At 43.5% G+C, this 1,076,035-nt stretch overlaps 2 protein-coding genes, 4 long non-coding RNA genes and 1 other non-coding gene across 17 annotated transcripts; 3 read left to right on the top strand and 4 right to left on the bottom strand.

The window, feature by feature from the left end:
• Positions 1 to 20,390: 20,390 nt before the first annotated feature.
• Positions 20,391 to 40,370, top strand: LOC131503812 (uncharacterized). 2 transcript variants are annotated; one of them, XR_009257627.1, is made up of 3 exons: positions 20,391 to 20,927; positions 31,713 to 31,781; positions 37,488 to 40,370. It is a non-coding gene; the product is annotated as an uncharacterized LOC131503812 (long non-coding RNA). The 2 variants fall into 2 exon arrangements; XR_009257624.1 differs by lacking the exon at positions 37,488 to 40,370 and adding an exon at positions 32,042 to 32,218.
• A 114,446-nt stretch (positions 40,371 to 154,816) lies between these two features.
• Positions 154,817 to 155,713, top strand: TAS2R1 (taste 2 receptor member 1). The gene has a single exon (XM_058723518.1). The coding sequence runs from the start codon at positions 154,817 to 154,819 to the stop codon at positions 155,711 to 155,713; it is 897 nt and encodes a 298-aa protein (XP_058579501.1).
• Positions 155,714 to 158,753: 3,040 nt separating this feature from the next.
• Positions 158,754 to 170,101, bottom strand: LOC131503806 (uncharacterized). Its single transcript, XR_009257620.1, has 3 exons — positions 169,999 to 170,101; positions 160,653 to 160,718; positions 158,754 to 159,657 (listed from the first exon to the last, which is right to left on the bottom strand). It is a non-coding gene; the product is annotated as an uncharacterized LOC131503806 (long non-coding RNA).
• A 2,090-nt stretch (positions 170,102 to 172,191) lies between these two features.
• On the bottom strand, positions 172,192 to 186,625 carry LOC131503799 (uncharacterized). Its single transcript, XR_009257619.1, has 3 exons — positions 186,263 to 186,625; positions 178,653 to 178,805; positions 172,192 to 172,313 (listed from the first exon to the last, which is right to left on the bottom strand). It is a non-coding gene; the product is annotated as an uncharacterized LOC131503799 (long non-coding RNA).
• A 41,374-nt stretch (positions 186,626 to 227,999) lies between these two features.
• Positions 228,000 to 232,923, bottom strand: LOC131503794 (uncharacterized). The gene is made up of 2 exons (XR_009257613.1): positions 232,520 to 232,923; positions 228,000 to 229,937 (listed from the first exon to the last, which is right to left on the bottom strand). It is a non-coding gene; the product is annotated as an uncharacterized LOC131503794 (long non-coding RNA).
• LOC131490020 (small nucleolar RNA SNORD123) lies at positions 230,038 to 230,108 on the bottom strand. The gene has a single exon (XR_009250907.1). It is a non-coding gene; the product is annotated as a small nucleolar RNA SNORD123 (small nucleolar RNA).
• Positions 232,924 to 233,036: 113 nt separating the features above from the next.
• Positions 233,037 to 712,019, top strand: SEMA5A (semaphorin 5A). 10 transcript variants are annotated; one of them, XM_058715424.1, is made up of 25 exons: positions 233,037 to 233,472; positions 341,205 to 341,283; positions 386,963 to 387,052; positions 400,549 to 400,744; positions 447,458 to 447,557; positions 463,355 to 463,400; positions 530,292 to 530,354; positions 541,011 to 541,109; positions 542,523 to 542,736; positions 559,957 to 560,242; positions 563,296 to 563,431; positions 571,016 to 571,220; positions 600,998 to 601,205; positions 619,037 to 619,154; positions 629,651 to 629,832; positions 636,259 to 636,402; positions 646,066 to 646,083; positions 646,317 to 646,464; positions 683,221 to 683,446; positions 686,691 to 686,909; positions 693,930 to 694,100; positions 695,620 to 695,775; positions 697,197 to 697,244; positions 701,619 to 701,830; positions 704,496 to 712,019. In XM_058715424.1, exons 4-25 carry the CDS (start codon positions 400,624 to 400,626, stop codon positions 704,613 to 704,615), a joined length of 3,240 nt encoding a protein of 1,079 aa, XP_058571407.1. In that variant the 5' UTR covers positions 233,037 to 233,472; positions 341,205 to 341,283; positions 386,963 to 387,052; positions 400,549 to 400,623; the 3' UTR covers positions 704,616 to 712,019. The 10 variants fall into 10 exon arrangements, with proteins under 10 accessions (XP_058571407.1, XP_058571401.1, XP_058571396.1 ...); XM_058715418.1 differs by lacking the exon at positions 386,963 to 387,052 and adding an exon at positions 360,107 to 360,176; XM_058715460.1 differs by lacking the exon at positions 233,037 to 233,472 and adding an exon at positions 233,561 to 233,739.
• The last annotated feature ends 364,016 nt before the right edge of the window (positions 712,020 to 1,076,035 follow it).

The raw sequence follows: 1,076,035 nt of genomic DNA, 5'->3' as shown, positions 1-1,076,035 counted from the left end.
GTAAGCATTCTGGTTTGGGGGTTTTGCAGATGTATGCAATCCTGTAGTACACTCGGGCTAACACGAATGTCCTAGATTTTAACAAACAATCAGTAAGTGGAAAAAGACTGAAAGGAGAGACCCTGGAAGGTCAGGTAGGAATGCACCCAATATACCCTTGCTCACTTCAGAGTTTTCCTTTCTGTGATTGGCCAGGCTCATGGGATCTGGTTAAATGCACCTTAGACCAACATGATATACCCATCCATGTCTACTGGTGCATCCCTTGAAGCCAGATGGAGCAGATACGGTTATCCCCGTTTCTTCCTTAATAAAACCTAACTTGCCCAGACAAACTGGGACACTTGCTAAAATTATAGGTTTTCCCACCTATTAACCCCCCGAACTTACTGAATCATAATTTCTGAGAATGGAGTCCAAGAAGTAGTATTTGTAATAAGTTTACTGAACGATTCTTTTAAAAAAAATTTTTTTTACACTTATTTATTTTTGAGAGACAGAGAGAGACAGCGTGAGCAGGGGAGGGGCAGAGAAAGAGGGAGACACAGAATCAGAAGCAGGCTCCAGGCTCCAAGCTTTCAGCAAAGAGCCTGATGCGGGGCTCGAACCCACGAACCGTGAGATCATAACCTGAGGAGAAGTCGGACGCTTAACCGACTGAGCCACCCAGGCGCCCCGAGTTTACTGAACGATTCTGATGCGCTGAGATGTTTGGCAACTTCAAGTCTTCTCTATTTCGAGATTATCATTTTGTTTTCCCAGTTAGTTGTCCTCGCTCTATGAAAGTAAGCAACATAAGATGGATCTGAGAAAACATCTGACCTGACCTGGTGGTCTCATCTTTGAGGCACAGAGAATACAAGAACATAAAGAGCTTTTTGCATTAAGAGCCATAAACCCAGAACTTTCCCTTGACTTGAATTCACTGAATGTCTTCAAGTGTCTGTTGACCATCTCCAGACCTCTCTCAGCGACCTTCATCTAACATCCTAATAGTCCGGTGTCTGTCTGGTGTCAGAATCAAACTCCCTTCTGTCTACATGAAACGGTGAGGTGCTCTAAAGAGAAGTGGGCCGCACAGTGGTAAGGAATATAGATGCATTTCTGTTCGTGTGGGGATGTTTTCTCTAGTGGAAATGCTTTCTCTTTGAACGATACATGACTTGGAAGTCATTAAATCATCACGGTCCTCGTGTCCCTCTGGGAAGATCAGCTCTGTGAATTGAGAGCTCTTGAATATTTATTTCCTTGTGTTCAAAATTTTGGACTCTCTGTTGCTAGAGCTGTATAGTGGGTTCTTAAAAAGTGACTGCAATTATTCCTCTCCCTATATCCCGCATCTTAGAGTGTGACCCTCACGATTCTTTCCACGAGAGGTGGAGCCTGTGTCCCCACCCCTTGGGTCTGGGCTGACCTTGGGAATCCATTTGAACAGGAGAGAGTGTGGATGAAGTGGCCTCGCATGCTTCCCTTGTTCTCTCGGAAGGCTGCCCTGTGTGAGCAAGTTGGGCTAGCCCACTGGATGAAGAAGGACGTGTGGCCCACTCACGCCATCAGCCCAGCTCATAGCCAGCTAACCTACCTGACTGGCCACTGAACGTGGATGCTGAGTGAGCCCAGCTGAGCCTCAGCCCAAATGGCTGACCTGTGGAATCACGAACTACATAAGTAGTTGTTTTCAGTCACTACATTTGGGGATGGCTCTTTATTCCGCAAAAGTCAGCTGATCCAGGCAGCACCGCAACTACAGATAATGATGAAAGGCTGGGGATGATCATGCCACAGGGGCAGTTTCTCAAATGTCTCCAACTCTGAGCAGGTGAGGACGTTTCCTGTCCTGGTGAGGTAAAAATATATCTTCCCTGAGAGTCTCCCCTGAGTATGGCCAGGGCAATTTGATTTGAAGAAAGGTCCTACTGTTGGGTAAGATAGCCTCGGGAGAACAATGGCCTCTGCTGGTTTGTCTGAAGCATCCTGTGTCTCCCCTCATCATCTACTCTAGGCCGAAGGGAGACACAGTTGTTACAGGAGAAGAGTTCCAGATATTTCAGCCCTAAATCAATGCTCCCTCCTCAGTGCTTTCTGGTTTTGTTTTGTTTTTGTTTATTTTTTGACATACAATTCACATAGAATACAATTCTTAGTATATGCACAAGGTTCGGCAACCATCACCACTCTCTAATTCTGGAACATTTCCATCACTCCAGAAAGAAACCCCCATTCGTAACCTCAGTGACTTCCTAAACTTTTTTCAGTTTGCAGAGTTTTAAAGATTAATTTTTTTTCTGTATACGTTCCTATTGTGCAATTGTAAAATGTGTGCATTTGTGATCATGTCGGATTTTCACTAAAAAGTGAAACTTTTTCAAGGAAACTAGGAAACTTTTTTTTTTAGTAGCTGAAATACAGAAATAAAGCAACACAGAACAAATATGTGTAAAAGAGAAAGTAAAATGCACTCTCACTCCCATCTCCATGGAGACCACCGCTGTTTTCAGTTTGGGGTATATTTTTCCAGAAGAAGAGGATGTTTTTACAGATATTAAAGCTCATCCACAGCGAGTTTTAATAAGACATGTTCCTTTGGCTTGGGACCTGTGAGTTGAAAGTAATTTTCATGATGTTCTGCTTGCTTTTGTGGACCTCAGAATTTTACTGAAGATTTTTAAAAAATGTTTATTTTTAAGAGAGAGAGAGAGAGGGAGAGAGAGGGAGAGAGAGGGAGAGAGAGAGAGCGAACATCAATGGGGGAGGGGCAGAGAGAGAATCCAAAACAGCCTTCACACCGTCAGGGCAGAGCCTGACATGGGGCTCCAACCCACGAACCTTGAGATCGTGACCTGAGCCGAAGTCAGACGTTTAGCCGACTAAGCCCCCAGGCGCCTCTGATATTGAAATTTTAAAAATAAAACTATTAACGCTAGATTGTAGAGAATTTGGAAGCTTGGGAGAATAAAATGAAACTGATCCTTTGTCAGATCCACCCTAAGTTAAGCACTACCATCATCGTGGTGCATTTCAATGTCAGCATTTATTTTGCGTATTTTAATTTAGACTTCAAGACTTATGATGAGCTTGGGAGAAAATTACATTTAAAATGTGTAAATTACCAGTTATATTATTATTAAAATTATGAATTGCTTTGCTGTTTCTTGGTTCCCATGCAAACTTGTGGATACCTTTTACTAAAAACCTTTTAACAGACCAAGAGAACTCGATTAGAATAGCTCTAGTTATAGGCTTCTCATCGCCTAATAATGAAATGTTTCTCCCTGAGATGAATTATTTCTGACTAGTTCTGATAAGCATCTCTCATCTATGGTAGTATGACTCTATCTTGAGAAATGTCTACAGAGAAAATCAATAGATTTTTCAATTTATACTCATTCATGACTCAAGGCTGTTTTCATTGCAGGGGTTTTATATTGTTCTTTAATTCTGCTCCATTCTTGATCATTGTTTTATGCTTATTTCAGTTCTTAAACCCTTATTTTAACAATAGAGTGTTTCAGGGGCGCCTGGGTGGCGCAGTCGGTTAAGCGTCCGACTTCAGCCAGGTCACGATCTCGCGGTCCGTGAGTTCGAGCCCCGCGTCAGGCTCTGGGCTGATGGCTCGGAGCCTGGAGCCTGTTTCCGGTTCTGTGTCTCCCTCTCTCTCTGCCCCTCCCCCGTTCATGCTATGTCTCTCTCTGTCCCAAAAAATAAATAAAAAACGTTGAAAAAAAAAAATTAAAAAAAAAACAAAACAATAGAGTGTTTCAGATCCTCACTGTCTTTGTTTGAAAGGCAGTGAGTAAAAACCCTATTGTAATGGATTATCCTGCCTAGTAATAGGTTATTTTATGGGCGGATTAACATGGTATACTATCTTTTCAAAACTAAATGTGCTTGAGTAAGACAACATATTCATAAAGATCATGTTGAAAAAGAGGAAAGCAAATAACCAAAGCAGGGTACAAGGGACAACTGATAAACTATAGATTACAAGATACTTTTTATGGAAGCTTATTATTTTGTTTTACAGTAAAGACATATAATTAAGGGGCACCTGGGTGGCTCAATCAGTTGAGCATCCAACGCTTGATAGCAGCTGAGGTCAGGATCTCACAGTTTGTGGGACTGAGTCCCAGTGCTGTCAGTGTAGAGCCTGCTTGGGATTCTCTCCTTCTCTTTCTGCCCTTCCCCTACACATGTGTTCTCCCCGCCCCCCCCTCCCAAAAAAAAAGAAAGAAAGAAAAAGGGCATATAATCCTTAAGAGAGGAAATATACGCCCTGATCAATTCATCCCCATTGACACATAAGAGTTAATTTCACAATCAACTTAAAGCAAAGTTCCTCTATGTGTCCAGGTTGTTGCTTAGTTGGAGCATATATGTATATTAAAAAAGGATAAAAATGCCAGTTTCTATGATGAGTACCTTTTAGGAACATTAATGACCCTGACAGGGTGATAACTTCTCATATGTATAATTTCAAAGGAAATGGAATTATAGAGTCCTGAGAAATAAATATTAGTTTCCTTTAGCTTGAGTTTCATGAAGAGTGGACAATTTTTGGAACAAACACACGTTTGTCCCCAACACATGTTCGTTTTGGGGAGTTTACTAACTAGTTTGCAATTGTACCTGACTATAAGCTACCAATATATGTGGGATGTTGGTTATTCACATGTGTGGTTGTCCTTATTCTACTAAGGTCCTTTTGTTTGGTTGTTTATATTTACAAAGGAGTAACGAATGATACAGACTTCTTATGTCGTTAATACTTGCTGTGGATCCTGTGCTGTCCTCTCCAGCATGCATATGTCGCAGAAGGAAATCCTTCCCTAGGGGTCTGCAGATGTGTAAAGCTTTCTCTCTCTTTTTTGTGGTTTTTAAACTGACATCTTGGTCTTTTACCATTAAACAAAAAATAAGCTGTATATATATTTAATTGTATGTGCGTGGAGAAGAAAGAGAAAGGGAGAGAGAAAGAGAAGTCACTTATGCCAAATGTTGTGTCATCCAAAGGCTTCAGAGATGGAGTTTGTTTCATAGTTGTTGACAAACGTCTTATCCATACTTCTGGTGCCTCTTTTCCATCCTGTGATGTCCTGGGATTACATTGCATTCATTCTTTGGTGGTATCCCAATATGCCCTTTGTCTCCAGGGTCAAAGACTCTGATGTACCACTTTGATCAGTTACAACCTCCTTTTCCGTCCCTTCTTTAAGGGAAGTTTATTTGGAAGTCTTTTTTAGGAAGCTTAATTACCTTTCCTTTTATCCATTTCAAAATAAATTAAATAGCATTTCATTTACATCGCCCATGTGTTCACCATTCTGCCTCGCCTCCTCCGACATGCCACGTAAAAGGGAGAAGGAGAAACAGTGCATTAAGTTGTATATTTCATGCAGAAATTTCAAAATGTCCTGACAGATTGCGGAAATAAATGCTAAACAATAACAGTGTTTACACTCAGTAATGAGATAATTTATTAGTAAATTATGGGACTTTGCTTTCCCTGTTTTGCAAATGAAGAATCAAAGTCACAGAAAGGATATTTTCTTTTCCCAAGGTCACACGCTCTTTCTCTGACCAAAGCCAGAGGAAGAAGTAGGATTTTTCCATATTTTCTCTTCTGCTTAGTCCATCAATACACTAAAATATCACAAGTAAAAATGGATCATAGGGGAGGTATGTTATGTCAGTGTTGAATGGTTCGAATGTATCCATGTTACCCTTGATTCCAGAGTAAAAAAGAATGTAGGACTGATTAGTTTGTATTTGTAGATAAGTGCTTCAGTGAGTTTTAATTTTTATCTGGAATGTAGAACAGATCCTCTATTTGAACTTTCATAGGGTATCTGCATACAAAGAGGTCAGGAACAATGGAATGGATCATAATAAAAACCCTGAAGCAAGCCATGTTTGATGTTCAATATTTTCACTCATACATTCTAGCTTAGATAAGAGAAATTCTTGCCAGGGAGTTTCCTTAAAGTAAGATAGAATTTAATTAGCATTTTGTACTAGTATTTTTTTTTTACCTTTTTTCTTGTACTTTTATAGATTAAGAAAAGCCAAGCATATAGATATTATTTAACAATGGATCTGAATATTAATGTCAACATTAAAAAAAAGGCCAAAAATGTCTAGCTAAATCCCACTGCCTCAGAATGCTACCTGAGGAAGAATCCCTCTAATTTCAAGGGGGATCTTACTCCAAAGCAAAAGACATAGAACAGAGGTGGACAAGTGCTTCGGGAAAGTGCTTACCTGTAATGATGATGGCTGAGTCACATTCAATCATGCCTGGGTTGAAAAGAAGAAAAAAAAAAGAGTGCAGTGACAGGCTTGAATTCCAGAAAGCATTTTGAACTTGAAAACCTGATTGGAGTGAAATAAAGGGAACATTGTGGTTGAGGGATAAGAAGGAGAAATCTTGGAAGAGATGTTTTGAGTGATCTGTAAATGGGAAGGGCAGTGCAGGTGACCATGAAAACCAAGGTAGGAGTTGATGAAATCAACTAACCTGGAGATTTAGGAGGTAGAAAGGGATATGACAGGATGCATTTTAAACTCTATAAATATGATGTATAATGTATAACAATGATGAGAGGTCAAGTGTAATTCACTTTTAAGCTTTTCTTTGGTAGCAGTGTGTGAGTCTGTTTACAGCTAGCCATGGCCTGTGTGCAAGATGTGTAAGTGAGGACACAGGTTAAGCTGCTGTAACAAAGAGACCCCAAACATAGTGGCTTAGAGAAGTTAGACTCTCTTCTGTAACAGTCCAGAGGGGGTCAGTCTAGGGGTCAGTGCTCTGTCAACAATGGTGTAGCTCTGACAAATCAATACACAGCTTCTACCTCCAGATCCAAGATAGCTGCTCCCGGCGGGCAGAGAAGGAAGTGTGCCCGGAAGTTTGCCCACCTTCCTTTCTGGGGTCATGACCTGGAACTGGTAGTAAGTTTTCTAGGGCTGCTCCAACAAAGGGCCACAGAGTGGGTGGTTTAAGCAATAGAAATGTATTGTTTCTCAGCTCTGGAGACCAGAAGTCCAAAATCAAGGCACTGGCATGGTTGGTTCCTTCGTAGGACCGTGAGCAAGGGATCTGCTGCAGACATCTCTCATTGGCTTGTAGATGGATGGATGTCTTCTCTTCTAGCTCTTCATAATTTTCCCTCTATGCATTTGTGTCCAAGTTTCCTCTTTTTCTGAGACACCAGTCATATCAGATAAGGGCCTACCCTAATGACCTCATCTTAACTTGCTTACCTCCATGAAGGCCCTATCTCCAAATAAGTTCACATGCTGAGGTACAGGGGATGATGACTTCAACATGTGAATTTTGGGAGTGATGCAATTCAACCAGTAATGGCATTCCTCACTTCTGCTCTCATCTTGTTAAACTTTAGCCCGGGTCCACACAAAACTGCAAGGGAGGCTGAAAAATGTAGTTTCTATCTGGGCAGCCAGGGCAGCCATATGCCCAGCTAAAATGGAGGAGAAAGAAATGTACTGGAAAGCACAGCCTCCACTAACCAGCCCTTGTCCGCATGACCCACTCTCACTAATCATGAACAGTCTGTGGGCTGTGACCATTTTTGTTTTGGTCACCACTCATTCTCTGAGCCTGCCGTGGTGACTGATAACTAAGGGGTTCTCCCAAAGTTTTGATGGCAGTCTAACATTGGCAAGCAGCTTCAGTGCCCTGAAAGGTGTTTAATTCCGCTACCTACCCTCATCTTTTACTGAAGTTTACACACAGGTGTGTTCGTTTAGACACCCCAGAGGCTCAGTCCAACTCTGTAGGAATGCTGCAGGGTCAAAGGAAGGCATGGGGCAAAGAATGCAGGAAGGGTCTCCATTGCTATTTCTTCCAGCATTTCTTCTACATTTAAAGTTCCTGACCCATACACTAGACAAGACAGAGGAGTTTGGGCAGGAGGACTTGGTGGTGACTGAGTGACAGGTACCTCTTGGTGGTTTTCTATTCTTGGCTCCCTGTTCTCCTTTCTCTGCTGACTTTGGCTGGGCCATCACATTCTTGCTCCTGGTTTCAGCCAGAATTTTGATGACTCCCTACCTATATCTTTATCTCTGACCCCCCTTACCTTTACACTTACGTATCCAGTCATTTCCTTATCAATCCATCCATTTGTTCTCTAGGTTCCCCAAGCTCAACACATCTAAAAATGAAATTCATCCCTTTACTGACCTCCCTACAGCTCTCCAACTTCTTCTCCTCCTGTATATCCATCTTAGCTACAATCCCCACCGTTCATACATTTAAAGGATAATTGGTGCACATCTTCTATGGATTAGGTAGTTTTCCAGGGGCTGGGAATAGTAGTATAGTCACTGCCCTTGTATGGGTCAGTAGGCAGTGAAGGACACTATAGATAAATGCCCATAGTTATTAATACTACAGAGGGTGTATACATAGAAAACAAGAGGGAGGTCCTGCTTTAGATACAGAGTGACAGAGGAAGTGCCTCCAAGGGATGAAAGTTCAAGTAGTAACTATAGGAGCAAGCAATGTAGGGCAGGGAACATTCTGGGCAGAAGCAGTAACATGTGCAAAAGGCCCGTGACGAAAAAGGATATGTCATGTTTGTGAACTGAAAGAGGGCCCAGAGGCTGTTGTGTTCGAAGACTGAGGGGAGACTGGCTGGATATTTGGGTGGAGAGATAAGCAAGAGAAAGTCATAAGAGCCCTGTAAACTTGGACACGAGAAGTTTGGGATATGCAGATGTGGACACTGAATAAGTAGTCAGATGTCTCAACTGGGAATGGGGAGGTGAAGTTTGAATGTATCAGTTTCAAGTCATCAGAATATGGATGTTATGTAAAAACATGGTAAGGGATGTGATTATTTTGGCATAAAAAGAAGTAGAAAGGACTGAGTCTTGAGGGGGTCATCACTTAAGGGTCAGATGAAGAGGAGAAGAACCAGCAAATGAGACTGAGAAAAAGCATCCAGTGAAGTTAGCGGAATGGGAAAAGAGGTAGTAGAAGAAGAGGGTCACTAACACCTGTCCTGGCTTGTATCCCTTGAGCTTATATATTTTATCCCTCTTCATCTTTACATTTAAGAGGAGGACACTTGTGTCCCACTTTGTGACCAGACTTCATGCTTTGGGTTTATAGGGGGGAGCTTTTTAAATACGTGGTGTCATGGAATGGGAACAAGACACGTTCTTGAGGCATGACTAGGTGAGTCAATGCGTAAGGTGCTGCTATGGACAGAGAGGAATTCTCTCTGGTGAGGTATAGACAAAGGGACCCGATCCATGTGCAAGTAATGGGAAATTCTCTATAGAAAGAAGCCTGGATGATTGTCAGTCAAGGCTCAACTCTTGCTGATGCCCTTGGCACTCAAGCAACACTCCCCACCGTGGGCTTCTGATGGGTTTACTCTCCCAACGCTGCCTGGATTATGGCTCTTCCCCCCTCTCAGTGGTTCCCAGATATCAGCTTTTCCCTATGGTGGGGCCCATCTGGTGCCCGTCTCTCCATTGCCTCCCTATCTCTCCACTAGTTCCTTGTGCTTCCTCTCTCTCCACCCTTCTTATCTCCACTAACACTTGGAAACGTACTTTCTTCTTACTCTCCGTGGCCCATTAAACTTAGAGCCAGAGCAAGTGAAGGTATGGACGGTTTGCCTTTCCACAGAGAGCAGGGAAACCTAGACTTCCAACCTCCCCCAAAATTGAGGGGAGGCATTTACATTTCCTCCCTTTCATGCAGCACAAAACAAGCAGAAAAGAATGGTTACGTTTCCATAGTCACACAGGCTGAAACTTTCATAACCTGCCATACTGGAGTCATAGCAGCCAAGAGAGCAGAATGTTTTCAGAGATGGGAATGTGTCAAATGCTAATGAGAAGTCAAGTAATATCTCATTCACTTCCTCTGGATTTGGCAGATGAAGCCTTTGGTGACCTTGTTGAGGGAGAAATTTCTTTGGATGATGGAAGCAGAAGACAGAACGGGGTCCTTTGAAGATTGGGTGGGGGCTTAGCGTCCTCTAGCATGCATGCTAAAAGTGGGCTTTTTCCGTCCCAGAGACCAAGGCAAAATCAACCCTTTGGGCAACACGTGTTTCACACATAGGTGAACCAATAATAAAAGTAGGGGATGAACGGAGATGGAAAGGATGATTGGGAGAGGCTCCTTGGAAGGTTTGAGATCATGAGTCAGCTTGATTGTATATCTAGTAACTTTAGTTGTTCAATTGTGGGCACGCCAGATAGCTGGCTTCATCCAGGATTAAGGTGTGTGGCTTTTTCTTTAAAAATCAAGCCTTTTGTTTTGAGACGATTGTAGATTCCCATGCAGCTGAAGGAAGGAATACAGAGGGACCGTGTGGAAGGATGAGGGTACTCCTAGGCACTGATAATGAAAGGAGAGAGAAGAAAATACTGGAGGGTGTGATCAAGCTGATGGTTTTATTAGTGGATCAAGGACTCTAAACCAGATATGCAGAAAAGTGAAGAGTGCAGAGGGTCACTGGATGGAGTAGCCTGAGAAAGACTGGATGCTTTGGTGCATCAAGAGTGCTGAGCAGATATTCTAGAAGCTGAGGAGGAGGAAGTCAAATAATGGAGGATTGAAATCAAGAGTTCTGATTGAAATTTCTGGCCACGACAAGGCATGAGTGACTTTATGTAGGTGGCCCAAGTGGAGGGGAGAAAGGTCACTGGTGTGAAGAGGTCAAGGCACCAACAGGTCAGGAAATCTCAGCAGTCAGGAAATACCAGTCATCCAAGCTAGAATTTTGGAGGTCATTCTAGAACCTTCCCTTTCTTTACTGCCTACACGCAAACTTGTCAAGATTTTACCCTCCCATTTCTTGTTTCTGATCCATTCCCTCCATAACCACCACTCATGACCAGTTTCTGGAGTAAATTCACACCTGGTCCTCTTCCAAGATTCTCCTTGTATTCATTCTCCACCCGGGATCAGGGTGATGACCTTTGACTTGTGACCCTCACAAGATGACCTGACAGACAAAGCCCAAGCTTGGCATCCATCCAAAGTACTGCAGGAGCTGGCCCTCCCTTCCCTTGCTTTCCACCTGGTAAGGCAGAGCTGCTTGGAGGTACCCACACATCTGCTGGCCCCTTCCCCTCTCCTAAGTTCAGCCAATTCTTACTTATCCACTGCAGGCCTCAATTCTCTTACCACGCCTTTCTTCATCCTTGATGGTGTCAAGTATATTCCCCCTTGTTCTTGACAAGATGGAGTCCCCAGTGACACTCCTTGTTCTGGAGAGTACTTCCATATTACATTGGAAACGTGTGTTTGTGTGTCTGCCCATGTAGACTGTAAACTCAGCACAGGCAGAAAACGTGTCTCATCCACAATGATCTGAATGTAGACAAAACTATCTTCTGTCTATACCAGGGTCTCTCAACCTCAGTACTGCTAACATTTGGGGCTGGATAATTCTGTTGTTGGGGGCTGTCCTGTGCCCTGCAGGATGTTGAACAGCATCCCTGGTCTCTACCTGCTAGATGCCATTAGCATCCCCAGTTGGGACAAATGAAAATGTCTTCAGTCATTGCCATATACCCATTTGGGGACAGAATCCCTCCCTGGTTCAATCCTCTGGTCTATACTGGGAATACTCAGAAGGAGGCTGGCCAAAAGAGGGAAAGAAGGCAGGTGTGTTTTAAGGTTCCCAGCCAAGTTTGTGTGCGTGTGCTCCCCTTGGTAGTTTCTACCTTTCCTTTTGGGCTAAATCTCATCTGAGCCATATACGCCAAAACGTATCCAAAATGCTTGTTGGATTTTTTATGAAAACAAAGTAATCTTTTAAAAAAAAAAACATTTCCAGTGAAATACTGTGTCAGGAAGTTTATGATATCCTCAAAATGCCATTAAGAGGAAACTGTACTTGAGAGCAAACATCTGTTAGCTCGTCTGAAGCTGGGCCAGCCCTCAGGATCTAGCACTCACCGTTTGGCAAGGACAGATCTTCAGTTTCTTTAAAGTTTAGCAAAAGATGCCATGAGATGTTTCTTCCTTTCTCCTCTTTTCTTTTTTTTGACTTAAATGCTTAATTGGGAGAATTCTGCCCCATAATTTAGTAATGCAGTGACAGAGTTGCAAGTCATTTTGGAGGATTTGCGAAGTAACGCAGTATAAGAAGACACAGATGGATTGTTTCAGCCGAAGAAATAATTCGTTGTTTCCAGATGGGTATATCTCTTCTTAGTCCATTGCTCTCATTGAAACAACACGCTTGATACTAAATGTTGGCCACCCACTGGTAGAAAGGCTGCACCCTCTGTCTAATGACGCCCTCCATTTGGGCCTTCTTAGCTCATGCTCCAGATTTGGTACAGCCTGGCCAGGTGTCTCTCCTTGCGAGGGAGCCCTCCTTGGATGATCATCACATTAGGTGAATGGGGGGATGTGATTGTCATCATACTTGCTGAAATAGTTTTTGCTATGCATGACATGAGTGGAGATTTGGGAATGGAAGTGGCAGCATTTTGGAAAGTATTTTGAGTTGGGGTGACCCCCCCACTTTTCTTAAGGACCTAGAAGAGATGGGAAGGAAGACCAATGCTCTTTGCTGTAGATAGTGAGAAGGTACTTTGCAGTATGCACGGAACGCTCCTAGCTGCTCACACTTAGGGGCCGGGAAAATAAAATTGGGTTTCCAACACTTCCTATGAAAGGAGATTTCGTCTCTAGCATCATTCGGAATCATTTTAAAGATGCCCACCAAAAGTAACTAGAACGCAGCCCACAGTGAGAGGAACGTGCATAGAGGGGGGAGGCAAAAGCAGGCTCCGCAGGAGGGGCCCCTTTGTCCACGGTGACTATGAAGGTCAGCACGGGCGACTCAGCGTCTGAGCAGCACGAGCGAGGTACCGACATGTGTGAGTGGGTTTTGAAAGGCAAAGGGGAGAGGATACGAGGGAATCTAAGGCAGAGGTTGAGTCACATAGACCCACCGCCCTGGGTATGGGAGGCTTTGACTTCAGTGAGCCTCAGTTTTCTCATCTGTGAAACAGGGAGAGTAAGATCCATCCTGTGAGGACCTTGCAAGGATCACACGAATTCGTGATGTGTACCGAGGGCTGGCGAGGTGCCCTGCCCTCAAATCACGAGGGGGCCCAGTCCTGAGTCACCTCTGCAGTATGAGGGGGGTCTCAGCTGGACTAAGGGGCATTGGTTTCCTTGACAACATTCACATGAGGAGGTTTGTATTTGGCTGAGGTTAGAGAGAGTGGTTTGGGGGCCGCTAGGGTATGGAGTAGTGTGTGGGGAGGAGTGGGGTGGGAACTGGATCAACCAGGAGGTGTCTGGGCCCCGCTCAACCACCCACCCTGAGGCAGCTGGAGAGGAGACTGTGGGCAGAGGGCAGGAGCGGTTCTTCCCGAGGGCCCAGAGGATGATGAGGAGGGGAGGTCTGATGCCCCCCCCCTCCACAGGCACAGTGGTACAGCAGCGTGCAGGGGTCCCCCTGGTCCATACAGTGCCTTGGTTCCAAATAGGAAAAGGTGCCCCTTCTCTGCACGGCCATCATCCTACATGGGGGCACTGAGCTTAGCGAGCTGAACATGGAATGGATTTCAGTTCCTCCTCCATCCCCTTGACTGGACTTCCTTGTGCTGGCAACAACCTATAGAGCTACATATGGAAGTTCTACTGTCCCGACCCACTTGGTGAGACTTCTCGGTGAGTGTGGGAACAGTGCCACCTGGGGACTCCCCCAGATACATGGTGTGGACATCTTCTGCTTCCCTGTTGAGCATACGGGCATGGAACAGTGGTAGGAGGGCCATCCATATTCCTCGATCCTTTGGAAAGGTGGCGGTTCTCCAAGGCTGACCCTGCTTGCTGCCTGCACCTTCACTGGTCATCCCCTAAGTACGATGAGCCTGGCAGGCAACGGGGTCTGAGTTTAGGATGCTAACGGCCAGGCTGTTGTCCAAAGTGGGTGAAGTGACACCATGGCCTGACTTAGAAGGGGAAGAGAAGCCCCCTTGGGCATTTGCGTACCTACTGGAGAATCGAGCAGCTCAGAGGACAGACCCCACCCTGGCCCTTCCCTGGTTGCGACATCCTCTGTGTCTCCGTGAGACATTGCTACGGGGTGAGTTTGGGAGAGAGAGTGCGTCAGCTATGCACGTGGTCCCGGACTTAGATGGGCCCAGGCACTCGCTCTCTATAAAGCGAAGTGAACTTCAGAGGTGATGCGATTATTATAAAGCAATGACGCAGGCCCACGAGTCAATTCCTATTGAAATATGAGTAGTCAGTCAACCGGATCTCACAGCATGAGAGACAGGAAGTACCTGAGGGCTCCCAGTCAGGTTACAGTTTGTGAAGCAGTCCGGGAGCGTATCAGCGCCTCGTTTTCAGTAATGCAGTTAATTATACGTAGAATCTGGACTAGGATGTAATGTCTTCCCCCGCCCCCACCACCCCCACCCCGTGAAGTGTTCTTTCTATAACATTCTCTACCAAATACCAGAGGAAAAAAAAATCCTTCCAAGTCTAATAGATTTTTTGGTAAGAGCTTTAGTGAGGTATAATTTACATACCATAAAATTCACCTGCCTTAAAGGCACAATTCAATGACTTTTAGTAAATTTACTGACTTGTGCAGTTGTCTTCAAATCCGATTTTGGAACATTTTCACTACCCCAAAAGACCCTCGTGCCATTGGCAACAGGTCTGGTCTAAAATCTCTGGTCTTGTTCCCTCTTTCAACTCTAGGCAGCCACTAGTCTATTTTTATAGATTTGCCTTTTGTAAAAAAAAGAAAAAAAAAGACACTTCGCGTTTGCTGGATCTTACAATATGTGGTCTTTTCTGTCCAGCTTTGTTTACTTAACACAATGTTTTCAGGGTTCATCCCTGCGGTAGCCCATGTCCGTACTTTTCCTTTGTATTACCAAGTAGTATTCCATTGTGCAGACAGACCGCATTTTGTTTACCTGTTCGCCAGCTGATTGGCATTTGATTATTTCCACTTTTTGGCTATTCTGAATAACACTGCTATGAACATTTACATACGGGTCATTGTGTGGACGTACCAACAGGTTTCGTTTGTTTGTTTGTTTGTTTGTTTGCAGTGACTTCGCAAAGCATCCCAAAGAAAGTTCAGTACTGTGCTAAAACCTGTGCCCTCTATAACTTCCTTCCTGCCTGTTTTTCTTCTGGTCTCGGGTTCTGACACAATTCCAGCAGAGAGGGGCTGCAAAATCATCAGCGACACCGCCAACATCGTTGTCAACAATCACGGTCAACAGCCATTATCAAACACTAGTTTTCTCTAATACCTGGGGTGGGTGGGAGATGTTGTCCCCCCACAGGCTAGAATTTTTTGCTTTGTGACATTCTCTTCTGGCTCTCTCTAAAAGGCAGGTGGCTTTCTCAGCCTCGGAATCAGCAAGCATCTTCATTGTAAAATGTGATAAATGTGCACGCTTTGGGCCATGTTGTTGGGCCCATGTGGTTGTTGGACCGTGACTTTGGAGCCCTGTAAGTGCTAAAGGACCAGCCTGAGAAGCCCTTCATTCCCCTCAGCATGACTGACACCGCATTCTTTGCTGTGGGGGCCCATCGCGTGCATTGCAAGGGGTCTTAGCAGCATTCCGGACCCCTACCCGCTGGGTACGAGTAGCAAACCTCCTAGTTGCAACAACGATGTCTGCAGACATTGCTAAATGTCCCTGGGTCAGGGGGCTGGCTGGAAGCACTGTTCAGGGGACAGGTGTGGGGCCCACTCCTGTACTGCCCTGCAGGGGGACCCGCGGGGGCTGAAGGCTCCTAGATGAGGCATCTATAAATGGAACCGTGTTAGCCGGTGACTGCAGCCACATTAGCTTCATTTAAAATACAATGTCTGGAGTAGATTCCCATGGTTCATCACTTACATACAACACCCAGTGCTCATCCCAACAAGTGCCCTCCTCAATGCCCATCACCCCTTCTCCCCCCACCCCACTCAGCCCTCAGTTTGTTCTCTGTATTTAAGAGTCTCTTACGGTTTCCCTCCCTCTCTCTTCAAAACTATTTTTCCCCCTTCCCTTCCCCCATGGTCTTCTGTTACATTTCTCAAATTCCACATATAAGTGAAAACATGGCATCTGTCTTTCTCTGCCTGCCTTATTTCACTTAGCACAATACCATCCAGTTCCATCCACGTTGTTGCAGATGGCAGGATTTTGCTCTTTATCATTGCCGAGTAGTATTCCATTATATACATAAACCACATCTTTATCCATTCAGCAGTTGATGGACATTTGGGCTCTCTCCATAATTTGGCTATTGTTGATAGCGCTGCTATAAACATTGGAGTGCCTGTGCCCCTGTGAGTCAGCACTCCTGTATCTACTCCTGAAGCCAAGAGCACACCGTATACACTATATGCTAGCTAAGTTGACAATAAGTTCTATTTAAATAAATAAATAAATAAATAAATAAATAAATAAATAAATAAAATAAAACTTTTAGCTTGGGAACAAAAACGTGTAGCCAGCCTTGAGAACAACTCATATCCTTTGGGTTATTGCCCTTTGTTAACCTGGCGTGAATCAGAAAGAGTGTGACAACAGAAGGAACGCCAGGGGATCAGGTTCTGTACCCAGCTGTATGACAAGATGAGACCCCGTTGCATGTAATCTCTTTGGAATCCACTTTGGAATCCACTTCCCTTTTTTGGAACATGAAAGCACCGTACTGGATAAATTAAGAGGTTTGTTTCTTATTCTAACAGTCTATTAATTAAATATAAAAAAAAACAGTTTTGCATTGATGAGTTCATTGGAAATGGTTTCTGCAACAGTGTTTTTAGTAGAATAATAGATTATGCACTCTTCAATGCAGCTAAGTTGTATTTGGCTGGCTTCGTTTATCAAAGATTCCTACACATGGCTAATTCTGGAGGATCCTTTTAACCCACTGTTGGAAGCGGGGATTCCATCTTTTCATTATCATGGATCAGTGGGACGCATCAGCCATGAATAAAGATGCCTCGCTGTGAAAAAATAAATAGATAAATAAAATGCAATGTCTGCCCAAAGGAGAGTCTCGTGAAGGGAAACAACTATAGGCTAGGAGGGGATTGTCAGGGGAAACAAGGGGATGAAAACATGACAGCCTGAAGGGGAAATAACTTTTCCTTTAACTCTGATTTGAAGCCAAATGCTGCTTGAATCAAAGCCGGCTGTCCCCCAGAGCTGAGTCTGCCACCGTGCAGGGGATGAGTGTCGTGTGCCCCAGGTGGAGGGAGACTTCGATTTTTTGCAAGAAACAACAGTCTTCCACACGCAGAGGTTTTGGTGTGTTTTCCAATGACAGGGTTTTCAAGGACTTCTAGGCCCCTCCCTTCTCTTCGTTAAGGATGGAGCTTGGAATACTCCCATGCAAGAGGGAAATTTAGGGCTTTTTATTTGTAGGGCAAACAACCATCCTGAATTTCAGGGTCTGAGACATCTCCTGGGACGCAGGACTTCCAGGGTAACACCCACAGTTGGGTCATCTTGCTCAGAAGAGACAGGAGGCTGCATCAGGTTCTACGTGTGAGCCTGGCTGGTGGCGTCACCTCCCTACCCTGAAGCTGAAGTTCTCCCCAAGGCGGTGGGTGAGGTGACCCATCCCTGCATCCCTGCGGGGGTGGCCAGCTGGGTGGGCACATGGGTGGGTGTGAGCAGTGGGTCTGTGTGAAGAGTTTTGTCCCGAGTGGAGGGCCATGGAAGATACATCATCAGGTCGGCAGGCATCTGGGTGCTTACCACGGGGTCTTGTCAAAATTCAGTCATTCTACTGCACTGTAATACTCAACCTGTCATCTGAAAACACCTTCGATGTCTGTGTCAACGTGCCTGACACGCCTCACGTTTGCCTCCTTTGCTGTGTAAAGTTGACACTGGTTCTTGAAGAGTAACACGGATGTTCCAGGCAGCCCCCGACAGCTCTGTTGAGGCTGATTTGTCTACCTGCCCGCAGGGTCGGTTCACGGGAATCCCAGGCGGTGGACAGAGGTGAGGAGGTGAGGACATTTGGACAGTGGGGTGGAACGAGGAAGTACCAGCAATGCCTGACCTCCAACTTTCCAACTGTGGAATCATTTGCGAATAGGATGGCAGCTATGGATCCTCTCACCATAAAATGGCACTACTTACGTTTACCCTAAATTTGGCACACAAGGTCAGGATTCCCCGTGAGGCCCACCCTTGTCCACTGGGTACAGGAATCAAGTTATGGTCCCTGAAACAGAGCCTGGGGGCTCTGACAGGCTGGGTGGGGTTCCCAGATGAGCACAGGGGAAACCAGAGGGGAGAAATGTGAAGAAAGGGCCTAAAAAGTGTTTCCACTCTGTCTGGGGTCAGTCCTCCAATGGCTGAGTATAACCAGGGAAGGCAGGTTATGCATGAACCCCTGGAAAGGCTGCATCTTCTAAGTTCTGAAGTTGCCATGTGAAATCTTCCCAGGGCTCCCGCCTCCCAGTCTTGGCCACGTTTTTCTGCTGGAGGACTAAGGCAACGAAGGCTTGATGCTAGGGTGCTAAGAATAGGGGCCATGTGTGTGGAGCACCCACCTTGTATACGCACCGTGCTAAGCCCTTCTCGTGTTAAAGGGCTTTTAGCTTTGAAGCCATTATTTTTCTCTCTAGCCTCAAGGGGGAAAATTCTAGAAATGGAGTAGTCTTAGCTGTGAAGTCCAAGGACACTTGACAATGATTAAGTAAAGCGCTGTGCCTTCAGATTTCGAGTGGACATTGAGAAGGCCCAGAGTACAAATTGCTTTCAGTTGCTGTAGAAAACACTGATTAGATATGCCAGTGGACACGCTTTGAGAACCCCCAACTGCTAAAAATATCATTATATTACTATTGAGTGTAAGTTGAATGGTTGCAACCTAGACACTACACCAAAAAAGATAGTCTTCAAGGTGGTAGGGGCTTTAAAATTCGCTGCAATACTGAGATCATTCTTTCTCCCTTCAAATGGCTATGAAGGAAAAGAAAGCAAACCTACTTGGCTTTCAAAGCAAAATGTGATGCCTTTCTGAGTCTATTTGAGGTATATAGTAGTTGAGATTGAAAAAAATCAGTAAAGATTTTGTCTCAAAAAAACTATTTAAAATAATTTTTGTATAAACCAATGCTCAGTTTTTAAAGTTGAAAAGCAATTTTTAAAATATTTGTTTAACTCTTCACGTTAAGTAAGACTCACATAAACAACCAACGAAACTCGGAAACTCAGTTGGTTAAATTCCCTTAAGCATTTAAAAACTCTGTTCTCAAAATTTAATACGTCTGAAGCGCCTCTAATTCCTGTCAGGACAGACTTACAAACCCAGCAAGCGAATTCTTTCTAAGCACTTAGCTCTTATAAATGTATAGGTGGATAAATCAGGTTCTCTGCCAACTTAATCAAATTCTCTTATTCCTTTCAACCTAAAACCACAAGTCTACAATCAACTGAGAATTTCAAATCACACCCCCGGGGCTGCTATGTCATATACTCTAGTGTGCTGAAATCCCATGTATGTTTCTAGTGACTTAACATGACACATATTTTGTTAAATGATGATTGCATCATTTATTCCTAAATTCTACACCAAAGTATTAATACTGTGGGTTAGAGTGGCTTCATTATCTCTAAGTTTTTGATTCACCTTCCTGATTACAAATTTTTCTCAGTAGTCCGGAGGGAACCAGCTTGCATCTGAGGCACAGTTCTGGAATGTGACTCAAGACCCAGTTTTCGTTCCCAAAGTTTGGACCCAGACCCAGCATCTGGGCACCACATTCAGAATGATGTGCTCACAGGGTGATAGATAGGACCTCTCAACGCCTTACTTCTCATACCTCCTGATGTTTTATGCTGTCTCCCTACCCAGTCTTTATTTTTTTTTTTTTTCAACATTTTTTTATTTATTTTTGGGACAGAGAGAGACAGAGCATGAACGGGGAGGGGCAGAGAGAGAGGGAGACACAGAATCGGAAACAGGCTCCAGGCTCCGAGCCATCAGCCCAGAGCCTGACGCGGGGCTCGAACTCACGGACCGCGAGATCGTGACCTGGCTGAAGTCGGACGCTTAACCGACTGCGCCACCCAGGCGCCCCTCCCTACCCAGTCTTTAAAAATAGCAACCTAATCATTCACAACTTTAAATTCCCTGACTTAAGTTGATGAGACCCTGCACCCCCTCAGGGTTGCATCTGGTTTCTCGTCTGTCTGACCACATTGTGCATCCAAAGGCCAAAGAGCTCCTCACCCCCAGACTGCAGGCTTGCTCACAGCCTGCACTGAGAACCACAGCAGACTGTCTACACCACAGGTGCATATATGGTATTCGGGATTATTTTATCGTGTCTTTCGAGGGCTGCTTTACTTTACTACTACACTCTCGCAAGCTCATACTCTCCCTCTCCATCTGTTCTTAAGGTTTTCCCATTTGCAGTCTTTGGTTTCCTTTGAAGTGATCAAAGCCTAGTTTTCTCTTTGTTACTTGAGTTGAAAGAACTACCTTTTTCTGATTATCCCTTAACACCACAGAGAGTACTGAGTTGTTTTGAAAACAAAAATTCCCTAACATGAATCTTTTATTCCCTTTTATCTTTACCTACCTTATGTAACTCTTAATTTCTAAGATGTAGCTCAATACATATCCCATATCCCTTAGCCCCCAACGACTCCCCCCAAAAAACCTACAAAGGAAAAAAAAACAATGCCTCTACTCTTAATGGTGAGCTCTGTTTCTGTTCTCTCTTTTCAGGATTCAGTCCTCCGCAGTCTCTTGATTGCCCTCACGCTGTATTCGACACAGGCTGGAGGGAAGTGTGTTTCATGAAGGCAGTTTCTCGTGCTCTGCTATCCCCCCCAGCACAGCGAAGAGGTTTGAGCTTCTCAGTATAAGCTGCGGGATGGTCTTTAACTTCCAAGAACATACAGTTGGATTGGAGGTAAAATGGCTTTTTTTTTTTTTTTTTTTTTGGTATCAGAATATCTCTAGTTTAAAGATGAAAAGTAGAACTGGGTGGAGGAAGGAAGATCATATAGGGGCGTTCATCGTCTTACTCCCAGTGAATCCTATTCTTTATCTCCCAAAGTAGAAGTCAAGATTCGTGTGCAGATGCTTTTTTCATTACACATACCACTTTCCCCATGAGATTAATGAGCACTGCCACGTTTCGCCTCCGTTGCCAAGCAGGAGTAGTCATTAGGGAACGTCCCAGAGACGTAGTATTGACACCTGAGCGAAGAAATATGGGGGAGCCAATGTTCATCCTATCTTTTGAATTTTTTATCCTTTTGGATGAAATTTTGGATGAATTTTTTATCTTGTTGTCAGTAGCTTCAGCGAAAGCGATTTTTTTTTTCACTTCAGAAGTCTGGGTGATGGTTGCCAACATTTGTAACCCAACTCAGGATGGTTAGACATTTCAAAGGTAGAATGTGTCTACATTTTCAAAACAAGAAGGTCTTGTTTTGAAACAAAACAAGACAAAACAAGAAGGTCTACTTGTTTTAATAATAATGCCACCCTCTCAGATGTTTATAGATGCCCAGATAAACAGATGGGCTCATTCTATATCTATGACCCTGACAACCCAAGAGGCTTTTAAGAGTGGCAGAGGGTCAGGGGCGCCTGGGGGGCTCAGTTGGTTGAGTGTCCGACTTCAGCTCAGGTCACGATCTCGCAGTCCGTGGGTTCGAGCCCCGTGTGGGGCTCTGCGCGGACAGCTCGGAGCCTGGAGCCTGCTTCGGATTCTGGGTCTCCCTGTCTCTCTGCCCCTCCCCCGCTCATGCTTGTTGTCACTCTGTCTCTCTCTGTCAAAAATAAATAAACATTAAGGAAAGTTTTTTTTAATGGCAGAGGTTCACCATCTCGTCAAAAATCACTATGTGTGAATATGAATGTTCATGCACATATGCACATATATCTCGACATACATATGTGTGGAGACATGCACATCTATGAAACTCTCTTAAAGTATGCCACTTTAACTACCTGTACAAAAACAAATATCATCAATTATACATATGTAGTGAAAAAAAAATCCTTAAATGACCTCAGAGAAAAATGATACTAATACCAAAACAAATATCATTCCAAAAATCCTGCCCATTGGTGGCGATATTTTTACTGCTTATTTTCTGATGTAATTTTAGTCTTCCCTTACAAAAACCCTCATATGTCCCCATAAGGTGGAGACCCAATTTGGAAGTTGAAGAAGACAAACTAAATTCAGATGACATAGTCTCTCATAAGTTGGTTCAAGTGTGGAAATAAAAAATCACCAACCTCCCTCCCCCAGGTGTGCTTGAAAAATATTTTGTGGTGCCCAAATTTAGCAAACCCCAGTGCTTCAAGGAACCCAGTTTGAAACTCCTGATTTTGGCTTGTTTACCTACCTTCAAATGATATAAGATAAAAGGCATTCTATTTTAAGTTATAAATAATCTGTAGCTCTTTAGGGAGAGAAAATAAAAACCATTCTAAAAATGTGTGCAAAAAATGAACACACCTTGTCTCTGCGTAGTAAGATTCATTTTATAAAGAGCATCTCTGTAAACCTCAGAATCCCATGAAGTGTGGAGGGAGGCTGGTATCATTTTTAGGCTTGGGGCGTTTAGCTACTTTATTTAGGGTTAAAGAAGAGATGATCCGGGTCTTTGGACTTTAAGTTAGTATGGTTTCCTCGTATCACATGTGCATGGGCTGTTTACACATGAACTTGAAATCAGATCGAATCCCGAGTCCTCATTCCGCTGCTCAGTCCTATAAGCCTAGCTCCTATCAGCTCTAAACCCTGTGCAACACATCTTTCTCTTTCCTGCCCCTAATTTGGGTCCTATTTATACAGTGGCCCGAGCGAAGGTGAGGACTCAGGAGCTCACAGGAGAGCTTGCCAGTTCTGCTCCCAGCTGACAAACAGACCTCCCTTCCGCTCCCCACTGCACTCCCCCAGCCCCCTGAATGGGAAGCCCCACCCAGGTTACACATCAGTCAAGTGCCCCAAACTAAATGAATCTCCAAGAGCGAGGCCCAGGCTTCAGTATTGTTAAAAAACTTCTCCAGGTGATTTTCACTGTGGCCGGGGTTAAGATATCCAATCTGTCCTTGTCACTCTTGCCGAATGAGATAACTCTTCCCTCTTGCCCCATGGGCTGGAGCTCCAGCATGCAGGAAGGAGTGGGTGTCAGCCCATTGTCTCCATGACCCGCGTGCATGCACCTGTGTGTTCACTCTGTTATGATGCACTTACCAGCTATGACATCGACGTTACTTAGAAAACTACTTATCATGCTTAAATGGGCATGGGGATCACCTGAAGATCCTGTTAATGTTCCCAGTCAGTGGGTCTTGGCTGGGGACGGCAATTTGCATGGCTAAACCAGCTCCCAGGGGGCATCAATAGCTGTGAACCGCAGGCCACACTTTGAGGAGCAAAGATGTAGAACATCGAACTGATCAGTCAGTCTCATTTCACATGCACATACATATACGCACAAGTACTCTATTTCGTTGATTGTAATAGACATTTTTTCCACATTTCAACAAATGTGCAGTTGAAATGCATCTTGCAAACAATGGCGGCTTAGGCTTGCTGTTGACCAGGAGACAGCAGACGCGGTTCCCGTTGCCTCTGTGCGGTGTGTGGGTAGACTCAGTCCTAGCCTTCGTCCTGGCTGTCTTATTGATGGCGCTTTGATAAGTCATGAGTGTGTTGTAGCTACAGGATTGAGTTTAAATGACACTTAAAATATCTCCAAAAATTATATATAATTTTTCCCTCAAAGACAAAGTTATAATAAAAAGGCACGAAAACAGAGCAGCAGGGTATAAATGTGTGTTGGTAGAGCGCATATGGCTCTTTGGTAGAATGACTAGATTATCTAACTTACTGAAAAGTGACCATCAGAGGCTTAACGACAGATTGCAACATCTGTTTAAAATATCCACTGCCCTTCCATTCGACCTCTCCCTCCAGGGCCCCTCCTTCCTGTATCTATCTGTGGGAGGAGCATACCCCACACCCAATTCTGACGCGCTTGGCCACATGAGCATGAGTTAATGGCCTGGGAGTAGAGTGACGTATGTATTTCTCAGCACAAGCCACAGGAGCCACCACCACCCGTCTACTGTTTCTCTTCCCCTCTGCGCTGAGGACGGCGTGCCTCTGATAGGGGCCCTGCCCTCAGCCCGGACCCCGGAATGAAGGCCTGTGGAGCAGAGCCACAGCCAACCTGCAAAGCACATTTAACAGGAGTGAGAACTAAACCCTTTGCTGTTTTAAGCCCCAGCGATTTAAGTGGTGTTTGTCACCATGGCACAACTTACCGAAAGCTGACCAAGAGAAGGATCTAAGAAAAGAAGTAGGTGAAAAGGAATTAGTACTGAGATATATGATATGCAGAAGGATTGCCTAGTGCAGGGCAACCCACGCGAGCAAAGGCAGGAGACATTGCCAAATCCCTGAGGAGAGAATGAAGGTGCTCAGAGTAAGGAGAGACTGGTGTGAACCAGACAGGGCTCTAGTACCCAGACCGTCATTAAGGCATCCTGCGGCAGCTTCACTTACAAATTATTTTTCTTAGTCGTTTGAAAGATAGAAGCGTGTCTTATAATCAGTGTTGTCTTGGAATCGTGACCCAGTCACTGGTTCCAGTGGAGGCGCCATGTTGTATTTTGGTGTGTGTGTTGGGGCGGGGGTCTCGTCCCGTTCGTACGCTCATCACTTGGGTGCCCCTTTCTCCAGCATTTTGATTTGAAGTCTGTCAAAGGATTTGTTCATTTCAAGGCTACCTGATGAAGAAAAGGACTAGGTGTAGGTGTATCCTCTGAATAAGGAATCAATTGGGCTATTTTTTAAGGCAAAATTGCCTGTGATCAAGCTCTCCTGGCTCACAGGTCCATGCTCTTTTTTTTGTTTTTTATTTGGATGGCCACCCTTTTTTTTTTTAAGTTATAATTTCATTTTTAAAAATTTATTTATTTATTTATAATAAATTTTTAAAAGTTTTTACTTAAATTCCAGTCCGTTAACATACAATGTAATATCAGCTTATGAGTACCATAGAGTGATTCAGTAATTCTATACATTACTCAGTGCTCGTCATGATAAGTGTGCTTTTTAATCTCCATCACCTCATTGATCCATCCCCTGGACTCCTCCTTCCTGGTAACCATCAGTTTGTTCTCAAGAGTTAAGAGTCTCTTTCTTGGTTTGTCTCTTTCTCTCTCATTTTTTTTCCTTTGCTCATTTGTTTTGTTTCTTAAATTCTACATGTGAGTAAAATCATATGGCATTTGCTTTTCTCTGACTGACTTATTTTGCTTAGCATAATACTCTCTAGCTCCATCCATGTTATTGAAAATGGCAAGATTTCATTCATTTTATGGCTGAATAATATTCCAGTGCATATACATACTATGTCTCCCTTATCCGCTCATCTATCAGTGGACACTTGGGCTGCTTCCATAAGTTGGCTAATTCTGCAATAAACATAGGGGTGCATGCATCCCTTTGAACTAGTGTTTTTGTATTGTGGGGGGTAAATACCCAGTAGTGCAATACTGGATCATAGGGTGGTTCTGTTTTTAATTTTTGGAGGAACCTCCATACTGTTTTCCATAGTGGCTGTGCCAGTTTTCATTCTCATCAACAGTGCAAGAGGGTTCCCCTCTCTCCACATCCTCACCAACACTTGTTGTTTCTTACGTTGTTGATTTTAGCCATTGTGACAGGTGTGAAGTGATATCTTATTGCGGTTTTGACTTGCATTTCTCTGATGATGAGTGATGTTGAACATTTTTTCATATATCTGTTGGCCATCTGTATGTATTCTTTGGAGAAATGTCTGTTCGTGTCTTCTGCCCATTTTTTAATTGGAATATTTGTTTTTTGGGCGTTGAGTTGTATAAATTCTTTATATATTTTGAATACTAACCTTTATCAGATATGTCATTTGCAAATATCTTCTCCTGTTCCATAGGTTGCCTTTTAGTTTTTGATTGTTTCCTTTGCTGTGCAGAAGCTTTTTGTTTTGATATAGTTCCAATAGTTTATTTTTGCTTTTGTTTCCCTGGCCTTAAGAAACCTATCTAGGGGCGCCTGGGTGGCTCAGTCGGTTGAGCGACCGACTTCGGCTCAGGTCATGATCTCACGGTTTGTGAGTTCGAGCCCCGCATCGGGCTCTGTGCTGACAGCTCAGAGCCTGGAGCCTGCTTCAGATTCTGTGTCTCCCTCCCTCTCTGCCCCCCCTCCCCCCACCACAGTCTGTCTCTCTCTCCTTCAAAAATAAAGAAACATTAAAAAAAAATTAAAAAAAAAAAGAAACCTATCTAGAAAGAAGTTACTAGGGCTGATGTCAAAGAAATTACTGCCCGCATTGTTTTCTAGAATTTTTATGGTTTCAGGTCTCACATTTAGGTCTTAATCCATTTTGAAAATATTTTTGTGTATGGTGTCAGAAAGCTTCACCCTTTTTGCACGTTGCTGTCCAGTTTTCCCAACACCATTTGTTAAAGAGATGGTCTTTTTTGGGATATTATATGTACATGATGAATCACTAAATTCTGTTCCTAAACCAGTACTACACTACAAGTTAACTAACTTGAACTTAAATTATAAATAAATAAGTAAATAAATAAATAAGAGACCGTCTTTTCCCATTGGATATTCTTGCTTCCTTCATTGAAGATGAATTGACCGTATAATTGTTGGCTTATTTCTGTGTTTTCTATTCTGCTCTGTTGATCTGTGTGTCTGTTTTTCTGCCAATGCCACACTGTTTTGATCACCACAGCTTTGCAATATAACTTGAAGTCTGGAACTGTGATGCCTCCAGCTTTGGTTTTCTTTTTCAAGATTGCTTTGGCTATTTGGTGTCTTTTGTGGTGCCATACAGATTTTAGGATTGCTCATTCTAGTTCTGTAAAAATGCTATTGGTATTTTGATAGAGATTGCATTGAAAGTGTAGGTTGCTTTGAGTAGTACAGACATTTTAACAATATTTGTTCTTCCCATCCAGGAGCATGGGATGTCTTTCCATTTCTTTGTGTCATCTTCAATTTCTTTCATCCGTGTTTTAGACTTTTCAGAGTAGAGGTCTTTCACCTTTTTGGTTAAGTTTATTCTTAGATATTTTATTATTTTTGGTGCAATTGTAAATGGGATTGTTTTCTTAATTTCTCTTTCTGCTGCTTCATAATTAGTGCATAGAAATGCAAGAGATTTCTGTACATTGATCTTGTATCCTTCAGCTTTACTGAATTCATGATCAGTTCTAGAAGTTTTTGGTTGGAGTCTTTAGGGTTTTAGGAGCGCTTTTCCCCTAAGGTTAGGAACACAAAAGTGATGTCCACTCTCACCATTTTATTCAACATAGTACTGGGAGCCCTAGCCGCAGCAATTAGACAAGAAAAAGAAATAAAAGGCATCCAAATAAGAATGAAGAAGTAAAACTCTCATGATTTTCAGATAACATGATACTATAAATGGATGGCAACTGTTTTGAGATGATAGATACGTTATGGGGATGATGGGAGGAGTTGGGCAGAAGGGTTGTGTCTGCCAACATGTTTTTGTTCTATTTACTTTAGAGGAGGAGGGGACAGAGGTTGGTTATCATCATGAAATCATGGTACATATAAGACATTGAGATTTAGGGTACACAGGTGTGTGTGTATATGCATGTGGTGTCCACACCATGGCCGTTATGCATGGGTTGGACAAGCAATAATTAACGAGGCCACACTTCTATTTTTCTTTTCTTCTTCATTTTGTCTCTATTTGATGAAGAAAACTTACAGAAAAATTTATCCTAGTTTTAGAACGCAAAATATTTTTATTTTTTACTTATAATTTCCTCTCTGTTCTTCTCTAAAATACCCTACCAGCTTTGAATGAGTTGAATGACATTCAGCTAAAATTAACCCACTGGTACAAAAGATTCACATTTCCCTCAGAGATGTAAGGCAAGACAAATAGAACTATAATTACGTTTTCTTTTGGCTTCTATCTCCTCCTTTATTCCTTTTTTTTTTTTTTTTTTTTAAAGAGACAAAGATCTTAATAGAAGTGCTTCTCTCCATACCTGTTGGAAACTCTTTAAATTCCAAGAACTAACTCTGAAGGATTTTTAGGTCAAAGATAAGGGTCGGCCAGACTCGGTGAGCGACAACAACATAACTGGATGTCAGCAGGGATTACTCGGTGGCTTTGAGCCATATTAGGGATGCGGAGTGGGAGTGACTAGATACGGACCATTTGTACAGCTTCAGCGTCACTTGCTCAAGTTGATACAATCGGTCATCCTTGAGCAGCCTGCAGGGTGAAGAGTCAAATGAAGTTCTGAAAATCAGCAGGTGTGTCTGGACAGTGCAAGTAGCCAGCTTAGATTAGGCAGGCAGAAGACTCCGGTTCAAGCCCCACATTTGGATCGGGCATGCATGTACCTCTCCGTACGTTTCTTCAACAAGAAACCATTGTGCTCTCTGGTCTATCTTAGTTCCCCTGCAATATGAAGAGGCTGAACGAGATGGTCTCTTAGCTCCCTTTGAATGCTGATCACCCCACGATTCTGCCACCTCCTCACCCTGTGTGGCTGTCGACAGCCCTCCGCGGGCTTGCCACACGCCCGGCACGGCAGAATCGCCTGGATTGTACCACATTAAACTTGACAGTGTACATAAAGCATCTGCCATCCAGGCACTCTTGGTCAAATTGCTGTCATTCTGCAGAGTCTAATGCAGAGGGCCGCACGATCGCAAGAAACCCTGGACGAGAACTCCATCTTTAACAACGTGGGCTGCACATGGCGGGAGAAGTTTGCTCCCTGCTTTGGCTTCCACACCATTTGCTCAAGTGCAGACACTCTCCAGGGGCCTCTTTCAGACTTGATTGTTTGTAAGGAGTTCTGACAGCGTCTCTTGTGGAAGTTGCTGGAAAGAGTAGCCCCAGGATTGCTTAGCACACAGGAGATGCTAGGTCCTTAATTGTCTGGGAAGACAGTCAAGGAATAAATTACCAGGTTCTGGTATTTCTGAAGTGTCACTGCCATTTGGCTACTGAGCTTGCAAGAAATTGATTACGGTGGGCAGCAAACGTTTGCAGCGATGTGTTACGGGGCCTTGTAATCTCCCAGAGGGAAGGGTTTCTTCTGTAGAACCACTTGTAGAAACTGAGTATCTTCTGTTTCCATCAGGGTGCAGAAAAATAATGTGGCTACTAGGCTACCTTTAGGTTACTTGGCTTCCTACAATGAGGGCAAAGAGGAAAAATGGAAACATTTATAAACGCCATATAAGACGCGACTCATTCTCCATTGCCCCTTTTCCCCATAGTGTTCTTTTTTAAGCTTTGGGGGCTGTCATCGACAGAGCAAATTTTCTCTTGCATGTGTGTATGCCTGCCAAGACTGTACATTTCTCAAGATTATAATAAATGAGTAACCGATACATGGTGCGTAACGCCGTCCTGCTTCCTGACTTCACCTCCTACTCATTTGCCGTCTGTGATCTCCAGCGACTGGCCTAGGTGATGGGAACCCAAAATGAATGGGGCAGTCTCTGCTTTTATGGTGTTCGCTGAAGTCCGGTGGAGACACAGGCACCGAAACAGATCATTAAATGCAATCCAGTGGGTCCACACCTTAGGGGATCATAGGGAAGCTTCACTGGGATGGGCCTTTTAAGGTTGAATTGCCAAGAATCAGCAAGAGTCATCTAGGGAGCGTTTCCTGGAAGAGGGAAGGCATCAGCAAAGCAACAGAGGAGAAACGTGTGGTGTATGTGGGGGAAAGTTCGGTTCTGCAGCAGGCAAGTACAGGGAAGAATCAGAGAGAAGGCTGAAGACCAGGGCTGAGAACAGCCCATAGAAGGCTGTGTTGCCACATAAGGAAATTACTTCTCATTCTCAATTTCATCTTATTGCACAGGCAGCCCTAAGTTTTAGCAGTTTTAATCCCTTCCAATTGAATCTTCTAGCGATGTGGGTCTCAGCCCCCGCCGACGCTAAGTCACATGCAGAGCTTTAGAGATGCTTAACGCTCAGTGTATTCAGTACCAAGTGGTCAAGATGCAGACATCGGGACTCTTCTAACTTCCCAGGCGGTTACAGTGTTTAGCCCAGGAGGGTAAGAAACGTAAATTCTAGGCACCACTTAATTACCTTTGAAATTCACATCCCTTCCTCATTGTGATTCTCCCTGATCACTCTGTGCACCATCACGGTCACGCATAAATTGATTGACAATTAAAAAACATATACTGCAGTATACTTTCATACGGGTTTTTTTTGTCAAAGGCTCACAATAATCTTTCTAGAAAATGCACTCCTAGTAGTGGCGGAGTGCTGGTATAATTTCACAGGCCACCGCTGTCCTCCCCCCATTCAGTGCCCGAAATCCCAGGTTTCTGTCTCTCTTACCACTCACCTCCCGATGATTTACTGCCCTGCCATGTGTGAGTTGTTTCTCTTGTGTCCTTAGAAATTAGACTTTTGGGGTGCCTGGGTGGCTCAGTCGGTTGAGCGTCTGAGTCTTGATTTCGGCTCAGGTCATGATCTCAAAGTCGTGGGATGGAGCCCCTGTCCAGCTCTGCACTGAGCACGGAGTCTGCTTAAGATTCTTTCTCTCCCTCTCTCTCTACCCCTCCCCTGCTCACGCTTTCTCTCTTTCTCTGAAAATAAGTAAACAAACATTGACAAAAAGAAATTAGACACTCCTGTGTGACACATCTGACTCGAAAGCCAAGTCGCCAATTTTAAATAAGCAAAGGAGAGTTAGACCAGTTCTCTGGGTTGCTAAAATTCTGTAAACCTTTGGTCTGTTTCATCACGTTGTCTATTTTTAACAGTCGTGAGATTTTGGAGACTGGGTTCGGGAACAACCACATCTAGGCTTTCCAAGTGAATTCTAGCAAAAGAGATGCTATTTCTCTTATGAAAACAGATGTGGAGGAGAGAGATGGTCTTGGGAGATCAATAGATCAGGGTTGGAATCCTGAATCTGACCAGCAAGCTACCTGGGCTAGTGCTCACCCCTCAGAGCCCTGTCCTTGGCTATAGAAGCATTTAATGCTGTCGGGCTGCTATGGTGACTTATGTAGAATGTTGACCATTAGTCTCTGGGACCTGAAAATGTCAGTGTTGGGCTTTTTCTGCTTCTTCATTTTTGTTTTTATTTTAGAGAGAGAAAGAGAGCGCAAGCAGGGGAGAGGGGCAGAGGGAGAGAGGGAATCTTAAGCAGGCTCTAGCTTCAGCATGGAGCTCAACGACCCTGAGATCATGACCTGCGCTGAAATCAAGAGTCAGACGCTGAACCAACTGAGCCGTCCAGGCGCCCTGTGTCAGTGTCCTTTTTAAGCAGCAATAAGATTATGTATGTGATACCAGTTCTACTGCAGTTAGAGTTTCTGGAAGATGCTTCACTCACAAGGCAGAGACACGCATGCTTATTAAACAGCCGTCGTATCTCAGGTTGCATGCTAGCCTCACATAAACAAGGATGATGGACGAGAGCTCCTGTCTCCAAGTATCTGAAGATAATCACTGTTAATTTTCAGCTAATGCCCAAACTGCAGAATGTATTATATAAATTATATAACCATTAAAAATAGTGATTTGGAGGCTCATTGGGTAGCTTGGATAACTTCTGCCGGATGTTACTGTGTGAGAAAAGCAAGATTCAGAAAAGGCATAGAAAATACTCTTTTTGTTTGTTTGTTTGTTTTTTAAAGTGACAAAACCGTGTGGACATGGGCTTTCACATAATGAGTAAATGCCTGTGAAGATGTGTGCCGGAACCAGTAAGTAGAGGCAGACAGACAGACACCCACTTCCAGGCCTCAGCTTAGCTGGCCTGGTGGGGTGGGGGGAGGGGGCAACTCAACACGAGGTGTTAGGGAGGGTGACGAGGGTGGGCAGTAAAAGCTCTCTTTCAGGTAAAAGTGTGTGTGTGTGTGTGTGTGTGTGGTTTTTCAGAAAGAGATGTAGTCATTTGTCATTGTTGAAAAAGATGTAGCTCTTTTTTTTTTTTTAACTCTTTTTTAATGTTTATTTATTTTAGAGGGAGGGAGAGTGAGTGTGGGGAGGGGCAGAGAGAGAGGGAGACACAGAATCCGAAGCAGGCTCCAGGCCCTGAGCTGTCAGCACAGAGCCTGACACGGGGCTCGAAACTCACCAACCCAGAGATCATGACCTGAGCCGAAGTCGGACTCTCAACCGACTGAGCCCCCCCAGGCACCCCGAGATGTTGGCTCTTTAATTCAACACGAAAGGCTGTCATGGGCTGAATTATATCTCCCAAAAAAGATACATTGAAGTCCTAACCTCCAGTACGCCCGTCTGTGACCTTATTTGGAGATAAGGTCATTGCCGATGTAATTAGTTAATGTGACACGTCCCCACGTGAAGACAGATGCTCACAAAGAGGCACCACATGAAGACGAGGACAGACGTGATGCTGGGACAGCAAGGGAATGGCAGTCACTGGAACCACCAGGAGCTGGAAGGGGCAGGAAGGACCCCCCCCCAGCGCCTTCAGAGGGAGTTTGGCCTTGGCCCTGCCCACACCTTGATTTTGGACTTCTGGCCTCCAGGACTGTGAAAGAATAAACTTCCACTGTTCTAAATCACAACATTGTGGCACCTTGTTACCACAGTCCTGGGAACTGAATATAGACGCAATTCTTGATGGTGTTTTATAACCTGACTTTTTTATGTAACAAAATATTTCCATGTCATTAAAGCTTCGGCTACAGTATCCAAGATGGAGTTTTACATCTACTCTGAAAGTATGACTGCATTTTGTATCCTGTAAACTGACCTTATCGAGTAAACCCGACCTGGCCGCTCCCGTCGGCCTCTCGAGGGCAGGCTGGAGATCTGGAGTTGGGGCCTTTTCACAGACGCTTAAACCCACGGCTAGGACCCTGTGCTGCGCCCACGGGCCGTGTCCTCATTTCTCCTTTGCGGGCATGGAGTGCTGGGCTCTCTCCAAGCCTCGCGCTAGGTGCTGAGGATACCACACAGGCCACGGTGTCGCACGTGTGCCCTGGCACGTGGGTTTTTGGGAAACTTGGCCAGAGCAGTGAGGCCCAAGCCGGCACAGGAGCCTTGGACCTTCGAGAGGTCTTGGGACTGAGCAGGAATCTGTGTGGACAGACCTGGACCCACTGACAGCCCCGGGGGTCAAGGGCTCTCCCTTCCCCAGAGCAAGCCCTGAAGACCAGAGCAAGGAAGCTTCTGGTGAGCCTGTTTGGATAGATGCTCAGACTCAAAATTATATTTATTTATAGAAAATTAAGAACTAGTGTTCATAGTAGACTCTTCTATGGCACAAAACAGTACTACCTATATTCTTACATGTACTAACTTATTTAACTTCATGATATGCTAATGCCCTACATACTGTAATCACCCTCATTTTACAGACGTTTAAAACTGAAGCACAGACAGGCTAAGCCACTGGCCCGAGGCCACAGAGCCAGTAGGAGACAGAGCTAGGAATTTGAATGCAGGCAGTCTGGCTGCAGGGGCTAGGTTTACACCCGCTTGGCTACGTGTCTTTGAACAATATTCCGGACTTTTTGATCTGATAACATATGGTGTTGGTCTTCACATTTTAAAGGGGTAGAAATAACCAAGAGGAAAAAAAATGGAATCGTCTTATAACGTTAAAAAGGTACAAAATACTTTTACTCTAGAGGAAATCAGGTTGAAAAGTTATTCAGTAAACTTGAAGTGCCTTCGTGCAAAGGAGAGGGTATGGGCTTGAGGAGTGCAGTCAGACATGAGGAAGGACTTTCTGGGGGGGGCAGGGTCAAAGGTCATCAACTAGGACCTCTTGGCTTGAGGAGTGCAGTCAGACACGAGGAAGGACTTTCTGGGGGGGATAGGGTCAAAGGTCATCAACTAGGACCTCGCCCCCCCCTCCCCCCCCCCCCCCCCCCCAGCAGCCAAGCTTCTATCTGGTTCTGGAAGAAGCCAAGCTTCTATCTGGTTCTGGAAGGAACAAGTCTGGCCAGGGCTCTTAGGGGCAGCTCCTGCTTCCAGAACCGGTTTGGTCAGTGGACATTACTGCCTTGCTTCATAGGCACCGAGTTAAAGCACCGTCATCATTGAGGAGGGCACCTGTTGGGATGAGCACTGGGTGTTGAATGGAAACCGATTTGACGATAAATTTCACATTAAAAAAAATAAAAATAATAAAAATAAAAAAGTAAATACATTGGATGAGGTGAAAACAAACGAGCAAACAAAAGATTGCCTCTCCAGATGCCCGCGGGAGAGGGTTTAAGCGTGTGAGGAGTGACACAGTGTCTTAATGATTCCTTTAGGTAAAGGGGAGCTAGGCCAATGCGGGCATTTAAATGGCTGGATTTAAAAGTTAATGAAGTGCTGAGAAACCAACAGGCGCAGACAAGGAGAAGGCAGCGGGAGCTGCAGCGAGTTTGATGAGGACGGGACAGGCCCCCTGCGCAGCCAGCAGGGACGAGAGAGAGAAAGAGAGAGAGAGAGAGAGAGAGAGAGAGCGAGCAGTCTGCAAACCACACCACCGCCTGCTGCCTGTCAGCTCCAGCAGCCCCCCCCCCCCCCCCCCCCCCCCCCCCCGAGAGCCAGTCGGGCCTGTGACCTCCTTGCTTGGAAGTTCCTGCCTCCCCAGCTGTCCTCATTCGGAGAGCTCGTCCTGGCTTTGATCGAAGCTTGTAAAATGCTAGCCCTTTTGCCCCATTCGTTCCCAGATAAGAATCTCTCCCTCTTTCCCCCAAAGGCCGTGTTTTTCTAAGCAGGAATCTTTTTCCTTGATGATGCAACACTGAGTTCTGGCATTAGAAGGGAGAGCAAAACCCTAATTGCCTTTCAGCGTGTGTGGAGGTCACGGATGAGGGCGACGTGAACTCTGTCACACTGAACGTTTAGTCTCCAGCGAATGTGCGCACGGGTGACAAAGCCAAGGTCCCGGTGACTGGAGACAGAGCGGTGGATAGATCCGGAGTTCTAAAGTGATGCCTGGCTTGGCTCGGAGTGGTTTCTCCGATTCGTCCGAGGCCGGAGTGTTCAGGTCAGGCATTACTAGGCTGGGGGGACCTTCTCCCGTTCCGTCTGGGATGCAGAATGCCTGCCTGGGAGAAGTCAGCTTCTTGTGGTCATTCGGTGGTGAAGGGGGACGGGCAGGGCCAGGGTCCTCTGTCAACTGGTGTTGTTGAAAACAGTGCTCATTTCGGAATCCTCCGGAAACCAGCAAAGCCCAGCCCACTGTGTCCGGGGTAAGAGGGTGATGGGATAGTGTAAGTGGTAGGACCTGGCCCCCTTTTCCTCTCTGAAGACCCTGTTGGTCAGAGAAGCTATGCCACTGTCCGAATGCCTACGTCCCCCCGGAATTCCCATGCTGAAATCCTGACCCCACAGGTGACGGTGGTAGGAAGTGGGGCCTTTGAGAGGTGCTTGGGTCATGAGGGTGGAGCCTCATGAATGGGATTGGTGCCCTTATGAAAGAGGCCCTAGAAAGATCCCTCACCTCTGTAAGGGTGATATAAGGACACAGTGAGACATTTGCAACTCAGAAGAGGGCCGTCACGGGACCGTGCTGGTGCCTCGATCTCGGGCATCCGGACTCCAGGACTGTGAGCTGTTTGTAAGCCCCGCGGGCCGTAGTGTTTTGTTACAGCAGCAAACTTGTCTTGGACTAAGACAAGCTCCTGACGCCTCCACAGAGATTGGTGCCTGCCGGCCATCAGGGCCTGTATGAGGGCCCGCGTGAGAGGGACGGCAGCTCGTCCTCGAGGAGCTCACACCCAAGTGCAAGAGAGAGACCGGGACTAAGTGTGCAGAGAAGACACAGTCACACACGACCCACTCAGCCCACATGTGCTTGTGTCCTTCTGCACATGGGGGAGACATCGTGTCAAGAGCCGAGAGACATCTGTCTGCATTCTATGGGGAAGAGCTAGACACACAGCGGCTGTAACGGGTACACACGGTGCCGAGACGGCCGTGAACCCCAGGAGAAGTTAGAGCAGGGTGAGGACGATGGGGGGCATGTTTAGGTGACGTACACGCTCAGGGAGTCTTGGTGAGAAAAGACATTCAGGCAAAGACTTGAAGGAGGCAGGGAGTCAGCATGCGGGTACCTGGAGAAGAACGTCCCCGGCCGAGGGAACACTCTGGGGTCTGAGCCCTGGAGCGCACCTGCCGTACTTAAGGAACACCAGGGCTCAGTGTGGTCAGAGTGGCTCACGTGGAGGGGAGAGGTCGGTGGGGTCAGTGAGGAAAGGGGGCAGCTCCTGTTAAGTCTGGGGGGCCACGCAGAGGCCTTTGACTCTTATTCCGGATTCCACATGAGGTGCAGTCTGGTCCAGAGCGAAGGGATGGCTAGCTTGGGTTGCACGTGAGGAGGAGTTCATATTGGGAGCCCCCGATTCAGAAGCTACTGCAGCAATCGGGGGAGAGGTGACGGGGTCGGGGGCAGAGGTGGAAGCCGAGGAGGGCATAGGGAAGAAGGGAGAGCCCACAGGACTTGATTATGGGGCGTGAAGGAGAGACTCACAGGCTTTAAGAACAGGGGCTGGAAGGATGGAGTTGCCACTAAATGAGAGGGAATCTGCCGGTAAGGTTCAGCCTCGAAGAGATCCTTGTGTTGGATATCCAAGTGGAGGTACCGAGCAGGCAGGTGGATGCACAAGTCTGGGTTCAGGAAAGTGACCTGGATGCAAAATATGAATTTGGGGGTCATGGCACATGGATGGTATGATCGTTAGTTTTCATCGAATACTCACAAGGTATTGCTATGAAGGTATTTTGTAGGGGTGCCTGGGTGGCTCAGTCGGTTAAGTGTCTGACTCTTGATCTCAGCTCAAGTCTTGATCTCAGGGTTGTGAGTTCAAGGCCCTCGCTGGGCTCCGTGCTGGGCATGAAGCCTACTTAAAAAAAAAAAAAATAAGAGAAAGGAAGGAAGGATTTTGTAGATATGATTAGATGTAGATGTGGTCAAATCGATCAACCTTGAGTGAAGGAAGTTGCCCTTGACACAGTGGGTGGGCCTTGTCTGAGCAGTTGAAGGCCTTAAGAGCAGACACTGAGGTTTTTCAAAGAAGTTCTGCTTCCAGACTGCAGCATCGATGCCTGCCTGGAGGTCAATTGATTTTTGGGGGGGTGGGGGGTGGGGGGGAAGATGAGATGACTAACATCAGGTTTCAGTGTGGATGGGAATGAACTCATAGAAAGGATGGAGTTGGGAATACAAGAGAGGAAGGTGGCCTGGCTGGAGCAGGGCTCCAGAGGGGTGTAGGTTGGCCTTGATCTCTGCTGGAGCAACGCCCTTGAGTAGGTCAGGGGGGCGAAGCACTCAGGAAGGTCGGCCTTTGATGGACATGTGGCTCTATCTCTAGCAGTTGTCAAATTTGCAAGTGCCTCCGAATTCACCCAAAGGCTTGTTAAAACACAGAGTTTGGGGCTCCACCCCAGAGTTTTTAGGCCTGTGATGTGACCTGTAGATTTACATTTCTTCCAAGTTCCCAGCGGACCCTGATGCTGCCGTTCCAGGACCGCAGTCTGAGGACCACCGACTGACAGTGAGTAGATGGGAGGCATCTGTGGAAACACAGATGCATGATGGAAGAGAGGTGTGGTTGGGGGCAATTTCCCAGTCAAGCGGAAGGCCAGGCCGCTAGCTGCAAAGGGGGAGAAGAGGTTGTGGGTGCCTGAGGAGAGAGGAAAAGCTGGGGAAATAGTCACCGAGGAGAAACGGGAGAGAGAGTGAACCACGGTTGACACATCACATGTTTGACATCACTATGGTCCACCGGAGCCTGTCCATCATGAATTCCAGGTGAGACCAGGCAACGTGCTGTGGTTTTTGCCCAGCTACATCCAGTTGGCAGAGGGCTGGATTTCAGAGCAGTGGTGTGGCTGAGCAAGTATGAAACAGCATGAGGGCAAGAGAGTCGAGGATATAGGCAGAGAAAAATGGCAGCGACTGCACAAGGAAGCGAGCTGAGAAAGGGTGGGTGAGAAGGAAGGTGGGGAGGGCCGGAGGGAGGACGGGTGGTGGCTGAAGCTGCTGGGAGGGGAGGGCCAGGGAGCCAAGCCAGAGGCCCTGGGCTGGATGCACTGTGTCTGGAAATACTAAAACTGCCCGGAATGAAACAGGAGTGAGTGGTTTGGGTGAGTGACTGACTTCGGCAGAGAACTTCTAGAAATGACAGGAGGAGTGGGCAGCCTCCCGTCAGTGGGGAATACGGTTGGTGGCATGGGATTCAAAGTCGGCAGGCTGTAAGGAGGGGAGAGGGATTGAGCCCAACAACACACAGCAGAGATGTAGAGACAGTGCCGGGGACGGGGACAGGATAGCAGAGTCCAGGCACGTCCCTCTGAGCAAAGGACATCTACGCAGAGGCCTGGACGCAGGAAGAAGCCAGCCTCGTGAAGACCACAGGTGAAACATTCGGACAGACAGAGGGACAGGCTCCAAGGATGGATGCAGCTGGTGTGGGCAGGAAAACACGCGAAGGAGGGAGAGCGTGCTGGGAGGGTCGTGAGCCAGGCAGGCCCCGCAGCAGACGCAGTCAGATGGTCCGAGACAGTGCGGAGAGACCAAGTTCACGGGCCCCAGCAAGGGGTATGGACTTGATTCCAGTAAGAAGTGGAAGCCAGTACAGGGTGTTAAGCAGGGAGCCGTGTGATCTGGTTCACGTTGGTTTACCCTGGCTGTCACACAGGGGGTGGACGGTGAAGGGCAGGAAGAAACATCTGGAAGCCCGCTTCAGACCAAGGCCCTTGGAGACAGTGCTTGCTATGCGCCTGGATGGCCTTGTGCAAGCGCTTCCATAACCTAGGGGATGGGAAATAGTCTTTTCTTCATGTTGCAGCTGGGGAAACCGAGGCACGGAGCTTTACCTCGGCCAATAAGAGATAGAGCCAAGATTCAAGCCTGGGTCCAGATTCAAGGCTCGGAGCTCCGTGTGCTGTTCCGTGGGCTCGGATGAGGGGAGAAGGAGGAGTGCTGGTGTGGAGAGGGCAGGGGCAGGAGACGTTTTGGAGACAGAACTGGCAGGATCTGAGTGACACGTGGACTGTGAGGCCGAGTGAGAAATTAAGACGCGAGGTCTGCGCCACTGTGTGGATGGATGGTGGTGCCACCTGCCAAGACGGGAAGTGCAGTGAAAGCAGCAAGTTTGGAGGAGAAAACTATTAGCTTTGAGTATGAAAAGTTAGGGATGCCTTCCAGAAACTTCCATGCATTTTGGGGTAGGCAGTGGGATATAGTCCAAGAAGCTGGGGAGCCGCTGGAGCTGGAGAGGCAGCCTGAGGCATCACCCCATGCAGGTGGTCTTTAGACTGGTGGGGAGGGAGTGGGAGGAGGTGCAGGAGAGAGAGATGTGGGCCGAGCCTGAGCAGCACCAACCTGAGTGGTCAACAAGAGGGGATTTCAGTAAAAGACACGAAGGGAGGGCAGCCAGGAGGTGGGAGGACACCAGGAGAGGGCTGCGTGAACTCCTGGCTGGCACTGCCTCTCTGGTGGTCTCATGACTCTGGGAACAGACAGCAAGGGCCATCGATCTGAGTCTACCCCCCTGGGTCAATGTTTGCCCGGACAGAAGGGCATCCCAGGCTCTCCCAGATGAAGGCGTCAACCACAGTGTCCAAGGTCTAGCCCCCCTAGAGCTTGACACCCCGGTTTTGTATTTAGCTGCCAGCTGTGTTATAGGGACACTGCAGGCCGAAGGATGGGTACTGATCCTTGATCATGGTCTAATGAGGGGTCATGAGACCCATCCAACCAAGGTGGATCCTGGGATCCTTTGGGGGATTCAGACCAGCCTGAAAAGCAGATTTGTCTGAAAAAAAAAAAATCCTACATCATGGGCCGCCTCCTACCTTCTTTCAACATCTCTGTTTTGTTTCCCATGAGGAAATCCCCAGCCTGGAGGATCTGAGGCCTGCTTGCTTCTTCATCCTGGGCCAGCTGCAAATTTTCAAAAATATTCTAGATCATTCCTTCCTACATGTTTTGGCTTCACACAGAAGCTGATTTTGAATTTAAGGTGAGCATTTGTAAACTTTTACTTAACACTTTTTTGCATTAAAAAAACTAAACTCCTATATTGTCAAGATTATCTAAGTTTGTTGAAGGTTTTCCCTGACAAAATTGAAATATTCCATTATGTTCCTTTTCTGGTTGGATGATAATGATTTACTCTAAAAAATACATGACACAGATCTTTGGCTCTTGTGCTGCATTCCTGTATGAAGCTTAACGGTCTTATCTGGAAACAATGAAGAATAACCCTGAAAGGCCAAGTAGCATTCTGGCTATGAATAGCTCAGTCCTGTGTGATCACAGAACACCAGACAACAAGAAATGCATTCAGATAAAATATGAGTAGGACACAATGAAAACATATTTCTCGTTGCCCTCGACCACCTGTATGTGCATTTGACGCATTGATGCTTTTGTCTTAGGGTACCTAGTCTGTGTCCTCGTGGGACACGAAAACACAGCTTTAATGATACGCTCTAAATTTATTCTGGAGGCACCGATGTGATCATTTGCTCGCGAATCGGGCGCCGGATCGTTTATTCTTGTATTACGTCTTGCGTTATTTTCATCTCCATGTGTCTTGTTGCCCCCACTACCACGAAGCATCTCTTCAATGCTTCCCGCGCCTGGCATCCGTCAAAGGGAGGGTTGTTTCCCGCATTTGGAAGCACCTTCCGAATGGAGGGGGCACTACAGATCGGCAGTGTGGATGTCATATCCCCGTGCTGGCGGAGAAGTAGCGACAGAAATCCTCATCTGGAACCGGCTGGTTTCTTTTTGACCGATCAGGGAGTTCTTCCTACCTGCTTTGTGCTAGAGTTGTCTTTGGCACGTAGAATACCTTATTTTAATTGAATTATTCCACTAAACCTCACCCCAACCCAGGGGGGCATATAGTCTTGTCTGAGATTCAGAAAAGAGAAGTGAGCTTGTGTCTGTCAATTCAGGAACACGTCATGGTGTCAGTCCCAGCCCAGTGTTGCTCAGAGCCTGGTGATGGGGACTTCCTTTGTGCTTTATTTACATAATTAAATATTATTATTATTATCATTATTATTATAAAATCTGTCCTAGAGAAATTTTGATGGCCTGTAGAGTAGAATTAAAGTTGTATTTTCTGCCATCCACTAGTAACTCATTTATGTATTGACTACCAGGCTTTTTCTAGGGGTGTGTGTGTGTGTGTGTGTGTGTGTGTGTGTTATTTTAACATATTTGGATTTGGGTTCACACCATTAATAAATTTCATAGTCTACTTTTTAATCACTTGATATTATATTGTGCACGTTTGCACGGTGTTAATTTTTTCCAAGGTGTGGCTTTTATAGGTAACCTAGTGGCTGTATTGTGATTTACTTAACATTTCCCTTGCTGGTGACTCCTCAGTGCTTGACAGTTTCCTTCTTCTTATTTTCAAAAGGTTCCATAAGCAAATATATGCATAAATCTCTGGCTCCTTCTCCAGGCCTGGTTTCTTTTCTTTTTTGTTTCTTTTACTATAATTTCTTGTCAAGTTAGCAAACATACAGTGCATATACAGTGTGCTCTTGGTTTGGGGGGTAGATTCCCATGAATCATCACTTACATACAACACCCTGTGCTCATCCCAATGAGTGTCCTCCTCAATGCCCATCACCCATCTTCTCCTCCCACTCCTGCCCCCCATCAACCTTCAGTTTGTTCTCTGTATTTGAAAGTCTCTGTATTTGAACGCCACCTGGGTGGCTCAGTCGGTTGAGCATCCGGCTTCGGCTCAGGTCATGATCTCATGGTTTGTGGGTTCGAGCCCCGCGTCGGGCTCTGTGCTGACAGCTCAGAGCCTGGAGCCTGCTTTGGATTCTGTGTCTCCCTCTCTCTCTGCCCCTTCCCTGTTCATGCTCTGTCTCTCTCTCTCTCTCAAAAATAAATAAATAAACATTTTTTAGAAAATTAAAAAAAAGAAAACAAGCAAAAAAAGAAAGTCTCTTATGGTTTGCCTCCCTCTCTGTTTGAAACTATTTCTTCCTCTTCCCTTCCCCCATGATCTTCTGTTACATTTCTCAAATTCCACATATGAGATATCTGTCTCCCTCTGACATCTTATTTCACTTAGCGTAATACCTTCCAGTTCCTTCCACACTGCTGCAAATGGCAAGATTTCATTCTTTCTCTTTGCCGAGTAGTATTCCATTGTATACATAAACCACATCTTCTTTATCCGTTCATCAGTTGATGGGAATTTGGGCTCTTTCCATACTTTGGCTATTGTTGATAGTACTGCTATAAACATCGGGGTGCATGTGCCCCTATAGATCAACATTCCTGTATCCTTTGGAAAAATACCTAGTGGTGCTAGTGCTGGGTCATAGGGTAGTTCTATTTTTTTTTTTATTTTAAAAAAAATTTTTTAACGTTTATTCATTTTTTTTTTTTGAGACAGAGAGAGACAGAGCATGAACGGGGGAGGGTCAGAGAGAGGGAGACACAGAATCTGAAACAGGCTCCAGGCTCTGAGCTGTCAGCACGGAGCCCGACGCGGGGCTCGAACTCAGGGACCGCGAGATCATGACCTGAGCCGAAGTCGGCTGCTCAACCGACTGAGCCACCCAGGCGCCCCAGGGTAGTTCTATTTTTAATTTTTTGAGGAACCTTCGCACTTTTCCAGAGTGGCTGCACCAGTTTGCATTCCAAACAACAGTGCAAGAGGGTTCCTGTTTCTCTACATCCTGGCCAACATCTGTTGTTTCCTGAGTTGTTAATTTTAGCCACTCTGACAGGAACGAGGTGGTGTCTCATTGTAGTTTTGATGTGTATTTCCCTGATGATGAGTGACGTTGAGCATCTTGTCCAGGCATGGTTTCTAAAACTGGGATCACTGGATTCCATGCCATGTGCTCTTGTGTGATACATGTAGAGAAATTGTTTATCATGCAAGATGCTTCTCTGAGTTATGACAGAGTGGATGTAAATGATCTGGTGTCTTCCTGTCTTCTTGGAGGCTGGCGATGTTTGGATGCATGTTTATATGTGTAGGGGACGTACGTGTTAGTGAACAATGCTAATTCTTCTCAGATTTGCCGTTTTCTTAGCAGAAATTGTTCCTAGACCCAAGTCACGAGCTGCTTGTGAGTTGCAGTTTTTTTGGAAGTGCAAATTTCATCTTCCTAGGTGGCCTTTACAGTATGTTAGTAAGATTTTGGAAGCAGCTCAAAAATGCCAGCCAGAAAATATTTTAATCTAAAAAACCCCACTCCCACCAGGGCACTATAATCTGAAAGGTACTTTCAAAGGTGATCTCTGAAGCTTCAATAGAACCAAGTATTTTCCTTAAAAAGCGAAGAAAAATGATGTGACAAACATGAGAAGTAAGTCCTGTAGGGGGACACAGAAGTGCTTGCCACATTGATACACATTTGTGAAGATTCCAGGTACATAAGTGATTTATAATCCTTCTGGAGTTAGGGAAGAAATATGATGAATTTTTCATTTAATTTTCCAAAACTTAACTTCGCCTCCTGTAGATTTTCTATCATCCATCTGTTCCCAAGGCCCCTTGTTATCCTTCCTGTCTGACTGGTTAAACACATAACCTTTTAATTTATTTTTGAATAGCGTCCCTAAAGGAAATCTAGGGAAGATAAAGGCCAGGAGGTCATTTCAATTTTCTCTTCAATCTTTTGTGCTTTCTCTTCCACCCTCCCTAAATTGTAAAGTAATTAGATTCTTGCATTGTTTTGCTTTTTGAACTTCTACAAACATTCGCTTTTATTTTCCATATTGTTTTACTAGCTATGCAATGCTCCTCTAGATGGGTTAGGAGCGCACAGCAATTCATTTGAAAATGGTCTGTTTTATGTTTATTTCCTTCTCCTTTTTTCCTCACAGAATCTAATGCCTCATCACTGTGGTTTTCCTGGCTTTAATTGTCAGCTGTACGCTGGGGTTCGTGGTACTTTGCTCTTTCCCGTGCTTTCCTTTGTTCTGATTCTTGCCTTCGCTTCTCTTCCCGCTCTGCCCCTTGGCAGAGAGCAGGTTTTCAGATGTTGCAGCACATCTGGTCCATTTATAGACAATAACTTCCGATTGTTTGTTTCCTCTTCTAGGTTTTTGTTGGGATTCATGGAGTCATAGAATGAATGCTAGCGTTGCTGTTTTCCCTCATCTATATATAATATTTCTCACACCACTTTTTTGTGACTTTCTTCATTCTAGTTCTTCAGTTTATTTTTAAATCCTACAAAACACATTCTCCAAAGGTTAAGCTTAAGCAAGGTTCTGATATAGGTGTTATTTAGGGAGAGCAAAGTGAATTCAGACTTCCATGTCAGTGACTACCTTCTGTTTTTACACGTTCATGTATTTTTTCTATGATTTGACTATGTATAAAAAAGCTTCCCAGAATATTATCTTTTGTTATCTTGGTGTACATTTGTACAAGAATATTCCATTGAGACAAGACAATAGGACATGTTTTTTTTCTTTCTTTCTTTTGGCTAGGAAATCCCCAAAGAGAATTCTTTCCGTTTCCAATTCAGACAAAGCTTCTCATCCCCGAGGAACTATTTCCACAGTAAGGTTAGGAACAAGGAGCTCTCACAAATTACAAATCATTCTCCATTCCCAGAAAGGTGTTTTTGGAAAGAGATCCTCTCCCCATGGGGTGTGAAGTTTGTCACCCTCTCTTCTCTGGATTCCAACAAGTAGGTGTCAAGCCTACATTTGTGAGCAGCTTTTGTGCTCTTTTAAAAATGCGGAACGAAAGGAAAAGATTCAGATCATTGCAAACCTTTCACATAGAAACCCATTTGGGAAAAATGAAGGTTTTCAGGACAACTTACCAGCTCTATGTTGTGATGTACTCAGATCTCACCCACATAGTCACACGAATGGTGTCTTTGTTCTGGTTGGGAAATGATGCATCACCAGCAATATATTTTACTTTGAAATGCTGTGAAATCTAGTATTTTTTCCCCTGTGAATGTGGTGATGTAAACCAGGTTTTAGTAATTTTAATAATCCAAGATTGGGGTCCTTTGACTCTCCCGAAAGATATAAAAGGTACTATATCCTGTTTTGTGTCTTTATATGCAGAGATTCCGTTGAATAGGCATTTTGTTTCTTAAGGTTCTTTTGTCTGGGGGGGCTGTGTAGGTGGGTGGGTGAACAGTGGGAGAACAGAGTATTAGATAGGCTGAAGATCCAATGTTGGCAGGTTCAGCCTGCTCTGTAAGGGAAGAAGGAGTTTGGATAAGATACTCTTCTATAGTTACCAAAGTGGGGCTGGAGACAGGGTCTGCACATTCTCATAATGGAAGAGTAGGATGCGGCACTCTGCTGTATATTTTTCACTTGTCAAGGGCTCTGAGCATTCAGGGACATGATGGTAGATGGTGCAAGGCTCTTGGGGACCCACATGAATCAGCCCAAAGGCAACATCACTTAAAATCATCCAGGTTCTGGGGCGCCTGGGTGGCTCAGTTGGTTGAGCGTCCAACTTCAGCTCAGGTCACGATCTCCAGGTTCATGGGTTCAAGCCCCACGTCAGGTTCTGTGTTGACAGCTCAGAGCCTGGAGCCTGCTTTGGATTCTCTCTCTCTCTCTCTCTCTCTCTCTCTCTCTCTCTCTCTCTCCCTCTCAAAAATAAACACTAAAAAAAATAATTTAAAAAACAGTCATCCAGGTTCCACTGTTATATCTTTCCAGAGGAGAGATTTCCCAGGATTTGGAAACCTTGTCAGATTTCAGGGTTCCAGAAGACTGTTCAGTGGAGCTCCAGAAAAAGCTAGGTAAAGTGGCTTTCATGAACATAAACTGTATGGAGCCAGAATAAGATGTGGTCTAGCATTTATGCCTAGTTTTATTGCAGCAATTACTGGCTGTTCAATAACAGGGTAGTGATTACTATCACAACACTTGCAACCCTTGTGCTTGATGACGCACACACACATCAGAGAGCAGGCACAGAGAATCACAGTCCACTAGATAACAGACAAAGGGCAGTGAAAGCCTATGTAAAAATATTTCAGAGGGCTGAGGGAGTTTAGAGAAAATAGCAAATAGTTCTTCATTAAAGTGAATACATAAGCAAGAGGAAAATTATCAAAATTAGTTTGCAAAGGTATTAACACTTTTTCTCTACTCTGAAATTTTAAAGTAGCATAGAGATTTAAGTCTTCCATTTGTATAAAGGAAGTATAAATTCCTATTTTCCGTCATGAAACTGTAAAGGTTTTTTTTTTTCTGATACTAAAGTATAACTATCAAGACCATCACTTTTAGTTAGGCCATTTTCCCTTTGCTACCTGACTCTGAGCCAGCATTAAAATGAGGAATATAAAAAGAAAGAGCATATGTTGCACTACTCCTTTTAAAGGTGTATTAATTTGTCAGGAGAAGGTATATTTTCTCCTCAATTTGGCCACAACCTTCTCAGAGTGGCAATGCCCTTTTATTTGGATTAACATTTTCCCACAATCAAAGAGAAAGCATTTAAAAGAAAGCAATTGACAGGACACCTGGGTGGTTCAGTTGGTTAAGTGTCCAACTTCAGCTCAGGTCATGATCTCATGGTTTGTGAGTTCAAGCCCAGTGTCGGGCTCTGTTCTGACAGCTCAGAGCCTGGATGGAGCCTACCTCAGATTCTGTATCTCCCTTTCTCTCTGCCCCTCCCCAGCTCGTATTCTCTCTCTCTGTCTCTCTCAAAAGTAACTAAACATTTAAAAAATTAAAAGAAAGCAATTGCCTTTTGTGTATTAATCTTCTATCCTATGACCTTATTATTTTTTCTTAATAGTTATAAGAGTTATTTTGTCGATTCTTTGGAATTTTCTACATAGAGGATCATATCATCTGTCAATAGAGACAGTTTTATTTCTTTCTTTACATTAAATATAACTTATTCCTTTTTCTTGTCTTATTGCACTAGTTAGTATTTCTAGTTTGGTGTTGAATACGAATGGTGCGAAAGAACATCTTATCTTTTCCCTGATATTAAAGGAAAAGCATCCAGGCTCTCACCATTAAGTGTGATGTTAGCTACTGTTTTTTTTTGTTGTTGTTGTTGTTGTCATTTTGTTTTGGAAATGTTTTAAAATAAAGTTGAGGAAGTTTCTCTCTCTTTTCAGTGTGCTGAGAGTTTTTATCATGACTGGATGTTAATTTTGTCAAATGCTTTTTCTGTTTCAACTGACATGATTTTTCTTTTTTAATCTGCTGATGTGGTGGATTACAATGATTGATTTAAAATATTTTTAATTTATTTTTTTTTAGAGAGAGAGAGAGAGAGAGAGCAAGTGGGGGAGAGGGACAGAGGGGGAGAGAGAAAGAGGAAGAGAGAGAGACAGAGAGAGAGGGAGAGAGATGGAATCTCAAGCAGACTCCACTTGCATGGAGACTGACACAGGGCTTGATCCCATGACCCTGGGATCATGACCTGAGCCAAAATCAAGATTGGATGCTCAACCGACTGAGCCACCCAGGTACTCATACAATGATTGATTTATTTAATTTTGAAACAGCCTTGCATACCTGAACTGTTTTCCACTTGGTTGCAGAGTAAAATTCTTTTTATATGATTTTCGATTTTATTTGCTATTATTTTGCTGAAGATTTTTAAGTCCGGGTTTATGAGAGATATTGATCTGCAGTATTTTTTTCTTGTAATGTCTTTGTCTGGCTTTGCTATTATGGTAATGCTGGCCTCATAGCATGAGTTAGGAAGTATTCACTCTACTTCTCTCTTCTGGTAGACTTTTTAGAGAATTAGTATTATTTCTTTCTTAAGTTCTTGGTATAATTCACCACTGAACCTATCAAAGTCTGGTGATTTCTGTTTTGCAAGGTTATTAATTATTACTTTAGCTTTTAAGAACAAATATATGTTTATCCGAACTACTTCTCATATAAGTCTTGGTAGTTTGTGTTTTTCAAGGAACTGCTCCATTTCATTTAAGTTACAAAATTTGTGGGCATTTAATTATTCATAGTATTATTTTACTAGCCTTTTAATGTCCATGAGATCAGTAGTGATGATCTCTTTCATTTTTGATTTAGAAAATCTGTGTCTTCTCTTTTTTTGTGTTGGTGAGGGTCTTATCATATTTATTGGTCTTTTCAAAGAAACAGAATTTGTTTTTGTTGATTTTCTTCAAACCATTTATAAGAAAGAAGGAAGTAAAAGGCAATGCAGATGAGTAAAGGAAAATGCACATTTATTCACAACTGTCTTTTTTTTTTTTTAATGTTTATTCTTATTTTTTGAGAGAAAGAGAGACAGAGCACGAGTGGGGAAGGGGCAGAGAGAGAGAGATGGAGATACAGAACCCAAAGCAGGCTCCAGGGTTTGAGCTGTCAGCACAGAGCCCGATGCAGGGTTCGAACCCACCAGCCATGAGATCATGACCTGAGCAGAAGTTGGATGCTTAACTGACTGAGCCACCAAGGCACCTCTAGATGACCTTTGCTTTGAAGGCACTGAGTAGTGTACCATTTACCAGAACAATTCAATAACTGTTTTTTGGTCATAACTGTTTTCTTTCCAGGAAAAAAATCCATACAGTAAAGATTTTCAAGCTTCAGTTTGTATAACAATAATGTGGAGCTTATTTAAAATGTAGATTCCTGGATCCCACCCAAATTCTGTTTGGTGTATCTGTCGAGGGGGCCAGAAATTTATTAATTTTATAAACACACAGGCAAATATAATACAGTTGCCTGATGACCTTTTGTTGGCAAAAAGCCGTGTAGATATGAAGATTTACTGTTGCCATTGACCTTGGAGCCAGAAAGGCCCTCAGAGGTCATCCATCCTGACCATTCATTTTATGAATGAGATACTGGACCCCTAGAATAGGCTGTGAATAGTTGGTCAGTGTTGGTGCTGGGAACTGAGTCCACAATTTCAGCCTCCCAGTAGAGTGATGCATTACTACAGAACATTGGTGATGAGTGTTCGGCTTGATCATCCAATTTATTTAGTCAATTAAACGTTGAATATATTTTGACAATTATAAAAATCAAAGTTTAGGGGCGCCTGGGTGGCTCAGTCGGTTGAGCGTCCGACTTCGGCTCAGGTCGTGATCTCGCGGTCCGTGAGTTCGAGCCCTGCGTCGGGCTCCGTGCTGACAGTTCAGAGCCTGGAGCCTATTTCAGATTCTGTGTCTCCCTTTCTCTCTGACCCTCCCCCGTTCCTGCTCTGTCTCTCTCTGTCTCAAAAGTAAATAAACGTTAAAAAAAATTAAAAAAAATCAAATTTTATACAATGAATGTGTTTCATTACTTTTGAATTTGCAAAGAGTATGTGATAGATATGATGTTTCACAAGTAGAATAAAGGAATGAGGTCACCACTGTCTGCTTTGATATCTTCATTCCAATAGCTATAATGAGACAAAGCTGTGCAGAATTTGATGGTTCACCAATCTAGCTGAACATTCTAGGCATAGGGACTTAATTATCAGAGTTCCCTCATTAGCTGGTGAGAAAAACAAAATCTTTCACACCTGTTTTTATTTGTATGTGGGTCAAGATTTTCCCATTTGGATTATCCTTTACTAGTTTGGAGGTGCCAGTTAGATATGAAGATTTACCTAACAAACTGTTGCCAGAGAGTTACACATCATGGACTGTTCAAGCCTGTATGGGTTTTATCATAGTTTCCGATCTGAGTTCAAAGTGACTTAAACTTTCACATTTTTAACTTTTATTTTATTGTTTATATATTTATTTATTTATTGTTTATTGTTTCCTTATTTATTGTTTCACTTATTTTATTCTTTTTCCCCGGATTGTGTGTTTTTTGTTTCTGGTTCACACAGATGGTTCATGTGGGTGCTAATTTACTCTCCACTGGAGACAGCAATGATTGGAAATTTGGTTCTACCATCTATGGTTTGTTGATTTTTACAGGTGGAGTATAGTGAACTATTGTCTGTTGGGTGACAGACAACAGGAAATTTTTTTTTCACCCTTTGTGTTTGTCTATTCTAAGCTCGAATCAAGGAAAAACTTCTGGGAAGGAGAACAACTCTTTGAGACCAAGGCCACAGAGGTTTGTGTGTCTCTATTTACTTTAGAACTGAGGCTGATATTGTAGAACTGAAGCTATACATTCTCTATGTGTCTTCATGTCCATGTGTCTGTGTATGTAATTGAGAAAAGCTTTTTCCTCTGGTATTAGTAGGATTTCCACCCCCCCATCTCCAGAGGATATTAACAAATTAGGTTATCATGTGTCTTATAGTAAAAGAGCTCTCTTCTAACCATTTACTGAGATAAATATAAATTTACATAAATAAAATATTTCTGAATCTTCGCCCAAAGTAATGAAATTGAATTTCTTTTCTTTTCTTTTCTTTTCTTTTCTTTTCTTTTCTTTTCTTTTCTTTTCTTTTCTTTTCTTTTCTTTTTTTAATTTACATCCAAGTCAGTTAGCATATAGTGCAACAATGATTTCAGGAGTAGATAGATTCCTTAATGTCCCTTATCCATTTAGCTCATCCCCCCCTCCCACAACCCCTCTAGTAACCCTCAGATTGTTCTCCATATTTAGGAGTCTCTTATGTTTCGTCCCCCTCCCTGTTTTTATATTATTTTTGGTTCCCTTCCCTTATGTTCATCTGTTTTGTATCTTAAAGTCCTCATATAAGTGAAGTCATATGATATTTGTCTTTCCCTGACTAATTTCACTTAGCATAATACCTTTCAGTTCCATCCACGTAGTTGCAAATGGCAAGATTTCTTTCTTTTTGATGGCCGAGTAATACTCCATCATGTGTGTGTGTTCTTTATCCATCCACCCATCGATGGACATTTGGGCTCTTTCCATACTTTGGCTAATGTTGATAGTGCTGCTATAAACTTTGGGGTGCCTGTGCCCCTTTGAAACAGCATACCTGTGTCCCTTGGATAAATACCTAGTAGTGCATTTACTGGGTCATAGGGTAGTTCTATTTTTTATTTTTTGAGGAACCTCCATACTGTTTTCCAGAGTGCCTGCACCAGTTTGCATTCCCACCAGCAGTGCAAAAGAGATCCTCTTTCTCCGTATCCTCGCCAACATCTGTTGTCGCCTGAGTTGTTAATGTTAGGCATTCTGACAGGTGTGAGGTGGTATCTCATTGTGGTTTTGATTTGTAATGAAATTGAATTTCTAATAATTTAAGAGAGTTACAGCTAAAATCATTATTCTGCTGGGTCAGAAACATAAGAACCCAAGTTTACACAATTAAGATAAAGCTTTGTTGAATAGGACTGGTTTAATCATTATGATTTTCAAAAATAAGTCTATTCTCTTGAAGGTGTTCCAAAAAATAGAAATGGAAGGAAAACTTCCAAACTCTTTCTATGAAGCTAGCACTACCTTGATTCCAAAACCAGACAGAGACCCCACTAAAAAAGGAGAACTATAAACCAATTTCCCTGATGAACAAGGATGCAAAAATCCTCAACAAGATATTAGCCAACCGGCTCCAACAATACATTAAAAACATTATTCACCATGACCAAGTGGGATTTATACCTGGGATGCAGGGCTGGTTCAATATCTGCAAAAACAATTAACGTGATTCATCACATCAATAAAAGAAAGGACAAGAACCATATGATCCTCTCAATAGATGCAGAGAAATCATTTGACAAAATACAGCATCGTTTCTTGATAAAAACCCTGAAGAAAATAGGGATAGAAGGAGCATACCTTGAGATCATAAAAGCCATATATATGAACGACCCAACACTAACATCATCCTCAATGGGAAAAAACTGAGAGCTTTCCCCCTCAGGTCAGGAACAAGACAGGGATGTCCATTCTCACCACTGTCATTCAACATAGTATTGGAAGTCTTAGCCTCAGCAATCAGACAACACAAAGAAATAAAAGGCATCCAAATCGTCCAGGAGGAGGTCAAACTTTCACTCTGCGCAGATGACATGATACTCTATATGGAAAACCCAAAAGATTCCACCAAAAAACTTCTAGAATTGATTCATGAATTCAGCAAAGTTGCAGGATATAAAATCAATGCACAGAAATCGGTTGCATTCCTATACAACAACAATGATGCAACAGAAAGAGAAATCAAGGAATCAATCTCATTTACAGTTGCACAAAAAATGATAAAATACCTAGGAATAAATCTAACCAAAGAGGTGAAAAATCTATACACTGAAAACTATAGAAAGCTTATGAAAGAAATTGAAGACACAAAAAAATGGAAAAAGATTCCATACTCCTGGATAGGAAGAACAAGTATTGTTAAAATGTCGATACTACCCAAAGCAATCTACATATTCAATGCAATCCCTATCAAAATAACACCAGCATTCTTCACAGAGCTAGAACAAATAATCCTAAAATTTGTATGGAACCAGAAAAGACTCCGAATAGCCAAAGCGATCTTGAAAAAGAAAACCAAAGCAGGAGGCATCACAATCCCAGACTTCAAGCTATACTACAAAGTTGTAATCATCAAGACAGTGTGGTACTGGCACAAGAACAGACACTCAGATCAATGGAACAGAATAGAGAACCCAGAAATGGACCCACAAACATATGGCCAACTAATCTTTGACAAAGCAGGAAAGAATATCCAAAGGAATAAAGACAGTTCCTTCAGCAAGTGGTGTTGGGAAAACTGGACAGCGACATGCAGAAGAATGAACCTGGACTACTTTCTTATACCATACACAAAAAGAAACTCAAAATGGATGAAAGACCTCAATGTAAGACAGGAAGCCATCAAAATCCTCGAGGAGAAAGCAGGCAAAACCTCTTTGATCTTGCCCGCAGCAACTTCTTACTCAACACGTCTCCGGAGGCAAGGGAAACAAAAGCAGAAATGAACTACTAGGACCTCATCAAAATAAAAAGTTTCTGCACAGTGAAGGAAACAATCAGCAAAACTAAAAGGCAACTGATAGAATGGGAGAAGATATTTGCAAAGGACATATCAGATAAAGGGTTAGTATCCAAAATCTATAAAGAACTTATCAATCTCAACACCCAAAAAACAAATAATCCAGTGAAGAAATGGGCAAAAGACATGAATAGACACTTCTCCAAAGAAGACATCCACATGGCCAATCGACACATGAAAAAATGCTCAACATCACTCATCATCAGGGAAATACAAATCAAAACCACAATGAGATACCACCTTACACCTGTCACAATGGCTAACATTAACAACTCAGGCAACAACAGATGTTGGCAAAGATGCGGAGAAAGAGGATCTCTTTTGCATTGTTGGTGGGCAGGCACTCTGGAAAACAGTATGGAGGTTCCTCAAGAAACTAAGAATACAACTACCCTATGACCCAGCAATTGCAGTACCAGGCATTTATCCACGGGATACAGGTGTGCTATTTCAAAGGGACATATGCACCCCCATGTTTATAGCAACACTATCAACAATAGCCAAAGTATGGAAAGAGCCCAGATGTCCACCAAGGGATGAATGGATAAAGAAGATGTGGTACATATATATAGAATGGAGTATTCCTCGGCAATCAAAAAGAATGAAATCTTGCCATTTGCAACTCTGTGGATGGAACTGGAGGGTATTATGCTAAGTGAAATTAGTCAGCGAAAGACAAAAATCATATGACTTCACTCATATGAGGACTTTAAGAGACAAAACAGATGAACATAAGGGAAGGGAAACAAAAATCATATAAAAATAGGGAGGGGCACAAAACAGAAGAGACTCATAAATATGGAGACCAAACTGAGGGTTACTGGAAGGGTTGCGGGAGGGGGGATGGGCTAAGTGGGTAAGGGGCACTAAGGAATCTACTCCTGGAATCATTGTTGCACTAGATGCTAACTAATTTGGCTGTAAATTTAAAAAAATAAAAAATATAAATAAATAAATATATTTCTTTGTCAATTAATCTGTGTTTTTTCTGGTTTGTCAGTACACACGTTATTTTACTTGGTTGATTTTTTCTTATTCATGAGAATAGTCAGTCTGACCTTCCTAAAATTATGAAGGTTTTATGATCAAATAAGTTAGCAATACTTCTACACAGTGTTAAAGATTACAAAAAGTAATTTGTGCTCAACTAAATTGAGTCATTATTCTAACAAACTTTTAATATCAATAGTAATTATGTTTCGTAGTGTGTCAGCTCAAACATAATTTGCAAGGTCTTCAGGTAACCTAAAGACTTAAACTAATATTAAATTGAGCTAATTAACAATAATTCTTGGATGCCTCGATATTTTCTGTGTGATATGGAACCCTGAAATATTAGTATGTAAGCATAATTTTAAGGTTCATGTTTGTATATGCTGTAGGAGTCTATATCTTCGGGTCATGTTAATGAATGGGTTTACTTTTGCCACTTTAGAAAAGTATGAAAGGGATGGGTGTGGCTGTAGAATATGTGTAAAACATACTCACAAGCTATGTTATTCTTTTTTTTTTTAATTTTATTTATTTATTTTGAAATAAAGAGAAGACACAAGTGGGGAGAGACAGAGAGAGAGAGAGAGAGTCCCAAGCAGGCTCCACACTCAGTGTGGAGCCTAACACAATGCTCGATCTCATGGTCGTGAGGTCATGACCTGAGCCAAAATCAAGAGTCTCTCACTTAACTGACTTACCCACCCAGGTGCCACATAAGTTATGTTATTCTGCCTAAACATTGCAAAATGATGGACAGTTCTCAATCACATACCCTCTAGTTTTCTCTGTGAAGTAGGAGATTTTCATATTGGTCCATGTTATAATTAATATACATGGTTGAAGGGCACCTGGGTGGCTCAGTCGGTTGAGTGTCTGACTGTTGATTTTGGCTCAGGCCATAATCCCAGGGTCAGGATCGAGCCTCACATTGGGCTCAGTGCTGAATGCGGAGCCTTCTTGAGATTCTCTCTCTCTGTCTCTCTCTTTCTCCCTCTGCCCCTCTCCCCCACTCACATGCTGTCTCACTCTCTAAAACAAAAAATTAAAAGAAAAAAAGAAAAAACTACACGTGGTTGAGACCATACTACAAACAATAATGATAGAGAAATGCAAATGAATATGTGGCTTTGTTTTATAAGGAAAAAGAATAATTTTGTTCTAATATAAGTGTCCATTTGTTCTAGAATGCAAAAGAGCTTCATAAAAGACAAGACCTGGAAAATAAATTTTATTTGCCTTGATTTATAACAGCTGAATCTGAAAAGAAGGCTTAAAATAAGTTAAAATTTTAGCTAAGTTTGCTCATTTTTGTTGGGTTTATTTCACTGCTTTGCAGATTAATACCATTATTTACAAGATGAAAGTGTGTACATTCTGTAAAATCTGTCTACATAGCAGAGAACCTGGGCCCACCAGAACAATTTTCTGTGCTTTATGTTGACTTTATTATGTCCTTGATTGTTTAAAAGAAAAATCCAAAGAACAAAGCTCTCTTACTTGTGAAAGAGCTAAGGTTCTTTATGAGTGTATTACCTTTTATGTGTATTTCAAAATATTTTGTTGTCACTTTGATTAAATAGGTCACCGTGCAGTTGGTTCTCAAGCACCTGTGATCCAACCAAAATCAAGTGTCCCAGCTCTCCTCTGACAACTCTTTTGACTTTGCCTTACCAAGACTGGATCCTATATTTAGGAAAAAATAGAAGAAAAATTTCGGGATATCTTTTACACCTAAAACTGTCTTGGAAATTTCCCAAAGGCCCAGAGCAATCACAAAGATTTACTTTTTACCATATAAAAAGAGAAATACAAAATAATTAAGTTTGTTTAATGTGTTAGGTATCTCTTAAATTAGTTCAACACTATTGCAAGAGCTACAGGGGGAAAGTCATCAAATTAGAAGAGATGTTTAGCCTTCGCTTGCATTTGTTGAGGTGCAGAGTTATTAATATAAATATTTCAGAAAGTCTATGCCCTATGAGAAGACTCTGGGGGTTGGTTTCACTCTCAGGGGCCACATTGATCAAACCCTTATGAAATAATTATGCATTATACTCCAATAAGGAGTTTATCCTGCTGCATTCTGATATTATTGATGACAGCAGTAAATTAACCACAATCATTAAGTGTTCGTCATCTGCAGATAATTTTTGTTTTGTTCCAGTGCTTGCCCGAGGCCTTCTCATAAGGTACAGGCCAACAGTTTTGCCTTTAGTCTTAGATCCTCATGGAAAGGACTATAGCAGACGCTTCTAAGTATAGACACTTGGGGACAGGTGTCTGAGGAGATACTGTAGATACTATCTAACTGTGCCACCAATTTGAGACAGGGTCTCCTGGTTTCTTCGTGGCTGGAAGCAGATGGCTTCCAAAAGCAGGCTGGTAACCTATGATCCAGCAGAACAAGAGACCGAAGGAACCAGGACAGAAATTTTTTTGTGATTAGCTGTTTGGAATTTTCTTGATGTTTTGTTAATGCTCTATTTTTTTATGTATATGTTAAGAAGCACTTTGTCTTTCTTTCTGAATCATTCCTAAGAACATTTAGTTGAGTAGACTCTGCTTTTGTAAAAGGAAGTGAAACATTTTTAAATTATATCTGATTCTCGCTGATTCCCCCCCCCCAAATTTACCAACTCTTAACAAGTCCCTTTACTTCTCATGCAAAATAGTTATTTACCTAGGTTTAATATAAATCTAGCCACCTTTTGACCAGAATATAATTGAACTGTGTAACCAAGGCCGTTGAAGGATTGTCATGTTTGAAAATTCTTGTTTAGGGGCACCTGGGTAGCTCAGCAAGTTAAGCATCTGACTCTTGATTTGGTCTCCGGTCATGATCTCATGGTTTGCGAGTGAGATCAAGCCCCACGTTGAGCTCTGCACTGTCCGCGTGGAGCCTGCTTGGGATTCTCTCTCTCCCTCTCTCTCTGCCCCTCCCCTGCTTTCTCTCTCTCTCTCAAAATAAATAAATAAACATTAATAAAAAGAAAAAAGAAAGGAAAGAATTCCTGTTTAATCAGGAATAACAACCAATTTTAAAGAAAAAAGGTTATCTTTTGGGGTTAACTTGGCTTAGGGTCCAGGCCTTACAGATGGTGAGGAGGTCATTTCCTGACTGACCATGAACCCTAGGAAGTTTGAAAGCCCTTGAAGGGTGGAATTCACCGGTGTTTGCAGGTGCTGTGACATCTGGTGGACAGTTTCTTGGAACTGGTTTCCTAGCTTGAGGATAGCAAATGACAGAGGCTTTAAAAGATAAAATTCCATCTCCTTATGAAAACGTCCATACAGAATTTAATTCCGTGGCCTCGGTAGTAACTCGGAATGGCGTGGTTCTCAATTTACAAAGCAAATATATGGTTAATTGGCATTCCTGCAACACTCGCAGAAATAAGCAGGCCAAACCCAGAGAGACCAGCATTTTTGTGATCAAGCGTAATTCTAGGGGATGGTGTTTATGATCTCCAGGGCAAGCTCCTTGGGAAAAACTTTTGAAAGAACATGGGCAGCAGATTACAGATTGTCGTTTTAACAGAATTTTGGAAATTGTCTAGCAGATCCTTCAGGTTTAGCTTGTTCCACAGGGGTTGTGCCTTTGATTGTCTTTGACTAGACTATACTGCAGCTCTGTAAATTGTGGAAAACTACCAGAAATGCAAACTAATTTTGTCCGGTGGCGATACAATTGATTTCTACGCTGCAAAACGAAATGATCCAAGCCTCATTACAAAGATTACATATTGTGCCTAGTTTTGCATCTATTAGAAATTCATTTCGGTATTTTTGATGTTTTAGAGAGATCTGTTTTTCACGTTCTTCTTTGATTCAGTTAAATACGTGCATTTAATATTTGTACAGCAGTCATGATTTGTGAGTTTGAAAGTGATCCTTTTGGAATATCACCCTTTAACCCTTTGTAAGGAAACAAGGGCTTCAGGGTAATGGGCTGGTCGTACAGGGAATAAGCGGCCAGACCGGAGCACTCTGGTGTCCTAAATCATAATCTGGTGATTCTGTCTGGTTCGTATCACTCATTCAATGCCGAGCAGCTCACTGAATTTGCTAGTTAGTCCATGCCTGGAGCACCTTTTCAATAATTCTGCTTTTGAGGCATTCAGGATCGGGGTAAGGAATCATAAACTTTGAAATTAACCCACCTGACCAATCCCTTTGCTCATCAAAACAACCCAAGGCGGAAATTACAGGAAGATAATACTGAACAAGATTTTATACACATCTTAGCTAAAAATTCTCCAGTGGGAGTTCTGTGTTCAAGAGAAAAAAATGGGGGCTCCCAGGTGGCTCAATGGGCTAAGTGTCCGACCCTTGGTAACAGCTCAGGTCGTGATCATGCGGTTGTGAGCTCCAGCCCTATATTGGGCTCCACGCTGAGTGTGGAGCCTGCTTGGGATTCTCTCTCTCTCTCTCTCTCTCTCTCTGCCCCTCCCCAACTTGCTGTCTCTCAAAATAAACTTTTTTTTTCTTTAAAGAAAAAATCTGTGTTAAGTGAAAGGCTTGAGGCTGTAACACAAAGGCCGATGTAGGAAAACAGAGAAGAAAACCAGGCCAGAGAGAAGAGGGTGTGAAAGAAAAGCAAGTGGCCTGTAGAGCTATGTGCACTCTGGACTGATTTTCTGCCATTGCCAAAGCTAACCTTGGCTGACGGGACACCGAATGACAGGGACACAGACTCCCCTGCTATTGTGAGAGTCGGCACATTCAACCCCTCCCTCAAGACTGAAGATGTATTCACCCTCATGTCAAATACACTCTGAAAATGCCAGAATAGAAAGCGTTCCTAACCTAACACCACAGAGTGTTTGAAAAGAGATTTCCAATCTCGAATGTGTGCCTGTGGGTCCTGATCCTGCGTTGGAGTCATTTTAAGCCGAATTCTCTTTCCTTTGTTTCCATGGGAAACTACCAACCGTAATATTCTGACACCTTAAGCTTTCCCAGGTTGAAGCTGGGAGAAGTGAGGGCATTGTAAGATCATCCGCAGTGTACCGCCACGTCTTTAATGCACAATTAGTCAAGGACCCAATTAGTGTGCAAGTAAAACTAAACCTGTGGTTAATTAAAACAACTGGACAGTGACGCTGAGAGCGGGCAGTTTAGGTACCTTAGGACATTGACGTTAGAAAGTTTGGTCCATTAAGAGTTGCTCATAACCATTTTAAAGTTTGTTCTTTGGACAAGAGTTTGTGCAGAACAATTGCTAGTTATTAAAATAGGCATTTTAGGGGCGCCTGGGTGACTCAGTCAGTTGAGTGTCTGACCCTTGATTTTGGCTCAGGTTGTGATCCCAGGTTCGTGGGATAGAGCCCCACATTGGACTCTGCACTGAGTGGGGAGCTTGCTCGAGAGGTCTCTCTCTCTCTCTCTCTCTCTCTCTCTCTCTCTCTCTCTCTCTCTCCCTCAGCCCCTCTCCCCCACCCATGCTCTCTCTTGCTCTCTCTAAAAAAGAAAATTAAAATAGGCATTTTAGGATCTTGGCTCAAAGTTGAGTTGCTTAACTAAAATGTGCTCTCTACCTTCCTGTGGAGGAGATTATTATTAATATCCTATTCTGTATAGAGTCCCTGGGGGTCAAATGGAAATGTGGCATGTAGAGTGAGTGAGGGACTCAGAAGAAATGATCATTTGTATCAGATGTTTCTGTATCCTTCAAAAAGGGCATATTTAAACATTAGGAAAAACAAGATGTAAATTCAGATTTACACACCTGTATTGAGCACCAATGGTATGCTGAGTCTCCATATTAAGACAATTCCATTGTGCTATGAAAATATATATTCTCATCAAAACAATAGATTGACCAGAAATAACCATAGGATCACCAAATGCTGGATCTGGAAGGATCACTAGACATCATCTAGCCAACTTTGTGAACTTTTTCTTGAGAGTAGAGCTAGGTAAAGGATGCTTTGGTGTCTTATGAAACCTGTGAATGCTTTCTGTAAAAAAAAAATACATATGCAAACATATTTCAAAGTTTACCAAATTTTACCAGAACTCATGAGGTAATCCATATATCTCAGGTTAAAAAGCCCTTAATTCAGTTGCCTCAACCTATATGTAAGAAACCAGACTTGACGTGGCCTGGGACACTGAGACAATTACTGGAGAGCGTGGACTGCGATTCTGAGTCCAGCTCAAGTCTTGTCACCCTGTACACCCTCAGCGTTTCTGGACTGTTCAGAGTTGGGTGTTTCGCTCACCTCTGTCGGGTTGCTTTAATCAATCAGCAGACAACGTATTTTAAAGATAGCATTGTATTCCTGCCCCTCTGTGACAGTTGTATAACAGCTCACTGAAAGCTACTCTATGGCATTTTGTATGTGAGGACACATCCAATCAATATCGCGTCAGGCTGTGACCTGCCCTGCTTATTCTTCTAAAGAGCTAATGGGCAATCTTCTCTAACCTAGAGGAAATGGCTATCTCAATCTGATTGCCAATTGGGGGGGTTAATTTGGTAATTTTGCATTTGATCACTGCTTTTGGAAGTACTCCAGCTCTCTGCAATCACACCGAAAAGGAATTGAGATGAGTTATGTGCTGTTGACAATGATGAAAGTGGCAAAGTGACCATTTTCTCGCTAATTATCACGTAAATCGTGTTACATCTATTGCTGGGTCTTTGTGATGGAGACTTCTGGTCTTCGCCAATATTGGGTTCTTTTTCCTCTTGGGTGATTGGGTGGATTAAACTTCCCAGTCTCATAGGAGTTAAGCGGGACCTGTCTGGTCAATGATTTCAAGTGGACACGATGAGGGCCATTTTCAGGCCCAAGCATTTAAAATCTGGGTAATAGAGGGGCGCCTGGGTGGCTCAGTGGGTTAAGCGTCCCACTTCGGCTCAGGTCCTGATCTCATGGCTTGTGAGTTTGAGCCCCGCTTCAGGCTCTGTGCTGGCAGCTTAAATCCTGGAGCCTGCTTGGGATATACTGAGTCTGCCACCTCTCTCTGCCCCTCCCCCACTCATGCTCTGTCTCTCTCAAAAATAAATACACATGAAAAAAAAAGCATTTAAAACCTGGGTAATGGAAAAGAGTTTAATAACGGGGTGGGCTGGGTTTTAAGAAATCAACAGGGGATGGTGGTACGATCTAGGATTGGTGACACTGGGGAGGTGTTAGGACATCTAGGCTTTAAAAGGCAAGAGAAGAAGGGCGCCTGGGTGGCTTAGTCGGTGAGGCGTCTGACTCTTGATTTTGGCTCAGGTCATGATCTCACAGTTCATGGCACTGAGCCCCGAGTCAGGCTCTGTGCTGATGGTGTGGAGCCTGCTTGAGATTGTCTCTCTCCCTCTCTCTCTCTCTGCCCCTCTCCTCCTCATGCGTGCACTTTCTCTCAAAATAAATAAATAAACATTAAAAAATAATAAAAGACAAGAGAAGGACGGTTACCAGAACCTACAGAGAGAGGGAAAGAGAGAGCAAGCTTGGGTCCTCAGAAGAGGGATACAGCAGGAATAACATGGAGACTGAGTGCGGGCGTAACACCTGAAGCCACTCCAGTTCTCCCCTTAGATCTCCTGCGGGTGTTCTCCATTGGTCAAGAGCAACGAGGACAAGATCACATCGGTCAGACTTCCACCGCTCGGGAACACGCTGGAGAATGCTGGTGAAGGGCTCTGGAAGGGCAAACGGCAATGTCCAGCCCAGAAGCCCTTTGTGTGGTCTTCCCCTGCAGCAGCCATTATGGAGACTCAGGCTCACAGCAGTTGGAAGGCTGAGCCCCCACGTGGAGGACAGGGCTCCCAAAGGGTCGCTGGATCCACTAATAACTCTGCATGAACAAGAAATGCTCCCGTTGTGTTAAGCCAGTGAGATTTTATTGTTGTTTGCACTTGACTGATAAGACAACCTCTCTGAACTTGCTGGGGAGGCCTTTTGATGTTCTTCCTGTTAATGTGCAGAGACAATAATTCCTCCAACGGCTGGATGGAGAAGTGAAATGCATCTCCTTGTTTCTCTGTGGATTTGCTAAGCTTTATTAGCCCACAAGGGGATTTTGTTACTGGCTCAACGTAACCACAAGTCTCCAATGAGTCGTGTGGTCAATAATCTTCTTCATTCCTTTTGGAATCTTTCAGTACGTGGGGATTTAATGCATAAAATGTGCATATGCTGTACGTGATCAATAATTCGAACTTTGCCCAGTGTCAGCCACAGCACTGTGCCATGATCAATTTTTCAGAGTTATTGATCACCCTTTTATCCACTTAACCCCTGGCCTTCTTTGGAAGCAGCCTTCAGCACAGGGGTCTACACTCCAGTGGGGATTACTGTGCCGGGTCATTCTCCAACGTTGACATCACGTTTTTCAAAAGCAGCTCTTGTATTGATGAGGTGGTGGCCGCAACTTAATAGCTTGTGAGTTCTTTCTCCTGGTTCATTCTTTTTACATTCCTACACCAGTCTTCCAAGAAAAATTCTATGTCTGTCAGACCTGTTCCTGCATCTTTTGTGATGCAGATCTTTGAATCTGGAGAATGGGTTGAGAGAAGAAAGCTTGGGAACTAGGGAGAGAGAGAAAAGATTTCATTCAAGAGCTTCAGTTTACCTTCAAACAAAACTGAAGAACAGGATATGGGAGGAGGGTATAAGGAAAGTGGGGCCAGGCTGGGGATGGGGGCGCATTTTTAGCATCTGATATTTGAGAAGCTCTGGAGAAGCTGTGGATGTGGGAGATGTGTGGAGGAGTGGAGGGGTTTGAGAGTGTTTTCTGAGTATTATGGCTGAGTTCTTCCATAATGCTGAGCGCCACATATGTTTGGAAACCCCTTTGAAACTACTTCAGATCGCTGGATTATGGTTTTGCAACTTCAAACCAACGCTGAGGTGGTATCACCCGAGATCCTTGGATTGACTTGTTTTAAAAAACTTGGTGTATGTGCTAGAACACCTCTCTTTTCAAAATTAAGCATTTAGATAACTTCATCTTCTACTTCACAGAAGAATAAAAAGCCAGCAGAAGAGCAACTGCCTCAATTTTCCTCCATCAACCTAGAAACTCACCTGCAACGGCCTGCATCCTTCCTTTCCTCCCTTCCTCCCATTACAGTGGAAGACATGTCTCATACCACCATCCACAGCACATCCCTCCACCCTGTTCTGGATTCATCCCAGTCCTTAAGGACCTCATGACACCAGTTACCTCCTTGATGATCTGAATCGTCTGCTTTGTCCTCTCCACTGGTCTCTTCGGATCAACATTGTCTTCTGTTTAAAACAAATTTTCTTACAATTCTCTACCACTCCATTTCTTGCTTCTCTCTTTTTAGTCCAACTTACTTGTTTCCCCTACTTCCTCACCCTGTCCTCACCCTTCCTTAATACACTTTAGGCTGATCTCTGCCCCCACCAGTCCACTAAAAATACTCTCATTAAGGTCCCTGATGGTATCTGTTTTGCAAAATCCAATGCTCACACTTCCACCTTGCTCCATCTCTCAGCAGCGTTTGGCACCTTGGATTATACCCGCCATCTTGAAATCTTCTCTGTTAGCTCTCATAACACTGAATTTTCCTGGTCTTCTTTCTCTCTGGCTATGGACTTAGTCTCGTGTGTATATTCTTCTGCTGTCATGCTCCTTAAAAATAATCTTTCTTGGAATTTGTCCCTAAATTTTCAATCTATACCCTTACCGTGGGTGTTGTCAGACTCAGCGAACTCCATCTGCATTCATATATTGATGATGATTTCCAAATCTGTGTTGCTAACAAAATCTCCCCCTTGAGATGCAGACCGATACATCTAATCATTTCTATCTCCAACAGTCACTTAGTCTCCCCTCCCCATTGCAAACACATGTCCAAATCGGGACTCATTTTATATGAGATTACATATCTCATGCTCAACCACAATATCTCACACTCTGCACTTTACTGAATGGTTATCATCCATCCTGTTGTCCAAAGCCATTGTGATCCCCACTGACTGTTTGTCTCCCTGCTCTAGTTACCAATTCCTGTCAATAACACCTACTCTTTCCTAGGATTCATCCACTTTTCTCCAACCCCACTGCACTATCCAACGCCAGGCCACTGCCTCTCTCACCAGAGTTCCTACAGTGTCTGCCCACGGCCTTTTTCAACCAAGTCATTCTCTAGTTTGTACCTGGAATGAGTTTCCATTAACACAAATGTTATCGTGCCCATGATTTGGTGTCACGTCAAACCTTGTATGATAACATTCCTTGTAAGGTGATGTTTGCAACTTCTATCATTCTGGTCTCATCTCTTGAATGGAAACCTAGAAAGAATGGAAATTTAAAGTTTTGAACTTTACACAAGTGGATTTATCCTTTATCTAGTATACTCACAGATTTTGAAGTTTCTCTGAAACTTTACCATGACATTGTACAAGTATTTAAAAGGCATGATAACTGAGTCAAAAATAGAGAATTTAAACACGATAAGCACAGAATTTTGAAATTAGGGGTAAAAAATTGTGTCCTGGCTTCCTTTTTCACTGGCATGTAACCTAACATAGTCCCAGACTCCAGGGATTAGAACGTGGACATCTTTGGACATCATTATTCTGCCTACATAACTATGAACAATCAGACAAAACTTCCTTCCCTCATGGAACTGATAATCGAGTGATACCATGTGAGATTCAGCTGCTTCTTAATATACGCCCAAGCTTGTAATCAATAATCCCCTTGATTAGGAAGGTAATTCCCAGCCCCTGCTGGCAAGTCTCAATGAACACACTGTTTTGTGTGTGTGTGTGAATGTGTCTGGTTTCCAGGGTTGTGATCCCACCCTGCTGAAAGGAATACCTGGGCTTTATCTAATATTCTTCTATTCCCATTTTATTTTCTATGGAAACTAAGGAACATGGGATTTAATTTAATAATTTTCTTTACACATACTGAAGGAGTGCCTTTGACTTCTGAGCCCAGTTTTGGACACTGAGAAGGAGACCGTCCGTGGAAGTTTGGAAATTGCAAATGTACAATTAATACAGACAGGAAGAGTCTGATAGTCCTATCTTATAGAATCTGAAAAGTGTCAGAAGTGTGTATTTTCCAGGATCCTGGCTTAAGAAGTCCAAAAGTGGGAGAAAGCAGTGGAGGCTTGAGCTGGCCTTGGGCGCACAAGAAGAAGGAAGGTCATCAAGGGTGGAGGAATTACAGGCAATTGGGGGGCAGAGCGGTCTGGTCTAACATTTTTGGCAACGTATTCAAATGTGAATGATCCAGAATAGTAGGTGATAACAAATTAGATGCGTTTGGCTTTAAACCCTGTTGGCTCAAAAATGCTTTCTTTAGAAATTACATTCCACTTAGGAAAATGTAAAAATGAAACGGCATGTCCTAAACATAAAAAGACACTAGCAATTTAATGTATTTTAAAATCAGTTCCAAAGAGAATATTCTCGTCCTCACTTGTCTTCTAGTAACATCCACCCGGGACATCTTTCTAGATTTCCCCTAAACTGGGGGAGAGATCCTAAGAGCCTCTAGAAGCAAGTGACAATTCCATGTCGTGTCTAATTTGTGGCACTGCTCAGGTCTCGTAAAATATTCATATTTATGCGATTTTGTGTTGTATAATCCACACTCATTTATCTTTCCATGACTTACTGGTAATGACAATAATTATGCAGTTGGCAGAGAGGCGTGAAGTGACAGGTGTGATGGTTTTGTCAACAGTGGGTGTTTGACTGTAAACTGTTCCCCTCAAGAAATCCTTCACGTTAATTTGTTTTTTTCCTTATTGCCAATAGAGAAGTCTCAATGGAGACTGTGGAACTTAAAATCTCTTACTTCATTAGCATCCAGAGGGGAAATCCAGGGAGAGAGAGAAGAGGAAAAAGGGGGAATTGCCTCTGGCACTAATTAACAGTCAAGACGAACAACACAGTTGGTAAAAGTTAATCTGGAACTTTCTGCAGGTACAGTGTCTTGTGTGGATTGTCTGGTTGGAGAAAATGGAAAAGAAATGAGCTCGGGTGTTCTCCTGTATTACCTGTTGCCTTCACGCATCAGCAAATGCGGGTTTTCGCTTCGGAGCGGTCCCTGCCGGGATCCTGGTTTTGCGAATCATGTGGCCCAGGCAATGCTCACAAGTGCATTTTGCTCTCCGTCCCTCTGACTCTACCTCACCGACTTCTCCTTTTCAGGTCTCATCTAGACACGTATCTTTCATGTATCTTTTGGGCTTTCTCCTCCCCTGCCATTTGGGGCTTCAGGCAGATAAAGCATTTTTAGCCTCTTCTGTAAATGACATCCGGTGAGAATCAGCCAAGACTCCCCAGACGGGTGAAAGTTTCCAAGTCTTGGCAGAGCAGGAATTTGAATTAGAATATAAAGTCCATCTATGGAAAATAAAACAACCCACGTAGTTTTATTGTTGTTGTTAATCTACATGAAACCTTATGTTGTGTTTCCTAGCTATAGAAGTGGAAAAAAACCTAGGAACTGAGGGTCAAATTCAAAGGTGTTTGGCCCTTCTGAAATACCTGCCCCACAGAACTTGGTGTTTTTTCTGTGTTAGCATGTGGTTGGCCGAACAGGCAAATGTTCCATTAGGGCGACTGAGATTAAGTGAAGGGATATTTCCCGGGGAGTAGAGTTGTTTTGCGAAGGACTCAAGGCCTGTGATTTGCATGATGCTTCAGGAGGAGGCAGGCGGGTAGGAGTTTATCTCTGTGGCACCTGGCTAGAATTGCGGGAGGGTGATTCTCAGCCAGTGAGTGAGGCAGGCGACCCCCCTCGTTCCACGCCTAGTCATCAGACATCATATGTGAGCAAAACACTGAGAAATTAACAGGAAATCTTTTCTTTGAAATCTTGTTTGTGCTTCCATATGTTACATGACACAGGGGAGAAAGCCTCATTAACGATGACATTTGCTCTGTAGAGAAATCCCGCCTACCGGAGGGAGGGCATCTGAAGACAAAAGAAGCATCTGGAGCCAGAGGAGCTGTTAAGGGTCGGTTGGCTGGCTTCTGCCCTCCCCCACTGCATTCAAGTCAGAAACCGGTTGACCTGTTTCACAGATGTGGGACAGAGACCCCGACAGGTGTGGCATTCGCTGGGGATCCTAGAGCTGGCAAGGACAGATGACAGCAAAGGTCTCCTGTTGGCCCTAGATGCCAATCAACTCCTAGTTCTGTTTTCCAACGTACACAAAGAAAAATCGCTATTTTTTTCATGTAAATCTTCCTTTTGGTGATTTTCTAAGATCCCACAAATATCCTCATTTCATTGTTTTTTTAATGTTTATTTGAGAGGGAGAGAGAGAGCCACGCATGAGCAGGGGAGGAGCAGAGACAGAGGGAGACACACAATCCCAAGCAGTCTCCAGGCTCTGAGCTGTCAGCACAGAGCCCGATGTGGAGCTCGAACTCAGGAACCATGAGATCATGACCTGAGCTGAAGTCGGACACTCTATCAACTGAGCCACCCAGGCACCCCCAAATGTCCTCATTTTAATGCATGCTAATGCCAGCATACGACATTCACAACATTTGTCATTCTGGGGGAAGAGTGGGTGTTTTGTTGTAGATCAGTAACTTAGAGTGGCCGGAATCCGTGGACAGCTTCTAGGCACTGGTTTCAGTGAGACACTTCGAAGGGTTGTGGGCTGCAGAATTCACTGGGACAAGAGAGGGAAGATGTGGGTCGCGCGGACCATCTGTGGGCTTTTGGGGAACTTCTTAACTTACTTGGATTTCTGTCTCCAATGAGTAAAATGAGGAGATAAAGGTAGGCGATCCCTGAGATTTCCTTCTGATTTTCAAGTTCTGTGAGTTCTGTGAGCGTGTGTGGTTGTCTCTGGCCACCCTCTGGGACTCTGCATTAGCAGTGACTTGTGGTATTTCAGTGCAGGGAAAGATATAATGACCCTACCCAAGTGGCAGAGGCTGGTTGATGAAGACTGGCATGGGAAGAGAGAAGTACCTAATTCCTGTTCAGGATTTAATGACAGGTTGCTTTGGGGCTAAGCTCTGTTTATAATAAGTCCCACGTGGGACTGAGTGTATTGTTAATAAATGTCTTTGAGTTCCTCTGCTGCCACAAGATGCATCGAAAGAACTAATTACTCAGATTTTTGTTTAATGGTGCTTATCTAAATAACTTAGGAGCTTTTGAGTGAAAACAATAAAAATGCTAATGATTATGGTGCAGTGCAGTGTAATAAGGATATTTTCATAATCAGAAGTGAAGGAGTCGCAGAGCCGGCAGCAATAACCCGCTGGTGGGTAGCATGCCTCAAAAGTTTTGCCAGATTCAAGGCACTAGGGATCTGTAGTAACGGGAGGTGTCTCTGACTGTCTCTTAGCTTCTGCCCCTTAATCTCCCCCTACTCCGAAATGCACGGATGCTCCAAAAGTTGCTCTTGGGTCTTGGACAGCAATTGGGCGACCCATTCCACGGATATCGCGTGCACCAAACACTTCCACAACTTGAGTGGTTGCTGATCTCCGGTGTAAATGTGTCTTTAAGATCCGTTAAGTTGTCAGTTTTGAAATTCTTATTAAAGTGCATTAGGAAAGAGGTATCTATGCCATGGTGCCTTACTAGTTTCATGGAAAAATGATGCATGACATAGTGTGTGTGGTAAGAACACTGGGACTATAATTGGTAGACCCCAGCTGCACCTGTGGGCTTTGTTACTCGTTATCTGGGTCTTTGGGCCAAGTTGCATAATCTCTTGGCCTTCATCTTCTCAGTATTTCTATTCCCCTTCAGATTGGTCCTAGGAAAAAGACGTGGTGGTAGGGAAATCCCAAACATGAGAACACCTTATTGACAAACCCATACTGTATTTCAGCGTATCAAGTGACTGAGAAAACTTTGATACAACATTCCCCAAACTTAGTAAACAAGGGGATCTCTCTGAGGACCATAGGCTGGGTGACCTCTCCAGTCCCTCTCAACACCATGGGTAGGTCCACAAGGTGCAATTTCCTGCACATTCTGAGAAAAGCTACTGAGATAGGAATTAAAGCCAATAGCAAAGTTAACCTGCTTTAAGAAAGACCTTGAATTCTGGAAGGACTCATTTAGTCACTGTATTTCATAGAATCTAAAATGCCACTGGTTATAAAAGGCACCATTATTTTATGTACTTCTAAGAAAAAAAAAATGCTCCTAGTTAAACTCTGACATGGCTTCGGTTATGAGACTCATCCTGATTTAGAGATATCCTAAAGTCCCCGAATTCAAGTAGCGCTTGTGGATTCGGAGTCAGGAAAGCTTTTGCCACCAGACCTGGAAAGGAGGAGCACGCGGGGGGCACTGGAGGGGATTCAAGCACCGAAAGACCTTTATGCTCGTATCACCTACACAAAATTTTTGCATGAATCAATTTCGCCATAACTAAGGAATCACTGGGCATCTTTCTGGCCTTTTAGGGATGAAGCCACTAAGAGGTAACAAGGTCATGTATCACCAAGGATGACAGAATGAATTCCAGCGGTTCTTTGCATGCTGGTATGGGTTTATGTGGCTCGTTAAAATTGTATCTACTTAAAAAATATTGATATTTATTAATCCTTAGTTGTGTTCATTATGAGGAATCTGGAATCTAGTTTAGGTTCCCCACTGTCCAATAAATAGTCCCTCCTGGGGCAGGTTAGGTAATGCCCTTCAGGGAAATGCTAACCACCCAACCTGCAGAAGAAGTCACCTGGGATCAGATGAGCCAGGAGGCCACTCACTGTTCTCTGTAAGAGCTACCACTTTACTGGGAAAAAGCACGAGAGGAGGGGCACCTGGCTGGCTCAGTCGGTTGAGCGTCTGACTTTGGTTCAGGTCATGATCTCACGGTTGATGAGTTTGAGCCCCGTGTCAGGCTCTACGCTGGTGGTACAGAGCCTGCCTGGGATTCTCTCTTTTGCTGTCCCTCCTCCCCCACTCATGCTCTCTTTCAAAAATAAATAAAACGTTTAAAAAAAAAAGCACCAGAGGAAAGGCAACTGGATTTGAACTCTGAAGGACGAGGGGGCATGTGTTCTACAAATAAGGGAATATCAGTTGATCTCTGGGAAAAGAAAATATGGGAGCAAAATGATCAAGCTTCATTACTGAAGGAGCTAAAGGCAGTCTCCTGTGTTTCTCATTTCTAGCTTTTTCTAGAAATAGGGGTTTAAAAAATTGGTGTTTTTTTTTTTAAACTGAGTTAAAATAGCTAGAAAAATACGATGACATTAGACTGGCTTTCTCCAGAAGCTTGGCATGGAAATTACTGATGGAACTTCTGTCTATGTCACGAGGGGAAAAGAAAGTTAAACTCAAGCCTTGTCATATGTGCTCAGAGGGAGTGCGATGCCTAATGCGATATTTGAGGGTCTAGAGACCCATCTGCATTGAAACTAGTTCTCTGAGGGCCTACTGCAGCTAACACTTGGTTTATCAGTCTTTCCTTTGAATCAGGGCATCAGAGTTTAAGGCAAAGTTTAAGGGTAGTACTGTAACTGTGATTCCATATCACTACCTTGGCATGAATTGTACCCTTGCTGGTGCCCTTGAAGAAATAGAAATGGATGGTAAGTTTGAATAATATAATAACCCTTGCTAGGTGGGCTAGTGACAAAAGTCGTTCTCTTTTTAGACTAAACAAATGTGATATTATTAAAATAATAATAGGTTCCATTTGGGGACCCAAATTAAGAAATATACGTTGGCCTCAGGAGAGCTTGGAACCAGGGACTTGAACCACAGGGGACGTCCTTTTATTTGACCTCCTCTTTCCCATCTGCTCCCCCTGCTTCTCTGGTTCATTTATCAGGAAATAAGGCAGCTACCAGGGACGAAGATCTACCTGCCCCAGCCAGGGGCACACAGAGACCAGTTTCTCGTTCTCAGCTGTAGTTCCTGCCCGGCCCTGCGTGGATGGGCTTCTCACCCTTGGACTTACAAACTCTGAAAATGGGATGGTGGTAACTCTGGAAAAAGCAGTCACTTCCTGGGAAGCAAAACACTACACTGCTCAAATCAGACACTGAAGAGAAAAACACTTAAGTCTTGCAGGAGGAGAGGGAGATAGAAAGGAGGAAAAAGGCAGAGTTGTGGAATGCCCGATGTTCTTTAACTCACAAGAATGAGGGCAGCCGGGGCGACGTGGGTCAGCCATCTGGTGGGAAGTTAGGGGTTACGATCGCACTGGGCATGATCTTCTCTGTGCCGTCCTGGGCTTTGTGTACTGGGTGGGGTAGGCAGGCCAGGCTTTCGGTCCCAGTTGCCTTGTTAGGTTAGTTAGTGGTTTTGAACCCAGTGAACAGGCCAGAAATAAAACCGCAGGCCCCTCTGGGGAATCTGGCAGGGAGCATCAGGAATTTTGCACGCTGGATACACAGCTTAGCACCTGGTAGATACTAAGGGTACGACGCGTGATAGATAAATGACCAAAGTCAGTTTTATTTGGCCACGCACTGTGGAGTGTTTTATCTTTTATAAAAATTAATTCTAATGTATCGCGTGTCCGCGTTATCATGTTTTTCCTACACCTCGGTGATAAAAAACATCTCACAAATATTCCTTTCAGTTGATACTCAACAGCGGTTCTCAAACCCTATTTGGGTTTCACATACAAGGTAATGAATTGAGATGTTACGTCAGTTCATTTCAGCGAAATTTATCCCCGAAAAAGAGAGATGTGGGGGGGGGCGTATCCATTGGTATGACAAAATATTTCAAGCTATCGAGTGGTAGATGAAACTTAGGAATAGGTATGTGGGAAAACTACTTTGTTAAAGTTTAAATCTTCATTTATATGTTCTTAACAGGAAAAAAAAGCAACGCAATTTTTAAAAAAAATTTTTATTTAGCAATGCAATTTTTTCAAGGTTATGTTTTTCCCTTTTTGGAGGTGATGATAAGCTGCTTAAAAACGAGGTGAGGGGTGCCTGGGTGGCTCAGTCGGTTGAGCATCCGACTTCAGCTCAGGTCACGATCTCGCGGTTCGTGAGTTCAAGCCCCGCGTCGGGCTCTGGGCTGATGGCTCAGAGCCTGGAGCCTGCTTCCGATTCTGTGTCTCCCTCTCTCTCTGCCCCTCCCCCATTCAAGCTCTGTCTCTCTCTGTACCCAAAATAAATAAACGTTAAAAAAAAAAATTAAAAAAAAAAATGAGGTGAAAACCTGAGCCCGGTCGCTATTCGCAAGATTGAGCAACTTGGCTATGGTTTGCCTTCCAGGCGCCATTTTCTTGCCCATGCAAATCTCAGCATCCTTCATGTGAGATTTATTAGGGGTCAGTTTTCTGTGCCAGAGGCCCCAAGCTTCAGTTTTTGAGCAGCAAGCTAGCAGTTGCCAAAGGTAAAGCTGCTTTGAAGCCACATGCAGATGTTCTGGGATTCTTTCAAACATCCTGTTAGACTATTCTTTTCAAAATCTTCCCAGATCTTCACTGGGTTCAGACCCACTAACCAACTGTCTTGAATCCTGAATCTTTTCCACTGTGCTGCACAGTTGCCTTGCTTGAATAAGTCCACAAACATTTTCTGAAAAGGGCCAGATAGTAAATATTTTTGTTCTCTGAGCCTCATTTGGTCTCTTTCCCAAGTACTTGATTCTGCAGTTGCCACACAAAAGTCACCGTATGGGGCACCTGGGAGGCCCAGTCGGTTAAGCATCTGACTTCGGCTCAGGTCATGATCTCACAGCTAGTGGGTTTGAGCCCCGAGTTGGACTCTGGGCTGACAGCTCAGAGCCTGGAACCTGCTTTGGATTCTGTGTCTCCCTCTCTCTCTGCCCCTCTCCTGCTCACACTCTGTCTGTCTCTCTCTCTCAAAAATAAATAAACATTAAAAAAACTGATTGAAAAAAAAAGTCACCTAGACAATGCCCAAATGAAGGGGTGTGGCTGTGTTCCAGAAAACCTCACTTACAGCAATAGGCTGTGGTCAGAATTTGGCCCAGTGGCTGTAGTTTGCTGACCCTTGAGTTATACCATCGGTAAAGGGTAATGGTTTTTTTTCAAACAATGCCTTGGAGCTGTGTCCATGCAAAATGAACGAACTTTTTGAATTTCTAAAAAAAAAAAAAAAAAAAAGAGAGAGTTTTATTCGAGTCCAACGAGGACAGCTACCTGGGATACACAATCTTCACAAAGAAAAGAGTGATCCAGAGAAGGAATGCTTAATACCAGGTTATATAAGTATTTTGTTACATCCAGAATTACAAATCATCATGATGAAGGACTTTGCCAGAAAATTACAAACTTTACCTTATGCTTCTAGTATGTGCAAGGTGGCTGGCTTCCAGACGTATGGGAACAGAACCTAGGGAGATTTTTACTCTTATCTTTAGTTTGAAATGTTTCATTTAGGCTATGTGGTAATGAAGCAGATGTACAATGTATGCTCGGGGCAGAAATAGAGCCCATGCTTTGAAGTTCAGGTAAGTGATTCTGACCTTGGTAAATGTTGAAGCTTCCCTGGGAGCCCAGGAGCAGGGCCCACAAATACAAAAAATGGAAAATTTCCTTTATCATTTCCTTCTTTTGATCAAGAATCTTTTGAGGAAAGCATTGATGATCAACCTCATTGGTTAAGTCCCTTGGTGCCAGAGTGACTGGCTCGTCTGCCCTGGTGCCATCAGGTTCCTTGTTGCTGGGGCTCATCATTGGGGGGAATGTGCTATAATGGAAATGGTAGGAAGCTTAGAAAATGATACATCTTTCTCTCTTAAGTCCAATTGACAAGGAAACATGGTACCTGTGATTGGTTTAGATTGTCCAATTTTACATTTGATAGAAAATTTATAATAACAATACATGAGGAACCAATGTCCTATTGGATTTTCCTTTAACAGCTGTGGTGGTTTTTTTATGGGTCACTTTGGCTAGGCTAACATACCATTGTTTAATTAAACCCTAATTAAGTTATGCTGCGAAGGCCATTTTGTATGTTTCATGTGATTAACATCTATGATCCGCTGGTTGTTAGTAAAAGGTGATTACTTTCAATAATGTAGGTGAGCCTCATCCAATCAGTTGAAGATTTTAAGAAGAAAAACAAAAAACCCCAAGGATGCTCTCGGAGGAAGAGTTTTGCCTCAAGATGGCAATCTCTGCCTGGGTTTCTAGCCTGCTGGCCTGCCCTAGAGATGTCAAACTTGTCAGCCTCCATAGTCATGTAAAAGCTAATTCTCAGATATATCTCTTATTGATTTGTTTCTCTGGAGAACCCCGCCTGATATAGAAGAAATATGCCTAATGAATTATTTCCTACCCTGAAGACTTATTCTCCTTTACTGTTATTATCTTTACATATGTATTTATTCGTCCAGCCACCCATCCATTCTTTTAACAATCTTTTCCATCTCAGTAAATGGTACAAAGGCGCACAAGTTATTGAAACCAGCATCCTCGAAGGTACGCCAGCCTCCTGTCTTTGCGTTTTCCTTCCCACCTTCACCTCACTGCTGGCCCCGCCCTATTCCCAGCCCCCTCTGCGGTCTGTATCACATCTGTTTATCAGCACAGGTGCAGTGCACCTGCCTGCCTTTGCTGCTCTGTAGCTACGGGGAGAACACATTTGACACCAGGCTTGTGCTTTATTTTCAAAAGGTCATCTTGCTGAAGATGGACCTTTTGTCTTAATTTCCCTTTATGCAAAGCCAAGATATAAATATCTTCCCTGGGTCTACTTGCCAAACTCACTACGAGAGTCAGAGAGTAGAGCAACGAAACCTTGGATGAAAGAGCGTAAGTTCTCATTTTTCTCTGGGTTCTGCCTGAGCCTCGTCTTCATGTTACCAGGACATTTGGAATTCGTATGCGCTGAAATCATCCGTATGTCTTTTGCAAAATTACTATCTAAAGACACACGTAGAAGAATTGCGATCATTACCACTATAAACTATGGTTTTGTATTATAAGCTAGGGGTGTATTAGCCAGTATGCCTTTTTCAGAAAAGAAAAATAAGGAGTTGGTATTTACATGTTTACCCTCCAAATTTCCTGTCCTAGAATTTCCTCTTCTGAATTCCTGCCTCCTTGACCTACCAGCCTACCGTGAGAACACTTGGCACAATTTCATTACACAAAATTGTAAGACAGTGTCCCCGGGTATCACCACGAAAAGTGAGAAAAGGGGTGAACCCAGAAGCTTAACTCCGCTCCATAAGCTGTGACTCAAAACATGACACAGTTGTCACTTTTCGGCAGAGGGGTCACTGAGTCAGCCCCACGTTGGCAGATAATCTTGCTCTTTCCGTCCAGTTCGGGATGGAAGGGTCAGTCTTGCTCTCAAACAACAGACAACTGTCATTAACTTTTATTTTTTTATTTAAAAAAATTTTTTTTAACGTTTATTCATTTCTGAGACAGAAAGAGACAGAGCGTGAATGGGGGAGGGTCAGAGAGAGAGGGAGACACAGAATCCCAAACAGGCTCCAGGCTCTGAGCTGTCAGCACAGAGCCCGACGCGGGGCTCGAACTCACGGACCTCGAGATCATGACCTGAGCCGAAGTCGGACGCCCAACCAACTGAGCTACCCAGGCGCCCCTGTCACTAACTTTTAAAAAGAACTGGTAGTTAAGCTAGACTTTAAAACAACACTGGAGACAGCCAGTGTACCTACTTGCCACAAACCGTCCCTGGCTTTACTTACACTACCCTACTGGTCTCCGTCCCAGGGAAGAAAGGGCCTTTTGCTGAGTTTGGGTTTCTAGACACTTCTTCACAACTTCCCAAACAGTCTCAGCAAGGAGGACAGTGGTAGCATGTCACCAGGGGGCATGCCCAGGTATAAATAGGGGGCCCTGTTAAGGGCAAAGCGGTGTCACCGATGGTCAGAAAGGCAGAAAAAGCTGGCCGTGGGCATCACCTCCTCCAAGCTGGTGTGTGGTCAGAGGTCAGCGGCCAGGCTGCCCCGCCTGCCAGCACCACCCCTGGGACAGACCCTCAGTGTTGAGTGACCACTCTGATGTCGGAGACCGTGGGCCTCTCGGGGTGAGGCTATCCCTCGGGCAAGGAGATGAGTTCCTCTTTCTTGGCGCTCCTGTTGCCGTGTCCGATGGCTGTCCCTGCCGGACAAAGGCACACGTGCATGGCGAGCCTCGCCTGGGGGTCGGTCATACCTGGGTCCATCCTGGCTTCCTTTGTGTGACTTTTTGTTAAGACGGGATAAAACGGTGAGGGTCAGAGGGAAAACAAGGTGGTGAGACCTGTGGCATACAGGTGGATGCTTGGTTTCCTCCTCCTTGACCAGGAGGGAGCCCTGGTCTGGTCTTGTTGGCCAGCACTGCTCTGTCTCCTGCCCACGTTCGGGGAGCTCTCCTCAGTATAGAGGGGCCTCCTCACAAGGCCCCTCAGGTCTCGCCACTCAGGGCTGGGAAGAGTACAAGAGGGTTTTCTGATGGGCCACCTCTGTGCTGATTCCACTTCCTGGGAAGGGGCTTCTCTGTTCCTCACCCCCTGCCTCCCAGCAGCCCCCACCCCACCTTCACTACGGGGCTGGGCTGGTAGCACAAGCTTCTGTAAATCCGAGTCAATTAGTTGTGTGCGCACTTGATTTCCACCAGACTTCTTAAAGAGTTCTGATCTTTTTTCTCCCTTGAATATTTGAACACACATGATGGCGTTCCTTGGCAGTGACTGTCTAGGCAAAGTGGGACTATTTTGTCTACAAGTACTTGGCTTTCAGGTAGTGAAAGTACTATGTAAACAGAATGCTATATTGGAACTCTGTTCATTTCCCCCCCTTAGTTTTTAAATGTCTCCCTTAGGAGACCGAGGAAAGCTGCGCTCAGATCAGATTTGATGTGTACTTGTATTTACGTCATTTGTATATTTCATTTGTATATTTCAGACAACACAGTCCTTATCACCATATGGGTATATTTCACTCGGCACTGTCTCAGTGTGCAAGAAATAATATTTCTTTGTTTTTTATCCTTGATAATTTAACTTTGTGACTCCTTTCCTTTGAGGTGGTAGAAATGTGTAATAGCTTGAGGTTACCCCAACATTTCTGCAGTTGTAGTTGAGCTCTAGGGGGACCGCGAGAGAAGACAGGGGAGAACCTATCCGGTTCTCAAGATCTCCTGTTGTGTCTCTGGTCCCTGCATTCCAGCCGCTCCCACCGTACACGGTCCACCATTTTTGCATGACTCATCTGTAGATCTAATGACTACCCTACCTCAGTGCCCAGGATGCCTTCTGCCTCTTCCTGCACACACTAGGCAGTGGCATGCCCCTGGGGCTGTGGGAGGTGACTTCTGTGCCTTGCTTGGGTGCACAGAGCCTTCTCCTGTTTCTGCACCAGAACCCCGGAAATTCAACAAGGTGCTTTAGGCCTTCCAGCAGGACGCGAGGATTTCTACCCTGGGTCGTGCTGCTTCCTTAGCCCCTACCTGGATCCAGTTTCAACCCCCCCACCCATTCAGGGATTTTTGTAGGCACCCCTGAGGCTCAGTCTGTGGAGAGCACCATGCCAGCCTTTGCTCAGGTCTTCCTGCATTGTAGTTCCAGTGGCTTTCACTGACTGCTCTTCTCCCTCGATCCTGAGGAAACTGGTCTTTCCTGGGTGGCGAGGGTAGACAGGCTTTTTTACTTGGAACCTCAACTTGTAAAACCCCAAAGCACCTCGCTGCTTTCTGCCATAACATTACTTATCTGAGCTCACACAATCTGGTCTCCGTGGTTCTCGAAGGGTCCAAGCAAACGTTGAGGGATGATGTCAGTGCTGAATAGTATTATCTGAGACAGGTAGTTTCTCTCTTTTATCAGCTCTATTAAATGACCCTTTATTGATGTCCACTTTCTGATGGAAATGTGCTAAGGTCTTAGAAAACAAAGGTGAATATAACACAATATCTCCTCTCTTTAAGGCTAGCAATTCAAGATGAAAAAAAGAAAAAGAGCCTCCTGGGTGAGACAAGCTTGATAATAGGGTGTAAACAAGGCACTCTGGTAGGCAGGTGAGGCCACCAGCGTGCTATCCAAGCGTCTGCACTGTTTCTTGAGTATCGTTTGGTGCTCAGGAATCGCTGTGTCCAGAATTTGAAATTACTGCTTTTACCACTGATGCGAGGCAATTGGGTCATACTTCCCGAAGCGATGGAACAACGCAATTTGCAGATCCCATTTTAAACATTGCAAATGTGTCCCTCAGCTGCTCACGGTTTGCATGAAAAACTTTGCCCTTAAGTAGGCACACCAGCCTGAAAACAGGTCTTGAATGCGTCGTGCAGATTAACACTTTCTTATCAAAGAAAACTTGCCTGATGAATCCTTAGTGTGATCTTCTGTGTTTAGAAGTCCTAGTTTTAAAATTGAAAATATCCCAGTAGATTTTCGAGTTCCATCACTTAGTTTACCCCTTTGCTAAGGGGTCCCCCCCATCACTGTGGACGCCACATGTTTAGACAGCTCGGTGACTCAGGTGGCCCGTGATCTTGCCCGCTAGCAAATCACATAAGCACCATGTCGTGTGCAAAATGGACTGCCCAACAGAAAGCTTCCTCTAATCCCGGGGCTTCATATATACCTTCGCAGGATCCCGTAATTCTGAACGTATTGATTTTTGTCACTGCTTCCGGAAGAATTACATTGCAATCAGTGGAAAGTCCTTTGGGAGAAGTTTCTCAGTAACTGTTTTCCAATTTTTTTCCCCAGCATCTAGCCAGGTGGCTGCACATGGTGTGCCCTTAGGATTTGGCCCTGAAGCCATAACAGAAAATGCTTGCTTGTAAAACTCTCTCGAGGAAAAGTCATTTGTGTTGAAGAAATGAGGTCATTCTTGTACTCATCCAGACCCTGTGGTATCAGGGACTTGTCAGGTACTACCTGTATTTGGCACAAGGATAGAATTTGCCTCAGTGGCTCGCTAGAAAGCGCTAGATCTTGCTGATGCTACATTTTTAGTTCATACATGATGGGGCAGAGTTTAAAATCGATTTTTTCCTTTGGAAAGAACGATTTGGAAAAAAATCTCTTTTTGCACATTGAGTCATTTATTCATGGTCTGTCTCATTGCAAAGGAAGAAGTCTTAACAAGATGTAATATTTGGGGGCACCTGGGTGGCTCAGTCAGTTGGGCGTCTGACTTCGGCTCAGGTCATGATCTCTCCGTTTGTGGGTTTGAGCCCCGTGTCAGGCTCCGTGCTGACAGCTCGGAGCCTGGAGCTGCTTCCGATTCTGTGTGTGTCTCTCTCTGCCCCTCCCCCATTCATGTGCATGCGTGTGTGCATGCGTGTGCTCTCTCTCTCTCTCTCTCTGTCAAAAATAAATAAACGTCAAAAAATTTAAAAAAAGAAAATGTAATATTTCAGCATAATAAAAGATTTAGGTATATCTAAGAGGCATTTTTCGAAAGCCAAATAAAGGATCAGGGTCTGAAATGAAAATAGAGCCAGAGATGGGGCGCCTGGGTGGCGCAGTCGGTTAAGCGTCCGACTTCAGCCAGGTCACGATCTCGCGGTCCGTGAGTTCGAGCCCCGCGTCAGGCTCTGGGCTGATGGCTCGGAGCCTGGAGCCTGTTTCCGATTCTGTGTCTCCCTCTCTCTCTGCCCCTCCCCCGTTCATGGTCTGTCTCTCTCTGTCCCAAAAATAAATAAAAAATGTTAAAAAAAAAAAAAAAAAAAAAAAAGAAAATAGAGCCAGAGGGAGTGTCACCGGGTGGACCCTACAGTCTTACACATGGTGGGAGGTAGACCACAAGTTTAGTTCTAACCATGAGGCCAACAAAAGATGCAAATGAAATCAGCCACCAAGTTGAATTTCAGAAAATGCTTGAGTCAAGTTTTAAAGGATGAGTAGAGTTTGCCCGAGAATCAAAGTGAGTAGCATGGGTGGCGAAAGGTAGAGTTACGGGATTCTAGCAAAGGCCAGAAATGTGCAAACCCCTAACAACTTGAGAGGATGGGCCATTCAGAGGATCCCGGGAAGTAGGGAGTAAGGGCGACAATCCATGTACAACACTTACACACTTAGCACAGCACCTGACTCAGAAGGTACCTAATAAATGTGACAGTTTCATTGTCAGTGGTGGTTTGTTGTTGTTGGACGGTGATCGTTCTGTTGGGGTGGTTACGGTGGTGATTGTGTTGTTGTTGTGGCTGTGGGTTGCTGATAGAGGCCATGGTGGCTTTGTTGTTGCTGATGAAGACTGTGGTGATGGTTTTGTGCTGAGTTTTGGTGGCAGTAGTTAGTGGTGGTGGTGGTGGTGAGAGTGGTGGTGGTTTTCTTGTTGATTTTCGTGGTTTTCGTGGTGGTCATTCTGTTGTTGCTCTTGGTGGTGGTAGTGACGTTAGTGTGAGAAATCCTCTGTGGCTGGACCATACGGGACAAGAATGGCTGGGGTTCAGGCTGGTCTCACCTCTTCAATTTGATTGCTCTATGTTCATAAAAATGAACTCTTGGCCTATGTGACACGATGGGAAGATGGGTAATAAGATTTTGTCTCCTTAAGGCCTGCGATGACCAGTGTACCCTCCCCTTAGGAAAAGACTAGAGGCCCATGATGATTAGGCGGTGAAATCTTAGAGCCTCGGAGCTATAGCTCAGCTGTTGTTTGACAAAGAATCCGCACAATCTTTGTGGCAACAACGGAGAACCAACCGTTGAAACTCTTCCCAAGATCTAAGAAATCTAGATGGCTCAGTCCATGAAGCATCTGACTCTTGATCTTGGCTCAGGTCATATCTCGTGGTTCCTGAGTTTGAGCCCTGCGTTGGGTTCTGTGCCGATAGTGTGGAGCCTGCTCGGGATTCTCTCTTTCTCCCTCTCTCTGCCCCTCCCTTGCTTTCTCTCTCTCTCTCAAAATTAATAAATTAATTTTTTTTTAAAAGCCAGTGATTGCCCAGCCCACCCACAAGGGGAGAAGAGTGTGCAGAGAGGTGGGGACCTTGGGAGCCATTTTAGAAGCTTCCTAGCACAGAAGCTGGTCAATCTTTGACTGTGATTATTACAGTTCCTTACCAGGTACTATTTCGTATAAGCTGAAGACAGCATAGCAGAGCAGTAGAAATGTTTGTGTTTTTTTTTCCTTGAAAAATACATAAAGCTTTTGTGAAGTCATTTTTTGGGGACCTATTAGATAAATCTTCAATTATGTCCTGTTTCTTTCCCCTTCAATTCCCTATTCCCTAGTTACCCAGGGCAAGAGAAGGCCTTTAACCAGTGAGTGTAAATTCTCCATTAATTAGAAACATTCACTATCCTTTGTAGGGGTGAGCTGAAAATATTCAAAACTAAATTTGTCAAAGTTGAGTAACACATCTGTAGAAGATAAGCAAGAAAGGGGGAAAAAATCCAGCAACACTCAAAACATGATGATGGTATCTTTTTTTTTTAATTTTTTTTTTTAACGTTTATTTTTGAGACAGAGAGAGACAGAGCATGAACGGGGGAGGGTCAGAGAGAGGGAGACACAGAATCGGAAGCAGGCTCCAGGCTCTGAGCTGTCAGCACAGAGCCTGACGTGGGGCTCAAACTCACGGACCGCGAGATCATGACCTGAGCTGAAGTCAGCCACCTAACCGACTGAGCCACCCAGGCGCCCCAATGATGGTATCTTTTGTTTGACTTTTTGAAAGAGTTTATTTATTCAGTGCATACTGGTTAGTCTGGACAGTAGGAGCTTTTAATAGTCTTCGGTTTCACCCTTCTAGAACTCTGCAAACTTGGGAAGGGTCTTATTTTCTAGATGAAAGAATGCAGTCTCAGGAGAATTAGGATGACAAAGGAAGGCAGCATCACAGGCTTCGTAGCCCAGCCTGACTTCAGAGTCACTGTACTTTACAGCCCCTCCACACTTCTGGTTTTGGAACCCACTTTTGTGTACAATTTCATCTACAGTTTGCCTCTGGACCATTTCAAAAAACAAATGCATTTAAAAACGTATGGAGCCTTGGTGTCAGACATGCTGTTTCCACGAGAACCTCCAAAGAGTCACGTTATGAAAAGCTCCTTTGCTCTTTGCTGGCATAGACTCTGCTCCTAGCCTGTCAGAGAATTCCTGCCAAAAAAAAAAAAAAAAAAAAAGGCTTAATTCGTTATATAAATAAGCAGATGATTCACTGGTAAGAAAAACCTCACATACCCCTGGTTCCCACCTACCAACTATGGCAGGCAAGAGGGGTGCACGGAGGTCCCAGCGGAGCAACCACAGGTCCCAGGGCATCACAGCAGTAACTGCCCCTGCCCAAGGGAACATGGAATGACAGCGTCGGGAGAGGTGGGCACAGCAGCCCCCCATGTGTAATGTGACACTCAGGAAGCTCCCCAGAAATATTTGGATGAGGGAAGAAATCTGAAAACCTTAGAGATGCAGAGGCTCTGGCTGTTGGTCCCAAAGCAGGAAAGCCTCTTCTAAAAGCCTCCCTTAATGTCTCTTCCAGGTGGAACGTCTCTCAGCTCCCTTCCTGACACCTGTGCTCACCGGTTCCCCCCACCCCCTGCCGTGAGGAACTCTGGTCCCCAGCAGCTCCTGCCCAGCATGCCCGCATCATTTCAGGGGTGATGTACCCGGGGCAAGAGCCGTTTGAAACACTTTCCAAATGAGTTCATACATTTTAACTCCAGAGGGTTCCAGGGTCACCCCTTCCCTGTAGCCACTCTTTCCTGGGAGCCTTTGCAGTTCTCCCCACTGGACACAGAGCATCCTTCTCTGCCCCTGGACTCGGAGTTTGACCCGGTGATTTTCTTTGGCAAATGGGATGTGAGTAGACATGCCAATGAGCCAGTTTGGGGCCCGGGCCTCTGGAGACATGACACAATTCCATTTGCTCTCTTGTCCTCTGCCTTTGCCGTAGGAATGTGTCCAGCTACCTCGCTGTTCCACGGAGGATGAGCTGCACACAGAGCTGACCTGTAACTAACCCACAGCTTAGGGCCAAGTCGGGTAAATCTCCATGGAGATGAGCCAAACTCTGCCAACACACAGACCTATGTGCGGAAAGGCTTTAAGTTGAATGCTACGGAGATCGTGTAGTTATTTTTTCTTCAGCAAGAGCTAAGTGATACACTCAGGTTCACCGGTGTTTAACGATCAGCCATTTAACCGTTTGTCCAGTTTGCAGTATTTGGAGCCATGAACATAGAAGAATATTCCCAGGGAGAACATGTTGAGGAGAGAGAGACTCAAGTAAAGAATCTTGGGAAACACATTCTCGGGAGGAGCAGAGGAGGAAAAGGAAAGAAAGGAAGGCTAAAGCAGGTGGTCATAAAGATGAGAAGGAACAGTGGTTGGAGGTTAAGGAGGTATTGATTTTTAAGAAGCAAGGGACCAGAAGAGGCCAATTCTATCAGACACCCAAGCAAGACAAAGATTTGAAGAACTCCCGCTGGATTTTCTGTTCAGGGTTGCACAGGGACCTTTCACCAGAATCGATTTCAGTGAAGTAAAGACGAAGGGTCAGTGACAGTGAATTGCCGGGTGGATCCGAGGTGAGGAATCTGAGGTAGTGAAGAGCGAACGGCGTCGTTTCCATGACGTTCTTTGCAAATAATTTCACATTCACAAAGGTTACAAAAACAAAAATCATAGTCTTTACCCAGATTCACTTGTTTTTTATCCATTTACACTATCTTTCACCATATATACACATACACACACATAATTTTTTTCTGAGCCATTTGAAGAATGTGTATATATATACACTATATATATATATCCTTTGCTACTAAATACTTCAGTGTGTATTTCCTAAGAATAGGGAATTTTCTTTATATAACCACAGGACATTATTGATTCTATAGTATTGATTTATACTGATGTCATACTTTTAACTGATCTAATGCCTATATCCCAATTTTGTTGGTTGACCTAATACTAACGTCCTTGATAACATTTTCCCTCTCCAGCACAGGGTCCAATTCAGGATCAGGTGTTGCATTTAGTTGTCATGGCTCTTTAGCCTTCTGCATTCTGGAACAGTCCCACAGTTCTTCGCCTTCTATGGTATTGAATTTTTTTAAGGATACAGGCCTCCCCTTCACTTTTTAAACAGAATGTTCCGTATTTTATGCTTGCCTGATGTGTCCTTGGGTTAGGCTGAGGTGCCTTCTCAGCCACCTTCTTAGCAGGTAAAATGTCCTGCTAAAACATCACACCTCAAAGCACATTGTATGCCCGTCTGTTCCATACAGGTGATGTCAACGTTGGTCACCTGCTCGAGGTGTTGTCTCATTTTTCCACTGTAAAACTGCTCCTTTCTCCCTTGCGACAAAAGTGTCCGTGGGGAGACACTTTAAGGCTATCCAAACTATCTTGTTCCTCCACAAAATTTCTCCTAGAGTAAGTACCATTGATGATCAGACAGCCATCGGTGACTGTTGTCCAATCAGATATTTACCATGTTGGTTGCAGATTTCCCTGGCCCAGCATGCCCTTTACTGGCAGCCCATAGCACCCTAACATCGGCAAGAGACCTCTGTTCTCCCGTATTCATTCATTTATTCATTCAATTATTTATTCATGTATGTATTATGCTATGATTTTCTGGCTTTTTAATGGTTTATAATTCATTACCGTACTTAATTATTTTAGTGCTCAGACACTCCATATTAGGCCAGTGGGAGCTCTTTCAATTGGCTCCTCTGTCCTTGTGACAGGTCCCATCTTTTTTTTTTTTTTTTTTAACTTCCTTAGTTTCTGGACAAACAGAATGCTCTGGGCTTATCTTGTACCTACCCTGTCACAGACCTGAAATTAGCCATTTCTCGAAGGTGTCCTGGTTGCTTTTAGTGGGAAATGGTATTAGAGACCAACCTCTGGGCCCTCGATGTGCTCTTTGGTAGCGGAGGGTCCTTACTGCTTGACTCTTTCAGTGCTTACATAGACATATAAATATACCCACACACATACATACATATACATATATTGAAGCACCTATAAGCACGTATATACACATACACACACGCAGTTTTGAAATATGAGTTCCCAGTCCACTCTAATACTGCCAATTCCAATCCATCCCCATAAGGTTCTTTCTTGCCTTCTCCATTTCCTTCATATACCTGTCACTTCTTCCATAATGAGGATTCTGGCTCCCCAAAATAGTAACATATTTACTAACTTGCTCAGTCTTTTTAAATTTTTTTTTTCTTTTTTAATGTCTGTTTACTTTTAATAGAGAGACAGAGTGTGAGTGGAGGAAGGGCAGAGAGAGAGACACACACACACACACAGAATCCGAAGCAGGCTCCAGGCTCTGAGCCATCAGCACAGAGCCCAACACGGGGCTCGAACTCATGAACCTTGAGATCATGACCGGAGCTGAAGTGGGACACTTAACCGACTGAGCGACCCAGACGCCCCTAAGTTGCTCAGTCTTATAATGTATCTAAACTACTTCAGAATTGCTTTTTTTTATACTGCTGTAATAAACCTACTGCCCTCTTGTGTCCGGCCCTCTTAGCATAATGTCTTCCACATTTATTGATGTTGTCTCAAATGACAGGGTTTTCTTCTTTTTACACCCTGAGTAATATTCCACTATATGTCCATAATACATTGTATTAATTTATTTTGAACGTTTTATTTATTTTTGAGAGACAGCAAGTGTGTGCAAGGTGGGGAGGAGCAGAGAGAGAGGAGGACAGAAGATCTGAAGCAGACTCGGTGCTGACAGCAGAAAGCCCTACGCAGGGCTCAAACTCAGGAACCATGAGATCATGACCTGAGCAAGTTGGATGCTTAACTGACTGAGCCATCCGGGCGCCCCGTCCATAATACATTTTTAATTCATTCTTCCATTGAAGACATTTAGGTTGCTTTCATGTCTTGACTATTGTGAACAACACTGCCATGATCATAGGGGAGCAGATACCTCCTCAAGATTATGATGTCAATTCCTCTGGATATATAGCTAGAAGTGGGATTGCAAGATCATACTGTGACTCTAGTTTGCATTTTTTGAGGACTCTCCATACTATTTCCCGTAATGACTGCATGAATTTACATCCCCACCAACAGTGTATATTCTCTTTCCTCCACATCCCCGCCAACACTTCTTAGACCTCTTGTCTCTGTCATACTAGCCATTCTGACAAGCGTGAGGTAATATCTCCTTGTGGTTTTGATTTGCATTTCCCTATTAGTGACGTTGAGCACATATGTGTTGGCCATTGACATGTCTCCTTTGGAGAAATGTCTAGTTTCTTTCCCAATTTTAAAATTTAGTTACTTGGTTTTTTTTTTTTTTGCTATTGAGTTGTAGGGTTCCTTATATATTTTGTATATTAAAGCTTTATTAGACATACGCTTTACAAACATTTTCTCCCATTCTGTAGGTTACCTTTCCATTTGTTGATTATTTCCTTCGCTGGACAAAAACTTTTTATGTAGTCCCACTTGTTTATTTTTGCTTTTGTTGTTGGCGCCTTGGTGCCATATCCAAAAAATCATTGCCAAGGCCAATGTCAAAAAAATTATTCCTTGTGTTTTCTTCTAAAAAATTGATAAATTCAGGTCTTTTGTTTAAACCGAATCCATTTGAGTTGATTTGTAATATATTTTGAAATCAGGAAGTGTGATACCTCCAGCTTTGTTCTTTTTCCTCAAAACTGATTTGGCTACTCAAGGTCTTTTGTTGTTTCGTGTAAATTTTAGGATTGTTTTTTCTATTTCTGTAGCAATTCCCATTAGGATTTTGATAGAGATTGCATTGAATCTATAGAGGGCTTTACACCTTCACATGTTTTTTAATAAACTAGTTACACGAATCTTTTATCTTCTATGTATGTTGTAAATATTTTCTTTCCGTTTGTCATTTTTTGACTTTGCTTATGTTGTATTTATGCCATCCCAAATTTTTATTTTATTTTATTTTTGTGTAGTTAAATGTGTCAATCTTTGATTGCATTTAATTTCAAGTCATAATTTGGGTCAATCTTTGGTTGCATTTAATTTCAAGTCATAATTAGCAAGCCTTTCTACTATACTCACATTATGGGAGAATTTACCCCTGTTTGCTTCTAATATATATATATATATATATATATATATATATATATATATATATACATATATATGTTTTATACACACACACACACACACACACACACACACACATACACACAGAGATGTGTACACATTTAGATCCCTGATCTATTTGGAGTTTATTTGTATGTATGGTTTGAGGAATGGATCTAATTTTATCTTCTTCCAAATGACTAACCAGTTGTCCCAACATCATTTATCGAAGAGATTATGGTTGTGTCAGTGATTTGAGATGCCTGTTTTGCATCTTTTTCTTTGCTTTGTATTCTGCTCCACTGTTCTGCCTGTTCATGTGCCGGTACCACACTGTTTCAATTGTATAGGATTTGTATTATGTTTTACTCTGTGGTAAGAATTATTCCTCCTCCCTCCCTGCCCCACCCACTGAGTTCTTCCTTCTCAGTGTTTTCCTGGCTATTCTTGTGTGTTTATTTTTCTAACTTGCCCAACTCCATCAAAAAGCTCCTTAGAATTTTTATTGGAATTGCATTACATTTATAAACTAACTCGGGGAGAACTGACATCTGGATAACATCGAGGGTTCTCACCGATGAATAAGAGATGTTGTTCCGTTTGTTCAGTTATTTTGCAGGAGGCTCATTTGCTTCTTTCCTTTCACTGCCTCATCTCCAAGGGGTACCATGTTTTTTCTACATATCAGTGTCTCCCCCACAAGTAAGGCTTCTTCCAGGCCACCATTTCTGGTCCCACCCACTTGCAAGTGTCTTTTCCACAGCAGAGCTAGGAATCTCCAGCTCCTGACCCGTGTTCAGTGATTTTGTGTTGATGGTTTCTCTTCCTCCTTCTGGGGGGCGGTTTTGTCTGTAGTTCTCCTAAGCCCTCTGTTCTCTCTGCTCTTTTTACTAATCCTTCCAGCCTCCCCTCTCTGCTCTTCTGCATTCAGAGGCTCTTAGTAGCAGCGAGTAAGCATGGGAGCTGTGTGGGAATCTGGTGCTTTTTCCCTCTACCCCGAGGTAACCCAAAGCTTGCTGTTTTCTCTCTCTCCTGGTAGCGCTGAAGGCATGAGCCCCTTTGAGTTTCATTTGTTTTCCTGATTGATTTCATGGTTATTTTGGGAGGGAGGCCAAGGTTCCCGCCCAACCCTGAAGGTTGTGTTTTAACAAGCTTGCTGTCTAGGCAAATCTAGAGGTAGAACTCACATCAGAGGCTGTCACAGAAAGACTTGAGTATGCTCAGAGATTGTGGAATAAAGAGGAGTACAATTTCAACTGATGAAGAAGTTCTGTGCCCCTAAAAGAAAGAGGTTTGTCTGGAGAAATTTTGAGGGCAGAAATCAGGGAACCCACATTCCGGTGATTAAGAGGAAAAGAAGGAAGGAAGTGTACGCAAAAGCTATAAAACATAGACTGGGTAGAAATCAGGATTTGACTTAATTTGATTGCAGTCCCTGGAGTTTTGTTTCACTCTAATATTTTTAGATAGTATATATCTAAATAACATATATATCTAATCTATCTAGTAACAATCAGGCATCCTAAGTTAGGTTGTGTCTAACTTAATGTGATAGTTACAAATAGGTGGTACAGAAGTACCAGAGAGAACCCTCACCCCCACCCCCCCACCACGCCTTGGCTGTTGGCAATAAAAGAAGTCTCTGAGCTTTGACGTTGGGTGTGCCTGTCCCTACTTGGGAGCTGCCATGATAATAATGCATATTTGGAGGCCGGTTTATCGTGGCCTCTGAACTCAAAGTATAGAAGCAGAAAATGGCTTTATTTTTCTCCTACTTCTATTTTTAACATCGCTCTGTGGGGCTTCGCTTCCCTACCCATTGAAGACACCTCAGGCAGATCCATACAGATTTCTCAATGCCTCAACTCATGTGGGGGAGAAGGTTTCCCGCAAGGTCATAAAAGTCTGGTGAGGCTGAAAGCTTCAGTCTCCCATCTGGTGCAAAGCTGCTCCCAGCCCCAGGGCTGGTTGCCTCTCCTCGCGACCCCAGGACAGGGGAGGGGCAAACCGGAGGCAACAGCCCACGTCTTCCATCCTGGGCAGCGTTGTGATCCACCTGTCCTGTCTGCCTCATCGTGTCTCCCAAAACTGGCGCTCCCTTGGGAGGTGCCTCCGTGGTGGTCTGGCAGCCCCACAGAGATCCCTGCAAACGTACCTCTGGACTCTAGAGGAGTTTGCAATCATCTCATTGCTTTCGTTCTGATGGCATACCCACCCACCACCTCCTGGTGACGGGACCCCAAGTGGGTCGCTTCTCCCTCACTCCAAAAGCGCACCGCTCCAGCCAGCTCTCATTTTCAGAGGTCTCAAGAGAGAAGCAGGCAACACCCTCAGAGCCCAAGAAACAACATTTAGCTCTCCCAGGACTCCCCTTCATGTTTGCTCAGCATGAGGTGCGTTGGCTGGAGGACGCCAATCTCCTGCCCTTGAAGTGTGTGTAGTTTTTTCTGTTATCTCCGCCGAAGCCTGCTTTTCCTTAGTTGGAGAGGGTGGCCAAGCGCCCTACTTCCTTCTTGTGATGGAGAATGTACAGTAATCTGCCCCTGGCTGGCAAGTCTTGTTTTTGGCCCATTCCCTTCAATAAACTCATTTCTTCACGCACCTGCATCTGTGTATATAAATATTATATATTTTATACTATACGTGTACATTATATTCTGTTATAATAATTATGTGATATTGTATTATATACATATATAGAGATATATAAGTTGGATTTGCACACAAATTGCATAGATTGTGCTAGATACACAATTTGGTTGTTAGGTTGGCTTTTCAGTTTTTATTTTTTTTTAATTTTTTAATGTTTATTTATTTTTGAGAGATAGAGACAGAGTGTGAGTGGGGGACGGGCAGAGAGAGAGGGAGACACAGAATCCGAAGCGGGCTCCAGGCTCTGAGCTGTTGGCACAGATCCCGACGCGAGGCTTGAACCCACAAACCGTGAAATTATGACCTGGGCCTAAGTCGGGCGCTTCACTGACTGAGCCACCCAGGGGCCCCTGGCTTTTCAGTCTTTTAATAAGACCTGAAGGAATTGTTTCGAACCTTATTCTGGAACAGGAGGGGACTTCTCCTTGTATGTTTGAAGTCTTAGCCAGAATCCTGAATCAGGGGCCGTGGTGTCAACCCTAGTCAGTTACAAACACTCTTTACCATTTGTGATCATGTCTTATGTGCCAATTCCTATTCTAAATGCTTGAACTCATCGCATACTCTTCCTCCAAGGGTATTTTTTATCTGCTCCTTTTGACAGAGCAGGGTCCCGGGGTTCAGAGAAGCAGACCATCGTGCCCAAGGTCACACATCTGGTGAGGCCAAACCCCGACAGGGCTGGAGCGCTGTCTGCTTGTGAAACCCGTGTTCTGTGCTGCATCCCAGTATCAGATGATTAGGCAGGCATCAGGGGCATCTGTTAAACTAAACCAGGCCTCCTTCTCCTGAAAGTGCGGATTACAGAGTTCAGTTGTGATGTCGTGTTTGCTGTCGTGAACGCTGGTGTGGATAACAGTAGATTCCTTGGAAACCGTGGGGCTACTATTTACATCCCATTTATAGACGCGATACCAAGTAAAGATTGCAGGGTACTGCTCCTCCGGGAGGGAAATCAGCCCATCCACCACCAGGGACCTGTTTGCGTTTCTGGCGCCTCCGTGAATGTCGATTTTTGACACAGAGCTATTTGTGCACACGAGGAAGACATTGTCAGAGGCATTAGGCATGTGCTACATAAAAGGCTCTGTGCTCGGCGAGAAAACTGAATGTGGCGGCCCGTCGTTCAAGGAGCAGAAGCAGCCACCACCATTGCTTTGATATGTGGGCATGCAGACATCCCTCTACTGGTCTTAAATGAAACAATTTTTAAACAAGTAATTATATTTCCCATAGAGGCACAAAAGGAATTCAGATCCTGAATGTGTTATCTGTTCCACCCTTCGGTGGATATAAGCCAGTGCCTGGTCTTCAGCCGAAACAGACATTTCGCCATAAACCATTGGCCAGAAAGATCCTAAATGATCAATTTCCCCTGTTATTTTAACTCCCTTGTCTCTCCTAACTGTACCACGCACATTTTTCCTCACTGACCTTCCAACACATTCCCAGCTTTCATGAGCTTTGTACTTCAGTTATTAAATTACAAGAGAAATGGAGCAAAAGGACTGAAATATATTTCTCAGAAATACAGCTGTGCTAGCAACGGACGCCGCATGTGAAGTATGTCTCTTATCCCACTTCTCATCACATTTCAGCAAATAAATCCGACTCTCTGTGGAACAATTTTGGTGTTAGCACAAAGTAATTCAAAACAGTGGGGGGGGGGGGAGACGCATAATTATGACCAGCAGAAGATGGGCTCGCAAAAGCCGTGCATGAAATGATTGAGTTAGGAAAAAGCTTTGCCAGAAGCCCAGAAAATCCTTCTGTTTCCCCCTAAATTACAAAGCATTTATTCTATTCTGCAGTGATTTACATGATAATTCCATAAAACTACTTGGTCTAAAATTATTCTGTCTGTTTGTCCTCCTCAGTAATAACATGTTCGAATTCATCTGCTTATTCATTCATTCACTGGACAGAATAAGAGATAGTCCTGCTCTGGTGGGCCACATAAAAGGAGGCCATTATGCTGCGGTTTAACACGTGGATCGAGAGGGGCTGAGGAGCAAGCATCATAGGGGAAGACCACCTATCCCAGTCTGCATGGTCATGAGAAGCCTCCCGGACGAGGCGATGCCTCGGCCGAGTCCTAGAGGAAGCGCTGGCATTGTTGAGGGTGAGATGGGACAAGATGTCCTGGGTGTAAGGGAATGGCATGACCAAGGACTGAGGGCATGGCCAAGGACACGGAAGACAGAATCGAAAGCATAAGGAACGTGGCCAGTGGGTATGTTAGTTGGCTTGGACTACCATGACCAAATGCCACAACCTGGGTGGCTTACACAACGGAAATATGTGTTTTCACAGTCCTGCAGACTGGAAGTCCAAGATCCAGGTGCCAGCAGGATCCGTGTCCGGTGAGGCCCCTCTCCTTGGGTTTCAGATGGCCACCCTCTCACTATGCCCTCACGTGGCCTTTCTTCTGTGCTCCTATGGGGAGAGAGAGATCTCCACACTCTCTCTCTTCCTCTTTTAATAAGGACACTGATCCCATCATGAAGGCCCCATCTTCATGACATAACCTAACCCCAGTTACCTCACAGAGGGTCCATCTCCAAATACCATCAGAATGGGGCATGAGATTTTAGCATATGAATTTGGCAGGACAAAATGCAGTTGACAGTAGTGTGAAATAGTGTTGAAATAGAATATATATATAGAGAGAGAGACAGAGAGACAGAGAGATTGAAAGAGACAGAGAAAGAATTGATTCACACAAAGTAGGGGTTGGAAAATGAATTGATTGGACAAGCCAGCAGGCAGGAAATGCTGATATGGGCTGAGGTTACAGTGTTGCATCTGAATTCTACATGACTGCCCAGGTGGGCTGGAAACTCAGGCAAGGTTTCCAGGTTGGGGTCTTAAGACCAAATTCTTTCTTATTCAGAAAGCCTCAATCTTTGCTTTTTAGGCCTGCAACTGATTGGATGAGGCCCATCCACATTATGGAGAACAATCTGTATTACTCAAAGCCCACCAATTTAAAATTTTAAAAGTTTATTTATTTTTGAGAGAAAGACAGAGTGCGAATGGGGGGGGGGGGGCAGAGAGAGGGAGATACGGAATGTGAAGCAGCCTCCAGGCTCTGAGCTGTCGCACAGAGCCTGATGGAAGGCTTGAACCCACGAACTGTGAGATCATGACCTGAGTCGAAGTCAGATGCTTAACTGACTGGGTCACCCAGGCGCCCCCAAAGCCCACCAATTTAAATGTTAGTCTAAAAATCTAAAAAATGCCTTCACGGCAACATCTAGATTAGTGTTTGACTGAACAATTGGACACCGAAGCCCAGCCAAGTCGACACATGAAACCATCCTGGTGGGTTGAGTGGGATGAGTCAAGGAGGGGTGAGCATGAGAAATTAATGGTCTGGGGCTGGATTCCAGAAAAGCCAGACTGTGCCAATGAACCACCACTGCCCTATAGGTCTGGAGTCATAAGCACACATGTCTAAAGGGGCCAGGCAGGTGAGACAAATGAGTGAACTGAGACCTGCTTATGTTTCTTATACACTTTGTACACATATCAAACACATGAGAATGTTGTTTTTTTATACAGAAAGATGTTTTCCCGATTTCTTTTTTAATAGAGCCCTTTTGGTCTATTCCCCCCCCCCCCCCACTTTTGGTAAGGACATGAATACACAAGAATATATCTCTGTTATAACCAAATAATGGTGCGGGCAAGGATAAAAATGGCAACCATCGCATGCCCTTATTACTGTTGAGGAGGAAACCTGATACGTCGGAGAGTACCATATTTATTTTCGAGAGAGGGAGAGAGAGTGCACACACAAGCAGGGTAGGGGCAGAGAGAGAGGGAGACAGAAGATCTGAAGCAGGGTCTGCACTGAAAGTGGAGAGCCCAACGCAGGGCTAGAACTCACGAACCATGAGATCATGACCTGAGCCAAAGTCAAACATTTAGCCACCTGGGCCACCCAGGCTCCCCAGGAAGGTGCCTGTTTTGTAAAGGGGGCAGCCAAGCCACCGGCCCAGCTCATGGTGCTCTACAAACACGTGGAAATAGTGTGGCCAGATGTTCTGATGTTTATGTGACGTCTCCCAATTTTGGAACATCAGTTCGAAATACCTGCAAGGACTCTGAAGCCAAAACTCATCTGCTTGCCATGCCAGCTCTTCTGCTCCAAGTGGTGGGGACCATTTACAGGTTGTAGATGGCACCCTTTCATGCAAAGTGAATTCGGTATCCGTCACTGCATCGCAAATGATTCCCCAAATGTTGTGCCTCAAAACAACACACATTTATTACCAGTGTCTATGGATCGGGAAATTGGGGAGCAGCTTAGGTGGGCGGTTCTGGCTCGGGATTTCTTATTGGTGTGGGTTAAGGTGTTAGCCAAGGGCTTGACTGGGGCGGGAGGACCCAACCTTACTCACAAGGCTGTGGGCAGGAGGCCAACATCGCTGGCATCACGCTTAGCACACGTTAGGCCACGAACGAATGTGTGCCGAGGAAGTAAACAAGTGATTGGTGGGGGGAACAATGAGGCCTGCACAGAGGCAGCCGTCACGGCTCTAAGAAAAAAAGACCAGTTGTCTGTGTAGGGGGATAGAGCCACAATGTAGACCGCGTGTCACAGATCCTGGTAAAGCATGTAATCAACGTACTTAGAAGCTAGACTGGAAAAAAGAAGTTCAACGGTACAGAAAGAGAGACATACGCCACTTTATGAGGGCATTTCCCCTCCATGTACACATTACTTTGTATGGTGCATCGCTTTTGAAGACACCGCTGTATACATTTTTGCCGAGGAAGACGACGTCGGAGAGAAGAAAATCAAGGGAGCAAAATAGAACCTGCCACATGGCACGGGATGTTAAGGATTCTCACTTGAGAACCACAGGAAAGGGCCCGTCTGTAGCCGTGCAGCACCTGCCGTCCATACTGCCTGCTCGCTCTTTGAAGCCAAGTGGCCCGCAAGCCTCGGAGCGCCTGTCGGCCAGTTATTTTCATTTGAAGAGTCCCCCCGTGGGTCCTTCTTTCTTCCCCTTTGGACTTTGAAGTTTATTTCCGTCCTCTGGGCTGCCTTCAAATGATAATACGCCCTAGCAGAGGCCCACACCGCAAAGACGGAATATTTATGGTTGAGTCTTTTGTGTCCCTCATTGTCAACAGACACCAGAAATAGGGTTTCAGATGGAGACGCCATGAGGGAGCTCCTCCAGCAGCCCCAGGCAGACAGCGGTGTCCTGCGGTGTTTGGCTGGGAGCAAATAGTGAGGTTGGCACCGGCAAGTTCCATGGGGTCTAGACAGGGTTTTTGCTGCTAATCTGAGTCGGTTTGCAATTGTTTCCCTCCACAGTCAGCCCTGGTTCCAGAACGTTATACAGTGCAAAAGCTCAGGGGGCGGGGGGCTGGGCCAAGAGCTCCACGGGGGCTGTGCGGCACCGCTTAGCCCTACATGGTTCCTCCGGGTGAGCAGGCTCTCTGGTCTCCTTAGCCTGCCTGGGGCACGGGCATGTTTGAGGCTGTCTAGGATCCTGCATGACGGGACCAGACATACCACATCATGGTTTCTTCTCAGTGTCTGGAAGCTCAGCTTGGGATTTGGGGTGCACTTGGATGGGAGGAAGTCCCTCTGTTCTCCTTGTGCTCCTGTGTCCTCACTCCTGCCCCCAACTCCACCACCAGCCGGAAGGAATCCTTCCCTAGGCTTGAGGAAATCATTCTCCTCTCGAGGTCTTGGATATTTTGTCTCTGGATTCTTCTCATGGCTTTGGAGCAGCTATTCCTGTTAAGGGTAAGAAACTTTACGGTCTTAGGGTCGTTCTGCCCTTCGCTCTCTCACGTCCCACCCCCGAGGCAGAGTGATTCATAAATACCCGCTTGCCTGGGGAGACCCTTGGCAAAGAGGGGAACTGAGTGAAGAAAATACCCACAGGCAAGAAACACAACATTGTTTAATATCTCAAAATATGCCCCTAATGGAAGGGCCAGCTGTCCTTTAGCCAGGTCTTGCCAAGACTGCAGCCCCCTCCCCACCACAGCCAGGGCTTGGGACTGGCCTTCCCGTTCTCCTCTGGGTGCACGGTGGGTCCAGAGCACCCACATGGCCCCAAGCTCTGCTTTCCCACCTGCCTTCTCCCTGCTGCCCTGTTCTGACCTCAGATGCACTGGATATGCACGGCTGTATGGCTCAACTAACACTTTGCTTCCAAAGGCGTGTCTCTGATGAGAAAAGGGGTTCTCCCTGAAGCCTTGCCTGGTTGCATGGAACATGGCCGTCACATCTAAGGGTCACTGGCCTGGTCCCCACCAGTGCTTGGGCTTTTGCTCAGAATATAACAAAGCCAATGAGAACCATGGCCCTTGGAACCATGAACCAGCCATCTGTGACTCCACGAGTTTCTTAGCACCCCCATAGATCTACCTGACGGTTCCTTCTTGGGCATGACTTGGCCCAGTGGAGCCTGACTGGCTCTGGTTGCTTGTCTTGAAGGCCACACCAATTCTCCTGTTGTCCAGTATGAGCACAGCTCAGCTTCCTTATCCCCTCTGGCCCTGGGTCATCTTGGCATCCTGTCAGGCTGGGGTAACCACATTCGAACTGTTAATGTGGAAAAAGGCGCAGGTTTGTAGCAGAAAGGACCAGAATTATTTGGCTGGCGGGGGTGGGGGTGGGGGTGGGGGGGACACTGGTGGTTCAGGGAAGACGTAAAGACAAACATTCATCTTCGGGGCCTAAGTTGGGGTGGGTTTTTTTGGTATTTATTTAATAGACAGGTGGGGAGAGAGAGACAGCAAGCATGAATGGAGGAGGGGCAGAGAGAAAGAGAGAGAATCCCAAGCAGGCTGTGTGCCATCAGCACAGAGGGGCTCGCACCCACGAACAGTGAGGTCGTGACCGGAGCCAAAATGAAGCATCAGACACTTAAGTGACTGAGGCACCCAGGCGCCCCTTCTAGGCCTGAGTTCTGATACAGATCAAAATGCTACACGTGTTTCTAACAGAGTCGACTTGGGAAGAACGTGGCTTAAGAATGAGCCAAGGGGCTCACCAGCTCCTTCCCTCCAACTCGGATGTGGCCTCAGAGCTCACCAAAGGAAACTCACCTACATCCCTGCATCTCACTGGGCCCAGTGGGGTGGACTTCATGCCTCCAGACTGTCCTTTTCTAGCATGGGAAGCCCAGTCCCCTGGAAACCCCTTGGTCTCAGCACACGGGGGAGGGGGCAGTTGGTCACCTTAGACCCCTAGACTGCCCCGGGCACAAGAGTAAGTTGACCAGGGTGATGTTTAGGAGGGTGTGGGGGGCTTTTAGATACTACCAGTTGGAATCAAACGCCATTTTTAGTTTACATTTCTGAATCAGTGTGGCTTCTCTTCGTTAAATAGTTGGTTATTAGGAAGGCGATGTATGCATGCCCACAGGAAGTCAGAACAGGACCTGTAAAAGTTAGAAATCAGCCTCTGTTGCCAACCGTCCCTGTTTTATATCTTCTAGCCAGGGACAGCCACTTTCAATCGTTTCCCAGTGTTAGTGTACAAGTATTCAACGTATACAGATGTCTCTCCATGCACAGGTGTGTGTGCATTAAAATTTTCCCTTTTTTTTTTTGCAGCAACTCTGTTTTGAAGTTTCACCGGTAAGAGCACCTATACGTTTATTTAGGTTTTAAAACCTGACTGTATAGTTTTCTTCCCACCAAAAACCAACGTCCGGTTGGCTCCTCAGGGATATTTAGCTTGTGCTTGGTTTCCTGCGATCACGAATGATCTGGGATGAGTAAAACTCGAAGCACATTGGTGCACGCATGCCTGTTGGATACATGGCTGTAAGAGGAAAGGCCGTACGACAGGATATGTGTGGTTTACACTCCGACAGCTAAGGGGTGTGTGCCAATCCACGGCACCAAGTCGCAGTCCCGTTCACAGTGTGGGAGAACATCTACTTTCAAACCTGCTTGTCATCTCTGGGTTTATCAAACGTCTCGACCTTTGGCGATCTGATGGCAAAAAACAAACTACAGCTTCTTTTGAGAGAGAGCGTGAGCAGGAGTGAGGGAGAGGGACAGAGGGAGAGGGAGGGAGAGAATCGTAAGCAGGCTCCCCACCCAGTGCAGAGACGACGTGGGGCTCGAGCTCATGACTATAACATCATGGCCTGAGCCAAAATCAAGAGTCAGACACTCAACTGACGAAGCCACCCAGGTGCCCCAACAAACTGCAATTTCATTTGCATTATTTCAGTTATAGACTGGGTCGAACCTCAGTTATGTGTCAGTTGGACACCTGTCCAATTTTTGTGCATGTGGACTAGTTTTTCCTGTCCTCTGTCCACGTTTCCCCTTCCGTTTTTGAAATCTGCATGCTTCTGTGTCTTTAGAAGTCTATAGTTTTAAGTTGATTGCATTTGGTTTCTTCCTCAGGAATTGCCTTCTGTTGCTCCTTCAGGGTATTAACTATTTACATTTAAATATTTAAATCTCAGTGCAGTTCATGAACAGCCAGCCTACGGCTCATGGGATCTATTTCACATTACCAAAATAGATTTGTAATATCTAAATTTTTTTTTTTCTCAGTGGAGCTGTTGCTGCAGGAAGTAGATAAAGAGCAAGGGTCTTCTTAAAAAAAAAAAAAGGAGATAACTCTGGGGAGGGGTAAGTTTTTGAGGGAAGAAACAGCAATAGCAAAAATTGGTATAAGAATAACCTAAAAAGCTAAAGCACTCTTAAGCCCAAGGGCTTCAACACTTATGATCTGAATTCCACTTTCAGCCCCCAGATTTTTGAAGGTTTAGGGAATCATGGCATTTGTTTTGTCTCTTAATTTCCTCACCCATCAGTGTCGATTAATATTTTGTATTTAATCTAAATGGAGCATAGTGCTGTCAAAAAATTTCTAGGCTAGGAATTCAGGGAAAATGAGTATTTGTGTGATTTTCCTACAGATCAGCTTTGTAACTTTGACCACTTTGCAATCAATTTCCATTAACGTGAAGTTGAATCTCCCGGCCCTTAATTCTTGGTCTTATGGGATATCAGTTGTTCTCAGAGCAAGGATTTCATCCAGTGGCGAAGACACGTCATCTTTGAAAAATATGAACAAAATCTAATGGTCAGTCGTGCTCCCTCATCCACTCAAACCTGAAGTAGGGCAGTTAGGGGCACAGACGCAGTGTCAGCAGGGTTCTGAGCCTTCACCTGGAGAATGACACTAATGCCAAGTTTCCCCAAAGACCTTGTTCTTTCATGTTCCAAGGAAGGTTTCTTGGTGGCCATGTTAGTTCTACTCACTGACTGGCCATCCTCGCTGTCCAAGGATTGGTCTGCTTTCTTCGGCTGAGCCGGGTGACCCTTTGTGATACGTGGTTGGATCCCTTCTGCCTGGTTGTTCCCTTCTTGTCTCCATGGGGCCCTTGTTGCTTCCCCCAAATGCTTGCTGTATGAAATGAGGGCCCCCTAAAGTGACTGTGCTATTGGTGGCACAATCTGACCAGTGTGATGAGCTCCATTTCTAAAGCACTCATCACTGTTGTAGACTTGTTCATTCATTTTTTCCCAGCCTTCTCTTTGGAGGATGTTGGTTGGGGAAGTCCCAGAGTCGATGACTCTATCTAACAGTATCATATCACAAAGCTCCGTGCCACAGATAAGCCATAGCACCTGATAGAATGCCAGTACCATTTCCTCCTTTTGATGTCTCCCAGTCCCAAAGGAACTGCCCTCTAACTGATGGCAGAAGGGGTGCCCTTCATTCTGGTATCATGGGTACTGATTGACTAGAGGCCCAAGTCTCTACCGACATCTTCTCTCAGGAGGCCAACCAAGTCTTCAGGTCCATGCGGCTGAAGCCCAAGTCCTAGAGTCTAGCTTTGTTTCTGCATTAAGGTGACAACGTTAAAGGATGTACTCCGTAGACCCTTTCACTTCCTTACTGACCTCCCTCTTGCACTGGATTATTTTTTCCCTCCTTTCTTGAAACTTTCCTTTCCCTTTCCCTTCTCTTTCTCTCCTCTGTTGACCTCCCCCCAGCTTGTTCTCCCTTGATTTCTTTTCCTCTGTCCGATGGATCCGTCACTTTTGCCTGCTTTGTCTGTCTTTCCACTACCTCTTAAAACTGCCTTCCTCCGGCACTCTTTTCTTCCACCATCCTCTCTTGTAGCTTCCCAAGGTCATTCCGGGCGCTGTCCTCTGGGTGATTTTAAATGACTAATTTGTATCAGTTAGCTATTTCTGCATAACAAATCACCCCCAAATTTAGTGGCTTGAAATAATAACTATGTAACTCATTGTTCTTCTGATTGGCCATTTAGGCTGGACTGAGCTGGGTGAGTTTATGTGCACTTATAAATTTCTACTCATCATGAGTTTCCTTTTATTTCCAAGGTTGTTCACCTGTGACACTATTGGAGGTTTAGACCAGATAACTCTTTGTGGGAAGGGCTGTCCTGTGTATTGTAGGATGTTTCGCAACATCTCTGACCTGTACCTGTTAGGTGCTGGTAGAAAACCCTCCTCCTCAGTGTGACAGCCCAAACTGTCTCCAGACATGGCAAAATGTCCCTTGGCATGGGGGTGAGAGCACTGTCCCTGGTTGAGAAGCACTAATCTAGCACAATACCCAGAAGAGCGAGAGCCAAATGTATATTTAATGAACGAATGCATTTTATTACTCTTATAGATGCAAAACTTTTAGAAGCTTTTGACACTTCTTGGACCTTTAGTAAGTAGGTTCTTACCAGGCGAGTATTTCAAGGTTTAAAGGAAAGAGGAAGGAAATAGCCTTGCACGTGTCTAGCAAGGAAAAATGAGACCACCCAAAAACATACAGCTCAAACAGTAAATTCTGTGCTTCTGTGTTTTTCTTGAGACGGGATATCTACGTTTCATTTTGTTGTCTACGTAAAGTAACCCTTTGGCCACTTTTGCCCTCTGCAAGTCACATTCATCTCTCTCTAAAAGAGACTTTAATTATAATAAGGAAACAGTCCATTCTATAAAAAGCTTTAAGTTTTCTGAAATGTTTTTATCATGAAGAGCAGCAATATGATGGCAGGAAAGAAGAGGAAATACAACTATGACGTGTAAGTTTTATTTGGGAAAGGTCTCCCGCTCTTTCAAAACACATGGAACCGATCAAACGCATTATAATATAAATTGGGGAAGAATTTTTTCCAATATAGGAAGACATAACTTTACAAAAGTATTAGGAGTTGATATACATACGAATAGGCTTCAAAATTAGTATTTGTCAAAGCACCATTGATTCTAATTTCTAGCATTTCAATTTCCTTTCATTCGTGTGTGGCCAATCATCATTGTTTTCTTGCTCCTCAGAGAAACAGGCATCTTTTTTTCCTTGTCGTTGTACCAGGTTGTGCTCATATGCAACATGAATAAGGCATTGAGGAGGACTTTTGGAACACCCAGTGTCACTCCGTCACATTTCATTTTTCTTGCCAGAAAAGTAGTTTATTCCATGCAGTAACTCAAAGTTATTCAACCTAGTCCCAGAAAATCTGCCATTCGTCTTGTTGCCAGACATATAAAGAGAAGGATTTCAGTCAAAGAAAAGTTCAGGGAAGAAACAGATGAATACCATTACGGGACTCCCTATGTGGTATGTCCGCCATATTGCCAATGAAATAGTAACCCCTTTCAGCAAGAATTGCTCGCCACCCATGCACGTGAGGAAATGCAATTCGTTTTTCCCATTTCTACTTTTTAGAGACTAATCGGTCAGTGATGTTCACCTATATCAAAAGTATTGAGCAGCCTCATCATTCCTCTGAAAAATGTTGTAATGCTGATGCTTCCTATATTCTATGGACTGAATTATGCATGCGCCCCAAATTCATATGTGGAAGCCCTAACCCCAGCACCCCAGAATGTGACAGTATTTGGAAATAAGATCTTTGCAGAGAAAACTAAGTTAAAAATGAGATCATTTGGGTGGGTCCTAATCCAGTGTGACTGATGTCCTTATAAGAAGAGGAGATTCGATACACAGACATGTACAGAGGGAAGGGCACGAGAAGATACAGGGAGAAGATGGCCATCTGCAAGAAAAGGGGAGGCCTCGGAAGAGACCATTGAAGCCACTTCCTTGCTCTTGGACTTCTCACCCCTGGAATTGTGAGAATATGAATTTCTGTTGTTGAAACCATTGAGTCTGTGGTACTTTATGATGGCAGCTCAGGCCCACTCCTAAGCTATATTCCAAGTCTGTTGTGCAGTTGTGTGATATAGATTTGAATTTCTTAGAATGTCCCTCCCAGTCTTTTCTACTGCTTCCTGGCCAAGTACACAAATTGAAAATAAGAACAAAGATAATGAAGGACATCACCAAGGAGGCATATATAGCTATATCCTTATAGCTATGGCTGGTCTGTAGCTGGATTCTACATTTGCCTGAGATCACAATTTTCATTTGTTAAATTGGGCCTACAAGGGTACTGGAATGGACACATAGTTTTTGGTCCAGAAACCTCGTTATTTCAAAATTGTGAACGCGACGAATGATTCCATTTCAATGGTAGAAAACATAAGCTAGATACTGAATCAGGGTCATTTTTAAAATGAACTCACTTAGAATCTTGGTTTGTTTTTTTTTTAACTTTATTACCCAATTTGTGGGAAAAGCTCAAATCATTGCAAGAATTTTTTAAAAAGATGTTCCACCACCACGGCTCACTTCATCTGTAATGCGGGAGGTGCCTCGACGGTTCTTCAGAAGCAGACAGCGTGGCTGGTGATGTTAAAAGCCTCAATTTTCTATAAATAGAAATAAATTGTAGAATAAGAATGGTGGTCAAACCACCTTTTTTTTTTTTCAGAGAAAAATAGGCAGAGACAGGAAATGAAAGATACCAAGATTTATTTCTTCTTCCAAGTATCTGTTTAAAATTTAAAATTTGGAAGAGAAAAAAAATTCCTCAGTGCCTTTTTAGACATTTGTATAATTTCACGCAATGCTCTTCGAGAAATCCACAAGAGATAACCCAGGAAGAGTTGAAGTGAGTCTAGAATTATGGATTCTAGTGACATTCTCATACTACGTGCTTGTTTAAGAACAAGATGATTGAAATTTGGGCCCTCCCCCCTCAGTTTTATTGAAAATAATGACATATGACTATATATCTATATCTATCTATCTATCTATCTATATATTTAAAGCTACACACACACACACACACACACACACACACATACATATATAAGTTTAAGGCATACAGGATAATTGTTTTATTTATAGATATTATGAAAGAATCACACAATAAATTCAGCTAACATACCGTCTCCTATAGATACAATGAAAAGAAGAGAACAAATTTTCTTCTTGTGATTAGAACTCTTAGGATTTACTTGTTTAACCACTTTTTGATAAGCCACATAGCACTGTTAACTGCAGTCATCGTGTTGTATGACTTTGTACATCCTTAGTCCATCCCTACTACTTATTTATCATTTACCTGAATTTTTACCTTTGACCCCCTTCCTCCAACTCTCCCTCCGCACACCCTTTACCTTTGGTAACTACATACAGTCTGATCTCTTTTTCTTTGGTTTGCTTATTTATTTCTTCGGATTCCACACGTAAGTGAGAACACACAGTATTTGTCTTTCTCTGTCTGACTTATTTCACTTAACATAATCCCTTCAAGTTCCATCCATGTTGTTTCAAATGGTTGAATTTTCTTTTTTTTTTAAATGACTGGATAAAATCCATTGGATATACAGTAAAAACTTGGTTTGTGAGCATAATTCGGTCCAGAAACATGCTTCCAATCCAAAGCACTTGTATATCAAAGTGAATTTCCCCATAAGAAATAATGGAAACTTGGATGATTCACTCCACAACCCAAGAATATTCATCTAAAAGTGATTACAATACTGTAATATAACACAAAATAATAAAGGAGATACAAAATATAAAGAAAAATAAACAAATTAACTTGCACTTACCTTTGAAAACCTTCGTGGCTGGCCTGAGGGAGACAAAAGAGAGGCGGGTTATTGTGTAGGACGACTTTCATCATCACTAACGGAATCACTGCTGTCCATTGGCTCAATGGAATCTTTTTCTTTTTGCGAACTTTAACGAGGAACCTATCCACTGACCTAGAACGAAGCAACGCATTCCTAAGCTTACTCTTGGATGGAAAAGCAAAGGACTGTCCATTGGTGTTCTGAAGTGACAAAACATACACCACTGCCAGTGGTGGGCACCTTCCAAGTTCTGAAAAATCACTGATTTGTGTCAAACACCACAGCCCGAGACCAAGCATCTGAGCATGGGAGACGATCATCCACCATCTTGCAGTGAAAGAGAGAGAGACAAACAGAGACAGAGACAGAAAAAGAACCATTGGCTCAATTGTGATTGTGTGCCATTGTGCTGGTTGTTGTGAGCTCCTCTCCCTTTCCCTGTCACACTCAGGTTCCCAGTGGCTGAGTCCTACAGCTTCCCCTGCAACCCCAGTGGTGGGAGATCAGAGTAAGGACTTCTGGAAAGAGATCCACAATGCAGGTAAGGGAAACAGGTTGTCCCCACGCCGGGGTTCCTTTTGTCCCCCTAGAAGAACTGAAGGCTCAGGGGAGACCTCTCTGCCCGGTGGTGTGCTGACTGGGGGGAGGGGCAAGGTGATCAGTATGTAGGCATTTCTCCTACCTTCTAATAGTCTGGGTCGGTCTCTGTGGTGCAGGCAGTGGTTACTTTGGCCTCACCCCTGTGTTCTAGGATTCTCTCAGTAGTGTCATACTCTTAAAGAGTTGTTAGTTGTTTGTGTGTGTGTGTGTGTGTGTGTGTGAGGGGAAACACAGTCAGGAACAAACTATGTCACCATCCCTAGAATCTCAAGAAAAAGACAATGATGCAGGGGCACCTGGGTGACTCAGTCGGTTGACCATTAGACTCTTGATTTCGGCTCAGGTCATGATCTCAGAGTTCGTGAGATCAAGACCCATGTTGGGATCTGTGCTGACATTATGGAGCTTCCTTGAGATTCTCTCTCTCTTCCCTTCCCCTGCACTCTCTCTCTCTCTCTCAAAGAAGAAGGAGGAGGAGGAGGGGGAGGAGGGGAAGGAGAAGAAGAAGAAAAAAAAAGTTGGTAGGAAATCTCATTGTGCTTAGAACTTTATGGATTCGTTTTTTTGTTTAAGGCAGAGTGAAGCTCTGTTTTTTCACACATTGGGATTAGGTTAAACACCAGAATTTTTTCAGAGTTTAGAAGACACGGCAATAGGTTACCTGAGAAATAATGGGACCTCTTTCTCTGAAGAACTTTGAAACAATTATCTGATTCTTTTCTGTCAAGGGTGCAGAGTTGTGTTTCCTCTTTGGGCTGATGATGCCCCAGAGACCCTTATAAACTTTTGTCGATATAAGAAAAAAGTGAATTATTACTTCAAAGATGCTACCGGCCTTTAGCTAACAATGTCTTTGTAGAGGGCACTGTCAAGAACCAGAAGCAGCATGCTGCAATTAAAAGAATACAGGTTTGGGGCGCCTGGGTGGCTCAGTCGGTTAAGTGGCCGACTTCGGCTCAGGTCATGATCTCACGGTCCGTGAGTTCAAGCCCCGCGTTGGGCTCTGTGCTGATGGCTCAGAGCCTGGAGCCTGTTTCGGATTCTGTGTCTCCCTCTCTCTGACCCTCCCCCATTCATGCTCTGTCTCTCTCTGTGTCAGAAATAAATAAACATTAAAAGATTAAAAAAAAAAAAGAATACAGGCTTGTAGAGAGAAGAAAGGCAAGGTGGCCAATGGGCAGTCAGCTTACATCAAATTTCCTATCACAACTGCCCACAAATATGGCTGAACATCCCAGCACTTGTTTTTCCCACAAGTAATTGAGGTCCACAGGGGGAGTGGATATAGAGTTTTAGATGCCAGGGGAAAAAAAATAACAGAATCCTTGAGACCATGTGAGTTTTGGTAATAGAATCTGACTTTGGCATTTGGTATGAGCCTCTGTTTTTGAGTAGTGGTTCAAGGGCATTCATTAGGCACAAGTAATAAAACAGAATTGTATCAATTCACCTCATATAAATCTTCACCAGAGAAGTAAACCATCCTTAAAATTCAGGAAGCTGTATCAGCTGCATATTAAAGGGAGCATGAAAGCATCGAAGGGAACTGGCTCATTCCATGGGTTCTCAGCCTCATCACTTTGATTTGGGTCCATAGAGTTAATCGCACCTCTGAATGGATGGATACTAGGTCATTTAGGATATTTACATGAACTTGGTGCTTCTAATCATTGTGTTTACTCTATAGTTTGTGCGTAACTATGAGAACAAAAATTTTTTTTTCATATGTCTTGGTCTTTTTTCATATGCCTTGACTTTACAGTTTACCTGTGTTATTTTTTTAAAAAAGAGCTTTGTTGAACTATAATCGATATACAAAAATTTCACATATTTAATGTATACAATTGGATGAGCTTGGACATATGCACACACCCATGAAAGCCTCAGCACAGTCAAGGTAATAAACATATCTGTCACCTCCAAAAGTTTCTTGATGACCACTCCCTCTTTTTTTGGTGGTAGGAGCACTTCTCATGAGACCTACCCTTTATACAAATATTTTAAGCATGTAATACAGCATCGTTAACTACGGGCACTATTTTTTTTTTATGTTTCTATTTATTTATTTTGAGAGACAGAGAGAGAGAGAGAGAGAGAGAGACCGAGTGCACGTGAATGGATGAGGGGCAGAGAGAGAGAGAGAGAGAGAGAGAATCTGAAGCAGTCTCCTCGCCGCCAGTGCAGAGCCCAATGTGGGGTTCAAACTCATGAACCGTGAGATCATGACCTGAGCAGAAGTCAAGAATTGGATGCTTAACTGGCTGAGCCACCTCGCACCCCCTACAGGAGCTATTTTATACAGTGGATCTCTAGAACTTACTCATTTGTGTAGCCGAAAGTTTAACCCATTGAACAATTCCCTATTCTCCCCGTCCCCGATCCTCTGGCAACTACCAATCTACTCTCTGCTTCTAAGAGTTTATTTTAGTTCCCTCATATAAGTGGAATCATGCAGTATTTTTCTTTCTGTGTCTGTCTTATTTCACTTAGCACGATGTTCTCCAGGTCCATCCATGTTGTTTCATATGGCACAATTTCCTTTTTTTAATGTTGAGTAGTATTCCATTGTAAGTATATTTTCTTTATCCACTCCTTCATGAGGAACACTTGGATTGTTTCTGTACCTAGCCTATTGTAAATAATACTGCACTAACATGGGAGTGCAGATATCTCTTCAAGATCCTGACTTTGATCTACTCTTTTGTACTGTACCATCTGACATTTTTCTTGACATTCTTATAGTTTAGTGCTATGCACACTGAAGTAAGCCAGAACCTTCTTTCAGCTGAGTTCTTACGTGGTCAAGTTTTTTGTATTGTAAAACTCCTTGCCTGCAAAAAGAGTCAGACGTCACTTCATTTTCACTATATGTACTAAAATATCGTGGGATAGGATAAATAAATTTGGAACACAAAGACAAAGAACAAATGCAAACTTTTTCTTTTAATTTTTATTTGAAAAAAATTTTAAATCATATTTTTCCATGAAGTCTGTGAAGTCTGGCCATATCTGCAAGCACACGGCATTTCCAGAATATTCTCTGCCTTCATAGGGTGTTATTACTAAAAAATGTGTTGTTGTGGCTGTTAAAACAAAATTTGCTGACTTGTCGGGTGTGTTTATATATATCGTAAAGGTACCTACTTCCCCCTTTTTATGTTTTCCCGTGACAGCACATTTTTAAACTGTCAATGAACAAATCTGTCTCAAATTTACTAATAACAAAATTGAATACTGCACTTTTACAGAAAGGTGCTTTTTTATACAAACATTTAAAAGATTAACCCGGAATTTTGGGATTCCAATTTTTATATAATATTGAAAACCTTTGGGGATGGTATGCATATTATTTTATGATATTGTTATAGCAATCAAAGGTAAATAATTCATTTGAAAACTATTAACATAGAATATACCTAAGATATTTGTACAAGCTTATTTTCAGGAGGTTTTGAATCATATTTTCAAGTCCCAAGAAAAAATCTATTCAGATTTTGATTAGAATTCCATTAGAACTATAAATTCACTGAAGAAAATGCATATATTAAAATATTCATCATGTTCTTATCTATGAATATAGCATGGTGCTCCTTTAGTTTTTTAAAAATATTTTGTTTTTCAAAATAAAATTATCTTTCCCTAATGAGGTTATTCCTTGATGCTTAGTGTTATGAATGTGCTGAGAACAAGATATCTACCTATTTAGATTTTTATGTTTCTGGGGCATAAGTTAGAATTAGGTGTTCAACTTTACTGAATTTTCTTATTCTCTGAGATTTTTTACTCATTGATTTTTTTTTTTGGATTTTTAAATCTTTTTTTTGCAATTTTTAATAACTTTTGCCTTATCCTTCTTAATGGTTATATTTTTATTTTTGTTCTACATTTTATTGCATAAATCAGAACTTTAAAAATTATATAAAATAACAACAGTGATGATTATCATGTTCCTGATTTTAACCAGAACATGTGTGGCATTTTAAAATCATTAAAATCCAACTCTTGATTTTGGCTGAGGTCATGATTTCATGGCTCATGAAATTGAGCCCTGCATCGGGCTCTTTGCTGACAGTGGGGAGCTTGCTTGAGATTCTTTCTCTCTCTCTTTCTCTACCCTCTCCTGCTTGTGTTCTCTCTCTCTCTCTCTCTCTCAAAAAAAAAAATTAAAAATTAAATTAAATTAAGTGTGGTAGCTGTTGGTTTGAAACTTTTTAAAAATCATACTAGAACTGATCCATGAATTGCAAGGTTGCAGGATATAAAATCAATGTCCAGAAATCGATTGCATTCCTACACACCAACAATGAAGCAACAGAAAGAGAAGTCAAGGAATCTATCCCATTTACAATAGCACCAAAAATCATAAAATACTTAAGAATAAATCCAACCAAAGAAGTGAAAAATCTATACACTGAAAATTATAGAAAGCTTATGAAAGAAATTGAAGGAGACACAAAAAAAATGGAAAAAGATTCCAAGCTCCTGGATAGGAAGAACAAATATTGTTAAAATGTCGATACTACCCAAAGCAATCTACATATTCAATGCAATCCCTATCATTCTTCACAGAGCTAGAACAATCTTAAAATTTGTATGGAACCAGAAAAGACCCCGAATAGCCAAAGCAATCTTGAAAAAGAATACCAAAGCAGGAGGCATCACAATCCCGGACTTCAAGCTGTATTACAAAACTGTAATCATCAAGACAGTATGATACTGGCACAAAAACAGACACTCACATCAATGGAACAGAATAGAGAACCCAGAAATGGACCCACAAATGTATGACCAGCTAATCTTTGACAAAGCAGGAAAGAATATCCAATGGAATAAAGACAGTCTCTTCAGCAAATGGTGCTGGGAAAATGGTAGGCAACATGCTGAAAAATAAACCTGGACCACTTTCTTAAACCATACACAAAAAGAAACTCAAAATGGATGAAAGACCTCAATGTAAGACAAGAAGTCACCAAAATCCTCGAGGAGAAAGCGGGCAAAAACCTCTTTGACCTTGGACGCAGCAACTTTTTACTCAGCACATGTCCAGAGGCAAGGGAAACAAAAGCAAAAATGAACTATTGGGAGCTCATCAAAATAAAAAGCTTGTGCACAGTGAAGGAAACAATCAGCAAAACTAAAAGTCAACTGACAGAATGGGAGAAGATATTTGCAGACAACGTATCAGATAAAGGGTTAGTATCCAAAATCTATAAAGAACTTATCAAACTCAACACCCCAAAATCAAATAATCCAGTGAAGAAATGGGCAAAAGACATGAATAGACATTTCTCCAAAGAAGACATCCAGATGGCCAACCGACATGTGAAAAAATGCTCCACATCACTCATCATCAGGGAAATACAAATCAAAACCTCAATGAGATACCACCTCACACCTGTCAGAATGGCTAACATTTCAACTCAGGCAACAACAGATGTTGGCGAAGATGTGGAGAGAGAAGATCTCTTTTGCACTGCTGGTGGGAATGCAAACTGGTGCAGGCACTCTGGAAAACAGTATGGAGGTTCCTCAAAAAATTAAAAATAGAACTACCCTACGACCCAGCAATTGCAATACTAGGTATTTATCCAAGGGATACAGGTATGCTGTTTCAAAGGGACATATGCACCCCAACGTTTGCAGCAGCACTATCAACAATAGCCAAAGTATGGAAAGAGCCCAAATGTCCATCGATGGATGAATGGATAAAGAAGATGTGGTATGTATATATACATATACACACACACATTGGAGTATTACTCGGCCATCAAAAAGAAAGAAATCTTGCCATTTGCAACTATGTGGATGGAACTGAAGGGTATTATGCTAAGCAAAATTAGTCAGTCAGGGAAAGACAAATATCATATGACTTCACTTACAAGAGGACTTTAGGATACAAAACAGATGAACATAAGGGAAGGGAAGCAAAAATAATATAAAAACAGGGAGGAGGATGAAACATAAGAGACTCTTAAATATGGAGAAGAAACAGAGGTTTACGGGAGGGGTTGTGAGAGAGGGGATGGGCTAAATGGGTAAGGGACATTAAGAAATCTACTGAAATCATTGTTGCTAACTAACTATATGCTAACTAACTTGGATGTAAATTAAAAAAAATAAATTAAATTAAATGGTAAAAAAAATCATACTAAGAAAGTATTCAATTTGTAGTTTACTGAGTTTATGTTTAATAAAATTCAATGAATGTTTTTGGCAAATAGTAGGATCCTTAGTTTTTCATATTGGTTTTCCTAACGTACAAAATTATATTAACAGATTTTCTAGTACTAGTCCTGCTTTGCACTAGAGGGATCAACCTTATTTTATGAGAGAGAGAGAATCTTAAGCAAGCTCCATGCTCAGCACAGAGCCCAACTCAGGGCTTGATCCCATGACCCTGGGATCATGACCTCAGCTAAAATCACGAGTTGGACGCTCAACCGACTGAGCCACCCAGATGTCCCATTATAGTTTCGAAGTACAGTGTGTAATCACGAAGTGAGATACTTCCTGCTTAGTTCTTCTTTCTCAAGATTGCCTTCACTATATGGGATCTTTTGTGGTTCCATATGAATTTTAGGAGTTTTTTTTCCATTTCTGTGAAAAATGCCATTGGAATTTTGACAGGGATTGCATTTGGGTGATACAGATGTTCTCACAATGTTAATTCTTCCAGTAAGTAAACATGAGATATTTTTCCATTTGTTGGTTTCTTCTTCAATTTTTCCATCAATGTCTAGTATTATTTTTTTTATGTTTATTTTATTTATTTTTAGAGATAGAGATAAAGAGAGAGTGAGCAGGGAAGGAGCAGAGAGAGAGGGAGAGAGCGAATCCCAAGCAGGCTCCATATTGTCAGCACAGAGCCCAACATGGAGCTTGATCCCACAACCTGTGAGATCATGACCCGAGCCAAAATGAAGAGTTGGATGTATGACTGAGCCACCTAAGTGCCCCCAAGTCTAGTATTATTTTAACTTGAAGAAAATCTTCCTTGTCTTGGGGGACAATTTCCTCTTTTCACTTTCCTATTTGTTTGTTTGTCTTCCAAGAGATTGTCTTGTTTTCTTACAGACAGTTTTTAGATTTAATTCGATTTCAAGTATTTCCATTGCAGCTGTATTTTCTTCCCTCCTCTTTCCTGTCATCTTTCCCTTCTTTGTTTTCTTCTTTTTCAGGTTATTTCTCTTTTTGAGCTTCTTTGGTTGACGGCTCAGTTCACTTACCTTTGTTTTATCTCGTTCATAACGAAAACATTTAAAGTGGTGAATTTTCCTCTGATTATATACTTGGCTCTGTGCTTTGGTGTTTTATATGTTTTATTCTCATTTTGTTATTGTATTTGTAGCTGAAGCTTTTGACTCTATTTTTAACCAATGATTATATAGAATATTTTATAATTTTGAAGTGTTTGGAAAAGTTGTTTTATTTTCAAAAGTAATACTAAAATTTCTTCTTTACCTTGACTGCACTAGGTAATAGGGAAAAAATGCAAATGTTTTTCTCTCTCTCTCTCTCTCTGCCTTTAGTAATACATTCCAAGACTTTCAAAACACATTATTGTCATTAAATTATTATTTTCAATCTTGCATATATTTTCTTCTGCACTGCCAGTAGCCCCCTTAGGTTCATCCGCCATAAAATGACTTTACTTTCCACCTGTTAGTGTGAGTTATTACTTTCTCTAGTGTGTGCTTTAACTTACCTCACTTAAAATTGTTTTCGTGTAACGTGTCTTCATTTCATCCACTGTCCCTTTCCCTGAAGACTTTCTCTTCACACTTCTTTCTTTGTCGTTCCTCAGAGATGACCTTCTCTAGCTTCTTACCTATTTTACCTGCCTCCCACTCCATTTCCTGAATTATGCTTTAATGGTTGTGGTAAATATTTGACTGAGGTATGTCCCCTCCTGTGTCTTCCAGATGGTGTTCCCCCTGCTCGCCCTGAGGGCTTTCTCCCAGGTCCTGCTGCACATGAGGGTCTTTGCTTCCAATGGTCACGGAGACCTGCCATTCCCTCAGTTTGAGTCTCTGTATACCACACGGCCTTACCCGCCATCCCCTTGGGTGCTCCAGATTTTGGGACCTTCAGAGTTTCAATACCCAGCGTCTAGGCCAATCTTGCCCCAACCCTCCTTTGTTAATTCTGCAGAGAATATGAAAGTTCATCCACTTTTTCCTTAGGCCTGAATGGATCTCAATCCAGTTCTACCTGCCTTGAGGTTGGTGCAAATGTCTTCCCAATGCCAGAAACAGAAGTGCAGCTCGGTCAGACCTGGACCTAGTTTATGGGATTTCATGCTCCCCTGTACCATCAAAGTTGTTTTACTGAGAAAGGTTTGAGGCATTCTCCGGGCTATGGCAAGATGGCAACCGAAGAAACAATCATAACGTTACCACTGGTTATAGTTTTAATGGCACCCAAAGCAGCGATTTTGTTAAGAGCTTTCGAGTTTTAAGCACTAGGCATGAATTACTGAATTGCTTTCTTGAATGCACTCGGTGTGATGGATAATATGATTCCCTCCTCTTTCCAGATGAGGAAAGTGTCTAAGGAAATATGAAGTGGCCTCCCTAAGTCATACAGCAGGTGCACCGGGGTGCTGCGAATCCCCCAGCCAGTTTAACTCCAGAATCAACACTGTTAGTCATGTACTGGAGCTAGAGAGTATTTTACAAAGTACTTAGTCTACTTCTAGAATTCCAGAATTAACACTCTGAACAACATCATGGACTTGAGAAAAGGTCTTTAATGGTGAACAGGTGAAATAAAATGATGGAACATCGACAATACAGTGAATTCTAGAGAAAAGTGAGGAAAAAGAGGGAAAACTCCTGGAATGACCTCCGTGGGATATTAGTGGTTGACATAAACCTCAGTAATCGATATATGTGAACGAGTCAAGGAATAATTGTTTTACAGATTTTCAAGTCCGTTTTCTTACACTGTCCTCTTGAACACTTATGTTATAACTGATGGGACATTCTCACCAAACATGATAACCTACAAAACTGGATTTATTTATTTTATTTTATTAATGTTTTAAGTTTATTTATTCATGGGGGGCAGAGACAGAACCCCAAGCAGGCTCCGTGCTGTCAGCGCAGAGCCTGACCTGAGGCTCGAACTCAGGAACAGTGAGGTCATGACCTGAGACGAAACCAAGAGCCAGATGTTTAGCCGGCTGCACCACCCAGGCACCCCTGCAAAACTCGATTGAAAATGAGAGAATAAGAGAGATTGCAAATGGACATCAAACAAGAGAAACCTATTACAAAGAAATTGGCCTTTAACATTTTCTTTTTACCGATTCATGGGTGTCAGGAGGAGGCAATATACTTCAAACACAGGATGACACCTATTAAAATGTTGGCAGCCAAAATGAAGAAAACCTTTGTTTTTCAAGTAGAGTAACAGAATCATTTTTTTAAAATTCTTTTACCTTTATTTGGGGAAAACAAATGTTGTTTCCAAGACCCTGGTTTGGCTGCCCTGAAGCTAACGAGAAGAAGTCGCTTTGTGGTTCTTCTCTCGTTTGATTCGCGACTACTGAAATTCCCTTTGATCTGATCTTAATCTCTTCCATATTTTTATGAATTAAAACCTTGTTTGATTTTGTTTGCTCCAATTGTTATAATTTATCACCGGCTTTCTTCTTGTCAACAGCTGCAGACATCTTAGATGCTACACTCAAAGGGGTCAATTTTGTGATTCGTTTGTGTCTTAATTTTGGCAAAGGAACCTAATTAGTTAGAACTCTTCCCTCATGAATTACTGAGCAGCGGTTTCCCTTGGGTAGTCCCACTAGACCCGGAACAGCTTTGTTAAAATTGGATGCCTCTCAGGGGAAAAAATTAAAAAGCCGGTAATTTATCTGAAGATAAACTATGGCTGATTCTTGGAGGTGAGGGTTATTGAGTTATAATAGTGACTTTAATTCTAGTGAAATGTATTACATTCCAAATTGTTGCCTAGCGTTAACAACTGGCCATGTTATTTAAACTGCTGTGTTAAGAGCGAACGCTCTACATGAACCGGTCTCCAAATGGAGCCAAGCGTTGGCTAACTGCTGACTGTGTAATGAAACCTTTTTTTTAAAAGGCGGTGTAGCTAGCAAACTCAGTTTGGGAACAGAAAGCATCCTACCAGAGGTCATGCCATAATTGGGTAAGAAAAGTAGTTAAAGAAGAAATATAAGAAATGTACTTGCCTCTTTATTGTGGTTCTGTATTAAAAAAAAAAGTTTTGAGGAAGATTTAAAAGTGCCTATAAAAAGCCAAATGCCTTAAACAGTCATCCACGATGTATGGATCTGATATTGAGGCATGTTTATTTTTCATTTGGTAGGCTGAGGGCAGACAGCCACCTCTGCTTCTCTGTAAACCTTCTGTGAGTGCTTTGCTCATTTCCAGACGGGCCTGCACCCATGGGGGACAGTCCTTGAACGCTTGTCCCATGGAAGTGGTTGGGGCGGGTGTGGTGAGCGAGTGGAGAACAGGGTGCGTAGAAACAAGGGGAGAGAAAGGGCTTCTGAATTCATCAAGAGGAGTCCCTACAGGCGGGAGAAATGAATCTTCCTTCACTATGTTCACAGGTCCTCCGTGAACATCTTTCTTGATAAATAAGGTTTTTAACAAACAAGGGAGAAAATCAGGAAGAAGGAAAATATAAGAAGGGGCCAGGATGAGGCTTCTCCACAGGGGGTGAGCTGCAAAGCAAGTCTGTTCCGTGACACTTGGGGAGGAGGACACGTTTTGTCATGTAATTCTTGGTGTCCGTACAGCATAAACACTTGGTCCAGGGAGGCATAGCTCGTTCCAGGACCCAGACCTGAGAGAAAGTCTTCTCGTTGTCTCGTGAGGACCGAGCCTTGTGGTGTCATGCACAAAATCCATGACAGTTCGACCACAAATTCAGCCAGAAATTACAGAGCACTTTTGTTCCGGATTCGTTACTGGAAGCACATGGCATAAGACCTCAGAGAGGTTCGGTGTGAGCATCTTAACAGGCCACTAAGGTATGTGACCAGGATCTTTGATGGTCTGGCTTAATTTAAGAATAAAAATATTTAGGAGCGCCTGGGGGGCTCAGTCAGTTAAGCGCTGACTTCAGCTCCGGTCATGATCTCGCAGTTCCTGAGCTCGAGCCCCGCGTTGGGACCTGGGGTACCCGCTCGGAGCCTGGAGCCTGCTTCGGATTCTGTGTCTCCCTCTCTCTCTGCCCCTCCCCTGCTCACGTTCTGTCTCTCTCATTCTTCAAAATAAATAAACGTTAAAAAAATTTTAATAGAATAAAAATATTTCGAACCACTGGGTTTTACAAGAATGGACTTCCATTGGGGGGAATTGTCTGTGAACTCTATAAAATCGTATGCCAAAATGTGCCTGTGTAATGCATCATCGAAGATCCATAACTTCATTGAGCTCAGTATGTGACCCCAGTTTTGAAGAACCATCAATCTGGAGGAAGGGCGGTGTGCTGCTCCCAGGCAGTCCTATGTACGTACTTTCCCTCTGAGTTGACCTGTTGTTCACCCGTGGCCGGTAGTAGTTTCCAGGGGGGCTCTGACAGGCACTAGACACACATGCTCCATGGCAGCAGCAGCAGAAGGAACACAAGCTTTGCTTATCACCAGAGCGGGGCTTAGTGGGACATGTAAACTAAGGGGCCACACAGACCAGCCCAGAGCCAAGGCCACGGTTCCCCTTCATGAGAATAACCGAGAACAGAGCCCAGACTTGCCGAGAATGGATCCCCTGAACGAAACCACAAAGAAAAGAGGGGCTACGGGGTCATTGGAATCCAGGGTGGGGTTGGGGGGAGGCTGCACCTCGCCCCTGTCTGTTCCCCTGGAAAGCATCATCTGATCTGTCTCGACCTGGTTCTCAGCGTCCTTATTTAAGGGATGAAGACTCTACAGACATTTAAGTTTAAATTGAGTCAGTTCTTACTCACTGGATCAGAAACTAAGACTCAGATAAAGCACCACATACCCCATCCCGTTTCACCGCGTGACAAACATTTCAACACGTCACCTGTCCTAGCTGTTCGTCCCCCGGATCGCTGGCCCAGCCCAGTCATCTCCAGCTCTACCTCCTCAGGAGCCATGCCAGTGTCACAATCCCGATTCTCCTGCCATAATTACCCCTGTCCTACTATAAACTGAAGGCACACGTTCACCCCTCGGGAATCTTCCAAGATGCTCGGAGGTAGCAAGCACTCTACAGTTAGGGTGAGTGGCCCAGGCAAGGCTCGCTCAAGTCCAGGAGCATGCATCCGTTTCCAGTGGCTGTTGGAACCACACTGGGGTGGCTTACAGCGACAGAAATGTATTCTCTCACGGCTCTGGAGACCAGAAGTCTGATGCAAAGTGTCAGTATGGCCACACTCCCTCCAAAGTCTCCAGTGGAGAATCCTTCCTGGCCTCTTCCAGCTTTGGTAGCCCCAGGCGATCCTTCACGTGGCCTTTCTCCTCGGCCTCTTGCGTATCTGTCTCCCTTTGTGTCTTATACAGACGCTGTGATGGGATCTGGGGTCCACCAGCATATTCCAGGATGATCTCTTCTTGAGATCCTTAGCTTCATTACATCTGCGAAGACCCCGTTTTCCAAACGAGGTCACACTCCCAGGCCCCAGAGACTAGGACGTGGCTGTGTCTTTCTGGGGGGAGCCATCACTCAACTCTCTGCTGTGCACCAACCCCCACAGGACTGGGTTATCTGCCTGGGTCGCACATCCTTCTGTAAACAGCGAGGCGCGGTGCTAGAGGGAGGGGCTTTGGCCTGGGTTTGGATGATATGGATTCAGACGCGTGCTAGAGTGGGTGGTGAGAAGAGTCATTTGTTTTTCGTGACTTCCCTTCCAACCCTTGTTTGTTGGAAAAGGATGGCTTGCTCCAGGGGATGAGCCCGGAATGACGGGGGCAAAGGCATTGGAAGCGAAGTAAATTGTAGCTTATTCCATGCGGTTGACAACCTCAGCAGATGTCTCTGCCTGATTTATCTCTCTGTCTCCAATTCACAATTCAAAAGTAGAGGGCTGGTCAAGGGATGCATGGCAACACTTGTGACTGAAGATGAAGACAGACATTTTTTCCCCTGACAGAAATGAAGGCTGTCTTCCTTGGATTGACGAGAAATCATTTCGATGACTAGATAATACAAAGACTATTTCCACAAACTGAGTTACGTCTTTAATTTTAATAAGAATATATTTATAGCATCTGAGAAGACCTAAGCATTTGAGGTCCACCACATTGTGTATATCCAAGGGCTGCCATTTATATTAGAGTTTCTGCTAATGTCACCCCCTTAAATTGCACAGTGCACAACCTGTGCAATCATATACCTAGATCTAGACATTTTATTTTAAAACTATTAAACTACAATATAACTCACAAAATCTTATTTTCCCAAATGTTTCTTAGTATATCAAATAAAACAAAGTGCTTCCATGGGGAAGTCATATTATAATTCTTAGTAAAAAATTTTTAGAGTATATATTCCAGAAATTACAAAAATGTTTTTAATAATGGTAACACATTCTTTTACCAGTTAGATGGATTCTATTTTTTTGCCTTTTGCAAAGTTAAAGAAAGTCTAATCATGTTTTTAAGTTACTAAAAATAATTTCGATGTTATATTACTATATAACTTTGATCACATAATTTAGACAAATTTTGATGAATTGAGTGAAAGCGTTTTAACAAAACTCCTATTCCCATTTATTTATTTGTACAAAGATAGTTTTCAACATTTAACACGACTCCTAGCTCATTCTTGTAAGCTTGACAATTACTTCATTAAAGGACATGTGAAAATAAAAAGGCTCATTCAGCTCATTAATAAATTAGTAATAATATTTTGGTTTTGTTGAAAAACAGCAAAATTTGTATCATGTTGCTTTTATCAGCTATTTATTGTGACAATGAAGTTGTAATAACTTTGCTAGAAGAAATGTGTAATATTTAGAAACTTAGAAGAAATTTTCAAACTATACTATATATATAATATATTATATATAATATTATGTATTATAATTATATACATATATACACACATTTTTCAGTGTACATTGGAAATACTTACATCTAAGTCACTCATCGTACTTGTTGAAAATGCAAATCTCAACCTTGACCTCCCAGATCTATTTAAAACTCTGAGGGATAGCTGGGAGTCTCTCTCTCTGTCTCTCCCTCTCTCTCTTTCTCCCTTTCTCTCTCTCTCTCTCTCTCTCTCTCGTAACCAATAAAAGATTCTCAAGCCAAAAAAATGAATTACATTATGATAAAAACAAAAACTGTGAGAGGAAAGCCCAAGAAGCAAAAAGAATGAAATAAATGTTCCAGCTGTGGAAAAAAAAAGCATATATATATATATATATATATATATATATAAATTTAAATAGATTATGGTAGATGTTAACTCCCTGTGGCAATAGTTTTCAATCTTGAAACCACATCCGCATCATATGGATGGCTTATGGAACTCTGAAGGAGTTTTGAATTCAGCAGGTCTGGGTGGAACCGGCAAATTTGCATTTCCATCCTGTCTGGGTAATTCTGATGCTGCTGGTCTGGGGATCTCACTTGGGGAAGGACTGCTCAGGCATTTGGAGCCCACTGGATATCTTTACAGGAGTGATTAGCTGGGTACATGGAAAAGAGCATTAAAGGTCACAGGATAAGCGGATAGATGGTAGATAGACAAGAGACAGACACAGAGAGAGAATAGCCAGGCCAGAGTAGAGCCATAGAGTTGATAAAAGTCAATTAATGGGCAAGAATCAAAGTCATCTATTCAGAGGAGTCCCGGAGCCGCTGCTCGGGGCTCCTTTGTTAGATCAAGCTTTCAAGGGTCCTGTGTTAGCAGAAGCAGGTGGTGCTGATGCGCTGATGGTCAGGGCCATCTTTGCTAAGCACTTTTTCCCAGTGCCCAGTTCAAACCATTTGTGTCCAATACCAAAGCAGCCAGTCCCCAGACACGAAGCCACTGACGTGGGAGAGGCCGCCAACTTCGTGCTTGCCCCGATTTGCTTTGCTACAACCACGGTCTTTACAAAGGGGATGATGCAAATGGGCTTCGGGAACTGGATGGAAGGAGGACCCACGCGGCATCCACTAGGCAAGGATCTTTATGTTCCCAAACTCCACGGCGGTTCATGTTTTCCCCATCATAACGATGCGGACACGAAGCCATCCAGAACACTGGGGACTCACTGTTGCTCACAGGAGTGTGGGGAGGTGGACATCTATTTGAGACCAGTGTCCGTCAGTCTTTCCTCTGTCTGCCTTCCTCAACATACATTGGAAATACCTGAATCTAACCCACCGATGGTACTTGTCAAAAATGCAAATCCCAACCTTGTTCCAGATCTATTTAATCAGAATCTCTGAGGGATAATTGAGAATCTCTATTTATATCAACAAGCCCAACAAGTGACTCTTATATTCAGTAGACTTCAAGAATTCCTCTGTTTCTGAAAAAAAAATATTTTCCTATAACCACAGAGGTCTTCATTTAGCCTGCCGAAGGGACCAGTCAACTCTGTGCCCATGGCAGGAATTTTGAGGCTCCGTAAAGGTCACCCCATCAGTCGTTTAAAGGGTTCCTAGATTTCTACTGATTGCTAATTATTATCACTTAACATAGTTATCTCGCCATAGAATCAAAACTTCCATCTTTATTCCAAGGTTTCTGGTACTGAAATCTCCTTGGCATAGAATACCTAATTTGCCACCTTACAGTCTTCGGTACTTCTCTCCTCTATGCAAGAGTCCATTCTATTAGGTCAGTGACTCCAGGGATCTTCCCGTGGTGCCTCTTCTTGGATTGGACCTTGGCACGTGCAGCCCCAAGTTACCCATGAAGTTACCATGGATTCCCGTTGATGCAAGGACTCCCGCTTTCTATTCATTAACAACTCATTCAATTAGAGTTATACAAAGCAAACCCTAATTAAAGACCTGCTTCTGGCAGGACATCCCTGCAGGCACCGCAGAAAGCTGTGAAGAGGGATATGACAATCTCCACCTTCTTGCAGCTTGAGTGAAAGTCCGTGGATGAAGCTGAGGACGTTGGAGAATTTACTGCCATTAGATAAGCATTTCTGTCTTGTTCTGTGCATGGCCCTTGAAGATGCCTGGGGAACAGGTGCAGGTGTCTTTGACTCTTGGGTGGGCAGAAGGAATAGAACGACAGAGAGTAAAAAGAAAAGGCCAGTGGATCCTTAAATCTTCATCTGAGCACACAGCATGCTTTGCCTGGCCCTTCTATTCACCACGACCATCAATCAGGCTTATTGACCATGGGGTTGCTCATGGGGCTGGTTCACTCACAGGGAGATCACGGGATAAAATTGCATTGTAAACACCAGCAGTACCTAAAAGTCTAAAACATCTCCCAAGCAGGGTGAAAGCGCCATGTTCCCCTTTTCACTGGCGGCTCTTGTTATATCTGGCAATAATTTAGCAGAAGTAATAAAGTCATGGATAGAATTCAGGGGAACCAGTCGATATTTATGTTTTTAAGGCTCATTTTTGGTGATGGACTGTTACTATAACGTGTTAGCTTCAGAGAGTTGATTGGACATGCTAGACTCTGTAAATAGGCATACCGAATCAAGTTTCATTTGTTCTGTGGTTCCCGTGTAAAATATATCATATGTTAATGACTCTTAATTAGAATATATCACATATTAGGATCTACACTTGAATTATGTACTAATAACTCAAGCTATCTTTCTGTCATCTATCAAAATAATCACAATTTTTAATTTTAATTGAATATTTCACATATGTTTAAAACTCATGCAAAAGTAACTAGATGTTTTGAAAATAACAACATTTGTTATTTTACTTTTAAAGTAATACCTATGGGGGTGCCTGGGTAGCTCAGCCAGTTAGATGTCCAACTCTTGATTTTGGCTCAGGTCATGATTTCACGGTTGTGAATTCAAGCCCCGCTTTGAGCTCTGTGTTGAGTGTAGAGTCTGCTTGGGACCCTCTCTGCCCCTCCCCGACTTGCCTGCATTCTCTCTCTCTCTCTCTCTCTCTCTCTCTCAAAGTAAATAAATAAAACCTTTAAAGTAAGACATGTTAATTTGAAGGGGAATATAGTATAATAACAAACACAAGAAAACACATAGTAGGAAAAAAGATAATCCACAAGTATTATTTCTAAGATATAGTTACTATTAATATTTAGAGTCATATTTGCAGTAATCCGTATTTTAAAATAAAATTGGGACTGGGGCGCCTGGGTGGCTCCGTCGGTTAAGTGTCTGACTTCAGCTCAGGTCACGATCTCACGGTATGTGAGTTCGAGCCCCACGTCAGGCTCTGTGATAACTCAGAGCCTGGAGTCTGCTTCGGATTGTGTGTCTCCTCTCTCTCTGTCCCTCCCCTGCTTGTGCTCTGTCTCCCTCTGTCTCTCAAAAATAAATAAATAAATGTAAATTTAAAATTTTTTTAAATAAAATTGGGATTATTTGATATGTACCATTTTTTAAAAAATTAACACTCTAACGTGTAGATAATTAAGTTCTGAAAATCTAATGCACAGCAGTCAGCACTTCTGTATTATAAACTTCAAAGTTGCTAAGAGACTAGCTCTTAATTGTTCCCAGCACAAAAAAGAAATAAGAATGTGACATGATACAGGTGTTATTTAACAATATGTTGGTAATTATATTACAATATATAAATCTATAAATCAATACCATTTTATACCTTAAATTTATGTAGTGTTATATGCCAATTATATCGCAATAAAAATACATTTTAATTTTAAAAGCTAACATTTCATTAGGAGAATGCCTCCATAATATTAAGGTTTTGAAAAGCAAATTTTAGCAAGCATGTCATTTCTATTCCATGGATAAAATACAATTTGTCCATTTCCTCCTATGTTGGACCCTTTCTTTTGATTTATTTTCTCCCCTCAATTTTCTTCTTTTTTCTTTCTTCTCTCTCTCTCTCTCTCCCTCGTTCTGGTAAATAAAGCTATACTGAACATCAGATTACAGGCCTTGTGTGTGATTAATTACATGACAAAGAATGTCCCAAGGAATTTCTCGGAATTAATGGTCACTAGGAAAGAGTTCACCCTGGGCCGGACCTCCCATCTGGTGACCAAGTCTCTGGAAAATGCCGAAGGATAACACCCTTCCTGCTAGATCAACATTTTTTTTTTCCTTCCTCAAGAATAATATATTTTTCAAAGTTAGATTTTTCCCAGGGGCAACAGCTTTGTCATGTTGATGACACTCTGGCATTTAGGACAGTTAGCTGTTTTTGAGATGGTAATAAATAAATCTAAGGATTGAAGACCTTACAAAATAGATTTATTCAACTGTAGTTTAAAAGACACAAAATGGTTTTATCTGCCTTTGCTTACATTACTTAACAATATTTAATTGTGTACATAACACAATGCACTATGTTTTTTGTAAAAATAATTTTAGAAATAACTAGGCTTCTTCCTTGGCACTGTGGAGTATGAATTATACGGGAATATGTCATTTTACCAACAGCCATCAGCTCTGGCTGGGTAGTTCCCACAGGCACTACACAAAGTCCTCAAGATCTGTCGTTAATGTGTAACCACATCACGAATCCAAGAGGACTTTGACACGATTATTAAATATGTAAACCATCACCGTGGGCTGGTGATTCTAGGGTACTTGCATCCAAAGGATGTTTTGTCCAATTTTACTTTTATAAATACATTTATGATACACTACAATACATTATAATGCGTTATTGTGCTACATATTATTATGTGTGTAACTATGTTATAAATACTGTATATATAAATATAAATTGTTGTATCTATAGCTTTCCAAAAGTGTTCTCCCAAGACATATTATCGTCTAGATGGGATGTTTTCTATGCTTCTGCAGTGTTGTATAACGTGGCCAATTAATCCATTTCAAAGAGCAAACGTCCACTCTTTTCTCTGTGGAGAACTGGGCTGGAACCAGGACCTGCAAAGCCTGTTCTGAACTACACAAAGCCTCTGTCCTCCGGGGTCTAGACTGCAATAGACAAGGATGGAGGGAAATGATGTGCCAATACCTCGGACTCACTCAGTCCAAACCTGAACTTATTCTGGGCTTTGCCCAGACGTGCTTTCCTCCTCTAATCCCCACTTCAATTTTTAGCACCACCCTTCCCCCATTCTTCCATTTTTATAACAAAATGTGCACCCACTTGGCTAGATGCTGGCAACATGACAGTAAAGGACACAGACCTTGAGCAGACGTTCGGAAAGATGACAGTGACGATGGAGTCTGCTGAGGCAGATGTGCACAGCTGTGTGCGGGAAAGGGGGGTGAGAGACAGAGGGCCCAGCTTTGGGATGTTAGGTAGTTTTCATTTTGTGCACAAACTCCAATCAATTAATTGTGGCTGCCCAGAGCTCTGGGTTGAGAAGGCTACATCTAGGGGGAGGCAAAAGATTGCTGTGATCAATTAGTAATGTCTGCCACAGGCAGTAGCTAAAGGTACATGGTCATGAATGCTAAGCATTTACACCCTATATTGCTAACACAGGTTTCTTTCTTAAAGAACCGAAGCAAACCATCCCTGGATGCCTCCTGAACATCAGACTGCTGCTAGGCTTGTGTTAAAACCCACCTGTGTTTCACTCAGGAAGGTTCTGCTCCCCTTGGGTTATTATATCAACAAACTTTCCAAAATTGTGGCTGTTCATAAACTATGCTGTGTCTTTTTTTTTTTTTTAACGTTTGTTCATTTTTGAGAGACAGAGAGAGACAGAATGTGAGTGGGGGAGGGGCAGAGAGAGAGGGAGACACAGAATCCGACGCAGGCTCCAGGCTCTGAGCTGTCAGCACAGAGCCCGACGTGGGGCTTGAACCCACGAACCGTGAGATCATGACCTGAGCTGAAGTTGGATGCTTAACCGACTGAGCCACGCGGGAGCCCCTAGTCTGCGTCTTTTTTAAATGCATGTGATCACTGAGTATCATCACCTTAATTTCTTAGGATAATATACACATGGATCTTAAATCGTATGTGTTAAATGGATTTCCAAGAGACTCGGTGACTTGTAGAGAATGGTATTCTGTCTGATTAAGGATTATAATGACATGAGTTAATGATATGAATTGTTATGATTTATTATTATGTTATACACATTATACATGTATATTTTTAATAATCTGTATTATACTATAACACATATGGCCCAAGATTTGGGAGAAAAACAAATTTTGTTCATTCAGTGGTAAGAAGTAATACTTGAAAAAATAAGTAATACTTCAAATGATGTGGATTTGAGTTCTGGTAATTTTGTGTGAGTCTACATTAAAGGGTCTTTTCATGTTCCTGGTCCCCTCAAAATCCCGCTTATTATTTCTGGTCTCTTAGAGTTCATCCTTATTAAATGGATTAAAGGTGCCATTATATTTCATTTTATGTCATTTCCTGGTCAACAGAGGCAGAGATGCTGGAAAGCAAGCCCATAGCAAAGCTGAAACAATGATAGTCCCCATACCATTCAGTATGGTCTGGCCTGATGGCTGATTGGGGCTGGAGGCTGAGCTGGGCATTTTAGACCACGCCTAGCTCCCCTGGAAACCACGGGAGACAGGTCAGATCGAGTTTGGTTCAGTGGGGCAGGTCTGAGGGTCTCGTCCCAAAGTAGGTAAGATTCAGCCAAGTCAAGCCCTGTCTTCAGTATCCGACCTCTTCGCCTGAGATTTTAGTTCTTTGAGATCACAGTTCAAGTATTGTATTGCTCTTTTCTCCCTTAGTTCCTGTTCCTTTCCCCCCCTGAATTTCCTGCTATCAGTGGAAGAATTCATCATTTTATGAGGGTAACCTACTACTCATACACCACAGGAAGGATGGAGGAGGGCTGCCTGAGAATTTGGGAGCAGACCCTGAGCAAGTTGATGGTGCACCTCTGTATCTGCTCTCTTTGGACTCTGCCTAGAGAGAGCACCACACAGGTCTGTTCTTCCTCCATGACGTAAGTTTTACAAGAGCAGATTCCCACTCCCCAAAGGGAAGCCTAGATAAGCTTTATGTCTGCCCAATTCTTGGCAAAGTATAAAGCAGCTGTTTAGCTTTACAGCAAAGCCATGCTCTCCCAAATCAGCTTTATCAGCAATAAATGGGATGCTTTGTACATCATCTGCCTGACCATTGCCTGTCTCTCGGTTATTTCTGAATTCTGGCAAGGAAAAATGGAGTGTTAGGTATTAGCCTATAAAATTTATATAACTTTCCAGCACAGCCTCTCATTTCGTGAGTCCATTCAGTTCTTGTTCCCATGAATGTCCCAGATACTGTGAAAAGATTGCAGATAAAGGAAAAAAAAAAACAAACAAGTGAAACGTGGTCCCTGTCCTCAGTGACTTCATAACTTGGCAAAGACACAGACAGTTAAAAAATATCAGAGAACTACATGCTAAGGGCTTAGGGAGAACTAAATCCCGGTGCTCAAACATTTCCAAATGTAATATGGCTACAAATCAACTGGATACCTTGTTAAAATGCAGATTCTGACGCTGCAGGTTTGAGTGCGGTGAGGGTCTGCATTTCTAATGAGATCCCAGGCGACACCTATGCCCTTGGTCCCTGGACCACACTGAGTAGCTGGGGGCAAAGCAATGGACCAGACTGTATGCACTTGCAGGCCGCCATATTGCATAGAAAAGAGGCTCCCGGTCAGTCTACTTTGGAAAGGCCGGGGAAGACTTCTCTGTGGAGGCGACAACTGAGTTGAATCTTCAGAGACGAGCCATTTGTAAGAAAGATCCAAGGTAATGGAATGTTGAAAGGTGAAGAATTCTGGACAGGCATGACGCTTTGTTGTAACTGTTTGAGGAGCCATGAGAAGCCCCCACAAGCATGAAATGGAGCAGGAGTTGGAAGGAGGAGAAAATAAGAGCTGGTATTCAGTGCTAAGGATGGAGTTTTGATTTTATCCCATCAGTAACTGGGACCATTTAAGACCTGAAAGGGAATTTTCAGCATCTAATTTTAATTTTTAATAGACCTTCATTTTTGGACAACAATTTTAGGTATACAGAAAAATTAAGAAGATAAATGGATTCCCATTTATCCTACACTCCCTTTCCCCTATTATTAACATTTTACATTAGTATAGTCCACTTGTTATGATTTATGCAATGATGTTGATACTCTATTATTTAACAAAATCCATACCTTAGTCATATTTCCTTCATTTGTATCTAATGCCCTTCTTCTATTCCAGGATATACTAGATTTATTGTCTTGTCTTCTTCGGTTCCTCTTGGCCCTGACAGTTTCTGAGACTTGCCTTATTTTTTATGAGCTTGACAATTTTGAGCAGTACTGCTCTATTGGGATTTTCCTGATAAGACTGGAATTAGGGCTAATTGGGACAAAGACCACAGATGTAAAGTGCCACGTAATATTAAGGGTATATAATATCAACATGAGAAGAAGGGAAGAATGCGTGGATGTGGTACAGAGTTTTAGGGCAACAAAACTATTCTGTATAATCCTGTAATGGTGAATACATAACGGTAGGCATTTGTCAAAATTCATAGAATTTTACAAGACAAAGAATGAACTTTGATATACACAAATTAAAAAAAATCATTTGAGAGGTTGGGGGAGCCCCATAAGAAAAGAAGATGAGCCTAGAGAATCCGAACACATTACAAATGAATGAAATAACCTCATTAAAAGGAATGAGGGGAAAGGTGCTGACTTAAGTAACTCTGGAAATGAGCAGAATCTGTAAAACTAAAAGCAAAAGAAACTGTATGGAAAGCTTGTACAATAGGTGATAAAGTTGTTTCTTATGGGGTATGGATTAACCTGTGAATATGTTACCTTACAGGGCAAAAGAGACTTTGAGATGTGTTTAGGATTACTCATCGGTTGGCCTCAAAACAGGGAGATTATCGGGGATTATCTGGGAGGAACCAAAGTAATCACAGGAAGCAGAAGCAGAAGAGGAAGCCAAAGAGAGTCAGAGCATGAGGTACGCAAGGTGCTGTTGCTGGCTTGGAGATGGAGGAGGCCATTGCCTAGGAAACAGGTCCCTCAGTCCTACGTCTGCCAACGACAAAGATGAGCTTGGACACAGAATCTTCCACACAGCCCTGCAGAAAGGAGCAGAGCCCAGTCGACACCTTGATTCTAACCTTGTAAGACCCTAAGTAGAGTAACCAGTCACGCCATGTCGGACTTCGGACCAAAGAACCGTTAGACCACAAATGAGCGTTTTAGGACGCTATGTGCGGAATTTTGTTACACAGCGACAGCTTCCTAGTACAATGACTGACAAGTTCCTGAACTCTGTCGAGTCAGTGTCCTCATCCGTGGAGAGGAGCTAAGCCTAGATGTGTTCCCTGAAGATTAAATTAAGTCATGATACGATCTTCTGACGTGGTACACGGAACAAGATAGAAGTTCAGTAATGTGGGCACATTTCACAGGTGCACATAATTCATTGTCAGAGTCAAGAGCGAAACCCGGAAACTGAACAGGAGAAGTGGCATTTTAAACTGCACTTTGAGGGACAGGTAAATTTTTGATAGACAGCCAGATTAAAATTAAACCAGTAAAAACTTGAGAGGAGAAAGCCCCACGGTTTACGCAAATCCATCACGCCTTGCATTGAAATATGAATTTGCATTTTAATAGGCAGAAGAAAATTAACTGATCTCAGACTGTGGCAGCTTCCAGAGGCAACTCGCAATCCTGAAAAATAAAACAGGAGCCAAAAAAAAAAAAAAGCCCCTGACTGGCAGGGGCAGGACCGACACTGGGCCCATTTTTATTTCAGCCCTGTGCCATCTACTTTGTAAGTGCCACCTAGAGCTGAAATATCTCTGGGTGAAGCACATCAGTGCATCTGAAGGCAGCGGGGGCCACACATTCACGTTCATGATTCACATCCATGCATGGGATTCAATAACATCTGCTTTTCTACAGAACTTAGAGGGAGCCAGCCTGTGAAACAAAACCACTGAGATTTTAAATAGTGTTAATTCAGGGGCACCTGGGTGGCTCAGTCGGTAAGTGTCCAACTCTTGATTTCCGTTCAGGTTATGGTCTCACAATTACATAAGTTCGAGCACCACATAGGGCTCTGCACTGATGGTGTGGAGTCTGCTTGGGCTTCTCTCTCTCTCTCTCCCTCTCTCTGCTCCTCCCCCGCTCACGTATGCTCTCTCTCTCTCTTTCAAAAATGAATAATCATTTTTAAAAAATTTTAAATGGTGTTAATTCAGAGATTACAGTTCTGCTGGCTTTTTGGGAAATGCCAATACAAAAGTGGGGGGGAGGGAGACGATCAGCAGTGACATGGGAGGGAATGTATTCATTTCCCAGGGTTGTCACAACAGATTATCCCAAATTGGCAGGCCTAAGACCACATACATTTATTCTCTCACGGTTGTGGCAGTGAGAAGTTGGAAATCGAGGTGTTGGCATGCTTGTTTCCTGCTGGAGGCTCTCAGGGAGATCCAGACCCCACCACTCTCCCAGCATCTGGTGGCTGCTGGAGATCCTTCTTGCTCCGTGGCTCGTAGATCCATGACTCCAGGCTTTGCCTCTGTTCTCACATGGCCTCGTCCTCTTCTCTTTCATCAGGACACTGGCCATTGGATTTAAGACCCGGCTGGGTAATCCAAGATGATCTCATCACAAAAATGCTCAACTTAATTATGTTTGCAAAGACTCTTTATCCAAATAAGGTCACATTCACAGGTCCCGAGGAGGTGAGGACTTGGAAATGCCTTTTCTGTGGGTCACCATTCAGCTCATTGTGGGGACTATTACCTAAAAGCTATGGAGAAACAGCATCTACCTTTATAAACGTGGAATGACAAGAGAAAATAAGACAGGAAGCCCAGTGTGGCTTATTTCTGTGGGTAGCATTTTAAGTTAAAAAGGTTTTTCTAATTTGGGTGTCAGGTAAATATTAGCATGATAGTCTACATGAACAGAAATCTTGTTCTTAGAAGCAAAAACAGAAAAGTTTAAATCTTTGCAGAAAGTTGAGCCATTATAGGCAACTGGAATTTATAAACCTCTCCTCCTTCTCCATTACAGACTTACAAAGATTCCAACATGAAAAATAAGAAAATTTTAAGAAGAACAGTACAATTTAAAAATATAAACTATTTTTCTATCTTTATTTTAGTTTTTAAAAAATATTGCTGTTAGCTGGATCCAAAAATTCCAACTGGCAGTTGAGTGGTTCAGGATTATTCATTTGACCTTCTCCCAAACCCTCTTTTTTATAAGCACAGATATTGTTTTCAGAGTCACCTTTATTTAGCAACGTTTACATGAGAATAAGCTAATTTCCAATTATTGTCTTTATAACTTGGTTATGGGTTAATCTATATAACGGTGCTTTATAATGTAGGGTGGTATGCAGATATAAAATGGAATTTCCTTGGCTAAAGCAAATCACCTGACAACGTTTAATTTTCAGTAGGTGAGGAGTAGCTGTGGCTCAGAAGGAGAAAGAGCCAGAGTGTCTGAGAACAGCCTTGGAATCCAAGCCCTACGTCCAAAGAAATAGTAATGTCCTAACTACAAAATGGCAATATATTTTTTTGATTCAGGATGTGGATAAAACCCTTCTGGGTCTAATCAAAGCTAATCTGATATTGGCAAGGAAATTCAATTTGAATTATTATCTCTGAAACAAACAAGAAGGAATTAGCCCTCCTCTGAAAATTTCTTATAGAAATGACAAAAATACAACCTATCTAGTTGTTCTTTCTTTACTGATGTATAGTTGGAGAATACAATATTCAGAACACTGAGAGTAGCAGCAAATATCTGAGGTGTCTGTCGAACTAACAGATTGATGGTGTGTGTGTATGTGTGTGTGCGGGAGAGGGCGCATATATGCCATGCTGTTTGGTAACAAATAGCTCAGGATTTGAATTCCCCTCTTTCTGGGCACATGATAAGACTTCACCTCCCACTGCCCCGAAGTCAGGTGTGGCCATATAACTTACTTGGGACAGTGAGCTGGTTGGGAGTTAGCATATGCCAATCCCGGAGAGAAGCATTTCGTTGTCTACAAAACACGTCACTGCTAGGATAACCTCAGCTGTGATAACCACCCCAGCATGCTCTGCGTGGAGGAATAAATCCATCCACCTGCATTTCTGAATGAGGAGCACTGTGGTGCAGAGCCCCCAGCAGACCGTGACAGACATGCAGCTTGAAGAAAAACAAAACTTTGCCTTTTGGGGTTTTGCAAGATTATGAGAGTCGCCACAAATTCCTCCATCACTTTTGCAATGTGACTTGTTGCTTCTTCCCGTCGAGGGCTAGACTTTGCTCCTCTACCCACTGAAACTGGGCTGGACGTATGACTAGCACTTTTTTTGAGAGAGAGAGAGAGAGAGCGAGCAGGGGAGGGGCAGAGAGGGAGGGAGAGAGAATCCCAAGTAGGCTCCACACTGTCAGCACAGAGCCCGATGGGAGGCTCAACCACGAACCGTGAGATCACGACCTGAGGTGAAATCGAGAGTCAGACACTTAACCGACTGAGCCACCCAGGCGCCCCGAACGTCTGACTAGCTTTGATCAGTAGACTGAGGGGGGCAAACTAAGCAGTGTCACTGAGAGCGCTGTGAGCAAAGGCCTCTTGCTCAACCCTTGTGCCGCCTTCAGACCACCTTTGAGGCCAGTGTCCCTAGGGAGAGACCACGTGCAGGGAGAGACCTGGCTGGCGGCCACCATCCCCTCCATGCACGGGAACAGGCCTGCCTTGGGCCACTCGGTCCCAGATGACTGCACTGCGTGAATGATCTCAGGCGAAACCCACAGAAGAACTGCCAGCTTGGCCCCAAAACTGTTGGACAGTCAGAGAATAAAGGTTTGTTGTTTGGAGTCACTAAAAGTTTGTGTGGTTTGTATGTGGCAATGGAAAACAGGTGCAGCATAAACTAGCTTATCCTGATTACGCGTATATGTGTGTAAACATCGGTGTGTGCGCAGTTGTTCACATGTGGTTAATAAAAATGCACAGACATATGCATCAATGCATGCATTTATACACGCATGTATACTATAAATCCTTGCATGCGTTATATACATATAAACACACACGGATATGTGAATATATCAGACTAATTTTACGAGCAACCTGGGTCAAGAATGTGATCCAGTTTTTAGTTTGTAAACAAAGAAATTCAGATGTTCACTGAAATTTTCCTTATTTCTATCAAGACAATTTTAGCAGATGGCTAGATCAAAGTGGTCTTTAAAAATGGACTTGAGGAGATCATTGTCTGATAGCTGATTCTTCTGTAGACAAATGATATTGAAACCAGATTGTGAGGTTCGAAGATCAGTATCTGTGTTTTTCCCTCTTTGTCCTTGATGCATTCCAGAATATTCTATGCAGCCTTTGCCAGACATGATTGAGACACCTTCAGGGTCAGAAAAGAGCATTCATTCACCTTTTGGAGGTTAGGATTACATCACTCCTAACTGACAGTGCTATGATTAGCCAAGCTGGAATCATTTGGGCTAAGATAGAGCATGGAAATCCACTGATGTTTTTAATACAGCAAGTTTGGTAGAAAAAGTTATAAAGACCTTTCTGAATTATTTCATCTGAGGAAGAGGGTTGCTTTACAAGAAGGGACCAGAGTTCAGGCTGATCAGAGTCTGTGGCTAAAGAGAATAGGATCGGCTAAAGTGGAAAAGTATTTTTTCATTGTTTTTTTGTTTGTTGGTTGGTTGGTCTGTTTTTTAAAACAGGCTCCATGCTGGGCACAGAGCCCAATGCAAGTCTTGAACTCAAGACCCTGAGATCAAGACCTGAACTGATGTCAAGAGTTCGATGCCTAACCAACTGAGCCACCCAGGTCTAAAGTGGAAAAGTTTCAATTAAAAAGGAAATTTCCGTGGGGGCGCCTGGGTGGCTCAGTTGGTTAAACATCTGACTCTTGATTTCAACTCAGGTCATGATCTCGTGGTTGTGAGAATGAGCCCTGCATCAGACTCCACACTGAGCATGGAGTCCACTTGGGATCCATTCTCTCCCTCTCTCTGCCCCTCACCCATTTGCTCTCTCTTTCCCTCTCAAAATAAAAATTAAAAACGCTAAAAAAAAAAAAAGGAAATTTGCTTGAAAACTATGTATTCTATTGTGGCCATAACAAATGACCATTAACTCAGCAGAATAAACTATACAAATTCACTATCCTCCATTTCTGGGGCTCAGATGTACTTGTGGATCTCGGTGGGCTGCAGTATGGGTGTCAAAGATTGAGTTCCTCTTTGGAGGCACCGAAGAGAACCCATCCCCTTGCTCGTTTAGGCATTGACATAATTCAGGTCATTGTGGTTGTGAAACCCAGAACCCCATTGCCTTGCTGGCCATCAAGTGGGAGCCGTCTTGACTTCCCAGAGGATTCTTTCAGATGCTTGGACATTGTCCCTGCTTCTCGATCCTTCTTTTATTGCCATCTCTGATTCACCTCCCAGCCACCTTCTTCCAAACTTTACAAACTCATGTAATTAGTTTGGACCTATTCAGATAATCCGGATAATATTCCCATCACAAGATATGTTACCTTAATCGTGTCTGTCAAGCCCCTTTTGCCACGTAAGGTGACATATTCGCGGGTTCCAGGGATCAGGATGTGGACATCTTGGGAGCCATCATTTGCTCCCCACAGCCTACAGAGAGGCACAGTAGGGTCACTACACATACATGTTTGAGCGTCTCGAGACCACTGGGTTTCCCTTCCCAGGCTGGGAAGTCTGGGGTGTGAATCTACATTAGAGAATCGATGTACCTCGGTGATCGGTGATCGGCAATCGGTGATTGCTAGGGTGCATTCTGTGTGAGGACAAATGAGGTTCCTATTTAGGTCTTCTATTTCATCAGTTGACTTAGAAATATTTCAGAGTTTTCCATAATACCTCTTATTTATTCTTAAAAAGTGTTTTTAACCACTTTTGGCTGTTTAGGGACTCCTTCATAGATGAATGTTCACTGTTCGTGTCCCAGTCTCAAGAAACTCACTGGTGAATCCGGGGCTCGGGGTATATCTGTGTTTTGAAGTTGGGCTCCCCCCTACCCCTCGCAGAGTGGGACAGCCCAAAGGACGTCACAGCTCCCTTTTCTGACTCTGTGGGGGAATGGTCCTGACCCGGAGACATACTCCTCTTTCACAGTGAGCGTAGGGGATTGGAGGATGTTCACAGCAAGGGGGTTCATTTGGGGCTCTTGTTTGGATCTCATTTGGAGGCAGGGTGATATAAAAGGAAATCCAGTGGTGAGGCAAAAATCTTCTATTGGGCCTGACCCATTAGGACCTAGCAAAAATGCTCATGTCATGTGTTTTCCCTTCTAATAGCTTTGGATGGTTGCACTATGAGACCATCACTAAGTATGTCCCCATTCTCCAATTTCTCATGCAGCAGATAGACCTGATGGGGAGCCAAGTTGTGTCATGTGATTGTGTCTACTGGCCAACAGCATGGTAGCTCTTCAGGGTGCTCATACAGATAGAAGACCAGAGGAAATGGCCCCAGTGCTACTGCTGTGGGCCGACTGTTCCAAGTGAAGGAAGCTTCGGCCTGCAATCTGTTATTAACTGTGGTGGTGTCACCCCTCCCAAAGGGCAGCTGGTCTAGGTTTTGGGCATGAGTCACCATCAGGGATGTGGACGTGGCCTTTCCAAAACCAACCTCCTTCACCTCGGTCCCATGTCGTTAATGAGGGATCCTCTCCATTTCCTGGGGCAGGAGTTCAGGGACTCTGGACTCAGTTGTCCACTTGGAGAGTCCAAGAACTGGTTTTATCAGTTTTCATGGAGGTTAATCAAGCTTCGGGGGTTTGAGCCATGCAGGAAAATTAATAACAGACAGATTTATTAAATCTGAATGCCGATTTGCTAATTTGCCACAGGGGATAGACTTTGCAGGCATAAGGATACTTGTATCCAAGGCAACCTCTCCTGGAAAAGCAGATGTACACGGAGAGCGCAGGGAGGGTGAGGTTCTGTGGGATGCTATATTCACACCATGTCTTTCGTGACTTCTGGAAATGAGGCTTTAGTGATTAGAAGACCGTGTTGTGCTGTTGTGGTGGTTTTACAGTAAATGATACTCCTCGGTTTTCCATTGCCCCGGACTCCCAGCAGGCTTGTCACGGGAACACGTTGCCTCATACTTGCGGCGATAGAGTTGAATAAGTAACAATTTTTAAATTGGATTATCAGCCAACTTTGCTACCAATTACTTCTATATCAATGGCAAGCCATTTGGGGTAAATTAATTTGATCCGTGAGTAACTCATGCATTATTGATTGTTTACTAGATTTAATTTCAGGGAGGAACTGGTGGCAGTTCATGGCAACACGTAGAATGTGCGCGAGCCTCACGTGCCGGCCCCAGACTGGCACCATCGGCACTGCCTGTGAACGTGACAGACGTACTCACTCACGATCTACTGAATCAGACTCCCTGAGGACACAGTCCGGAACATGATTCTAAGGAAGCTCTTGGGTGACCCTTCTGTGCATGAAAGTGTGAGAGCCGCGGCTCTAAGAGTTAAGAGCACGGATTCGACGGCCAGATTGCCTGAGTTTCGTATTTTGGCCATTCCACTGCAGGCTGGACACCCTTGGGAAAATTGCCTAACCTCCCCAAGACTCGGGCTTCCCATATGTAAAACGGACCTAGTTATGATTCCTCCTTCCCAGGGTTGTTGTGAGGGTCCACGGACTCAACGCACGTAACGTGTGTTTGAACGGCGCCTGTGCAGGAAGCACGTTCTAAATGTTTGCTGTCGTTTTGGCTTTTGTTTGAGAAGGTAGAAGTGTCTTTGCTACTGGCTCTGATTTCGTGAGAGCTCAGCACCTGCATGGTGCGGGAGGAAGACAGAGGAGGCCAGGGCACAGCACCAGGAAGACTAGGCTGGCGTCCTGGCCGCTCCTCTGTTCCACGGCCTTGACCAGATGACTGACTTCATCTGTCTCTGGTCTCTTCACCACGGCAAAGAGGTTGGTGTTTCAGATCGCTTTTGTCTTTGAAACTCTACGCCTGAACATCAGCCCAGTCTCTCGCCCGGCTAAAGCTACATCAGGAGGAAAATTGTAGGCCAGTGTTGAGATCAATCCGAGCAGGCGTATTTGTGATAGAAGGAAATGGAACTTTTTACAAAAAGAGTGGACTTCAGCCAACTGCTGTTGATTGCAATCCAAAGTTCACTGGAACTTCAAGGTGAAGCCCAGCTATTTACGATAACAGAGCTTCCAAAGCACATAGTTAATGTTTTTCATTCTTTAAAATTATACAAATGAGTCACATTAACTGAAATAAAAACTGGAAAGCACCAGATTAGCAAAAGGAAAAAAAAAATCACCCATAATTCTGTGGCCCCGAGAAAACAGCAATTAATTTTTTAGATGTATGTTTCTACAGGCTTTTCTGTGTATATATTTTAAATTAAAATTGGATTGCACTATACTTTTCTTTTTAACCGGCTTCAAAAACCTAACATATTGTGAACGAGTTTTTAATATCAATAATTGTAGGGTATCATATATCACTGTTAATTATTGAATTGTATTTCGATATAATATATGATTTATTTAATTACTCCTTAAAGTATTTAAAAAATATGTTTTCATCTTATAACCCATAAACAATGAGATCTACACAAATATTCATAAATACTTACCTGATAATTTCCTTAGAACACATTCTTTTTTTTTTTTAATTTTTTTAATGTTTATTTATTTTTGAGAGAGACAGAGACAGAATGCGAGTGGGTTAGGGGCAGAGAGAGAGGGAGACACAGAATCCGAAGGAGGCTCCAGGCTCCGAGCTGTAAGCACAGAGCCCAACACGGGCTCAAACTCACGAGCTGTGAGATCATGACCTGAGCTAAAGTCGGACGCTTAACCGACTGAGCCACCCAGGCGCCCCTAGGACACATTCTTAAAGGCTGAATTACTAGATCAAGATGGTAAGCATTTTAATGGCTTCTATTAAGTGTTGCCAAATCACCTTCCAGAAAAGTTTATATCTGTTTATGCGTCTACCAGAAGTAGATAAAAATGCCACAGGTTTAAACTTTGCCAACACTGGATATTTTTCTTCATTTTAATCTTTCCCAATTTAAAAATGTGGTCTCACTCTGTCTCAAACGTTCGTGAAATATTTACTTGCATGCCCCAGGCAGTGTGCTGGGCACTCGGCCTGTAGCAGCGTCCTTGCGGAACTTACCATGGTGGTCGTTGCAAGAAATTTGCACGTTCTGCAGCAGGATGCGTGTTCCGCTAGAAATCACGGACGGCACGGCATTGCAGGCAGGGCTTCCTCGTCAGAACAGGAGTCAGGGGAAACTACCAAAGCTGTGGCATCTGAGTTGAGATCTTGAGGACTTGTGGGACTTACCCAGACGTCGGGTTGGGAAATAGTGGCTCTGGAGAAAGAACGGAAACCCCAGTGGAAGGAGAATGCAGGGCAAGGTGAAGAAGAAGCACGGAGTTGTTTTAATTTGTATCTCCTTGGGGCACTTGGGAAGCTCAGTCGGCTAAGCATGCGACTGTGGCTCAGGTCATGATCTCGTGGTTTGTGGGTTCGAGTCCCAGCTGGGGCTCGGTGCTGACAGCTTAGAGCCTGGAGCCTGCTTCGGATTTTGTGTCTCCCTCTCTCTCTGTCCCTCCCCTGCTAGCACTCTGTCTCTCTCTCTCTCAAAAATGAATAAATATTTTTAAAATTAAAAAAACAAAAACGGTTGGATGCTCAACTGACTGAGCCATCCAGGCACCCCCATAATGATTTCTTTCTGGTCATTACTCGTCTTTGAATTATTGTTTGTAATTTTCTGATCCTACCAGAAGTTTAAATTAAGTAATCATACTTGTCAGTCTCTCCTTGAAATATTAAATCCTCCTCTATTTAGTAATTTTACGAAGAAGTAATTGTCATATAAGGTTTCTAGTTTGATGGGTTTTGACAAATCCATGCATGTAACCACCACGACAATCTAGAGGTAAAATATTTCCCTCAACCCAGAAACTACCCTCATGTCCTGTTCTAGTCAAGTCTAGCCACACCCCATGCCCTGACCACAGATCACCGCTGTTCTGATTTCTAGTACCACAGACTCATTTCGCTTATTCTAGAACTTATATAAACACAATCATACATTAGGCACTCTATGTTAGCTCTTTCCGCTCAACGTAATGGTTTTGATACTTATCCACGTTGTTGCACGTGGCCGTAGCCTGTTCCTTTTAATTCTGAATGATAATCCCTTGCATGGCTCCACTTCAGTGTAGTGATCCATTTAACCAAATGTCTCTTGGTGGACGTTTGGTTTCTTTTATGTTTATGGCTATTATGAATAGACCTGGTATGCACATTCTTTGTATAAGTCTTTTTGTGGACGTGTGCTTTATTTCTCCTGGGGAAATAGATAGGAATTGAACTGTTGGATCATGGACTATGTGTATGTTTAACTTGACAATAAGCTGACACACTCGTCTAGAGAAACCCTATCATTTTCTCTCCCACCACCCAAATAGGAGGGTTCCAGGTGCTCTGCATTTTTACCAACACTCCTTTCATCTTTAATTAATTTCTATGTAAATTCTAAAATAATAGGAATCTAACTTCATTTTACCTGGGGCAGTGAGCCACTTAACGATATCTAGGAAATTGTCTATACTCTCTCCGTTGCTTTAAATGGCAGAATGTATTTATAGACTTTTTTCTTTGTATGGACTATCCATTTAGTCCCCTGGTTTTTCTGAAGCCAGCATCACTCAGTTTTAGATGATTGCTTCCTAACATATTTCTTTTTCTTTTCTTTTTTTTTTTAATGTTTATTTATTTTTGAGACAGAGAGAGACAGAGCACGAATGGGAGAGGGGCAGAGAGAGAGTGAGACACAGAATCGGAAGCAGGCTCCAGGCTCTGGGCTGATGGCTCAGAACCATCAGGGTTCTGACGGGGCTCGAACTCACAAACCGTGAGATTGTGACCTGAGCTGAAGTCGGATGCTCAACCGACTGAGCCACCCAGGTGCCCCACTTCCTAACATATTTCAATAGCTGATAGCGAAAGTCCATCCTGTTTACTTTTATTGTTGGTGTTCTAAAAGATATCTGGCTACTCTTATACATTTAATCCTGCTTGAAATTCAGGATTGTTGTCCTCAAAATGTGATTTTTATAAGTCAAGGAATAGTGAGGGGGATAGAGAATAAGACTGAGATAGTTCCATTCTTCTGTAAATTTTTACCCAAGAAAATAACAACCCCAAATTGTGTTTTCTTTTAAAGGCATTAGGTATTATTCCTACACAGCGAATGCAACATGGGTGGTTTTTTTTTTTTTTTTTTTTTTAATTCCATACCTAGCTGAAGTTCAAGAGTCCTTTCAATTAGAGCTTCAGGCATGGAAATTCTTACGGAAAGTAATTTTAAACATTCTCAACTTCTTAGGATCTATTTTTGGAGGGGAATTTACATTTCTTGTTAATCTGCTCCAGATATGGTTTCAATGCTCTCAAGGCTCGCCACTGAAGTGACCTCGCTGATCTGTCTGACTCAGCCTAGAGCTGGTGGGTGACCAGAAGATCATTTTCTAACCACAAAGCCAACTGTAACCTCACCTTCACGTTCAGAAATCACTACATAACCATGAGCAGGATTTTAGGAGCAAAGGTGATCGTGGTTCACATCGGGGAAAGAACAGTGGACTTTGAATATTTGGGAATCGTTCTTAGTTTTGGACTAATTTTCAGAGATAGTGATTAAAATTTCAGATAGTAATTGATGCAATATCCTGAAGTTTCTTTTCCTGACTTGTGCTGGAGGTTAAGATCCCAGGAGATTCAAATAGAAAATAATAGGGATGGGACTGTAGAGACATTGGAATTTTTGTGCCATGTTGGCGGGAGTGTAAAATGGCGCAGCTGTTGCAAAAAACAATATGGCCGCTCCTCAAAAACTTAAAAATAGAACTATCGTATGAGCCAGCAATTCCACTTCTGGATATATACCTAAAAGGACTGAAAGTAGTTTCTCCAAGAGCCGTCTGTACACCCACACTTGCAGCAGCATTATAAATATAGAAGCAAAATGTGGTCTCTACATACAAAATATCATTCAGCCTCAAAAAGTTAGAAAATTCTGACACATGCTAATGACATGGATGAACCCGGAAAATATGCCAAGTGAAAGACTCTCTACAGGCCTGACATACAAGGGAAGCCATTTGACGTCTCTTCCTAAGTCAACATGACTGTAGAGAAACTTTATGCAAACCGAAAGCCTGATTTATGGCCCTTCACACAAGCATGGTGCCTCTGCTTTGTGAAGGACTAGTCTAAAGGAAAACCACCTTGTCCCTGAGACATCGATCAATGCTCCTTCTCCCTGCACTCCTTTACAGCAAAACCTGTGATTCCTGCCTATATGGTAATCTGTAATCTTTTGAGGTCTTACAGATATAAAAAATATATAACCCTATAAAAACCGTTCATCCTCCGGAGCACTTTCTTCTCTGTGAAGAGCATGTTTCTCAGGCAGCTGTCTTACCTCCGTCTTGAATAAAACCCTCTTTCATACTTTTAGAGATTCTAAGAGGTTTGTTCGTTTTTACTTCAACCACAGTCATAAAGGTTAAATACTGTATAATTCTACTCGCCCATGGTCTCTCGTCCAGAGAGACAGAAGATAGAATGATACATGCCAGAGGCAAGGGTGTGGTGCGGATGGGGAGATAGTGTTTAACGGGGACAGAGGTTCAGCTTTGCAAGATGTAAAAAGCTCCGGAGATGAACGACTGCACAATAATGTGAGTGTAATTAATGCCACTGAACTGCACCCTTAAAAGTGGTTAAAATGTCAACTTTTAAGTTATGTATATCTTAGCACAATTAAAATTCGGGGTTTTTTTTAATTTTTCTTAAAGTTTATTATTTTTGAGAGAGACAGAAACAGGATGCGAGTGGATTAGGGGCAGAGAGAGGGAGACGCAGCATCTGAAACAGGCTCCAGGCTCCGAGCCGTCAGCGCCGAGCCCGACGTGGGGCTCGATCTCATGAGTTGTGAGATCGTGACCTGACCTGAAGTCGGATGCTTAACCGACTGAGCCACCCAGGTGCCCCTAAAATTCGTTTTTAAAAAGTAAATGAAACAAACAAGATCCCAGGAAATTCAGATTCTGAGAAACCATTCAAAGGTCGTTAAGTTTGTCAAGGTACATTAACTGTGAAACAAGCAATCCCAAAACAGAGGTGGCTCTGTGCAATAGGTTATTTCTCACTCATGTTTTAATCCACTGTGAACTTGGTGAGGGCAGGTCAGTGGGTGGGGCATCTTCTTCCTACAATCAGTCAAGGAGCCACACCCTTCCATCTTGTGGCCCCACCCTCCACTCTCCTCTAGCTCTTTGGAGCTCTCTGTATCTATTGGGGAGAAGAAGAAGAAGAGAGTGAAGACAGTGCATGGGGTAGTTTTTATGCACAGGCCTCAGAGTGGCACTCATCAGTCCTGGTCACATTCTACTGGGGGGAACTCTGTCACAGTGACACACACAATGCAAGGGACACTGGGAAATGTAGTTCAGCTGTGTGTCCAGAGGAGGAGGGGGTCAGATATTTGTGAGAACTGGGGATCTCTGCTACAGGTGAGTCCCACTACAAGGGCATATTTGATAAGCGTCTTGTGGAAGTAAGATCTGCCACACTCCTAGTTACAATCCTGTAGGAAAGATATTTCGTACGGGGAGCAGAGAGGTGTGATGTCTACATGATTGGTCCCACCGTGTCCTTAGCATGATAATATATAGTCATGTGAATATACATATAATTATATCAATTAACCCACGTTTTGTTCTGGAGATCGATTGGACCATTAATAAAAGACCTCTAAATTTTCTCCTGACATTCAGGGGAAGATTGACTTTTATGGTGACAGTCAGTAATGACTGCTGAGTTCAGAGATGGGATGGGATGGAAAGTTGATCTTCACCACTGCTCAGCTGGGAATATGGAAGCCCAACCCCTAGGGGCTCATTTCCAGTGGCTGGACCACTTTCCTATCCTAGATGCTCTACTACTGAGGTGAGTGGCAGTGGATAGAGGGGGCGAAGAGGGCTACTGAGCCCCAGCCCCAGCTTCAGTGAGTCATAAATTGGCTTCTGGTCCCTGGAGTCTTCTCCATCTTCAAACCTTCACCTGTGTTAGTGAAGAGAGGCCCATACAGGGACGCCTGGGTTGAGGCGCTCAGCTGGTTGAGCGTCTGACTTGATTTCGGTTCACGGTTCATGAGATTGAGCCCCACGTCAGGTTCTATGCTGACAGCACAGAGCCTGCTTGGGATTCTCTTTCTCTCTCTGCCCCTTCCCCACTTGTGTTTGCACTCGCTCTCTCAAAATAAGTAAAAAAAAAAAACAAGAAAAACAAAAAACAACCTACACAGGCATACTTCACTTTATTACACTTCACTTTATTGTACTTCACAGATACCACATTTTTGTAAATGGGATGTTCGTGGCACCCTATATCTGGCAAATCTACCTGGGCCAATTTTCCAACAGCATTTGCTCACTTCATGCTTTCGTGGAACATCTTAGCGTTTCTTACCATATTTCTAACTTTTTCCCCATTATTATATTTGTTACGGTGATCTTTGATCCATGATTAGGACTGGCTGAAAGTTCAGATATGGTTAACATTTTTTAGCCATTTAAAAAAAATTTTTTTTAATGTTAATTTATTTTTTGAGAGAGACTGAGACAGAATGCGAGTGGGTTAGGGCCAGAGAGAGGGAGACACAGAATCCGAAGCGGGCTCCAGGCTCCAAGCTGTCAGCACAGAGCCTGACGTGGGGCTCGAACTCATGAGCTGTGAGATCATGACCTGAGCCGAAGTCAGTCGCTCAACCGACTGAGCCACCCAGACGCCCTAGCAATTTTTTAATGAAAGTATGTACATTGTCTTTTATAGACGTGATGCCATTGGACAACTACCCAGAGTCGGTGCTGCACTTACTCAAATGGATTGAGCTGCAAATTCGCCTGTACTGACATTATTCATATATTCATCAAACTTTGGGTTTGGGTTATAATCTTTTTAAAATGAGGCTTTAAGATTTGTTACAGATTTCTCTCTTAAATGTGCCTATGTTGACAGGAAAAATCTTCATGAATGTGTATCACTTCCCAATGTATTTTGTTTGTCAGATCAGAATTTAGCATGTTGGGTGACTTTAAGTAACATGCATGCTATTGAATTATTTCACATTTTTCCACTGAAAATTCTTTCATCGCCTGTTCCTGGCTTGTCCATCCTTCTCCAACCCAAGTCCTTATCTCCTTCCATACCAGCACCTATTGGGATAATGATTGGCTCCACTGTTTAAAACAGAAAACTTGGGGTGCCTGGGTGGCTTAGTCAGTTAAGCACCTGACTTCAGCTCAGGTCATGATCTTGTGGTTCGTGAGTTTGAGCCTCATGTCGGGCTCTGTGGCGACAGCTCAGAGCCTGAAGCCTGCTTGGGATTCTGTGTCTCCCTCTCTTCCTGCCCTTCCCCTGCTCGCGCTGTGCTCTCTCTCTTTCTCTCAAAAATAAATACACATTAAAAAAATAAATAAAACAGAAGTCTCTCCCCAGATTTATGTTAATTAAATTCAATAGTTCCATTGAAGATCAATTCAATGATGTATATATGAAACTGCTAACATTGTCCCTCCTTCTGGCTGCCCAGTTGACCATCTTGAGAACACCAGTCTGATAGTTCTGATGATGGAGTATGTTTAGTCTTTTTGTCTGGTCTCCACACCACCACACAACAAAATTTTTGACATTTCTCATACTATAAGTCTGTCAGAAGCTCACAGAAGTCTTGATATTTCCTAAGTGTTCAAAACAATAGAAATTACAGGAATTGTTTCCCAGCCAATCTGCAAGCTGCACTCTCTATTGGACCTTTCCACAATGTCACTGATGAACGGATATATTTTTTGTTTTCATCATTTAATTATGCATTCATTCAACAAAGGTTATCGAGCACCTATATGTACCAAGCACCATCTAGTTACTGGGGATGCATCAATGGACGAAAACGGCCTCTGTTCTAATGGAATTTCAGATTCTAAGAAGAACAGATAATGAAAATTAGTATGTCTAATAGTGATGAAGTGTTAGCGGAAAAAAAAAAGGTGGAGGGAGATGAAGCAGGGGAAGAGGGTAAGAAATGACGGTGGCATGGGTGGAGGAATCAGGTAAGGCCTTTTCGGTGAGGTGATACTTGATCTGAATTAGGAGAGGGCACGAATCACGAATCGCGGGTCTGGAAGAGTGCTCCGAGCATGCTGAATCGCACGCTTCAGAGAGGGCCACCTGTGTACATCAGAGGGTCCACCCCGCGACTCAGTGCACCGTACCCAGGAAACCCCATGCGAAGCCACAGGCATGTAATCACCAGTGTAACATATCTGGAGCTCCACAGAGGATCTAGAAACATCTGGGTGTATCCATCTACCCTACATGGCCAGTAGTGCACAGGAAGTACGTCACACACATTAAATTTTTATTTTGCTTTTTTTTCCCCCATTCCATTTTGCCCAGTGTTTTCCAGGGCAAACACGGGTGCTGATTTGGCAAAAACCCAACTTCTTTGATTTGGGAAAAAAAGTTTCTTTTGGTGAAGGTAGCCATTAATGAGTTTAGCATCTATATAATAAGATGGTAATTCTTAAGCTATGTTAGCGAAGATTTTCTTTCTATTATCTAGCTCAGAAAATACAAATTTTCCTAGAGCTATCCTCTTTATTTGTGTATCTTGGGTAAGAATTGGCTGTCTCTAAAACTCCTTCTTGGAAATCACTAAATGTCTTCTATTCCTCTATTACTAATTTTATTTTTCATATAAAAATTTCCAGGACCAAGTGCAGACTGTATAACCATTTCCATTGAAGCTATAAACTGCTTATAATTAAGTTTGCTTTTTTTAATTGCATATTTATGTGCGGGTCATTATACCTGGTTCAAAATGCACATTGGTTAAGTCTTCTCGGTTTTAGATACGAAATAAATGCCTACTATGTTTAAAGATGCGGCCTTTTCCCCCCAAATGAGGAATATTAGCTATTCTATTGCTCATGAATCTAACTTCAATAAAATGTTCTTTTGCTTGAAGGTATTGACAAGAGTGGATGCGGTTTGCATATTTTGACCTCTTAAATAACAAATGCAAAACAAATGTAAGTGTGGTTTCACTTTTAATACACTTTGGCATCGTGCAGAAGAGCTTGCTGGAACATGCGTGTGCATATTCGTGTTTCATTAGAAATCATATTTGAGACAGAGCTCGCCCTAGGACATGTTACTGCTGCCTTTTGATTGAATTATAGGAAACTGAGAAAATAGACGCTGATAAAGTTACATTCCAGAGAGGTGATGGAGAAGCCATTAGCAAGGAGGATTTGGGAAGCCAGAGCTGGACTCTCCTTGAGCCTGAGGTCATAAAATTAGAGTCAGCAAAACTCTCCACAAATCTTTCACAAATACTTCCAACTCTCGCTAACCATTATACTTGTCCATAGAATATTTGCCAACTGTGGCAAAAAAAAAAAAAAAAAAAAAAAAATCGTGGCAGATAACGTGTTTCAAATGCAATTGTGAATAGTTCTTCCAGTAGACATATTAACATTCTTAACATTCTGCGGCTTCCACGCGTTACCAGTGATGCATATGAATAAAAGGATGGCCTACTAGGTGCCCGGTAAGTATTCATTCAGTGGGCAGGTACACAACGGCTATGCCAAAGATCTGGGTGGCCGAGATACGTGATACGTCTGCTAAATGAACCAGCGGGACTTCAAGATGGCTTTGAATTGTAAAGTTGTTTCTACGCTGCTTGGGTCAGGTGCTTTGGTGACGATGAGTCTCCGAGTGAAGCAAGTATTTCGAGCTTTCTTTCAACAGCCGGGAATCGCCGACCTCACGTCTAACTCCCTATTCGAACACGAGGTGAAGGAGTTTTACATCACGGGGGGAGTGAGCTGGTGGAAAAGGGGTTTCCTGGAGAAGAAAGGCTGAAGAGATCCTTCAGGAATGCCTGGGTGCCGGTGCTATGCCCTCCCTCCACGTGAGCGCGTGGCCTTGCTGGGGCTGAATTTGGTTTGAGATCCAAATGTTTGCCAGGTGTCCCGGGGCATAGAGGGTTGTATCGATTCTTCCTAAATGATGATACAGGCCCTTAAGAGAAAAGGGCGCCATAAGAAATTGAGGTTTTCACTTTGGCGGGACTCTGCCTTGTAAACAACGTGTCAATTCCTCCCTACTACCCCTCCCTCGATATTAGGAGTGAGGGGCTGGTGGAAACTTAGCTGAGGTATCCTTCTGCTTGAGGTAACCACCTCATGTCCCTCAAGGCTCAGTGCATTGGGAACTTCATCTAACCTTACAGGGGGCGTGATTATGGCCTCTTCCTGTCAAACTTCAGCTCAGCCGAAATGATGCCACAAGGCGGTTCAACCTTAATGTGGATCCGACAGATTATTTGGGAGAAAGAAAGGCGTGAGAATAGTTTTCGTAAATCAGTTTTTAAAGCGGTGGGAAACTCAAACGAGGCCTCAGTGCCTGTCCCCAGCAATCTGGGTCAACGTGAGAGATTTGAGCTGCACTAATTATCAGTCCATATAATTAAGAGCACGTTGGACAGTTCACTCCTCCTCCCCCACTCCACACCATCATGTTTCCACTGTCATATTTAGTTTCTCTGTTGTAGATCAAAGCATGATGCACTTTGAGTGTATCTGAGAACAATTACTCTTGGAATATATTTGCTCTCATCTTGTTTCTATAGCCAAAATTGCTTCTATTTCGTGATCGTGTGAATTCTGAGAAGGAAGTACGTTGTGTAGATCACCGTGTTAAGTCACAACTAGAAAAAAGAGAGTCCACTGAACCTAGGAAAAAACCTTACTCCTGATTGCTTAATTGTTAACATCATCCAAATTTCCTCTGCTACAGTAGAATCTGTGATTATCTAAATTGTGTTTCATACCAGACAGAAAGGATCGTTTTTTTTTAAAATCGGTATTGTCTATTTAATTACAACAAGACAACCTTCAGATTAGTGGATAATTGAGGAAGGATAATATTTGATAAAAAGACACTTCTATATTAACACTTACTATGTATGTAGGGAGCCTTAAGTGTACAAAGATAAGTCTTAGTGATGTCAGAAAATTGGAATTAAAGATTTCCTTTATGGAGCTCCTGGGTGGCTCAGTTGGTTAAGCATCTGACTTTGGCTCTGGTCATGATCTCACAGTTTGAGAGTTCAAGCCCTGTATTGGGCTCTGGGCTGACAGCTCAGAGCCTGGAGGCTGCTTCGGATTCTGTGTCTCCCTCTCTCTCTCTGCCAGTTCCCTGCTGGTGCTCTCTCTCTCTCTCAAAAATAAATAAACATTTAACAATTCAAAAAAAAAAAGGTTTCCTTTATGTTTTCCTTTCTAATGTATTATGATTGCAATTTAAAATACTTTGGACTAGGCATGCCCGGATGGCTCAGTTGGTTGAGTGTCTGACTCTTGATTTCTGCTCGTGTCATGATCTCATGGTTCATGGGTTCAAACCTCACATTGGGCTCTGTGCTGGGCATGAAGCCTGCTTAAGATTTTCTCTGTTTCTCTCTCTCTCCCCTGCTCATGCGCTCTGTCTCTAAAATTATATATATACACAAATACCTAGAAAGCCTTAGGTACCATTGCTGGATATTCTTTCTTTTTCTCACATTTCGAGGAAGGATTGCAAATTCCTGTGTATATCCTTTGCAATCAACAGCAGTGGGATGGAGACACATGTATGTGGAGTTTACACAGCTTTTCCCAAAAGCATGGCCATTAGACATGTCTTGGGAGGACCCGTAGGCACCACTGTCCCATCAATAGACCATATTTTACGCTCTCATGGAAGGTGCACTAGTCACCCCCAGGGGAAGCAAATCCACAGTTTTCCTTCTAAAATGCACAACATCTGAATATTCCCTGGAACAAGGCATAGGACATCATGCATCCTTTCTGAAATTCTACTCTCTCGTTTTTCATCCAATAACGAGTCGGCACAAGTAATCCCCAATATCCTTTGCAGATCTGACATGATGTGGTTCTATATTAAATTTGCCGTATTCAATTTCAAAAGCCAAGTTCATGTTTTTTTCACATCCTCTGAATTAGTGAGATTCATTTTATTTCCTGGTCACAGACCTTATTCTTCATCCTACTCATTTGTTCCACAAATGTCCACAAAATAATATTAGTTGATGGTGGGTAAATGGAATAATATTTTCTGCTGTAGGAAAAAGTGTTATAAAGTTTATGTAATAGTAAATTTTGCATAACAACATCTTTCTAAAGATGAGAAGCTATATTCATTTTTTGTTGCTACTCAGTCAGCAGTGCTTATAGGGCATCCCCATATAGATCCATACATATGTATCTATTCCTGAATGCAGGGAATGGGGCCAACATCCCTAAACCATGAAGCCTGTTCCCAGCTTCTGGGGAAACAAAGCAAGGAAAAACAATCTGGGTCTTCTAGGAATTGGAAAATCACATCTGGAGAAAGTTGGCTCAAGGAGGTGAGAAACAAGGTCCTAGACAGACTTTATTCATGAAAACCTGGAATGCTCAGTCTTAGCAAAGGAGATTTTGGCTCCTAGGATGAGAGAGAACCATTCAAGATTGGACCAGGGCAGAAATGGCACACGATGGATTTCAAAACCAGATATGCCTCTTCTTCATCCGTGTCTCCAATCCAATGGTTGCAACCAGCATATACGTGGAGGCATATTAGAATCTACTGGACCGCACATCTTCTGAATGGAGTGTAGCCAGTCAGCATAGAGTGCCAGGGAAATTCTGTGCAGTTCAGAATGAATGAAACTTCTCATGCCCATATGGTAACCTTATGCTTTGCAAACCCTTCTTACAGCACAATAAAAATCTGAGCTTTCAGAGTAAGTATGTGAGGGGAAAGAAATAATTAAATGTATAAGGGAAACCCCAGAAAAGAAATCTGTAATTTTTTTCTAAAAAGTTCTACAAATATGTCTGAGACAACCATGAGTTCCGTGAAGGGAGCAGTCAACTTTAATTTAGAGATCACAGGTTCAAGCCCTGGGTATATTGTTAAATGACTGGCTTTGAGCACATCACTTCTCTGGCTCCAATGCCTCAATGTGAAAAGTGGAAAGAACATCTCTGCCTTTCTCTACAACACGTGGCTGTTATATTCTAAGACGCCCAAAGTGACCAAAGCTCACTTCAGCAAAAGCTGGAAACTTACGGGTTCATTTCAATGTCAAGGCCAACAGGAAGTGAAGGCTGGGTTGGGGGGGCTGAAGTGTTCTGAGCCCTGGTCTTGCTCTGTCTTCTTTCAGCATGGCTGCTCTCCGCGCAGAATCCGTTCTTAGACAGGTTCAAGTCTGCCTCTCATGGTGACAGAATGGCTGCCAACAGCACCAGAAAGACATCCTCTCTTCGAGGGAGAGGGACATTTTTCCCAGCCTGCCCAAGCAAAAGTTCTGGGATTACCTCTGACTTGACAAATTTGGGCCTCATGCTCATTCCTGAATGGATCATCCCTGGTCAGGTGAATGGAAATGTTAGCTGTCACACCTAGCTCATGTGCCTATTTCTGAATTTGGAGATGGGGAGTCCCAAATAAGGCACATAAACAAGAATGGAGGAGAGGTGGTTCTTCCAAAGAAAATCAGGGTAAAGGCAGCGGTGGGGGGGGGGGGTGGGGGGGCAGGTGGGATGTGTGCTGGGCAGGCAAAAAAAGCAGTTGTCCAATCTTCACGTGAAACCACGGAAAGGAATCTTCACCATTATTACGAGTGTTAACAGGGGAGCAGTGGTGCTGAATGGTTAAGGACACACATAGGATTTGAAGTCAGCTTGTGGTCCACATCTTGGAAACGTTACTTTTTACTTGCATGCCTGAGGGCAACTTCCAATCCCCTGTGCACCTCAATTTAATAATCTCTAAAGTGGAGAGAACATTAATTTCATAGAGTTGTCAAAAGGGCAAACAGAGACAACGTCTGCCAATTGTTAAGCATTTTAAGGGCTAAAGAAATGGTGAGTATTTTGCCCTTTCCCAAAAGCCCCCGGCCTCAGATGCTTTCACTGTGAATACTTTCCATCCCCCAAGAAACAGATAATTCCCATGTTATTTAAATTTTCCGGTGCATAGAAAATAAGAAAAGCTTAACGATTTCTTGATAAACCCAGCATAACATGTATAATCAAATTTATCAAACAGACCCGTCTGTGTTATAAATAAAGAAGTGAAATTTCTAAATGAAACAGCAAATAGAATCAGCCGTATATAAAGAGATTAGGAAACCTCGACTAGTAGTGTAGACTTCAGGGAAGGAAGAGTTGGCTCACATATTCCGCTTTCATCAGGCTTCCTTCCACAAAGAGACGACATCAGACAGGACAGTAAGGGTGACACGAATGCACAAACTGTTCTGTTTCTTATTTATAGTGCTCAGACCTCCCCATTGGCAATCTCTTTCCTACGTAATCTTAACCAGTCTCATGACTTTAAGCATCATCTATACGCAGGTGAATTCCAAATGTGTATTTCCAGGCTTTGTAACTCCCCAGATTCCAGATCTCTCACCCACTGCTTAATAATCCCCCAACTTATAACAGGCATCTCGGACAGAACACGTCCACAACAGAGCTCTTGATGTGAACCTTCGTCCAACCTCTCCCTTCTTGAAAAATGGCACCATCACTCACCAGTGGATCATGCCAATGACCCAAGAGTAATTCTTATTTTTCTCTTTCCCCATCAAAGCCATCTGAAATCCCTGTTGGTTCTACCTTCAAAATATATTACCAATCCAGACACCTCTTTCTACTCTGCGCCACCAATCTTATTTAAGCCAACAATATCCCTTGCCTTAGGTCTGCAATAGCCTTTGGATTGGTTTTCCTGTCTCTGCTCTTTCCTTTTCCTGACCCCCAAGTCTGTCATCCAGAGTAAATGGTGTTGTTCTGGGGTTTTACAACAGCCAGAGTAAATGTTTTGGACATAGATCTGATTATGACAAATCCTCCCATTAACACACACATGCACACAAACCTTATGATGGCTTCCTGTCACACTGAGGATGCAATCTAACTCTTACTGTGACCCACAGTCCTCCACAATCTGGCCATTTCTGCCCTTCTGCTCTCCTCACTTTGGGTTCTTCTCTTTGCTCATTCTTCTCCAGCAACTGCAAAGTTCGGTCCTTTGTTTTTCCAGAACACTTCAAGCTCTCTCTCTCTCTCTCTCTCTCTTTTTGACTCAAGAGGGCATCACCATCTCCTGCCCTCTGTTCCTCTCCCAGACATCCAGAGACAATCCTTTGTCATTCGGTTCTCTTTCCAATGATCATCACCTCCTCTCTGGGAAAGTTTACCTCCTCTGAGCACGCTCTCTAAAATAGCACCTCTGCCTATGTTACTCGGAAGTATTTCTTTCTCTCCTCACTTAATTCTTCTCCTCCCCAGCAGATTACCAAAAGGTAATTTCCAAGATGACAGAGACTTTGACTGTCTTGTGCATTACTACATATTCCATGCTGGAATAGTGCCTCATTTCATAACACATACAGTAAATGTGTGTTGACATATGGAGAAAGGGAGGAAGGGAGAGGGAGAAAGAGAGGAAGGTAGGGGAGACAACAGGGGAAGAAGAAGGGAGGGAAGAATTGGAAGTTCCACAGCTCACTTTCCAGCTGAAGACAAAATTGTGAGGACTCAAGATTATTCCAGGGACGCATGTGCAAGCGTCTCTGGCTTCCCTTTCCACATTGTAACTAACAAGGGGTTCTTGTCTGTAATGTTCGTTACATGTAGGACCTGAATTCAATGTATTATTACATCGCACCATGATTCTATTTGCTGCCATGCAAATCAATTTCAGCATACTGAGAAGAGTAAAGGAAAAGCATGGAAATATACGACCAGGATATGCAGAGGAAGGGAAAGGACAAGTAAATGGGAGTGACCTGAATATTAAACACAAATATTTTAGTCCCGGAGATCAACTGCAAATTTAAGGGGAGAGAAACAAATGAATAGATTTAAAGAATGAGTAGTCTGAAAGAGTCGGGAGCTTTCTGACCAAAATGCTGTGAATTTCAGATGCAGTAAATTCCATATCGGCTTCACAAGGACTGAGCTCTGCTCCCGGGAAGATTCAGCAAGGAGGTCTGCGCCGGTTTGCCCCGGGTCTATTTCTTTCTTATTTGAACGATCTTATTAAATATACAATAATGTTAATACATGCACATGCTCCTTAGAGCAGGAATTGTTCCCTTGGTAATGAAGTGGGAACACCCACTTGGGAAAGGTATTAAAACCATCACTCACTTTCATGATGACTCTAATCTCAGAGCAAATGTCCGTGTGCCACTGGAAGGCAGAAAGATGATCATTATAGCCTTCTACCTGGTGAAAAGCTCGCCGCTGTCAATCTAACTGCGTGTGAAAAAAAATCGCACTTTCTTTTGAGGAGCTGAGTGATTTGAATATAAATAAGCAACTCTTTCCGCCTGTCAGTTACCTCGAGAATATTTAGTGTTGTCTCTTTTAATGATTGCTCATTACAGATGAGTGCGAGTGAGCGGATTTAATCAGGGTAATACGGGGTAATCATCATGTGAATTTCTCCACATCGGGACTTGTTCCATCTGTTCCGAGCCATTTGTCCATGTAAAACTGTCACCATCTCGAGCCAGTGACTGACAGGTGAGGCCAGACGTGTACGTTTTTCATCTCAGACCCAGAAACTCTCTGACGTGTCCTTCTCACCGAAACAAACAGCTTAAAAGACGCAGAGGGGTCTGTATTTAGGACCTTTTTTTTTGTTTGTTTCGTGGATTTGTTGGGTTCCTCATTAAAATACTTAGCTCAGTCTCTCTTAACACAAGAGCATGACCAAGGCCACGGTTATCTTGACGGACGTGGTGGAATCTAGGGGGAAGGCTGGGTTACACCACCTCGGAGGGCTTCGCATCAGCACTGACAGCAGCCGCCTCCTGGGGTTGAATGGGGCATCGGCTTAGCAGCCACACAAATGCTGTGCTCCCAGGCATAGACGTCTTTTATTCTGCCTTCCCTCCGTGTAGGAAGTGCCAGTCTCGGGCGAGGTGGCAGCCCTTGTCAGCAGCCTTTGTGCGTGGTCACTGAAGACATGGGTGATGGAAATTATTTAATGAAAAAAATGTAGCTTAAGCCTCATGAGTCTTTATGTTTTACTGCATGGGATTTCCATATCAGAAGACCTACAAGAACCGAAGCTCTCTGTTGAAGGATTGCCTCTAGCCCCCAAGCTGGTTCTAACAAAAATTGTAAGAGAACATTTGAGGACCGAATATCCCCTCAAGAAGCTTCAATCCACCAGACAAGCAGCAGCCAATAAACACAATTAGACAGAGTTGTTCCCTTTAAGTCTTTGGTGGACCGTGCATCACCTCAGCTACACCTGCTAGTTTGCGGTCAGTGCTGGAAGACTGGACCATTGTTTTAGACTCAGAATCAACTTTTGTGCACCCTTTCCCTTGTGTCACCATGACTGTTTTGCAATATTGAGGTGCCCAAACCATGCTGAAGGGCTCAGTACGTAAACGTCGCCACCACATTGGGGCAACAGGGAAGAGTTAGACGGGGGTCCTATGACCCGATGGCTCTAGGAACCGGCAGAAAACAGAAACTCTCGAGACGACTTTACAGCATTTAGTTCTCTTTTCCTTTGTTATGAAAAGCCTTATATAACCGACTCCGGTTCTGCGTCGCAAAAGTACCATGCACCAAATATCAAAGGGATGCGTGGGGTAGGGGGTGAGGAGAAAGCCCAGATATGCCCTCAAAGAGCCGAGTCTCACAGGCCACGAAGTGACAGGGCGGAAGCACGGAGGTTTGACTGAGAACCAGGGAAATAGGGGTTGCTGCTTTTTTGAGAGTTTTTGGCTTCATCGTTTCATAGCTGGAGGCCCTTCTGTTTTTGCTTTTCCAGCCGTCAGAACGGACAAACAGAAAGTGTTTTTTACGTACATTTTTCTTCCCACCTGATGGAGAGGAACAAGATTCATCTTGTTTGTCACGCTTGAATCCGGATCCATTTTCATAGAATCCACTCAGGCTCTGGCTCCCTCGATGCCCCCTTTGATGATGTTCCTGTTTGTTTCCTTTATCTCACTGAAGCCGTGACAAGAACAGAGAAGAGTCCTACACTGCACAGACATTGCATATTCAGGGAAGAATGATAAAGTAACCAGGAGATTTATCCCCACCACTAATGTTTTCTACCAGCAAGATTCATGCTAAATATCCTTTACGGCACCTTTGGACAAAGGGAAATGTATCCACAAAGACATGCCTCATTAGGACGCCTGCTGGGAACTGTATGGTCAAGTGCTGAGTCGGAAAAGCTTCAATAAATTGTTCCCCACTTTATGCTCCGGTACGGAATTGCTGAATTATCCAAACACATAACTTTGTTGTAGATCACACCGTCCACGGGATGGGCTCTGCCCTCAGTCTCTGAACGTCTTAAGGATGAAAACCGTGTCCCATTCCCTTTCGTCCCCTCGATATCTAGGACCGTGGCGTTCCGCTGGAAAATGTCTTGCCACCCAGGGAGCATTTGGCAATGTCTGGAAATGCCGCTGGTTGCCTAGAGAGTGGGGTGTGCTACTGGCATTGGCTGGCAGACGAATCTTACAGCACATGGGCTATGCCCCTCACCAACAAAGAACTATCCAACCCGCAATGTCAATAGCGTGGAGATTGAGAGAACCTGCCTTAGTGTAACACCTGGTACGGGAGGCATGTTAATAAATGCTGATTTAATTTCTCCAAAAATAGTCTGTTCGACAATTAGAACAGCAAACTGAATCGGGTACTCTCTTCCTAAATGACTTTTCCCCTGGAACAACCAGATCATGTCATAAAAACCTCATAGTTTTGGATAAAAAACAAAACAAAACAGGGAAAAGGTTTCAAACCCTATGTTATCCTGCAGATGGGTACGGGTATGAATGGTTCTAAGTGATTCTCTCAGTGGTACATTGCCTTCCTTTAGGCTTTTGACTGATTGTACACACATACGGGTAAGTCTAATTCCTTTGTCTCTATGTTTTTTGACGCTTTCTGTTTATCCCATATATTATATAACTGCTTTACATTTTCAGTGGTCCTGAATCATTGAGCCATTGCATATTGGATAACTACTACTCAGGAGTCCTATGTGCTGACCACTCTGCATCATTATAGCAGAAGTGATCATCTCAGAGTCATGTCTTTTTAAAGAAAGCCCCGCTAACACGAAGCAGAATTACACCTGCAGGCACAATTCAATATTCATGGTGGAGGTGAAGGATTGAGGAGTTTCCACTGATTATGTGGTACGGGAGCCCTTCTCCCAGCCCTGAAGGTGTCTGATTCCACTATTTGCTTGTGACGACGTCCGAAGCTAAGTAGATCTGGAAAATGCAAAAGCTATCGCCAAGAAGCAAATTATTGCTGGCGTATCTCTTTCTTATTTGACTGGCTCGGAACCAAATTGAGAAAACGGTGATATAAGCAAACGTATGCCACCTTCCTGTCCCATTGCCTTTTTTGTCAGTCATGTTCCCCAAAGGGTTTCTAGTCTAGTTGAAGAAAAATAGAAAACTAGAATAATCTACACTGTCCGAAAATCTATAAATACATCAGTTTTTAAAGTAACCGATTTTTTTCTTCTCAGAATGCTAGACTTTTACCTCATTATCCATTTTCTTCTTCCAGTGATACAATGTCTCATCGGAGTTTTAGCAAATGGCATCATTGTGATTGTGAATGGCATTGAGTTGATCAAGCAGAGAAAGATGATTCCGTTGGATCTCCTTCTTTCCTGCCTGGCGATTTCCAGGATTTGTCTGCAGTCATTTATCTTCTACATTAATCTGGTTACTCTCTCCTTGATCGACTTCCTTCCACTTGTTAAGAATTTTGCGGTATTCATGTTTGTAAATGAAATGGGACTTTGGCTGGCCACATGGCTCGGCGTTTTCTACTGCGCCAAGATCTCCCCCATCGCTCACCCACTCTTCTTCTGGTTGAAGATGAGGATATCCAAGTTGGTGCCATGGCTGATCATCGGGTCTCTGCTTTTTGCCTCCGTCCCTTTGGTTTTCTACAGCAAGCATACGTGGGTTCTTTCCCAAGAAGTCTTGTTGAGACTTTTCTCCCCAAATGCAACAACTCAACTCAGAGAAACATCTGATTTACAGATTGTCTTTCTTGCTAGGTTTTCACCGCCGTTCGTTATCTTCCTCATTTCTACTCTGCTCCTGGTGTTTTCTCTGGGGAGACATACCTGGCAGATGAGAAACACAGCGACGGGCACCAGGGACAGTAGCACAGGTGTCCATGTGAGTGCGCTTCTGTCCATTCTGTCCTTCTTGGTCCTCTATCTCTCCCACTACATGACGGCTGCTTTGCTCTCTTCTCACATTTTTGAGCTCAGAAGCTTCATGTTTCTGTTCTGTATCTTGGTGTTTGGGTCCTACCCTTCGGGACACTCTATTATCTTAATTTCGGGAAATCCTAAACTGAAACAAAATGCGAAGAAGTTCCTCCTCCATGGGCAGTGCTGCCAGTGAGAGAGAACTTTGGTCCATCCGAAGAACTGGCAGTTCCACGAGCTGACGATGCCTGCCATACCTTCTTGAGTCAAACAAAGCAGTCTGCTCACAATTACACAAAGCTTGGACTGTTTGTCTAACCTGAGGCACTTTTATGGCTTTGCCCCTTTTTCAAAGGGTTATATTGATTTTCAGAGCCCAACGCACACTGGTGGATCGCATCAATGTCAATACCCTCATTGTGATACTGTACTATCAGGGTGCAAGATGTTACCTGATTGGGAAAGACTGGGTAAGTGGTAAGGGGATCGATCTGTATTATTTCTCACAGCTGCACGTGAATCAGCGATTTTCTCAAAAAGTTTAGACAAAAAGAAAAGGACGTTTGAACTCGTGATGTCAGAAGGGTGTGTGAATGCCGTGGGGTCCCCGTGCGCCCGATGCCTCATCTAGATGATGGATCTTGAAAGGACTGGTTGCTCCTTTTGGGTCTAACTTGCAGATTATTTTTGCTCTGTTTGTTAGAGTCGTCCGATCTGAGAGAGAGCTGAGGACAGGCTGGCCTTCTCTGTCCTGGTAAGCTTGCTCACCGATGCCACACTGCTGAGATGCTACACGCCATGTTGACATGTCCCATCAACTGGCCAAAAGAGCAGGCAGATGGAGGAGGAAAGAGGAACCCGGGCCTGAATTTTCCGTTTCCCCTAACTAACTGGGCCCACAGACCAGAAAATAGTTTACAAAGCTGTTTCATCTTGCATTTGTGCGCTCGGCTTTGGGACCTTTTCAACCGATGGTACCAAATTAGAACTCCTACCACATCGCATGTCTTCCCAATGAAGCAACACCAGTAGGTGGGTGGACTGGGGGCTTCTCCGTCCGCCTCACGTCACAGATGCATTTGCTATGTGACTGATGGTTTTTAGATGCTCAGATATACAGGTATTTCTAAAACAGCTTCGGAACCCTTTTGCTTCCTGTGAAATGAAAGACGTTCCCCAGTTTGGCTAGAGCTTGTGGCTCATGTGTGATGATGGAAAGCCTGTTGAGGTTTGGGTTGGCCAATTGCCAGGAATGGAGATTCAGAGGATGGTTTCCTCGCCCAAGACATGCACGCTTGGTTGTACTAAAATAACAGAAGTCTTTGCTTCGGAAGAGTGCAGGAAAGTATTTATCTTCTTGGGTGTGGGAACTTGGGTATGCATCTCAGACTTCCCCCCACCAAGGAGCAAATTAACAGTCTCCATCTTCCTGCTATTTTATTTTCCTTCGTCCCAGTAGGTGGGAAGGTTTATAACTAATCGTGCACCCAGGCATCCAGCTCGGGGAACAGCAGTTGTGTCCTGTAGGTGATGATTTCTCCCGCTTTGAGGAGGGACAGTGAAGAGTTACTTTTATTTTCTGTGCATCTCAAGTGCGGATGCCGGCTCTTTGAATCACGGTGTGTATACCGGCAGGTGGATAGAGAGAGAGTGGGGGCGGTTTCAAACACTCAGGGAGAAATATGTAAATATACAAACTCTCTTGTGATTTTTTTTTTCCTCTGATGCCAAATCCTGATTCCATTACATGCAACTTCTGCTTTCAGAAGGCTAGTAAATGAGGTGAATATTAAGGTCAGACTGTTTGGATACTTAAACATTACCAAGGAGTTCTAGAAAAGAGGATGCATACTCTTTTCTGTAGAAACGTTTTTGCAATCTATTCTCCTAGAACTATTTCTTCCAGAAACGTCACCTGGCTATCTCGTTGATGGATATTGTGTAGAACGCTAACTGCTCCATTGTAGAAGCAAAACAGACTCAGCCTTTGATCCCTCTGTAGCAGCCCTTGGCTGGAACCTTTAGCCTGGACAAATTGTTTCTGTCCTGGCATCTAGCTTGGGTAGCATGGGGTTAGCCTCTGTATAGGTACCGACTCTTCCTCTACCCTACCCCTGCATCTATAGGCATGGACTGGCCATTGTGGCCCCTGGGAGCCTTGGCTGGGGGTCACATGCCCATGGGTCAGGCCAGAAGGCTGTTAACTACAGGGCACAGTGCTATGTGCCCTTCATCCCCTGCCCGTGGTCCCCCACCCCTCCCCGCCGGAGTAGATCCAGTGGCCCTGCTCAGTCAAGAGCAAAGGAGGATCGGCTACCAGGCAGGCTCTTACTGAAAAGGGAGCCAGCATAGTACCTCATCCCATTTCAGATAGGGGTTCGGTAAGCGGCCCCAAACCAGAATGCCAGGATTGCCCCCTCGTGTCCCACTCCCCATGCTGACACTGACTCCTTTGGTCAAGGATTCTCTGTGGTTTCCAGTGACTAAACATGGTAACTGACTGAAAAGGTGCTGATATACTTTTTGTAAGTATAGATACCGTAACAATTTGAATATTGAAACACAGGGGCGCCTGGGTGGCTCAGTTGCCTGAGTGTCCCATTCTTGATTTTGGCTTAGGCCATGATCTCAGGGTCATGGGATTGAGCCCCACATCAAGTTCCTCATTGAGTATGGAGCCTGCTTAAGATTCTGTCTTGCTCTCTGCCCCTCTCCCCTGCTCATGCCTTCTCTCTTTGAAATAAAAAAAAAATTAAAATAAATGCAACAATTTAAAAAGTCTCACAAATTACTAATGCCTTTTTTTTAATGTTTATTTATTTGGGGGAGAGAGAGAGACAGAGCACAAGGAGGGGAGAAGCAGAGAGAGAGGGAGACAGAGAATCCAAAGCAGGCTCCAGGCTGAGCTGTCAGCACAGAGCCCAACGCAAGGCTCAAGCCCATGAACTTCGAGGTTATGACCTGAGCCGAAGTCAGATGCGCAACTGAATGAGTCACCCAAATACCCCACAAATGCCTTTCGAATTCTCAGTCACTCATTCAAATATAATAACTGTTGAAGACAGAATAATCTGGACCTGGGAGTGCTAGGAGCACATTAGCATTTAATGTCTACCCGTCTTCAAACTGATGACCACCCATTCCAGACAGATCTTTTAAAAAAAATTTTTTTAATGTTTATTTATTTTTGAGAGAGAGAGAGAGAGAGAGAGAGAGAGAGAGAGAGAGAGAAGCATCAGCAGGGGAGGGGCAGAGAGAGAGGGAGACACAGAATCTGAAGTAGGCTCCAGGCCTCTGAGCTGTCAGCACAGAGCCCGATGCGGGGCTCAAACTCACAAACTGCCAGATTGTGATCTGAGCCACAGTCAGATGCTCAACTGACTGAGCCACCCAGGAGCCCCATGCAAATAGACCTTAACACCCTGTTGGATGCTTAGGTATTAGTCATACTCATCAGACTATGAATATTCAAATCTTAGGCTTTAGAAATATGGTTACACCAACTTTTGTCCATATAGACCGACATCTCTTCGGGTAACAAGAGGGACAGGTAGTCAGAAATATCCAAAAGAGAAAGAAACCAGGCAGATCATCCAAATCGACTTTGGCAATCCATGGGATAACAGATGTTACAGACAGATGGCACCCATAGTGGAGAAAACTCCAAACAACAGGGACAGGGAGACCCACATGTTTTAAAAAGTGTCTTACTAGGGTATGAGATTGGAAATCAGATTAGAGATTGTATTAACACAAACTTAGTTTCAATGGTATATTCTTTTTTTAAAACAAATATTATTTTGCCACTCAATCATTGCAGATTCAACTGAAACCTTTATGCCAGGGGAGAGGGTAGGTTCTGGAAAAATCGGCCTCAATGGACTGACAACATTAGGCTTTGGGAGAGAGTCAACATAAATTCAGTTACCTTGTGGACATTTATTTCATTAACTTTCTATATAAAGCCAGCATCACCCTCTGTTCCTTGATACACGAAAGTACCTAATATATGGCTCCATAGCTTCATGGGACTCAATACCGGTTGTTTTTAAGATGTGACGTAAACATTTGGCTTCAGAGCTGTGACATCTGGATCCACTTCATCATTCTGGCTGCGGCTCAGGAGTTGGTGATTGTTTCCTGTGATTTAAAACATATTCAAACCAATGAAGTGTGGGTTTCCTTTTTTCTTTTTGGTGTTTTATTGGTTTTTAGTTTATTTCATTTTATTTTTTAAATGTTTATTTATTATTAAGAGACAGAGAGAGACAGAGCATGAGCAGGGGAGGGGCAGAGAGAGGAGGAGACACAGAATCCGAAGGAGGCTCCAGGCTCTGAGCTGTCAGGACAGAGCCCGATGCGGGGCTCAAACTCACCAACTGCAAGATCATGACCTGAGCCGAAGTCGGACGCTTAACCGACTGAGCCACCCAGGCGCCCCTATTAGTTTTTATTTTAAACAGTTTTCCACAAGATCATCAGCATAAATAATATTAAATAAAATATCGACTTAAATGTCTGAAAATATGTCCGTCTTTAAAATGAGCGCTGAGAATTCGTTTTGTTTAAAACTCAGCATTGTTAAGGAAAAAGATACATTGTGACTCTCTATTTTTGAGGTGAAAATGCATGGTCCTAGGTGAATTCTTCAGCTTCTTGTAACTAAACTCTCTTCTTCTAGATTTGTGTAAGTAATGCAAGTCCATGCTGATGTATGACTGGGTAGAAATTGAATTTGGGAATATGTGAGGTCCTGTAGCTAAATTGGGCTCAGCGCTCGGTGAGCGTGGTCTGAATGACCTAAATTCCAGAACCACTGGGGAAGCCAGATTCTTCTGAAAACAGGCAGGTGGAAAAGGATTTGGAAAATAAATAAGTGGCTAACAGTGGGATAGGATATTATATTACTAAATGTATGGGTTGCCCTCTGGCTGTAAACCCACTCATTTAGAAAGCAGATGTTGTGCTTGTAAGTATAAATTAATGTTTTATTTTTCATTTAAGACCTAGGCAATTGGCTTCCAGATAACACTGACCACATACGGTCAGGAAGCTCAGTTTCATGATAAAATTCTCCAGCACATTCCCCACTGCTTTCTGCTCTCATACTTGGAATTCTTGAAATACAGACTTACGCTTTTGATCACGGAAGCATGATGTTCTTAATGGCACTGGTTGATGATAGATCCAGAAAACAGGCTCTATGGAAGGAGAGAAGAAACCTTGAGCACAATATTTTAGATTGGGAGCCTAAGTGGATTTGTATAATACCATTGAAAGATAGGGAATTAGTCCATGCACAAGGCAAACCATTGCATTTCAAGACTGACAAGCTGGCTTCCTCTGTTCTCGCTAAAACTGCACCTGCTATTCTGGTCGTTTAAGTAACTTCTGTGCGATGCAGTAGGCACAGTAATGAGCTGATCCTCTGTTCCTTGATCTGTGAAATAGGGATATTAAGAATGGAGAGCACATACTGAACCAAGTTCCGGGTTCATAACTGTGAGCTCTAACGATGTAACTCCCAAGCAACAGGGACCGAGATCCATTCTATCCCAAGGAATCTCCAGCAGCACCTTGGAACAGAAGGGGAGTGCACTGGGAAGGAACCTGTTGAACAACAGAGGGTCATAGCTAAAATCCAGTCTTGAAAAACCTGAACATCATGTTTCCCCCTCTTAGAAGTGGGGGTGAGAATAATTCCAAACTTGAGCAGAGGAGTCAGTGAGGCAGTGGAATCAATGCCTTGTTGCTGCTGGTGTTTTCAGTTGTTAAGCCGTATCCAAGGGCTGAAATGGGACCATTTTTGACCCACAGAAATGGCAGTTTTACGTTTCATGCTAGTCATCGATCACACAATCAGTCGCAGGGTTTGGAGGGAGTGTCTTCTCACGTACGATCCGTGATGGCCGCCCGCTTGCAGCAGCCCTGTTGCCACGAGTCTGTGCACCGTGGTTCTTCTGAAGCTCTGCCGTATCCACCCCCATGGCCGAGTGGCCACACCCATAGAAAGAGGGGGAGACAGGAGATGCCCTCAGAGAGGCAGGCGGCAACTATCTGGGAATAAAAGCAATTCTACCAAACGGGCAGGTCAAGTGGGGACTCCACTGTGCAAAACAGTTGGGTGGTTCCCCAGAAAGATAAACATGGAATTTTCATATGGCCCAACAATTCCATTCCTAGGAATATCCCCAAGAGATTGAACACAGAGGCTTAAGCGGACACCTGTATAGCAATATTCATAGCGGCATTACTCACAATAGCTAAAGAGTAGAAATAACCCAAGTGTCAATTAGCAGATGAACCGGTAAACGAGGGGCACCTGGGCGGCTCAGGCTCTCCAAACAACTGACTCCTCAGTTCGGCTCAGGTCATGATCTCATCGTTCATGAAATCGAGCCCTGAGTCAGTCTCTGCACTGACAGTGCAGAGCCTGCTTGGGATTCTGTCTCTCCCTCTCTCTCTGCTCTTCCCTTGCTTGTGTGAGCTCTCTCTCTCTCCCAATGTAAATAAATAAACTTTAAAAGAAGAAATAAACAGGTAAACGAAATGTGGTTTATGAAAATATCCCTACAACACAGTGTTGTTCAGACATGAAAGGGAATGGAGTTCTGATACATGCTTCAAAATGGGTGAACCCTGAAAACACTGTAAGGGAAAGATGACCGACACAAAAGGGTCAATACTACGTGAGTCCGATTAGATGAGGCAGCAGAGAAGGCAAAATTTATAGAGATGGAAAGTGGAACAGAGGATGCCTGGGCTGGGGAGCTCATGGGTACAGAATCTCTGTTTGGGATGATTAAAAAGTTCTAGAAATAGCAGTGATGGTTAGGCAACACTGGGAACGTACTCAGTCCCACTGAATTGTACGCTTAAAATGGTTTGAATGGTAAATGTTATGTATATTACCACGATTTTAAAAATCTATCATAAAAGGAAAGAGGCAGAGGTTGGAAGTACTACCACAGTTATGTTCTGGTGCCATCCGTGGGTAAACACGGTGACAGTCTCCATTGGAAATTCACTCACTGTTAAATTCTAAATCAGCCTTCCTTATTAGAATCAGCTTGCGTTCGGGCTAATAGACAAACATTATGAATCTAGATACCTTTAGAATCTAAATCATTGCCATTCAAATTTACAGGCCATTGAATGTAACACTATGCAGTGGAATTCTAAGGTCGAACACAAATAAACCTCAAAAGTAGATTTCACTTTCTTCTTCCTCCCTCTTTTTCTTTTTCTTTCTTTTCTTTCTCTTTCTTTCTTTCTCTCTTTCTTTCTTTTCCTTCCTTCCTTTCCTTTCTTTCTATTTTTCTTTCTTTCTTTCTTCTTTCTTTCTTTCTTTTCCTTCCTTCCTTCTTCCTTCCTTCCTTTCCTTTCTTTCTATTCTTTCTTTCTTTCCTTTCTTTCTTTCTCTTTCTTTCTTTCTTTCTTTTCCTTCCTTCCTTCCTTCCTTCCTTCCTTCCTTCCTTCCTTCCTTCCTTCCTTTCCTTTCCTTTCCTTTCCAGTTTTCTTTCTTTCTTTCTTAAAGGGCAGAGGGTGCTTGGGGAAAATTGTCAGAGACTAGAAATTCTAACCCCTCAGGGCATCAAAGTTGTGCTTGATTGCCTGTAGTTGAGAATTTTGAACACCGATTCAATCACTGGTGGCTAATTCAGAGGGAACAAGCTGATTACGACTGGTATGCTTCCAGAATGTTAAAAAATAAAAATGCCTTCCTGGATGGGACCAGTGTCTGTGCAGGTGAGCCCCTTCCAGGAGCATGCTGTGGGGGACAGCCATCCCCTCTGCCCCCAAGTAGGAATGTGACCAGAGTTTAGTTCGGCTAGCTCAGCTGGGCAATTTCACCTGAAAACATACTACCCCGGTTTTTCTGTGCTCTGTGTTTTGTTTTACAAAACACCCCTGCAAATCACAGGGGTCACACCCAGATCTCCTGGATGTGCCCTCAGGTGCTCTTATCTGGTGCAGGCTGAGTGCCAGGCCCCACAAAGAGTTCCCAGCGGGATCCCAAGGATGAATAGCAACATGTCTCCCTGTTTTTCCAGGAACAGAATGAATGGACCTCTTGTGAAATCACTCTCCAAGCGAGTTCTCTTTGGGGTTTTAAATCATATCTAAGAGAGCAAAAATTTAAAAAAAAAAAAAAAAAAAAAAAAGCAGAACAGTGCAGACAAGCCAGCAAGGATTTTAGGGGGAAGGATCCTCAGGCCCATGGGGCTAAGCCTTCCAAAGACCTAGAGTGTGAGCTACAGAGAAACCCAGTGATTCTTTTGCTGGGCTGCAGGAATGGGGATTTTTATATTTCTAGTTGGATTTCTTGCTTATTGCAAAAAAAAAAAATGTAGTATCGAATAACAAATAAGGAAGAAGAAAGTCATCCAAAACTTAGCCTCTTAATAAATCAGCAATTTTGACTTGCCCATGTTCCCATTCAAATGTTGTGAATAAAAATATTTAATTTTATATCATTATAATCATGGCAAAGAGATATTTTAATACATTTCATTTCCCTTAAGATGTTAAGCATTTTCTTGTTATTCTGTAGTTATCATTTTAATAACTGTTGAGCTGATATATAGCACAGGGCCCAGAAATAAAGGCATTTGGTAAATATTTGTCTAAAAGATGAATTAATATACTTTACTTCTCTATGCCTTTATTTGGGGAAGCATTGAATGTGATTTCATTTCTACTATTATAAATAATGTTTAATAGGTATCTTTGTGATTCTTGTCTATCCTACTTTTTGCATAATTTCATAGGGAAAGTTCTCAGAAGTAGGAGTCCTAGGTCGGCAGCTATGAAATGCATTGGCAAATTGCTTTTTAAGGAGATTGCATGGATTTGCTGCAGTTAGCAATACACAAATCTGCTGGTTTTTACATATCTTGACCAGCACTGCTATTTAAGATCTTTTTTTAATGTTTACTAATTTAATAGGTATAGAAAGACTTCAATTGGAAAAGCTCTCTCTTCCAAAATAATTATAGGGGCATCTGGGTGGCTCAGTTGGTTGAGAATCCAACTACAGCTCAGTCATGACCTTACAGTTTGTGGGTTCGAGCCCCACATGGGGCTCTGTGCTGACAGCTCAGAGCCTGGAGCCTGCTTCGGATTCTCTGTCTCCCTCTCTCTCTCTGCTCCTCCCCCACTCAGTCTTTCTCTCTCTCTCTCTCTCAAAAATAAATAGAGTTTAAACAATTAAAATAAAATAAAGTAATAATGGAGTAACTTTAGCTTTTCATCTTCATTTTATAAGCCTTTTCCTGTGACCCTGACGCAGAACCTAACCAGCTTTGAATGCTGGTCAATCAACCCCATGTCAGTGGTTAGACACCTTCCAAGGGAGCTGGTGGGGCAGCTGCTCTGTCCTGCAAAGAGGACAGGTGTCAGGCCCAGGACTCTCCTGAACCACTCTGAGCACAGAGCCTGTCGGGGCCTGCTGGCTGCGAGGTGACAGAAATGCTCCGAGGGGTGGAGCGGAGGCTGAAGCTTCAGGGCAGCCGGCAGACAAGGCTCTTAGGTGGGGCCGGCACTAGGTGGTTCTTCCAGATTATCCTCCCTGGAGCCCCGGAAGGGCTCAGGGCACCTCATGCTGAACACGGGCGGGGCTCTATGCCTCACATGTCCCAAAGGTTACTTTATTGCGTTGTCCCAGCAGTGTGAAAGGCTGCCTGATTTCCATCCTACGTTGCAAAATGTGGAAACGGGGCCCCGGGAAACGTGATTTGCCCACCGCCCCTGAGCCGTCGGGATCCAGGATCAGGAGATCGGATTCCAAAGCCCCCGCTCAGAGGACGGTCCTTGGGGTGCCGAGGCACAGGAAGACCTGGGCTTCAAAGTTTTTACTGGAATAACAGAGGGACGTCACAAATACATTCCATGATTACACCTTGTCTTCCAATAGGTTTTTTTTTTTTTTTAAGAAATTAATATTAAAATACCCATGATGATGATGATGATGCACACTGCCTGGCTGGATCCTAATATCTTGTTATTTTTTATTTTTATATTTTTTTAAATCAATAAATATTTATTTGCGAGAGAGCAAGGGAGAGCCCAGGTGGGGTTGAGTTGGAGGGAGAGAGAAGGGGGGGAGGGGCAGAGAGAGAGGGAGAGAGAACCCCAAGTGGGCGCCTCGCTGTCAGCTGATCTCACCACGGTGAAATCATGATCTGAGCTGCAAGCGAGTCAGACGTCCAACGGACTGAGACACCCAGGCGCCCTGATCCTAGTATTTTGAAAACTGGGACCCAAGGCCGGTGTTATGGGTCCCACTACAAATGAGGAAACTGAGGCTCAGAGACTGAGAGACTGGCACAGGCGCGGTCTGAAGCCAGAGCTTCTCGCTCCCTGGAACAACGGGCTGGGCGGCAACACTGACCCCTGGGGGTGCTGAGGGCTAAGTGCTCAGTGCTCGGTGCTCGGTGTGGCACAGACTCCTGGATGATGACCGAGGCGCGGCCGAGCCCACCGGCGCAAGAAGGTGGAAATGGAGGTCGGGTGCAGGGAACGTTTGCTTCGCAGACGACCAGAGATGGGAGCTGAGGAAGGAGGCGGAGAGGAGAGGAGGGAGCCACCTGTGCGCCCCTTTGCTCCAGTGGGGCAGGGAGCTGGCGCCCTCTAGCGCCCAGGAGACGCCCGGCACCCCAACCCACAGGCTGAAAAGTCCCCCCTGGAGTCGCACTGTGTGGACGGATGACAAGACCCAGGCGGGGGGCTGCTCTGCCCTCATAACAGTTGATTTTCCAGGACACCCTCCCCCCCGCCCCCCCGGCCCCCGCTGCCTCACACATTGTTTGCCTCCACCACTCGGCTTTTCTCAGGTCAGGTCAACCTTTTCGGTCTTGGATTAAACTGGGAGAAAATCTGAAAGGGGACGTGGAGGGTGCCTTCTCCTCATTGTTCTAGACCGGGTCTCTCAACACCATCCACACAAGCCGGCCCACCTGTAGGGGCAACACCTGTGCACTGTGGGACGTCTGGCAACATCTCCAGCCTGGCCCATTAGATGTCTGCAGACGCTGCCCCCTTGTCCCTGGGGACAAGGTCACCCCTGGGTGAGAACAGCTACGCTAGAGGGGCCTTCCAAGCTGCTCCGCAAGGGGAAGTGGACAGATAAGTGGGTGGATTAACAAGTTCATAGCTTAGAAGTGATCAGTGACGTGGTGCTGCTCGATTGAATAATTGAGCGTTGACTGAGTTTCTGTGAATATTACCTTCCAGATAAGACTGTGAATTGTGTCATTCGAACCGGATTGAAACTCACCCCGTTTTGGTCTTTCTTGCAGCAGAAAATAACCCCAGGACGTGTCCTCTCCGGCTTCCGGTTCCAAACCACTGTGGGTTGTCTCTAAACAGCAGCTGCGGGACCCCCAAAGTGGGGGCATCTCAGTGGTTCTGGGTGACGTGGTAAACGCTGGGGTTCGGAGCCACCGGCCAAGAAAGAATTCTTGAGACGTCTTTGGTGCAAAAAGGTGGTTTTATGAAGGCCCGGGGACAGGAGCCGTGGGCAGAAAGAGCTGCACTGGGGTCTCGACAGGCGACTGATTATATACCTTCAAGTTGGGAGGGGGTCAGGGACAGTGGAAGTCTTTAAGGTATTTTGGAAACAAGGTTTCCAGGACCTTGAGGGGCTAGCTGCTGTTAGGAAAAGGTTATTTATTACTGTGTATTTAGTAAAACTTGAGTCATGAGACCCTTGAGATGTATATTAGGGGGCCATAAGCTTGGAGTATGATTGCCAGGATATGTCTTGCGGTGGGGGGTGTAGAGATAAAGGAAGTTTCCAAAGGAATTTTTATATGTTAAAGTAGACTTAACAGGATCCTGGGGGGTTGGGATAATGTTAAGCTACGATTGCCTTTTGCCCTGAGCAAAGTGTCATCATCGAGGCAGCTGAGCTCCTAGAGGAATGTCACAGTGCCTGTTTCAAGGACTTGTCCACGGGCTGTAAGATGTAAGGAGATTTATTTTTTTTTCTTTCGCCTTTGTTTCTCACATCACTGGGTACATCCCTGCATCTGGAGGTGTTGTAGGGTTTAATAAATTGGTGGGTACAAACCTCAGTGCTGTTGGGACAAATCACAAGAGAAGGGCAATTTTCCACATGGATTAAGAAGTCTACGGATGAGGGGCACCTGGGCGGTTCAGTCGGTTTAGCATCCGACTCCTGATTTCAGCACAGGTCAGGATCCCAGGGTCATGGGGTCGAGCCCCCCGTGGGGCTCCGTGCTGAGTGTGGAGGCTGCTCTAGATTCTCTCTCTCTCTCTCTCTCTCTCTCTCTCTCTCTCTCTCTCAAATAAAATAAAATTAAAAATAAAATGTCCATGGATGAATAATCTTTTCCTTCCAGTTGCCTAAGGAGAATGCTGTTCTTAAATCTCTGACCACACTATCTGATGATCTGAGTGGTTCTAGGGGGCAGGGTCCCAATGGGGGCGACCTCAGAGCGGGAAGACTCTCAGCTCGTCTTCCAGAGTCTGTGCGTCTGCATCTAGGTTCACCAAGGGTGCCGGCAGGCTCCTGCCAAGAGTTAAGGGTGTCTCCAGCCCGGCCATCCATCATTTCTTTAGACACGTGGAGGAAGAGGTCAAGCCAGGCAGGCGGGGCTGTCGTCCGTCCCCTCCCTGAGAGGCCATCTGTGGCCACTCCAGGCCTGGGGACAGCCCCACCCCCTGAGGAGGGCGCACAGAAAAGGCGCTTAGGGACAGAGCCTTATCTGATGGGCGCCGTGGAGCTGGCCCTGCGAACAGAGCCGCCGGGTGACTGCTCTGGGGACTCGGACCCCACGAGGAGGGCGAGTGTGCCGAGGAACGTCGTCAGTGTGACCAGGAGAGCCCGCGTGTAGCGTGACGATGTCTTAAATTTTGTTTCTCCGCCCCGGAACACGACTGGGACTAAGACAGCCAGCTGGGTTAAGATGTAAATATAAGTCTTGCACCAAGAGAAGGATAAACTGCATGTTGGTGGAATTTGGGGTGGAGGGGAGGTCTCTCTGAGCAGAATGTGAAAGTAAACAGAAGGAAAAAAATCCACAGACCCGATGACATGAAAATTTACACTCTCTCTGCAGAAAACGCCTCCATGATAATCATCAGACTATTAGGAAACGATCCCGACATACATAACAGCGGAATGAAGATCAGCAGAGTCAGGACCTTGGAAAGCGACGAGAAAAAGACAGGTGCGCTCAGCGCAGGAGGCGAAAGGCGTGAAGTAGGTGACTCGAAAGAAGAATTAAAAAGCCAGAAAGTCCAGGAAAAAGTCATCACCGAAAGGCAAACGGGGACAGCAGTGACTCAAATGGAAGCTGAATCAAAATGGAAGGGTGTGGCGGCCCGCGGTGGAGAGCAAGGCGGGTGGCCGTGAGTCCAGCACGCGGCAGGGCTGTGACAGCGTTTCGGCCAACGGCTGGCGATGTGCCTAGAGATTGTCAGCGCGGAGGCTCCGACCTAAAGGTCCCAGCGCTGAGAACTCAGTGGCAGCAGATAATGAGTTCGGCGTCCCCGACGAGCCTCATTTCGTGGACATTCGGTGCTGGGTGACCAGCCGTCTCAGGGGTGGCGGGGGCTGTGGTGATACATGCCAACCACGCGACAGGGATGTTTTTTATGGAAGCAAACATGTGGAAAACCCTAAATGCGATACTCCTGCTTGCATTAAAAGCAGTTATGTTGACCTACGTGTTCGTAAGACATTAAATCCAAAACGTTGCTAGTAAGGCAATATATGTGCGATGATTTATTTATTCATGGGTCTCTTTCTGACTTTCTGCCTTACCTTGTTCAAAGCTGGGCCTTGGTCTGAATTCCCCTGGCTCCCATGGGACTCTCTCTCTCTCTCTCGTTTTTATCCCACACACATGCCACATTCACTCCTGCCCAGCTGTTCCCCGTGGGATCCAGCTCCTTCAGGCTTTTGGTTCCACCCCAAAAACAAGTTCCCTGAAGGAGACTTGAAAGCAAAAGAGGCCTATCGTGCACCCACGGCTGTTTTAAAATATGTACATCTGGTTTCTCACTCTCCTGTGCAAATCCCTCCATTGTCTTGCTTTCATATTCAGAATAAAATCCATACTTTCTCTGTAGTTTATAAGGTCCCGTGGAATGTAAGCCTTCTCTGAATTCTCTCTGAATTCTTTCCCTCTCTCTTTTCTTTGCTTCGTCTACATTGAGGGCACTGGCCTCCATGCTGTCTCTAGTTAACATGCCAAGGTTATGGCCACCCCAGGGCCTTTGCACGTGCTTCTCTTTGCCCAGAAAATGCAGTCTGGCTCTCTCCCTTGCTTATTCAGGTCTCTGCTCAAATGTCACCTCTGTGAAGAAGGCTCTTCTGATCATCCCACATAGAACAGGAACTTCCCCCATCCTTCTGTGTCCCATAATTCGGCATTATTTCCCCCCTAGCACCTCAGTCACTGTATACCATATACCATAACTTATACATTCACTCATTCATGTGTTTATTACCTTTTCCCAACAGAACAAAAGCTCCATGAGGGGGAGACTTCGGCTTGTTCTTTGCTGCCTCCATGGTTCCTGAAAGGATATCTGGTTCCTATGTATTGGGAGAAAGGAAAGAGAGGGAACAGTGGCAGAAATGAAGAAACTAGAAGATAAAAGCCAAAATCAACAGGAACAATGTGTATTGTTTGTATATTTATATATGTTTAATAATATATGTAAATACATGTAAAATAATATAAAAATACATAAATATATATTAAACATATATAAATAATATATATATTAATATATATTGTATATTTATATATGTAAATATATTGTATATTTATATATGTTTAATATATATGTTGTATACATTAAACATATATAAATAATATATATATTAAACATATACAAATATATATAAATGTGTGTGTATACAAACACACATACACACACACACACATATAAATATATTTATTTTATTTTATTTTATTTTTTAATTTTTTTTTCAACGTTTTTTATTTATTTTTGGGACAGAGAGAGACAGAGCATGAACGGGGGAGGGGCAGAGAGAGAGGGAGACACAGAATCGGAAACAGGCTCCAGGCTCCAGGCTCCGAGCCATCAGCCCAGAGCCCGACGCGGGGCTCGAACTCACGGACCGCGAGATCGTGACCTGGCTGAAGTCAGACGCTTAACCGACTGCGCCACCCAGGCGCCCCATAAATATATTTATTTTAGAAAATATCCTAAAATAAACAAATCTACTGACAAGACTGATTAAATCAAAAGAGGGCGACACAAATTCTGTTGGTGACAGAGGAGGCAAGGCCCACAGGGGACAAGTTTTACAAATTGTGAGAGACTTCCCTGACCAACTTCATGACAATGGACTGGAAGATTCTGCTGAGGTGGGGGCCCTGCTCGGTCCCGCAGCTACCCCGATGGCCTCTGCAAGCAGTGGGCACAGCAGAGACCAGCTGAGCTGGGGTGGTGGCTTCTCCAGCATTTATGACATGAGAGAAAGAACCGCACAGAGGTACAGACTAAAAAGCTGACAAATGTCACAGACACCGTAAAATCCAGAAAAATAACATGGAATTGTTATTAGTCGTAGTGGCAGTAATTGGCTGCCTGATGCACCTCTGCAGGGCTCGTTTCTGCGGGTTTTTCGTCTCTGTTACTGCCCTACTCCTATGAAAATAATTTGGTCATATCATTTTCTGCAGAGAGAATAGAAAACTAATTCTATCTTTCCTCTAGCAAGGTCGACAGAAATTTGTTTTTTATTATTGACGGTTGAGAAACGCTTCTCTCCACCACCTCTGATAAGGGATAAAGCCACAATGGTGGCTTTCCGCACAGTGCCTTGCCCCGTGGGTCCTCCCAGGGGGACTAGGGAGCTGTGCAGAGACCAGGGAAGCGGTCAGAGACCCTGGGTCTTTCCAGGGACCGGCAAGGGCACAGGATCAAGCCAAGCCCTGGGAGCCTTCGTCCCCCAATCTCTCTGGATGTGGCCTCACACAGCCACTGCCTGGTGGGCACGTCCAGCTGTCCAACCCCCCCCCCCCCCCGCCCAGGCCTTTCCTACATCCCCCCACCAGCGGGGTGTAAACATGACCCCCCCAGGCTGGAGCACTGCTTCATGCATGTGGGTCACGCATGTGAGTCCTCCCTGCATCCCGGGAGCAGGACGCAGCCAGTGTAAGCTTTATTCTCCTCACGGCCAGCCCACCTCTGAGTGGGAGCCAAGCTTGGAGCAGTTGGGGACAGCTCAGGACCCCGCACAAGGAGCAAGTTGGACTGCTTGTTGGTACAGGGCTTTACCGCCGTGGTCGTGCTTCTGGGTGTGTCCCACGTGTGTCCTTCCCCCGATCCCTCCTCACCACAGCAGGTGTCCTGGGACTGGCCGTCCATGGTCAGCATCAACCCTTCTCACTGCTTGTACCATGGCAAGAAGGTTCACTTTGTTTTTCCATCTGCCATCTTCCTGTTTGTTTTTTATACGTTTGATGCCTTTTTTTTTTGTTCGTCTGTTCCCCTAGTACCGCCTTCTTTGATGTTAAATATGCATACTTAAGGGTACCATTAGGATTCTCTTTCCATTTATTCACCTATATATGCTTTAGTTATTTTCATTGTGGTTGTTCTGGAAACACAATTTACCTCTTAACACATAAGAAGCTAGTTCCGACTAATACCAATTTCCTTTCCATAGTACGCAAAGATCTTGTTCTCCTACAGTGCCTTTCCCTCCCCGTCCTCTGCGGTGTTATTATCACAAATCACATCTGTGTACAGACAGACCTCAGAGATATCGTGGGTTTGGTTCCAGACTGCCACAAAAAAAAAAAGCAAAGCAAAAATTGCAATAAAATGAGTCACATGAATTTTTTGGTTTCCCAGTGTATATAAAAGTCATGATTACCCTATACTATAGTCTATTAAGTGTGCAATGGCATTATGTCTTTAAAGATGTACAGACCTTAATTTAAAAAATACTTGATTGGGGCGCCTGGGTGGTGCCCCAGTCGGTTAAGCATCCGACTTCAGCTCAGGTCATGATCTCGCAGTCTGTGAGTTCGAGCCCCGCGTCGGGCTCTGGGCTGACAGCTCGGAGCCTGGAGCCTACTTCGGATTCTGTGTCTCCTTCTCTCTGCCCCTTCCCGCTCATGCCTCTCTCTCTCTCTCTCTCTCTCTCTCTCTCTGTCTCTCTGTCTCTCTCTCTCTCAAAAATAGACATTAAAATTTTGAAAAAATACTTTATTGCTAAAAAATGCTAACCATTACCTGAGCTTTTGGTGAGTTGTAATCATTGATCACAGGTCACCTAACAAAAATAAGAAGAAGAAGAAAATTTGAAATACTGCGAGGACTACCAAATGTGACAGAGACCTGAAATGAGCAAATGCTGCTGGAAAAAACATATGATGAAATTTCTCCACTCGGGGTTGCCACAAACTTTCAATTATAAAAAACGCATGGGGTGCCTGGGTGGCTCAGTCCGTGAAATGTCTGACTTTGGCTCAAGTCATGATCTCACGGCGCATGGGTTCGAGCCCCACATCAGGCTCTGTGCTGACAGGTCAGAGCCTGGAGCCTGCTTCAGGTTCTATATCTCCCTCTCTCACTTGCACTTGTCTCTGTCTCTCTCTCTCCCTCAAAAATAAATAAACATTAAAAAAAACCCCACCATCATATCCAAGTGCAATAAAACAGGTATGACTATATATTGTGTGTCCATCAACACACATTTATAATTATTTCTTTATGCTAGTGTCACTTAAATTAGATAGGAGAAAAAGGCATAAAGTAAACATACCTTTACACTGTCGTTTATTTACCTATGTTGTTATTTTATTGGTGCTCTTTATTTCTTTGTGTAGATTCACAGTGCTGCCTAGTGGCCCTTAATTTCAGCCTCAAAGACTCTATTTAGTATTTCTTGTGGGAGGTCTGTTAGAGACGAATTGTCTCTGATTTTTAAATATGAGAATAGGAGTGCCTCGCTGGTTCAGTTGGTTGAGTGTCTGACTTCAGCTCAGGTCATGATCTCACCGTTGGTGAGTTTGAGCCCCTGATCGGGCTCACTGCTGTCACCCTGTCAGCACAGAGCCCACCTCGGATCTTCTGTCCCCTTGTTTCTCTGCTCCTCCCCCGCTTGTGCTCTCTCTCTCTCTCTCTCCCCCCCCCCAAGAATGAATAAATGAAAACATTAAACATAAAATAAAATAAAATATGAGAATATATTATTTCCTCCTGTGTTTCTGAAAGATAGTTTTCCCAGATGTAGAATTCTTTTGTTAAAAAATGCTTCTTTAATTTATTTTTGAGAGAGAGAGAGAGAGAGAGAGAGCAGGGGAGGGGCAGAGAGAGAAGGAGACAGGATACAGAGAATCCCAAGCAGGCTCTACACCGTCAGCACCGAGCTGATGACTTGGGGCTTGAACTCGCGAACCCTGAAATCACAACCTGGGCTGGAATCAAGAGTTGGACGCTCAACCAACTGACCCCCACCAGATATAGAATTCATTGTTGACAGTATATGTCTCTCAGGGCTTTGAATATGTCATACCACCAATATCTGCCATTCATGGTTTCTGGCCAGAAATCGGCTATCAATATAAATTAGGATTGCTTGTACAAAATCAGTCACTTCTCTCTGGCTGCTTTCAAAATTCTCTCTTGGTCTGTACTTTTGACAGTTTGAAGATGATGTGTATGAGTAGATGTCTTGAGTGTATCCTACTTGGAATTCATGGAGCTGCTTGGATGTGGAGACCAATGGTTTTCATCAAAATTTGGGAGTTTTCAGCCATTATTACTTCAGTCAAACATCCCTTCTGTCTCTTCCTCCCTTTCCACTCCTTTTGAGATTTCCTTTATTCGTGTGTGGAGAATCGTGACCGGCTTCCACAGGTTTCTGAGACTCTGTTCATTTTTCTTCATTTCCCCCCCTCTATGTTTCTCAGACTGGATAATCTCAATTGGTTAGCATCAAGTTCATTTCTTCTTTCTTCTGTCTGCTCAGATCTGCTGTTGAGCCATCTAGTGAATTTCTCATTCTAATTATTTGACTGTTGAACTGCAAAATCTCTATTTGATTTTTAAAATTATTTCTACTTCTTTATTGATATTCTCTATGTGGTGAGGCATCCTACTTTCTTTCAGTTCTTTACACGTGGCCTTCTTTGGCTCTTTGGATGTATTCAAACAGTATGTGTAAAGTCTTTGACAATGAAGTCCAACCTCTGATCCTCCTCAGACACGGTAGCTATTGATTACTTCCTCCTCCCCCTGCCCTGTGTATGGACCGAGCTTTTTTGTTTCTTTGCAGGTCCCACAATCTTCTTTGTTGAAAATCAGGCATTGAAAATCATATAATGTAGCAACTCTGAAAATAGGGTCTTTTTCTGCCTTCATCCTGGCTTGTTGTTATTGTTATTGTTGTTTGTTGTAGTTACTGTTTGTTTGTTTAGTGACTTTTCTGTACTCATTCTACCACTCCCAGCCCCCCAAATTGTGTTCTTTTTCTGAAGTCTCTACTCAGCTTAGTGGTCAGCTAATGATTGGACAGAGATTTCCTCAAATTCCTGGAGCCAGGAAGTCCCCCAGCATTTGATGAGGGCTCTGTATGTGTTTGGGGGCAATCCTTCAACACTCAGGCAGTTGACAATATTACCTTTACCTTCCCTTTCTGCCTGTGCAAAGCTTCAAGGTGAGCCAAAGGCGAGAACTTAGGACCCACTCCAGTTTTTATCCAAGCTTGTCACAACCCAGGGCACGTACACAGCTCTAACAGATGCGTGGCCGTCTAAACTCCCAGGAACACCTCAGAGCTTTTCTAAGACCCTGTGAACTCTTTTTCCCACCTTTCCCTCTCAGGTTTGCTTTGTCTATAGTGTGTCCTCACTGCATCCACCACCTCAGGCAATTAAAAGTTAAACATGTCCCTATCATGGTCTTCAACAAATACCCCTTGGGGAGAAGGCTTTTTGCACAGGGCAAGCTCTAAGGTCAAATACAGATAGCCTTGCAAGTAAGATCTTTCATGGAACCATGGGAGTGGTCAAATAGTGACAATTCTTCGGAACTGGGGTTTGCAAAAGCCCCAGCTCTGGTTTGTTACCTCCAGCGGCTGCTGGTTGCCCTGGGAACACAGGCTTTCACTTTACATGGTTGTTGTAGATCTGGAGAACAGAGGAGGGAGTAAGGCAAGCTAAATGCCACCAAGCTCCCTGACCTGGGACGTAGCCAGTTATTTTCTGATAAGCTCCTCAGGTGCCTCCACACCTTTGGTTAATTTCCAGGGTTCTGGAAAAGTCCATTCTGACCATTTTTGCCACTTTTCTCATTGATTTTATGGAGAAGAGAACTTCTGGCAAAGAGAATTGTCATTGATGTCATTTAACTTTCTTTTCATACATGAAATATCTTAATTATGCTGCTTTTCTGTAGCCCTGGCCTGACCTCATAGCTCTGTTTCTGAAGGGGTTTGGCCCTGATTCTTAGTACTTACCTACTCATCTCTAGGCCTAAGTTTTCACTGCCCCATCACATATATATCCCTAAAATAAGTTGGAATAAAATGGGTGCTTAGTGAGGCATCCAAGCTAATATATATATTGGCGCCCTTATTGTTCACGTAGAGAAGTTTTATCGTGAAGGATTTCATTCCCACAAAGTTGCAGCCAGCAGCATGAGCATCACCTGTGAGTTTCTTAGAGATGCACCCTCTCGGGCCCTAACCGAACCTATTTTAAACCAGAAACTGGGGGGCCCAACCAACTGTTTTGTTATGTACTTCAGGTAACTTTTATGTTCATTAAAGTTTAGCAACCACCAGAAAAAAGAAAAAGATATATTTTACACCAGTTAAACATTCCGATCGCCTGAGAAGGCCTCTATTCTCTACCTCTACTGAGTTGAGTGAAATTGGATGAATTACTTACTCTCACATACAGGCTTTATATCCAAATCTGTAAAGTGATGGGATTAATATGGAAGAGACCGTGGGGTTGGTTTTGTTTTGTTTTTGTGTGGCATCTGAATTATCAGCCTTGCTTAGAAGCACCTTCCCCACTCAATGGTTAAAAAACAAAGGCAGGGGTGCCTGAGTGGGTCAGTCCGTTGAGCTTCTGATTCTTGATTTTGGCTCAGGTCATGATCCCGTGGTCGTGAGATCAAACCCCACACTGGGCTCTGCAACGAGTGTGGACACTGCTTGGGATTCTCTCCCTTCCTCTTTCTCTGCACCCTCACCTCAAAATAAATAAATAAACTTAAAAAAAAACACACAAAAGCGTAATTCCTGTATCTTATTATGTCATTAAATGGATTTTATCTTTCATCTAGATCTTTAATCCATCCTGAAATCATTGAAAACTTTTGCATAAATGCACATATATACCTTTTTCTTGTTTAAATTGTCAGCCTTTTGTCCAAGTATCATCTATCATATATCAAAACCCAAGTATTTTTCATTTGGTTTCTGGATCCTAGGTTCTGTTTTGCCCAATTTGTCTATTCCCATGCCATACTGTTTTGATTAGAGTAGCTTTAACACACATTTAAGCATCTAGAAGATAAACTCCTTTTAATAGTCTTTTCCAAAACATTCTCAGAAATTATCAAGCTTATCCTTCCATATAAAATGTACAATTAATTTGTCCAATTCCAAAACAATGTTCATACGCAACCATTGGAATTCTGACTAGCGTTGCACGAAATATATGCACTTGTTTGAGAAGCATTTACAATGTTCAGTCTTCCCATTCAGGGATGTGTGGACATGTCTTCATTTATGAAAACCTTCCTTTATGTCTTCTGTAAAATATTAATATTGAAAGATGTATTCTAGCCCTATGACTTCCTTGATAAATTTATTTTTAGTCATTCTATAGTTTTAGTAGCTGTCATGAATGGAATCTTTTACCATTTCAATTTCTAAATGTTGTACTAGTGGTGAGGAAAGCTGTTGAGGCTTTCAAATATTTATCTTACCCAGTGACATTTTCATGTGCTTGCGTTTTTTAAAAAATGAGTTTGAAGAGATTTTCTTTTTAGTTAAGCCTCCTGAGTTTTCTAGGTACAAAATCATATTCTCGGCCAAAAGTGGAAGTGCCTTCACCTCTTTTCCAAAATTTACACCGTTCACTTGCTTCTGTCTTCTTGCATTAGCTGAACCCTCCCAAACCAGACTGAATTTTAGCAGAAGGTACCCCGTGGCTTGTCTTGTTTCCAGCTGCCATAGGTATGCCTTTCGGATTTTACAATTTCATACCATGTTTTATGGTGATCTCTGGTTATCATTTAAAAGTCATTTTAGGGAGTTTTTATTTTTATCAGAAGTATTTAATCAGAAATCGTGTTTTACTTAAAGTCTTTAATCACACCATTTTCTTCTCAATTAGATCAAAAAATTTTTTTTTCAGGATCAGATGATTCTTTACTCAAATTATTTATTAATATAATTAAATACACTGTTAAATTCCCTAACATTGAATAATTTCAGCCAATGTAAAATAAAATTTTTGTATAGTGGGTGTAGTAAAAGGTAATTTTATTTACAAGAGAAATGCATACAAATTGCATACTGTATAACATACATGTTATATACATATATGCAATATGGAATATAGGTGATTTTTACTGAATAATAAAAAAGTATGGGGCGCGTGGGTGGCTCAGTCGGTTAAGCATCCGGCTTCGGCTCAGGTCATGATCTTATAGTTCATGGGTTTGAGCCCCGCATAGGGGTCTGTGCTGACAGCTCAGAGCCTGGAGCCTGAGAATTCGGATTCTGTGTCTCCCACTCTCTCTGACCCACCCCCACTCACACTCTGTGTCTCTCTGTCTCTCAAAAATGAATCAACATTAAAACAATTTTTTAAATAAAAAAGTAGAAAATAGACAAAGGCTCTGAATATGCAAAACAAAGATGAAAAATACAAATGACCAGTAAACGTGAGAAAACATATTCAATCTCACCAATAATCTTTAAAATATAAATTAAAATGAGGTGCGGTTTGCCTTTCAAAATGGCAACGTCTAAAAAGACTATTCACATCAAGTGCTAGAGACAATGGGAAAACTTGGCATCTTCATGCATATGTAGTGGGAGAATGAGTTAGTCTAACCTTTTAAAATAAAACTCCGTAGGGGTGCTTGGGTACCTCAGTTGGTTGAGTATCCAACTCTTGAGTTCAGCTCCGGTCATGATCCCAGGGTCATATGATCGAGCCCTGCATCCGGCTCTGCACTATAAGAGTCTGTCTCCCTCTGTCCCTCCGTCCTGCTCATGTGCCCCCTCTCTCACTCAAGTAGAACTGTAAAACATAAATAAAATAGAATATCATTTTGTTTCACATATTAACATGGTTGATATGTAGATGTGATAATCCAGCAATTTCACTGCTAGGAATCTATACAAAAATCACAGCGTGAACTGGTCAAGATAAATGTGTCAGGGTTTTCACTGCTACCTTGCATACAAGAATCAAAAGAGGAAAATCTCTTAAATGTAAATCAGTAGGGGGTTTGGTTAGCAAATTATGGTGAAACATACAATTCCACGGACTCTTGCAGAGTGGTTAACGGGAAAGAGTGGGTCTAAGCTACCCGGTGTGTATATACCAGAGTCCCATTCTTAAACATAAAAATGTATCATTGCTTGTGTGCATATAGACTCTGGGGACATGTTTTAATAAGGATAGTTAGCCAGGATCAGACCAGGTTATTAGTTGCCAGGAACAGTAGTTAATTACGGTGGATCTAGCAGAAAAGAGTAGACCGAGGAACACGCAGTATCCTTGAGACATCTGCAGAAATCAGCTCGCTGCCTCCAGGGTCTCTGCCCTAAACCACGCACAGGAACAGGTCTGCAGCGGGACCTTTGCCGCCACTGAGTCGGGCACGTTACAGTTTGCACTGCCACAAGGCTCAACCGCCCCTGCTGCTGCCCCAGGTCCCACGTCACTTCTGTTCCAGGAACCAGCCAGGCAAACACCCTTGTCCCAGGAGCCAGATGCTACCACTGAAGTGGATGCCATCGGACCCTCCTTCCTTAGGCTGCTCCCCTGCAAAGCAGAGCCTGTGTGTGAGGACCAGCTTGATGGAGCCTGGAAGCATTTGAGATTCCGCTGCCGAGACCTGGGACCCCAGGTCCTCTCTGTTCTGCCTTGGGGAAGTGGGACTCAAGGACTCTACCTCCTTCTGTCCCCTACCAGTCCTCCAGCCCCCCACCTGCTTTACAGCAGGGTCACCTGCTCTCCTCCCAGAATGTTAGCTCCACAAGGAAAGGTACTACTGGTCTGAATGTATGTGTCCACCCCGAATTCATATGCTGACATCCTAACGCCCCAACATGATAGTATGTGGAGGTGGGGCTTTGGGATGCAGTGAAGGGCGATCGTGAAGGTGGAGCCCTCATGTATGGGATTAGTGCCCTTATAGAAGAGGCTCCACAGAGATCCCTCGCTCCTTCCATCATGTGGGGACACAGCGAGAAGTTGCGAGCTGTGAACCGGGAAGAGGACTCAAACTAGAACTTGACTATACTCGCACCTGGCACCTTGATCTTGGACTTCCCAGCCTCCAGAACTGTGAAACACACATTTCTATTATTGATAAGCCACCCAGTCTGCCATAGTTTGTCACAGCAGCCTGGACAAGGGAGAGACGCTGTCTAATTCACTGGCAACATCAACCCAGAGATTGTACCTCAGAGACCTTCAGTAGGTAGGGATTGCAGGGATGATGCATGGCATTAGCTTGTAAGACCACCAGCCGGAGTGCGGTATTGAATAGCCTTGCTTCCTCTGTAGTTCTCTGCAAGCTCCTTTCCCGTGGAATCTAGCTCTTGTTGAACTACTGTCACTCAAACATGAAAGGAAGCTGATTTCGTTATTGGTCCTGTGACTACACCGGCCCTTTTCTCCATACCTTCCTCTTCATTCAGTTCCCTGTCTCCAATGTCCTCACGCTACTAATGAACCAGCTTAGGACAACCAGCCGAGCAGATCTGTCATAGGTGTCTCTGGGCGTCTTTGAACAGCATCATCAGTGATTCAAAACTCTTCATCTGCCTACTCAGGGGCACATTATCCACCTACACTCTTCCAATCGCTCCTAATAGTTCTTAAGCGGGCTCTGCTCTTTGCTTTACATTTTCCAGAGAAGCTACTTACAGATGTCTAGTCCTCAGATCAGCAACAAAGAAATGTCCGGAATGCATTCCTCCTCCTCCTCCTCCTCCTCCTCCTTCTTCTTTAACCAGTTGAAGCCTATACACGAAGTCCAGGCAGTTTATACAACTTCAATATCCAAAAGCACAGCTGTTGCTAGAAGGAAGTGCAATGTCAATGTCATACAGTGTTCCTACAGAGAAATCGCTCATGGGCTTGCAGACCTCTTTCTTTTTGTTTTTGTTGTTTTTGTTTTTTTTAATATGAAATTTATTGTCAAGTTGGTTTCCATACAACACCCAGTGTTCATCCCAACAGGTGCCCTCCTCAATACCCATCCCCCACCCTCCCCTCCCTCCCACCCCCCATCAACCCTCAGTTTGTTCTGTTTTTAAGAGTCTCTTGTGTTTTGGCTCCCTCCCTCTCTAACCTTTCTTTCTTTCTTTCCTTCTTTCTTTCTTTCTTTCTTTCTTTTTTTTTCCTTCTCCTCCCCCATGGTCTTCTGTTAAGTTTCTCAGGATCCACATAAGAGTGAAAACATATGGTTTCTGTCTTTCTCTGTATGACTTATTTCACTTAGCATCACACTCTCCATCCATGTTGCTACAAAAGGCCATATTTCATTCTTTCTCATTGCCACGTAGTATTCCATTGTGTACATAAACCACAATTTCTTTATCCATTCATCAGTTGATGGACATTTAGGCTCTTTCCATAATTTGGCTATTGTTGAGAGTGCTGCTATAAACATTGGGGTACAAGTGCCCCTGTGCATCAGTACTCCTGTATCCCTTGGATAAATTCCTAGCAGTGCTATTGCTGGGTCATAGGGTAGGTCTATTTTTAATTTTCTGAGGAACCTCCACACTGTCTTCCAGAGCGGCTGCACCAGTTTGCATTCCCACCTGCAAGTATCTGAGTGTGGTTTTGATTTGTATTTCCCTGATGAGGAGCGACTGCAAGGCTGGTTCAACATTTGCAAATCAATCAATGTGATACATTGACCACACCAAGACTCTTGGCTAAGAAAACACTCCAAACTTTTCCAGCTTTGATCGAAACAAACAAACAAACAAACCAAAAACCCAAATGTTATATTTCCTTGTCTGGCTGCTTAAAACTGTATCCTGAATCACTGTTGGATTATACATACACTGTGTCAATATTAGTTCAAAAGTTGGCCTTGCATCTTGTTTCAGCCATCTCTTCGCCGATTAAATCAAATGTCTGATTGTACCTTCACCTTTTGATGCCAATTGCTACAAGCCGCTACGGTTCTGTCGCGCGAGGAAAATAAAGGTGAACATTGTTTCCATTATCCATTCCATGCTTGAAGCCGGGTGGAACATCACAGGAGAAATGAAAAAAATTAAAGTTTGCCACAAAGAATCTGCGGTCGGGGAAATCATGAGTAGGGCTGGATGACGTGGTTTGTACTAGAGCAATTGAAGAGAAATATTTCCACGAGATAGACCTTTAAAGAAGATGACGGTGATCTCTGTTAGCCCTGCCAGGGACAGGAGCACCAGGGTGGAAAATAGAGCACCGCGGACAAACATGGATCTGGGACAGAGTAGTAGCAGGACAGGGACTGCAACCAGGATGTGAGAGGATTAAGGCACAAAGGAAATATGATCGTTTGGAACTAGACAGCTTCTGCTCTTACAAGCATCTAGGTGGAGGGGGAAGGAAACACGACCTATTTTCTCCATCTTGTCAGAATTGCACGACTTTTCCAGGACACACACTGGGTGGAGGAAAGATGAAACCTATGTAACCCCAGAGGGAAATCCATTGTCCATCATGACAAAGCCAAGCAGACATAGGTGTTGCTCAGTCTTATTGTTGGGTGCTGTGGTTGTTTTTAATGTTTATTTATTTTGAGAGTGAGACAGGGAGAGTCCATGGAAGCGGGGAAGGGACAGAGAGAGAGAGAGAGAGAGAGAGAGAGTGAATCCCAAGCAGGTTCTACCTTCTCAGTGTGGATCCCAATGGGGGGCTCGATCCCACGAACCGTGAGATCACGACCTGAGCCAAAATCAAGAGTTGGATGCCTAACTGACTAGCCACTGAGGGGCCCCCGTTGGGTGCTACTTTTAAGGCAGAGATACTCTGCCTACAAAGGGGCTTCAGGCTCCAACTTTCAAAGTTCCTGGCAGTGTCCCTGTTCTGTTTCACAGCTCAGGCCAGTGGCATCCTCTTCCTCTTCGTGACCGTGCGGCACCTGCACCCCGCTTCTAGGACTGGAACTTGTCTTCTGTGGCCGGTGCTGCCCTGGTGGTCCAGATGCCTTTCCTGGGCCAGCGCCCCGGGGCCGTGTGAGCTTTGGTTGCTAATGATCCACCGATGCCCCCTCACTTCCCACAGCTTCTGCTGCCTGGAGCCCTCATTGGCTCCTACAGCAGCCACAGCAAAGTACCACAGACCCATGACTCAAACAACAGAAACTTATTTCCCTCCAGTCCTAAAGGCTGGGAATCCAAGACCAAGGTGTCGGCAGGATCGGTTTCCCGAGACCTTCTTGGCTTGCGGATGGCCGCCTCCCTCCCGTGCCTCTGCTCCGTCTTCCCTCTGTACCTGTCTGTGTCCTAATCTCCCCTTCTTTCGGGAACAACAGTCATGTTGAATGAGGGCCCACCCATACGGCTTCATTTGACTTTAATCATCTCTTCAAAGGCCCCAACCCCAAATGCGGTCACATTCTGAGGTCCTGGGAGTTAGGATTTTAACACATGAGAGGAGGGAACACAATTTAGATCATAACAGGCCAGACGCTTTTTTTTTTTTTTTTTTTTTTTAAAGGAAACGTTCTAAAGCTATTTGGAGTCTGGTCATTAACATCCTCTGAGTATTTGACCTCCCCACCCCCCCAACCCACCAGAGCAACTTCCTGGTCTCTAAACCTGCAACCACGAGAATTTCACTTCTAAAACTATACCTGCTTCCCTAGAAAGAGGCATTCTTCTCCAGGGCCACCAAAGACGTGATCAGGGAGGAGCAGGACACGGAAAAGGAAGCCCCCCCAGGAGCACAAAGGGAGTCATGGAGAAAGAGGACAGACAGGCCCTTCAAAGTTGTACAACAAGGCTGTCCGAGACCTCACCCTCCTGCAGGACAGAGCTGCTGTCGCTCAGCAGGTGGTTCAGGCCACCAACCAGTGACTGCCTGTGCCATCCCGACTCACCCCATTCCTGAACATGAGTTCAGGAAAAAGAAGAGACGGGATGGGACCAGCACGGCCCCATTTCCTGTAGCTTCCGTGGCTTTTCCGCAATTCCTTACTGAGTGGAAGGTCGGTCAAATGCTTGGGGTTCTGCGTGGTGGGCGTTGGGCTGAATATGAGCCCCAGAGATGCCCACTCCCAATCTCTGTTCTTTGTGCTCCTCTGCCTGGTGAAAGGGACTTTGCAGATGTGACTAAGTTTAAAAAATTTGAAATGGGGAGGTTATCCTGGAATATCTGAGTGGCTTCGACGTAATCACAGGATCCTTCCGAGGGAACCCGGGGGTGGTGGTGGCGGTCAGAGGCAAAGATGCTGTGACGATAGAAGCAGAACCCAGAGAGGAGAGAAGACGCGGTCCCACTGACTGCGAAGGCCGAAGAAGAAGCCCCAAGCTAAGAAATGTGGGTGGCCTTTAGAAGGCAAAGAACAGATTCTGCCTCCGAAGAAACGCGGCCCTCCCAGCATGTCGACTGGGGCCTGGCGAGACGGGTTTGGCGCCTCTGACCTCCAAACTGCGAGATCATCGATTTCTACTGTTGGAAATCACCAAGTCTGGGGTCATTTGCGATGGACTCCGTGGGAAACGAATGCAGCATGTAGCAGATATGAATGTGTGTCCGGAGCATTAGCCCAAGAAACATCACATTATTTAATTTCTGGAGCGTGTATCGTATTAGAAATACAAAATCCCATCTCATATTTAAATTAGAACTAACTGGCAAGAAGGGGGATGACGAAGAACTGTGGACTGTTGTCATCACTGATCCCTCCCTTGTTCTGGACTAAGTGATCCCGAGAATTTACCCAGGATCCCCCAGCTTCCATCTGGGATGGGAACGGCTGTGCTCTCCCTGTCTCAACCTGTCGTCCACGCTAACAATTCCGGGGTCAGCACATTCTTTTTTTTTTTTTTTTTCAGTAAAGAGCCAGATAGTAAATATTCTAGACCTCGCCATCTCTGTCTGTTCTCCGCTCTTGCAGCGTGAAATCTGTCGTAGGTAATGTGCAAACAAGAGGACGGGCTACGTGCCAACAAAACTCAGTTTACAAAAACAGGCTGGGGCCACATATGGCCTGCCAGCCCCCATAGGCCACCCAGAGGCGGGCAAACTGCCCCTCGCAACGTCTGCTCCCTGCGACGAATTTGGTGACTGGGACCTTTTATGCAGCCTCAAAGGGCACAGGTCTTAGGGGTAAGTCCTCAAGCCACCACAGACTCCCTTTGTAGGTGACCCCCAGATGGGGTGCTGCCTGGGGTCCAGGTCTCCCAGCAGAACTCGGTCCTACCTCCCCTGCCCAGCCCCAGAGACGCCCGTGCTCTGTGGGTAGGTCCCCTCTCCTCATGCTCCCCCTTCCTTACCCCTCTACTTCTGCACGAATCCAGCTCTTTCCCTCCAGGAGTCCCTTTGCCATTTGATAACAGGAAATAAGCTTCTTTTCCTCTCATAACCGGAGAAGAAGAATTAATGTCCTCCATCAGGTTATCCTGTCCTTCCACGTTACTCAACCTGTTGGAAATATGGTTAGACTTGGGTCGATCGCTTAGTAAGCTGTAGGTAGTTTTCATTCTATACGAAGGTTCAGTCATCATCAGCCAATCCTTTTGTTGCCTTAATAAGTCACAAGCTACAGCACCCCACAGACGACAATGCAGATAAACATCTAACTCCTGAGCCATATAATTGAAAACTACAGCCTGGATTCTCGTGGCTGGAGCTGGGAGGCCGCATGACCAGCTTTCCTTACATGACGGCCCATTAGCCGGGTCCATGGCTGTCGGGGTGCCCCCCTCATGCCGTCCTTGACCTTTCCCTGCTCTTCCACTCTCCTCTGCAGGTTGTCGTCTGGTTCTAGGAATCCCCACAGTCGCTGGTCCGGCCAGGATTGCTGTGGTGGATGTGAACAAAGCCAGGCTGAATAGGCTTATACAGAGGAGACAAAGGGACTGTCCTGGGTTGGAGCCACCTGCCTTTCCCTAGCATCAAAACAAAACAAAAATAAGCTATTTAGAGCCTAGTAAATATACATCCACTCTTTGGCTTGCTTGTCCACGCTAAGCTGACGGCTAATTTTTAGCATTTGGACAAATGTCTCCAGTCGCTGCGTATGGGGTTTCATTATACTAAAGAAAACGTTTAATGGGTTCGTCTTGAACAAAATGGCGCCCTTAAGGGTAATTTTAAGAAGATTTTTATTCAACAAAGCTTTTTATTTGAAAGTAATAAACGTACAGCTTCAAAAGAAAATTGTTAGTAAAGGTTGTACAAGTGGCAAAGTACTCTATTTCCTTTCCCCTTTGTTCTCTTGGTATTCAACCTTCACTCACCCACCTACACTTATTGAAGAAGAGTCTTTGCCTAATGACACAGTAGCTTACCTTCCCTGGCAAGACTGAGGAATCAACAGGAGGGAAACAAAGGCATCTGGAAATCACAGGCAGGCTTATCATCAAATCATATTTCTTGAGCATCCAGAAGGGGGAAAGCACTGTGCCAAGGAACGTATGAGCTGAGTGAATGGAAAAACAGCAGAGACCCACGGGGGAGGCAGATTAATCTGTTGACCAAGAAAACAAGCTAACAACTTCCGCTTCTACAAATTTTAAAAAGAAACAGCACGGAGGTCTATGGTGGTAGCACAAAATGATTTTCCTCATATTCTAAGAATCTGCTTCAATTAACTTATCTGGAGAAGTTGAAGACTCAAGGGTTCGAAAGTAGGAATGACGGACTGTTATTCTTTTCCATCGTTACACAATTTTCCTTTCAATGGACTCACAACAGGACAGTGATGACAGAGCCATGCTGGCATTGTTGACTTTTGTCAACTGACTTTTGTCAGTTACTCAAATTAAGGAGAAAGGTAAGTATTGACTGTCCCATCGAAAACACCAGAAATAAAGGTCACACTCATTTTTGTTAATTTGAGAAATAAATTTGGGATTTCTCCTCACCTAGTAATTCAGGAATTGCACTCTGCTGAACACACTGATACCCTCTACTTAATGAGTGTTGCCCCAACAATAACTGGACAGAAAACTGGAGTTGGAAAGGCAGGCAGTGGATAACAGGATTCATTCCTCGCAAGGCACTTACCTAATCCCCTACATAAAGTCAGACACCACCCGCAGATCCTTTGTTTTTCTTCATAAAGTAGGAGCTGTGGGCAGTAGGGTAACTTGCTTCCATCACTTGGGAACTGGCCAGCTTTCTGGATGCTACTGCTCAGGTGAGAGAGAGAAACTGCCAGGCTATTCCGGTGTGCAGAAGCAGCGGGGCGTCCGGGGGAGTCTGCCAGGCACTTCTCACCTTCTCAAGAGCCACCTGTCATCACAGAGAACGTTTATTCTTTTTTTTTGCCACACACAACTAAAAAAAAATTAATCTGTCCTTTGTTGCGGTGCAAATGCCCGTAAGATTCCAATGCTCCGCGAGAAAAATTAAGAACTGAGAGACTGGTACTTAATAAATCAGAAGACCACCTTAAAATAAAGCTTAGTTCCATGGACTTGGCCAAGAAGGGAGAAGGTGGGCAGGGGAGAAGAGGCAAATCGAAAATGAGAGGAAGAGGAAGAGAAAGCTCAAAGGGGATGAGTGAGGGGGTAAAAAGAGGGAGAACAGGAAAAAGCACGTCTCAGTCCATTCAGGCTGCCGTAACAAAACACCATGCCCTGGGCGGCTCTAACAACAGACCGTTTCGTCTCACAGGTCCGGAGGCTGGAAGTCCAAGGTCAAGGTGTTGGCAGATTCAGTGTCTGGTAAAGGCCCAATTCCTGATTCACAGATGGTTGTCTTCTTGCTGTGTCCTTGCATGGCAGATGGGACAAGGGAGCTCTCTGAGGTCTCTCTTATAAGGACCTAACCCCTTTCACGAGGGCTCCCCCCTCCTGACCTAAGTCACGTCCAGGAAGACCCCACCTCCAACCATCCTCGTACTGGGGTGAGGTTTCAACACATGAGTTCTGGAAGGACACGTTCTGTCTGGAGACAGGTACAGAAGAATGATGGGAGGGAGGAGAAGAGACTCGATGTAGAGAAGCCGGCCACTGCGAGAGGGCAGAGGGTCGTGAGTAGAGGAGAGTGAGCCTAAGACCAGACATAGAGGCTAGTGGGAGCTGTACTTGAGGTGCCCCTGCTCCCGACCACCGTCCTTGGAATACGTTGTTGTCATTAACAACTGCCACACTGACTTTCTTTTTTTTTTTTAAATTTTTTTTTTTAATGCTTATTTTTGAGAGAGACAGAGATAGAATGTGAGTGGGTTAGGGGCAGAGAGAGGGAGACATAGAATCCAAAGGGGGCTCCAGGCTCTGAGCTGTCAGCACAAAGCCCGATGCGGGGCTCGAACTCACGAGCTGTGAGATCATGACCCGAGCCGAAGTCGGACGCTCCACCGACTAAGCCACCCAGGTGCCCCTGCCACACTGACTTTCATAGAGAGTTATTCACCCTGCAGATATTCGTGGGAAGACTATTCTTTGCCCAGTGGTTCTCAAGGTGCTGGGGGAAATCAGTGAGGCTCACAGTCTTGTGCAGTGAGAGGCTGGAGATGCTGCTTTGATCACGGGGAAACAAGGGTTCATTTTACCAGAAAATTCTGGAGTTTATATACACATATATATATATGTGTTTTTTGGTGTATATATACATATATATTTTTTTGATATATATATATATATATATAAACATATATATATACATATGTTTATTTATTTATTTTTGAGAAAGAGAAACAGAGAGCATGGAGGGTGAGGGGAAAAGAGAGGGAGAGAGAGCATCACAAGCAGACTCAACTCTGTCAGTGCAGAGCCCAATGCAGGAGTCAGTCTCACGAAACTTGAGATCATGACCTGAGCCGAAATCAAAAGCAGGACTCCTAACCAGGTGTGCCCCAATAATACTTTTTAAAAATATAAACTCCAGAGGGGTGCCTGAGTGGCTCAGTCAGTTAAGAGTCTGGCTTTTGATTTGGGTTCAGGTCATGATCTCAAGGTTCATGAGCTCGAGCCCTGAGTCAGGCTCTGTGCTAACAGAGCAGAGTCTGCTTGGGCTTCTCTTTCTCCTTCTCTCTCTGCCCCTCGCCCACTCTCTCTCTCAAATAAATAAACTTAAAAAAAAAAAACTTAAAAAAAAAGAAAGATTATTTAACCATAGGTTTCTTTGGCTTTCACGTCCATTAAGAAGATTGATTGAGGGTTTAAAGTTGTAGTTTGGAACATTAGAGAAGTCTAACTTTTTGGTATAGATGAAAAGTTTTCATTTATATTCGAAAGCAACTGGGTGGGTCTGTGATCTGATTAGGGGTTTGCAGGGAGCGGGGGATGGGGAATAGGACCAAATCATTTCAGGAAACTAAAGGTTACATTTGGGAAGATGCTTGTTTCATTGTCTTGCTCCTTTTCCCTCTGAAAGCAAATCCAGATGTCTTAGTCCGGCTGAGTGTCAGAAGGCAGAATTCGTGGCACTCTTTGGCGGGGAATTAGGACAGCCTTCAGGTTAAATAAAGGAGTGAAACTCAGTTCTTACTCTTGCAACTGCTCTTATCAAAAATCTCAAGCTTCTCCATGCTGTGGGAGATGCCACCCCATGACTCCACGTCCTCGTGACGAATGGGGTGGCCAGCGGTGCAGCCGGAAAGGGAGCCACAGAACAGTCCATTAACGCAGGTCGTTTCTTTAGCTCTAACTCTGTGCGTGGGACAGAGTGCTCTGGGCTGTCCCCCCCGCGCCAAGGTAGCAGTTCCATGGTGAATGGGATGGTGTCATCCCAGAGACCACCTCAGCGGAGCACGTGGTAGGACTTGGGTGGTGCGTGGGATTTGCAAAGCAAAAATCCCTCTGATTTCCTATCCTCATGCTCCAGAAGTTATTCTCATAAAACAAACAAACAAACAACAACAACAACAACAACAACAACAACAGAATACTGTTTGATAAGATTTGGCCTCAGACATTCATTTTTCCTGGGAAATGAGATTTCTTTGAACCGTTAGACACGTCCAATTTTAGTTAGTAAAATTCTGGAACTAAACAGAGGTGACAGTTGGCACACCATGGCGAATTTCTTTTATGCCACTGAACTGTGTATTTAAAAAGGGTCAAAAGGGTCAATTCTGTATTGCCTTTATTTTATAAATTTTTTTTTCCAAGGTTTTTTATTTATTTTTGGGACAGAGAGAGACAGAGCATGAACGGGGGAGGGGCAGAGAGAGAGGGAGACACAGAATCGGAAACAGGCTCCAGGCTCCGAGCCATCAGCCCAGAGCCTGACGCGGGGCTCGAACTCACGGACCGCGAGATCGTGACCTGGCTGAAGTCGGACGCTTAACCGACTGCGCCACCCAGGCGCCCCAGCCTTTATTTTAGTACCGTAAAAAATTTTACTTGGTCAATTTTATTCTGAAAACTGTTGTAGCAATAATTAGGCACCAATATAATAATATCTTGGTTTTAAATCAATGGGAGGAATGAAACAAAAATTTCACCGAACTTGAAATAGTTTGCTAACAGGTCTGTATTGTAGTATGATTTGATTAAAAAAAAAAAATGACAACGAACTCACAATGGAAGCTAATTCCTGAGCAGGGCCATAGCCTCTGAGTCCTTCTGATGCGAGAATATTGAAATGGGGATGAAAACAAAGAGGTAAAGACTACCGAGAAAAATCCAGAGCTGATCATTACAACAGGAACTATGAGGCAAGTATCCGGGCTCCCACGAGATAAATCGCACCGTTTGGCACGTAATCGCTTTGTTTAGGAAACAGTACGTTCAGGGCGCATGGTACCTGGTAGAGAAAACATCCTTTTAATCTTATCGGAAACGATTCTGCACCTGGAGTTTGGGGCCCGCACCCCCCCTTTCATTAGAGGCTCGGCCTCACAGTCTGAAAGGGCCCCGTTTGAGGAGACGCAAAGCTATTTCCAGTCATTTCTCTCCCTTCGCAAGCTGAGCGGGGTGAGCTGAGCAGCAGCTCTATCAGATCCCCAGGCAAAATGAGGGTTTCTAGAAAATGCAAACACTTACGTTTATGGTAAAATAATTCACCCGATAAAATTAACAGCTTATATTGAGACACCATCTGCAGGATAACATTCATTTTTCTTTTGTTTTCTTTTAAACTTTATGGGTCTGCAGAGGCCGTGCAGATGCTCGGGGGAGTCCCCGCGTAAGGAAGAGGTTGACTGTGACCTAATGAGCAAAGCCTCGCTACCTGTTCCCCAATTTGGCTGGCGGTGGGGTGGGGAGAATCCCGCAGTTGACTCAAGGATACTACATTTATCGGGACCTTAACACCTCACAACCTCCTTACACAACGAAATGCAAAGTCAGCCTTTTCTAAGGTTTGACCTAAGGTGGCTCTGCCATTGAAGAAATAATTTCTTTCTGTCTCCCGGAAGAACGAGGAAAACTATTTACAGATTACCAAGTCGCCTACTTAATGGCCATTGACTGTTCTTATCTTTGAGCTAAGATATACACAAAACCCCTCACATCTCCACCAAGAGATCATTTCCCACCATTTTGGTTAGGCCATTTCTTCTCTAGGTGTTCTTTGAGGAACTCCATTGGACAAACAGAAGAAAATGGAACTAAGTTATGGTCGATCACCCCAGAAGCCCCTTGGAACTTGCAGAGTTCATTCAAATACGGTTATCTGGCTGGGCTATTATCCAGGGTGAGGACAGTCACCCGTTGAGGACCAGGATTGACTCCGCTGACCTGGCTGACTGGGTGTGCGTCCTCTCCCTCGTTACTTAGGTACTCCCCTCTCAAACTATCCCTGATGAAAAATAGATGTGATTGTTGTCAGTCTCTTACGTTCCCCTATTCCCTCCATCTGCCCCCTTGTCACAGTTTGCACCATGCTTATTCAGCGCCCCTCCTGTGAAGGACAGAACGTCCTTGAGGAGACCCGCGTGACTCGCCTTTGCCAATGAAATGTAAGTGTTCTGGATGGAAGCTTTAAAAGCCAGCACCTGGTCCCTTTTTTCCTCATCTGTGATGACGGAAGCAGGGAACGCATGGAATCCCTGAGGAATTCAAACGAGCAGAGCCTACAATGGGCAGTATGGACAAGGAATAACCTTCGTCAGTTAGCCACTGAGAGTTTTTAGGTTGTTTCTACAACATTGCCCAATCCATCCTGTCTTCTGCCTCACCAGTCACAACTGGAAATATTGATGAGTTGTGTTGGTCTCTTTGGATTCCCATGGAAGAATAATGACCATCAGCAACTTCCAAGTTACATTGGTATCAATAACTATTTGCATTTTTTTAACGTTTCTTTATTTTTGAGAGAGGGAGAGAGTACAAGGGAAGGGCAGAGAGAGAGAGGGAGACAAAATCCCAAGCAGGCAGGCTCTGTGTTGTCAGTGCAGAGCCTGACAAGGGACTTGAACTCACGAACCGTGAGCTCATGACCAGAGCTAAAATCAGGAGTCAGATGCTTAACCGACTGAGCCACCCAGCTTTCCTGGTAGCAACACCTGTTTGTGATTCAACTGAACGAGGGACTGAGACATCTGACATCAGTTCAGATGGCAATCTACCACAGAGCAGCAGTGCAGATAGGGTTTAGTCGATTTCTTGTTTGATGAGACAATAGACAAGTTGCAAATGGAAAACAGGGTAGGGCAGAGGGCGTCCAAAACGAAGTCTTACGTGGGGTAGCAGCTAGAATGGCTGCGAGAAATTTTAGGGCAGGATTGCTATTCTAGATCTCATGAAAATTTAATGCGGGCATGTAGTAGTCAGGAATCTCCAGAGAAACAGAGCCAATAGTTGATAAAGACAATAGGGATACAGACGGAGATTTTTTTGTACGGAATTTGCTCATGTGATCATGGAGGCTCAGCGGTCCTGCGGTCTGCAAGCTGGTGACTTGGGAAAGCTGGTGGTGTGGCTCCAGTCTGAGTCTGAGGGCCAGAGAACCTTCTAGGGTGCTAATGATGGAAGTCCCCGTCTGAGGGCAGGAGAAGATTATGTCCCAGCTCCAAACATCAGGCGGAGAGAGAGAATTCTCTCTTCATTTGCCTTGTTATTCTGCTCAGTCCCTCAGTGGATTGGATGATGTCCACTCATTTACCAAATCAAATGCTAATCTAAGGCAGAAACACCCTCACAGACACACTCAGAAATAATGTTGAACCAGGGGTGCTTGGGTGGCTCAGTTTGTTGGGTATCTGACTCTTGATTTCGGCTCAGGTCATGATCTCACAGTTCATGGGATCGAACCCCGTGTCTGGCTCTGTGCTGAGTGTAGAGCTTGCTTGGGACTCTTTCTCTCTTTCTTCCCCCCGCCCCCTGCCCCGCCCTGCTATCTCTCTACCTCCCTCCCCCCCCTCAAAATAAATAAATATTAAAAAATAATAATATCTGGGTGCCCCGTAACCAGCCAAATTGACATATAACATTAACCATCACAGGACATGAGGGCTATTTCCCAAGTCTGGTATTAATGAAATTGGGTGGGGATATGTGCACATATGTTTTCACACATACTGCAGTTGGGGGGCTAAACTTTTCATTGAGGCACAACACACACCCAGAAATGCCCTCAAATCATGAGGATAGAGATCAGTGAACTTTCCCAAAGTGAACACACCATGTAAGCAATACTCAGAAGAAGCACAGTATTACCAGCACAGAGAGGGTCTCCCAGGTCTCTTTTCTTTACTCAAGAGTAGTTACTTTCCTGGATTTCTTTTCTTTTAAGTGCATTTATTTATTTTTGAGAGGCAGCATGAGCAAGGGAGGGGCCGAAAGAGAGGGGGAGAGAGAGAATCCCAAGCAGGCTCCTCACTGTCAGTGCAGAGCCCAACGAGGGGCTCAGACTCACAAACTGTGAGGTCGTGACCTGAGCAGAGATCAAGAGTCAAGACACTTAACTGACTGAGTCACCCGGGCGCCCCACCTGCCTGACCTTTAAAGCAGATTACCTCGGGGTGCCTGGGTGGCGCAGTCGGTTAAGCGGCCGACTTCAGCCAGGTCACGATCTCGCGGTCCGTGAGTTCGAGCCCCGTGTCGAGCTCTGGGCTGACGGCTCGGAGCCTGGAGCCTGTTTCCGATTCTGTGTCTCCCTCTCTCTCTGCCCCTCCCCCGTTCATGCTCTGTCTCTCTCTGTCCCAAAAATAAATAAATAAATAAATAAAAAACGTTGAAATAAAGCAGATTACCTCTATCTGCTGCGTCTGCTTCTTTTCCTCCATGTTGTGTTTGGGACGTTCATGTGGGCGTAGTGGTTCATCACATAGCCTCCTAGCACTGCCCGCACATATACTGCAATTTATGTATCCGTTCCTCTGGAGAACGACGCACAGTTGGGTAGTTTCCACTCGGGGCAGCTGCAAACACAGCTGCTATGGACACTTTTGTACCTGTCTACCGACGAACGTACAAGTTCAATCCTACGGGGTGCGCAGCCTTGCCATGGAGCTGCTGGATCACAGGGTATATACGGTACGTCCAGCCACTCTCCAAAGTAGTTATGCTCCCACCAGCGGTATTTACAAGGCCCTCACTTGTTCCATATCCTTTCCAACCCTTGGGATTTTTGTCCTCGTGAATTTGAGGTTTGAGATCACGAATCACGATTTGGGTGATACCTTATTGTGATTTTCACGCACCTTTCCCTGTTGTCTCTTGTGCGTCTTGTCATATGTTTACTTGTCGTTGGGAGTAACCTTGTAAAGTGCCTGTTCAGGTCTCTTGCCCATTCGCCCTTTGGGTTGCCTGTCTGCTTTCTTGATGATTTGGAGAAGTTCTTTACGTATTGTGGATACAAGTCTTTTTTTTTTTTTGATGTATGTTCTGTAAATGTTCTGTCATTCCATAGGTGGGTTTCCTTTGCAATCTGTTAATGGTGTCTTGATATACAAAGCTCTTCGTTTTAATGTGCCGATTTATCATTTTTTCTTTATGATTAGCATATTGTATGTGTTAGAAATCTAAGCCTTCTCCGCAGTCATGAATACGTTTTCCTGTAGTATCTTTGGAAAGATTTATTATTTTATTATTTGCATTTGTTATCTTGTACTCCATCTGTAATTGATTTTTGTGTGTAGTGTGAGTGACATCAGGCTAGAGAATCATTTTTTCCCTATGGATATCCAGTTGGCCCAGTGCCAGCAATCAAAAAGGTTATCTTTTTCTCCTGCATAGCAGTGTCACTTTTGGGCACATACCAGGTGACTGCAGAAGTGTGGGTCTCGTGTCTAGACTATATTCTGATACACTGATTTACTCATCTAACCATGCACCGGGTTAACCGTCATAAATTAAAGTCATGATACATATTGCATTTTTTAAGTCTATTTATATATTTTGAGAGACAGAGAGAGACAGAGAGAGAGCAGAGGAGAAGCAGAGAGAGAATGGGAGAGAGAGAGAATCCCAAGCTGTCAGCGGACTCGATCCCAGGGACCGTGAGATCATGATCCGAGCTGAAACCAAGAGTCGGACACTCAACCGACTGAGTCACCCAGGCACCCTGAAACATACCGCATTTTAAAATTATTTTCTTAACACAAATTCACAGGAAAAGATGCCATGGTTCAAATGGCATGGATCCTATTTTGGGAGCTCTTAGCAAATACGTTCAAATGCTTTCAAAAGATTACACATCCCCTGATGATGTATATAATTATTATTTTACTTGTTTGCCTCAATTTTGTCCACTTTTAGTGCTAATGTTAAAAGAAAATTGCACCAAATGCACCCTCCAGCAATGATATTGACAGCCACCATTTAGGCCACTATGTGCCAGGCACTAAGTTAGTGATTCTTTCAACAGATCTGCACGCTGAACTTTATGTTCCCTTTTTTCCATGTTAGGGAACCAAGGTCTGGACAGTTCCCTGACTCAGTCACAGCTGCCCAGGGGGTAAGCCTCAGAGAGGCATCATCTGTCTCCCTCCAGGGCACTTTTCTCCACTGTACTATTGTATTAAATTGCAATTCTCGAATTCTTTTTTTTAATATTTATTTATTTATTTACTTCGAGAGAGAGTACAAGCGGGGGAGGGGTGGAGAGAGAGAGGGAGAGAGAGAGACTCCCAGGCAGGCTCTGAGCTGTCAGCCCAGAGCCTGGCGTGGGGCTCGATCCCACTAACCGTGAGATCATGACCTGAGCTGAAATCAAGAGTCGGACGCTTTACCGACAGAGCCACCCAGGCGCCCCCACAGCTCCTTAATTCTTAAATGCCTTCTCTAGATGTTCCATTGCCTCCTGTTCTTCTCTGATCCCTGTACCTTTCTCAGGAGGAAGGACAATCCACGAGGCTCCTTACAGACTAGGGGAGCCTTATTTTATCCCCCACCCACCTCCAGCCAGGAAAGAATAATGATAATGGCAATTTTCTCATGGACACGCATTCCACAGGGGCTAGTGGCCTAAGGGCACGAGTTCAGCACACATTCAGAAAATGTGCTGGTGATTAAACAGGCATCTGTCACGTGGAGGTGAAGAGAAAGACATCTGGGGAGCCAGTTTGCAGGGGAAATTGAGACCATGTAGAGAGGCAGCTATTTGAGGAGCACGGGAGTCGCAAAAGCTTCTAGAAGTGGACTCAAGGTCAGTTGACCCCGGAGGGAATTCTCAACAGGCCGCGTTCACATGGGGAGGGCCAGCGAGCCACCTTGGGGCTTGAGGGTTATTCCCCACCCTGGAAGCAGGCTCGAAAGGAGCCCGAGGACCGGTTCTTCCTCTAACAGGCATATTCCTCTCTCACACACACGCACCCACAAACCTCTCCCTGTCGCTCTCCTACCCACTGACATTTGAGATCTTTGCCAATATTCTAAAAGGAATTTTGGCACAAGGAGGCTCCGGCTCCTTCCGCAGCCTCTGACATATGTGCCTTGTTCTGAGCTGAGCTGTGCGAAGGCAGAGAATGGAAGTGGGTAGAAGACCGGCAGAGGCGTGTGCCCTCTTTCCAGCTGCTTGATTATACAATTGCCACGAATCTGTGTATTTTCCCCAGCGGAACTATTTCCACGTTTAGAAGAAGAGCATGATGCGTAGCTGAAGAACGTGGAAAACATGGTTTCTGGATCTGGGAAGAACAACACAGGGAAATCCACTCCTGTTCTTGGAGCGGATGTCAAGGGGCTTTTCTACGGGATGATGTAGCTTTCCGAAGCACGTTCGTTAACTCTTAAATCCTTGGGCTCCGCCAGCATGTCAAGGAGGGGAAAGGAAGCAACTCAGGGGCTCCGGTTGTCAGCCGGACAGCTCAGCCTCCGGCTTCCTTAGAGCTGACATTGACATTTGTGAGTGAACTAGGACAAAGCTGCAGGGTGCTCGGAGGGCACAAAGTCCAGGGGCCCTTCTGAGTCCTGCGTGCAGTCCTGAAGCTCCGAGACTGCAGGGATCCTTTACCCGGGTTTCTCAAGGTGGCAGAACTAAGCCACAGGCCCATCTGTAGTTTCTTCTCCCCCTTTTACAGAGTCCTGTGTCCTCAGCACCAGCCACGGTTGCCTTAACATTTTCTTTAAACGTCCATGAGATAAGGATGTTACTCCAAATACCCAGAAAGAAAAAACAAAGAAAGAGACAAAGTCTGGGCTCAGTCTGGGCTTGATGAGGTTTGCGCTGATGATAGACCTGGGGCTTTTATTTGACTACATGTGTGTTTTACAGAAACTGGAAGGAGGGAGTCGAAGTTGTTCAGGTAAGAGCGTAAAGTCGTGCCACCTGCTTAGAAGGCGCCTCCTGCTTCTGCTGAGACAACTTCTGAACCCGAAGAAAATACCCATTTGGAGGATTTGTTATGTTCAAGCCTTGCTGCATTCTTGCCCATTAAGTCCTTAACGCTCACAACCCTGGAAGACGGACATTATTTCCATTTTACAGATGAGGAAACTGAGGCTCACAGAGATTTTTTTTTTCCCTTTTTCTTTCTTTCCTTTTGCTGACAATCACACAAATGGTAAAAGGTGAGGGTAAGACTTACTCTAGGTCTGTCTGGCTCTCAAGTCGATGTACAGTGACATTGATTCTGGTCTCAAATATGATAGTTCTCAGGACTTAGACTCCCAGGAACCCTGTGCACAGTCGATGGTCTGTTTCACAAGCAACTGTAGGTTCTCTGCAGGTTAGTTATCGTGCCAGCCTTCCATACGTTCCCATTTTTTACAGAACTTTTAAAATATTTTAAAGGATTGGTTTTCCAATCAAGGAAATATAGAAAGTCTTAACATTTCAGGAGAACCGAAATGTTCTTAGCAGGCTGGTTTATTTTGACATGACTAGTCTTATCTTCAATCTTTATGACAACAGGGCCATTGACAATCCCACCATATGCTTAACTGGGCAGGAGATCCGTTCCACATGAGAAGAAAGAGCTCACGCTTGCTCTGTGCCAGCAGGGGAAAGTCCCAGGTGCTTCTCCTCCACATCTCCACCCAGGTTTGAGATTTGGAATTGAACTTCCCAGAGCTCCGGTCGAACTCTCTCGGTCTTGTCTAACTCCACGGAAAGTGTCCATAGAACTCTGCCTCCCCAGGCTTTGGCGGCCCATGCGTGAAAACGGGTTTCTTAAAATTTGAGTGGAGCTGTATCCAAACAATTCCTTGAAGTCCTGAAGCTGCTGAGACTGTACTTCAGACGTCCGGGCCGAGGAAGGCATGCCAAGAAAGAACATTCCAGATGCACCTGATTGTGTGATGTACAGGACTTACCGACAGAAGAAACGTTGGGATGGACAGCATTCAGAATGCGAAGATCTCAAGGGCTTTCGTAGTGAATTCCCCAATACTCACCATCTGTGAAGAGTACATATCAAAAGGAGGTAGCCCAGCTTTGTAGAAAATGGATACAAAACCAAAGACTTTAAGTAAGTAGCCTGTGGCCACACAAATCAATGCTGGAAGCTGAGAATAGAAACCAGTCTTCTGACCTCTAGTCTGAGACTATCCATCATCCCTGTCTTCCCGGGGCTAAAATACACACTTCCCTTTAAAAACAAATGGAACCAGCATGACCCAGGGAAATGGAGTCCTGTAGTTGGAATTGTCCTAGCAAAAAGATTTAGGATTCAAAATATAAACTTTTATTTTGTGTGTAAATGGGGTGTGGGGGGCACTGGAGAAATAAAGGTAACGCCCCCTTCAAATAAATAAAGTTAAATTTTCTTCCATGACATGATTCTTAATGCTACTACAAAAGGCTTTAGCGGTTTGAGTTTTGGAACTTCAAGATGGGTAAACATAATTTTCTCTCCTAGATTTTTTTGCTATTTCTTTTAACAAAATAAATTTCAATAATGGAAAGTATCTCCACATAGCTTAGTGAGAATCTTATTTTCATTCCATGGTTATCTTTATAGGAGTCAAGCTTCTTTTATAAGCTTGATGATTCAATATATAATTAGTGCATTTTATAGGATTTCAAAGAATTTCTAGCCAAGATGTGACTCTATATATCATCATAATGAATAGGCAAATGTTCTTCATTTATTTTGTTTCTAAGGTTATATAATATGATTGCTTTGAAAAAGAACAGTGTTCTCCAAAAGCAGGTCCTAGTAAAAGTGGTTTACACGGAAAGGCGATAGAATGATATGCAGCAGGAAATTGCTAGATGCCTCTCAGCGTCCACTTCCCCATGTCTCTAGTAATAAGAACCCCAACGTTTTCGTCACTTTGCCACCAAGCCAAGTGGCTATTTGGCCAAGTCCGTCAACACTAAACGTGGCCGTGCATTTTGGCCAAGGAAATGTAAGTCGAATGTTTGTGCAATTTCCGGGAAGTATCTCTAAATGGAGGAAGGTGATCTTCCTCCCTGGACTGTGACTGTGATGGCTGGAGCTCTGGCATTCAGCAGGATGCTGAGGTTATGGGACGTGCTCCACGGAGAGCAGAGATGTGGGCCAGACAAATCCTGGGTCTTAGAGATTTGGGAGAACAGTCCCAGCTGTGCCCTTACTGCCCGTCTCTGACTGCTTTCATAGGTGAGACGAGTAACATTTCTATCTCATGTCAACCACTGCCAGTTTGGTCTCCGGTACATGCAGTGGGACCTAATCTTAGTGGAAGCAACATCTAAAATGGCAGTGTCATTATTGATTGGCTCATTCCGTTACAATCTAAACTTCCAGGCCTAAGAAGGAAATCATCTCTCTAGGCTTTTGCACCCCGTATTCCTCTCCATCCACATGACAAACAGCGCCTGGACTCCATGTGACATTCACCCAAGCCTCCCCGTGGTCATTTAGTCAGGGACTGGGTAAGAGGAGGTTTCAGCCCTCTCTGCAGAAAGCAAACGGCCTTTGAGGACGAAGACATACTCCTAATAAACTAGCTGTCCAACAAGTGTGAGCACAGTCAGCTACTTCATCAAGGTGCAATCTCCAGCCTGTGAAGCCATCTTGTCCTTTGTCCCCCGGCACCTTGGTACAATTAATTTATGACCCTTGCTGAGCTCGAGTAGAGAGCAACCACAGAATGACGGGCCATCTAATGCAGCGGGTGACATCCTGTGAGTCCTGATGCACTCCTTGTGTGCTCAGCATGGTCCCTGAGGCCCAGCCCACATCCCCAAACAGCGCCGGAGGGGGCCCAGGGCTGGTTAATTAGTTCCGTTAACTGGTTATGGTCCCTTTAGCCTTTGGGAGCCGACCGCCTTAAGGAAATGCACGATCTTTCTCAGATAACAAGCTACAAACGGACCTGAATTTTCTGAGCAACTTTACCAGGGAGACTGCCTCGTGCTGTCTGAAAGCAGAAGGGAAAAGTGAGGCCCAGCTGTGACCCGACCTCTGGGTAGAGGTGGAGGTGACCGTCCCCAAGTGGAAATTATTATTCACCTTTCTGGGTGCTCGCTGAGCGAAGCCCTCACGCCAGCAGCTCACAGCGCTGGCACAGACAAGCCGCGAAAATCCCGATCCGCTGCAAATCACAGGGTGATTTTTATTGTCAACACAACTCATCTTTAATAGGAGACCATCTAGAAGCAAGCAACCCTTCAGGTGTTTTTTTTTTAGTACAATAAAAGTGAGCAGCAAATGGGCATATTTTTTGAAATTTGAAAACTTCTCTTATTTCAAAAATAAGTCTTTGAAGGCAAAACATATTTTATCACCAATACTATTTAAATATATGACCTCGGCAGGAGCCTAAGTGTGCGTTAAAGACAACGCTCGAGGTGTTAACCATTTAAGTGGGGAAGCGTGCACGGACAGTGAAGCTATGTGAAAATACGAATATCGGGGCGCCAGGGTGGCTCAGTCTGACTTCGGCTCAGGTCATGATCTCGCGGTCCGTGAGTTCGAGCCCCGCGTCGGGCTCTGTGCTGACCGCTCAGAGCCTGGAGCCTGTTTCCGATTCTGTGTCTCCCTCTCTCTCTGCCCCTCCCCTGTTCATGCTCCATCTCTCCCTGTCTCAAAAATAAACAAATGTTAAAAAAAATTTTTTAAATACAAACATTAACCTTATTTCTGCATTTGAGCCTTATTAATGTAAAACCTAGCCTTTAATGACTTCTATGTAAACACTAAGGGAATGTTGCTCCAATTCAATGATCAAGCTGCCTGATGTTTCCATCGGAGTGATTATTACTAATCATTCGGATGCATCACCTTGTTTTACATGATTTAGCAAGTGGAATGCAGGATGTCTTTGCAAGAGTTTGTTCCCCAAATAAGGAGCCCAATTATTCGTTGTAGGTACATCGACGGACTTTGGAAACGTCCACATGCTATGTCGTAATAGCAGTGCGCTGCAAGAAAAAGAATCTGGATTCTGTAGAAGGCAGTGTTATAAAATGGAAAACTGCCCACCAGGAGGGAAGATTTCTGAACCAGTAAGTTTCGAAGAAGAGGACAAAGGGTCAGTCACCAGTTCAGGTTGAAGAGTCGGTGGTACAAACACACAACCAGCAGAAAGAAGAGGGGCAGGAGAAACCTTGGAGGGAACCCGGCATTGAAAGGGACTTGGAATCGAGAGAGAAAGAAGGTCTGGAGTGTCCGAGAAAAGAGGAAACGTGATAGCTAAGTATACAAAATATATTTTGGTCAAACACATCTGATAAGCATTATTTGGGTATACTTTGATTGTTATTAAAGCTTATATTCTTTTGCCTTGTGCTCTCATCGGGCTGTCCTGCTTTTATAAGAGCACCCACTTTAATAAATACATGTTTTATTTTCTTAATAGAGGGAATTGTGAGCTCCTTCAGAGATGAGCCAGGGAAATCAAACTGGCAGTTTGTTCATTCAATGATCCAACAAAATTAATTGAGCAATATGTATTTTTATATCTGTGTGTTTGACTTCTGAGTGATTTTCCTGAATACGCAATCGTTTTTGTATCACCTTGAGTAACTGACACAGTATTTTGCTGCTTTATAAAGATTTGTGAAATGTAGCCAATTTTGTAGGGAAAAGCACAAGTTCATATATAACCTCCTCTGACTTGAGAAATGACTACCTGTTGGGATAGGCAGCTCAGATCACGGTTATCCAGAGTGCAGACTGTGGGCACCTGGTTGGCTCAGTCCGTAAGCCTGCAACTCTTGATCTCAGGGTTGTGAGTTCGAGACCCATGTTGGGTGTAGAAATGACAAAAAATAGATCAGTAAGCTTAAAAAAGTAAACCCAAAATGCAGACCACATTTTTATTGCTGCAAAACTCACCTGCCTGGGTTTCAAGCCAGGCATTGTTATCTGTTAGCTGTGTGGCTTCAGGAAACTCATTTAACCTTTCTGAACCTCAGTTTCTTCACCTACAAACAGGGGATAATTATAGATATGTACAATATGGTAAAGATGAGACATTGGGACAGTTGAGAATGATAAGTTCTACCTGGTAGGTGTGTTTGGGTGCAAAGCCTGATGTTTGGGACTACCAGAAGAACAGAGGAGGTGAAGAAGACTTCCTTGCCTTGAGGCAGCTCATGATCTAGTGCGGCAACAAGAACAGGTACAAATATGAAAAGCAAAGGTGCCTCTGAGTGTGCGTTATGGCTGCGAAGTTGCAGGGAAAGTGTGAGAGGTGTTTTAGCGACAGCTTTCTGGAGAACAGAGCATTCTAGGCTGGGTTTTAAACTACAGATTTAAATTCACAATGTGAGTTGAATACATCTACAATCCTAGAATCCAAGATTCTCCGAAACCCACTCTGTTCATAACTCATGTGGCTAACAACAACACCAAAATGACCTAATGAACTTGTTAGCGAACACTTGACATGAACTGATGCGAGGCTACTTACAATCTCTATTATCCCACATTGTGACTATTTCTAGACTTTTCCTCAGAAATATTAATGTGTTTGGTCACAGGGTGCTGCCCTAGACCCCACTGGTGGCATAGACCAGTTAGTTCTTGCTATGCAATGAGAGCCCCCTAAACTGATGGCAACAACCACCATTCACGATCTCTCTCTCACTATGAGACAAAGCGTTGATGGATTCAGTTGGGTGGTTCTTTTGCCCCGCCTGGTGCACCTGGTGAGTTGTGGCCATCTGGAGGCTCACCTGGGCTGGGACTTCTGAGATGGCTCACTCACATGGCTGGCAGCCAAGCCTGAGCTGGGCCTCTCACTGAGATGAATCAAGTCTCCACCACAACCTTCTCCATGTGACTCCTTCGGGCTCCTTCAACATGATAGTGGGATTTTGAGAGGCTGAACTCCAGAAGATTGAAGGAAAGCTGAAGCTTTCCTAGGGAACAGACTCAGAGTCTACAGTGCCACTCACAGTGTCTTCTAGTGGCCCAAACCAGTCACATACCAGCCCAGATTGGAGGACGAGGGAAACCGACTCTATCTCTCAATGGGAGAAGTGGCAAAGGGTCTTGGCCGTTGTTAACCCATCACAGGATATTACATATTCCACGGAATAGGTACCATCTTACCTTTGTAACATAAGCTGCATCTCCAGCCCCAGAAGTTTTGAGTGAGAGCTAGAGGATCCATATGTCACCCCACTGTGTGCTTTTAGTCCCATGTGCACGTGGAAATACAGCAGCACCATGGCCGGTACCTTCAACTGTTTCTCCTGAAAGAATGATGAACATGTGAATGTTTCCTTTGACACTTGTTTACATTAATATCCAAATGTCTTAATATAAATGTAAGTAATTACAAGGCTATAGTTTCAAATGTCCTGTAAATATTGGAAACCAAAGGCAAAACCTTAATATTTTCTCTTTTAAATATATCCAGTGCAATCCAAATTCCAAAATGATTTAATATCCACCATCAGCTATTTTTAAACTACATGAACAAACTCTTCTCTTACAGAAGTTTCGTATCATTTCTTTTGCTCATTAAATTTGCATTTCCATTATACTTCTCTACAATATAAATATGGGCATGTATTTAAACTTAATTTTCTAAAATATCATGTGATATTTTAAATACCCTCCTCTACAGTTTGAATAATTACTTCTGGATTTAGTTATCATTACAATAATTACCATTGCATAAAGGAACAAAAATGAAAATGTCTCACAAATTTTGATAATTATAAGAAAGAACATAACATTTTATGGAAAAATGGATCTTTAGTGAGATGGGTAATTTTTTCTCCTTTTTCTTTTTCTTCCATTTTTTCTTTTTGTTTATATGTCTCTGGAGGAAAAAAATCACTTATGGCTCAAAAAAAAAAGATTCAGTCTCAATTCTGTTCCTATTTTTCTGTTTTATAAGTCCAAATGCTTAGAGAATTCATCCACACAAATAGATGGAAATGGAAGAAAACTGTTGTAATGATGTCACTCAATTCTTTGAATTCTTCAAAGCTACCCTCCAGAAATCATACTATAATCTATCATCAAAAATTACTTTTAATGTTTTATCAGCTGACAACTTAATTAAGTTCTTCTGCAATTTGGCTGAAAACAACAACAACAAAAAAGGTGGAAATCAATTTGACTTATTATCAAGTCATTAGTATGGACGTCTTACTCCATTTCTCAAAGTGTCCCTCTCTGAGACAGGCACCATGGGAAGATCAAGGAATGATGACAGGAGGCCTTTGTTCAGTAACATGGCTTTTCCTTCCCTCAATGGCTGAAGAACCAGATCTTCTGGGCGAGTGAAAGTCACAAGGAGTTGGGAGGAGGGGGGTAAGGAGCGTGCTCTCTGAGTCTATGAGTCTCTGCCCCACACCAGGAAAATCAGCTTAATGTTTACACTTTATTAAGTAGAGCACTTCCGGGAGAATAGCTCCCTGGTTGACCAATAAGCCCAGGGTGTTTGGAGGAAAAGGAAAACCAGGTCAGTATGTTGGAGGGAGGGATACAGAATCAGTTAATGCAGTTTAGTTCCTTTTGGAAAATTCTTAACAAATTTACATCGAAAGTTGCAGGTAACTAAATTAAATATTTTACACTAGCAGAAATACAAAATGAGTCTTCATGCCTGGCATCTAGGAGTAGAACAATAAATGTTTCTGAATGAATGGGATCATTGGAAATTATCAAGATTCTTTCTGGGGGAATAAGTTTCTGAAGTCATCAGATTTAATGTTTTTATGGTATCTGAAAGAAGGAGTTTGTGATTTTCATGTTACCTTCAACCCCAAATCATGAGTGTAGCCTGAAACTCTCCAAGTGGGCCCAGTGATAGTAGATGGATTTTAATTAGCAAGTGTTATACAACAATGCTTTTGTATACAACAATACAAAATACAAATTTTGTGTATAGGAAGATGGAGTCAGATTATTAATAATTCAATGCTGTAGGCAGAAGCTGCCCCGTGAATTTTGAAACAGAATAGACATAACATTGACATTAAAAGACCAATGTTCTTAAATATATGAGAAAGAAACTTTAAAAACATATTCTCTCACAAGGTGACTATGGAAGCAAAAACTAGCTATGAACCCCAAATGGTGCTCCTTCTTCCACAATTTAATTTGGAGATTTTTTTTGTAGGTGGTTGCCCAACTTAGAATGTTTTCTAGGTCAACTTCATACCCAGGTCTGGCCATGAACCAGTTCTCCCGATTGAGATATGAAGGGAAGTGATGTGTGTCACTTCTTAGCTGGGTACTTAGAGGCACATGAGCCCTCTGAACTGTCTTCTTGCCCTTTTGCTGGTTGGAAACAATACTTTGAACTATCAGAGCTCCCAGGATTCGTGGCCCCACGAGATGGAAAGTATTAAGGTCTCTGAATCACAAGCTAGAAAAAAACTACCTACTGACCAGGAATTTTTCATCAGATTGTTACATGAACAAGAAAGAAATCCCATCATATTAAACGACCAAAATGTTGGGTTTCTTTGTTACAGCAGCTAGCATTGCCCTAATAAAACAGACAAATAGATTGATAATATACATACACGGATCAAAACCCACTTCAGTAAATGCATGGTGGGTTTCTGTTTTATACTTAAGAGAATATACAATGTCTATATTCAAGGGACCATAAGGTATCTGTGTGCTTACATTTTTCCTATCGACTTTAGGGGATTCAAACATGCCTGTTTACTATCAGGACTCCGTTCATATATGTTGACTTTCCAAACACCTGCAATTAAAAATGTTGAAACTTGCAAAACGAAACTATGGATTTTATCACATCTTGAATAATTATTTGGAAAATGTTGTCATTCCAGCATGTCTCCAAAAAAAGTCCAGACGGCAGCATGTGGCGTTACTGAAGTGATTAAGAGTTAGCAGCAAGGTCAGAATGATGGTGTTGAATGAGGCGAGGAACAGTTGTTCTCGTTGTGGCGTCTGTTAATTGCACGGGGGCGGTGTTGCCGAGGGCAGACACATCAGCCTCCGCGACTGGCAGTGGGGGAGCCCGACTGGCCAGAGCCACCACCAATCCGTCCTCATCCAGCCTTCCTTCCCAAAGGCCAAGGTTATTGATGCTGTTACAGGCGCACTGAGAGCCTTTATCAAACTTCTGTTCAGAGCCCACTGATCACACGAGGGCAGCAACCTTCCCCGCAATTTATACAAATGACTTTGAATATGTTAGTTTTAACGCTGATTTAAAAAAAAAAAAAAAAAGAGGAGCTTGTTGAAGTCTTCATACTTTTATTTGGGGAAAAAAAGAGGTGTAGAAAAAAGAACACCAATCTTTCCTTTCTAAAACTACCTTGTACTAAACAGGAAAGAAATCAAATAGCATTTGAATCGGGTTTGGTTGGACAGCCCACTCCCAGGGTGCAGATGTTCAGTTAACAACCCTTCTGAAGTTTGCTTCACCTTTGAAGAAGTCAGTGTTGATTACTCTCTGAAGAAGTCAGAAAATCACATGCAACATACATGAGAGTTAGGCAGAGTGCAAGCAAGTTCTAATCACTCACATACTCCTAAATTCGAAACCATTAAGAATTCTCCTAACATGATGATTACAGTCAAACAATCTTAAGGAGGGGCAAGACAACATCATCAACTCAGCCCAAATTTCAGTCTGTAATCCAAATGTTTTGTTTACATGCTGCCAAACTTTCATCTTTCAGATGTTTTAAAAACTTGAATTGATGTAAAGCTTTGACCGTATTGACCTGATGCTTCACAGGCTGTTCTCTCCTTATGTGAATAATCAGCTATGCAAAGAGTTGGATAATTACAGAATCTATCCATCAATTTTCACTATAGATTGTTGCGGAAACGACCCCCAAATCTCTGGTTTATCTCTCGCTCACGTTCGATGCCATTGCTGAGTCAGCTTCGTGTATCTTCATTCTAGGACCAAAGCTGGAGGAGTAGCCTCCCTTGGGACATGCCATGGTCATGGCCAAAGGGAAATAACAAGGGAGGTGAGGCAGACGTCCAACGGCTCTTAAAGCTTCTGCGAAGATGTAGCCTACATCCTACAGCTCACACAGGCAGCTGGCAGAGGACTCCCACAGTACAAAGGAGCCAATAGCTGGCAACAAAAATACCAGCTATCAGTGCACTCTCTTGGTCACATATATTCATTTACCCCCCTCTGCACAAAATATGCATCATCCTCTTGCAGAGGCAAATACCCACCAAGTCCCGTTCACTCTGACTCCAGGATTTCATGTAGTCTCTCCATCAGCTCTGTATCCGACTCTCCTTGATCTGGTTACCTATGAACTACAACAACAACAACAAACAAACAGTGAGTTACCCTGGAGGAAAAACGCTACAGGAACTATTCACATTTCTAAAGGTGAAGTCCTGTTCAGGACCTCTGGGCAAAATTTGCCCTCTTCCCACCCTGAGGTGGGCCACTGCATCTCTTTAATACTTTACAAGAGTTGTGAATATTTACACAGTGTTGGAACTTTATTTCTCTCCCCAATGCTGTCGAAATGCAGACGGGTTCTTAGCAAGTGCTACAGTTATCTTTTAGAACTCCTTAGTCTGACCTTGGAATGTTTCCCCAGTTGTGGCTGGGTATGGTCTGCCGAAGGTTCTCTCCTCCTGCCAATGTTATGATGATACAGAAGACTGACATATTCTGCATGGCACAATTGTTCAATTACGTAACCTTGAATGTCTAGGGGGAAATTTTGCGATCATTTCCAGGCAATGATGAATGATTTTTGCTTTTTGTCTTAATATGTTTCAGGCTCAGAAGTAGAAATGATAACTCCCTGGAGTCCCTCTCTTTCCATCTCGTATCCAGACTGAGGAACAGCCATGTCCCTAAACCATGGAGAAGGCTGACAGGCACGAACGGAATCCAGAGCAGGGGGTGAAAGACTGAGGCTTTTATCCCAGTTCAGGCAATTCCAAGTTCCAGAATCAGGACTGTCAAACACAGAGACCGACTCTTAACTTGGAGTGCTGGACAGTGTAGATTAACTTATATTATTTTCTCTTTTCCCTTTTCCAATTATTCACTCTTTTATCTTCCCCCGGCAGGCAGCTATGAGAAGACCCCTAAGTCAGACATAATCTTGGCTTAGAATTCAAACCATAAAGAAACACAAAGAGTTCCCCGTTCCATGAAAGCTGTAGGTAGAACTCAACTCTGGTAGATCATAAGGTCGGAGATAACCACAGAATGTGGGTATCGGGACAGGAGCTCTTCATCTGGCTTTCCCCCTATTTCTGACGCTTAATAAACACAGACACCAGAAGAAGATGCACTGATACAAGGCTGATTATATCCATAAACTTGAAGTGAGTTGCAAAGTCCATGCCTCCTAATTAGGCTCAGATGACTCAGCGGAAATGAAAAGACCTGTTTCGAGCTTCTCTGTTGTAGGCAGGGCACCGGGGTGCAAGGGCACCCGACTCTGAGGCTCGCAAACAGACCCGCTTCGGCCACTTGTTGCTGACGAAATCCAAGGGCAGAGACACGGGAGGTGGTGGAACATGAAAGGAATTTACTTCCGAGAGGCTGACACCAACACCGGGAAGACAGGGGACTAGGGTCTCAAAGACTGTCTCCCAAGTGCTGAAGACACTTGCAGGTTGTATAAGGAACACGTGGGGCGAAGGTGGGTGGGTACCTGCAGGCGGGCAGTGAAGGTCAAACCCTTCATTGTGTTGGAGTCCGTCACTGGCAGGGCCTTGCTGGCTCCTTGTTGGATCCAGTGGTTTCGGTTCCCAGCAGGGGATGGCTTGCCCTCAGGGTCTTGTGCCTGAGCCTGGAGACCAGCTGGAAAGGAGAGCCCAACCAGGAAGTTCAAGGTCCAAGTGGAGGCAGCTGAAGTCCTCTCACTGACTCCTCCTTTCTGGTCCCGGGCATTTTCCCCTTAAACGGCCATCTTCTTTCCCACCACCACCTGCCCCCAGCCCTCATCACTTTGCAAGCATCCTGGTCCCTCCGGACAGCCCATGAACCTCAGCGTCCCTGGAGAAGCAGACCTTCCTAGAGACCACCCTCCCCCCACCCTCGAGCCGTCAGAGTGAGAACTCCCTGAGCATCCAGAGCTCACACTCTGCCCTGGAGTCTGATTGACCTCCTCGGTGAAACCAACCTTACGATGTAGCCTTTTCTTCAGCTCAGCCACCCCCTAACGTGTGCTGTTTTTCCGCTTTCGACTGTCAAGGCGACATTTTCACCAGTGCTTGCCCTGTGAATCTTTCTACCGTCTGGGGCCAAAAGCAGTAAAATGCTGACATAACCTTAGTGTTAAATACTGTTCAGCCCTTGCAATGTTTGCATTTTAAAGGGGACCGCAGAGAGAGCCGCGTTCCCCGCGTGGATTTAAGGCTCACGCTCAAGAGGAGATGAGATATTCTGCAGTTGGGGATTTTTTTTCCAGGGAGCCCTCATAGCAAGACTGATCTGTTACATTCTGCTTTATCCATCCATCCACAACCAAAGATTACTGAGCACTGAATACGAGCTAGGCACTGTTTTTAGGACAAAACACATAAACACACGTGTCCTTAGGGAGCTTACTTTCTAGTGAAAGCATTATTTTACTAATAAAAGTAAAATATATAGTTTGTTATAAGGAGATAGGTGTCCTGGGAGGGGCGGGGGGGCAGGAGGAGCACAGTTGGCTGACTAGATGTGTGGGGAGAGGGGGTGAGATTTTAAAAGGGAACCATTGGGCTTGAAGCAGGCGAGAGACTAGAATGAAAAATCTGACTCCATATTTGATGTTTGCTGGTATTTGCTGGAAGCTTCCAAGCCTTACCTCCTCAGTTTCTTCCCCTTCTGCCCCACGTGTGGGTGGGACTGTGGTGCCAGGGGCAGGTGCACCACACGAGCCCCGAGCCCCCCTGGAATGGGCTGTGCCACCCCCATTCACACAGCCACACACTCAGACTGTCTCCGCACTTGCCATAATGCCCTGCTCTCGACATCTGGGAATTCTGAATCATTTTTGAACATGGGGCCCCACAGTTTCATTTGCAATGGGTCCTGCCATTCATCTAGCTTGCCCTTCCTCCCAGAGTCTAGCATCAAACACAAACCTGGCCTTGCAGGTTGTTAACAAAAGCAGCACTTTCATTGTAATGACAACTTTTGAGATTCATTCTGGGAAAACTGTAGGGTCCCATGTGTCGTAGGAAAAATCTTCAGACAGATTCCCAGGATAGGCTTTCTTTTGTTTCTTCTAACGGTAACATTTTGCATCAAAAATACCTTTTTTTTTTTTTCAAGATGTGAGGAAAGAGCATATTTTCCTTAACAGCTTGTTAGTTGCATTTATATTTTAAATATTTACTCAAGGGGGCCTGTGGGTTCTGTTCGTTCTGTCTGCAAATGTTAGGATTCCAGCCATGACCGGGACCCTCTGCCCGAAAACTTTAAAACATACTCTACACCCTTCCATTTCCCCTCTCTCCTCCTCTCAGACACTTGCCCCTCTGCTGTGAAGCTGCTGCCATCTACACAAAAGGGCAAACCCAGCAGGCGACTGTCATTTAGCTGACCTCTTGGCAGTTATCAGTGGACCTGATTTCTCTCTCCCTGGACCTGCTTCCTTCTCCAGGCTTCCAGGACACTGAGAAATCCCAATTTTCCTCCTATCTCATTGGGCACTCCTGCATCCGGTTTTGACTTCTCCCCAACGCCTCCTCCCCACCACTCCACCGCCCCACCCCCCACCTTTCTGAGCCCCAGGGATCACTCTGCACTGGCTCTTCCCCACCCAGTTCTCATCCCTTCCAAGCATCTTGGAACTGAAGCCTCCCCAACTCCCCTTGTGAATTTCAGACTTGTACATCCCAGCCGCCTGCCAGAGGAATACATTGTATCATCACTTTGTTCCCAGAGAATTTCATTTCTTTTTTTTAAATGTTTATTTATTTTTGAGAGAGAGAGACACAGACAGACAGAATCCGAAACAGGCTCCAGATTCTGAGCTCTCAGCACAGAGCCCAACATGAGGCTAGAACTCTGAACAGTGAGGTCATGACCTGAGCCCAAGTTGGACACCCAACTGACTGAGCCACCCAGGCGTCCTGAGAATTTCATTTCATAAACCAAGATTAAAGGTGGCACGACATTATTAAAAGGATGGAGATCACATTAAGCAGTAATTTCTTGACCCATTTTGCTGATCGTTGCTCAACAACTGCTAACATTTTCTGTTTTTATGTTGTTTACAGTCATCTGTAGCTTTTAACATTTGATTTAAAATTTATTTTGAAATGCCTTGCAAATCGAATCAGTTCATAAAATATTGCAAAAACTGTCTTTTTTTCTCTTTCGGCTTATTCTTCTAAATTAAAGGCCAGACCAAGCGGTTCCTTTTTACATATATGAAGCCTATTTCGACGTCAGTACTCCAACTGGACCTTCTAAATTGATGGTTTAGATTAGTGGGAAACTATTACTCAGTGTAATTCAACTAATCTGTGTTCATGTGAAAGCCTTGCTCAAAGCCCATGTAGCTCTCTCTGCCCAGCACCACTGCCTACATGGGGCAACCAGTTACCTAGAATTTCTAATCAGTCAGGAAAACGATTTTTCCACTAAATGGGGAACAGATATAATTGAGGTGGGTAGACCAGTTGAAAGTGCTTTCTGTGGAAGTGAAAAATTGTTAAATGTCAGCACTCTCATCTGGTTTAATCTCGTATATATAGGAAACGCCACATGATGAAATTGCTAACCAGCAGAACAACTCCGAACAAAGGCAAAGAAAAACAAAATAAACAAAACAAGGATGAGACATAAGACAATGCAGGCAACACCCCAACCATGAGTGGGGCTCCTTCAAAGCCAGAGCCAGCATGGTTTCCAAGGACCCTCCTCGGTGGCGGCCGCCCTCCCCTCGAGCACCTCTCCAGACGTGTGCTTCAGGGAAAATGGGAGTAAAAACTCTAGAGAAACCCAACTGATAAAGACCACATAATCATAACAAGAGCACTTACTGCCCTTTTAGGTGAACATAAAGATAACCTGTGTTCATTGTGAAAGTTTTAGAAAATAGAGGAATTCACACAGGAGAAAGTGATAATCACTCACCTGTGCACATATTGACAATTAGTTTTCATGTGCACTTGTATAAACACACAAAATTAAGACTGTGCCCTTGATATATGTTGTTTGCAGCCTATGCTTTTCGCCTGTCACAGTTCTGTCATAAACAGTTTTCTGTGTCGTGAAATAGGCTTTGCGAAGGAAGTGAGATCTGGATGGCTCCATCATAGCTGTGTAATGGCTGGAATAAAATGTGTTTGATTATTCTTCTATTGCAAGAGACGTATGATGCTCTTATGTCTTTACTGTGTATAAGAGTGCCACAGCGGCAGTCTGTGTCCCCAACTTTTATAAATCTCTCTTATTATTTCTTTAAGCTAATTTAGAATGAAATGGTATTTTCATTTCCAAAGCTCCTCCTAAGTATTTGCCTTCGTAAAATTAATAGAAACGTACATGCCCATCCGTCCGACAAGTAGGAGGGCAAAATATGCATTTGATAATCTTTGTCAATTTGGCAGATGAAAGTGATATCTCATTGTTATTTTATTTTTTAAATTTTTGGCAAAACTAATTGTTATGTTTGATATCTGTTTTATTGTTCCTTTCAGGAGTCATCATTCATTCATCTTTTATTTGGGACTGTCTTGTTCTTAAAGTGCTCTATATGTTGAGCATCACCCAGATAATCCATGTCTTGACAGTTTATAGTCACCTTAGCTTTGGGGACCCAATCAGTCAATGGTGGCAGTTCAGTCACCCCTAGGCTGATTGCCAGGCACCAGCTGGCTCCAAAGAATCTGGTCCCCGTTACTTCCGGGAGACCCACATGCCAATAATCCCAGCTGGCAAACTGCGATCGCTGCCTGCTCTCTCACTTTCTCTGTCCAGCTTGCTCTGGCTCCCACCTGCCCATCAGGTGACCCGCCCGCCTGCCATCAGGACACCATACTAGAAAGTCACACTGCTGCCACCAGTGGTCAGGAACACTCTTGGGACTTAACAGAAAAACTGTCTTCTCTAGGGTAGGAAGAGAGTAGTGCCAATTCTGTAAACTCTGTGGATGCCCATCCTTAGGATGCAAGAATTGGCTGAGGTTCAGAGATGGGGGGAGAAACGGGTGGGGGTGGGGTGGTGTGTACAACCAGTGTCTCTACCTAGGGGCAGCTGGGATCCAGTTACAATAACCAAATGTCCCGGTGGGATCCAGTTAAAATAACCAAATGTCCCCGGTTATACAAGCACACTAAGCCTTTGCCCGTGACAAATGTTGCAAATATTTTCTTGTTGCAAATATTTTCTTTTTCGTCAGTTGCTTCCATTACAGTTTATTCGGTGACACTATGTAACTTAGTTTGCTTCTACATGATTGAAATAAGGACATGACTTCTCCCTATGGAAACATGCTCTAGTAGGTAGTCTAAAGCTCCCCCCCACCCCCCCCCGCCTGCCATAGAATACTGAAAACTCTGGATACAAATAAAGTTCTCTAAACTGCACAGCTGAGCTCTCAAGAAAGTAAGGAAACTCCCAAGCACTAAAAATAAAGGCAGTAGAAACTCTGTTGGTTTAACTGTGTGAATTGGGGAAGGGAACAGTGGGGCGTGCCTATCTTGGGAACCAATGATCAAGGGTTCAGATTTCGACGTCACAGAAAATAAGGAAAAAAACAGAAAAAAAAAGAGGTTAGAGTGGGAGAGAGAGCGAAAGCATAAAAGACTCTTAAAAACTGAGAACAAACTGAGGGTTGATGGGGGGTGGGAGGGAGGGGAGGGTAGGTGATGGGCATTGAAGAGGGCATCTTTTGGGATGAGCGCTGGGTGTTGTATGGAAACTAATTTGAGAATAAATTTCATATAATAAAAACAAAATAAATAAAAAAGTAAATAAGGCCTGGAGACATGCAAGGCGATGTGATAAAATTGTTCCTCCCACCTCCACACTGAAAACCAGCCCTATGGATTGTCTACATTCTCCTTGAAAGAGTATGTAAAACATCCACTCCCTAGCAAAGAGATAATAAAGCTGTCTCCTCCTGGGTTCATGGTGAGATGAACTCTCCCCTTGCTTAAAAATTACAACCATGAGATTTTTTTTTCATGCAGATTTTGCCTGAAGTTTGGGATCCCCAAAGGAAGAACTTAACAACAACAAAGGAGTCCCCGTCTGGTTTCAATCCTAGGATGTCCAACACCCTTTCCAAGGGACACATTTGAGGCACTCGGGATTTTCACAGATAAAACCCCACTGAGCACAAACTCACAATCTAAACTCAAGAATCACAAAAGGAACAATCTACCATGTGCATAAGCCAGCAAAAAACACAAACAGTAGCTTCAGACTACACTAGAATAATAGGGCACTGATAAGAAAATTAGCGTACTCCAGGGGACTGATGCCCCAGAGGAAAACAGAAAACAAGCTCACTGTTTTTATAAAAAAGATCATGTACATTCTAGCAATGAAAATTATATCCACCGAAAATAAAAATGAGTTCAACTGGATGTATCCAAAATATGAACTTTGAACAGTTACCTAAACATTTATTCATTCAGTATCATTTCAGATATGAGAGCCTGGTCTGATGGAAGCCAGCATGGATCCCCCCTGTTTGGGAATAAAGGGAAACTCAAATGACAATAAAGGATCAGGTCACCCTAAGGGTTTGGATAAGGAATTTCCCATAATGTTCTCGGTGGTAATACCAGCAATATTTTAGATAGGGGAGATTTAGCATAGTCACACTGCAATTACATCTATAAACTAATTATAGGTTATTTCCTGGATATTTACGCTTAACCTTAAACAGATTCTATCATGTGGCAGAGACTACTCAAACCCCACAATACCGACTTCCCCTCCTTCTATAGCAAAAAACCTCCGGAGTTTTGTCTGGGCACCAAGCCATACTGAAAAGTGAGTTTATTCTCGAGGTTAAATTCTGAATAATGGGATTGAACAGAAAGGATGGGTGAAATCTCCCAGCTGTGCCATAACAAACAAGGGCATATTGTCCCTCTTTCTCCCACATTACTGGTGGCTATAGTGGTAAGAAAGGTTGGACCATCAAGGCAAGACAATCGCCAAGGCATGGCAGAACGACAGGGAAGAAGGAGCCTGGGTGCCTGACAAGCCTTGTGGAGCAGTTCAGATCTTATGTGAGAAGGAGCTAAACTCCTTCTGGGCTCATGTCACCATCACTTGGGATGCTCTCTCCCACTCCGAAATCTATAGACCAGACTAGAGGTACAACGTTGGCTTTGTGAGGACCTAAAATGGATGTCATTGGCTTAGAGGAAACTTTTTTTTTTTTTTGAGAGACAGAGAGAGAGAGAGAGTGTGTGAGTTGGGGAGAGGGGCAGAGGGAGAGAGAGAGAGAGAAAGAGAGAGAGGGAGAATATTAAGCAGGCTCCAAGCTGAGCGTGGAGCCCAGCGCGGGGCTCTATCCTACGATCCTGGGATCATGACCCGAGCCTAAATCAAGAGTCTGGTGCTTAACCAACTGAGCCACCCAGGCAGCCCTAGAGGAAACATTTTGATGGTGGTGAAGACACAGATCTTAGTGACTGGGAAGCTGGTGATCCTGGTTCTGGGTGGACCAAACATTCAGGGGTGTGGTCATCTACAATATCTTGGGAGGCAGAACACATTCTATCACCAACGGGGAAAGGGTCAGAAAATTCAGAAGGTTGGTGCATTCAGGTTGCTACCTGACCTGTAAGAGGTGAATTAAAACGAAGTCAGCCAGACGGTAAACAAAAACGGAAGGAACATAGCTCTGCTAAGTCACCTTCCTTCAGGAGGAACAGACTCACTTCCATATCGTCAGCCGAGTGGAGGGAGTGTCCTCTTGGGACTTTGTAGGGTTGATAAATCCAAACTCTACCCCAGACTGAACCGGTGACAGGAGGCAGTGCATTGGGACCGCAAGGCGGGAGGCAGAGCAGGGTAATCAGAGATTGTTCTCAAGTTCCCCAGATAAGAATCTTCTGTCAGACAATGGGACATCAGAAGGAAATTTCCTTCCCATCAAGGCTATTGTTCCAGACGCTCTCGAGTTAGTCCCCATGAACTTGAAAGGGATTTTGGCAGAGCACAGAGGCAAAGAAATAAAAATGCTGAATTTTAAAGGTTTAAGTGGCAGTCTCCGCTAAGTTTTTGAGAAATTTTGTTGCCAGCGAAGCCACCAGGCAAGGCTGCATAAGTATGTGACTGGTGACCCACCGCCTCCTGCTGTGGAAAGTTGCGCACGTCCCAGCTGGACCACAGAGAGAGCAGCGGGGCGCTTTCAGCAGACAAAGCCAGGGGCCAGGGGAGACCATGGACAAGGATGCTTTTCCAGAGAGGTCTGCCAAAGGGTGACCAAGGAAGTGATGCCACTCGTGGGCAGAGGCTCTTCAGAAGGATTTATAAGCTAGTAAGACCCTGTCGCTGTTATTTGTCTTTCTTTGGGAGACTTTTCTTTTTTTTGTAAATATGAAATTTATTGTCCAATTGGTTTCCATACAACACCCAGTGCTCATCCCAACAGGTGCCCTCCTCAATGCCTCTCACCCACCCTCTCCTCCCTCCCACCCGCCCGTCCCCCCCCCCCTCCGTTCAACCCTCAGATTGTTCTCAGGTTTTAAGAGTCTCTTATGGTTTGGCTCCCTCCCTCTCTAACTTTTTTTTTCCTTCCCCTCCCCCACGATCTTCTGTTAAGTTTCTCAGGATCCACATAAGAGTGAAAACATATGGTATCTGTGCTTCTCTGGATGACATATTTCTCTTAGCATCACACTCTCCAGTTCCATCCACGTTGCTACAAAAGGCCAGATTTCATTCCTTCTCATTGCCAAGTAGTATTCCATTGTGTATATCAACCACAATTTCTTTATCCATTCATCAGTTGATGGACATTTAGGCATCAATATGGTGAACTCCTGGGGCGCCTGGGTGGCGCAGTCGGTTGGGCGTCCGACTTCAGCCAGGTCACGATCTCGCGGTCCGTGAGTTCGAGCCCCGCGTCAGGCTCTGGGCTGATGGCTCAGAGCCTGGAGCCTGTTTCCGATTCTGTGTCTCCCTCTCTCTCTGCCCCTCCCCCATTCATGCTATGTCTCTCTCTGTCCCAAAAATAAATAAAAAACGTTGAAAAAAAAAATTAAAAAAAAAAATATGGTGAACTCCTGGGAGCTGGGGACCACCAGGTTGCCTAAGGAGGGGTGAACCGGCCCCGCTCGGAAACGGAGCAGGTCAAAACTCCCGTGCTGATCAGTAGTGGGAGACGTTTTTTCCATTGAGGTCTGCTGCTCCTGCTCCGCCATTACATATTAGATGTGATGAATGGGCAGGAAACTTATCTTTTAGTTTATAGCTAACCTGAGGGGACCAACCCTGTGGGGGACCATGCCATGTAGGTGCCATAAAACTCACAATATGAGACTTAGGGATTGCCTGCTTTGGGTACTGGGTTCTTCACGTGAGAAGATGGGTAGGCACAGATATGTGGATGGCCAGAGTGGCCAACTATGGCAGAAAGCAGTAACCACTGTTTCTTCTGTAGTATGTAATGCTATAAACTATGTTTCGCTGGGCATGTGGCTACCCAGAACCTAAGTCTGACCCCTTAACTAAGTTCCAATCAGGGAAACGCGGGTGCAGCTTCCCGGGCATGGGCACAAGGGAAAGATTGTGCACCCCCTTTCTCCTTTCTCCTCTCCCTTCCCTCCTGGCTAGAATTTCTAGGGTGGTAGTTAACCATGCTAACCCACGAACACATGGGAAGCCCTCTAAGAATTGCAGAGCTATGGAGAGAAGGAACCAGGCCCCTGACGTATGTGTGAGGTATTGTAATCATGACAGCTCTCTGGCTTTTCCCTACACCTGGAAACCTCCGGGGTTTTGCTGCCTGTTATTTTGGGTCTCTGTCATATGCGGCCCAATCAGATCCTCATTACTACTACACGTAGTGGGGGTAAGTCATTCTTGACTAATGCCATCAGGGATTTTGTTTGATGTTCTGTTAACACATCAAAGTAAATTCTGAAATATCTCAAAGCGGCGCACTAAATTAAAATGTATAGCCAAATAACCATCGCAGATGTGCACACGTTCTCTCGCTCTTTCTCCCATACATGTACACTGGAAGGTAAAGCAGCAGAGGAAAAGTGAGAGCCCCTTTCTTGTAAAGGAGTCAATGGGGAGAGTGGAGCCCAGGAGCCGGAGGACTGGCTTGGGTGCCGGGAGGTGGCATCACACGTAGTTCTGTCCCTTGCTGGCTCTGTGAGTCTGGGAAGGACATGCCATCCCTCCGCCTCACTGTCTTCCTGTGTGTGATGAGGTTTAAGATCAATGATCTTGAAAATCCCTTCTGGCTCTCAAATCTTATCTTGACATTAACAAAGTAATATTAATTTTGCAGGTTCACGATCTGCAATTATACATTCTCGTCTTCAACTCCATCTGCTTGCCGACCTCGGGAGTGTGAGCCATTAAACTCGGAATAAAAATGCTTAGAAGTTAAGTTTGCCTGTTCGTTATGAAATAAAATTAAAGTGCCGAGAGTGTTTTGTCAGTTGAAATGAACATTTGGACGCAGGAAAGCCCTGATGCATGCCTACTGCAGACAGCAAGTGGCCTTTACATTTGGCTACTGTGGTCGGGTTCTCTCAGAATTGGGGGTGTGGTGGGGAGAAAAGTCATGCTCTGAAACTAAATGAGGTTGTCTTCTTCCCAATTCAAATCGTTCGGAGGACATTTTAATTTCCCAGCCGGTTTTCTAAATCAAGGGAACCACGGGGCCCTGATGCCTCTATGGTTCCACCAAAGCATTGAGATTCGTACGTGCCTTGGTCCTCGCCCGACACCTGGCTATTTACCCCGAGGGGGAAATCAGTCCGGGCGGGCAGTCCTCTGCTCTAGCTATTTCTGGACATGTCCAGTCAGGCTGATCCCAATCTTTCCACCGTAAGATCATTTATTGCCTAGGTTGGTACTGCCTTTTGTGAAACCTATAGCCTGAATCTCCTTTCGTCCCCGATCTCGAAGGAACAATCTCTTGACAGGCAAGAGTTTCTTCTGATGGAGACTCATAACTCAACGCAGGCTACATTTAATATGACTGGGACAAAACTCAGGACCATCTTCAAAATGTAGATTTTCCTTAAGTGTGTGAACTGGAAAAAATGAGCTACTGTTCAATACAAACGATTTTTCCCCACGGGTTAATGTTATTCTCTGAGTCAGAGCAATATACCCAAATCCTTAGTATTTTTATCACATTTGTAAAATTGTTGGAACTAATCTAACCCAGCAATACAGTCATTCATTTTATTTTCATTCTCCAAGCAAACATGTTTGAACACCTAAGCCACTATGCCGGGCACTGTGAATGACAAGACAGGATTCTTCAGAATCCCCGTCTGAAAGAGCTGATGTTCCAGAAAACAAAAATTCCTGAATAAAGACTGCAAGGAGAAGGACAGGATAGGGACTTAGTCATAGGAATGGCAAGATGTTCTATTAATTCTGATTTGCTTTCAAGAGGTGACGTGCAGGCTACGTGTATTAATATTCCTCTGGGCAGTGGTTCTCAATGCGTGGTCCCCAACCCTGCATACCAGAATCACCTGGAGACAGACTGAAGATGGAGAGCCTTGGGCCTCACTCAAGACCTACTGAATCAGAAAACTCAAGAGGGTGTTGGGCACCAGCTTGGTTCTAATGAGCCCTTCTGATGATTCTGAGGCAACCTCAAGTTTACCACCATCGGTCTCGAGCAGGTCTCAATGACCAACCCAGGGCGGGAGGCGATGTCCCCACCCCCCCACCCCCGCTTCTGTAAATGAAGTGTTATCGAAACCCAACTGGTCTATGTATTCGAATTGCAACAGAGATCGCATATTTATACAGAGCCTAAATATTTCCTACCTGGCCTTCATAGGCAAAGTTTGCAATTCCTGGCCTAGTAGTGCAGGTGGTGAGGATCCAGCCTCCAATACCCCCAGCAGAGCTGTCTGAATCCCACCTACGCCTTCTAGCAGGACATAAATGGCACGTTGGAGTCCACTTCACTGAGGACTGCCTGAGCCTCAGATGTCTGTGACTTCACCGATGCAGTCATCACATTTGGATGAATCATGTCCTGTGCACTGCACAAGGAGCTAGGCAATGAAACAGAAGACAATCCAGCCTACTCCATGTACCATGATTGAACTTGGTGGAAGTTGGAAGGTGCGGCACAATTTTTTAGGAACAAGGTAAAACCGCACGCCATTTCCTCACCTGCCCAAGATCCTGACATGTTTTCCTGGGGCGAGTTGGAATGACATCATCTCCTGGGGGCAGGGAAAGGTGAAATAAATATTGTAGCTCTCCTACTGGCATAATTAAATAATCATGTCTGTGCTGGTTGAGCTCGTTGAAGTAAGGATAGAAGGGAAGTAAACAGTGGTCAAAATGGTCTTTCTTGGTGCTACTCAGTGGGAAATTTCTCCCAGTTGCTATCCCTTTGATTATGCACAAAGCTGGAAAATCTGATCTTAGCAGAAGAGAAGAGGTGTGTGTGTGTGTGTGTGTGTGTGTGTGAGTGAGAGAGAGAAAGGGAGAGACCGACAGACAAAAGAGAGATCCCCATAAGATTGGCCATCTCTAGAGTAATAAACTTGGCAACATTTTACAGAAGATATTACAGATAAGCAAAACATTTTATAGAAATCTATTGGTGAAAGTTGATATTTTAGCGAATCTTTAAGCAAGACAAGCAAATATTAAGAATGTTCTGTGAAAGCATAAGATTCGGAACAGGAAAACGTATCTCTTAATAGAGCTTAATATGGAATGAGTTGCTATATAGAGTACTTGGAACAAGAGCCATAGCATAGACACGGATAGGAAAACACAACTGGGCCCTTAAGTCTTTGTTCTCTTGGACCATTTCTTTCTCAGGAATATCAGAACATTTCTGCTTTAAAGACAGGTGAGCTTTTGTGCTGACAATAACCTGAGGTTAATGCTTGTTAAGTACCTGTGTATCAGACTCATCTCGGGAGCTTTTTCAAAATCATAGGTTTGCACACATCCCCTAGAGACTGATCACTAGGTGCAGGGTCAGCCTAGGCTTGTGTATGTGAGAAAACTCCCCAAATATTCCTGATTAGTCACATCAGTTAAGGGTCGTGATGACCAGCTCTGTCCAGAGAAGGTACTGGAAGATTAACATCAAATTCCATTGTATAGTTATTCAAGTTTACTGTGTCGAAACTTGCATAAGGAGATTGGTACAGGAAAGAGAATACAGAATTTGGAGTCAGACACTTCTGGGTTCCTCTGATTATTAGCTTGCAAGCTGCTTCCTAGAGGCACGTTCTCTCTGAACCGCATTTTCAAACTGAAATGAACACAGCAGTGCCCCCTTTTCCCCACGGTTGTCTCCCGAACTTCCTGTGTCACTCTACCTCATTCACTAAAGATTCCTCTTAGTGACTTTGATCTCTATATTCATCACACATCCAAGAGGCTGGCTTTCTTCCATGACCCACCTGCCCTCCTACAATAACCTGCAACAGCCATAAACTTCTCCAGCTCTGGTCCCATTGTCATGGACAAATCTTGGACCACTGCACTTCCTTAACCTACCCTCCCCCCATAACAACTTCTGGGGATCCTTCTCCAGGCTCCCAGTGCAATGATTCCTTGACCTCATCTTATTCTCCAGTCCACTGACACCATCTCTATTTTTGTCCCCATGTCCTTTTACTTAGCTTACACTGTATGACTACCCTTAAAGTCACTTCTTTGCGAACATCCTCAGCCTTCCTGCTTCTCTCTTTTTCCGTTGCCTGGGGAAACCATCTCCTGGTGGGACCCAATCTTTGGCTTTCTCTGCACCAGCGCCTGAGCTGCTGAACTTTGCTGGAGAAAATCCCAGCATGTGGATGGAGCTCATTTGAGGATGATGACCACAGGACTCAGCTGGTCATTCAATGTAGCATGGAGATTCCAATAAGTTTGTTTTCTCGATTTCCGAGATGTTAGCTTCATAACTCCCCTTCTCTTCTCTTCTCAACACTGATGCCCTCTCCCTACTCCTCATGTGAATCTGACCTTATACATCGTTCGGAAAACAAAAGTTCTTAGAGGGACAGGCATTCCTCTGCACGAACAAAACTTCCATCTCTGCGTGGTCCTCTTTCCCAGGACAATGCTGAGACAACCCCTATTCTCTCCAAACACAAATTCTACTGCCTCTTATCTTTCCGAGGCCTTTGTTCCTACAATCACCTTCTTTCTCTAGTACACCGTCAATTTCTTTGTCCATGAAGGTATTTCAGTCAATGTATAAATATGCTTGAAATGACCCACTTTTAAAAATAGCCTTGTGTGCTCATGTCCCTCCAGCTGCTACCAGTTTCTTTGTTCTTCTTCAGGACAAAACTTCTCTAATGAGCTTTCTTTTGCCTACTGTCTCTACTTCCTTACTTCCCATTAAACTTTTTTATTGAATTATGAAATCTTATGAGCATACGGGAAAGGATAATAATCTAATGAACACCCACCGAACCGACTCTATCCAACCTTAACATTGTTCAATATTTGCTTCATACCTTATTTCTTTTTTCATGGAAAACAGAAGCACAGATAAAGTTGGCAACCCTTATCTTCCCATGATCTCCCTCCCATCTGCCCAGGAATAAACAACCTGAATTTAGTGTCCATCAGTTCTGTGTGCTATTTCACTGCTGTGTATGTATCCATACATTACATAGATATGATTTATTTTTGTTTTAATACTTTATACAAACTGGCAGTATACTACATATCCTCTGCAACTTTGCTAACTGGGCTATATGGAGTGTCCATTTTCAACGTTACAAGAGCGGCCAAAATGCCTTCCCAAGTGATCGTACCATTTTCTACCTCTATAGCTTCCCTGACCAGTATGTGATGACAGCTGGTATTGCCAGACTTTTTCACTGCTGTCAGTCTGATTGGTATGACATGGCACCACCTTCTTTTAATTACATTTCTAGCACGATTAGGGAGGTTTTATTCTATTCTTCTGTTTATTGGCCATCGAGGAAGCTTCCTGCTTCGTTTGCACAGTTTCCTCTCATTTCCTCCTTCTCCAGTGGATTGGTAGGACTTTGAAAACATAATCTGTCTGCCATCTTTTGTCATTTGTATGCACGGAAATTTCTGCCAGCTATGGCTTGAGCTTAAGTTGTATTTCATCACATGGAAGTTCTAAACTTTAATGTTGTTTGCTATATTGATTTTTTTTCATTTCTGCGTGGCTGTTCTTTGTATCTTATTTTGAGAACTGCTTCCCCACCCAGAGGTCATACAGATAGCTTCTTATACATTTTCCTAAATGTTTTAATGTTTTGTTTCTTGTGTTGGCTTTAATCTACTTTGAAATTATTTCTGTAAATGGCTTAAGGTGGGTATCTGATTCGGTGTTTTTACATCACGGTCCTCAACTGTCTTAGACTCATTTATTGAGTGGCACCTCTCCCCAGTGGGCCCCTTTGTAACATATCACAGATAGCATATAGGTGGGTCTGTTCATGGGCCCTCTGTTACATTGCTCACTTTGTCCCCATGCCAATATCTCAATGCCTCAATTTCTGTAGCTTTATGAACAATATTGATTACCTTCCTTGTTCATTTTCTGCATAAATTATTTTTTTAAGTTTATTTATTTTAAAATTTATTTTGAGAGAGAAAGAGAGGGAGAGAGAGAGAGAGGGAGAGAAGAGAGGGAGAGGGAGAGAGAGGGAGAGAGAGAGAACACATATGAGAGGGGAAGGGGCAGAGAGAGAGGGAGAGAGAGAATCCCAAGCAGACTCTGTGCTGCCAGTGCAAAGCCCGATGTGGGGCTCGAACTCACGAACCATGAGATCATGACCCGAGCTGATATCAAGAGTTGGACACTTAACCGATTGAGCCACCCTGACACCCCTGCAGAAATTCTTTAACCACTCTTAGACATTTGCCTTTGCTCTGCTTACCACTGTTAGGGTCTACTTAAGTTCCATGTAGCCAGTTGAAATTTTGATTGGATCTCCATTGTATTTATGGATGAATTTGGGGAGCGTGGATATTTCTGAATGAATAGCTCATATTCAAGACATTATAAATACTGAATCACTCCACACAGATATGGGATAGCATCAATTTATTTTGATACTTTTGAAGATCTTATTTTTTTCTTTAAGATATTTAAACTTAGTTTTACAGGTTTTCACAGAGGTCCAACATACCTCTTGCCAAAATTACTTAGGTAACATACCGATTTTTTTTTTTTGTTAATGTTAATTTTTCTATATTATATTTTCTTATCTTGGCTTCTGGTTTATGGGAGCCAAATGGATTTATATATTGAGATTTTTTTGTAGCAAATTTGCAGACTTTCTCTCTATTCTAATTACTTATCTGTAGATGTTCTTAAGTGGCTTCGCTGGAGACAATTCTATTGTTTGCGATTAAGTTTGTTTCTTCCTTTACAATCATGGTTTCAGTGTCACATGGAAGGATAGAAATGTGCTTGCTTGTCTTGGATTTCTTTTCAACTGAACGTCTCCAACTTCTCATGATTAAATGTCAAGTTTTTTTGTGGATTCTGTTTTTGAAAGATAGTCTATCAAATTGGGCAACTTCCTTCGCATTACTAATCCAAAAGCCAAGAAGTATTTCTTAAATGACAAATGTACATTGAATTTCATAGAAGTACGTTAAGTAGCTATTGAAATGATCATATGGTTTTTCTTCTTAATTCTGAAGAGGTGATTTATATTGATATATTTTCTAATGATAAAACATCCTTGAATTGGGGGGAGTTTGGCCTATCATTTTTCCATACACTGAAATAACTTTTATAAAATAGGGATTAATTGTGCCTTGAATATTTGTAGAATCTTCCTAGAAAATCATCCATCTTGTTTATTTTACTTGCTGTTTGCTTACTGACTCAGTTTCTTTACTGGTGATAAATGTATTTGGATTTTCACTTTTTTAGTTTCCTAAAGCTAAATTTCTAGTGAATTATATACCTTGCCAGATGTTTGCTTATTTTATTGGTATTTTATTATTTTTTAAACAGCTTAGTTTTACTGTCTTGTAACTTTGTAGTTTATCTTATTAATATGTGATATTAATAACTATGTTCGTTCGCTTGCTTTGTTCCTAATGAGTTGGGCATTTGTCTTGTTAATTTCAGCACTTCTTTCCTAATACAAGTGCTCAAGGCTAAATTTCTCTGTAAATACTACTTTAGCTACATTATGTAAGTTTTAAATGTTCCATTTTCATACAACATACGAATTTTCCTGACTTCCATTACCATTTCTTTGTCACACATGCTACTGGCAATGTGGCTTACAACTGACAAATGTAAGTTTTCTCAATTATTTTTAAATTATTAATTTGTAACCTAATCGCATGATGCAGATTATTCAAAATTCACCGAGGCTTGCTTTGTGGCCCCAGACTTGCTTAAGTTTTGTAAATCTTGCCTGAGTATTTAGTACTTCTATTAGAATAATTTTGCTAATTGCTTTTCTTAGGGTATCTAAATTCATACTATTTTTCCCCTTGGATTTATCAATTAGTGGCAGGATTGTGCTTCATCATATACATACATATATATACATACATATATATGTATATATATGTATGTATATGTGTTCTATTGTTTTTTCGTTTTGTTTTTGTTAAAGTTTATTTATTCTGAGAGAGTCAGACACAGGGGGAGAGAGAAAGGGCGAGAATCCCAAGCAGGCTCTGCACTGTCAGCACAGACCTTATGTGGGCTTGATCTCATAAACCTGGGAGATCATGACATGAGCTGAAATAGAGTCAGGTGCTTAACTGACTGAGCTACCCAGGTATCCCTACTTTTTATATTTTGAAGCCATTTTGTTAGTTGCATACATATTTGTATTTCCTAATGAGCTGAATTTTTTTCAATGGTGAATATTTTTACTGAAAAAGAATTTTGTTTTAGAATCCAGTTTTCTGATATTGGGATTTGTAAACTAGTTTTATTGTGACTGATATTTGCCTGATGTATTTTTTCCCATCGTATTTCTCTGCATTCTGCTATAATGCAATGTTATGAGGTTACCAATTTCTACTAGTTCTTTCCACTCTGCAATTTTTTTTCCATTTCTGTCTTCCTTCTCTTTCCAGCCTTTTACTGGATTGATCAAATTCCCTTATTTCATCTTTTTTCCTCTCTACTGTTTAATAAGATTGTACCCATTGCTGTTCTTCTGCAATTACTATTACTCTCCCTGGCATTTTAACAAGTGTGTTTGAGTTAAATTCTAAAGTTAATATTTCCACTCTTCCCTGGATCTCACTCTCTTCCCCTGAATGACCCCGTTTCTCGTTAAGTCACTAATCATCCTTTAAATGTCAGCTCAAATGCCATTTTGTTGATGATGCTTGTCCTGAAAGGACAGGGATCTTCTCGGTTTCTCTCTATTCTGTTCCTAATGTGCAGCCATATGCTGGGCACATGCTATGCAACAATCCTGGTTGAAAGAGGGAAAGCAAAGAATGAGGGAGGGGAGGAGGGAGGACAGCAGGGACCTCATAAATCCAGAACAGAAACAATGCTGGATAGACAAAAGGGAAAGTTATTTCTTTCTCATGTTATGGTTTGGAGCTAGGCTGTTCTAGGCTGACATGGGGGTTCCATAGGGTCACCAGGCATTTAGGCTCTATATTTTAGTTCTACTATCTTTGTCTCATGGTTTGTATCATCAAGGTTACCTTACAGTCCAGGATGGTGGCTGGAACTTCAGCTACCACAATCAAGTTCCAGGCAGAAATCCCCATGGAGAGGGAAAGGCACGAAAAATCATGGTGTTCATCGTTGGCCCCTTTTATGAAGCCGTACTTGGAGCTGCACCCACTTACATCTTATTTGTCACAGCTAAGTTCCATGGTCTCACCTAGCTTCAGGAATTCCTTTTTTAAGCTGGGAAGATTGCAATTCAAATAAAATCAAGGAAGTCTGTGTTATTAAGGACCATTTGGGTTGCTGTTTGAAGATGGTCACTGAGGTGTGTGCTATAGACTGAGAGCCGCAGGGAGACCAGTATGAGGTAGTGGGATTCGGGGTGAGAGAAGTTGACATTCCGAATTAAGGCGATAGCAATAGGAATGAAGGGAAGGGTCTGTAATGAGACTTGACAGATGGGCAACAGGACCCTTGACAGCTCGTCTTCCCACTGATTTGCTGCAGGATTCAGGAGACGCTTTGCCCATTGGTTTAATTTCACTTAGTAGATACTCTTTTCATTGAACTCAAGGTCATTATGAGTTAATCTCCTCGTTGAATGATGGATAAAGAGGCAGACCAATTTGTATTTTATTCCTAAATCTATGTAGGACTAACATTATTTTTGAAAATATATTTCCAAAGGGACTTAGTTCCCCCCAAAGCTCTATTTCCAAAGACAGAGGAATAAAAAGAACATGGATTCCAGCATAGCAATTATTTGCTTGTAGACATGAGATACATACAACGCCCAATGTCAGAAAATACCACTTAGGAAACCATACGGATGCTTATTTCCATGCTATAAACCATCTGTATTTCCTCTAGGTATTCCAAAAATCTTTAAAAAAAAAATTTTTTTTTAACGTTTATTTAGTTTTGAGACAGAGAGAGACACAGCATGAACGGGGGAGGGGCAGAGAGAGAGGGAGACATAGAATCGGAAACAAGCTCCAGGCTCTGGAGCCATCAGCCCGGAGCCCGACGCGGGGCTCGAACTCGCGGACCGCGAGATCTTGACCTGAGCTGAAGTCGGACGCTTAACCGACTGAGCCACCCAGGCTCCCCCCCAAAAATCTTTTAAACCTAGCTTTTTCCTTCTCCCCATACTATACTTATTAAAAAAAAAATGACTTCAGGTGTTTTGAGCATGGATATTTTTTACTTTTTTTCTTTTTTTTTTTTTTTTTTGTACGGAAATTGGGTTGGTAGAAATTCAACCATAAAGAAAAGGCAAAAATACTTCCAGATCTCTAATCTACTTTGGTCCTCTGGATACACAGAAGTAAAAGCAAAAGTTTTACTAAAGTAATATGCAGTGTCTTTTGTTACCAGGCCCTTCCTGGAAGCAAGATGAATTACTAAACTTTTCTGAGTGAAAACTAAGTGAGCACTTCTCGTTGAACGTAGGCTCGGGCTGTTGTATCCTTCAGTTTTTGCAGTGGCTCTTAGCAGGTGGGCTTTAAGTAGGCTGCCTCCCTGAATGTAGCCATGAGGTGTTTTTCACCTGTGGAATTAATTCCAGGGCGTTCCCAGAGAAGAACTCAGCTGGGTCGTGTGAAGGTCAAGCTGTGCTGGGTCAACCTCCACCATCCAGGTGCCAGGGGCAAAGCATGTTTCTCTGCCCAGACAAGGGAAGCTCGAGGCAGGCTCTGGATGGACTTGGGTGGAAACTTAGAGAAATGGAGAGGATGAGTGTCCAGGGCGCAGACTGGCAGAGGGCTGAGAGCAGGTGCCCACAGAGAGGATCCAGTCCTTCTATGTAAGGTCCAGGCACCTGCCCCTTGTACGGTGCCCACGTATGCTCCTTCTCACATGTGCCAGACATATTTTCTTTCTATTGCGTCCTGGTTTCCGGGCTGCTGTTTTTGAATAAAACTGGTCTGCTTACAGGGGAGCGGGCTGCTACATAAAGGGCGGTGGTGAGCCTTTCTTGGGTAAAAGAACCCTAAAGAGTTTCTGGTAAAGCTCCAGGGACTTGAGTAGGGGCTGAGGGCACCCTAAGCTCTGCCGACCCGGAGATGCCTCACCTCTCAAAACTTAAGTCTGCATCACCTGTAGCCATAATCACGGGTCTTTACATACATGAACAACAAAGAGCACTAGGCAATCCTAGCGTGCCATAAAATGGCCTATCTTTTCACCAAAATGTGGCCATCTGCAAACAAAGAAACACTGATGGGGTTGATCAGATGATCCAGCAGTTCAATGAATCCTTAAAAACCATGCATCTAAAAGAAAGAAGACCGGGGTGCAAGAACACTGTGGTTGAGGATTGTGATATGTTGTCCCTGGCTCCTCTGTAGGAAAAGCCAGTGACGATGCAGACGCCTGGAGACCACGATTTCTGGACGGAGGTTTTTCATGACACTCATACTATCTCATCGCGGCGTAAAGATCACAAATATCCAGGTTTCCCTTTGAGGGCATTCCTGACCTACGGCCACATCTTCACCTCTTCTGGGTGGCGATCTGGGCTCCGCTCCACACAGAGGAGGCAGGGCAGCGACGTGGCTGGAATTCAGTCGGAAGGGAGAGACACAAAGAGGAGACAACACTGGTTACTTATTTCAGAGACGTTAAGAGATCCCCCACATCTCCACACAGAAATTAAGGTGAATCAGGAAATGGATGGCGTTTTTCAAGTCACATGAAATCAGCGCCCCACGGTTCATCATTTTCACCAAGTGTTGGGCTAGGTTTCTCATCTACATTTTTTTTTTTTTTTTTTTTGCATTATGTGCATGGCTCATCAAAATCAGTCCAAGGAGAGCTCTCATTTTATCCTGAAAAGAAGAGAACTAAACAGTTTTGTTTTGAAATTATCACCTCTAGCTTTATGGTGCGATGAGAAGCAGCTTCATGTAGGTAGTTCTTCAATGAGGAATGACTTCTCAAAGAAAGAAAAAAAAAACCTCAGAAATTTCATTTGGAAAAAGGAAACATCTGTGGATTCTTTAAAATAATTTTCTTTGTGAAGAGCCTACTTCTGGAGCGCCTGGGTGGCTCAGTCGGTTGAGCGTCCGGCTCTTGGTTTCTGCCCTGGTCATGATCTCACCGTTCATGAGTTTGGAGTTCATGAGTGTGGAGCCTGCTTGGAATTCTTCCTCTCTCCCTCTCTCTCTTTCCCTCCTCTGCTCTGTCTCAAAATAAACTTAAAAAAAAAAAAAAAAAAAAGAGCCTACCTCTGTGCTGGGCCCCCGGCGAGGGTCTCACTTTCATTGCCTCCTATCTCCTTCATGCCAACAGAGGACACACTTACCAGCACGTTGGTTTAAGCTCCAGATGAAAAGACTAGCTCAGAGAAGTAAAGGGGCTTTCCCCAGGTAACAAGGTGAAATCACCAGCAGTGTGGGTCCATTTCACTTTAAACTAAGGATGCACTATCTCATTCTTATTATTAATTTGCTTGCAATTCATTATCATGAAATATACATATTCTAACTGCTTCCTTATAGCCCGTACATTGCATATAAAATCCACTCCCGCCCCACATATACATAAAGTTACATATTAAACATGATGCTATGATCCCTCCTGGGGTATGGTGTAGAAAGCTATTTTCTTCCCAGTGCTTAACTCTCTATATGCCAAGCATTTTTTTTTAAAGTGTGCATGCCTTTAACTGTAATGATGTCGAGGCGCACTGACAAGGATTAGCTAAACACATGGGTCCTCATTTCTGCCTCCCTTTTTCCTGATGGCTGGGGGCTCTACAGGTCCCTTCACTCACTCAAAGGCTGCAAGGTCAGGCGTAAGGTAGTGTCGTCCCTCCGTTTCCGCCAACTCCCCAGGAGCAGAACAGCCAGGCTAGACCTTGCCCAGCCTCCTCCCAGGGAGGGCTCCAAGGCCCTTGTGCCACGTAGGCAGAAGAATCAATGGGAATGTTAGGAAGGAGCAAGTGTCCTGCGTGCCAAGCCCAGAAGGAAGTGTTAAGCTTTCCATTAAGTCTCCAGGAGCCAGGCAGCTGCCCTGCACCAGGCGGAGTGCCCCCAGCACAACTCAGGAAACAATCCTTCTTCAAAGAGGCCCTCCAACACTGACATTTCCTCTGGATGTCTTACAGGAAATCCGAGTGAGCCCTTGAGTACCCACAGTGAGAGAGAGAAACTGGAGATTTGGGGCTGGGTTGAGCTTCCACGGAAACCTTCAGAATTGCTTTTATGAAAAGCAATTCAGAATTATCTTTTATATAAAAAAATATTTCTAGACTATAAAGACAAATCAATGTCACTTTGTATTTATTTCTATTGTCCTCCTCTTGGATCTGCGTGGCTACTGCGTGAGCCACGACGCCTCACAGCCAGGGATGTGTTCTTTGTTTTAGAGATGAGCTCACGGGCACAGTTAGGGCACACCGGGCCCTTCCGCCTCAGACAAATCCCAAGAACCAGACCCTGTAGCGGTTGTGTGAATGTGGGCCATAGGGGCATCCTATGTCACTGTAGAGGGGACAGCGGTGGGAGCATTCATGCACTTCCTTATGCAAGGGAAACTTCAAAGCCACCTTCTGAGGCATCTGAGGCCGAGATCTGGATAAACAGGGCCCAGAGATACCGTTCCCCACCCCCATCCAGAGGGAAGAGTGACCCCCGACCCCTCTGGGTTCCAAACGGAAGTTTTGCAACAAAGTATCAAATTCTAGGCGTTTTGAAAAGTACTATGCTTTCCAGTCATGAATCTTTTCACTTTTACACTTGCTCCACAAGGCCGAAAGATCCGACAAAAGTGCAACAAGTAACATTTGGTCCAGAATTGGACAAGTTGACTCTATCCATCCGAGGCTTTCTTTTCCGCGGGGCTCCCTGGGGACCCCCCTGACTTGCCTCCCTTGGTTGGTCGGATTTGTTCATTTCTCTAACTTCGTTCCACTGAAGTTCAGCCGAACTAGCCGGGAGGTGCACCCTAAAATAGCTCCTCCAAGAACCCGAAGCAACCCTCGGTCTTTTAGGAGTTTCCAGCTCAGAGCACACATGTGGATGTCACACAAAACGAACAAAATCACAAACTCGGAGTCCCGGAGGCCCAGGTGGCCCCTGCCCCCCCCCCCCCCCCCCCCCCATATGGCCAGATTCGGCCAGGGGACGCGCACGTACCTGGAGATGAGGCCGGCAGGGTGGGCGCGCCACGTCTCGGGTCTCGGCCCGCGAGGTCTCCCGCCCTTTATACCTCCTCCCCCCACCCCCCCCCCCTGCCTCCAGGAGCCACGTCTCAGAGGCCGGATGGGGGGGCGGGGGAGCCACGGAAGGTCTCTGCGAGGCGGGGGAAAGGGAGTCACCGAAAAGTCAACGCTCGGGCGCACTCGCACCAGGGAGGAAGGAGTGGGGCCGCTGGGGTGCAGGGGGCAAGCGGGCGAGGAGGGGGTCCCGTCCCGGGAAGGGCAGCGGCGGGGGCGGGGCCCGGGGAGGTCAGGCGCGGGGTGGGGCGCTCGGGTTTCACCCGCGCGGGGAGGGGAGGAGGAGGCGCGGCGGCGGGGGCGGGGCCGGGGCGGGGCGGGGGGCGGGGCGAGGCGGCCCCGAGCTCCCGCCCCGAGCTCCCCGCCTGCGCGCCCCGCGCCTCTCTACTCGCCGGGAAGGCGGCGCCGGCGGCGGCTGCTCTCGCTGAGCCCGCTCCCGCGCAGCGTCCTCCCGCCGCGGGTGGGCTCCGCAGCCCCCTGCCGGCCGCGGCCCTCGCCTGGCGGCGGCTCCCACCCTCCGCAGGCGCGGCCCGGCCCGTGTGGCCCTTCCCGCGGGGCTCCCTTCTCCGACCCGTGGCTGGCTGGCAGAGCTGGCTCCGGCACCCAACTTTGCCTTTCCCGGTCCGTCGCCCCCGCTGAGCACGAACCTGCTCACCCCCGGCCCGGCTGCGCGCCCCGGAACCGTGCGCCCGGCGCTCAAACCGACGCCCCCAGCCCGGAGCGCAGCGAGCGGCGGGTGGGTTTGGGCAAGTGGTAACGGGGCTGAGGCGGCCGCTGCCTCGACTTCCCTCGCCGGGCACCGAAGAGGACCCTCAGAGCTGCTCGGGGCCCCAGGCGCCGGGTGACTGGCAGGAGGAACGCGCCTCGCACCTGGTGAGCGACCCCCGCCCCGTCCCCGCGTGGCCGTGGCCGCAGCCCCGACCGTGCAGCGTTGCTGGCCGCGACCCGGGGGCGGCAGTGGTCGGCGGGTGGGTCGTGTGGATCTCAGGTGGGGTCGGTCTGGCAGGCGCTGGGCGGGGGAGAGCCGGTGGCCGCGCGCACGGGATTAGGACGACCATCCGTGAGGGGCACCCACACTTGGGCTAGTGCACGGGCTGGAAGTTTGTGTCCCTGTCTTTGCCGAGGTCGGAGCGCGTTGAGGTAAGGAGCGGAAGCGACGCGGCGGGCGATCTGGCGTTGGCGAGGCGGGACCCCTACCCACCACCTAGGGAAGGTGCGCAGTGGGGGGCTGAGCGCGCACCCGGCGCGCGTCCGGGCTCGCGTAGTCGGGGGCGATGCGCTGGGGTCCCGGGGGCTTGGGCTTCGCAGCCCCGCCGGCTGGGGCAGATTTTCCTGGTCGAGTTACGAGGGCTTTGCGGCGCGTGTGAGAGACCGGGAGGCCGTGGGACTTGGGCTCAACTCCGCCAAGCGCTTTGCTTAATGAGGGAGAATGAGGCTGGGGCTGCCGGGGCCCGGGAGTGCCGGATGGTTTGCAGCGCCAGGCGAGTCCCTTTCCACGGGCATTTCTTCGCGGCTCCACGGTTTCGCATCCCCTGGCTCAGGATTTCGGAGCCGGAGGTACATCTGGGCCCCGGAGGGAACTGGTCCTCCAGAGATGTGCAGGGGAACCGTCGCCAAGGAGTGGACTGGGCTCCCTCCCCGCGGCGCCCAGTGCCCGGCCTAGCGCGGTCAGATCCGGATTCCCGGGGCTTTGGCGGGAAGCGCGTCTACCTCCTCGCCCTTTTTCCTTGCTTTGTACCTGGATGCGGCGGCTCAGAGTTGGGATTTAACTTTCCTGCGCCTGCGGCGTCCCGGGGATTGCCGGCAGGGGGCGCTGAGAGCGAGCACTGGAAGAGGGAGACAGGATGCTGAGAGCAGGTACTCTGGGTGAGTGGGTGGGGGTCCTAGTCAACAAACAAGGGGACTAGGCAGATCTTGGGAGTGGAGGGTGGGGGGGAGCTGATCCTTCAACCAGAGGGAGCTGTCAGCCTTGCAAGAGAAGCGACAGGAAAGGTGGTTGCCAAACACAAGTCTAGAGAAAGGTTCCTTCCAGAGACAAACATATCCCTGCAAACTCTTCTGTCTATGCGTCTGTCTTCGTCCTTGGGATTATTTACTCAAAGAAAAATAAATAAATAAATAATAATAATAATAATAATAATAATGTGTTGTCAGTATGTTTAGTACTGACAAGGTTCTGTTCCTCTGGAGGATGTTAGTTAAAATGTCAGGAGTTATGCATGGTTGTGGCATCTTGCTTTCAAGAAAAGCAATCGTATGTCACAGTTAGCTTATCGAAGCTTATCGAGAAGAGCTCTGTCATAAAGGCCAAGTTTGGAAACAGCAGATATGTTTATTCATTCCACAGTTAGTCTTTCCTAAGTAGACACAGAAAGAAAGTAAAGACACAGTCTTTACTAGGCAAGACTTGTCACATGTAATTAGGATTAAGTTAATTGCTAATTGTGTCAGTTTTATAGTTGAAGAGGAGTTAATGTTTATCATGCACCCCTTTGAGTGACCAGTTCCCAGTTTCAGTTGAGGGAGATAATACCTGGAATCGTGTATCACCCAAATAACTTTTCTGGTCTCTGCCTGTGTTTGTATCAGAGGAAACAGGGAATTTTTTTTTTTTTATCCCAACCATTTTTCATTTTGTTTTTAAAGAAAAAGCAGTCTGAAATGTAATTGTTTGGGCCACTTGGAACACAGATTTCTTTTTCCTTGAGTTTCTTTCTTGTAAAAACCTTACCACAAAATAGAAGCTCATCCACGGTGTTGAAAGTTCACACTAATCATTTGTGCGCTCATGGAACCCAGGGGTGATGAACTGGTACCTGCTTTTACATGCTTTTAGTCTATGCATACTTTCCTTAATAGGGAGAAGATGGATGGTACTAATCATTTTGTGCCTTTTAGGAATTACACTAACTTATTTGGTTGTTTTAATGGCAAACAGCTGCGAGATCCCTGCTGGGAGCAAAGACTTTGGTCTCTTGGGTGGTAAAGCTTGTCTCTGTCCAAAAGCAGTTTCTGAGATGTTCAGAATTTGGTAAAAATAAACCTGCATTCTTCACTGCGTTTCCTTTTAAAATTGTTTCTTCAGCATGTGTGGATAGAACGCAACATAGAAACATACAGTGCAATGGCTGTTAAAGTTGTCAGCTCTGGGGCCATAATGAATATATGCGCATCAGAGTAAGCTTTCACTTAAGTTTTAGAGGGTTCACAAACCTTCTGAAGACCCATCCGTGGTTTTGCAGTAAGACCTCTTGCTTGAAAGTCACTGGAAACTCTTAATTCAGGGACAGATGTTAAAACTGAAAAACTTTTCTTTGTTGTATGCTAGCTCCTTGGGACTATGTTGAATGCTCTTGGTGTTGGAGAGAGCTGCTTAACTGAATCATTGCATAATGTTTATTAGCTTGATAAGTATTTTGAATGACTCCAACGTTGGTCTTTCTTTTGGGTTACAAGATCATTGAGATTCAGGCTTTGGTTGTGAGAAACATACAGGAAAGTGGGAGTGGGTGAAAAAGAACTTAGCTAAATGGCCAGCCAAAGGTATAAAAGGCAGTCCATCACCTAAGCAAGTAATTATGAACTCCAGAAATAACTGAGATAAGAACATAATCTCAGAAGGTTTGCATTGCCAATCATACAGTGTGCAAGATAGAACAAATTAGTTTAGAATATGTCTGAGTCTAGGAAGGCACTTCTGTAGTAGAATTTATGTACCAGTGTTTGAGAAAAGGAGTCCTGCATCCTGCGGTAAATCCTCTATAATTCTTGATTCTAAAATTATACCAAAGTTGTATTAAAAATGCTTCTGAAATTGTTGCTATAGTTACTTAGACAAATTGCTTAGGGTATAATTATAACACCAAGGTGACAAATTTTTATGTTTAGTGTTAAATAATTTTTAAAATGTAAATTACAGCATCTAACAAATTGAGTTCTGCCCAAGTGCAAAGTGTGTGGTGTGGAACCTTGTACATTTCTGCCCACCTGCATCTATTTGCAAATTTATGCAGAGAAAGTGAACTATTTTCTTGAGTCCTGAGATGACTATATGTAAGTGCTTTGAGTTGTTTGTCCTACTTTGTGTATTGTTGTTGACAACACAGACATTTTCACATATGTTTCCCAGCAACCTTTTAAAACTGAGATGCAGAAGCTTTGTCGAAAATTACCAGTTTTTATCACCCTGCTTGCTGCCTTGTAGAAATGATCTGCTGTAGATAGGGGGCAATCTGCTGTCTCTAATCCCTGCACCAAGTGATAGCATCATCATGGTAAATTCGACAGCTGAGGAATAGCTTATAGGGAAACAGTTTGAAGAAGCGGCTTTTGGTATGCTTGATAAATATATCGATATTATTTCTTTGATGAATTTGCTAGGTATTGGTTATCTGGATATATGAAATCGAATCCTAACAGCAAGACGGAGAAAAAAAAAAATTAAAGTGAGCTAGCATATACACAAGTAAACTTTTCACTTTCAACAAGCCTACCCAAAATTTGTTTTGATTTGGAATTTAAGGCAAACGGAGTAAAGCAAGCGAAAATTTGATCCAAGAGAAGATGGAGCATAAGTAGTTTATTGTAATGTACTGGTATCCACACGATTGATCTTTGCCATCTACAGGTTGTGGAGCTAAGGAAACCTGTCTCTGGATTTCAGTGTTTTGAATCCAGGCGGCTTCAAAGACAAGTTGTATTTCACCTGGGGCGTGACATTTACAATAGGATTAACCCAACAGTGGGCTCAAGAAAACAATTTTTTTTTTTGAAAGGAATTGCTGCTTTCTTTTTCTTTTCCCTCTGTTGTTGTTTTCTTTCTTTCTTTCTTTCTTTCTTTCTTTCTTTCTTTCTTTCTTTCTTTCTTTCTTTCTTTCTTTTTGTTCAAGATAAATGGTTGCCTGGTAAGAGCAAAGATGGACATACTTTATGTCTCTCTCCTGAGTTTTAAAATATATTGGCAGAGTACTGTTACATTTGGAAAAAGTAAAGTCATTCCCCTCTTTGCTCTCTTTTCTCTCCCACGTGTGCTAGAATTGGTTTCCTGATGAATATTGAAAACCACCGTATTCTGAAAGAGGATAAATTTTTCTGGGGGTGAATATCTTTTATTTCTGGAAGGCCGTGAACACACTAATCTTTTATCTTCCCGTCTTTCATTCTTTACTAGTCACTGTATCTCTAGGATTGGCCATCCTGTGCTTCTGTGGGATGATGAGAAAGTATCTGTTGGAACAGTTGTATGTTATGTTGCATTTTTATGTACATTTGTGAGTAGATCACATTACTGCAATGGGTAATTCAATTACAGATATGTATGATAAATAACCAGGACAATGACGGTATCAGAAGCCAGCTCTCCTGGAGCAATGATACTGTATTTGCTGAGATGTGAAATTAAATAAGTTCTAGGCAAGTGACAATCAGGACTGAGCAAGGACAAATTGTTCACGGGAAATAGAGCCTCTTTCAATCAGTTCAAATTCACCCAACATTTGACAACGATTTATGATGTGCCTATGCAAAGAAAAGCAGAGTCAAAAAAAGCAGTAAGAGAAATTCTGCTACACGGTTTCTGTTGAGTTGTCTGCAGAATCATCAAATGGCTACTGCTTGGCTTAAACTTCCTGGAAGCAATGCATTCCTCCCAGACTGACTCTAGATAAAGTTCCTCACAAAGAACTTCCCTTTCTGTAACAAAACTGGAGATGGGGCACATCTGGGAGAGGGCTTCCGAAGCCACCAAGGATGCAGCTGTGCCGGCTGCCAGGACTGCACTAGCATTTTGCTGAAAGAACGCATCGGATGCCAGGGACCGGGGGGGGGTTGGACGTCCTGCAACCACATGGATTTTAGAATCGCAACTGGGTTCTGGGATTCCTTTTACGGGACCGAGATTTAGACCGGCTGTAAAACTCGACTGATTATAAAGCTGACAACAGTGTTTGTAACTGGTGGTACAAAGCAAAGATAATTGCTCTGGATATTAAACTCCCTTGGGCCAGCAGATGTGGTAGTTAAGCCATTGTTAATGTCCGTTGACATACAGCATGAGCTAAATAACGGATTTGCTTCTGAGCTGTCTGCCGTGTAAATTCCTGTGTGTTGTAACTGTGGACCTGACTTTCTTTAAGAAAGTTCTAGGGCAGCTGGGGAGCATAATTACTAGCAGCCCATGGTTTAATAGAGCTGCTTGCCTAATCGGGCAGGGCAGTTGGGAGAGGCGTCAGCCTTAGAGGGAGCACTCGCTGGCACTGGAGGAGTCCCAAGGGGACAGGCCCGCCTGCTGGTGCTGGAGACGGGTTTGCGGTGCTGCCCCCGGATTCCCGGCCAGAGCGGGCAGCTGGAGGGGGTGGTGTGGACAGCAGCAGTTGACGGTGGTGAAATTGTCCCTGTCTGACTCGGACGGTGATAGAGGCTCTGTTGAGGTCCCTGTGCAGAGTCGGCCAGTGGAGTACGTGGAGGGACTTGGAGATGGCCAAGCCTCCGTGCTGGGTCTGGGTCAGAATCCCACCTCTGCGTCGTGTCCTCGGAGCCTTACAGAAACAGGTGCTCCAGAAGATGAAGGGGAGGAGGAGACCGGAAGCGTGCTTGGGCATCTCTGCAAGCGTGGTGAGGGTGTTTGGTAACCCAGGTGGAGCCTCAGGAATGGTAACACGAAACACACTAGAACTAAGTTATGACTCAGAGGACAGGTCAAGGGAACAAGTCCTTGAATTTGCCTGCAGTGGTAGAACCAAGAAAGCTGGGCTCCTGCCTGCTGAGTGTGGGTCCAGGGCTGGTCAGACTGCGGCTGCTGAAGTGCAGGATGGGGTCCTTGGACCCGGGACCTGAGGGGGCACTGAATGGTCTCAGCTGGAGGAGAGATGGGCACCTGGGACTGAGAAGTTTGACTTGGCAATTAGCATGAAGACACTTTATGTGTTTGAAGACATCTGTATTAAAACATAAGAAATGGAAATTCAAAGATGTTGTTTACTTATTTAAAATAACACTCCTGGGGTGCCTCAGTGGCTCATTCTGTTAAGCATTTTGGACTTTGGCTCAGGTCATGATTTCACGGTTCGTGAGTTCGAGTCCTGCATTGGGCTCTGTGCTAACAGCTCAGCCTGGAGCCTCCTTCAGATTCTGTGTTTCTGTCTGTCTCTGCCCCACCCCTGCTTGTGTTCTGTCTGTCTCTCTCAAAAATAAATAAACATTTTTTTTTAATTTTTTTATTTTTTTTATTTTTTTTTCAACGTTTTTTATTTATTTTTGGGACAGAGAGAGACAGAGCATGAACGGGGGAGGGGCAGAGAGAGAGGGAGACACAGAATCGGAAACAGGCTCCAGGCTCCGAGCCATCAGCCCAGAGCCCGACGCGGGGCTCGAACTCACGGACCGCGAGATCGTGACCTGGCTGAAGTCGGACGCTTAACCGACTGCGCCACCCAGGCGCCCCAAAAATAAATAAACATTAAAAAAAAAATAGCACCCCCCCCAAAAAAAAAATTCCAGGAAACATGAAATCCTCGTTACGTATCTTCATACATTTATAGAGAGTTCAGGAATTCTAGACTAAGTTTAGAAATACGGCAAGCTTTCTTATTTCTGAGAATAGGCCAATAAGCCTGGTCACTTAGTTGGATTTATAGATTTAATAAGCCAAAACAAATCAGTGGGTAAACAAAATGTGGTATAGCCATCCAATGGACTACTATTCGGCAATAACATGAATGGATTCTTGATATATGCTGTACTGTGTGTGAACTTCAAAACATTATGCTTAGTGAAAGAGGCCAGTCACAGAAGACCACATATCCTATGATTCAGTTTGTATGAAATGTCTAGCAAATGCAAGCCTATAAAGACCGAATGCAGATTAGTGATTGCCCGGGGCCGGGAATGGGGATTTGGGAGGTCCTGACCATGGGCAGGCCGGTCTTTTGGGGATGATGGAAATGTTCTAAAACTGGATTGTGGAGAGTCCTACAACCCTACCCTGTACATTTACTAAAACCCATTGAATTGTACACTTACAAGGAGTAAATTTTGTAGTATGTAACTTATATCTCAATAAAAGTTGTTTAAAAAGAAAAAAAGGAACTGTGACATAATCTCTACTATTTGAGTGCCTTAAACTGCGATTGGCCCAGGGCGCCTTGGGTGGCTCAGTCGGCTGAGCATCCGACTTCGGCTCAGGTCGTGATCTCGTGGTCTGTGAGTTCGAGCCCCACGTTGGGCTCTGTGCTGACAGCTCAGAGCCTGGAGCCTGCTTGGGATTCTGTGTCTCCCTCTCTCTCTCTCTGCCCGTCCCCCGCTCATGCTCTGTCTCTGTCTCAAAAATAAAATAAACATTACAAAAAATATTAAACTGCCATCGGCCCAAACAAATCCTGCTGTTTAGTGGCAGTCCTATTCTGTGTTTCCCTGGGTTTCACAAAGGCTGGTGCCGAGGCTGGAGGATGCTGAGGTGATGGGCATTTCTTTGACGCTGAGGCTCTTCCTGGGAAGTGTGTCCGCATTGTGACCTCTTTTACGCAAATGAGCAAACCCAGGTTGTTTTGGGATGAGACCACAGAACCGAATTAAATCACTCAATTAACTCACCAGCCAGTCTAGCTCGTGGGTGTGTTTGGTGCCCACTCTGTTCCCAGTCATGCGTTAGACTGGATTGTTCTTCTGTCCGTTTTATTATGTGGCATAGCTGGGGGTGGAGGGGAGGCAGTCTTTGGAAACACAGCATCTCCTGGTCAGAGCTGCAGGGTCTGGAACTCTGGAGAATTGCTCTGCTCACAAACAGTGCTGCTTTCCTGTGGTGGGCAAAGCCTCAACGATGCCTGCTTCTGGGTCCTGGTACCTGTGCTTAGCACGGCTTTTCCTGAGGCTGGTGAGGCAGGCAACTTCTAACAGCCAGATCCAGTGGCAGGGTGCAGATTTTTTAAATGCCCAGAGCCTGAGTACTTAAAGCAGAGTGTTTTGTTTTGTTTTTTTTTTCTCCTTTTAGAGAAGAGTCACCGTAGCATCGCTTCTAGCTCTTTCTATTCTGCTTTGACAAGTTTTGCGGTTAAAGCGCAAGCTGAAATTAGGTTATGGGGAGAGCTACATATGAATTGCCTGTAATTTCCTTGCTCTTGGACTGTTGTCTCTGGGTGGGGGTGTGTCTTTAGCTGTTCCCTCTTGTTTATTGCAACTTCCATCTGTTTAGGGCATTAAAGTCCTCTCTGCCTCCTGCCACGGGCTTCCTCGGGTCTCTCTCGGGCACCTTACTCTCTCCACACCAGTTGGTTTCCACATGGTGACTTTCCATGGGAGTGTTTACTTTGGCACAGACTGTCCGAGCTCCAGATACACCCAGGATGGCTTTTCGAGAGCTGGCTGCAGCTTGCAGGCCTCAGAGCTCATGTGCGTCTCTCCATTAGCAATAAAGTATTTTTATCCAGCCCTGTGATGTTTCCGACAAGCATTTTCTAACAACGCTTAATTTCTTCAGTCTTTGAAGTTGCAGGCAACAACTGAGATTGACCAAATTTCAAATCCTAGTGCGATAGCTTTATTGACTTCTTACCAATGTTATTTCTGATTGGCTTACCCCACATTTGCCCGCTCCCAAACTTGCAGCCTAGATGCAAATTAAGAGTATTAATTATAAAATGACTGTGTTTTTCTATTACCAATCCTAAATTATTACTCATCTTTGGTGAGTGGTAAGGAATTATTTTTGAGATTACATTAGTATTTCCTTTTGCTTATTAGAGGGCAAAGGGGTGGGTGACATTTTTATTTTTGATGTCACTTTTGATGGTTTAAATTGGTCAATAACACACTGGTTACGTGGGTATTTTTTAGTGGTGGTTTTCTTTCATTTTCAATGAGCTAATATTCCCCGGATTTCAGGGATAACTAGTTAGGCATTCTGTTAAACAGATTGGTTACATGATTAGAGAAATTTCCATGTCGCTAGGACTGATACTTAGTTTTGAAACCTCAGGAATAAGAAGCAATGTGATGTTCTCTTGCTTTAAGACCTCCTTTAGAGAACTGTTGATTTGTATCAGCTCTGATAGCTAGAATTGATCATAATAAGAGGAAGTGTTACGTCGGGAACTACATGAAGACATTGTCCTCAGTGGAGAAAACGCGTTAGACTATTACTTTTGATGATTTTTTACTTTTTCCTAACCATTTCCTTTTCTGGAAAGCATCCAGATGTTAACATCAAATACTGATTTTAAACACTAAGACATATAGGATCCTAACTTTACTCTGGCAGTTTGGAATCAGGAAACAGCCTGGAATGTTTACTTCCCAGCCCTGGGCTGTGTAAGGCTAATGTGCAGATACCTCCTTACCTTACTTCCTGTCCTTTTTCTGAAGTTTAAAATCGGAGGAAGTTTGCCAACCTGTCAGCAAAGGAAAACTCCTATAAAGTTTGAGCTAGGAGGTAAAGATAGGCATTTTCATGATTTAAGTTTAGTATTGCCAGGCTGTAAATAGAAAAGGAAGATGATGTTTTCAGAGCAAGGGTCCAGTGCCCAGATGTTGAACTCTGTCCAGGGTAAGGGGCGCAGATGCCCAGTGTGAGAAGGAGAATGCTGGACTCTGGTTTCTTTTCTGTTCCAACAGGGCTGTTCCTCAGATATCCTTTGATGGCTTTTTCAGTTTTCTCTTACTAATCCAGCAGCCTTTTAATTATTGTGTTCCTCCTTTACCAGAAAAGCGTTAAGCCAAGCTGAGTTCGTGACGTCTTCTAATTGACCGTATCGTTTCTAATAAGAGCCGGCTCACTCTCCTTGCCTTCCCTTCTCTGTTGCAGTGTCCATCCCACCACGTGAAAGGGGTTTGCCAGGTTTTGTCCTGTCTGGTACTGTTTGGCGTCTCCAGCACCTGACTCTTTGCCGAGGGGCTTCAGAGTTCCTGTTGATGCCCCATGACTGTGCGAGACATGTTCTCTAACCCAGAGTCTTGTTCGTGTGGTGCTTCGCGTTGGCTCATACAGGTCGGACCTCATCTAGGTCGGTTAAGAGTGTGACAGGAATGTGATGGCTGTTAAGTCACACCCCGACATTTGCTGCACGTTGGATGGTGTTCCCAAGCTGGGAAAAACATGCAGCTCAAAGCATTTGCTCCAGGGCAGTAGGAACGTCTCCATTCCCGAGTCACGTCATGGTGGAAGGGACCTGAAGCCTCTTTGGATCTCTCTCTGACTTCCTTGGCTCCCAGTCATACCTTAAAGGTGGTGCTCAGCAGGTGGGGATACCTAAACCCATTTGCTCGGGTTGGAAACATTTCCCACTCTTCCTATCCATCCCGTCGCTTTCTTTTACAATGCGCGTCTTAAACCAGTGTTTTCCCTCAACTTTCTATATGTAGAAATACCGCCCTTGGATGTGAACTGTGCAGTGTTCAGGGGTGTGGGGCTGCGGGAGGGTGGGGAGGGGAGCCCTTTGCAGAGCTCTGCAAGGCCAGCCAGTGCACTGTGGCTGTCTCCGCTTTCCGAGCCGACTCCAGAGTCAGGCCTGGAGCCAAATTTACTCTCCGTCTGCCAGCAGTGATGGAAACTCCTAGGTCCTATCACCAGCTCGTGAAAAGAAATCATTCAGGAAACTGCAAGCTGGCAAGTAAGAATTGCAAAGATTCATTCACTCGAAAGCTTACGCCTGCAAATGTTATTTAACTTTGAACAATTTCTCCAGGCCCACCTGCTGGGTTTCCATCTCGTTGAGGTTTCTCTTGGTGCAGAGGAAAGCCTGGGAAGGATTCACAGTGGGGATCTGATGGCATGTGTCCTGGGGATGACATCAGCTGAGGGGCCTCCCGGAGGTCCCACACGTCTTGCATCCCGGACCCGGGCATCTGTGCAGTAGGTTCTCTTCTGCAGAACTTCGTGGAGTAAGTGTAAAGGTTGGGACTTTCGTTGCTAAAGTTATAAACCACAGAACAATAGAGGGGAACATCAGTCTTCGTAGTGATCAGATACCCTGTCAATTAAAATACCTTGAAGACCGTTTTTAAAAGAGTATCTATTGACACATTGTTTATTGAGGTAGGCTCAAGAAAGTGAATGCTTTGAACTTGGACCATGACCAGAGAGAAGATGAACTTGACAGGCATGGGGAAGGGGTGAAGGGGTTACTGAGAGTAGCATACTGTAAGTTTTTGTTTGAGAAGAAGGGCATTTTCCTAGGTCTACATAAAATTTAAAGGGACTTTTTTCTTTTTTCTTTTTTAAAGTTTATTTTGAGAGAGAGAGAGAACGAACATGAGTGGGGGAGGGGCAAACAAAGAGGAAGAGACAGAGAGGGCAGGGGAGGGGAAGAGAGGGAGAGGGAGGGAGAGAGAGAAAATCCCAAACAGGCTCTGCCACTGTCAGTGCAGAGCCCCACATGGGGCTTGAACTCAACAAACCGAGAGATCATGACCCGAGCTGAAATCAAGAGTGGGATGCTTAACTGACTGAGCCACCCCAGCACCCTGAGACTATTTTCTTATTATAATGCAAGTTATAAGCAAAAATCACACACTGCAGATTCAGACACAATTTAAAAGTGTATTTTATTTGTTTGTTTTGGTTGCTAGAAGGGAGTAGTGTAGGCTTTGGTGTGAATTGGGGAAGAAGACCAGATCAACATTTTTCATTTCATATTTGTGACCCTGAGTTTCTTGATAATCTCTCAGAAAATCCTAGGTTTCTTAATTTAGTGGCCGATTACTTTGATCTTCTCTCTTCAGAGGGAAAAGAATCATCATGACTTCTCAGCCAGGGATCGTAGGTTAGAACAGCACAGTAAGGTGCAGATTGGCTTCTAGAACGCTCCAAAATGTCACCCTGCCTACTTCTCCCATTTTGGAACCCCTGGCTCCGTTGGTGGGTCAGTTTGGGGTCAACATGAAGGAGGGGCACAGAAAGGACAGGATCATCCTGGGTAATGGAGACCCCTCTGAGCTCCAGAGAATGTTGGTTCCACCTACTCTTTTCGATTTAATAAAGGCCACACTGGCTTGCTCTGTCCTCCTCCTGTGTCTGAGGCCGCAAAAGCTCTGATCCTCCCCATTGTCAGGGAGCTTGTGATTTGCAGAAGAGCCCGTTGGTGTGTGGCTCATGGGCCTGAATGCAGTTTAGGATTAGCCGGTAAGTAAGTGTTTTTTGATGGGCTTTTAAGTTTTTGTGTTTAAATTGAAAGTGTATGTTCCCCTGAGAGCTGGCTTTGGGGACCAGATTTCCTGCCTGGGGTTGTTGGAGGACGTGCTAAGTGGGGAGAACAGGACCACGATTGGAGGCTTGGTAAAATCTTAGTCAAGACGCCTGGAAAAAGAGTGCAGTCAGTGAGTGGCTCAGCTAGGGGACTGATATGGGGGGCCCGAGTGGCCTTTGGGGGTTCTTCTTTAATTGCACTTTTGACTGAACACCTGGTTTAGTTAAGCCTGCAGGGGTACATTTAGGAAAACAAACAAGAAACACCTCTGGGAAGGCTGCTCATTTCAAAGTGTGTGGGATCGCTCATGTTTATCTTTGTTGCTGGTCAGGGAAAGGCTACTGTGTCTTTTTAAATCTAGCTCTTGGGGTCGACTTTGACTTCTGCCAAGTAGCCATTTTGCCTGATCATGTTACAGTTTATGAATATATGTATGTTACAAACATGTTATAGCTTATGTCAGTTGTTGACAAAGTTCCCGCGTGGAGGTCCATCTGCCAAGCTCCAGTGCCAACCAGGTCTGTCTCTTGTATCTTCCAATGTGTAGGAAGGAAAGGATTTTGTAGGTGTATTTCTGTAAAAGAGTTTGGCCTTAGATTTTTAGGAATTGGTAGAAAGCTAAAGGAATTCTTATAAAGACATAATTAGAGTACGTAAGGAACGGTAAAATGTACATGTTTGAAATGCTTTGCCTTTCTGAACAATTGGGAGGTTGTTAGCTGTTTCCTTTTCTCACATTGGCTTCCAGATGATTAATTGGATTTACTTAATTAAATGCTCCACATTTAAGTGGAGTGGAGGCCCAGGGAGTATTCTGAAAATAGTATCAATTGTTTTCTATTGATCTACGGCATACAACATGGCTTGCTTCTACTTAGCGCAAAGACATTCGGTTGTATATTCATCATCTTTCGCTTTAAGTTATTTAACTGTCAGTTCTAAAGTGAAAAGTCTATTTAAAATATCTTATGGATGATCTCAAAAAATCCCATATCATGAAATTCTGTCCCTTTACTGCACTCCAGGGGAGTAAGCCAGCTTTGAGCACGGTTCTCTTGCTGCCACAGTATTTGGAACGTTTGGAGGGGCACTGGGGCTATTTTTAGCAAATTCAAATGTATCCTGTGGTGGCCAATTTCCAAGGATCCAAAATTAGTCACGGGATCTTGGACAGCACAGTGTCAAGGGCTCAGACAACGTGCCTGTTCCACATCTTTGCATTGCCGACCTGAATCTGACGTTAGGATTGATTGCTTTGGTCAAACAATACATCACTGTATGGAGATCACAAAAGAATCACCTCTCACTGTGAACAAAGGGGTCAGAAGCTATGGAATTCGGGGCTAGGCGGAGTGGGCGCTGATCAGATTGGCAGTGGTTCAGCCTGTTGGAAGATGACAGTGCCTTGATGATGAGGACAGTTAAAAACCCGATGGGTATGTTTATGTTATTGGTAGGGGTATAGAGGTGAACAGCTGAGATCCTCCTTCCCCCCTCCTGTTTTGTTTACATGAACAGAAGGTCAAAGGAGGACCCTTTCAGGCTGAAAGTCTCGCTTATCACAGTAACCTTTCATCCGTAGTAAAAAGAAGAGCTGCAGTTACCCTCCTGAAAAGATCTCTTACACATGTTGCCTCCAATCATGCCAGAGTCAAATGACCGGTTTGCTTTGAAAGAATTCTATTTCCACTTCCTTATGTCTAGAGAAACACTTCATTATTCAATATATATGTAGCCTACAGTTGTCCTTGGCAGTGATGGTTGATAACTGTTTTTCCCCAAGGTTTTTTTTTTTTTTGTTTGTTTGTTTGCTTGTTTGTTTGTTTGTAAAGTAATCCACAATTTACAAGAGGATGAACTGCTTTTGAACAGTTTTATTCTGACAAGCCTTTCTGTCGTCTTAGTTCAAACTGACATGGCAGACAGGAGGTTGACTTGATTCAAAGGAAGGGCAGTGCATTTGGTTGAATGCTAGCATCTTATCTGTTGAATGTGGAGGGCCTCCTAACTGATAATACCATTCCATAGACTCCCAGAATTTGGAAGATGGGGAGGCTGTCCAGTGTTTGTCTCCAGGCAGGGATTTTTCTAAACCTTCATAGAGAGATGGTGACTTATTATGTTCTTCTTCTTCTTAAATGTTTATGTATTTATTTTTGAGTGAGACAGAAGCAGAGAGAGAGAAGAGAGAGAGAGGCAGAAAGAGACGGAGACGGAGAATCCCAAGCAGGCTCCATCCCTGGATCCCACGAACCATGAGATCATGACCTGAGTCGAAACCAAGAGTCAGACGAGTAGCGGACTGAGCCACCCAGGCGCCCCCATATCATGTTCTTAAGGGCTTACACAGGGGTTCCATTATAACGTGGACCATTTCTTTTTAGTGTAGTCCAGAGGAGCTGGACAGATGAAAGGTAGCTTGTGTAGTTACCTAAAAAATGATTACCAGAATCTTCCTTTGTGCCAGAGCCCAAGCCCTGCCCTGGGAATACAGTGTGTACAGGACAGAGGTTTCTGCTCTGTTGGGTGTGTATTTTCAAGAACTTTAACGAGGCTTCGGGTTCATTCGGACACTGAGGATGGTCCAGAACCCTGATCCAGGAGGGCTGTGATAGCAGGTGGAGGAGTGGGGCTGGGCACAGTGGGGACAGTGCGCTTGTCTGTGCCCTGGCCGTGTTGCCTCACTTCCTGGGACTAAGGGAGCAGTGGAGGTTTGGAAGGTGCACACCCAGGAGGCCTGGACCTGCATTCGGTCCCCTCTGCCCAGGATGCACAGCCACTCTCTCAGAGCACCTGCAGCGAGGCGGTGGTGTCCTCAGACTCGTTCTCTAGGTTCTCTAGGTTCTTTAGGTTCTCTTCGAGTAGAGAGGGCCTGAAAATCAGGAGCTTCCAGGTGAGTAAGGATCCAGGTGTTCACGGACTTCCTTTCCGGACCTTTGAGAAGTTTATGGTCACCCCCGTGGGACTGTCAGGGAACTTGGATGCCCGGACCCCTGTTTGGACAAGCTCACCGCCGTGCCTCCCAAGGCCGCCAGCGTGCGGTGTGCTTCCCGGTGTTCGCAGGGACAAACTTGCAGCATCCACCCTGGCCGCCGGGCTGCCTTTTCCCGTGGTTAATGCGCTTTGCAGTCAGGAAAGGGAAATAAGCCTTTCCTGAAATGGAAGAGCCCCGGGATGGAACAGGAGAATTGGTGCTGGAGCAACAGTCTGGTCACAAGGCCGCCAGAGACCGCCCCTGGGGAGCCTGCCCGCCCGGTGCCGCTTGCCTACTGCGCCATCACCTATGCCGCTCGCCTGCTGTGTGCTCATCTACTCCGCTCGCCTACTGTGTGCTCAGACGCCCAGCACCCCCACCCGCCCCGAGCAGCGCCTGCGATGTGCAGAAGCTTCTTGTTACAGGGGTTCCAGCGCGTCGGTCAACATTCCCAGACTCTGGGCTTCCGGAGGAGGGCCATTTCTCTTTCACAAACTGCCCTCCGTGTCCCGAACGCTGCTTTGTCTGCGGCGCGTGATGGGTCCACGGTTAACGTGACGCTGGATGCCACACTCTGCCCACGTGTCTCAAGTGGTGTGCGAACGGGGCCCACCCGCCGTCTCTCGTTGCATGTGTGTCTGTGAACCAGAAGGATGAACGCCCTTCCATTCTGTTTCCTTCCGTTTTGTCCCTTTATGTAAACCTGAACCAGCAGCGACTTGTCAGGACACAAATTTTGGCAAGTGGCTTTGGAGCAAGAGATTACTACCAAGGAAGTTTTTGTTTGTTTGTTTTTGCCAGGGTGGTGTTTCAGGTATGACGAATTTGCGAGTTATGTGTGTTGTTTCCCTTTGGGTGTTTAACTGGGACAGATGTGTTTATGTTTTAATTATATATCACCTTATGTGCAGCTGTGAAATCCTCTACCTGTAAAAAAATGTGGCTCCTGAATATGGACTCTCCTGTCACCACCTGCAGCCCTGTGTGCACATGACTTTGTTTTCTTCTCCTCCCTTTCCCTTTCTTTCCTTCCTTTTCCTCTCCTCTCCTCTCTTCTCTCCTCCCCTCCCCTCTCCTTCCTCTCTCTCTCTCTCTCTCTCTCTCCCTCTCTCTCCCTCCCGCCCCCCTTTCTTTCTTTAAACACATGGGCTGTCATGGTCTGTCCCTTCTGGGTATAACCCAGTGCAGCAACGGATTGCCAACTGTGCTTGGGATACACATGTTTGGAAACCGTTGCACCTGACAAAGCTGGAGAACGCAGAGGTCAAGAGCAGCAAGGGGAGTGAAGAGTCTGCCTTCTGTTCGTCCGTGCCCTTTAGCACCTGTCTGTCCTCCCAGCTCTTTCCTTCTCCTTAGAGGTTATGGATGCTCTACTGAGTCTATTTGAACATGACACCCTCTGCATTTCATGGTGCTTAAGTTCCGGGTAACTATTCTGAAGGCTTCTGTTCCACATGACCCAAGAGAGTGTAAAAGCAGTGAGGATCTGGGTACGGAAGTAGTAGAAAGAGGGTGGAACCCAAAAGACCTTTCAGTTCACAGTCCCCACCTCCCCTTCTTGTGAAGAGTTTTAAACAGGACGAATGAATAATTGAAGGCTAACTTCCTACTTACTTCCAAATATACCCATGGAATTTTATAAGGATTGAGATAGGCGGAGGAGGAGGCCAGTATTTGAAAGCATGTCATTAGTTTATAATTTGAAAAAAAAAAAAAAAATTCTGGCACCGGTTCAGTAGATGGCTTAACACTATTGGCAGAGGCCTAGAGGTCAGTGTCTGAAATATTCCTGGCACACAGAGCTTGCATGTTTTATTTTGTTTTAATTGCAGTTTATTAGTGGTAATTTCGGTTCAGTCACTTAGCGTGAAATAAAGGCCACCGTCCTATGTCCTGAAGCTGTTGGGAAGGAGCCGTTCAGCAGGTGGGGGAACAGCCAGGGGGAGAGCGAGGCCCCAGCTGCCCCCTGGGGCCGGCCAAGTGGCATCCTCACCTCTGGGGAAGGTGCCGAGAAGCCTGGCTGCCAGCGAGAAGGCTGTGGGGACTTTGTTTCAGTAACATGGGGCAGAAGCGGTGAGAGCGGGGTGGCGGACTGAGGCAAGCAGTTTTCCCCACCCAGGGCCTGGCTGCTGTCCTTAGGTGGTCCCCAGACTGCGAGATGGCTGACAGCTGCCGGTGCTCTCAGAACCGGGGGGGGGGGAGGACTTGCCATAGCCACAACCATCTGGATACAGCTGGATACAGCTACGGCAGGCTCAGAACTCGGAGAAGCTGCCCTTCTGCCTCTCTCTGGGGACTTCCAGAAGTGCCGAGTCTTGCACATAGAACCACTGTGTCCTGAGAGCTACCTGATCACAAAGGCTTTTCAGACCTCTGGAACTGGGTCCTCCTGAAATCTATCGATGCCTGGCTCCCCTGTGAAATTGATTTAATACCTGGGAACAGAGGCAAATCATGTAGACTTATTTCGAGGCCCCTCTTATCTTTCTTCTCAGAAGTAAATACAATAAACCTTCGGAAAACACGGGGTGGGGCTTGGGGACAGTGACCCCTGCCCCCCACACAGTCAAAAATGTGCTTAAAACTTTTGATTCCCCCAAACCTGACTACTGATAGCCTTCCGTTGATCAGGAGCCTTACCAAGAACATGAACAGTTGACTACTACGTTCCATATGTGTACATGTTACATACCGTATTCTTACAATGAAGTAAGCTAGAGGAAAAAGGTTATCGTGAAAATCCTAAGGAAGGGAAATCTATATTTACAGAACCGTGCTGTAGTTGTCAACCAAAGAAGCTGTTCAAACCCGTTGTTGTTCAAGGGTCACCTCACCTGTAGGCGATGCAGTGCGTATCATTGCACATGGATACATTTGTTTGTTTCCGTGATCTGTGGCTATGTGATGCATCATCCCCTAACTTAGTGGCCGAGGACATTAAGTTGTTACTCTCTCTCTCTCAGTCTTTCACGAGGCTGGGCTCAGCTGGGTGGTTCTCCCCGGGTCTCTCACGAGGTGGCCGTCACATCACATGACACAAGGAGGTAGGCTAGCATCATCAGAGGCTTCCCAGAGCTGGATGTTCAAGATGGGCTCACTCACAGGTCTGGCGCCAGGGGGTCCTTCCGTGTGCCTTCCCTCCCCTTACCCGAAGGCTTGGGCTTCCACAGGCAGGAAACACACTCCAGGCCGTTTAAGGCCGTGCCCAGAGCTGGCACCAGCTACTTCCGCCGTGCTGCAACGGTCACGACAGCCCTCGGGCTCGCCCAGATCCCCGGGTAGGAGACATCGAGTGCGTAGTGACGGGCAAGTGCCAAGGCACGCAGCAGAACATGTGGGACGGGAGATTGTGTGGAGGCCATCTGTGGAAAAGTCCCATCTGCCGCGTCATTCCTCGTGTGCAGTGTATGGGAACCAACAAAAGACATGTGTAATCACTTGCTAAGGTCAATCATACTTGACGTCGTTTCTGTAACGACAGGATTTGGAGGCGAACACACGGATACTTCAGCAGATACAACATGCGGATGTCAAACTTACAAATAACAGAATGAACGATCTTTCTTTTTTCATCAAAATGCATTTTTTTTTTTTTTTTGCTCCACGATGAACATTGCAGGATATCCTTAAATATCAAAGTCCTGTAGCTCTTTCCAGGAAGATGATGAGGCAGCATGAATGTCGCCGTTACCAGAGTAGATTTGGGATCGGAGTGGCTGGCTTTGTAGCTCAGTTCTAGGAGAATTTGAGGGGCGTCTTAACCTCTTTGTGCCACTCTCTTCTCGGTTCTAAAACGGTAAGAGCCCTTCCTGCCTGTAGGCGGTTCTCTGAAGATTAGAGACCGGGGATGCATGTGAATCGCCCGCTCCACAGTGAGCACTTTCCAGTGATAGCGAAGTGTTTGTGTTGTGAATAGAAAGTCTCCTGCCAAGCCCAGGTGTGGGTTAACATCTTCCTCTACTTCAGAGCACATTGCACAAGGCCCTTGCATCCGCTCCTCTGGCAGGTCACCTGCCCACGAATGCCCACACAGAGCGGTAGGAGGGAGGTGGGAAGAAAAAGGAAATTGGCCCAAAATAAAAACAGGGCTGGGAATTGTTGCTTGACTTTGCCAAAAAAGCAAATATCACTTGATGTTAGGAAAAGGTAAACGAACAGAAAGGCTAGTGATTTCTCCTCGGTGGATGCTGGGTATCTTCCGCTTTCCCCGGTAGATCCTCTCTGGAGCCTTCTCCAGGCTCGGGAGGTCCAGCTGCGTGGACTGCATCCCAGGCTTGCTGGCCTTCTCCTCCGGGCTGGCTTCCTCCCATGGGTGGCCTGGAGGGGCTGAAGGAAGGCTTGCGTCCTGAGGAGGGTGCATGGCTGGCTGCATCCTTCTAAGGCCTCGGTGCCCCCCGCCCCTGCCTCCACCCAGGCACCCTCAACGGAGCCCCTCCCGGCTCTCAGAACTGGAAAATGCTCCCTCCGTCCAGCCCAGGAGGCTTAGAGGTGGTGGTTGAGCTGGCTCAGGCTCAGCGTGGCCTGGGTCCCTCTGAACCCTGGCTATCCCAGCCCCAGAACGATAGCATTGACATCCATTTTCAGTTGGTTTTGTGACAGCGGCTCCTGCCAGCATGGGGAAGAATGTGAGAAGTTAAAAACTCCATGATCTTTTCTAATGCCTGTGAAGAGCTTTTGAGCCTTGTCTAGCTGTAGTCACTCCCAGCCCGGCGTGGTAGGTTGGCATCCATTATTGGCGTAGTTACATAGTCACATAAAGCTAAGCAGGGGTGACGCAGATCATGTGGCTGGATATATGATCATGTGCTGAAACAGGACCAGAATCCTGGCCACCTTATCGATGACCACCAGCGTGGAGGGAGGAGGGACCAGGGACGAGAACTTCTAACTCGAAGTCAAGCCACTCCAGGGCTTCCAGACTGATGACTCTTAGGGAAGAAATGGCTTTGGACCTTAACTGAGGGCGGATAGTATTTCCTTTAGAAACTCGGGAGCAACTGCGTTCTAGGTCAGTCTCTTTAAACTGGATAATTCTTGTCGTGCAAGCTGACATCTTCACAGGGTCGCCGAATGCTGGTTTATGTAGTTAAATACACTTGTATATGCTATGAATTAGTTTTGATAAAATCAGTAAACTGTATTATTCTGGGACGGCCCTCATAAATGGGGTCTGAGGTATCCTTAATCTCGGATGTACAAACACATAAATATCTGTTTACGTATTGTTTTGTACACATGCATCCCACGTGGCTTTTTAGCTTAATCCTGAACTTAAATGTTTGTGTTGTTAGTTAATTGGTGTGTGTGGAGAAGAGGAGGACTGTCCTGACCCAGGCAAATTCCCCCTTCCTTTCAGTACTTATATGACCTTGGGAAGCATTTGGTAGCAAGAACTTTGCAACTCAACATACAATACAAGTTGTATAGGAGGTCATGGTTTGGATGAAGTGTGAGGCTTTTAACGAGAAAGAAGTGCTCCTTTTGCTTGCTTTTCTGGCTATTAATAACCCCGCGGGGGTTCCCAATTTTCTGGAGCTCTGCATAATTTTTAAAATTATAATTCCTGCAATCATTGGAATAATTATTTTCTTCACAATATGGCCCTATAAAGGACTACCAGGACAGATATTCCAAACAGTACGATCTTTTTTTTTTTTTTTTTTTTCTCTAGATTCAATTATTTCACATGTCTAGAACTCCATCTTCCTGGTATAATGCTTGTCATACTGTCTCCCTGCCCTTTCTCAGTCTGCTGTACATGGAATTGCAGCCTCTCTGAAAACCTTATCAAACTTTTCTCCTTCTCATTCCTCTTCCCTGATGAGTCTCAGCAGAGAAAGTGCCTGGACATAGGTGGGGGGGGGGCATTTTGGGTTGTCTCAGTGCCTGGGGGTGCTCCTGGCATTTGGAGCCCGAGAGCCAGCACAACCATTATTATCTGTTGCCCTCGAAGACTCCTGGTACCTTCTGGGGGCGCCTGGGTGGCTCAGTTGGTTAAACGTGAGATTTCAGCTCAGGTCATGATCTCACAGTTCATTTGAGCCTCGCATCAGGCTCGCTGCTGTCACTGCAGAGTACGTGTTGGATCCTCTCTCTGCCCTCCCCCTGCCTGCTTTCTCTCTCTCAAAAGCAAACGTTAAAAAAAAAAAAAGAGTCCCGGTACCTTCTGGTTCAGAATCCAGCTCCTTGTCAAGTCCCAATTCAAACCTGGGCTCCTGGGGAATGCATTGTACCGATTTTACCTGCTCCTGAAATTCTCTTGCCTTTGCTGTCACTGCCAGTCATTTCATGTAAAAATTAGGTGAAATCAAGGGTTCACAAAGGTTTCTTGTAAATGGTCAAACGGCAAATATTTTAGGCTTTGAGGTCCACGTGTCTGTGTCACGACTACTCAGTTGTGCTGTCGTAGTATGAAAATAGCCATTGGCATCGTGCAAAGGGGTGGCATGGCTGTGTTCCGATAAAACTTTATTTGCACAAATAAGTAGGGGGCCAGATTTGGCCCACAGGCCATAGTTTTTGACCCTTGGCATAAACCATACGAAATAGCTATTTTTGTCTTTCCAAAATGGTCAACAATTGCCTGTTTGATGTGATTCAAGGTAATGTATTGTATGCCTTGTTGTGAATCTCATTATCATCTGAATGTCTCATTTCTACTCCAAACACATCTACATGTATCTTATTCTCCCTCTCTGTGTGTTTGGTATCCTTGCATGGGGTCCAGGTCAAACCCTAAAATATTTTGGTCATGCAATACATACGTGTTTAGTAAGTATTTGAAGTGCAGAACTCTAAACTCAAAATCCCTTCGCGGAAAGAAAACTCATAGTTTATTTATTTATTTTTTAAATGGTTTATTTATTTTTGAGAGAGCACAAGAACCGTGAGGTCATGACCTGAGCTGAAGTTGGCCGCTCCACCGAGTCACCCAGGTGCCCTCAAAACTCATGGTTTATTAAATATTCCCTTGGTTACCCTGAAAAGTGTTTACGTATATATTTGTAATTACGTTAATAGCGGGTGAGATTTGCTAAGTCCTTATACTGTGGCCAAGGGGATGCTCGTTATTATTGTTGTGGCTGTTGTTGCCATCTGTATTTGTTTCCTAGGGCTCCCACAACGGTCTGAAATCAGGGTGTGGGCAGGATTGCTTCCTTCTGGAGGCTCTGAGGGAGAATCTGTTCCGTGGCGCTTCCCAGTTTCCGGTGGTTGCCCCCCGTCTTGGTGTTCTTGTTTTGTAGACGCATCACTGCAGACTCCACCTTAGTCTCACCATGTGGCATCATCTCTGTGTCTTTTTTTAGAAGGATATGGTAGGTGGCTTAGGGTTCACTCTAATCTGGAATGACCTCATCTTAATTTAACTAATAATGACATCTGCAAAAACCTTATTTCCAAATCATGTAACGTTCTGAAGTTGCGGGTAGACACGAATTATTTTGGGGGGGCACCATTCCACTAGTCAGCCCAGCTCAGCGTCCGTAAGGCAGTGATACAGAGTTGGCACCTTGCTGGCATCCGGATAGAAGCCCGCAGAGTCTACAGGGAGCTATTCTGCCCCTAAGGATGGTCCTGAGTTACTCGCTTTGGACCCAGAGTGGAGAGTTAAGCTTTTGAGTGCTTAATAATCATTTGCTGATTTCAGTTTGCCCGGCAGCCGCTTCTTCCAGATCAACAGGAGGGTCCACCAGCAGGTGGTTTGATGCAGCAATGATGACAGATCAGTGATAACTCCCCGCAGGAACAGAGCTATGCCCCCTTCCCTTTGGGCCCTCCTTGTATCCTTTTATACATTTGTGTAATAATTTAGGCACTCAGATTGTGCTTAATGGCTTTGATTTCTGAGGTTTTGTAAACAATTTTACATGATACAGAATGCTTCCACTCAGAGCTAAGATTTGAAAAATATGCTCAGATGGTTTCTCCCTCTAGAAACGTGTTCAGTTCCTGCATTTTTATGGGATTCGTGAGCATGATTAAGTTGGTCATTTTAGAAATTGAAACCACCTTCTTTTACGAGAGGTGATAGTAAGGGAGCCTCTATCTCTGACGGGACTGTGATAAGATAAGGTTCTGCAAAAGGAGGTGCCGTTTAGACATTTAAAATACATTTACTTCTTCTACTCAAATCGTAATTGTCCTTTGTGGGGACTCAGTTTGGCGATTACACAGTTCCCTTACGTATGTTTCATTTTTCAATTTCATTTTCCTCTTGAGTGGGAGAGTTAATTCCCATTTTATCTAAATAAAGAACAGATTTCTTCAGCTTATAATAGATTTTAAACATTCTTGTATTAGCTCTATAAATCAAATCACCTTTATTGCTTACTAATTGCTTTATCTTGTAAAAATGTTTGTATCTTTATCTTACTTAAGCTCAAAATATGCGTGTGCATAATAGCTTGGAAAAGAAAAAAATTACCTCCAAGTAGCCGCCGTTTAAATAGTGTTAGGCACTGCATCCGTCCAAACTATACAGGAGGCTGTGTAAATTCGATTTCAGCTGAAGACTTGTTCCTTCAAGAACTGTGTAGAATCTCTACAACCAAAACGTAAAAGGGAGAAGCTGAATTATGTTAAGACGAGTTATTGGAGATCAAATTTAGATTCCACTTTTGCTAAATATCATTAATTACGTAGTTACGATGAACCACCAAGGTGTGGTTTAACTTTCCAGGTTGAAGTTGTTCATTGGGGGGGGTGGGGGGCACCTGGATGGCTCAGTGGGTCAAGCGACCGACTTTGGCTCAGGTCATGATCTCACTGTTTGTGAGTTCGAGCCCCGCATCAGACTCTGTGCTGACAGCTCAGAGCCTGGAACCTGCTTCGGATTCTGGATCTCCCTCTCTCTCTCTGCCTCTCCCCCCCTCATGCTCTGTCTCTCTCTGTCTCAGAAATAAATAAACATTACAAAAAAAGTTTTAAAGTTGCTCATTTGGGAAATCCGAGAATTAAAGCCGTTTGGGAGACTCGAGACATGCCTCCCTTTATTTGCTGCCTGCCCATTGTCTTTGCCCCATTTTCTCTTTTGGACCTACAACCTGGATGCTCCAGCGGCCTGAGGTCATGTACTATGGCAGCCCGATCTTGCCTTTCTCCCCGGAAGTTGTCAGCACCCTTCATGGAGTAATCCGTGCATGGAGATCCTGTGTGAGGCCGGGAAGGCGCCGCGGCGGGGAAGAAGTGAGGTCTGAGGGGAGATTCTGTCCATGGGGATGGGCCTCTTAGGATGGGAGCCTGCCCGAGCCTGCGTTCTGGGGCTCTAGGCAGTCTTGGTCCTCAGGGAACAGGTGGAGCCCTCAGGGTCCTCTGTACTTCCAGGGAAGGTGAAGGAAGTCCCGGGGACAGGTGTGGCTGCAGCTACCTGAGCGTCTCCTCAGACACCTGCGACCCGACAGGGGCATCATGCAGGCAGACTCACCTGTCACCTCCTCCCTGGAGGATGCCAGGCCCCCTCCTTGGAGAGGTGACAACCACGGACACGTCAGGGACACAGCGGCGACACACGTTGTTGGTGCAGGGAAGTTCAGAACTCAGCCAAGGCAAAGGAACACTTGAGTTGAAGAGCTTTCTCACCCGAGACTGGATGGATTGTTGACGTGGAACAGGGAGATTTTCTGGTCACTTGTGGCCCCGAGAGGAAGAGCCAGGATCAGTGAGAGAAATAAACCTTAATCACGTAGACTTATAAAGAGATGGAATGGGCTGGCTTTGAGGCGTCTAATGGGATTGATAAACCACTTGGCAGGAATATGTAGAGAGGCGTTAAATCCTGAATAATTAGCCTCCGGTGTTGTTGCATACTTATCATCAATTTTTGTTGTACTTTGTATTCCAGAGCCATTATTCCTAGCCAGAGGACCTTTGTATATTTTTAAAGAAAATAAATTAAAAAAAAACCTTGGGATACTTTTAGATTTACAGAAAAGCTGCTGAGACACAGCAGAGGGTCCCTGTGTGCTGTGTGTGCTCCTGCCCTGTTCATGTCTTACGTCCGCGTGGTCCGTGGGGCACAGTGAGAAGCCGGCATCGATGCTCTGTTATCGACCAGGGGCTGGACTGTATGTGCGTTTCCTCAGGTTCCGCCTTTTCCACGTCCTTTCTCCGTTCCAAGATTCCGTCTAGAATCCCCCCGTGACATTTCGTTGTCTTGTCTTGGGTTCCTCGTGGCTGTGCACTTCCTCAGTCTTGTCCTTGGTTTTGGCGTCCTTGACAGTTGAGTGGTGGTCAGGGAGCTGGCGGAATGTCGCTCGGTTTGGGTTTGTCTCGTGTCTTTCCCCTGACTAGACTGTAGTTTATGGGTTTGGGGAGGAAGCCCACAGGCGAAGGGCCGTTCCCAAGGCACCTTGTTGGGACCTGCCGTCAACACCACTTAATGGCTTCATTCACCTGGCCGAGGTCAGGTAAATGTGGCGTAACCAGTAAATTCAAAGACTGGAGGCACCACAGGTCCTAAGCGGGCCCCACCCTGCTCTGGCCTCTCTCTCTCCCCTCCCCTTCCCGAGCCCCTCTGGCTCTCCTTCCCCCTGTGCTGGGTCCAGAGTCCCCTGCGTCCAGAGGCCACCTCAGTGCCTGCTTTGCCTCATCCCCACCCCACTTGTGCTGCCCTTTGCCCTGCGGCAAATCCCCTTGGGCTCATCCACACGGGCATCCTGCATAGGTTTGTGGGTTTGCTGGCTGTCTCCTCCCCTGGAGGGTGGGCCCCAAGAAGGCAGGGAGCTTGCTTTCTCCCCTGTATGCTCAGCCCTTTCAAACCTGCCTGGCGCATAGTAGGTGCTCAGGAAGCAGTGAATGGAAAGCGAATGAATGAATGATTTGCAGAAAGAAAAGTCACGGCATTTAGACCATGGTCCTCTACCATCAGAGGTTACGATTTCGGGGTGAACGAAGACCAGTGCCAAGCCATGGTGATGGGCCTTCCTGGGGGACCATTCATGGGCACCCATAGCACTTGGTTTTTTCTTCCATCTTTTCTCATGGGATTATGCTTTTATTTATTTATTTATTTATTTATTTATTTATTTATTTATTTTTAATTTTTTTTTTTTAACGTTTATTTATTTTTGAGACAGACAGAGGCAGAGCATGAACGGGGGAGGGTCAGAGAGAGGGAGACACAGAATCTGAAACAGGCTCCAGGCTCTGAGCTGTCAGTGCAGAGCCCGACGCGGGGCTCGAAGTAACGAACTGCGAGATCATGACCTGAGCAGAAGTCGGCCGCTTAACCGACAGAGCCACCCAGGCACCCCATCTCACGGGATTATGTTTTTACAGCCGTGGGGTTTGATGACACCCCATTTATCTCCAACACTTTCCTTCATAAAGGTCTGAACTCTCGGTTCCTGTATGCGTTGTGACTGTATTTGCAGAGGCACCTTGTCTCTGAGGGTTAAAACGGGTTTCGAGCAGGGAAACGCATCAGAATCCATCAGAAACGTACCATTAGAGTAGAAGGAAAGGTGTCATGTAGTCGAGGTAATGAATGATGGATTAAAATGCCGTGATGATCTCATAGAAGGCACCGAAACGCCTTCAGATTCGTAGGCCTGAAAAACCAGCCTGTGCTGGTCTTAGCATGACCCTAGCTGTCTTAGCAGGCTTCGCATGGTCTTAGTGTGTGTGGCCTTAACGCTCTTACTATGGTTTTAGTACGGTTTTAGTGTGGTCTGCGCTGTCTTAGCCCCTGATGGTTGCAGAGCTTAATTGTGTGGGTTTTGAGGTAGTTTGTAGTTCCAGCTTGCTAGTCCTTGCCTTCAGCGCATGTATGGCCATTGGATACGTATCTAAAGACTTTTTCCTTCTCCTAAGACATAGAGTGCTCAGTGGTAAACCCCTAAAAGGCTTTGTTTCAGCATTAACTATGTGGCTAGAGAAAAAAAAAAAAAGAGCAAATAAGGGAATTAGCACCAAACTAAAACGACACTGGCTTGGTCAAGCTGCTAGCTCAGGCTCTTCTTGCGTTTTGGTGATGGGAAACTTTTTCTCACTTTGCAGACCCAGAGTCGAACAATGGGAAGTTTAGGACTGTTATTCTTCCCTAATGCCACGTAAAACAGTAGCTTGAAACTTCAAGTTTTTTGGTTGATAGTCCCATCAACAACGTGCGATGCTCAAAGTAGAATGCAAACGTTTGACTTTGAAACGTCTTGGCGTTCGTTTTAGGTTTGAGTTGAAAGTCGGACGGTTGCTTTACAAAAAGCCACGGCCAGGAACGGCCGTGCAGACAATGTCAGCTTTTATTTGCACACTCTGTCAGTGCCTAATAACACGGTGATAATTAGCGGTGACATGTTTTACAGAGAAAGGAGGGAAACCCAGGACCAACACACAAAGTGAGGCAAAAACTCACATAAATACACTAGGAAGAATGGAATTCAACTTTATATTTATGTGCTTATAATATGCCATAGTTATTAATTTAACCCTGAGAGTAGTAATTCAAGTAGCAGCTGCCCCCAAATGAGCTTTCATTTATCAAGCTCAAAAAATATTTTCTACTCTCGTGTGGAATGAAAAAAAGTAGGTGAAAGATAAACATGTCATTCTGGGCTATAAAAACATCATGGAGACTCATATTTAAAATTGTTTTTACCTCCTGCTGTGATTCAGTATCTCTCTCTCTCTCTCTCTCTCTCTCTCTCTCTCTCTCTTTTTAGCAGAGTGGTCATTTTCTCCTTTTGGGCATCCATTAAACTTCAGGCAGTGTGTAAACTGTTCTGAAAAAAGAGTAGGCAATATCTGATCTGAAAGCGAGAGAGACCGCGACCAATGGATAAACAGGAAACTCTGTGGAAATATTCAAGGGAGGAGGCCATCTATGGCTGTGGACCTGGGTGGATGTCGTTAGTGGTTTAAGCTTTCCCACTTTGTTTTCTCTGTGTAAATACCATGGAAATGTATATTGATCTTTACGTAGGAAATCTACAGAGGACTGGCTTAGGAAACAAAATGGGCAGGATCGTTGCAATCCTTCATCTTCCTTAGGTGTCAATTGGATATTTGAGAAGTTACCTGAATTTCTTCAGTCTTGACAATTGGTGAGATGCCATCCTGCTGACCTTCAGGAATTGATGGGGAATGTGCCTGTAATTTACCTAAGGAATTAGCTGACTCAAGTCAGGGCCAGTATATCCTCAGAGTACATGAAAATCTAGACTGAGCACATGTAAATAACCCAGTTGTTACAACATGTAATTTAACCATTCCACTGCAAACCACACAACGTGTGATGATGCTTGGGTAAAACATTTGTGTTACCGTCTTCCACAAATTCAGCTATTTTGGGGAATTTGCCCATAGTTAATGTTTCTGTGACTGAAACAGAGTGGTTTGGCCTTTGCCAGTTGCAGGTCATTTCTGAAGTTTGTGTCTGGTTTCCACAGTTACTGCGTATGTTTCTTTTTTCTGTGATGATGCAAATCCTTGCCTTTCTTGACCTTGCTCACCTGTGGCTACCACAAACCATGACCAGAAGGGGAAAAACTCCTCTGTGTTAGTTTGCTTGCTTTTTCACGCGTGTGTGTGCTCAGTCTGCAAATTTGAGTTGCTATGGTTACAGGACACTAGATTGGAGGGAGTCAGCTCATTGGTAAGGTACAGCCCTTAGACTCTTTTGTGACATTATTTTCTTTGTAATGACCTGGGAAAGTAGGCTTTGTAAACTTGAGAGGTTTACCTATGCACAAAAACTGACCGTTTCACCGATTGGTTCCATTATATCCCTTCTATTAGCCAAAGGATTCCCAGTCATTGGTGGGCTAGCCTCATTTGTTGTAGAAATTGATTTTCGTCAATAGTTTGAAAAAGTGAACCACAACAAGTGACTGTTCTTGGTCACGGTTGCACGCCAGGTTTTATCCCACGGCTTCTCCTCCCTGAAGGTCCACGAGAACACCCGAGGGTTCTGTAAAGATGTGGATCCTGATCCACGAGTCCACGGCAACACCTGAGAGTCTGCATCTCTAAGAGCTCCCAGATGATGCCGATGCAGGGGTCTGGGGACCCCACTTTGGCCAGGAAAATGCGGCATGAAACTCCAGAGCCATTCAACACCTTGGAGAAATTTCCTTTTTCCTCCTGTGCAGATATTTAGTTAAGCAGGCTGGGCAAAGTTTCCATTGAATCTCGCTGTTGTTTATTTAGAAAAAAACATGATACTTACCAACAGATGTCACAGAATTCGTTTTCCAATTAGTGTTTGGTTACGTATGTATGTATATGTGGTATGTGTGTCTGGTAAGTGTACGTGAGGTGTGGTGTGTGTGTGTGTGTGTGTGTGTGTGTGTGTGTGCACCATCTCGAAGGCCGGGCTGAAGCCCAACCGTCCATCTGCAGAGTCGTGCACGGTGTTTTACCCAGAGTAAATGTTTAGTAGATTTGTTCAGTTAATTGAACCGATTGTATGAGTCCTGTGTTTGAGGGGAACAAAAAGATTGTTTTTATAACGACTTGACAAATCTCAAATAACTGCAGCTAAGAAAGGAGCACGTGAATTAATGAGAGAATGGAACCCCTGTCACCGGTTCTGCGGGGCACCCTGATGACACTGGGGGGACAGTGGGGTTTACTGTGGGCCTCTGTGCCAGGGGACACAGCTGGGTTCTTAGCAGCCTTTTCTTTTGGCAGGCTAAGAAATGACATTCCTGTGATTAATTTATTTTCAGATTTCATACGGTCATTAACGTATTTTCTTTTCTGCGTTTGTCATATCGGTTGCTGCTCAGGAATCCGAGCTGAAAAGCCGCAGCGCCTTCCTGACAGCTACTATTTCTGGGTTCTTCTCTGGTCAGCTGTGCTGCCCCCTGGGCTGCCAAGGGCCGTCATCAAACCCGTCTGGCCCATTTTGGTGGCGACTGAAAGCGCTTTTGTGCGTGTCGTTCCTAGATGATCTAGGAGTAATTGGGAACGTCGCGCGCCCTCCCAGCTTGTCTGCTGGGCCTCCCGTTGCTGTAACGGTGTCAGGCACGAATTTTCACACTTACCTTAAGGACCTCAAGGAAAGCGTGCACACACTCGTACTTTCACGAAAGCTGCCCTATGTCGACTCTTAAAGAAGTTTCCGCTCAGTTGCATGATGGACTCGTGGGTTTTGAAATTGTATCCTCACGTGTATGATGCGTGATGCACGTCTCCTGATAACATTAAGTTTCAGGTGCCCATCCTTTGGAAGTTGGGGGCAGGAAGGAAAGAGTCCGTTTTGTGGGGTGTGCGGGAGAAGGATGGGCAGCCGGCAGCCTTGTGGCCGTCATCCCTCTGGCTGGGTCCTAACGTATACAGCCAGCTGGGAAGGAATTCTATTCTGATCACTGTCACGTATACTTCGTTTATTTATTTTTAAATGTTTATTTATTTTTGAGAGAGCAGGAGCGGGGGAGGGGCAGAAAGAGAGGGGGACAGAGGATCCGAAGCAGGCTCCATGCTCCGTGCTGACACCAGAGAGCCTGATGCAGAGCTCAGACTCGTGAACCGCGAGATCATGACCTGAGCCGAAGTTGGACACTTAACCGACTGAACCACCCAGGCGCCCCTGTATACTATACTTTGTTTATACTTTCCGTTAGTTGTCCCCTAACCTAATGACAGTTATTTGATAACTCGGTGTCCAGGTAAGAGCGGGAAGCTTGAGTTGGATTCTGTCTCTGACACCTTTGTTCCAAGAACTGCAGGAAACGATGGGTACTGTGAGTAGAAGAATGTGTATCCTCTGGCCTCTTTTCAACAGAGTTGAAAAGCTGAAGTGCTTATTCCAGAAACAACTGAGGACCACAGCTACAGGACAGCATGTCACCAAGGACAGTCAGAGCAATCGGAGGGGCAGGGGCATTTGTGATAACAGAATAAATTCAACTAGAAGGGCGTCCTGGGGGGTGGTGGATGGAGAAAGGACAGAGTCTGCGTGGTGGGCACAGGCCTTCAGACACTCCTCAGGAGCTGGGGGGCGGGACAGGCTCAGCCATCAGCCTGAGCTGTGGGGGACCGGCTCCAGACCTTCTGTGTCTTCCCAGGGTGTGACCTTTGCTGAAATAACTTAAAACTGGGAAAATTTGTTTTTGCTGAGCTATTAATTAGAAATATGTTAATCAGGTCAGCAGTACCTGGAAGATAGCCAGGGGTCTGAGCTCAAATGTCCAGTGGCTTATTTTATACCCCAAATACCCCATGATCACATCACGTTCAGATGATTATGTTTAACTCTTACATCCCGTGCCTGTAATGTCTTTGGGTGGTGGGTTAATCAGTTAGTTGACAGCACAGGCTAATGTTAAATTAGTAAACTTTTATTTTTCTAAAGTGGATGTATAGAAATTACTTAATATGACCAATTTCTTGTAGGGTTTTGGCTGCTGTTACCCAAATATGAAATGGAGACTGGGAGAGAGAAACATCTTGAGGAATCTGATTTTAAACTTTTTAACATCTCTGTTGCAAGAATGAAGGGATCACGGGATCCCATCCTGTAACTTTTCTCCAAGAGTTTCATAATACACAGGGGAAAGGTTTAAGTTTGAGTGGAGTTTAAACTAACCAAAGACTTCAAGAAGCCGATTGTTAGTTATGAAGGATTCTTAGAAAGCACACATCCATTTGTGAAGGTGATCCGGGAGTAGTTTGGAGTGATAGGTGTCGCCCAGTAAACATCCACTGCTGTGTGGGCAGAATGGTGGCCCTCAAAGCCGTCCTGTCCTAGTCCCTGGAACCCGTGCATGGTACTCTGCGGATGTGATGAAGTGAAGAGTCTTGAGTCGGGAGTTTGTCCTGGATTGTCCACGTGGCTTCTGGGTGCAATCACAAGAGGCCTTATAAATGATAAGAGGGAGGCTGTGAAAGTTGCTACCGACAGAGAGAGGAGAATGAGAGGTGAGGCAGAGAGATTTGAAGATGCTGTTCTGCTGGCCTGGAAGACGTGAGAGCACAGCTGTGGAAGCCGGAGAGGCAAGGAAAAAGATTCTCTTCTAGAACCTTCGGAAGGAGCACGGCCCTGTGAAGGTCTCGGGGTCACGGCAGAGAAACCCTTTTCAGATTTCTGACCTCCAGAAGTGCGAGGGAAGAAATCTGAGTTGTTTTAAGCCACCGAGTTTCTGGTCGTTTGTTACAGCAGGAATTTGTTCTATCGGACATGGACGTGCCACTCGGCAACTAGTGAGTTTCGGCCTAAGTGCCTGTGGGTTTTGCGAGTGAAGTTAATATGCAAAAGTATGATAGGCTTACATGGAACCAGAGTAGCTTTAGTGGATTCAATAAAGGCAGAATTAAGATGCGAAAAATTTAGAGGTTGACCCTGGAGGATAGATTGTTTAGAAAAGCTGTGGGAATACATGGACCTGGTGATTCTTTACTGTCTCGGCATTTTGTGACCCCGCTGTGTGCGCTACAGTCTGCTTTGTGCGAGGATAGCCACTTCGCTGTACGTCGTAAGTTTCGCCGAGGGCGTGATGTCCTTCCCAGCCTTTCCGTCCTCGGCTCCCCCTCTTCCTTCCAGGCGCAGGCAGGCGTTCTCGGTGGCTAACGTTTTCTGCAAGACGACTCTATAGGATGTGCATGGTTTTGATTTGACTTGATTAAGATATCTTGGGGGGAAAAAGTTTATTTTTAAAGAAATTTGATGGAATGTCGAGGACTTGACAACTTCTTGGATGAAATGGAGTGCTAAAATTCTCTCTGGCTTTTTAATTTATTTTTTACTGTAAAGATAGTGAAGTTCTGTAGCTTAATAATATTGTTAAGAGTGTATTGTTAAAGTCCTTAAGTTTACTAAAACACACCTTTAACCCAGGGGACTGTGATTTTTTCCTTTTCTTGTTCTTTTTCTCTTTCTCTTTTTCTTTCTTTTCCTTCCTTCATTCCTTCCTTCCTTCCTTTCCCCCTTCCTCTTCCCCTCCTCCTCCTCCTTCTTCATCTTTCATTTCCTTCCTTCCTTTTCCCCTTCCTCCCTCATTCTCCTCCTTCTCCTCCTCCTCCTCCTCCTTCTTCTTCTTCTTCTTCTTCTTCTTCTTCTTCTTCTTCTTCTTCTTCTTCTAATTCTTCTTTCATTTCCTTCCTCCCCTCCTTTCCTTCCTTCCAAGTTCTCAAGATGAGAGATTTATTTTCCGAAAAGATTTTAGTGGGAGACATCACATTGTCACATTGACAACATCGAACTCCCTTTAATCCTCATTTTGCATATTTTTCTTTTGCATCCCATTTTGATGAAATAAGAACATTTTTACTACTTGAACTTGGCTTCATTTTATTCTTTGTTTTCGTTAATGCTTTTCTTGTGTTGGCATAGAACACTATTTGATTCACAACACTCTAGGAAAAATGTTTAATTACTGAAAAACTTTGACTGAAATTCAGGAAGAGCATGCAGGGGAACATATTTGTTCAGGTTTGGTTTATATGACTTGCAAAAATAGATTAAAATAATCTGTAGCTACACCAAATTGGTGCTTTCAGTGAGAGGATTTGGTTTGAGTGGAACGGACAGGGATGGTGTCTAAGGCTTCCTTCAATTTATACCTGCCTTAAAAGGAGAAGCAGAATGCATCACACTGCTCCTGCTGGCATGGGACCAGGCTCTTCTTGAAGTCTTTCCAGAACACTGTACCCAGTGCAGCAGGACTGAACGTGAATGTTGTTGACTTTCAAATCCATTCTGTGTGTGTGCGTTGAGACTGCTCAGTTACTATGAACGCCTAATAAGAAAAAAAAAAAAAAAGGAAAAAAGAAAGAAAGAAAGAAAGAAAGAAAGAAAGAAAGAAAGAAAAGCAGCATCGGATTATGAATTAGAAGACCAGGCTTTCTACTTTTGGATTCATCAGGATTCATCACTTCTACCAGCATGACTTGAGACGAGTCCCCTCGATGCACTGAGCTTGCGTTTCTTCATTCGCAAAGTAGCAATGTCTGCTTTCTTCCACTCAGGATTCTTTGGAGGATTTAAAGACTTGGTATGTGGAAACGGTTCCTAAAGCATCATTTTATAGAAAAAGAAATGCGTAATTAGGAAGGTGTTTTGATCTTGCTGAAGTCAGATAAAAGTAAACTTTTCCCACTCTTGTTTATTTCTCGGGTGGTGTTGACAAGAATCGGTTCTGCTCTTGAGCTGTGAAACTAGGGAGACGGATGGGGGCTGTTTCAGCTCCTGTTTCTTCTAGGAACCACAGTTGTGACTTCCCCCGATTCTGATGCCAGAGATCTAAGACTGAGGAATACGCCTTAGCCTTCATTCATCTCCATACGACGAAGCGTGTTTCCAGATTCTCCCAACTTTCATCTCTGCCTAAGAGAGAACAAGGTGTCTGTGCAAAAAAGAGCAAATGGGAAGAGAAACCACATTGTGACACAGGATGGTATTGTTTGCGTTTGTGCTGCGTACTGTTGTTCATCATATTTGTCCCCCAAATTGGTGGATCCTGTTCTTAGCAGGATGATTTAGCTTGGTCTTTAGATTAGTTTTGGGACACAGGTACAGGACTAGAGTATTTTCAGGTTACCAAGCTAGGTCTTCCCCGGTTCTTTCATCAGGCTGTTGTCTCCAGTGCATCAAAGCTAATTTCCCTTAGATTCTGAAGAGGGAGAAATGATATTGCACAAGTCATTGCAGGGTCAGATAGTTTTCACCCTTGACATTGGCCCCTGAATCTGCCAGATAGAAAAGTTAGTTCTGTTGTTCAAAGAAGGTATCTCCTTGATTTAGTGTGAACAGAACAAAACAAGACCTATTCCAATTATATGTCACAATGAGTAATGGAGGCATAGAGGAATGAATCATTATTACCACACCAGAAGTCTCTCGAATGTGACACACTTTCGACCATCCGTAGGAGTGTGTTGCACAGTGGGAAATACAACTATAACGTTCATCACCCCAAAGGTCAAGGAATCTATTATAATTATTTCCTGTACATGAATTCCATAAAGGCTTGGATGAATTCATGAATTAAAGAGGCACCATTGGCTACTGAGAGAACTCAGAATATTTCCAGATTTTAATATTGATATGAGGAAAGATAGTATGTGATACTCATGGCTACAGAGCGTGGACTGATGTTTGATTGGTTAAAGACTACAACAACTTCTGATCGTCTGTTTGTTGGAATTGGCACGTAGGCCGAATGGGTTACGATTCCGTTTACTTGGCAGTTTTGTGTGTTTGTGTGTAATTATTGCCACCAGAAATACGTTTCAGGCTTGGATAACTGGGTTCCTTGAACCGATACCTGAAATTCTGTTTTACAGCATTTGTCTCCTAAGGGATTGGAAAGATCATCCTAACTTGGAAGGGCTTCTAATGTATACCAACACCTGTAAAATATTGTACATTTTGCATTAAGTTGGAAGAAGGGTCTGAAGTATTCATTTAAGAACGTGCAATTTTATTTATTTCAACCATTAGCTGCAATGGAGCAAGGATAACAAAGATTTCCTGAAAAACAGCCCATAACCCAGAAATGAGACCCCTTTGCAGCTGAAAATACTAGTATCTTGTAACCATGTGTAAATGAGCAGTTGCAGAGGGCTTGAAAAAGCAAGTTTCTAGAACATGGTATTTATCTCCCAATAGTTTGTGCTTACCGATCCAGAATTAAAACACCATGTATGAATCGTGCAGTCACCATTTCATAGGGCAAGATCTGTCCAATATTGGGGAACTTAAGTGTTCAAGTTCACATAATGCTTCCAAATCAAGCAACAGACATTTATTATGTTATTATCCTCAGCTACAGTGCTTGACATCCTGTAAATCCTCAATGACCCTTTGTGGAAGGAATGAATGAGACAGCAAATGAATGGAAGATCGAATGAGTGAATGAATGCGAGTTTTGGGCTGGGCATTGTGCCGGAGGCCAAGAGGGTAAAATGGTATGGAGTCTAATCGAAAGGCTTCTTTTAAAGTTCTTTCCAGATTCCGTGGAATTAATTTTCTTCTTAATCATCCTGGTCCCGTGGTTGTTGCCTCCCCAGAGAGTCTTTTCCTGGATGTCCTATTGTAAAGATCCCATTGCCATGCCAGTGAGAAATCTGCTGTTTCTAACTCTCCCTTTTGTTCTTTCCTCCCTCCGATCACTATTTGAAATAATATTCTTTCTAGTTTACATGTTATTTGTTTTTTGTCTTCTCCACTGAGGTCCATGATGGGAAGCACCTTGTCTTATGTAATAGTGTATTCATTTCTTAAATGAATGAAGAAGTGAATCACGTGGAAAGAAACCATCTAGGGAGATCTGCTGATTTGCTTATAGTCTTTTTTCCCCTTTTATTTATTTATTTATTTATTTATTTATTTAAATATAATTTGTTGTCAAATTGGTTTCCATACAACACCCAGTGCTCATCCCAACAAGTGCCCTCTTCCCTGCCCATCACTCACTTTCCCCTCTTCCCCACCCCCATGTACCCTTAGTTTGTTCTCAGTCCTTAAGAGAGTCTTTTATGGTTTGGTGATTTGCCTTTACTCTTACCCAGAAACTAGGTGTTAAGGTGAAATTCGGAGACTTCTTGCAGAATATAGAATATTAGAATGAGAAGGCCTTGGGCCCAAGTGAATGGACTGACTTTGTGGTGCTGCAGGGATCCTAGGGCTCTAGAACCAATAGTCATTCATTAAACAATTGTCTGTTGAATGCCTACTAAGCATTAGGCAATGGATGTTAGTGGATCATGGAAGAGATCTAAAAGTGGACTTCTCAAGCCCCATCCGATTTCTCATGTCCTCAGTTACATGGTCACCTGCTTTTGCACCTCTGGAGAGTGATAGTGGGCCTCTCCTTGAACCCACCTGATACCCTCTGCTTGGCCAGGATTGATACATGGTTGCAGATTACTAGGCTTCCCTTTTCTTTTTGAGGCACCAATTTCATTGCCATTCTGTTCACTGTTGGTCCCCCCAGAGTTGTGGGCATCCTCTAGGGTTGCCAGTGAGACTGTATCTTGAACCTTTGTTCTTCATTGTAATTCACTTTCCATTTGTCACATACCCTTAAGTTCTTACTCTGTAATATGTACCAAGAACATGGTGACATGGCTATAGAATCTCACTGAGCTTCCATCGTGCCAGCGGAGATGGGAAGTCGTAAAAGTGGCTTCAGTGAAGTGGAAGAGGCTACGAAAAGTCCAGAAGGTTCTAGGCTATATAGCTAGGGGAGGTGGTAATCGGGGGCGTTCAGGAAAGGCCTTACAGAGGAAGGCTGTTATATGCACACCTGGGGAAGGCGATGGCCTGGGTGAGGTGGTGGGAGAGGATGTTCCAAGTGGAGAGAGCTGTGTGTTGGAAGGCCAGGGTGGAAGAAGGCTTGGGGCAGTGAAGAACTCGATACTCTCTTTCTAGCTAGTGTAGGCCCCATGCGTCTGTGGGAGTTTTACAAACCCCTTTTTGCAGCCTGGAGAGTAGATTGGAGGAAGGCAAGATTGAATGCAGACAGACCAGTTTGGGAACCTCTTCAAAAACCCAAGCCTGATACAATGGCGGCTTTTAGTAGAGGCAGCAGAGAGGGAAGCAGGTCCATTTACCAGCAATGTAGGAGGAGGCTCAGTGTACAGGATGTGGTGACTGGTGGATGTGGCAAAAGGGGGGGGCTTCATGATGAAGAGGGATATGACACTGGTTTCTTTGTTCATCTTTAGAAGAAGTGATGCTCGTTCCAGGTGAGAAACTGGAGAAGGGGTATTCGTTGCTGCCGGTGTCGGGGGTAGGGGGTTGAATTTAAATCTTTGGATTTTAAGACTTGACCCGCTCCCAGGGGCTCATCCCTCCACGTTTGGTACCGTGGCTTTATACTCCTGTTCTGGAAGTGCTTCTCCATATTGCCTTTCTAACGTTTCCCTCTGTGCTGCAAGAACAACTTTCCATGGTGGACACATCTAGGATAGAACCCGAATCCTGCCGGGGTCACCATATGGCGGTTACCGGGGTCAGTTTCCTTCTGTCTCAGACCTACTGAGAACTTAATATTTTCATGCATCGCATCAAATATGGAAGCCAAGAAATGAGGAAAGACCTCAGGAGTGCATCCTGCAAAAAGTAATAAGCATCTGTAGCCGTATTGTGTAGAAGTCACGGAAAAGCCCGTCTCACAAGAGAGCTGATGTGTTCCTGAAGAAGGTGAATAAGGCACGTGTAGGCAACACAAGATGATGGCATTCAGATAAACCGTTAACGAGAAGTCATACTGCGCCAGATGGCATTGCTTTCTAAGACTGCTTGCGCTCTTTCTCTAGAACTAGTTTACATGTAAATCTGCACCAAGTATTCTGGGATGGCTTTGACTTGAAAGTGACTCGAAGATAATGGAGATATAAAGCCGTGACTCCAGGGCAATGGTGAAGGCGCCATTGCTCCCTGATCAAAGAGAGGGAGCGATAAAACATAATTAGAGCTAATTGTGGTGGAACGTGCCCACATAAGCCATTACAATTATTTTATTTCTAGTGAAGTAGCACCTGTGCTACCTCACTAACTTCATCCCCTCACTAACTTCATCCCGTTTCTGACAGGAATAGGCATTGATCGTTCCGTGAGGAATTGACACCCATTTCATTATCGGTGGTAGCAAACTCAAAGTAAGATCAGCTTTTAACAAATACCCGGTAATTATTTAATTTTAAGCGATCTCTTGGCACAAGCCCATGCTTCCGTGTAGTCACAGAGAGGGGCTTTCTGTAGGAACCATGATGATCCTGGGACAGCCTGTGGAATGGGGGGCATGACTTCATTGTGATGGCCTAGTCATGGATATCGAGGCTGATTATGTTCTAGGATCTCATACTTGGGACCTGCTGTTCTGAAGCTTGCCATAGGCTTTGGCTTGTAAAGCCTTCGCTTTAACGGATCTCGTCCCCTTCTCAGCCTGGCTGCTTGCCATATTTGGCCCCAATCAGTAGGGGCACAACAAACACGCGCAGAGATTTCCCACCCCTGTCAGCCTCTCATCCCTTATTTTGATGCTGCAAGAGAGGCAGGGCCTTTACTTTCAACCCTGCCCCGTGAGGGTACACTTTGTTGTACATTAAATCCGACCCCTCCTTAAATGGGACTCTTGACAGTGGTCTCTCTAAAAATTGGACCATGTAAAATGTCCCATGATAGTTATTTGCGGCCCAAACAAAAGTTTTCAAAAGGAGACCCTTCATATGGATGTTTCGTTAAAAAAAAAAAAAAAGAAAAACACAACAACAACTGTTAGAACTTTATGTATTAATACATTTTATAGCAGTTAAACGTAGACACTAACAAACCGAGAAGTCAGATAATTTGTGCACCTTCTAACCAGTGGTTTAAAGTTAAAACAATTCGTGTGGTCTGCTAAAAGAGTCTCCTCATCACGGCTAATAGAAAATTAAATTTTTACAACTAAAATTGACCCTGTCTAGTGCTAATTCCATCTTCAAATGATTCTAAAAGGAAGCCTGAATTATCTGGTCCCTTCTATTCTTTCCTCTGTCTGTAGCCATCATGTAAATTATTCTGGTTAGATGTGTTAATTTAATCGAAATTTTCTCATGAGGTTGAGAGCCCCTTCCCTTGTCCACGGTCCCATTTCTCTTGATATCTACTTATACTTTTTGGTGTTATTTTTGGCATGTTTCATCTGGCTCTGTCCTTGAGGAATGTAGAGAATCGCTGCTGGGGTGACAGTTAATCTACCAGGACAAATTTCTGACTGCTCACTTTGAGACTCTTCTTATCGTTGATCACTGCGATTATAAAGTAGGAAGTCAAGGACAGCGTGGAAGAGAAACCACGCGAACCATCCATGAGCTTGCGCTGTATCTCCTTGCGACAATTAGAAAATAGACCGCTGTCTTAGCTTTAGGAATCTGGTCTTCCTGTCGGGAAAGTCTGCTGGCAGAGGTATTTTGGGTGCCATATGCCAAGACTCTCCCTCTCTGGGGTCCTCAGGCTCAAGGTGCTGGGGCTCTTTGTGTGTGTGGGCACCGGCATGATGGCTGCTCTGCCTTCCTGAAGAGGGCGATTAAGTAACTCTCCTCCAAGGGCTTCGGGGAAGTCGGTGGACTGGAGGAGGTTTAACAGCCTCCACTGTGTAATCAGAAAGAGTTCTGACAACCTGATGCCTCTCCCCAAGGGGGAAACGAGGCAGGGATCCATCTGGCAGACCATTTCCTGTTCCCCCAAACAGCGAGGCTGTATCTGGGCTCTCCCCCTGGTAATTAGTGAAAATCACTGACGGAGTGAGGTTGTAATTTGAAAGTTTGAGTCACAGAAATGTGAAGTATAATTAAAACACCCCTGCACCACATGGATTTCTTCATTGGGTGAGCCATAGCCAATGAGCTCCCTGTTGAAAGCGAGATGATTTGGTCCTTTGGGAACTCATAAAATGAGAGCTGGACCTGGGAGAGGAAGAGGGAAGGGGGCATCCCATCCTTTGTCTGCCTGCCATGTGAGCTGTTTAGTCATTATTGTAGTGATATTAGATGTTTCCGGAACACTTCCCCGCTCCCCAAGCTGTTGTATTTTTTCTGCGCAAATAGAAGAGGAACAGTGAAGCTAACTCAGGCTTTTAGTTTTTCAGCCTTATGAACTTTGTTGCAGTTTTTTGTTCAGGAGAAATTACCAGGTGATGGATTTTGACTTCCATCGACAATGTGGGTATAGGAATGCTGAAGATGTTTGGGCATCAGGCTGTTACACCAGGCATAGGGGGTTAGGAACACAGGGAGGAAAGTCTTAAGTCTTTGGAGGAGGTCATAGGTTGAAAACTGAAGATAGGATGAAAAAAATCCAACAAAAAGCCCCTCATCATTCAGTTGACACTTTAATGTGATCCATTGATGGTATCAGTAGCCATATGGCATCTCTGCTCAGGACCCACCAATGACAGAGTGTCACCTGGCTTGGCCCTCGGTCCTCTTTGTCCTCATTGACCACTTTCTCCCTTGCTTCATCCTCCAGCCACACTTGACAACATGCTCTTCCTTCAACTGCCAGGTGATGCCCATGGCTTTTGCCTTCCCTTCAGGAAGGTTCTGCCCCAACATCACCAGCTCAGGAACATTCTGCTGACTGCTCTGTCTGAGGTCACTCTGTCTCCTCACTGTCCTCTGTTCTTCCTGCTTGTTACCACCCACTGTTACATTAGGTATCTGTGTATTTATTGGTTTATTCTCTGTTTCCTCTCCTGCATCTGTCCTCCGTGAGAATGAGGACTTTGGCCTGCTGCTATTGCATCTCTGGAGCTGGCAGAAGTTTCTGGAAAACAGTAGAGGCTCCAGCATATCTCAGTTGGGTATGGTGTTTGTTAAAATGAACACCTTTTGTGGAAACTGTGTATTTGTGAAAAATAAGCGTGTGTGTGTGTGTGTGTGTGTGTGTGTGTGTGGTTTAATAACATTAACATGGGGAAGATTGCAACTTATAATGTGTACCCACTTACTATCCTTACTAGTTAGCATGAGCTGTCATTGATTGGGCACTTTCTCTGTGCATGGTGGAACTCTGGACACCTGCTGTCTTAAATGGTGCCAAGTGTTGGGGTTGGAAGAAACCTGTGACCTGAAATTAATGTGTCCTACGATAACAGGCAGTTTTACAATACCCCTGGTGTCTGGGCAAGGAACTTTTCTATCTTGAGGCAAGAATGATGTCATTTTAAGAGTGGGACCCTTGTGCTTACTTTCATCCATTGCTTGGTGTCCAGCGTTGGATGTGTTTGGTTATTATATGTTTTAAATATACACGGTTTTAGGATGATACTTAAAAAGCATGGGGATGGCCTCATGTGAATGTCCCAGCATTCAAGGTTAGCCCTGGGATGTCTAGGAATCTGCTGAGAGGCATATGGTAGTGGAGGGAACATAGGTGTTGGGGTGCCTGGCTCCTGTGTTTGCTCTGCAATCCACCTGCCGGGAGCTCTGCCTGGGAATACGTAGTCTCTGAGGACACCAGCTCTCAGGAGCAGAACAGACTGCTGTGAGCGTCCAAGAATAACCTGTGTCTGGGCACCTGGCTCCTTCCGTGTTCCCTACTGTGTGGAGCCCTCCCTTCTGCCCCAGCTCCATCTCGGGATGCCTGTCGGGGAGGGCTGCTCTCCCGCAGACGGGCACCAGCCACCGTGTCAGGAAAGTCTCTTCTTTGTGAGGTGTGGAGACCGGGAGTGTCCCTCTTGCCCACAGTGAGTCCTGCAAATGGGTGAGAACATTCAAAATGCTTTGAATTCTCTCTCTCTTGCTCACCTTCTGTGTTTCTTTAACTCCTGGGAATGTGGAGGGGGGGGGCGCCCCGGTGGCTCAGTCAGTTCCCTGACTCTTGATTTCGGCTCAGGTCATGATCTCATGGTTTGTGAGTTCAAGCCCCATGTCGGGCTCTGCACTGGCATTGCAGAGCCTGCTTGGGATTCTCTCTCCCTCTGTCTCTGCCCCTTCCTGGCTTATGTTCTCTCTCTCTCCTTAAGACAAATAAACATTAAAAAAAAGTGATTCATAAATACTGGAAAGACCACATGTGCTATTTCGTTTCACTGATAGCTCTATCCCGGTGACTCACGTATCTCCTGTGTCATCGCTATTTGGGGAACGTACCGTATGCAAAGCACAGTGCAGAGTGATCAAGAAAAATGCCTTCTCTGGAGGAAAACTTTGCTGCCCTGGAGAATAGAGTTGGGGTTTAGTGTTCTAGTGTCCCTTTGGAAAACCATGCGGGGAATCAAAGACCTGAACGAGATCTGCTGGTCCCTGACACCCCCCTCCCCTTTCCTACCCCCTCTCATCTTTGCTTCTTTCTTCTCCCCTCTCCCCTTCTTCTTCCTCCTGTCTGCCCCCAGTTTGAACCCTTTGGGAGGGGCATTTCACGATAGAGTGGCCTCTGTGTCCTCCGGCCACTGGTCTCTGGTCGATTTCAAAGACGTGCCTTTGCAGTTGAGGGCTGCGGGGCAGGGCCCCCCACCAGGACCGTGCGCTCCGGTTTCGCTGGGAGGGCGCCAAGTGCCAAGCCCAGCACGCGTTTGCAGGAGCAGGCCGGCTGACCCTCGAGGAAGCCGTGGAAACTCTGTAAGCCCAGGAGGCAGCGTGTTTAGAGGGACTCACGGCCGTGAGGGAGGCCAGGCCGGCTCCCTGCTATTTCTGGCGTGAGGTTTTCCTGGGATGCCATCAGCCCTGGCAGGCTCACCACGCTGTGCGTGTCTCTGTAACTTCAGATCCCGTGCGCTCGGGAACGCGGCTGGCACAGCCAGGCATTCTTACCTTGGGCCAAATGGTTCTTCTGACGCGCACATATTTCAATGGGGATGATTCTCAAATAGAAGGACAACTTGGTCTATGCTGCACATAGGCGGTTGCTTCTGCTTTTATTTATCAGATGCTAAGTGTGTGTGCACATGGTTCCTGTCCCGTATCGTATCTGCTACCGAGCAGTAACTCTATTCTCCAGGGAAAATGGTCCGTGTGGCGTGCAGGGGGGGGTTATTCCTTTTCTTCAGTCCTAAACGCAGACCCTTCCGATGCTTCCACAATATTGTCATTTTATGTAAAAAAGGTATTTAGGGCCAGAGAGTGAGAGTTGACTCAGAGGCCTCATGATTAGATATGTGTCTACTTTGGTTTCTGTAGTGGCTTGGAATATTTTAAGTACTGTTCCGATGCCCTGAAAAAAAATGCAGGTACTTGAATTCCATTACATGTTTAGTAATTCTGGTTGAATAGTCCAAAAATTGTGCACGTTACGCTTTCTATCAGTGGATTAACAGAAAGCTTTAAGTTTTCCTTTTGCAACAGTTTGGAAAATGTTTAGTTGCATCTACTGGAAATCTCAATTCATGGCAGATCAGCCAAGTAAGATCTGTGTTATTGTCATGTAGCATGCTGTGTGTCCAGGGCTGGTGGGGTGCCCTTGGGCGACTGTTGGGACCCAAGCTCCTTCTCGCTTTCTCTCAGCCATCTTCGGTGTGTGGCTTTTGTCTTTATGCCTGTTTGGCCTCTGAAGGGTGCAGGAAGCCCGCTCCCGTGTCCCCTCTCCTGCAGCTGAGCGTCTGTGTCCCAGCAGGAAGAGGGAGGCAGCCTCAGTGTGTGTCTATTCCTGTTGGCAAACTCTCCCGATTCCCGGTTTGGCTTTTGGATGCTTTCCTTTGCCCACTTAGTATTTCTTTTCTTATTCTGCACATAGAGAAGCACCCAGAAGAGTGTGTGTCTGTGTCTGGGTATATATACTTTATAATAGAGTATTTTATATACACACACTTTCTCATTCAGACACACATATGCGTATTTCCATAATTATCTTTAGAGTAAAAGATAACTTATCAGAAATTTAAGATCTCTTATCTCAGCCTCCTACATTTTAAAATGTGAATATCCATGGATTTTCTTTCTCTTTCTTTTTTTAATGTGTATTTATTTTTGAGAGGGAAAGAGAAAGACAGAGTGTGAGTGGGGGAGGGGCTGAGAGAGAGAGGGAGACACAGAATCGGAAGCTGGTTCCAGGCTGTGAGCTGTCAGAGCAGAGCCAGAAGCAGAGCTCAAACTCACAAACCGCAAGATCATGACCTGAGCCAAAGTCAGACGCTTAACCGACTGAGCCACCCAGGCGCCCCTGGATTTTATTTTTCTAGGGTATGTTATTAAAATTCTAATAAAAGGTTAGAGCTTAAGTTGCGTTAGCAAACATTTCAACGGTTATATGAAGCTGCTAATATATTTTGTGAATCAAACGTGTTTTAATTGGAAAAACCCTGTCTTATATAGAAGGCTACTAATTAATTTTTTCCGCACTCTGTATTATATCATCATAAATCTCAAGAAAATCAGTGTAAGAAACTCTAGCTTCACACAGTGGCCATTAGAACAGTGTCTGGGGCTTTTTTCATGAAGGTAAGGATAGGCAATTCTCTTACTAGGGATTTGGTGTGATGTTTAATGAACAATTTGGCTTCTGAAGACATTGATGAAAGATTCTTATGGAGTACAGATCCAGCTTAGAAGGGATGGGAGAAAGTGTACTTGACCCTAGACCACAAACATTTTCCTTTTCTGAAATGAATGCAGTGTGGGTAGAGCCAGGCCCCAGCCACAGCCCAAAGCTCTGTGCATAGGGTTGCCAGAGAGAGCAAATACTTTAGTATAAGTATGTCCCAAATGTTGCAGGGATATAGTTATGCTAAGACATTGTTCATTGTTTATCTGATACGCAAATTCAACTGGGGGTCTTGGATTTGGTCTAGCGCCCTCTACTCAGGGCACATCTGTGTGGGGCACTGTGCTGGCTTGGCCTGGATTAGCTCAGTGTAGTCGCTGATGGTAGAGTGGTGATGCCTGGATCAGCCAAGAGAAAATGCGTATTTTTGGTTGTGTAACAAGGCGCACAGTGATGAGAGATGCGTATATTAAGAGCTACCGTGATTAAACCTTTGGGATAGTTGGTGTTTTTCCAGAAGGCACTTCACACGTGTCTTAGGAGCAGAAGTTGCCTTATCATTTGGAAAGAATTCGCTTCGGAAGCCTCATGGGGGATGGAGTCCGCCCCACTGTCATGATCAATATGTGGGGAATTTACAAATGATCGAGCCTGAACCATGTGTCGCATTTAATAATGTATTGTTAATGACACAAAATGAGTCGAGGATTAATCAAAACTTTATAAACTGGTGCTAAATTAACTTAGTGATTTGCAACTGGCTCTGTGTGGTCGGCTTGTTGACAATAACTTACTAAAAAAATCGCAATTTCTTCTTAATTGCATGTGTGGTGCTGTAGGGTGATACAGAAGATATTAAAACATGAGTAACAGATGGATGCTTGCTAATGAGCTCCACATTCCATACATTCTCTCGTTACTGTTTTCCATTTATTCGTATACCTATTTCCGTAAAATATAACTTTCCTTTTTCCAGACACCACTAGCTTTGGCCTTTTTACTCTTTCTACATTTCTTATCTCAATTTCTTCTTGTTGCCTTACCGTGTGATGGAAGTTTCCCTGCTCCAGCATCCACTTGGAATTTGGTTTTTGTTATAAGTGGATGGAAGTTAATGATACGTAACTAGGTCGAAACGCTTGCAAGATAATGACAGTATTTGTGTACCGATGACTGTGGTATTGTTGTTTATTTGCCGCTGTAGTTTCTCTGTTCCTAGTAATAAAAAAAAAACAAAACACTAACGAATCAAAGTGTCCATTCTGGACCATGAGAAAAGATGTCAGGGGTCAAACTTCATGCTCCTACATGAGCTTATTCGTAGGGCCTACGGTGCGTAAGGCATTGACTGACATTCAGAAATACAGGAGGTCTTTCTCTGATTTCAAATAGGTTGCAGTTTAATGGGGAAAGAAGGGAACATATCCAGATAACTAGATCAATGAGCCATTCTTCATGTTCCGAAGGGGGCAAGTCTTCTTCGTGCCATTATTAATAGTACGATTTCTGTGATTTTGTGGTGCATTCGTTACCAAATACACCCATCATTTCTATCCATTGCTTGCATGTTTTCTTTATTTGGCAGTTTTTCAGTAATGCGCATGACTAACAAGAGACTTTTTTTTAGTAATGGAAAGTTGACTTGGGTGGGGATAGAAAGAGAATAAAGGGCCAACATAAAAATATTGATGTTTTCACTAATTGTTTTTCAGTTGCCCCATAATGGTTTGTGAAATCTTAACAGCAGTGACACTTTCTAAAAAAATTTTTTTAACGTGTATTTATTTTTGAGAGATAGAGACAGTGAACAGGGAAGGGGGCAGAGAGAAAGGGAGACACAGAATCTGAAGCAGGCTGCAGGCTCTGAGCTGTCAGCACAGAGCCCGATGCGGGGCTAGAACCCACAAACCTTGAGATCATGACCCGAGCCGAAGCCAGAGGCTCAACCAACTGAGCCACATAGGCGCCCCAACAGTGACACTTTGGATTCCTGGGAAATCTCCTGGTGGTATTTGTTGGTGGGACAGTCATCCATTTTTGTGACCCAACTGCTTCCGGCTCCTTTCCTCCCCACCAGATGGCATCACAAAAGCGTGAGCATCCTTCCTACCCAAGGGAAGGGCTGGGACCTTTTCCTGTGCTTATGTTTACACCCACTGTTTTGCATTTACTCATTTGATGTAGCATTATCATAATTGCAGCATGCATACATTTTCATTACATTTCTTTTAGCTTGCAGTAACTCATCTATCTGTTGATAGAGTGGGTTCTGTAATTGTTAATCATATATACAAAACAAAAACAAAATACAAAACAAAAACATGTGATAATGCTGCTGAATCCAGCCCAGCCAAAAGCATGCTAAACCATTGCCTTTCATGTTCATGGTTCAAGTCTATCTCCAACATCCAGGCTTAGGTCATAATGGCCCCAGGCCTGAGACGTATTTTGGGTCAGAGTTGGTTATTATAGTACTTGTACGACATACCCATAAGAAATGAGCAGCTCCAGAGAATATGTGCTCATCTACTGTTCCGGACTGTTGTTCTCCCTGGTGTGATATTGCTGTCTGAGAAATAGACCCTTTGAGTCCCACATCTGCATCCTGGCTGTGAGTCCGTGAGAATCCACAGAGTAGTCCGGAAAGAGTTGAAGCATAACAACCACTCTGTCTTTAAAAAAAAAAAAAAAAAAGTCTTAACTTCCAGAAAAGTGTACTAAGGCTTCTGACATTTATTTCTGAACTGAAATAAAATATGTCAGGGTTTGTTATAATTTTCTTAAAATAAATGGATGGATTGTGAATGAAAGTCGTGTTCCTCTAGGGTGGCATTGCCGTGTTTTAGAATCTTCATGTGTATTTATGATAATGATGCTCTCAAACGTATCGTTGTAATTTTGTTGTTGTTCCAGAAACTCTTCGGTATAAAGGTAGCAAATACATCTTTGAGTGTGGGCCCAGGATTTGTTCTCTGTGGGCAGTAATTGTGTCCAGTTTCAGGAAGTGGTTTCTCAATTCTGAATGAATGGATATCTCATCAAGGTTAATGTTGTATAAGCATTGTAAGATGTGTTGGTTGATAGCAAGAAGCTTAGGAACGCTTGACACTTATTTCTGGGAATCTACCATATGCCAGGATCTGGAAGGAAATATAGAAGCCAAAGCCAAGGCCAGGTACAGGAACACTTTACTGGGCCTTTGCTCCAATCCCAACTTAGCCTCTACCCTCCAGTCCTCATTCCCCTCTACTTCTTCTCCTTCCGTCCTCAACTTCTTCTGAAGTTGCTAGATTAGAGACTAGATCCCAGAGCAGGCCAAGCCTTCTTCTTTCCCCATTTCCCTGCAAACCTGTCTGAATCTTGACCTGACCCCTTCACTGTAGAGGAAAGGCCAACCCAAGAAAAAGATCACGCCAGCCTACATTCAAGAAGCAGTTACGGGAGTGCCGAGGACAGGCCAGCAGCTCCCCAGCGCCCAGGACTTCTCTGGTTTAAGGGCTGACACTTGGCTTCTCGGGCTGTGGGGATTCAGGCGGGCTGCTGGCGCTCATCTTGGTTCCCGACCGGGGTGAGAGAACCCGAGAGCCCACTCCTCACCCAGATGGATGCCTGCCCCTGTTTTCCCTCCTTTCCCATCTCTTTCCCTTTCTGACCTAACGGGAAAGAGGCACTCTCGTAGAGCACAGTGAGGCATCTATTTCCTGGAACACAACTGTCTAAAAACACCTTGGAACTTGAGCACTCTCTCGCACATGAGGAAGGAAGGATGGCTGGGAGGAGCCTTGGGCATCGTGAGCGAGCATCCCTCACCTGTTCAGTGTCTGCTCATTCCTGAGTGAGGGGTCAGGGCTGAGGGATCCAGGGCAGTCCACTGCACGTATAAGGCGATCATGAATACCGGGGAAAGTACAATGGTAGGCAGTGGTTCTCTCCAGGTATGTAAGTTACACGTGAGGTTTTTTATGATGTCAATAGAAAAATGTGTCTGAGCAATAGAGACATTAAAGGTGCAGAATGACTCAATAATTTAAAAGTCAGCTGTTCTCTTTCTGTTGAGGTGGCCAAAGGGACAGATCAGTCAACATTACTGGTGGCTCCCATTTGGAGTTCAAGGTACTACGGTGACTTAACGGGACCTCAGTGGGTATGTTGTCCCTCCGTCTCCCTGCAGTTAACTTCGGATGGCCTCTTTGTATTATTCCTGTTTCCAGCTTTGCCTGCTTGGCGATCCCAACAATTAGCGTGTAATTTATCGAGTTAGAATACAGTAGAGTGCATCTGCCTTTGGGCGCCAGCCAAGAGTCAAGCTGGCCACTGTCAGATGAGGAAAGAGGGTCCAACGTCTACCTCCTGTGGTTTTAGTGAGAAATTAACGAAGACAAATCAGCCCGGTGGTTGAGAGCAGCCGCAGCTTGGAAGAGAGAGGCTCACGGCTGAATCAGTGCTCCTCACTTTTTAGCTGTGTGACCCCGGGCAAGGTACGGACTTTTGTGGCCCCTGCTCCTCTTCTGTACAATGAAGACGATAACGGTGTATCCTTTTGGGGTCTCTTGAAATGGGGTCACCACCTGTAACATGCTTGCTTGCCTGGTGTCTCAAAGCGCTGGTGAAAACTAGCAAACACAGTCTACGTTATGAACCTTCCTTCACATGTCACCGGAGTATCCTGGGCCCCTCGACCCGAAGTCTCAAACATCGTGAGGTGCGCCCAGTTACTGAGATGGCTGCGTTCTGGCTGCTTCCTCTGTCCTTGCTGCTATGGCAGACTCCACTCCCAAGTGAGGGCGTCCAAACATTGTGGGCTCTGTCTGAAAATATCCTGGGAAGGCAGCAGGCATCAAAATACGTATGGCTCTTTCTGTTTTAAATAAAAAGATACTTGAGCATAATGATTTTTGAGGCGGTATGAACAATGGTGATGCTTTTTTCGCAAAACCACTGTATGTACATATATATATATATATATATATATATATATATATACACACACATATATATATATACACACACATATATATGTATATATATATACACATATACGTGTATATATATGTGTGTATGTGTATATATATATACACACACGTATTTATACGTATATACACATACACACACACACACACACACACACATATATGTATATAGGCTGGTTAAATATATATAGGCTGGTTACCGTTAGGAGCTCGTCATTCTCCGTCATGTGTGAAAGCTGATTGTCTCTATATCATTCGGGCTTCGCTAGCTTCTAAGTGTTTCAGAGAGAAATATCATGTCCCTATAAGTCTCCAATACGCTAACCTAAAGGGGGAAAGCAAAATGGTACCATATGATACTCTCTAATAAGGCAGTGCATTTAGGAGACTGTACCAGATTAACTAATTTAAAAGACAAATATTGGATTGGTATGCAAGGCTATTTTAAGGCCTTTTTATTCATGCATATTAAAACACAAATGAGCAGTGATTATCTCAAATAGGCTGCTTGGAATATTGTCCTTCCTGGTAGCTGGTTGCAGACCGTGTGTGGTTTTATGGGCTTTACAGATACCCTCATGGACTGATCTGTAAATTATGGAAACGGATACCTAACAATAAAAAGTGAAGGATGAAAGCAGTTCGTGCAAGACCCAGCCTTCCTCAGGTAACTTAACGAATACTCCAGGACAATGGTTTTGGCTTGGCTTCTAGCGGGCAGGCTGGCGTGTTGAATGGACAGAACCTATGCTTCGGATTTTAACGTCTCTGAATTTCAAGTTTGACCCTGCCACTTACTAGCTGGGCTGAATGGGACATGTTGTCCGATGTGAAAAATGCATATAATAATATTTATCTTGGCTATATTCGGTGCACCGTCAGTGTGAGAGGCATAGCTGCTTCAAAACAGTGTCATGGCCTTGGTAGATAGTCTAGGTAGACGTTTCTGGTGCTTCCTTATGGATTAAACTTCTATAATGATATTACCCTTAAGCCTCTTCTAACATGCATTTTATCAAAGCATGCAATTATACATTCTTTGTTAACAGACTTTACTTTTGCTCAAATGTTCTTTCGAGAGATATTTAGTGCCCACCATGTCAGGGCATGCTGGGGATACCATGGCCGACCTTCTTCCCGAAGCTTCGATTCCGGTGTGTGTAGATGAGGGAAGGGAGCACGTCGTCCATGAGGAAACAAATGAATATTCGGCATTTCAGGAGAAAACAAATTCTGTCAAGAAAAGTTCAGGAGGCTAAATTCAGCCTTTTTCATTCTTTCTTCTCCCTTCTCCAGCACTGATGGTATCTGGGAAAAATCCGGTCTTTCTCTTCCTGACTGTCCTCTCTCACTGAGAGGAACATGGACATAGATGGTTTGATTGAATGAATTGTTGCTATGTTTTGGTGAACAAATAAAGTATTTGCGTTGTGTCAGTTGAGAGTAACCAAATTTTATGTTTACCTCTGTGGGGTTTATCAGGGCAAGAATTGGGGGCCACCAAGCAAGTTTGGCGTCAGAATTCTTTCTTCTGCCTTTAAAATTGTGAAAAAGATATGATGATGGGGCTGGTGTGGTCTTCACACATAGTTTACTTTTGACACAGTGGTAGATTCGTTTTCATTCGGCACAGCTATCTTGGGAATAATCTCCCAAGTCTTGTTTACGTATTTCTCCCTCAAGACTTTCCTCTTCCAAACTTGGCATGGTTTCAGAGTTGCGGAAAATCTGAATTTTGACCAGATGTTGATTAGATGACTTGAGAAGTAATGCACTTGGCAGTTTGGCTCAGGCTGGCCCCTCCCACTTGGGGTCATGCATTGGGCAGGGTCTGCTCATCTCTGTCCTCGTAATTACACTGTGCGGTGAGTGGTTTGGGGGGCTCCTGTGCTGGGTGGGAGCAGAACACCTCCTCTTACCTCCTCCTGCTTCTCTTTTGAAGACACTCCTATTGATGTGACTCTTAGAGGAACTGTGTGGATCAGCATTATTTTTGCTACGAAAGGAAACACTAGAGAGGAAGGCCCGGGACACTCCCTTGTAAAGCTCTCTGTTGAAACCACTTAGCCACCAGGATCTCTTAGAAAGCCCCAGGTGGTTGTGAAGACGGTCATAGGATGCGAGTCTGTTAAATGGCCTCTCGGATTTTTCCGTGAGCTGTCTTCCTTCAAACTGGATGACTTCCTTTGGTATAAAAAATGATGCTTTTGTAGATAGACTCTGGGGCACATGTGTAGAAAATGCATTTAAAACTAGATTGGCAGCTCTGGCATTTTGGTTTGAAAACCAAGAATGTTAGTGAACACCCACATCATTTCATTTTTAAGTATCAACAGGAATGTATTGAGTTCCAAGTGAACACCGTCCGGAATAAAGCCCACGTTTTTGTGTACCAGCACTTCCTCATTTTGTCAACGTGATTTCTCTCTGTCTGTATGATGTATTGCTGTGCCCAGAAGAAAGGAAATATTGTTTTTTTCATCCTCAATTTCTTTTCTCTTTTCAATAATTTTATATTCCTTATGTAGTGGTCTGAATGTTCGTACCCCCCAGGATTCGTATGTTGAAATCCTAACCCCTAAGGGTGATAAGGGTGAAGATAGGCGGGATCTTTGGGATGTAATTAGCTCGTGAGGCTGGAGCCCCTGTGAAGCACTAAGTCATTAGTGCTTTTATAGAAGGGATCTGGCAAAGGTCCCTGGCCTCTTCTACCATGTAAGGATACAGGGAGAAATCTGTAACCCGGAAGAGGGCTCTCACCCCACTATTGTGGGTGAAAAATATTCCTGTTGTTTCTAAGCCACCTGATCTATGGTATTTTGTTACAGAAACCTCAACAGATGAAGACACCATAGCAGACACTGCATTCTCAAACCAGTTGGAAAGTCTAGTGCCTGGAGAACTGTTTTGCGTTAGAATCTGATTCTCTTGCCGGTTGGGCCACCCGTGTGGATAGGAAGCCCCAGTGCCAGTATTTTGTTTAGTTTCTATAAAGAAATTGGTGGACGTGGGGTGCAGTCACTTGCTTTCTGTCAAAAACTGTGAAGGGTCTGGGGTTTGACCCTACTTGCAAGTGAATGGTTAATCTGCCACAATTTCATGGATGCTGGCAGAAGCCATGAGACTCTTGGTTCAGAGACAAAAGACTTTGTTTCTAACAGCACAGTAAGCGGCCTGAATATCGTGTTTGCGTTGACTCCTATTGCTGCCCTACAGACCCCATGGGATAGGCTTGGAGGGCCCAGGTGAATTAGTACATGCAGTGGATATACGTCATGGCTGAGAAACCCAAATCTTATATAATGAGGGCATGCAAACCCAACCAGTGTGTGCCCCAGAAAGAGACATTAGCTTTTATTACATGGGACAGTGATCAAATCTGACACTATCTGTCTTCCAAGACTGTTGTTATACCAACGTCCTTGGAGAGATGGTTCAGAGCAAAAGTTATCAGTGTCTCTGCTCTTAAAATGTTCAGAAGCCTGAGATACCCATGGTGGATTATTTACCAACACTTACATACATTTGCATACATCCGTTGACTGTTCTCGGAATCTTAAAGGTTTGTGACTTTGTCCATTTTTCTCCTCTTGCAACGAATTATTCCTCACCTTGAAAAATTAACTTCTTAACTGCTTTCTTTGTTCTCCTCACACAGCTCACCCTTTTCTTCTTGTCCTACTACTGCATCATATTATGTATTTCCTTTTTATTCATACGAATGGATATATATTTTCTGATTTTCTTATTAGGCCTTGAACATCCAGAGGATGTTCATATCCAGTCGTCTACTGCCATGTTTGCTCCTTAGAAGGTTCATGCAAATAAATGTCTGTTGAATGAATTGATGAATAAATGCATTCTACATTCTTGGTAGCAAAAAGAAAAACTCGGAATATCTACTGTTTAATTATGCTATCGATTCAAAGGATAAGTAGAATAAAACCAGGAGTATTCTTAGAAAATGATTCTGGGGCGCCTGGGTGACGCAGTCGGTTAAGCATCCGACTTCAGCCAGGTCACGATCTCGCGGTCCGTGAGTTCGAGCCCCGCGTCAGGCTCTGGGCTGATGGCTCGGAGCCTGGAGCCTGTTTCCGATTCTGTGTCTCCCTCTCTCTCTGCCCCTCCCCCGTTCATGCTCTGTCTCTCTCTGTCCCAAAAATTAAAAAAAAAAAAAAAAAAAAGTTGAAAAAAAAAATATGATTCTGAAATGCTCGCAAGCATATCTCAACTACAAACCCTAGCTGGATTTGGGAAGTTTTGCGAAATGGCTAGGTTTTGCTCCCATATTGGTCCCATATTGGTAATGTCACACCATCCTGCCCACCTTAAGGAGAATTGTGTACCCTGAGACTGCTGGCCTTCTAATCTACGGTGCTGATGGGAGGGTGTGAGATGCCATCAGGAACTATTTAAGACGGGTGAGCTTATCCCACACTGTGCAAGGCAAGCACCTCTGATAATAACTTCCGCAGTCCGTTCCATAGCCAAGGTCCAGACGCCAGCAGGATGGTGGCTAAGTACTTTCTTCTAATTTCTTGTGTGACCTTCTTCTGCACTTTACCGTTGACCTTCATTTCTTAATTTTACCCTGGGCGTAAATTCTCCGTGAAAACCATCAGTAAATACTCAGAAGAATCTCTGCAACTTGTATTTATACTGTAGCTTTTGAACTGGCAAGGTGGAAGTTCTTAGTAAGAAATAATTACTACATTTTAGTGATCAAATAACAAGTCACTTATCTTCTATTTAAAAAAAAAATGTTTATTTTTGAGAGAGCGAGAGAGAGAGAGAGAGAGAGAGAGAGAGAGTGAGCGAGTGCAGGGGAGGGGCAGAGAGAGAGGGGGACAGAGGATCCGAAGCAGGCTCTGCGCTGATAGCAGAGAGACTCATGAACCGTGAGATCATGACCTGAGCCGAAGTTGGACACTTAACTGCCTGAGCCACCCAGGTGCCCCAAGTCACGTGTCTTCTACACATTAGCAGAGATATAATCAGAGGTACAAACTAAGAAAGTTGCATTCAAAATTTATTTCCTAGCTCTTATAAGTAGAGTTTGGGTAAGAAGTACAAATTGCTAAACTGGGAGACTTGAGAATAACTTCAAATAGATTGATTTGTCACTTATCTATTACTGTCCGTTTTTATTTTTATTTATTTTTATTTTAGAGAGACTGGGAATGTGAGTGGGGGAGAGGGGCAGAAGGAGAGAGGTAATCTTTTTTTAATGTTTTATTTATTTTTAAGAGAGAGAGAGTGTGAGTGGGGAAGGGGCAGAGAGGGGAGAGGGAGAGAGAGAGAGAGAGAGAGAGAGAGAGAGAGAGAGAGAGGCAGATAGAGGGGTAGAGAATCCCAAGCAGGTTCTGCACTGTATTAAAAGGGGATAATTAAGCTCAGTCTTCATGGAGAACATCTGGAAGTACAGATCCAGATATGAACATGGCCAACTCATTTTTTTAAACATGTATTTATTAAAAAAATTAACTAGGGGCGCCTGGGTGGCTCAGTCGATTGAGCTTCCGACCTCGGCTTGGTCATGATCTCATGGTTCAGGAGTTCAAGCCCCTCCCTGGGCTTTCTGCTGTCAGTTCAGAGCCCGCTTCAGATCCTCTGTCCCCCCCTTTCTCTGCCCCTCCCTCCGCGTTGGATGCTGTGCCGACAGCTCAGAGCCTGGAGCCTCCTTCAGGTTCTGTGTCTCCCTCTCTCTCTGCCCCTCTCCCTTGCGCGCGCTGGCTGTTTATCTCTCTCAAAAATAAATAAACGTTAAAAAATTAACTAAAAATAGGCCCAATATTTGGCACATGCCAGCCATAGATTGTACTTGTTAAAGGTGTGATAACCCTGCATCTGTTGCATTGAACCTGGGCACAGTGGGAGACGAAATCAAATGGATAATTTGTTGGCTCACTGCTAGAAAACGTTCTTTCAAACATTTCCATCTCTATAAAGGTCAGTTCTGAGCCACTTCTGGCGTGTGTGTCCTTTCGCGGGGTGCTGGCCTCATGCTGGCACTGAGTCAAAGCTGCCGTCGTGTTAGCATTTTCCACGGTTGTTTCCCGTGAGCCACAGACAGTGTAGCATGGGGAAAGTTCCACGCCAGGACATAGCCCACATTTCTAAGAAGAGAGAACACAGCAAAAGCGACTTGACTTCACATATTTGTAGTCTGGAGGAAAATAACTTTAATCCCATTATCAAGGGCTGTCAGGCCCTAATGAGATTTTTCTCTCCTTGTTCCCTTGTCTCCATGGCTTTTAGTTAGTTCTGTTTTATAAATAGACTCTACTGACATTCTCCCCATAGAAATAAATAGGTTAGTAATTAATTATTAATGCTACCAGGGCATCATTCTTGGGGACTCTTGCAGTAATCAAACTAGGCATGTGATCGAGAGGAAGGTAGAGAGGAAGTAGAGAGGAAGCCATCTTGAAAAAAATATGTGAGACTTTCTTTCTTTTTTTGTTTTATTCATTTATTGTTTCTGTAGACAGAGAGAGTGTGTGGAGGGGGCTGGTAATAGGAGAGGGAGAGAGAGAATCCCAAGCAGGCTGCACACCCAGCACAGAGCTTGATGCAAGGCTCAATCCCACAACTGTGAGATCACGATTGGCGTCTAAATCGAGAGTCAGACGCTCAACTGACTGAGCCATCCAGGTGCCCGTGATTTTGTAAATTTCTGAATAAACACTAATAGAAGTGATGACAATATGCTTTTTAATGCTTGTTTATATATACTTTTATTAATTTAGAGACTCTGTTTTTTAGGTTCACAGCAAAATTGCACACAAAGTCCAGAATTCCCTCTTACCCCTCGGCCCCCCTACATCCCCAGGGGCTCCCCTGCCATCAGGATCCCCCATAGGAGGGATACATTGGTACAATGGAAGAACTTATGTTGACATCTCATTAACACCCCAAGTCTATGGTCTACATGAGGGCTCACTTTTGGTGTTGCACATTCGCTAGGTTTTGACCTATGTGTAATGACGCGTCTGTCATTTTAGTTTTATGCACATCATTTCGCTGCACTAAAACATCCTCTGTGCTACACGTATTTGTTCTTCGATACCCCCCTAACCTCCGGGAAGCACTAATCTTTTTATCATCTCTATAGTTTTGTCACTTCCAGAGTGTCGTCAACTATAGTTAGATCATACAGCGTGTAGCCTTTGAAGATTGGATTCTTCACCTAGTAACGTGCATTTAGGGTTTCTTTGAGTCTCTTCGGCTTGACGGCTCATTTTCTTCTTGTGCTGAATAATATGCCTCTGTCTGGATGGACCACAGTTTCTTTCCCCATTCACCTATTGAAGGGCATCTTTTTAACCTCACGTTTTAGACATTGTGAATGACGGTATGCCTTCAGAAGTCTCTTTAATGTGACTTTCTTATGAATAAGGATTTCTGTAAAAATGCAAAGCAAGGGAATTAGGCTGTTGCAGACACAAGGAGACGGTGAGGAGAGCTTGAGTGTTGGGAGTTCGGTGGACATGGGGCCACGTGGCGTCCAACTCCCACGTGTTAACTTCTTACCCACATTGCAGTGAGCGTGAAGCCTGGCGTCCCCACTGAGATAGTTAATGAGGTCTCTTTCAGGATTGCCCAAGAGTCCCATAGAAGAATGATTAGACAAACACTGTGTGATGTTTTGTAGATGTGACTTGGAATCCCTGCGTCAGCACTTCCCATTTGTGTGAAGTTAAGCATGTCTCTTCGTCATCCTGCACCTCAATTTTCTCTTCCAGAAAAGCTGTCAATAACGCCTCCTTGGTAATGTGTACACAAAGCCTTGCGTAGAGAAAGTGGTCAACAGGCAATTACTGTTCTCCATTGAACTTACCACTTTCGAACTTACTACGACATTCACTTATTATCTTGTTTATTCTTTTTTCCTTACAAAAACATAAGCTCCTTGAGAGTGGATATATTTAACTGACTTGTTACCATGGGTCCTCAGTATCTTGAGAAGTGTCTGATACTCTTAATAAAAAGCTGTAGAATGGATGGATGAACTTTCCAAACGAACTGATGGGTTTGATAGACGCTTCTGTGTGCCTTTTGTCTGTATTCCAGGAAGACTGGTAATGGATTTGCCAATGAAGAGCGTGGCAAGTGTTTTTCTAGAAGTTGAGGACCACTAATAGCCAATCAGTTAATTTTACTGTGGTTCCTTCTCTCAATAAATACACTGAATTAGGCTCTTTACTCATGATTGCAGAACCATCGAATTTAGCCATAAGAATTTAGGACACCGTGTGCCCTTTTCGGATGGGTGAAATGGCAGTGGCAAGTTTTTTCTTCCCTTTTAAAATTCTTTTTGTGTTTATTTTTTAAATGTGAACATTATTTTTGCAGTGACGATTTAAAGGTGGGCCGATTAAAATAAAACATGAAAGTTGATGGTAGAAATCTGAACCTGACTTTCTAAAACAATATTTTTAAGTTTATTTATTTATTTTGAGAGAGAGCGCAAGTGGGGTAGGGGCAGAGATAGAGGGAGAGAGAGAGAATCCCAAGTGGGCTCTGTGCTGACCGATGTGGGGCTCAAACTCGTGAACCATGAGATCGTGACCTGAGCTGAAATCCAGAGTTGGACCCTCAACCGGGGGAGCCACCCAGGTGCCCCTGGCCCCTCAACCTCAATTCGATCAGACAATTTTGACAATGCTTATTGTCTGTTCGTCAGCTTTTGCTTGCTTTCACAATTACCCGTGTTTCTATCCGTTTGTGACTTTGAATTGTATGTACAATCTAGGTATATAGATGTGAAAGATCTTCAAAGGCCCTGATGTAGGTGGAACGTCTGCTGTGGACAGAGTACTGTGATGGGCTTTTCAGGTGGGGGAAACGGAGGCATAGCAGTGGGTCATACCAGTGCAGCCCCTCTGACCGAAGCTGAACTGGAGGCTTCCACACGGCCACGTGTGGCAGAGCCCCGAGGACGATGGCGTGGCAGTGGCTGGGGACAGAAGACTCCTAGGTTTCTCTCCTGTTATCCGCCACTAGGTTCTGACACTGCGGTCATCCAAGCCACCCACGAGGCTGAGGAAGAAGGGATGGGGCCTTGGCTCCACTCTCTTTACCTGGAAGAGGACAGAAGGACAGGCAGGTGTGGGCGACAGCAGGCAAGGAGAGTTTTGGTGGCGGGCCGACTGCCGCTTAACTGTTCTGGGACGGGAGCTGAAGAACGTCAGGGTCTAAGGCTGGGGTGACAGGGGAGGTGATGGTCAAGGACACTGTCCGCCAGGGGGTATGGCACCCACAGGCCACCGCAGCCCTCTCTGGGCAGGCTCTCCCCGAGGAGCCGTGGGACAGCCGGCCACATTCTCCCCGTGGCCAGTGGTGGGATCTGGTGTCCGTGGCAGGTCCCCGCGAGCTGGCTGTTTTTGGAGCTCCACGTTATGTCGTTCTGTGCCACGCCAGCCCACGTGAGCACAGTGCCTGGATACTGCCCTGTAAGAGGAAAGAAGTTATTTATGTCTCAGATATCTTATTTATTTATTTTTATGTTTGTTTTTAACGTTTATTTTTGAGAGAGACAGAGACAGAATGCGAGTGAGTTAGGGGCAGAGAGAAGGAGACACAGAATCCAAAGCGGGCTCCAGGCTCCAGGCCGTCAGCACAGAGCCCGATGTGGGGCTCGAACTCACAGAGCCGTGCGATCATGACCCGAGCCGAAGTCAGACGGTCAACCAACTGAGCCACCCAGGTGCCCCATTTTTATGTTTATTTTTAGAGAGTGAGCGAGAACTCTTGTGTGAGTGGGGGAGGGGCAGAGAGAGAGAGAGAGAGAGAGAGAGAGAGAATGAATCTTAAGCAGGCTCCAAGCCTAGCACAGGACTGGATCCCATGACGCTGGGATCATGACTTGAGCCGAAATCAAGGGTCGGATGCTCACCTGCTGAACCCCAATACATCTCTTTTCATGAACGCTTTTGAGATAAAAGCTACTGATGCTCAAGCCCAATTTTACCGTGAAATTAGTTTAACTGGGTGTTTTTTCCCCCGTAATTCAGAGAAATTAATGATAGATCACATGAAAGAAGAAAATGATCTACTTAAAAAATTTTTTTTTAACGTTTATTTATTTTTGAGAAGAGAGAGACAGAGCATGAGCAGGGGAGGAGAGAGAAAGAGGGAGACCTGGAATCTGAAACAGGCTCCAGGCTCCGAGCTGTCAGCACAGAGCCTGACGCGGGGCTCGAACTCATGGACTGCGAGATCATGACCTGAGCCGAAGTCGGACGTTTAACTGAGCCACCCAGGCGCCCCAATGATCTACTTTCTTATCTGACTTGCTTCTAAAAATCTGGCTTCTAGTCTCCCAAAGCTCCAGTGGAAGGATGGGGTTGTGCCGGACAAATCTGGCATCAGTTTAAATAAGACTTATTATACTTGCCTTGTTTCTCTTCTCTGCTGTGTGGGCCCTTGAAGGAATTCAAACTGGGCCTCTCTTAATGTTCTCAAATTGCAAACGTGGCTCCTTTTTTATCAAATGAGCAGAAGAAAGTTGACAGTTGTGTTAAGTGCACTTACTTTGAAGAAATACGTTCAGACATTTTATATATGTTGGATTATTCTACGGACATCGTCCCAACCAAAGAATTCAATTCGTCTGGGGAGCCGGTGAGGATCATTCCCTCCCTTAATTACAGATTCATCATAAATGTATTTCAAATAGGCTCTGCCAACTGCTCACTTGTTTAGCTTTTCCACAATCATGTGGCGAGAAAGAAAGTGCCCCTGACAGCGTGCGAGGGTAAGGTGTTGGTAGCTGAAATTCAACATTCCGTGGTTAAAAATTGGAAATCTTGAGTGGGACTTGGAGGCAGGGGATATAAAGCAAATAATCACTTAGGTAACACTATTAGATAGAAAGAAATCTGTGCTTTGAGTCGTGATAGGTGATAGTGTTAGAAATAACGTTTTCGTCGATAGCGTGTGGTGGTCACAACTTTTCCCATTTGGAGCTGCATCTGCCCTCCTTCCGGCTCTGCTCCAAGGGCACTTTCATTTCTTAAGTGTTAAATACATCCTTCACTTTTTTATTCTGTTTGAATGATTTTGGACATGTTATTTGAAGAGTGGTTTTCCTCAAAATTTCTGGTACTCAAATTAGATATGATGGACCAGACATACTCACAGTATCTAGCCCGTTCTGTCTCATGGTGGCAAAATACGGTCACCAGCAATCTCCGCGGATCCCACTGGTTCTCTCCCCAATGGCACCTTCTCGATTACCTTCTGTCTCACCTGACCTAGGGCCTGGCCTGGCTCCTAGAAGGGCCAGCACAAGTATGTGTTTTATGAAAGGCTGGGGTTTTGCTCCTTTTTGCACAGGTTTTTAAAAAAAAAATTGGTGTATTTATTTTGAGAGAGAGAGAGAGAAAGAGAGAGAGCATGAGCAGGGGAGGGGCAGAGAGAGAGGGAGAGAGAAAATCCCAAGCAGACTCCCCACGGTCAGCTTAGAGCCCAGCTCTGGGCTTGATCCCATCAACCGTGAGCTCATGACTTGAGCCAAAATCAAGAGTCAGACGTTCAACCGACTGAGCCGCTCAGACGCCCCTGCACTTAATGAAACTTAATTTTAGTTTTAATTAAAACTAAAGAAACTCTTGTATTCTGGGCCGAGCATAACACCTACCATTTGGTGTAATGGCATCTCCAGACAAGTCGTATGAAAAAACTAACATTTTGGCTTTTTTTTTTTTATTTCCAACAATTTCCCTTAAAAGTAACAGAAACCTGTTTTGTGCCTGTCTCAGCCTCTCCATAGTAATAATGCTATCAGCTAGGAGTACCTGGGGACACTCACCTGATCCTCCCCCCTAGCCCTGGGGGCTTCCCACAGTCATTCCCCCCTTTCCAAACCAAGACTAGACCAGCCCTGTGGCTCCCGTTATGATTGCAAGATACCCTTCAGCATCAACCATCAGGAAACTTGTGAAAAATAGAGGTTTATATCTTAGGAGCAGAAATCGGGGCCACACGGCGAGGTCACGGGTCAGAGAGCACACAGGCCTGGGGGCCTGCTTTTATTGGGGTTGAGGGTGGGTGGGCGCCTCGGGGCTCACGGGCTCACTTTCTATTGGTGGATTTGAAATGAAAGAGGGGGAATTTAAAGTGCAGGAAGAGAAATGATGAGTGATACAAATAGTGATCAAAATCGACCCTGATCTCTTTCAAACAAAGGAGCTGCCATCAGGAGGTGGCCTGACTCTTAATCCAGTTGTGTGGCTGGCAGCGTGTTTATCCGAGATAGTTCTCTTTGAGGTTGGATGCCTGGGCAATCAAAGCTTACGGTCGCGGCTGACGCTGCAAACCCATTGTTGTTCGCATAATTCTGCATTCAAATCTCGTTTTTTCTAGCCGGGTCGAAGCCTCTGATGGACAGACACTGTTTGGATGTTATGTCTGTATGTGTCTCCTCCCTGTCTGGACCTCGGGAAAGCCTGTGGGAAGACGGTGTGTGAGCCCTGCCCCCCAAATTTCACGTTGTTCAGCGTGGGCTAGTCATCATGAAAATGTTAAGTGACTTCTCGCTGGAGCTAAACGCAAAATAACAACCAGAAACCAAACCGATCAAAACAACTAACCGACCAGTGAATATTTCAAACGACGCTTTTTGCGAACAAGGCTCTGTTGAGCTAAAATGCCAAAGAACCCACGAGGAGAGTTCATACTAAAACGTACTCAGTTGGGAAGGAATTTTATAGATTTCTAACATTTAAACCAATGGTGGCTTTCGAATAGACCTAAATATCTCTCAGTTTGCAGAAAAGACCCTGAGATGGGCAAATTTTGTTCGCAGCATATAACAAGTAAACGTTGTAAATAAATACTGGTGATCAGGGACACACAGACAACACGGCGGGGAGCATAGACCAGGGCAGTTTAGGAATTGAGTCACTAGGGGACATCGAACGCAGATGTGTGCCGACATGTGCCCTACATGGACTATGGCAGCAGACCCAGGGGTGACATCAGTCATTGATTTTCTGGACCTGAGGGCAGTCATGAATAATGTTGCGGACAGAGCAGAGTATAGTCACATCAGAAGATGATAGGCCAGGGACGCCCGGGTGGCTCAGTTGGTTGAGTGTCCAACGTCGGCTCAGGTCATGATTTCGTAGTTCGACGGTTCGAGCTCCGCGTCGGGCTCTGTGCTGACAGTTCATCTTCGAGTTCTGTGTGTGTCTCTCTCTCTGCCCTTCCCCTGCTCACGTTGCCTCTCTCTTTCTCAAAAAAGAAATGAACGTTAAAAACATTAAAAAAAAAAGATGATAGGCCAATATAGTCTTTCACAATAGACTTACCTGGGAAAGGCAGCGTATTCTGCATCTGGGGTGATTGTCTAAGTACCACTCACATCCCACGCAGGATGTACAATCCCTGGCAGTGTGGTCGAGGAGTGTGGTTATTTCAGCTCGATTTCCGTTCATGTGCAGATGCCCTTCTGGGCTGGTTTAGCCTGTCAAAGGAAGCATGTAAGAGCAGGTGATTCAAGCCCAAGTGGGCATAAGACAGCCTCCCAGGAGAGCATTTGATGGTGCATTCCTGCATCACTGAGGCAGAACAGAACCACCCTAGGCCACGAGTGAAATGTGGGCGGTGGCCAGTTTCTTTCCACTACCAGTGGGAAAAAGACAAGGAAGCTGGCTGTTTCCGTGCCGGACTGGAAGTTTTGTGGATAAAAAAGGAAGATAAGAAAATAGGAAAATGTAAACTCAATCCTTGTCTTTGACCCCTAACCACAAGTTAATCAGTTCTATGTGTTAGAAGAAATGAGAATTTAGTCAGGTCCCAAGTTGCAAAGTAAATATGCAAGAGTCAACAATTTTCTATTTCCCGGCAATAACTGGTTAATATACAAAAACATGATGTGATTTTACCCGTGATGGCAGCAAAAATAGAAAATATCTAAGAATTAATGTGTAGGGGCCGTGTAGCTCTTTGGTTCCTTCTTACCTTTTAATGATTTTTTTAATGTTTATTGATTTATTTATTTTCAGAGAGAGAGAGAGAGAGACTGAGAGAAAGGGAGAGAGAGAATCCTGAGAAGGCTCTGTGCTGTCCACACAGAGCCCAATGTGGAGCTCGAACCCAGGAACCGTGAGACTATGACCTGAGCTGATATCAAGAGTCAAATGCTGAACTGACTGAGCCACCCAGAGACCCCACGGTGTCTCCTGATCTTGACTTTGGTTTACTCTTGGTCATGAGGTCACCCTGAGAGGCTGCAGTGTTTTACCTGTGGCTGCATGTGTGCTTTTCATGGTTGGAGTTCATTGACTGAGGAGGATGGGGTGGGTGGGGTGGGCACACAGCAGGTCCCTGGTGCCTTTTGAGTGTCACAGTCATTCAGGGCACCCCTGGTGATTCTGCCCTGGTGCTCACCCTGCTGGATCCATCCAGGGAGCAGGTGCTCCTGCTGCCTGACCCAGGATGGGGGTAGCAGGCACCATTGTTTAGCAGTTCTGAATGGGGTTTCCCAGCCATCTTTTTCATTTATATCTGAAGCTGGGATCTCTTCTGTCTAGGGGAGCTAGACAGGGATCTTTCTTTCAGGGATTCCTCAGGATTTCCCGTCCACGTTGCAGTTTCTCTGTGTCTTCCAAGCACTTCCATGAAACATTTTCTTTTCTTTTCCTTTTCTTTTTTCTTTTTTTTACAGTTTACTTATTTATTTGGAGAGAGAGTGAGCTCGCAAGTAGGGTAGGGGCAGAGAGAAAGGGAGAGAGAGAGAATCCCAAGCGGGTTCCATGCTGTCAGCACAGAGCCCCATGTGGGGCTCGAGCTCATGACCTGTGAGCCGAAATCAAGAGTCGGACCCTTTACCAACTGAGCCACCCGGATGACCCACAATAATTTCTTTTAAATGCACACACCCTTTTTCATTTCCAGGGTCCAGGGATGCGAAGGGGGGGGCAGGTTCATGTTCTCAGATGCCCATCTTGGGTCCCACCCAGGATCAGGACCCTGGATGATACGAGGGTTCACACAGGCTCTTCAGCCTAGGGTCGCCAGAAAAAATACAGGATGCCCATTTGAATTTGCACTTCAAGTAAACAGTGCGTACTTGTGTCACTGGACATCTGTCCTGCACTTACCCCTCCCAACAGTATCCACTGTTTGTCTGAAATTTACATTTGACCTTAAAACCTCTGGGCTGCTCGTCTGCCCTTCAGATTCCGTGCACATCTTGTATTTAAACCTGGCAGCCCGACGCACGATGTCTGGTGAAGAGAAGCCACACTGTCTGTGGAGGTGGGTGTATGGTGGAGGGTGGGGGCAGAGGAGAGAATGACCCATACTTTATAGACCCAGAAGCATGGGCTCCCTCGAGCCCCCGTGCTCCCGATGCACCAGATACCATCCACCTTGAGAACCAGATCAAACGTAACGGTAGTAGTTGACCTGGAATTGGAATTCACTCACATAGTACCAAGAATGCCAACTTCCTCATTACCTTAGTTCATTCGTGCTGCCGCAGCAAAATGCCATACCATACTGGGTGGCTTACAAACAACAGAAATTTCTCAACAGCCCCGGAGGCTGGGAAGTCCAGGCTCAAGGTGCTGGCCGATTTGGTGTCTGGCAAGGGCCCGAGTTCTGCTTCATAGACAGCCCTTACTAGTTTTCTCAAATGGCAGAGAGAGGGTGAGCGATCTCATGGGAACCTCTCTTATATGGCCTGAGTCCATTCCTGAGGGCTCCGCCTCGGGACCTGATCACCTCAAAAGGCCCTGCCTCCTGGAACCATCACCCTGGGGGTTAGGCTTCCACAAATGAATCTGAGGAGGAGGGCACGCACGCGTTCCGGCCAGAGCAATAATTAACTGAATGAATGATCCAGATAACACCTAACTGGGAACAAATGAATTTCTAACAGTAAACATACCAGCGTATGAACATAAACGTGATCAGTTCAAATGGGATACCATAAAGTCTGCTGACTTACTTCTAGTGCTCTGCTTGGGATTTAAAAATAATTCTTCGGCAATATTATTAAATCATGCTCTTTGATGACGGTTCTTTTAGTGTTTCTGTTTAATATTATTAACTTCAAAGATACCGAGTATTGACTGTGTCAGCCGTTTGCTTATAGCCTCCCGATGATATGCTACATAAGAAGCAGTGTGTTAACACAGAGATCGCATACAGAATCTTGTATATTTTCCTGACTGTGGGAGGCCAAAGAAATGATGTTAGGGGCTAATTCTTGTTGACATATTTGTCAAATGACTATAAAAACTATAAACATAGCCGTCACTTTCATTTTTATTTTATTTATTTACTTTTCAGTGTTTATTTATTTTGAGAGAGAGTGCAAGCAGGGGAGGGGCAGAGAGAGAGAGAGAGAGAGAGAGAGAGAGAGAGAATCCCAAGCAGGTCTGTCCTGTCATTGCAGAGCCCGATGTGGGCTCGATCTCACAAACCGTGAGATCCTGACCTGAGCCCAGATCAAGAGTCAGATGATCAACTGTCTGAACCATCCAGGTGCCCCTGGCTTTCATTTTTATTGGGGAGAGGGACACGGAGTAAATACTTTGCCTTAATCTTTGAAAAAAGATTTCCTATAAAATTGCCTGCATTTGAATGGTTTCAAGTTGTGAATCCGTTCCTTTTTCCTCTGAAAAATCTGGGAATATCAACAATTTCAGATTTTCAGTTCTTCAGTTGAACAATTTGAGTCTCTCTTTTCCTTATTACTCTTAAGTGACAGAATTTTGATCCAGTGTAGGACCCTTGTCTTGCTGAATATGATTTTGTGAATAAAGAATTTTCTTCCAGGAATTGTCAGATTTAGAGTCCTGTTAACTTCGTATCCATATATGCACATGTGGGCACCTTGGTCTGTATTAGCCAAAAGCCATAATCGCCCTTGACATCATCTGTATCTTTCATATTTTTTTTTCCTCTCTGTTCCCTTCGCGGCTGCTTTTTTTTTTTTTTTTTTCCTTTAAACGACACTCGTTTTGTACCTGAAGATTTTGCGTCATTGGATCTGATTTGCTTTTCTCTTCTGAACCTTTTAATATAGAAGAATGTAATGTAAGGGCTTGGCTAGTGCTCACCAAGACGAGGGGAAACCAGGAGGTAGGAGAGAAATGACACAGAATTCTTACTGCAGCATTTTCAGCTGCCTTTATTTATTTATTTATTTATTTACTTACTTACTTACTTATTTTAGGAAAACAAGTCATTTCTTTATTTTGTTCAGTATGCATTTTGAATGATTTAATACCACATTCACTTGAAAATCTATTTTTTATAAATATTTAATTTTTTTAATATATGAAATTTATTGTCAAATTGGTTTCCATACAACACCCAGTGCTCCTCCCAAAAGGTGCCCTCCTCAATGCCCCTCACCCACCCTCCCCTCCCTCCCACCCCCCATCAACCCTCAGTTTGTTCTCAGTTTTTAAGAGTCTCTTATGCTTTGGCTGTCTTCCACTCTAACTTCTTTTTTTTTTCCTTCCCTTCCCCCATGGGTTTCTGTTAAGTTTCTCAGGATCCACATAAGAGTGAAAACATATGGTATCTGTCTTTCTCTGTATGGCTTATTTCACTTAGCATCACACTCTCCAGTTCCATCCACGTTGCTACAAAGGGCCAGATTTCGTTCTTTCTCATTGCCACGTAGTACTCCATTGTGTATATAAACCACAATTTCTTTATCCATTCATCAGTTGATGGACATTTAGGCTTTTCCCACAATTTGTCAGCTGCCTTTATTTAAGTGGCTGCTAATTTACTCGCCTGTGTAACCCTTTTGTGCCGCGATACTCGTTTTTGGCACAAACTATGAAGTCTCCAAGGGTCCTGCAAAGTTTGTTTTGCACTCAGAGCTTTGTTCAGGCTTTTGTTGTAGGTGGTGTTTGCCTTCCTGAGATATTGAGAGAAGAGTGTGAGAGGGATAGGGGGTGGGGGGCCAGGGAAAGGGAGAAAGGGAGGGGGTGGGGGGACCAGAGTTGGGGAGGAGGACCTGAGAGAGAAGAGAGGGTGGAGGGGGAGGTGGAGGGAACCCTAGGAGTCTCCGAATAAGAAGGTGAACCGCCTTTTGTCAATAAATGCCGTTAACTAAAGTGCTTCTGAACCCAAATTAGTGGCATGATAATTTCATGCAATGTTTAATACAATAGGGTCACAACAGGAAAAATAATGAACAGTCCTTTGAAGCTGGGATTTAAGCGAATGTGTGCTCTTCATGAATTTTTAAATTCCTAAGAATTTTACAAAGGTAAATGGAGAGAGATAAAGGAAAGAGGCTCCATTTAATTCCCTAGAATAAATGATCATCATAAGCCCATTGAAGCCCAGGCGAAGCCCCTTATGGAGCAAATCGCCAAACAAGGGAAGTGGGTCTCAGGGCCCCTGCCCACTGTGTGTGTCTCTTTCCATTTCTGTGTTCAGTGACATCCTCTGGTGGCCTGAATGAAGCAGGCTATGGTGGGCGCATCGTGGACATCGGCTCTCCTGAAATCCGGTCATTAAACACTGGCCGGCGCACCACTGCATGCCCCCATGGCCTTCCAGTGACCAGTGTCCGTGTCGCTTATTACTGGACGGCCGTGATGGGCTCTTTCTCCTCTTCCCTCCCTCTCATCCAGGACGCTAACCTCTAGGGATCCCCACTTCAGGTAGTGTATTGTGCTCTTGATCGTTCTCTTTCCGAAACCAAAATGTCTGTGCCCTGAGTTCTTTCCTTGTGAGCCTTAGAGGACCTCCAGTTCCCCTGGCGTGAGGCCCTGTGATTGCGTCGAATTGCTAAGATGTTTTTCCCAGGTGCCATGTGTCATAACGTGGCAAGCTGGTCCGGACCTTCTGCGGGCGGGGGTATATCCATGACCACAGTGGAGGGAACATCCGCCTCTGTTCAGCACTTGTCATGTGCACCTGCCTGTGTGCCGCTGGCTGTGGCCGTCACAACCGTAGCATGTTAAAGGACGGTGGCAAAGGATGTTTGGGTTGACAAAGGTAATTTTGGGGGGGTCAGTGAAATTTCAGGAGGGGCAGAGGCTCTATGTTTTGCTTACTGAAGCATCAGTTCAATTTCAGTGAAACAAAATGGCTTGCAGATAGGTTTTCCATTTTGCGCCTTTATCAGGGGTATTTGACTGACCCTTGTCCCCAGGCAGGCTGAAATGGATATGTCTGCATTAGGAATCCTTCACAAGGGTGGGGTGGGGGTTGTGCAGGGCCATGCTCTTTGTTTAGATGGGAGCGCCAGTCAGCGATCAAAGATGTCTCCTCATTGGAGCCTTGTCTGTGGCCTTTCAGTGAGCCCCCGGTTTCTGTAAACATCTGGCCTTCTGGAACCTTAGAGCATGCACACCTCTGTTATTATTAAATCTGGCCTCTAAACAAATGAGTGGAATCAAAAAAGAGGTCAGGAGAGAGAGTAAGGGAAAAGGAAATGAAATATAGATTAGAAATGGAAAAGCTAAGGTTGTAAATAACAAAAAAAAAAAAAAAAAAAAGAAAAATCTCTAAATCTCCAATAGTTTAAGCAGACATCTGCAGAATTTCCAGTGGTTTGTCCCAATGAACAGAACTATGTAGGCGTAAATAGATAGTCTTTTTCATAGTGATATTTTCAATTTGCCCATCATGGTCTGTCGGGCTCAGAGATAATTCTGGATTGACAACCAGGGAGTGACAGGGACACATTTCACATTGTGACCTAAGCCAAAAATACCTCCCTCCCCCCAAAAAAGGTCCCCTTCAAGGATCTGTGAACAAAACATAAACTTACCCTAAACTGTGAGCAAAGCATAAACAGGAACGATCTTGCATTTATTCTACCGGATGTATGTTTCATATGGCATTTTTCGGTCTCTTCATGGTTAGGATTGCTCATCGCTAAACGGTAATGAACTGTGCCTGTCTACCAGCCAGTGGATCTAAATTTTACCTGGTGTGATTCATCCCTGTCTGGCCGTGGATTGAGGATAGAAGGCTAGAAAGGAGCGGAGGGCTGAATATGTGAATTTACACACTTGTCATGCATCTGTCTGTTTCACACGAGGTGGGTAGGTAAGTTATGAGTCTGCGCACTCGTGAGATGGTTCTTCCCTCCTCCGCGGGCTGGAGGACCACTCCTCTCTCACACCTTGCAGCTGAGAGGCAGAGGAGCAGTTTTGCGATGTACAGTTTTCCTGATGAACTGAAGAATACGCATGGTTTATTCACACTCACAAAAGCAGTGTTGCCACCGAAAACGAATCTAATTGGCTAAATAAATAACCCTAAGGTTTTATTGCCTGCAGCCTTTTCCTTTATTGAATTATTAATGCGGTGTCCCCCTCCGGATCAGCAGCAGCTAATGATGGATTTGCCCCAGGCAGTTAATATTCTCCGATCAGTTGTAAAGATCCCTGATGACTTACTTTGCTAACTCACGGCTTATATTATTCGCTCAGCTTTCAGAACGGCTTTGGAATCAGGAACGGAGTAAGTATATTCCAAAAATACATTTGGCTCTTTTCTTACTGTCGAAACCAGCTGTTCGTAACTGGGGGTGATTTTTTTGTTTTGTTTTGGTTTTCGGTACTGGATCCTGCTGTAGTCATCACAGCTTGGTGGGAAGGTGTGTAATAGTGGGGTGTAGTGGTTAGAGGACAAGGATGCCGAACTCCGTCTAACAGAGAATTTTCAGACTCCAAACGTCTATGGTGCTCTGGTTGGGAACCCTTAGTTTATTTATTTATTATTATTATTTTATTTATATGAGATTTACTGTCAGGTTGGTTTCCATGCAACACCCAGTGCTCGTCCCAACGGGAACCCTTGGTTTAAACAGATTCTAAAGGAGGAAGGAAAAGAGCCACGGTGGGAGAGCTTCCCCGTGGGCACGCCATTCATTCTTTCGCTTAGGAGGTGTTTTGTGAGACAGGCCGTTCTCTGTGTGGGGCAGGCACTGGGGGTGATGAGGTGCGTGAGCGTGAACGTTCCGTCCAGGTCTGGGCACGTAGCGCCAGTGGGGGACCGGCCGCCCCCAGGATGACACCCAACCTGAAGTGCCACTTGAGATGGCTGGATAGTAGTCGTGATTCACGGTGGGGACAGAGAGCGGATATTCCACTCCTTCTGGATTCCTGCTGTGAAGTGAGAAATGCTGCCTGCAGAGGGGTGTTTACAGCTTTGCGTGGACGCCCTGCCTCATGCCAGCAGTAATAACCATTTCCATTTTTGCGCTGTATGTGCGAGAAGGCGCGAGGGCCGCGCTTACATTATCCCTACCCGTGCGGCATTTCTGCAGGGTCAATGTTACTACAGATGAGGAGGCTGAGGCTCAGGAACGGGAAGCCGCGTGTCCCGCGTTCACAGTGAATGAGCAGCAGAGGGGTCCAGCCCCTCTAGAGCCTGGCTTAGCACCTCTGTTCTGTGTCCTCCCTTTGCACCACTGGGGGGAGTAGCTATGTTACTTCCTAATGACAACTGGTATTTTTATTTGGCCTTTTTAAAAAAAAAATGTTTAAAATTTTTTTTTTTTTTTTTTTTTTGAGAGAGAGAGAGAGAGAGAGAGAGAGAGAGAGAGAGCAGGAAAGGCAAAGAGAGAGGGAGAGAGACAATCCCAGTCAGGCTCTATGCTGTCTGCACGGAGTGCCATGCGGGGCTCGAACTCACAAACCGTGAGATCATGACCTGAGCTGAAATCGAGAGTCAGACACTTAACCGACTGAGCCACCCAGGTGCTCCTGGTCTTATTAAAGGTCATGGCAAGCAATAATGGAGGGTTATGTCAGCTGAAATGATGAACATACACTAAATAATGAAGCGTATTGTCCAGTAGCCTGGGTCGGGTTAGGGATGAGTTAGGCCAGTTCAACTCAAGATGGTGGTTCGGGCTTCGCGTGGACAGCCTCCCGAGCAGGGCCCTTCAGATCCCCTCTCAGGTACTTAGCCTCTTGCTTGGCGTGGGTGCCTCGGAGAGTCTTCTTTACTTAGAAACACAAAAGGCAGCTGATGGGGTGAAAAGCTGTTGTAGCCTCAGTCGTTGTGAAGGTGGTTTAAACCATCAACTGATTTTCACCTATCAGATTGGCAAAGATTAGAAAAAATAGATACCCCCAATGTGTGCAAGGGCTCACGTCTATAACAGCCATTTGGTGGCTTAAGACGTATCTAATTGGCTTGGTGATCCCATCTCTAGGAATTGATCCTGTATTTATGCCCACCTAACGGTGCAATGGTAGATGTTCATTGCTTTCTGAATTTTAATGGTGGAAAAAACCTAAGTGTCCACAAGAAGAGACCTGATTAAATAAAATCATGGAGCATAGCTATGTTGGCAAATACTCAAACTTATCTACAGTATATTGAGTGAGTTAGGAAACAGCACCTCTAGTCCCTTTGTGTATGCATGTTCGGTCGTAAGCGTGTGGAAAATCAAAGAATATACATCAACCTGTCCTCATCAGCTGCCTTTGTGAGATGAATTGTATTGGAGGATGGAAGGGAAGTTTTCTCGCTTTCTGTAAGCCTATACTTTGAGCGACAACTACCATATGTTAATTTAAAATGAAAAAACTTTTAATGGAAAACACATTAACTGAGCACCTATGAATCACCAGGTGCCTTCCTTGGCAGGAATAACACAAATATGAATGAGGCATTTTTCTTGCTACAGAGTAGCTTCCAGATAAACTTAAACCAACGATAATAACACTGGCCAACGATAATAGCATTGGCCAGATTAACCCCATTTTGGGGACTTGAGTTACTTTGTTGCTCAGGACAGGTTAAAATATGAACAAAGTCATTTGATACTGTGCAGGAGTATTACTTTTTGCATAGTTCTAAAACAATTTTTTCGAGTGTTATGAAAAAGAAATGTCATTTTAGAAGCTGCATTTTTCATCAAAATGCATTCTCTGTGTGTGAGATGCCATCACGGAGAACGTGTTCACAGGGGGTCTGCTCTGAGACAGGCACTGGGGATATCTTGATAAGTAAGAACGATGTGGCCTTTCTTTTTTAAAGACTCGTTGAGGAAACAGAAAACAGAGAAGGTAACAAAGACTTGAATAATCTTAAAACTGAGATGACTTTTCAAGTGGCCTCGAAGAATAAAAAAGGACGAACCGGACAAGAAGGAGGGAGCGTGCCAGTATGTGAGATCCCAGAGAGAGGACGAGGCTTGCAGTGTTTCAGAATCCAGTGGCCTGGGACAGGTGGCCAGAACGGAGGAGGGGCAGGAAGGCAGGGCTGGATGGCATTAAAGGGCGCAGAGGGGAGTAGGCATTTCTCTCCCGATAATGGAAACGGTCCTGAGATAAAGGGTTATTAATCCCAGTTAACTTGGAGGTAGGAGAGGATTAATTCCTCTCCTTGCACGTGGTGGATATTCCTTTCCTAATTACTTAGCAAGTAAACACATCTTTTCTTAAATTTTAAATGCAATTAAATTAAAAATTTTAAGTTTATTTGTTATTTTGAGACAGAAAGTACAAGTGGAGGAGGGGCAGAGAGACAGGGAGAGAGAGAGTATCCCGAGCTGATTCCACACTGTCAGCGCAGAGCCCAAAGCATGGCTCAAACTCATGAACCTCGAGATCACGTCCTGAGCTGAGGTTGGATGCTTAACTGACTGAACCACCCAGGTGCTATTTTTTAAATTTTTTAATTTTATTAAAACTTTTTTTAAAATTTTTATTATTTTTGAGAGAGAGACAGAGTGTGAGCGGGGTGAGGGACAGAGAGAGAGGGAGACACAGAATCTGAAGCAGGCTCCAGGCTCTGAGCTGTCCGCACAGAGCCCGACGCGGGGCTTGAACTGGCGAACCGTGAGATCATGACCTGAACTGAAGTCTGGCGCTTAACCGGTTGAGCCACCCAGGTGCCCTTAAGTTTATTTTTTAGAGAGACAGAGGGAGAGAGGGAGAGAGAACTCGAGGAGGTGCAAGCAGGGGAGAGCAGCAGAGGGAGAGAGAGAGAGAATCTCAAGCAGGCTCCGTACTCAGCACAGAGCCTGACACGGGGCTTGATCCCACGACCCGGGGCTCATGATCTGCACCGAAATCAAGAGTCTGAGTCTCAACTGACTGGGCTACCCAGGCATCCCAGTAGATACATCTTTTAAACACACATAGATACTTTCAGAGGAAATACCAGAACCTTTAAAAAAAAAAAAAAAAAAGTGTTCTTCTCAGACTTGGCCTAATACTCCATCATCAGACTCCTGTTTCCTGGTGGGAAGGTCCGTCCTTGCCTTTGATTCGTGTCTGTCACAGCTGGCAGCCTCGTTTGTCTGGCTTGTGCCCCTGAACCCCTTTGCCAACAGACGCTTTGGTTTAACCTTGCCCTCAGGCCCAGCCCTGCTGTGGGCACCGCTTCCGAACTTGGCCTCAGCCCGGCGTGCAAGCGTGGCCTTCCCTGAGCTGCTCTGACTCCGTGGAAAGTCACTTCTGCTCACGGCATCTGATCCATGGGAGTCAGCCCCGAGGGGCCGGACTCTTCACTTGGGAGAGACGCCTTCTTTCTCTCAACGTCCACAGCTTTTCATTAGCACCTGCTTTATCACAATCACTGGTTTTCTAGTGTTTAAGCTCTTTGACGTATTATTACTATTTTTTTTTTTTTTTGAGGGCAGATGTCCGTGGTATATATGTTGCATGCTGCCTAATCAACAATCGCCTGTTTATGGAAAATGACTCTGCTTTTCACCAGCACCTGTGGACTCCTTGGTGTCACTGATGGGTTTGTCACTCTGTCGTTTGATCCCTGATTCCTGGCTGTGCTGTTCCAGCTTCCAGCATCTGGGCTCCTGCCCTCTAATCTGACCTCCTACTCTCAGGCCATGAGAATGTATCACTTCTCCACTCCCTGGCTGTCGAGTCCTGGGGACCCGTAGGCAGATGCTCATGACCTTGTCCCTTGCCAGCTGTCCAGGCGGGGGTGTCTGTGGGTGTCCCAGGCCGGCCCAGCACGTCCCATACTTACCACGTGCCCCAGCTCACCCCCCGTGGCTGGCTTCATCCACTCCTGCTTTCATGCTTTCCCCACACCCTCTCCCTCCTTCCTCTTCTCCTATTTTCTGTCTCCTTCTCTGTTCTCGCCCTCTTACCCTCTCTCCCCGGTTTATATACTGCACTGTAAGTTTGGCCACAGTTTCAGGGTCAAATCTTAATGACTTGTCTGCTCGCTTTCTTGACCTGGCTATTTGATATTGGCAGTCTGGTCCTCTAGTGTCTGTCCCCCGAGAGTCAAAAGCCAGGACGTGGCCCCCCGATGTTTTACTGGTCCTCACTGGGCCTACTGGTCCATTAGCATTCTTCATTCTTACTACTGATTTCCATATTCAGCCACTGAGTTGTATTAATTAAAGCTGTATAGTTCGCTGGCAAAATTGTTACTTACAAATAGAGTTTTGAGGTTCTGTTTATTATTATTTTAAATCATTCATGACTAGGTGACCTGGTAGTTCTATTCCCTGCTGACTTTTATCATACTTGCTAATTATGGGAATGGACAGGAAAAAAAACACATAAAAAGTGAACAATTTAAAATATGGAGCAAAGAACTGGTTAGCTTTAAGGAAACGAATGAATAATATCGCATAAAAAACATGAGCCATTATGCAGTTGCTAAAACCCCTGCTATTCACAGATTTCACTCTATGTATGGAATTGTATCATATATATATCTTCTTTAGTAAACAACAGTTCTATGTAAATTCGTGTATTTTATATGTATCTTGTATATATTTCTAAAAAATAACTGTGAGTAGGTTAAGAGGCCAGAACGAAATGTGTGAAAATGATGATGGTGACCATTCATCTCTTGGGAGTCAGATTATGAATGATTTTTTTTTCTTCTGCGTATTTTTATAAATTTTCTGCAGTGGGTATGAGCAGATTATATAAGGAAGACCAAAAGACCTATGGAAACATACATTAAGTATGTATCTGTAAGTAAGCAGGAATTCATGCGCAGGCTTTTATATTTGATTGATTGATTGCTGCTTTCCTCATCACCTCCCAAGCCTCTCCTCCCGCCAGGGGTCTGCTGTTTTAGACAATTCCCTTTGGCTGTTGCCCCAGACCGTACTGGGGATTATTTCTGGGCCTGTACAATGACACAGGGGAGAGTGCAAGACGGCCACAATAGAACTAACACAGTTTTCTGTACACAGGGCAGGAACTTTTCATTTTATACCTGTTCGCACAGCACAGAATTGATTTCCAGAGTCACGTCATGCTATCGGGGTGCCATAAAAGAACAGAAATGAAAACAAAAAAAAAACTCTTCCAGAGCACTCTGTGTTGTCTTTTCTGTGCTCAAAAGTGTCAAGAGGCAGATAGAAGAAAAACAAAAAGCAAAAACAAAACCAAACACTGCCAAGCTTTTAGAGAAAAAGCAAGAGAAAAATTTCCCAAAGGACAGATGTCTTTAGAAAACATAGGACATGCTGTATGTATTTTGAGAGACAAAGTCAGTGAGTTGATTGCTTAAAAAAAAAAATTAAACATGTATATCTCTACTTTTAACAATTTCTTTATGCGTCTTATACTGTAAAGAGCTCCACAGCCTAGCAAGTTGTTACTTTTTTTCCAATTTTCTGCATTTTTCCTTCAAGCAAAATTGCAAGTGAAAATGTACCACAGAACATTTAATTTTGAGTAACTGAGTTTGCTTGTGACTATAACATTCAGGTAAATATTTCATTACTCTTAGTAAAGGAAATACATATGGACTTTCTGGTTGAGAAAATGGTTAATGGCAACGGTTATTCAGTGTTATACACATGACTAACAAAATTTAGTTATGGTGCATGTTTTGGATATTTACAAAAAAAATCTCTCGCTTATTATTCTCTAAAAAATTTTTTTTTAATGTTTATTTCTTTTTGAGACAGAGAGAGACAGAGCATGAGCAGGGGAAGGGCAGAGAGAGAGGGAGACACAGAATCGGAAGCAGGCTGCAGGCTCTGAGCTGTCAACACAAAGCCCGATGCGGGGCTCGAACCCACAGACCGTGAGATCATGACCTGAGCCGAAGTCAGATGCTTAATCAACTGAGCCACCCAGGCTCCCTCTTGCTTGTTACTCTAATTGACCCAGAGATCTGTTACTTTGTCAACAATCTTCTGGAATTTTCTTTTTTTTAAATTAAAAAAAATTTTTTTTTGAATTTTCTAAAGTCATAGCTAGTTCTAAATCAAGCATTCCGATTGTTACTGACTTTGAGACTGAAGCATTGCCAATCTTTCTGCTGGTTATGGTCTGGGGGGGAAGAGGCCACACTGTCCTCTCCCTCTTTCCCTCCCTCAGTGATACAGAAACCTTGGGAGGGTAGCTGTGCACATGGAGCCGGAGGAAATCCGTTTGCATCTTCCCCTGGCTAGACTTTAGATTTCCCTCCAGGTCGCGCATTGCTACAGGGAAAGCCACAAATGCAGTCGTGTAGCAATCGAGAAATCATCCCAGGGGCCCCTGACTGGCTCAGTCGTTTAAACATCCAGCTTTGCAGGTCATGATCTTGCAGTCTGTGGGTTCAAGCCCCGTGTCCGGCCCTGTGCTGACAGCTCGGAGCCTGGAGCCTGGCTTAGGATTCTGTATCTCCCTCTCTTTCTGCCCCTCCCTGACTCGCACTCTGTCTCTCTGTCTCTCTTTCTCAGAAAAATAAAAAAAACATTAACAACAACAACAAAAAGAAATCATCCCAGTTGTTTTTCCATCCCATAACTGGTTCGTCCTCAAGCACCCACATCAACTTTCATGTAGATTTATGGGTGTGATGGGTGGATGTGATGGAATTGGGTGAAAGTAGGTAGAGTAACCCCACATTTGTGTCATAGAAACCTATTTATATGCATGAAAATTCACAGGTAGCACGTACTTCCAAAGGTTACCTGGAATCATTTACATCCACCACTGAGAAATCAGTATTCTTACTTTCTTTTTACTTTTTTGTATGTTCCAGAATTTGTCATGATACGTATTCCGAAAAATATTGTAATTTATTTAAAGGAGGATTTTAAAAACGCACGAAAGAGTGTTCAGTTTCCGTAGCTAAACTTTTCAGGTTGCCATGGAAAGCGGGAGAATGTCAGGTAGGAGGCCCAGCGCTGGATGATGTTTGGCAAAATGATAGTCTTCATCCCAAGAGTGCAAGGGCCAGCCAGCATCCCAAGTCAGACGTTTCTAATTTGGCCGAATTACTGTCATTTACTGTTATTAAAGCTACAGCAGAAAACAATGTCTGCTCCTTTATTTTAAATAAAATCTAATGACACGTTTCACTCCGAGTAATGAAAGACTCCTTTGCTGACCCTCCCTGGGTTTTAAGCAACAGCATGAGTCAGTGGATCGAGGGCCAGCCTGCCGTTTCGAATCTGGACTCGGTGGTTCCAGAGATGTGAGTAACCCTGAACTTCCCGTAGCCGGGAGCGAAAAAGCTTCTTACCTCTCTGCTAACCATAAAATGCGGGTCATAATGCTTATTTGCTTACCTAGCTCACTAGGATGTTGTTAGGATTAGTTGGACTCCGTTAGTAAAAGGGCTTTGAAGTTTTAGTGCCCTGACTGGTGTTGCTGCTAATAAACCCTTAAAACCTTCCTCGGCACCGTTCCCCTATTTGTAGCATTTAGTAATTCGGTACAAGGATCCAGCCTCCTGCAGGCACGACGCCAGACCCACGCTGTGCCGGTCGGGCTCAGACCTGCCTGGACCTCTCCGCCCACCTTGGCTCCCACCCCCAGGCACGGATCGGCCGCTACCTGCCTTGGCTTGATTCTGGCTCAGAGGCTGCTGGCTCATATTTACCCAGTTCTGTCAAGGCGGAAAGCCACCCAGGCTCACAGCCCCCCAGTCTGTGCCGGGAAACACGCTTTTCCCACACGTGCCTGCTCTGCTCCTTGTGAAGTTCTGTCAAGTTGCGTGGCCAAATAGAACCTTGGCCTCCCTCAGCCAGCGCTCTAAAGCTCCCACCCGTGGAAGTAGAAAGTGCCCAGAGTCATCCTCCGGGAACGGGCGAATGCTCGTGTGGTCGCAGGACAGTCCTCTCGCCGCATTTCCCCGCTGGTGGCGTCGGGGTCCTCTTGTGCATGTGGCTGGCTCATGAGATGGAAAGTACGAGACTTGGCATCTGCGGAGGGGCTGGGTGCGGACCGTCGCCGATGAGGATGCCTTTCCCTGTTGTCTTTGGTGCCCACTAAGAACAGTGAAACGCACCTCTGCACTGTGTCTGCCAAACCTCATTCTCCTTTCTCCTCACATCTGCCCACTCGTGTGATAAATCTGAGACACAGCGATCTGAAAACACAGTCTCCCTCTTGGCAGTGACTTTGAAGAGTATTTTAGAAATGCTTGTTGGGGGTGGATGCCAATTTATTTAATGCTGAGTGGGAAGAGGAGGAATGAGAAGAATCAGCCATCTACCCAGGTGAGACCAATCCCAGATCATTAACTCTGAAATATTTATGATAAATATTGAAAATAAGCACTTTATCGGAACATAAGAACAGATTGTATTCATTTAATCACTCTTTGGTAATTGGATTTCCTTATCTCTGCCTATAAATACTTTCACCTACTTTCCCAAGCTAGAAATCTCGGAATCATTCTAAATGCTCCCCTTTCTTTCACGTACTTTTCTGATAGTCAGCTGCCAAATTCTGTCTCATAAATACTGCCCCCCCCCCCAACTCCAAATATTCTAGCCATGCTCTTTAAACACATTGATAACCCGAGGCACAATTTTTTCACTGGCCCCATGACTTCTCTTACTGGTTTAATCCCGGTTTCCAGGTGATCTCCACTCTGGTAGCCAGGTTCTGTCTGTACACAGCCACTCATCCTGAGCTCTCAGATCTCACTGCTTTCCCATTGCCCTTGAGATAAAGTAAGAAACTGACTTTTCTTAGGTGAAAGTCCTTTCAACAATGTCAAGGGACGACTGTCCTGGAGAGGCTCAAGAGTTAAGTAAGACTTTAGGGGTCAAGACTATTGCAATAGGGGTCAAGAGAGAGATTGAATTCACTTCCGCTCCAACAAAACAGTAGGAGTGTTTGAAGCACTGGGGTGAGCTAGTGGGAAAATACTGCAGTGTGTTGGCGGAGGGGGCTGGTCAGGGGGATTGGGCCATCTGTGTTTGCTAATTGGTGCTTATCAGAGAAGGGCTCCCTCCTCCCACAGAGACTAGGAGACAGAAGCCCTATCTTCCTTGATTACATTTTCAAGGGGTGGCTCCCAGGTCCTTGAGAAAACCCACCCTGGGTTATAAAACTGGCAAGAAGCTGGGAAAAGACTTGCATCTCCAAGTGGCAGAGAAGGAATTCACAATGGTAAGTTTTCTAAAGTAAATGCTCTAAGGAAAGTGCCTGGATAAGGAAGAAACGGGCCCACAGTGTGGTGAATCCAAGAGGAAAGGTAAAGTCTTCTTGATCAATGGCCTGGAGCCACTGGAATTTGTCACTTCGTCTTTGATCCTCTAGGGTCCTGGGCATTGAAGCCACACTGAGCTTCTCACGGAAGCTGTTGCAGGTTCTTGTTCCCACTCCACTGTCTTCAAGGCTCTTCTTCACGCTTCTGGAACCTTTCACCTTAGCACTTCAGGCAATGACTAGTTCTTCTGCCCAAGGACCCCAAATGGGATAAAGTAATTAAATATCTCCATGGCAGTCAGCCTCATGGATTATAATTGAGTATATAGAGTATATCTTGGCACATAATGGGTAGTTGAAACACCGCACCCCTTTTTGAAGTTTATTTATTTATTTTGAGAGAGATTGAGCAGGGGAGGGGCAGAGAGAGAGGACAGAGAATCTCAAGCAGGCTTTGCGCTGTCAGCACAGAGCCTGATGTGGAGCTCGATCCCATGAACTGGCAGATCATGACCTGGGCCGAAATCCAGAGTCGGATGCTAAGCCAGCTGAGCCACCCGGGTGCCCTGAAACACCCCTTTTTTGATGAGTAAATTTCTCCCACCTGTTTCAAGATTGATACTTAGAGACTTTTGGGAAAATTATCAGATTTTAGCCCCTGGGAAAGGCCTTGTATTTTATATAAGATTCTAATTTTAACCCCTACATCAAAGAAATTCACCAGTAAGCAGAAAGTTTCATGGGAATCACCTGGCAACTTGTGAAACCCGAGACTCTGAAGCCTCAACCTGGGGATTCTCATGCAGCGGGTCCAGAGGGACCCGGGACCCTTTGATGTTTCCTGGACATTCTGACGTTTCCATAGCGATTCGGATGGGGAACCAGAACACAGAACCAAATGACCTCAGGTCATAAAGCTTTAGAGATGGTGGGCCTGGTAGTCCTGAGACTAAGAATGCAAATGGCAGGTTTTTGGAGAATATTAGGAAACACGTGCAGTGTGGACCCCCCTGCCCCCCAGACTGTTGCACGCAGACAAGACACAGCAAACCTCTGGTCACAGCAAACCTCTGGACACAGCAGAACAATGGGTAGAACTTGCCACCAGCATCCCTTTGAAATGAGGCCTGAGTGCATTAGTCCTGACGATCTCGTTTCAGGGCTACAATGACCACACACAAGCAATCATTCCCGGGGGCTTATAGCCCTGCCCTGTATTTTCTCCTGATTTCCACCGGACTGAGGCTGCTGGTGGCCCGATGCCACTGAGTTCTTGGGTCCAACTCCCCCCGTGGAGGCTGGGGAGGTTCAAATGGCTTGGAAAGCCCCATTTAAACTCCAAATTGACTATGGAATAAAGCAAGGGAAAGAACAATCCTAGGGTTTTTTTGGTTTTTTTTTGAGGGGGGCAGAACCTATTGAATGCTAGACTTTTAAGCATATTAAAGTTACTAAAATGATTTCAAACGTGATTGAAAAGGCGTCCATGCATGTAGCAAACAATGCAAACAGTAGAAAAGTATAAATGATAATCCCAGTTCTGAGGCAAGCACGATGAACTGGGTCTTCTGTTCCTTTCCAGAGATTTTCGGAGCCGTTGGGAACATACTCTTTAGAAGAGAGGGGGGCTTAGATACTGTTCGGGCCCCTGCTTCTTTTCATGTAACTCTTGATCTCCGAGAGAGTTCAAGGGTAGCATGGGGGTTTACCCTATACTTTCCAGTGCTTCCATTTTGAAAGTTATACCCCCGCGTGGATCCAGGCTAGTGACTCAACCAGGGGCAGTCTTGCTTCCCAGGGGACATTTGACCGTGTCTAAAGACATTTTTGTTTTCACAGGTTGGGGGGCAGTGCTGGGTGTCACAGGCTCTCAGACTCGGGCCGGCGACTCCGCTAATCATCCTGCGGTGCCCAGGCAGCCCCCACAACAGATTAGCGGGCCCCAAAGGTCGGTGCTGCCAGTGTTGATAAAACCCGCTGTAGCATCACTAATCAACCAGTAACAACAACATGAAACAAAGTCACAGGATGCACTCAGTGAAAACTCGTTCTGGGGAGAGGGGAGAGGGGTGAGGGCACCGCTTTTCCAAACCCAGCTGTGTGGGGAACGTGTCTCAGTGTGGGTTTGGTGGTTACATCTGTTGGTTTGGAACGACCTTGGTGGTCTCAGCATCTACTACCTGCGTATTAAGTATATGTTGCCATTTCCTATGGCGCGGCTCCGGTGAAGGAGAGCAAGACGCTTTGGGACAGAGGAGGGCCGCACTGGCAGCTGAGGCCTTGGTGGCTCAGAGCACCTGCTGAACGTATAATTTCGAAGGCAAAATGAGAGTATCCGTTTTTAGCCCCAGAGTTTTTATTTTTTTTTTCCTTTTTTTTTATGGTTTGGATTCTGGTGGCTTTATTTTTATAGCAGCTCTACTGTGTTTACTTCATGCCCAGGATAAACGATCTTTCTTTACAGAAAATGATTGCAATGGGCTAAATTTAGAAAAAAACAAAACAAAACAAAACCCAGCCTAACTTGCTAGGAAAGTCATGCTTTATTATTAATCATATTGTCCTGCCCTCTTGCCCTTTCCCCAAGGGTCTGTTGACAACCTTTACTATTTAGGCAATAACATAAGTTTATGTGTGGTTTTGTTTTCTTCTGTATCTAAATAAAGCAAATCTTTCCAAAGCAGTATATCCTCAAATCTCCCTCTTTCCTTTGGTTGTTTCAATGAGCTTTTAATGTTGGTTTTATCAGAGGCCTTGCTTCGTCTTTGAGATCCTTTCTCTGCTTTTTTTTTCAGGGCACATCTTTCCCAGATAAGACTGTCTTGTTTAAAATAAATTAGGAGAGTTCCCCACAATATGAGTCTTTGTGAGAGCTCAGATGTAAGGTGCATCCTTATTATTACTCGGACAATTTACCGTGCATTAGTTGTGAGGCTTGGGGCACAGATGCTCCCAGCACTAGAGTAGGGGAATGTCAGGCAGGTGAAGCTGGTCACAGCAGCTTCTAGTCTTTTTTTTTTATATATATATTTAGCTTTAATGTTGATTTATTTTGGGGAGAGAGAGAGAGAGAGAGAGAGAGCACGCGCATGAGCAGGGGAAGGGCAGAGAGAGAGGGAGACACAGAATCTGAAGCAGGCTCCAGGCTCCAAGCTGTCAGTACAGAGCCTGATGTGGAGCTTGAACTCAACCTGAGCCAAAATCAGACCCTTAACCAACTGAGCCACCCAGGCGCCCCAGCAGCCTGTAGTCTTTAAGCCGAGATTATATGTAGCAATGCAACCATCATAACAATGGGAATCTGTAAAGGAATGATAAAAACAGTTGTGTGTGTGTGATTTTAAATGGTGTTGTAGTCCCAGTATGTTGTTTTGTTTTGTTTTGTTTTTTTGGTCTTTGGTTTCCTGGTTTGTGTAATTTGGAGATCATAGGATGGAAGGGAAGTCACTTGTAGCACATAGAGTGGCAGATGCCAAGTATTTGAGTATCACATGCAGGTGTGTATGTGTGTGCGCATGTAAGCACACTCAGCTATTGGGACTGCACTTATCTTTTCGTAAATTACAAAAAAAAAAAAAAAAAAAAAAGGCAGTCCATGAAAGTCTGCACCACCACGGTATCCCCCACGTGTAGCCATGCAGTTAAGTGTCTGTAACTAACACCACTTTGTACAGGTGTATCTCTCAAGGCAGGGCGGTAGCAGGGTGGGATAGAATGATATTGTGGTGGCGTTTCTGAGCTGGTATTGATGATCTGCCGTTGACTCTACCGTGAAAACCAGGTGATTATGGATGTTTACTTGGAAGAGTGTTTTTCTCCGTGCCTTTGTACTGTTGGGTCCACCATTAGCTGGCGGCTAAGAATTGCTTTTTCAATTTCCAATTACAGATCTCGCTTTACTGGGGCGCTTCGTCGTAACGGGGCTAAGCTGAGGTTTTCATGCGGCTGAGTGCAACTGTTGTAGGTGATCCCATTCTGTGTCTGCTAAGCCGGTCCGGGGTCCTTATCTTTGCTTTGTCTAAGTGATAACCTTTGTTTCTTCCATGCCTCTGGGACACTCTGGAATACTGAGTGAGCATTCTCTGTATGAGCCTTAAGGAGAATGCTAGTTTGAAATAACATTTAGGATTTAGCCTTCTCATCATTAGTTGAGCTCTTCCTGATTCGCCCAAATAGTTCCATAACCTGATTCTCCCATCCATAAGGGGTTTAATTAATTAATTTGATTAGAGAGAGAGAGAGAGAGAGAGAGAGAGAGCAAGCAGGGGAGGGGCAGAGAGAGACAGAGACAGAGGATCCCAAGCAGGCTCTGTGCTGACAGCAGATAGCCCAATGCGGGGCTTGAACTCATGAGCCGTGAGATTGTGACTTGAGCCAGACTGAGTCACCCAGGCACCCCAAGAGCCTTAAGCAGGCTCCATGCACAGCCTGGAACCCGATGCAGGACTCCATCCCACAACCCTGGGATCATGACCTGAGCTGAAACCAAGAGTCAGACACTCAACCGACTGAGCCACCCGAGCACCTCTCCCTTAAGAGTTTTTAAATATCATTTCTGTGCTAGGAAATTTCTATGTTAAATGCATGGCATAGACGGGAGATGCCCATGACTAAAGACATAAACATTTTCCTAAATGCTGTTAATAAATGATGTAGTCATCTTTGGGGTGAGATCCAAAGAGAAGCCATAATGCTACTTGTTTAGTAAAGTTCAGGGAAATATAAGACAGCAAATAGAAGGAGTAATTTGTAGCGTACTCTTTATGAGAATAGCAAAATAGATAGTAGAAAGCAATCAAAGTCTTAAAGCAATAAATAAGCTGAAATTTTTCAAAACATGATTACAAAGGCTTATTGGTTTCTTATCAGTAGAGGAATATAAGGCTTGAATATAGGGTGGTTGGTCCTTGGTTTGAACTGTGAGGGTCCACTTAACGTGCAGAACCTTTACACGTCTTTTCCTTCCTTGTGATTTTCTTAGGAATATTTTCTTTTCTCTAGCTTTCTTTAATGTAAGATTAAAGTATCTGATACATATAACATACAAAATATGTCTATTGTTCATATTATCAGTAAGTCTTCTGGTCAACAGAGGTTATTGGTGGCTAAGTTTTTGGGAATCGAAAGCTATATATGGATTTTCAGCTGTGCTGTTGGGGGGTGGGGCAGGGTTGGCACTCCAGTCCCCGTGTTGTTTAAGGCTTAACTATATTTATTTTCATTTGCTTATGTTGTATACTTTCAGTGACAAAAGCAGAATGAATTTTATGAAACAAAGAACTCTATCATTTCTAGGAGCCAGAAAATATAAACTTGGAACATTTGGTTCTGTTTCAAATTGATAAACATGTCAAGATGAGGAAAACATTTCCCCCCTGCCCCCAAAATGGAGATGTGATTGAAAACATTTTGCTCTGTATACGTAGCAAAATATTCCTACTTGGATGTGTAACATACTATATAGCATGCATTTTTAGAATTTTTGATGGAAGACAGAATTCATTTATGTAAACATACCAATCATGCTTAAAGTAACTCATAATTATGCTTTTAAAAAACAGTTTGATATGTATTGCTAGGGATTGATTTGTGTCCTCCCCAAATTACACGTTGAAGCCCTGACTCCCAATGTGATGGTATCTGAAGGTGGGGCTTTTGGGAGGTGATGAGGGTAAGATCCCTTCATGATGGGTTAGTGGCTTTGTAAGAAGAGACACCAGAGAGCAAGAAGGTGGCCTCCTCTGTAAGTCAGGAAGAGCATTCTCACCAGGGACCTTAATTGATCTTGGAATCCTAGCCTCCTTAACAGTGAGAAAAAAATTCCTGTTGTTTAAGCCACCCAATCTGTGGTACTTTCTTACGGGGTGCTAATTAACTATTGCCTTTACATAATGCTTCGTGTTTGGGAGTATATTTAATCCGTAGGATATGCTGAAATAGGGAGATGTTTGCTTGAATATAAATGGCTTTGTTCTGTGTAAAATACAAATAACTGGGTTCATGGTTTTATAACTGTAGTCTTGTGAATTTGTTGATAGTTTTTCTAACCCTGAGCTGCTAACATAACACAATTTAGCAATACCTTGCTCCTGCCTGTTCAAACATCCAGATGCTTCAGTTATGCCATTGCTGACATCAAAATCTCAACCTCCTCGTACATGTTCTAGGGATGATTTATAGGATGTATCAGAATTTTGAAAATAAGTTTTGACAGTATTTGATGGGTCACGTTATAATAATTACAGGTCAATTAACGACTGAACTATCTGTGGTTAGTAACTAATGACCAAATGTTGATATTTTGATCTTAGGCAACTTTCTTCCTCTTACTTGATTAAAGCCTTGCTATCTGGAGAACCACAGAATAGTGAACAGAAAATGCGAATGAGCCATCTGTAATGCTTCATTTTATATTGTAGTTAAAAATAGTCTTATTAAAGTCGGGCATTTAATATATATATATGTGTGTGTGTGTGTGTGTGTGTGTGTGTATAGTTTATGATACACAAGTTCCATTGAATAAACTATTATATAAGCTTATTAAAATTTTTGTTATTATTTTAATTTTATTTTTGAGAGAGAAAGAGTGCAAGTCAGGGAGGGGCAGAGAGAGAGGGAGACACAATCTGAAGCAGGCTTCAGGCTCTGAGCTGTCAGCACAGAGCCTGACGTGGGGCTCAAACTCACAGACCATGAGATCACGACCTGACCTGAGCCAAAGTCGGTTGCTTAACCGACTGACCCACCCAGGTGCCTCTAAGCTTATTTTAAATTAAATTACTTGTGTCATTATATAAACAGCTTGAGTTTTAATGATCTGTATGACTTATCTATTAATATATTGAAAGATTACAACAAACTTCGTGACTTAAGAGAGCACACATTTATTATTATGTCACTGGGTCTGTGGGTATGGGGTCTGGATATGGGTTAGCTGGGTTCTCTGTACTGCTGCAATCAAGGGCAAATGCCTGGGGTTGGGGTTTCATCTGAAGGCTTGACTGGGTAAGGATATGCCTCTGGGTTCACTTGGGTTGTTGGCAGAATTCATTTCCTTGTAGTTGCAGGACCGAGGGCTTTATTTTCTTGCTGGAGGTTTCTTGCACCTCCTTCTCGTGTGGACTTCTCCAGCATGGCTGTTGGCTTTTTCAAAGCCAGCTGGGGAGGAGGAATCTCCAGAAGGCGGGTATTGAAACCTTGTATAATATAATTGTGTAATCACTCATATCTTGTCACTTTTGCTGTATTCCATTGATAGAACCAAGTCACAGGTCCCACTTACCCTTAGGGAGAGGCATCATGCAAGGACATGAACATGTGGAGGCCGGTATCCTGGGGACTACCTTCCATTCTCTCTGAAACAGGGCCCATCAATAGCTTTCTGGGAGACATTTCTAATTAAAAAAAAATATATGGTTTTATTTGTTTTTGAGAAAGGGAGAGGGGAGGAGAGAGAGAGAGAAAGTACAGGGGAGGGGCAGAGAGAAGGGGGGGGAACAGAGGATCTGAAGCAGGCTCCACACAGACAGCAGCGAGCCTGACGCGGGGCTTGAACTCATGAACCCTGAGATCACTACCTGAGCCAAAGTCGGATGGATGCCTAACCGACTGAGCCACCCAGGTGCCCCATTTCTAATTTTTTAAAGAAAACCATGTAATTATGGGTAGACTTAAAGAATAAGATTGGATATTAGAGAGTAGCCTTATGATCTGTGTATTTATTGCCACTGGCATTGATACAAATCTTCATGGGCCATATTTTATCTTGTGAAGAGATCAAATCAAGGGCTGAGTTTGCAAAGATTCCCTGAGCCAGTTTTCATCCAATGTAGCTTATCTTCTCTCAAGTACAGGCAAAAGTGGCCTCTGAGGCTGTAAAGGACGTCACTGTGGGTGCAGATTTGATTGTAAAACATGTGTGTCTCTGGGACTCCCTGTCCCAGCCTCACGGGATCTTCCACCTGCCCCTTAGTGGTCATTGGGTCCCCCAAATATTGGTGCTCGTGGATGCTCTGTGGAGTTGGCTCTGCTCTCTATGGCAGCTCAGGGCCTCCCTCGCATCCTGCCGATTTGGCTTTGAACGTACAGATCTGGCTCTTTTCGGAGACTTTCCTCATCCGTCCCGGAGCTTCAGCTTATGGACTCGTCATACGGGCCCGGGTGAGTGGTTTCATGGGCAGCCTGACCATAAGCTGCCCGAATTTGCTTGCTGACCAGGCGTGGATGTGTGCCTGCCACCTGTGGCTCACAAACCGACTTATGATTGATGTGTTCACACAGCGGGCCAGTTTAAAATTTGAGGCCTGTGCGTCGTTGGCCCCTGCTCGTTGAGTTTCAGGCAGTTACCTCAGGCTTAGACTTTCTGTATTCTTCTGAAATTTTGAGAACGACCGCAAAAGCGGTCAGATCAATTTTTAAGAGGTAGCAGACTTGAAGATTTAGGACAAAACTACCATCACTAGGGAAAAGCAAGGGGACCCATCTGCCAGTAGGTCTTTGGATCCTTACATTTAGCAAAACACTCTCGAATAAAGAGGGGACATGCTGAGTTTTACTTTATTTATTTATTTGTTTTAAGTTTATTTATTTATTTTGAGAGAAAGGGGGAGAGAGAAGGTCAGAGAGAGAGAGAAAGAGAGAGAGAGAGAGAGCACGAGCAGCAGAGGGGCAGAAAGAGAGGGACAGAGAGAGAATCCCAAGCAGGCTCTGCACCACCCGCCCTGAGTGACATGGGACTTGAACTCACGAACTTTGAGATCATGACCTGAGCTGATACCAAGGGTGTGATGCTTAACCAGCTGAGCCACCCGGGCACCCCGGGCATGCTGATTTTTAAAGAATAAGTTTCCTTTGTACTTTATATGAAAAACATGTCCTGTGACTCTTTTAAGACATGTGGCCCTTACACACTACAGAGGGCATCAAGATGATGTTTTTTAGTGTTTTTGTTTTTTTTTTCTGGAAAAGTTGCTAGGAAGACAAAAGATGTCACGATAGGCATAGAATGAGCTTTTGCAGTTGCAGAGTACAGAGGAAGAAACCAGATTCCCAGACAAGTAGGTTTTCTGCCCCAAAAATGGGCATTGAAGAAAATAATTTGGGGGCGCCTGAGTGGCTCAGTCGGTTAAGTGTCTGACTTGATTTCGGCTCAGGTCATGATCTCGCGATTCCAGAGTTGGAGACCCACATTGGGGAGCCTGCTTGGGATTCCCTCTCTCTCTCTCTCTCTCTCTCTGCCCCTCCACCATTCATCCTCTCTCTCCCTCTCTTCTCTCTCTCTCTCAAAATAAATAAACTTGAAAAAAATTTTAAGAAAATAATGTGACATATGGACTTTATTTTATAAATTAAGTCAGGAGGCCCAGGAAGGTGAAGTTGCAGACGTAGGCTCATAGAGTAGATGAACTTCACCCTTGGCCATCGGGACCCCTTTGGGGTAAGAAACCATTCCATTTGTTACAGTGATAATCATGTGGAGGACCACCTTGGAGCCAGGAACTTGGCACACATTGTTTTCAAAACTCAACTTTCCTGGAAACTTGTTCCTGTTATTATCCTGCTTCTATCGCAGAAGAAACTCAGGAGAGTTTATTAAAGAAAAAGTCCGTGCTACACGGATAGAAAGTAGTGACATGTCTTGACCTCACAGTGCCCTCCCTTTCCCTTTGGGGAGCCTTTTTCGGAGCTTTCTTGAAAAAGAGGGAGTCATGGGGTGCCTGGGTGGCTCAGTCAGTTAAGCGTCCGACCTCGGCTCAGGTCATGATCTCACTGTTTGTGAGTTCAAGCCCCGTGTCAGGCTCTGTGCTGACAGCTCAGAGCCTAGAGTCTGCTTTGGAGCCCCTCTGTCCTTCCCCTGCTCGTACTGTCTCTCTCTGTCTCTCAAAAAATGAATAAATGTTAAATTAAAAAAAAAAAAAAAGGGAGTCCCTTGTAGATTTACTCACATGGAGCAGTTCTGGATGGAGGACAAGTTCTGTGTCTTTTAAGTGACTTGGGAACTTCCAGGCCACAGCTTGCACTTCTGGGAATTGAACTCACAAGCAGCAGGTGTGAGCACAAACAGGGAGACCACTTCTTTTACAAAAGCCCTGAAATCGGTCCACAGTTGGGCTAATTTGCTAGGACTGGTTTAGACAAATGAAGGGGTAACAGTATTAAGACTCTAGAAGCTGTCAGTGTCCTAGGGGCTTAGAGGGGAACTCAGGACTGAGGAAGTTTTCATGGGGAGATAAAAGTCCAGTTTAGTCTCTTTGAGGAGCAGGGTCCTTGTGAGGATTCCTCTCTTTGATCCTGTTCTTTTTCAGGGAGGCTGTCCTCTGTTGTCATTTAAACACCTCAGTGAAGGGCGGTTTCCGAACGGTTTTCAAAATGATGTCTGGTGAGGTCTGGTGCTTCTTGAAGTTTTCCCAGCACTGGGTTTGCCCTCACTTTGAATCACAACGTTTATTTTTCGAAGCTTTAGTGGCCGGGCCCTTCCGTATTTGTTATTGCAGCTGGATCGGCTTAGACCTTCCTTCTCGCCCCCCGTCCTGTCCTTTTGTGGTTTGGGGTAAAGTCCAGCAGCTTTAGGACCAGGCTGGAGGGACGGGGCGGGGGGGGGGGGCAAGACCTGGGACACATGCGCTTTTTGTCAGCTCCCGAGGCTGCAGGTGTCCTCAGTTATGCTCCGCCGGCTCCCCAGAAATGTTCCTCTCTCCCCCTTTTCCTCTCCCCGCCCCATGTGCTCCTTGAATTCCCCTGAAAGTCAGGGTTTTTGATTTTCTCCTTTTGTTATGTTTTGTTGTCTGCTTCCAATCCCCCAGCCAAATCCTGCTTCTCACCTGCACCCGGAGCCTGACGCTCGCCTTTACAGAAGCAGTTATTTGCAGCCAGTTGCAGAAGAGAGATTAAAGTTCCCAGAAAGGCAGGAGGGCCACGTGATGTGTACCTTCCTTCCCAGGCTGGGCGAGGGACAGAGCAGCTCTTTGTCAGGCTGGGTCGTAAGGCGCTCCAGTCCCGCTGAAAGATGAAGCCGGCGAGTGGAAATTCTGCAGGGAACCCAGAAAGATGTACTTTAATTAGAATTTATGCCCCAATCTAAGTCCTGTAACTGTTGGCTTCTGGGAAACAAAGAGCCGGCTCCCGCTGTAATTGGCAGACAGAGGCTTGATTCTTTGTAAGCACCTTCTCTGCATAGTCACCAGACTCTTTTGATCATGTCCTTCCTTAAGTGCTTTATGTGTTTCAGGCTCTCCAGATAATGTGGCCCCTGCTGACCTGCTCTCCCTTCCCAGAAGGGTCTTCTGTAAGTTTTAGTCAAATGCCGACCGTTTCTCTGCTTTTCAGTCCAAAATCTTAGCAGCGCTAAGCCCCCCTTTCGTGTTGCCACGGGATCTCTTTAAAGCTCCCAGTTAACTTATATACACACACATCCTTATTTTTAGCATCTAGTATTCCAAGAGATCAGGGAATTTTTAGAGCCAGATTTGGCTGAAAACCCAGATGGAATAGTCATCTGAAAAAAAAAAAATTCTCACAATTTCTTATTACAGGATTGCTTGATCGCAGTTTGAAACCCTTTTCCTGTTCTGGCCTGTTCCCGTTGGCACCTCGCCGTCCCGTCTCGTCTCGTCTTGGTGCTTGCTCTAGAAATCAGCCAGCAGTACGCTAACCAACCAGGAAACCCCGTGAGAAGTGTGGTTAGTTTGCAGTATTCACAGCCTCGGGGCGTAGGCAAGAGAAAGCGCCGTCTGGTGCTAGTGGGATAAAAATGTTGGTGCCTGACTCATATCCATAACTCTCGGGTTTGGTTTATCGCTCTTCCAGACTATTCTGTTTGTCTTTGAGAATGCCTTCGTGGAGCTGGCCAACTTATCTTTGTGAGATCGTGATAGAAACTCCTCTGGTGGAACTTGGAAAACAGTATGCTTTATCAGTTTCTTTTCTTAGTCTGGAGACACATGTGAACCATTTCTGTCATTTTTTGCTCACTTTCTATGATGACCGACCGTGTAGAGGTGGAAGGGGAGAGCCATGTTCCCATCACTTTTCCCATCACTTTTTCCTGACGAAAGAAGGAAAGTCGTTTAAAAGGAAGACAATTCCAGAAGGTGGTAGTTCTAGTTCCTAAGATTATAATGAAAGGGGAGAAGTTGCTAGTGAAGAGCCGGAAGGCCATCAGGACACAAGAAAGGAAGGGCTTTGGACCCTTTTCATCCTCGGGCATATGTGGATTACACTGCACGTTTTGCTTTTGTTGTTAAAGATCCCAGTGTACTAAAAGGGACTCAGTTCGATTAAGACTTCCTGGACTGGAAACGAACAGTATTCACTCTTCTGTACCAGTTTAACTTCTTCTTTATGTGCTGTGCAGTGAGGACGCACTTTCCTCACATTTGACGGATGATGGATGGGAACATGTCAGAGGGGGCCACGTGTGACGTGTGCTGGGATTGGGAAGTCCAAGTTAATAGCCTCAGTTGTCGGGGAACATATCGTCACAAGTGTAATGAGACACAATCAACTCTTTAGACTGTAATCATCCCTTAAATCTCCGGAGCAAGGATCATTATCTGCTGCAGAAGATGGGGATCTGGTTCATATTACATAGCGGGAGCTCTAAAGAGTCCTGCCATCCAAAGCCAGAGCCTTCATTCGGCAAGTGACCTTGGACACCAGCTTGTCATCCCTGATGGCCGATAATTGTCCAGATTTCGGTTTCTGAGGGGTCTAATTTTCACTCCAGAATGACTGCAGGAAGGTCTCTGCCCACGGTGGTGCCAGACAGCCAGGCACCAGGTTGCACGGCTCGCAGCTAGCGTGGTGAGTCATGTGCTCTGTGCTCCTCGGGAGCGAGAGGGCAACATTTTGCTTTTCAGGAACGATCAGATAGCTCGTGTCTTTCAAGTTCCTGTTGCCTGGACCTAATCTCTCTCCACGAAGTGATCCGCGGTCCGTGCACACAATCCCACAGCCCACCTTTACTCCAATCAGCTCCTGACGTTCCCGGGTAGAGCTGGGGACACTGTGGTGGTGTTTTTGCTCGTGTCCTTCGTTTACAGTCCATCCTTCTCATTCATGGTGCTCTGCTCTGTAAGTTCATCGTGAACACTGAATCAGCCAAGACCGACCCGTCACTCCTAGGGGCCAATCAAGGTTAGGCTCCGATAACTTCTGGTCACATTGGCCCCATCAACCCGCCACTAAAGAACCTTGCTTTTTGTTTTTCGTTTTTTTTTAAAGTTTGTTCATTTTGAAAGAGAAAGAGAGAGAGAGAAAATCCCAAGCAGGCTCCACACTGTCAGTGTGGAGCCCGACACGGGGCTGGAACCCACAAATCATGAGATCATGACCTGAGCTGAAACCAAGAGTTGGAGGCTTAACCAACTGAGCCACCCAGGCGCCCCTAAAGTACCTTGTTTTATGCGTGTTTCTGTTTAAAGACACCTAAGTTAATTCATTCGCTTTGAACTCACAGACCGTGGCACCACACATTTCGGGGTTACAAATAAATTTTAGCGGATGGGTGAATTCACAAAAATCGAATCTGTGAATAATGAAGAGAGGAGGAATTCTTTTTTTTTTTTTTTTTCTTTCACAAATATCCGTTACCACAAGAAAGAAGTCACGTCTGGAGTTACCTGACTTCTTTTGTACTCTGAATCTTGCAGGTGCAAAAGTCGATCTTTAAGCTTGTGGTGATGAAGCAGGATTTTCTGCTGCCCTGTTTTTGGCGGTTGCAGCGAAAGTGATGGAAAATGCCATGGCCTCTGGAGCTGCACTCAGGTTGTTCCTTCTTTCTGGGTGATGAATTAGGTCCCTTTGGAAGCTTTCCTGCCTGTCCGTCTGGCATCATTATATCTAGACTTCAGCACTTCCTCGTTGAACAGGGAGGAGAGGAGTGATTTTGAAGCTTTTGTAAAAAATGGCACCTTGAATAACCAGCTGGGCGAGGCGAGAGGCACATCTACCCATCTGCCCAGCAAGGTGTGAACAGCACGTAACGTCGATGGTTAGCTTACAGTTTCACCTTTTACTTCCCGTTTTCTCTTTAAAGTTGCTTTAGGAGAGCATGGCTGGAAGCTGAAGGAGAGTTTCATGTGGTCGGGGGTCAAGGACGTGGCCTGATTCGAGGGAGCCCTCCCACCATGACTTTGCTTCTAGCATCGTTGTCAAACCTCCTGCCGGCAACACTGCGCCGGCCTCCGGGCCCTGGTGGGGGCTGTTGGGCGCAGGGTCAGGAGGAGCTGGGGTGGCCCGCGTTCTGCTTGCGAGACTGTGTATGGTCAGGTGCTGGGCCACGCTGGCTGAGGTTCACAGCTGTTGCTCCCCAAGCTGCTGACTTCCGTTGGCCGGCCAAGGTCGGCTTAGGAATTCCTGCCGAGCGTTTGGTTCAAGGATGCGTGCGGCTCCTCGGCAGCCATGTGTCTGTCAAGGCAAGTTGGAACTGAGGAGAAGGGGGCTCCCTCTGGTGATTTCAGCCACGACGAAGAGATCGGCTGAGCAGTGACGGTTTCCGTGACTGTCCTGCGGGAGGAAAGCTTACGTCCGTCCTTTCTGTAAGGGTTTGAAGCCCGATGGATTAGGCGTAGTGGGAAAACCATTAAGTGACTTGGATTTCCATCATGACTGTTATTTTCTTCCCCTTTACTGAGTGGTTCAGATAGAGCCATGGTCCCTACCTGCTGGTCAGCTGGATCCACCTTGGCTGTAAAGGTAAATTCTGGTCTGTCATCCTTGGCTGAGCGAAGAAAGATGGTCTGGAAGTTGGCACTTCCCAAGGTTCGCAGCAGAGGGAAGTCATGAAATCTGGGCCCTTCCTGACCCTTTCCTTTCTCAAAATCTTAGGGTGGTTATAACCGGTTTGTGTCCTTTTAGCTTCTGTGGAAAGACCTCCGTGTACCGCAGAATAAGAAAAGAGAAGAGACCTAATCTGAAGGGGGTGAGGGGGGGCCGGCCTATCAAGGAATGGCACTGATACCGTGCTATTTTATCAGATGATGGCTTGGTGTTTTCTTTTAGGAGGCATTGAGGAAAGCAGCTGTCACCAGAATCTCATGTCCTGTTTCTGATTTACAGCTCTTCTGTAATCTTTGGAAATGGCACACGACTTGAGAAATTGTCAGTAGATAATGAACAGCCAGCCATGCCCCTTCTTCCGAGGGCACGCTGAAACACGCGAGGGAGGAAATGGCCAACAGGACAAGACGTTTTGTTCCTAGTACAACAACGAGTCTTAAATCGCCTCCTCCCTCCCCCGTAATGCATTCAGCTTTCCATTCGAATGAGGGGTTTTGTTTATGGCTTAATTTCCCTGACGTCTACAGTGAGCGTGCACAGATAGGGCAGTCCCTGGTTGGGTAGAAATGTCTCTGATGCGACAAAGGAGGGTCTCAGCTGAGATGCTGGATGTCTGCTGGTCCGGGGGAGCGGACGTGGACGAGAGCCTGACTGGACAAGGGTGTCTTAGTCCAACCCTTGAGTCTATATAGTTTGAAACAAGAAAAAAACCCAAAGCAAGGGCAGGTCTGTGTGCAGCTGTCACTGGACTTTATTTTCTGCATAATTGTCTTGTCTTCTAGGCTAGAGTTACAGAATCTTGACTCAGAGCTCTGGATTCAGGTGTTAGGCTTACTACTCTCACGGAGTAGCATCACCTCCATAGGCGTAAAAAGTGGTAAATCAGAATTATAACCATAAACTAACAGTCAAAAGATGTAATGTTGAGATTAAAACGGGCATTTGGGAGTCAAGCATAACGTGCTCCTAAGAACGCATTGATTATCTGTGCTTAGTTACCTAAAATGCTTTTAAGTTTTTAATTGGTGAATTACATCATCACTTCATGTTCATTCTGGCCAGAGCACAGACACGTTTTCCGTAGCCACGTGTGATGTAGGAAGCTGGATGGTGAGGAGGGAGCCCCTTTAAATTTTTTTCTTCTCGGCAGCTGCCTGGGGGGAAGGGACACAGGAGTGGGTGGGGAGGGGTGAGGCAGTCAGCCAAGGGTCAGGAGCTTTCAAGACGCTGCACTTGTGAAGGTGCCCGAAGCCCCTGATTATAGGGAGCAGAAGCCCAGGATGCAAAACTGGAGTTTGTCAAATCGGTGACTACAGAATTGCGACAGAGGAAACACTCAGTTTAACTGAACATCATTCATTCAAAAATGGGAGTGACTTTTACTTAGTGATTCTCCTGGTATTTATGAAAAATGGATTTACTCAGGGAATTGCCTGAGAATCACGAAGGTGATGTTTATATTACCGGGACAAGTCTTTTCCTGGGTGCTCACTGGTGGCCACTGGGTTGGCCTTGCTCTCCTGCTGTGACTGTTCACTGGAGCAGCCGTCTGTCCGCGGGGACACCTGTGAGCATGGGGAGAACCTCTCGGGGTGAAAGAGGCTTCCCCCAGGGAGCCTGTGAAGGATCCTTGTGTATGCCGGCTGGCTTAATAAAGCCAGAAGAGAGGAGACATCGGCCGGTTTGCACAGCAGAGCCTGTAATAGACTTGGGTTTTACAAGAGTACGGACGGGGGCCCAGAACCTGTGAGAATAGCATCTGAAAGCTGCTTCTGAGACTTGAAAACCTTCTAAAGAGACACGAAAAAAAGAAGTTTATTTTCAGCGAAGATGGGATCAAGGCAAGCCGGGTGTCTCTGGGCCAGGAAGTGGGATTTTGACTCCTCAAGACTTCCTGTCCTGCACAGCCCCCATCCACGCACTCCTCCCCGGGCACCTGCTGAGTGCCTGGAGTGCCCTAGACCTGGGTGGGGAGGAGGCAGCATCTCGGTTCTGTCCGGGTTTAGCTTGCTCTGGGTGATATTGATGGAATGGTGATGTCAAACAGGAAAGCTATCTCTAGAAGCTGACTTTAGGTCATCCCCCTGGTCTGTTAACATTTACACACACCCTGAAGTAAAAAGAGGGAAACGTCATCAGATGGCCTTCTGGAATGTGCTCATTGATGTGGGCCTGGCCACGGGGATTCGAAGTTGAATAGTTGAGTAGGACATAATGGCTGCCCCTGACACGGGGAGGCCAGCAGGTAGACAACAGAGGGTGATAGGAGGTAACCAGAGGCAAGTCTGGGTGTCCCATTCACAAAGCAGAGGCAGTCACATCACACAGGGACACCGAGGACACATGTAGATTTCAGGGGGCCAGCAGGGATGCGGGAACAACTCTGGCTCGAGTGATGAGGGGAAACCAATCAGATTCAATCCGACGGGCAAGAAATACAGAGTTCTGGATTCAGATCAGCTCCATACAAATCGCAAGGAGGGCAGTTACTGCCCCCAGCAGCTTGTCAAATTGAAAGAACTAAACAAACCAACACCAGTGGTCAGTTTCATGCCGTTCTTTGAACAGAGGAGGGGGTTGTTTTCCTGACGGTTTAGGAAGAGGAAACACAAACCCAGCCCCACCGTGGGGGGCAGGACGGACACTCTCAGGCCTGGTCCCGTGCACCTCGCCTGCGTTGGCACATTTTCTGGCAGAGCGCGTCCGTGGAAAATATTGAGACATCATTCTGTGTAAAACGTGGTTCGCGTTCCAAAATGGTCTTGCCTCCCTTCCAGTTGCTTCCATGGAATGGGCTTTTATCGAATGGGGTGGTGAGGGATTAACTGCGGCTCCTTTCATAATCCGTAAGCTCAGAAACTTCCCAGGATTATTCAGCACCGCAGCTCCAGGTTTGATACCGTAGTAAGTCGCTCAACAAGGATCTGGAGACGGATGCAGGGAATGAGGGGCCACCGTTAAGTCAGCCTCCGAGGCTGAGCATTTTAAGGGCGTGTTTGCAAAGAGAGCGAAAGAAGCTTCTTGCCTCTTAGAGAGGAGGCAGGCTTACACGTCAGGACGCGCCTGGCCTCCTGGTACCATTTAGTGGGTCCGATCTGTTCAGATTGTGTCCTTGATGGAGCTGCAGGATGGGCAGGGCACTTCATGACTAATCTAAGGCAGCTGACATAGTTGTTTTTAAACATAAGGGGAGCTGGGCTCGTCTTCATGGGGAGGACGTTTCAGTACTGTTTGTGCTGAAATGGACAACATGACTCATTGCCAAATGTAAAAAAAGAAGATCTTTTTATTCCCCCGCATGTGTAAACCCTCTAAACACAACAGTGTTCAGAGGAAGGTAAGGCACCATCTGGTTCGCTGCGTAGTAGCCTATTTCTTACTTTTGTCACTAATTTATACTGAGAGGATGACACATAGAACAGGATGAAATTTTTAGTTACGCAACACGCCCAAGGATTGTTAAGCCCTCTGTTGTCTCAGAAACATGAAGGACACCCTTAGGTGGGATGAGTCCCATCCCTGAGCACCTTGGCCGATGCAAAACGGGCCGTGTTTTCCTTGTGCAGGCTCGGTGAGCACTTTTGACAATGGAAGACCCAACAGGTAATCGGGACTAAGTTCAGCAGGATTTAGAAGTCTCGTATTCTTTGTGTCTTTGGAGGGACGAAGGTGTTGAAGTGACTCAGAGTATTTGCTGGGTTGAAACCAGAAAACAACACCGTTGTCTGACTTCCAAGTCCAAACACAATGTGCTTGGCCTGGATCACCCTGTGCCATGTAGAACAGCAGCCCTGGGCTCAAGGTACATACAATACATGAAGTCGTGGAAAACCGAGAACTGATACAGACCAACGTGCATGTTGGATTGCCTTGCGTTGGATTGTAGTGATCTTTTTTTTTTTTTTTTAAGTTTATTTATTTATTATGAGAGAGAGAGAAGAGAGAGAATCCCAAGCAGGCTCCGCACTGTCAGTGCAGAGCCCTACGTGGGGCTTGATCCCATGAAACCGTGAGATCATGACCCGAGCTGAAACCAACTGATGTTCAACCACCTGAGCCACCCAGGCACCCCATGTAGTAATCTGATTGCCCTTCCTGAACTGAAGGAGAACAACTTTTCATTGCTCTCTACTGAGTTGGAGAGAGAGTGTCTTTTATGGCTAGAAATTTCCAAAATCCTGCCATCTGTTCTTATTTTTTAGGAAAATATTTTTCTGAGTGATTTAACCCATTACCACTTCACTAACCGTTCTTTGTGAATTCTGTGGTCAGCCATCTTTCCAGGGATATACAGCCCTCATTTCTCCATGCTTTTCCCGCAGGCCTTTGACTACGTTCAGCTTTGTGCTGGGAAGGTTTTAGCGTCAGTTAGTCGTGGGCTTAATCTGGGGCAGACATTTCCCTCTTCCTATGGAGCGACCGAAGGGCTGATCTAAGAACCCAAGCCCTTCCTGTCTGCTTTAATAGAAGTTAAGTAACAATAGTAGCTAAATACTTTTTTTAAAGTTAAATTTTGATCTAAGAATTAAATCTTGAGTTTAGATTTAGAGTCGAATCTTGGCTGGCTTTTGTGCGGGCAAGCTACTGTTTACAGAGTAGGTCTTATTGAGTACGTTGTTCTGAATAAGTAGGAATTGAGAGACCACATTTTTCAAAAAGCCTCGGACACCCCTTCTCCTTCTGGGTAGCGAGATTTTCGTCTACAAAGGATGGATCAATTTAGCTGTCAAAATGAAAGCTGAGAGGCCAATTGCCCATGCAAATTATCCACTTGTGCAAGCCCTTCAAAATTGCCTGCATGAAAAGCGAGCCTGCCCTTTGGAAATTTGGCACATGGTGGCGGAAAGAAGAAAGTAGTCACTCTTCAGAGATGGTGGTGTCCTTAGAGAGCCGATTTTAGAAATTGCTCATTTCGAGCGGTTCCTTAGTTTTTGGCAACTTATTTGCTTTAATATAAGAAGTTGTTTCTGCCCCCTCTCTTTCTCTCCCTCTGTTCCCATGTGTCTTGGCGGCTCAGAATACATCTCATCATCTGATGTGGGAGTTAGGGAATAGGAGGTGTTTTGCTCGAGCTTTACTCCAGCCCCTGAGGCGCGATCTGTCTCTTCCAGGGTCAGCAGCTCCTACCAGCTTTCAGTACTCAGCCAAGGATGACTGTGCACAAAGACCAAATGAAAGACAATTGGGTTGCTCTCTTCCCAGATGCTAAGATTAGTCAACGCTTTGAGAAATGAAATCCCAGCTTCTGCTGTCCGTTTTCAGCAGGACTCAGCTGTGTTTAATGTTTGCAGGCCACCACATTTCACAGTGACTGTCACCTGTCTGATGGAGGGAGCCATCTCGGTGGGTCTGGGTGTGAAAGCTCCAAATGGAAGTGTTTTCTCTTTATCTTTGGGCTCAACTTTCGGAAGTGCCTGCTCCTCTGTTTGGTAAGGTAGGATTTTCCTCTGCTGGTCTGAGAGCCAGGTGACTGCATCATGAAGTGACCCAGATGTGAGGCCCGGTGTCCCCATGGGACGATGCACTGTCCATGGAGTCCCAGCCATGGCTGGGACTGCTCTCCAGGTGTTCCTAAATGTTGGCCCTAAGACAGCCAGGGGTTTACGAAAGGGAAATTGTGACATCTGGCACTGGTCTTTTAATTTTTTTTTTAATGTTTATTTATTTTTAAGAGAGAGAGAAAGAGGAGGATGGATAGAGAGAGAGAGAGATACAGAATCCAAAGCAGGCTCTAGGCTCTGAGCTGTCAGCACACAGCCTGACGCAGGGCCCAAACTCATGAACCGTGAGATCATGACCCGAGCCGAAGTCAGAAGCTTAACCGAATGAGCCACCCAGGTGACCCCGGGCACTTGTCTTTTAAAAATGCTCATGTATGGCAACCAAGGTGTCAATACATTATATTTTAAAAAAAAGGATGATAAAATTGAGAATGGAACATTAAATGACTTGCCCAAGATTATAAAAAAAAAAAATGCTCCTGAGATAACCCTCAAAGTGATTCTTTAGTACCCGGTATGGATCAATATGCGACATTATTTGTACAGAAAATAATCACCTGGTGACTAAAGAGATCATGTCTGATTCGGGAAAAGTCCCTCCAAAGGGTGAATTCCTGGAGCCCCAGAACCCTTCCGCATGACTCTGTCTTGATGCCTGTCATTCTTCCGCACATCCTGTGCTCAGCTGTGATGTAGGAGAATGTCTGGTTGGCCATATATACTGATAAGGAAAGGAAGGCAAAACCGTTCCCTTTTTGGGTGAAGTGTTACTGTATAGTTACAGCTTTCAACACCTGATTTAAGTGTTTTTTTTCCCCCTTTCTGTGCATTGTTTGTGTTGCACACTTACGTGTAAGATCTCTGGCTTTCAAAAGCCACGGCTGTTTGCCCTGGTGCCGTGCTAATGAAAACACTGCTTAATTCAGATACTGTTGGCAATTGCAGAATTTGGCTGGGGGACCGCACAGATTCTATCCGCTGGCCAATGCACGCAAGCCTGTGGCCGAAGGAACACCTTTCAAAAAAGGGGAAAATCCTGGGGCGCCCGGGGGGCTCAGTCGGTTAAGCATCTAGCTTCGGCTCAGGTCATGATCTTGTGGCTCGTGAGTTCGAGCCCTGCGTTGGGCTCTGTGCTGACAGCTCAGAGCCTGGAGCCTGCTTCAGATTCTGTGTCTCCCTCTCTCTCTCTGCTGCTCCCCCTGTCTCTGTCTTACAGAAATAAATTAAAAACATTAAAAAAAAATAAAAATAAGAGAAAAATCCTGAGTTGGGACACTTTTTAATGCTGCTCTCAGCATTTACAAATCGTAATGACAAACAATGTTCAAAGTTTAGGTGGTGATAGTCAACTGACCAGCAGACCTATCTTTAAAAGAAAGCAAAACAACTAACTTTAAATATTTGATCCCTGGGGCGCCTGGGTGGCTCAGTCGGTTAAGCGGCCAACTTCCGCTCAGGTCATGATCTCGAGGTCCGGGAGTTCGAGCCCCGCGTTGGGCTCTGTGCGGACAGCTCAGAGCCTGCATCCTGTTTCGGATTCTGTGTCTCCCTCTCTCTGACCCTCCCCCGTTTATGCTCTGTCTCTCTCTGTCTCAAAAATAAATAAACATTAAAAAAAAATTAAAAAAAAAATAAAAATTTGAGCCCTGACCTTGTCTTGAATGTAAAGCAGTCAACAGTCTTACATTTGGGGAGATCAAAATGAACCCGCTCCACGGCCAGACCCTAACACCAGCTGGCATCAGCCTGGAGCCCAAGGACAAGGGCTGTCCCTCAGACGCACTTGGGATGGGACGGGACAGGCCACCACTGTCCCCACATACCTTCTTCATCACCTCCTGCTGTATGGGCCTTTGCTTTTCCTCTTCCCAAGGGTTTCCTGAATGCTCGAAGTTTTGCTTAGGAATCTAGTGGGTGCAGCTGGGAGCAGAGGTCCATCCTCCTCCCTCCTGCCAGGGGCCAGGCTGCCTGCAGTGGCTTATGTCCTTCAGTGTCTGCACCTTGTCAGAGCGGCCGGGTGTCTGTCGGCTGCCTCTTGTGTGTTCGTCCCCCACCCCTCTCCTTTTCCTATGTGTCCTTCCTTCCCCTGTCCCCTGTCTCCTGTCCCCACTCTCTGCCAAGTTTGCCTCCATTCCTTTCTCTGTTCCTGCCTCCGGTACCTCCTCTTCTTTCCTGAATGGCTGGGGCTTTCTGACAAAACCCTCAGCCTGCAGGAGCCTGACTTTGCTTCGGGCAGCATTTTTCTTTACCCATTACATGTCCACTGATGATTTCTCCGAGCACTGGCCAACGGGGCACGTGTATTTGAGGCGAACAGTGGAGATGGTCAGAGGTGACTTCGTGCAGGAACAGCAAAGTTAGGGACAGTGTCAGAAAGGGGCACCGTGTGCACAGAGAGAGTCCTTGATTCCCTCCTGCCCCCATCCCCGTCCGCCTGTGGATTCCCCAGAGTGTTCTTCCCAATGAAACCAGTGGCATTGGGCCAGTGAGCAAACAACAGTAATATCCTTTACTTAATCTGTATTTTAATTCATCGATTCACAGATTCTCATTGATGACGTTACCGTCTTACATTCAAAGACATTCATCCCTTATTTGCCACGCAGTTTCTAGACTGTCTCTACACAAGTAATATTTTGTGAAAATGGTCTGTGATATAGAATTGTGTGGGTTTTTTTTTTTAAGTTAGTATTTTAACACGTGGAATTCTCAGCGACGGCTGCTTTCCCCTCTTCTTGTGTGTCCCTCCACGGAGCTGCCGTATTGATCTTCCTAATTACTCTCCTGGTTCTTCACTGAGCTTTCCGTGACGCCCTTCCTCTGGATGAAATCTTATCTTTTTCTCATGATGACGTTCCCTAACTGGCTTCATTTCGACTCTGTGAGTTCCTTGGAGTGGTTCCTTCAAGTCTCCCTCCCAACTCGGCCACGCTTGGGAGTGGCCTTGCACACAGGCCTGCTGATGCTCTCCCTTCCTGCCCTTCCGCCTTGGGTCCCACTTGGAACCCATTCTCCTGCTGGCTTTCTTGTTTTCCTCCACAAATCTGAGGACAGGACGGCTTTCTGTCCGTGGTCCTCACAGCTCTAGTCCTGTTTCTCCGCCTTAGCTGACTTGCTTTGTTCCCCCGACCCCGTTCAGTCAGCACTGTTGCCAACTCCCATCTGCTGGCCCCATAGTTGGAGTTTCCATCCACACCGCCTGCCCCATTGGTGGTACTAGACATTGGCACTTCAACCCGGCATGGCTCTGGCCATATGGTTCTTTGTTCCGTATGAGGATGCTTGGGGATCCCTGTCTCATCTACTGCCTGCTTCACCTGTAATGCTCCCCCCACTCCAACTACTTGATCATCTCCTTGAATATCCCTTATTTCCCAGACCACGTATCTCTTCTTCCAGGAAGCTGTCCTTGCTCTTCTGCCTGGAAGCAACTTCCTGTCCTCCAGTTTCAGAGTGTCACGGCATCATGTGGCAAGGATGAGCTCCCGAGTGCGTAATTGGTTCTTGCTTTGTCTTTTTACCACCTAAAAAACCCCCAATTAAATCGGGTCTTGGGAGTTGTTACCATACATTAACTACCATGGGGCTGTGCTGTACATGGAAGTTAACTAATTGACTGAATACAAGATGTTCCTTAGTTGAGCCCTATGGCCACTGGGAAAATTCTAGCAAGTTGGGAAACCCTGGTCCAACAGTTTATGGGTTTCCTGAGTACCCGGTGGGCTTTCTTTCCATGACTCCGTTAAATATCTTTATGATGCCAGGTGGTCTCATCCATTTTCATTTTAGGTCTTGTGATTTTACTGTGGCGCAATTGTTAAATTGAGCCTTTAAGACTGGCCTGAAATTTTCATTTCTCTCATGTATCTGTAGAAGAAAGGCCACCGCTCAGCTGACCTTTGGTTTCTAGAAGAATGTTTAAATCTACATTTTTCCTCATTCTGATTAGGTCGGGCTGGGGAGGTTGCATATTTTTGCAGAAAGCCGTGTGCTGATGGGCACTTAGTGAGTTATAATTGATGTTTAAGTTTTATTTATGCATTTCAGTGGAGAGAGCGTTTTAGGAGCCTGTGAAGGTGGCTACAGGGTGCCACTTCTAGGAAGGGTTTGTTGTTTGTGAATCACCACGGGCTGCTGCACGGGTAGTTCTTGCACAAGTGTGTGACGCGCTGGTGTTTCTGGAGTGAGGCTGAGAACTCTGATGCAGAGGACTCAGGACGCCATTTTGACTGAAGTTGATCTTAAGCTAAAAGAGAAAAGAATAAGAATAACATGGAATTGAGTCAAATGGGGACATTTATATTTTAATAAAACATAAGCCGTTTCTTGTTTAATGGGCATTTAAAGATCCACTTTAAAATATTCCGACCTCTAGCCCGAGGCAACCCTCTGGGGCATCGTCCTTTCTTTACCTTTTGACTTTCTTTGCAGTTTTCCAGAAAATATGTCAGTGATTTCCGGTTTATACATTGGTTAATTTTTGACCTTCCTGGGAGAGGGGCACCTGGCTGGCTCAGTCCAAGGTGCACGCGCCTCTTGATCTCAGGGTTGTGAGTTCGAGCCCCATGTTAGCTGTGGAGCCTACTTTAGCCACTGAGCCATCGTCCGTGACTTTAACTTAGGTCTTTGCAAACTCACACTACCTCGTTTCCGTGGCTTCTCCGGAGCCCACACTCCTCGCCACGTGTGGGTGCCGTGCTGAATGTGGTGTATGCCTTTAGAGGGAGAAGCAGTCACCCAGGCAAGGGTTCACCTTCCAGAGTAGAAGGTCCTCATGCTGTTCACCTGACCGGCAGGCACCAAGGTGGGAAATGTCATTTTCACTATTGACGGAAACATGGGCATAGGAAGACCCTTTCAGGGCGTGTGCCCCCAGATCCTGCTGCGGGGACTGGTTTCCAGTTTAAGCCGCAGATTCCAAAGGGAGGTGTGTTTACACCAAGCCCTGTGAACTCGGTGGGGGGTTTTGCCACTTGAGTGTTGCCTTTTCACAAGGAAGGGACTGGATTTTGAAGCCAGAAAGTTGGAGCTGGAGTCTCCGGCCGTCCATGCTATGGCTGTCCCTGCCTGGATTGAGCAGGGACGTCCTCTCCCTGCACTGTTTATCTGGTGGCGTCGATTCTGAATTCTTACGGTGTCCTTTTTGGCCTTCGTGTCTTTTGCCACTTAAGAGCCTGGCCATCCTCCGCAGGCGTGGCCCTTGGATGTCCTAGCTGAGGGACCACATCAGCTAATTTGTGACCTCACTGAGGGAGGATACGAGAACTCAGCCTCCAGACCTAATTATCAGCCCTGTTTCAAGTTTAATTCTGACACACGCGGGTCTATAGAAATTGCCAGGAATTCCTGGCATTAATGGGTGGCTGTGTCCAACCCTGTCACTTAAATCTTGATTAAGACGTAAACAAAGAAACGTTGGTGCTCATTTTAAAGCAGATTTTAGGGCGCCGGAGGAGAGGTTGGTGTATTGAAACATGCCATTTTATAAAGAAGTTCCAACTAACGTGTCTGTTGCCACACCCAAAGGAGATGTTATTGGGGTGGGAGAAAGGAATTGGCCAGTCCTAGGAACTTTTCCTGGGCTGAGCATGCCTTCTCACCTTGGGGAGAGCTCCCTTACTCCTCTTTTGGCCTCAAGGATTCGCATCTGTACCTCCTCTTTTCCAAAGGATGATGTCATGGGCTTTCAAGCACTCAGCCGGGACCACACTGGGCTTGGCTGTGCTGCAGTGTGGGAGCGCACCTGTGCTGTGCGCGCATTTCTGGGCAATTCTGAATGTGTCGCCTAGGATTTGCCCCCTTTGCTTCCTGTGAGCGAACCGAAAGCACCTCATCGAGGCAAGGAGCCTCATGGAGAGACAGTGTCACTTAGCCACCGGCTGCCCTCTGGCCTCTGAACCTCAGGACTTCCAAAAGGCTGATTTCACCAGATATAACATTTTACAAACTTCCAGATGCTGTAATTCATTTGATTTTCTGCAGGCAGATGGTCTTTAGGTAATTACTGAAGTAGACAGTGTGGGAATCGTTGCATAGAGGAATAGCCAGAATGTTCCAGAATGTTCCAGGAAGTTCTTGCCTTTTTTTCTCGTAATTATTCTCAGCTGCTACCCAAGGGTATGTATTGGGATAGGCAACATCAGTGTGTTCCAGGCTTATGGCAGCCAGGAGCTGACGAGCTGGGAGAGTAGAAAGAAACCACATGAACTAGGACAACAGAGTAAGCGTGGGGCCATGAGGGGCAGTATTTGAAGTAACAGGCATCCTTTGGTACAAACGGACATATTTCTTTATGAATCAGAAATTGAAAGTAACCTGTTTCTTCGACTTCTGGCATACATTGTTCTAGGGAGGCTGGTGTCTTGCATTAGTCTGTCACATCATAGTTCAAGTTTTTAGGATTTTAAAGGAAACCGAGGAGCTTGGGTAGAGATTACTTGGTCGAATGAGATTACTGGATTTTATGGTTTACAGTTCTTTTCCTTATAAAGTCTCACATTGTGCGTCATATATATTAACGTGTAAATAAAAATAGAAGCTCAGATTTTTGGTATAGTTTATTCTATACCTTCTGCCTTTATCTCTTATTTTTCAAATGCATTACTTAAGTACAATATAGTCTCCAAAATGGGATGAAAGAGCCACCGTAAAGTGGGTAAATTCACACAACCAATCTGAATCTGATGTTCACAATGCTTAACGTAATTCACGCGGGTTTGAAATGATGGTCCTTTTGGTCGTTTCATGGGACTTGTTTGCATATGTTGACCGCATTTGAATTTTTATTTCTAATTTTCTGAAGAGAGAGACCCATTGGTGCGTGGGATATTAGACTAGGATCATGGTGTTGTGATTTCCAAGCTGTCCTGGGTCGCTTTGCTTTCAGTCTTCACTGCTAAAGCAGCTTGCGCTGGTTGTGCAAGGCATTGATGGAACTTTCTAGAATTGGTAAACAGTGACCACAGCCTCCTGTAACATGGACTCATAGGATCTATTTTTTTTTTTCCCCTCTTCTTTTTTGCAGTGCTGGTGTGTGAGTGCAGGTGCTGTGGATCCCTAGTGTGATACATGATCGAGGAAACGCTCCCCCCCTTCCCTCCTTGGTAAGTCAGACACCTCAATGGGAAACGAGGAAACCGATGGTTGTATAGATGGAGAGTGTGATAGCTTATGACATGGCAACACTTGCCTCTGCTGTTAAAAATGGCAGTGAACGAGCAGGCTTTCAGAAAGGAACCGAGACATGGAGAGGTTAAGTAATCTGCTCAAGATTTCACAGGTAGTCAGAGGTAGAGATGGAATTGGAGCCCATGTTCTTTTTTTTTCTTTTTAAAAAATGTTTATTTATTTATTTTTGAGAGAGAGAGAGAGAGAGACAGAGAGAGAGAGAGAGAGAAGGCGGGCAGAGAGAGAGAGAGAGAGAGGGAGAGAGAGAATCCCAAGCAGGCCCTGTGCTGTCAGTGCAGAACCCAACATGACTTGAACCCACAAACCATGAGATAATGACCTGAGCTGAAGTTAGAGGCTTAACCAAATGAGCCACCCAGGCGCCCCTGAACCCATGTTCTTAACCCTAACAGAGTACTGCCTCACAGAACTAGCAATGCCTTCTGAGAATAAGGCAGACACGCTTTTTAATTTTTTCCCTTACTAGAAATACTCCTGTCCTTAAGGAGAAGGCCACAATCATAAAAAAAAAAGAAAGAAAAGCTCACAATAAGTATTAAGAAGTTTGTTTTTCAAACAGCAATCTAAATCAGGAGAGGGCAAACTTTTTCTTAAAAGGGTGGCATAGTGAATATTTTAGGATTTGCGGACGAGACGTAAATGAGCAAATGTGGCTGTGTGGCTATGTTCTAGTAAAACCTTATTTACAAAGACCACTGAGCTGGATTTGGCCCTCAGGCTGTAGCTTCCTGAGCCCTGATCTGCACACTTACAATGCTCAAAGACCTCACACCACTGGGGAGAACGAGTGTGTTTCAGTGGCCAGTAGGTATGAGTTCTTTAACAGAATTTAGCTTGGATGCTCAGATTTAGTAAGTGACTTTTAATGAAGTCTACTGTAACTGCAAAACCTACCCCTTAGAGTAAGTGCATTTAGTGTCCAGTGCTCCACCCAAGTGTATTAATGTGATTCCAGCCCCTAGACGACAGCTTTGCTCAAAGCAGGCTTGACAAACATTGTTCCTTCAGTGTATTTTGTTAGTCTAGAACGTATAGCTCTTTTACGAAATAGGTTCAGATAGCATTTCCTCTCTTGGTGGCTGTACTGTTTCTCAATGCGACATTTTTATTTTGTACCCTTAAACATACTCTTGCTTATACTTATTAGGGCAAACATGCAATGATTTTGGGCTGTCTGATAATTGTGTTGCTCAAAAGTGCTCCAGTACCAAATCTTTCTCTTTTATTATGAGCAAAACCAGATGTTAGTAAGAGTCAAGTTTGAACAAAGTTGACATAGTTAAATCGCGGGGTAACATGGCGATCTCCTTTGCCACATGCATCGCACGAGATGGTTCCGTGTTTTGCGTACCTAACTTTTTCTTACAGAAGGATACTTCTGACACCTGAAGGCCTATCTGACGATTGGACTGGTTATCATCAAAAAACATGGGCAAGGGAGAACCAAATAGTTTAATAGCAATAATATAAAAAGGTACATTTAGATTATAATAACAGAAAGCTATATAATGGTACCTTATTAACTGGAAAAAATCAGGTTGCAAAATAATATATTTAATAAAATTCCATTCCTCTTACACACACGCACACACACACACACACACACACACACACACACAATCTGTGCACATAAATACATGTGTGTTATAGAGTCTACTAGAACATGTATCAATATGTATCAAACTCTAAATGGATTATCTCTAGGTTTGAGGATGCTTGCCTTTTTTTGAGTCACACATTCACTCTCAAAATTATTTAGGAGTATTATACTTCCACAATCTAAAAAAAGAAAAAATGAAAAAGAAAGGAAGAAGTGAATGCTCATCATAAAAATTATGTAAAAAGGGGGGCGTCTGGGTGGCTCTTCAGTGTCCGACTTTGGCTCAGGTCATGATCTCACACTTTGTGGGTTTGAGCCTCGCTCTGGGCTCTGTGCTGACAGCTCGGAGCCTGGAGCCTGCTTCCGTTTCTGTGTCTCCCCCTCTCTCTGTTCCTTTTCCACTTGCGCTCTGTCTCTCTCTCAAAAATAAATACACATTAAAAAAAAGAAATTATGTAAAAGAAAGGGAAAATTTTACCCATAATGACTTTGACAAAGACAAACATCGCTGTCATTTCATGCAGTCTTTATATATATACTATAAAAGTTTTTATATTTATTTTTGAGAGAGAGAGAGAGACAGAGTGAGCACGACAGGGGGAGGGGCAGAGAGAGAGGGAGATACAGAATCTGAAGCAGGCTCCAGGATCTGAGCTGTCAGCCCAGAGCCCAACATGGGACTCTACTGCGAGATCATGAACTGAGCTGAAGTCAGATGCTTAACCGACTGAGCCACCCAGGCGCCCCAGTATGTTTTTGATAAAGAATGTACAGAGTTGAAATAACAGTAAACATAAAATTTTTCATGATTGCTTTTTCACTTGTTATACACTTTTCCTATCGTATGCATATGATGATGTATCATTATTACCAAAAATTGTTAATAAATCTCATTTTAATGCATTATAATATTCTATCATGTAAAGACACTGTAATGCAACTTACTGCTTCTTTTCTTGCTGGACATATATATTACTTTAGGTTAACAAACCCACGGACAGTGCCGAGACAATCATGCCAAGGGGGGGTAGTACACACTCATACACCCGGATTCTAACCCTGCTTTCCAGCTGCGTGTAGCTCACACTATGAGCTACATTGTGAAGACGAGACGTTGGGCACATAAAGTATATGCTTCATGAATAATAGTAGCCAATCTTGTCAAGCTTTCTTTTAACTCCAGGTTCAGTCATTCATTAGGTCAGAATAGCTGCTGTTGGCTGTTTCAAAACCAAGCAGTTTTAACAAGATCGCCAATTGGCTTTGCAAAGTGTTGTAGATATTAATACTTCCCCAGTAATATGTGAGAGAGTTTGTTTTGCTAAAACCTATCACTGAGTGTCATCATCAATTTTTTTGTGTCGATTCGATAGTATTCCTTTCTTTTTCTATGATTCATTATTTACTGATTATGTTATTTGGCTGATTATCTTTTTTTTTTTTTAAATTTTTTTTTTTTCAACGTTTATTTATTTTTGGGACAGAGAGAGACAGAGCATGAATGGGGGAGGGACAGAGAGAGAGGGAGACACAGAATCGGAAACAGGCTCCAGGCTCTGAGCCATCAGCCCAGAGCCTGACGCGGGGCTCGAACTCACGGACCGTGAGATCGTGACCTGGCTGAAGTCGGACGCTTAACCGACTGCGCCACCCAGGCGCCCCTGGCTGATTATATTTTAATTGTGTGATAATTAGCCATTACTTTGAGAAAGAAGGAGAGAGGGAACATACATATGTGAGAGAACTGTTTGTCTTTATGCTTGTTTAGCTATTGAAATTCAGCCCTTTTCTTACAGATTTTAACAGAATTTGTTTTTAAGAACACTAACTCTTTGTCATTAGTTTTTCTCCACTTCATTAGCTTGTTGACTTTATCGTTTTAAATTTAAAGAAGTTTATTTCAGTATTGTCAAATATATATATTTTTTCATAATGACACCATCCAGTGCTTAGGGATTTAGTAAGGTTTTTCCTTTCCTTTCTCATGCTATTACTACAAATATTCATCCCTGGAATTCATAGAACAGTTCAGTTATTTAAAAATAGATCCTGCACTTTGTAATTTATCTCATAGTTATAGCCTGCCTTTCTTTTTCTTCACTGACAAAAATCAACCTCCAATTTTACTCTAATGAAAATGTTCAATTAAAATCTTTGTATGAAGGAGGGGGTCTCAGCTGTACATTGCTTCATCCTGCAAATAGAAATCAGGTTTACAGTCAGACGTCTGAAATACTTTCTTTTATTAATCCTCTTTTGGTTAGGGAAAGGTTTAGTTTTGCATTTTGAGATGTTATACAGCTTTTACCTATATTTTTAATAACTCCGTATCAGTACTTTTTATATAATAGAACTTAACGCATTAGGCTGGATATGATTAAGACATCATCACAGTGCTTTTCCTCTTGTTTCTTGTTTGTGCCTAACTTCTGGGGTTTGCATTAAATGTTGTGTGTTTTGAGTGCAAGACAGACAGCGCTGGTCGAATCACGTACGTATTGGATGGTGTCCTCACTTGTTGAGTGTAGAGCACTCACCTAAAATATTAACTTAATTGTGAATTCCATGTGCCTGCAACAGTGGTTTCATGGTTTGTATGTTCCAGAAGATAGAGAATTAGCTAGGTTTCTCTTTTTGTGATGGAGACTAACCTGGCTTTGGACAGATCCAAAGACGGATCCAGAGACAACTCAGGTCTCTAGCTTTCCTTTTCCTGGTGTTCTAGATTTCTTGGCTGTAAAATAAGGAAAGTGAAAGGACAGCCTTTGAGAGTGGGAACAGGCAGTGAGACACTGGACTGAGTTCTAGGAGAGAAAAAGACTGAATAGGAAAACAAACGTGCTCACTGAGCTGCTCTCAGTGTTTCAGTTGGGGCCATCATGCTGACTGGGATTTTATTTTGTGTTATTTGTGGTGCATTTCTATGCACCTACACAGGTGCATCACTTGCTTAGACCTGCTGAGTGGTTGTATTTTAGGAGAGAGATTAAGCCTGTCATTCTTAATAATATCAGAAATATTAAAGCTGTGGACTCCATTCCTTATTATTCCTGTCCTGTTGCCTTGTCAGCCTGATGGAGAAATCTCCAGGAGGTGATGTGGAGAGGCTTGTGCAGGTCTGATTTGCTTGGTCACATGCAGTGTCCCAAGTTCACTGATGGGTCAATTGTCTGCCTCCACTCTCCACATTAGAATGCATCAGAATGCCCATTATGGTGCAGGGGAAACCTTGCTTTCTCTCTCGTATGGGATTTTGGCCCTTTTCCTGGTTTGTGTACGTGAGTGCCTGCCAAGTATGTTTTGTTCTGGTTTTATGACCACTATAAATATTTGTGAATCACAGATGTGTGGTCAAGTTCAGGATCCATTTTTTTCCTTTTGCTTCGTGTTTGAGGCAGGATGGGGATGGCCTGCGTGTGCTGTTCATTCTCACACACCCAGTAGAGGGGCAGATGTGTGTGGGGTTAATTGCTTGGATTTGAAGATTTACATGTGCAGGTAAGGATACTGCCCCCTTGATTAAACTGTGCGTAAGATCTTTTTGGCGGAACTTTCCTAAGGGTCTAAATATGACCCTGTGTTTGGATTTTTAAATTTCATGGGACTTGGGGTTTTCCTGCGTTGCAGCCTCCAGGTCAGCGTACTGGAGAGGCTTCTATAGCTTCGGGGCTGCAAACCTAATCAGTTCATGTTTTATCCACTGGAGCTTTTCATGTGGTTTTCATGTGTGTTTGTGTCTTTTTTAGCCTTCCAGGCCACAAAGGGATCAGAGTCATTTTGCTTCATTTGCTTTTGCTTAAAGTTTGGACAGTACCCATTATTGGTTAAACCAAAGCAGCAAAAGCAAAGGTTGGAAAGATGGTCAGGAGATTCTGGGAAGTAAATACCACTGTATTTTTATATGACAGGATCTAAGAATAGTCATCCAATTTTATATTTCCAGCATTCACAAATTAGGTGGGTACAGCTAAGTTTTTATCAAGCTTAGAAATTTTTTTTTTTTTTTTTTTTTTTGTGGGACGTGACTGCTTTGCTCATAGCTCAGAGGCTCCTTTTGAGAAATGCTCCTCCTTCCTCCATAGAAAGCCACCTCCTGCCTGAAAGAAAGGTACCTTCTCAAGCTGGCCAACCACCCGTCTCACCTGGTGGCCACCCTGACTTAATTCTAGTTGAGGCCATGCCCCCAGCTGGGGCGCCAATACCCCATTCCTTCTCTCCCACTCCAGGATAACACTTAAATTATTCTTCCCTTTCTTTCCGGCATCATAAGTGTTTATTTTCCCCTTTCTGCTGGATCTTTCCAGTAAGAATGGGCACATCTACCACCTTAAAAAAAAATGACCCGTGACCTTAATTTCTCCTCAGCTACAACCCACGTCTCTTTTCTTTTTTCTTTTCTTTTCTTTTCTTTTCTTTTCTTTTCTTTTCTTTTCTCTTCTTTTTTTCTTTCTTTTCTTTTCGTTTTTCTTTTCTTTTTTTTCCTTTCTTTTCTTTTTTTTCCTTTCTCTTCTCTTCTCTTCTCTTCTCTTTTCTTTTCTTTTCTTTTCTTTTCTTTTCTTTTCTTTTCTTTCCTCTTGTCTTTTTTCTCTCTCCTTTTCCTTTTCCTTTCTTTGTTTTAACAGAAAAACCCTTAAAAGCACTTGCCTGTATTTCTTGTTCTTAATTCCTGTGTTTGCAGTTCCTCTTGAACCCACGTTGACTGCTCAGTCTTCCATCACTACTGCCTCTTCAGGTCACCAGTTACAGCCATGTTGCTGACCCTAAGAGTCAAGACTTGCACAGCATCACACTTGGCAGTCAGCCAGTCAGCTGCATTCCCTCCCACCTCCTTGAAGCATTTTGCTCATCTGGTTTCCGGGTACCATGTTTCTCTGGTGCGATCCCTAAACATGTCTGGCCATTTCCTCTTTCCTCCACTCTCATCCCCTTGCCCTCCAACCACAGGAGTCCTGGGCTCAGTGCTTTGGCCTCACCTCTTTCTCACCATCCTTCCCGTTTGCATAATTTCTGCCCTCCCCTGCCCTCCCCCCAGTGTAAGCTCCATGAGGGCAGAGATATTTGCTTATTTAAAAAAAAATTTTAACGTTTATTTTTTGAGAGACAGAGCATGAGCTGGGGAGGGGACAGAGAGAGAGGGGGTCAGATTCTGAAGCAGGCTTCAGGCTCTGAGCTGTCAGCACAGAGCCTGATGCAGGGCTCGGACTCACGGACCGCGAGATCGTGACCTGAGCCGAAGTTGGATGCTTAACCGACTGATCCACCCAGGCACCCCTGATTTTTGCTTATTTTGATCACTGGTCCATCTCCAGGCATGGAGAAAAGCCCCGGAAGTAAAAACCTGTCAATAATTAATTATTTGTTGAATGGATGGATTTGTAGAGGTGAGGATGGGTGATGGGTGGATAGATGGATAGATCTCTTGGGATTTTCCAAACTGGGTGAGAAAAACTCTCTTTTTAATTTGGGCACAGACGTGGAAGTCTATGAGCTTGTCTGCACAACGAAGGGATGGGATTATTTCCCCTCTACTTCCAAATAGAGTTTGCTATGTTTGGTATAATTTTCCCAGTATCATCAGGTGGATCAATATTTGCGAGTTCACTATTTCTCAGTTCACCTGTTACCTCTCTAGAACCTCTGTTCCCTCTCCACGATCAAATGAATTAGGTTGCACTTCCTCTGTGTCCGTGCACTTTTGGGCATGTCCCCACAATGGCAGTTTAAAGTCGGATTCACTGTGTTATTTTTGTATATGTATAGTCTTCTCTTCAGACTGTGAAGCCCTTGGCTTGATTGTGTTTATCTTCCCGGTAGTTAACACTGTGGCATGCAATAACCGCTCATTACGTATGTGGTATTTATTGAAGTGATTTTAGACTGAATTTTTTTGTAAAACATAACTTAACTCTAATGGTCCTTAAGAGTGCAATAAAAATGTGCTACATTGAAGATGTTTGTTTCATGAATTTACAATAATTAAATAATTAGATTTGCTGAAGCCATTCTAGCCTGTCCCAAAATTGTCCAGCCTGAATAGTCTGGTCTACTGCCTTCGGAGTAGTCTTTGCCATCTTCCAATATAGGTGAACATTATTCATACTGTATCCTTCTCCAAAGTCTCCTTCTCCCTAATGGCTGTCTATAACGTGTGAAGATGTCGTAAAAAGAAGGTGACTGTAGTTAAATAGCACTGAGACCAGTGGCTCCCCACCCCCGCATGGTAGGATCGGATGTCAGTTCCTTCCTGGCATTTACATTTCTTAAACTCAGCATTTGGGCCTCCTGTCAGTATCACAGAGAATTTCATCAGTATCATCTTCGAGGAGTACATATTCTTAAATGTAAAAATAGCACAGCATGGCATGACTGGAAGGTCATGGAGCTGAGCCAAGCTTAGAACCCCGAAGTCGTGTTTCCTGTAAATTAGTTATCGAAATGTGCATGTTCAAAAAACAACATTGATGTGTCTTTTATGGAGCCCCTGCCATGCTGGGAGCACAAATCTGCGTTAGCTGAATGTATGTATGTGTGTATATATAATTGTATTTATAGATAGATGTAGATAAAGCCACAGATCTAGAAAGATGTACGTAGACAGAGGTAAGTGTATGGACATAGAGGTATAGATATAGACGGGCATAGATACAGATATAGACACGGATATATACATGTAGATGTATAGGTATATAGGTTTATAGATATAGATGTAGACAGAGATCACACTATTATTACGACTTACAAAGGCCACTAAGTCACGGTTGCAATCCATGAAATAAAGGTCTAAAACAGAGTGCTGTAGCCTAACCTTATGGCTTAGTTATGAATTTTTGGTAAAGTAATTGAGAGCTACTGAAGTATCCACCAAATAGAGGAAAACCATGGCTACTCAGCTTCTTTTGAATAAATGATCTTTCACTAATTCGGTCCTACAAGCACATGTGGATGTGGGCGCACACATGTACACACACACACACACAGACACACACACACACATTTTTCACTGGACAGTGTGGACAGTCACCGACCTTTTTTTTTATCAGCCATCCCTGAACATGCTGCCATTGTGTTTACAGCCGGGAGCATCAGATAGGATGTATCCACAGGCCAGGCATACAGTAGGCGCCAACCAAGAAGGAACGAGTGAAGCTTGTGAATGACCACATACTTCCTTGATTAGTGCTCATTCTAAAGTATCTTCAGTGAACCGAGCATCAGTGTCTTATATATATTCTAGCTTTGACTCTGTATTTATTTTGAAAGAGAGAGAGAGAGAGAGAGAGAGAGAGAGAGAGAGAGAGAATGAGAATGAGACAGGGAAGGACAGAGAGAGAGAGGGAGAGAGAGAATCCCAAGCAGGCTCCTGCTCTCAGCATGGAGCCTGATGTGGGACTTGAACCCATGAACCATGATATCATGACCTGAGCTGAAACCAAGCGTCGAACGCTTAGCTGGCTGAGCCACCCAAGCGCCTCTTGTTTTCTTATTCACAGACTGTCTCATGGCAGAGCATTTACAAAGTGATTTTTGTTTTCTTAAATCGTACCTGGTCGGATAGATACACGTACAAGTAACATTACCCACAAGTGCATGGTTTGTGGAGACTTGATTGGTTTAGAGTAGCTTCTTCTCCTTTGCCTGAGCCCAGGCCAGTTCCCTGCATGTAGAAAGTGCACAATGTAAATATTCCTAGAACACCTCTCCCTGCCATTGGTACTCAGCCATGTTTGGGTCTGAAGGAAGGCTTGGACGAGTTCACAAGTGCAGCCATTCAACAGTCCTTCATAATGCAGCAAAGACAATACAAGTTGAACTAAGCTTCTCCAACATTTCATAATATGAAACATTATATGAACCACTGGTAATAATTCATAATACGGCTCCAATCACTAGAGTGTTCCCTGTATCCCAGACACTGGCATAACTGCCCTACTTACATCATTTCAGCTTCTTAACAGCCATACAAAAACCGGTTCTAATGTTATCCCCGGTTTAGAGATGAGAAAACTGAGGCATAGAGAGGTTAAGAAACTTGCCTAGGTCATGCCAAGGTTACCCGGATGGCAGAGCCAGTGGATAACATATCACTTCTTCATTCAGTGTGAGTTTCACCCCCTTTGTTTTGTGAAGGTCACCGAGGTAGCTCCCGTTGCAGAATATTGTGGAAAAGAATTGTAAAGCAGTAGAACCCGCCTGTTTACAATAGTGCAAACTAAAGCTACCATAGGTTTCTGCAAATAGTGTCTTGGTTTTATTTCACTGAGCTAGTGGATATTTTGAGGGTTGGAACCCACTCTCACTGTGTAATTTTCTTGCGGAAAACACATGATTGGTGGTTAATCTCAAACACAGATCCCTCATGGATAAACATCTGTATAAACAAACGTCCCTGAAGCATCTTTTCCTGAATGTGGGGGTCATCAAGGACTCACGGGCATCCCAATTAATGTCTGATTGGAAATTATGTTTCTATTATTGACGTAAAACACCAGCCCCTTTTCTTGAAAATGGCAAGGGAAGCGGCAAGGTGAGATAACCTGTATCCGTCCCACCTCTTCATCACCAAACAGACATTTACTGAGCACATACAGCGGATAAGACTGTTTCAGGCATTGGAAATACACCAGTAGAGAAGACAGGCTCCCAGTTGTCATGGAGCATATACATTGTAGGTGGGACAGTTTGACGATAACCAAAAATTATATCACAATAAGTAAGAAGGCTGGCATGCAGTGGTAAGTGCTGTGCAGAGAACTCGGATGGGTTCATGTGATAGTGAGTAGGGGACAGCTTTGGATTGGACTGTGTGTAGTGAGAAGGCGAGAGTGTTGTGGTTGATCGCAGCAGTGGGCAAGAGTTAGCGTGTGTAGGGCTTCATAGGGCCGGACACAAAATGGATGTTCGTTATGGGCATTGAGAGGCCTTGGTAGAAACCTTGGAGGGTCATGATTTTGTTTGCAATTTTTTAAACATTTGTTGTCAAGTGTATTTATTTATTTTTGAGAAAGAGAGAGCAGGGGAGGGGCGGAGAGAGAGGGGGAGAGAGAGAGACTCCCAAGCAGGCTCCACACTGCAGTGCAGAGCCCAACGAGGCACTTGAACTCGTGAACTGTGAGATCATGACCCATGCTGAGATCAAGAGTCGGACGCTGAACTGACTGAGGCACCCAGGCACCCCTTGTTTGCGTTTTTAAATTGTCATTCAAAATTGTTATAGTTACCATGGGAAGACCAGCTAGAAGGTCACTGTACGTGACTGAGTAAGGCGTGATGGTGGCACAGATCAGGGGGTTATTGGTGGAGACGGAGAACACTAGATGGGTTTGGCATGTTTTTAGAAGCAGAGTCAATGGTACTCTGATGGCTTGGGCATTGGGGGAGAGAGGAAGAAAAATTAAGAATGAATGTGGATTTTGGACATGAGAAATTCAGTGGATGGTGGGCCATTTACTGAGACAGAAGTCCTGGGGTGGGGGCAGGCACAGGTTTTAGAGGGAAAAACAAGAATTCTCCTAGGGCCATGTTAATTTTAGGTTGACAGGTGTCATTGGTCATCCAGTTGGAGAGAATGGGCAGATAGCTATGTGAGTCCGGACTATCTGGGAATGATTGGAACAAGAGATAATAGTTGGGAATCATTGGCGTACCCACAGTATTAAAGTCCAGGGCTGTCCCCTAGGACCCCGGAGGGTGCCGCAGACAGGACTGTGGGGAGGGTCCTAGCATCTTTGGAGAGCCCTTCATAGTATTTCACTGGATAGTGTAGTGCTTTGATACTTCGGGGGTGATCTTAAAAGTGACAAAAAGTCCCAAAGGTAGTTCTCCCCTTGAGAGAGATTTCTTTTCACATCTTAGCAGCAGAATTCTCCACGGTTGTAACATCAAATGCCATTTTGGTTCTAGAGAATATAAGGTCGGGTTCTTATAGTGAAGTCTGCCATGGGAGTTCTTGTCAGCTTTTAGTTTGCTTTTTTTCTTCCAATTAGCAGCAGTTCAGGCTGTTTTTCGTAAATGCGATCTCTTCCCCAGTTGAGTCTTGGGAGGCTCGGGGCCAGGCAAGACACGGGTTTTCACGATCTAGCCAGTTTTCCTTGTTACCAAAATGCTACCTTCTGACATAAAAATCTGCCCTACTGTTTTCTCCTCCTGCTGTTTTAATTATTATATCTTTTTTTCCTGGGGACCTTGGGTTAGTGAAAGGTCAGTATTTAAGAGGCCCTTCGAGTATTTTTGCTGCCATATTTCATGTTCTTGGCCTCAGTTCTGGCTCCAGGCAGCACACCTGTTGACTGAATCAATCTCTGTGAACATTCACAGTGTGCTGGGTAGGAGACCAGACGTGGTCTTAATAACAACACAGGGAATAGTGATGCAGGCCAGAGAGCCACTCAGTGTTGGATTTCAGGTGAGGAGTTTAGTGAACCCCGCTCGCATCGTTCACACCTTTTGTTAGAGGATCAAAGCAGTGAAGCCCAGGGTGTCATCAGAGTTTTATCAGTGGCTTAGAACTTTGATTTTCTATCAGAGAGAAATGCATCTGGCTTATTAATGCACAGTTGAAAGCTCCCCCTTCTCGTGGTTAGTGAAAATAAGATTGACACTGGCCATTAAGATTCCCTCCGGCAGCTGTCTTCTCCCGTAAACCAGGATACAGGGCTGGACGCTGAGAAGGAATGGGTGTCAGCATCCAGCATCTGCACTGAGAGCTCTGTGGAAAGGACACACCGAACTTGTAAGGCACGGTGACCCAGCCATGGTTAAAATAGATAAGCTCAACTGAAGAGTAAGTTATTTTTGCCAGTGGATCATTTCGCGGGTCAAATGCCAACGTATAGAAAGTAGCACATACATAACCTAAGAGATCTCATTTTTAAGTTCATTTATTTTTCAGTGTTTATTTTTGAGAGAGAGAGAGCACAAGTGGGACAGGGGCAGAGAGAGAGCGGGACAGAGGATCCGAAGTGGGCTCTGCGCTGACAGCAGCGAGCCCAATGAGGGGCTTGAACTCGTGAACCGTGAGATCATGACCGGAGCTGAAGTCGGACGCTCAACCAACTGAGCCACCCAGGTGTCCCAAGATCTCACTTTGTTGAGGTGCGATGGACTGACAAAAAGCCAATAAAAAGACTGTATCTAATGTATATGTACCTACGTTGATGACTTTGTGAAGCCATTGTGAGCGTTAGGGACATCAACATACCCATGGCCTCCCCGAATACCCTCCTGGCCCCTTTATTATTATTATTGTTGAATTTTTTCCCGAATATTTAACCTAGGATCTACCCTCGTAGCCAATCGAAGTCTACAGTACCGTATTGCCATTTCAGCTGTAGGCACTGTGGTCTATACTAGATCCGAGTTTTAAAATGAGTGCTATATTTGGAGATGGAGAGTCACCTCTCAGGAGTGCCATTTGGAACAGGTCGGTTGGGGGTCGGAAGCAAACCCGCAGCACCTTACGTCACGGTCAGCCTGAATTCTCATGTGTGGTTTCCCTTCTCTGCTGCACCGTGGTGTCCAGATCTCAGGTGTACGCGTCGTGCTGATGCCTCTTCTCAAACGGGGGAGGCAGAGCTCACGGAGGGCAGCAGATCAAGGTGGAACTTACCGCAACTGATCAGGGCTTTTGATGACTGCTCACAGCTGTCTGTGAGGCCCGAGAACACCTCACCTGAGGTTATAACAAGGTTTATAGCTGACCCAGGCTTTGGGATGGGGTCAGGGAGGTGAAAGGGGGTTCCCTTGTCGGTTTTAAGACTAATTTTATTCCGCCATTTTTGGGATTAGAAACACCATAAAACATCTCCTGTTATTGTCGATAGCCATCCTAGTCTGATAAAAATTCAACAGGATACAAGAAGCCAGTGACCCTGAAAGATGCCGGGGAGGGCCAGGTGGAATGATCGTTACCACCTAGCAGAAAAGCTCATGACATGATCACTCGCAAAATGCTGGGAGATGGCAGAACCGGGTAACAAAAACTCTTAACGAAAATGAAAGAACCGCGTTCTTTGGTGGGCACACCCCATTGTTAGCTTTCTTTTTGCTTTATCCCTAAAGTGGAGAAAAAGATTCCATGTACCATTTCTAAAGGAACAGAGAGTCCGTCCTTCCTCCAGATTCACCCCGTCTCATAGGCACAAGCACACTGCTCCCCTCTCAGGGTGCCGGATTCTCCCCACGCTGGAGACGGGTTCTGGGCGAAACGTATCCTATGGGATCCCTGTGTGTTCTGTTCGAGGAGCCCTCCTTCGGTCAGCGCAGAGTAGGACTGGAAGCTGAAAGCTCTCTGGGCAATGCCTTGCCCAGATTTTGGAATTGCAGAGTGGCCCATTCGTGGCATCCACCGCGTGGCATCAGACCAGCCACGTTAGTGACTTTCTGTGCCATGGAGTTCCTGTCGGCCAGGGAAGGGTAGGGACAGCCTTTGTGCTGATGGTGAAGAAGGAAGGCATTTCTGGACATGTCATTATATTTACACTGGATTCTTTTCAAGTTTACATTTCACTGGATCTCTAGTATTAATTTTAGCAGCTGCAGACTGGGAATTTTCTGCTTATTTCTTCCTCTTCTTTGGCAACAGAAAAGCTAGAATGTGATTTGGTTGTCATTAAGAAAAATCTATGCCAAAAGATAATAGAAACAATCTAACAAGTCAAATATTACCTATAGACAGTATTTTGCAACACATGTGATAGATCTCTAATCTATACAGGTTCGAACAACCTTCAAATGAATGGGCAAAGATATGAATAGGGAATCGAACATGAGTCAATTTAAAAAAAATTTTTTTTAAGTTTATTTATTTGAGAGGGAGAGCATGAGTAGGGGAGGGGCAGAGAGAGAGGGAGAAGCAGAATCTGAAGTAGGCTCCAGACTCAGAGCTGTCAGCACAGAGCCCAGCCCGAGCCTTGAACTCACAGACCAGGTGATCATGACTCGAGCTGAAGTCAGACGCCTAACTGACTGAGCCACACAGGCGCCCAAATATGAGTGAATTCTGATGTCCAGTAAGTACATGAAATGATGATCCATCCGTGACTGTTAGGATAGTGAAATGCCATTTTTCTGACAGGCAAAAAAAAAAAAAAAAAAAAAAAAAAAAGAGAGAGAGAGAGAAAGGAAAAATAAAAACACTACTCGTAGAGATGCTGATAAAGGGGACTCACACCCATTCCTGACAGAAATGTGAATTGCTTACATTTTTGGGGAAAGCAGTTTGACAGTTCCTACGATAAATATACAAACCCTTTGACCCAGTAGTACCACTTCTGGGAATACAGATTACAAAAGTAAAAACGCCAGCACACACAGAGAAGGGTCTGTGTATTGGGGGTTTATATAGTAGCATTGCTTTCAGTGACCCCTGTAAAAAAACAAAAAAACAAAACAAAAAACCAACAAAAAAACCCCCAAAATCAAAACCAAAACGCAAAACACACTCAAAAAACAACTTGCATGTTGAGTACGTATCAAGAATTAAAGGCTGTGTATCGATTAGATTATAAGAATGCCTCAGATATGGTGCATCCATGTAAAGATTCATTTAAATCTGGTTAAGTTGAAGAGATTTTTATAATATTCAGTGAGAAAAGTAGGCCCTATTTTATAAAGCAGGAAGACCCTCTTCCAAGTCTATATACATGTGTTTGTGATGAGATGAACAATGGAGAAAGATCTAGAAGCGTGTCTATTAGATTGTTAATAATGGTTATGTAGGCAGAAGAGAAGCAGCTTCTAGAAAATGGTCCTGTGAGGGGCGCCTGGGTGGCTAAGTTGGTTGAGCAACCGATTCTTGGTTTCGACTCTCGGTTTTGGCTCGGGGCATGATCTGGCAATTTGTGAGTTCAAGCCCCAAGTCAGGCTCGGTGCTGACACTGCAGAGCCTGTTTGGGATTCTCTCCTTCTCTCTCTGCTCCTGCTCACGCTCTCTCTGTCTTTCTCAAAATAAATAAGTTAAAAAAAATGGTCCTGATTGGCACTGAGCTTGCAAAAGTATGAAGGTGTGGGTATTTGGGGGCATGAATTCCAACCTGACTGTTCTGGACTTAGCAGAGGTCTGGTTACAAGTAAGAGTCTCAGAGAGCCTTTGAACTTCTTTCAAGGGCTTAAAGTAACTCATGCAAGGGATATAGACCCCTCTACTCCCCCGACCATTGCTTCCTGATGCGAGGAATCCTTTCTGACTGTCTTCTGATAACATTCATTCTCCTTTTAAATTTCCTCTGCTTAGGAGATAAACATTCACTAGCAGTGGATTAGAAATCCTTAAGTCTGCCCTTCGGTAGTTGATATATTTAATATTTCCCCTTCTCTCCAGCATGGGAGTAACCCTGGACAAGTGAAAAAAAAAAAATGCTGCCTCCGTTCCAGTTTCCTTTTCCATGTGTGCAAATTCCATAGTTGTCTTGTGCATTATGGGTGATGGCAAATACTATAATTAAGGTAAATTATACTGGTAAATGCCTACGTTTTGATTTAAGAGGTGTTGTATAAACAGAGGGACTGAGTATAATACGGCCTCCCAGCACCCCTGTGCTGGCGAAGGCCACCGCTGTTACCTCTAAGGAGGAAAATTGGTGGGGTGCTGAACGGAGCAGAAATAACTTGCATGGGGTCATACCCATGAACCAGTGGCAAAGGTGAGGGTTTCCATGAGTTTCCATGAGTTCCGCCATCCGAAGGGCTCCTGTGCTTTGCCTGTGGTTCCCGAGGGAACACGTGCGTGTGCACCAGCACATAGCACCGAGGAGAAAGGGGATCGTGTTGCCCGGAACGAACGCCGTCCTTTATTAGAACTCATCTGGAATCAGGGTGGTGTCCGGGGCCCCCGCGGAGCCCCGGGGGGCTCCTGGGCCAGTGGTTTGGCTGCGGGTGTATGAATAGGGCTTTGGGGAGGCACATCGGAAAGCACCTATTCTAGTCTTGGCTTTTCTCCCTGTGACACTACAGACTCACAAAAGTTGTTCCTGATTTTGTCTTCTGAAAGTTTGATTTGATTTAGCCAGTTCTGTATAGGTCTCGTTGAGCTTTTCCATATCTTGTCGTACGCGGATTCTTGAGGACATGGAAGGCTCCCGAGGTGAACAAACAGAAGTCATTTGGGTGTCGCTTACGGACATGTAAATCTCCCACGCGTGTCGCGTGCGTGTGGGCCCCGGGAACAGGGATCCTTGCTGTCAGGGCACCGGCAGGCTGGCGTGTGGTCTGCTGTGACCCCGTGGGTCGGCATAGTGATGGGCGAGGTTGCTTAGGGATCGGGGCAGCTGGAGGGTCATCATCTGAAGACTGGCATTGTCTTGGCCCCTTTGATCCTCAGCTCAGAGGTGTATTTTTTCCTCTCTTAGCACAACTGTGCAGAGGACTTTGCACCGTCCTTTCTCTGCCTCTGTCCTTACTTCCAGGTGAGACAGAGTCTGGCTAGACGTTCCTTTTTATTTTTTAAGTTTGTTTATTTTGAGAGAGAGAGAGAGCACGAGAGGGGGAGGGGCAAAGGGAGAGGGGGAGAGAGGGAATCTCAAGCAGGCTCCACACTATCAGTGCAGAGCCCGACAAGGGTCTCGAACTCATGAGTCTTGAGATTGGGACCTGAGCCGAAATCAAGAGTCAGATGCTTAACTGACTGAGCCGTCCAGGCTAAATATTGTCTTTGTCCTTACTTTATCCCGAATGGTTACGATGCTTGTTACCTCTCTGAGTCCCTCTTAGCACCAATGGTAGTCTCTGGGACTTTCTACCCCATTACATGTTCTCATTGACATCAGGAGTTGTGTTTACTGCTAGTTTAGTATTCTTTGGTGTATAAAGACATAGATATAAGGGTTCCCATTCCTGGGTGGCAGGAATTATTAGCAAATGGCAAGCAAATTGATTGCAGTCATAGGAAGGGTTCTGGTAATTACCCACTGGAACCAAATAACATTGTCACAGAGGCAAGGAACATGGACAATGGAAAGTGTGCCCTTATTTTCTCTATCTTGCATATGGGAGGTATAATGGACTGAACGTTTGTGTCCTTGTGAAGTTTGTATGTTGAATTTCTTTTTTTTATTTTTTATTTTTTTAAATTTATTTATTTATTTATTTTTTTCAACGTTTTTTTTAAATTTATTTTTGGGACAGAGAGAGAGCATGAACGGGGGAGGGGCAGAGAGAGAGGGAGACACAGAATCGGAAACAGGCTCCAGGCTCCGAGCCATCAACCCAGAGCCTGACGCGGGGCTCGAACTCACAGACTGTGAGATCGTGACCTGGCTGAAGTCGGACGCTTAACCGACTGCGCCACCCAGGCGCCCCTGTATGTTGAATTTCTAACCCCCAATGTGATGGTGTTGGGAGGAGGCGATTTGGGGAGATGATGGCCAAGCCCTCATAAATGGAATTAGTGTTCTTATAAAAGAAACACAAGACAGATGGCTTTCTCCTTCACCACCTCTCTTCCCCGTCTGCCGTGGGACAACCCAGAGTGAAGACAGCAGTCTGGGAACCAAGAAACAGACCCTCACCAGACACCAAATGTGCTCACACCTTGATCTTGGACTTCCTAGCCTCCAAAACTGTGAGAATAAATGTTTGTTGTTTAAGCCCCCCGCCGTCAATGATAACTTATGACATAAGCCTGAGCCAAGATAGGAGAAATTTAATAAATAATTTAAAAATGAGATTATCAATCAGAATGGCTAGTAGGCACGGGATGTGTGGATCCCAGGATCGGTGGTGATTAAGAAATAGTGTGAGAGTGAAGGAAGATGCCTCAAGAGGGAGGAATGCAGTTACGTAATCAGGTGAACTGAACCTTCACTGGTCATCCTTACTCCCCTTACGTTTGAAAGGTACAAGAAGCGAGGGTCCATTGCTATTTTGCAAATTACAGGTAGTGCTGAAGAATAACCAGAATCAGTGGAGAACAATGTACAAAATGGGATCCCACTTAAGACTTGAATCAATACAGATTTATGTGCGAAATTAAAAAAGAAAAGTTTTAACAAAGCAGATGATGTGCATAAGTGGAAGTGGGAAATACGTTCTGCATACACAATCCAGTAGGATAGCATATTTAATTAGAAGTCGTATGATGTTAAGAATGCGCTCTTTGAAAAACTTGTCTGTGAATCGTGTCCAACTGTTTTTATTTATTCTAGTGTGACTTCTTACGGGTAAAGAATAAAAGCAGCAGCATCTTAAAATAATACAGCGGAGAGTTGAAACGCGGTATGTAAATTGCCTCCCTTGTATTTCACGTGGCAGAAGAAAGAGTGAATCTGCACAGTGTATACAAAGTAATTAGGAAGTTGTGCAAAGACTATACCAGGCTTCCTGTTTTAGGAGCTAAGAAAAGTTTCAGTGGTTAGCGGCTTACCGTTTAGTGCGCTCTCAGTATTTGTGGACTCGGGAGAGCAGATGTCACCTGTGGATGATAAAGGACATTTCCTATTGCATAGCAGGAATTTCCAGTAAGTGGCGGGACTTTGATTGGAATCTCGAGAGGGGGCTGATGATTACATCCGGCAATGGTCTTAGCAATTCTTTTCCTCTTTACAATGCATAAGCTATTTAATTGCATCTTTTTTTTTTTTTTAACATTTTTATTTATTTTTGAGACAGGGAGAGGCAGAGCATGAACAGGGGAGGGTCAGCGAGAGGGGGACAAAGAATCTGAAACAGGCTCCAGGCTCTGAGTGGTCAGCCAGAGCCCGACATGGGGCTCGAACTCACAGACCGCGAGATCATGAGCCGCTTAACCGACTGAGCCACCCAGGCGCCCCTTAATTGCATCTTAAAAAAAAATCCGTCTAAAGCGGAGTTTCTCATTCTCAGCACTACTGACGTTTTGGGTTGGATAGTTTCTTTCTTTTTAGCGGGATGGGTGGGGGGGGTTTCCTGTGTGTTACAGGATGTTTATCAGGATCCCCAATCTCTACTCGCTAGATGTCAGTAGTGTCCCCCAGTTGTGACAGCCAAAATTGTCTCCAGACGTTGCTAAATGTTCCCAGGCAGAGGGCATAACAGCGCCGTTGATTTTGAACTATTGGTCGAAACACACTCTACTAAATTAGAAACAGGACAAATACAAGTCTCGAAAACACTGTGTGTACTTGTGTTAGCACATATCTGTGAACGCCAGGCCTTGGACTTGATGCAGTGCTATTTCCATGTTGCCTTTGACAGGATTCCTGACCTCATGCCAGTAGCTTCCATCCAAGGAGATAGCCCTGAGTGGAGGCTGGCAAGCAGGATGCCACAGTGGCGTTTGCTGTCTCTTTCGTGGAGGCTGCTGGAGGCTCGCCTCCACCTGGATCTAAGTGCCGGGAAGCGTGGGGCCTGCCTTTGATGAGTAATGGCTTTGAGGTTTATCCTGTAGTTAGCAGTAATCAGAAAAGGGTTGGAGTGGATGGCCACGGCCGCCATCTCTGTCTTCCCTGACCCCCTGTATTTCCAGTTCAAGCTTTTACCCCTCATTTATGTGCTCCTGAATTTTATTTTTATCTTTTAAATGTTTATTTATTTTGAGAGAGAGAGAGAGAGAGAGCACGCAGGTGGGGTAGGATCAGAGAGAGAGAGAGAGAAGAAGAGAGAATCCCAAGCAGACTCTGTGCCATCAGTGAACAGCCCACTGCGGGGCTCAAACTCATGAACTGTGAGATCCTGACCGGAGCCAAAATCAAGAGTTGGAGACTCAACCGACCGAACCGTCCGGGTGCTCCATATGTGCTCCTGGATTTTAGAGTGAAAGACTGGGACAAATAAAATCCAATCCCCCAACTACAGGCAAGAGAAGAGCTTTGAGAATTGATTTACGATATGATGACCCTCAACCTCAATTACATCTTTCTCCCTAATTTTTACTGGTAGCTCTCCCAAACAACACAAGGATTAGAGTAAAATGTACGCTTGGAAGGACAAAGTGTGAATCTTTATGGTGTTATCCCTGAAACCCACATTGATTAAAAAAAATTTTTTTTAACATTTATTTATTTTTGAGAGACAGAGTGAGAGTGGGAGTGGGGGAGGGGCAGAGAGAGAAGGAGGCACAGAATCCGAAGCAGGCTCCAGGCTCCGAGCTGTCAGCACAGAGCCCGACGCAGGGCTCGGACCCACGAACTGTGAGATCATGACCTGAGCCGAAGTCGGACGCTCCACTGATGGAGCCACCCAGGTGCCCCAACCCACATTGTTTATTGAGCTGAGTAAACATACCTTAGAGTTGCCCTTGAAAGAATGCAATTAAAAAATCATTATTATTATTATTACTATTATTTTGCTGCTGTACTTTCTTAGCTGTGATCCAAAGAAGACAGTTGCCTAGCGGGGGAAGATTTCACAGTGTATATCTCTGAACTAACTTGGAGATCTGATCCCAGCTCTAGCACTGCAGAATGTAATGTGTATTTGAGAAACTCCCTGAAATAGAGCGAGGCCATAAACCAGTGAGTGAATTAGAACGATGCAGACAGTAGTCGTTTTGATTCGATAGGTGCTCTGCAGGGCTTCTAATGCATATATTTCCCTTTTTACTTAAAGGGAAATTCCACCCAATTTGCTTAGACCAACCATCTGGAAGGACTTTTTATTCCCTTTTGACACCTTGCCGACTGGAAGAAAAAAAGAGGACAAAAGTATTATAAAAATGCTGAATTTAATGCAATCAATGTTAACGAGATGCTATTTTTTCATCTTCCAACACATGCATTGCATTAAATTAAGCTCTTCTAGGTTTATTATTACTTTTTTGATCCTTATTTGTTTTCTGTGTGTGTCACAAAGTGTGTGGATTCCTTTCCTTCCATCGTTTGACATCCCTGAAGCTGCAAGGTGTCTGTGTTCAGTGACCATCGTCGCTGGATTATGTAGCACTCCCATCTAGTAAGTGAGGAACCCTAGACACTGAGAAATCCAGTTCTTATGGTTGGTACAGCTTCCTCTGTACTGGTCAAAGGTTTTTGTTATTCAGTAATGAAATCCTGTGTAAAGAAGGCATTTTCTGAAAGCTGCTTCTTAAAAGTAATCACTTATGGGAAGCACTTATTGGATAAATCAAGTGGTGGTTGATTTCTCATTTGAAAAATAGAAGTCACAGATTCATTTGGGTCCAATGTCTACCTGCTTAAAGATCCATCCTGTCTCGTGGTGATCAGCTCTCCTCTGTTTTTATCAAGTTGACTGAGCTTTGGGTGGTAAAGAGTTACACAAGATTGAGACTCACCTATGAAGCAGTGTCATATTTATCGAACAGCCATCTGTGAAGTGGTGTACTATTTAGAGTAGTCTTTCTTTGTGTCAGGCACTGTACTCGGTGGTTTTTGAATCTTGTGTTGGTCATGATGGAGACCCTGCAAGGTTTTAGTCCCATTTAATAGATAGAATTGAGAAACAGAAGTCATGTAACTTTCCCAAGGTACAATCACAAAGCTGGGAGTAATTTCAGGATCTGCTAACTCAAAACCCTTCCCTGATTCATAGAAAAATTCTTCTCTTGGTTGTGAATGATTACCTGTGGCTAAATATATATATTTATACATATATAAATATATATATTTATATATATATACATTTTTCTAATGAACAGATCATTGGTTTTGCTGAGGTTTTTGGATGAGTTTCTTGGTGCATTTGCGTGTAGATTTCTAGTAAAGAATGTTACCAAGGTCTTATGTTATGGTTAGTAGACGGCAAAAGCATTTATGAAGCCAATGACTTATAAACATTTGAAAATGGACATATTTCCATCTTAATATTTATGCAAGATCCATGATATTTCAAACACTGAATGGAGATCTGTGTTATAAAATCGAATCAGAGGGACATTTTAAAATTTTATGCCCATTTAGAGAGAATATATTGGGTAGGCATCAGCAAAAGAGCTAGAGAAAAACTATTATCTTTGATGAAAGTAATTTTTTTTTTACTCACAGTGAATTGCTAGATCTTGAATGCAGCTGAGTAAAGTTTTCCGTATCTTATGCTTCATTTATTGTAAATGAAATTAATTTTATTTGATGATATCCCTTAAAGTCTCAAATATTATTACAGTGAAATATGATGATTATAATGATGTCTATTTATGCATGTAATATGTGTTTTCCTAAACTAATTACATAATAAATTTTCATTTCACTGTGACAAGAGAGTTGGGTATCCTTTTAGCTCTCACACAGTTAAAAAAGAAAGACAGTAGATGATAATTTTGAATCGGGTCCTACTAGATGAAAAAAAAAATGTTAGGGGATGCCTGGGTGGCTCAGTCAGTTAAGGGTCTAACTCTTGGTTTTGGCTCAGGTCATGATCTTAAGGTTTCGTGAGTTCGAGCCCCGTGTTGGGCCCTGTGCTGACAGTACTGGGAGAGAGATTCTCTCTCTCTCCCTCTCTCTGTGCCCCTCCTGCATTCACGCTGTTTCTGTCTCTCTCAAAATGAATAAATAAACTTAAAAAAATTTATTTAAAAAAAAGAAAAAAAGTTACGAAATGTTCTCTCCTACTTTTTTCAGATGAGTTTTACTTCAGAGATTTTACATCCTTATTTCAGTACGCATCGTGCTTGCATGCGGGGAAATTCATTTAAAGAAAGATTGATAAACTGTTAATGCTAGACTGTTGGGGAAACTGAGTACAGGAATGTTTCAGAAACATAGTTGTGTCATTTGACTTTTATTAAGCATGTACAGCTTCTGTCCACATAGAACAAAAACGTTGTGGAATGGTTGTCTGCTATCATTTCCCTTCCCAGGTCACTACGTAAACTGAACAGGCTGACAATACGTAGCAATTTAGTTTCTCCAGTGTATGCGGTGATTTTGTGAATTCATGTTTGCCTTCTGTTCTAACTTCCCTTTTCTGTCCCCTTCAGCCACACACTGCAACATGTCTTGTCACTCTTTCCAGTTCTTAATGCTTTAAGGCTTATGCTTCTCTCATTATGAAGTCCCACTGAATGTACTGGAAGGTTTTTCACCAATAGATCAACACGTACCCGCTCGTTTGTATGAGTCCTAGCTCCACTCTGCCCGCTACTATAGGCATGCCATTTAAATCTTGGATATTCTTTGCCTGAACCTCCCAAGTCCTGTCTGAGGTTTCAGAAGCCAGTTGAACTCCTTCTTCCTCTTCTTAAGCCAACTTCCTTATGTCTGGTTAGTCCCATCTAGGTCTAGTGTATACTTTCACACTTGCTTTCGTAGATTCATAGATGATATATGTTTGAGTAATGCCCTTTCTCTTTCTCCAGAGTACTCCCCTGATGGTTTGGGAAGAGCTTTGCCCATTCTTCTGCCTCTGGATAATTTATTTCCCGTTATCCTGGGGACATGCCCATCATTCCCAAAGTCCCCTTCACGCTGACTCCCAGGAACCTAGGACCTAACTGCCTGACCTTGTGGTGGCTGGCTGGGAATGCAGATTCTGTTTTGCCTCCTGCCAACAATCATTCTACATACATTTTATGTGGTGGGTTGTATGGAATGGTGGACGTTGTTGGTGAAACACCAGAGATTGCTGATGGATGGATGTATACATGCTGTGTTTCGGTCACGATGTTTTTGAATACAAGAAAATAATAACAAGGAGGACTCTTCGGTGTAGGAAACAATGGTAAAGTGATGGAGGGATTACAATAAAAGCAGTGCATAGTGGTTTTTTTTTATATGACATTCTTGGTATAAAGTGTAAAGAATATTACTAGTCAGTCAAGGTAGCTATTCCAAAGGTAAGTCATTTAAATGTAGAGTAATCTGGGAAGTGGTAGACTGCATTTTCTTTTCATATAATGAATTCTGTGGGGCTTAATTAGAACAAGCAGAAGGGATGGGTAAAGGAAAGGGCACCTGGAATCCAGGACAGGATTGATTTTTAAAAAAAAATTTTTTTAACATTTATTCATATTTGAGAGGGAGAGAGACAGAGCATGAGCAGGGGAGGGGCAGAGAGAGAGGGAGACACAGAATCCGAAGTAGGCTCCAGGCTCCGAGCTATCAGCACAGAGCCCGATGTGGGGCTTGAACACATGAGCCATGAGATCATGACCTGAGCCGAAGTCAGATGCTCAACCGACTGAGCCACCTGGGCGCCCCCAGGACAGGATTGATTTTCTGCCCATCGTTTACTGGGACAAGCCCCTTTCTTCTTGAAGGAGACGGAGTCTTTCATTTTAGAGAACACCTTATGCGGGTTTAGCTAAGATCTTCTATTTCATTCTAAAAGAAAGCTCTAGTACCGATTGTCACAGTATTATTTGGCCTCAATTAACCTCTGCTTATCCTCCTCTAAGTTATAATATTTTCTAATCACGATCACGTATTTAACATCAAGTTTTTCTGTTGGGTGGGCAGAAGATTAATTTTATTTCTCCCTTCTTCTGTTCCTTCCTTGTGGGTAATTCATCAGCACAGTTTAATTCTTTGGGCTGGGGATAAGCTTTCCTTCTAGCAGTGGGGGAAGGTGCGGCGACATGACTTGACTGTCAGTCCGTGGGTCGCATAAGAGAAGTGCCCCAGGCCTGTTCTAGCTGGAAATGATACACGTGTGACTCAGGTGCGCTTTTATCGGTGTGCCGCTGGGGACGCACTGTTGTTTCCACTTGATGTTGCTTGGATGTGGGCTGGAGGTGCATCCCTCCCGAAGTGGCTGAACTCAGAGGACACCCACGGAATAGATAAGGCACAGAGTCCACGTCCACAACAAAGACTCGTCTTTCATTTGTCTGCTGTAGCCCAAGGCTAAGTGACATCTCCAATTAAGAAGATTTATGAAACTCTGGAGCCCCGCAAGATAATCAGCAGCATAACAGGGAACATGCGAGAGACATGCCCGTGTTATTCCTTCTTTTCTGTTGTGCAGCTGTCTGACCCGGTTTCTCTGGCCTGGACTGGAGCGAGCAGCTTAGTATGCACGAAGGCTGAGAATAATGTTTGGAGTGGTGCTGTAAGCTATTTTATTTATGGTTACACAGTGTACATCGTTTTTTACATTATCACAGGATGAAATGAGAAATGCCTCTATGAAGAAATAAAAAGTCCAGATGGAAATTGTCATTTGCTATAATTCAGGAATAAATATAGTGGGTAGGTACAGAACGCTCTGTTGTGGAAATGTAGGCAGCTTGTATGTGTTTCTTCTTTACTTGTAGCCTGTTTTGTTTCCTTATTCATAATCTTTCAAAAGAATAGCCTGGATGCTTTGCAAAATTAAAGACCAATGAAATGGAAATCCCAATCCTGGGGAGATTGACGGCTGACTTCTCAGGGAAATCAGACATTAAAACAACGCTAGGAAAATGGAACAAAACGCTCTGAAAAAGTGAATAAAGAAAAGTCCTGTCTCTTTGGAGCTCACGTCATGTCAAATAAAATGTATTAGTTATACTTAACGATATTTTAAATAAGGTATTAGTGTCTCTCTGGCTTTCCTTATTATTATTATTATTATTATTATTATTATTATTTTACTTCATGATAGACTTACAACATCGTATGATTTCTCTTGTCCTATTGTAGATGTAGGTGCTTATCTGTTATTTACACAATTTTCAATTTAATAAAAACAAATGAAAGATACTGGAAAATACAACTTCTAGCATTAGCTTTTAATTAACGGTTGCTAAAAAATTCTCATGATAAAACAAAAGCCGGAAGAGCTTTTTCCTATTGAATTATTATTTTCATAGGGAGATTCATAAAATTTTTTATGAGGATTACATGATGCCTGGATATAGGAAAGAAAAAAAAAAACCCTAAGTAAAGGCTATAGTGTCCTACTTTATCTCAATATGAAATCAGGGAGGGGGGGGTCCTTACTCCTATGTTGAAACCAGTTTTTCCTTGAGTTTGTCTCTCCCTGGAGACTTGGGCTCAAGCAGCTACACGAACTGTCAGCAGAAGCCATCTGGTAATGACCCAGCCGCCCCCTGTCCTGTCTTCCCTGGCACTTTCCCCACGTGGCCAGGTGCGTTTAGTAATTTCTCAGCACCTCTTCGGGGAGGGAAGTGCACTTTTCCACAGGGAGAAACTTAGTCACGGAAAGGCTTATGATGTGAAGATCTGAAGGTCAACCCATAAATCACTTCCGGAGCTGCTGCTGAAGAGTCTCTGTGTCTCTGCGCGCAGGTAAAGGTCCCTTCCCAGCTGTGGGCCTAGAAGGAGGGTCCGGGTGCATGCACAGGCCACAGCTGGACTGCTGGACAGCTGGACAGAGGGACATGGGGGTTTCCTTCTTGCCGGGCCACGAACTCAGATCACCAGTGTTTTTGTTACGCTGTTCTATCCTTTGCCATTTGGGCCGGTAACTTGGCTGCCCAGGTTTGCCCGAAAAGGGCTTTGAAAGCCACAGATCTGCAGCCCAGATCCCAGATTCCACAGTAAGGATGCACGTTGACAGGCACGTCTTGGTGAATGATTAGCATTTGGCTTTCCTGGGGAATTACTTTCCTGTGTTTTCAGCCACGTTTCTAAACTGGTAGGCATTAAACCGGACTTTTGTGTAGAATGCTTATTTGGTGATTAGCCAGGTGTCGAGGTCTAACTGAAGAGTGGCTGGTTTGGTATCGAGACTCTTGAATCCTGGTTTCACCACTTTTCCTCCTGGGGCCTCAGCTTTTAAGTCTGTGAAAAGAGAAGGTGGAAGTAACATGGGTGGTGTTGATGGGGCGCCTCGGGGGGCTCAGTCGGTGGAGCATCCGACTTCGGCTCAGGTCATGAGCTCACAGTTCGTGGGTTCGAGTCCCGCATCGGGCTCTGGGCTGACAGCTCAGAGCCCGGAGCCTACTTCGGATTCTGTGTCTCCTTCTCTCTCTGCCCCTCCCCCGCTCACGCTTTGTCTCACTCTGTTTCTCAAAAATAAATAAATGTGGAAAAAAAAAAATGGGTGGTGTTCAAAACAGTGTTTAAGATGGCCCTGGGTTTTCCCAAGAGTTCTCTGAGAGAGAAGGGGGGGCTGGAATCAAGGCTTTTGAAAACTGTGGTCTGTTGTTAGAAAAAGGTTGAAAATCTGCAACCGAATGTTCCTGGATCTCTGTTTGACTCTGACATTTGTTTAAAAAAATGCAACTGAAAGGTAAAATTTGCCTTGGAACCGTTTTCAGTGTGGAGCGGCTGCAGAGTAGAAGGGTTCAAAGACCCAGAGACATGGCTGCCAGGGTCGAGTCTCCGCTCTGCCACTTACGTGATGCTGGGTACTTGGGCACGTTTCTTCACGTCCCTGTGCCTCAGTTTCCTTATCTGTGAAAAGAGGACAATAACTTTGGGTAATAATGGTTGGCGGTGTAGGTTTATTGATCGTAACAAACGTGCCACTCTGGTGGGGAAGTTGGTGACGGGGAGATTATACATTTGTGTGTGGGCAGATGGCATTGTAGGAAATTTCTGTACCTTCCCCTCGATTTTGACGAAAACACGAAGCTGCTTTGAAAATATAGTCTATTAGTACAAAAAAAAACAAAAAAACCCAGGATAATAATAATAGTAACTGTTTCACTGGGTCGTTATAAAGGCAAGATAGTTCATAATCGTAAAATATTTAGAACACCCACTTGGCACCTATTAAGCACATTTAAAAGACTTAAGTACTAAGTGGATGCTTATCCATTGGAAAACTTGTTTTGCAACATGCAGCCATCTCTGCAATTTGGAAGCAATTTCAGTATTCGTTTTCTTCACGTCCAACGTGTTTCCAGCTTGCCTTAATAAGATGGTAACCCAAACATTTGTGTACAGTGGGTGTTTCAGGCCAAGAGAACAATTTGAGCACATTTTGAGAAATGTAGACGTTCTGGAAGTAGAGAATTCCAGCGTAGGGAGGAATTGGGTGCTGAGAAAGTTGTCCGAGCAGGGGTTAGATTATGCTGGAGCCCAGTGCAGGGTTGGGGGGATTCCCTCATCCCTGTGGGATTGAGACTTCCAGTTAATGGTGGTGATGATGGTGGAGGAGGTGGTTGATGGTGGAGATGGGTGGTGGTGATGGCGGGCAGGACAGGAGACTCTCCCTTCTCCCCTTGTTGAATTTTGTGCTGGAGATTCCTTACCCGGAGCTCAAGGGTATCTGATAGACTGCTTTGCTGATTGGTAAGAGGCGGCTCAGTTCATTCTTGGAATTGAAGAAAAGGAAGCCATGTAGCAGCAAGGCGGGAAGAGGAGCGGGAGGCAGGCAGGGACTGAAGAAGCCGTCTTTCCCTCTACCCTTCGTGGCCGCCTCCCGTGAAGATCAGACAGCCTCGCCCTCAGGTGCATACCTGGCGTGGCAGTCCATCATCCTCTCCAGGCAGAACAAAAGCCGCCGATCGCTAGGGGATCGAAGTATACTTTCATGAGACATTTGGGGTTCCTGTTCAGGTCTTTGAAGGTTCTGCCTTCAGCAGAACGTTGCCAGCGCTCATTTCATTTACCAAACCGTGCTGTCCTTGTTACTGCGGCAACGGCGGCACACCTAATCTGGTGTCCACGATGTACGTGATTTGTAAAACCCACATTTCATTGTGGTGAAATTGTGTGTGGTGGTGATTTGGGATACGGTTTTGATGGGTACGTGTAGCACTTTCTATCTGTAGGATCGTATTTTAAAAATTTTTTTTAACGTTTTTATTGATTTTTGAGAGAGACCAAGTGCGAGCGGGGGAGGGGCGGAGAGATTGGAGACACAGAATCCGAAGCAGGCTCCAGGCTCCAAGCCATCAGCACAGAGCCCGACGCGGGGCTCAAACTCACGAACCACGAGATCATGGACCTGAGCTGAAGTCGGACGCTTAACCGACTGAGCCCCCCGGGCGCCCCAGTTTATAGGATCATATTGACTTAGTAAGTGGACAAGAGCACTAAAGTATGGAAGAAGAAATCAGACATTCCCTTTTTACACGCAGTCCTTCTGTTATGTCGTATCTCAATATTTCTTTGACATGTAACTTTGTATGTAGCAGTCATTCTCAATATGAGGGAGGGTGACCTGCTCCCCCCTTCCGCCACCCCAGGACATTTGTCGATATCTAGAGGCATTTTCATGGGGCGCCTGGGTGGCTCAGTCAGTTAAGTGCCTGACTCTTGATTTCAGCTCAGGCCGTGATTTCACGGTTCGTGGGATTGAGCCCCGCGTTGGGCTCTGCGCTGACAGCGTGGAGCCTGCTTGGGATTCTTCCGTCTCTCTCTGCCCCTTACCCTCTTGCACTCTCTCTGTCTCAAAATAAATAAATAAACTGAAAAAACATCTAGAGACATTTCTTTGGCAAACTTATTGTCTTGTGTTCCCGGGATCTCCTAAGTAGAGGTAAGCAGTACTGCTCGGACCTTCTGGTGCTCAGACAGCTCCCAGAACAACAGATCACTTGTTCATTACTTGGACGAATGGGCGTCCTAACGCCAGTAATGGTGAGAGTGAGGAACTCTGGGTGTACAGTGTTTGTTCCATGAGAACCTTTATCGAATATACGCTCCTCATTCTGGAATCTTCCTTTCCGTTTCCCGAGTTCCATGACCACACCATCGAGCATTGACTCAAAGACCTGTTTGAAATCCGCGCACTACGAGAAACCTACTTGCGTCGGGCGAATTCCTTTTTGCATCTTTTCTGTGCATTCTCCTGATGCAAATATTTCCGGTTTAACCCTCAAGACATCCTGTGTTTCTCAACATGGTATTTTTATTACTTCTTACACAGCAACTTCTATGTATGTTTCTTCTCCAAATTTGGCTTTAAGCTCCTTACTGCTGTGTGAAATTGCTTTGAATTATGTTAAAAATGTAGTTTAGTGCTATCCACACTTGAAACATGCAGTAAATACTGAACGTTCAAATCTGATACTTGATGCATTTGTATAAATCAAAACATTATTTTCTTGATATTCATCATTCCTTTCACTGAAGGGAAAAGGCAGTGTTTCCTCTTTTATTTTCCTAAAGCAGAAACATATTTAAATCTCACTGGTTTTGAATACTGACCTCAAAACCGTTTGTTTCTTGTCTGAGAAACTATTTCTAGCTTTTTATTTTTCTAAGCTTATTGTATTTTTTTTTAATGTCTTATTTTATATTTGAGAGAGAGAGAGAGAGAGAGACAGAGAGTGAGCAGGGGAGGGGCAGAGAGAGAGGGAGACGCAGCATCCGAAGCAGGCTCCGGGCTCGCAGCTGTCGGCACAGAGCCCGACGTGGGGCTTGAACCCACGAACTGTGAGATCATGACCTGAGCTCAAATAGGACACTTAACCAACTGAGCCACCCAGGCACCCCTTAATGCTATTATAAATAGATATTTTTGACTTTGGCAAACTTAATGGTGCCTAAACAACTGCCGTTAGGAAAATATTTCCATTTGGAAAAATTTTGCCATCAGGCATGTGGGGCCCTTGGAGACAGGTAATTTGGTGGTGTCATTTGAAACGTGTTCTGTTTATTTGATGTCTGTCCATCAGGTTGTCCCGTGTCCATGTCTTTGACTAGGTAAGGCAGGAGACGTGTATTAGCATCATTATGGGGAATTGAAACCCAGAGTTCTTTTTTTTTTTTTTGTAGGTAAAGACAAGTCCCAGCTCTTCACCATTTTTTGGTCATTTCTCTGGCCGGCCTTTCATGGGAGTGTGGGACATACAGGTGGTGCTGTGCCGATGGCGGCTGAGTTGGTGTCCTCTCTTCTGGGACACGTGCCTTTCGTGTGGTCAGTTCAGTGATAGGAGTCACAGGGATATGGGAGGGAACCTAGTGCAGTTGAAGGCCCCCCTTTAAAATGCCGCGCAAACGAACTCATGAATATTGGCCGTCTGCTGTGCACTGGGCTCCTGGATGACCTTCTGCAGGTATCCGCTCTTTCTCCCCATGAAATCACCCAGCAAGGGGTGGGGGGGTGGCGAATATCCTAATTTCACCCACAGAGAAACGGCACCTCAGCAAGCTCAAGTAACTTGGCCAAAGTTTTCATTTCCACAGTGGCCTGAGGTCTCCCCAGCTCCCATTTCTCTGCCAGCGTCCCCCTGGCTTTTATTAGAAGTCCTCCGGTTCAGGGGTGCCTGGGTGGCTCAGTCGGTTAAGCGTCCGACTTCGGCTCAGGTCACGATCTCGCGGTCCGTGAGTTCGAGCCCCGCGTCGGGCTCTGGGCTGATGGCTCGGAGCCTGGAGCCTGCTTCCGATTCTGTGTCTCCCTCTCTCTCTGCCCCTCCCCTGTTCATGCTCTGTCTCTCTCTGTCTCAAAAATAAATAAACGTTAAAAAAAAAAAAATTTAAAAAGAAGTCCTCCGGTTCAGTGTGGGTGAATGAAGGTGACCCAGGCCCGTCAGGATCATTCTCCTGGGCCTTCTGAAAACTTGACTTTAGCTATTCCTTAAAACTGAGAAACGTGCTGCCTTAAGTTTGGCAGGCTCTGAATTAGAATTCGTGGCTACTGGATGGCAGGGGAGACTTTCATGAGAGCATGTAGGGCGGGTCCCCAACTGTGGGATTCCTGTGGAATTTTGGATCTCCTGGGAGGGGGGTAGGTGGGGTGGGCCCATTTTTCAGTGAAATTATTTCTGTGTTACTCGGATTCTCAGAAGGGATAGCAATACTGTAACAAGCAGGGCGTTTTGAACACCCTGTTTTGCTTCCTGACATGTGCAAACACAGTCTCAGGGGACGTTCCCAGAGTTGGCTGTTTGGGCCTGTTGTTTCATGGCGGGAGAAAATACTGAATATCTTGCTTAACATTCTGTAACTCTGAAGTTGCTTTCAAACCGTGTGGTTTCTCATTAAACTGGGCGAGAACACGCTCAGAGAGCTGGGTATCTTATCTTCACCCTTTCTTTGGGCAGCTGGAGAAGCTGTTTTGGAATCTAGCACCTGTTCACAAAGAAAGAGACAGCAAAACAGCTCATTGCTTGTTGGCTTATGGTCACAATTCCAGGATGCGCCTTTATGACAACCTCTGGCGGTTGTCTGAGACAGTTCGCCTGGAAAGATCCTCGTGTTTGTTCATTCATTCCTGGCTACTTCCTCTGACCTCAAGAACTGGCTATCAGAGGTTGGTCAAATCAGGATTTCTTACTCAACAAGGGGAAATTATTTGTCTTCAGACTATGTGTCACTGGGACACTGGAATGATCCTTCTGATCGTCCCTCATTGCAAATATATTTCAAAATAATTTGATAAAATACGAATGTAGTGATATAGCCTTAGAGACTTGGAGCTGGTAGCATGTCTTATAAATGGTTTAGACTTGGCCTAAAGATTTATGTCCCTGTGTGGCTCAGTTTGGTTAAGCGTCCGACTCTTGGTTTTGGCTCAGGTCACGATCTGAATGGTTTGTGAGACTGAGCCTGGTTTGGGCTCTGCGCTGACAGTTCAGAGCCTGCTTGGGATTCTGTCTCTCTCTCCCTCTCTCTTTGCATCTCTTCCACTGTGCAGACTCCTCTCTCTCTCTCTCTTTCCCAAAATAAATAAATAAACATTAAAAAAGTTATGGCACGCAAGCAGTAATTTGAGTCTTGTTTTTCTCTTTCCATATTTATATAAATACAGATAAACACACACACACGCACACACACACACACACACACACACGCACATACACACACCATAGTGGAGACTCTGTGTTGAAACCACTTGGCTCTATGACTTTGATTAGAAACAAATCATTAATATGTTCTTCTTAACCTCATGACAGACAGGCTAATAAAAGCATGCGTCACCAGTGTTTGGGGAAATAGACAGTTGTGGTTTCGCAGATGGGGAAACTAACATAGGAATCACATGGATGTCTTCTAAAAATGATTCCCGGTAGGACACTGAGCCTGGCTTAGAACTTGGATACAGACACCATGGAGTTTTATAACCATCCCTTTGCTGTGCTTCTGAGCAGATCCAGTGGCAGACGAGGAGAACTATGTGTATACAGTTTCTGTTTCTCTTTTCTCTCGTTCTCTTTTTTTTATTTTATTAAGTTGTTTGTGTCCAGGGCTTAAACCTGTGAACACTGACAAGGAATACTCGGCAAATGAGATTGGCCCATTTTTCAACAGAGTGTGAGATGGCTTAAAATTAAAGGTTCCGATTTTCATTACAATGTGACAGCAGGTATGTGTTAATCATCGCATGCTAGTCAGTGAGATGATGCACGTAAAGGATTCAATATTCTAAAATTCACAGCAACCCACGGGGAAAGTGCAATTAATATCTTGGTTTTGTAATGAGGCAGCTGAGCTGTAGAGCAGTCCAGCAACTCTCCAAAAGTCACCCAGCCAGCAGGGGCTAATGCGGAGACTTAAATTCAGAAAGCCTGACGGAGGAGCTGGGTTTCTTCACCCCTCCTGCATCTCCTCTTTAGTCCTCAAACATTGGCTGGGTCTTCGTAATGTTTAAGATCTACGCTCTATGTTGTGATGAAAAGGTGTGCCAGTAAGAGTGTCTCTGCCCACGGGTTTGCGTGGTGTTGAGGGAGTTAAGTGCGTAAGTAATTCTATCACATTGTGAGTGGAATGCCGAAGGCTATAGACCATGAGTTTTGAGTACAAGGCCGAAGGCAGAGTTAGTTCTCCTGAGGGATGAGAATGGGTAAATAACAAAGCTTTTGTAGGTACATTTGAGGTGGACCTTCACAGGATAGGAGGGATAGATGGAAAGTTGTGCTTTGGAGAAGGCATTCTGAGCATAAAGAGCAAAAGGGTGTATAGATGCCAAAATGCCAAATCATGCCTGAGATTGTGTTGCATCTTGCAGGCCATGCTCAGGGACTGTGCACAGCATCCAGTTCAGAGGGTCCAGACGGCAGCAGTTAAGCCATGTTGAAGATAGATGGAAAAAAGAGAGAACAGAGCGAGGGACATTCAACTAGGACACGGGTCAGGGCACGGAGAGAAAGGCATTCGACAGGTACCATTTTGTGGCCTCCTAATACATGCCTGTGTTGGGGGCATTAAAAGAATGAGCTTGTGTGGTCCTCATAAGGACCTCACAAGGACAGGTAGCTGGTACTACTATTTGTAGGTGAGGAAAGAGAGTTGGCAAAGGTTAGTATACTTCTCCAGAGTCACCGAGCTAGAAAATAGGACAGAATTCAAACCCGCCTTTGTCTGATTCCAGAAATCTCTCCAAGGACCTGTGGAACGACCCCCTTTTTGCGTGGTGGAATTGGAGATAAAGTCATAGTGTCTCTTCTGAAATTGAGGGTGAGGTTGAGGTGTGCCGCTTCTAGAGAGCCTAGGGAGAAATGTTGATGGAGGGGATTAGCTGTCAGTGGTTTTTGGCTCCGTGGTCATATGTTTGCAGTGGAACTAACTGGTCCTTGGCCATGCACAAAATCACCTCATTTATTAATTGTATGAATATGTGAGCGTTTTGGGGGTCCTCCTGTGTGGGTTAGGGCAGAGGACCCTGAGGGACCCCTGACGTCGGGTCATTACGCAGGTGGTGTGCAACCGAGGCTTCATCGGGAGGTGGGCCTGTGACCCCTGGGAGAGTTCTGAGATTCCAGAAATAATCGAGGGTGGACATGGTGGAAAACATTCGCTTTGGCTGACGCATGGCACTAGATCCTGGGTCTTGAATGGAAGTTAGTGCTTTGCGCAAACAAGCAAACAAACGTATCGGAGCATTTGTCATTTATACGTAATTGAAGCGCTGTGTCCAAGCATTTGGGCACAGCTTTGGTGGATTCTCATCCATCCAACTCTTGCCCACTGGCTCCTCCATCTTGTCCTTCTTTTGGAGAACGACCAACACTGGAAAGACTTTCCTTTAGCTCTCTGATTGAATTGCCTTGTCGCTGGAAAAACACCGGGAAGGAATGGAAATTTCTACCCAATATGTTTAAATGAAGAAGCAGGTGCGGAGTCCCTAGGGACTGTTGAAGGGTTGACGCACGGAGTGTATGTTGGAGATGACATTGAGCTCTTGGGCTTGGGGAGACCTCCACCAACACAGTTCGTAAGTGAATGTGAGTTTTAAAATTATTTAAAATTAAAAAAAAATGTTTATTTATTTATTTGGAGAGAGAGAGACTGCGAGTGGGGAAGGGGCAGAGAGACAGCGAGAGAGAGAGAATCCCAAGAAGGCTCTGTGTTATTGGCGTAGAGCCCGATGCAGAGCTCGAGCCCACGAACCGTGAGATCATGACCTGAGCCAAAATCAAGAGTTGGACACTTAACTGACTGAGCCATTCAGGTGCCCCCAAATTTTTTAAATTTTAAATTATTAGGTACATTATAGATACTTTAGACTCTGAGGCAATTTATAATGACAACTCCTATAAATTATATAGTAATTAATCATTATAAATAGTGTAAGATATTTAAAGTTATTATGGAGTCAGATACTTCATGAATATATATGTGGCAACAAGCTATGTGGGTAACTAGTCCATTTAAAACAGAAATTGCTTTAGACTCATTTCTGGGTTTTCTATTTTGTTCTATTGATCCATGTGTCTAATTTTGGCCAGAGCCATACTGTTTCGCTTGCTACATCTTTGTAATATAACTCGAAGTCTTGAATTGTGGTGCCCCCAGTTTTGTTTTTCTTTTACAAAATTGCTTTGGGTTATTTGGGACTTTTTTGTGACTCCATACAAATTTTAGGATTGGTTTTTCTAGTTCTGTCACACATGCTGTTGGTATTTTGACAGGGGTTGCATTAAACTTGTGGATTGCTTTGGGTAGTGTAGACACTTTAACAGTATTTTTTCTTCCCATCCATGAGCATAAAATATCTTTCTGTTTCTTTATATCATCTTCAATTTCTTTCATCAGTGTTTTATCGTTCTCAGAGTACAGGTCTTTGACCTTTTCAGTGAAGTTTATTCTTAGGTACATTATTACTTTTGGTGCAATTGGAAATGGGATTGTTTTCTTAATTTCTCTTTCTGCTGCTTCATTATTAGCGTATAAAGATGCAGCAGATTTCTATATGTTGATTTTGCATTCTGAGACTTTACTGAATTCATTTATCAGCTCTGGTAGTTTTTAAATGAGTCTTTTGGGGTTTTCTGTGTATAGTGAAAGTTTTACCTCTTCCTTACCAACCTGGATGCCTTTTATTTCATTTTGTTGTCTGACTTGTGTGGCTCAGACTTCCGCTACCACTCTTCCAGTGGTGAGAGTGGACATCCCTGTGGTGTTCCTGACCGTAGGGGAAAAGCAGAGGAAAAGCTCTCAATTTTCCCCCATTATGTATGATGTTTGCTGTGTGTTTTTCATATAAGGCCTTTGTTATGCTGACGTAAGTTCCCTCTAAACCTAGTTTGTTGAGGGTTTTTATCACGAGTGAATGTTGTACTTTGTCAGATGCTTTTTCTGCCATCTATTACCGTGACCTTTCTCTTATTGATGTGATATATCACATTGATCTATTTGTGAATATTGAAACACCCTGTGTCCTGGGGCGCCTGGGTGGCGCAGTCGGTTAAGCGTCCGACTTCAGCCAGGTCACGATCTCACGGTCTGTGAGTTCGAGCCCCGCGTCAGGCTCTGGGCTGATGGCTCAGAGCCTGGAGCCTGCTTCCGATTCTGTGTCTCCCTCTCTCTCTGTCCCTCCCCCGTTCATGCTCTGTCTCTCTCTGTCCCAAAAATAAATAAACGTTGAAAAAAAAAATTTAAAAAAAAAAAAGAAACACCCTGTGTCCTGGGAATAAATCCCACTTGATCGTGTTGACTGGATAAAGAAAATGTGGTATATATACACAATGGAATATTATTCAGCCATAAAGAATGAAATCTTGCCATTTGCAATAACATGGATGGAGCTAGAGAGTAGAATAGTAAGCAAAATAAATCAGTCAGGGAAAGACAATTACCATATGATTTCACTCACGTATGGAATTTAAAAAATAAAACGAGGAAAAAAAAGAGAGAGAGAGAGACAAACCAAGAAACAGACTCTTTTCAGAGAACACACTGATGGTTACCAGAGGGGAGGTGAGGGGAGGGGTGGGTGACGTAGGTGATGGGGATGAAGGACGGCACATGTGATGAGCACTAAGTGATGGATGAGTTGTTGAATCATTATATCGTACACCTGAAACTAACATAAGACTGTATGTTAAGTACACTGGAATTAAAATACAAACTTAATCCAGAATTAGCTTTGAGCTCTGCCATTGAATAAGAACGTCAGTTTCACATTGGTTTCTTGATGGCCCTTTTACTTTTTACATATACCTGTAGCTCATCCGCACCTGCTCCTTCATCCATATCAGGCCAGTGGTAACCTGTCCAATGAAAACCTTGGTATATGAAGAGCTCTCTCCTCACCGGCTGCCCCAGTCGCTGCTATCACCAAATGCCCCTGCTGACACCCTTTTTCCTTGAAAAGATCCATCCAAGTCCCCTTTCGGAATGGGCTGCATTCCAACTTTCTTCTTGACCTCTGGCTTCTGCTGCTGGAACGATCATCCCAAGAACCTGGTAGCCTGAGTTGGGATTTGGAATTAGCTTTTTATAGCAGCTTTACTTGATATGTAATTCACATACAATAAAATTCACCCTTTTAAGGTTTACTGCGCTTTTCACATATTCTCAGAGTTGTGTAGCCGCCACCATCTAATTTTAGAATATTTTCATCACCCCCCAAATAAAACCCCTACCTGTCAGCAAAACTCCCCATCCCTTCTCTCCTTAACCCCCACGCAACCACTGATCTAGATTCCATCTCTATGGATTTGCCTCTTGGAAGCATTTTGTACAAATGCAGTTGCCTGATATGTGGCCTTTGTGGCTGGTTTCTTTCCCTCAGCCTCATGTTTTCAGGGTTCATCCATGTCGTGACATGTGGCAGCACTTTGTTCCTTTTTCTAGCTCAATAATATTACATTGTAGGGTATAGCACACTTCTTGATTCACTCACCGCTTGTTAATTCATGGGCATTTGGATCATTTCGGATTTTTTTGACCATCACGAATAGTGTTGTTATTACCATTTGTGTACAAGGTTTTACGTGGACATCTATTTTTATTTTTCTTCAGCTTATACCTAGGACTGGAACTGCTGTGTCACTGGAATTTTTACAGAGAGACCAATCTTTGGTAGCAGCATACGTTTGAAATGTAGCTTACACTTTATGAAGTTTAAAACTGTGGTGCTTTCTGGGGCGCCTGGGTGGCTCAGTCAATGAAGCGTCCGTCTTCGGCTCAGGTCGTGATCTCACAGTCCGTGAGTTTGAGCCCCGCGCCGGGCTCTGTGCTGACGGCTCAGAGCCTGGATCCTGCTTCAGATTCTGTGTCTCCTTCTCTCTCTGCCCCTCCCCTCCTCTCTTTCTCTCTCTCAAAAATAAACATTAAAAAAAAAATGTTGGGCTTTCTCTGTTGGTGTTGGTATAATATAGTTGCAAAATTGTCATTCAACCTAAAGCACTGGGGACATGGGATTGCACAGTGGTTTTTGAGTCAAACCCAAGTGAATTCAAGTTCTGGCAGTGATTTCTAGACTGACAGTAACTGTGGGCTAGGAGGTTAAGTTCTCTGAGTCATCATTTCTTGTCTGGATTGAACCCACGTCTGTGATTCTCAAGCTGTCATAGTTTTTCAAAAGGTTTTCGTGTCACCGCATGCAAAAATGGTAACATTTGTGTGGGTAATTTGGTAAACTGGGGAGACTTCTCACCTGGAGGCTAAGGGGTTGGTCTCTGGCACACCTAAGTTGGAGTTCTTTGGTATTCTAGGCCATGCTGGATTCTGCTCTACCGTGACTCTCATCTGTGAGGATACGGTTTCCTCAATGTGTCTGCACTCTGGCCTCTTTCCATAACCTCTCCTGTTCTGGTCTGTGAGAATCACCATTAACGACCAGAGAAAAATGTCGGACGATAAACTAAGCTTTGGAAGGGTCATGAGCTCATCGTGTTTTATGTTGACTATGGCATGTAGAGGAAACTCACGAGATTAATGAAGAGTCTGGCGATGTCACTTCTGCACACCTTAGCTCTGAGTTCCACTTAGAAAGTTACAGGGGCGCCTGGGTGGCTCAGCTGGCTAAGTGTCCGTCTTTGGCTCAGGTCATGATCTCACGGTCTGTGAGTTCGGGCCCTGCGTCGGTCTCTGTGCTGTCAGCTCAGAGCCTGGAACCTGCTTCAGGTTCTGTGTCTCCCTCTCTCTCTGCTCCTCCCCCGCCCGCTCGTGCTGTCTCTCTCTCAAAAATATATAAACATTAAAAAAAATTAAAAATAAAAAGAAAGTTATGGATGACCCCCACCGACACCCATCATTTGATCTGGCCTTTGATGTCATATTTTTTTCTAAGTTTCGGAGCATCATTTTGTTTTTCTTGATTTGTTTGGTTCTGTGCTTGCTTTGGTCAAAGCGTCTTCAGTCAGTGTGTAGCTTAGGTGAAAAATTGAAATTTAAATTCTGGTTTCCTGTTGTGAGTGAAGTCATCGACTATGTGGAGTTGGCTCTAGAGAAGCTGGGCATAGCATCTTGTTCTATTTGATTTTTCTCTGGGGATTATAGCACTGATCAGCTCTCCCCTTAGAATAGGACCACCCGTATCCCACAGGGTGTTCCTGAACCTGAGGGCCCCCGAGCTCTGATCAGATAAAAGAATTCTGGGCCTTTTAAAAGTAATTAGAGGCTGTCTTTGACCCCATCTCTCCTGTTCTTGCTGGTGTTTTCAAGCATGACTATGTGTAACAAGAGTGTCAAGACTGGTCTTAATAGGTAGAGAGCTTCTTCTGCCCTGGGGGGATGGAAATGAATCAGCGAGGGGGCTCACATCCTCAATTCCTCTTGACTCTTCTCTGTAGCATTTTCTTAGCAAATAATACGTATAATTTTCTGCTGATGATAATAATCACACGTTCCCCTTTGCAGCAAACTTGCAAAAACAATCCCCCAAAGTCTTAAGCAATTACGCAGAGCCGCATACCTCGGAACGTTCTAACGATTGGGTGTATTTTCTTCCAGATGCTGATCGTAACAATGAAGATCCACATTGTCATATCTCATAATTATTGAGCACTGACTGTGGGCCTGGCATTGTTCAAAGTGTTTCACATCGATGAGAACAGTACATCTTCACAAACCTTATGAGAAAGGCACAAAGGTTATGCCCACCTGAAGATGGAAATAGAGGACACACAGCCAGCAAGAGGCAGAGTTGGGATTTGTGTCCAATGTACAGTCAGACACGGAGACCAGGCTTTTAGTGTCTATATGTTTCTGTTTCACTCCGAGAGTATGTTTGTGTGTGTGTGCAAGCATGTGAGCGTGCATTGTGGGTGCACCCTTCCTCCGTGTGTGTGCATTTATTTACATGCCATACCCAAGAGTTGATTTTTCTGCCAATACACTTAATGTTATATACCTTGAGTATTTCTCATGGCCTTAAATTTTCTCTTAAAATTAATACCCTGTCTGGGGCACCTGAGTGGCTCTGTCAGTTAAGCGTCCGACTTGGGCTCAGGTCACAGTCTCAGGGTTTATGGGTTCGAGCCCCGCATCAGGTTCTTTGCTGACAGCTCGGAGCCTGGAGCTTGCTTGGGATTCTGTGTCTCCTTCTTTCTCTCTCAAAAATGAATAAACATTAAGAAAATTTTAAAAAATAATATCCTGTCTTCCTGATATAGTTAATTTGTATAGAACCATTTCCTTCTCTCTAAGCTTCCAAATCATGATTGTAACACATAACACTCAGACTAGGAGGAGCATATTTCAATGTAAATCTTCATTGACATAAAAGATGAATTCCTTTGGAGAATGTCTGGTAAAGCGTATGAATGCTTTTTTTAAAGAGAAAATTTTTTTTAATGTGTATTTATTTTTGCAAGACAGGGACAGAACACGAGTGGGGAAGGAGCAGAGAGAGAGGGAGACACAGATTCGAAGCAGGCTCCAGGCTCTGAGCTGTCAGCACAGAGCTCGACACGGGACTCGAACTCACGAACCGTGAGATCAGGACCTGAGCCGAAGTCGGTGCTTAACCGACTGAGCCACCCAGGCGCCCGAGTATGAATACTTTTAGGCCCCTTAAAATTTCCCACCAACTGCCTCCTGCTTGTGTTTTAAAAATGGCAGTCAAAGCAACCCTGGATTCCACCAGGTAGGAACCAACTCTTTTCGGACTTCTCAAGTAAGCAGCTTTGTTCCACAACTTGCCAATCGTCGTGATCTGTGAGATTAGTTACCAACCTAGGTAGATCTGTCCGTGCTCCTCGGCGACAAGGTTTCCTCAGACCGGGAGTTCTGTGCCCCGGAACGTCTGATTTTCCAGAATGAAGTGTTTGTGCATAAAAGCACAGCCCCGCCACCTGCAGCCTCCTCTCCGCCGCTAACGAGCCGCTCTTTGTGGGGCTGTGGTCGTAACCAGAGAGAACCGCAGGAATTTTCCGGGACAGTGAGATTAAGCATCGGATTTGCCTCCCACCTGGGATGTTAGAGAAAGCACTTCACTTTCCTCTACGCGCTCGACCGGAAACACGATCCATCCCTTATCGACGAAACAAATGGGCGTGTTAACCGTGCTCTGATGAATTGCCGGGGGCGTGTTATTCACCAGGCTAAAGTGGCAGCTCGGAGGCTGGAGGCCAGGCTGGCCGTGTGGGGTCGGAGAGCACTGGTCAGGGCCCGCGTTCCCGAGCGCTTCTCTGCACTGTGAGCGGAGAGCTTGGCATAATACGGTTTATCGGTGGAAGGCTGATAAAACCAATTTCATTTCCTTAGGCAGGGGTGAATTTGGTTTTTTCCCCCGGCCGAGAGGAATCTCAAAAGGGGAGGAGTGGGCGGTCCGCGTCTTAGAAATGTCTGTCACTGACTCACGGTTCATGCCCGCGTGCCTGGCTCTTCCTCACTGGGCTTGAAATGACACTGGGAGTTTCCTGGCTGCGTGGAGAATACTTCTGGGAAGTCGGCCCCTGCCCCGCCACTGTTTCTACCTTCTAACCCTCCCTCCTTTAAACCTGCCCTGCCCCTGCCCTGCAGCTACCCTTCTCCCCGTGGTGTCCTCCCCCTGCATCCAGCCAGTCAGAATCCAAGGATGCACCTCAGGGCTCCAGTCTCGTGAGTCAATCCATAAAGCTAATCTCACCTTGCTCATTTATTTTAAACCTGGATATTTTTACTGACTTTAAATTATATAAAATAAGTAAATAAAAAAAAAAAATAAAAAAAATAAATAAATAAATGCTTGTTGGATCTTCAAGCTAAGTATAAAATACCTCCACTGTTTCGGAACGACTGCTGGTTTCTTTGTCCCTGCAAACATGTAAATAGAAATCATGCGATTTTATTTATTGTACATTTTATTTTCTTTCATTATTATTTTATTCTATTTTACTTTTTAAAGTTTTTATCTTAAACTTGTTTTAGTAATCTCTCTACTCAACGTGGGGCTGGAACTCATGACCCCGAGAGCCACAGTCACCTGCTCTTCTGACTGAGCCCACTCTTCTGCTTTTACAAGACTTAAAGAACGTTCATCTTTTTTTAAATTAATTTTTAATTTTTTAAATATAGAGAGAGCATGAGCAGGGGAGAGGGCAGTGGGAGTGAGAGAGAGAGAGAGAGAATCTCCACATTGAACTTGGCCTCTAGGATCATGACCTGAGCCGAAATCAAGAGTCTGATACTCCACTGACCAAGCCACCCAGGCCCCCATTTTTCTTTTTCTTTTTTTTTAATAGTTCTTATTTGTTCATATTTATTAAGACTTTTTTAGTGTTTTTTAGTGTTTCCTAATAGCTAGGGACAATTCTACATCATTTCAAATTAACTCACGTAATCTTAAGCCATGGTTTTTATCTCCGTGTTACAGATGATGGAACTTGAGGCTCACGTTGGAGCTAGTTGGGACCCAGGGGCTCTGGGTTTGTGCCAAGCTCTCCGCAATGTGCCTCCCTACGCGGGTGCGTAGGGCAGGGCTGGGGTATGTTAGGCAGAGGAGCACTGCAGGAAGAGTCCTTAACCTTTTGCAGGGCAGAAGCCGGCAGTCAGACCTCCTGCAGTCCTGTCCAACCCCCCTCCCTGTTGGGGAGGGATTTGCCAAACTGATGCAGTCTGACGGTCCTTTTTCTGGACTCACGCTTCCAAATTGTTCCTTTTGTGTTTTCCTGAACATCTATCCACCATCGCCTGGCTTTTGATATTTTGAAATACAGGAATTCAAAACAATTAGGGATTATTTTTCAACCATGGAGACCTTTCCTGTCACGTCCCGAAGGACCTTTCCGCATTTCAGGCTAATGAACTGAAGAATAAAATAACCATATGTTCCCAGCATGTCTGAATTTCATAGTGTCACATTATGTGCTAATCATTCGATGCTTTTGTGGCAGCGGATTCAGGGTCTTTATTGACTTGTGATTGTGAAATCTCCCCTAATAGGCTGATTTCCTGCCGGTGAACTTGTAGTTTTCCGCAGAAATTCTCCTGAAACTTGCTGTAAGCGCCATTCAGTGGCACTGGCAGAGAGTAGGTGGGTCTAAACAACAACGTCTTCCATCACTTGGACAAAGACTGTCTTAGTCTGTATCCCCTCTAGTACCTAGTCAGTCAGTTAGTAATATTCTATGTCATACTGTCTTCTAGGCCCTGGGGACATCAGATGAGCAAGACTAAGGCTTGGCTCAAGGCTTATATCCTTGTGGGTTAAATAGGCCATAAACAAATATGTCGGTGGAGTGATTTCAGGTAGTTTTAGGTGACATGGAGAGAAAAATCCCAGATTCTGGTGGAGAGTAAGACACAGATGCTCTGGCTGGCCTGGTGGGGGACTCCTTTCTGAGTGCGTGACATCTGAGTGAGAAGGAGGCAGTTGGGAAGGGCCTAGAGAAAGGGCCTCGGGGCTCACATGCCAGCAGATGTTGTCTGAAAGGCCATGAGGTTGGTGCGTAAAAGGAGGAGGTTGTGCGTGTGAGTGTGTGTGTACACGTGTGTGGCCTGAGCACGGGGCACAGGAGTGTGGGGAAGGTGCTGGAGTGGGGGGGAGTGGGTGGGGCCGACCATAAATGGCTGCTTTTTGGTTAGTGTCCAGGGTGTGCGTTTTCGAGAGGTTGTGAAGGGAGGTATTTCAGGGCTGTAAACGGAAAAAATACCTAATCGGATTAACTCTTTTTCCTTTTTATGTAGTTTTATGGCAGCTACATACTTTCCTTTAAGAATACATAAATATTTTGTTATAGTTGTTATTTCCAGCTTTTTTGAGGTCTAATGACAGAAATTGTATATTTCTGTGATGTTCAATGTGATGTTTAGATATATGTACATATTGTGAAGTGATTGTCACAATCAAGCTAAGTGACACATCCATCACCTTACATAGCTACCTTAGTGTGGTGTGTGTGTGTGTGTGTGTGTGCGCGCGCATGTGTGTGTGGTGAGGACATTTAAGATCTATTCTCCTAGCAAATTTCAAGTATACAATACTGTATTATTAACACAGCCACCATTTGTACACGAGATCTCCCAGCGCATTCATTTTGCCTAACTGAAACTTTGTACCCCTTTTTAAAAATTATTTAATTTAATTTAATTTAATTTAATTTTTTAGTGAGGGAGAGAGAGAAAGAGAACAGGGGAGGGAGCAGAGGGAGAAACAGAGAATATTGAGGAGGCCCCCGGCTCAGCGCAGAGGCCGACGTGGGGCTCGATCCCATGACCCTGGGATTATGACCTGAGCTGAAATCAAGAGTCAGATGCTCAACCCACTGAGCCACAAGGCGCCCCTGAAACTTTGTACCCCTTGGTCAACATCTCCTTATTTCTCCCACCACCCCTGGTCCCTGGCTACCACCATTGTGCTCTCTGCTTCTAAGCCGTTTTTGGATTCTTTACAAAGATCACTCTGGTTACAACATAGAGTATGGACTTTCGAGCGGGCAAGAGTGAAAAGCCCCAAGACCAACTAGAGAAGGCTCCCGCTGAGTCCAGGTGAGAGATGAAGTCGCTTAACCTGGGACTTCAGCCGTGGAGGCGAGAGAGGAAGACAGGTGTGTGGTCCATTTGCTGGGTTCACTGATGGCTCACAGCCTTCTATGGGGAAATCACAGAAAACAAAATGCCTCTGGCAGTGACGGGGAATTCAGGAAGCAGATGTGGGGAAGGCGAGAATCAGTGTTCCTTTTGGTCCACGTTTGGTTGCAGGTAATTCTCTGTCACTCAAGTAGAAGTGCAAAGCAGACGGAGGTCGCAGTTTGGGGGACAGGTGGAGGAACCTCGGAGACTCGCCAGCTGGTGGGTGAGCCCCCCAGGAGGGGGCAGGGTGGCGGCCAGAGGATGACACAAGACCCCGGGAGGGTTGTCCAGAGGCTAGTGCTTTCATCGTTGGCTGGGCTAAATCTTGCTCAGTGAGGTCCGTGACTCTAGGATCAGTGAACGATGTTGCTGCCAGTTATTTCGTGCAATTTTTGTCCCCAAGGAAACGCATACTCAACACCCCACACCAAGTCAGCTGGCTGATTTCTTCAGCCAAGTTTCCCACGGCTCCCAATCCCTAGTCAATAAGCAGTCAGTGCAGAAATACGGGAAAGACAGGGATGGTATCTTTGGCGTAGCAAGATGACCCTGGGCTTTGAGGCCAAGGACTCACCTGTGAAAAGTTTTAGCTCTCCCATTTGTCGGTGGGGCCGCCTTGAGTCTCCATCTCTGTGGAATAGGAAAGACTGATAATACGTATTTTACAGGTTTATTTCAGGGAAAAAAGACTCAACTCTACATAAACATAGAACTTTCTCTTAAATTTTATTATTCTCTGATTGGTACAATCTTTGCATGTATATATATTTAAAAATTTTTTTAACATTTATTCATTTTTGAGAGACAGAGACAGAATGTGAGTGGGGAGGGGCAGAGAGAAAGAGAGACACAGAATCTGAAACAGGCTTCAGGCTCTGAGCTGTCAGCACAGAGCCTGATGCTGGGCTTGAACTCATGAACGGTGAGATCATGACCAAAGCTGAGGTAGTATGCTTAGCTGACTGAGTTGTCCAGGTGCCTCTCTCTCTCTCTCTCTCTTTCCATATATATATATATATTTTTTTTTTCATATATATTGTATGTATTTATATAAATATATATTTAAATGTTTATTTATTTATCTTGAGAGAGAGGAGAGAGATGGTGTGTGCACGAGTGGGGGTAGGGGCAGAGAGAGAGGGAGAGAATCCTAAGCAGGCTCTACACTGTCAGCAAAGAGCTTGACTTAGGGCTGGACGTCGCAAACCTTGAGATCATGACCTGAACTGAGATCAGGAGTCGGATGCTTAACTGACTGAGCCACCTGGCTCCCCTGATTGGTGGAATCTTTTTTATTATTATTATTTATTATTTTTTTGAGAGAGAGAGAGACAGAGACAGAGAGAGACAGAGAGAGAGAATCCCAGGCAGGCTTTGTGCTGACAGCATGAAGCCTGACTCGGGGCTTGAACTCACAAACCCATGAGATCATGAGCTGAGCCGAAACCAAGTGTCAGACACTTAACTGAGCCATCCAGGCGCCGCTGGAATCCTTGATTTTGATATATGTCTCAGTATTTTTTACTTTTAGCGATGATTTCTTTTTCTTGTGTTTAATCAACTGACCCTCAAAATGGCAATTAGAGTAGTGCCCCCTTCCTTCTGCAGATACGTTCTAAGGCCCCCAGTCGATGCCTGAAACCACAAACAGTAGTGAACTCCATATATCCGGTGTTTTTATAATCCACTTCTATGGCAAATTCAGTTTATAAATTAGGCATAGTAAGAGATTAACAACAGTAGCTAATAGTAAGAATGATTCTAATAACATACTGTAATAAAAGTTATGTGAATGTGGTCTCTCTCAAAATACCTTGTACTGTACTCAGCCTTCTTCTTGTGATAGTGTGAGGTGGTGAAATGCCCATGTGATGAGATGCAGTGATGTGAATGCCATAGGCACAGTGATGTAGTGTAGGCTGCTCTTGACCTTCTGACGACACGTCAGAAGGAAGATCATTTGCTTCTGACCATGGGTAGCTGGAATTGTGGAAAGTGGAACCATGGATAAGGGGATGTATTATTGAAGAGCTCTGAAGTTCTGCTGTTTCTGTGTGTTCGTTTTTGCTTTTGTTTTTTTTTAATACTGAAGACGGTGACAGCTTTGAATAAACTCAGATGTATCAACTATGACATGTCTGATCGATTGGGCCCAATAGTTGTTGGTGGATATCATACACAAGGGTCGTTCCCAACTAAAATCTGAAAGCAACAAATCAGGAGCCTTTGCATTAAATAATGCTCATTTTTTCCAAGTGTACCAGCAGCCCGTTATCTGTAAATGTATCTGATAATATTTCAAAGCAGTTGGTTTTTCACCCTAGGAAAATGAATTTGATGAATTCATTTCTTCTATAAATGATAATATCCTCCTTTTCCTGTCCTTTGACTTTTCAAGTGCTTCCAAGGAATTCTGGCGTTCCAGAGGAATTCAGTCGAACCCCTCAGGGCTCACACGCTTTGGTTATATCTTCCATGTGCTTTCGTGCTTTTAGGCCCAGGAGACTTCCTCTCTCAGCTGGTCTGCCTCTAGTAATCCCTTCATCCCTTTGACCATTAATTGGAAAATTATGACATTTAGAAAGGACATTTCTCAAAACCATGGGAATCCTTGTATTTGGACCAGATGTTAAGAGAATTTTAATAGAGGAATAAAACATCTGTGACAACGAAGAGCGGAGTCACAGTCAAAAAGAGAACGTGAACAGCATGTTGATAGGGGCATAAATATTGTAAGGAAGGTAGAGGGGTGTGTGTGGATTCGCATCGTTTCTTCCCATTAAGTCATTTCTCAGGCAGTGATTGTTCATCCATACTCTGTCCTGTATTGTCCAGAGGTTGAGATTTTCTACAGCCTGGTTTCGAACGAGGCAGAGACACAGATAACGGAGGCTTCCAGTGATAAAGGCTATAAGAGAAATGAGTGTTGACGTACAGTGGGGCCAGGTGGGGAATGTGAACTTGGAGATGAAGCGGGAGGAAGGGGAACCTGTCAAGATACATCTGACGTCTCAGAGGTGAGAAATAGAGGGGGTTGGTTACGGTGGGGTGGAGGGGCATGACTCTGGATAGGGAAGGGTTGTCAGGATGCGGTGACAAAATGTCAGGGGGCTTTGGGAAGATGACGGAGGGAGAAATGGCAGGTGAGTCCTCATGATGGGCTGGGTATCTGAGTGAATGGTGTAGTTAACCATGAGAGGAAATAGACATGAAGGAGACAGTTGGTAAAGACAGATAATCAGGTCACCTTTCGATGAGATACCTCTGCCCTATCAATGTGAAGACATATATTTTGATTTGTGTCCTTATTATGTACAGAGGTCTCAAAGAGAGTTTTAGATTTGGAAGTCCCCGGGTTATAGAAGGTGTGTAAAGTTGTGTGGGTTTGACAACACAGGCCACTGAGAATGTGCAGGGTGAGAAGAAATGAACGTTCAGCAGAGATTGGGATGCACCTTCATTTAAAGGGAAGACCGAGAAGTCAGAACTGTGGATGTACAAGGACATAGGGAGATTGGAGTGTTAAGGCAACCAAGGAAGTGGGGGTTTGGGGAGATCTTGAAGGGAAAAGTCAGTGGGCACGAATGCCCTGGAGATACCCAGCTGCATGAATTCACCAGGGTGGCAGTCAGGAGGTGATGAGTGAAGATCAGTCATGAAAACACAAGGGCAGATCCTTCTCTCCTGCTACGGTTGTGTACTATTGCATGTTGTGTGTGTGTTGTGTACTGTGTTGTACTGTTGCATGTTGCCTTAGCTGTTGCGCCGTCTGGTTAACAAGGAAGAAAGTGGTGCCCCGAGTCCTGCTTAGCTGAACTAAAAACCAATGGGAGCTGTGAAGAATAGTTGATCCACTGTGGGTCATTTTTCACTTGATTTCTTATTGTGTCCATATGAATTTCCTGCCTTGAGGAAATATCTCTGGATAAATCTTTTAGAAATTATTGATGTAGTTGTGCTGCCTTGAAGGGCCCATTATTTTTTCTTCTTTACCCCCTTGCCTCCCTCCCTCCCTCTTTCTTTCTTTCTTTCTTTCTTTCTTTCTTTCTTTCTTTCTTTCTTTCTTTCTTTCTTTCTTTCTTTCTTTCTTTCTTTCTTTCTTTCTTTCTTTCTTTCTTTCTTTCTCTTTCCTTCTTTCTCCCTTCCTTCCTTCTTTTACTTTTCTTTCTTTCCCTCCCTTCCTCCCTCCCCCTTCCTTCCTTCTTTCCTTTCTTTCTCCCTTTCTCTCTCTCTCTCTCTCTCTCTCTCCTTCCTTCCTTCCTTCCTTCCTTCCTTCCTTCCTTCCTTCCCTTCCCTTCCCTTCCCTTCCCTCCCCCTCCCCCTCCCCTCCCCCTCCCCTCCCCCTCTCCCTCCCCTCCCCTCCTCTCTCCTTTCCTTTCCCTTTCCTTTCGTTCTTGCCTCTGGTTGCTTTACCTAGCACAGAAGTAGACTGAGTGAACTTTCACTTAGTTTTAAAACCTGCTGACAGATAAAATTAATATTGCCTTTGTGTAAATAATAATTTTATCTAATGGACTTCATTTATTTTTATGGTTCCTCCAGGCGATCTGGAGCTAAACAAGGGGGAAAAGGCAAAACTGTAATAACCATTCCCTTTGAAGACAGATATGAAACAAGGTCACTGGAGCCGAACCATTACTGAAATGTATAAAATCATTTAATGTTTGGTTTTTCCCAATGTATATCATGAGGTCATTTTGTATAGTCATAAAATTCCATCTTAGTTCAGATATGATAAAAATCTATGAGTAACAGAGCCAACTTCATATTCAGTTACCTGAAGGTGGCAGCCAGTGGTCCCTCTGTACGTAAGGGCAGTCAGTGTTTTCATTAACACGTTCCCAAAACGTTTCTCTAATTCATTTATGTTAAATCTTTTTTTGAATGAAAGTTGGCAAAGTTACGTGGGTTAAAATAATATAAAAAGGATCCAACTTTTACAAAAAATGTATGTAACAATTGAAGATGCGTTATGTTTGGGGAACATCCTGATTCTCCTTATACACTCAACACAATAACAACAAAACTTTAATTTCACTTCATTTCCCAAAGAATAAAATGTTCAGTTATTGGTTTTGAAAAAGGTTAGGAGCATCTATTTACTCAAACACTGTGCATTAACGTAAGGTTATTGTTTTATTGATTCTTCATTTAATCCCATTTCCTGTTCAGTGCCTTGAATATCTGATACTATGGTAAAGAGATACCACAGATTCATTCAAGATACGTTCCTTCCAGCCCTGAACGCGGCCTGCACTTTGAATTCCTGGATCGTTCATTCCTGCTTTTCTGAACACTGTAATTTGAACCCCTGCGGAAGCTGTAGCTTCTGTCTTCTCCCTCCATTCAGAGGGATGTCCTCCTCCTGTGTTTCCTAAGACTTTGCTCTTCCTTCCGTTTGAGAATTATCTCGAGATAGACCTTCACTTGCTTAACTCATTCTTACCTATGACCTGGAAGTGCCTGGACTGTGTCATCGTCCTCTTTGCCCTGCTGTGTTGCAGGGCCGTCTCTTGACCACAGGTGACATCCTTCAGTGGAGCGGGCTGGGTTAATGATGATACCTCCTAAGACCCTGGCCATTTCCCCGCTAATGGTTCATCCTTTGTGATTTGCTGGAAGCAAAACTATGTTCCTGGGGGTGGCTCAGGCTGTTTGGACTTGTGGCCCCAAGTGTAAAACCAGTGTGAGCAGGAAGACCGAGTGCGCCCTGTAGGAGCCAGGCCCCCACTCACTCAGCTGGTCTTAACATTCGCTTGTGGGATCCTTGACCCTGGGTGAGCCTTGGCCTTCTCAGCTGCAGTGATTTCACCCCTCCCCACCCCTTCCTCCTCAAATTCAGTGGGTTCTTGACTCATTTCCTGTCTCTTGTGCCAAGGGACTGCACAAACCACCTCACAGTGTTGTTTGCTCAGGGCAAGGGATGGGTGAATTCTAAATGCCAAAGAGTATGTTGGCTGTGTGATTCCTGATTGACGCAGACAGCTGATTTGGCATGTTGGGACGCATGAACTTGGGACCGTAACCGTAGCTTGCTTATAACAGAATAGATCAAACTCGGAAAGAGGGCAGGCTATGTGGCCATACACGCAGCATGTGATGAGGATGGCTGTCCTGTAACTGGCACCCCACGGTTCCCCGAAAGGGGCCACCACGTGGGCTGGTGTGGGCGGCCCCCATGTGTGCCTGCGGAAAGGGAAAGCCAGCCTGAACCTTGGTAGCGGAAGAACCGTGTGGAAGCAGGCACGGGGCCCTTGGCATCAGCAAAGGTACTAATGCGTGTGCAACGCTTACTCTGAGGATGCTGGTTAGACCAGAGAGGCCGACGGGAAGCCTCCGCAGTGGGAGGAGTGGACGTGGGTTTAGCCGACAGCCTGTTGGTGAAAGGGCACCCTACTTTCTCTCGAAAGCATTGAAGGAGTCCTGGACCTTGTCCTCATCATCTTGGCCCTCCTGTGCTGGGGGGGGGGGGGGGCGTCTCTTGACCACAGGTGACATCCTTCAGTGTGGCTGGCTGGGTTAATGATGACACCCCCTAAGACCCTGGCCATTTCCACACCAACGGTTCATCCCTTGTGCTTTGCCAGAGACAAAACTATGTTCCAGGGGGTGGTTCGAGACCAGGGGTTTTGAACAGGGCAGGGCTGTTTACCCAGCAGCAGCTGACAATTGCGCAAAGGACGCCGTGTTTGGTGGTGCCGAAGTGTGCAGGATGGTGGGATGTTGCCTTCAGTTTGGGCTGGGCCTTTAGTCTCTGGGGGAGCAGTTCATCTGATGCGGTGGAATTGGGCCAAGAGGTGGAAAGATCGATGCACACAGACCTTGCAGAAGAGATGTCTGTCCATCCCCTCCTACAGTTGTGCTGTTTGTGTTGTTTTTTTTTTAAGTTTTTTTTTTTAATTATTTTTGAGAGAGAGAGAGAGAGAGAGAGAGAGGCAGAGAAAGGGGGAGACACAGAATCCAAAGCAGGCTCCAGGCTCCGAGCTGTCAGCAGAGTCCCACATGGAGCTCAAACTCACAAACTGCCAGAACATGACCTGAGCTGAAAGTCGGGCACTTAACCGAGTGAGCTACTCAGGTACCCCTGTTTTAGATGTCACAGTAGACTGACTTCTTACAATTAAGAGGCACATGCTTGACACTGACCTCAGCCCTCTGATATGGACTATTGCGCTGTAGGTAGGCAGGCGTGGGCCTGGCTACCTGAGTCTCCCCATCAGCTCCCCAGCTTTGTTCCTACCTGCATCCTTCGTCCTGTCTCCAAAGGAAGTCCTGAAAGCCATCAGGAAGGAGCCAAGCCAGAGAGTTTCTGTGGATTCTGAATTGTGCCAGTGGATCTGGCCCCTTCTAAATATTCCAGCAGGTCTGAAACCCAGAAGAAACCCAGTTTCCCCTGCACAGAAGTACATTAAGCTTATTTTGGGTCTGTTTTTATTAATAACTGGTTAGACTTTGTTCCCTAAGCAAAACTTTTTGTGTAAGCTTTCATTCTTTTGATTTCTTTTTTATCTGACAGCATTTTTTTTTTTTAAACTAAAAGGAACAGTTAGTTTTTTGTTCGCTGGAGCCTTTTCATTTGCAGTGTGGGTGTGAATGGGAAATGTTATTTATTGCCCAAACACTTATATACAGAGTTTTGCTTATTTAGATCGAGCTTATAGAGAGTTCCGCCCACATCAGGAAACTGAAAGGAAGGCTTCAGGGACTTTGGAAGCAGAAGCGACAAAAATGTTTTTATTTTGAAGCCCAAATCAGCCTGTTGTGCTAAATCTTCTTCCGGTTAGCAACATCATTTGTTTAGCATTCAATCACCTAATATATTTTTAATTTTCCAGAGGTGCTAGGATGAAATCAGAACAACTTTTATTGAAATTGATCCTCTGCAAATTCCTTCCTAATGTATTTCCCCAACGTAGCAACTAGGTGTAACTAACATGGCTTTCATTTTTCTTGGAGTTTTGCTGAAAGGAGTCAATACAAAGTCAGTTGGGTGATTTATGTAAGTGTATTTTTAAAATAAACTTTCAGGTGATGACAGCTTGCTTAATTTCTAAAGAAGAGAGGGATTATGATCCACATAAACCAGAAGTTCTCAACCGGGGGCAATTTGGCAACGGAGACAATTTCAGTCAGCGCACGTGGAGTCGGGGGGCGCTCCCGACATCGAGTGGGTGGAGGCCAAGGATGCTGCTAAGTGCACAGAGCAGCCACCAGAACAAATAACTATCTGCCTGTAACTGTCAGTCGTGCTGAGATGCAACACTAAAATCCCTGATATAAATATGCTGCCCACCCCCCCCCCCCAAGAGGCAACAGCGTTATTATATTCGGAAGAAGTTAAAATTGCAGAATCCAGGATGCAGGGATCTGCTGTTGAGATCTAAGCCTGTTTGGAGCAAAAGACTATTCAAGGAATTAGCCTCGCAGGGTGACCTGCTCAGAGAAGCCCCGTCTTAGTGCAGACTGTGAATGCCCTTCCCTGGCGTCTCACCGGGACGGCTGTATCTTTATTTTGAGAAGAAAGGTAACATGTTATAGTCTGAAAATTACAAACTTCTAAAAATCACCTCGTTCTCATTAAATGTGCTTTCCTTAGGTTACCGTGGCAAACATATAATTTCATCTCATTACCGTGGAGCTCCGCGTCCCCTTTTAGCTGCTCTCGCGCTTGGAAGGACGTGTCCCTCTTCCCTAATTGTCACTTTCCAAATCCCCGGGAAGACACGTGCCAGGCACTGTGTTATTTCTCTCTGCCTTTCCTTCAGGAGGGGACCGTGGTAGCCTGGAGATGCGAGGGATGACTGCCTTCGACGTAGGCTGGTTCCGGTTGGCCGTGGGTCTGCTGGACGTGTTTCACAGTCAACAGAAAGGGATTGTGTGTTGGCTTGGGCCTGACACACTGAAAAACTATGTGCCAGGGAAGCATTTGCTCTTAGCTCCTAGCTGGCCTGAGCTTGGTCTCGGAGGTCGAGGCAGGGCGGTGCCCTAATCCCTCTCTGTGATGGAGTGTTGCTGAGGGAGAACAGGGGTCACAGCTACCACTTCCGGTTCCTGTTGGGCACCAGGCATGGGTGTAAGAGCTTCGCATCATACCTGCCCCAGAGCTAGCACCTCATGCAAGTTCATTGTCCTTCCCATGGTATTTTTATCATTGCCCGTTTTTTTTAAGTTTATGTATTTTGGGGGGGGGGCAGGGAGGGGCAGAGAGAGAGGGAGAAAGAGAGAGAGAATCCCAAGCAGACCCCACACTGTCAGCACAGAGCCTGACTCGGGGCTCAAACTCACGAACTGACAGATCATGACCTGAGTCCAATCAAGAGTTGGTTGCTTCACCGACTGAGCCGCTCAAGCACCTCGGTTGCCAATTTGCTCTGACACGGAGCAGTGATAATGGACCTGTAGCCTTCCCTGAGTGGGCTGGTGCCAGTGCTTTGGATCTCCTTGTTCTGAAGAGAACAAAATTAGGTCTAAAACACACCTCTGATGGGTGTTCTTCTGTGTTAACATACTTCATTTGGTGAAATTTCCATCCTAGTCTCAGGTCCAAAGGGTAAGAAACGATGGACTGGGCCATGTGTTTACGTCTAGACTGAAGTTCTACAGCAGCCTTCAACTGTGTGGACCATGCCCCTTTGCCAAGAATGCAATTAATCGTACTTTTGATTTTATAACCCAGGGAAAAAATAACACCTGTGACTCATTGTCCATTACCATGTGCTGTGCCTGGGCAGGGACGATGGACCCATCGGACAGGTGTGCCCTTGGCTCCTCGTTTACTTCTCCACTCCTTCCTGAGCCTTCACGCTCAGGGTTTCTCCCTCCTGAAGAAGGCATCCTCTTGCCTCATCATGATTTGGAGTCCCAGCTCTTGTTTTCTCTGCCCAGCTTGACTATTTTTGTCAGGGGGAGCATTGAATGAATGGGACTCAAGATAAGAGACTGAATTTCATGTGCCATCAACTTTATGTTTTCTCTATCTTGGCATCACGCCATATATTCATGTGCACGCTTTTAGGACCAGGGTCCTTTTTTCCATTCAAGACCAGTTTCTTTACTAGGATTCTAATAGTTTGCCGCCTTAGTATTTTCTGGATCTTCTTCTATCCTAAGAGCTCCACTCCCTCTTAAACCTACAATTTCTTCTCTACTACCACTTACCGGAAAAGAAGCCATATTTGGCTGTCTTCTTGACCTTGGACTTCTCCTAACTTTGATCTTTCAGTGCTTAGTGATTTCATTGATTCTTTTTTTTTTTTTTGTACCTGGCCTTCGAGGTGGCCTTGTATGTTCTGTCCCATTTTTGCTGCATCCATTCCTAAAGCTGATGAATGGTCTTTACGACTCAGCCATCAAAAAGAATGAAATCTTGCCATTTGCAATGATGTGGATAGAGCTAGAGTGTACTCTGTGAAGTGAAATAAGTCAGTCAGAGAGAGACAAATATCACATGCTTTCACTCATATGTGGAACGTAAGGAACAAAACAGATGAATATCAGGGAAGGGGGGTAATAGAAGAGAGGAAACAAACTAAGAAACTCTTAATGATAGAGAACAAACTGAGAATCAATGGAGGGAGATGGGTGGGGGATGGGCTAAATGGGTGATGGGTACTAAGGAGGGCACATATTGTGATGAGCACTGGGTGTTCTTTGTAAGTGATGAATTCCTAATTCTACTCCTGGGACTATTATTACACTGTATGTTAACTACCTAGAATTTAAATAAAAACTTGAAGAAAAAATAAAGCTAATGGTTTTTGCTCTGCCTCCTCAGGTTACAGTTGACCAAGCCCCTTTTAAAATGTGTAGTTTCTATACGCCAGTCTAACTGGACTTCCATGTGGCCCTGTGCCCTCAGTACTCCATCTTTATTTTCCTTCTTGTATCTTTGTGTGGTCACTTGTTAAATTACCGATTCTCAGCAGACAGTTCTCTGTAGCCTTTTCTTTTCCTTCCATGCTTTCCCCTGGTGAATCTTAGCCATTCCCATAATGTCAGTCAGAGAAAGCATTCCATACATTGTATGCTATCTCTGAATCCCTGTTTTGCTTTCTGAGCACCCGACCTGGATTTTCAGCCATCTTCTCCATTGCCTGAAATATTCTCTCAGCATCCTATACCCAACACATACAAAACTAAATGATCATATTCTCATCTGAACAAAGTTAGTTCTCTAGTGGTTATTATTGAAATGAGGGGCATTACCACTCTGAGGGGCGCCTATTTGTGTCTCTTTGCTTTCTTTTCCCTCAAGTGTAGCAGATTAGAACATCCGCCATTTTGTTATATTCTGTACTTTGGGGGTTAGGAATTTGGGTAGGGCTCAGTTGGGTGATTCTTTTGCTCTTGTGATACTGAAGTTACTCAGTTTCAGCTGTACTCACATATCAGGTGGGGATGGCTGGGAAGCTGGCCTCAGTGGGAAATGTCACTAGGAGTCCCTATAAGTGGTCTCTGTAATCTGGCTGTCTCCCGATAGATGGGCTTCTGATCTGTTTTCTTAGTACCCCAGAGAAGGTGTTCTAAGAGACGGGAAGTGGAAATCGCCAGTCTCTTCGGGTCTGGGCTTAGAAATGAGCATGCCATCACTTCAGTTAAATTTGTGAACAAAACAGTCACGGAGCCGATCCAGATTCAAGAGAACGGGCATAAACCTAGCTTTCATGGGAGGAGGGTTGGAGGGGCCGTGGCCATGTTTAATTTGCCATACTTCCCTTACCCATCACACTGAGTGTTTGCTCACACTGATACCACGCAAAGTCACAGCTTCATTTATTTCTCTTCCGAATAGTTGCCATAGTTTCAAATGAACTTCTCTACCTCCATGGTCTTCTTTATCCAATTTCCTGCATACACTATTGTAAGAACAATGTTTTAAGTATTTCTTGTGCTGTTATCTCGTGGTAGCTTGTTGAGTAAAAATAGAGACCTCAGACCTTGGTATAGTGTGCCTTCCAAATCTTAACTCAACCTCCTTCTGTCTAAACTGCTTCCCACTAGTCTCCTTTAGATCTCCCAGGGTCTGGCTCAAGTACAGGAAACCATTCCCCAAACTGTTATTACCTCCTCCTTCCTCTTGCCCCTCGAGGGCACCCCTGCACGCCTGTTCCCTTGGCGTGGAATGCACTTCCAGAAACCTGCATGTGTTGAAATCCTCCATATCCTTTAGTATTAAGCTCAAACACAAACTCCTCACGGGACCCACCCTTGGGTCCTCTAAATGGCTGTGGCATTCCCTCCAAGGTCCCTTGGCACCCCTGCTCCTTTCGACGGTTTTCTAACAGCTTAGCTTACAGTTATTTTTGCAAGCCTATCTTGTTTTAAAGCTTATTAATCTTTAAAATTACGCCTATTCTTTAAAGTCTCGTAGCTCCCAGCGTAGCAATTGCATTTCACCCAGTAGGTGCTCACTATGGATTGTTTTATTTGATTCACGCTTGATTTCCAGCCAGAAACTCTGCAGGCAGGTTGTGTATAAATTTCAAAGGATAAATTCACCAAATATGGGCAGTTTGTAAGAGTTGGGTGGCATAATATTACTCGGGTTGTTGGTAAAAGACAGTGGTCGTGGGGCGCCTGGGTGGCGCAGTCGGTTAAGCGTCCGACTTCAGCCGGGTCACGATCTCGCGGTCCGTGAGTTCGAGCCCCGCGTCGGGCTCTGGGCTGATGGCTCGGAGCCTGGAGCCTGTTTCCGATTCTGTGTCTCCCTCTCTCTCTCCCTCTCTCTGCCCCTCTCCTGCCCGTTCATGCTCTGTCTCTCTCTGTCCCAAAAATAAATAAAAAACATTAAAAAAAACATTTAAAAAAAAAAAAAAAAAAAAGACAGTGGTCGTGGCCTTATGAAACAAGGGCTTTGGATGTCAAAAAGGGAAAGGTAGAGTTCCTTAGGGTTTCCCCGCATAGATCCCTGCTAGCACGAGGGGATGAGGAAGGGCAAAACCGTCAGCGATCACAAACATTAAGCTGCATTTTAAAAAAAAATAATTTTTAATGCTTATTTATTTTTGAGAGAGACAGAGACAGGATGCCAGGGGGTTAAGGGCAGAGAGAGAGGGAGACACAGAATCTGAAGCAGGCTCCAGGTTCCGAGCTGTCAACACAGAGCTCGAACTCATGAGCTGAAAAAGGCAGTTTGTCCAAGCACTCAAAGGCTCTCCCCTTTTTTTTTTTTTTTAATTTTTTTCAACGTTTTTTATTTATTTTTGGGACAGAGAGAGACAGAGCATGAACGGGGGAGGGGCAGAGAGAGAGGGAGACACAGAATCGGAAACAGGCTCCAGGCTCCGAGCCATCAGCCCAGAGCCTGACGCGGGGCTCGAACTCACGGACCGCGAGATCGTGACCTGGCTGAAGTCGGACGCTTAACTGACTCAGCCACCCAGGCGCCCCAAGCTCTCCCCTTTTTTAAAAATTCTTTTTAATTTTACTTATTTTGAGAGAGAGCCAGCAAGAGTGGGGAAGGATCAGAGAGAGAGGGAGAGAGAGAGAGAATCCCAAGCAGGCTCCAAACACTGTCAGTGTGGAGCCCGACGTGGGGCTTGATCCCATGAACCGTGAGATCATTACCTGAACTGAAATCAAGAGTCCACCGCTTAACAGACTGAGCCACACGGTCTCTCCTTTTTTAAAAGTAGTGATGAGGCTTTCCTACAAGACCCCCGCACCAGAAAACCCGAACTCACGTTCATCGGATTGTTCTCTTTTGTGTGTTTTAGGCACTTCCCCCACATGACAGGAGGACGAACTTCTGGTTAGGAGACAACTACCTGGAGCCCACGCCTCTGCCCACCATGAAGGGGACCTGTGTCATTGCATGGCTGTTCTCAAGCCTGGGGTGGTGGAGACTCGTCCAGCCAGAAACGGACGCATCTCAGTGCCAGCGAGCGGAACACCCGGTCATTTCCTATAAAGGTGAGGGACAGGCACGCTCGGACTGCAAGGGCACCCCTTAAATGCACATGCCGTGTTCAGTGATCGGGAATAGCAGCGGGTCTTGCTCTGTCGCTCCGTGACTCTTGTTCCAGACATTGTTTAAAATACGAATGAAAATACAAAGTCTCCCACTGCAGGAATTTCCTGTCCCGAAACTGATCACTACTATCTCTTTCAGGAAGAATTCAGCATTGGAGTTATCACGGCCATGGTTGAGGCCACCGTTTCTTAACGGTGCTGTGAGCCTCCTAGGCATTTAAACCGGGGGATAAAAATGTGATCTGAAGCAAAGAATTCTTCGCTTCAGCATCTCCCTACAAAACCTGAGTCTTAACACAAAACTTACACCGTGGTCTCTATCTGGCATCGCATGGCAGACAGAATTGATTTCATGTCTCAAGTATCTCCATGGGTCTGTAGGATTAATTAATTAGTGTGAAAATTCAGTCATTTGTTCTTTTATTTATCAAAATTTATTTAAGGCTCTCTATACTCTGGGCACTCTAAACAGTCAGGATGAAAAGTAGGTTAGTGTTTGTCCCTGTCCTCAAGGAACTTACAGTCCTATCATGAAGCCAACTCTAATTAATGAGACATTGTATTTTAATAATTCATGCAATAAATAGTTTTATGTTTGTTATGTTTTAAACTTTATATCATGAAAAATGTCAAATATATGCAAAAATAGAAAGAATAGTCTAAGGAACACCAACCCAACATTTATTTTTATTTATTTAAAAAAATGTTTTTAATGTTTATTCATTTTTGAGAGACAGAGAGAGAGAGACAGAGTATGAGTGGGGGAGGGACAAAGAGAGAGGGAGACACAGAATTCGAAGTAAGCTTCAGTCTCCGAGCTGTCAGCCCACAGCCCACCATGGGGCTCAAACTCACGGACCGCAAGATCATGACCTAAGCTGAAGTCATACGCTTATCTGACTGAGCTACCCAGGTTCCCTGTAACCCAACATTTATTAATTCCGGGCCCACCATTTTTCTCCCAATCCCCACACGTGTTCTACCTCACACCCGCCAAATTATTTTGAAGCAAATCCAAGAAATCGTATAATTGTATCTATAATATTTTAGTTCTTAACTGTCAAACAAAGGGGGTTCTCAGCACCATTATCACATCTGAGAAAAAAAAAATGCAAAAAAACCTCAATTCCATAAAGTCATCTGATATCCAGTGAGTATCGTGAGATCCAGATCCCTGATGGTCTCATGAATGCTGATGCATTTTTTTGTTAACAGTTGGATTGACTCAGGGTTTAAATGGAGTCGATCCATAGCCATTGGTTGGTATGGCTCTTAAGACTCTTCTAATTGTGCACTGTTTTGCGGTGGTGGTTTTGCTTCCCATGCAAATTAATTACAAAAGAAATCGGAGCTCTTTATCCTGCAGAGTTTCCCACAGTCTGGATTTGGCCAAGTACATCCCATTGGTGTTGAAATGTTCTTCTGTCCCGAATATTTGTGTAAATTCAGAGTAGGATCCAGAGGCGGCTTAGATTCAGGGTCGACTCTTTCTGTCTGTCCCGTGTCACGGATGCTGCGGTGTCCTTCTCTTGGGAGGCAGGTAATGTGAAATTAGTAGTCACTGATGATCACGGCCTAAATCTACCAATTCGTTCATGGGTGTGAAGCTGGGATTTCCTAATTTTATGATTCTTTCTTCATTTAACAGCAAGAATACTTCTGTATAAAGTAACTTCCCTTATCAACTGCTTGAATATCCTGAGGACACACTCATATAGGAAATATAGAATCATTGTTAATACATGGATTTTAACATTTGAAATATTTCAAGCAATTGTAATTTTTATGCTTATGGGTGGTGAAATCATCGCATTTGAAGCCCATGGAAACCTCTTAAAGTTGGCTCCTGAGCTCCTCTGACACAACCCAAGGTCACTTTTGAGAGCTTGCTGACTCTGGGACAAGGAGATGTTGCTTCCCCCCGCTCTGCCATTTCCTTCTGTAGACCTGTGCACCGGCCATTTTGGGCTCCTTTAAGCATGGCCGTCCCTAGCGTTAGGTCTTTCCTATGTACAGAGCTAAGGAAAACTTTTTGAGAATGCACCGTAATTTCCTCTGGATACCTCCAGCCCATCTGCAGGATTAGAGGGCTTTTTTCTGAACCCCTTCTGCCTTATGTCTGTGTCTTTCGCTCCCATGCACGGAATCCCGAGTCTCTGCAGCCCACGTGATTGTTCCCTTGCCTCTTCCTGAAACACACACTGCATGCTTTCAGAGCAACTTTCAAGCAGCGCTAGTCGTGTCTGACCACTGAAAACGCTGTGAGATCATCCGCCTCTCTTCTCGTAGTTCTCGGGCTACAGGTTTCATTGGGAAATTAAAGCAATGTGGCTACTGGGAGATCACTTGAAAGAATTTCCTCTTGCGTGGTTGTGTTCCCAACTCAACACCCAGTTGATGTCCTGTGTTTAATTTCTCTTTTGAGTTTTGGAAATTTTAAGAATTTACATTATTAGGTAGTATTTCAAAGTCTCATTAATGAGGCAGTGAATATTTAGAGAAACTGGCTTCACTTGTGTTTTCTCCGCCCCGTTCCCTCTCTCTGCATTTAGCTCACCTTTTGCTTTATGGTCCATGCTTCTGTTCTCTGCCTAGCATTTTTTGACATAGCGGTATATCCTGGGGTCCCTTCCTTAGTCGTGCACTTTATGTCTTTCATTTTCACAGGCACATAGCTGTCCACTGTGTGATGAACCACAGTGTATTCAACAACTCCCTACTGAGAGATGTGTAGGTTATTTTCTGTCCTCTGTGGTCGTGGATGGTGTTATAATGAGTAACGCCTCCTGCTAACATCTCTTAATCCCTTGCAAGGGTATCATTGGAAGAGATTCCTAGCATTGACATTGCTAGGTTAAAGGGTAAATGCACCTGTGTTTTTGCTGGATATTGCCCAACTCCCTTTCATGAATATCACGCCATATTGTGTTCTCATTGCCCTGGATACGAGGATCTATTTCCCACCAGCCTTTCCAGTGGAGCGCACCGTCAGGCTTTGGGATTAAGACTAATCCCATAGTTCTTAAGTGACATCTCAACCTAATTTTAATTTCTGTGCAAAATTTTTTAACTTGGGGCAAATATTCAATAAACATTTAACAGGTGCCTGTTACGAGGCATTGTCTGTGCTATATATTGAGGATATAGAGCAAAAAATACAATTCCCTTCAAGGGTTGAGAATATCTCTAAGAGTATAAAGCAAAAGGAACATTGCATTATGATCTGTTAAGGGTCTTAATGGGTATCTTTGGTGGGTGCTGTGGGAGCCCAGGAGAGGGGCATCTGAACCAGATAGCCCGGGCTTTGGGAGAGTGCTTAAAGATTTCCGGGTTGAGTCAACAGCAGAGCTGAGTCCCAAATGATTGTTAGAAGGTGTTTATGAATCTGATGAATGGAGAGGTGTCTCAGGAAGAGGAAAACAGCAGGTGCAGAAGCCCTCAAGTGAGGAAGGGAAACCTAGCGGGTCCTGGCCGGCGTTCTGTACAGGAAGCCATGAAATCTTAGTTGAGGTTATGGAAAGGAGGTGGAGGGAGATGAGGCTAAGTAGTTGGAGGGTTTCCATATTGTCGGGCATCTGAAGGCCCCTTAAGAAATTCCCCTTGGGGCGCCTGGGTGGCTCAGTTGGTTAAGCGTCCGACTTCGGCTCAGGTCACGATCTCGCGGTATGTGAGTTCGAGCCCCGCATCGGGCTCTGTGCTGACTGCTCAGAGCCTGGAGCCTGTTTCAGATTCTGTGTCTCCCTCTCTCTCTGACCCTCCCCCGTTCATGCTCTGTCTCTCTCTATCTCAAAAATAAATAAATGTTAAAAAAAAAAATTTAAAAAAAAAAAAAAAAAAAAAAAAGAAATTCCCCTTATCTGGATCGGCTCCCTGTTCAGGATGGCAAAACGCGGCAGGGAGAGCCCATCCTGAGGCTGCGGCCGTGATCAGAGGGAGCGGTCATGAGGACGTAAGCTCAGGGAGTGGTAGCAGAAATGTAGAGAATTAGGTGAATTCCAGGGGCACCTGGGTGGCCCAGTCGGTTAAGCATCCGACTTTGGCTCAGGTCACGATCTCGTGGTTCATGAGTTCGAGCCCTGTGTCGGGCTTTGTGCTGACAGCTCAGAGCCTGGAGCCTGCTTCACATTCTGTGTCTCCCTCTTTCTCTGCCTCTACCTACTTGCGCTTTGTCTCTCTGTGCCTCTCAAGAATAAATAAGACGTTAAAAAGAAGAAGAATTAGGTGAATTCTAGAAATGTGAACAATGTGTTGATGATTTAATGGATGTGGGACAGGAAGGAGAAGGAGGTACTGAGTATGATTTACAAGTTCTTGGCTGTTGATTCCATATGTAACGAAGAACAGGAATTTAAAATGATGATTTTATTTTTATTTGTTTATTTATTTATTTACTTACTTGTTTAGGGTTTATGTATTTGGAGGGAGGGAGAGAGAGAGAGAGTGAGTGGTTGGGGGGGGGGCAGAGAGAGAGAGAGGGAGTGGATCCCAAGCATGCTCCACGCTATCAGCACAGAGCCTGAAGCAGGGCTCAAACCCACGAACCATGAGATCATGACCTGAGCCAGAGTCTGACACTTAACTGACTGAGCCCCGGTGCCCCTAAAATGATGATTTTAGATTGAGAAAACTGAGTTCCTACTGCCGTCAAATGGGTTGTCTAGTTGAGAGCAGGGCCTCAATGGATCCAAGAAAGGAGAGCTTTTCAAGAGGGAGGAGGCCATCCGAGTATCTGATGATGAAGAGTTCAAGGCAGATGTGGGCCAGAGGGCAGAGTGACGAAGTCCTCCTTGTTTGCCCAGAACCTTCCTGGGTGTAACACTGAAAGTATGATCTATGTCTCGGCTTCCCAGGGCTCCTGTAACAAAATACCATAAGCCGGGTCACTTCAAACAACAGAAATACCTTCTCTTACAGTTCTGGAGGCTAGAAGTAAAAAATCCTAAGGTGTCAGTAGACCATGCTTTCTCTGAGGGCTCTAGGCAAGAATCCTTCTTTGCCTCTTCTCAGCTTCTGGGAGTTGTCCACGATCCTTGGTGTTCCTAGGCCTGTGGACGCATCACTCGAGTCTCTGAGTCTCTACCCCCGTGGCCTTCTCTTCATGGGGCTCTGTCATTTCGCCTGCTGCTCTTTTTACCAAGACACTAGTCACATGGGATTTAGGGCTTACCCTCACCCAGCATGATGTCATCTTTCTAAGTTATATCTGAAAAGACCCTATGTCCAAATAAGGTCACGTTCGCAGGTACTAAGGTTAGGGCTTCCACGTATCTTTTTGGGGAACGGAATTCAACCTGTAATAAATGGCATTTATGAGAGCGGTTTCAGGACCGTGCTGGGGGAGTAGGCTAAATGGTGATGGGTGGAGAAACAAATGTGAGGTGAAGAAGTAGATATAAAAGGAGACAGTTATTGACTCAGCCGCCAGGGACGTGAGAGCAGGGGACAGCTTTTAAGAGAGCATTGCTTAATCATCCTTAAGTGCTGATGGGGAAAAGCCAGGTGAAGGAAGAGGCTGAAGAGAGAGGGGGGAGAATTGATTAGACAGAGTCCCCAGGGCTGTGGGAGGAGATAGGATACTGGGCACAGGTGGGGGATCAGCTTACAGGAAGCCGACCCTACCTCTAGTGAGTCTGGAGGGAGGGAGTCTAGGGCACCCAGGATGCAGGAAAGTCGGGGGGTGGAGGGGAGGGGGTGTCTGAGGACCTCCGTCTCGGCTGAGAAGGAGTGAGCAGGCCATGTGCCAAGAGCACGGGAGCTTCAGGAAGGAAGTGCTTCTCTGAAGAAGGGGCAAGACTGTTGACCAAAACATACACCAGAGATTCCCTGGGGGATGTTAGGAGCCCCGCTAGTCCTTGAAATGGCTCATGTTACAGCCTAGCAGGTGGCCACTGCTGGGCTGCGTGAACACTCTTGTGTAAGGTGCGACTCTGCTAGATCATTTAAGAAAGCGGATGCAGCACTGATACCGCAGAAATACATGAAGGACTGGATAATGCGGACTTTGAAAATCTTGATTTCTGCGTACACTTAAAATTTCATGATTTAATGTTCTTCTACTTCGGAGGCGCTCTGCACAAGAGGCTACTCATGAAGTAGACCAGATGCTACAGTAACGTCTCAATACAACGAAGCAAGTTTTATTGAAGCCTTGATTCGATTTACGTGGGTAGGCAGAAGATGCTGGCAGGATCTCGTTTTTCCCCATCCTAGGTGAAATATTTGCCACCATGGGCTTCCCTTGTCTAGCAGAGTTCATTGCTCAACACGCTCTAACAGCTTGCTGTGTTTGCAAGGTTACTCCCTTGACTGCATGTTCTGGAATATTTATCCTTGATTGTTCAGGAGCTGCTAAAACACTCTGACCCCTCGCAGACACACCATTTACACTTATGTCCTTGTCATTTGCTTAAATGTCTGTTCCAATAAAGAGGGAAAAAATAGTGACCCTTCAAGACAGCATGTTTCTCAGCATGCTTACTGAGCCTCATAACCATCTCTGAAATGAGTTTTAAATGTTTAATGTCCACTTAAGGCAATAGTGCCATATTCTGCCTTTGTTTGTTTATTGATTAAAGTTTACCCAGCACGCTTGCTAGTTAGAGTGTGCTCCATTTATAGGAATTGGTTTATGGGAGCGATTTCACAGTATGCCCAGAGGAAGACCACCAGTGGGGCGAGTCATGCCGCACTTAGGCTTTCTTTGCCTCGGAGCCTTAATATCATGACTAATCTGGAAGCCTTTCTTCAGTGCCTTAGCTGGTAGGGCTCAGTGTTAGTGATTACTAAGATTCTTGCTGCCTGCCGAATCAGGCAAGGCATTGTTAATTCCACTCTCGGGCCCCTCAGATCTTCATCTCTGACTCCTTGGTGTTCCCGTTGAGTGTCCTCCTACTTACGGATTCACTGATTGGCTGGAGATTTGTTTTGGAACTTACGAAAGCGTTGTATGAATGCTTGATACTGGATTAGCAATGTTTGGCCCCAGGTCTTTGGAAGGGCATCTGAGGAAATCGAAATGGGGGTTCCGGCTTTGGCCAACCCCGGGACAGGACTGGGTGTGGCGTTGGCCTTTGAGTTTAAACAACTGTCTTTATCTCCACATGTAGTCTTAGGTGATTGAAGGGACCATGATTGAAAGGGTACAACATAGGATTTTGAACTTGGGTTCTGTTCTCATACCACAGAATGAATACTTTTCACCTATCCTGTGTTGTTCTTTTCAATCGTATAAACGCATGTCATTGAATTTGTGTGTGTGTTAGAAGCATTGACTTGTTGCTGGCAATAAAAATATAAGACGTGCTTTGTAACTGTCTTCTTCTTCATGTTTAACGTACTAGGAATCCCGGCCACTTCCTACCTCTGAGAGGCTGTCTTTCTACCAGTCTGTAAGGTGGCCATGTACACATTTCCTGTTGCCCCATTAGCCGCCATTCCTGCCTGTTGTCCTGCCAGTTACTTCCCTCTCCGTGGCTTCCTCACATTTCCTGAGACCTCTGCATTGCTTGGTGTGCCACATGCTCCCTTGGGGCTGGGGATGGCATAACCTGGGCAGCCTCAGTTACCCTCCAAGGCACAAGGATGGGGATGCCAGAAGGGAGCCAAAGGATCATTTATGTGCCATGGCTCCATGTATCCTATGGCCCCAAGCACATCCCATGGCTCCGTACATGTCCCCTCACTCCTCGTTGTCCCGCGGTGCTCCATTTTTTTCCCTGGGTTTTGACATTCTGGGGTCTAAACCCTGGACAGTCGTGTGGTTGTTACGGCCCTGGCTGGATTGCACCTCTTCTCTAGGACTTAGGACCCTCATCACCACCAGAGGGGCTATAGTGGATGATTTCTGTTTCCCAGAAGATTTTAGAGATTTCACAGTCTTTGAGTATATAAATCTTGATTGAAGCTGCCTCTAGTATTTCTCCCTGTTCATCTAGTCTCAGATCTGCCATTGGACCTTTATAAATCATCAGTGTGTGTGATTGTATGACAGTGGCCTACTTTCTCCGAGGAAGAATTAGGAGAATTCATTTTCATGAAAAATAGGTTGTGTGAAATTCATTTTAATATTTCCTTTTAATATTTTCATATGAATATCTGATTAAAGCTTAGGTACAGCTAGTCTCTGCTAACTGTTGAAATCTGCCTCGAATTCAATCCTCTTTGTAAAATGTAAAATTTACATAAACCAAGTGTGATTCTTTTTGGTTTCCAAACAGGATATGAGTGATCCTCCTGTGGGTTTATTTGGGGAGGAAAAGTGTTGTTACGGATCCTTAAACGTTCTTTGTTCCATAAATAATTTGACTTTTGTTCTCATGCGTGTGACTGAATGGTTCATATAATGTACTGTCACAATCACACGGGCAAAATATTCCAACCCGTTTGCAAGTGAAACAGCAGTGGTACAGGCGTATTGCTTGTTTTGTGCATTAAAAGCTGCATTTGGGAATACACTTTTTATTTGAAACTCTGTTGCCGGTTGTGCCATCTGAAAGATGGAATATTTAAAAAATACACAACTTGCCAACTCTCTAATGTAGGTATATCACGATCGTTCATGAGCGCACATACGTGTTAGAAGAAAACGCTGGGTAAAACCACTATGCGTCACTCAGTGGGTGAATTTGTTCCAATGCCTACATCATACTTTTACATCATTATTCAGCTTTGACTGATGAGACTGGAGATGGTCCCTGTTGTATGTATTATTTTTAAAAAGAATGATTAGACTCTGATGCAAATGATTTATTGAGTTTTCAGAATTGCTAATAATTTCCATATTATTTTTGTGTTCCGGGGCCACTAATGAAATAATCTATAAAACGGAACATTTATATTGTATCTCAAGATAAGATTTCAAGCTTTTGGATTGATTTGTCTAGGTGGGGAAATAGTTTTTTATTATTTTAAAGCTTTGGATGGAATACTCTATAAGTGGAGTAGGTCAATGTGATAACATTAAAACTGGGAATAAGATTTTGTAAAGGCATAGTCAGGATTCTGATTCCAAGCAGTCATTTTATTTGGCCTCACATGGTATGCTACTGTATTTTATTGATCTGTAAGCATATTCTAGTCTTTTTAAGCATTAAATGGACAATTCATGTGTTCTCACACTGAAGGTAGATAAAAATCTAATCATTATTTTATTTTATTTTATTAAAATTTTTTTTTCGATGTTTATTTTTGAGACAGAAAGGGACAGAGACAGAGCATGAGCAGGGGAGGGGCAGAGAGAGAGGGAGACATAGAATCTGAAGCAGGCTCCAGGCTCCAACCTGTCAGCACAGAGCCCGAGGCGGGACTTGAACTCATGAACTGTGAGATCATGACCTGAGCCGAAGTCAGACGCTCAACTGACTGAGCCACCCAGGCACCTCTATTTTATTTTATTTTATTTTTTAATGTTTATTTCTGAGAGTGGTGGAGAGGGGCAGACACATGAGCTTGAACTCATGAACCATGAGATCATGACCTGAGCTGAAATCAAGAGTCTGATGCTGAATAGACTGAGCCACCCAGGTGCCCCAAAATCTTATCCTTATTTTAAGTGTGAAGGAGGAGTTGAAGAGTAAATGTGGAGTGAATACAGTTTGGATTAGGTGGAAGTTTTCTTGGATTGGTTCTCCTGTCTTACTCTGACATCAAGGCCAGGTCAGCAACCATGGTCGCACTGGAGAGACGTAGCATTATGCCTACGCCAGCAGATAGCAGTGCTGAATTTTTCTGTTGCCCACATGACAAGGAAAAGACAACATCCAGGTTTCTAAATTTAGTTTGTTTACTCATTTAAAACATCACATTGATCTTCTATTTCCTGGAGCTTTCTTCGTGTTGAATAAAGAAGGTCCATGAATAGACCCTAGCTTTAGGAAGAGATATTCCTTCATTTCTCCTTTCCTTTCCCATCCCCGACCTGTGATTCAGGGGTGGACTCAGCCTCGTCACCTGTGTTGCACCAGGCAGGACTCAGTCTCCCTCACAATCAAGAGCGTAGCGACGTTGTGTGCGTGTCGAAATGAAGACACTCCTCTAATCCGCTGTGCAGCAAAGTTGTGGTAAAGCTGTTTGATCATTGCCCCCTTGAAGGCACCTCTGGCTGCACGTCAGAAAGACCACAAACCCTATTAAGTAAAATCAATGAGGTGGGACCCCGACGCCGGGCTGGCAGTGGGTGCTCATGATAGCTCCCAGACTAACGATCGATGATTGTCATTCTCCTTTGTATTTTTGATTTTTCTGCCCCTCAATTCCCTGGCGTTAGCACACAGTATTTTCGCTTCTGTTTGTTTGAAGATAAAAGCGGGGGTCCAGCCCGTCAATAATTTAATCTGTATTTACTGAGTACCTCTTATGGGCTGGTTTCAGTCATGGGGGTTACCCCATGAAACACAACAGGTAGGAATCTTGGTGGGCACTGAGTTTACATTTTCTTAGGGGAGACAGACAGGAATAAGACGACAGAACGTGGAGTGAGTTACGTACTGATAAGGGCTGAGGAAAAATACGGGGTGAGCTAAATATGGGAGGGGTCTTGCCATTTCATCAAGGTAACCAGGTGTGCCTGACGGTCACCTGTCCTCTCTCAGATACACCCTTGCCCCCTTTATATTCTGCTCTGTGTGACTGGTCAGGGAGTCAGAAACCTCTCTCGGGCTCCCATGCCAGCTGGGCTTCTGTTGGGATGTGTGAATGGGAGGAGGCAGCAGAGGCTGGAGAGCAACGGGGAAGGTCACGTTCATGCCCCCAGCGGCCGAATGCAGCTGAGGGGTCAGGTGAGTCCACCCTGGTAGCAGGAAGTGCTTTTTGGCAATTTCCACTTGAGTCAGAGCTGCTGGACAAGGATGCTGCAGCGGATACAGGCTTATGGGCTCCGGCCCGACTCATTAGAGCTGCTCATCTCTGTGGGTCCCGTGTTCTTCCCTTTGTCTTTCCCAGGGCCCGATCCTTCATCCTTGGGCTTTTTCAGGTCTCTCACTATCTCTTCTTAAAATCATTTTTAAATTTATTGTTTTATTTTAGAGAGAGAGAGAGTTGGGGAGAGGGCAGAGGGCGAGAGAGTGAGAATCGTAAGCAGACGCCAGGCTCAGCTCAGCTCAGAGCCTGATGCGGGGCTTGATCCTGTGACCGTGGGATCGTGACTGAGCCGAAATCAAGAGTCAGATACTCAACTGACTGAACCACCCAGATTGCCCAGGTCTCACATTATCTTTATAATAATTCGCCTGTGTTGAATTTTCTGTATTTGAGCTACCTAGAGTGGTTTCTGTTTTCCTGGAAGGATTATGATGCATATGAAAAAAAGCACTGAGTCTAGGCTTACAGGAGGTGAGGGGCAAACCATGGGGATAACTGAGGAAAGAGTGTTCTAAGTAGAGACGAGAACAAGTGCAAAGGCCCTGAAGTGGGATCGTGCTCGGCAGGTTTGAGTAACAGCAGGGAGGCTAGAATGACCCACGGAGTGAATCTTGGAGGAGAGTAATGGAGACTGTATCCTTGAAGGATAACAGGGACCAGATCCTGTAGGGCCTTTAAGAATTTTGGCTTTTGTTTCGAGTAAGATGGGAAGCCACTGGGAGATTTGTTGTAGAGGATTGGTGTGATCTAACAGGGCTTTGAAGAATCATGCTGACTGCCACTGCAGGTGGATGGGTGGGATGTAGGATTGGGAGACCGGTTTTGGGGCTGGTGAATAATCTAGGCTGGAGGTCATGGTGGCTTGGACAAGGGTGGTAGCAGCAGACACAAGGAGCAGTGGTTGTGTTCTGGATACAGCTTATTTTGGAAGTCAAGTCCAAGTAGTTCCTTTCAGATTGTGTACGTGCTGTTAAGAGAAAGTGAAAGGCAAGAGGGACTCTAAGCATTTTGACTTGAGCAACTGAAAGGGTGGAAGAGTGAGGGAGATGAGAAAAAGTATAAGACAGTCACCTTTGGAAGTAGTAATGCAGCTCAGTTTGGGGCACGCTAAGTTTGAGATGCTTCTTTGGCATTCAGGTGGAAATGTCAAATAGTTGCGTCCACAGGTCTGGGGTCCTGGGGAGCAGTCTTGACTGGAGGTAGACATTTGGGAGTTATTAACATATAGATATCATTTAAATCTGTGAGTCTGGCTGAGGTCTCTAAGGGAAAGAGTATACATAGAAAAGGACAGGTGTAATGGGTGAGCCGTGGAGTACTTCAGTACACAGAGTTTGGAGAGATGAGACAACAAATAGGATTGAGAAGGAACATTCAGAAATGCCCTAGGAGTCAAGTGAACATAAAGTTCCTTTCACAGTGGCCTAGCAGGCTAAAAACTAGAGATTTGGCTCTGAACATCAGAAAGCAGGAAGCCAACATTAACATTGTCAGGAGGGGAATCCTCAGGTGCCGAAGGGCCCCAGAATCTAAGCCTAGACTGGGGTCTACCTAAGCAGAATTACTTGGCAGATGGGTATCTGGCAAATACTCCAGATGACTGTGGGGCAAGGCACATAATTTGAATACGAATATCCCTTGAATAGTGGCCAAAGAAAGAATTGCCCTAGTGACATTTAAGAGACAGTATTGTGTGAGGTTGCTACATATAAAAGGAGAAATCTCAGAAGTCAGTCTGGCCCTCTTAGTTGAGGTCAGTATTAGCCAGCTGTTGAGTAGAAAGAACAGTATCGTCAGGAGACCGGATTTTGGGTTTGTGTCCTGCAACTTAGTAATGGTATGATTTTGGGTAAGTTAGTAATTCTGTGCCTCCATTAGCACTTGAAAATATGGGGGCGATAATGCTACCTTTGTAGGATTATTGAGCAGGGGAAATGAGAGTTTGTGTGTGTTTGGGTGCATATGAAATTAAAAAGACTTGTGATGTCAGCTGTCATTATATCTGACATTAAAATTACCTGTCTTTGAGCTTAAATGGAGTCATGTAGCACTCCTAACTATGAGCAAGTTTGAAAACTCTGAGGCACAGGAATTTGAGGAACTAGCAGTGATGAAGTGAACAAGCAATCTGAATATTTGGTCTTTGTGATTTTTTTTTCTGGGTTTTAATGTTATTCACTGGATAATGCAAAGGTATGCTGACAGCTTCTCATTTGGGAGTCAAAGGGAACATTTCAAATCATTCCATGAATGGTTCAAGTCAGATTTAAACATATTCTGAGTTTCTAAAAAATGGACTAGAATAATATAAGTACAATTCAGTAAAATTTAGAACTTAGTTGCATGCTTTTATTTCTTAATTTCAAAGGGTCAGCCCTACTTTTAAAAAGTGTATCTACAAAGACAAAGCCCCAGCATGGCATAAGCCCTCCATTTCATAGTGGGGAAACAAAAGACTAGATGATAAACTCATGAATCAATGTATAAATCTGAAATCCAGATTAATTAGTTTGGGGACTAAAAATGCAAACCAGAGCAAAATATATGAATGTGTGACTTCTTCTTTCATGTTAGAGTATTTAACCATAACATCTAATACTAACTTTAGAAATTGTACACAGATTGTCAGAGAGCTTCTGTAATATATATTTCTTGTTTGACCAAGATTTGATAAACAGACGATTTTTATTTTTAGATGAAAAATGATATTTAGGATTTTATCAATTAGCCATGATGGAAATATGGGATTTGATTTACCCTCTTGCTTTCAACAAGAAAACCAGACAAAATATTAGAAACTACATTTTTTCAGACAATGGACAATAGGCAGAGGGCAGAGCAAGATTGTAATTACTTAGACAAAGGAAACAGATGAGTCCCGTGATAGCCTCAGCTTACTGTAAGTAGTTTCCAAGGCAAAGTGCTGTGGTGGGGAATCAAAATATAGATCAGCATAAATCGTGTCTCAGTACATTTAAAACAATTGAAATCATGCCTATGTGATTTTGAGCACATAAGAATCAAACTAAAAATCAAACAGAATGATATGTGGAAAATTATGTTGGATTTAAGCAATATAATTCTAAGTCTCTAAGTCTTTGACTCAAAGATCAAAGAATAAATCAAGAGGGAAATTCTAAAATATTTTCATCTGAGTGATGACAAAAGCACACCTTATCTAAATTTGTGGGGTGCAGCTAAAACAGAGCTTAGGGGGGATTTATACATTGTTTGCTTATATTAGAGATAGAGGAAGATCTGTTATCAATGATTTTGAGATCTTAGGGAAGTACAAATATAAATCTATGGTAAACAGGAGGAAGAAGAAAATGAAGATAAGAGCATAAATCAGTTAAGTGGAAAATTATAATGAAGATCAGTTAAACTAAAAGCTAATACTTTAAAAGATCAACAAAATCAATAAATCTCTAACCAGATTGGTTAGAAACAAGAGAGAAGACATATTTGTCAGTGTTAGGAATGAATGAGGAGACAGCTCTACAGAGCCTACAGAAATAAAAGAGGATAGTAATAGAAAACAGTGAACAAGTTTATGCCAGTAAACTTGATAACTTAGATGAAATGGGCAAATGTTTTGAAGATTCAGTCTTTCTAAGTTCACTCTAGAAGAAACAGATAACCTGAATAATTCAATATCCATTCAAGGAATTAAATTTATAGTTAAAAATCTTACAACAAAGAAAACTTCAAACCCAGGTGGCTTCAGTAGTGAATTTTGACAAATATTTAAGGGAAAGAAGAAAAGACACTCACAGGATGGTATGCTTTTTAGCTTTTTAAAGAAGTCATCATTACTCCTTTACTAAAACCAGACAAGACATTACAAAATATAAAACTACAGATTAATATCTCTCACAAATGTAGGCGCAAAAATCCTTAATAACATTTTAGCAATTGAATCTGGTAGTTTGTAAAAAGGATAATATAGCATATCCAAGTGGGTTTTATGCCCTAAATGCAAGATTAAGTGGGATTTCTAAGGTTTAACACTTGAAAATCAGTGTAAATCAATATATTGACTAAGTTAAAAAAAAAAAAACTATCTCAATAGATATAGAAGAATCATTTGATAAAGTTTAACACGTGTTCATGGTAAAAACTCAGAGTAGAAGGTATTGCTATAACCTGACAAAAGGCAGCTTAAAAAATATGTAAATATGACATGATACTTAATGGGAAAAGGCTGAATCCTTTCTCCACAGGGATGTTTACTCTTTTCAGTTTTAGTGCTTTTAGTTACCACTGTACTAACCACTGTGGAAGGTAATAATAGATAAATACCATATTACAATAAAAGTAATGTAAACAAATGACATACAGATTAGAAAGGAAGAATTTAAGTTGATTTCTTTTTTTCTTTTTCTTTTTTGCAAATTAGATTATCTATGTGGAACATCCTAATTAAAATTTTAAAAAGAACTATTAGAACAAATAAGTGAACTCATGATTTTAAGATATATAGTGATTTAAAAAATTTTCAATTGCATTGTGATACACTATCAACTAATAATTAGAAATTGAAATTAAGTTTTGTCATTTATAGTAGCATCTTAAATATGAAATAAGGATGCATTTAACTAAATATATGCAGGAGGCAAAATTGAAAGCTACAGAACATTAATGAGAAAATTAAAAAGGCCTAAACAAATGGAGATAAATATTCATCATTCAGAAATTCAGTGTTGTTAAGATATCAATTCAGCTATGCTATACGCATTGCAATCTATAAGTTCATGCAAATTTAATCAAAATCTTAATTGTTCTTTTATTGTGTAAATCAAAAAATAGTTTAAAACTTAGATGGAACCAAAGAATTTAGAGAAGCTGAAACAGTTTTGAGAAAAAAAATAACAATGTTGGAAGGCTGACAATACCTAAATTCAAGACAGTGTGGTGTTTGCACAAGGATAAACATATACATCAATGTAACAGAAAGCAAAGACCAGAAATAGATATACATATATATTGTCAGTTAATTTTCAACAAAGTAGCTATGGTAATTTCATGATGAAATGATAGTTCTTTCAACAAACGTTGCTGGAAAAAATTAGATATCTCATATGCAAAGATTAGCTGAAATGGATCATTGACCTAAAATTCAGAGCTATAATTATAAAATTTCTAGAAGGAAATTTATGAAGAAAAATTTCTGAGGGACACCTGGGTGGCTTAGTTGGTTGAATGTCCCACTGTTGATTTTGGCTCGGGTCATGATCCCAGGGTCATGGGATCAAGCACTGCGTTGGGCTCCAAGCTGAGTGTGGAGCCTGCTTAACATTCTCTCTCTCTCTCTCTCTCTCTCTCTCTCTCTTTGTCTCTCTCCTCACACACACTCAGCCCCTTCCCCTCTCTCACATGCATGTGCACACACGTTCTCTATATCCCTCTAAAGGGATATAGGGGATTTTTTTTCTAAAGAAAAAAAAATTCTAAGACCTTGAATTAGGCAAGGGTTTATTAGGATAGAAAAAGGACAAAAAGCACGTATGTTTAAAAAAAATAAATTAGACCACATCAAATTTAAAAATACTTGCTCTTCAGAGATACGCTTGAGAATACGGTAAAGCAAGCCAGATGTCATGTGGAAATACTTACCAAACGTGTATCCAGTAATGGTCTTGTGTCCAGCACATATAAGGAAACTTCCAATCTAATAGGAAAATAATCCGAAATTTAAAAAACGGCCTAGAGATTTACACAATTCGAAAAATACTAACGACAGCCACGGTGTGGTACCTCTACGCACGCAACAGAGCGGCTGCAACTCACAGACTGATAGTGCCAAGCATTGGCGAAGATTTGGTAGAGCCTGACCTCTTATACTTGGCTGTTGATAATACAAGAGGGTGAAGCCACTTTGGAAAACAGAGTTTCTTCAAAAGTTCAACATACACTTACCATGAATCCCAGCAAACCTGCCTGTAGGTATTTGCCCAAAGGTAATGAAGAGCTGAATAATGTCTACAGAAAGATTTGGACGCAAAGCTTCGTAACTGCTCCATTCTTACTAGCCATGACTTGAAAACCACCCAAAAGTCTATCTGTGGGAGTGGACAAAATGGTTATGTGACATAGATACTACTGGGCAATAAAAAGAAACAAAATACTGGTGGAGACCATGGATGAATCTCGGAAGTATTATGCTAAGTGAAAGATGCCAGATCCAAAAACTACATATTCTGTGTTAGCTCTGTGTATGACATTCTATGGAAGATAAAACTAAATTAACAGAATATTTACTAATGGGTGCCTGGCACAAGGCAGCCGAAAGAATTCACTGCAAGCGTTTCTGAGAAAACCTGTGAGCTGGTGCAGGTATTTTCTATGATGGCGACAGAGTTCATACATTTGTTTAAAGTCGTTGAGTTTGAATGAGTAAATTTATTGTGTCTCAATTATACCTCAGTGAAGCTGATTAAAAAAAAAAAAAGTTCCAACTCTAATGGAGAAGCACAGACGGGTCAAGAATGTAGGGTTTCGTAATCCAACTGCTTAAGAAATAGCTTGAGTTTGTCAAAACGGTGCTTAGCACGAAGGCCAAACTTTATGTGACAACTTTACAATGAGAAAGATAATTATGAATGATATATTCTGCAACATTTAATAAAATGTATGTATGCATATGTGTCTGTGCATCAGCAAAGGTACTTAAAATTCAAGCCAAGGTATTCATGTCTTCAATGAAAGACTGACTACATAAACTGTTTAATCAGTAAAGTTTGTTTCACCAAAGTTATATTAAGAGATAAGAGCCCTACAGTCCAGGTCAACCTGATAGAAGACGAGTAATACACATAGAAAGCTTCTTTTTCAAATAGTATTTCGCTCAATGGTAATCTTTGGAGGAAAATATTTTTGACTCGTGTGTGCTTTGAGAAGATGCCATAGTATCTGGAAATTGCTGATTTGTAGGTAACGTCTTAATTTAAGAGATAGAACACTTCTTGGGATTGGCAGCCATTAAAACCATATAGAGAAGAAACGAGAGGCATACATTTAGTACTTTGGGTTGTAATACAAGCATGCAGCTCTTCATTTTCCTTTTGAAGGCTGATTTTCTATACGCGGTCATTTGCTTTTTCCCACTTCTACAATAAGAAATGGGATAATAAGAGGACCTGCTAATATAAAGCAGCTCTGTGCAATAGAATTTTCTGTGATGACAGAAATGCTTCTATTCTGGGCTGGCAAATATGGTAGCCGTTAGCCATCTGTGGAGCTGTTGAGGACTGAAATGTTACTAGTGTAACTGAAGTGATGGGTTTTTAATTTCACCCAATTTAAATTTAAATTTACTTAATGAGTTAAAATTAAAACACAAATAGTCATCTGTTGGTGGTGACTACCATGTCAGATAGTGATGTTTGGACCTTTGGCCTTTAGTACTGTATAACGACTGTAGGTGTAGGCTGTTGATCCTGTGTTTATTCAAAGGCTCTTGTGTCTTGACATCCTATCTGAGTCGGTTTTTTGGAAAGGGTCATGGTTCATGTTTTAAGAAAACTGGACCGAGAAGAGGAAAACTGTATAGTTGTTATACTTCTGCTATCAGCTACTTCTCTGATGTAAAAGGAATCTCCTGGTGTCTTTCATTTTTGGTCTCCATTTCTTTAAGTGAAAAATGAGTGTATTGGGCTATTACGTCAAAGACATTGCCACACTCATAACTCTTTAAGCTAGGATAATTGGGGAGGCCAAGGGGCCTTTGGGACATCGTTTATCTCTTCAAGAAAACTCCCTCCTGTCTTAATCCCCAAACCATAACACAGTAGAATTCTGTATTGCAAGAACTAAATAGAAATTGAGATTTCTATTGGCATTGTTGACATTGAGAGCATTTTTATCACGAACGTGTAGCGGGAAACATTAATAAATTTTATGTGAGGAATGGTTTGACCTTTCATTTTCATACATTTCCACAATTAATTGATACATAAAAAGGTTAGATTCATATTCCACTAGATTTAGCAGGTGTTTTTGCTACCTAGAAGCAAATAATTCAGAGGTGAAATGTTAATATACATTTTAAGTCATCAATGCAGTGAAGTTTAGAAACTCTTACTCTGAAAGCTGTGTATTAAGCTTACAACATCAATTGGAAACATCTTGGCTGCAAGCAACAGATAACCGACCTAATAGTGGTTTAAACTGCAAGGCTGTTTATTGTTGCCCAACAAGAAGTACAGAAGCAGGCAGTCCAGACTGGCTCGGAAGCTCCCCAGTGTCAGCAAAGACCTGGGCTCCATCATTTTCCTCCGTCAATCTCCTGGAGTTGGCTTTTGCTTTTTTTTTTTTAAATTTTTTTTTCATGTTTATTTATTTCTGAGACAGAGAGAGACAGAGCATGAGCCGGGGAGGGGCAGAGAGAGAGGGAGACACAGAATCCGAAGCGGGCTCCAGGCTCTGAGCCGTCAGCACAGAGCCCGACTCGGGGCTCAGACTCACTAGCCGTGAGATCATGACCTGGGCAGAAGCCGGTGGCTCAACCTACTGAGCCACCCAGGTGCCCCATTGTTTTTATGCAGCTGGAAGCACTCAGAGTCAGGCAGCATGGGCACCTGGGTGGCTCAGTTGTTTAAGCTCTGACTAGATTTTGGCTCAGGTCATGGTCTCACGGTTCATGAGATCAAGCCTCACGTTGGGCTCTGCGCTGACAGTGTGGAGCCTGCTTGGGATTCTGGCTCTCCCTCCCTCTCTGCTCCTCCTCCACTCGCTCCTGCATGCGCTCTCTCTCTCTCTCTCTCTCTCTCAATAAGTAAATAAATAAATAAATATTTAAAAAAAATTAGGCAGCAGTGGGAGTCAGGCAGGATAGCCAACCTCTTTGCTCATGTGTTTCATATCTGAAATCAACTACAAAAGCAAGATCTCCCCTGGAAACCTTGTGCAGAATTGTTTACATGTAAGTGGTCAGAGCTGTGTCACATGCCTGCCCCAGGCACAAGGGGAAAGGAAGTGTCCTGCAAAGGACAATGGGAAAAATCATGATTTAATCCCTGAGTCCATTAGGTGTGGTAACAGGGGTGAGGCGAGGAACTCACCTTGGATGCAATTTTAAAAGGTATAAAAAGTCAGTAATGAAGATAAAAAATAAGAGGTAGGTGTGTGTGTGTGTGTGTGTGTGTGTGTGAGAGAGAGAGAGAGAGAGAGAGAGAGAGTATATACACACACAGTAAAACCTTGGTTTGCAAACATGCTTTTCATTTGGAACTATGCTTGTAATCCAAAGCACTTGCATGTCAGAGCGAATTTCCCCACAAAAATAATGGAAACTAAGATGATTCGTTCTACAACCCAAAAATATTCGTATGAAAATGGTTACAATACTGGAATATAATACAGAATAATAAAGAAAATACAAAATATAAAGAAAAATAAATTACCTGAACTCACTTTTGAAAATTTTCATGGCTCATGTGAGGGGGACAAGAGAGAGGAGGGTTATTGTGTAGGACGACTTTCACTCTCACTAACAGAATCACTGCTATCTGTTGGCTCAATGGAATTTTTTTCTGCGTGGGGGCCGTTGTATGCACTCGCATGGCTGTTGACTGCAGTGGAGTATTAAAAAACCCTTGTTGGGGCACCTGGGTGGCTCGGTCGGTTAAGTTTCCAACTTCAGCTCAGGTCAAGATCTCACAGCATCTGAGTTCGAGCCCCGCGTCAGGCTCTGTGCTGACAGCTCGGAGCCTGGAGCCTGGAGCCTGTTTCGATTTGTGTCTTCATCTCTCTCTGCCACTCCCCTGTTCGTGTTCTGTCTCTCTCTCTCTCTCTCTCTCTCTCTCTCTCTCTCAAAAATAAATAAACATTAAAAAAATTTAAAAAACCCCATTATATGCTGTATTTAATATAACTGGAATTAAGGCAGCAGAGGAAAGGGTCTACATCTGCAGGCATCCTAACCTAGAATGAAGCAAAACATTCCTAAGCTTACTCTTGGATCGAAAAGCAAAGGACTGTCCATAGGTGCTTTGAAGTGACAAAAAGGACACCAGTGCCAGTTGTGGGCACCTTCCAGTGTTCTTAATCACTGATTTCTGCCAAACACCGTGGCCTGAGACCGAGCATCCAAGGATGAGAGATGATCACCCACAATCCCACAATGATAGAGTGAGAGAGCAAGAGCGAGAGCGAGAGCGAGAGAGAGAGAGAGAGAGAGAGAACCATTGGCTCAGTTGTGACCGTGTGGCGTTTGGCATCATGTACTACTTGTATTGCAAGGCATGGCTCATTTATCAAGTTAAGATTTATTAGAAACGTTTGCCCGTCTTCTGGAACACTCGCAGAACAAGTTACTCGCAATCCAGTATGCATGTATGTATATATACGCTATGTATATGTATATAATGCAATATTTAAAAAGAATACACATTAATGACAAAAAATACCTAGGATGAACAAACTCTCCAGATTATAAATTAAAACGGGTTTCCTACTTTCCTCCTGAACCCTATTGTGGCTCCACTGTCATAATTTCAAATGTGGATAGTTTGTTCATCACGGATTTTTTTGCATTAATTTAGACTGCCAAAAATACTGGATTAAAATATTATATCACTGAACTTTTTTTTGCTGCCCTCTTAAATTTTACGCTGTATATGAGACCTCACTGCGTCCCAGCCCTTCCTGTTTAACCAAATTGGGTTCTGTTAGCAAGGAAGAAATATAAAGCAGCTAACCTTGTCTGCACAGCTGTGTAATTGGTTCTGGTGTGACTGCCCCATGAATATTCATAAATGTATGTTCTTATATATGCTTCATGGAATATGTCTCTCTTTTTATGTTTTAAAGCCCTGCTTGATAAACAGAGCGTATACTCTATCTCGTGCTTCATTCACACAGGGGATCTTTCTGAATAATGAGGACTCCTTACATTTTTGATTAAATAACTAACTCGGTAGTCTATTGATAAGAAACAGAAAACTTACCCCGAGCAGATTGTGCCCAACCAAATCTGAGATACCATGGAGAAGAGCAAGCATTTCTTATTTTTGTATTTTCTCATATTTAAAAAAAAAAAACATTGTTGAATAGCTTGAAATGTAAACATGATTCATGAGAGGCTGGGAGAGTAGAAAGATCTCTGGGTGTTTTCTCGTGTCTCTTGAAATGGACAATGGGAATTTGACTCTTCGAGAATGACTAAGCATGTTGTCAAAGGACTCATGTAATATTGTGGAAATTATCATTATGTAATATGAAAACTGGTACAAAAGAACTCATCCTTCCTTTAATTTTAATCTCTATCTTTGGTCTGATTAACTGCTAGTTGATGTTGAGAAGCTGTTTATTTGAAACCTCTTAAGCCTTTTTTCCTAAGGGGCATGATTAAAAACAAGCCAACTCTCACTGGGAATGCTTTAAAATTCTATCAGGCTGTTCTTGTGAATATAAGTAATTCTCCTGCAGTGAAAATTTCTTATGAAAAAAATTCATCTAGACCTGTGAAGCCTGACTGATATAGATATGTAGTAGGAATTTCATGCAAGGCTATAAAATAAGTTTGTATTAAGGGCCAAATGTATTATTCACACCTTTTATAAGATATAAATTCTTCAATCTCAAAAGTGTCTGCACAGAATTGTTCAATGTCTTGTCTGATTTAATTCAGCTTTTGAAAGCTCTTGAGAGCAATGTTTGGAATTTAGGGGATAAAAAGGGAAGAACATATGGAAATAATAAATTTACATAGTTGGTTGTTAAAGATGCCTGCTATGAGCAAATTTAACGTGCACAGCAGTGATAGAAAAAGTGAGAAGGTTACACTGAACTTTGCACGTGTTTATCATTACTGTTCTTATTTAAGACTTTCCCTTACCCCTGAGCCAAACCTGAGCACCCAGTATTTTTTAAAAAAATTTTAATGTTTATGTATTTTTGAGACAGAGAGAGAACATGAGCCAGGGAGGGGCAGAGAGAGAGGGAGACACAGAATCGGAAGCAGGCTCCAGGCTCCGAGCTGTCAGCACAGAGCCCAATGTGGGGCTCGAACTCACAAACCATGAGATCGTGACCTAAGCTGAAGTCAGACGCTTAACCGACTGAGCCACCCAGGCGCCCCAAGCACCCAGTATTTTTAAGCAACTTTTTTTTTAAAGCAACCAATGAGATACTGTTTCTCCTCACCGTGTTCTGCCTCACCTCCTGACTACCTCTATATACCCCAGTTTTCCTGGCTCCTGAGATGCCTTTTGATTCTATGTTATTTTTTGATTCAGTCATCCCCCTGCATGAACTAATAAAGATTGTGTTTGTTGCAAGCAAACGGCGACCCTTTGTAGGTCTACATCTCTTGGCCAGAACCAGGTAACCCCTCTTGGCATGGGGGTGGGAGACGGGGGTATGATAGCTGGGTGATATTCCGTCGGCGCTATGTTTTATACTTCTCAAATGCTCTGGGTTTCCTCTGCCTCCCTACCTGTGTGAAACTTCAGTTGATGTTGCCAAGAATTTCGCACTCCAAGTGAGAGAAGAATATCTCCCAAAGGATGTGTAATTCTACTATGGAGCAATAGCTCTTTCTGTGACTTCAAGCCAAGCAAAAATATTTGCTGGTGCTGGAACTACTCTCCAGCGAGTCCAGCCACGTGACCTTCTAGAACTTCTCTCATCCCAGCAATTTGCTCTTGACCTTTTCCTGCCCTACCATGTAATTGTGACCTCCCTCTCCTACTGTGGTAGGTGAGGGTAGCAACCCTATTTTTAAGTGCAGATTCAGCATGCAACCACATCTGTCCTTACTGCTCGGTTTGTTTTTTTCATCTGTGGCACATGAACGGACCACTGTGCATGGATGGGACAGCAACCATTTTCAGAAGGGGTAAGACAGAAGAGATTGTATCAGCACTTTGCAATGATTTCCTGTGTGCTATATTTGTTCATGTGTAGATCGGAAGGACTTACGCCTTTTGTAGTCTGAGACCAAACTCCTTTGGCCACATAACCACGCAAAACGCTGCTTGAAGAACCTAATGTGATTATAAGATCTCACGGAAAGTCCTTCTCTAATGAAGTGTACCATGGAGTCCCCAAATCTTTCATTAGTGGGGTTTCCTAACCATGTTAAAATAAATACAAGTGCAAAATAAAAAGATGAGATGCATTCACAAATACCATGCCTAGATGACCAGGCGTCACGGAGAAAGCTGCCGAGCCCTTCCCAGTGAGCCAGGTGAGGTGAAGAATGCTTTCTGGACAGCTCATCATCTCTCCTGTAAGCATTTACAGATGGTTTTGCATATAAAAATGAAGATGAGAGTTGGAGACTAAAGAGTTTCTGTTTCAACCTCAGCTCAAAACCACCGAGATTGCCTCTCATTTGGTATTCTGCTAGCATGGAGCCTTAGTAACGAGATTAGGTAGTGTGTGGGCTGGACCCCAAAGCTATGGGGCGCGTAGAACAACTGTGTGTTCACTTGGGTTTTTATGTTCTTTCTTTTTGGACCTAATTAATGGTTAAACGACCTTAGTCGTTTAAATTCTATTTTAAAACGTCGGATGTTAAGTAGAAAGTAGGACTTAAAAATTATATATCTCTCCCCTGAAGATTTAAAGTGTTAATATTTATCAACATGAAAATGTTGGGATAGCATTCAGACTAATTGTGTGTGTTCATTGGGGGTAGTATTCCTAGTTACCGAGGAAGTGATATGAAAACAAAAAAGACAGTTCTTGTCAAAGATTTTCAGCAAAAGAGTGGACTGAGTTGATGGGAGAAACCCCCCGCCATCATATAATGGCATTAAAAATACAAAGCTGCCCCAAAAGCGAGAAAGGAAAGGGCCCAGGGGGACAGGTATCAAAAAGAGGAGCCAGGTCTGGAATCCAAGTGGAAATGCCTGAGGTTGGGAGACGTGAGTGTTGGGAACCGATGAGCCGGGAGAGCCAAAGCTCAGCTTCCTGTATAAAGCTGCAAGTCACAGTGAGCTGTCCTACCTGTGGAATGAAGTCCAAGGGCAGTACTTATCAGCTCCCTCGGAAGAGGGAAGGCTGGCCATGGGTGGAAACAGACTCTTGAAGGAGAAATTGGAACACCGAGCCTGCTCTGTGGTCTCTCATAAGGGATCGAAATAGGTACTGTTCTTCCAAGAGAGGAGCCCCAAACAAAGAAATTGACGATGGGCTCCTAAACGCCAAACCTCTAACTCTGAGAGGGCCTCCGGGTTCTACTGTCTTGCAGTGCCTCATGGTTCCTAGGTCATGGGTTCTTGCAGGAATAACTTTTGCTGAAGATGAGTTCAGAGTCAAAGATACATACCGATGAGATGATGGGTGGCCCTAGGAGTCCACAGACAAAATGAAAGCGTAATTCAAGCCCCTATATCCATATAATAGGCCAACCCCCAACAGATTTTGTTTTTTTAATTTTTTTAAAGTTTATTTATTTATTTTGAGAGAGAGAAAGAGAGAGCGTGGGAGGGAAAGAGAGAGAGGCTGAGAGAAAATCCCAAGCAGGCTCTGCACGGTCAATACAGAGCCTCATGTGGAGCTCAAACCCATGGAGCTGTGGGATCATGACCTGAGCCAAAACCAAGAGTCAGACGATTCACTGTCTGAGCCACCCAGATGCCCCATCCCCCCTCGCCCTCAGCAGATTTGAAAGTGTATAGGAGATACACAAGTAGAATTGATATCACCAAAGCAAGAAGCCATAGGATAGATGAGACGGAGAATACATGTCGCGAAAAGAGTATTATGAGTTGGGAAAAAAAAATCTGAAGAAATCCGTGTGAAAGTAGTGTATAGAGAAGACTAGATTAATTCCTATTTGAATTCAGAGTAAGAAATTAATTTAAGTATTTATCTAGCGTTCATAACGTGTGAGAAATAAATGGTTCAGTCTTATAGCACAGAAAAAAACGGAGGTTGATAGTTTTCCCTCCTTTCTCTGTTAGAAGAACCATATATCCTTTTATTTTGAAGGAGCCAAGTATATGATCCTGCATGGCCTTGTGTTTCTAGAGGGTGAGCTTTCTGTTTTATTCTTTGTTGTACCCAAAACATGGGCTTTAGAGACGTCGGCAGAGAGAATGTCTTCCTATTTAATCCACTACTTTCAAAGAATTTACGATCCCCAATAGGAATGAAGATGACAGAAATTAAGCATTTAAAGATAAATCATAGGGGGCGCCTGGGTGGCTCAGTCGGTTAAGCGTCGGACTTCAGCTCAGGTCACGATCTCGCGGTTCGTGAGTTCGAGCCCCTGGGCTGATGATGGCCCAGAGCCTGGAGCCTGCCTCCGATTCTGTGTCTCCCTCTCTCTCTGCCCCTCCCCCGTTCATGCTCTGTCTCTCTCTGTCCCAAAAATAAATAAACGTTAAAAAAAAAAAAAAGATAAATCATAGATTGAGAGAGAAAATTTAAAAATAAAGAGTGTTCATCACTTGTGCTTTTTCTCTCCATTGCCTTTTGGCTCCTAGAGTTCTAGTTTTCCTGCATGAATACATGGATAAAAATAGGTGCCTTCAGGGCTTTTTCAGAGATCCAGGAATGTATATGTAAAATAACCGCCTTGTTGCCTAGCTTAGTACTTCGAATATTGTGTGCAGTCAATACATAGAGCATCAACAGTGTTATCATTTTCATTGCAGTTTTATTATTTGTATTACCATGTGAGATAAAATTCCTCAAGAGCGTCTGCTAAAGCTTCCTTTTTTTTTTTTTTTTTTTTTTTTTTTGTAGCTGTGGTCTTGTTATAAAAAGCTTGGTATGGGACATAATAAAAATTTTGTTTGGAGGAATACTATTGAGAGAGTTCTTTATTGGGTCTCTATCACTTAATCTAGCCTCTCGTTGTAGTCGCCTTTATTTTATTAATAGATGTATTTTGAGAAACACCTTTACTGATTTTTAGATTATTAAAGTGTTGTCCCTTTTGAAGTATATTCAATCTGTCAAGCTTCTTAAGATCTTGCTTGCTGGACTCTATCAGGGTTGCTAACAGAATCAAAATCCCATCCTGATGGATAATAAATACCCTACGCATTATCTCCCAGCGTGTGTACGCATACTTGATGCTAACTTCTGATTAATGTCCAAACTACAGGTGAGATAGGATGACCCACTACAAAGCTGATTGACGGTTCGTTTGACGAGTCGTTCTTTGCGCTGCCCGAAGAGCTCACAGGCCATTGCCGGAAGATAGTAGCACAGTTGAAATTCTTGTTTGTCTTGAATTTAAACGCTAAATGAAAAAAAGTCTCTAATTATCCTTCTATATAATGAGAGCAACAAAAATCCTACAATCTATTAGCATGGCCTTAGGAGAATCCATCATGAGATGTTGTCAACGGAGTAATTTTTAGATCATTACAGTCTTGGATTCCAGATCATTCTGCCTCCCCTACCCCAGTGGTTCTAATGAAACTGGGTGGCCATTTTGCTCTCAAAGGGTACCTTTTACCATGCTTTTCTTGTTTGCTTTTTTTCCCTTGTCCTCAAGAAAATGGTTGAGTTATGCTGACGTGGATCCCTCCTTGCTGAGCAAGCCAAATACAAAGACTAAGTTGGAATTGATACAATTTTGAATTTTTCAAAGGGAGGAACAGAATTGGGTGTAGAGAATAATTACTGTAGGCATAAAAGTTATGTCATGTCCTCTGTGAGAGAAAGGAATCCTTTTAGATTCCATGGATGTCAACTTATCACCAGTTCAGCTTCTATCTGAATGTGTTGGGAAGTACCCCACTCTGGCCACTGTGTTTCAGAGGGAGTCTGTTGGAGGAAAGCAACACTGATAATCATGATAGGCTATGAGAAAAGCAAAATAGAGCAGTCTTCAATTCCAATAATGCCTCACAACTAGCAAGTATTTACTGAGTACCTTACAAACAGCATGTTTTTTAGTTTTTATAGAAGTTCTGTAAAGTGGCTATGTCTCTGCCTTTTTATAGAAGTTCTGTAAAGTGGCTCTGTCTCTGCCTTTTTATAGAAGTTCTGTAAAGTGGCTATGTCTGTGCCTTTTTATATAGCCCAGGAAATAGACCCAATGAAGTGAGATATCTCACCTGCAAGCCCATAGTGAATAAGGAACAGAGTGGGGACGAGACTTCTGGCATGTCAGGCTGCAAAGGCCAGGTTCTAAAATGTTACAGCCCATAGCTGTGACTTTTTTTTAATGTTTATTTTTATTTTTGAGAGACAGACTGAGTGTGAGCAGGGAAGGGGCAGAGAGAGAGAGAGAGGGAGACACAGAGTCTGTAGCAGGCTCCAGGCTCTGAGCTGTCAGCACAGAGCCCGATGTGGGGCTCGAACTCACGAGCTATGAGATCATGAACTGAGCCGAAGTTGGACGCTTAACTGACTGAGCCACCCAGGCATCCCATAACTTGCTGCTTCTGCTACACGTGCGTGTCTCAGTGTGTGCGTGCACGTGTGCATGTGAGGGTGCGTGCGTATGTGGTTTGGGTGCTGAGCTGCGGATCTGGGGGACTGAGTGGTAAGGGAAGCATGTTGTACCCTAGTCGACACGTCTATGCTCCCCCTTCTAGGTTAACAGAAGTTTCCCATAGCCCTGCTGTCTGCCATATTTTCAAGAGGGCTCTGAGCCAATGTTTTGCTCTTCGAATCCGAAAGTTTTAAGGCAACAAATCTCATGGTGTACCTCAGTGCCTCAAATAAGAGGCTCCTTTTCTAGATTCCAAGGGTATTTATTATCCTGCAGAGGAGCAGGGCGCCCGGAATGTAGTTGAAAGAACTTTCGTTTAACATCCATAGCTTCGGATTGCATTCCAGTTTCATTGCTTTCATTGTGGAGTTGGCACCTACAGACTAATGTTCATTCATTCATGTTTGTGTCCAACATTGATTCCTTCAGTTATTCCTTCAACCAGCATCTGCTCCTTCCTTAAATACATTTTTATTGAGGCAGTAGCTGCTTTGTGTTAGCCTTCATACTAGGCATTGGGAATACAGGAAGCAGGATGATGTGTGAATAGGTGAACTGAACGTGGCATCATGGATTCTGATAGGGTAAAGCTTGTGCGTTGTATGCCCCTGATGGCTTGGGTCCTTCATCTTGTCTGTGGAGGCTCATGGAAGCTTTCTGGGGAGGTACTGTAGCTGGTAACCAAAGGGCAGGCAACAGAGTGCCAGGTAAGGAAAGGGGGGGGGGCGGTAAAGGGAGCTCTGGATGGTTACTGGCTCAAAGTCCCTGATACAGTCAGAGTCCAAAGTGCATGCACAATGGATGGCAGAGAGGGTGATGGAGTCGGAGATGAGGAGACAGTTTGGTATGGTCTTGCTGAGGTTTTATGTAAGGATACTGATCGGAGTCACGGGGAAGGGACGGCGGAGGGCTGAGGCACTGAGCGCAGTACTGTTGGCTCAGCCAGGCGAGCAGTGGTGCCAATGAGAGACAGTGGTGGTTTCCACCAAAGTCATGGCAGAGGGGAAAGAGGGAAGTGCAGTAAAGAAGTAGAAGTCACAGGATTCCATGAACGGGAGTGTGTGTGTGTGTGTGTGTGTGTGTGTGTGTGTGTGTGTGGCGGGGGTTGGGGCGGAGGTATGACTGCAGTATATTCCAGGATGATCCACTGTCTTCAGTCCAATTGGATTAAAACCTGATAGTTCCTCCTATAACTGAATTTCAGCACTGGCAAAGGCATTCTTATAATTCTTGTCCAAACAACATTAATTAAACAACTTTAGTAAAAGAAGTGAGATTAGAAATTTACCCCTAAATATTCATCAATAATAATTGCCTTATATATTTTAAGGCATGAGGGGTCCAAACGATCACCTCGTCTTTACAACGGACAGTTGATTACTCCTCTGTGTGTGTCCCTTCAGCACAAGCTACCGACAGTCAATAGAGACGCTTTGTCTCTTGACATCACCAACTAAGCATGCGTTTCTGGGGTACCGGTTCCTCCCGCCCTCCCTGGGCGTCCCAGCCCTGTTAACAGACTTGCTCTTTGAAAAGAGTTCTCTATTCGTTCTTAGAGTTTATAAAGATACTGTCAGGCTCTCCTCTCCCTGGGCATCTAATACAGTCGTGTTTATGTTTTGGGAAGAACAAAAATAGACATGTTTATGAGTGTTGGAGCAAAAAAAGATCCAACTCAGGCCGGAGTCATCAGCTTGGTCGTCCTGTTTGTGAAAACAATTCTCGCTAATTGTAGCCCTTCCAGAAGGACAGCATTATTATACTGACCATATGCAATTAACTTGACTTTCCTTTCTCTACGCATGAAAATAGAGCACGCTGCCATTTTCCCCTACGCGTTCCCAAGCAAGGACTGCACATCCTTTCCTGGACACCGTCCAGCATTAGTCTTTTCTTCCAGAGTTCTCAAATCTCTGTGTGGCATTAAATTTAATAGGTCTAGTATATCAAAAATAGAATTATAATTATGAAAAGACAGTTAAAAGGAGGGTGAATGGTAAAATGAAATGAGATTTTTAATGGCTTGCCAACAGTTATAATTAATGAGATGGAGATCTGGCCACGCGTGTGACCTTCAGGTGGGGAATCGACAGAACCCCGAATCTGTGGGCCCAGGAAGGAGGATGATTTTTCAGAAGGACAGAATGCTGCTTCCTGCCAGCCATCATCGCCTCGTGTTTCAGGGCTTTTTCTCGAAGTCGAGCTCATTGATGTGTTCAGGAGGCCGCTTGGGGGGCATATCAGGTACGTGAGAGCTTTATCAGAGGAGACGAAGCAAGCCACACGTTCGAACCCCTGGACGAAGTTTGATAGTTGCTCTTACAACAGGTGACTCCTGTGTTTGATAGGCCCCTGGTTATCTTGCTCATAACAGGAATCTGCTTTTCATCACGGTGTTAATTCATGGGGCTGATTCACTTCGGTATCCGTTTTACCCAGAGAATTTCCTTGAACACTAGTTGCAGATGAGAAGAGGATAATACAAATGTATGCTGACTGCAGTGCCTAATACCATCCAACTGTACAGCTCCCTCGCACGTCAAGTGGGTTTCTGAGGCTATAAAAATTGTTTTGTGTCTGATTAAACACAGGTCCCTTTGAACTCCGTGGGGGTTCTTTTCTGCTAGCACTTTCTTGTAACTGTGTGCAAAGTCCCCCACTCCCCCCCCCCCTTTTTTTTCTTTTTTGTCTGATTCGGAATCCAGAGAGCCAGCCCGATCCGCCTCCTTCTTCCTTTGGTACAGCATAAACTTGTAGTTACCGTAACATCTGTTACATTCCACACCCCGAGGCACAGACAGGCAAAGCTAAAGCTTCTCCACACACACGTGCGCTGGCCTCTTTTCCTGCTCCTGCGCCTACAGTGGGTTGACCAGAAGGCAGAAGCACATCAGAACCGCTGTCTAGTAACTGGTCAGCAAAGGATGTTACCCACCCGTTTAATTCCCACCAACAGAGCCCCCGTCTTTCCTGGGAGCCCACGGAGAGGAAGGGTACCTTCAGTGAGGCTGGGACGTAATGAGGGCTATAAGGCTGTCTCTTCCAGAGAAAGAATGGAGGTAGAGGGGCGGGCTGGAATTTATATTTATGGGACTAGAAACAGTATCCAGTGGGGGGACACTTCAAAGCACAGACGCAGATGAATGGCTCGTTGGGCTCAGGGATGGGACTAAATAGGCAAATTTGCTGTCAGACCGGTACCATCGTGACTGTTAGCTGTGAAATTCTGCGGTGAACTGTAGGGGCTGTAGATGATTGGAGAGGGATAGCATGGCCCTCGGGACGCAGAAAATGGAATTTTTCATTGCTTGTTGCGTGCATCTGTTTGTTCCTTTGTGCGACATCCTACAAGTCTTCTTTGCTGATTTTCCTTGTGGGGACCATTCTCTTCTTGTTCTAACCTGCTTCCTTTGATATCCCAATTAGACGTGTAGTAAATGTGATCAATGTGTTGATGTCTGTCAAATTTGTATCTTGAGTTTGACCTCAGAGCTTCTCTGCCACCACCTATTCCCATCTCCACTGGGACTTCCGTTGGGGATCTCCACTGAGGCGTTCATCAAAGGACTGCTGGATTGTTCTCCAGACCCCAAGCCTATTCTTCCTCCCGTGTCTCCTATCTCAGAAACGGCCCCATCGATTGAGTGACTCTAGTGGAAAAAATGGGTGTCCTCCTTAACTCCTCACATTTCCATGAGCCCCAATTTGTTGCAGACACTACATTTGCCCCTCAGTGTCTTCAGGCTGCGGAGGCATATTCACTTCCTCCACAGAATAGCCAGAGGAGCTTTTAAACACGCAAAGTAGCTCATGTCCTCCCCCTTCCCCCCACACACCTTGGCTTCTTAGTGCCACGGAAGAGAGGCTGGTGACAGTGGCAGCCCACAGCCACATCTGGCCCGTGTCCACGTAATGTGAATATCGTCTTGTTGGAACCAGCCACACCCATGAGTTTATATTTGTCTGGAACAACAGCACCAGAGTGGAGTAGCTGTGACAGACACCGTATGGCCTGCAGAGCCTAAAATACTATGTGGCCCTTTACAGCAAGAGTTTTCCAATTTCTCCCATAGAACAGAATCGAAACTTTTTCACCTTCACCTGCCAGACTCTCTACCTGAACTTTCCCTACCTCCCTCTCAGCTCTCCCCTCACCTTGTCTCTCCCTACACACCTGCCTTGTTTCTGCTGCTCAATGACTCTGCTTCACTCCCCCCACCCCCCCCCTGCCGCCCGCCATCAGGCCTCTTCCAGACAGGGCTCTGTCCTGCAGTGCACTTCTCCCACATCTGTGTGGCTTTGTGCTGTCATTCAAGTCTCCTCTTCAGCGTCACCTCAGCGGAGTGGGCGTCTCTGGAAACGCTAGAATGTCACCCCAAGCGATACTTCAAACATCCACCTGTTTTATTTACCTCACGGCAATAACTTACTACTTTTATTTCTTCTTTATGGATCTGGTCCTCCTCACTAGAATATACATCTAATGAGGGCGAGAAGCTTCTCCGTTTATTTTCCTGCGTGTCTTTAGTTCTGAGAACAGGGCCAGGCACAGAGTCGATAAGCGTCTGCACAAGGAGGGCCATCATGAGCCTGGTGGCAGATGGTCCAGCGAAGAAACATAATGGCGTCAAGCAAGTGATCACCGTTGGCCGTGGAAACTGGGCTCAGGGCAGGAAGAATCTCTGAAGTTGTGTAGGATACCTCAGGAAGTGAGTGTATAAACTTGTCAAGAAAAATTGAAAACAGGATTAGAAACGGGGCAGTGACGTTGAATTCACTTCAGGGAATTCACAGAGGCCGCTCTCAGCTAGTCCTCGTGGCGGCTTTGCTGAAGGCTGAGAAACAGAGCCGCTGTTTGACCACCCGGTCGCATCGGGACCAGGTTAGTACCTGGAAATGACAACCACCACAGGTTTTCAAAGTGCACCCCGATGGGTGAAACAAAAGGAAAACCAGCCTTTATTTTTCTGTCTCTCTTGACCGTCTACCCCTGTGAGCCTGTCTTTGTCGAGGTCGCTGTGGAGGCCAGAGGTCTCCTGCAGAGGTTGGGCCAAGGCAGAAGAAATCCATTTCGGCTGGAAACAGAAACTTTAGGCCCTAAATGTCGGTTTCGGTTTCATGTTTATAACCTGCTTTTTTTCCCCGGTCTATCATCTTGAGTGACTTGGGGCTATTGGTACCTAAAGGAGCCTGCGAGCGAGGGCTGTACGTTTCATAGAATCGGAGCTAGCACCGGCTAATAGGTAATAGGTCCTGCTGGATTTCCAGGTTTGCTTTTTCTCTTGGAGGAAATGGATGGATACTAATTAACTGGGGTTCCAAATGATTCTGTGTGGCTCTACGTGGAACACTCAGCTTTTGCCTACGAGTTGGGTAATGGTTTTCTGTATGCCTTTTTCGTTTTAGTTGAAAGGTATTAAAAGCCATATAACACTAATGGAATAGAACATCCCGGAAATGCTGACGCTTGGTGATGCCATGTGATACAGGGTCAATCATATAGGGTGAGTGACCAGGGAGTCTTTCTAGATAAATTTGCAGTGATGTCTGGCTGAGTGAATTTCAGTAGGTCCCTTTGCTTTCCTGGACTCCAGATTCCACATTTTTGAAATGAGGCATTTGAGTAGGTGTGACCTGAGGTCCTTTCTCACTTTGAGACTGTGTGTTATTATTTTTTTCTATTACTAAAGAATTATGCTTAGTGTGTTTAATTATCTGTAATACATGTTTATTGAGCCCTTACCCTATGCCCTAGAGCAGAGGTCAGGGCAAGATAGTGATATTTTAGACCTTGGGAGTCAGACAATCTGGACTCAAGTCTGCCAGTGTTGTACAAACACAGCTCTAGAATATAGGTAAATGCCCAGGCAATGCCGTGCTCCATAAGAATTTATTTATGGACAAAGGCCATGGGCCTGATTTTGCCCATGGATCATCATTCGTCAATCCCTGCTCTAGCGCCTAGACACTGAAAATTATACTCCATAAATCTGAAAGTTCTCTTTCTTTAATAAATTTACAGCCATATTTGGATATAAACTCCTTCACATGTAAAAGAATTACAAGAATAGTAGAATACGGTTCGTGACTGCTACATAAACACAATCGGCAAGCAGTCGGTATTATCCAGGTAGTATGGGTGGGCCAGAGGGATGGAGAGCACTCGGGTAGTTAAGGGAGGGTGCAGGTAGATTCTGGGACCGCGTTGTGCCTTGGAACGTTCAACGTTATAACCAGTGCGGATTCATTTGAGGCCTATGGTAACACATAGTAGAGCACAGATACTAAGGAACTTGCTCCCTTCTCTTTCGTGGCTCCCAGCCTGTTTACAGTTGTTAGAGGGCAGGATGGATCATTTTGAAAGGATGGACTCATGTTAGCAAAGTGGGGGTGTGAGAACGAGTTCGGTGAGGAGCCGGTTGAGGAAAAGTTGAGGCGTCTATGTTGGGGGAGAAGCAGAAGAGAAGTGACGAGCAGGTAAGTTTGAGAGGGGCCGACGGCCAGGCGATGGCAGTTTGCTGTGACCATGGCAACTTGCCGACCGAGAAAATCATTGTGCGGGTGTATCACACACAAGAGCCCGGTCAAAGGTCCCTGCCATCGAACACATTGCTAGCAGGGACTATCTGGCATGGCCCAAGGCCCCCAGATATACAGAGGCACTCTTATCTTATCAGGCACGATGTTCCAAGGTCTTCGAGATTATCTCCAGGAGTCAGTCGAGGGTCAGGCTTTTCTTTGGAATAGGCAGGGTTTGAACACTCCGGACCTGCTGAGTCAACTGGTTACTGAATAATCTCTCGCTTGTTACCTGCTCAGTTGGTTCTGAACAGTGATGAACAGCCTTCCTAAATGTTGCAGGACCCTTACACCCTTCGCAGGTAGACTGTGATTTACATGAAATTGAATGTCATTCTAGAGGAAGCTAAAATGAACGACAGATACTCTGCCTCGTAGCAGGATGTTGTCAAAGATGGAGTAGGGCCTTCTTCACGGTGGTCTTGTGAGGCAGGTGTAAACCACCCTATGTCGCCATCGTGGTGAGGGTGGGGACCTAGGGTTCTGGAGACCCTCCCGTGACTTCAGGCTTTGCCAAATGCCTCATGGGAATTGGCCGATGCATTCTTTTCGGCACAAACTCTCGTTTTAGTGTTCCCCTTCCGTTTCATGGTTTGTTCAGACAGGTGAGGCAGTTGGTGGTAGCCTCACAGCCCCCACCAGGAAAAGCTTTGCATCTGGGTTCAAATCCAAATGAGCTTAATTCCAAGGACTGTGTCACTTTCATTAGCGATTAGGCTCAGTCCTGATTCAGTTACAGTGTTAATGGCAGTAGGTTCTGAGGAAACCCAGGATCAGTTCGTCTTTCAATAGTAATAGAACAACGCCTCTGTATGACCAAGGAAACCCCGTTCTTAATAAATTAGATACACACTGTCCAGCAGCGAAGCCACGGGCCATGTCCGGCTGTTGAGCGCTTGAATTGTGGCTAGTCCAAGCGGAAAAGGGCATCAGTTATAATTCGCACTGGTTTTCAAGGTTTGAGAATGTACACATGAAGTCAAAATATTTCAATAAATTTTATTTTGATAACATTGGAATGATATCCTGGGTTAAATAAGCTATATTGTCGAAAATTAATTTTACCTACTTCTTAGCAGTTTTGAATGTAGCGACTGGAAAATTCAACATCGTATGTGTAGGTCACATTCTTATTTTCATTGGATAGCACTGCCTTAGAACACTCATCACACTTTATTTGGGACCAGCTAGTGTTTCTTTTCTTCCGTTTAGCTCTCTTGTGCGTATGTCTCCCCTTTTTAGCAAAATTATCAGTGTCTTGAAGGCAGAGGTCTGTCTTACATAACTTTGTATCCGAGCCAGTACTAAGTGGGTTCTTCCATGTAGTAGGCACGCAAGAAATATTCGTTGACTACGTAAATCAATAGTTGTGTTGCCCCAATAGTCTAGATGCATATGTCCTTAATGCTTCACCCTAAAGTTCCTGGTAAAATCTGGGTCAGTCTTGGAATGCGTTCTACCTGTAGTACCTGTAGTTAGAATCAGTACTTTGGCAAAGAGACCCCCTGGGGACTTACTAGAATGTCTTCAAGCAAGGAGACTTGCTTGCACAAATGGCTTTTTTTGTACCCTTCGGACTTCTGGTCATCACTACTTACACAGCAAGCATGTGGCCACTTCTGGAGTCATCTAAGCTCTCGTTGAATAGAAAGAGTTCATTTTGTTATATTTTTAGTCACATTAACATCATTTGTAATTCTCAAGTTATAAATCTGAAGGAAATTACTTTTTAATGTCCTCTGGCACAACATTAAGATTTTGCAATTAGATTTTATAGCCCGTAGTCATATGCTGCAGGTCACAAAGCAAAATAAAGACCCTTCTGCACCAGGAAAGTTTCCTGTAGGAAAAGCCACACTGAGTTTAGGGGCAGGGCAGCCCCAAAACACACTTCACAGCCTGGAGGACAAAGCTGGTCACAGTCTGGGGGTTTGAAGGTCTTGCCTGGTTTACGTATGCATTTGCATAAACTTTTAAATTAGAAAAAAAGTCTGTCTTGATGGATGGATGAATAGAAAGTGCTTCTTGTGTGAGTTATCCAGCAATAAAAACCTGTCTCTTATTGGTTTGGTTCTTACCCGCAGCCCCCAGGAATAATTAGGTTTCCACGATCTTAAAAGTTATAAACAAAAGGGAAGGCAATGCCAGCCTGCCAGGCGGATTTGGAAACCAGTTTGCTGACACCATTCCAGAACCTTCTCTTTACACCTTGCTAGGTGTGTCTCAGGTAACCCTCAGATGACTGAGAATTTCATGGGCCCCACGTAACCCTGGCATTTAGATCCTGAGATTGAATAAGATCCTAAGACAGCCAGGCAACCACACAAACAAATGAAAACCTGGGGAAACAGTGGAAATGACAAATCCCACCCTTGATTCCGAAAGCGAGTACATTTCAATTGGTTATGAGATGGTAGTTGATTCTATTGAAATTGTGTCTTGAAAGATTTCTCTTAAGATACCTATCCAGGAAAAACATAAAAGAAACTTTGTTAGGGGCGCCCGGGTGGCTCAGCTGGTTAATAAGCAAGTGACTTCGGCTCAGGTCATGATCTCACAGTTCATGAGTTCGAGCCCCACGTCGAGCTCTGTGCTGAGAGCTCAGAGCCTGGAGCTTGCTTTGGATTCTGTGTCTCCCTCTCTCTCTGTCCCTCCCCTGCTTGTGCTCTGTCTCAAAAATAAATAAACATTTAATGAAGCAAACAAACGAAAACTTTGTTAGTTGTATATTACTCTGCAGTAATCTAACTTTGAGAAACAATATGTCCGAAAGTCCCACAGGAATCTCTTTGAGGTGCTGAGCATGCTCCCAGCCTGCCAGCTGCCAGTCTTTATCTAAAAGCCACCTTCCCGAGGCAGGCTGTTTGCTCTTGCCTTTTCTGGAATAGTATGTGTGTTTCTTCCTGTAATTTAACAGATTTGTGACTATTATTTAATGCTTGTTTAAATCGTGCATATATATTATGCAGTGGATTCCAGGCTGTAAAACATAGCTTAAATGCCACTTGTGGCTTCAAATTATGTTTCAGTTAAGAAGACCCACATCAGCGAATGCTTCAAGTAAAAAGCGCGCTATCACAGCTTTTTGGATTCTTTTTTTTTATTTATTTAAAAAAAATTTTTTTAAACGTTTATTTATTTTTGAGACAGAGAGAGGCAGAGCATGAACAGGGGAGGGGCAGAGAGAGAGGGAGACGCAGAATCCGAAACAGGCTCCAGGCTCCAGGCTCCGAGCTGTCAGCACAGAGCCCGACACGGGGCTCGAACTCACGGGCCATGAGATCATGACCTGAGCCGAAGTCGGACGCTTAACCGACCGAGCCACCCAGGCGCCCCAGCTTTTTGGATTCTTAAGACACCTACCAGGCAGGCTGTCCAAGATGAAGCACTGAACTTCAGAAGAACCCAATTCCAGAGCACAGACATTTTGCAAAACTTGCAGTTAGTGGATTTTTCCAATGGTGAACGTGTGGGGAAAAAAAGATTAGGTGTTTAAAATGTCATTGGGAAGGAAACATATGAAGAGACTTGATGTAGCACCTGACCTCTGTTGAGCAGATACACAACTAAACACAGAAATGATGGGAAAAACCCCTCTTTGTATTTAAAAGACTGCGTTTTATGTATCACGTTTATCAATAAAAATGTAAATGATAGAAGCCTTATGTCTTCTTGGTGTATTGGACACTTTCTGCTGGTCTAAACACTGGTCTAAAAGCATTTTACTTTTCCTAATTGGTTATTATTGAATACTTTTGTTTTATTTTTAAAAAGTCACATCAGTTGAACGTTTTGATAATTTCCTATAGCAAGCTTTTGAGATATTTTTCCCTCTAAGATAATCTTTAAGTGTATATGTTATGTACATTATATACATATAGTGTATATGTTATGTACATTATATATATATAGTGTATATGTTATGTACATTATATATATATAGTGTATATGTTATATACACTATATATATATATTTATATCTCTTGCATACTTTTATGCAAATATGTATGTATACATATATGTATATATATGAATGAACATATTGATGGCTATATCTGGATATAAATATGTGGAACTGTGTATGTCTGTATCTAGGTATAAATATACATGTAAATATATTCTTAATATACATATTTATGTATCTGTGTGTGTGTGTGTGTGTGTGAATAAACACATGTATTTATATATACACATCCTAATATATGGGTGAATATATTGAGATCTAAATCTAGATATAGATATTTTAGTCCCTTAAAATGTTACCATTATTCCCACTTGGATGGATATTCTAGTGCTGTGATGGAGAAGAAAATAGATGGGCAAAGAAATCACAGGGCTTCAGATTTTCACTTTGCCTTCATTGGCGTATAACTTTGTGCAGTCATACAACCTCTTTGCCCTTAGTTTTATCCACTAAAGGAAGTGGGGGGGTGGACTGCACGATAGCCAACACCATGTTGATTCTACAGAGTCCTAGATAGAAGTTCTAGTGAGAATAATTGAGGTCTATACATTTGGAGAAACAAAATTGGCCTGATACTTTTCAATTTTTCTAGAAAGCCAAAGGCAGAGAGTATTGGCCCATTTCCACATTAGCTGCTGTAACCAGGACCTGTCTTGGGAAGAAATGATGGAGATAAATGTCTACTGTTGGGATCTTCTCCCTTCGGTAGCCTTATTGTCTGCGGTGGACCCTGGTTTCTTTCTGCTTTTCTCTGGGACCTTCCTTCTTCCAGCTGTGCCCTGCCCAATGGGCAGCTTGGGTTGGAACATTCCTGTCCTCAAATGAAAATTACCATCTCTTCTTTTCTGTCGAATTTTGCTCTCTTTTGGTGGGCGTCAACTACTGTTTCTGATAATTTAATCCATGCTGATATATTACTAGGTGCTAAGGATTAATGCACTTTAGACATTCCTGGGAAAATTGATTTTTAATTCAGACCTTATGGAAATACGGCCTTAGTCCCATCCTAGGTTTAGCTTAGCTGCTTACCACTTATGTTACATTTGGCAAGTTTGACTTTTCAAACACTCAAGAGTTTGTAATTTTTACATGTTTTATTTCTGTAAGAAAGAGTATAGCTCTGGCTTCACAGGATTGTAAACATGAAATATAATAAGAAGTTGTTAATGTGTGAAAAAGTATCTAATATAATTCCAGAAATTAAGTAAATACTGATAATATATAGTAACAACAACAACAAAAAAGCATTACTAAGAGACATTGGTTGTTCTGAGATATATACAGATGTGTGTGTGTGTGTGTATACACATATATACACGTGTATATAGCACCTGACCTCACGTGTATATATATATGTGTGTGTGTGTGTGTGTGTGTGTGTGTTATAGTAATTTTTTCCCCACAAGCATAAATGTTTGTGAATTTGTGAATTTGGGTCTTTTCTTCCTGGTGAAGTGTTTTGCCTTAGCCTGCCATTCGACAAACACATGAGGCTTTGGAACTGAAATCTGTTGTGATCCCTTAAAGAATTTCAGGCAGGACTCATGTAGCTGAAAACCAGCACCAGGTGCTGAGAGCTGCTGAGTCAAGCAGGCTCACCTTGCTCTGACGGGCTGTTGTTGGAAGCACATGCCTGGGGAAAGCAGGAAAAGGAAAAAGAAGAACCGTGGCAGCGGTCCAGAGCACTGACCTGCCTTGCCGTTCTCAGGGCTTCTTAAAAATTCTCCTCCTCTGTTTTCCAATCATATTTCAGCTCAGATTGCGTTGCTGAGAATGGTGCGTGTAATGGCGGAAGCTGCAGACGACGTCCCTGGAAGGGGGATGCGTGCCACCTTTAAAGAGTGATAGGCATCTCTGATGCAGGATGGTTTCTTTCACAACGTGGGGAAGGTCCGGCAAGGAGAACTTCCGGAATGCTCAGCCAATAGGACCATCTGCCCTTCTTTTCCTGGTGCCCCGCTGGCAGGAGTGCCCTTCTGGGGGAGGGGAGGACCCAGCCCTTGCGTTTTCAGGACAGTGTCCTGTCCCCCCACACCAGAGCTGAGTGGCTTACACTGCTGAGAAATCCTGCCATTCTACTCTGTTCGCATCATCCCTGCCTTGTCATTCCAGAATGTTCTTTGCTCCGATAAAGTAATTCTTTTTTTCTCAATGTTAGTTTATTTATTTTTGAGAGAGAGAGAGCATGTGCACATGTGAGCAAGTGGAGGAGGGACAGAGAGAGAGTGAGAGACAGAGAATGCCAAGCAGGCTCTGTGCTGGCAGTGCACGAACTCTGGGATCATGGCCTGAGGTGAAGTCGAGTCAGACGCTTAATAACCGACTGAGCCGCCCACGCACCCCCGTTCTTTGCACCAGTAAAGCAGATCAGTGCATGGTTATTGACATTTTCTCCTCCCTTTGTTACACCAAGACCCTTGGATCATAAAACCTAACTGGTGACCATGGGAATGTTTTTTTCTGTAGATCTTAACTGACATGTGGATCATGGTTATTCATAACAATAGCAGAAACAATAAATGTATTATTTATTAAACTGAGTGGGTGGCAGTTTTTATTTAAGAGTATATAACAGTGGGAATCAATTCATTTTCAAAGTGAAGAGGATGTTGATTTTTTCCTTCTTGTTACTTTACAAAAATGTTGCATAGGAAGCTACATGTTAGGGTTTTTCCAATGTGGGTTTCAAGTTCCCCCCAAAAGATTCTCATTCCTGCTTACCGGGCTTCTTAATCGACTGAAGTTTAGAGTGATGAATGGAACAGGCCACCCAGAGCCACTTTTATTTGACCTGGGAGGTTTCACTGCTCCGTGTTTGCCTGCTAGTCAGCATGGTCCCTGGAAAGTGAGTGCTGCAGGCTTTAGCCCCTGGAGGAGACATCAGTTTGGTTTTCAGATTTCAGACCAGGACTAGTCTTGAACACCAAAATCTCCTGTGATTCTTACTTATCAGGCTCTAAAAGGTTTTCTTGGCTTATGAGCATGATTTCCTTCAATATCTTCTACAGTGTTAATAGTAACTTTTATTTTGTTTCCAAAGTTTTCTATTTTCTAGGGTTGGTTGTGGGGGGTGGGGGTTGGTGACTAGCTTGAATTTGTAAGCTAGTCTCTAGTTTATATATGTCATCATTTGGGCCAAATTGATTAATGCTGACATATGTCCATGAAAGTTAGTTCTTGAGATTGTAATATTGGGTTCTTTTTAAAATCAAATCAGCATATGTTTTATTAGAATATTTATAAAACAATCATATGGGTGCTTATGCAATGGTAAGAGAAGGCAAATATGTGTCACTGCAGCTAATTTTGCAGTAGAAGGTCATTGATGGGCCATTTCTTAATAGCCACATTTGTGTAATCAAAGGATTAGCTTGAATGATAACCATCAAATATTAAAAATTATCTACAAAGTATTAAATTTGAAGTTACAGGTTTTGTGTTTTTAACTTCCAAACAGCAGTCCTGTTGGCTGCTATATTTAAGTTCCCTTTCATCCTGATGTTCCTATGTGTTCTTTTCAGCAAAATCAGGAGAGAGAAATAGGAGGGAAAAGGTGAACCCATTATTTGGGAGAAGTGAGCGTATATTAAAGTTGATGTTGTTAACAACGCTATCTCTCAACCTAGCACGTGCTGTGTGCTGTTCGCTGCTCGCTTCCCTTGCCCTCATCTTTCTTTGGCATCTGCTGAGCTCGTTGGCCTCCACTTGCCCCGTGTTCAGACTCTGCCCTCACCTGCCTTACTTGACACTGTGCTCTTTTAGACTTCTGTGTCTGTAACTGTTCCTTTTCTGATCTTTAGAAAGCAGCACTGATCATTTCTTGATGCTGGTATTGAATTCTGTTACTGTGGTGGCAAATTCTACTGATAGAACTTCTGACATTAAACTTGTCGATCCATCCTTGGGTTTCTGGAGTAGACCCCGTCCCATGTGAAGCAGTGTGTGTGTGGGTGTGTGTGGGTGTGTGTGGGTGTGGGTGTGCGCGCACACACACACACACGTGCATACACGTGTGTGTGATTTGCTAATACATGTCTATCCTTAGCAGTGTTTTCAGCCATACTTTTAAATGAGGGTGGCCCATGATTTTCCTTTCTCATCATGTCTTTGTGAAGCCTTACTAGCAAGATTATCAGGATCCTAATCACCTCGGAACTATGTTAGGAAGCTTTACCTCTTTGTCTAATCTCTGAAGTAAGTTCAATAAAGTTGAGATTCCATGTTCCTTAAGGGGTTGTTGAAACTTACATGTGAAACTAAGCCTACTGCCTTTTCTGACAAATTATATGTGGGAGTTTACTATGCGTTTTGTCAGAGTGTTCGACACTGTCGTAATAAAAGAATATAATAACAATTTTTAAAAATATTTTTGTAAATGTTATTGTTATTTTTAATTTAAGAGAGAGAGAGCAAGCAGGGGAGAGGGGCAGAGGGAGAGATACGGAAAAACCCAAGTAGGCTCCACACTCAGTGTGGATCCCAGTGTGGGGCTCGATCCCACCATGACCTGAGCCAAAATTAAGACTCAGATGCTCAACCTATTGAACCACCCAGGTGCCCCTTAAAAGATTTTTCAAAATGAGGGACTTTGCATGTACTTGCAGACAAAGGGAAGGGGCCTGATAACACGGGAGATATTAGAGGAGAAAAGAGGTGATTTAGAGAAGGGACCAAAGAGGAGGGAAGAGTTGGCATGAGCAGAGGAAGGGGTACTGATCTTGGCACAGAGGAGAGGGCACCAGCCTCTGATCTTACGGCAAAGCGGGGAGGAGAGGTGTCTGAGACAGGCGCATTCTCAGTTAGAGACGGGTTGAGGCATTAGCTTTCTCCCCAGGAGTTCATGGTGTTGTGTCAGATAGAAGTCAGGTGACATGCAAAGTTGGGAGAGCCAGACCTGGAGGGATGCCCAGGAAAATCAAAAAAGAAGAGAATGTGCAGATTATCCAACTTTTATCTAATGTTAACCATAAAAATGTACTGGTTTCAAGGGGGCAGCTCTTTGGAAATTGAAATAAAGGAAAGGGAACAATTTTGATGGAACTATATGTTGTTAGCTTGCTTTTCCATATCTGCATCCCTCCTTCTATTATTGGAGGACATTTCAGGAAGTAGTGTAGCCCTTCCTGTTGCCCAGCATAGGAGCCAAAACCTGAAGTATGTCTCTTCACCCTGGTCCCTGTTGGCCACACCCTTCCTGTTTGTCTAACTGAAAAGAGAGATTAATGCATGGGAGGTGAGCTCTTGGGAGCTCATGGGAGGTGAGATTAATGCATGGGAGGTGATTTTCTTCTGATTTCTTTTCATGTCCTCTCTCCCCACATGTGGCTCACATTTCCACTCTAACAGAAAGGTCAGCCCGTGGCCCTCTCTTCTTGACTCATTCGACCTACTTGTTGTCACCCCCTTGAGTACAACACGTGTGCTCAGCTCTGGCAGCTGTGAGCTTTGATCCGTAGAGCCTGGGAGGGGCACTCAAGAGCCTGGAACTCCAGTCCTGGCAGGTCTCCTCATCAGGTTCCTCTCTGTGATGAAGCTGTTGTATTAAAACAGCTCTACGTGCACTTCCGGGTCGTAGCCATGCTCCGCCATGTCTCTGGGGTCATTCTTCATAGAGGACATTCTCCATAGTTCACCTGAACCTATCATCTTTCTCCAAGACCAGGCCTTACCCCTTGAGGCCTGTGTGCCACTCTCCATTGTTTTCTGCTTAATTCTGTGTCAGAATGATTTTGTTATCTTCAGCTGGTTGCCTTCCAGCTAGGTATCAGGCCCCTAGGACACCCCCACCATTGTTCCTCCTGCATTTTGACAACCAGCATTCATGCAACCACTATGTAAAGTGCCTGGTGGTACTTTTAAAAAGCTAACATTCCTGCCCCCATTCTCTACTCTTTCCTGCCCACCAGTGGCCCATTCACATTCCTAAGATGCCTGCTTTGATGTGTCAAGTACTTGCCTGAGGACTTTTCAAAGCCTCTCTATCACCCATGAAGCCATGTCCAACTTGTTGACCTGTGAGCTATATTTAAATATGCCTCTCAGTTAACCATCCCAGTAGTTTCTTGAATTACCATTGCTTTTTCCTTTCCCTCTTCTCTTTTGTCCCCTCTTTCCTTTCATTTTTAATTCTTTTCCTCTTGAAATCACTTGCCGATTCTTGCTCGTCCATTCCAGACAGTGATCATTGCCTCGCGCATTCAGAGCCCTGCGCCGTGTGCCGCAGGCACCCAGGTGAGCTTTGCAGACATAAGAGCCTTCGGCTCTGTCTCCCAGGAGCGGAGAACTGATGGGCAAGCAGGTGGGCAGCACCGATTCTGGCCCTGGGGGCACCGTGGCATCCCACGTAGCTCTGCTCCTCTAGAACGCGTCTGCACTGTCAATATGTGGTCAGATCTCGCCTTTCTTTTACCGAGAATCCCAGTCTCCACTCCTTTCTATGTGTGAGTACTTCTTGTAACATTACAAATGCCTGTAAAGTCCTTGCGTTCATAGATACTCTGCTTAAAGAAGATACTAGTGTTTGCCCCCTACCTGGATTGTGAGCTTCTGGAACAGACCGTTCATTAACAAGTTTTTATAGCTCCAGGGCCTTGTACATACTTTGCTATAATTTTTTTTTTTTTTAATGATTTGGCTGTAAAATGAACACATTGAAATAAACTTCTAAAAAGGATCAAGATGCACATTAAAATTTCAAAACCCAAAGACAGGTCTCTCTAGAAGTCAACCCTGGTTTCCTTTATGCGGTGGAGAACTTCTGGTTTATGGCCTTTTCCCCAATAACTGATAGTAGAAAATTGCTGTATTTATCAGGCGGAGCCATTTTTTGAAAATAATCCGTCCCAATCACATCAACAAAGACCTGTGTATGGGACATATTATGGGATGTGAGCATATTTCCATATTATATCTGTTTTGTAACTTTGTTGATGTGGCATCTGTCATGTGCCTGTTTAGTCAGTGTGATATCACTCAGAATAGTAAATCCAAGAAAAAATGACAGATAACGTGGCTAAGTGTCAGGAATAATGATAAGGTGAGGCACAACTAAAGGGCAACTCACTGAGCATTTTTTTTTTTTTTTTTTTTTTGGTGTCAGAAATGTGCCCATAAAAGTTGCAAAAATGGCTCGTGAAGCAGCATTCTGTCCCTCTTCAGAGCTGTCGTGTTACAATAATCAGACTCTAGGCTGGAGGCCATGTCATAGGACTTAACAGTCTTGTGAAAAACCTGTCTCTAAAGAGTGGCTATTTCCTGATTTCCCTTAGGGGAAAAAAAAAATGCCAATGAGAACTAGAAGTAACTAGATTTCACATCTAGAAAGTGCTGAATGTATTTAACATGCCCGGTCATGGGGCCAGGATGGAAACCCAAAGTGCAGGGACACGAAGCGTCCACTTTGAAGGAAGGCCGATGGTGCGCCTGGGTTTGTCCTGGGTCCGAAGGAGGGCTTTGCGATTTCCTCAAGTCTTCAGTTCTTGCCAGGGAGGACACCCAGGAAGTGCTTTTGTTTGCGTTCAGTTTTCCCTGGGTGAAGCGTGTGAATGCTGTGTGGTTTTCCGCCCAGCCCAGCGCCCAAAGGGAAATGCACATCTGGCTTATAAATCACACCCAAGCGCTGATGCTCGCTCTTTATTGGGTGGCTGCCGTCTCTGTTTTACACAAGCTCGGTGTGGACTGTGTCACGTTCTGATGGGAACCGCCAGTGGCCCCTGAACGGTCGCGTCAGGGGGCCCTCCAAGCTTCTCTGCAATGTCATGTTTTCTACCTGATGCGCACCTTTTGTGGTCCCCGGAGGAAAGATCATTCATGTGTATCTTTTTATTTATTTATTTTTCCTGTTTAGAAATTGGCCCCTGGTTACGGGAGTTCAGAGCGAAGAATGCTGTGGATTTCTCGCAGTTAACATTTGACCCAGGACAGAAAGAACTTGTTGTAGGAGCAAGGTGAGAGATCTTCCGTTTTGCCACCGCAGATAATTTTGGATTTCGTTTTCCATCTGTGCAGTTACACGTGAGCTTCTCTGCTGTAGCTCACGAGTGCTAAGTAACGCTTCTTCTAAGAAGGAAATACGGCATAAGGGGCTGTTGACTATGCTACTAATAATAAGATGATGACTGCTTTGCATGGCAGCATTTATTGGGTGCTCCCCGTGTGCCAGGAACTGTTCTCACATGAATTCATCTACTTTTTTTCCTGTGAAAGCTGAGAGGTAGGTATTGTCAACGTCCCTGTGTTAGAGATGAAGGGATTGAGTCTGGTCATGTTTATGATGTCTAATAAAAGCTGGACCCCGATGCCAGACCCAGGCGTTTTGACTCCAGAAGCCATGTTCGTAACTTGTCGGTACATTCCTCAGTAAAATTCTGGAGTCGAGATTTGGATGTCCATTCCAATGTGACCTTGACTAGACCATTTTCTAGTCAATTGAGAATTCAAGGAAACCGTTACATTTCCCCTCTTCAGGTACACAAACTCCTGGATCCAGGTCAATATTCGACGTTGCAGTCTGATGACGAGGCTACCAGAACACAATCAGAACAGATCTTGAGTCGTTTCCCTCAAATTTACCGGTGCTTCTTTAGAGAACAGACAGAATCCTTCCGTTCAAATAATTTATCCTGCCAACGTATTTTGAGGGTAATTTCTAAAACATACCTATGCATACCTGTCTCTTAGGAAAAATATTAACTTTGAAGAAAGAAGCCATTGGTAGATTTGGACTCTCTCTGGAACTCAAGGAAACCACTTTGGGCACTGGAGTGATGTATCAGATTTACTAGATTATAAAACATACCTTTCATAGCAAGAGAGAGGATGTGCAGTTTCCGTGTATACGTGAGTGAAGCTAAATCCGGTTTATACTCTAGATAAACACTGAACCGTTTCTAGAACCGTTCCTTTTGCTCTCAGATCTCAAGGAAACCTTGTGCACCACCCAGCCCTTGAAGACATTGAGATGTGCGGGCATAACTTTACATGGGGACACGGAGATTGGCTTAGCACTGAACATGTCACCGGCATGCCTTTTGATATTTTTGAGCAGACAGTGAATACGGATTGGTTGGGCTTATTTGGTCTACTTTTAGTTCCTTCAGCACATTGGGAATCCATGGGGGACTTCAGATGCCGACTTCCATCAAGCGTATTCACTGGGAGCCTGGATCGTATGTCGCAAGGGTTTTTAATTGGTCCTCTGGCCTCCAGGTTTTGTCCTCTTTCTTCATACCCTGGCCAACATCATCTTTTTAAAAGGCCCCCCTTCGGTAGTCCCCGTTGGGTAAATGCTGGCACCTTGGGTGTTGTCCAACACACCCCCTGCCTTGTGGTCCCACATCCCTCATGGACTCCGCTCTTTTTCATTCTCTCGTGGTCCAGGCATGTGGAGTTATTTAAATTGCCCACAACTGTCAAATGTTCTCTTTCCTGCCCCGGGGAGTTGGTGACAAACTCCTTTGCTTTTCTGGAACATCAGCTACCCACCCACCCCAACTTTACTTGGTGAACTCAAGATGCGTCGTGAGGAGATCTGGCTCCAGGGTCCTCCCCTGGGCCCGAGCTCCTCCAGCCCCTGCGCTGCGTGGTCCTGCTAGCACACCTGTCATCTGCCTTCATTTCTTCCCTTACCGCGTGACTTTTTGTCAGGTGTCCACCCCCCCCCCCCCCCCCGGCACATGACCAAATACTGACTTACCGGATGGTGGAGGATGTGCCTGTCTTCTCTTTCCTTCCCTAGAATGTGGCACAGTTTCTCCTTTGGCAGAAGCTCAAACACATGTGTGGATGGAACATATCTGCTCCGAGGATTTGGTTCGTAAATGTCCTCCTCTGCATCCGGGAGGACCCTCCGGGAAAGATGGGTTGGGTTTACAGCAGATTTATTCCAAGGACATAAGAGAGTGGCAAAGCTAACCCTTAGGGGAAGTGAGCTCTCGCCCTTAGCCAGAGGGGAAGGCGATGCCTGCCAGGCGGCCAGGTACAAATACCTCCGTCGGTACCACTGGGTCTCGGATGCTCCATTTGACCCTGAAGAACTTTGGCAAAGGAGATGGGGAAGAGTCTCCGCCGTTTCTGGTGCCGCATGAGTGGGACGGCACGGCACACGGGCACACGCATCGCAGGCGTTTGGCTTTTGGCCAATGACAAGGGTTCTCCTCCTGGATGTGAGGAGCCACCGAGCAAATTGGCATTGGGAAGAGCTAGCTTGTGGTCCTGCCCTGGTGGGAGATAGCGCCTGGGAATCGTCCCCAGGGATGCCTGTCCCTAGAGGTAGCCTTCCCAGGGTCCCTCAAAGTCTGCTGCCATCTCCTGTCACCACATCCCAGCCCAGCCACGCCGGGATCAGACTAGCCACTGAGTCAACCTGGCGCACGGTACGTCGTGGTCACCAGGAGCAAAAGGACGAGTAGACTTCAGCACATCCAAGTCCAGGAGGCACAGTTGAATTTGAATTTCAGATAAGCGACCCCAGGAACACGGGCTGTATTTTCTGTTCTAGAGCAGCACCCTGGGTGCCAGAGACATTCGATAAACAAGTCAAGAAAGAAGGAAAGACATAGAATGGACTTGCTCAGCTGGGTGATCTTGAGCCAGCGTTAGACATCTAATTTTCTCATGTTTAGAATCGATATAATTATTCCTACCCCTGTCAGCTGTTGCGAGGATTAAATAAAATAATCCATGAAAAGCGATTGTCACAGCACCAGGCACGCAGTAAGCATGCAGCGGGACGGTGACTCTGCGGAAGTCTCCGGGTTTCGGCATATGTGCGCGTGTGCGCTTCAGGCAGACATCGCTGAGCGAGGAGAATAGGAATTTTACTAGGAAACTTGGGTGGTGGGATTAGGCTCAGAAAGCTTGAGAGGGAGTGTGAGCCAGCTATAACATTTTAAAAATAACCCAGCCCTCAGCTTCCTGCTTGGGAGGGCTTGACAGAGCAAAAGAAGTTTAGAGAGCAGGTGCATATTTAGGACATTTGTAATGGTTTAAATATGAGTGGTGGAAAAAAAAAATACAGTGATAGGCTTTCTGTTTTCTTAGAGTTAGCACTCAGCATTGTAAAGCCATTTACTGGGTGGTTTCACTTTATGTCAGTGATGCTTTATGTTCCTGAAATTGAATTCAGTTAAAGATTCTTTGTTGCTCATCACAAAAAGGAAGTTCATTGTGCTGCAAAGAGAAAACCTCTCTTTAAGCGATTTGTGGTTATGTGGTGCCAGAAGGTGCCTGCATTCTTGAATTTGTGGAACTTCTGGAAAGATCCCCGAATTTATTATTTCCAAGATGCACGTTATCTTTTATGCTATTTTGAAAGCATTGGCATTCGTATCCTGTTTTACCCAAGGCTCTTTAAAAATTAAAATAATATTTGTGTTTTCAAAGATGAGGCTGAGGCATTTGCATTTCAGAAAATGTGGAAAATGCAGTTAAAGCATAAAGAAAGAAACACAATTTCAGAAATAATCACAGTTAAACTTTTCAATTATTTCCCCATGCTATTTGATTTCTATTTCCTTATATGATTGGGGTAATATTTTATGAATAGTTTATATACATCTTTGTCTAAAAACCTACGAAAAGCCATTCTCATGATATTTTATATATAAGAAGAAAAATTCCAAAGTGAAGAAATATGTCCTGGTGTAGATTTTGTATAGATAAAGTATAAAATATTGGTACTTTATTGATACTAGTAACAGTTCACAAAGTTGATGTAAGTGTAAGTTTTGTGGCAGATAGGATTGTAAAACTAGATGTAAGAAGATGATTATACTTTTATTCTCCAAATGAATCTGTCTGTCTTTAGTGTTTCGGGTTCACTGGAAGGACTACAGGTGATTCTGTGCTAAATTCAAATGTTACTCCCAATGGCAGCTAACTTGGTTCGCATACAATGCAGTGTTTGATTATAAACAAATAATAATCAGGGCATCTGCAAATTAGCCATATTCTTATGAAGCATAAAGCCATAGAATCATAACGGAAAGAGTCTCTCACCAAAGAGAATGTGAGTTTCCTTCCATCCTTTGTGTGTGTTTCTTGGTCTTTCAGCGGATGTCTGATCACCTTACTGTTCTCTAACCAGCTTCAGTGTAATAGAAGTATATAAATTGAAAGGCAGAGTCTATAACCTATGATGTTTTAGTAAAAACACTCACCCGTAAAATTTCACATGAGCACCTTTGAGTGAGGGAGGCCCAGCCCTCTGCTGGTGATTAAGGTTGGTGGGACTGAAGCCCATAGACTCAACGCTTGGGTCAGGTAGCAATCAAATTTGATGACAAATACAACAATTCATGACCTTGGAAATTTCAAATTTTAATTCTATTGCAGTTACATTACAAAATGGGAACGTTCTAGAGATATCAAGAGGAAGGGTAAATGGGAATGCACGAGCCTTCTTGCCCCGGACTTGAGGACCAGCCCCGAGTCTTGTGCCTTGCACGGAGCCCTTTGCTTTGCCATTACAGTCAGTGAACCGTCTCCACAGAGGGGAAGATATTTCCGTATGCATGTTTCTATAACGGGTACTATAGATTTCTAATCAGCATGTTTATTACCGAAAACAAAAACTAAAACTAAGACCTTAGGGCTTCCAAGGCATAGCTTGACCTTCATTCATCACAGTCACAAAAACGAGTCTTGAAAAATCCTAGTGTGTTATTTTCAAGCATTGTTTTGCCCCTGGTTTGAATCTGCAAAAATAAAGATAAAAAGGAAAGATGAACTTGCTTTTGTTATGGTGGCGCGGAATTTGCTTTAAGTATTCAAAGCATATGTTCCCATAAGATCACAATTGAATGCACGGGCAGACTTCTATTTAATTAGAAGAAGTTCCTCCTTTCAAAATGATTTTGTTGCTGGATCTGAACAAAGAGCTGCATTTTAGATTCACATAAAATCATTTTTTTAAAAATTGAACCAATATTATTCACTCTTTTTTTTTTTTTCGGTGGTGGTTATTCATAATTGCTATTTTTATTTTAAAGTTTTACCTTAGAATTAATCTCTTGGAAGCAATGTATGATTAAAAGGAAAAATGGAGATTTTTTATAAGATGGGCAATTCTGCTTCCAGTAGCCACAACTTCTGTTTTCCAAAGGATACATTGTAGTCAAGTATCCACAATTGAAGGTAACTTCCGTGAGTGGAATCAAGTCAGCAGTTAGGAGTGAATCCAAAAGCAATAGACCCCCATAGTGCAAAGAATCCCAGGGTAGCAATGATGTTTACATTGTATTTATATTGATTATGATTTAGGAAAAACAGCTGGTGATGAAGAAAAAAAAAAAAAAAGGATGGTGCTTTTCATTCCTGCTCGTGGTCTGGAATTTTTTATTCAGCTGTTAGTTTATCGTTTAAATATTTTCTCTTCTCTATCATTTTCCTTCTCAGTGTTGGCACTCGATTTATAGATGTGCATTTCTCTTAGGATTCTCTTTGCCTATCTTCCTCCTTCTCATGCCTATTAATCTTCCAATAGGGTCCATTTGGTTAATTAACCTGATCTGTGTTAAAAAGTCCCACTCCTTTTCTGCTGGCTTTGTTACCTTTTGTCCAGTATTTGCCAGACATCAGCGTACCTAAGTACCCCGGGGGCGGGGGTGTGTTCATTCAAGGTGAAGTTTCCTCTGTTCCCTGTTCCCAGCTCTGCTGATTCAGTGAGCTGGAAAGGGTCCAGGAGTGTGAGCTTTTAACAAACAGGTGGTCTACAGAAACTCTTGGGGGAAAGACTTCTGCACACTGTGTTCCTTTTGTTGTTGTAAAACACAGAATAATCTCTACACTTTCCTTCTCTGCTGGAACTGGTGAGCAGATAAGTCTAGCGGCATAGTTATTTATTTAGTTATAAAGTCCTTTTTTTCCCAAAATGCATGAATGAGTCAACAAAGCAGTGTAATAAAAATTAATCAGCCTCTTTACTTTGGGTGTATATGTGTGCTATACGGTGTTGGAGCATTGAGAGCTTTGCTCCCAGCCAGTCTCACATAGGGTCCATCAGAGTTTATGAGTTCACTTACTTACCTTTCATGACTCTTCATTCATCAAATATTTATGGACCCTACTTTATGCCAGGAAGTATCTAAGGCACTGGGGAAACAAAGACGAAGCCTAGTCTCTACCTGACGAAGACTTCGTAGCCTGGCACAAACCTAGTGCCCAGTTGGCAAGCTGAGGCTCTGTCGTTGGTCTCCTGTTTTTGTAAATAAAGTTTTCCTGGGGCACAGCCACACCCATTCAGTTGTGTATTTCCTGGGGCTGCTTTTGAACTTTACCTACAGAGATGAGTTGTATCAACTGAGACCATCCATGAAGGCAAAGCATTTGCTGTCTGGCCCTTAAAGACAAGTTTGCTGACTCTTGACCTAATGGTTGTGGGGGGAACACAAGCAATTAAATTCTCCCAGGGAAGCCTGGGTAAAGGGCCCTAGAAAGACCCCAAGAAAAAAGAAACATGACGGTTTTGGGGGGTGAACATGGTGCATGGAGAAGGTGCTTTTTCAAGTGAGCCTTGGAGACGCATTACGAGTCCGGCAGACGGAAGAGTCTTCTTGCCAGAAAGACCATACCTCGGGGAAAGTCCGAGATCCCGATGAGGCTGAGAAGAGCTAAGCTTGACTGGACCAGTTGGTGACCAGTTGGCCGAGAGGGGGAGTTATTGCAGGTGAAGCAGGAGCTTTAGGTGGGGTCAGATTGTGGAACAGAGTGGACTTAATCTTCCAGACCAGTGATTCCAATTCTGGCCGTCATGAGAGTTGCCTAAGAGGCCTCACAAGAGCACAGATGCCCAGGCCTCTCCAGCTCATCAGTGTTAGACTTTCTGGAAGTAACGTTGGAATCTTTGCTTTAATCAAGTTTCTGATGATCTCCTGGCCTGGCAAATTTGAGAGCTCCTGCTAAAGACATTAGGAGCTTGGGAGATTTTTCAGTCTGCCTATTTATATGCTCAGATTTGCATTGAAGAAGATATTTCTTCCATATTGTGTGCAGAGTCTGCTCGAATTTGAACAATTTGGAGATAGGAACAGCACTTGGGGGCTGTGGATCAGGTGACAGTAGAAAGAACTTACACTTAGGCAGTGATGGTGGAAATGGGGAGGAGAGATTTGAGACATATTTCAGAGCTGAGTTTGACAGTGATTGATGGTGACCCCAGATGGAAAGGTAGAGGGCAAGAGTCAAAGGGGAGATTTGGAGCAAGACTCGGGAGCGTGGCTTGCCGTGATGGCCGTAGCTAGCCCTGAGCATGTGGGGACTGAGCTGCAATTCTTTGATTATTTGAAGATACATGAAAACAAAACTGAAACACAAAACAGCTCGGCTTTTGCTAACTCTGAAGCTAACCCAGAAAAAGAATTGTATATGGAGATCACTTGAGGAGTGGACATTCCTAAGAAAACAGGGTTAAAGGAATCCTAAGATAGGTCACTTGGTATTTTTTTCAAATGAAATATGATCTCTATTAACTGAAAAATAGGAGGGAACAAGTCAAATACCCAGCGGACCCACAAAAGCAGGAGTTGTGGGTTAAATCTGGAGCAGTAAAAGTCATCGTCTGTAATCCTCAAAGCAAGTAATATTTAGAGCATAATAAAATTTAAATTATCGGTGTGATTCTTAACAATATTGACTAATAACCGTGGCCCTAGATGTGCTTGTGGGAAAAGGGTTTTCTGGTTTTAATATCGCTGCAGTTTGCTAACAGTGTTGGTCTTAATTATTGCACCCCACTCACAATCCATCTTTGTGATTTTATTTTACTCGCAAAAAACAAGAAGCTCTCCATCTATTTCTGTGCCTTTCAATCTTGGTGTCTAAACATACGAGAGTGCTATTAAAATGACTTATTCCTGGTTCTGATGTGTTCTTTTGGAACATTTTCAATAACCAAGACTTTCGAAAGGTTTGAAACAACTCTTGGGGGATAAGGAATGGGATAATAGAAGCCAATACAATTTTGGGGGAGTTTGTACTGGACACATATGGTAATATCAACAATAATAAACTCAGAATTATCTTAAAATTTTCATAGCCCGAAGTACATATAGTCATGATTTTAGAGGAGGGTAGCAAAGATTTTGACTGAAGAGGTAGCTTATAAGCATGACTGTATTATTCGCAAACTGTGATCTAAATGTGATCCAACTAAATAGTTGTTATATATTTGCAATAGCTTGGTAATTCAAAAAATTAATTAAATGCCCCAAAATTTGTGGATAAAACATATGAAAGAGATATGGTTGGAATGGTTATAACCGCAGAAAAAAATAAAGGCTCCTGGAATCCGTTTGGAGTCAACCAGCATCATGAAAATCTCTGGAACAGCAATTACAGAATTGGTTCCAGGATGAAATTAAATCTTCAGATGCTTTGACATTACTGATGTGATTGATACATTAAATATTGACATTCAGATAATTAAAATAATTTTTTATAGAAACACCTTGTGCCTTAAAGGATACAGGTGTTACTTTTCCTTAGTTTCAAAATCAGAAACTTATGTTTTAATATTCCGATCTGTCAGTGCAGTGGAAAATGTGGGTGTGATGGAGGGCGTGGCTATTTCAAGCTCTGCGCAGTCGCCTGTTGATGACGGGGGAGGCCTGCAGCAAAGAGAAATCGGGTAGGAAGAAGCTGACCCAGGTACAGGTGAGACGGGCCTTTCAGTTGACGTCAGCTCTCAGATTTACTCAAATGGTGATAGCTGCTCCACAGTGTGTGTTTTGTGTTCATATGGTTTCATGATCGACCACGGTCTGAACTTCTATTAAACAGAAAGAGAAGTCACTACCCCCATTGTTCACAACACACTTGAGAGATTAGCTTGCCGTTCTGTCTCCATTTTCTTTTCGTGCCAAATGCGTATCTGCCTGTCTTAATTATTTGGCCTTCTCCTCCTCCGTTATGAGCAAGCCTCTAACTTCCGTGTTCAATAAGAACCTGGAGTTTTCTTCTTTGATTTTATAGCTATATTCATCAGAGACCAATTGAGTTATTCTAAGAGAATGTCATTTTAAAACACCTGTGTCTTTCGTAATTAATGGAGGTCAGAGTTAAGTTTTATAGTGTCTCTAGATAAAATGAGTCATTTAGTTAATATGCTCATGATGGCTCAACCTTTTCTTTAATGCTGGCTGAATTTTATTACTTTACATGAAGACACAAATGAACTTCGTCTATTACGGCCCGCACTGCTCCCTCAGAGGATATGTTGTTGTGCTTAGTGATTTGTTGCTAATAGGCCACTGGGGGATATGATAGGACGCAGGAATGGGTTATGCAATCCTACAATCAATAAGAAATCAACTCCAGTGAGGAGGGAGAAAACGCGTTCAGATGTCTAGTGGGGAAACTGTCAAGTTCTGTCTGCCAAATTTAATGGCTTTGTGATTTGAATTATTCAGTCTGTTGGATCTATGTATCCCTCATACATTATTACTCCTAAAAGTAATACGGTTATTACATGTGAATGAGCAATGTCAAATTTTATTCCAAGACATTTGGGAAAAAAAAAAAAAAAAAAGGAGATCCATACCAAGGGAAGAAAAACGCATACTTTCATTTACTATCATCGTAAAACTGAACCTTTCCAGCGTGGTAAACTCTTGCTTGGTACTTCTGGAATGGGGGGGGGGGTGGGGGCGGGGAATGGAAATACGGACTAGTTCTCCTAAGCTGTACCACTGATGCATTCTAAAAAATTCTAATCCCTTAACCTGTTGCATCACTGCCTTTGTCCCTGTAGAATGGTGATATTCCTTATTACTACCTATTTACATCTCCCAGGGTGTTATGATGATGAATGAGACCACTTAAATGCTTTGGGTTGCTCAGAGCTTTGCCCTCCTAGAGGAACTGACCTGATATGAAACATTTGGTTAGCATTCCCTGTTGGCTGGAAGCCAGAATCATTACCCCTTCATGTTGGAAAGGTTGGTAGCCTTTCTTGTGAACCTCACATATATTGTTTTCCCTCCTCGGTGTGCTCACAAGTGCAAGATAAAGTGGTTGCCCCTTCTGGAATGCCCCGGAGAACAGCCACTTACAGAGGACCATAGATCTTGCTTTAGTGTGTGAGTGGCCCAACATCTGGGAATATCAATTTTTTATTCCCTTTAGAAGATTTTCTTTCTTTTTGTAATCTTTAGCTTCGTAGGTCGCTGACCCAAACTGTGATGGATCAAGCTGTCTTGGGAGATTTCAGGTCCCTCTTGTTGCTAGCTGTGTTGGAATTTGTCCAGTAGCAAAAATGGACTTCAAGCTATACTTGGAACCGAATAGTTTGAGGAAAGGCATTTGAGAATAGTAGAATCCACACTGTGTTTTGTCAGATTCTCAAGTTCCAGGGAGGTGATTGGGGAATTCCACAAATGTTTCACTTATATTTCATTTCTTAAAAACATTTTTAAAATCGTTGAAAATCATGATAGAGAAAGTGAATACTGGGATGTGTTATATTATATATTTCTAATATGGAAAGGTCCAAGAAGGCATTAAGTTGCCTACCTGGATTTTGTGTAGATCACAGTCATGTATTCAACAAATATTTGTAAGCCCTTACCAATTCTTTGTCTCCGAAATCAAACAAAAAGTAACAACAAAAATGTAACCAACCAACCGCCACAAAGGTTGTACAAGGTTATCAATACATATTTCCCGTAATTCTAGTTTCAAAAATTTTAAGTCACTTTAATCAACTATGATGAACAAATATTATGTGTGAGTACTTTGTTGGATGAATTTTCATTAATGAAGAACTATCCTTCCTCTTTTACATGCTGAGTTTTTATTTTAAATTATTTTGCAATATGGTACTTGGTTGCAAAAAAATAAAAAACACTCAAAAAAGTATTTCTCAGGAATTTGTTGAAATACGTCAGGGCGACAAGTCTTTTATTCGATTGGTCACAAATTCATTCAACTCCCTTGGCCATTTCCTATCTAAAAAGGGCTACAGTCTTTTAGGGATTTGTGTTACTTAAAAATACTGACAGATGGTATAGTTTAGCTCTCTCATGTTATAAATGAAGAAACATGGGCACTCTTAAAATAAGTACAGGCAGGGGTGCCTGGGTGGCTCAGTCGGTTAAGCACCCAACTTCAGCTCAGGTCACGATCTCATGGCTCGTGGGTTTGAGCCCCGCATCGGGCTCTGTGCTGACAGCTCGGAGCCTGGAGCCTGCTTCAGATGCTGTGTCTCCCTCCCTCTCTGCCCCTCTCCTACTCATGCTCTGTCTCTCAAAAATGAATAAACATTAAAAAAGTTAAAAAAAAAAAAAGTATGGGCAGGCAGTTTCAGGAAAAAAAACTGTGAGAAATAAGGAGGGAGAAAGGAGACACCATTTAATGAGCCAGACCAGTAGGGTTAACATGTTCGCTTAATGGGGAGACATATGTCACAGTCAGAAATGAGTCCCAGGGGTGAGAGTCAATTACCTAGAATCAAAAGACAGCCATTAGTAGTGTTAAGACCAGAATGGTCTCAAAATGGTACGTAAATGTGCCTGCGAATGAACAATGAAGACAGAAAATAATTGTGCTGTAAGAACTATTACTGTGTGTTTCTGTGTATGTGCGTGTGTTGGGGGGGGGTGTGCCCATGAAACTCGGAAAGTGACATGGGATGACTGATTGGTGAAGCCGTGTGGCACAGGGGCCAAGGGACAGCATGGTCTGAGAGGTTCTGATTCTAATGTTGGGACTTTATCTGATCCTAATAGTCTTGAATAAATCACCCTGCACCTCTTTATTTGCAGAAGTTTCCTCATGGACAGATTGAAGGTAGATACACTCTAAGAATGGCTCAGCTTTAAAATTCTTGAATCCTCCGTTCTTTGGGGGTTTTTTTTAGGTTAAAAAAAAAACAGAGGATGGTTTTAAAAATCACCAGTTTGCATCTTGTAACCTAGAACATACCAAAGGAAACGTTTCAGTCTCCTTTGATGCTTCTCTTCCCTGGGGTGCTGGCATGGGTAGCCTGAGCACTGTGGCTCTTTCTCTGTCCCCTTCCTCTCTGTTCACCTGTTGAATGTCTCCACCACCCTGATTTATCGCTGATGAAATGGTTGTGAGGGCACCACAGCTCTCAGGTATTCAGGGGAGTAGAAGTACAAGGTTGAAATTCACCAGCAATGGTGAGGCGGGGAGGGGCACCTTTGCATACTGGGACGTGCCAGGCAGAAAAAGGATCCTCAGCAGAGTTAGTTTTTGCGTGGGGAGATGTGGCCCCAGAACGTGGCATGTTTCTTATCATAAGCCCGTGTCTTCCTGTCTTGGTCTGTTGGGGCCGCTAGAACAGAACTCTACAGACGTGGGTGGCTTATAAACAGCAGAGATTTCTATCTCCTGGTTCTAGAGGATGGAAGTCCAAGGTCAGGGAGCATGGCTGGGTTCTGGGTTACAGATTGGCCACTGTCTCCCTGTGTCCTCACATGGTCGAAGAGGTGAAGCATTTCTGGAGCTTCTTGTACGAGGGCGGCCATCCTCATGACCTAATCACCTCCCCAGAGCTTTGCCTCCTAACACCATCCCCTTTGGGGGTTAGGGTTTCAACATAAGAATTTGGAGGAGATCCAAACATTCATGCTATAACCCTTCCCTCGTGGACAGCGCCTGAAAAGGGCACTGAGGGGTTTCCGAGAATATTCTCTGTATGTCCTCCAACCCAAAATGGAGGACTTTGAACTTTTCTCTCCGGTTGTCCTGCCCGGAGCTCTACGGAGCATGGTGGACACGACCATCTTCTTTCCTCAGTGGTGTGAAGGCACTTCCAGCTCTTTGTGTATGAGAAGTGCCTTTCTAGAAAGTTCCCAGATTTAGATGTGGGTGTGTGTGTGTGTGTGTGTGTGTGTGTGTGTGAGAGAGAGAGAGAGAGAGAGAGAGAGAGAGAGAGAGAGAGAGAGAGATGGGGGTGGGTGTATGAGAGGCTTGAGAGACAGGTGGCCTTTCAACCTCATCAGACCCCTTAGGTAATTAATTGACTAAAAATATGAACAATTTCTTTTACTGGAAATATTTACAGAAAAAGTCTTTCTTAAAAGAGCTAGTGAGTGGAAGAATGTGGTGACTGGGTCCCAGAACCACGAGGCTATAAATCTGAAAACCCAATAGCGCTGCACTGTCCCTGCAGACAATGCCCCCACGCACCTGAACGCACAGTCAGGCCGGCTTCCGCCGGAAACCGGAAATGGCTGGAGAGCGGCTCGCGTTCCTTTCCCGTGCAAGGGGGAATCTGCTGAGAATTGCAATGTGGCTGGAAATTTCAGTATTTTCCATAAACTGTCTGCGTGTGGCCACGATTGATCGACTGCTTGCAATGAATCCGGAGCCATCAGTGCTTTCCTTGGAGGTAACCCTCGCCACAGCCGCAGGGCGGAGGTAGGAGTATGGGCCCCATTTTACAGATGAGAGCACCCAGGCATGGGGTGCTTAAGCTTCCCTCACAAGGTTGTGTCCTGGCACAGCTTTGGCTTTCGCACAAGTATCCTTCTGGCTCCCGTGGTCACTGCGCGGTGATGGCCGGCAGCATCCTGCAGGCAGGAAGCCAATTAGGAGGCGGTGGTGAGGGTAGGGAGCCATCGTGCTCATGAAGGCGATGAGTGGCCAGTAATTGCCGGTGGTGCCACCTGTAAGCCTCTCATCTGGAAAACCGACCTGTGCGTGTGTCTAGATTGCCAACTTCCCTGGGAGGAGTCACGCCGGCCTCTGTGGCACATCGGGTGAAGGCTGGCAAATCTTCAAATGCTAGCAGCCTCCAGTGGTGTTTCCTCGGCAGCTCAACTACCCTCTTCCGCGCGCGCTGGGCTCCCGTTCCTCCCCCTGCAGGGAGATGTTTCTGGTGGAAACCTGGCCTCTGCATGCTGCCCGACTAAATAAAAATAGAGCTGCTGTCGCACTGCCTTGTCAAAGTCATCCTTAATCTGGGTCTGCGCGGAGGGCTCTGATCCATCTGCCATAAAAGAGAGGGCAAGTGTTCCCCAAATGGCCTTGTGGCGGAGGTGGCCTGGGCCACGCAGTGTTTTCTGGGAGCTTCTCTGGCATTATCTCATAGGTTAAATTGGACGTTGGAAAGGGTGTGGTGAAGAGGCCACCTAAGTGGTTTGGAGGAGGCAACTTCCACGCCGTGCAAGATGGCGGTGGCTCGCGGTGGGGGGCAGACTCTAAGACGAGAGAGTGACCAAGGGGCGATGCCGGGGACGCCGGAGACAGCTCTACCAGTGAGCTCATCCTTTTGCTTGTCCCAAACGGTGTGCGCGCACAGGCTGCTAGCCCTCAGCCTCTCTATTGGCTTTGTCTTGCCATGTCTGGCCTCTCAGTAGGGATGCTTCTTGGTCCTCTCGAGGTCATGCCCATTGTCCTGACTTGGCCGTCACTTACCACTTCCACTAGGACAGCATGTGTCCACTTCAGACATCTACCCATCTCTCCAAATAGTGAAAATAATCTACTTGAGTTTCTTGCTGGTGTTGAGAAACTTGTTAATCGCTTAGTTCCATGGAAATAACCTTGGTCGGGCCAGCCCGTTATGTAAAATGATAGCTTCTTTTTAAAATTATATATATATATGTGTGTGTATATATATGTGTGTGTGTGTATATATATATATATATATATATATATATATATATATATATGAGAGAGTGAGAGCAGGGGAGAGGGGAAGAGGGAGAGAGAGGGAGATCTTAAGCAGGCGCCATGCTCAGCATCGAGCCGGACATGGGGCTCCATCCCAGGACCCTGGGATCATGACCTGAGCTGAAATCAAGTCAGAGGCTCAACGGACCGAGCTACTCAGGCTCCCCAAAACAATAGCTTCTTACAGACCCGTCCCGCGCTCGTGCCTTCGTAGGGTCTGTTTGTTGGGTGCCAGGTCTCCTGCCATTACTGTTTACACCTGGGCTAACTTTCTCCTCCATAGTCCCTGGAGCGTGGCTCTCCCTGCACCAGCTCCTCATTAAGGGGGCGTTCATGATTTGAGTCAGAGGCCAAAGCAACTCGCAGGAGGAGGCCTATTTGTTTCTAAACCTACAGCAGTAGAGTCGAAAGCCTAATGTGGCTGATGTTTGTGTTCTGCCCCCCCGCTGTGCTGATCGCCACTGCATATTTCATTGTTCTTCCCCTTCATTGTCAAGACAGAGCCTTTCCTTTTCTCTGATTCCTTGCCTCACTCTTGGGCAGCCAGAGGGGACTCTTTCACACCCTTGATTGTGGACCGACGAGTTGATGCTTCTAAACTTGTACACACCAAATGCATCCAGCAAGACGGAACACTGTACTACTCAGACTGTGGTTGAATTCCAAAGCAGGATGTGTTGTAACTATAAATCATGGTGAATGTAGGTGATCCATAAGAATGAAGACTCATAGAATGGGTTTGTATTCTCTTACTTAAACTCCATTTCAGAATCGACTGCCTGTGTCCTTTGGTCCATTCCACATGGATCAAGAGAGTCCATTGATAACTGAGATTCACTGTAGTCACACACACACACACACACACACACACACACACACACACGCACCTTATTCCTTAACCCTCTTGCCAATCTCAAATGTGCCAATCTCAAACGTGCTGACATACTGAATGCCTCTCTGAATTCTGAGGTGTGAGGACAACTGTGCTACACGCATTCTTGGAAAGCCCCAAATCATGGCTTTGTTTTGCCTTGTTCTCATAATTTTGATGACCTGTAATCTTTTGAATCTATTAAAATTAAAACTCCTCTCCTTTTGTGTTTTGTAGAAACTACCTCTTCAGGTTACAGCTTGAGGATTTGTCTCTGATCCAGGTAGGTGCGATTTATCTTTCTCAAGCATTCATTTTCCATCCCGATGAGCTTACCGTTTGAGAGAATGAAGACAGATGTGTGTAAAGGTATTAATCACGCCAGAGCAGAGATTCGCTTCCTCAGTGAGTCACGCTGCCGGACCCGATCTGATATGAGTCGTCACCTGCCTTAATTCCCGATTGGCCCTTTTTTCCTACTGTGCATCCTCCCTTCCTATCATGGGCATCGTCCTGATTTAGTCTTCACCACATGATAGATAATTCAGAGGACATCCCCTCAATGTCTGGGAGAGCCCTTACCCACTCCGCCCCCACCCGCAGTTAGAATGGCCATTGATTATTTATTTTGCTGCATTCAGCCATCATAGTTTTGGAAAAGTCAGTTCCCTTAGGAAAACATCTTTGTTTCCTCTTTACCTTTTATAATTAAATAAATATGAGTATAGGGGTAAAAAACCACGTATAGAAAAGAGTAAGTGGCCATAGATACAAATGCACTTTACGTACTTCTGTTTTTACAGTTTGAAGAAGGACACAGATCCTTCTGCCTGAGTAGAGTGTATATTTTAGAGGCAGATGTGAATCACGAAGGCCCACTGTTGCCCTCCAGGCTTTTAGAAGGGTCTGGTAACCATGGTCTCCTTGGACAAGGGGAGAGTTAGGACATGACTATCTCTCTCACCGACTATCTGGAACTCCCCATGGAATGTGCTAGAACTACTCCTGGGCCGTGTGTAACTTGGGAAAAGGTCTTCAATTGTAATGTCACCCTCGTGTACTAGACCCCTAAGAAGTAGTTGGAGAGGAGTTTGTGTTAATTTCTTCTGCATGTAATGCTGGGATTTGTGAACATCCAGGAAACTTTGGAGCTAGGGTGTTTTTTTTTTAAGTAAGCTCCGCGCCCAATGTGGGGCTCAAACTCACAACCCCAACATCGGAAGTTGCATGCTCTACTGACCTAGCCAACCAGGCACCCCAGCTAGGGTTTAATATTCGACATATCTTTCATTCACCAGGGCTTCAAAATAAGCCAATCCCACAAGCAAAGCTAATTTTGGTAAAAACGCAAGGGCTTTGAAGACGATAGACCTGGGTTTGTGATATAGCTCCCTTCCTCCCAGCAGCTGTGGGTTTCCTCATCTGTGAAACGGCCACAAGGCACGATCTCCCCACGCTGTCACTGCCAAAATTAAATAGAGTAAAATGTGCAGAAGGAAGAAGCCATAGCAATTTGTCAACAAATGTTAATTGTGTTTGTTTTTAAAAGTGACGATGCTAAATAATGACTTAGTATTGTAATCATTTCATCACACCAGACAATGAGTGATCTTGCCACTGTAGTTTAGCATATACGTCTTTGTTTTGTTTTGGTTTTCTTTAGTGTATAAGTCCTTGTATGAGTTGATTTGTTGGGAAAATCGTGAATGTATTAAGCAATCAGAATGATCAGCAGTGTAACTAAAATACCATTTTAAAACTCTGATTTTGAAGAATCTTTTATAAAAATATAGATCTTTCAATAGGTGGGAACTATATATTATGCCATTTTGACTCTCATGGTGTAATAGACGGTCTGCCGCATTGTGTATGTGTGTGTGGGAAAAAGTGGTGCGTGTAGATGTGTGTGCACATATTTGTTTACATGTACGTGCTCTCTCATTTCCTTGTTTCCTAGTTTTGTTGGCTGGAAGGTTCTGGAAGGAGTGCCATCGTAGTAGCAATGAGCACATTTAATATACAGTTCTTGGTTTCTAAATTTAACCACACACTAAAATGAACTAAGGTTTCTTGGAGAAGTAGCCGGTTCCAGGGTCTGGGCGGCAAAAGTCTCAGAGAGGCCTAGAAGGTCTTGTTGTTTCCAGAATTCAGGACATATTCAGAGAATGATGAGGGCAGGTCCAAAGGACCTAGGTGCCAACTCAACGTTGGGCTCACTGAGGAAATCTGGGACAATGGATTGTTAAATAATGATGGCATCAGATTATAACACGGTGAATAAGAATCAATGAGAATATACCAACATCAGAAAAGAAATGAATGAATAAACAAATGAGGCAGAAGGAGGGGCCATTCTTCCTTACTGTCAAATGCCAACTGCCAGATATTAAAGGCATGATTTAATTAAGACATCATTTGGTTACCATCACACTAAAAATTGATTCAGGCAAAAATGATCAACGGCTGCTAAAATTTATGGCTGAGACTTTGATGATGGCCAAGATATTTATAAAGTCTCCAAGTATTTACCTATGTGATATTTATTAATTACAAGAGGAAAATTATGACTTGATGGTGAAGAAACCCAGCCATTCTCACCATAACCAAGTAATGGGACAGAGAACTTAGTCAACGTGTCCTGATTCAGTGCATGGAGAAGGACACAGCAAGGTATGCTTGTTATTCCAACCAGTTTTATCAGGAGGAACCAGAACACAAACCAAAACTGAGGGGCATTCTATAAAAACTGGCCTCTACTCTTCAAAAATCACCAGGTCATGAAGGGCACGTAAAGAATGAAGGGCTAGTCCATCATCAAGGAGAAAAAATGGCATGGCAGTCAAACGAAACACTCAATCCAACTTCTGTCTTGGAAGAGAAGAAAATGTTTTTTCTTGCTTCTATAAAGGGCACCGTTGGGACAACTGGCAACATTTTAACGTCTTCAGAATAGACAGCAGAAATGTATTGATAGTAATTTTCTGATTTTGATAACTGTAATGTGATTATGTAGGAGAATGACCCTTGTTCTCTGGACAAACCTGAGATAAGGAGGAGTAAAGGGTATCATTTTCCTAACTTCTGAAATCATTTAAAAATTACAATACACGCATGCAGAAAGAGTGATAAAGCAAATGTGATAAAATAATGAATGGGCAAACCCAGGAATTTTGGTGAAGGGTTTATCAGAGCCCAGTGTGTTTTTCTTGCAAATTTAGCTATTTTGGAACAAACAGACGCATTTGCCATTGACGCTGTGTATGACGTTGCTGTGGGGGCGAGGGAACCAAGTTGCTTTTCCCGTCATGGTTTCCTGTCATCACGATGGCCTTTTGGTGGAACTCAAGTTGAGGTTATTGGTTGAAAACCCATCAGCATGACCCCTTGGTGAGAGAGCGCACAGTTTACTGACATGGGACCCGGCAAGAAGTCAGTGACTTTCTGAATGGTGGCTTTGATGACATAGCCCTGGTGCCAGCTGTCAGACATCACTCTGCCGTTGGTGCAAAACAGTCCAAGATGCACATTTTGCGGTGGTTGTGCTGCTCAGTAGCCTCCTGTGTACTCCGTATGGAGAGTGATGAAGCTGGCAGACTGTTCTTTCTTACGTGTCTTCAGTAAAGTTGTCTTCTTGATTTCTATGACTAATTTCTTGTAATTTAAATGACTATTTCCCAGGGTGACCAAAAAGAGAGGTGTACAGCTAAAGAAAGGGCTATATTGGTGGTGTAATCAGCACCGTCCAGTAGAAACATAATGTGAGCCTCACGGGTAGTTTGTTGAAACTGGTGCTCGGTCATTTTGAAACAAGTACAAAGAAATGGGAATCATTTTTAATAATACGTTTGTCTTGACTCATATCAAAAATATTATTTCAATATGTACTCATTTCAAGAAATCAGTGAGATGTTACATTTTTAAGATTAAATCCGTAAAGTCTCATGTGTGTTTTACATAGAGAGCACCAGTTCAAGAGCAGCAGGGCAAGGGCTACCCCGTTGGATGTTCCAGGTGTAGAGAATGCGTACAGAGGCATTTATGACTTGGAAGCCTTCAGTTGTGTCGTAGAAATATTAGTTTCTACTAGGATCAGCTGGACTAATTTGAACATTTCAGGCTAATAATTGCCTCCTTCCGTCTCTCACTAAAGATAACAAGTGATTGTTTCAACATGGAAGGTGGGGAAGCTGAGGCGAGGGGGAAAACAGTTTGCCACAGAGTGGAGATCATCGGTATTGAGAATCATCGAGAGCCCTTATTTCACACCGGACAAGCCTTCATTTGATCTTGCCCCTCTCTGCATGATGGCAGGGTCCACCTCTGGTGGCTGCCTGCGTTGATCCTGTCTCTCTCCATCGCCGTGGGGTGCCTCCACCTTGTCTGTCAGTGTCACGCTGCTTATAGCTTTCTAACCTGTCACCTGGAGGTTCTTTCCTAGCATTGAGCAAGCATTTAGTTTTGCCGTCCTCTCTGGTAAACACTTTCGCCCCATGCTCTTCTTAATCTAGAAAAAGATTGCCGGTCCCGAGTCCCCCCGGTAGACACACTGTCTTTGTGACTCATCCTGAGCCACTTTGGGCAGGTGACCCTCTGATTCATTTCGTAGCCTCACAGCCTCGGTTTCTGATGAGCACCCATTGATTCACATGCAAATTGACTCTGTGTGTCATGAGGAACGTTCTATTTCTGTCTCCTTGGTGTTGGGTCATCAGATTAGATTACCCGCAGGTGGTAGATGCGAGACAAATGTCTGTTTTAATGCCTTGGTCTCGAGTAATATGTTCACTCTTTAACTTTTTTGAACTCTGCATTAGGGGGTGGAGGTAAGCTTCATATTTTCATCCCTCAATTCAAGAGAAGGAAAGGAACACAACCCAGAAACTAGAGCCGTGAGAGGTGCTTGCGGAAGGAGGCATCCAGAAACACACGTGTGTGCCCTCTCACCCCAAAGCATACTTCTAGGACAATACAGGTGACTGCAGACTCCGATCCACTCCTTTCTGACCCGCCAGCCACCTGTCTGCTCAGTGATGCTCTGTACTCTTCCTCTGCCCCAAATTCGTTTCCTTGCCTCGATCGTGTTTTAGGATCAGTAACACGACAGAAGATGCTGGATGATATTCCTTTTTCTCTTCTGTTGGCTGGTTGTTACAGAATCCTAGAGACCGTCTCCCACGAATGATCCCTGAATTCAACGTCCTGCTGTACACAGAGGAGCCAGCCCAGCCCCCGGCCATAACAGGGGCACAGTGAACACCTCTCCGTGCACCCTCCCCGTCCCCGCTTCCTCAGATCAAGATGGTCCCCAGACTGGTGATCCCCATTTATGGTGTTTGGTGAGAGGAGAAGTGGGGGCAGGTCTTGTTTCCCCCTGAGCAGCGAAGGGAGGACCAGACACAGGCTGCTGGCATTACACACAGGAGTCAGCACACCGTCCATCCGGACGTGGCCATGCCTTGTGACTTGGCTCGTGAAACTGTGCTGAGATCCGCTGGTGAGGAAAATGGAGTTCGGTCGGGTGGCCTCAGAATGGGAAAACTCACAGCCAGGTCAGATTGCCTGATAAGCCAGATGCTGAAAGCAGTCTGGAGGCTGGACAGAACCCGGATTCAAAGCAGTTTTTCCCTTTGCCTCTCTAGTTAGGGCGAGACATCACTGGTGGGGTTTCTAAAGCAGTAAAGGTTTGATCCAGGATTGGGTCGGACACATTTTCTCTGTTACCCTGGATGAATATTATCTGCTTGAGGAAAATGCCTTGGCATCACCACAGAAATATGCACATATAGGTGTACCACGAGGTAAAATGCCTGTACTCAGAATATTTGTTACTGTTTTCAAACAGGCATACCTTCTGTATTAAAGTGCAAGACCGAGAGTTGCTTTTAATTTAAGGAAAGAAAACCTGGTTTTCATCAATGTTGAGAGAACCAGACATCAATGTGATATCATTCAGAAAGCATCTTTCCACTCAGAGGCTGTGATCAGTTTCCCTGTGGCCACTGAGTGCTGCAATTTAGCCATGACATCTTTAAAGCCAGTCAGGCTTGGCGATCGAAGACGTGGCTGCTCACCGTTGTGAGTGTTTCGCACGTCTTGTCACGATAGCCAGATTCAACTCTTCAGATCACCTTCCTTCTTGCTTTGATCACCGCAGTTATTTTTTAAGAACAAAGAAGGTTTTTTGAGAAATTCAGAAACGCAGCTGGCCTCAAGACTAATTGACAACATTTGCCCCTCTGGGGTGATGCCTGGGATGGCCCGAGGTAGATGCTCCTTGAACAGCATCCCAAGAGCACAAGGGACTGCAGCTCATTTAGACTCCCCATCTTTCTAATATTCTTTGAGGGAATTGCTCCAAATCCATTTTCATATTGTTTTGTTACCGAGGGAAAGGAATTCGCAGCCTGTTTCTCACTCACAACTGCTGGAATAAGCAGAAAAATCGAAATCTGTGCTCCAATTTGCCACCTGCCTCTCCATGAGTTGTTAGTTAAAAACCATTAAGTGTGTGACTACCTGGTCAATATCGGTAGAGATTTCTGTTGGAAGTTAGCATAGATGTTAACTTTGTTTCCTGGATCTTTAAGTTTGGGGAACTGACTTTCAACCTGACATTATCTTAACCAGTGTTTCTCAACTGGGGGCTGCTGAACCTGCTGAGAACCTCTGGCTTTCACCTCTGATGGGAACGGTGAGACACATCTGTGGGGTGGAAGCCAGGAATTCTGCTCAACATCCCGTAATGCGTAGGGTCGGTTGTCCCCACTCCACAAAGACCATGGTGGCTCTGAGTTCTAATGGCACCAAGGTTGAAACCCTGTGTTGGGTAACTGCTGTCTCACTCCCATATACTTTGAAGAAGCTGCTTTTCTAGTCTGTGATGTTAAGATCACTTGATTGAATCTGTAAGATCTCTGATGTGCTGAAGGAAGTTTTCTCTTTAGAGTTCTTCATATATTGAACCAAACACATGTATGAAAACTTGGTGGCCATTTCTAAGAGAAGCTGCTGGAATTCTGGAGTTTAAATTGTTTCCTTTTGTCAATACGCGATTAAATTTAAAAACAAATCCAGTCAACTGGGGCTCCTGGGTGGCTCAGTTGGTTAAGCATCTGACTTCAGCTCAGGTCATCATCTCACACTTTGTGGGTTCAAGCCCCACGTCGGGCTCTGTGCTGACAGGTCAGAGCCTGGAGCCTGTTTCAGCTTCTGTGTAAGAACGACGTATTACTTAATAATTCAGAATAACTATTCAAAGGAGATATTCATATTGACTGATTTTTTTCAATCAAATTTTATATTTATATTGGACAGTTAGAAACCAGTCCCTACTGCAGTCGTCAGAAATCAGGTTTCTAAACTTTAGTTTTCCTTTCTTTATCAAACATGTTCCTAAAATCATCCTACTGTAGAAGTGGAAGGACTCATAGAGATCAGCGTTACTAAAACCTTTCAAGGGTGTGCAAACCAGCCCTTGTGGCTCATAGTTAAAGTTTCTTTGGAACATGGCCACGCCCGTTCACGTGCATACCGCCAACCTGGGATTCTACTTCACAGAGTTTATTGGAACACGCACACACCAGTGTCTCTTAGATGCGGTCTATTTCTGCTGCATAGCAGGGTTGACCGGTTGTCACAGAGACTGCCCTGCCTGAAAAGCCTAAAATATTTATTAAGTGACCCTTTTAGAAAGGGTTTGTTCTGTCACCTCGTACATACGAAGTTTTCAATGTGTTATTTCCTGAATGAATGAGTGAACGCAATCTGAGGCAGTGAAAATTTTTGTTTCTGTTTTGTGTTTCGAGTTTTTCAGACAGTATCTGGTGGATGTGTTCTAATTTGAGTCCGCGTGCAATGTCTCATGGTCCCAGCAGACCTTGACCTAAGTCGGTCTGCTAGTCTAGGTCTTCCCGGTCGGAAACCGAAGAATTTGGTCACCTTTGTCCTTAAATTCTGAACTCCTGCAGCCACCCTCTTGGTGAACGCTCCCTGTCGAGTGCTGTTTTATCTACCCGTTTACTTTCCCTTTCTCATAACTTCCCGGCGGATTTATAGTCGTTTATGCATATTTCATAAGGATGATTTAGGCGTTCTAGTTTCAGAGTATTGGTGAAGGTGAGCTGACTGCTGTCGACAAACAGCCCCGTGTCCTTAGGGGCTGGACACACACACGGAGCGTCATTACTTGCACTACAGTGCACCACCGTAGGGGCGGCGGGAGTCCTGAGCCCAGGATTTCTGCCTTATGTGCCCCCATCTTCGACCCACATTTCCAGGGGCGGCATGGAACGGAGAATGGAAAATCCCGCAAAGGAGATCCTATGGGCCATGCCCAGAAGTGGCACACCTCCCCTCTGCCCAGATGCCAGCGGCCAACACTCGGTCACCTGGCCTCAGTCAACTGCAAGGGGGCAGAACGCGTGGTTCGCATGCCCAGGAAGAGGCAGAGAACTGGGGCGTTCAGACCTTGGCAGGTGTTGGCATTTTCACCCAGAGGGTGCTGGGAAACACGGGCCTAGCCGCTGGGGGTGCCCCTACTGTTCCCTGTTCTCCGTCCACCACCCCCCCCCAACCCACGTCATTCTCATTTTCTCTCTCACACACACAGATTTGTTCACGCTTCTAACGTCTCTGTAGAAAACAAAGCAAGGGTACTTTGAATAAACCACATAACTTCCTCAGACCTCAGTTTCTCCATGGTGCCTTGTGGAGAGGAGAGCTGGAGGAGGAGTGGACCGGACTGTCCCTGCAGGCCCGTTCAGCATGAAAATCCTAACGTGCACCATCCTTCGACTTTCTCTTCTGTCATTGTGGCAAAAGCAGGCCCTCACTCTAACTCTGTGCTCAGCCCTCCACATGCATTGTCTCAACGGGAGCCTCTCAACGTCACTAAGGTTGAAGTTACATGATTTTTTCTTTTCCTTTTTTTTTCTTGAGAAAGAGCGAGAGAGTGGGAGAGGGTCAGAGAGAAAGGGAGAGAGAGAATCGTAAGCAGGGCTCCACACCCGGCACGGAGCCGGAAGCAGGGCCGGTCTCACGGCTGTGAGATCGTGACCTGAGCTGAAATCAAGAGTCAGACGCTTCACCAACTGAGCCGCCCGGGCACCCCGAAGTTATGTAATGTTTTTAATATTTTATGGAGGAGGCGTTGGTGTTTGGAGAGTTTCTGCGATTTAACCAACACCGCCCAGCTGGTACATAGCCGAGCTGAGATTTGGATCTGGGTCTGGGTCCAGAGGACAGTCTCTTAATCCCCAGCCGACAGGCTGCCTCACTTTGCTCATTGCTACTGCTTACTATACTGCGTATAGACAGCTGGCAGACAGGGAGTGTAACTGTTAATTTACCATTATAACTTATATCTGGACGTTAGGCTGGGTTTCCTGGAAGTCGGAGACGGGGATTCATAGGCTTGTGCTGTATGGAGGGTGTGTTCTCGGCAGGTGGGGAGTGAGGAAGATAGCAGACAACAGAATTAGGCAGGAATTTGCTCTCAGCTGGAGTCTAGTGTCAACTTGATCCCAAGGGAATTCTGGAGACTAGATAGGATCTCAGTTGGTCCCCTTTGAGGCAAGGGGGATGATTTATGCTCAGTTCCCCCTTGTCCTTCCATCATTAGCTACCGATTTTTGCATCTGGGGGAAGGTGGTCACACAGTCGTCTTTTTTTCAAAAAAATCTTTGTAAATGTTTATGTATTTTTGAGAGGGTGAGAGAGCGCGCGCGAGCACATGAGCAGGCAGAGAGGGAGGGAGCAGAGGATCTGAAGCAGGCTCTGAGCTGTCAGCGGAGAGCCCGATGTATGGCTCGAACTCATGAACCGTGAGATCACGGCCTGAGCTGAAGTCGGAATCTCAACAGACTGAGCCACCCAGGCTCCCCGGTCACATGAGTCTTCTAACGAGGTTGCGCTCATCAGCCAAGAGCGGTTTGCAGAGAGGGGGGCATCCGCGAGCCAGTACCAGCCAAAGCTGACGGCTGCCAGTGACAGGTGCACTGTCGTGCAAGGAGAGCCGGGTGAGGCCCCGAGAGCGCCCACTACGGTGTGTGTGCCACTCAGCGTGTTTGCGTATTTTACTTGGGCTTGTCTTGATGCTCTAGACCTGGCCTGCCAAGACCTGCCCCTGCCACCGAAGTGAAATGTTTGTATGTCTGCTTGATTGTTGAATGCATTCTGTTGTATCGTGCATGGCTTTGTCCTTAACGACTTTCCCTATGCGTTTCTGAATTTCTGCTCCACTCGCAGCCTCAAAAACGAAATTGAAGATGCATGAATATTTTTCTTAGGAGTATGTATCCTTTAGTTTCTCGAAATGAAGTCAGGAAGTTTCTGTGAGCCAACAGCAAATACTGCCTGACAATCGTAGGCTGCTAGATAAACGGAGGGGTCCTTTTCATTTATCTAAAATGCATTTCTACCTCTATTTCAGAAGTGGCCCCAGCACCTGACAGGACTGCTGAATGATGGTCATGCTTAGATTCTCTGCCCTGCTTTCATTTTCCTCTCCCCAGATGCTGACACAAATAGATAAGCCACCATCCCAGAAGAACCCTTTGTTTCAGAGATAAGTAAAGGATTTCTTGTTTGTGTAAGAAATTATGTATTCTGGAAGCAGAATCTCCCAGTGACCTAGGGGCTTACTGAGAATGAATGGCAAGGGAGAAATATAAATGAAAAACGCATGAGTTACATTGGCCTACCGTTCTCTACAGTGACTGGACTGAAAATCCTGATTTGGTCATTCTTTTTTTTCCTTTTTTTAAATTTACAGGTTTTTTATTAAATTTATTTATTTCTTTTTGAGAGAGAGAGAGAGAGAGAGAGAGAGCAAGCGAGCAGGGGAGGGACAGAGAGAGAGGGGGGAGAGAGAATCCCAAGCAGGCTCCACAGTTAGGACAGAGCCTGACGTGCAGATCAACTCACGAACTGTGAGATCATGACCTGAGCTGAAATCAAGAGTTGGACGCTTAACCGACTGAAACCACCCAGGTATCCCCTGATTTGGTGATTATTTAGCATATGAACTATTTGGCATCCTGAATTTATTCGGTAACTGTGATTCAGTTCAGTAGAGTGATGTAGGTAGAGCTGTGATGGACACTGCCCTGTTTATCAAACTCTCTGTTTGTTGTTCTTGAATAGCTAACATTTTATTTTATTTTATTTTATTTTATTTTATTTATTTTATTATTTTTATTTGAGAGAAGGTGGGGAGAGGCAGAAGGAGATTGAGAGAGAGAGAGAGACAGAGAGAGAGAGAGAGACAGAGTCCCAAGCAGGTTCTATGCTCAGTGCAGAGCCTGATGTGGGACTTGATCCCACTACCCTGGGATCATGACCCGAGCTGAAAATAAGAATCTGATTCTCAACCAACTGAGCTACCCAGGTGCCCCATAATGGCCAACCTTTTAGAGTTTATATGTAACCTTTTTATTAGGTCACGATGTTTCACCAGTTTGCATCAGTTTTTACTGGCCTAGGGGCTTGCCTCTTTCAACTGACAGGATATGATCTCTGTTATCATTTGAAATGGGCTGATTGTACAGTTTAATTCTTTTTTTTTTCAACACATGAAATTTATTGTCAAATTGGTTTCCATACAACACCCAGTGCTCATCCCAAAAGGTGCCCTCCTCAATACCCATCACCCACCCTCCCCTCCCTCCCACCCCCCATCCACCCTCAGTTTGTTCTCAGTTTTTAAGAGTCTCTTATGCTTTGGCTCTCTCCCACTCTAATGTACAGTTTAATTCTTGACTTTCAACCCTGTTTCTCAATTTTGGAGGATACTCAGTTATCGTTTACGTGCTTTCTGGAAGGCACCGAGGTAATTTGCCCACTCAGATTTCACTATTAGATGCATTCTACTTAATAACAAATTAAGTATGGGTATGTATGAAGTGAAGTCCAAATACGTACATTTTTCTTCTGGAAATTTTTAATCATCATTTGGATAAAGGAGCATTGAAATCAAAAGTAGTCTGAAAAGTACAGCCATCAGTTTCTGGTTCAGGAAGGTGGAGACACAGTGATACTGATACTCCACCCATTAAAACAGCATTTAAATGACAATAAAGATATGTAAAAGTTAAAAGTCTATGAATACTAGGAATGGAATCATATCTATATCTCTATCATCTATATCTATATCTATGTCTATATCTATATATAGATATCTATATATACCAAACTATTTGAAGACATTTTTTAAAGGATACAAAGCACCCTTTATTTGGAAATTTGGAAGTATCTAAGAACAGAGGATACCACAATCCAAAACATGGTGGTAAAAGCCAGATAAAACAACCAAAACTAATTACTTCAGATGAAATGGTAATTGTCCAAGGAATACAATATGACGTTAAAGAGATTCCAAATATCATATTCAGTGGGATTCAGGAAAATATTACAGCTATTCAGTAAATATGATCACCTCAGCTCTTTCCTGACACATTATTTTGAGAACAGAGACAATATTTAAATGTTACAAGTTCGCAAGAGCAAGAAAAGTGGGAAAGGAGGTAAATCTAGTGTGGGTTCAGCTAAAGGTTGAACCTCCAGTAGATTGCTGGTCAGAAGGAGAGAAACCAGCAGACGTTCACTCGCACACAGAAGCATAGCTACAAATTAAAGATGTGATGGGCCTCAAACACATGGCCAATCTTCCCCTGAAGATGTTTGCCGAAATGTGGTAGTCCTATGGCTGAAGATCTAAGCTACAACAGAGTAGAAGGAATCTCCCACTTGTTTAAAGGACCAAGGAACTAAATACCCGATAGGTTACTGCCTAAAAACTTGGAGAGTCCACACTCTAGAAACAAAGATGAATCAGAAGTTTATTGGATCTCTCCAGATTGCACCTCAGCCCTGACTCTGCTTAGTCCCTACCTTCACCCCCCTTTCCCTCCAGATCTGCTTTACAGAGGAAAAAAGCAACCGTCTCTGAAGGAATATTTCTTGGTGGAAGTAGCTAATCATTTAGAGTCTCTGCAATTGGCTTGCAGCAAAATATTCCAGAAATGTGAAAAGGCAAAAACCCTGTGACAGATAAGTTAGGTAAACTCAGGCAATAGAATGAAACCCACAGATGATCCAGTTAGCGTAGTAAACTGGAATTTAGTTGCTGGAAAATATCTAGCCTGAGGTGTGGAGAGGAATTAGCAGAAAAAATGTTAAAAGTGAGAGACACATGTTGCGTTCAAAATTCGATCTCCCCTATAATTTGAGTCTCAAAAGGAAAAGAGAGAAAACAAAGTAGTAACTATATTCTTAGCAATTATTGCTGACACTTTACAGAAATGATTGAAGACATCATTCACCAGATTTAGACATTCAGCAAGCACCAAGAATGATAAATAATAGAAAGCCACATCTAGACACACAATGGTTGAAAGCCTGAAAACCAATGACAAAGAGAAACACCTTAAAAATGAACCATAGTGGGGAGAAAAGGACATATAATGCTCAGTGGAGTAGAAGTCAGATTTACAGCTGATTTTTCAATGGAAACTGCAAATAGTAGGAGGCAGTGGAGGGAGGGGTTAGATTTCCAGATCTTCCCTCACTTTGTACCTCAGCACGACAGCTCCTGTGTCACCCTGAAAGGAGACAGAGGCTTGAGTTTGGACCATGACAAACCTAGAAATGTATCGGACTGGGGTACCTAGAAATAGCTTAGATCTTCAATTAAAAAAAAAAAGGACACAAAGTGTAAGGCTCTGTAGTGTAGTCCCAGCTCCTTTCCCCTGTGGGTGGTGTTCATGCTCAGGAAAAATAGGCACCAGTAACTCCTGGCCTACAAAGCAATTCATGTACCCAGCTCTTTTTGTTTTGTTTTGTTTTACATTTCTCATGATGAAAAATAGGCGATAAAACCAATTGGATGAGAAACTTGGAGGAAATAGAGACAGGAAGTTACCACTAATGTTTGCTGAAATCAGGGAAGATACTGCATCCGTTAAACAAAGACAATAAAATATTCAGTCTATTAAAATGGCCTTTCACAGATTGTCTTTACTACATGATTAAAGAATGATGTCAAGAGAAAATAAATTTGATGAAATCTCCCAGAAAGGTGAACAGGGCCTGAGAGATGGGACGTGAAGGAACCCATCTGAACAGTGTCTCATTTATATGCCAGGCCTGCACTAGAGGCTCCCACAGGACATAGAGAGGGAGAAAAATCTGATGAGGGCAAAGAGAGGCAATTGTGGAAAGGTTGTGCCGTAGGCTGTAGGAGCAGGTTGGAGTAGGTCGAAGAGTGTCAGAAGGTGTCTTTCCAGGAAAATAACCATCATGGAATAAATACCTGAGGTGTTAGTATGTGTTTGGAGAAAATGTAAACTTACAGTTGGGCGTTGGGAACAAATCAGTAGTAAGTACGTGGAAAAAGAAACCAGGGCCCTGCTATAGACAATGTTTGTGCCCCCTCCCCCACCTCCAAATTCAGATATAAGAACTTAACCTCCAAAGGGATTGGTTTGAACGTGAGGTCTTTGGGAGATGAACAGGTCACGTGGAGAGAGCCCTCATGAGCGAGATTAGTGCCCTTAAAAAAGAGACCCCAGAGACCTCTCTTCTACCCAGTGAGCTTATAGAGAAAAGTACTATCTGTGAGCCAGGGAGCAGATCCCCACCAGACACCGAATCTGCCAGCACCTTGATCTTGGACTTGCTAGCCTCCAGAACTGTGAGGAATAAGTTTCTGGGCTTTATAAATGACCCAGTTTATGGTATTTTGTTACAGCAGCCTGAACAAACTAAGACAAGACTGTTATTAACTCCAAGAAAAACAAAATTGTTTTCAGAAACATTTCTTACTTTATGGCACATCTGTGAATAGTATCGACATAGTCATAAATATGTAAATGTTGAATATCCAAGCAGAATTACGATAAAACAGTATTGAGAAAACAGGGACAAGAGAAGGTATGTGTATTGATGCGAGGAGGATAGGTTGAAGAAGGAGCCAGTAAATGATATTTTTCAGCTGAAAAAAAAATCAAGAAACAGCAGTAAAATAATTTTATTTAGAGATTTGGAGACAAATGTCAAAATAGACTGTGAAAGAGTTGAATATTCCTACTTTGAACAGCACATGGACACAACATAGAGGGCTTACTTGAGTCTTTTGTTTTAGCTTCTGTGGATATCTTTATAAATTAAGTGCATGTTCAACTTTAGTTAAAAAATAGTATAAATATGACATTGTATTCATAAAGTGAGAGAAGACTTCCATGGGAAGGAAAAAACAGTTCAAGAAAGAATTCATAGAAACAAAAATATGATGTCTCACATATACAACTCATCACAAATTATGCAAAATGAAATTAGAGGGTTCATAAAAATGCCTTTAAGAACAAAGTAGATATTTTTATTCAAATCACAAGGTTAACAACTGAGAAGTGGTTAATTACATGAAGATTATTTTTATCAAAAGGAAAAGTAGAAATGCAATTAGAAATTCTATGGGGAAACCAAGATAAATAATAAGTATACAAGCAAATGGTGCCCCAAATATAAAACAAACCAGATGATTTTGAATATAAAAAAGCAAAAGCAACAAATATGGGTGGAACATAAGAGCCCCAGTCTTTATTTGTGTGTAATTTCTTAGGATTTATTTATAGTTCACAATATAATCAATTTTCAATGGTGTTTATTTTATTTTTCCCTAACAAGTTATTTGTCTCATGAATGGGATATTTTGCTGGGTAAGTGTTCATCTTCTCCCTTCTGTGTTTCTTTGAGTATCATGATAAAAATAAGCTTATAGTTCAAAATTTGTTCCTCGTCAAAATATTTTATATAGGACTTGTTAAACTTCGTAATTTTCAAGGTTTTTGGGGGGGTGGGGAGAGGTAAGTTCTTATTTAAATTCCGGTTAACTAACATGCAGTGTAATATTAGTTTCAGGAGTACAATATATCGATTTCACAATTCCATACAGCACCCAGGGCTCATCACAACACATGCACTGCTTTATCCCCGTTACTTGCTTTACTCATCTGCCCCTGCCCCCCACCTCCTCTGTGGGACCTGAAACCATCAAAATTCTAGCAGAGAACACAGGCAATAACCTGTTTGATATCAGCCGTAGCAACTTCTTTCTAGATAGGTCTCCTGAGGCAAGGGAAACAAAAGCAAAAATAAACTATTGGGACTTCATCAAAATAAGAAGCTTCTGCACAAGAAGGAAACAGTCAACAAAAGTGAAAGGCAACCTATGGAAGGGGAGAAGATATTTGCAAATAACATATGGGGTAAAGGGTTAGTATCCAAACTATACAAAGAACTGATATAACTCAACACCCCCAAATGAATAATCCAGTTAAGTAATGGGCAGAAGACATGAATAGATGATGGCCAACAGACACATGAAAATGATTCTTTCTTTCTTTCTTTCTTTCTTTCTTTCTTTCTTTCTTTCTTTCTTTCTTTCTTTCTTTCTTTCTTTCTTTCTTCTGATTCTTCTTAAATTGCTAATCTGAGTTTTCCTACATGGACATGGGTATGTTCTCTTTAAAGAAACATGGTTGGAAATTAAGCAGCTACACTGATGACCTCATCATCTACATGTTTAAAACCTTTTTTTAATGGTACCTTTAGGAATGTTTTTTGGAGCTTATAAGTTCAGTAAAGAAATAGGAAGTTCAGACATTCCTTCAGCTTGATCTCAACTTGTTTTTCTTCTTAGCATATAAATTAAATTTATTATTTGAAATATGTAAGTTAGCGGTGGTGATATCCTTGTAGTGGGTGGTTTGGATTTTTCTTTTTGTGCTTTATCATAATTTTCCAGATTGTTTGCTGTATATATGCTTATACGCTTCTTTTTTTTTTTTGTAACAGCATAAGCTAATCAATTAAATAGACTCATGAAGAAAACAAACAACAAAAGCCAAAAAAATTTAAACCTGGTTTCATAACTTCTTTCCGTATTATAATTAGTGTATGTTAGGCATTCCCATTCCGTTCTCTTTGCTTAAGCCTTGTCTGAGTCAAGGAGGAGAAAGAAACACTGAAAGAATGGGTGTATATCTTCTTTTTCATACATGAAGTTCCCTGCTGTGCTAGCAGGTGCACTTAAGATTTCTGAGCTTTAGAGCAGCTGTCTCAGTATCTAAAGCGCACTGACTTTGTCTAGATTGGCTAATATTCATATCATGGGAATGTCGATGCCTCTTTGATGCCGAGGATCATGCCTTGGTGATCACTGCACTTCTACTCTGAGAAACAGCCATGAATGAGCCAGGTTCATGAGCATGAATGAACATGAGCCTGAAATGAAACATGCTATTTTCATCACTGTCCGCCGCATAGCCTCACCGTGAAGATAAAGCAGGTACGAGGTTCAGTTTGGCTTTCGTGTTGGTTCAAACACGCGACGGCTTTCTTGGATCTACAGAATCGGCAACAGGGTTAATAGAGCAAGGACGTGCTTTAACCTGCGAGGGGCTTCTGTCACTGCTCGCTTCTCTCTTTCCCTTCTGGGATTCTTAGGGCCCGACTCTCTACGATTCTGGCAGTATTGCTGGTGACACGGTGTGGTAGTTTAAAAATTGGCTCCCCCAAAGATGTCCGTCCTAATCCCTGGAACCTGGGGATGCTGCCTTATATGGCAAAACTGTGGTTAAGAATCTTGGGATGGAGAAGTTATCTTGGATTATGTGAGCAAGTCCTCAATGTATTCTCAAGTGTTATTTTGGGAGGGAGGTAGAGTGATATTTTATACATGCCTGCGGAGGAGAAACCCATGTGAACATGGAGCAGAGAGAGACTTAAGAGGCTGGCCTTGAAGGTGGGAGTGATGTGTCCACAAGCTAAGGCATGCTGCAGCCACCAGAAGCTGGAAGAGATATGGGAGGTTCTTTCCTAGAGCCTCTGCAGGGAGCGTGGCTCTGCCGATACCTTGATTTTGGTCCAGTAATACTGGTTTCTAACTTCTGGCCTCTAAGACTGTGAGAGATTCAAGTTCTATTGATTTAAGCTACCAGGTTGATGGTAAGTCATCAGAGCAGCCACGGGGGATTAATACACAATGGCCTCCATTTCCCTGATCTCACCAGTGGGCTGCTGACCCCGGAAGCCTAGTAAGAGTGTCTCATCTCCGTGGCCCAGGGTTCTGAAAGCAACACACATGCAGCTCACTAGTGGCCTTTAGGGGACTTTGAAATATACCCTGAGAGAAATGGGGATGATCTCTTTTCTTTGCAGTCATGAGCTTGAAGGATGATGTTAACCATAGGCTACTTATGTCCTTCTTGTCAGTGTGTGGTACCAGCCCAAGAAAAAGGCCCAACAGAGCCCATCATAACTAGGAATGGACACCGTTGAATTCTTATGGCACGCTCTGAACCTCTGGGCTAGCCTGTGCTTCAATCTGGTTTTCTCATCTTGTGCTTTCCGGTTATAAACTATTTGAAAACTTTAGCTTAAACTGATTGGAGTTGAGTTCTTATCATTTGTTGCAAAGACAGTCCTAAGGGCTTGGTTACAATAAATTTGCTTCTGTCTGCTGCTCACATTAAACCTTCTGAAGCCAGATTTGAAGGCCAGTGTATATTGATTTTGAGATTCCTGATGCTTATGAATTTGCTGCTTAAAATTTGTCTACCCTTTGGGTGAAGAGGCTGTCCTGAGTGTTGGGTCTGATGCATACCCCAAGTGGGATTTTCTTCTGTTTAAAAAATGAATGTTATCATTGGTTGAGGGAGTCATTTAGGTCATGAGACACACGTTTGGCTTGTAAATACAGATCTCACAAAATATATTTGGAAGTCACATTTAAACTAGGTATCTTTGTCCATTAGAAAGGATACGAGTCAAGTCTGACATAATTATCTTTTCAGTAGTGTGTTAGTTTTCCTAGGGTCTGCTATGACTATTATTACAAATTTGGTGGCTTAAAAAATAAAAATTTATCCTCCTATAGTTCTGGAGGCCAGTGGTCTGAAATCGAAGTATCAGCAGGACTACACTCTTGTCAGAGTTTCTAGGGGAGATTATGTCTTTGTCTCTTCCAGCTTCTGGTAGCTTCAGGAGTTCTTGTCTTTTTGGTCTAGTCTGTGCTGCAACCTCATATAGCCTTCTCTCTGTCAGAGTGTCTCAAATATCCCTTGCCTGTTTCTTATAAGGATACTTGTCATTGGATTGAGGACCCACTGGGTAATCTATGATGATCTTGACTTGAGATTCTTAATTAGATTTGCAAAGATCCTTTCTCCAAGTAAGGTCACGTTCACAGGTTCTGGGTGGATATATCTTTTGGAAGGCCACCATTCAACTCAGTGCAGGTGGTATGTGGGGACCCTTGAGAAGAAAATCTTCTCAAGTGGATGCATCATTGTTTTATTTTATTTTATTTAATATGAAATTTATTGTCAAATTGGTTTCCATACAACACCCAGTGCTCGTCCCAACAGGTACCCTCCTCAATGCCCATCACCCCCCCTGCCCCCCTCCCACCCCTCATCAACCCTCAGTTTATTCTCAGTTTTTAAGAGTCTCTTATGGTTTGGCTCCCTCCCTCTCTTTTTTTTTTTTCTTCCCCTCCCCCATGGGTTTCTGTTAAGTTTCTCAGGAGCCACATAAGAGTGAAAACATATGGTATCTGTCTTTCTCTGGATGACTTATTTCACTTAGCATAACACTCTCCAGTTCCATCCGCATTGCTACAAAAAGCCAGATTTCATTCTTTCTCATTGCCACGTAGTATTCCATTGTGTATATAAACCACAGTTTCTTTATCCATTCATCAGTTGATAGACATTTAGGCTCTTTCCATCATTTGGCTATTGTTGAGAGTGCTGCTATAAACATTGGGGTACAGGTGCCCCTACACATCAGCACTCCTGTATCCTTGGGTATATTCCTGGCAGTGCTTATTGCTGGGTCATAGGGTAGATCTATTTTTAATTTTTTGAGGAACCTCCACACTGTCTTCCAGAGTGGCTGCACCAGTTTGCATTCCCACCAACAGTGCAAGAGGGTTCCCATTTCTCCACATCCTCTCCAGCTTCTGTAGTCTCCTGATTTGTTCATTTTGGCCACTCTGACTGGCGTGAGGTGATATCTGAGTGTGGTTTTGATTTGTATTTCCCTCATGAGGAGTGATGTTGAGCCTCTTTTCATGTGCCTGTTGGCCATCTGGATGTCTTCTTTAGAGAAGTGTCTATTCATGTCTTCTGCCCATTTCTCCACTGGATTATTTGTTTTTCGGGTGTGGAGTTTGGTGAGTTCTTTGTAGATTTTGGAGACTAGCCCTTTGTCCGATATGTCATTTGCAAATATCTTTGCCCATTCCGCTGGTTGCCTTTTAGTTTTGTTGATTGTTCCCTTTGCATCATTGTTTCAAAGAGGTTCTACCTATTAGCGGTGCCATGAAGGTTTTCTTTGTGTTATGACTGCATGATTTAAAAAAAAAAAAAAAAAGAAACGACTATTTCTCTTTTTCTCTGCCTGAGGGTTTCTTAACCATAACACTATTGACACTTAGGTCAGATAATTCTTTTTTGGGGCGAAGGTGGGGGGCTGTCCCGTGCATTCTAAAGTGTGGGACCGAGGCAGCAGCCCTGGCTTCTATTCTCTGGGTGCCGGTAGTACCTCGCTCCCCGGTCGTGACGCCACAGACGTCTACAGACATTTCCAAACGCCCTCTGGGGGGTTGCAAAATCACCCCTAGTTGAGAAGCGTGGCTCTAAGCCCACATCACACAATGACGGTGATGAATGTTTTCTGACAAAAAGGCAAAGAGGTAAGAGAACAGATCAGAGAAAACAGAGACCAGTGTCAACTCTGCCTTTCACAAATCTGAAACGTAAGGAATGGTTTCCTCTGACAAAACAAATGGGCTGTGGCGCGTGGAAGGAGCTGTAATCTGCCCATGTGCCCCTTTCGTGAGTGCACGCGACCTTAGATGGGCGAGGAGGTTAATGATGTCAGAGAGCTTAATTTGTCCTCACGCCGCCTCGGTGCTATCCTGGAACACACCTCCGGGGAGGGGGGGGCACGCAAGGCGGTCGCAGCCTGACTCTCCCTGCTGTGCCAGCAGGTGCCACCCGTGTCCCCAAACCCCGGGGGCAGGTGAGCACAGGCGCCTTTGGAAGTAGGGGGAAGTGAGAGGGTGCGACTGCAGTTTTCTTTCTGTTCCCACTTCGGATGTCGTCAGTAGTGACTCAGGGCGATGACAGCGTGGGGAACTTCCAGTTCTCCTGGGAGCCAGGCCCCTGACGAAGGGCTTCAGAAGCTCCCCGTTGTATTTCACCTGCACGAGGACGCCCGTGGTCCTGCCCCGTAAGGGAAAAAGAAAATAGGAAGTGTTGCTCTTGTCCATTCCTAATCGTCCCTGCCAAGTTTTTCTTGTGAATATTCTTTCTCTTTTTATGGTTTCAGCTAGGAAGGCGGAGAAAGACGTTGCATATTTATGGCCTGCTTCCCCAAACCTGTTCGAGTGACAGTTGTTTACAAATGAGGAGGTTCTGCCTAAGGGTGTGCCTGTAGGGGTGGTTACAGGTGGTGGCATCTGAGCCTAACCCTGCCAAGGTGACGAGGGTCACCGGTGACACTCTTCTGCCCAGCCTGCCCGCTCACTGCCCTCCCCCGCTGCTCTACCAGTCCACACCCAGGCAGGGTCGGGAAGTTGATGCAAACACGAGGCCAGCTCTGAGAAAGCCCCTGGGACGTGCTGGCCATTAACTCATCGTTCCCCAACGTGCTTGAGCTCCTCCCGTTGGAGCCCTGTGTCCTCACTTGCTGTCTCTTCTGCTCTCATTCTTCTGCTGTCTGTCTAAACTCCCCCAAATCAGATGCCGGCACTTTTATTTTAATAGTCGTCCTCCCTGCCAGGCTGTTTCTTCCGCACTCCCCTGCCGCTCTTCTCATTGGCTTTCTTCCATCCCAACAGGATTAGACCAGAGGAACAGATGATCTCCAAGGGCCCTTTCAGCTCTAAGAGTCTAAGGTTTTAGCACGTCCAATGGCTATGGAGTCTCCCGTCTTCTGAACAGTTAAGCTCGCTCTCGGTGTTTAATTAATATTGAGGGCGCAGCAAATCTCGCTCACTGTGTGCCTTTAGTGGCCAGTTGACTGTGGGCTTGGCTTGTCAAGCCCGTCCAAATGGCTAACTGGTTGATCCCACACTCCTAATAGCTCCATAAGAGAAGCATTTACTTAGGCTAATGGCCTTCATTCCACAGTGGGCAGCAGTGAGGGCTGGGAGAGCTCATTACTAAAATCTTATGATAATAGTTTGGAAACAGTGGGGCCATTTTAAGTGTTTGAGTATTACCTCCCTTCTTTACCAAAGGTGTCCCTCTCTAGTCTTGAGACTTCAAATTGTCAGCTACTATCCTAGTCTTGAAAAATAACCTTAATCACAGATATTTTCCTTTAGGCCCCTTGTTCAAAATTCTATTCCAAACAGACAACAGATCTCACATTTAATATTCTTTATAAAATGGAATCAGGGCAGCGCTCGAAAATTAAACTATGTAAACATTTTCATTATTTATACATTCATGTTTGTTTAGGAAAGACTGTTGAACAACTCTTCAGAAAAAGATGAGGCTGTGACATTTTTATTCTAACCAGGCTGCTGTGACAGAGGAGCAAAAACGGAGTGGTTTTAAGCAGCAGAAACGTATTATCTCCCAGGCCTGGAGGCCAGGAATCAGAAATTCAGGTGGGCAGAGGCCTGCGCTCACTGAAGTCACTGGGGGAGGGTCCTTCCCGCCCTTCCAGCCTCCGGTGTTGGCCAGTGGTCCTTGGTGTCCCCTAACTCAGCGATAGGTCACTCTGGCCACCTGGCTGTCTCCGTGCTCATCTGTCTCAGTTTCCAATTTTTTCTTTTTTATAAGGACACCTGTCCTATTGGATTAGGACCCAGCGTAAGGACTTCATCTTATTTTATCTCTGTAAACACCTTATTTCCAAGTATGATCATATTTTGATGTACTGCGGGTTAGGATTTCAACATATCTTTTTGGGGGGATACTATTCGGCTTTTAACACCATCAATATCTTTTTTTTTTTTTTTTTTTTAGAGAGAGAGAGTGTATGTGAGCATGGGGTGGGGAGAGAAAGAGAGAGAGAGAGAGAGAGAGAGAGAGAGAGAGAGAAAGAATCCCAACCAGGCTCCACACTCAGCACAGTGCCCAATGTGGGGCTCCATGCCACAACCCTGGGATCATGACCTGAGCAGAAACCAAGGGTCGGACGCTCAACCGAGTGAGCCACCCAGGCACCTGCCATCAATATAATTTTTAATGATAGGTGACATCTTGGTCACCTAAGTTCGTAACTATAGATTCTTCACTTCTATATGTGTGTGAGTATGCTTCCCCACAAGGAAGCGTATTTCCTCTCTTTGTGGAACTTTTTAGTAGATGACCTGGAACTTAGAAAGAAGTATGTGTGGTTTTTTTTAAAAAAAATTTTTGAGTTGCATTCGTCACTTTTCAACATTCAGGTGTTGTTCGATCTTCTAAGGTGACCATCGTGCCACCTTGTTCGTGATCTTTTTCTTCCAGGCTCTCCTTTTTCTCCTGATGGACCATCAGTGACAACTGGTTGTCTTCTCCAGACTTTAACTGCACGTTGTTCTTTCCTATCATGTGTCGCTTCGGGTGCGTTGTCTTCCAGAGGGAGATCCTGAAGCTTCTGCCATAACTCGATGTAAAGTCCCTGAGGAGAGAAGACTGCTTTTATGTTTTTTTGTTTTTGTGTTTTGTTTTGTTTTAGCCCACACAGTTTGGAGCACGTCTTACACATAGAAAATACTCTGCCTTTCCCTCCCTCTATCTCTCTTCCTGCCCAGTGTTGTTACTGTCCATAATAATCCTGAAACTTAAACATTATAAAGTATCACAGAAAGTGTTATTTCATAAGCTGATCCTGCAATTTAAAAATCGTGAGATAGCACCATTGGACCAGGTTACTCTCTGTATAATGTTTTACGTTTATATTTGGTCCAAGACTTTCTAAAAGGCGTGTTTCCTTTTGTCATTAGAGAAAAACAGGTAGCTAAATTAACCTTGGGCATAAAAGTTATAAAATACAAAGTTAAACAAATAGGCATCATAAAGATCTGACCAAGCACATAATAATATGATGCCTTTTGGCAACTGAGTGTAAATTGGAAATACACATAACCATAAATGTAGATGTGTTCCCTGAGTCAGAAAAGAACTTATAATTTATTTACCCTAGTAAATAGAGGTTTCACATTGATGGCTTTTTTTTTTTATTAGATTCGCATGTATAGATAAAAGTATAGTTCTAATAATGGGTGATTTTTCCCTCCAAGGGAATGATAATTAAAGTGGGCTTATCATTTTGAAGCATGACTGAAGCAAATATATAATCTCAAACTCATTGCTCATGGTCAAGGACACAGGAAGGGTTTATATGAACCGAAGATGAGTAAACTTGGAGAGATAGTATGTACTTGAAGCAAATTGGGAAGGAGGGGAGAAGGTGATTCAGTTTGAACAAAACTCTCTCACATACATGGCAGGTATGCTGTAAGCGAATGGTTGGTGAAATTATTTAACGTTTTACTGCAGCACTGTTGTCTTTCTATAAATTCCAGTTAAATTGTTTTTATTCTTTTAGTGGGTCATAAGTCAAATCCAGGGCCCAAATTTTTAGCTTTTCTCTATACCGTTCAGAGTGGGAGTGAATTTTTCCCAGAAAGACACATGAATTCTTAAGAAATGCATTTGGGGAAAGGACATTTTTTTCCCAATAGAACACAGAGACTTCTATTTTCATGCAAAATGCATATTTTGTAGTTACAGGGTGTGTCACGGGATGTACATGCACCTGAGGCTAGGAGAGCTCTGTGTAAATATACCACAATTAGCCATTTTAAAAAGAAAACTATTTTACCAGCTTTTGACAATCTTCACTTTGTCACTGCTGCTTAAAGCTAGGCGATATTTGGGGCTCCTGGGTGGCTCAGTCGGTTAAGCATCTGACTTCAGCTCCGGTCATGATCTCACGGTTCGTGGGTTCAAGCCCGACGTCGGGCTCTGTGCTAATCAGTGCTGACAGCGTGTAGCCTGGAGCCTGCTTCAGATTCTGTGTGTTTCCCTCTCTCTCTGCCTCTCCCCGCTTGCCCTCTGTCTCTGTCTCTCAAAAATAAATAAAAATAAGAATAGCCAATGTATTTGAAGATTCATAGATCAACCTTGAAGGCATGATAAGCCTATAAATGGATGTATAGATAGTATATTAACTCTACATGTTATGCACTAATACCTTTTTTTCCTGACCTTCTAAAATAACTGATGTTTTTAGACTGCGCTCCTCACTGCATGTGGGAGTCAGTTCTCTTTTCTTGCCCCAATTACACATGCCTTTTTAAATTAACATGGTAGCATTTCAGGTTTTCAAGTCCTTCATTATCATTCATCACATTAAAATATCCATTAGATGATAGTTAGTAATCTGTTTGCTCCTCTGGTTGATCAGAGTTGGTATTTGGCAAATAGAAACTATATTTTCTGCTCATTCTACTTAGATTCAAAGGAAGCAGTGAGTGTTATTTGAACGAGTGCATTGATTTCCAGCCAGATGTTTCAGATGCGTGCAATGTAATTCTCTGGAGATATTTATCAGTGGAAGGAGGTTGAATCTTCCCGAATCTGAGATGTAATGGTGACCGTAGTCAACACTGTGACATTATTATATATAAATGTATCTGTATACAAAGAGCACGCAGGGCACGTATTGAATCTTATGAGGGCTCCTGGCTGATAGGCACCTTCTTTATCCTTTGTCCGTGTTACACATCTCTAACTGTGGTGGACTCCAGAATGGACCTCAGACTCGCTGGCTGCAGCCTTCCTGCTGTTAACCTTCTACTATAGATACTGAAGAGCAGGTGGGAGAGGACAACAACTCCTCCTCATTCCCTTCCCCATCGCTCACCCTCGGAACTTGTATACACCATCTGGACCACCATAAAATTTATTACAAAGTCCAAACATTCACCATGAATGACTTGGTTTCTTATTTCTGGCTGTGTTCATGTAATTCTGGAAAACCAGATATCTGGTTTTAACTAACAAAGCGAAGTTATTTCTCTGTACGGCTTTTCCAGTAGAATGAATATTACAAATGTGAGTTTGGACCAGAGGCTTACTGACTTTTAAACACAGTGGTTCTAGAATCTGAGAGATCATCAGGTTCACTTGAATAGGCTTTTACAGATGGAAATCCCCAGATTCTTTCTATGCTTACTGAGTGAGGGGATCTCTGCTTTGAATATGAACCCTGGGAGATGAGAGCACACGTCATATTGTGTGGGGAAGGATCCAAGCATGGACTGTGAAATCAGTGCATCTAATCACAGATGTGTTGAGAGCAACAGGGGGAGGGGTTTTTTGAGGAGTGGATGTTTAGGTGGGTTGAGGAGATTGAAGACAAGAAGTTCTGCTCTGACTCTGGTGACCTTGATTAATGGTGAGGCACCCAGTTGGCTGTCCAGTAGGTATTTGAAAAGGCAGTTTAAATTTTTGGTGGGGGTAGAAAAGGACAGACGGGCAGGAGGAAGACAGCAAGCAGGAGAGTGATGGAGAGAATGAATGAATGAATGAGTGAATGTGGAACCAGTAAGGTTTGGGAACAGGGTAGACTGTAGAACAGGGCTCGCTGGGAAGCCACTCCTGCATTTCGGCCTCTCAGTGTAAAGGAAGAGTGGGTTGTCTGCTCTGTGGGTGAAGTGTTTAGGAGTCCAGCGTCCTTGGATGAAGCCAATGTCGGGTGCGGGGTTTGGAGTTCCAAGAGGTTAAGCGGGTAGGCTGGTTGGGGATCTCTGGAGCACTTTTTGTCAAGGTGTGGGGACAGTACGGGGTGTTCAGATATTCCAAGCAGGGAGTCTGACACCAATACAGGTATTGATGTGAAGGAGGCATAATGTCAACTCTTGTGCAAGGAACTCAGGAGGAATCCAGGAGAGAGTGGAAGGAAGTGAGTTTGTGTTCACCTCCTGATGTCTGGCAGAACTGTGGCTTTTGAGCCCAAGTCCATTGCCGCGGTTTGGGGCAAAGGTGCTGATGTCGAGGGAGAAAGTTCCTGGGTATGTGCAGGTTTCCAAAGGGATGCAGGGTGCACGTGGTCAGGCTTGTACCCCTGGTGAGGCACCTCCAAAGAGTCGTGACACTTACAAGTCTCAAACCCTGAGTGTCTGCCGTGGAAATGAGCCGGGCGGCGATCATGTGCCAGAGGGTCCCTCATTACCCATGTGTGGCAGGAAGCCCAGGTTCTGTCTGGCCACATTTCAAAGACAAATGGGCGAGATTTGGGGATTATCCACTGTTGTCTGTGATCTGAGCTTCTGTTGCCCATTTCGTTTTCTTGTGTCTCCTCTCCCTTCTATTATATGATTAATTAAAAGCCGACATGTTTTCAAACCACTTATATCTCTGTTGGCAAAGGTACTACCAGATGATAAGACAGAGAGGCTGAAATATGTAGGATGTAATTGTGTAATTGCAAATAAACGAACTGATTGCTCTTCATTTGTTTTCTCTTTAGAGAACAGAATAGAGCTAACATAAGACGCCAACAGCATTAATCTTTCTATTTACTTCTTTATTGATTTTTGCAAAAAATACTAATATCCTCTCCACCTGCACCTGAAGATTAATTACTAATTTGGGTTATCAGTTTCTCATTTCCAAACACTGCGTGTCATAGCGCTAACCTAGGCATACGGCAGATTGCTAACTGGTCTAAATAAACCCGGATTTTAGAGAAGGAGGAGAAAGAAAAGTGAAAAGACATTAGATGAATGAATAGTACAAGAGAGGAAGACATGAGAGAAAAATTATATACTATATATATAATAGTACAAGAGAGGAAGACATGAGAGAAAAATTATATATACTATGTATATAGTATATATAATATATATATATACTATATATATATTACATACTGTGGCCACCTAAGGTCAAGAACAGCGTAGAATTTAATGACATGTGTTAAATTTGCTATTATTGCAACAAAAAAGCCACAGCCACTGATCATCCATGCGGTGAGGTAAAAAGCAGCTAGAATGCTGGCACTGAGTGTTCATGAATTGGATTTTGTGTTTCTCTTGTGATAACTTTCTCCTGCAACTTAAGATTAGAGGAAGTTTGTTTTTCATAGGCCTGTGGAAGGGGTGGTGAAAAAGAAGGCGTCGTAAACCCTTAAGAGATAAAAGACATTTAAGGAAGACGTTGTCTCAGGAGGAAGCAATTACCTGGATTGCTTTGAGTCCTTCATTTCAAATTTTTCAAGAAATGGAAATTATAAGGTAAATCATATTGACAAATAGATATCTGGTACCATTTGCACTGCGTTCTGCCAGGAAAGAAAGGGACCTCAGAACTCACTGGAAGCTTCTGTCCTGGTTGACAAGATAAGATTTATGCTCCTGGAAAATTCATGGTGATAGTAGAGTGCTGTCCCAGGCACTCTGTGATTAATTGCCGGTGTGGGACATAAACTGGCTCTGGAGGAGCTCAGGGCCTGGAGAGAAGATGCTCGCGGACAGGGACCATCGAGGAGACAGGGCACAGCTCTGACCGTTTCCTAACCCGGGTTTCTCACACCGTCCTGATTTTGGGCCATATAATCTTTTTTTTTTTTTTTTTCGAAGGGCGCTGCCTGTGTGTTGTAGGATATTTAGCAGTATCCTTGGCTTCTACCCACTAGAATTCAGTGTCCCCACCCCTCAGTGATGACAACAAAGATGTCCCCCCACATTTCCATGTGTGCCCCGGAAGGAGAACCTGACAACCTGGCAACCACGCGTCTACACCAGCAGCAACTTTAGCTTTCGGAATGAACCGTGACGCTACAAACAGTTGAAAACCCGTTCTATTCTCTAGGGTCTTCGGGGAAATATTATTTCCCGTGCTAGTTTTTGTTTAACAAGGCACCAGGAAAACTGATTGTTTAAACTTACGAGGAATTCTAGAATAGTTCATCTTCCTGTACATTCGGCACAATTTAGTTATTTGGCATTCTGTCTACAACTTGTGTATTGATAACTAGAGGCAGTGAATTAGAGTTTTGGAAAACGCTCTCCAGTTCCCACTGCCTCCGTTTCCTCTGTGTGTGGCCTTGGACGAGGTCCTTAAACAGACTGTGTCTCCGTTTCCTCTTGGGAATAATCATGATGTCTCCCTTCAGGTTTTCCTGATGAGTAAATGAGTTCATGCAGATAACGCTCTGTGAATGCAGCCTGGTGTATCGTTAAACACTGCGTGAATGTCACTATTATTATTTTATTGCTATAGTTGCGAACCTTACAAATCTTTACAGACCTCTCTGTCTGCCCCTCACCCCTCCCTTCCCTTCCCATATAACTCTTGGTCTCTGCACTTGTCATTTTATCCTCCGGGGCTATCCTTCTTACACAGTGGCTGGCTTCAAGTTTAGGAGGCCGGGCTGACAGTCCAGTTGGGGCTGAGCATGAAACTAGCAGGGACAGGGTCACTTCTGCATATTGCATCGGTCACAATGGTCCCAGGCCTGTAAGCGTTCGGGGTGATGAACTAGACTCCAGCTCTGGACAGGGGACAGGCAAGTCACCTGACAGAAGGAGGGTGGGTACCACGGGTGCCATCTGAGGGGCGTAGTCGGCTCTTCTCCTGACCTTGCTTAAGCCCCATTTCCTGTGACTCCACCTCCTGTAGATTCTGACCCCCTTGATGAAGAATCTTCGTTTGTAACACACACCTGGAGGTGACTCTGATGCTGGGAATCTTCAGTGATTGCAAAAATGGGTGGGAAGAAATACTAGAATTTCCGTGTCTATTATTTTTATATAAAACGTAGTACAAAATTTACTAGTGTTAATATGCAGTCGATGCCGGTGCCCTCACTTTTTCAATATGTCAAGTTGCTGACACATGTCAGAGTCAGTTTCTGGGGTATCTTGAGGGAGTCATGGACAAAAGGGGAAAGATTTTGGTATATAAGTGCCAGTACATCGGATTTTTGCATTGTGTTATTTAATATGGTAGAATCTTCATAGTGTTTTGTAATGGAGTGGGGGAGGGACTATCACTTTGTGTTTCATAGAGATTCTCTAGGTATCTAGTGGCAACATATTTTAAAAATCGTCCTATTAATTTAATATTAAGGACTCATCAAACAATACATGGCTGTGTGTATATGTATGTATATACACACATACGTATGAATGTGTGTCTGTCTCGCATCCTTTTTTTTTTAATTTTTGAGAAGTGATCTACATTTGCTGAACTTTCTGTAATTTTTAAGGTATGATAAATGGTAGGTATTTTTTGGAAAAAAGTAACCATTTCATTTCATTTCACGAAGGAGTAAGATAGAATATGTGTTTCTTTCTTTTTTTTTAATGTTTATTTATTTCTGAGACAGAGAGAGACAGAGCATGAGTCAGGGAGGAGCAGAGAGAGAGGGAGTCACAGAATCAGGAGCAGGCTCCAGGCTCCGAGCTGTCAGCACAGAGCCTGACGCAGGGCTCGAACTCACAGACCACGAGATCGTGACTTGAGCCGAAGTCGGACGCTCAACCGACTGAGCCACCCGGGTGCCCCAGAATATGTGTTTCAAAAAAACTCCTGCAGTGGAAAAGTAATTTTTTTAATCAGACACTTCAAAATATCTCCATCCTTACATGAATTTGCTGTTCAAAATAATACAGATGTCTCTGTAATAATGCCTTATCTAAACTTCAGATTTGAAATTTTTAAATGATATTTTTACATGCACTTTTAACTTGGTTATAAAACTTCCAACTGGAGGATTTCAGCATGTTTTGTGTTCATTTTAAAACTCCTAGAAGTTTTAAAGCATGAGATTTTTACACCAGTGACTATGGAAATATGCTAGGCAAATTTCAACAGCAACAACAACAACAGCAACAAAAACCATCATAATTGGAAGATAGGTTTGAAAAAAAATAGCAGGTCAAAATTTAGTAGAACGATCAATGATGCAATTGGATTTATGTATCCGTGATGCCTACTTTAGTTGTAACACTTTTAAACTAAAAATCAAAATAAACTGAATATACAAACAGAATCTCTAATCACTGTATCACTGTATCAGATCACTGTATCATAAATCACTCTATCACTGTGTCATAAATTATTAAGCTAGGATTAAAAAACCCCTTTTGTTCAATTAGAATATAAAACATTTATTCTACAATATCTTTCATCTCATTTTTCTGCCATTATTTTAAAAACTGTAATTAAAATATACATATCTGGGGCACCTGGGTGACTCAGCCGGTTGGGCGTCCGACTTTGGCTCAGGTCATGATCTCGCAGTTTGTGGGTTCGAGCCCTGAGTTGGGCTCTGTGCTGACAGCTCAGAGCCTGGAGCCTGCTTCAGATTCTCTGTTTCGCTCTCTCTCTCTGCCCATCATCCACTTGTGCTCTGTCTCTCCCTCTCTTCCTCTCTCTCTCTGTCTCAAAAATAAACATTAAAAAATTTATAAAAAATATACATATCTACATGCACAGCTATATGTGTGTATGAGATATAAATGAGGAAATATGCATTGATAGGAGTAAATGCCAAGTCTTACCAATTAAGTGTATATAAGCAAAGCATTTTGAGAAATCCTGGTAGAGTCATATTGAAGGTGTTCTGTGAATACCACGATATTGGTTTCCCGTCAGCTTAAACAATTGAATAAAATATTACTGCAGTTAAGATTCTCTTTCTAGCAAAAAGGCATCTAATTTAAAAAAATTTTTAGAGAACAAGCCTTTATTTGGAGAACATGATTAAATGTTTTGCTGCTTTTCACTTGTTTTGTTTGTCATTTCTACCCTTTTCAATATCACACCATAAGAATTAGATGTCGTTGTGCATTTAGCTACTGCTAGGTTAACTGTTTTCTTACCAAGCCTACCTTTTAATTCTAGCCACTTCATCATGCAACCAGTTTTCAGTAAAACTGGTTGTTTAGTTTAATGTTGGGAAAAAGAATCCCCCTCAGTCTTAACCTTGATTTTCAGAAAATGAATTTCATTCATGAGACCGTACTTGCTAGAAACATAAACGGCATTGGGAACGGATTCACATTTATCTTCTTCTGTTTCATTACCCTTGAAAGAACATGTACCTGTGCTGGGTATCCTCTCTTGTGCCTTCTAATATAATTACCCCTTCTCCCGTGGCCCAGCTTCATGTTCCTGTGCCTTCAAGAGTCCTGTTGGAAGGGACCAGTGGAGAAGGCACATAGGAAGGAAGGAGAGAAGAGAGAGGGACCAGCATTATGATTCCCTTCACTTGAAATCATAAGGTAACCTCAGATTGGTCATGGCCCTTGGTCAAAGGTCAGCTCCACCCGAAGACTGAGATTACAGAGATGCTTGTGACCTGACTCCCTCTGGTCTCAGTCTTCTCCCATTGTCCATCTAGACTTCCCAAGGTAGCACTGGGGGCCCTTGTGTTTCCCTCCACCCACCCACATCTTTGTTCATAGTCCTTTTATTAAGCCTTCCTCAAATTATCTTGTACGATGATATTACACACTATTTCCTGTAGGGACCATTGTTTAATAAAGCATCGTATAAATTTATTTTTTTTATTTTCCTAGGCTTTGGAAGTATCTTTAATTCTATTTATTTATTTTTATTTATTTATTTATTTATTTATTTATTTATTTGAGAGAGAGAGCAAGTGGGGGAGAGAGGCGGAGAGAGAAGGAGAGAGACAATCTCAAGCCGGTTCCACGCCCAGCATGGAGCTCAGTCTCACATCCGTGAGCTCATGACCTGAGCCAAAATCAAGAGTCGGACACTCAACTGACTGAGCCACCCAGCTGCCCCTTTCATTCTATTTTAGAACACCATAAATGTGTCGTGTATTTCTTTTAAATTTGTCTTATATTGCTTCTTAGGCTCTTTACCCATCAATGGTTTCAAAGAGAGACAGAGATTTTCAGAATCTGTATCTTTTAATTGAGTTTGGTTGAGTATGATGGCATTTTAATTTTTTTAAGTTGGTGTTTGAGGGAAAGGATTTTCAAACTGCTTTGCTGTATTTAACTAGAGGAAGAGTTAGCAAATTTTTATCAGCAAAGGGCCAGATAGGAAATTTTGAAGCTTTGCAGGCATGTGATCTCTGATGCCAATACTCGGCTCTGCCATTTGTGGGGCCAGACCAGCCACAGACAATATGTAAATGAATAGAGGTGGCTGTGTTCCAATAAAACTCATTTATAATAATAGGTGGTGGGCCAGGTTGGCCTGCTGGTTGTCCTCTGCCAATTCCCATAGGATAGTAACACAATGTAAGAAAATGGGTGTAATTTCTTTTAAAAGTATAGAATTTTTAAAGGTGGATGGATTATATATCCTTACAATGGATGATATGATAAAATCTTCGACATGTACATCATCTTTTAAATTATCTTTAGAGAAACCTTCTAGTTATAGTCGTCTAAAAATAGTTACCGTCTACAGGGGCCCCGGGGTGGCTCAGTTGGTTAAGTATCCGACTTTGACGGAGGTCACGATCTCATGGTTCATGAGTTCGAACCCTACTTCAGGCTCTGTGCTGACAGGTTGGAGCCTGGAGCCTGCTTCGGATTCTGTGTCTTCCTGTCTCTCTGCTCCTCCCATGCATGTGCTCTTTCTGTCTCCCTCTCTCAAAAATTAATAATAAATGTTTAAAAATTTAAAAAAAATAGTTACAGTGTACAGAGAAATACTCAGCTGTAAGAAGTATGTATGTACGAAAGAATTGAGTGTCTAGTTTTTTTGAATCCAATAATATTTAGTGTAGTGTGTGAAACCTAAGAATAGTATTTGATACTTTTTCTGATGTTGGCATCACTTAACAGGTATCTGACCGACCCTAACGACTCTTGCTACAGATGGTATTTTCCAAATCATGCTGATGTCTATGTTAATACCAAAATGAATGCCCTTAGTTGTTGTATACATGTGTGCCTGTGTGTTTGTGCATGTGTGCCTATTTGCTTGTCTTCGTGTGCAGTCAAGGTTAGTGAGGGAACAGGAACATGGATCAATCCATCCCTAAGTTCCTTATCTTCTGCACCTGCTGGCTGGGCCAGGGCACGTGTGGTCTCCTTGCATGTATGCGGTTCATGAAGAGCAAAAGCAAAGGGCTGAATCTGGTTGTGAGTGTTTTGAGTGCGGCTGAAAAAGGAGAATGTGTTCAAAGAGGGGCGTGTCCAAGGTCAGCTGGTGCCAGGAGGAAGGAGGGCCCTGGCCAGAGACAGACCTTAGGGGACTCCTGTGTCTTATCACGTATTGTTTCTTTCTGTGCCGACTTCAGATATTGCAGAGGTCAATGTACTGCTTTTCGTTTGTGTGTGTGTGTGTCTGTGTGTGTGTGTGTAAAGAGAGGAAGAGATAAAATATGTAATGTAAGTAAAATAAGTGATTATAAAAGAAGTGATTATATGGGTGATCCTGGGTGGCTCAGTGGATAGAGCACTCAACTCTTGATCTTGGAGTTGTGAGTTCAAGCCCCATGTTGGGCACAGAGCTTGCATTAAAAAATTCTTTAAGGGGCACTTGGGTGGCTCAGTCGGTTAGGTGACTGACTTCAGCTCAGGTCATGATCTCGTGGTTCGTGGGTTCAAGTCCCACATCGGGCTCTGTGCTGAACACTTGCTTGGAGCCTGGAGCCTGCTTCAGATTCTGTGTCTCCTCTCTCTGCCACTCCCCTGTTTGTGCTCTGTCTCACTCTGTCTCTCAAAGATAAGTAAATGTAAAAAAAAAATTATTTTTAAATTAAGAATGGAGAATCCTTTATAAAAACAAATAAATGATTATATGAAAACAGACTGGAATGGGTTCACTGTCCATCCAATTGGCTATGACTAGGAGGCAGACCACAAAAGACTATGTCTTTTGGGGCCACTCCTTGGAGGGGTGCTCTTCAGGCAGTGAGCATGTTGAGCCGAGGAGAGGATCACAGATGTCTGCTGTGTCGCCGAAGGCAGTTGGCAAGAATTCAGAATCAGGCAGCACAGAAGGATTGCTGAGATTATTAACATATTGGATGGAGGGATGGAAGGGCAGGGTGAGCGCCAGATTCTGCGGGAAATATAGCTATCAATAAAATGATAGGAAAACCCATTTTGTATAGCGCGTGTATTTGGTAAATCAGTGCTTTAAACGTTGTAACGATTTGAAAATTTGACTTTGTTGGCCCACTCAGGTGACGGCGACCCACCTGCACGGAACTCACAGGTCTTCATATACAGCCTCATAAGAAATCTTGCGATTTATTTTTATTATAACATTGCAGGTGGAATTGTAGGGCTTTAATTTATCATTTGTATTTGGTCGAAGTGGTGGAACAAAACCCTAGTGTTCCTGAAAGCTTTATGCAAAGCGATTGGTACTTTTCATGCAGCTCCATTGACGAGGTACCTCAATTCTTGCCTCAATTTCTTGGAAGCATCCATATTTTTTGATGGTATTTCTTCTGTTCCCCACGAAGCAGCTTCCAGCAGAGTGCTGGGGTCAAGGCTCATTGTAGCATGCCACCTCCATGGGGGAGAAGGTTGCTCTGGAACCCCCCTGGGAATGTGGTCTTCCCCAGCTTCTGCTCTCCTGAACCGCTGTTTGGCAGAGGGACGGATCAGCCTCCGGAAACAGCTGTCATGGAGACTTGTGAGCTGATGTGGAAGTTTCACTTAAAGAAGAACCAAGCCCGGTTGCTTTGGGGTCTCATGACTCATGACTTTAACCAGGGCAACTACAGTTTGAATTAAACGATGTGTTTAATTTGGACGTTAGTACGTCGAGAGACTAAGTCAAGAGTTCCTTGTTAATCCCGGGCTCCTTTGGGGAGGAAGGGCTCCGGGCCCTTTCTGGCCTTTCAGGCTGACTCACAGAGACACAGTCTTGGCTGGTTCCCAGAGCAGAGGCTGATGCTCACAGTTGCCTGCAAGCGGGTTTGCAGAAGGAAACGCCACACCACGGACTTAGGTCAGTTTCCTGAAACGCAAGCATTTCGTGGGCGGGACCGCTTTCTAACAAGAAATGTCCAATATCCTTGCTAGAGTAGAAGGTATCCTAGACAGTGGATGGAAGGAAGCAGTACCCGCAGTGATGTGTACGTGGTTCCAGTCGGAGAGAGGGGACTGGAAACGTGTCGGAGGCGTGAGGGATTTAGCACGCGCTACAGATGTTCTCTCTCATTTCCTCTACTTTGGTGTTATTATTAGAACAGGAGGCTTTGGGGGTTGTCCTGCTGGGCCCACTGCCCCAGACTGGCAGGGTTTATCTGGCTGGTCAAGGGGGTGCCCGCCTCTGGTGCTACTGTCACTTTTCCCAGGGCTGGGGTCTGGCTGTAAGACTCTCCTACCCTCCCCCAGGGCCAGGGTAGAACTGTAATTGAAGCAATGTGCCGCCGGTTGGCACAAGGAGAGCTATTTATTAAAGCGTATCCGTCTTATGCTGGGTAGGCTTCTTCCAGCTGAAAACTGCAAGAACAAATAAGAAAGCTGTTGCTCATTTTACGCAAAAACACTCTAGGCACACACTACTAGCTCATGATTTCCATTTGCGGGTCCCTCAAAATTTTACCCTATGAAAGAGTTCTTGAGTGAGAAAATAAAGAAGAAAAAAATTCCATCGCTGGTGATTGTTAAAAATAATTGATAAATCGCGTTGGATTTGAATCAGCCCAATCTGTCATAAAAACGGAATGGAAGTAATTATATTCTCGTCTTTTCCTTATTCGCTGGCTCATTGTTAACTCCCACATGGCCGGTTTCTCTACATAATTCATTCCGGATGTGTCTATGTTGATACTTTTCAGGCAAGCAAACCTAGGTTTGAGTTTATATTATGAAAATGAAGATCTTTTGCTTTCCCCATGTCACTATTCGTTTCTTTCAGAATTCTATATTAGCTACTGTTTTATAGTCCTCTGAAAATTATTGCATTGCTGGATATTCATTACAATGTGCTTTCATTCGGAATTGGAGCATTCAATCAGGAAAACATATTTGATACAGGCAAATTGATTATACATGTATTTTTAGTAAAACCATGGATCATGTGCACTGAGGTGCGTAGTGATTAATTCCATGCACCCCATGTTCTGTGTTAGGTACTATGACCGTGAAGATGAAGTGAAGTTTGAGCATTCTTTAGACAAGTAAGAAGGAGCTGGGGGAACCACACGGGGGCAGTCACTGGAGAGAGGGGGGCATGGCTGAGGTAACGTGTGCTCTGTGGGACAATGAGCATGCTTAGGGCAGCGCCTACAGCTCCCTAACTGGCCTGTGTTGGAGGATTTGGTTAAGGATAAGTTAGCAGGGGCAAGCTGAAAAATCACTTAGCTTTCCCAGCCGGGGAGTGTGGGAGACAGAATACCAACATGGTCCCCAGGATGCTGCCTCCTGGTGGACACGCCCTGTCTAATCCTCTGTTGTTGAGTGTAGGCAGAACTGGTGATAAGATGGGATTCAGTTCCGCGATGAGGTTACCTTAGGGGGCAGAAGTAAAGGGACTTTGCAGGTGTAATTAAGAACACTAATGCGTGGAGTATAAGTTCACCAAAGCCCGAGATTATTCTAGGGGACTTGACCTAATCGTATGGATGCTTAGAAGAGACCCTCGGCAGGAAAAGATGCTGTGCTGTTGATTTTGGAGAAGCGAATTTCCAAGTTGTGGAGAGGGCCACATGGTGGAGACTGATGAGCAGCTCCTAGGAGCAGAGCGCCCCAGTCCCAAAGCCACCAAGAGCTGAATTTTGCCACAACCAGTGAATTGGGAAGAGGATTCTCAGCCTCAAAAGAGATCTCCATCTTAGCCAACACCTTGACTTCAGGCTGGTGAGCTCCTTAAGAGAGGACCCAGCCGATGTACAACTGGACTCCTGACCCAAGAGAACTGTGAGCTAACATGTAGGTATTGCTGTAAGCCTTCAAGTTCATAGCAACTTGTTAGAATGCAGTAGAAAACCGAAGGGGGAACACGTTAGTTTTCTGTTGCTGCTGTAACAAATTGCTGTGTACTTACTGGCTTAAAACAATGTAAATTTGTTACCTTACCCTTCTGGATATCACAAGTTCAAAATGGGTCTGACTGGGCTAAAATGAAGGTATTGGCAAGGCTGTGTTCCTTTTGGAGGTTCTAGGGGAAAGTCTGTCTCCTTGCCATTTTCAGCTTCATGAGGCCACCTGCACTGCATGGCTCCTGGCCTCCTTCCATCTTCAAAGATAGCAATTTCATCACTCATCCATCTGACCTCTGCTCTCCTCATCACACCTCCTTTTCTTTCTCAGACTCTCCTGCCTTCCCCTTTCACTTATAAGGACCCTTGAGATGACATCGGACTCACGGGGTAACCCAGGGTAATCTCCCCATCTCAAGGTCAACGGATTAGCAACCTTCATTTCGTCTGCAACCTAAATTCCTCCTGTGCCAGGTAACCTAATGTGGTCACTGGATCCACGGGTTAGGACACGGATGCCTCTATTCTGCCTCCCGCTAGGATTTCAGGTTTTATGCTTTGGAATGGGAAGGCACATGGGTGACATGATAGAATGTGTATTTTATTTTTTAACTTTAATTTTAATTATTTTATTTTGGAGAGAGAGAGAGACAGAGAGCATAAGTGGGGGAGAGAAGCAGAGGGAGAGAATCTCAAGCAAGTTCCACACTCTGCGCAGAGCCTGGTGCGGGGCTCGATCCCACGACCGTGATATGGTCTGAGCCTAAGTCAAGAGTTGGCTGCCCAAAGACTGAGCCACCCAGGCACCCCAAAGGGATGTATATTTCAGCAAGGCCATTCTGATGACATGGCAGTTGGTCTGGTTAGAAATCCCTTTCTCTATGTGGTCAGATATGACCTCCAGGAAGTGGATAATGCCTCAGTGTACCTATGCCTTAAGATTCCACTTACGATTCCACTGTTCCTTTTCTTATATTCTACTTCTGGCATTAAACGAATTCAGTGGATTTCAGTATAAATAAGTCCTGTGTCCTGTTCATTTTCCTTAGTATCCATTTCACAGGGAGGAGGAGAGTATCATTTTGTGCATGTGTATTTGATGGAAAGTTTTGGGACAAAGCCGTCACTGCTTGTCCAGCTGCTGCCTTCACGAGGTCCTGGGGCCTCTTCCCCTCCATTACTGAAAACCTGAGGGACAGATTCGAGGCCCCCTGACAGCATGTCCAGAGTCCCCACTGCTTGTGTCTATCCTGGCTGCTCATTTTTCCAGTTTTTACTTCCTCTTTGCTTCATTTTTCTTACTCATTTTTCTTCTTTCCTTTCCTTTTCTTTTTTTTTTTTCTTTTCTCTATTTGTTGGGTCTTCATCATTTTATTTGTAGTCATTATTTTTGAAATATGTGTTCGACATTAATCAGTCCGCTCCAGAGAGTGAACCTTGTTTGACCTGAATTTCAGTGATGCTCTTGTGTTGCGGTGGGAAGGAAATGAGACATGAGCCAACCAACTCCCCTTTTCCTTGACAGTCCCCTGTATTCCTGGGACATGTCATGACCTGACAGATGTCAAACAGCTGTCTCTGTCCTGTCAGGGACAGCGGTATTTCTTGGTCTCTTTCAGGCAGGTTTCATGGCTCTATTTACCTTATCTGTTTGGTGATCTGGAAGTCTGTGATCTGTAAGAATCCGGATAGTTCTCAGTATCCCTCCACTCTGTCAATCAGTAAATCGATAAAGTCAATAAAATAAGATGGATGTAAGATTAGCTTTTCACATAACGGAGGGTTTTTCAAGTTTGCTGTAGTAGACATTGGGGGCTGGATAATTCTCCATTGTGGGACGGGTCTGTACATTCATTCTAAGATGTTGGGCAACATCCCCAGCCTCCGCCCATCAGATGCCAGCAGTACCCCCTACCCCCGCCACCCCTCGGCAGGGTGGAAACCAAAAATTTTCTGTGGGCATTGCCAAATGTCCCTTGGTGGAGGACATTTCGTCCCCAGTTGGAGTCACGAGTGTAAACATATATTGAGAATGGTAGGGAAAATCTTTTTTGGACAGAATCTGTTCAGTACAATAATTGTCTGTTTCTTTTGAGTTTTGTTGATTTTACCGGTCTGCCAGAATCATTACACGTTAGAAATTAAAATTTGAGAATCCATCTTATTCCAGTCGCATTAGTTTCTTAGTTTCCTCATCTATAAAATGGGGATGACCGTGGTACCTGTCTCGCAGGTTATTGTGAGGCTTCTATGCGCCATACAAAGTGGCTTTTATTGTCTCTAGAAGCTCTCAGTTCATGTTAGCTAACAGCAAGGACCTGGGTTAGGTTGACGAAGAGATTTTAAATGATATAAACACAGACACGCATGCTCTTCATTCATTTATTTATTTATAGACAACTTCACTTTTCCTAGTATCTTCTTTCTAACTAGAAGTTCCAGATAAGACCAACGTTGCCTAATGTTGGCTTGGAGGAATCTCCTTTCTTTCAGACTAGAATGAGTCCGGGCTGATGTTCTCTAGGTACTCACTGAGATCCACGGCAGGCAGCCCTTGGGCCACACTGAGAAGGTGTTCCCGAAGGGAATCCTGTGCATCTGACCAGCCACGACTTCCACCTTGTCATTGCCACCTCTCACACTCTCTGTTCTGGCCAGAGTCCAGAGACATATTATTACTTCAGATCAACTTGTAAAATCTTACTCAGGTTTCTGGCCATTGATTTCTCAAGATTTTCCCTTCCGTATACATTTGTGAAGTTAATGTGTTGGAGTTGGTAGGGGGTGGCCTTCAAGACTACCCGGGTTCCATACTTCTCCAGAGGGATTCATAAGACTCCACAAATGGTTGTGCTCGTGGCTGTGTTTTCTTATGGTGAAGCCTATGAAGCCACATCCGCAGAAGGAAAAGGCACCTGAGGGGACATCCAGAGGCAGGTATAAATTTCCAAGAGTCTTGTCACAGGGGAGTCACAGAGGATGAACTTCATTCCTCCAGCAACAAATCATGACGACACATGTGTGGTGCTCTGTACCAGGGAAATTCATTGGACTCAGCACCCGTGTTTTTTAGTGAGGGCAAGTCACATCGGTGCCCTCTGCCTGGAACCTTCTAAAATTCCAGACTTCTTGAAGCAAAGCAAGTTTCAGCATAAAGCTCCTTGTTACATAAGTAGTTTAGGCATAGCGAGCCGTTCATAATGGAGAAAGGTAGAAACCCTCCTGAAATCCAAGCTCCCAATACCAACTCAAGGCAACTTTGCAAGCAGGCCCTTTTAAGTCCCAGGCCTGCTATGGGGACTCTTTTCTGTGTGGTCACTAAAGGGGGCTCGTTATCAGATGGGGCTTAATAACACTGGTTTTCTGGGTCAGAAAAGACCCCTAGAACTAATACTTACTTTTTAAACCATTATAATTTTATAGCGTATAAGCAGAAGTCAGTGGTGTAACTGAGAAATCCTATACACTTTTAACAGAAACCTTAAGATGAGTGCTTATCATACAAAATCTTACATTCTATATTTTATGCTTTCTTTTTTGCCACCATTTCACAGATAATTATAATGGAAATGTTTCTATTCTATTTTAGTGCCAACAAGAGTATTTTCATCGGTATCATCTCTTTGGAACTTTATGTCACCAGTTTTTGGTAGTTAGGGCATTATTTTTTTTCCATATTTCCAGAAGAGCAAACTAAGGTTAGGTGATTGGCTGAGGGTTGCATAACGAATAACAGCAAAGCCAGAACACAAATACTGTATTTGTGTCCTTTTATGGATTCCACAGTCATCTCGAGTGTCTTGTTACTGAGTCGGGTAAGAGTCACAGCTCTGACACAAGAGGTTGTTACTGGCATTTATATCTATTTTTATTGCTTCCATGCCTACAACAGATAGTATTAAACTCTCGTGGTTTTTTTTTTTAACTTTTTTAATGTTTATTTATTTTTGAGACAGAGACAGAGCGTGAGCAGGGGAGGGGCAGAGAGAGATAGAGGGAGACAAAGAATCTGAAACAGGCTCCAGGCTCTGAGCTGTCAGCCCAGAGCCCGATGCGGGGCTCGAACCCACGAACAGTGAGATCGTGACCTGAGCCCAAGTCGGACGTTTAACCGACTAAGCCACCCAGGTGCCCTGGATTAAACCCTCGTTTATATGTTATCTAGTTGGCTAGCCCCCTGTCCTCCATCTGCCACCATGCTGTCTCTGATTGAGGCTGGGATTCTAGTCTGAGTAATTTGTTGCAGGTGGGGACTTTGGGTGACTCAGTGCAATAACAGATTAGAGGCACGAGGCTCTCGGCTTTCCAACCAACAGTTACTCTGTCAGTACAGTACAGTCTTCTCCCCATATGGCCTTCTGTGATGACTCCAAGGGATGCACTTCTGGTAGTTTCTATAGTCTAAAGACCTGATCTTACAACCCCGGGGGGGGGGGGGGTGGGGGGGGATGTGTTTTTACTTAGTCTCGGAAGATAACGGTATGATGCAAGTGTCGTATTCCTTCTAGCCTTATTTTTCATGAAACTGTCATCATTTCTAAAACAAATTGAAATACACCTCTTTCAAAAATAAATTAGGATGTTTAAAACAGAGATAAATATAATTTATCCCCAAATTATGAAGCAATTACAAATCAAACAGTTGGTGCTGATTAATTATCTCTATGCAAGGTAGCGTTTTAAAAATTCATGATAAATTGCAGCAACCTGTTAAAGTGTTGAAGGTGATTATTTATAAAGTGCGACGTAAATGAAATTTGTCACAGTGGAAGGAAAATAAATTCTTTATTAACATCCAATTATCTCTTTCTCTCACTTCTGGATTCAATATGTTTTACCTCTACATCAACTCGCACTGCTCCAGGACAATAGTATTTATTAAGGTGGCATTTTTAATGTCATTATCATTCAGTTTTTTTTCTTTTACATCCGTATCAATGTCATCACATTATCAGCAAATTCCAAACTTGATTGCAAGAAAAAAAAAAAAGCATGCAAAAATAAACTTTATGTTTCCTCCTCTGAGAGCAGCTTCCACAGCCCCATTTTCTGGGTTTTTCTCAATGAACAGGTGGGTGGTCTCATCACTGTTTGTTGTGGGTCATCCTTCCAGACTGAATTGCTGACCGTGAACATCCTCCACACACAGGAAATGTTTTGCAAGTTCATTCTCTAGGTTTTGAGTCTCAGCCTGTCTCAGTATTTTTTTGTCGATGATTCAGGGTAGGTTGTAAAGGATATGCTAAAAATATTTGTGGGTAGTCCCAGGTGAATAAGTTGATTGACAGTTTTAGTGTCTATTGGTTCTATACAGATGAAATCTACCAATATAATATTTCCAAGGGCAAAACAATAAGCTCTACAATTGAAGCGAAATCCACCAGCAATAAAAACCAACAAAAGCCAACTATGGTAATCAAGAATGGGAAATAGCAGAAATGTTTCAGAAAACACAAGGCAAGAGATTTCAGTGGCTCTAAAAAAAGTAATCATTTTTCATTAGATAAGTGTGCAATATCATGGTACCGAATGTGATGCTTTAGCCTTTTTCTAATCAACCCTATCATGTCCCAAGTATTATACGTGTTTTTGGAAACTACACTTTAAAATAAATTTTTATTGTGGAACATTGCAGATATAGACAAGGGTAAAGAAAATTCTGCGAAACTCTACGTATTCAGCAGTCGGTTAAAAAAGGTGCCAATCTTTTTGCAAGTGTTGTTTCTGTTCCCTTATCCACTTCCCTCATGCCTGTCCCAGCCCCAGATGATAATGAAGGAGATCTCAGAAAACAGGTCCTGTATCGTCTTTCAGTATTTAAGTTGAATTCTGTACTTTTGAGTTATAGGCAATCATAAAGAAGAGGAAAGAGGCCAGAATAGTCGGAACAATCAGATGCCATATTGTCTGAGACACAAGAAGAAGAACTTGGATACATTGGTCTAGAGAGGGGAAGACCCAGGGGGACAATTTAGGGGTTTATAACCAAGAAAGGTACAACAATGTGGAAGAAGGCAAAGGATTTATCTTGGTGTCTCCAAGGCATAGAACCAGAACTAACGGGTAAAAGCTATGGGATGATAGATGTTAGCTCAGTTTAAGAAAGAACTTCCTACACTCAAGCGGGCCAAAGACTCAATGGATGGCGCCCAAAATTGGTGTTTTCCAGCAACCAGGTTTATCAAGCAGACAGAGCCACAGTTCTGGCAGATAGAGGGTGTTTAGGTGAGATTTGGTGTCACGTGGGTCTCTCCAAACCAAAGAGCCCCTGTGAGGTGTGGTTGGATTCTCAGTTCACCCTTTGTTTGTATGAAATAAGAATCTAATCTTTTCTGAGTATGAAAGCCAGATCAGAGCTTCATCCACTATTTGTAGTTGAAACATGTAGGTCCAGGGACAGATCCCAGTGTTTTGAGCCAGCAACTTGGGAATCCATCCTGATTCTGCCACTTTCTAGCTGGGTAGAACTCAATGAGGCATTCACTTTCTGTTCTGCACCCGAAGCTCCTTCTCTGTAAAATGGGGTTTTTAAGAAGTTTTCTGAGAATTACATAAGGGGCCATAATTGAAGTCTCTTTTCTTTATTCTGTAGTCTTTTGATGCTTGGGAGTGTTTGAATTTACTGTTCCAATGTCCAGAGTTTCCCAAACGTCCATGTGAATATTGTATTGATATGGTTGTATTTGTATTAATTTGTTCAGCTGCATTACTGGGGGTATGATGATGAGATGTACATGATCTTTCCAGAGGAGGCTAGAATTTGGTGGACATTCTGGGCTAGGTCAAATTCTCTTCATTACTGTGGAGAAATCAGGATATTCTTAATTTCATCATGCTTGTGTCCTCCCGTCCAAAGAGAATGGTTCCAGTCATCCGATTGCTATAATCTTCCCCCATTCTTTCTCATAGGGACAGGGAGAGGTTGTTGTAAAGATAAAATATGCTTTTTCTAGTGTAACCTCAAGGGACCTGATAAAAGTTTCCACTGCAGCCAAAAATTACACTAAACAACAACGGCTTATTTAACCAAGCATTACGTCATTATATTGACAGAGACCGTAAATGTGTAATAGTCGTTTAGGGAATCATAGCCTTCTAGAGGTTGTCACAAGTAACAGGATGTCCCCCCAAATCAGGTTTCTCTTCATCTCCTTTATTAATAGTATTTACGAGTGGAAGTTTGCCAGTGGATTCTATTTCTAGGATACCTGGAAAGTACAGAAACACTCTTGTGCTTTGAACGTGCCCTGGCTCACCGACGTGTCATGTTATCTGAAACATCAAAACGAAACACAAAACCGTGGACAAGAGTGTTTTCTCCTTGGAAACATCAACCTGTATTCGGACACTTATGCCATCCCTGTGATCCTAAAACGCCCTCTGGGCAGACACAGAGTCAGCAGCATTTGGAAGGCACGCAGTGTGGAAGGAGCACTGACGTTCTTTGTTCCAGAGCAGGTTGGGAAATGTGAGATAAATGGATTTTGTTTTGTGTGGTGGTGGGCGAAGATGTGGGAGAGGCTTGGAAGGAGAGGGTGTTGTGGGGCCAGGAATGTTAACACTTAGCAATTCCTCTTTGGTCTTCCTCCGCAAAACACCGCCTTTCTCCCCGACGGCATTTTTCAGATGCCAGGCCCTCGACACGAGAACATGGCATGCCAGCTGAGTGCCGGACATTCCCAGCGGGTGCGGGGTGCTGAGCTGGCTAGCGTGTGCTGCTCCTGTGTCTGGAGCCCAGACGTTCAGTGTGGGTAGACACCAGTCCCGAGAGGGCCTGGAAGGAAGCGGAGGGGGCAGCTTACTTGAATTTGGTTTAACATAACCCAGGAGGTGATGACTATTTTAATTGCCTTCTGTCCACCTACGTGGTGAGGGAGGAAGTCCTCTGCCTCACTGCCTCGGGATTGTGGGGACACAGGGCACCGGGCACTGGACAGTCAGGATGACAGCCGTTCATTTGTCTCAAAGCCCAGCGTAGGGGGACACTGTGTGCCGTGCAGGGCCACACGGGGTTCAGAGCAAAGAACTGGGCAGAGGGTGCGGCTTTTCTAGTATCAAGAGGTTGGGGTGCCCTGATCCCCGCAGCATGACATACTGGGCTCGCTTGAATAATTGCAGGGGCTGACAGCGCTGGGGGAGCAGGGACAGTGCCTTGTCTTGTGACAAGGAGGGTCGTTTGTCTAGGGGGCCTTAGCCTTGGTAACACATCAGCGGGGGAACCAGCAGTTGGACCATTTGAGACCCTCCCAGGTCCCCAGGTATCCAGGCAGCATAAAATCGTAGGCTTTAATTTTAGACCTTACACCGCCATGCCTGAAAAGGAAAAAAGAAAAAAAAAAAAAAAGAGGAAAGAGAGAGAGAAAGAAAGAACATATACACTCATTTGTAATCCCAGTGGGCCAGTTGCTTATTGTTTCAGTCACTCAGCTCCCATATTAAAACTTTCCCCACGTTTCTATTCCTAAATGTTAAAGTGCATATACATTGCAGCAAAAAATCCCGAGAGTAAGGTAGAAGGAAGTTCAGATCAAAGACCATCTTTGTTCACCTTTTGGGGGGCTCAACATAAGGGATAAGTTACTGGGTAGGTGGAGATACTTGATTCTTGGCCACCTGCCACCGTCCCTTCCTCCAGCTCCCCCCACCTAACCGGTCACACACGACATCTCCTCGAGGAGCTGTTCTTTGCTGTCACTGTCGTTAACAAGCTATCCGCATTATTAAGCGGAAGATAGCTTTCTTTGTCCTCCACTAGGGACATACAAAATGATAAACCTAGAGCTCCGCTTCCTGTCGTGTTTCCCATCCTTGGTCTCCAGGGTCCACTGGGGGAACAGCCGGCCAATGCCCGCAGGTGAGCTCAGAGGGAGTGTGAGCACGAGGGTGTCACGCTTCAGACCAGCCTAGACTCTCAAAGCTGAGAACGATAGGCTGTGCTCTTTTCCACCGATTCCTTTGACCCCAAATTGAATTCATTTTCCTGGAAAGTGGTTCCCTGAATGTTTGGCCATATTTTAACTTCAGATGCTTGGCTGCTCTGGGATTTGCTCGGAGCATTATTAGAACACAACGTGTCCTTCACTTGGAGGCTGGGTGGTTGGTTTTCCGACTTCTGTTCATCACTGCCTCCCCTCCTGCCTTCAGTGTGCCCATCTGCTCTCTCCTTCCTGGCCTTTGTTCCCTTTCTTCCTCCCCTCCTTCCCTGCCCCCATTTCTATCTGTCATCTGTCTTCACGCTGTACAAGCCATATCCCTCTTGGCTTATAGACGTGTGGGCAAATAAGAGATACTTTTACATAGGAACTAATAGACGTAAATGGAAACTGAAATGATCGGTTTTGATGGTATGTGTTTTGTTTTTGTCCATTCTTCTGACATAATTCCCCCAGATTTGGGCTTGTGTGTGTTTGCATCTTGCATGATGAGTCCATATTTCCTAAAAAGATGCTCGGCACCTAGCCACCATTTGAGAGTTTCTAATCTTCCAGTCAGTTTAAAGGCAACAACCAAAGTAGATTCGCAAGCTAACTTCTTCTCACCAGTCTGTGCAAGGGAGGTGGGGAGAGATGAGGCGAGGGTGTGTGTGAGAGAAGAGAAGTCCTAGCACTTGCGGCCCCTTTCTGCAAGGAGGCATGTAGAGAAACACCCAAGTGAGTGGGGCAACGTGGGCCTGGACGGACATCTTTTAGAGCAGCTCAGGTGGTTATCAATCCCCGTGTGATCAATGAGAATAGTTGGATTTTTACCAGGTGATCCCATGATGAAGAACTAGTATGGGTCACAGCCATTAAAGACCATGTTTTCTTTTGTTTTGCAAGAACTTAAATTCAAGTCCTAGAAAAAGGTTAATGGCTGTATTCAAATGTCCTGATGGCTCTGGGGGCCCTGGCAGGACAGATAGGAAGAGGAGGGAGTGTTTTATTCCTTTATCATCAGATCTGTTTCTACTTATAACACTTCTGACATCCGTGGGGGTTTTCCCCACACCAACTAATTCTCCACCTCCCTGGACACCAGCTCGGTGTCCTAAAATTCAGTTTATTCTGACATTAGCTTCCCGGAATTCCTCAAACCCCACAGATTAAGAACTCAGTCCCCCAAGCCTGATCTTCGCTTCAGATGCCAGGCACAAGTCCAGATTGTCACCTGCACTTCTGACCAACCTGCTCTAAATCACGGCTGCCCTCCACCCCCTCCTTGGGCTCGATAATTTGCTAGAAATGGCTCATATAACTCAGGAGAACACTTTACTTAAATTCGCCCGTGTATTATAAAAGATGTGAGTCAGGGACATCCAAGTGAAAGAGATGCATGGGACAAAGTAATGCGGGTGGTGGTGCGTGGTAGGTCCGGTTACCCTCCTGGCACCTCGATGTGTTTATCAACCCAGAAGCTATCTGACCCTCATCATGGAATACATTGATGGGGGTTTCATTACATCACCACGATTAATCCGATCATGGTCATTGATGAGTGAACTCCATTTTCAGCCTTCTTCCCCCTCCTGGAAGTTCACGGGTGGGGTTGTCAGTTCCAACCCCCTGATCCCCATTGGCGATTGCTTTTCTGGAGAGGCAGCCGCCATCCTGAAACTATCCTTGGGCCCCTGCCAGCAGTCACGTCATGAGCATAAACTTAGGTGTGGTTGAAAGGACCTCGTTACGAATAACCAAGCACGTTCCTATCAGAAGTGTGTTCCTATCACTCCCGAAATTCCAAGAGTTTTCAGGGCTCTGTGTCCAGAACTGGGAGTGCGGGAGGGAACAAAGACCAAGTATGTTTTCTCGGGAAATCACACATTGATAACAAATTCTCAACAATTTCTTCATGCACAGAACTCTTTGCTCCAGCTTTTTCCAAATATCGCAATCAGCAACTTCTCATTCTGGACAGATTTTGTAGGTTTTGTTTTTAGGTTTTTTTTTTCCTTTCCTTTCTTTTCTTTCTTTCTTTTTTTTTTTTTTTTTTGGCAGACATCTGTATCTTTCTTTTTCCTGAATGAATGGATTCAGCTTTTCTAAACATTTGGAATTCCTTGGACATTTATATGAAATTTTATTTTCAAGTCTCCCTTAGAGAAAAAAAAAAAAATCCTGCCAACACACGTGGAAACATTTGTTATTATGAATCTTCCAGGAGTATTAAAAGCAAACTTTTGCCCAGTAGCTGTTTGCCTGTCTCCCTTCCATTGTAGCCCTATTTCCAAGCTAAACACACATACCTGGAGGACGAGGATGGGATTAACAAGGGAGTTTTAAAAAATAATTAAAATCAATAAGCGGTTAACAATTCTGCAGGTTTACTGTGTGCAGACTGTATATTTGGTGCCATTTACAAATTCTCCTTGTTGCTCACACAGCCCTTGGGGTGGTTGCTGTTTATTATATCCATCAAGCAATGAGGAATGATGGGGGAGAGAGAAATAGAGAGACTCAATGGAACCACGTAGCCAGGATTCTGCCCAGGTCTCTGAGCCCCCAGGTAAACGCAAGGGTGGCCGGAGCAGGACTTGCACTGTCTTTACGAACCGGGAGAGAGGGACCCTGCGACGTTGCCTTTGAGCCTGCGAGGGGAGAAGACTGACGGACAGCCAGACCCACTGTCTCCCCATCTCCTTGATCAGCAGCCTACCTGCCTGCCTCTCTGTCTTCATTAGGTAACCAGGCACCGTCCCCAAGACTCAGTACATTTGATCAGTACGTTTTTAATCCAATAGCCAAGATTTTTATCGCAGAGTAGAATTTCGCTTCGCCGAGCCTTCTAATTGAAGAACGGATATGAATGTGTAGAGTTCTGCCTGGAACTAGCACTCGAGAACCCAGTTGAAGAGAAGGGGGTGAGACTTGTAACTTCTGTGGAGATTCCTTCCAAAGGAGTGTGAATATTTCTATTTTATTTTAGTGACCTGACATCTGACAACTCTTCTCCCAGTGTTCCTCCTCAACCATGTTTCGGTATTCAGCCTGAATGAGCATCCAATAAATGCAGGCCTCTCGGTTTTGCTCCGAATGCCAGCAGCTGGTCCTTGGGCGCAGAGATGGCTCCGTGACCACCCTGCCCGTTGGCTCTACCTGTCTGCCTCCTGGGGGCCTCTGCTGCTGTGTGCAGAGCTGTCCAGAGCCCCCCCCCCCCCCCCCCCCCGCCTCTCTGCTCACCCTTGTGTATTCCCTGCTTGTGAACCTTGCCGACACATCCCATTCATGGCCCTTGAAGTTGCCGCTGGGAACCATCTGGAAGTCATGGCCAGCCACAGGATGCAATGCCGATGGTTCTCGTGCTTGAATGCCTTACAAGTAACGTGGTGGAAGGAAGGGCTAGAGAGCTTCATTTATCCTAAACACTTTTCACTGGCCTCCTGTGCCGCAAGGAGAAATTATAATTAATTTTTTAGAGCCATGCGGAGTCCCGGTCTCTAATATAAACCACATGTTTTGTTTTGGAGCTGACCGTGTTGATGGAAATTTTCAGGTATAACACAGAACCTGTTACTTCATTTGATGGGCTGTCAGTGCAATTTAATTTGCTCTGAGAAAAGATTACATATACGAGTGTGTATATGAAATTATATATACATATGTGTCTATGAAATATATAGTCTGTTTGCCGGGCGTGCTGGGCTTTACTTTGCCCCCTTAGAATAGTTTTGTGGCTGTTTCTCCAGGGTGCTAGTACGTGCTTCGTGTATCCTGTTGGAAGGAAAAGGCGTTCTGACTTTCATCCATAGGGCAGTTTGAAGGTATTCAGTACAGGCTGCAGTGAGGAGGTGATGCAGGGTTTTTTCTGTTTCTTACCAGGTGAAGGAGTCCTTCTCTGGCTTTGCTGCCATATTGAAACCTCTTTGAGGCCAGGTGTTGACTCTAGGGTCACGATGGACATGGCACTTTGTGGTTCACTGCTGAATTTCCTTGACCTCAGTGTCACGGGGCTCAAGCCACGTGTCTGTGTGTTAGAGCAGATCATGCCTTCCCCTGAACAAGGGCGTTTCACCGAAGGGTTTTGGGGTACCCTTCGTGAGACTTGTAATACAGCCGGCACCTGGGCACAGCCCCTGCCTGTTAACCAGCTTTGGGGAATGCAGGCTTATCATTGAGCTATTGTGACTTCTGGTTTGATTCCCTTCCCTCAAAAGCGCAAAACAAAAGCCAGAACGACACATGTGAGCCACCCTTAGGTCACTGCACGCCCTTTGTTTCCAAGCAAAGATGAGTATGAGTGTCACGAGAAAGCGTGCGTTGTCTTTACCCCCAACCCAGCTCCTTTCCTGGACGGTGGAATACTTCTCCATCGCACCAGCACCGTCTGAATGGAGCGTCTCAAACTGACCTCACGGGACCAGCTCACAACCTTCTGTCCAGAGTGCGTGCTGCCTTTGGTGGTTCCCGTGTCCGCTGGCGGTTCCTGTACCTCCGCTGGTAGGGTCCGCCCGTTTCTGCCACTGATGCTGCCTTATCTGGACATCTTGATTTTGGCCTTTTGGTTTCTCCTCCCTGGGAGCAGGCGAGCTTGCCTTCTTTCATTGTTTATTTCCTCATTTGTGCCATCCGTTTTCCTCAGGTGTTTCTTGAAACTGTGTATCTGATCATGGTTCCGTCTTCGATCCTGCACCTGCTTGCCGACCTCGGGCCGTCGTTTGTAATGCCCCGTGCCTCAGTTTCCCCTGCCCCTAACTGTGGCTGTGTCTTAATGTACTATGTCATCTTAGGGCTTAAAAGGCTTAAATGCAAAACATCCTATTTTCAAACGACATCATATAAGAGGCTTCATGGTCTGTCCCTGTCCCCCTTTCCAGCTTCGAAGCCCTCTGACCCCCACCGCTCCTCGCCGGCTTCCGCACACACATCTCTCTCAGATCCGTGAACACGAGGTGGCTTTTCACTCCTAACAGACCTTGCACGTGCGGTTACCTGTGTCCAGCAAGCTCGTGCCCCTTGCAGCTGCCAGGACAGTCTCCAGTCTCTGTGCCCCTTTGCTCACATGGCAGCTTGGCTGTGTCCTTCTGTGGCTCCCCATCTTTGTCACCCGGTGTGTTCCCTTCTCGGTGTTCTCACACCATGTACGTTTACTTCCCGAGTTGTGTTCCAATTACTCCCTTTTCTCTCACTTTTGTCAGGCCGAGAATTTCTAAAGTGCAGGAGGCTTTAGAAAGGATCGTACTGTAACTCCAATTCTGTCCTATAATAGGTGCTCAGTAAAGATTAGTTGAGTATTCTTACAAGTTAAGATGGATTACAAAGAAATCAACTGGATAATGAACATCGCCTGGGTTTGGGTGTTTCCTTGGCATGGAACCGATAAAAATGATTACATATGGATGACGTAGGGTTTCTACCCATATTTCATATATTGTGAGTTTATTAGTATTAAACACAGGCTTCAATGACCGTCCTTCGTGTTTTCAGGCATCAGAGGAGAAACTTTACTTTGTCCTCTTAGGATTATTATGCAATAACACTTTTGTTGATCACTGGTGTGAAGGGAATATAGAAGTTACTCTGTAAGCTAAGAGTTTCTTTTCCCTGAGACTCCCCCTTATTTAAAGGAAAAGCAAAGATTGGCAGAGATGGCCCAGGGATGAAATCTTTTGGAAATGCCCAGAGTCTGGTGCCTAAAAAAGGTGAGATTCTGAGATTTTGTAGATCACATTTGAACTTGCTGCATCCATTTTTTAAGATTCAATTAAAATTGGGTAATTAAGCATCATGTGTTGGTCGAATCACCCAGATTGTGTATTAGCATGAACACAAATCTAACTAAGTATGAATGATATTTGTCAAAATACCATAGAAGGTAAGCCAATCAACGTAGTTATAAATAGACTGATAAGGTCTTTGAGTATACAAAGAAAATGATTGAAGACACTGGAACAGAGATAGTTCTCAAAACCTCAGAAAACATTTCTGAATTAAAAAGCAATTAAATATTGTTTAATTGCTATTTGGATGTATGTGTATGTGGCTTGATTTTCACAGCTACAACAATCCTAAGAAAATAATTAAGAGACTAATTATCCATCATCATAGTCCATTAAATCAGTTGCCCTTGAGAGCACATCTAGATGTACATGGGGGAAGTTATCTTATTTGGAGAAACAAAGAAGAAAAATCTACTTCTTTTAATATTCAGCATAATCAGACCTCTAGGCCTTAGGAAGTGAGGATAACTCTGTTAGCATGATTTATTTCAGAGGTATTAGAGGTCTTAGGGTATGACTGTCCTAGAAAATACTACAGTGAAAGCACAGTGCTTCTGTACAGCCTATGTGATGACTTTGGGAGGAATGTTAGGTTTCACCCTTTAATAGTGAACTACTAAATAATCTCAGCCTTGAGACCATTTAGGGAGACTCCCAAAGGCTGGATCCTCCAGTAAGACAACAGCGATGGGAATCCTTACGTTGTTTGGGGTTGAGAAATTGAGACTGGGAGAAAAGATGGGCTAGTTCCCCACAAGGGTATGAACTCAGGAGTGTTCTAGGTGCCACCATTCCTGTCCTTGTCTTCCCTGGCCCTGGTAGTGTCCCTTCAATGGTCTGTCAAACCTTCTTAGAGTTCTCCTGCTCTGTGTTATGAGAGGAAGGGGTTGGCCTCCATGTTGCCCATGGGGAGGTAAGGATTAGCCTTTCACTTGAATGGGAGGGACATAGAGTCTTAGAATCTCAGATTGGAAATTCCAGTGTGTTTTCTTAGCTGTGCCTGCATAATGCTTGGGTCCTTATCTCATATCCAGGACACTGGGCTCTGTTGACCTCGGTGCTTATCAATTTCTATGGTATCTCCGCGGGATAGTGTTTTTTTTTCATTTTCCCAAATCCAACATATAAACTCACTTTGGGAATATAACCCAGTGTGTTAATAAACTACCTGTATGTAGTTTAATAATCTTTACCCCAATGTAATGTGCTGGAAGATGGGACTGTATCCACACTTGTCCACTCATACATGCTCTTAGTCTTGCCTTTTTTTTTTTTTTTAAGTTTATTCATTTATTTTGAGAGAGAGAAAGAGAGAACACACATGAACAGGGGAGGGGCAGAGAGTAAGGGAGAGAGAGAGAATCCCAAGCAGGCTCCACACTGTTAGCATGGAGCCCGATGTGGGGCTGGAACCCATGAACCATGAGATCATGACCTGAGCTGCAATCAAAAGTCAGACGCTTAACTGACTAAGCCACCCGGGTGCACCTGTCTTGACTTTGATATAATTTCACGTGGGTTTAGGTAATTACACAGACTTGCAGAGTCCTGGGCTATTCTCAGGTACATCTACTTTTGTGTTTTCTGTGCCCTTTCAGAACTCGGGCTCGTGGAGGAAGTTCGCCAACCAACACATCCAAGCGAATGAGTACATATGGAATTCACATTGAAACCTTAATGGTTTTGTCACAATCTCAGTAGTGACCAAGTGAAGAGAAATCATCTGTCCAAACAAACCATTTTATTTCTCGTTTCCCCACCAAAGATCTTTTCCCATTTATTGGAAAGAAAAACAATGTATTTTATTTCCTCTGACAAGTTCAAAGCAAGCCAACTCACTCTTTCAGTAGGACCCTGGTGAGGTAGGAAGGAATTAGGCGTCTGGGAGGTCCTGGCACCCCACTCACTGAGAGATGGGGTCAAAGCGCATGGATGCTGAAACCAGACGACCCCAGTTCAAATCCCGTGTCACCCATTTAATAGGTTGGTGACGTTTGGTGAGTCACTTTTCTCTGCCACCTGCTGTATGGGTCAGCCTGATTCAAGTGCCTGTTTCTTGTAGTTATTGGGAAGGTAATGGATGTAGTGTTGGGCAGAAAAGCATTGGGCATCATCCCCATCAGGAACTCTGGGATATTTTCCCTAATGTATCTTGCTGGTATTCTTTTAGGGTATTTACTGTCTCACATTTTCTGATTTCTGGTTTCTGCTGTTCCCTTTCTCCTCTATGTATCAGTTATGCTTGGACCATTGTGTCAACTCCAGATTGAGTGAGAGTTTTCTGCATTCCAGGTTTATCTGTTCAGTCTCCTTGAACTCGCTATGTTGATCCAAGAGGTGGGCAGTGGTGAATTCATTCAAAGTCAACACTTGACATATCATAGACCCAAAGTGTTCCCTAAAAATGGCATTAAATTTCCTCTGTGGATATTGAGAATTATAATTGAGACCCAAGTATACCTGAAACTCAAGCATTAATTCTGGAACTTGGTTGGTTTGGAGGCAGAATAAATATTAGGTTTTTAATAGCGTACTTCTTCCTGAATTTTTCACATAGGTGAAAATCTAAGCCTAACCGATATGAAAGCTTAATTTTTCTTGTTTTCTTGTGTTTTCTAGTATTCTTCCAGTTACAAATTTCAACTTCTTTAGCTTTGCTAAATGTCATGTAAGTCAAGGGTTATAAGTTTCCCGTCATTTTTCATTTCCGTTTGTACCATATATCTTCTACTTAATCTCATTTGTTTGATTTAGGACACAGAATCCCAAGCAAATAAGTCATGCTCATACGACTTTAAAAGCAAAGTTCCTGTGCGAGACTAGTATGAATTCCTATACTGTTAGCAGTATCTTTCCTGTAATGAATATGGTTTGCTTGGTTGATTGTTTTTTTTTTTTTTTTTTCAGTTACTTTTGAAAAACCAGAAGATATTACCAATGAACTAAAAGTGTATTTGGTTCAAAAATGTGGTGGTCTAAATATTCCACGATTTTTTTTTGTCAACTACTTTGCTCTTTTGGAAATAGGTTTATTATCCTGTTATGTTTTTCTTCAACCAGCGTTGTAAAGGTAGTTTTATTTTTGTAAGATTAGAGCTACTTATGGGTTGGAAAGAAGGCCTTCCAGAATCACGCATGGTGCTCTGTCCAACAAAGTCCATTCCCAAAGGGTGGGAATGAGTTTCCCGTTAGAAATTAGACAAACTTGGGCCACTGATGTCCACCCAGCTGTCAAGTCAGGTATGTGGCATCTCCCTCATCGCAGCATCTACTTTTGCAGCAGGAGAGTTCTTCCCGCTGAGTAGCGGGTTACCCGTTCCATCTGTGGTCATCTGGTTGTCCCTACTTATCTCAGCCTGTCACCATCTGCCTGCCGGTTGCCTGCAGCAGCCTCTAAACCAATCTCCTGTTCACCCACTGCTCTCCATCCCAGGCCTTAGCACACCCCAGAAGTCTTTGTCAGTTACTCATCTCACCATGCTGGCATCTTACCAACTTACCCATGACTTTTCTTGGCTCATGAAAATCTCTGAACTCGGCATGGATCGGGAGTCCCATCTTGAGCTGCATGCCAGCCTGTAAACCCGCATCCCTCTCCAGTCCCTACCTTAGTGACTTTTAGTTCCTCCCACACATACACTTTCTTATCATTCCAGGCTCTGAACTGGCTGCTTCACCTGTTTTTCCCGAACACCCCCTCTTCCATCTACTCACTCAGGGGTCAGTCCCTTCACAATCCAGCTCAAGCTCTGCTGCCTTGGGAACTTCCCTTGATTCATCCCTCCCCATATCTGGGCCAGATGTTCCCCTTCACTGCTCCCCAAACTACAGCATGCACCCCTCAACAGCTCCTTGATATCAGGAACTACATCTTTCATATTTACAGGGACTGGCTCCAATATTGGGCAGAAACATGGAGGGGAATTTATCCATATGATGACATTAAAATCATTTGTCTGGAGGGGTGTGTGTGTATATGTGTGCATACGTATGGTTCATGTATACATATGCCTATATTAATTTTGTATCACTGCTGGGACAAATGAACACAAACTTGGTGACTTAAAGCAACAGAAATTTATTCTGTCATAGTCCTAGAGGCCGGGAGTCCAAAATGATTATTCTGGAAGATCAAGGTGTCTCGTAGGCTGCGCTTCTAGGGGAGAATCTCTTCTTTGCCTCTTCTAGATTCTGGTGGCTGCCGGCCTTCCTTGACTTGTGGCTATGTCACTGCAATCTGCCTCGGGGTCACATTGTCTTCTCTGGGCACGTCAGGTCCTCCTCTGCCTCCTTCGGCAGGGTACACTTTGTTGCATTTAGGAGCCCTTCGAATAATCCAGGATAATTTCCCCATCTCGAGATTCTTAATGCAATCCCACTGCAAAGTCCTTTTTTCCCCCATATAAGGCAATATTCACAGGTTCTAGGGAATAGGATGTGGCTGTCTTTTGTGGGGCCACCATTCAGTGCACCACAGTGTCGCCTCCTAACGCATGCAAATGTGTGTTTCTGGATGCTCCTGGAGCCATAAAGCTCAATTCCTTCACAGGAAGTTGGGTAAAGTTACAACATGTGGCAATTAATTACCTGCTCTGCCTAGTAGGATAGCAAAAACCCTACTGAGAAGGGACCAAATGGAGGGGGGAGCATAAGTGATGCTCATCACAATCTGTTGTAAAGTTGTACCCCCAAATTTTCATTCTTAAATAAAATATCGGAGACATTACATATATCAAAACAAAAAAAAAACAAAACCCAAAAAACAAAAAAACAAAAAAAAATCAAAACCACAAGCTCTTATTCTCATACTTGAAACATTTTGGGACTCATTTACTGGATGGAGCTTCTTCTCATCGAAGATTTTAGTAATAGTTATGATAACATTTTAGGACTTTCCACTGGTAAGTAAACTGATGATACTAGAGAAGAGAGACAAATGTTTGAGGAAGCAAATGGCAAACTCACAAAGCGCAGTTTAACTCTAAATTGTTCGATTTCATACATTCCTGCAGATATTCATAAAATTATGAGAATGTTAAATAGGAACTAGGAAATGAATACATCAATAATGCTCATCAAAGTATCCTTTAACATTGTGGTCACATTATAAATAATGTTTCTTGAACAGAAGTATATCGCCCTGTCTCACGTTTTATTTAAAATAAGAAAGAGAAGCAACTGCCCAAATGCACACCGGAAAACAAATTTTAATGTTCATTTTTTTCAGCTGCAAACAAAAATTTATGGAAATGCTGAGTAAGGCTCATAAAAAGGGTTCTCAATATACCCTGAGATTTGGTGAATAGATCGATATGTTGTGAACCTGGAAATAACGTCAATCTTGGTAGTGGTAGGGCTGCATCTCAGGAAACGAGCATTTACGATGTGAATAATAAATAATTCTGAGTGGTTTATATCAGTGGCTCTAAAATAATTCCCCGGGAAGTAACCTGGGCCTCTTGTGTACTCCAGTGAATCTCGTGCACACAATCTAACTCAGAACTGCAGGGGACAGTAATCAGGTATGAAGTGTTGTTTGTTTTCATGAAGCCCGTTTCAGAAAAAAAAAGACAAAAAATTGATAGAAAACTAAAAACAAACACTCATCTATTTCAATCTATATTGGCTGTTAAGCTGATAGTTTATGTAGAATGTCTTCATTAAGTTTCAGCCAGAATATGCAATGATGGGACCAAAGCTGCTGACCCAGATGTTGGTGACCTTACAGTTCTAGCAAGAGAAATCTAATACGCAAAAGTCACAAATGGTATTTAAGGTGTATAAGAATTATCATGTCTCTGCATCTTCATTTGTGTTCATGCTGTGATTGCTGGAGTCTTTTTCTACATCTATTTCACATTGCTTGTGAGATTCATTCCCTTTGAACCCTTTGAACCCTTTGACTATATTTCCAAATGAAATCTCATTACATGGCCGGGGCACTCATTCCTGTATTTGGGCTAGAATTGTCTCTCTCCACTTTTCCCAATGGCTCTAGAATATGATTGCCAATCGTCAAGTACCCTGTGTAAGCATGCTTTGGTCAAAGCCATGCTACAAAGTTAGCCTTGCAAAGACATTTCCAGGACAACCTTCGTTACAGCAAGTTGTTTGTCCCTAAAGTTGGTCCTTATCTTACAAAGGACCCATGCCAATATACTGCTCATTCTCTATATTTTATTTTATTTTATTTTATTTTATTTTATTTTATTTTATTTTATTTTATTTTTAATTTGTATTTTGCAACACCTCATGTCATTGTCATAGAAGTTTTCAACTAGTCTGAACAAACTTAGCTTGGTCTGATGGTTTTCATGACTTTCTATAATCAACTCATTCCATTTGGGGCACCTCTTTGCAGGCACAGAATAAATGTTACTTCAGATATAACATCTAATTTTAATTTGAGTGTGATGTATCTAATTTCTAGTGAACATTAGGATTTCTGTTGAACATTACAGATACTGTGATGCTTGAATGGCATCATCTCTACATCATGTACGTTTAAAAAAAATATGGAGAGAAAATACAGCATTAGAAGCAACAGTTTTTTTTCCCCAACAAACATTGGGAGCTGTTGAATTAGGCAAGTCCTTGGGAAGTCGGTCTACTCTAATGGCAGTTCTTATCCCATGCTTGATTGACTTTGAATTGAGTTCCTTATATACTAATACTTTAGGAAATTTGTATATAAAAATAGTCCTTCCTCTGGTAATTGGATTTTTTCCCCACTATGGTTAGGCTAACAAATTGCACAATATGCCCTTTCTCAAACCAGTGCCACTTGGATCCGTGAAAATAATTTTCTCGAAACCCAGAGCAACTTCTTGTGCCAGGCTTACCTTCTGGTACTACTTTAATAGGACCATTTTTGAAGTATAATAATTGTTTGATGCTTCAGTGTCTGACTATCGTAATTTAAAATATTATGCCACGTATTATAATGTCCTTTGATATTGGACTCGTTCCTAATCACTTTTTTTCACAAAATCATCTCAGTGGGGCTCATCCAAGTTCAGGGGTAGGATTATTAGAGCTTGTCCTCTATTACTTTGTTTTTCTCCCTCCTTGGGCCATTCCCAGCATTTAAATTGGGTATCAGAGGCACCTGGTGCCTTAAAACCAAATATGTCAGATATGCTTCCTGGAACCCCAGGATTCTAGAGGTGCTCAGGGATTTTATACATTACTTATGCTTTAAATCCATTGTTTAAAAATCATTTACACCAGTGTACATAATATACAAAATGTTAAGGTTTTGGAAACCCTCCATGAATTAACTTTTATTATAATGTTACCTGGATTGCCTGGTTTATTGGGGAACATAGAATAAAGTGACAGTTGTTATTTTTGTTATACTCCACGTTAACTGACATTGAAAGGTGGCCCTGTTTATCACTATTTAATGTGTCTAAATCAGTATTATTTCAAAAGAGAAAACCAAAACAAAATACGGACATAATTGGATATCGAGTGCTGTGACTCTCAGTGGTCATTTGTTCTTACATTTTACTAATGATTTCATGCTGTAATCCTGGCATTTATAACATGAATTTGGTAAAGGTCACTTTTACTGTCTTTTATATGAGATCATGCGTAAGAATTTACTTAAAGTGAGATTATCGTTAAGGATTTACTTAAAGAAATGAGTCTCCTGCTGAAGAAGTGTAGAAATCCTGCTCTGGTCCTTCCTGCTTTTCATTACAGAGCAGCCTCCTTCATAGCCCTCTTCCTGCTGTCAGGGCAAAGTGAAGTGCTTAGGTGGGGAATCCTTGAGAGGCTTTAGCGGCAGAAGTGCAGTGCATTGTGGGCTCACCCAACCAACTCAAGGACTCCAAAGCCTCACGTGCCCATTCCACATGGGGGGGCCCTATGAAGGTTCCCTAGAGCCACTTCCAAGGCTGTGGGCACAGGGAATTCTATATGCATTGATTTATTCAGCAAGTGTCTATTGAGTTCTTGTCGTATGTGAGGCATTGTTGTAGGTGCTAGGTCACAAAACCAAGAGGGCAAGATGTTTGCCCAAATGTGGCTTGCCTTCTAGTGGGGATTCATGAGGCAGATTGCAGTTTTACTAAATACATTGTTAGAAAGGCCCCAGTAGGATGATAGTACTTGAACAAATATATGCAGGAGTCACAGGCATTAGCTAGGTAGGTATCTAGAAGAAGAATGTTCCAGAAAGTGGAACATGTGTGCATTGTCTGAGGACCACACCAAGGAACCCATGTCTCCCATAGCAGAGTGTGGGGTAGAGGGCACTAGGAAATGAGGTAGAAAATAAGTGATTGGATATGGCAGAACGTTCCAGATGGCTTTGACTTTTTCTCTAGGTGAATGAAGGACCCTTGCAGGGCTATCGCAGAGGAAGGATAGTATTTCAATATTTGGTTCTAATGTTTTATTTTTATTTTTGAGAGAGCACAAGTAGGGGGCATAGAGAGAGGGAGACAGAGGAGAGCCCAAGGTAGGGCTTGAACTCAGGAACCGTGAGATCATGACCTGAGCCAAAGTCAGATGCTCAACTGACTGAGCCACCCATGCACTCCTCAGTATTCATTTTCAAAAGTACAACATTGCTGTTGTCATCAAGAATAGACTGTGTTCTCGTATTCAAGATGTTTAATTTTACAAAACCAGCCTAAGATTTTTATGTCTTATTTTGGCCATGCAGTTGTTGACCTTAGAGTTTCATTAGTGAATCATGGCCCACTTAAGATCAATACTAGGACCATCAATGGGTCCAGAAGCTTTAAAAATCCATAGCCTCATGACAAAGGAATCAATATCTTTTATGATTAGTTAATATTTACTGAATGGCAACAGCTCTGAACTTAGATGTGCGCAAATTTCTGTGATTGAGACGTGCATTTCTCTACATTGTGGGACAAAGGAACCATGACAATCAGTAATGAGGGTCACTTACTCTAACAACTTCGATGATGGGAGAGCACAGACTTCAATCCAAGTTACCAAGTTCAAATCTTGATGTCCCACTCACCATTTTTGTGGCCTTGGAAAGTTATATAGCTGACGTCCTCATCCAGAACATTTAGTAATGTTAGCTCTCACATAAAATTGTAGAGACTTAGAAAATGTATAAAAACACCCAGATCTATATAGTTAGCGCAATGCAAGAGTTTTGTAAATTATTATCAATATTTTGCCTAGGATTTGGCAGCTAATTTCCAGAAAATCAATGACCCTTATTTGTGTACTATTAATTGTCAATCTCAGACTCTTACTTTCATGTCACACTCTGTGCGCCAGGTTGAATAGTATCCTTCCAGAATTCATGTCCACCCAGATTCTCAGAAGGTGACCTTATTTGGAGGTAGAGTCTTTGCAAGATGTAATTAGCTAAAATGAGGTTTTCTTAGAGTGGGGGTGGGCCTTAATCAAAGAACAGTCACCTTATAGGAAGAGGGCATTTGGACAACCAGAGGCAGAAGCTGGCGTGATGGTTCCACAAGGCCTGGAACACCAGGGCTACCGGGCACCGACAGAGACTGTGAGAGGGGCAGGGAGCCGACTGGCCCCTGGGGCCTCCGGAAGGAGGACCCTTCCTGTCACTTTGATTTTAGACTTCTAGCCTCGGGGACCGTGAGGGAGTGAGTTTCTGTTGCTAAGCCACCCAGGCCGCGGTGCTTTGTTATAAAAGCCCTAGGAATCTAATATACTGTCTACTCAATTACAAAACAGCCCTCAGTTTAGAAAGATCCAGCGAAAATCAGAAGGCCCAGCGAGCATTTAACAAGTTGGGAACTCCGCTGTGCAATTACCACAGTAAGTTTGATTTGGTATTCTTATGTGGAAGAAAATCTTAGGCTTCGATATAAGGTTTTTAAAAATAGTACTAACACATTTTTATGGGATTTCTAAAGTAACGTGTTTCTCTAATTTTGGATGATGTCAGTGTAACGAGGGTGGAAACCCAGCAGTTGGATAATAGGACTAATGTCCCCTTAGAGTTCTCTGATGTGGAGGTCAGCAGGAAGAATGAGATAGACTCGCTTATACTCGCTGTGGACGTAAATGCAAGTGCACCGCAAATTAGCATTAAAAGCAAACGTACATGGCAATAGACACTAAGAAGTAAAGACAGAGGGATGTTGAGCAGATCCTTACAGAGCGACTAAACTATGTGCCCCTCATGTCTTTCGAGGCACACCATTCGATCTCTAGTGCCACTTGTAAACCTGTCGTGTGTGGCCACTAAAGGTAATTAGTGAGCATGTCTGCGCTTAAGGATAACTGGATTATAACACTTTATTCGAGTTACGTAAAAGTCACAGTTATTTCAAGTTCCAACTCATTTGTGTTTCGCTTCTGTTTTGAACAAGGATATGGTCTCACATTCCCTGGCAATGTGTTTATAGCTGCCACCACGATTTAACATTCTCCAGCATTTCACAGAAATCCATGACATAAGAATATGAGTGCAATTGTGTATATGTATATATATATATATATATATATATATATGTACATATATATATGTAAAGCCCTCAGGTGGTTGTTAATTTTTGGCACTGTGTAATTAAATTAGTTTTTTTAAATGTTATCTTTTGCCAGTATCTAATTAGCAAAGCCATCTGCTGAAAGAGTAGTGGTCCATCTGCCTAGAATGTTGTTCTCTTCATTTTTATGAAAAGTATCTGCCTTTGCTGGTCCCTGTCTAATTAACTTCTCTCGCTGCGGAATGTGATAATACACAGCTTTGTTTATATACTTCTGAGAACTGTGGACTTATACGTACGTAACACGTGCATAGAGCCAATCTTTTTTCTTTCCCACATCGGATCTGCTCCTGAGATCCTAGCTCCGTTTATCATAGCTTGAGCGTGTGTATGTGCATCATGGTGAGGTATGTGCCGTGTCGCGTTTCCTTACGTCCCCAGGATTTCTGCAGATATTAAATGATTTTCTGTAAACCTAGTCTATTTCCTTTTCCATCTGCCTGTAGCACTGTGGCTTTCCTGAAAGTTGATGGTATTGTGAGCTCCAGGGCATCCCTGGGCCTGAGATGAACGTGGCTGTTGTTACAATGGAAATGACCACTGTGGAGTTCCCACGTTTGGCAAGTGCTGTCCGGATGATGGAAGACACTTATATTTTATCATAAACTAATACCTGGTGTGTGCAAATATCCTGTATATGTCTGTTTCTCTTCCATCGGAGCTCACTAACCACGCATCACATGAAAGAGACATTGAACGTGTACACATAAAGCAAATCTGTAAGTGGCTGAATGGCACAGATGTTATCGGCGTGTATTTACCGACAAAACAACACAAAACAAAAGAACATTCCATAAACAGGAATCTTCGTGTCTTTTAAGAAGTAGATGTCTCACACTCTTTGCCTAGTCTCTATAGCTTGTGGATATCCATGTAACCGCAATATTACTGCTACTTGTCTGCTGCCAGAAAATATAATGAAGATTAAATGCAGAACAGAAAAGAGAATTAACGCTTTTTTCTCTATGAGGCTATTGTGCAATAGAAAAAGACAAGAGATGATAAAAATTAGATTTAAGAAGAAAAAAAAAAAACAAACCCAGACTCAAGAAAGAAGATCATGAGTGTTATACAGAGATCTGAAACATAGGATGTTAAATGCCTTCCCAGTTGTTTTGACTGCCATAAAGATAGGTTCGTGTGGATGGGGAAAGTGTCTTAAAAGGAAGTCAGCTGGAAAGATGGCTTCACAAATCAGCAGTGGGGTTTGTTCCAAAATGATGATGCGTGAAAGAATCACAAAGAATCTTCTTTGAGGATAGAGTGAGAAGGCTTGATTAAAAGGCATTTAATTGATTAGAACAAGTCTTGTGGACGAAAGAAAGTTATGACTTGGTTCAAACATGATTTAATTTCAAACAGAATGAGTAACTCCAAGAAGTACACTCTGGTCCAGGAGGATTCTACTGATACTTGTATTTCTTTGTAATTAAAGTGGTGGGTTTTTTTGGTTGTTTGTTTTTGTTCCCTGCCACCCCCACCCCCCCACTGCCCCCCCCCCCCACCATCCCCAGCTGTGAGGTGGTCAAATGGGTAACCTCTAGTTCACTGAGGGGATAGAAAGACACTTGGGATTAATTGGGAACATTCGATTTTAGACCAATCCGGAAAAGACGTGTTTTCCCACTGTATTCTTTGATAAGTCCTGTGACATCCGGTAATACTTATCCAGCTTCACAAGAGGTAGCTCAGTCCATTCCTAACATAAATCCTGTCTCTCCTGTCCTCTGTTCAGGTAGGAAGCGAATCAACAGAAAAGCTATACAGTCATGGTCTTCAATTAATTCTGGATTTGAATATTATTGGAAAACTGGTTATACTGTAATGAAAATGCCTTGGAAGTAACTTTGCTACTTTTAATAACTGTCTTCAGAAAAATCTGTAAGACTCATCCTATTTTCTAGTGGTCTAATCAGCTTGTGGGTGCAGGTACGCTTTCTGGCTAAACTGGATAAAATCATGACATATTTTTGAAAACTCTCACTCTTTTTTTCTATTACTTTCCCCTTCCAGTCCTTGGCCAGTATTTATCTTGAAAACGCAAAGGCTACTCGGGCACTAGGCAGACTGGGGAAACTATTTGTTTGCCATTCCGGCAGAAGGATTGGAACAATTTTGATGGCATTTGATAAATATCCTTGCAACCCTCGGACTAACCATGCTCCTCATAGGTCTTAGGTTTACTGAAAAGGAAATGACTATTTAACTTTCAACAAAATCACTAGATAACAAGAGCCCCTAGGAGGGCCTCTTTATCTAAAGCTTTTTATTGTGTGGTTGTCCTGGTAACTGTATAACTAAATCCCCTTGGTGATAAGAAGTCAAAGTTGCAGTAAGGTCAGCTTTGTTGAAGAGCATGTTGTAGTGTGTTGATTCTGTTTTGAGTTGACCAAAGGGCAGAAATATGGATATCTTTATTTAAATGCAAACAACAAAGTCAGTTTTGTAAAGAGATCTGAGAAAGGTTCACTCAGAGTAATAGTAATCACTTATTTTAGGTGAGCCTCATGGGAACACTAGATCTGCAAGTGCTCAGGAAACCCTTCTCTCTTCTCGGGAGGTGTCCTCTCTTTTCACGGAAGTATTTGTCATCCTAGCAGGGAATTCAAGTCATTTGTTCGCATCAGATCCTGACTAGCTGTGACTTTATTGCTGCCTTTCAACATTATGAACAGGAAGAAATCACGGAAAGAATTAACGAATTCTCTTATCAGATGTTGACACCCACAAAAATCTCTAAGTCCACCCGAGAGGAAACAGTTATAGTATTGTTTCTGTTTGAAAGACACTGAGGGGGTTCTCTTTAGAATACTTTTCTTATGGACTCATATTTGCCAAGAAAGATAAATTATACAAGTTGCAGTGTTTTGTGCTTTAGTCTCTGTTATGTAACATTCTTTGGAGGACAGTCGATACTAGATTATGCTGCTACCATTACTCTGTTATTCTCCTAGGTTTAGGAGAATTGAAAAATGTCTCCTTTCTAGAAGAAAGACTGAAGCCATTATTCTCCTTCCTAATATTGGACAGTAGCTTATTTTTGGCTTTGTTTACTATATTGTCTCACATTGGCTCACACTAACAAAAAATTGTCCCTTGCGTAAATTTTTTTCCCTGATAATGATTTAACTGGTTCTTCAGAAATCCTAAATTTTCTGGAAATTCCAGCTCTCATAGTAGGATGAAACACAAACCGACAGGAAGGCAAAAGATAAACAACTCAGATGCTTCAGTCTGTTCAAAGAAATGATTCACAGTCTCAGCATGTAGATGGTTAACGTGTGCAGGCATCATTTCTTCCGCTGAAATCAACACTGTATACTATCTCAACTAATCACAGGTTCCCTTTGTGAGTCGGCAGCCGTGTGAAAGTAGGCGTATCAATTTGATCACTGTGAGTTCAATTTGGAAAGTTTGGGGAAAAATGCCCACGGGCTGCAGCTCTAAGTGTTTAGTTAGACCTGATAACAGTATGAAAATTACTGGCATCAGGTGAAGTAGTTCTTTGCCTGCGCTGTTTGCTTTATTGACTATTCATCATTTATATATGGATCTTGGGACTAAGGATATGCAAAATCATCCTTGCCCCATTATCTTTGAATATTGATAAATGACATACTATTAAGAGAAAACACAAATGTCCAAATGAGTATTCAGATCATTTTGTTTCGAGGCTTGGCTTTTCCGCATGCTGCGGATCTATCCTGTGAATTTCACTCAAGTGACAGTTTCACTCAAGTGACACCCACTCCTTGCCTGCTTACAGTGATGGGTCTAACTATCACACTGTTACCGCTTACATGCAAATGCTTAGGGGACCAGTCCTTTAAAAGGCTTTGATTTCAAAGCTAGGTATAAGCCCCTATGAGTGAATTTCGTGGATTTAGTGTAAATTCTTCCTAGCTCCACGGTATGCCCACATTTCCTTATCTGAGTACTGGTGGCTTATTATTTTTTCCCGTTTATTCAGTCAAAACCGTAACAAGTGCTGTCATTTTGGTGTTTCCTACAGGCTGTGGAGTGGGGCTGTGACGAAGTCACCAAGAAGGCCTGTTACAGTAAGGGCAAATCAAAGGTAAGGAGCGTGTGCATAAGGAAGGGTGTGGCCACCTGTTGGAAGGAATATATGTGGGGCATTTTAATATGAAGGCCATTCCTGATGATAGTGCCATGGAAATTGGAAACAAGCAAGATGCAAAATATAGGTACAGTAGATTCTCAAAGCTTTAATATTTAAATCAAGATTAACCACGGTTTCCAAAAAGGATTTGGACTATAAGATCCAATCGGATTTGCACAATTAATCATTAGGCTGTGACATGAAATCAATTGGCCGTAATATCATTCAGAAAAATATGGGCCTGAATGTTTGAAGTAACATTTCGATTCCCCCCCCATCATATCTTAGAGCTAATTCCATGAAGTGACCATTTGATAAATAAAATTATTACATCAGAAATTGTGAGGTTTCTTTATAAATTCATCTTAACCTATGTATAAAATAAACTCCTTCTCTCTCTCTGTCTGCTACCCACCCCTTCTCTTTCCATATGAAAATTTGCATCCCCAAGTTTCTAAGGAAAGAGCAGTTGAATATCACACACACACACACACACACACACACACACACACACACACACAATGCTTGTTTTTTTGTTTGTTTGTTTGTTTGTTTATTTATTTATTTATTTTGAGAGAGAACACAAGCAGGGGAGGGGCAGAGAGAGAATCCCGAGCAGGCTCCCCGCTGTTAGTGCGGAGCCCCAGTGCAGGGTTCAAACCCATGAACCGGGAGATCATGACCTGAGCCAAAATCAGGAGTCCGATGCTTACCTGACTAAGCCATCCAGGTGCCCCTGGAAAGAGCAGTCTATAGCCAAGGTTGGAAATGCATTTCTTGAGCAACTGTGCACGGGGTAGACCTCCTTCCACACAGTTGGCGGGCTCAATAAAAGCAGAGTTCCTTCCTCCAAAGAAATCTGTTTCTGAGAAAGTTACACCGCATCATCTCTAGGAAATTCTCTTGCAGCTGGTACATGGGCTCATTATGTCTCGTTCTGACAGTGATGGTCTTACTTTATGGGAGTACGGTCCTTTCCAATGTGAATCACACTCTGTGTTAGAGAGAAGAACAGATATACAAAGAACAGCAAGAAAGGTTCCCTGTGCCAATGTGATCCCAGAGCCAAGAGCTTGGAGAAAATGTGGCGAATGGAGTGAGCACTGGTAAAAGATCGTCACACCGTCTGTACTTGGATAAGACTGTTATGCACTTTATTTTACCCATTTGCATTGCCCATTTCTCTGTCTTTCAAGTTAACGGTTTTGAGAGTCAGACATGGAGGGCAGTCTTAGCGAACTTAATCACTGGGTTTTCCAAAACTTGAATAACCAGGAAGAAGGAAGAGGGGAAGGAAGACAATGCAATCTTAGCCAGGGAAATGCTTGGAGACGAAGAAAGAGAAAGAAGGCAGAAATTTCCAGGGACACCTGGGTGGCTCGCTAAGTTACGCATCCGACTTCCACTCAGGTCATGATCGCACGGTCCATGGATTCAAGCCCTGCATCAGGCTCTGTGCTGACAGCTCAGAGCCTGGAGCCTGCTTTGGATTCTGTCTGTCTGTCTGTCTGTCTCTCTCTCTCTGCCCCTCCCCTGCTCATGCTCTGTCTTTTTCTGTCTGAAAAATAAATAAACATTAAAAAATTAAAAAAAAAAAAATAAGTGTCCTTCCCTTCTTTGGCCATAAGTCTCCTTGTGTTCCTTATGTGTTTAAGGATTATTAATGTAGCCAACGTTTCTTCCTGCTTGTATTCTATGTGTCAATAATTTTATAAGAATCAATGTGGTAGCCTTTTCCTAGCAGGTCATTACTACTCAGAGTGAAAAACTGCTTCTGCTGAGTCAAAACTGACCCATGTTTTGCCTTAAGCTATGACCACTTGGTTGTTTGCTCATGAGGTTAGAAATGAGGCAAGCGACAATCAGAAACAGAGGGGAAAGGCCATTTTTCCTTCCATTAGGTGATGGGCACTTGATTGACATGAGGGATCAATCATTCCTACCCTCGGCTGAGTTTTCTGAAACACAGAAGACAAGTGAGTGAAGGGAACCTTGTCAAATAAAACCAGACCTTCAAGCTCCGTATGTTTCTGGTTTTAATAGGCTAAAAACAATGGCACCTCTCAGTAGTTGTAAATTGATTGAAACGGCATTTGTGGATGGCATTTTTTAAGACTGTCTTAACACAGATGAAGATGAGTTTCACCTGCCAGGACTCGAGGGGAGATCGCACGCTCTCGTGCGTTGTACTAAGTGTATTAATGGGCCCGAACACACTTGTGCACAACCTGTGCTCAGCTGGAATGGAATTCGGTTGTGTAGCCGACCCGTGTGCAGTAAAAGTTCACGTGCGAAAAATAACGTGATGGGTGCGTCGAGGCACCAGCCTAAGCAGCCCTGGAGGGGGGGATCTTTGGATGGGGAGAGCAGAAGGAGGGACATCCAGCCTTTCCGTCCTCCTTTACTTGCTCATTTTTCTCATTTAGCAGTACTCGTACTTTTTTTTTTTTTTAATGTTTATTTCTGAGAAAGAGAGAGAGAGAGCAGGGGAGGGGCAGACAGGGAGGGGGACACAATCGGAAGCAGGCTCCAGGTTCTGAGCTGTCCGCACAGAGCCCGACCCAGGGCTCGAACCCACCAACCGTGAGATCCTGAGATCTGAGTCAAAGTCAGACACTTAACTGGCGGAGCCACCCGGGCGCCCCTCTGGTAACCAAACTGGGCCACACGGGAGCCCTCTGGTACTTTCTTAAAGTGGCACCTGACACAGCAGCCATCGGGTGAGAGCCTGGAGCCCAGCTGCTGGACACAGGAGAGAAGGAAGTAGGACACTTCCTATGCAAAGGAGCAGCCAGGCTCGTCCCTGAATTCACGACTCAGACAACTCAAATTTCTCTGTTCTTTTTTTTTTCCAAGAGAGACCGCCTCTTTTTTGAAAATATTTATTTATTTATTTATTTATTTATTTATTTATTTATTTAATTATTTAGAGCATGCACAAGTGGGAGAAGGGCAGAGAGAGGGAGAGAGAGAATCCCAGGCAGGCTCCGAGCTGTTCCAGCGCCAGGGCTGGAACCCATGAACCGTGAGATCACAACCTGACCTGAAATCGAGAGTCGGCAGCTCAACTAACTGGGCCACCCAGGCATCTCGAAACTTCCGTTCCTGTTCTGACAGTTCAAGAGGCCAGATCAGAAAACATTTTCACAGAGTCACTTCAGCCACAGCTCTCCCCTTGTCCACGGTTTTGCTTCTGGCAGTTTCTGTCTCCCACAGCCAGTTGTCCCGAAGCAAAGGGTCCTCCTTGTGATATATCAGAAGGTCAGTAGTGGCCTCACGCCCCGTCACAGCATCTATGGCATTCACCTCCCTTCTTCTTTTTCTGTTTAAGGTTTTTTAACGTTTATTATTTTTGAGAGAGACAGAGAGTGGGGGAGGGGCAGAGAGAGAGGGAGACAGAGAATCGGAAGCAGGCTCCAGGCTCTGAGCTGTCAGCACAGAGCCCGACGAGGGGCTCGAACCCACGAACCGTGAGATCGTGACCTGAGTTGAAGTTGGACGCTGAACCGGCTGAGCCACCCAGGCGCCCCTCCCCTCCCTTCTTTTCATCACGTGGGCATCTCACCATCCACAGAAGAAGGGAGATTGTAACACAGTAAGATATTTTGAGGGAGAGAGAGCAAGAGCCCACATTCACAAAACTTGTACTACGGTGTATTATTATGATTGTTGTATTTTGTTATTTGTTGCTGTAACCTCTCACCGTGCCTAGCTTCCAGATGAAACTCTATCACAGCTGTGACCGTATAGGAAAACTCATACTATATATAGACAGGGCTTGGTACTAACCGTGATTTCAGGCATCCACTGGGGGGTCTTGGAAAGTGTCCTCATGGATGAAGGAGGCCTGTTGTAACATCTGTTTGGAGGAGTGGAATTCAGGCTTTTCTTAATAGCCCTGAGTTTAGAAGTGAGAATTCAGCGATTTTGTATTTTTTGTTTGTGCACGGTGTTATGACAACTCACACAGAATTACAAAGTTTCCCTTCTCCCCAAAATGAAAAGAATAATGCAAAATGTGACATCTAGAAAATGAGAAAAATGCCAGCCATTTGGAGTGAATGCATGTTTGTTTTCTCTCTCCCCTAAGAACAGTGGTCTGTGCAGCGTGGTGTATACACAGCCGGCATGCCAGGCGCGGAGGAGGGGGGCTGAGCTGCGGGGCGGTGTTCCCCCGGCCCGCTCCCCGCCCTGCAGGGAACATTCCTCAGCTGGCTACAGGGCAGGGGACAAGAAAGGTGACACATTTCCCCGCCTCCCGGTATTGCTGGGACCCACACGGGCACCATTTCACATGTAGTCCGTTCAACTGACCGTTCATGGACGGAGGTCAAGAAAATGTCACCAAATCTTTGATTCAGGCCCATTTAGAAGAGAAAGCAGGCACTGAGGCCGCCAGTTCTCTGTGAGGTTTGAGTCCAGTTGTACTTGGAAAATTTTCAGGGAGCCTGGGTGGTTCCGTCAGGTAGGCATCTGACTTCTGCTCAGGTTATGATCTCACGGTTCCGTAAGTTCGAGCCCCTCATCTGGCTGTGAGCTGACAGCACAGAGCCTTCTTGGGATTATCTCTTTCTCCCCCTCTCTCCCTCTGCCCCTCCCCTGCTTGTGCTCTCTCTCTCTCAAATAAACTTAAAAATTTTTTCAGCTCACTTTGGGGAAAGAGCATGATGTTACCTACAACGACTCAAACGTTTTCACGCAGTAAAAGGAAGAAAAACCCGTTTTTCTGTATTCTAAAATTTTTTAGAATAAAGTCTGTTGTATTACTTTCTTTCTCAAATGCCAGTATAGAAACTGGCTTCGAGAATTATTTAAATGTCTATCAAACAAATATTTTAAACGCAAACAGGCAGTTCTCCCGTGCCCTAACACGGGTTCCTCGTCTGTCTGGGGTCACTCCACAGCCCTTTCCGCCGTGCCCTGTAGGAAATGCACGGGCTGTCGAGGACGCCAGGAGCTGCTTGGTGTACAAGCCGGAGTTTATAATTCTCAGTTTTCTTGCTCGTGATCTCATCGCAGTACTTTGAACACCAAATTCCTAGGATTACTTAGTGGGAGAGTTTTGATTGGAATCCAGGGCTCTGTGTATGGTTCTTCCTGTGGTTCCCCCATGGTTCTATTAGCCACATTGTCCAGCTGTGCAAGGACAGGAAAGAAAACATGGCACCATCGTGCTCAGGAGCCTGGTGGCATGTGGGGGTCGCTTGGACCTTTTCACCCAAAGCACCTGCATTTGGAATTCTTGACCTAAAGCATGCAGCACACTACAGACCTGAATTTATTCCATATAATTGCTGCAAAAATTGAGGATTCTTTGGGTGAGATGCTAACAACCTGTATAGATCCTGTGCAGCAAGTTTGGGTTTTTTAAAATTGAGGTGTCCCCAACAAGTTTTGTGTGGAGTTAGTTCAGTTGAAAACAGTCACATTATGTAAATATATGCATAATAAATACACTTTCATTTGTCAATACCTTATGTATTGTGTAGCATACAATAGATATGTTAATATATATCCATATACAAATGTGTCTATTTATATCTATATGCTTATAGGTATGTACATCTCGATTTAAAAATATAGATATGTTGGCATCCATATATTTATTTAAATTTCTCTGGGCACCTGGGTGGCTCATTCGGTTGAGCACCCGACTCTTGATTTCAGCTCAGGTTGTGATCTCGTGGCTTGTGAGATCAAGCTCCACGTCAGGTTCTGTGCTCACAGTGCAGAGCCTGCTTGAGACTCTCTCTCTTTCTTTCGGACCCTCCCCTGCTCATGCTCTCTCTCTCTCTCTCTCTCTCAAAATAAATAAGCTTTTAAACTTCTATAATCTGTACGCAGCTATATACATATATAATACATGTGTATCATACACATATGTCTTACATATATGTCTCATACCCACATGTATGTGTGTGTGTGTGTGTATACACACACACACACGCATCTGATTGGATGATGCAATTTCTCAAGATCCAAGTGGTCATTGTGACTTTCAATAAATGTACATTGAACATGAGAGGCACGTGCAGTTACTATCAATTACTCTTTGGCACTCTGGATGTTTGCAAAGGTGATGCATCACTAAGAGAGACATTCTGCTTTCAGTGGGAGCGCTGTGATTAGCATAAATGCTGCCAGGCTCCAGTCCTCACCCTCCACCCCTAGTATCGATGGGCCGGCTGTGGGCTGGAGATTGCTGAGACATCCACCCTGTTTATAGGTCATCTTTCTACACGGTTAACGTTCTTTCTTCAAGCAGAACATACCCCTTGGGGAAAAAATGATGAACTCTATAAGGCAAAACCAGTTAATTCATTGAGAAAATGGTCCTAAACCGTGTGTTTGCTGTCCTGGGGTCGGGGCCGTAGGTCCTTGAGACCAAGTGGGCATTGGCCTGCCGCCATCTTGAAAGCTCTTCCAGTGAGTCAGCAACTATGCATCCCTGCTCTCAATTCAAATAAGAATTGCTTTGAAGTCAAGGACAGGTTGACCCGCCTGCGGGATCACAGGCACACATGGGTTGCTTAATGTTCAAGTGTTATTATCAAAGTGTAGATTGATGACCCTCCTTACCAACAACAGAAGCCATGTGGCAGGCTTCGAGCATCCTTGGAAATCAGCACTGTGGCTTCTTGGAAAAGCAGAATTCATTTAATTCCCTTAAACCACGTCTGCAATACAGAAATGGGATTAAAAAAAACAATTCTTAGATGAGAAAAGGAAACTCGAAGAAATTTAGATGAGTCAATTTGCAAGACAAACCTGTAACAGGATCTCCTAACAGGACTTCTACATCAAGCCTGCACTTTAAAACAAACGGTATTTCTAGAACATTTAAATAACCCACGAAATGGCCAGGCGTGTACCTGTGACCCACGAGGCAATCCACTGGGAAGGAGAATTTGAGTCTTAGGCTCGGCTGCAGCAGGACATTGATTACGGAGAGCCCGGCACTCGGGCCATTTCCTTTCCTTGGTAATTCTGACTTTCTGATTCCTAAATTTATCTGCTGCTCAGAAGGCTAAGTACCTTTACTTTCTTCCATTCCTGTATTTTCTACATTTTTCTTTTGTCTGAACTTATGCCAGTTTCTCTTAAAAAATTGTCTTGAATGCATTATTTGTTTAGGGTCACATCCAACCTGCTCCTAGAATCAGCTGAATCAGTCTGTGAATTAAACATGAGGTGACTTTTAAGGGAGTTCAAGCAGGGAGGCTGTGAGCTGAGCTGAGCTGAGCCAGACTTTGGGCAAATGAGTTCAGCTCTTGACACATAAGAAGAAACACAGAAGTACACATGCCTCCAAAAATTCCTCTTATGGGACACAATGGGCAAACGACCTTGTCCTAGCCTCTCTGGTGATAATGCAAACCTCCTCCTCCCTCCGCCTCTCCTCCTCCATCTGGTGCATCCCAGCGTGATCCTGAGCTCATCTAGAACATTACCCTCGTCGGGTCCCATTTACAGTGCAAGGCTGGGTCTGTCCTCCATCCTTGAGAAAAAGACCGTGCAGACATCCATGTCCGATCGTCCTGGTCCTTGACATCTTTCTCCCTCCTGCCTTGCATCCTCACTGAGCAGGGGAGCCCACGGGCACGTGACCATTCTGAGACAATAGAGCCCCCAAGCACCCTCTCACATTCTTACGGGAACAGGCTTGTTACGATTCTCTGTTCCAGTTGAAATAATATGGCGCCACCCCCACCATTTGCTTTTTTCTAAGATTTACAAAAAGTAGGAGTTGGATTTGTCCTGCCTCTCTGGCATACTTCTGCAGGCTGGTCATCCCATTCCCTAACCTGCTTCATCGAGGCTGTGATGGGCCTTCATGAATGATAATGACCTCCAGTCCTTTCTTCACTTTGTCTCTCTTTTGGAAGATAAAGATAAACATCCATTTGTTATCATGATTGTTTCCCTTCCCATAATTGATTAGAGGCACTTGCTTTCTCTCCACCCTGTCTGTAGGCATCATCTCTCAGTCGGGATCTTGGAATATCGTACCCTTGGCTGTGTTCACGGCTGTAGGACTGCTTCTGGCACATTCTACCTTGTGTCAGTCTCTTGCTTTAAACGGCCACAGACTCCTTCTTGAAAGAATTCTAAAAGCACAGCAAAGAACAAATAAAATCCTCACCTGTCTCCATTGTTTGTAATTTTCCATCTCATATTGATTACAGTGTCAGTTTTGCGTCTGTTTTGTCTGCGAGGGCATCAAACCCTCTCAGCCCATGTTCTCCAAAGTTATGTTGGTCTGTTTGTTTGTTTTTGTTTTTGTTTGGTTTTTTGGAGTCTCCCTCAGACATGCTTAGGCTTCAGTTTTTCACGCTTGTCTTTGCACACTCCCGTGCCCCTGTGCTGTCTGATGTGGGCGGTCCCCTGCACCCCTCCTCTGCCTCTTCCATGTGGTCCCTGAGCCTAGGAATGGATAACCACGTGACTCCTTGGAGTCTTGTTTTGTTCTTTCCCTTTAGAACTCTCTGCCCTTTCCTTGGTCATAAAAACAGAACAGAACAGAACAAGCCTCTTCCCCGTCTGATATACCTTTCTCAGTTACCCAATTTACTGCCTCCTGTTTATACTCCTTAATTCTTCTGATACTCAACTTAGGTCTTTCACTATTTTTTTTTCCCCTCAAGGGGTGTCCAGATTAGCAGCTGGTGATCATTTGCTACCACTGCTAGTAATGGTCTTAGGGGAGTTACCTACCCTTGACATTTCACTTTACATTTAGAGAGGAGATCCCAAAACTTAGCTCTTTTCAATGTCATGGTGACCAGGCCAACAAGCAGACTGAGTTATGGCAAATCAACACCCCGTGGAGATTGGGGTTCCATTTGATTGGAGAGGGCATTGCTGTGCCAACAAACGCAGGGCTTCTTACGTGGGGCAGCGTGTGATTCAAACCGTTCTGGGATCGCGCAGCGTCTGTTCTGTCCACCCGGTTGGTTCCTCACCACGTCCTGTTGGTTCACTGCCTCCTGGCTTTGCACCTTCACACTTCCGCCCGGTCCAGGCACTGAATGACCGGGGACCCAATTAAGGAAGCGGTTTCCTGGCCTGCCTCCCGAACGGTAGTCTCCCTATCTCACGTTTAGCTTCCACATTGATTCCTGAGTGGCCCTTCAACCGCAAACATTGGGTCAAGGTCAGACTGCAAGCAGTGCAAGCTCACGAGGCGTCCCTTCACCTTCTGGGTAAAATTCACATTCATGAGGCACAACTGGCCCGTGTCTGGCTCCTCAGATTATGTGTTACCTCTTCCATCTGCAATGAAAATGCCACACTTTGTCTAGCCACGGCGCCTTGCCACGGTCCCCTCCCACTGCCTGGAGTGTCTTTTTTTCCCCCTTAGGTCAGCAAAATCCTCCAAGTGTCAGATGGCGCTTCCTCCAGGAAGCCTCACTGAATTCTATTCTTCCTTTAAAACTTACATTAGATGTCACCTCCCTTGGGAAGCCTTCCTACATTTCTTCCCTTCCCCTCCCCTCCCCAGGTGGTAACATTGTTCTATGGATAGTTCCATATTAGTTGTTATGGCCCTGTATTTTCATTTTCTGCTAAGTGCTTAGATTGTGACCTCTGGCACATGTCTGCCAGAGGATATCTAATCAGTAAATGCTTGCTGAATGAATGAAGGGCTTTGTAGCTCAGAAGTCCATGCACTATTATGGCCGTGCCCCAGATTTTCTATGCATGTTTTGCAAGCACGAAACATATTCAACTCCGGGTCAACACCCAGCGTGGGGTTTCTGCTGGGCATCCTTTCCTTATTACATTTTTACTTTTGCATAAAGAATCAAAAATATTTATAGATTCTCACCACGTATGTAACAACGGTTTGAAAACTTGATGTAAAACTTGTTGCAATTTGTATCCAGAGTTTCACATGTGACCCACCCCTTTGGAGAAGCATTTGTAACATTTTTTTTTTCCCAAAGTTCTGGAGAAGTTTTCTAAGACACTGTTTCATGAGCAGTATCTCATAGCTTCCTTTTAATTTTTTTTTTTTTCCAACGTTTTTTATTTATTTTTGGGACAGAGAGAGACAGAGCATGAACGGGGGAGGGGCAGAGAGAGAGGGAGACACAGAATCGGAAACAGGCTCCAGGCTCCGAGCCATCAGCCCAGAGCCTGACGCGGGGCTCGAACTCACGGACCGCGAGATCGTGACCTGGCTGAAGTCGGACGCTTAACCGACTGCGCCACCCAGGCGCCCCACATAGCTTCCTTTTATTTATTCTCTTAACACATGTCAAAGGTGATTTAAGGTTTGCAGTATTAACAGGTACAATTCGAAATGAAACCACATTCATCAGAAGACACATGCTTTGAGCTTTTAATTGAATGTATATTTATCTTCATAAATGTCTTCTATTGAACAAGTAGTATGCAGGTAACGAAGGTCAGATTATTTAACAGTTTTGTTGTCATTTTTTGGTCAATATCTAAAAGGTTTTTTTTTTTGTTTTGTTTTCTTTTTCTCTTTAGTGGTTAATTATCATTTAATTTGTTAGCCGATCAGAATATATTCAGATTAACCATTCCTTTCGTGTTCAGGACTTGGTAACATGTTTCTTGTGATTTTTTTTTTTTCCTTCTCAGGAGGAATGTCAGAACTACATCCGGGTGCTTTTGGTGGGTGGCGACCGGTTATTTACCTGTGGGACCAATGCTTTCACGCCTGTCTGCACCAACCGCTCGGTAGGTGTTCATTTTGAGCATTGACAGAATTTAATACTGGGAAAATCCAAACATTCTATGAAAACTGTAGTTTTACATGTATGTCTATTCCCTAAGGAGTCATTTTTTAATTAAAAAATATATTTTTCGAACTCAATGTTCAATGTATTGATTGATTACTAATCACATCATCTATTATATAAAGAGCTGAACATAACTATAACTTGTTTAATTAAATTTAAATATGTTTCTAAACTGCTTCTATCAGCTCTATCCCCACCAGTGATCCTGAACACAAATCCTCAACATGCTCTTCATTTATCTTGATTTATTATAGAGATACTGCTAAGTATATAAAAGGGCCTAAAAATCATAATCCAAAGGAAGAAAATAGAATTTACAAGTTGGATGAGAGCAACATCAAAAAAAATTAAAACAAGCAAACAAACGAATGAAGCCCTAGGCAAAGTGAAGTTCCAACCTGTCCTTTTCCTTTTTCTTTCAACCTGTCCTGTGACAGAGGAATTTCCGGCACCTGCGTCTTACACCTGTAGGTCAGAGCACATGGGCCGTCTTCCTAGTTCGAGATATTGGTCTGGGTGTTCCACAGGGAGCATAATGAAGAATTACCATGATGTTAATTTCCTGGTCACATGACTCCTCTCAAAGCCTGAATTTATTCATCTGCAATATTTCCAAGCTAACATTCAGTTATTGGAAATATAGGGAGGACGACAAGGAGGATCACACCCCGTTCTAAACGCTTTGCACCTACTCGGTTATGTAACCCTGACATCTACCCCATGTGGTGGTTGTCCTTTGGTCCCTGTTGTCCTAGGAACTTTTCTCGTTCAGTGATTGGTTGGGAATCCAGCATCTGGGAAGCCGGGTTCACAGCCGATGGCCTGCAAGACACAGAGTTGTCTGTCCGAAAACTGACACAGTAGAGTCTCGGAAATTGGGGCTATGGGGTACAAAATAGCATGCACCCTTACCTGTGAGCACAGTTTGGGGCTATTCATAACGTTTGAATTCACTTACAGTGATACATTTGTGCTTAATCTTTATTGTGGTTTCTATTAATATAAATACTGAAATTTGCTTCATTAAAGTGGAAAGATCTGCGGTGCCCATGCATTATAAACAGAACCCACACACAGAAGTCTTAACTTGGTATTTGTGAATTCACTGGCACCCTGTCCAGCCACTCTGAGGGGACAGTGAGGGAGATGACGGGTGGATTCTCTGTCCACGTCCTCCGCCGGATGTTGCCATCAGCACGGGAGTGTGAACGTTTGTCGTGTCTTACCCTGAGCCCCAGAGAGTTTGTTGCACCATGCCTTATTTGCAGTTCAGGAGGACCTAATCCATTAACATCATTAAAGGGCTTTCACGAGCGATAATTGGTTTCCTCTGTCTTGCCCTTGCCCGTAGTTGAGCAACCTGACCGAAATCCATGATCAGATCAGTGGCATGGCCCGCTGTCCCTACAGTCCCCAGCACAATTCCACGGCTCTTCTCACGGCCGGCGGGGAGCTCTACGCTGCAACAGCCATGGATTTTCCCGGACGGGATCCTGCCATTTACCGAAGTCTGGGCATCTTACCTCCTCTCCGCACGGCACAGTACAACTCCAAATGGCTTAATGGTGAGTGTTACCGGCATGGCTGATTCCCCACCTCCTTCGTCTGTAATGCCTGGTTACTTCATGCTTTGAAAGCAAACTCACAGCTTCTGAAGACAAACAATTTCTTCATTTTCTTTTTTAAACGTTTATTTATTTTGAGAGAGAGAAAGCGAGAGCGTCAGAGAGTGAGGGAGAGGGAGAATGAATCCCGACAGCCTCCATGCACTGTCAGCACAGAGCGCGACGTGAGGCTCGATCTCATGAACTGTGAGATCATGACCGGAGCCAAAATCAGGAGTCAGTTGCTCAGCTGTCACCCAGGCGCCAGTTTCTTCATTTTCTAAAGAAACCAAATATAACTTGTTTTGTACATCTGTGTGGAAGGGCATTGTATGTGGCTCTGTAGTAGGAGGAGGGAAGAGATACGGTCAACACTGTGGACCAGAATAATGGGGCTAATGTTGACATGACTATTCATGGACCTTAGGCTGCTTTTTAGGCTATTGTTTGAAGTTCAGGAAATTTGATGTTGTATCAGAGATATCTGTACATCCATATACATTCTTTCTTAACTTATCATAAATGTAAAAAAGGGGAATTACAAGCATTTTATGGAATTTTCAGACACCGTGTAAGAGAATGTGTTTGGCCACAGGTGGCTCCAAAGAGCTTGATCAGTGTCAGAAAAAAGGCTGTCAAGTCACACAAATAGAACTTTGGGGTAGGTGTCTTCAGAGTTCCTTCCCTCAGTGGCTCGAGAAGTCAGTAAGCACCCTAGCCTCGTCACTGATGTGTCCCTGCCGTCCAGTGTTCCGTGTGGTCCTCGGGCTGGCTCCGCTGGGGGTGGATGGGTAGTCAGTGCTCCATTTTCAGGCACTGCATCCAGATATGACGATATCCAGTAGGAGAAGAGGCCGTATTCCTTGTGTCTTGTCTTTTCTTTTCTTTTCTTTTCTTTTCTTTTCTTTTCTGCAAAACCAGAAACCCCTAGAAGACCCTAGAAGACGTCCTTTCAATCCTGGACTAGAAGTTGGTCACCTCCTCACTAAGCAGAGAGAAGGTGCTACCAACCATCTGAATAGAGGTTGACCTTGTACGATGTCCTCGTGTGCCAGCTGAAATTCATCCCTCTGTATGTGTGTATGTTCATGTGTCAATGTGACGACACACACACACACACACACACACACACACACACACACACACACAGTGTTAAATGGATAGATCCATGTACCACCTGTCATCCCTCTGACAGTTTGTACGAAGACGAAGTCTTGAGCTTACCATTATACTTTTTCTTATTTTGAGCTTTCGAGTTCTATGAAGATTTACTGGCCTTTTGTCAAGTACAAGCAAATTATGGGGACCAGAATTTCCCAACCTCCGCACTATTGACGTTTTGGAACAGATAATTCTTTGATGTGTGTGTGGCGGGAGGCTTTCCTCGTTATCAGAAGGTGGTTCTCAGTATCTCTGGCTGATACCCACTAGATGCAATAGCATTCCCTCCCCCCACCTCATTGTGCCAATAAAGAAAGTTCCAGAACTTTCCAAATCTCTCTTGGCGGGGTGGTGCCTGTGGTTGAGAATCACCGGCTTAGGCTCATTATTGATGTGTATTTATGTGTATATGTGTACACAAACAGGACGCAAGCATTTTGCCAAATAATGTAGTCAAACCAACCATCAATTTGCCTTTGAAGAACTCCCTTGTAGAAAAGAGAACGTCCTCATCAACTTTCTCCAGTAAGTTGAATGCGTTTCCAGTAATGTGCTTCCGGAGGGCAACATGAGTTGTTTTCCTAAACTGAAGCCGTAACTAGCTTTTCTTCATTAACATTATTTTTGTTGAACTGGTTTCAGTCCCCTTCAGGCCCTGAAGCTTTCATCTGTGGAGCTTAAAGTTCCTCTTTCTAGTCATTTGTTGATTTTTCTGGCCAAGCAAAGTTTCCAGTGAAAAATCAAAATTACCTGCCCCCAACCAAAGGCACTGTAATTAGAGTTCGTTCAAAACAAAGCAAAAAGTAATCAGGAATACCATCTACTGTCTCTCTTTTTTTCCCCCCAAAAGTGACCCCCTGAAGAGTATCCTGGAAACATAATTCAGGTCACGGCATGAGTTACAAACATTGGCTGTTCCTTTGCACGTGACTCAGATACCCACTGGCTGATCAGATGGTCAGATTCTGTCAATGTCTGTGCGGAACCCTTTCTGTCTGATCGTCAGGTGACCTGAGAAGGGCAGTGGGGGACCTAACTGCTTACCATAGTCACTGTGGGCATGCCGTCATTATTTGTCGAGCATACTGAGTAATGTTTTGGGTTCCTCCAATGTGCTGCTGTTTATATGTGATATAATCCAACAATGGCAGCGATGGAAAATAAGTCCGAGGTAAACATGGTGGAACTGTCCCTCAGCCCACCTTCTCATCTTCGTCCCCAGGACACCGAATGGTCTGCTGCCCTCAGCTCCACCCACCCCCACCCACCCACCAAGGAAGGCCCCCCCTCTCGGGGCAGAGAGCAGAGAGTTCCTGCGTGTTGAGTGTTGCTTCCATCTCCTGTGTCCTGTTGGGGCACTGCCGCCTTCTACTGAACCCCAAGATATTGTTTCTACTCCTGGTTGACCCTGGTTTTCTGCTCCGACTGACCTTTCATCCAGGATAGATTCTGGCCCTTAACCGCACACAGTTCTGCATCTGTCCCCACACTGAGCCTGGATATAGGGACATCTGTCCTCACTGGCCTGCCTGGATGCAGGGACATCTGTCCTCACTGGCCTGCCTGGAATCCATACTTTACATCCCGTCTTCTCCTTCCTTCTTGACCAGACACCCTTGTCTCAGTTCTTTTCCGCTGTGTTCCAGAGTGATTTTCCTTCTTCATTTGAGATCGTTGCTGTACCTGTTATCCCTTCCTTTTTTCGTTGTTGTTTTCTTGTTTTTTGTTTTGCTGTGGCCTTAGATTTCTTCCTCTTGAGGGAGGACTTCCATCGTTTTACCAAACAAGCTGAAAACAGAGTTAGTGCTGCCGTATCAAGAAGGGGTCCTATTTCCGGTTGTGATTTTAGGGACCCGTTCAGTGAGGCTCTTACATTCCTCTCCAGAGTTTTCAGCTGATTGAGAATCAAGGCACGGAGGGGACAAATGGAGATCAGAGGTTTGGATTTATTTGCACGAGTGGTGAGCAGGTGTGCTGGGAAACCCAGAGCTGGTGTGCTCGGTGGAGAATGTACAGACCACGACCTGCCCGCTGAGGAGGCACAAGCCTCTCACGCGGGGTCGGCAGGCAGCTCCCTCCACATCCGAGCTCCCACTTTGGGGCGTGGGAATCCCGGGGCCTTTTGACTGAAGATGTGGTTTCGTGATGGTCACTCACAGAAGTAAAGCAACAGGGCTTATGACTTACACATCTCAGATGGTCACTCCACTAACAGCTACTCACATATGATGATAACCAGAGCTCGCTTCTTTGTTTTAGAGATTCTTCGGTTTGGGCCAACATTTTTGCTTGGAGAGAGAGAAGGGTCTCAGCAGGCGAGGTGTGGAAAATAGATAGTACCTATTAACTATGATCGGCACAATTTTTGTGTTCAGATTCGGTGCTGGGGATCAATTTGTGCCCAGGACCACTTGCCCACACACAGACGGGGCCCTTTCCATAGTTCAGCTAGTTACTTTATATTGGGAAAACTTGGTGGTCTTCGAAGACTCTGGGAGGGGACCCTTCCTTGCCTCTTCCAGCTCTGGTGGCCCCAGGTATCCCCTGGCTTAGGATCACATCACTCCAGTCTTTGCCTCTGTGTTCACATGGTCTTGTCTCTGTGTATCTTTGCATCTTCACTTGGCCACCTTCATGTAAGAACCGGTCGTACTGGATTAGGGGGCCCCCCATACTCCAGTGTGACCTCATCTCAACTAATCCTATCTATCATGACCCTGTTTCCAAGTAAGATCGCATTTACAGGTACTGAAGGTGAAGACTTCCAACATTTCTTTTTTGAGGGGAAGGGCGGATCCTATTCAAGCTCTAACGGTGCCCTGATCAGGAAATGCTCAAATGTTGACATCTTAAGCTCCTGCACCTTATTTCTGATGGGAGTCCTACCTCTCTGTCTGTGCTAGGGGTGGGTACATCCTCTGCCCACTCCTTAGTCTCCTTGACTAAGCACACAGTGCTGTCTTCGCTTTACCGAAGGCACAGCTGTTTGTCATCTGTTTCTTCCTTGCGTCCACTTATACCTTCTCTGTCCACGGTGCCTCTCTCCTCCATCCCATGATCTCTGGGGCAGGAGTGCCCCCTGCTAGGCAGCATACTGAAATGGATTGGATCTCGCTTATCCTGAGTCGGAACTATTCCCTCTAAGGACTGTAGTGAAGCCTTAACAGAAACAAGTGCACTGACGCTCCGGTCTAAGCACACAGGCACAAAGGGATTTCACGACATGTAGACAGAGCACAACAGGCCAGGGACCTTTGGCCACCCGGCCCCTCAGGAACCTCTGTGCTTCAGGGTTTATCTTCAGCCAGATGGTGACATTGGGCTGTCCAGGCTCACTTCCTGCCAGGATACAAGGAGCCCTGAGTAAGGACCCACCAAGCCTCAAATGTCCCCAGGGACCTAGCGCAAGCACCTGCCATAGTTGCAGCAATTTTCCTTGAGCAAGTTAAGCCCCTTGGATGAAATACCAGAGTTCCAGATACAGTTTCTTATTACACCCCCAACACTGTGAGTGTACCCCAATGAAGGGGTGTCTTAGCTGCACCCCTGCACCTGTGCAGCAAGTCCCGGCTGGTGAGACGTTCTCTCAGCAAGGGCTGGCGTGGAGCAGGGGAGCTGGCTGGCTACGGACACTTTCACCCGGTTTGCCTCTTCTCTCTTTCGCAGCCTGTGCGGTCCGGCTGCACCTGCTCTTTCTGCCCCGACTCCTCCTACTGCCTCCATGTGCACGGTTGGTATCCTTGAGGGACAAGTGTGAAGGGCGTGCCTTCCTCACCACGTTCCTTTGCACACGCTACCCATGCATTCCTCACTTCCCTTGCCTCCTCCCAGATCCTGGCCCCTCTTAGCTCTAGTTAGAGTTTCGGTTGGACCTCCCATCCCTTCTTGGCATTACGCAGGACTGTGTTGGAGCTCTCGGACATTCTCTTGCCGGAAACCCACAGGGTCCCATTCCACCTGCAGAGAAGGCCGAAGCCCGACCCGTGGCCTCCTGTTTCCTGTGTCCTCACTCCTTCCCACCCCTTGCTCCCTCTGTTTTGGCCTCTTAAATGTTGCAACGTGCCGCTGGCTCTCTGCTCTTTCCCAGAGATCCGCGAAGAGCCAGAGAATAAGCATCTCAAGCTTTGCAGTCAACTTTGTCCCCATTGGAGCTTTTCAGTTCTGTCCTCATCGCAGCCATTGCCAGTGCTTACCTGATCACAGGTGGCTGCGTGCTCATAATACTTTATTTATAGTTAGTGGGTAGGATTGGCCGGAAGACTAGTTTGCTGGCTCCTGTTCTATATAGAAAGCTCTTTACCCCCCAAGATCCAGCTGGCCAACTGGCTTAGCTCCTTCCAGTCTTTGCTCAGATGGGACTTCTCTATGGGATGTCCCCCGATCACTTTATTTGAAGTGATGGTCTCTCCCATCTTGCCCGCTTTGTCCCCCTTATCATGCTCAGCTTTTATCCTTAACTCTTATGCCGTTTAGTGCTTGTCTCCTTCCTCCCCTAGAATGGAGGTTCCCCAATGGCTGGGCTGATGTGTTTTGTTCACTGATGTGTCCTGCATACTTTCAACAGTGCTTGGCACATAGTAAACACCGTAATTTTTTTTTCTTATTTGAGAGCGAGAGAACAAGGAAGGGGCAGAGGGGGAAAGAGAATCTTAAGCAGGCTTCAGCACAGAGCCTGACGCGGGCTTGATCTCACGACCCATGACTGTGAGATTGTGACCTGAGCCAAAATCAAGAGCCTCAACTGACTGAGCCACCTGGGTGCCCCGACACCCATAAATATCTTTTAAATGAATGAATTACTGGATGAGTCGTTGGCGTCTGCGTCCACCCCTCACCCCCAAGTTTCTGAATTGCTCAAGCGCAGGAATGATATGTGTGCCATCTTTGTGCCCTGGGTATCTCACTTTGTGCTGGAAACACAGTTGATGCCCTGTTAGTATTTGTTGAATGATTGGGAGAGAAGCGCGTTTCAAAATAGTAGAAATAGGAATGATGTTGTTACCCCATGGGAACATGCCGTACGACTTGTAACCCAGAATTAAAAAAAAAAAAAATAGATTTGTATGTTTGAAACTGATTCCGTCCCAAACATGTGAAAAAACTCTTCCTTTGTCTCTCATTTAGACACTCATTTTCAACCATTATTTATTCAGTCAGTTGTCAGAGGCAATGCGATCGATTGGATGGTGTTCTGGAGGAATTTGAAGCATTGAGTTATGTGTGTGGTAATGAATGTAAGTTTCAACATCAGATTTATCCCCTCGTGCCCAAATCTCTCTTAGAACAAATTTATGTGTTTAGAGAAAGACCTTAACAGCTTTGATGCATTAAAATACTAATCGTTAATAACGCTTATTAAATGATTACTGTAAGGAAGGATGGTAAATGTTTAATGGTCAATGACTAAAATAGAGAAGCTGTAAAACTTGCCTTTAAGAAATTGGCAATGAAATTGGGGCAACAGTAAACGTATGAAAAGGGGGAAAATGAAATTTTCAAATTAATAGCATGCAAATTGAGTTTGTGGGTTCCAAGGGAACTATATGCTTTCATACAGAAAAAAAAAAAAAAAACCTTGGTAAGAACTTGGAAAAACTAATTCATAAATGAGCCTTGGAGCACCTGGGTGACTCAGTAGGCTGAACATCAGACTCTTGAGTTCATCTCAAGTCATGATCACAGGGTATTGGGATCAAGCCCCAAGTTGGGCTCTGCACTAACAGTGGGGAGCCTGCTTGGAATTTTCTCTCTCTCCCTCTCTCTCTGCCCCTCCCCCCCACTCTCTCACAAAAGCAAACAAACAAATAAATAAGCCTCAATAACTCAGCATGGACACCTACGCGGACATATCTTATTAGCACTCGGTGACCCTCGCGTTGTCCTTCTCTGGGGGGAGGTGCTTGCCTGTCTGTGGGGTTGCCCGGATGAGATCCGCAGCTCCTTCTATTTCTGTGGATTCCAACCATGACCTCATGTGGAAGCAGACGGGCCTGACATCACAGGACTTCCCATCTTAACAATGTCATTTCATAGGAGCTTTTATGTTTCTAGCCAACAAAACACTTTTTGTAACAGCTTTAACTTTTCCTGGTTTGAAATACTGTCCTTTAATGATGTTCTCCACCCATTAAATAGACTGTTTGAGGTCCTTAAAATACAATGATTAACCTCCTAATGATTAAGGATAATCTACTTGGAGGGAGAAAATCCCCTCTGTGCCGAACTCGAGGAGAAATTGTTTCTCCTAACCGTGAAGACAGGTGCCTGTAGAGGACCTCAGCGCTTTATTCTGGGACCAGATGCCGCGTCTCCGAGAGCCAGGCATGGCCAGGTCAGAGTGACTCTTTTGGGCTCGTCCTGGGGACAGTGAGTTTGCTTTTGGCAGCGTCTGCACAGCAGAGTCCCTGAGGGTGTGAATCATCTGCTCTAGGGGCTCCCTGGATGGACGACATTTGCTTGAGCAGGAAATTCATAAATGGAAGCAGCGTTCACAGAACAAGCCCAAAAAAGACAAGTGGAGCCTAGGGATGAAATACAGTTGTGTAGGAAAAGTAAAGTCTTTTTTTAAATTATTTTTTTAATGTTTATTCATCTTTGAGAGACGGAGACAGAGCGCGAGCGGGGGAGGGGCAGAGAGAAGGAGACACAGAATCAGAGGCAGGCTCCAGGCTCCGAGCTGTCAGCACAGACCCCGACGCGGGGCTCAAACTCACGAACCGTGAGATCATGACCCGAGCCCAAGTTGGACGCTTAACCAACGGAGCCCCCCGGGTGCCCCAGTAAAGTCTTTATCAAGGAAAAGAAGCTTAGTAAAGCCAGAACAGAAATCACGATTGTATAGTCAAGAGTCTACCCTCATATTATGCAAGCATCTGGCTAAAGCCTGTCACCTAACGCATGACGTTGCAGCTGCTAGAGGACGATGAGTAGTGGGCTTAGAGCACACGGGCAGTAGGGTGACATGTGAGCCAGCGCAGTTAGAGCACACAAGCCGTCAGGTGACATGTGACCCAGCGCGATGAGCCGCCTTTTCTAACTGGTGAGACGTCAGGTCGATTGTCCATCTCGTGTGGGGTGCGGGTATATTGGAAATAGTGCGGTGAACACAAAGGGTTGATTATCTTCATGGGGTTACGGCGGCTGTAACTTGTCAGGTAGAAGGGAGACGACGTTGTTGGTATTTTACAGAGGAACAAGTGGGGGTCAGAGGGACCAGCCCCCCGAACCAGAGCCACGCTGTTGATGTGTCCACGAGCCAGGATTTGAAAACAGACCCACACCAGAGCTGGCATCCTCTGCCCTCCACGTTTAGTCTACACCCTAGGAAACACCAACGTCAAAACCTGCCTCCGCGTCTCTCCTGATGTCCACATTTTTATGCACACAAGAGGGATAGGAGGACCCAAGGAAGGTTGGGAGGGGTTCCTGATTGCTAAAAACTTAAGAAAGGAGATGAGGTGAATGGGGATTATTAAACTCAAGCAGAGGAGTCTGTGACGTGTTTTCAAACAGTCTTTTATGGGCACAAAAGTTTAAGTGACATGAAGGAATCTGTTCTTCTGCGGCTCTTTGAAAGCAGTGTCGAGCTCTGATGGGTCTCTGTGCTGAATGCCGGAAAGTAGGGGAGCACTGGATCCCTTCCGTCTTGTGCGGACAGCTCTGTATTTGCCAGTCAGTCATTTGGACTTTCCAATGTACACATTTCAGAAGAGAATGGACGAACGAACCCTTCTCTCCCCTGCCAAGGTATGTTTTGGCCAAAGGCACCAACTGTATACACTAAGTCATATGGAGACCTGCATTAAACGAAACACAAATCCACACAGAGCAATTCCGTCCCATTACAGAGAATACAATGTATTGTACAGAAAATGCTAGTGCTTACGTAACCAGGCGGGAAGGTGGTTCACTCTGTTGTCTACAGGTCACGAGCAGTTTCCTTGCAACAGTCGTGGATCACTCCTGGCGTGATTATAATATCACTCCCTGTCCCTCTCAAAAGTGCTCCCGTTTGGCTCATAAGTCATATTGTCATCCTGTTTATAAGATCCCCAGGTCTGTGTATTTCGGCAAATCTGCCTCCATATTATTCTGTTAAAGTCTTTGTATGCACTCAGTGGCTTCTCACTTTTTTATAATCCACTGCTACGTATTGGCTGGTTGACTCTGTGCTCTGGGTTTCTGCCCTGCCCTGGCCCGTGTCAGCTCAGGAGACAAAGACCACGCCGTCATTCAAGCATACGCATTGTAACTGCACGCTCTTACAGCCCGGTGTCTTCCTCCAGGGAGCTCTCACCGGTTTTTCTCTTTAAAACTGTTTTATTAAGCATTACAATTAAGCATTAAAATATTTCTAAGATCTTTGTTTTTTATTTAATGTTTATTTTTGAGAGAGAGAGAGAGAGAGCTGGGGAGGGGCAGAGAGAGCGAGACAGTGTGAGTGGGGGAAGGGCAGAGACAGAGGGAGACACAGAATCCGAAGCGGGCTCCAGGCTCCCAGCTGTCCGCACAGAGCCCGACACGGGGCTCGAACTCACGGACCGTGAGATCTTGACCTGGGCCGAAGTCGGACACTTAACCGACTGAGCCACCCAGGCGCCCCAAAGATCTTTAAAATCAAGTTAATATTCCGGTTTTTAAAAATTCCGAAGTTTTCATTCCCGATTCTTCAGGCGAAAGGATCCATTCCTAAGGGAAGCGAACCGCCGCTTTGACTATAATCAGGAGAAAATGAACACAGTAGATTGAAACTTGCTGCTTGGAAAGTGTTCAGAAATCCATATTCGCACAGTCAGTCTGAACGAATCGAGCCTAGGAGCGTGTGATGTGGCAGATGCTTCGAGGAGAAGGGCTGCGGGGGCTCGGTGCTTGGAAGGGAGCGAAGAACACTCAAGGGTGTCTGTGTCCCTTGCAGCGAGAGCATGGAGACCAGAGCCAGTTAAGGAAGCCCCTGCAGATGTCCAGGGAGAGTTCCGGGAGAGTCCTGGGCGCAGCTGTCCGGGGAGGGTTCCAAGAGCATCCTGGGTGCAGCTGTCCGGGGAGAGTTCCTTGAGAGCCCTGGGCTGGCGGGGTGCGTGCTCACGGGGATGGAGCAGATCTTTGGGGACAGACAGCCCAGGTCCCCGTGCTATTAGCTGCTCTCGTGTGACTCCACAAACCCACAGAAATAACACATTTGCAGCAGATCATATTCCCCTGGAAGAGAGAAGGAATCAGGTTTGCTGGAACCATGTTTCTAGTTTTAGGCAATGCTTTTCCTCCTGCCAGGTGCTCAGTGACTGAAGGAGCTGGGGATCCGGGGCTCACTTTGCTCTCAGTGACCACCAAGGACACGCTGCCACCACGGGACACACACGGGAAAGTGGGTCATGAACTTCTCTTTCAAACCCCTCGGTGCCTCTCCAGTAGCAGTTGAAATGCAAACTGGGTTTGGGTTTGCGGGGTTGCTGTCCTGGCCCTTCTCCTGTCTCCTGATTCCTTCATCCCAACACTGGTCCATCCCGTTCCTGGCTGCTCTGAGGGTCTTCTCTCAGTGGCTGTCTCTCCAGCTCCTGGCCTGGTGTCCCCTCCCAGCCTGACTTCTGCCTTTTCCCTGGTCCTCTCCTTTCTGACCCTTGAATTCACCCCCATTGTTCTTGTCGTCCTTGTGATGACTTGTCGGTCTGTGTTGTTTGTTTCTTCACTCTGTCCCCCAGGGCATGGGCTGTATCTGTCACTTTACCACGTCTTCGCACCCAGTGCCCGGCACGGTCCCCCCGGTAGGTGGTACGTGCCTGGTGATGGAGGAGTGCTGGCATTCAAGGCTCTGTCTATAGCACCTCGACGTTTCGTGCCAAATCTGCTGGTGGGAACAAAGACCCTGATTTGATATACAGAATGCAAAGCTTGTGATTGAGCTTGTTCAATAAATACTGGCGATATGTTTACCAATATGTGTGTTAATATTAATTTATGTATTTTGTATGTACATATATATTTATTATATTTTTTATTTACAGATGCAAATGGTGATCTGTATTTTGATGATTAGCCATTAGGCGCTAAGCAGTGGACGTGCATTGCCTTTGGTTCCCCCAGTGATACGTATTGGGCATCGTTAACCACCTTTCTAAAAGGGAGGGAACAGGGTGCTGTTAAAGAACTTGGCTAAGTTCACACAGCCAGTAGGTGGAAGTGTTGAGCCATATATACATATGCCTCAATACTATATGTATATACATGTACATGATACACATACACACATACATACACAGACAGACATGTATTATCTGCCCATCTGTCTGTCTTTTACTGGAAATCTTAGGGAAAGCTTTAGCACCTCAGTGGCTTTTAAACCACACTGTGCTTAATTTCATTTAATTTTAGTTTACTTATCCATGCTTACTAAATACCTAGATGAAATTAGTTTACTCTGGAACACCCTGAAGCACATTTTCATGTAGCTGTAACAAAGGGAGAGATGCCTAGTAAGAGAGTGTATGGAATTTAGGAATATATATATGAGAATCGTTTGGGTCGTGACTGACCCCCCCAAAATCAGGGAATTAAAAATATCTGGCTCACTATGTCACGTCTAAAGATTGTTTCCACTAACTCCTTTTCTTTTTGTGGAATAGCTTGCTATTTTAAAAACTCGACGTGGCTTTACGTTTCCTACATTTTGATCACCTGTAAGCTTAGCATTTGCATATTTGATAATTCATTATCATTATGTGAGGTTCTACTAAATATAAGTTATTAAGAGGGACATCAAAAGTAAATGATGAAATGATGTAGGCATCGTTTATTGGGATCTTACCACATACCAGTCTCTTTAATCCTTATGGCGAAGTAGGTCTTTTGGGCCCTGAATTGTCATCTAGGATGAAACATCTAGCATTCCAGATGTCTTTGATCCAGCCCAGGGTTTCAATCTGGGATGGGTAGAGCCACAACCCACATGGGCCCCATGCCCAGGCATTTTCTAGTCTGCCTTGGGCAAGTGTATTGCAAGGTGGCCTTTGACTGAGAAAGGATTCATGATAGATTGTGATTCTAGTAACATTTTTGTAGAGTTGGAAAATCAGAATTCCTGTCTTCCACATCCATTCTCGTCAATGTGGACAGATATTTCTTTTCTTTTTTTCTTTTTTTTTGAGAGACAGAGATAGGGCATGAGTGGGGGGAGGGGCAGAGAGAGAAGGAGACACAGAATCTGAAGCAGGTTCCAGGCTCAGCTGTCGGCACAGAACTTGACACGGGGCTTGAACTCACGAAACACAAGATCTTGACCTGAGCCGAAGTCGGACGCTTAACTGAATGAGCCACCCAGGTGCCCCAAGAAATATTTCTGTATGAAGAAACTGCTAATGATCTGGTCACTCCTGAACATGAGGCACCTCCAGCCTGATGCAGTAGGTGTTGCAATAGAAAGAATATAGAAAGGAAGGATCCATATTGACGTTCAGCATCTGATTTTACGTGGTCCAGATCGTCTCGAAAATGTTGAAGCTTTTGTTCTTCTCATTGCTCATGTTTATTCTATTATGAATCTCTTCTCTTACCCGTATCTGCATGGCCACTAATAAGTAAATGTAGAAAATAAACGTCCCGCTATCACGATCCATATCTCCTCTTGCGACGTGACAGATTTTGTAACGTGCTCTGTAATCCGTAACTCAGTATGTTTTCTAAGCATGAGAAAAAACCAGCTTCTCCATGCCTAGATTTATGGTAAGCTGACATATACTCATGTCGGTTTTTTTCTGAATTAGCAGCACACCTACTATTCGTGTAGAGCTCTAATGACAGTAAAGAATAAAGGACCGCTCAGATCTCTCTTTCACGCACTCACACTCATTGTAGACAGGAAGGCAGAGCCTGATTTATGACTTGTTCAGTTCACTCAGGAGCGACAGATCACTGGTTTGTGGTGAATTGCATTTTAACAAGAGACAGAACTTAAATAATGGGAGGGAAACAATGTGCATCTTGTTGCAGCGCCTGGTGAGATTCAAACATCCCCTGCCTCCAGATTGATATCTGCAAATGGGAGAGAGACGTGGCTGTCTGTCTAACAACGATTCCTGCTTTTGTACTGTCTTTGGAGAAGGAGCAGGATGCTGGCCGAGTTTCAAAGGGCTCTGCTTTCCAGGAGACGGGGCTTCCTGATCTGACGGCAGTTCACACAGTCAGGGACCCATCCCCGTCCTGAAGGACCACTGCAGGACGGCAGGATGCGTCTCCAAGGGTCGCTTAGCTCCCTGACTAAATTGACCCGCGGCCTGTGCTGGGTTAGAGAACAGCGTCTGCTACACGTTGAACACAAGCTCTTCCCCAGTTTCTCGGCGGGAAATAACGCGTTCGAGCGTTTCTGTCTGAAGTGCACTCTGTCATCCTATTGCAGAATTGTTTCAGGGTGGTTTGGAGAGACGGTGGAGGTTCTCTGTGGAAAGAGGAGGCTGTGGGCCAGTCTGCGTGGTGTTACCCAGTCTTCCCCTTCGAGCAGAAATCTGAGTGAGGTGGTCCCGTGGGGCAGACTATGAACGTGGCCTCGATGCCCCAACAGGCACTCGCGGGCTCTCTGGGGCGGTGGTGGCGCCATCTGAAATAGCTTCTCTGGAGCCGGACAGACGCTTCCCAGCAGGATTCTTGCTTAATAAGCCCTTGGATTGTTGGCTCCTTCCTCCTGCTCTTCCTTCCCTGTGTCATTCCTGATGTCCCTGATAGCTGCAGGGTAAGTTTCATCTGGGCATTTGTCTTTCTGAGAAAACCTGCTCCCCGCTTTGGTTTCTAAAGCATTTTCCAGAACACTAACTTTTATTCTTGAATGCGGTTAACGCAGAGTCAATTATTCCCTCGTAGCCCATTGTTTTTGTTTGTTTGTTTGTTTGTTTGTTTCAGTGTAGTGTAATGGTAAGTGCCTACGCTCTGTGGTCAGACTGTCCAGATCCAGGACATAACCCCCACCCCATGCCCATCGCTAGTTGTGTGAGCTTGGACAGATTACCAATGAGTAACAACACAGCACCTACCTCTATGGTTTTTGTGAGTTGAATGAGCAGAGGAGTATGAAGAACCGAGCATAGAGCCTGGCACGGGAGCCTTAGCATTCTGTAGCTGTTTTTAAAATTAACAGACTCAACCTTGACTGGAAGAAACCATGAAAGATCACTTTTACCTTTGTCTCTTCTCATTTTCTTGCTCAAGTCTTCCTAGGGACATTTACTCTGGTTTCCATTCTGTTTTCCCCAGTAGCAGGAGTAGGTCTCTGTGAGGGTGTTTTCATAAATCCTGTGGACTTTGCCCAACCTCATCCACATGTGTTAGTAACTGTGGCCCTAGACTGGACACATCCAGTCCTCCACCTTCTTTCTTTGTTTTCTCCATTTTATTTATCTTTTATTTATTGATTGATTTTAAGAAAGAGAGAGAGAGAGAGAGAGAGAGAGAGAGAGAGAGAGAGAGAGGAAGCATGAGCAGGGAAGAGGCAGAGAGAGAGGGAGAGAGAGAATCCCAAGCAGGCTCTGTACCGTCAGCGCAAAGCCCGAGGCAGGGCTTGAACTCATGAGCCGTGAGATCATGACCTGAGCCGAAACCAAGAGTCAGACGCTTAACTGACTGAGCCACCGAGGCACCCCTGTTTTCTCCATTTTAGATAAGCTTTGTGGTCCTTGTTGTTGATGATGATGATTGGGACGATGTTTTTTTTTGTTGTTTGTTTTTAGTACAGCGATCAAACTGTACCACCTGGTTGGAGTGCCTGGGTGCGGGACGCGTTCTGAAACGATTTAGTCTTCCCTTTCGAATTAAACATATAGGTGAATGTTTTCTTCAGAAACCAAATACAGTTTGGCACTTGTTCCATATCTTTGCCTTTGGGGTCTCCTTCAATGAGTAATTCTCTTTTGGAGGCTCGGTGAACACAGATTCAAAAAGCTCCCCAATATTTTGCTGTGTGTTCCCAGAACACCGGTCAGAGATGTGTATCCTCCTGCTTTGTGAGCATCTCTCTCCGGTATTAAAGCATACCGTACAGACAATATAACTGAGTTCCATCTCCCACATTGTAATGCAGTCCAGTTTTCTTTCTATCCATTTCAGGTTAAAGCAGCTGTAACATAATAGCACGTTTGGCAGTTTATAAATGAAAATCAGTTCTTTTTGAGTTCTCTATTACTTCATGTGCTTAAATGACTTAACAATATCATGGACTGGGGAGGAGGACACGTTGCATGTACAACTTACACAACTTAAAGAATATTGTTACAGCTCTACAATGGAAAGTTGAATTAAAGTGAGGCATTCGGGGGTGATATCCAACATATGTGTTACTTGAAAACTGGCGACAGCTTTCTGGACAGGATGGTAGTGTAGTCAATGCCACCTCTCAATCAGTGTCCGCATTTCACAGTGGAGGTGGGCCTGCTGTGTGTCTTACTGTTACTAGTAATGTGTTGTCTTGTGGCCAAACATACTTTAGTCGTCGTGCCAGTAACATGTCTGCTGGAACAATCTAATTGGATCTGGCAAAGTCCAAGGCCAGTTGAATTGCCCCCTCCCCAAACTAATTGTCCCTGAAATATGTCCCTGTGGATACAGTTGTTGTGTGTATCTTTCCATTTATTCTGAACGCAAAGGTTTATCGCCATATTATCTTAATGGCCCTATAAAATTGAGACACTGGCTGATTGAATAGTAAGCTCCTAGCAATAGAGGAAAGAGTAAGAACCGAGGAGGGCACCTTTTGGGATGAGCCCTGGGTGTTGTATGGAAACCAATTTGACAATAAATTTCATATATTGAAAAAAAAAAAGAGTAAGAATCAAACTTGATTATTAGAATTTGTATAAAGATAAATGTTAAGGTGTGTCCGTGTCTGAAAGGGTATCATTTCTATCATCAATGGGCTCAAACAAGAAGCTATGAACATAACACTATGAATGGTAAATATGAAATTCAGTTGACAAACTATAGGATTCTTAAACTCTTCATGAGCTTGGCGATTGAGTAAAGGTTCTGCCATAATTTTGTCCTTTCTGAATCCCTATTTTTAAGCTAATTATGAGACCAGGAAGCTGGAAGGCAGTGACCCCATCTCAACACACTCTGCTCTTCTATATGGATTCTCCAGCAACCCAGAAATGAGAAAATCAGAGTCGATTCTCACAGTTACATGGTCACCATAGTAACTGGAATTGCTAAAGCTAATTCAGGACACTAAGCTGATAGTTTCAGTTTTTATTTCAGTTTTCACAAATGAAAACCATCTTAAAGTTCTCACCAAAAAAGCACATAAATTATGTCGGTCATACTCCCGTGTACAAGTAAGATCAAAGAATTTTGTTGTCTTGTACACAAACAGGGTACCATGGTGCTCCTATGTTCTGAATCGCATTGCATATTTTTCATCTCATTTTCTCCCACTCTTTCTTTTTTTGTACATTTATTTATTTATTTTTGAGAGAAAGAGAGAAAGCGCACAAGCAGGGGAGGGGCAGAGAGACAGAGGGAGACACAGAGTCCAAAGCAGGCTCCAGGCTCTGAGTGTACTGTTCTTTGACCTTTGAGGTTGTCAGCGCAGAGCCCGACATAGGACTCAAACCCAGGAACTGTGAGATCATAACCTGAGCCAAAGTCAGACAGACGCTCAACCTACAGAGCCACCCAGGCACCCCGTCCCACTCTTTCTGAAGAGCATGTCAGGATATACAAATAAACTAGTATATGTTGCTTTAAAAGTCTGTTGCAAAAGTTGCTGCCCAGTTTTGATGGCATTAGTGTCCTGTGACTGGGTGCTGTGTTAACTCAGGATGCTTATGTGTGGAATCGTGCGGGCGATTCCTTGTCAATTAGGACTTGCGTACAGTGTTCTGTCCTTAGCACAGGTCACCGAGCTGCTCATGGGGCTCTCGTTCGTCCCTTAGGAGCCAGGCATTGTCTGCACAAAAGCACGTGTCCTTGGAAAAAACACTGAGGAGGTAAGACATACAGAGATACCATATGAATGTTCACACTTTTCTTCTTCCCTCTTGTCTCCAGAACCAAACTTCGTGTCATCTTATGACATCGGAAATTTCACCTACTTCTTTTTCCGAGAAAATGCCGTGGAGCACGACTGTGGGAAAACCGTGTTCTCCAGAGCTGCCCGGGTCTGCAAGAATGACATCGGGGGGCGGTTCCTACTGGAGGACACCTGGACCACGTTCATGAAGGCTCGCTTGAACTGCTCCCGGCCCGGGGAGGTCCCCTTTTACTACAACGAACTGCAGAGCACTTTCTTCCTGCCCGAGCTGGATCTGATCTATGGCATCTTTACCACCAATGTGTAAGTAACTGGAAGAAAATTCTTTCCCTGCTCCTCTGTCCATTGTGCATGCGTCTGCTGTTCTTTGACCTTTGAGAAGTTGGAAAGTTGCTTTAAAGGAAATCTTTCTTATTTTACTGGGCCAACGGCCAAATAAATGTTTGAGTATGAATTAAATATTATGCAAATACAGTGTGATTTCTGAGACTTGGTATTCGGGAAATAAAGTGAAGCAAAAAAAGTTTCAGTCTGTCCTTAGGTAATTGTAGCATCAAGTTACCTGACTGTAATTTTCTCCTTCCTGATTCACCGATGTGTTCTGGGCACTGTCTGAAATGCTGGTACATATTAGACGCATTTTTTTTCCACATGCAGTTACGCACTTGGGCACAATGAAGGCAGTGTTTTCTGAGTCTGATCTTTAAGTAGTATATTTCGTGCCCACACCTCCGGTCGTAAGTGAAACGCACATTGTCACTTTCCCGTAGCTGCATTTTCAACCGTTGTTCTAGGAGACGGCTAACCTGGGCAGGCTTTTCTAAAATGATGACTGTACTTTAAAAATATCCTTGAAAAAAACGATAACGTCTTTTTGTTTTTCTTGTGGGAGGTGATACTCCTAGCTCCAGAACTGATAAATTTTGGATAAGGGAAAGCATGTGAAGTTTCCTGATCTTTCATTCACTCTTACTCTGGTGGAGTTGTAGCGTGACCCACATCTATTTCCCATTCTTTGCTGGTGTGCAGTGAAAGATTCAACAGGATCACATCCCGCCCCCGGGGGTGACAGATCCCCTTTTCATACTCAGACTCTGGGCCCCCTTTCAGTGGTAATGGTGGTCCGCAGTGTGGACTCTGCTTTGGACCATCTTTGAGTCTCTATTCTGGCAACTTAACAATGCAGAAAAAATGGAATCAAGGCAGTTTGAAAGTGCTGATAAAGAGTGTGGGATGACCAGCCATTCCAGCTTGTCTGGGATCGTCTCAGCTTCAGCATCTAGACGAGTCCTGCATCCCAGGGAAACCCCGGGGTCCTGGGAGAATCGAGGATGCCTACCCAGGAATTGGTGTAGAACCCCTTGATCTGCTCCTTTCTTCCATGTTACTCTTTCCCTCTGTCCTCTCCCCTGCTGAGCTTAAGTGTTAACAGTCACTCGATAATAACATTTACTCCGTGAAGAGTCTTCTTTCTGACATGAAGTTAGAAGAAGGCTGAAATGGATGGCACCCCACCCACCCCACCCCACCATGACACCTTCATTGTAAATCTGGTTTTCAACCCCAGAGCTTATTTTCCCTCCTTGATACGTTTCTTTTAAAAAAATCAATTTATAGTTTCTGAAGCTGATTTGCTTTCCAAAACCCAGTTTAAGAAATCGCGTCGGCTGCACAAGATGAATGTTCAGTTGCTGACTTGACATCAATTTTACACACAATGGGAGCTGGGCTTACTTAGCTGTTCATTCCCCTGGCTCTGGGCAAAGACAATTTAAAAAGTTATGGAAATACTCCGTCTGGACTGTTCAATGGTCAATTTAGACACTCGCAAAAATAAGTTTCAGACTATTCCAGACGATTTGTTTAGTGTTGCAAGTGTCCATCATATTGGACATCACCCAGTATATAGCATCTATCTATATCTGTCTATCTATCTATCTATCTATCTATCTATCTATCTATCTATCTATCATCTACTATCTATCTATCTATCTATCTATCTATCTATCATCTATGTGTCTATCTATCTATCTATCTATCTATCTATCTATCATCTATGTGTCTATCTATCTATCTATCTATCATTTATCTATCTATATTAGAGGTAGAATTGCTAGATCTTTCCTCTCTGTCTCAAACACTTACTCTCACCAGGTCTTGGGAAGAACTTTGGGATCCATCCATTTCTAGTTCCACCATACGCCCCGCCTCTCTTCGTTCTCATGTCTCAGCCTTGATCTTACCTTCTGGACAGATGACCACATTCTTGACAAGACTTGCTCCAAACCGAAAGAAAACGATGATGGGGGGCAGCCAGCAGTGGATGAGTACATCACGCTGTGGCTCAGCTCTCTGGTGTTGCTGCTCATCGTTTGCTTTGCCTCTGTATGTTCATCAAGGTCTCTTAGCACTGGGGAGTGGGGATGAAGGTCACTCCCCTCGCTCATTCTGCCCTAGGACTGGGTGGTTTTCTCACCCCCTGGCCATGAGCTGGGCTGCAGGAAATGGCCTACTTACTACCGCGTGGAGTCGCTGAAGGTTTTACCATCGTGTTCCCGGGTGTCTAAAAATGGTGGCTCACAGACAGCAAAAACCCGAGCTGTGCTCGAAAAAAGCAGATTTCTTTAACCAGACCATATTTTGCTGTTTCCACAGTTAGCAAAAGGGCGCCGGACTCCTGAGAGCCTCTCATTTACAGCTGTCTCGGCAGAGCCTGAACTCTGATTTGAGGTTTCGAGATTTCCTATGTCAGTGCCATGTCAAATTTTTCTCTCTGACCCTTCGGACTTAAAATGCTTTTCGAATTAAAAAAAATGTACATAAATGAAGGGTCTCTGACAGGGACTTTTTGCAAAATGCTTTCGGTTGATTATTTTTGAAAGGCTTGCAAACAGACACCGCTCTCTGGGGATCTAACAAAAAGAAGCAGCAGCCACAGTTTGCCCGCTGCCGTCTGAAAGAACCAGATGAACAGTTGGGACAAGAGCCACCAGGACCGTTGAGAGGCTCCAGCCCCCGGAGGAGAACGTCTTTTTCCTCCTGTTTTTAAAAGGCCTGACAAACGGCTCTTCACAACCCTCTGTCCTCTTGTTGCGGCTGAGTGAATTAATCCCATCCGGCAGGATTAGAAGTGTCATAACCGCTAAATAGTCTTGTTTCTGCACCTAAGTGTTTGTTCTCCCACAAGGAGACCACAGAGTGACATCAGTCACTGCTTCGGCTTCATCCCTGTGTGGGGGGGGACTTAGGACACTGTGATCCTGAGGTTCTCCGGAAGGTGCCTGCGCTAGGGGTCCCCGCAGGACTCTGACCTGCCCCCCTTCCTCTCTCTTCCCTCCCCCTCCCCCTCCCCCCAGGAACAGCATCGCTGCCTCGGCCGTGTGTGTCTTCAACCTGAGTGCCATCTCCCAGGCCTTCAACGGGCCCTTCAAGTACCAGGAGAACTCGCGCTCCGCCTGGCTGCCGTATCCCAACCCCAACCCCAACTTCCAGGTAATTTCAGGGGGGTGGGGAAGGCACTCATTCCTCTTGTGTAGACAGCCTGGGACAGTGTAAAGCTGGGTACGTGCACAACGCAGCTGGGCTCTCCCCTGACCCTCACGGACGTGCCCACGCTCAGCCTGGCTCATGGAATATGGCCGAGGCCTTTTGTCAGCTGAGGTGCCCCGGGCGAAAAGGGGCCGTTTGTCAGCTGGGACGCCGAGGCTGACCTGAAAAAGGCCAGAATAAAGCAGCAGGCTGGGAAGCCAAGCTTCAATTCGTGCTAATGATGGCGGACCCTGTGTCCCCAGAAGCTCTGATCCCTAATGAATGACGCCGTAGTGAATGGAGCCCAGGGCACAGAGCAGTGGAGACGCACAAACAGAATTAGAGCACTAATTGGTGGACGTGGGGAGATTTCCTGTCGGGGTGAGTGGGACGTGATGATGCAGCTGGGGGGAAGCAGAGCAGGTGGTGGCCATTAGCTCACGAATCACAAAACTGCAGGGTGTTTGAGCTATAAGGGGCTCTACGTCATTTTCTCTCATCTTCCGATGTTCAGAAGAAGCTGGGACCAAAAGAAATGTGATTTCCTCATGTCTGGTCCATCAGCAGGTGTATTAGTCTGCTCAGGTGGCCATCACAAAATACCACCGACTGGGCGGCGTGAATGACAGACGTATGTTTCGTCACAGTTCTGGAGGCTGGAAGTCCAAGATCAAGGTTCTGGTTGATTCAGTTTCTGGTGAATCGCTTCCTCTCTTAAAAATGGCCACCTTCTGACTGTGTCCTCACGTAGCCTTTCTACAGTGACTGGGGGGAGACCCTAATCCTGTGGGATCAAGGCCCCACCCTCGTGAACCCACTGAACCTTAATTACTCCCTTCCAGGCCCTATCTCCAAAGACAGCCACCTTAAGGGTTGGGGGTTCAACATATGCAATTGGGGGAGACACAAACATTCAGACCGCAGCAGCAGGCTTCCCTCGAGGGCCCCCCTTCTGACACAGATGCTCATACCATCATTGTCGTCGTCATTGTGCGTGTAATTTTTAGTACCGCCGCGTTCAAGACCCTGTGCTCGTCATGTTGCCCGCTGGCAACGGTGTTGGGATCAGTGACAAATTCTCCCGCAGACAGACAGGGGTGCCGAGCCTCCGTGCAGAGATTCAGTCAGGCCAAGGACACTGGCTGATCAGTCGCTGAGCTGAGATCTCAACGCCAGTCCTCAGATGCAAAGCCCCACCCTCTTCTGGCTAAAAGACCACTAGTTACCGTAACTAATCCGAGTTAGAACTGGGTTCTGTACCCAGGCGTCCACGTTCTGGTTGGTTGATCATCCCACCACCTAAAACTTTTGGCTTTTGAGAAAACTAGGAGTATAGAAAGGGTTCAATTATTTTATACTTTCCTTGGACTTTGGCAGGGACCGTTCAATTGTAACTGTTTTTTTTTTTTTTTTTTTTAAATTTTTTTTTTTCAACGTTTTTCATTTATTTTTGGGACAGACAGAGACAGAGCATGAATGGGGGAGGGGCAGAGAGAGAGGGAGACACAGAATCGGAAACAGGCTCCAGGCTCCGAGCCATCAGCCCAGAGCCTGACGCGGGGCTCGAACTCACGGACCGCGAGATCGTGACCTGGCTGAAGTCGGACGCTTAACCGACTGCGCCACCCAGGCGCCCCAATTGTAACTGTTTTGAAAGAATTTTTTTTAATTAAATTTTTGGTAATTTAAGAGCATGGGATTGGGGACAGATGGGTGGTTTTTACAACCTCTTTCCCATTTTGATGCTTTACTGGGGGCATTCTGTTAGCATCTTCTGTCTCTCGTTCTCATCAATAAGATGAGGAAAGTGGGATACGAAGGCACAGGAATATTTTAGGAATAAACTTTGGTAATATTGATTAATGTGCCTTGCTGACTGTAGAATGTAGTTGGAGAAGGTGACTCTTAGGGACCATTCACTGGGTGCCTTCTGGGGTCCCACATTGTGCCAATGCTTTATATACCTGCCCTGCTGTCTCCTCTCCCCAGCTCTGTAAGGTAGGCATCGTCATCCACACTTTAGAAGTCAGGAAACCGAGTGACCAATTTATATGTATCACCCTAGCCCCGCTACTCAGAAAATTCAGTACCGGTTCAGTACAAAGAGATTCATATCACAGGTCAAGCGGCTAACAGCTTAGTGGGAACCAAACCTGAAGTGACCACGGCTCCTCATGGCATAGACGGTTTATGTCATTATTAACTGAACACTGACGCTTCGCCCCTTTGTTGAGTCTCCATCTGAATTTCTCCCTGTCCTCAGATGATGGGGTACAGCGTAACTGTTTAAGAAGGCCCTCCATAAAATCCTGAAGGTGGAATATATCATTCCTCTTAAGAAGGTGCTTTGTAAAGTCCTGAAGGTGAAAAACAATTAACGAAGATGCTCCCTTTATTTACAGTGTACTCTTAATGCCTTGATGTTTCTATTGCAAAAGTCTTCATAATGAACAGTGACTTAATAAACCCCTGATGCCTTACCACCTCCAGGCAGTGGATAACTTTTAGCCCTTTTGTCTGAACATATTTGTAGCACACAGCAAAATCTCTCATTTCCTAAGGCCACGGGCCTCTGGTTTTATAATGCCAGTGTCACACGGAGAGGCTTACGTTTATGAGATGGGAGTAGGTTCATGCCATATAACAAATGAAGCTTGCACAAATGTGACATGCATTTCAGGCAGGAAGCTTGCTTAGCTGGGCTTAACTTGTTAGGGTAGAATTTTAAGATTTACAGGGAACTAAAATTTAAATTTTTTTTTTAATGTTTATTTATTTTTGAGACAGAGAGGGACAGAGCATGAACGGGGGAGGGTCAGAGAGAGAGGGAGACACAGAATCCGAAACAGGCTCCAGGCTCCGAGCTGTCAGCACAGAGCCCGACACGGGGCTCGAACTCGTCAACCGCGACATCGTGACCTGAGCCGAAGTCAGACGCTCAACCAACTGAGCCACCCAGGCGCCCCAGGGGAACTCAAATTTTAGATGATGACAATTCCTTGTATATTTTCTGGTACAAAAATGTACCAATGGTTTTCTTTTGGTTTATCGTATTTGGTAACCATGATAGCATTGGCATCCTTACTGATATTCATGAGACCATGTAGCTGGCACAGGGTGGGAATACATTTTGAATTAAGGATCCTTCCACTAGTCGTTATGTTTGCAGTAACCAACAGTGAGAAGTGGTTCAATTTTTTCCATTCTTGTTTGCCTAGTGACATTTGGAATTTTATGCAGCATTTATAATAAGAAGTAGCAAGTTAGTTGGAGGAACAGAAATGTGATTCAGGTTCAGGAAGAAGAATGGGTCGGGAAGGACAGTGCATCATTTTGCAAGATGTAATATAGAAACCTCAATTGAGAACAATAACAAAACAGCAAAAGATAGCGTTTTTATAGTTGCAATCTAGAAACCACCGTAAGTAGTTCTATGGAAGCCTACCCCGTTAGAGCCTGCGGTCCAAGTCATCTTGGCCCTGAACTTCACTAGGAAAACAGCATTGGTCGGTAACAGGAAACACCATCCAGACCCAGTGAACAGACTCCGCAATTTTCTGTGCGTTTTTGACAACCACCAATCAGAAATGATGGAGCTAAAATGGAAAACAGACCCTTAAGTGGTCAGACAGATGAGGAGGTCATTCTTGGGCCAAATGAAGGGGTGGACCAGGTCCTCGGGACCCTGTGATACACAGCGCACGTTTGCAGTAAGATGGGAAGAAGAGAGCCAATCAGATCGGGCACTCTGAGCACGAGGCCGGGTGATTGTGGAGCTGCGCAAAACTCCAGCAAACTGGAAAGAGGATGGGATCTATTGTCTCTGCAACAAACAAAAATGCGAGTATTATAGCATTAAAAAAATGAGTCGAATGACTGTCTTTATTACTTTCAGAAGTGTTAGCAAGACAACCATTGTGGTTTGTAACCCACTTGAGGACCGTGACATTTGTCTTGTTACCCTCTTGCACGGAGTCCCCAAGGTGTCACAGAGACACCTGCGGGAACCCAGTGTGTGAGGCACAGCTAGAGAATTTGCAGCGCATTAGAGAGCTAGATGGGTTACTTACGACCCAATAAATATATACTGTAAATCTAAATAGCTTTCAAAATATGAGAAAGAATCCTTGGGTGAGATATTTATTTATTTATTTTTTTAAATTTTTTTTTTTTTTAACCTTTGTTTATTTTTGAGACAGAGAGAGACAGAGCATGAATGGGGGAGGGTCAGAGAGAGGGAGACACAGAATCTGAAACAGGCTCCAGGCTCCGAGCTGTCAGCACAGAGCCCGACGCGGGGCTCGAACTCACGGACCGCGAGATCATGACCTGAGCCGAAGTCAGACGCTTAACCGACTGAGCCACCCAGGCGCCCCGGGTGAGATATTTATTAATAGGCTGGAAAAATAAACCAAGACGTCGTAGAGCAGAGTTCAAAATTAGTTCCTGGCCAACGATGTTGTTACCCAGTTCCGATGTGTGGTAGTTTTTCCCGTACCGTGAAGTAATTTCCCAGCACCGTCTGGGTGTCCTACCATTCGACTCAATTCGGACACTATTTACCTGGAGAGAGCATCGGATCTCACAGGTGCAAGGGTCAGCTCTACAAGCCTTCTGCCCCACCTCTTGCCACTTCAGGTGCTGATCTGAAGTCCAGTTCCTCACCTGTGCTTCGGAACCTCTGGTTACCAATGGAAAGTTCCAACGATCGCTGCCCTGGGTTCAATTACTTTGCTAGTGGGGTTCAACAGAACTCAGAGAAACATTTTATTGACTAGATTACTGGTTTGTTATGAAATGACCTAACTCTGGAGGCGATACACCAGGCAAGGTCTGGGGAAAGGCTCAGAGCTACTCCGTGCCCTCTCTGAGCCCTAAATCTCCACATGTTCACCAACCCAGAAACCATCTGAACCCTGTCCCTTTTGGGGTTTTATGGAGGCTTCGTTACATGGGCAAGATTGATTGAATCATTGGTTATTGGTGATTGAACTCCGTCTCCATCCCCTCTCCCCTCCCTGGAGGTCAGGGGTGGGCTGAAAGTTCCCTATCTTCTAATTATGTGATTGGGTCTCTAGCCAACTGGCCCAGAGGTGCCTCATTAACATGACAAAAGGCATCTTTACTGCTCTTGACACTTAAAAAATTCCCATGGTTTTAGAAGCTGTGTGTCAGAAAGAGGACAAAAACCAAATATGTATTTCTTACGAGTCACGATATCACAATGGCAGTTCAGGTTGATGACTTAAGATATGGGGTCCAGGGTAAAAAAAAAAAAATGATAAGGGGAGGTCAGTGGTCCTACTACCCAGCTCTAGTCCAAGGAGGCCCCCAGGCTCTCGCAGACCCCCAGATTCCTCGAGGGCAGCACAAGGTCCTCAGTTTTGTGTTATGACTCCTGATTTCTGCAATGCATTAAACAACAACAACAAAAACCACACACTGTGCCTAAGACACAAAACCTGTGTGTTAAACTTCACCCAACAAGTAGGTAACTAAGTGCCACCTATGCTTAAGCACCGTCATCGGTTTCAGGAAGAGCAATCTGGCAAACACAAAGTCTCTCTCAGAGCCAGAGCTCACCTGGGTAGACCTCAGACGGAGTCTGGGAGAGGACTTTCATTTTGTAACACATTTGTTAACAGGCAACGTCCCTGTCCCTTAAGTGCTACTGTTAAATATGATGACGATGTGAAATCTCCTAGCACAGCCCCCTGTCCCATGAGCAGCTGCCTGTGTATTCACCCATTGATTCCTTCCTTTACTTATTCATGCATTTCCCTCTGGCCACTGAAGCCCAGTGCACCGTAGAATTGCTGTCCTACTACAAGACAGATTTGCCATTGGTTGAATGGCTTCTCTGCCAGGCACACTGTTTTGTTCCTTGGCATCTACAGGCACTTTCAATTAATTTACAAATGCCTTCCACTGATGATCTCAGCTGGCCTCACAACTGCCCTGGGAAGTGAATAGAGCGAGTGTTTTTCTAGCTACTTTATAGGTAGAGACAGAGGCTGAGAAGCAGCGTCTTACTTGAGACCGCATGGCTCCTGGGGCAGCAGCACGGAGCCCTTCACCTGGCCGTGATCCCATCACCTGTGGACCCATCGCCTGGCATAGGGGCTGTCCCTGCAAGGAAATGGGACATTGCACATTGGACAAGACTCGGGATCCATTTCTCTCTGACACTCTCTAATTTTACAACCGGCTTATCATTTTACAGCATGTAGGGCATTTTTATCAAGTGCTACAAAAATCTATCACCTATTTTTATTTTATTTTTTCTTTTTCTTTCTTAAGACAGAGCATGGGTGGGGGAGGAGCAGAGAGAGGGAGACACAGAATCGGAAGCAGGCTCCAGGCGCTGAGCTGTCAGCGCAGAGCCCGACGCGGGGTGCGAACCCACGGACCAGGAGATCATGACCTGAGCTGAAGTCGGACACTTAACCGACTGAGCCACCCAGGCGCCCCTCATCTATTTTTAAAAAGCAGTTTCCATCTTACACTTTTCCCCCTGTAACCTGTGATAAAACCAAGTATTAGAAATGACGTGTTATAAACGGCAGTCTCAGATGATATGGGCAGGGAAATCTGTTTCTATCAAACTTGCTTATGGGAAGTTCTGCTGGGGGTTAGTCTTTGCTGGTCCCAGGATTCAAGCTTCGGAAAGAGTTGAGAAAGATCAGTGGGGATTCTCTGATTGTGTGCTCTGCCCCAGGAAAGCTTTTCTCCCTTTCCCACCCCGCTGTCTGCTTTATCCTTGCCCAAAACCATCCTGCACAGTGCCTGCCCGTCTCTCCACAGCCCAGCTCTGGATTCCCTTCTCAGCATTGCCGGGCCTGATTTTTTCCCCCTTTTATATACCAGATTCATGTTCATGGTGCCTTCTCTGTCTCAACATCTCTTTCCTTCCCCTCTTCTTCCTGGTTTCTTCCTTTACCCTCCTCTTTCCGCTTCTCCCTTCCTCCCTCCCTCTGGCTTAGAGAATGAGCACAAGGCAATAAAGCCACCAGTACCTTGTACCCATGTGAAATTTACTGGAATAATATTACTTAATTGACAGATTAAAATGGCCTAATTCTATCTCCGTGGAATCCGTATCTTGCTTATAGACCCACCGTTCCAGTAGGGATAGTAATAGATCTATATGATGTTCTCGACCGCTGCGTTTTCAATTTTGGCACCTGATTCACAGGCAGATACAGTAGTGTGCACTTGGCCAGACAGCTTCTATGTAACTTCAACACGTGATGGGGAGTTTTCATTCCTATGCGTTCAGATTAAAGTCAGCACTGATTTCTACCGGATTAATTTTTAACATCTGATCATATATTTCTGTAATGGAGTTGAGAGACCCCCCAGATGTGATGAGTTTAAATCTAGAATGGGAGGGACACTAGGGACGGGGAGCTTGGAGAGAGCAGAGAAGCACACATGTTTGCACACTGAAGTTCTTAACCTTCCGATTCCCCCTACCTCCAGGGTGGCCAGGATCAGCTGTGCGTGTCCAGGTGGCCGGTCCCCGTAACGGCCTGTTTTCCCTTGCAGTGTGGCACGGTGGACCAGGGCCTGTACATGAACCTGACCGAAAGGAATCTGCAGGATGCTCAGAAGTTCATCCTGATGCACGAGGTGGTCCAGCCTGTGACCTCGGTGCCCTCTTTCATGGAGGACAACAGCCGCTTTTCCCACGTGGCCGTCGACGTGGTGCAGGGCAGGGACATGCTCGTCCACATCATCTATCTGGCCACAGGTAGGAGTTGGCGCCTCCCCTGAAGAGTTTCCTAAGCATGAGATTTCTACGTCCAGCCGCAAGTCGGTCTTCTTTGTCACCCAACAAAACCCACGAACCAACCTTGTCTTCGTCATCCTCTGTGTTTCTCGTAGGAAACTTAATTTCACTCTTTTTACATTACATTGGCCATGATTTTAGTTGGGAAGACAGCGCCTGGTTTCTTAACTGTCATTTCTTAAGTGCTCATAAAATAAGGCTTTTCTTGGCAAGACCATTTTCATTTGTATAGTTTAAGACAATGCAATTGGAGGGCATTGTTGGGTGCAATATTATCCTGGGATTATCATAATGATTTTCAATGGATTCAAACAGTGCTCGCAAGATATTCCTGGTGTAGGATGTAGATAGAAGAATTTTGAAGAATATGTTTGGAGGCATAAACAACAAAATACTTTGAAGAGAAACCGGCAACACTATTTATCAAATTATAGATGACAGCTAGACATGTCTAGTTTCCAAGGTAACTGGGTACTGGAGGCAGGCGTCTGGCACAGAAAGGGTGCTTGAGACCAGCCTCAGTGACCGTGTCTCAGTCTGCACACCTGTTCAGCTTTTCCTTGCCTTCATGTCCTCCCGTGCAGAGTCCCCTCACCACGGAGCCCGCCCCCATCCTTACATCCTCTGTCCAGTGCCCTGTCTAATGACCCCTTTCTCACAGAACACAGTTTCTGTTGTCTTTGTTGTTTATAATATCTCATACCCACTACTGGTTGATTTTATTCGGGAAGTCACCAACATTTATTGAATTTTTACTATTTTGCGGTTCGTATGAGCACTGATGAGTCAGATGGTGAACAGACTGGCAACATCCTGCTCTCCTGGGGACAACCAAACATCAGCCAGCCGCTGAGGGGAAGGACCGAGAGAGTGACTGGCTTATGCCGTGAATATGAATAGAGCCACGGGCTAGCAAGAGGCGGGGGGGGCTCCCATCCTTGGCTGTTGAGGGTTGGTCTCTCCCAGGAGGTGACATTTAAGCTGACAGCTGACTAAGGAGAAAGACCTGGCCTTTCAGGACGAGGGAAACAGCGAAGGTACAGGAGTGGTCAGCTGGGGGCAGTGCCCCTGTGTTGTCAGGTAAGGACAGGGATGTCACTGTGGGATTGACAAAGGAGGCCATGAGTGCCTCTGTGGTCAGGAGCAGGAAGGAAGTTAGGTGGAACACCCATGATGAATAAGGCTTGGAAGAGAGAGGATTGATATGGTATCCTAAGGGATTGGGAGTTCAAGTTTGTGGTGTTTTTTAAGAGGAGACAGAATTACCATTGCAGTGTGTGTCTTGCTCGTTAGAGCATAAGAAGAAATCAGGTCTTGGTTTCTGCCATTTTTATCCTTAGTGCCCCACAGAGGGCTGGATGTGTGGCCGGTTGAGGAATGAGTGAACTGGACCTTTCCAGAAGTTTCCCTAGTGTTTCTTCATAAGTGTTCTGGTTGGTGCCACGGAGAATAGAGTCATCTTGGAACTCCAGGCGGCTGTTGAGTCCGTCATCCGTACCTGGGGGTGGGGGTGGCGAAGGGAGATGAGGCTGGTCTGTACAGAGCAGGGGCCTCAGCCTGAGCATTCCAACCTTTCCACAACCAAGGCCCTAACAAGGTGGGATTTGCTTCCTTGTGTTTCTAATGATTTGTAGCGAGCTTCTGAGGGTTTCTGATGGCACTCTCGTTGTCCTTTAATTGTGTCCGGTGTCTTAGTTCAGGCTGCCGCGACAAAATACCATAGATGGGGTGGGGGTGGAGGGCTTAAACCACAAATCTACTTCTCACCCTTCTGGAGGCTGGAGGTTCAAGATCAAGGTGCCAGCCAATTTGTTTTCTGGTGAGAGTCCTCGTCCTCATTCAGTCTCCGTAGATGACCAACTCCTTGCTGTGTCCTCACACGCTGGAAACAGATCATCTCTGTTGTGTCTCTTTAGAAGAGCGCTAATCCCATTTATGGAGGCTCCACCCTCACGGCCTAATGACCTCCCAAAAGCCCCACCTGGAAATAGCATTGCTTTGAAGATCAGGGCTTCAGTATGAATTTTGGGAGGACGCACACATTCAGTCGTTAGCAGTGAGCAACTTTTTCTACCACTTTTTAAAACTTGCCCACAGGAATAAAATACTTGAAGATCTTTTTTAAATTTTTGTAAGTTTACTTATTTATTTTGAGAGAGAGATGGAAGAGTGTGAGTGGAGGAGGCGCAGAGAGAGAGAGGGAGAGAGAGAGAGAGAGAGAAAGAGAGAATCCCAGGCAGTCTCAGCCCTGTCAGCACACAGAGCCCGATGTGGGGCGTGAACCTACGAAACCCTGAGATCACGACCTGAGCCGAAATCAAGGGTCGGACGCTGGACTGACTGAGCCACCCAGGTGCTCCTTGAAGATCTTTATTGCAGCCAATAAGCTTGCGCAGAATCTAAATCCGATCACAGCAGATCAATTTGGGCAAATTGTGAATTTAAGATGAAATTATGGTCAACGTCCGTGGCTTTTTAAAGAGTATACCTTTCTAGAAACTTGCTTGCCCCTATCTGTTTTGAGTGACCTCCTGATTGGGCTCCTGCTCTCCCCTGAACCCCCTCCCACCTCCTCCCACAAGGCAGCTAGGGGATTAGCTCCGGACTCAGTTGCTAGCTACCCAGGTTGTCTCCTCTCCAGGTTTGCAAGTCTGATGCTCATTAACAATGCACCATGTGCCATTCAGCGCGTGTGTCTTACAGAGGTTCCTTGTTGTTGTTGTTCTACACACCTGATTCAGATCTTAGTCTATAATTTACAAATTCAGTCATGGCATCCATCAAGATGTCGCTAACGGGAACCACAGGCTGAGGTTACAGGGGAAGAAGCCACACCACAGAACTCTCCTGCAGCCTCCACGTCTCACTAGTCCGGGTTGTGTTAAACTCAAAAGAAGAGGAATTTCCAGGGGGTGAAGGTCCCCTCCAACAGAGAAATAACCAGGGCTACGTGGGGTCCTAACATGAGCAGTCCTCAAACCATGTGCAGGGATTTGGAGCAGATGCTCGGAGAGTTCCAGTGGTGGCTAGTTGCGTAGATGGTATTTAAGTCTGTTTAGACTAGCCTGATAATTCTAACCGTAGGACTAATATCAATTACAAATTTCACGTCTCAGTCAAGTTCTGGATCTTTTCATGCAGCTCTTACAGCACTGACTAATCCCTTCTTTTGTACGATTTAATTTAGAATACAATTTAGTTTTAAATGGTATTATTTTTAATGATCCAACATACAGGTTTCTTTTGTTTTCCCAAGGAATTGAAATGTATAAGTGGAATATTAGACAAAATATTCCAAAATGCCAGTCTGTTTTTACTAAACCTGCCAAGAGCCGGTTTAGTAAGGTAGGGATGATAAAGATTAGAGATTTTGACTTAAAATTCTAACGGCTGATGTTGATGTGGTCTTTTATTTATGTCTTCCCAGTAGAGTCCCATCAAGGCAAACCAGGAACATCCCTCCTTTTTGATATTAAAGCTAATACTGAGCACACGTGGCTGGGGCCCTTCCAGGTCCACTGCAGCACCTTCTGGATCTTTACCCAGGAATTCATAAATGCTCACCTGGTAGACGATGACGGTAGCACTGACAACTAGCGAACACAGAGCAGAGTGCTTCCTAACTTGCTACTCGAGTCAACTTGATGTCTTGGGTTTGGGAATCCAGGTCTGGTGCTGAGTGTATTTTCTCCCCCTGCCCCTCCTTGATTTTACCTGAATTAACAGGCATTGGCGACAACCCGCCAATGGCCACTTGAAAGTTGGTTTATTGTATTTGTCAGCATTGTCTAAAAATCGATGCGAAATAGACCTTGGCCACACGGCGGTTCCTGGTACTTCTCGCAGCTTGAATGTCTCATCCCTGCCGCCCGCCGCCCCCCTGAGTCCACCGGCCTTTTCCAGACAAGCCCTGGTCTCTTAGCTACAGCTCGAGTCTCTGTCTTGTTGAAGATCCAGCCAGGCAGGGCTAGGCGCATTATCTGGGCCATGACTGTGCTGCCGTTTTATAAGTTACCTCTTGGAAGGGCTTCTCGGAGCAAGAGGCAAATTGGCATATGGCAACTCCTTTAGAAGTTGTACGTCCGGACTTGCTAAGTGACTGAGTCTCACGTGCACACAGCTGCTCACTTTCTCTCTGCAAAGATAAAATTAGAGCCCTGTTGACCACTCATGTGCTCCGCGGCTCTCCTCCTTACTTGACCCGCGAATGCCATCGTTTCTGGCACTTCTGCCTCCGTGACATTCCTTTGCTGGATTCCGTCTTTCCTGCTTGCCCCTCACGTGTGGCTATGACTCAGGCCCTGCCCATTGTCACGGTGGTTCTAGTCTCTGCTGCCTCCCTGCAAATACCATTCAGTTCCAGGGGTTCTACCCATCCCTTCCAGGACGAAGTACATTCCTTGTATTTTGACTTTGCCTCAGTTCCAGTGTGTCTGTACTTGAATGTGTATCTTTACTGCCCAGATCTGCTTCCGTTCCTGTATATTCTCTCTCGTTCTTGTTCAGGCAGCACATCCTGGAGTTTCAAACCCTCTGCCCCCTCTGTGAACCGTCCGTTTTACTTTTCCAAAACTTATTCCCTTAATTCAGACCCTTGTTATTTCTAGAGTACTGTATTTTTGTTGTTGTTTATTTACTTTGGGGGTGGGGGAGCAGAGAGAGACAATCCTCACGTGGAGCTTGAACCCATGAACCGTGAAATCATGACCTGAGCCGAAAGCAAGAGTTGGCTGCTTAACCGACTGAGCCACCCAGATGCCCCTAGAGTACTGTTTTAAATCAGCGTTTGTTCCACTTGAGAATGGGTAAGACCTTGATTCTGATTTAGTATAGCGAGCTGGGATTATTTGGACCGATAAGAGAACTAACATCAAATTACAAATTTTATTTCACTTTTAAAATTTTATTTTTATTATATTTTATTCAAGTACAGTTAACACACAATATTACATTAGTTTCAGGTATACAACATAGGGATTCCACAAGTTTCTACATTATGCAGAAAGCTGGGATTTCTAACAGGCTCCCAGGTGAACTTAACGCCGTCCATTTCTGGACCATATTCAAGCCGTGCAGTTCTGGATGAAATAATAATTTTGACCTAGAATCTCTCTATAACAGATGTATCTCACCTCTGTCTGTGGTTTGGCACTGACATCACTGTGACTGGTTTCTAATTGTTTGTGATGCAGATATAAAATCTGTGACCCAACATGAGCCTAACGGATACGTTCACTGTTCCTTTCAGTAGCTACTGTTACGATTTGCTAACTCGTCTGAGAACATCTGGTACTTGCTTTGACAGAAAATGTTGAAGATGCAGCCAGCTAGTACAGAACGATTAACATTATCAGGCAAAAAAAAAAAAAAAGTCAGAAATCATCTGTAATAGAACTTGGTGGTCTAGACAAGGGGCCAGCAAAGTTACAAGGAACAATTTCTCCAAAAACAAAAAAAGGAAGATTGGGTCTGAAAATTTCAAAGCACAACAAGTTTCAGCAATATTGATTCAGAGTAAATGAGCACTGGATAGAGCCAGGTTAATTTTTAAATCCCAAAGATAAAGAATTATTGAGGAGAAAAAATAATGCCAGGGGTCTCTTTTACAAGCCCCAGACAAGACCCGTTCCTGCTTAGATTCCACCACACAGTTGATAGAGCAGCTTTGAGAAATAATGGAAAGTAAAACAGAGCAGTGGAAGTCTTAAGAGCAGATTGCAAGCACAGCAATGTATACAATAACTGGAGGAAAATTAAATGTGACTCGAGGATTTTATTCTAGGATAATCTTTCCTTCAAAAGTAAAGGAGAATTCACAGTATCCAGTGTCCGTGATTCCTACCTTGAAAACAGAAAACCTTGATTTCTAGCCAAAGGAAGAAACATCAGAAGAGAAACCTCAGGAAAGAAGTCATGGGGAAAGGATGGGTGTTGGGATGAGAATCCATTTTAATTTCGGATAAAGAGAAATGAAGATGCCCTATAGGACCTGACGGTAAGGGTAAGCAAGGGCTGTGAGAGTTGGTGGAGCACAGCATGCTGGGACAGCTGAGAAAAGGCCTGTGAATTGGACATCCCTTGGAGCGTGTGCTCAGCTTCTCTTGCCTTATTTTATCCTGGGCCCTCAGCCATTCGCTGTCTCAGCCACCACCATGGCTGATGGATTCCCGGCAGGACCGTGGGATTCTTCCAACTGATGCCTACTGGCTGGTGGCCAGGCGCCCCCTGCCACCTCCGGACCTGGATGAGACATCGTGCCACTCGCATGGGGTCCCGCTTCTCACGCAGGTGCAAAAGGGACGGGGAGATGCCCTCAGAAAGGCAGGGAGCTCAACTCCCTGTGAGGTGAGCTTCACCCAGTGAGATGCGGGGCATGGGAAGAAACGAGCTGATGAGTTTCGCTTCTCTTTTCCCCTCCGGTGGGCTGTCCGAGGCAAGTAGCCAAGCACATGTCTCTTCGTAGCTTGATGTAAGGGAGTGGCCCCAGGGTGACACCTCACAGGGCATTCCTTCCCATTCCTTCCTGCTTCCTTTTTTTTTTCTTTTAATATTAGTTCCTGGTGTACAATATACTCTTCTTTTCTTCCTTCACACACGCAGCCCTGGGGTTGTCCCCCTAATCATGCATTAGCTCTTAAGCCTGCTTCACGCTCTGTTTTCTAGGCAATCAGAGTCAGGGAGACTTCACTCAACCCCGTAGAGCTGCATGGCTACAAACATAGGCAGACATAGAAGAAGAGATGAGCTCTATAGACCATGTTGAGCTACTCAGATTTCAACCTATAATCACTCGAGAATAATAAAACTGAACATTTTGTTTTTGTTGTTTAATTTTTTTAATGTTTATTTTTTGAGAGAGAGAGAGAGAGAGAGGCAGACAGAGTATGAGCAGGGGAGGGGCAGAGAGAGAGGGAGACACAGAATCCGAAGCAGGCTCCAGGCTCCGAGCTGTCAGCACAGAGCCCGACACGGACGCTTAACCGACTGAGCCATTCAGGCACCCCTAACACTGAACGTTTTGTAAAGAAAGGAAGTAACATGAAGCAATCAGTATTTCCAGCTATCACTGTCCATAATTCCTGGAGAATGAATTGGAGGGTAGCCCCGAGGATAGAAATGGGAGAATTTGGGTCTAGAGCATCAGTATAATTTTGCTGCAAGATTTGCCAGTTATGCGAAAGCAATCGTTATAGGGATATGTCATTTCACTGCAGTTGTGTATTGAAGACTGGTCTGTGCTCAAGGCTACTTAATTCAAAATCCACATCCAGGAGGAGATGGGTGTGGCAGGAGTGGCTAACAGACTGGCAGCGGTGGGGTAGACTGAGGCATGCACTGGTAACCGGGGTGATATTGCCCCTAAGGAGGCAGACGTTGATTCCTGAGTGACAAAAATATCTTACCTTTATCCACAAAGCACAGATATACGTGCACTGCATAAGCAAAAACATATATATATATATATAACTATATATTTATGTTTTATTTTATATTTATATTTTTATATATTATATATAATTAATTACAGATTATATATAATATATTATATAATTATATTATATATATTTATATTTATATATATTATATTATATTTATATATTTATATTTATATATTTATATTTATATTAATTTTATATTTATATAATAATTTTATATTTATATATATACAATAGCATATATATACATATAGTGTATATATAGTCTTTATATATATGGTGTATATATAGTCTATATATATATGGTGTATATATAGTCTCTCTCTATATATATATATATAGTATATAATACATATAGTGTATATATAGTCTTTAGTATTAAAATTTCCTGTGCTGGAGGACAAGTACAGAAAAAAAAAAAAAAGTGTGAAGAGTCTCCTTGTCAGAGAGATAAAGGAAAAAACATTTGAGAAACACTGTTCTTGGGGATTTTTGTGGAGAAAAGTTAACAGATTTAGTATATGTTCTGGAAGTATGTAAGGATGAGGAAATGGATAAGATCACTAGTAACTCCTGATTTGTTTTCTGTGGGCAGGGCAGTGATTGCTGACAACCTTTTCTAAGAAGGAAGAACTGGAAATGTGGGGCCCCGATTCCCTGGAGAGGGTTGAGCTGTGAACACAGTAGACTCCCAGCCAGGAAGAAGCTCGTATTTCAGAGAGAGGTACAAACCACAAAACGGTTAGGTTAAATGTCGGTTGGGGGAAAAGTACAGCACAAAGAAGGAAGGAGGGAGGCCAGGTTTCAGCGTTAACAAGTCATTTGTAAGGGAAACAAGTGGGATCCATTGTGTTTAATGGTTTTTAGGAAGTAGGAGGTAGAGACTAGAATTCCACTTCCAAGGACTTCCATGTTTTAGAAAGTGCCATTTTGAGTCTTTTTGGTAGAAATTAGACTCCATGAATCTGACTTTAGAAAGTTTGCAGCTACTGATGGGAATCGTCTCACTGAGAAGGCCCACTGTGCAGGAGAAAGGGTCACTGAATGGGTGACATTCTGAGGGCCACCAGAGGTTGGGGTCAGATAATAACCCCAGGGAGGAGAAAGGAGACGCCTCAATGCAGATGGGACCCCAGCACTCATGCTTCCTGTGGCTTTTCCATGAGTACCGTGGAGAAAATATAGCCAGTGAGTGGCTGTATCCTACCCTCCCTTTCTTCTCTTTCAAATATATTTTCAATATAGAATAGAATATAGAATATGTATTTATTGTTACTTGCTACCAACCATTATTAAAATTCAGAAATCAGTAATGATAAAATAATTGCAGGGAATAATAGCAGTGTAGGAAAATCCCAATTGAGCTTGTAGAAAAAACAGAGAAAGAAACAATGTTCTGCGTACTCTAGAAATTTCTCCTGTAAGAGTAACGATTGGGGACTAGCTTATTAGCAAATGCAAAAATCCCATTCCAGACGTTATCTCCCTGGGTGCAGTTCCTTCCAGTACCTTCTCTTAAGCCCTGCAGTTCCCCTTTTGTAGAGAGGAACATGATGCTGCTGAGTGAAGGACAGGCCCCAACAGTCCCTAGGACTGAAGTACACAAGACTTGAGAGGCTCTAGGGAGATCCCTGTGGGCACTAAAAATTAAGTCGTTCATTTCTGTGGCCATTATCACCCACTGTCTCCCTCACGATTTACAGTCGGTGTCACAAGCAAGCGTGAAGTTGTGCACATCTTTTGTTGGGAAGATTTTGCAATAGTCACCCCTAATTCTGTCCTTCTCGCTGGACATCAAAAATCCAAACTTAATCTGAACATGCTCTATGCGTATCTGTTTGTGTAAGGTGTTCCCATAGGCTAGAAGGAAGCATTCTGTAGTTTGAGTGTTCCTCAGATAGAATTTAACAAATTTTGAGTTTAATGATAAAATAATTGCAGGGAGCAATAGCCGTGTAGGAAAATCCCAACCACCCGGCGTTATGGGTTAAATTGTGTCCTCCCAAAAGACACGGTGAAGTCCCAACCCACCCAACTCACCATTATCTCAGACTGTGAGCTTACTGGGAGATAGGGTCTTTGCAGGTACAAGTAGTTAAGATTAAGCCCCAGAGGAGTCAGGTGGACCCTTTATCAGATATGCCTGGTATCCCTATAAGAGGAAGAGAAAGACCCGCATAGGGAGAATGATGTGACCACACAGACGGAGACCGGAATGAACAGCCACAAGCCAAGGAGCACCAATGATGGACAGCCACCACCAGAAGCTGGGAAGAGACAAGGAAGGATTTTGCCCAGAATCTCAGGGAGTACAGACTTCTAGCCTTCAGGACTGCGAGTCAACACGTTTCTGTACCTTAAGCCATCCAGAATGTGGTATTCTATCTCAGCAGCCCCCGGGACACTAATCCACCTGAGGGTACTTGGCCACTTTGCATCTGACCTTGCAGCCAAACGTCAGGTGTGTAGCCTGGCCTTCTCCTGTTCCGCTGACATTTCTCAATGACCAGAACTCAATGAACAAAATTTGCATTTTTGTATTAGTTTATGTGAAGCCCAATTAAAATGGAAAGTGTACTGTTGAAAACAATTTAAAAACGCCAAGCCACTTAAAATGGCATAAGAACAACTAATTGTTTTGCTTTACTAAACACAGGAGCGTTCGTTCTTGTATTTTAAGACGTGTTGTTTTTAAACATGTTTTCCGAATAATTTTAGTTGTTTATGCCCAGCTCCCCGCTCACAAAATAATAAGTTCAATGCTACCACTTAGTGGCTGTCCCGGTTTCCTCTAAATGTGATGCAGTCCGCCCCGGCGTCTACGGAGTGGCCCATTTTCCTGCTCTTTTCTTCTCTGCCTTCTCTCCCCCCACCTGTCGTGTCAGAGACCCTGCTGAGTCTTTTACTCTTCCTCTTGCTTGTTGCACATGATCAGCATTGATTCCAAGTTGCCTCAAGTAGTAAAGTGCTGTGGTCTGTGGGCGGAAGAAATACACACCATTTCTCTTCACCCCATGTCTTCACATAAATCCCATCTGATGCTCACATTTGACGTATCTCGTTAAGGTTTCGTGGTCGTTACTAGAGTTGAAGTACGATAGCCTCCCGTTCCCAGACCTACTGTCCTCCTGTTTCTACAGATATCTGGGTAGTATGCCTAGATCGTTTCTGTGGGAGAGGATGTCAAACCCCAAAGAGGTTTTACTGGTGTCTGCCCAATGCCCCACGTCTCCACTGCTGCAGAGGAACAGAGGAACCCTTTCTCCCTGGAGACTTTGCGAGGCGATGATGTCAACAACGTACCGTATCTCTTCGCTCTTTCCTCCTTCCTCTCTTTGTACCGTGACCTAGATACATGTTGTTTTCCTGACATGAGGGACAAACACACATGTCAGGAGAATCCTCCAGCCACCCTACAGGTGGTGAGGTGGCTGTGTCTCTCCCCCAGGGGGTGCCACCTCTGACTCAGTTGTTCCAGACCCCAGGGGAGCCTTCAGGAGTCCCTCCAGAAGCAATTGACGCGGACCTCTGAGCACAGAGGATCGGGATGAGGTTTTGTGTTTCCTTTGAGAAGGCAAGGGACAGAAGTTTAGAATGCCGGTGTGCATCCACGCTGCAGGCGGGCATTAGAGAAACATGTGAAATTGCTGTCAACGGGCCTAATACGGCCATTGTCTCCGCTGTTCAATCAGAAAAAATAAATTGTCGTCAGTACTATAAAATCTGGAATGGTTGGCTTCTGTTACGTTAGCAAATTGAATCTGTGCGCTAGGAAAACTCGGGTTCCACTCAGATGGCCAGGGTGCCGTCGGTCGTCTTTTGTCCCTTGAAAGGAATGTTGTCTTCAGAGTAAATCTTTCTGTAATGATTTCATCTAACACAATGGCCGTGGTCACGGGGGCTTTGCAGAGGCGGCAGGTCGTGTGGGCCACAGCGGAGGCCCGTCAGATTCCTTGTAGGGTTGTCTACGCCTTGGTTTTAAAAACCTCCCTTTTTCAGTCTTTGCGCAAGCATCTCCTTGCTAACCTGTAGAGACAATGTTTGCCCGGCAGCGATGGCCAGCCGCTGCCGAGCAGATTTAAGCCTTGGCCTCTAGGTCATTAAATTCTAGAAGCAGATAGCAGGCCCTCAGAAGGACTAGGAAGGACTAGGTACAGTCTCCACTGCATGAGAAAATGTCATTAACAGTGACATTATATACAGGCTTTCATTCAGAAGCGGTCACACAGCAGAGGGACCGGAAGAAAAAACGCCCCATCGTTTCTTCGCACGTTAGCCTTCCGAAGAGGAAGTGTGGATAGAAGAATCCCTTGGTGTGAAAGGGATCTGACAGACCCAGGCGTGAGAGAACGCCCAGGTAGGGGGAGCCAGGCACACCTATTAGTGTCCCCGCTGGAAGCCATTAGAAAAAGTGGGCTGTCCCCAGATCATCATGGCGGATTAACGCAGCGTACTCCCTTTCACCAGGAAGTCTGCAGCCAACTGTGATTTGAGTGAACAGCCTGATACGGTGGCGCAATTACTGACAGTGCACGTGTCTGCAAACAAACCTGTGGTGGATGGAAGGAAACAGTATTTGTCATTTGCAGAGATGTCAACAGAAGAATTTCTTTTAATTTTTGTCCTCCAAGAAATAGCATAGTTTCACAGTGAGATGAAAAATCTGTTCACTTATCGGTTGGCTTATAGAATTTTCATCCCTCTTTCCTTTTGAAACACGAGAGATGGGCACACGGTTGCTTTTTAAATAAGGTATTTTGCGGTCTTTAAATAGAATTGCCCGTACAAAAAGATGGTGCAGCGTTCTTATCAAGGAACCACATAATTCTCATGGTGTTAAGGAGGGGGTGGTGTTCCAAGCTGATGTCCTCAGGGGCCAGTGCTTCCCTGACTTGACTTACCTGTTCAATAAATAAGTATGGGGGAGAGGAAGGGGGGAAAAAAGTTACAGAGAGGGAGGAAGGCAAACCATAAGAGACTCTTAAATACTGAGAATGAACTGAGGGTTTATGGGGGGAGAGGGGAAAGTGGGTGATGGGCATTGAGGAGGGCACCTGCTGGGATGAGCACTGGGTGTTGTAGGGAAACTAAGTTGACAATAAATTATATTTAATATAAAAAATTAAACAAAATAAAACTTAAAAAAATAAGTATTTGCTCAGAGAAGCTGAGGACGTGACTGTTACTAATGGAACCTTGTAGGAAGAATGGAGACAGCTGAACCGACCCAACCCTAAGTCGAGAAAACCTGAAATGATAATTACATAGGCAGTTACACATCTAGACCAAAGAAAAATCAAGTGTGGAATAAAAGTTCCTTCCCTCGTTTTGGCTTGGATGGCCTTAGGAAATGATAATAATTGCCAAATGTGCAGGTAGGTGGAAAGTGAGAACCTGTCTGTCCATCTGTCCATCCAGCCATCCTTCTCATCACCCAGCCCTCCCCCCCACTGTCATTACTTTACCCCAAATATGAAAAAAACAAACAAAAAACAACCTCTTCTTTTGGTTTTGTGTCACTCTTTAAGAGCATTCAATGCAAATTAGTTAAATTTCTGACCGATCACTTTGTGGATTTCTAAAGACTACACAAGCTTAACTCAGTGTGAAATTAAAAAAGAAAAATTAATGTTTATTTTTGAGAGAGAGCAGAGAGCACGTGCAAGCAGGGGAGGGGCAGGGAGAGACACACACCCATAATCTGAAGCAGGCTCCCAGCTCTGAACTGTCAGCACAGAGCTGACATGGGGCTCAAACCCACAAACTGTGAGATCATGACCTGACCCAAGCCGAAGTCAGATGTTTAGCCAACTGAGCCCCCCAGGCACCCCTTCAGTTTGAAACTTTTAAAGCATTTTGAGATTAAAACAATGTCCAGGAGGGCGGTTCTTGTCATCTGTTTTTAGTCTAACTGTTTTTAAAAAAATGTTTATTTATTTTGAGAGGAAGAGTGAGCAGGGGAGGGGCAGACTGAGAGGGAGAGAGAGAACCCCAAGCAGGCTCCACACTGTCAGCACAGAGCCCAGTGTGGGGCTCAATCCCACGGACCGTGAGATCATGACATGAGCCAAAATCAAGAGTCAGACACTTAACCAACTGAGCCACACACGCACCCCATGTTTTTAGTCTAACTATTGTGCTCCCAACTGGGTATGATGAAACTGATTGAATATATGATCTTTTTTATTTGAGGAATGAAACTTGAGTTGGAAAAAAGGAAAGGAGAATTTGCTCAAGGAAAATTTGTTTCTTCAACTAGAAAGTACGCGAGAAGCATTGTTACCATGTGAGGCTAAAATACTGAAGAGTTGTCTGCAGTCAGTAAGAGTCCCTTAGAATGACCCTGACCTAAGGCCAGTAGAAGTTGGTTTTCACACTCTCAGAACAGATAGGAGGTTTTAGAGGCCTCAGTTTCCACCTATTTGTACCAAAAAGTAAATATTCCACTAATTAACTGTCTGAATACTCAAATACATTTATGGGATTTTGGAAAAATAATTTAAAAATTCACCGTCAGTATTGAAAGAGATTAATTATCAAGGTAGAAGCCTCATTGATATGGTCCTCACTGATATCATCACTTAATTAATTTTTAAAATCTGATCTTCAGCAAAAGATCACTGGTTCAATGTGAAAAATAGTGGTCCTGACTTGTCCTTGATAAATTGGGTCTTTAAAGGCAATCTTCACAATGAATTGCTGCTCCTTGAGTTAAACAATAATTTTTTTCTTTCCTTTAGAAATTTTATAGATTGCACAATGTTGGTATTTTTTTAAATACTGGTGTTCAGCATTAGTTTATTTCTGCGTGGACTGGATAAGAGCCACTTGTCTTGGTGTTTCCTGAATTGCTGTCCTGTGGTGATCCGCCTGGCAGTTTGTCTTCAGGAATCTCTAACTTTTGAAGGTGGGTCCTTAACCCGCACCTCCGGGTTCCTCAGATTCCTTCCGGGCCTTGGGCACCGAGCATGCTGGGAGCAAGAAGACGCAGGCTCAGTGCCGGCTCATCTCACCCTGGCTCTGGACTCTCTCCTAGTTTTAGTGACAGAGCCTTTGACATCTCTCCCGAGCGGTGATCCAGTCTTTTCTCCAGTGTCTGGGTTTTGTCCTGTGTCCTCTGACACATGGCCCTCCCAGGAATCAGGGGACTGCTCGTGGACCCTGAGGCTGGCCCTGCCCCATCTCCAGACAAGAACCTGTTGTCCCTCGCCCCCGGTCCCGTGTTTCCTGCTGTCTGATTGGGACCCTCACCATGGCCTTCAATGTATAACTGGTTTCAGGCTTTGACTGTCTCTCAAATAGTCAAGTCTTAGTTATGGAAAAACAGTGTATTTTGTTAGGACTCATAATTTGCCTTCTTCGTGATTGAGAACTGGGCTGGGATGCCACGTAGATCACAAACTAAACCCATGGAAGATTCGGAGAGCCACACTGGAAAGTCAGTGTGGAAGCCAGAAAGCTGAAGGGCTCTGGAATCTGCCCGTTAGTGTGGGGCCTATGATCTCAGAAGTGTCACGGGGAGAGCCCATTTCCCTACGCGGGGACATTTGAGAATACATGTCACACCTGCCCGTTGGATCCAGCTAGGGCTTTCCTGCCCCTCAGATATTTGGTTCCTTATCTCACATCCCTGTTTCATGCTTTTGGAGGTCCACACTTGTCCCCATAACTTCTGTTAAGAAATCCCTGCTCTTCCTTTCACAGAGTCCCATCTATGCTCAGGTGGAATATGTTTCTCGAGCTGTCAGCGCATCTCGAAAGATAAGATGGCTGCCTGGTGGGGAAGGATGGGTGGGTCGTCCTAAGAGAAGGCACAGAATATGGAAAACTGAAAGCTATAGAAAGATATGGGGGCATTTGAAAGGTGAGAAATTTAATTTCGCTGGAGTTGTGGGTGGAGAGACAGGAGATAAAGCTGAAAGATAGGATGTGCCACATTGAACTTCTTATCCTAACAAATGAATTCAGGGTTTCACATGCATGAACAGATTAGAGCCAAAGGGGAAGAGACATGATGGGGTTTTGAATATGGCGAGTTCCAATTGCATGGGGGCGGTCTGGTAGTTGGAAATCCTTTTTTTGAAGCGAAAGAGAAAAGTTTGGGTCAGTAATAGAGACCTCAGCTCAGCTCTGAAGCCATAGGAATGGATAAGCTCATGCCTGAAGAAAGTGCATGAAAATTGTAGCTACCAAATAGCTTGACGCATCAGCTACGAGTTCGTAATTAGTATAATGTAGCAATTCAGAAAAATGACAATTTTTATTCCATTGAGTAGCGAGCTCTCTTTTTTTTCCCCTTTTAAATTAATGTTGCAAAAGTACAAAAGTGCTTAGCATAGATTTTTCTCAACCATCCCGGCTCACACTAATGGGACCAGACGCAGTGTAAATTTCACCACTGGGGTGACAGGGTGATTTAGACTCTGTGTTCCTGCCTGGTGACTGTCAGAGAAGGGCGGCCGACACTGCCAGCCGGGTGGCTGTTTTGTAATTTAGATACAATAAATCTAAGGCGAGTAATTTCCTTCTGGAAACTTGAATTGCCTCCTTAGCGGGAAGATGAGAGTTAGATTTAAGTGGTGTGGTCAGAGGGGAGTTTTGAGAGGACACCCAGAGGGCTGGATTGATCGCTCTCATTTTAAATGTAATACTGTTTTTATTCACGAGAAACTCCAGTGATAAACTTCCTATAAGCATCGGCCTATGATTTTGCATACTTTAAAGGAGTATGTGGTCTGGTGTGGTTTTCTGTAAGGCGGTAGATGCTGTTGGCTCAGAGGTAGGATCTCCCCTCCAGCTTTGGGTGTGGTGAGGACGGACAGAGGCAGGAGCCTGTTCAGTTTAGACGACACTTGAGTAGGGCTTATAATCCACGAGCTGGAAGTGGCAAGACAATAATTCTAGCGGATTCTTACGTAATGTGCCCCGCGTGCCAGGCACCGTTCAAGCCCTCTGTACAGAGAAGCTCACCGCGTGGTCCCCAACCTGTGAGCTGGACCCCAGGGTGAAGGAGACGCAGAGGGTGACTGGCCTGCTCTTGGCCAGGTGGCCTGTAAGTGTTGGAGTCGGGAGTCTAACCCGGGCCGTGGGGCCCCAGGGTCCACACTCTGAACCCTGTGCTCTGCTCGAACACCTACCGTGTGCCAGGCACCGTTGCAGATGCCAGCGAGATCACAGTGACGAAGACCAGCTACGTCCTCCAGGACCACCGTCCCTGGAACTTATCAACCCAGGGCTAGATGTGGGAATATGGTTTAAAATAATACTTAGGGTTAGAAGAATGTCGCATACAATTTATGACTAAGAGGCTTCAACTGGCTAGCGTATTCTTGGGAAAAATAAAATAATGCATTAGTTGAATCTGATAAAATGAGTTAATCAAAAGCTCCATTTTAAGCGTATAGTAACCACGAAGCCCTGTTTTCCTCTTTAAATTCCCTTGTACTATATAAATGCAATGCTGAGCTCCCACTGCCAAAACCAGTTTAATTCATTTACCCAATTACAAGTTAAAAGAAAGAACTTTCATAACATATTAGCTGTCTGCTACTTTGGGATAATGAGCAGCTGAATTGATGAACTTTATGTAATGATCTGTTGCTATGGCAACATGCTGCCCAGTGAGTGGAAGAGGGCATTTCATCATTACTTCACTGATAATGGTTGGAACAGTAATGGATGCAAATACAAAAGGTTTTCTTTTACTCCACGGCAACTCTGGGTCGATGAGACAAAACAGTAAAACGTCTCTTGGAAACAGTGGCAGAGAATCAAATAGAGTCAAATGCACAATTGGAAAGACAGTAATTTAGCTTTCCAGGTTCGTGGTCTTAGTGTCCACAGCGAATCTCCAGCCCGGTCGCAGGTAACCATTGTCAGAAGTGCCCTGTGTCCATTTCGTGGGTTTCATTTCTGTACTGGATTCAGCACACAGCAAGCTCACTAATGAACATTCCCTTAAAATACAATAACACGTTGAGATGTCACAAGAGGAGAATGGAGTCAGGCTTACATTTAACCATCCAATGGTTTGCAATAAATAATCTCTGCATCTTTATTCCACATTTGTCTGAACCAGCCCTTTCTTTGCTTTTTATGACTTTTTTTTTTTTTACAAAACACAAAATTATGTATAACTCCACCCTTTAAGTTTTTTTGTACCTTAGAGGAAAGATGTATTTATTGTGTGTTTTGGAAGTGCTTCAGACTGCTGTTCTTTTTTTTTTTTAATTGTTTTTGAATGTTTGTTTTTGAGAGAGAGAGAGAGAGAGAGAGAGAGAGAGAGAGGTGGAACACGAGTCGGGAGGGGCAGAGAGAGAGGGAGACACAGAATCCGAGCTGTCAGCACAGAGCCCAATGCGGGGCTCAAACTCACGAACCTCGAGATCATGACCTGAGCCGAACCAGGCGCTTAACTGACTGAGCCTGGCTGGTACCTCCAGGCTGCTGTTCTTAAGAAGAATCCATTTCTCTGACACTTTTTTCAGTGTTCAGTGTTCTCAAATTCATCGAATTAAAGCCGCTCTACACGTAGAGCATAAGGCATTTTACTTTAAGCTTAATTGTTTCATTGTTCAGGCTTTAGTGAATTGCAGAAGGTTGTCTGATCGTATGCAAGCATGAAAATTTAAAAATGATCATTTTTATTTACAGCAGCCGTAACTGTTCTGAGCTGACCACGTTTTTTTCTTTTCCTTCCCTCTCTCCCTCCCTTCTTCCTTCCTGCCTTCTTTCCTTAAAAAAAAAAAAAAAAAAGGTGTATTTTCATAAACTTTTGAAATTTTGGTGAGACTAAAGTTCTAGAAATCCTTCAAAAAGAAATTCATTATAATCAGCGCCCTTTTCCTCAGGTACCTGAAAGTTCATTCTTGAGTGCTCATTCCCTTCTCTCTGATGTTCCCCCAAAGAGCAGGAGAGCCTCTAGCATAAAGGTCGTGAGTAACAGCACCGTCTGTGTGAATTATTTTATAATGCTTATCAAAATGCATCCATTTTTCACAATGTTCCATGTCCTATATCATCTCTTGGGGGATTAAGTGAAATAAATGGAAATATTTGAAAATACTAGGCTGTAACTAATATGAATCTTACATTGTGATCATACAAGTCAGACCTATAATTTATAGTGCCTTTGCATTTCAATTTCAATCATGACCTCTTAAGGGAATGTGGAAAAATAACTCATGGTCTAGTTTTGAAATTGCTTTAAACAAATTATCTGAAGGGCGAAAGTCTGGGTTTTTTTGTTATTTTTTATTTTTGTATATCCTACTCTTGACATGGAGTCCCTGTGCCAGCTTGCATCATAACGAAGATAAGTTCCACAGATTGGGTGGACTAAACAAACAGAAACTTCTTTCCTCTTTCTTTCTTTCTTTCTTTCTTTCTTTCTTTCTTTCTTTCTTTCTTTCTTTCTTAATGTTTATTTTTGTCTTTAAGAGAGAGAGAGAGAGCGTGAGCAGGGGAGGGGCAGAGAGAGAGGGAGACACAGATTCTGAAACAGGCTTCAGGCTCCAAGCTGTCAGCACAGAGCCCGATGCGGGGCTCGAACCCACGGACCGTGAGATCATGTCCTGAACCAAAGTCGGATGCTTAACTGACTGAGCCACCCAGGTGCCCCCCCCCACCAGCCCTACCCACTTATTTCTGGAGGTGGAAGTCCAAGGTCAAGGTGTTGACAAAGTTGTTTTATTCAGAGACTCCTCTCCTTGGGATGCAGACGGCCGTCTTCCTGATTCGTCCTCATATGTGGATGCACATGTCTGCATCCTAATTTTTCTCTTCTTGCAAGGACACCAGTCATCCTGGAGAAGGGACCTCCCCCTATACAACCTGTTGTGTGTTAATTACCTTTTTAAAGGCCCTGTCTCCAAATATAGTCAAGTTCTGAGGTGTTAGGAATTAGGACTTCAACATGAACGTTGGGGGGACACAATTTAGCCCATAATACTCCCTATCTTCTTATAAGACCCATTTTCATAGCAAAGGAGAGATGGTTATGCTTTTCCATCTCTATCAAGACGCAAAATTGAATCTCATTAAAACTATTCAGTCCTTATTAGTGAGAAAAGTGAACATTGACAATTACAAAAACATCCGTTATTTTCCCCCAAAGTTAAAAATATGATCAATTCTCAACCAGCATAGCTGAGTGATGTGTAGTAGGGCTTACACTGCACAGAGCGAACGTGACCTACAGCAAACAGTGGTTTCAGGGTCTTATTTTTACTGTGAGATTTTTTTGGCTTAAATATCTCTTGTCACCTTAAGCCCCCCCTTTTTTGAAGATAACCCTTTTCGTCAGAGTATTCTCTTGTTTGCGTCCTGAGCTCTTGGAAGTGAGAGCCCAAAGCCTGATGGAGAAGTCAGATCAGTTCCGGGCTTGGCACCACTTATACATCAGTTATCTGTGGACTGAATTCTAGGATAAGATAAGCACAGACCCCTAAATCATAGCTTAATCTTTGTCTTGATTAACTGCTCTCGCTTCACACACCGCTTATCAGCCCCCCTGATCTTTTAGGAGCTCATCAGCCATGCTGATACTGATGCACCGTTACAGCCATTGCATATTATCACTTCCACACTTTTAGGACAAAACTGACCAGCACTTGATTGGTATGAAGAGGCTCTAAACTCTGGCCCAAGAGTGAACTTTGGCACTCACTTAGCCTGTCTGGGCTTTGATTTCCTCGCCTGCAAAATTCGCAGTGTTGTTGTAGGTTCCTTCCATCTCTAACATCCTGTGACCATTTGGAATTTTAATTCAGAAAACATGATGGTAGAAGGCCAATTGCAATGAGAGGTGGCCCTATCAATGGGGTCTCTCGCATTCTCCCACATGGACTTGTCTGAATCCACGTGGATTCAGAAAATGGACCGAATTAGGAAAGTGAAGGTGGCCAGCATTTCCCTATTTACACATGAAGCTATACACTTGTGCTTCTCATTCCTTGCTAGTTTAATTTTGGTTAGTTTCTTTTTTTCCTCTGTGCATTAGCTGTAACATTGATTATTCGAACTGCGGATCCTAAAAGATGATGTCACCCATACTCTTTCTGTTTGGAAGGTCTTCAGGGTCCTTCATTTTCTCAGAAGAGTGATACAAAAACTACACTCCAAAGAAGAACAGGGACGAGCTTGACCCCTAGTTGAAAGGAAAACCCTACCAAGCAAACGAAGAGCAGGGAGAACCTTCCCTAATGGTTTGATTGCTTTGTGGCAATCCATAGGTTTTCCGACCTGACCCGACAGTGATTGCATACTCTCTCACAGGACATCTGTCACTTGCCTGTGGTAAGTTGTCAGCTGAGCGATGCCAAATGGGGAGATGAGGAGTTAAGGGCCAGGTTTAGTCCCAGAGCCGTTAGTTAACCTTTAGGGACCTGGGTTATCTTACCACAATAGGAAACGATTGCTCCAGTGCAGGGATTTTTTTAGACATTTGTGGATGGGAGCCCTTTATTCAAGGGAAATCATATGGCAAGATTCAAAGTGTATAATGCAGCCCAACAGAGCTTGTCATACTGTGGATGAAGTGAACCCTCATGAACTTACTGACTATCTTGGGGGGGCAGGCAGACACCTGCCTCTCCAGGACAGCACCAGGAGAGCCTTGTGCATCCCCAGGCTGCCCAAGGCTATAGCTACAGTGCCAAATGGCTACCGGGCACCTGAACGGTGACTGGTCCCAGTTGAACTTGGATTTTGAAGACTTAGTATAAAAAATTGCAAAATAGGGTGCCAGAGTGGCTCAGTTGGTCGGGCGTCCGACTTCAGCTCAGGTCATGATAATCACAGTTCACGAGTTCAAGCCCCGTATCGGGCTCTGTGCTGACAGCTCAGGGGCTGGAGCCTGCTTTGGATTCTGTGTCTCCCTCTCACTCTGCACCAGCACCCCCCCCACCCGCCTCACTCATGCTCTCTCTCTCTCTCTCTCTCTCTCTCTCTTTCTCAGAAATAAATAAACATTAAAAAAGTTTTAATGCAAAATATCTCAATAATATATTAATTACATATTATAATTTTATATACTATCATAATTTGGATACATTGGGTTAAATACAAATAAGTAATAAAAATTCATTCATCTGTTTTCCTGTCGGTTTTCCTTTTTTTAGGTAGATACCAGAAAAACTTCAAAGTACTTATGTGGACTGTAATATATTGCCATTGGATGGCGTTGGTCGAGACAAACTCTGTCAGCTCCCACTCGCAGGCGTCAGTGTTGGAAGGTTTTGGGGATTGAAATCATTTCGGCTGCCTCCCCATGTCCCATGAATAGGTCATCTTGTCCCCAGGAAATGTGCTAGGAATTTGTCCTGGAAACTTCCTTTACTGCCACACTCCACTCTAAGGATATATATTTTTTTCTTTGAAACCAAAATACTTGTTTATTTCCTGCTTAAAACACACACACACACACACACACACACACACATTTATTTTTGTTTGTTTTTGTTCTTGTTTCATTTACTTTTCCCGTGGACTGCTCCATAGCTGGTTTGCTGTAGAGCACACACCCCAGTTCCTGTGGGGTGAAGGCTGAGGGAGCGAGATTCAGGCTTTCATGGATCATTTCTTTTTTTTTTTTTTTTTAAGTTTATTTATTTAGTTTGAGAGAGATAGGGAGGGAGAGAGAGAGAGAGAGAGAGAGAGAGAGAGAGAGAATGCATGAAAGTGGGGCAGGGGTAGAGAGAGAAGGAGAGAGAATCCCAAGCAGCCTCTGGGCTCTCAGCCCAGAGGCTGACATGGGACTCGAACTCCCTAACCATGAGATCATGACCTGAGCCGAAATCCAGAGCCGGGCGCTTAACTGACAGAGCCACCCAGATGCCCCTCATGGATCATCTCTTGTGCCTGTTATTCTTTGGGGCAATTTCTTTATATCTTTTTCAAGTTACACTCCTGTTTTTTGATAAGTATTGGATAAATATTTTCTCCCAGCTACCCTCGTTCATTTTAAAATTGAATTTATTATTCCTTCCTGTGATGATGTTCCAACTTTACCTCACCAAGCCATTTTATTTACAATCTTTGCTTTTTCCTTTGGTCATTTTCCTAATGGCCCAGAATATGGAGGTCGAAATGAATATCTCTGTTATTACAGTAATCCAATTTCACCCCTGCATTTTCTACCCGCCATCAGACTCACTTCTGGTCTTCCGTGGCTTCATTAGTCACCGGCAAGAATCAATATTAGGGATTGTTTGGATGCACATTCTGATGATTTATGCCCTGGAGCGTTATCGTTACCTCTGGCAAGCATGTCAGTGAAGCCCTTTGTTTGTGCGAGGTCTGGTCTGGTGACAGTACCTTGCGTGGTCCTTGTTTCTTGGGGTAGTTTTCCCTTTCTCGTGTTGCCAGAAATACCACCTTTTAAGTGTATCTACAGCTTCTGCTCATCTGTAGGCACGTACTTGAATTTGGCTCCGCGTGCCTCCCTAGACAGATCGCGCATAAAGGGTTGGGCGTGTCAGTCATTGTGTTTGCTCCCCTGCGCCCACGTCAGCATGTGCATATGGGAGGTTGGCGTGGTGGTCCTGGTGCCCAGGGGAACACGTGCCTTCTGAAGCAGCTGCCACCTGTGCGTGTCCCCCCAGTGGGCATCAGGCAGCAGCTCCCATGGGATCAGAATGTTGACTCTCTTCTTGTTACCTCCCAACTGGTCAGGTTCCTATGACTTGCAGACAAGGTCATGGAATAAAAAGAGAAGGCAGACACTCTACGTAAAACTACCTTCTCCTCCTCTTCCTTCTTCTTCTTCTTCTTCTTCTTCTTCTTCTTCTTCTTCTTCTTCTTCTAATATGATTTATTGTTGGCTCACATACAGTGTATACAGCATGCCCTTGGTTTTGGGGATAGAGTCCTGTGATTCATTGCTTACATACTACACCCAGTGCTCATCCCAACAAGTGCCCTCCTCAATGGCCATCTTCTTCTGCATGACACTGCTTCTTTAGCAGTAGCTTTTTAATTAATGTTTACTTTGGAATTATTTGTTGCCATCTTTGATCTCATTCATCAGCATTGAAGTGAAAGCTTACTTCATGTCTGAATCCCTTAGAGGACTTGGAAAATACATCTTATCAAAAATACATACTAATTCTTCTCCTCTCTGAAACTCCCATTTTCTCATCTAGAAAGTAAGAATAATCGCGTGTATATGCTGGATCCTTGAATAACAGGGGGCTGGGGGCGCCCACACCCTGCACATTCAAAAGCCTAGTGTGACTCTGACTTCCCAAAAAGTTAACTACTTCTGACCTGCCACTGGCTGGAAACCTTACCGATGACACAAACAGTCCTTAACACACATTCTGTATGTTATGTGTAATGTATGTTTTATTCTTACAATATGGGAAGCCAGAAGAAAGAACATGTTACTATGAAAAACCATAAGGGCGGTCCCTAGGGGCCTCGGTCGGCTAAGTGTCAAACTCTTGATTTCGGCTCTGGTCATGATCTCGCAGTCTGTGAGTTTAAGCCCCGCATCGGGCTCCATGTGGACAGTGTGGAGCCTGCTTGGATTCTCTCTCTCTCCTTCTCTGCCTCTCCCACATGCTATTGCTTTCTCTCTCTCTCTCTCTCTTTCTGTCTCAAAATAAACTTTAAAAAGTATCATAAGGAAGAGAAAATACAATATTTATTATATTCATTGTACTGTTCTTTACTGGAAGAAATCCACACACAAGTACACCTAGTCAGTTCAAACCTGTGCTATTCAGGAGTCACGTGCATCAGCTACATCTTAACTATCTTGCTGAGATGATCAGACGAAATGTGGGTGTAACAGGGTTGCCAGAGTTAGCAAATGAAAACACAGGATGCCCACTTAAATTTCAATTTCAGGTAAAGTATGAATACTATTGAAGAGGACATACCAATACGAAAAAAAAAATTATTCACGGTTTATCTAAAATTTAAATTTAAGTGGGCATCCTTTATTTAATCTGGTAACCCCCTAGGGTGTACGCATGCTGTCTGTTGTGCTGAAAGGAGGCAAATGTAAGTTACTTGGTGCCATGTTTAATGAAATTTTCATGTGATTACGACTATTCATGTCTTGCAAATAACAGCCATACTATCAGCTTTGATCCGACCTTCAAAATCCTGCAGGAGCTCTGTCTCTCACCGTGTGCACAGTTTTCCATTTGAGAGTAAACTACAAAACTGTGACTTTCAAATTGGGGTCCATGACAGAATGAGTAGCTGACACTTGCCAGAAGCAGCAGCTATTAGGAGAGTTTGTGGCAAGGCAGTGCCAGTCGTGTGTGTGTGTGTGTGTGTGTGTGTGTGTGTGTGTGTGTGTGTGCTGTTAGCTCCCTGGGGACCTGAGCCACAGCTGGCTGAAAGTGCCAGATTTTTCTTTTCTTGCTGATTGTCGAATTTCCAAGAATGATCGAGAAAGTTGTATGTATTTCTTGTGTTAAAATAAAAGACAAATGGAAACTAATCTTGAAAAGTCCCCAAGCAGACAAAACCAGTTCAGTCATACAAACAAAACTTAACTTGCTTGTTTTGCAAAGCTAACTTGACCTGGGTCACTTCTTGCTTACGCCTCTGAAAATCCTAAGGAAACTTGAACTGTTTCCTGAGGTTGATATAAGGTGACTGCTAACTAATGGCTTATTATTTAAGAAAATTCTAATGTAATAACCAATCACTGTGAGGAAGAAAGTCATTACCTTCCCACTACATAAGCTGCTTTATAACAAGACCGTGTAATGGTCCGAGTGCCCTGGTTTGCACACTGTCCTTTTGGTGTGTGCACAGTAAATTTTTACTAATTTCTACTTCAGTGAGTCATTGGTTTTACTTCTGTTATTTCTGAACTTTTGACACTGGCATCTGTTTTGTTTGTTTGTTTGTTTTTGTCCCCCCCCTCCCGTAACTCACTTTGAGTAGCATATTGAATTTTCAGTGTGTCGAAGGTATATATGGTTTTAGTTTTAATGGCAAATCTTCAGAGTTAATATTTTATCAGATGAAACCAATTAAAATGGTTTTCTTCGTTCCCATTTAGTTTATGACACTTTCAGCTAAAATCTATGCCTATTGGGGAAATAATGTTTCTTGTTTGGCCTTCACCCTGACTGATAACATAACTCTCATTAACGGCCACAATGGAAAAAATATTAATCAGGATTTTTTCCAGCAGATGCACGGATGATGACATTCTCATCCCTTCTTTCTCCCATTCTGTCCCTCACCCATCAGTGGGCCTCTCGCCCGGTGTGTGTTTATTCTTCTGCACAGGCCATATCAATGGCCACTCTGCACACGTCAGAGGACAGAACTGACATAGTATCTTCTCCCCGTGGTGCTCAAGGTCAAGCGTACAAACCCACAAAACAAGGAGATGAGTCAGTACACCGTAATAAATGTTGTAAAGCAGAAACCGCAACAAAAAATTAAGCACTCTCTGGGACCGACCAGGGTCTTCCTGTTTTTTGAACAAAATAGTTGTTTGCCCAGTGGTCTCTCTCATGGGCCAGGCTCTGCCTTTCTGCCTCGGAAAGAGACCAATGGCTTTGCCACATCCTTGTACCCGTGCTTCAGCCAGTGTGTCCAGTAACTGGGAGAGAACATTCGTCTGGACCGTGAGGCGGCGTCGAGGGTCTGTTCGCCGCCTACCACTCCAGTGGCAGCTCCTGATTAAATCTGCCGAAACTAGCGGGGTCACATCAGTGTCGTGGGATTTAGAGACGTCGCTCCTTCGGCCCGTCCCTTCTCTTTTCTGAGATGCAGGATGACCCAGGTTTTCTTTTTCTTTGTTCTAATGTGCTCGAAGGAGAGACAGATTCCTTGGAATTGCAGGGTCATTTCATATTTCGAAACGTATCTGTTTGGGATGACATCACGTGTCATGATAGAGGTGTTAGCGGACGCTGTGCTATGGGGTAATCATGTTGCCCCGTAACATGATTATATAAGTGCCTCAAATCAACATGTGTACACCTTAGACTTACACAGTGTGTTCTTCGTCCCCATAAAAATGTTTCGGCACACGATGATATTCAGCCATTCATTTAAAAAAGGAAAAGAAAAGAACGTGGCCTTGAAGATGGGAAGAACGAGATCCGATCATGCCCCCAAGAGAGGGCTTCCCCTGGTGGGGGGAGGGGATGGGCAGAGAAAAACAGGCAGAAAGACGAATGGTGACAGAACGCCTTGACCCGGGCCTCCTAGACACCCCAGGAGGAGGGGTCTGCCTGGCTGTGTGTGGAGGGGAGAGAGAAGACTCCCAGCTTTCTGAGCAAAGACACAAAGAGGAAGCCGGCCGGGAAGCCATGTTAAGTGGAGAACCTGTATGTGCGGGGCTGGGGTGCTCCTGGGCCCCCAGACCCCAGGTGCCCCTCGTGACTCGGGCGCAGAGAGGTGGAGGTGCGAGGGAGCCCGAGATGAGGGCTCAGGCCATGCACGGCCCACGGCGACTCACTGCCCTGGTGGCCCCTTGTGCAGAGCATCCAAGGCACACGCACACGCATCCTGATGCTCCCTCCAGACGTAGGAGAGGAGGGTGAGTGTTCTGGGTTAGGAAGGCGTTCCGCACCAAGGTAACAGGTGTGTGAGCCCGGAGCGAGAACAAGGCGCAGGCCAGGGAAAGAAGAGCTTCACAGAAGCAGAGGTTCCTGGGGTGCTGGCGTGGCTCCGTGGGTTAAGTGTCCAGCTTCAGCTCAGGTCACGATCTCACGGTTTGTGAGTTCAAGCCCCGCATCGCCGCATCGGGCTGTCTGCTGTCAGCACAGAGCTGGCTTCAGACCCTCTGTCCCTCTCTGTCTCTGTCCCTCCCCTACTCTCTCTCTTTCTCTCTCTCTCAAAATAAATAAAAACATTTAAAAAATTAAAAAAAAAAAAGCAACTCAGCATGCATGTGAGCATGTTGACATTTGAACTATTATTCTTTTGGGTGGGTTTCTCAGACTAGCAATTTATCAACAGCAGAAATAATAAACAGCAGGAGCCTTTGTTCAACTGTTGAATAGCATTTTTGTTTTGTAATCCACATTTCCCGTGACTATACTGTGACAACGGTCCAAAGATGGTGATTTTTCTGCTGGACTCCCATCTCCTTTGCCCCCTCCCCACCCCCACCCCCTCCCTCCATTGCTATAAACTATTCTTGTTCCATCCCAAGGGTCTCTCACTGAAGCCCTCCTACCCGCCTTGCTGCCCGCTGGGGGGTGGCAGTCCCTGGCACCCCCTCCTGGCCTCTGGCTCGGACGATATCTTCTGTTGTCATGACGTCCCAAAGGATGGCTCATGCCTGTCACTGCTCCACGGGAAGGCTGACACTTCCATCTGCTGGCGAGGACTTCCTCTCAGGGTATTGTGGCTGAGACATCTCTGTACTGAAGTCACCTTCCCTGAAGCTCCCATCCCGTCCCCAGCGTGCCTCGGTGCTGTGCATGGTTGTTGACGCTTTTCTCTATGTGGGCCAGGAAGACCCCAGAGTCACTGACGTTGAATTTCCCACCAGCTGGGGACTGCGGTCACCGGGTCCAAATTAGGTTGACTTTTGCAGTAAAGACATACTAGTTTTCTTGCACACTTAAGTCTGTGAGATGTTCCTTCGTTAGAATGTCTGTGGCCCTGTTGTGTAGGCTTGTGCCCTCTCTCTCTCTCTCTCTCTTCCCTCAAAAACAGGCACTGTGTTTTTCATCTTCCCAATGTATAGCGTAATTCCATTTATGCTTGAACTTTTTCGGAAGTAACACATTTATCCAGATAGCTCAAAATAAAATTAAGCCCTGGTTTACTAAGGCTGCATATGTTATTATGAAGTCAGTTCGTAATCAGTAAGTATTCACTGGAGATGTTTCAGATAGACTTGTAAAAATAAATTCAGGGTAACATATGTCTGTGCATATCTTTTCTCTTTAAAAGAAATATTCTGAGTCTCTGAGCACTTCCATAGGAATGGAAACCTGAAAATATTCCTGTCCAAATTGTTCTTGAGATTCATGGATTGATAGGAAGCCTCAAAGCCGAAGATTTAATCCTGGTTTTGGAATAACTTCTTAGCCTCATTTTCTGTATTTTCAGGGTGATAATTATAATGTTTTGAGACTCAGGATGATGATGGGTTGATGTGAGGAGCTTAATGATGGCTTTAGGGAGTACTTCTAGTGGGTTTGGTGTCTCGCCCCCTGATTTGCAGGCTGGCACCAGGGCCTTCGCCAAAGCACAGCGGGGACATTAGCACACATTTCAGGTCTGCGTCCTGATGCGTGGTATTGGCCGTGCTGTGACTCTCGCCGGCTAAGAGGCCTCCTCTCTGCTCTTTGCAGCCGGTCTGGGGAGATGCCTGATTCACAGGCAGTGCTTACAGCCAAGCTTAGGTGTAGGTGAGCACAAACACGCAGTGACCGGAAAACCTGGGGCAGGGAAGAGACCGGGCCAGAAACAGACCTTCCACTGTCCAGGAGAGGAGAAATCAGGACTGCGAGACAGAAAAGGGCATCCAAAGGGCACGCTTTAGACGGAAAGAGGAAGCAGGTGTTCCGGGTAGAGGAGGAAGAGAGACAGAGAAGGATGTACTTCCCAGGCAGGAAGGAGAGGAGGTATCCTTTGCTGTTGCCCTGGGTGTGTTGTGTCTGCCCTGCAGGGGTGGGGGGGGCGCAGAGGGGGTGCAGGTCAGCACCTCTTTCGGACACTAGGAATCCGAGATAGTCTCCTGAGGATTCCTCTCATCTGACGGTTTCCATGGGACGGAGCAGAGCTGGCGACCGGGAGCCACAGGTAGCTGTACTGCACGCTGGGTGTCTGGACTTGGACGTGGACGAGGCTGAGGGGGCTGAGCGGTCGTCACCGCTGGCTGCCCAGTAGCTGAGAGCCGGGGCACAGAGGGCGTGCCTGCCCCGCACCCGGCACTGGCGATTGAAGAGGTCCGGGGTGGGATTCGGGTGTCAGCATTGTTTTAAAAAGTTTTTAATGTTTTATTTACTTTTGACAGAGAGAGAGAGAGAGAGAGAGAGAGAGAGAGAGAGAGAGAGAGGGAGAGAATGAGACAGAGCAGGAGCAGGGGAGGGGCAGAGAGAGAGGGAGACACAGAATCCACGCAGCGGGCTCCGGGCTCTGAGCTGTCGGCACAGTGCCCGGCCTGGGGCTCCAACCCGTGAACTGGGAGATCAGGATCTGAGCCAGAATCGGACGCGGGCCGGACCGAGCGCGCCCGTCAGCGCTTTGGAACGCCGTGCGAGCGGCCGGGCTGGAGACGCGTGGCGGCTTCGCTGCTGGGTGGCCGGCGAGGCCCGCTGACCTTCTGTCCCTTTGCCTCCTTCCCTGTTGCCCTCACAGATTACGGCACCATAAAGAAAGTGCGGGCGCCCCTGGCCCCGGCTGCCGGCAGCTGCCTGCTGGAGGAGATCGAGCTCTTCCCCGAGCGGCGGGGGGAGCCCATCAGGAGCCTGCAGCTCCTCCACAGCCGCAGCGCCCTGTTCGTGGGCCTGCAGGAGCACGTGGCCAAGATCCCGCTGAAGAGGTGCCAGTTCCACCGAACCCGCAGGTAGGCCAGCCCCGGGCTGGGCCCCGGCCCTCGGCATCCTAGCGAGCCCCGCGCCGTCCCAGGACGCGGGGTGCTGGTGCGAACCGCTTTGGGGGCATGAGAACGACCCCCTGGTGCCTCCGGACGGAGAGCCGATTGGTGACACCTGTAGGCATCAGCCAGGGTTAAGAGAAATTCCCCCGTGATAACCCAGATCTTTGGTGTTCCTGCATCGGGCCGGTGCAAGTTTGCTTTGATCGGGATACGTGTAGTGTAATATATGTACAGAGCAGGCAGCGCACAGTAGCAAGTGCATCCTGTCGGCCCAGAGCTAATCCCCTGAGGAGGAGCGATGTGGGACCCCGCCCCGGTGGCCGTTCTCCCTGTGTCGGCTCTCTCCTGAGGCTCCAGGACCCTCCAGGCTGGGAGGAGGGAAGGAGAAGGAAGTCCTGCGGACGCAGGGGACCACGAGTGCCGTCACATCTTTCCTTGCTCCTACTCAACTCTCATTGGCCATGGGGTGCCCACGGGGACCACAGTGGCCTTTGACGCTCAGTTTGGAAAAGTGCTCAAGAGACCGTCAGGTACTGTGCACACTACACGCTTGACCAGCACTTTAATGTTGGAGTGTTGCGTAACTGCTCTGCCCCCCAACAAAAGATCGCCCTTGGGGAAATCACAATCTCATACGTTCTTAGGGATCCGCGATCTCAGTAACTCCGTCCCCCAACGTAGCACGTAATGGCAGATCTGGCGTAGAAATGGACTGTTTGCGTATATCGCTCACAGGTACCATACACAGGTCATTCTCTCCCCAACAGGTGCCCTGTGGCATGAGCTTTGGAGCTCAGAGACTGGGAGTCACAATGCAGGCTGCCTGTGCTATTTCTTGACCTGGTCACTGAAGTATCTTGGGCCTCACTTTCACATTCAACACAGGCAAATTGCTATAGATTTAAACGGTATAATGTATACCATTTAAAATTCAGGGCCCTTTACAAAATGGACAAAGAAGATTGGGCATATGTATTACAACGGGATATTACTCGGCGATCAAAAAGAATGAAATCTTGCATTTGCGGCAACATGGATGGAACTGGAGTGTATTATTCTGGGTGGAATAAGTCAGAGAAAGGCAAATACCGTGTGATTTCACTCCTATGTGGAATTTGAGAAACGAAGCAGATGAACGTAGGGGAAGGGATGGAAGGATAAGATAAAAACAGAAGGAGACAAACCATAAGAGACTCTTAAATACAGAGAACAAACTGAGGGTTGCTGGAGGGGAGGTGGGTGGGAGGATGGGCTAGCTGGGTGATGGGCGTTAAGGAGGGCACTTGTTGGGATGAGCCCTGGGTGTTACATGGAAGTAATGAGTCACTAAATTCTGTTCCTGAAACCATTGCTACACTGTATGTTAACTATCTTGGATTTAAATTTAAACAAATAAACATACACGGTGGGTATCCCCTTGTAGAAAGAGAGTTTTTATGTTATAATAAAAATCACCACAAGATTCCTTTCTAGAAGATTCTAGACAACGAAGTATATTACATGGTGCCTCTTTTGGTATCAGAGTGTTGAGGAATAATATTAAAGGGTTTTCTACCCAACAACGATGCTATGGTGAGCGATAATAACAAATAGTGATATTTATTAGCAGCTATCTTTTTATAACGTTAACCACTGGCCGCTTGAAATTTGTTGATTTGTGTTTCCTGCAAGACTAACCTGGCGCAGGAATGATTCTGCCCAGTTGCTGATGGTCAGTGGGTGACGGGAAGGGTTGGCGTCTTGCCAACGGGCACATCACAACTTGGGATGCCCTGGAAGGGTGCCAGTCTTCCAACCAGGAAGCCCTGAGCTGTAACGGCCTTCCGTGGGCGTGACACAGGGTAACACACAGGAAGACACGGGCCTGTGCTGTCTGTAGGGTGTTTGGGGGACCAGAATGAGACTTCATGGCTTGCGATGCAGGAGGCACCACACCCTTTCCGTGGTGCTTTGCCTCATCGAGCGGGGATTACAATAGCCCGGCTCCTCGTATAAGTGCGACATCGGAAGCTAAGTTCCGCATCAAGTCAGGGAAGCGAGGCCTCATCATGCCCACCTCGTCTCCTGCGTGGCTGCCTGTGGAGCCCAATCAGGAAACCAAAGGAGCTGGCCACCACTGCGCACAGCAGCCCTGGGGGCGTTCCCGGCTCCCTCGACAAGGCCACTTGTCTATGTTCATCACTTTCCTGGGAGGAGAAGATTATACAGTTATATCCAGAGCAGAATCTTCCTGCTGTGTACTTGTCCACCCTCTCAGAGAAGAGCCACGAGAGATTAGAGCTTTATCCTAAACTGATAGATTGTGCTTTTCTGTGTCCCCACACTCAGAATGGGTTAGACTGTGATTGACCCTTAAGTATTCCATCTGAGAGAAGAAAATCTGAAGACTTAAACCCAAGCGTTTCTGTGGATTCTTTCCAGTGTGTTCTTTGCCACCCCCTTCCCACAGAAAGACAAGAAAACCTCCATTTTTTGTCCACTTTTCAGACACTAGTATCTACGTGACTAGTTTCTTTTTTGGTGAATTAGGGGGAAGGTTGTTTTGTTTTGTTTTGTTTTTTGACGAGCAATTTTAATTTTCTAGACATATGCCCAAAGAAGTACATTGAGTAGGAACAGGCGACCAGTGGAGTAACGATTGAGTATTTCTTTGTTAAATATATTTTCCATAGTAGAATATAAGTAATTTCATTTGTTATTAGAAAAATCAATTCCATAAATGAGTTTTATAGTGTTTGGCAAGAGAAACGGAGCTTAACTAAATTACCTGTCTCCTTCCAAATCATATTCACATTAAGAAATTTTTTAATGTCTATTTTTCAAAGGCAGTGCACAGTTTCACGTCTGCTAAAATGTTTATAATTGATATTGATACACTTCCACGCTTTGGCACTGTCCTAGATCTCCTCATCATTTCTCTTAGCCATTACACCCCGAGAGTTAAGTCACCCATCATCTCCATTTCTCAGTGGAGGAAACGGTGGCTCCGATTTTTGGATCCTGCCCAAAGGCCACATACATCGTGTGATATGAAGCCCAGGTTCAGGGCTGGGACTTGGCCTCGAAGGCTCAGGCTTTCTCTTGGGTTCACTGTGCTGCCCTGGGACAATGAGGACTTCAGCTCAAGGATCAGATTTCAGTGGGAACCAGTTACGCCATGGCACCGATCACGTGTGTCTCTGAGCGCTGGAGCTAATGAGAAGGGCATGAACTCAGACATGTCCACTGATGACAGTTTAGCCCTGGCCCCTTCCCATTCTTTCTTCTCTATTATACTTGTTACCAGGCAACACCCAGCATCCCAGAAGTTTGATACCCCCTTGCTTTTTCTACAGTGAATTTCCACCTCCACTTCTAGAGATGACCCCAGAGCCTCAGGGAGGCTGAAAAAAGAGCTTGCCTGTGTGTTCCTTTTTCATTTTAAAAAATTTTTTTTAAATATTTATTTCTGAGAGAGACAGAGCATGAGCAGGGGAAGGGCAGGGAAAGAGGGAGACACAGAATCTGAAGCAGGCTCTAGGCTCTGAGCTGTTAGCACAGAGCCCGATGCGGGGCTCGAACTCACGGGCAGTTGAGATCATGACCGGAGCCGAAATCGAACGCCCAACCAACTGAGCCACGCAGGCACCCCATTTGCCCATGTGTTCCAAGCTCTGCACCCATTGTAACTTGGAACAAACAGCACTGTGTTTTTAACGAGATGTCACTGTTTTCCTCGGAAGGTTATTTTGGTAGAACAATATTTAAAAAATACATTTTAGTCAAGTTCAACCTCAAAAAAATGACCGAAAAGATTTTGTTTGATTTTAACTTTTTTTTTGCATAACCATTTAGTGAATAGCATGGGAAAATGATGTGAATGACACAGTCAACTTATCAGAAAGGGTGGTTCCCTCTGCACATGTGAAGTGCAAGAGAAATTTTTTCCTTTTCTTGTGTAGCCTTTTGTACTCCAGGATTTATTTATCATATATATGCATGTGGTTGCTAAAGTGAATCACCACTGACTGACTTTTGAAGAATGTGGGGACCTTGACGGGCCCGGATGTGGGTACTGCGGGTGACAGTGGAAGGTAGGTAAGCCGATGCCATCCCGTGGGCCACGTCCTATGCACTTGGCACAAGGTCAGGTCCCCCCAAAGCAGCGTGAGGTCTTTGAAGTCGGGAAAGGTCTCTATAGGGTACAAAGGATGGAACAGCTAAGACCTGCACTACCTTAATCTCATGTAAATACGAGCGTAAAGTCATGACCCGCCACCTGAAGGGGGACAGACTGTGGCGGACAGCTGAGGGAGTCCGCATCTCAGTACTTCAGGAAGGAACGGGTGATCACAGGACCTGGGCCGTTAGCCTTCCCCAGGGAATACTGTGGCCTTCCACTTGGCCCAGCTCATTGACACCCTTCAGCCTCAGGAAAGGCGAGTTGTGATGGGAAGGCCTTTGATTCAGACTTGAAAGTCAGTTTAAGGATTGTGCAGCCATTCGATCAGTGGGGCAGCAAACTGTAAAGAACCAGAGAGAAGATGCTTTAGGCTTCACAGGCTGCACGGTCTCTCTTGCAGCTACTCAACCCTGCCCTTGTAGCACGGAAGCAGCCACAGACCATATGGCGTGAGCGTGGCCGTGTGTCAGCAAGGCTAGCGGATTCGTCAGGCAAAGGAAGGATTCGCTTTTTGGTGCCGTTTGTTACAAGGAAAATAAGAGCGGAGAAGGTGTTAGCTACCCATGCCCCTTGTCCCACTGGATGGTGCCGCAGCAGAGGGACGGATCGGCACGCAACATCGAAGCGGGGCGCCATGTTGCAGAGCAACCAGCTGTGCTACAGCTTAGCGGTTTCAGAACCTGTACCTGTACCTCAGTGGGGGTGAGGGTGGGGGGCACGAGGCCTTCACCCTCACTAGAACCTGGGAGACAATGAGAAGCAGTCTCGTGACAGCCTCCCTGACAGAAGGCAGTGAGAGGCAAGTGGCCTTGTAACAGCTCCTCCCCATCCTCCCGTGTGCCACGATGGGGGCGATCACTCAGCGTCCCGCCAAAGTTAGGTCAGCTGTGCTTAGGTCCTCAGGGTGCCGGGGCACAGCGTTGCCCTGCACTGTGTTTCAGGAAAACTGTAGGTGCCAGGCTGGACTTGGCCCATGGGCTATCACTTGCTGACTCCTGGTTTCGGATTTTCTCATATGTGCCTTTTGAATGAATCAACGTACCTTCAATCATCATATACTGTGGTTTATAAAATTACCTGTAAAATTTACTAAATTATTAAATTGCATGAATTGAGTCTATACCTTAATATTTTCTGGATAACATGGCGCTCTCTTCTCTTCAGACACGTATTGTTTATTTTTTTATTTGACACCCACCACAATTGTGGGGTAAGACGAACCTGTCAAGTAGGGTTGACGTTTGTCAACCTGTTGTAGGGTTAACGTTTTATAGATGAGGACTGGTCCGAATCACAGAGGGAATAGCGTGAGAATCGTCAAGGGTAGAACAGAGACTAGACGTCTGAGCACTGCATGGCAGTCCAGGCTTCATTCAGCCCATCGCACCCGGTGCCAAAAGCTGGGCATTGTCTTTCCGGGTCTGTGCAGCTTCCAGCATGGTGCCCAGCCCAACACAGGCTCAGGAAACACTTACCCGATTTACAAATGGACGCTGCCTCTCCCCCTCCTCCCTCTTTTACTTTGTCATCTCTAAAGTAAACCTAAATTCTTGTGAAACACTAAAACTCCTTTAACGGGAAGGTGTAGTGACGCAAGACATTAGCTAAAGGATGGAAAGCCTTGGGCCTTAGGTGTTTATTGTTTCACTTTTGCTTTAGTGTAAGAACTTACTGGGGAGCAAAGAAAAGGTGGAAGCCGGGAGAATCCTAGTCTGCATGTAAAACAGAAGAGAGGTGCCTTTGACGTTTTGCTTTGTAAAACTGGAGGGAAAGATGGAACCATTAGGAAAGAGATTGGCTCCATTTGTGAATGGGTATCCAGCCATTCTTAATTCATTTAGTTTGTAGTGATGTCATTTAGTTAAAGAAATTAACACTCATTAAGAAAATTAGTATGGAGATTAGGTTACTGCAGGACATTCATTGCTTGGAAGGGCAAAGTTTCGAGACATGGAGTTAATATGTTGGCACCTTTATTAATTAAATATTTCTGCAGACAGCGTCTGCTTGGTGAGAGACATACAATGTATAGAGAGAAATTTCAGGATTCCCCTGAGGGCTCCCAGCCCGACAACTTTAGCCGTTCAGTTGTGAATCACATAAGCAAGCGGGAGGAATTTTGACATGTGCTCATTGTACAAAGTAAATATCCTCCCTTCAAAATGAATTTAGTATCTTCCAAATCTCAACGCCTTGAGTTTTGGTTTGCATTGACTTCGGATTAGCTTCTAAAGACTGTACTTTCCTTCATTAATTCGTTCAGAGTCTATTTATTGATCTCAGTAGGTGCCAAGCACCAAGCAAGCCCCTGAGCGTGGGATGACAGATGAAGAAGTATCCCTGACCCTGTCTTCATGGGGCTCAGAGTCTAAAGAGTAACTCTGGCATAAATAAAAGCTCCCGAAGATCTGTTGTGGCTTTGAGCCACAGGGCCTCAGTGTTACCTGAGACTTTGTCCCCAGATCAGTTTATCGTTCAAGTCTGATCCTGTATTATATTAGGACCTGATCTTCGAGCCTGCCCTCCCTGTCCAATTATTTTTTAAGCTATTTTTGAATGACAACCAGTGTTCCAATCCTAACTTTCTAACACTAACAGAATTAATCACCAAATTATAATCTACTTATTCAACCCTCACGCTGTGGGTTATTCTGAAGCTATTAAATGATGTCTGTGAAGACATATGCGTGATATGATAGTAACTGAAAGAAACAAAGCAGCAGTATGTGTCTGCCTTCGTTATAGCTTTAAAAAATAGTTGGAAAAGACGAAGTACATTCGCCAACATCTAATTATCATTCTGAAGAGCACCCCATCAGAGGGGCTTGAGCCGAAACACTGTTTTTTTTTTTAAGTGAAATCACAAGTTAACACCCCCAGGTCCAAGGCAGGTTGGAAAACAAACAGTTGAGACATGCTACGTAGAACAAGAGCATACGGTAACTTGACTAGTAATTTACAAAACATAAACCATACTACGGTTTGTTCTGTAATAATCAAGGAGAAATGTAGTTTTGTGAGGTCTGAAGCTTACATGGGTTGGTAGTGGTCCTCACTAAGGAAAAGGATATCGAATTATGAAGAATGATTAAGACCGATCTCAGGTCCTTAGGGAATTTCACGAAGTGAAGAAGTTTAAGTTTCCTTAGCTTTAGGAAAAAAGCCTACCTTCGGCAATGATATAAACACACATTTTGGTTCAGGTCCACCACAAAAGCAAAGAACGTAGGTGAACGCCATCTTGCAGAGATGTACTCATACTCTTAATGGTTGCAGAGGCCGTGGGCTGCCTCCACAACCATAAGAGTATGAGTACATTTTCTTTCTTCTCTTTCTTGGTCAAATATTTTAATGTGATCGTATTATTGTAACCCAGGGGAGAACAGTTTCTAAACAGCTGATGTCCCAAGTTGATCACAACTGCTAGATTCCAGAAGCACTTTCGGCTTGCTTATTTCAGAATACCCTCTACTCTTGCAACTATTTCTTTTTTACTGTCAATTTTCCCAAAATGCTTCACTGTAAAATGTGTATCAATCTTATTCAATTTTTTTTAATTTTAAAATAATGTTTATTTATTTTTCAGAGAGAAAGAGACAGAGTGCAATCAGGGGAGGAGAAGAGAGACAGGGAGATACAGAATCTGAAGCAGGTTCCAGGCTCTGAGCTGTCAGCACAGAGCCCGTGATGGGGCTCTAACTCATGAACCGCGAGATCATGACCTGAGCCGAAGTTGGACACTTAACTGATTGAGCCACCCAGGCGCTCCCAATCTTGTTCAGTTTTAAAACAGATTTTTCAGGAAAATCTGAGTGTTCTATGCATCTAATACTTTAATTAAAAACCATCCACTTAGTATTATTGGCAATACATATTGGTTATTCTAATTTCATATTAAAAGCAAATTTAAATGTAAAAAAATCATCTTTGTGTTGAATCAATGTCATTTAGTGATAAGTCGATAGGGAATGGTTTTCGATGTATTAGAAGTTTGTAACTAATTGAAATTCTAGGCCACTAATTTCATTTACAAATCATAACATGCAACATGAATTCCTATTAAATGCCTTTAGTAAGTGATACATAATGAGTATAAACGTGTATTTTTACTAGTAATTATATCTTTGTTTACTTGGCATGTGTCCTAAATTTAAAAATGCCATTACAGTGTGGTTCCGTCTTAGTTCTTCTTGGGAATTAGAAATTAATCTTCTAGTAGATTTTTTGGTACTTGACACACGCTATACAGTACAACCACATTTTTCTTGCCTAAGCAAAACCCCAACACTTTATTCACATCCGTATACTTTCTGGGAGCCTTAAGGAAACCGTGGCCCAGCCATGCTGCTCTGCTTATCTTCCCGATCATGCCACATGCACATGACTGTCATCCTTCCTGGGGCCATCATAACCAGGGAAGCTGTTCTCACTCGTCTAAATTCCAACTCCATTCAAGAGCCAGCCTACACATGACATCTCCCTGGAACTCTCCTGGCCGACCTCTCCCTCCTCTGATTCCCATAGCGCCCACCGTCTGAGCTTCTGACTTAATAGTTAACCCTCCTTATGTTGTTACGCAACGTTCACGAACCGGTTCTTCCTCCCTCACGAGACCCCAGGTTCCTTCCTGGTCTTTGGGTCTTCGACACATGGCATTATGCCAGGTAGTCAAAAAAATCGTTGTGAATCTATCCAAATGTGTATTTAAAATACTTTGTACCAGGCCGCCTGGGTGGCCCAGTTGGTCGAGCATCCGACTTCGGCTCAGGTCATGATCTCGTAGTGTATGGGTTCGAGCCCCACGTTGGGCTCTGTGCTGACAGCTCCGAGCCTGGAGCCTGCTTCGGATTCTGTCTCCCTTTCTCTGTGCCCCTCCCCTGCTCACACTCTGTTTCTGTCTCTCTCAAAAATAAACATTAAAAAATAAAATAAAATGAAATAAAATAAAATAATACTTTGTACCACTTAGTACAATACACTGTGGTGTGCCACATTGCCTGGTTAAATAAAGAGCCCACGGCATTTACACGTTTAGTATTTTTGGGATAGAGTGTTTTCAAACACCCCAGAAGTCGATATCATATAATATGCAATGATGTCTAGGGATTAATTGGAATAACTATATGTATTCCACCCCCAGAATAACTTTCTGTTATTTACTATGTGATGTAACTTAATCCTCAAAACATTTCCTGTGAGGTGATTATTATCATTCCAATTTCACAGAGGTACTCATTGGAGAAAAGATGTGTTCCAGCTGGATTTACCAACTGAAGGACGTGTCGGTGTCTTACAATGCATTCCTCAAGCAGTTTATTGTCTAATTAGAATTTTTTTTCAGTCTTATTTCTAGTAAGACAGTATTTTTCATGCCAACCTTAAAAGCAGATTCTGAAGTATATAATGACATCGGTCATTAGGAATAAGATACTTCAGATTGTTTTAGAAATTAAGGTAAAGATCATTCATGAACAGAGAAATCCACCTATCCCACTACTATCATGATGATCGTAGAAATAAGTACTGTTATTTGACACATGGTTTTTGCCCAGTATTTTAAAGTTTGCAGCACTTACTGGGAAATGCTGTCTTGAACGGGGCTCTGGGCTCTGCCCATTCCACTCCTCAAGCTCCAGTCAAAGTCTAGCCTCCATTTATCTTCCTATAAATTCTCCATTGCCCTCCCACCAAAGTGTCCATCCACCTCGCTGTCAAATGTCCTGTTTTTCCAAAGCTATGTGAAATGGATCACTTCTATCCGTCTCAGTTTAAATGCCACCGAGGTCAAGTATTTCCTGACCCCAGACCCCTCCATCCAAACAGGGCTTCTCCTTTGGGATTTTACTTTGCTGATGGTTCTTGCTATGTCAGTGTAGTCGATTAGTGTTTGTTGCCTTTGCCGAATGATAAATTCTGTGGGTACAGTGACTGCGTCTGCTTTGCTGACCCTGGCACCCCCACCATTTTCAGTCTGGCTCATGGCAGGTGCTCCTAAGTATGTACCAAATGAAGAAATGATTGGGACACTTTTAAAAGCCCGTGTTTAATGAATGCATTTTGTTAATATGGCCAAAATTCTTACGATCAAAAATAAGCTGATCTAATGACAATTAGTGTAACAGTAACAAGTCAGATAAAGTCATTGATACTTAGATAATCTAACATGCAAGAGATGATACTCAGTAATTAGCTCCCACTCTCTAGAAATACAGTGAGAAGATTTTAATGAATACACCTCTTTTCCCTATTACTCAAATTAGCAAATAGCATAACTGCACACTTTAAAATTTAAAGGAAGAGTTTAGAGGAAACAACAGATGTTGGCAAGGATGTGGAGAAAGAGGAACCCTCTTGCACTGTTGGTGGGAATGCAAACTGGTGCAGCCACTCTGGAAAACAGTGTGGAGGTTCCTCATAAATTTAAAAATAGAATTACCCTATGACCCAGCAATTGCACGACTAGGAATTTATCCAGAGGATACAAGAGTGCTGATTCATAGGGGCACATGTACCCCAAAGTTTATAGCAGCGTTATCAACAGTAGCCAAATTATGGAAAGAGCCCCAATGCTCATCAACTGATGAATGGATAAAGAAGATGTGTGTGTGTTTGTGTGTGTGTGTGTTTACACACACACACACACACACACACACACACACACACACACTGGAATACGACTCAGCAATGAAAAAGAACAAAATCTTGCCATTTGCAACAACGTGAATAGAACTGGAAGGTATTTTGCCAAGTGAAGTAAGTCAGTCAGAGAAAGGCAGATACCATATGTTTTCACTCATGTGTGGAACTTGAGAAACTTAACAGAAGACCATGGAGGAAGGGAAGGGGAAAAAATAGTTACAAACAGAGAGGGAGGGAGACAAACCATAAGAGACTCTTAAATACAAAGAACAAACTGAGGGTTGATGGAGGGGCAGGGAAGGGGAACGTGGGAGATGGGCATTGAGGAGGGCACTTGTTGGGATGAGCGCTGGGTGTTGTATGTAAGTGATGAATCATGGGAATCTACCCCCAAAGCTAAGAGCACACTGTATATACTATATGTTAGCTAATTTGATAAAAAATTATATAATAGAATGAATCAATAAATAAAGGAAGAGTTTAGTTAAATATTAATATCACTGTCTTAGAAAAGAGAGTAGTTTATCCTTCTCCAAGAACTAAGGCCTGTCTGTGAATATACATTTAGCTCTATATGTACGTTTCCATAAATGTGTTTTTAAATTAAACCTTAAGATTCTGACCAACATATTTTCTGAAATCAGAGACTTTCTAACACCAAGGAAATATATCAAATGAGGATAATCTAAGGTTATTAACCAAGTAAGGAAAATTTGTTATTAAAAAGACTCATCATCCACACACAAAAAAACATTTCAAAGTGAAGAAAAGCCACCTTCAGATGGCCACATTAATAAGACATCTGTGGGGCGCCTGGGTGGCGCTGTCGGTTAAGCGTCCGACTTCAGCCAGGTCACGATCTCGCGGTCCGTGAGTTCGAGCCCCGCGTCAGGCTCTGGGCCGATGGCTCGGAGCCTGGAGCCTGTTTCCGATTCTGTGTCTCCCTCTCTCTCTGCCCCTCCCCCGTTCATGCTCTGTCTCTCTCTGTCCCAAAAATAAATAAAAAACGTTGAAAAAAAATTAAAAAAAAAAAAAAAAATAAGACATCTGTGATCCTGCATGCGGTGTCTTTGAAAGACCTACCTTCCCAAAGTAATAAGTTACGATGATTGGTTTTTCTGGAAGTACACTTTAGCGGAAAGGTAGAGCTCATCAGAATTTTGCCGCGGTATGAAATATTTCGACTGAGGAAAACATTTATATATAAATGGAATTTTTAATGAAGGGGCATTTGTGCTTGTAGAGAAGTTTTAATAGTTTAAAGGATAAGTGGCATGTTAAGAATGCGGCAAGCCGTCAACATTATCGGGAGAAAGATGTTTTTACAAGCGGCTTTTCATTTAAAACAGCTTAAAGTATCCTGTGTAACCTTGTGGCCTTGTTTCACTTCTGCAGGCAGATTTGCAAAGAGAGGCCAGAGGGCCAAGTTAGGGAGTTGGTGGAATTTTCCTGTTTTCAGAATTTGAATTTTGTCTAATGGTCCCGTTGCTTTAGTAAGAAACATGAAAGGGGTGTCTGGGTGCCTTAGTCGGTTGAGTGTCCGACTTCGGCTCAGGTCATGATCTTGCGGTCCGTGGGTTCGAGCCCCGTGTCGGGCTCTGTGCTGACGGCTCAGAGCCTGGAGCCTGCTTCGGATCCTGTGTCTGCCTCCCTCTCCACCCCTCTCCTGCTCGCACTCTGTGTCTCTCCATCTCAAAAATGAATATACATTAAATTAAAAAAAAAAAAGAAACATGAAAGGGCATTCAGGCCCTTTGAATAATTGTGTAAGTGTAGCTCCCTCCTGTTTGCTCACCACTGTGAAAATGGGATCGTGCCCAGACAGAATTCTGACGTGTGATATATACTATGGCATTCTGGCAAAATGGCTGGTTCAGTAAGACTAGGACACTGTGGGTCAGAACACGCCTTCACAGCCAGGAGGTCGCAGCACGAAGCAGGAAGGTTCTTAATTCTCACCTGTGTCCAGGTCTGTCTCACAGTTGAGGGGTCTTCAGATTTCCAGAAACTTCCCACAAAACATCTGCCCAGGCAATGTTACTGAGGGCTGATTTGCTTACACTGAGCTTAGTGACAATATGTGAAATATCTTACCTTGTAGATACAAAAATGCACTTTCTTGTGTTTTACACAGTCTTTGGTTTATTCTCATCTTTCTTATTCCCTGAAAAAACAAGTTATTAAATCAATTGTGTGTCTTTAAAATAAGTTCTTAAAATTGAGAAATTTGGGATAGGCTTTATATACAGGGCAAATTCTACTCTATGGAACTGATCATTGAAATGACTTTTTAGTTTTAAAAAGTAAGTTATTAAAAGATTATATTCCCGGACCTCAAGAACTAGAGATTTCAAAAAGCTGGTGCTCACACTTAGTGTTGTAAACTTGTGTTTAAAAAAGAGGTTGTCTGAATTTGATAGAAAAAGGAAAACAAAACGAAACAAAACATCCCCAGCTTCCTTGTTGTTACTTCTCAGCCCTGGGCCTGTTTGTGTTGGTATGAGATTGAGAAGTTTAGCTTAAAAAAATATGTGGTTTTTTGTCATTGTTACTTGTTTTGATTTTTAGGAGGGGGAAAAGGAGATTTACCAGAAATACATTTCTGGAGGATCACAGATAGGGAGTCAAATGAAATGATTGATCAAATATGAAAGGACCAGAAGGAATCCTGCATAAATGTTTTTATGATTTTTAAGCATGGAAGTTCTTTGAAAGTATGCACAAAATCCAGATGCTGTGAAGAAAAAGACTCATATAAACTTTACTGCATACAATTTTAAAACATCTGTATCTTGAGAAAAAAAATACTAATGACAAGTAGGAAAAGTATGTGAAGCATTATGGACAGAGGGTTAATTTTCTAATACAGAAATTATCATTTGCAATGACTGCATAAAAATAGTGAAGCCAGTTAGTCAATCAAAAAGAAGCATAAAGGAGAAATTGGTTACAAATGGGAAATTTACATGAACAGAAATACAATAATCCATAAATGCACACACACACACACACACACACACACACACACACACACACAATCTTAATCTCACAACTGAGTAAATAGAACAGATGAGTAGAAAAGTGTTTTGATCTATCAGAAAGGGCTAAGTAAAAAAAAAAATAGCATCCAGTATGAAATAGGGAGAGGATAAAGAGTTACCCTTCAAATTGTTGACTGGTACAAAATTATTAATACCCATAACTTCTATCTCATAGCTCCACGTATAGAAGCTTATCATGTAGAAAATACATACAGGGGCACCTGGGTGGCTCAGTCCGTTGAACGTCCGACTTCGGCTCAGGTCATGATCTCGTGGTTCATGGCTTCTAGCCCCACGTTGGGCTCTGTGCTGATGGCTCAGAGCCTGGAGCCTGCTTCGGATTCTGCGTCTCTTTCTCTCTCGGCTCTTCCCCTGCTTGCACTCTGTCTGTCTGTCTCTCTCTCTCTCTCAAAAAATAAATAAACATAAAAAAATATTATAAAAATGCATATGAAGATGTGCATTACAGCCTTGCTTTTAAAGGACTTAAATAAATATTCGTTCCTCTGGGTAACAGAATATTACACAGCCATATAAGGAATAAGGTAGAGCTATATATACTGACAAAAGAAAATGTCAAAGTATATTTTTTAATTTCTAATTTTAGAGAGAGAGAGTATGATGGGTGGAGAGGGGTGGAAGGAGAAGGGGAGAGAGAATCTCAGAGCGGAGCCCGACGCAGAGCTCGATCCTGCAGCCCTGGGATCGTGACCTGAGCTAAAGTCCAGAGTCGGCTGCTTAACTGAGACACCCAGGCGCCCTGTCACAGTGTATTTTTACGTGTAAAAAGCAGACAGGAGGCTGTGTGTATACTCCCCTTTGTGTGTGTTATATATTAATCATACATATAAAAACAAAATATATATGAATATGTAGACATATCCATACGTGAATACGTATTTGTGCGGAGAAAATGTCCCCCAAATATATGAAAGTGTGCATAGTGCCTATTTCTGGGGAAAGAAAGCGTCTATTTTGTCCTTGATAACTGTTCTGTTGGAGTTTTCACATGAAAGTACTATGTGCTTGTTAAGGTAATTAAGTAAGAAGGGCCCTTAGACTGAAGTCGCCTTAAAACCTTGGCAGCTGACCTAAGCAAACCAAAACCGATGCCAGGGTCAACTGCGCTTGAATCTGAGAAAGTGAGACTTCGGAACAAACGATCTCAGTCAACCAGGCTTTTCCAAATAAGACCACCACTTAAGCTATAGCCGATCAAATGATTTCCTTGGTTTGCTGCTGAGTCTCCTCTAGAGGATTCTCTCCCCTAGCTCCTGTCAGGGGAACCTCCTAGCCTGGTGCAGTCAGATTCACAATTTTGACGTACCTCGGTTTACTTTTTAACACGGGCACGGACACTTAGGATCGTGTTCCAAGGAGGCTATGGCGACAGGCACTTGTTTCAGTCCCGTTTCCATGCAACCTAGTCCTGCTGTGAGGAGGACCAGTTTTAACCACTTGTCTCTGAACTTCTTTGGCTGGTAAATATATATTACATAGCAACAATAAATAATAGCTTTATACCATTATTGTTTGATTTGTCTTTAGAGATATCTTCCCCTGCTGCGGGACTTATGCTTCATCTTTCCCTGCTTTGGTTTCCTCCTTTTAAAGTGATTACATTTATTTCATTTAAAATAAATGCGGTAGCTAATTGAGGTGTTGTATTTGTAAGGTCCTCTGAGGTCGGAATGAGCTAATAGAGGTCACGTTCTTGGAGCAGTGCTTCATATGTGGTTAATGTATTTGATGTGTTAATCACGCTTCTTTTGTATCATTAATATTAGCAATTTACTATTACTTACAGCACCTCCTTGGCCCACATTTGATAGTTATGCTATGATTTCTGGTCCTACTCCTGATTAATTGGTAATCCTCTAACAGATTCTTCCTGCTGTAAGGGGCCCCTTACCTCTAAGAAGACATTAACACTTCCCTGCTGCACTACCTTGCCTTTCTGTGCTTCCATTTCCTGCACACCTGACCTGTTGGTCCCTTAAGAGACAGGATTCTCCAGTGTTCGATGCCCTGCTTGCCTCTGGGGTCATCTTTTGTATAATTTTGGCTCTATCACTGTCACTCTGCTTCCCTCCGCCTCTGAACACCCTCTCTTGTATTTATAACATATGGGCCAAAATCTTTATCTCATGATGCCCCAGTACCTGGTACTGTATGAACTCTCTCATCGAGACAAAGCTAAAATAAAATATCCACGATGTATATAATAGTTCTGATATAACTTATTGAATATTGTAGTTGGAGCTACATTAAACAACTATTGATTGACAAAATTTTTAATTCATTTTTAAGCTACGGTACCCAAAAGGAAGACTTCCCTAACTTATTAAATTCAAACTAACCATGTTGAAGGGTTTCAGGTGTATTTGCTTGTCCTTGGGCCAATTTCTTAAATCTTCTGTGCCTCAGTTTTCTCCTCCGTAGGTAAAAATAATACTACCTCCCTCATTAGAGTTAAATGTCGAAATGATATAATTTGGTATTTTATAGTAAGTGTTCCGCAAATAACATCTGTAACTAAGGTGAGGATGATGTTGGTGATGGTGGTGGTGATGGTGGTGGTGGTGATGGTGATGATGATGATGGTGATGTTGATGATGGTGATGGTGGTGGTGGTGATGATAGTGGTCATGATGATGGTGGTGTTAATGGTGATGGTGCTGCTAGTGATGGTGGTGATGATGGTGATGATGATGATGGTGATGGTGGTGATGATGGTAGTGGTGACAATGATGGTGATGATGGTGGATGATGACAGTGATGATGGTGGTGGTGATGATGGTGATGGTGGTGGTGATGATGGTGATGATGATGATGGTGGTGGTGATGGTGGTGGTGGTGATGGTGATGATGATGGTGGTGTTGATGATGGTGATGGTGGTAGTGATGGTGATGGTGGTGGTGGTGATGATGATGATGATGATGATGGTGATGATGATGATGGTGGTGGTGACAATGATGGTGATGATGGTGGATGATGACAGTGATGATGGTGGTGGTGATGATGGTGATGGTGGTGGTGATGATGGTGATGATGATGATGGTGATGGTGGTGGTGATGGTGATGATGATGATGGTGGTGTTGATGATGGTGATGGTGGTAGTGATGATGATGGTGATGGTGGTGGTGGTGATGATGATGATGGTGATGGTGGTGATGATGGTGGTGTTGATGGTGGTGGTGGTGACGATGACGGTGATGATGGTGGATGATGACAGTGATGATGGTGGTGGTGATGATGATGATGATGATGATGGTGATGGTGATGGTAGTGATGATGATGGTGCTGCTAGTGATGGTGGTGATGATGGTGGTGATGATGGTGGTTATGATGGTGATGATCATGATGGTGGTGGTGGTGGTGCTGGTGATGGTGATCGTGATGATGATGATGATGATGGTGGTGATGATGGTGATGATGATGATGGTGATGGTAGTGATGATGGTGGTGTTGATGATGGTGATGGTGGTGTTGATGATGGTGATGATGATAATGATGGTGGTGGTGGTGGTGATGATTATGATTATGGTGATGGTGGTGGTGATACCATCATACCATATCATCATACCATGATGATAATGGCGATGATGGTGATGGTGGTGATGATGGTGACGGTGGTAACAACATCTCGTACTTTTGAACATTGCAGAATTCTGACTAGCTTTATTCATGACCCCAAAAAGCTCACAGCGGCACATTTAGTTGTTTCCCCTGTATCTTAGGATAAGTATACATATTTCAACCAAAATTAATCACTTGATTTAATTAGATACTTGCTGATGTATGTTGATGGCTTGTTTTCTCGTGTGCAGGCTAAAATCGAGTTTCTTGCAACTAGTTCCCATGTCAATCCCTAAGGGCCGGACTCGCCTAAGCTTATGTCTCTTGTAGTGGGTAAGGCTGCCTCTCTGCTGACCTTTGGGTGTGTGTTTGCAGTGCCTGCATTGGGGCCCAGGACCCTTACTGTGGCTGGGACATGGTGATGAAGAAATGCACGAGCCTGGAGGAGAGCCTAAGCATGACACAATGGGAGCAGAGCACCTCCACCTGTCCCGTAAGTGCGCGTGTTCCCCCGCCTCAGAAAGCCCACCCGTGGGCACTCAGCTGTCTTAAATCCTAACCCACACATCGGTGGTGGCCATGCATTTGGGACCTTTCTCGCACACCCAGTGCTCTCTCAACTCATTCAGCTCTTAGTTTCCACCAGAGCCATGTGGGATGTTGCCATAAGCTTTTTGTCTGCTTTGCAGAGAAATACTTGAAGAGAAAACACTGTTGATTTGGAAATGGGATGTAGTATCTCTGTCTCATTCTTGGATTTTCTCTCCAGAGATTGGTGTGGACTATTTTGCCCTTTTTAGCATGAGTAAAATAGTGACTTCCACACCCATCAATTTCCCTTGGGAGCTATAATTCTAGAAACTGAGATAAGTAGAGCTTTTGAAAAAATAAAGTAAAGGATGTTACTATTGGACTCCAGGCGGGACAGTCTTCTGGATCCTGCCCAGGGTCCCGGGAAGGTCTGGGAGAAACAGCACGATGGCCCTTCCTGCTGTGAACCCACAGAAGGAAGAGAAACTCATTTCCATTTGGAGCTAGGTTTTCTGAATCTAGGGAGGAAAACACTTTTCTTTGCCAATTTATCTCTTTGAGGCCTCACTTGTAAGAACCAGCTTAATTTTTTTTTCCCTTTGTCTTTACAACCCTAAATGCAGTGATCTCAGATTCTTTTTTCTGTCCTCAGAGAATATGAGCAGGAACTGTTAGCCTCCATATATTTAAAATGATGAAGTCACTGTGCTGTCACATAGCTGCTGATCTCTCTGACTGTCAGTTCGGGTGCACCTCTGCAAGGCAGAGGTGAGAAGAGAAGAGGCACATTCTGGTGTCGGGAAGCCCACGCTGTTTTTCCGATGCAGATGTCCGACACATCTGGACACGCTGTTTCCTATGAAGGGACCTACCCTTTCCATCACCTAAACCACATATTCATGCAGCCTCTCCTTCCAGGGAAAGGGGAAAACCAGGCAGTGATATGGGGAAGGCTAGGATTAGTAAAACCAGCATCCTGTCCCAAATGTGGGCACGAAATAGAAGCCTTTTACTGCAAAGGTGTGATCACCACATCCAGGCTCTGAGCAGAGCTTGACAGATCAATTCGCCGCTAGTCCTTTGGGCTGTTTAGCCTCAAATTTTCTGTTTCTTGAAATCGATTACAAAAATGCCATTGTTTGTGCTGAGTTCTTTCTCGTTTCTGAATAACACTTTCAAAGCACAGAGATGCTCACCTTGAATCTTTGCAGCTGGAGAAAACAGAAATATCTGAACTGTCGTTCTCAATTATGGGCGTGTACTCCCCAAGAATCGGTGCATCTTCTCATAGATGTATGAGCCAGCATTTTAATGGCAAAAAGGGCAGAAGAATGGAGTAACAGTTCTTACAGGAACAGTTCTTCTCAAGCGGTAAGGCCTCCACTCCAAAACACATGGTTTCGTGGAGATCTGAGACATGCTTAATTATGTAATGGAAAATCGTGACACAGTCACCCACTAGGTTCACAACAAATACATGCGTTGTCTATTTCTACAGGAAAAAAAATGGAGATGACCTAACATTTAAAAAGTGGCCAGCGGGTTGTTACAAAAGTTGTCACTGCTGCTGAGAGCGCAGTTTCTATTTCCAATTCAAAGAAGGTCACAGGGTGATACAGACTTGCCCTGATGGGAGGGCTGTCCCTTCACATCTCCACTTTACAGAACCATCCCTGTTCTCTGTCTCCATCTGTCTGTCTCTCTCTATATATACATACATATATGTCTATATATAATATATAATACATACACTTTTGATAAGAATATGCAAAGCCTCCAACAACAGACAGCAAGTTATGTCCCCTGGAGCAAAAGGCAGGACGGGAAGCTATGCAGTTGTCTGATTTAGATAGGCTGCCATACAGAATGGGAACTCCCGTACACCCAACTACTTGTCAAAAGATAAACTGAGGCATATGAGTTTTAAGAGTTTGTTGAACAGAACTCAATTCAAATCAGGCAGCATCCAACCCAGCAGATAGAAAGGAGCTCTGAGGAGTCGTACAAAATAAAAGACTTTTACAGACAGAAATAAGTGGGAACAAGGAAGTTATTCTAGGCAAAAAAGCCGGTTGCTTATTGCAAAGTTACTTTTCCTTAGTAGATGGCATGGGTCTATCAGTCAGATGAGCTGGCTCGTGCTGCTCAGGCATTTCCTGATTGGTTGAAGATTCCTTTTCTGGGAGAGCCAGCACTGTATGTAATTAGGCCAAATCTCAGTTTGGTGACATGGGGCTTAGCATAAGAAATTCCATTTTAGGTCTATAGTTTTGGTTTTTAACAACTATAGTCCTCGTACATCTCTTTCTAAAAACCTCTCTTAGAAAGAAATGAACTAGGGAATCCTGGGTGGCTTAGTCGGTTAAAGCATCTGACTTTGGCTCAGGTCATGATCTCACGGTTTGTGGGTTCGAGCCCCATGTCGGGCACTGTGCTGACAGCTCAGAGACTGGAGCCTGCTTTGGATTCTGTCTCCCTCTCTCTCCGTCCATCCCTCACTTGTGCTCAGTCTCTCTCAAAAATAAACAAACATTAAAAAATTAAAAAAAAAAGACATGAGCTAGATGAAAAGTATTAGCATTATGACAGAGAAGTCTTAGGTATTTTTAAAAGCTATTAAAATGTAATTTTGCTCCTATTTTGTTTGTAAATTTTTGACTAAAATAGAAGGAAGGTTTAATTTTATTGGCTAAATCCGTATTTCATCATTTCTGATACACCATTGGTTGTTTTTATTAAGAAAATAAATATTGCCATGGACTGCAAGATACAAACTGATTTCAGAGATATTTGTATATCTTTATATTTTATATATTTATATATCTTTATATTTATATCTCTTTATAGATATATAAATATCTATATATAAATATTTGTATAGATATTTATATATTTATATATATATCAGTATATATATAGTGTATAGATACATATATATATGTATACATATACAGCAGTGTATGTATATATATATATATATATATATATATATATAGTATAGATAGATACTCACACGTATACTAAAAAATCTTATAATCAGTGAAACAGCTTTTTTTATCTACATGTCTATATCCAAAAGAAATTAAGGTTTATAAGCTGAGTGGTTTTCAAATGAGACCAGAGCATCTTATATCCAATGTAAAAACCCAAAATGAACACTAAAAATGGAGACGGTTTTATGGGGAGCTCACATAATGTGGACGACAATGAGGGTAATGCCAGTCTCTGTGGGAAACTACCCAGTCAGTCTTCACAGATTTCAGACCAATGATGTAGCAGAGCTGAGTTCCCCAGTCAGTGTTGCATTCAGAACACGGACAGATCGTCTGCTCTCTAGAGAGTTCCACTTGGTGATGGACCCCTGGAAACCCTCCCAGGGTTTCCCCAGGGACTTAGTGCCAGAAAAGACCTATTTTCTATTGAAAGCTCCCTATTTTAAAACATTTATGGATCTCTGTGGTATGGGAGACAAGGCAATAGTGACTGACATATCGATTAATTTCTGGTGGCTTATGTAATTATAATTGAAAACATTATTCTCAGTTTAAGAGATTTGAACTGCTTGAGCAAGATCTAAATTTACAGGTCTGGAGTGATTTGAACATTATTTATGTCCTGCATAACTTGCAGTGTTGCTTGATGAGGATAGTGTAGTCTTAAGAATCGCCCTGAGCTTTATTTATGCCCAAACACCGTCCACATTCTTTGTGGATACATCGTTACTGGTATACATCATACAATGAGTCCCCATTCCAAAATACATCGTGCAATAACCAGCAAAATATGTATACTAAATAAGCACCTCGATGGCTTGCAATAACTAGCTTCTTCCCAGGACACTGTGTAAATAGCACCTTTAGAGCAAAAAGATCCTTTAGCACGGACTGAACCCAGAGCCTTCCGTTTACATAGCAGCACCGTGGACCAGAGTCTAAGGGGTTGATAGAAGATTCTAAAACTACATTGGGAAAGAAAACAGGACTCGAATCCGGTGCTTCTGACATTATCCTCAATCTACAAGACAATGACATTCCCAGCTGTCAATGGCTCCCCAGAGCAGTGGCTGATGGGTTCACCCAATGACAGGTGACCCGGTGGTCACCTTGCATCTTATGCTCAGATAGCCGGTAAGGCATTGTTTCTGAATTTTGTAGTGAAATCTACTGTAAAAGAAGGAAAAGGGAGCTAAGGTTAATTATTTGTCTACACCATGTGCTAAGTGGTGTGTTAGGCCATTTCAGTGGATTATCTCATTGGATATGCATGATCACCCCAGGGGTAAGCATCACCGCTTCCGTTTCACGAGTGGAAGACCTGTGGCTCCGAGGCAATAAAGACTGTCCCTATTTGTCTATGTGACTAAGAGGTCACATGCCGTTCCCACTTAGTCCTCTTCAAAGGTGCTCTCCTTCCCTCGTGTAATTCACTCATGGGGAGAGACTTAGGGAAATTAAGTTGATGTTGTAACGTGGAGACAGTCTGTTCCAAGGGGCAGATTCAATATCCTGTTTTGTTACCATCCCTGACCAAAGGTGCGTGAAACTTTGGAAATGCACGAAGGAAGATCTTTTGACTTCTGAAAAAACATCCCAGTAGAAAACAGAAGAGTTCACTTGAGTTATAAGAGAATAATGGTTGGAGTACAGTAAGATCTTAAAGGCACACTCCATGGATTTCTGTACCCATCAAATGCATCTACATGCTTGGTTCCTTGGGAATGGATGAGTTGAACATGAGGGATTTAAACGTGGGATTACAGGTTATGCTTGTTAGCAAAAATTGAATCTTACTTAGCTAGCACTTAGAAATCCATTATTTCCAAGGTAAAGGGAAATTTGCTATTATACAGTTATGGATAAAAGTGTAAGTGCTGGTTTCCACAAGACTCCCATCAGGGAAGGATCTAGAATCACAGAATGAAGGGGCTAAGATCGCAGGCTCTTGATTAGTTTGTTTACACCGATTCTTGGGTCCCTTACAACCAGTACTCTGAATAAATTGAGCCTAAACTGAACCTCAGTTCCCCTGTCTATAAAATGGGATGTAGATACAAAGGACCTTGTGAAGATTCCAGAGTTAACACATAGAAATCACTCGTCACATGCCTGGCATCCACTGAAGTACCTACGGGTGGTATATGCTTTACTATGGTTTAGTCATTAATATCTTATCAAACGAAGCACATACTTCAAAGAGAAAGTCGCTAGGCAGAAACCTGGAGATAGCACAACCACAGATAATATATTCTAGATAGCTTTATTTCTGATTTCTGAAGAAAAGTAACAAAATACAAAAAGACGTGCTCGTATGGAGAAGGGAAGCAGCAGAGCCCATCCCGTTATTCATGGATCTGTTCCTTAGGCAGATCCTCAAAGTAATGTACTGAGCGTCAAAAGGAGTGTGTGGCTGAAGTGGGTGAGAGAGCCACCCACTGCCCACGTGCTTTTCTGCGTGTTGCAAGTTCTTCTTGTCCAGAAGTTAATGGAACCAACTGCAGGGGTCCTGGATTGAAAATCTGCCCTTCAGCATCTGCAGCTACCCCCACTCTTCCCCTGCGAAGCCATCACCGTTTACTCTTACTAATGACTGGCTAGGGCCGTTCCTTTTGCTTTCCAGTGTATATTTACTGCAATAACTCTTCTAATTTTTTCTCCCTCATTCCACTCCATTCTTTCATTTACTGTCGCTCGTGTCCAATTCTTCCTCTTTTTCTCTGTCGTCTTAGCTCAACTTTTACTCACATACATTTGGAAAGAGAATGTGTGTGGCACCTCTTTGCCTAAAGACTGTTATCTTATGCCAGCGCCCAAACAGGGAAACGAAAGGATGTCTAGTGTGGTGGGTTCTTTCTTTCCCTTTGAGTTTTACTGAGATATAATTGATACAGCTTTACACGGCACCGTGTGAGGTTAAAGTGTTCAACACAGTGACTTGGCTTGCATATATTGTGTAATGATCGCCACAGAAAGTTTAGTTAACACCCATCATCTCATGTAGATATCCCCCCAATTTTTTTTTCCCTTGTGAAAAAAAGGAGCTCCTCCCTTAGCAACTTTCAAATGTCCCATCTAGCGGTGTGAACTCTATCCATCATGTCGTACATGACCTGTCCAAGACATATTTATCTTAAAACTGGAACTTTGTACCTTTTAAAAAAAAAGTTTATTTATTTATTTGGAGAGAGAGGATACGCAGAGGTGGGGAGGGACAGAGAGAGAGAGAGAGAGAGAGAGAGAGAGAGAGAGAGAATCCAAAGCAGGCTCTGCACCAGTAACACGGAGCCCAATACCAGGCTTCAACTCAGAAACCATGAGATCATGACCTGCACCTAAACCAAGAGCTGTATGCTTAACTGTGCCACCCAGACACCCCAAAGTTCATACCTTTTGACCTTCTTTCCCCTAGTTCCTCTCTCCCCCACTCGACGCATCTGACAGCCACAAATCTTACCCCTTTTTCTATGAATATGGGTTCTTTTTAGATTTCACTTGTATCGGATATCGTAGAGTATCTATCTTTCTCTGTCTTATTGCATTTAACATAATGCCCTCAAGGTCCATTTATGTTTTTCCACATGGAAAGATTTCCTTCTCTTTGATGGCTGAATAGTATTCATGTATTTTATATACATATGATATGTATATATATGTGTGTGTGTGTGTGTGATATACATGTGAGATATATATATATATGAGATATATATGAATTATATATTATACATATATGAGGTATATGAGATACCTCCTATATATTTTTAAATATACTATATAAAAGAGTGGTATATACAGCACATTTTCTTTACGTACTCATCCTTCAGTGGACACATAGGTCGTTTCCGTGTCTTGGCTGTCATAAGTCATGCTACAGTGACTGTGGGGGTGCCACTAACTCTTCAGCGTAGGGATTTGGTTTCCTTCAGCTCTAAACCCAGAAGTAGAATTGCCGGGCCATGTGGTAGTTCACTTTTAGCTCCTTGAGAAATAGTGGTTCTTAACTGGGGGAGATTTTGCCCCCAGGGACATCCAGCAAAGTCCGTAGAAACTTTGGTTGTCACAACCAGGGCTGGGGGGGCTACTGGCATCTATAGTGGGTGGACAAGGGAGATCACAAATGCACAGGGCAGCCCCCACGACAAAGAATCCTCTAGCCCAAATGTCAATAGTGCTGAGGTTTTACAACCCTGGTCTCATGGACAGAAAAATGCTGACCAGTATTTCCAATTATACCCTCCAAATTGTGAGTCGGGCAATCTTTGGCATGTTATAAAATTTTCTTACATCTACGTTTGCTTTTTCTGTAAAACTCGTAGGCCTAACCAGAATTAAATTCCTTGTGAACAGGGTCTTACAAAGGACCAGTTCTATCCTCCAGCGATGGGGAAGCAGCAGTTTCAGGAATGATTCTGATGCCCAGTTTGGGGGGGCTGTGGGTGAGCAGCCCTCTTATTTCCTGGCCTGCTTCTCCACAGGGGCACCAAGCAGCGAATTCTCACATAACAGTGTCCGAAGCAGAGAAAGAGAGAGAATATTCTGCTTTTATCTGCAGGAAAGTCATTTCTGGACTCCTCTTTCACTGTCCTCTTGAGTCTCCTTGACCAGAATCTGGTCACATGTTCTTTCGTGGGCCCAACACTGGCCCAGGTGAGTGGGGTTCCCATGACCGCCTTAGACCCTCCTGCTAAGGGCACGGCTGGTGATGCCAACCCAGCCCTCCCACAGTTACCTACTGTCTCCCCGGAATGGTAAGGAATGATCCCCATGATGAATGCAAAACCCCTTTTATTCAAAGTGATTCTTTCATAAAAAACCTTCCACCCTGGTTGATGTTCTTGCCCTTTGGGCTGAAGAAACAGATTCTCAGATTCCCTCCAGGGCTGGAAATTAATTTCAAGAGAGCGCATGAATTGGACAGGAACCTCAAAGTTGTCAGGAAACAGGCAGTGACTCTGACTCCTCCTCTCCGTGTCTGTCTGTCTGTCTGCCTGCCTGTTTCTGTCTCACTTGTATCTGCCCTGTATTGATTTCACTTCTAATCACCCTACTGATGAATTTAGCTCGCATGACGTTTACCTTGGTTGTGGGTTTGACTCATGACCGTGAAGTCTAAATATGTTTCCATCACAATCTGCCCTCTTTCAACATTCTGGATGATTTCTGTCTCCAGGATCATTCCTTTGTCATGATCACAGTGGATTTCTCCTGGCCTCACCAGTCTTCAGTTTCTCCATATTCTGTGGGTTCCAGGTTTCCTCAAAACCTCCTGTAGCTAGAGAGACCCTAAAGTCTCCATGCCTATTTCCGTCATATGTTAGCGAAACATAGATGAGGTTTAGAAACATAGACGTTTAGAAGAGAGGCAAAAGGAAGGGACCAGATGGCTCACAGAGGGTCAAGTCTCCTGACAGTGCTCCGTGCTGGCCTTCATCCCCTTCCCCAGCCACTCTCTGCCCCATGGGCCTGTCCTTCCCCACTTCCAGCTTGCCCCCCACCCAGGCTTGGGTTTAGATAGTGGGAGACTTGGGCAGGAGCAGAGACACTGGGGTATGTCTTCCTTGCTGTCTTCCAGCCTAGGTTGCAGCCCTGTCAGGCTGCCCTTCCCCAGGCTCTGCCTCACCCAGTCCCCATAACCCCATTCTTCTCTCTCTCTCTGAAAGGCTGAGGACAGTTACAGGTTTGGATTAAAAGGCACATGAGGATTTGTTTGGATTTAATGGCCCATGAGGGGATTTGTTAGCTTGGGTTCCATGTTAAATCAAGTGAAGGCAATGACTGATCCCTTCCTACCTACATGAGAGCCCTTTGGGGCCGAGGCAAGAGGGTGAGCTGGTCAGTGGTAGTGGAGGGACGTGGGAACTCCCAAGTGGCAGGGCCTTTGCTGCTTTAAGAACATTTTGGTGTGAGTGATTAGTGGCTTCAATCAGCTTGTCATATGGGGCTCGGTTCTCTGAGAAAACACTGAAGGCTCCAGGGAAACTTACGGTCAGAGTACGAGCTGCATTTTTATCCTGACCGAAGCTGGTCATGGACCTTGGAAATGGGGACTTTTTCCTCTTGGGAAAAATCTGCCTTTGAGTGTTCACTGTCACTGTCACTCTGGGTCAGGTCCAGTGAGTCACCTCGAATCCAGCTCGATTCCCTCCTCTTTGCTTCTTCTGGAAAGAGCCCGGCATGGTAGGGAATTCTGGATTTTCATCCACCTAGTGGATATAAAAGGTTAGAGTGCTGACAAGAAAGCGGGAGGCAGAAAGTGAAACTGTGGCAGTTGGAGGTGACGCACCAGCCACGTCAGCGCATGCGGACACGTTTCATGTGGACTCCGTCCTGCTGTACTTGGAGAAGTGACGGAACAAAAGTAAAGCTCACCTGTGCTTTTCACGCGCAAAATACGGCACTGGCACTTTTCTGAAATGGGGAGGTACAGGGACAGTTCGTGGCCTGGAAAGAACGACCTGCCTCGTCCGTGGAGTCCTGTCTTGCGTGGATGATGAGGCTTCAAACGCGTCACAACTAGGGTAGGGCAGGAAGGAGCAGCTGGGAGCAGCAGAGGGGGAAGTGAAAGAACGCAGCCACGTTCCATCTTCTTCGTGTGTCGTGCTAAGAAATACCGACGTTGCCATATTAAAGTTAGGAGGTCTGGACTGTAGGCCTCCTTCCGGCCGTTCAGGGTCAGGCTGCTTTTTCCTGCAGGGTGACTGAGGACTCGGTCCCTGGACTCACGGACCACCCTGGGCTCTATTGTCAGAGGTGACCTGATGTCGTCCAGTCGTCCGTGTCCGTGGGGAGCCCCATGCAGCCAAGCCAGGCGGCAGCGGGCACAGTCCCCAGCGGCCTTCCCAGGTCGGGCGTGCTGGTTGGACGGCCCCTTCTAGGCCCACACACCCCTCTCAGTGCTCAGAGCCCCTTCCTTGCCCCGACCCGCGGGAGCGGGTTCCTGCCAGGCCCTTCCTTGCCAGCAGGTTACCGTGTGGCTGTGACCGGGATATGCCTACCGGCTACTACAGTCCCGGCTACTTCAATAGGCCAAAAATTCAATGTTGGCAGTTTGCGCTGGCTGACATTTGAGCTGGGCCAGGTCTTAAATGAAACGAATTGGCCAATCTTTCTTCTACGGGACATAAAAATTCAACAGTTGCACATCTGTGATTTCTCACTCCAGTTCTGCTCGTTCTTTGGGTTTCTCGCATTAGTGGACAATTCTGTGGTCGGCTGATGGCCAAGCCCTTGACATCCTTCACTCCCCTCCCCCGTTGCCCTTCCACCCCTCCCTTCTTCTCCATCATGGCCCCCACCAATGACCTCAGCGGCCTTACTTTGAAATCCCTCCCTGTTCATCCCTCTTGAACTTCAACATCAAAATATTCTCAACGTGCTCTGATTGTACTGTGAGAGACCTTTCAGTTTTTCTCTCTGTTAACAGCCCTAACTCTTCCTGACCTCCTCTCTTGTGTCTGCTTCCTAGACGAGGAATCTCACCGTGGACGGGCACTTCGGCGCGTGGTCTCCGTGGACGCCCTGTACGCACTCCGATGGCAGCGCCGTGGGATCCTGTCTGTGTCGCACCCGCTCCTGCGACAGCCCAGCCCCGCAGTGCGGAGGCTGGGAGTGCGAGGGCCCCCGCATGGAGATCGCCAACTGCTCCAGGTGTGTCCCTCCCGACACTGGTGCCCTCCCCCGTGTGCGGGCGGACCGTAGAGCAGGGGGACGTCGTCTTCGGTGTGCATCTCCCTTTTTCGGGAGGGAGGTGGCAAGGGACAGGTGCACTTACCACTTAAAAGTTATGTGATCTACTGAAGGAGGTGTGGTTTTAGTTTTTTACTTATTTTATTTATTTATTTTTATTTTTTTAATGTTTATTTTTGAGAGACGGAGGGTGAATGGGGGAGGGGCAAGGAAGACCCGGAATCGGAAGCAGGCTCCAGGCTCTGAGCTGTCAGCACAGAGCCCGACGCGGGGCTCGAACCCAGGAACCGTGAGATCATGACCTGAGCCAAGGTTGAACGCTTAACTGAGCCACCCGAGCGCCCCTGGGAGGAGATTTTAAATTATAAGTGAGATTGTAAATGTAAACGTGTTTAATGTGTTCATCATGAGATCAGGAAACATATTTGCAGTGTGCACAATGTTATTGTCTTGTTTGAGGGAAACGTCCATGGCAATCAAAGTCCTTTTCTGGAACACGTAGGGCAATAGCCCCTACCGGTAGAACACGATACATTCGTTGTGAACTGGCCTAATCCAGGCGGCTGTTCGCGGGCCTCCATTTCCTTTGCCAGCATCAGGGACCCCAGTGGCTAGGGGCACATGAGTGCCATAGGCCCTCCACCCCGCCCTGGCCACTAGGTGCCTCCTGAGGATGAAAGCAAGTCTGAAGTCAGATTTGGCCACACCCAGAAAACTGTGACACAGCCAGTCCTTGCAAATGATGGAGTCGCAGCTCCCTGTCCCTCAGGCACGCTGACATGGACACACGCCGAGGTGCTCATGAAGCAGATGTGATGCTTCTGGCGATGTTTAGTCGGGCCGGAGAAATGCAGCCTCTGCTATCAAGGCAGAAGCTACAGGCAAGAGAGCCCCCGGCCTCGCTCCCAGGCCGTGTGAGGTCAGAGGTGCATACACAGCGTCAGCTCGCCCAATCCTGACCTCACTTCCCGCATCAAACGCAAATTATCCCCAGTAGCCCACGTCCTAAGCATCCCCTCGTGCAGATGCAGGAAACGACATGTGCTGTTTTGCAGCAGCCTCCTCCGAGGCATGAGCACGAGGGGGACGGTTCTGGTAGTTTCGGAGGCTGCCCGTGGGGTTGATATTCCTGGAGCTGGAAAGGAAGATCTGGGGTCGCAGCCAGAGCTCACGTGCCCACGCGTGTGCATGGCACGTTCACCGTGTATGTATGTCTTTGGACAGTTCGAGTTTCCTGAAGCAGTGGTCTTCATGAGCAGCCGCTCATCAGCCCCCCTCAAATAACGTTGATACACTAGATTGCCCCTCAAATACTCGTAGATCGGCATCTAATTGTTTTTCATCAAAAGTTTTAGTACTCGTGGGGTGCTTGGGTGGCTCAGTGGGTTGAGCATCCAACTCTTGATTGCGGCTCAGGTCCATGATCACGTTTGTGAGATCGAGCCCCGTCCGCATCTGGCTCTGTGCTGACAGTGTGGAGTCTGCTTGGGATTCTTCCCCTCTCTCTGCTCCTCTCTCCTTCTCTCGCAAAATACATAAATATTTAAAAAGTTTTAGTAGTTGCAAAGATGTGATTTCTGTTACGTCCCTGTTTAAATGTGTTATGGGCTCTAAACGCTTTAGTGATTTGATAGCCACCTGCCCCTTTAAGAAATTGATGAACAGGTCTAACTTAACATTCAGAGAATTTACAGTTTTCCTTCTTTAATTTCCTATTTTTATTCTCTTTCCCTTATAGAATCGTATCCTAACATATTACGTTTTTATGTTGAAAAGTCTTACACTGGTCACCATATCATGCTTCTCTGCAACTACCAGAATAACAAATTACATGCATGGAATTCAAAAACAAAATTTGTATTTCTGATAACCATAGGCTTTATGATGAAATATTTTGAATATATGTTTTGAAAATTGCCATACGATGAATCTCAAATACATGAATATTACACATTTTGACAAATATTTTTTTCACACTTAAAATGTGAGATCTCACTGGAAATTCTTACGTTCAGGCAATTTTTTTAAAACTCCCACCTACTTTTCCTCTTTAGGCATGAGTGCAATTTCTTGCCCGATTTGGGGAAGGCTTAGCATCGATTCCATTCTTACATTTTTATTTTTCTGTCTACAAGTACGGACAGGTATGACTCCTGTAAGTAGATGGAAATATAAGATCATAGCATTTCCACGCAGTTCTCTGGATTCTTTCGAAGTTACCTGCCGAAAGCATGGTGATCTCATGCCAAAGATTGCTGTTATTGCCCTTTATCAGTTGATAACCTGTTTATGTTGGCCTTCAATTTTGTTCGAAGCGAAATATAGCCAAGCACCTAACCTGCAGACCCCCATTTTTGCTTACTCACTACTGTCCAGTACTTCCTCAGTGTGTGCAGAGTGCATCAGAAAGCCTTTAAGAAGGCTGATCAGAGGCTTCCAATTAAACCTGTTATTCTTTATAGGCACCTTGTTTCACTCAGTGGAAGTGTTGGGAAATTCAAAATATTGCTAGTTCAATACATTTTGCAAGTATGTCTTTGATTAAATGCTGTTATCACATCACATCATTTAAATATTTTTTTTCTTAACACCTTGGAGCTACAGATTGAGGTCATTCAACGTATGAAATGAAAGCCACGATATAAAGGAATTAGCTAAGCCAGACTTTCAAAGCAGGGCCGAGTCAGACTGACAATGGATCTGGAAAATAGGGTTTCATTTTACAATTAAAGTAAACGTTTGAATGTGCATCCTCATGACACCGTGTCACTTCTGAATTCTAATTCTTAGGGAAGGAGAGAGGGAGCCATGGAGAGAGGGAGGAGAGAGAGAAACAAAACTAGCCAGTAGGAAGGCAGAAGGTCCAGGGAAGGTCTGGATCCTTGACAGGAGTTTGTCATCTAAATGAAATAGGTTTCTACAGCCTTCCATTTTTCTTACCTATACCTCCCTTTATGGAACTTTTTCGCTAAGAGCAAACACAGCCTGTGCCTGACCTGGGTTGGTCAGGACACAGAGACTCGTGTGCAGGATGGAGACTGGGGAATGTCCCAAGCGCCTACACCTGTGAGGGCAGGCAGGAAGGAAAGAGGGCCAAGGGAGGACTGCTGTGGGCTGCAGCCCTGAAAAAGGACTCAGCTGAATGCACGGGGAGCCCCGTAGCTGGGACAGCCCTTGATGGTGGTTAGATCCTCTCAGCTGCAGTTCTGAGCCCCTAGCACCCTGAGCAGCTGGAGAGGCTAGGGCCGCAGTCCGGGGGGGCTTTGACGGTAGCTGGGGGATGGAAGAAGCCAAGTCCTTGCCAGACAGCTCTGTTCTGCTCTCTAGTCGACCTGAGCCCAGAACACCCCAACTGAGTTAACATCCCAGTACCGAATAACCAGGAGAACGATTTCATCAATGATTCACTGGGTTGATTTCCTGTTTCCCCTGCCTATTAATTTGTTGTTGCCAGATTGTTTATTTCACTATAGTCAGTTTGCTCCCCTCCCCTGCACCTTCAGTGCCGTGACCACAGCAGCATCTTATATTTTAAAACAAACATCAGGAAGGCTTCTCAAATCAGTCTCCAAGCTCCCTCCTCACTTGCTTGTTAATTTACAGTATTTCTAAGAAGCATCATGTTGTTTCCACGAGGGTATCTGGAACGCGGAAACCTCTGGGCAAGTCCTCTATGTCATCCCTGACACTGCAGATCTGCGATCGCTCACTAGGAGAGCCCAGAGCGCCAGGGCGCTTCCTGCCCAAGAGGAGAAGCTGTTGGGGGAGGAAGGGAGAGGTGCAAGGGTGCGTTCTGCCCTCCGCTCCCCTTCTCAGGCCAGCCCAGGTCACTCCACGAGGTTGGTAGGAGACCGCAGGGCTACACAGATTAGACTATTTGTGTTGTTACGGAAAACAGAGGCGTGTCCACATGGCATTACACGGGGCGCTCTTTCCACCAAACTCAGGTGGTTTCCATCGAGGCATGGCAGACGCTGTCTAAAAGTTACAGAGCTGTTACCGTTTGAAGATTATGATCGGTGATGGATATTCTTTTTTACACTGTTCAGTGGGAAAGAAAGGACCATCAAGTGCATGACCGCAGCTTGTTTGTGGCTATCTCTTTGGCATTGGTTCCAGTTGACCCTCATCCTCTAAACAGACCTGTAATGTAATTAGCCGTGATTTTCCGCTTAGTAATTGAAGAATGGAACCCGTTTTAGTGGTGCTTTCAATGCACGAGTGGGTCGTTTTGGACTGATTCCACCCTCGAAATGGCTCATCAGCTGATCCATGCTTACTTGGTGCTGGTTAGGGGCTGTGTACCACAACGTGTGCTTCGGAGCAACATTGACCAGGACTGCAAAGCCGGGTGCACGTAGACGGTTGCTCTCATGTATTTCCTGACTCGCTATGTTTCTGTTATTTATATCCACTTCCATTTAACCCACTTCTCTGTATACCACGCGCCCCCTGTATCGTAAGTAGAGTATATCACAAAATGTCATGTTTGTTAACAGGTTTAGGAAATGGAGAATTTCCGAACAATTTCGGAAGAAATGTTTTCCTTCACTGACAATTTTGCTAACATATGAAGAAACTTTGGAAGTAAAAAGATCCTTTTATTTATGTTAAAATGGCCATTTTTGTATAGAATCCAATGAATTATTTGGATCTTTAAAAAAAATTGTGTAGGTAACAGGGTATAAGATTCTAATTACCTTTATGGGCAACTTGGAAGGATCTGTCTTTTTTTGTGATTACTTGGTTACATTATCATAAAGCCGATTTCTTATAATATTATGCAGTAAAGCATCACTGTTTTATTTATATCATGAAGAAGTTGCAGAAAATAGAGAACCATGAAATATACCAAGAGTTTTCTCAGAGGGATTGTCACTTGAAATTATTTTAGAAATTATATACTCAGATTATCGTTTATATCTTGAGCTTCAGTGGCACAGGGGTGGACCCGCATGTTTTTAAAAGAATGTATAAAGAAAAATAACAATTAACATCAGTCGTTTTCAGTGGAAATAAAAATCCGATGAGGATAACATATCTATAGAATGCATATGTCATTAGAGAAATATATTCCACATGCAGTAGACTATTCACATGGGAGTTTGGATTCTGGATTTAACAGATATTTTAACAAATATTTAAGGATTTAATAAATCCTTAAAAATGTTTTAATAAATCCTTAAAAATGCCTACAATTTGTTCTTTAATAATAGGAACTAACTACTAAGGGAGATATTTAAATTACAAACATGCTGAGCACAGGCATTTCAAAGGAAAAGTACAATATTAAACAAAAAAGAAAAATCCCTTTAGCTGTCAGTGGCAATTAACTTTATAAACCACTTTTATACAAGCTGTTTATTTTATTTTAATTTTATATTTTATAAGCCTATCATATTATATATGTAATAACATAAATAGAGTTATGTGCAATTTGCACTCCTTGTTTCTACTCTCTATATCTTTGTCAAATTGTAAGAAAATAGCCAAGAATCTGAATTTAAAGTATACTTCCTTCAGGATTAAAAAAAAATTATTATATTTATGTATTTATTTTGAGGGAGAGAGAGTGTGTGTGTGCAAGCAGGGGAGAGGCAAAGAGAGAGGGAGAGGGAGAGAGAGAGAGAGAGAGAGAGCGAATCCCAAGCGGGCTCCATGCACTGTCAGTGCAGAACTCGACATGGGGCTCGATGTCATGAACCGTGAGATCATGACCTGAACCAAAATCAAGACTCAGACACTTAACCGACCGAGCCACCCAGATGTTCCTGGCTTCCTTCATTTTTAATAGTTTGTTTTAAAGCTTTGGATATTACAGGGTTCTTTATCAATGCGAATGCTATCAAGAGAATTACTGATTTTCATTATTAATAGATTTTAAAAGTAAGCATGATAGGTAGTTTTAGATGATATTTTGTTCAAATGTGCACTTGTTGTAGATTATAAATTATATAGTATAAGTCAAAGAAGTATAAAACCTAGAGGTTCAGGAATTCATCTCTAATTGCTTTTCAATAAAATAAACTTATTTTTCATTAGTTTAACGTCTTCCTAACTAAAACTTATTAGTAGTTTCTAATACAGCCCATTTTAAATGATTTACAGCACACTTTAAGCTTCACTCTCAAAAAGAAAACAAAACAAACCTTGACCCTGAAATCAGATCCCAAGGAGAAGGTCTCCCAGGGACCCAGATTTCCTGGGACCCAGCCCATCCGGTTGGGTCCTATGGCTCCCGTTCCCTTTCCCTTCCCAGCCGCAACCCAGCGGTCCACGGCGGGGGTGAGGGGGGGCGGACACGGGAAGTCAGTTGGAGGTGGGTGCACGCAGGGATGGACTGCGCCAGTTCGACCCCGTGACCCCGCTGCTGCTTCCTCTCCCCAGGAACGGAGGCTGGACCCCCTGGACCTCGTGGTCTCCCTGCAGCACCACCTGTGGGATCGGCTTCCAGGTGCGCCAGCGATCCTGCAGCAACCCCACCCCCCGGCACGGGGGCCGGGTGTGCGTGGGACAGAACCGCGAGGAGAGGTAGGCACCGCCCTGCCCCCACACCGCCATCCCCACGCTGCCTGCCATTCCAGTGCGGCCCAACCCCCTGCGGCTTTAGTCGGGGACGGAGCTCAGCTTGTATGTGGCATCCCTTTCTGTCGAGCCCGATCGTCCTGTTCCTTTCCCGACATCGTTTACTTTTGATCAAAGCCCCGTGTCGACCGCCTCACTACCACCCTGGTGCCTGCACAGTTGACTGGCTGAGCAGTCCCCAAGGGAGCGGAGGTGTGGGGACAGCGGGCACCTCGGTGCTGGTCTCCCTGGGGACTCAGAAAGAGAGTGCGCTGGGGAAAATCCGTTCTTGTTAAAATCCAACCAGACCCAGTCTCCAAACCCGCGGTTCCAGGTAGGACCTAAGACGGCCCCGGGTCCGGATGGCAGTGGTCAGATGCAGTAGGGTTTTGCATCAGAACGAAGTCAAGCAGCCGGAGCGGGGTGAGGACGTCTTCAGGATCTGGGTACATTTATAACCTCATGCCCCTCTACTAACCGATCCTCTCAGGGAGGCGGCTCTATAGCCCAGAGCGGCATCCTTTTCCAGGGTGGACTCTAAGCCTTCAGCTCCTCGGGGAGCTTTTCGTAGCAACAGACATTTGGCTTTGGCTTCACATAATCTACAGTTGTGATGGTTGGCTCTTTCTTGCGTATTTAATGTACGTTCTAGTTCATGATTGTTGGGGAAAATCCAAGCAGGTGAATTTCACATCAGTCACACTAACAGAAGCGTGTTACATTGACCCCTGTGAAACAAAATGGCTTGCGATACCTTTTAATGAAAATGCAGTGAGGACTGTATCTGGCGATATGGGTTCACTGTGAGCCTTTCATAAAAATACTGCATGCGGTTATTTGCTACGCAATCAATATTTATGTAGACAAAACCAACAGGTTTACTTGTACAGATAGTTCCCTGCGAGGCGTTCATTACCACCTCAAAACAACCTGGGAGAATCGTTCCTTTCTTTCGTCGCTGTGTGCCGAAATCACCAATTAAGTTTTCATCCCTTTTGACCCAGAGGAAAAGGAAAGATGATTTTCACAAAGCGAGGTTGGTTGTTTCTGAAGTAGTCCCGAGATAGTCTTACACAAACCTACTTTTTCCCATCCGGCACCAGTTGATAAGCGGGAGGACCGATTATGGTCCGCGTTGTCTCCCTGCTATCTCTAACCTCACAAGATTTAAAACTGGTCAGAAGTTTTAAAATGCCATACACCGTCACATAATACAGCCCTTCCAGGCAATGCCACCTTTATCAGTGTGAAGCTGCCCCCCAGTCGTAGCACCCCTGCAAATCTTATTCCCGTTGGCACCTTTCCTAGGCTGAGCGCACAGGAAGGAAGCTGCCATTTAACTCTGTGGCTAACATGTATGCGTGTTCTGTATGCGTTTCACGATTGTTGGTAAAGCGATGTTTTCAGGGAAGACTGTGTTTGGGGGACTGCCGCTTAAAATGTTCCCTTTTTACGGAAAAAAAATAACCTGCTCATTTGGGCAAAAGACATATTTGGTTAATGGAAGACTATTTGAATTTGCCTAGTCAATGTGTGGATGGTGAGAACAGGGACTCTGTAAAATTGAAGCTTCCCTGTTGAACAGCCCTTCTTAGGGGCTAATCAAGCCATCAAGAGACTAATGAAATCTAGAAAAACGAGTACATACGATGTCAGTTTCTTTGTTTTCACCGGCAAACAGCTCTGAGATTTTTTGGTTGTTGTCTTCGGTGGGAGGCCTCTCCACCTGTGAGAACACCATCCCTTACGCATATTTGAGAACTAAACTCAAAACTTGGGGAGACTCTGGTCTCCATGAAAGACACATGACTAGGCATGTACCGGGTTACACCGTTGCACCCTTCTGCTTTCAACACCATCGACCCTAAAGAACCCCTGAGTGGCCTCGAGTGAATATATTGATTCCCCCAGAAAAGTCCCTAAGTTAAGGCCAGGATTAGGGTTGATGACTTCATTGGATCAGAATGTCTGGGATGTGGATGGAAGCTTTATGGCAACATAAGTCTCAGAAATATTCGCATCATTTTTTCTGAAGTACTGGGTAAAGAAAATAACCGACCTTATCTTTTACATGTACCTTGGAAGGTGTGGACACTGTTTCTCTTTTCTAAAATTTACTGGAAAATGATGTTCTTGAGTACCAAGAACCAAGTGGAAAGCACCAACAAGGATGAAGCAGTGGACCTCTACGTAAATACTATCAAAATGCAGGTGTCCTTTTCTGCATTAGTTTCCTCTTCCTGGGTAACCATAGTTCCAAAAACCGAGCGTGGCTTAAAACAACACACATTTATTCCTTCACAGTCTTACTGGGTCAGGAGTTTCAGTATAACTTACCTGGGTTCTCTGCTTAGCCAGAGCTGTGGTCTCATCTGGGCACCGACTGGGGAAAGAGCTACTTGTACGCTCATAGGCTTGGTTGTCAGCATTTAGCCCTGTGTGGACTGTCAAATGGAGACCCTGTTCCTTGCCAAACGAGTTTTCCCAACACAGCCGCTGTCTTCCTCGAATCCAGCAAGGAAGAAAGTCTCCTGGCAGGATGATCAGGATGGTCTTACGCAGTGCGATTGCAAAGTGACATGCCGTCATCTTGCCATATTCCGTTGGTTAGAAGTAAGTCACAGACCTTGTCTATACTCAAGAGGGGACATTACACGGGGCATGAATACCAGGAGGCAAGGATCATTGGGGTCACCTAGGAGTATCTGCCACAGTCAGTTATATGTCCCTCAGTCATCCGTGGCCCTTCCACATGCAAAATGTATTTCACCAATTCCCAAGGTCCCTAAAAGTTTTATACCATTAAATCATCTCCGAATATTCCAGAACCTTATCGTTTAAGTCAGCCTCAGATATGAATGAGGCGCCCTGGCAGTTGTTCCTCTAAACTCAGAGACGAGATATCTGCGCCACCAGCCCACCCAATGTGTGATGGGGGGACAGGGGAAAGGTAGCAGCTATAGACATTTCTGTTCAAAGGGGAGGGCGAATGAGAGTGCAGAAGCATCACTGCTCCATAGAGATTCTGAAATGTAGCCAAACATGTGTTGGGAGTTGCTCGATTAAGTTTCAAGGCCCGTGCATAATTCTGCACGGTTCTTGGCTTTGCCTTCTGGGCTCTCGTTGCTGCTTCCTGAATCATCTTTCCGTTCTCATGAAGGTTAGCATGTGCTTGCGGCTGGGGAGTTTTATCAACCTGTTTCCTGCCAGTAGAATTCTGGATTCCAGTATTCATTTCATTTGGACTTTGCTCTGTACGTTTCCGCGCAAGCTGGTATTTCTGCGGAAATATCCCTTATGGGTCTTCTGTGGATTTCTCTGAGGTTTACTCTCATAAACAAATCTACACCCACAGATCGTTTTGAGATAGCCCTTCTCCAGCTGGGGATCCTCCTAATGGCTGAGGGACCACACCCTGGGGCCTGCTTATGATCGAGACCATCTGTGAGGCACACCCTTGCTCCTGACCGCCTCAGAGCATCCCCCGTGTAACTGAAACCACTCTGATCCTTTGGCCTTTCTGAGGTTTTAGCAGAAGGTTGTACCGTCACACGTGCGGATTTTCCCTCTCTGCCAACCATTCCTGACAGTGCTCAGAAGCTATTTCTTAATTTTAGCATTCGTTGTCATCGGGAGAGACTCAGAATTTCCAAAGTTATTCTGCCCTGGCCCTTCTTGTTTGTTATTCCTTCCCTCATTTTTTTTTTTTTCATTCCTCATACGTTTTGCCATAAGCAACAAGAAGAAACCAGGCAGCACCTCCAACACTTTGCCTGGAAATTTCTTTGGCTGTGTAACTCACTTCACGCTGACGTGTCCCGCTTTCCATAGAAACCGCAGCGACAGCCTGGGTAGCTTTCTGCCTTGCCTCACAAGGTCCTCCCTCCCCCCAGTTTGCAACCACAGGCTCCTATTTTCTTTCCAACTTTGGTTGTGGTGAAATATAGTTAACGTGAAATTTTCCATTTAGCCCTTTTTAAAGTGTTCGATTCAGTGGCATTAATTGCATTTACTGTAATGTGTAACTAAAACACTATTTCCAAAGCTTTTTCGTCATCCTAATACTGGGACCTTTAAGCAGTGACTCCCCCTTTTCCCCTCGTCTCAGCCCCCGGTAACCTCTAATCTATGTTCTTTCGCTATGAATTTGCCTCTTTGAGATATTTCACGTAAGGAGAATCATCTCCTATTTGCACCCTTGTGTCTGGCTGATTTCACTTAGCATCATGTTTTCAAGGTTCAGGCATGCTGGACCGTGTGTCAGACCTTCATTCCCCTCGGCAAGCTGAGTAACACCCGACCGTATGGCTGTATCCTAATGTGTTTATCTCTTTACCCATCAATTGCCAGGTGGGTTATTTCCACCTTTTGGCTACTGTGAATAATGCTGCAGTGAACGCTGGCGGGTGGGTATCTGTTCACATCTCGGTTTCAGTTCTTTTGTGTATAATCTGGAAGTGGAGTTTTGGGGTCATATGGTACTTCTGTCTAGTTTTTTAAGGAGCTGTTTTCCATAGTGGCTTCACCACGTACATCCCCACCAGCAGAGTGTGAGGGTTCCAGGTTCTCCACATCATCGTCAGCACTTGTTACTTTCTTTTTTCTTTCTTTTTCTTTCGTGATGGCCATCCTGGTAGGTATGAAGTAATTATTACCTCCTTGTGCTTTTGGTTTGCATTTCCCTAAGGACTATGACGTTGACCGTCTTCTCCTGTGCTTATCGGCCATTTGTCTACTCTTTTGGAAATGTCTCTTCAAGTTTCTTGTCCATTTGCTAATTGGGTTGGTTTTGCTACTGCGTTTTAGTGCTTTGTCCTGTTTTCCTTCTTTTTTTTTTTAATTTTTTTAAACGTTTATTTATTTTTGAGACAGAGAGAGACAGAGCATGAGGGGGGAGGGGCAGAGAGAGAGGGAGACACAGAATCGGAAACAGGCTCCAGGATCCGAGCCGTGAGCACAGAGCCCGACGCGGGGCTCGAACTCACGGACCGCGAGATCATGACCTGAGCCGAAGTCGGCTGCTTAACCGACTGAGCCACCGAGGCGCCCCGTCCTGTTTTCCTTCTAAAGCCTCACTGGTAGCATCCTCCAAGTCTCTTTACCATGCTCTTCAAAATTCTTGCTTCTCCCCATTCCCTGGTCCCAAAGCCATGTTCATATTTTTCAGGTGTTTTCAACAGTAGCATTGCATGTCTGGGTATGAACGTCTGCTTAGGGGTCATTACGTAGCAGTGTTCGCACTCACTCAGTGCCCGAAGCACTCTGTGTTTATTGTCTCACAGTTTCTGGGTTTGTAGCCTGGACAACGTTGACATGGGTCCTTCGCTTCAGGATCTCGCAAGGCTGCGATGTGCCGCGGACCGTGGCTGTGGTCTCATCTGAGGCTTGACTGGAGAAGATGTGCTTCCCAAATCCCATGGTTGTTGGCAGCATTCAGTTCCTTGGATGCTGTCAGCCGAGGCCATGAGCCAGAAGCTCCCTGAATCCCTCGCCATCTAAGCCATTCAGGCCCAACCGCTTAATTCCTCAAAGCAGGGTGGGGGAGTTTTCTTGAAAACAGGGACATTGCAGGCTTATGTTGCCCCATCATGGAAGTCATATCCTGTCATTTTTGCCATATTCTGTTGGTTAGGAGCAAGTCACAGATCCCCCCATCCCCGACGTACACGCACAGGCACGCACACACACACACACACGCGCACACACACACTGAGTGGGAGTGGATCACACAAGCTGTGATTTCCAGGAGGTGAGACCATGGGGACCACAGTAGACTCTGCCCACCGCATTATCAAAATTAAGAATCCCAGGAACCAATGGGAGCTTATTATATGGCTTTTATTATTATTTTTTTACCATAAGATTTTTATTGATCACATTTGTCTTCATCTCCGCGGGTGTGTTTGCTTAGTCCTGTGATGAGCCAAAGTACTGCCTCTGTAAAAGTCATCCCCCTCCCCTAATGGGTTCTCTTGGCTCTTTCCTGGAGTAAAAGTTAATAGTATGGGGGCGGGGGCCCAGTGTATGTGCAGTTTTTCTTGTGCCAAGAGATTTGATTATTCCAGTATGGCCCAGCAAAGGGACGGTCACTTAGAGCAAAGCGGGGAGAACATGGTTGGGACAGGGTTCTGACTGGTTCAGGCTGTGAGAGGTTGCAGGGAGAAACTACCACAGACCAAACCAGAACAGAATGTACTTGTACCATGAAAAGATACGACAAGAACCAATACAGTGTTGAGAATCTAGTCTATGTGGGGCTATGAAAGGCAATTCTTTTCACAGAGACTTAGGTCTGTGGAAAAATCGATCATTTATAGAGAAATATTGCCGGGTTATTAATTTAGTTTTAAATGCAAAATGAGAGTGAGCAGTCATGGGAAAAATTAAAGTCTTAATTTTTAATGCATCATGAAATGCATCTGTGACTTTCAATGCTTTATGATACTAGAGATCCAGGGAGCCAGTAAAACCTCAGAAATGTTCAGCTGTTATTTGGCAAAAGCTAGCTGTGTGTAGGGGACTAGAGAAATTAGGAACCACTGGCTGGTCCGTTGTGAGATATTTTATCCATAAATTAATAAAATTTTTTGAACAAACAGAGTCATCCAAGCAACTAACTTCTGATCCCCGTTGCTGTTTGTGAGCAGGAAAGACACTGGAAACCCAGTGGGTGGTTTAACAAGAGTCACTTCTGTCCGGAGCACATCTTAGTTGGGGTCAGAGGGACCCTACTTCTTTGATGTTGCAGAGAATCCAGTGCTTGGGGCTTCTCAGGGCTTTGCCTCTGAGCAGACTCCCTTCGGGTGGATCTGTGAGTGAAAACTCAGACAAAAAGGGACAGAGCTGGCTAGCTTAGCAATCTCTATTTCCCTTCTGACCTCCCTTGCAGTGGGTGACACGGTCACCTATCCCGCTATAGCTATTTTCTCGGGACTGCCGTAACAAGAGAGAAAAAAGGAAGGCTCCTGGTAGACCACTTTAAAATGCACCAAATTCATCACGTGTTGACACGGGTCAGAAGTTCTATGCTACGTGGAGTTTTCAGGCTCTCCTGCGGTACATCTTCAGCTCTGCTAACATGCTGAGTGTTTTCAGCGGTGGCCCGCTCTAGGCAAATATGAGAAAGTATTTGTGCACGCTGGTGGATTTCGCCGTGGGGAGATGGTAACTCCCTTGCTGTTCTTCTTATGAAAAGTCAAGTGTTTCATAAGCATATTTAGCAAGATTTTCCTTTGCTCTCCCTATCTGTTTATTGCTCGTTTTGTGTTTGAAAGCGAAAAAGAAGGTAAGGAGCCCGGGTAGTCCATACCTTTTAAAGGCTGATGAATTGGCTTGGAAACGGGAGGTGGAATTCTACGTCTCAATCTGTGCACAGTGAGAGAAGGTACACGTGGCTGTTTTGAATCCAGGGCTGAGGGTTCTGAGGTGGTGAGTTTTCTTTTCTTCCAGACGTGTTCTGGAATGGCTCCCCACTCTTGGAACATTCCAGGTACCAACACTTATGTTAATGATCACTGAGTAGCCGTGATGCTTTACTTGCTGCAAGGCTGTGTGTTTGTTTGCACATGCCTCCTGAGGCCAGATTCTTCTCATCTGTTGTATCTTTTAATCTGTTGCGCCCTCAATTTTGTTTTGGTGCTCCTACCTAGAGGTCCCACTCTCTTACTTAGAAGATTGCTTTCCTTTCTCCCCTGCACATAAGAGAGTCCATGACTTTGGAAGAGGGAAACCTAACGAAAATTGAGAAGAGGAGAAAGAGTGAGGGCTGTTTAGGTCCACTGACTACTCTTCTATGTGAAGAGTTTCTCTTTAGAGAAGCTAAAGCATGTACCTCATTGGTTCTTGCCTCCAGAGGCTTCTCCTGCCACGACTTACCAGCTCTCTCTGGCCGGAAGTAAGCATGCCTCCATGTTCCCACAAATGAGAGGCTGACACGTGACCGTGCTGTTTGTCTGTTTCTCTCTGTGCTCACACAGCTGCCACACCTTCACCCCACTATACCAAGCCCAAGTGTGCCCCGTCCCTTTCTGTTTCCACCACCATCTTGTTTGTCCGGCTTGGAACATGTCTCCCTTGCGCTGTTGCAATCCAGACTCTCCTGGTTGGCATTTGCTCCCACTGCTCTTCCTGCTGGTGGGCTCCTTGGAGATGAGACCCCACACTCACGCATGGAAAGCTCCTTAAATCTCAGGGAGCTCCAGGCCACCAATGGGATGAGACACCGACCCCTGGAGACCAGTCTTCACCCTCTAACTCTGACGGTGCTGTTTTGTCTCTCAAGCTCTGTGGAACTTTTTTGATTCCTTGTAAGTAAATTTTCAAGTTCTTCCTCCCCACCCATGAAGGTAGGTGCTGCTACGTCCTGTCACCTTCTTCTGTTGTCTTCTCCCCAGTGACCTTTCTTACTTAACTCTTCCCATTTCTATATTCCGTTCTTTCCCAGGATGTCAGCCATTGCTCACTTTGCCTCATCCTGTGGACTCCCGTCCGCTTGGCCTGGCTTTTACCTTTCGTCTGTACCTGCTTCTGAAGCCTTTACATTCTCCATAGAGTTCTCCTGGTTTGGTGGGAAACCAGTTGAATATCGTCAGCATCTGCTGTCAGGAAACTACACTCCCCAAATGACTCTTCCTGGTTTCTGGAAACCAGCTACAACTTGTCTTTATTTCCTACTCACGAAGACCGTATTTTCTATTGTGGCCTTGTGTTCATTTCCCTGTATTCATCTTAGGTTGTAAACACCTGTCATGTGGAAACGCTCTTTGTAATGCCCTCTGCGTGGTGTCCTGCAGGATTAAGCATTTATTCAAAACGATGGCATCACAGGTGACTGACTTAGCCTCGCAGGTGGGAGTGTCTGCCTTGCGTCTGAATCCAGATGGGGTGGGGAGAGGGAGGTCAGAAGAGGACGTGCACGCTACTGTCCTCTAGAAGCTAAATTTCTGCTCCGCAGACGGAGTACTGAATTGAAATAGTCTTTTAAATTGCCAGATATGTGTGTGTCACAAGTTTGACCGTGTTTAAAGCAATCCCTTCCACCCTGGAGGCCGTAACCTGTAGAATGCCAGGCCGTTACCTTCTTGTTTTTCATTTGTTCATTTCTTTCCCTCGCTTTGCTTCATTTCACTTGCAGAATTGAGGATTTAGGAGAAATCTGACTCATCTAAGGCTAAAGAAGGCCTTGTACAATTGGCTGATAACTGACAATATGAATGTGTATGTGAAGTAGGGAATATATAAACAGGATTTGTAAATAATAATTCAAGTATCCTGGGATAACTGGTGGTTTTTTTTTAAAGTAAGGTCGTCTGGCATCATTTTGAGAGTCTACAAATAAATTTAAAAGTAGAATGACCTAAGGCATGGAGGGCATGAAGCTTCATACTAAACTCAGGCTTTAACTTTTCTTTTACTTATATTAATAGGATTAGGAACCTTATTCGATTCCAGAATGAGAACTGAATTCCAAACACAGTGTTGCTGACTTTGTATCCGTAGCCTCCTTTATCTTTCCGTATTTGTGCGTAGAAGATAAATGCCCTACCTAGATATTTTCTATGTGTTCTCATTTTTTGGGTGTCTATTTGAAGGGTTTTGTTTTGTTTGTTTTTCCTTTAATTGGCTGCACAGGAAGATCCATCCTGCATTGTGAGTTTAGCATCTTCTTCATTGTCTCCCGTGCATCCCATCGTCTGTGTGCACACAGCATGGCCAGCCCACATCTGCCCCCTTTATCGTGCGACCACTCCGCACACAGAAACCCCCCCACGCGGAGCATGCCCATGTGTCCGACCCCCCGGTGCAGGGACGGACAGCGGAGAGACCCGTGGCTTCAGGTTGCGCTGAACGGTTTCCTTCTCCTCTTGGTTTCCCCCCCACAGATACTGCAATGAGCATTTGCTGTGCCCCCCACACATGTTCTGGACAGGCTGGGGTCCTTGGGAACGGTGCACAGCCCAGTGCGGGGGCGGCATTCAGGCTCGCCGCAGGACCTGCGAGAACGGACCTGACTGCGCAGGCTGCAATGTGGTGAGTACGGTCCCCCTCGTTCCCAGCCCCTGACGTAGCGCTGGGAGTCCAGAGCCAGCACCCGCTAGGTGCTCTGCACACACTCGAAGCGCTGCAAACATTAAGTGTTCTGCAAACCACATGCTCTGTAAACGTCATGTCTAGGCACTGGATGGCTTGGGCACATTACATGTTCCACAGGTATAACATCCTCTCACGTACCAGATAGTCTGCAAACAGTCGATTTTCAACAGACACTAGAAGATCTGCAAACAGGAAACACTCTGCGAACACGACGTGCTCAGGCACTAGATACTCTGCACATACTAGGTGCCGTGAATGGTGTTAAGTTTCTCTGGTTGATGTTTGGCGGAAATACTGGAAAGTCGTAGCAGCTGGGAGGCTTCTTGAATTAAAGCTTCACTTATGGGATGAACTGCCCTGGGGTGTTTTCAGTTCTGATTTCTGAGTTGTGACAAAAGCTTCCGTCTGCTTGACTCTGCCCACGATATTTCGTTGGGGAAAATGGCATAAGGTCTCCACACCGACGTGTAGGATGCAGGATCAACCTGAGGCACTCTGAGGGCTGGGAAACTTTGTGCAGCTGTTGTCAGAGCACAATGGTGCCGATTCAGAGGGAATACAAGACGACCTATGGTTTTGATTTTCTTCGGCCTTAGCAGGTCATATTTCCTTTAGCACTGTACATTCTCTAATAAAATTCCACTCGCGCGGGCACCTTTCCAAAGACCCATCATTGCTTTCTCTTGCGCCATGTGTAAGAATGACTGAGTGCTCAGAGCTGCTGGTTTTCCACCTCGTTCGCCCTCCCCCGGTGCTGGCACCACGGAGGGCACGTGGTGGGTGGGGATGTTCTGGGGGAGAAGTTCGGCCCCAGAAGGTCCGGTTTGGCTGATCTTTCCAGTCGTTCTTTGCATTGCTTTCCTAACCTTGGTTCATGAGGCTGAGGGATGTTATATTGTGCTGCGGTACAACTTGTTTTGTGGCGTGCAAAATCCACACCCTGCAGACAGCCTTGGAAAATTCAGGGAGAGCAAGAGGGTATGAGCATCTTCTCAGATATGCCCAACCCAGGGAGATTTCCATTACTGGGATTTGGGGTTAGACGCCTTCCCCTTCACACTGGCAAATATTGCAGTAACTTTGATAGGAGCGGTTACTGATTAGAGAAGCACTTCTTTCCAGGTTGGCCTGAACTAAATATTGGCCAGGAAGAATCTCAGTGCCAGTTGAAAAGGATGCATTTATTGATATTGCAAACGCTGGAACTTAAAAAATTATGTGTTAAAATGTCAAAGGAAAATCTGTGGACACTCCCTCATTTTAGGAAAACAATTTAAATGAGGTAGCTTTATTCTTTGCTGAAATACATCATTTCCTGTTTCTGCTGCCTCAGTTTCTGAGGCCGGGATCTCTGCTCACAAATCAGGGTTTATCTTATCAGCTGGGAAACCACAGGGAGGGATGGCCTGGAGTCCATCTTGCTCTTTACATTCCACAGCTTTTCAATATAATGAGCTCAGTAAACATTTCAATTCATTATCATATTGCAAATTGACTTCAGTAATCACATTTATAAAGAGCTTAAGCGGGGTGCCTGGGTGGCTCAGTCGGTGGAGCGTCCGACTTCGGCTCAGGCCATGATCTCACGGTTCGTGGGTTGGAGCCCTGCATCGGGCTCTGTGCTGACAGCCCAGAGCCTGGAGCCTGCTTGGGATTCTGTGTCTCCCTCTCTCTCTGCCCCTCCCCCTCTCACGCTCTGTCTCTCTCTCTTAAAAAATAAATAAACACTAAAGAAAACACTATAGAGAGTTTAAGGAAAGAAATAATTATATTAAGGAAAGTGTAGCAAACTTCTTATGGAGTCACTGGAGTGTGTGTGTGTGTGTGTGTGTGTGTGTGTGTGTGTGTGTGTGATACGTCTGATTATAAATGTAAAAACTGAATGTCTTCCTCGAGTGTTCATGTGTTTATTGCTATGCGTCCAAATTTACAGAATTAAGGTTTATGAGGCAAATATAACATCAATTTTCAAATCCAGAAAAATGCCATGCGTGTCTCTGGTGAGCCTAACATCAGTTCTTATGTATTTTGAGTTTTGGGTTGTTTTTTTGCTGTTTGTTTTTTCTTCTTGGCATGTGCTTCCAGGAGAGGGTCATTGTGGCACAGTGGTTCAGTCTGCCCTTTTATGATAGAAGCACACCATTTATTTTTCTTTTCATGTGGCTTTTCCCACTTATTCTAGTTCTTGACTCTTCGAGGGCAGTAATGGCAGTCCGTGGCCACCTGAGAAGCAGGCAGCATGGAGGAGGGGCTGGGTTTTGTTGGATTGCTTAGAAAATACATCCCATCAGCGAGATCTCTAAGAAATTTATTTAAAAGGGATGGTCACTGAAAGTAACATGTTGATCTTATTCTTGGTATAGTTTATAAATCTTGAGCCACAGAGTATGTTCATTTTTTATGGAGGTCTTTCATAGAATAATAGCAGTTAAGCACAGGTATCGTTTTCTTTTTTATAGTTTATTTATGTATTTTGAGAGAGAGAGAGAGAGAGAGAGAGAGAGAGCGAGCACGCAGGGGAGGGGCAGGGATAGGGGGAGAGAGAGAGAGTATCCCAAACAGGGGTAGGGCTCAAACCCATGAGCCGTGAGATCATGACTTGAGCCCAAATCAAGAGTCAGACGCTTTAAAAAAAGAATTTAAAAAAGGGGGGGCACCTGGGTGGCTTAGTTGGTTAAGCGTCCGACTTCAGCTCAGGTCATGATCTCACACTTCATGAGTTCGAGCCCCGCATTGGGCTCTGTGCTGACAGCTCAGAGCCTGGAGCCTGCTTCAGATTGATTCTGTGTCTCCCTCTCTCTCTGCCCCTCCCATGCTCCTGCTCTTTCTCTCTCTCTATCAAAAATAAATAAAAACATTAAAAAAATGTTTTAAAGAGTCAGACACTTAACCCCTATAATGTTATTATCTTATACTAATTATATCTGGCATGGCTATCTTTTATTTCTAACCTGTTTAGATACTATCTAGGAACCATAATGGTAATTATTAGATCAAGTCTTACAAATTTTAACTTACCAGTTAACTTCAAGTGAATTATTGACAGGAAGCTATAATTAAACATACTGGAGTTATTATTTAGGCATGTTATGGTAGACTGAAATCTTGTAAAATGCTCGCAGGAACCCTGGATGGTGGTGCAGAGAAAGGAGAACCAGTGATATTTATTGCATACCCGCTGACAGCCAGATGCTTTCTGTTTGTCTCTGGTTCTTTTACGATAGCCCTGCCGATGTGACTTTACTACAGTCATGTTTATGGGCGAGGGACATGAGACTACATAGGTAGGGGACCTGCCCGAGGGTACTGAGCCTGTCTACAGAGAGGCGGGGACCCCAGGAGAAATTGTCACCTTTATGGTGGCTTCTCCCATCCCACCCGTGAGAAGTAGGCTGAGGGGTGACAGTGTCTGGGCAGTTATACCACCAGGATTTAAGCCTACATACATCACGTCAGTGCCCTGACAATTCAGAGTTGTAATTATTTAATTGAAAATAGTTAGCCAGACCATTTTAGAGTACCCATTTTGGGGCTAATTATCTTTGGCCTATTTTCATTTCATTTTTTGCCTTTTTTTGGATAATAACTAGGAACTGTAATAATTGTTAGATCGAGTCCTCATAAATCCTAATTTCAGGGGCGCCTGCGTGGCTCAGTCGGTGAAGCGTCCGACTTCAGCTCGGGTCATGATCTCACGGTTCATGGGTTCGAGCCCCGCGTCGGTCTCTGTGCCGACAGCTCCGAGCCTGGAGCCTGCTTCGGATTCTGTGTCTCCCTCTCTCTCTGCCCCTTCCCGCTTCAGCTCTCTCTAAAATAAATACGTAAATATTTAAAAACGAATGCTAACTTCGTCATGTCAAATAAAGTACTGAAATGACAGTATGAGCGAGCATAGCGGAGTTGTTATTTAGGTATGTTGTGATCAGCTGACGTCCTGTGTTACATAATAAAATAAGGAACTCTTGTTGAATGCCTACTGCGTGCCATAAACGACACTAAGAGCGATGAAAATGTATTGTGTGTATCCTCCCTGTATTCCTGCAGGGCAGCTTTCGTTAGTACCTCACTTGGAGGTGGGTGACTCAACTTGAGAAAGATGAGTGAACTTGGCCAGTAGCGCGTGGCTGGTGGGTTCCTGTAGCAGCATTTGAGAACGGGCCCGCTGACACACACAGAACGACAGGACTCCGTGTGCCTGATTTCTTTGCCGGATGTTAGACAATAAATGATAGGACCTTGTTTTTCTTTACTTTTATTTAGTACAAAGCCTATCTTCAAAGAAAGAGGACCTTTTGTCCTTACGTGTCTGTTGTATCTGTCTCTGTTGATCAGCCGTGATCAGGTTCTCTCACCCAACCGTGAGAGCATCCATAGGAGATTCCGATGACCATGGACGTTACCTGAAGCTAAACATCTAACGCACGTCTTAATTCTATGCTGGGGCCGAAGATTACAACACACAGAAGGAAGAAAGACATGCGACGTTATGTCCTATGAATAGAATTGCTTCTCAAGTTAATGTAACTCAAAATTTCCTCAAAGGTTTTAGCAGAGGTGTGAAAGATTAGAGCTGAAGACGGGGTCAGGTGCAACAAAGATAATTCAAAGACGGGAGCAGACTTAGCGCCTGCCAGCGCTGTATTTATTACCGAAATATCATAGAAAGTGTAAAACAATGGACCAAAAGCTGTGATTTATACTCTCCGCAGGGAGCAGAGGAGAGCATGTATTTCCTAGATACAAAAGAGCCGGCCGAAGGAGGACCCTGAAGGTCAAGAAGAAAGGCATGAAGATCAATACACCCTGTCAAAGGGATTCTGTGAAGGTTAATCAAAGTTGATAGAACATACTGGAAATTGTTTGTGTCAAATAATGGCACTATAGATAAATTAAGGAGCAGGTGAAACCTGGCAATTGGAAGTTTAAATAGGTTGCGATCTAGGAAAATAATGGCAGTAATACCTCAGTTTTGTGTGGCACACAGGAGTTAAGAAACTGTTTTGAAAACTGTCATCTCACACTTTGGTGATTTTCCAAATGAGAACATCGGGCCCCGATAAAGCGATTTACGTACCAGAAGCCCTGCCTTTGGCCAAGCAAAGACCCCAGTCCAGGTCGTCTCAGCACTAAGGTGCTGGAAAGGTCCGGTTGCTGTGGCCTCCTCAGAAAACCGTGGGTCAAGAACTGTGAGATTAATTGGCAGAAGCTTATCTCACCCCCCACCCGGAAAACGAGGTAGATTGAAACAGACTTATTGGAAAGACTCCTCTCCTTTCCTCCTAAATCAATAAAATCCCCTCTAGTGCCCTGTTTATTTTTTAGTACTAGAACATCTTCACGAGAATCAGCACCTCCTTGCAAGGGCACCTGCTTCTGTTCGAATGGACAGCTCGCATGTCCTCTCTGCCTACAACGGACAAGAAACGTGAAGCAGAGGAAACTAACTTGTGAACAGGCGCGAGTAGTTTTAAGTTTCTCCTTGTTGGTTGGTGCTTGTTAGTGTCCTTTGGGCTCGTGTTTAGTGTGTCCCCATTTCTGAACGGTGGTTATGCGGATTCTGCCGTGGAAGACAGGCACGTTTCTATGAGGAGGTGCATGAGAGGTTTTCCCCTCGTTCCGTCATTTTTCCTTGGTTTTGGCCCCTGTGTGCTGTGTGTGCCCCGTGTGGGCGAGTCTGCAGGTGTTCGGACGTTGCCAGTTTACACTGTTATGTGTGTTAAGCGGTTCCTTCACTTTGGGCCCAGATCCATTCCCGCATGTTTATTTGCTGACACTGACCGTATCCTACAACCTCGCGCCTGGGCTCCCTGCGTGGGCTGCTTATCGAGGAGTCTGGAATCTTTGCTTCCTTCCCCAAGCCCGTTGGCCCGTCTAAGGGATACCACGAGTTTTAGCTAGTTATATCAACCGGTTTTATATACAACTATATACAACTCGTGCACATACACCTAGTTTTGCCCATTGTTTATGAACATGCCATTTTATAATTCTAAAAAAAAACAATTTTCTTATATAAAATTTAATCGATAAAATTAAGTAAAATAGTTGATTTCAGCTCAACGGAAAGCATATAGAACTTTCATAAAGAAAAACAGTATTTCCTATCCTCGTCATCTTCGTCATGACCGTGATCGTTTCTACAGGCCAGGCATCGTTTGAACAACTTCTTAGGGATTTTATTATTTACTCCTGCCAGTGAACCAGAGATGTGGCATGATTGTTAGAATAACCATTTTATAGGTATGGAGATACGACAGACACCAAGGGACGTGATGGCCCAGCTCCTACGAGGGGCGGCCAGATTCCCGGCCAGGCTTTCGTATCAATGACCCGCATGTGTCCCAGCGGCATTCTGTAGCCTTATCTGATATTTGAAAAATAATCTGGAAGGGTAAAGTTTAAAAGCAGTTTTCCTGATGTTACCATAAACACCCATGTGCTTATAGAAATCTGTTTTGCCCGACTGAATTTGATAAAGTGAATCATTCAAGCTAAAGCTCAAAGAAGCCCTCCTCTATCACTTACTGAAAACAACAGATGACCCTTGGTGGCTTCTTGAGAGTGCATATAGTCCAGAGGGACTAGATTCTTGGGGGAGGACTAGATATCCAGATGCTTGGGGGAGGTGCATGCTCCAATACCTATCCTCCGAAACCACTGTATACAGTTGTGCAGGTTGTATACTGCATAATTTTAAGGGGGTGTTAAAGATCATCTAAAAATGTGAGTAGTGCCCCTGTAGAAGGACAGTGCAAAGCCTGGGTGCCAAATGTGGGACTGCAGGGCACCCCGAGCCCTGACCTGAGTGCATGAAAACGACAAAGTTCTTCAAAGCCTCTGAAATACGTGGGGTGACTGCCACCCGTCACTTTGATTTGTGTTCCGCACCATGGAGGTGGGAGCTGAGGGGGGCAAGCCTGAGCTCTGTTTAAAATAGAGCTCGATCACATAGTTTATTCTGGAGACGAATCTACAGCAACAGGTGAGATGAAGGAGGGGGGCTTAGAGGGAAGAAGAGAAAAGCTGTACGAGGGTTTGTTTTCAAGGTCGCTGCTGAGAAGAGCGGGCGGAGTCCCTCCAGGATGGCTGAGAAGACTGCACAATGGCTCTCAGAAGCGGCAGGGCTCCTGAGCTCCCCTTGGCAGAGAGATGATCCGGGCTGCACACCCCCAAGCCCGGTAGTCCCCGGAGACCTCCGAGAAGACCTTAATGGGGAAAGAAAGTCACGGGAAGTGAGGCCACGCCCTCGGTGGATGCCGCCACCATGCCTGCAGCTGGGATCACGGAGTGGGGGCTACAATGTGGGCCCCAAAAGTACCCGCTACGGCTGACTTTGCGAAACCAAATCCTGAGCATACCAGGCTAGCGGGCATGGGAATTCGGATGTGGCTGCCCACTAATTGGGGTTCAGCCCTGCCTTCCAGGGTCCTGTGGACTCTGGAACTTTCCAGACCTCAGATGGCTGTGGATGCTACTGATGAGGCAGATTCCACTTTGTTTTCCAGCAGGTGTTTTTTATCTAGCTCAGCGGTTCCCATCGTGTGGACCAGTTCTTCCCTTGGGGAAAGCTGTTAGGGGGTCCTGGGAAAGGTCTCTATATTCCGTCAATACAAGATGCAGGAAGGGAGGCTCCTTTCCTCCTCTGGAGACTCGTGTGGGAGGAGGTGGAAGGTTTCTCCCCAGTTGCTGGCAGCCAGAGGGGGGTCACCAGGTCGGAGCAGAGGGACTGCAGTAGCATGGCAGAGAGGCAGAGCTGGGGGCACCAATGTGCCCGCCTGCCTTGCCCCCCCCCCACCGCCACCCCCTTGCTGGGGGCTGTCTGATATGTGAGATCCAAGTGCCCTATGACTTTAGCTGGTTTGAGTCACAATCATCTTAACTGGTGTGCCTGCTCCCGCCTCTCCTCCTCCTCCTCCTGGGAAGCCCCTCAAATCCCAGATCCTCAAGGGTGGAGAGGGAGGGAGGCTTCCTCCTTCTTATCCTGTTCTTAAGACCACTTCACAATATTAACAGGCATGCTCAGAGTGCCTGGGTGGCTCAGTCAGTTCAGTGTCCGACTTCAGCTCAGGTCATGATCTCTCAGTTCGTGAGTTCAAGCCCCACATCGGGCTCTGTGCTGACACATCAGAACCTGGAACCTGCTTTTGATTCTGTGTCTCCCTCTCTCTGCCTCTCCCCCACTCGTGCTCTCCCTCTTTCTCTCTCTCTCTTTCTCTCTCTCTCTCAAAAATCTAAAATGTTCATGTGATCCACAAAGGCTCAACAAAGGACCTTGACCTTCTTCATGAAGAAGGTCACAGCATGAAATCTTGCTGTGCTCCTAAAATGCATTCACTTGTATTTCCAAACATCCTTCCCCAGAGAAATGATTGATCTCCCTAGCTGAAATTTGATATTACACCTTCATTAGCATGGGAATGCAAAAATTGCTTTCTTTTGTTATGAGATAGCTCCGTGAAAGGCTTGCAAATATGAAAGATTGTCAGAGCAAAAATGCCATATTTTGTTCCAAGAGAGTTGAGCATTTTGACGAAGTTAGTATCAGTGCACAAAATCAGGTGGTTTGGCGGGTGGCCACAGAAGTGTAAGTTTTCTGAAATTTAGCGCTGGAAGTTCAGTGATCGAGTTTAAGAATGGTGCATGATGCAGATGGGGAGAAAAGAAAAATGATGGATTATAGGAATTAATCCATCAAGTCTGTTTCTAGGACGTATAAATTATCATCTACAACCTCTGGAAATGGCAATTGGTATGGAGATCTGGAGTATTTTACAAAAATGTTTTATTTATAGTGTTGGGAGAGTCTGTTGCACAGATTTCTTTGACTTTCCAAAAAAATCGGGTTTGTCTCTGCCTATAATAATTCAAATGCAGTGATTGCAAAGTTAATTGGAAGAAGAAGCTTTAGGAATAGAGATTTTGTGCTGTAGAAGGGATTTAGATAAAGGAGACACGCACATACATATTTTTTTTTCTTTAGAGTTTGCCAGTGAATTCCGTGATAAAGATTTTCCAATGCCTGACATTAAGATACTTAGTTTACATATGGAAACAACGTCCTGGTCCCAGTCCTAAGAATTTCCATTAAATGGCCATGGGTCCAAAGGTCTTTTGTAGGTCTGTGTGAATACTCACTCCATCCAGAACAGACATTAAAAGGCGTAGCAATTCTCAGCTATAGGAAACCCAGGTCTCCGTTGTAAATGATGCCAGATTTGTAACTGCTGCCAAACGAGTAATTAAATGTGACTGTAGAGACGCCTGGGTCGCTCAGTGGGTTAAATGTCTGACTTCAGCTCAGGTCACGATCTCTCGGTTCATGGGTCGGAACCCCGTGTCGGGGTCTGTGCTGACAGCTCAGAGCCTGGAGCCTGCTTTGGATTCTGTGTCTCCCTCTGTCTCTGGCCCTCCCCCACTCGAGCTCTGTCTGTCTGTCTCTCTCTCTGTCTCTCACTCTCAAAAATAAATAAGCATTAAAAAAAAATTTAGATGTGACTATGTAACATAAAGTCTTAATAGAAGTTCCTCTAAAACAGTCAGCGAGCTGTTTGATGCATCCTATCCAAATGCATCTCCAGTCTTTGACTATAGCCCTGCTGATGCTTTCGGGCTAATCATGGATTATCCAGAGAGAAAGCTTCCGGGGTCGATGAGTCAGTGTGGTGTCCTTCCGTGCGGTCAATTTCTGTAGCTCGCCTTGTCTGTGTCTACTTGCATTAAGCGTTTGTCCTGCAATTGAAGAGAATGTTCTCTTGGAATATGAGCAAGCATTGCTTGTTCGTGGTTTTTAAAAAGCAACTAACTGCATTGTCCAGCCAAGTTGGCCTCTAAATGATGTGCTCTGATGCTGTCCCTCTGATTGGGAGCTGAGGGCTTCCTGGCCAGTGTGGGCGGGGGGGGGGGGGGGGTACAGATTTGGTAGCATTGGGGATGGACTCTTGCATTTATTTGCATCTTTGGATATTCCGTCTGCCTCCACCTCCACTTTGGAAAGTTTGTATTTCAGTGCAGACCTTACTGCACAGGCCGGGGCTGTGTTTCCGGGGCTGTGTTTCTGTGGCTGCACGAGTAGAACATTCTATCCACCCCACCATCCCAATCTGAGCCTGTGGGTCTACTCAGCTGACTTACGGAAGAGCTGGAGAGAAGCAGAGATCCGGCCCATTGCAGGTTCCACTTTACAGGTGGACATGCTGCCTCAGCTGACTCATTTCTAAAAGGCTCTACAATCAAGTTCATGAACAAGCTAACAAAAACCTGGGGAGAAATTCCTTTGCTCAAAGGCTTTCGCCATTTACTTAATTGATTGTGTCTCTTGCCGTGCGTTCTTCTTTGGGTTTACTCAGGTTGTGGCAAGACCCGCGTACGTCACGGTCTCAATAGATGTTTTCTCCAACTCACACTGTTGTAATTAGAATGTAAGCAGCTTGAGTTTTTTACCCATTTTCTTTTCTTTTTTTTCTTTTCCAGTTTATTTATTTATTTTGAGGGGGCGGGGGAGAGAGAGGGAGAGAATCCCAAGCAGACTCCACGCTGTCAGCACAGAGCCTAACACGGGGCCCCAACTCAGAAACTGTGAGATCATGGCCTGAGCTGAAATCAAGAGTCAGATGCTTAACTGACTGAGCCACCCAGATGCCCCTGCCCATTTTCATTCCACCGTGATTTAATGAATATTAAACTTCTACCCAGTGATGGCTTCTGGGGATAGCAGGGTGAATAAGGGAATCACAGTCCCTGGTCAAGGCTTAGGAATAAGGCTTCACTTGTGAAGCTTAACCCCAAATGGTCTCCGTACCGGTTTGCTCGTTGCCTTATTCTCGTGTGTGGACGTAGTTGTTCACAGTGTACTTTGATTCCAGTTTCCACTAGCAGGGAGGGGGTGTGTTGCAGGAGTAGTCACGGGCCCACAAATGCAGCCAGAGGATTTTAAACTGAGTTTTGATCACACCGGCCTTGTCGTTTGGTCTGGCTCACAGCAGGCAGCCCTTCCTTTTGGAGAAGTAACGGACATGTTTAATTATACCAACAATATGTTTTAATTTGTGTTTTGCCTCAGATTTGCATTTCCCACTTTTGTGTCACTTGTATCTGAGCGCCCTCAATGGAATTATTAAATGTATAATTTTGGCTGTTAAAACAATTCACATACATAATAATTTTCAAAGCGACTTGTAATTAAGTAAGTGAGGGAAGGAAGCAACAGGCATTGGAACATGAAAAAATGGTTTGAAAGCATTGACTTTGTCACAGATGCCATGGGATCCTTCCTCCCCAAGTGTTGTCCCTTTGGCCATCCTAAAATGTTGAAGGACTAGATCCCATGTCAGAACCCTTGTATGTGACTACAAGGAAGACTGTCAGGGGCTCCTGTGAACATTTAAATTTTTTCTTGAACAATTTTAAATAGAAATACCAGGACATGTGTGGGAGCCTCCAGAAGTTGTCAGGAAAGGGACGCCTGGGTGACTCAGTCAGCTGAGCGTCTGACTCTTGATGCTGGCTCAGGTTATGATGCCGGGGTCGTGGGATCGAGCCGCAGGTGAGGCTCCAGGCTCAGCCTGGAGCTTGCATGGGATTCTCTCTCCCTCCCTCTGCCTCCCTCCCCCACTCGTGCACTCTCTTGCTCTAAAATAAAATTTAAAAAAAAAGTTTTTAAGTTGTCAGGGGGGGAAAAAAAGCTTAAATGTTTTGCTCTGATAGAACTGGCTTGTACCGTGTCGCATTCTTGCATTATTTTCTAAGCCGTGCTGCGTGAGAAAGTAACATCCCACACACTGCCATTTGGCGTCGTGCTTCTGTCATGATGTGAAACATTTCCCACATCTGTTCCCACTCTATCCTGGTCCCGGGAAATTGGCCCCGTTTGAGACTATTCGGAAGTAGTCTTCGAAGGAACTCCAGGGTCATGGTATGGGAGGACGAAATGGCAATGGCGGAGAGAAGGAGGCTGGGGGATCTACCTTTTAAAATTACCCAAGCTCTGCGTCTGTGAAACCATAGCCTCTCAAAAGAGGAAGAGACAAAAATAGCAGGGCAAGCAGATGGGATCCAGACATCAAGAGGAACCCTCTGATGTTTGCCAGGCAGTTTCCGTTATGAGGCTTCTTTAATTGATTTCTCTCTCTTATCTCGCAACTGCTAATGGCTTTTAGTGATAAGGCCTTGCCATCTGCGCCTGTTCCGTGAGTCTCCTTTGATAATTAATTTCTCTAATGCTTGGTGTAATCTGCTGTGATATTGTTAATTTCTAAATAGTTTCACACGTGGCAGAAAAGAAAACTCCCAGCGACTTCAGTCACCGATTCATGTCCTCCATCCCATCCTTTGTAGAACTTTCGGAGCTTTTCATCTGTAGATCTGACTGGCAAAAAAGATTATCTACCGGGTGTGAAGAAGCGCGTTAGGTACTAGGGAAGATACGCAGATAGGTGCAATAAAATTCCTAACCTCCAAGAGCTGACTTCCTAGCCCAGGAAGAAGACTATAAATCCCATGGCTGGAACATAAGGACCAAGTCAGACATGCCAATGGAACAATGACGAAGAACCAAAGGGTGGAGAGGAGGCGAGAGGATGGTTCAAGGGCCCCACAAGGGGTGGCCAGGATCTGGCCCGGTTGACATGGAGTGGGAGCTTAGCTTGGCGATGGACTGACTTTCGTGGGTTGGTATTTCCACAGCACAACTCCATCAGTGACTTCAGACATTTCAGCTACATCACGTTTCCAGTTATGTTTCCTTGCAGTGAAAAAGAAAGTCGTGTTGGTTTTACTATCTGAAAGATAGAAGCTGTCTAATTGCAACGCATACATAATGTTATGGATGCAAATATGTGAGGGCATGTTTGTGTGTGGTCCGTATCCTGAAGTACATTCTTGTCCCACGGCCATTGGTTCAACCTGAGTAGATGCTTGTTCCTCAGCCTAAAAGTTTAAATTTAAGGTCAGCATTGCCCCAAAATATGTTATATAAACTTGGGTTTAGTCTTATTTCGGAGAGGAAAGTCCCATCCCACTAATGTGAGATGAACTAATTTGTTTTTGAACTAACTAATACCAAAAAAGAGGATATTTTAAGACTTTAAAGTCAGGCACAATATGTGTTTTATTCATGATTGTATCCTCAGTATCTAGCAGAGTGTAGGATCAGGGGGTAGATAAAGCTAGTTATTAAATTCGTGTATTAATTTTTTTTAAGGTGGTGGCAACTTGGGGAAATATTGTCAGCGTCTTTTCAAATGAAGTGATTATTCTTGTGGATCTGATCGCCCTTGTCTGCTCTGTGGTTTCCCCTCGGTCATTCACAGCAGAACATATTTTGTGGCTGGTCTTCTCTTTCGTAGAGATTCTTCACAGCTCAGTGGGACTGCCTTTACTTCACATTTAATTTTTCCTCCCATGATGTTTGCTGATGAACATTTTACTTCTTGTTCTTATGCTTAAATTATTTCAAATTCTTTCTAATTAGCTTTACAAGGCTGCTCTAAATGAGTCAAGTTGAGCACTGAAAACCAGTTTGCCTGCAGTAATAGTGTATGAAGTTCATTAAAATTGGTTTTGATATTAGATTATACTTGGCAGTGACCTTCCAAGACCTTATCAGATCCCCACAGGCAAGACGTGAGTACATATAACTAATGCAGAGCAACTAATTGGAAAAGAAAATCTGAATTTCCTAAAGTGGCATAGATTCCAATATTTGAGCTCCCTTCTGTAAATAGGAATTCAATGTAGTAGTGACCCTAGGTCCTTTCCAGACCATCAACCTTCCCGCTAATCAGATGTTGTCTGATTTCCCTCGGTGCACTTCATACACACCAACCCAAGTCTGGTCCAGCTCTGTCCCCTTAACAAACAAGTCTCGCGTGACTGTGGGTTTGAGCCAGCACTTGGGAGGTGGGCTGGGTGAAGTGTGAATCTGGGTACGTTGCTGTCCTGGAACCCAAGAGCTCTCAGCCTGGGAGAAGAAAGAGGCTAGCAACCAAATGGCATTGACTTCAGGTAGAAAGTGCCAGAGATGAATCCAAGCTACAGGTGTCCAGAGAATGGAAGGAACCAGTAAGTCCTCTGTATATGGGATGGCTTTCTCTGGGAAAAGCCCCACATCACTGTTTTAGCAGAAGTCATTTGAGTGTTACTAAGACTTAGGAAGACCGGGGTTCAAGGGGACTTTGAGTACAAATAGGGTCCCCAGCGGTTTCCTCCAACAAGAGAATCTGGCTCTGCATTGGCTGAGCATCTGGTGTTTTCGGGGGAATGGGGCTCTGGGGGGTGATATGAGGGTGGCTTGCCTCTGGTCCAGAGGACTAGGAGAGTGCCCCCCACCATGTCCACTGAGGAGCCCTCAGGGTTTACACTACAGGATAGAGATTTGCCTGTGGACCCAACACCTTTGCCACTTGAATCTCATGGAAACAGATGACTCATTTCGCCTGCCATCCAGTAAGCTGCCAGTGGAAATATTTCTGGCCCATGGGGCTTGATCTCCTATTTTGTAAACCACAGTTTCTGAGGATGTTCCGGAGATGTTGATTCCATGTGTGTGCCTTCGTGAAGGAGTTTGGCAAGCTTTTACTTGGGTGCACATATTTTATATTATCTTCTCAGGCTTCTGGGCTCCCACTCTCTTGCCACCCTGGGCACTCATAGATCACCTTGTTCTTAGATGTGCCCCATAAGCCACTGCATAATGAGAGGAGCCTGGTCAAGTGAAACCTATTTCATCTTGATACAAATTGTTAATTTTTTAAAATTCTGCCATTTTACTTGTACCTATTCCCTGAGTCTTTGCAAAAAAAAAAGAAAAAAAAAAAAGGTAACTAATAGAAGTTATAACTTTTTTCCCAGCAGACATTTCTGCTTGTTCCTTAGCAAAATACGTAACCCCCCCTGTTTGTTGCTTTTATGCTGACATTTGCATAGGGAGGCCCCGCCAAGTACAGCTGCGAGTTTACTGTAAATGTACTGCATTTGCCTCATTTGTTTGCAAGGAATCTGAATTAATCTCCAGCATAAGTACTCACGTTAAAAAAGACAAGATTTCCGCATACATATTTATAGCAAGACCTAGTGTTACAAAAGAAAGTTTTATAATCCTGGCACTTTGCTGGCATTTTATTTGCATTTCAGGGGAGGAGAGATATTTGCTTGGCATGGTTTGTGTATGTGTATATATATGTGTGTGTGTATATATATATATATATATATATATATGTATATATGAAATGTATTGTCACATTGAGCACCCAGTGCTCATCCCAACAGGTGGCTGGGCATGGCTTTTAATTGTAAGTCACGTCCTGTAAGGATCTCAGGATGAAATCACTGGTGAGCCTGCAGGTAAAGAAGAGCAGACTGATGCTTGTTGACTGGGGTCTGTCCACCGGCTGACACGGGGCTGCATTGTGGAGGGCGCTGTGAGATTCCAGGCTCCCGCTTGCAAATGGCCCATCTCTGTGGCTCTCCGCTGTATCCTCAGCACCTTCTCAGTGCCCGGTGCAGAGTAGCTGCTCAGTGAATGATGTGAAATGCATTGGCGGCCTTCAGGTCAAGGGAGAGCCGTTACATTTTGTACCAGTAAGCAGAGACGATCCGATCTCTCAAGAGGCCCGAAACTGTCCTCATATTCGTTGGTGTGCATGCAGAGAAGAGTCATTTCTTCAATATCTTATCCGTGTCTCTCACCCTCACTTAAACATTTGGGCACCCTTTCTCAGGCCCCCCCCCGCCCCGAGAGGAGGAAAGGCATTGGAGGTTACATAGCTAGTGGTTACATAGCTCGCATGTAGCGGGGAGTCTGAGCGTAGACAGAGACGCATGGGTGTTTCAAAGCAAGGACTTCTGTCCCGACTTCTCTCAGGCTGACCCGTCCAGTGGTTGAGCTGCTTGGTAAATGGTGTCGGCTCTGAGGATTGGAAATGGTTGAGAGCCTGGGTGGCTCAGTCAGTTAAGCATCCGACCTCAGGTCAGGTCATGATCTCGCGGTCCCTTATCAATACATGAGTTCGAGCCCCGCATCGGGCTGTGTGCTGGCATCTCGGAGCCTGGAGCCTGCTTCGGATCCTGTGTCTCCCTGTCTCTCTGCCCTTCCCCCACCCATGCTCTGTGTCTCTCTGTGTCTCAAAAACAAAGAAATGTTAAGAAAAGGAAAAAAAAGGACGAAATGGTTGAGAGCCAGGATCACCGCTCACTTGGAAGGTGCCTTTGTGTGAATCTGAGCACGTTTCCCCTTCTGGGGGTCATGGCGCCACAGCCCAGGTTTTGGCCGGCAGCCAGTACGTTTTTATGGAAAGAACCATGCCTCTTCCTCTAAGTATAGACGGCTCTGGGCCAAAGCTCATGGCTTAGGAGAGGATGTGGGTGGAATTTCAGCCCTCACCCACCCCCTTGGCCAGGATCTGCGTGTGACCTGCCTACTGTACCTTCTTGCCCAATGTCAGTTCGTCAGGCTTTAAGTATAAATATAAATTATACCTGTGTAAATATTTACATTTCACTTAAACGCATATGTGCGTCTTCAGGATATGACAGTGATCAAGTGGGGAATCTAGTAAATAAGACATTTTATGTTATGAAGATTAACGGACAATGTTACAACCATTTCTCTAGATGCAGAAGAAATGTTTGATGAAATCCAGCATTCACTCATAATAGTTAAAATAAAAGTCAACACAGCGTGGATGAGAGCTGCTTTAACCTTCCAGGAGAACCATAACCTGAAGAATACCTATTAAAATGTTATAGCAAATATCATCATACTCTGTGGTGAGAGATTAGAAGCTTTTCCATTAAAGTCAAGAAAAAGCTAAGAACTCCTGTCAGCCCTGCCAGTGTTCACTATTCTACTGGAGATCAGAGGCGATTCGGTGTAACAAGGCAAAAAGATTAAAAGTTGTAAGGTCAGGGATAGAAATAATTAATCCCAAGTATTCTTGCCGGCTCTCTTACTTGTGTCTCGAAGGTCAGACACTAGGAGTTAATGACTGGTCATTAGACGGAGGGTGACATTCACTCATTGCTGTGTTTGGCAAATGGCACCATACTGAGCCCCAGCAGGTGGCAATGGGGTAGGGGTGCTTGGCTGGGTGGGCTCCTGGCCCCTGTCTCACTGGAACCATAGCCACTCGATCATTACCTGTCTGTATATTATTGATTGGTTGGAAGGTTCACCAGTATTTCTAAAGATTTTGGACACCAGTGAGGAAAAGTTATCAAAAAGAATCCCAGGTACTGTCCTGTTTCCTGATGTGTAGAGCCCGTTAGTGCCATGTGTGACTGAGGGGGTGCTGGGAGGTCCGATGCTGGCTGAGCACCTGCCGTGTGACAAATGACAGGTGTCCTCGCGGGGCGAGGAAGGGGAAAACGAGAAATAGGTAGCCCCCTCTTCACAAATCTCACAGTCTATTAGAGAGCCCCCTGTGCTGACACACAGGTCATTGTGTTCTGCGTCCTTCGTCCGTCACTTTCCAAGGCAGGGTGTAGTGGTTGCACCAAGGAAAGAGTAGTATTTTCAGGCAAATTTAGGAGAATAGCATCTTACAGGGAAGGCAGCAGCAGCAATGGCATAGGGGTCTGAAGCCACAGCGTATGCTGCTGGGTCCTCAAGACAGATCACAGGGCCGAGGGGTTGGGACAAGGCGGTTGGCCTGAGTTTCTGAGTACCTGGAAAGCTGGGGACTTTGGCTTTTAACTTTGGGTAACGTGGAACCACAGAAATGCAATTAACACCGATGATTCCGTGTCCTGGGTGGGCAGTTCCAATCACTGGATAAAATCTCTTACACTAGAATCCCCTTGCATACTAATTTGGTTGCAGTTTTATGGAATTATAGATATTATATCTGTAGCTCTATCTTAATTATAATAATATTTCGGCTTCCACCTGCTGATGTCATTCTTGCCTGTCCATGTGTGTGGACAAGCCTCACATCTCTCTCCCCTGCTCACATGTTCTGTCGAAACATGGATCAGGACATTTCATCGAGCAGTAAAGCCAGCTAACCTTTAATACTGAGGAATGTTCAAAAAGAAGAAAACTAAAGTTATTCCTGTGGCAGTAAAAGAAAACTCAGATGTCTACATTTACCCTAACAGATCACTTATTTTCATTTTCTGTATACTTATATTTGTAAGAAAATTCAGCAACTTAGAGATACTTTAGTCATGTTTAGGGAGAGCAGACATTTCTATTCTGCCAACCTATAGAATTTTTTGCCTAAATGAACAGAAATTGAAGCACAGAGAAGTCAATATTCTTGCTTAAATTTTGCAATGTCTCCTAGAATAGAAAAATGAATTTTAAAGTTATCCACAGTACAGAATTCTAAATATTTTAACTGGGGCATTCTCCATAGGCATGAAAGATGGCTTTGAATAAGAAACACTCGTTATTAAAGAAGCAACCTTCTAGAATGAGACAGTTGTAACTGCATTTGTTGGTTCAGATAACTTTCAAGTAGCTTCCAAATAAGTGACCTCCCATCATGAGTTTTTATATTTTCATATAAAATATATTTATGCCCCGTAAAAGTCTTTATATTTTATATAGTGTCAAAAAAAGGGAAAGGTTTGTATGGCTAAAAACTAGGAAATGGATACGCGGCATGCATTAGGATACTTGTGGTTAGAAATATTTGTGGTTAGAAATATGGATTTGGGAGTCTACCCACTCCACGATCCAATCAGCATTTTATATTTTAGGAATTTACAGCAGAATAATTTTCTCATCATATTTAAGTAGATGAAAATCCACAGTGCTGTTTAATCTTCAAACATTGATTTGGACAGCTATTTTTTATAGGAAACTTCCAGATTAATAAAGTTTTATATCATTGCCATGTGTTAAGTATATTCGAGTCTAGAAATGTTTAAGTTTACCTTGTAAGTTTGGTTTCAACATCTTGAATATTTAATCCCACTGAAGTCCTCGTTTGTGGGAAAATAGGCCACATTAGACCTAGTGGCCAAGATCAAGGCCAGGTTTAGGAAGCAGGAGAAACACAGGGATTTTGCCGTCCAGCCTTGTGGCAAAGACTCTGTCCTTGGAATGTCTTTTTTTTTTTTTTTTAATTTTTTAAATCAATTTATTTATTTTGAAAGAGACAGAGAGAGTGAGTGGGGACGGGCAGGGAGAGAGAGAGACTCCGAAGCAGGCTCCACACTGTCAGCACACAACCTGATGTGGGGCTCGAAGTCACACGCTGTGAGATCATGACCTGAGCCGAAACCAAGAGTCGGTCACTTAATTGACTGAGCCGCCCAGGCGCCCCAACAAAGTGTTAATATTCTCTTGATCCCTGCTCAAATAGGCTTGATCTTCTCTTGTCCACACTGTCACAGAGATAGAATTAGAGAGAAACTCATGAGAAGTGGGGCATAAAGTAGCAGAATTGTGGCCTAAAACTTAGGTTATAGACAATAACACCAACAAAAAAGTAGATGCAAGAAATGTTTTTTGGCTGTGGTTAAAAAGAAAGAAAGAGAGAGAGAGAGAGAGAGAGAGAGAGAATGTACTCCATCAGTGGTATTGTCAGTAATAAGTAGATTTAATTATAGCCCCTAAGAAATCACTAAGTCATTAAATTAAGATCTGAGAGACAAAGTTATAAATCTTAGAAATGAATCTATCAAACAGCGGCCATAGACAAATGATTGTCTTATGATGTTGTCACTTCATTTAGACAGAATATTCACTTTTGTGACAGTTTAGTTGGGAAAGATCATATTAAAGCCACTGTATATTTATATTACTGAACTAGGATGGTGATTCTGGCAGGAAAGGACAAGGCTTTTATCCTCAGATTGGAAATGCATCTCTTTCGCTGGGACACTGGCAGGCTTCTTGTTAATACCGCTCCCAGCTTTGAGAGGAAAAGCAATAGAACAATGATGGAGGACAGAGAACCCACCCAGGCCTTGGGTCTTGGAATGGAAGCAGGTCTTGGTAGGAAAGCGGCCATCAATTGTGGCCACATGTCCTGGACAGGCCCTCCTAGCACTTTACTCTTTTCATTAGGATTACTGTAGGGACCCTGTGCATATATTTTGAACATTTATAAAACTGGGGCACAAAAACTTTTAACCGTATTAAGAAAAAAAATAAGGACAAATACCCAATATTTTGACAACTTTTTCAACTAGTGGATCTTTTTATTTTCTCTGATCAAGACTTGAAACTTTTCTTCGAGTAGCTAAGATTGCATTTGAGTTTTCATTTTGTTTTGTATCAGTAGTGACATTCTAGCATGAAGGCATGGGTAATTTAGCCAGAATTGGTTGCTCAAGGCAACTAGAGCGTTGAGTGCATCCCTCGTCTGGTGCTGTGGTTGCGAGGCCGGCACCCTTAGGATGAGACTAGTCGGTCCGACGCAGAATCCCACGCAGCATCTCACGCTGAGTGGCCCGTGGGACTGACCACACTGCCTTTAGTTACTAGATGCTTGTGTGATTTCTGGTTAGTTTCTGCTGCATGTAAACTCCCGTGACCCGTAGTTGGTGTGGGTGTATAATCCTACATGTCTCCTTTGGACCTCCTCTGTTTATTTTCACTGCTAACATCTGAAATCCTGAAGACGTAGCTTAGCATGTGGTGTAACTAACTGCTCCGACAGTGATTTTTGAGAGATGGATGAATGGATGAGCAGATGGATGGATGGATGAATAACATGATACTTCTATTTTCTTAACTATGTTCTTAGTTGAAAATGTCATTTGGGCAATATTGCTGTGACCCTTCATTTCAAAAATATAAATGTTATAAATGTTTGGTGTAAGATATTTAGGTCATTAACCATAAGTTCTGGCAGGAAATAGTCAGGAGGTAACAGGAATCTAATTAAACCATCTGAATTATAAAATGAAAGTCATTTAAGGATCTTTATTTGAGGAATTAATTATCCTCCCACAGTAAATTGGCCAAAAGAAGAGAAAAAAAAAATGCAGTCCCTTGTGATTTAAATTATCAGCAAAAGATGCTGATAAAACATGTTTTCTGTTTCCCGGACCCATTAATGATGAGATCCCAGGTTGGAAAGCCGCAACACCCAAGAGTTCTAACTGTTCCCATACTGGTGAGATAAAATGACAGAAGGGCTTTGGCCATAGCAGTGAATGTTCCAAATATATCATTCATGATGTGAGGGTTTTAGATTAAACGAGTGTTCTCATTACTAGTTTTTAGAGCATGAAATCTTAGCTGATTATTTAAGGAACACGAACTGATTAAAAGCCAGCTTTATGTAAACGCAGATAAGAGCAAATTTGGAAGAAACTTTTCCACTAGATGATCACATTACAGAGGGAGTGAAATGATACATATGCATGGAAAGTTGGATGGAAGTTAGATTTAAACTTGTTTTACCAGTTAGAGAAATCCATTCCCCTGAGCGTGACTTGGCTGGGACAGTCATGGGTTATTGTGGCCACGTCTGCTCTGAGAAAGGATGACTTCTCAAGATGGCTAGTGACCAACTTTGGAGCTCCTCTAATATTTTCATGTTCTGTATTCTGACCAACGGAGCCTGAGGCCGGGCACCATCTCACATACCGTGAGATCGTGACCTGACCCGAAATCAAGAGCCCGGTGCTTAACCAGCTGAGCCACCCAGGTGCCCCTGGAGATCCCCTGCTATTTTCATGTTCTGCTTTCCGTCTTCATTCCCAGGCCTCTGTGCAGACTAAAGATGCCCCCCGTGCCAGGCTCACTGATAACCGCTGTAAACACATTACCTCTTTAACATTCCCAAATCATGACAATATGTTTCTAGCTGAAGTGCTAGTTTAAGGGACTGAAGGGAATAGGCCCGCTGGATGGAGCTGGTGGCCTCTCCTGATTATCACACAGGAAACTTGGGAGTGAAGAGACTTTCCCGGTAAGAACTGACCAGCCCACGTATGAATAAACTCAGAAAAGAAATTGCTTGAGAAGCATGACTACTGACGTGCCAGCTCCCTCTACATCATGAGCTCACTGGAAAGCCACCCACCAATAGTCTTGAAGGAAGGGGATATTTTAGACGGCTTTCCCTATTCAAACATGGAGTCAAATGGGCTAAGGGTTTAATGAACATAAGACTCCATCCTCAATCTTTCCAATCCTCGTTACGTTTGGCAGGAGAGGGGTGACTCATATAAGTCGTATGATACACCCTATTTTCAGTTTTGAATGAGTGATGTCGATTGTAGAATCAGTCATAAACAATGAAATTGCTCTCACCTTTGAGAACTTTTGTGATTCCAGCTAGCTTCCTCCCCGACAGCGTTTGCCAATGTGCTGTCTCGTTCAGTTCCCTAAAACGAGCTCTGATCACTCCTGGTTTGAAGAAACCCCATTTAACTATGTTGAACCCATGGCTTCTCTCTTTCCTGGCAACAGATGCCTGTCTCGGTGGCACCTGTCCGCATCCCACTGAGACACACTCGAGGGAAAGCTCGTTTGTGGAATGAATACAATGCCATTTTGAATTCTGCTTGTGTCCTTAAAGAAAAAGGCATTAACCCAATATATTTCAGTCAAGCATAGTGGATTTCCATTAAATCTACAGCTTTAGTGAAACTGGTGAAGTTGAAGTACAATTTGATTGTCAACACGTGTATATTGTCACTATTCTGTAAAACTAAATTTTAAAAATTGACTCTGGGTGGTCTTGGGCATCTTTAATAAGACATGAATTGTAACAGCCAACCTCAACCTTAGTAGATAATCTGTAGGTCTCTCATTAATACCTTGACTTTCCTAGGTGTTATTAATAATAAGTAGTGGTCACTTTTTTAAAATTTTTAGCCAAAACTTTCTCATTAGAAAGAATTGGAAGATCATGGGAGGAAGATAATGAGTTTCCCATGAAGGAATCCAATCCTTTCATCTTTTTGCCCAAGGGAGACCAGATTAAGAGGCTGGAGATAAGAAGTCAACTTCATTTGAATTGTCTATTACATTGAATCCTTGGCATATTAGAAAAAAGGCAGGTCATGGAATAGATTCCCTCTTATGTACAAATAACAAACGTATAATTACATAAGGGTGTGTTAGTTTTCTGTTGCTGTGTAACAAATGAGCACCAATTTAGTGGCTCAAATCAGCACAATTAATTATGCCACAGTTCCTTGGGAGAGAAGTCTGGGCCCAGTTTAACCAGCTCCACTGCTCAGAGTTGCAGGTTGAAATCAAGAGCTGCAAACATTTTCAAGGCTTGGGGGCCTCTTTCAGACTCCCTGGTTGTTTGTAGAATTTAGTTCCTTGCAGTTTGGAGACTGAGATCCTCATTTTCGTTCTGGCTTTTGGCTGGAGGACATTGTTAAGTCCCAGCCACATTCCCCCTCACAGCAAGGCAGCTACCTTCTTCAAAGCCAGCAGGACAATCTCTCTACTGTCCCCTACAAGGAAGTCTTAGATTAGGAGGAATCTCATCAAGAGAGCCACGAAGCTATCATCTTCCCAAGACCCAGCCACGTTCATGGGGAGGGCATTGCACAGGGCATGACACCCAGGTGATGGAAATTTGGGGTGCTTGCTGTCACAGTACTCTTAAGATCATAGCTGTACCATAATCAAGGTGTCAGGGTACAGGTGACTAATGGAAAACAGACCAACTGTTCCTAAGCCTTCAAGTAGGACAACTCTCCTCAGGGGCCCGAAGATACAATCCTACATGTCTGATGAAATGCACAGGAGAACCGAGTGCTCGGGATCTTTGTAAGGTATCTTTAGGAATTTTTGCCAAGTGAATAAGCAGATAGCAGGTGTTACAGCAAAAGCAGAGGGATGGAAGGAAAGGGTGGGCTCCTTTGCTCAAGGTCACCCATTTCAGTTGTCGAGTTGGGAAGGAAACATTTCCCCCGATGATAGGTTTTCACTTCTAGCTAAAAGTAGTTTTTCCTCTCATTGCACAGTATTTGCCAAAAAAAAAAAAAAAAGCTGTCTGAATTTTTGATGTTCACTCTCAGAGACTACGAATTTAAAGGCATTCTAGTGAGAGAATAAAATAAATAAATGGATCTTCTCATTTGAGATGTAAGTTTATAGAGTGCCCACAAATCACAGCCTCTATAATAAAGATTTCCAACGACAGCGCTGGTTTTCTTATTCTCTTGGGCTTTCTACTGTGTTATAAAAAAGAATGCCTAAAATAATAAGTAAGGGGGAAAGCCAGCTCCATTTTTATATATGTACACACATATATAATCTAACACGTACACAAACACTTATCTTTTTTAGTAAGACAGCAGAGGAATATTTGCTTGCTTTTCCGTGCTTAAAAAAAGAAAAGAGAAGAAAAGAAAAAAACACTTGGGATGACCATTTGTTGAAAGTGAATGCACCCATTTGAAAGCCCCTGAGATGTTCAGCCCAGTCCTCTCCCCCGTTAGAGCCAATGATGGTGCCAGTCACCCAGTGAGGGTGAAAGTTACATCGACCCCAGGCTTTACCCTTGAGAAACGTACGGGCTGGGGAGACCCCATGCCAACAGCTGGTACAGTAAAGGTTTATAGAACTGTGGCTAACTCAGAGGAAGCCCACTGACATGCAAGCAGGTACTTGGAACAGTGGAATTTCCTACTTTAAAATACTCACATTATCATGTCACTTGCACATTTAAAAAAAAGTTTCCATTTCATTTCAATGAGCCTGTAATGACTAGTAATGATAATGGAAAGAAATCAGGAATATTCATACACATCTCTAATTCCTCAGCCTTTTCAGAGTAGCTGGTGTAGACATGTAGCTTTGAGTATCAGATCTTGTCACCTTCTGTGAAACAGATTTAGGTGTATGTGCTGAATATTATTTTGGGTCAGTGAGCTAATCCAAAGCAAGACGATGGATTCCAAAATGTGTTTAGGATTTTGACATCATCTTCGTAACCCCTGATTTGGTACTCGTTGGGATATGTTTTACAGGTTGACTGTTTGGGTCCCACACCCCCACCTCCCTCCGAATTCGTGCGTTGAAAACCTAATACCCAAGTGATGGTATTAGGAGGTGAGGCCATTGGGGGTGATTAGGTCATGAAGGTGGAACCCTCATGGATGGGAGTAGTGTCCTTATAAAATTGTACCCAGTTAGCTCACCCCTTCCACCATGTGAGAACACAAAGAGAAGTTTGTGACCCAGAAGAAGGCCCTCGCCCAACCATGCTAACCCTCTAACATTAGGCTCCCGGGCTCCAGAACTGGGGGAAATACATTTCTGTTGAACCGGTCTGTGGTGTTTTGTTATAGCAGCCCAAATGCACTAAGACATTTTCCAAGTGTTTACAGATTTGCGGAAGGTTGGACAATAAGAAGCTGACCTTGGGGCTGAGTTCGTCTTCCACCAAGCCATCCTGTGATTCAAAAACTTCTCTCAATGCCATGGAGGATGACTTGAACTCCTTCATGTCCAAAAGCCCATACCAGCATGAAAATGCACTGCAGTTAAAGAAACTTATTATAAGGAAAATAAGGTGATAATAACATGCAGTTGATACGTGTGCATATATAGGCTTTAACAGGTGGTGGCCACATTGGCTATGGATAGAAAGTAGCATTTCGCAGGCATATACGATGGGCAATTGGGGCTTAATAGTGCACATTCTGCATTTATAAAGCATTTCAGTCGCCAGTGCTCCAGCATGAATGTTATGAAAAAAATAGAGCTGTAATTTTAATGTGTGCAAGTATGTCTAAGCGCAGTGGGTTTTGAATATCTCTTCTCACCGGCAAGGTAACCACCATTTATTAGAAAGAGATTTGTTTTTCCGTGGACGTATCATTTTTAATTGTTTTCTTGAGGCACGGTTGGCATATGATACACTGCACGTTTGAGTATAAAATTTGACAAGTTTTGGTAACTGTGCACATCCGTGAGACCATTGACACCGTCAAGATAATGAACATGTCTGTCAACCTCCAAGTTTCTTCCTTCCCTTTCTGCAGCCCTGCCTTCCTACACGTCGCCCATCCCAGGTAACCACTGGTCTTTCTGACTCCACAGTTTTCATTTTCCATCATTTTATGTGAATGGAATTATACAGTGTCACTCATCCTGCTGGCTTCTGTCACTGGGCACTATTTTCAGATCCCTCTATGCCATATACGTCAACAGTCCGTTTCTTCTTACTGCTGAGGAACAGTCCATTGTCTGGATAGAAGACGATCTGTTTCGATAGTCACCTGCTGACAGACATGTGGGTTGTTTCTCTTTTGGGCTATCACCAAGAAAGCTTTTAAGAATATTTGTGTACCAGCATTTGTGTGGACATCTACTTTCTTTTCTCTTGGGTAAATGTCTGGGAAGAAGATGGCAAGGTCACACGGTAAGTGTATGTTTAATCTTTTAGGAAGGCGTCAGATGGTTTCAAAGGGAGGGTGCCATTTTACATTTCTAGCAGCAGGGTAAGAGAGGGGGTCCTGGTGCTCTGTGAGCTCACCAGCGTTGATGTCAGGTTTGGGGTTTGTGATTAATTTAGCCATTCTAATGGTGTGTGGTGGTTTCCTTATGGTTTTAATGTTCCTTTTTTCCAACAAATGGTGTCGAGCATCTTTATATATGCTCTTTTGGTCATCTATCTATCTAATCTTGTGAGATGTCTATTTCTATCACTTGGCAATTTTTATATTAACTTTTCTTTTAATGTTGAATTTTCACTTTTTAAATATGTAATGGGTATGAATCTTTGATTTGATTTGCAAATATTCTCTCTCAGTGTGTGGCTCGCGTCTCTTTCTCTTCACGGTGTCTGTTCCAGAACAGAAGTTCTTGATTTTGAATAATTCAAATTGTCATTGTTTTTCTTACAGGAGTGATGCTTTTGGCATTGTAGCTAGGAAATCTTTGCTTAACCGAAGCTCACAGAGGGATTCTTCTAGGTTTTCTTGTAGAAGTTTTATGGTCTTAGATGATTGGTCTATGAGCCATTGGACTTTATTATCAAAGGGGGAGCAAGTTATTGGTTAAAGGTCTTCTTATCACATATGGAAGTTTAATTGCTTTTTCTCCCTTATCAAAACTGAATAATTTAGGGGCACCTGGGTGGCGCAGTTGGTTAAGCGTCCGACTTCAGCCAGGTCACGATCTCACGGTCCGTGAGTTCGAGCCCCGCGTCCAGCTCTGGGCTGACGGCTCAGAGCCTGGAGCCTGTTTCCGATTCTGTGTCTCCCTCTCTCTCTCTGTCCCAAAAATAAATAAACGTTGAAAAAAAAATTAAAAACTGAATAATTTATACACATGCAAGTCTATTTCTGGACTTTCCGGTGCCGAATTCCTTTGCTTAGTGTTCTATCTTGATCCTTACACCATGGCACGTTGATTATTGTAGTTCTATGAGGCTTCAAGTCAAGTTGACGTCCTCCAGCTTTGTTCTTCCTTCCCAAAGTGTTTTCAATATTCTGATACTTTTTATTTCTGTATGAATTTTAGAACCAGCTTGTCAATTTTTACCTCCCCCCGCCAAAGCCTTCTAGAATTGTGATTAAGATTGCATTGATTCGGTGCATCATTTAGGGGATTTGGTTTCCTTTAGTGTACAAGTCACGGACATAATTTGTGAGCTGTATTCCAAGTGTTTCATGTTTTTGATGCTACTGTAAATGGCATTCTTTTTTTTAAATTTCTTTAATGTTTATTTTTGAGAGAGAGAGAGAGAGAGAGAGAGAGAGAGAGAAGCAGAGAGAAAAGGAGACACAGAATCTGAAGCAGGTTCCAGGCTCTGAGCTGTCAGCACAGAGCCTGACGTGGGGCTGGAACCCACGAACCGTAAGATCGTGACCTGAGTCGAAGTCTGACGTTTAACCAACTGAACCACCCAGTGCACCTGTAAATGGCGTTCTTTTAATTTCTGATTGCCCATTGCTAGTACATAGGAATGAAATTAATATTTTATATTGATCCTGTATTCTGAAGCCTTGATAAGTTAATGTTACTTCTGGTAGCTTCATGGTAGATTCTGCAGTATTTTTTACATACACAATCACAATGTTTGTGTACAAAGAGAAAGTTACTTCTTTTTTTCCGTTATAGATGAATTGTAATTCTTTTTGTTTCCTAGCTGTACAAAGTAGAATTGTCAGTATAAAATTGACTAGAAGTGGTAGAGGCAAATATCCTTGCCTTGTTTCTGATCTTAGTAAGAAAGCACGCAGGCTTTAACCATTAAGTAAGGTGTCACTTTTGTATATTTTTAATACATGTCCTTTATCAGATGTGGGCAATTTATTTATTTTCATAGTTGTTGGAGAGTTCCTATATGGCATGAATGTTGGATCTTATTAAGTGATATATTTGCATCTTTTGACATGATCTTGTAGGTTTACTTTCTAGACTGTTAATAAATGGTGAATTACAGTGATCACATGTCAAATGTTAATGCAACCTTGCATGCCTGACATCATTACCACTTAATCCTGAGAAATAACCTTTTTATGCAGTTTAGAGTTTTTTTTATTAAAATATCATCAAGAATTTTTGCATCTAAGTTCATGTGACATATTCACATGTAGTTTTCATTTCTTGTAATGTCTTTGTCTGGTTCTGATATCAGATTAAAGTCAACCTGAGAATGACTTGAGATGTGATCCCTCCTTTTCATGTTCCTGGAAATGGTGTGTGTAGTTGAGTTTATTTCTTCTTTTTATATTCCGTGTCTCTGCTTCACATGTTCAGTCTTGCTTCTAGCTTCTTGAACACATGAAATACAGTTATCATAACTGTTTTAATGTTCTTGACTACAAATTCTGTCATCTGTGTCATTTCTGTGCCAATGTCCATTGACTGGTCTTTCGCCTCATAATAGCTTGTGTTTTTCAGCAGCTTCCTTGTGTATCTGATCATTATAAATTAGGTGCGAGGCATTGTGATTTTTTTTTCCTTGTTGTGTATGGGACACTTCTGTGTTCCTGAAATTATGCTCTCCTCTAGGACATGATCAAGTTACTTGAAACCAACATGATCATTTGGCTTTTTCTTGGCTTCGTTTGTTGAGATCAGAACAGAGTTTGGGGTGATTTTTCCCACTGTGGAGGCAAGACCCTGCTTGCTACTCTAACGGATGCCCAGGGAATCGTAAGGTTGTCCACTGTTGCTCTGAGGAGCGAACACTATGTCTGGCCCTGTGTGAGTGATGGGCCACTCACACAGGATCCCTTCGATCCTTGCAGGTGGGTCTTTCCCCACCCGTGTGGTTTCCTCACGTGCGTTCACTGATTTGTACCCACCTGAGTACTTGAGGTGGGATCTCTGCAAAATACTGGAGTTTTCATTGTGCATCTCTCTCCTTCTGAGAACCCCAGCCTTTTGGCTTCCTCCACCTCTCAGCTTTGTCTCCTCAATCCCTCATCTGTGTGCCTGGGCTTCTCCTTCCTCCACCACGGCCTGGAGACCTCATCAAGGTTGTAGGCTGGGCCAGTAGGGGGGCTTCCCTCATGTTTCCCATCACTTGGCAATCACTGTCCTTCACTACCTGGTGTCCAGTGTTTTAAGCACTGTTGTTTCATACATTTTTCAGTTATTTTTTGGTGAGAATGTTAATCCCACTTCTGTTACTCCATCTTGGTTGGAAGCAGAAGTCATCCTGTGGCCACAGACTTTTGACTCCATCATCTCGTTTTTACTTCTCTTCCTTACTGGGTACCATAGAGCTCATTTCCAGGACTTCCCATCAGTCTATGTTCTCTTTGCCCCAGGTGTCGGGGATCACAGACCTCCTGCTGTGAACAAGCTTGGGTGCTTTGGCCCTTTGCAGGCCAGACTGCATCTCTTCCTTATTTGTTTTGTGCAGAATGGCTTTCTGTCTCAGCAAGACACCCTTCGTTGCTGGAAGAGAACTTGATAAATGCATATGAAAACCGTGCGTATTCCAGACGAGAATAAATTTAGTTCATATCTTCAGCTATTCATAAAATGACTTTAAGGGTAATTTTCTTACTTTGGGCTGAGCATATGCTATCAAAATTTTGCTTGAATTGTCACCATCTATTTTGCTTTCAACCTATGGAATATAGATATTGTAGTGTTTTTCAAAGGAAAAATGAACAGCAATACACAGAGCCCCTCTTAACCACCGAAAGGTGTTCCCCAAACTTATGCATAGTCCCTCAGAATGGACTTATTTGTGAATTGATCAATATGGTGTATCCACTCACCAATAAATAAATAAATAAATAAATAAATAAATAAATAAATAAGATCGGTAATATAAAGTAAACACGACAAACTTCCCGTGTGTTGGTGGAAGCAGGCATAGAAATAGACAAACTTCCATGACATTCATGCTTTGATTCTTTGAACCAAGGCTGAGGTGATGGTGGCCTGAATGACCAAAAAGCCGATTCAGGTGGGAGGGCCCATTTCTGTTGGTGCCTCCTAGACATTAAGTGAATGGTTCTTTCTGTGTTGACTGGGATAGAGAGTACGTGGGGGAACATATCTAGAGAATTGTGTAATATTGCTTTAGTAAGCATTCTTGATTTATTTTTCTTAGTTGTGCTTGACCATTTCTTTACGTTTTTTCCTTGCATCAACTGTTTCCTTTATTGATTTTTATGTTTTTCCAGCTTTTTTTTTTTTTCCGGAAGTAACTAACATAACTTTGTATAAGTTTAACAGGCACCTCATGTTGATGGGATACGTTTATTATTGAAAAATAATACTATTAAACTACCGCTTCCATCCCATCACATAGCTACCACTTCTGTCTTGAGGTGAGAACATCTAAGATCTACTTTCTTAGCCACCTTCAGTTATGTGATACAATGTGATTAGCTATAATCGCCATGTTATCCATTAGATCCCCAGACTTGTTAACCTCATAACTGGAAGTTGGCACCCTTGCGTATCTCCCCATTTTACCCATCTCTCCAATCACCACAATATCTATGTTGCTCTTTTGTATTTTTGTATTTTTTTAATAATTTTTAAAAATAATGTATTTATTTTGAGAGAGGCAGAGAGAGCATGAACAGGGGAGGGGGAGAGAGAGAGAGAGAGAGAGAGAGAGAGAGAGAGAGAGAATCCCAAGCAGACTCTGCAGGATCAGTGCAGAGCCCGATGTGGGGCTCCAACCCACGAAACTGTGAGATCCTGACCTGAGCTGAAATCAGGAGTTGGACACTTAACTGTCTGAGTCACCCAGGCACCCTGAGTCTGTACTTTTTAGATTCAACATAGAAGTGATATCATGCAGAATTTGTCTTTCTCTGTACAACTCATTTCACTTAGTATAATGTCCTCAGGTCCATCTTTCAAGTTGTTGAAAATGGTGGATTTTGGGGCACCTGGGTGGCTCAGTCGGTTAAGCGTCTGACTTCAGCTCAGGTCATGATCTCACAGTCCATGAGTTCAAACCCTGCATCGGGCTCTGTGCCGACAGTTCAGAGCCTGGAGCCTGCTTTGGATTCTGTGTCTCCCTCTCTCTCTAACTCTCCCCCGTTCATGCTCTGTCTCTCTCTGTCTTAAAAATAAATAAACATTAAAAAAGAAAATGGTGGATTTTGTTTTCAGAAGATCATTGTTGCCCAGGAGTTTTGACTCCAAACAAGGCTCTTATGCACTGTTTCCTTCTCCACAAGGCTTCAGAATATCGATTCAGTCACGACCGACCATTTGCTTCTGTGGTCCAGCTTGTTCTGCGGTCCAGCTTGCTCTCTCTGGCTTCTTCTCTCAGAGGTGCCGAAAGCTAGGTGCCGGGTAGAGCAACTTTCTCCCCAAACATACTTGCTGTTATTCGATGAGGCTTTGCTGACATTACCGCCCTTAAAGTTTATGGTATTGCTGTGAACACTGGCCGACGGTAGTGGAATTAAAGGAGCTACATCAACAAATATTTTCTGAGGTCCTAAGCTAAACTGTGGCAAGAGAGAGTCCCCTCTGAATATTCGCATCTGCTCTTTCTTCTCTTTGTACAGAAAATATCATTTGCTCTTTCTTTAGCCTTATTGCAGGGAGTTTTCAGGGACCAAATAAGAGATCTCCGTTCTAAGTGGTAATATTGGGCCAAACCATTTGGTGAGATAAAGAGAAAGCAACACTCGGGTTTTGGATCAGTTCTTTGCTTGAGGACTTTCTCAGTGGCTTGGAGTCAAGAAAAGTGAAATGGGACAGAATATCCATGTTAGACTTTGGCTTCCCCATAGAGTAATAACAATATCTTACATTCGTATAGCTCCCCATGGTTTACAGGGCGTTTGCATGATGGTTTCAGTTGACCCTCATGACCACCTTGTGACATACACATGAAAGGTTTGTCATGGGAGAATGTGGAGAAGACCTTCAAGCTTCGGATCTATGTTCCTTCACATGTTGCCTGGAGTATCATGACACTGCCTGTGTATGTCTATAGAAGAATTAGATTTAAATATAGGATGGCTGACAACCTAGTAACTGTGTTCCTCCTTTGTTCTTAATAAAGGCCATAGAATGTTCTAGGATGAAGTCTATCCAGTGATAACTTTTATCACTGGCCATAAGCCTTGAGAACCTCATAAGACCCAAATAATCTAACCTGAGGCATAAAAGCCTGGCTATATGGGGACAGTCCCTTCCGTTTTATGTCTACATAATAGTATATATTATAGTATATATTGTGTATTATCCATTGTATTGTATATTACATATTCTGTTCACCCAGCATACCACATCTTACGTATCCATCCATCTTTGCTGCACACTTAGTTTGTCTCCATATCTTGGCTACTTTGAGTAATGCTGCAATAGACATGGGAGTGTAGACATCACTCTAAGACCCTGATTTCAGTTTCTTCAGATATATACCCAGAAGCAGGATTGATTTTAGTAACCATTGTTACCTGATGATTTCCACCAGAATATCAGGAATCCTATGTGGCAAGTAATAGTCATTAGCTCCCTGAAACGTCTTGGAAAACAGTTTCTATTTTTAGCATCAAATGTAAGGCTGTTCACATCCCGTTCAGGGTCGGGTAGTTACTGTCGGGGTTCCTCAGCCAATCATAGTGCGCATATTCAGCTGAACCATAGAACTACTCCCCCTTGAATCCAATCACTTTATAATTTTGGCCATTAATATAAAACTGATTGGTCATACTATTTCTTGGCATGTCGTAATTCTATATGTTAAATGAGTGCATCATAATCAAACCTCAAAAAGCAGGTGGAAAGAGAAGTTCTGAGTCTCATGGTAGACTGTGTACGATGAAGAGACAACGAACAGAAGAACAAACTTGGTTATCAGAGATCAGGTCTAAGAAGCTCGAATTGATCTTTATTCTGGAGCTGGGGCCACCTCTGGCGCACGTGACCCCCTGCCCCGCTCAATATGTCACCAGCACACAGAGACCAACTCAGCTACTTGGCCCAGCTTTTGAATATATTTGCTAGTCACATATTTCAAAAAGGAAACTTCACCTCCATAGGAAATATAAAATATCTAGTGTACAGAAGCTAAGAGTTATTGGGAGCCTCCTGTATATTTGTTTATTAAGATGTGGGATCTTACTTTTTTTTTTTTTTTTTAGCGTTTATTTATTTTTGAGACAGAGAGAGACAAAGCATGAACGAGGGAGGGTCAGAGAGAGGGAGACACAGAATCCGAAACAGGCTCCAGGCTCTGAGCTGTTAGCACAGAGCCCGACGTGGGGCTCAAACTCACGGACCGCGAGATCATGACCTGGGCTGAAGTCGGCCGCTTAACCGACTGAGCCACCCAGGTGCCCCGGGATCTTACTGTTTTATAGGTGACGTCGAACTTACTAAGGCTTAATGACCTGCATTTTTTTAAGCAGGGGTCCATAAACCACATATGTGCTGAGTCCGTTTCAGCAAGGAGCCCCGGACACTTGCCCAGCCAGACTGGCACAGAGTGATGAAGGGGACGACAGTGGCGTGTGGCATTTTCAATTTGGGGATGGCAATGCTGTCACACTGTCAGCCTGGAAGACCCCAGACAAGGGTTTATTGTATTCCTCTCCTATGGCCTCCATTTCGAGAGAAAACGAGAGGGCTCACGCATGTCCCATCTAGTCTCTCACATGGCTGGGTTGATGGCATTCGTTGGGGCTATTTTTTCATTTTGGAGCAGCATCCAAATAATACCGTAATAAAAGATGCTATAAACAAAGGGAAATGAAGTCATCTGTCTTCCCGTGTGTTGGTGTGGAGATGAGAAGGACCAGCATTGGGGGGGCGGTGGGGGGGGATGGCCAGAAGGTATTAAATCAGAGAAGCACTTTCCAGATTCTCTGCTGAAGGCCTATGATGTCACAGACACGAAGAACTCCTGAGTATCACTTCTAAACTTCTTTAAAAAATGGGTTATGAGTAAAGAAAAGCAGTGAGAACAATTCGAGTCATGACGAAATAGGTGTTTTAATAGGCTTCCAGAGCGAGCTGGCCTTGTGGACACACGTGGCCAGTCTCTCTCCTGTCGGAAACTCTCTGATGTTGTATTAAAGGAGTATTCTTTCAAAGCCTGAAGCAACAAAGACAGGTCTTCCTGGGCCGGAATCCCTGATTGGAGGGGGGAATGAATTAATGGTGGATTCCTAGAAGCTAAACAACCGCCCCCAACACACTTGGTGTGTGAGGGACCTGGATGAGAAGCAACAACCCGTCAGTGTACCACCCCCCTCGGTTGTGGGTGGTATTCGCCAAGTTGGAAGGGAAGACACTGGATTTTGATCTAACCAAAATTACAGCCTAGCTGCATTCAGATAACAGGAGACAGGGATGTTCCAGGCACCAGGGTGGGGTAGGGAGTAAAGGGCCAGAGCCTCTTTTTTCAGTAGCACACAGTGAATGAGTAATGCCTAATCCTGGAATATTCTAGTTGTCAGATCTGTGGGATAAATATGGAAATACTCAACTAAAAGGTATGGGGGAGGGGCACCTGGGTGGCTCAGTTGGTTAAGTGTCCGACTTCGGCCCAGGTCACGATCTCTCGGTTCATGAGTTCGAACCCTGCGTCGGGCTCAGTGCTGACATCTCGGAGCCCGGAGCCTGCTTCGGATTCTGTGTCTCCCTCTCTCTCTGCCCCACCCCTACTCTCTCTCTCTCAAAAACAAACAAACATTAAAAAAAAAGATACAGGGAAAAGATAGAGTGATTCTCTTTTTCATAAGAAAGCTTCGAGGGCTATTTAACACTTACTTTATGTATATGTTTAACATTGATAAAAATGATTTTTAAAGTATGGTCATAACTGGGTGCATTAAGTATCGTTAAATGAAACTTGCTTTATCGTGAAATGGAAGAACATTGAGGTAGTGCCGTGTCCAAGGTCAAACCCTGTACCCCTCCTATGTGGCGCTTCTTCTGTTTAGAATTCTTGACAAATAAATCTTTAAGAATTTTAATAATTGGAGTCCTGAATTCCACCCCCCACCACCCCACCCCATGCCCCATTTGCCAGACCTTCATCTGTACCCTACTCAATGACTGGGACGCCCCGCCTGTGCTTACAAGGGAGATGTCTGGTAGTGAGGGAAGGGAGGAGAAGCAGAAATACCATGGTTGTATCAACGAGGGAAATGCTGTGAAACTTACACAGTGGAAGTTATTACAGGGGCGCCTGGGTGGCTCAGTTGGTTAAGCGTCCAACTTTTGCTCAGGTCATGATCTCACAGTTCATGAGTTGGAGCCCCACGTAGGGCTCTGTGCTGTCATTGCAGAGCCTGCTTAAGATCCTCTGTCCCCGTCTCTCTCTGCCACTCCGCCACTTGTGCTCTCTCTCAATAAGTAAGTAAATAAATAAATAACATATTTTTGCAAAGAAGTTATTACGTATTGTGTATTTTATTTGGATAAATAAATACTCCACTACTCTTATGCTTAGAATCTGTGATCCCAGAGCTTAAAATACTCATTAAATCTCATTGAGCATTATGTTGTCCAAAAACGAAAAGTTTTGGTTCCATCATTTGAACTTCAAGCTTTTTTTTTTTTTTAAAAAGCTAAGCTCTGGGCGCCTGGGTGGCTCAGTCGGTTAAGCGGCTGACTTCGGCTCAGGTCATGATCTCGTGGTCCGTGAGTTCAAGCCCTGCGTCGGGCTCTGTGCTGACAGCTCAGAGCCTGGATCCTGTTTCAGATTCTGTGTCTCCCTCTCTCTGACCCTCCCCCATTCATGCTCTGTCTCTCTCTGTCTCAAAAATAAATAAACGTTAAAAAAAAATTAAAAAAAAAAAAAAGCTAAGCTTAACATTGGAATAGTCAGCAGTTTTGGTTATTTATCAGGTGAAAGACGGAAGATGGTTTTTATGGGATCACCATTCTTATTCACGTACGGTTACACTTACTGTCTCATTCTCCTTGTTGACACAGGATAAACTGTGCAGATTCCTTCTCTTGTTTTAAAGTTTATTTATTTTGAGAGAGAGAGAGAGAACATGAGCAGAGGAGGAGCAGAGAGAGAGAGAGAACACAAGAAGGCTCCGTGCTGTTAGCGCAGAGCCGGGTGTGGGGCTCCATTAGGCAATCTGAGATTGTGACCTAAGCCGAGATCAAGAGTGGGACGCTTAACCGACTGAGCCACCCAGGCGCCCCTGTGCAGATTCCTTCTGTGGTTGACCTGAACCCTGATCATCCTCTTAAATGTCCAATTTAACAAAAATGTGTTTTCCACTTTGTAGAGTAGCCGGTGGGTGTCAGGATGTGACGTGTTAGAGAGCCCTGTCTCTCAGTAAGGGAAGGAAGCCCTGGACCCAGTTTATGCCCTACGATAAGCACCTGCCACACCCTTTCTCTCCCAGGAGTACCAGCCCTGCAATATCAACCCGTGCCCCGAGCTGAAGAAGACCACACCCTGGACGCCCTGGACGCCCGTCAACATCTCGGACAACGGGGGCCACTATGAGCAGCGATTTCGCTACACGTGCAAAGCCCGCCTGCCTGATCCAAATCTGCTGGAAGTGGGAAGACAGAGAATCGAGATGCGATACTGTTCTAGCGACGGAACCAGCGGCTGCTCTACAGACGGTGAGCAGCCAACCCCCCAGGACCGACCCAACTTGCACAGACCCGCGTGCGACCCCATCTCTCAGGTCACAGGCGAGCAAGGGGCTCTTTTCCTTTTGATTATTTTCCCCTTAGCAATCTACGACAGTGATCCCACAAGTGCACAAATGCCTTTTGTAGCAAACTGATGGGAAAGAGTTCTATACTGAGGTGGTCCTGTGAACTCAGCCCTCAAAATAACACTGCCTTCTTAATACATCCAGAAGAGTTTCGGGGGGGGATTTATTTAATATCAGAAAATATATCAAGGAAGGCTCAGTCGTCTTCCATGAATCTTCTGGCACTAAAATGTAAGCTGCAGATAAGCTTTTCCTTTGATTATCCCCAAACTGGACAAAGACAAAGAAAGACCATCTCTGTGTTTCTGTCTATAGAAGGATCTTTCTGCGAAAAAGTTCGGCCTGTGGGGATCCTTTAATAGTCTCTGAAATTGCTCTGCCCTTTTAATCCCTTCAATACCATATTAATAGCGGAAGGGAAAGCTCTAAGAGAGACCACAAGATGCACCCTCCGCCTGGCCCCGCTGCTCAGTGGGCTACTCTCCTCTGACAACTCACTTGCTCCCCCTGGAGCTCAGCTGTCTCCACTGCAGGAAAGGGGGTGAGCCTGGCCTTCCCAAAGAGCTTCATTTCCGCTTCCTTATTCATCACTTCTGTCTTTCTCATCTACTTTCACAAAATTTGTCCAATTCTAGAAAGGAAATAGGTGTTCACAGATGGTTCTCAGAACATGATGTGATGAGGACGGTGATAGTAATGTCGTGCACCTGGAACATTTCTCAGCACTTTTGTGTTTATGATTCCACCTCATTCTCCCAACATGAATGTAACATAGAAAGCATAGTCACCGTCAGTGACACTTTTAGAGAAGGATCCTTAGACCCAGGGTGGGCGGCCTTGATGAACCACTGAGGCAGTCACCATGTTGGACTGACATAGATGGGATAAATTCATGGGGGTGTGATAAACGTCCTCCTTCATGACCAGAGGGAAATGGCTCCGGAGTGGCTCCACGTGAGGACCACTGGTGGCACACTGGCCACAAATGTCCCTGTCTCCTCCAGGAGCCTCTGAACAGCAGGGGCATCTTGGATCTGCCAGCCTTCATGACTGGAGGCTTGGCAGTTGCCACTGAGAGCCACACCTAATTGTACGTTCTGACATTAACTATTTCCTGACCTCAAACCATCCTGCTCACTGTAGTTCACCAACTAAATATAAGCCTGTTCATTGTTTCTTGAAAAAAAAAGTCCGCTTTAGTGAAAAATGTTGTGTGAATAAGTCTACAATTTACATAAAGAAAACACCCATACATGTAGAAAATGAAGCAAAATGATATTCACTCTTATTAATTGTGTAAAAACCCTGCTGTAAGAAGAAAAGATATATGATAGAATATCAAGAGAAAACAGAGGACCCATTTGAAAGATCTGCATTCCACAAGGGATCATCCTGTGATGTCATGTTAGCATTGTGACATAAAATACAAAATCCCCAGTTAAAGATGAATTTCAGATATTTTTCAGAATTTTTAAAAATATGAGTATGCCCCATGAATCTTTTCTGGATAAGTATGACCCATGCAATATTTGGGACATACTTACCCTAAAATATTGCTAAAATTTGAATATCCAAATTCATCTGAAACCTGGATTTAACAGGGGTTCTTCTATTTTATTTGCAAAATCTGGCAACGCTGTCTCTGAGTCATCCACTTATTTTCTCATTTCAGAGCAGGCAGTGAATTTTCTTATTTCTTATTTCATCTAAGTAAAAAAGAGACAGTGAATAGCAGTGTGTCCCTACAGGAATGTCATTGTCTTTTCTGAACATACATTTTTTTAACCCTTTCATTCTCAGATGCGTATAAAACCATAGCTGATATTTGTTTTCAATGATAGTAATATAAACTAAGAACAAGTTTGATACACATTTATAAAAAATATCCCATATTTCCTCCAAAAGTATATCTTGAGCAAGCCTTAAAATGTACTTCCTCTGCCTTGTGTCTTAGGGGCTTCTGGTTCTAATGACCATCCACACGTTTTGGTATGGACATCTTGAAAATACAGAATCGGGCTTCTTTGCCTCTGATTGCCCAAAATGAGGTTTGCCTGTGCATTGTTGTTTCTGTATTGATTAAGCACAGAGTACCGGTTCATTACAGAAAGACATTTCTAATCCATTTTCTCAAAAGAGCATCCTTCCTAGGTTTCTGAGCCAGAGTTTTTAACAACAGAGGAGCTTAGCAACAGGGCTGTGAGTGTATTTGCCTTGTCACACCTCCCGGGAACTGCGTGGCATCCTCAGAGTTTTTTGTTAAAACCCGCATCATATCGCCAGCGTTTGAGAGAATTACTGAATATCTGTAATCTTGTAAGCGAGCAGCCATTTTCACCAAAGCAAGCAGGAATGTTGACTGTGGCTAATTAAATGGCTTCCCAAGTGTAGACTGCTCAGAGCAGACTGGACCCCAGTACATAGGCAGAGCCTGTTCTTAACAAGACATTTCCTCGCTGCTGTGCTCTTACCGCCGCATGTGTACCTGGGGAAACACACCTGCTGGTAAGTGTGCTGTGAACTGCTTGGGAGCGGGTGCCACTGGGCAGGTTCATTCACAGGTGTGTTCAGTTCCGGGTCAGGAGCTCCACCCCTTGCCTGGTTCTTGGACAGACACCTGTCGCCCTGGCCTGTGATTCCGAAGCAGTTAACTCTGAATTATTTCCGAGACTTTCACCACCATTAATTCACTTTGGAAAGGCTCACGGATAGAGGAACGGGTTTAGAAAAATGTCTGAATCATGCTTCCGTTTGTCCAGACGGATGTCCCCAATGGTGAGCATGGCCTGGTCCTGGACAGCCCGGTTTTGTTGCAGGATTCCCAAGGGAAGGGAGAAAGTTGTGTTTTCTTTGTAAGAAGTTTCTCAGGAAAATAAGTGACCTACAAACCCAAGGAAGTTACCACATTTACAAATCTAGTCCTCAGCTGCATCCTATGCAATAGCAAACGCAGAGAAAGAAGCTTCAGCGATTGGAGATTATCATTCGCCGCCAGTTGTTTGGTTTTTGAAGCATCAGAAGTATTCAACCGATGTTGAGAGTGTAGTTCTAGAAACGAAGCAGGCAGCCGAGGCAGAGTGAAGGTTTGCACTGTGTTTCCTCCAAGGACTTCTAATAGAATCACACTTGGGCCGTTTCCTTGGCAGGCCTTTCTGGCGATTTCCTGCGTGCCGGGAGATACTCCGCCCACACCGTCAACGGGGCGTGGTCGGCCTGGACGTCGTGGTCACAGTGCAGCCGCGACTGCAGCAGGGGCATCCGGAACCGGAAGCGGGTTTGCAACAACCCCGAGCCCAAGTATGGGGGCTTGCCTTGCCTGGGCCCCTCCCTGGAATACCAGGAATGCAACATTCTGCCCTGCCCAGGTGAGTGGATTGAGTAATCTGGAAAACTTCTGAAAAATCAAGGGCCTTAGAAGACCTTCTGATTTAGGGAGGCTCGTTTAGCTTCCCCAGCCTTAGGCTTGAGATTATATGTATGTAAAGACTCACAGACTATATTTTCTAACTGCGTTGGTGTAAAGACACATATAACCTAGGCTGGATTATATTCATTTATTTCTTCTGATATTTTTAAATGTTTATTTATTTTGAGAGAGAGAAAGAATGAGTGTGGGAGGGGCAGAGAGAGAGGAAGAGGGAATCCTAAGCAGGCCCCGAGCTGTCAGTGCAGAGCTGACCATGGGATCATGACCTGAGCCGAAACCAAAAGTTGGATGCTTAACTGAGCCACCCAGGCGCCCCTATGTCTCCTGATTTTAAAAGCAACTACAACATTCTTGTGAATCCCTATAAAAATCCTGGGCCCTAGGCATCATGCCTGATGGAGAAGTCGGCCCTGCCGTCATGGCCTGGAGAGATGTGTTGTGTCCTTGAAGCTGGAGGTTGACCTCCTCCCAAACTGATAGACCCAGCCGTCCCGGGTCCGCCCTCCCCCCCATACCACAGGCTCCTCTTCCAGAATGACAGGTATCGAGAATGACCCACCAGGTGCCAGCCAAACCAGCCAAATCAGTCAGTCAGCAGGCCTCCACTCTGTGCTGAGTTCAGTCCTCTAAACACACACTCTTCTCCCCTGGAGGCTGACGGAAGCTGTGTTGTCTGTGTCCTGAGACCTGGCATCTCATTTCACGAACTCCCAGAAAATCACAGGGTTAATAAATGAGCCTGAAGAGCCTCCTTCCTCCAGGACAGGACGCTGTGTGCACTGTCTGTCCTAGTCAGCGCTCCAGTCTCTCTGTGTCCCCACTGCCACAGCTCTGGATGTGGCTCTGGCACCTGACTCGCTTCCACCTGATGCTCCCGTGGTCAGAGTCTGCCATCGATGCCGCATGGCCGCCCGAACCCTGTTGATGGCTGTGCGTGTTGTCTTTGGCTCTGTCAAGTGAAGGCTCCAGGACAGCCAGGAACTCTGTGACCGACCCACTCCCTGCAGTGTCCCCGGCTCCCAGCATCAGCCTGGCACCCACGAAAGAGCTCTCAGTGATCGTTCACAGAACGATGAGAAAACAAGCCCGTGGTTACTTGACCTCCCTCCCTTCCTTCTTTGCTTCAATTCTGTCAGCAAACATTTCTGGATAGCCCACTGTGCACCATTCACAGGGAATACGTGGGCATGGTGATATGGTCCCGGGCAGAAAAGAACCTAGAGTTTGGTGAGGAGGCATCCTGGGAATGATGTCAACCCAGGATGGTCACTGGCTATTGGGCTGATGACCAGATGTAGTGACTATATCAGCCGAGGACCCATTGAGCTGGAATTATGGCAGCTACCCCGATCAGGTGGCCCCTGAACTGGGTCCTGAGGGACAGACAGGAGTTGACCAAATAGACAAGCAGGGATGGTGAGTGAGGGAGGGTGATTCCAAACACCAGGTACAGTGATTTTAAAGATACAGAAGCCTGCAAGCATAGCATCTTTTTCAGTGGGTACAAATAAGTTTCTTAGTTCCTTAAGCAAGAAACTCTCTTGCAGCAGACCTCAGTGAACATTTATTTGTTGGATGGGTGAATGGACGAAAGGTGGATGGATAGATGACGGATGGGTGCTGGGTGAATTGGTGGATGGATAGATAGGTGGATGGATGGACAGATGAATTGGATATTTGATGGATGGATGGATAGGTGGGGGATGAATGGATGATGGGTGGATTGGTAGATGAATAGATGGGTGAGTGGATAATAGATGGATGGGTGCTGGGTGAATTGGCAGATGGATGGATAAGTGGATGGATGGACATGAATAATGGGTAGATGAGGGATGGATGGATAGGTAGGGGATGAATGGGTGATGGGTGGATTGGTAGATGAATAGATGGATGAATGGATAATGGATGCGTGGTAGACGAATAGATGGATGGATAGATGATGGATGGGTGCTGGGCGAATTGGTGGATGGATAGGTGGATGGATTGACAGATGAATTGAATATTTGATGGATGGATGGATAGGTGGGGGATGAATGGATGATGGGTGGATTGGTAGGTGAATAGATGGGTGAATGGATAATAGATGGATGGGTGGTGGACGAATAGGTGGATGGATAGATGATGGATGGGTGCTGGGTGAATTGGTGGATGGGTGGTGAGTGAATTGGTGGATGGATAGATAAGTGAATGGATGGACAGATGAATAATGGGTAGATGATGGATGGATGGATAGGTGGGGGATGAATGGGTGATGGGTGGATTGGTAGATGAATAAATAGTTGGATGGCTGGATGGCTGGATGAATAAATGTACATTAAACTGAAAATAACATAGCTCTCAGCTTTGTAGCCGAGAATCCCAATAATGCCCTTGTTCCTATGGCTGCTCAGCCCCTTTTAGGCTGTCTCTTCCTGTATTTCTCCAGCCTCAGGGGACTTTTCCCTTCAGCCACTCAGTTCTCCCAACCAAGTGATGTTGAGGGGGTGGGAAAGGTCACAAAGCCAGTTCTTTCCCACAGCCCCAGCACGGAGAGTAAGATTCCTCCCTGGAGCTGGGACACAGTTTGTTGGTGACATCATCAGATTAGGGTACGTGTTATAAACTGAATAGGGAGGGCGACAGGGGAATGTCAGGATCCCTCCATCCACCCACGCCTCCCCAGGATCCAGACATGAGTCCTCATCACTGTCAACGAGCTTCAAGTCTCCTCCAAATATTTGGATGCCGCTCTGGTCCTTGCATGTAAGGCTCAGGCCCATCTCAGACTCATCCCTTAACATGACTCGGGGGCTATTTGTATTTCAGTTGATTTGATGGCCAAGCCAGTATCATGTGCACATAACCCTAATGTCTTGAAATAGCTCTGTCCTCATTTTCTTTCTGAAAGCCAACATTCCAGAGGGTTGTGGAAATATTCAGACGGGTCCCCGTCACTTTCCACTTGGGAATGAGCAAGTTCAGGCGACTGAGTTGGGTAAATGTCTATCCTCTCTCCCACCTTCTAGAAAATTCCTGAACACACGACGGGATGTAACTTGGCAAGGGGGGATTGGAAGCGATCAGGGATGTGGGTGCCAAGCTGCAAATCCAGCAATAGGGCTATTTTTTACCCCATTTAGGATTCTCTCCTCCCTGTGAATTTACTCATCCTTAGTCCTATTGGGCCCATAAAGAACAGCCACAAATGGACACTGTATCTTATTTAAAAACAAGTTTGTTCATTATGATGAAATTTGAAAATCAAAGGCTAGATGAATGGAAAATCCTTTAAATCAGTCAATGAAAAATTTGATCTCCAATTCCAATTTGTATACTAAACTGCAATAAGGTTGTAAAGTCGTGATCATGTTGAAATGATCCTTTCTCCCCTCCTGTGGGTTGGTCTGGTAGTAACTTCACCTATGTAATTTTCCTCCAACACTGAGCAGTAGCTTGGTCTTTCTTCACTCCCTTTGTCAATCCACGTTTATTTCAGAACTGAGGGTTCCAGATCTTGACCTACAAAGGTAGAATCAACAGGTAGTTCCTTGTTACTAAGTACTATTCAAATTCAAATAAGAGTCTGTGTATATTTATGAAAACCTTAAGTATGAGGGAGGAGGATCCTGAGTGGGATGAGTTGGCGCAGATGTATGTTCTCTAGATAACATGTTAGACACCTGTGTTGAGCTTAGAACACTCTGCCTTTCTCTTCGTGAATTCCTTGAGTCCACGCTTTGTTCTGTAAACCACAGGCGACAAAAATGGCTCATGAGACATAGCTTCTGTCCAGAAGGAGCACTGAGGATTGGAGTAGGGGCAGCTGTTGCAGGAAACTTCTGCCCAGGGGTCCTTGGAGGAGTCTAGAGCACAGCTGTCCTACAGTGACGACCTGTGTGGCCCAGGCCTCCGGACGCTGGGGAATCCACGTCAAACACGCCCACGTCCTGGAGAACTGTAAATGTCGGGCTTTGTATCTCTGACAGCACATAGGATGCCTGACACTCAGACGTTAATCATTCCATCTTGCTTTGCTCTTTAGATCACTAGTAACTGTACTTCCCGTGGCCACCATTCTTCTGTTACTGTAGTAGGTAGATGCCAACACGAATTGGCATCTTCTTCTATGAAGTTGACCTAATCCATACATTCCATTGGCCCAAAAATAATTCCCTACAATTGATTGCTTTGCTCCTTGCAAAAAACCCGGGATCTGAGCTTTCGTATTATCTGTCCGATCTTCCTACGAGCTGGTCTTTCTTGGCCAGGAGGAGATTCCCGCAGGAGTTTTAGCGACGGGACAGAAGTTACGTGAAACCCCACACTGTGCCGAGTCCTGGGCTCAGCCTGCCAGGCCTGCTCCCCACGCGTTCCCTCTGTGCCCTAACCCTTCTGCATTTCAGTCCCACATTTCTAGAATACAACCCCCCCCCCCCACCAAGGCTGGCGGTGAGGACGGGGGGGGGGGGCAATACTGAGCGAGTTATTATTTCCACTCGTGTAGTTATTTTGTTAGTCCAACCTAGTTTATGTAGCGGAAAAGGAAGATTTCATGTGCTCAGCCCCGCTCAGTTCCCCTGGTGTGCATGGCTAGCACGGATTCTACATTTATATGGTTTTCTTGGCTTCCAAGTTCCTGTTTTCCGACCAGGTTCTGCATGCTCCCTGGCAGTGAAGGCTACGTCACGGAGCTTTTTAATAGGCTGTTATTTCTGTTTTGGAAACACGTTAGCCTTCCTAATGTGAAATGGCGTTTCCATACTCAATGTCATTTTTCACCCGGTGTAAAGCACCATCCCCCTTCTCCCCAGTGTCACTGCCCCCAGAGGAAGGTTGAGATTTGAAACGTAAGCACGAGGATGACGTGGTGGGGGGCGAGGAGCAGGGTAGAATCGGTCTGGGGGCATCGGACAATTACAGACCAGGGCGACTGCCTGATGGAATGAAGTGGCTGGAATTGTCCTTTGATTTCCTTTTGTACAGGGAGCATCTATTTCCCCAACTCTTCAATTATCCCTTGGAGCAAAGCAATTGCCGTGGCAATTGGTAGAGGTACGATGTGATCTTGTGGTTTAAACTGACAAGTGGGAACGTTTCGCAACTGGGTTCGGTTACAGATGTGCCCCCAAACTGCTCACACTTTGAGCGAGAATGACACTCTCTCTGTCAAACAACCGACAGTCCTGGGCCGGGGGATGTTTTTCACGATCCCCACTGGACAGTCGGTGTGGGGGGGCGGGGGCGGGCAGCCTTTATTAGACGAGATGAGATGATACTCAGCGTACTGGTTGAAATGTGGATAGGAGCGAACACTGTTTGAAAGACCGCAAGGTGGGTTGTACATAGGAGCTTATTGGCTCCCTGCTGTGTGTGACCGTTAGATCCTGCGTGATCATAGAATGATTGTGAAGGAAAGCACTCGCTCGATGTTTGGTTTGTTTTTTAAAGTGTTTACCCTTTTTTGTGTTTGAGTAAGAATATTTAACGTGAGAGCCACCCACGTGAGATAACAAAGACTTAACAAACCTTTATTAAAAGACGGTACTGTTCGGACAACACCAGACGGTACCGTTAACTACAGACGCGGTGCCGCACAGGCACATAGTGTTGGCGTCTGTGAACGATGGTGCAGTGGACATAGGAATGGAGGTGTCTTTTAGAAATCTTGATTTCAGTTCTTTCGGATGTCTATACCCAGAAGCGGGACTGCTGGATCACACAGTAGCTCTGGTTTTCATTTTTTGGGGAACCTCCGTAGTGCTTTCCCCAGCGGCCGCCCCAGGTTTCATTTGCACCGGCAGCGTGCAAGGGTTCCAGTTTCACCACATCCTCACCAGCGTTATTATCTGTCTGTCATTCTTTTTATAATCTCCATCCTGGCAGGGGTGGGGGGATGCCTTATGGTGGTTTTGAATTGGCATTTCCCCGATAATGAGTGATGTTGCGCATTGTTTCATATACCTGTTGGCCATTGGTCAGCAGGTCTATCATTAGCCACAAGGGGCGCCTGGGTGGCTCAGCTGGTTAAGCGTCCGACTTTGACTCAGGTCATGATCTCACAGTTCATGAGTTTGAGCCCATGTCAGGCTCTGTGCCGACAGCTCAGAGCCTGGAGCCTCCTTCGGATTCTGTGTCTCGGGTCAGATATGACAGTAGCAGAGACCGAAGCCAGATGAGGTGTCTGTTTTAGCAACTTCAGCTACCGCGAGGCAAGGCCTGAGGTCCCAGAGCCAGGCGGGCCGCTGATCCCAGCGTTCAGGAGGCCCGTGGGCAGGTATCAGGGGCCCGGCCTGGGGAGAACGGGAGTCATGCTCTGGGTCACCAGCAGTCATGGAAGCAGTTATGCCTCACGCCCTTAGTGTAAAACTCACCTGCATTAGCATCCTGAAGTCTGGCCGCAGATCTTGGGGATTCCTGCCTTTGGTCTCCTGTCAGCGCACTGCCAAGGCAGCGTGGTTTATGCTTAGTTGGGTTGTTTGATGCCCCCATCTAGAAGCATCCTTCACAGTTCCTGCCGGGACCCGTTAGCTCTTTTCTATCCCGCTCTCGTGGAGCACATCGTGATGCAATTAGTAAGGAAGCCTGTGTCCACAACTGCTGATCCTTGGCTGCAGGTCCACTCTGTGGTTAGCAAAGGTGAGCGCTCCCTGGCCTTCCCAGTAATGGCCACGGGATCTGGTTAATGGTCCTTCCCAGAACTGGGACTTTGTTATGGGTACATAGCATTCCTCGGCTATCTTCTTGCTTGCTTGTTATATGCTTGGAAACATTTGCTGAAAGAGCAAGTAAGAGGAACCGAGAAAGCAGAGGGAGAAATACACAAAACTGGTTTCGCCACCAGGAGGAAGAGGCCAGACAGCCCTAGGAGCGGTCAGGGGCGTGTGCAGGTGTCCTCCCACAATGCACGTTCTATCTGCGGCTGCATCAGGCTGGTCACATGAGGAGTTCAGAAGTCATATGCCTTTGTGTCCCTTCCCAGTGGATGGCGTGTGGTCTTGCTGGTCTCCCTGGTCAAAATGCTCGGCGACCTGTGGCGGTGGACACTACATGAGGACCCGCTCGTGCACAAACCCGGCCCCAGCCTACGGAGGAGACATCTGCCTGGGGCTACATACGGAGGAAGCTCTCTGCAACACGCAGCCCTGCCCCGGTGAGCAGCCAGGAGGCTTGCGCGATTCTGGGCAGACTCGCCTCTTCCCTTGATTGATGTAGAAACGGTGAAATTGATGGTAGCCCACGACAGCAAATCCTGAAAGAGAGGAGCACCTCATCCCTCACAGTTATCCTTGACTATATCCCACTGTTCTGCATTAAAATAGCTGCCACCACGTCAAGAGTGTCACAACGAGTAACAGAAACTCGTTATCACAATGTCTCAGTAGAAGGTTTAACCTGGTAGTGGGATCTGAAAATCAGAGTGGGGAGCAAGGAGAGCCCTTGGAAGGACTCGGCCTCAGGTCTGGGGGCAGGGGTGGGCAAGCTCCGAGGCTGGCTAGCACAGGTGCCCAGCGGGTGCACTGTAACAGCCTCCCCACCCAACAGGGCCCGCTAGGAATGAATGAGGTGCCCTCTTCTGAGTCTAACTTTGACATTGAAATGCTCATCTTTTTTTGTTTTTAACTTGCTCCTCCAGATCTTTCTGGAAGGTTCCATTTATACAGAACAGTGCCTAGAAACCAGATTCTCAGTCATCCTCAAACCTGGCACTTGACACATTTTTGAGGAAAAATGTCATGTCTTTACAGTGAGTCAAGGCACACGTCTGATTTCCAAACTTCCCCTGTAACGCAAAGATGATGCTTAAATCTAAAAAGAAGAAAAAAGCAACCCGCATAGAAACATGGCTTTTTAATGTATTTAATAGTTTCAAAAAATACAGAGAGTTCTTTTTTATTTATTTTTTTAAAAACCCTTACTTAAAATATAAGGGTTGCTCTCTCTTTTCACACATCCGTAAGCCTGGGCGAATTTAACAAATCCTAGCAAATTTTCCACTTTGGGGTGAAGTGACCTTTTATCACTCAGCTTGGGGCCTTAACTCAAGACTCGTGCACCGATCTTACGCACATAGGCAACGGTAAACACGGGATAAAATAAATTCTTCCTCAAGTACAGCCTGACTTTGGTATATTGACTCTGCACAGTTGTTTTTGTAACAGAAGCGAAAGTATTCGACACCCCTTTCAGCAACCAGGGCTTTCTCATTCACACATTGTCATTTCTCTTGCTCGAGCTCTGAGGCCTGTAGGAATTTTGCGGGAAAATCTTTGAGGGCTGGCCTTCATTGGGGAGCATTGCCAGGTGGAAAATGGTGTCCTCACTGCTGATTTCTCTCCCCCGACCACTGCCCATGTCTACACTGCTGGACCTCACGAATTAGCTTATTGAGTGTCTAGTACAGTGAGTTGAAAGCAGTAAAATAACATGGGTTCTAGAAAATGTGTTTTAAGCACATTTGATTTTTGATCAAAGGCATACCAGCTCTTTTACCCATGCCCGTGTGTAATTTATTTACTGGAGCGGTCAGAGGCTACCTGTCCATCTTATTTATACACAGACCCGTTAAAATTGTAGTATGAAAATTTAATGTAACGTATGTGACCTGTGGTGCTTCCAGGTCGATCGATCTCAGTGGGCAGTGTTGTCCCGTCCCCTTCTGGTCATTGCAGAGAGCTGGTCGGAGTGGTCAGACTGGTCTGAGTGTGACGTGTCTGGAGTCCAGATCCGTGCCCGCCAGTGCATCCTTCTGTTCCCTGTGGGCAGCCAGTGTTCTGGAAACACCACGGAGAGCCGGCCATGTGTGTTTGATTCCAATTTCATCCCAGGTAAGAGCAGAGATGCTTATCGGGGTGAACAAAATCATTTCCATTGTTTAGAGAGGAGATGAGTCATAGGTGGGAGTGTTAGCTGTCCTTGGAGGTCACTTTTGGTGAAACAGAGATGATCCTATCAATTCTTGTCCTTTCAAGGTAATTAGACGATAGATTTACAGATAACTGTGGGTTGCATTTAGGCCATGAGTTTTAAGATTTTTTTTTTTTTTTTAGCACAGTGTCTTTTACAATTTACTGACTATAACACAGCGAGAAGATTCTGCTCAAAAAAATTAAAATAGATTATTTTGGTATTTTAACAGGTTAAATGCTTCTGTAATGTTGTGTGCAGGTGTTTGTACAGAGAAAAGGGGACAATTCTTTTGCAACTTTGATATAGTTGGGAAAATGGAAATGTACCAGGGGGCTCATCTTGGAGAAGAGATTAGCTGGCCCTTTGCCAATAGGCTTTTCCATGTGAAATTGATGTTTACTTATCGATGGTAACAAATCATCTGTCGCATGTTCACTGTAAGCACGGTGTTAGATACTTGTAAGTCATTTTGTACATGTCCACTGTGGGCCTTAGGACTGATGTAGACCAAAGCAGAGAGCAACCTGTTTCAAGATAATAATAGGTAACTACCTTGTTTTCTTCCAGTTACGGAAAAAGGTAATCATATGTTACAGAAAATTAGTAATGTTAGTCTTGTATGGCACTTCCATCATGAATGGTATAGAACTGAAAGCATTGTGTCATTTTCCTTCTTAACCAGAGACACGTTGCTAATTCTTGTTACGCAGAGAAAAATTCTCGTTCCAGGAAAGAATCATGTCTCCGGTCTTCTGACGTGGTGTTTGATCCTTGATCCTTGTGGGTTAAAACGTTTTTGGGATCTGTTCCCTCATTGGCATCTTATTTGTGTATTTGTATGTGTCATGGCAAAGAGCATGAGTGAGCTCTGAATGGGGACTTTATTTGTCATGGCAAATTTCTTCGAGCTCCAGTGGATCAGCCCCCCTCTCTGCAGGGAATTTGACAACACTGGCTTTGATGCAACCAGAGATCGGAGGTGGGAAGACTGAGGCAGATGCTGTGGGGTTCACAGCTGGCAGAATATATGGTAGCGGAAAACCAACGCCTACTTGGCTTTATTTTGAAGTTAGTGCCTTGGTTTCGAGCCAAAGGACCATAGCCTTTTCTTTCTGTGGTAATGAACCTCACTCGTTCCCCATCTAGATGACCTTGACCAAGTACAGCTCAGGTTGGTTAGAACAAAGAAACACATGTGATTTGTTTTTTTTTTTAACAATTAGTCAAGCTTTTGGAACTTGGACTCACATAAAACTCGAAATCATTGGATATTTTGTAAATGAACCATTGATGTTTGCTTCCTTCCCAACACCCGACGTCATGATTTAATTTTTTCCAGAAGTATCTGTGGCGAGATCCAGTAGTGTAGAAGAGAAAAGGTGTGGGGGTAAGTTCCTCTTTTTAACTGATGTTTTTTAACTTTTTTTTTAAACTAGTGTTTCGTTGATTTCCGTTATTTTCTAATCATTTCTCTTCCCATACGTTTCATATGATGTTTGGGCCAAGAAAAACAGACGGGAGAAACTCTTGATCCAAACCCCTTCCACTTTGGTAGTGTAACTACAAATAGTCAATATTTGACATCTGGATCAGTGGTTCTCAGGTGCAGTAGCTAGACTGGGATCATCACAAATCCATGGCAGCCAGCTTCAAACCTCCAGGCCGCTGGAGCGACAAAATTATAATGGGGCGTAAGGTTATACCTACACCTCTAGGGGTATTTTTTAAACTTTCTGCAGACCCAAATGATATAAATCACAATCTCTTGTTCCAGTTCATGATAAATTTAGACTTTACTGTCTATGTTTATCTTGTCTGAGCAGGATGGGTTGACGGTCCATTGATCAAAGCCCACCCTCTGTCCGTCCACCTTTGCTAAACCGACCCGATATCCACACCGACATGGCATATTCATACATGTGGCTGGCGACCTACAAATACCCATTCCTTCCAGAATCCATTCCATCATGGGAGTCCCAGACAGCTCAGCCACAGGCTTTCGTCTCTGTGTTCATATGGAATCAGGAGCTTCGTGGGTGTGTTTTAGGAATGTACTTACTGTGATTAGCTACGTTAATTAAGAGTCCACCATCGCAGTTTTTCTGTTTAGGTAGCTGTCAATCTGTTCATTCAATAATCTTTGCTGACCACCCACTCTTGGAGTTTTGTGAGGGACATCGAGTTTATCATGGAGACACAGATAGCCCCAGCCCTTCTGGAACCAACAGTCGTATCATAAAAGACCCCAGTGCCTGAGAAATGCAGGGTCTGGTGTCTGACCTACACGAGTTCAGTGGGTTCACAGACTGACAGTTACTCACTTGGGATCCAGCTGGAAGATAAATATATACCAGCTCCTATAAAAATAATCATAGCTGTAAGATCAGTCACTACATGTCACTGAATTAAGTGGCAAGAAGCGTCCCATTTGATCCTCAAAGAGAGTGTTCATGGAGGTGCCACAGCCCACAGTTCCTTAATGTAAACCTTCGCAGATAGGAAAGGGTTTCGGAATCCAGCCTTCACCAGATTTCAGATGGGTAATACAGGGCACGCAATGTCTATTACATAACACGCTGCAGTGCCCGGGGCCACATTCTGTAACCAGTCTCTTTAATGATGCTGTTGTGAGATGCGCGCAAAGTGAAAATGCTAACACTCCCCCTGCAGCTCTAGTCCGTTCTGCAGCAGACTGGGTCAGGTCAAGTCATGCTTTGCTGCCAGCTGAGCGGGGAAAAATCAGGTTCCAGAGATTTGGGTTTTGCAAATTCTAGGAAAGGGATAGCAGCTAGGCACTGTCGTCTGCATTAGGGTTGCTGAGAGTCAGAGACAGGAGGCCACGGGTGAAGGTCACCAGGAAGTCAGCAACGGAGCCGGAGTGTGGACCCAGGCAGTGGGATCTGAGTGTGAGCTTTAAGGCCAGAGCGCCACAGGAAGAGTAATCTGGCAGTGAGTGTCTGGGAGGATTGTGTCCAGGGGCTGGAGCCACAGCAGCTCCAAATACTCTTGGACACTCTGGACCCGGAGCCTGGGGGCGCCTGCTGCCCTCAGAGGCAGCGTAGGTCAAGATTCCGTGAACCAGAATTCTTGAGGAGTATTCTTGTCCTCTGGGAAGGCCAAGGCAGAACCTGGAGTCAACCAGAAGTTGCCTCTGCAGAGTTGATTGGCCCTCCACGCCTGCCACAGGTTTAGAAACCGTTTTCCCTGACCAGCCCTCTCTGGGTTAGGATACAGGAGACCTTCAAGGGCCTTGAGCACTTGGGAGAACATGATGCAAAGCCCACTCCCAATCCTAAAATGCTGCTTCTGTGTGTCTGGGTCAGCTGGGCTAACTGGCTCCTCAACCCAAGATCAAACCTTGACATGCGGTTGATTAAGTCACAGAGATCTTACAATATTCAGAACTGAGTTTTTAGATCTTTAGGCTGCTAACATTGACCCACCAGGTTAGGCAAGTAAGAGGTTGTATGGATCTGAGTGTAGGGCTGAGAGGTAAAAGGAATTACTTAGCAAAATGTTTTGGGATGTTTCAGGAGGCAACATAGATGTCTTTTTTCCATTTGAAGGAAGATCCATCAAATTTTGTACAGAAAAACAGCCAGTTGAGCCAACTGGGTAGTGGGTTTCTATTCCAACACTACTGACCAAAAACAACAGGAAAAAACATATTCAAAGGAAAGAGCCACGCTAAGCAAATTCAAAAGAGATTTAATAGGCACTATTTTTCCCAATGCGGAAAAGCATAGGCCTATTGAAAAATTTCAATTTAGCTATTTTTAGTTGCATGAGACACAAAGACTATATAATCCTCATAAAGATGTCAGCTGGCCCCAGCCCTCCCCAGGCACCTGCAAGCATGATTCATTGGACTGATGACAAAGCATCTGCATATGGAAAGCATCATACATCTTTCATATGTTACAATAAACTGTTATCAGTGCAGCAGACAGTACTTTTATCGGTAGGTGGCATTGACCCTGGGGAGTCCAATTGGCTAAAGCATAAAACAATGGCAACATATGTGAGATCCGCTCTTGCTTACCTTGAGCACAGCCTCAACGTTATAGTAGACATTTCGGGCGGTTGGTGGTGGAAAGCTCCCCGGATGCTCTGTCCACCCTTCCCAGGTTGGGGGTGTCCAGTTCTAGAGGCTCCAGACAAAATCGGGAAAGGCCAGGGATTTATGAATTTCTTCCATTTTGTTAAACCACTGACCAAAGAATCAAAAAGTGAAAAACAGGTGGGTGTTGGGGAGTAGATGATACTTGTAGAATATTCTAGTAACTTCCGCCTGGATTATCCAGGTCCTGGTGCCGAAGACACTGGACACCTGCATTAGGATTCAGGTAGGAGAGAGTGGGTTGTGGCTCGCAGCGAACCCAGGCTCTGTGCTCACTTGGGCAGGCAGCTCCCTCTCTCAGGGGTCCCCAGAATGCAGCATCTGGGAGCAGCAAAGGGCACAGCCTAGAGGGAGACGTCAGGATCTGGGGAAAGTGAGGGCACCTCAGTGAGTGGACCCAGCTGAGGTGAATGTTACTCTGAAAGTCCTCAGGGAGGAGCCAGGGTAGTTGAGGGACATACACCCCAGGGCCTGGGTGCAGGGGACAAACTTGCAGGTCTTCTCTCCCTGAGAGCCTGGGGGCCTCTTGCTATCACCCTGGGACTCACCTGGTGTCTGCAGTGTGCCTAGCAGGCATTCTCATGGTTCTATTTGGGTGCAGGATGGACAGATCTGGGAAGAGCGTGGATGACACTGCGCCCCCTGGTGGTGGATGGAGGGGACACCGTGGCTGAAAGGCAGTCCTAGGGATGTGCCCTGTGCAGGTGACAGAGACCAATAACCCACAGGCAACAGGTTGGCCACACAGAGCCAACACAGCATAGAAAAACTAAGGTTGTGTTGTCCTTCACCTGATTTTCGCTAAGTCCAGCTTCATGAGCATTACTCAAATGTCTTTATTCCCTGAAAGTCTTGAAACTTTTTTTGTACCGCGTTTTACCAAGACATGATGAACATCTGTAATTTCTTTTGGTTGCTTCTCAGACATTACGAAGGTCTTAATTATGTTACCTTGATGTCCCTCGAGCCAATCACATATTAGAGACAGAAATCCACGTCCACTCATTTTTTCTACATCTTATATTTATAACTCAAGGAAAAGAACCCAAAGATGCTACTTAACACAAACAAAAGTATGTAAAAGAGGGCTATTTCATGACCATCAGAAGATCATATTTTATTCCTTTGGCACAAATCCTTTATTTCCTTGGTGTAAACCATTTTCTTTACAGGGTCTCCAAAGTATAGTAATTTTGAGCAGTAATTGGAAGCAGTAAATGCTTTCTCACTTTGTTCGTGGGACACAGCCAGGCCGTAGGCAGGGATCCTCCACCGGTTAAGGAGCATGGAAAACATGTTCTCAAGTAACCCCAGAGACCAGAAATCATGCCACACTTGAAACAGACAAGCAGACTTGTACAAGCCTTTAAAAAAAAAAATGCTTCTGCTGCTAGTGTATTCAGGTGATGTCCAAAAACCCGATTGTAATCCGTAAGAGCATTAGCGCAAAATAAGCTGTACTTCCTGGGGGGACGTGTCTTGGTGGCCGTGACATTTCAAAGGAAGGTCCCGTGATTTCTTGAAGTTTGGAACTGGTCAGGGGCCTTCCATTTTGCTTTTCTGTCCTCATCCGAGTGCGTTGGCCTGTTGAGTAGCGTGTTCTTTTCCAAAGTAGCGTCACTTCTGATGCTGTCTTCCCAGAGTTCAACGTGCTCCACATGATTGCCGTGGGGCTGAGCAGCTCCATCTTGGGCTGCCTCCTTACGCTACTCGTCTACACCTACTGCCAGCGGTACCAGCAGCAGTCCCACGACGCCACCGTCATCCACCCTGTTGCTCCCGCCCCTCTCAACACCAGCATAACCAACCATATTAACAAACTGGACAAGTACGACTCAGTGGAAGCCATCAAGGTAAGGGATCGGCAGACAGATGGCCGAGCAGCACCCCGGGGGCGGTGGCCTGAGTGAAGGAGGGGAGGGTAAGGTAATAGGTGTGCTTTATGATGAGCTGCCTTTTCAGCTTTCCTTTGCCTGCAAGAAAAGGTGGCATCTTATGTGGGGAAGTGGGTTAGAAACAGGACACAGAAGCGGCAACAAACGAAATGCTGGAAAATACTGAGTCATTGGCCACTGTCCAGTTCTGCCTCCACTGTGCCTTCCATGTTCAAAGAGAGGTCTTGTCAAAGAGAAGAGCTCCAGGCCGAGGGCCTGTACTTGCCAGACAGTGGTAATGAGGACCGGGGTTGGGTAATCCGATATACAGGTTCATTGCTGGAATCACCCCGATGGGATCCTGAGAAAAACTGTCACATTATTATAAAAGTTATCTTCAAATAATTTGTATGCATAATGAAGTCTCTTCAGCTTTGCATGATGCACAAGTGCTATGTGGCTGGTGTGGGGTGAAGTGTTCTGTTAGATTTTCCCAGCGGGTGATTAATTCAGTGATCCACCCAGAAATAGAGGCCAGTTCTAAGGAAGGAAGAAAGAGTGGAAAGGGTATCTGCTTTGGACCGGAAAGAGCTGAGTTCATGAGTCACCAACTGAGTAAACTTAATGCTAGTCATTCACAGTCACTGAGCCTCCATTTTCTCCTATGTCTTGACTAGTGCCTGACAAAATAAATGTGGTCTTTATTTGAGGCATCGTGCATCAGGTTTTGGAATACAAGTTAGTTACTTCTTTGAACCTCAGTTTCTTCGTCTTTAAAATGGGTATAGCGATAGGTGCTGTCGTATCTTTGTTGCATGGTTTAAATGAGATAACATACAGGAGGCCGGGGGTATAACCGGAAGGACATCAAGGACTCTTGTCTACTTCACCCAATGTGCCCTACCACCCATGTGAAGGAACGAAATTCTCATTTTGATATTCCTGTCAAGTTCGTGGCTCCCCTGAGCATTTTTAGGGAGCACGTGGAGACTCTTTCTCTGCTATGATTTCCTTTGAAATTCCTTTGATTTCCTTCCCATGTGGGAATATGGAACATCTTCAGCACTTACAACTTCAGGTGATTGAAAGGGCTTGTGTCCTGGGATTCACAGTGCCCTCTCTTATTTCCCTCCTACCACGAGGCCCCCTTCTCTAGCACTTGGACACAGCCAGAGCCAGCTGACTTTTACCCATGGGCCTTGCTTACCCCCAGGATCCAGAACCCTTCAGCACCTTATAGTAATCACGTGCTAGGGCTGGGGAATGAAGCACCAGGCACTCATAACACGCCCCTCACAATGTCTCAGAGCGGAGATCCCGGAGTATGAGAAGGAACATGAGCTCCTTTTATGAGCCAGAACCTTCCAAACAAGCCTTCAGAACCCCAGAAAGGGGGTCCTCTAAATGTGATTCCAACCTATCAACTTGTGTGTCACTCCAAGTGTCTCAAGGTAATTCAGCTGGTCTTCTGTTCTCACTTAAGATCCAGTAGCCACTCGAGATAATAAGAAATTTCATTTCTGCGAGGGCAGCAGGGTAGCGCTAAGGGTCCTTCTGGAACTTTCTTCTGATACCTTGCCCAGACCAGTCCTGGACAGTTGGCCTCTGCCGACCATCCTGCATCTTTATTTCAGTTTTTTCAATATTTGCACTCCACCTGGCATAGTTTAGCATTTTGGAAGTATAGGTGCCTTTAATGACTTAATAAGGAAGGGCATCTGTGTCAGAAGTGGCTACAGGAGCCTGTGTTAGGGGGCCCATAGCTGGTGTGTCAAATTAAGAATATGCGTACTCTGACCTGTGGAGTGAGGAGGCACAGGCCACCCCCATGGGATCGGCAGGCAGCTGCCTCTGCATCCAAGCTCCCACTTTGGGGAAGTGGAAACCCCAGGCTTGTTTTGACTGAAGGCACAGTTTCAATACACTCGCCCAAAAGAAGTCAAGTCCCATGGTTTATTACTTACACATCCCAGGAGCCTGGGGAAGGGCAGTCCCCCGTCCCAGGTCAGCAGTGAGCAGGAGACAGAGAGAGGGTAGCAGGCACCTGTTACTCACAGGTGGTTGGGGCAGACGTCACTGACTTTTTGCAGGCTCAGCTCAAAGCAGGAACTTATGGCAGGAGCTCTGGTCCTCTTGTAGGCGTGCAGACCCTGGCTGGGTCTGAGCAGGGTTGTCGTGCTGGCAAATGCCCAGAGGGTGACTCAGAATGGCTGTTTCCTCGTCTCATGCTCAACAAGTGTAGAGAATGACGAGCAACGAAGTCATTTGAAATTTCATGCATTTACTTCGAAATCTCTTTTCCACCTACGTATCCATGATAATTAGAATGCTGCTTAAAGAGTTACACAACATTCAAAGTGTTGATTTGAAGTCACTAGAGTTTAAGGTTTTTTGAAGGTTTGGAATGCTCCAAATCTATTTATCAAAAACCACAAGCTTCATTCTAGTTACGAGGCAGGTCTTCAGGAAGGCAAATAACGTGAGGAAGCAAATAAGTGAGAAAACACCTTTTAAGACAATGGAACCTTAGCAGGGAGTTCATATTCAGCATAATCGTGCCCTCATTATATTCTTTTTTATTTTTATGAAATACTGCCCATGGAGTATTCTTAAATCTTTTCCTTAATCATTTTCCTTTTTACAGGCATTTAACAAAAACAACTTGATCCTAGAGGAAAGAAACAAATACTTCAACCCGCATCTCACTGGGAAAACCTATTCTAATGCCTACTTTACAGATCTCAACAATTACGACGAGTACTAATAGTTGTTATATTTTTGGCTTCTTGTAATTCCCCAGTTCCTCAAGGCCTGTGCTCCATGACTGCCCATGTTTCCAAGACTTCAGAGTTGAAGTTTGGATACATTTCAAGTGCATTTCAAGCCATGAGTTTCCCATTGCTACCAAAAACAGACATCCTTAAAAGCAACACAGATCTAAATATGATGTCGTGAAAATCTGGTCTCAATGCTTGATCATTGTTGAGTGAGCCATGGTGTGAGGCTTTGTTTTGTTTTGTTTTACTGTGTTCAGTCCATTTTTTTTTCTAACAAGTCACTTGTTTTCTTGAGTTTTTTACTAAATGTACCACCCACATGGGAAGGAGTCTTTAGAAATAGGAATGTCTTCCTGCTCTGGGGCATAAATCTTTATGATGTTTTAATCCAACAAAAGAGACACTTCAGCCGAGAGTCCCCATTCTCCATAAGGCATGTTAGGTCTGTAAGTATTTGATGAAACGAAGAATACAAATGTGGCCATAGAGTTCTGCACCCTGGATCCCCTGTCTTCCCAACCTGAATAATTCTGTGGAATCCGTGGAAGCGACTTGCGTGTTTGGACTTGGAACGGTTCTTGCCTGGGGGAAGGGCAGGGATTCACCCCGGCTTGTATCTGCGGAGGTGATGGTGTGAGGTATGACACATGCTTCCCCTGGTCTTAATGCAGTTACTGTGTTATCCCTGGTGGAGGCGCACTCACAGACCAGAGCCACAAACACAAGGAAGGGTCCAGCGTTCCGTGCGATGCTACGAGGCTAGCCATAGTCTCCCTCCTGGATTTCACAGCATTCCAGGGAGCTCCTTGCCATGCGGTTGGTCTGGAAGCCCCGCCCCTGTCCAGTCCATAGTAGCATCCTGAAGAGACGACCCGTAAAACCAGCACTTGCTCAACATTTGGATAGACGCCACACCTTCTGTGTCCCCGCAAAGAAAAAATCTTAAACATTCATGACACCAATGGGGGAAAGCATTAAAAATACTGGAATGTAATGGGAACCGACTTTTTTTTTTTTTTTTTTTATCTTCCGTGTTATGGAAAGGATTGAAAGAACTGACCTTTAACGAAAGACAACTTTCTAATTTCTATCTCCCGATAGAACTAGTGTATGGCCATCATCCCCTTCCCAGAGCATTACTGATGTGTAAAGCTGGCTTTCTTCACTCCCGCGCTGTAAATAGCAAAGTGCCCCCCAAACTGTCATTTGCTGCCTCCGGGTCAGGTGAGGAGGAGACGTCCAGTTCTGGTGCCTTTGGTTTCTGTCTCAGTGCTGCCTTCCTACCTGCCCCCTCCCGCTTCTCCCTGCATGGAGGCAACAGCATTTCAAGATGTACCTTGAGAAAGCAGGGATGTGAGGTTTTTAATGATCCCTGTGGTTCTGAGCATTGATCACTGCTAAGCATTTCAGAGTGTTATAATACTATTCATAGAGACCTCCAGAAAGGAAAAAAAAAAAGGCGGGATAAATTACTCATAAGCAACTGATAAATAATACATGGCAGTTGACTGACTAGTCTTCGAAAGTAAGAACAAGATTGAAACTGTTCATCTGATGCCTAAGTGGTCAGTAAAATGTGTTCTTTTTGCTCAATGAACCTTCCGGTTTCCGAAGATGTATAGCACAGGCGTTGAGGAACACAGACTTATTAGCACACATGTTTTTATCCTACCCCATGTAAAGAAACAATCTCAGAAAGTGTTGGGGGAAAAAAATCCCATGTTTACTAATGAATATTGTTGCATTGAAAATACTCCCATGTACCCAGGCTTCCAGAAGCTACTGTACTAAAATTCAATTTTAAATGGCAGGTGGTCTCAGAGAGGCCTGGTAGATTGCAAGTGAATGGTATTCTGGGTCTTTCTGGTGGGGAGTTCATGTGGCCTCTCCTGCATTGTTGTCTGCTGTTTGAGACGACTCTGTCTGGACGCACAGAGCCAAAGTCCATACTCAGGAGGTGAAATTCAGTCCAATGGTTTCCTCTTTGTTCCAGAGCTAGATTTTCAACTGGTGTTAGCACTTTTCTATAAGAAAAACGCCTTCACTATGAAGCATGTTATAGTTGTTTTTTGAATCCCTCCCCCGAGTGTTTTCTAAGCTTAAAAGGTCATTTTATTTCCCTAAGGAAAGAGGATACTAATTTCAAGAAAGCATCAGTGGACCTGATTGGAAATGCTTTCTCAATGCTGTCGAGGCTGGACTTCAGTCAGTGTCATGCTGTGGCCCGTGACAGCATCCACCTTCCACACCGAACTGTCATGTTGGCGATTGCCTACATCCTGGATTTATCACTGCAAAGAAAGGCCCTCATTTTTGTTCCCGGACACTCCCCTCAAAGACAGATTATTCTGGCTTCTCTTTCTCTCTGTCTCTCTCCTCTCTCTCGCATTCTCCTTATTTCACAGAGTTTCAATTGGTTTAGAATAATTTCAAATATAGTCGAAGTATTGTCATCAGCTATGGAGTAACTTGATTTTCTAGCTTTCATGTGTCTGTGCCTCCCCTCACACCTCCTGTGTTGCGTGAGCCCAGGTGGGTTTTTACAGTGGTGTTTACCACTTCCCCTGGGACCTCCTCCCTAAGGAGCCTCCCTGGGGGCTGAGTGTGGGATTCCCCTCTCTGTGGGTCCTGTTGTAAGTTTCTGAATGACCGTTTCCTTCTGTCTTTTTCTTTTCCTTCTTTTCCTTTCTTCTGTTTTTTTCCTTCTTTCCTTCCTCCTTCCTTCCTTCCTTCCTTCCTTCCTTCCTTCCTTCCTTCCTTCCTTCTTTCCTTCCAAGCAGCACAGATAGAGACTAATAATTTAAAGCTGCACCCCCTCTGAACCTAACCTCAAATGACACTAATCCCAGTTTAATCTCTAGGATTATTTCTGGATACAGTTGAAGTTTGGCTGGTTTTCGTTAGGACACTGGCTTTTAGTCTCACATTCAAATTCTTTGGAAGGGAGTCCCAGGGGCGGTGCTGCTCAGGGTCCTTTCTCCAGAGGGGACTGTCACCAGGGGGCTGTATCCTCCCGCAGGAAGGATGCACAGCAGGGCCCTTCCCCAGGCCGCTCGGGTTGGGGGGGGGGGCGGTGGAGGTGAGGAGCCCCGGGCCTGTGTCACCCTGAGCCACAGGACTGGGACTTCGGAGGAGTCTGGGGCCGGGTGGGCTCTGTCCCACGGAGGCCCCGCGGTCACCGGACTGGGTGCTGCCCCGCACGTTTGCCCCCCCTCGCCGGGGACCCGTTTCCGTGGGGGCCCCTGAGCCCCCTCCTCCAGGGATGCCCCGAGCCTGCTCACCCCCGGCGCTGCCTCGTGTGCAGGGCAGGTGCAGGGGCCGCCGGGGGCACCGGGATGTCCCTGCTCCGGGGGGAGCCCGGTCCCCGGGAAGGGGCCGCCCGCGTTCCCCGGGGGGACCGGGGTCTGGCCCCACTGCCTCGCGGGCCGATGCCAAAGAGAAGAGGAGGTGGGAAAGGGCAGGAAGTAGGGGGGTGTGGGAAGATGGGGACCCGGCGGCTCCGGGCCGAGTGGGAGGGACGTCCCGGGTGGGGAGCCCGGACCCGCCAGCTCTGTGGGTCTGAAGCCAGGACCCTGGGGGGATCCACTGCGCAGACCGCAGGGGGTTCCGCCCCGGGCGCCCTCGTGTCCTGCTCTGTCCGCACAAGGGTGAGGCCGTGGGGGCCCCCGGCCCAGGAGGGTGCGCGTTTGCACCCCAGGCTGCGGTGGCACTGGCAGGGCAGAGCCTTCCAAGCTGTGACAGAGTCCCAACGGGGCATGCCGCGTCCCCAGGGCCACCTGCCGGGGTACACGCGGGTGAAACTGAAGATCAGAGACTTTATTTGAAGTCTGTAGGAGCCTGCACTCAGCTAGTCATGTTGTCCAAATACCTGTTTGATGCACAAAGTGCAGCTTTGCTAGTGCTTGAATTCACACGTATCTTTATGTTTCTCTGTGATAATTACTTGCTCTCTGAATAAACCGCGACCATTTCCCCAGCACCGTCACCACCTCCGGCAGGAAGTCTTTTGCACTCCAGTGGGGTTTTCTTGTGTGGCATTTGGGGGCAGCTCCAAATTTCACATTTCTGTCTCAAAAGAGGGCTCTGGGGCACCTCCCCAGGGGCAGCGGGCACCAGCGGTGGATCCAGTGAACTGCTTCTGCCTCAGAGCAGCCCTGCTCCACAGAACAGGATTGTCCCTAAGCCTCCAGCTCCAATAATCAATGTTCATGAAGGCGGGGACTAAAATGATTACCTTGAATCAACTCATAGGCAAACTCTCTGCTGTGCTTTCCAGGATAGGATGGGGCAAAGTGGAATTCTCAGACCGCGTTGGCTTACCCCATACATCCATCCCTTCTAATGTCTCCATTATGTCATGATAATTCTTGTTGACCTGGTGATAATACGTTGACACAATATTGCAAGTTTGATTACCTACGATTATCAGAAACTAGAAAGCCATTCTGAGCCCTTGCTTCTCTCGATGGGAATGAAATGGAAAAACATAAAGTAACAGTCACTTTGGCCTGAGAAATGCACAAAAAGAAATGCCAGTCATTGCATGGTGTATCCCCGTGTGAGAGAAAAGATTTGGAGGCCAGGAGCCATGATGGAATTTATTTCGGCTGCTCTCCCCTATTGAGGTCATGAATAAGAACTGATTTAAAGATGCTTTGCGACTCTACAAATGCCGACTCGAGGTATTCATGTTATCTGTTTCGATAGCCTGATAAAACACAGGGAAATACCTTGTTGGAATCCTTGCTTTTCTCTTTTGGAAACTGACAAGCAATGAACAAGATGCATTGTTGAATTATTGGCAGGAATTTCTGTAATGACTAGTCTATACTCCTTTTTTATGGACTATATTAAGGGTGGGTTATACATGTTTTGGGAAGTAGATGAATCAAGGTTTTTTCATATGTCATATGCCATATGTCACATTATCAAAAATTTGGTCTATATTACGAAAGCATCAGGAGCACGGATTGTTTTCTCTTGAAAATATAGCTTATGCCGCACGGGGACTTAGAACATCATCAAAACCAAAAGCAGAGCCTGACAGCATGTTCATTTCCTAGCGGAAGCTGTCTCATAGTATTTGCAAAAGATCGTATTAGTTCTGCCACAGAAAGCAATCAAGCTTATTACCCATGACCAGAGTCAGAATCCATTTTTGTTCAAGCAAACAGGTTTTACTGTATTGACATGATGAGGATAACTAGTCAAGGGCATTTAAAAACCTGAAAGAAACAAAGGAGAGGGAGAAAACCATGCTGTGGCGTTTCTTAAACCACCATGTTGGGCTGGCAATACCATCCACTCCATCGCTTCATATTCAGTAAGAAATGTGAGGCCAGTAGTTTGACCACGACCCTATTATTTTTTAGCTTTGGTTGAAAGGCCAAGTAGCCCAAATGTTAGGTGAACGGTGGTTCAAATGCTAGACAAATACAGGCTGGGAGTCCAATCTGGATTCTGGAAAATCCAAACAGTCCTTCTGTCATGTCACTAAGAAGAGAGCGTTGTTAGCCATGCTCCGTAAGTGCAGAGAGTTTCATTTTCTATATACAAAGTTGCCAGTGCCTTGTTTAAGATGGTGATTTGTCCTCCCATCTGGATATTGTTGGTTCCAATTCAAAGCAGAGGACTGACTGGCTACACTCTGAAGAAAATCATTCTTACCTGTCTCTTTGAACTCAGGAATAGAAAATGACCAAGGAGCACATCCTAGTCGGGTGTCATGTCTGCCCCCACTGGGTAGGGCATGCAGCACCGGAACAGGGGCAGAAGTGTGCTCAGAGTTCAGGTTAATCTGGTCTCAGCCTTCCAGAAACTGACATCACCTTAATTTTACATCTTCTGTGAAAACACCTTAGTGTCTGGTCTGTAGTGGGGATGCCGATGTGGTGTCTATAGAAGTTAGAGTTTTTGTTCCTGACCCCTTTCAGGCAAGTCCAAGGTACAGGAAAATCAGGCTCGTGGCAGCTGGCACAGATACAGTGAGTGGAGTGAGAACCACCTAGAACATTGTGTGTGTGTGTTTTAAGGCAATTTCAAAACTGCTTCACAAGTTCACAAAGTTGTCACCCTTAATTTGGGTTAAGTAAGTTAGCAGTGTTTTCTCTGCTGAAGGTGTTTTCTCTTATACCATGACTGTTGGCCAAAATCAAACTTTAACTTCTGCACTTTGAAGGAAAGCACAGTGTGAACCTTCAACCCAGGCACCTACAGTCACCACTGAAACTCTACATCATCTGCAAAGAAAATGCACAAACTTGCTCCCTTGTAGGATTCTTCAAAAGCGTATAACGAAGCTTGTGTGTTACGCCCCTTGATGTGACTTTTGAAGACGTTATGAAATGTTAAATGCCTCATTCTGTGTGAATTTGCTGTTGCTGTTTTGTGATACAAAATAAACTTCCTTGGGATTGTTTCGCTTTTTTTCACTGAACCTTCTCCAGCCAAAGCCAACTTCAGCCCTTGGTAAACGGTAAACTTGCAGATAGTTACTGACCTTAAAATTAGTTTTTAAAAGACCATATGTATGAATCATAATGGAGCTTTGTAGATGAGACAGTGTTGCCTTTCCCTTCCCTTGAATGAGAAAACGGAGTTTTGATTGCCCAGTTGGAATCCTCATGGATTGCAGATCTGTCTTCAGTTTCTTGGGTGCCACCTCCCCCCCTTTTTTAGTCCTTACATTTGGTTTTTCAAGGTTTCTTTTGAAACCTGTCGTTAGAAATGTGGAATACAAATTTCCAATAGTCTTCACTTCTATGTTTTCTGTTCATCAGTTTGTTGGTCTTAAATGCTCACTGGAGAGAGAGCTGTCCGGCACTGTATCCAAGAATGTTGTTTAATGACACCTGACAGGTGCATTGCGTTCAAGAGTCAGTTTGAGACACCGATTGTGGCACCCCAGGCCAGGAGCTCATCCGTTGCTGCATTTGGGTCAACTATGGAAAATGTTGAGAAGGGGCAGTCGGGGGGGGGGGCAGGTGTTACCCACCAATCAGTAGAAACCAACTCACACCTCCTCCAAGTCCCAACGCTGAGGAAAGCAAACATATTTATAAGAAAATGAGCTGTTATTCCAGAAGGGAGAATGCCGTGCTCACTCACTGCTCTCGGTGAGTTGCCAGTTTCTACCATCCAGACCAATTCATTTTATTTTTTCAAACAAATTCAGGAAGAATGACCCTGGGTGTTGCTCAGAGTGTCATCTTCCTTCCATAGCATCCCCTCCCTCCTATCTCTACCTGCCAACACTCTGGGGGACAAAATAAGAGAATCCTGATTATGTACAGTATAAATTGTATTATATTTTTTGTACTTATGTTTTATGTAAATAGTTTGTCTCATGCAATTGTATGTGAGCATTGAAATAAATCCTACCATTTAGGAAACAGTTTAGTGCAATTCTTCTTCGCATAGCCGCAAAGTCTCCGTGCTCCCAGATGTGCTAAGGCGTGACAGCTCCTTGGAGGGTTCCATCAGAGTGAGACTGGACAGCCTTCTGCACAAATCCCCTATCAAGCTCCTGTTTGTTCTGCAGATCCTCAGGCGTCTTGAGTGGTGGCCGAGACTGGCCCCACCAGCCTCACGATGGTTCTGTGATACAGTCAAGAAGCGTTAGCAATGTTTCTATGGGTAATGGGACATATGTGACAAGGAAAGCCAATCAGGGTTTTGATTTATTAGGAGTTGGTGTCAGATCCTGTGGAAGGTTAATTTGTTAAGTTATATTCATCTCTCCAGCACACCATATTCCGTTATTTCTTGCATAAAATAAGACTTTTCTAGAATGAACTGCTGACTGTCAGTTAGCATGAGCACAGAAGATGCATGGCCCAGGAAGCCCACTCTGTTGAGTGAAAGCCGCATTTCATATTTCAGTATTCATGATCCTGTTACCTCTTTCTTTCTCAACTTTTCAATACACAGTTGAACAACACAGGGGTCGGGGACACTGACGTCAGCAGTTGAAAATCCGCATATGACTTTTGACCCTCCTCCCCCCCCCGCAAAAAACAACTAATAGCTTACTGTTGACCTTACCAATAGCAGAAAGTCGACTAACACAGGTATTTTTTATGTTGTATGCATTATATACTTTATTCTTATCATAAAGTAAGCTCGAGATAAGAAAGTGTTATTAAGAAAATCATAAGAGAAAATTTACATTTACAGTCCTTTTCCATATTAATAAAAATAAAAATGCATACATTGTTCAACAGCCAACTGTTTGTATGCGTGTATATATATGCATGCACATACATAATAAACACACGTATAGACAAAATATGTATAATTTCATATGTATATATAATTTTTAATTGACTAAAATGCTGAAAAAGCCCATTTAATATGGAGGCCAAAATTAACATAATAAAATAAAAATATATAGTGAAGCATGTTATAATGATTAAGCTGTTCTTAACCACAGGTAATGAAAGAATTACTGTTTAAGTTTTTTAAATCTGTATTTGCCCTGATCACTCAGGCTCTCCGCACACTTAAAAGACCTCGCTCCTATTGCAAGGTTGGACGCCTGTTAGTGCTAAAAGAGTCCCAGAAGAAGAATTTCTTAAAGCTTCTCTGGGAGGTGTCTGTTCTCCCCCCGCTGAGCTCGTTGACAAAGTGGTTATCAGCTCTGGCTGCACGTTATCTGGGGAGTTTTTTTGTTTTGGGCTTTGTTTCTGTTTTTAACAAATATCACCCAGACTCCATCCCCGACCAATTCAGTTGGATTCTAAGCATCTCTATTCTATGAACTATTAACATTTTAAAGCATCCCTTAAAGAACCTACATTTGGCGGTCAGTTTAGAAAGCGAGGGAAATAAGTGCTGTGCCACAATTTTCTTTCTTGTGATTGTTTTCTAGAATCTTCGTGTTTATAGAGATCCATTCTACACAATCTCACACGTGCTTATGTGTCCAGCTTTTCTTTTTAGGGTCTACTTCATTCTTTTTTCTTTTTTTTTTTTTTTTTAATTTTTTTAACGTTTATTTATTTTTGGGACAGAGAGAGACAGCATGAATGGGGAGGGACAGAGAGAGAGGGAGACACAGAATCTGAAGCGGGCTCCAGGCTCTGAGCCATCAGCCCAGAGCCCGACGCGGGGCTCGAACTCACGGACCGCGAGATCGTGACCTGGCTGAAGTCAGACGCTTAACCGACTGAGCCACCCAGGCGCCCGGGTCTACTTCATTCTTAACAAAATAAGATTGAAACACGATTTAAAGTACTGTTTTGGATCCATTTGAAATATATAATGTAAATTTCCATTTAAAGTGTCTCCTGGCACCCAGCTTGTCAAGAATAAGCAGAAATGATTGAACTTCCTGACTACACGACTATAGCTATTTAATGTAAAAGGAAATTATCTTTTAAACAATACCCACAATAGTATTATTTTCCTGGAATTACACTTGGTTTATCTTTACAGCAGGTATGATTTTGTTTATAAAATGAATAGCTAACATGGCTATTCTCTCATTAATCAGCTTGGCATAAGTTTTCTTAGGAAGCATTTGAAGCTCTCACCTCACCCCTGCAATCACAGAGCCAGAACCGAAACAAGACGGCATTTGATAAACAATTGTGTGTTTTGGTTGGTTCAGAGTTCATAAGGCCAGCCACCAAAGGCATAACAGAATAAGTAAAGTCCAAAAGTCACCCTTGTAAAATCATTCCTCACACAGTACACAGTGGTCATCTCTAGTTTGAAAAGCTTCTATTAATGTTTTGAAAATGAGTCTCACTGTAGAGACAGAGAAGGCTTTGCTGAATTACTGTTTTCCAATCGTGATGGATAAGGGCTGAATTTGGGATTGTGGAAGAGTCAATTGTTCATCACGGTAGTGGTTTCAGGAGCCATCTTTCCTCAGAAAAGTTAGGAGTGGTGAGGACAGTAAATGCCCAACCACAGTTCTCTTCCCCTTCAATTTCCTCCCAGGCCTTCACCTCACGATTGCTGTCACTCCCTGTTTCCTGCTAACAGATGCTCCTTACAGGATCTGTGTGCCCTCTGAGATCATGTGTCCCCTGGTCGACATGCCTCGCCGTTCCCTGAGAGAAGGAAGGTGGCGGCCACATCAAGTCACGAGGAAATTCCTGTCAGGAAGGTATCCAGGCAGCGATGCCCAAACAGCCCTTCAGAAAGTGGATTCAAGGCAACCCTACAGCTCACAGGACCCCTTCACCCAGCACCTCAAAACACACCATTCTCCTTTGTGACTTCCTCGATAATTTTATCCCCCTTCCTCTGTTTCTTTCCTCGCTAGAAGTTCCAAGAATCTAAGTTTTGTGAAAGAGTGGAGTTTTTGAGTGTGAAGTTAACTTTAGGAGAAAGTGGTGAAGTCCCCTCATTTGACAGAGAGGAAAGGGTGCCCTGAGGACCCCAGCAGGTGCAGCAGAGACACAGGTTCAAACCTGGCTTGGCAACTCCCCACCAGGAGTGCTTTCCACCCCAGCCTCAATCTCTTCAGACTTCCCTTCACCTGGAAAAAAACTAAGTGAATTTCTTACTCCTGCTGAGAATCGCAGTCATCACCTTTAATAACTACGAGCTCTTTAAGAGAATGTTTCATGGTGTACATTTATCCAACTCCCTCTCCTCAACAGTGTCCTGATTCTGCATGTAGGGGGCCTTCCCATTCTTATTCTAGAATCTAGACATAATCTAAAGATAAACAAGACAGAACAAGACATTAGCAAGTTTGCACACAATTGGGAATCACACGATACTCCACCATTGGTCCCAAAGAGGGGGATGAAATGACGGATGGTGTACATGTCAAGATCTGTTCCCTCAAGTGCCTTGTGTCTTCTGTGGAGACAGAAGTATAAGGAGGTAAATGCACGAGGTCAGGGAGGACACAGCACATACACCCTTTCAAAGAGGTCATCATCGACTTGTGTTGAAGATTTGGTGGCCCCAAATCTGCTTAGAAAATGGAGGAGGGGGAGACACGCATATAGGCTTTGCTTCCTACCTTCCTTCTCCTCGCCCAGCTTCCTAGATCTTCAACCTGCCCCCAAGGAAATAACAATCTGTTTCTGGTTCGTCCCTTTCCTGAGACCAGAATACATTATGAGGTCCAGGCCTGGTGGGCCTTTCTCAGAAGAAAAAGAAGGTGTCCTCCCACAAATCTTGGCAGTTATAATTCAACAACATAATTAATTGACACATGTTCCATCCCTTCTGAGTTTGGATAAACGAGACCTGGTGTTTTAAGCCAGTGAGTCCCATAAATAGGGAAAATGCTCATTCTGCTTGAAGACAGCCAAACAGCCTCTTTTTAGCAATGGTTAGCCTGCTGATGGGGAACCATCCCACCACAACTGAACATTACTGTGCTGAGTAACTAATAAGATTTGTGTAAAAGTGATACAGTTTGGGTTTATCATTCTCCTCTTTTTGTAAGGCGTGTTGTTGCCCATACCTGCAACGAATTAAGCCATAATTCTTTGGAAATAGTCATTAAATCAGACACTTAACAAAGATTGAAAAGTAAGGGTAAATTACAAATATTTTGCTGGAACATCTGGTATACTCGGAAAGGAGGTAACCTGGATAGAGGAGAAAATTGGAAAAGGTGACTGTGAAGATTCTAAATGAATCTTTTGTTTGTTTTTCCTCCTAAGGTAGGCAGGTAGGGAACAAACAAAGGACAGAAACCAGCCCAAGGATCACTCTTTCATCTCATTCGGTGCATACAGACTTTTAGTTGCTCTGCTTTTCTTTCTGGAAAATCTAATACCTGCTTCTGAATGCTTTTCGAGAAACCAATAAATTGTTTTGTTTTTCTAATTTATGTCAATGGTACAAACCATTTGACTGTAACCAGTCAAATGTAACCAGTTTCAGTTATAAACCAAAACATGGAAATGAACAATGGAGATTGTACCTGTGTTCCCAAAGTAAGAATTCTACATCTTTTAGGTAATTTTTCTAAAGGTTTTTAAAGTGTTGAGTTATTACACCTTAATGATAATAAAAAAGGGGGGGTTGAGATTATTTAGGTCTATTTTCCTCAAAATACACGAACGGCTGACAACAAGATAAAGTACTATCCAGTGCAGGCTGGCATGATGGATTTCTGTAGGGTCTGTAGTTATTTTGCTTTTAAAGGAGGTTGTTGTGTTTAAAGACTCTGAGCACAAATATCTAAATCATAAAGATGATATGAACTCTGCTGATTTTCATACTTGTTAAAAAAAATCAGTATTCAGAAATTAGATGATGCTGTACATTTATCACCAATTGATTAGCTAAGTCCAAAAACACAGCCCATACTTCAGAATCTAAGTACCTCTCATCTTGATTTCCACTTTGGTCATCAAATCAAACTGTGGAAAACACAATTCACTATTTTTATCTAACATTTCAAATACCATCAATTCATCATAGAAAATTGCTAAAGAAATTTAGTCTGTCAGTTCCAGAAAAACGTGAAAATAGATATTGGTCTTTTCCCATTATATAAACAGTAGTTCTAAGTCATTTATATACCTTCTAGTCTTTAAAAAAATTTTTTTAACGTTTATTTATTTCTGAGAGACAGAGACAGAGCACGAGTGGGGGAGGGGCAGAGAGAGACAGAGACACAGAATCCAAAGCAGGCCCCAGCCTCTGAGCTGTCAGCACAGAGCTTGACATCGGGCTTGAACTCACAAACTGCAGGATTGTGACCTGAGCTGAAGTCGGACCTTTAACCAACTGAGCCACCCAGGCGCCCTGGTTTTTTTCTTTTTTTTCCCCCCCATTGAATAGTATGTTCTTTAGAATTTAAGAAAGCTTGCTGTTTATCTCCCTTGGAGTTTTGATCAGTTGAGAAGGAAGGGCACTAAGGCAGGATAGTGCTGATCCTGGTGGGCAATGGAAGGGATGGGCCAAGATATCTGAGCTGCACAGGGAAGGACCTATCAACAGGCATAAGCTGATAGGAATAAAAGAAATGTTGGATGAATGCCCAGAACTGAGGCTCCCAGATATCACTGAGTGTATTGCCACTCCTCAGGATTCCCCAGTGACCACTGAGGGATTGTCCACTCCTTAAACCTCACAGTCCTTCCCTCTCTTGTCCCCCATCCTCGCCCTCCTCCCCCTCTGGCTTCCTCCCCTTTCCTGCCCCCTCACCTCTGTATTCCCCCACGTTGAAATAAACAAATGTTCTTGTAGTAGGTCGGTTCAGTCAGGGAGCTGTGTTATGATCAATCGTAAGATCTGGGATGACAGTGAGGTGGCACCACCCTCACCAGAAGGTTCTCCAGTTTGCCGGGGTCATGAGATACAGTCTAAATTAGGCCTCGTCCTCTCTGGGGTGCCCTCCCTCAGAAACCTTCCAAGCGGATCGGCTTCCTTCTGTCTCTCCTCGATGTGCTTTCCTGGTCAGCCCTAAGCTGCGACCGTCACTCGGGGCCTGGTGCCAGTGCTTTTGTTGGCAAGGTTAGAAGCAGAAATCCAAACTGGGAGAAGGGGAGGAGCGGGCCCGACTGAGGATTCACCTTTACCCCTCAGAACTTGTGAGACCTGTGTCCAAATGCTGTCAGCTCAGGCGGTGTGGGCAGCAGCTCCTTCTTGAGCAGTCCAGCATGCTGTATGTGTGGTCCTCCGTCTCCTCCAGTTGTGCTGGCACAGTGTGACAGAGAATGACATCGCCGTGGGGGATGGGTACTGCATGATCCCACAGCTGTCCTAAGGCAGCTCCACATGGGAATTCCGGTCTACTGGATACATCTTCAAGACACATGGACCACAGAGAAAGCAATTGGAGCTTTGCTTATGGATATTTCCCAATCTAACAGCCTCTAATACTTCAGTTTGCAGAGTGAAATGGGAATGTCATGTCTTGGGTAAGAAATCGAAAGGGCCTTCTTTAGCTTCACTCCAGGACAAGTTCCCATCATTACGGCCATGACTCAGCTTAACAGCAGGGTTGTTACACACCAGCTGTGTGTATGTTGGGTGACCAGATGTCCATCTAGCGTACACGTTCTTTGATGAACAAACTCTAAAGACCAACATGCATGCCCTGGGAGTTGTTCTACAAATCTCGAAAACGGGCATCCAAAGGTGTTGCTGTTTGTTTGAGAATTGCCAATTCAGCGAGGAATGGAACACTGGAAGAAAAGAGAGTCTGAAATGAGCGTGAGTCCAGTGGACGGGTTAGTTTTGACCTCTAATGCCAGGGGGAGCAAGAGAAAACTAACAAGAAAGAAAACCAAGTAAAATCTTAGCCAACACAGATTTAATAAAGTGGAAACATTGAGAATGCTGATTTTTCTAAAATTAATATGTCACTGAACTTCTGACGCTGACGTAGTGGCTGAGGGAAGCTCAGGAGACATAATGTTTTTGGGAACACACCATTTTCTAGATTTAAAAGATTTTTGTGAACTCCCTCACAAGAGACTAAGGAAGATGCAATCCACATAGTGATAGACAAGAAAACTGTTTATTTTAAACAGGTCTGTGAGGAAGAAACCATGTCTGACTGGATGGCCAGTTCCTAGAACACATAGTTAACAGTGACAGGTTACAGGTGTCAGCACGACAGGCAGTATCATTGCATTCTCCGATGACCTGAGAGGGGACAAGTTTCAGGTGGTCAAACCTGCTGAGGGCACCAAGTGTTTAAGCCTGAAAGGACCAAGGGAGAAGAAGAAAATGGCTCCCTGAAACCCAGTAGGTCATAATCCAGGGAACCCGTAGGCGATTGCAAAATAACCATATGTGTTATTGCTCTTGGAAGGCATCTTCTAAGCTGTGTGCCAGGCTGGGGAGTCTCCCATCAGTTCAACCTCCCCGAAGAAGCTGTCGGCTTCAACCTCACCAAGGCTGACATATGGTGGCACCTGGGAATGTGTGTCTGCGGTTAGAGACCGGAAGAGGACTAGGGTTGTACTGGAAAAGAATGATATAGAAAAAATGTCAAATGTTGGGAGCAAGACCACCCCCGTCCGTGATGAGGTCCATGTCTGGCTCTGCCTCTGAGTGGTTTTTGGCCCTGAGTAAAACTGGGGGAATTTGAAAAACAACTTGTACCAGCAAAGTCCCGGGAGCGGTAGAGGTGGAGACACATCGCAAGTCTCAGCTTGATGTGAAAATACAACCTTGTGTCTGATTCTGCCAACTTAGCTGTTATGGACCGAAGGCTTCTTTCTCCCCCACCCAAATTCATTTATTGAAGCCATCACCTCCAGTGAGACTGTATCAGGAGATGGTTCCTGGAAGGAAATAATTAACGAGTTCATAACTGTGGGGCTCTAATCCCACAGAATTCGGGTTCCTATTAGAAGAGACACCAGAGAACTCTCTCGCTCTCTGCACATTCACTGAGGAGAGGCCATGAGAGGACACGGTGACAAGGTGGCCAGGCAGCCAGGAAGAGAGTCCTCACCAGAAGCCAAATTTGCTGGCACCTTGATCTTGGACTTCTGGCCTCCAGACCTTAAGAATGTCTTTTGTTTAACCCCCCACCCCCACCCCCCAGCCTATGCTATTTTGTTATGGCAGCCAGAGCAAGATAATTGACCAGACTGGAAAAAGACGCTGGAAAGCTCCTAGGTTGAGGTATGTTAAGAGAGGCCACTGAGTCCATTCAAATATGCAGACTTTTATTAGTTCAGGAGTAACAGTGATGAAACATAGGGAAAAGCATTCAGTTTTCTGCCCTCCGAAAGTTCACGATGCAAGGGGAGAGAGGGACTCTGTGCATGAAACATAATACAACATGGCTAAAATCACACCGCTGTGGGAAGCTCAGGTCAGGAGCGATGGGGTTGCCCAACACCTATGGTTAATTTCCCCAACAGTTTGTTCTTTGGTGTGAGTTCAGGCCTTTGGAATACTTCACATTTTAATAGCTTGAGAGTATTAAGTTCATGTGTTCTGAAACATTTTTTCCAAACTTTTGTGAAACATATTAATTTTCTCAAACTAGTTTACCATCCTTTGTTTAAATTATTTGAGAAGAAAAAAACAAAAAATTATTTGCATGTCCTTGATAACACTAAATATAATAATTATAGCTAGATGTTAAGTAGATGGATGGATGGATGGATGGATGGATAGATGATAGATAATGGATGGATGGATAGATAGATGATAAATAGATGATAGATTTTTAAATCTTTCAAAGTGCATACGCATATCTTTTAAGGAATGGAATCTTCAGAGTATGGTTCATGGAAGGAGGTGTGATTGTCCCTTTAGGAGTGAAGATTATTTGGTGACATTCCTAAGGTCACACAGCAAAGCCAAGGTTGCCCATGGCTAGATCAAAACTTTCCTACAACTGTCTGAGCACTTGAACCCCAAACAGGCCTGGTGTTTAAAAACATGTGAAGTGCTTTCAAAGGTCAGCCTGAGAGGAAGAAAACAGGAAGAGGTAGCGGGAGACAGTACAAAGAGTACAGAGAGAAAGAGACAGTGCCTGATAGACAGACAGACTGATGGAGAATCAGACAGTCTGGGCTCCAGGAATTAGAAACTTCCTCCAGAACAAGAGAGAAAGGCAGTGTGGGAATGCACGGGAACAAAGAGGAAGGGGCAGGTCCCCTCAGCACTGGCTCCTCTCTTCCCCAGGATCCTCGTGGCTGCCATAGCTTTCTCTGTGTGATCCTGAAATTCACGGCCCCTCTACACCAGGAGCCCCCACGGGACTACCACCTACCTTTTTCTTGTTTCTACCTGGTGGCCCGCTGCACACCAGCACTAGAAGGTGCCCAGGCGATGTCTTCTGGGTAGACGGGTTGAGGAGAGAAGACTAGTGGGTGTTTACACACACCCGCAGATATGCATGACAGCTGGAAAGTCTCTGTTCTGAATCTAGAACGTGCTCCTGTTTCCTGAAGGGACAAAGGGAACACACACTCGCTCACGTAAGCATGACAGCGAGAAGGGCTCCTCTATGAATTTGGAGAAACGTATTTCATGGACTTGTAGTCACTTAAGCTTAACTCACCGTAAAATACAACATTTTTTTAAATTTTTTTAACGTTTTATTTATTTATTTTTTTTTTTTTATTTTTTTTTTTTAAATTTTTTTTTCAACATTTTTTATTTATTTTTGGGACAGAGAGAGACAGAGCATGAACGGGGGAGGGGCAGAGACAGAGGGAGACACAGAATCGGAAACAGGCTCCAGGCTCCGAGCCATCAGCCCAGAGCCTGACGCGGGGCTCGAACTCACGGACCGCGAGATCGTGACCTGGCTGAAGTCGGACGCTTAACCGACTGCGCCACCCAGGCGCCCCACGTTTTATTTATTTTTGAGACAGAGAGAGACAGAGCATGAACGGGGCAGGGGCAGAGAGAGAGGGAGACACAGAATCGGAAGCAGGCTCCAGGCTCTGAGCCATCAGCCCAGAGCCCGACGCAGGGCTCGAACTCAGGGACCGCGAGATCGTGACCTGAGCCGAAGTCAGATGCTTAACCGACTGAGCCACCCAGGCGCCCCTAAAATACAACATTTTTAAGCACATACCTAAACCCAGATCCCACGTTTAGAGCATCTGAAGCTTATATAACTTAGGGGGGACTTTTGAAAGGAAAGGAGGACAAAATTCCCAGTGCAAAATCAAATGTGAAAATAAGTATTTATTTAGATTTTAGAAAGCGTGACAAATTTCAAATTAAAAAAAAATAGAAACTGCTTATCTGATCAAGTCAAGAAAAACAACAACAGAGCGCTTGTGTTAATCACCTGGCAACCCATTCTAGAATAATTTCCCATATGTCTTGCTTGCATGCCTTTGGACCCAGCATACAATAACACTTGGAATATCTTTCTCCATCGTGAGAATAGAAAATAATTGTTAAGCCAAGTTGATTTGTCTTTATCAGTAACGTGTGTTATGTGGAATCACAGGTGAAATTTTAGGATTTGATTTCTAAAATTTTCTAACATTTCTAAAATTTCTCAAGGGTTCCAAATTTGGAACACTTCTGTCCACTTTCATTTCTGTGCGAGCTGAGACAGCAGATGATTACTTACACAGACAGGATCTTTCTCCTCCACTACTGGCAGACTTCAGGGGCTGTGCCCAGGACAGCCCTCTCACCCCTCACCTTTGCATCAGGCACGTGGAGGACACGAGAGAGGGAGGTGACACGGAGGTGACTGCCAGCCTCGTGCACACGTGTCTCCAAGCCCAAGCTGAATGTATCCCCATCTCAGTCGCCCGACAGAACCCCCTTCCAGAAATGCCGCCAGCCACTTCAGCACCTCCTGATACAAGCAGACATGTGATGGAGAGAGAGGGAACCAGAACGGAATGGGGGAGGGATCTCCACGGCAGTGGAGTCGTTGACCACATTTTCGAAGACCACACGGCCACGTGCAGGTGAGGCTCCGGGAGCCCCCGCTTGTACGCCCCTAGGTGTGAGGTCCGGGCTGGATGTTGAGAAGTCGGAGTTGGTGAGGACAACGAAATGTACATGCAGTTCTCTTCCAGGAGACCTGGACCCCTGATGGCAGGGAGGTGATGTTGGGCTGGGTTCCCCCAGAAGCTCTGCCCTTTAGTGGCTGGTGACTTCGGAGCTGTTGACTTCTTCGTGCCTCAAGTTCTCACCTGTAAATGGAGATAATAAGAGCACCTACAACATAACGTTCCCTTGACGATTCATTGAGCAAATCCAAGGAAAGCATGTAGCATAAGGCCTGGACACATACAAATTGCTCAACAAATATGTCATTGCTATCATTGCTTTTATTATGAGTGAGAGAATCGTGTGGATAATACAGGAAGAATTTCACGAAACACTCTGGCACCTGGGGCTGTTGTACGGTTAATTTTTTTAAGTTTATTTATTTATTTTGAAGGAGAGGGAGAGAAGGAGAGCATGAGCGGGGGAGGACAGAGAGAGGGAGAGAGAGAGAATCCCAAGCAGGCTCCATGCCATCAGTGGAGAGCCGGACGCCGGGCTCGAACTCACGAACCACAGGCTGACACTTAACCAACTGAGCCACCCAGGCACCCCGGTTACAGTGAAATTGTACAGCACAGTTAAAAATTTTTTTTTTAATCCCATGGCGGTGGAAGAGGGGAAATGTGCTTTTGTACGCATCCATGATGGGGAAATAGTGAACCAGTTTGGTCAGATGCATATCTGGGGGACTGTTTAAGAGTTCCACAACACGTAAATAAGTTATGATTATCTAGTAGAGAGGTGCCCGTGGGAAGGGAAACGTTTAGACTCTCGATTGTTCTGTGGAAGAGAGAATAACCTGTTCGAAGAAAGCTGTCCCCTGTCTTCGCATTGTGACAGAAAGACCTGTTCAAACACGTACCATTCTTACAGCTCTTAGGAAGGAAGGCTTTCTTTATACCTAAGGTAACATTCTCCTTTAGCATGAATTATTTAAACAAAGAGTGTGTGGTACTTTAACTTGTTCAAGAATTACAGAACAGATGGAGTTTCTGTGGTCAGAAGCTAAGGTTGCTAATTAGCTTGGGCTGTCAGCCCTTGAGATAACCAGAGAAAGAAGGTTTTTTTTGAAGACAGGTGGTTTGAGTGTTCATTTCTATTCTCCTTTTCTATCGTCAAAAGAAATGGCGATGGAAAGTCCCTCGGGGTGAAAAAAAAAAAAAAAGCCTGAAATCCAGCCTCCGAACTTCCCTTCAGAACATGGGGACTAAGGTCCTCATCACTTCACCTAACTGCTCCGAAAAAGGAGAGGAAAATCCGCCAATGAAACCATATTTTATAGTCAGGATGTACGAATTCTCACTTGACCTTTTTACTTTGCGTTTTCACCGTTTCTTATGTTCCAAAGTTTTCCAGTAACCACGCTTGGGAAAATTTGCAAAGTATTCCCAGATTCAGACCGCACGGGTCGTGGCATTTACCAGAAGGGTGTTACTGGGATGAAGGGGGCCGCGAGTAAGAGACAAGATGTGAAAACACAAAGTCAGCTGCAGAGGAAAGGAGCACGTCTCACCCACAGCCAGACCAAAGCATCGGCGGGATTCTCCTTGCACACGCTAGCATACGCATAAAGTAGCCTTTGCCAAATGCTGGTGTTCAAGGGCGGCGGAAAAAGAATTTCTTAGAAAATAAAAATAAACGTAAACATGCGTTTTTAGTTGTTGTGATACAGTCCAAAGGAGAGGCACCAACAGAAGAATCAAAAGTCTGGATACCTGTGGCCAGCCAAGACGGAAGCATGTGGACCCTCACTGCGCTGAGGCCATTCTGCCCCCGGGGACGGAACCGGATCCAGAACCAGCCTGAAGACGGATAGCGGCATTGGCTTCGAGCTGCACGGCCGATGCCACTCAGCCTTTGGCAAGTTTCTGGAACCTGGGAGATGAGGTTTCTTTAGGAGAATGAGAGCATCCACCGTACCAGTTGTGGGGTAAAGTGTGGGAATGTGGGTAAGACACCGAATCCTGGGTCTAGAAAGGGGTTCAGTGACTTCTCTGAAAGGGACAATGGAACCTGGATAATACTTCTGCAATAATTTAGTTTCCATTTTTCTCTTCCAGTTATTCTGTTGTGGTTCCCCTCCCCCCCTTGTCACCTGTGCCCTTTGAACTAAGGGCTCACAGCCACGTGCAAGCAGGGAGAGGCCAGAGGAGGCCAAGTCCTTCCCGTGTCCAGTCTGTCCAGGGCCACAGAGGCCCCCCCTGCTGGCTCCTGCTGTGGAAAGTGGTGGAGGCCCCAGGGACCTGGGCCCACTGTGGTGAGAAACCAGGTGGCCCCGAGATGGCACAAGACAAGCCAGGACAGAGTCCAAGGGGCTGTGCAGGTGGGAGGGATCCAGGTAGGGGTGGCCAGGTAGAGAACGGGTTGGATGGAATGTTGACCTTGAATCTCCATGAGATCAGAGGCCTCGGTGGCAGATAAACACGTGGTTCTTGTGTGTAACTGTTCCCTGTGCGGCTTTATACGTTTTTTTGAGTAGTTTAAGGGAAAGGTGGAGGTGCATTGGAGTCTTGGCCGTGTGTCAGGGAGGCTGGATGGGGATGCTGGCAGGAGAGGGTGGGAAGCAGGGAGACGGGACATAGGGTACATGTGGCCTTTCCCCAGTCCTGGAACCGAGACCCCTGCTGGGGTGCTGCTTCAAGGAGCCCTTCTGCGTGAGAGCTGTGTGAGCCTCAGCGGAAATTCAGCGCAGGCTCGCTGTCGCAGTGCGGAGTGACATGAGCGGCGCAGGAAGCTGTCTCCGCTTGTATGTGGGACCCAGAGCTCTCTGTCCGCCGAGCCCTGGGGCCCAGGGAACAAGCGTCAGCACCCTCGCTGACACCGCTGGATTTCCCAGAGGGGTGTGTGCGGCGGCCCAACTCCCGGCAGGTGGAGGGGCAGACGTTACCGGATTGAGGGAGGGAGGCGGACCCGGGTGAGGAGAACGGGCCCTTCCTGTGATGTGGCTGCGGGTTGGCTCCGCCCGTGAACACGGCCCCGGGGCTCCGGCTGTCCTGGGCGACACGTGGCAGCGGGGCGGGAGCGCCTGGGCAGGCCCCTTGCAGCCCTGTGGAGCACCCACGGAGCACCTGTGCAGGTCGGAGGAGCACCCCGGGAGCACCCTCCGTACCTGCGGAGCACCTGCAGAGCACGTGTGCAGATCAGAGGAGCACCTGCGGAGCACCCACAGAGCACTCACGGAGCACCCCAAGTACCTGCAGAGCAGCTGTGCAGATCCGAGGAGCACCCCGGAGCACCCCGGGAGCACCCCCGGAGCACCCGTGGAGCACCCCGAGTACCTGCAGAGCACCTGTGCAGATCAGAGGAGCACCCTGGAGCACCCCGAGTCCCTGCGGAGCACCCGAGGAGCCCCTTGCACATCGTAGGAGCACCCATGGAGCACGTGTGCAGCACCTGTGGAGCACCCCGGGAGCACCCGGCAGCATCTTCCGAGCGGGCGGGGTGTGAATGGTGAACCCACGGGTGGCCCTCAGCTGCACGCGCACCCGCTCCCGCCCACCTGCTGCCCACCTCCCCGCGGAAGGGCCCGGGTCAGAGAACGTGCACCTGTCAGCCGCACGTGAGTGTGAACGCGCGTGAACCCCGGAGTCACGGGAGAACCGCACCTGCTCGCCAGGTGCAGTCGAGGAATCGGAGGGTCTGTCCGGAAGTGGACGACCCATCACTGCACGGGGGGGGGGGGGGGGGGTCCCGAGAGCCCCTTCCTGGAAGTGACAGGTGGGTGAGGCCGGCACGACACCCCTGTCCCCGGGTTTGGCGCCGTCTGTGCGGAGATGGGGCCCCCGCGCGTCACGGAGCACCTGAGGGCAGAGCTGCTCCTTCTCCGTGTTCCGCCCCGTGTTCGCGTCTTCACACACTGGGGGCCACTCGCTGCATCGGCCACCGACCTCGTCCAGCTGCCCCCCGCTCCGAGGAGCCACCTGCACCCACTTGAACCAACAGAATTTAGCGCAAACCGACGTTTTCACAGCAGCCGGGTCTAAACCCGATCTCCTGTGTGGTGGGAGCAGCCCCTAGGAAGACGCCTTTCTGAAAATCCGCGTCTTTCCCGAAAGGTACGTGGAACCGAGGCTGCGAGGCCGGAGTCAGCTGCGGGTTGGGCATTCGTTACTGGGCGGCATCCACCTGCCGCGTGTGCTCAGGGGGGCTGAGGGGGACCCCGGGTGAGGAGGCCTCTGTGCCGGCCTCGGGGACCGCGAGGGCGGGGGGGGGGGGGTCAGGGCGCAGGGGGATCCCCGAGATGGGAATGGGCTGCTGACCTGAAAAGTCAGCCATGGTGCAGATGAAGGGCGGGTGCGGGGAGGGGGGCTACAAACCAGTGGTTGGACTTTTCTGGCAAAGCAGGAGCAGGTGGGTGGGAGGAAGCGAGGGCGCCTGGGGCCCCAGGCGGAGCAGTGAGGCTGGGGGCCGGGTGTGTGTGTGTGTGGGGGGGGGGGGGGGTCTGAGGGAGCAGCGAGTGTGTGGGCAGGGGGCGAGGAGCCAGGAGGAGTCAGATCAGGAGGAGCCCCTAAGGGGGCAGTTGGGGGGGGGGAGCAGCTTTGTCAAATCACAAAAACGACTCTTACACCCTGTGGACCAGCAGCTTTATCCCTTGTCAGCTGTGCAGCTCGTTTCTTTTTAAGCTAAAACAACCACGGGTGCAGGGCAGTGAAGGGGCGGGTATGGCTGAGGCGCGGGGACACCTGCTGTTGGTGCGCTGTTACCAGGGCCAAGGTGACCCTCCCGGTCAGCTCTGGGGGGACCCCGCACACTAGGAGGCCCTGCTGGGAAGGGTGGTGCAGCGTAGACCCCGAGGCGCCCTCGGAGTTAAGAGGATTTGCAATTACAGAGAGAGAGAGAGAGAGAGAGAGAGAGAAGGGGAGAGGGGAGGTGGGGAGGGAATGAAGGGCTCTGGGCAGGGCTGGGGCATTCCCTAAGGAGGGGCCCTCCGTCCCTGGCAGTCAGCAGCTGTTCCCCTGATAACCTGGAGAGCCGGATGTGGGGTGAGCTCAGTGCCTAGAAAATTAGCCAACTGTCTTGTGTATCTTCCAACCCATCACTTTAGCCTCCCAATGCAGTCAGACTATTTTCTGGAAGCTCTTCAGAAAACAAGTTTCAACAGTGCAGTAAAATATAAAATGGGGCCTAGGTAACACTAATTCCTATTGTTGGACTGTATAAAAAGTTTCTGGGGCTTGTAAAGGTTACTCTTGGTGAGACAATGAGACAGTGCCCTTTGAATCTGTTTCTAGTACCCTGAGGGGTGACAGCTCACCGCCTTGCCAAGTTCAATGTGGCTAATGAAGAGAAAAGGATTAGATGCTTGGAAACAATGGAGAGGAAGGGATTTAGGGGGGGAATCCAGGTATGTCTCACTCCTACATCCATACTTCAGTAACTGGGCATTGTTATTTGCAAAATTTTGACAGCCTTAAGCAGGTTAACACAGGAAACTCACAAATGATTCATTAGAGGGAATATTGCCAATATTCAGTCTTCTTTGAAACGATAATTATCATGTTTGTTACATTACATTGGAAAAAGCTGTTCTGTGTTGCTCGTACAATACCTGAATGGCGTGACCTGTATGTCCCAAATCCCCCATTTTCATGCTGCCCACTCTGGACATACTCAAAGAGTATTTCTGAGGAAATTCAATGAATTTACAGAAGAGGTTGTCATACTTAAGACTTTACCATCCAGAGAGTGCTACCCAAATCCCTAATGTCCCTTAAATTAAGTGTTTTGTTAAAATGGAAGATTGTGCATGTTCTAATTGAGGGGGTAGATACCCTTGGGGAGAGGTGGAGGGGCACACTCGGAACAAGACGGGGTTTTTGCAAGGACTGTATTTTTGTGTTGGAAGCAACTGGAAATGAACCTCTTGTACAGAGTCAAGAGCTGGGAAGGCAGCCTTATCCACGACGTAAAGAGGAACAGCCTGTGCTCACACATAGGAACCTCATGCCTGTGTGGGGTTGTCCATGAGAAAGACGAACCCATTCCCTGTGAGGTCTAATACAGAACTAAATGCCTAGAGCCAGCCTGTAATGATAAGATCTTCTCTGTACGCACCCTCACAACATTTTAAAAGCAAATTCTAAAATGATTAAGCCAACCTAAAATAATACAATTGATCAGGACTAGTCCCACTACTCTATACAGGACCAAAATAAAATTCAAAATTAGACAACACGGATTCACAAATTTCAACACCCATTAGCAAAATGCCAAGCATGCAAAAAAGCAAGACAGCATGACTTAGAGCAAGGAGAATGATAAATTAATTAACAGTCACCCTGCAAATTACAGAGATAGGTAATAAAATTAGCAGATAAGAAAAGTAAAGCAGCAGCTACAAATAACCCTTAATGCTCAAGAATGTAAAGGGAAGCACATACTTGATGGGGAAAGTAATGCAAGCTATAATTATAAGCATATGAAAAAGAAATGAAACTTCTAGATATGAAAAATACAATACCTGGAATAAAAAATGTGTCAGAAGAAAAGATTAGTGAATAGAAGGCATGAGGAAAAGAGAGAAACAAGACTAGAAAAATAAACAAAGCATCAGAGTGGCTTGTGCATCATATCAAATAGTCTCACTTATACATAATCATTGTCTGAAAAGAATAGAAGAAAAGAAGGGGAAGAAATAATGACCAAAAATGTACCACCTTTAGGGAAATTACAAACCCACATAGTTGGGAAGATCAACAAACCTCTTGAAGTAGAAAGTTGAGGAAAATGACAAGGAGCATTGTAACCAAATTTCTGAAAGCCACGAATAAAGACAACACCTTAAAAGCACCTAGAGAAAAATAAGACATTGGATAGAGGAGGCAAACTAAGAGAACAGCAGACTTCTGGACAGAAACTATACAAACAAGGGGAATGGAGTGGCCCATCTGAACTACTGGTAAGAAATTTTGTCAACTGAAAATTCTAGCATGGGGAAAATATGTTTTAAAAACAGGCAAAAAACCACTTTTTCATGCAAGTGAAAGATGAGGAAATCCCTTGCCAATAAGCCTTCACTACAGGAACTGTTAAAGAAAGTTCCTCAAAAAGAAGAAAAGAGGATACCGGCTGGGGGAAATGGTTCTAAACAAAGCAATGTTGAGGGCTGGAAATGATTAATGTATGGGTAATAGGAAAGATATTTTTCGTATTGGTTATTTCTCTAAAAGATAAATGGCCGCTTAAAGTAAAAATAGGAACAATATGTTACATGTTGATTACATGTGTAAAAATAGTATATAGTGGTGGGGCAGCAGAGTGGAAGGGAGGAGGGGACATGGAAATCTATTATTTAGGTCCAGAATTAGACTCCTAGTTAAGGTCTTCTATGAAACAAACTTGTATAGTCCTTTCCAAAAAATGACTGAGGGACAATTGGACATATCCGTATAGAAAAATAAGCCACAATACTTAATTATACTTTATACATGAACCGACTCAAAACATATCAGATCTAAAGGCAAACGCTAAAAGTACAGACCTTCTAGGCTAAAATTTTTTGTGGCATTGAATTAGGCAAAAGATTTCTGGGATTAAAAAGCAGAGCCTGTGAAAGAAAACTGTAATCAATGACACTTTGTCAAAATTTAAAACTTACTATTTCAAAGACGGTCAATGAAATGAAAGAGGCAAGCCATATTGCGGAAGAAAAGATGTGCTAAAAACATCTAAGGAGTCACTTGTATCTAGAATATTTAAAGCCAAGATACAACAACAAATAGGTCACAGAATTTGCACATGCACTTCACAAGAGACATTTTTTTTCACAAAAATAGTGGAAAAATAGTCGACATCTTAGTGACCAGGACATGCAAATTAAGACCACACGGAGATCCTCCTGCACAGCCACTGCCATGTCTAAAATTTAAAACACTGGCAATATGTATTGGTTGGAATGCGGAGCAAGGAAAACTGTTTCATAACTGGTGAAAATGCAAAATGGAAGAGCCATATTGGAAAATAGTTTGGCAGTTATTTTTTATGCAACTAAACATATGTTTATTATGAAGCCCAAAAATCCATCCTAGATATTTACTCAAGAAGAAATGAGAACATCTGTCGATACAAAGATTTGTGGGCATTTGTTCATAGTAGCAAATCAGTGAAAACAGCCCAAATGTCCAGCATCTAACTAGCAAATGTTAAACAAATTGTGGTATATCTATAAAATGAAATATGGCTCAGGAATAGAAACTACGGATACGTACGACTACATTAAATGAATTTCAAGAGCATTATACTAAGTGAAACAAACAAGACACACACAGGGACTTTACACAATCTATTATTCCCTTTACATGAAATTCTAGAAAAGGCAAAATAATAGTGACAGAAAGCAGATTTGGGGTTGCCGGGGGCCTGGCGTTAGGGTAGGGAGCACATCATCTCCAAGGAAAATTTCAGGGGTAATAGAAATGACTTTTATGGTTACATTAATGTATCTATTTGTCAAAGATTATCAAAGTTTACCCTGGAAGTTCATTTTGTATTATTTATATATCTCAGTATTGCTGCTGGGAAAAAAATATTAGTCCAGAACTGATAAAATGTCGTGGGCCAGGCAGAGATAAATGTAAAACTTTCTCACTACAAGGTTTCCAAAACTAGAGACGAAGTGTTATCTCCCTGAAACAGCTCCCCCCCCCCAACCCATAAGGTAAAGAAAGAACATAAGCACACAGAGAACATCCCTCCATGAGGAATGCGGCCTTCGGTTGGTGAACATTTGGGTTATTTCTAGTTTGCAGCTATTTTAAATCTCAAGGAAGGATTTAAAAAGAAGTATGCTTAATATACTCGAAAAGTTAATAGATAGGGTAGAATCTGTAAGTCAAGAATGGGGCGTGATCGACAAAGAAGAGGGAAATTCAGAGAAATCATCAAATTAAAAAAAATCTGTAATTTTGGGGAAAAAAATCTCCAAGGGTAAATGGTAAATTGGATATTACTGGCAGGAAGTCTGTAATTAGAGGATAGAACTGAGGACATACAGCAAACAGAATCAGAGTTAATGAGAGTTAAGAGTCATCGCATAAAGATAGAGAGGATTTAATGTTCACCTAAGGCTGAAGATGGGAATAGAGAAAGACAGTAAGGGATCTCTTTTAGCGAGATCTAAAAACACTGTCAGGTACCAGCTTATACTATCTTGCCTAGATTGCTTACGGTTAATAAAAATGAAACCATTAGACGTTTGGAAAAAATAGAGAAGAAAAGATTTAGGGGCAAAAAATCCAAGACCTGTCTTGATGGCCCCGTATATTCTAGAAATCAACCAAACAAATGACAAATTCTTCGAACAGTGAGTAATTTGTCCAACAGGGATTACTGTCTGTCCATCAAAGACTGCCATTCCCCAAGCATAGTCATCCCCAGACAGTGGCTACCCAGGGAGGGGCCTTATTTCCCTATCCTAGTGCCTTTAAATGGCCAGGAATGTGAACAGTGGAAAATGGTAGGTGTTGGGTGCCTGGGTGGCTCAGTCGGGTGAGCGTCCCACTTCGGCTCAGGTCATGATCTCACAGTTCGTGGGTTTGAGCCCGGTGTCGGGCTCTGTGCTGACAGCTCGGAGCCTAAAACCTGCTTCGGATTCTGTATCTCCCTCTCTGTCTGCCCCTCCCCTGCTCGTGCTTCGTTAAAAAATTCTAAAAAGAAAAGAAAATGATTATGTGTCTCTACTGCTGAGTCTCTCCCAGCCTTGCTCATGTACCATTTGAAGGTACGCTGTGAGTCCTTAGAAGGTCACATGTTGGCTGAGGCATTGGTGTTGCCACCAGGAGCCCTAAAAGACCCAGCATGATCAGTTTGAGGGTCATTCGTGTTGTTGACATATCAACGGTTCCTTTCCCACCCCCGCAGCCCAACACCCGCATGTTTACCTGAAAGGGTATATGTGCACAACAACTAAACTTTCATGGTGTTTGAACCATTGTGCAGTGTGAGGTCTATTTGTTAAACAAATCAGCTTATCCTAAATGTGACCAAAGCATCATTTAATGTTTCTATAGTTCTATAGAAACATGTTTAAAAAAAAAAAAGAAGCATGGTTTCTCTATTAGGAATTTACCCCTTTGAACTTCTTAGAAGATAATTGTAGCCTTTTTCAAGGCTGTTGTTTGCTCAGTAAGTTCTGCCTGCTGTATCAACAGGGATAAATGAGGGGGAAAATGGCTCCTATTCAGAAACAGAACTTGATCTTGTGCATTGTATGTTTTTCCAAATGTTTGCCCAAAGTAATCAAAGTACCTTATTAGAAAAAGAAAAAAGTTGTTATTTTCTTGAAGGCACTGAGATTTTATGTTATGGTTTTGAAATGCCCAAGGTCACAGAACCTATTCCAGTACCTAGAATGTCAAGCACCTGTGAAAGATCACTGCTGGGCTCATGGGAATTATGAATTGATGAGAAATGGAATAGAGGAATTTTCAGCATCTACTAAGAAGATACTTTAAGGACTTTTAGGAGAAAAATATATTTTTTTAATGTTTATTTATTTTTGAGAGAGAGAGAGCGTGCTTGCGTGGAGAGGGGAATATAGAGAGGAAGAAAGAGAGAATCCCAAGCAGGCTGCCCCAGCAGAGCCGAACCCGATGTGGGGCTCGAACCCACGAACCTATGAGATCATGACCTGAACTGAAATGAAGACTTGGGAGCTCAACTGACTGAGCCACCCAGGAGCCCAAAGGAGAAAAATCTTCTAAAGATTGAAGCCGTGAGTTGAGGTTTTAGGAACATTAATTACCAACTCTCACAGAAGCTGCTAGATCTCGCCACGTTTGCTTGCCACTGACTGCAAAGCCGCCATGGCATCCACCTGCTTGCCTCACTGCATTTCTCCAACGTGGACAAGATAGAAATGTTGTTGAGTCACTGATGTAGGAGATGAGAAGGTGCGGGTGCCTCCACGTGGAAATATACTAAAATAACAACAAACGTCGGTCATTTTATGGCATTCACACAGTAGAGTTATGTGAAAATGTTGGATTACAGGACATACGAATATCCTGAAAAGTAAATTTAGGAGAGGGTCATTTTGAAGAAAGATCTTTGGACTAGCCACCAGCAGATTCGGCCCCAGTCCTTCATCAACGGGTGCGGTATGGGAAGGCAAAATGGTACAGCTTCTGGGGAGAATGATTTATCCTTTTCTTATAATTTCTCGTTACGTGTACATTTTCCACTTCAGCCAGAGACCACATTCCCAGAGAAATGAAGGTTGATGTGCACACAAGTACCTGTGCACGAATGTTTGCAGCACTGGCGTCTGAAATGTTTCTGCTCTTCTTGGCAAGTGGTCTTTTCCCTCCGGCAACTCAAGTGCTGTCTCTACTCCAGACAGGAAGCGGTGAGGGGGTGAGGATGAAAAGATTCCCGAGAACCACCGCCGCACTGCCTCGTCGTCCCCTGTGGTGAAACGTCCAGGTGCGAGAGAGGTTGGAGAATGTCTTTACCTGGCACCTTGCAATTCCAAACAAAGGAAGGATTCTTTGGGGGAATAAACCTGCCATCCAGAGGTGACTGCTAACATGTAATGCCCATTTTATTAGGAGTCAACAAATATTTTTATAAATATGGATACGAGTACTTTTCACATCCACTTTTCTTCTCTTAACATTGAGCATGAATATGGCCCAGGCAGCAAGCTGTTTGCGTCTCCATCGTGGTAATTGGCTTCCAGTTCCCCCGTCAGAAATGTAGGATCTCTGTTTGGGGGAACTTAGGCGGTGTCCAAGTGTTGTTAGAAACCAGGCTGTGATGAGTATCTTTGTAAGTATGGCTGAGGATATTTCTTGTAAATGAAGTTACGGGGTCAGAGTTAGGCACGTATTGAAGGCTTCTGATTTGATTGCTAAATTGCCCTTTAAATTTTTTTTTAATGTTTCTTTATTTTTGACAGAGAGAGAGAGACAGACAGAGCATGAGCGGGGAAGGGGCAGAGAGAGAGGGAGACACAGAATCCGAAGCAGGCTCCGGGCTCCGAGCCGTCAGCACAGAGCCCGACGCGGGGCTCGAACTCACAGACCACGAGATCATGACCTGAGCCGAAGTGGGACGCTCAACCGATCGAGCCACCCAGGTGCCCCGCTAAATTGCCCTGCAGAAAATTTACCCTGATTTATATTTCCATCCTGTTTCCAAGTACCTTCACTAGTGCTGGGGTCGGGGGATCATTTAAAGCAAATCTCCTTGGTGAAATCCTTCTAAAATTGTGGGGGCCGCTAAAAAGAAACAGATACTTAAATGGGAGAAGCTGAGGCCCAGTGCATGACTGGTGTAAACCATCTCGATTGAAAGATTACAGGCACTGCTCGTGGGGCAGTGCAAGCAGATGGAATATTTATCTAGTTGGCAGGCTTTGAATTGCAGAATCCCTGCTATATTAGTGATGGTGCATCACTCCTTTGCTCCAAAGACCCTTCCCATCCCGGTGATTTCTGGAAGTCCTCCAAGGACTTCCACGTGTCCCCCAAATAAATGAGCCTATCCCTTTGTCCTCCTCTCAGGACAACCCCCCGCTGTCCTTTGCTCTCTTCCTGCAAAGCCCCCGGAGGGCTGTCCTTGCGGTCTGTCTCCATCTCATGAGAACACTGAAGATTCCCAGCAGGTCTCAGAGCTGTAGGAGCTCCAGGCTGCAGTCTGCGGCAGGGCAGGGGCTGGGAGGGGCAAGGGGCCTCTTCTGTCCTGGCGCTTCACTCTGCAACTCTGGGCAGAAGGTTAGCTGCTCGGCAGCCCGAGCAAGAAAATCCTTCAGACACGTCAGCGATCTGGAGCATCTGAAGCTCTCTTGTTTGTAGGCTTAAACCAGCAGAGGAGACCCCAGGGTGAGCAGATGTCCCTCACTCCTCAGAGTTCTCTTCCCATTTTATTTCTCCCTCATCAGAACCTCCCCCCACCTCCTATTTTTCCACATCGAGCACCATGAATGCAAATGGAAAAGAAAGGATCCTACTGAGGGCTCGCGTGGGCCACTGATGCTCGAGAACACCTGGAGCCAAGTGCGCTCTCATGCGTAGCTGCCCGCAGCCTGATTTCTCTTCTGGCTTGCAAATTCCTCAGATGCCCTCGGCAAGTGCTCTCTCCCAGGATTCGCCTGGCAAAGGAGCAAAGTAAAATATGGTGAACCCACGATAAATGGAGTGGGTTTTAAATGAAAGAAGAGACGTGACTAGTGTTGTCCTTTCACTTTGGAGCTACCTGGAGGTATAAGAAAGGCCACCGCGTAGCAGGGAGCCACGGTGGGGCACACAGTGCAGCAGAACCATTAGAAGATGGAGCTGCCCTCTTTTACTTTTTCTTTCTTTTTTTCCTCTTTTTCTCCTTCCTTCCTTCCTTCCTTCCTTCCTTCCTTCCTTCCTCCCTCCCTCCCTCCCTCCCTTCCTTCCTTCCTCTTTTTACTACCCCTATAATTTTGACAAATTTTCCTAACACCTAAAATTTTTCAAATTTTCCTTATTGAAAGGGATAAAACTATAAGCTGCATCATAACATCTTTTGGGAGGATTCAATGAGCTAATGCCTGTAAACCTCCAAGAAGAGTTTGAAACCTAGAAATGCTCAGTTACTATTAGAAGTTATTATTTTTAGCTGATTCATTATTGAAAAAAACCCCAGTAAAACCCCAATTTTTCTAGCCCCTCTGTTTCCTGGCTCATTTAGCACATGCCTCAGACCTTCTCACACTGGGTCCCCAAACTTTCCTCTCCTAAGGTCCCTGTGTCCTTCAAAACCCAGGTGGGCAATCCCCACTGTTTCTTCAACAGTTGCCTACAAGCTGCACCCGGGCTTGCTCCCCTCTTTTTACCTCCTTCCTCCCTTCTATAGGGAGGCTGTGGATGGAGCCCCCTCTCTTTGGACTGTTTTGGGATATTAGCCCAGAATAAGGTGGATTAGCCCAGGTGTGAACATCTACCTACCTTGGCCGTTAAGTGGGCTGGGTATAAAAGGAGCAGGACCAAAGCTGAGTAGCATTTTCCCATCACCTGGGGGCACTGCTCTTCGGCTTCTGCGTGTTGTCATCTTGCAGGAAAACAGACCAGTGTTGCCAGACAACTATCACATGACGTTTATTTGCAAAGAGCCTGGGATTCCTGATTTTTCAGTATGAACTGATTTAAAATTTTGAAAAAAAAAAAGATAAAAATCACTCACGAGAAAGAGAACATCTCTACATGTCTTCAGTGCTGAAATGGCTGGTGGGACACTAGTTTTCAATCTCTGGCCTAGAGATGGACCCAAGGAAACCAATACACCAGATGTTACTCCCATCTTGTCCTGTATCTAGTACTTGAAGTTTCTGATCCTTTGGAACTGTTACTTTTTTATGTATGTATGTCTGTCTGTATGTATGTATGTATGTATTTATTTATTTTAAGCAAAGATTTTTTAAAATTTATTTTGAGACAGAGATAGCATGAGTAGGGGAGGCGCAGAGAGAGAGAGAAGAGAGAGAATCCCAAGCAGGCTCCGTGCTGCCAGCACAGAGCCCTATGCAGGACTCGAACCCATGAGGCCATGAGATCATGACCTGAGCTGCAGCCAAGAGTCCGACGCTTAACCAGCTGAGCCACCCAGGAGCCCCAGTTTTCTTATCTTTAAAATGGGAATCATTTCTAGTTCCTGGCTTGTAAGAGTAGGAAATGAGGTTATGTAACAGGAGAGAATTTGCTAAAGACTTTCAAGTTTGTTTATAGCATGAAAATGTACTCTCCTGACCTATCTTCCACTTGGCTGACAAAGACCCTCATTTGCGATTTTTTTTCCTTTCTGTGAGAAATACTAGAGACTCTTAAAATGTGAAAGTTTGAGAAGCTTTATTGCTAGCCTGAAGCTATATCTCCACTTTAGCATTTAACAAACGGAGACAATAAATGTTATGTATGTGCATGGTAAATAAAATTGAATTGGGAATTACACAGTACCAGGCGATACGTTGTTTGTCAATATTAACTCACATATGCTAATTTAATTCTTACATCACGCTTACTGAGGTATGTCGCATTATAATCCTCACTTTCAGATGAAAAACATTGAAGCTCCAAGACGTTAAATAACTTTACTGAAGTCACATGGTTAGTAAGTGAGGCGACCAGGATCTGTACCCAGGCAGACCTGCCCCACAGTCGGTTCCTAGCCACAGCACTCTGATACTTGTAAATGAGATGTTTTTGTTCGTTCCTCGGCATTAATTACATTGCACTCCTACCCAGTTGCAGAGTGGGTTTCCTGACCAGGCAGCTGGAGTGGGTCCTGATTAGGACCAACGTTCATGGTCACCCATTCATTCCTCTTGCTGGGTATTGATTCAGGCTGGGCCAAGCCAATGTGGGCCATTGTGATGGAATTCACTGATTATGTGCAGTTTCTCATCTCAAAAAATGGAGTTAATAGTTGCATCTATTGGATAGGGTGGCTGATGAGTATTAGATGAGTTAACTGGAAAAAAGAAGCTGGCACTAGATAAATGTAAGCTATTATTTCATCTGCAAATTAAATAGCCATTGGCAGTTACATCAGACTGAGCTTCATGCTATGTCTGTTTGGAAGAAATATGTTGATAAAAAAGCCACTTCAAGTAGCCAGTGGCACTCTGGAAACATGCTCGGGTAGGGGGATAAAAGAGAGAGGGCTTCAGAATTCTCTGGGAGAAACCCACAAAGGAACAGAGGAGCCCTGAGGCCCAGGAGTAGGAGACCCCAGCTTAGCTGGAAAAACTACTAGAGTTGAGTGTGCAGACAATGGACTTGGATCTTTCAATCGTTCACTTAGGGCATTTGCTTGAAAATTCCCTTAATGTTAGTTTGATTCGAAGAGACTGGTCAAAAATGAATCTGATGACCATTGAAGGAGTATACTCTGTGTTTAGTGATGAGTCGGGGGGGCACAGCACCAGACCAGGATCAAAGGACAAACAGGGTCTTGGACGGGATTTAGGAGAAAATAGGAATCTTGGAGCTTCTTCATCATGGATAAATTTTATGAGGATATTCTCTCTGATTGAGGATGTGTAATAGTAATGGATGACAGGGAAACACAATATCCTGAAAGCCCTGTGAAATGGATCTTAGGAAAAAACTGTGATTGTCACCTGAAGTAAACACAGCGCTAGTCACATATCTGGAAGAACCAAGTTCCACGATGTGCATTTTTTCCCCACTTAATGAGAAATTCTTTTATAAAATTAATGTTGAAAACTATGATTATGCCAGGGTCTCAGTTGGTGGAGCATGCAGCTCTTGGTCTCAGGGTTGTGAGTTCAAGTCCCACATCGAGCGTGGAGCCTACCTAAACAACAACAACAACAATAACAAAAAACTAACACACCCAAAAAACAACCAAAAAATGGTTATGCCAATAGATTATACATCTGTTCAATCAACAAACATTCATTGTACACCCTTGACACCAGGTATTCTGCCAGATGTTAGGAAGACACGGATAATGAGATAGTGTTCTGTTCACGGTGACTCACACTGAGCAAGTGAGAAACAACACAGTGTGGTCAGTACAAAGGCTGGGAGAGCAGCTGGTCTTTCAGAGAAGACAGCTTCAGTGGAAAGGCGGCTTTCTTGCTGTCCCTTTAAGCGTAGCAAAGCTAGTGTGCTGGGAATCCCCCATATGCTCCCCCAAACCTGGTTTCCCCACTGTGCTTTGCCTTCTTGGGCTGACATTTATGGACTATTTGAATGGGCTCCCTTGTCCTCAAGCTCCCAACTGAACTTGTGCAATGGAGCAAATGATAATCTGGGAGAAGATTTGAATAGTTGCTCCTAGGGTTCCCTACCTGCCAGTCCCTGTGGAGACAGTGACTTTGATCCTTCACCAAAGGTCACTGCTTCATTTAGGTGTCCCTCTTTAAGTTCTGGAAGCAGCTTTCTCCCCATGGCTAATACCTATGTCTGGTCTTAGGTCCTTGCAGTTGTTAAACTCAGGGTGCTAAAGCATCTCTTTTGGCTTTACTTAACCTTGCACACATCATTATAAATATCCCATCTCATTGTGATATCTGATTCATCCCAGGACACCAACTGATACAGAAAGTACACACCATCTTTCTGAAATACACAACTTACACACAATGGTAATTTGTTTATTTCCTCAGAAAGATGTGTCCTCTGTTTCTATCAATTTTAAAGGCTCTATCATGCATAGTCTTGTACTCAATGCCAACCAGGACTTGGGGTCTCAAAGCAGGTCAACCTGCAATAAACAAGGAATATGTAGTATCTTTGTATTTCCATTCAAGCTGCATATTTCCTATTCCATCTACAGTTTTAGGAATAGCTTATGCTCTAGTTTTAATTGAGCAAACTGTTATAGAGTTTGGAGGGAAAAACTATACTGAAGCATATTCTCTAAGGAGTAATGCAATTTAAAAGGAAGAATGTTAACCAGGATTTAAGGAAACCTTTGAAATTATTAAATGTATTTACTATCTCTTAAATTATGCTAATACAGAGAGAGCCGACTCATTGGTTCCCATATCACATAATCAGTAATTATGAATCACTTAGAGGTCAGGGGAAAATGGCCGGTATTAAAACTTAAATTACATTTGAATAACATTTAAGGAAATGTTTTATGACTATATTACTTTTAACTTACAAGAAATAGCATATTAATGGGTCTTCATTTGTGGATCATGTGAATGATTCTCAATTCTTACCCCACCATGGGAAGAATCAAGTGCTTTGTACTTTGTTATTATAAGATCATCTCTTCTTTTGCTTTTGGTGTTTCACATTTTATAGAAGCAGGTATGAGTCTATAAACAACAAATAGATTAAGGTCCAGGAGTATTTAACACAAGTTACTAGATGATCCTCTGTTGCTCCCTTGATACCTTTCCTTCAAAAGGAGTCTAAATGTCATATGTTTTTTTCTGTTCTGTAAGAGTTTGAATGAGTTACCTGTCTATAATTTGTGTGTTGGGAAAATGGAGGGGAAGGCAAGGTGTTGTGTGTTCTCAGATCTAAAAAGCAGTGGTTATTCTAGGAAAAAATATCTGGGACATATGATATCATATAATATATAATCATCTTCTTGCATGTTAAGGTTTACTGTTTGCCTTTCCCTCATGTAAACTCAGGCCAAGGTGTAAAGGAAGACAGATAAACTCTGAGCTCAAAGCTCAGGTGTAGAAAGCCATGTAAGACAAGACCTCAAAAAGGACTAAGGGTGGTCAGCATGTTAACCTGAAATACCCTGAAGGTAGGGCTGTTCTGAGAAATGTCTGCTTTCTTGTTTCTCTTAACAGAAATCCAGGCAAGTGCTTCTGAACCTTCTATAATAAAATCATCACCTTTGTATTGCTTTTTCCCCCTTCCCTTAAATAAGAGAATGGTTTTTCCTTGGGGAAATTCAAAACACTCGAGGGATCTATCCACCAGTTTGTAGACATGTTCTCTACCATTCCTTGTCTTGCATTAACTGTCTGCACATTTAAAAGAAGGCAGGATGGGGCGCCTGGGTGGCTCAGTCAGTAAAGCAGCCGACTTCGGCTCAGGTCACGATCTTGCGGTCCGTGAGTTCGAGCCCCGTGTCGGGCTCTGTGCTGACCGCTCGGAGCCTGGAGCCTGTTTCGGATTCTGTGTCTCCCTCTCTCTCTGACCCTCCCCCATTCATGCTCTGTCTCAAAAATAAATAAACATTAAAAAAAATTTAAAAAAAAATAAAAAATAAAAGAAGGCAGGAGCGCAACATCCTCCATATAAAAAGCTAAATCAATCTATGAGATCTTTAAATGCGATTGACGAAGAAGGAGGGCCACATTCAATGAAGTCAAACTTTTACATTCTGAAGTCAAAGAAGACTACGCTTGTGGGAACAATCACTCCAGGTAGAGCAAGGAGTTAATCTCCTATAGGATTCAGAGAAGAGTGTAAGTTAAGAGATTGGTAGCTTTTGAAAGGTGGAGCCCAAAGCCATTTATTTGGTTTTATGATCCCGGTAATTCGTGTTACTTAGTGGTGTGTATATGGGGCTGACAAGGGGCTTTCACGAGGGTGGCTCCTGACAGATTTGTGCTGCCAGTGGGTGGACTTTCAGAAATGTATCCTGTGCCTGGTTGACTGGCTTTAAAAAGTGACATCATGACCCTGAGTTGGCACTGACCCTGAAATGCATGTGAAACTGGTTCTGGTGGGGGCACTTGGGTGGCTCAGTTGGTTAAGCGACTGATTTTGGCTCAGGTCACAATCTCATAGTTTGTGGGATGGAGCCCCGTGTTGGGGTCTGCACTGAGCATGGAAGGTGCTTGGGATTCTCTCGCTCTCTCCCTCCCCTATGCTATCTCTCTGTCTCTCTCAAAATAAATGCTTAAACTTAAAAAAAAAAAAAACTAAAAAAATTAAAACTTCTCTGGTGATTACTTGTCATCATAGTTGCAGGATACTCCATGTTTTCCCCAGGGCAAGAGGATTTTCATTCAGAATCTGCCTTTTAGGTCATCTCTTGTCCTAAATTATAACCAGAGGTGCTGATTGTCCTCAGCGTTAAGGTTTCATTTCTAGATGTCTGATTTATACTTTGTGGGCCAACATTTCACCCCGCATTTGCCTTTGAATCATTACTGGATCATTTGGTGTGGCAGACACATTTTTATGTCATTATCTAGTTTCCCATAGGCCTGAATACATTGTTATATTTCTGTCATTTTATGGCAAAAGACGTGGCTGCAAATGTTGGAGTCTTTTGGGAGTTTGGTTTGTAATTTTATTACAAGAAAAACACCATGAATAACCATCAAAGTATGGTAAGGAATAGGTAAAATTGCACAATCAGGTTGAGTTATGGTTTTTATATAAGTAAAATTATAGCCACCCTGTCCTGAGTGTTAATCAGTCTACCATTTGTTAAGAATAATTAATCATTAGAATATCCTTGATGAATATGTACTCTGATAGCCTTTCCTGAAACTATGGCCGTTATGTGAATTTTCCTAAGAATTGGCAAGGAATGATGTGGCTGACAATTCTTAAGAGTGTGCTAGCAATAACTTGTGAAATCGGGATTTCAGAGTTAGGGTAGTGATTGTCTGTAGTAAAACACAGCCTTCGGTAAGTTGCTGTCATCTAAGTCAAACGTGTGTAACATAAACGGTTTCAAGTTTATGTCCAAAGGAAGTACACAAAAGGAGAAGGTGACAGTGGCTCTAGGAACGTGAGAGGATCTGCTCTGATAGTCTTAGGCAGAAATTGCGGACTTCATACAGTTGTCTGCTTGTTCTGAAGATCTTATGTCATTATTAAACTCCCATGGACCATCTGCTTCCAGCCTTTCTTGGAGAACCTCAGTTCAAGATCTCTAATTGCTGTAATCTTCTCACTTTTGTCATTTGAGAATGGGGGATATTGGTTTAATTGGGAAACGTGCATTTAAAGATTAATTCCTTGCAAATTTAATTACTATTATGCTAGGCATGATTATAGGGTGTGGTCCTTACCAGTGGGATCAGAAGATAGCCCTTCTCTGATGTCTTTTTCAGAACATCAAATCATCTACTTTCAGATCGCCTAGGGGCTAATTAAATGATTGGTGAAGAAAAACATGCGGTGAAAGTCCACGAGAAGACTCAATATACAGGGTGTTCCTTTGCAGCATTCAGCTACATCAGCGGTGAAATATAGGAACGGAGTGTCAGGGGAGGTGATTTTAGGCGTGGGCCTGCCAATGATCAGTTCAAAGAGGGAAACTATATAAATTCCTGAGGGGGAATGATGCAGGGCCATGAAAGCTAAGGGTAGTATTTTGGGTAATGAGATTTCAAAGGTGCCTGAGAGTTTAAGTAATTTTAGTTTCAAGAATCTATTTGCTCATTCCACTTTTGCAGAGGCTCTCGGGTTATAAGGGCAAGGGATTTTCTGATAAGTGGAGGGAGCCTTGACTAAATCACAGATCAGTTTCCTAGAAAATGTTTCGGTCTATCGCTGTATGGTGATAGTATAAGTTTTTTTTTTTTTTCTTTTTAAAATTTCATTGATTGATTGAGAGAGAGAGAGAGAGAGAGAGAGAGAGAGAGAACACACACCTGAGTGGGGGAGGGACAAAGACAGAGGGAGAGAGAGAATCCCAAGGTAACAGCACAGAGCCCCAATGTGGGGCTCAGTCTCATGAACCACAAGATCATGACCTGAGCTGAAACCAAGAGTTGGATGCTCAACAGACTGAGCCGCCCAGGCACCTAGACTCCCTAAATAGAAGACACCATATATTATCATTTTTAAACGACTGTGAGTGCTAGGGCTTTTCTTTTTTTTTTTAAACAGGAGATTGTTTCAACCTATCTAAGAAAATAAATATATTATGACTAGTCTGTATCCACAGCCCATGGAAGGAGGCAATTGTTATGAAATCCATTTGGAAGTATTTGCTGAGATGATCCCTTAAATTATGATTATAGACAGTATCTCACTTTTACAGTTTTTCCATGAATGTCTCTTTCTTTTCTGTAAAAAGCTTTTTAGTCCAAAGGGCATGTTTGGCATGGAGGTCTGCTAAATTATTTCCTCGTCCTTTTTTTTTTTTTTTTCATTGTGGACGTCTAGTTTATGAGCGTAAGTTTTGGGGCTATTATTGAAACATCAATTAATTCTTACTTTTTTTGGCCGTTTTCACTGGGGTGCCTAAGGAAGTTAAGAACACTGTTTCTGCAGGATTCTGAAGCCATGGACTATTCCCAAAGCACATAGACTATGTGTATATATTTACCGTTTTTATTCTTAACAATTTAATACACCCCAGAGAAGGCCATAGGCTCAGCCATGTGAAATGATCTGTAATCTCATAAAGGCCTGATTCCACAAGGGAATTGGGAGTGTTATTGCAGAATAAGTCTGATATTATCTCTTTTCATTTTAAAATACACAACCAATATTAAGTTAGAATTTTGTATGGAAGTATCCCATGTATCTGTTATGGGAGTGGGCATGTATCAGATTTCAGAACCATAATAACAATTATGAGATTTCCGTGTTGTTGAGCTCACACCCCCTAGAGCAGAGTATAATATTTCATGTGCTATGCAGTGAGAATGGTCATGATTATCTGGGAAAAAATCAGTCTGGTGTTATAAGGACTTTTAGAAATCATTCTGCCTAGTTCTGAGAAGTCTTGCTTATAGGGTTTCTGGGACTATCACTTATTCTTTGTTTATATTTTGAATCATATATAATGTCATTATATTGATATCTAGATTGGCTATAATTTGACCAGGTGTAGGAGAGCTTTCTGGCACATTCTAAAATGAGTCCTTCTGCGGTACATTTTGTTGGTTGTTTCCTTTGCAGATTAGATCTCTACTCATTAAATTTTATAGAGGCTGTACTTCAGGAGACCCTGTGTTCATCTGATAATGAGCCCAAAATAACAGTTACAGTTTGTGTCAAGAAGAAAGACAGGACTGTTAGAAATTTCCACTCCTCGAGTGATTTTAGAATTCTAAGGAATCTGACTGTGCTAATCATGTGTCTTGTTTTCTATATGATATGATGTTTGGAAATCTCTGGGGGGCCATCTGGGTGGAGAGTCGCTGACCGCCCCCCCAGGGCTACCTAATTCCTAGAGACAGCAAACAACATGGAAGTAAGCCTGCCTTTCATATGTGGACCCCCCATTTCCAAGTCCACACCCCCAACCACCTCCCACATGGGACACTCATACACCAAGCCAGTATTGTCCCTGCCCTGAATCCACCCAGTGCCGGTACTAGGCAACTAAAAACAGCCCCTATGATCTACAGCCAGTTGCAATCACTAAAATTAGCAAATCCTAAACTGTTTACTCTTCTCCGCCTTGCCTTTCTCATGGAAACTCCAATAGAGGCTCTGGTCTATGCTTCCTTCCCCTCTCTTCTCTCTGTCTCCGGGTGCTTCCCATGGTGGCCCTGCATGGCAAGCACGCTTCTCCCTTCTAGGGGAACTGTGGGTAACACTAAACTTTTCTCTCAATGGCTTTGACCTCTGCGTATCCTCATTAAGCCATTTTTATAAATTAAGGACTAGGCACAAATCAGTGATGCTTTAAGTCATCACCGATCAAGATAGATGGTAGATATAGAGGCACTCATACCAACAGAAAGTCATGTTATTTTACACTTATGTTTATAAACAATTCAACGTGAGGTTGTGGGATTGTAGACATGGAATCTGGGGGTGCCGATGTTTTCTTTGGCATAGAATCTCTGTGTCCTCTCTTTCTTAGACAATGTGGGACATGAGTCCTTCCTGTAGTCCTTGTGATGATCATATCCATGAGTACCCTGATTCACAGCCTCCTAATTCTTAAAGAGCAGAGGACCTTCTGGTCTTGTTTTTATTTTGGCATCCAGGTTTATATATATAACATATAGATAATGTTTATATACATAACATATATATTATGTATATATATCAACCTAGAAAAGAAAACAAACATAAAGCTTTATGTTTGTTTTGTTTCCTAGCTTGCTTATTTTCTAGGGCTGTTTTAAAAAAGTCTTTTTTAAGAGATTGTGGTAAAGTATACACGACATAAAATTTACCCAGTTAATCCCTTCTGAGTGTTCAATTCGGTGTCATTAGGTACATTCACATGATTGTAAGAACTAAGGGGAGAAACAAATGGTCAATTGATAAAGATCGCAGGCATGCAGAACATGACACTCCACTACAGTTTGTAACCATCTTAAAGATTTACAAGAAAAACACAATTTCAATAATAGTCAGACCTCCAGGAACCTATAGACTCAATTTCCTGGAGCCCTAACATCACCTTCACTTCCATAAGAGAGAAAACTCCATATAATCAGTCATTCCTCACAATCACAATGCAGCTTTTTTGGCCCACAGGTCCTGTCTCCAAGCTATAATAAAAGCACCTTTTTGCTCCATAAAACGTCTCAAGAATTCTTTCTTGACCTTTGAGCTCAATGATCTCGCATCGGTGTCCACTGTTCTATTTTCTCTCTATATAAATTTGACTATTCTAGATACCTAATATAAGTCAAGTCGTGTAATATTCATCCTTCTGTGTCTGGCTTATTTCACTGATGTTTTCAAGTTCTATCTGTTTTGTGCCATACGTCATAACTCCATTCCTTTTTGAGATTGAATAATGTTCTATTTTATGTATATACATTTTGCTTATCCATTCACCTGTCAACGGACATTTGGTTGTTTCTACCTTTTCATCATTGCACATAATACTGGTGAACACTGGTGCACGATATTCTGCTTGAGTCTCTGGTTTCAATTCTTTTGGACATGTGGCTAGAAGAATTATTGCTGGATCATGTGATAATGCTGTTTAATTTTTTCGGGAAGATGCCATACTGTCTTCCACAGTGACCGCCCCATTTTATATTTCCAGCAGTACGCCATCAGTGTCCCGATTTCTCCATATCTACACCAATACTTAATTTCTGTATTTTGGATAATGGCTATCCCGATACGTGTGGGGTGGTATCTTACTGCAGTTTTGATTTCTATTTCCCGCATAGTGATGCAGAATAACTTTCCATGTCCTTATTAGCTATTTGTATGTTTTCCTTGGAGAAATGTCTATTAAAGTCCCCGGCCCATTTGTGACTTGGGTTGTTTGTCATCTCATTGCTGAGATTTAGGAGTTTTTATATATTTTGAATACTAATGTGTTATCAGACAATGATTTGCTAATAATTTCTAAGACTTTTTGAAAATATTCATCCAAGTGTTCCAAGTCTTCTAGGTTGGCAATGTCAAATTCTATTTTTAAGCCTTATCAATATTTGAACACTTTTAAAAAGGAACTCATCTGTCTTTACTTCAGTTCTTTCTGTACCCCCAGAATATTGTTTGAAATATTTCTGAAGTCCATCTTAAAAGATATTCATCATTATTTTGTTTATAATTTTGTGTCTTTGCCCAATCTGAACTTAAGGGAAAGACTTCAGAAATGGCCTTACACAATACATTTCCTTTTTAATGCCATTTTTAGATGTATGCACATCCGGATTAAATCCTCTCCTGGCATGTCCCACTGTGCTGCTTCTAACCATTTTCCCTATCTCGGGGCCTAAGATGAGAGGAGCTAGTTGGTGCAATAATGACAATCGAGAACAATAGTTACCTAACAAAATCCTGAATTCTGTCACTGATTCGTCTGTCTTCATGAAACAGGCAGAGTTACTTTTTAAAGTTAGGAAAACACTTTTTAAAGCCCACAACTCCTCTCTCAACTAGCGTTTGAGTTCACCTTCTATAGATCTAGAAAGGTTAAGGGGAAATAATTCAATGTGATTTTTCCTGTTCAGAGGTGCAAACACACACAGAATCCTGAAGGGGAATGTCGACTTCAAGAAGGTCAAGAGGATGAGCAGGAGGGACCGAGATGCTGTGAGTAGGTGGCGAAGACACAGCTGGATATGGAGGGTAATTTCAGAGGGCTTGAATAGCAGTGAACTATTTCTCTTGGTTTTTTTTTTTCCCCTACAGAATCTTTGAGGGAGACTCTCCTGGCGTCTTTATTTCTTTTGAGCCTTCAGCATCTAATCAGAGAGAGCTTGCCATGCTGTTTCACATTTTGTCTTTTTTCCAGAGTTCCTTTTAAATGTACCCTTTGTATATCAAAATACCTCCCCAAGGGCGATGATAAGTGTAAGTCTTCCTTGGTGAACCACTGCCAGTTATCAGGGTAGTAAGTCACCAGGATTATTTTGAGAAGTCATATGGGAAATAGGAGTTCTGCTGTGGCTTGGATGTGGGCAAATACATGACGAACACAAATGAAGCTATACTCTGTCAAAGGTCTGATGGATGCTGTCTTGGTTCTTCAAAGAATACAGGCTAGGTAGAAGCCATAGGATAGGCGAGCCGGCAAACTGACCTCAGAATATGCAGTTAGCAAAGTTGTCTTTCACGATTTGATAAGACAAGGAATGTCCTCACATATATTTGGTTGGTGGTGGGGATGGGGACAGAGGGACCCAAACATTACTGACTGATCACCTTTGCACAAATTTGCTGCCATTCTTGCAGACCTCCAGCCATCAGTCCGTGGGATGCATTTGAATAGAGGCTTATTTGGCCAACACCTATATCTCTCTGTATGGATCATTCCCTTATATGCTCAACAGACCTAATACAGAACAAAATGGAAATGCAAGACAAGACTTGGTACAGAGGAACAATAAATGAAAATGAAGCAAGTGGTAGGGAAATACAAAGATTGATAGTGAAAATATTTACCAAATATTGCACCCCCCCAAAAAAAAAGGTCAGATTCCTCCTTTCAAAGACCTATTTTTTAAAGAAATCACAGAATAACAAAATAAATTCAGCAATGCCAGCACAGTGAAAAAGTCAGATCTTATCTGATACCATTGTTTAGAAAATTATGAGTACTTCGAGGCCTGTCAAAGTTTGGGGATCAAGAAAGCCCTCTTATATCTCCCACTACTTCAGGATTCTTGAAATGACACCAAATAAAGCTCTTTGAAGAATTCTGGTGGAACCCTCAGCTGTCAGAGGAAGAGGTAAAATCGAATATTCATCCAACATCTAAAAATACATGTAAAAATGGGTTTCTTATTTGTTTAAGCAGGAAAGGCAAATATTTGATAAACCCAGTTTCTCCAACTGGGACTGGCCAACTTTACCTCTGGAGTGGTTAAGACTTGGTGGACATCTGGATGTAAAAGTGGAGCTCGTGTTGGGTTGCTACTTGATCTCAGTTGAGTTTCTTACCCTGCATGCCTATTAATTCCCAATTCACTCCCCCTGTCTCCACCAGCTAGATTATTTCAAGGTGAATCTACAAGATGCAAGTTACGCTTCTACAAGTTATGCCTCCCAGATCACTCATTTGATTGCTCACTCGCTGAAATGTTTCCAGTGATCCTCAATCTCCATGGAATAAATCTGCATCTCCAATTCCACCTAACATTCCAGATCCAACACATGCTACCTTCCTTTCCATACTTCTTTGCCACTGTTCCTCGCCAGGTACCTCACAGGTACTTCACACATTGGTCAGTGGTTTTCTTGTAAATAACCTGAGGAGCCCCTTAAACTTTATCGTCTGTGTCCTTTTGCTCATGCTTCTTCCTCCATCTGGAATGTTCCATACCCTCCCCTCCATTAAGATAACTCACAACTCTTCCTTCTGACTCAAACCAAAAGCTTTCTCTGATTACTATAATCTTGACAGGGCATATAATAACCATCCTCACTTCGGAGCTGTTAAGTATGGCTTGGTGTCCTGGGAGCAAGTAAAACCCTGCATTTCTTAGTTGATGACTCTGCCCTCGGGCGACTAGAGTTTACATCTTCATTGGTAAATTTGGAACACTATCATCCACTCTTTTGTCGTCTACAGATTTGTAGAGAGATTCATAAAGTTAATGTTTAATAATAAACGATGTAGACCAGGAAACACCATTATCTGCAGTCTTCTCTCACTGCCCTGTTTTGTGGCTAGATGTGTGGTTATATGTGTGCGATATCTCTCACAGATTGTAATAATTCAGAAGAAAGACCGAGGTGGCAACAAGCATCCTTAAATCACCTCATTGAGCAATGTCTTGAACATCAAAGTGCCTTGTAAGAATCTACCGTATCTGTAATTGAATCATAGAATATTACAAAATAAATAGCTGCATCATATGCTTAATAGCACTTATATTTTAAACATAGTGTGTGTTAGGGATTTATATTTTTGTTTGTTTTTTTTTTAACATTTATTTATTTTTGAGACAGAGAGAGAGCATGAACAGGGGAGGGTCAGAGAAAGAGGGAGACACAGAATCTGAAACAGGCTCCAGGCTCTGAGCTGTCAGCACAGAGCCCGACGTGGGGCTCGAACTCACGGACCGCGAGATCATGACCTGAGCCGAAGTTGGCCGCTTAACCGACTGAGCCACCCAGGCGCCCAGGGATTTATATTTTTAAAGAAAACTGAATTCCACATTATAGGCTGTAAAATTTCATAATCATTAGGAAGAGTGACATCTGTAGCAAAATCAATGTTAACTCTTTCTATGCTTTAGAATGACCAAACATACAATAAATATATTTTGATAATGCTTCTTTGATTTCTGTCACCTTGGAGCTTTTCTCTTGGATTTTGAGGTGATGCCATTTAAGTGAACTAGAATCCTTTCATCTCATAAAAAAAAAAAAAAGCTTCCCCTAAATTAAACTCCCAACTTTATTTCAATAACTACTTGGTAGAACAGATTGTGCTGCTTTGGGAAACATCCCTCTCTTTTGTCTGATTTGAGAATAAAAGCTATGGGCCTTGGCTTCTGTTAAAATCTTTGGAGGAAAATAGAAATCCTGGGACATTATGCCTTTTGCTTCCTCACTGTCATGTGACCCTTTACTTTCATCTACGAGCTTCTCGGTCACATGAAACTGGCAGCCGTGGCCACACACATCTTGAGGTGGCTCTTTTCCTACGCAGAGGGACATCTTCTCCAGTCCTAAACCTCTTGGATTTAAGATGACCTTTGTTTGTCCCTAATGTTTGAATGAGCAAAGTACCAAAGCTGGCATTGCCTTTAGGGCTAATCTAGATACAGCCCACTCATTCCACTCTTGGGGAAACTGAGGCAGGAGTGGCAAAGTGACTTTCCAGGTCACAGACCTCACTGGGGCAGAGTCAGGGCTGGGACCCCACCTTCTAACATTCAGCGTCCTGGGATGAGGTCTTCTGAGTGTGTCTTTGTCCTAGCACGTGTGAGGATCCATGCGGCTGTCCCTTACTGGTGACATCCAGGTCCCCAAGAAGGTCCCCTCTCTGTTCAGCCAGGCCAAGGGCTTGAAGTGCCCCAAACCACATGAAGCCACAGATACTGATGCCCTGTACTCAGCCCTGTCTTTATTCTGACCCTAGTTGCCTGTAGACGAGGCTGATCTTCTGGCTGGATTATGGAGATGTATCAATACACCTGTCTCCTGGGGCCGTCACAAGTTCAAGGGGCTCTGCTGCACCTGACGTGGGTTTGCAGCATCACAGAGAACCAGGAGTGCTGAAATGGAGAGCGTGCCACCAATACAAGCTGGTAGATTGGGTAAAGTATATTTTATCAACAGAGCAGAGAGCAGAGCTTTACTGCACAATCGGGTATTATGACAAGTAAAAAAAAAAATTTTTTTTTTCATGTTTTGGAAAGATTTTATTAAATACAAGGGAACCGTTCCTAGGCTGCTATTGCTCTGGTGAGGGTACAGATGGGGATTAAAAGCATCTGTGAGGATCCTGGAACTAATCCTTTCACATTCAAGAAGCCACCGCGGGGAGTCAACTGCGGACAAAGCATTGCTACATTCATACAGGGGCTGTTTGGGATCCGAGATGAGCACAGACTCTGCTCTCCAGCAGCCACGATTCGTTACGTGCTTATGTAAGAATGCAAGAGAGACACTGACACGTTCCGAGAGAATGGCAAAAAGTGCTAGCTTGATGCAGAGGAGAGGCAGCCAGCTGACTTCCCACTGGGCCATGTAGAAGGAGAGAGAAGACCATTCCCTCACATCTCCTGATTTCAGAAAAATTGGTCAGAAGAGACTAACCACACCATGAGCTTTCCTGAGACTTCATGTAAGGAAGAGAGTTTCACCGCATGTTCCAGTGTCAAACACGGATGCTCCCCACAGTTCCAGAAAGTCATCACACGAATAGTCCCTCCTCACCTGGAAATGATCATCTCAATGGATGTCTTGGAGCAGATGGTGAATTAGAACACTTTGAGGGAAATACACATTGAATGCTTAAAAATAAGGGAGCATATTTGAATAGACTTAATGTTAAGATATTAAATTGGGTTTTAATACAATGCCTTTGGTTTGGCTTCTTTTATCTCCAGTGATAATCCTTTTCCCAAGCTCCTGTGATGACCTCCATCCCATTTCCATTACAGATGCCCATCACTTCAGATGCAAGACCAACACTGCTACAGAATTTAGGCAAATGAAAGAGCTGTCTGAAGCACGGGGGTGATATAAGGGAGCTTTGACCTGTCCATTATTAACTCTTTAGTTGACATCTACTTTTTTCTCTCTCAGACCCTGTTTGTATGAAAAGATTTTATCTTATTTTTATTTCCTTCACATCTAATGTGTCTAATACAAGACACAACAGGTCTTCCCAGAAAGCTGGATTAAAGATGAAATAAACTGGGGCGCCTGGGTGGCTCAGTCGGTTAAGCGTCCAACTTTGGCTCAGGTCATGATCTCACGGTTCATGGGTTCAAGCCCTGCGTCGGGCTCTGTGCTGACAGTTCAGAGCCTGGAGCCTGCCTCGGATTCTGTATCCCTCTCTCTCTCTCTCTCTCTCAAAAATAAATAAACATTTAAAAAATTAAAAAAAAAATAGAATAAATAGAGTAGGATTCCACTTTTAGTGATCTACCATTCAATGCTTTGGAATCATATTATAAGAGTCCCTGGCAACACACAGCTTGAGTTATACTCGCCTTGCAAGTTGACAGTTTGCTACAACTGGCCTTACCCAGCTCATTGTAGATTCGCCCCATGGAGTCGTCAGGGGTATTAACTGATGGTGGGCGGTGTCCTGCCTCTTCCTAGATAAGATGGCGTATAGTCATGTTGTTTGAAGTCTCCAGATGGTTTTTAATTGACGCAAAAGAAATATGGGAGTAGAAAACAGGTAGGAATACATAGAAGGTTGGAGACAATTTAGAACCCTTTTCAAGAGAGACACAACACTGACATGGGCAACTTGCAGGGAAAATGGATGTTTTTTCCCCACAGCGAAGACAATGGCATAACCAGTCACAACAGCAGAGATACTATTAGGCCTTAGAGAAAGACGTTCATCACCCGAACTGAGGAATTAAATGTCCAGGCTTCGTTAACACCAAGGGCAAGTTGACTCGCTCCATCTTTATCACCCTGATTAGACACCCCAGGTGTTCAACCAGATCTCATTTTATATCACTGTTTCTTGTAAAGTATGATGCCAGTAAAGCGAAATTGGTCTCAGCAGAACCCATAAGAACCATGATTTTAGCACAGCACTAAAATCGACCCCCTGAAGTCTATTCTGAAAGAGTCTGTGTCTCATGTTCTCATCTACAGAAATGCGTACTTGACAACTCAAATGAGGAAATCAAACGGACATTATGCGAAGTCAGTGAATTAGAGAGAAATCTGAGTCTAATGAAAATATGAAAAAGATACAGCCAGGAACAGCAGCTGACAAGTAACCACCGTCATGCACTTTGGGATGCCATTCGGGTGACTGAAATGCCTTCAGAATAAAGGGCATTATGACAAAAATGCCAAAGGACTCCAAAAATATTAATTTATTCATAGAAATAAGACTATCCAAAAAGCAGTCTGCAATGTCTTTATATGACTCTAGAATTCATAGAAAAGCCCACTTTCAAATAAATTAAAAAAAAAGATTATGTATTTCGACTTGACTTCACTTTCCACATACCTTATGATTTCTGGTTGATATGGAAATTACTTAGATTCAGTCTTAGATTTGAAGACAAGAGTTTATGCGTGGATGGAGGCAGAGCATCAGTGCAGTGAGGGCACATTTCTGTGTGCTTATACAGACACCAGAGTCCAATTAAACCTTGGACTTGTGGGGAAGACGGAGCAGGTGTGAGAAAAACATTCTCTCTGTCTCACCTGTATTTTATACATATAATATATCTTAAGGAAAAAATATTCTGAACATCCTGACTATGAAAACATGCCTGTAATTTACTTATCCAAAGTTAAGTAGCAAATACGTGTATATGTGCTTGCATGATTTTCTAATGAAAAGAAAATGGGGGCACCTGGGTGGCTCAGTCTGTTAAACATCTGACTCTTGATTTCAGCCCAGGTCATGATCTTCTGGTTTGGAGATCTTTGAGCTCCGTGTTGGGCTCTGCACTGACAGCATGGAGCCTGCTTGGGATTCTCTCTCTCTCTCTCTCTCTCTCTCTCTGCCCTGCCCCATCTCTTTCTCTCAAAATAAATAAGTAACCTTAAAAAAAAGAAAAGAAAATGTTGGGAGAAAAGTAGCAATTCATATTCTTGTCCTGAGTTGTGAAGGCCAAAATAATCAACACTAGGCGAATTATAAAGACATGAAATTGTGAATGGTCACTAAAATTTTGGAACAAGTACTCTGGAACTTAGCAGCGTAAAGCAAACATTTATTATGATGACATATTCTGTGGGTCTGGAATTTAAACAGTGAACACTAGGGACAACTGATCTCTTCTCCATGATATCCAGGTCCTCATATGGGAGGTCCAAAGGCTAGAGTCATTTGAGGATTAATTCACTCATATTGCCCCTATGGGTCAGACGTCCCATGAATAAGTGACTCACAGGTACAGCATAAATGGAGTAATGCCTAGAAGCAGGCCCAGTTACAGCTAAAGTTTAACAGGGACCTTTCTTTGCAATGTTTAGTTTTATCTAACTTCTTTTCTTTCTTTTCTTTTCTTTCCTTTCCTCTCCTCTCCTATTCTTTTATGTTTATGTGTTTATTTTTTGAGCGAGAGAGAGATGGCAGGCCGTGGAGGGGCAGAGAGAGAGGGAGAGAGAGAGAACCTTGCACTGTCAGTGCAGAGCCTGACATGGGGCTTGAACTCACAAAGTGTGAGATCATGACCTGAATCAACATCACGAGTCTGATGCTTAACGGACTGAGCCACCCAGATGCCCCTTATTTAACTTCTTTTAGATAAACAGAGGCAGCAGAATAACACATTAGGCATACCAACAAATGGAATTCCTTTATAGCAGGGGAAAATTATAATACTGTATTTATTCACTGATTAAATGAGACAGACAGCTTCCAAGTCGGCATACGTATAGCTTCTAAGACAGGGGCAAATGTAGATTGAGGACAGACCTCTATCACAATCATGAATGCACCTCTATCCGCCAGGACAGTTCTTGATTCCTAGTAGGCATGTGATAAACATTACATTCAATATATTAAGCAAGTGATTGGTTGGTGGGAGAGGCCAAAGGGCAGAGAACATGGTACTGGGAATCAAGAGGTGGTGTCGTACCCCAGTACTGACACTACCTGGCTGTCTAACCTTGGAAATATATTGAACCTTCTGGGACTAATTTTTACAAGATGAGCAGAGATTAGATGATCCCCAGGGCCCTTTAGCTCTTACAAAGTGAAGTTAATGAAGCATCTAAATAATGTGGCCCAGAGGGGAACGGAGCAGTGCTCAGTCATTGCTGGGCACATAGTAGCCTCCTCTGCTCGGTCCCGCAGGGGTCCAGGAGATGAGCTCAGAGTTACCACAGCTCAGAAGCTGACCTCTGGCAGCTCCCACACATGGGCTGTGTCCTCCGACCCAAGAAGGTGAAGACAAATGTACCAGGTAGAAGAAAGGTTTTGCCCTCCTCCTCCCCACTCTTCCCCACAAGGGCTGTCCTTGTCTTTCACTGCAATGGCAAAGCATGATGTGTTAAATGACCAGGGGTACTTAAGGGCTTTTGAACCATGGCCCTCCCAAAGAGAAAGCAGGATGTCCCGGGCACTCAGAGCCTGAAGGCCCTGCTGAGCTGTTCCATGGCAGAGAGTTCCAGGGTTTTAGCTGAGGCTTTGCTTCCGGCCAATTTCTTTGCTGAAAGCAATAACGTCCCCGTGGGTTGCCTTTTCCCTTGAGCATGGGTTTCTCTGTACATCTGGAAATTCTGGATTGCATACTGGATATTATGACTGAGACATCATAACAACTATGAATTTTCATATGTTTCTCTCAAAACTGTTAATTTAATTTTCTTTGTTTTGACTAAATTCAAATTCCCTCCTGTCTCCCCAGAAATAGGCAGCATTTGAAATCTTTGGTCTGTTCTTTTATTCTTAGCTGAGCTGACTCAGTCTACACATAGAGCTACACGTGAGGAGGTCAGGCATCAACCAGGGATGTGGGCAGAGTTGATGCACAGAAATGTGGCACCTCCACTGTTCTCAGGATTTCCTTCCTCTCTTTCCTGTTGCCATGTTTGCTTTGGACTCTGTCTTCTCATTTCTCAAGCTCACAAGACCTTGTGTTTTTCTCTGAGTTTTAGATGCCCAGCATGGCCCTGGCAGAAGCTTGCCCTCACCTATAAGCTGTCAAAAATGGGAACTCAACCAGTCTTCTTCCCTTCATCTGAGTTTCAACTCACGGTTACTGGGTCTCTAGAGAGCTCGGCCACTCACAGGCAGGTGAACTGAACTAAGAATTGAAGCAACCAGTCTTCCTACACTTCAACTAAGTGTTTGTGGTCTATACCTGTCTTCCACCAAAGAGATTTAAAAAACTTACCCCTTCATACCAAGATGATGTTCACTTGATGTCTTAACTCTCCTTACACATCACTCACACACATTTAAGAAGGGGGGCACTTAAATTCAAGATTAATTGAAGCTGGCTAGATGCAAAGCATTGGATGAGTCTCTAATGCTTTCATCCAAGTTGGGTCACTTTTGAGAGTTAAGGAATGTTAGTAAAGACCGTATCAAGACAGCCAATGTCAAATGCGATGTTTTGGGCAATTGTATGGATTAGGTTCATTTGTACTTCCCCTCTGCTTTAGTTTCCCAGGATGCCACAACAAAGCACCACATCCTGGGTGGCTTAACACGACAGAAATGTATTGTCTTACAGTTCTGGAAGGTGAAAGTCTGAAATCAAGGTGTTGGCATGGCCATACTCCCTCCAAAAACTGTAAGGGAACCCTCCTTTGCTCCTTGCTACTTTGGGTGCTTTTCTGACAATAATACTCATTCTTTGAGTAAATACATTGGAATAAATACATCACTCCAATCCCTAAATTCGCATGGCGTTCTCCCCCATGTCTCTGTCTGCATTTGGACAACCTCTGATACAATCCTATCTCTTTTTATGTCTCCTTTTTCCATTTGCAGTAGAAAACTGGTATGAATTCAAGTAGCCAATATAATGTTTTCCTGAGGTAAGGTATAGACAAGAAGAAAAGGCTGAAGTCCAGATTTCAAATGCTATTCCTTCCAAAACAATGACTGGGGGAAATCATGATGGTACATCCCAATTGCAGGTCTACACTTGCACTGCACCTCAATATTGTCCAATGATGGTAAATATAATCCCTCATCATCTTTGACACATCGCCAGGTTATTGTACAATTTAAACAAAGATGAATTATGGAAGTGAACAATCGTGTTGTCCTCAGTAAACATGCCACAGAATAGAGTCAAATGCTCAAGGGGTTTGCATGAGTTGGGATATTCCATTTTGGCACAACTAGTGTTTCATTTTTAACAATTGTAGGTCATTCTCATCAGGTAAGAACAAAGGATTTTAACCTCTGAGAACTTAGAATTCTGGAGCAGTGACAGTATTAAAAAAAATTCATCTGATTAGAATATTCATATGACCCAATTTTTAGTTCATTACCCATCAGTGTTATGGCCCAGTTTTATTCTTCCATTCTAATACTTTTCCTTTTCAATCTTGTACAAGATTATCTATTCACATTGTACTTATTTGGAACATTCACAAACATACCTCAAAGTCTGAATCTTCTTCCTTATCTGTGCTTTGAGCAAAATTTTAACTGAGCCGTTTTACCAATTGATTTTACTGTAGACATCAGATCTAGGGTCACAAGTCCCTGCCCACAAGAACAACCTGGATTTCAGAAGGCTTCTCTTTGATTGCAGTAGTGATATCGAAGTGTGTTTGAATGCTTGGGAAGTGTGTGTGTGTGTGTGTGTGTGTGTGTGTGTTTGGATACTGACCTCTCCACTCTTCTATCTTCTTAGGTCCGGGGAACTCACACATGCTGGTTACCCACCTGACATTTAGTTTAGTTTGTGGACGTTTAGTTAACACATCATGCTTTGCCATTGCAGTGAAAGACAAGGACAGCCCTTGTGGGGAAGAGTGGGGAGGAGGAGGGCAAAACCTTTCTTCTACCTGGTACATTTGTCTTCACCTTCTTGGGTCGGAGGACACAGCCCATGTGTGGGAGCCGCCAGAGGTCAGCTTCTGAGCTGTGGTAACTCTGAGCTCATCTCCTGGACCCCTGCGGGACCGAGCAGAGGAGGCTACTATGTGCCCAGCAATGACTGAGCACTGCTCCGTTCCCCTCTGGGCCACATTATTTAGATGCTTCATTAACTTCACTTTGTAAGAGCTAAAGGGCCCTGGGGATCATCTAATCTCTGCTCATCTTGTAAAAATTAGTCCCAGAAGGTTCAATATATTCCCAAGGTTAGACAGCCAGGTAGTGTCAGCACTGGGGTATGACACCACCTCTTGATTCCCAGTACCATGTTCTCTGCCCTTTGGCCTCTCCCACCAACCAATCACTTGCTTAGTTTGAATCCCTGCTATAAAAGTTGATTCACACATCTTAAGAGGGGGACACTCTCAGAGGGCAGATTATCTACAACTATGCAGGTCCAATACCCAACAAGGGTAGAGTTAAAGAACTTGCTTTCAAGACACTGCCCAGTGCTTGAATCCCAGGAAATAGGCAATGGGGACTTGAGAGGCAGGGACAGACAGGTGTGCAGAGCCTGGATTGGGGTCAGCCCACCTGACTCTGATCCCTGCCACCACCCGCCATGTACATTTTGGACATTTTACAGGAACTAATGAGGTCTTGGATCCTTCATCTGTAAAATCAGAAATTGTGGCAGCATCATTACTGTGATTAAGTTGTATGTGAAATGGCAGATAGTAATATTGCTTCAATATTATTGATAATAATAAAAATGACAAAGTTATTGAATTATTGACTAAAATATAAGATGAATGAAGATGACTAAGTCATTGTTTCAACATATTTTTAAATGTTTATTTATTTTTGAGAAAGAGAGAGAGAGAGACAGAGTGCAAGTGGGGGAGGGGAAGAGAGAGAGGGAGACACAGAATTCAAAGCAGGCTCCAGGCTCTGAGCTGTCAGCACAGAGCCCAATGGGGGGCTTGAACACATGAACCGTGAGATCATGACCTGAGCTGAAATTGGACCCTTAACCAACTGAACCACTCAGGTGCCCCAAATTGACTAAGTCATTAAAATCTCAGAAGATGTCCCAATAGAGTTATATTAATACAATACAGTTTATGGGGTGTGTGTTTGTTTGATTTCATTGCAGACATTACTGCGAAACTCTTCTTAAATTAGTTGTATTTTGACAAATGTTGATGTTCCTAGTAAATAGTGGATGGGAATCATATCCAGTTTACATTCTCAACTTATTGGCTTTGCAGTATTGGTTACTTTTACAGTAGGTTTGTGTTTCTTTTCTAAGTCTTAAAGGTCAAACTTTGTAACTTTCAGCAGGACAGGGAGCCATAAGAGGAAACCATGACTTTCCTACGTGTCTGGGTCCTGTCTGCTGTTTCTTCTGGACAAACTTTCCCATATTTGTCCAGTGTGTTGGAGTAAATTGGTTTGGGCTTCTTGGACACATTCGTCACAAAGTTCCATAGATTTCTGAACTGAGTCCGCTATGATATTGAAAGTATAAATAGATTGGGTCTTTGACAATTCATTCCAGTATTTTTACGTGTGAATTTGAATATCTATGTGTAGATTTTTTGAAGATTTTCCTTCTAGCCATTTTTTCCTTTTATAAAAAAAATATGTATTTTTCTATGCTTTACCAATCTCTTGGATCCTACTTGTTTTTCCAAAGATTTTCCAAAGATAATTGCTGGAAATCCCACAACTATGTCTTTATAGTTTATAAAAAAATGTGTATTTTTCTATGCTTTACCAATCTCTTGGATCCTACTTGTTTTTCCAAAGATTTTCCAAAGATAATTGCTGGAAACCCCACAACTATGTCTTTATAGCCACATTCTTGGCAGACTCCCAAATAAAAGTTCACTTGGAGCTCACGGATTTCTCAAGCATCACGCAAACGAGACCTTGATACACACATTCCAGATGATTCCCCAAGTAGGACATTTCCACTCTGAATATGGCTGTCTTCACCTGTATCAGAGTGATGTCCCAGCTCAGAAACAATGTAGATGACCTCCGACTAGCTATATGACCTTCACACGGTGGGAAAGAAGATCAGAGAATGATCAACACACAAACCTTTCTACCTCTTGAAGCCCCAAAGAAAATAAGACAAATCGCCGACTTTGGTTTTAATAATTGGTTCCAATAGTGTCAGTTTAAGGTTGATGATTTTCAACAGTAATTTAGTTAAGTGGTTCTTAAAATCTGGTGCTAGAACTAGTTAGAAGCAGAAGCAACATGGCCTGTAAATTAGCTGTTGCTTTCGGATCCGAGGGGTGCTAAGTGCCAACAGAGAGGGAAGTTTGGTGAGAGTGTATAATGTTCTGGTCGGAAATAAATGCTCCAGGAGGTAGTGATACATTTGAGACGATTAACAGAAATTTAAACTTTCCCTGGTAGATACAGGTGCGGGAAGAAGGGCATAGGGGGCTCATTCCATCAGATTTAAAGTCCTGAGACACAAGGAAAATAATTTTGGAAAATTACTCAAGGCGTAAGAGAATTCAACATTTATTTCTAGATGTATAAATGTGCTTGTCCTTAACTGATGCTCCTAAATTACTTTCTGAAGAATAAGACTGGCAATTTATGTATGGGATATGGAATATATATATACATCATATAATCAGACGCTTTTCTTGTCAGCGTGAAACATGACCAACAAATTCCAAAAATTATAAAAGTTTTTAAAATGATGTTTTAAACATAGACTAAGTTGGTTATATTTGAAGTGACTACATGTAAGGACATAGTGAGAAAGCTGAGTTCTTTCTCAAAGGGGGATGGAAAATGAGGAGAAGACTTCACAGCAAGCCAGGTGGGAGAGAATGAGTTTCTTTCAAGATGTCATCTGTGTTGTGGTGCTGGCCTAGACAACAGCTGCTGTGTGACCTGTTCGTATCAGGACCAACGTGGGAAGCAAAGATCTTGTGTTTTACCAGAGATTGAAGCTCTGCTAATTTTCCTGATGCAAAATTATTTAATTGTGATCTGACAATATCAACTATCCGAAGAATCCTAATTTGTCTTCCGTTGACAAAGAACAACCGAAATGAGTAGGTCCAATAAAAGGAAAGTGAGCACATTTTCCAGATGCAAAGAGAATGAATCCATTTTTCCAAATCATGACTTCAAAATTAGCTACGCAGACACCTGCAGGGATAGTTCTCTGATGGCTGAGAACTGTGTGTTAGTGAATCGGTGCACATTTATTTTTTGTGTGAGCTGCTCTTGACTTGTTCTTTTTCCCTCCTTTGGGGGTGGGCCATGTATGCCGAAAGAAGGATCCCTCAAAGGGAAATGTGCACGGCTGGTTATCCATTTTGCAACTGGGGGAGAAGAGGTACCTGCTGAACGCAGTTTAAAATGGGAAGTGAGAGTTCAGTGGCTCCCAGAGCAGAAATAGCATCAGGCATCACTAAAATCAGGGGTTCTGGCCTTTTCAGTGGGTACCTCTGTCTCCCCATCTCCCCCTGCCCTGCTTCCTGGGTGGATATATACACCCATATACTGTACATCTCTCCCCTCCAGCTGGCAACTCTCATGCATCTTCTTTCTCAGTTCGCCCCTGCCACCTTCCTGCCATCTCCCCACCCACTCTTGCACCACAGTACCTAAGGAACACGGTCATCACAGCCCAGACGGAGAATCGAGGCCTTTCCCGGGGCCCACCTGCTGACTAGTCAGTCCCTGTTTGAGAGTTCCCTTCCAGATCACAGCTCCCCCTTCACAATACCCTAAATGTTGTGAATCTTAGCTTTCACTATGAAGTTAACTAGTGATTCATTCTTTTAATGTTTATTTATTTTGAGAGAGAGGAAGAGTGCATGTGCATGTGCAAGTGGGGGAGGGGCAGAGAGAGGGAGAGAGATGATCTTAAGCAAGCTCCATTCTCAGTGCGGGAGCCCGACATGGGGCTCGGTCCCACGCCCCTGGGATTGTGACCTGAGCCAAAACTAAGAGTCAGACGTTTAACTGACTGAGCCACCCAGGCACCCTGGAGAATTTATATATATATATATATATATATATATATATACACACACCCATATACTGTACATCTTCATATACTGTAATATATATATATATATATATATATATATATATATAATAGAGAGCACAAGTGGGGGAGAAGGGCAAAGGGGGAGAGGGAGGGAGAGAGAGAGAGAGAGAGAGAGAGAGGATCCCAAGCAGGCTCCACACTCAGTACGGAGCCTGATGTAGGGCTTGATCTCATGATCTTGGGATCATGATCTGAGCCAAAATCAAGAGTCAGCCACTTAATTCACTGAGCCACCCAGGTGCCCCAGTTATGCGTTATTAATCCATGTCCAGTATCAATTATTTAAGTAAACAATGAATATATAACTATACCCTAACCACAAAGGAAACTGTGGAAGACACTGATTGAATATTTACTACCATTCTTCCAGTTCTAAAGAAACTCCTATGCTACTTGAGCAGACTTGTGTTCAGCTAATAATCTCAATTTTCCAGACTCCCTTCTTCCCAGTGGTGACCATGTGATGTAGTGTCTCCAATAAGAAATAATCAGACTATTTTTGGGGGGTGGTGGGACTTCTGGGAAAGCCATTATTTTCTTTCATAGAAAGGGTCAGACTTAGCTATCACACTCTTTGGGCCCTTTCTTCCTTTCCTTTTTGCTGCTTGAAATACAGATGTGATGCATAGAAGCACAGCAGCCATTCTGTGAGCATGAGGATGAAAGTCAAACATTAAGGATCACAGATCAGAAACGTAGGAGGAACATGGTTCCCTAGTTCAGTTTGGAGATACTCTTTCCATCCAGAGTATATACCTCTACCCTTCTGTTGCCTGTGGAGAATACATAATTGGTTGAATCACTTCATTCAATTTATATTACTTGCAGTGGAAGGTAACTCAGATAAAATGTAAAAAATAATCTGAGGAAAAGTAGATTCTGGACATCTTAATAATCATCGTGAAAGAAAGCAACCAAATGTGACCATAGGTACTTCTTAGAAGCTAAGTCAGGGAGGAAACATAGAGCTAGATAGATGTAGGGTAATTGCTATCTACTCAATTTTTCTTTAAACTCCCTCTGGTTGCATTTAACTTTTTATAACACACACACACACACACACACACACACACACACACCCATCTTATCTTCTCTTGATATAATAGTCTCAATAGTCTCAGTGGTTATTACGATTGTAAGCTTGGTGAGACAGATGTTGGAGGAAAACAGCAAACCTTTTCCCCATTCTCTTTGAGGGAAATCAAAGAAGAAAGGACATGCCCAAATCAGAAAGAACTCAAATTCTTAGCAGTTGTCTTTATTGTCAAATGGTTAGACTGAATCATTTTCTGTTTTGTCCTCTTAAACACAAATTATAAAGACCAGTGAACATTGATAACTGAGGCCTGAAATGGAGGCCATCTTTACCTAAATTATCCATTTCGGCAATTACCCTCTTTGACAGTAACTGCATGATTACAGAATTTCTTCCTCAGTTTCATCTAATCAGCCTTCAGAAGAAGTCACTACGAATTGATCTGTATGTATAATAAACTGTTATAAATGTGTGATATCTTAACTCATAAGCCAAATATTGTACTCGTGTTCCATGTGCTAAAATTGTATAAGAATTAATCAGAGCACCTTCTGTATCTGAATGAGTTAAGCAATTTTCACCATGCTCAAAACAACATGAATCAGACATTGAACAACTCTCTGCCATTTGCTTTTTCCTTTGTACTCATACCCGCCTCCTCTTTGCTAAGAATCATGTGTGCGGCTTCAAGAGGTAGGATGTAGAGTAGCAAAGTGGGAATTTTGTTTCTCCTTTTTCTCTTGGAATCGCAATTCCACATCTGTTCATGAGAAATACATGAGCAAAATAAGAAGTTTAAGGGTTGAAAAAGATAAAGAGCTAGCGAACAACAGAAATGAAATACATGTCTTACCTTGGAAATGTTACATGTGTGAAGGGTCTAAAACAAAGAATATCGTTCTTTACATGGTGTCCATTGACTAAATATAAACTTGGAGGTTTGCCAAATTATCTGACACAGACACACACAAACAATGTAACAGTATTCATATTTTTAATATAGTGTCATAGGCAATATAAAATTTTACAACAGCACGAGTTCCATTTTTGTCAACTTGGTGGAAGAAAGTAAGCCCATTGTGGCAATCACTGCTTCTGCCTACCAGGTATTCATTATTCCCATCTTTGTTATTAACAAAACCCTCTTTTCCAGAGTGAGGGGTGTGTGTAACATGTTCCCAGCTAAAATACTCATCCATCTTACCTATGTGAGCCAGAGACACATATCCGGACAGTCAGGCACAATGCCCAAAGTGAGCCACCAAAGTTCAGGGGAAGAAAACTATCTGCACTTTTCCTTGCCCAGAATGTGAACTGGCTGTCCTGTCCCCCTACGCTGGAAGGCACATGCTGGAATGGACAGTCAGAAGGACCCTTGGTCTCTGAGCAACCAGACTGCACCCCTGGACTTCTTATTTGAGGAAGAGGAAAGCCTACAGTGTTCGCACCAATCTTAGGGATATTTAGAACTTATAGCAATGACAGCTTGCTTTTGCACACCCCTACTCAGGAAAGTGGTATTGTCTCACTGAAACAAGCCATCTTTGCTGGATCATAATCCTAAATAAGAGCTTAGATTTTCCAGTTGCTCAAATTGTTCTTTCTTATTATTCTTAAAAAAATTTTTTTTAAGTTTTTATTTTTGAGAGAGAGAGAGAGAGAGAGAGAGAGAGAGAATGCAACTGGAGGAGGGGAAGATAGAGAGGGAGGCAAAGAACCCAAGGCAGGCTCCAGGCTGCAAGCTGTCAGCACAGAGCCCAATGCCTGATGTGGGACTCGAATGCATGAGCTGTGACATCATGACCTGAGCTGAAGTCAGACACGCTTAACGTTAACCGACTGAGCCATCCAGGCGTTCCTCAGATTGTGTTTTCTAATTGTATTGTCATGTAGAGGAAGGAGCCTCAGAGAGAGGATGCTCCTATGATTTCAGCTTCTTCAAGCTACTGCCTTCTTCCACACACAGGAGGTGCTCAGTGAAGGCAGGCGGCCCCACCAAACCCCTTTAGCTCTAGGGCTCTCAGAAACCCTGTGGCTAGGGTCCCTGCCTCAGCGGGGGTGACCTAGATAAAGCTTGTGTTTACTCATCACCTGGAGAGCCATGAGCTCCAGGGTGGGTTCTTGGGTAGGTCAGGGTCACAAACGGCTGAGTCCAGACTAAGCCAGACTATGTAGGAAGATGGGATCCCACCTGGGGACCCAGGAGGGACGTGAGGGAATCCAAGTACGGGGTGGTCACCCAGGTGACCAAACTCCAGGTGAGACGAGGAGGCAGCTGTGTGACCTGTCATCCGTGAGGCTGAGGGACAGGGTTGGGGACCTAGTTTTGCATCTGTGACTGCTGCCCAGACCTGGAGCACCCAGGAACATAGGAAAAGAGGGGGCCTGCAGAGAGCTGCCCTTCTGGCAAGTAGTTAATAAAACACGGACAAGTGTTCTGTCACACATGGAGAGTGGCCGGGGGACATTGCTAGATTCTGATTTGGGGTCCCGGGTCACAGCTGTGCTGGGTGTGTGGGGTCATTGGGGATGGGGGTGCTCGAGGAAAAACAGCATTGGGCGTGTGAGGAAGGACACACAGGGTCTTCCTGGCTTGAGGCGTGAGGCCCTGGTCAGGCACCAGGACCCCTGGAAATGGTGAAGACAGAGCCAGCGAGGTCCTTTAGGAGTGGCGGGTGGGTGGGGACCGGGGGCCATGTCTGCGAAAGGAAGGCAATCACATCTCTGGTGACGGAAGGCCTTTTAATGGGGGCCTGAGATGCTTCAAAACTCATGTGTAAAAGAGAGGGTTCATGGAATTATTATCGTTAAAAGTTTGGGAAAGGAGCTAGTACTGTCTTTGTGGAATAACCACAACCATGGCACTACGTTTCCTACACCGATCCTTCTTGTTCTTTGGGGTATAAAGAGTGATAGCACCAAAGTCAGGGTTTAGGAAGACTTCCCAGATGACTTTGTAAGGGACTTGGAGGGAGTGTGGAGGCAGAGAGTCTGGAGGTCAGAGGCCTCTTCTAGACAGCCGGTGGAGGGAGCTGGGCTGAGGGCAGCCACCTGACAAGAGCTGAAAACTATCCCTTGTTTAGTGCAGATTTCTGCGTATCATTGCTTCTTAGCACTTAGATTACGTAACTGTAAAGGAAGCGTCAATGTTAGACGGTCCTGGGCACTGGGGGCTGATGCGACGGCCCTGCTGTTCGTTTCTGCAGCCTGCCCCCCACCATCCAATATTGTCCCCACCTGAGACCAGCAGGAGGCACAGAGGGACACTCATCAAAGGGACAGGTCCACCCGAGTGGGAGAGATTGGAAGCACCTCCCAGTTCACTGTAAAGTGAGACCACAATCTCCTTGCCTGGAAGACTGACTGAAATCAATACCCAATAACTCCGAGCTTCATTGAGAAGCAACGGAGTGTCTGTCCTAGAATGAACCAGTAAGACACTCAGTCTGAGAAAGACCATAATTCATGGCCCTACTTCTGCCTACCCGGCCCAAAAGCTGGGATTAAGGTAATGCTAATATTTTTTAAGGACAATATTATGAAGTTCTAGTATACACTGAGCTAATTTTATGTGTATATATATATATATATGTATATGCATATATATGTATATGTATATATTTATGTATATGTGTATATGTAAAAAATATATTTATTTATATAAATATAAATATATATTTTATATAGTTTTATGTTTATTTATATAAATATAAATATATATTTATATAGTTTTATGTATGTGTGTGTGTATATATATATATACTTAAAACTGTATAATTTGGGTATATTACAATGGTAAACAAAACATTCAAAAGATTCATATCAATTTTAGAGTGTTTACAAAACAATATGCAATTGACAGAATAATGAAGCAACCAAGGGTAAAAATGCAAACACCCAAACACAAAGGGCCAATAGCTATGTGGAAAAAGAATCAAGTTGTACTGTGATTCAAAAAAAGAAAAGAAGAGAGAAAGAAAAGAAAAGACAACAAAGAAAACCATTTCTCACACACCATGTTGATCAAGACAAAACAGAATTAAAATATCCCGATGTCAAATTTAGCCCTTTTGTACACTTCTAGGAGAATGATAAACTGACACAACATTTTCAGAGATAACTGGCAAAGTATTTTAAAAACCTTAAAAATGTGCTTGGCATTTACCCCATAGCAGAATTCCATGAGGAACAGGCACTCAAAGAGGGAGATGATAATTACTCCCATCTCAGTGGCACTCCTTGCTAGGTTTATGGCTTCAGCAGCTGGGTAGAGCCTGGTGAAACTGGGAAAGAAGGATCAAGTTCGGGGTGGGAGGTAATGTGACCATTCACTGGGGCTCCATAGAGTCACCAGGGCCTTACGTATGGTAGGGTGAACTGTGTGTTGGGAGAAAAGAGAGGTATGAGTGATTTGGGAGTAATGCTAAAGCAATGAAGGGGATCAACACTGCCAAGTTTTTGGTGGGAAATGAGAAGCATGTGGGTAACTGGAGGAATATATAGGACCAAGGGCATTTTTTTTTAAGGATAGGAGACTCCTGAGCATATTTATTTATTTATTTATTTATAATAACGTTTATTGTCAAGTTAGCTAACATAGTGTATACAATGTGCTTTTGGTTTCAGGAGTAGAATCCCATGATTCATCGCTTACACCCAACACCCAGTGCGCATCCCAACAAGTGCCCTCCTCAATGCCCATCTCATCTGCCCCCACCCCCACCACTCCAACCCTCAGTTTGTTCTCTGTATTTAAGAGTCTCTTATGGTTTGCCTCTCTCCCTCTCTGTTTGCAACTATTTTTCCCCTTCCCCTCCCTCATGGTCTTCTGTTAAGTTTTGCAAATTCCACATATGAGTGAAAACATATGATATCTGTCTTTCTCTGCCTGATTTATTTCATTTAGCATAACACCCTCCAGTTCCATCCACGTTGTTGCAAATGGCAAGATTTCGTTCTTTCTCGTTGGCAAGTAGTATTCCATTGTATATATAAACCACATCTTCTTTATCCACCCATCAGTTGATGGACATTTGGCTCTTTCCATAATTTTGGCTATTGTTGAAAGCACTGCTATAAACTTTGGGGTACATGTGCCCCTATGAATCAGCATTCCTGTATCCTTTGGATAAATTCCTAGTAGTGCTATTGCTGGTCTTAGAGTAGTTCTATCTTTAATTTTTTGAAGAATCTTCACACTGTTTTCTGGAGCCGCTGTACCAGTTTGCATTCTCACCAACAGTACAAGAGGGTTCCTGTTTCTCCACACCCTTGCCAACATCTGTTGTTTCCTCAGTTGTTCATTTTAGCCACTCTGACTGGTGTGAGGTGGTATCTTCATGTGATTTTGATTTGTATTTCCCTGATGCTGAACGATGTTGAACATCTTTTCATGTGCTTGTTGGCCACCTGGATGTCTTCTTTGGAAAAGTGTATATTCATGTCTTTTGCCCATTTCTTCACCAAATTAGTTGGTTTTTGGGTGTTGAGCTTGGTAAATTTTGGATACTAACTCTTTATAGATTTTGGATACTAACCCTTTCTCCGATATGTCATTTGCAAATATCTTTTCCCATTCCCTCGGTTGCCGTTTAGTTTTGTTGATTGTTTCCTTTGCAGTGCAGAAAATTTTTATCTTGATGAGGTCCCAATAGTTCATTTTTGCTTTTATTTCCCTTGCCTTTGGAGACATGTCGAGTAAGAAGTTGCCGCAACTGAGGTTAAAGAGGTTGTTGCCTGTTTTCTTCTCTACGGTTTTGATGGCTTCCTGTCTCACATTTAGGTCTTTCATCCGTTTTGAGTTTATTTTTTGTGTCTGGTGTAAGAAAGTGGTCCAGGTTCATTCTTCTGCATGTCTCTGTCCAGTACTCCCAGCACCATTTGCTAAAGAGACTGTTCCTCCCCCCACCCCCCCCCCCACCATTGGATACTCTTTCCTGCTTCACCAAAAATTAGTTGCCATATATTTGTGGGCCCAATTCTGGGTTCTCTATTCTATTCCATTGGTCTATGTGTCTGTTTTTGTGCCAATACCATACTGTCTTGATGATTACAGCTTTGTAGTAGAGGCTAAAGTCCGGGATTGCGATGCCTCCCGCTTTGGTTTTCTTTTTTCAACATTACTTTGGCTATTTGGGGTCTCTTGTGGTTCCATACAAATTTTAGGATTCTTTGTTCTAGCTCTGAGAAGAATGCTGGTGCAATTTTGACTGGGATTGCATTGGGTAGTATTGACATTTTAATGCTGATGAAGGGACACAGAGGGTGAGATTAAAGATAGGGCAGAAAGAAGATAATTGCTAGATCAAGGCTGTCAAGAACAGAGGGTGTGTCAGTGTAGATGGGTCTGCAGGATGGATACCTGGGGAGGAGTTTAGCTTAAGCCAGGAGCACCTGCTCCCAATCAATAGGAGAGAAGACGAAAATGGTGAAAACAAATGGAAGCAATTCTGTAATGGACTGCTGATAAAAATCTAACATAGATCCAATAATGGCTAAATTCCCAGTGATGGTAGAAAGAAGAGCTTCTGGAGAAATGGAGGTAGAGTTTTAGCGGAAGGAAAAATACTGAAAATAATCCAGAGAATGGAAAAATGAGTCTGTTATAGTTCAGAGACTCAAATGGCCTAGAAGGGAATAAAATTTCATTTTATTCTGGGATGTGTATTTTAATCTAAAAGGCGTCTTCTGCTAAATATTTGCCGTCTTTACTGTAAAAGACACCATTTATTTAAATTCACAATTTTAGTAATGATCTTGAACGAATATACAAAGAAACTGTCCTCTGAATATGATATGGCTTCTGTGTCGACCGGTTGTATATTTTCCCACGTACTATTTTTGTAAGAAACTGGTAGACTTTGATTTCTATTCTGACTCATACAGCCCAGGGGTTTCATAGGACAAATACAGAAGAGACCAAAAAAAAAAGAAAAAAAAAAAAAAGACGCAAAAGAACAAACGCACAATAATGTAGTTCAATCTTTACTTTTCATTTGGAGGAACAGCTTCAGTTATTGTGATCCCACATTTAAAGAGGGCAGAGAGAAGGATGTTTAAAAGGTTAAGGAAAAAACTAACTTTATAAAAGTATTACTCATAATATCCTGGTGAGAAGCACTGGAACCTGTATGTATTTTCTATTTTATATCTTCCTAGAAAAATCTCAGTGGTTGATTTCTCATCATTTAATTCAGTTGCTAATGAGTTGTAAAGTCATTTCCACTGACTTTTGCACTGTGGATGTTGTTCCCAGGGAAGTAAATTTATAAGTGAGTAATACCAATATTGCTTTAAGTATCAATAATATTATTCTAATTTATTTTATTTTTTTATGTTTATTTATTTTGAGAGAGACAGAGTGCTCGCGTGCACACACAAGCATGTGAGTGGGTAGGGGAGGGAGAGAGGGAGAGAGAGAATCTCAAGCAGGCTCTACACTCAGCAAGGAGCCTGACGTGGGGCTCAATCCCACAACCTTGAGATCACAACCTGAGCCAATAGCAAGAGTCCGACGCTCAACCTACTGGGCCACCCAGGTGCCCCAATACTGTTCTAATTTATAAGTTGAATTCTGAAGCACTTTATTTAACAGACACCAAAGTATTCTAATTAACTGCCTTATAAGCACAGCGCTAAGCCAGTCATGTGGGAAATTTCCACTACACGTTTCACACTCCAGGCAATCCCAGACGTATCCCTTTTCATTCCGCCTTTCCCTTCCTTCTTCCCTCAGCACCACGGGAAAGATAACGTATCAGTATGGGGGAAAACACAACCAAACTTTCCAGCAGGTGCAGCAGGATTTCCAGCATGGTACAAATGCTGTGCCTCTTGGAAAAGGACAACAGGTTCTCCTCTGGGAATCAGGGGCCTCAGATTTTCATTCCTTGCTAGTTTTCAAAGACATCTTTACTTGTTTTTATAATTGGAGTATACCATCTGTACAGAAAAGTGCAGAAACCACAGGTATTCCATGTAATGAATTGTCGTAAGGTGAACGCATCCGTGTGTCACCCACATTCAGAAATAGAGCGTTTGCAGCAAAGCAGAAACTGCCCTCTGCCCTTCCCTGGCACTGTGCCTTTTCTGTTCCCAGAGGTGGAAAACACTACCTTCACTTCTCATGTCGTAGCTAAGCTTTGATGGTTCTTGAAATCTTTATTAAAAAATAGTGAAGGATGTACTCTCTTGTGCTTTGCTTGTGTGTTAATCAGACTCATACCTGTTGCTTTCTGTCCATTCTCATCGCTGTGTAATTTTCTGCCGTGTGAATAAATAAACCATATTTACTTTGTTTAGACATTCTACTGCTGATGGCCACTTGGGTTATTTTCAGAGTTTTTTTTTCCCTTTCACATATAATGTTGCTAAAACATTCCTATATGCATCTCTTGGTGCACATAGGCACACATTACTGCTGGGTGTAAATCTAGGTATAAACTTGGCCAAGTGATAGCACATGCATATGATCAGGTTTTTTCTAATCAATCTTTAGTGGAAACTCTAGAGAGAGCAGGTCTCTCCGCCTCAGCACTATCGACATTTTGGGCTGAAAACTTTTTGTTTTAGGGGACTGTTATTTGCAATGTAGAATGTTTTGCAGTCTCCTTGGCTTCTACCCAGTAGATACCAGAAGCAACCACCTTCCTTCCAGCGGTGTGAACCAAAGACGCCTACAGCTATTTATATGTTCTGAGAGGCAAAAATCATCCCTGGTTGAGAACAACTATAGAGGTTGCAACGTGAATTTGTGATTTCAGCTTCTATACATCAAGGAATTCAGAATATTTTACTTCCATTTACTTTCCTTTTATATTTTGTACTATTGTTGCTATATATTTTAATACGTTAGATACTTAAAACTCAAAACGTTATCATTGTTTTAGAAAATTAATGTTCATTTAGCATTTTTCCCCACATATTTATTCTTTCTGTTGCTCTATTCTTACTGGTATCTCTGTGAAATATAGATTTTCTGGGCAATTTTATTCAGTATGAAGCTTACAAATTCCATCAGTTTTGTTTGTCTCTTTATTTTGCCTTTTAAAAATGAATGGCATTTTAGATGGATGTGGAATTCTAGTTTGGCATTTATTTAATTTCAACAAGTTGAAGATCTTATTATCGAGTTGTCTGGCTTGCATTGTTTCAGTTGGGAAGTCTTCTGTGAAAATTTTTGTCCTCGTTGAAGGTTTTATGCCCCCCACCCCTCCACTGGCAGCTCTTACAATTTCCTATTTGTCTTAAATTTTAAAAACGTTTATGCTGATGTGTGTTTTTCTTCGTAATTGTTTTCTTGGTAGGCATTTTATATTTATTTATTTATTTATTTATTTATTTATTTTAATGTTTATTTATTTTTGAAAGAGAAAGAGACAGAGTGTGAGCAGGGGGAGGGGCAGAGAAAGAGGGAGAGAGACACAGAATCTGAAGCAGGCTCCAGGCTCTGAGCTGTCTGCACAGAGCCTGACATGGGGCTCAAACTCACAAACCACGAGATCATGACTTAAGCCAAAGTCAGTTGCTTAACTGACTGAGCCACCCAGGCACCCCACTTGGTATGTATGTTATGTCATGAATCTGGAGTTTGATAGTGCCTCTCAGATTTTGAAAGTTCCTGTCATTTATTTCTTCCTATTACTGGTTTTCTCCATTATCCTTCTTCACTACTTCCTGGGACTCTAATGGAACATGCATTAGGGTTTTGTTTGTTTGTTTGTTTGTTTGTTTTTGTTTTGTTTGTTTTTATAAGGGACTATTATCCCCCTAACTTTGTTTTCCCCATTTTTAAAGCTATTTTTTTTACCTGTCTTCCAGTTTAATAACCCTCTTTTCAGCTCTCAATATCCTGTTGTCAAATCAATCTATGATGTTCTCAATTATATTTATAGGATTTAAATTTTGTTTAATGTTTATTTACTTTTGAGAGACAGAGTCCAAGCAGGGGTGGGGCAGAAAGAAAGGGAGACATAGAATCTGAGGCAGGCTCCAGGCTCTGAGCTGTCAGCACAGAGCCTGATGTGGGGCTTGAACTCACTAACTGTGAGTTCATGACCTGAGCCAAAGGTGGACGCTTAACCGACTGAGCCACCCAGGTGTGCCATATTTATAGTATTTTTAATTTTCTCTTTTCCCCTTGATTCATTTTTATGCCTTCAATTTCTCTGTTGATAATCTCCATTTTTGCCAGCTAATTTCTTGATCATATTAGTATGTGTATGTATATAAAGTTTGTGTCTGATAGTTTTAATATCAATATTTGAATTTCTTAAGAGTCTCTGTTTTCTTTTTTCTTCTCTTTGTTTTCTGTCATTTGGTCTTATCTTCTGGTTTCTGAAGTAATTTTTAATTTAATGCCATATATATTTTAAAATGTTATAAAGATAATTTGCTCACACCCTTAAAGAGGTTCTATTTTTACTTCTGATAAATCATCATTAAGCACCATTTTTCCCCTAGAGACATTTGTGAATTAAAAATTTAGAGCCTAGTAGTTCAGAAGCCAGTCAAAAATGAAATCTGATGAGGGATTGACAAATTAGAAGCTGGCCTTTATTATCCTGATATTTGGTCCATTTCAGTTTGTTCTTCCTCATGTATGTAGCCTTTCAAGGATTTCCACTGAACGCCTGGTTAACTGCCAGGCATTCTCTTCTCTGCTGAGACATGAACTCCATTTTTAGTCTCGTAATGCAAGGAGACCTCTGGAAGCTTTGTTCAACTTCTTCACCTCTCAGCTTTGGTGACCTGATTGGCTCCTGAACCAGGTGAAAATAATGCTTCATGGTGAATGTAATTATTTGTACTTTGTTTCTGGTTTTGGCTTCTGTTGTCTTGGTAGTTCTGGAAGCCTTCAAACACATATCTCCTTGTGTCTAGTTGTTCTCAGTGGGAGGGGTGCATTGCAACAAGTTCATCCACAATTATCAGAAGAGTGAAAACTCACTGGTAACTTGGAAACCTAGCCAAGTCAGCACAAAGTTGGATAATGAATATAGGCACGAATATCATTTAAATAAATCTGTGATTGTCATGTACCTTTATCCCTTAATCCAACAGAATTTATGTGAGTCCCCTACCCCAAAGCACTGGGAACCAATGGGGAGTAAGGGGTGGTGAGGAGGCTCACGTTTCTGTGGAAATAGAGCATAACTGGGAGTCGGACATCTAGGTATGAATCCATCTCTGCCTCTTCCGAGCTTCCAGCTCTTTAGGAGACCCCACAACTTTCCTGTCTGATCTTCCTCATCTGTGGAATAGAGCCAGCAACCAATCGACCTTCCTCACAGCACTGCTAGGTGGATAAAATAAAAATGAGAGACTGATAAGGTCTAGACCACCTTTCTAGAATTATGCAGAGAGTGTTTGTACTTTTAATTTGTATCTTGAGTAGAATTTTGTCTTTAGTGGAAGACAAACAACGTACAGTGTCTCCTTATACTTGTGTTGTTCCGCAGAGAGAATGAAAGAATGAGAAGAAGCAAATCTTTATTGGGGGTGGTAATTTTATATTATCTATAGAGCCAAGGCTACCCTACGTGCTCTATTTTACCCCCAGTATTTGAAGTTACATGAATTTAAAGGGCTCAGAGGGAAGATAAACGCGTTTGATGTCCCTGATCCTAAGCAGAGTGGCTTAAGGCTTTCTTGGTTCTGACCAGCCTGAAAACATCAAAGAGAGACCAAGATGATTCATTCTCTGGTTCTTCCTTCCTCAAGAGTGCCCCTCAGGGAGGGCTGAGTGTGCCAACAAAGTCAGGGACTAAAGCTCTTGGGAATCGGGAAGACTTATTGCTGGTACCTTAAGGGGGGGGTTCATGAAATTCTTGGTAAAAAGGAAACCACTGATCTCCACAGAGTTAAGTGATCCTTAATTATTTGCTGTTCTGGCCACAATTCAAGATCTTAAGACACATGAAACAGATATAAAACCTGTCTAGTTCTACTGCTATTATCAATGCATTTCATGCGAATCGGGTGACACGCAGCGTCTTCTGTGGCACCAAATAGAAGCAGTGGTCCTATTATTGATGCCATAGACTAAACTGTCAATTATTTTTATGTGTGCCTGGGTGAATGAAAGATACATTCCAGAAAGAATCAACCGCAGGATGAGTTGAAAAGGATGGAGTATATGGAAACATTTACTGGGAGAAAATCGCAAGAGAACGAGGAATTATGGGTGGCTTAAGCACCTCATATGAGAGACTAGGCATCGTTCCTCCCTGTCCAGCTCCCCAAAAGGGAGTACCATGCACAGAGATAAACCTGGAGGAGAGAAAATTGGGTTTATGTTAATAATGCAGAGGAGATAACAAGCTTAAATGCAATGACGACTAAAACCTGAAGACGTTTATCGCAGACGCTGTTAGCTGGTCAATTTACTTTAAAATCCTGCGTGATTTATGCATATGATTTATGTATCTATAGTGGAAAGTACTCTTTCCTCACTCCCTTCCTTGGCAAACTAGTCATAGATCTATTACTGTTTTATCAAAATTACATTGAAACATTGTCCTACAAACACCTACTTTAAAATGGTTATAAAAACCTGCCATCTCTTGTAATGTGTTTCCCTGAAAGCAAATAAAAAAAAAAAGAAAATAAGATAAAAACACCAACAGAAGTGTGGATCATATGACTACGGGATACTTCATATAAATACCTCTATAAAATATATGTAGGGAAATTGGAAAGAAAAGTATAAGTAGCAAATGAAAACATATGATAATGCAGCTGAAGTATAATCACAAAACCTGATACAATAAAAATGATTATGATAGAGTTATATGATTGTAATTCAATGTAGAATAAATGAAATGATAATATTGAGTACAATAATTACCAATAACCTCTCTTAGCATCGCCCAATACTCTGCTGATATTTGTTTTTGAAAAATTGCTAGGATTTTGTTATTTTTTCCTATGAGGAAAATGGAGAGTTACCCAATCATTTCAAAACATATTTGCAAACAATTTTCAAAGGCATTAGTCCAGCAAGACCTTTTCTTTGCAAAGATTCTTGTTATTTCCTCTTGTTTACACCATTTCTTTCTCCATATAGGAAGGTGACCCATGCTGCCTGTTTGTTACCGTTTAAGCAAACCAACCTGGCCATTCTACCTGCAAAATATATCCACACTCCACCTACTTCCTTCCCTCCCTCTGGGTCTGGTCTTCCCTCCTCCTATCCCAGTAGCCAGAATGCCATCCTCCCCTGACCCCTCCCAGCAGCGAGATGCTGTCCTTCTTCTCTCAAACCTGGTATTCGGGAAGCCATCTTCCCTGATTTGACCTTCAACCACCTGCTCCCCTCCTGTGTGCTCTGGGCAAAGCAGCCAGAGTGACCTTGTCAACCCGTGGCTGGATCCTGCCAGTCCCCTACTGTGAACTCTTCATGGATTCCAACTGCAAGTGTGCTAAAATAAATAATCCCTCATGTGCCCTTCAAGGCCATGCACGGCTGAGCCCAGCCCTCTCACTGCCCCCACATCTTGACACCCCCTCTTCCTCTGTTCCTCCTCCCTATATCACCCCTTCCCCCTCCTGCTTCCCTCCCATCCATCCTGTCCGGCTCAGTGTGAATATGGTCCTGGCTGAAACAGTCCTGACCCCCGTCTAAAATCAGGGCCCCGACACCAGGTATTACTTTTCATAACTGCCTGTTTATAAGACTTACCACAACGTACTGAGAAAAATGTTTCTCTTCTTTGGTTAACTTCCTCTTTTCTGCCTGTCTCTGAAGGCAGAGTAATGGCGGATATCCTGCCTCTCACTGAGTCCAGTGTAGAGTGGGCTAAACAGTTGGTTGATGGAATGCGTGATATGAGCGCTCAATAATGATATTCTAGACTCCTCAAGAGAGCCCATAGAAAATTATGAAAAGTTATTTTTTATAGTTTGTTGCATAGTTTTTGTTTACATTATAATATAATTTGTCTTTGATTTTTAGAATAAAATCAATATCTTTCATGTGCATACGTATGTGTGTGTGTGTATTTAAAAGTGCCTTTGCTTCTCGCGTCTTCCAAATATCCGTGAAGAAAAAATGGGCAATTACACCCATTTTACAGAAGTCCCAAATGCAGCTTGTTTGTGTGCATGCCCAGTAGTTTTCTTTACAGCAATGACTGCAAATGAGTAAATGCTGGTCATTCTTTGATTCTTCCTTTACCTCCAATGTCAGCACCATATTCTAAATGTATCAATAAGGAAGGAAGTGGGATCACCCGTTCGGGCTCTACAATGTCTGAGATCCCACAAGTCCGTGACATTCAAAAAACAGAAAAAACAAAGAATAAAAAGCAATGATTGCTCTGCTGGGCCCTTTGAATATTATATCACGTTTAGTTCCCTCAACAAGGCAAGAAGTAAGCATCTCCAGTTAGAGATGAGGAAAACTGGGGTGCCTGGGTGGCTCAGTTGGTTAAGCGTCCGACTTCAGCTCAGGTCACGATCTCACGGTCTGCGAGTTCGAGCCCCGCGTCGGGCTCTGGGCTGACGGCTCAGAGCCTGGAGCCTGCTTCTGATTCTGTGTCTCCCTCTCTCTCTGCCCCTCCCCCATTCATGCTCTGTCTCTTTCTGTCTCAAAAATAAATAAACGTTAAAAAAAATTAAAAAAAAAAAGATTTTAGAGATGAGGAAAACCAAGTCAGAGGAATGACTGGAATTGCGAGTGGTTGTACATGTTAGGGTTAGAATGTGAAGACAGGTGTCCGTGACTTCATCCAAAGCCCATATTTACTCCTTTTAAAAAGATTTAATGTTGTATTTTACTTATTTATTTATTTATATTTATTTAACCCAATATATCCAAAGATAATCACTTCAACATGTGTTCAGTATAAAAAGTATATGGGATATTATACACTCTTTTTTTCATATTTGGTCTTTAAATCTCATGTGTCTTTTATGCTTATAAGCACGTTTCGGTTTGAACTGGGACATCTCAAATGTTCAAAAGCCATGTAGGGGTAGTGACTTCCTTCTAGGACAGTGTGGTTTGTTGTGCAAAAGAATCCATACAAATTTCTAAATGTCATAAGCAACATAATGTCAGGCCTGTGAGAATAAGCTTTCATGTGTCTGAATCGTTCAGCTGAACCAAATGCATTTACGGTGAATCAGAGAATGATCCCATAAAACAGTTGATTTCTACATGTCCCCTAGATATGCCCCTGGATTTTTCAGCAGCGTCTACTGGTTTACCTGCATATTAAACAAGATAAATCATATTTTACTTGATTGAGAATAATTGGGGTTTTTAAAAATGTTTTATTATTTATTTTTGAGAAAGAGAGAGCAGGGGAGGGGCAGAGAGAGAGGGAGATACAGAATCCAAAGCGGGCTCCAGGCTCCGAGCTGTCAGCACAGAGCCCGACATGGGGCTCGAACTCACCAACGGTGAGATCATGACCTGAGCCGAATTGAATGCTTAACCCATCGAGCCACCCAGGCACCCCAAGAATGATTGGTTTTGATGTGAAGTAAAACAAGGTTGAATTAAGGCAACCACATCACATCTTCGGTTGACTTGTTTTTATCTTTTTATACATACAAAACCTGGCCTCCAAAGAACTGCTGGTATTTCAGGGACTGGACATAATGCAATAGTTTTGTAAGTTACCAAAATTCAGAAAATGCTTTTTTAAAGTGTACATAAACATAAATATTATTGCTCATTTAATGTGTGTGTGTGTGTGTGTGTGTGTGTGTGTTTAATTTGAGAGAGAGAGAGAAAGAGTGGGGGAGAGGAACAGAGGGAGGGAGAGAGAGAATCTCAAGCAGGCTACATGCTCAGTGTAGAGCCCGACACAAGGCTCGATCCCATGACTTTGGAATCATGACCTGAGCTGAAATCAAGAGTCAGACACTCAACCGACTGAGCCACCCGGGCGCCCGGGCTCGTTTAATGTTTTAAGAGTCTATTTGTTCCTTGTTTCTTCCATCATTACATGGGACTTGCATCAAAAGAGTGAAATGTCTCTGCATTCAAATATTTTCCTGTATTAATCAAAAAAAGCAATACAGTTTGTTGCAATGTCTTGTGGCTTGGCATGGCACCTTTAAATAGCAATGACACTGTTATCAAGACATGATCTTGTTTCTCTCTTCTCTGATAATATACCAGTTTATTGAGAAAACGTTCTCAATGCGGTGCAAGGATAGTTCTAGAATGTCATGTGTGTGTCAAGTACCATGTCGGCCATGTTCGGGTATAATAACGGCACATGTTATAACAATTATGTAACCAAGGAATCACAGGGGGCAGTGATGGATTATAAGATGGGGCACTGATTCTGGCTGTAAGTGAGGCTCCTGATGAACTAATACAGCTGCTCCATTTTAACTGGAGGGAACCGGGGAGGAGGGGAAGGGCATGAGCTGGGGAGCGGGAACAGCCAGACAGAGGATTCGCCAAGTCTGTTTATACCATAGTATGGTGGGAGCGAAGGCTCAAAGAGAGCTGGGCACCAGATTATGAGGTGCCTGGTGTGTCCTGTTGAGGGTGCCAAAACATTCAAGTTTGACAACCACACTGTAAGGAAGATGGATTCTGCTTCGGTTCACTCTGGCCACTAAAATGCTGCCAACAGAGAGCATTGATGGTGTTTCGCTCTATTTTAGGTACTCTTGTCAGAGCATTGCATTTCATTGTCCCACAACCCCAGGAATTAAGTACGGATATTATCCTATAATAAAGGCAGAAAACTGGTGTTGGCACAGCTCGTCTAAATCACAGAATGGCTATCGGCAGAGTCAGGACGCCAGCATCGGTACCTCCTATCCTGACATTTGTGCTTCCGTTTGCCAGGTCACCTACGCCCCTGGTCAGTGTGGCTCCCCCAGACCAGACTGAGCCCATGTCACCCGCTGAGGACGCCTTCCCTCGGGCACAGGTAACACTGATTCAATAGTATTCATATAAAAAATGGCTCCATATGAAAAAGATACTGTTGGTGATGATATGCCTTTCTAGTTCTTCCTCACTACAGTGCTGATGAAAACCCTTAGCCAAACTGAATTCAAACTGAAAATTGTTGCTCTTCTGGTTGGTCTGATCAAAGCTTAGTTTCCAGCGACCCTCTTCTGTCTTCCTGTGAGAGCGTACTACCCAAATTTTCCAATGTTTGGATTTCAGGACCTCTTCGTGCTCCTAACAAGTTAACAAATCTTCTCAAACAGCTTTTGTTAATGAGTGTGATATCCATTGATAGTTGCCATGTTACGAACACAGCACAAACAATCACGTTTGTTAATACGACTGTCCATCTCCTAAGAACACGTTTTAAACATTGGGAAATTATCAAGCTTACCATGGCAGACACAATTTTTCCAAAATTCGAATATTCACTTGAAAGCTCAAATCCTATCCCGGGAAACAAATATTGTCAGCTGTTTCCCTTGAAGCTAATGTCTCACTTTATGTTGAAGAAAATAACTGCCAAATATCTATGTTTGAATAAGCACGGTTGGTCTGTCAGTTATTTTCCCAAACACAAAAGGTGCTGTGGAAAAAATAGCTGCTATGTGATTTACTTTGTAACTCACATAATCACACAAGTGATTTTTCTTGGGTAAGCCATTACATTTCTCATTTTAACACCCAAAATATTTTTTTAGAGGATATATATATTCTAAAGGGTCAAGATTTGGTAATATTAATAATTTTTAGGACCCTCTTAAGTGTAACCTTTCGCATCCCGTGGGAGCAGGCAGCAGGGAGAAATGCAGCATCTGCTAGCACAGTGTGATGTGTGTGCCAAGGGTTTTATACATCAGTGCATCATATCCTCAGTGAAAATCCCAACACATTTTTTCCTGGGATAAGCTATGAGATTAAAAAAGTCATCCGATACTTTGAATATTTTAGCACTATGTAAATTTCACGTTGAGAATTCACATACCGGGGAATCCCGCAGTACAGACTCTCCTTAGGCGTGCACACAAGACCTACGTTCGGTTTACCTGTCTCCCCAAACAACCTCCATCTGCCACGCACCCAAACGTCGGATGACCGAAACTTAAAATACAGGTACGGGGCTGGGGGTGCCTGAGTGGCTCGGTCAGTAAAGCGTCTGACTCTTGGTTTCGGCTGAGGCCACGATCTCACAGTTTTGCGAGTTTGAGCCTCATATTGGGCTCTGTGCTGACAGCACGGAGCCTGCTTGGGACTCTCTCTCTTCCTCCCTCTCTGCCCCTCCTCCCCTCGTGCTGTCTCTCAAAATAAATAAATAAACTTAAAAAAATACATATCCTCAGCTTCGGCTCCAATTAACCATTGACCCAACCGAACATATGACACCATAACGAGATAGAATTTCATGTGTTTGGTCTACACTTGACATTTGCTGGGGTGTAGTCAAGGGAGTCCTCAACTTTGTTTTATGATCCAGTGTTATTGAATTCTATCTCCTCCTGAGTGCTTTTTCTGTTTATTCATTATGCCCATGCCTCACTAATTCGCAGGTTGCTCAGAATAACTGAAACTTTTTGGCACATAGATACGCTGTCCAGCGAGAAACTCTTTCTTTTCTTCCTGGATGGCAGGGAATCATGTCTGATACCATTTCACTGAGCCAAGTCTCTGGTTGCCTTCTCCTACTGTTGCTGATGTCTGCCTTTGTTTCACTGAGAAATCCTGGAGATTAAATGCAACATGCCTTAGCGCCGTGCCGGGCATATGCTCCGCATGTAATTTTTATGTGCCATTACTGCCTCTTTTTCCTGAAAATACAAAGACTGTTGCTCTCATCTCTCCAGGTAGTTAGCACAGTCTCCCTGTGACTTCTACGGAAGGGGTCTCATGTTTTGTGTATCATGGCTTTGCAGCCCTGGACGTATCAGGTATTTGCTCTTCCTGTTTACTTGGTATCATGCAACTTAGATTAATATTTAAGTATACAAACTCCGAAGCCGTACATCTTATTTTATTATACTCAGAATTTATGTTAAGCTATAAATGTCACCTCTGCAAATTCACAGTGTTCCAAAAACCTATTAAAACACGTATGCCATAAGATCCAAATTGTCTAGTGTTTTTCTCCATTTACGAGAAGTGTTCCTCAATGCATGTAACTGAAAGGCATTTAAATCAAGAATTCAATTATAAATGTTTAATAGTAATAATATATGGATGAGACAATCGCTTGTCAGTTTGATTTGTAAACCATTCTGAGGCTCAGTTTCTAACCACATCGAGACTGATTGCATCTCACTAAAGCAGGACTTCGGAATTTGGCGAAGTTACAAATCACTATATTCTTGGTTTGAAAGACTTTCATTGCGGCCAACAAATGCATTCTATGTAGAAGGTAGTTTCAACTAGAAAATAAATTTTCCTATAATAGTATCCTCTTGCAATATCCAGAATAAATTTAGTTGTTTTGTGATAAATGTGCAAGTAAATTTGATTAAATTGGCCAATTTTCTGTCCCATTTTCTGTAGTTTCAAATTCACTAAATGAATATTTCTTTCATTCTTTTCCAACAATGAGGAAGAATCTCTCACATAAAGGCATGTTCTTGTTTTGGCCAAGAGATGTTTTGGCAAACTGAGGCCTGACATATGGTGAAGGAGGCAACATTTTACCAGGTGAGTGGTCTGACTGAGACACATTTCATCAAAACCCTTCCCTCCGACGCGCCACCTGTCAATTCATTCTGAGCTACACGGGCTGGGCAACCTTCTCTTGGCTCCAAGCTACTGATGACAATGATAAAGACCTTGACAGGAAGAAAGGAAGACAGACATCCTTTGCCCATGCCAACAAAGGAGATAGTCTCCCCAAGCCAAAACTTTGTGCTCCACAGAGTAACCAGCTCCCCACGCCCACCTTCATCTCACCCACGTGACCAGGTGCCTGGAGGTGGGCCAGTCCCCTCTTTCTCCAGGGAGATGCAGGTTCTTCCAAAAGATCTAGTCTGAGGCCAGCCAACCAGGAGTAGCATATACTGTCTATGTGACTCTGGGAAAGTCATTTATCCATTCCAATTTCTTCTTTCCAGGAGGAACCATAATCCCACTTGGAATGACCGTTGGGGAGGTTTTAATGGAAGAAGGAAGTGTCTGGGGATTATAATTCTTTCCATTTCCCTCTTGATTCTCTCCTGTACTCTCTATCTCCTGCTGTGGGGACAGACGGAACTGCTCCCTGTTCTGTTTTACTCTGGACAAAACCCCAGGAAGGCACTTCTGCCCAGTGCTTTACATGCTCTGCAATACTTAAAAGAAAGAAGCCCTGATGGAAAACACAGATCCAGACAGCACGTTTTTTTTCATGGCGGATGCACCTTCTGGTGCCTCCTATCCGGGCATCCTGTCTAGACCAGGTACCTGCAGTCAGACAGTGCGTGTCCAGGGAGGTGCAGAGGAAAGAGAACCCAGACATGCGATTCCCATGACACCGTGTGTTCTCCCTTAGTCCTTACAGCAGTGCTGTGAAGGATGGTCCCATCATGCCCATGTCATAGATGAGGCAACAGAGGTCAGGATTGTTAAACAGGTCTTCATCAGCATGGTGACTCTTCTCGACTTCTGCCAACACGGACAGAGCATGAGCAGCAGAAAGACACAGATCAACACCGCTTCTCTTTGGGTTCTTGTCACCTCCTGCCTCTTGGCCCCTGCTCACAGCAGGTAAGGAGAACCAACTACACCACCATAACACTGGCTACTCTGGTGTGCTGTGAAGGGAAACCCTGCTGGGCACGGGAAGCTGGAAGAGTGGAAGATCCCGAATCGTGTGCATTCTTTTTTTTTTTTTTTTTTGCTTTTTAAACAATTGTTGGATCACTCTTCATGTGCTTTCAAAGAAGCATATGTCGTTTTTTTCCCATGGGTTTTCAGGAGAGCCATGACATGCACATATATGGCTGTGCATCTTATTTGTACATAAAACCACCCAAATCAAAATTGATTCATTAATAACCAACTTAAGGAGACTTGAAAGGGAAAAGCCATATTTCATCCTACTATCTGGTTTGATTTGAATGTGAATTCCAAAAAGCCAGCATCATAACTGGACTAAAGTAATAACACTTTGCTCTGTTTAAAACTTTGAGCAGTTGATCTAGTGAAAATCTGTTGCCAGGAACATTTTAATTTAAATGCATTGCTGTAAATTCAGCTTCCTGATAGACCTATTGTAGTTCAAAGTTCTCACACATCTTTCATGTAAAGTATTCCAATCCAAACTCTCAATAAATACACGGGGGTGGTAAAGGCATCTGCTTAATTTGTGTTGTGTTCAATAAAGACAATGAGCTTCTTGATGGGAAATTCCTTTTTTAAGGTCGTGTGTTCAGTTAGTTTTCAAGGTAGATTCAGAGTCCAGGTTAATATTTTCCTACTAAACTATGTTGTATAGGCTAGATAATACAATTAACAGGGAAAGTTGGCAGTTTGTTTTTTCATTCGTTATAAGTTTCTGAGTTTTCTGGAGGAATAATGTTGCTAATTAAAAATATATACTGATTTTTCTAGATTCCACATGCAAATGAAACCATGTGGTATTTGGTTTTCCTTGACTTATTTCACTTACCCTTTAAGTCCATCCAAGCCACACACAAAACATAACAAACAAAAACTGGAAACAGACCCATAAGTACAGAGAACAAAGTGATGGTTGCTGGGGGTGGTGGGCAAAATGAGTGAAGGGGAGTGGGAGGTACAGGCTTCCGGTTATGGAATGAATACATCATGGGAACAGAGGAACAGCATAGGAAGTATAGTCAATAATAGAGTAACAGTGTTGCATGAGGTAACTGCACTTGTGGTGGACAGAGCATGATGTATAGATGTGGGAGTCACTAGGTCATACAAGGTAATGTAACGTTTTATTATTTTATTATTTTCCATCTGCGTTGTTCTAGAAACCTATTTGCTGTCGTTGGTGGATAGCTGCGGCATTTTGCATATATCAGGAGGTGCGCACTTTCAGATCTTTCCATCCTGTTTCCTTGAGAGCCTTGGGGTAGGCCATCTGTCACTTGGCCCCTAGTGGAGGTTCCGTGTCATTGCACAGCATTGGGCGCTGACATCACTGAGCACCTGCTACCTGCAGGGCTGTTTCTGAGGGTTTCAGGTGGGTTCACTCATTTGATTCTTGCCCACAGCAAACCCAGGAGATACATATTATAATCACCACAGTTTGGAGCTAAGGGCATGAGACTCATCAGCATTAAGGAACTTGCCCAAATCACACAATTAGAGCTTAGTTTAAAACCAGATGCTTTAGATCCCCAGCCTACCCTGTTTACCCCATTTACCCGGGCTTGCCATCGCAGTGAAATGATTATGCCCACAAAATACCAGGGATCACAAAAAACTCAGTTTCTTTTATCATTTTGAAAATACTTTCAAAATGAAACTATATATTCTGAAGCCAATTATCAATTTTGATCTTAGAAATTTATTTTGTGGTTCTTAAATATAGAGGTCCAAGTTAAGAAAAATGTTGTCTTCTTCAATTCTGCCAGGTTTAATAAAGAATGTCCTGCTCAATTAATAAAGCAGAGAGAGAGAGGGAGAGAGAGAGAGAGAGAGAGGGAATGAATTACTTTGTCTGGTGTCCTATTGGGGAATAGCTGAGGAATGAAAACATTAATGAGTAGAGAGAAACACTGTAAGGTCCTGTGGTAACTGTGAGAGAGAGAATATTACATTGTTCTTTCCTGCTGTGAAGAAACCTAGTGTGTAGTCATTGAGAAAACAGACCTCCAAAGTTGAGCCACAGGGTGGGACCACAGGAAGGAGTACGGACAACCGAGGAGGAAGGACTCACAGTGAGTGATCAACAATGAAGAAAGGCCCAATGGACTGCTGCATGGGAGGGAAGAGCCTTCATGAAGAAGCAGGCTGGTAACTGGTTTGTCAAGGTCCATGAGCCTGAGAAGGAGGGAGGGCTTGCCAGGGAGGGAGAATGGTGAGAACAGAAGCTTGGCTGGAGGTGGAAAAGGAGGGGAAAATGGTACAGAGTTGGTTCTGGAGACAGCAGGGACTTAGCAGGAGAAAAGTTGAAGGTGAAGTTAAAGGCCTGCACTGGAGCCAAGCTGAGGACCTTCTTGGGTACTAGACTGAGCAGATGCTAGTTTTGAAAGTTTGTGAGTAGCAGAGAAGGTGAATGCACATAGCAATTACACAGCTACTGTGAGACAGCCACGGTGCCTGTATTATAAATATGATCCCGTGAATCTTGAAATTGATCATTTTTTCCCGTTATAGGGTAGAGGCACGTGAGCCTGAAGGATGATCATCAGCTTGCCCCTGGCTCTTGCCAACCAGTAAGAGCTGTGTATTTTGAGCTGCATGGTGACTTGACGTTTTTCTGCTGAAGGTTGAGAGGTTTCATCCATGAATTTGGGAAGACATGTGCCAGTTCAAGAAATTTGTCAGAAACATGACCGGACAAGGATCAACCGATTGGGAAGCTGAGTTTTAGCCACATTAAAAAAAAAAGAGAAAGAGAGAGAGAGAGAGAGAGAGAGAGAGATGTTGCTGATATACAATGTGAAAGAGGCCTAAGAAAATGCCAGGTTATTTCACTTCCTCTTGGTCCTGTCGGGGAGCTCCTCTAGCTGGCTTCCCAATGAAATGCATTTTAAATCTCAGCCGCTGGCTCACTGTTACTAGTGCTTTAAGGGAAGGAGCTGGAAACCAAAATTCTATTCTAGAATTAATTCAGAGTTGTGTAAAAACTTACCATAATGAATCAGACCAAGCATGATAAATTTAATTATAATTGACTTTGTGGCGGTATTGACATTCATTTGCACGTTCACCAAGACCGTGGAATTTTTCTTCCCTATGAATGTGAACACTGAGGAAGGGTCAAAGCACAGACAGGGGAAATAATGAATTTTCCTGTAATGAAAAGGCAAGCTGGTCAGGAAGCAGGTCTCCTATTTAGAGAAAACTTCCTAGACTTAGTCCATTGGGCCCTTCTGTTTATCAAAGTACATTGTCCCTTTAATTAGAACACCCTGATTCTCTCAGCTCAGAGGCCTGTGACACAAATGGGGTGGGTGGGTATCAACCATTAGAAGGAGAAAGCCACCTCTAACTGCTTAGCAAGGAAATCAGGAAGCCCCCAGGCTCACTCCTGGGAAGGCCAGGTCTTCTGTCTCTCCAGTCCCTGGACCACAGTCCAGCTCCTGCCAGCGTTGGTTCCCTGAAGGTAGAATCATTAGGACCCGAGGACCCAGGGTTCCTCATTCATACCTGTGAACCTGTGAATGGAAAGAGCTCCTTCTGGGCATTCCCCAAGAGAGAAACAGGAGTCGCCTCTGAAGCAAGCAGCAAACATTCCTTGCGCTTCACTGGTCCAGGGCGGCCATGCTTCCACTCCAGCTCCAAGCAGTGACAACGGGGATGGGCTGAACCTACTTGACTTGGCTTAGTCAGGACTATGGAAAGAGTTGTTAAAGGAGTGGATGATGAATGAATAGGTGATGGATAGAATCACATTTTGATGAATCACCTGAACATAATGACTGCCTGAATAAAAGTAACGTTCTGGTAATGAGGACTAGCTGAAGAAATAGATGCTGGGCATGAGGTAAATGAAATGCGTCTACATGCAGCCATCTCTATATGCATGTGACTGAGTGAAGTATCAAAAAGAAAGAATACCAACTAGTGCTATTTAATCACTGGTGGTGGTGGTATCGGGAGAGCTGGGGCTTCTCCTGGGAATAATAAAGCAGTACTATCCCTGACTCGTGTCTTATGATTTAAAGGCTTCCATTTGGTTCTAAAGGTCTGAGGTGTGGAGGGTGGGCAGTGGGGAACAGCTTCGGTGGTTCAGGTCCATTAAAGGCCATCCTGGATTTTTCTAGAAGCAAGATGCATGCTTAGCATTGAGGCAGCAGAAGTGGCCCTGATTCGGGATGTGGAACGTGGCCATCCTGAACTTGGGACATGAACTAAGTGTGCTGGTGTGCACTGAGGTGACAGGTGCTGTGATGTGTGGGAGGAGTTCACATACTCAGGGGCCATGAAAAAAGCCAATGGTTGGTGCAGAGGAGTGAAGTTCTTGATTGTAATGGAACAGACTCCGTCTGTGTCCATATCTTCAAGAAACAATGGTGGATTTAGAATCTGTCAGCAAGCTTATGGTAACACATACCAGGGTTTCTGTAGAACCTGTACAGGGAAGGATCGGGGCAAAGAACATGAATAGTGAATTGGCTGAACTTCACAAGCAGGTGAAGGGCTGAGCAGATTTAACTTCAGTGAAATAGAGAAATGTGACTTTTCTGCCACTGCATGTTTTGCAAGGCAACATGCACATGGGATTAATTTTGTTCTTGGTCTAACAGACTGATACCCAGGCACTGGAAAGAGAGAAAGGCAGGTGTTCAGTGATTAGGTGGGTGCACTCTCAACACTTGTCTTCTGACCGTTGGCCATCATTTGTTCCAATATCCTCTCCACCCCTTTCTCCTGCCCTTTCTGCAGCTCCTATTGTGCGTATGTTGCTCTGCTTGATGATGTCCCATAGGTGTCTGAAGTTTGATGGCGTCTAAAGTTCTGTTTATTTCAATTAATTTTTTTTTTAAATTTCTGTTTCTCAAGTTAACTATCTTCAAACGTGCCAATTCTTTCTTCTGCCTGCTCATATCTTCTGTTCGGCCCTTCTAGTGGCTTTTTAAAATCTCAGTTCTTGTTGAATTTCAGCTCAAGAATTTCCATTTGAATTTTCCATCTCATTATTGACCTTCTGTATTTGGCGAGACATATCCCCATTCTTTCCTTTATTTCTTTAGACACAATTTAAGTCCTTTAAAAAATGTTTACAATGGCTACTTTAAAGTGTTTGTCAAGAAAGGTCAATACCTGGGCTTGCTCAGGGATGGTGTCTATTGGCTGCTGGTTTTCTTGTTTGTGGGCAATACTTTCTTGTTTCTGTCCATGTCATTTTTGTTTAAAATAGAACATTTCAAATAATATAATTTGGCAACTCTGGAAATCAGTTTGTCACTCCTTTTCAAGGTTTGTTGGTGTTGCTGGCATTGTTTGTGGTGGCATTGTTTATTGACTTTCAAATCTATTTCTGTAAAGTCTGTATCTTTCTTCAAGTCTTCATTCCATTATCTCAGCGGTCAGCTAAGGATTGCAAAAAGATTCCCATAATTGCCTGGAACCTCTGGTTCTTCTAGTGCAACACCACTCAGATCAGGTAATGGTGCCCATTTTGAGTGAGGCTCTGAAAGATTCCCAGCCCCACTCTGCTCCCTCTGGTACGGGGAGCTGGGATTTTATCTTCCAAGGCTGTTGTGGATCTGGGCAGCAGGGGTGGGAGCAGGTACGAAGTGCCACAAAGTGCACTGTTCTTCCTGAGATTTGGCTATTTTTCTGGCCCAAACACTCACAGGGTTACTGCAAGCTGTTAGTTAATTTCCAACTCTTGAAATAGTTGATTTTGACACATTTTTCTGGATTTTTCCCTGCTTTTCTAGAAAGGAAAACTTTTGGAAGCCCTTACTGTGGCATTTTTGCTGACATAACCCTAACGCTGCTTTTATGTCTCTATCTCTTTGTGCATGCTGTGCTCTTGTATCCATCCACGAGGAATGGTGAAATTGGATTGACTTCTAAATTTTTGTTAACATTTATTTATTTTTGAGAGACAGAGAGAGGCAGAGTATGAGCAGGGGAGGGGCAGAGAGAGAGGCAGACAGAATTTGAAGCTGGCTTCAGGCTCCAAGCTGTCAGCACAGAGCCCGACGCGGGGCTCAAACTCACAAACTGCGACATCATGACCCGAGCCGAAGTCAGACACTCAACCAACTGAGCCACCCAGGTGCCCCTGGATTGACTTCTAAGAGAGGTAAAGAGAACCTTAAGCCATATAAGAATAAGAGATGTGAATTGCAACCACTAACTCTGGGGCTGAGGGAAGGAAGGAACTTGGAAGACCCTCAGTGCCCCACCCCCAAGGCTAAGACTGAAACTTTGAGTATATCTGTGGTCAATTATCTCCTCTTTCAGGATGACAACTAAAGACAGTAAAGTTACCTCCAAGAACTGATCCATAAAAATAAAAAATAAAAATGGACAAAAATGGAAAGAAGAAAGAAAAAGCAAACACATATATTATGATAAAATATAGAAATATATGATAATCCTAATTTTTAAAATTGATCATGAAACTGTTGTTGATTATTTCTGGCTTTTTCCTTCCATTGATAATTTTACATTTATCTTGCCCTCAGCTATAATCGGAGCTTGTCTGGGTTCCCTATCTAGGGAAGTGGTCCAAACTTTCTTTAAAAAAAAAAAATTTATTTATTTTGATGGGGGAGGGGTCAGAAGGAGAGAGAGAGAGAGAGAGAGAGAGAGAGGGAGGGAATGTCAAGCAGGCTCCACATTGTCAGCGTGGAGCCCGATAAATGGCTCGAATTCACAGACCATGAGATCAGGAGTCGGATGCTTGCTTACCCAACTGAGCTATTCAGGCACCTTGAACTTTCATCCCTGTATAGTACTGATACTGAAAAGTTCGACCATATTGATTAATGCAGTTTTCTATTAATTTTTACAGTTGAGTATGGTGGTATTAGATGTTAACCCAGAGAATCCCTATGGGTTCTAGACACAGTCTTCCCTGTCTGCCATTGTGTAGCAGGGATAATGAGAATCAATTATTTCACCCAGTAGAGTAACTCCTTTTATCTCTGTTGGTTCAATGGCATAAAAGGACTAAAATGTCCAGATGGCAGGCTCATTTTCCAATTCAATGAACCATTGTTGTTTCTCTTGGTGTAACCAGCGTCCTTTGGGAAATAAGACATCAAAACTAGCAGAACTCAATGTCTCTGGGACAGAAAGTAAAACTTTTGTGAGTTATTAGGAATAACATTGGCAGGAGACATAATCTACCCCTGGCTTCCCAGACTCATGTATTCTGACTGTGGGGGAGAAAGTATCATATAGTGGTCTCCGATTCAAAGAAAATACTGCGTCCTGTAAGACAGACACAGTTCTCTTAGTGTATTGTGTTCAAATTGCTGCCATAACAGGAGCCCCAGCTAACCACTCCACCGTTGAATTAGTCCAATTGCTCCCAAGTCCTGGGATATAGGACAAGACCAGTTCATTCCATGGATGTAAGCCCACTGCTGTACTTACTGCAGTGAAGTGAGTTCCTGATTGGATGTGTCACCGTGCAGAACATCATGATGATAAATTAGTCTATGGTTGGTGGTACGGTCAAGGTAAATTCATATCTAGAATGTGTCTGTTCCAGTGAGGAATGTGTATATTATTGGAGATATATCCACATTTTATAAATAGGGAGCTCTTTAACCTGCTTTTCATCTCTTAACACTCTGTGAAAATGTTTCACGCAGTAAGTTGTTAGGTATTCTTCCCCATCATGTCAAGGGGCCTCATTCATGTCACATTCATGCCAAGAATGTGAAATCCTTGCTTGTGGGAAGTGAGGTGGTTTCCCAGTGTCATTAGTACAAACAAGGCTGAGATTAATAGCTGTGAAAGTATGTCTTAAGACATTTCCTATGAGTGGAGTTATGGGTTCGCACCCAGTCACTTATTTGAGGCTTTTGATTGCATTTTTAAATTGCTTTTTAGAAAGGTTATGCCAATTTGTGTTTCCACCCTTTCTCCAAGTGAGGAGAAAGTGAAGCCCAGCTGTATGAATGGTGCTAACCATCTCAACTGAGGTCACAGGAACCACTCTTGGAACAGTGACATGGTTGTGTGAAATAAGGGTATAGTCAGTAGCCTTTGCATTAATAAATCCCTTCTGTGTTAATGATTGAGTAGCAGTCCTTCCTCCCAGGTGTCCCCAGTTATTTCTGGAAGTTCTTTGGGGATGCCCTATGTGTCCTTCTCTCTGAGAAGGTTTCCACTGACTAGAACACTGACTGCACAGCACCCCAAGGACTCTCCTCCTGCCTCAGTTCGTAAGAAAACACACAGAAGTTCTCAAAGCTGCTGGATATCTAGGTAGGTTGTTGCTGGGCAGAGGTGAGAGTGAGAGGGGGCCTCCCACAAAACTTAAAGGTGACCTTGAAAGACAGTGGTAGAAGAAAATTCTCCAAGTGGGACTGTAATACTGAAGCTTTGATTTCCAAGTGTTATCAGTTACAATACTGTGCAGCTCCCTTTGTAAACCAGGCTTGAGTCTTCACTTTATCCATCCACTGGTTGTAAGAAATTCCCCAGGAAGCTGCAAGAATGAATTGAAGGAAAAGAAGCAAGTCAACAGAGTTAATAATGGAGGATTCTGAGCCACTTGCTTACGGGACAAAACTATTGTAAAGATTTCTTACAGAAAGTCATAGCAATTCATTTAAGAAAATGATGCAGATTAGTCTGCAGTCTTAAAAAGGAACAAATGAAGACTCTTCAGGTCAATTAAAAATCAAGTTAAAATAGTGTATACAAAACCAGTTCTTTTCTTTGAAAACTAATTACCCAAAAAACTCAATTACTAAGATGAAAAATATCATACTTATTAATAGAAGAAAAGAAATGCACACCTTTTCAATTATATAATACTGGTTATTATACAAAAACAGACACATCGATCAATGGAACAGAATAGAAAACCCAGAAATGGACCTGCAACTATATGGTCAATTAATCTTCAGCAAAGCAGGGAAGAGTATCCAATGGGAAAAAGACAGTCTTTCCAACAAATGGTGTTGGGAAAACTGGACGGTGATATGCAGAAGAATGAAACTGGACCACTTTCTTACATCATACACAAAAATAAATTCAAAATGGATGAAAGATCTAAATATGAGACAGGAAACCATCAAAATCCTAGAGGAGAACATAGGCATCAATCTCTTTGACATTGGCCATAACAATTTCTACTACACATGACTCCAAAGGCAAGGGAAACAAAAGAAAAAATGAACTATCAGGACTTGTCAATATAAAAAACTTCTGCACAGTGAAGGAAACAATTAACAAAGCTAAAAGGCAGCCTATAGAATGGAAGAAAACATTTGCAAATGACAACTCTGATAAAGGATTAGTATCCAAAATTTATAAAGCTCTTATGAAACTTAACACTCAAAAACCAGATAATCCAGTGAAGAAATGGGCAGAAAGCATGAATAGACATTTTTCCAAAGAAGACATCCAGATGGCTAATAGACACATGAAAAGATGGTTAACGTCACTCATCATCAGGGAAATACAAATCAAAACCACAGTGAGATACCACCTCACACCTGTCAGGATGGCTAAAATTAACAACAAAAGAAACAACAGGTGTTGGCAAAGATGTCATCCTGGCGGATGAGTGTCCAAGCATAGGATTAGGAAGAAAATGAGACTTAGTTGAAATAGTAGTGGAAGACAACACTATGCAGGGAGACAAAATGTACAGTTGCTCAGGCTGAAGAATTTTTCTCTGTACTTCTTTTCAGAGCAGTACATTTTTGTTGAAGAAACAAGGTGATATGATCAAGCTCTATCCTTCGTAACATAGGCTACAGAGAGGCTGAATGCTTGGTATCTATAGCTCAAGACTTGAATTCTTGGCAAAAATCTAGTTTTATGTGTTCTGATGGTTTCCAGGCAAGGAACGTTCACATCCTACTTGGATAAGATTTCAAGGTCTTGTGACTCAGCCTGGTTTTCTTTCTCTCCTGGTTGGTGTACAAACTACATCTAAATTCTCCTGGGGTTGAGTCTCTGCTTTTGTAGATTGCCTGGGATGTACCCAGCTATTGGCTGTTCCTTATATACATTCCTCCATCAGTCTTAGCAAGAATATTCAGATGGTTTTCTCATGAACCTGATTTAATTGACTATCATTGCTTTTGTTCTTTTTATTACTGTTTTCTCTTCACTGGATTTCATTGTACTTGTCATAGGTTTCTCCATCTTGATGAAGTGGATAGCTAAGGACTTAAAGTACACAAAATTATATTTAACACTGCCATTACCAATGCCATTATTTATCTATAGATTAAGTTACTGCTTATTTCAAGCGATTCACTTGACTTGAATTTTCAATTTCAAATGCTGTGTGTGTGCTTTTGATACGTCAGTCATCTTGTTTCAGGGTAGAAAGTACTTTAATGTCCTAAAATCTCATTCAGAAACCATTAGCTCAGAGTTCACAGTAGTCAGGCATCTTGTGCTGATTGTTACCTTACAGCCTTTATGAGGAAAAAGGGACCCTAAAAAAATAATGCAAATAAAGAACATTTTCTTCAAGTTAATAATGACATCATACAAATTTTCTTGGCTTTGCTTTAGAAGCATCTTAAATTCCAATACGAAAACTTAACACAAAATAGAAGTGCCAAATGTATACAAAGAATTTGTAATATTCTTTTCACTATTCTAAGCACTGAGAATACAATGGTAAATAATATGGTGTCCTTAATTTTGAAGAGATCATATTCTAGAAGGTGAAACAGATATGTATATGTGTCATTGTTTACAGTAAGGATGTTAATAAAGTGCTACAGTTCTACAAAAAATGACAGATAAAAAGGCATCACAGGTGATATCTGAGTTGCGTCTTTAAAAATTTCTTGAGATTTAGGGGTGCCTGGTCGGCTTAGTCAGTTAAGCGTCTGACTTCAGCTCGGGTCATGATCTTGCAGCTCGTGAGTTCAAGAACTGTGTCGGGCTCTGTGCTGACAGCTCAGAGCCTGGATCCTGATTCGGATTCTGTGTCCCCCTCTCTCTCTGCTCCTCCCATGTTCATGCTCTGTCTCTCTTTCTCTCTCTCTCTCAAAAATAAATAAACATTAAGAAAAAATTTTTGGAGACTTAAAAGGAACACCAGAGACATTTTTTGGAGGGTTTTAGACAGAAGGATATATGAGAATGCTCATGGTGAGCTCAGATGAAGGTAAAATACTGTGATGGCCTCTGGGGTAGAACACACAAGGTGAGCAGAGCAGGGAATCATTCAAATACAGGGCTCAAATACTGGTATTGTTACTTAGTTGGATGCCCCCAAACTACTCTAAGATTCGCCATATTTACCCTGCATTCAATAGAGAGCCAACAGAACACTGTAGACAGAATGGTGAAGTCCCCAGCTTCAAATCAGAAAGGTGTTTCTGGCAGCCATTTGGGAGTTGAAGGGAAACAAAAGTAGTAGTCTGGGAGACAGGTGATCTGGGCAGAGACTCATGTGGTGAAGAATGGAGGCAGAGGCGGAAGGACAAGAGAGATGTGAGACATAGAGGAATGTGGGGGAGGGGAGGAGGAAGAAGGTTAAAGGCTTAAGTGTTAGGGCTTGAAAAGCTGAGTGGAAGGTGGAGGACATTGGCAGGTAGACAAGGTGGGTTTCGTTTGAGATCTGATGAGTTTCGGCACCTGGGCAGATGCAGGTGGTGGCTGGAGCCCAGCGGAGGGCTGCAGTACCCATTTTCTATGACGCAGGTGCTGTTTGACCCACAGACATGACACCTAGAGAGTCAGGGACAGGGCATGAGAGAGAGTCTTTGTTGGGGGCCAGCCACGGAAGCGAAGCCTCAGCAAGCATCCCGAGCCGACGCAGAGAGGGCTCAGTTGTTGCGGCTGGAATTGAGCTCAGGGTGGAATTAAAGTCTTCCATGACACGGATGAAAGAGATGATGTATGGTGAGGACTACAGGCAGTTTAAAATGTTTATGTTAGGAAATCAAAGGAAATGTTTGGGCATGGAAGAGACAGGGAAGCCAGGTTGCTGTGAACTGAAGTATTAATGAAGAAAGATGGAACCTCATATTTGGGATGGTGGCTTAAATAGCTTGGGTGTGAATCCAAAGCAAAGTGGAGCTGGATGGGACTCCGGGATCAGAAATGCTGGGAAAAGGGAACATGCCAAGGAAAAGAGTACGAAGGAAGAGAGAGAAAGAGAGGGAGGGAGGGAGGGAGGGAAGAAGGGAGGAAGAGAGAGATCCTTTAAAAATAAGAAGCAGGGGCACCCGGGTGGCTCAGTCAGTTAAGCACCTAAGTCTTGGTTTCGTCTCATGTCATAATCTCACGGTTCGTGGAGTCGAGCCCCACGTTGGGTTCCACGCTCTCAGTGCGGAGCCTGCTTGGGATTCTCTCTCTCCCTTTCTCTCTGTCCCTCCCTTGCCCTCTCTCAAAAGAAATAAATCAACTTAAAGCAATAAAATAGGAAGCAAAAAAATTAAAAATAAGGCAGGAAGCAGATGATTTGAATACCACTGACTTCCTTCTAAGGAAAGGAGATCATGGTAATGGGTAGCTCTGAGTAGATTACCCAGAAGTTCACAACATGATGCCTACTGTGCCCGGCAGAGAACACAGAATAAGGAAAGCCTCCAGGAAATGCACATCATGAGGCATCCGACAAAGTCCATTAGCCCTGAGGAGTCACAGGATGCGGTAGGGGGTTAGGCATGGGGGAAGGTGGGTGAAAAGTGTAAACCGACAACCTTGGAGAATAATCATAGATCATAAAAAGCCCTGTATACTCAGCCTTTGTTTTGGAAATTGAGGGCCACTGAGGGTCTCTGAAGTTTGTCTTGATTTATGTTTCTGATTATAGGAAGAATATTCTGATAGACAGTGTGATGGTTAATTTTACGTGTCAAATGACTGGGCTAAGGGATGTCCAGTCAGCTGATAGAACTTTCTTCATGGGTGTGGCTGTGAGGATGATTCAGGAAGAGATTGGCATTTGAATCAGCAGACCCAGTGAAGATGTGTCCTCACTATTGTGGGTGGATCTCATTCGATCTGTTGAGAGTCCGGATAGAATAAAATGGCTGACGAAGGGACAATTCTCTCTTTCTTGAGCTGGCATATCCATTTTCTCTTGCTCTCAGAATCAGGGCTCCTGGATCTTAGAACTTCAGACTTTGGGTCCTGCACCAGGGATCCCTCTTTCTTCCTTTGCTCTCAGCCTAAATTATACCACAGGCTTTCCTGATTCTCTGGCTATGCAGGTGGCATATCTTAGTCTCTATAATCACAGAAGCCAGTTCTCATAATAAATATCCTCTTATGTGTCCATATATATCCCATTGGCTCTGTTTCTCTGGAGGACCCTGACTGATACAGCGAGCAATCAGAGAGCAGAAATACCAAGGAGGTTCAGATGAGAGATGTTAAGGACTCACATTAGGCAATGGGGACGAGGGGCAAGAGAAGGAGATGGGCACAAGAGATACTCGGGGGTAAGAATCCACAAAAATGGGGAGTGGCTAACCCCGGGGGGCTGGTGGCTCCGGGCTGACTTCCAGGTGTGTGGGTGGATTTGATACAGAGTGAACTGAAATAGATTAAGGTGAGGAAGGAGAAACAGGTTCAATTCTGGACCTGCCAAACTTGAGGAGCCTTTGAAACCTACAGGGGAGATGTCAGGGGGTGGCGGGTATGCTCGTTAAGGTGACCCTCACTGCTGGAGCAAACGAAAGCACACAGATATAGCTCAAGCATGAATTAAAAAGCTACTTCTCATTCATGTGAATCCCATATCTGGTATTCCCGATTGGCAGAAGGCTCTCCTTCAACAGGTGGTTCAGAAACCTTAGCCTCCTTTTATCTTGTGCTTCTGCCGTCTCGAACGTGCGATTTCCGAGATCCACCTGCTTAGTGATGGGGGGAAAGGGCCCGAAGGATCAAATGAGAGAGGTTCCTATGGGAAACTATACATTCAGACCTAAGACACACATCCCATTGGCTGACACCCAGTTATATGGCCACACCTAACTGCAGAGCGGCCTGGGGCACGTAGCAGATAGAGCCAAGAGAGCCGTTAACTTTATTTGCCACTGTGATTTGTGTGGGGCAGAAGACGGCTTAGGCTGCGGGAAGGGGGCGCTGGCCATGTGCTTTATCTTGATGGGTGCTGGTTGCGGGGGGCCTTCCTGTTGTGAAAATCCATTGATGTGCACCCTTACGATTCGCGCAGTTTCTGTATATTACATTTCAATAAAACAGCCACTTGAAAATAAATTTTGTACATATTTTAGAATTTCTGCTCAGACATCCTAATAAAGAAATTCGTTAACCACATCTGAACTCAGAACTCTCCCTGATTAGGAAATATTGGCATCTGCTCCCTCTTTTCTGTCTCTATTCACATCCTATTACATTTCACTTATTTCCCTTCCCTAAAAGTGGAGAGTATCTTATCCCCCAAATGACTCCCTCTGGCAGATTGTTTTGTGCAATCTGATCTAATGATGACTCTGGATTTTTTTGATGTTCAGCGTGAGCATTTTCTGGTTCGGATCCCTGAAAGGTCTTCAGTTGCATTGCGAGTCTTGTGAAGAATTTCACACAGTACTTGAAGGTCTCTGGTGGGGACGGCTCTCTGGCCACCAAACACTCATGCACCTTGTCCGTAACGTAGCTATTTTTGCTGGCCCCTTTTTATTCAAATGGGGACACTGACTTCTAACAAACTGAAGGTGGGCGGATGTAATTTATGCTTCTTCCAGTTCTGATCCTTAAAAGCTCTCGGACGGGCGATCCACTCCTTCTCTTTCTCCGTCAGCCGGGAGGTTGCCACTGCAGTGTGACCCGGGGACGCTTGCGGGTGGCAAAGCTTCCAGTGGCATGGGCCTCTGAACAACCGCAAGAGGTTGAATGCATCCATCGTACTCTACGGGAGCAAGCAACGACTTCCTATTATGCTGAGTCACTGACATGTCAGTTTCCTCTGTTCTTTAAGTATTTTGCTTGTCTTGAAATAGCAGTTTATTGCTCACTCGGAACTGTTAACCACATGTCCTTGTAGGACCACTGGTTCCCACAGCTCAGGATCTCCCTACTCTAGGGTATACCAGTGAGGCGGGCTCTCCCTGAGTCAGTCATCATAATCCGCAGTCCCATTCGGATCTGCCAAATTCACTAGTTCTATTGTTCATTGGCTTCGTAATACAGGAGAACAGACAAACCTATCTGTGTGGAGAGAGCCTCGCAGTGATGTGGATTTTGGTCTTCCTTAATTTGCTGCTGCTTTGAGTATTTCTTTTGAATGCAGCATCAGTTAAAGGTGAAAGACTGATTCTCAGAGAGAGAACTGGCATCCAATGATCCCTAGTGATCCTGGCGATTAAAAATCTGCCGGCGCATACAACCTGCATGCGGGATGCCTGTGTTAAGATAGTGGGTAGCTGTCATAAATAAAGACAGACACAGCATGCTCATTGGGCACACTGCTGCCTTTCAGCCGAGCTCCAGGCCTGGGTGGGGGGGGGGGGAGGCTTTCATTGATGAGAGATGACTTTATTTCTCTTCTCATTAAATTGGATCCCGCATGACCACCGAGCAGTGTGACGAACCAAAGCCTGCCTGCTCCTTACCCCAGGTTTAGATCTATTTAAGAGAGGAAAGATTCCTCCAGGAAAAGAAAATATTTCCAAATTTAATTTTGTATTTCCTCTCAACCCGCATACCCAGCAAGATAAATGCCACCAAACGTTTGCTTTCGCTCTCTTATTGAGGAAGACATGTGTAGGGTGAAGTACACTAATCGTCAAGATGCAACTCAACAAACTCTATGTATTTTCACGGACTTGTGCCCTGAGAACATGCCTATCACCCTGGAGGCTCCTGGGTGCTCCCTCCTGCTCAGTACCTTCCTGAAGGCAACTACTATTTTGACTTTTATCGCTACAGCTAAGTCCAAACCGGTTTCTAAATAGTCATCGAACATTTGTCTCCCATGTGCATATATCTCTACTCATGGTTTTGGAAGAATATTACGGAGTTTGTTCTTATTTTTCAGTAACCAAATCCTACTTTCTTCCTTTATGGGTTTTTTGTTTGTTTGTTTGTTTGTTTTATATGCAGAAAACACGCCTCTGCAATTTTTAAAGGAAACTCTTTAGAAGTCAGAAAATTTTGGGAAGACCCAAGGTATGAGAGATTAGTAAGGACGTTTAGGTGCATGAAAGCCCACGGGTGTCCAGGGCCAGGGCCTCTGCGTTTCCACCCCCGACCATACTTGGCGCGGCCTGGAGCCCAGTGAGCACAGGTGAGCCACAGCCATCATGTCAATCCGTTACGATTCCCAGTCTATCGTTGGCTGCGTCCTGAATTCTAGAATCCTGATTTTCAACGTTCATAATTTCTGCTGCCTCATCGCTAACATGCAACTTCATGTGGGTTCACCCACCTCGTTCCTGATCCCTCGCCAGTGCCTTTTAGGTCTATCATAAGTCTCGAAACAAAGTCGTGCAAGTTGTCCAGCTTGGTAGTCCTTTTTGAAAAATTGTTTGGGCTATTGTAATTTATATGCATTTCCACATACATTTAGAAATGGTTTATCTGGGGCACCTGAGTGGCTCAGTCACTTAAGCATCTGAATCTTGGTTTTGGCTCAGGTCATGATCTCACGGTTCATGAGTTCAAGACCGTGTCTCTGTCCCTCTCCCCCCTCAAAAATATGTAGATAAACATTTTTAAAAAATGAAGTCAAACAAGGATAAGATTTTTATCTACCTTCTGTGTGAGAACATATGAATTGCCCATTTAATGCTTAGAAAGACTGGAATATGCTTACAGATCGATAAAATACAGTAGCATACCATTTGAGGCCAAATAAAATGACTGCTTGGAAACAGAATCCTGACTATATACACCTTTACAAAATCTTATTCCCCAGTTTTAATCATTGGGCTGTGCACTGAAAGCAAGTGAGCCTGCTTGGGATTCTCTCTCCCCTTCTCTCTGCCCCTCCCCCATGCGTTCTCTATAAAGAAACAAACAGATGAACTTAAACAAAGAAATAGTTTATCAAATATCCTTAGCAACCTGTCAGAATTTGATTTGGAATTACCTTGACTCCATGGATCACTTCATGGAACATCGATATTTTGACTATATTGAGCGGTCCAATCCAGTGAGAAAATACTATCTTTTCATTTACATAGTTCTTTAATTTCTCTCACCAATGATTTATAGTGATCAGTGTATAGATCTTTAATACTTTCATTATAGGTGTCCTTGTTTCATGTTTCTCACGTAATTCTGAATGACTTCTTTCTTTTTTCAAACACTTTCTTGTATCTCTCTATATACAATGTCTTTTTGTGTATACTATCATTATTGTGTGTGTTGACTGGATCCTGTGACTGTGCAAACATCACCCATGAGTTCTGCCGGCTTTTAAGTGAGTCTTTAGGCTGTTCTAGGTGAAGAGTCCGTGTCATTTCTGAATAAGGGCAACTTTACTTCTTTTGCATTCTATATTTTAAAAAGGTCTTCTGCCTGCATTATTTCAATGGTTGAGGTCTTCAATATAATGTGTAATAAGCCTGGTGAGAGCAGTCCCAATTGACTTATTCCCAAAATTAGAGAGGAAGTATTTCTTTTTCCACAATTCTGTATTATGTTAGGTATAAGGTGTTTGTGTGTGTGTGTGTGTGTGTGCGTGTGCGTGTGTGTGTTTGCTTTTTGTTTTTTGTAAGTGACCTTTATTGAGGTGAGATAGTTCACCTCTAGCTCCAGTTTGGGGAGGGATTTTTAAAATTGTAAACATGATCATATAGTTTTCCTTCTATATACCCCTCATACAGAGAATTTAATTAATTGGTTTTTGATTGGTAAATCAACTTCACATTCCTGGGGATAACTTCATTTGGCCATGAGGTATTAAGTTTTTTCTGTATTTCTGTATTTGTTTCACTGTACAATAATATTTTGTAAAGGGATTTTGTGTTCTTAAGAATGGTAGCTTTATTTATATTGATCTATTCTATTTATATTTATTTATATTATCTGGTTTGGGTAATAACACCAGTCTTATAAAAGGATTTGTAGATGTTTTGTTAGTTTATTTTTTTAATATTGAGTAAGATTGGTATTATTTTTTGTAAACTGTTTGGAGGGATTCACCAGTAAGGCCATCTGGGACTGCTGTGTCTTTGTAAAAATGTTCTTAGTTACAAATTCAATGTATTTAATAGATACAGGGCAAATCAAATGTTCTTTTTTTGGGTCAATCTTATTTTTATCTTTTGAGGAACATACCTACCTATTTAGATGGTCTATTTAAATAAGTAAATCTGGGGGCACCTGGGTGGCTCAGTCAGTTAGGAGTCTGACTTTGGATCAGGTCATGATCTCATGATTTGTGAGTTCAAGCCCCGTGTCAGGCTCTGTGCTGACAGTTCAGAGCCTGGATCCTGCTTGGGATTCTCTGTCTCCTCTCTCTGCCCCTCCCTGACTTGTGCTCTGTCTCTCTCTGTCTCTCAAAAATAAATAAATGTAAAAAAAAAGAAAAAATTAAAAAAAATAAGCAAATCTGTTCATAGTATTACCTTGTATCTTCCTACTGTCTGCAGGGTCTCTGAGAGCTTCTTTTATTTTTCATGGTGATTGCTATCGACTGAATTGTGTATTTCCAAAATTCCTGTCGAAACCATAGCCCCAATGTGACTATAGTTGGAAATGGGGCCTATGTGTACACAATGAAACAAAGTCATAGGTATGGGACCTGAATCCCATAGAACTGGTGTCCTTATAAGGAGAGGAGGAGACATCAGAGATGTCACTGTCTGCACACCCACAGAGGAAAGGTCCTGTGAGCACCCGGAGAGGAGGTGGCTGCCTGCAGGTCAGGAAGGGAGGTCTTGCCAGAAACCCAACCTGATGTGACCCTGAACCTCGACTTCTAGCCTCCAGAACTGGGAGGAAATACGTTTCTGTCGGTTCATCCCTCTGCCTGTGTCGTTTTGTGATGGCGGCCTGAGCAGAAGAAGACAGCACTCAGCCTTGTGTTTGCTCTCTTTCTTCCTTCTCTAGTATAGCGAGAGTTTTATACATTATATTCATATATTCTAAGATCCAGCTTCTGGTTTCTTTATTTTTCTCTACTGTCTCTGCCTCATTGTTTGTACTCTTTATTGTGTCCTTCCGCATACTTATTTTGGCCACACTTGCTTTTTTCTAGCTTCTCAAGGTGGAAGCTCTTATTACTGACCGTGAACCTTCTACATGTAATACACTCTGATGTTGTTGGGCTTACGTGTGTCTTCTTACTACGTGGCGTCCATTCGTGCCGCGTGTCCGTGCTTCCTTCTTCCTTTTTCTCCTGTCTCCTTTGAGAATAAGCGAGTCCGAGGTAATATTCTATTTTTTTTCCTCCACTTTTGGACAATTTGCTAAATCCGTTTCATGTATTTACTTTTCATAATAGCTCTAGTGGTTGTGCTGTATATACTGTCATTGTCACGGGCTAGTTCTTAATTATATTTGACCATTTCAAACGTAGTGTGTGAGCCATGCATTGACCTGCGCTTCCTGCTTCCAGTGAACCTGCCAGTGCTTTTGGGCGTTTCCCCTCTACATGTTATAACCTTCCAGCTGGTTGTCACAAGGTTTCGTTTAACCAAGTGGTTCCAAAAGTGCAGCCTGGGGTCCCCTGCGGTCCACCAGGTCCTGTTAGGATATCCACCAGATTGAAACTATTTTCATAGCTATAAATCAGCGCTTGCTGTTTTCACTTTCATATTTTCATAAGGAGAATTTTCCAGAGGCTGTATTATGTTGCATTGCAACAGAATGAATGTGAAAGCAGTTCTGATACCTTAGCTGCCTTTCGTTAAGGGAGGCATTGAAAAGATTTGCAAAAATATAAAACAAAGCCACCCTGCTCACTATCTTTTTTTTTCTTTTTTGGAAGATGCAGTTATTTTTATTAAAAAAGATATTATTTTTGTTAACATAGCACAGGTTTATCATCAGTACTTTAAAACAAATTAATAAACATTTTCATTAATGTGTATTAACATGCATGTCCGTTGGGATTTCTACTATGGCAAATTTGATGGATATAATCCACATTAACAATTCTTAGTAATTTTTGAGACGGTAAAGGTGTCCTGAGACATAAGTTTTTCAGAATTGTTTTTTAACTGTTAATTGTATTTTAAATACATTAAAATAAATCTCTTAATTTTCTCATATGTTTACTATTTCTAAGGCTCTACATTCCTTTATGTAGACAAGTTTCCATGTGGCATGATTTCCCTTCTACTTGAAGGAATTTCTTTAACATATCTTCCAGAGAAGATGTGTTTGCAAAAACTTGTCTGTTCTTGTTTGACTAACCATGTCTTCATTTTGCCTTCCGGATGGAAATGTAGCTGGATGGGAACTTCTGGTGGGCACCCCCTCCTTATGCTTTGTAGATCCACTGTGTCATGTTCCCTGGAACCTCGTCCAGCTGCTGGGAACAGTTTTTTGAGAAAGTCAATGGGAACTGCGTGTCAAGAAAAGAAAGCAGTTGGATAGAGGATAGATAATAAGCATTAACTCCACATTTAATTCGATGTGAAAACTGCCCTTTTTACCAATTCATGTTCCCATCAGCAGAAGCTAGGGCATTTCGAGTTGAGTTGCATTATTAAGTTTATAATGTTCACCTAACCTCAAACCTTTAAAACCTTTGCTCAACAGTCCAAAGAGATTTTTAGTTAAATTAAAAATTCTACCTGACTCAATGGTATTGCACGTTTTTGAGCAGAATATATACAGAAGCAGTTGGATGACCTTTCTAGTTTTTTTCCCCCCAGATTTTATTCTGCTGAAGTGATATTAGTAAGCCTTGCTAGAACATGACAATTCTTTGCAGAATGTCACATTATTATTATTATATAGTTGGCATTTGAACACATATAGCTGGCGTTTAAATTTTCTTAGAAAATTTAAAGACACCTCATCTTTTCTTCTTTGGCACTGGCAACTTTGAACCTGTTCTCTGCAAGCTCCGGAACTTCCAGAAGAAAAAGCACAAAACCATGTGCTGCAGGAGAAGAAGGGACACCCAGCCATTAACATCAAAGGCCAACCAAAATTTATGAGAAATGTTTCATCAAATGTGGTCTTTTAAAAGAAATGAATGCTTGGGGCGCCTGGGTGGCTCTGTGGGTTATGCGTTGGACTCTGGGTTTCCTCTCAGGTCAGGATCTCATGGTTCGTGAGTTTGAGCCCCACATTGGGCTCTGCACTGGCAGCACAAAGCCTGCTTGGGATTCTCTGTCTCCTCTCTCTGCCCCTCCCCTGATCCTTCTTTCTCTCTTGCTCAAAAATAAAGAAATACACATTAAAAAATAATTAAGCAAAAATAAATGAGTGCTTAATACTGTTTGTAAGGGTGCTGTACTTAGGAGCTGAACACTGTCCCCTTTAGAGGAAGCAGAGTGTTGGGGGAGAGGTGGAAAACCACCCCGAAGCCAAAGTCCTATCCCAACGGGTCTTTGTCCACCTCGGCTCCACGTTCTGGGACTGCCTAGCGACCACTGTCCTCCCGCCGTGGGTATTCCCAGGAGGGCCGTGGCATCACCTGATTCAGGTGTCCTTCACTCCGGGAGCCCTTCGCCATCTGGGCAGATGTGACCCGTTGAGAGCACCGACCTCCAAACCCTGCGGGGCTTCTCAGCACCCAGACACCCCGCACTCTCCCTGCGCCCCCGCCTTCGTCCCGGACTCCTTCTCCCGGATCTGTGCGAATCCTGCTCGGCCTTCAGGGCCCCAGCGAACCACCACGCCCTCCGTGAAGCCATCCGGAGGCCGCAGGGGAAGTTAGCGCTCTTTTCCCTGCAGAGCGACACAATGCTGCCTGGGGTGGTGGTTTACTTCTGTGCCCCTCCTGGGCCTTGCTGGGGTGGGGGTTGCTTTCCAACAGCACGGGCACGTGGTGCAGGGGGAACTTGAGGTTTGCAGGGAGACCTTAGGTGCCCGGAACAAGAACACACACAACTGAATTGTCCCTGCCGCGCCCTGGTCTCCCCCCGCCCAATCTCCTGGTGCACAGTGTCAGTTCCTCCGATGCTCCCCGTGTTCATAGGGTCAGGGAGCAGGGGACACCTGCGTGTGACATCCCCAGCAGATGTTCCCAGGGTTCGACAAGCTGCCTTGTCAGGAAGGGTGAGCAGTGGCTGGCTTCCGTGTGTTCAGTCCAAATAACCCGGTCCAGCTATGTTATCTCAGTGCTGGGCTCCCAAAGCAAGGAGAACAGGGCCACCCAGATTTATCTCTTAAAAAAAAAAAAAAAAAAGGCCTTGACCTTGTTTGCTTTTTAGCCTCAGTTCTAGCACATAGGCACACAGCGAATGCCCATGATGAACTGGGCGAACATCCGTACCCAAAATGGCACTGACCTTCGGCTGGGGCGGACGGGAGAACTCTGCACGCGCAACAAATGAGCCGACGTTTGAGGTGTAGGAAAAAAACCTTTGACGGAAACTTTCAGGAAGTTGCACCCCATTCCTGTTTGAATAACAGCCCGGTGTGTGAGTGGCATCAGACCACCCTGTAAAGGTGTGCGAGTCCACAATCGGCTGCCCTTGGGCTGAGCATAGTTCCTGACACTTGTGCCTTCCCTACGGGACCAGTCTCTCCGCATTGGCTCAGGTGGCCTGTCTGTGGTGTGCATTTCTGCCTCAAATAGAACAGCCCCAGTGATTGCCATTTTTGTTACTTTTTTATGTTGTACTTATTCTTGAAAGGTCCCTTGGGATATCAAAAATAGATTCTTGTTTTTCTCCTCTATTTTTCTCCGTGTTTCTATAACACAGCTCCATCCCACTGAGTGTGTTGAAAGTAAAAAGACGCACGTTCAGCCACCAGACAAGTTATAGGCTCTGCTTCCACTCGGGCAGGTGACAGTATTCTAGCATCTTCCGCACAAGAAAGAGAACAGTTTTGCTGAATGTGTTCACTGCCGTCCCAGCTGTTTTTCTGAAGTTTAAGCACTATTTGGCATTTCGATGCCCTATTTTGGAATGCATCAACAAAGAGGAGAGACAGAAGGAAACACATTTTAAAATGACAGAAACACTGGGCAAAGTACACTGGCAATTTCAAATTCAAGTTAGTCCAGAATGGTATCAGCCGGGGGCAGGGGGGCTCAGTTCTCCTCTTCAACCTTTGAACTTGCCATGCGGTATCTGGGGTTCAGCAAATGCCTCACTGATGTTTAATTGGGGGTAATTCCTCCCGTTTCTGTTTGAGTTGACTCATCTTTTCTGGATTTTTGCAGGCTCAGGTGGAAGTTCCTGTTAGAGAATAAATCTCTTCATTAGTAATGTGTCTTCATTAGCAAGCAGCTGTGCTAAATGAACCTTGATATTCCGATTTTTCATGTAATTCTGTGCATATGATCTCAGCTGAATGCCATCTACCCAGTTCATTGCCACAAATATAAGCTAATAACAAATCTCAGGTATGGAATTCAGTGAAACCTATTAACATTAAATCTCAGAGGGAGAAATTAACTTCCTCTGAAGCTGCTCATACAAGGTCTGTGGTCTCGGATGTCCAAATCGTTGGCCACTAAATTGCAGAGGGAGCTCACGCTGTATCCTTAACAGCTGTCACTTGGATCAAAATCCGTAAAGGTCATCATTGTAAATTTAGCTTCAGAATCAGAAATCTCTGGATCACATTAGCCTCTGTAGATCACACTGGCCAAATCCCAGAAATTGCCAAATGAAGTAATAAACAGTTTTGTAGTTGTCACGCGTGAAAGACAATCTTCATTTTTGTAAGTCAAACAGGCTGCTGTATCAGGAGCAGGATGGTCACACACTTGACTAAGTCATTCTCAATAGATCACAAAGCATTTAAAAAGCCCTCATGGAAGGGGGCCTGGAGGGCTCAGTCGGTTAAGCGTCTGACTTCTGTTCAGGTAACGATCTCGCAGTTCACGAGTTCAGGCCCCATGTCGGGCTCTGTGCTGACAGCTGGGAGCCTGGATCCTGCTTCGGATTCTGGTCTCCCTCTCTCTCTCTGCCCCTCCCCCACTCACACTCTGTCTCTCTCTCTCTCTCTCTCTCTCTCTCTCTTAAAAATAAAGAAAACACTAAAGAAATACATAAAAAACAAAAAGCCCCCATGGAATTTTCAGAAGTTGGGATCTATTGTTTCAGTCAGAAAAGCTATGCGGTGCTCTGACAAGAAATAAATCCAAAACCTCAGTGGTCGGAAACAGTTAAGGTTTCTTTGTGGCTTATGCAGTGTGGATTGGCAAGGACCCTGTGCCCAGAGTAATCCTCTGATGTTCGCACCAACTGAAGACTCCCCTCAGCACAGGTTATCACGATTCTACAGCAGGTGTGCTGGGATGTGTTCACACAGTGGTTCTTACAGCTTCCACCCTGCAGTCTTGCTATTTCGCTTCCATTGGTATGCCAGTGGCCAGACCGAGCTCCTTGCCAGCCCCCTTTAAGGAAATTCAGATGTGAAATGTGCTGGGAGAAGGCAGGCAAGGCAATATCTGGAATGACTATGACATCGTTAGACTGTTGGCAGAAACGCAGATTGGGAAGGAACTTCATGGTGGTGCAGTTTCCAAGTTGAGTTTCCAAGTTGAGAAACCATGAGCTCTGGACAACACAGCTCTGTGGCCAGGCCTCAGATGGCCTCACGGGTCCTGGAGACATCATTCACTTCTCAGGGTTGGTGGCTTTCCTCAGGGTCCCGTTTCTTGGCAAGGAGTAAGGGCGTTCCTGGGCCAAAGAAAGGTGCTAAGACAGAGAACATCATCCCACTGCACCCAGAGAACTTTGCGTTTATCCAAAGCTAATTGGACACCTGGAGAGTACGTGGGAACAGAATTGCCTTACTATTTTTAAAATCAGTCTTCAAACCAAGTCCCAGAAGAGAAAAAGAACGTTGGGAACGACCGCCTGACGCTCAACACCCACCTTGCCTGATCATCAGGGCTATATAATCCTGACTACGCTTCTATCGTCCCGATGTCCAGGCTGATCACAGAGCAAGTAAGTAAACCGAAATTTCTGGGGGTGGGGCCCGGATGTGGGAATACCGCAGCCCACTATGGATTTGAACTGTGTAAATTCCCTCACACAAATTCTCTGTGATGTCTATTCAAGGACCAAAAGTACAATAGCAATAGTTAATCTTAATTGTCACAGGTGCACCACTGGAGAGAAGTGGACGGTCTCCATGGTAACGGAGCCTCAAGCTCTGTGACTCCAGGGGTTGAATGGATTTGTGTTCTTGGCTCCTGTGCCTTCCAGCCCAGAACAGACTCGCTACCTTCCTCAGTTGACCACCTAATGAGAAAGCGTTGCTTTTCAAAAACGTGTTTTTCCTAGAATGTAATTTAGCCTCTTGCAAGCAAAAGGCTTGAACTATTCAAATAGATGGGGATCCTCTAAAGGAGGTCCCTGAGAATACGGATGGTTCCCAGGGATCACAGGGTTCCCAGGGACCTCTTGCAGGCTAAAGTCTATATGAGAAAATGTAAGTCAGAGCCACTGTCCCGGCATGACTGGCCAGCGAGGCTTGCTGACCTCAATTATTGTCCAGCCACGCCATGATCTCTAACAAATGGGTAGGGGCCCGGATCCAGGCAGACCAGAGCAGGCACGCCAACGTTTGCTTTCACATCTATCAACAGATGTACCGGGCGTCACGAAATAGCCGTGGCTAGAAACGCCAGGAAGGGATCAGCATCTGGACACCAGTGTCACTGGGATGGGGACCTTTCGCACCAGATGGAAGTGGGGTTCACAGCCATTGCCCAGACAGGAACCGGTGGCCCTCAGGCAGCAGGGGAAAATGCAGATGAACTGGCTGTCAGCAGCCAATGTCTGCTCTGGGGACAAATCGCCACACACAGGTGTCCTATGCCCCACAGCAAGCTGGGGCAGTGCTTGTAACCTGTCCCCCCAGCACCAACACCTGTAACCACAGGGAGCCTTCCCAACCTCACATGGGCCCCCTGGTTCTCCTACTAGTTCTGACCTGTGTCACAGGGCATTCTAGACCCCTTCCCGGCAGCCCCAGTGCACATTTCAACTGGCACGGCCTTTGTTGGATGCCAGTGTGGCAACTTCACTTCCAGGATCAGAGACTCGCGTTGGCTCCCCGCTTCCTCTAACACCGCAGAGGCCAAGGGTGCGTGAGTGTTGGTGAGCAGTCAGCCATCTCTTGCAGGTAAGAGAGGGACCCATAATGAATAAATGGCCCTGCTTCTTATCCCTGGCCAGACAAGAAGGCACAATGTGATAGCATAGGATGAAGAAAATAAATTTGTAACTTACTTAATAATTTGAAAAATGATCCACCGTCAGACTCATAGCCAGGAAGATTATAGAAGTGAGAGAACAGTTTCTGTTATTTTGAAAATCATTTTTGACAGGTGTGTGTCAAAAATGCGCCCGTCTATGTGCATCTGCGTGGGTGCGTGTGTGTGTGTGTGTGTGTGTGTGTGTGTGCCTGTGAATCTAATTCATCTCTCACCCTCTGAGCTCTCGGGGGCGTACAGGGACACACCTGCTGTAGCTCACACTTGGTTATGAGCAGAGATAAGGGAACGTGGCACCCGAGAAGTGTGGACAGTCATTATCCCTGGCAGCTTTGTGAACTTTTTCTGTAGTGGAAGCAACAAAACTCTTCCTGGAACATTCTTGGCCCCTGGGATGGCAAAGGGCATTCTAATTTTTTTTTTTACTTTTGTTTTTTTTTTTTGAGAGAGAGAGAGAAAGAGAGAGACAGAGCTCAAGAGGGGAAGGGCCAGAGAGAGAGGGAGACACAATCCAAAGCAGGCTCCAGGCTCCGAACTGTCAGCACAGAGCCCGACGCGGGGCTCGAACTCATGAACCACGAGATCATGACTTGAGCCGAAGTTGGATGCTTAACCAACCGAGCCTCCCAGGCGCCCTGGCAAAAAGCATTCTAGACTCAGACTTTGATGTGGACTTCTGGGAATGGGGATGGATTATTGGGCAAATCCACCACTGTGAGTTTTGAGTTCCATTTCCGGAAAGGTGGGTAAAGACCATTCCCCATAGACTTGAGGCAGTGCCCTTTCTCCAAGAGCCATGGGTATGTGAAGAGGAAGAAAGTCACGGTTAGGAATTGGGGTGTGCCCTGACCCCCTGGGAGCCTTCGGTAGGGTCCTGTTTTAGGGCATAAAGGGGGAGAAGTCAAGACAGGTGAGGGCCCCTCCCTTTACACATGCAGGGGAGTAGCCTCCTGCACCACCTCTATCCTTGTGGGGAAGTTGCCGTTGACGGGGCGGGGAAGTATAGGGACAGATCGGCAGGTGCAGGGAGGTCATAGAGAGGTGGGATGAGATCAGGCTGGGAAGAGTGAGAAGCTTAGCAAGGGGCCAGAAAGGGATCTGGTGGAGAGGGAATGGGTGGAGAGAGGCTGGGTGGGAAAAGTGAGGGGTAGGGACAGGTTAGGAGGTGCAGAGAGAGAGCAAGTGGGCCTGAAAGCAAGCCCAGAGCCCCATACTGGTAGTCTGTGAGAGAAACACTGTCCTCTTTCTATTTATGACCCGGAAATATTGACTTCTGAAAAAAGGAGAGGAGAACAGTTAGATCTTGTGTCTATTGAACAGTGGGTCTTTCTAGAAAGGCTGTTAAGACCAATTTGGTTAAGACCAAATTGACCATTTGTCAATTTGTGCATTTAGCCCCCACGACTCTCCTACGCATTTCCAGCTGAGTTAAGAACGGGTGATTTGTGTTTTAATGATGAAAATCCCAAACACAGACCACACCAAAAGCTATCAAGGATGTGAAGCAACTGAAACTCTCATCCACAGATGGTGAGAATGAACATGGCCCGGCCACTTTGAAAGACAGCTTGGTGGTTTCTTACAAAACTAAACATACTTTTACTTTAGGATCCGGCAATATCATCCTCGGTATTTACCCAGATGAAATCCTATGTGCATGCAAAAACCCACACACAGATGTTTATAGCAGCTTTATATATAAGGCCAAAAACCCGGTCCATAAAAAAAGATGCCCTTGAATAGGTGAATGGATAGACAGTGGAATTTTATTCAGCACTTTAAAGAAATGAGCTATCAAGCCATGAAAAGACACAGAGAAAACCTAAATGCATATTACTCAGTGAAAAAGCTACACACTGTCTGATTACAACCATATGACATTCTAGAAAAGGCAATAAAAAGATCAGTGAATGGGGCACCTTGGTGATTCAGTCTGTTAAGCATCTGACTCTTGATTTTGGCTCAGGTCATGATCTCATGGTTCATGAGATCAAGCCCCACACTGAGCTCTGTGTTGACAGCATGGAGCCTGCTTGGGACTCTCTCTCTCCCTCTGTCTCTGCCCCTCCTCTGCTCATGCTCTCCCTCTCTCTCTCTCTCTCCCCCTTTCTCTATCTTTCTCTCTCTGAATAAATAAATAAACATTAAAAAAAGAAGATTTACTGAAGATAGTAAAAAGCTCAGTGGTCGTCAGGGATTGGGTTGGGGGAGGAATGAATAAGCAGAATACAGAGGGCCTTTAGGGCAGTGGAATTATTCTGTATGACACTATAATGATGGACACCTGTCAGTATACATTTGTTAAAACCTTTAGAATGTACAACACCAAAAGTAAATCCTAATGTAACCTATAGATTCTGGAAGATTAAGATGTATCCGTGTAGGTTCATCAGTTTTAGCAAAAGTGGCTACCCTGGTTGGGGGTGTTGATGATGGGCAAGGCTGTTTGTGTGGGAGGACAGGAATCTATGGAACTCTGTACTTTCTGCCTCAGTTTGCTATGGACTTAAAACTGTTCTAAGAAATAAAGTCTATTAAAAAAATTGCTGTTTTCCCAAATGTGTCATGAGCTTTCTTCCACTACAACTTTATATTGTCTAGCCCTATCCATCTATTATGCTGTTATCGTCCACACGTGGTTACTAAACATATCCACATCCTTTAAAGAAGCTCCATGTTCCTTTCTTCATGAACACAGTTCCAGGCTGAACTTTTTAAAAAAAATTTTTTAATGTTTTTATTATTTTTGAGACAGAGAGAGACAGAGCATGAGCAGGGGAGGGGCAGAGAGAGAGGGAGATACAGAATCCGAAGCAGGCTCCAGGCTCCGAGCTGTCAGCACAGAGCCCGACGCGGGGCTCGAACTCACGGACTGTGAGATCATGACCTGAGCCGAAGTCAGACGCTTAGCCGACTGAGCCACCTGGGCGTCCCTGAACTTTTGAATAGGGTTCTTAGTATCAACCTTGTGAGATATACTCAGGTGACCTTGTGTTTGCCTCAGTCATTCCTATCAGGTTCCTATCAGATCACTTCTTGTTTTAGGTAGGGAAAGTGTTTTTTTATTGCCAGTTGTGCTTAGGAATGTGATCTGTATGATTACAAGAACGATTGCTGTTGAAGTTGTTAAAATTGCCTTACTTTGACAGGAAGCCCAGATCTCCATCCTGAGTGCTAATTCCTAAAATAGCAATTGAACACGTGTTGTTTCATGTTCGTTTGGTGGTTCTCCTGTTGGCTTCATATCATTGTCTTCATTCCGTGTGACACATCCTCAAAACCGCACTGTCTTTTCTCGTCTGCTAACACTCTCCTAGGAAAGATCTATCAAACTCATTTACACTAAGCTGGAAGTGACTGATAACCCGTGCCATGATCTTCCAAGTAAGGGGTATTCCCAAGAAAGAAAAACTAAGACCATGCGCTTTTAATTTTAGGAACGGGACCCACATATGTCAGGGAGAACAGGAAGCTATAAAGATAGTGAATTTTCAAGTAGAATTTACTTTGCTTGAAGAGGGTTCCACAAAATGAGTATATAACAGCTCATGGTACAAAATTCACAAGGCATTTACAAGTGAAGCATGAGGGTTCAACTAGAAATTTCAGTTTCTCTGATATTCCCAATATTTACCCCGGTACCTCTCTCTGCCCTGAGATTAGGGTCTGGAAGCTTTTGAAAAGTATTACTTAAGGTGAAGAAATTGATCTCTTGAACAAACTGACTAGACACAGGGTAAATGCTTATTTTTTTAATAGATGGGATGAAAGTTGAGACTCTGGGCTATACCGCAGTCACTCCGTATGGTTAACAGCCAACTGTGCTCTCCAGGGGAACAGGGAAATACGCAAGAGTCACCTCACTCTGGAAAGGTCATGAAGGGGGAGATGCCAAGGAGGGAAAGATTTCATTTTTCCAAACCCTCAAAGACATGAAGGACTGCTCTCCAGAAGCATTCTAGTTTAGGGCACAAGATGTCTCCTTATGGCTGATACCCTCTAACGATAATCCTGCTGCAGGGAAACAGGTGTTCAAAGGAGAAGTCTTGATTAATGATGGCAGCTTGGAAAGTCATCCATTGTATCTGTTCAAAGTGGAGCCGAGATGTCTTAAATAACAACCAGTGGCTAAAACCAGAAAGCAGGAGAACACTAGTTCACTTCTTGTGGTGTCTTCAGCAAATGCCCAGGTGAGCCATAAATCCACCTGGGTCAGAAGACAGCTTCCCTCTCCTGTATGTTGCTACTCTTATCGGGCCTTCTGGAAGATGTACTGGGAGGAAACAGAAGGTCTGAATGTTTGGCCGACCTTCTTGCAGCTGCTTTATTGCAACATTCCAGCCTGAGTGCACCGGTTACCTTTATCCCTCACCCCTCGTCCAAAGCTCATGTGTGGGGTCCTTGAGATGCCCGTGCTGCCGTCCCAGCTGATAAAAGGGCACCCTGGTCCTGAGAAGGGATTTGGGCAGTGAGGTCCTGAAGGGTGGTAGGTTTACACTCTAGCTTTGAATCATCTTCGGTCCCTGAATTCTTTTTCTTTTCTTCAACCTGTAATATTCTGCCTGATTGTCTGACTCTTCAGGAAGCTGGCTCCATGAGAACATGGTTGCCTCATGATAAGAGAAAAGGAAGGCATGGATTTTTCTCTACTTAGGACCGAGCATCCACTCCTGGCCCAATACTGGCTGAAGGGAATATAGACTCCACCTTGAACATAGCATTTTGCCAATAGGGACGCAATGGTCTCTGTGCCCCCCGGTGACTTTGGGTTGTAAATTCAGAGGTCAGTAGCCCCCAGGAGTCTGCACGGCTGCTATGTGTAGCATCCACAAGGGGGGGGGGAGGGTTTTTTTGTGCTGCCTGGGTGCTGGGAAGCGTGGGGGAATGCTGGGAAAACCAGACTTGAGGTTACAGGGCTGTCTTCACCGTCCTCCCCCACAGCAGCCCTGCAGTGAAAGTTGTGGGGAAGCAAGGACTGACTGTGACCTGGGGCCTCAGCCCCTGGGAGAAGAGCAGAGTGGGAATTCATAAATCCTGATTCTCTTCCAGGTGGCTGGCATCCCCTGGAGAGGTGTGATCGTCAGAGGCGTTCGCATGAAGGAGCGGGGACTGGTTGGCTGGGGTGGGGAAGGGCTTCCAGCAGCTGATATGTCTGAACCCAGTAAGATGGTATTTCTGGGATTCCCGAAGAAGGGAGAACTGCATCCTGAGTAGGAAAAGGACGTGAGGGGACCAGAAGGGAAAGCACACAGCTCAGAGAAGGTTGAGTAAGCTGACAGCATGGTGTGCTCGGCTAGCTGCTTACAACTGGGGTTAGTCTATCATAGAGGCTCAGGACGTTCCCACCTTCCCAGAGGAAGAGGGCGTAAGAGTGGTGGTTTCCGGGGCAATGAAAGTAGGAAGGGACATTTTGCATGTGGTTAGGGATTGGGGGCTTGATAAAGAGTGAAGACCTCCATTTCCGAAGACCTCCTGCACGAGGGGACAGAAATCAACTTCAACATTTCGTTATGGCTTGAAAAAGAACACCTACAATTTTCATAAAGTTTTATAATCCAAATAGCCATTTCGTGTGGTGTAAGTAAAACAGGGAATACGTCCTCCTGCTAAGGTAAGAGTAAGGAAAGGGCACAAGTGAGCAAGCTCCGGAAATCATAATGAATAGAAAGCCGGCTGCGGGGCACGAGGGGATAGCCCCTTAGAGAGGCTGGGACACGGTGCTGGGACACGGTGGGCCAAGGAGCGAGGAAAGGCAACTTCAGTCCAGCTGAAGAAAGCGGAGGTCTGAAGGGAGGAGCCACTGAAGGATGTTCACAGGGAGATCCTGCAAGAGGAACAATGAAACATAAGCTTCTCTTACTTTTCTGTTCTTTATGCATATGCATGTAATATAAATTACACAGTTTAGGGAAAGAGTTTATATATTTTTTTAGTTTCAGAAATGGGCTAAGGATTGAATTATCACTTATAAAATGATAAGACTAATGAGGATGACATGTATCCACATAAAGAACAGGTCAAAGATGGGCTTTAATAAAACCATTATAATCTGCGATATTACATTGGCTAAGCCCTGTGCTCCGGGCTTTACCTTCGTATCTCATTTAATGTTTAAAACGTTATTTGGGGCAGAAATTGTCACTCTAGGGGTGGCTCAGTTGGGTAAGCATCTGACTCCTGATTTCAGCTCAGACCATGATCCCAAGGTTGTGAGATTGAGCCCACATCACAGAGTGGGATTCTCTCTCTCTCCCTCTCTCTTTCTGCCCTTTCCCCACTCATGTGCACTCTCTCTCTCTCTCAAAATAAATAAATAAGCATTTATTAAAAAAAGAAGGAAGTTGTCGCTCTATATTGCACAGATAGGGATATTTTAAAAGGTAGAAAATGATATCAAAGATGTTAAAACAATGAAATGAAAGAAACACTGAAAACGAAGTGTGAATTGAAAATAATATTGACAGAGATTAATATTTTTGAACAAATAAATCACTGGTTAATTTAAGATAACAAAAATTAAAGTATGGATTAAATTTGTAACAAGATGATATCATAGGAAACAGCTATGTAGATTTCTATGCTGATAGAATTAAGAGATTCAATGGATAAATGGGTAGCAGTATGAATAGACGTCTCTTGGATAAAAATATTACCATATTTGGCTCAAGAAGAGGAAGACCTTAAAATACCAGCACTCATAAAAGAATTCCTGAAAATTGCCAAAGAATTCATTAAAAAATGTAGTAAGAACCTTCTCTTCTAAATGGTATGTAGTAAATGGTGACAACCTCCCCCTCCCAACTGCATAAACCAGAGAAAAGTCAAATTTTTTAAGATGAAAGAGGTTCAGAGAGAAGAGTAGTTAAACTAACATTCTCTATGGAGAAGACACCCCCCCCGCCCCCACTTAGTGGACTGAGATACTGGACATTATCTTCCTGGGGGCATTTGACAATTTCTGGAGGGATTCATCATGGCGCTTGGCTCAGAGCACAGGATTCTGCGAGAAAAAGAAACCGGCAGAGTCGGCAAGGCTGTGCGGGCTGCTGGGGTCTTCGAGGAGGCTGCTTTGCTCCAGGGAGCATGTGCTGAGTGTTGGGCTGGTGAGGGAAGGTAGGGGGAAGGGTTGCATTGTTTCCAGGACCAGGAGACAAAGTCCCTCCAGAGGGAGGCTCCTGCAGCAAACGTGAGAGCAGAGCTCACGGTAGGGATAGTAGAAACCAGACAAGGACTGAGTATTTCTAAAGCTACTACTGGCTCAGACCAACTTCAGGTCTTGACTGAATTGAGGTCAGCCTCTCATCATAGCTGCCTAATAGGAGAGGAATAATCTTCTCTGGGGACAAAGCAAAACCAAAACAGAACACATAAATCCTAGCGTCTACTGTCTTCTGATACAGAACTAATGATGTCTAGTGAAGTCACCAAACATCCCGAATTGTTATTAATTACCATTGATTCCCCCCACATAGATCTATGGACTCAAAATCACAGTGGGAATTGTCGATGTTGCTGCTGCTATTTTTGTTGTTGAAACTCTCAAGTCCGTTCTAAATTTTCCGTGGAAATGGAAAGGATCTAGAAGACAAAACCACCTTGAATAAGAACCACCAGATTCCAAGTCTTATGATACAGCTGTAAGGGATGTTTGATGAAATTTAGCCTCATTCTTGATTTAAAAATCTTAGCAAATAAGGTAGAAATAAAAATGAAATTCTATTGCTTGACAAATTCAGCCATTAAAGACCTACAGCAAACGTAGTACTGTGTAGAGATACTTTACTCGCCGTTCCATTAAGCAGAGAAGCAAGCCATGACACCTGCTATCCCCTCATTATCCAGTGGATGTTCAGTGCATATGTGGTAATGCACAAGAGGCTCTTTTCAATAGAAGGAGACGGGGGGGGGAGGGGGGAAGTATAAGTGTTATAGGGGATGCAAAAAAAGAAACAAAATTTTACTATAGATATGATAGTGTACATCGACAATCTACTAGGAAGGTACTGGATCAATCAGCTTAAAATAAATTAGGGCGCAGAATGCTCAGATCTCAGAACTTTAATACCAGAAGGCTTCTTTCGTGCTGATTCAGTGTCCATTGTCAAGTCTGATTTTGTCTCCAGGCCAACTACCCCTTTTATTACCAACGTTCCAAGCTGGAGAATGGAGAATCCACTCCCAGTAGCTGCCATGTGTAACATGAGACATCCTCAGTTGCTGTGAGTTTGTTGTAGGATCGTGGGAAAAGGGATACTGGTTCTTAAATGCTGCCATCTAGAAATGACACACATCACTTTCACTTACACCTCAGTGATCCAATCAAGACGTATATCCACAGCTAACTTCCAGGCGGGGTAGTTTAATCCTTCCACGGTTCTGGAGAAGAAAATGAGAGTATGGGTAAGAAGTAGAAATGTCTATGGCAGTCACTGAGGAATAAGAAAATTTGAAAAGGTAGAAATAACATCTGGAGAAAATTGTGAAATGTTATTTTTTAAAAAACGAGAGAAGAGTAATGCAATGGAGAGATGTGGGAATAATCCAAATAAGACATTAATTTTATCTGACATAATATATAAATTTAATAAGTTCCTAGGGAAAAATAAAAGTGATTTTGAGAAAAGTACTATCCAGGTGGGGAAATATTCTAAATGCATTTTAGACAGGCTAAAGACTTAAATGTGAAAGCAACATTTTAAAATGCTAAAAATATACATAAACTATCTTTATGACCTTGTAATATGGAATATTTTTTGTACAGGAAACAAAAGGCATGAACCATAAAGGAAAAAATTGCATTAAAATGTGGAAAATGACTTCTATATGATATTAAACTTTAGCAAAAGTCAAACAAAGATTAGAAAAAAAATATTTGTAATACTTATTGCAAAGGATTTGTATTCAGAATATATAGAGGTACCTTACAAATTAATAAAAGAAAACAAATCTTAGAAAACAGTGGCAAAGGATCTAAACAATCGAAGCAGAACACAAAAACATTAATAAACACATGAGATGATTCTCAGTTGCGTTAATAATTAGCGAAAGCAGAATCAGCATTATAGCTAAATTTTAGGATGATTATAGCTAGATTTTAGAAATAAGAATGATCATTTCCTATTAGCAGTTTGATAAATACGTATAAACACCTTGGAGAATTATGTAGCACCATCAAAAATAAATGAAATAAAAGGAGAGAATGCATTTGTTCCATGGCCCCACAATTCCACTTTTATCTGGAGAATGAAGATAAACTACATCATACACCTACAAGGATTTATGCACAGGCATGCTAATTGCCTTATTTCCACTAAGGAAGTATTATAATTTTGTCGATGGCAATAACGATATGCATTCTTTTCTGTTAGAGAGTCCACTGTGGAGAATTTAAGGGTAAAATGTTATCATGTTCGGGGTTTTTTATTAAAATACTCCAAAAGACTACAGAGTATGGCAAGTTAGAGGGTACCGATAAAACAAGAGGGTCTAAATAATAATTTCTAGCTCAGGAATAGTCAAAACCTGTATGTGTGTGCATGCATATGTGTATGTGAATATATGTATGAGAGCATGTCTGTGTATTTCACTCTTTTGGTTAAAATATATGTGTGTAACTATGTGTGTGTGTACATATGTATATATGCATGCATTTTTAAATTTATTTGTGGGTGTCTTCACCAACATTCACAATGCATGTATGTTATCTGTCTATCTGTCATCCATCTGAATGTTTTACTGAAGAAAAGATAAAATGTATTAGTGGCAGGATTGCATTACATTACCATTACAAATATATTGCTAGTGGGAGAGTAAATTCCTGTAATTTTTCTAAGATATTATTTGACAGTAATTAAGAGTTTAAAGACCATTATTATCTTCAATTTACTAGTCCTACTTTATGCATTTGTGACGTGGGATTAATTAAGTCATGTCAAATATTTATGCAAAATACTTCATTATACTACTATTAATAGATTAAAGATAAAATAGGTTACTCTTCATTAGAACAAGGTTGACATTAATTATGCTATAGTAGACACTGAAATGCCTCTTTGGTGGCATAAGAAGATTTACATAAATAGAAAGACACATTATGCTCTTGAAAAGGACACTTCAATAATCTGAATATGTCTATCGCTCTGAATGATATCATATGATTAATACAATTTCCCCCCAAAGCTAAGAGAATATCGTTAAAAGGGACTATTCTAAAATTGTAATGCATACATACATATACTATCTGCGGTATCGGTCGGGATAAACCAATTTTGCGACAGTAACGAGTGACACCCACACCTCATTGATTGAAATATCAAATGTTTATTTTCCCTCAGATCCTCATAGATCTTTGCTTCTCATGGTTGTCATTTTCATGCCAAACTCAGCCTGATGACACTTGTGCTTTCTGGAACACTGATGGACGTCAAGGCAGAGAGAGAACAGAGCACATGATGAAGGATGCATCGCCTCATAGAGCGATGCCTGGAAGTGTAACTTGTCGCTTTCACATTTCATTGGCCAAAGACAGTCAGGTTGCCGTGTGTGAGTTCAGGAAATCGGGGAAATAAAATTCTACTGAGGGAGGACAGTGACAACTGTTTTATTCTGCCAAAAGATAGAGGAACTGAGTCTTCTAGATAGAAAAATATAGATCAATTTATGATATTTAAGCAAAAATTGAGTCACCTGGGTGGCTGAGGCAGTTAAGTGACCAACTCTTGATTGCGGCTCAGGTCACGATCTCACGGTTTGTGGGTTTGAGCCCTGCAAGGAGCTCCATGATGAGCATGGAGCCTGCTTGGGATTCTCTCTCCCTCTCTCTGCCCCTTCCCTGCTTGCATACACTCTCTCTCTCCCTCTCTCAATATAAATAAGTAAACTCAAAAAAAGAGTCAGCTTCTGACCCTCAGTTAAAGAAAAAAGCAAAATATCCCAGAAATACGTGCATGCATACTGTTCCCTAACAACATCTCTATTTATATAGGTATAAAATAAATATAAATAATTATATACATCAAATATAGAAAATATTAAATATATAAGATATATAGATATCATACATTCATGTTTTATTTCTAATACGTATCTTATGTGTCACATCAACTATGTACAATACAATGTGCCTATGTACCTATGTACAATGTACCTATGTACAATACAATACAATAATGTACACATTATGTACAACACATAACAAGTATATGTTATAATATGTAATACATGGTATATATATTATATTAATTTATATGTATACACCATATATTATATACTGCATCTATAAATATGTATTGTCTATACACTTACATATTTTAAAAGTAATTGAATATATAAAATATGATATTTATATATTTTATATTTATATATGCAATATAATATATATCTATTACATATTATAGTATCTATGTAGCATATAGTTGGCTCTTGAATGATGCAGGGGTCAGGGATGCCAACCCCTGTGCAGCAGAAAATACATGTATACCTTTTGGTTCCCTAAAAACGTAACTATTAATAGCCTACTGTTGACTGAAGGCTCTACTGATAATGTAAGCAGTCTGTTAACACGTATTTTGTAGGTTACATGTATTATGTATTGTATTCTTACAATAAAGTAGGCTAGAAAGAAATGATTGAGAAAATCAAAGAAAATACATTTATAGTATTGTACTGTATTTATTTTAAAAATCCATGTATAAGTGGATCTATGCAGTTAAAACTCCCATTGCTCAAGGGTCACCTGTATATATAATATATAAATAATGTATATAAAGTAATATATATATAATATTTATATATGTGATACGTAATTTTTATGTTAAATATTTGTTATAATATTTAATACATTGAATTAAATAAACTTTTAGATATAAAATATTAAAATAAATATAAATGTATAAATATAATATATATTTATATATATATAAATATATAAATATAAATATATAAATATATAAATATGTATATTTATAAATATAAATATATAAATATAAATATAAATATAAATATAGACAATAAATTTAAATACAGACATTTTCCAGTTTGAAGAAAAAAGAGAAGTAGATTGAAAAAGAGTGATCAGATCCTCAGGAAGTTGTAGATGCTATCCATATAATTGTCCCTCAGAAGAGCATAAAATTGGAACACAAAAAATATTTGAAGAAATCATAGTTAAAACGTTTCAAGATTTGATGAAAAAATTTACTTATGTGGGCAAGAATCTCAGCGAGTCTCAAGCAAAATAAATATCAGAAGGACTGGACCGAGATGCACCATAACCCAAATGCTTTAAACCAAAGGTAAAGAAAAAAAACACAAAAAAACAAAAAAACAAAAAAACAAAAAAACAAAGAAAGACCTTGAGTGCTGCCAGAGAAGAAAAGCCACATTATGCACAGGCGTGCAAGGATAAAAATAACTGCTGATTTCACAGATGATAACAGAAATACACTTTTTTTAGTACTAGATGTTAAAAACTAAGTTTGTCTGCCAAAAATATCCTCTGAAAATGAGGAAGAAATCGAGATCTGTTCAGGTTAACAAAGGGGGGAACAATTTGCTGCCAGCAGGTCTGCCCCAGGAAATGCTAATGGCAGACACTGGGCTGCAGGACCGGAGGCCAGTTGGAAGGATGGATCTAGAGGCAGCTGTGAGGAGCGCCATAAATGGGGAATGATGATTAACTGTAAAAGGTGTGCCCTTTCTTCTTGGATTTAACTAAAAAAATCTGACTTTAAAAAGAATAAATAACACTAGAAAGTAGGTTTTCAGACATTTATAGGTAAAGGGTCCTATGAGGCGGATACTGGATTACCCCTCAGTTGCAGAAGAACGGAACAATGCACCTCAAGGATTAAATGGCTCACCTAAAATCCCACAGCAAGTAAGTAGACTCAAGACCAGAATCTGACCTGCCATCTTATACTATCTCTTCCTGTTATCACCACTCTGTCAGCAATGATTTAGAGCAAATGTGTAATTTATAGCAATTGTAGAATTAAATCCTCACATCCTGTTCATGTGATGAGCATAGAACTGTCAAAATATTGAATACCATTAAAGGCATTTAGTATAGTATTTGGTTATATTTTACACAGCATTCATTATCCAAGGAAATACAAACTAGTCATTTTTTTTTTTTTTAATTTTTTTTTTTTTCAATGTTTTTTATTTATTTTTGGGACAGAGAGAGACAAAGCATGAACGGGGGAGGGGCAGAGAGAGAGGGAGACACAGAATCCGAAACAGGCTCCAGGCTCCGAGCTGTCAGCACAGAGCCCGATGCGGGGCTCGAACTCACGGACCGCGAGATCGTGACCTGGCTGAAGTCGGCCGCTTAACCGACTGCGCCACCCAGGCGCCCCCAAACTAGTCATTTTTAATTAAGTGCTAGAAGAAAGAGCACACCTTCTTTTACAGTTAATCATTTCCCATTCATGGTGCTCCTCACGGCTGCCTCTAGATCCAACCTGCCAATGGGCCTCCCGTCCTTCCTTCAGCCCAAATGTCTGCCATTAACATTTCCTGGGGCATTTTTCTTCTGTTTCACTAACCGTTTTCAATCCTTCGGAACGCTTCAAAATTCACTCAGATTTCACTATAATATCTGTTCCAACTTGAATTTCATCCTTAGAAACCACTCAAGCACAGAAAATTCTATAAGCCATGGAAGACTTTGATGTGAAATATTTATCTACTTTTGTAAATCGTATTCAGTGACTTCTCACAATAACTCATTTGGACCAAAGGAGCAGTAAAGGGAACATTTGCTCTCTTATAAATATATAATCAGCAGTTTTATGGCAGAAGGTGACCAATTTATATTATAATAAAAATAGAAAACGATCCTTCAATTTATAATATCTATATCCAAAGAAGAGCTTAAATGTATTACATAAATCCAAGTCCTTAGACATTTTTTTTTCTAAGTATAGTTTTGGAAATGGAACCTCTTTAGATCGAAGGCACAATGTGGAAGATTGGACACAGAGTTCCAATATGCCTCACACCATTTCCCTTGTCATTAACTTCTTACATTATCGTGGTGCATTTGTTGCAATTAACAGACAAAGTGCCATTTTCATCACATCCTATCACAGGTGTAGACTATCGCCATGACTAATCAGTATTGGTGTGAATTTTGATCGACTGGCTGGGGTAGTGCTTGTTAGCTCTCTACACTCTGAAGTTACTCTTTTTTCGTTTTTCAAAATTGTACTCCTAAGAAGGCAGACGCTACATGGAGCCCACAGTGAAAGCATGTGAGGTGCCTGGGTGGCTCAGTTGGTTAAGTGTCTGATTTCGGCTCAGGTCCTGATCTCACAGCTCGTGAATTCGAGCCTGTCATAGGCTCTGTGCTGACCGTGCAGAGCCTGGAGCCTGCTTCAGATTCTGTGTTGCCCTCTGTCTCTCTGCCCCTCCCCAGCTCATGCTCTGTCTCTCTCCCTCTCAAAAAAAAAAATAAATAAAGCACTGCATACAGTAGAGTTTGTCTTCTGGGGTGCGTGGTTGGCTCAGTCAGTCAAGCCTCTGACTCTTGACTTTGGCTCAGGTCACGATCTCATGGTTCATGAGTTTGAGCCCCGCGTTGGGCTCTGTGCTGACAGCTCAGACGGAGCCTGGAGCCTGCTTTCAATTCTGTATCTCCTTCTCTCTCTCTGCCCCTCCCCTGTTAGTGCTCTCCCTCTTCTCTCTCTCTCTCTCTCTCTCTCTCTCTCAAAAATAAATATTTAAAAAATTAAAAAAAATGCATGCAAAAATACACTCCACCTCCTCAAGAGGAGGAGATTGGTCTTTTGCGATCTTAAGCATTCCTGGAGACTGAGGAAGATGTCAGGTAAAATCGAATAAACAACAACTATATATATACACATATATATGTATGTTTGTATGTATATATATTTACTCTTTCATATGTATATAAAAGGATAAGATTACTTCACCCAATTTAAGAACTTTTGGTTTTTGAAAGGCAATATTAAAAGAATGAAGACAGACACTGCAGATTGAAAAGAAGTATTTGCAGGACACATATTTGATACAGTGCTTGTATCCAGAATATATAAAGAACTCTCGAAACTCAATAGTAAGGAAACAAACAACCAATGAAATGGGCAAAGGAATTCAAAAGATACGTCACAAAGGAAGATAGATAAATGGATAGCCAGTATGCATTTGAAAAATTCTCAACCTCATTAGTGATTAGGGAAATGAAAATTGAAACCATAGTGAAATACACTACGTACCCATTTGAATGGCTAAAAGTAAAAAGATGCCCTATCAAAAATGTAGTTGATGATGCAGAGTAACTGGAACTCTCATGCACTCCTGAGGAGCACATAAAATGCCACAATCACTTTGGAGGACAGTTTAGCAATGTCTTACCTGTTAAACATTCCCCAGTCATAGGACCTAGCCATTGCACTCCTAAGTATTTAGACAACGTAAGTGAAAGCTTACGTTCAGGCAGAGACTTCTATCCTATGCTCATCAAAGCTATATTTTCAATAGTTAAAAACTGGAAACAATCCAGATGTTTGGATGAACAGGTGAACGGATAAACAAACTTTGGAATATCCATATCATGAAATATTTTCTCCACGGTCAAAAAGAATGAACTACTGTATTGATACAACAACATTGATAAGTAATAAAATACGCTGAGTGAAAGAAGTGTGTCCTCTGTGTGTGTGTCTGTCTGTCTATCAATCCATCCATCCATCCATCCATCCATCACTATCTATCTACATATAATTTCAGAAAATTCAAAACCTAGGTCAGTGTTTGCCTGGTTATCAGAGTGCTGAAGAGAGGAAGGAGTTACAGAAGGGCATGAGGACTGTTAAACGTTGGTGTATATCTTCACTCTCTTGATTGTGGTGATAGTTTTATGTTTACGCACCTGTTTCAGTTTCGATATATGTGGTCTATGGTATATCAGTTATACCTCGATAACATTTAAAAAAACACATATAGTTCATAATGCATAAATAAGTCATCTTTATTTGTTTACTGTAATTTAACTTTGGTATATCAAAATGTCTCTGTGATGAGTTCCTAATCCAACCCATAGTTGGAGCATCAATGCTTGAGTTGCTTGCAAATATTTTTGTTGGTTTTCCCCTTTCTCTCTAGTGTTTAACCTTTAATTAAGCTTAATTTATAATGGGTAACTAATTGTTCAAAGTAGTATCCTGCTGAGTAAAACATGATGTTTAATCCAGTGGAGCTTGCAGATGTTACACTTTGCTTTGTCATCACTCTTGATAATTGCATATTGTTAGCGGTTATTTATTAAAGAACAAGCCTTTATCTAGAGCCTTTGGTTACAACGGCTTGTTTAGTGGCCACTCAAAGCTTAAATTCCCACCCTATTCAGAAAGGAAATCCAAATCCATACATGAAATTCCATGAAAGAACCTGCCCATTTTGTAATATTTCATACATTCCATAACAAATATTTCTACTCCCATACCTTAACATTGGTCATGAGCAATGGAAAACCCAGTAAATGAAAATGATTTGGGGATTGAAAGCATGATAATGACTGATTCTTAAAACTTTCTTTTAAAAAAATTTTTTAATGTTTATTTATTTTTGAGAGAGAGAGAGAGAGAGAGAGAGAGAGAGAAGGGGAGGGGAAGAGAGAGAGGGGGCGGGACACAGAATCTGAAGCAGGCTCCAGGGTCTGAACTGTCAGCACAGAGCCTGACACGGGGCTCGAACCCACAAACTGTGAGATTATGACCTGAGCTGAAGTCTGATGCTTAACCAACTGGGCCACCCAGGCGCTCCAATTCTTAACTCTATCTTAAATAGATTGAAGACTACTGTGAATTAATTGTCTGTATAGCATGAGCTAAGCTCACTTTATTTGTATTTCCCAACTCACAGATTTAGATTTGAATGTGATATACTATATCTGATCTGATATACCTTTGCCTATGTTCTTGCCTGAATATTCCCAGGGAAGGAGAAAAAAATTAAAACTTACATTCTTTCAGCCATTTGCATTTTTAAAGAGCATTAATTTTTTTAAATAAACACTAATTTTACAATAATTTTAGATTTAAAAAGAATGTTACAGTGTTAGTTTGGAGAATTCCTGAATACTTACACTCTATCCACTATTGTTAACATGTTGCATTCTGTGGAATATTTGTCCCAACTAAGGAACCAATATGATATATTGTTAATTTAAATTCATACTTTATTTGATTTTTTTACTTTTTTCATAATGTCCTTTCTGTTTCAGGACCTCATCTAGGATAAAACATTAGATTTATTCATCATGCTTTTTTAAAATAAGCAAGTTCTCTTTAGTGTTGAGAGACAACCTTCTTCCCTGAATTCCAAACACTGTCCTGGTTTTGTTTTGGGAAAACGCTAGTCGGGAGATTTGCAGCGCAAATATCTGGTTACTTTATTATCTCAGTATAGTAATTATAGCTGAGCAGAATCATAAAATTTTGGAGACATTTAAGACCAGAAATCACCCAGTCTAACACCAACCCTAAATCATGCATTTAAAATATTTTGAATATATTAATACATTAAATGTTAAAGGTATATTTTTTTCTCCATCGACACTCAAGGGCCAATGTTTGTATTCCAGAACATCCTAAAACAGACCACCCTGCCCTTCAAGCCACACATTCTTTTAAGTGCATGCTATAGGCTATAAAATCCGTATTAGATCTCTGCTACGAGTTGACCATCTCTTGTTGTAACTGGAACTTCCTGACCCAGTCCCCAGGTGATGTCCTGCCCACCCTCCCGAGGAATTAGAGTTGTTCACTATTCTCTTTTCTATGACACAGTGGTCCTCCAGGCACACGGATTTTAGCTCATAGCTTTTGTCCCCATCAGAACCTACATTTCTGCTTAGCCCAAATGGCATCGGCCTTGGTAGGGACTCTCTTACAGCGGTTTTATGGATTTCTTGGATGCACTGAGGTTTAGAATTAAAACTCTTGACACGCAGTTTCCGAACCTGGCTCAGAAGTGGCTTGGTGAAGCTCCAACGATTAGTCTGGTTCTAGAAACCCGAGTGCATTGTTTGTCACAGTGATGCTTCACGTAGCCAACTAAATGCACGTGGAATAAACACGTGGAATAAATGCACATGGAATAAAAGCAGACTAATTATAGGTGGAGATAAAGATCAACCTAATGAGAAAAGCAAAGGCTGTCTCTTCAGTGCTTACTGTAGCCAAGGAGTCGGCCACTATCACTTGTCTTTTAGCAGAGACCTGGCAGGCAGAGGAGTGGGCAGTTGCACAGTGGGGAAAAAGGGGAAAAGCCCACCTGGAGGTGGGCTAAGCAGACACAGACATCCTCTATGATTGGTTAGGGTACCTATTTGGCTTTATCTTGTTGGTCTTAAGTTAGAAGCAGGAACAAAAATCAGGGAAGCTGTCAGGTATTAACTAAGTTCTGGCCCCATTTGGCCAATCGTTATGGGGGTTATTGATTGGTTTGGGGGACCAGTCCCTGGAGATAGTGGACTGGCTTCTTACAAGCCTGACTCATAGAGAGCAGGCTGGCTTCCTGGCCTGGTTCTGTAGATGAGTTGATTTGCTGGCTGGTTGCTGCAGATTGTGGGTCAGAGTTCCATTTTCCTATATGGTCTGGAATTGTCCATTTGTATATCCAATCTTCCACATAATTGATTTCTAAAAATGTTTCTGTGCCCCTTCTTTTAAATTCTGCTCAGAGCTGCGGATCATGGAGATTTCTCTGGCTCTCCCGTGACACTCCAGATGCTGAGGTGATCCACACGACATCACTCACAATCTGCGATCCGTTAAGGTTTGCTTTACGCCGTAACATTTCATAAAAGATGTGGGTTACAATGTAGACGGCAGTTGGCTTTTAAATTAAATGAAGTATTGTTTGGGGTAGTACATGGGTAAGTCTATGGAATATCAAATTTAAATGTATCTCTGCTTTGGGAAATATGCAGTGAATTGGAAAGAAGAAACATATAATGTAGTCGATTTTAAAACAGGTCTTGCTGTCTTGCTGCTCCGCTATTTTTGGCAGAGTACGTTTTTATTTCCTGTACGATCAATCAAATTAACACAAAAACATGGCTGCCAGTCCCCCAGTAGCTGTGAGAAGGCAAGGCTTGCATCAAACCCAGCATCGAGCAAGCTAACGAAAAGTCAAGCAGAAGAAGGATAAAACAGATTTTCAGTTAAGAATAAACTCATGGGAGATAAGGACTTATTCAAAAATAACATTTCTGTGTTTTTAATGAGAAATGACTGTGGGGTCCTTCCTTCTTCAGCTGACATAGATGTATATGACGTTGTAGAAGCTGGTTGGAGTTACAGTAATTATTTGTTTACCCTCTTCTCCTGCAATTGAATCTGAGCTCCTCAGAGGCAGAAGCCGGGTTTGTTGCTTATGGCTTTCTATCCCCATCCTCACTCACTTCTAATTCCTCCTCTATAGAAAAAAAGAGAACATCTGATTCATGGAACATGCCAGTGAATGTCTGTCAAATGAATGGGTACGTGCGGAAATGAACGGATGAATGATTTTTTTTTTTTTGCCTTTCCCTGGTTTGTTCAAAGTGTTAACAAGCCGTTTTATATTCTATAGCTATTTTATCCTTGGCGTACCCTTGTTTAGAATTGATTATGCACTTAATATTTTAGATGCCCTTCTAATATTAAAATCAAGGAATGTTATCAGCTGAATGAAATACAACATCCAAAATGAAACCCTAGTGTATATTTCTCATTAGGGCTCATTGGGGATGTTTGGCCACATGTTCTCATGTAATTTATCAGTGAGGGTCTAATAAAAAACAACAACAACAAAATGAAAACTATTTTGTGTGTTTAAAGCAGAGACCATTAAAACGATGCTGCTTAACATATTCTGGAAACATTGAGAACCCAAAGGAGTCGGTAAAGCTGTCCAGAGATGAATCACACAGGATGCTACTCTTGCCCAGGTTGGAGGCTCAGGGACAGGGTTGGGGTCACCCGAAGGCAGAGGAAAGCACACAATTCTGTCTGGATACACAGATGAGATACAGCTACTGCCAAAGGATCCATGAAAGATTGAGTGGGCAAGAAACTTTCTGGTTTCTCCCTTTCCGTTACCCTCCCACATCCTGTTGGAGCCTCCTACTGTCAAGATCCTGCCAGAACAAAGCTGTCATGGGATAATGGGAAATACATCTTTCAGGGGGACCCGATGATGGAGAGTAGGGGGCAGGAAGGGGAAGAATGGATGAGAACCAACAAGTCCAGGAGCAATCCAAGGTGAGGGAGAGGGAGAAATTCATGATGATTATCCCAGAGTCTAATGTGGTTCAGACGGCTGATCATGATCAAGTTATTAACGCAGTTGAGGAAATTCACTGTTGGAGGAATTTTCCTGACCTCCTAATCAGAAGGGGAAAAAAATGATTCCAACCCTCTTTCCAACAACTGTGTAATTCTGACTTCCCATATCTCTCCAAACTTACCTCAGGGTCTACATTCGCCCCATGTTTGTTGTCAATATATTATTACTTCTGTGAATTCGATTGTCTTTTATATTTTAAGATGGTCCTTCTATCGTTGTCCTCGTATCATTCCAGACCCAAGAAACAATTGCTTACACTTTATTCACCCATCTAAGGCTATTGATAAATGTGGGTAGAAGATGCTTTACTGGAGAGCTGGGTGGGCTCACCTTGCCCACTGCATGCGATAGAACTTATGATGCCCTGTGTCTCCTTTTAGCTCCCCTGACGCTCACAATCTTTTACTAACTTATTTTCACCAGTGTAGACCCTACTTCATTGTTCTAACTGCTCTTTTCTCTCCCTCCTCACTCCTGCATTCATGCCTCACTGTCTTGCTCTGGGATAGGACCTGGAGACTTGCAATTCTTGTTATGCCAAGCATTTAAGTCACCTCAGCTTTCATTGGTAAACTAAGCTTTGCGCCCATCTAAAGTGTTTTGTAGATCAATGAGAACTCCCCCGTTATAGTATCTTCTCTATAGAAAATGGTAGTGGATTTAAACAATTAATAAATCATTACCCAGACCATCTTGGTCCCATAAAGGATACAAGGTGAGTGTGTTTAGAGATAGATAATGAGATCAGGTTTTAGAAGTTTAAATTTCAATCACCTTAGGATGTTTTCATCAAATTGTTCTGTATATAGTTTGGAAATGTGGATGTAAGTCCCAGAAAAAAGTCAAAGCATTGAAGGACATTTAAAAGTTGTCATTGGCAGCTAAAGACACAGGAACGAATAGTAGTGTCTGCAGACAACGTGGGGACTGAGAAATTGGGCCTCTTGTCAGACTTTTGAGTTAACAGCAGATAATGGGAGAGAGTGGGGAGGAGAAGAAGATATAGACTATGGAGAGCTGAATTGTGAAGAAGTGTTACCAGGAAAAGGTGTCAGAGACTTGGTGATAATTGTGAAAGGGCAAGGGGCTCCCAAAACATACTTTAACAGCTGACTTTAAAATGTCTCTTGGAAGGAAAACAGTTTCATTGGATATGGCAAATTACAGGCCACTGTTAGCTTAGCAAATGCAATTTCTGGAAAATAACAAAGAAACCAATTTGGTGACTTGGCAACTTGGCCAATGAATGGGAGGTAAGGAATTAGATTGAGCGGCTCTAGACGGCTCTATATAGGCATTTGGAAGTAAAGGGAAGAGCAGGGATAAGTCAACTACATGAGAGGGAGAATTGATGGGAATATTTGGACAGATTTCTTTCAGAGATGATGATGGATTGAGCTTACCTTCAAGCAGGAGAAAGAAGACACAAGCAATCGAAGTCATGCTTACTGGTGTAAGATAAGATAAAGTCACACGTACTAGAGAGGGATTGGCCTTGGTCCGGAAGCAATGCTATTGTCTACCTGGAACTATATGAAAAAAAAATGGTGGGGTGTGAGATTCTTAAAATATCTGCTAGTTGTCTGCCTCCAACTTCTACAAGGATCTGAAGGAAACCAGCAGAGAAGATGGAACAAATAGTTAATTAACGTATGGCATTTGTCTCAGATAAAGAAGCCCAGCACGGATGACTTGGGCCTGATGGGCCAGTCTAGACTGGATGTGAGGTGCACAAATGTTGTCAACTGGACAGAATGCTCCATGAATGAAAACCACTCATCTTTCCCTTCTTTCACACACGTAGGCACACCTGTTCTTTCTGTCCTCCATATTTTTCTCACTTTAGTGGGGAGAAGGAAAACAAATTTCTCATGGGAGTGAGATGCTGGTCAAAGCCTTAGATTTGTTTCCTTTTTTCCTCTGGATTCTGCCCGTCCCTTCTAGAGTGCCAGATGTTGGTTTTGTGCAGAGGGAGTCAGCTTTACCTGAGAACTCAATATAGAAGAGCCAAGGGGATGTTGAAGTTAGCAGGGCCAAAAGAGAGGGGTGAGTATGATGTCATAAGGAATGAGAACAAACATAAGATCGCAAAGAAAAGAATCAAAGAAGAAGAAACCCTAAGAAAAAAGGTTCTCAAAGGGACTCCCCAAGTGGATTCTACAAGTCTTAGTCTTTACACTGAGAATCTACTAATTGCACACACCATCGTGTCTCATAGTGACCTTGATTTTGAGTGTTATCCTGGTCATTCCAGATAAAGAAGTGAGTGCCACTAATTAAAAGGAGGTGTGGAATGAATGTAAAGGATTGTAGTGGCTCATCTGGGGCATGGGAAAGGCAGGGATTAGGATGATAGGAATACTGAATATGAGCAGAGGAGAGTCACTGACACAATGTCATGTACTTTCATCTCATCTCATTCATTCATTCATTCATTCATTCATTGAGTCAATTGGAGAAATGTTTATTTGAGACACAATAAATGCCTTGGGCTTTGCAGTGAGAATACTCGAGAAGTAATTTGCTCTGTGTTCTGGAGGAGTATCCAGTCCAGTAGGAGAGGCAGCTAAAAATTGAGTTATAACATTATGTGAAATCTGAGGTTATGGCCTGAAATGTGCTTATTCTAGCCTTGGGAGATCAAAGAAGGCTTTCCTGGGAAGGTCACGTCTAATCTGAGGGCTGATGATACTCACTTATGTGAAAAACTAGTAAAAGTCAGGCCAGAAAACGAGTGTAGTGCGTAGATGAGAGGCTGCAAAGGTCCAGAGGGTGGGCACAGTGGGAAAACCCACCCAGCCTAAAGGCAAGGATAGTTGGAGCCCAGGATTCCAGGAGGTGACTATGTTTGACAAAGTTGCAATCCAAAGCAGAGCCTGGATTTTGTATTGAGGCAAAAGGGAGTCCTTGAATTGATGTGCATTTTTAGAAGAACTGCTCTCAATTAGCTGGGGTAGAAATTAAAGGAAATAGATCAGTGACCGGGAGCTTATTTCAGAGGACACCTGAGAAGTGCCTGCACCAACATTGTATGTGGGAAAATGGAAAGAGGTAAACGAATCTGAGCCATATGAAGACAGTGAAGTTGACAGAAGGATTTTTTTTTAATCTGGTATCTTAGTCCATGTAGGCTGCTGTAACAAAAATACCATAAACTGGGTAGACTATAAACAACAGAAATTCATTTCTCACAGTGTGAAGGTCTGAAGTCCAAGACGAAGACACTGGTGGAGACCACTTCCTGGTTCAGAGATGGCCATCTTTTCGCTGTGTCTTCACCTTGGGAGAGGAGTGAGGGGGCTCCCTGGGGTCTCTTTTATGATGGTATTAATCCCATTCAAGGGGCCCCACCCTCAGGACCTAATCACTTCCTGAACACCCCACCTCCTAATACCTTTCCATTAGGAATCTGATGTCGACATATGAATTTGGGGGTGGGAAAACATCTGGTCTTTGCATCTGGTTGTATCCTGGTTTCACCTTGCTCACATCTGATCAAATATATTCCACTATTCTTGTCCAGGATGTTTTGATTTCTTTCAGAATAACTACAGACAGAGGGAGTGGACTGGCTGTGTGCTGTAACTCTAACCAGTCAATGTTAATATATGAATAACTATCAATGAAACATGACTGACCAAATACGCATTTGGCTCAAAATGACAATATTTATATTAGTTTCTGTTACTTGAGAATGTGCCAGGTATTGATCTCATCTTACATAATACACATGCTTAACTGCATCTACATTTGTGTATGAGGAACAGCACAACATGAGAATTAGGCAGCTTGCCCACCATATATGGCTGGTAAGTCTGGGGGCCAGAGTCAAGGCCAGAGGTGTCCCACTCTAAAACCTTGTCCTTGGGCAGAGCCTTGGCCAACTGGGATTCTTCCATCCTGGGAAAGGAGCTCCCTTTGTGTGACTACTGGCTTCTCTTCACTCTCCTCACTGTGCCCAGGAAAGAGCTGGGTCTAAACTCTAGGAAGAATGATCTGAGTGGCTCAGTGCCATCCTGTTCTCTGTCCCCTTTCGGAGCACCTGTCTGCCCCAGTGTGTCTGTCCCGCAGGTCTTGTCCTTGTCCTGGGCCACAGAGGGAGAGTTGCTGGTTTCTTTCCTAGAAGCCAATGTCCCCCACTCATCCTTTGTCAGGAATGGGTGTGACGATCGGGATCAGGCATCTGCCCATTACTCCTCAGTTGATGCAGATCCCAGGCAGGGGAACAGGTGCAGTGTGCTCGGGCCCCATCTGACACCAACCCCTGGGTCTCCCCATCACCCCACTGCCTGTCACGGTGATATAGAACAGTGTGGACCGCGACCACACTGATTTGTGTGCCCTCGGTTCTGGGAGCGAGGTTGAAGCCCAAGCCCCGCCCTCACCCTGCCCTGAGTGGCGTCACTTGCCTGTGGCTGCAGCTTGCTAATGTCACGCCCGTGTGTGTGTCCGAGGAGAGGACCCTTGGCCGGGCAGAGACTCAGAACCTGAGGCCATGATGTGGATTCTGGTGCCAGCACCGAGTGCCATGGCTTCTGCTGGTGGGTGGTCTCTCAACTTTGCCTCAATCTATTGAATTCCTTTGAAAATATTAAAGGCAATTTGTAGAACATCTTTACAAATGATACTGAAATGCTAAAAAATCAAGACATCAAGGTACAGTATTTGCTCAGGGCAGGTTTTCTCATGTTTAATATTTCCTCTCAGATTCTTTTCATGGTTCTTTTTCACATAACATTTTGTGCTGTAATTTTCTCTTTTTAGGTCTTCATCTTTGCTAAGCCATGTGTTAGAAGAAATAAAACAAATTTATTTTGTTCTAAATTTATCTTACACTAGAAACATTCCTCAGCAAATTAGTTAAAGTCAGCCTTTTATTTTGAAAAGAAATTGCAAGCTGTTGTTTAACAACAAGGTTACTTTTTATAAAAGAAGAAAGGAACATAATCAGTATTGGTAATGTGGTGACCTGAATTTCACTGCTTCGAAACGAGGACTAGGGTCACCTGGGTGGTTCAGTTGGTTAAGCGTCTGACTCTTGGTTTTGGCTCTCAGGTCATGATCTCAAGGTTCATGGGTTTGAGCCCCAAATAGGGCTCTGTGATGGTGGTGTGGAGCCTGCTTGGGATTCTCTCTCTCCCTCTCTCTGTCCCTTCCGCACTCGTGCTATCCCTATTAAATAAACTTAAAAAGCAAAAAGAAACGAGGACTAACGTGAGCAAAGTTTTCTCCTCTCTGATGTTAACCGTGACAAATTATTAGAGGAATGAAAACCACTTCAGAGTTTGAGAGGTTGGGTATATTTTCTGTGTTGCCTGAGAAAAGTGCTTACTCTCTTAGTTATTGATTTGGAATGAAGCTTTCTGAAGCACTGTGGATTTGCACCTGGTCCGGGTTTTACAACCACCTATCCTCAAGGGACCGTATCAGAACATGTTTCTTAGAAATCAACCTAGCTTGCAAATTGAAAGTTAAATATTTGATTCTGGTATATATGAATGCAAAAGGTTAATGCCCTTAAAAATGAGGTGATTCGCTGTAAAGATAGATGAAATGCAAACCATAATCATTTTAGTTTCCACTGGTAACTTTAATTTCCCCTATTCATAATTGTAGTGTTGGGGTTGAGATGTACGTTACATTTTGGAAAAGCCCTCAAATCGTTCACTATATTATAGGGGGAAATATATAGAGTAAGAGAGCCAGATCTGCTTTATATTTATTGAGCAAATTATTCTTCCCCCAGTGAAGCTGCCTTTAAAAGTTTTACTAGTGACTTAGATAATAACTGCCAATCATTAAAACAAAAAACAGCAAAGAAACATCCAAGAGCAGTAGAAAGAAGAAAGTAACGAATCAGCAAAAATTGAAATAATCAATACAGATAAGAGAAATGGATTTCATACCTTTAAAATGCATACATTAATCTATTCACACGCCATATATATATATATATATATATATACACACACACACAGTATTTTATATGTAATGCAGACATAAAAATATGCATATGCATAGAGTAAAAAGCATAAGCAAATGAACCAATATGGGACATATATTGTGACCAAAATATTTAAACAATGTAATTCAGTATCAACTAACTCCAAATAATTTAAGCTCAAAATTCTAATATTTAGTTCTCAAATGGCTGATACTTATATTATGACAACTCTTAAACTTTCTGTATTATTTGAAAACTTGCTGAAATAAAAAGAGTATTGACCCCACGAAGAAGTCTATGCCTCAATCTCTGAAACCTGTAAATTTGTTATATCACGTCTTGTTCAGATGGCTCAGGATTATATTTGTTTTGCTTACCCTGTCCTCTTGGGCTCTGTAATATCCCTATAATTATGCAACAAGAATAGTATTGCACTGTAATCTATCATGTAAAACTATATATATGGAAAACTTGACCAGTTTTTAAAGAAATGTATCATGATCACAAAGGCACAATAAAGCTGTATCCTAAGGACTCCTAGCAACAAAGCTAACAATAAACTTAGTGAACGCAAACCATATTCATATTCTCGGTTCATTTATTTTTGGAAAAGTGTAGCATATCCAGTAGTTTCAGAGATTTCATTTTAACTTTAAAATTCTAATCTATTTAATTGGTAAATAGCAGCCTGTTATAATAAGTTTTAGAAAACCATAAGAAATGCTTTGTTAATGTGTATAATTCCTATGTAAAGACGTAGCTTCTCCATTTTTTTTTAATGAAGAAATGCACTTTTCCCCCCCCAAAAACGATTTACCAGATGTACTTAAATTTATGGACCTTGAGATGGGGTGGTTACCCTGGGTCATCCAGTTAGGCCCAATCATATCACATGAGCCCTGAAAATCAGAGAACTTTCTCCAGCTGAGGTAGACAGGAATGCCAGAGAGATTTCAAGCCCGGCAGGAACTTGACTTTGGCTTTGAAAATGAAGGTGGTCATGAGCCAGGGAATTCAAGTATCTTCTAGAGCCTCTGGCCAGAAGCCAATGAGCAAATGGGGACCACAATGCCACATCCACCTGGAACCGAACTCTGCCATCAACCAGCATGAGTCCCAAAGTGGATGCTTTTCGGCCTCCAGCAGGAACAGCTGTGCTGGCATCTTGTGAGGACAGGAGCAAAGGAATCAGCCAAACCATGTGGATTTCTGACCAGAAATTTCTGGTCAGAATTGTGAGACAATACATTTTCTGTTTTAAGCCTCTAAATCTGTGGTAATCTGTCATGGCAGCAACACTAAAGTGAATACAATACCCATATTGTTTTTATTTTTCATTTATCCCAAACCAATAGAAATATCTAAGCAGTGTGGTCCATCTTCCACCGAGCAATCTTCGATTCGTGGCTAAAAAGTGCAGCAGCATGAAGGTGTGTTTGGGAGTAGCGAATTCGCCATGGCGGCACTTTTCTGAGTGTAGGAAGGACGCGGTATGCAACCACGGGTTTTAAGTTCAGCTACTTGTTTCAGAATACAGAGAGCCAGTATTAAGTCATCCAAAATAATAAGGAGGCAGAGAACAAAAAACTAAAACGGTTGCCGTAATTCAGAGTAATATAAGAGATATTCTTTTTTAAAATATTTGTTTATTTTTGAGAAAGAGTGGGACAGTGTGCAAGCAGGGAGGGGCAGAGAGAGAAGGAGACACAGAATCCGAAGCAGGCTCCAGGCTCCGAGCTGTCAGTGCAGAGCCCGACACGGGGCTCCAACCCACAGACCTTGAGATCATGACCTGAGCGGAAGTCAGATCTTAACCGACTGAGCCACCCAGGTGCCCCACAAGAAATATTATTTTTTGTTCTACCTAAAAAGCGTGCCTCTGTTTACATGGGAGTTTAATTTATGGCTAATTAGCTGGCAGTTAGGTGGCTTTGTTTCACTTCATGTGTCTTCTCTCCTAATATTTCAATCTGAAAGCGATCTTTCCTCTTTTTCCTCATTTTTCCGGCCCCTGTGTTAGTATGCTGACATAATGCTGTGCTTACATTTTCCATCTACCCCCCCCCCCCCAAATAAGATCTTTTCAACCGAGTCAGGATGCACACTTTTAAATTTGGCCCTAGTTTTCACCAAAAGCCCTTTGCTTCCTCTAAATTCTGTGAATCCTAAATACACCATTTTGGAAGTCTGACTTTTTTTTTTTTTAATCTAAACTTGACATTGATTGATCAATATCAGCATTTTCTCAGAACTGGCAACTTGGTTTCTCTTCACTGAGTAATAAATCAAAGCAGCTTACACGGAAACACTTTGATTCAGACTCATTGAAGGAGATGCATTTCTCATTGGACTTGATCAAAGGCTGATCATCATTAAGAAATATAGGAATTTTCACCATGTGACTATATTGACCTAATAATTAAAAATACTATAATGTTCCATGTGAATTCTTGCTTCTGTCTTCCTTCTTTCCTTCTCAATTCTTTGTGGCACATGCCGAGCAGAGAAGATTATCGGGTTGCTTCTCTGATGCTGGAGGAAAACCAGCTCCTGTCCGTGGGTGTTCCTGTAGAAAGACTAAGACAGGCCCTCCACGGTGACCCAGATAATTGTCTGGAGGTGTCATTAATATGGGGAACTTCACTCTCCCTCCACATTCTTCAATCAAGCGGTGGTAAAATCCTGCCAGGTCTCTATTTTAAGTCAGTAGGAAAATCTCACAGGCAAGAGTCCCCGCCGCAGGGGCTGTTCTTGGAAATGAAAATGTCTTGGCTTCTTAAAGTGTTAGAAATGACAGCGAAATATCTTTTACACTATTACCAGGTATTTTCCCTTTGCTTTGTGTTTACTCTTAAAACCATGCAGGTCACGGGGCGCCTGGGTGGCGCAGTCGGTTAAGCGTCCGACTTCAGCCGGGTCACGATCTCACGGTCCGTGAGTTCGAGCCCCGCGTCGGGCTCTGGGCTGATGGCTCGGAGCCTGGAGCCTGTTTCCGATTCTGTGTCTCGCTCTCTCTCTGCCCCTCCCCCGTTCATGCTCTGTCTCTCTGTCCCAAAAATAAATAAAAAACGTTGAAAAAAAATTAAAAAAAAAAACATGCAGGTCACATAAATGAAAATCCATAAAAGAAAACAAATCAGGAGGAATATCCTTCCAGTTGGATCAACCATATCAATAGATAGGACACATGTACTGGTATGAATAAAAGGCATTACTTGCATTTTTCAGGAAAGAAAATTCAGCCAACACCCTGTAGTAAGAGTGTAGGGTCACAGCTTCTGGAACTGGTAAGACCCTTGATTTGGTTCTGTCTCTTCTCTTTGTAGGGTTATCCCCCAACACCATGGCAGCAGGGCCACCTCATGGAGCTGCAGAAAGGACCAGAGACAATGTCTCCATCCCCGTTTGCCTGGGGCTGTAGCTCAACATCCCTGACCCAGGAGCTCATGCACCTGAGGTGTTACCACGGACAGCTCTTAGTCTGGGTCTCAAGTGGGTAGTAAACAAGCTTCCCAATGTCATCGTTGACGCTCATGGAATAAGACAATCTTCTCAAATAATTCTTGCATGTATCTATACGGGATTTCCTTATTTTTTAACGTGAACATTTGCAGCTGAGAGCCTGAAGACAAGGACTTGGATCTTGACTCCCTGCCCCAGCTTCTCATCCATGGAATGGTCCAGCCATCTGTCCTCTTTCCTTGTCACGGCATCGTTGGCTTCTCTCGGTGAGCGAATGCCTACTTCTCCTGTTGGAAGAAACTGACTTGGGACCTGTGAGCTGACATCGCTCATTTTCTCTAGAGATTTGGCAGAATAGGGCTCTGATGGCCGTCCTCCCCTGCTCCACGGCGGCCCTTCCAAGTGCCCCGTGCAAGGCAGACCTTCCCCTGCGGAGGAGGAATGTTCTGCCTGCCAGGGAAAATGGTACAGCGGGGCTGCCTGGTTAGGACTTTCAAACCAGCGCTCAGCGCCCAATTACGGAGGTGCCTTCAGGGCAAAGCAGGAACGGCAAATTCAGAAATCCTTCTGGGCTCTTCTGCTGATTCTGTTATGTAAGTTGCTTTAACAGGTGTATGGAAGCAGATCTAAAATTAGCCAACAGACTTTTTCCAAATCATTTCTCTTGGAAAGTTATTGGCCTGGAGTGATCAGCCTCACGTGTTCCGAGAGTCGGGGAGGGGGGCTAAGGATGGGCTGAAGAAAGAAGTGACAGGGAGGAGAGATCTCCCTGCACAAAGGTCTCTGGCTGACCGTCCGGCCCCTGAGGCGGCAAACCCACGCGGAAGGCAGAGCGGCCGCCAAGACGAAGGCGCTGAAGGGCAAGGGCAGGATAGACGATGGGCACGCTGTGTTCGCACGGGACCGTGTGGTCCGTTTTGAAGGGCCAGGGCTGCGTGTAACTGTTCCCGCTCGCGGGGCGCTGTGACGGGTCGGCAAGACACGCGTGTGCAGGGACGGGGTGGCGGAGGGCCAGCGCCCCTGCTTTCCTGGGAAAGCGCTTCAGACACGCCAGCCATGTCCCTCCTAGCGCCAGTCCCCGAGCTCCCGTGTCATCATTCGCTGAGCAAAGCCCAGGGAGGGGTCGGCATCCTTTGTCTCGACAGTCAGGACAGGACATTCACGGGCGCCGTTGACCAGCTGAGAAGACTGGAGACGATGAGCTGAACCCCGGGAACCTCCGCTGTCCTCCTCTGCGCACCGCACACATCCAGGAGGTGACCGAGTGCAGGGCCGCGCGAGGCAGTGTCTGGGGACGTGCTGCGTGTCGCTTGGGGCGTCTGCCGTGCTTGTGTGCAAGTCTCCGTCTGGGGGCGCCCCGCGGACGTCTCGGCGTCTGGCCGGGACCCCGGGGCCGGTGCGCGGCGGGCGGAGGAGGTGACACGCGAGCCTGGCCGCCCGGCGGGGGAGCTGATTGGCGGCCTCCCGTCGCGACGGGGCTGTGGGTGTGGACGCTGAGCCCCGGGAACCCGGCGATGTGGCCCCGTGACTGTCGCGTCCGCGCTCGTTGCGTTTTCCCGTGAACGGCGAGCCTCGGCCGCCCTTAACGGGTCACGTCATGCAAGGTGGTCGCGCACCCGTTTCCTCGCGTGGTGGGGGCGGCTCGAGGCCCGGGGCTGCACCGTGTCACCTCTGTCACCCGGCGTGGCCTAAGGGAACGAGGAGTGAACGAAGCGGACACTCGTCTGGTGACGCTGCGCGATCGACCGCGGTCTCAGCCAAATGCACGGAAGGTCGCGGACGCCCGAACCCCGCGCTTTGCTCTGCGGAGGATGCAGCCAGGCGGACGGAGTCCCCCCCACCCCGAACCCCCCCAAGGGCTCTCAGTCGCCAAGAGTCTGCAACCGGGTCCTGAGGCCCCGAGTCTTGTCCCTGAAGCCCGCTCACCCGGGAGGGCACCTCGGGTGGTTTTACCTGCTGCGACATTTGTCACACTGCCCCGGTCCCGGTGCTTATGCCGCCTCCCAGGGGCCTCAGGGGACGGGCGACACCTGCGTCCCCTCCAGGGCCCCGACGGTGGTGGGGACGGGGCCTCCAGGGCCGAGCTCCCCCCGGGGCCTCTAACCCCTGCTCCTCTCGGGGCCTCCAGCAGGGGGCCTCCTGCTCCTCTCGGGGCCTCCGGGCTCCTTGGCCCTTCCCCAGGGTCTGACCCTGTTCCTGCTGCCCACGAGGTTCTCCTGCCTGTGATTCCTTCACAGGGACGTGTTTCTTTCCTGGTTAAAACTGTGGCCTGGGGACACTTTTTGCTCCTCAACAGCGGCCACACTGCCCTGAAATGCTTTTGCTGGACACGAACTGGTTTGCCCGGCAGCCAAGTTAACAGGGAGGCGCTTTTAGACCATTTTCGGAATCATTCTTTTGCTCTTGGCGTTCAGCTTCATAATCATAAGGGTTTAGATGCCCTTGGGATTTAGTACAAGGCCACGGGGCTTTTGAAGTTGCTGGAGCAATTCCTGCGTCCAGTTGTATCAAGAACAAGGTCAAAGGGAAGAAACAGGTCTGTTCATTACGGATAATTTATATCAGGCAGCACATTTTACGATTTCTCAAATAGACACCTTTCTTATCTGTGATGGAGGCAAAGTGATATTTCTGGTTTCCAAATAAATCAGTCAGTAGTTTCCCTGATTTCTGGGACTATGCAGAGGTCTAATAGGTCCTAAGCACTGGTCTGGTCCTTCATTTCCTGGCAATAAATAACTTCCTGAAATTTCTATCTAGTAAATTTAACCTACTGACTCCAAGAGACATTTCAGTTATTGAATCTTTTTCTGGGAGCAAGAAATAACAATGCTCAGTGCCCATGCTCCTCTCTGTCCTGCTTCCTCTCCAAAAGTCAACAAATAATGATAATATGTGAATTCTCTCCTTAATTAAGTTGGCTTCCTGTATAGTGTCTGCTCAATGAGCCATCACAGCACTGATCTGCTGTGTAACACACAGCCCTCTTATTCAAAGGAATTGGGCTGAAAATCCTAAAGTCCCTTATTGTCACATACTTGTCTCTCCATTACTACCCCCAGTACATCAATGTAACCTCCTGGTAACTAGTCTCCCAGTTGGCCCCATGAACCCTACCTCCTGGTATGCACACGCTTAGGTAGCCCCCTCCCACATTGAATCTGGCTGGCCTGTGTAACCAGGAGAATATGAGATTCGTGATGCTGTGTGATTTTTGAGACTTATGTATAAGGAACATAAATGACACTCTTGAACTTTGGCTATGATTTCTCAGACCACTTGCTTTAGGGAAATCCAGGTGCCAGGTAAGAAATCTGTTTACCTTGAGACTACTAAGCCAAGGTGTTTTGTCACATGGAGACGGGGGGGCCTGGTCTACCCCAGCTTTTCCAGCCATCCCAGGTCCAGATCTGATGCCAGGCATGTGAGTGAAGAGGGCTCCAGCTGTCTCTAAGTCTCAGCCTTGACCTGCCTCAAGTGATGGAGACACCAAGAAGGAGATGACCAGATGAACCATCAAGTGCCAGAACCATGAGAGACGTGAATACGTCGTTTTAATTCTGTAAGTTCGGGGATGATTTGTTACATGGCAGTAAATAACCAGAACACCACATCATAATTGATTGACCGAAAGGAATGTACATCTGACGATTAACACACTCACCTTGAGTTTGGTCCAGTGAAAGTAGTAACTTTGTTCATGCACTCTTTTTAATAAATGGTTTAATAAACTCATTCTTTTTAATAAATGACCTTTACTAAAATTCTTAGTTTTGGCAGATGACCTCTATAGATCACCTGGTCGTGGAGTTCCTAAGGTGACTACAATGCAATATAGTCATTGCAATTGTCCCATAAACTTTCTGGAAATCTCGGCATCCTGAAAGACATTCAAAACAGAATAAAAATACCCTGTTGGATGCAGAATTTGTCGAATACACCCTGACTGAATTTGTTGTTGGTCTCCTGGAATTTCTGATATCTTACCAACTCAGAGCTGTTCCTTGTATCTTTGGAAAATTTAATACCACTCTTTGAAGGATTTTCACATAATGTAACTTTTGGTCAACTTCATGTGACTAATGTAGAAGAAAAAAAGATTGAGACTCCCACATTAGAATTAATATTAACATAGAATATTTAATGCCAAAGAGAAACATGAAAATGGTCTCATCTAATAACATATGCATTCTTGACCCTCTAATCCACTTTCTGTACTCTCTGGGGGATAGTATTGTAGGTTTAGGAGTAAATTTAATCAGGTCTCTCTTCTAATAAAATATTTCAATGAATTTTTTTAGTGCTTATAGGATAAAAATATTTAATACATATATTATGAAGATCTCATAATGTATCTATTATTCAATAAAAATATTGGACCAATTCCATATTCCAATGGGAAAATATCTACCTAACATCATACAAAAATAATTATGTATAAATCAAAAATCTAAACATTATTGTATTCTCTCCTATCTCCCCTTTTTTTCTCATGTTTACTTTGTTTTCTACCCAGTAATTTCAGAGGAAAATTATGGGCTTTTATTGATGGGCTCTATTCTTGCAAGGGCACTGGCACAAGTTTTGTTACATGTAGAATGATGCCTTCTGTTAATACAAACTATGCTTAATTAGATGCCTTTTATGTTATGTTATATGACTTTTGCATAAAAAACTGAAAAATAGATGTGCAAGTCAATAGTATTCCCAGCCATTGTCCAGGAGCTAGCCACTCACATTCATGGAAGGCTGGTCACTGCTTTGATATTAAATCTTTGCTCACATCGGTTTGGACAAGGGTCCATGGGGACACCAATGCAGAAAAGGGATAGTCTTGTGATTCACCTCACCTGGAAACAAATGAAAGCAAGTCCTGGATATGTCGGAAGACGATGCAACTATGAGTGACCCGGCTTCCCTCCTGTGAGTCTCATAAAGCCATAAGATGTAGACTTCCTGCTCACAGATTTTACTGGAGGAACAGTAGTGCAACAATACAGGTGCAACTGCACCCTGGTTGTTTATATTTGACACTTTTAATCATCCTTTACCCCTTGTCAATGTCTGTTTCTTTTTTCTAATGTTTGTTTGTTTGTTTGTTTGTTTGTTTATTTTGAGAGAGAGACAGAGACAGAGACAGAGAGAATGCAAGCAAGGGAGGGGCAGAGAGAGGGCTCCACACTGTCAGCCCAGAGACTGGCATGGGGCTTGGTCTCACAAACTGTGAGATCATATCCTGAGCCAAAATCAAGAGTGGGATGCTTAACTGACTGAGCCACTCAGGTGCCCCTCAATGTCCATTTCTCCACTTGATCTTAGCCAAAAGGCCGAGAAGCAACTCAATGGCCATTTCTCATACTAGCCTTGGTTCAAACACGCTAGGGGCTTCCTGCAGATGTCTTTCTCAGGTGGCTCTCTGGACCAGGATACCTCACTCATTCTCACCATCACTGCATAGTATTCAATGCAGACCTGCCTGAACCCCTCTCCCCAGATTCTGCTGTAAAATGTGGGGCCAGCTTACATACCACACTCTCATAGAGGGTGATGAGCACATGCACCACAAGAGAATTGTGTGTTAAGTACTCAGGTTTTACAAGACTGAGTTATTATGGGGGATGCCATCAGTACTGACCTCCATGAAAAAGTCCATGTTTAAAAATCCATCACAAGGGGGTGTCTGGGCGGCTCAGTTGGTTAAGCATCTGACTCTTGGTTTTGGCTCAGGTCTTGATCTCATGGTTCATTAGTTCAGGTCCCACATCGGGCTGTATGCTGACAATGTGAAGCCTGCTTGGGATTCTCTCTCTCTCCCTCTCTCTCTCTCTCTCTGCCCCTCCCCTGCTCTCTCCCTCTCTCTCACACACAATAAACAAATAAACTTAAAAAAATCTATCACAACATAAAGCATTTTGTTTCAAAAGGCATCATCTCTCTCTCTCTTTGCCAGCATTTCTTCTAACCCCCTGCATTGGGATCTGGCTTTTTCTTAGGATGTCAACACCTTCCAGTTGGTGCTCTTTGTACACACTCAACACCCAGGAGACAACTCGGCACAGGATGGATCCTTGCACATGTGTGTTCATTTGGTGCACTCAAAGGAAAATGTAAAAATTTCACTTGAATAACCATGGTACAAAGATGTAATGTTGCTTCTTTTAATTTTTATTTGTTTATTAAAATTTTTTTTAATGTTTATTTTTGAGACAGAAAGAGACAGAGCATGAGGTTGGGAGGGGCAGAGAGAGGAGGAGATACAGAATCTGTAGCAGGCTCCAGGCTCTGAGCTGTCAGCACAGAGCCCGACGCGGGGCTCAAACACATGAACTGCAAGATCATGACCTAAGCCAAAGTCAGATGCTCAACTGACTGAGCCACCCAGGCGCCCCTAATGTTTCTTTTTAACTTGGATTTAATCTGGTAAAATTTCTCTTGATGTTAATTCTTCACGTTATTTTACTCAGCTTCTACTGTAGCTCTGTGAACTAGGACTGTAATCTGTGTTTACAATGTAAGTAAAGAGTGCTAGCTTTCTAATTCAGCAGGAAAACAGGGCAGATGTGGCTGTCAAATAATTCGGACCCTTATTTGATGGTAGCAGTAAGTGGTTCTTTAATTTATTATACCTTTTCCCTTTCTGATACTTAGCCTCCCTTCAAGGGGGTCTGCATATATCTGCTTTAGTTGGATGCTCTTGCCTTACTGTAACATTTAACTTGGGTTTCTTCTCTCACCCCTTCTAGCTATCCCTGTGTTTAACATGGACGATGTTGGGAAACATCGGGTTTCAGTGATACCGTAGCTGTTAGTCATTCACGTGAGCCCAGGTTATGTTCCTGTCTTCATGTGTTTTGAGGACATATCTTTTCTACAGAACATTCTTCCTCCTGATCCATGGGTGCCGGTTAATCAACTCCAGATTGGGACAATACTTGTAAATTATAATCTGGCATGAGATGCTTTCTAGGCCACTTGCTACTAGTTAGAATCATCCAGTAACACCCCTTGGTTTATTATACATTGCAGTGTATTGAGTGTGATCCTTAGAACGTGACACTCCCTCACTCCAATTCTGATATTTTCTCCTGAGTGGATAATAAAAGGTTGCTATGGAAGCCAGCATATGCCCTGATGGTGGCAGAGAACAGGGAGGGCTGGAGTTTCATTGACTAAAGTCTTCTCCAAACATCAATTGGAGATCCATTTTGCTCCAGGATATGTGTTCTGTGCCAGGGAGATAAAAATGGAAGTCTCAGCTTCTGTGTTCTAGGAGCTCACCACTCGGAAGCAGAGAAGAATAAGAAGACAATGAAGACACAACCTAACAGTTGCCATGATAGCACTTGAGCAGGGTCTCACACAGGAGGCTCCCTAACCCGCTCCAGTAAGGGTCAGCAGAGGTGTCTTGCAAGACGTATACTTGAACGTGATGTTAGGAAACAAGTAGGAATGAACCAAGCCAACCAAACAAAAAGGGGTTGAGCCAAGTTTGGCCGAGGAGAGAGGAACAGACAGAGAGGACAGTGTGTGCATGGATGCCATTTAACACCTTAGCAAGGGCCTGGGAAGGACAGAAGTATTGTGCCCTGGAAATGATGGAATTTAACATTGGGGATTTGTGTGTCTGGGGTAAAAGATACATTTTCATTCAACCCCAGCTTACCAGGGTAATCCTACTCAGGAAAGCCATCTCTGCACACACGCCCTCCCTCCTGTCCTCTGCTTCTAGGTACCCAGGAAGCAAATTTTTATGTCCTTAAAGGCAAAAGGAAATCTCTGGCTTTTAAAGGACAATTCTGATACATCTCTGAATCCTCATCATGTAACTACTTGCCCATTCTATTTAGAACACTCTTGGTAAGTGGCCAGCATGAGAATCAGACCGTCCAATTCTAACTGTGTTCTCAGCATAATTGTCTTTGTGTGCGTCCTGGTGTCTGAGAGATTTTTTTTTAAAAAGCCTTTCTTATCTGAAGAGTTCAAAGATCCATTGAACCCAATGCGCGACAAGAGAGTCTCCGTCCCATGGCATTTAGAGACCTGTCACAAGTGGGAATGCCATGGAGGGTAAAAATTTTGAGGATAACTAACTTAGATGATCCTTCTGTATCTAGGCTGAGATTTATGAGATTTTTATAAACAAGTTAGTGCCTCTTTACAATGTGCAACAGTTGATAATAAGTAATTCTTCCTGCTTTCCAACACAGGCAGAAAACTAAAAATAAAAAAGAAGTGAGTTATAGGAGAGAAAAATAAGCAAAAGTATCCTTCTAGAATGTACATTATGCCAGCTTGGTCTATTCTCTTGACTTTCTTTGATGGTTTTCAAATAAATTCGCCACTTGGATTCTGACAGAAGAGTCTATACAGAGAGGTCACATTGCCATAGAAAGCGCATTGATCCAGCACTCCGTTCCATTCTTGACTCTAGCCAGGCCATGCTGCTAACTCACTGAGGGCATTCGGTACAAAACAAGTACTTTCTTCCTTGTTTCAGAAAATGAGGAATTTAGATCACATAGTACCCAAGGCTCTTTCTGTCCCTAAGTGGTGTGCATCTAAATCAATGCCTTTTAATTGGCTGCTTATGTTTTTCTTCCAGAGTTTTCCCTTCGAGATACTTGTCGGGAGCTGTGATTACCAGGAGAAAAACGGAAATGGCAACACTGGTCGACTGGTCCTAACTCTATGCCCACTATTATTCTGATACTATTCTAATATCAGCTGGTTTAATTCTTATGGTAAAAATAGAAGGGAGACACTACCTATTATGCCCACCTTAGAGCTGACAAAGGTAAGGCCCAGAGAGGTTCTATAAACGGCTCCCACCCTCGCCAGGGTCCCCAGGAGCCACCCAGTCATGGGTAACAGACTGGCTCTTGACTATTTATTAGTGAGGGAAGGAGAGTTTTGTGCCATTCAGGGCTCCTCCTGCTGCATATACATTAACAGCTCTGGGCAGGTGCGGACCTAACGACGAGGAATAGGCCAACAGGTAAAGGTCTTTCATGACGAACCAAATCTTCCACAGATTCTCTTAATCCGGAGGAGCCTGACCTCTTCTTAGGGCTTTTTCCCACAAACTGTAAAGTAGGTTCAAACCCTCATCATGTGCCTGAGAGGACTCTTCCTACTTGTCACCTTCAATAAAGTTTGCCTTTCAGGGACTGAGTCACGCTGTCCCCATCACCTTTAACATCTCCACAACCCAGGTGACAAGTGTTATCCATCTTAACCAGCATCATTGGTATGGTGGCCCCACAAGGTCCATTGTATTATAATTTGTAAAATTCCATATTTTCTTGCTGCCCCAGTATCGCCACAAACAGACTATGAATTCTCCTCCCAGGTGACCAGCGCTCCCAGGTGGTAAGAGTGGCTCCTGCCTCAAATTCTCTTTTGCCTTCTCCTGTGACCTGGTGACTGTTCCCAGACACCAGGAAACCCTCTCATGCTTGGTGTACTTCACGCTGACCCCAGTGAAGGCACTTGCCTAAGGGTCCTTACTCTGGGATCCCCATCAGTTGGGTGAGTCTGTTTCCTTGGTACTCCCTGCACGTGGCCCCTAACAGAGCTCAGTGACTCTGTCTCTCCAGGATCTGTGAGTGGAACAAACTTTGTTTTCCTGCATCTTCCCGTGTCCCCTCTTTTGGGGACCTGACTGACTGCCTCATGAAAAAAATACAAAATGCCGTCTCTCTGTCTTCAAAGCCTACAACACCGTATCTTCATGACCTGTTTCCTATGGTCACATATTTCTCCAACCACAGCCATGAAAGGCTCTCTGTTTTCACGGACTCATTGGATTAGATGGGGTCCAGTTGGGAAATCCAGGATTATATCCCCATCTCAAGGTCCTTAACATAATCACATCTGCTAAGTCCCCAGTTTGCCACGTAAGGGGACATTCTCGGGATCCAGGCATCAGGACATGGACATCTTTGAGGGCCATTATGCCTTCTATAACACAAACTCATGGTAACAATATAACCACCACCAGTGGTGGGGGTAAGTGTATATCACACTTAAAATTTCAGGACAAGTTATGAGTAACAGCAGAACTGATGACCCTAGATCACCTGTGATTCGAAGCCACACTGTGGCTTATCCTCAGTTACCAATAATATATCTTCATCCATAGAGCAGTATCTCGGGAATGGCCCCAGGCCATGTGTTGTTTGGTTTGTTATACTGGCATTGGACGTGACAATGGTCTTTGGACTGCTTCCCATCATAGTCTGGCTTGTGATGCTCCTGTGTCATTGACAGGAGGAAGTTGGGCTGAAGTCTTTTCAGCATATCTCCTGCATTAGGTGAACTCATGTATGGGGTTCTCTGAGGCATCACCTTAGAAAAGACTTAAAAGGTAAAATGGGTCCTGGGTCAGACTCCGTGAATTCTTCCAGAATAGAGACAAACAGCAGGTTGGAGCATGCGTGGAGGTAACAAGTGCACTGTAAATGCAGATAAAAGGGAGGTAAACCGACTGTTGATATTTGTTCACTCCTACTGCCCCGGATCCCAGGTTTCACAGCCACAGTGTGAGGGAAGGAGTCAGAGGCTGCCAGCCCAGAATCATAGAAGTCACTTTTTCTTGAACCCTTGAGATCTCCCTCTGGCTTCCTTCTCTTTTGGGGAACACCCAGCCCAGCCTGGAGCCCAACCTGCAAGGGGCTTGTGTGGCTCACTCCACACCACGGCTCCCACTCTTGTATTCTCTGTCTCAGAGATATTTACTGCTTTTATGACACACATCATAGTTTCTAACTATTTCCCTATTTATTTATTTACTTCCTTGTTCATCCCTGATGGACCTGGAGGTCCATGAGCACCTACTTCTGGTTGGGTACTGGTAGGTTTTATGGCTTGGGGGCAGCACTGGTCTAGCACATTCTAAGCACCTGGTAACCATTGACTGGTGGGTCTACAAGCATGAAGTATCAGAACAGAATGTGGGGAAAACCCAGAGGTCTAACGAAGGATTCTGGGCTCCACTCATGTTATCAGCTTTAGAAAAAGGAAAGGGCAGCCACTGATTTGTTAAGATGGACAATGTGTAGCCTGTGAAAATTTTCATTGTGTCTCTTTTGAGATCTGGCATAAAACTACACACTCAGGAAGCAAGTAAGTTTGCCGAAGTAACAGAAACTTTTATTTAAAACACACACACACACACACACACACACACACAATTTCTGATTATAATTTCATTGATTCTATGCTATCAAATAGGATAAATCAAGGAGTTGTATGTAGCCATAAATTACCCTAGATTAAGCCCCATTTGAATCTCTGTGAGAGAGTGAATAACCTAGTGGGCTGGCCCCAAGCTGTGGGCTTTCTCCTGTGTTGTTTACAGTGTTTATGGGCACTTATCGTGGAGGCCCAGCACGCGCTTGTCTGACACCAGAGAATTTTTCAGCATGTCTGTTGGCATTTTTCAAGCCCCCACAATAATAGTATCACAGATGACATTTCTTTTGTCTTCTCTGTGAGCTTGTGATGAGGAAGACAGCATCTTCACTTTCAAAAGCAATGCCACAGTCTATAAAGAGTTCTACCAAAAGAATGGTTAGGAGGTCACATGTGGAACGTCTGCCAGATGCAAAGCTGCCCCCAGTGCAGACCCACAGGTGGTCATTATGCCCACAATTGAAATTCCAGAACATTCAGCACGATGTAGCTAGATAGATTGGATGATTGGGTTCACTTCAATAAATCTTTTTTTTTTTTTTTTTTTTAATCCTCAAAGAGTATGGGTGTTTAACTAATACTGTGTGACTGAGGAACTCATGAGGATACACAAGTGATAGAACAGCCTGCTGCCTAGATCCAGCTGAGTTTTTTTCTTTTTTTTAAAGTTTATTTATTTATTTATAGAGGGCACACATGTGAGTGGGGAGGAGGGGCAGAAGGAGAGAGAGAGAGAGAGAGAGAGAGAGAGAGAGAGAATCTCAAACAGACTCTACACTCAGTGCGGAGCCCCAAGTGGAACTCAATCCCATGACCTTGGGATCTTGACCTGAGCCAAAATCAAGAGTCAGACGCTCAACTGACTAAGCCACCCAGGTGCCCCTCAATCATACTTTAACCTTACTACACCGTGTATCTTGTGTGAACTTCCTCAAAGCCTTTCTGAAGACACATACTTTGTGTGTCAATCAATCAACCAAGCTATCAACGATGAGCAGCTCAGTGTGTCCTGTTTGAATTTGAATTTTGTGATACGAGCTATTTAAATGAATGATTACACTGTAAGTATCGGTAAGCTACCCTTGGGGAAAAATATGGAAGCAGGAAATATTCCAACTGCATCAGCATTTAGCTCTGTAATTAATTAGTGAGGAAAAAGTCACTAAGGAGAAATTTTCTGGATGTGTTCCCCAGTGATAAATAATAACTCATCAACAAGTCCACATCATGAACCTAAAGAAGTATTCGGTTTAGTAATATATGCATTTCCACAGAAACTTTTCTTAGTTATTAAATGCTCGTGCTCTAACAATTGTTATTTTATGGTGTGTTTCTTTTTAAGTGGTATTACAACTGACTTTATAGCCCAAAATGAAATCAAAATATAGCTAAATACAAAAATAGTCTGAGATAAAAATGTTGATATATGTAAGTGAACAAATATTCTATTTTTTGTTTTGCATATTAAATTGCATTTACAGAGTTTGTGGCATATTCATTAAAGGGTAGCATCAACCAGAAAGATAATTTAACCTTTAATATATTTTAGTGAAATATTTTTGTGATATAAAATTTTGTAATTTGAATAAATATAAAGAATTTCACCCTAAACTTCCTATAGTCACATATATTTCAATATTGTTATTAAAAATTAAAACATTAAAAAATTAAAAATGTCTGAATTTTTTTGGATGATGCAAGCCTAAATATTTTAAAAGTCATATTTCATATGTATTCACCATATGAAGGATCAAATTAAGGACTTCAGGTGATCAATGCATTGCATTCGTCTTGTATAGTCAATTATACAGTGACACAAAATAATTAAATCAGATTATTAAATAAATTTAATTAAATTTAACACAATATAATTAGAAAATATTTATTTTTATCTAAATAACTCAGTGATCACCACATAAACTTTTTTTACCGCTTTTGAACAATTAATATAAGATGTACAAGGAGATGAATTTGATTAGATTTTCGTGTGTGTGTGTGTGTGTGTGTGAGAGAGAGAGAGAGAGAGAGAGGAGAAAATCAAGGAAAAGAGATAGCAAAGTGAGGTGGTTGAAAATGAGAACATTGATTTGCATCTTGTCTTTAAAGTACAAAGATGTTTTAGGGGAGGTCAACAATTATGTACCCACATATGGCCATCACTTTTAAGAGGCTCTAAATAAACCATTATTCTGATTTCTTTATATATTGTACCAAAGGTTTTCTTTTTTAAACCATTTGTGTTTTGGATACATTACTTCAACTCAGGTTGTGGTTAAATGTGCCAAAAACTTTTAAAGAGACAGTACAATTGGGAACTTCCTTTTCAGAGAAGTTCTTTTGACTTGAATTAAATCCACAGTTGAGAGTGGCCCGGTATGGAAAATTCTCCCCTTTTCTTGGACACCGGGCTCTACCGTGGCACTATCCATAAAGATATAATATTTCCCTAAAGAAATGCCCTCCTTTGCTAAGCCTCTTTCTAAAATTAACATAGAGTTATTCAGATCAGATCAATATATCTGATTATTAACTTGGTGCCTCATTTGAAGAAAGTCTGCATTTTAAAGAGAATCAAGTTTCAAAACGGACCCAGATTTAAAATTTTTTTTATGTTTATTCATTTTTGAAAGACAGAGAGAGACAGAGCACAAGCAGGGGTGGGGCGGAGAGAGAGGGGGACACAGAATCTGAAGCAGGCTCCAGGCTCCAAGCTGTCAGCACAGAGCCTGACGTGGGGCTCGAATTCATGAACTGCGAGATCATGACCTGAGCTGAAGTCTGACACTCAAACAACTGAGCCACCCAGTTGCCCCAAGGGACCCTGATTTTATACCTTCCAAGTCTGCTATGGGACTCTAGGTATATAAAGACTCTAAAAAAGATAAAGGTAATTTATATATTTTTTATAATATGATACTGGATACAGTCCTATGAGTTACTCTTCAGTGTCAGCTATAAGCATAATACAGGGCTCAACAGAACATATATTCAATACCAAGACTGATAAATACTAAATTGCATAGTTTTTTTTAATCATATACAAGATACTAGAAAATAAAATAAAAACAACCAAGAAACCTGTATATGCATCTCATGGCTCTTTAATAACAATATTCAAAAACACAATGAGTCCATATAATAAATTGCCTTCCTTTACTTATACAAAGGTGAGTCTATGACGTAGCATACAAGTCAAAGCCGAATAGGAGATTTTTGGTCTCTAGTCTGGTATGTAATGCAATTGAAAGTCACTACTCCTTAACAATAAGTGAGAAGCTGACCAATCTGAAAGATTAACAACTCTTCTTAGATTCCTCAGAGAAGTGAGGTCACTGGGGCAAAATGCAGCCTCCAAATCAGACAGACACAGAGCTCTCAAGAAGGCAATCTGACACCTGATGAGGGAGTTCAGTGGGGAGGTGTGAACTCAGGTTTCATCTCTAGGGTTCAGTATGCAGAAGGCCTTCCCAGGCCAACTTTGCTAAAGCTCTCCTTCGTCTTCATGAATCTCTAACACAATTTCCATTTTATTTCCATTATGCTCACTAATCGTGTCAGTTACACTTTGTCCGTGTTTTATCTCTCCCAACCAGGACGTGAGCTCCTTGAGTAGGATCTGTGTTTGAAGAGCTTATACTCATGGCCGGAAATGGTGCTAGCAGAAGAGTAGATGTGTGATAAATACTGTGGAATAAAAACAGTATATAGAATATGACAGAAGTATGTGAGCTACAGTTAATGATTTTGGAACAATCAATATAAAGATGGCAATTTAAGATCTGGAAAAAACGATGGGGTGCCTGGGTGGTTCAGTTGGTTAAGCATCCGACTTCCAACTTTGGCTCAGGTCATGATCTCACAGTTTGTGAGTTTGAGCCCCGCATAGGGCTCTGTGCTGATAGCTTGGGGCCTGGACCCTGCTTTGGATTCTGTGTTTCCTCTCTCTCTGACCCTCCCTGCTCATGCTCTGTCTCTCTCTGTCTCTCAAAAATAAATAAAAATATTTTTTAAAAAGATCTGGAAAAGATGAGATCCTCTGGAAGTGAGATGAGAGTAGGATCCATGCAGCATCCTGAGAATACCATTCTCTAAGTGATGAGCAGAGGACGTGGATCTTCCTTAGGAGGTGGAGAAAAAAACAAAAAGGAGCCTGAGGAGAGAGGTTGAAGAATGCCCTATCATCCTCTTGGTTTGAGTTTTCCCAAGAGATGACCCTGAATCAAGAATTTGGTGCATGCAATTTATCTGGAGGTGATCCAAGGAAACACAAAAAGGAATAGGGAAAATATGCTGGAAAGGGAGGTTAGCCAGTAAGGGGGGAGTTAATGAGTGGCTGATGACTACTGGCCACAGAACAGATGGATATCATTGGGCAACATCTGAGAGAGCCTATAACACACAACCCAAACTATCCCACTGAGGAGCAAGGACATTGGGGTCCTTATCTACTTTTCTGCATCACTTGATGGCAAGGAATTGCTTTATGGAACATATGCTACCTATCACTTCTCACCCATCTTTTATGCACATCTAGATGCTCCCGTGCCCATGGAATGCCCTCAGGCAGAAGATATGGGTCCATGAGGAATGACACCAGAGTGTATTTAGAAACTCCAAGTACTCCTCCAAAGCTGTAGGTATGTTCTGGGGGGACTGAGGGAACATAGGTGGGGACCTGAAGCATTTACCACATTCACGTTGGCCAAGAGTAGAAAGTGTTTCAAGGAGCTCTTGGTGAACCGTGTGCACGTGGTAGATAGGTAAAGACTATAATATAGAAATGAGAAGAACCATGACTTTAGGGACACTGTCTTTGAGGAAAAAAAGTAAAAACTTTTCCTCTTGGTTTCCTTAAAAGGTAGGGATAGAAAACAGCTCAGGAGTCATGAGGCTCAGAGAGAAGAGAGGTATCTTTGGAATGGATGTTCCAGGAAGATTATTTTTCACTGAAAAATGTTGCTATAAGTATAGAAAAGCATAGATGTAAGTGTAGGAGCAGGGATTCTGAAGCCAGACTGTCTGTGTTCATTTTCAGCTCCTTCTTATCCTGTGGCTTTGGGCAACTTACTTTACTACTTGGTGCCTTGGTTTTCTCGCCTGTAAAATGGCAATAATAATGTCATTCACTTCATAATGTTATTGGAAGGATTCAACGAGATCACATTTATTCCCTTGTAGATCTTCCGGAATTCTAGTTTTACCCCATTATTCTATATTAAATCTTGAATTTTGAATGTTATTTTCTTAATTCTGTCAAACAAATAAGTTTCAAATACAAACTTTTTCAGAGTGAGTTGGGAGTACATTTCTGATGAATAGTTGCTATGTACATCATATGAAGATTATCAGAAAAAACACCTTAACAATCAAGGTATAATACACATCTCTATTTGTTGAACTTTTTCGGTAATTATCAGTCTTGTCTGCATATCACCCTCATGGAAAAATGGAAAAATATTTATTGTCTGAGCCCCATTTTCGGTAGATCTTATTTAATTGAGACCCTGAGGGAACTGGCACGTTGAGAAACACTGACTTACCCAAGAGTCAAGGTTTTGCAGGGCCTTACAAACATCACTGTGAATACAAAATGCCATGATGTAGCCCCTGATTTGTTTAAAAAAGAATTTTGCATAAATAGAAATTGACTACAATATACCACATACATTATTTCTCTGAGATAAAATGCATGCCCTAACCATGATTTTATATTTTGGTAAGTCAAAAGAATTTGTCATCCTCCCAAAAGAAATGGTAATTTTTTCTGCTTTATAAATTTAAATATTTCCAAGTATTAATCGAACAGGGGGAATCTGGAAGTTATTACATTTAAATTCCATTGACTAAACTTAAAACTTATGTCACAGGAGAGAAGAATAATTACTGTCATATCAAGGCAGACACACTTTGACAATGTACAGGCATATTTCTCATAACTGCCTTAGGTGGATTAGGAATACAGTATGCAATTTCTGGATAGCACAAAAAACCCCACCTATTTTCATCTTATGCATAGTAATGATACTTATAACCATGAATTTTATTATCGTAAAGCACTTAAGGAGTCAGTGAAGAACAAAACAATTAGAAACATTTCAAAATTTTAATCATGTATTAAATTAATTTTCTATGTGATTGCTTATGCAAAATGAGAAATTCAATGGAGGGCTGAAATAAATAAAATTGTTTTCTTTAATTCTCTTTTCTTGAATTTATTGAAGAACTTACCTTCATTCCTATTCCAGTCGCTGTACATTTCCCAGCATTAGCCCCTCACTTTATATACTTTTAAGAAGTACAGACCCATTTTCCAACCCCCCCCCAAAAAAAAAACCCCAAAACACACTTGGAATATTCATGAGTCATGTTTCACAGAAGTAAATTTAGATGAACGAAAAGTCGATTCTGTTTACAAAATTATCATTGCAATCTACTGCTACATTATTTGTCCCTGGGAAATCATCAGTTTGCTCTTCCTTTACTATCTTTCTTGAAACAAACTATTTTAATGCACTTGGTAGTAGAATATTCTTCCATAAAAAATAAAATGCCATGAAGATTTTTGTCTCAGATAATAACAGAGTAGCTGATATTTGACTAACTCACCCTCAAACAAAATGATAAACTCTTAAGGGAGAAAAGTGAAAAAAATCTAAAGGAAGAACAATGTGAAGCAAGTAGGAAGGAAGCTGACATTTCAAAGAAGATGATAACTCTGGGTAAGTTTCCAGTTTGTAGCGTATTGCCTGAAGGAAGACCAGAGTGGTTCCCATGTGGAGTGTTAAAGTCCTAGTAAAAACCTACATACGGTTTTACTGGTTAAGAAATCAGAGCACAGAGTAAGAGGAGACCACAACATTTGGAAAGTGAGAAGATAAATTCTACACAGAAGCTAGCCAAAGAGGGGGTTAATAACAAATTCTAATATCTGACCAAGTCATCGGTTGTCCCCTTAATTGAACTTGTAGAGAATAGACTCCAAGTAACCCAGAAAATGCTAAAGGAACTTAGTAGATATTAGTTTCTGACAATTATAGGGGAGACAGAAGTGAGTTTGAGTCCAGCTGAGGTAAAATCTTGTTAAGGAGAAAATAAAATCAATAATCTTCAGAGGAATATAACAGAACCCAATCTCCCCAAGCTATCATTCACAATATCTGGGGTCTGATTCAAAACTAATACACACGTAATAAAAGAAAAAAAGTAATTCATAGGAAAGAGAAAAGCCAGTCGATGGAGAATAAACTAGACATGGCCCAGACATTGAAATTGATGAATTCAATTTTTTTTAAATTTTAGATTTATTTATTTTTGGGGAGAGAGAGAGAGAGATCATGACCTGAACTGAAATTAAGAGTTGGATGCTTAACCGACTGAGCCACCCAGGGGCCCCTCAACGAATACAAATTTTAAGACATATATTATAACTACACTCAAGGACATAAAGAAAATGTATTTTAATGAGTGAACATATAGGAAATCAATGTGGAGACACTGAAAGTTTATTATGGTTATTTCCATTGTGTTCAAAGAATTAAAGGAAAATATTCAAAGAACTGAAGAAAAATATACTCTCGATAAGGAAACAAATATGAAATTTCAGTAGGGAAAGATAAAGCGTGAAAAATCTAATGAAATTCGAGAAGCAAATAATACCAAAAACTGAAGTAAAGTCACTAGATGGGCTTAACAACAGATTGGGAGGAGAATTAATAAAAAGTCCGTTAACTTTGAGATGGATCAATAGAAATCATTCAACTTGAAGACAGAAAGATGGATAAAAGTTTGAACAAAAATAAATAAATAAAGCCACAGTGATCCATGTGACAATGGCAAGCAGTCCAAGGTAGATAACATTGCAGCTCCAGAAAGAGAAGAACTGAAGTAGAAAATAAAATCGGGGAAGTAATAACTTATTTTTGTGAAATACAAAATTTATACTTTCAAGATGCAAAGCCGTCCCCAAGCAGAATAAATAAAAGTAAACTAATCACCTTGGAGGCAAAATAGGTAAACTGATGAAGATCAAAGTAAACTATAGAAAGTAGACAGAAAAAAATTATACATACCATGCAGAGGAGTGAAGATACGAAAAGCGGCTTATATCTCATTCAAAATGATGAACAGGAGAACCACATTCTAAGAAATGTGAAAGGGAATTTCATCAGGCTAAAGAAAAGCAAAACCAGATAAAAACCTGAATGTTCCAGAAAACATAAATAACACTGAACATGGGAACATGACACATGTAAAATTATCAATTTTTCACTCTACTTCTTTAAAACACATAACTATAAAAGCAACAACTATGACATTGTATTTGAAGTTTATCTGATATGAACATCTAATGTATATGGCAACTGAAGCATAAAAATTCAGGCATGCTAAAATGAAAGTCTATTGTTCCCAGATTATTATATTTACAAAAAGTGAAGGTATTATTTGTGAGGGTCCTTTGAGTAGGACTCTAAGTAGTCTTTGAAGAATCAAGGATGCATATTGTAATCTCAAAAACAATCACTGCAAAATATGATGCCAACAGTATGGCTAAAGAATCAGTGGGTATTCATGCCTTACACTACATAAAAATGAACTAAAATTGGATCAGGGGCCTCAATGTAAAACCTGAAATTATAAAATTTATTAAAATATGGAATAGAATTTTGATGACTCGAGGCGCCTGGGTGGCTCAGTCGGTTAAGCGTCTGACTTTAGCTCAGGTCATGATCTCACGGTTCACGGACTCGAGCCCCACAGCTCAGAGCCTGGAATCTGCTTCGGATTCTGTGCCTCCCTCTCTGACTTGGGGTCTGTCTCAAAAATAAATAAACCTAAAAAAATTTTTTTTAAGAATTTTGATGACTTTGGGTTAAAGATTTCTTCTCAGGAACACTATATGGATGAGCCATTAAAGGAACAAAATTGGTTCAACCAACTAAACACGTCTGGTCTCTGAGTTTTATGAAATAAAAAGCACAAAGGGCCACGGACTGGGAGAAAATATTTCCAAAATGTATTCCTGATCAACGACTGGTAACAGAATATGGAAAGAACTCCCCAATTGCAGCAAACAAACAAATAAATAAAACAGACACAAGAAAACAAGAGAAACAAAAATGAAAGCGAAAAAGGGATACAGGTGATGAATTTGCTTTATGTTAAAATTCATACAGTATAAACGGATATACATTGAACTGTGATTTTGTTACCTTTATGTTTTATGGATATAATCTGTTTACTTAAGCAGTCCTGCTGAGACTATGTAGGTTGGCTCTCACATTGTGCCATAACAAGCAAATCAATGCTTTATTGAGAACCTTCGTACATACATTGTTTTACATGTGTGCAAGAATATTAAGAGAATGCTCTATGGAATTGGGAGATCGAAGGGCTTACGCATTTGCAGTTGTGACACATGTATTTCCAAATTACCCTTCGGAGAAGTTGTACCAATTCATATTCTCATCAGCAGTCTCCTAGAGGCTGGCTGAATTTCGAAAAGTAAGCTCTGGTTCTCCATAGCAAGAATCTCTGTTATTCTTCATTCCCAGCAGATCACAGCCAACTCGGTCCAGTGAGGACAACTTCCAGCTCCCGTGGTACATACAAGACATGGTGTGAGGCTACACGGCCCCAACTTTCAGGTGAGTTTTAAAATTCTTAAATATGCCGTTATGAGACGTGATGCCCCCCGTGGCACGGTCTTGGGACGTTTTCCCTGGCCTGTGACCATCTCAGCCGTGAGGGGAAACCCACACCTTTTTGCAGGGAACCCATCCCCACTGAAGTGTGAGCGGAGGACGAGCAAAATGAGGTCAAGGAGATTGTTCTAGGGCTGTAGTCTCAGTGGATGAGATCTGAAGGCAGTTGGGTCGGCACAGCTCTAGAAAGAGCATGCTGCTATGTCTCCAGGGTAGAGGCCATGGTGTTGCCAAACATCCCACAAGACAGCAGTCCAGAGCAAAGAATGATCCAGCCCCAAATATCGACAGCGTGAGGTTGTGAAGTCCCGATGTATATTTATACGCAACACACACACACACACACACACACACCAGAAATTGTTAAGTGTGGGTTTTGGTTTGTTTGCTTTTTTTCTTTTCTTAGACAAGGGGCTTGAGTCACTACAGTAGTTGGATATTAAGAGTAACAAGGGGGCGCCTGGGTGGCTCAGTCGGTTGGGCCTCTGACTTCTGCTCAGGTCATGATCTCATCCCGCGTGGGTTCGAGCCCCGCGTCAGGCTCCGTGCTGACAGCTCAGAGCCTGGAGCCTGCTTTGAATTTCTGTGTCTCCCTCTCCCTCTGCCCTTTCCTACTCATGCTGTGTCTCTCAAAAATAAATAAACACTGAAAAAAAAAATTTAAAAAAAGAGTAACAAGAGTGAATGTGGACTTTTCCTTGGTTACAACCTACTCATCTATATCTTTCTTTTGTTTTTTAAGTTTGTTTATTTGTTTGTTTGTAGAGAGAGCATGAGTGGGGACGGGGCAGAGAGAGAGAGAATCCCAAGCAAGTTCCGTACTATCAGCATGGAGGTCAACACGGGGCCCGAACTCACGAACCAGTGAGCTGAACTCGAGAGTCAGATACTTAACCAACTGAGCCACCCAGCTTCCCATGTCTGTATCTTTCAACAGATTAATTAATGGCATACTGACCTCTTACTTTTGTAAATAAAAAATGTGCCACATCCCGAACCTCAGACAATATTTTTGAGTTGAGTAAAAACATTTTATTAATTCATATTGTGGTTGACAAGCATTTATTTTTGTGGCATTAACTTAGTGAGTCCTTGAACAACTAAGTCTTATTAATACGTTTCCCTAATGCGGCAAGTTGCCCGACTGTTTTTATTTCTTTTGGCTGCTGGCTTGGTATCTACTTTTCTTTTCTTTGGACTTTTCAGGATTTATCTCCCAATTCCAGTAGGTGAAGGTGCTCTCCTGATTAGTTTTTAATTATCATCAAATTTGTGGGCTAAGTTGCCGTGGTAACAACAAAAAACTCCAAAGGGGGAAAGGTGAAGATAGAACCAGTCTTGCTTTGTTATCCATATACTGACAGCTGAATTAACCTTGGAGAATAAAGCTGCTTTTCAACAGGCGATTCATTCTGGGTTTCATTTACATATTGACACAAGCACCGTGAAAAGAATGATTGGTGATGTCTGCTCCTATGTTGTAGGATGTTTTCTAGAATTGTGTTTCCCACACCTCAACACAGAGATGGTGGCCACTTCGTAAGCTCTTCCAGATTTTCTCTCACAGTTGTCTCCCGAGGTCAGCAACCCAGATATCTGGGGTGGTTTCAGCATCCTCAGCGCCAAACGCCTGCCACCACCCCCCCCCCCCCAACATCCTAGTCCAGGCACCTATTGATGAGGGAGTAGAAGACAAGCTTACAGGCCTCAAACACCCCCTGCCCCAGGTGGGATATGTGTGATATTCCTCAAGCACTCTGGGCTGCCCAAGAACAAAGGAAAGGGGAAAAACAAATGGCTAACTGATTGAGATCATAGTCCCGACGGCCTAAAAGTCTCCTTTTTTGGACAAACAAAAGGCAGGATTTGGGGGGAAACAAAGGCAGAAGGAAATGGCAGATAAAAGTAAATGTCCTTATAACCTGTCAGCCCTGCAACCTGACAAATACTTGAGGCCGGCAGAGTAAAACTTTTCTCCAGGAACTCCCTACTGTCTTAATGTTAATGCTTTGTTAGAGGGAAAACCACCTTAGCTTGACAATAGCTAGGCCTCCACTAGCATATGAAAATCTCACTGGACACTTCCCCTGGACTTGACCTCCCCCAACTCCATAGTATAATACCAGTTTCTCATGGTCCCTGGGCAGCTCTTTGTGCTCAAGGTTCCTGTCTCTGGGCTTTAATAAAATCACCTTTTTGCACCAAAGACGTCTTCAAGAATTCTTTCTTGGTCATCGGCTCCAGACTCCACGAATCCTGCAGTCTCTCCCCCAAACCTCATCACCTGGGAATAGTACCGTGACTCTGCCCAATGCAGAAGGGCCACCCCGCTGCCCCTCATCCCCACCCATTATGTGCCCACCCGGCTCTGAGTGTGAGACCAGAGGTCGAATCACAGGCTTGACCGGGAGCCCAGCCAATAGACAAATGCATGAGTGGGCTTAGCACCTCCCTCTCACACTACCTGGACCTTCAGCTTCACAGTGAGCACATAGGGAGAAGAAAAGCCCACGCATGTTGAGCAAGGGAACCCTGAGGTTTCCGGGATCATGACTGCCATAGGCCCCGAGGGTCAAGGGCGTTCCCTGCCGGCATTGTTTCCACCACCCCAGAGCCTAAGGCAGCCCTCTACCTTTGCCCCAGTCCTTGCCTTGGCTCTAGTCCCCAGTCTGTTGGTTCCAAAGGGCTCTCCCTGCAAGACGTAGAGGCAGGCCTTACGTGGCTCCATCAGCCACTGCTTCCCAACCTGGCCTACAGATTCCATGTTATTCCAACCAAGCTCCCAGACATATTATTTTGTGAGTACTGACAAACTGATTCTAAGTTTTTTTTTTTTTAAATTTTTTTTTAACGTTTATTTATTTTTGAGACAGAGAGAGACACAGCATGAACGGGGGAGGGGCAGAGAGAGAGGGAGACACAGAATCGGAAGCAGGCTCCAGGCTCCGAGCCATCAGCCCAGAGCCCGACGCGGGGCTCGAACTTGCGGACCGCGAGATCGTGACCTGATCTGAAGTCGGACGCTCAACCGACTGAGCCACCCAGGCGCCCCTGATTCTAAGTTTATATGGAGAGACAAAAGACCCGGAATAGCCCAGACAATACTAAAAGAGAAGAACATATTTGGAAGACTGATGACACCTGACTTCAAGATTTACTATAAAGTTACAGTAATCAAGATAAAGACAAATAGGCCAGATAGAGAAATAGACAAAGAGACAAATCAAGAATTGACAAATAGATCAGTGGCACAGAACAGAGAGCCTAGAAATAGACCCTCATAAATACAGTCAACTAGTCTTTGACAAAGGAGCAAAGACAACACAATGGACACAAAATGGACAACAAATGGAACAAGTGGACATCCACAGGCAAAAAAATGAATCTAGACCCAGACCTTACACCCTTCACAAAAACGAACTCAAAATGAATCACAGACTTAAATGTAAAATGCAAATCTATAAAACTAGAATATAACATAGAAGAAAACTTGATGACCTTGGGTAGGGTGATGGCCTTTTTATTTATTTATTTTTTAGCTTTTAAAAATGTTTAAATTTATTTTTGAGAGAGAGAGAGAGATTGAGAGCATGAGCAGGGGAGGGGCAGAGAGAGAGGGAGATAGAGAGAATCCCAAGGAGGCTCTGCACTGTCAGCACGGAGCCTGATGTGGGACTTGAACTCACTAACCGCGAGGTCATGACCTGAGCAGAAACCAAGAGTCAGACTCTTAACTGACTGAGCCACCCACGTGCTCCGGGGTGATGGCCTTTTAGACATGGCACCAACAGCATTTCATTTAGCCAAATGAAAGACATAACTGATAAGCTGGTCTTCATTAAAATGAAAAACTTCTGGCCTGTGAAAGATACTGTTAAGACAATGAGAAGACAAACCACAGACTTGGAGGAAAATATTTACAAAAGACACATCTGATAAAGGGCTATTATCCAAAATATACAAAAAAAAAAAAAAGAGACTCTTTTAAAACCCAACAGTAAGTAAGCAAACAACGCAATTTAAAAGTGAGCCAGAGACCTTAACAGATATCTCACCCAATGAGATATAGGGATAGAAAATAAGCATATGAAAAGATGCTCCACATAATAGTTCATTAGGAAAATTAATATTAAAACAATGAGAACCACTATACGCCTATTACGTGGCCAAAACCAGAACCCTGACAACACCAAATGGTGGCAGAGATGGAGGGCAACAGAACACTCATTCACTGGTGGTGGAAACGCAAAATGGTACAACGACTTGGGAGACAGCTGGGTGGTTTCTTCCAAAACGACACATACTCTTACCATACAATCCAGAAATTGAGCTCCTGGGTACCTACCCAAATTTGTTGCAAATTTATATGCACACAAAAACCTGGACACAGATGTTTATAGCTGCCTTTTTCATAATTGGTAAAACTTGGAAGCTAACAAGATCTCCTTCGGTAGGTGCATGGATAAAAGAAATGGTTGTACATCTGGATAAGGGAAGATTATTTAGCACTAAAAAGAAATGACTACCAAGGCATGAAAAGACATGGCGGAATCTTAACAGCATTTACCAGTAAAGAAACCAGTCCGAAAATGCTACATCGGGTATGCCTTATATAAAATTCTGGGAAAGTCAAAACTACGGAGATGGTAGGAAGATGAGTGTGTTTTAGAGGCTAGAGGTTGGGGATGAGGGATGAATATACAGAATGCAGAGGATTTTTCGGGTGGCAGAAATACCCTGTATGATAGTATGATGACGGATAATGTCATTTTACACTTGTCTATACCCAGAGAATGCAAAACACTGAGAGGGAACTGTAAAATCAAATAGGGACTTTGGGTGATAATGATGTGTCACCATAGATTAATCCATTGTAACAAATACACCATTCTGGTGGGGGATATTAATAATGGGAGGGGCTCCATAGGTGTGAGGGCAAGGTGCATACGGAAAAGCTCTATTCCCTCCCTTCAATTTTGCTTTGAATTTTATACCGCTCTAAAAAAATAAAGCCTTAAGGAACAAATAAATCATAATATAACTGAGTCCAAATGAAGACTTTATAAATAGAGTAAGGAATGGTGAAAATCAATTGATAAAGAAAACCAGAGAAAGAAAATGGTGACTGACTTAGGTGATGGGTATGTTCATGAGCTTGATTGTGTTGATCCCTTCGTAGTGTATACATATATCAACACATCAAGCTGTATGCCTTGAATGCATGTAATTCCCTCGGGTCAACTATACCTTAATAAAGCTGAAAATTTACGGAAAAATTTCCTTTAAAACTTTTTATCAAGATTGACAAGTGGTGATTTTTTTTTCAGGTTTTGATAATCTGAAATATATTTCACCTTCATTAATAAAAGGCAGTGTTGGGGCGCCTGGGTGGCTCAGTCAGTTAAGCGGCTGACTTCGGCTCAGGTCATGATCTCACGGTCTGTGAGTTCGAGCCCTGCGTCAGGCTCTGTGCTGACAGCTCAGAGCTTGGAGCCTGTTTCAGATTCTGTGTCTCCCTCTCTCTCTGCCCCTTCCCTGTTCACGCTCTGTCTCTCTCTGTCTCAAAAATAAATAAACGTTAAAAAAATTTTTTTTTAAATAAAATAAAATAAAAGGCAGTGTTAACTGTATAGACAGTTCCAGGATGAGGTTTATCTTCTCTCAGCACTTTGGTGACATAGTTCTCTGTTTTTTGGCTTCTGTTTTTGCGCCCAAGGTGTCATTCTTTGCATTGTTTCGTTAGGTGATCCTTCTATCCTCTTTTATTTTCAAGTTCCAAGAAAGCTTTATTACAGAGGGGAGGGGGCTCAGTCCTTCTTGGTTGCCGCTTTCCTCATGGCTTCCTCTCTCTTCCTCTTGGCATGGATTTGTGTTCCCACCATTTTCTTGAACTTGAAGGCACATTTGTCTTTCGACACCTTGAGCAGCTCCGTGGCATGCTGATCCGTTGCTTAATATTTGATTTCATATTTTAGTTTTTAGACATTTTACACATAGCACTTTACATTATGGTTGTAATTTTGATATCTGAAGGCTCTAAATAGAGTTTATTTATTTTGGAATGTTCCTACTGACTATGGCTCGCTGGCAGCTTGTTTCTTTTTGCAGTTGGTGGTATAAAAATTTCCCGCTGTTGATTAAACTTAAGTCACAGAAGCACCGAGGGGCCACAGTGTGCTGCTGTGTCTGACAGAAAGAGTATGAGGTTTAGTTCTAGACCTTTCACAGGTACTGGCTTGATTTCCTAAAACCAGACCTGGGGTCAACATATTTTCAGGGCAAACCCAGCCTGAATGTGTTTTCCTAAAATTTAAAGTATCTTCTTGCTCTTTAAATATATTTGCCTTATGTCTAGGAGCTCCAGAATACATTCAAATTGGGTATTTATTTCAATTTATCCAAGACCTAATTGTGTTATGGTTGGTGTGCCATATTTCTGGAAGCAGAAGTCCAGGGAAATCGCTGAATACAGATGCAGATATAGGTATAGACACCGATTAGTTATCGAGAGATACATTTAATTCAGAACGTTTCAAAGCGGATGTTCACATGGCTCACATCTGTGCATCAACGCGAAACTGGTAGAAGGATTTGCAGATGTATTTAGCAATGACAAATTGCAGCTCAATGGCTTGTCCATACGGATTAGTGAAGAATACAAGTTTTGATCAATAAAAAGGGCAGAAGGTTAAAAGTTTGAAAGTCTGTAAATTAGAAGTTAGGTATCAGCTTTATTCTATAATGGTGTCTGATTCCATTCTCATAATTTTCTAATTGTACTTTGAGGAGCACTTGAATTGGATAATAAAAAATGGATTATAAAAGTCACTTCAGATGTTCTTCTAGTTCATGGTTTAAAACAAGTACCTGGGAGCTAGGAAGTTACCAATGATTATCTTCCCCATGCACAGGCCTTAAATAATTCTCTTTTAGTTTCTATTTTCATTTTATAGGTTTGCTTTAACTATGCATCTTATAATGTAAGAGATTAAGTGATTTTTTTTTCATTTAACCTTTCCAATATCATAGGAACTGCTGCTCTGGGATATGTTTTGTCTGTTATTATAGTAAATACTGTTCTGTGTATTGTGTACAGTTCTGCAGAATTTAATTTGTTTTCCACCTAAAATAATAAGGAATAACCTGTGGCAGTCATAGTTAGATGTTCTTTGCTCGTTTCAGTCTTTCAGAGCTACTTGCAAAGGAGTTACTTTGCACTCATCTTAAAGATTATATACAGCTTCAAGGATAAATTGGAAGATGGAATTCAAGCTCTTAGAACTTGGGTGCTGATCTCAGCCTATCGACAACCATGGTTGTGGCTGGACAGTCCTTGTGGTTTTTACCATGGTGAGATGCTCTCAGCAACAACCATCAGGAGATGCTGGGGGAAGAAATAGTTTAATACTCACGGGGCCCAGAAATTACACAACACACCTGGGGCAACACAGTGAGGGGGAGGGTAGAGAGTAGGAGAGACACAGAGTGTAGGTCTGGGGGTTTGCTTTGATCGGTGTGGAAGGTGGAAGTCTAGGGTTTCTGCAGACTCATGTTGTTTTTTAAATTTTTAATGTTTATTTATTTATTTATTAAAAATTTTTTAAATTTTATTTATTTTTGAGACAGAGAGAGACAGAGCATGAACGAGGGAGGGTCAGAGAGAGAGAGGGAGGCACAGAATCGGAAGCAGGCTCCAGGCTCTGAGCCATCAGCCCAGAGCCCGACGCGGGGCTCGAACTCACGGACAGCGAGATCGTGACCTGAGCTGAAGTCAGACGCTTAACCGACTGAGCCACCCAGGTGCCCCGTAATGTTTATTTATTTTTGAGAGAGAGGGGAGGGGCAGATAGCGGGGGAAACACAGAACCAGAAGCAGGGTCCAGGCTCTGAGCTGTCAGCACAGAGCCCGTCACGGAGCTCGAACTCACAAACTGCGAGATCATGACGTGAGCCGAAATCGGATGCTTAACCGACTGAGCCACCCAGGTGCCTCCAGACTCATGTTTTATTGGTGAATTTAAATCATAAGAGAGAAGATTAAAGCATGGGAAGACAAAAAAAACAAGTGGCCAAAATTTCAGTTATGGAAATCAGCCAAGATGTCTAAAACAGAGGAGCCTGGGGGATCAAGGTGGTGGGGAGGGGGACTGCCCTGATCTTTATCTAGTCCTGTGCCTGGCAGTGTGTTTGTTCCAGACAGCCCTCTCTGAGGTCAATGCCTGGCAATCAAAGCTTCAGTCAGGCACTAACATTTCATTAAAGAAAAACCTGACTGTCTGGGTTTACACTCCAGAATTAAATCAGCTCCTTCCAGAAATCACTACTAGAAGTAGTTTTATTTATCTTTATATATGTATGCATTTATGTATTTATGTATTTATGTATTTATTTATTTTAGAGAGAGAGAATGGGGGGGGGTGTTGAGAGGCAGAGGGAGGGAGAGACAGAAAGAGAGAGAGAGAGAAAGAGAATCTCGAGCAGGCTCCATACTTAGCCCTAAGCCCCACATGGGGCTCTGTCCCACGACGCTGGGGTCATGACCTGAGCAGAAATCAAGAGTCAGAACGTTTAACTGATTGACTTCAGTAGAAATCTTTCCTTATGAAAAGTCATTTTTTTATGTTTGCTCTTAATTATTTTTTCCTAAATTTCTTTTAATATTTATTTATTTCTGAGAGAGAGTGACAGAGCATGAGCATGAGCAGGGAGGGACAGAGAGAGAGGAAAACACAGAATCCAAAGCAGGGTCCAGGCTCTGAGCTGTCAGCACAGAGCCCAACATGGGGCTCAAACCCACAAACCATGAGATCATGACCTGAGCCGAAGTCAGATGCTTAACCGACTGAGCCACCCAGACGCCCCTTTAGGTTTGTCTTTAATTATGGCAGCAGACCAGTGAGGCATTTCCTATATTTTTATATAATGTTCTCCTCTCCCTCTCTCTCCCCTTCCTTCTCACCTTCCTTCTCTCTCTCTCCCCGCCCCCTCTCCTTCCCTGTCTCTCTTTCCCCCTGCCCCCTTCTCTCTTCTTTCAGTTGGGCAGCATTCACTTTTCCTCTTGAAATTGGTTCCATGAGGAGACTGTGTGGATCCACATGGAATTTGATGTTTATACGAAAGGCCACAAAGGCACGAGGCCCTTATGCAAAGGCAGCTACTCACTTGACTCACCTGGATGTGGGTACGAATAGAGAAAATGTTAAAAAAAAAAAAAAATTCCAACGGCAGCCATGCCAACTTGAGGGCAATTCAATGGAAACCTTTTCAGATTACCCATAAACAAAAAGTGTTTGAATGTTCTTTTTCTCTCTCAGTGCATTAAGAACTACATTGCTTTTGGGGCGCCTGGGTGGCGCAGTCGGTTAAGTGTCCGACTTCAGCCAGGTCACGATCTCGCGGTCTGTGAGTTCGAGCCCCGCGTCAGGCTCTGGGCTGATGGCTCGGAGCCTGGAGCCTGTTTCCAATTCTGTGTGTCTCCCTCTCTCTCTGCCCCTTCCCCGTTCATGCTCTGTCTCTCTCTGTCCCAAAAATAAATAAAAAACGTTGAAAAAAAAATTAAAAAAAAAACAAAACTACATTGCTTTAAATATTAATAATTGAAAGGAGCTGAGTGTTTTCCCCCTTAAGCTTTCCAAATAAAATTCATCGTTGGCTTGAAAACAGAGAAATTTTAGGCCGATGGCTATCTTTCCCCCACGAAGTTATAAGGGGGTAAGAACAAGAGTTTAGTATAAAAGTAACTCCTCAAACATAGCTAATTGTATTTCATAGACTTTTCATGCACCTTAGCAACAGAAAGCAGGCAGAAAATGAAACTACAAAGCACTCTAAGGGAGAAAATGGAGAATTTTTATTATAAGATGAAAGTTTTCTCACTCAAACCCAGAAGTTAAATTTATTTGCTGATACATCTAAACGGAGGTCTACCTCTTTGTTCCAGAAATTACATATTTATACAATCTTATAAATTATAAATTATGTAAATGTAATTATATGGTATTTATATGTATTTCTGATGACAAAAAATAAAATGCCAATCGACACAGAGATAGTAACAGTCTCTTGTAAGCCATGTTCCCAGGTGCTTAGACTCCCTCTGTCTTCATGATCTTCAATAAGATAATTTTTCTCTTAGTGCTGTCATTACATATGGACCTAGCAGGGGCCTAGGATTATCTTTCATTGCATAAGTGTACAAAATATTTTTTAATCAGTCTTTTCTGGAAAGATATTTAGGTTATTTCCAATTTTTGCTGTGAGGGAATATGTTGCAATGAAATCATTTTGGAGTTACTATTAAGTGACTAGAAGTGCAATTTTGGAGTCCAAGTGTGAATGCATTTTTATCTTGGATGACTCTTCACCTTTCAGTTTCCTTCCCATCTCCCCCCTCAACCTTACCAACCGCCCTCCCATCCCGGGCACCAGCCTTACAGTGATCTCAGTGGGGTCGGATGAAATGACAAAAAAGGAATCGATCAGAAGCCCCAAAACTCTGTCTCCAAAGAAAGTGTCCTACACTTAGATAATTGGGGCAATTTCAGAGTGGGCGAAGATCAGGGGAAGCGAGGGAAGCTGTGGTCGGGAGTGAGATTGGAAGAGACCACAGGCATGAGCAGAAGGTAGGTTCTTCCGTGCTACGCCACCATATTGGACTTGACTCTGGGGTTTAAGGGGAGACTTTGTGGGAGTCTGTACTGCCAGGGACACGATCAAATCTGTGCAGTAGAGATATCACCATGGCAACAGTGTGGCCCAACATTTGGGTGGGAGAAGATGAAGGGCAGCAAGATGGAAGGAGTCTGGTGCCATGAGAATTCCTGAGGGATGTAAATCGCCTTGAGGAGGTAGGAACTGAGAGGTGAGGAGACTAAGAGGTCTCGGGGGGAACACCTGTTGGCACCAGCCCACACCACTTAGAGGAGAAGACTGGCCTATGAGCCCACAGAACAGACTGAATATAAAGTGAGGTAGTTTTAAGGCTCTAAGCTTTGGCTGTTGCACAGAAGTGGTACCTGAAATAGCATCCACCGCGTTGCCGTATGATGGTTCAGGCTGGCTCAGGTGTCCCCTCCCGTTGTCATGGAGGGCAGAGCACCCATGTTAACAGTCCCACCAGCAACCACAGAGGGGGAAGAAAGGCGTTCCCTTTGTGGAGATGGTCATGCTCTTCATCAAAGATGGAGGGAGGAGATGCTGGGCGCACCCCACTGTTAAGCACTCAGTGGAGTGCAAAGCAGATCAGGTCTCGCACCACACGGATGCTTAGGCGGCAGAGACCGAACAAGCACCGCAACAAAATAGAGAACGTACAATGGGGGAGCTCAGAGGACACAAACCTTGAAAGAGAAAATATCAGCTCCTTACATTGTGTATGGCAGTAGAGCTTCATCGGGACAGGGTCTGGGACTCATTTCCTTGTCTATCTATTAATCCACAGTAACAATTTATTACAGTGACACGCGGGAAGGTGGAGGCATTACCCATACGTGAAGATGGCCAGGCATTTTGCACGCGTTCTCAGTAGATGGGTGGACTGAGTTGAATCACAACTTGCTTTCTGAAGACAGATGTGTCCTTAAAGACTGAAAACATAGATTAATATAGACACATCATCTAGGACATCATCAATATGAAAAATTACCTATTGTTCCAGACTTTATGGACACCCTGAGATGCACTAAATAAACCATAACGAAAATGACCTTAATACATTAGCTAGCTTAAAAGCAAGGGAAATACCACGGTCAGGAAGTGTTAGGGAACTCAGGCAAGGTGGTGTAGGAACTGGATACAGGCACACCAAGGATAAGATCCTAAATCTCATGGGGGGGAAATGGGTTTTGTGGGCTTGAGTCCACCCAAGAAAGGGAACGAAAGCTGACTCACTGGCATACATCTGGGATCTTTCAATGCTATCCATCTAATTGTACAGTGAAAACCACCTCCCCAAAAGAGCTTGCTCTCTTCCTGTGCCTCCACGATAAGCAACCCACTCCCCTCTGGAAATTTAAACACCCTGAGAACAGGGTTGTTGACTCTGTTCCACTGCTGTATCCAGCACCTAAAGCAGTGTCTCACACATTGTAGGTGCTCAGTAAATAGTTGAATTCTGAAAAACTCTCTTTCGAGCCCTTGCCATACAGAGCTGTAGAGTCTGAATTTGCATTGCCTGCATGGGTCAAGAATCAGCCTGAGACAGTACCATAAAAAGCGGTCCTGGACCGATGAAAACAGTAACTCTCGCAGAATCACGGTAAAAGCCCTCTGACTTGTTCACTTCTATGGAGCACACCTTTGTAAAAAATATCACTGCTAAATCCACATAAAGAATGAGATGTTAAGAGAGGAAGCATGGTTTGGGACAAAAGCCCCAAACCAGAAGGGGAGCACTGTTTGGGTTTTGTATTATGTACCTGGCTTAAAAGCCAGTAAGCAGGAAGTAAGGGACAGTGGAAGGTAAAGATACAATAGACCTTTGGCTGAGGAAATGGGGTCAATGAAAGGAAGATGGGCAGGAAATTTACATCATATGGGGGCAGGAACAATCTGCAACATGACAGAAGGGAGGAAAAGGTGAGTAATTACTAACTGGTCATCAAGGAGCTCACAGTCTGCTAGAAGAGTGGATCCTGAAGGTTAGTGGGATAGACAAGTCTCAGAGGCTCATAACACAGGGGACAGACACCTTACATAGGTGCCATCTGGGAAGATTTCCCTGAAGGAGTGTTTTTCAGCAGGCCACGGAGGAGTCACTTGCGTCTTGCCATGATAGGGAAGAAAGAACAGCCTGGAAAATGGATCATGTGTATTGGGACTTGGGTGGGGACACTAGGAAGGTGGTCTTATTCATCCTGGGTCTTCTCAAAATTTTCTGCCCAAATCCCTGATAGCAGTGGCACCTGAATGGCAGTGGGGACACTCCAAGGTCCTGATGATATAACCTAAGCTGTCCTCATGCCTAAAGGATCTCTCTTTCCAGTTCCATCTTTTGTCACATCAGTTTGTGTACACATGCTTTCTGCTTGTTAGCATCCTGGTATCATTTTAATTTTAAAGGATGATGCTCTTAATACTTGTAAGTTTAATTGCCTAACATTTTTTTTAATGGTTATTCATTATTGAGAGATAGAGAGAGACTGAGCATGAGCAGGGGAGGGGCAGAGAGAGGGGGAGACACAGAATCCAAAGCAGGCTCCAGGCTCTGAGCCGTCGCACAGAGCCCAATGCGGGGCTCAAACTCACAGACCATGAGATCATGACCTGAGCCGAAGTCGGTCACCCAACTGACTGAGCCACCCAGGCGCCCCAAGTGCCTAACATTTTATCCAAAACTTTGAGAGCCATCAGTGCTCCAGCATAATAAACCATGCTTACCCTGAGACTGCTGGCCACCTCACTGCACTCTTGGACTCAGATGCCCCAGTTGGGTGATGACATTTTCAGCACCGTTTCCTTTCTCCTCCATCAGCCCCCAAACTGTGGCAACATATTAAAGTCAGGCTGATTGTATGTGGACCAACTGGGGCATGAGTGCAACAGAGACAATTGAAGAAAGGGTTGGTTTAGTGAGAACCAGTTCTGTTATTCAGACCAAACTACCATTTTGTCTTCCTTGGGGGGGGGGGGGGGTAAAGGAAGGTTACCTACCTCGTTTATGTACTTATTCTGAAATGGATTGATATTACGGCCCATCTACAAAAAGGCTGCTATCTTTTTAATGAGACTCCATCTTTTAGCGTGAAACGTTCCCCGGCAGAGAAGGAAATGCCTCCGGTAGATGAGAAGTCTAAGCTTCTTGTGATGATGACAGGTGCACTCGTCTCTATTCGGAGGCAAACGGGACAAATGGTTTTGATTTGTGGGGAATGATACACTTAGCGACTATTTTTAACAATACGTGACAAATCGGGTTTGAAAACCCTGAGATAATGCCTTTGAATTCAAAACTTAAGGAAAACATTAGGTATATCCGAGTACCCAGCCGACAGTCATCACAGCGGTATTTTGATTGAAAGATTAAGAAAATTACTTGTTACTGCCTACGCAAGCGATACAGTGAAGAGACATGAGACACTCGGATGATTCTGGAGTCCCATTTGGTCTCTTGCTTCCTGCCTTCATTTATTACAAAATAACCCCCAAGCCTTCAAAACCTCCACCGAACATCTGCTTTACGCCAAGGGCAACTGCAAGGTGGAAACAGCAATTAATCCCTTCAAATACGTTTTGAGTTTCTGGGCGTCAGACACTGTCCAACTGCATCAAAGAGAACGGAGCCATTTTTCACGTACTCTAATTTCACTTGGGAGAGGTGGCCCAGAAGTAGCGAATTCTCAATAATCATGCCGGTAATGGTGACAAGAATGAGAATTCCCATCGGGTCATATGACGCCGTGGCCCCTTTACAGCGTGTGGACAGAGAAAATTTCTCCGAAGAATAATATTTCAATTGGGACGTGAGTAACAAACAGGAAGGGGCCAGCTATGTAGAGATCAGGCAGAGGCAACAGTTATTTCCGAAGCCCTAAGAATGGGCTCTTTGAGAAGAAAAAGAAGGTTCCTGTGGCGGATGGCCGTGGGAGAGGGGCGGGTGCTAGGGCTGCAGATGGAGTGCAGAACCAGACGTGCGGGTCCTTGATAAGCCAGGGAGTGGCATTGGCCCAAACTGGGCTCGATATTCGGTGGAGGGTTTTAAGGGGCAACACGATAGGATCCGATTTGCATTTTCAAAAGATCCCGCTGCTGCGTGAAACATGGGATGCGGAACAGGAGGCCCAGAGTGGATGCTCGGGCGGGGGGAAGACTACGCCCCCCTACGTGGGAAGTGGCTGCCGAAGCGGGGCAGTGTGGCAGGGTCCAGGGGGTGTATCAGAGCGGTGTCCATCAGCCGTCCTCGTGGAGGAATGCAGGCCGTGAATAGGGAAGGAAGCTACTTTCCCTCCTGCTTTCCTACAGCACTTCAGCTTTCTTTTCCCTCCTCCCCCAGCCCCACCTGGCACACATTCAAGTCTGCTCCCCGCAGACCTTCCCATCTCAGCTGCGAACACCAAAAGTCCAGTTGCTCTGGCCTGACACCCCAGCGGTCCTTGGTTCTTTCCGGCGCCCCATCACATCTGCTTCGGCCGCACCTCTAGTTGGCTCTGCATTTGGAATGTGTCCATCATGCATCCACTTGTCACACTGCAAATGCTCATGACTTGGTCCAGGCCAGCAGCCTGTGGGGCCTGGGTCTCTTCCAGCATCCTAAAGTCTCCGTGCAACTCCAGTCTTGCCTCCCTGAGACCCACTGTCAGTCCAGAAGGAAGCATTACCTCCCTAAACTGCAAATGGAAACTGACGCACCGCTATGATCCCACCCTGCCAGTTGAACAGGAGGCAGACTTTTTTTGCACCGTCTAACAGGACTCACGCGGGCTTGCCTCCGTCTCCCTTCCTGATGCTTTGGATGCCACCCTGCCTTCACCACCAGTGCTGCCGGCTTCCTTTCTGCCTTAAATCATGCCAAATTCCTTCCCGTCTAAGGGCTTTGGCACTCACCGTTCCTTGCAAACAAATGCTTTTCCTCCAAGTATGCCCCAAATATCCACAGTGGTGACTTGTCTCATGATTCATGTCGCGGCTCAAGTGCCCCGCTTTCTCATGGGTTTGCCTGAATCACCCTGCGGAAACGTTTCCTTGTGCCATTACATAATTTTGGTTGCTGAAGTGAGTGCATCTTTGGGACTCCTATTCTTCGCTGTAGCAGGGAGCTGCCTCTATTAACTTTCCCACGAGAACGTTGTAGAATCGCAATACAGACAGTAGCTCTTGAATGATTATAAGGGATTTACTCAGAATCATCCAAGATGCCTCTAATGCGTAGCTTGTCTCTTCTTCTAGAGTAATAGTCCAAGGACAGATACTTGAGAAGACCAGGGGTTCAGAGCGGTCAAATTAAAGCCTGGTTAAAGCAGTCAAGTTAAAGTCTGGTGCTTAACTTGCAAAACATAATTTTCTGATTTTCTTTAACCTTGGGTTGATGAACTGAGTATTTTAACGCAGGTTCTGTCCCTCATAGACAATGTCGTCACCCCCTGCCTGACTGTGCTTTATTCTATTTTTTCTCGGTAACGTGACTGTCTGGTGTGCTGGACGGGAAGGGATTGAGTGAGGTTGTCCACAGGTGGAGAGTGTCTGCTTCTAGAGAAATGGGGAAAAGTCTCGGTGGGGGCTGGGGTGGGGAGTAGGGTTCCCCAGAGCAGCAGGGTTTTCAGCAGGGTTTTCCAGACGACGACACGAGGCAGTAGAAGGGCCCGGACTTTGGGATCAGATGCATCTTGATGGGGGTCCCGCCGGCTGTGGGTTCTGAGCTGAATGACCCTGGACAAGCTGGTCCAAGAATCTCTTTTCCTTTATGGTCAGAGGCAGGTAAAAAAGTTCAGGTCTCAGGGGGCGGAGGGGGGCGGGTAGAGGCGGAATCATACCCAGTGTCTTTCACTTTCTGGAACCTGGTAGAACTAAGGTAACGCTAACTGTCTTTTCTTTCCTGCGGGGCAGACCGGTCGCCTGGCTTGTGCGGAGCAGGAACTGCCGGAGGCTGGCCCACGGGTCCGCAGTCAGGGTGCAGCTGTCACAACTGCGGTGCAGAAAGCCAGGGTGGCTCCCTTGGGAAGGCAGGCCCCCGACACGGGGACCCCGGGGGCGGTGCGGAGACTGTGGCCCGGTGGGCTCCGACCCTGCACCGCCTCTTCCCACGATCCTCGGGTGGATCCCAGCGGCCGGGGCTGACCTTAGGTCACGGGAGGCTGGAGTCCAGGCCTGGTTGTCAGGCCCTCGCCGCTGGTCACTGCGCAGACCCAGCGCAAAGAGCGCCCCGAGGCTCGTGCTGGTGCGTGTCAGGGACGGGGCAGGTTGTCAGCGCTGCCGCGATCCCTGCGACTCTCTGCAGGTGGGAGACGCCAAGGCCTTGGCTCAGGGATCCGGCAGGTGCCTGGAGGGGGTGTGGCTGCGTCCTGGGTCCCTGCGTGGGCGGGGCCGCCCGGGGACCCTCCTCCCGCCCCCGCCCCTCAGCCTGGGGACCGTGAGCCCCGCTTGCCCTTCGTGCCTGCACCTGCCTTGTGTTTCTAAGATTCCTGATCCCAGTTGGAATGTGACAGCTGTCCCCTTTTTTAAAATACAGAATTTTAGCTGAAGCTCTCAAAGGATCCTTTTTTTTTGTGGGGTGGGGGGAGGGTTATTATCTGTTGATGGCTTCTAGTGGTTTGGGCTCTGGCAGTTTGCAGAATGATTACTGGGATGTTTGTAATAGGTTTTCATCACATATGATTTATTTTTCACGCTGTCGTGAAACCTCTGCTCATTAAACTTCTGCAGATTAGCCCAGATAGCACATCAGTCCCATAGAGAGAAAAATCGTGAACTTAACTATCAGTCACAACAATGGCTAATTAACTCCCTGTTAATGTTCTCCACCGAAGTTGTGAAACTGTGGGTCTTAGGAGACTCAGCTAACAGTTGTGTTTTGTGGCATTATCACTTTGTACTTTTTCTATTTCTAAGTTGTTGGGCCAACGGTCGCTCAGGCAGCAGCTGCTGAAAAAAAGGAAAACCCCCAGGACTTCACTGCGGCCGCTCTCCATGCAGGCCTGTAGCTGTCCCTCCAGGAAAGCTCTGGGGGCGGCGCATTGGGACCCACGATCTCCTGAACAGATGCTCAATGTCAGAGAACGATGGCGACGAGAATCAGTGATAAATGAGGGAGAGGAGCTCACGTTTCACAGCCCTCTGATTTTCATGTTCTGTTCGGAACCTCTGTAGCGTGCAGCATTTCCAAATTAAGCACGGGGAAGTCTCCCCACCCCCAAAGTAAACGCAACGCATTTTCTGGAGTCTGGTTTCTAGATAGTGTCTGATCGAAGGGCCACGAGACACGCAGACATAATTCTGTAGAAGGAAAATACTTTAAGTCATTTCTTTCCCTTGCACCTAAACCTTGATACTAACAAATTGAATTGATTGGGGTGACTTTATTCTTTTTCCTTAAGTGAGAATATTTCCTTTCTATTGCTTCACAGGCCAGATTGTTATAAAAGAAAACAAAATGATAATAAAACTTTACCTGTATTTAATTAAATTTCCTAAAGACTAGCAACATGGATACTGATTTTATAGGGAAAATGGACTATCATGGTAGGAACGGAATCTATAGAAAATGCACAAAGAAGACTTTTTGGAACCTTCCTAAAGCAATAGCATGAAAGTGACTTAATAGCAATGCAGATTCATTCCCAAGGTCAGTAATTTCATTTTCCATCACTGCACAGCATCACCACCTGGAGGGTTCACAGTCAAAGTCAGAGCCCATCCCACTCCCACTGAATCATTAACAGAACTTCTTTGCCTACAGATCAGAAAAAAAAAATATGATGTTCACAACCCACTCATAGCCAACTTTTCCAGGAATAAGTTATTCAAATCTAAGATAATTTAATATGATAGATACAGAAGGAGAGTGACTTCTGATTAAATTTAATGTATAGAAGTAAAACTCTGGCTGAACCTTGTGGCAGCCTAATGGGTCACCTCCTGCTGTTGTCAATCACCCTACCGGGAAAATCGAGGGGAAGCCACTGTCTGGGTGATGGCATCAGAACACACGAACTTCAAAGTCACTGAGGATGAGAGCTAGAAATCTCCATTGCCTTTCACCCCTTCAGACTTCTCATCCCAGCCCTAGAACCTGTCAAAAGCCTCTCGGCACATCTGCCTTTAGGAGAATCACAGAGACACCAGACCTCACACAAAAGACACAAGATGAGAATACTCACATTCCCAAATCGTGCTTTGTTTTCTTATTTCCAATGGGCAGCTACAATCGTGGAATTAAACACTGAGTTGAGTCACAGATAGTGGTATTTCCAGACCCCATTGGTAGAATCCTATGCTTAACAGAGGAGTGGACTCTTGTTGGTTTCCACAAAGGTTGTGAAATTTATCCTGCATCTGAGTGAGTTTCAGAGTCAATTTAAATGGAGCTGAGGAAAGTGGAGACACGTGTGACAAACTGCATCTGGTTGAGGAGGTGAGTTTTTGAGATGCCCAGTGTTCAAACCTCACTCCTGCCCATTAGTTGGTTAAATGCTCGCGCACATAATAAATCTATTGTATTCCTCTGTTTAAAAAAAAAAAAAGATGAAAATAACATAGTATTCAGTATTAAGTTTCTTGTGAAGATTAAGAGTCACGATACACATGAGGCATTTTGCATGGTGCCTGGTAAATACCAAGACTTATTTAATGTAACATTTTCATAATTTCTCTTTACAGTGATTCCTGGAAATAAAGGTGTTATTCTGGATCGAGTAAAGATGCCATAGTTCTACAAATTCCTAGGGAAGATGTTTCAACTCAGTAAGTGACATCATTCCTTTAAAAGCCAATTTCATAACTATTTGGGATTTGAAACCCTTAGCCCACGATAATATGGCACAGACTTCTCTCAATATTAATAAGATCTCCTGTGTAGGTTGGGGTCATACCAAAGACAAACCCTTAAATGCATTTTCCATTAAAATGTAGGAATTTCTGGGAAGTGAAAACTCTTCCTTTAAATAAAGATTATTAGAACTGGGAGAAATTTTGGGGGGCGACTGGGTGGCTCAGTTGGTTAAGTGCCAGACTTCAGCTCATGTCATGATCTCACGGTTTGTGAGTTCAGGCCTTGCATCGGGCTCTGTGCTGAGAGCTTGGAGCCTGGAGCCTGCTTTGGATTCTGTGTCTCCCTTCCTCTCTCTCTCTCTCTCTCTCTCTCTCTCTTTCAAAAATGAGTAAGTATTAAAAAAAATAACTGGGAGAAATTTTAGAAGACAGCCTTTAAACATTTTATGTGTTAATTAACATATAGTAAAATTTACTTTTCTCATATATTTCTGACAAATGCATTGAGTTGTACAACCATAAGGACAATCCCCGATAGAGAATCACAGATCAATGGCATATGACACGTTTCATTGAGTGACCTTCCTCTCAATACAAATATGTTTCCGATTATATATCTAGAAGAGAGGGAAAGAAAGATTATTAGTGATGATTTTGTGAAAAGTGACATGAAAGGAACACAGGCACATTACTAGCATCCTTAAAACAGCGAGTCCTTGTAGTGTTTTCAGTGGCTGAATGTGCTTTAATATGGGATATGCAGAGCAGACTGGTCTGAGCACTGAGACTTTAGACTCCCAAATTCTTAATAGCCTGGTCATCCAACCACAGAATAAAGGAGTATAAGGAGGCCTCTTGGGACTCGCTGACCCAATGCCACTAGAGGCAGAGATCCCATCCTTTCACATGGTCATGTAGCCTCTGCTTAAAGACTGGAAGGCATATCTCCTCAAGAAGTAGGAAATTCAATGCCAGTCAACTGAAAATTTCTAAAAACTATGACCTTCCTGAAAGACTCTTTAGTTGCTTATCTTTGGAATCATAGTATAACTGCATTAGCTGAATTCCTTAGCTATATACTCTTTTAAAATTTTTCCAGTTCCTTTATTTTTTTTAATATGAAATAACCTCAAGCGTGTATTTTTCACTTGCAACGGGAAGATGTAAGGAGGGTCAGATGGTGTCTTCACAGTCATGGGTTGCATCAAAGGAGAGGAATCCCGGACTTAGGGAACCTGAGTCTTTTATAATAGGCAGTGAACATGCCTCTCTATGTTTGTAGGAAGATGCTCGCTTTATTTTTGTAGTTGGTAAGTAACTTCCACTATCTTCCCAAGTTGTTTGCTACACAAACAGTCTTGGGAAGATAGTCCAGAATGAAGTAATTTATTGTTTCTGTTCACAGACTTGCAGAAACTTGAGAAACACGTGGAAAATAGTCTCCCAATGCTTCGGTTTAATTCTAACGCTGAAACGGATTTCCAACTAATCAACAGACATCTGTTTATTCATTCACCTCCTAATCGCTTTGTTTTGCTTTAGTCATATCCTTTTTTCTCTGTTCATACTGATGAACACTGAAAGTGAAAATCAGAAATACTGTTTCTTTTTGCATTTATACACATAAAGATTGATACTTACCCAACAGTAGTCAGATTTTACTGTTAGATTTTAGTTTTAGTCTTTTGTGACTAAATTTTAGCAACTGTTGATTTTAGTATTTAGGAGTATGGCCAAATGAAAGACTGTTAGATTGAACTCCTAGAAATATACTGGCTAACATTACTAGGCAAGCTGCTTAGTATTACTGAGTTATATGCCAAAGTTCTGGGAACAAGGGGTGACACAGATGTGTACAGAATTCCCCACACTTGAGGAATATTTCGTTTAAAGGGAAAATAAAATAGCAAGGCCATATAATCTCACTTTGCAAGAGACTAACCAAAGAATCTAAGGGCCTATTTTACAAAAAGATCTTTCAACACATATTATCAATTTAAAAAGAACAGTTTTTTTTTTTCTTTATATACAGGGGTCGGGGGGAAGACTCTCAATGAGCTAAAAACACAACCTGATAAAGAAGGATTTGATGGAATTCTGGCACCTAAGAATATGCGATGCACCAACGGAAACATATAAGCCATGGTGATGTTGTGATTTACAATAAAAAAAAAAAAAATGCATTGGTCTTTGTCCCCATTCCCGGCACAAAACTCCTAAAACCCTTGGATTTTATACTCGTAATGAATGCCTTTCAACCACACCTGAATTTATGTTAATGAGGTGACTTTTGAAAGCACCTAGGGGTGGGGGTCTGGTGGCTGGGAGAATTAACCATGTGACTGGAGGGGTAGGAGCACTCAGTCTTACCCACTGATCTCTGGCAAGTGGGGAGGGGCTGGAGATTGAGCTCAACCACCAGGGGTCCATGATTTAATTAATCGTGCTTAGGTAACAAAGCCTCCATAAACCCAAAAAGAACAGGGTTCAGAAAGCTTCTGGGTTGTCCAGCCTGTGATTTGGAGACAGTTGCATGTTTATGGCGCACGGAAGCTCCACAGCCTTTCACCATCCCCTGTTCTACGCCTCTCTTGCATCTGATTATTCCTGAGTTCTTTCATAATAAGCCAGTAATCTTGGAGGCGCCTGGGTGGCTCATGATCTCACTAATCATGATTTCGAGCCCCAAGCCAGGCTGTATGCTGACAGCTCAGAGCCTGGAGCCTGCTTTGGATTCTGAGCCCCCTCCCACTCCTCCCTGCTTGTGGTCTCTCTCTCCCTCTCAAAAATAAATAAACATTTGAAAAAGATAAGCCGGTAATCAAGCAAGTAAGGTGTTTCTCTGAGTTATATGAGCCACTCTAGCAAATTAATGGAATCCATAGAGGGGGGCATTGGAACCTCCAATCTATAGTTAGTAGGTCAGAGCACAGGTGACGACCTGGATGAGGGATTGGCATCTGAAAAGGAGGGGGGAGGGGCATAAGACATGTAGAATCTGGTGCTAGCCACAGGCAGATAGTGTCAGAAGTGAGTTGAATTGCAGGACCCCCAAGTAGTCCAAGAATTTCTCAATGTGTGGGAAAACCCCACATTTCAGAACGGTGTGCAGAATCGTAGCCACAGTTTGAGAAGGTCTAGAAAAACGAATTTCAAAAGCATTTTTTTAAGGGACTGTGAAGTAATCCTGACCGGGCCTAAAACTGGTTCATGTAACCTTCAACAGGCAGGTTGCCACTTTGGTGGCAGTTGTAATAGAAAAATAGAGAAATTGTAATAGAAGGAAGGTCGCAGAGCACAGTGGAGTTTCAATCCCCATGTGGTTTATTCTGATCGTGGCCACTTGTGTTTACACACGTCCAGATCTGAGGGGTTTTTTTGTGTTTATTTATTTATTTTGAGAGAGAGAGTGCAAGAGGGGGAGGGGCAGAGAGAGGTAGAGAGAGAGAGGGCCCCAAGTCGGCCTCTGTGCTGACAGTGCAGAGCCTGCTTGGGACTCGATCTCACGAACTGTGAGACCATGACCCGAGCCAAAGTCAAGTCAGACACTTAACCGACTGAGCACCCAGGCGCCCCCGGAATTTTTTTTTTATTTTTTATTTTTTATTTTTAATGTGTTTATACCACTTGAAAATAAGAACCAAAGAACTGACAGAAGGGAAAAACCTTCTGTCACACACATCCTTTTGTTCCTAAGATCACATGATGGGTAAATCATGAAAGCTTTTAGGATTTCAAAAATACCTCTCCTATTATAATAGTAAATAACGCACCTTCTATGTGAGAGTTATCCGAAAGTGTTTTCTTTTCAAATATCTGGACGTCGGTTTCTTAATTTTTGCTTCCCGGCAGCATTTGGTAGAACTTCCCATCGGTGCTTTTTATACAGCGTGTGATTTGCCAGGTTTCGCCCAGCGAGGGCAGGAAAAGACACTGCTTGAATTAGGGTCTCCCTCGGCGCCCCCCTACCCCTGGACCTGCTCAATAGCCTCCGTTCAATAGCGGTCACGTTCTCCGGGGTGTCACGCATGGAGTTAGGGAAGTGGATGATCCCTTTCTACCTCAGCCTCTGCATTCTGAGCTCAGGAGGAAAACCTGTTGTGATCCACTTACCCTCAGGAATGATTTTTCCTCCCACCCTGGCCCGGTTGTCATGGTTTGCGGAGCTCACAGAAGCATCCAGACCTGCAATATTCTGGTCTGTTGTCCCCAGCTGCTTCACTTTGGACGAAGTAATAGCTTATTTCCTGACTGACACCTGAAAACCTATTTATGATTTATTCTCCCACAACTCATCTTCTGAAAGAGCCGGGGCATTATTGACAGGGTGGTATTTGCCTTACATTCTTCAAATAACTAACTCTGGCAGGCATCCTCCCATGGGGCCCCCTGGGGCCCAGGTTATTACATGCTGTTTTTCTTTGAGGGCCTTTTAACCCCGACTATATTGGAAATGTAAATAATCCTCTCGAGGACACTGACATCTCCCTCTGAGAGCTTCCTCTCAATTCAGGACCTGGAGTGTGGAGGAATCTTCCGGCAAAAAGAAAATATTACCTGTGGAATTGATTTTTAGTTCAAGGTCTCCGTCCACAGGTTCTGCCGATTATTCAGCATTTAGTGAGCTTTTACCGTTGAATAAAACAAACAAGGAGACCTGTAATCACTCAGAGTCTTTCACGAGTCATTGGCTGTATAGCCTATATTTATATGAGGTCAGCTGGCATTTCACTCAAGATAAGCATATCAGTATACAGATATTTGGATCATCCTGGGAGAAAACATTACATTTTACCTATTTTAAACAAAATACGTTATTTTACTTCATTTATTTTCATCACTGAGTCATATTTAAAAAGGAATGCAACTATTGAAGTAAAGATTTCTCCATTTTCCCCTAAATAACTAACCGGTAGAACGAATTACCGAATGAGTCCCAGGACCAATGAGTCCAACACCCTCTACCCCCCAAGTGTCTTGACCCTCTTTTCTCCGACCCCCCTGTCTTATACTTTGGACACTCTTTATTCCACACTGTACATAATCCGACAAATGCCCAAATACCGATTCAGAGGCAGCCTTTCTTGGGACGGGTGTAGAAGTTCCATTTATTGCACAGATTATGGCAACTCTTACCGTCCTTCAGCACATTTTCAGAGGATTCCAAGCCTGGCTCTTGTTTGGCTAAAGAATCTCTGGCTAACGTGGTGAGCTTATGTCAATAACTGTGGCATTGAGTCCGCTAGGTGAGGTTAGAGCCGTCTTTCATTCTCTTCACCCATGGCAGGCGATAATAACTATGAAGATAATGCCCTGGTATTATCAATGAAGAATGATCTGGGTTAAGTCACAATCACAAATGGACAGGGAGGTGATTCTCGGTATATGTGAAACAGAGAGTTTCATGATCACTGGTTTTATGAGAGTAAAATGTTACAGTTTTGAATTTGTAAAAATGATTTATGATGTCATTCATGTTATGAAAAATTTTCTGAGAGATTTACTTTACAATAATGAGTTCCGCAGTGCGATATAGAACTTTATGCCTCGTGATTATAACCAGTTTCCTATAGCCAGATTGGGTTTGTTTCTATTCCTTGTTCCTAAAAAGCCTGTGCTTTACAAACACTGTTAAAATGTCTATACTACCCAAACAATCTACACATTGGATGCAATCCCTATCAGAATACCAGCAGCATTTTTCACAGAACTAGGAAAAGCAATTCTAAATTTGTATGTAATCACAAAAGGCCTGAAATAGCCAAAGTAATCTTGGGGAAAAAAAAAAAAAGCAAAGTTGGAGGCATCAAAATTCCAGACTTCAAGTCATATTACAAAGCTGTAGTATTCAAAACCGGCACAGAAATAGACACAAAGATCAATGGAACAGAATAGAAAATCCAGAAATAAACCCACAGCCATATGGTCAATTAATCTTCAACAAAACAAGAAAGATTATCCAATGGGAAAAGGACAGTCTCTTCAACAAATGGTGCTGGGAAAACTGGGCAGCAACATGCAAAAGAAAGAATGGGAACCACGTTCTTACATTATACAGAAAAATAAATTCAAAATGTATTAAATACCTAAGTGTAAGAGAAGAACACAGACAGTAACTTCTTTGACATCAGCCATAGCAACTTTTTTCTAGATATATCTAGATAAGTATAGAATAGATTTCTAGATATGTAGATAAATTCAAGTTCAATTGAATTCAATAAGGGATTAGTATTCAAAATCTGTAAGGAACTTATCAAGCTCAATATCCAAAAAGGAAATAATTCAATTAAAAATGGGAAGAAATCATGAACAGACATTTCTCCAAAGGCATGGAGTTGGCTAACAGACAAATGAAAAGGTGCTCATTATCACTTACTATCAGGAAAATACAAATCAAAACAACAATGAGCTATTACCTCACACTTGTCCGAATGACTAAAACCAACAACACAAGAAACAACAGATGCTGGCAAGGATGTGGAGGAAGGGGAAACTTCTTGCTTTGTTGGTGGGAATGCAGACTGGTGCAGCCACTCTGGAAAACAGTATGGAGGTTTCTCAAAAAGTTGAAAATAGAAATACTCTATGATCCAACAATTGCACTACTGGGTATTTACCCGAAGAATACAAGAACATGAATACAAAGAGATACACACACCTCGATGTTGATGGTAGCATTATTTACAATAGTAAAATATGGAAGTATCTCAAGTGTCCATCAATTGATGGACATGAGTGGATTAAGAAGGTGTTGTATATATACTATGGATCATTATTCATCCATAAAAAGAATGAAATCTTGCCATTTACAATGACATGGATGGAGCTAGAAAGTATAACACTAAGCAAAATAAGTCAGACAGAGAAAGACAAATGCCATATGATTTCATTCATATGTGGAACTTAAGAAACAATTCAAATGAGCAAAGGGAAAGAGAGAGAGAGAGAGAAAGAGAGAGCTAGAGACCAAGAAACAGACTCTGAAGTATGGACTCCTAAGTATGCTTGCTCCAAGACTATGAAAGATACACCTGTAGTATACACAATAGTGTTGACCTTCTAGCAAGTTTGTTACCACCCTAGGAATACGACCATCAATCCCTCTCTGCCTGTCCACTATGACCAGCTCTTATGGGTGCTGACATCTGGGCTGAATCCTTACCTGCTCCAACAGGGTCCAAATGGGCAGTGGGGAGGGGACAGATGAGAGAGAAAGAGAGAACCTGAGAGGTATTCAGGCAGGAAATTTGTGGTCAATAGGAGGTTGGTCTAGGAGCTGGTTTGGTCATGAACTTGTGAGTTCGGATTTAAGTATGTTGAACTCATGTGATGGCAAGATCTTCTGGAGACCTGACTGTTGTGAGTGATGCTGCAATGAACATGAAAGTTCAGATGATCTCTCTGCAATCCTGATTTGAATTATTTTAGGGATATCCCTGGAAGTGGGATTCTGGATCATGGTGGTAGTTCTAATTTTTTGAGGAACCTCCATACTATTTTCCATACTGACTGCACCATTTTACATTCACACCAATAGCATACAAGGACTTTAATTTCTCTACATTTTTACCAACACTTAACTTTTTTTTTTATTATAGGCATTCTAACAGGTGTGAAGCAATATTACATTGTGGTTTTGATTTCCATCTCCTTGATAATTAGTGATGGTGAGAACCTTTTCCTATACCTGTTAGCCAACTGTATGTCTTCTTTGGAGAAATGTCTACTAAAGTCCTTTGCCCATTTTTTGATTGGGTTAATTGATTGTTTTTGTTTTGTTTTGTTATTTTTTTTCCCCTTGAGTTGTAGTAGCTCCTTGTATATTTTGGATATTACTCCCTTATCATATAGATGGTTTGCAAATATTTTCTCCCATTCCATAGGTGGCCTTTTCAATCCACTCATTGTTCCCTTTGCTGCATGGAACTTTTTAGTTTGACACAGTCCTGCTTGTTTATTTATTTATTTATTTATTTATTTATTTATTTATTTAGTCACCTGTGCCTTTGGTGTCGTATTTAAGAAATCAACCTAAATGGATATCTGTGGGTTAAGAGATAAAGAGACGCGGTATGTACATACAATGAAATATTATTCAGCCCTTAAAAAGAGGAGCGCCTGCCATATATGACAACAAGGGTGACCCTGGATGGCATTATGCTAAGTGAAGTAAACCAGTCACAGACCAATCCTGCATGATTGCACCTGTATGAGGTACCTGGGACATCCAAGTTCATAGAAACAAAGAATGAAATGGTGGTTGCCAGGGGCTAAGGGGAAGGTGAATGGGGGATTCTACTCATGGGAGCAAAGTTTCTAGCATGTAAGATAAATAAAGTCTAAAGATCTGATGTACGATGTTGTGTACATTAGCACAAAGATCTGATGTACAATGTTGTGTACAATAACAAACAAGATTTTGTTAAAAGAGTAGATCTCATGTTAATAAGTCACAAAAAATAAATCAGAAAGCAAAATGAAAACAAACACAAAGGAGCATGAGGAAAATTTTGGAGGTGATGAATATGTTTACTGACTGGTTATGGTTCATTTTGGAGGTGCATATGTATGTTGGGTTAACTGGGTTGTATACTTTAAATATGTGCAGTTTCTTGTATATCAATTATACCCCAGCAAAGTTAATTATGAAAAAATGACCTCTCAGAACATAAAATACAAAAACACAAGGTTGACCTCTAAAATGATTTAGGGTTTAACATTACCTAATTTAAGTTCAAAATTCCATGGAGCATGTTAAATATGAATACTTACAATAAAGGGTCCTACTTTAACAAATTAAATGTAATTCTATTGGCTTGGAGGCCTTTTGGTCCAAATCATTTTTAACCATATGGTCAAAATGTTACCTGAACAAATTCTGATATTAAATAGCTTGTGGCATTTTCTAAGTGATTATTTCATATTATTTTCTCAAATATTTTTATACATCAAGAGAAATGGACAAGCCACAGCACATTACCGGTAATGCTGGCAGATCACTAGATTAGTGAGTGGTATTACTTCTGTTATTTCAACCCATTGTTGAATATATTAAACAAATTGTCATAGTGACTTAGTTAATGCTGTCTTATGTCAGGAACCAGGAACTGCTAGGTCACCAACTGAAGGCAGTGTAAAATGGAAGTCAAATGGAGGCTGATAATTTGAAGAAATCCATTTGATATTAGCTGATAATTAGAGTCAATCTCTGTCTCCCTCTCTATCTTTCTTACACACACACACACACACACACACACACACACACACACACACAAGAATCTCGTCATTTGGGTTTGGAAGATAGTCCCAAGGCTTGTCTATCAGTGGGCACAGGGCAAGCTGTCCCAAGTGGCCCAGCAGAGGGTACGCACATACCATGACACTAGACCTCTAAATGGGGGCGTGCCCGAAGTTATGTCCCCTGTCCATTTCTGCCATGGCACCCAGATCAGCTGGAGAAAACTCTTACTGTTTTGACACTGTTTTTTTTAATGTTTATTTATTTTTGAGACAGAGAGAGACAGAGCATGAACAGGGGAGGGTCAGAGAGAGGGAGACACAGAATCTGAAACAGGCTCCAGGCTCCGCTGTCAGCACAGAGCCCGACGCGGGGCTCGAACTCACGGACCGCGAGATTATAACCTGAGCCGAAGTCGGATGCTTAACCGACTGAGCCACCCAGGCGCCCCTGTTTTGACACTGTTAATGAAGGAACAGTTCACAGGTCTGCAGTCTGGAAATGGCTGTCAATCATTGTCATATACTCCCAGAACTTTAATTCAAAATCAAGGTCACACACTGCTATATTCAAAGGGGTGAACTGAAACATACCAGTTTTGCAAGTAGTAGGAAACAATAACAAAAGAAGAAGAAGAAGAAGAAGAAGAAGAAGAAGAAGAAAGGAAAGGAAAGGAAAGGAAAGGAAAGGAAAGGAAAGGAAAAGAAAAAAGAAAACTAACTGAAATCACTCCAGCATCCATTGTTTTTGGAAAACATGTCCACAAATATAAATTTCCTATTTCCTATTTCTGTGAAGTTTTATTTTCATTTCTCTTTTCCTGCCTTGCTCCCCAATCCGCTGATTTGCTTTTTTTTTTTTTTTTTTTTTTCCATTTGGAGACTCACTTCTTTCTACGTGAACAATTAGCAACTTCACAGAAGTAGTGAATTAAACCTTAATGTCTACCACAGGGTTTTCACTCTCTGGTGCCTTGTGACAGAGTCTCTTCTGAAGTCATTCAGGCAGCCAGCCCATTAATCTCCCTTCTGCCCTCTGCGTCAAGACCCTCGTCTCATCTTCAAACAGCAGGTGCAAGAATAGCCCTTGAGGAGAGAGTGTTTCCCCTCAACGTCTGGGGCTCCTCCTCATCATCCAAGGATACTGCCTGATTCAGAGCATGAGTTCCTCTTCCTGTTTTCTGTGCAGATAAACTACCTGGGACTACAGCTCTCGTCCTCCATAAACCATGTGCCACCACAGTAACATTCCCAAATGGTATTAGGTGTTTTCTCTGATGTTCTGCATCTGCCACTCGTGGCTACATATCCTACAGCCTCACTCAATATTCCCATTTGATAGCGTGGCTTTTTCAGCAACATTATTTCCTAACTGATTCTCGGAGTTTGGCACTGGAGCCTGAAACATGCATACCCACGCAGACCTACGCCGACATCATGTATGGGCAGTCCCAGGTGTTAGGGGCCTCGAACTGGGTTATGGCCTCTTCCGGGTACAGATCCCCATTACCCCACTTCTCGACAGGTCCTCCAGTAGAAACTCCTGGAAAAATGGAGGGTATAGCAACAGGTTGAAAGCACATAGAACATTATTTCAGAGAGCAAATACTCAACAACATAGGGAAGACACCAATGAAAGGTCAAGACAAACGCATGCTATTTCGATATTAAAATGCACTATTGAGTGGGTATGTTGACTTTAGAAGAGCAGCTCTCCATAGAAACACTGACTCAGACTCAGAAAATGCCCTGGGTCTGCCGTGGCTTTATGGTTTCGGTGATACAAGTTGTGCAGCCGCATCATCTACACTGCTGTCCTCTCCTGGGGAGCAGGCAACCCTGGCCTCACATGTCTCCCTCCTGCCCCTGCCCCCTGCGTGCTCTGCTCTGGGGTCTTCACACTCTCTCAGGGCAAGTTACCAACCCTCGCTGGGTCTCCTCCCTCATCTGTAAAACAATACCAACCTAGAGGGGGTTTTGTGAGAATTTAATAAGAAAGTATATTGAAAATATGCATGGCCAGTGGGTAATCACAAAGCTGGTGATGGAGCATTTATTTTGTTTTCTTTGCTTTTTCCGCTCATCTTCTTCTTCTCTGTCTCACTCTTTAAAACTTATCTTCACTCCTTCAAGCTCCCCATTGGCCCCCCTCCACTTTCATCCTGGCCAGAATCATTCTCTCCCTCCCTGCGTCTCTTTTTATAATGAGACACTACTAGCCATTTGAAATTTGCATGCCGCTGAGTTATTTGCTGCTAAATTTGAATTTCTTGACCCCAGATCTTGAGATCATTATCCCAACTGCTGGAGTAGAAACCAGGAAGCTGTATGTTTAACAAGCTTCTCTCGAGATGCTGATATAATTGGTCAGCTATTTGCATTTTGAGGGGGGAAACAGAGCTAACATCTGCCATATTAAATATTAAACAAAAAGGTTTCCCAACTTTGGACACACAATCGAAATCACCGAGGAGTGTTTAAAAATCCTGTTGTCCAGCAGCACAGCGGAGCAAATAAATTAGAAACTCTCAGTGAGGGATCCAGATATAGGTGGTATTGGAGGAAAGCCAACATACAGCAAGATTCTCAACTGTTTGTAAGAATCTAATAGACGTAGGTGACTTTCACACAGATTAGAGTTTGGGAACCACTGATTTAAAGAGACAGATCATATAACACCTCCAATAAATTATAAGGGGATTTAATATACTCAATTATGAAATAAACTGTTGATTTTTTTTTATAACAAACTTTTTATTTTAAGATAGTTTTAGACTAACCAAAAGGGGCAAGGATAGTATCGAGGGTTTCTGTATAACCCAACCTCATTTTGCCTATTGCTAATACCTTCTATTGATCCATCACCACTGATGAACCAGCATTAATAGAGTCTTCCTCACTGAAGTGATTTCATGCAGATTTTACAATTGTTTAAAATTTTCCTTATTTTGCATCCAATGTCTTTTTCTCTCCCAAGGCCCTATCTACGATCCCATATTTAGCTGTCATGACTCTTTAGGCTTTTTTTTTTTTTTTTTGGTCTGTGACAGTCTCTTAGGCTTTCTTTGTTTTTTGATGACCTTGATAGTTTTAAGGAGTACTGGTCAGGTAATTTGCACAATAAGCCTCAGTGTGGGTTTGTCTGATATTTTCCTCATGGTTATAGAGGAGTTATGAATTATTAGAACAAAGACCACAGAGGTAAAGTACCGTCTTAATCCCATCATATCAAGGGTATATAATACCAAAATTACTTATGGCTGTTTGGCCTAATTCAACTGATAGAGTTTGTCAGATTCTCTACTGTTAAGTAACTCTTGCACCGCCTCTTTCTAGACTGTACTCTTTGGAAGGAAGTCACTATGTGAAACCCTCACCTAAGGAGTCAGGAGTTATGTGCCATCTCAAATAGGGCAGACGATCAACATAATTTATTTAGGCAGAGGATCAACAAATTTTTCTACATGGGAGACTTGTCTCTTTTCTCTCATTTAGTTATTTACTCAATCATTTATTTACCTTAAAGCATACTTGTGGATATTTATTTTATACTTTGGGTTATGTTCCATTACTTTCTTCTTTTGTTGCTCAAATTATTCCAGCTTTGGCCATTAGGAGCTCTTTTCATTGGTTCCTATGTTCCTTTGGCAATGAGTGTTGTTGTTGTTGTTGTTGTTGTTGTTGTTTCACTTTTGAGTACCTTCTTACTTTCTAGAAATACACGGTACTCTCAGCCCTCTTCTGATAGGCTAGATCTAACTTACTTCCTTCCTGTACTTTTAGTTTGCTCATGTGGCTTCCCAGAACAGAACTGGTATACCATTGAGAGATCCCTCAACAGGCAAATATGCTTGACATCAGGAAATGTCAGTGGAGAGAAGAAGGAGGAGGAAGAGGAGGGGGATGGGGAGGAGAAGAAAAACTAAAGAGCAAATGTAATAACTCAAGGAGCATCATCATATGGCATGCTTCAGCATGGGACCAACAGCCCCTGAGACTGTTTTTGCATTGTGGAACCATTCAATATTTGACATGTGTCTTGACATCCTTGACCTTTCAAAGGCTAGAGTGACCAATTCTACTAAGAATGCATTCATACAAGCAATCATTTACATAAAAAAAGGAGGGGGAATACCTGGGTGGCTCAGTTGGTTGAGTCTCCAATTCTTGACATTGGCTCAGGTCATGATCTCATGGTTTGTAAGATCGAGCCTTGAATAGGGCTCTGGACTGACAGCATGGAGCCTGCTTGGGTTTCTTTCTCTCCTTCTCTTTCTGCCTCTCCCCAAGTCATGCTCTCTCTCTCCCTCTCTCAAAATAAATAAATAAGCTTTAGAAAACTATTAAAAACTTTTGAAAGGTACAATTAGAAATCTTAAGTGGAAAAGTAATTTTGTTTTTGAGAAAAATAATATTCCTTATGTTAACAGCCTATTGAATCCAAAGCCTACAGATATCCAACAGACACATGAAAAGATGTTCGAGATCGCCAGCCACCAGAGAAATGCAAACTAAAACCACAATGAGATATCACTTACACCTGTCAGAATGGCTAAAATCAAAAAGATAAGAAATAACAAGGATGCAGAGAAGGAAGGTTGGCAAGGATGCAGAGAAAAAGGAACCCTCCTGCACTCTTAATGGGAATGCAAACTAGTACATCCACTGTGGAAAACAGTGCAGAGTTTCCTCAAAAAACTAAAAGTAGAATTATATATGATCCAGTAATTCTACTACTGGGTATTTATTCAAAGAAAATGGAGACACGAATTCAAAAAGATGTGCACCTGTATATTTATTGAAGAATTATTTGCAATAGCCAGGACATGGGAGCAACCCAAGTGTTTACAGATAGATGAATGGGTAAAGAATATGTGATAGATATAATGGAATATTACTCAGTCATAAAAAAGAACGAAATCTTGCCATTTGCAACAACATGAATGGACTCAGAGGGCATAATGCTAAGTGAAATAAGCCAGAGAAAGGCAAATACCATATGATTTCATTCCTATGTGGGATTTAAGAAACAAAACAAATGAACAAACAATGGAAAAAAGAGACAAAAACAGACTCTTAAATGCAGACTATAAACTGATGGTGGTGGAGATTAATAATACTCTTATCTTTTTTTTCAAGTTTGTTTATTTATTTTGACGGGGAGAGGGGCAGAGAGAGAGAGGGAGAGAAAGAATCCCAAGCAGGCTCTGCACTGTCAGCCCGGAGCCTGATGTGGGCTCAGACTCACAAACGGTGAGATCACGAACACATGACCCCAAATCAAGAGCCAGACACTGAACTGACTGAGCCATCCAGGCCCCCAAACAGTACGCTTATCTTGATGAGCACCGAGAAATGTATAGAATTGGTGAATCATTATATTGTACATCGGATACAAATACAACGCCATATGGCAATTATACTTGAATACAAACAAAACAAAAACCAATCAGTAGAAGCATAAACTTCATAGCCAAAACAAAGACATCAATAGAAGTAGAAAACAAATAGCTTGTTGCATGTGAATGCCGGAGTTAAAAATTCCTACCAGATAATATGAAAATGCCTGAAGGCTGAGCCATTTTACACATAATCGTCACTGGGTACAAGTATAACACAAGTTCCAATGTCTACTTACATCTTAAGATACGCTTTTTTAAATTAACCATTAACTGATGGTGATATCAGATATGAGAACCCAGCATGCTCAAGCCAAGCTCAATGTCCTTGAAGATTGAATAGTGTTCACCATTCTCAAGGTCTCTCTGTATGAGTTAAACATCTCACAGTTCATGAGTTCAAGCCCTGCATTGGGCTCTGTGCTGAGAGGTCAGAGCCTGAAGCCTGCTTCAGATTCTGTGTCTCCCTCTCTCTCTGCTCCTCCCCTGCTCACACTCTGTCTCTCTCAAAAATAAATAAAGATTAAAAAAAATTAAAAAAACATGCTACATAAAGCAAAGTCCTAGGATGATGAGAGAAATGTAAATGGGAACTGGATGTGATACATTGTAAATATATCAGTTGCAGCCTATGATATGTATTCTGTAATTTACAAAAAAATTATGTGCTTATGCAAATGTCACATACCCTTATTTGTAAAATGTTAAATATCAAACTCATAAACATATGTTTATAAACTCACTATACTTCATTTTGTGCATATTATACAAGACTTTTATACTGTAAGCACAAGGATTCTTAGGTTGATGATGTGATTAATGTGGGGAACCTGGGAGGCTCAGTTGGTGGGGTGCCAGACTCTTGATTTGGGCTCGGGTCATGATCCCAGGGTCGTGGAATTGAGCCCTGTGTTGGGCTCTGCGCCGAGCATGGAACCTGCTTAGGATTCTCTCTCTCTCTCTCTCTCTCTCTCTCTCTCTCTCTATCTCTCTTTCTATCTCTCCCTCTGCCCCTCCCCCATTCGTGTCCCCCCCCCCAAATAATAACATGATTCGTGCATAATAGTCAAGAAATAGTATGATAAATAAACATTTTTATATTAATAAAGAAAATAATTGCTTTTGACTCTTCTTCCTGAATAAATTGACTCTCTTTGATCTGTGTTTTAACCTTGGGGGAAGTTAAAAAGTTGTGCTTTATTTTTTGGGGATCTTGTTGCCTGAAGACAGTGTAAGGTGACTACTTTTGGTTCTAACCTTGGGGTAGACTGGTGTTCACCGTTCTGCAGAGAGATAAGCAACTGCCAAATCTGACTAGGCTCATAGGCAGGGCATCATTCTTTTCTGTACCCTATTGCCCAACTTGCTCTTTTCTCTGTCCTCTCAGAGAACCTTCTGTCTTTTGTCCTTTGGAGTGGATTTATTCCCTTATTCCTAATCTGGGAAAGCTTCATGCCCAAGAGCAGTGCTATGGTTAAGAGCACTGGTTGGAGAAGCATTTGGAAGGTCAGAATAAGTAGAGAAAGAGGACAGAGACAGGGGTGGAGAAACATAGTCACAGAGAGGGAAGAAGACAGAGGAGAGGCCTTAGATTTACATGACATATATTCTTAATCATGAAGCAAAGAAGTCCACGCACTAGTGAATAATAAAGCACAGATTTCCCAGTGAAAAGCACCAATAGTTTTTACGAAACTGGACCTCTCGTGGGGTGCCTGGGTGGCTCAGTCGGTTGGGAATCTGACTTAGGCTCAGGTCATGATCTCAGCTTGTAAGTTCGAGCCCCGCGTCAGGCTCTGTGCTGACAGCTCAGAGCCTGAAGCCTGATTCGGATTCTGTGTCTCCCTCTCTCTCTCTCCCCTCCTCTGCTCATGCTCTTTCTCTGTCTCAAAAATAAATAAACATTAAAGAAAATTTTAAACAAAACTGGACCTCTCGAGGCACACAAAATAGGAGCTACAACTTTAATAACAATCATTACAACTAGAAGTCAGTGACAATACTCATTAAGGAAATAAATTGTTTCTATGATTAGCATCACAAGTGAATTATCCTTTGCAAAGCTGTTACCCAGGAACAGAAATAAGATTTGCAAATTTTTAGTATTTCTGTTCGTGTGGGCCTTCCTCCCTGATCACTCTCACTCTGAGTAACCAAAGGACAAAACATCTGTAAGTTAGGAATATAATTGAGTCTTGTGTCCGAGAGGAAGGTGATTAGAAGAAACGTGTCCTTCGAAAGTAGGGCCCATGAGTCTACGTATTAGATTAAATACGCTGTGAACCGGGGGATCATGCGGCTGTTGAGCAGAAGAGACCAGGGAGTCTATAACACCACTTACCTTCCTGGTACATTCCCCAACATGGCGGACGCGGCCAAGGGGCCCAAGATGAACTGTGTAGAGATGGCAATTGCAGTTTCAATGGAACATAAACAGTTATAAGAAAAATTAAAGATGAATGAAATATTTGATGGAGAAATAGAAAACAGTACCTATGAAATGATTACATACACCCATATATACGCAAGAATAACATCCTCTAGGGTTCCTGTACGTTTGTACATGTGTGTGCACATCTAGAATTATGCTGTGTTATCAGGTAGAAAACACATCATGATTGCATGATACTTCTATGGTGTACAACTGAGGTAGGCATTGCTTCCTTATCTTTCATTCCATCCATCCATCCATCCATCCATCCATCCATCCATTCATTCTTAACTTCAGACACATAGATGACAGTACCATCCAAATATGAACTAGGAAACATGGCTGATTATCTAAGGTTAACATTGAAATGAGAAATGGGACATCCTTTCCCATCAAGGATGATTACTCCTCTTTGATTATGATGGCCTATGCTATTTGGCTTTACGATATAATGATAATCATTGCAAAGCTAAAAGTAAGCTGGGTGGAAATTATAATACATTCAATCAGAGCAAACACATATCACAGCATTAGTTCTGACTTTGAGAAGGCACTCTAACAATATGCTATGGACAACAAAGCGTTTTTCAGAGTAGGCAGATTGAGCCAAATCTTCCATGCAAATGGACGCAAATGGACGAGGGTGATTGGCACCTTACCCATGATAATGTTTATTTTTTGGTCAGTTAAATGTCAAAGTACAAACATCCCACACACCTGGAAAGTCGAATTGTTTCTTCCATTCATGAAAAGTGACTTTGGAATCCAATCTCTTATAATGAAATTAAAATGAGAGTTTAAATGAAGACAAGGCTTTAAAAAAATTCAGACAATTATGGGGTGCACTGTTGTAAAACTAATTTAGCCCCCTACTTAGGGTCTCACATTAAAAATATAACCCAAATAGGGGCCCCTGGGTGGCTCAGTCAGTTGAGTTCCGACTTCAGCTCAGGTCATGATCTTGCAGTTTGTGAGTTCGAGCTCCATGTTGGACTCTGTGCTGACAGCTGGAGCCTGCTTGGGACTCTGTGCCTGACTCTGAGCCTGGAGCCTGCTTGGGACTCTGTGTCTCCCTCTCTGTCTGTGCACCTCCTTCCCTCTCTCTCACTCTCTCTTTCTCTTTCTCTTTCTCTCTCTCTCAGAAATAAATAAACACTAAAAAAAATGATAATAATAAAATTACCCAAGTGGATTTTGGCTGTGAAATGACAGAAGATATAACAACAAAAACTCATTGTTCTTTGTTAAATTAAAAAAAAATAATGTTTTTAATTTATTTTTGAGAGAGAGAAATGGAGTGTGAGCAGGAGGGGGAGGTGCAGAGAGAGGGAGACACAGAATCCGAAGCAGGCACAGAGCCTGACACGGGGCTCGAACCCACAAACCATGAGATCGTGACCTGAGCTGAAGTCTGAGGCTGAACCGACCAGGCTACCCAGGGGACACACAACAAAAACTCATTTGTAAGAGTGTCAAATTAGTATTTACCAAGATAACTTTTCCTATGTCTGAAATGGATCATATTAACTGGTAAAAAAAAAAAAAATTAAGTCTAGGTGCTGCACAAGACAACTCTCTGTGATCTTTGTCTGTGAGTATATACCTCTTTTACAGATTTCTAAGAATAACTTCAAGTTAATGTGAACAACGTTTATGCAGCTCTTCCCAGTTTTCCTCCTAATTTTTCTCAATATTATCAGGGTGCTCAGATCTAAATTGCAGATGTGATATCTTAAACACCCCTAAATGCATACTATTAGGGTAAAATAAAATGAGGGGTGCAAGAGCTTTTTGCTTTTGGTTTTGGGGTTTGTTTGCTTTTTTGTCATTTGGCTAGCTTAATGTAGTCTTCATGTTTTCTGGAATCTACACCCGGTGACCAGAGCCTAAGGTTTGAATGAACTTAAATTTCTGTCTTCACTCTAGGCATGTACTTATGACCCAGATCCTCATCCTCTGTAACCTAAGTTTCTTTATTTGTGGGATGGGTGTAACAGAAGAGGGTCCACAGCATAGGTTAAGGAAGCCAGTTTGTGACAAACTGAAAGTGTTCAATAAATAAATGGTGTTGTTGGGCCTGAGGGGCTCAGTCAGTTAAGCATCCAATTTGGGCTCGAGTCATGATCTCACAGTTCATGAGTTCGAGCCCCGCATCAGGCTCTGTGTTGACAGCTTGGAGTCTGTTTGGGATTCTCTCTCTCTCTCTCTCTCTCTGCCCCCTCCACTTCTCCCCCGCACTTGTGCTCTCTTGCTGTCTCTCAAAATAAATAAATAAACTTAAGAAATGGCGTTGTTACTCTGAGGCAGTCAGTTTATTCCCATGTTTTAATTATTTGGGGGAAGTCAGAGAAGTTTAAGCATTCCTGGAAAGGAGGGCTGCATTTATCCTAGTATCTGTCATCCCAGAGTTGGGTGCATCCTGTTTAATCAATTTGTATAAGCACAGAAATATAAATGCTAAACTAAAATATTGAGAGTTGGAGGGTACAGAAACTAAGACATAGTGTACAGAAGAGAGGAGACAAAGAGGCAAACTACTTTCCATAAATATTTGACAGGGTTATAGGAGATTATGAGGAAGGGTGGATCTGGTCAGAGGAATGTACTATACTGACTTATCTAGAAACATACCAGTGTAGTTATTATTCTAGTAACTTGGAAACGTGTTAGGACAGGGATGTTTATTGAGCGATAACTGAATGCTCTTTTACCTTTTTTTTTTAATATTCATTTATTTTTGAGAGACAGACAGAGCATGAGTGGGGGAGGGGCAGAGAGAGAGGGAGACACAGAATTGGAAACAGGCTCCAGGCTCCGAGCTGTCAGCACACAGCCCGGCACAGGACTCAAACCCAGGAACCATGGGATCATGGACTTGAGTCAAAGTCAGACGCTTAAACGACTGGGCCACCCAGGCGCCCCTAACTGAACACCCTTTTAGACCTGTCACCAAAATATCTGCTTTAGACCACATTCAAACACTTCAGGTGGATGTAGTTTCCCCTATTCTACAGGCAAGAGAACAGGACAAGAGAGCAGCCTGGCACGTGTCAGGTGGCCCAGAAGAGATCAAGTAGACGGAGAACCTGATCTATGACTGACATCCAAGGACGTTCCTTCTGTCTCACACCGTGGGGATGCAACCCAAGCCCCTCGATGCAATCAGTGACCGACCAAGTGAGTCTCATCTCTTCCCTTGTCCCATTATGCCACCTCCATCCATCCCAACGATCATTTACACTCTTTCTTTGGCTTTTGCTGAATATCACCTGACTGCGTGTCAACGCGGGCTCTTTTTCACACAGCCTGATGGCGTTGAGATGGTGTGGACAACAATAAATACTTTCTAGACTTGGCCTCTAGCCTCTGAAATATATTAGGAAAACTTACAACTAACATTTTCTGAAAATACGTCTGAGGGATAGGTTTATAATCATGTAAATTAATGAGAAGAAGAGTATACAATATTTTATAATATAATAGTAGGTATTTTCATTGTGTGTGTCTACAGTCACACAGAATAACAATGCCTACAGGAGAATGATTTCACTTTTTCTGGCTTAAAACCCTCTTTAGTCCCTCCCAGCAGGACCCCCCGCAAAGGTGAGCAGACCTCAACGGGGAGAGGCTGTGTGGAATGGAGACAGGACAGCAGAGCAGTGTGAGAAGCAGGGCCACTGTCCACACTATAGAGCACAAGGTGGAGGGCTTTGTGGGAGCTTGGCAAGAACCCAGGGAAGCTCTTGAAGGACACCGGTTGACTTAAGACAGGGTCGGTCACCAGATAGATGAGAGCTGTAGAAGTGAACACAATTGGCTGTTTTTCCTCAAACATCAAAGGCACAATGTCGGGGCACCTGGGTGGCTCAGTTGGTTGGGCGTCCAACTCTTGGTTTCGTCTCTGGTCACAGTCTCATGGTTCTGAGATGAGCCCCATGTTGGGCTCTGTGCTGACAATATGGAGCCTGTTTGGGATTCTCAGTCCTTCTCTCTCTCAAAATAAATAAATAAATAAACATGTTTTTTTTTAAGAAGGCACAATTTCATTTAGAGCACAGTAGGCCTTTTAAAAATATTTTTAAATGCTTATTTATTTTTGAGAGAGAGAAACAGAGCACAGGGAGGGGAGGGACAGAGAGAGAGGGAGACACAGAATCTGAAACAGGCTCCAGGCTGCGAGCTGTCAGCACAGAGCCGGACATGGGGCTTGAAGCCATGAACCATGAGATCACAACCTGAACCAAAGTCGGATGCTCAACCAAGTGAACCACCCAGGCACCCCAGAGTAGACTTTTTTTTTTTTTTTAATATTTATAGGGGCACATGGGTGGCTCAGTTGGTTAAGCATCCGACTTCAGCTCAGGCCATGATGTCAAAGTTCTTGAGTTTGAGCCCCACATCCAGCTCTGTGCTGACAGCTCACAGCCTGGATCCTTCCTCAGATTCTGTGTCTCCCTCTCTCTCTGACCCTCCCTACCTCACTCCTGTCTCTCTCTCTCTCTCTCTCTCTCTCTCTCCCAAAAATAAACATTAAACAACATTTTTAAAACATGATTTGAGAGAGCAAGCATGTCGGGGAGGGGCAGAGGGAGAGAGAGACAATCCCGAGCAGGCTCTTCACTGTCAGCCCAGAGCCCAACCTCACAAACCATGGAATCATGACCTGAGCCGAAATCAAGAGTCAGACGCTTAACCGTCTGAGCCACCCAGGCGCCCCAGAGTAGACCTTCTCAGAGGCAGCATGTTGATAAGAAAAAGCAGGTGGCAAAGGCATAAGCACTACCTTTCCTCTCATTTCTTATGTTTGCCTTTTTTCTCTAACTGGGAGGAGGGTTGTATGGTGAGGCACCAATTGCCTTCGTGTCATCTTCTACCTCCTAGCACGTCACCTTTATTGTTGGCAACGTAAACATCTGGATAGATGAGCTTCTAAAAGGTGTCCCTTGGTGCACTGGAATGCCATAGGCGTGCCAAGCAGGTGACCTCCTCAGGCTTCAGGATGGCATCCGCTTACCCAGCGTGCTGTGCACAGAGGTGTCTTTCTTCTAGGTGTGCCATGATGTGGGAAGGTTTGGGAGGCCTCCAAAACCCCAATGTCTTTCTTCCTCTTCTCAAATCCAACCTTCTTTCCCAATGTTTCCATCTCAGCAAATTTGTAACCATTGTCCTCATTAGAAACTGCACATGATGACACTTTCTCACCCACCTCCTGTCCTCCCAGCTCACATACCCAAGAGCTGCTGCCTCAAACTGCACAGGCATTACCATGGTCGTTGCTGTCTGGCACCCCCTCGTATCCCAAGCTCCTCCTTGGCCAGCCCAGATGATCTGGTCTGGTGCCACAATGAGCACTTCAAAAATGTCTGCAGCAACTTCTCATTTTTCTCATTCTGTGATAGTCATGTAGCAAATTCTCAGTAATCACCAGTGTGGATTGGACCAAGCCATCTACCTTCTCAGCAGATGCGTGTGAATAGAAAGAGAAAGGTCACAAAATCCCACTGACTGATTTCACTTTACATGTAAAACCACGCGTCTCAAAGGCACCATCCACATAGCCCGCCAGTTCAACACTTTCCTTGTGAAGGGACTTTCTTGTGTACTGTGTCCTATGTCCTTTACTCCTTTCACACTTCTGACACTGTCTCCCTCCCTCCAGTCCTGGCAGATGGCTGTGCTTCCTGCTTTATGGATCATGAAGATACGGCCAGGTAAGAAGCACCTCATTTTCCCAATCTCCTCTGTATAAAACTACCAGCACCAATTCTCACACATGGCACCCCAAACCTGTTAGAATGGAGGTTTTCTAGAAGCTTCTGTTCTCTTGTGGATCTGATTCCCTCTTCTACTCAGACTTGCTTTCTATATTTTTTCCTCTCTACCACATTTTCAATATTTCTCTCTCTAACACCTCGTATAAATATCATCTTCAAAATAAGCCCATAAACATTGTCTTAGTCAACTCTGGCTGCAATAACAAAACACCATAGACTGGGTGGCTTAAGCACTAGATACTTATTCTCACAGTTCTGGAGCCTGGAAAGTCTAGGGTTAAGATGCCAGCTGATTCAGTTCTGGGTGAGGGTCCCTCCTGGCTTCCAGATGGCCACCCTGTCACTATATCTCCACACAGGGGAGAGAAGAGTTGTGGCATATCTGTTTCTTCTTATAAGGGCACTAATCACATCGTGTGGACTCCACCTTCATGACTTCACATAATTACTTCACTAATTCCCTCCCAGAGGCTCCACCTCCTAATACCATCATATTGTTGATTAAGTCTTCAGAATACAGATTTTCAGGGGACATATTCAGTCCGTAGCACATTCCTTGCCACAATGACATCCTGCAGCCACTGTTCTTTTTCTGTGCTGTCAGCCATCACCAACATGAAGTAGGCTTGTCTACCTTGCTATTCTGAACTATCTAAACCTCCTACTTCTCATTAGCTCGTCAGCAAATCCCAAGTAGATTTTCTTCCTCCCTTTCAAGGTCTCCATTGATCACCATCTTACCAAACCCAATGGTCAGTGTCTTCAACATTTGACTTCATTTTCTCTCCTGAACCACTTCTTCTTTCGGCTTGCTTGAGACCTCTTCTCTTGGTTTTCCCTGTTTTCACTGGCCAGATGCTAAGAGGCTTTTCTGCTTACTCCAACTCCTCAGAAAACCACTACATGGTTGTGTCACCTGGGGTTCAGACCTGCCCTTCTTCTCTTATAGGAAATCACATTTTATCTGTTCTGGACTGGATGTGTCCTTCTGGAATCCGTGTGTTGAAATCCTAATTCCCAATGTGATGCTATTATTAGGAAGCGGGTCTCTGGGGAGGTGATTGTGTCATGAGGGTGGAGTCCCCATGGTGGGATTAGTATCCATTTAAGAGAAGACATGACAGTCTGCTCTTTTTCTGCTCTCCTTATCCAAGGGAAGATAGAATGAGAAGTCAGCTGTCTGTGAACCAGGAGGGGGCCGTTACCAGCTCCAGGCCAGCACAGCCTTCCAGCCTCCAGAACTGTGAGAAACAAATGCTTGTTGTTTCAGCCATTCATTCCATGGTATTCTGTTACAGTAGCCTGAACTAAGACACTCTCCAATGACTTGAATGCTTTCTGTGTGGGCATCAAATACTGTCTCTCTATTGGTAACTTCTCCAGCCTTGACCTCTTCTGTGAGTCCTGGACCAAAGCATCAAACTTCCCCCTGATGTCTCCACTGTAATGTCCTCCTGACATCTGGAATGGCCACAGGCAGCAGTCACATGATATCAGAATAAAACAAACATACGCCGCTGTATAATTATACCACTGAGATTGATTATATCAACTTACATTCGATAAGGTCATGCCCAGTGGGATGATGTGGGAAGCAAGTCCACAATAACTAGATGATTCAATTTGGTGGTGGGGAGGTTGAGAATATGGGCTGAGGTAGCTCAAGAGCAGAGGTAAATACAGGCTAATGAGAACTGGGGCATATTTGAAAGGCCTACAGCTCTCAAGACGTCGCCAAACCTAAGTTCCATAGCAACATCTTCGAGTCATTAAGGAAGGGGAGAATTATGTTTGCTCTGTTTAATTTAAGCAATTAACCTGGCAATGTTTTTGACACTGGTAATGCAAAGAGGGTATGTTTTCACTATATTTAAAATTATCTAGCGCATCTTAGTGTATAAAAATCAAGATAATGCAAACATTCCTGCTTTTGACCGACTTTCATTTAGCAACAGATTTATTAATCATGAAAACTTTATTAGAAATTGAGTCAGATTGTCTTCCCCACCAGCTGGAAAGAACAGATATCTTTCTAAACGTGTTCCTTAATAAATCATCTTTTTGGAGGTCGGACTGGGTTTCTCTACCATTCCTCTCTCACTGCCTCCCTTTTTGATTTCCTGGGATATGGTGACATAAAGTGACAAACTAATGTAGTTTCATTAGCTGCCCAAAAGCAAACCTAAGTAAATATTAAGGAGAAAGTTTATAGTGAGATATTTGAGTGTAGCTTTTGATAGGATCAGTTAATGCACATTTTGGGGGGTGAACACATGGGGGGTATAAACATTACATTGAGCCCTCAAATGTTCTCCAAGCACTTAGATGTAGCAGTGGCTTCAAAGAGCACAAAGCAATAGCATTTCACTTTTGAATGCCTGCACCTATCACCATGAAATCTATAAAATAGTCCTCTAATATAGATGCATAAACACCGACTGCCCATTCTACACTAGTCAGAAACACAATAGGTGGCTGAGGGTGTTACAAGCCTCGGGACACCAGGTGTCAGTTCTAGCAAAGAAGAGGAATTTAGACTTGGTTAGTGGCACATGGACACCCAAGAACCCAAATCATTGACATCACACAAAGAAACACGATGGGAAATGCGGTCTCATTACAAAGTGTCTCTGCAGTCTGACAACTGAGCGGCAGTGACTCATCTGGTCACTTGGACTTCCTGGATGGCCCAGAGTCGGTGGCTGTAATGTGAATGAACCTAGCATTACTGCCTCTCACTGTCAGTGAAAGACAAATGAGCTGTTCCCCCTCTCACTTGGGATGCCCATGTACCTGTCCTTCTATGCAGGCACGTTACCCCAGCAAAGAGTACCATCCCTTTGATGACAATGCCTGAGACATCGCACACTTGGAATGAAGGAGGGTTGCATCTAACGTGGGGATTTCAGGCAAAGACCTAATTTTATAAATTAGATTGTGAAGCGACATTCATTACATTTGATTTAAAAAACAGGATTTTTTAAATTGGAAGTATAAGCAGAGCAGAGAATCGACTCATTTATCGATATTTTTGTGTCAAAGTTGTTATTTTTGTTCTGTTGACAACCATATGTAGAGACACTCCAAATAGCCCCAGAAAGACATTTTATCTTAAAAATAGTTAACATTGTCTCAAGTAGGCTGGATAACATTTATGAAATACAGACAATGTAAGGAAATTAGCGTTCATCAGGAAAACTTTTTAACTTCAGTGAATCTCCATTGGGATAGCAGTTAAGTTGGATGTCTGAAAACATGTGTATCACCAAACAGTAACGTTAAAATAGCACCTCTGCAGTCTATAATAATGGGAGAGCAGCTTTAAAAAGCTCCCAGAACTTTAACATAAAGTATCTGTCTTCAAAATACATGTTATTGTCATATTTGATTTAAGATCGTAAGTCACCTGCTTAAAATGTGACACTGAAACCCAGTAGAAAATTCAAAAACCCCTCATTCTTGACTTCTCATTCTTTGTAGTTTTGTTCTAGATGCCACTGTTTCAAAATATGGAAGATTTCCAAGAAAATATCCTTTTGAAAGTACTTTGTCTTTTTAATTTTATAAACAAGTTTTGTAATAGGAAACTGGCTGCAACGGATATATTAAACAAAGGAATACTTTTGATGTGTAATTTTCAGCTGGTGACTTATAAAGCCTCGGCACAGGAAATTAGAAGAAGGAAGTATCCGGGTTTAAAAAAAAAACAGACTTATATAGACCATATGTATCCACTGACCGCACCAAGCAAAGGATTACTTTCTTCTGTTTGTGTTTATCACCATGTTTAATGAGTTCTTAACTGGAAGAACCAAATGAACACTTACCAATTGAAGTAGAGAAACCATTTTATATTTAGAAGGATTTAAGAATATCTTATATACCAGTGGAGAAAATGTGGAATAAGACCAGGAACCATGTAAAAATCTAATGTATATATGAGAGATATATTCAGATTTCAAAAATATTCTATACACTTCCTCAAAAAATTAAAAATAGAATTAGCATATGATCCTACAATTCCCTATGAAGGATTCTATATCTGAAGGAAATGGAATCACTATCTTGGAAAAATGTCTGTACTCCTATGTTCCTTGCAACATTATTCATAAAGCCTAGACGTGGAGATAACCTAATTGCTTATGGATAGATGAACTGATAAAGAAAATGTGGTGTGTGTGTGTGTGTGTGTGTGTATTATTATTTTGGAAGTAATATTATTCGGCCATAAAAAAAGGAAATCTTGCCATTTGCAACAACTTAGACGGACCTTGAGGGCATTCTGCTGAGCAAAATAAGCCAGATGGAGAAAAATAAATACTATATAATCTGATTTTATATGGAATCTAAAAAAGCAGAACTGGTAGAAACAGAGACTAGAATGGTATTTGCCAGGGTGAAGGGTTGGGGAGATGGGGAGCCATTGGTCAAACAGTACAAACTTGCAGTTGTAAGATGGATAAGTTCTGGGGATCTAATGTACATTATGGTGCCTATAGGCAACAGTTCTTTGTACCTGAGAGTTGCTAAGAAAGTGGATCTTAAATGTTCTCACTGCAGGCAAAAATGGCAATTCTGTAATGTGACAGAGGTGTTAACCGGCCATATAATGGTAATCACTTTGCATTATGTATATGTGTCAAATCATCACACTGTGTAGTTTAAACTTATATAATGTTATACGTCAGATATTTATCAATAAATGTGGAGGGAAAAATTGAGTGCTTCACAGTTTCCCAGCTACTTTATCAAATATTTGAAATAAACACTTGAAAACTCTGTCCCCTCTCAGTGTTTGGCATTGTTTATCTACCTTACCTATCAACTGCTAGAGAGAGAGAGGGAGAGAGAGAGAGAGAGAGAGAACAACAGAAGGTGAAGGACATCACAGAGGAATATAAACAGATCTTAAGTGAAGAAAAAAAATCTTAGAATTATCTCATGCAATCATCACTAAAAGATCTTTTCAATGCCCCCACAGATAAAATGATGACATTTTCTTTTGGTAATTTACATACAGATAATATCAGAGTTGAAACTTAATCTTTTCCTGGGGCTCTCACTCTTCAAATAGACCCTCCTAGGTGATATGAGCCTCTTTGGTATTTGTGTTACATAACCAAGACAATAAAAAACGGTGACAAGGGAAACATCAAAAAGCCAAAATAGCATAATTCATTCACATGTGGATTTTTAGATCCATTTTCTTAACCACCAATGTATTTGCACTAGTATACAAAATGACCTTTTTGCTTCTTTCTGTCTGGTTTTGTTTTAAGACATATCCTTTCCTAAAAAGACTTAAGGAGCCTGTGGCAGATTGTGAAATTGGCCAGAATTCTTCATGTCTCTCTGCATTCGTGCCCTCCGCCATGTAGCTTTCCACACCCCCTTCTTCAAGAGGTGGACTGTACTGCTCTACCCCTCAAATCTGCCCTGGTCTCATGGCATACTTTGGCTAACAGGATTGGGTACAATGAAGGTGAGCTGGTTCCAAACCCAGCCCTCAAGAGATCTTGCACACTGTGCTCACTCTCTTGGAAATCACCCCTTCCACCTAATCAGCCTCTGACTACATGGCTGGATGATAAGAATATTTGCCCCGGTCACTTCTTATTGGTCAGCCGACAGCTAACTCCCAAGCGTACAAATGAGATCATCTGGCCCGGCCCGTACCTGACCACCTCTGTAGCTCAACACAGATGTGTGTGTGAGCCAGTCCAGCCAAGACCAGCAGAGTTATTAGAATGAGCCAGGTCTAAATTGCTCACTCACAGAATCACGAGCCAAACCAACGATGGTTCTTGTTTTAAGTGGTTCTTATGACGTGTGTGTGTGTGTGTGTGTGTGTGTGTGGTTTGTTACACACAGGTAGCCAGTTGGCTTATCGGTTTACAAAGATACATGTGGTGCAATGAGATTAAATACTTTAAAAATAAGTAGTAAAGATGAACAGTAAAGAAAACTAGTACATAGAATCTGTAAAATTAAAGCTTGTGTCAGTTTTCTAATGAGGAGAGATGATCAGAATTACTTTAAAATGTGACCCAACAGAGGCGCCCGAGTGGCTCAGTCAGTTAAGCTTCTGACTTCAGCGCAGGTCACGATCTCATGGTTCATGAGTTTGAGCCCTGCATGGGGCTTCATGCTGACAGTGTGGAGCCTGCTTGGGAGTCTCTGTCTCTCTGTCTCTCTGTCTCTCTGTCTCTCTCTCTCTGCTTCTAGATTGCTTGTGGGCACACAAGCTCTCTCTCTCAAAATAAACAAGTGAACTTTAAAAAAAACATAAAATAGGGGCGCCTGGGAGGCTCAGTCGGTTGAGCGTCCGACTTCGGCTCAGGTCATGATCTCATGGTCTGTGATTTTGAGTCCCACGTTGGGCTCTGTGCTGACAGCTTGGAGCCTGGAGCCTGCTTCAGATTCTGTGTCTCCCTCTCTCTCTGCACCTCTCCTGCTCACTCTCATGCTCTGTCTCTGTCTCTCTCTCTCAAAAATAAACATTAAAAAATTAAAAAAAATAAATAAAAAAACATAAAATAATTAAAATGTGACCCAACATAAATTAACCAAGATTTCTCGTCACCTGAATCATGTGCAAACAAATCTCGCCTCTTATTAGTAGGGTTCTTTTTGTGGTTGGACAGATACAATGATTCTGTAATTATTTTGTGTATATTGTGGAATTGAGTAAATGAGCAAATGTGAAAGAGTTATTACAATCCAGGCTTCTTGCTGTGGAAATAGTGAGGGGAAAATAGTAAATATACGCTGGAGAACAAAAAGAAGATCTCAGCCAGATGGACAAAATTCGGATTACCAGTGCGAACGTGGGCATATCATCACATCTGATCCAGCTGGTCATACAAGTCACAAAGACATATCAGACAAACTCAAATTGAGAATTTTTTTTGTATATTTACTTTGAGAGAAAGAGAAAGTGTGAGTGGGGGAGGGCCTGAGAGACAGGGAGGGAGAGAGAATCCCAAGCAGGATTCGTACTATAAGCATAGAGCCCGATGCGGGGCTTGAACCCACAAACCGTGAGATCAGGACCTGAGCAAAAGTTGGACGCTTAACTGACGGGACCACTCAGGTCCCCCTCAAATTGAGAAAAAAATTTATAAACTACCTGGCCTGTATTCCAAATATCAGTCAAGAGACAATAAGAATCTGAAAAATGAAAAGAGTCGAAAGAGAGATGACAAAAAGCAATTTATAATCCTAGACTGGATCTTTCCCAGAGAAAAACAGAATCCTAAAAATGATGCTTTGGGGGCAAATGAAGGAATTAGAACATGGAATGAAGAGTAGATGAAATTAAGTCAATATGATCTTTTTTGAAGTTGATAACGATACTGTGGTTACGGATGAGAACATTATGTTCTTAGAAAACGCACACTGAAGTAATCAGAGAGAAGGACACGATATTAAAAATATTTTCAAATGGTTCATAAAAGTAAAAGACACACAACAGTATAAATATATTAGTAATAGATGAAGTAACACGAAAAATGAATGAAATGTTCTTTATAGATCAATTCTAGTTGTCCATGATTACTGATGCACTGACACTTCCTACTAAAAATCATTTGTATAGTAAGGTGTGTATATCGTACGTAACTGAAATTAATCAAAGAAAATGTTATCTACTCATATAAAAGTAACAGATCTCAGTCATTTGGACAGCCATGCTCAGCTTCTCAGAAAATACATCAATATTCTCAGTAACATTTTTTATACACTACAATGTCCCGATTTCTTTTACTTCTTTTTATTCTGTATACTGTGTACAGCTCACAGCTTGGCATTTAACAAGTTCCAAAAATATTTTTACTAAAGGTGCCCCATTTTACTTTTTAACCTGGTGTGGAGCTTTGCAGTGGTAACTAAATTTTACCTGGTTTAGCAAAGGTGTAAACAGTGACCGAGTCATTGAGGCAGAAGCCATCGGCCCCCAACATGGTTACGTTAGTTATTTGCAAGGGATCATCCCTTAAGGCTGGCCGCTGTTTGATCATCTGCAAAATGCCTATATTTCAGGAGACTCTTTATCCCTTGGAACATTCAGTCGTTGAGAATTTTAAAGAGTTTTGGTTTGATAAAAAAAGGGAAGTTGAAGCCCTTTAAAATTATGACGGTCACAAGAATATTAAATGCAGTAACTTGAAAGTTTCAAGGGATGTCATTTTGATGAATAGTTTCCTGCATACTTTGGGCTCCGTTGCTCTGTAGAGCGTACTTATAACTACTTCTTCAGACCACCAGACTCCACCGCAGGGGGCATGCATGGTCTGTGTCCTTGTGTCTACACTTTATAAATCCTGGTAACACCACGGCATAAATCATGAGAGTGCCAGAGCTTCTGAGTCTGAGATGTAATATTGTAAAAATAACAATTCCTCCTTTCTTGGATATTAGGTGCACTAGCAGGATATTCTGAAACTGAAATATGGAAGAGAGTGTATTTAACAAGATCATTGAGATAATGAATTGCAGGGCTTTCTTTAATCGGGGTTGACCTGAGTTGACTGGTCCAGGCAGCCCGGTGCCTTAGAGGCACAGAGGAATTGTTTTGACAACAGAAGAGGCTCCTATTTGCTCCTCTCCAAAGACATGGAGTCATAGTTTACGTTAAAGACTTTTTTTTGGGGGGGGGGGTGTTGCTCCAAACTTCAGGAAATACGCATTCAACACACTTTCGTTAAGTCTCCACAGTGAATCAAGTGACGTTACACGTAAACAGCAAGCGGAGTGATAGAGTCCCATACCTCAACTCACTTCGAGTCTATTAAGATGCGTAAACTAGTATCTACGCCTTGATAGAAAAGTACCCACAAATTGGGAGAAAGAAAGGCAAAGACTTATCTCTTCTCACCGTTGAGTGAAGTTATCAATTCTCTGTGACATTAATCTCTGATATGCCGTCTCATGGAAATTTATAGTCATCTGTATAAAATGTTCAGAGTTCACCAAGGAAGAGCCATTAGTTTATTTTCTCTCATTAAGCTCAAGAGAATTCTCTGCCACTACAGTTCCCCTCCTACTTATGGAAGAATTCTCTTACAGATAAAACCACTTCTTCAATTTTGCTTGTCTTCATTTATTGCCTATCTTGGTGCAAGACACTCTAGTAAATAATCACTTCCCAAGTAAATGCACTTTATGTCACACCCTCTGGTAGGAGAGTGAATGGATTCAATCTTTGTGAAGGGCAGTTTGGCAACATGTGTCAAAGTCTCATTAGCGTGAAGGCTTTCTCCTCAAGAATTGCTCTTTCAGGATTTTATGCCAAAGGCATCATGAGAACCAAAATGGTAGACAATTTAGGTTCGAGAGGACAGAACCCTAGAGAAAAACGTGTGGAGTGATAAGCTTGCACTTTGCTTGATGTGCCCCCACCCCCACCCCACTAAGCACCTGCAAAATTCTTACCCCACACAGGTGGGGTGTGTGAGGAGCTTTAGGTAGACCAAAGCCCAACATTCAGGAGTCGCTTTTGGTAGGTTTCCAACATGGAGGAGATGGCAATCGGAGCTGTGTGCCTGAGGTGTGTCTGGAACTCTGGCTACATCGTGGCCTCCAAGCTCGGCATTCGGAAGCTGTGCAGCGGCTGCAGGGGAGAATTGGGGGGGGGGAGGGTGGGGGGTGGTAGGCGGGGGCTTCAGAATTGCAACCCGAGTTTGAGTCAGCTCAGAGCCAGCCTGGAATGAAATCGCACTCCTGAGACTACTATCCCCACTATCTCCAATGCTACCACCACGGCTGCTGCCACTGCTGCTATTTGTCCCCACCCCACTCCCCCCCCCCCCCAGCCCCGAGTGCTGTTACTACAACGATTGCTGTTGTCGCCAACGCTGTGACCTACTATTGCAGAGGCGACTATTGCAACTCTCTCAACCACTCTCACTACCACTAGGAGTACTACTAAATTCGTGTAATAATGATAAAAGCACACAGGTCATAGTACTCACCGTGTATCCAACCTTATTCGCTTTACCCATATTAACTTATTTGATCCTCACAGAAATCCCACAAGTGGGCCCTCCTGCTGTATCACGGCCCTACCAGAGCACGACAAATACAGACATGCATTAGCTGTTACTACGGTGTATTCTTATGCAATTCCGCACTGAGGCACGAGAAAGGTGACCCACGACAGCCTCTTGCTGAGCCACGTACCTAGTCTTGGCCAACGAGCTACAAGACATGATCTTTGGCTGCCTTGCCTGGCACGGCTTGAGCCAGGGGAAGATCTCCATGCTTTCTCTCTGCCTGGGTGATGGCAAAGGTCTCACGTTCTGGGCAACGTGGCCGGAAGATGGTGAATACGAGTGACCCTTCAGGTCCCCCAGTGATTTGGTGGAGCGGACCCCCCAGCTGAACAGCTCTGCAGGTGTTCCTCCAGCTAAAAACCCACCCCTCTTCGGTTAAGCTACTGAGACAGGGGCTTATTAGTTACTTCAACATAGTATAGCTTATCCAGACTAATGTAAGCCTGCATTAAAATCTGAACTTGTATCATGGGAAGGCATGCTCTAGACCCGTTTATGAATATAAACACAAGGATCCTTAAAAACCTTTAAAATGGACTCCAGGAAGATACTAAAAGGGTGGTGTGCAATGACAGAGTGACGTTAATTTCAGAAGCATGAAGGATCCCATGTTAATAAAGTCATTAATGGGAGGCAACAGTTCAGTTTACATTGCAAACTCCACGCCCATCCTTGCACATAACACACAGTAAGAGAAAACAACCTTTCTCGCTAAAGCCAAGGATCCGAAGGAAATAAGGCTGCCACGCTGAAATCTATCTAGCCTGCCTCTCCTCTTTAAAGACCTTTAGACACAGATTAGAAGCTCAGGTACACAGAGCCGGGCTAGAGCAGAAACCTGTTAGTATCTATTCTCAGCCACTACCGGAATTGAACTGCACACCAAATATGAATATAAAGGCACAAATCTGCATCGGTCCTGCATTAATAAAAAAACAGTAATTTACCTAAACTAATTAGGAATGACAACTGGCCAATCAGTTAAAATCAGGCATATAAATATACTGTGTGGCAGTAACTCTGTCTTTATTTGTTCTGTATGGGTGGGTTGCTTTTTCATACTCCAAATATTATGCTAAATTTTGGAGAGGTAAATATGAATATATAATAATCCCTCAAAAAATAACACGATAACCCTGGTTGGGAGACAGATGCCAAACAAGATGATCCCATAGCAGGATACCCCACCAGGAGTCTGGTAAGGATGCCACGAAAGCACAGATGGACCAGGAAGGTCTCGTGGAGGACATTGTTAAAAATGGCTTGAAGAAAACATGTAATTTCGTTTCTTCTATTTTCTGTGAAATGAACGATCTTTCAGCACCCTTGTGCTGAAATGACAATGAAGTCCCTTTTAACAATTTCCTAAAGGAACTAGGATTTGAATGGGCAGCACTAGAAAGATGAACTGATCTCATGGATTTTCTTAGTGCCATTTCACCTGCTGAAGTGCTTGGCTGTTTCCAACGAGAGGAGTTACAGATCACAAAAGTATAATTAATGTCAAGTGTCTTCATTCAACATGACAAGTGCCAAAGACAAAGTTGGGTGAGAAGTCAGGGAAAATGGCAAGTTATTGTCCAGCACTTAAAATCTGTTTTCTCCTCCCTCTACCCAAGAGTATGTTGGGCTTGTCGGAAGACTTGGTCTTTGGTGAGTAGAAACGTCTAAAGCACAGACATGACAAGCATCAGTTTGTGTGTAATATTATGTTATACGAAGACCCTGAGAACCCCATGAATTAAGGAATACAATCCATTTTATAAATTATTATAATAATTTTCAGAACTTCAAACTTTACATATGAATTTATGCCCTCACGATAGCAAATGTAATATATAGTTGGATAAACGTGATTCAGAGTAATTTAAGACAACTGTGGCATCATGGCAGTTTCTGGATGGCTATGTTGCGAGGTATGGAGGTTTCTGGGTGAGGGATACCCCAATGTTGCCCTAGAGGTGTGTGTAAGTCATTAGGGAGTAAATGTTTAGATCGGCCTGGATGTGGGGCTTATCATGACAATTCAGACCAATACTGAAGATGCTGTGTAGATGCGGACGTTGTCCCTCCCATGAGGCAGATATCAAGTCAATACATGTTAACTGACTGCATGGCCCAATTAACATTAAAAGCACTTAAGCATGCATCTTATGAAATAGAATTTGCTTATAGGCAAGACAACCCAAGAGCAGAATTCTTTGGACTTGACGGCTTCACTACGATCCCTTTTCAAAGCAGTAAAATCTCGAGCTACATTCAGAAGGCAATTCCCAGATCTTTTTTCAGTTAATTCATGAAGGAAATACTGAGAAGGGTTGTGGATTTCCAATGGCTCAACGAAGCCATTGGCAGCTCAAACCTTCAGAGAATCCAAGATTTACACCATACATAAAACACACACTTTATATCATGGCGTTTTTACTATAATACATGAAAAACCATTGGGGGCATGGTTTCCATGAGTTTCAGAGTGTTAATTTAACTTTCCTCTTGGTACAAAATAGTCAGTGGGATGAATAACTGAAGGGATCGTACTGTTTGGGGTGATTTAGTCACTTTATTTTAATAGCAGATTTAATGCATTAATAAAGTATTTGTGGCAGAAGCATGTGGGGAGAAACATGCTTACAAATCACAAGTAATTTACAACGCTGCTGCTGAGAACATCATTACCTCTACTACAAAAATATCCATTTTAACAGTTACATATTTCACCAAGACGCTGAAGTGCATCATAAGCCTTTATTGGGAAATCAACGGCCATTAAAGACAATTAATTTCTATGAGTTGTTGACGCTTTATAGCAATTTAATAGTCCAATCACTATAAGCTTTATACCCTGCATATAGATGGGTGTAAAGTTCTTAATAAATCTTATAAATAAATATGTAACTTTAGGAATAAATCAGTTTGCTAGGGCTGTAGGTATGCTCCGCTCTTAATGGTGCCAATGTACCATCAATCAGTAATGGTGAACTTTCTTATTGCTGAGTGGAATCAATGGATCGTTAACGAAAGAGTGCGCATACTACTCATCGGTGCCGTAGGCCATCCTTAGTTCGTTATCATTTTTGGTAGTACTGACATAGGAGGTCTGACGTTTCATAAATAAAAGGGGGGGGGTGTTCAAAACACCACAGGGACGGTTTGTTAAACCACTATTCTCTATACCAGGTTTACAAACCTAAATCTGGAAAGCTATCTGCCTCTAATAAAGTGAAATCATTTTCTCAGGAACCTCTACCTTTAATCTAATTACTCCTTTAAGAACCTTAGCGGATGAAACCTGTTTTCAACTAATATTATGTTCATTTTCACTATAAATATTTGTCTTTATCTAATTCACCTCCGTGTCCACATGGAGGAATATGCTGATGACAGAGTTCTTCCTGCCAGGAATGTTGATGTGAGGGCAAGATGGCTGCTGTTCTGGCTGCCGTTTTGGTACGTGAGGTGTTCTAGGACTTCGTGCTACAGGCTGAAGTACAGAAGGAAGATTCAAGTACCTTGGAGCCTGGTCAACTTCGTGGAGCTGTTCTCTGAGCCCCGGACACCTGACTTCATGTCCCCTTATTGCGAGAGAATAAATCCTCACGAGTACAGGCCTCTGAAGTCAGGTTTTGTTACTAAGAGTGGATGCAGAACCTGATGTAGAAAGATCAGAGCACTACACATAGACTACATATAAACTGTGATTGTAACTAAGATGACTTAAAAATATCTTTATCTAGGAAAAAGAGAAAAATTGGAAGCTAACCAAGTAAGTCTTTGTAAGTCACTAGCAAATGTGACTTCATGTCTCTGAACTCATCACAGTAAAATACTACCTTGGGGAACATAACACGTCATGACCAGAAAATCGTAAATAAGTATTCCTAAAAATCATCTTTACTCTGAATTTATAGAGCGTAATGATTGTATAATGTATTTGGCAGTTAGATGGTTTCCTGACCTTATTTTGGAAAACCATAAAATACCTGTCTAAAAAAGCATCATTCTTTACTAGCGAGAACTTAAAATATTACTTCCTGAGAAAAATGGATGGCGAGAGACTTACACATTAATAATCATTTGAAAACATCAACTGTATTGGATGTTTATCTTCTTACCCGAACATATAGTCTAATTACCACTCCTCTTGAGACCCTACAGCTCTAAACAACATCCCAGTGTGGAAGGGAGGTTGTCCTCATGTGTGCCTTGAAAAATGAATCAGTGAGGCAAGTCGTGTTTTGACATTGTCCCAGATTTCAAAAATATGTAGACCGAAGAAAGTGTTTCCTTCGGGTCCGAGAGAGACAAATTATTTATGCCTCTCTCATTTTGCCACTAAGGTGTCGGGGGCAGGGAGGGTAGTTAAAAGAAAGAACAAACAAGGGGCGCTTGGGTGGCTCATTCGGTTAAAAGTCCGACTTCGGCTCGGGTCATGATCTCAACGGGTCATGGGCCCAAGCCCCGTGTCGGGCTCTGGGCTGACAGCTCGGAGCCTGGAGCCTGCTTCGGATCCTGTGTCTCCCTCTCTCTCTGCCCCTCCCCGTCTCATGCTCTGTCTCTCTTTCTCTCTCAAAAATCAATAAACATTAAAGAAAAAAGAAAGAAAGAGCAAACTCTCATGACAGCGCATAGAGCATGAAATATCACGCATGTCATGTAACAACCCCCAGCCCCACTTGGGGATGGAAGGTTAAAGTACAAAATGCCGCTAATGAGACACCAATTGAAAAATTTATATTCCAACCATTTATTCCAATGTCAGTCACTTTTGCATATTTATATCACTTTTACTTAAATAATTTGAAGCAGTTTATAGCTAATGGCCCCCAAACAACACTATTCACAGAGACTTTTTTAAAAAGCTGTTTGACAAAATGAAGAAAGGACAAAATGTAAGAGAATTTTATGAAAGGACACATCTTTATCTGAACATAAAAACCTGGGTCAGCATGAAATTTACATCGGGGCAGTATGAAATTTAGCTGTTTTTTCTTCTCCACTGATCCTTCTACATCAACTATTTGCTAAATTCCATTCTAAATAATTGTTAAATAATATGGCCGATTTAGGAGAAAATATTGAAAAACCTGCAATTCCAAAAACACGTGAAACATAGCAAACATTTCAGTGTATTTGTTGATAAGGAAAACAAATAGAAAATAATGGCCTAATTCACCAGTGTGTTTGGGTTTGAATTTAAACATCTTCAAGGTGGTTCAGTAAATACATTTATTTTACTGTTACAATGGCAAGATTGGTCTCTGAAGAGATGATTTTGAAAATAGAACTAAATTTTAGCTCTGTTAGCAAATAATATGGAGTAGGCATCCCTTTAGATAAGAGCCATTTGAGAGATATTGTTTCAAATGTCTCTAAGAGGCAAAACTTGTCTCACAGAAATCACACTTCTAAAGGGTCGGAATAATAATCTAATTGGGTATTACAAGAAAACAGTTAACTTTCTGGAGGAAAAAGAAAACAACCACCAACCCTGTCATTTGATGCAGGTGTTGGAAGAGAAAAACCACATTTTTAGATGTTTTAAAAGCAAGCAGCAATCAGAACACGGACAGAGTGCTCTCCGGAAGGGATGGTTATCATCCAAGTTAATAAAAGTGAAGGCACAATGCCGCCATGTCGTCTCCTGGCTCCTTGTATCTCTCTTCTCTCTCCTTCTCTTACCCAGCATCCCTGCCTTTTGGCTTTACCAGTAGTGTGGTAATAAAGATGGGTCTCAATCCCAAGTCAGTGTGGGTCCCTTCTTTGTAAAAAAGAATGTAAATTCTGCCATCCATAAGTGCATGACATCGTCAACTGACAAAAACATATGGAATTAATATGGAAAACGCAAACATTTGAAATGCAAAGAAACACAAATAGTGTTTTTGAAAGTTAACTCCCACCAGTATCCATAAAAATTTTAGCATCAGGCAAAATTGGAGAGTTGTCTGAAATCTCCATTGTTCCCGCAGGTTGAACCCTTCTATTGCCAGGTATTAACACGGCTCTGATGTTTTTTAACATAATGTCCCTAAGGAATTTTACATTTGCCTTAATTCCTGAAAAAAAAAGGGTTCTTATGCAAATACACTAAGGAACTGACAACAATATACTTCGGAAAGTAAAATGCACACAAAAGGAGGAAGTAAACACTGAATAGCTCATCTATTTGCATATGAGGTTTTTGTCAAGTTTAGTTAGTAGTGCTTTGATGCAGACTGGAAATGATACTGATATTGTGTCTGCTGGAGTACTTACAATCTGAGTTGCACATTCTATCTAGATTTTTCTGTTGACTTTCAGTCATTTGAATTGATGGCTTAAAAAAATTTTTTTTAACGTTTACTTATTTTTGAGTGAGAGAGAGAGACAGAGCACAAGTCAGGGTCGGGGGAGAGAGAGAGGGAGACACAGAATCCGAAGCGGGCTCCAGGCTCTGAGCTGTCAGCACAGAGCCCAACTCGGGGCTCAAACCCAGGAACCATGAGATCATGACCTGAGCCAAAGCCAGATGCTCAACCGACTGAGCCACCCGGGTGCCCCTGCATTGGAGGCTTTTGAAGTAAGAAACTTCACCAGTTTGTTTTACTGCCGTAGGAAATGTAGGACTATAATAAATGCTATGCTATTATTTCATTAGTCTAAAAACCTACCAAAGAACAGAAAGTTGGCCTACTATGTTTTGCATAATAACAGTGAAGCATAACTATCATTGATGTTTTAAATATTATCAAATGTAAATAAAAAGTAGGCCAGCGATTTGAAGTATAAAAACATCAACTTTCATTGATTCATCAAGACATTATTGTTTTCTGTGTGATGTTCCATGGCTGCATAAAGCAAGATATTTCCCAGGTGGACAAATACCAAATTCCTGTGTTTGATTAACAGGTACAACGATCTGGTATAGCATACCTTTCAATAATATCTGTATTTTCTTCATTAATATGTAATTGAGTCTTCAAAATGTTTAGTCCTCTGTGAGATAAAATGACAAGACTTAATTATTCCTGCATACCTTGCATAACAATTTTTTCTGCCGTAGTTAATTAGAGAAAAAGTGTAGATATCTCACATAGCAGGGAACTGACCTCCTCCCTTGTCATGGAGACCTAGTGCCAAATTAACATGTGTGCCAGTGACAGAAAACATTATCAGCTATATTTTAGATTAAAATAACAACATTAATCCCACTCAATTATATATATATATATATATATATATATATATATATATATATAGTTTACTTCGTATGTGGTATTGATTTTAAGATGCAGAATTTGTTCCTTGACCAAAACGAATGCAGCTGTTATAAAAAGAGCTGATTAGCACCATTTTCAGTCACGCCAAAGATGCTACCACTTATCCCGAGAAAATGCCTCTGTACCTGCCAGTCTCAATGGAAAGTGCCCTAGGGAATCCATTCTGTTTTTTTTTAATGTATATTTATTCTTGAGAGAGACAGACAGACAGAGCATGAGCGGGGAGGAGCAGAGAGAGGGAGACACAGAATCCGAAGATGTCAGCACAGAGCCTGTCGTGCGGCTCGAACCCACGAACCACGAGATCATGACCCGAGCTGAAGTTGGACGCTCAACCCACTGAGCCACTCAGGCATCCCTATTCTTCTTCTTCTTCTTTTTTAAAAAAATACTTTCATTCCTTTTTTTAAAACAATTTTTAAGTTTATTGTATTTATTTTGAGAGAGGGAGGGCCAGAGAGAGGGGGAGAGAGCAGAGGAGGGCCAGAGAGAGAGAGGGAGAGAGAGAGAACCCCAAGCAGGCTCTGCACTGTCAGCACAGTGCCTGATGCGGGGCTTGAACTCGCAGACTGTGAGGTCATGCCCTGAGCCAAAATCAGAGTCAGATGCTTCACCGACTGAGCCACCCAGGAGCCCTATTCTATTCTAACAGCAGTACGATTCTGAGAAGGCTGAAGAGGGCACCTGCTCTCAAAGTCTATACACAACACACATCTCATGCTCCTTTGAATTCTGCTCAATTTCTATTTTATCTTTCATTGTCGGTTTCCTATACAAAAACCAAGTGTCAGTGCCCAGTGCTTCCCAATTTCCTATAAGCGAAGATAGTCCTTGACAGGAGTATTCACAAATTCTGCACCTGCCTCTTCCACTGGCCATTGCAAACTGCATTATACTTGAAAACCCCATGCATGAAAAGTTGCTTTGCCCAAATTAAAAGGCCACTCTAAACCTTAGATTATACAGAAATACGCCTTTTATTCTCTTGCGGTTTCATTTACTTTTAAATACACTTTGCCTACAATTTTTAGGTGATGCATCTACAAGTTGAGACCTTTTGTGCTGAGCTTATTTTAGAGCACAAAAAGTGATTGAAAATACATGATCTGTAAAAAATCTTTGTCGGAGCCATAACTATTGCCTAGAATAGTACGGTGTTTCTGTTAATTGTTCTCAAATTTTAAACAAATTGCAGATAACCCGCGAAGAACATAATCCAGGCAGCTAATAATGGTTAAATCTATTTGGGTGAGAACTCAGCTGACCTGGAGATATTTACAATGAAACTCTTCTTGTGCCTTTAAAACAGTAATGCCTCTTTGGGGGAAACACAGCATTTCTATCTTTGTAACTTTCTTTTTCTGTAGTAAAAATGCATGTGACGTTGCCAACAGAAGAGAGAGTAGGGGACTGGGTAATATACATGATGTGAATTTCATTAGAGCTTCAATAGCGTAAGGGGGCTAGGGTGCAAGGGAAGAGAATTGCTATGATATGCATGCCCAATTAAGATCCTTCTGCACGGAGAATTAGCATTTTTATTTTAGAAGAAAAGGGCTGATCAAGCACACGTGACAGCAATTTCCACTTTTACTCATTCACAAAAATGAATGTGGTAGATACTGTTAGGTGCCTGTAGTGAAAATAGCTGATTTTAAGAGCCTGGTGTTGAGTAAGAGAAGTAAACACGTGGCATAAACAATTCACTTCATTCGTTCACTCAGAGGTTATTCAGAGAGATTTATTTAGATGAGCAAAACGTACAATGTGCTCCTACTTTAATGAATTCCTCAAATCACCTTCCAGACTGAACTTAATACAAAGTGCTTCAGAAAACATAAATGTGTTTGTTTTCTCGTTGCATATTACAAGTTTCCTGTAGAGATTCAGGTAACCTCTAGTTTTTTTTTTCACAATCCTGAGTGCAAGGCTATTTTTTTTTTTTTGTTTTGTTTATTTCTTTATTTTGAGGGAGAGAGAGCGCGTCAGCAGGAGAGGGGCAGAGAGAGAGGGAGAGAGAATACCAAGCAGGCTCTCAGCCATCGGCGTGGACCCAGACTTGGGGCTTGAACTCACAAACCCTGAGATCATGACCTGAGCCGAAGTCAAGAGTTGGAGGTTTCACTGACTGCACCACCAGGCGCCCCAAACCAAGACTATTTTTTAGCCCAAACAAGGTTATAAAATGCATATATTTGTAAACCTACATAAGCATGCTATGTGTGACTGAGTAAAACTCAAAAGCGTCTTCTCTATGTTCATATAAAAATTACTCTCCCAGAAAACTTCGGATCCCTCATCATATTTTAGTAGATGCAGATTTTCTGCCAATTCCCAGTGATGTGACCATTTACTTCAGGACAAGGATCAGTGTGACCATCAGTAGAGAAAAGTTAATACATTAGTTCAGTGCTTTCATACAATAAAATTAGGAATTATTTTACCACTGATATTTGTATCCTAGGAAAAACCTAGCATGCTTCAAAGGTATTGACAAGTAATCACTCAGTAAATAAGAAAATCTAAGTTGTCAGCACTACACCTTATGTTGATAAGCTATGATTTCATGGGGCACCTGGGCAGCTCAGTCGGTTAAGTATCTGACTTCGGTTCAGGTCACGATCTCACGGTTTGTGGGTTTGAGCCCCGCATCAGGCTCTGTACTGACAGTTTGGAGCCTGGAGCCTGCTTCGGACTCTGTATCTCCTTCTCTCTCTGCCCCTCCTCTGCTCATGCTCTGTCTGTCTGTCTGTGTCTCTCTCAAAAATGAATAAACATTAAAATTTTTTTTAATAAAATAAAAAATAAAAATAAATAAACAAATAAGAAGATCTAAGCTGTCAACACCATGCCTTCTGTCGATAAACTCTGATTTCGTGTTACATTCCAGATCCAACATTATTTTTTTTTTCAGTTGTGAAGGTTAATTGAATCTTTCCTGTGACTAATTTATTTGTGAGGCTGACTTTTCCTCCATATTAATGTTCTTCCTTGCATACCAGGGGGGGCCTCGGAAAGGCAGCTTCTGTTGCCGCCGGGTGGGCCACGTGACCCTGTCTCCGTCAATGGAACGTGAATGGGGAGGCGGCGCAGAGCATCATCTCCATTCTCCCAAGGACAAAACCACACACCCACCAGAACGGCTCACACCCCCCTTGCGCTGTTAGGTGGGTTTGCATTCTTGTCTGTTGCCTGCCATCCATTTATGTGTTGCTGAGGTACAGCATTCCCTTCCTTGCCCGGGTCCAGGTTAGAGTTTGCCATCAAAACAACATGCCCACGATTTGGGAAGACAGTATTGGAGGAGAAGCGGTGACCCCCAGAGCTGGCTGCAGTCAGACTCTGGGCAGATGCAGGGTTCATTGCGACTCCCTGGGGAGCTTCCGGAGAGCCCCTCCTCACTGTGACCGAACGGGACGGTTGACAGGAGCTTCTCAGAGATTCCTGAGAACTTCTGCAGCTTCCAGGTGAGTCTGAGAAACACCCACTTGGGGGCATCAGGCTGCCTGAGATGCCTGTGGTGGCTTCCCTGGTCTTCAGAAGTCATGTAAGATGCCAGTTCTTACACTAAACCTCTTCTACCCAAAATGCGTAGCATGGCCTCCATTATCCAGATCGGACCCTGAAATGCATGAACAACTTCTATGGAGAGCTGCTAACATTTTAGGTGCATCGGTTATCCCCTGTAGCATTAACCTAATTAAAAGACAACACAATGTTTTTAGAAAATTTCAAAGCAGTTTTCGAAGTAAAATAAAAATGTTCACTCTCCTAATATCCAGCACATCTGCTGACTTTTAATTGTGTCCTTTTTCAAGACCAATACATATTTGAATGTGAATATTTCTCTAAGCTATGTACTTAAACAACTTCTCCTAATTTCAGTGGTTCATAGCCCGAACCTTTAACTCACGCACACGTAGTTTAAATTCTTTGCACACACAAGCCCACTTACCGTTCTTATTTTAGCCTGTCTTAGTTTTGAATGTTTATAAGGTAAAGCACTATGCTATATCCTAATACTTAGGTGAAATCTCTTTCTTGAACAGTCTTAATTATTTTAAGAGAATTACCTTACAAATTCAGAGAATACTCCTTTGAAGTAAAAAAAAAGAACTGGGAAAGAGTGAAGAGGAACTCTCAATGAGACTTTCTCAAATCACATTTTTAATTGACGTGGCAAAAATAATAGATAGAACCAGAATCCAGTGAGTTTATAAGAAAACAATGGTTGTCCAAAAGCAAAGGGGCCTATGCTACCTGCCTATTGAAAAATAACAGATAATGAATCATTTGCAAATAAGTGCCTATGAAAGATAAAACTATAGATGAGATAGCAAAAAAATTCACATAAAAACTGTTGACTAAATAATAAAATTCTGGATTTTGAATTAATGTGCCAAAATTAGTGACTTTCCCAAGTAGAAACAGTTCATAAATACAATGAAATAATAGAATCTATTTTCAAAGCCAACAAAAGCAGGTAAGTAGGAATACACCTTATAAGATATACACACAATCTATAAAATAAGATGTGTGTTCATATAAAATATGCCTCTGTGATAAAGTAAAAGGCAATTTTGCCTTCTCTTTTCCATATGTGCTACCCCAATGAACTTTCACTACAACCGGACCAGCCAGCTGTTTCAGCCTGAGTGTTGCTTCACGGCCTCTAAGCGATGGTGGAAGGTGTTCATGATTCTTAGGGTGTTGTGACTGTTGAATGAGATTTATTTATAGCCCTTTGTGCAAGGGCAGAAAAATTATCAAAGACCTTTTGGACAATAGTAATTGTTTGGCTTTTAGAAGTTGCTTATGTCTGGAGAGACTGTATTTCTGAGAAATTTCAAATAAAGTTACTTTTTGGCCCTAATGTAGCAACTAATGGCATTAGTGACATATTTATACAGATAATAGTAGAAAACACTTTTAAAACTTGTAATCATTTATGTATTTTTTAGTTTATTCCTGAAGGGTGACTCCTCCTACATTAGTTAGAAGAACTCATGACAATAAGATATAATTATTTTTTTTTGACTTTATTCATTTATTATTTCTGAGAGAGAGAGAGACAGAGAGAGAGAGAGAGAGAGCACATGCACACACCAGAGGGGGAGGGGAAGAGAGAGCGAGGGGGGGACAGAGAATCTAAAGCAGGTTGCCTGTCAACACAGAGCCCAACGTGGCACTCGAACCCACGAAACACGAGATTATCACCTGAGCGAATGTCGGATGCTTAACCAACTGAGCCACCCAGGCACCCCAAGATATAATTCTAATTGAAAGAAAACATATTATAAGAAGTGACATAATACATAGGCTACCTGTAATCAAATACCATGATTTGGTATATCTAACATACTTAAAAGAATCTAATTCTGATTAGATGCCAGTTACCCAAGTGGTTATAATAAAGTTTATCATATTGATCTTTCCTGAAATTTCACTTGCTTTTGATGCCTCAGCATGAGTAATCTACTAGAACAAATTTCATCTTGTCTGCTTGGTAACATTCACCTAGGAAATCTAGATGAACCAATGATTCCCACTACAGGTAGATTTTTAATAAGCAAGGGAGGTTAAAACATGTGTTCTTACCCAAGAGGAGGAGAGCCTACCAACAGAAGAGGGCACTAAGGGACTAAGGTGCATACCCAGCACCTACTCAGGCCGATGAAAACCACATCATATAATCTGGTTTTGCCTAGAGACATCCCTGAATGAAGCCAACACAGATTGAGGACTATGGGAAGAATAAATCAGCTGTAAAGTTAGAAGCCATCATCTTTGTAGAAGTTCAAGGAAATGAGAAGCCAGCGGGAGCTGAGGTTTCAAAGAAAGCCTGCAAGATAGAAGGGAGGCATAAAATTGAAGCAATGAAGTTGTTAAGGATGCCCGGAAAAGGCAGGAGCAAAACACATTGTTGGGTGGGGGGAGGGACAGGGAGCGCTCGATGATAGGCAACGACATACAGGTAGAAGTCAGTTCTTTGCACGCACAGACTCATTTCATCTTCTCAGCCACCTCAAGACACTGGGATTATCGTCTCCTTCAGACACAGTTTGATTAACTACTTTGTCCAAGGCCACACGAAGAGGGACTGGACCAGCCCCTACATCTGTACGAAAAAGTAGACCGTGATCATCAGATCAACAATTTTCACAGTTGGGCAAAGGTGGAGGGGGAGTGGTGGTTAATGAGGACAACAGGGGGCACGGCTGGGGCTGGTGTGAGGAAACACAAGCCCCACATCAACCGTGATGAGGCCAGGGGACAGAGAGTTGGAAGAGGAATGACCAAAACTGGAAGATAAACAATTTGATGAGCTGCCTGCTTTAACACCATTTTAAGTGGTTGTGTGTTTCTTTCCTACACAGGATGGGAGCTCAGTGGCATGCCTAGGAGTGCCAGCTGTGAAAATGTTGAAGGGATGAAGCAAAAAAAGGGGGTGCCCCGGACGCATGACAGGAACAGGCAACTGAGTATTAGTGAGGCGGTAAAATTGGGATAATCCGCCTGGTTGACTACCTTCCTCTCAGCTTATTCCAGAGAATGGAGAGTATCAAGATGAGCCCAGTAGCTCATTAACTCTGTTTTTCACTAGAAAATTTCTCTCGGCAGTGAAACAGAATCACCGGTGAGAAGCGCTTATAACCATTATTCTGCTTACCTGGTTTATTTATTTACCCCAGCTGACCACCATGGGGCAGCGCTCCAAATTAATAGGGCGTTCTAAATACAATCTTTCTAGCAAAGTCAGAAGTGTAAGAGTGATATTGTGCATTTAGCCTCATTCTAAGTTTGATTAGGAATTAGTGCTCCCAGTTTCTCATAGGCAATTGCTCCCCAGATCAAGATTAACATGCAAAGGGTAAATCACATAATTTGATTTCACTCAGTGGGTTCATGTGTCTCTGGTTCTCTTGACTGGAATTTGGTCTTACAAAGTAAAATAGGGGGCATTCAGTGTTTCATTGTCCTTCCTGCCTCGTGCTGCGCTCCTTATTTATTTGCTTTCCAAGATCATACCCAATAAGGAAGTGACCTTTCTGAGTGTACAGAGATGAAATTTAGACTTGCCCAACGCCAGAGCTTGGCAGGAATAGTCAGCACCGTTAACTTCATCAGGAAGGGTCAGCATGCTCTGGGTCCTTCCCGCTTGCTCTGGATGATGGGGCTCATTTCCGGACTGATTCTGCTGCATCGTCAGAGTGGTCAGGAAGACCCTGGACTCAGGGGCAGGTCAGGATGGAAAGGTGTGCTGGGAGAAGCTCAGCTCTGGGCGCGCCCAGCCCTGGGAAATATATCATCTAGAGTTCCAGTTCCGAGGGGCTGGCCCTGGACGATGCTGTGGTGCTGGGGAGTAACGGACTGGTATGACAAGCGTCCTCTGTGGGTCTGCCACCCTCCACACCTTCCGCAAGTTGCCAGGAAGAGAAAATGACAGGATTCAGGACTTGAAGACCTCCCCGACCATCTGCCTCCTGCATCTTCTCGTTCCCAGCCACAGAGTGTTCACCTGCCAGGGGAGGTGCCGCGGGATGAAGTTGAATTCACGTGTCACCCAGCTAGGGCTCCCTTCCTAGGATCACGTTGCCTAAAAGTCCTAAGGCATAACCGGAAGGCCCGAACAAATCCTTATGGGTAGAGTCAGCATTCATAGGTCCATGGTCAGTTCTGAAAATTCCCTATTCCCTGGGTCCTTTAATTTCAGGAGGCCAAGGATATCAATTTTTTTTTTTAACTTACAGATATTTAAGCCTTTCATTGATTAGATTTGAAGACAAGAAAGTGACCAAATAAAATGCCAAATAAAGTAAGTTCCTAAAGATTATCCAGAGCAGAACCGAAACTCTATCCTCCGGCAACTTTGCTTGAAAACAGAGTTTTAATGAACTATTCACTCTTGTTCATAGAAAAGTAGTGAAGTCAGAATGCTGATAGCTTATCAGGGCCTTTACCTTGTTGTCTAGGCCCCTTTTTATCTTTTTTTTTTAATGTTTATTTATTTTTGAGAGAGAGAGCATGAGCGGGGGTGGGGAGTGAGGGGAGGACAGAGAGATAGGGGGACAAAAGATCCCGAAGCAGGCTCTGTGCCGACAGCAGCGAGCCCAATGCGAGGCTCAAACTCACAAACCGGGAGATCACGACCCGAGCTGAAGTCAGACGCTCAAATGACCGAGCCACGAGGCGCCCCATCGGCCCCTTTTATCTTGTGTGTGATGTTCACGTGTTTCTTATCTTTTCAGAGTTGCTTTTAATATGTTATAGAAGAATATTTGATAAGGAAAGTTTAAATGTAGACTATGGCACCCAAAACACTAAACATTCATCAACAAGGCTGCATGAGTCACCAGCCAGTATCTCATTTGTGAGCCATAATTCAAAAGTTTAAAATTAATCATTGAATTACTTTTTGATCATTTGTTATAATAGCCATAGTAGAGAAAGCTATGAGAAATAGTGGCGTATGGTAACATTTTTAACATCTCTGGGGGACTTATCTAAAGGTATCCGTATTTAGATATAATTAATTACCTGAATAAGCTAAGAAAATTCCATTTTCTTCATATAAGCATGAAAAAAAAAATGAGTAAGAGACATGGAAATTGGCTCTACGTTTCTACTTTTAAATGAAGATTAATTTTGATAATATTTTATTCAATCACAGAGCTTGAGCTGACATTCACTGCATGTCTATGGCTTTTTTTGCAGTAACCCTGGGGGAGGTGGGGACGTGAACCTTTTTGTAAGTGACAGACAGCTGATGTAATTTACTTTCAGTTACTTCAATAATGAGTACAAATAGTTGAATTCCTATGCATTTTCAAGTATTAGTCTTTATTACTCTGTCGCTTCTGTGGATAATTTTACCCACACATAGTTTTACAGTTTAAAATAGATACAAATGAAAGAGATTGATTTGAATCAGCTTGAATCTCTTCTAAGTCCCAGAAGGTACTATTGGTAATGGATGATGATGTTTATTCGAAAGGATACAGGTATATTTGTATCTAAAATAGTTCAGTCCAGTCTATTGGCATATGTCATCTTTTCGTAGGAGAATTATGAGAAACACCAAAGATACTGTACTAGTAAATCAAGATAATTCCAGGCTGTTCATGCATCAGTTCAAATGACTTGAAGGGAAAGAATAACTTGTTTAAATGTCTCTGCTTGTTTACTAGTCCATGACTGTACTGATCAAACACAAAACAAAGAAACAAAAGGAATGGAAATCTGGGCAAAGGATCATCTTTTTTTTTTTTTTTTTCTCTCATAAAGCAGGACTTAGAAATACCCACCACTAGTGAGAAGAAAGAGAGGATTTAGGTTGCAGAAAAGTCCTAACAGGAAGAGAATTCTGTATGCTTACAAAATAATAGATAGATAAAAGCAGGTGAGCAGTGATGGTATCCATAATGTACTTATACATATACTAACGTTCTACGTAAGGTGGTATTTCTACATACAGTGAAAGATAAATATAAAAGAAATAAAGGTGTTGATAAATTCTTCTAATTACAGAGGTCTGATGTTGTGAAAGGCCAGCCTATGATCAGCAGTATGGCAATTATTACATTTGTCTAAATGTAAACATCCTATCATACTTTGGCCTAATAGTTGCATTGCTATGTGAGATGTCAGCTCTTACACTCAGTTCAAAGGAAATTATGAACTTCGGAACTCGCAGGGCCATCAGACTTGGGGAAAAGTTCATAATCCTTGCAGAAATTAACGAACAGCAGCTCTTGCTTTTATTATAGTCTTGGTATATTAGCTTCTTAGTCTTTCTAGTATCCGTTCCAACAGTGTCTTTGTCCAATTGGCCTTGTTGATGAGAGATCATGCTGGATCCTTCTACTCCTTTGTATTGGTTATCCACCCAAGAGCACAGACATTACCTTTGTTTATTAGCCTCTGACTCTTTATCTGGCTCAGTCTAGGCCCAGAAAATATTTGGTAAACAAGTGAGCCTTCTTACCTGGAATACCTATATTTTCTCCAATTACTATTAAACCTTAGCAGTTGCTCTGAGGCAGCAATTGTAACACTATTTTTTTTTTTTTAATTTTTTTTGACATTTATTTATTTTTGAGACAGTGAGAGAGAGAGCATGAACAGGGGAGGGTCAGAGACAGAGGGAGACACAGAATCTGAAACAGACTCCAGGCTCTGAGCTGTCAGCACAGAGCCCGACGCGGGGCTCGAACTCACGGACCGCGAGATCATGACCTGAGCCAAAGTCAGACACTTAACCGACTGAGCCACCCAGGCGCCCCTATTTTCTTTTTTTTAAGAAGCCTCCAGAAATCATCTTGACAGAGATCTTATCTGGTTTTTTTTTTTTTTTTTTAATCACATTTTGGCTGCAGAACACATTAAGTTACCATCCACGTATCATCAAATTTTGTGTTATTGCCTTAGACTTGGGGTAGGCACACCATGGCCCATGGGCCAAATCTAGCCACACCCCTCCATTTCACATTGTCTGAAGGGGCCATCATGCTGCTATGACACTGTATGGACTCCCAGAGTCGAAAATAATTACTACATAGCTCTTTTCGGAAGAAGTTGGGCAAACCCAGCCATAGACTGGCATTGAATTATAACATTGCTATCTATTACTACCGCCACTGCTACCATTTCACAGTGAGGGCGAGGGGGAGGGAGTGCTTAGTCTTTGTGTCGCACATGTTAGAAGGTCAGTAGATATTTCTGACTTACTCCCACACGCACGTGCGTAGAAGTTAGTTGATCACTAAGTCATGAGCTTTATGGCATATGGTTTACGGTATATGGTGGGCAAACTATGATAGACAATCAGAAATGAGCTGATCTAGCAAGAGCTGGTAAGAGAGAGTAAATGAAGATAAAAATACAGAAAAACAGGGTATGTCAAAATTTTAAAGCCTCTGATTTTTTTCCAGGCCAAGTTCTAAATTGTTACTTCGCCTTTTGGGAATAAACATCTGAGTTTTCTGATGCATTCCACGACAGCATATGAGTCAATATTGAACAAAAAATTGAGATTTTAACTAATACTCTAAAAATAGCATTTTTGCCCTTCTTACAATCACATTTATTAGCCAACTCTTTTAGATTCACAATATGTTTGAAATTTGTGCCGTCAGCTTATTTTCTTTAATAATCTTAATGTGGTTTCCACTGGATAAGATTAAAAGTGATTTCGTGGTGCAAAGTCACCGAAGTTGTGTGTTGGGATGTGGAGGAATTTAATGCATTTTAAAACTTTAAAGAAGTAGGGAAGAGAATAAGAACTCAAGGAACGGCATTTTGCTTTAAAATAAAAAAGCAGGGTCGTTCCATTCTTAACTTTTTGAGGAACCAGGTATTTTCCCAAAGGATACAAAAACACTAATCCAAAGAGGTACATGCACCCCAACGTTTATAGCAGCAGTGTCAACATTGGCCAAATTCTGGAAAAAGCTGAAGTATCCATCATCTGATGAATGGATAAATAAGATGTGAGATTTATATAAACATATATGATGGAATATATATATATATATATATACACACACACACATATACATATATATATATATATATATATATATATATAATGGAGTATATATATATATATATATCATGGAATATATATAATGGAGTATAAACACACATTATATATATGTATATATATAATATATATATAATGGGATATCACTCCAGTCGTTAAAAACAATTAAATTTTGCCGTTTGCAAGGACATGGGTGCAAGTAGAGTGTACTATGCTAAAGCAAAATAAGTCAGAAAAGACAAATACTATATGATTTCACTCATATATGGAATTTAAGAAATAAAAGAGGTGAACATGGGGGAAAAAAAGAGAGGGAGGCAAACCAGAAAACAGACTCTTCACTGTATAGAGAACAAACTGATGGTGTCCAGAGGGGAGGTGGGGGAGGGGTGGGTGAAACAAGTGATGGGATGAAGGGGCACACTTGTCATGACGAGCACTGGGTTTTGTATGGAAGTGCTGAGTCGTTATATTGTACACCTACAACTAATATTATATTGTATGTTAACTAACTGGAATTTAAGCAAAAACTTTAAGAAAAGGAGTAAAAAGACAGATTGAATTTTTAAGAATTCAACTTTTCACTGATTAGAAGTGATTCATTTAGTAAAATAAGGCATAAAATTAGAAGATAAAGGAAGGTATAAAGATATAATTGTTAAATATAAGTAAGTTAGATATATTTGTTAAAAATAAGTAAGTAAATATATTTGTTAAATATAAGTAAGTTAAATATGAGTAAGTAAATATAAGTGAGTTAAATATAAGTAAGTAAATATAAGTAAATATAAGTAAGTAAATATAAGTAAATAAGTAAATATAAGTAAATATAAGTAAGATATATAAGTAAGTTAGTTAAATATAAGTAAATATAAGTAAGTAAAGTTATGATAAAATTCTAAAGCATTCAATGTTAATATATTTTATTTATATTTAATATTCCTATATATTTAATGGATATATTAATATACAATATTTATTGAAAGATAGCCTAAAACAAGATATTGTGTTTAAAAAATAAAAGTCAAAAGTAATTTCCCAGAAAAAAAAAACAAGAAAAAGAATACAATTAGAATAGAATTTTTGTTGTTGTTGTTTATTTATCTATTTTGAGAGAGAGAGAAGGGGAGGGGCAGAGAGACAGAGAGACATAATCCCAAGAAGGCTTCTTGCCATCAGTGCAGAGCCCCATGAGGGGCTCGAACTCACAAACTGTGAAATCATGACCTGAACCGAGATTAAGAGAGGATTAACTGACTGAGCCATCCAGGCGCCCCAAGGATACACTTTTAAAAACATATGTGCAATTTGTTGAGGAAATAACGATGTTCTTTTTGCCATAGAATGAAGTACTTGACATGATATATTAAAATTTACAAAGACCTCTCCCTACCTCTCGTGTGTATCCCCAGTTCCACCTTGAAGAGTTTATCGGTTGTGGCTGGAAGTCGAGTTCTTCTCGAGCCGCATCTCAGAGAAAAGCTTTACATCGTTTAGCCATTCATCACAGTCTTAGTGTTGCGTTTTCTGCCTCTCATTGGTTCTGACCAATTCATCATTTTACTAAATGACCACTGCAATTTGTTTCCCTCTAATTACCATACCCAGGGCTGTAATACTTTGGGGAAAGTCATTTATTATATGTGTATTCGAAAGTACGTCAGAAAGTCTGAGAAAGACATTCAAGTTTGAAGAAAGAGGTGCAGTTCTGAAGGTCTTATGTAGACTTTGTCTTAGCTCTCCTGTGGCAGCAAGACTAATGTCGGTACATGCCCAAATAAATCACGTGCTCCAGTCCTGCCATATGCATGTTAATTTCCCCTTCCTTCTACAAAAACTTAAGATTTACTTTGAAGCGACTGCAGGCTATCAGAAGATGCCACATGTTCCCACTGCCTTTGGACATTTATTTCAGTAATTCCTTTTTATTTCTCATTGCTACGTTCTTCTCTCTACCTGAATAAAAAACCTTATGTCATTTTGTTTTTGTTTAACAAAGCAAAATTTCAAATTAGCAGGTGCACACGAAGGCAGTTTTAAAATTTTTCTCTTCATTCCATATTTCCGATCTCCTTGAATTGCTTATGTAGACAGATGTCTACTCCTACCTTTTTAGAGTTTTAATTTTAATTGTACAGTGTTAAGAATCGAAGCTTATTCTGATGTGCTTCTTACCTACCGTCAGAGTAATTTGACAAAATCTTGTGAGGATTGTTCATAGATGAGGGCACCAGTGGGTTTTCTTCCAAGATCTTGAAATGATGGCATATTCCATTTTGCTGAAACGTAGAAGTACCTTGTAAGGTATGCCAGATCTGTGCTAGATTTCCACAGGGAAGAATGGATGAACCAAGTAAACCGTGTCTCTGCATAAGGCACTGACCTTATCACCTCCAGACTGAAAGCTGTGTCATTCTTAAGCTGGTCACCCTCCAGCAAAATCCATCTGGCTCCACGTGTCAGCCGCCTGGGACGCTCAGCTACAAGCTGTGGCTCATGTAGTTATTGGTGAGCCCGGGCTATTTTGCCTGTGCATCTCTGGGGTAGAGCACGGAGTGCTGGTTACAGACACCTTCCTTCTGCTGAGTCACTTTGATCAACGAGGACATCATCAGCAAAGGTAGAAGTGCCAGAAGGAAAGAGAAAACCCAAGAACGTCGCAGGCCTCCTGTGAGGAGTCAGGGTTCCGACCCTGTTGAGGTCTCCTCGTGGGGAGAATGAACAGAAAACCCAGAAGACACATCTCCACTCTGACTCAGTGCCTAGTACTGTTCCACTCGGAGCCCTTCCCTGCCTCAGGGCCCGTGAAGTTTCTGGAGCCTTTTGTTTGGGATTTTTCAGAAGTAAAACGACCCCGCGTCTCACTGACGCACCTGAATAGGGACTGATGTGCATTTGCATCGGGGAAGTGGAGGCTTGCCTTGCTCATTTTGGGCTTCCTGCTGGAATCAGCCACTCCCACACCTGACAGCTTGGTTCTCTCCCTCTCCGCTCAGCCGAACTACTGACACCATGCCTGCATCCCACTCTCTTTCCCTTTGCCTCTCTGTCCTCTTCTTGCTGCATATTTTAAATTCAAACCACAGATCATGTGTGTATCATTTATCCATCAGCGGCCCCTTGTTTCCACGTCTGAACCTGGAGGACGTTCGGCTGAGTGAAATAAGCCAGACACAGAAAGACAAATATTGCAGGATTCCACTTAGGTGCGGAATATAAAAAAGTTTAGTTCATAAAAGCAGAGATAAAATTATGGTTGCCAGAAGTTGAGGGTGGGGAAAATGGGGAGATGTTGGCCAAAGAATACAATAGTTTGGTTACGAGGGAGGAGTAAATTATAGAGATTATAGGCACTGCGTGGGGACTAACTATAGTTAATACTGTATTGTACATTTGAAATTTCCTAAAGGAGTACATCTTCAGTGTTCTCACCATAATATATAAATGCTTATACCACATGTGTTTCTTCTAGATTAATAGAGACGTGCCTTTGCGGTCTATGGTCCCCGGGGGGAGCCTGGCTGTCATACATGGTGGGGGCTGCCACTGCATCAAGGAAATGTCTCGCTATGACAGAGACAGGAAGCAAACAAAAACGAAAGATAGTTTGCTGGAAGCCGAGCTATCCCAGCCCGAGTGGCAGGGCCCCGGGCTGTGGACGGATTGGTGACTGCAGGGCGGCCCCCGACAGTGAAGCTTCTTGTCCTCTGGCTTTTAGGTAATTTGGCCTTAAAAGTACCTGGGGTATCATCTGTCTGTCGGGGAATGGCCCTCGGCAGGCCCCCTGGGAAAAGAACCGTTAGGGAAGAAAATAAGGTTCCGCAAGAAATTGTGCGGCCTACGTTTAGCCCTTGCCATCCCCTATGGAGACTCTTCTTTCTTGCAGGAAGGATAGCCTCATGCATTTGCCAGCAAAGAGGGCCTGTAAAGGAGAGACATATGGATTTGAAAGCCCCACTCTGGCAACTAAGGAGTGTATCTCTGGGCACAGGTGACTTCAACCCCTAGGCCCACCTGGCCCCCCGGAGGCATTCCAGATGATGACTGAACCTACAGAATTGTTAAGCTACAGAATTGTTCATTAGTTCCTCGGTGCATTGTCTCTCTGAGAATGGATGAGGCATGGGTTTCTAAGGCCTTTTCGGCCCCTTTCTGGCACCTCGGACCGAGGCAGACACATTGTTCTTCTGGCCTCATGTGGTTAGGAGGTCGTGTCCCTGTCACTCTTCCACTTGAGGTGTTGAGAAATGGAGGGCTTTTCACGAGAACAGCAAAGCAAATGTTTTATAGACTAATAATTATAGGTAAGTGCAGATGCATAATGGAATAATGTAAGAAATTAATCTATAATCAAAGGGTATGAGGGAAAGTTAGGGGAAAATCACCATGTTATTTATTTATTTATTTTTTTTAACGTTTATTTATTTTTGAGACAGAGAGAGACAGAGCATGAGCAGGGGAGGGTCAGAGAGAGAGGGAGACACAGAATCTGAAACGGGCTCCAGGCTCTGAGCTGTCAGCACAGAGCCCGACGCGGGGCTCGAACTCACGGACCATGAGATCATGACCTGAGCCGAAGTCGGACGCTTAACCGACCAAGCCACCCAGGCGCCCCCACCATGTTATTTCTTAAAGGTTGTTTACACATAGGAACATTGTCAAAATCAGGTAATGTTAGAAAAACATAGATGTCGTATGCCGCAAGCAAATCACTAGCATAAATAATGCCACGTTTGCTACAATAAATCGGCCAGTTCAACCCACTGCGTTGTCTGTGTCCATTTTTATTTTTTGTTTTTATTTTAGTTTTTTTATTTTAGTTTTAGTTTTTTACTTTAGTTTTTTATTTTCTAGTTTTTTATTTCAGTTTTGTTTTATTTTCACCGACGCAGTTCTTCCTTCGGGAACCCCTTGTTGTTGGAGCTGGTCTCCAGCAACAGTCGCTCTATTTAAAATAAAGACAGGGAAAAAATCAATCAATCAATCAATCAATCAATCAATAAAATAAAATAAAGACAGGAATCCCAATCATTCTTGGGTTACAAAAATCTGAGAAAGAATTGTCAAAGAACAAGTGGTAGATGAGAGAAAAGACAAAAGTTTAAGGGGCGACTGATGACTACAGGACTGTAACTGATTAAAACTTCCTGGCTTCTACAATAAAACAGGAGGAAATTGATTGTATCTCAGAACAGGCAAGGACTTTTTAGATGTGGCCCTATAAGCCGTTATCTATAAAATGATACTGATAACTGCGCTTCATCAAATTAGAAGAAAATATTTGTGACTCATTCACCTGGTAAAGAATGCATAGCCAGAATATATAAAGACCTGTTACGATTCAATAACTGTAATTCAAAAAATTTGTCAAGTTAAAAAATAAGTAAAATAATTTCACAAAGGACGGTATGAGAATAGCTAATAAGCACATGAAAATACGTACACCAACATTAGTCAGTTGGGAAATGCAAGTTGAAGTCACAATGAAATACTCCTATATACACACTAGGGAGGCTATAATAATAATAATAATAATAATAAAAGATGGAGTTTACGAAGTGCTAACAAGGACTTATATTACAAAAAAACACAACTAGACCTGTTTTTTATTGCTGTTAAGAATGTAGAATGACACTTTGGAAGACAGTTTGGCAGCTTTTTACAGTATTAAACATACACTTATCAAGTGGCCCAACGATTCCATCCCGAGTCTAACCCACAAGAAATGCAAGCCTATGTTCACACAGAGACTTGCAGGTGGACTCTGACAGTGGCATTATTCATGACAGTCAAAATCACGTGCATCCATCGGTAAATAGAGAAACAATATGAAGAATAGCCACATATTGCAAATATTACTCATCAACAAAACAGAACAAACTAGTGATACGTGCAACAACACAGAAGTGCCTCCACACGACTATGCTAAGGGAAAGAAGCCAGTCACAAAGACTGTCCACTGTAGAATTCTACTAATATGAAATGTCTAGACACAGCACAATTATAGAGACAGCCACCAGATTCGTGGTTATCCGGGCGAAGGGTTTGGTTAGCAATAGGGATTAGCTGAAAAACAGACACAAGAAACCTAAAACTGAGTTGTGCTATAAAGATTGCGTGACTCCCTCAATTTTCTAAAACTCACTGAATGGTACATTTTCAGTGGGTGGAATTTTGGTATGTAAATGACAACTTAAGGCAGTGATTTAAAACCACAGCTTGGACAGTGTAATTCAGGAGAATTAATTGCTTGATGGCAGGGATCGTGTCTTAATCACCTTTGGATCCTCAAAGCACTGTCATCATGGGGAAATGGCCGGCATTACACTTACCCTTAGGCTTGTGCTCAGACCACATCACTTATCCAGTGATTCAGGCACGTGGTGGTTTTGAGCTCGTTTTTTTTGTGCCAGGCACTGTCCTCAATGCCAGAAATGTGTCAGTGGATCAGAGACAAATTCACTTATTCCTTCCTTCCTTCAATGATTTGTTTGGAAATCCCAAATGATGCAAATAATATTTCTCTTCCGATTATTTTGTATTTCTTTCCTGTGTATAGGTGGAGAATTATGAATGATAAAAATGGCATCCTGAGAAGAGCAGGGTGTGAAAAACATGTCCCCTGTGAATGTGGACAGCGTTTCTAGGTGCGGGCTGGCACTCAGCTCTCCCGTAAAGCGTCTGTGCTGTGTAGACAAATGAGAGAGTTGGGAATCAGACTTTTCACCCCAAGTTGTCCTTGGCTCCCAGGAAGTCCTAAGGCCAAGCCCAGGAGGAGGTCACCTGGGCTGGCAGAGGGCGAGAACCACCACCAACATGTCAACCCCGGTGTAGTCATCGAGCACTTTTCTACCCCACTGAGACCAGGGTCACCCTTCCAGGAGGTGCAGGGGTGGGTGGCTTCTGGTGCCTTTCTGAAAACTAGGGAACTTTGAAATGTGACTATCAATCAAAAGCTGAGTTAAATGAACCTTAGATTTTACTGACAATTCACCATCACATGACAGTGATAGTTTATCATGTACTTCGGCCAGAGAAAAGCACGCTTCATCCGAGCCATGAAGTCCACTAACCAGGCACTGTTGAACGATCCCCGCTCTATGTGGACTGGCAAGAAGGGATACATTTACACACACATAGCCAGTTGAGAAGGTATTGAAGGTTCTTCCTCTGGTCAGGAATTGGCTCGTCATAAGAGCAAACATTTATTGAACATTGACTTTGAGCAGTGATTAGTTCTGCATATTTTTACACTCGTATTTTGTTTCATTAGTCTTATGGCAACCTCATCAGGAGGCATCATCATTATCTCTGTCTCCTAGATGAAGGACCGATGCTCGGAGAAGTGAAATAATGGGCCTAATAATGAAGCTGTATTACCCCAGGCATGAATCCAGTGCCTTAACCTTTCCCATATATCGGTTTCTGGGAATTGGGACTTTCTGTCTTCCTTTTATTTTAAGTGTATTGATTTATTTTGAGAGCAAGAGAGAGAGAGAGCTTGAGCAGGGGAGGAGCAGAGACAGGGGGAGAGAGAATTCTAAGCAGGTTCTGTGCAATTAGCACAGAGCCCCACGTGGGCTCAATGCCACAACCCATGGAAATCAGGACCTGAGAGGAGATCAAGAGTTGGACATGTAACCGACTTAGCCACCCAGATACCCCTTGTCTGGCCAGTTTCTAAACTTCATTTGTACATTTCAGATTCAGGAAAGTTGTATTGTCCATAACTAGTCCCAATTCCCCAATGGATGATGGGTTTTGAATTTGAAGAGTTTTTCAAGACTTCTCTAAGTTACTAGTAGCTCTTACTTATTTTACCCTTTATTCTGAGGCTATTCCATCTCAGGGGGCATTTCACTGCTGGCAACACACCCATTCCCATTTTCCCCTGGCAGCTCCCCACATGTTGCCCTGAATGACTCAAGGATCCTGTAGCTCAGTGAATACTACTGACTTTAGAAAAGAGCCCCACTGTTCCTCAGAAAATTCCCATTTAAAGAAGGTAGCATACTTTAATTCATACTCAGTGTGCCCTAACATGCTGGTTTGCATTTTAATTCTCTCCAAACATTTCCGGGTAGATTTTCTCCATGCTGAAGCAAATTTGGGCAATTGCAAATGATTTTTTTTTTTTTTTAATCTGTGTGACAGATTGTTAAAGTCCGGGCATATGGAAAGCTGTAAAGAAAACTCAAACCCTGTAAGTAAAGGCTCTAAGGGCTTCCTTCGGCTAAATGTAAATTTCCTTCAAATGACCCTATGAGTCATTGTAGGCATATGTGTGGAAATCCTAGCGTAATAAATGTATAAACCTATATATTGTGGTTCTCGAAACTATAACCAGAAAACATCTGACCAGACAAATGGCAAATTATTCAATGTCACCAGTGGTATGCCTTACCTTTGAGATTTCCTATAGTGAGCATAGAAAGCAGTACATTTTATAGGAATTTTATTTTAAATTAAAAAAAGTTAAATTAAATTTCTTTCTCATAGTACTCACTTCCGGAAAAAGGCAAATCTAACGTGTTTAATGATGAAAAATCTTTGTCTTTGCTGAAATTTTGTCTCCCACCTGGGACAGATGTGAATGCCACCAGACCTAAATTGCATGGTTTGGGAAAGTCCAAAGCTTCCTAAATTATCTTAAACTCTCAGGCACCCCCATTGTGATGGCCAACACTGACCACGTTCTTGCACGCGGGCCTCGTCTCAGCATCACCATGGTGACTCAGACTTGAAACTGAAAACTTTTCTGAACTGAGCAAAAAGATGCTATTTGAACAGGGAGCACTGACATAAAAGCAGACTTTAATGTAGATTTGAGGAGCAATATGGGAAATATTTATGCCATACATCCACAGATAATACCCGTTCCATCTTTGATATTTCGGCTCTGCAAGGTCCCATTTTGGCCACCCTGCCACTGGACAACCTCTTCATCCCAACTCTCAGGAGAGCCCTCCCCATTATGCTGACTCCTCCACCTGCCCTCAGGACTTCCCCCAGAAACTTAAATTGCTTCTCCATAATCATCAATTTTTTTCTATGAACTCAAGGAATTCAACAGGAAAAAAAACAACAACAAACAAACAAACAAACCAAAAACAAGAGAGAACACCTTCTTTTTAAATATGCTGAACTTCAGTCAAGGGCAACTGAGATAATAGGTTTCTGTTCACTTTTTCTGATTACCTTCAGGTGTCTAATCATGAAGATGACTCAATAATTTATGCATCCATACACCCAATTTCAGGGCCATAGAAAGGAGAGAAACACATACACAATTATAGTAAAGACTTCAACACCCATCCCCCAGTAACTGATAGACCAGGGAGGCCGAAAATCAAGGACCAAACTTGCAGCAAATTTGAACTGACTGACATTTCTAGAACATTACATACATTAGAATACAGTCTTAGTGAACACAGAATACTTACCAATATAAATCATGTGGTAAGCCAATATCAAGCATCAATAAATTTGTAAGGATTTCAATGATACAAAGTATGCTTTAGAACTCAAACGAAAATAAATTGTAAAATACTAACAGAAAAGCATCAGAAAAAATATCACCAAACATTTGGAACCTAAATATATTTCTGAAAAACCCACCAGGCAAAAAGGAACCAAAAGGGAAATTAAAGATTACTTTGTACTGAAAGAAAATAAAAACACAGCTAAAGCAGTATACATAGGGAATTTTACACTAACAAATTCTTGATTGAAAAAGAGAAAGGCCTAAAATCTGTGACTTCAGCTTTTACCTTAAGAAACTAGGAAAACATCACATCAAACAAATCAAACTTGACTAAGTAGAAAAAAATAATAAAGATAAAAAGCAAAAGTAATGAATTGGATAACAGGAAAACAAAAGAAATCATCTATGAAATAAGCAATCTGGTCCTTTAAGAATATCAATAAAATTGATAAACTTCTAGCTAGACAGTGTAGGCAGAAAAGAGAAGATAAGAATTATCAAAATACTCAAAAACGGGATATCACTATAAAATCTTTAAGTATCAAAAGAATTTTAAGGAAATAATACAATTAATTTTGCAACAATAAATTTTTTAGCTTAGATAAAATTGAACAATTACTTAAATAAATAACTAAACATATATGAGAAGAAATAAAAAATTGAGTGGAACTTTACATATCAGAGGAGTTGAATTTGTGGTTAAAATCCTTCCCATAAGCACCAGGTCCAGATGGCTTCAATGAAAATTCTAAGAAACACCTAAGGAAGATGTAATACTAAATCCATGCAAACTATCCTAGAAAATTGGAAAGGAGGGAGTGCTTCTCAACTCATTCTATGATACTAAATCTTCTGGTATCCAAACCAGAAAAAGAAATTTCGCACAAAGAAATCCACTGACCAATATCCCTTATAAACAGAGGCAAATGTTCTAAAAATTTTAGTAAGTCAAATATATATACATGTAAATGGGTTTATATATATTAGAAGCTCCTAAAATATCTAATCAATCCCTGGCATTCTGTAGATACAGAAACTAAGCTTCAAAGAGTTGAGTGAATTGCTGATTGTAACAACAAATTATTTGAAAAGCCAATGGCTCTTCCAATGGTGCCACCTTCTAATGGTAGGTGAGCCTTATCTATCCTGCACCCTGTAGGTGGATTGGCTACCTTTGCACACACGGGTAATAGTCCTTACCTCTCAAATAATAGCTACTACACCTGTTCTGATGTTTTTCCACCTTGCCTTTACGAGACCATGCGCGTCCACGGGACTCCTGAATTTCTGGTATTACCTCATCCTTTTACTTGAGTTCATTTTTCGACAGTTTTCTACACCTTATCTTTGTTTTATTCCTCGAATATTGTGTGTGTGTGTGTGTGTGTGTGTCAGGGGTAACATGGGGGGAGTACGGATAAATGCTGCTAACTACAGTTCTACTTCACAAAGTACTTATACTTGGGAATTTTGGTATGGACCATGGCCTAGATCTTCAGTAGACTCCTGTCATTCATGCAGAAAAACATTAAGAAATAAAATGTATGGGAATGCAAGCTGGTGCAGCCACTCTGGAAAACAGTATGGAGGTTCCTCACAAAACTAAAAATGGAACTACCCGACGACCCAGCAATTGCACTACTAGGCATTTATCCACAGGATGCAGGTGTGCTGTTTCGAAGGGACACATGCACCCCCATGTTTATAGCAGCACTATCAACAATAGCCAAAGTATGGAAAGAGCCCAAATGTCCATCGAGGGATGAATGGATAAAGAAGATGTGGTATATATATACAATGGAGTATTACTCGGCAATCAAAAAGAATGAAATCTTGCCATTTGCAGCTACGTGGATGGAACTGGAGGGTATTATGCTAAGTGAAATTAGTCAGAGAAAGACAAGTATCATATTATTTCACTCATATGAGGACTTTAAGAGACAAAACAGATGAACTTAAGGGAAGGGAAACAAAAATAATACAAAAACAGGGAGGAGGACAAAACAGAAGAGACTCATAAATATGGAGAACAAACAGAGGGTTCCTGGAGGGGTGGTGGGAGGGGGGATGAGCTAAATGGGTAAGGGGCGCTAAGGAGTCTACTCCTGAAATCACTGTTGCACTATATGTTAACTAATTTGGATGTAAATTTAATTTATTTATTTATTTTTGACAGAGACAGAGTATGAGCATGAGCTGGGGGAAGGGCAGAGAGAGAGAGGGAGACACAGAATCCGAAGCAGGCTCCAGGCTCCAAGCTGTCAGCACAGAGCCTGACGCAGGGCTCGAACTCACGAATTGTGAGATCATGACCTGGGCTGAAGTCAGACGCTTAACTGACTGAGCCACCCAGGCGCCCCAATTTGGATGTAAATTTCATAAATAAATAAATAAATAAATAACAAAAACAAACAAAAAAAGAAATAAAATGTAATATTAATAAAGACCACCAGAAAAAAAATTACTAACATTATTTACTTTATGCTTGAAAAATAATGACTATCTAGATAACAAATACTTCTTTAGATACTAATGTCCAAATAATGTTTGGTGGAGGTGGACAGTCTTCTGTGGCACAATGCAAGCTGGGAAAACTGAGTATTTCCAAACCAGAGCCTCATAAATGCTGATAGTCTCAAGTGTGAAATTTTCATGATTTGGCTTCTCTGTTAGTGTTGGAGCTTTTAATCAACGCTGGTAACAATTTAACACAGAGCGAAGACAATAAAAAGACGTTTTGAACCTCATGTTTTCCATCATATTTTTGAGATGAGGTAAACCCAGTTAGAAAATAGATACTGCAGGAATTTGTATGCGCCGTAGGAACAGCTTTGAAAGGTCACTCTATTATTGTACTTGTTCACTCCCCACAGACTCTCTTGGAACGTTAAACTAACCCATTAGCTTTACTTGTCAAAGCAATTGAATGCAAGTGAAAATATTACATTTATGTTTTACTTATACTCATAGATTTGTGGGTTCACTCACAGAATGTACATTACGTAGCTATAAAATGGATGATGTAAGGTGGACGATCTTTATATATGCCCTGACAAAAAGTGGCCAATGTGACTGCATTAAGAAGATTTATCTATTTGCATTGTGTCAAAGAAGTATGAGGCGTGTCGAGAAGGTAGGACTATATTCTTGGAATAGAGGGGCTTTGAATTCATTAAAGGTATGCCAACATCCTTTTGCTTCTTTCATCGGGAGAAAAGAAAGAAGGACATCTGAGGGGATGCAGAAAGAAGGCCTTTCTGCAGCAAGGCCTCCTGGTGAGCCATGGAGTGCTGTGCTTCCTACATATTTCTATTTCTTTGTATTTGTCTTCTCTTGGAAGAGCAAGAGATAGGAATTGTTCCCATCTTATTCCTTACTTTTCTAGTGCAGGTCCTCCAATTTGGTAAACATTCTCTACATTGTCCTTTATTTCCTTTCATTTTGTCAATACTTTAAGATTCATATTTTTGCCAAGTTAGGTTTAATGTTCTATTTGATATTTACTCTCAAATACTATTTACTCTCATTTCCTATTATAACGAAAGGGATGCCCTTTCTGGTGTCTAGACCAAACCCTTCAATAGGAAGTTCATTTACCCTTAGTCAAGGGACCTTGATCTCTTTTCTGTCTTTACTACATCCTATATTGCCAACCTCTGTCTCTACTGAGTCCTACAATAAAAACTGTAAATATCCTCAAGGACCCGTCATCTTAAGAAAGAGCAAAATGAAAAATCAGTGCTTTCTTTTGGTTCCCTGTTTGCTTAAAATTGTGGTTTTACCTCTCAGCCTCACGGCTAAAATCTTGATGTAGCTCTGCTCCCTCCCTTAATTTTCCCTATCTTATTAATCCTTCAATCCACTGGTTCTCTGGAAATTCCATTTAAGGGTGCCTCACCAAGGCTACCACCAGCCATGTCAAATGGTCTGCAGTCTCTGCCATTCCTCACCTTTGTAAACATCCAACAGCACTTGGTACTCATTGCTGAACATTCACCTATCTGGATAATGAGTGAAGGATAAACTTAGAAAGGAGGATTTGCTTATAAAATTTGTCTCAGGAGACACTTAAGGACTTTATCCCATCACAATCATTGACTAAAAAGGAAAAGGAAATAATTATTTTTTAAATGTAAGCAAAAGTTATATTTCATTGGAATTAAACACGTTGAAAGCGTAGGAAAAAAATCCATAACTTCACACTTAGCTTCTAAAATAGGAGTTATTTTAATGTTCACATATGTGCTTTAATATGCCATTATTGATTACAAAATTGATTTATTTTCCTTTTTAAAGTTTATTTATTTATTTTGAGAAGAGAGAGAGAGAGAGAGAGAGAGAGAGAGGAGGGGTAGAGACAGAGAGAATCCCAAACAGGCTTCACACGATCAGCATGGAGCCCAATGCGGGCCTGAACCCAGGAACCGTGAGTTCATGACCTGGGCCAAAACCAAGATTCGGGCATTTGACCAACTAAGCTACCCAGGGGCCAGCAAATTGATTTAAAATAAGATATGGGAGAAAGAGTGCGCAAAGGGACCTGTGGTATCCATGGACTGGTAAGGTTTCTAAGAACCTATGTTAGAGGAATTTCCATTTCTACGACTGCAAAACAAATTAACACTTACTGGCATATAATGATCATCTCTTACGCTTACAGATTCTGTAGGTCAGGAATTTGGACAGGGAAGAGAGGATAGTGTCATCTCTGCTAAAGTTGCAGTAATTATGGCAGCCTTGAATCCCGGGGCTGGAAGGAGCTAAAGACAGTTGATACTCAGACAATCAGCAGGGCACTGATGAACTTGGGGCATCTCTTGTACATGTCCTCCTTGTGGGGCCTCTCATGCATGGTGGCATTAGGGCAGGCCGAGTGCTTCCATGTTGGCCTAATTAAGCACATATCTGAAGAAGGAGAGAGTGCTTTGCAAAAGCAGTATTATTTTTTCTCACCTATCTTTAGAAGTAATGCAATTTTAATTTTGCTTCATTGTTTTCATTACAAGTGTCCACATTCAAGGAAAGAGAAATTAGACTCTGCTGTTGATGGAAGGAGCTCCAAAGACTTCACAGCCATGCTTAAAGCTATCACAGTAAAAGAACTTCTGGAATTCTAAGACGGGAGCCTTCCCGGGACAAAGGACAATGAGCAAGGTGACCGGCAACAAAACACCAGGTGTTGCATATTCAAACTATTGCTGCTGGGAAAGACTAATTTGGATACTAAAGATATTCTAAACAAGAATCTCGTAATGATGATGGCAACAGGGGTAACAGTCTAGCATCTCCTGTCTCTTCTGTTTCTGCAGTTGAATACTGACACATCAGTGCAGGGTAGAATTTTTTCAGATACAATTAACGGTTGTCATAAAAATTTTATAATTTTCTGAATAGCCACTGAATATATTGGTACATACCAAAGTATTTAATTCTAACGAAGCAAGGAGTTTTCTCCTATGCCTTTGTTAAAGGTCAGAAAAATGCAATTTTACTTCACTTATCAGCATGGATAGAGACTAATGTACTAATTAAAGAAACTTAGTTATAGTGTTGATTTTAGTATGATTCCCTTTGAGTTGTTCTAATGGAAAGGTCATTTCTTTCTAATACCAAAAAAACTCTCCAATTCCAAAGGAGGTAAAATTAAAAATGAAAGCTATTAACTCATGGAATGAAAAAGAATGTTCATGCCACTGGCATATGAACACATGCCAGTGTTCATAGATCATAATGGCACAATGACCTGGAAAATAGTGATAGAAACCATAACCACAACCACAGAACAACAACAACAAGGATGAACACCATAAAAAGAAAAGGTAATATGTCATTAATGTCTATAAGTAACAGTATTTTTTTTTCCTTTTTGTGTTAAGTAGGCTCTATCCCCAGCACAGATGTTGAACTCAGGACCCTGAGATCGAGACCTGAGCTGAGATCAATAGTCAGATGTTTAACTGACTGAGCCACCCAAGAACACCCCGTAAGTAATGGCTTTATTAACTATGAGAACAAATACTACCCAGCCATAACTGATACAAATGTAAGGCTACCTAATTCAGAGCTGTTAATATGGTGGATATTGACTTTATATACCTACTGTAGGAAAAAATTCAATGTTCAGATAATGAATAAAAATTAAACTATTTCAAATGGTGAAATAATATGATATATATGTATATATGTATATATATATGTATACATATATATATGACTAATCATAAGCTGAAATTAATGCCAACAGGCTTACTTCTTGCATGTGTTTTTTTTTTTTTTTGGAGGTGGGGGCTGGGGCGGGGGACAAAAAGTCCAAGAGCTGTAGGCAGGCAGAATAAAATCAGTTTGTAGAAAATGAAGTCATAGAAGTATCTACATATCCAGTAAAGTAAAAAGTGGTATTTATGATTTTAACTGAAAACACGATGATAGTTTAGCTTTTTCTGAACATTGGAACAAAAAGCACAACAGTAGCATGCTCAATGAATTATATCTATTTATATATTTCCAGAGAAAATGAGGACTAACAAAGTGAATAAGGGTTAAACAAATCGTGGGAAACAGCTGTGTTAGAGCTGTGTTTCAAGCATGGAGAAGCCCATTGGTTTATTTCCTGCAAAAGACCTGCTCAAATACAAGGTTCCTGTTATCCCATAAATGGACTTAATAAACTTCTTCTCTGATAGGCAATGCCACTAACTGGATTGATCGGGCAATTGAAAACATGCAGAGCCCAATCTTGGTTATCGTTCATGGGTCGTTGTTGCTAGTCATGTGGAAAATGTTGGGGTTCAAAGCTGATGGCAGAAAAACAATTCTTGAGACATCTTCGGTGCAAAAAGGTGGTTTTATTAAAGCAGGAGGACAGAACCCAGGGGCAGAAAGAGCTGCCCTGGGATTGTGAACAGTGACTGATCATATACCTGGGAGTTGGGGGAGGTAAAGGCAAGGGGAAGTTTCCAAAAGGAATATCATATGCTAAAAAAGACTCTCCGGATCCTGGAGGCCTAGTTATTGTCAAGCTAAGGTTGGTTTTCCTTCTAGCAACGTATTAACCTGAAGACAGTTGGGAGTTCCTGGAGGAATGTTATACTCTGCCAACATCAAGTATTTGGCGATGGGCTGCAGGTTTTAAGGACATGTAATTGTATCCACATTTCCCTTTTTCCTGTTATGAGAAGTAAGTGAGAGGATTCATTTTCAGAAATACCAAATAAAAGCTGTGCTGTCTAGTTAACAATAGGTGTACAACCTATTGGAAATAGGTAGACTGCCCTCCCCCACGATGGAATCCCAAACCCTTAAGACACTTCACTTCTGGTTCTTCTTCCCCTCTCGATTTCGCGGGCTTATTTTTTGCGGGCTTTGCAATGAGCATGCGCCAAAGAACTGACGTCTGTGTCACCTCAAGGAGTGTGCAGACTACTTTTTGCCTCCCTGGGCATAGGCGACTTCTGGGCAAGGCTGTAAGCTCTGTAGTTCTCAGCCAATGGGGAATTAGGGGAGGGGCTTGCACAATAGGAGGTAAATTGTCTGCTGTAACTTCCCGGAGTGTGTCTGTCCATCAGACACCTGCTCTTGCGAGAATGTTGGTTAAAGCCTCCCTTCACTGTGTTCCAAGTCTCCACATCCCTCCTTTGATCGGTGGAATTATTTCTTACTTCTGTGTTCTCCCCGTCATTAGGACTTATGTCATACAGGCTCTTACTGCCTCTTAAGTGCCCTTTCACGAAGCCAGCTCTCCCTGTTTTACTTAAATATTGAACTGCAGTGTGTTTCTAACCCATAAATCCGTAGCCTCTGATCATGGTAAGCAATCAAACATCTAGACTTACAGGTTCTCATTTGGAAGGACAGTGGTCATACTTCTTGACTAATAACTTCCCTTTCAGCTCTAAGACTGCAGATGCCTCCACGAATAGAGTTCTAAATAAATTCGGGAATAGAAAACTCCATAAAGGGTTTCCGTGGCAAGACACGCATGTTGAAATTTTGTTTGCAGATTAGAAAAGGAAAATATCATAATCCCTACCTAAGGTCAAAAATAGGAACTGAGATTTTTTTTTATAACACACAGTAGACTCTGAACACCCCTTGCTAACATTGCCTCCATGGCGAATGCTCTGGCTGTTTGCCCCAGACACTACCAAAGAAACTCAGGTGGTGATCCAGTTAACACCTAGTTCTGTCCACCAGTTTCATTCATGCCTTTAATCCTTCCAAAGTTCTGTACTTCTGAAAATTTGGCAATACAGCTTGTACCTTGTATATATTTCTAGTTTAGCAGTTTTATCAAGGGAAAATATGCATCACACTGATTATCAGGGAAATGCACCCCCAAACCACAATGAGACAACATCTCACACCCATATTTTGTGCTAGTCCTAGCCTATCGATAACTCACGTAGTCGATGGGCCGTCCTTTGTGGTTCTTAGAACAACAAAATGCCCTCAACAATGATCATCAAGAAACTTTGGGAGAAAATAAGTAATATGCCTTATTTTTCAGGTAATTACATATTTTTCAGGTAATAATATGCCTTATTTTTCAAGAAATTACTCAGCCCGCCTGGGGCCACACAGGGAGAGCCCCCAGACAGGGAGAGAGAGCACAGACCTTGGATTCTGTTTTCACCCAGGTCAAGGGTAGGGGCCTAGGGTTTTGCAGGCTATTTATTGGTGAATTTAAAGCAGAAGGGCAGGAATCAAAGTGCAAGAAGAGAAAAAACAAATGGCACAAATGGCCAGTTATCAGAGTTAACCAAGATCTCTAAACCAAAGGAACCTCAGAGTGGCGGGGGGGGGGGGGGTGGCCTGGCTCTCTATCTTGCTGGTGGCTGGCGGTGTTTATTTAAGATGGCCTCTCTGAAGTGGTCGCCTCCGCGATCAGGCACTTGCTTTATACAACAGAACAGCCAAGTGTCACAAGGCACGTACTATATCCTGTGAGGAATGGCTCTTATAAAAAGAAAGGAAAGATGTTGATGAGGATGTGGAGAAACTGGAACGCTGACACGCTATTGGTGGGAAAGCTAGACCGTGCAGCCAGTATAGAACACAGTATGAAGAGTCCTCAAAAACCTAAAAATACAGCACCTGCACTATCCGGCAATCCCACTTCTGAGTCTTTATCCACGAAAAGGAGTTTGAAACACAGAGCACAATTTAGAATGCGATCAATCCTTTCTTTGAGAATCTATGTCGAAGATAAGCTTACGGAAAATGAAAGATGTATACATAAAGCTGTTTATTGCAGCACTATTCATAATAGCAAAAACTGTGAGAAGGAGGTGCATGTGTGACATGAACAACAGTATATTCTTCCAGTGGAGAACTCAGAAGGCATGACAATGACTGAAAACAACTGTCTGTCTTGTGGTGTAATCATCTGTGTGTACTTAGTGCAAAAAGGCAAGGTGAACAAAGAGTCCACGTAGGAAAATGTGAATATAGGAGATACATTTTCAGCTGTCTCACTTATTAATGAAAGGTAAGGACCACATCATTTTGAAAGCCTTGAAGCATTGTGATTCAATAAAGCCATTCTCACTGGATTTCCAAGCTTACGTTACAAAATGCCTGAAACATGGCTTTTATTGAGTTATCTAATTGGATGATGCGAATTTACTTAATTAAGTGAATTTTACTAGACAAAAACTTTTAGAAAACTGAGAGCAGTTGTCGTGGCAGATTCAGAAGTGAGTTAATGTGCATTCATTCAACCAAATATTATATTTGAGTGAATGTTCCTGTTGATAGAAAATTGTTATTCATGGTGGTAAACACTGGAGATGGAAAGATCTTCAAGGAATGAACCTAACCTCAATGAATAATCAAGGGCAGTAACACGTATATGAACTGTAATAACATGTTATGGCATATGGTATACACAGTAATAAAATAGAGATGAAGAGAGATCAGCCCAGGTAACTTTTGACTCTACCCAGTTGAAAAGAAGCAGTGCTACGTCAGTTTTATTTGGATAATTAGTTTTGAAAAGATAAGTGGTCTTTAGACACTTCCGATGTCCACATGAATTTTAATCTCCAGTAAAGATGTCATACCAGAAGTGATAAATTTTTCCTTCATAAAAAATATTTTATTGGAGCACCTGGGTAGCTCAGTCGGTTAAGCATCTGACTTCGACTCAGATCATGGTCTCACAGTTCGTGAGTTCAAGCCCCATGTTGGGCTCTGTGCTGACAGCTCAGAGCCTGGAGCCTGCTTGGGATTCTGTGTCTCCCTCTCTCTCTGACCCTCCCCTGCTCTCACTCTGTCTCTGTCTCTCTCTCTCAATAATAAATAAACTTAAAAAATTTTTTTAAATAAAAAAATATTTTATTGCTTTCAGTTAGGCTTCGATGTAATCAGTGTGCCTAATTATAATAGTTTTGTTGTTGCTGTTGTTGTTCACTTATTACCCTTTACATTTTAATAAGCCAATTGCAGGTACAATCCTACTATTTTATTCGGTACCCTGAAGGGCAATTTAATCTCAATAAATATATTTTTGTCATCTATTTTATCAGATAAATCAGATTTTGGCAATAAAGTTAATTGCATGCATATCTTCACTTGATCTACAAAATTTTTCCAAAAGGGGAAGGGAGTTTTATTTGGTAAAAACTAGATAGCACAGTAGGATTCTGTATGTTTCCAGAGATCCAATGTGTGTTACATATTTCTAAAATTCTATGTCGTACACTAAAAAGTACAAGCTAAGCAAAGCAAATTGCTCTCAGCAGACACCCCTGTGTACTCAAATTCTTCATGCATATGGACGTGGAAGTTGGCAAACACATGTTGTAACAGGATGGTGAATATTTTTCTTATAATAGATTTTTTGACATATCATCAATTCAGAGACTATAGAAAATATTACAAAATATCACATATCTTAATAATATAAGTTCCCTCTTAATAATATAATTACATATTTACATGAGATTTGTATCTTAATATATAATGACATATATATGATATATATGTATATATATATATCATATGCATATTACATATATATTCTAGCATATATAAATATATATTTATAAGTATATATTTGCATACTTATATTTATTTATAAATATTTATAAATATATTTCATATATTTATAAATATATGTTATATTTATAAATATATACTATTTATATATTTATATTTCTAAATATATATTTTATATTTATAAATATATTATATTTATATATATTTATATATTTATAAATATTTTTATATATTTATATATTTATATATATTTATAAATGGTGATCACACCATTTATTTTTACATTTATAAATATATAAAATATATATATATATATTTATAAATTCTAGCATGCTAGTTTCATTTCACTTTAAAAGCTATCTCACCACTTTTTGTCTGGAACTAAGATCCTTGGCCATGAATTTCATCTCCAGTGCTACAACTTTGCTCTAAATGTGTTGTTGACCTGCTCAAGAAAGGTGTTGTCAGGGCATAACTCATTATGGATCTTCTTATAAATACTTCAGAAGATATGCCAAGTATATGTCAAGTAGCATGTAGCAGCCTCAGAGGGATCACGGCAGAGAGCAGCACACTTGTGCTATATTCATAGGCATGGTTTGATACGTGGTGTTTCAGCGTGTTCTGTATACGTGTGACCACACAGCGTGTTCTGTATACACGTGACCACAGACACCGGGAGGTGAAAGCAAATGGTAAAAATGTTCGAGTGCTGTAGATGGTATTTTCCGAGCGGCTGCAACATTGTTGCCCTTCCCACATCCTCTTGTACCTGGTGACCTTGTCGCTTTTCGCAGCAAGAGGTGGAGTTATGTCTGTTTCCCTTGAATCTGGAGTGGGCTTCTGTCTGCTGTGACCATCAGAGTGTGATGGATGGAATCGAACCTGTGAATTCTGAGTCCAGGTCAGAAAACGTCATGGAGCCTCTACTTGGTGCCACTGGGAAGCTCTTTCCTGAGGCCCCACCTCAACATGCTCTTTCCCAGAGTCCAGAGTCCAGTTATTATGTTGGGAGAAGCCCAAATCATGAGGAAAGGCTGCATTTGTTTGTTTTTTGTTTTTGTTTTTAAGGGAACTCTATCCCCAATGTGGGGCTTGAACTCATGACCCTGAAATCAAGAGTCACATGTTCTACCAACGGAGCCAGACAGGTGCTCTGGAGAGGCCACGATTGTATGCTCAGACAAACGTCCCCAGTTGTGCCGGCCTTCGTTCAGGTCATGCTAGTCCCAGGTGTCAGAACTCTGGGTGTAGAGGCCATCCTGCAAGTGAGCTCCCTCTCCAGGTGTCCCATCTCCCAGCCACGAGGGTCTTCTCGGCTGTGCCCCCAGCCCACAGATATTCAGGACAGAGACTGTCCTCCCTACTGTGGACTTCCTGAATCTCTGGGCAATGGAATCCCTGAGAATAACAAAGGAGCATTTTTGTGCAACAACATTCGGAGAAATTTGTTAAACAGGAAAGAATGAGAAGAACAAGTAAATCTAATTGGACCTAATTTTTATCATCAAAAAAACCTGGAGAAACCGGCTAGAAGGACATGATCACACCATTGTATCGCAGGCATGTTTCTTATTTAGTTTTGGTAGTCATGAGGGATCAGATGTGATTTTGAACAGTACGTATCATTTTGTTTCATGTTCATTTGTGTGGTCTTAACTTGAACTTATGAAGATTAAATCTTTGACGTTAGCTTCTTGAGATTCTTGCGTATCGAGGTCTTGGTCGTGTTTAGTATTCACTTCAGATGCTCACACTCAAGGGAGTCAGAGCCCCTGACTTCAAAGTTATAAACCCAGAGACTGAGAGGAACAAAGAAGCAGGAGAAACTTTTTTTCAAAGCAAGAGCTAAGAAACAGGCAGGAAAACTAGCAAAAAACAAACACATGTGAAATTCCTTTTAAAAAAGTTCAAGTCCAGTTGATCTTCAAGTTTACTCATCATTTGGAAAGTCTATTCTTCAAGTGAAAACTAAAAATAATTTAAAATTTTATGCAACAGAACATTGAAATAAATGTGCAGACTGTTTTCCTCTTTTAATTGTAATGAGTTTTCATTATAATTAAGTTTTAATTATAGCTTCATTATGTTCATTGTGTCTGGATATAATGCGCCAATTAAACATTCAGTCTCAAAATTTAAAATTACTAGACAAGAATTTAAACCAAGTGGTACCTACACAGGCTCAAAATCCTGTTGGCTTTTCCATAGTGATCTTGCCAAAACATCCTCATTTTACTGCAAAATTATGTTACACAATGAAACACCATGCACACTGCAGCCAAATGATCAGATGTCCAGAAGACTTGGGAAGAAATAATTGCTATCATTATATTCTGAGACTCATTGATTTGGCAAGAGCAACAACAAAAAAATAGAATAAATATTCTCACTCAAGGCAATAAGGTTGAAAAGAATGATTCATAATTTGAAAAATAAAAGTGGCATCCCACATAATAGGAAGACATTATTCAGTATTTGGGAAAGAATGATAAATGAGCATATGCTTACTCAGTGAAAGAGTAAGAGAGGATTCAAGAGTACTTCTGACTATGAAAGCAGCAAGAGGACATCTGCCAAGCACATTATCTCTGGCCAAGAGCTGAGAAGTTGGCCCCAAAGCGGCGATCTGCGGTCAGCATAGACCACAGGGGGTGGTACCAACTTAAAGGTTTGGTATTGTGAATCTAATTATAGACAAAAAATATTATAGAATGGTTGTAGAGATAGTGTGATTATCAACAGAGCAAAAAGAAAATCTCTCCTCTGTCATACAGGAGCTTTCTGACCAGGTAACAGGGTGGTTTAACGCCTCTGACTGGTGCTTCTTACCCTTGGAAACAGGAACAGTGATTTAAAAGCAATATCAAAAGGACCCAGGGACTATTAGACATAACAACTACTACCATTAATGTATGTGAAAAAAAATTGGTAATAAGAATGGGGAGCCGTGATTATGCATCTGGCTCTCTGTAGCTGTGGATTGAAGAGAATCTAGCTATCAACCATGTATCAGGACAGATCCAAGGTGCATTGTGATAATACCTACCAAGTTTGGTCAGAGACATCATGCCTTATTTTAAGTTAGCTGAAGAAAATGAGGAAAAATAATTTACTGAGAAAATAGAGAAGACTAACACAAAAATAAAATCTTCACAAATAAACTCTCAGAGAGGACAGTCTCTTTCCTAGAGCTGCTTGGCATCTCTAAAAGAACAGTATGCCACTCTGAAAGGACCAAAAGATTGAAGGGAAAGAAATAAAACAAGGGATGATATTAAACATATAATGGTAAACCAGGACAGTAGAATTCTATTCTTTTTTTTTTTCTTTAATTTTTTTTTTAATGTTTATTTATTTTTGAGACAGAGAATGAATGAGGGAGAGTCAGAGTGAGGGAGACACAGAATCCGAAACAGGCTCCAGGCTCTGAGCTGTCAGCACAGAGCCCGACGCGGGGCTCGAACTCACGGACCGCGAGATCATGACCCGAGCCGAAGTCGGACACCTAACCGACTGAGCCACCCAGGCGCCCCTAGAATTCTATTCTTAATGCGTCATGCAACTTGTTCATTCTTGCTCCTTTCTTGCTTTGCTCGGTGCTCTGTTGGCAACTTCCTCCCTGCTCTGCTCTGCAACGGCACCCATGCAATTGATCAGGGCTGGATAAAAAGGCAAGAGAACACCTGGCTGGTGTTCTCTCTCGTTCATGATCGTCAACATCAGCTGGGTCCTCAGAGCTATCTGGTGATCAGATTACACGTCCTTTTCTGCTTACTTTCCCACACTCATGTGACCATTCCATGCCTTATGCCCAATGCCCCACTTCTTTCCCACATTGACTCACCAGATGACCATGACTCTTTGCTGATAGAAAGAGAAACTTCACAGACACCCATGGCAATTGCACCCACATCAACCATCGTCTGCACCCACATACCCCAGCCTCCTATGACAGATATAAACCATACAGCTCCTATTTAGCTCCCATGAACCATGAGATCATGACCTGGCTGAAATCAAGAGTTGGAACACTTAACTTACTGAGCCACCCAGGTGCTCCTCGCCCCCTTTATCACATCAAAGTTTCTCTTTCTACTGGATCATTCACATTATTACACAAACATGGTGTCCTGTCTCCCATCTTAATAAATGTTCTCTCTACTCTACTTCCCCACCAACATTTGCCCCTTTCCTTGCTCCTCGTGATAACAAAATTCCTCCAAAGAATTTTCCATACATGCTGCCTTGGATTCTCATGCTCTTATTGTCTTTTTAATGCCCTCCAAGTAAGCTTTGCCTGACCACTCTACCAGAACTGTTCTCCAAAATCAGCCATAATCCCTATTTGTGAACTCCAAGGATCAATTCTCAGTCCTCACACTATTTGGCGACTTTTGACTTAGCTGATAATTCCTTCATCCTTAATGCATCATGTTAAGGGCATCACATCCTTAGTTTTCTCATTCAGTATCTCTTAATGCTTTATCCTTTCTCCTTGATTTTTTTAATGTTTTGTGTATTTTTGGGAGAGAGACAGATAGAGTATGAACAGGGGAGGTGCAGACAGAGAGGGGGAGACACAGAATCTGAGGCAGTTTCCAGGTTCTGAGTGGTCAGCACAGAGCCCGACACAGGGTTCGAACTCGTGAACCACAAGATCATGACCCAAGCCAGAGTTGGACGCTCAACTGACTGAGCCACCCAGGTGCCCCTCTCCTTGATGTTTAATTTGGAGCAACTCCAGGTTCCAAGTCTTTGGTTCTCTTTGCTTTTCTATCAATAGACCCTCCCTACATTTTCTCTACTCTCCTGACTTTAAAAACCATCTGTGTACTGGGTCACATCCCTCTCAACTCCCAGGGTCACATCACTGACTCTGTGCTCAACATTTCCATTGGAACATCTTCTATACATTTTAACCTTAAGTGTATAAAATGGAACTCCATCATACCCCATGTCTTCCCTGCCTTCCCCATTTCTGTTGGTGGTAACGCCATCCATTTGACCAAGAAAACAAGTCTGATGTTTATCTTCAGCTCCTCTCTTTCTCTAGCACTCCACATCCGATCTTTCAGGAAATATTCCTTGGCAGATCGATCTTCACAACACACCCACAATATGACCACTTCTCAGCACATTCCCTGCTATCATTCAAGGTCAAGCCACGATTACTACATACGTGAATTACTGAAATGGCTCATGTAACAATAATAATGGTCTTTGTTTCCAACTGCCGGAGCCTCCTGGCAGCTCAGTAGCTAGAGTGATCTTCCAGGGACCTAATGACATCATGCAAGTCCTCTGTTCAAAACCTTCCAGATGTCTTTGAGTTTTGCTTATATTAAAAGCAAAATTCCTAGCTACAAGATACTATTTAATTGACCTGTGTTCAGTATTTTCTAACCTCATTTTTCCAGTTTTTTCATATCTGTACCTATATGCTCACTTTAAGAAATGAGAGCGATTCTGAATATTACCAACTATTATCATATGATGGTTTCACTTTAAATATCTATTAAATCGATCACCCTTGTAGGTTAAATGTCAATTAAATAAAGAAAACTAAACCTAATTTACATTCTTGTTTTCTCGATTTGTTATAGAATGACTTGCCTATTTTTTTTTGTACCCTTCGAAATATATGGCAATCTAAGATATTGATATCAAAATACTCAGGTTTTCCTGGTCAAAGCTTTATGGTAGAATTATGAGTTGGCTATAATCCCTTGTTCAGTAAGCTCCAGTTTCTTTAATGGTTATGAGAGATCTTATACACAGCCAGAAAAATCCCTCTTACTTAAGTTTTGATTTTTAAAAATATTTTATTCATCATTCTGCAGATGTCTGCTGTTCAAATCCTTGTTTCATACGCTATACTTGATATTATGTGATCTCATACATGTTTCATAAGGCAGTTTTTTAAAAAAATACATAGTTTTGGACTAATACATAAAAATAACACTAGAAATGACCTAGAACACAGATGGCAAATACTTAGTTCTTAGCGGTTTCCAGCGCCTTCCACATCCTCCTTTCTACGTGTTAGGTAAATCCCATTCTGATCCTGAAAGTAACCACAGAATCCTACTCAACCACAAACAGGACAGCCCAGCCAACCCAATGGGATCAAGAGTGTTCTGGAGAAACTGGTTGGTAGGCCTCATTCTAGTGCTTTAGCTGAAATCTATGGAGTCAGGCTACTTTGCTAACACCGATCACAGACTGCAATTTAATTCAATAATCAGAACACAAGGACTCTGTATGTGTTAAAGAAGATTGCGTGGGGCCTGTGGATTGTACTGTTTTTTGAATATCATCACATTCCTGAACACCAACAGCTGTCAGATTTTACTCTATTTTCAAAACGTGAAACCTTCTTTCAGATGCTTACTTTATGAACTCAAGGCTTTTGTAAGCCCTCATATTTACCTGCATTTACCTATAGTGAACTCAGTGAGGACACCTCACATGCTGCCTAATCACATACATTAGGTTCAGTTTCACCAACCACCCAGTTCCCTTTTGCCTGGAGACTGAATATAAGTTTCAGCCTTTTATGTTTACTTAACAAAATTCTAAATTTTTTCATTCTTCTCTTATTTCCATGTTTCATATCTTTGTGGCTAAAAGCGCCTCTTTGTCTTTTCTGGTGTGTGTGTGTGTGTGTGTGTGTGTATATATATATATATATATCCAAAAGTGTACCTTCTTATTCTTTTTAAATTAAAAATATATTACTTTACCTTATGAAATGTGTGAGGTCACACAAGTGAAAACATTAGCTCATTCATGCCCTTATATTTTTTATCACTCTCGATATACTGTAGATGTATTCCAATTCAAATGCAGAAATTAATTATTGTATTTATTTTAGCATCCAGCTCTGAACAATGAAAAAAATAAAAACATTATAGATGGCTTCATCTGAAACAGATACAAATCATTTTACCTTATTTACCTGACTAGTGAAAATAGCCCCACAATATTTTTCTGGATATATCTATATCAAAAAAGGAGGGGTGCCTGGGTGGCCCAGTTGGTTAAACGTCCGACTTTGGCTCAGGTCATGACCTCGTGGTTTGTGAATTCGAGCCCCACTTGGGGCTCTGTGCTGATGGCTTAGAGCCTGGAGACTGCTTGGGACTCTGTGTCTCCCCCTCTGCCTCCAGCCCCCCATTCATGCTCTCTCTCTCTCTCTCAAAAATAAAACATTAAAAAATAAAAAAAAATTAAGGAATTAAAACAACATCTTGTCTACACATGTTTTATTTCACAGTTATTTTGTCTTTAATTTCTGCTGAAAATAGCTGGCATGTTTCTTTTTCCTGAGTAGTAATGAATGTTTATGATAAAGAGGGCTCAGATAATTATCCAGTCTTCGGTGACGCTATGTGCCTACTCGCAGACAGCAGCCGGACTGGCATGAGTGGCTCAGGATGAGCAAGATCTGGGGCATCTGGTCTACTTAGGACAAAGGCTGTATGTGTGCATTCCCGTGCACACACACACACAGGTCTAGCACCAGCAGTGGATGTATGGAACACCAAAAGCGGTCAATCCTTCCCGAGGATAATGAGACCCTAGGAAGTCCCCTTAGAGGAAGAAGCTCTCGGAGCTTTAGAAATTCAGCTGCTGCTGCATGGGGAAGACCCATGGGGAGACAGGAAGCAATTAAACTGTCTGGCATATCCAGGGAACACGGAGAAGTTTGACAGGACTGGTATCTGTGGGTGAGTCACAGGGATGGGCTCAGACTCCGTAAGCAATAAGGTTAGAGAAAAGAGACCTTCTGAGACATATCGGAAGACTGTCCTTCAGGGAGCTTCCGGTAGGCTCGGTGGGGGAGACTCCATGATTATATTTGTGTCTTCTAAGGATTATTTTAGAAAAAATGTGAAGAACTTATTAGGCATAAGACTAGAGCCAGATGGTCGCAGATGCAGATTCTTACAACCACAGCAGGGGGAAAATTAGGACCAAGCTGAGATCATAGGAAAGGAGTAGCAAAGACCGAAATGGACTACATTTAAGAATGAGACCAACCTCGGGCGCCTGGGTGGCTCATTCACTTGAGCATCCAGCTCTTGATTTCAGCTCAGGTCATGATCCCAGGGTTGTGGGATCAAGCCCTGCATCGGGCGCTGCACTGAGCGTGGAGGCTGCTTAAGATCCTCTCTCTGTCTTTCACTCTGCTCCTCTCCAATCTGTGGGGGAGAAAAACTAATTAGACTAATCTACAGAGTTATTTTGAGGATGGAAAGAGTCAGGGAAGCAAGCAATTATTGTCTCCAAAAATAGAAATATAGGAGGTAAAATAAAGATTTTTTAAAAAATGTTTAATGTTTAATTATTTTTGAGAGACAGAGAGAGAGACAGAGCACAGGCAGGGGAGGGGGAGAGAGAGAGAGGGAGACACAGAATCCAAAGCAGGTTCCAGGCTCCTGGCTGTCAGCAGAGAGCCTGACATGGGGCTCTAACTCACAAACCACAAGATCATGACCTGAGCCCAAGTGGGACGCTTAACCCACTGAGCTTCCCAGGCGCCCCAAGATTTTTTTTAACCCATGTTACTTTCTCATGTCAGCAACTTAAGCTAACAGTGATGACAAAGAAAGAGAAAAATAGAATAATGCGTAGTTGCTTTTCCTTTCAGTCCTTCCTTATTCTTTAATGAACCAAAAGTAGAGAATGGTGGTAAAATGTACACACAGGAAGTAAAAACAAAAGCAAAAGGCAGGTGATTTGATGTTGTGCAGGGTCTCTCCTCTTCTGTAAGATCAAAACACACATGTGTGTACGAGCCATGTAGTGTGAATTCTATAAAGTTGGTGACTTTACAAACGAATTAAATGCTTTTGTATTTACATTAAACACTGGTATTACATAATATGAAAATGAATAATAAAATTCCTAACAATTTAAAATTTTATTTTCATTACTTAGAATGACATTGCACTAAAAAAAACGACATTTTAGTGCTTTACATATTTTTCCCTGCTTCTTGAATAAGAAGCCTGCTTTTTTATCTCGTACTAGGTCCTACAAATTATGTAGCCAGCCGTGCCTAGATATGTTTTTATACCTTTTCTCTGAAATGCCAGAACTCAGATAGTGGATAGGTATTGAATATATATGCATATATATTCAAGATATATATATATATATATATATATATATATATATATATATATTTTCAAGATATATATATATATATGCAAGATATATGTATATATATATATATATATACTCAAGATATATATATATATATATATAGATAGATAGATATCTTGAATCAAAATGAGTCCTCATTTCATTATTGCACATTCTTTATTCTAATACACACTTTCTAAAAGTACTTAATATATTTTTTTTCATTTAGGATGGTATCTTATAATTGATATATTGTTTGTAGTATATTTCTTCTCCCAGCCAACAGTTGATTAAATTAATGGTGGATCCTAAAACCAGTCTTACACAGAAGAAAATCCACAACATTGCCTAAATTATCTCCCTAAATTAGACAAAGCAGTGGAGTCCATGATACACATGTGATATCTCTATGCATCAGGCACAAGGCTCCTCACCAGCTCATTTCCCAATCTTCCCCCATCCCACCACAGCACTGATATAATAAGCAGAATTAGAGAAGAATCAGAGGGGAATCAAATCCTGTTCCAATTAACTGGACCCTTGCTTTGAAATGGAGGAAGAAAGGAGTGTGTCCAGTGAGAAGCAGCCCCAACCTGGAAAGCCACGTGGGACTCATAAGGGAATGCTTCCTGGTCATTCAGGCAACGTGTTAAGGCCAAATTTCCCTTCAAATCTCACTTCCTGAACGAGCAGCATCAGCAACTAAAAATTGTGATACAAGGTGGCCAGGTCTTGTTCCAAGAGGAGTCATTTAAGATCATATCTGCCATTGCTCATACCATCATTGCTAGGAAAAGCCCACGAGTCATGAAATCATTTGGCCTTATGTCCATCTCTGTGCCCAACCACGTATACTTGTTGGTAAAGAGGGTATACTTTGTTGAAAGGTAAAAAATAGGCAGCTGACAATGAGTAGAAAATATCGCTAAATATCGGAGAATAGTCCAGAAGGAACCATACAAGAGCCACCAGACAGAATCATCCAATGCCGACACGCGGTTTTGAAGTCTTGAAACTGATAATCTGGGTGTTTCTAGGTCACAAACAGTAAGTAATTTTTAAAAAGTTGTATATGAAAAGGACACGAAGGGGGCACCTGGGTGGCTCAGTTTGTTGAGTGACCGACTTGGGCTCAGGTCATGATTGCACAGTTTGGGAGTTCGAGCCCCACGTTGGGCTCTGCACTGACAGCTTGGAGCCTGGAGCCTGCTGCAGCTTCTGTGTCTCCCTCTCTCTGTGTCCCTCCCCTGCTTGCATGCTCTCTCTCTCCCTCTTTCAAAATACATAAATAAATAAATAAATAAATAAAACGAAAGGACATGCAACTAATTCTGGTCAATCTGATATGAGCGGCAACGACCCATGTGCCTTCTGAGCCTGAACACATAACACCTGCTGAGTGACACTCTGTCTTCCTTCAAAGCCATATGTTGAGGTATTGGCATCACAAGATGGAGAATGCCTGCATCATTGGGCCAACAAATGCCCTGGGGAGTTGTTCCGACCAGGGGTGAGACTTGACGGTGCTAAGCCTTGAGGTTCTGTGTTAATTATCACAGCAAAATCTGTTCATACTTGTCCTCGGCACCTCCTCCTTCAGTGAGTGCCTGCTTCCTGCCATCCCTTCTGATACCCTGGATCCTCCTCATGCTGCCCTCTGGTGAGTCACGTGAAATCCCCTTCGGGCTTTTGAGAAGACAGTGTCCCTCTGCTCCCTTAGTTCCCTCCCACAAAGTCTCGGGTGGTAACATCACAGAAATGTGAACATTAGTTTTAGTGGGACCAACGTGTGCATTCTCCCTAAGGCTCAGCCTTCACCAAAAGTCCTGCCTAATGTGAGTGAATGCAGAGGAGGGGCTGGTAAGAACCCCCTTTTAGTAAAAGAGGCGAATGGGGCCAGTGATTGTCATCCTACCCCCAAAACCAGCCTTGCCTTTCTGTCGACTGTGGGAGTACTTGCATTTGGAGAACAAATGCAGACATTTGGATTCGTGAAGACGTCCAGATGGTACGAAACACTGCGAGAATGAATATGTCCCTCTCAACTGAGAGGCACTCTTCAGGAATAATGTGCCTTTGACTGACATTGATTAGTATGCTTTAGGAGGCTTTCATACATTGTATTGCATGCTTAATTTAAGGAAAAAAATCTAGGATCATATGTATGCAAAGGTAGCATACATATTATGTCATATATGGTACATACAGAAACATCTTGCCTCCTTGATTCTGTTACTTAAATATGAGTAGATTTTGTTGAGAATATCAAACACTTCTAACACAGGGAATGAAAAATTACCTTAGATTCAATTTTAGGAGGAGGGAAAATCCTACTGTTTCCTGTCAATTAGAAGCAATTATTATGGGTTGTAGAGCCATGAACAGACTCTGTCAGGTGATGAGGGCCAAGAGAAAAAGGCTTTGCATTCATATGCAAAATTTCACAGTAATGATGCTGACATTTCGTGGAGTTGGAGAGTAGCCCTGCAAAAAAATGCATAAGAAAGCCAGAATGTAAAAATAAGGAATGAGCAATTTTCCCAATAATTAGGCAATAACAAATGCATCACCTTATCCACTAATTATTTACAATGAGTTTTCTTATGCACTAGCATTAAATAGTCTCACTTCTTTCAAACTTGGCCACCTCACGTATCAAAACAAAATTTCATAGGCACTGCAGGAGAAAAATAAAGAACAGAACGGGCCAGTTTCTATGAAATAAAAATAATTTACTGGCCAATATGGCGTCTCTGAGGGCTTGGAAGGAAATCTCGGATTCTATTATTCCATCCGCCACATACTAAGGTGCTTTTTGTAAGGGTCTTTAACATCAACTGAAGAAATTTTGTATCTCAAGAGAAGTTTGTATCTCTTCACACTAATGAAGAGTAAGACTTTGTGACCTGATTGTGATAGGAAAGGATGCCAGCACATTAGCATGACAGGTGGTGCTTCAGGTGACTGAAATGCCAAACGCAGACGTGTTGGATGCTTCCCAGCTAATGGACCCTCAGGTGGATGTACCAACACAGACACTGAAAATGAACCATAAGGAAGACCCTCAAGTTCCCTGGGCTGATTGAATACAGCAGCTTTGTGATAAATGATGAAGGCATACATTTGAGAGAGCAAGAGTTATTGCAAAATCTTCCGGAAAAAGAAAAATGGCTTGAAAAAACAAACATGTAATCTCACAGTGTTTAATTATACAGAATTACTGCTTTGGGACCTGCGATCAATAACAAATTAGATACAGTTTCATCAATTCTGATGTGGAAATTCCTTGTGAATTATCTCACAGGAGAAATCACAGGTTATTCAAAATTACTTTTTTTCAAAAGTTTTGTATACACTGTTGTCATAAAATAATCTGTAAAGCTTTCCCAACTACTTTTCATTGGAAACACTCTTTCCCTGGCTAATTCCTTGAGAGGATAAATACAATATTTATAATCTCCCTTCCTTTAATTAACTATTGAAAATATTCTAATAGTAGTTTCTAATCATAAAATTGTTTGATTTCTATTTTTAACTCATTTTTGCTGTTTCCTGAAATATTGTAAGAATTTCAGTAACTAAAATCACTAACTAAATGTCGTAAAATCCCAATGACATTACTTAGCTCTGGAACAATCTTATTTTATTTTATTTTATTTTTTAATTTACATCCAAATTAGTTAGCATATAGTGCAATAATGATTTCAGGAGTAGATTCCTTAATGCCCTTTACCCATTTAGCCCATCCCCCCTCCCACCACCCCTCCAGGAACCCTCTGTTTGTTCTCCATATTTAAGAGTCTCTTATGTTTTGTCCCCCTCCCTGTTTTTATATTATTATGCTTCCCTTCCCTTAAGTTCATCTGTTTTGTCTCTTAAAGTCCTCATATGAGTGAAATCATATGTCTTTTGAAATCAATTAGTCTTTCTCTGACTAATTTCACTTAGCATAATACCCTCTAGTTCCATCCACGTAGTTATGAATGACAAGATTTCATTCTTTTTGATTGCCAAGTAATACTCTCTATGTATATCACGTCTTCTTTATCCATTCATCCATTGATGGAAATTTGGGCTCTTTCCCTACTTTGGCTATTGTTGATAGTGCTGCTATAAACATTGGGGTGCATGTGTCCCTTCGAAACAGCACACCTATATCCCTTGGGTAAATACCTAGTAGTACAATTGCAGGGTCATAGAGTAGTTCTATTTTTAATTTTTTGAGGAAGCTTCATACTCTTTTCCAGAGTGGCTGCACCAGTTTGCATTCCCACCAGCAATGCAAAAGAGATCCTCTTGGAACAATCTTTTTAAAAACTTTATTTTGCAATAGTTTAAGACTCATACAAGTTTACCAAAAGAGTACAGAGCGTTCCTGCATACCCTCACCCAGATTTCCACAACAGTATCTCTTATATAACCACAGTGCATTGTCAAAACCACAATGATGAGGTTGGTATGATACTATCAAACCCTGTGTGGACGTTACTGAGATTTTACCAGTTTTTTGTTGTTGTTTTGTTTTGTTTTGTTTCGTTTTGTTTTGTTTTTAACATGCCCTCACATTCAGGGGGAGGTGAGGCGGGAAGGAAAAGGCAAAGATATATAGCTCTAAGATTTTAGCATACGTATGTATTTGAATAGTGGTCACCAGAATCAAGAGAGAGAAAGAGACCTAGTGCATCACCTCAAAGAAACTTCCTTGTATTATCTTTTAACAACAATATGCTTCCTACAGCTCCAACCCCCTGACAGTCGCTCTTCTGTCATCCATCTCTGTAATTTTGTCATTTTTTAAAGTGATACATCAATAGAATCACACAGCATATGAACCGTTGATAGTAGATTTTTTTTTCCTCTTGGCAAACTCCCTTGCTATGCATCTGAGTTACTGCCTCAGTATTTATGTGGTTCAACATTCCCATTTCCCTGAAACGTTGACATCTGTTTTTAAGTGCTCATAAACTTATAGCGAGAAGGAACCAGGTCTTGATTTCTTTTTTTTTTTTTTTTTTTTTTCAACGTTTATTTTATTTTTTGGGACAGAGAGAGACAGAGCATGAACGGGGGAGGGACAGAGAGAGAGGGAGACACAGAATCGGAAACAGGCTCCAGGCTCTGAGCCATCAGCCCAGAGCCTGACGCGGGGCTCGAACTCACGGACCGTGAGATCGTGACCTGGCTGAAGTCGGACGCTTAACCGACTGCGCCACCCAGGCGCCCCCAGGTCTTGATTTCATAGAAGAGAATTATATACAAAGAATGACGTGCATTTAGGGGAATCAGCCCTTGCCTAGAACACACGCAGATAGAGACGATATGGTTGAGAATCATAGAAACTGTTTAAGCAGGTGACCATCATCATCAGCTTTGCACATTAGGATCTCTGATAGTCTGTGGAGAATAGTCTGGAGGGACATCAGGTAGGTGTATCTCTCCTTCCTGATGCAGGTAGGTAGGTTTCGTCCTCCCTGACAAAGCTCACCGTGGTGAAGAATACCCAGCACCCTCCTGGCCTGGGAAGACTGTGTGAGTGGTGATGTTTGCCAAGTGTTCACACATTAACCATCTGTTATTCCTGAATGAGGAGAACCCATCCTGCTCATCATGGTTTCGATTGAGTTCCAGTCAATGTTGAGGGGATGAAAGAATAAATATGTTAAGATCTCATTTTCTCAAGAATATGATGCTTTTAGTTATGCCTTATGACAAGTAGGAATGGTTTCTATTTTTTAAGAGTTTATTTATTTATTTGTTTGTTTTTGAGAGAGAGAGAGAGAGAGAGAGAGAGAGAGAGAAACACAAATGGGGCTCGAGCTCATGAACTGTGAGACCATGACCTGAGCCAAAATCAAGAGTCAGATGCTTAACTAACTGAGCCACCCAGGTGTCCCAGAAATAGTTCCTATTAAACAGGAGAAAAAGCTTATGTGACTAGAATACTGTAAGATAAATTTAGTGTCTAAACCCTTATTACTGTTAAACTCAGTTGCTATTTGTTTTTTGTTTTGTTTTTAATTTTCATGTTGGACGCTTTTGAGAATTTGATTAAAACCATTCCTCTTCAGTGGAAAGTGCCTACACACCCGTGGCTTTGGGTGGAATTGAACTTAGACCCCTATATGTCCATTCATGAACACCTTTCGGTTTCCCATGGACCCAAGGTTGAGAATCCCCATATTATATAACTGGAATTTTTCTTTTTTTTTTTTCTTTTTTTTTTTTTTAATTTTTTTTTCAACGTTTTTTATTTATTTTTGGGACAGAGAGAGACAGAGCATGAACGGGGGAGGGGCAGAGAGAGAGGGAGACACAGAATCGGAAACAGGCTCCAGGCTCCGAGCCATCAGCCCAGAGCCCGACGCGGGGCTCGAACTCACGGACCGCGAGATCGTGACCTGGCTGAAGTCGGACGCTCAACCGACTGCGCCACCCAGGCGCCCTAACTGGAATTTTTCTAAGGAGATTTTTAGGCTGACATGCTCGTTATAAACACTTTGCATTTTTTTTATTTCCTCAAAAGATACTCTTAATTCTCAAAATCTTTAGAGAAGTGGTTTATACACTGAGTGAAACTGAACAGAGATTAATAGACCAATCTAGATTTTCTCAATGCACAATACAGAGAGAAGGGGGATAATTACAATTGTAAAATCCAAGCAGCAAAAACAACCATGAAGACAAAGAAATTGATTCTCAAATTTTAGCCCGTTTCATGATAAAAGAACAACATAGGAAGCTATCCTTTTTTGGCAGGCGCTTAACACATACAAATATATTTGTATTTCTACGTCTACTTTTTAAAAAGTTTTTAATAAAGTTGTTAATAAAAGTGTGCATTGGCTTTGATAAGTATGTTTAAGTTTCATGTTTTTGCATTTCATAACAGTTCCTTGAGCTACAATAATGTGTTCGTTGTTTAGAACTAACCAGGGCTTATGGATGGGAGAAGAGAATATTATTTAAGACTAAGCTAAGTGAATATCTTTGCTTTAAACATGACACAGTGCAGTCATCCTTGCCAGGGGTGAAGGTGCATCTTCGTGTAGGAGACAGGAGGACGTTCCCTTCCAGGGAATCTTTAACAAAGTCCAGAGATACTTTAGGTTGTCACCACTGGGGATAAGGGGATACTACTCTCATCTACTGGGTAGAAGCCAGGAATAGTGAAATACTCTGCAATGTAGCCCCCTAACAAAGATGTATTGACCCAAAATGCCAATAGTGCCCAAACCCCCAACCTAGAGTGACATAACAAATCCCTATAGCCTAATTTAGGGTTCAGATTATCTACAGGATTCACAATTGTATCACTCTGTTCAAGCTCTCATAACAAAATACCATAGACCGGGTGGCTTCAACAGAGGATTATCTCCCATAGTTCTGGGAGCCAGAAGCCCCATATCAGGGTGCCAACATGGCTGGCTTCTGGTGAGAACTCTTCCAGATGGTGTCTTCTAGCAAAGGAGAGTAAGCTCTCCAGTGTCTCTTCCTATATAGGGGCACTAATATGGCCCGATGGCCTCATCCACACCTGATTACTCCCCCAAAGCCCCATCTCTAGATACCATCGCAAAATTAAATGTATGCATTGGGAGTAGTAGAGGGATACCACTCAGTCCACAGCAGTAATTTAAAAAATATTTAAATACTTAAATCAGTAATAATGATACATTCAAGTGAATCTAGAATACCTTGTAAAGAATAACATAATAGGGAATACCTAATATGTGCACCTTAGTTCAAGTGTAAATGTGCAAAACACATAACCCTCAGTAAGACTACATTAGATTTTCAGACCTTGAATAATTAAGACAACAGAAAGGTTAATTTACCTGTGAAGGATGTGTTGCAAGTTTGTTAAAGCAATGAACCTGAAAAATACAGGTTATCAATCTCAGATTTTTTGTAGCATTTAAGAGATTTTAGAGTGAGCTGTAAACTTGGATTTTGAAAATTCTCTCCTAAATATTTTCAACATGGACTTCTGCCTGCCAGGCTAGGGGTGGATATCAGGAAGGCTTTCTTTTACGAATCCAGCTACTGCTTTGAACTTCAGCTTCAAGATTTCTATAACTAATTTGGCACAGGATTCATATTCCTTTCCTACTTTATGTATGTATCACTATTTGATTTTCCTGTTACCACTAACATTAAAATTTTATAAGCCACCGAACAGGTAAATTGAAAAGGGAAAGAGAACTTTCTCTAGAAAGTGACAAAATAGTAATAGCATTAGGGAACATATAAATTTTCCAGATGTTTCCTGAAAATTTTCTTCCCTGAATATTTTTCTGTATCAGCTCACATCCTTTTGACTTGAGCTAGCTCAAGCAAAACAGAAGTGAGTAGTATGTGCGAGAACACACTCTTATGACGCAGAACGGCATACCTCTGCTTCGACGGGAAGCTAATTGCTTCCATTTTGCTTGCTTAACCTCCTGAAAGAATAGTACTCCTGCCTCACATTTTTAAAACTGCCCTTTACTCTTAACTTTCCCTCTGCTGCTGTCCTCGTGGCCCTAATGTCCTCAACAAAACCACAGGAAAGAGTGGTCTACACTTCCTGTCTCTACTTTGGTGTTTTTCACTCCACCCTCAAGGCATTGTGGCCTGGATTCTGCCCCTCTTCCCAATGAGGCCACTACTTTGCCCTTTCCTTCCTCTCTTCCACGGACCCTGTGTCGCTAGTCTTCGTGGTCTCTTAGGTCGTACCCCCAACTCTTCATTCTTTGCTTCTCCCTTAACAATAAATGTTGAAAGCCCGCAGATTCTTCAGACCGTCCGTACAACACACTCTCGAATCTCAGCAAACTCTCTTGCTTTCATCATCACCCAAACGCAGGATTTCTCAAACACCTTGTCACGCCATTGTCCTGAGGAGCAGACACACAAGTGCGAGTGACATCCATTCAGTCAAAGGTGAGCTGCTCACATTCGTCTCCTCATGCCCCCTCATCACTGCCACCGTGAGCCACTTGCCTATCAAAACTCTGGTTTTCCTCCTACGTCATAATAAATGGCACCAGGGTAGAGATCAAGACACTCTTGTCATTACTGGGTTCTCACATTCTACCGTATTGCGCAACTTCGTCAAGAGCCTTTTTTTTTTCTTTTTCTTTTTCTTTTTCTTTTTCTTTTTCTTTTTCAATTTGAGAGAGCAAGAGGGAGAGAGAGTGCACTAGTGGAGGACAGGGGCAGAGGAAGAGAGACAGAGAGAATCTCAAGCAGGCTCCACACTCCGCTCAGAGCCCGAGGTGGGACTTGATCCCATGACCCTGAGATCATGACCTGAGCCCAAATAAAGAGTCGGACGCTTGGGGCACCTGGGTGGCTCAGTTGGTTAAGCGACAGACTTCGGCTCAGGTCATGATCTCGGCGGTCCATGAGTTTGAGGCCTGCATCAGGTTCTGTGCTGACAGCTCGGAGCCTGATCCTGTTTCTGATTCTGTGTCCTCCTCTCTCTCTGCCCCTTCCCTGCTTGTGCTCTTTCTCTCTCTCTCTCTCAAAAATAAATAAACATTAAAAAAAAAAAAAAGGGAGTTGGAAGCTCAATCAACTGAGCTACCCAGGTGCCCTAAGAGCGTTTCTTATAGATGAGATAGCAGTGACACCCCCGAGTTTCTCAATACACAACCTGCACAGTGATACAGGGTATGCTGGTATTCTCCTTCTCTCTCACTGTCAAAGCTCAGACAATCACCAAATATAGTTGGCTCCACTTCTGGAATATCTCTTGCATCTATCCATCTTCCCCATCCAACTCCTAGGAGGACCTATAATCCTCTTTTTCCTGGCTATGGATCCAGCTCTGACTTATCTTGTGGTCTGCCTCTCTAAAATCTACAGCCACAGGGACTTTATGGGCGGGCGTAAGTATGGCACATAAGCTCTTTAATGGCCTCTCATCACTGCAGATTATGTACAAACCACCTGGCTCTAAGAGTGGCTGGGTGCCTCAGTCGGTCAAGCATCCAACTTTGGCACAGGTCATGGTCTCACAGTCCGTGGGTTTGAGCTCCCAGTGGGACTCTGTGCTGACAGGTCAGAGCCTGGAGCCCAGTTTGGATTCTGTGTCTCCCTCTCTCTCTGCCCCTTCCCCTCCCTCCCTTCCTTCCTTCCTCCCTCCTTCTCTCTCTCTCTCTCTCTCTCTCGCTGTCTCTCTCTCTTCCTCTCTCTCAAAAATAAACATTAAAAAATAGATACAAACAAACAAACAAGCAAACAAAAACCCACCTGGCTCTCAGGTTGTCCAGATCTGGCCCCTCCTCCCCCTCATAACCCTTATTCTTCCTCTCCAGGGTTCAAACTTGCTCACCTCCTTCATTTGTCCCAAAGCAAATGTCCCAAAGGCGCCATGTTCTCTCTCTCACCTTTGCCCCATCCTCCGCCTGGAACAATTTTCCCCACTTGCATCCTTCACCCCTGCTTCAGGTCTCAGCTTAAATGTCCCTGTATAAGGGTCCCCTCCTCTGACCCCAGACCAGGCTGAGTCGGCTCTCCTTGCATCCGTCATTTCCCTGTGCCTCTCCTGTTATGACAGGATGGATGGCGTGTTCGAGTGACTGCAGGTTTCGTTGTCTGTCACCCAGGAAGATGACAGATAGTGTTCACTAGCATGCAGCGTATCACTCGGCACACAGTAGGCACTTAACAAATCACTGCTGTGGATCAAATCCTATTGTGTCCTTAGAAACGGGTGAAAAACACAGAAATAAAAGCTCTAAAGATTTTAGGCGGCTGTAATTTCTAAGCTATTTTCGAAAACTTAAAATGTCTTTTCCTAAGAAAATTCTAGGATACCGTTTAAAAATTGAAAATCGTTTCTTTTTTAAAAGGGTAACATTCGCCACCTGCAAACTCAAGTCTGCACTAATGCAAGTTTTTTTTTTTTCCTACTGCAGAGAATCAAGTGACAGCTTTTCTGAGAAAGATAAAGTGGTGTCTTTTTTTATTTCCAAGTGTGTTTCCCATTCAAATCTGTGAGATTAAATTTCCCTGAGGGAGGAAAACCGAGACTAATAAGTGAAAAGACTCATCATTTACAAACGTTGCGAATTTTAACATTTTTACTGTAGACTATAGACACCTGACATTACCATGATACACATGGCATATCCCCCCCCCCCCGGGGGTTGTTTTGTTTCCTTTTCCTGGGGGGGGGGGATTGTTCATATTTTGTGACACCTTCCCTCCCTTCCTTCATAAACCATGCTCAGAATCTATAAACAAACACATATAAAATTGCATCCTTGCTGAGTACCAGATTCTAAAGGGGACGTGCGTGATGCACCTGCCTCCAAGATGTAATAGGACACCTCCCAAAGGAGAACGGGTTCTTGATTCAAGACCGTTGGGTCATTCTTTTGCGCTGCAAATTTGTGAACAAGGACTACAGACGATCACATGTTACCTAAAACAAGCGTCTACAATTGCGTGCTTTGTTTGGGTGCTAACATTTTATCTCCTGCATTTTTGATGAGAGCCTTGTTAGAGTCTCAGCGGGGTGGCAGCTGTTAGCTTGAAGTCCTGCCGATGTGAAGACCGGCTAGCGCCCAGACGGCCCCAGCAGTGCTCAGGGGTACAGGTACCCAGGAAGCACACGGTCCCCGGTCCTCCCCTCTGCTAGGTGTGGCCTCGCCGCTAAGACAGAAGCCACCGGAAGCAGCAGGAAATGGAAAGTAGCACGTGACCTAGAAGCGGGAGGCGCTAGGGCAACTCAGTGCTCCAGAAATTTACAAAAGGAAGAGGACTAAAACGGGATGAAAAGAACGGGGGAGAATCTTCAGTGTGTAATATTTGCTTTAGCTCGCCAAGAATGTCGGGAGCCCGTTTTCAGGTGACTGGGTCGGCGTACCATAGGCGGCAGCTAAGGCCTAGAAGCAACCCCAACCTCAGCTTGGAGACGGGATGCAGGGTCGCTGGAGAGAGCCGGAAAAAGAGGGGAGGACGGGAAAATAAAGCTGCCGGAGGTCGGTGCCTACTTGGTGTAGCTCTACTGAGCCCTCCCAGTAATACTTGAAGGTAGGCAACTTTGTGTAAAAGTTCTTTTTAACTGGTGGGAAGCAAAATTCCTTAAGTTTATCTCTGATTCACTCATTTCCCAGAATGGATTTAGGAAGGGAAAGCAAAACACGGTCTTTTTTTTTGTAACAGAAAACTGAGTTTTTGCAAAATATTTATACCTCAATAGATGCAAGGTGATTTAAACAAATTCAGTGGAAACTTAAAGACAGCAGTAGTTTTGAGGCTAGTGCTGGAAAGAACACCAGCCTTCCATCCACTGGGCTGGGCAGTGATGGTTTTAGATCCAAATGCTAGCTCTTGATGGAGGCCAATGTAACTAATGGCCCCTTAATTTGGTTTTGAGGCAATCCTACGGAGGTACCCAAGTCTTTCTTTCTTATTTATTTATTTATTTATTATTTTTATTAAATATTTTTATTTGTTTTTGAGACAGAGAGAGACAGAACAAGGGCAGGGGAGGGGCAGAGAGAAAGGGAGACACAGAATCCGAAGCAGGCTCCAGGCTCTGAGCTGTCAGGCCAGAGTCCAACGCGGGGCTCGAACTCAACGGACGGTGAGATCATGACCTAAGCTGAAGTCGGACGCTTAACTGACTGAGCCACCCAGGTGCCCCATGAGGTACCCAAGTTTTAAAACAAGTTCAATATTTCAACAGGTTCAGAAATGGGTTGCTATTAATGAAATAATGGATTCCGGTAAATATGTGGGCAATACATAAAAAAGTGTTAGTTTACTGTGGACTTCTGGAAATACTGTTCTCTTTCTTACTCACCAGACCATGAGTGGTCCTAATAGTGGCAATATTTGGCTACAGGATGCAGTTATTTTGGAAAACTCAGGGCCCTATGTGTTATTTTCATATCCCCCAAAGCATGGTAACAACCCTGACAAGGAACACAAAATAAATCAATAGAAACTGTGTAACGACATAGGATGCAAGGCTCACCCCCACGCTAATCAGGCAAATTTAACTGATTGGTTGCAAAGTTGAGAAAAAGTAGCTTTCACCTCTACATTCTACACAGACACGTGTCATTCATATACGCATGACCAAGCCTATATTTAAGGTCATTTATTCCTATAACCTGGCTATTTGTGATTTCCAATTGCTGTGAAGTTGTCACTGACTATTCCCTCCCTCCTGTTCTAAGAAATCTATATATTAACATCAGTTTTTATAAAGCTAAGTGACCTCCTGAAACTAACTAAATCTCTATTTCTCTTTTAGAAGTTAAATAGATGAGCATAAAGACTTATACTCCCAACATCTAGAATATTTTTGGCATGTTGGCTTCCATTTTCCTTTGTTTAATATAATCAATTATTGAAGTGATCTGTGATCACTGTTGAACAATCTCATTCCATAGCGATAATGTCTCTAGCTTCGTAAATGCTATATAATTTAGTGTTAATGTTAATTTTATTTTCTTTGTTTTTTAAGATATCATGTGAATATATTCTTTTTAAAAAAATTTTTAATCTTTATTTTTGAGAGAGAGAGAGAGACAGGGATAGAGTGGGAACTGGGGAGGAATACAGAGAGAGGGAGACACGAATCTGAAGCAGGCTCCAGGCTCTGAACTGTCAGCACAGAGCCCGACATGGGGCTTGAACTCACGAACTGTGAGTTCATGCCCTGAGCTGAAGTTGGACGCTTAACCAAGTGAGCCACCCAGGTGCCCGTATCATGTGAATATATTCTAATGCCATCTTGAAATGAATTTATAATCCATCCTTTTGTGATTTCTCCATCTCTGAAACATTTATTGTGCTTTATCCCTAACTGAATGGATTTCATTGTTAAGTTAGTGTTGCCTTTCCAAGGGTTTCTAGAATAACGCTTCCTGAGCTATTACAGGCTTGGCCATACAAAGTGTCCTCAAGTCACACACACTCAGGACTTTATAGATTTTGCCCCTAGACCAATGTTGAAGTCTAGACAATGAGACCAGCCTAATGGTCTCCCCAGATGCATCAATAATTTTTTCCTTGAACTTTAATCGCTTAACTTGAATATGTGCCAGTGTTTAGTGTGTTACATCAAGAAACCATGATGGTATTAACTGGCCTATTGATTCAGTATTTCAGAATTTCTAGAGAAAATTAATCTATCTTTAAGTATAGCTCTGTTTCATTTTCTGGGATTCATAATTTAGAAATAACAAATACCTTAGATCTTCCTTATTATTCACATTCTGCGTTTGTTTTCCTGTATGTTTATAGGAAATATGTTCCTATATTATCGCAAATCTTTCGTCTAGGTTAGTAATTTTATATTTCATAAGATTGTCCTTTTCCTTGATCTCATTCATTATTCGGCCTATCATCCTAGTGTTTGAAATCTAATTTTATTTTTCCCTCTGGAAATCTTCCTTTGCATTTCATTTTGCTATTATCTTATTTAAGCTCCTTTTAATATAAATAATTTTACTGAATTTCATATTTGGAAATGATTACGAGCATTTGTCTTCCAAGTCGGAGTTCAGTTTCCTTCTAAGTGGTTCCCTCTTATTCTCCATGATGTCCATTTTCCAGTGCCCTCTATTTGCAATTTCAGCAGTCTCTCCTGTTCATGATGATTGAAACTGGGCAGACCCAATCCTACTGGTTCTCTTGAGGTGTTGTGCTGACTTCACGACTCTTCCCATCCTACAGCGCACGTGTATGTAGCCTGGGGAGAGACTGGGGTACTGCAGATGAGGGAGCCCACTGTGATGGTCTCCTCTTCTCTTAGATCCCCCGGCCTTGGTCATGAGTTTGTTACATATCCTAGATTCGGGTCATCACCACACATTATGCTGTGTTTGTGACCGAATGTGTATGTGTCCATGGGTCATACCCTGATATTTCAGATCATTTCCCAATTCATCATGGAGCCTTGGAGTCTCAAATCGGACAGAGGAGAGCGGCCTTGTCCACTTTCCTCAATTTCACCCATTTCCTCCCCAGAACAGGAAAAGGTTAATCACAAACTTTCAATTTGATTATTCCCAAGTCTGAGTTATTGGTGAGCCCTGCAGGGATTAATAACCTCACAGTACAGGTCCATGGCACAAATGGGACACACCGTGTTGTATTATCTGCACCTCGCCAGAATGTTTTTCTTTCCTTAGTCATACTTTTAAAAAGTTATTATCATCGACATGAGGTTATGTCCCTTCGCTCGTTCAGCTGCTGCAGGTGATATTTTTTTTTCTCATTAACCTTATCTCACTTCAGAGACATCCTTCAGAAATAGCCCAACACAGAGAAAGAACCATAAACCTCGTCTTAAGGATTAATAATACACACTCGGAAATAAGGCAAGGCTCAGTAAAAGCAAACGCGTCTGCAGAGATAGATTTATGCCTAATAGAATCCCCTTTTTATACAACCACGGAAACTCATTGAAGAGAGCTTTCAAACTTCAATATTCCCAATATTCTTTAAGATGAAAATTGCTGTTTCAGTAAAGGTGAAGTCTTATGTCTCAGTCTCAAAGAGGTTCTGTAAACCTGGAGTGTCTTATTGTGATGATACATGTTATTAACTGGTGGCTAAAAAGAATGGAAACTTATGGCAATATAAGCAGCTGTACAGGGATTTTGTTACAGTTCAGGAGTCAGCAGGAATGCCATTTTGTCTGACTTCCACACCATTATGCACATAGCAAGGAAAACCCATGAAGCAGAGCAGAAAGGCCACAGGGGATCCACACGATATGCATCTTAATATGCAAGGCATAAATCATGGACTACAAGGTGCAAGTTGATATTCACGCATCCGCCTGTCGGAATTGTTTGTAATGACCGGTAACCATGAAAGGTACGTTGCTTGTGACCATAAGAAACATAAACACATGCCCCATTTTGGGTTCTGAGCTGATCTTACGAAAGGAAGAGGATAAGTTATGCCTTGGCTCACCACCCAACTAAGACACTGTCACCACTTGAAGCTTTGAAGACTATCTTTCATGAGACAACATAATCATGTCCAAAGAAAATCTATGCTCTGGACAATATTCCTAAAACACCTAGGCAGAGCATCTCAGGGCTCTGGGATCTTGGCTGATAAATTGAGAGACAGTGGGTATAAACCCACTGGACTCAATGTTTCTAATTTTTCATGGGAAAATTACTATACATAGTACTTTATCAATGGATTTTGTGGTTTGAGCTGATTATAAAATGTGTACCATTCCCAACTCCATTGGGTGCAGAATCTCCAACATTTAACATTGAGCGTACTCGGTAATCTGAGCTGAGTCTTAAAATAACACAATACAACAATATGAATAAGTTTTCTACTTGTTCTTTCACTCAACATAGGTCATTACACTTAAGAACAGTAACAGCGTACTATGAAGACTGTGGGCCCTGGGTGTAGATGTACTGGGTTCAAATTCCAGTCCTGCCTGTTATTAGTAGTACGATATCCACAGCAAGCCAGTGAACATGTCTGCTCTTAGCTCTCTCCTCTGTAGGTGATTTAATGTAACACTCTGATCCATGTCTGGTTCATAGTAACATTCAAATGTATCCACTTTTCCGTGTGTCTGCATGTGACAGGACCCATTGTGAGCAATGGGGTTCTATTAACAAAAACACAGTCCTTGTCGGACACTGAACTGGCTGAGCCACCTAGGCGCCCCTAGACCACAAATAATTTTTCAAAGTAAACAATATGACTGTGATTGGAAAAGAAGAAGAAGAAGAAGAAGAAGAAGAAGAAGAAGAAGAAAAAGAAAGAAAGAAAGAAAGAAAGAAAGAAAGAAAGAAAGAAAGAAAGAAAAGAAAAACATAAAAAAAAATTCAGGCAATGCAACAGCAACTTGGATGTAGAAACGTGGCTGTAAGGGTCCTGCCCTCAACTGGATTATTTAGAAGACCTCTCTTCAAGGCAATGATCGGCCGGAGAACTGAATGATGACCAGAGTCCCCTGTGTAGACCTGGAAGGGTAAATGCCCTCAGGCAGCAAGAATTAGAGGAGGGAACACCACCCAATGGTGCACTGATGGGCCATGTGTGCCCAGAACCTAACATCAGCGGAGACCTAAATGAACAAAGGTCAGAACATCAGACAGTGGCCAACTGATGCAGACCCATAACTTTCATGGTAGAGACTTTGTCTATCATTCTAAATGTGATCGGAAGCCCCGGGGGGCTTCGAAACTGGAGAATGATATAATCTGATGATCATTTTTGAAGGTCATTCTGGGCACTGCATGAAGGGGAGACCACAGAGGAGGCAGGTGTGGAAGCCTGACTACGAGTCAGGAGTCTGGGTTGGAGAGAACTGACCAGAGAGACAGCCGGGGAGAAGGCAGAAAGATGGATGGTTCAGGACATAATGGATGAGACAGGCTGCCCATGGGTTAGAAGTGGAGTCAGGAAAGAGGAACCAAGCTTGGAGTCTGAGAAATTCCCCCGATTCTAGTAGTTTAGATGGATGTAGCAAGAGCTGTGTATGGGAAATGTTAAATATGATGGTCTTATCTGACATCGGAGGAGAGCTATCAGGCACGCAGTTGTCTGTGAAACACCGGGGATCCAGAGAAAGTTGTGGCTGTAGATACTGATTTGTGAGTCACGGGCATAAGATGGATTTAAACCACGGCACTGAGAAAGCAACGAGAGAAGCGAAGACAGAAGAGAGAACAGGGGCCCCAGGCAGGTTTGGAAGAGGGACACAGCCAGCAGGTGAGACTGGGAGGACACAGATACGGACGTGGGGTTGGACCACACACGCATACCAGGAAAGTGTTATGTGGCAGAAATGCAAGAGAAGAAAACATTTTGGGAAGGAGGTCTGCCGTGTCAACAAAGAAACAAATAAAACAACCCCCCCCCCAAAAAAAAAAAAAAACACTGAAGATGAAAACAGGGAAGAAGCCATTGAATGTGAAAATATGGAGGTCATTTGAAATGCTGATAAGGACGGTCCTGGATGGAAGAAAGCGTGTGCCTCAGTCACAATGCCTGAATTGCCGTTCTCATTTTACCTACATTTTATCGTCATCGAGTCATTAACTGCTACAAATGTCACAAGTATTACTGGATTTGTCCTCATCTAAATGGGCCCAAATCTTGCATGTATGTAACCTGCTTGTCCTCATCGGTATAGAATTGAATGTACGCTATCGATTATTAACCTCAGGATAAGATACACTGTCGCCTATCAGTCCATCCATGGATAGCCTTATTTTATGTCCCTTCATCTGCAACTTAATTTTTTGAAGCTTATTTGTTTATTTTGAGAGAGAGAGTGCAGGGGAGAGGCAGAGAGAGAGAGGAGGAGAATCTGAAGCCGGCTCTATGTTATTATCACTGTCAGCAGGGGCTCAATCCCAGGATCCCAAGATCATGACCTGAGAGAATCAAGAGTCGGACACTCAACTGACTGAGCCACCCAGGCACCCCTGCATCTTAATTTTATTTTCCTTTCTACAGGGACAGCAACTCAAGTGTATTTAATCCTAATCTACTTTCCATTTACTATGTACTTATATATAAACAACCAGCATTCCTATAAAAGGTTTATATAAGAAGTCTTCATAAAAGAAAAATAAATGAATATAAATCTAATTTACTACATTCTATGGATGGAATTTTGTCCCCCCACCCAAATTCCTGCTTAGCCCCAACTCTCAATGTGATCATTGGTTTTCCTGAAGAAATCAAGGTGAAATGAAGTCATAATGGTGGGGTCCTAACCGTAGAGGGTTGGCCTTCTAAGAAGAGGAAGAGAGATCTTTCCTTCTTCACACTCATCCATGGAAGAAAGGCCATTTGAGCACACAGCAAGGCGACGGCCATCCACAAGCTAGGAAGAGAGCTCTCATCAGCACCTGACCTTGCGGGCAGCCTGATCTCAGACTTGCAGCCTTCAGAACAGCAAGAAATTAAATGTCTGTAGTTTAGAGCCACCCCATCTATGGTATTTTGTTAGGTCAACCCAAGCAGACTAAGATACTAATGTATATGTAAGTAATGAGCAAAATGTGCTGTTGTTCATGGATATTATATAATGTAGACTCTTACAGAATTTTTCATTCTAAATTTGCTTCTGAGATAAAGCTATATTGATATGTAGATAACATACCACTTTGGACTATTCCATGATCTCTCAAGATACTTATATACCACAATTTATTGGTTCATTACTCTGATAGGTCTAGACTTTTTTGTTTTTCATTATTAGACACAATGATGAGATTAGCATTCTTTAGAAGTCCTTTTGAACTTGTGTAAGATTTCCACTGGGAAGGTGAACAGGTAGGTGCCCAGCTTTGACTGGGGGAGTCACACTGCTATAGACCAGATATTCTTTATCACTCCTTTTCCTTCCACTCTGCTCATGAATTATTCACTGAGAGCTCCTCTTGAATATCACGTTGGTGGTAGAACCACTGGGCTCTGAGTTAAACATACCCCCCGTTGATTACATGCTTGAACTTTTCTTCAAGATTGCTGCATTACTTTAGGCCCCTGCTAAAACTTTGTTTTCCATGTTGCCAGTAAAGTTTGTATCTAAATTTTTTTCTTTTTGATTTTAGAGTTGTCTTTGTTTTTAAATTTTTTAAGATGAAATTTATTGTCAAGTTGGTTTCCATACAGCACCCAGTGCTCGTCCCAACAGGTGCCCTCCTCCATGCCCATCACCCACCCACCCCTCCCTCCCACCCCCCATCAACCCTTAGTTTATTCTCAGTTTTTAAGAGTCTTTTATGGTTTGGCTCCCTCCCTCTCTAACTTTTTTTTCCCTCCCCCCACCCACGGTCTTCTGTTAAAGTGTCTCAAGATCCACATAAGAGTGAAAACATATGGTATCTGTATTTCTCTGTATGACTTATTTCACTTAGCATAACACTCTCCATTTCCAGCCACGTGGCTACCAAAGGCCATATTTCATTATTTCTCATTGCCAATGTGTCGTGTCTAACTTTTTAAAACTTCAGCAACGGGAGACCTAACGGGCTATTTTTATCTTCTCATTAATAAGCGTATAAGCATACTTATCAAGTAAATCAGATTTTTCAAAACATGTGTCATGTTATCTTTTCAGATTCAACTGGATAATGTTGCTCTATCCCTGTTGATTTTAGGAGGTACTAAGACATTTTATATAACAGTTATTTGTCAGTTGTATAACACATATAAATCTCTGGTTGATCACTTGCCTCCTTTTGTCTTTAATTATACTGTTACTTTTCAGTTATCATATAGCTGAATCTATAAAGGTTTCCATTTTGTAGATATTTATACTTAATACCATTAGTGAGTAACATATAACATAAGGATGAGAACAAAACAGGCAAATATTGTGTCATTCTTTGCAGGAGATACTGAAATATGTGTATAAAACTCAGAAGAATCAATGGAAAGGTTCATGATAAAATATGAGTACAAGGTGACTGTGAAGATCAAAAATCTAAGATGATGAAGAAAACGTAATTAGAAAACACAAAAAAGTGGGGTGCCTGGGGGGGCTCAGTTGGCTGAGCGTCCGACTCGGCTCAGGTCATGATCTCGCGGTCCGCGAGTTCGAGCCCCGCGTCAGGCTCTGTGCTGACAGCTCAGAGCCTGGATCCTGTTTCAGCTTCTGTGTCTCCTTCTCTCTGTGACCCTCCCCCATTCATGCTCTGTCTCTCTCTGTCTCAAAAATAAATAAATGTTAAAAAAAATTAAAAAAAAAACACAAAAAAGATACTAGTTGCACAAACATTAGATTATCACATGGCCAGAAATTACCCGTGGTATACTGGCTCCCCAGAGAATATATTTTAAATCAATTAGTGAAATAAAAGAGGACATAAAAGGGGCAAGGGCAAACATTAAGATATCAATCCTTCCCAAACTAAACAAGAAAATTTAACATGACTCTGGATGAGTCACATTTGGGGATGGGGGAATGAGCAGCTTTTAAAACTTATGACAGTACAGATCTCTCTGTATTCATAGACCAATTCTGAAAAAGAAGAAGAAGACATATCCTTCTATATAAAAGATATTACAAAGCCAGGGGCTGGCACTCCCAAAGATATAGGTAAATAGGCCAATATGAAAGGCGAGGAGAATTGGACCTGGATTGTGACCCACGGCTGTCTAGAGCCTACACACCATGAATTGAGATCACCAGGTTGGGAAAACTTGCTCATCATATGAAGAAAATAAAATTAGATTAATCCTTCAATCTAAAGCTGTTAGAAAACCCTTCAGATAGAATATGTTGAATGAATATAAATGACAAAGTGTGGAATACTTGTGAAAAAATATAGGACTGTATTTTTAAAAATCTTTCCCCATCTGAAAGTCATAAACAAGTTACAAATCTCAGAACATAGAGAAATTGGCTGATAGTAAAAATGTTATTTATCTTGTCACTTCACTGAGAATAAAGCTTTAAATTTATCATATTTTCTACCAGATTAAGTAAAAAAAAAATTAGCCTATTCCTACTGAATGAACTAACGTCAAAACAAGCCATCAAGTCCACTCTGGACTCCTTGACCTTGTGTGGGGTCAGTCCACAGCGACTAGTAGATACCCTGTGCTCGCCCAGCATTTATCATATCTCATGGACCTTAACGAGTTCTCTCTCCTACCAGACGGTGCTTCTTAACCACGATTTGACCTCCCAGGGGATATTTGGCATACTCTGAAGACAAGTTTGGCTGTCACAACTGTGAGAGAAGATTCTACTGGCCTCCAGGGGGTGGAGGCTAGGGATGATGTTGAACATCCTACAATACACAGGACACACCCCACCACAGCAGAGAATTACCTGGTCCCAAATATCACCAGTGGTGAGTTTGAATAGTGCTGAACTAAGAGCTCCTTCTGGGCACAGATCGTGGTCTCCATATTTTTATACCCAGCAGTGAACACAACATATTTGAAACCCAACTACATTTCATTGAATAAAGTGCTAAATTAATTGATTTAGTACTGCTAATAAACCTAGTATTTCCCCCTGATCCTTCACAGACCTGCTGTTATCATCATTTACATAAACTTCTTCATCAGGTGTATGCATTGAAGTTTATTTCTACCTCTCCGTTATCGCGTCCTAGTGAGACTATCACACTATGAAGTTATTCATATGATCATTCTAAAAAATGACAAGGGAATTATTTTGAAATAAAGGTGATTTAAGGGTGCAACCTTGAGACAATATCCCACAAACACAACTTTAACAACTTTAAAAACACCTCATAAAAGAGATGAAATCAAGACATCCTTAAAGGAAGAGCCTTTAGCTATCCCCCAGATTTACTGACACATGAAGACCTTCTAATAATTCCTTTATCAGGAATTATTCTTCAGAGTTTCACTTATCTTCAATAGAAGAGATACAGAAGCAGATATTAAGTCACTTTTCTACTTAGATAGCTTATGTGGCAAGGTATCCATCCTTACAGAAGGATGACTTGTTTCAAGGTATATACTTTTGAAATACAACAGGCAGAACAGAAGTTGATTTTTACATCTAGAATCTCCGGGAATTTTTGTAAACAGAGGTGTTTTCCTACAAGATTTGGTCTTGCTGTGTGGGAAGAGGGGACAACTTTTTCGATGACCTAAAAGCAACCTCCGTGGCTCAATTATGCCATGATTGGTTTCCCTGGGATGAGGGTGAGTACTTCAAGGCTGCGGGTTAGCCATCAACTCTTGCCACGTTCAAGAGTGCCAGTTCGTTTCCGCAGTAGCCTGTTTAGAGACCAACAAGCATTTTATACTCTCATGAACCTCTGGGCACTTAAGTTTACCACTACAGACACCAGTCTCCTGTCTATGAAACAGAGGTGACAGATCGCGAGTCAGTTTTATTGGCGGGGACGGGGACGAGAAACACAGCCATGCCTCTAATCCCCTTGAAATACCAATTGCCTGTAGAAGTCCTCTCTCTCGCTCGTTTTTCAAGGTGCATGCCTTGGGCTGGTGAGAGATTCCAACAAAGTTTGTCCAGGCCATTTAGCGTGGATGATCTGTGGGGCCAGGCTGATGGATGGGAAGATCATTCTCGCAAATTTGGTTTCTGGGGACTTTCCTCAGCAAACTGTGTCAGCAGTTCAGCTGTCTCGCACAAAGGAGATTCATGGCCCAGGCGGGAAGAGGTGAAGAGTGCTCTGGGCAGGTGAGGAAAGATCTACAGAGCACATGGGGTGGGGGTGGGGTGACGCGGTCTTCAGCAAAAACATCCTGCAGCACAGCCTGAGGTCCATTGTGGAGCACAAACTACCCTGGTTCTACTTGTGAGACAAGGCCCCTCACGCCACTGACCAGAAGTCAGATGGCAGGCTGTTTTATTCGAGAGAATGTGTTTATGAAAAGCTACATAGGTCAAATTCCACACCTTTTTTTTTTTAATCTGGAAAGCTCAGTCCTAGGGTTAGTTGAGATAAAGCCTGACACATCTTATGGTGAATTTGTGTAATTGGAGGTCTGAGGAAAAGTGAATCCTTCCTGCCTTGTGGGGAGCTGGGAGACAGAACTAGAAAGTTCGCCTCCCTGCTCTGGGGAAGTAGGAGGCTACTGTTGCCTACGAGGGAGGTCTCAATTCTTGTGTGAACCATGAGTGGGGATCTGCATGTCTGCATTGGAGTCAAAGCACACCAGCCTCCCCTAGGGAGCCAGGCACTCCCTCACGGGCACAATCAGCCTGCACCCCCAGTCAGCAGGTGTGCTGACCATCGTCAGGAAGAAGCCTGTCCTGCAAGCCTGAGAGGAGACCCCTACTCACTTCGAGAACGGCAAACAATAGAAAATCAAGTATCATTTAAGCTGCAACCTCTCTACCAAGTAACCCCCCAGCTCAAAAGTCATTCCAAACCAAGTAATCCAGTGGACAGTTGGAATGAGGTTAACCTCACACATACTAACCAGCCGCCTCTCACGTAGGCAGTGCACTTACGTTGGACCTGGGACAGATCCAGACTCGGCCCTTGGAGAAAGCCACGGGCCCTCTGGTCTAGGCTCTGTCTTTCCTCTCACCTCCTACACATCCCACATCTAGGAGCACTTCTTTAAAACTCAAAATATGCCAAGCTGTCAGGGGAAAGTCTACACAACATGGCTGGCATAGTTAACCTTGTCGATGGTAGAATCACTCATATCAGCTAGTCCAATCTTCACGGGCAAAACAAATTTGAAACAATAACATCCCCACAAAAAAGAAAAAAAAAAGAACCCACATATTTGTTTCTTCTTCCCTATGGTCATCTCGATACAGGCGAGAGACAGAGACAGCAGTTGACTTCCAGATCAGGAGGGAATTCAGTTAAAGTTAGTGTCTGCACAGGCCAGGACAGAAGGATCTGAGAGGGCATCCAGGCAGACAAAATGGACTGCTCCTGCCTGGATGGAATGGCAGATTCCAGTAAAATATTTTTCAACTGACAAATTGCAGAGACACAGAAAACTTTGGAAAAGGTAAGTGCCAGATCGAAAGGGCCTTTGGGGATCTATTGCCTAGCTCCAGCCACCTGCAAAGACTCTATAGAAACTGCGTTAAAGTGGTGTCCAACCCGTGGTATACATTCCAATGAGTGGTCCAGGGAAGAAGATAAGCTTCTGACAAGAGTTCCCTTGCAGCTCCAGAGGAGCATAAAACAGCTTCATAAAAGTTCCCCAGGGTCTCAGAAGGGCTAGCATGTTAGAAAAGAAAAAAAAAGAACATACCTGCCCCTCACCATTGGGATGACAGGTGGCATTTAAAGGATGCTACTTGGAAGGAAAGGGTGTGTAGCTTGATGAACTGTGATCTGTGGAGGCTGACAAGCCCTAGGGCAATACTTAAGGTAGCACCAACAGGATGAGTCACCAAGCAAGAGGCTGAGGCCAAAGCGTCATGACCCCTGTGGGTCCCCAACTCCTCTGTGTGATCTCCGCTCCAGCCCTCCCTCTCAGCTTCCCTTTAAGAGATGACAGTGGGAACACCAGGGCTGTTACTATGACTCCTCCCCGTGGCCAGCAATGCCCCAACTTGAATGCGAACAGGGGTCAGCTGAGGATCTCATGCAACTCAGAGTCTGACTCTGTCATCAGAGAAACGCTCAGAACGTGTGCTATCTGTAAATGACAATGCAAAACCACTAGTGTGCGCTCAGGCTTAGGAATAAAAACGTTATCAGCTAGTGCCAAAAATGTGCCCCACAGATGGCACAGATGTGCCAAAAATGAAATGAATTGCCCATTGTCTAACTATAATAAAACAATTTCCGCTGAACAAGAGGCATGGTGGCCAAACTCTTTCTCTACTTTGAGCTGACACTTCCATACAGGGCAGAAGGTCATCCACACCCCTCTGCCATCGCACTTACCGGAAACGACTCTAACCACCTGATCACTTCCAGATGCAGCAGGTCCGAAGAGACCTAATCCTCTCCTCGTGAAAATCATCCACCGTGAAGTGCGATGTAAGGTAACGAGGTGCCCATTCTACCCCCACGCAACCCACCTGCATGGATAAGAAGCATTTGTTTACTGATGGGAGAATCCACAGAAAATATTCCCCACCCCACCCCCCCATCTCAGAAAGAATGCGCTCACGGAGGTCACGAAACTGAGCCTAGAAGCTTCATTTCCACATCCCGCCAGCTAGTTTTTTTTTTTATTCCCTGAGCCATATGCTCATTTCTTAGCTGAAATACCCTGTGAGTGGTTGTCAAGAACTAAGATTTGCTAAATTTGTGTATTTTTGCTTTTCTCTTAGCTCAGAATTAGAAACATATGTTCGTCACCTCTGCCTACGAATAGTTCAGCATGAACTATTTTTTTCTCATTTTACTCAGAGTAAATCAGTCGAACGGATACCGCTTCAAAGCTGACGCCAAAAAACGCGACACGCACAACTTACTTTATTCATTGCGTTTCTTGCAAACCAGCAAATGAAGTCCATTAACTGAAATATGGCCGTGCGTCCTCGTGCCTTAATTAGTGCTGCCTTCAGGTAGGAGATGCTAATGGCGTCATTAAGCTGCGGAAGCCCCAGGAAGAGCCTCCCAGACCCAGAGTTCACGTTTGAAGTAAGGACTGATAATGGGATCTGGGGCTTTTCATCTCCGGGGTCCTGGCTTTAGTGGGGCCGTGGCTGCAGCCGAGAATAATTGCCATCCGAAGACAGCTCCCAGCATGGTCCATGCGGGCCTGCAGGAGTTGGCACCAAAGTTGCTCCTGGGTCAGCCCAGTGGGCATTGAGGATCGGGCTTCGTGTGTAGTGTGGAAACAGGTGCTTCTCTGCAGGGGTGGGGATGGTGAGGAGTGACGGTTGTCAGCAGCTTAGATGTCATTTAAGGGCATTTAGGAAGGCAGATGGCCACATCCTGGCCCAGAAGTGATGCTATGCGTAGAGTAGTCTTTACAAAATCTGGGACTCATATGTCAGAAGAGTTAGAGAGCAGCTATCCCTGTCCAGGAGTTGTAAAGAAAATAAAGAAGATAGGCCAAATTTCTCTACCATAAACCAAGATCAGTCTCACGCCCTCTCTCCTTCTGTCTGCCACATGAGGTCACAGTGAGAAGATGGCCGTCTATGGACCAGGAAGAGAACCTTTACCAAATTCTGGACCTGCCAGCACCTTGTTATTGGACTTCTCAGAGTCCAGAACTGTGAGAATAATTGTTTATTGTTTAAGCCACCTGGTCCGTGCTTTTTTGTTACAGCAGCCCATGCGCATGAATCCACAATCATCTCAGTAGTTGAAGGGAAGTAGAGATACCTTTTTTTCTGGTTTAGGATCAGTACGCTCCCCTTCCCAAACACACCCCCAACCCATAGGAAGCCCCAGGCGCGCTTGTGGATCCCTGGATTTAGGCCCAGTTTAAGATCCAATACCCGTTCTTCAGAAGAAATGGTTGGGAACCACACATCAGAGCATCAACTTGAAATGTGAGTTTAGGTGTATTTGGTGTATTCTAATTAAACTTCATATTATTGTGTGCCTGGGTGGCTCGGTTGCTTAAGTGCCCAACGCCGTCGGCTCAGGTCATGTTCTCGAGGTTTGTGGGTTCGAGCCACACATCGGGCTCTGCGCTAATAATGTGGTGCCTGCTTCGCCTTCTCTCTCTCCCTCTCTTCCTGCCCCTCCCCCACTTGTGCGCGCGCTCTCTCTCTCTCTCTCTCTCAAAATAAATAAATAAACTTAAAAAAATTACATTATCACAGTGTGCAACCTTCTCTAAGATAAGGTCATTTTGACTAAACATCCTATTCAGTGAGACTAATCATTCCTGCCCATCGTGGAGAGAACAACGCTAGGAAAGTTCCAAGGGCTTCGTGAAGGGACTCGGTGAGAAAAGCGATTCTGGGATTACCTGTGCGTCTCATCTCTCGTTTCCCTTCTTCTACCAACAGAGGTCCCATCACACAGCCATGTATGTGTTCCTTGAAGTGTGTGCTGTGTACGTGTGTTCAATAAAGAGGTTTGCACACAAGAAGGTGCTGCAGAGAAGTTGTCCAGGTCAGGGATAGAGACGGAAAGAGATCTGGAGATTTCCCACTCTTGGATTTCCCAGAGCCTCTCCCATTGAGACATCATGGTAACTCCTTTCCCTCTTCACTCTGATGCTGTCTTGGGTTGTAAACTATTCAGGAGGTTGTTTCCTAGAAAAATCCACGAACCCAATGACAAATCTCTCTGCAGGGCTCATATAGGGCTCATATGTTGTTTAAATATTTTTCCCTTCCTTGGAATTACTAAAGCACTCTTCATATTTCTCCTGATCACTCAGGGATCTTGGAAACATACGCGGGATTTTAAAACTGACTGCTTCTCCAGGGTCCTAACTGAAACAGTCACAAAGATACTACTTAAAAAATAAGCATAACTGAAAATCACATATGAGGCATCTTGGCAAAGCAGGGAGAAGAAAGTGCCATTATCACTGCTGGAACAATGCCAATGTAGAATTATCTCGCCTCCATTTTATTTCTTTCTTTATGTCTTGATTGTCAATATTTATCATCTGGTGAAATAAAAGAGTAAATAGATTAAAATGAGTAAGTAAGTATGTTTTCTTCTTTGGCTGCAAGTTTATAGAACATCTTCATTAAAAATAACTATATTTGAGGGGCACCTGGGTGGCTCAGTTGGTTAAGCTTCTGACTTCAGCTCAGGTCATGATCTAGCGGTTCTTGAGTTGAAGCCCCGCATTGTTCTCTGCTGTCAGCACAGCACCGGCTTTGGATCCTCTGTCTCCCTCTCTGTCCCCGCCCCTCTTGTGTGCATGCACGTGCACGCATGCTCTCTCTCTCTCCTAAAAATAAAAAAAAATCATTAAAATATCATCATAAAATAACTAGATTTGTTATTTACAGAGGTAAGGCAAAATTTCCAATGAGGAGCTTAGCAACTAAACATACATGTGCGTGAACATAAGCATTTTGAGTCCATTTCAACTCTTTCCAGGTTAATCTGGGGTAAACCAATTAAGCCAGAGTCCTGCTGAGCAAAGTCCTTCCCTCATTACCCTGTTTTGCCTTTTCCTCTTCCGATTATCACCCAAAGACCTCTAGGCTTAAAATAGATAGTAATTATTTTCCACCTTTGCCCCCATTGTTCAAAGCAGCGTGTGATGTTTTGGCTGTGACAGTAACACAGAGCTCATTAAATCCACACAGAAGGAAGGAACTCACAAGAGCAAAGATTTTGTGCTCAGGGTTAAAGCAACATAAATAACCTTACCTCCACAAACTAAGAATTCCAGGGCCAATATAAATCTTAACACTAATATTAGTATAGGTAAAATCTAATGATGATATATACTAATAGTACTATGCCACAAATAAGCAACAGGCAAATAAATCGAATAGTAAATAAGCATAAGCCTCTGTTATATCATGAAGAATATACAAAAAGGTGGCTTTTACAATATGGCTGCTAATACTAGGAAGAACAGTGCTAGAAAAGAAACCCACGGGCCACTCTCTCTCTTGAAGGTGATTACAAAAATTCTGCACAGAATATCAACCAACTAAGTCAGCGAGTTAAAAAGAAACCAATTTGACAGTAAATTCTATTTAATATAAAAAAAGAACAAAAAGTAAAATGCACATGACCAATTTGGGTTCGTCTGGGGAATTCAAGTTCGGTTTATCATTTGAAAAATCGTCTACACGCACGCAAGCACACACACGTGCGTGTATCCATGTGAATTGGCACACACACACTCATACGCATATACACACAACATCATTCTCCTGTAGTCCGTTAGTCTCCTTAAGGTCAATTAGTAGTTTTCAAACCAAGATTAATACAAATAAGAAAAAATGGTATGGGTTATTAAGGAAATACCTCCACAACCTATTAATGACTAAAAATACAAATTATTAGACTATATAGTTAGCAATGTGTCTTGTGTTTCGAAAACCATATACAAAGCAAAATTATTATGTATATATAATCCTTTGTATATACATAAATGATTATATGCATACACTTATGTGGACACATATAAATTTGTATATATGCATATGTATATATAACTGCCAAAGAAAAAACTGGCAAAGTTCAAAGACAGAAACCACACGTGAGCAGGGTTGCCTTTGAGGGGTCTGGCACTGGAGTCGGGCTGCCCCATGAGGACAATGTGCTAAGTGAAGCTTCGCCATGTGATGCAGGGCAGGGTAACCATTCCCCAGAGGACCAATGTCAGGGTGCTCCTGCCCCTACCCCATCCCGTGTTTTAATAAGTGAAAAGGTACACAAGAAAAGGTTTGTGACCTTGTTGCTTTTTCCCATGTGAGTATGTTTTAAGATTTGATCCTGAGGGTGGCTCAGTCAGTTAAGCATCTGACTCTTGGTGTCGGCTCAGGTCATGATGTCACAGATTGTGAGTTCGAGCCCCGAGTCGAGTTCTGTGCTGACAGCGTGGAGCCTGCTTGGGATTCTCTCTCTCCCTTGCTCTCTCTGCCCCTTCCCTGCTCGCTCGCTCTCTCTCTCTCGAAATGAATCAATAAACTTAAAAAAAATTAAAAAGGATTTGATCCTGAGAAGTAACGATGTGTCAGGAGTGAAGCACATTGAGGATGTCAGGAAATACTGACAAGCTGTCCTTTGAAGACTGGACCTTTCCATGCCCCAGTGAAAAGACAGTAACTGTTGCCCTACATTGTCAACAAAATTAGATGGTGTCATTCTTTTATTTTTCAATCTTGAAAATCTTGTGGGAGAAAAATTATAGCCCAATGTGATTTTCACACATCCTTAGGATTTTCTCTTCTCTAAATTCCCTACGTCTAACCTTGGTGCCCTGGTAAATTGGGTTTTTATGTTTTTTGAGTATTTATAGATTTTTAAGTATAATCTAAATATTAATCCTTTATTGTTATGCATGCAGCAAATGCTTCTTAAGTGTTAAGCTTACATTTTAATTCTACAATGACTTTGTCACATTTAAGCATATTTTTATGGTGTCTACCTACCTTTTTTCCATGATGCTTTTTGCCATAAAGGGAAAAACTCTCATTTTGTGATTTGTTGGCAAGGTTATTTCCTATACCAATGTTAAAAAAATATATATTTAAAAAATTTTTCCTATAATACATTTTACAAGTTTGTTTTGTGTTTATCACTTGATTGTTTCTGAAATTTATTTTTGTGATTCCTTTATCCACCACTGATTTGAATATCACCTTTATGAGAAATTGTTTCATATCTATGTGATCACTTAATATTATCTATTGTGTCTCAGTGATTGGCTTATGTATTTTTACATCAATATTAAAATGTTCTAATTACCCTGGATTTATCCTGCACCTTGATACTTGGTAAGGCACACTCCCTTATTGTTTTACATGTCTTTGGTTTTTCTTGGAGATTTTTTTCCAGATGAATTTATAATTAGATTATCAAGATAAATAAAAGTGCTCCTGGGAAAGTTTTTATCAAAATTTGGTGATTTTGTATTATAATTAGGACAGGATTGCTCTTTGACTCTTGAGTCTGCCCAGATGGGAAGATTATACACCTCTCCATATATTCAGGGAATAGACAGATTTTCCATAGTTTAATATATATTTTTTTTTAAAAAAAAAAAGCTCTCAGGGGCGCCTGGGTGGCTCAGTCGGTTGAGCGCCGACTTCGGCTCAGGTCATGATCTCGCGGTCCGTGAGTTCGAGCCCCGCATCGGGCCCCTGTGCTGACAGCTCAGAGCCCGGAGCCTGTTTCGGATTCTGTGTCTCCCTCTCTCTGACCCTCCCCCATTCATGCTCTGTCTCTCTCTGTCTCAAAAATAAATAAACGTTAAAAAAAAATTAAAAAAAAAAAAAAAAAAAAAAAAAAAAAAAAGCTCTCAGCATGCTCAGCTGGGATTCCTTTTAGAAATTTTGTAAACTTTTTTGATAGTTATTGCTTGCAGAACTGTTTTCTTCTTCTTACACTATGTAAATGGTTATTCCTTTACAAGATCACGCCTTCCATTCCACTCCTAACCCATGCCAACCAACCCAAATTGAGTCTTAGGGGTCAATTATGAAACTCACAGCTATACGTCGCAGGGACTTGATTATACTAGGACCTACAGAGAAGCATACAGAAGGCTTCTTCTATTGTCCTCCTAAAAGACAGGGGGCTGTGTTCACACAGATCTGGCTACAACTAAAGCTGGACTGAGGGGGTACAATTGGGGCACCAAAGACGCTTCTCTTCTTCCAAGAGTAAACTTCAAAAACTCTGTTTTCTGGCCACACGTGTGTGTCTGCCTAAAGGAATATCGCTTAGTTGTGTTATAATTTAGTGTAATATCGTTACAAAGCTAACATACCATGTGTGGTCTTCCTATCCTTGCTTTTCTCGTTCCTTGACCTTGTTACAAAATTTAATTCACACTATGGCTTACAGCTACAGTAAATTCCTTTTCAGCACTGTTTAATATTCGGTGCTGTAAATCCATGACCCCGTTGCAGTCTGGATTATTTCCTATTATGAACAACCTCTTGAATATTCTTAACTCCTGGTAAGATTAGCTAAATTTTATATATGTATGTAATCACTGGGCCATAGGGTATGAAAATTTCAACCTTACAGAATATTGCCAAAATTTATTTAAAATACATTTTAAACTTCTTTTTACCAAATTCACAATAGCTATCAAATATAGATTACATTACAGCAAATTATCCTCAATGTTAGAGATTTTTAGACTTCCTAATAAAAAATACTTAAAATTATTTTTAAAATATTTGGTTCTTAGTGCTCAGTATTTTAAATAGTCAGCCCAAGTTTTAAAATACTCTATTTTTTTCCTGGGGCGCCTGGGTGGCTCAGTCGGTTTAGAGTCCAACATCAGCTCAGGTCATGGTCTCACGGTCTGTGAGTTCGAGTCCCACGTGGGGCTCTGTGCTGACAGCTCAGAGCTTGGAGCCTGCTTTGGATTCTCTGTCTCCCTCTCTCTCTGCCCTTCCCCTGCTCATGCTCTGTCTCTCTCTCTCTCTCTGTTAAAAATAAATAAACATTGCAAAATTTTTTTGAATATTCTATTTTTTCCTGTTTTAATCCTTAAGTAGAAATTTCTTGTTTGAATTGTATTACTATTTATTCTTGGATTTAAACATAGTAACATAGAGATCTTGAATTTGCCATATGAATCACATTTACTTGTTGAAAATATCAACAAGAAGCCCACCAATGTTATATTTGGTAGAAAACTCTGTACTGGGTTTCTTTGAGAAAGTTTATAATATTTGTGCTCATACTTAGCCTCAAAATTGCTAGGGGAATTCAATACAACACGCTAAATTTTTGAACTTATGACCGCGTTATTATGAATATCGCTGAAGTATCTTGAAATAAATGTCAGGTGTCAATAAAGTTGTGGCTTGTAGGGTAACGCTGTCACTTTTTAAAGATAGCTGGAACATATTTTAATTTTTACAACTTTAGTGTGAACTACCATTCTGACCACTTCCTGCATAAAACAGCCTTTATTTTTGCCAAAGCACATATTAAAATAATGAAACATGTCAGAGTTGGTTCTGCTATTCTATCTGGGTGAAGTGTTCTTATGAAAGCAATGCCTGCTACTTACATCTTTCTGCAGAAGACAGTTACGCTAAGACCAGCAAAATGAAGAGACTAGTGAGTTGTGAGATGTCTACATCATTTCATCCTTTGTTCCTGGTCATGCACAAACAGCCTTGGATTCTCTGGAGGGTCCTGGCAATGACATCAGCCTGTTCACCTCATATCTTTGTTATGATGGCAGCCACAGAACATTTCATACAATTTCTTTTCCCTTGCGTGTGTCCCTCCATTTGTGTTGTGTCAGTTTATTGTGAGAACTGAAAGCACATTTCAGGTTTTAATTCTGGTGACACGTGACAACCTTTCCCTTGATCTGATCAGTATCTTCCCCGTATCTCCTTGGTTTCTGCTTCCTCCACTGGCTCTTTTCACTTGAGAGCCCTTCAAGTGTTAGACTCCCTTTCTCATCCCCTCTCACTCTGTCTTCTGGTCCCACCTGCATACTGAAGACTCCGTATTTGTATTTTCTGTGTTCATCAATTCAGTTATGAAGAAAGCCCAACTTACCTGCAGGCAATGGGAGAGCAAAGGGGGATACACAATAGCCTGGATGAAATCATTAACCCTTGTCTATGTCAAGGTCTCAAGGTAGGATTATGGTCATTCTTGTTTCATCAGATCTTGAATATCTGTATCCTGCGTCCCATAAATGTTTGTTTTCGTGCATAAGCAAAGACAGTTTTTTAGGGCACCTGGGTGGCTCAGTCAGTTAAGCGACTGACTCTAGATTTCAGCTCAGGTCATGACCTTGTGATTTGTGAGTTCAAGCCTCCCATTGGGCTCCATGCTGGGAGTGTGGAGTCTGCCTGGGATTCTCTCTCTCCCTCTCTCTCTGCCCCTCTCTGGCTCGCTGTCACTCTCTCTCTCAAAGTAAATAAATAAACTTAAACACCTAAAAGAATAAGAGAAGACCGTTTTTAAAATGAGGGCAGCATATCATTACATTGCTTCTGGGAAGGAATAATGGGGTTTGACGTGAGGGGGCAAGTGAGGGTAGGAGACATTCCCTCCCATCTTCCCAGTGAATTTACCGTTTGCTTTTCACTTAGCAAAGAATAAGGAACGTCATCAGGAGTGAGGTAGTTGCGTAGAGGAACACCCTCAATATTTCAGGGCATCTTTCCTTGGCCATGGAGGTCCTGATGGAGGTGAACTCAGGAGGGACACTGTGGGAGCAGGGAGGGTTTGGTGACATCTGGGAAGTCCTGTTGTTGCCACAGCAAGGGTGCCTTTATTCGGGGCATCCATCCCCACTGGGCAGCTTACGCAAAACACCCATACACATCATTTAAGAGGTCTGCAAACGTGGGGAGCCCCTCGAGTTACCAAACAATAGCTCCATTTGGTGGAGAGAGCAGTCAGTGTCCAGGTGTCCTTAAACATAGCAGCTGAAACTCTTGGTATGGTCTTCCCAATTTATTCCTTAATTTAAAATGGAAGCAAATGATTTCAACTCTTTTGTAGGCCTTTGCAAGACAGAGAGAGAGGGAGAGAGAGGAAGGAGAAGAAGAAAAAGAGGAGGAGGAGGAAGAGGAAGAGGAGGAGGGGGAAGAGGAGGAGAAGAAGAGGGGAAAAGAGAGATTTTCAGGAATTGCTCCTGTTATTTTGGGGCTAACACGTTTGAAATCGGAGGCTACTAGGCTGCAGGGCATAGGGAGGAAAATCAGGTAGGGTTTCTACGTTGCAGTCTTGAGGTGGAGTCCCCTCTTCCTCAGGACACATCAGCCTTTGCCTTTAAAGACTTCAACTGATTGGACGAGGCCCACCCACATTGGGGACGGTCATCGGCACTATTCAGTGTAGTGACTTAAATGTGAATCACATCTTAAAATGACCTTCACAACAATATCTAGAATGGTGTCTAACCATACAACTTGGCATCACAGCCCAGCCAAGGTGAAGCATAAAATTAACCTTCGGTCACAGAGACATTAAGTAACTTTCTCAAGGTTGCACAGCTAGGAAGTCCAGGTCATATTTTGAAGCCAGTCAGTCTCTCGTGGGGCCCATCCATCCAGCTACTGCACTAAACTAGTCTGCCGTCATTAAATTTTGAATGAGTGGGTTTCCCTGTTTTCTGCCATTCAAGGAAATCAAATTCCAAATACCAAAGGGAAAATTTAAAGAGAAACGCTGACATGCATAAAAAGTGAGCTAATCGTGGACAGGTACAAGGTTAGAAGGAACCCAAACAATCCAAAAGGGGTGACTGACAGCTCCCAGCCCCTAATGAACAATAGGTGCTCGGAGTGTTGGTTTTCTTCAATTAAAGACCCAGGGGCAGGAGAAGCTCTGTGTCACAGAGGAGTGACAGATGTGTTGGCCACAGCAGGCAGCTAGGCTGCTGATAAGGCTGAAGATAATGTTTACTGCCTCCATTCATAAGATTCAGAGGGGATTTAATTACTAGGGCCTTTTCTCCCTCTTTGTACATTTCATGAATTAGACATTGGGTTTCGGCAACCATTTCCAAGTCATCTACAATTCTCTGGCCACAAAACCAGCTGAGAACATGTCTATGCTTATCATAAAATGAAATCTAGAAAACACTTAAGTCACCTGATGGCTTATTTATGGTAAATATTTAGGTATCTTTTAACACTATCGTATGTTTTAAATAAAGGCAGTGTAATTACGTTCCAAATCTTCCTGGGGGTCTGTGCACCCACATACTGAGGCCTGGAGAGACACCGGGGATCTTGGTAACTAAACCTCTGCTGAGTCATTGACGAGAAGTGACAGGAAGTTCTGCTGTTTCATATTGTAGAAAATGGAGGTACCGTTGTCAATTGGAAAAAATAAAGAAAAAAAAAGTTTCCCGCCTACAATGAGCAACATACACACACACACGCAGCAGATCCGGAGGTAAGCAGTCATCTTGGATCTAAACAATGTCCTCCTCTCACTGAATAAAGGACTTTGTCATTTTACGGTGGACAGCTGGGAACCCAGGAGTTGAAATCAGTGACCCAGGAGGTGAGGTGAGAGAGGCAGCTTTTTGTTGTTAGTTTGTTTTGTTTGTTCATTTTGGACTTTAATGACTGATTTTGTAAGAGCTTCACCAGCTCTATGTGTACAGAATTGTTCAGGACCCCAGGACGTGGAAAGGGCATCAGGGCGGTGTGCATGAGGCCACGCTTCGATGTTGTCTGATACACAAGAGCCCAGGACTTGGGAGACTTGGGGTCTGAGGCTTGGGGCGCCTCTGCCTTCCTGGGGGTCCCCCCAGCTCCCACGGCACAGCCAGCACACCCGTCCCAGAGCCTCAGCTCTGCTGGGCCACCCCCGGGAAGACCAAACGTCTGCAGGAGCAAACCCTTAGTGGGAGAGCTGCGTGCAGAAATCGGGCGTCCTGGTTGGGGGCCTCGGGACGCAGGTTGATGAGGGAGAGGGCAGAGGTCCTGTCGGAGCGGGGAGCACAGAGATGGGAGCCAGAGTGGGATGCCGCAGCCAAGGACGGGGGGCAGGGCAGGTGACTTCAAAGAAGGGACCCAGGCCCAGTAGAATAAACAGCTCCCCGCATGCAGCCCTCCCCTCTCCCTGATCTCAAATGAAGCTCAGGTGTCCTGGGACTCTGGTGCCCGATGTATCCCTTCTTCTTGCAAAGAGGGCGGCTCTGGTGAGGGTGTTCATGTTTGAGAGGAGGCTCCCTCCAAGCCTGGAACTCCAGGTCCTGGACCCCGCAGGGGTTGGGGGGCCTGGGCTGGGGCTGTGGACCAGTGGTGCCCAGACTGCGACCACCCGACACAGGGGTAGCAGCCACTCAGGGACCATCAGTTCAGGGCCAGGAGCCCGGGGCCCATCCTGCACATCTCCAAGGGACCATCGTTGGGGGCTTCCTGGCTGTTCTGTCCTGAGTGGGACTCCTGAGGCCAGGCCTCCAACTTGGAAGGTGAAAATATAATCTTGATCAGTAATGCAAAGTGTCTGGGGGTGCCTGGGTGGCTCAATTGGTTAAGCCACTTTGGCTCAGGTCATGATCTCAATAATTAGGCCTTTGAGCCCCTGGGTTGGCCGGTGGGAAGCCTGCTTGGGATTCTTAATCTGCCCTCTCTCCTGTGCCCCTCCCCCAGTCACCTTTCTCTCTCTCTCTCTCTCTCTCTGTCTGTCTCAAAATAAGTTAATAAACTTTGAAAGAAAGAAAGAAAGAAAGAAAGAAAGAAAGAAAGAAAGAAAGAAAAAGAGGAAGGAAGGAAGAAAAGAAAAGAAAAAAGAAAGAAAGAAAGAGAAAGAAAGAAAAGAAAGAAAGAAAGAAAGAGAAAAGAAAGGAAGGAAGAAAGAAAGGAAGAAAAATAAGAAAGAAAGAAAGAAAGAAAGAAAGAAAGAAAGAAAGAAAGAGAGAAAGAAAGAAAGAAAGAAAGAAAAAGAGGAAGGAAGGAAGAAAAGAAAAGAAAAAAGAAAGAAAGAGAAAGAAAGAAAAGAAAGAAAGAAAGAGAAAAGAAAGGAAGGAAGAAAGAAAGGAAGAAAAATAAGAAAGAAAGAAAGAAAGAAAGAAAGAAAGAAAGAAAGAAAGAAAGAAAGAAAGAAAGAAAGGGAGGAAGGGAGGGAGGGAGGAAGGAAGAAAGGAAAGGGTCCTGGCTTAGGCCATGTCTACCTGGGGGTGTGTGCAGGTGGGAAGCAGGAGAAGGGGGCTCATTTGTCTCTAACCACCCCAAGGCCAGGAGCCCACCACCCTCCTCCCCCTTCTAAGTGTGTCCTCCACCCTCCCCCTTTCCTCTGTCTTCTCTGGCAGCTTAGCTCTCGCTTTCTTCTTGTCCAACAAGAAGAAATCATGAAGGACAACTCAAGAAAGATTCCCAATGTCACAGGCAGCTTGGAGTTCCCAATCTCAAAGTCTGAGAGTCTTCAGGGGAAAATTCCTTTTCCCCACGTGTATCTCTCTCTCTCTCTCTCTCTCTCTCTCTCTCTCTCTCTGACACCATGCACACATCTCAGTACTCTATGACATTATTTAGAGACTACACTAGACTTCTGTTTATGTTCATCTAGGAGTTTCCAAAATACAATTTGTAAGCTTGAGTTTCATTCTTGTTTTTGTTTTACTGTTTTGCTTGAGTAGGACTTCAACAGATGTTGGTGGGAGGTAACGTCCTCCGGATGCCAGAAACCTCTCCAGCCCTTCCCAGCACATCTGTTGTACACACCCCGAAGTAAGTTTTGGGACAGGAAAACCCTATCTTACGCTATTCCAATAAAGTCCAATGAGTCGATACTTCTTAAACATTTTTATCTCCTCTTAAAGTCACCCCAAGCCTATTTGCAGTCAGTCCCTGGTTGCCCCTCCCCCAGTAACCTGCTATTGTCTCTTAACAGGGTTGCATTTTCTGGACATTCCATATAACTGGAATCAGACAGTATGTAATTTGTTGGATCTAGCCTCTTCGGTTTAGCATAACGTTTTAAAGGTTCATCCATGTCGTAGCATATGTCAGAATTTCACTGCTTTGTATGGCTGAATATTTCATTGTGTGTATAAACCACCTCTTGGTTATCCATTTATCAACTGATGGGCATTGGGGTTGCTCCCATTTGAAGCTATTATGAATCCTGTTGCTACGAACACTTGTGCACCTGCGTGGACCTGTGCCTTCAATTATCTTGCATATATAACTAACAATGGTATTTCTCAGTCGCGTGCTAACTGTATGTATAACTTTTGGCGGAATTGCCTGATGGTTTTCTAAATTTCTGGCGGCTATTGGCATGCTCTGGCTTGTGTCCACATCACTCCTGCCTCTGTCTTCACATGACCTTCTCTCTTTGTGTGTGTGTGTGTGTGTGTGTGTGTGTGTGTGCCTCTCTCTTATAAAGATATTTGTAATGGAACTTAAGGTTCATAGAGATTAATTAACTTAAATGCAACTTAAGCATTGTTGGAATACAGTTATTCAAAGTCCTTCTTTATAATCTTTTTAACAATTATTGAATGGTCATAAGCAAAGTCTCTTCTTTTACTCTTGAATTTGGAAATTTGGGTCTTTTTTTCCTTCATCAAGCTAGCAAAAGGTCTATCCATTTTGTTGATCTTTGCAAAAAATGAACTTCTGCTTACATTGATTTTTTTCCTGTTTTCCATTCTCTCGTTCATTTCTTTCTATTTTTTAGCTTTATTATTGCATTATTTGTATTTACTTCAATTTCCTTTTTTTGAGCTTTACCTTATATACTTTCTACTCCAGAATTCTATTTGGTTCTCCAACTACCACCCCTCCCCCCGATTTCTATTATTTTCATTTGCTCCTACCTTCCTTCAGTTCTTTCGACATAGTTTCATCTGGTTCTCTGAACACGAAATGGCAATAAAAGTCTTGGTCTAGTAAGTCCAACATCTGGGCATCCTCAGGGATAATTTCTAATTTCTTTTCATACCTCATAATCTATTGTTGAAAATTGGATGTTTTAAATAATATAATCTTGCAACTCTGAAAATCAGATCCTTCCCTTTCCCAAGAGTTTGTTGGTGCTGTTGTTACTGCTATTTTGTTTGTTTACTGACTTTCCTAAACTAATTCAAGAAGGTCCCTATTCTTTATTGTGTGTAACAACTTAAGTCTCTACTTAGTAAGCTTTGTGGCCACTCAATTATCCAGTAGAAATTTCCATACATGCTTGGAAACAGTGAGTCTCCCACCTTTGCTGCAAAGCTCTGTGCACCTGTTGGGGCATACGCCTTCAATCGCTCCAGCAGGCAGTTCCCAGCTCTGTCCCGCCCTTTAATTCCTACTTGTGCAGGGCCTCAAGAGAAGTTACAGATATGAGATCAGAGCCTTCTCGGGTCTTCCCTACGCACGCAGACAGCTGTTCCCATGTACGTGACTTCTAGTTCTCCAGAAATATGTGAGGCCTTCACGGGGTCCCTATGGACATCTCATTCTGCAATTTTTCCCTTTAAATTTTTGGCTAACAATTTCTTGTTTGCTCCAACTTAGGCAGTGGCAATGTTTAACAACTATTGTCAAAAAATCCCAGGGGAAAAACTGTTTATACTAACGGAACTCTCGGTCAGGAGTGGGTCTGTAAGTTGGAAGGATCCAGGGAAAAGACAGGTCAAATAGTCACAGTTGTATGGCATAGGATTTGGGGGAACTCCAAACTCGATCTGCCCCTTTGAGTGGCTTCCAGAATACTGTTGCTACTGTGCTTCCTGGGGCATTGGTTTTTAAGGCTATCCTGAAGTTTCGCGAACCTAAGACAAGGGTGAGAAGAACGCAGTGAGCTAGATCATTAGGAATATCACTGTCGATACCAATATCCAGCTATTTTCTAGAATAAAGCCTTTTCGATTTTAAAAGAGTTTGCTTAACATTTAGGGTTTTGAAAATGTGGCTTTGGGCAATTATTGTTAGTGCTTTGGCTGCTTACATGAAGGAGCAGATTTTGGAGAGTCACTGAATCGCCATTACAGAAGTGGATCTTACGACGGATTTTTAAAACGTGGGACGCAAAGGGGCGCCTGGGTGGTTCAGTCGGTTGAGCGTCAGCCTTCGGCTCAGGTCATGAGCTTGCGGTTCGTGAGTTCGAGCCCCGCGTCGGGCTCTGTGCTGACAGCTCGGAGCCTGGAGCCTGTTTTGGATTCTGTGTCTCCCTCTCTCTCTGCCCCTTCCCTGCTCACACTCTGTCTCTCTCTCTGTTTCTCAAAAAATAAATAAATGTTAAAAAGAATTTTTTTAAAACGTGGGATGCATGAAATCGTTTGAATGCTACCTTCCTTATGGATCTCCAGCCCAAGAGAAATCAAATACAGATGAAGAGAAAAGAAGAAGAATCGTCGCTGTGCAACTGTACATAATGTTTACCTTCCGAACAGCAGCAGGGGACGAATCTATGGCTGGCACTTGTAGGGGGACTTGAAGATTTGCAAAAGCATACAGCTCAATGGTCTTCTTCGGTTCTCTCTGCCAAAATAAAAGCTCCTGTAATCACTGCTCCAATGCTTTTTCTTTTCTCCTTGTTGGTGAAAAGAATTCTGTCAAAAATACTGTAAAACGTCTGAATTCTGGAGAAAGGAAGGTGGCCTGTAATATGTTTATAAAATTTACAGAAAGTAGAAGGAGCCTTTATATCTACAGAAACATAGCTGCATTCTCGTTGAGGAAATTTTTAAATTACACGAGCCATTATTCTTTCAAGTTCGGCAGTTAGAAACGGAATAGAGATGCTCTTTGTACTACGAAACATAAACTTTGTTTAGAATGCTTTATATATTTGTGTTTGATCAAAATTATAGGTATCTGTTTATTTTTTTTCCATGTAATGTATGACAATTCTTTGTGAGTAAAGCTGTTTCAGAAATAATGATTATAGGACTGTCAGATAGATCAACAGTCAAGTCAGCTTAGGAAAAATTCAGCTAATTACAGAGTTGAATCTAAAGTTAAAACCTGGTTTTATCTCACCTCATTTACTGATCAACCCAAAGAATGTCAGTCAGTTGGTGGTGGGGAGGTGGGGGGAGGGGGAAAGGGTATTTTATACCTTTATCTAAGTAAGTGCACACGATTCCTGTTTTCCCACCCAAATTTACAGGAAAGGGTGCAATCCCTTCTAAGGCAAAGTGTAGTTCATGCATGTTTCTGGCTGGGAACTTAGTATATTTTCTTTTTCCAGGAAGTTCAAAGAGCTTGCCTCCAAGGCTCTGAAACACAAAAACGTTAAATACATTGATGTTTGTTATTTTAACTGACTCTGCAGAGCACGCCAGAACATCTGCTATTTCTTATTTATATATCTGTCACAGCGGCTGTGAAGGAACTCGCCAAAGAGCAGGACCTCAGATGGGGCACCTTCTTGGCCACTGATACCACGAAAATGAGTGGGAGTGAGATGTTTCGGTCTTTGTTTTTGCTTGTTCGTTTCTTCGGTCTTCTTTGGAGAGGAAAGACGATCTGGCTGGGGGAGAAATGCCCAGAAGAGACTGAAGGCCAGTGGGCACGAGGGAGGAAAGTGCCTTGGCCGCCGGGAGGAAGCTTTTGAAAGTAAACCAGATTGCACACAGTGCAGCTTCCGCTGGCTGTGTGGCCATGCATGCTGACGCATCCTGACTTCAACACCGGCTGTCCTGTTCATAGGTCTCCATTGCGGAGTGGGTTGAGAGGCAGGACGTCCTGTTTTCTACTTGGTGCAGGTACTTCTGGGAGCAGTGGAGTCTGCAACCCCAGGAGAGCTTGGAAGGTGGGGGAAGGTCACCTGCTCTTAATGCAATACCTTTTTTTGGTTGGCAGATGGGAGGGTCGGCACATTTCCCCCGGGGAGAAGAGATGCTGGCAATGTCTCTCATGCTGAACACGTGTCAGGTCACATCATATCAACCGCAGTTTGCCACGCCGCTCGTCCCGTGAGATGTCCCAAACTGCTGTGTTTTGACACTTCATGTGTAATATAAATACCAGTGTTGTATCTTCGCTATTCCCACTGAAAGAAGTAAAGCTCCAACTCACCCATAACTTGGTGCTATTTTTGCTATAGTCGTCTTAACTTGGAACCTCTGTCTCCTCTGCGTGATTTATGAGAGGTGAACACTTAGCTCTGAATACGCACATCATAGTGCCCTCTTCGACAAACACTGATAGATCGCAGAGAGGTTAGTAGTTGGTAAAGTAGGAGAGAATATTCCAGAAGGAAGGCTTGTATGAGCAGGATAGGGATGGGGAGATCTGATAATATAGGTGGTTTGAGGAAGAGAGAGAACATGGTGCCCGATGTCATTGACATCACCTTTTGTCTGAATCGAGGAGTCTCCTGCCTTCTTCCTGAGTCAAGGTCGCATAAAATAACACTTTCCTATATGCAGAAAAAAGTGCACGTTAAGACACTTTCTCTCCTTTGCCGCAGGCATCTCCCTCCAACTCCTGAGCAGTGTCGCCCCACTGCTTGCTCCTGAGGTCCCCCTGCCTGCTCTCTGGCCCCAACCAGCCAGTGTCTCTGTGCTAAATCACAGCTCTCTCTGGCCTGCCACACCATGACAGGGATGACAGATCTTTGTCTTCAGGAAGGGCAAACTTTACTAAGACGAAGGAGCAGCTCTGTGAACAGGTCTCGCAGGGAAAGTGTAGGTGAAAAAGAAGAGGGAAGTATTGTTGCTAAAGACAGAGAATTCTCCAGTACACATGTTGCTTTCCAGTCTTTGGAAGAACAGTGACTCAGCCTTACAAGAAAAAAAGACGCCAGAAAGACTGATTTAAACACAAGGGGAACCATTGGTACCTAACAGATGCTTTTTTAAAATCTGGGATGAGATGCGCCTGGGTGGCTCAGTCGGTTGGGCGTCTGACTTCGGCTCAGGTCCTGATCTCACACTCCGTGAGTTCAAGCCCGGCTTCGGGCTCTGTGCTGTCAGTCCAGAGCCTGGAGCCTGCTTCGGATTCTGTGACTCCCTCTCTCTCTGCCCCTCCCCCACTCACTCTCTGTCTCTCTCTATCAAAAAATGACTAAACGTTAAAAAAAATTTTAAAAAATACAATCTGGGATGAAATGGAAGAAAGAACTTTCTAGAAAGTAAGAAGATGCAATGACAATTGAAGCCCTCCCGTGATCCGGCACTGACAGATGGAGGCACCTTCTCCATCTCCCACCAAATAATCCTGTTGTTCTCAGCTGTGGCTCAAACTAATCCAAGCATAATTTGTATTTGCCTTCTTAAGAGGTACTGGTGATCCCTGTTCTGTATACAGTTAGGGAAGATTAACAAAAGATAGGCTATGTGTCCACTGACCTACCATACCTGAGAGCCCCCTGTGAAGACAAAACACCACAGAGGTGTGCCGTTCTGCCCCACTGACCCTTGGGGCACAGGCTGCCTTCTAAGGGGAGCAGGTGACGAACTCCTGTCCCCTCCTGGTGACAATGTGTCTGCAGCAGTGTTTACAAATCTCAGGATATCCCCAGATGTCCCTAACGTGGAGAAAACCAAGGATGGCCTTCACGTGTCCCGGGTCTTCAGCAGGAATTCAAACTCCGATTTAGCAACTATTTGACTCATGATAATACTCCGTTTAATGAAACAAAAGATTTGCTGGTTCTTTATCTTAATACAGAAAACTCCACTTTCAAAAGATTCTTCATAGTTGCATTTCCCCACCTCCGACTCCCATCATATCAAAGGACACCTGGAAATCCAGTCAAAGGGGGGCTCACAGATGTGTCTTCCCACCAGCGTGACCTCTAGCCGAGCTCCACAGAGCGGATGTTCACTTCTAGCTTTCACTTTGATTACTACAATCCGCATGAGACGTGATTGAGACGTGGGTAACTAGGTACAGAAATGTCCTCATAATCGCCCGCAATATTGTTTAGCCTATTTTGATCTTGACTTTGCTTAACCAAGAAATACACAGGTGTCCAGTTCCTGAGAGAAATATCCCAGCGCAAATGAAAACTTGGCCAGGTTGATGCAGATGGTCACCACAGAGAGCAAAGTTTAAAAAGAGCATATCCCAAACTGATTGAATGCTACTGTTTTCCTTAAAGCCAATATGACACTGTATTGGGCAGAGTTTATATTTACGGACTTGTTAAAATATATATTGGCCTTTAAACATTGAGTTTACATCCAATGTATGGCCCAAACAAGAAAACACCTTCTATGGTGTGGTTGATGGAGGAAACTCTTTAACCCTGTAGTTCAGAATAGGCCACCGATGGGATTGGGGACACAACAGATTATGCGATCAAAATAGTGGTAATCCATTTTGTTTTTGTTTTTGTTTTTGTTTTGCAAAAAGAATGTTGAAACTCTTGTAATTAGACCATCTAACTGGTAACTAAAAATGCAAGTGTGTTTCCAACTAGAAGGTCTTGGGCACGCAGGGAAGGTCCAGTATAGCCTGCATCAGTGAGGCAGCGTTGGCCATCAGCATGTTCCCTCCAGTGGTGTCCTTCCAAAAGCCCTTCCCCACAGCCCTGCCTCCAATTGCCATGTCCCTCCCTGAGCCACACTTCCCTGGCCAAGAAGCCCGGTTGTGTTCTTTAGAATTCTTCAGTCCACGTCAGTCACAAAGAGATGACCAACCCCCATACCTTGTGGGGTTATCATGAGGAGTAAACAGGATAACTCATGAGCAGCTCTTTGTAAACCCAAAACTTCTCCCCCTGGACCATCAGGTTCCATGTTTGCCCCTCTGACTCAGCACCCACACTCTGGACCAATTTCAGGTCTCAGCAGTTTTAGCAGCCCTCTGACCTCTTCCTGACAGACATGTCTCTTTCTTCCACCAGAAACGTATGCACCCCTTAAGAAACTGTAGGTATTTCAGACAGAGATAAAAAGATAATTTAGTTAAAAGCAATTTTCATCTTTCCAACAGTATTGAATTTCAATTTGTCTAAAACACAACACGAGAAACAAAAGAGGTATTGAATATTGGGTAAAAAATTCATCACCTATTCTGATAACTTTTTTTTAAACATCTTCCTCCAAGAATTGGCATTGACCTCTGCTCTAGGATATATGGCCATAAAATGGTCCAATAGCTTTATCAGCACCTCGCGAACTTCATTGTGGAATCAAAAACCTCCATATAAACATTAAACTTCTGTAGTTTACCTGAAATTTACTATCCCAGGAAAGAATGAACACAGTAGGCTCTGAGGTCTACGATGAACATTCATGTGTCATGTTCCGTCTGCACTGTTGATGGGCTACCTGAACCTGGGCAGCATGTCTGACTTCTTTGTGATGTTTCCTCACCTGTAAGCTGAGGACAGCAAGGGTATTTGTTTCAGGGGCTATGTTCACATTGAACTTGTGATTGGACATGGAGCAGGGGAGACAGGGTAACCCACACAATGCACGGGGCACTTACTTAGTCTTGCAGGATGAGCCCATCCCAGAACTTGGGGTTCCTATTCACGTCCTTCATTAAATACCTAACTCACAGAACTTTGATTATTTATTCACCTTCCTGTCTCCGCATGACTCAGTTTCAAGCAGGCGGAAACTATGACTTTCTCCCCTTTGTTCCAGTGTGTAGCAGATAGTTGTCAAAGGAAGGAATGAGTGGATGGATGAATGAAGGTCTCCCAATAAAAACTTTCAGTGCTTCCATAACTGACAAAAACTCATGGACTTAACATGGAAAACCTTCCCCAATTTGTCTTGCAGCCACCTTTACAGGCCAGCCTTCTCCAGGGATACCTAATTTTACTTAGTCTTAAGACCAACAGAACTACTCTTGGCTCCCAAAACATGTCTTGAGTTCTTCTGTTTTTGACTATTCTTTCTTCTCCATGATCTCATATCTTCATCTAAAGCAGTCACTTAGTGGGGTGCCTGGGTGGCTCAGTCAGTTAGTGTCTGACTCTAGCTCAGGTCATGATCTCGCAATCTGTGAGTTTGAGCCCTGCGTGGAGCCCCGCGTGGAGCCCGCGTGGAGCCCGTAGTGGAGCCCCGCGTCGAGCTCTGTGCTGGCAGCTCGGAGCCTGGAGCCTGCTTGGAATTTTGTGTTTCCCTCGATCTCTCTCTGCCCTTCCCCCACTTGTGCTCTGCCTGTCTCTGTCTCTCAAAAATAAATAAATGTAATAAAAAAAAAATAAAGCAGTCACTTAGATATAGTAAAATACATCTCGACATTTCCCTTAGGAGTAATTAACTATATTTTGGAGATGAAAGAAAAGTCTACCTACAATTTTTTTTTAATGTCGATTGTTTCCTTCACTGTGCAGAAGCTTTTTAATCCGATCTAGTCCCAATTGTCTATTTTTGCTTTTGTTGCCTGTGTTTTGGTGTCTTATTCAGGAAACCATTACTGAGACCAATGTCATGAAAATCCATCCCCCCCCCCCCCCCCGTTTTCATCAGGAGTTTTGGTTTCAGGTCTTGAATGTCCAAAATCACAATGAGATATCACCTCACATAAGTTAGGATGGCTATTATAAAAAAAACAAAAACAAAAACAAAAACAAAAACCCCAAAAGACACGAATGTTGGCAAGGACATAAAGAAATTGGGATCCTTGTACACTGTTGGTGGGAATGCAAATGGTGCAGCCATTTTGGAAAATAGTGTGGAGGTTCCTCGAAAAGTTGGAAAGAGAACTACCACATGATCCCGCAACCCTACATCAAAGTACTTTTCCAAAAGAATTAAAATCAGAATCTCAGAAAGATATTAGCACTCCCATGTTCATTACAGCACTACTCATACTATCCAAGAATGGAAACAGCCTAAATGGCTTTCCATAGACGAAAAGATAAAGAAAATACAGTGTATGCATATGTGGGATAATAGAAAATACATGTATAGGTCTCTGCCCCCAGTTCCCTGGCACAGAGGTCCTAAAACCCCTGTGAGTTCTTAAGTGATCAAATTACAAAAAGCATCTTTTGGTTCAATGAGGTAACTCTGGGTGGGCTCTGGGATGGCTCCTTGGTCATCAGAAAGATTAAGCCATGATTAGAAGCTTGGAATTTTCAGTCTCACCCCCTGCTTCTTTAAAGAGGACAGAGGGGCTGATTTCCAGATTGGTGAACACATCCACACTGGGAGAGTGATGCACCCCAGTTCCATGGGGTCAGAAGTTCCTGTAACTGATAGCCTCCTAAACTCTCCCTATATATCCCTTCCTCTGGGTGTTCATCTGTATCCTTTAATAAACAGGTAAGAGAAAGTAAGTGAATTCCTTGAATTCGGTGAATGGCTCTAGCAGATTAATTAAACTTGAGGAGGGGGTCATGGGAACCTCCTATTTGTAGCCAAATTGTACAGAAGTTGTGGGTAACCTGGGGACCCGCTTCTAGCACATCTGAAGGACAATGAGGGCAGCCTCAAGGGATCGAATCTTAACCTATGGGATCTGACACTATCTCGACATAGATAGTGTTAGAATTGAGTTACATTGTATGACAACGAGCTGGTGTCACAGAGAATTACCTGGTCTGGGAAAAACCTGAACATATTTGGTATCCAGAGGTGAAGTATCTTGTGTGAGCAGGAAAGGAGACACACAGAAGGGGAAGACAAGAGGAAATAACTGGATTTTTTCCCCCTTAGATGGAGAGAATGTAGTTTTTTTCTAATACAACACACAACGGAATCATATCCAGCCTTTACAAAAAGAAATTCTGCATTATGTGATAACGTGGACGAACCTTGAGGACATTCTGCCGAGTGGAATAAGCCAGTTATAGAAAGACAAATAAGGCGTGATTCCACTTACATAAGGTATCTAAAATAGTCAAATTCATACAATCAAAGGGTGGAATAGCAGTTTCCAGAGACGGGAGGAAAGGAGAAAAGGGCAGCTGGTAATCAATGAACATAGAATTTCAATTAAAGCGAGTTGAATGTATTGCAGAGACCTGCAAAACAGCCTTGTGTCTTATAGCCAACAATAGCATGATATACACTTGGAACTTTGTTAAGAGGGAAGACTGCCAGTTATGTGTTCTTACCACAATAAAATAAAATAAAAAGTAAAATAAAACGCGGATTTAAAAAAGTGATTTGGAAGTCAACCCTGAATGCGAGGATGTCTTAAGAACGTCTCTATTTAATTTCATTTCTTTTCTCCTTTTTAATTACTGACAACAATAATATGTGGCAAACGATATAGAAATAAATATAATGTGTTTTTTTTTTAACAAAATGAAGATTTAAGTGAAAAAAAATGTTGTAAACAAATGCTTGGACCACATTTACTTTCTTCCTTCTTGGATTCTCCAATGGGATCCTTTATTTAAGTGCAGACACCGAGTCTATCTTGCTAATTCCACATGCATGCTAGGTTATGACCAGAAATGTCAACAGAGGAAAAAATAAATAAACATCAGCAATTAAATCTTTACTCTAAACACAGAACTAATCTCGATTTCCAGCTCTGCTTTCTCTGCCCAACTTTTCCTGATCTAATTATATACTTCTGTCTATGGAAATCAAATCTGTCTCTCTAATACTGTTGTCTGGTTGTTATTTTCCAGTCCTGAAGAGTTCACATGCATTTGGGTCTAAAAAGTCTCTTTCATTACCTAAGTCTTGGTGGTATCCTAAAAACAAGCAAACAAACAAACCACTTCACATTAGATACTGATTGAGACACTTTGCCATATCCTTACTGAATTAGAGTCCCTTCCTGTAATCTAAGATATTAATCTATAATCAATATTGGAGCTTTTCCATGACTCTGTCGGAAATGAAAAGAGGCAAATTGGCTGGGACATCAGCAAATCCATCAGGACAACTTAGAGAGTCTAATAAGTTTAGACAGATGATCAGATACTCCTCTTACTTCAATTTAAATTGTTCCCATTGGGAACTGGTACATTTTAAGGAAACTATGAGAACTTAGAAGACTATAGTAGGTGTTCAAAACAAATAATTGAATGAATGAATACAAGTTGAGAGCAAAATTGCAACTCAGAATTGCAAAAGACAACATTTAAAGACAAACATAGAACTTTCCAAGCATCCTACATCATCCTTCAGAGTTATATGCATCGGATTTCTTTTTGTTCATCGGAAAACTAAAACTAAATAAAAGCCTTTATTTCATTTCACATATTCACCTATAAATGTATTATTTTCGTCAGGATTGCCCACTTTTCCAATGCCATAGTCTATGGTAACAGCAGCCCTTCATAATACCAAAGAAACTACAGAATTAATTTTTGTCTGTCAAAAAAACTACTGGGAAAGGAATGGTACATGGCAGCCTTCTCATTTTAGAAATTCATGGAAACACATTAAAGGGAAAACAACTCACATTCACAGGCCTGATGACCAAACCAGAGTAACAATTTTAAAAAAAATTATGTTTATTTATGTTTGAGACAGGGAGAAACAGAGCATGAGTGGGAGAGGAGCAGAGAGAGAGGGAGACACAGAATCCAAAGCAGGCTCCAGGCTCTGAGCTGCTAGCACAGAGCCCAACACGGGGCTCAAACTCGTGACCTGTGAGATCATGACCTGAGCAGAAGTCAGACGCTTAACCGACTGAGACACCCAGGTGACCCGTGTGTGTGTGTGTGTGTGTATATGTATTTTTTTTAAACAATTCATTTATCCATGGGTCAGGGTAAAATGGCTAATTGACTGAACACTGAAGTTGTTATACACTAAATATTCAGGATTTTTAAAACTTCTAGGTAGCTATTGATTATAAATTACTCTAAAGGTCAGAAAAAGAGTATAACTCAGACGTGACTAAATTTAACAACCTACCTGAAGGAGGCAATCGATCGCACACTAACACTTACTACTCTTCTTCCCCATGGCCCAAAACAAGCAGATAAACGATCAACAAAATGGAAGCCAACAGTCAGTGAAATGTGTTTGCAGTGTTTGTAGCATATGTTATTTAACATTCAGTCTTGCCTCTATTTATTGTGTTTTTCCCCCTAAAAACATCTGTATGATTTAAAAACCGGTTGTTTTTGAGACAATGAACAACTGTTTAGAGAATCTTTCCCAATGTGTAAAAATAGCTACACGACCAAAATGTTCTAGGAATTTTGAAAAGAATGAAGAAATAAAAGATTCTAGGCTGATACTCCTCCAACCGACAATAAGAAAGCAACTTTTGAGAGTTATTGTCCGTTATTGGCTTAGTTTTGAAGTGCTTATGCCAAAGTACATGTACTTCCCTCAACTCCTGCCATTTTCCAATTTATTACTTTCTCTCATTTAATTTTCCAGTGATTTCTAGCGTCCTGTGGCAAATCTTATTATCTATATTTAGAAAAGGTAGAAAACATAGTCGAAGAAAAAATAAGTGTGGGAACTCTCCTCATCTATGTTACTTTAAGTTTTTTTTAGTGTTCATTCGTTTTTGAGAGAGAGAGAGAGAGAGAGAGAGAGGGCACAAACAGGGGAGGGGCAGAGAGAGGGAGACACAGAATCTGAAGTAGGCTCCGGGCTCTGTGGCCTGACGCAGGGCTCAAACCCACAAACTGTGACATCATGACCTGCGCTGAAGTCAGACGCTTAACCGGCTGAGCCACCCAGGCGCCCCTCATCTATTTTGCTTTAAATGAGAACTCCATAAACAGGTATGTAACACTTGCAAAGATACAGCTAATCGTGATTCTGGTTTCCCCAGATTATTCTTGCTGACGCATTTCTGAAATCCAAAGGTTGGACAAAAATGTAAACTTGAAATCTAAAAGATAAAGAAGCGATCCACCAAATTAAGAAAATGTAATACAGGAAAGGCAATGTAAAGGAAAACAGTGGTAAGCTACATTCATGTCAAATATATACATCTATAAGTTCTAATTAATTCTGAATGTATTTCAAGGATACATATATATATACACACACACATATATATAAAGTAACATTTTTATATATTTTATTTATATATATTATATTATTATATAATTATAATATAATATAATATATTATATAATAATAATTATATAATATATTTTATATTAATAATTATAACTATATTTTATTATATAATAATATATTATACATTATATAAATATATTTATATATTATATATGACATATATTATATAATACATATTATATTAATATAATATAACATATATTATATATAAATACATATTATATATAATACATATACATACATTATTATGTATATTATATATATGACATATATATATAATATATATAAAGTTTATTTATTTATTTTGAGAGAGAGAAGCAAAAATGTGCATGCTCATCCGAGTGGAAGAGGGGCAGAAAGAGAGAGAGAGAGAATCCCAAGCAGGCTCCGTGCTGTCAGCACAGAGCCCAACGCGGGGCTCAAACTCATGAACCATGATATCATAACCTGAGCAGACATCAAGAGTTGGATGCTTAAACAGCTGCAGCCACCCAGGGACCCCATTTCAAAGGTCTATTAATCGAAATATGAACGGGTAAGTTAAAAATTCTAAAAATGTTTTGGGACACAATTTGATACGCAGGTTGCAAAATCATTGTCTATGCTGCCAATGTTCTGAGCAAACTGCTTGGAAGAAACGGTAGTTATTGAGACTATAAATTTCATCCTCTGCTTCCTTTGGAGAAGCTCAGGTGCTGGTGTTTGAGGGCCAGATCCAGTGAGTTAGTGTCCCAGGGCTGCCCTCGCAAAGCACTAGAGACTGGGAGATTTGAACGACAGAACTGTGTTTTCTCGGCATTACAGAGGTCGGCACTCTGAGATGGAGGTGTCCACAGAGTTCTTTCCTCTGAGGCCTCTCCAGGAGGCAGGTAGACGACCATCTTCTCCCTCCTCGTGTTGTCTTCCTCCGCGAGTGGCTGTGTCCTAATCTCTTTTTTAAGAAGAGATTCATATTGGGTTAGGACCCACCCTCATGGCCTCACCTAACCCAACTGTCTCTTTAAAGCCCCTAATCCCCCAAACGGTCTGAGGATTGAAGGAGTTATGTCTTCAACATATGGGGTGCAGTGGAGGTGGGGACAGAATTCAGTCCATAAAGTCTAGTAACATATTGTGGTAGACTCTGGGTCTGGAGTTCTCTCTTGTCCAGCAAGAGAGTGGGATGCAGGATTGAAATGCGACGGAGGCTAATGCCCGGGTGGAGATGAGGGCCCCGAGTAAGGGTCCTTTTTTAAAGGACCTTTTAAAAAAAAGGTTCCGTTTTTATTAGGATCAGAAGGCTTACAAGCATGCTGGGCGTGCACAAAGAGATGATGAAACCATGAACATTAACTCATGGGCACAGGGAAAAGGGGGTTTGGGGGACATGCGGTGTTAGGGGTTTGGGTCAATACAAAATAAGGTTCTGGTGCTGGGTGGAAGGCTGTTTACAGCAAACATGAGGCACCACCTCTATTTACCTGAACTGCTCTAGGGGACAAGAAAGATAGAGCAGGCTACCTCAGGGTCAACAAGGCACCATTCTTTTGCTAATTAGGCAACTTCACCCTGCTGTAGTCTGTAGCCCTGTTTTCCTGTTTACCTCTTTTGGTCCTTCCTTCCTATGAAAGCAGCTTTCTGCTATTGTACTAAGTTGGGGGGCACTTCTGCCCTGAATACCTAATCTTGTTTACCTCATCTTGGATGCTTCCATTCTGAGATTTCCTATTCCTATACCTTTGTCTTATACTGGGGGACTTTGCCCCATTTACCTAATCTGTTTTACCTAATCTTGGATGTGTACATCCTGTGGTTTTTCTATTTCTTTATGCCTTGTTAACCCCCATTAGTGCAAGCTCAGGGAATTCCTAAGCTTATTCCCCACAACATACAAATTTCTAAAATCCTCGATACATTTATTTCCTTTATGTCACTGATCGTATGGATATCTGAAAAATGAATTCACTCATTTGTATATGATAAAAATAAAACTCAACATCCCAGTAAGTTACTATTAAAAAGATGTCCACACAGAACTACAATCTGCTGTGAAGGGGTTATACACGTTTCTCACTAATTTTCATAAGAATACTAGCAAGTGTTTAAGGACAAAACTTGTTTCTGGAAGATTTCAAAAAAAATTGTGTCATCAATCATGTTGTCTTTCATTAATATTCATAAATATAGTATCATATGACTCATTCATACTTTCTTAGCTCAATAAAGGATACTGTGTTGGGTAGCTGGGTGGTTCAGTTGATCAAGTGCCCGAATCTTGGTTTCCACTCAGGTCATGATCTTATGGTTGGTGAGTTCAAGCCCCATGTCGGGGTCTGAGCTGCCAGTGCAGAGTCTGCTTGGGATTCTCTCTTTCCCTCTCTCTGCCTTTGTCTTTCTCTCTCTCTCTCTCTCTCAAAATAAATAAACTTAAAAAAAATAAATAAAAGATACAGGGTAGGCAACAGCAGCATGCTGTCCTTGTCGTGCTCACTAAAAACAACACAAACACAGGCAGTGTTTCCAGAACATGGAATGCGTATGGAGCACTTCAAGAATAATTATTTTAAACAAACATAAAAAAATGCTAAATTTCTGTGAAACTATAAACAGAGTACACTATGGCAGGAGATATGGCAGGAGATATTTCCCACTGGTTTAATTCAACATAATGATTTAAAAGTGAGGGGATTACCGCTCTCTCTACGTAATCATATGTGTTTATTGCTTGAAGAAACAGTTGATTTATCACATATTTTAGGTTGCAAAGATGATTACATTGACTTGGTAAATTTCTTCAGGCTTTCTATTTAAATACGTGGGTTTGTTGTTGTTGTTGTTGTTTTATAAAGAGGGAAACACAGAAAAGGAGACTGAAGTTGTGTCTGTAGCTCTGTGTGTGGTTAGACAGGAAAAAACAGAAATCAAACACACACACACACACACCCAAAAAAAACCCAATTCCTTAAAGCTAAGAAGAAAGTACACTACAGATTTTGTCCTTATGTGCCTGATAAATCCACTGTGAAGTTTGTGCAATATATACACTCAGAGATTGATGGCCTGGCCCTGCGAAGAGGGAGCCACTCAGGAATGCCCAGACAAGGTATCTTAGAGCATCTGCACTCTCGGCTTTTAGGCTCCTGGTTTATTATAAACATACGCGGATGCCAAAACGAAATTTCAGAACATGCACCCATGCACACACACATACAAACACACAGACAGAAGGACTGTCTTGATATATATATATATATATATATATATATATATATATATATATATTCAAGAAGCAAATAAGGTCCAAAAGAAATAGATTACATGAAGTTATTGAACTTTGGTACACTGGGTGGGGTGGCTCAAAACCCGGGCAGATGGCAATAAAATTGATCCATGGTGAAATGGAGATGTGGGTCCATGGCATACAGAACAATTTCAACTCTGTCTCTGTCTCTGTCTCTGTCTCTGTCTCTCTCTCTGTGTGAGATCTGGTGTTACCCTTCAGGCACAGGACGAAGTATCAGGTTACATGGCAAATAGTATTCTCCAGGAAAAATAAAACACATAGGGATGGTGAGTAAACAGAGCAGGAACAGATAAGCCAGGAAGTTTCCCACAGACAACTACAGCCAGTCAAAATTAGTTCTACTGAGGTTTTCAAATCTTCCTTGATATCACAAGAAAATTAGGGCTCTAACAAGTAATACCAAAAATCAAAGTTCATGTGTTGCTATTCATTACAAAATAAAATTTCAAACAGTGGTATTTATTTCAGTAGGGAAAGGAAACACACGCTAATCATCCACTGATATCCTTATAAAAAGGAAACCGTGATAAACAAACTAAAACTTTGCAGTGAAAAACAAGGGCATTAATTCATTGTGAATAACTGTAGTGCTTTCCTTAAAACCCTATCTTTCTGAGTCACCATCTCTTCTATCTAGACCCCGAGGGCTGATGCTGGAGGTCCTGCTGCAGAAACCCTGCATCCCCACAACGTTGCCCTGAGGAAGGTAGCAATGGCTTGCTATTGGCCTGGGCTGGTCACAGCAGTGGGAGAAGGAACTCTTCCCAAGCCTGTTGAGGGCGTTTTCACACATGAAGTCAGACGTCTTGAGTTCCTTTGGACAGGCTCCCAAGTTCTCTGATCTATTTCCTCCCCTCAATGTTGGGATAATAATGAGACCTGCTCCCTGTCGGCCCCTGGAGTCAAAGGAGGCCAGGTACGTAGGAAAAGGTGTGAGACACTGTGTTAAGGTTTCCACAGAAATAAAACAAATTACATATATAAGTATATATTAACATACATATTAAAATATATATATTTACATGCACACATATAGGAGGCACTTTATTATTGGAATGGTTAACACGGTCATGGAGGCTGAGAAGTCCCACCCTGTGCCATGTGTAAGCTGGAGAATGAGCAAGAAGCTGGCAGTGTCATTCAGTTCAAGTCCAAAGGCCTGAGCACCAGGGGAACCAACAGCGCGACATTCAATCAGAGCCCGTAGGCCTGAGAATCAGGGGGGGGGGATGACGTAAGTCCTGATCAGAGTTCGAAGGCTGAAGAACCAAGAACACTGATGTCCAGGGGCAGGAGAAGATGGCCTTCCTAGACAGAGAGAGTGGAGTCACTGTTCTGCCCACCATTTTTTCCATCAGGCTCTCAACGGATCGGCTGATGCCCACCCTCATTGGTGACGGTGATCTCTACTCAGCCTGCTGATTCAAATGCTGGTCTCCTCCTGAAACCCCCTCACAGACACGCCCCAGAAAGAATGTTTCACTAGCTATCTGGGCATCTCTAAGCCCTGTCAAAATGACACATAATTATCTACCACAGATGCAGAGCCTTATACAAATGTTAGTGCTGATTTGAAAATGACACATACCTTCTAGTAGGTAATACAGTTTAGTAGGAGTGTCAGGGCTGCCTGCTACCTCATCATGAGGGTCCTCGTCGTGTAGAACACCAGACCCATTTCTTCATGCATCATAACTTTAGATGAGAAAGATTTTCCGTGAAAGGAAAGGATAGTTCCCACCCTTCAATTTCCATTCCCCCACAGGCACATGCTAAAGGCATCGATGGTCCCCTCATTACTGGAAAACCAACTGTCCATATTCTGGCCCTGTGGTAGCAAACCTGAAGAACAATGAGAGGAAATGAATATTTATAAACAAGAAGACCAGGGGCTCACTGTGCATTACAGCATCATTAAATATATTTGCTCTAAACATTAGATACTTTGCAGGTCATTAGTAGCTGTGAAAATGTGAAAAATGTTAGCACATACCCTACAGTACTAAAAAGAGAGTGAAAAGTCATGATTTCCAGGACCCAGCGTTAACCTATGGAAATAAATATGAGAATGTGGTTGTAATTATAAATCCAAGAATGCTTTATCCCCTCACAGTTCCCGAGCCACAAAATTGTGATTTATTCTTCATTTTTCTTGCTGCCTTAAATCTTTAAAAATGTAACCTCTGTTGTTTTTCAAAAAAATGGACGTCTTGGGCAGTGGATTGGGTTCAGGAAAATGGGTCCCTCATGTCTCCTGTTTATATTTTATTTACATCCAGGGTGTCACTGAGGCCTAGCCCTTTCAATAACTAATGAAAAGTAATTATTGGATCCCCCAAATCAGACGTTTGAGTTTATAGTCTGGGCCTCGAATAAATACTCTCCAATGATGCCCAGTGTATTGGGCAATGATGCTCCTTGAATTCCCATTGTATCCAAAGATAAGTGATTTCTTTATGATCTTCCTCTCATATCGCTCCAAAAGAGATGCCTTCAGAAATTAATCCAAACTTTTGTTCAGAGCCCATCACCAAAATAGCAAAAATGAAATTCTTTTGAGCTGCCCAATCAGTGGTTTGGGAATTAAAATAAAACAATATAATATAAAAACAAACCTAGGAGGAAGTTCTTCAAGGTTGGGACTAATTCTCTAGTTGGCATTAAATTTCCTTTGTTAAAGTTGTCATAGAATGTGTTTTCAAAACTTGCTATGCTCATATAGGAGCCTTAAGTTTCTGATTCCTTTGTCAACCATGACTTATCATTGGTCTCCCCTCCCCTTTGATGGGGAGTATAGGGTGAGGGGTGTGGGAGCGCCACTTGAAATGGTGTTTCCCAGAATGGGGCCCATCAAGTACCTGTCGAACTCAAGTGTTGGGGGGAGGGGGGCAGGGAAATCAGATGGGCAGATGGTGATGAAATCATTGCAACATGGGGAGAGATGTGCACCTCAGAAGACGATGACACCTTGGGTCTCTCTTCACAAGCAAAGCTGGCCTTACTCATGACTTTTCTCCCTCTCCACTATGGTCCATGTTCAGGCTGGTACAAGGGTGTATTACAAAGAAGGTAACTATCCAGCATCCATGATGCAAGAGACATTTTGCCATAATTCAGTGAATCATTGACAGGAAAACTGATGCCTTGTCTGTCATTGGTTCGTTTGTTCTCAAACACTTAGACAATCTTAGAACACATGCATTTTAAGTCAAAGTGGTGAAAGGGCCAGGATGACTCCAAATGTAATCCACATCTACAGCACAGTTTGCGACACAGCCCCAGAGAGGCTGTCTGGCAGCCTGGCTGGTCAGTGAGTCAAAGCTAGTAGCATGGAAGGTGGCTTAAAGCCCACAGATACAATTCATCTTTCCGTGTCAAAGACAGGATGTAGCTGCCCCCTCCCTCAAAAGAACAGGTCATTTGCCCAAAGCACTAGTGGCAAGAGCTGGTGGTGAAGTTGTTACAGATGAATGACGTAAGGGGATTTCACTGAATGTCCCACTTGAAAACTCCATGCGGCACATTTACGTTTCTGTCTTAGTTTGATTTCTTCAGAATGAGGAGCTTGGTTGAGGTTCGAGGTATAAATCAGAATTACAGCTTGACACCGACGACCGGAATGGAGAAGTCGCGGATTGGGTATAAAGGGATCAACAAAGCCCCGGTCAACCCGGTGAGGAATTCTGGCACAAGTAGTGTGCGTCAGGCCAAGATGGCGGGCCAGTATACCCTGCCCCGTTCAGTCTCCAGGGATACTACCCACAAAGACAGACACAGAGTGAGGTTGCTGCCTGTAGCCGAGGTGGGTTCTGAAGGATCTGACTCTAGCTCATTCTGCCACGTACAGTCTTTGCAGCGAGGCGGCAAACCCTTCTTTGAAGGGAGACCTAGGAAGTTATATATTAGTGTTCTCCAGACAACCATATTTACGTTAGGACTCACGCGTGCGCGCGCGCGCGCACACACACACACACACACACACACACTATCTGAAGTGTAGGTTGGCAGACTAGACACCCGGGAGAGCCCATGGTGCCGTTAAAGTCTGGAGCTTGCTTTTTTTTCTCCTAGTCAGGCCTTCAGCTGAGTGAGAGACACCTGAGATTATTAGGTTATGGAGAACAATCTTCTTTCTCCAAAGTTCACCTATTTATATGATAATCTCATCCCAAAACACCCTCCAAATGGACACATAAACTTAACCATCAAAAAGATGCCTCTCTCTGTTGATGACCTTCTCAAGGTCTCTTCCTGAGCACTCGTGTCTCGTTCTAAAATGTTTTCCACCAGAGGTCAATCCAGATCTCAGACAGGCTTTTTAGGTTATCTGCAATGACATCGCCCTCCTCCTCACGGCCCCAAGCACTATTTTGTCCCGACTCCAACCTAGTGGCTGGGCCACCGGGCACTTCTGGAGTTTATACACTAAAACCGATGAATGGCCTGAGAAAACAGTAAGAAATGCTGAGCCAAAGAACTCCTTAATTTTAGAAAAAACAAACGAAAGAGATAATGCGATCTCACACCATTCAAAGTGGCAGATAAATAATTAATAAATTCTATTATCTATAGAAGTTAACTTCAGGGCTACCGACTTAGGTCCGTATTCCACCTGAATATGTTCGTTTAGAGAAATCGAGAACCCGAGAAGTCAATCATAAATGAACGGAGACACTGAGCAAAGGTTTTAAAGCGTTCATCATTGAAAGAGACATATTCTGAGCGGCTCTGATGAAGGAAACAGTGAAAATCCTATGGAGGCGAAAGGATCATAAAAAGGGTTGAAGAAACCGAGCGTCTGCAACCAGATCCACGCTTGGTATGACAGTCGTTTGGGATGAAAGGTTTCAAAGATATTCAAGGGGAAAAGGTAAGTTTTCTTTTTAAAAAAAAAAAAAATTTTAACGTTTATTTATTTTTGAGACAGAGAGAGACAGAGCATGAATGGGGGAGGGTCACAGAGAGAGGGAGACACAGAATCTGAAACAGGCTCCAGGCTCTGAGCTGTCAACACAGACCCCGACACGGGGCTCGAACCCACGGACCATGAGATCATGACCTGAGCCGAAGTCGGACACTTAACCGACCAAGCCACCCAGGCTCCCCAAAGGTAAGTTTTCTTAACAAGCGGTATGAAAACAGTGGCCTAGGGAATCCTGCCTTGTTCAGAATTTCGCTTTCTGCTGCTCCAAGTACCTGCAGTCAACCGCCCCCCGGGTACAAATGCAGCTACCTCTGATGTACCGTCAGAAGGTCACCAGTAGCCTAATGCCACGTCACCGCACCTGCATCATTCGCCTCACTACGTCTCATCACATGGGCACTTGATCATCTCACATCATCACCAAAAGAAGGGAGGACAGCACGGTAAGATTTTTTCAGAGAGAGAGAGAGAGAGAGAGGCTGCATTCACAAGACTTTTATTATATTTGCTGTAACTGTTCTATTTTTAGGTATTGTTGATTATCTCTTAGTGTGCCTAATGTGCAAATTTAACTTTATCATTGATAGTATATGTAAGGAAGAAAACATTCTATCGATCTATCGACCTATCGATCTATCATCTATCTATCTAGCATTTAGTACTAACCATCGTTTCAGGCAGTCACTGGGGGTCCTGAAACACATCCCCCACAAATAAAGGAGGCACTGCTGTATCTATACGGACAAAATTTACCTCACATGATATATGTCTGAAAACTAACTCAAGATGGATCAGATACTTAAACGTAAGAGCTAAAAAGTAAAAACATTTTAAAGGGAACATAAAAGAGTGTCTTTGCCATGCGGGACTAGGCAAAAGTTTCTCAGAAAGTCTACAAAAAGCACCAATTATAAACATTTTTTAGAAGGCAAACTGTTGTTGGTCAAAACTAATCCCTTCTGCACTTGGTAAGTTACTTTTACGTAAAGAAAGGCCAGCCAGAGTTTAGGAGGAAAATACGTGAAGCACATAAGAGGTAAAAAAACTTGTATCCAGAAGGAATACACTGAAGGAATTTTCATTATTCAAAAATCAGAAGAAGGGCGCCTGGGTGGCTCAGTCGGTTAAGGGTCTGACTTCAGCTCAGGACATGGTCTCACAGTTCGTGGGTTCGAACCCCATGTCAGGCTCTGTGCTGACAGCTCACAGCCTGGAGCCCGCTTCGGATTCTGTGTCTCCTTCTCTCTCTGCCCCTCCCCTGCTCATGGTCTGTCTCTCTCTGTCTCTAAAAAATAAATAAACATTAAAAAAAAACTTAAAAATGTATCAGAAGGTAAACAACCAACTCAATTGCTACAAAACAGGCGAGATATTTGAGATGAGAATGGCCAACAAGCATATTGAAAGGTGCTCAGCATCATTAGTTGTGGGAAAACAGAAACTAAAACCACGATAAGGTAGCACAATCCACCTCTAATGTTAGAATAAGAACAATTAGAATTGATCTAGTCCATGTGTTGGTGAAGATAAGGAACAACTACAATTCTCGGGCATTGCCGGTGGCAATGCCCAGTGACACGGCCAGTGTGGCGAACCGTTTGGAAGTTTCTTACAAAGTTAAACATGTGTGTGAGATCCAAACACTTTGCCCTTCAACATTTACCAGGGAGAAATGAAAGCAGGTAGCCGCATTACATGTGTATATGTACATTTGCAATCTTTATAGACAACAACCAGAAATAACTCTCATGTCCGTCAACTGATAAGGGGATTAAAAAGCTGTGGTATATTGGGGCACCTGGGTGGCTCAGTCAGTTAAGCGTCTGACTCTTGATTTCGGCTCAGGTCATGGTCTCATGCTTCGTGAGATCGAGCCCCGCATCGGGTTCTGTGACGACAGTGTGGAGCCAGATTGGGGTGTCTCTCTCCCTCTCTCTCCCCTTCCCCCACTCATGCATTCTCTCTCTCTCTCTCTCTCTCTCTCTCTCTCTCTCGTGTGCGTGTGCTCAAAAATAAATTAATAAAGTAATTAATTTAAAAATGTTGTAGTGTTCTATACAATTCCACACTACTCATCGATAAAAATGAACTGATACAGATACACACAAAAACATGAACGAATCTCGCACTCTTTATACTAGTATTTGGAGAATATTCTGCAGAGTGCCTTGTATAGGAATGCCCATCAGCATTACTTATAATACCCCCCCAAACTGAGAACAACGCTAACACCCATCAGCAGGAGGGTTAGTAATTCATTGACTTGTTACTGAGTCCTTGAAAACAACACTTCTGGTACACAAAACCACACGCACACGTATCTCACAGACAAATGTTGAGTGAAACATGCAAGTCACGAAATGTCCACACGGTATGTTTACAGTCATACAGAACTAATCTAAGATGAAAAAGTAAGAATGGTGGTTGCCCCTGGTGGGGTTGACTGAGAGAGAACAGGAGGGAGAGTTCTAAGAAGACAGAAATGTTCTGTATCAGGGAAGATGCGTTTACCAATCTGCGAAGTTAAGATGTGCATTTCAACGTACGAAGTTTTGACCACAACAAAAAGAGTGTAAAATATAAAAGTCAAATAGTAAGGATTGGGATAAAAAAAAAAATAGCATGGCTTCAGTTGAGGTATGAAAGCTGTCCTGTGTGAATATTCTAATATTGGTGCCACGTAAATGTTTGACAGGTGAGAATCTTCCTGTACCCACACCCTACATATGACCTACAACGTGGCGATCTTGACCAGCTTTCACTTTTCTGACTCGGCGTCTGCTCATTCCATTCCTTGTCTTTCGAATGCTGGCTGTTCCCTTCCTCCTATCCTGTCCATTGAAATTCACCTCATCTTCAAGATCTGTCTCAAATATCACCTCTCCCAGGACCTTGTAGGATTCTTGACTTGGTGACTCCTAAAACAAGTCTTGCTACCCATTCTCCAACTTTTTTAACTTGGCTTTTAGAGAAGGTTTGGACCCAAGTTTCTCCTTCCCCCCCTTAAACCTTTGCACTTTCTTTATAATCAGCTAGTGTGTCTTTTCTGTGTATCCCTCACAGTGCCTAGACGTGCCCAACACATGGGTGATATTTGACATCTGAATGAATCACATGAATGGAATACTCAGTTCTGCTCATTTGCCCTGATGATTGATTTCATCACAGAATATTTCTATCCGCCTGTTGATTTTTATAGAATAACTTTGCACTCATTTCATGCCTTTTCTTTTGCTCACTCTGGTCCCTAAGCATGTAGACTGGGTCCTGCCCCATGTGAGTCTCTTCCATGAGGTTTCTTGCCCTCTTGCTTCACCTCTCATGTCACCTCTCGGAGCTGGTTCCTGGCTGAAGTTATTCAATAGATTAATATTCCGATCAGGGAAAAGTCCTTGGAAAGAGACTGACAATTGGTGTACATATCACAGATCAATGAATTTCCAACAATATATCTAAGGGGAAAATGTGAAATGTGACTTTGGATGGTTTCCCAGAGGAAGATATCAATACATCTCATTTAGCCACATCCCAAATACCGTGACTATTGCCTTGAGCCTCAGAAAACACAAATTGCACACAAATTACACAAACTGGCATGTGGATGTTACACTTACAGACACTGTGTCCTAGGAAGGATGGCAGTGTAGACACCAAACCATCATGCAGTTGAGTCAAGACTATGAAAATTATTCAGCAACTCATACGTGGTGTTTGATAGGAGTCTGGAATGCACGCAGCTGGCATGTTCTTTTTGATCACATTCCTGAAAGCAGGATCCCGGCCCAGAGGTGTCAACGTTAGGTCACTGCCAGATTGCACGCACAGGCTCACAAACTTCAGCCATGTTTCAATGCCTTCTGTCCAGGCATAGCTCACAGAAACCCAGACAAAACAAGCCAGTAATGAGCACCATCAAGAATGGGGTCAAACGTTTTGTCAGAATGCCACACTTGTGAGCTTCAGCATCTGTGATAGAGACAAAGCACATTGGTACGAGAACCCACGAGATGAGCCATGATCTACTCTTTCCGCAGTCTGGAGGAAAATCACTTAATCACATATGTAATGGGATTAAGAATTCAGGTGATGTGGGGGAATGTAAATCGGCACTCACAAACCAACTCATTTCATTTTGCTAGAAATGAGGTGAGCCTGCTCGGCTGAGAACTGAGATTTTGTTGTTGTTTTAAATGAAAACATGATCAGTAAACTCCTCAAAGGAAGGAGAGAATATTTGTGTGCCTTCCTTTCAATCTGTCAATAGATTCGGCATTTGAATAAACAGATCTCTCCTCAGAGACATATTTACTTCTCCAGGGCCAGGTTTCCAAGCTAGAGAGAGAGAGAAGTTCTGGGATCTCAGCTTATCAGTGTGATGAACCCCAAACATTGTGTGGAGAAGCCATTTCAAACAGAAGACAAAGTGATGACACCTGCAGGGTCTGACATACGTGCCCAACCCCAATCCTGTCCCTTGTGGAGTCTCCACTGACTTCATGCTCAGGGACTGAAGGCACTGAATGAGACTGAATGGCTGTGTAGCCAGACCATGTACAGAGATAGAACTCTGTTGGGGTGCCTGGGTGGCTCAGTCGGTTAAGCGGCCGACTTCGGCTCAGGTCATGATCTCACGGTCTGTGAGTTCGAGCCCCGCGTCGGGCTCTGTGCTGATAGCTCGGAGCCTGGACCCTGTTTCAGATTCTGTGTCTCCCTCTCTCTGACCCTCCCCTGTTCATGATCTGTCTCTCTCTGTCTCAAAAATAAATAAACGTTAAAAAAAATTAAAAAAAAAACTCTGAACCATAAACTCTTGTAACTGACCCAGGAAACCCACCCACTACGTGTGGAACCAGCCCAGGAAGCCAGCCCACTATTGCTAGTAATTATCTAGGAAGACAAATAATAACCACTGCAATAATAGATTCCAAGTGGCCAGGACCTGATGAATAGAGAACGGCCTCCCTGATTTTTGTCCCACTTCCAACTTTGGACCAACCACAGGAAGCCAAACGCGTACCCAGCACCAATCACACAGGATGCCCAGCTTCTGGTTAGCCCTTCTCCAGCTTCAGCCTCCAATCCAGGCAACCTTGCCTATTTTCCGTATAAAATCATGTGCTGAGTGGTTATTTGTAGATCTTCTTTGGAGAAACATCTATTTAAGTGCTTTGCCCTTTTTTAAATTTGGGTCATTTTTTTGTTGTTGAGTGTGTATATAATTTGTAAACGTTTTCTCCAAAATCTGTGGATTGCCATTTCACTCTGTTGATTATATCCTTTGATGCACAGAAGTGTTTAACTTCAATGAAGTCCAATTTATATAAAAACAAACAAACAACAACAACAAAACATCCCTGCCAAATGCAAGTGAGGGTGAGGACTCCCTTGCTCCAGGGAGCTCTGAATAAAGGACCCCTTGTTTCTTCTCATTAGGTGGTCTTTATTCCCACAACTTTATTCGGTGGCTTCCGAGAACTCCCTGCTTCATTCAGGAGAACCCGCCAAAGTCCAGTCATTTTGTAACCTGATGACCACCTCCGGCCACACACATGTCTGGTCCATTTAAGTTTGTCTGTCCTCTTGTCCAACTTCTTGGGACTTGAATGGGCACCAGCAGACTCAATTAAGGTAAATACGAGGTAGCTATCTCCCTAGAGAAACTGTGGGCCAATCAAAGAGCTGTGGGCCACCACCCAATCAAAGAGCTGTCAGTTGCATTGACCCCAGTGTGGATGCACTGATGGAGGGGACGTGAGAGAGCAGGTGCTCTCAGGTCAGCCCCTTCACCCACATCGGCCAATCGCTGCACACTCGACCTAAGCCACATCCAGACCTAGACGGTGTATTAGCTGTGCCTCCATGATCAACTCATTATTTTCCTTTGTCTCAACACTGAGAAAGCACAGTGTTTCCAAGACCGAATTAAATTCATCTAAATAATACAGCAATTACGAAATGGATGAGAAAATATTCAACGTCTGAAAATTAAAATGAGAGTTCTACTTAGAAACAGAGGAAATGTTAAAATTAAGATAATATTCACCACAGTGAAGGAGAGGAGAAATGCATATATACGGTTACAAAAAATTTTAATGTGATGGGGCAACATGGTTAGGTGCCTAAATTTTTTTCATATATATATGTTTTTTGGTCCAGTAATTTTGTTTGGGAAGCTAAATCTAAGAATCTGCTTTTGACAGATTTAAAATATTTCTGTGCAAAGATATTAACAGAAGGGTCATAGGTAGCAGTGATGAGGAAATGCATATGGTATGTTAATAAGTGAAAATTAGCGTGCAAACCTATTTATGTAAAACCTGCACACACTACACGCGCGCGCGCGCACACACACACACACACACACACACTTTGGTCAGTAGCAATACTAACCAGTACTGCTCCAGCAAATTGACTCATTTACCCCTCATAGTTATTCACCCCCATTTTACATATTAATAGATGTTAGGTAACTTACTGGAGAATACACTTTAACATATGTTCATTAATACTGTCTGTATTCATTCATGCCAATCTATTTAAGACTATAGTTTAAGATAAAAGTTAACACTAATGAATCAGAATCTCCTTAGAAATATTTCCCTCTATGACCCAGCAATTGTACTACTAGGTATTTACCCAAAGGGTACAGAAATATTGATTTGAAGGGGCACATGCACCCGATATTTAGAGCAGCATTGTCTACAATAGCCAAATTAGGGAAAGAGCCCAAATGTCCATAGACTGATGAATGGATAAAGATGATGTGGTTTATATGTACACCACATTATCTATATCTCTCTTTCTCTCTCTCTCATATATATATATATATATATATACACACACACATATATATATATACACAAATATACATATATATGTGTACATATACACACGCACATATATATGTATATATGTGTGTATATATATATATATTCCATATATAATGGAATATTACTCAGCTATAAAAAGAATGAAATCTTGCCATTTGCAACAGTGTGGATGGAGTTCGAGTGTATTAGGCTAAGCAAAATTAAATCAGTCAGAGAAAAACAAATACCATATGATTTCACTCATATGTGGAATCCAAGAAACAAAACAGATGAACCTAGGGGAACGAAAAAGAAAAGAGAGGGGGAGGCAAACCATAAGAGACTTTTAAATACAGCGAACAAACTGAGGGCTGCTGGAGGGGGAGCGGGTGGGGGGATGGGCTAAATGGGTGATGGGCATTCAGGAGGGCACATTTAGGGATGAGCACTGGGTGTTATATGTAAGTGATGAATCCCTAAATTCTAATCCTAAAAACTAATATTACACTGTATGTTAACTATCACTTAAATAAAAGCTGTAAACAAACCAAAAAAGAAATATTTCCTTTAATTATAGGTGCAATGAATTCAGACTGGATTTAGCCAGCAACAATTACGTAGTTATTTAATTTCATAATGAACACTATTGTTTCCTAGCAAGAGGTTTTAAGGGATCATATTAATAACAGAAATCCTCCAAAATAATTATTGACCTCTACATTATTGTGGTAAACTAGCAAATATATTATTTAAACACTGCTCTGATGTTCATTTCCAATTACCAGGTAAGCATATTGTATATTTTTTATGAAGTTAAATGCTTTTGTTTTGACTAAGATCCCAATTCTTCTTTCTTGTCTTCTTTTCACATCTGATTTGTATCTCATTTAGTTCAGTGGTTTATCAAACGGATAAAACAACTCAAAGCCAAGAAGAATGCTTCAAAATATCTATAACATTTGATAGATGTCAATGTTATATATTAGCGATACCAAAAAATATTTTACATAAGTTAAATGCTGCTGCAACCTTTTAAATTGATTTTGTAGTTATTCCAAAGGAGCATGTAATGATCCAACAATGTTGCCAGGGGTCATGCTGAACAGGAGACCTAGAAGGTTAAGGGTCGTGGCCCCTCCTCTGTGTTTCTGCAAAATGTGAAACTTGTTCTGAGCTTGAAAAGTCATGTTCAAGACTAGGAACAAACAAGCAGAAGCTGCTGAGTTCTGCATATGCTCTGATAGAAGTTGGTAACAAATTGATATTGTACCCTCATCACGTATTGAAAAAGTGAGAATTTAAATGACTCCTGTGACACCAGTCCCTGAGAAGGCCACCATCGTCAAATGCCACAGGAGACCAGAATTTAATGGAACCAGTCCTTGTGCTTGGGTCAGATGGTGTTTGACAATGGAGTTATGGGGCAGGGCAATGTTATCACCCTTTTTGGTAAATGTAGCTTGACAGCTTCCCCCTGCCCACTGGGGACCTCTGCCTTGTGCAGACATCGTCTGGATTCCATGTCTCCAGGATTCCATGTTCCATCGTCCTGGAATCCATGTCCCCAGGATTTTGTGTAGGAGTTGGCTATAATGATGCCACTGATTTGATACAATCTGGTCAACATTAAATACAATTTGCATTTTTATTTATTTATTTATTATTTATTTATTTGTATTTTTTAATGTTTAGTTTTGAAAGACAGAGACAGACAGAGAGAGAGAGAGAGAGAGAGAGAGAGAGAGCGTGAGTGGGGAAGGGGCAAAGAGAGAGGGAGACACAAATCGGAAGCAGGCTCCAGGCTCTGAGCCAACAGCACAGAGCCCGAGGCGGGGCCAGAACTCACGAGGCTAGAAATCTTTTTTTTTTTTTTTTTTAATTTTTTTTTTCAACGTTTTTTATTTATTTTTGGGACAGAGAGAGACAGAGCATGAACGGGGGAGGGGCAGAGACAGAGGGAGACACAGAATCGGAAACAGGCTCCAGGCTCCGAGCCATCAGCCCAGAGCCTGACGCGGGGCTCGAACTCACGGACCGCGAGATCGTGACCTGGCTGAAGTCGGATGCTTAACCGACTGCGCCACCCAGGCGCCCCATACGAGGCTAGAAATCTTGAGCTGTGAGATCATGACCTGAGCTGAAGTTGGACACTCAACTGACTGAGCCACCCAGGTGCCTCACAATTTTTTTTTTTTTTAAGTATAGCTTTAACTATAAACATGAAAGTATGCATTTAGCCGCAATTTAGTTTTCCTGCAGAATTCTCAGAATACATTTTCTTCTATTATAGGTCTCTAGAAAATTATATGTCACATTCTTAAATTTGAGTATACTGCATGTCATGAGTGACCCCAAATAAATCTCAGAGCGTATTTAAAAATGACACTGTCAGTTTAAATATATATACTGTTTTTATAATCATAAAAAGTCACTTTATTCTGGGCTTGATATTTCTCTTTTATAATAGAGGAGTGTAAGAGGATAATATCTCATTCCTTCTTTGAGGTTTTCTAGATCTGACTGTGAAAGAAAGAATGCAGGAGACAGAGAGAGGAAGAAAGGAAGGGAAAAATGAAGGAAGGAACGAAGGTAAGAAGGTAGTTCAATGCCCTGTAGTTACAGAGTATCTCTAATTTTTAAATTTTAATTTGCTCAGTGAATGACATAGAAGTTGATTAGCTATCCTTCCTAATTTTTTTCAGCATTTTTCATTTAATTCATTTGCATAAAATGAGGTAAGAAAAACTGGCTAACCTTTCTTATTCCTTAAGGAAATTTTATGGTTAGTTTACAGGACCCCAGGGCAGATGTTAATATTAAGTAATGAGAGCATATGGTACAAAGACTGATTCATTGTGAACTACGTATCATAGCATCACTGGGAAATTTAAAAAAACAAAAGAATCCATGCAATAATTTTCAAGCCGTACTCTTAATAGTGCCAGAATCTCTTAAGCCTTACACTGTTTGATTTATCCTCAGATTCTCTTTCCAATTAAACATACTGATAGTTGGAATTTTAAAAAGCCTCAGAGAATAGGAAATGCTCTTGTCTTTAACATAATTTTAAATGCAGACATCCTGATTTACCAGTTACCACTAATGCCTTCCTAAGATCAAACACATTGCACTTTTGACTAAAAAAGGAGTCATTTCACAAAGCTGCTATGCAAAACTCAAGAACAATTACCACCAAGAAATATAGACTTGAGACCAGACAGCAGTAAAGTTCGCAGAAGATTTCTCTCCTTTGGAGACCTACAGGAGATTACAGAGGAGCAGGGACAGAAGCAATGATTTAGGATCCCCACCCTCAATCTACCCGCCTCCAGAAATGGTTCCTTAATAAATATGGAAGCTGAAACTACGGTTTGCATAACATTCCGTTGTTAGGACTTATCGTTATCAATCTGCATCTTTTTGAAATATCCTGCAGTCTGAAGAGGGTTACAATTCAGTCGTTATTTTACAGTGTACTACCACCGCAGGAAATCAAGGTTGCCTTTTAGGGGTTCCATCTGCTATCATATCATTTAGCTGTGCCAAAACACCCACATAGTTAGCGTATACGCTCTTCTCCAAGAAATCTGCCACATTGTGTTTGCGTTTGCATCCCTAGAAATAAACCCGGTGTCTAGTAAGGAGCTGGTGGCCGACAAATCTCTGCGTAATGGTGGTTTTTGAAGAGAAGGTGTATTAGATTCCTAGGCTGCCGGATGCCCTAAATGAGAGAAGTTTATTGTCTTACAGTTCTTGAAGCTAGACATCCAAAATCGAGATGTCAGCAGGACCACACTCCCTCTGAACCCTGTAGGGAAGAATCTTTCCTGGACTTTTTTTAGGTGCTGGTGGGTACTGTTAATGTCCTTAGCTTGTAGCTTTATCAGACCTAATCCCTGCCGCCTGTCATCCCAGGTCTGTGTGTGTGTGTGTGTGTGTGTGTGAGTGAGTTTCCCTCTGCTTATAAGGACACCAGTTGTATTGTATTAGGGCCCACCCTAAAAACCTCATCTTGATTACAACGGAAAGGATCCGGCTTCCAAATAAGGTCACATTCACAGGTTCTGGGGTTCAGGGCTTCAATTTCTTTTGGGGAGGACAACATTCCTCCCATAACATGAAGCACCGTGTCCCACATGTTTGTTGTATCTCCCTGGTACTGAGAGACTAAGAGAAAAATTACCAGGTGTACTCACAACTGCAAAGAAAAGACCTCCTCCCCCCCCCACCCCCCCCACCCCCCCACCATTCCCGAAACCAGCCAGGGCGTGCCCGGTTGTAGTCTGACATAAAGTCGGGAACCAATCAAGTTCTGCTGAGCGTTCAAATTTAAATGTCAACCAATAACAGCTCTGTAACCTCAAAAAATCCCTAACTTGTTTGTGCCTATCTATAAAAGAAGCTGTAAGATCCTTGTTCGGGGCCTCTTAGTGTCACCGGCAACGAGTGCGCGGAGGACCGGGTTCGAACTTGCAATAAACAACCCTTGCCGCTTGGCTTTGACTCTGGACTCAGGTGGTTTGTTTTTTTGGGGGGGTCTCTCGAATCGGGGCATATAAGTACCAAGTAATATCGTGAGCACCTACCTGCCTCCCAGAAACGTGCGGGCTAATTGCTGGATCTGTACACTCTTACTGTGTTATGAATCTTTGTTCGCTAAAATGCAAAGAAAAGAGTACGTCCTCCGTGCTACAGCTCATCATCAGGCCGGCTGTACCCACTTGCCGTTCAGGCAGAGCGATGGCTGTAGCTTCTGCCTCAGTTCCTTGGGAAGACACGTAGAGAAGACCATCGTTTTCTCCCAAGACAAAAGTTGGGACAATCGTCCCCGAAAACCCCAACTTCAACCATTTCTATTGCAAGAGGTTGTCCATGAGATGCGCCTCAAATGCTGAATGATGGGAACCGCTGGTTAATTTTGTTGATGCAGAAGATGATATAAATTGGGACATCCCCTACAAATGTGGAATGTGCCTGTCTTTAGGAATGAAAAATGTAAATATTTTCATCAACAACTAAGAAGCATCTGGACTCAGCTAAAAATGAATGAATTCCCGTAAGCCTAAAAGGAATCGCTAAGGATGTTTCCGTTCTTACGTTCCAAAATCTTCTTGGAGCAAGATAATTTATATAATTATGATACGTGGATATATATACTATACATAGTTTATACACGTGGATGGACCTGGAGGGTACTATGCTAGGTGAAATAAGTCAGTCAGAGAAAGACAAACACCATATGATTTCGTTCCTATGTGAAATTTAAGAAACAAAACAGGTGAACAAAAGGGGAAGAGAAAAGAGAGGGGCGAACCAGAAAACAGACTCTTAAAGATAGAGAACAAACTGAAGGTTGATGGAGAGAAGTGGGTGGGGGATGGGCTAGATGGGTGGTGGGTGTTAGGGAATGCACTTGTTATGATGAGCCCTTGCTGTTGTATGTAAGGGACGAATCACTAAATTTTACATTTGAAACTAATATTACACCATATGCTAACTAACTGGAATTTAAGTTAAAACTTGAAAAAGGAAAAAAAAAAACAACAAACCATAGAGGTGGCTTTTAAAAATGTGGCTTCATGAAAATAGCGCTCAGGGATTTAAGTATCCCCAATGTGGCTATTGCAATTGTACCTATTAGAATATAATTTTCTTTTTTTTTTTTTTTTTTTAAAGTTTTTAATTTATTTTTGGGACAGAGAGAGACAGAGCATGAACGGGGGAGGGTCAGAGAGAGAGGGAGACACAGAATCGGAAATAGGCTCCAGGTTCTGAGCCATCAGCCCAGAGCCCGACGCGGGGCTCGAACTCACGGACCGCGAGATCGTGACCTGGCTGAAGTCGGCCGCTTAACCGACTGCGCCACCCAGGCGCCCCTAGAATATAATTTTCTAATGAAATAGGAGATACACGTGAAATGGGCTTGGATGAAACGTGGAGTCGATGAAGCGTTCAACATTGGTCATGTATTAATCATGGTGTAGAAATACACTTAATTATGCAACAGACATATGGAGTGGTCCACATTCACAGACTACGCTAAGGAGAATGGGAGTTCTATAAAGTCCCCAGGAGAGGTGGCAGATTTTCAGCGACCCGTGGAAACTCTTTCCTCTGGACTCCTGAAGACTCAGTGGAGGGAGGTTTGCGGGGAGTGGGAGGTGCAGGCCGTGGCTGCGGAGAGAAGCAAAGTTAACTGACCCCAGAAGAAATGGCTTCCGTGACCTGAGCCACTCAACCACACGCCCCCAGAGGTGAGGTCTAGAGCTCGGCCATCTGTGCAGAGGCACGGGAATTTCCTGACTGAAAAGTGATTTATTTTAAAAGTCAACTTATTTAAAAAATATTTAAAATTATTTAAAATTTTATATTGAATAAATGCTAAACTAGAACTTGTATAGCCGGAATTCCATGGCAGAATAATGTGGTCAACATGCCACTTGTACATCCTGCCTTCCCAAACCCATGCTTCAGAAGAACATTGGTTTTGGAATCAGAAAAAAACATCATAGTGAAAGACCCCAGGGAAGAGGCCATAACAGTGCCGTGACATTCCCATGTAATTAATGAATCCCTTCCTTTAAAAGGACTCCAGGCTTCCTAGACAAGGATGGAAAACCAGATCCACATATTAGAGCTTTCATTCTCTCCCGTATTTCCTACTCTAGTGGCCCAGTAGAATCTAGAAACTCAAACTGAAATAAAAAAAGGGTTGATGTCAATACTCGCCATTTTTGGTTTGCCCAAGGTTGTCCATAGGTCTAGTAAAAACACCTAATTTATTCTGCCATGGCAGTGCAACGTTCACCCTGCCTTCTATAATAATGCCTCAGTCTTCCTAAGCCCTCCTTAGGGTGGACGACTTTCTCCACTTTTCATGAAACCGAAAGCTTTCTTAGGATATAGGGCTTTTAGGAATAAAAGGAGATAATTTTAAGACAAATCGGGAAGAACTGATAACCCCATTTCCCCCAAACCATATACAATGAGAATATCTATCGAACTGCCTTCTCCCTGACCCCTGGCCCCATCGAGGGAGCTAGCATGTGACCCACACTAAGCCCATCAGAATCTCTCTCTTTTGTAACTTGAATCTTGGCTGGGAGAGAGAATCAAGGATAAAATATTGGAAACTCTGCACCCCAAAGTTATTGTCCATGTGTCTCATTTCCCAGGGCGCCTGTGTTCCCTGGCTCTGGACCTTCTGAAAACTGATTACACAGCCACCCTGAGTCATAACAAATTTCCCCTTTGCATGAGTTAACCAGAGTGGGAGCACAGCACTGGTGACGAGGGAGCATAAGGCAAGCTGACAGGCTGCAAACACTCACTCCCCACCCCCAGGTGGGATGTATGTGATATTCCTTGGCACTCCTGGCTGCCCCAAAGCAAAGGAAAGGGGAAAAACAAATGGTTAACTGATTGAGATCATAGACCTGTAGGACCTAAGTCTCTGTCACCCCTCCATAGTGATGTGGGAACAAAGGCAGAAGGAAATGGCAGATAAAAGGAAATTTCCTTATAACCTGCAACCCATTGGTAGATACTTGAGGCCGGCAGAGTAAAACATTTCTCCAGGAACTCCCTATGTCTTAATGCTAATGCTTTGCTAGAGGGCAAACAACCCAGATTTGACAATAGCTAGGCCTCCAGTATCCTGGGAGTCTTAGCATATGAAAATCTCACTGGAAACTTCCCCTGGACTTTACCTCCCCCCAGCTCCATATTATAAAACCAGTCTCTCCTCATGGTCCCCGGGACAGCTCTTCCTGCCCATAGGTCCTGTTCCCTTGCTTCAATAAAATCACCTTTTTGCACCAAAGATGTCTTCGAGAATTCTTTCTTGGCTGTCAGCTCTAGACCCTTCGAACCCCACTGTCACCCCAAAAACCTTATCAACTGACACCAGAAAACTCTCACGGGGGCAGAAATTGTCCCATGGAGTTGAGGGGAGACAAGTAAGAGATGCCCACTGTGGGGTCGAGGAGGCAACAAAGTGGAGGAAGTGAGAGTTCTTTTCTTTCCCTGCTTATCCTGAGGACAGAACAGGAAATCCTGCTGTAAACACAGAATTTTGTTCAAGTGTTTCTGTTGTGTCTTGTGACTCACACCAATGCCTGCGGTGGATGAACTTCAAAGGACTTGATAGATGAATGTTAAGGCCTTGGAAATAGATCAGTGAAGGAGGAAGCCACAGTGTTGCCAACACAGGAGCTGTCTCTCTCGGGCCAGGACTCCAAGGATGACCCTTGGGACTGATGAACAGAGGCCTAGGGGCAGGAAGTACAGCCCGGGATCATAAGGGGACCTGGTCCCGGCCTGGTCCTCCCAGAACTCACCCCTGTGGGACAAATGTGGGATGGCACTTGGCCTCCCCTAGGGTTCTGCCTGCAGGCAAAGTGCAGGCTGTCCATTGTTTTGAATTATCCAAAGGTTGACATAAGGATACATATTAAACTGAACTTTGTGGATCTGGGCCCATCCTCAGATCCATTCTAAAAGGCAGAGTATCCCCGACTGGATGTCAATCCAGGAACAGTATCTCAACATTGGTCCCTAATTAATCAACTGGCCCAAATTCAAATCAACAGGAAGCCAGCTACACCTTCACAGGAGCTGTTTTGTTGTTGTTGTTGTTGTTGTTGTTGTTGTTGTTTGTTCGTTTGTTTGTTTCAGAGACACTGGGCTCCCCTGCAAAGAATTGGGGTTGCTTAGACCCTACAGGGACCCCGAGGCCCCAGGCCCAGGGCAAGAAGGTTTTTAGGTGGTGCTGTTCCAGCAAGGACAGCCTCCCAATGCATCTCTCAACTGAAAGGGTCCTTGGAGAACAGCAGACAAGAGAGGGACACCAGTGGGGGAGGCACCACCTTGGAGCCCGCCCTCTGCCAAGGCAGTGGGTCCCTCTCTTCTGACCCAGCAGGGTGTGGACATTGCTCAGGACCCATCCCTGTCACCTTGGTCTGCAGGCTGCCTCTCTTTCTCCTCTTGCCCAGTGACACTAGAAACAGTGCCCGGGTTCATGAGGGCTGTTGTCTCTGGGAAGGGTGGGAGAGGGGGAAACTGGGAAATGTTCCAAAGCACCCAACAAAATGGAGACTTTCTTCTATCTTCTAGAGGAGGTAATTTGACAACTTGGGACTAGGAGCCTGCCTAAATTAGGATCCTCCCCTCTCACAGAGGCTGTGAGAGAGGGGTCTGGGGCATGATCCTGCAGAACTATGTTTCAAGGATCTGGTCCCAGGTCCTTGAGAAAGGCATTCCGCATTGCAAAACTGGCAGAAGACTTTAAAAAAAGGTTTACATCTCAAAGAATCAGAGAAATAATTTGCAACTGCAAGTCTTTCAATGTAAATGCTTTAGGAAAACGGAAGTCAGACCTGGAATCAGGAAAAATCACACCTAACTTAGGTCAAGCTGAAAGAAAAAGGAAGTCAATCTTGGTCACCAGTATTGATGAAGGAAAACAAAACAAAACAAGCCCAAATTGGGCCGATTTCCACCCCCCACCGCCCAACAACAAATCTAGGCTTAATTATAGTTTCAGCCTATCCCAGAATATTATGTGACCTGATCTGAAACAATCCCTTATTTTCTTCTGCTAAGAGCTTGTTGCCTTCTATTAACATTAATCCAAGAATTTTCTGAACAAGAACTACAATAAAGAAAATTCAGGCTGCTTTTCCCGATCCTCCTCAAGGGTGACCGAGGTGAGATGGTGAGATTGGTGATGGTTTGCTTAGAAGCTTTTACCAGTAGAAGACAGTAATGTTCTTCTAGACTCTTTAAGCTTCAGAAGAGATTTTTGGTGTAGTTTCAGTGATAAGACTCAGACAGAAGTCAACTGGCAAACCATGCATATCAATGATAAAATAATACAAGATAATGCACTGCGTTTTGCGACTGATAGCAAAAGCCAAAGAAATTTAGGATAATCAAGAGCCAATGCAGGTGAGAACATCTGCAAGGCCACGCAAATCAAGCAAAGTCATGAATTTAATTAGTATAAAGAATCGAAGATTCATAAATGCATGGATTGCTGAAATGACCTATAGCATAATCACTGCCATGAAAATAGGAAGCATTTATTTATTCATACTGTTGGAAAGTCACAGCTAGTGCATCTTGTGTTCTAAGTGGCCACTGTTTTCTTTCAGTAAAAATTGCTCTGCTTACATGTAGACAGAATAGGAGAAAACTCTATCCAAGTGTCTGGCTCATTGTGTCATGGGGAAGGGGGGCAGCCTGTCTGAGTAGGATTCATCGTCCGATCCTTATACCTGCTCTTAAGGAGACTCAATCAAATCTGTCGCCAACATTTTATAAAAATGAAAAGAACCCTTGCTGGGAAAACGAATAAAGTTTTACACCATAAGATGGCCAACGGGACTAAAACAAGCTCTGGTCTCTAGGTTGGAGACCCCTCTTCTGGGTTCTTCTCGTCCTGTTTGCCATGAGCGCGAAAACCCCCATAGCTATGGAAGCTGGCAATTATAAATTACCCCCCCGCCCCCACCTTCGGGGCTCAGATCTTTGGAGAAATGGTCTCCTCTGAGCCTGCCGGTGTTAAATAAATCTCCGATCCACCAAGATCTCCCAGTGCCGCTTGGTTTTTCCACCAGCGTTCCAGCCTGGTTCCGTAACACCCTAAGGAGTACCAACTATGCTGTGTACCAAATATTCCACAAGAAGTCAGGGGCCAAGATAGCATGCTACAAAACCCCCAGGTTAGGAGAAGGAGGGTGAGGCTTCAGTCCCAGCTCTCCAAGTGAATCAGGCAGATTTCCATTCAGGGCTTTAGATGTTCACCTTTAAAGGGGAATTACGCATCTAACCAATATAGCTGTGTTAGGAACGCGTAGTTGTACTACCATCAAATAGTTGTGCTATCGTGCAAATATAGACACTGAGGCTCAGAATAATTAAAGGATTTTCAGGAGGCCCTGGGGCTAGAATCAGGTTGTTATCTCCTGGCAGGTGTGACGGCAAAGTAAGAGCAGAGCAAGGAGAGTGTTCTGCAGAGCTGGAGACCCTGAGCCAAAGCGCAGTGCTGTTGGATAGCTCCAGCCACTCACGTGACTCAAATATAAAATAAAACGTGTGGATCTACGCTGAGAGCTGCTCTGTGCTGGGTGAGGGAATACAATCCACAAGTAGTGGTAGTTAAGAGCATGTTCTAACCCTGTTTAGACTTCTGTGGCTGGTATCTGTACTCCAGTAGGTTGATCTCTTTTCAAGAGTTTTACTTGCTTTCAAATGGCTGTAGTAAGTTTATTGAAAAGCTTGAGCTAAAAATCTCTTTGAAGAAGACCATTTATGTCTAGAAAAAGAAACCTAGGAACACTATATAACCCCAGGAAGCTGTTGCAAGAATCCTAAAGATCACAATTCTCAAAAACGTAGCAGAACAGAGATTGTTCTCTTGGGCTGACTTCCCTGCAAAACTTCTAGGTGTTGAGTTCCCTAAATAGTATATGGTAGATTTGGTATGTCTTCCTTAATTCAGAACACCATAAAGAGGTAGAAAAGACCACCCCAATTCCATTTCCAATAGATGCACTCTATTAATATATTTCTAGGCAAATTCACACATATTTGTTTAAGTAGGACTACATTAAGCATGCTTGTTCTTTGCATCTAATGCTATCTTACATTAGCCCCAATTACTATAAAAGTATATTTCCATTCAGTTACTTCAATGTATTAATAGCCATTCCCGGTGCTAAAGTGATTGAATAATATGTAGAATGTCTCTGTATATAAGTGACTACCTTTAGGATATTTATGCTTTATTGAAACAAATAATTAATTATAGGCATAGACAGTAGAATGCAAACAATTAGTAGCTACTGACAAATAAAATTAGGCTTGTGTGTTATATATTTTGAAACACATAAAGTGTAGCAGTAACACAGGATGAAAATCCACATATCAGGTGCAGGACCACTGCTATACCTACATTATGTATTTTAACGCGTGGGCGACATATGTCAGACATAAAAGTTGCACAAAACAGAAATATAATGGGTTGTTGCCAGAGGACCTATGGGGATTCTGGCAGATTCAGGTTTTACATTTCATCCTGAAAAGCGGGAGTTCAAACTGCTTTCCCTAGACATCGAAATGGCAAGAGTGAAGCAGAAATTAGCAACGGAAGTATACAAAACATTTTGCACAAGCAAGCGTTCAAGAGACAGTGGATGAAACCAACGTTACTATTAGAGATTTCTATCAAACAAGACCGTAGAGATGGAAGAAACAGACGCCAGCTGTAAAATAAGGGAATTCTCATAGACATCCAATTTGATGGCCATGACCATGAATAACCTCCGTACTGACCATAATATTGCAAGTACAAAGGGCAAAATATGAAATATGGTATTTTCAAATGTCACAACAACTGAAAACACAACTCGGAAACAATTTCTGTGATTCCATTCAGTCTTACTCTTATTGACAAACAACTTAGCAAGCCTCTCAGTGCATTTTTTTTGTTAAGAATTTACTCTTTTGGATCAGTGTAAGCTTCACAGAAAAAGTGGGGAGAATATGTACAGATTTCCCCTATGCCCTTCCCTCTCACAAATGCATAAACTCCCCCATTCTCCCCCAGAGAAGTGCATTTGTTATAAATTAATGAATTTACACTAATAAATCATAATCAATCAAAGTCCATAGTTTACGTTGTGGTTCACTCCTGGTGTCGTGTATTCATGAGTTTGGATGAATGTATAGTGACATGTATCTACCGTGATGGTAACACACAGAGCATTTTCACTGTCCTGAAAATCCTCTGTGCTCTCCTTATACGTCCTTCCCACCCCCCTCAAACTCCTGGAAACCACTGATATCTTTCCTGTCACCATAGTTTTAACTTTTCCAGAGTGTCATATAGTTGGAATCATACACGAAGTAGCCTTTTCTGATTGCCTTCTCTCACATAATACTACGCATTTCAGGTTTCTTTCTGTCTTTTCATGACCCATTTCCTTTTAGCGCTGCCTTATATTCCATTGTCTGGACGAATTACAGTGTATTTATCCACTCACCTACTGAAGGACATCTTGGTTACTTCTGAGTTGGGCAATTATGAATAAAGCTACTATAAACATCCAAGTATAGGTATGTGTGTGTGGACACAAGTTTTCAAGTCCTTTGGGTAAATACCAAGAAGCGTGATTTCTGAATCATATAAGAGTATGTGTGGTTTTTTAAGACACTTTCAAAATGTTTTCCAAAGTTACGGTACCATTTTGCATGTCCACCAATAGCGAATGAGAGTTCTTGTTGTTCCACATCCTCACCAGCATTTGGTGCCGTCAGTGTTCTGGATTTGGGCCATTCTTTTTTTTCTAATGTTTATTTATTTTTGACAGAGACAGAGACAGAAAGCGAGTGGGTTGGGGCAGAGAGAGGGGGAGGCACAGAATCTGAAGCAGGCTTCAGGCTCCAAGCTGTCAGCGCAGAGCCTGACGTGGGGCTCGAACTCACAAGCTGTGAGATCGTGACCTGAGCCAAAGCCAGACGCTCAACCTACTGAGCCACCCAGGTGCCCCTGGATTTGGGCCATTCTAATAGGTGTGTGGTAGCATCTTATTGTTTTATTTTTCACTTCACTGATGACATAGAAGGTGGAGCAGTTTTTCAAATGCTTATTTGCCTTCTGTTTCTTTGGTGAAGTGTTTGTTAAGATCTTTGGCCCATTTTTCATCGATTTTTTTTCTTATTATGGAGTTTTAGGAGTTCTTTGTGTATTTTGGACAGCAGCCTTTTATCAGATACGTCTTTTGCCAGTGTTTTTTTTTTTTTCCTAATTGTGGTTTATCTTCTCATTTTCTTGACGTTATTTTTAATTTTAATAAAGTCCAGATTACCAAGTAAGTTTTTCATGGCTCATGCCTTTGGTGTTGTACCCATAAAGTCTTTGCCATACTCAAGATAATCTATGTCATACCCTGTGTGCTCTTCTGGGAGTTTTATTCTTTTGCATCACATTTAAGACTGTGATCTCTTTTGAGTTAGTTTTCCTTTGTCAAAGACAAGCTGACAACATTTACCTGGGTCTATTTCTGGGTTCTCTATTCTGTTCCAGGAATCTATCTGTCTATTCTTTCACCAATATCATGTGTCTTGATTATTGTAGCTCTATAGTAAGTCTTGAAATTGAGTAGCGTCAATTCTCCAAATCTGTTCTTCTCCTTCAACATTATATTATATATTCTGAGTCTTTTGCCTTTCCATATAAACCTTAGAATCCATTTGCCAAGGATATCCATTTGTTGCCGATATTTGGATTGAGATTGCCCTGAATCTATAGATCAAGTCATCATATCTTGACAATACTGAGCGTGAGCATGAGCTCTATCCATTAACATGGACTATCTCTGCATTTACTTAATTCTCCTTTGATTTCTTGCCTTGGAGTTTTGTAGTTTTCCTCACAGAGATCTTATACATATTTTGTTAGGTCTATACCAAAGTATTTCATTTGGGGGAATTGTAACAACATAATCCAGAAAAAAATATTTGAAATACCAGTTCAAAATTGCAAGCCTCCTAATTTGCTAGATGTGAGTATTTAGAGAATGATCACAATGTGAACTTGGTAAGTACTTCAAAATTCATTATAGCCCCTTTAAATCACAACCTATACAAGTGTAATTTTATGAAGCAAAGTTCTTTCTGCAAAAAATATTACTGGTGTATTAGTTTTTGAGGTACTACTGTCAACCGAGTGACTTAAACAATATAATTTTCTTGTCTCACAGTTCTGGAGACTAGAGGTCTAAATGTAAGATTTGGGCAGAAGAGATTCCTTCTGAGGGTTACGAGTGAGGGATCTATTCCAGGCCTCTCTCTCCCTGGCTAGCAGATGTTCATTGTCTTGTTCACCTGGGGTTCTCCCTGTATCAACTTTCCCCTTCTTCTTTTTAAAAAAATTTTTTTAATGTCTATTTTTATTTTTGAGAGAGAGAGAGACAGAGCGCAAGCAGGGGAGGGGCAGAGGGAGAGGGAGACACAGAATCCAAAGAAAGCTCCAGGCTGTGAGCTATCAGCACAGAGCCTGATGTGGGGCTCGAACCCAGGCACAACAAGATCATGACCTGAGCTGACGTCTAGCGCTTAACGGACTGAGCCACCCAGGTGCCCCAACTTTCCCCTTCTTCTAAGGAACAATTTCTAGATTAGGGCCTGTCCTAATGACTTCATTTTAACTTGATTCTGGAAAGACGCTATACCAAATAAGATCACATTCTGAGGTACTAAAGTTTAAGACTTCAAAATATAAATTTAAGGGGAAATGATTTAACCTTTAACAATTAGTATATTCAATTCAGCTCTTTGTTATTAAGACTCTCATAGTCTTCCCTTCTCTCTATGCCGTCACTCTTGACGAACCTGCCGTCATTCTTGACGAATGGGAAAAGAGGATGATAATTAATGTAGAGTCTTTTTCATTGTAAAGAAGTTTCTTTTTATCCAAATCTCTTTTGCACAGCTTCTTTGAGGTATACAGTTGAATACAAAAAAAAAAATGTGCACGTAGTTAATGTATACATTTTGGAGAGATTGGACACATGCATAGACCCATGATACATTTATTACCTTGATTGTGGTAATGGTGTACACATGTGTCCAAACTTATCATATTGTAGACATTAGCCAGTTTTATGACTGTCTATCCAATATCTGCTTTCTCATCCCGTACTCTTCTAAACTTGCCATTTTAAAAGCTCAGCCCTTTCTGTAGTGACCATTTCCATCCACCTTCTGCTCGTTTACCTGTTCAGTGACTTCAAAGCCCCAGGGCCAGCTGCTGTGCTCAGCCATGGCAACTCCTTCCATTTTGTCTGCCGAAAACATTTTGGGATGTCTATTTTGATTTATTTTAATGTCCTTTGTGGGAGTCCTTTGTGATTTCTCTTACCCCTGGTAGCTTCTGCTTCTTTCTCTCAAAGCTCTCATGGGTCATTCATTGGGTTAGCATCTGAACTGGAGGCTAAGCACGGGTGTGACTCAAGAGCTAGTGCTGACCCCTCTGAACCTGGTAGCAAAGAATCAGAAAGCATTCACACAAGGAAAATCAGTAGAAATGTATGGGAAAATATTGATAAGATAACTTGTGAGGAGGGTAGGCTCACTGTAGCAACATCTATAAAAATATACTGCTTGATATTTGGCCTCAGTGATAATGGTCATTGACCCTTTAGAAAGTTAGTGGTTATTGGGGTGTGTGGGTGGCTCTGTCAGTTGGGAACCTGACTCTTGGTTTCTGCTCAGGTCATGATCTCACAGTTCATGAGTCCAAGCCCCGTGTAGGGTTCCTTGCTGATAGTGTTGGGCCTGCTTGGAAGTCTCTTTCGCCCTCTCTCTCTCTGTCTCTGTCTTTCTCTCTCAAAATAAATAAATAAATAAACTAAAAAAAAAAAAAAAGAAAGTTAATAGAAAAATTACAGTTCTTCAGATGAAGAATATCAGAAACATCGTCCTTTACTCATAGGGGGAAGGTCAAGGGGAACCAGGGAATTCATTGCAACTTCAGCATCGATAATGTTTTTTTTTAAATCTCTGTGTTTGACAAGCACAGACTTGGGTTTTACTTGACTCCCTTGAGATATTCCCAGTGCCTAGAAAATCACTGAAGAGATTTTCATTCTGGTGTTTATCAGGTGCTAGATGCTATTTGAAGAGTTGGTTGTAGGAGAAGCTTCCTCTCGTGATGCCTACATCCAATGAGGGGTGGCAAGAAGAAACTAATCTAGTACATAAACATGAAAATATTGGATATGAGCTCTAGAGGATCAAGAGTTAGCACTCACTTTGCAGGTAATCTGAGATAGCCAGTTATTTATTTCTGAAAACTAAATTTTTGAAAGATATGAAAGCCTGTTAATACACTAATTGAATTCATTTTAACTAGAGCGGAGAAACCATTCTCTCCACTTAATTAGAAGGTTGGTGATCAAAATGAACTCAAAAGCAAAGCGGTTTATGCATTTAAGAGAACAAATACACTTTTCTGTGATAAAGGTTTTTGCAAAATTGCACCATAACCTTGATGTTACAAGTCAACGGTTCTAGTCTTCAACGCAGTTTTTAGAAATACTGAAACAAGGGGTGCCTGGATGGCTCAGTTGGTTAAGCCTCCTACTCTTGCTTTTGGCTCAGTCTGGATCTCCCAATTCTGGGGTTGGAGCCCCACATCGGGATCTGTGTCCACAGTGCAGAGCCTGCTTTGGATTCTCTCTCTCTCTGTCTCTGTCTCTCTGTCTCTGTCTCTCTCTACCCCTCCCCTGCTTTCTTTCCTCTCTAAAAATAAATCAGTAAACTTTAAAAAAATACTAAAACTAACACTACAATATTACAGGCAATTTCTTCACCTTTTTGGTAATAGATATAGAAAGAATTTCAACATTAATAAGAAGATACATGGATGAAAGATAAAGAAAATATAGTGTATATATTTAATGCAATATTATTCAGCCATAAGTTAATGGAATTTGCCATTTATGGCAACATGGATGGGCCTTGAGGACATTATGCTATGTGAAATAAGACAGAGAATGATAACTACCATATGATCTAAAACTTAAAAATTCTTTTTTTTTTTTAAAAAAAACTTAAAAATTCTAATAAAGAATCAGAGATAGAGCGAACAAGGTGGTGTCCAGAGGCAAGGGGGTAACAGGGTGGGTGAAGTGGGTGAAGGTACAAACTTCCAGTTATAACTAAGTCATGGCAGTATAATGTACAGTATGGTGACTACAGTTGATTATACTCTATTGCATATTTCAAAGTTGCTATGGGAGTAAATCTTACAAGGTCTCCACACAAGAAAAAAAATTTTAACTCTCTGTGGTGACGGATGTTAATTAGACTTACTGGGGTGATCAGATCGCAATGTGTACAAATAATGAATCATGTTCTACCCCTGAAGCTAATAAAGTATTCTATGTCAAAGATACCCCAATTTAAAAGAAAATATTGCTTTTACACCGAAAAGTTATAATAAAAACAGGATTTAAAAAAATAATCAAATAAGTTTTTAAAAATTAATCAATTAACAACATGAACCAAAGACCAGATATAGAGAAGCTAGAGATTTAATGTATTTTGTTATGAGAGCTGATACATGCAATCTCTGTATATCCTTATCTAGCTACACAAGTTTAAGGGTTAACTCAGCATTTTGTATTCTCGAAGCTCTTATACCGGTTTCCCTTTTTCCAGTTCCCATTTTCATTGTGAAATGTTTCCTAAATAAAAATAATTTCTATAAATTACATATGCAAATAATGCAATAACACAGCACAGGCTCACATACCATCCGCACGACACAATATGGAAGATGTGCCCTCTCTGTATACCTCCCCAATCTTATCCAGCTTCCTGCCTCCAGAGGGAGCCATCATCCTGAATTTTATGTGTGTGCATGTGTGTGTGTGTGTGTGTGTGTGTGTTTGTTGCTGTTTAATTTTCAGTACATGGTAGTCACATAAAATATGTATCTGTGTAGGTTTATATAGCTAAATACAATGTTTTGAAGGTTTTTGAATTTTACACACATATTCTTTTGGGATTTGCTTTATTCGTTCTGTACTGCATTTGTGACATTATTCACGTTGATGTGTATAGCTAGCTTTAACCAACTCCTCTATAGAATTTCGTACATGAAGAAATAAATGCTAAGGTTTTTTTCTATTTGATAATTTAGGTCACTTGCCATTTTTGTTTGGTTTTGCGTACCCAGTGCCCATATGAACTTGTGCGTGGGTCCTGTGCAGGGGTACAAAGTCTGCCAGGGTATCTACTTAGGAGAGTGGCTGGGTTGTAGGCTCTGCTCCCCTTCAACGTGACCGGATAACAACATCACCCTGTTTCTTTAATGGTTCTTAATGGTCCAAAAATAAATTATAAGATCTCGGTATCTTTAACCCAAACTTGGCTGAAATTCTAGTTTAAACTAGAACTAGATAAAAGTTCATTTTTTAATGTTTATTTATTTATTTTGAGAGAGAGAGAGAGAGAGAGAGAGAGAGATGGGGAGGAGCAGAGAGAGAGGGAGAGAGAGAATCGCAAGCAGGTTTCACACTGTCAGCACAGAGCCCCACATGGGGCTCTCTCTCTCTCACCAACCAAGAGATCATGACCTGAGCTGAAATCGAGAGTCTGGTGCACAACAGACTGAGCCACCAGGTGCCCCAAATAGTAGTTAATTTTTTAAAACAGCTTGACAGAAACTGGGAGTAGAAGCTATCAAGATTCGATCTCAAGGGGCACCTGGGTGGAGAAGCAAAGACCCAGCTCTCTGAGGAGATCACGTGGAACCTGAGAACCAAATTAGGAAGAACTGACCTTGAGATTTCTGGGGAGCACTGTGGAAATGAGAAACAGAGCAAAAGCCCTCCGGCAGCCATGACCTTGGGGATTTGAGGTTCTCCATGGAGGCCACTGTGGTAGGAGATTCATGAGCAAAAGTGAGAGTGGCTGGAGTTGGAGAAATTTCCACCAAATGCAGGGTCTTCTCCATCAGTCTTTCTTCCTCACCTTGACGGTTTCCTCCAGAAACGTACAACCCCTGCAATTATACTGTTATTTAATGACTAGTTTGTGACCTGCTGCCTCCACGCCCCTATGACAGAAGGACTGTCTGCCCCTTTCACCACCATGCCCATCCCCAGAGCCTAATCCAGTCCCGGCATACAGCAGTTGCTCAATAATTATTCTCTGAATGAAGAAATGGGATGAGAGCCTGTTGTGCCTGTGGCTCTCATTTGTTTAGTTGCGGAGAGTTTTGAAGGGGTTCCTTCGAGAAGCCTTGGTTTGCAAAAGATGGATGTAAGCCTGCAGCTGTGAGCAGGGGCCTCAGCAAGACGCTTGTGTGAGTGTCCCTTTGGGGGTGTCACTGGGGACGGTGACTGGCCAACAAGGCATGGGAACCGCTCCAGGTGGGCAGACGACAGAGCGAGCTGAGTCAGGGGCGTCGTGGGGAAGGTCAGCCCCAAGCCCTGGCTGCCGAGAGGTCCCCTGTGCCACTGGTCACCGCGCTCTGAGATCACAGAGGTCTTCCCCAAGGTAGGCAGCCCTCAGGTTGAAAGGTTTGCGCTGATTATCTATTCAGCAGGGACAATGGCAAAGGACAGGTAGAATGTGCTGGTCGGTGAAGCCATGAAGAGGAGGGCCAAGAAAGGAAATTATGCTAAATACTCAATACTGCTGTGTTTCCACACAGGAGCGAGTCTTTTACCGATTCTTGGTCTCCGTGTTCTTCTGTGGTAAATAAGACCGTGGACAGATTTTGTAAAAGTCTCTTTCCACGTGAGCATTCTAGAACTGAAGAGAAGTAGCCTGAATGGAAGTCTGGTATGTTGAAGAGCTGACTTACCTGCTTTCAGTACTGGTAAGGTATTGGGGTTTAATGGTCTCTGGGATGTTGGTGCTCATGGCAAAGAGAGGGGTAGGAGAAAGGGGCCCAAAGTCCAGCCCGATGTGATACAAAGAGGGAACAGCGTGGCCTGCTTTATTGGTTTCAATTCTAGAGATTTGTGGACAAATGGAGGACACACACTAGGGTCTAATCAATACAAGGGGGTGAATCTGATGAAACTGGCACCTTTTTTCTGCTTTTCAAGATAAAGAAAGTGTTATTGTGGTAGAGATTCGACATGTTTTGAGAGTGAAAATTCGGCTGCTTCTGACCAGGAAGATTATTTTCTATATAGTTAATGTGATCTTACATTCCCAGATAATGAATTTAAATTACAGATTACACTTCGCTGAGAAAGGAAATCTATTTGCCCGTCAGTGATATACATTCTTGGTATTTGCCAGACAGCTTCTTGTGGACAAATGATAATGGATTCAGACAGGCAAAATCACATTACATAATTCCACCACTTAATTGCAATGAATTTATAGTAGATTAGAATCAAGGAGCACATTAGCAGGAACATTAAATTATGATGCAAGCCCCATTTTACTTCATACTCATATTTTTAAAAACCTTCAGTTGTAGAGATCTCAAAATAACATCAGCCTAGCTGGTTTGGAGATAAATAGAAAGAATGAATGTGCCTGTTCTTATTCTTTCCACTTAAATGTGTATTAGATTAAATTTCCATTTGACCTACTCTCTCAATAAATGCATAAATCTAGAGATATCTCCCATGAGAAGCCATTAAGGCGGATTATTTTCTAACGTGAAATGTAGATTTGTGGTAAAGGGACAAGCAGGGAAAGGGCATATTTATGTTTTGTCTTCAAAGAAGCTTATAGATAAATGTGAGAGCTTCCCAGATGAACTTGGGCCTGCCAAGTTCATGTCCACTAGGATTAAAGCCAGGGCAGAGAGGTCCCACTGAACTCAGGTTTAGCCTGTTTTAGTATTGTTGTCCTACCTGAGGATTATCGTTAGTATTCTTTTTAGTTTCTCATAATAACTGTAATTTAGTGTTCCTTCACAGTGTAACAGCATGGGGTTTATGCATGTGAATACGTGCGTAAGAACCCAGCTGAGAGGCTGTGTGTGTGTGTCCGGGCAGGGTGGTGGGGGGGAGGCTGTGCGCCTGAAGTTATGTACACGAGACTGTATGTGTGTGCCTATTTGCGTTTACCACTTATTTAGAAGATTTAGATCTTCTATCCCCAAATCTATGCATTAATGTAAATTTTTGTTTTGAACCACAGACTATACCTCCAAATCCCTTGGTCTTTGCAGAAAATATACAACCCCAAAAAGCAGGTGGGACTCCGCCAATAGGAGGTCCCAGCCTTAGGCTGCCCCTGGTTGGACTCCATTCATTTGTACGCATCCATAGCCAGTGGAGTACAAACTGATTTCTGTTCAGATGCAGTTGTGAAAAATCATAATCAGTCTAACTCGTTGCTCAATGATAATTTAGTTCCAAATACGCAATCCAGTTAAAGACAGATGTAAGAGCTGGAGAGAAGCCACAGAGAATCCTTCATAAGATGAATAACAAATACCGATATATCTGATTTTTAAAAATATTCTCACAAAATCGTCTCATGGTCTTTGGCCATTCCAGACCAGAAAGACAGAGACAATTATAATTCATTTATTTCAAAGGCTGGTCTTGAGCAATGTAGGCATACGGGTTTTGCGTCACTTTGAAGAAGTAATGATTCTCTTGCCATCCACAGAGAGAGGGACTTTGTCCTGCAAGGTTCGAGTTTAGTAGCCCGGATGGAGAGACGTGCGGGCACCTGGCGACAAACAGGTGTCAGAGTAGAAGGATTAAAAGTAACATTTCTGGTTTTGTCGCTGACTCCCTATAGGTAGTGAGGTGAGTCTTTCCCTCAGTTTTATCATCTACTGAATGGAGATAGTTATGGCAATTTTTCTAGAATTTGCACTGATCATCTGAATACCAGCTATCAGCAAGCCAGGCGGAGCATGTGTGCGGTGGGGGGCGGAGGGGGGAGGCAGGCCGTGAAAGTTAAGAGCCTGTAGAGGGAATGGAGCCCAGCACAGCAGGTGTACAGATAGGGCAAGAGGTGGTAAGCCAAGGAGGATGCAGTCATAGACAAAACTAGGAAACTTCTGGGGGATAAAGAGTTACACAGATAGGATACCACTCTACCCCAGGCCCGCCCCGGCCATCGTGCACTCAGGCTATAGGTAATGCCACAGGTAGACCTGCCCAACAAGATGTGGTCAATACCTATGAGCACGTGGCCAGACAGTTGAAAGTTGCGATCAATTTGCAACCGGTTACATTTAACAAAATCGGCCTGCTTGATGATACATTTTGCTTGCAGATATTAAGAAATTTAAGGTGGCCGACTCACTTAAATTAAACATGTGTAACTGATATAAAAGCAACTTCAGACAGATTCAGATGAACCTCACTTAGCTCACAATTTCTTCTCATGCAAGAAGCTTGAAACTGGGTGAAGTCTGTCCCTCCCTGGTTGCAGAGACGGGCTGGGTTCTTCCAACCTGCAGGAGGTTTCTCCTCCTCTTTCCTGATGAAGTAGCCATTGCTCTCCCTGCGTTAAGGTTTCTGGGGCTCACAGGTGCCCTTGGAATTTCCTCAGTCTTTCCTTGTTTCCCAGCATGAGGGGCTCCGTTGCTACCATTTTTTTTCTCTTCTTATGTTTTTATATGCTTCTTCATTGATGAGATTTTTATTTATTTATTTATTCTGAGAGAGGTGGGGGCAGAGAGAGAGGGAGAGAGAGAATCCCAAGCAGGCTCCACGCTGTCGGCACAGAGCCCGACACGGGGCTCAAACCCACGAACCCGTGAGATCGTGACCTGAGCCTAAACCAAGAGTCAGATGCTCAACCAACTGAGCCACCCAGGCGCCCTGCTTTTGATGAAACACTTAATGAAGGTCTGTGAGATGCAGACATAGAGTAAGACTGTGCACATTTAAAGGCAAAGAAAATGGGATTTCTGCCTCTGGGGTGGTCACAGTCATTCAGCTAAGGCAGTTACGCCGGTAAACAGGCTTTCAGACCATGTGATCACAACAATGTGTGTTTGGGTGGGGGTAGTTGCTACAGCTGATGACCCCATCTAAGACTTGGGTGGACAGGACCTGAGGTCTGTGACGTCACAGCCAGCTTGCCAACCTCTTGGATATTGAACAATCAGCGCTGAGCTGTCATTGGTCAGCCCCGGCCCACCGCTGCCCCCCAGGACAACAGCCTCTCGCTCAGAGAGAGAAGCCTCCCCCTCAGAATCATGTTTCGGCATCTTCGTTTTGAAATATCCTTCAGATGCTGTCGCTTCAGTCCCTTGCGGTCCCCAGCTGCCAGGTGATTGTGTGCCGTGGAGGCTGCTGGGAGGCTCTGCGGAGCTGGTGACAACATAGAGAACACGGCTGTGACATTTGGAACCACACACCGAGAGACCTTCTCCCCAGCATCGACCACGGGGATGGCTATGCCAACTGGAGCAGTGAATGGTGAGGGTGCCAGGAAGAAGCGTGGACGCCAGACGGTAAAACACGGAGCACGGAGAGCAAACAGAAGAAAGTGGACGCTGCCTTTGTGCATCGGATTCTCTCCCAAACGTGCAGGAAACAGGAGGGGCTGGGAAGCAGCAGGGAAACGTTTCCTGGCACGGGCTGGGGAGTTTGCAGACAAACACGAGGCCAGCTTCCAAGAATTATCAGTTGGATTAATTAATCCCTAAGAACCTAATTACCATGAATCTTATTCCTGGGCACAAGGTATCTGAGCTGAGATTTGTGTGTCTGCAAAGAAACCAATATTAAGGGGGAGGCTTCGGGGATAATTAGGATCCCAAACTGGGAAAATGTCAGTGGGGGTTCCGTTATCGATGCCTGAAAGCCTCACCCGCCCCAGTCCTGAGATTGTGGCTGTAGAAAAGGCTCAGGCCGGGAAGAATGAGCAGGTCCAGGATCACCATGGGATTTGGCTGGGAAGTGTGTAAAATATAACTTGCTGCAAAGCAGAGCACGGAAATGTCATTTTATAGGCTTCCACGTGGAAACAGAGGAGCACCAGGGCCCTTACAGCCCACCGCCAAGGGCACGCTGGAGAAACAGGTTGGGAAACCACTCATGCAGCATGACTTTTTCAGAAGATTGTCATGGGGGAGGAGCATGAGGACCCAATGAGTGACTTACGAAGCAGGAGGTAGCTGGCACTAACCCCTAAGCAAGCAGGACGCAAGCAAAGTGGAAGAGCTCACAGCAAATACCTACCTGGGCTGGTTTCAGGTGGACCTAAATTGGTCCCGACCAGAATGAACTGAACTCCATGTGCCCCACACCAGGGACAGTACCTGGGGAGTGGAATAGATAAAGAACATAAGGGGCGCCTGGGTGGCGCAGTCGGTTAAGCGTCCGACTTCAGCCAGGTCACGATCTCGCGGTCCGTGAGTTTGAGCCCCGCGTCAGGCTCTGGGCTGACGGCTCGGAGCCTGGAGCCTGTTTCCGAGTCTGTGTCTCCCTCTCTCTCTGCCCCTCCCCTGTTCATGCTCTGTCTCTCTCTGTCCCAAAAATAAATAAATAAATTTAAAAAAAAAAAAAAAAGAACATAGATTCCAGGGGGCAGAAGTGGAGAGGGAAGCGCAGGAGAAGGAGTCAAGCTAGAGATGGGCAGGTGTCATGAAAAACAGCAGGGAGAAGCAGGTTCCTGGACAGGAATAGTGAACATGTGGCCTGGTTTCTGCAGCCTCCCAGGGAGACGGCATTTCCCAGGCTCTGAGAGAAAGTGAGGCATTAAAGGCTCAGAGATATTGAAGGAGATAGAGACAGGATAAACAGGGAGGAAAACACAATACATACGTGTATTCGTCAGGATTTCCCAGAGAAACAGGATGGGTAGATAGATAGATAGATGAATAGATAGTTAGATGATAGATAGATGATAGATAGATAGATAGATAGATAGTAGATAGATGATAGATATAGATAGATGATGATAGATAGATAGATAGAAGATAGATAGATAGTAGATAGATGATAGATAGATAGATAGATAGATAGATGATAGATATAGACAGATGATGATGATAGATAGATAGATAGATAGATAGATAGATAGACAATAGATAGTAGATGATAGATACATAGATAGATAGATAGATAGATAGATAGATAGATAGACAGACAATAGATAGTAGATGATAGATAGATAAATAGATAGATAGATAGATAGATAGATAGATAGATAGATAGATTTATTCTAGGAATTGGCTCACTCTGTCATGGAGAGTCCAAAATATATTTGGCAAGCCTGCAGGTTGGAGACTCTGAAAAAAGTTTCAGGTCAATTCCAAAGGCCTTATACTAATAGTATTCCTTCTTGGCTGGGAAAGTCAGTCTTTGTTCTCTTAAATTGTTCAACTGATTTGACAAAGCCCACCATTTCACTGAGAGTAACCTACTCTACTCAAAGCCCAGTGATTCAAATGTTAGTATCACGAAACAAAAACAAGAACAAAAAACTTCGCAGAAACATCCACAATACTTACTGTTGGGCCCAAAATCTGGGCACCAGGGCCCCGCCAGGTCGACACATTAACTGTCACAATATGGTTCCCATTGAGGCCTTCAGAGTTAAGAATCAGAAGGTAAAGGCAACTTAAGACCTGGGAAATAAAAGAGGAAAAATGAAAGAAAGGAAGTCATTTCAAGGGCAGAGGGAGGGATGATTCAGACCCAAGAAAATGTGTAAGAGTGGAACTTGGAGTAACCACTTATTATGGATGCAAGATTGCAGAAAACTAGAGAAAAGACTGTTGAGGTTTTGAAAGAAACATTTTTTAAAAATAATGTTTGTAATGAAGAAGCAGAAAGAAACGGAGTTTATGTATTTGCCATTTGGGGTAAATTTGGTACAAGTGGGGGGACTTTCATTACAAAATGAGTCCAAAAAGTGGTTACTTTTCAGGTATTTTAAGGAGGCCAATGTCAGCCACCTTCTTTCCCCTTCTAAGTGTGGCACCAAGACATGGTAATGGATGCCGACAGTCCCAGGAGCTGGAGAACGTTCTCTTGGGGAAGTTGTGCCCACTGTTCAACGTGGGGACCTGAGACACTGGGTTGACGGAGTGGCTGGTATCTTTTCAAGGGCTCACGCTAGGGAAAGCCAAATATAGAACGTGCACCACGCGAATGCACTCTTGAGAACCCAGTAGCGTTTCTTTGGAGTTGCTGTGTCCTGAGTTGCCCAGAATTATTTTCTTGCTGCACCTGACTTTTGCTCTGATTCACGCTTCAGAGGCCAGCCCTTTAATTTTTTATTAACCTCTCTAAAGGTGACATGACCACATACCATGAGAAATATTCATGGGAAATCCAGAATAGATAATTCAATTCACTCCATGCCTGCTTATTAAGAACACCTCTCATGCCCATCATTCAATTTGATTTAGACAAATAGGTTTTGTGGACTGGTGTCCATGGAAATACGAACATTTATGCCTGCACTAAATTCCTTCTCTTCATATCTAAAGTTTAGAAAAGATAGCTTGCGCCTGTCTATTAGAGATTTTTGTAATGTGGTCATTTTACTCTGCTTTGATTTTCATGAGAATGTATGACCCAATTGCTTTTGGATTAAAACCAGTAATTATAGGTTTTATCCACAAAGATAAATGTAGAGGAAGAGAGAGTTTCAAATTCAGAATAATAAGAAATCAGCATAGCTGTAGGCATTGTTTTAAATTAAATTAAGAGAGGATCAATTGTCCTGAGAAAAATTTGACTTTCTTTCATTGCCTTTTTATTTCTATCTGCACACTCTGCATTCAAATGCAGTCTTTATCTTGTCCACTGTAGTACTTTGTTCTCACAGTTAAGTAAAAAATAAACCGATAATGCCATTTGATCACCGATTGTGGTTGAAATGGCCGCCATGCTACAGGCATGAAAATCATAGGGTGAGCAGTACATCTTGTGCCTTACGGATTTTTTTCACTTCGCATGTTTTCAAAGTTCATCCGTGCTGGAAGATACATAGGACTTCATTTCTTTTTATTGCAGAGAGATATTCTTTTCTATGAATTTACCACATTTGAGTTTTACACTTAGCACTTGATGGGCAGTTGGGTTTCTTCCACTTCTTGGCACTTCTAAATAATCCTGCTGTTAACTTACACGTACACATTTTTGTGTGAACATATATTTCATTTCTCTTGGGTATGTATTTAGAAGTGAAACTTTGGGTCATATGGTAAGTCTATGTTTTTGAGGAACTTCCAGACTATATCCCTGAGTAGCTTCAACATTTTACATTTCCACCAGCCTTGTAGGAAAATCCCAGTTTTTCCACATCCTCATTAATACTCGATATTATCTGTGTTGTTTTGTTTTGTGTTGCTGCATCCAAGTGGGAGTGATAGAATACTCAATTGTGATTTGGTCCTATTTCTCGGTTGACTAATAACATCAAGCATTTTTTCATGTGCTTATTGGCCATCTGTATACATTCCTCGAAGAAATAACTATGTAGATCATTTGCCTATGTATACATGAGTCATTTGCCTCTTTTACTGAGTTGTAAGAGCTCTTTATATATTCTGTGTACAAGTCCTTATTAGATAGATATATGTTTTGCAAGTAATTCCCCCATTCTTTGTATTGTTTGTTCACTTTCTTAATGGTGTCATTTGTAGCACAAAGTTTTTTAATTTTGATGAAGTCTAACTTAGCTATTTTTTTTTTCTCTTGTTTCTTGTGGGTTTGATGTAATATCTAAGACTGCCTGGTGCAAGGTCACAACTATTTACTGTTATACTTTTGCTAGGGGTTTTATAGTTTTAGATTTTCCATTTAGGTCTTTGATTCATTTTATGTGTGGTGTGAGGTAGGGCTCCAACTTTGGGAACAATTATCTCTTTCCTTCTTATAACTTGTGTTCCCCTCAAATGGTGCATCAGTGCTCTTGGCCTTCAAATACATCAGGCTAGAAATAAAATATCAAGCAAAATATTAGAAAAGAGACAAATCATGATAGGATGACACGGGAACCTATTTTCTTACTTTAGGATTGCCAACAGAAGTTGTAAAATAAACATAAATACAACTCAGCACAGCATTCAGGTGCCCAAAGCACATATTCTCAGTAAATTTCTTCTTGTCGCCGCTTAAGGATTTACACATTTGACTTGACCTTGTGAGATGATGCAACCAGCCTCACTCCTGCCTTTGATGATTTTCCCATAAGCATCATGCTATTTTTCACCTCTGTCTGCCCGTGGAGTGATGGTACAAATTCCGGTAAGAAAAATATGTGCCAAAAAATGTTAATTTTTCTTTGTCCATAGCGTACTCTGTGGTCCCGTTAAGCCTCATACCCAAAAGACTTAATCTGTGACCAAAAGGCTTAAATCTTCATCTTATCAACAACTTAATTAGTTCATTAATTAGTTCAGACAGAAAGTGCTCAGTCTCTGAGGGCTGCCCCCACCCCCACCCCGCCCCGCCATTTCTCTGTCTTACAGAAGTCCAGGATCTAGGACATATATTTGACTCACATATTATGTAGCACTGGAGGAGGGGCTTCCCTGCCTGGTCTTTCCAGGTGTGAGAGAAACAGAACTGATACCCCTTTCTCTCCCTCTCCTTTCTACAACTCCTTGGCCAGAGAACCATAGACTTCTCTTTGACTTCTACTCTCATAAGAGGGAAGAGCGGTATGTTTTCAAACTAGAGGGAAGTTCTGTATATTGGATTATCCAAGTTTACTCCTTAATATTTCTAAGGGGAGTTTCACAGAGATTTGGAAAATTCCCTTCTTTTTTTTTTAAGTTTATTTATTTATTTTGAGAGAGACAGAGAGAGTGCAAGTGGAGGAGGGGCAGGGAGAGAGAGAGAGAGAGAGAGAGAGAGAGAATCCCAAGCAGGCTCTGCGTTGTCAGAGCTCTCACGAAACCGAGATCATGACCTGAGCCAAAATCAAGAGTCAGACACTCAACCAACTGAGCCCCCCAGATGCCCCAGCACACTGAATGTTCAGAAATTGGATTTTGATTCATCATTTTTTCTTTCTTATATTTTATATCAAATCCTTCCATCAAGCAACATTTTTTTTTTCAGAATTGCAATGGAGAAAAGCAGCGTACTTAAGTCTTCAAATCTTACCCTGTTGCCCTAATGGCTCCATCGTCACGTGGGAAACATCCCCTGCCTCCCTCCCAGACAGTTTCCCTGGTGTCTGGGCTGAGTTATAGTAACAATCTGGACCAGCTGTTGTGTTTGTACACAATGCCAGGTGCTGGGCTAAGATTATCACATTCATCCTCACAACCTTCCTATAATAGAGGTATTGTTAATTTCACCTTACAGAGGAAGGACCGGCACACAGATACTAAGTGAGGTAGAAATAATAAATGATCTCTGCTCAGAGATTTAAATGTAGATGTATCAGACCCAAGCCAGACCCACAGCACCTGGCTAAATTGTTTCCTCGCTGAGTTGTACCCTATTTTTATATGAGTGGTCATTACTACATTGTGAGTGTCCTGGGACCAGGACATTTGCTGTGTTTACTCTTAACTCCAGTACCTAGCAGAGTGACTATCCCACAATAAATGCCTAATAAATGTATGCTAAGCTAATGAAGCAGTATAAATCGGTGATGATGATGAGTGGAGACTAAGTTTCACAGCCCTGGATGGAAACAGGACAGTCTGAGACCACCCAATGATGCAGAACTCTCCTCTGCGGTTCTACACAAGCTACAAAAACACAGGGGCATGACTGAAAAGGCTGTTAATGGGGCAGACAATCATGTAGAGGTTAGAAGAGGACAACAATGGAGGGCTGGAAAATAAAGGTTATTCAAGATGGATAAACTTTTGAAGTGTGAACAAGATTAAGTTTAAAAATAATGGGAGGAGAAAGGCACCAAAGTCTAGAGAACAGACTGAAACACCTGGCATATTGTAAGGGCCACAGATTCATCAATGAGCCTGAAGCAGAGGTTTGGTGGAAGGAAGAGTGAGGAAAGGAAGATAAAAATAAGTGTTGGTGCCATGTTGTAAATGATCCTAAATCTGTTGACGTTAAACCTGATGATCAAAGGGGATCAAGTGGACTGCAGCACGTTGGATAGACTGATTAAGAAGTAAGGGGAGAGGGGTGGGCATGGGCAGGGAAGAGAGCTGGAGGAATAAGGATGAGTTGGGGGTAATTAAAGGATCCCTGCAATGATCCTGGTAGCAGGGTAAGTGTTGGGGTGATGGGAGGGGCCGAAATTACAGAAGGAAAAGAGAACATGAAGAATTCTCTGGATATAGAGAGCAGGAGTGCAGGGAAAAGCTGAATTACAGTTGATCTCCCATGAAGGAAAATCCTGGTCATATGTGAAATCCTAACACTGAGAGAGGAAATGACTACACAATTGGCAGATGGGGGCTGGTAGGAGCACCTGAGTTTGACTTCAGACACATGATGTAAGGAGGGGGTGAGGGTCTGGCCATTAGTCTTGTAGGGCTGAGCTGGTTCCCACTGGGGTCAGGAATGTGCTGGAACCTGTGATCCTGTGGGTCAAGGATAAACTACCCTACTGCCCAAAGATGTGCCACTACACAAGGCAGGTGTTCAAAAAAATATTTACAGAATGATTACATAAATGCAATTAGTTCCAAATTTGAAGTGTTTCAATGTATTAGGTCTGAATAAACAACAATGGTTGGGACTGGAGGGTTTCCTCCTTTTATATAGTTATAGAAATAAACACCATAAGCATCAGTCATTGTAATTTCTAATACACGATTTCCAAACGGTGACGGTTATCTCGGTGTGAGGTTAACACCTTCCACTTTTACGTTCTTCCATTCAGAGGCTCAGGGGTTAGCGCCAGGCCTGGCACATGGAAGGGTCAGACCCTTGCTGCTGTGTAAACACCTCACGTGGGGAAGTTCTTCTGGAACTTTCCTTTCCACGCAAGGCAGTTTTCCACAAGGTAAGAGGGAAAAACAACTAGGAGGCCATTAAAAAATCTATTTGAAAACCTTGAGCTGCAACAGAATTTGACGATTGAACTTTACAGGAAAATGAGTCAACTTTATCTGATAAAGTTATTACCTGTAAAGGTTGTTTGGCCGTGGTCCTTTATTGAAATGGCAGTAGGTAAGGTTGCAATATTAAAAATTAATTAGGTGAAGTGTGTGCTCTTTGAAAGGACACAGCAGAGACAAAGCCCTGAGAGCCTGAGGTGGCGCAGGGCCTGGCTGAACTCTTGACCTTCTCCCAAAGCTTCTACCTTCAAGGAGGGAGCTCCCCCTGCAGGGCTGATGGGCTGAGAACCAGGAGGGCTGGGGACTGGGACGCTACAGGCCGGGGACACTGCGGACTGGGGGCAGTGTAGGCCAGGGTCCTTGGAGGCTGTGGGCACCTCAGGGTCCAGAGAAGTGGGTTCAGACGGACTCAGGGACTGAACCACGGGAGTCAAGACACACGTCCCACCCTGGGCGACTTTCTCCCTGTTACTAAAATTCAGGGCCTGGACAGCCATTCCCACAGCTGAGATCCCTGCTAATCCCCTTCCCACCCCAGTTCTGGGGACACATTTGCAAGGCGAGGTGATGCAGCCACAGCCGAGGCGGAAGGAGACTGGCCTTCTCCAAGGCCACACCCAGCCCTGGGAAAGAAGGAACTGCCCAGGTGATGGGATCTTGACTGTTAACTCTGCAAGTGGCAAAACTCATGCTATCTACAAAGATTTCAGTCACCCTTTGGTATGTCTGCTCTCCTATTAGCCAGTCAGGGCCCAGTGTATCTCTTAAAAATGTTTATTTATTTTGAGAGAGAGAGAGGGAGAGAGAGAGGCAGAGGGAGAGAGAGAATCCCAAGCAGGCTCCACGTCATCAGCGCACTCCCTGAGGCAGAGCTCTATCCCACCAAGTGGGAGATCGCAACCTGGGCCGAAGTCAGGAGTCGGGCACTTAAGCGACTGAGCCACGCAGGCGCCCAAGGCCCAGAGTATTGCAAACCAATAAAGAAAGTTCTGGTTATACTCAGAGCTGGAGGTCTGTGTCCACGCCTGCCAGCAGACTGCCCAGAGCAGACCATCTGCTGGTTTTTAGCAAAGTGCCATAACCCAGTGTTCCCCAAGGGGGCACAGTTTCTGGAGCAACGCTAAGATTCCACAACAGGGCAGCCTGGTCTGTTCTATAGATACATTTATGTAAACCTTAGACACCATATTGCCTATTTGGTCCCATCAAAAAAGAAGAAGAAGAAGAAGAAGAAGAAGAAGAAAAAATTGTGTTGAATGACTATAACGTTCACAGAAATCGCATGGAGATTTTTAATTTGGCCAGTGAGATGAGTCATACCAAGGATGACAAGAAAATAGATGCTGGCTGGCCATGACACGTGAAAGTCGGTACCATTCTTAACATTGACTTGTTGATTCATGAGACAAAAGGAGATTTAGTATAAATTAACTTGGAAAAGCAAGTAGTGGTCAGTATGGGGGCCAATTATACGCACACTGGGGAAACCTGATAAGAGGAAAAATGTCAGCTATGCTCGTTATTACTATATTGATAAGACAATAGAATAAAAACACTAAGCACAATGCCTGGAACATAATTAACCCAGAATAATTGTTAATGTCTGGTTTCTAATATGCTTCAACCTCTTATCGTTGCCAGTGTGGAACTTTAAGAAAGTGTTCTAGGAGAGGAGAGGGGGCAAAGATTGTAAGAGGCAGAAGAGAAAAAGTCAATGAAGGTCAATAAGTCCTTGGAAAAAGTGAACCCCTGGTAAACTGTTACAAATTCTAAACAATGAAAGATCAGTTCCTCCTTATTGAGCAGGCATTTTTTTTTTAATTGCAACACACATAGTGAATTAGGGAGCATATAAGGACACAGCCAGAGTGGGGTAAACTGAATTACCTGTAAGCCATTTGCCAAAACATACTCAAATTCTCAAAAAGTATGCATCTCTCATCCTGCTGTTCAAGTACTAATCATTTACTCTAATAGCATTATTAGGAAGTTTTAAAGTTAAATAAGTCTGGACCAATTATGGGCTCTAGTCCCAAAGGAGGGATTGGTTGTAGAGGGCAGGAGACACGTGTGATCTATGTAACTGAAGGGAGAGACACAGGCAAGGTTGGGGAAAGGGCAACTGCACGTGTTCACTTTGGATGGTTTCTGCTTTCTCTGTGGGCCGAGAGTGAAGGGAACAGAAGAATCAAGGATTTGATGATATTGGAAATGTTTGGACATAGATTCCCTGTGAAGGAGAAGAGAGAAACTGAACAGCTATGCAGAGTAGGTTATATGCAGTGGTGGTGATGGAGTTGGTGAGTAAGCATAGTGGGGGGCATCTCAGGGGTTAGGGGTTTCCTTATGGAACACCTCTTAACTCAGGGGCCCCTGGGTGGCTCAGGCAGTTAAGCCTTGGACGTTGGCTCAGGTCATGATCTCACAGTTCGTGGGTTCGAGCCCTGCATCAGTCTCTGTGCTGCCAGCTCAGAGCCTGGAGCCTGCTTCAGATTCTGTGTCTCCTTCTCGCTCTGTCCCTCTTCTGCTCATGCTCTCTCTCTCTCTCTCTCAAAAATAAACATTAATTTTTTTTTAAAGAAAGACAACTTGAAGCAGAATTGCTTGTTTCACATGTTTCCAAATCCTTTGTGAGATTGAAAAAAAAAAGCAGAGGACTTTTATTCATTTCTACAGACAAAACGGTAGGCACCATTTTTAACGTGTGTTCATTTAATGGCGGCCCATCCTGCCAAGTCTTTCTGCCCGTGCAATATGATGTTCCCACACTGGAAGTGAGGGGAAGCCTGGACCAGGCTGTAGGATTCTGTCTAATTTGTGTTTCTGGAGGAACATTATGAGGAGCAGTAGGTTAACAAGCTTGTATTTGTCTATTGGTCTCAGATCACCTGAGTTGTACAAGGACTGACTAGGAAGGTAATAGCCTGAGATGAGGAAGAAAATTGCAAGTGTATGTCGAAACAAGTTTAAGTCATGGGCACATTTAGCTCCATGGGTCAGATCCTGGGACTAAGGAGGCTCTGAAATCGGGATCCCATATAGATCAATCCATTTCTCAGAACGCTCAGCAGTCCATGTGCCGAGAGAGAAAGGGGCTTCTCCAAGGTTGGAGTTTGTCAGGCAGACACCGCCAGTGGGAAGGAAATGAATCCAGCAAGGACTTGCAGAGAAGGGTAGAGGGACCCCAGGGCCTGAGCCCTCCATGATGGTAAAGGACCAGGTGATGGGGAGTAATGGAGCGTGTGGACAGTCTACCGTATTACGTGCAGCCTGTCTCGTATCTAGCGTAGAACTAAGCCCTGAGAGATGCCAGGTTGACCCCGAAGTCCCACTGGAACGCAGAACTAGAGACAAAGAGACAGCTGGATGCCACGTTTGTCTATGTGACAGATTTGTTCCATTGTAAAGGATCCAGTGGAATTTTCAACCGAAGAAAGATATGATGTTACTAATCTATCATTGCAAGGACGTATACCTCTGGTTTTTATTAAGGTAGTGTGATGGATCAGCTTCCACTAACTCAGTTGCTCTGAGAAGGTGTTTCTGAGAAGGACAGCTTCCATCTGTGCTGCCTTCTGGACACATGCACCAGAATTGGCATCTCTGAGAAGTTCATTGATCCATATGGGATTCCAATTTCAGAGCCCTGCTAATACCGGGCTCTGACCCACGTGCTATGACATGGCTAACTTGCTCAGAATTACTCTTGGAATTTATTTCTCTATCTCGTTTTATTACATTTCCTGTCAGCCCCTATACAACTCAGATCATCTGAGGCCGATAGAAAAATACAAGCTTGTTAATCTGCTACTTGGCATAATGTTCCTACATGAGCATGAATGGGAGTGAATCCCACAGCCTGACACAGCTCAGTGTGAGCCCATCATATCACACAAACAGAAAGGCCTTGGCATGAGGGGTATTATGGACTGAATTGTGCCCCCCCAAATTCATAGGTTGAAACCCAATCCCCATCCTGACTGTATTTGGAAATAGAGCCATTAGAGATGTAATTAAGGCTAAATAGGAACTAAGGGCCAGGCCAGTAAGGACTAATGTCATTATAAGAGGAGGAAGAGACACCAGGAGTGTGTGCCCACAGAGGAAGGGCCACATGAGGACACGACAAGAAGAGAAAACCAGGCAAACCAGGCCTGCTGGCACCTAGATCCTGGACTTCCAGACTCCAGAACTGAAAGAAAATGGATTTCTGTTGTCTAAGCTCCCCAGTCTGTGGGATTCTCTTATGGTTACCCTGAGCAGACTAAGACAAGGCACCACGATTAAATGGGGCATACATCCAAAATGATTTTCTCCTTGTGTTAATTTGTATACATTAGCAAAAACTCTCTGTGTCTTTTCCATTTCATAAAGGATTTGCGCACCTCTGAAATGAGCAATCCTCACTAGCATTTTCTTGTCTTAAAGGGATTTTCATAAGCTTCCCCTTGGGATGGCTCACCCACCCTGAGCCCCATGAAGCTTGTTCTTTGTGAAGACCGGAAATATCCATGCTTTCATTTTTTTTCCCCAAGGCAAAGGTTAAAGAATGCACCACCTGGAGGATGGTGAGAAAAAGGTCTTTGTTTCGGGAACACACTCTCATCATCTCAAAACTCCAATGGCACTAAACCCTCAGGGCCTGGTCTCAGTCCAGAACCTAGAAGTCTCCATGGGCCACTTGGGGTTTGTCTTTCCATGCCAGGGAAGATGATGCCTATTAGATCTGGGTGACTTTGATCAACAGGAAGTGTGTTTCAGAGCAGTCGTGTAGAGTGATCACTAGATCCCAACCTTGGTGGGATTCTGGAGGATTAGCCTATGAGACAACATGAGAAAACATTTTTAAAATTTTATTTAAAGTCAAGTTAGTTAATATATAGTGTAATAACGGTTTCCCAAGTAGAATTTAGTGATTCATCACTTACATATAATACCCAGTGCTCGTCCCAACAGGTGCCCTCCATAATGTCCATCACCCATTTACCCATCCCCCCTCCCAACACCCCTCCAGCAACCTTCAGTTTGTTCTCTGTATTTAAGAGTTGCTTATAGTTTGCCTCCCTCTTTGTTTATCTTATTATTCCTTCCCTTCCCCTAGGTTCATCTGTTGTGTTTTTTAAATTCCTCATATGAGTGAAATCATATATTTGTCTTTCTCTGACTTATTTTGCTTAGCATAATACACTCCAGTTCCATCCATATTGATGCAAATGGCAGAATTCCATCCTTTTTCACCACCGACTAATATTCCACTGACCATCTCTTCTTTATCCATTGGTTGATGGACATTTAAGCTCTTATTAGGAGCTGCCATAATTTGGCTATTGTCAATAATGCTTCTATAGACATTGCTGTAACTGAGGCTTGGAAATTATACTCTGGATTTTTTTTTAAACTATTCTTCTGTAGATTAGAAAGCAAACCCTTTGAATTGTGTTTCACAATTGCTAGTCTATAATAATAACTACTAATATCAGTAGGAAGAGGAAATACTGCATGCTGACTGATTATGAAAGCTAATACTATGAATCTCTATATATACATATATGTAGATTCATTTATCGTAATCTCTACACCCAACATGGAACTTGGACTCAGGACTGTAAGATCAAGAGCCGCATACTCTCCCAACTGAGCCAGCCAAGAACCCCTGTGAATATTTATACTCCTATTGTTAATATGGCCAAGACAATATGAGCAAGTGGGAAATTGGTGACAATTGATTGAAAGGGTCCCTTACATCTGTTCCAAGGCCAATTTAGGCACACACTGATCCCTATCCCTCTAGCAGCCCCAGACCAAACCAACTGTCCAGCTGTGTGACCGCCTTCCAGAAAATACATATCCTGCCATCAAATGGGGCATCATTCTTAGCTGGATCACAGGTAAAATTGATAATACTGTAGCCAAAGTCGTCTCAGAATAGCCTCAAACAATTCAGTGAAACAAAACTCTTTATTACCAAATTCCACAGCTATTCTCCCAAAACGTGATTTGGTCCTTCTGTGTACCTGGTATATAAGGACACAAATAAAGCAATATGAGCTCATGAAGTTTATATTTAACTCACATTGTAACTCTCTTTTATGTCTCATGTCAGACGTTATCTGTAGTCTTTGAAATCACTTTTATAAGGAAACAATTTAATATGAAACCATTGGCATTCTCTGCAAACTCTCATGCTTTCCTACATAATGACATTAGTTTAATTCCTTCCTCTGTGAAGCCACAATGTTCCCCGGAACATTTCTAGGAGTTTCGCTAGCCCTCAAAACCCAAGAGTTTTGGAGTACATTTTCGGTTAATTGAATGACACAGTATACGCAATTGTTTACGTGGATTAGAGAATGTGAATCTATAATAAGCACAGAGACTGGTGGAGCTTTGAGATCACGCCCAACCCTGCAGCCTTTCCCACCAAAGAGGACTCTTGCAGGGGTGGAGACTGAGCCCAGTTAGTTTATGGACTAACAGTAACTGTGTACAACTATCTATGCAGTCAGCGTGCTGCTGGACAGGGCAGGGATAGGAGCTGCTGGAGAATATGTCTTAGCTGGGATAGCAAAATGGGCCTTCTAATACTGAACTCCTGAATTAGGCAGAATTTCCCACCCAGTCACGAGCATTGCTGAGCTCTCCCATGGTGTGAGTTGGGGAAGAAGGGATTATCTCCTTAAGCATTTCAACCAAAAGGCCTTGTCTTAGGAGCACCTGCTTACTAAGCCCTCTGGGGCCAACCAAAGTCTATTCAGGTTCCCCATGGGACAATGTTTTCCCCTTGAAGTTCAAAGTTAGGTGACAACCATTAAAGTTAGGCATTCCCACCATTGTTTATGGACACCCTCAAGATATTCCCAAGTGCCATTTTGGCTTCACTGAGAATGAGTAGTCTACGGTTGGCCCCACACCTTTATTACGGCCTGTGCTGACCCAAACACATTGAGCAAGAACCTGTAGAGACCATTTGAAATAAAATATCACGTAGCCCGTGGCTTCAGATGCCTTTCCCAGAGGTTCTAAACCAACATGGTCAAAAGGTCTACATGGCCTGGTCCTACCAAGAAGCTTAATCCCAAGCATGGTTCATACCGGTCCTCTGTGGGATATATGGAAATATGCAGAAGTATTTTGGTTGTTATAACGCCTGAATGGGACACAATGTGCTATTTTAAAAAGGGGGATAGGTTTACTAAAAGTCCTACAATATGAGGGACAGTAATCTGCCGTGAAGAATGTACCTCCCAAAATGTCAATAGCATTCCCGCTGATTCCCACTGTATCCTAACACACCTACAAATTGAAATCCTCCCTTCCCTGAACAAGTTACACTTCCTTTCCTTAGAACTAATGCCTTCTCCCTCTGGGAGTCATATAAGGGTAGCCTTTTCTGGATGGTAAGATAAAGCAAACAGTTCTCAAAAAATGCTGGCCCCTCAGGATAGAGAGTAAGGACCACTCAAGGCTGAGCATCTCATTATCACTGCAGTGTGCTATAATTTCCCAAAGAAGAAAATAACCAAATTGATTCCCTTCCCCTGTAATCTTAATGGATTTATGAAACCACCCACTCTAAATTAAGTACTATGGCAACAGAGACAATATTGCTTTGCGTTGAAATGAAAACAGATAGGAAATATCTGCTTAGGAAAGATTAAAGTACAGTTAAGTTTTTACAAAATCTCCAAATAACTGAAATCAGGAGTTCATGGTTGTATAATAAACCTATAAACCTTGTGACCTGATGGTCTCTAAGGCTTATAAAGGGTCTTTTCCCCCTCTTTCCTGCCTTCCTTCCTTCCTTCTTCCTTTTTTTTTTTTTTTTTTTTTTTAAATTCTACAGTTTGGGACAGGTCTTTTGCACCTTCTTAGATTAAAATCTCTTACTTAATTCATTGTTTGTTCCTTTTGGATTAGTGGCATTTGACATGGACCTTAATTACTATTGGTTCTCTGTTTCCTCTTACTTGATCTCAATGTCAACTCTGACCAAAGATTGTTAATACTTGCTGTACCAAATGTTCTCGTTAAGAATTATATCAAGTGTTAGTGTTAGCAGCATCAGAGGACAATACGACCAAATGAAGAGGGCATTTTCCCAATTGCGTTAAAGTCCAAATTATCCAAAGAAACCTCCAGTCCTTCTGATTCACAGCCCTGTTGGCAGGGTGGGAGCAACAGAGCAGTCAGTCCCAAATGGCCGGTGACCTCATCAAAAAAAAATGTGTGACCATAAGAAGTATCTGCCAAGTGGAGGGGCATCTGGGTGGCTCAACTGGTTAAGCATCTGACCCTTGGTTTCAGTTCAGGTCAGGATCTCACAGTTTGTGAGTTCGAGCCCTGCATCGGGCTCTGCGCAAACGGTGTGGAGCCTGCTTCAGATTCTGTGTCTCCCTCTCTCTCTCTCCCACTCCCCAGCTCTCTCTCAATAAATAAATAAATAAATAAATAAATAAATAAATAAATAAATAAATGTATTTTTTTAAATAGAAGTGTCTCCCAAGTGGACATGCTGACCAAAAGCATGGTTCCACTTTCCACAAGTGTAAGACTAAGAAGGAAGCCCAACTCCTTTTTCAGTCTGGTTAGAAGATGGCCTTTTAGACCAATTTATGAACTGAATTCATCTGTTTTTCCTCATAACATTCAAGAGACTGCGTAGAGCTAGCTTCTAGATAGACCTTCCAAAGGGGAAAAATTGTGTCCTGGTACTTTCACGTGTCCCTTCTTTCTTCCCTGACCCCCAACCCCCGCCATGCCCTCAGGGAAGGGTCTGGCTGTTCTCTAGCACTGGTCTTATTTATTAAAAACATCATTCAGAGGGATGGAGAATACCCAACCACAGTGACATTTGTTAAAAAGTCTCGGGTCCTACCCTAACCGTTGGAAATAATCCACACCACAATGGCCTTTTATAAATTATAAGATTACAGAGTTGAAACAGTAAGGATTCACACAATGGTAAAACAAGAGACTGGCAGGAGGGTGTCACAGCCTGCCGGGGCTGGGATCACACCCACAAGGCGGCTACTGGGCAGGAGGCCAACCCCGACACAGAAGTGTGACATGCACAGAAGCACAGACACCAGTTCCATCACCTCTACATCTGAGACAGGAAGTGGGACCAAGCAACAAATGGATTCCGTGTGCTTTCACCCAGAACGTGTTGGAAGTTTCTGTCTGACATTTTCTTTACTCCACGATAGTGTTGGCTGGTGGGGGTATAATTGTTGGCAACTATTTTTATGGAGGTAACAGCAACCCTGAATTTCTGCAAAATGCATCACAGCAGTTCAAGAAAAGATGAAGAAAAAAACACACATGATCATGTGGGGTACTTAAATTTGAATTTGAATTTCATATTGAATTTGTGTGTTTAGATTCCCTAACCTAGATTTGTTTTATATATATATATATATATATATATATATATATATATACACACATATATATGTATTATATATACATATATATGTATATATATGTACATATTATATGTACATATATATATTTGTTATATATGTGTATTATATAATATGTACATATTACATATATATTTGTACATATAATGTACATATCATAATATATATGCACATATTATAATACATATTGTGTATTATATGCACATATTATAATATGTACATATTATATATATTTGTTATATATATGTATTATATATATACATATATATGTATTTATATGTATTTATTTTTTTAATTCTCATCAAGCAGGAAGGCTGCAGTTTTTGTGTAACTTGATACTCGTCTCAGAACAGTAATGATACTTGTTTCGCTCCATGTAAAATTCCCAATTTGAGAAAGATTAGAGTCAATCTGAAGTGTAATTCATAATTTATTTGGTGTGTGTATTCAAGTAGACTGAGGGGATGTTCAAAATGCTGTAAATTATACACACATTTTGTATCTCTCTCTCTCTCTTCCTCATCCCATGTGAGAAACTGTTTATGTTCGAGGTAGAGAATGCGATATAAATACATAAGAATATATAAATATATCAGCTTGGAGCATACATTATTTTATGGCGATTACCATCATAATGACAGCGATCTGAAGAATCAAGACAGCGGACGCTGTATAAAGTGGTCACCAGCAGAGGGCGTGATGGGGGCCATTGGGATCAGGATGACTCTCCAGATGGTGAAACACACGTACAAATACTTTTTCATTAAGATTCCGAATTATGGTTGGAATTTCAATGTACTACACGTATGTTTTAAACATTGGCTTGTTTTTCCAAGGCTGTGATTTCTTGTGCAGCTAGTTTTGCAACTGTTGCTTTTGAACGTTTCTGAGTCATGTCAAAGTCCTAATTGAGTCAAGTTTTCTCTTACTTTAATTGCTTGTCAGTTTATGATTACTAAAGTCAGAAGATTGCCTGGGTTTGCATATCCACATCCAAGTGTCACGATTTGCCAGTTTCGTGACAGTCTCCGCTTGCCTTGATTACCTGGGACATGATCTTGTTGTCCATACCTTCCTGCCTTTTTAGAACATTACAGTTTATCAAAATCAATAGCACTCTTTAGCAAACCACCTCACACTTGGCCTAGAAATTTTACTCAGAGATAGAATTCTTTCATTGCCGACGAAATTCATCAGAGTAAGCCTGAGGCTTCTGCTGGAAAATTTTCAGTGTTTTGTATTTATCGTTGATGTAAAAACAGACCACTGAGGTTGGGCCAAGCATGGTACCACCTGCTGGGGAACGGGCTGTTTGCTGTCCTTCCTTGTCCGCCAGCTACCTGTGTGACCCCTGTTTCCTGCGTAGAATGTTCTACCTGACCTACCTTCATCTTGTTCAGTTAAGCATTTCCTGCGGCTTTCATCTATGGTGATAGCTCATTTCGTAGGGATCAAGAGAATCATCCTCACTCTACCTGGTTGTCTGACTTTGAGACAGTTGCACCATGAGATCTTTCACTGTTTGGGCTCAAGCACGCAGCAGAAAGGAGAATTTAAGTACAGAGGGGAACATGGGCTTCTATTCTGTCTGCAAAGTAACTATGTTTATAAGAGGCAGTGGCCGAATCTAGAAAGGTAAGGCTCAGCGATGAGGCTTTCAAGGTCTGTTGGGAGCAGAAGCAAATGCAATGCAGGTGAAGGGGCAAACCTTCCCCTGGGGAACCCACCTGAATCATGCCTGCTGGCCATGGGCCGTGGTTGAGGATCCTGTTCTAGGCTCCTTCCCTCTCCCCTACACTGTTGCTCACTAATGAAGTTCCGTCCATAAGATACTCACGTGAGTGGGGTGGACCCTGTCAGTCGCGCGAGGCCCGGGCATCCATTGCTTTCCCAACGGGAAGCCTCACTAGAGATTAGTCACCACCTCAGCTGTATATGAGTGGGGGTGGGGGGGGGGGGTAAAGTCATGTACCTCAAAGAAGCCTTTCCCTTATTACTCTACAGAAAACTATCTCCCAAGGTGCACCCCAAAGAAAAGAGTCTTGGGTCCAGAGAATATAGGTGACTGCCCTTCAGAAGTTGATGGAATCTTCTGACTGAACTCACAACAAATAATTTGTTTTAGTAATTTCCCAAATATGTGTAACATTTTTAAGGAGTGATCCTGCCTACGGATGCCCTGGTAAAGTAGGGCTTTTTATAGAACTGATGTGGGGAAATAGGTTGTAAATGGAAACTCCTGTAAATGGAATTAGAAAGCCAGTCTATTGGGTCAAATATAATCTAAAATATAATATGGAGAACTAGATATGGAGGAAATGTATTCATTCTTTTAACCTAGAGACTATCATAGATTACATTATAGGGACAACTCTATGCTTACTGGCATCTGATGTGCTTTAGAACTGAGTCAAGTGATCATTTCTTCTCCATTTTTTACCCCTGATAATCGTTCTGTAGTACATCTTTGCTCAAGGTCATGAGAACAGGGTTGGGTCATTAATCTGTGTTTTGGTGGAGCTTCAAAATCCACTGGTGATTTTTCACTACCCGTGGGTTGCCGATGGTTTACACTGAGCGGGTCCTTAAAACGTGAGAATCATGTTATTAGTACCTACTTCAGCAGAAGGTCAGGTAGCTGCCCAACACCATCTCACCAACCCCCCAATACATGTGTATACTTGTACACCCAGACACGTACAGGCCACATCAGAAACAAGCCACAGAAAATTAAATCGAAAAGATGAAATCCAATACCCTGAAAAGGGTAACACTACTGTGAAATGGTTGATGATTTGAGGAAACCAGGCACAGTACATATGTTGGAGGACCCCCGTCTAGCTGATAAAAGAGAGAATGCTTCAGATGAGTTGGGAGCTTCTAGACAAAGAATCCCAGATTCCTGCTCACTGCTCATTGATCACAGTGGTCGTTCAGAATCCAACCTCGTAACCATACTCTGACGTGGCAGATTCCCTGGTGTCTCTATTCTCTCCTGTCCCATCACAGTAGAATTGTTTGCGGAGGTAACACAGCTGTGCCTTTCTCTGTGGTGGAGTGTAGTTCTCCACCCAACGGACAGTAGGCTTGGCCAATGTGGCTTACAGAAGCCAAGGAGGCATTAGTGAATCTGACTGGATGAGGCTTTGAACACACCCGCGAAGTTTGACTTGGCTTTTGTCCACCTGTGTCTGCTACAGCAGCCCCTGCCCCATTCCACCTGTGTTCCAGAATGGAGACAGGGAAAGCATACCCGGAACGTTCCAGAAGTTGGGAGCACATGACACAGCTGAACTGAGCCCAGGTCGGTGTAACCACAGCTTACTTGCAGACCCATGACCCTTGTAAACTGTTGAAATTTTGAGCATGTTTCACATGGGCAAATAAAAATGATTAATACAATGGCTAACTTATTTTTGAGGCTTAAGGAAATACTTGAAACTTGATCGTAATTTAATAGCACCCTAAGAATGAAGATAAGTAGGGGCAGCTATTGACTTCCAGCAGGACAGTAGCTCCCTGAGATTTTGGATGCATGGGCGTGTCCCTGCCTGTCCACCACGGAGGACGGGCACCTCCCCTGCCTGGGCTTCCTCACTTCCCAAAGAAGATGCCCAGACCATTTCAAGCTCGAGTAACCATAAAGAGGCCCGAAATTAAAAGGACAACATCGACTATCTGCTCTCCACTGGGTACCGGAGAACATCACCTTGAACTCATTGCCCCGCGCGAGTCTACAAAACGGAGATACCCCTCATCATCATGACCATGAAGACCCTCCCCGCCACCGCCTCGCCGACAAGAGCTGCCACAGAGAAATACAGAACACAACACGCATGCGATGCAAACTTGCTGAGCCACCGCGCAAGGTAGCTATCGTTACCCCCAACAGATGAGTGGACCGAGACTCAGAGATATGAAGTGGCCTGTGCAGCTTGTCCCAGGGGCTGGCACACCTCTCGTCTGAAGAGATCTGAGGGGGAACCCCGGTTCTCTGAGACAACCAGAGCTTTGAGTCTCTAACGCATTGACTAGACCCTTGTCTGTGCCCCATACACGGAACTGCCCTGTGCCTTTATCCTGGAAGAAAGGGTCAGAGGAATCGTGTCAGCTGTTTGTAGTGTAAATCCTGACTGCTGGAGTTTCCTTTTAGGTAAAGCAACTCAAGGGCTTGACTTAAACTTTTGGCTGTCAAGACACCCACTTCAAAGAGGGCTGTCTGGAATAAACCCCGCCAGCCGCAGGCCTGGATAAAGAGCCAGGCCTCCCGTATCAGGCTCCTTTGTCTCAGGCATCATGGTTAATTTTAACAAATGACCGTGTGGGCCACTCATCCTTTCTCTTCCCTCCACTTTGAACTCCCCATTAAGTTTTAAATTCGCTAATGAAGAGCAAGCCCACGAAACCCTGGGCCCCCACCCGCAACCCTCCAGAAAAGCAGAACCCCAGGCCCTCTTCCCCCGCCTCCAACCCCTGCCATGACCTCACTGCATGGGGCCCCAGGTGTGTTGTGCAATTTCCAGGACTTGAAAGTAATAAACTTTTGTCCTCTTGCGGTCGTAAGAACCATAAGGGCCGGTATAGCCTCTACAGTGGTTAGAGACAGGCTGAGACGGGCACTCAGCAGGATTACCTGCGGAGATCTCCCTGAGCACTTTAGTCACTCCTTTGAGCCCCTGGGAGAAAAGGGTCGCAGGAATCTTAAGTACCAGAAGTAGACATGTTTCTGTTATGTAAACTATTTTTCTTTCTTAGTTAGGGCCGTTATAAAACAGCTCCCATTTCCTGCTCTGTTTAAGCTGCTAAGAATAATATTCTCAACCCACCTGCTCCGCTTAAGCTGTTAAAAATAATATTCTTAACCCACCTTTCATCAACTGTGTTTGTGTGTTAACTTTATATCAGGGCTTAACCCTGGCTTTACTTTTCTTATTTTGCATTTTTATTAAACAACAACAACAACAACAACAACAAACACCAGCACAAAGCTCTTCCTTTCATCTCTACCAGATTTCCTCAGGAATGGATTAGTAAGGTGTTAACAAAGGAAGTGAGAGAGAGAAAGAACGAGAACTTGGAAAGAATCTATGAGGGCTGTATCAGACCTCGGAGTGGTTACATCTGGAGCGATTTCTGATCAGTCATTCCCCTTCTCCTCCGCCTACACGTGAGTGAGAGTGACAATTCGGGTCTCCTCCAGGCAGGTTTGGATACTACACTTCAAAACCGTATACTGTCTCTGGGGCTCCTGCGGGGCTAAGTCTGTTAAGCCTCTGACTCGGGCTCGGGTCATGATCTCACGTTTCATGAGTTCGAGCCCGGCGCCAGGCTCTGTGCTGACAGCTCAGAGCCTGGAGCTTGCATCGGATTCTGGGTCTCCCTCTCTCTCTGCCCCTTTCCCGATCACGCTTTGTCTTTCTCTCTCTCAAACATAAATAAACATTAAAAAAACAACAACAAAAAAAACGATACTATCTGTATATAATGTGGTATATAATGCGGTTTCCTGGATTAAATCCTGGAACAGACAAAAGACATTAGTGAAAAAATTGGTGAGATCCAAATAAAGTCCGACTTGTAATCAATAGTAATGCACCCTGCTAGTTAATTCTTTAGTTGTGGCAAATGTGCCCCGGTTGTATAGGATGTTAACGTTAGGGAAGATTGGGTGAAACTTAATACTGGCACTCAGATTTCACATTAAAAAACAAACAAACAAAACTAAGAAACACAGGTGCACGAACACACCCATCTCAACCCAGTAACGTGACTGTGGATCACCCCTTATTTTCATGGCAGAGTCAGTCACCCACAAACTGCAGATCTGACCACACTCCTCTGAGCGACAGCGCCCCCTCCCCTCCCCCCCCCCCCCATGCAGGTTTGTTCCCACCACCTGCTCCTTCTTGGGTGGAACTCTTCTGAACTTCTAGAAGCACAACCTGCAGCCATAGAAAATCTCGCGTGTTCTTTAGGCCTTTCGTGCGGTCCTCATGCCTTCCCACAGTCCATGCCCAGCGGGCCTCACAGCCATCCCCGCATGGTCCGTAAGCTCTATGGAGGCAGTGAAGCCTTTTACACTGCTTGCCATCTTAAAGCACTCTCTCTGGGGGAAACCAGATGGTGTTCTGGAAGGACACTCAAGCAGCTCCCTGAGAGGCCTCTATGGAGAGCCAAGGAGGTCCCTGGCCAGTAGCACACAGCTATTTCATAGCGGTGTAAGGGACACATCTTGAAAGAGTGATCGCCAGCCCCAGTCACACCTTCAGACAACTTCAACCCCCAGCTGGCACCTGGCTGGAGCCTCGCAAGAGACTTCAAGGCGGA

This window comes from Neofelis nebulosa, chromosome 1, assembly GCF_028018385.1.
Source record: "Neofelis nebulosa isolate mNeoNeb1 chromosome 1, mNeoNeb1.pri, whole genome shotgun sequence".
Taxonomy (NCBI): domain Eukaryota; kingdom Metazoa; phylum Chordata; class Mammalia; order Carnivora; family Felidae; genus Neofelis; species Neofelis nebulosa.
Note: the sequence above shows the minus strand (reverse complement) of the source record. Positions and strands in the feature narration are given on the sequence as shown.

Coding starts and splice junctions, on each gene's coding strand:
- TAS2R1 (XM_058723518.1), top strand. CDS start 154,817: ATGCTAGACTTTTACCTCATTATCCATTTTCTTCTTCCAGTGATACAA.
- SEMA5A (XM_058715471.1), top strand. CDS start 400,624: ATGAAGGGGACCTGTGTCATTGCATGGCTGTTCTCAAGCCTGGGGTGG. Junction 463,401..530,291: donor AGGATTTGTCTCTGATCCAG/GTAGGTGCGATT, acceptor TGTTTCCTACAG/GCTGTGGAGTGGGGCTGTGA. Junction 541,110..542,522: donor CTGTCTGCACCAACCGCTCG/GTAGGTGTTCAT, acceptor CCTTGCCCGTAG/TTGAGCAACCTGACCGAAAT.